Source organism: Stenella coeruleoalba (genome assembly GCF_951394435.1).
Source record: "Stenella coeruleoalba genome assembly, chromosome: 1".
In the NCBI taxonomy this organism is placed as follows: domain Eukaryota; kingdom Metazoa; phylum Chordata; class Mammalia; order Artiodactyla; family Delphinidae; genus Stenella; species Stenella coeruleoalba.
The window spans coordinates 64,724,052-65,877,484 of NC_137169.1; the positions used below are offsets into that span (position 1 = coordinate 64,724,052).

General features: G+C 37.8%; 7 protein-coding genes across 14 annotated transcripts; 4 read left to right on the plus strand and 3 right to left on the minus strand.

The window, feature by feature from the left end:
- Positions 1-288,932: 288,932 nt before the first annotated feature.
- On the minus strand, positions 288,933-316,375 carry LOC307187964 (uncharacterized protein; the record flags this gene model as incomplete). Its single annotated transcript, XM_079924576.1, has 5 exons — positions 288,933-289,087; positions 308,627-308,737; positions 314,049-314,658; positions 316,061-316,235; positions 316,328-316,375. The coding sequence occupies 5 exons, from the start codon at positions 316,373-316,375 to the stop codon at positions 288,997-288,999; spliced, it is 1,035 nt and encodes a 344-aa protein (XP_079780702.1). The 3' UTR covers positions 288,933-288,996.
- Positions 316,376-323,629: 7,254 nt separating this feature from the next.
- Positions 323,630-400,371, plus strand: LHX8 (LIM homeobox 8; the record flags this gene model as incomplete). 4 transcript variants are annotated; one of them, XM_079943856.1, is made up of 9 exons in its annotated part: positions 323,630-323,710; positions 325,708-325,794; positions 326,193-326,354; positions 330,185-330,306; positions 332,357-332,577; positions 333,091-333,194; positions 337,801-337,896; positions 344,398-344,581; positions 349,793-350,647. In XM_079943856.1, 9 exons carry the CDS (start codon positions 323,630-323,632, stop codon positions 349,867-349,869), a joined length of 1,134 nt encoding a protein of 377 aa, XP_079799982.1. In that variant the 3' UTR covers positions 349,870-350,647. The 4 variants fall into 4 exon arrangements, 3 of the variants coding, with proteins under 3 accessions (XP_079799982.1, XP_079799980.1, XP_079799981.1); XR_013831476.1 differs by lacking the exons at positions 323,630-323,710; positions 349,793-350,647 and adding exons at positions 350,910-351,005; positions 400,223-400,293 and having other exon boundaries at positions 325,668-325,794; XM_079943854.1 differs by lacking the exons at positions 323,630-323,710; positions 349,793-350,647 and adding an exon at positions 400,223-400,371 and having other exon boundaries at positions 325,668-325,794.
- Positions 396,556-777,716, minus strand: SLC44A5 (solute carrier family 44 member 5; the record flags this gene model as incomplete). 2 transcript variants are annotated; one of them, XM_079943833.1, is made up of 22 exons in its annotated part: positions 777,591-777,716; positions 562,251-562,299; positions 501,105-501,178; positions 471,855-471,939; positions 452,188-452,272; positions 445,974-446,102; positions 445,085-445,145; positions 441,693-441,816; positions 440,132-440,215; positions 437,127-437,239; positions 429,533-429,664; positions 425,918-426,017; positions 423,503-423,595; positions 422,915-423,002; positions 422,149-422,411; positions 421,551-421,645; positions 406,559-406,662; positions 405,417-405,490; positions 404,730-404,800; positions 404,509-404,597; positions 403,086-403,170; positions 396,556-396,662 (listed from the first exon to the last, which is right to left on the minus strand). In XM_079943833.1, exons 1-22 carry the CDS (start codon positions 777,622-777,624, stop codon positions 396,556-396,558), a joined length of 2,139 nt encoding a protein of 712 aa, XP_079799959.1. In that variant the 5' UTR covers positions 777,625-777,716. The 2 variants fall into 2 exon arrangements, with proteins under 2 accessions (XP_079799959.1, XP_079799958.1); XM_079943832.1 differs by lacking the exon at positions 396,556-396,662 and adding an exon at positions 399,669-399,781.
- Positions 777,717-813,503: 35,787 nt separating this feature from the next.
- On the plus strand, positions 813,504-862,524 carry ACADM (acyl-CoA dehydrogenase medium chain). Of its 4 annotated transcripts, XM_079904182.1 has the most exons (12): positions 813,504-813,619; positions 823,205-823,292; positions 825,500-825,597; positions 825,714-825,783; positions 826,415-826,515; positions 827,493-827,573; positions 836,499-836,629; positions 838,981-839,089; positions 843,176-843,316; positions 843,873-843,968; positions 860,164-860,412; positions 861,715-862,524. In XM_079904182.1, the coding sequence occupies exons 1-12, from the start codon at positions 813,590-813,592 to the stop codon at positions 861,784-861,786; spliced, it is 1,266 nt and encodes a 421-aa protein (XP_079760308.1). In that variant the 5' UTR covers positions 813,504-813,589; the 3' UTR covers positions 861,787-862,524. The 4 variants fall into 4 exon arrangements, with proteins under 4 accessions (XP_079760308.1, XP_079760309.1, XP_079760310.1 ...); XM_079904183.1 differs by lacking the exons at positions 813,504-813,619; positions 823,205-823,292; positions 826,415-826,515 and having other exon boundaries at positions 825,569-825,597; XM_079904184.1 differs by lacking the exons at positions 813,504-813,619; positions 823,205-823,292; positions 825,500-825,597; ... (1 more) ...; positions 826,415-826,515; positions 827,493-827,573 and adding exons at positions 831,799-832,688; positions 833,858-833,916.
- A 13,776-nt stretch (positions 862,525-876,300) lies between these two features.
- RABGGTB (Rab geranylgeranyltransferase subunit beta) lies at positions 876,301-884,000 on the plus strand. Its single transcript, XM_079923119.1, has 9 exons — positions 876,301-876,319; positions 877,348-877,455; positions 878,099-878,296; positions 879,437-879,542; positions 880,388-880,440; positions 880,519-880,629; positions 881,194-881,319; positions 882,832-882,985; positions 883,391-884,000. The coding sequence occupies exons 1-9, from the start codon at positions 876,317-876,319 to the stop codon at positions 883,525-883,527; spliced, it is 996 nt and encodes a 331-aa protein (XP_079779245.1). The 5' UTR covers positions 876,301-876,316; the 3' UTR covers positions 883,528-884,000.
- Positions 884,001-884,494: 494 nt separating this feature from the next.
- On the plus strand, positions 884,495-982,539 carry MSH4 (mutS homolog 4). The gene is made up of 20 exons (XM_079900428.1): positions 884,495-885,949; positions 888,714-888,896; positions 894,783-894,943; positions 896,239-896,349; positions 899,392-899,507; positions 900,403-900,576; positions 905,428-905,600; positions 912,761-912,828; positions 930,566-930,640; positions 939,883-939,947; positions 941,072-941,241; positions 945,076-945,212; positions 946,213-946,316; positions 947,603-947,727; positions 948,963-949,163; positions 964,035-964,153; positions 965,440-965,568; positions 976,340-976,514; positions 977,875-977,963; positions 982,197-982,539. The coding sequence occupies exons 1-20, from the start codon at positions 885,403-885,405 to the stop codon at positions 982,386-982,388; spliced, it is 3,114 nt and encodes a 1,037-aa protein (XP_079756554.1). The 5' UTR covers positions 884,495-885,402; the 3' UTR covers positions 982,389-982,539.
- A 6,813-nt stretch (positions 982,540-989,352) lies between these two features.
- ASB17 (ankyrin repeat and SOCS box containing 17) lies at positions 989,353-1,006,493 on the minus strand. Its single transcript, XM_079914800.1, has 3 exons — positions 1,005,924-1,006,493; positions 993,240-993,519; positions 989,353-989,644 (listed from the first exon to the last, which is right to left on the minus strand). Exons 1-3 carry the CDS (start codon positions 1,006,322-1,006,324, stop codon positions 989,438-989,440), a joined length of 888 nt encoding a protein of 295 aa, XP_079770926.1. The 5' UTR covers positions 1,006,325-1,006,493; the 3' UTR covers positions 989,353-989,437.
- Positions 1,006,494-1,153,433: the final 146,940 nt, after the last annotated feature.

Here is a 1,153,433-nt window from a genome sequence, read left to right on the forward strand (position 1 = left end):
CTACTATAAGTGCTGTTATGAACATAGGGGTGCATGTATGTTTTCGAATTATAGTTTTGTCTGGATATATGCCCAGGTTTACTCCTTTTTTCTATCATGGCTCTGAACTCTCTCTTTGGCCTTTAAAGTAAGATACTAATATTTCCCTTAGTCATTTTGAGTCCTCCATCTTCTTGCCATCCTGCAACATTTGGCCCCATTAACACTCTTAGACCCCTGAATCTGCCCTTTCATCAGCATCCTGAATGCTTTCTTCCCAATCATTTCCCTGTTTATAGTGAATCATCAGTTATTTTTCTCTCCAACACTTTAATATTTTTCAACATTTATTGCACCTTAGAATCATCTTTAGAACCTTGAAAAAATGCAGAAAAGACCTGAGAATCTCCAGGGATAAGCACGTGTATTTTTTCTTTTAAAGCTCTCAAGTCGTTCTCTAATTGGAAACTAAAGGGTAATAACGCTGTAGGCATTCCCAAGTTTCTGTCTTTGGCCTTCATCTTGCATTCCTGTCTGCACCCCAGCTAACTCATCCATCCCAGTAGCCTTCACCTCTGAGACAATGACTCCCGCCTCTCCTGTCCTGGTCTGTCTCCTATGCTCTGACTAACTGCTGGGCCTCTCCAGTAGAGCTGTTACTTTTCAAGTGTTCTCTTGTTTGACTGTTTCCTGGTTCTTTGGCTAGAGAAGCAGACTTTTGTTGGGGCTTTTTGTTTGTTTGTTTGAGCCCATTGACATTTCCGGGTTGCTGGCTTTTCCAATGCCCAGTCTGGGATATGTGAGGTAAAAAGAAAACCCAGGGAACTCACAATTATGTTGTTCTTTAGGTCCCCAAATCCCTAGCTGGTCTACCTTTCCCTTGTCACCTCTCAGAGTCTTCTTATGTTTATTCTATACATAGTGTCCAGAGTTTTTATTTTTATTTTTGGCTGTGCTGCGTGGCTTGCAGGATCTTAGTTCCCCAACCAGGGACTGAACCCAGGCCCCAGCAGTGAAAGTGCCAGGTCCCAACCACTGGACCGCCAGGGAATTCCCTGTCCAGAGGTTTTAGTTGCACTTAGTGAAAGGAATAGGAAAAAGTATATCTACTCCATCTTCCAGAATCAGAAGTCTAATATACTTTTTAAATTAATAATATTATCACATCATGGGGTATTGTTGAGGATACCTCTGGAACCTATCCAGATTGCCCAGATAATATAATCTACTTAGTGCTGTGCCCCATCTCCCAGTTTGTATGCTTGGCTGTTCTTGCTTTAGGCTGCTGGAGCATCTTCATTCTAAAATAGAGGAGAAGAAGCCTGGGAGTCTGTTTCCTGCCCTCTACCCACCCCCACCACACACACACTCACTGTCTCACAGCCAATAATGACAAGTGCAGAGTTTCAAAACAGTTCTGTTGCCCAGAAATGGGATAAACTTGGATGTGCAATTGCCATTTAAGCTCCCAGCAGCATCAGGCTAAGGCTGGGACGTCACCTTAATCCTATCATGTTTTTCCCACTCCCTTCCCCATTTCTTCTGGGAGCTCCTGCTTAATAAATCACTTGCACTAGAATGGTGTCTTCTTTTACAAGAACCTGACCTAAAGTACTGAGATTATTTTGTCTATATTTGAGAAAGTGATGGCATATGTTTATTATAAAGAGCTGATGTTTTAATGTGGTACAAATTATATCATTGGTAGTGATTTAAACTTATGAGGCAAATAAATTTTTATATTAAGTACAGAGTTTTAAAAATTCTTTTGGGGGAAGTATTGAAACAACAATATTTGAGGATCACTTCTACAATACATACTGTTATAAGAACTTGGCAGGAATAATTGATTCTAGGCAACGGAGTACTACCATCACAATTCAAGGGGATACCATGTCATTTAGGTTTTAAAGGCCAAGAAACAAGTTCACTTGACAGAAAAATCCAAGCAAAACTCTTGTAGACAGAGGAATGTGTAATATGAGGCACCAAAGAACATGATGTATTCAGTGATGGTGAATCTTCCATTAAAGCTGAAATACAACATGTGGTATGAAATGAGTCAAGCTGGTTGAAGCACAACTGTGAAGGGCCTTGTGGTCCAGCATTGAGGTAGACCAGTGTTTCCTAAACAGGGCTGTTCAGCAGAATTCCCTGGTGGGAATGGGACTGGGCATGCCAGGCTGCTTTCTAAAACACTGAATCCCAGGCCCTACTCTAGGCCTCTCAAGCCAGAATCTTCAATCTAGAGTCTTGGAATCTCTTTTTATTTTTTCCTTTCTCTCTGGGAATCTTTATTTTTTAAACAACTCATCCAAATGGTTCTGATAAAATCAACCCAGCCTTTTTAGAAGCCACTGGTAACAGACGTAATCCTGAAGGCACTGGAGAGGAATTAAAGATTTTTTAACGAAAAAGGAAAAAGCAACGATTATAGTTGCAGTGTATCTATATCACAGATTTTGTGTATTCATGTTATATTCATGTCATAGCTCCTCCTATAATATAGGAGGAGCTTCCAATATTTTAATTAGTTAAGTCACTGTCCTTATCGTTAGGTCTCAGGCAGCTGCCAGGAGGAACGACCACATGCATAGCTATGTGTTGGACTCTGTACAGCTCCAGGAGAAGGAGACGTTCCCCACAGATGACAATGTGCATGCCACTCTTTGAAGTCGTGCAGTGCACATTCTTATATACAGTACTGCTAGGAGGGAATTTGGGGAGGAAAAAATCTTAATCTCAGAATATCTGGAACATTTCTTCTAATTTAATGAGTAGAATATGGAAATACTTGCCAGGCAGGTAGATGGAAAAAGAAGGAAAACAATTTTAGAACATAAGCCCTAAATACATAAGAATTGTAGGAAAAGCGTGTGCGTGTAGAGGACAGCATCCTGTGGTGGAATGACTACACATTCTGTTGTTTAAAAATCTCTCTAAAGGCCTTGTAATCCACTGACTTTCTTTCACTCATCCAAACTGACCCCCAAGGGAACTATGTTTCAAAGATTCAATAAACAACAAGGTCCTACTGTAAATAAACAATAAGGTCCTACGGTGTAGCGCAGGGATAAACCATACTGGAAAAGAATATTAAAAAGGATGTATATATGTGTATAACTGAGTCACTCTGCCGAACAGCAGAAATTAACACAACATTGTAAATCAACTATACTTCAATAAAAAAGAATTCTATAAAGTATCTGCATGAGACTCTGGAAGAGAGGGGCTGCCCCCTAATCCCTTTGCCTGATGTAACAGAACCACCCTGGACCTTTTAGGTTAGAGAAGAGCGGCCAGGCGCTGCCAAGAGCCCAAGAAGACACTGAATCCCACTCACTCCTTAGCGTCCCTTAACATGTCATTTTACTTATATATTCAATCCACATGCCTGATCAACAATATTAATAACTGCGGCAGGGATATTTAGTAATAAAATACAAGATAACCTATTGAGAGTTGCCTTGTCGTTTGTTTTTATTGTCATCGATCCATCCATAATGAAAGGAAATTTCTTCCCTTCCCCCAGGACGGAGGCAAGCACCTATTGCTAAGTCCCGGATTCTCCATTGTTTAATTTTGTTAACTACCTTTGTGTACTAAAAGAGAGGGAAAAGTTTATTGAGTCAAGTTTATTGAGAAACAGAGAGGGAAATTAAAAAACATGGTTTTGTTTTTGAAATCTTAGGCCAGACATCATAAACTAGTGGCTGAGTTACAGCCAAGCACATGTGTTTTGTTTGGCCCACACAGAGGATATTTTTCCTAATTGAAACAATATTTTAAAATATGATGACTTTTTTTAAAGTACATAGTTTTTCTTGAAAAATTGGAGGATCTGGCTACACTGAGCCAGCTCTTAGCAGAGCTGAGGACTGGCTCCCCCTTTTGGACACGCTTGTTTTCCTGCTCGCTACAGCTGCAGCACCCCCTACTGGCTCCCTGTCTCACCTGCTGCAATCATTCACACTTCAACGCTTGGTTCCTGTGGGCAACAGGGTTGGCAACACTTGGTTAGAAATTCGGGGGAGTTAAACTATGATGTTAGTGTACTATATAATAAATAAGAGATTAGAGCAGGACAGGCTATATAATTTTCAGAGGACACTACAAAATGGAAACGTGGGGCCCCTCGTTAAAAATGTTTAAGATAAACAAGGATTTACTGTATAGCACAAGGAACTATATTCAATTTCTTGTATTAACCTATAATGGAAAAGAATCTTAAATATATATATATGTATAAATGAATCACTTTGCTGAACATCTGAAACTAACACAATATTGTCAATCATCTATACTTCCATTGGAAAAAAAAAAATCCTTATCCATATACACACATTGAAACAGAATTTTCATGTAAATCCCAAAGAAAAGTTAATGGACTTACAAAAACATCTAATGCTTTCTTAAATAAACCTCATCTCACAGTTTAAAAAAGAAAAGAATAAACCTCCATTGTTTTCAGCTAAAAAAATAATGTTTAAGAATTACAGGGACTTCCCTGGTGGTGCAGTGGTTAAGAGTCAGCCTGCCAATGCAGGGGAACATGGGTTTGATCCCTGGACCGGGAAGATCCCACATGCCGCGGAGCAACTAAGCCTGTGCACCACAACTACTGAGCCTGCGCTCTAGAGCCCGCGTCCCACAACTATTGAAGCCCGCACACCTAGAGCCCGTGCTCCGCAACAAGCGAAGCCACCGCAGTGAGAAGCCCACGCACCGCAGCGAAGAGTAGCCCCGCTTGTCACAACTAGAGAAAGCCTGCGTGCAGCAACGAAGACCCAACACAGCCAAAAAAATAAATTAAAAAAAGAAAAAGAATTACAAAATGGGGCTTCCCTGGTGGCACAGTGGTTAAGAATCCACCTGCCAATGCTGGGGACACAGGTTTGAGCCCTGGTCCGGGAAGATCCCACATGCCACAGAGCAACTAAGCCCATGTGCCACAACTACTGAGCCTGTGCTCTAGAGCCCGCATGCCACAACTACTGAGCCCACGTGCCACAACTACTGAAGCTCACACAAGAGCCCACAACAAGAGAAGCTGCCACCACAATGAGAACCCCGTGCACCGCAATGAAGAGTAGCCCCCGCTCACCACAACTAGAGAAAGCCCACACACAGCAACGAAGACCCAACGCAGCCAAAAATTAAATTAAATTAAAAAAAAAAAGAATTACAAAATGGTAACAACAGAGCATTAAGGTAAGTTCAGGGCTCTTCTAAGCAGGGGGACCTGTGCAACCACACATGTTATTATACCCATAAACCAGTCCTGGATTGCGGGCTTGGTGCTTCAAGAGCTGAAGACAGGAATAGCTGCCAGGGTGTTTAACCCTCCTCCCTCACTAGGAAAGGGGCAGAGTGCTGCAGGTTCTGTGATGTGCCTGAACTTGGAGCACCCTTGAGGTGGCGGGACCACGGGGGGCTGTTTGAGAGCCTGCAAGGCCTGAGCACTCATCACTGATGTTCTGGAAGCTAAGGCAAAGGTCTCGAGGGCTAAACTTAACCCCAAAGAAATAAAGCCTCCTTCAGAGCCACCTGATTTCAAATGAGAGCAAAAACAGTGATGAGCACCATGTTTTGAAAACAAGGGCTTCCCCCATTTTTGACAGGAGTTGTGTATGTTCCTGGGCTAAGTGTTGAAGAATCTTGAAAAATGGCTGCTGCCACCCTTCTGTGGGTGGTCCTTGAACAGGCTTTAATTTGGTTGTTGGTGATGGGGGAGTAAATCTAGCCCTACCTTCGAAGTTTTATAATAAGGAATATTTTTTGGTTAGGACTTTTGGCCTTTAAAAATGAGCTTTGACTCTCAAGCCTCTCCTTTTCCTACTCTACCATACTGCTCTCAACATGCAAACTTCTTTTACTGCAAAAGAATTTTAATACCCATAAATGCTTATGTTCAATGTCCTGGATTTTTAATGCATTTGTTTTTTGCTAGTCATTTATTTCTCAGCCCTTTTTCTTTTTGCCTCTAAAATGGTTCAATTTAAACTTTAATTTTAACCCATTGCATATGTTACTATTTATTTATTTAAATCGATTTTATTTTTTAGAGCAGTTTTAGGTTAACAGAAAAATTGAGAAAAAAGTACAGAAAGTTCTCATACATCTCTCCACTTCCCCCTTTCCTGGCACAGTTTCCCACTTAAATTAGTGTGGTGCTTTTGTTACAATTGAGGAGCCAATATTTAAACAGTATTATTAACTAGAGTCTATAGTTCACAACTCTCCTCATCTTTATTCTCTCCTTCTGAAATTGCTATTAGTCATATATTGGACCTAGTTTATCTGTTCTCTATCTCTCTTAACCTTTTCATCCACCCCCAACCCCTGCCCCCATCTCTTTACTTTATGTGCTTCAATCTGTGTCATTTATTCAGGTTATCTTTCAGTAAATGCATTCCCTCTTCAGCTGTATCTAATCTATTGTCTAGCTGGCCCACTGAGTTTTACATTTCACAGACTATACTTTATTATTTTATTATTTCTGGACATTCTCTTTGGTTCACTTTCAAATCAGCGGCAGATTATTTAAATGCTCTAGGAATTTCTTTCCCTTTCTATATACCTTTTTCCAGATTTCTGTCAATTTTATTAACACAAACTTTTCACACATCTGAATATCACAGAAGTGACCTACTTTCTTTAGCTATTCCAAGGATAACTGAAAAGAAAGTCCTTCCTCCAAATATATACCATGAAAGAGGAAAAGTGAAATCTTTCCCAATAACCAAATTGTTTACTTGCCAGTAAACAACTGTTTACTTCACAGTAGGTCCTTATTAGTTATCTATTTTATATACAGTAGTGTATATATGTCAGTCCCAATCTCCCAGTTTGTCCCTCCCCGTCTGTCCCTTAACCCCTGGTAACCATAAGTTTGTTTTCTACATCTGTAACTCTATTTCTGTTTTGTAGATAAGTTCATTTGTACCCTTTTTTTAGATTCCACATATAAGTGATATCATATGAATTTTGTCTTTCTCTGTCTGACTTACTTCACTCAGTATGACAATCTCTAGGTCCATCCATGTTGCTGCAAATGGCATTATTTCATTCTTTTTTATGGCCAAGTAATATTTCATTGTATATATGTACCACACCTTCTTAAAAACAATGAAAAAGGGCAGTTTAACATGTATTAATTGCACATATACATATCCACCACCACCACCATATTGAACTTTGACTACTTGAAGGAGAAAGCTATATTTCCATCATTTTTGTATCTCCAATGCCTTGCACATTGTTGGTTTCTAAAAAATATTTTTCCAATTATTTTAGTTTATAGTTTGTTTCCTTTAATTGAGGTATAATTGACATATAACATTACATTAATTTCAAGTGTACAACATAACAATTCTATATTTGTATACATTGTGAATTATCACCACAGTAAGTCTAGTCAATGGTACATCACCATACATAGTTACAAAAATTTTTTTTCTTGTGATGAGAACTTTTAAGATTTTTCTGTCTTAGCAATTTTCAAATATGCACTACAGTATTATTAACCATAGTCGCCATGCTGTATACTACATCCCCATGACTTATTTATTTTATAACTGGGAGTTTGTATCTTCTGGTCCCCTTCACCCATTTCCTCCACACCTCCCCCATCTCCCACCTCTGGAACCACCCATCTGTTCTCTGTATCTATGAGCTTGATTTGGGGGGTTTTGTTTTTGTTTTTAGATTCCACATATAAGTGAGATCATACAATATTTGTCTTTCTCTGACTTATTTCACTTAGTATAATGTCCTCAAGGTCCATCCACATTGTCACAAATGGCAAAATTTCTTTCTTCTTTATGGCTGAATAATATTCCCGTGTGTGTGTGTGTGTGTGTGTGTGTGTGTGTGTGTGTGTGTATCACATTCTCAGTCAAAGAGATCTGATTCCCTGGCATTTAGAAACTACATTCTGAACTCTAGGTGTGACATGACAGCAAGTGGCTTTTTTTTTAAATAATTATGGAATGATTCATCAGTGCATAATAATCAGTTACTAAGTGATCGTCATTCAAAGGTTGGATCCAGGAGTTTACACCATCCATGAGATGTGATGACAGAAATGACATATAAAACTGTCTACTAAGTTCATTCCTCTGTGATGTAGCAGCAGGAATGTTCATATTAATATGTGGAAATGCTGTTTCATTATATTCATTTAATGAATTCCTTTGTTCTTCAGCTTTTCATGACTTAATATCTATCCCTACCTAGTTTGCAGAATATGGTAAGACTTAAATAAGCTGTTCCTCACTCTTTGGAGGAAAGCACTATGCAGAGATGAAGAAATTCTAGCTAATTTCATTTCACTTAACAACTGCCAATAACTTATGCGAACCTCCTGTTAATCTTGCAGCTAATTTGTACTGATGCTTTGAAATGAGGCAAGAGAAAATTAGTAAGTCACATGAACTAGCCAGTGTTTCCCATAGCAACAGGCATATTGTCAAACTGAAGTTTAATTCATCAGTTCTGTAAAGGAGAGGGTAAAGGAAAAAAGAGAAACAGAATGTCCACACTGTCTAGATCTTTCACAAGTAGCCACCAGGTGGCAGAGCACCACACACAGTGGACCTAGCAGAGCAGTTAGAGCATCATTTAAAACTGAGATGGTGTGGGTTTTGCTTTGTTTTATTTTCTTTACAACACCAATACAGAATATTTTGGTGTTTTTATTTTTAAGAAAAAATAGTACTAAGAAAATTAACTCTCCCACTTACTCTTCTAAAAAATAAGATCACATAACATCAAATGATATTTTCATCATTTGGTATTTTAATAACAGAAGCTAAATATCCAGAAGCTTTCACCTTTGTTGTTCCAGTATGCTATTAAAATTACATTATGTCTAAGGCACAAAATGAAAGAAATACTGGGAACAAGCTATACTTCAAATTTTTAGTCTTCTTGAGTCTAAACTCTACATAGAATTATAAGATCATCTTCATATCTTTAAATATTTTTCATACACATAAGTCATGTGTCTGTGTAAAGAATTCACAATAAGCATTTTTATAAATTCAAAAGATAAATCTATATATCTATATGTGCATAGGCTCTGAAGGAAATTGCTGTCTTTCTCTGTACAGTATATCTGTATTCCACCTACAGGTGTCCTAGAAAAAGGGTGGGTAATTATAGTGAAATTTATCTGGATTATAGATTTCCATGTCAAACTTTTTCTTTAGTGTTTTTAATGTTACTATGCCTCATGCAGTCCTGTTTATTCTTTATGTTAAATATAATGTTCAATACTTAGACAAGTAGTTACAAAATTTAAATATCTACATTCAATCGCCAAGTCTATAAATAATCCATTGCTGTTGATTTAAAACAATCATTCTAAGATTGATGTTCCTTGATTCCTGATGACAACGTATCCTAGATTTTGTACAGGCACTGACAGAGTTTTCTGATCTCTGGATTTTGAGGGACTTCTGTGACACTGAATTATTTTCCTGATTGTATAGGTAAAATGTAAAAGGTACACTTTCATTTAGAGTATAGTGCTGAGGATTTCAAAATACAGCACAGCTGGGTACTTAGGACTACAACTGTAGTTTGGTGTGGATGTGAAGCCTGGTATGAAAGAGTGTCCTTAAAGATAAAGTTCATCAAATGCTGACAAATCTTCAGCGATTTATTTCCTTCTTACTGCTGTTGTGTGTTAGATGTAGTCACAATAACACCTGGTTTGTCCTTGTAATCTCTAAGTTACACTTTGCATTTGAAAAATGAAGGAGCATTTTTCTTCAATATTACATTCTTATTTTCACTTACAAACTTCTGGAAGGACTTGGCATGTTTCCTCCGTGAACTTAGGTTTTTGCTTTCTTGCCTGGATCTCCTTTTTGGATCCTAAGCTTAACTGTTTCCCCAGACTTCTCTATACTGCACTCTAAGCAAATCAACCCTCTAAATGGGAAAATACTATTTGTGGGGACATTCTTTCACTCAAGGAATGAAGAACAGTTCCTTAAAAGAGTTACTTTTCATCAGCCATTTCTACAGTCACTACTTATTTCTGTTTTTCCATACTTTTTTATATTGGAAAGCTACGTAGGATGCCTTAACTCTTGGTTCATCAGTCAGTGGACTGCCGCAGTGTTGACGCTGAGCAGTCTAAATATAGAAATGAGCATATAGCTTGCATCAGTTCCAGTATCATGCCTTGTTTCTATGGAAAATACACGATTCAATTTAATTACATAATCTGCTATTCGCTAAGACAGGGCTTCCAACAGGGCCAAACAATTCTGAAGCAGATTCCTCTCTTTTTTTAAGACGGCTAATCAGAAGGGATTTGTGATATTGAAATCACTAAGAGGTAATTATGAATGATTTTGTGCAATTCAGAAATGAAAAATTCCTCCCCAAAGCCCCAAATCTTCGAGTCTATTTTGTTTTAAAAAAATGGAAGTTTGTTGCTTCACTTACCTTTCACGTTAGTGTTGTGCGTGGATTTCTCAAATGCCGAAAATGAAAATATATTCCTATAAAGAAAAATGAATAAAGAAAGATGAATGGATTCAAAGTGACAATAAGAAATGACACATAATGTACTTCTGGAAGCAGAAATTTCCACAATGATGAAAGACAAGAGAATTTATTCCATGAAAAAAATATTAATAATGGGTTTCAACAGTGAGATTTTTTTCATTGTTTCTTTACAGTCAGAGAAGAAAAATATTTTCCAGAAAACTTTCCATAGTCTGTTGACACGAACATCAATTTTTGCTATTAAAGTAGAAACTAGTAATTACATTTTTTTAAAATGACAGTCTGGTAATTATATATTTTAAATATGAATCCCAATGTTTAATTAGGTCATATGACTGTAATATCAGATTGCATTAACAGCAGATTATCAAATCCTAGCAATTCATCCCTTAGAGAAATACAAGAAGAAAAGGCTGCTATAATTGTGAGATTTAAATAGACTAAACCATAATGCAGTACAATATTCTTCAAATATTTTAATGTTTACTGATGTTATTGAGTAATGAAGTTTATCATCATGGCATATTCTTCTTAGATAATTACTCTGGCAGCAATAAGCACATAGGAAGAAACATGGTGTTTTCCTCTTTCAAGAAATCTTTCAAATTAAACTGAGAACAAAATTCAAAACATATATTTGAAAGTGGTTTTGTGTATTTTTAACATGCAAAATGTATGTAATATTAACTTATTCTGAATTTAATTACATTGTGCTTGATGTTAGGTAAGTAATTTTGATTTTTTAACCTATATCATAAATCTGTATTTTATTAGCTCTTACTTTTACATTTTTTCTAATATTCATTGATAAATTATGCAGTGCAAACAAAATCTCTTATTTTAACATAAGTAGCTATCATTTACAATCAATAGCTTCTAAAAAGCTTAAACATATGCCTATATTTTGTATTTTAATGTTTCATTTTGCGTTTACTCATTTATCACAAGCGCAAGGTTTTTTTGTTAATTTTTGTTTTCTTTCCTCTTTGCTTCTTAAAGCACATTTGACTTTACTAGTTTTATTTATTTTTCACACACATAAAAAAGTCATAATTGTGTTTAATTATTCATTATTGAATCTTAATGCAACCTTCCTTCGGTACTGTTTTTCTTGGTAAAGAGATCCCTTTACAATGCGTGTGTTGCACTTCTTTGTTACCTTGTGGGAACTCTATTCCTTAATGTTATATTTTCCTTCCAAAATTTTCTCTTTAAGATATAAAAATTAACTGTTAAATGGCTACTGCAAAATTCTTGTGTGTAAGTTTAATGATACAAGTGCTTTTAAATACTTACAAATTGTAGAGTTTCGTTATAATGTGTCTAATGATTTACACAGCTAAAACAGCTTGAATAATTCCCCATTTAGTCCATAAAAGCTAGGATTTCTTATACAGAGGTAACGTACTACTCAAGAAGCCTGCCTTGAAATTGTTCCACACACTGTCCTTGACAATGCTACCAGAATTTTTATTAAAAAATCCTGCCTTTTTTTCTCTTCGTAGTTACATCTGCTATAACTCATAGCTATAAGCATATGTTTCGCAATAAGAAAAAAGTCCTTTCTGAGGACAAAAATGTAAAATTGCTTGAGTGGATCTGAGGATTAGATATTCTTTTATTTAATAGGCAAGAGAAAAGAGATTGCCTATCATATGCTTTATGTCTTTGTGTACGCTAAAGCTGCTTATTGTATTACAAACAGTGACAAAATGTGTGTGCTAACATTACTATATTTATAAATGATATTGGTGCTTATGATTTACCCTAAGGAATCTATTTCCTAACACTAGGGGTCATTTTTGCTTGTGGAAATATTCTAAGATATTTAGTTTTAATAAAATAGAAGGTTAGGAGTATGACATTTCCTAGAAAAGTACTGTCCTTGAAAAACGTTTTCCTGGGCTCAGATCCCTAATTTTTCCCTTAGTTGGACTGTGAATGAATTTTGTTACTTTGTCTAATTTTAAAACTGTAAAACAAAAGTATGCTTTGAGTTTCTTATCTAAAGTTCATTTTTGTTAATTCTACCAAAATGCTTAGGCTACTTCTGAGGGCATGATGCTTCATCTCATGTTTTTGCCTGTGGTCACTACTTTATATTTTGTCAGCTTTCAGGTTTACTTGGTCTTTTTCTTCAAGGCGTTACATTCTGACGCTCCTGAGCCACAGTGAAAGTCTTATTGATTTTTTGCTGATTTTCAAACTGCTGTGAAGTACAGCAAATGTAGCCATTAGAACAAAGCTCTTGCGCTTCCAAAACAAAATGGATACCTCCCATTACAATATCTCAGATTTCCTACTCTTAAAAGTTTTAAAATTTCAAGCTCCTTTCTAAAGTACTTTGTTGTCCCACTCTGGGACTTAATAATATCAGTCCCTTATTTCTTTTAAAAAATTCATTTTAAGGCCATGGTGAGGGATGTGAGAGATGATATAAGAAAAAAATTTTTTCCAGAGTAGCATTATGTATTTTAGAATGTGCTACAGATTATGTAATATGAATTATTATCCTGTTTACATTGAATGGAGTGGGTAATTGCAAGCTATAAATCATTTTTGGGTATCCGAAAAATTTAGCCTCCTTACTCCAGTTACACACATAAATAAAGATAGTTATATTTGTTTTTCTAAATCCAATTTTTTAGATCTGCTTAAAATCTGTTGTTCTTCAAAAAGCATAGTATATTATGTTTAACATTTTCAATTTAAAATCAAAGTATTTCCTTTGATTCAAAAATTCAAAAAATTAGGTATATTTTCTATACCTAGTATTTGCTAGACATATGGAAAATACCAAAAGGAAGTTATTTTTTCTACTAAAAATGAATAAATAATTTTCAAATGCTCATTACGTTTACATTCATTCAAACGATAGGGAGTTGCACTTTTTTTAACTTAGAATCGGAATTATGGCCTAATTTCCCAGACATGTCAATTGCCTTTTGTACAGCTGCAGAGGCCTGTAGTCTGCCCACAGAATTCTTCTGCTGGTTGTCTACCTGAAAAGGGAATGAAAGAACAATACTGTGTTTTGGTTCTGCTACTAATTGTCTATTCTGTTTTGGGTAACTGGTCTTAATTTGGGAAATTAAAGAGAAAGAAGTATACATTCAACTGATGATATTTTAATCATCTTATACGTAAGGATAAAAGTGTTCTAAACTACAGCGAAATTTTACTACAAGGATAATGGAAAGTGGCGAATTATGTAGAAATAATATTATTGCTCACATGATAGGCTTGAAGCTGCATGTTGATGTTAAGCATATCCTATTACAAAACTCACCAGTGTCTGCACTATATGAGGCTAACATGGCATATTACTAAAAACACATAATTTAAAGCCACTTCGAAGAATGGTATTGAAAGAATAAGATACAATGCAAAAGATGTGGTGGTGGGACTATGGATATCCAAGTCTTCATTTAATCTCTGTCACTTACTAGCCTGTGACCTTCAGGAAGTTAGTGCCTCTTTCCAGCCTTTGTTTCCTCATTTGCATAATAATTAAGAGGCTGAATAGGGTGAACTCCACTATCTTTTCTGCCATTGTGATTATATATATTCCTCTGTCCCGTACTCTTACCATCTAATTTTCTTTCTCAGAAAGCAGCATGGTCCAAATCTGTTTCTTACATTACGTGAAATACGTATGCTCAGCTGCTTTGTGAAGAAAATGTTACATACACGTGTGTGTGTGTCTCGCTCAGTAGAATATAATTACATTAATCTCCAAAATAGTACCAATGTAAAAGGTATCTCACGTTTATGAATGTAAAACGTTAATGAAATGATTGCCACATATATATCCATTCTAATGTACAAATTCAAAAGTAAAAGTGTAGAAGATGACTATATATCACTATATTTCTATTAGCAGAAAACTTACCTGAGCCAAATCCATCAACACTGCAACACTGAATGAAAAACCCCATGGAGCATTTAACGGTATTATTTTTTTATGAAGTCAAATTCTTCAAAAGGTCAAAATCCTTTCCAAAACAGAGATATTCAAGGACATTCACTCAGACTTATCTGAGAATAATGTAGGTAAATGTGTACAAAAGAATTGACAGCTCCTCTTCCTGCCTTTTTCTTTGGAGACCCATAACTTGGACTGTATTGAAATACGTGACATGGCATAAGATATCACCATTAAAAAAATATTTCCAATATATATTAGTTGCTATTCTAGCATGGCAACAATGGGATTTGATGTCACATAAATGGTAGCCCACAAGAAAAACATGTTACAAAAGCAACTCCTTTCCACCCTCCTCCCCTCCCCCTGAAATAATAACAATTTGCTAAATTGTTGGGAAGTTGTTATAATTCCTTTTCCAAATTATTACTCGCCCTTTAGATTAGAAATGAGGCCAGGGTTAGCAATCAGCTATAAATGGTAGGATTTTTCAAGTAAGAAGCACTTGTCTGATTGTGAAGTGGAGGCCATTACTGCCTTGATTGGGCCTTTTTTTTTTTTTTTCTCAGCTTGCTTGATTTGTGGTTGAGAGCGCGTATTCACTCCTGTACTGTGAGCAATCAGAGCCTCCCCTCTCTCTCATTTTTGATCAGTGATTTAGGGTCCACTACTTTGGCACAGCTGCCACCTTTTAGCCTCCATCATGCAGAATATATCCTTTAAAAAAAAGAGGTGGGGGTGGGGGATGGGAGCAGGTAACTAATGTACATTTGGCTTCTTAATGTGCCTATTTTACATTTTCAGAGAGAACTTTTCACTCAAAATAACAATCATGTTGGAACTTGGATTTCTACACTTAATAAATAAGTTTGGACAGAGACCTGAAATTTGTTAGAAACTATTTTCCATTTCTTTAATTATCCCACCGGTGGGGGGAGGGGAGACAGGTATGGGGTACAAAGCTGATACTAAGGCATCTGAAGGCACATGTAGCTTTTGTACTACCACAGTCTTTGTTCTCTGGGAAATGATACAGAAACAAGGACCTTTTTCTTTACTTTTGCGGAGGGAGCATTTTATAAGTTTTTCACTAGATTTAAGGTCTATAGGAAGAAGGTATTAACAGCTCTTAAAATTGGAGTCCTGTTGTCAGATTTAAAAATTATTTAATACCTCTTCGGATTTAAGACAATCTATTCTTGTTGTCAACAATAAAGGATTATTTTTGTTAGGAGTTAAGTTCAGCACATCTTACTCCTTGGAACTCATTAGAGAACCCCTGGAAGAAACTGGAGTTTCAAAGTTGGATTAGCTGATTATCTTGGGCAACCTCCCAGATCCTGTTAACCACAATCAAATAATAATGCACATATAAGAGCATGTGAACATCCCAATTGTGCTCCTGTTCCTCAAAATCAAAATGCTCAGAAAACTTCCATTAAATAAATAGCAAACTTGCATTTTTCTGAATACACTAAGTCTGGAACATAATAAACCTGTATAATAAAGTGAGGCTCACCAAAATTAAGAATACCATCTGGTAAGTAGTAGTTTCCCTCAAGATCTGAGTCAGAACTCATAAGAAAACTTTTTTTCCACCAGTTTTATTGAGATATAATTTATCAACCATAAAATTCACACATTTCAATGTTCAATTCAATGCATTTTAGTGTATTTATAGTTGTATACCTGTCACTACCATCTAATTTTAGAATAATTCCATAATGCTGAAAGAAATGTACCTATTTACAACCACTCTCATTCCCACTCCCAGCCCTATGCAACCAGTTTTCTACTTTCTCTCTATATATGTTTGCCTTTTTTGAACATTTCATTTAAATGGAATAATATGTGTTCTTTTATGTTAGGCTTTTTCACTGAGATGTTTCTGAGATTTGGAGGTTCACCCATGCTGTAGCATGTTGTCCCTTTTTTTTGATGAATAGTGTTCTATTGCATAGATGCACTATATTGTGTCTATCATCTCATCCGATGATTGTTTGTTCAGACTTTTTAGATATTTTTATTGATGCTGCTTACAAACATTTGTATACAAGTCTGTGTATGGATATATGTTTTCAAATTTTGTGGGTAGATATGTAGAAGTAGAATTGCTGAGTCATATGGTAAATCTATGATTAATTTAAGAAACTGTTTTGCAAAATGGCTGCATTATTTTCCATTCCATTTTCCATAATAATTCCATTATTTTCCATTTCCACTGACCATCTTTTTTTACTATAGCAGTTCTAGTGGGTGAAAAATGGATCTCATTGTAGTTTTGACTTGTATTTCCCCAATGACAATGATAATGATGATGACAATCTTTTTGTGTGCATATCAGCTATTTGTATATTTCTTTGGAGAAATGTCTCAAATCCTTTACCCATTTTTAAAAATTGAATTGTTCTCTAGTTATTGACTTGTATAACTTCTTAATATATTCTGGATACAAGTCCCTTATTGGATATATGATACACAAATATTTTCTCCCAGTCTGTGGGTTGACTTTTCACTTCCCTGATAGTGTCTTTTCTTTTTTAAATTTAAAAATATAAATATTTATTTATTTTTATTTTTGGCTGCATTGGGTCTTTATTGCTGCGTGGGCTTTTCTCTAGTTGAGGCGAGCGGGGGCTACTCTTTGTTGCGGTGCACGGGCTTCTCATTGGGTGGCTTCTTTTGTTGCAGAGCACGGGCTCTAGGCACGTGGGCTTTAGTACTTGTGGCACTAGGCCTCAGTAGTTGTGGCTCATGGGCTCTAGAGCACAGACTCAGCAGTTGTGATGCACAGGCCTAGCTCTTCCGTGGCATGTGGGATCTTCCCAGACCAGGGCTTGAACCCGTGTCCCCTGCATTAGCAGGCGATTCTTAACCACTGCACCACCAGGGAAACCCCTGATAGTGTCTTTGAAGCATAAAAGTTTTTAATTTTAAGCAAATTTCTTTTGAACTCTTAATAGAGCACATTCCATCAGCTCTCAATATAATTGTTTAAAGATCAAAGAGAAAGAGAAGTAAAAGGTTAACAATAAAATCAATAATTATACTTGGGTCAGTGCAAGAAAAGGAAGAAATAGTTTTGCTAATGCATTTCCTTTAAAATAATATAAAAGCTTTCACTAGGAGAATAAGTATTTTTTGTTTTTTTTAAACTCTATTGTTAACTTCATGTGGGTCATTTGAATCTTTTCTTAACTAGGGTAGCAAAAATTCAAAATTCAGCCTTGCCCAGGTCAGAAGTGGTTTTGAACAATGTTCATATACAGATGAACCTCATGCCACAAACTCCACTCTTTGTGCTTCTACCTCTGAGTAACAATAAATGGCTTAAGAAAAATCAAGATACAAGAAATTATTCTTAGACAGGAGACACTGAGCTTTGCCCTCCCAGGCCCACTGTATTACCTTATTTTCAAAATGCCTTCTTCTCAGGTACATCAACATAAGTGATTAGTAGCAGCGGCAGCTTTGCAACCACTGTTGAACGCCAAGTTGTTCAGGCAAATTTGGTAGAGATGTGGATAAACTGTTAGCATTCAATGCATCTGTTTAGAAACTCCTTGTGGGAGGAAAAAAGAAAAAAAAAAAGGAAAGAAAGAAACCTACTTGTGAGGTGGACCTAGAACTTGTTCATAATACTACACAGCTCAGCTCAGACTAGCAGAGGTGCATGTACCTTGCTTTTAGCAGTAAAAGTGGTAAACATCTCAATACTTTCCAGGGCCTACAATTTAAGAGTACCCAACAATGAACCTTTCAGAAATTAACTAATCAACTGTTAATAGGTTTATTTTGCAGGTCCAGATTTTCCTCTGGCATTTGCTGTGTATCATTAATATGATATACCCATAACACAGTTTGGTTGCCCTGGATGCCTCTCACTTCTTTCCCATCTTTGTATCATTATGAATTTAGCCACCAGTACACACACAAAAAGCACATACAGTTGCACAAAATATTGAGAAGTACTCTTGACTTTACAGTAAACTCCACAGTGCTTTTTAAACCAAAATTCTGTATATAACTAAGAATTCAGTAACTACCACTGTTACATTTTATCTTATAGATGCAAATGTTGTTGCAAAAATAGTGTTAAAAATGGCAATGTTGTGTGTCCTAAATGTTTCTATCAAATTCTGTTGCACACAAGAAATCATCATCTTTATTTTTATACTCAACACAGTAGTATGTGTCACATGGATTACTTTTTTAAAAAGTGAATTTCAGGAGTTTCAAGATGGCGGAAGAGTACATCATGGGGATCACCTTCCTCCCCATAGATACATCAGAAATACATCTACATGTGGAACACCTCCTATAGAACACCTACTGAACGCTGGCAGAAGACCTCAGACCTCCGAAAAGGCAAGAAACTCCCCACGTACCTGGGTAGGGCAAAAGAAAAAAGAATAAACAGAGACAAAAGAATAGGGACGGAACCTGTACCTCTGGGAGGGAGCTGTGAAGGAGGAAAGGTTTCCACACACTAGGAAGCCCCTTCATGGGCGAAGACTGTGGGTGGCGGAGGGGGAAGCTTTGGAACCACGGAGGAGAGAGTAGCAACAGGGGTGCAGAGGGCAAAGAGGAGAGATTCCCACACAGAGGATCTGTGCCGACCAGCACTCACCAACCGGAGAGGCTTGTCTGCTCCCCTGCCGGGACGGGCGGGGGCTGGGAGCTGAGGCTCGGGCTTCAGTCGGATCCCAGGGAGAGGACTGTCGGCGTGAACACACCCTGAAGGGGGCTAGTGTGCCACAACTAGCTGGGAGGGAGTCCAGGGAAAAGTCTGGACCTGCCGAAGAGGCAAGAAATTTTTCTTCCCTCTTTGTTTCCTGGTGCATGAGGAGAGGGGATTAAGAGCGCTGCTTAAAGGAGCTCCAGAGACGGGCACGAGCCACGGCTATCAGCGCGGACCCCAGAGACGGGCATGAGACGCTAAGGCTGCTGCTGCCACCAAGAAGCCTGTGTGCGAGCACAGGTCACTATCCACACCTCCCCTCCCGAGAGCCTGTGCAGCCCGCCACTGCCAGCGTCCCAGGATCCAGGGACAACTTCCCTGGGAGAACACATGGCACGCCTCAAGCTGGTACAACGTCACGCCGGCCTCTGCCGCCACAGACTCCCCCCACATCCGTATCCCTCCCTCCCCCAGGCCTGAGTGAGCCAGAGCCCCCGAATCAGCTGCTCCTTTAACCCCGTCCTGTCTGAGCAAAGAGCAGACGCCCTCAGGTAACCTACTCGCAGAGGAGGGTCCAAATACAAAGCTGAACCCTAGGAACTGTGCGAGCAAAGAAGAGAAAGGGAAATCTCTCCGAGCAGCCTCAGGAGCAGCGGATTAAAGCTCCACAATCAGCTTGATGTACCCTGCATCTCTGGAATACCTGAATAGACAATGAATCATCCCAAATTGAGGATATGGACTTTGGGAGCAAAGATATATGTATCTTTTTCCTTGTTCTCTTTTTGTGTGTATGTGTATGCTTCTGTGTGTGATTTTGTCTGTATAGCTTTGTTTTTACCACTTGTCCTAGGGTTCTGTCTGTCCGTTTTTTTCTTTGTTTGCTTTTTTTAGTATAGTTTTTACCGCTTGTTATCATTGGTGGATTTGTTTTTTGGTTTGGTTTCTCTCTTCTTTCTTTCCTTTTTTTTAATTAGTTTTTTTAAAAAAATTTTAATAACTTTATTTTATTTTTTCTTTCTTTCTTTCTTTTTCTCTCCCTTTTATTCTCAGCTGTGTTGATGACAGGGTTTTGGTGCTCCAGCCGGGTGCCAGGCCTGTGCCTCTGAGGTGGGAGAGCCAACTTCAGGACATTGGTCCAACAGAGACCTCCCATCTCCATGTAATAACAAACAGCGAAAATCTCCAAGAGATCTCCAACTCAACACCAAGACCCAGCTCCACTCAACGACCAGCAAGCTACAGTGCTGGACACACTATGCCAAACGACTAGCAAGACAGGAACACAAGCCCACCCATTAGCAGAGAGGCTGCCTAACATCATAATAAGGTCACAGACACCCAAAAACACACCACCGGACGTGGACCTGCCCACCAGAAAGACAAGATCCAGCCTCATCCACCAGAACACAGGCACTAGTCCCCTCCACCAGGAAGCCTACACAACACACTGAACCAACCTTAGCCACTGGAGGCAGACACCAAAAACAATGGGAACTACAAACGTGCAGCCTGTGAAAAGGAGACCCTAAACACATAAAGTTAAGCAAAATGAGAAGACAGAGAAACATACAGCAGATGAAGCAGCAAGGTAAAAACCCAACAGACTAAACAAATGAAGAAGAAATAGGCAGTCTATCTGAAAAAGAATTCAGAATAATGATAGTAAAGATGATCCAAAATCTTGGAAACAGACTGGAGAAAATACAAGAAACGTTTAACAAGGACCTAGAAGAACTAAAGAGAAAACGAACAATGATGAACAACACAATAAATGAAGTTAAAAATTCTCTAGAAGGGATTAAGAGCAGAATAACTGAGGCAGAAGAATGGATAAGTGACCTGGAAGATAAAATAGTGGAAATAACTACTGCAGAGCAGAATAAAGAAAAAAGAATGAAAAGCATTGAGAACAGTCTCAGAGACCTCTGGGACAATATTAAATGCACCAACATTCGAATTATAGGGATCTCAGAAGAAGAAAAGGAAAAGAAAGGGACTGAGAAAATATTTGAAGAAATTATAGTTAAACACTTCCCTACTGTGGGAAAGGAAATAGTCAATCAAGTCCAGGAAGCACAGAGAGTTCCATACAGGATAAATCCAAGGAAAAACATGCCAAGACACATATTAATCAAACTATCAAAAATTAAATACAAAGAAAAAATATTAAAAGCAGCAAGGGAAAAACAACAAATAACATACAAGGGAATCCCCATAAGGTTAACAGCTGATCTTTCAGCAGAAACTCTGCAAACCAGAAGGGACTGGCAGGACATATTTAAAGTGATAAAAGTGAAAAACCTAAAGCCGAGATTACTCTACCCAGCAAAGATCTCATTCAGATTCAACGGAGAAATTAAAACCTTTACAGACAAGCAAAAGCTGAGAGAATTCAGCACCACCAAACCAGCTTTACAACAAATGCTAAAGGAACTTCTCCAGGCAGGAAACACAAGAGAAGGAAAAGACCTACAATAACAAACCCAAAAGAATTAAGAAAATGGTAATAGGAACATACATATCGATAACTGACTTAAATGTAAATGGATTAAATGCTCCAACCAAAACACATAGACTGGCTGAATGGATACAAAAATAAGACCCGTATATATGCTGTCTATAAGAGACCCACTTCAGACCTAGGGACACATACAGACTGAAAGTGAGGGGATGAAATAATATATTCCACGCAAATGGAAATCAGAAGAAAGCTGGAGTAGCAAATCTCATATCAGACAAAACAGACTTTAAAATAAAGACTATTGCAAGAGACAAAGAAAGACACTACATAATGATCAAGGGATCAATCCAAGAAGAAGATATAACAATTGTAAATAATTCTGCACCCAACAAAGGAGCACCTCAATACATAAGGCAAATGCTAACAGCCATAAAAGGGGAAATCAACAATAACACAATCATAGTAGGGGACTATAACACCCCACTTTCACCAATGGACAGATCATCCAAAATGAAATAAGAAAACACAAGCTTTAAATGCTACATTAAACAAGATGGACTTAATTGATACTTATAGGACATTCAATACAAAAACAACACAACACACTTTCTTCTCAAGTACTCATGGAACATTCTCCAGGATAGATCATATCTTAGGTCACAAATCAAACCTTGGCAAATTTAAGAAAATTGAAATCGTATCAAATATCTTTTCCAACCACAATGTTATGAGACTAGATATCAATTACAGGGGAAAATCTGTTAAAAATACAAACAAATAAAGTCTGAACAATACACTACTTAATAACCAAGAGATCACTGAAGAAATCAAAGAGGAAATCAAAAAATACCTAAAAACAAATGACAATGAAAACACGACAACCCAGAACCTATGGGATGCAGCAAAAGCAGTTCTAAGATGGAAGTATATAGCAATACAATCTTATCTTAAGAAACAAGAAATATCTCACAAAAACAACCTAACCTTATTCCTAAAGCAAATAGAGAAATAACAACAAAAAAACACCCAAAGTTAGCAGAAGGAAAGAAATCATAAAGACCAGATTCAAAATAAATGAAGAAGAAATGAGGAAAACAATAGCAAAGATCAGTAAAACTAAAACTGGTTCTTTGAGAAGATAAACAAAATTGATAAACCATTAGCCAGACTCATCAAGAAAAAAAGGGAGAAGACTCACATCAATAGAATTGGAAATGAAAAAGGAGAAGTAACAACTGACAGTACAGAAATACAAAGGATCATGAGAGATTACTACAAGCAACTATATGCTAATAAAATGGACAACCTGGAAGAAATGGACACATTCTTAGAAATGCACAAACTGCCTAGACTGAATCAGGAAGAAATAGAAAATATGAACAGACCAATCACAAAGCCTGTAATTGAAACTGTGATTAAAAATCTTCCCACAAACAAAAGCCCAGGAGAGATGGCTTCACAGGCAAGTTCTATCAAACATTTAGAGAAGAGCTAACACCCATCCTTCTCAAAATCTTCCAAAATATAGCAGAGGGAGGAACACTTCCAAACTCATTCTACGAGGCCACCATCACCCTGATACCAAAACCAGACAAAGATGTCACAAAGAAAGAAAACTACAGGCCAATATCACTGATGAACACAGATGCAAAACTCCTCAACAAAATACTAGCAACCAGAATCCAACAGCTCATTAAAAGGATCATACACCATGATCAAGTGGGGTTTATCCCAGGAACGCAAGGATTCTTCAATATACGCAAATCAATCAATGTGATACACCATATTAACAAATTGAAAGACAAAAACCATATGATCACCTCGAAAGATGCATAAAAAGCTTTTGACAAAATTCAACACCATTTATGATAAAAACCTTCCAGAAAGCAGGCATAGAGGGAACATACCTCAACATAATATAGGCCATATATGACAAACCCACAGCCAACATCGTCCTCAATGGTGAAAAACTGAAACCATTTCCACTAAGATCAGGAACAAGACAGGGTTGCCCACTCTAATCAATACTATTCAACACTGTTTTGGAAGTTTTAGCCACAGCAATCAGAGAAGAAAAAGAGATAAAGGGAATCCAAATCGGAAAAGAAGAAGTAAAGCTGTCACTGTTTGCAAATGACATAATATACTATACATAGACAATCCTAAAGATGCTACCAGAAAATTGCTAGAGCTAATCAATGCATTTGGTAAAGTAGCAGGATACAAAATTAATGCACAGAAATCTCTTGCATTCCTATACACTAATGATGAAAAATCTGAAAGTGAAATTAAGGAAACACTCCCATTTACCACTGCAACAAAAAGAATAAAATACCTAGGAAAAAACCTACCTAAGGAGACAAAAGACCTGTATGCAGAAAAATTTGACACTGATGAAAGAAATTAAAAATGATACAAACAGATGGAGAGATATACCATGTTCTTGGATTAGAGGAATCAACACTGTGAAAATGACTATACTACACAAAGCAATCTACAGATTCAATGCAACTCACAGATTCAATGCAATCCCTATCAAATTACCACTGGCATTTTTCTCAGAACTAGAACAAAAAATTTCACAATTTGTGTGGAAACACAGAAGACCCCGAATAGCCAAAGCAATCTTGAGAAAGAAAAATGGAGCTGGAGCAATCAGCCTCCCTGACTTCAGACTATACTACAGAGTTACAGTACTCAAGACAGTATGGTACTGGCACAAAACCAGAAATATAGATTAATGGGACAAGATAGAAAGCCCAGAGATAAACCCATGCACATATTGTCACCTTATTTTTGATAAAGGAGGCAAGAATATATAATGGAGAAAAGACAGCCTCTTCAATAAGTGGTGCCTGGAAAACTGGAAAGCTACATGTAAAAGAATTAAATTAGAACACTCCCTAACACCATACACAAAGATAAACTCAAAATGGATTAAAGACCTAAATGTAAGGCCACACACTATAAAACTCTTAAAGGAAAACATAGGCAGAACACTCTATGACATAAATCACAGCCAGATCCTTTTTGACCCACCTCCTAGAGAAATGGAAATAAAAATAAACAAATGGGACCTAATGAAACTTAAAAGCTTTTGCACAGCAAAGGAAACCATAAATAAGATGAAAAGAACGCTCAGAATGGGAGAAAATATTTGCAAATGAAGCAACCAACAAAGGATTAATCTCCAAAATTTACAAGCAGCTCATGCAGCTCAATATCAAAAAAAAACAAACAACCCAATCCAAAAATGGGCAGAAGACCTAAATAGACATTTCCCCAAAGAAGATATACAGATTGCCAACAAACACATGAAAGAATGCTCAACATCATTAACCATTAGAGAAATGCAAATCAAAACTACAATCAGGTATCACCTCACACCAGTCAGAATGACCATCATCAAAATATCTACAAACAATAAATGCTGGAGAGAGTGTGGAGAAAAGGGAACCCTCTTGCACTGTTAGTGGGAATGTAAATTGATACAGCCACTATGGAGAAACAAAATGGAGGCTCCTTAAAAAACTAAAAATAGAACTACCATACGACCCAGCAGTCCCACTACTGGGCATATACCCTGAGAAAACCATAATTCAGAGAGTCATGTATCACAATGTTCATTGCAGCTCTATTTACAATAGCCAGGACATGGAAGCAACCTAAGTGTCCATTGCTAGATGAATGGATAAAGAAGATGGGCACATATATACAATGGAATATTACTCAGCCATAAATAAAACGAAATTGAGTTATTTGTAGTGAGGTGGTGGACCTAGAGTCTGTCATACAGAGTGAAGTAAGTCAGAAAGAGGAAAACAAATACCATATGCTAACACATATATATGAAATCTAAAAAAAATTAAAAATCGTCGTGAAGAACCTAGTCACAGGACAGGTATAAAGATGCAGAACTACTAGAGAATGGACTTGAGGACACAGGGAGTGGGAAGGGGAAGCTGGGACAAAGTTAGAGAGTGGCATGTACATATATACACTACCAAATGCAAAACCGACAGCTAGTGGGAAGCAGCCGCATAGCACACGGAGATCAGCTCGGTGCTTTGTGACCACCTAGAGAGGTGGGACATGGAGGGTGGTAGGGAGTGAAATGCAAGAGGGAAGAGATATTGGGATATATGTATATGTAGAGCTGATTCACTTTGTTATAATGCAGATACTAACACACCATTGTAAAGAAATTATACTCCAATAAAGAAGTTAAAAAAAAAAGTGACTTTCCATCGAGGCTCTGCTAAGACTATTACTGAGTTTTAAGGATACAGTTAATGTATTTTTGACAGAGTTGTGTATTTGTTCAAATTAATACACTGAAACCTGAATTGAAGGTTGATTGTAATCAACCTAGTTGATTATACAGTGCTAATAAGTAATTAGTTTATATAAAAAGGTATATTAAATATAGTTAAGATTCACTAGAAATAAAAACAAGTTGAGAACAAGAAATTGTCTAATAAATGCCAGGTAACTAAAGTGGTTCCTAGTAGCTTTTATACAATAAAAATAGAAAAGACATAGTCCCACACAATAAGCTGTTCTCGAGAAAGAGAAGGGAAGGGAAAGGGAGGGAAGGGGGGGAAAAGAAGAGAGGAGAGGATGGCAGAGGAGGGGAGAAGAGGGGAGAGGAGGGGAGGGGAGGAAGACTATATTGATTTCTCCCAGGAACAACTGGAACTGTTAGTAGAATAGCACCTGTTGTTTAGATCAGTAAGGTTTATTCTAAACAAGATGAATATTCTTTCACCTCTTCTGTGAATGTATTATGTCAGCTGAGCAACTTTACACACAAGAAGGAAATAAATCACTTTCCTGCATCATGAAAGTCCCAGAAAAAAGGAATTAGATTTGTTACAATTTAACAAAACCCAAGTTCAAGCAGGCCTCAGCAGCTTATTTTATATCTGAAGTAATATTAAAAGTAGTCATGCAGTCTTCATTGTTTGTTGCCCCTACACGCTCTGTAAGACCTCAGAGCTCTGAAAATTTCTCAGTACCTGTTCCTGAGAGTTCAGAAGATATCATGTATTTATGAATAAGCCAAATGAGTGATCTTGAGATATTTGCTGTTCTACTGTTCCCATGGATTGTTAGCACATTTAGTGACCTTCACTGCTGCTTTTATTAGGTACAAAATCCTATACCAAACATCACTATTCCTCCCCCTCTCCTCCTCCTCCTCCTCCTTTGTCTCCTCCCCCCACCTTTTTAAGTTATAGCCCTGTCTCCAAGGGGATTGTCTAAGTACAGATCTAAGTGCCAAGCACCACACACCTAGTACTCAGATTTGCTCCTCTAACCCAGTTTGAATCGATTTTATAGTTTCCATGTCTGTGCTTAAATTTATCGTCTCTTCATGCATGTTTTTAATCTTTTCTATTAGATTCTTTAGTAATATTTTGTATCACTGTTATTTAAAGTTCTGGTCTGATAAGTCCAACAACTGGGTCATCTCTGGGTCTGTTTCTATTGACTGCTTCCTCTGTTGAGCACATTTTCTTGCTTCTGTGTGTATCTTGTATTTTATTGCATTCTAATTACTTTTAATTAAAAAAAGAGAAAATAAAATAAATAATATTTACTTCCAGAAGAGAGTACACACCACTTTTCCTGCCAGGCTGCTTCTATGGTCTTTTTGCAGCATTAGTTTAATTCAGTTCATGACTGGCTTTAAATGTTTTGAGGATACAATTGAGTTTTTTTTTCTCCATCAGTAGGAGTTAGGCTCTGAGCACTGATGAGATTCCTGGGATCTCTTTATGCTTTATAGCAATGCCTCCAGCTTTCTGAACTGCAGGAGATCTCCCTCTGCTTACAGAAAGGATGACAGATCCTGGATTTGCTTGGAAGTTCTCTTTGCTCTCCAGGATTTATGAACTTGATATCTCTCTCTTCACTGTTGCCCTGCTGCCAACTTCAAAGGGTAGCTGCTTACACTATGTGAAGGTCCAGAATGCCTTGGGGAGCTTTTTCTTAGCTCTCCTGTCCCACCTCAACATGGGTGACTGAAATCCTGGAGTGCCTTCAGTGGGTTTCTTCAATGCTCCTGCCCTATTCCCTGCTTTCAGGTGGCTGCCTGTCTTGCACTTTCTCAGTTCTCCTGTTCTGCCTTCAGGCTTTGGTATACTATCCCCAAACACTCAGTGAAGACCTTTGAAAAGAGTTGGTGGGTGGATGCCAGTCTGTCTGAGGCTGAGGTTCCTTGAAATACTAATCTGTCATACCTGAACTTTGGCAGCCATTAAAAGTTCTTTAAATGTTCCGTTGGTTTCTCTTTATCCTATCTCTGGTAAATTCTTCCTCTCCCAGTGTTCCAAAAGGCATGAGAACAGCCAGGTGTCTTTTCTCTTCTATGAAGTCATGTCTTTTTTTCTAGAATATGATTGATTTATTTTCTTTGTGTTCTCAGCTCTACAATGGTTTTTAAATCGTAGCTAGCTTGTTTTTGTAACTGGGGTGAGACCAATGGTTTCTTATGACTTTTTTACACCCCAACCAGAAACCTCCCCAACTTGCTTTTCAGAGAAAAATAATGCTCTTTCACTTTCATATGTTTATATAATATTCAATTAGTTTAGTTAACTGTTACAACTGAATAGCTGTCATGATTGGTTTGGAGACAAACAAAACTGAATCTGGGTGAACAGTACTTAACTGGTAGAAAAAGAAATGCAAGGACACTATTAGCCTCACTTCTGGCGTGGACATCAGTAAGTAGGTTTTAAACTGGTGAGAACTCTCAAACAACTAAAGAAAAAACCCACAAGATTTTACTATAACAATCAAATTTACCTGTAACAAATCTGACCCTGTATAACACTGACATAAAAGTAGTGCTTTAAACAAATGACAACTCTCCCTTAGGAGTGCAAATTATGTACATTACTCCAACTAGCAAACAAAGTATAAAATCTTTACTGATCCAACTCAAATATCAGTTTATTTAACAAACATTTTTATACTTTCTATATTGCTAAGTCATTCTACTTAGGTTCGTTACTGGAAATTGATTATCCATATGTTGGATTGTCTCTGTTTTGCATACTTACTAATTGGCACCTCCTAATTCCATCAATCTTTTTTTTTATCTGTATTTTTTAAATAATCTTAAACAATTCCATTATGTTAGCAATTTAATTTTCAGCAATGACTATTCTGTTCATTGTCTTTGATATTTTATCCCTTGATTTCATAATGATGTTTTAATTATCAATTTGTTTATTTAGGTATTTAGTGCCTCTCTTTTCCCTCATTTTTTTGAATTCATGACAAACTCACTCAGTCCCATGACATACACCCATTCATTTATGTACAAATACACATACACACACACACACACACACACACACACACACACACACATTCTGATGCTTCTTAAATTTATATCCCTTGCCCAGATTTCTCAGAACTCTACACTTATATATCTAATCTCTTATTTGACTCGACCTCTTGACTTAAATGTCTAATAAGTCTCTCAAATACAACATGTCTAAAAGTAAGCTCCTTATCTCTTCCACCCACCTACCTGAACCTATTTGTCTACAACCCTTCCTAACTCAACTAATGGCAATTCCACACTTTCAGTTCTTCACATCAAAAGAACTTGGGATTATCCTTGATGCCATTGTTTCTCTCATACCCACATCTAAACTTGTAGGCTCTACTTTGAAATTATATCCAGAATTTATTTAATTATCTTTTCCCACACCACTGCTACCATCCACCATCTTGGTCCAAGCCACCATGATCTCTTGTCTGGATTTTTTGTAATAATGTCCTAATCTATCTGCCTGCCTGTATATCTACCCAACTATCTACCTATCTATTTATCTATCTGTCTATCTTCCTTTCTCTCCTATTATATTTGGCCAGTAGTTATTTTCTTAGATCTTGTTACATGCCTTCCATAGTTCCACAGGGTTTGCAAAACTACTTGGGATGGGGGTGGAGGTGGGGTTGTGCCATCCTGTGTGAAAAACACCCTCAGGCTTTGGCTTGTTTCAGTTGAGTTACCAAAATGCTGTTTGAACAGGGTAGAAGGTGGAGGTTGAGCTTCCACTCAGCTTTTTAATTCCACGTTCTTAAACATATAGCAATAGTTAACAATCACTAGACCATTGAGCCAGGCATCTAATATGGAATATTGAGACCCAAATTAATAAATAGATAAAAGAAACTTAGAAGAAGCAAAGTTATGCAGGAAGGAGAAATATTGAAAAATACAACTATTATTAAAATTCTCTGAGATAAAAGGAGATAATGCATCAGTAATACATGCAGAGAATTCTATAAAAAGGAAAAGGGACATTCAACAAATAAAAAAGACCCTTGAAAATTAAAAATATGATTGCAAAACACTTCAATCACACTTTTGATATCCAAGGGATCTTTTTATTCTTTGAATGGCTTGTCTCTTTTTATAGAATTCTGTACATGTATTATTTGGAAAATGTAAAGGATATTTTCTATTTGTCCTTACACTTCCATTTTCTCTTGCCACCTGTAGAGTACAGACCCCAAGTTAACCAGCCCCCAGTGGTTCACACCCTATAAAATCCCTTCCCTTTGAGTGTGGGTGAAATGTTGACTTGCTTCTAACTAATAGAATAAGGCAAAGATGATGGGATGTCACTCCCAAGATTGGATTACATCACATGGCAAAGGTGATGGGCTGACAGTAGGTTAGGTAATATGGTAAAGGTAGTAAGATGTCACTCCTATGGTTCCTTTATCGTATGCATATACATATGTAGAGAGAGACTAGCAAAATGAAGATTATACATATATAAAGGTCTCAGAGGGAGAGAGAGAGACTTCCTGTAGAGAGAGGAGCTAGCAAGATGAAGTCATCTGCCACCTTCTAGTATGCACTAGAGAGACTCTCCTGCTGGCCTTAAAGAAAGTTCCATGTTGTGAACTGCCTATGGAAGGGTTGACATGACAAGGAACTGCAGGTGGCTGCAGCCACCCAAATACAGCCAGCAAAAAGCCAGATTCCTCATATAGTTGCAAAGAAATTCTTCCAACAAACCTGAAAGAACTTAGAAGTGAATTCTTCCCCAGTCAAGCCTCCATACCAACAGCCTTTATTGCAACCTGCTGAGATCTTGAGGCAGAGAATGCAGCTAAGTCAAGCATGGATACCTGATCCACAGAAACTGTGAGACAGTAAATATGTGTAAGCCACTAAATTTTGGTAACTTTGCTATTCCACAGCAATAGAAAACTAATGAAGCTTTACAGAACTGCCTCAGCAGTTAACAGGTTGTACTCTGGGAACAATTGCCTGGGTTCAAAATTCAGTTCTGCCACTTACTTGAACAAGTTACTTAACCTCTTTCTTCCACAGTTTTGTCATGTATAAAATGGGGATAATAATGGTACCTACCTCAGTGAATAATTATGAACATTAAATGAGTTAATATATATATAAAGCACTAGAATAGTGCCTGGCACATAATAAGAACTATGTGTTTGCTATTATGATAATTCGAATAATAAGCTAATAGATATGAATAAATAATATAAAATAATAAAATGAAAGAATATAAACATAATTACATAGTTATGATAAACAATATAAAATAATTTTAAAATAATTAATACATTACTATCATTATATCAATCAGAATAGACTAAGTTATGCTGCAGGAACAAAAATCTCAGTGACTTTAAGCACAAACATTTATTTCTTGCTCACATTAAATGTCTACTGCTGATAGCAACATTCTCTGTTTACTGTATTCTCATTGACCCAGGCTGATGGAGCATCTACCAACTTGAGTGTTGCCAGTCACTGTATCAGAGCAAAAAAAAAATTCTGGAGAGTTTCACTTTAGTAGTTAAATGCTCCAGCCTGGAAGTGACACACCCCATTTTTGCTACAACTCTTTGGCTCCATCCATCAGGGAACCCAAAACATACAATCTTACCATACACTCAAAAGTGGAGAAAAACAGAAATGTTTGGCAAAAAGAATACTACGCTTGTTATTTTTAGTATTAGACTCTTTAATCTATGAACATGTTTTGACTAATATAAAAACTAAATTTAAGAAAGAAAATAAGGTGCCATCTAGATTCAAAATGGGTTAATCATAATTATCGTTGTCTGAAGTTGTTTCAGAAATTAGACTCCTCCAAATCTGACTTGGATGTAAGTTATTGAAAACAAATCACTAATTTTTCAGCATACTTCAAATACACCAAGATACTTTGCCTCTTAATACTACAGATATTTTATTGAATAGATATTTTCTTTTGTAATGTAAACATTGCAAATTCTACTTGTTCCACTGTGATATAAAAAGCATAGCTTTTTTATTTCTTCAAGATAGTATCTACAAACAGAAAAACTACAAGGACCATCATGTGGAAAAGCCTCACTGCATCCGGCCAGGGCCCCCAAATTGTATAGTCATGCTCTATTTCTGGAGCTTGACAACTCCTCCTCCCCCTGCTCCAAGAAACCAAACCTATAAACAAGGATTATCCTGGGCTGAGAGAGAGCCTCAGAGGCCAGGAGCAGACCATAGTGACCATAGTTCATTGTAGTTTTGTTGTCTTCTGAGACTAGCAATGGATCTTCACAATTGCTGTTTTTTTGGGGGGAAAGGATATATCCCTACTTCACATCATATACTTAAATAATTCCAGACTAAGTAACTTTTAAAACATGATACATATAAATAGATGATCTTCAGGCGGTAAATGCTTTCCTAAACTTGACTCTAAATAAAATAAATACATTTGGCAATGCACAGAAAAAGACAATCATAACTGAGAAGTTTTTTGTTTTCTAAGAATAACAGAAACAGAAACAATGGCAATATAAATGGAAAAGAAGATACCTACAATATAAATGAGAGGAAAATAGGTTAACGTCATTCTGTATAAAGATAATATATAAATATATTCAATAGAAAAGGATATTGTCACAGAAAATAGGAAAAGGGAACATTTTCAAAAGAATACAAATGGTTAATAACATATACATAAAGTATAATCTATTTAAAATCAAAATGAACATTAAAACGATATTTTGTTTTGATTCCTTGCTAAAAGATAAAATGACTTATAATAACCATCATTATTGAGCTTGTGGAAAAAATAGGCACTACGATTTGATAATGGTAATGTAACTTGGTTCAATTTTTCTGGAAGGTAATTTTCATTATGTATCAAAACCCCTAAAATTATCCATATTCTTCGACTCAGCAATTTTATTTCTATAAATTTCCATTAGGAAACAACCAGCGGTAGATTGAAAGCAATCTAAATGTTCTATAATAAGAGATTGATTAAATAAATTATTATAATCCAAATGATGAAACACTAGCAGGCATTTTACATTATTTAGTAATAAGAGCATTAAATGAGAAAAGTATCATGCTTATTGTTAAGTGAAAAAGGAAAACTATAAAATATTAAGAATGGAATAATCAGAGTCACTAAAATAATAAATAATAAAACAATATGTTAAAATATCTATACAGAAATAAAAGTTGGAAAGCTAAAAAACCAAGGTTATCAAAATGGCTATACATCTCTAGACAGGGAACTCACAAGTGACTCTTCTTTTAACATAAAAACAGTTTATTAATTTTGAAACAGTCTCAAATTTACAGAAAAGTTGTACGTACTGTACAAAGAAATTTTATTTCCTGAAGCATTTGAGAATCACTTGTCAACATGTTGCCCCAACACCCCTGAATACTTTAGGGTGTATTTCCTACAAATGAGAACATTCTTATACACAGCCACATATCATATCAAACATAACAAAATCACATCAATAACATATCAAAATCACAAAAATAACATTGATACATTACTACCATCTAATCCTCAGTCCCATTCAATTACTTCCACTAAATGTCCACAAAATGCATATAACAGCAAAATAAACCTAGTTCAGAATCACATGTTGCATTTAGTTCTCATGTCACTTTAGTCTCCTTTGTCCTCAGTTCCTCAGTTTTTCCTTGACTTTCATGACCTTGACAGTTTTGAAGTTTATAAGCCAGTAATTTTGTAGAATGTCTCTCAATTGGTGTTTGGTACGCTCTCATATTAGATTCTAGTTAAGCATCTGTGCCAGGAATATCGAAAAGTGATGATTTGTTCCTCTCATTGCATCCTATCGGGTAGCTCATGATTTTGATTTGTCGTAATTACAGTGATGCTCACTTTGATCACTTTATTAAGGTTGTGTCTCCCAGGTTTCTCCACTGTAAAGTTACTCTTTTCTCACTTGTAATTAGGAAGTATTTTTGTATGGAGGTATTTTGGGACTATGTAAATACCCTCTTCTTCATCAAACTTCAATTTTTAAATTTATATCACTAAGGACTCATGGTTTCCTATTTTATTATAATTCGTTAATAATATTATTTATTCTCATGCTTAGTTTGTCTCCTGTTTGAACAGTGGGAGCTTATTTACACTGGTTTCTGTGTCCTTTCTTTTTCCTTTTTTCCTTTGTCCCTTTCCCCCTCCTTCTTTCCTTCCTTCCCTCCCTCTTTCTTTCCTTCTTTCTTTCTTTTGGTCGGGGGACATGCCCCATCATTTGTTGAGTACTTCTTTGCTTTCTGTCACAAGATGTTCTGGGCTCTTACTTTCTTTGCCCCAGTCCTGGAATCAGTCATTTTTCCAAGGAGCCTTGGTTCCTTTTAGTGGAGAATGGTATTTAAAAGCCAAGATCTCAGAGCTAGATGTGCTCATTGTTAATGGTGTGTCACTGTTCTCAGGCCATCTCAGTTTACAGAGCTGGGGAATATATGTATTTAAATGCATATTTACATCTATATTTACTAGTATATCTATCTATAGTTATTAAAATCTATGAGTCCACACAAATGCCTTTAATTCCAAACATCATAGGGTTCTTTATAGTTTTCTCCTTTTTCATATTTGCAAATCCCTTTCCTGACATTGATAAACTTAGCTCTCATCATTCTTCATATATTTACTTATATGACTCATTCCCCTGTATGTACCAATCTCCTGTCCCACTAGGGCTCTGAATCCCCAAGGCAGGCCCCTGCCACCCCATCCCTCCTTGCCCCACTAGCACTCTGTACCACATGTTGGGCTGCCCATCCACAGAGGTGCCCTCCCCATCTTGCTCAGGATCTTGACTCCCTGGGGAAGTCCTCCTATAAAGATGTCCTCCTAATTTCTCTAGGACTCCAAGATGATGGGGTAAGGAGATCCCATGCTCTGGCCTAAGGCAACTTCCTACCACCAGGAACACATGCCTGCTCTGTCCCACCAAATGGCCCTAAGATCCAATTGGTCAGGGAAGATAAGGGAATGAGGAATAGAACGAGTATTGGAGGTTTTGATATTTTACTAAGTTCTGATTCTGAAACATTAAACCAAAGGTTAGCAAACTTTTTCTGTAAAGGGCCAGATGTTAAATATTTTCAGCTATGAGGACTATATAGTATCTGTTGCAACTACTCAACACTGCCATTGTATAGGAAAAACAAATGGTCATAGCTAGCTTCCAACAAGACTTCATTTACAAAAGCAGGCAGCAAACTGTATTTGGCCCGCAGGTCATACTTAGCCAACCCTTGTACATGTACGTAGGATTTGGATGCAGTAGACCAAGGTTTGGCCTAAGCACTCACTTTCAGTATCAGTGAGACCTTGGACAAGTAACTTAACCTCTCTGAGCTTCATTTCAGATCTTTATGAGGTTCTCAAGTGCTATCAGATGTAAAATACATTGTAAATAGTAAGGTGTTACATAATATTTACCTAGAAATGAGTTCTGAGAGGGTGAGGTAACGGAAAACTTTGTAAAGATCAAGCAAAAGAGTTTGGATTTTATAGTAGCTCGTGGATATTTACTATATGAAAATGGAATATGTGGAAGATTAATATGACAGTGATTGAGGGGATGAAAAAATGAACTTAAAGCTGTGAGCTAAGAAGTATATGCTAGGGCTTAGGTATGACAACAGGAACAATTAGGTTCAATATAGACTAAGGAGGAAGAGGCAGTGGGTCTTTATGAGCAATACATCAAGGGAAACAAACGGTGGAGAGGAGAAAGGAGAAAGGAGAGGAGGAGGAGGAAGGGAAAGAGTAAGATTGAGAGAGGTGAAGGAAGAGAGGATTTTGTTAGATTCATTTGCATAATGAATCATCAAAAACATTCTGTCAACAGGCTGTAGCCACTTACACTGAAATTTTAAATATACTTAGGCTTAAACTGAACATTGCATTTTTTGTATCAAGGAAATGAAACAGCAAAGATTTGCCTAAGATGCCAAGTACGTTAATTTAAAAGCCTCAAAAGCCAAAGAAGGGAATAGCTACATGTTTCGGTAAGAAATGTGTTTAATATGGTGTTGACGTAAAAATAAACAAATTTGTCTCGGTTTCTTGCTATGTTACTTCCTAGGATCTAGGAGGACTGACCAGTCTTGAGAACATCTTGTTGATACTTCCCCCATTGTTTGTCTAACTTCACATGTTCATGAACTTCTAAACTCCTTAGCATCCATTGATCCCTGATACTAGCTTGTTGGTGAGAGAATGCTCAAGATGAAAAGTTCGTCATTAACCTTCATAGATCTATTCTGAAAATTGTCACAAAATTCCCAATGAGCCTAAAATTGGGCTAGGAAATTTTGGCTTATTAGAAGAAATCTGTTCTAGAAATGACCAAATTTAGTTTTTAGTATCAGCAAAGACATTAGCTATGGATCTCAGGCAAAATAATTATCATAATGTGGCAGGATAACACTTTGAAAAAATAAATTGTGTATTCTTTCTTTTATAGGGCTATCACCTACACTGCCTGGAGAAGTAAGGTTACTATCTACACCATGGGATTAATTGTTAAAACAGAACCAAACACGACATAAAATCCTTTTTAAGCTTAAAAACAATGAGTCCAGGTGCCAGAAAAAAATGTAGAAAGTAGAAGCAGAAGTGGTTTTTCTTGCTCCTAAGTTTCTAGTTTTGGCTGTGCTCCTTTTTCAGGACAGAGGATCTTATCTTATTCCTGCTCTATTACAAGCATCAAGGTCAGTGCCCAGCAATTGTAGGTGCTCAGCAAATGAATGAATAATTATAGGGCCTCAGGTAAGTCATTTATCCTATCTGGATCCATGTTTAAATTTCTAAATAATATTCTCATTTAAATTTAATATGAAGAGATAAAATGTGCAAAATGTGCTCTATCATTACTAAGTCTAGTGATGTTGACTTAATGCGATGATGGTGATGATTAGAAAATGGTACTGTGATGTCCCCAGATTTTGCACATTTTTTCTTCTACCCAGGGAAATATGGACCCTTTGACTGTCGAGAGCAAGTAGAATTGAAACTTGTATAGAAATCTGGAGGCAAATCTTTTTCTCTAATTTAGAGAAAGAACAATGTTTGGGTCCCAAGATAATCCCAGACCCAACATTCTTCTAGCTGGAGGAAAGATGAGGGGTACATAGGGAGAAAAGTTGAAACATTCATCTGTATGTGACAAAAGAGACCGTTAAAATTCTTCAGAAAAGGTAGGGACAAGAACACTAATGGACTGGCTTGGGCACTTGCTTTGATGCTTGAACATAACAAGGAAGAGATCGCAAGTTACCCAATTCCCAGCCCAATGCTACAGCTCTTTGTCGCTTATTTTACACACTTCCTCTTTAATAAAGTTCTAACTCAAGGGTCTATGTCAGATGGGGATGATTTGGAATCGTTTTAGGGACCCAAGGCTTATCAAAGTACTTAAATGGCCATGGAATGATTAAAAGGAATGTGTGTGTTCAAATACAAATGAAGAATGATTTGAAGGTTGGGCACAAGGGATAGCAGATGGTAACTATTAATTATTAGCCTATTACCAAGGCTTCAGTCCAGTCAGAAAGAAGGTATTCTATGTCTGAATCATCATCATCTAACCCTTGTAATGCTTTGATTTCTTGTAAGAACAGTAAAGGAAGACATTTCCTCCCTCTGTTGATGCCAAGAGATCTCTCTGATGTTCAAGAGAGAAGAATTGTGTGGCTATTGATGGAATAATATCACATTAAATTCTTGAACATATGTATTAAGGGCTCAATAGACAAAAAAGGACAGAGACATTATTATTCATGCACAGTTTTTGAGAAATTATTCTGAATCTCTTGTTCTTAATTAGCGCGGTTCTACAAAACTGAGCTGGGCACATGGAGATTTAAGACCTCCCTTGTCTGTCAGCCTTGTCTGCATTTAGGTAGCACATAATAAGCGTGTAGTCAGTTTGTGCCCTAGTCAGCGGTTTTAATAAATCCCTACAAGCATTTCAGATCTGAAGCCGGCAAGGGTGTGTGTGGGGTAATGCTAGACATGAGTTGAGCCCAACTTTATGAATGAAGTGCCTACATGTCATTAATGTTTCAATAGGTCCTCTAACAAGGGTAATTGGGCCTCCAGGGAGCTTCTCCAAGCCTCCGAGTTAAATCTGCCAGTGGTGAGGATGCTCAGTCCTTGAAGGCAAGCGGAACCATTCCTGTTTTACCCTGAACCCAAGGGTCAAACAGGCCTAAGGGAAATAGTTTGGAACTGTCGTTTAACATTATCACCGACATGTACTGTATTTCCAAGCAGCCTGCAAAGGGAGCCAGTGGCATGCATGCATGGCCCCGAGCTGCAGGGTGGTAGCATGTCACATGTCTGGTAACAGAAGGGGATAACCATCCCAGTACAAACTTGACATATATAAATTGATTACATAAGTGGGCAGTGGTGGTCCTTTCAAGTACACTCCTTTTGTTTGAGCTTTACAGTAAAATTACCAGCAGCAGTTTACAATTAAGGGGAATAATAATAACTGGATATGCTTTCATCTGCACATACAATTACAATGAACTGCATGCCTTAATAGGATTGTGAAAAATCTGCGTTTGACCCATACAAAAAGTAAACATTCTTGTTCTGGATACTATATCATTATCACAACAAAGAGAAACTCCTGAAATCTGATGATTTAAACATCTGGAGAATGTTAATCACTTCAAAATGACGGATGTTTTTTATTTCAGCTTTTGACAGACACACTCCTTTCATAGATAGATGATTATTTACATAAATTACATCATCAATGTGAAAAAAATCAGAATAACTTCAAAGGAAAAAATGCTTAATTAAAAAGAGACTTGTATTTCTATTTTCTCCCTTTCTCTGTGTTTTTCCTTTAAAGGAGGAGTAAAATACCCACTCACTTGGCAAAGTCACCAGCTCCTTTGAAGGTGAATATGTAATAAAAAAATTATCGTCTTGAATTTCTTCATGTAGAAGACAATCACCTTTAAGAATGAATTGCTCTGTTTTTAGTGCCCCGAAACCTATTAATTGCTTTGGGTCCACTTCTAACTCCTAAAGTTTCCGTTTTACTAAAAATGACAGTTTGGAGTTCACTCTGTCACTCCAGTGGATGAAACCAAACAGATTCAAGCTCAAGTTGAGTCTGAGATTCACCCTCAGTTCCTATTCAGACTCCCAAATTAGCCTTAGTAGATGGAGAAAGACCTTTTAAAGCAACTCAGCTCTAAACCATTTCATTGTTGATGAGAGTGGGGGGAGACTGGAGGGGTTGGGGGAGGGGGTGTGGAGTAAACTTCAAGAACTGCCCAAAGAGAAAGACTGGAAAACTGCTCTTCAGAGAGCAGCCCCAGGCTGCGGCGGCTGCAGGCCCTCAGGGCAGGCCTCTGACTGGCGGCGTGCTGCCTGATGCTGGTGGGTAGAGCTGGTGCAATTTGGCCGATCCACTACAATTTCCTCCTACACTCGGAGCTGATCTGCAGGCTGACCTTAGACAATTTGTCTTCTTTCAGGGAGAAATGTCACCCGAAAGGAAGCTATTAAGTCAAGAAGGTAATTCTCTCAGAACAGTCCACTGTATAAACAGAACTTGACCTCAGGTAATTTATTGCTGGTCCCTAACAAAGAGACTTAAGACATAGGCCTGATACAGTTGAGATCCGAATCTGTCAATAAAAAGGGCAAGCCAGAACCTCATAAGGTTTCTTTTGAGTGGCTATATTTAGAGTACAAGCCAGATTAATACATATTCTTCAAATAAGAAGAGTGGTGTTTTTGGTCGTTCAGAATGAAAAGTTTGTTTTATTAACAAATCAGAAGTTTCTGCTTGCATAGGGAAGCCACTAATTGTTTTGTTCTTTAATATATTCTTATTAATTTTTGTTAGGCTAACACCTAAACGTGATATAAAGGTTATATTTTCTTAAAAAAAAAACTGGTTGCATCTTAAAAGTTCTCATTACAAGAAAAAAGTTTTAACTATGGATGGTGGTAGATGTTAATTAGATATATTGTGGTAATCATTTTGCAATATATATAAATATTGAATCATTATGTTGTTTATATTAAGGCAATGCTATGTCAATTATACCTCAGTAAAACACACACACACCCGCAATGGGTTGAATTCAGCGCTCAAGATCCAAGTATATTCCAGATTGCTAAGAAGTTGATTTTTCTGTTTTAACAGAGAGTGGAAAATGAAAAATTAAATTTCCTAATTGAGTGGAATTAATTGTGTTACTTAGAGTTTCAGAAAATAATAATGAGAGTATCTCATGGTTCAGGAATTGAGAAGGTCAGACTGCTGGGCTGTCTCTGAACAACATCCCCTGGGCCACCTTTAATGGATATTGGAGAGGCTTCTGAAAAAAAGAGGAAAGAAAGGAAGAGGAGAAGAAAGCATGGAAGGAAAAGAAACAAGTATATTAGGGAAACTGATTAACTCACATTTAAACTCTTTGTTTTATGATTACTAAGGGGAAATTTCCCATTTCTTATGCCCAAAAGAGGATTTCTGCCTTTTCTATTAGAGCTCTAAATAACTTTGCCATAATTAATTGCTTGCTTTATACTTTCCCTTCTAAGCTCTACATTTTCTACTCTAATGTCTAGTTTCATTGGGAAAAGCTTTTCCCACCTGCAGCTCAACACCCATAGCCCTCTCCTCCCCAACTACTTCTTTCCTTTACAGGTCCCATCCAATTCACTAACCAGCTCTACTAGGGTCTGCAGCCTGGAGACCACCCACAGCCTACAAGCAGAAAAGTGCTGAAAACCTGTCAGCTACAGCTGACACAGAGTCCATCATGTTAGATTCTAATGCTGTGAACATTTTTCTGAAAATTTTCCACAGAGCACAGCCTGGTGTTGACATTTTAGGTCTAAGAGTAGCGACTCATACTTTGCTTCTTGACTGGCCCTAACTTTCAAAGTGACAGGTACAAAATCCTGGAACTCTCTGAAATCTCTTTTTGTCCAGAATATAAAGTGGGGCTAACACAACTACTGAGTCCCTTGGACAAACTGCAATGCCTCCCTTGAATGGAGGGAGTGCTTTGAGATTCTCACAGGAAAATTCTAAAAGAGGAATTGGAGAGTATAATGATGTTTTTCTAAATTGAAAGTGACAACCAGCATTTACTGGGGGAATCAGAAGATAGAATTGAGAGCAGGAAGCCTTATATTCATTACAACAGATGGTTTAGTTTTCACTGAATGATGAGGATGAAGCTGAGTGAATGAGCAGCGGTATGTCCTTAAAAGATTCAGCAGCCATCCAATTACACAGGAACAATCTAGCAGGCACTGAAGACTTGGACTGGTCTGTATTATACAAAATAAAGCATCCCTACTGGATTTGACTTCTGTTGGTTGAAGTCATAAGGCATAGTGTTCCACTATTAAGTTAACACTGGCATAATTATTATTGGCATGTCTTTTCTAAAAAATAGGATTTTGTTCAAATTCCTAGTACAAAAATAAGTCACATAGCAAATCTGTAATACGTGCTTGTTGAAAAAGTAGTGAATGATTTTCAGTTCAAGGAATTGCTTTCTTTTACTGCTTGGTCTTTCTCTCATCTATTGTCCACCTCTTCTTTCCTTTATAAAAAGATATGAAACATTTCATATGAAATATAAAACATGCAGGAAAGTACGGAACATAATATAACAGACCTCTGTTTTCTACCACCAAGATTAAGCAGATGTTAACATTTTTCAATACACGCTTGATACCTCCCTCTTTTTTAGTCATAAAATGTTATATATGTATATCCTCCTCTGTTCATCCTTTTATCCTCACCCCTCCTCGGAGGTAAGAACTGATCTAAATTTTTTTTGTATCATTTTTTTGTGTATGTTTGTACTTCTATTATATAAGTAGGTGTTCCTGAACACCTGAACACTATCATTTCGTGTAACAATTTTCATACATGTCATTATGCTGTATTTATCCTTTTGCAGCTTTCTAATTAACATTTTTTAAAGATTTATTCATATTGATACACATAGATTTAGTTCATTCAGTTTAACAGCATTCCTTTATGTGTACTTAACCCATAACTGCCTGAGAGACCCATCCAAGTCCTCAGAAATTGTTAGATTAGCCCCATTTAATAGGATGACAAGTTGTTTTTTCAATCAAGTATTTTGATTAATATACACATGTATGAGAGTTTACAGAAAAATGTGCCTCCCGATGGAACATTTATTTTTGTTTTATACTATTACAAACAAGGCTGAAATGAACATTTTTGTACATGTACCCCTGAGCATATATAAGAGAGTTTTCCTAAAGAAATCTAGGAGTCACATTGCTAGATCCTATGGAATGATCGTCTTCAAACTTATCAGGTATTATCAAGTTGCTTTCTAAAATTGTTGTTAACAGTTTACCCTACCATCAGCAATAAATAAGAATTGCTGTCTCCTTACATCATCACTAACCCTCGATGTCAACCCACTAATTAATTTTTGTCAATTTAATGGTCGTGAAATTATACCTCACAGAGATTTTGATTTTAAGAATATCTTTGAGAATATTCTTAAATCATTAATTACTAATGATTTTGAGAATATTTTTATATTTTTATTGACTGTTTACACTTCCATGAATTGTCTGTTTATATCCTTTACCAATTTGTTTTTCTTTTTATTCTTCTTACTGGTTTTTAAGATACAGGTTGCAAAATATGTCCCTGTCTGTGTCTTTACTTATGATATCTTTTTTCATGAAAATTGCTTTAATTTTAAAGTGCTCAAATTTATCGAACCTGTCTTTTATGGTTTTCGCTGTTTGTATCCTGTTAAAGAAATGCTTCCTTTAAAAACTGCCATGAAGATACTCTCTAATTATTCTCTAATGTTTTCTTTCAAAAGATTTAGTTTCTCCTTTTATATTATTTTAAAATTTTATTTCTGCATAAAATATAATATGGGAATCTGTTTTTAGCATGTCCCTGTGCCAAGTACTGGATAACTTATCTTTAACCCTATTCTTTGCAAGTCTCCTTTCTCAAAGAAGGACTAATGCTTCTATGAAAAGCTAAAGGCCTAGGCTTCTAACATATTCATGGTTCTCTTTCTACGTCTTTATCTTTATAGACTTATACCAATGCCACACTGTCTCATAATATAATTCTAAACTTGGTAAGTGGCGTGATAGGCAGAAAAATGGCTCCTGAAAGATGTTCATGTCCTAATCCCTGGAACCTGTGAATATGTTCCCTTGTATGGCAAAAGGACTTGACAGATATGATTAAATTAAGGACCTTGATACGGGGAGATTATCCTGGATTATTCAGGTGGGCCCAATCTAACCCACAAATCCTCAGAGGGGAGAACTTTTACCCACTGAGATCAAAGTGAGAGGGAGATGGTAATTCCTCTAGAGGCTCTAGCAATGAATATGTGAAAGAATATATGTCAGCCCTGCTGACACCTTGCTTTTAGCCCAGTGATAACTGAGTTGGTTCTAATCTGCAGGAATGTAAGAAAATAAATTCGAGTTATTTTAAGCCATGAATTTTGTGGTAATCTGTTATAGCAGCCATAGAAAACTAATACAAGTGAAAGAACAATTCTCTTCTACTGTTTTCCTTTTTTAAAGTTTATCTTGGTTATTTTTGGCCCTTCACTCTTCTACTTGAATTTTAGAAAGAATTTATCAAATTGTGTGGAAAATGGCATTTTGGAAAGAATTGTATTGATACATTCTAGCCAGTTTGGCAAGAATTGCCATTTTCATGACTATCTTTAAACGTGGTGTGGTGTTAATTTTGTGTCAAATTGACTGGGCCACAGGGTGCCCAGATACCTGGGCAAACTTTATTCTGAGTGTTTCTGTGAGGGTGCTTTTGGATGAGATTAACATTTAAATTGGTAGACTTAAGCAATTGTTCCCACTAGTGTGGGTAAGCCTCATCCAATCAGTTGAAGGCCTGAATAGAACAAAAAGTCTGACCCTCCCCTGAGTAAGAAAGAATTCTACCTGACTGCCTTCAAACTAGGACATCAAATTTTTTTTTTCTTGCCGTCAGACTCGACCTGAACATTAGTTCTTCCTGGGTCTCCAGCTTGCCAACGCGCTCTGCAGATCTTGGGATTTGCCCCTTCCATAATTGTGGAGCCAATTCCTTATAATATATGTTTACATATATATATACTATTGGTTCTGTTTCTCTAGAGAACCCTAACACACGTGGCATATTTCTCTAATTATTTGGGTCATCTTTTCTAATTTTTCTCCATATAAGTCTTTCTTTTATATCTTTTTTAGATTCATGCTTGAGTACAGGTTCATGCAAAAAGTACAGGTTTTATTGGTATCATAAATAGTATCTTTTTTATGATTTCATTTTATAATCTGATGCTTGAGTATAGATGTTACATAAGTGAATTTTGAATACTCATCTAGTTTCCAGCAATATAACTGAACTCTGCTATTGTTTCTAATAACTTGTCAATTCTCTAATATTTTTTGTCAGCTCTCTTGGATATTCTTTACAGACTATCACACTAGCAAAAATTAACCATTTTATTCCTACTTTCTAATCTTTATGCACTCCTCCTCAATGTTGTAAAGTGTTGGTAGTGTGTGTATTTGTGAAAGCAGGCTAAATGCAGTAATAAACAAATGAAACATTTCAGTGGCTTACTAGAACTGAATTTTCATGTGAGTTGGCAGGGGGACTTTGCTTCATGTAGTTAGTCCAGACCCAGGTGTCTTTCACCATGCAGCTCAGTTATTTTCTAGAACCCCATTCTCTTCAGCATTTAGCCACACAGAGAAAGACAGAGAGAGCCTGAAGCGTTGTAGGAAAGATTTCATTATAGCTTAGGTCTTGAAGTGGTGTACGTCACTTTTTCCCACATTTCATTAGCCAGAACTTAGTCACATGACTCTACCTAACTGCAAAGGAAACTAAGAGATACAAGCTATGTGCCCTGGAAGAAAGAGATACAGGATTGGTAAACACATAGCAGTCATTAGTAGTATCCCAGTTTTCTTTGGATAGCTATTCAGAATGAGAGTTGATAGGCCAAAGCATATGCATGGTTTTATGGTTTCATATTATTTTTAAGCTTTATTTTTGCATACAATGTGACCTGAAGATATTGATACAATTTCAAACTGTGCTCCCTCAGAAACTTTATAGCAATACACAATTAGGACTCATTTAAAAGAAATTAATCTAGCTCTGTCCAAGACTGCTGTCCTCCACGAAGTTATAGCAAAAGCTTAGTATTTCTTCTATCTAAAAACAAACTTTTAACAGAGTACATTGATCAGGGGCTGTTAAGGAGCCATCTCTGGGAAAAAAAGAAATGCATTATCTTTGCCATTCCATTTGAGGCATCTTTATCAAGTGAGAATAAAAATGAGGAAGAAAATTCATGAAAGAACACCGTGACGGCTTAGGGCAGGAGGGGAGTGTCTTGTTGGTCATGGAGATAGTGGGGGTAAGAGTGTTGAGATGACTCTGAAGTAGGCAGAGGCCACTGGCCTTATCTAGCTCTTGCTGAAAGAAATTCCTCTTTCTATTCCAACAGATGCCTCTTCAAACCTCACTCAACTCCATGAAGCTCATCACAAAAATACACAGTTTTATTTTTATCAAATTTTAGTGCCTGAAGGTATAATGCTTCCTCATTGTTTTCACTTCTGCTCTTCAAACCCTCACTTAGGAATCTGTAAGAAAGTCACCATTCCATTGGTCAACTAAGCACTAAGTTCTCTGTGATGAGCATCAACCACTAATAGGCTACAGATCTAACACAGGGGGGCTCCTTAATCATGAAGAGTTTTAGTTTCAATTTACTCTATAGAGGAATATAAATCAGGTGTGATGATATATTTAGGGATCCAGCATCCAGATTAGATATTACCTAGGTAATGAGTAATTACATAACAACAGGAGAAGTACTGACCTGACCATTTGTATGTGACCAAGGGTTAGGTTACTAATCATGATAACCATCTACAGCTCTATGTTCGATTTTTCCAATCTTCCCTGTTATTTGAGCCCTGAGGGCTAGTCAGAATAGGAGAGCTCCAAGAGTATCAGATCTGGGTATAATTTTGCCATCCTGTGGCACAAAAAAAAAAAAAAAAACTGTAGAAAAACATCCTCCCCTGAGAAACTCAGTTTAGCCAACACATTGCTAGCTGAAATTCCTAACTGTGAGAAAGAGCAGCAAAGTTGCTAATCAGACTTCAAAGAAGGTGGAAACAATGTGATAATTTATACTGAAGGCTAAATTTAAAAGCAAGCTATACTAATACTAACCCCAAAATCTACTTAGTGCCTTCTCACATTTTTATTTCTTCCTGTGTAAATATGTACTGGAATGGCCAAGAAGTTCATTCAGGTTTTTCCATAGCATCTTACGGAAAAACCCAAACGAACTTTCTGACCAACCCAATACCTCTTTTCCCTTTCTGCTTCTAATTTCTTTTATCTTGTATCTCTTTCATTTTCTCTCATTTTTGTCTTTTGTCACTTTTTTTCTGCTTCTCTCACTCTTTCCTTAACTTCATTATCTTCTTATTCTCCCCCTCCACTTTTTGTCACCTTCCCACAAGACATTAACTGGCCTTTATCACAATATTAAGTATATTTTTATTATTGGCCAACAGTGTTAAAGACTGCTTTTGTTTCTTATTCCTTGGTCTTAATATAAAATTCAGATTAATTGAATGTTTCACATACAAATTCAAGTTATCTAACATTTCCTGAACACTTGTTTTAGAGTGGGACTGGCAACTCTACATTTTTACCAGACATCCGCAGGTGATTCTGATGTGGGTGTTCTGTAAGATCACACTTACTGAAATTCTTTCTTATCTTTCTTTTTCTTTAAATTTATTTATTTATTTTTGGCTGCGCTGAGACTTTGTTGCTGCGCATGGGCTTTCTCTAGCTGCGGCGAATGGGGGCTACTCTTCGTTGCGGCATGTGGGCTTCTCATTGCTGTGGCTTCTCTTGTTGTGGAGCACGGGCTCTAGGCGCACTGACTCAGTAGTTGTGGCTCCTATCAGTAGTTGTGTGCACGGGCTTAGTTGCTTCGCGGCTTGTGGGATTTTCCCAGACCAGGGCTCCAACCTGTGTCCCCTGCATTGGCAGGCAGATTCTTAACCACTGTGCCACCAGGGAAGTCCCTCTCATCTTTTTTTATTCTCAGTACTACCTTCCTTGTTACCAATTTCTAAACCTCTTCTTTTCTTCTTAAACCCCAATACCCACTATCTATAGATGACCTTGCATATTACTTTACAGAGAACAAGGTAACTATGGTGAATTTCTTCAGTGTCCATCTTTTGACAACCACTAAGAATGTCTCTTGCTATTCTTTTTTTTTTCCTGAATTAATCCTTGCACCCCTCCTCTTTATATCAGGGGAAAGAGAATCTCTTATCCAAGGCTGACAGTGTGTCCTGTGCATTGATACCATCTGCAACTCCACCATTTGGAAGACAACTCCATCTCCTCCAATTCCCATCATTCTCCCTCCCTCCCTCCCTCCCTTTGTCCCTCTTTTTCACTCTCCCTTCCTCCCTCTCTCTCTTTTCTTCTTACTCTAATAATCCCTTACCTTTCTGGTTGTGGTTGTTGTTATTATTATTGATATGAAGATTTATCTCTTACAAACTGATAAGCTTCTTGAGCACACCCCACATATTCATCTTTGTATACTACAAATCACCTAGTTCAATTCTTCAATAAATCTTGTTGAATAATTAGTTGAATTGGTTGCTTTGTCCTTATGTATGTTCCTCCACAGAGTGTTTTTCTGAATCACAGACGTGACAATCCCCATCCTGGATTAAGGAATTAGAATGGCAGCTGGATAGCTGTTCAGAAACCAGCAACATTCAGAAAATGTAATAAGTGTTCCTATTCACATTCGCAATTAAATCTGTAAGACATTTAGAAATAACTTTCTCAAGAAATGTGATATTTATATGTAGGAAACCACATCTACTGAAACATAAAAGAAACTAAAAAATTGGAAAGGCATATTTACCTCACTGGGAACTGAAGGAAGAATATCATAATAATGTTATTTTTTCCAAAATTACTTTATAATTTTTCAGGCCATTAAAATCCAACCCAAATTATGATAAGACTTTTGATTACTTGTCCAAGGGGAGGGGGAAATTTGAGAAGCTTCCATGTAGTGTTTGTCACTGTGCTATCTCTTATTCCATAGGACAAGGAACCCATGGGAGAGTTCTGCCAATTACCAAGCATGTTCATTTCAATTATACACTTAAGGCCTGGGGAGCTGGCCACTGGATGGGTTTGGGTCCTGAACACAGTGGATCCATTGTGAGCGAGACCAATATTAGCATTCCGTTTATTACTGGCCCCCACTGCCTCTAATGGCAGGGGCTATTGCAACACTTTTTTCAACGTCCAGGTGTTCTCCAAATGAGTATTCCCTTTTCCCCAGTGTATGCTCACCTAAGTAAAAGTCCCTAAGTCACTTTGGAGAAGGATAGGGGAAATCACTACTATAAACACTTGTCATGCTGTCCTAGGATCCTTCCTCAAGGTGACAGTGCATCTTTTTTAGGCAACTCTGAAAATTGCCTAGTTCAGGTCAAAATCACGAATCATGAGTTAGGCCCTCAGCCTCTGATCATCCAGCTTCATTTCTTTTGGTTAAATAAATTAAGCATATCCTTATTGGCTGCCCACTATCTTGCCTGTAGGAATACTGTGTTCTATTAACTATCTTTACAGTTCTATGCGGGTCAGGGCCCTTGGCTGTCACTCTGGAACTGCTACTCATTATGATTATTCTGCTCATTTTGCTTCTGCTGGTTACATGCTGCCATTTTTGCCTCTGTTATTTCAGAATCCTTTCATACTCATTGCCACGAGGGCACCCAATTCTAGAATAGCCCAGGATTGCAGCAGATAGCCACCACTGATCTTCTCAATGATCCTAATGTCCCCTTCACCTTATTGCTTTGACAAGGTATCCACCATCTAAACACAGTTGACTAGTGCTTTAGCTGCTCACCTCTGAGCCTTTTAATCCCTTCTGTCACCATCTGCCATGGCAATTGTGGGCACTTCTCCTTTATTTAGTATGAGCTGTCACTTTTTCCAAGCTTTCAACAACCATTCTAGAAGCATACTAGTGCTGTCTCCTGGAGTCCTTGCCAGGTCAGTAAATCCCGTGTGTTAGAAAAATGCTCTCATGCTGATAAACTCTCTTTTCTCCAATTCTATATTCTTGATTCAGCATCCTCAAAATCCAGTCCCATACACACTCTCATGGCTTTTGGATGGGGACTGTCCCTTGGGAGAGGGTAACCTTGCACAAGGCAGCTTTGTTTAGTAGAGGGCAATTTTAGCATCCACTAATGATTCTTGTTGTAAATAATTATTATCATGGCTGCTGAAAGGAGGTTTTCCAATTCCTTCATCACTTTAGTTTGCATATTTCTAACACCCCAATATAACAAAACAGAGAAAATAGAGTGCATATAATATTAGAAAGAGAAAATATAATCCCTAAAATGAAAAATGTGATATATCTCCAAGAATCAAAGAAATGCAAATTATGACAAAATTCAGTATTTCATTGAAAAAAATTGCAATTAAAAAAATATCATACTCATTTTTGGCAAGGGCATAGTGAAATGTGAATTCTTATTTCCTCGTGAAGGGAGTGTAAACTTGTACCATTTAACTCTGTGTATTGAGAAACAGGTAATTCCTCCTCTAGGAACCTCAAAAATTCCCTTCCATCTCAGTGTGCTTCCTTTTTTCCTCTTAAATTCAGATAAAATTAAATTTATATTTTTAATAAGTATATATCATCTCACCTGTCTTAGTAGCTCAGGCTGTCATAACAAGTACCTGAAATTTTCTTCCTTGCAGTTGTGGAGGCTGGAAAGTCAAGATCAGGATTCCAGCACAGTTGCTCTCTGAAGAGGGGTGTCTTTCTGGCTTATAGATGGCCATCTTCTCACTTATGTTCACATGACAGAGAGTGCAAGAGCAAGGAGGAAGGAGAGAGAGAGAGAAAGAGAGTGGGAGAGAGTCCTTCCTCTTCTTATAAGGACACAGTCCTAACAGATAAGGGCCCAACCCTCATAACCTCATTTAACCTTAAGTACCTCCTAAAGATCCTATCTCCAGATACAGATACCCTTGGGGGTTAAGGCTTCAACATATGGATTTTGAGGGGACAAAATTTAGTCTATAGCATAATCTCTTAAAATAATTACCTTTAAATATCTACCCTACTATTGGTATATTTGCAAAGAGAGTTGTCAGAAATAATATTTACATAACATTAACTTTGGTGATTTCTGAATGATAAGAATTTTTTATTTTGGCTTTCCTCTGCACTTTTCTATCTATTGCTTGAATGTTTTTTTGTTTGTTTGTTTTTCAGTATGCGGGCCTCACATCGCTGTGGCCTCTCCCATTGCAGAGCACAGGCTCGGGAAGCGCAGGCCCAGCAGCCATGGCCCACGGGCCCAGCCGCTCCGCGGAACGTGGGACCCTCCCGGACCGGGGCACGAACCCAAGTCTCCCGCATCGGCAGGCGGACTCTCAACCACTGCGCCACCAGGGAAGCCCTTGAATGTTTTTCTGGTTACTTTCTTAATTATACATTTTAGAAAACAGTGTCTTTTCAACAGTACCCTTTTTGTTTGCTATCACGAAGGCCTGTTAGTGATGAAAGACTTCTTCATTGCCATGAAGACTCTTTGCCTCTAATTTATCAGTGTTTCTAAAATGTTCCCACCAAACACTCCTATGAACACAAGAGAGGAGGAAGAGGTATGCAGTGGAAGGAATTTCTGAGGATATAACCAGAGGTATCCTATGTCAAGTATGAAATTTTTTATAAGTCTTATGTTGTAATCTTTAACTTGATTTTTCCATTTTACTCCATAATAGAGACTTGTTTGTTTCTGTATAGAAATAATACCTAAAATTACTTACCCTTGAGGAAAATTCATGTTCAAGGAAAACATATCATCATTTATCCTGGGGTTTTAAGTGTCCCTTGATTCAATCAGCTTACATCTGGGGGCACTCTTATGAGAGGTATTGGCCTAAGTTAATTATTAAAACTATAATTTGCCTGGACCTCTACAAATTGTAAAATACTTCCACATGAATTGGGCCTCTCAGCATCCTCTTTTCCAGGTTAAGTCTACTTTACCTAATCTTTAATCCTGAAATCCCTCCAAGCTCAGTCTTAGGCCCCTTTCTCTTGTAACTTTATATTCTTTCCCTAGATGATCACTTTATTATTTTTTTTTTACCATGGTTTCAATTACCTTGTACATTCCAGTGATACCCAGATTTACATCTCCAGAACCACCTACAGAACTAACTGTTTGCCTGACATCACCTCTTGGGTGTCTCACAAGTATTTTAAGCTTTAAATATCCAGTATGGAATTCATGATCTTCCTCCAAACCTTGCCCTTCTTCATTCAAAAGCACCACCATCCATCTAGCTGTGCAAGCCAGAAACCAGTATTATCGATGACATCTCAGTATCCTTCACATCCACATCTAATATATCACCGATGTTTATCAGCTTCTAAAAATGCCGCTAGTGAGTCTATTTCTCACAAATTCACTACCACCATCACCACCACAATAGCTTCCTAGTCAAAGTTATCATAATTTTTCCCTTGCTACTGAAATAGACATTTACATTTCTATTTTGATGTCTGGTAGGCATCTCAAAATTGATGTCCAAACAGAACTTTTGACTATTCACTCCAACCTGTCCTTTTCCCATCTTCTTCATGGGAAGTGGCATCAACATAAGCCCAGTTTCTCAGGTGAAAAGTGAAGAGAATTCTAGATTCCCCATCTTCTCTCACACCCTATACCTAATTCTCATTGTGCTCTGCTGACTATACCTTTAAAATATATGTCCATTTCATCTTTTCTCTTCATTTCCATTGTTAACACAGTATTTATTCTAAGCCACCATCACTTCTCAACTGGATAACTGCAGAAGCCTCCTAACAGGTGGCTTCCTAACCTCCTCCTAACCTGCTTCTACTCCAAACCTCCTATCCTGCTTCTACTCTAGTCTCCTTGCATTCTACTTTCAATGAACTTCTTGTTAATACTATATATAAGATAATGGTGCAACCATACATGGAACCGACCACACTCAGAAAAAAAATCCTTCAAGTCCTTATATTATCTGGTCTGTTTACCTCTCCGACATCGCCTCTTACCACCTCTCTGTGTTTCACTAAACACATTGGCCTTCTTTCTGCCCCTGAAACTCTGGAAGCTTATTCCCACTTTAGGGCCTTTATACTGGTGTCTTCTCTGCCTAGAATGCATTTATACCAGTTTCTGGCATGATTCACTCCTTTACTTCATTCATATCTCTGTATAAATGCTGTCTCCTCACAGGGGCATCCTCCAGCTATGCTAGTACCTCCCAGTCACTTCACATGCTCTTACTCTTTTTTTTCTTCAGCAAACCCTAAATTATATCTTTATTTGTTTACATGTTTATTGTTTATTGTCTGTTGTCCATATCCCTCACAAAGGCAGGGACTTCATGTATCTCATTCACCACTATATCTTCATTATCTAGCATAGTACTCGCAAATAGCTGGTGCTAAGTAAATGTTTCTTGAATGAATGAGTGAATAAATGAATGACAACCTTGTGAGTTAGGACTGATATTAATGTATACCTGTTTTCCAAATAAGTAAATGAAAGCACTAATGTTCATCCCAGGTTTTATAGAGCATTGCCTTCTTCCAAAGAAAACAGAAACAGCTTACATTACTGAGCTCATACTACATGCTAAGCATCATTCTAAGCACTTTATATATATTGTGACAATCCTCTTAACAACCCTGTGAGGTAGGTACTATTATTTTCCTCATTTATTGATGAGGAATCTGTACAAGTGAGTAATTCAGAAACTTACCCAAGGTTACGAAGCTAGTAAAGAGTAGATCTAAAATGTGAATCTAAGCATTTCTACTTTGGAGCCTGTGCCCTCACATACCTTATTAAATGTGTTAAATTAATTAATAAAGGTGAAGCACTTAAAACAGTGTCTGGCACATAAGAGTTTGTGAAGTAGATATTAGTCTTATTATTTTGCTTTGTTGGTTAAAGTATTGTTCAAATATTTTCCCATGTTTATTGGTTCTACCAGTTTGTGGTTTGCCTTTTTGTTTTCTTAATGATGTTTTTCAATGAGCAAATATTTTTCATTCTGATGAACTCCAATTTATCATTTTTTTCTTTTATGTTTTGTGCTTTTGTTTTATCTAAGAAACCTTTGCATGTGCCAGAGCACGAAGATTTTCTCTCCTATGTTTTTCCTAGAAACTCTAGAGCTTTAGATCTATATTCCTTTTTCCTCATGAAGATATTGAGTTGATCCACTACCATTTGTTGAAAAGGCTTTTGTTTTCTCCATTGAATTGCCCTGGCTCCTTTGTAGAAAATCAATTGACTATATATGCATTGATCTATTTCTAGACTTCCAACTCTTCTTTTGGTCTATAAGTCTTTCTCTTTGATAACACCAAACTGTCTTGATTAAGGTAGCCTTACAGTATGTCAGTATAGTTATTAGTCCTTTAAATGTTTGAAACAGTAACCACTAACTTGGCTATTTCAATTTAAATTAATAAAATAAAATAAAATTAGAATTTCAGTTCTTTAGGTGCAAGAGCCTTGTTTCAAGTGCTTAACAGCCACATGAAACTAGTGACTGCTATATAGGACAGCACATAACTATAGAACGCGTCCATTACCACAGAAAATTTTATTTAACAGTACTGTAGAAACTCTTGAAATCAGGTAGAACTTTATTCCTACTTTAAAAAGTTGCTTTGGTTATTCTAGGTTCTTTGTACTTTCATATGAATTTAGAATCAGAGTCCACCTCTACAACAAAGCTGGTAAAATTTTGATTGGGATTGCATTGAATCTATAGATCAATTTGAGATGATCTGCAATGTTATCAAGTCTTCCAATTCACAAATATGGTATATCTCTCCACTTACACAGGTCTTCTTTCATTTCTCCCAGCAATGTGTATTGTGTGTTTTCGTATACAGGACTTGGACATCTTTTACTGTATATTGTTTTTGGCATTATTTCATTAAAATTTTATAAATTTCATTTCCAATTATTTGCTGTCAGTATATAAGAATAATTTTTGTATACTAATCTAATATCCTTTGAAACTTCTAAATTCACTTATTAGTTCTAGCAACTGCTCTGTAGATTTCCAAGAATTTTCTACATAAATAACATATCAACTGCAAATAAGAACAACTGTATGTTTTCCTTTCTGATCTTTATGTCTTCTCAATCCTTTTCTTGACTTATTACAAAGCTGCTGTCTCTAGAACAATGTGTAAAAGAAATGTTGAAAGTGGGCATCCTTATTTGTTTACAATTTCAGAGGGGAAAAATTGCCCTGTATCAGTTTAAGAAAGTTCCCTACTGTTCTTATTTTTCTGAGAGTTTTTACTATGAATGAGTGTTAATGCTTTTCCTGAAAATATTGAAGTAATCACGTGGGCTTTTTCCTCCTTTGGTCTGTTAAAATGATTAATTTTTATATGTCAAACCAACTTTGCATTCCTTCTGAGATAACCCTACTTGATCACCATGTCTTAACTTTTTAAATATATTGCTGTATTTGTTTTGCTAATATTTGGTTAAGAATTTGTATATCTATATTTTTGAAGAAAGTTGGTCTATAAATTTCAGTTTTTTGTAATATCTTTGTCAGATTCTGGTATTATGATGGCCTTATAAAATGAGATGGGCAGGATTCTTCATTCTGTTTATTGAAATGTTATGTAAGACTGGAGTTATTAGTCCTTTAAATGTTTCAGAGAATTCACCAGTGAAACCAACTTGGACCTGAAATTTTCTTTTGGGGAAGGGTTTTGGTAAAAAACTCGATTTTTAAAATAAATATAAGTCCATTTAAATTCTTCTGGTTTTTTCTTATGTCAATATTAGTAAGTTGATCATTTAAGAACATTTTATTTAAGTGATCAAATTTGTTGCCAGGAAGTTATTCATAGTATTCTTTTAATGTCTGCAAGACTTATGGTAATAATTCCTTTTTCATTCCTAATATTGATAAATTGTGTTCTCTTTTATCTTGATCATTTTAGATACAAGGTGGTCAATTTTGTTGATCTTTTCAAAGAATCACATTTTGGGTCTGTTAATATTTTCTATTATCTACTTTCGTTTTGTTGACTATTTTTCTTTATTGCTACCTTCATTCTATTCTTTTGGCTTACTTTGTTGATCTTCATCTGACCTCTTACAGGGGAAATTTAGGTCACCAATTTTAGATATTCTTATCTAAAATAAGAATTTAAAGTGATGCTTTCCTCTCAGTACAGCTTTAGTTACATCCAACAAATTTTGATATGTTGTATTTTTTGTTGTCATCAGTACAAAACATATTGTAATTTCCCTTAAAATTTTCTCTTTGACTCATGAATCATTTAGAAATATGTTGTTTACTTGCAACATATTTGAGGTTTTCCCAGATTATTAACACTATTTATAAATAACTGATTTATTGTCAGAGGATACAGTCCATATAATTTTGATCCTTTAAAATTTATTGAGGCTTGTTTATGGTACAATGATTTTCTTAATGAATTTATCGCATGCACTTGAAAAGAATGTGTATTCTGTAGTTGTTGGATGTAGTATTCAATAAATGTCAATTAGTTCAAAGTTTTTAATAGTGTTGATCAAATCTCCTATGTATTTACTGATATTTTCTCTATTTGTGGTTTTATATTTCCTTGATGTCTAAAGATATTCTTTTCATGTGCTTAATGGTTATTTATAACTTTTTTGTGAGTTATCTGTTCAAATCTCTTGGCCATTTTTCATCACACTGCAATAAGTTTGTCATTATTCAGTTATAAGATTTTTTTCTATACTCTGGATATGAATACATTGTCAGAGATATGAATTGTTAATATTTTCTTCAAGTCTATTACTTGATTTTCATTTTCTTGATGATATTTTTTAGAATAGAAGTTTTAAATTTTGAAGAATTCTGTTTCATCAAATTTTTTATGACTGGTGCTGTTTGTCCTGAGAAATCTATATGGTATCCAGGCTCATGAAGATTTTTTTCTGTTTTTCTTGAGAAGGTTCATAGTTTTATCTTTAATGTTTAGGCCTCTGATCCATTTTGAGTTCATTTTTATATATGATATGAGGTAAGGTTCCATATATGTTGAGTTTTCCATATATATTGAGCTTCTCCTGAATAATTTGTTAAAAAGACTTTTCTTTCCTCATTGAATTACTTTGGCAATGTATAGAAAGTCAATTGACTAGGGGTCTTTTTCTGGAACTCTCCATTGTGTTCTACTGATCTGTGTTTTTATCCTTAGGCCAATACCACAGTGTTTGTACTGCTGTAGCATTATAATATGTCTTGAGATGAGACAATATAAGTGTTCTTAACTATATTCTTATTCAGGACTATTTTAGATATCTAGGTTACTTGCATTTCCATGTAAATTTCAAAAGAAATTTGATAATTTTTATCAAAAAGATTTGCTAGGATTTTGTTTGGGGTTGCTTTGAGTCTATAGATAAATTTGGAGACAAGTGACAACAATATTGAGTTCTCTAATTCATAAAAATACATATCTTTAAATTGGCTTAGGTTTTCTTCAATTGCATAAGTGTTTGCTAGTTTTCAGTTTATAGAACTTGTACTGTTTTATTAAATACATCTTTACATCTTATTTTTTATACTACTGTAAATGGCATTTTTTTCATTTTCAAATTTTAATTTCCAATTGTTTCAGTCTTATATATGGGAATGCAACTGGTTTCTGTATGTTGACTTTGTATCCAGTGACCTTGCTAAGCTCATTTATAAGTTCTAGTAGCTTTTCTTTAGTTTTGTTGGGATTTTCTGTTTACCCATTCATGGTGTCTATCAATAAGAGAGTTTTATTTCTTTCTTTTTAATCTGCATGTCTTTCTTTTACTTGCTTTAGATGTTTAATAGAATCTTGAGGGAAAGCATTCAGTCTTTCACTCTTAAGTATGAAAACCTGTAGATTTTCTGTAAACACATTTTGTCAAACTCTGGAAGTTCCCTTCTGTTCCTATTTTGAAGAGAGTTTTTTTTTTTTTTAAACCAATCATGGAAATTGAATTTTGTCAAATGCTTTTTCTATATCTACTAAAATAATATATTTTGGTTTTTTAAATTCAATTAATATGAGTAATTACATAAACTGATTTTCAAATGTTAAACAAACTTTGCATAATTGTGATTAAACCCACCCAATCATGATATAGTGTCTTTCTATGTGTTGTTTTCTGCTAATATTTTGTTAAGGAGTTTTGAGTCTCTGTTCACAAGGGATACTGTATTATACTTTTCTTTTAATGTATTTTCCTGATTTTGGAAACAGGGTAATGTGGGCCCCATAAAATGAGTTAAGAAATCTTCCCTCCTCTTTGCTTTTTTGAGAATTTGTGTAGGACTGACATTATTTCTTCCTTAAATATTTGATAGTGGGGTATTGTTTTTAATAGATGTCAGGCACCAATATGATGAAACACATGCTATATAAACATGTATAGAAATGCAACAGATTTTGGTGTATTTATTTTGTATCTTGCAACTTTACCAAATTCATTGATTAGCTCTAGTAGTTTTCTAGTAGTGTCTTTAAGATTTTCTATGTATAGTATCATGTCATCTGCAAAACAGTGATAGTTTTACTTCTTTTCCAATTTGGATTCCTTTTATTTCTTTTTCTTCTCTGCTGTGGCTAGGGATTCCAAAACTATGTTGAATAAAAGTGGTGAGAGTGGCAGCCTTGTTTTGTTCCTGATCTTAGAGGAAATGCTTTCAGCTTTTTACTGTTGAGTATGATGTTAGCTGTGGGTTTGTCATATATGGCCTCCATTATGTTGACGTATGTTCCCTCTATGCCCACTTTCTGGAGAGTTTTTACCATAAATGGATGTTGAATTTTATCAAAAGCTTTTTCTGCATCTATTGAGATGATTGTATAACTTTTATTATTCAATTTTTTAATGTGGTGTATCACACTGATTGACTTTCGAATATTGAACAATCTTGCATCCCTGGGCTAAATCCCACTTGGTCATGGTGTATGATCTTTTTAATCTATTGCTGGAGTCGGTTTGCTAGTTTTTTGTTCAGAATTTTTGTGTCTAAAAATAATAAATGTTGGAGAGGGTGTGGAGAAAAAGGAACCCTCCTACACTGTTGGTGGGAATGTAAAATGGTATAAACACTATGGAAAAGTCAACTCAAAACAGAGTTGGAGGTTCCTTAAAAAACTCATATAGATTTGCCATGTGATCCCTGAATCCCACACCTGGGCATATATCCAGAGAAAACTATAGTTCAAAAATATACATGCATCTCAATGTTCATTGCAGCACTGTTTACAATAGCCAAGACATGGAAGAAAACTAAATGTCCATCGACAGATGAATGTATAAAGAAGATGTGGTATATACATATACAATGGAATATTACTCAGCCATGAAAAAGAATGAAATATTGCCATTTGCAGAAACATGGATGGACTTAGAGATCCATCCATAATACTAAGTGAAGTAAGTCAGATACAGAAAGATATCATATGACATCACTTATATGTGGAATCTAAAAAAATAGATCCAAATGAACTTATTTACAAAACAGAAATATACCCACAGACATAGAAAACAAACTTATGTTTAGCAAAGGGGAAGGGAGTGGAAGGGATAAATTAGGAGTTTGGGATTAATAAAATTAGGAGTTTGGGATTAACATATACACACTACTATATATAAAATAGATAATCAACAAGGACCTACTGTATAGTACAGGGAACTATACTCAATATTTTGTAATAACCTACAAGGGAAAAGAATCTGAAAAAGAATATATATATATATGTGTGTGTGTGTGTGTGTGTATATATATATATATATATATATAAAAATATATCTGAATCATTGTGCTATATACCTGAACCTAACACAACATTGTAAATCAACTGTACTTTAATTTAAAAAAGCATGTAAATAAAAAATACTGTTCCAATTATATAATAGTATGCATTTTTATATATCCCACTATATGAAAATGATTCATATTCTCTTCAGATTTTTTCTTGGATTAGCATGCAATTTATTCTGATTCCTTGTAGAATTAGGGGAGGCCAGCCCACTAATAGTAGACACCCTCAAAGCATTACTAAGAGAGGAAGAGAAGGAAAAGCAACAGGGTTCACATTTACTCTTTTGTGACCCTATATATATAAGTGCTTATTTTTATGTGACATTCATACCAAGTTCAGGTCTGAGATTTAGGGCGATTTCAGTGAAACTCCCCTAAATCTACCTCCTCAATATGCCTCTTATTTTAAATACCTCAAACCTAAATAAACTGTAAGATTATCATTTGACTGTCAACATTAATAATAAAATCAGAACCAGGGATGGAAAAAAGGATGAACATATGATCAATATTTCTTATAGGTGATTCTCTATGTTTTATGAAGGAAATGAAGCTTCATATAAAGAGATTAAGTAGGTCATGAAGATATCAATATCATCAAGTATCAATGATAATATTTTAGGTCATTCAAAGAAAGAAATATTTTATTATTATAGTTTAGTATAATACTTTCTATGTCATAACACTTTTATTGCTAAATTTTTTAGTTAAACAATGAATTTCTAACAAATTATGTCCAAATAATTAAGGCTGCTGGGAATAATGTATTCTTGAAGAATGTTTTACAATTTCAAACAAAAATTTCGGGAGGAGGGGGAAGGTGGTGGAAGAGTAAGACGCGGAGATCACCTTCCTCCCCACAGATACATCAGAAATACATCTACATGTGGAACAACTCCTACAGAACACCTACTGAGCGCTGGCAGAAGACCTCAGACCTCCCAAAAGGCAAGAAACTCCCCACGTACCTGGGTAGGGCAAAAGAAAAAAGAATAAACAGAGACAAAAGAATAGGGACGGGACCTGCACCAGTGGGTGGGAGCCATGAAGGAGGAAAGGTTTCCACACACTAGGAAGCCCCTTAGCCGGCAGAGACTGCGGGTGGCGGAGTGGGGGGCTTTGGTGCAGCGGAGGAGAGCGCAGCAACAGGGGTGCAGAGGGCAAAGTGGAGAGATTTCCGCACAGAGGATCAGTGCTGACAAGCACCCACCAGCCTGAGAGGCTTGTGTGCTCACCCGCCGGAGCGGGCAGGGCTGGGAGCTGAGGCTCGGGTTTCGGTCAGAGCACAGGGAGAGGACTGGCTGCATGAACACAGCCTGCAGGGGGTTATTGCACCACGGCTAGCCGAGAGGGAAACCAGGGAAAAGTCTGGGGCTGCCGAAGAGGCAAGAGACTTTTTCTTGCCTCTTTGTTTCCTGGTGCGCGAGGAGAGGGGATTAAGAGTGCTGCTTAAAGGAGCTCCAGAGACGGGCGCGAGCCGTGGCTAACAACACGGACCCCAGAGACGGGCATGAGATGCTAAGGCTGCTGCTGCCGCCACCAAGAAGCCTATGTGGGAGCACAGGTCACTCTCGACACCTCCCTCCCGGGGAGCCTGTGCAGCCCGCCACTGACAGGATCCCGGGATACAGGGACAACTTCCCCGGGAGGATGCATGGCGAGCCTCAGGCTGGTGCAACGTCACTCTGGCCTCTGTGGCCGCAGGCTCGCCTCGCACTTGGTATCCCTCCCTCCCCCCGGCCTGAGTGAGCCAGAGTCCCCGAAGCAGCTGCTCCTTTAACCCCGTCCTGTCTGAGCGAAGAACAGACACCCTCCGGCGACCTACACGCAGAGGCGGGGCAAAATCCAAAGCTGAACCCCAGGAGCTGTGCGAACAAAGAAGAGAAAGGGAAATCCCTCCCAGCAGCCTCAGGAGCAGCGGATTAAATCTCCACAATCAACTTGATGTACCCTGCATCTCTGGAATACCTGAAGAGACAACGAATCATCCCAAATTGAGGAGGTGGACTTTGAGAGCAAGATTTATTATTTTTTCCCCTTTTCCTCTTTTTGTGAGTGTGTATGTATATGCTTCTGTGTGAGATTTTGTCTGTATAGCTCTGCTTTCACCATTTGTCCTAGGGTTCTATCCATCCTTTTTTTTTTTTACTTCTTAAAAAAAGTTATTTTCTTTTTTTTTTATTTTCTTAATAATTATTTTTTTGTCTTAATGATTTTATTTTATTTTCTTTTATCCTCTTTCTTTCTTTATTTATTTCTACTTTTTCTCCCTTTTATTCTAAGCCGTGTGGATGAAAGGCTCTTGGTGCTGCAGCCAGCAGTCAGTGCTGTACCTCTGAGGTGGGAGAGCCAACTTCGGGACACGGGTGCACAACAGACCTCCCAGCTCCATGTAATATCAAACGGCAAAAATCTCCCAGAGATATCCATCTCAACACCAACACCCAGCATCACTCCACAAACAGTAAGCTACAGTGCTGGACACCCTATGCCAAACAACTAGCAAGACAGGAACACAACCCCACCCATTAGCAGAGAGCCTGCCTAAAATCATAGTAAGTCCATAGACACCCCAAAACAAACAACCAGTCGTGGACCTGCCCACCAGAAAGACAAGAACCAGCCACACCCACCAGAACACAGGCACTAGTCCCCTCCACCAGGAAGCCTACACAACCCACTGAACCAACTTTAGCCACTGGGGACAGACACCAAAAACAACGGGAACTACGAACATGCAGCCTGCAAAAAGGAGACCACAAACACAGAAAGATAAGCAAAATGAGAAGACAGAAAAACACACAGCAGATGAAGGAGCAAGATAAAAACACATCAGACCTAACAAATGAAGAGGAGATAGGCAGTCTACCTGACAAAGAATTCAGAATAATGATACTAAAGATGATCCAAAATCTTGGGAATAGAATAAAGAAAATGCAAGAAACATTTAACAAGGACCTAGAAGAACTAAAGATGAAACAAGCAATGATGAACAACACAATAAGTGAAACTAAAAATACTCTAGAAGGGATCAATAGCAGAATAACTGAGGCAGAAGAACAGATAAGTGACCTGGAAAATAAAATAATGTAAATAACTACTGCAGAGCAGAATAAAGAAAAAAGAATGAAAAGCATTGAGAACAGTCTCAGAGACCTCTGGGACAATATTAAACGCACCAACATTCGAATTATAGGGGTTCCAGAAGAAGAAAAGAAAAAGAAAGGGACTGAGAAAATATTTGAAGAGATTATAGTTGAAAACTTCCCTAATATGGTAAAGGAAATAGTTAATCAAGTCCAGGAAGCACAGAGAGTCCCATACAGGATAAATCCAAGGAAAAGCACGCCAAGACACATATTAATCAAACTGTCAAAAATTAAATACAAAGAAAACATATCAAAAGAAGCAAGGGAAAAACAACAAATAACACACAAGGGAATCCCCATAAGGTTAACAGCTGATCTTTCAGCAGAAACTCTGCAAGCCAGAAGGGACTGGCAGGACATATTTAAAGTGATGAAGGAGAAAAACCTACAACCAACAGTACTCTACCCAGAAAGGACCTCATTCAGATTTGATGGAAAACTTAAAACCTTTACAGACAACCAAAAGCTGAGAGAGTTCAGCAGCACCAAACGGCTTTACAACAAATGCTAAAGGATCTTCTCTAAGGCAAGAAACACAAGAGAAGGAAAAGACCTAAAATAACAAACCCAAAACAATTAAGAAAATGGGAAGAGGAACATACATATCGATAATTGACTTAAATGTAAATGGATTAAATACTCCCACCAAAAGCCACAGACTGGTTGAATGGATACAAAAACAAGACCCATATATATGCTGTCTACAAGAGACCCACTTCAGACCTAGAGGCACATACAGACTGAAAGTGAGGTGATGGAAAATGATATTCCATACAAATGGAAACCAAAAGAAAGCTGGAGTAGCAATTCTCATATCAGATAAAATAGACTTTAAAATAAAGACTATTAGAAGAGACAAAGAAGAACACTACATAATGATCAAGGGATCGATCCAAGAAGAAGATATAACAATTGTAAATATTTATGCACCCAACATAGGAGCACCTCAATACATAAGGCAAATACTAACAGCCATAAAAGGGGAAATTGACAGTAACACATTTGTAGAAGGGGACTTTCACACCCCACTTTCACCAATGGAGAGATCATCCAAAATGAAAATCAATAAGGAAACACAAGCTTTAAATGATACATTAAACAAGAAGGCCTTAACTGATATTTATAGTACATTCCATCCAAAAACAACAGAATACACATTTTTCTCAAGTGCTCATGGAACATTCTCCAGGACAGATCATATCTTGGGTCACAAATCAAGCCCTGGTAAATTTAAGAAAATTGAAATCATATCAAGTATCTTTTCTGACCACAATGCTATCAGACTAGATATCAATTACAGGAATAGATCTGTAAAAAATACAGACACATGGAGGCTAAATGATACACTACTTAATAACGAAGTGATAGCTAAAGAAATCAAAGAGGAAATCAAAACATACCTAGAAACAAATGACAATGGAGACACAATGACCCAAAACCTATGGGATGCAGCAAAAGCAGTTCTAAGAGGGAAGTTTATACCAATACAATCCTACCTTAAGAAACAGGAAACATCTCGAATAAACAACCTAACCTTGCACCTAAAGCAATTAGAGAAAGAAGAACAAAAGAACCCCAAAGTTAGCAGAAGGAAAGAAATCATAAAGATCAGATCAGAAATAAATGAAAAGAAATGAAGGAAATGATAGCAAAGATCAATAAAACCAAAAGCTGATTCTTTGAGAAGATAAACAAAATTGTTAAACCATTAGCCAGACTCATCAAGAAAAAAAGGGAGAAGACTCAATTCAATAGAATTAGAAATGAAGAAGAAGAAGTAACAACTGACACTGCAGAAATACAAAAGGTCATGAGAGATTACTACAAGCAACTCTAGGCCAATAAAATGGACAACCTGGAAGAAATGGACAAATTCTTAGAAATGCACAACCTGCCTAGACTGAATCAGGAAGAAATAGAAAATATGAACAGACCAATCACAAGCACTGAAATTGAAACTGTGATTAAAAATCTTCCAACAAACAAAAGCCCAGGACCAGATGGCTTCACAGGCGAATTATACCAAACATTTAGAGAAGAGTTAACACCTATTCTTCTCAAACTCTTCCAAAACATAGCAGAGGGAGGAACACTCCCAATCTCATTCTACGAGGCCACCATCACCCTGACACCAAAACCAGACAAGGATGTCACAAAGAAAGAAAACTACAGGCCAATATCACTGATGAACACAGATGCAAAAATCCTCAACAAAATACTAGCAACCAGAATCCAACAGCTCATTAAAAGGATCATACACCATGATCAAGTGGGGTTTATTCCAGGAATGCAAGGATTCTTCAATATACGCAAATCAATCAACGTGATAAACCATATTAACAAATTGAAGGAGAAAACCCATATGGTCATCTCAATAGATGCAGAGAAAGCTTTTGACAAAATTCAACACACATTTATGATAAAAACCCTCTAGAAAGTAGGCATCGAGGGAACTTTCCTCAACAAAATAAAGGCCATATATGACAATCCCACATCCAACATCGTCCTCAATGGTGAAAAACTGAAAGCATTTCCACTAAGATCAGGAACAAGACAAAGTTGCCCGTTCTCACCACTCTTATTCAACATAGTTTTGCAAGTTTTAGCCACAGCAATCAGAGAAGAAAAGGAAATAAAAGGAATCCAAATCGGAAAAGGAGAAGTAAAGCTGTCACTGTTTGCAGATGACATGATACTATACCTAGAGAATCCTAAAGATGCTACCAGAAAACTACAAGAGCTAATCAATGACTTTAGTAAAGTAGCAGGATATAAAATTAATGCACAGAAATCTCTGGCATTCCTATACATTAATGATGAAAAATCTGAAAGTGAAATCAAGAAAAAACTCACATTTACCACTGCAACAAAAAGAATAAAATATCTAGGAATAAACCTACCTAAGGAGACAAAAGACCTGTATGCAGAAAATTATAAGACACTGATGAAAGAAATTAAAGATGATACAAATAGATGGAGAGATATACCATGTCCTTGGATTGGAAGAATCAACATTGTGAAAATGACTCTACTATCCAAAGCAATCTACAGATTCAATGCAACCCCTATCAAACTACCACTGGCGTTTTTCACAGAACTAGAATATAAAATTTAACAATTTGTTTTGAAACACGAAAGACCCCGAATACCAAAGCAATCTTGAGAACGAAAAACGGAGCTGGAGGAATCAGGCTCCCTGACTTCAGACTATACTACAAAGCTACAGTAATCAAGACAGTATGGTACTGGCACCAAAACAGAAATATAGATCAAAGGAACAGGATGGAAAGCCCAGAGATATACCCACGCACATATGGTCACCTTATCTTTGATAAAGGAGGCAGGAATCTACAGTGGAGAAAGGACAGCCTCTTCAATAAGTGGTGCTGGGAAAACTGGACAGCTACATGTAAAAGTATGAGATTAGATCACTCCGTAACACCATACACAAAAATAAGCTCAAGATGGATTAAAGACCTAAATGTAAGGCCAGAAACTATCAAACTCTTAGAGGAAATCATAGAACACTCTATGACATAAATCACAGCCAGATCCTTTTTGACCCATCTCCTAGAGAAATGGAAATAAAAACAAAAATAAACAAATGGTACCTAATGAAACTTCAAAGCTTTTGCACAGCAAAGGAAACCATAAACAAGACCAAAAGACAACCCTCAGAATGGGAGAAAATATTTGCAAACAAAGCAACTGACAAAGGATTAATTTCCAAAATTTACAAGCAGCTTATGCAGCTCAATACCAAGAAAACAAACAACCCAATCCAAAAATGGGCAGAAGACCTAAATAGACATTTCTCCAAAGAAGATATACAGACTGCCAACAAACACATGAAAGAATGCTCAACATCATTAATCATTAGAGAAATGCAAAACAAAACTACAATGAGATATCATCTCACACCAGTCAGAATGGCCATCATCAAAAAATCTAGAAACAATAAATGCTGGAGAGGGTGTGGAGAAAAGGGAACACTCCTGCACTGCTGGTGGGAATGTGAATTGGTACAGCCACTATGGAGAACTGTATGGAGGTTCCTTAAAAAATCTACAAATAGAACTACCATATGACCCAGCAATCCCACTATTGGGCATATACCCTGAGAAAACCATAATTCAAAAAGAGTCATGTACCAAAATGTTCATTGCAGCTCTATTTACAATAGCCCGGAGATGGAAACAACCTAAGTGCCCATCATCAGGTGAATGGATAAAGAAGATGTGGCACATATATACAATGGAATATTACTCAGCCATAAAAAGAAACAAAACTGAGCTATTTGTAAGGAGGTGGATAGACCTAGAGTCTGTCATACAGAGTGAAGTAAGTCAGAAAGAGAAAGACAAATACTGTATGCTAACACATATATATAGAATTTAAGAAAAAATAATGTCATGAAGAACCTAGGGGTAAGACAGGAATAAAGATGCAGACCTACTAGAGAATGGACTTGCGGATATGGGGAGGGGGAAGGGTAAGCTGTGACAAAGTGAGAGAGTGGCATGGACATATATACACTACCAAACGTAAAATAGATAGCTTGTGGGAAGCAGCTGCATAGCACAGGGAGATCAGCTAGGTGGTTTGTGACCACCGAGAGGGGTGGGATAGGGAGTGTGGGAGGGAGGGAGATGCAAGAGGGAAGAGATATAGGAACATATGTATATGTGTAACTGACTCACTTTGTTATAAAGCAGAAACTAACACACTATTGTAAAGCAATTATACTCCAATAAAGATGTGAAAAAAATAAAGAAAAAAAATTTTCAAAAAATAAGGAGTTTCTATTTTACTTTCTTCCCTTCCTAATATCTACAAGTAAATAAAAATTACTTGCAGGTGTTTTTGCAGAAGTGAGGCAGATATGTAACTTTTATGTAAAAAAAAAAAAAAAAAAAGATGGAGGACCAATATACCTAACTTCAAAGCCTCTGTCAATATTGAGTCTTCCAGTCAGCTTCCGATACTTTGCTTGAAGGAAACTGATTTGCTGGTTTTCAGAGCTTTAGAGTTGGCATTGTGCTTGTAAAAAACTCACATCCAGTTTATGCTTTGTGTCCTAATCCTTACGATACATTGGGGCCATACTGCATTAAAACACAAATTTCATACAAATAGTTGGTCCAGCAGCTCTGGGAAACAAATACTGTATTATAAAACAGTATACCCTGTGTTCTTTGATTTCCATTCATTAACACAGTTTCCAGTGAGAGTGGCATTTCCAACTAATGCAGAGTTGAAAGCAGATCCTGTACGAAATCCCCTTCTTCTGCACCTGGTTTCCCCTCCCCCTTCCCTGCTAGCCCCTCCACAGTGGAGGGCGGCCCAGGCCTGGTTCCTGTCACTAGCCAGGCTACAGTCTCAAATCCCAAGCCGGTGTTCTGGCTTCCCTCTGGGTCTTACTAGAGGTTTATCGACAAAACACAGGCTCCTCATAATCTGTTTGAAAAGCCCACTGTGTTCAACAGGAAGATATGATCATCCTTTAGTGGTGAATACAGTGCTGTGTGTTGTCATTATGGAGAAAATGTTCTACAAGTGTGTGTATGGAGGGAAGTGAACTGGGGGGGTTGGATGTTTTCACTCTACTAGTGAAACAACCTCCTCTCTGCCAAAAACCTAAGATCTGGTCCCCTTTGGGGAACTCTCTCTCTGGTTTTTACTTTGGAAACCATCTGCTCTCTCCATGAGTATTGGCTCCCCAGGGAAATCCTGACCTCGCAAATTCTCGGTCTCATGTCCAGGGGAATTCCATACACAAGCCAGCCAAGACTGGACTTGTCCTTCTTGGAGAGAAGATTTTGTGGACTCAGCACTTTGCACGTGTTTATCCTTTGGGCCAAAGATAAAACTAAGCTTTCTAATTATGCAAGTCAGTACCAAATATTCATTCTCTCTCCTTCTCCCCACCTCTCTCTCTTATATTTAAGAAAGTCATTATCATACAGTGTAAATAGTACCTGAATTTCAGTTTCAGTTCTGCCAGTTAACCACCACATGACCTAGGACAAGTTGTACATGAAACCTGGATATGGAATGGGCTGATCTCAAGAGGATATGAGCAGAAAAGCAAAATAACAAAAATCAAATAAGATGACTTTACTATTTTTCACTGCTGTCCCTTCAAACTTACTCTGTGGGTTATTTCTTCCTCACCACTAACAGTGATATCTTGGCAGGGACTTTCAAGTATGCTCAGATATGCAGTACTCCAGTCACTTTTATGAATATTCATAGTCTCATTACAGGACTAAAAATGTCATAATCACTGCTCCTTATTCTTATCATTGCCACTACCCCTTACATCATCCTTCTACCTGAGTTTGGTATTGCTTTAGACCTGGAGACCAGAATGGGAAGAGTGTGCTCTTGACTTCTCTCTTTTCTCTACCTTCTCTTCCGCTCACTGTTTTCAGGCCTTCTCTGAATCTATCAGACTTCGAGGTGGGGTAATGAGGGAGGACAAGTAAGCAACAGGAAAGATCATACTTGAGTGGCATGCAAGTAACCTATGATGGAACCCTCTGAGGGTGGCAGTGTTCCAAAACCAATTCTTCCTCTTATGGGATGCTTTTGTGAGTTCTTCAAAAACAGCCCACTGGATCTTTCCAATCGCAACTTTCTTGTTTCTTACTTATCACTTGTTGGCTGCTTAAAATTCTTTCTTCAGCCTTTGAGCATGTGGAAGAAATTTCTCTCATTGGTGTCACACCTCCATCCACACAACTTGATGGGGAGGGGAGTGGAATTCAAAGTAGCTTCATATTGCCTCTCTCTCATGTGATCCATATCTGATCCATAAGAAAAACTCATACATCCTTGTCCTATCATGTTGTTGATAGAAGAGCTTTTTATTCCCAAGGTAGTCCTCTTTTCCTCTGTTCTACTGCCTTGGGCCAGTCTGTCTCCAGCTTCTCTTGCCATCCTGATGCTTCCAGATTATAGGATAATAGGTCAACACCTATAAGTAATTCCCTTGAACACCTCTTTCTTATTTAGATCAGGGGGAGGAGGAAGCACCCCTTCTATCCCATAGGAGTGGAAATACACAAAACATCACCAGCTTTCTCCAGAGTAATCCTCTCCCAGCCACTTTGGCTTCATTTTTTAAAATCTTCATGGTGGATGATGGCTCAAGATCTCAAAATCAGGTCTATATAACTCCAAATCTTGTACTCTGAGTAAGTAGGTAATATATATTACATCATTATAGATTAATAAAACTTGATAGCTCTCTAAAAGGAAATTACAATTGATGGGGAACAAAGACTTATGGATGGATTCAGGTTAGGCATTTTTGGCAGAAATGCCACAGAGGTATCCTTCTTAGTGCATCATATTAGGAGGCAAATTCTGTCTATTTTTCCTATCACTGTGGAGGTTAACTTTGAGCACAAAATAATGTGTGCCAGGTTTTTTCACTATAAAGTTACTATTTATCCTTTGTAATGAATAAATCTCATGTTGGAAGATATTTTGACTATGTAAATATCCATATTTCTTGTCAAACTTTCACTCACTAGTTTCAGAATCCATTGATGATTCTTGCCTGAAACAATTATTACTGCATTAGTAACAAAACGATAGTAAATTAGTATATTTTTAATAAACTAACATAAAAAATAAAGAAGTGACAACATTAAAAAAAAGAGAGGCTTAGAAAAAAAATACCAGATTTGAAAAACAAAGAGAATGACTAGAAATGAAAGACAACATCACTGAAATTACCAAGTCAATGAATTAATTAAATACATATTAAACACAGCTGAGAAAAGAATTAACATACTAGAACATGGATCTGTGATTATTCAGAATCTAGTCCAGTGAGGTAAAGAGATAAAAAATTTTAAAGAAAATAAAGAGAAGTGGAAAATAGAATAAGAAAATTATAGATGCTTAAGAGATATTTCAGAACATAAAATTATTAAGTGTTTCTGAAGGAAAAAAGGAAAGAGAAGTAATTTTCAAATAGATAGCGAATGAAGATTTTCCAAAGTTGTTAAAAGTCATGAATACTCAGACTCAGGAAATGTAACAAGCAGGATAAATAAAACTAAATCCACACTACATGGATCTTAGTGGAACTGCAGGACATCAAAAACTAAGAGAAATTTAAAGAAGAATAAACTATACAAAAAGGACAGATTTGCTACAAAGATTGAAAATTCAACTGACAGCATACTTATCAACAACAACAGAAGTCAGAACACAATAGAATAATATCTCAAGCTGAGAAAATTACTGTCAACATAAAACTCTATATCCAGCCAAACAATCATTCAAGAGTGAAGTTATAGAAAGATTTTAAGACAAGAAGATACTGAGAGATTTCACCATTAATAATTTCTCTTTAAAAAAATCTTTAGAAGCTTATGTGTTAGGAAGAATTCTAAGATGGCCCCTTGATATTCACCCCTGTTGTAAACACACCTTCTACTAGGTACACCACTAATCTAATCACAGGTACTACTGTGAAGAGATTTTATGATGTATTGACATCCCCCAAATAAGTTGATCTTAAGACAGAGAGATTATAACATGAGTCCTTTAAATTTGGGCCTAGGGGTCAGAGACAGAGGAAATCAGAGCGATTCAAAGTATGTGAAGGAATAGAGAGAGGGCCACATGAGAAGGGACTCTGGGCAGCCTCTAGGAGATGAGAGTGACCCCGGCCAACATCTATAATGGAATGGGAATCTATGTCCTATAACCACAAAGAACTGAACTCTGCTGACATACTGAATGATCTTGGAAGCAAATTATTTCCTAGAGCCTCCAGAAAGCAATGCAGCCCAGCTAACAACCTGATTTCAATCTTTTGAAAAACTAAGCAGAGGTTGAAGCTTTGGTGTGTGTCTGGACTCCTCATCTACAGACATAGAGATAACAGATGTGTGTTGTTTTAAACCACTAACTTTGTAGTAATTTGGTATACTGCCATGGAATACTAAGAGTGTAATTTAAGAAGATGGAAACTGGAGATATAAAAAAATCAATGATAAACTCTAAAGAAGCATTGACTATATAAGAAATGTAAATAATAGTAATAATGGGGCCATATAAAGAATTGGAAATAAAACACTAGCAAAAATTATATTTGAAGCAAAAATTATATTTGAAACAAAAAGATGATCAGCATTAAAAGTTGGAATCTATGTTGTTTGGTAAGATGTTAAATATATTAACATTAAATTATGTAAAATCAGGTATACCTATTAAAATACAAAGGCAGTCACTAAAAATTATAGCTTCCTTTTTGTTGTATTGTAGGTAATTTCTTAGACCTATTATTTTTCATACCACATGTTCTCTCTTTAGCTGACTCTAATCTGCTTTTCATTATTATCATTGAGGTTTTTTGTTTGTTTGTTTACATTTTTTCTTTGCTTCATCTTCTTACCAAAAGAAGACCTAGGGTGTGTTAATTTTTCTATTATAATGTTGAACGTAAAAATTCTGGAAACATAGGAAATCACAAATAAATCAACCTCCATAATTCACCACTATTAATTACTATATCCCTCTGTTTGTATACATAGAGTTTATATAGATACACACACACACATATACATATATATATGTGTGTATATGTATATGTACATATACACACATACACCCTTATTATAGTTTTGTGATTCATACTTTTCTTAGGCAGTTTACGGTGATATAGTTAAAAAGATAAATTTTGGAGTCAGAGATACCTGGGTTCAAGTACAGCTCCATCATTTATAAAGGTATGTGAACTTGAGTGAATTATTTAACCTTCTGAGTCTCAGTTTCTTTATCTGTTAAAAGGAGAAGATGATGATAGTACTTTCTTCATGAGATGGTCATTGGCTTTTAAATTTCAATGACTATCTTTAATTTCTAAAATGTCCTTTTACAAATGATCTTGTTTTTTCTTATAGTGCATTATAATTTCATAAAATTTCTATTTCCTCATTTTATCTGTTTAATCAATTTTAAATATGTTTATTTTATAAGGTCTTTTGGGTAGTTGTATCTTTACCAGTTCTTGAGTGAAAATTCTCCTTTTTTGTTGTATTTCTCTACCTTTTGATGAATCGTTTCTTTGGGCAGTCTACATTTTTTTTCATGGGCAAATTTTAGGTCCATTTAGGTGCTATGTCTTTCTGGTCCATGGCTTCATGAGCTCACATGATTATCATTAGGGCTATTGTTCACTCTTAATTCTAACCCTTATAGGTTCCTTTCCTTGCTTGCTTGGCTGTGTATTAAGTTATTTTATTCAGCACTTCTATGTCTTTGTATTGTCAAAACTATAGGAACTCATCTCCATTAGTAAAATTTTAGACATGACTATAAAAACTGGGAAAAAAATTTAGAGTGGACAGTTAGCTTCCCAGTACACTCAGATAATAGAATTGTAAGCACCAATTGTTTCTAGCAAAGGCTGATCTTGACTCACAGACATGTTAAATCATCAGCTCCCCTCTCCTGATTCAAAAGCATACAAGCCACCATACTAGTTAAGCAAAGCATTCTCATTTACTATCTGAGCTGAGGGAATAAGGAGGGGCCTGGAGATGCTTATGGAGGGCAGGAGCAAAAGTATAGAGTATGAGCTGACTGTTGTAATAGTCTGAGTTCCGAGTTAATCAAGAATTTGCAGGTTTAATGTGCCTTTGCACTTTAACATCTCAGATATTCCCCCAGACGCTTCCCTAGAGAGAAATGCTTAGTGAGTGTTAAGAGAAATGATCAAAACTATTAGAATCACTTTGTGTCATCATGAAACTTTACAAGATACTTGCACACTAGAAATTAGCAATAGTGTAACTGTATTACATCATGTGCTAAAGAACAATGTGACTAATAACCAATAGCAGGGCTTTTAACATAAAACCACAGATTGAGAAAAAAGTAATATAATCCACATGTACTGAATAGCTGTAAATTTACAATAAAGAGAAGTTACTAAAAAATCTTAAATCATGAATCTGAAAATTATAATGCAACTCAGACAAACATTTCAGGTCCACCCTGAGGCTAAAATAGTCCCTAATGGTGCTATTTTGTGCTTCAGCTTGTAAACACACTTCATAGCATCATTACAGCATGCACATTTCAGGTGAGGAGGCCTTATCTGGAGCATAAAAATTACACTGAAGACCTTATACAATGAATCCCAGACATCCTAGAAAGACCTTCTCTAAAGAAACGTTAACATTAGATGAAGTTAACATAGAATCTGATTTACTTTCCAGCAAGATTTGGAAATGATCTGGCTTGGTGGAGACTTGGTTGTTAACAGGCATACTATACTTAGTTTTATTCCCCTAAAGGACCTTAAGGGTAGGTTAAATAGTAACAAAATATATTTTTCACAACCATGCTAAGAAAATATTTTTTTCTCCCCTCCTGGTCTTCAAAGATTCAAATCCCAACTAACACTGCCATTTTACTACTCCATGCCCATTTCCTCATCTAAAGATGTAAATAATGCTACCTACCTCATGTGCTGGCTGTGAGGATTAAATAAGCTAAACTATAGTTGCTATTATTACTATACTATTATTACTGTACTATAATATTATCACTTTTCTCACTTTAGGCCCTCTGCAAAACAATGATAATGATGATAATGCAAAGTTACTTTACAAGAGCCTTTCTATGAGATGCATCTACTGGATACTTATATTCATTATATCTTCTTTTTCTAACAATACTAAAAAGGAAATACTTTGATCCCTATTTTACAGATGATATAAATGTGATTCAGAGAAGTTAAATAACTTAACTGTAAGCACATAGCCAGGAAGTTGATTTGAAACCAAATCCGTCTGTCACCAAAAGGTCTATGCTCTTTCTACTCTTTCTGTGGATCCAAGGAAAACATGACCTGAATATGAAAGTGATCCTGGACACTTCTATTTTGCTGGAAGCAAGTCTGATTGGTATGGAGCAGAGGACATACATACAGCTAATTACTGTAAAGAGGACTGGAAACAGTTTCTGAGCTTCCACTGACAGAGTCTATGATTGTGAGTCATCTCACCTCTCTGATCCTCATTTTCCTCATTGGTGGAAAGAGGAACTTGAACTGGGCTAGTGCAACTAACCATTTAATTTCTCTGAGTCTCAGTTTCCTTATATATGAAACAGGAATATAAGCTTGCCTGCTCAGGGAAATTGGGAGGTAAAAGTGATTTTTAAAGTGTGTTGTAGCTCTGTGAAAAATGCCATTGGTAATTTGATAGGGATTGCATTGAATCTGTAGATTGCCTTGGGTATAGTATAGTCATTTTGACAATATTGATTCTTCCAACCCAAGAACATGGTATATATTTCCATCTCTGATTTCTTTCATCAGCATCTTATAGTTTTCAGAGTACAGGTCTTTTGCCTCCTTAGGTAGGTTTATTCCTAGGTATTTTATTCTTTTTGATGTGATGATAAATGGGATTCTTTCCTTAATTTCTCTTTCTGATCCTTAGTTATTAGTGTATAGAAATGCAACAGATTTATGTGTATTAATTTTGTATCCAGCAACTTTACTAAATGCATTGATGAGCTCTAGTAGTTTTCTGGTAGCATCTTTAGGATTTTCTATGTATAGTATCATGTCATCTGCAAACAGTGACAGTTTTACATCTTTTTTTCCAATTTGGATTCCTTTTATTTGTTTTTCTTCTCTGATTGCTGTGACTAGGAGTTCCAAGACTATGTTGAATAAAAGTGGTGAGAGTGGACATCCTTATCTTGCTCCTGATCTTAGAGGAAATGCTTTCAGCTTTTCACCATTGAGTATGATGTTAGCTGTAGGTTTGTCATAGATGGCCTTTATTATGTTGAGGTATGGTTCCTCTATGCCCACTTTCTGGAGAGTTTTTATCATAAAAGGATGTTGAATTTTACCAAAAGCCTTTTATGCATCTATTGAGAATAAAAATGTTTAAATTTGTATGGAAACACAAAAGACCTCGAATAGCCACAGCAATCTTGAGAAAGAAAAACAGAACTGGAGGAATCAAGCTCCCTGACTTCAGACTATACTACAAAGCTATAGTAATCAAAACAGTATGTTGCCGGCACAAAAACAAAAATATACATCAATGGAACAGGACAGAAAACCCAGAAATAAACCCACACACATATGGTCAATTAATCTACAACAAAGGATGTTTCCATGCCCTGGCTATTATAAATAGTGCTGCAGTAAACACTGGGGTACATGTATATTTTCGAACTATAGGTTTCTCCACATATATGTCCAGAAGTGGGATTGCTGGATAATATGGTAGCTCTATTTTTATTTTTTTAAGGAACCTCCATATTTTTCTCCATAATGGCTGTACTAATGTACATTCCCACCAACAGTGTAGGAGGGTTCCCTTTTCTGTACATCCTTTCCAGCATTTATTGTTTATAGATTTTTTGATGATGGCCATTCTGACTGGTGTGAGGTGATACCTCATTATAGGTTTGATTTGCATTTCTCTAATAGTTAGTGGTGCTGAGCATCTTTTCATCTGCTTTTTAGCCATCTGTATGTCTTCCTTGGAGAAATGTCTGTTTAGATCTTCTGCCCATTTTCTGATTGGGTTGTTTGCTTTTTGATATTGAGCTATGTGAGCTGTTTGTATATTTTGGAGATTAATCCCTTGTTGGTTGCATCATTTGCAATTATTTTCTCCCATTCTGAGGGTTGTCCTTTTGTTTTGTTTATGGTTTTCTTTGCTGTGCAAAAGCTTTTAAGTTTAATTGGGTCTCATTTGTTTATTTTTGTTTTTATTTTCATTACTCTAAGAGGTGGCTCAAAAAAGATCTTGCTGAAATTTGTGTCAAAGAGTGTTCTGTCTGTTTTTCTCTCAGGACATGGAAGCAACCTAAATGTGCATCAACAGAGGAATGGATAAAGAAGATGTGGTACATACATACAATGGAATATTACTCAGCCATAAAAAAAGAACAAAATAATGCCATTTGCAGCAACATGGATGGACCTAGAGATCGTCATACTGAGTGAAGTAAGTCCGACAGAGAAAGATAAATATCATACATTATTGCTTATACGTGGAATCTGAGAAAAGGGTACAAACGAACTTATCTACAAAACAGAAATAGGGTTACAGATATAGAAAACAAACTTATGGTTACTGGGGGGTAAGGGAGGGAGGATAAATTGGGAGATTGGGATTGACATATACACATTACTATATATAAAATAGATAACTCATAAGGACCTACTGTATAGCACAGGGAACTCTACTCAATACTCTATAATGGCCTATATGGGAAAAGAATCTAAAAAAGAGTGGATATATGTATAACTGAATCACTTTGCTATACAAATGAAACTAACACAACATTGTAAATCAACTATACTCCAATAAAAATTTTTTAAAAAATTTTTCAAAACTGAAAAAAAAAACAAAAACCCAAAGAACTAAAAACAAATTTCTATGACAAAGGAAGCAACGATATACAATGGAGAAAAAGACAATCTCTTCAATAAGTGGTGCTGGGAAAACTGGATAGCTACATGTAAAAGAATGAAATTAGAACATTCTCTGACACCATAAAATAAACTCAAAATGGATTAAAGACCTAAATGTAAGGCCGGATACTATAAAACTCCTAGAGGAAAACATAGGCAGAACACCCTTTGACATAAAGCGCAGCAATATCATTTTGGATCCATCTCCTAGAGTAATGGAAATAAAAACAAAAATAAACAAATGGGACCCAATTAAACTTAAAAGCTTTTGCACAACAAAGAAAACTATAAACAAAACAAAAAAACAACCCTCAGAATGGGAGAAAATATTTGCAAATGATGCAACTGACAAGGGATTAATCTCCAAAATATACAAACAGCTCACACAGCTCAATATCAAAAAAGCAAACAACCCAATCAGAAAATGGGCAGAAAATCTAAACAGACATTTCTCCAAGGAAGACATACAGATGGCTAAAAAGCAGATGAAAAGATGCTCAGCATCACTAACTATTAGAGAAATGCAAATCAAAAATACAATGAGGTATCACCTCACACCAGTCAGAATGGCCATCATCAAAAAATCTACAAACAAGCTGGGATGAAGTGACAGAGTGGCATGGAGTTATATATACTACCAAATGTAAAATAGATAGCTACTGGGAAACAGTCGCATAGCACGGGGAGATCAGCTCAGTGCTTTGTGACCACCTAGAGGGGTGGGATAGGGAGGGTGGGAGGGATTTGCAAGAGGGAGGAGATATGGGAGTATATGTATATGTATAGCTGATTCACTTTGTTACAAAGCACAAACTAACACACCATTGTAAAGCAATTATACTCCAATAAAGATGTTAAAAAAAATCTACAAACAATAAATGCTGGAGAGGATGTAGGGAAAAGGGAACCCTCCTACACTGTTGGTGGGAATGTAAATTAGTACAGCCACTATGGAGAACAGTATGGAGGTTCCTTAAAAAACTAAAATTAGAGCTACCGTATGATCCAGCAATCCCACTCCTGGACATATATCTGGAGAAACCCACAATTCGAAAATATACATGCACCCCAGGTTCATTGCAGCACTATTTACAATAGCCAAGATACAGAAGCAACCTAAATATCCATCAACAGATAAATGGATAAAGCAGATGTGGTGTGTGTGTGTGTATATATATATATGTGTATATATATGTGTATATATATATATATATATATACACACATATATATATACACACACACACACACACACACACACAATGGAATATTACTCAGCCATAAAAAAAGAATGAAATAATGCCTTTTGAAGCATCATGGATGATCCTAAAGATCATCATACTAAGTGAAGGAGGCCAGACAGAGAAAGACAAATAAATGATAACGTTTATATATGGAATCTAAAAAAAAAAAAATGATACAAATGAACTTCTTTACAAAACAGAAATAGACCCACAGACATAGAAAACAAACTTATGGTTACCAAAGGGGAAGGGGTAGGGAGGGATAAATTAGGAGTTGGGGATTAACATACACACACTACTATATATAAAACAGATAACCCACAAGGACCTACTGTATAGCACAGGGAACTATACTCAGTATTTTGTAATAACCTATAAGGGAAAATAATCTGAAAAAGAATATATATATGTATAACTGAATCACTTTGCTGTACACCTGAAACTGATATAACATTGTAAATCAACTACACTTTATTTAAAAAAAAACAAAAACGTTTGACCTGCTCAGCCTAACAAAACAGGTTCACCAAAAAATAAGAATAAAAATAAATAAAGTATATTCCAGTTATCTATTCCTGCATAACAACCCACCAAAAACAATGACTTAAAACAATAACTGTTACTCATTTCGATAATGAATCTGGTTTTGATAAGACCCAGATAGACAATTTTTGCTCATGGTATCTCATGGAGTTGAAGTCAGACAGCGACTACGACTTCAGTCACCTCTAAAGCTTCCTCACTCACGGTGCCTAGGCTGGAAAGACACAAGTATTGGGGGAGTGAAGGAGGTAGGGCTGTTTCTCTCTCTCTCCATATGTCATCACTCCATGTAGGCCGCCTGAGGATACAGACTAACTACATGGTGGCTTCAGCTCCAACTGTTAGTGTCCCCCACAGATAACTAGCAGAAGAGGCATAGACATTCCTCACCCAAACTCAGAAGTTACACAGCATCACTTCTGTTGTGTTGTGTTCATCAAGACAGTCAGCAAGTCCTCCTCAGGTTCATAGGAGAGGACATACACTCCATCTCTTCATAGGAGGAATGTCAAAGAATTGCAGACATCTTTTAAAACCACCACAAATTGCTATAAAGTGTAGGTATTGCTATTATTAATTTTATCCAGATGCAGCTCAGCAAATGTAAAACATTTCATACTGAGTCGATTCTAAGTCTGCCTTTTCCAGACGTGAAATTGTTGTGTTCTCAGGAAGTATCCACCAACTTTTATATTAGCCAAAGTAAAACATAACGTGGAAAGAAAATTCTCACAAAAATATTATTACACATGATGCTGTCTCAAGTTAAGTATATGTTTTAAAGCTCATCTGCTTAAAAAAGGTTATCCTCTATTTTTTCTGTTTGTTAACATGGATAATAAAGAAGTGCCTGTAGTAAGTACACTGGGGCATTTGGTTACTTTTGCAAATGTTAGTGATGCTTTGATCTATGATGTGGGCATTTTAGCTATGAGGTATGCAGCCTGTGGAGCAAGAAAGGTTGGATGTATGAATACTCCTATAAGAGTCAACAGGCTCTTAGATGTATAGCAGTCCCGTCACTCATTAAAGATGAAGTTCTGCTGAAGAGCCTAAATGACTTAGCTCAGGCTTTCTGGGAGTTATCTGCTTATCCAAGACTGGAATCCAGGTCTTCTAACTCTTACTCCAGTGCTCATTCTATTATTGTGCACAGTTTTTCAAGATCACTGCAAAACTTTCATGGCTTTCTGCTTGGGTATAAAATGCATTGAAAAGTTTAATATCTCTAGATAGTGATTACATGATAAATGCCATGCTGATTAAGCCCATTCCTATCAAATTGACAGTGGTACCAACATATCTTTTCAATAATAAGTTCTTTTATCTTACAAGTAAATAAATCAGTAAATAGATACCAGGAGATATTGGAAAATGCCTTTAAAAAATATCCATATAACTCAGGTCCAAAAGAATCAACACAACAAAGTCATAAAAAAACAGAAAAATTACTTTCAACCTAGAATTCTTTACCCAGCTAAATTATATTAAGTGCTAGACTAGAATGAAAACATTTGAAGTTAAAATATCAAAACATCTACTTGTCCCATATCTTAAGATGATATTGTATTCAATAAAGTTGCAGGACACAAAATCAATATACGAATGTCAGCTGCATTTCTATACACTAACAACAAACTATCAGAAAGAGAAATGAAGTGAAGTTTCAGAAAACAGCTTTGGAGAGTACTGGATAGATGAAGAAATAGATGTTAAAGTGCAAGGGAAGCAGTTCATCATTCCTTACTAGGTGATCAATAGTTTTTTCAAAAAACATTCTATTAAAGATTTATTAAGTACCTACATATGCCAAGCACTATGCTATGCACGACATTACAAAAATAACTTATTTAATCATCATAAAGATTTTCTAATGTAATTAATTTAATTCATGGCTTTGGTTTTAATTTTATACAGTACTAACAGTTGAGTCAAGCAAAATAATAATGCATGCTTATGCTTATTCTTTGTTCGCATAGCTAATTATTGGTTAAATACATATTTTTTCAATGTGTGCTGTGTTGAGAATCTCTACTACAGGAAAATTAAATAAATCACTGGGTGAAGAAAATAAATATCAAAGTAAGGGCAAGGTACTCTTCTATTGATGTTGTTGGTCAAGTTCAGAAAACATCTGAACTTGAGCCGAGACACCTATGAGACTAAGTGAATGGAGCCTTGAGACCTTAAACCTCTGGCGTTCGTACGTCACAAGTTTGTCTTTTCACGGCAATGGATAGCCTAACTGGGTTAAGATCATTATTCTTAGGGTATGCTGAAGTCATTACACACTTTTTCTAAATTTAAAGTGTTATTTGCAGAGAAGAAAAAGAAGCAATATCTGCAAATACCTTGCCTATGAATTGTTCTATCACTTTTTTAGTTATGTTCTTAACTACAGATGGAGGAGAAGAAACCTGTCCTTTGTCCAAATAAGGCAAAAGGAAGTTGTAATCAAATGTTTCCACAGACTCTTACATTTTTCCTCAGGAAAAGCCATAAAGCAATCAGAATATACCGCCCCTTTTTGAACAGGTCACTGGTTAACCTCTGTAGGGTTCTGGCTGTCATACAAGGCTAAAAACCTTTGCTCCCCATCCTCAGCATTAATGGACTTGATCACCTCTGGGGCTGCAGGTCATTCTGATGACTGAGAATTTCCACATTTCTGCAGACCACTGGAAGAAACATGGATTTTGTTCAGATACTGCAGGGTGATAATTTGATAAAGAATTAAGAGCATATAAAATCCTTTGGCTAGGAGCTTCCCTGGTGGCGCAGTGGTTAAGAATCCACCTGCCAATGCAGGGGACATGGGTTCGAGCCCTGGTCCAGGAAGATCCCATCTGCCACGGAGAAACTAAGCCCATGCGCCACAACTACTGAGCCTGCGCTCTAGAGCCCGCGAGCCCCAACTACTGAGCCTGCATGCCACAACTACTGAAGCCCGTGTGCCTAGAGCCCGTGCTCCACAACAAAAGAAGCCACCACAATGAGAAGCCCACGCACTGCAACGAAGGGTAGCCACGCTCGCTGCAGCTAGAGAAAGCCCGCACGCAGCAACGAAGACCCAACGCAGCCAAACTAAATAAATAATTTTTAAAAAATAAATAAAATCCTTTGACTAGTCTGTCTTTGGATAACCTGGTATTTTATCCCATTCTGATCAAAAGAATCAAAATAGGATCTCTTCATATAGGGTAGCTCTTTAAATTTGGCAAACCCTACAACACACAATGACGTAGAGAAATTAAAAAGTAAAAAATTACCCATACAACCCAACAAATCCCACCAAACAAAACCCATCAAACAACTTGTATAGAGCAAAGAGGGGCGTTTGTACTACACTGATCCAAACTATTTTGCCATACTCATTAAACTACCCCGGTTATGTTTCATTTATCAATTTTGCATATGTAATATGCAGTGTATGAGAAGTTAACTTGAACAGAAAAAGCTTAATTTCAAATTTTCAAAACTCTGATATCGTTTGTGGAACAAAAGATAATGATTAAGCAAATCATGCCCTCTTCTATGCAACAGGGCATAGGGAATAGTGGCTCTTACTCCTCATTATGTACTGAAGGCTGAAATTATTCACTACTTAGATCTACAAAGCTTGTCCAGCACTCAAACAGCCCTGCCTTGCACATACATGCACTTAATAAATATTTCTGGATGATGTTTAAAGCTCTTAAAGTGCTAAATAACAACCATCACAGACCTTGGCAGCATGCCCTATGAGCACATATTCAACTGTTATATGAGCAGCCTTAAGCAAAAATTAGCCCATGAGGCCCCTCTAAATACTCGGCTAAAAATAAGCTTCATCATCTCTCATTTCAGTGTTCATGAGGTCACAAGCATCTCATATACTCCAAGGGCTTGTCATGTCAGTTCCTTTGAGCTCAGGAAGTTGGCATCGAAAGAAAAAATGTCAATATTTAGATCCTAATGGATTCCAGGAAATAGATTATCCCCTTCAGGACTGAAAAACACATGGAGCTTTCAGATTACTGATTATGAGAACTCCAGGTAGAGATCAGTATACTATGAAAAGATTAGCAATGATTTTCTCTTCTGATTTTTTTTTAATTACCTGCTGTCACCTGCTCAAAGACTTAAGATGCCCCGCAGAGGCTTAGCACATAGCTGTTGTTATTGCTACAAATGACAGAGTCCATAATCAAAAAATTAGAAAGGACCTAAGACATGCACATCTCATAGTGTGTTCTGAGAGTTAACTGAAGTAAAATAAGTAGAGTACAAAATATAGTACATTGTAAAATTCAAAATATTACCTGCTAGCACTGTTATTCCCATTATATGTCTAAAAATTCATTTCTTAATGATCTCTTTGCAGTATTTTGATTTCTCAAAATATCTGGTTTCTTTTTCAGCAGTAAGTCATACAATCTTCTCTAAGTAGAACATTTTAGCTTTTCTCCAATGTCTAAATGACTATGCCTAAATTAAACTTCCTTTCCTTTTTTTCTTAGGATATGTCTTCATTGCTGGGACAGCTTACAGTATCAGTTCTCAACAACCTCTGCCAAGTGCTCACCTGATCCTTTGGATGATAAGTAGACATCACTGGCACACCAGAACTCATGCATAACCCCAGGTCAGAATCAAGTTCAGTGTTCCAATGTCAAAGGCTTCCCCAAAAGGGAGTGAGAGTGCCTCATCTTACTTGTTCCAAATATGTCACCTTCTTTCACGAAAATGTCCTAAGTATTTAAGCACCTCATTTTCCATTATTAATGACCCATGATCCATCAGTCTCTAGGGCCTCATACTAAATTAATATGAACTGTTAGATGCCCTCATTTAACTGAGCTCCCACAAGTCCAGAGCAGGTTGGAGAAAAAATAGAATATAAATTGCACATTCTTATAAATATTCATTCACATATTTTCATCCACAGTTCATTCTGTTAATGTCAGCCTTCTTAATTTATTGACCATGCAAAAATATTTTAGGATGGAAGTTGGAGAAAATGAATGAGAATAAATCATTCAGGGTTCTTCCACAAGCCACAGCACAGTCAAGAAGACCTTCATTTTTAATTTTGCATTCAAGTGCCAGTTGAGACAAATTGGTCAGCAGTTCATCATGGGAGCAATTCCAGAGCTCATTCATTTAGACTTTAAGGACTTTTCAGCATCACCAAAGGCAGCCAGCACATAGCTGGTGACCTGAGGAAGAACACAATACTTGAAGATTTGAAAAAAACTACAGTCTATGCTTCAGGCCTTAAAATTCATCACCTAATTTCCTCTCTCTCCTTTCCACTGGGTAAGAAACATCTGTCAACACATTTGTCATTGGCCTATTATTCTTCCTAAAGTGGTTACTGAGCTTGACTCTGTACACTCCGCCAGAGGAAAGTTGTTCTGACACACGTGCAGGCACCGTGGGGTAATATGATATGCAAGGGTTAAAATCACTCACCCCTCAGCCTCATCCATATGAATCTACCTAGAGATAAAACCATGCATTATTTTAAATAACATGGTTCTTTCCCATAATCTTATATATTAGGAATTTACATTTTGAAAGTTCACTTTATTATTTTTTTTTCTAACAGAACATATGCTATGCTTACATTTGAAAGCAATCTCAGGGAAAGGGCCTGCATGTGAATGCAATTGGCTGCGAGTTCACATTTCCCTTAGACAAAATTGTGAGTAAAACACATGTTTTTCCATCTAAGTTAGAAAATGGAAAATCATGCATTATTTTTTAGGCTTTTGCGGCATGCAGTTTAAAATAATGCATATTTCTTCATGCACATTTTCACAAATGTCAATGTTGATACTATCCGTCAGATCTGATGTGCTCAATCCCTTCAGCACCTGGAGAACTTGTACTCTTGAAAATATTTTTTCCTCCTAACTTTTCAATTTGCTCCTGAGAATTGTAATTCTTTTTGACTAGTGATAAGTGAGAAACAGAACCCTCCATCTTTGTTTCCTGCTAAAGGAATAAGAACTTTTTTTTTTAACATCTTTATTGAGGTATAATTGCTTTACACTGTTGTGTTTTTACATGCTCACTCTTAATTCCAGGTAAATCAAAGAATGGCTGTTTCACTCACTGCTACACAACAATAAGCTCTTCAGGTCCTCACAAAACTCAAGGACAGAGAAACTAGCCACTAACATGTTGTAGGTGACATCAGATAATGTGATATAAGCAGGAATGACCCAACCACAAATACATTGCAAATAAACCATCAGAGATCATTATTTTGTCAGAAAACTACTCCTTTCTACTTGTGTTTAGTAAAAAAAAAAAAAAAAAAAAAAAGGAAGCTTTTTCTAAAATTCTAGTTTTTAAAACATAAAATGTGACTAGAAGAGGGAAATTGTAGGCCTCATTTTAGCTATATACATTTAAGAATAAGGTTACCAGGAAGCCAGTCAGAATGATTGGAAAGGAGAGAGAAAAGGACATGCCCCATGAATAAAGTAATCTATTCAATGTAAGGAATGACAGGATGCCAACAACAGACAGTGTATGAAGAATGACTTCCCTCAATTTATGAAGAAGGGGTAGAGGTAAGCAGGCCGTATATTATTTGCTAAAAGTACCTGGAGAGATGGGTAGAGTTTTACCTTTACTGCTTTCAAGTAAAGACTTCTTTAAAGTACATGATTGATTTTGAAATGGGATGGGCAGGAAAGCTTTCCACTGAACTGAGAAAATAAAGAAAATTGGAACATTTTATTCACTTACTCAACATCTGAGTAATTTAAGAAGTAGTGGCTTTTAAAATCAAGAGCAAAATTTTATTTTGTAATATGCTGTCAGAACCAATGTGCCTTTAATTCAGCCATTTCTGCATATCACTTCTCATGACTTTGGCTACAACCAAATGTAATATTTCTAAGTTAAATGACTTTATAGATATTAGCAAATGACATACCTTAGAGAGGTAAGTATTATCTTGAGGCTACAGGGTCAAGGTAAGGCCTCTTGACCTATAAAATATACCAAAACTTACTCCTTCTCTACTTCAGATTAAGGGATGAATGTACTTTCTTTTAACCCCAAAATAGCATAACGCATGTAAAATAGGTAAATAAATTAAACTTTATTTTAAAATCTGTCATAACTAAAAGGAACACTAAAAGAATTAAATCTCAGTAGTGAGATTTAAAAATAGGTTGCATAAATATAAATATTTACTCCAATGAGCAGCTCAGTCATCAGCATTTATTCCAGTTTTCAGAGCATGAAGTAAAATTAAGTTGGTGGTTAACTAGCATTTCAAATTATAAAATCAATGTTAAGCCCTCTTTGAGCATAAATATAGGGACTACGAATTTCAAATAGGATCAAGTACCTCTCCTTAACAATCCCTAAAGGGGTTCTTTTAACATGAAAACGTGTAACAACAACAACAAGATTAATTCAAATGCCTTGAATCCTTGCTATGGAGTGAGCACTAAATAGTTCACCCACATTTAATGTAAGTATAAACAATCACAGTAAACTATGTCATGCACAGGCCCACATTCAGTGTGCCTATTGATCAATCCTCACTAGCAACTGGCGGGGCTCTAAGCCTGGGGTGACTTTACATTCTAATTTTGTGTTTGAGAAAGCTTCTTTGTAATAGTGCCCCTTTTATTCTCAAAAGAGTCGTAGCTTAGATCACACTTTTATGGCTACATTACCTAAGCCCCAAGTGGTTGATATGGTGCCTCTCAGCATGAATTCTCTTATTTTCTTGTTTTCTACATGGCTTATCTCTAGTCGACCCATACTAGTCTGGCCCTCCTGGGTAACATTATTAATATACTTATTAATATTTATTCCTCTCCCATAAAGAGATCAACAAGTACATGTCTTATGATCTTATTTCAGTTAGTAATTGCTATCACTTAGATGTGTGTAACCCACATTCTTCCAGATGTCAAAATGCGCGATGCACTCTAAGCTTCCATGATTTGGGGCTGCATTCACCTGCCTTAAAACTCTCCACCATCACTCAAAATAACTTTCCTCTATTTTTGCCTTCGTTCTTAATTGTCCCCCACCCCAAGGCATCAGCAACAATATAATTGTATATAATTAAAATTGAACTCCAGAATAAAGTACAAAACTCCCCACCCAGGATAAATTGCTGCATGGATGAGGCCTTTGCTATTTACTTCTTCATGCCCACGATGGATTAGTTATACCTGGGAGTCAGAAAAGATATTTGGAGGCTGAAATAATCCCTTGGACACTACAGTTAAGATTTTTTTTGGTAGAAAGGAGCTGGATCTGAGTTGCTCAGGCCCAATTCTTGGATGCTGACTCAGGGACATTGCGAATGTTCACACACAATCCTGAGCAGTCTCTCATACAATACCAGCCCAGCCTCCAGCAACCTGTGTGTTTCAAGTTTCTTAGCAGAGCCCCAAAACCGAGAGCTAGACTAGACCTGTAATCACTGTAAGAAGAGAGGCTTCCCTGTCTGAGAAGATCTGGGTGGTGGGAACGACAAGAGTTATCATGATAAAGGCAGCAGCACAAAGTGAAAAGTCGTGATGACAAATGCCATCAGCGAAGCTGGTAGCCACACCTGAGGCATCAGAGCTGGTCATTTCTGACAGCTTCTGACAGCAGCAATAGCTGCTACAGAAGATAGCCAGGGGTAGATAGAATGGAGACTATATCAGCAAGGGTAGCCAGAAATCATCAACTTCTACTAGTGGTGGGAAGATGGCAGGGGATGGGGCATGAGGAGAATGGGGTTTGGAGTTAAAAACCACCTTGTCAGATCCCTATTCTCTGAAGTCACCAAGGTTGGTGTGACCTGTAGAAATAAGGGTATTTGGGATAATGATCAGTTATCTACTTCACTTATAGCTCTTAGGCAAACACAAGCTTTCTGACACTTAACAGTAGCAAGGAAACGATTCCCACGGTAGCCTAGAGAGTTGTATATATCTATCTCATGATGGTTAAGCAAAAATTGAAGGGAAAAAGAACATCTGTTGAAAGCCTTTCCATAACTTTGTCATTTAATACTCACACCAACACTGCAAGTTTTGTAATCAGGAAACCCATTTTGTAGATGACTAAAATAGGTCTTGGAAAGATTTAAGTGATTTGCCTAAGTACACAAATAAGGACATAGCTGAGATGTGAACGCAGGTCTGACTAACTCCAAAGCCAATGCTCTTTCCATTTAGACCCTGATGCCTCCCAGGGAATCTGAGACAAATGATGGCAACAATCACCACAGACACCCAGCCCAGCTCCCAGTCTACCTTCTGCCCCCTGCAGAGGGAAGCAGATGTCAAGCAAAATATCCATAGTTCTGGGCTCTGAAACCTTCCATTTCTGAAACTGAAATCCAAAAACCGAGAAGTTGCTGACACTGCTGCTGAGTTCTGCCAAGTCCCTTGCTCTGAGGGCAGTTTGGTGTAAAGAATGTTGATAATCACTGTAAATGGAGGAGTATGACTCTCAGCCCGGGAAATGAGGCTAGTGCATAAGTAGTTTTGGCAGCAGCATCTATACTGTGGTACTGGGAGGTACATGCTTTTCACATAGAAAATAAAAAATAAAAATAAACAGATTGTCTGGAAATCTTCCAGCACCCCCCATCTGACCCCCAGGGCTTATAACACAGTGTTCTCAGTCCCAAATGTGGTTTTCCCTGTTAAATGCTTTCAGAAACCAGGTGAGGTATTTGTTGCTCTGGTGGATAGTGATTTTATCTCAAGGGTACTGGTGAGGTACCGGGGAGTGATGTGATTTTGGTTGCTGCAAGTCCAAAGGGGGAAATGAGGTTCTTTCAGAGGCAAACAGCATCTGCAGTTTCACATGGAAGATGGATGTCCCAAAGAAAGATAGCCTTTCCCAGACAGGGTAACATAGTGGGAAGTCTCTTTAAGCCCCTCACTGATGTCAAAGAATGAAGGAGAGTTTGGAAGAATCACAAGCATGGGAGGTCAGTTTCACTCTTTAGTTGGCAGGTAATTCTTTACATGTTTGAATTGACATCAGGGTGGTTTTCTCTAACGTCAACATGAACAAGGACTGACTTGTGCCTAAAATATCATTACATTGAAGCTACGAGAATATTCCTAATGAGTGGGAATCCACTTCTAATATTTCTTTTATGTATCTTTTCATAGTTAAATCTGTGGAAAAAGAAAATACTTCCATATCGGCACTAAAATGTATTGAGCATATATTCTGTTCTGTTCTCTGTGGTAGGCTTTTAAGTGTATTTTCTCAGTTACTCTTTTTTTTTTTTTTTGCAGTACGCGGGCCTCTCACTGTTGTGGCCTCTCCCGTTGCGGAGTACAGGCTCCGGATGCGCAGGCTCAGCGGCCATGGCTCACAGGTCCAGCCACTCCACGGCATGAGGGATCCTCCCGGACCGGGGCACGAACCCGTGTCCCCTGCATCGGCAGGTGGACTCTCAACCACTGCGCCACCAGGGAAGCCCTCTCAGTTACTCTTTACAAAATACTTGCAAAGTATTTTACAGATAATAGTTGATATTTATTGAGCATTTAGTCTTCCCTATTTGGAGTTGCTTGTATATATTAATTAGCTTAATCCTCCATAAAGTAATATGATTTGCTCCATTTTATAGACAGAAATAGAAATAATGAGGAAGGAGTGATTACTTAGATATAATAATAGCCATCATATACTAAAAATTACTCTATGACAGGCACTGCTCTAAATACTTTTCATGTATTAAATAACTCTGTGAAACAAGTACTATTGTTATACCCATTTTACACATGAAGCATTTGGAGAGGTTAAGCAATTTGCCCAAAATTACACAGCCAGTGAGGATTAAAATCCAGTCAGTTGGATTTCAATATCTAGTATTTTAACCTCTGAATAATATTTCCTCACAACTTAGTAAAGTAAGACTCAGAGAAGTTCAATAAACCATCTAAGTTCACACAGTTATAAAGAATAGACTGAACCCAGTCCCAGGATTTTGCTTGTTTGTTTGCTTTTGTTTCTTACTTCAAAGTCCATGTTTTTCCACTTCACCACCAAGTTGCCTTTCTAAGGAGTATTTCTTTGGAAATGAAATTTTACCATAAAGCCCACATTACAAACTCTCAATTATCAACACCCATTGAGTTCTTTTGTGTATATAACATGGAAAAGAGACATTCCTGGGCCTGAAAACCTTGCTTTTTAGGCACACTGAAAGGCTGAAGATGGTACTTTGAAGTTAACAAAACTGTGCAAGGTGTTATGAACAGGGAAAAGAAAATTGGCACTTTTGTCTTAGGCAGAGATAATATGACTTGAAATGGTTCTTTTTAATCTAACTTTCATGACAGGATATGAAAATAAAATGTTGTTTTCTCTAAGAAACAGTATTTCCTAAGTCAGCTACACAACTGAATGGCCAAATATCTGATCCAGCCTGAAGCAAATTTTCAAATGACTTATTCAGGTATATAAGCATGAATTCATAATGATGGCAAAACAATTGATCTCTTCTTACACATATTAGTATGCTCATATTCATCCCTTTCTAGTCCTGAGATAGATGCATAAAAATATATCCATTTGTATTTCTATAAAGACATTCTTAAATGGGACTTAAAAAAATTTTTTTTTAACTGATGTATAGGATTTACAATGTTGTGGTTTCTAAAAATTTTTTTTTAATGGGACTTTTAAACTGAAGTAAGCAACATGCTGTATCACTTACACATTTTGTTTTGGCATGAATCCACAAGTCATCTTTTATTAGTGGAAGTGCATTCTGAAGTTTTATTGATTATTTACATCTCTTAAAACTCTGATGAGTACATTTTCAATGTAATTTGTATTCCTTTATCATTTGCTTTTCAATTCTTTCATATTATTGTCTGTGATGAGTTGAAGTCAAATGCAAGGACTAATTTCGTACAGAATACATAAGCCATGCCCTCACCCTATCATGAAATAGATACAACACCAAACCCTTAAATGCTAACCTAAGTTTTGATTTAAATGCATGCAGCTTTCCTAATTCCAAATTCAATCTAGGCTAGAGTCAAATGTGAAATATAATTTTATAGATGTGTGCTATCAAGACCGTACCTTCCCATCATACCTGTAATTGACACTGAGATGGCTCAAAGGAAAAAAAAAATATTGTGAGAGAGAGAATTAATACCATCTTTATTAGGATCTGAATATTCTGTATGCTTCTTACAGGCTGTATCACTCAATTCATTTGTCATGTACTTATTGGTAACTACTTATACAGGATTATCTAGAGTAAACTTAAATTTAAATATATGAATTATATGTACAACTAATGCAAGTTGCATTATGTTGTAATTATTTATGCATACACTTATATTCTTTATTAAATGATAATATCTTGAAGGCTAGAGATCAATATCTTAAGTAACTTTGTATCCTATATTGTGCATTAGTACAGTGCTTTGTATACAATATATTGTCAAATACATATTAAATAACTAAATAGTCATTTGTTATTTGGAATTGGATTTGGCTGAATACACTGTAATAGAAAAATCCAAAAATAACAGTGGCTTAAACAAGATTAAATGATATATATTTTTCATGTTAAAAAAAAGATTATATAGGTAGGCAGTCCAAGAGTGGTATAATAGCTTCATAATGTCTTGCTATTCTGTCATTTACAGAGCATTGCCTCAATATCTGGAGTGGTTGCCTGAACCCAGCCATCATATCTGTATTCCAGGGAGCAGAAAGAAAGGAGAAAAGAATATCATGGCTCCTCCTTTGAAACAGGTTTCCAAGGAATCCTGAATCACACTTTCAGTTAGATTTTACTGAACAAAACTTAGTCACATGGCCACACCTACCACAAAGAAAACTGGTAAATGTAGTTCCATAGGGTGATGTACTGGTGTTTCAAAATTTAATTGATAAATTATAAAATTACTATGAAGGAATATTAGGGAAGGCATATATCAGTCTGTTACAAGTACCCATTTAAGATGAACAAAGCTAACTATTTCTAATGGAATATTTGAGAGTATATTCCAAATCTTTAACATTAATTTTAACTTTCAGTTTTTTCTGTTTGTTGCACTTCAGCAGCAGCTGATTAGCCACATATCATATGTCAGACACACTTCTCAGCATTAGAAACAGTTTCTTTGAGGAATTATGACTAAAGTAGTCAGGACGTTTTATATTGACAGTGACAGAAACCCTATATATATATATATATCTCCTCTTGTCATATCCAGTGAAACAAGAGATGGCTAGATTATACAACTTAGGCTACTACTGATATTTATTCATTCATAAAAATGTATTTAGTGACTACTGTACACCAAGCATCATTCTAGGGATGCAGCAGTATAATAGACAAAAAAATTCCTGCTCTCATGAGCTTGTATTACAGTGCAGGGAAACAGAAAATACCCAATGAAAGTAAGTAAAATATGTGTTTGTCAGAAGGTGATAAGTGCAAAGAGAAAAATAATAAAGAAGGAAAGGAGGTTATAGAATGTCAGGAGGATGGAAATTCTAGGTGGGGCAAGCAGAGAGGGCCTCTCTGAGAAAATGGCATTTGAAGGAAGGAGGTGAGATAGCAAGTCATCCAGTATTTATACAAGAGCATTCTGGGCAGAGAGAATAGCAAGTGCCAAAGTCCTTCTGGCTGCTGTGTTGCAAATAGATGAGGCATGGGGCATGAAACACAGAAACTAGTTAATCCAGGAGAGAGGTGATGGTGGCTTGGACCAGAGTAGTAGCATTGGAAATATTGAAGAGTAGCCAAATTCTGGATAAGTTTTGTAGATGGTGCTTGACAGGATTTGTTCTGAGAGACTTGATGTGACTTATGAGTGAAAGAAAGAAATCAAGGATGGCTTCAAGGTTTCAGCCAAGGCAGCTATAAGGATAGTGATATCATTTACTGAGATGGCGAAGACTAGATGAAAAAAAGCCATTGGGAAGAAAATCCCAGAGACAAGGGAATATAGAAAATTCTCTGTTGAACTTCTCTGTTGATATTCTAATTTCTCTCTAAAGCCTCTTGTCAAGTTGAGCATTTAGATTTGCTGTTCACTGTGCCTATACTTTAGGGGGCCATGACACGGCCTTCCCCTGGCCACACCCCTTCTCATAGGGTGAGGCTTCCATGGAACAAAGATGATGTGTCACTCAGCCTCTTCTTCTAGATTCGTCTCCACGTAGGATTCTGGGATTCAGTGTTAAATGCCCCAAATCCACTCCCATGGTCTATATAGATGTCCATCTTTCTAAGAGCAGGCCAGACTATCGACACCTGTACTTCTAGGCCAAGTGCATAGCTGAGGGATGGCTGAATGTGGGGTAGGAGGGGTTGTGGATTGAGTTTGGGGTGAGGTACCCACACACATCTGGGCTAGGCCCTTTGCCGAGTGGGACACAGGCAGGCGTGGGAAGAGAATGGGGGCAAGCCACAGGCTAGTGGTTTTCTCCACTCTGCCCCACATTCTGGCATGGAACTCTGAAGGGTCAGAATTCTAAATTTAATGCCATCCTTATAGGTCATTATAAAAGTATATTTATCGAGGTAAGAAGACAGTACATATTTTAATCAACAGTTTGATGGCTTGACTTAAATATTTAGATATATGGTATGTGGGCCTCCATATACACCCTCACTCCAGGCCTGAAAATTATAGACTTTGGCCTATGTTGTTGAACATGCTGACATTAGTATCAGATATATTTATTTTTGCAGATGGAACCCTGAGAAGTAGGGTCAGGCCTGCACTGCTGTATATAATGTCATAACTTTCTTCTTCTCTGGTAACAGACATGGATTTATTTTTTTCATACGAGACTCTAAAAGGAGTTCTCTCTATATGTACTCCCATAGTCCTGAGCTCAGTGTTGAGAACCCATGCTAAGTGTTGGTAAACTACTGATCCTCCCTAGTCTCAGTTTCCACACTTTTAAAAGGAGGCCAACACTTACCTCAAAGGCTGCTGTGAGAAAAAGTAAGTAAAATAATAAAGTAAATAAGTAAAATGCTAAGCGTGCTGCCTCACACATAGTAAGCACTTATGTGATTGTTGTTGTTCTATTCTCAGTAAACAGCATCTTACATTTTTATGCATTCTTAACTTCTAGAAAAATATAAATAAGTGCAGAAGCGAAGGGAGAATTTAAGTGTTTTTCTAATGTCAGCTGAATTCTCTCTCCTTTGAAAACGTGGGAGAACATCTAGATGGAGTTCAGTAACTCTTGTATTCAGTTGCAGGAGCTAGTGCTGTGCTTTATTTTGAGTCAAATACAGAATTCCCATTAGTGTTGATGGTAATTACCCCTACAAAACAAAGCATGATGAGTGGAGCCCCTGCTGAGGAATTACTTTAATGACTTTGAACTTTAAGAAAGAAACTCAAAAAGCTACACATGATGACAACCTCAGGGCCTGAATTTCTGGCTGCCTCCCTAACTACTATTTTCAATTGGTGGTTCTGAGTGGGTCACTTCTGGGGCCATGTTGTTCTTTATGACCAAACAGTGGAAAGCACATTCCAGAAAAAGTGCCTCAAATTAGGAACTCAACATTTGATGGTTCATATGGTACAGATTCCTTGTCTACTGTAAAATGCCCCAGATATCAACTCAAAATCCAATCTATATCATAGCCAATCTATAGTAGTGCTGGTACAGCAGCAGTAGTAGAAATTGTAATATAACGTCCACCTTATATTATTATCATTATATATTTCTGATCACCAATCTAAACTGGGATTTCAACTCTAATTAGCATTTTTAGTATGATCTGACTGTGTTCCTGTTATGACATTCTCCTATTCACCATGAAACTATCTTCTCTATTGTTCAGAGTCTTCATTGAACTATGCTGGGAAACAAACCACACAGGTGTGAAAACAAATTTCTAATCTATTAAGTTAAATTATACTAAATAAAACTTTTTATTAAAAATAGAACTATCATATGACCCACCAATCCTTCTTCTGGGTATATGTCCAAAAGAATTGAAAGCAGAGTCTTGAAAAGATATTTGAACATCTATGTTTATAACCACACTATTCACAATAGTCAAGATGTGGAAGCAACCGAAAAGTCAACGGATGGATGAATGGATAAACAAAATGTGGCACGTACATACAAATGGAATATTATTCAGCCTTAAAAAGGAGGGAATCCAGGCTTCCCTGGTGGCACAGTGGTTGAGAGTCCGCCTGCCAATGCAGGGGACACGGGTTCGTGCCCCGGTCCGGGAGGATCCCACATGCCACAGAGCGGCTGAGCCCGTGAGCCATGGCCGCTGGGCCTGTGCGTCTGGAGCCTGTGCTCCGCAACGGGAGAGGCCACAACAGTGAGAGGCCCGCGTACCGCAAAAAAAAAAAAAAAAAAAAAAAAAGGAGGGAATCCTGTCATATGCTACAGCACGGATAAACCTTGAGGACATTGTGCTAAGTGAAATACGCCAGTCACGAAAAAGCAAATGATGAATTATTCCACTTATATGAGGTATCTAAGGTAGTCCAATTCAGAGAAACAGAAAGTTGAATGGTGGTCACAAGAGGCAGGTGGAAGGGGGAAAAGAGGAATTGTTTAATGGGTATATAGTTTCAGATTTACAAGATGAAAGAGTTCTTGACATCTGCGTCACAACAATATAAATATACATAACACTACTGAATTATACACTTAAAAATGGTTAAGAGAGTATTTTTTACATTTTTTATCACAAAAAAACCCTGAAAAACAAACAAGCAGAAAAAGAAAAAACTTTTTTGCTCTGCTTATAGTTGTTCAACAAATATGCTTTTATGCTTATTACATTAAACACCCTGCTCAGATTCAGTATTTTGGCAGTATTTATTTAGAAATCAATATTAGAGAGTTGGTAATGTGGTAGTATAATAAAATTTAGAAACACAGCAACATAATTCTGGGTTTTATCGCCTTAAAAATGATATGTGAAGGTAATGCTCTCTATTGCTGGGGAAATCCTGTGTCAGTTTCTCCCTCTTTCCTTTATGCACACTTTAAACACCTTTCTTGATTCCGCAAGGCCAAAGCATTCACAAAAAGCATCAGCTATATAGCAAAACGGACTTTAAACAGCCTGATAGGCATTCCTTGGCCTGAGATCACTTGGACAAATTCTAGGAGGAAAGACAAATTTGGTGTTTACCTATGTACAAAAGCAGATGCATTCCTGAGAAACTGTTTTAAATGCAAAATTCTGAATGGCAAAGCATTTTCTCACTTATATTTAAAAATTGGAAAATTGTGTTTATGGAAAACATTTCCAACCTGAGACATAAGTAGTGTTCTAATTACATCTACACATGCAGTGTTTCAAGAGTGCATTTACTCCATTGGCAGAGTTCTTGGCAAAAGGCACAAACTTGGACATTCTGTCAGCAAATATTTTGCCGGTCATAAGATGACTTTGACTGGCAAAACCCCTGGCAGACCTAAAGAGTCACCAGTGAAGCCAAAGACACTCAAAATTCCTTACCTTGGACTTCCTAAACTTTTTTTAAACTGTTGTTGTTTTCTTTTTTCCTTTCTTTTTCTCTCCATCCCCTGAAGATGTCAGAAATCAGGGGTTGGCAAATATTTTCTTAATGGGGCAGACAGTAAATATTTTAGGCTTTGCAAGACATAGTCTCTGTTGCAACTATTCAATTCTGCCCTGGTAGCAGTAAACCTGCCATAAACAATAAGTAAATGAAAGGGCATGGCTGTCTTTCAATAAACCTTTACTTACAAAAACAGGTGGCAGGCTGTATTTGGCCTGTAAAGCTGTAGTTTGCTGACCCCTGTTTTAGGTCACAGTGAGGAATTTGGATTTTATTCTATTGGCAGTATAAACCATTGTGTAGTTTTAAAATAGAGGACCAAAATAATCTTACTTAGGCTTTAAAAATATCACTTTGGTTACTGTACAGAGAATGATGAAAGGGAGTAGCAAAAATGAGAGCAGGAGGCTGGTGCAATAGTCCAGGCAATATATGAAGGTGGCTTGAGCTGAAACAGTGGCAGTGAAGGTGAAATGTAGTTGAATTCAGGGCATAGGCCAGGACTGGAGAAACAATTTTGGAGTCAGTAGCATATTGATGGTATTTAAAACCGTAGAACTAGGTGAGATTACCCAGAGAAAAGCTGTAGGTTAAAAGTGTAGATAGAGAAAATAGCCAAAGACTGAACTCTGGGGCACTCTCACGTCTAAATGTGAGGAGGAATAAAATGAATCCCAGGGGTTCCGTAGATGGGTGCCCAGACCATTGTGAAAGAAGGAATGGCAGAGCGCATATGTAAACTGGTGGATTAGTAGATTTGGTGGTAGGAGAAATATAGAAGTTCTCTTCTGATTGCTTCTATATGCTCAGTGAAATTTTAAGTAAAATCACTGTTAGGTCAGAGAGGTAGAAGCAGAATGCTTGAGAAAAAAAGAGGACAAGATATAAAGTGGTCATTGTGAAAAGCAGGGAAGTGCACTTACCAGGGCACTCTTTTACTGTTGGCACTAGTGAATACACATTTGAAATTTTTTGACATAAATTCTAAAGGAAATCCATGGGCATGGGTTGTATAATTTTCTCAAGCATCATTCAGCTGTTCCAGTACAGGAAATGATGAGGTAGATATTTGGGTTTAACCAGAATTGGTTTTTTTGGCTAACTATGATAAATGGAGAGAGGTGCAAGGGGGTGATTCTGTTCTCCACATTTTCCCTCTCTTAAAGACTTCCAGAAATAATATGTTATGAAAAAGTGATTATGTATGATCACTTGCTAAGAGTGATGTCCTCACTTACCAATAAGACTTATCAGTAAATATCTATTATTTTACACCAGCTTACTTGCACTCATTGCTCTAAAATTATAAATCATCGTTAAAATAAATATACTCATGCTGCTACTCTCCTGGAGTACCCATACAGACTTGTCCACGTGAGAAATAATGGAATTGCAAATCAACATCTATTAGCTGCTCAACAGAATAACTGCCTATTTCTTTGAGGTAGCTTCCAGGGTGCCCAAAATTAATTTTTGTATACCACATAGGCTACATGTGATGCATATACACACACACATATCTACACACATATATTTAAACAGCTTTACTATATAATTGACATACCATAAACTGCACATATTTAAAGGGTACAATTTTATAAGTTTTGACATGTGTACATGTAAAACCATGATCACAATCAAAATACTGAACATATCCATCGCCTCAAAAGTTTCCTAGTGCGGGCTTCCCTGGTGGCGCAGTGGTTGAGAGTTCGCCTGCCGAGGCAGGGGACACGGGTTCGTGCCCCGGTCCGGGAAGATCCTACAGGCCGCGGAGCGGCTGGGCCCGTGAGCCATGGCCGCTGGGCCTGCGCGTCCGGAACCTGTGCTCCGCAGCGGGAGAGGCCACAGCAGTGAGAGGCCCGCGTACCACAAAAAAAAAAAAGTTTCCTAGTGCATCATTGTAATCTCTCTGTTCTATCACTTCCCAAGAAAGCACTGATCTGCTCTGTCATTAGAATTTTATTTAAATGGAATCATATAATTTGTACTTTTTATCTGACTTCTTTCATGCAGCATATTTTGAGGTTCGATTCATGTTGTTGCATGTATCAACAGTTCATTTTTATTGATGAGCAGTATTCTAATACATGGCTATACCACTATTTCTTTATCCATTCATTTCTTGATGGACATTCAGGCTGATTTCAGTTTTTGGTGATTACAAATAAAGCTGCTAAGAACATTTATTTAAAAGCCTATCTATAGACATATCTTTTCTTTTCTCTTGGGGAGATATCTAGGAATGGAATAACTGGGTAGTATGGCAAGTGTATTTCTAACTTGTAAAGAAACTGTCAAACTATCTGCTACAGCAGTTTTACATTCCCACCAGCAGTGTACGAGATTTCTAGTTGTTCCATACTCTTACCACTACTTGATATGGCCAGTCTTTTTTATATTAGAAATGTAAACAGGTGCGTAATGATATCCCATTCTGGTTTTAATTTGCAGTTCCCTAGTGACTAATAATGTTGAGCATTTTGCAGCATTTGACCGTTCGTTAATTTTGTTTGTTAATATCATTATTTATCCACATATTTCCTGGTTATCTTTTTGGTGAAGTGTCTGTTCAAGTCTTCTGTCTGTTTGTTAATTTTGTTGTTTGTTTTCTTATTGTTGAGTTCTGAGAGTCCTTTATATATTCTGAATACAAGTCCTTTACTAGACAAATGATTTGTAAACATTGTCTCCCAGGTTTTGGTTTATTTTTTCCAGTCTTTTGAAGTTTAAAAATTAAGACCAAATTACCAGTTTGTTCTTTGGTGTCATATCTAAGAAATCTTTGACTAACTTAAGATCACAAAGTATTTTTCCTATGTTTTCTTCTAGAAATTTTATAGTTTTACATTGATCTATTTTGAGTTAATTTTTGTATATAATGTGAGGTACGTATCCAAGTTCTTTTACACACACACATAGATAAATATTCAATTTTTCCACTACTATTTGCTGAAAAGGTTATTGTTTCTCCACTCTATTGGTTTGCACCTTTGTGAAAAATCAGTTGCCCATATAAGTGTAGATTTATTTTTGAAATTCCTATTCTGTTCCATTGGTCTATTTGTCTAAATTTATCCAATACAATGCTGTTTTGATTATTGTAGCTTTGTAATAATTCTTGAAATCAGATAATGTTAGCCTTCATCTTTGTTTTTTTTTTTTCCAAATTGTTTGGTCTATTCTACATACTTTGTATTTCCAAATGAATTTTTGAATCAGTTTGTCAATTCTACAAAAATACAAAAAAAAATCTGCTGGAATTTTGACTGGGATTTTTCTGTTATTGATTTCTAATTTAATTCCATTGTGGTAAGAGAACATGCTTTGTATGAAATGAATTGTTTAAATTTATTGAGATTTATTTGTAACCCAAATACAGTGTATCTTGGTAAATATTCTGCATGCACTTGAAAACAATGTGCATTTTGCTGTTGTTTGATGGAGTCTTTGATAAATGTTAAGTTAAATTTAGTTGTACTATTGTTCAAATCTATAATATTCTTGTAGGTATTTTACCTGTGTTCTAGACTGTAATTAACAATTTCCCTGTTTATTTATTCTTGCAGTTCTATCAGTTTGCTTCATGTATGTCACAGCTCTCTTATTAAGAGAGATAATAATTGATTATGTCCTCTAGGTTAACTGGCCTCTTTATTATTATGAATTGAGCTTCCTTATTCCTGGGAATATCCTTTACTCCGAAATCTACTTTATTATTATAGCCATTCCAGGTTTTTTTTGACTAGTGTTAGCATGGTATATCATTTTCCATCCTTTTCATTAAACATATTTGTGTCTTTATATTTAAAGTGACTTTTTTTAGGCAAAATATTGCTTCATGAGTGAGAGAATGTTCCTTCCTCTTCTATTTATTGGAAGAGTGTGTGAAAACTTGATAGTAATTATTTTTAAATGTTTGGTGGAGTTTACCAGTGAAGCCATTTGGGCCTAGGCTTTTCTTTGTGGGTAGCTTTTAAATTATGAATTCAATCTCTTGTTACATGTCTTTTTAGATTTTCCTTTTCTTTTGGGGTCTATCTCTGTATATAGAATTTCCAGGAATCTTTATCCCTCACGTAAGTTTTCTAATTTGTTAATACAGAGCTGTTCATGGTATTCCCTTATAACCCATTTTATTTTTACAAGGTTGGTAATAATGTCCTCTCATTCATTTCTGATTTTATTAAGTTCAGTCTTCTCTCTTTTTTTTTCAGTCAGTCTAGCTAAAGGTCTGTCAACTTGTCCACCTTTTCAAAGAACCAAATTTTGTTTTCATAATTTTTTCTATTGTTTTTCTGTTCTCTATTTCATTGATTTATGCATTAATCATTATGATTTCCTTCCTTCTGCTTGCTTTGGGTTTAATTTGCTCTTCGTTTTCCAGTATCTTAAGATAGAAAGTTAGATTATTGATCTGAGATATTTCTTCTTTTTTACCATAAGCATTTATAGGTATAAATCCTCTTTTAAGCACTGCCTTAGCTGCATCACATACATTTTGGTATGTTGTATATTTATTTTCATTCATCTCAAAAAATTTTCTAATTTCACTTGTGATTTCTTCTTTTAAACCATTAATTATGTAGGAAAGTTTAATTTCCACATATTAAAAAATTTCCCAAATTCTTTCTGTTATTGATTTCTACTTTTATTTCACTGTATTCAGATGATACTTTGTGTGATTTACATCCTTTTAAATTTACTGAGGTTTGTTTTAAGGCCTAGCACATGGTCTGTCCTGGAGAGTGTGCCATATGCCCTCAAGCAGACTGTATATTCTGCCAGTGGAGGTGAAGTATTTTATAGATATCTTTTTGGTCAATTTGGTTTATAGTGTTGTTCAAGTCTTCTGTTTCCCGTTGATCTTCTGCCTCCTTGTTATAACATACCCAGTGTTGGAAGTAAGATATTGAAGTGTCCAACTATTATTGTTGAATTTTTTTTTTCTCTCTGATCCTGTTACTTTTTGCTTCATGTAATTCCAGGCAAGCAACAGGCTCTTAGCTCCATCTCCTGAACTCAATGTGCCCTCTGGGCTCTGCCGGGGGTACCCCTCCACCACCACAATCTGAAAATTCTGTCAAGATAATAATATGGGGTGATCATAGGGCTTACCTCATTTTTTTCTTGCCTCTGAGGGATCACAGTCAACTCCATGACATCCAAAATGTTGAAAGCTGTTGTTTCATATGTTGTCTCACTTTCTTGGGTTATTTAGGTGAAAGGGTAAATCTGGCCCCTGTCAGTCTCTCTTGGACAGATTATAAGCTATAGTTTAAGTTAAATTTTTGCTAGATAATACCGTAAAACAGGGGTTAACAAACTTTCTCTTAAAGGGCTGGAGAGTATACTATTAATACACTATTACTATTACTATAACAAGTTTGGTCAACAAGTTTCTGACATAAATACTTAACTCCACCATTGTAGCACAAAAGCAGTCATAAATGAACTGAGTCAGAATGAGTGTTACACCAAAGATATGGCTAGGGAAGGAGGTGGCCAGACTCAGACATAGAGAACAAACCAGTGGTTACCAGTGGGGAGAGGGAAGGGGGGAGGGGAAATGTAGGGAGAGGAGAGTAAGAGGTACAAACTATTAGCTGTAAAACAAGCTACAAGAATATATTGTACAACATGGGGAATGTAGCCAATATTGCACAATAACTATAAATGGATTATAACCTTTAAAAATTGCGAATCACTATATGGTACACCTGTAACTTACATAATATTGTACATCAACTACACTTCAATAAAAACTTTTTTATAAAGCAGCTGTAAATGAGTCAATGTGGCTGAGCCCCAGTAAAACCTTATTTACAAAAACAGGTGGCTGATATCTGGCTATAATTTGCCAACCTCTAACTTAAGATATTACTCTTTGTCCTTTTCCAGACTTCCTTTTATGTGACCCTTCCTCATCTCAGCCAAGTTAGGTAGTTAGTCAATTAAAATTTTTATAAATGGGATAGAAAGAAAAAAGAAACTAAGTTTTTTAAACTGCCAAAATGGGTTATTGAGAATTGAAACTGAAATTTTAAGAGAAGAAATGTGAAGAGTTTATTCCATAATACCAGAAATAGGATAGAAAAAGAGCCAGACAATACATAAATACTCTTGTCATCTTCCCCACCCTGCTCTCACCCTTTATCCTCGAGGGAATAGATGATAGTCACTGGAATTGAGGAGATTAGGAAAATGGAGATATCATATTCCCTCGGTCAGGGGTCTAGAAATGATAAAACATAACAAGGACAAAACACACAGAGAAGACAGGAGTGAGCTTTAGGAGGCTCTGATTACAGCCGAGGACCAGCACCAAGGAGACTCCCAAAATTTGTGCCAATATCTACAGACCATAATTTGTGGGGGCACCATTACTATTCTTTTCATATCTGTAGGGTAAGGGACTTATGTTGACAGCCCTGGTATATGACTTGATATGTTATCATTCAATAGGATATTTACCCATCCACAGCCTTTGCTGAGCCTTACCCAGTCTGCTCCATGTGGATATTCCCTCTCTTTAATGGCCAAACACTCTTAAATTGTCACCCCTCAAAACAGCCAATGGGATCCTTTTTACTTGGAAAGGGGTAGTGGTATAAAAAGGGAAGTTCCCAATAAATGTTTTGAGTAAAAATTTAAACTGCTGAAACGAATCTTTTTATATCAAACTATCCCAAACATATCCTCCAAATTTAATGAAAATCTTTTTTTTTTTTTGAATGAAGTAGTACTGGACAGAGACTTAATTGTCTTAATTAGTAGTGTGATCCATAGTTGCTGATTTAAGGATTCAGTTTTCTTAATACTTCAGTGTATTTTATTTTCTGGTTGTCTTAAGGTCTTTGCTATTTGCCTGACTCTGATTCTACTAGTTAGCATTTCCGCCTACACAATTACCATTTAGGCATTCTACAAAAATTTCTGTTCTATGTCAACCACCATGGGTGATGGCACGTTTGGAGCACCATCATTAGCAGAGTAATGAGATTATCAGAGCTGCAAGGGCACAGAAAATCATCACTCCAATTCCACATCTTACAGATGAGGATATTGAGGCCCTGATGAATGAAGCAGCATATCCAGCATCATACATGCAGTCCTCAGGCTAAAATTAGAGGTTTTCTGACCCCCATCCATGTTCTTTCCACAACCCTATGCCACTGGTGATGTCATTTAGTTCAAAAGTTTCCGGTAGAGATTGAAATATGTCTTAATAATTATTTGAGATTCCCTAGGCAGAGGATCCTCCCTTTTAGCACAAAATAATTTTCAAAATAAATATAAAAATAATCAGTGACCAACTGTGACATTCCACTAGCCTATTCAGATGTCACCAAAGACAATACAACTGATGAGAACACTCATCAGGAGTGTGAAGTGTCAGTTCACACTGTGAACTATTATCTCCCGCAACAAGAGCCGGTAGCTTTGTTTCTGGCTGCTGTTCTCTCTGACCAACATTATTTTTCTTCACAGTTAGGTCCCTTAGAATTGATTCCAAAAAACTGAACCACACCTAAGCTGGCCTTAGTAATGAGAGATTTCTAATGAAGAATCAAGGATATTTCCAAAACCCTAGGGCAAGAAATTCAGCTCACACTTTATCAAGAATTCTCTGGAAGCCCATGGTTTCTCACCTCCTCCACTTTGCATGTCTGCCCCCCATTCTTCTGTTCTGTTTGTCTGTGTAAACCAGGTGTGTTCTGTCAGTGCTTGCTCATTAATCTACGGAATCTAAAAATTTCTGCTGAGAAACAGCAGCCTCAGTCCTCTCAAGTCCACATCCTTTACAGGTAAAGTACCTATTCTAAAAAATTTGTGGGAGCATAAAGTTAGTTACTGAAATTTCTAATATAACCAAGTATACAAATAATGCTCACTGTAAAAATTCCTTATATAGGTGTAAAAGTGTAGAATTTAAAAAATGCTTCCAACTCTCTTATATTTACTTCACCTTAATCCCATAGAGGAGGCAGCCAGATGTCACTGACTCCATTTTACAGCTAGAAAAACAAACTCAGAGACTTTAAGTGATTTACCCAAGCAGCAGAGTCAGATCTTGAATCCAGGTTTCTTGGCTTCTAGTCCATTTGCCCTTTCAATACCCACATGCATAGCCACTGGCTTATGAAAGGAAGAAATCGTGGTGATGTTGCGGAGGTGATGACAGAGGCCAAAGGATAGGTGAATTGAGTAGCCACCTGACTATTTTAAAACTTGGTTCAGAGTTCTGTCATTCCATAAACTGTTTATTATTCTTGGACCCAACTGTACCTTTTTTTTTTCCCCTGCTCTTCCATGTGAACACACCAAATTATTTTAATCTGTGTTTTCAAATTTTTACTTAACTTTTAACTTCCTGTAGACTGATTCCTTTTCCGATAGTGAACCAGGAGTGACCTGCAAAACTGGCAGAAAATAATGTGGATGATGATAAAAATGACAATAACAATTACCAAAGCCAGTCATCTATAGGATTAGAGTTTCCTTTGAAACTGAGAAACAGCATAAAAAAATGTGAAGAAAAATGTTAAATATCTGCAACTAGATGAAAGAATTCCTTATTCAGTGATTGATATGAAGTCTGAGGAACTAACTCCATGTGTTAAAACAGAACAGAAAACATGAGTACAAAGGTATTATGCAAACAAAGAACAGCATTTCCATGTGTACAAGTTTAACTGGGGCTGAAGTGAGCTCTGGGGCACCTTCCCCAGCACAGACAAGGGAATCTGGGATTCATATCTAAAACATTTTTCACAGTTGGATCATTGTTTACATAAATGTAAGGTGGTAGTTTCCACTAGGGTATCATGCGTCAGAATCCGCTAGTGAATAAAATGGGCACAAATTTTAAATGTTTCCAAGGCATATATAAACAAGCACAATGTTAATATGCAATGATAGCATCAGGCTACATCAAGTAAAGAGGATAATATCTCCATGTAAGATTTCTTCCACCTAGAAGTGTGCCATCTAAGAACACTAAGGATTAAATCTTGAAGAAACAAATGTACCTTCTAAACTTAAAAAAAAAAATCTATTCATACGGCTCATAGGCCCAGCCTAAAAGAAAACTTGTCTGTAGCATTTTAATTCCAATGGAAACTACAACTGATCCTGCTCACTAAAATGTTCGTTTACATAACTTTAATTAACTATCATAAAATGGATGTGTGCTTTGTGCTCTTTATAAAATGACCACTGCATCAAATAATGTCAATTATTATACTAACAATCAAGAAGGAAAAGAAAGTAATGTCTCTTATCTGGGGAATGAACATTCTTACAGCAACTGCTAGTCTTCCTTTCATTTAAAACTTCTTCCTTAACTCTGCTTAAACTCAATACACATAACTCTCCTGACTCCTGATCACAATTTCATCAAGTCTCTGTTCCTCCATATTCACCTCTCCCTAGGCTGATACACTGGACCATAAGAGTGATGGGAAACAATGGAAGAAACAACCAAACCAGGCTATGAGGATAAAGGAAAAATGTTAGCAACAGAAATCCAGTCCTTTAACCCTGAAACCTCAAGGTTTAGAAGTTGGGGGGGAAAAAAAGAAACTATGGAAGAATGCAGTGAACTGAACAGGTGAGTAGCAATGAAAGTAAGCATCGCCCTTTCCCTTATTAACCATGAGGATCTCTACTGGGTGCAACCAAGTCACTTAATCTCTTTGGCGGTCAGTTTCCTTATTTGCACAAAGGGAACACTTAACCCCCCCCCCCCCCCCCAGTTTAGAGAGCTATTGAAGGAATCAAATGTAAAAGTTTTTTGGAATTTATTTTTCTCGATAAAGCACTTTATAAATATAAAGGGACTTTAAAAAAATTTTATTCTTGTTTATGGCCTATTTTCTAATCCTCATTCTCCTGTTCTAACTTCTCATTAACCCCTTTTTATCTCTCTTCAGTCTGTATTTAACTTTAAAACATGAAAGACTTTTATTACAATTCACACATAGTTGAAAAACCACTTTGGCCTGAGGTAATACTTCAACTCACATAAGTGGCAAGTTCTCCACACGCTTACAAGCTCAATGTCAGATCTCTTCACCCAGGGAATGCTAAGCCCATCTTATTGTGGCCAGTTAAGGGTGGATGGAGTCTTAAAGCCCCTTCTCTTCTGGGTTTGGTTGGTGCTCAAAACCAACTAAAACACCCCGGTACTACATAAACTACAGTCAAATCTGGAAAAAAGTGGAAATAATTATGGTTTTATGGAGTCACTTTAAAAATACAAGCATCTTTTCTATTATTTTCCTTTTCTTTTAAATAATCCAGAAGTAATGAAACTTCCCAGGGATTAATTTGCTCATCTGACCAAATCTGGCTCAACATCCTGACAATGTCTGGTTAAAAGATGTGACCACCACAAACATAGCTTCTCATCCCCAACTCCATGTTGTACTCATTACCTGGCAAAGGTACAAGCCAAAATTCTTGTAAACCTCCTGATTTCCCGCTCATAATTTGGGGAAGTAAACCATGGCCGAGAAACCACATGAAACTCCATTAAATGAATCTAAATAAATGATATTTCTGCAAATGAATCACCACTTACCCAAATTCCATGCACTGCAAAGAGACACAAATGGTCAATAAATACCAGATTCCCAATAACCACAACACACAGATTCAACCTCAGGGACAACTCCATCTCAACTGGATGTAAAGAGTAAGCAATATCTATGACTCCTGGTCACGGCTACAAACGAGCAGATTAAACAGCAGCCCTTGAGTGTCTGTGTAACAACTGCCTCACAATACAGGGTAAGTTAGGAAAACTGAGTCAGAACATTAAAATGGATGCTGATTTTAGACAGGAGCAAAGAAGAAAAGATTTTAAGGACTGAGCACTGCTTTGAAAGAATACACATAAAGTAACTTAAATTGTACAACATTTTCATGATCACAGTAACACCATTTTCTCGGCAAGATTTACAGCATTGCCCTTTAGTTTTTAAACAACATTTGTGGAGTTCTTATTGGTTTTAGGGACTGCGCTAAGTACTTGGGACATAATAAACAACAGAAATATACTTCCTACCCTCACAGGCCAAATCCAATCCACTGGCTTTTTTTCATAAATAAAGTTTTACTAAAACACGATAATTTGATTATGTATTGTCCATGATTGGTTTGCCATGACTATGCTACAATGAAAGAATCAAATAGTTGTGACAGAGAATGTTTGGCCCACAAAGCCTAAGATATTTACTATCTGTCCCTTACAGAAAAAAAAAAAATTGCCAACCTCTGATCTAGAGGGATAAATGGACAAGAATACAGGAAATTATAATACTGTTTAATTAGAGCTAGGATGTGGGAATTTTGCAGTTCCATATCAGGATTTGGAGGATCAAGGAAGACTGAGGTAATATTTAAATGGAGACCTTGAAATGAGTAAGTAGCAGCCAGATGATGGGAAGAGAAAAAGTATTCCAAAGGAAGGTCACATGCAAAGGCAGGGAGGCCAGAGAGAATGTCCCATTCAGGGAACTGAAAATACAGTAGGTCAACTTGGCTGGAACAAGGAGAGGGAGGGGAGTAGGGATGAGAGGTGACGGCAAAGAGAAAATCAGGATCCAGATTACAAATGTTCCTCTATATTAGCCTAAGAAGTTTTGAAATTATTCTGACGGTTTACGTCGTGGAATGAATTAATTGAGCTGTAGGAATTTAGTGTTTATAGAAGATTTATGATAAGGCTTATTTCTGACATAGCCACCAGGAAAACAAAAGCAATGAATTTTGAAATTGATATTCATCAGGAAATGCTAACATTCAAATTAATCTAGGCCTTCAACCCCTACCAACCCATGGCTCTGGGAATTAAGTGCCTGTGACAGCATAAAACTAAAATTTCCTGTAACTCTTAACACAATGCTTCAACTCCAGTTTGTGCTGACAGTATAACCAAGGCACATCTGAAAAGATAGTCAGTGAAGGTGCTGAAAGAGGACTCCAACCTGCCCTGCCTGAAAACTGAGGCAGCTAAGGCAACTTAGGTTTGATATCTGCCCTTTCCATAAAATGCCTATATAATCACCCATGGTTTTCACCCTCTCATTGGCTGCTCCATCTCAGTCTTACTTCCTTGTCTTCCCTCTTGTCCTAGACCTCTTAATGTTGGAGTCCCTAGCACTCAGTCTTTAGCCCTATTCTCTACCTACACTAACTCATTTAGTGAATGAATCCAGTCTTATTGCTTTAAATATCACTCAGAAACTAATGTTTCCCAAATGTTCTCCTGAACTTCAGTCTTGTGCATCCTCTTGCCTATTTGATATGCCTACTTCGGTGTCCAGTAGATATCACAAACTCAATACATCCCTCACCAAACTTCCTCCTCTCAAAACTACTCAACCTGCAATCTTTTCCATTTTATTTGATAGTAACTACATCACGTCCATGATTCAGATCAAACATGTTGAGGTCATCCATGACTCCTCTCTTTTTCTCACACCCCTCATCCAATCTGTCAGGAAATCCTCTTGGTTCTGACATTAATATATATACAAAATTTAACCTTTCTCTTCACCTCCACAGTTGCCACCCACCACCATTATCTCTCACCTAGACTACTGAAATAGCTTCCTAACTGTTCTGCCTGATTCAATCCTTTTCCCTTCAAGTCTATTCTCAACACAGGAGTTAGAGTGATTCATTTAAAATAGAAGTCAAAATGTAATTTTCTTCTGTTCATAACTTTGTACTGACTTCCCATCTCACCGAAATGGCTATGCTCTCCCCATTCCTGGTCCCCATTACATCTGCACTCTTTAACTCCTACAATTCTCCCCCTCATTCACTGCATCATAGACCTACTGATCCTTTTGCCGTTTCTCAAATATACCAGGGATAAACCAGGGATGCTCCTGCCTTTGGGTTTATGTACTGGCTGCTTATTCTACCTGATATGCTATTACCCCCAGATAATCACACGGCCAATTACTTCATAGCAGATTGGATAATTGACCTCAATTCTCTATCCTTCCCTACATCCACACTCTTGCCTCATCATGGGTATAGTATACTTCCCTGTCCCTTGACCTTAGGCTTGGTCATTTGACTTCCTTTGCCAAAGGTAAATGGGCAGAAGCAACAGTGAGCCAATATGACATTAGTCCTGAAGAAGATTGCTCCTTGAATTTTCATCACTTTGAAAAGTCTTTCCCCTACCTGACTGTATTATTTAGGTTATGTCCTAGAGTGAACATACATGGAAGAGAACTACTCTAGCCAACCTACCAACCATTGAGCAAGAATAAATGATTGCTCTTTTAAACCAGGGATTGGCAAACTTTTCCTATAAAGGGCCAGATAGTAAATATTTTAGGCTTTGGAGACTATATAGTCTCTGTTGTAACTATTCAACAACACTAGCTTGAAAGCAGCCATAGACAATATGCAAATGAACATGGAACATGTCTGTGTTCCAATAGAACTTATTTACATAAATAGGCTGGGGTGAAATAGGATTGGAACTGGCTCTGACTCCAAAACCCTCTCACTGTCTATTAAATCATCATAATATCATTTAATTTCATTAAGGCCAGGGGTCTAGGGAAACTCATGATATTTTATTTAAAAAATGAAAGCAACAATGATCAGTGGATATTGATGAAATATACATCTATCTGGTTCAAATTTTACTTCATCATTTTTTTTTTGACTGACAATCTTATAAGGATCATCCAACCACTTTATATCTTGGTATATCATTGCTGATTTTGCCAAATTCTCCTTAATTGAATAAGGACTTCTGACCTGCTTTGTACCCATGTTCCTGACTTAGTCTATGCTTGCCTTGAAGCTATTAGACGAAGCTTCCTAAAGTTAATCCAACATCCCTAAGTTCCAGCTGGCATTTGGACTTTCTTGGTCTGCTACTCCACTTGACTTTGCATTTGAATTACCTCAGTGTGTACTAGGTCACTGACAGTACTCAAGAGCCACATTTCTCTCTAAAGTCCCACTGTCTCTCTAGCCCAGACTTAGAAAGTATACAATGAGCTATTGATCTCTCAATATTCTATGAGTGTTCACTTTCACAAGTTAGAATCACTAACACTGCCAGTTGATGTTAGTTCTCATCCCTCCTCCTTTGTAGTAAACTAGAAATTTTAAATTTCAGCTTCCAGAAAACAGAATTTTGGAATCATATTTTTATTCCTTGTAGGATTTCAAATGTACCCTACAGAGGCCTTTTTATATCATTCATGGCTAGAGGCTATCAATGCCCTTCAATGAAAGCCTATACTATGAAGTCAAATTAGACCAGCCTTTAGATACTGGTTTCACTACGAAATAATTGTGTATATTTGGACAAGTTACATAATGTCCTCAGTTTCTTTATCTCTAAAGTATTTTACTGAAATTTCACTTCATAGTGTTTGTTTGGAAGGTTAAATGAGATAATTAATGGGTGCCTTGATAACATTTTTTAGAGATAAGTATGTGTGTGTGTGTCTGTGTGTGTGTATGTGTGTATATATATATATATATATATATATATATGTATAATATCTTCCCCCCACACACTGCATTTTCCTCTTTTATTTACTTTCTGGAAAGTTGATAATCACCTCCAAGCCTATTACTATAGAGAGAGATGTGTTGGGGGAGAAAAATAGAAAGATCCTATAAGGATGACTGGCTTTTGCTTTAAAAAAAAAAAAAAAAAACAACTGTTTAGGGGAATGGATTCATGAGCACAAAATATCTTGAAGATATATGAAAGCAAATGTTTTTTAGCATAGGATGTAAGGATTCCCATGTGCAAGGGAAGGAGATATGAGGAAAAAGTATCTGGATCTCAAAATCAAACAGGACGTATACCTTGCTTCTGGCAGTACCAGGGCTTTGGCAAGATCCCAAGAAATTACATATGCCTGGCATGTCAGGTTTATGAAAGATTATAATGAGAGGAAAATCTAGGCAGGTAGCTTGGGGTCAGATTTTGCCACTTTACAGAGTTTGTACTTTGTTTAACAGAGAGTGACAAGTTTTAAGGTGAGGTGAGACTTCATTCAACAGCTATTTTAGGAAGATTAATCTGAGGTAAGTCATAATTGAAGGACAGAGAAAACTGAAGGAGAGAGAAACTGGTGGCAAAGAAAGACTGGAAGGAAAGATAGGAGTTAGGGCTTACTGTAATAGCCAGAGCCTGCGGGGATAAAATATTAAACTTGTATTGTTTGAACCTCCCAATTCCTGGACTTTAAAGGTTGGGTGAAGAAAGCACTTTGGCCAAGATTTCAAGATGCTCTTGGCCTTGCCAGATAGAATTACAGCCACCTGTGAGCTAAACCAGAGCTTGAAACACACATGTGCTACAAATCCCATTTAACCTGGCCTCAGTATCCTAGGTGTATTATAGAATGGATCTTTTGTCTTCTTTTCAGCAATTCACTTATGATAACCTCAGGTCTAAGAGGTAGGAAATCAGATGCTACTAAAAGGGTCAGTCTGTGAGAGGACTGAGTAGCTCACTGATTGTAATGGCTCCAGAATCAGGCTTCCTGCATTCTTAAAAGCAAAGGGTGTGTGTGGTGGTTTTTTTTACACAGCACTCCAGGATCTTTTTACCTATTTGAAAAGTCATTATTGCCATTAAAATACAAACTGTACTTTCATCGGCATTAAACAACATATATTAAAAAGCTTTGACGGTTGACAGTTAGGCTTAGAGAAGCTCTTTCACAGCTCTTGGAGCTGTTTTCTCTCACCAACAAGAAAGTCAGAATCCCTCTGATTACAATAAAGTATTAACAAAATACTGACTCTGCCTAAAAATTTAGTAACTATTGAATATAGAAATAAATGTCACATGATTGGTTATCCAGTAACTACAGAAAGTAGCTCTGGCCTAAAGATTACTTACCTAAGCTCCATCTTGCCTTAGAGTGGAATCTAGAGAGAGGATTAAATCTCAAATCTTCTGAGAGTCCACTATGTTCCGAGTACTTTGCTAGGTCCTTAGCATGCATTATTTCACTCAAACCATATAACAACTCGATAAGCTAAATATTACTATGTTTATTTTACAAAGGAGAAAATAGAGCCTCAGAGAAGTAAGATCACATGACAAAAATAAATACATAAAAATGTATCGATGCTGGGATTTTACTCCAAGATTGTTTCTCAACTTCTAGAAAAGATAGTATAGAGATTCAGGAGAAGATGGCGGAAGAGTAGGACGCGGAGGTCACCTTCCTCCCCACAGATACATCAGAAATACATCTACACGTGGAACTGTTCCTATAGAACACCCACTGAATGCTGGCATAAGACCTCAGACTTCCCAAAAGGCAAGAAACTCCCCCACGTACCTGGGTAGGGCAAAAGAAAAAAGAAAAAACAGAGACAAAAGAAAAGGGACAGGACCTGCACTAGTGGGAGGGAGCTGGGAAGGAGGAAAGGTTTCCATACACTAGAAGGCCCTTCGCCGGCGGGACTGCGGGTGGCAGAGGGGGGAAGCTTCGGAGCCGCGGAGGAGAGCGCAGCCACAGGGGTGCGGAGGGCAAAGCGGAGAGATTCCGGCACAGAGGATCGGTGCCGACCAGCACTCACCAACCCGAGAGGCTTGCCTGCTCACCCGCCAGGATGGGCGGGGGTTGGGAGCTGGGGCTCCGGCTTCGGAACTTAGATCCCAGGGAGAGGACTGGGGTTGGCGGCGTGAACACACCCAGAAGGGGCTAGTGCGCCACGGCTAGCCGGGAGGGAGTCCGGGAGAAAGTCTGGAGCTGCCGAAGAGGCAAGAGATTTTTTCTTGCCTCTTTGTTTCCTGGTGCGCGAGGAGAGGGGATTAAGAGTGCTGCTTAAAGGATCTCCAGAGACGGGCGCGAGCCGCGGCTATCAGCGCGGACCCCAGAGACGGGCATGAGACGCTAAGACGGCTGCTGTCGCCACCAAGAAGCCTTTGTGCAAGCACAGGTCACTATCCCCACATCCCCTCCCAGGAGCCTGTGCAGCCTGCCACTGCCAGGGTCCCGTGATCCAGGGACAACTTCCCTGGGAGAACGCACGGCCTGCCTCAGGCTGGTGCAACGTCACACGGGCCTCTGCCGATGCAGGTTTGCCCCGCATCTGTACCCCTCCCTCCCCCCGGCCTGAGTGAGCCAGAGCCCCCGAATCAGCGGCTCCTTTAATCCCGTCCTGTCTGAGTAAAGAATAGACGCCCTCAGGCGACCTACACGCAGAGGCGGGGCCAAATCCAAAGCTGAACCCCGGGAGCTGTGCGAACAAAGAAGAGAAAGGGAAATCTCTCCCAGAAGCCTCAGGAGCAGCGGATTAAAGCGCCACAATCAACCTGATGTACCCTGCATCTGTGGAATAACTGAATAGACAACGAATGATCCCAAAGTGAGGAGGTGGGCTTTGAGAGCAAGATAGATTATTTTTTCCCTTTTCCTCTTTTTGTGAGTGTGTATGCTTCTGTGTGAGATTTTGTCTGTATAGCTTTGCATTCACCATTTGTCCTAGGGTTCTGTCTGTCCGTTTTTTTGTTTGTTCTGTTTGTTTTTTACTTTTTAAAATTTTTTTCTTAATAATTATTTTTTTATTTTAATGATTTTATTTTATTTTATCTTACTTTCTTTTATTTTATCCTCTTTTTTCCTGTCTTTCTTTCTTTCTATTTTTTCTCCCTTTTATTCTGAGCTGTGTGGAGGACAGTCTCTTGGTGCTCCAGCCAGGCATCAGGGCTGTGCCACTGAGGTGGGAGAGCCAAACTCAGGACACTGATCCACAAAAGACCTCCCAGCTCCACGTGATATCAAACAGTGAAAATCTCCCAGAGATCTCCAACTCAACACCAACACCCAGCTTCACTCAATGACCAAAACAAGCTGCAGTGCTGGACACCCTATGCCAAACAACTAGCAAGACAGGAACACAATGCCACCCATTAGCAGAGAGGCTGACTAAAATCATAATAAGGCCACAGACACCCCAAAACACACCACCAGACGTGGACCTGCCCACCAGAAAGACAAGATCCAGCCTCATCCACCAAAACACAGGCACTAGTCCCCTCCACCAGGAAACCTACACAACCCACTGAACCAACCTTAGCTTCTGGGGACAGACACCGAAAACAATGGGAACTATGAACCTGCAGCCTGCGAAAAGGAGACCACAAACACAGTAATATAAGCAAAATGAAAAGAAAAAAAGACACAGCAGATGAAGGAGCAATGTAAAAACCCACCAGACCTAACAAATGAAGAAGAAATAGGCAGTCTACCTGAAAAATAATTCAGAATAATGATAGGAAACATGATCCAAAATCTTGGAAATAGAATAGAGAAAATGCAAGAAACATTTGACAAGGTCCTAGAAGAACTAAAGAGGAAACAAGCAATGATGAACAACACAATAAATGAAATTAAAAATACTCTAGAAGGGATCAATAGCAGATAACTGAAGCAGAAAAACGGATAAGTGACCTGGAAGATAAAATACTGAAATAACTACTGCAGAGCAGAATAAACAAAAAAGAATGAAAAGAACTGAGGACAGTCTCAGAGACCTCTGGGACAACATTAAACGCACCAACATTCGAACTATAGGTGTCCCAGAAGAAGAAGAGAAAAAGAAAGGGACTGAGAAAATATTTGAAGAGATGATAGTTGAAAATTTCCCTAATATGGTAAAGGAAATAGTTAATCAAGTCCAGGAAGCACAGAGAGTCCCATACAGGATAAATCTAAGGAGAAACACGCCAAGACACATATTAATCAAACTATCAAATATTAAATACAAAGAAAACATATTAAAAGCAGCAAGGAAAAAACAACAAATAATACACAAAGGAATCCCCATATGGTTAACAGCTGATCTTTTAGCAGAAACTCTACAAGCCAGAAGGGAGTGGCAGGACATACTTAAAGTGATGAAAGAGAAACACCTACAACCAAGATTACTCTACCCAGCAAGGATCTCATTCAGATTTGAGGGAGAAATTAACACCTTTACAGAAAGCAAAAGCTGAGACATTTCAGCACCACCAAACCAGCTTTACAACAAATGCCAAAGGAACTTCTCTAGGCAAGAAATACAAGAGAAGGAACAGACCTACAGTAACAAACCCAAAACAATTAAGAAAATGGGAATAGGAACATACATATCGATAATTACCTTAAATGTAAATGGATTAAATGCTCCCACACAGACTGGCTGAATGGATACAAAAACAAGACCCATATATATGCTGTCTACAAGAGACCAACTTCAGACCTAGGGACACATACAGACTGAAAGTGAGGAGATGGAAACAGATATTCCAAGAAAATGGAAATCAGAAGAAAGCTGCAGTAGCAATTCTCATATCAGACAAAATAGACTTTAAAATAAAGACTATTAGAAGAGACAAAGAAGGACACTATATAAAGATCAAGGGATCGATCCAAGAAGAAGATATAACAATTGTAAATAATTCTGCACCCAACATAGGAGTACCTCAATACATAAGGCAAATACTAACAGCCATAAAAGGGGAAATCGACAGTAACACATTTGTAGAAGGGGACTGTCACACCCCACTTTCACCAATGGACAGACCATCCAAAATGAAAATAAATAAGGAAACACAAGCTTTAAATGATACATGAAACAAGATGGACTTAATTGACATTTATAGGACATTCCATCCAAAAAAAACAGAATACACATTTTTCTCAAGTGCTCATGGAACATTCCCCAGGATAGATCATATCTTGGGTCTCAAATCTAGCCTTGGTAAATTTAAGAAAATTGAAATCATGTCAAGTATCTTTTCCAACCACAATGCTATGAGACTAGATATCAATTACAGGAAAAAATCTGTAAGAAATACAAACACATGGAAGCTAAACAACACACTACTTAATAACCAAGAGATCACTGAAAAAATCAAAGAGGAAATCAAAACATACCTAGAAACAAATGAAAATGAAAATACGATGACCCAAAACCTATGGGATGCAGCAAAAGCAGCTCTAAGAGGGAAGTTTATACCAATACAATCCTACCTTAAGAAACAAAAAACATTTCAAATAAACAACCTAACCTTACACCTAAAGCAATTAGAGAAAGAAGAACAAAAAATCCCCAAAGTTAGCAGAAGGAAAGAAGTCATAATCAGATTAAGAAATAATTGAAAAAGAAATGAAGGAAATGATAGCAAAGATCAACAAAACTAAAAGCTGGTTCTTTGAGAAGATAAACAAAATTGATAAACCATTAGCCAGACTCATCAAGAAAAAAGGGAGAAGACTCAAATCAATAGAATTAGAAATGAAAAAGGAGAAGGAACAACTGACACTGCAGAAATACAAAGGATCATGAGAGATCACTACAAGCAACTATATGCCAATAAAATGGACAACCTGGAAGAAATGGACAAATTCTTAGAAATGAACAACCTGCTGAGACTGAACCAGGAAGAAATAGAAAATATGAACAGACCAATCACAAGCACTGAAATTGAAACTGTGATTAAAAATCTTCCAGCAAACAAAAGCCCAGGACCAGACAGCTTCACAGGCGAATTCTATCACACATTTAGAGAAGGGCTAACACCTATCCTTCTCAAACTCTTCAAATATATAGCAGAAGGAGGAACACTCCGAAACTCATTCTACGAGTCTACCAGCACTCTGATACCAAAACCAGACAAAGATGTTACAAAGAAAGAAAACTACAGGCCAATATCACTGATGAACACAGATGCAAAAATCCTCAACAAAATTCTAGCAAACAGAATCCAACAACACATTCAAAGGATCATACACTCTGATCAAGTGGGGTTTATCCCAGGAATGCAAGGATTCTTCAATATACGCAAATCAATCAACGTGATGCACCATATTAACAAATTGCAGGAGAAAAACCATATGATCATCTCAATAGATGCAGAGAAAGCTTTTGACAAAATTCAACACCCATTTATGATAAAAACCCTGCAGAAAGTAGGCATAAAGGGAACTTTCCTCAACATAATAAAGGCCATATATGACAAACTCACAGCCAGCATCGTACTCAGTGCTGAAAAACTGAAAGCATTTCCACTAAGATCAGGAACAAGACAAGGCTGCCCACTCTCACCACTATTATTCATCATAGTTTTGGAAGTTTTAGCCACAGCAATCAGAGAAGAAAAAGAAATAAAACGAATCCAAATCGGAAAAGAAGAAGTAAAGCTGTCACTGTTTGCAGATGACATGATACTATACATAGAGAATCCTAAAGATGCTACCAGAAAACTACTAGAGCTATTCAATGAATTTGGTATAGTAGCAGGATACAAAATTAATGCACAGAAATCTCTAGCATTCCTATACACGAATGATGAAAAATCTGAAAGTGAAATCAAGAAAACACTCCCATTTACCACTGCAACAAAAAGAATAAAATATCTAGGAATAAACCTACCTAAGGAGACAAAAGACCTGTATGCAGAAAATTATAAGACACTGATGAAATAAATTAAAGATGATACAAATAGATGGAGAGATATACCATGTCCTTGGATTGGAAGAATCAACATTGTGAAAATGACTCTACTACCCAAAGCAATCTACAGATTCAATGCAACCCCTGTCAAACTACCACTGGCATTTTTCACAGAACTAGAACAAAAAATTTCACAATTTGTATGGAAACACAAAAAACCCCAAATAGCCAAAGCAATCTTGAGAAAGAAAAACGGAGCTGGAGGAATCAGGCTCCCTGACTTCAGACTATACTACAAAGCTACAGTAATCAAGACAGTATGGTACTGGCACAAAAACAGAAATATAGATCAATGGAACAGGATAGAAAGCCCAGAGATAAACCCACGCACATATGGTCACCTTATCTTTGATAAAGGAGGCAAGAATACACAGTGGAGAAAAACAGCCTCTTCAATAAGTGGTGCTGGGATAACTGGACAGCTACATGTAAAAGTATGAAATTAGAACACTCTCTAACACCATACACAAAAATAAACTCAAAATGGATTAAAGACCTAAATGTAAGGCTAGACTGTATCAAACTCTTAGAGGAAAACATAGGCAGAACACTCTATGACATAAATCACAGCAAGATCCTTTTTGACCCACCTCCGAGAGAAATGGAAATAAAAACAAAAATAAACAAATGGACCTAATGAAACTTAAAATCTTTTGCACAGCAAAGGAAACCTTAAATAAGATGAAAAGACAACCCTCAGAATGGGAGAAAATATTTACAAATGAAGCAACTGACAAAGGATTAATCTCCAAAATATACAAGCAGCTCATGCAGCTTAATAAAAACAAAAAAAAAACCCAATCCAAAAATGGGCAGAAGACTTAAACAGACATTTCTCCCAGGGAGATATACAGATTGCCAACAAACACATGAAAGAATGCTCAACATCATTAATCATTAGAGAAATGCAAACCAAAACTACAATGAGATATCATCTCACACCAGTCAGAATGGCCATCATCAAAAAATCTACAAACAATAAATGCTGGAGAGGGTGTGGAAAAAAGGGAACACTCTTGCACTGTTGGTGGGAATGTAAATTGATACAGCCACTATGGAGTACAGTATGGACGTTCCTTAAAAATCTACAGATAGAACTACCATATGACCTAGCATCCTACTACTGGGCATATACCCTGAGAAAACCATAATCCCAAAAGAATCATGTACCAAAATGTTCATTGCAGCTGTATTTACAATAGCCAGGACATGGAAGCAACCTAAGGGTCCATTAACAGATGAATGGATAAAGATGATGTGGCACATATATACAATGGACTATTACTCAGCCATAAAAAGAAACGAAATTGAGTTATTTGTAGTGAGGTGGATGGACCTAGAGTCTGTCATACAGAGTGAAGTAAGTCAGAAAGAGAAAAACAAATACCGTATGCTAACACACATATATGGAATCTAAGAAAAAAAAAAAGGTCATGAAGAACCTAGGGGTAAGATAGGAATAAAGATGCAGACCTACTAGAGCATGGACTTGAGGATATGAGGAGGGGGAACGGTAAGCTGTGACAAAGTGAGAGAGTGGCATGGACATATATACACTACCAGATGTAAAATAGATAGCTAGTGGGAAGTAGCCGCATAGCACAGGGAGATCAGCTAGGTGGTTTGTGACCACCTAGAGGGGTGGGATAAGGAGGGTGGAAGGGAGGGAGATGCAAGAGGGAAGAGATATGGGGACATATATATATGTATAACTGATTCACTTTGTTATAAAGCAGAAACTAACACGACATTGTAAAGCAATTATACTCCAATAAAGATGTTAAAAAAAAAGATAGTATAGAAAAGTATATGACTAATTCCCAGATGAAATATATAAGAACTATTGATTAGCATTAAGAGGAAAACAAGGAAGAAAGGCACTTCCAACAAGTAAGGTACTTTATATGTGCTACCTCATTAGTATTAGTCCCATTTTGTAGATGTGGAAATTAGAGAGCTGGAACTGAACTCCATCTTTGTGACTCCAAAACTCCTGCTGTCTCCTACTGCAAAGAATCAGAATGCTAGAATAAAAAGAAACCCTATCTCACCCAAAATATTCATTTAATAGATAAGTGAGTAGAGGCCAATAGGCTAAGTGATTTGTCCAAAGGCAAATAAGTTGTCCATAATCAAGAGTTCTGTCTCTTCTCCGGAGGTTCTTACCAAGCAACCAGGTCCACTGTTCTCCTAAATTATGAGGATTGTCCCTCAAAGTCTATCCCTGTTGAACTTTCACTAAAGGTTCTGTCATTCTCAGGAGTACTCCTTTGCTACTCTAAATATCTGTCTTTCACTATATCTTTCCTCTCAACCTCTCTAGAACAATGATTCCTAACTCTGGGTTTTTAATCCTCAATTTTGTTAAAGCTGCTCCTGTTCCATTCTTCCCCATTTCTATACATCCAGGTGCCTCCATCCACCTGGTTCTTCATGATAGAAAGTGTAAGCCATTCTTAATAACTCATTCACAGTCTCCCCAGTCCACCCCATGGTCAGTCTCTACTGCCTTCATAATACATGTCCACTTCATTTTGTCTCCACTGCCCTGCCATTAATCTGGTCCAAATCACCATCATGTCTCACCAAGCCCTGTGCAGTAACCTCCTGATAGATATCCCCCACTGAACAGCCCATCTCTTTTCACTTTTGTTCTCTTGCATTCTATTCTTCACACAACCAGAAGTCAGAGTATCTATTAAAGATACTAAGCTTATTTTTAGATCTCTTTGAACCTTTCAATGACTTCCAGTGAACTTAAGATCAATCTTTAAAACTGTAACATGGCCCTCAGGTGCCTGTATAATCCACCTGAATCTACCTCTCAGTTTTGCCTTGTACCACTCTCTCCATCATTATACTTCAAACACATTGACTATCTCTCATTCCTGACACCTTCAGCTCATCCTTCCAGTATTTTACCAGTTTAACTGTAATTTCCAGAGATGTTTTTCCTTTTCTCTCAGTCTAAGCTGGGTGTCCCTTTAATTTTTAGTCCTAGAAACCTGTATTTTTCCTTCGTTGCACTTATCAATTTCTAAATACCTGCCTATTTTTGTGGTTAATTGTTTGCTGTTTGTCTCCCTCTCTAAAGACCATAAAGGCAAGGACTGAGTCTATTTTGTTCTCTGATAAATCTTCTGCCTTATCAAAGTGCCTGATACGTAGTAGAAGCTCATGAATGTCTGGTGAAAAGATGAATGACTAAACAGTCAAGAATAACCCAATTATTTTAAGGCTTATAGTGGAACTCTCTCAAAAATAGAATTTATTTAAATTCATTTATTTTAATTTTTTAAAAAATCAAAGTTTTTTCGGCTTCCCTGATGGCGCAGTGGTTGAGAGTCCGCCTGCTGGTGCAGGGGACACGAGTTCGTGCCCCGGTCCGGGGAGATCCCGCATGCCGCGGAGCGGCTGGGCCTGTGGGCCATGGCCGCTGGACCTGCGCGTCCGGAGCCTGTGCTCCGCAACGGGAGAGGCTGCGGCAGTGAGGGGCCCGCGTACCGGAAAAAAAAAAAAAAAAAATCAAAGTTTTTATATCACACTGATAGTGGCAGGGAGAGAATGAAAGAAGAATGAAGAAATACAAGTATAGATAGAGATTAACACAACATATAGACACCGAATGTTAGAGAATTAATTTCTACTATGCTTTATTTCCTGAAAAGTATTTAATGGATGACCACTTTCTCTGCTCATTCAAAATTCAGTTTCTTTTAAAACAACGAAAAGTAAAAAATATCTGGCCTTAATCAATTTCCCCCCAATCTTACTGTTCCTTGATTAAAACTGGTCCTGGAGATGATCAAATGTCCACAGAGTAAGTGTAAAAGGATTCCTGGTTTATAAAGGATTCTTGGCTTGCGTCAATAAGGGCAGATGTAATAACCTACTCAGAACAAAGGAGATATATATATATATATATATATATATATATATATATATATATACTCACACACACACAAGATACGACATCAGACTGATTTTATATACATAAAGCAGAATGTACTGATTCATCAAAATTCATCCACCTAAGAAAGACACGACAGTAAAGAAATTAGAAGTTCTGGTCAAGCATTTATTGACTGACAGAACTCATTATTCAGTTGTGTGCCGATGGAATATTCCTGACAAAACTGCCTGATAAAATTTTTTCTGCTAGTTTCCTGTCAAAGAATTGCTCATGCTGAGCACACTAAACAGAATAATCATGAAATTCAGATAATTCAAGAAAAATCATATATGCATGTATGTATATATCTATATATATATATCCACACATGTACACATAAACATATATTTATATGTCAATGCTACTAAAACAAAAGGAATTGTTCTTAGCATCTTGAATTACACACAAATTCTTCATGTAATTTTCCCTGTATGAATACAGCCACTATAGCATATGTTCGCTCAAATAAATTCTACTTAAAGAATACAACTCAATTTTCACTACAATGTTGACAGCTTTCCAACTAATAGACTAGTTCTCAATCAACCCTTCTACCTAACTTCCTTAAACCTTTTGTGGAATGAGGCAGAGTAAAAGTATTTAAATAAATAAAATAACCTGCTAATAACTTTATCTTGCTTTATAAATGTTATAAATGGGGTCTCCACTAAAATGCATAAATCATTCTCCCTTGTGAGTCCCAACTAGGCTTCTGTTTACCAGATGGAAGTAAAAAGTGACAGTACATGCAAAATGTGCTCCAAATCCTGCTGTCAAGGCTTTCATAAAGTGATATGTCTCTAAACATCCCACCATAGTCCAGATGTGTTGGGCTTGATCTTAAAAAAACAAAATAAAATAAAACACCCATAGGTACAGGCAGGAATTTGTTCCAACTTCTTCATGAATGCTGCTTGAAACTTCTTAATGAGAGTTAAAATAAAAGGCAGTACAGAGCACAGAGTCTAGAGAACATCATCAGGGCCTGCTTGAAAATGACAGGTATTCCAAGCCTCAATCATTGTGCTCTGGAAGTTTGGTTAAAGGAAATGTGTCTCCATTAGGTTACAGGACACCTCCTGGCCAGTAGAGGGCAAGAACAAGAAAACCAGATTGATTTTCCTTTACACTAATCATTAACAAAGCACTTTCACATACCTTCTGCTATAGTTTGAATGTTTGAGTCTCCCCAAAATTCCTATGTTGAAAACCTAATCCCAAAGTGATGACATTAGGAGGTAGGACCTTTGGGAGGCTCCACCCTCATGAATGGAATTTAATGCTCTCATAAAAGAGGGCCAAAAGAGTCATCTAGTCCCTTCCCCTACCTGAGGGTACAATGAGAAGTCTGAATCCGGAAGAAGGCTCTCACCTGACCATGCTGGCACTCTGATCCCAGACTTCCAGCCTCCAGATCTGTGAGAAACTACTGTTGTTTATAAGCTACCTAGTTTGTGGTATCTTGTTATAGCACCTCAAATGGACTAAGACACCTCCCTATATCTAATTCTTACTCCAACTCTGTGATATAGGTATTATGGCTCCCATTTTGCAGATGAGGAAAATAAGACCCTGAAAACTTAGATCACTTGCCCAGTGCCATCACTGCTGCTAACTGACAGAGCCAACTTTTATATCCAGTTCTTCACACAACAAATTTAGTTTTCCCACAATATCACCAGCAAGTTCTATCTACCAAGCTTAAGCTCCAAAAGGATCCTCGAATTTGCCTTTGCTCACACAGATCACATTTCTCAGTCCAGATCAAGTTCAAACACCGCTACTTAGAAAGAGAACACAGTAGCGTGAGTGTGAGTGGTGGACAGCATGGTGCCTCATAACTAATTGAACTGTCCTTTGTAGCATCTCCAGCCTTGAGACACACTGCCAGAATGGGAATGTTGTCTTGAATAAATGAATGTTCTCTCCTGAGCCCTTCAGGCAGATTAGAATTTTGTTTCATTTTGTTGAATTCTCTTTAATTGTTTGACTCTCATAGCACTGTTCTCTTTTAGCTCTTTTCTCTATTAAAATCTAACCTGTTGTCTTAAGAAACAGCTCAGTTAAGACAAAATAAAACTAAAATACACATTTCAGCTAATAGTGATCTATATTATTTTATTCTAAAGTCACACTCTTTAGTTCAATCTATCCTTTAGGATTCAGGTGCAATCTCATATCTTTCACAAAACCTTTTTCTCCATAACTGATTTTTCAAGGATTAAGGACAAAAAGCCCATCTCTGCTTGGTAAGAGTGTAAACCTTTGTATCAATGGGAAAATACATGTCTCTTGGTTACATAAGAGAAAAGATTCATTCCTCATTAAATCTTCTAACATATCTTGTATTATATCATTACGTTTATATTAAGCAAATTATCCAAAGCTTAAAAATAAAGCAAAAAGAAGACCATGTGTTCTTTCAAGCGGCCAAACACTGTGAAGTTTCATGTTATTTTACATATTTCTTAATCCAGTAAAACTTCAAATGACTTCTGTCTAGGGTAAAAAGTAAATCCAAGGATCATAGGTATGCTGTCTAGGACATTAACCAGTTTTAGATATGACTGGGCAATCTTATTCCAACATTCTTTCATCAATGCCTATAAGTACTCAATTCTTCAAATGCTCTTTGAATTGGTTTTATTTTCCTGCTGACTCCCTTATTAGTGAGTTAAATCTTTACATATACATATATATATATACTATATTTGTATGAAAATTATGTTTTTGAACTTTTTTGAAAATTATATGAGTATTTACTATGTACTGTGTGCTTTTTTCTGATTTCTTACTGAATTCCCAAAACAATCATGTGAAATAGTATTGTTATTCCCACTTTGGAAATGAAGATATAAAGGCTCCCACAGTTGAAGGGATTGTCCTGAATTTACACAGCTGGAAAATGGTAGAGATTGTCTTTAAACTCAAATTTCTGATCTAAACCCTGAGTCATGGTGATGAAGACCCTCTTGTTGGAGATTAAGAACATCCTGGTCTGCTCTGAGATAGGGCCAAAGAGTAGCAAAAAAGGAGTGAATATCCATGAACAAGATGTTATTTGTTACTATGGGTTCATATAACAGGCTGATTGAATACTATTCATTCACATTTTCATTCAATAAATATTTATTTACTGAGCTCTTACTATGTGTCAAGGCCTATGTTTATTGACTGGGAGAGGGCAAGTGATCAGTGGTAAAAGATAAATTGGGCAAATATTCTATTCTTAAGGAACTGAAAGTCATAAATAAAAATCAGTTTAAAAAGTAAAATAGATGCACAAAATATTAATCGTAGTCTGAGTTTATTCATTTGATGAATGTTTATTAAATGTCTACTATGTGTTAGGCACTGCGCTGGATACCTGAAGGTATAGCAGTGAATAAGACAGTATGATCTTTGTCTTTCATGATGTTTATAAAAAAATACAAACATTAAGCAAGTAATTTTAAGAGTGATGAGTGTTTTAAAGAATACTTATAGCATGTTCTACAAGCATGTACCTAAGGAATTCTATTATTTTCTTTCCACTCTTCTGAATTTTCAAAAATGCTGTGAATATTAATTTTATAATCAGATAGATATAAATTAAAACTATTTTTTAAATACAAGATTAAAGGGGACATGTGCCATAAGAAATATAGATAAGGAAATATGAGAATTCAGAGTAAAGAGGAATTGCTCCTTATAGAAGTGATAAGGGGCAACTATATGGCCTAGTGGCATTTGAAATGAGGAATGATAGCAGAACTGTGCTGTCGCTTTTAGCATGAGACTTGTTAATTATATGCACTGCCAGTGCAAACTGGTTTCCTAACTGGGAGAGATGATGAAAAGGGATTAAAGATATCTTTGCCATCCCAATATACCTTCTCCTCCATCCTTTTACTTAACAATCTTGGAACAAATGAAGTGTTCCAAAATTGAATGGCTGATCTCAAATCCATTCCTAGCCATTGCTGCCTTCTAGTTGCTTTCCAGTTTCCCTTGCAGTTAGTGCTAGCCATGTGACATAATTCTACCCATTTAGGATGGAACTGAAAGTTTGTGGGAGTGGGATTCTAGGAAATTCTAGGAAAGCTTCTCTTTCCTGTTAAAAGGAACAGAGAATACCACTCCTCTCTTTCTGCCTTGAAAAGTGATACAGTATCTGGAACCTGGACAGGAGCCTAAAACCGGGAAGCCATCTTAACAGCACGACAAAGAGGTCAAGAGCAACACAGATATGGCAGAGGCACTAAACCACTATCAGCTATTGCTTATCTCCAGACATAGTGTGGGGAAAAAAGTGCTTATTGGCTTAAGTTCCTATAAACTGTTTCCTGTTACATATAGATAGGAGCATTCTTACAGGATACAGTGAATTTTCCAGGAAAGAGACCAAAAAGAAAAGTATTCTGAGAGGGAAGAAGAAATCCACATGAATATTACGAAGCTGGTGAATGGGGAAGAGCTTCAAGATGGCGGAAGAGTACGACATGGGGATCACCTTCCTCCTCACAAATACATCAGAAATACGTCTACATGTGGAACAACTCCTACAGAACACCTACTGAACGCTGGCAGAAGACCTCAGACCTCCCGAAAGGCAAGAAACTCCCCGACGTACCCGGGTAGGGCAAAAGAAAATAGAAAAAACAGAGACAAAAGAATAGGGACGGGACCTGCACCAGTGGGAGGAAGCTGTGAAGCAAGAAAGGTGTCCACACACTAGGAAGCCCCTTCGCGGGTGGATACTGCAGGTGGCGGAGGGGGAAGCTTTGGAGCCACGGAGGAGAGCACAGCAACAGGGGTGCGGAGGGCAAAGCAGAGAGATTCCCGCACAGAGGATCCATGCCGACCAGCAGTCACAAGCCCAAGAGGCTTGTCTGCTCACCCGCCGGGCGGGCGGGGGCTGGGAGCTGAGACTCGGGCTTCAGTCGGATCCCAGGGAGAGGACTGGGGTTCGGTGCGTGAACACAGCCTGAAGGGGGCTAGTGCTCCACAGCTAGCCGGGAGGGAGTCCGCAAAAAAGTCTGGAGCTGCTGAAGAGACAACAGACTTTTTCTTGCTTCTTTTCTTCCCTCTTTGCTTCCTGGTGTGCGAGGAGAGGGGATTCAGTGCACTGCCTAAACGAGCTCCAGAGACGGGCGCAAGCCGTGGCTGTCAGCGCGGACCCCAGAGACAGGCATGAGACGCTAAGGCTGCTGCTGCAGCCACCAAGAAGCCGGTGAGCAAGCACAGGTCACTATCCACACCTCCCCTCCCGGGAGCCTGTGCAGCCCGGCCCTGCCAGCGTCCCGGGATCCAGGGACAACTTCCCCGGGAGAACGCACGGCGTGCCTCAGGCTGGTGCAACGTCACGTCGGCCTCTGTCGCCGCAGGCTCGCCCCGCATAGATACCCCTCCCTCCCCCCCCCCCCGGCCTGAGTGAGCTGGAGCCCCTGAATCAGTGGCTCCTTTAACCCCGACCTGTCTGAGCGAAGAACAGACGCCCTCAGGCGACCTACACACAGAGGCGGGTCCAAATCCAAAGCTGAACCCTGGGAGCTGTGCGAACGAAGAAGAGAAAGGGAAATCTCTCCCAGCAGCCTCAGGAGCAGCGGATTAAATCTCCACAATCAACTTGATATACCCTGCAACTGTGGAATACCTGAATAGACAATGAATCATCCCAAATTAAGGAGGTGGACATTGGGAGCAATGATATATATATATTTTTCTCTTTTTGTGAGTGTGTACGTGTATGCTTCTGTTTGTGATTTTGTCTGTATAGCTTTGCTTTTACCACTTGTCCTAGAGATCCGTCTGTCAGTTTTTTTTTTTAATTTTTTTATTACATAAAAAATTTTTTTTCTTAAAAATTTTTTATTTTAATTATTTTATTTTACTTAATTTTATTTTATTTCATTTTATCTTCTCCTTTCCTTTTTTTTTCCCCCTTTTATTATGAGCCGTTTGGAAGACAGGCTCCTGATGCTCCAGCCAGATGTCAGGGCTGTGCCACTGAGGTGGGAGAGCCAACTTCAGGACACTGGTCCACAAGAGACCTCCCAGCTCCACGTGATATCAAATGGTGAAAATCTCCCAGAGATCTCCATCTCAACTCCAAGACCCAGCTCCACTCAACGACCAGCAAGCTACAGTGCTGGACACCCTATGCCAAACAAGTACCAAAACAGGAACACAACCACATCCATTGGCACAGAGGCTGCCTAAAATCATACTAAAGCCACAGACACCCCAAAACACAACACCAGACATGGACCTGCCCACCAGAAAGACAAGATCCAGCCTCACCACCAGAACACAGGCACTAGTTCCCTCCACCAGGAAGCGTACACAAAACACTGAACCAACCTTAGCCACGGGGGGCAGACGCCAACAACAGGAACTACGAACCTGCAACCTGCGAAAAGGAGACACCAAACACAGTAAGATAAGCAAACTGAGAAGACAGAGAAACACACAGCAGATGAAGGAGCAAGGCAAAAACCCACCAGACCTAACAAATGAAGAGGAAATAGGCAGTCTACCTGACAAAGAATTCAGAATTATGAGAGTAAAGATGATCCAAAATATTGGAAATAGAATGGAGAAAATACAAGAAACGTTTAACAAGGACCTAGAAGAACTAAGGAGCAAACAAACAGTGATGAACAACACAATAAATGAAATTAAAAATTCTCTAGAAAGGATCAATAGCAGAATAACTGAGGAAGAAGAATGGATAAGTGACCTGGAAGATAAAATAGTGGAAATTACTGCAGAGCAGAATAAAGAAAAAAGAAGAAAAAGAATTGAGGAAAGTCTCAGAGACCTCTGGGACAACATTAAACGCACCAACATTCGAATTATAGGGACCCCAGAAGAAGAGAAAAAGAAAGGGACTGAGAAAATATTTGAAGAGATTATAGTGGAAAACTTCCCTAATATGGAAGAGGAAATAGTTAATCAAGTCCAGGAAGCACAGAGAGTCCCATACAGGATAAATCCAAGGAGAAACATGCCAAGACACATATTAATCAAACTATCAGAAATTAAATACAAAGGAAACATATTAAAAGCAGCAAGGGAAAAACAACAAATAACCCATAAGGGAATCCCCATAAGGTTAACAGCTGATCTTTCAGCAGAAACTCTGCAAGCCAGAAGGGACTGGCAGGACATATTTAAATGGATGAAGGAGAAAAGACTACAACCAACCTTACTCTACCCAGCAAGGACCTCATTGAGATCTCACAGAGAAATTAGAACCTTTACAGACAAGCAAGCTACGAGAATTCAGCATCACCAAACCAGCTTTACAACAAATGCTAAAGGAATTTCTCTAGGCAGGAAACACAAGAGAAGGAAAAGACTTACAATAATAAACCCAAGACAATTAAGAAAATGGTAAAAGGAACATACATATCGATAATTACCTTAAATATAAATGGATTAAATGCTCCAACCAAGAGACACAGATTGGCTGAATGGATACAAAAACAAGGCCCATATATATGCTGTCTACAAGAGACCCACTTCAGACCTAGTGACACATACAGACTGAAAGTGAAGGGATGGAAAATGATATTCCATGCAAATGGAAACCAAAAGAAAGCTGGAGTAGCAATTCTCATATCAGACAAAATAGACTTTAAAACAAAGACTATTATAAGAGACAAAGAGGACACTACATAATGATCAAGGGATCAATCCAAGAAGAAGATATAACAATTGTAAGTATTTACGCACCCAACATGGGAGCACCTCAATATATAAGGCAAATACTAACAGCCATAAAAGGGGAAATCGACAGTAACACAATCATAGTAGGGGACTTTAACACCCCACTTTCACCAATGGACAGATCAAATGAAAATCAATAAGGAAACAGAAGCTTTAAATGATACATGAAACAAGATGGCCTTAATTGATATTTATAGGACATTCCATCCAAAAACAACAGAATACACTTTCTTCTCAACTGTTCATGGAACATTCCCCAGGATAGATCATATCTTGAGTCACAAATCAAGCCCTGGTAAATTTAAGAAAATTGAAATTGTATCAAGTATCCTTTCCGACCACAATGCTATGAGACTAGATATCAATTACAGGAAAAAATCTGTAAGAAATACAAACACATGGAAGCTAAACAACACACTACTTAATAATGAAGAGATCACTGAAAAAGTCAAAGAGGAAATCAAAACATACCCAGAAACAAATGAAAATGAAAATACGATGACCCAAAAGCTATGGGATGCAGCAAAAGCAGCTCTAAGAGGGAAGTTTATACCAATACAATCCTAACTTAAGGAACAAAAAAACATCTCAAATAAACAACCTAACCTTACACCGAAAGCAATTAGAGAAAGAAGAACAAAAAAACCCAAAAGTTAGCAGCAAGAAAGAAATCATAAACATCAGATCAGAAATAAATGAAAAAGAAATGAAGGATGGCTTCCCTGGTGGCACAGTAGTTGAGAGTCTGCCTGCCGATGCAGGGGACATGGGTTCGTGCCCCATTCCAGGAAGATCCCACATGCCGTGGAGCAGCTAGGCCCATGAGCCATGGCCGCTGAGCCTGCATGTCCAGAGCCTGTGCTCCGCAGCGGGAGGGGCCACAACAGGGAGAGGCCCGCGTACCGCAAAAAAATAAATAAATAAAATAAAGAAATGAAGGAAATGATAGCAAAGATCAATAAAACAAAGAGTTGGTTCTTTGAGAAGACAAACAAAATTGATAATCCATTAGCTAGACTCATCAAGAAAAAAAGGAAGAAGACTCGAATCAGTAGAATTAGAAATGAAAAATGAGAAGTAACAGCTGACATTGCAAAAATACAAAGGATCATGAGAGATCACTACAAGCAACTATATGCCAATAAAATGAACAACCTGGAAGAAATGGACAAGTTCTTAGAAATGTACAACCTGCCAGACTGAACCAGGAAGAAATAGAAAATATAAACAGACCAATCACAAGCACTGAAATTGAAACTGTGATTAAAAATCTTCCAGCAAACAAAAGCCCAGGACCAGATGGCTTCACAGGCGAATTCTATCACACATTTAGAGAAGACCCAACACCTATCCTTCTCAAACTCTTCCAAAATATAGCAGAGGGAGGAACACTCCCAAACTCATTCTACGAGGACTCCATCACTCTGATACCAAAACCAGACAAAGATGTTACAAAGAAAGAAAACTACAGGCCAATATCACTGATGAACATAGATGCAAAATCCTCAACAAAATACTAGCTAACAGAATTCAACAGCACATTAAAGGATCATACACTCTGATCAAGTGGGGTTTATCCCAAGAATGCAAGGATTCTTCAATATATGCAAATCAATCAATGTGATATACCATATTAACAAATTGAAGGAGAAAAACCATATGATCATCTCAATAGATGCAGAGAAAGCATTCGACAAAATTCAACACCACTTTATGATAAAAACTCTCCAGAAAATAGGCATAGAGGGAACTTTGTTCAACATAATAAAGGCCATATACGACAAACCCACAGCCAACATCATCCTCAATGGTGAGAAACTGAAACCATGTCCACTAAGATCAGGAACGAGACAAGGTTGCCCACTCTCACCACTCTTATTCAACATAGTTTTGGAAGTTTTAGCACAGCAATCAGAGAAGAAAAAGAAATAAAACGAATCCAAATTGGAAAAGAAGAAGTAAAGCTGTCACTGTTTGCAGATGACATCACACTATACATAGAGAATCCTAAAGATACTACCAGGAAACTACTAGAGGTAATCAATGAATTTGGTAAAGTAGCAGGATACAAAATTAATGCACAGAAATCTCTGGCATTCCTATACACTAATGATGAAAAATCTGAAAGTGAAATTAAGGAAACACTCCCATTTAGCATTGCAACGAAAAGAATAAAATATCTAGGAATAAACCTACCTAAGGAGACAAAAGACCTGTATGCAGAAAATTATAAGACACTGATGAAATAAATTAAAGATGATACAAATAGATGGAGAGATATACCATGTTCTTGGATTGGAAGAATCAACATTGTGAAAATGACTCTACTACCCAAAGCAATCTACAGATTCAGTGCAATCCCTATCAAACTACCACTGGCATTTTTCACAGAACTAGAACAAAAAATTTCACAATTTGTATGGAAACACAAAAGAGCCCGAATAGCCAAAGCAATCTTGAGACAGAAAAACGAAGCTGGAGGAATCAGGCTCCCTGACTTCAGACTATACTACAAAGCTACAGTAATCAAGACAGTATGGTACTGGCACAAAAACAGAAATATAAATCAATGGAACAGGATAGAAAGTCCAGAGATAAACCCATGCACATATGGTCACTTTTTCTTTGATAAAGGAGGCAAGAATATACAGTGGAGAAAAACAGCCTCTTCAATAAGTGGTGCTGGGAAAACTGGACAGCTACATGTAAAAGAATGAAATTAGAACACTCCCTAACACCATATACAGAAATAAACTCTAAATGGATTAAAGACCTAATTGTAAGGCCAGACACCACCAAACTCTTAAGAGGAAAACATAGGCAGAACACTCTATGACATAAATCACAGCAAGGTCCTTTTTGACCCACTTCCTAGAGAAATGGAAATAAAAACAAAAATAAACAAAGGGACCTAATGAAACTTAAAATCTTTTGCACAGCAAAGGAAACCATAAACAAGACCAAAAGACAACCCTCAGAATGGGAGAAAATATTTGCAAATGAAGCAACTGACAAAGGATTAATCTCCAAACTTTACAAGGAGCTCATGCAGCTCAATAACAAAAAAACAAACAATCCAATCCAAAAGTGGGCAGAAGATCTAAGTAGGCACTTCTCCAAAGAAGATATACAGATTGCCAACAGACACATGAAAGAATGCTCAACATCATTAATCTTTAGAGAAATGCAAATCAAAACTACAATGAGATATCATCTCACACCAGTCAGAATGGCCATCATCAAAAAATCTGCAAACAATAAATGCTGGAGAGGGTGTGGAGAAAAGGGAACCCTCCTGCACTGTTGGTGGGAATGTAAATTGATACAGCCACTATGGAGGACAGTATGGACGTTCCTTAAAAAACTAAAAATGCAACTACCATACAAGCCAGCAATCCCACTATTGGGCATATACCCTGAGAAAACCATAATTCAAAAAGAGTCATGTACGAAAATGTTCATTGCAGCCCTATTTACAATAGCCAGGGACATGGAAGCAACCTAAGTGTCTATCAAAAGACGAATGCATAAAGTAGATGTGGCACATATATACAATGGAATGTTACTCAGCCGTAAAAAGGAATGAAACTGAGTTATTTGTCGTGAGGTGGATGGACATAGAGACTGTCATACAGAGTGAAGTAAGTTAGAAAGAGAAAAACAAATACCGTATGCTAACACATATATACAGAATCAAAAAATAAACATAAAAAAAGGTTATGAAGAACCTAGGGGTTAGACGTGAATAAAGATGCAGACCTACTAGAGAATGGACTTGATGACACGGGGAGGGGGAAGGGTAAGCTGGGACAAAGTGAGAGAGTGGCATGGACGTATATACACTACCAAACGTAAAATAGATAGCTAGTGAGAAGCAGCCGCATAGCAGAGGGAGATCAGCTCGGTTCTTTGTGACCACCTAGAGTGGTGGGATAGGGAGGGTGGGAGGGAGGGATATGCAAGAGGGAAGTGATACGGGGATATATGTATATGTATAAGTGATTCACTTTGTTATAAGCAGAAACTAACACACCACTGTAAAGAAATTATACTCCAGTAAAGAAGTTAAAAAAAAAAAGCTGGTGAATGAAAACTGTAACACAGAAGAGATTTAAGAGACACTTTGTGTCATTGAAGTTATATAATTGATATCAAACACTGCCTCACGAGAGCAAATCCAGACCTACTGATATACCTTCAGAAAGCAACACTAGCTAGACCATAACGGAAGATACATAAACACTGGCAAGGGGAGGATTCTTGCTTATCTAATCAGACTCTCTTCCTTCACCTTAGAGTAATGCTACTATTTCTTGATTTATCACATACAGATCTTTGCCATTGGCTTTTTGTTTTGGCAGATGAAGACACAACTATCTAATATCTCATCCTTTCTCCATCCTCCCCACATATCTGTATTACAATTTTTAGTTAATGGTTACAGCTTACATTGGTATGACTCTGTAAATATCTACTTCAGCACCTCAAGTACCATACAATGGTTGCACATTCTCTTTTATATAATTAAGTTTGTTTGTAGTCCTTCAATATGGACTGGCTGCTTTCTAGGCCTGATACCCCACGTTATCCTGAGACTTCCTTACACAGTTCTATGGTGGTTATACTATTCCCTGGGTACTACACTTTTCTATTACTTGGTCTATTCCTTGTTTTGCTGCAGGACCTCATACCTTCCTATACAGTTGTGCATTTCCACCTTGCATTTTTGAAAATTTTATTTATTCTGTTCTCACACTTCATTAATATGTGGTCTTGGTACAGAATTACAGAATTCTGAAACATATCATAAACATCAAAAAGTTGTAAAATACTGGCCCCATATATCAAAGCCAGTGTTGCTAAAACCAAGACAGAGAAGATTAGGGCAATCTTGAAAAAGGAAAACAGTGTATGAATCCAGTGATTGTTTTTGTTTTTGTTTGTTTTTAATAGTTTTTAGCTGAATTTCACAAAGAGAAGGGAGTACCTAGAACTGTGCCACTAATGAAAGGAAATCTTATCTAAGAAGGTGCATTTCTTTACCAGAGCTGTGTCATACCATCCTTTGGGGCTTCTGCTAGAAAAGTGGAATCAAATCTCAAATAATGTCTTTTAAATTGTATTCTCCAGTATTACAGATGAAGGACAGTACTGTATCATATCTCTGTGAATGTAAAATATCATGTACCTACTTTACAATACACAATAGTGATGGTGCTTTGTCAGCACTGTTTTTAATGCCATTATTCTGGAATGTTTTCTTTCCGGATGATGATTGAGAAGTTAATTAAAATAGTGCCAGATATCAGAACAGTAACAGAACTTCGCTTTTTCCTCGGGTTTTGTTTTTTTTTTTTTCCTTTTTAATGGAATGTGCTGGATTTTTCGTTCAGATGACTATAGAACCTCAAAAATCCGATGCTGCTACTAATGTATAACATATTGGTCTTTCCGAAAACATAAATATGTATGCTTATATATGTATAATTTGAATTTTTGGAAACTTTAGGCCTGCTGTCAACTTTGGAAAAAGTATCCCAGTTGTACTATGTTGAGGTGGCACTGTATAGAAATTAACAGCCATATTGGTCTAGAAACAAGCATATTTTTTTCCATTTGTACAAGAGTAAAACACTGTATTAAATATGTAAGGTCTTACCAATGTGAGTTTGATTACAGAAACTAATATTCTCTAAATAATGATAAAAATAATAATAATTTTGAGATGACAACACAATAGCATTAAACTAAGCATGGGAGTCTTCTAAGGGCACGGTCCTGTTGACTGCACAGGTCATATATCCATGAAGTTGGCCCTAAGTGTTAAAGAAAGAAGAGAGTAAATAATTACTCCAAAGTTTTGCCCTGAGCAGCTGGGAGAATGGCTTTATCATTTACTAAGACTGGGAGAACTGAGGGAGAAAGAAATTAAGAGTTTGGCTATATAGGTGTTAAATATAACATATCTATAAGTCTCATAAGTGGAAATATCAAATAGGTGGTCCAGTATACAAGACTGGGATTCAGGGGGATGGTTGAGACTCAGTATATAAATATGAGAGTTGTCATCACATAGTATAGAGTTCTGGATGAGATTATCTAGGAAATGAACACATATAACAGTTCTTAAATGTGAACTCTTCAACACGTCAATATTTAGAGTTTGAGAAGATGAAGAGGAACCAGGGAAAGAGCCTAAGGGTAACCATGAGCAAGGAGAAGAACAAAGAGGCAACCTTGGGCTTCCCTGGTGGTGCAGTGGTTGGGAGTCCACCTGCCAATGCAGGGGACACGTGTTCAAGCCCTGGTCCAGGAGGATCCCACATGCCGCGGAGCGACTAAGCCCGTGCGCCACAACCACTGAAGCCCACGCGCCTAGAGCCCATGCCCTGAAGCAGGGGAGGCCACCACCATGAGAAGCCTGTGCACCGTGGCAAGGAGTAGCCCTCGCTCACTGCAACTAGAGAAAGCCCACGCAGCAACGATGACCCAACACAGCCAAAAATAAATAAAATAAATTAATTAAAAAAAAAAAAAAGAGAGGCAACCTTGGTGACCTAGAGACTAAGTGAAGAAGAAATCCCAGAATAAGAGTGACCCCCTTTGTTAAATGCTGAAGATTCTTCAAAAGACTTGGGACTGATAACTGACCACTGGGTCTGGAAGTGTGAATCTTATGGGAGACCTTGATAAAAGCAATTTTGGTGAAGTGGCAGTGACAAAATCAATATTAGAATGGGTTTAAGGCAGAAGTGTAGGAATGGAAATTTTTCTATAAAAAGGAGTCAAGAAATGGGTTGGATAAGCTACTATCAGTACTTTAATCCTTACAACTACTCTCAAAATTCTTATTGTCCCCATTTAACATATGAGGAAACTGAAAAACTGGTGAAGATAAATAACACCCAACACCACACTGTTAACGATAGAACAGCCAGGATTTATACTCAAGTGTTTGGTCTCAAAGTTGCAATGATTCTGCCCCATTGTCATACCACAGTCATCTGGGAGTCTATTTAAACATATACTTACCCTAGATTGGAGTTTCTGAACATGTGCTATATGAGTTCCATAAGATATTAATGGATATTGCATAGATAGGGATTTCTGTGATCATATATATTTCCAAACTTTCAGACCAAATGAAATTCAACAGATTTCTTGAATTCAGTCTCCAAGAAAACATGAGAACATAATGAAGTCTCCTCACTTGAAATATATAAGTAAAATATAAACACAAGTTTGAAAACATTCAGACATACTCAAAACAAGAAGAAAATCTCCATGGCCTAAGATGAAGAAGAAATTCAGAATGGCAAGTGGGAGCTATAGATTTTAGATCACAAACAAGACAAAATATGATGAGTGAGGAGAGAGAGGTTTTCCAAAAACCACAGTTAAATAGGGTAATAAATGTGTCCCACAATTGGAGTAAATGAATATTGGGTTTTCCATGAGAAGTTGGCATTTAGCACCATACTTTCTATGAAGAACTGGACCTATTCCCACTCTCTTTGACCCTCTGATTTCATCTGAAAATATATTGCATTTACCAGGAAAGATTAAAAAAAAACTATATCTGTAATACAGTGATTTATAATAAGAAATATATAGGCTTCATCCTGTTTCTGGCATGGAGCTCCTAAAACCCTTGGAATTTCCTGTGATGACAGTGATAAAAAGTGTCTTTTGCTATGTTAATGAGATGACTTTTTAAATCTCAACATTTAATTTAATTAAATCATTTTATTGAATATATTTGACATGTAACATTTTGTAAATTTAAGACGTACAATGTGTTACTTTGATACATTTGTATATTGTAATGTGATTTTCATAGTGACTTTTATCACATTACATAAGTATAGTACAATATTGTTACCTATATTCATCACACTGTGCATAGCTCACTATGGCTTATTTACTACTTAATGAGGTAAATGACTTCTGGACCACACGTAAGGATGGGAGCTGGTCACCAACAGAACCAACCATATTATTAGAGAGTTGGAACTTTCAGTTCCATCCCCCGACCCTTGAAAAGGGAAGAGGGACTGGTCTCAAAGTTGAATCAATCACCAATAGCCCATGATTTAATTAAGCATGTTTATGTAGTAAAGCCTCCATAGAATACCAAAAGGATGGGGTTTGGAGAGCCTCAGGGTTGGTGAACATGTGGAGATTCGGAGAGAGTGATGCACTTGGAAAGGGCATGGAAGCTCCTCACTCTTTCCCTATACCTTGCCCTCTGCATCTCTTCCACCTGGCTGTTCCTGATCTAATCAGTGCAACGTTTCTCTGAGTTCTGTGAGCCGCTCTAGCAAATTAATTGAACCCAAGGAGGGAGTCCTGGGCACCTCTGGCCTATAGCCGGTAGGTCAGAAGCATAGGTGACAACCTGGATTTGAAACTGGCACCTGAAGGGGGGGGAAGGGAGGCAGTCTTGTGCCTCTGAGCCCTTAACCTGTGGGATGTGACGCTAACTCCTGGTAGATAGTGTCAGAATTGAGTTGAATTGTAGGACATCCGTCTGGTGTCAGAGAATTGCATGTTGGTGCGGGGAAACCCTCCCCACACACGTTGGATTTTAAGGTCTTAGTGTATTTGGTTATAGTAGCCTGAGTCGTGATGACTGAGCAAACCATGCCTCAAGCTGCTAAGGTAAAATCTGATTTGGAATCATTTAACCTGGAGAACTGAGCTGAGACAAGCTTGAAACCACCTGACAAGTAAATAAGCCTGAGGAAAAAAATTTCAAAAACCTATTTTCTAAGAAGAAGTCAGGAAGCAGTGAAGAATTCCAGTGCAATGAATAAATGAATAAGTGGGATATTTTACACTCAAGGAAATAGAGATAATGACAAAATCTGAAGAGGATTTTAAATTAAGTGTATTTGAACTCCTCAAACAGACAAAGGAACTAAAGACAAATTTGTAAACATACAGATAGATATATTAAAGAGCAATTTAAAATCTTTGAAATTAAAAATATACGTTGAAATAAAAGCCTCAGTAGATGGCACAATGAACTGGCTAGAGCCAGAATGAATTTGATGAAAGATCTGAGGAAATCATCTAATAAAGCACAGAGAGATAAAGAAATGTAAATTTTAAAAGATAAAATACAAATCCTGTAGAATTGAGACGTTTCAAAAGAAGTCTCTGAAGAATAAAATGCAAAAACATTAAGAAGAGGAATTATCAAAAAAAGCAATAGCTGGGAATCTTCCATAACATAAGACAAGTCCCTCAGATTGAAAATGCACTCTCCAAAAGTAAAGCAGTATAAAAGGAAAAATAAACACACCCACACCCACAGACACAAACAATTAAACTTGTGATTTCTTAGAAACTACCAGAGAGAAAAGACATATTTTCTAAAAGATATTCTTCAGGCAGAAGATGGAAGATGAGATATGCAGGAAAGAATGAGAATAAAGAAAGTAGTAAATATGAAAGTAAATATAAAGTAACTTTGACTATATAAAACAATAATTACAATAGCATGTGAATATTTAAAAGATGGAAAATTCACAACAGCAATAAATGAAAAGTTGAGAGTGAGATGTTGTAGTTAAAGTGTCATAAGTTCCTTAAACTCCAGGAGAATAATAAAAGTACTAATTTTAAACATTGATAAGTATTCATGTTGTAACTTCCATGGTAACCACTTAAAGACTAGAAAGACTGGCTATAGCTTCTAAACTAGCCAAAGGAAACATGTATCGATTTTTTTTAAAAATTTAACCCAAAAACAGCAAGAAAGAAGACTAAAAGGCACAAGAGGGGTAAATGCTTTTCACAGAAGATCTCTCTAAAATATGAAGGTATAGAAAAATTGTAAGTAAAAAGTATGGGTCAAAGAGTGCCATGGAAATACTCATGAATAGAAAGCTGGTATAGCTATATTACTATAAGACAAAATAGGTTTTAAGTCAAAAGCTTTCCTAGATTATAAAGAAAGCTATGTAACAACTGTCAATTCTTTTATTTTTTATTTTTTGCGGTACGCGGGCCTCTTACTGTTGTGGCCTCTCCCGTTGCGGAGCACAGGCTCCGGAAACGCAGGATCAGCAGCCACGGCTCACGGGCCCAGCCACTCTGTGGCATGTGGGATCTTCCCGGAGCGGGGCACGAACCCGTGTCCCCTGCATCGGCAGGCGGACTCTCAACCACTGCGCCACCAGGGAAGCCCTGTCAATTCTTATATATTGCACAGAGCCTCAAAATAAATAAGGGGAAAAAAGTGACAGAACTAAACAAATAGAGAACTTCATAATCATAGTGGGAGATTTTAAAACAATTCTTTCAATTATTGAAAGATTAAGCAGACTAAAAATTAGTAAAATATTATCTCAACAAAATAATTAACAAAAGTAACCTAAATGGCATATGTTGAATACCGTATAAAAGACATGTAAAATATACATTCTTCCAAACATTTGAGGAAATTGAACATTTAATGCGATATAAGACACAGCACAGCACATTTTAAAGGAATGAAATTATATAGACACTGTTATTTGCAATTAAGCTAAAAATCAATTTTTTAAAGTAGAAAAAAACTGTTCAGAAATGAAGATACAGACTTCTAAATAACGTATTATTAAAATAAAGAATTATAAATATAAGAAAATATTTTGAATTGGGCAGTATCAAAAGTACTAGATACCAAAACATATGAGATGCAGCTAAGATTGCACTTAGAAAGAAAATTTATAGCCTTAAATACACATATTAAATAAGATGAAGTACTGAAATTTCATGAGCAAAGCATATATCACAAGAAGTTTGAAAGGTTTATCTGTATTTTAAGGTGGCTGTGATTCATTTAGTTTGACTGCCAAATGATAGTACACTGTTTGACTATATCAAAAATATAGTTACCTGTTCTCTTTCAGGGAACATTTAGATTTTCCAAGTTTTTATTATAAAGTTGCTACAGACTTTATTATACATTTCTCCATAGTAAAATTTAAGAGTTCTCTCAGGTAAATATTAAAGAATAGACTTGTTGAAGTGTAGGGTTTGTGAACAACTGAAGTTGTTATACTGTTTATATTCCAGCAATAATTAAGAGAGAGTCTACATTCCCTTCAACACCTGGGTTGTCGGACTTTTTAATATTTTCCAAATGAATGTGACATGTGAACGTCAAATGACACCTCCCTGTGGTTTGAGTTGTATTTCCCTATCATAACTAGGTTTAATATCTCTTCATGTGTGTATCAGACATGATTTTCCCTTTTTTATGGGCTTTGCTCATTTTTCTATTGAGTTGTTTATCCTTTTCTCATAGTTCTTTTATATTCTTGATTTTAATGCCTTGAAAGTTATAGCTGCTATAAATACCATCTCCCAATTTGAAACATAATTTTTGTATTATGGTAAAGTATATAAAACCTAAAATTTACTTTTTTTAAACCATTTTTAAGTGTACACTTAAGTGGCATTAAGTATATTCACATTGTTGTGCAAGCATCACTACTATTCATCTCTAGAACTTTTTCATTACCTCAAACTGCAACCATGTACCCATTAAACAATAACTCCCCATTCCCTCCTCCCCCTGCCCTTCCTAACCACTATTCTCCTTTCTGTCTCTATGAATTTCCTTGTTCTAGGTAACTCATATAAATGGAATCATATAATATTTTTCCTTTTGTGCCTGCCTTATTTCATGTGCCATAATGTTTTCAAGGCTCATTCATACCGTACAATAATATTCCATTGAATGTATATACCACATTTTATTTATCCATTCATCAGTTGATGGCCATTTGGATTGTTTCCACCTTTTGGTTATTTTGAATAATGTTGCTGTGAACATTGGTATACGAATATCTGTTCAAGTCCCTGCTTTCTGTAATATGTATTTTTACTTTATTTAAAGTTTCTTTGATAAAAAGAGATATTAATTTTATATAGTCTTGCTGAAAATCATTCCCTACACCAAGATCAAGAAGGTATTCACCTATGTTTTATTTATGCAGCAATATGAATGAAGCAATACAATATTGATTTTAAGTCCCAGAATATTATATACAATACAGTATCTTTCTTATAAAGTAAATAGCAATTAAAATTAAAATGTTCTTTTAAAGGAATACATATGTATGATAAAACAATATTTTAAGACATTAAAGAAATGATTGAAAACAAGATTCAGGAGAGTGGTAGACTGGAGGAGGGAGGGCAAGTAGATGAGTTGGGGTAGGAGGACATAGAAATAAATGTTAAGAGGATTGGAAAAGAAGAAACAGAACTGTCATTATTCACAGACGGCATGGCCTGGTATGTAAGATAATCAGAAATCTAAAAATGTTATAATTAATTAGAGTTTTCAAGGTTAGTGGATACAAAATCTATAAACAAAAACCAATTAGATTTCTATATACTAGCAAAAAGTTAGAAAATTATATTTTAACATACATAACTCTTAAAAAAGTACAAAAATACAACATACATAGGAAGATGTAGAAGACCTTTATAGAAAAAGTATACACTTTACTGAAAGACAAAGAGAATCTAAATAAATGGAAAGACATTATTTTAAAGACATCAATTCTCTCTCAATTGATCTATAGACTCAAAGCAATCCCAGTCAAAATCCTAAACAGATTGTGTGCGTGTGTGCGTGTGTGCGCATGTGCAGGACTAGAATAGCATATTCAGTAGTGTACACAGGGCCAAGGACAACCAAGATCTCCCAGATAAAAAAATGTATTATAAAGCTGTAGTATTTAAGACTGCATAGGATTACTGCTTAAGGAGTTAATTATATGTTAAGAGATGACAGCAAAAAATACAAACTATTCAACTTGACCTTGTTTCTATATGCTCCGTAATATATTTTGATTTTTCATATGGCATTAGGCTACATTTCTGTTAATAATGATTAAACAAGTAGGACAAAAAGTGTTGATGGATGTCAACTTGAAAGGGAGTTATGCTATAGGACTCTGTCCCTGCACTTTTTATATTTATTTTTAATAAACAACATGGAATGATGAAAGACTTAGGTTTCACAATTATCTTGACAATAATTTTCTTTAAATTTACATATAATACACATTTTATAGGCACAATCATATTTAATCTTTATAACAAACTTATGAAACAGAGAGAGAATGTAATTTGGGATAGAATAAATTGGAACCTATTATTGCCTTAAGTCAACAGGATGCAATGGCCTGAATTAGGCTTAAAAAATGAATTATGCAAATACAAATGGAAGGAATCTAGGTTAATGGTGATTCTTAAGTGGAGTTGAAAAGGAGTCTTAGTATGAGAAGAGATAATGCTAAACAGAATTAATGAAAGTCTTTTAGTCTGTTTAATAGTAGCAAAATATGCATTTCAAGAGAAGTGATAGCAAGCTGTACTCTGCATTGGTCAGAATACTAGGAATGCAGAGTTCAGTTCTAGGTACTGTATTTTGAAGGACATTAATAAACTAGAGAACATCTGCTGGAGAAAGACCAAGATGATTAGAAAATTAAACTGTCAGGAGAGGAATGGTTGAGATTAGCCTGGAACATGAATGCTCTCATCAAATATTTTAAAAGGCATCATGTAAAAAGAAAAATAGTATTATTTAATGTTGTCTCAGAGAACAGATATACAGCCAACAGATGAAAATTATAGTAGTGCATATTTCAACTCAGTAAAGGGAGAACTTTTCTAATAATTCACTGTTCAACCTAACCTCAAGGTTTGGTATTGTGCAGCTTAAATAACCAGATAAGTGCCTCATTTTTCATTTTTCATTCTTATTTATTGAGGCATAACCTGCATAGAATAAAAGTGCACTGATTTTAGATGTTCTGTTCAATGAATTTATATGATTTATCCAAATCAAGATAGAGTACTTTTTCCAGAACCCCAGAGATGAAGGCTGTGCTCCCATGGAATTTACAATCTAGAAAAGAAGGCAACATTAGAGAGGTGCAAAATAGTGTGACAAAGGGGAGGTTCTGAAGGTTCTATGAGGCATATAACAGGGAATTTAACCTGATCTAGGGGTAAGGTAATGTATCCCAAGGATGAGACATTTAAACAGAGGCTTGAGAGATGGGAGAAGCTAACCTGGCAAAGGAAGAGTTTGGGAGTTTTTAGCAAAATGGGTACAGTATGTGGAAAGCTCTACCTTTCAAAAGGCAAGAGAAAGCATGGAATGTTCAAGAAACAGAAACAACTGGGAAGGAAAGACAGAATAAAAATTCAGAAAAATAAGCAACTGCATTATTTTCTTTTAGCTGACCTTAAATAGCTTCTATCATCTTCATGTAATATTGATGAGAAATAAACTAATTGCCTCGAACAAAAAAAGAATATGGTAATTTTTCTCCTCATGTCTGAGTTTCCCAGAACCTTCTGTAGATCAAACATCCCCTTTTCTAACTCTGTCCTCTCAACTCTTGCCCAGTCTCCCTTTGTTTTATTTCCTACATCTCCTGGTACCTGGTCTTTCGAACAGCTTACTACATAAATATTTCTCTTGGGATTCTGTAGGTTTTCAGGGAAAAGACTTGACTTTTACTTACTCAAGGATGAGAAAGAAGATGATAGAAGCAACTGATACTTTGTTAAGAAACATCTTTACAGAATAAAAATTATTAAACTACATCTATATTACTATACAATAATTACTAATACAGTAACTAATAGTTACTATAAGTTAAAACTTCACAACTTTTTGTGCAGTCTTTTCAATTATATCTACACTTTTTGTGGCATGCCCTGATTATAACTTTCTGTGAATTGCAATAATAACTAAAAACTTCATTGAAAGCTTACTCTGACCAGGCACTGTTCTAAGATCTTGACATGTATTTATTTATGTAATTCTTACAACAATCTATGAGGTAGCTGCTATTATTATGACTATCAACAGATGAGGAAATTGCCCAGGGTCACAGAACTAGTAAGAAATAGAGTCTAACCCAGGATCTGGCTTCAGATCCTCCAGTTCTAAAAGAATACTTATTAATGACAAAAATGAAATAATTCTAACTGTAGGAAGTATCTAGTTGACAGAGTTTCTTATATATATCATTGAGGCCATTCACAGAGAGAGTACTTGCAGAGTGCCATATATTTTTTCTTGCATAAATAAGCCCCATAAAGAATTTCTGAAAAAGGACAATGGCCCACAGAATTATTATAAAGAACTTTATAAATTATAAAGTAATGGGGAAAAGTATATAAAATTATTGACATGTGAATTAAAAACTCTATAAGGTAATCTTATTTCTGGAGATAATGTTTTAACCCATAGGATGAATTTTTATGAATACACTGTCAAGTGATGCAGGTAACTGATATAGGAGTTAATCTGGAGGCTCAGACAATCTTTCTGTATCCTTTGAACAAACATCAAAACCAAGTGTCTCTTCTTCCCTATAACTCCATATTGTACTCAGGTACATAATTTAAAGTATATATCTATCATAATGAACATTTACTCTTCAATCTATTAGCAAATACATAGTCTGAATTTTTTTTTTTTGGAGGAGGGGGTTCGAGGGGCTACGCCATTAGTGACTGCTTTGCTTTCATACTGTACTAGTCAGTCCCCTGAACAGTAAATTGTTCTGCATGCACATCCTAATGAACACCAAGCCTCAAAGAGGTCCCACAGACATTTCAGCAAGATGCCTTCATTTGGTACAAACCCCAGATTACTGTTGGAAGGCTGTTTTGTGTTTGAATGCCTGGAAAATATACTACCTTTTAAAACTATAATCAACTATTGCTTTCTTAAGCATAAGTCATTGAATTTGGACATGTGCCACCTCTGGATTTGTTGATATAAATTTGTATTTGGGAATATTAACAGCAGAATATAATCTACAGTCTTCGTTCACACAAATTGCAGTAAATTACAGTTTACTAAATTGCTGTACTAAGAGGAATAGAAATGGTTGTAGATTTCATAAAGCAAACATAATATTCCAAAAATAGAGTTGTTACCTTAAAATGGCCAGTTGTTTCTCAAAAGGGATCAATAATAAGTATAGACATTTTCATCCCATGTTATATTTCATTGCCTTTACAGTTACCAATCCTTTTTTTTCCCAGTAAAAAAGTAATATACAAAAAAGACACTAAAACATTTATATGGATATGCAAATTTCATTTGTAGAAAATTATATGCCACTTCTGTTATATGATTTATTAACTAACAACATAATTTATTTACTATAGAGGATTTGATGTATTTTAAAACCCTAGGAAGTAAAATCTATCTTTTATGTGTTTATTTTGTTTTGCTTTTGAAGTAATGCTCTCTTGAATAAGCTAAAGTTATTAGGAAACAGCCTTTTTAAGCTTCCACTGTCCTGTGCTAACTTTAGTTTTATAATAAATCAATTATTCTATGCATATGTAAATGCTCACACAATATACAAGTTTCTCATATACTAAGTTTGTATTGGAAAAGACAGAGAACACATTCACTTCTCAAAATAAAACTACAAAAAGAAAAAACACTTTAAAATCTATGTTTAGCCTTGATTAGGATGACTGATAAGATCTTCCTGGAAGCCAACAAGTACACCAACATGGAAATTAAGAATTTTCCTCTAAAATAAAATTGTAATCAAAATGTTTATCAATAAAAGTCTACAGGTCTCTATGTTTTAATGACTTTCAGAGTTAAGTAGAAGTATCAATAATTCAAGTTTGATTCCAAACCATTTTATACCATTATACATCCAAAAAAAGTTCACCAAAAGCTGATGAAACCTATAGTGTTTTAGATTGTTTTATGTAAGCTCAACTCAGGGAGGGGGGAAGTCACAAGGGGTTGATTTTTAATGCTAATTTTGATTTCTAATGCTTACAATAAATTAAGTCAACCACTTTCCAAGTTCCGGACTGCCACACATGATCTAAACTGCTCTGTGGGGATAAAACACTTTAGAAGCTTATAGTTCCTACAGAGTGTTTTGATTATTTTATATAAACTAAACTCAAACAGCAAAAAATTTCACAAGGGAAATAGTTGTGTGGTTTAAGGCCACATAATCTGGTTTCAACCCTTGTCTTTGCCTTGAGTTAAAGGCATACTCATTAACTTAAAACAATAAACTCAAACTTTAACATTTCTGGAAAGAATTCAAATCAGGACTTTGGCAATATCAATGCCAAATATCACACACAGGCTCGATATGATCTTATACAGATATACAGGACATGTAGGTGATGTAGGCAACGCCAAAGTTTTAAATGAGCTACAGATATATTGCACTTCATTGCTTTATATATGTGTACTGCACACACACACACACACACACACACACACACACACACACACACACACAGTTTTCCAGCTTTCTATGTTTCCTAGACTTTCCAGTACTGGATTATAAACTGTGGTTATAACTTCAATATTTATTTAGACTAGAAATGTAGAATAGAGTTGGAGTGGTCTTAATTAAATACCATATTTTAAAAACCTGGGCCATGCAAAAGTAGACTAAAAATATAACTATCCATTTGATAGTTAGTCAAAAGGGAATGACACGGGCTAAGTAAGCAACCTCTTAACACCTTAGCAAAATGTGATGGAATTGAATAAGGCGTTCACATAGAAAAAAAGAGGGAAAAAATGTATTTTTGTAAATGGATAACAGGGTTTTTTTTCTTTTTATAAAATGAGCGTCAATTAAATTTAGGTGAAAGAAATAGTAAGATGCAGCATACTGAAAAGATAAGGAAACATTGTAGGAATGAGTAGAGAAAAAAAGAAAAGACCTAGAAAGCAATGAGGCTGAGGAAAGCAGAAATTATGTTCACAAGTAAGAGCAGTCCACAGCTCAGCACGTGTTTCACTTAGGTGTGTCTAAAACAAAATCAGATAGTTTAACTCACTCAAACTTAAAATAAGACTATGAACAGGTAAGAGAACAATGGAACTCGGTGATTCCAAGCAGTTTTTCAAAATTATAACTGTCCCACACTAGCTGCACATTTTCCTTTGTAATAGCAAGGTTGGAAATCATTAATTCATACTGAACTGGCAATTTTTTGAAAAATTATCTTATAGCCAATTTTTTAAAAAGTTAGACTACTATAACAAAGTCAAGAGATGACCAAAGATGTGCCATTTAATTAAAAACAGGCTTGCCAAAAGGAAGCCCATCATTTCAAGTCAATCTCCCCAAATTTAGAGACAGTTTTCAAAATTTTACTGGACTATAAACAAAACATCCACTGCTGCCACTATTCCCTCACCCCCTGCCAGCCCCTCATCCCAAACACTAAGAATTTTTAGGACATTTGTTGAATAAGCCCTAGCTCTATCTATATTTTCCAAATCAGACACATATTTACTGCATGCGTGAGAGACACCAGGCTAGACCCACTGTTACATGTTCTATTTTATTATCGTATCACTGAGTATTAAGAAGTATAATGTTGTGGAACTGTATTTCAGGTCCCCAAACATAGTATATCTTATACCATGTATGTACCATAAATGCAGTATTGATTCAAAGCCTTCTACTGGCTACTATTCTAGTGTATTCTCATTTACTCACTCATTTAGTTGACCAGGATTTATTGAGTGCCTATGATGTGCCAGGCACTGGCACTGTTAATAGACATTCATGAATCACGACATCGAGAAGACTAGTACTTAGCAGAGTATTCTGACAAGTTTCAATATAATATGGTAACTGCTAGGATATGGAAAGTACACACTATTACAGGAGCACATAAGGGGAAAACCCAACTGATGGGCTATAAGATGAAGAGTCAGGTAGGCTTCCTGGAGGCTCAGCTCCAACTGTGTAGGAGACCAGGAAAAAAGTTAACTTTTAATTTATCGCCTATGTCCTTGTACAATCCTATCAGTTACTAAAAGACTCTTCACATATTCCTTTGGCTTAATTAAATACCTTCATGGCACATTCTTCTTTAAACCACTGCTATTCTGGTCATTATTTCAATATTCTTCATCCATCTAAAAGGGTTGCCCTTTGCCTTTTTAAAACTTAATTTATCAAATACTGAGGGTTGGGCACTCATTCTATGTATTTTATCCTCTTTATCTCAATAATCCTCCTGACAAGTTTATGAGACAGGTATTATTACTGTATTCACTTCACAGATGAGAAGACTGAGACTTAGAGAGGTTCAGTAACTTACTCAAGGTCAGAGAGCCAGTAAGGTGTACAGCAGGACTTGTACATGGTCTCATTTGAATCCTAAGCCTGCATTCTTGGCCACCACACTCTACTGCCTTCTTCCCTTTTGCTCCTTCAAAGCCCAGGTTAACCCCATCTCCCTTTCTGCAGAAGTTGAGGTGAATGTCACCAGCCGCAAGAAGAAAACACTTTTTCTCAAGAAAAACAAAGTGGAACATTGGACCTAAGCCAGCACTACCCTAATAACAAAACCAGACAAAAACATTATAAGGAAATAAAATCTACAGACCAATATATCCCATGAAGATAGATGCAAAAATCCTCAACAAAATATTAGTAAAGTGAATCCAACGTATAAGAAGAATTATACCCCATGACCAAGTGGGATTTATTCCAGGCATGTAAAGCTGGTTCAACATTTAAAAATTAATAAAATCCATTACCTTAACAGGCTAAAGAAGAAAAATCACATGTTCATATCAATAGATGCAAAAGAAAAAATATTTGACAAAATCCAATAACAGCAAACTAGGAATAAAGGAGAACTTCTTCAATTTCATAAAGAAAATCTAAAGGAAAACCTATAGCTAACATCATGTCTAACAGTGAAAAGTTAGAAGCTTTTCCACTAAGGTCAAGAACAAGATAAAGATGTCCGCTCTCACTGCTGCTTTTCAACAATACTAGAAGTACTGGAAGTCCTAGCTAATGTAATTAGAGAAGAAAATAAAATAAAAGGTACACAGATTGAGAAGGTATAAATAAAGCTGTCTTTGTTCATAAATGACATGATTGCCAATGTAGAAAATCCCAAATAATCAACAAAAAAACTCCTGGAACTAATAAGTGATTATAGCAGGGTTATAGCAAAGTTAATGTGCAGAAGTTATTCACTTTCCTATGTACCAGCAATGAGCAACTGGAATTTGAAGTTAAAAATACAACACCATTTGTATTAATAACCCCCAAAATGAAATACTTAAGTATAAATCTAATAAAATATATACAAGATTATATGAGAAAAACTACAAAACTCTGATGAAAGAAATCAAGGAACTAAAAATTGGAGAGCTATTCCATGTTCATGGACAAGAAGACTCAATATTGTCAAGATGTCAGTTCTCCTTAACTTGACAAATAGATTAAATGTGATTCCAATAAAAATCCCAGCAAATTATTTTGTGGATATCTGATCTTAAAGTTTATGTAGAGAGACAAATAACCCAGAATAACCAACACAATATTGAAGGAGAAGAACAAAGTTGGAGGACTGACACTATCCAACTTGAAGACTTACTCTAAAGCTACAGTAGTCAAGACAGTGTGGTATTGGTGAAAGAACAGGCAAACAGGTTAGTAGAAAAGAATATTGAGCCCAGAAATAGACCCACACAAATATAGTCAACTGATTCTTGACAAAGGAGCAAAGACAATACAATCGAACAAATACAGTCTTTTTAGCAAATGATGCTGGAACAGCTGGGTATCCATATGCAACAAAATGAATCTAGACACAGACCCCTTCACAAAAATTAATTCAAATGGATGATAGATGTAAATGTAAAACAAAACTATGAAACTCCTAATTTTACAGGAGATATGAAGACAACATAGGAGAAAATCTAGATGACCTTGGGCTTGTGAGGACTTTTTAGATACAACACCAATGGCATCATCCATGAATGAAATAATTGATAAGCTGGACTTCATTAAAATTAAAAACCTTAGCTTTGTGAGACACTGTTAAGAGAATGAAAAGACAAGCCACAGACTGAAAGAAAGTATTTGCAAAAGATATATCTGATGAAGAACTGGTATATGAAATACACCCCAAACTCTTAAGATTAATAATAATAGTAATAATAATAATTTTTAAATCCCATTTTTAAACAAGCCAAAGACCTTAGCAGACACCCCATTAAAGAAGAAAAATAGACGGCAAATATGTATATGAAAAGATGCTCCACACCACGTGTCATCATGGAAATGTACATTAAAACAAAATTGAGATACCAATACACACCTATTAGATTAGTCAAAATCCAGAACACTGTCAATACCAGAGGCTAGTGAGTATGTGGAGCAACAGGAATGCTCATTCGTTGTGGGTGGGGATGCAAAATGGACAGTTTGGAAGACAGTTTGGTAGTTTCTTACAAAAGTAAACATACTCTCTTACCACACAATTCAGGATCGTGCTCCTTGGTATTTACCCAAATGAGTGAAAGCATGTACACACAGAAGCCTGCACACAGATATTTATAGCAGCTTTATTTATAATTACCAATTTTGAAAGCAATCAGCCATACTGGATCAGGAAGACAGAGAAACAAGGAGGGATGTTTCTAAGGGAAAAAAGTAGAACTTATCTATTATCTATGAGGTTTGACAGTAACAAGAGGAACTTTCAGAGTTTAGAAAGAAAGGTTGGGGTTGGATGTGAGCAGGTACATAGATAACTAAGCAAAAATGAACACATAAGATGGTTAACTCTGGGAAAAACAGTAAGTAGATTATGAAAATGTAATAGATTATTATATGTGGGTCAAATTTATATAGTCTTAATAATATAAACATAAAATTATTTAACCAAAAAAAAGTTGGAGAATGAAGGTAGGGAAAGTATGTTTAGTCAGAAAGTATAAGAGCAAAAGTCTTGTGTTCCATAGTAGAAATCAATATATATAATATCTAAAATTTAAAAATCAAGAATTTACAGTATTGAATGTTATTTGGATAAATAGTTCTCAGTACAATTCCTGAAAAAAAGAGCTCCCAAATATAAAATACTCTTTAAAAAGGCAGCAGAAAGAGTTTAAAATAATTGCCTCTGAGAAGCAAGAATTGGGGAACAAGGGATATTGTGGACAGGGACTGCTTAAATCTGATGACCATACATCTGACTTTTCTCAAAAATGTCCTGTTTTATGCCTGTTTTCCCAGTGCCCTATCCAGTCAGCAAGCTCCTTTTGTTCTCAAAAGTCCACAAATTAAATGTTCAACATAATTACAAGATTTGTAGTTATTTTATTTCTAACCTATGCACATTTATTACTGTTATAAATAAAAGATTTTTAAGTGGTGCTCTAGAGTTGAAAAACTGGGTTTATGTTCTATTTATGTGTCTTAATATTTTGTGATTTGGGGCTAATTGCCTAACCTGTTTGTGCCTCCCTTTTTTTCACATCTACAAAGTAAGGATTATAACAGTTCCCATCTCATAGGTTTGTTATAAGGATTCAATAGACCACTTTGCACAGTGTTTTGCACTTAACTGATGCTCGATAAATATAACCGATTATTATATTAAGTGTCTATGAAATTTGAGTTGATTCAGAGTGGATCTAGTTACTCATAGTGGATTTTCATCTAAGCTTTTAATGTTATAATTGGAAATTAGTGACAAGTTTAAAGTTACATTCCTTTTTCTTAAATCTATGGAACATACTGAATAGGCTCTCTGCGTGATTGTGTGAAGAAAAGGCCAAATTTGTAACTTTTTACTACAAAGCAAAAAGATAGTAAAACTATAGTGATTTAGATTTTTTTTATCTTCAGATCATAATTAGAGAAATAAATGTGTCATTTATTTTCAGATCTTATTTTTTCCTACATATTTGTCTATTAATCTGCATTTACTACTTGAGAGTACATTCTGGACAAATAACCATGTATAATCACAGATTGCTAGCTATTGTGGAAGCCTGGCTGATTTTCCTATCTGGTTCTGCAAGATTTCTTAGTCACTGCATTCTATGGAATTTTAGGAATACAACACTGTAAGGCATCTGTAGTCTCTGGGTTAATGAACCATGTGAACAAACTCAAGAAAATGCATCTAAATGCACTAGGCAATGTTTCCAACATTACCTCATAAGACTTCTATCAAGAGCTAGCACTATTTTATAGGTCAAATAAGGATTATGTAGATCATTTTTGTAACATTGATTAGAGGACTTTTATAACATTGCCCAATAGCCTTATAGTCATTATTCCAATGAGTTGCTTAATTTAAACATAATGATTGGTTAAGCTTCTCCTATGCTTTAAGTCTCACATCTAATTTTTTATGTTCCAGCTTCCCAAATGTTGTGCATAAAAAGTCTCACTTTCTCTATGGTCTTTTTGCAAGAATTCCAGTCTATATGGTCTCCCTTCCTTGAACTCAACTACCATTTTGGCAATTTGGTTTTGTTTTTTGTGGGGTTTTTTTGGTATAACAGATTATTTTATAAATTTTTCCAGCTTTATGGAGGTATAGTTGACAAATAAAATTGTAACATATTTAATGTGTACAATGCGATGATTTGATATATGTATACACTGTGAAAGGATTTCCATAATCAAGTTACTTGCTTCACTTCACATAGTTACCTTTTATTTACTTATTTACTTATTTACTTATTTGGAGCAAACTCTTAAGATCTACTCTCTTAGCAGATTTTAATTATACAAAACAGTATTATTATTAACTGTAGTCACTATGCTATTCGTTGGATCCTCAGAACTTACTCACCATATAACTGAAAGTTTGTGTCCTTTTATCAAGCTTTCCCCATTTCCCTCACCCTCCAGGCCCTGGCAACCCCCATTCTACTCTTAATTTCTGAGTTCCACTTTCTTTTTTAGGTTCCACATATAAGTGTTACCATGCGGTATTTGTCTTTCTCCGTCTGGTTTATTTCACTTAGCATAATGCCCTCCAGATTCACCCATGTTATTGCAAATGGCAGGATTTCCTCCTTTTATAAGGTTAATATTATCCCATCGTGTGTGTGTGTGTGTGTGTGTGTGTGTGTGTGTGTGTGTAGTGTGTGTGTGTGTGTATATGTATACCCAGACCACACTGACAATTGTTTTTTTCTGCCTTCAGTTATTTTTAAAAGTCTTACATGTATAGGTCTCACAAAATTTTAATCTGCCTAATGTCAGTGAACTTGTGTTCACAGCGTAAGTTCTGAACAAGAATTCAAAAAAAAGTAATATACCCAGATGAAAACTCTTCTCTTCAAAGTAGTCACTGTGGGACTCAGTCCCTATTCAACACTCCTGCCATTTATAGTGCTATGAAGCCTATAGTACATTCTTCTGTACAGCTTCAGAAACAATGAATTTTATTTCTTTGAAGATGAAATTTATTTTTTTAAACAGTCAGTAGTTATTTGTCACCAAATCTAGTACCAAGGTAAGTGAGTAAGCAGTGTAGTGTTCAGACTGAATTTTGTAGTTCAAACTGTTTTGAATATAATCCTTGAAAAAAGAGCTCCTCAAATTTTTCCAATGTAGTAACTTTCAGCCTCCTATTGTTTGACGTTGTTGTAGACTTTACTTATTTTTATATATCATCTTAGGACTGTTTGTTTGTTTTTAGTCTCATATCTCCCCCTACACTTTTCCTCAGTACAATGTAAAATGAGGACACATGATGGGCACTCAACCAACATCTATAATATTGAAACTTCTCTGCCCTTCTTTCTGTAGGAGGCAACAAGCAATCAGAAAGAGATGTAATAAAAACCACCTGGGCAATTCCAACCAACTTAGAGTCCCTAGATTGAAATTAGTGGTTCCATTTCCATCAGAAATTGCTTTTTGGTTTGTTTCTTTTCTTCCATTTTTAGAACCAAAGACACCCATTTCGATACCTCGTAAAAAATTACAGACAAGTCTGGGTTTCAAATTCCAGAAAACTAAGATAGAGCTGCTGGAATACTATGCCCAAATTCTCCTGGCTTTACCTCCTGTACAAATAAATACATCCACTGCTGTGCTTGGCCAGGTGACAAAAACAGCTGCAGGGGCAGCAAAACCTATCCTGGCACAGGCTCTGAGGCTGACTCCCTCTCTTAAGGAGTCTCATCATTCTGGCAGGTGGGCCATGCTGGACTGACAGGACAAGGTGAGGCAGCGGCGGGTGGAGGGATAGAAGAGTTAAGCTCACTGACCCTTGATTGAGCTCTGCTTCCAGCTGTCCCCAACCTCTGCAATTTGGTAACCTTTTCCACTCTTGCCCTGGAGATTCCTATGGGAATGGTGGACTTCCTGAACCATAGTCCTACAAATGGGAAGAGATGTTACAGGCTTAACTAACCCAGAGATGAGAGAAAGGAAGAGAAGAAAAGGAATTTGAAAAAGAATAGATACATGTATATGTATATCTGAATCACTTTGCTGTACACATGAAACTAACACAACATTGTTAATCAACTATACTCCAACATAAAATAAATTTTTTTAAAAAAAGAGAAGAAAAAGAGGTGGAGAAAAAGAAACAAAATAAAAAGAATCAACCAGGGTTGGATAAAGGAAGATGCAATGGCAGATCCGGGAATGAAGATCGAGCAACAAGAAATTATTGGGTATTTTTTAAACTGGAATAATGGAGAAGGGGAAATAAAATAGCCAAAAAAAAAAAAAAGCATGTCTGAAAATTCAGGTGAATTCTGCCTGTCGAAGGAGGATTTTTCCAACCATCTTTTATCCTCGGCAGCTACTCTTCAAGGTAATGCCCCTACACCTGTGTCTAGGTTAGGCATTAAGAGCATAGACTTTGGAGCCAGACTTCCCTAGATCTATCACTTCCTAGATGTGTGACAATTACTTAACCTCTCTGTTCATCAGTTTCCTCATCTGTAAAATGTGGATGATTATAGTGCCTACCACGTAGGATTATTATGAGAATTAAATAGAACTCAAGAGTTTCAAGTACAGCATGTCATATAGCACACGCTCAATAAATTTTACTTGTTATATTTTGATGGTACCAATACATAGCTTCTGATAGTTAAATCACCTGATGGAGGTGATCCAACTCACCAGGCATATTTATTTATGTCTCTGTCAGTTTTTCCTATCTTGAAATGCCTACTTTTCCCTTTTTATCTCAACCTAAACCCACTCATCCTTCGAACATGTATCAGTCACATACACTTGTCCAACCTCCTCCATGAAACCACTCTTGATCTCACCTGTGAACTCGTATAACATTTAACATGCATAAGTTTGACACTTAATGGTTCACATACCATCTTGATATACATGGTGCCTTGCAAGTGGTGACTGCTAGATAGCAATAATTCCAGATTAGCCTCTCTTAGCCTACTTTGCAATAAGAAAGGAAAAAAAGAATGGTCAAAGAATATATGTACAGACTCCATGCAAAAATATTTCTGTGTCTTTGTCCACTGTAAATTATGTAGGTCTCTGGTGGTGAAACACCCTCCCTTTTTGAGAGTCTTTTGAAGGATGAAGTCTCTTTTGGTGGTGGTAAGAAAAAGAATAAGTGATCTGGCACAAGTTACAAAGGAAGGCAGAAATATCCAGAGTAACTCACCTATATCCTCAGTTCTTAATTGTAACTGCTAAAAGACATCACCAAATGGTAGGAAAAGTATGGGCTTTGAAGTCAGACAAAACAGGGCTTCGTCCTTAGCCTTCTACTTACTAGCTGTGCAATTTTGGAAAAATGTGTTAATATAGATGAGGTTCAGTTTCCTCATCTGTAAAACTAGGGTAACAATGTCTTCTTCACAAGGTAGCTGTGAAATTTAAAGAACTTACTACAGTGGCTGGCCAAGTAAGCATTCAACAAATGTCATTTCCCTTCCTCTCACCTAGAATCAGTGGAGGCAGTAAACACTAAATAAAATAAACTGTTCTTGAACCAAGTAATTTCATCTAGTCTATGGCCGAAGTCAGTTTTTCATAGTGTGCCTTTTTAAATTCAAAGAGCCACTTAAGTCACTATAGTCATTGCTATGACTGAATTAGATCCTGTTCTGGAGGATCACAGTCCCAGGAGTATATCATCTCAGCAGACAGAGTTAAAATCATACCCACAGGGCTTCCCTTGTGGCACAGTGGTTGAGAGTCCGCCTGCCAATGCAGGGGACATGGGCTCGTGCCCCGGTCCGGGAAGATCCCACGTGCCGCGGAACGGCTGGGCCCATGAGCCATGGCCGCTGAGCCTGTGTGTCCGGAGCCTGTGCTCTGCAAAGGGAGAGGCCGCAACAGTGAGAGGCCCGCGTACCACAAAAAAAAAAAAAAAAAAAAAAAAAATCATACCCACAATAAGTTGGAGGAATAAAAGGAATAGGTCATAAACAGCTTTTGTTTTTCTTTTTGGTTGCTGTTATAGTTTGTTTGCTTACTTGCTTTTCATCATAAGCAAGTTGTAGAATGCCAGGGCTTCAAATGAGTTTGATCAATTTTTACCCATTCCTTTTTGCTGTAAGTTTATATCAAGTACAATGGAAGGGAAATAGATAAAGAATTCCAAAGTTCTTAAGTGTTTTTTCAATGCGAAGTAGTTCTTTCTGAGCAGGGATTTGTCATGTCATAATACTAGAAGAGGCCTGTGAACTAGGAGAAAAAAATCCTTTATAATACTGTATTAATTTGTTTTCTGTGGAAATACTACTCATTATAACTTTCTGTCAGAAAGCTAACACTTTATTGCCCAAAATGAGGGTGGTATGTAAGTAGTCTTTTTCATCTATGGACATAAATGGACAAATTTAATACTTATAATCAGACTCAGAGAAAACTGTGATTACTGAAACTAGTAAGACTAAGATGTGTGAAAGTTCATGGGTGACTAGCAGAGACTTAGAATCAGATTGACAAGTATGACCATTACAGCCAGAGTGGCCAACGTGAGCAGAAGAAAACCTAGAGTTAAGTGATTGACACTGTGATCAAGCAGAAGTCCCTTACTGTGACCTGTACTTTTGGGGTAGTGTCTAAAAAACAGCCTTGAGAGTGGAAGAGAACGGCCCTGTAAACACAAATGCATAAATGTGTAGATACAGAGAAAAAGGAGAGATGTAGGCTAGAAACAAGAGCAGGCACCACAGGAGCTGCAGGAACAGAAAAGAATCAGAGATGTGTTGGCCTTATGGGAAAAACAAAAACAAAAACAAAACTTTCATTCATTCAACAAATATGTATTGAGTACCAACCAGGTGTTAGATAAGGCTACAGATATGAAACGACAATCCTTGCCTGCAAGAAGTATAGTGAGGAGAGAAACACGTTTAGTGGGGATTAGGAGGAAGGAACCCTAGCCTGCCTGGGGGAATGTTATATTTTTACTGAAACTAGATGGATGAGGTGTCTTCTAGGCAGACGAAACAAGGGTGGGTTCTAGCAAGAAGCATCAGTATGTTCAAAATTTCCAAAATGTGAAAACGTAATCAATGTTTGGGGAACTTAAATTGGTACTAAGTGGCTAGAATATGATATTCAAGGGAAGTCATAGTTGATAATAAAGCTAGACTGAAACATAAGGGATACAACTGGAAGAGTTTTGAATGCCATGTGAAGAAGTTTAGATTTTATTATATAGGTTTTGAAGAACAACAACTTTTTTTTTTTTTTTTTTTGCAGTACGCAGGCCTCTCACTGTTGTGGCCTCTCCCATTGCGGAGCACAGGCTCCGGACACGCAGGCTCAGCGGCCATGGCTCACAGGCCCAGCCGCTCCGTGGCATGTGGGATCTTCCCGGACCGGGGCACGAACCCGTGTCCCCTGCATCGGCAGGCGGACTCTCAACCACTGCGCCACCAGGGAAGCCCACAACTAAAATTTTTGAACAGAGTAGTAATAAGATCAGAGTTTCACGGTAGAAATGTCAATTTTGGTGTAAGTGGAGATAAAGAAGATGAGGACAAGGAGGCCAGAAAGGAGGTTATAACAATAAATAGCATAGGGATATTAAGAGTCTGAACCAAACAAAGTAGAGGGATGAGAATGGAAAGAAGGAAAGATTTTAGCCAACAGAATTGATAAGTATGTATGTGTAAAGGGCAGTGAAGGATCTAAAAATACTTCTAGATTTCAGGTGTGGACAACTGGTGGCATATGGAGCCACTCACCAAAGTAGGAAATACTTGTGAAAGAGTATGTTTCAGGAAAGGCAATGAACTGATTTAATTTTCAATACTCTATGTTTACATGCTTTTGTGATAACCAAGTGGAAAGGGCTTATAATTAAGTCTCTGCAAAAGGGAATCTATAAACTCCCTACATTATATGGAGGAGGGTGGGAATTGAAAAGAATTAGACAATGAAGGTACTAAGGACTAAAAAGATAATAGAAGCATCATCTGTGTCAAAGTGAGAGTTCCTAATAAAAATTAAACAAAACAAAATAAACAAAAGAAAACAGAATATAATCTGACTAGGTAAAGCTGAAAGGGGGACTTAATATAGGATATCAGGTGAAGGATTTTGAAGGCTAAGGAATAAAGACCCCCAATTTCTCCACCAACACCAGGAACTTGACTTTACTGCAAATACTGGTACCACCATCACCAGTGCTACTGGTGCTTCAGAAACACAACACTACAAATACTGGAAAATTAATCACCATTGTTGCTCCTACCATCTGCACCAGGAAAACTGGAAGCTCCATTTACAGCTTCTCAATCAGAAGGATACGTCAAAGACAATTTAAGTATAAGGGAAACTTGGAATTTGAGTTCGGACATATCACTTGGGGGAAAGGGGAAAAAAGAGGGGATCAAACTGGATTGAAGTGAACAATAGAATAAACAGATAAGAAAGGGAAAAAAGGAATAGGAATTCTGTGACTAGAAGGATATTTTTAACTCTATGGACAGGAACTGGCAAATATAACAATAAAAATAATAAAATCTATTGTTAATTTAGCAACTATTATATGTCAAGCACTGTATATACACTACCTCTAAACTTCATAATAACCCTTTATGGCAGGTATTACTATCTCCTTGTCATAAATGACAAAAAGAAATCAGAGAAGTGAAATGACCAACATCACAGAGCTAGCAAGTGGCTAAGCCAAGGTTGAGAGCAAGTTGGCCGAACTCTTTACACTCTCCATGTTCTTCTTTCAGAATGCTGTCAACCTAGAATGCCTGTAGTTAGGTAAACATTTCTACATGAATAACTTGGTGAAATTTATTTATACTTTGTATATTTTAAGTTTTTCTGAATAGTTGCTTTGATTCTAAAAATCCCGGTCAATGGCATCTATCACATGTACTGCTGTAAAAATGTCCAAGCCTAGGCAAATGCTAATGAACAGGAAGTCAAGAAATGTTTCTATTCCGAGCTAGCCACAGGGTAGAAAATGTTACACAGGTGACTCTAGACATGAAGGATGAAGAGGTTCTTTCTGGCCTCAGGAAGATGACAGAAGTACACCCTCCTGAGAATGGGAAGATTGGATCAGGCCATTATCCCCCCGTTTTTTTCTTCTCCTACAACAAAGCAGGCTTTTCCTGACCAATAAAGGCCCTACTGATGAAACACAATACAATGGTCCTGCCATTTGAAAAACTTCCAACAGGTTTATCATCAGGACATATTTTTACCTTGTGAACTTCCAGTCATTTTTCTGCCAAAGTGCTAGAAGATGTATGTTCTGGCTGACATTATTTCAGGAAGATTTATTAAAGCTCCTGGTAGTAAATCTACATGTGGAAGAATCTGAAGGCAGCAAGCTAATTCCTTTACTTGATTTTGCTACATTGACATTTCTCTTTCAAATCATCCTTGGAGATTTCAATAATGTGGGCTCATATCTGTATAATGTGTGTGGTATAAATGATTCACTTCCCATGAACAATCCTTTCTTTATTATCAAAATGAAAGCATACTAGAGTGATATATTTAAAAGGTAAATTGGATCATGTGACTCCCCTGCTTAAATCCCTTCCATTGCTTTTATGAAAGAATCCAAACTCCTTGCCATAGTGAAAGACCCTGCATGATCTGGCTCCGGCAGACCTCTCTAACCTCTTTTGGTATCACTCTTCCTCTGGCATACCATGATCTAGCTACAGGCCTCATTTTGATTTCTCAAACACACCAAGCCCTTCCCCACTCCAGGCTTTCACATGAATTGTCCCTCTGCTTACAGTGCTCTTTATCCAGTTCTCTACATGACTGCCTCTTTCTCAATCTTTGGGTCTCATCTCAAATGCTGCCTGCTCAGAAACACCTTCTGTATCACCCTATCCCTAATGGTCTACTCCCTCTCATCACTCAGACATTTCAACAATACCTGCACATTTCTTTTGCAGTACTTATCACAATATATTTGTGTATTTATCTGTTCATTATCTTTCTCATCCACTAGAGTATGGACCCATGAGGACAGGGATATCATCAGTTTGTACCGCTATATCCTCAGTACATCTAGGAGGTAGCAGTCACTCAACAAATTCTTACTAATAGAATAAAGGAAACAGTGGAAGAACAAAATCAGTATGGCCTGTACCATCCATCCTGCCTGAAAGTTTTCTAGCTTTTTATTCCATGCCACAACTTGTTATCCTAGTGATACATAATACATGTTCCTGCAGTTCCTGGTTGGTTTTTAATGCCCTGCTTCTGCTATCAACAAGAACATCTTTACCTAGTTTGACTCCCTTTTCTTCAAGGCTTTTACCTCAAAAGCTATGGAGTCCCTATGCCACCCTCAATTGTCCAGAGAATCTGAAGTTTATTCTATGGCTTACCCGTTATGCAAGCTAGAATTTAATGCACTCTGTGACGTAATCTATTTGCTACTATAATGTAGCTATTGTCAGCCAATGGCAAGGCCACAAGACTTCCCCAAAGTCACTTCACTTGCAGCCCTGGTGCCAGAAAGGTGTCTCAGGGGTGTCTCAGGAGTGTTGAGGAATGATTTTAGAGGCTCCTGAAAGCAACAGATTAGGAAGCACTTTATTTATTCTGAATAAACTGGTTCCTTAAGACATGAAATGATCTAACAATGCAACAAAATATAGTTTTACTCATACAGGTAGGAATTTATTTTTTTACAGCTGGACAAAAAATTCCTTTTCCATATGTCCTACTCCCTTAAAAATTAGTCACTGTGCCCATAATACCAACTGTGAAAATTCCAATCAGGTAATTATAGGTCTAAAAAAATCTCACATGTGCTAAGATAGAAGCTAAACTAAACTGTGCAGAGCAGAGACTGGCTAGTGTTTGAGCATCCTCGTGCATGTGTTTAAAGGTACTTAGTGACGTTGCTTATCATGCAGTATAAACCTTATTTTCAAAATAATTTGTTTAATTGTACTTCTCCTTGGAGGGTTAAATTATAGTTGATAAATGAACCTCTTGTGCAATAGCATACCCAGGGCAGCTATTCAATATCTTATACCATACTTACTCTTATGTCATGCATTCTTTACAAAACAGTATTTGAAAGAAACACTTCCTCATCATGACTGAGAATGATTTTACAATGGCTATCAGACAACTAAAATCTCTACTTTCCAAAGAAACTCAGTGTTTTCTGCATTAATCTGTAAGTTAAACGCTAAAAGTTGAAAACTAAAAAGGTACACGCTCTTTAAGTACATAAAATCTTCATTTTTATGTAAGTATGTTTGTAGTGGACAATAAACATTGCATATTTTACTGTGTCTCTTATAATGATTCCCAGTACTGTCACACCAAAATATCTCTGTCCTTCATCCACCTACTATAAAAGCACATCAACACATACCTAGTCCCAAAACTAAAATCCTTTAAGACTTTTTGTTTCTCAACCTCGACACATCCCCAGTCATTTACTGACCCCTTAATCTTCCAGATACAGTTGCAATTCACAGTTCTGTGTGTGTGTTTGTGTGTGTGTGTGTGTGTGTGTGTGTGTGTGGTGTCTGGCTGGATAATGATGAGCTAAGCTTAATTATATCAATAGGCAGGAGGCCCCAGATCTCCTGCTGCCTTCTGGGACTGATTGGAATTTTAAAATATTATTTTCACTTAGTGGAATCCAAATTAGATAAATAAATTCCATTAAAAAAGAACTGTGGTGCATTTGCTGTTGATTTTTGTCCATTTATGATTGTGCCAGAAGATGAGGTGCCCAAAGGGGTATACGGTTATATTCTGGCAAACACCTGATTGTACCATTTAAAATATAACAGGCAAGACTTTTTCTGTTGTGCTAGAATATACTTATTTTTTATAATGTCTTCCTTTTATGGTACCTCTAATATATTTCCCAAATATTATTCTATCCCTCCCAATTATTGTTTAATGTAAGTCATTATTGTATGATTAATGGGCTTATGTTTTTGTTCATATTTTTATATATTTATTTCAAGGTGACATTTATGGCTCTACCGGTCAATGACTGCAATCGGAGAAAGGCAGAGAGCTAACCTCTTTTGCTCTGTGTTATTCCTAGCTAAGCTATGGGAAAGATAAAAAGATGGGAGAATTTAGAAATCTGATTTGGGGTCCTAAAAAGCCAAAAACATTAGGTAAGTCCCTTTAGTATTCCTCTACAGAGTCAGACTACTACTCCTTCATTTAAGCAAGGTTATAAAATTATCTCTATCTTTCCTAATTAAAGACCTGAAAAACATGAATTTTAGGTTGCTTAGAGAGCTGGGATTGGGTTTGAGGCACCACAGGCCACCCAAGGAAAATCCAGCTGCATCGCATTTGGAGTTGTCCTATCACAGTCTGGAAAAAATGCTCCAATCTTAAAAATATGTCTAGACCACTTTATTTCACTCCTGTGTGATCCTTAGGTGAAGTGCAGGGTGGGGTGGAGACAGATGGGTAAGATGGGGGTGGCAAATGAGATTCTCCATGAAAAACCTTTTCTAAAAAGAAGCCATCAATCCGTAACAAAGTTGATTTACAGTTAAAAAACTAACATTATAGATCATGTGTGTACCCCCTTCATCCGTCTGTAGTAGGGAGTTTTACACACTGCCTACAAATAAAGAGCATGCAAAATATCCTCCTCTACCTCAGGGACTCAGGCATGGCCGCAGGCATGTTAGGGGCAGAGGGTCTCACTTCTCTACAGGCCTGCCCCTCCTTTTTACCCCCATGCCTCCATGATGCCCAGATCTTCAGACTCTTATGAGCCGCAGTTTGCCTGGGTCTGTTCTCTCCCTAATATAGGATATATCCATTCTTCATAATCTCATGAAAACTTACCTGCATTCACTTATGACCCTATTAAATAAATTGCTAATATTTCTGTTTAGGGGCAAAAATGGTCTTGGCTAAAAATGCCTTCAAATATTATAAACATAGAATCTTGGATTTTTGAGGAATGGACCTCAAAGATTATTTTACAGATGAGGAAGCCAATTCCCAGAGAAGTCATCTAATTCCCCCAGGGTCACACAGCTACTTAATTATTTTGCTGGAACTAATATCTATATTTCTCAGTTCCTAATCCATTGTTTTAAATGCATAGCACCAAGCGCTTGATGTTTCAGCCTTCTAAGGAAATATTACCATTTAGACATAGGCTTTCTAATTCCTTAACCAAATGAATAAGATGGAGAATTTAGGCTCTGATACATGTTCTTAAGATGTAACGTAACCAGTCCTCTGAGGATTGTCTTTCTAAAACAAACCTTTAAACCCCACAACTTATTTAACTGAAACGGTTTGCATTCCTGCTCATTTGTGGCTGGCAATGCCATCTCTTAATCACAGAAGAGGAAGAACTGCAATAGTTTCTTCTAGAAACATTGGCAAGAGTCATTCCCTTGAAAAGCAGTAAAGAATCAGTGACTCTTGTCTTTGGTTAAGTTGATCACTTAATGTAGAAGGTGGGGACAGCCTAGATATCCCTTTATGCCATCCCATTAACAAATGTGAGTGCACGAGTGCAGGGGGTATCATTAGGGTAAATGAACAGGACTTGGGGATTAATGCTGTTAACACTGCTGCCTACTGATAGTAAGAGAAGGCAATCTCAACCTGTTAAATAGCCCACCACCTGGGAAGTTGAACGGCCCACAGTCTGCAGAGACTGACATGGTATCAAGAATGAGCTACAAAAACATTCTGAGCCACAGGGATATCACAAAGAAAGAGGTGCAGAGAAATCTTTAAAGGGAAAAAGAGAGGATGAGAAAATTAACCAAATTAACATGTTAAGCTATCTTGTAAGACCTAGGAGTACTGTGGAGTGATTGATTTGGTCCTGAAGAAATACTGGGTGCAGGTGTGAAGTATTTTGGCTTTTCTAATATTCCCATTAAATCATTTGCCAAGGTCACCTTGTATGGGGGTTTCAAGTAGTTTTTAATGATAACTTTTCCCAAAATACCTCTGTACTACCACTCTTATGAATATATTCATAAAATATGTCTGTGTCTTTCTAACAATGGTGTATCAGCACGCAGTGTGAGCTCCTTTTCCCAAAGTCAATCCTGGAGGAACTACAGACTTGAGAGAGAAACATGAATCTGAATAACTAATATAAAAATGGAGAGGAAACTCCCAGGGAGAAAGCTGTGGAAGTCAATGTCTAGGGTGGCAGCAGCCTGGGGCAAAAGCTACTGTGTCACAGCATTAAGGACTGGCTTAGGGAGAGCTTTTAAATTCTGTTTTTATCTGGGGATGGTCATTGTCTGCCCTATCACCAACGAATTTACAACAGTCCAGGTCACTGCCATGGGATAATATCAGGATAGAGTAGAAGACCTGATGGAGTGAAACTATATTCCCACAAACCAGTCACATGTCATGAATCACTCGTATACTTCTTCCCTAACTAAACTCCCACTTGGTGGGATTATAACCTAAGGGGATTGCCTCTGCCCAGGAACATAAAGGAGATGCCTGATGGAGTGCAGATTAACCAAGATGTTCTGTAAAAATATGTCCTAATATAATAGTGATTACAATAAATTTAAATGGGTTTAACATTACTTAAAAGACAGAGATTCTCATACTAGTTTTTAAATTAAAAGAAAAACAGATTCAATAACATGCTGTTTGTAAGAAGGGTCATTCAAACAAGAGGATACAGAAAGGATAGGAAAAGGTAACCTGGCAATTATTCAGAATTTCAAAGAAAGTTGGAATTGCATTCTGACAAAATTAAAATTCCTGGGGAAAAATATCATAAAGGACATTGAGGAATATTATACCCTGATAAAGGGAATAATAAAGCAAGATTTTGTCATCATGAACATAATTGCACCTAACAACAGAGATAGACAGCACTGTGGGGGAAAAATAGATAAATCAAAAACTGTAACTGGAGACTTTAACATGCACCTTCTGAAATGGATAGATCCAGAAAATAAGATTAAGTTCTAGTTTCTTAACTAGAAAAAAAATTTTTTCTAAATTAAAAAATTAAAAAATTAAATTAAAATTAAATTAAATTTAAATTAATTTTAAATTAAAATTAAATTAATTAAAATTAAATTTAAAAAATTAAATTAAAAAAAATTTCAAACCCATGTCTTAAATCTACAAAATATGTATGAAATAGCCTTTGGAAACTATAGGAGAAATGACAAAGTATTTAGAATTGAATGATAAAATTCATACTACATGTTAAAATTTGTGGGGTACATCTGAAGCAATATTTATGAGGAAACATTACTTTGAATACATTTTTTAGGGCACAAGAAAGACTGAATAAAAATATAGCTAAGCAAGAAGCTGAAAAAAAGTAAGAAAATATCCTCCAAAAGGAAAGAAATAATAAATGAAAATAAGGGCAGAATTCAACTAAACAGAAAAAAAATTTTTTTTAAATAGAGTACCATAACCCCAATGTTCATTATTTTAAAAAATCAATAAGTCAAATAAAACTTGAGCAACACTGATTGTAAATAAACAATATATAGTATTAAAAGGAGAAATAACTATAAACTCAACATACATTTTTAATAATAATGAAATGGTATTATGAAAAGTTATATTCAAGTAAATTTGAAAACCTCAATGAAATAGATAAATTTATGGAAAAGTATAAAATGCAAAAGTATATATAAGACAAAATAGAAAATGTGAAAAGACAAATTAGCATTTAAAATACTTAAGTGGTGAGCAAAGACTTTCCAAAGAAGTCTCAGGTCCATATTTTTTACAGTTGAGTTCTATCAAACTTTCAAAGATTAGTTAATCCTATAAATAGAAAGGGAAAGAAGACTGACCAGTACATATTATGAGGTTAGTGTAATCTTTATTCAAAAACTGTGTAAGAGGGCTTCCCTGGTGGTGCAGTGGTTGAGAGTCCGCCTGCCGATGCAGGGGACACGGGTTCGTGCCCCGGTCCGGGAAGATCCCACATGCCGCGGAGCGGCTGGACCCGTGAGCCATGGCCGCTAAGCCTGCGCGACCGGAGCCTGTGCTCCGCAATGGGAGAGGCCACAACAGTGAGAGGCCCACGTACCGCAAAGAAAAAAAAAAAAAAAAAACTGTGTAAGGATAATACAAGAAAAGAAATTTATATATCATTTCACTTATAAGTATAGATGCGAAAATTTTAAATAAAGTATTAGTTACATGAATTCAACATTATATATATATTTTAGCCACAGAATTGTCAGGTAGAGTTTATTCCAGGAATACAATGGTATTTACCATGAGAACATTTTATCAATAATATACACTACATTAATAGCCTGGAGAACAAAATCAAAGATTTTAAATAAATACAGAAAAAGTGATAAAGTTCAACACCTTATAATAAAACCTTTTATCCAACTAGGAATTAGCAGAAACTTCCTTAACCAAATAAAAATTATGTTCACAAACCCTTCAACTTTCAACACATTCCCTTTAAGTTTAGGAACAAAACCAAGATACCCATCCTCTCTGCTATTGTTTAACATAGTACAGTAAAGTATTAAAGGGGAAGAGATAAAACTCATTATTTGAAGATTTTTTACATAGTAAAAACAAAAGTCAATATATAAACAATATTGACTAGTAAGAGATTTCAGCAAGGTTGCCAGATTCAAATTCAATACAAAATCAATAGCATACAAAATCAACAGCATTTCTCTATATCAGCAAAATCAACAGCATTTGATTTTGCTATAACTATAAAATTTCTATGAATTAAAAAGTACTAAAAAAAAAGTACTGAATGTTTTATAGAGATAAATTTTAAACTCTATTGAATAGAATAGAATAGACATATATTCTATATGCTTGAAGAGATGATAATAGTTTAAAGATCCAGGTTTTCTTCATATTAATTTATAAATTCAATGTAATTCAAGTCAAAATTTCAAGGACTCTCTTTTTAACAGTAAAACTTATTCTGAAGTTGGTTTCAAGGGATAAGAATATATGCTTAGTTTAAGGCAACTTTAGAAAAAAAGAGTAAATAAAAAAGGATGGTACGGTATGAGACAAATAGATCAACCGACTACAGCAGAGAACTCAAAACAGATACAATGCAAATATGAGAACATTATATATGATTAAGCTGGTCCTACAAATTGTGGTGGTCATAAAAATGTGTAACTCAGAGTTTCTGTTGCAGAAACATAGTTGATTGATGACCCCTCTGCCTCCACAACCACATTCACGCCTAGGCCACACTTCCTGGAAGTGTTCCCAGCCAATGACTGAGCACAGTGTGGGTACTAATTCAGGCCCATTCGCATAAGACATGGTACACCTCTGACAGGCAACTTTGATTTGAGGACTCCCCATTGGCCTGGCCAAAACTTTCATTGTACGACAGTCTGAGATTCTTCCTACCCAATCCGTCTTCTTTCTACCTCTCCTTCACAGGTATCAGATATTCATAGGAGTGGTCTTCTACGGACCTCTCTCCCCCTTTATCTTTCACATCTGTTTCCCCCAATTAACCTCTTGCATATCTAATCACATTTTAGCTTCTGATTATAGGAGGATCCAAACTAAAATACAAAAAATGAAGAAAGGAGAGATTGCTCAATAGACATTATTCAACAAATTGCCTCCTATATAAGGAAAAATATAATTGCATTCCTCTCTCACACCAAAATTGCAGGTGAATTCCAGATAGGTTAAAACTAAATTAAAAAAGTATAACTAAAAAGTTTTTAAAAGATAGTCATCCAGTGGTAGTGAAAGATTCCTTAAACAAAACTTCAAAAGCACGAATAAGACCAAGGTATTAATTTGAGAATATCAAAACTAAGGATTTCTGTTCAGTGAAGGACACTGTGACACAGACTACTAATGTCCCCCAAGTTCATTACCCCTCTCTCTAAACCTAACAGAATTCCTGAATTTTAGGTGGGATCATGGCTACCTGGGTAAAAGATTATATTGCCCAGCCCTCCTTATACCTAGATATGGCCCTGTGGCTACTTTATAGCCAATGAAATGTGAGCAAACTTCCAACAAATGTGCGTAGCTTCTATATCGTGCCCTTAAAACAAACGGATTTACCACCCTCTTCTCCCTCTTTTCCCTTTCCCAGTGGCTGGTAAGAGTCACACTGCATCAAGTTAAGAATGGCAATACCCTAGAAATGGTGAAATAGTAAGACAGAAGAATCTCCTCTTTCCATACTGTTACTTGAGAGAGAAATAAATCTCTTTCTTGAGCCATTGTTAATATGGAGCTCTATTACAAATGCCACAGTTACCTCCTAAATAACAGAAACACGGTGGGCAAAGTTAGTGGACGGATGACAAATTGGGAGAATATATTGGCAATGTCTAAAATCCAAAAGGCATAATATTTAAAATATGAGAGGAAAAAACCTCATGCAAGCAAATAAACAAAAAATGGAAATCAGAAATGGTCAAAAGCTGTTAACATGCAATTCACATAAGAGGAAACCAAAAGACTAAAAAGCATATTAGGGGATGCTAAATTATATTAGTAATTAGAGAAATAAAAATTAAAATGATGTTATATCACTTATAACCATAAAATTGGCCAATACTGAGTAATGCCAAGGATCAAGGATATAGGGACATAATATAAAAATATAGGGATATTCTTGAAGTTTTTGGTAGGAATGTCCTGGAAAACATTCTGGAAAATAGTATGACAAAGCCTAGTTAAATTAGGAATACATAGGCTCTTGGATCCAGCAATCCTGCTCCTGAGTAGATACCCTAAGAAATCCTTATGCAGATCCAAAAGGAACTACATACAAGACTGTTCATTGTAGGGCTGTTTCTGGTAGTAAGGAAATGGAGACATTGTAGATCTCTATCACTGAAGGAACAGGTAAGTTAAATGTGGAATACTATTTAGCCATAAGAAACAAGGGAGTTCTAATACATATGACACACAGATATTAAAAATATAGTGCTGAATAAAATAAGCAAGAAACAGAATGAGATTTATAGCAGATCATTATATAAATAAAAAGGCATGCACATGAAAATAATATAATATACATTTATAATAAATAGGTAGTAAAATAAATACATATTTTACAAAAACACACCAAAGAAACACCACATTAAAATGGTTGAGGAATAAGGATAAAAGGCAAAAAAATAAACAAGGAAGGGTCATTGAATAGACTAATGATAACAGTGTACCATGCACTAAATATGACTAACTCTGCCTTCTGCACTCGAAGTCCAAGAAAAGCAATAATAAAACAATATAAAATTTATACAAATAAATTGCTACAAAATTAAGTCTGCCTTTCTTTATTAAATATATTACTACTTCCTTTGAATACTCCTTGAGGTATTTTCCTAATATAATAAGCAATCCTGTGAATCCTGTGACAATTAATTTTCACAGGTCAGTAATCTAGGCAGCTGACCAGAGGGTAGGGGTAGTAGGAATACTGGGGATAGAGAAGAAGGAACTTAAATGTTATTCATATTATCTCTGAAAATGTGAGTTATTCTATTATAGTTCCTAGTATTATCCTCCTTCATTACTTAGGCTCAGTAGTATAAATCTATGTTCCTAATGAACCTCCCTTGACTCATAATAGCAAGCCAAAAAAGAAACGGCAAGGAGGTTAGAGAGAGAATAGTAGAGAGCCATGTATCTGTAGAGAATAGTAGAAAAGCCATGTATCTGGCTTTTCTATTCAAGGTAGACTCCAATGTCTTTAGGGATAGTCAAATAAAAGAACTGAGTGTGGGGCTTCCCTGGTGGCGCAGTGGTTGAGAGTCCGCCTGCCGATGCAGGGGCACGGGTTCGTGCCCTGGTCCGGGAGGATCCCACATGCCGCGGAGCGGCTGGGCCCGTGAGCCATGGCCGCTGAGCCTGTGTGTCCGGAGCCTGTGCTCCATGACGGGAGAGACCACAACAGTGAGAGGCCCGTGTATCACAAAAAAAAAAAAAAAAGAACTTAGTGTGGAGCTCAGTCTTTCCATCAATGAGACAACCCAAAATTCATCAGAATCCTTTCACGTTCCATCTCCTTCTTGGCCAGCTAGCTCTGTTGCTCTATAAGGTTCTCAATGGCTGCCAGCCAAAACTGGTTGACTTCCTCCATGTTCCATAGCACTGTAGATACCTGGACTTATTTCCTATCAGAAATGAAGCCACAGTTTTATTTTCAAAAATAGACTTGGCCTTATTATTTGCATCTCACTTTGGTAATTCCTTACTATAAAAAATTGAGCTTTGGCTTGCTAACAGGGCTCCCTCCAAGCCCTGTGGCCTAGAGAACTTAGGGGAACCATGCTCCCCTACAGTGAAAATGGCCAATTTTCCTTGATAAAAAGAAACCTAAAACTAATCCTTGCTTCAGGTGAACAAGCACTGATGTTTTCATTATACTAGAGCAAATGGATAAAAAAGTAAACAACTATCACAACAACAACAACAAATATTTAGGGAGAAGAGGGTCAAGGCCACAGTATAACCATAAAGGCCAAGTATCTTCCTTAATAAAATGTATCTTACATTCAGGGCTGGCTTCATGGCTGTACAACCAGTACAGTCCACGGGGTCTCATGTTCAGAAGGGCCCTGCTGGGGGTTTAATGCTCTGTGTTTGGGGTTTAATGCCCTAGGGTGGCCTCCTTGAAATTCTCCCAGCTCTGGTCTACCACTGCTGCTGCTTCTCTCTGGGGTACAGTTTGAATTGGCTGGAGGAGGCCACATCTCCCTCCTCCAACTGCCTTCCCTGCTCCCTGATGGGTCCAGGTCAGGTACGCACTCCACTGCATACAGGGTGCCAGTGTGTTCAGTGGATGACTCCATTGGATCGTTTCCTGAATCCCATCCAGGTATCAAGTGAGGCCTGGCGCAGGACTCCACCTGCAGTAAATTGGGCAGGAGCAGGTTTATATGAAAAGGAGACTGACTTCCCTACCCCCAGCTGGGGCCCCACACTTTCATTGTGCCCTGGGCCCTACAAATGATGTAGCCATCTCTGCCTAAATCCTTCCAGGATGGGTACTGGAAAGAAGACTTTCCTGGTGGGAATAAGAAGCTTACCAAGTAATATGACTCTGTTCCTCTGAGTTTGATCTTCTTGGCGGTCTCCCACTGTGGATCGTCGTGCCACATCACACTGGCCTCTGAGGGGCACTCCTCCCTTAACTACTCTGTAGATTCAAGTATTTCTCTTTACGCCACTTAGTGCAACTGAACCAAGCCAGAAGTTTCAGACAGGATTTGTTAAATAGTAAAGAAAACAGAAAAATAAACACAGAATCACAAGGAATAGAAATAGTCCACCTGACAGAATAAAGACTGTGGTCCTAGGATAGCGGACTTATTCTTAGGAAGCCAATGACTCAACCATTCCACACAACAGCCCGTTCTACTCCCCTTACCTCCCCACACACGTTCCCTTTAAATGTTTTTTTTTTTCCTTAATTCTTTTAGACAGTCCTAGGTTCCTCTCAGGGAGAACTCTCTCTTCCCTAGATGACTAATACCAGGAATTAAGTCATAGTTCAAAGGAAATGCTGCCTCCTCTTCCTCTAAAAGAAAAAAAAAGGAGTTTTAGCTTGGTAGGCCTACTAGGATAACCATATTTTAATAAAGTACAAAATTATTTCATTCCTATGCTGGGAAATAGGTAATATAGTAGCAAGGGCATTGTTCCCTAATGCTGGAAATGTTAGGATATTTCTGTTTTCATTTTAACTCTGCTACATTCAAACAATGATGTGTTCTACAGGTTCTGCTAAAAGAGTGACATGGATATCAGTGGCAGTGAAAAGAAAGTAATGTGTTTAAGCTTCCCTCTAGAGCTCTGACATTCTGCTGTTCCTAAAAGTTTTATCCTATTTTAATTCCTGATTGATTTTTTTTCTAAAATGTATGACTTAATTGCAGGAGTATCTGATGGCTTTATTGTTCTTTTGGGTGTCACAGCTTGCAAATTTTTTTTTCATATTTCTTCCTCATGCAGTTGGTTGACCTCTGGCTATAACAGACTTTTTGTACCAGCTTATCTAATAAAAGGCAAAGCTCTGCCAACTCATTTCCAAATTCTCCTAGGTTAGCAGATGCATAAATTTTGGATTTCACAGGATATTTTTTAAAGTGAAGGTAAAACCTACAAATAATTGCCAACTTTTTATCTTATCAAGTAAAGACATTTAAAAGTAAAATATACTAATAATATTATTTCATAAAAGAAAGGACATTTTAGTTCTGAAGGTAGTCCTTTTAACTGAACAAATTAAGCAACAAACTCACTACATTTTCATTTCTCTGGGAAATGCTGAAGAAGAACATCAAAGATCATCCCCAGGCAGCCTCCTGAATCAGAGGTTTGGCAACTTTTTAAAATTCTTAATAAATATTTCCCTCTAAACTTTTCAACCACTTTAAATATTTCTGTAAAAATTTTATGAACTCCTATGTATGACAGACAATTCATGAAATTCAACAGTATGGACTCTGTGGCTTTTCAAAGTCATCCTAAATTTTAAAACCTTTCAAGTAAGCATTTCATTATGTCTTTTTTTTTAACTACTAAGAACATTATACAGAAAGCACTGTAAAGTGCCATTGCCTTCTCTGGAATTATCTTTACATTCAAAACTTTCACTTATAAAATAGAATGCCACATATCACATGATTGAGATATACCACAGGTTATTTTCAATACCTATGACATTACTTCATAACTAATGGCTTAATTTGACACAGTAGGCCTATCGTCTCATCACTTGATATTGATATAAACGCTTCCACTCTTTAAGAGTCTCTCTTCTACATTTAATTCCTCTTGGAAAATATACTTTATATACACACACACAGATGAAAATGTGTCAGGAAATTTTAAAATTCTGACGAAGTTCTTTGCTTAATAAATGTGTTCCTATATGTATTTTAACCATATCGGTTTAGAATATTTTGTTACCTGCCCAGAAAGCAAAACACTGTATAGAATTAATAAGCTCTGACTTGACCTTCACCCTTTACTGCATAATAATCAATGTAAGATGTTACAAGGAAGTATTTATTATATTAAAACAAAGGACATTATTCTGATAGCTTGTTGGGTCTAAAATGTAACATTTGACTTTCAAAGCAAGTAAATCAGTAAGTTCCAAATGGGGACTTAACCAACAAAGGATCATGAAGTTAAAAAGTCTCTGTTAATCAATGACAAATTTAGTACTTGTTGCTACAATTACAAAGATAATAGTTCCTTTATGTCAGTGCCTTTGGTTTTGCAGCTGTAAAATAGCTTTGAAATTCAGCATTTCAAGGAACAGAAATTAATAGGAGGTCATTTCTACCAGAGAAATTTTAGGGGCCCATCCTCTCTAATCATCATTAAAAACTAAATCCGTAGGAGAAGAGGCACTTTACTGATTGTCAAGTGGAAGCTATTATTCATTTGATGAAGCTCTTGGCACCGTGCCATTGATTCTGCACTACAGCCTGCTGCTTGTTCTCCTTCATCTCCAGCAATCAGGGTTGTTTCTGCCTGCCAGGAGCTATTTATAGAGCAAGGGGGTGGGGGGGGGGTGCAGAAAAGCTGGTATGTTCTCTTTCTTGAAAAACAACTTTCAAACTTTGTAAGTATAAATCTGTTTTCCTTGTCACTGGACTGTGTCTGCTTTTTCTGTCAATGCAGAAGATAAAGAAGCTGACTTCAGGACAACTGCCCTTCTTAGTAATGACTAAGGATTTGGTGGAGTCACAGGCTACAGTCACACTGCATCTCACTCCCCAGGATTAATATTCCTCAAAACTACACACACCTTCTTATCTCTGTGGTGTAATTCTGACATTTCTATACCTCTGAGTCCATTCCAATTCCATGCCTTGAAAATTTCTAAGCACTCCCTGCTTTCCTATACTTATTAAAAGCAAATATATTTTGGAAAAAAAACCCTCAAAATATAAGTGTAGGAGAATATTTGGTGGCTCAATTTTTTAGGAGTTGGTTCAAACTGAATTAACAGTTGGGTGTTGGTGAAATTGTTCTTCCTACGATTACAAAACAAGTTGGATTTTCAAAAATTTTATGTTAAAATATTGGTTATCCCAAGGCAATATAAATCTCTATTATTTAAATTTATCCACATGATATGGACATGGTATTCTCAAAGGTATCTGCAACTCTCACTGTCCTGAGTTGCAGTTGTGAACATATTTTAAAACCTAAACTATTCAGAATCTTTATTTTTGGAAGTTTCAGGCTTTATTTCAGCAGTTGCAAAATTCATTTAAAATGTTTTATCCTCTAAAATAATATATAAAGAAAATAAAAATAAAACAATAGCATGCACTTAAAATACTTTAAGGATAGCAATAGAAATACTTCTGATTGCTAATATTTAACTTAATGGAAAGGAATTATATTTGTTAGAATACAAAACAACAAAACCAAAACCTGAACCTTAGAAAAACATATGAAAATGTCAAAATCACATAGCTGTGAATTGCCTGACATAGATTCTTTTGAGAAATTTAGTTGATGATCCATTTTATTGTAAAAAAACAATAAAATGTTTTAACAAGCTACAATTTTTTTAAAAGTAGCCATAGAGGGTCACCATTAAATGTTCGGTTACAAGTAGAACACTGAAGACCCCCTTAATCATTTGAAAACATAACAGCGGATCAAAGTAGTCACTTAGCAGAACAACTTGATTTAGCAAGGTGGGAAACAGGCCAAAAATTTGTTTGTTTTGTTTTGTTTTAATTTCATAGAAGACCTACACTTCAGTGTGCCCTTTGAATTTTCAGAGCCCAGGGTTGCAGCAGGGACCAGAAAGGTATATTTACCTATGAGGCTGCAGTATCTTTTCTCCTCAAACCTACATGCCTACCACCAAGACAGTTACCTAAAAGAAGCTAAAAATTAAATAAAATGCTCTGTTTTAGACAAAGCTATAGAATATGAAGTGAAATTAAGTATATCCAAGTATTTTAGAAAGTCAAATGCAATAAGAATATAAAAAGTCCATTTGATTCTGAATTGCCCAAAATAACTCTGCATGGCCTGAACGGCTAGGTAATTTCCAACTCCTCCTCCCCTTCACTTTTAGTTCTCAGGACCTTCCTCTGTGGTCTTCCATTCCACACAATGAAAAAACTGAGGCATTTTTAGAACAGTATTTTGACATCTCTGCCATTAATTCAACTAATTACCACAGGGGCTCAGAAGGTTAGGCTTGCAAAGCTAATTCCCATCTTAAACATTCAATAATTCATTCAACAAATATTTACTGAGTACCTATTATATTCCCAGCACCATTCTAATTGTCAAGATACATCAAGGAACAAAAACATGCAAAATTCCTACCTTTATTAAATTTACATTCCAGTGGAGCTCCAGCTAAAACAAAACAAAGATCATCAAAAAAACTTCTCTCTTTCATGAGCATAGTTATATACTTGTCACAACTGCACAACATTAAATTGAAGAGCAACACCTTCATAACATTTACAATTTCTTGAGCATGGGCCATATATGCCAGGTACCGTGTTGATTAAATTTTCATACATTGTCCTATGTAATTAATCCCTTTTAATCTTAATCTTCAAAAACAAAACCCACTATACAGATCCAGAAATGAATACTTAGAAAGGTTAAGTAACTTGTTAAGTTTACATGAATAAAAAGTGGCAAATTTAACACAAGTCTCTCCACTCTATGAGAATAGTAATTTCAGGCAAGTCTTCTACTAAGGACTTCGCAGCATTCATACATTCAGCATTTATTCAACAAATATTAACAGGGTGCCTAATACATGCAGGCACTGTTTTAAAACACATGGAATACATTAGTGAACCAAAGAGGTAAGATCCCTGCCCTTGAGGAGTTTAAATCTTAGTGGGAGGAGACAGACAACAAAACTAATCATAAGTAAGCAAATACATATGTTAGAAGGTTAACATTTAATTCACTGGAAAATATAAAGTCCAACTTTTTTCCTAAGGATCTGAATTCTTAAGTTAGATGGAAAGACAACTTTTAATATTAAAAAAAAAAAGAAGCTCACGAGTCTTGACTTAAGCACCCCCAAAAAGAAAATGTGACAGCAGAACACAGTGTTAGAAAGAACTGACCTCATTCTGAGGGAACTGACACCTGTTTTCCACCACTGTGGAGAGGTGAACTTGTTTTATTAAGTCTTTGTTATTTTGATCATGAGAGGCTTGCAAATAAAGGGCAGAGCAGGGCATCAGTAATTGCCCATCTGGAGTACAACAAACACACGTAAATCACTGGAAAATCACGTGCGGTTTGATGACATTTATCCACTTTGGTTTCCACTGACTGACATGCCAAACCCCAGACACCAAAATGACTAAGGCTGGGGAATAAATACCCATCATTAAATTTCCAGTGGTTTAATAATTACCCCTCTTCCTGGGGACACGATTAAACCTCACACAACAGCAAAACTCCAACAAACTAAATTGCTGGCCGTCAGAGGTGAAGAGAAAACAAATGAGAAAAAGAGAAAGGGTGAGAGTAACAAAGGAAATGAAAGAAAAAAGAGAGAGAATGAAAGGACGAGACAACACGTAAGGGAAAAAAATCTCTTTGGTGGTTATTGTCAACCATCCTCTGGCTTAAGACATCACCCACAGGCACTAAACAAAATGATTAAGCAGCAATTTTGATGTGTACCTCATTCTCATCATTCCAGAGGATGGGACAAGTTGCCCCAGCGGGAGCAAAAAGTGCAGTAACACAGGAAACATAATCCCACCCTCATGCCAAGTTTTCCTTCTAGGGGTAAGGATGAGGTAGATCTCTTTAGCACAAAAATGGTGAATTGTAGCTCTTCTGGGAATACTAACTGGCTTTGGTCAGTATTGCTTTCTTAAGAGGAAAAAAATGGACCCCTTCTTTTAATATTATATTAAGTGGTCCCAGAGTTATAACTGACCTAAACTAAATCTGACTCAAAGTTCCTTGTAATGGTTGAAAAACCTGGAATACCTTCATATCCATGGAGTTTCCAGGCATAGTCTAAGGAAAAATTCCCAGTTACTGACTGAAACTAAGAGAAGTAAATTGGCTACAAGATGACGATAAATCCCATTTGAGATATGATACCAGGGATTACATATTAGTTGAGATCCAAGTCAGTGCTCCTTAAGTGGGTTCCTTCTTAATTTTTCCTATTTAAAAACTGAAAATATCCTAGCAGGCCAACTACAGAAACCATGTCTATGTTCCTCACCACTGTATCTCAAGGACCTTGCACAGTACTTAACAAATAATAGCACTTAATAGATATTTGACAAAAAAAGTGCAAATGAATGAATTTATTAATATTATTTGTCTATCTCACAAGAATATGGTATTATTTTATATATAACTATTTGGTTCCCTGGATTAACTAAGTACCCTACAAAGTCCAAAATGACTGTAAAATTCATTATATTTCTATGCCTCCATATTTACTTTTTTATATCTTTAATTTTATCTTAATAAGCAAAATACCACATTAGTCTCTGGCCAACATAAAGCAGGAAGGAGAAGAAGTAACTAATATTTATTTAGAACTCACTAAGATTGGCATGTGCCATATGCCTTCATTTGCATTGTCTCATTTCTTAAACTACTCTGATATAGTAGATATTATTAACCTCCTTTTAATAGAGAAAGAAGCACAGGCTTGAAGATGTTAACTAACTTGCCTAAAATTGTAAAATTATAAGTGGCAGAACACAGATTCAAACCCAAGCCCTTTTGACTTCAAAGTTCATTCTCTCTTTCTATTATATCAAACAGCCAAAGGAACACTTAATCAAACTGCAAAAACAGCATCTATCTATCAAAAGATAAACTTCTCTTCAAGCTTGGGGTGTACCTGTGCCAGAATGTATGTGTTTTCACTATGATAAACAATTCCAGCAAAGGAGAAGAGTGCCAATTGAGTTCAAACACCAAAATATCTTTTATTTAGAGATTTTATTTTATAATAGTATGCTAAGAAATTATTCTTCTTTCTAAGGAGGCATTTCATTATAAATGTTTATTTCCTTCTTGTGTTTTAGTTTGACTTACCTTTAGTCAGACCAATCAGGAAAAAATGCACTTCAAAGAAAGTCATAGATGGAAGCAAAAAACACAGAGAGAAGAGAAGTGGAGAGACTCTGAGCAGCACCCCCCAAAATCAATGATTCCCACCAAAGAAGCCACGAAAAGCAACCTTTCTCCATGAATGCCAGTTCCCTGGAAGGAGGCAATCATGCTCTTCTCTTCTAAAAAGTTACTTAGAAAAGCCAGCATGACCTCTGCTGAAGTCTCCTGTGAATAAGTTCTAGAAGAGGTCCATGGAGGTACAATCCTACATGAAACTGAACAATCCTCTGGCAATTAGATAGTGAATTTGAGGCTTAGAGGAAAAGGTCCTATGTTTGTAAGTGAAGTAAACATTATTGGTGTTTTAACCACTCACATCACCTGTACATGTACTTAACTCAAACCATTGAATTAATAATTACCAGAGTTCAAAACCAAGACCTCAGTTGTGTGAGTACGTCTGTGTGTCTCCAGGACAGAAAGAAATCCTCAGAAAAAAAAGGCTCATCTTTCGACTGGCCTAATATGAAAAACTCCCTGAAATAAACATGTGTCGAGTTAAAGAGGAAATCATTCAGCAAAATTTATGAAGAAAAATCCGTTTGATAAACCTCTGGCAGTCTCAAATTTAAAGTGCTCTAACTGGGGAAAGTGGGGGGGGGGGGATGAACTGGGAGATTGGGATTAACATACAGACACTAATATGTATAAAATAGATAACTAATAAGAACCTGCTATATAACACAGGGAACTCCACTTTGCTGTACAGCAGAAACTAACACAACATTGTAAAACAACTATACCCCAATTAAGAAAGAAAAAAAACTGGAAAAAAAATAAAGTGCTCTAATTATCTGATCGAAGTTTCAGCATGGGTGTTGCAAATCTCTACAAGTGAGATCCTGTCAAAAGCAAATATTAGGCCATAACCATTAATAATCAGAATCATAACCTACCAAAAATTGGCTTATGTTTTCTTTTTATGTTATCAATCTGTACTGTACCTCAGTCTCCCTCACCCTAAAATAGAGTTTATAACAAGTAATTCCTATCTAAAAGAAGATATGAACAGCATAAGTTTTACACATAAGCAAATATCTATGTGGTTTATTTTGAAGAATAGCAAAAGGTCCATGTGTCCCCCAAGTGTATCATCCTCTCTCATGCACTACTCGTTGCAAACTAAGAAATTCACGGTTAATGGCCCTTCTTTGAACTAGGACATAATATATGTAAATTATCTATAAACATGCATACCCTATCCTTTAAGAGCAGAGTTTGAAGCAACAGACAGAAATCAGGTTTATTTCAACAGGGTAAAGAGAACAATTTGGAACATCCACGGAAAAAGTCAGATCATTAAATATTAGGAAGATAAGTAAAGATGCCAGAAGATATAACAATAGAAAGTTGAAGCAAAGGAAAATTTTCTAATATAATAATAACATAATTCATCTGGCTCACCTTACTTAGGAAGATTAAGTAATATATGCAGGGCTCTCTAAACTACTTGAAAAAGAAACCATAGAAATACAGAGAATAATTATAGCTACGTCTTTTAGTTCTAAATAAGTCTTGGCTGAAAGCCCCATTAGCTCATTCATATCAGCAGACTATCACTTAGTAACGAAAAAAAATAAAAATCCTACATGCTAGTCAAGGAGCCAAAGAGTCAAATGCAGCCTGCAAGGGCTCAAAATCTAATCAGAATTCAACCTGGGCAATATAAGAATCTGGTTCACATATTTTTAGTGGGTATCTTTCAAACACTTAAGGGAGAAAGAGATTAATAAATTATCTCCAAACCCTATCCCTAACATGTAAGGAATGAAAAGGCTGCCACCTGTCTAGGATTTGAGTTTCACAGGCATGTTCACTACATCAAAGCATCAAGGGAAAGGCTTCAAGGGAAGACAGACAAGATCAAGAGACTTGCATATTTTAAATAAGACACAAAAATTACAACATAAAAAAAGGATCAGAACCCCTCTATTCATTCAAAAATCTGAGGGCCTTTAGTGGGTTAGGCTTAAATTTATATGTCCTAGAAAAGGTACCCTGTTTAAAAAGAAGTTTAAGGGGGAACAAATGTATTTCATGGGGTTTTATAAATTAATGAAAGTGTTCTGCAAGGTGCTTTGAGATTCAGAGATTAAAGAAAACTGTGAAGCCATATAAAGTATTTACTTTCCCTAATGCTGTGAGAATATGAGTGACTTTTCTCAGCTGTTGTCAGTGAAACTTTTTCATATTCTTTCTTGGTGCTATCTATACCAAGATATTTATATTTATATTTATATCTTTATAAATATATATAAATATATAAATATATATATATATATATAATATAAATATAAATATATCTTTATATATATCTTTATTTATATAAAGATATAAATATATCTTTATAAATATATCTTATATTTAAAGTAAGCTTTAAAGATTGCAAAGGGATATTATATATGCTTTTCTGATCCTTAGATATACTCTGGAGATAGTTATTTTTATCTCGATTTTATAGATAAGTCAACTAAGATTTAAATATTTAGTAATTTACTCAAGGTTACACAATAGGTAAGTAATAGAACTGTGTCAAGCCCTTGTCTTTGGACTCCAGGTTCATGACATTTCTTCCCACCAGCCTAGCAAGTAACAAGACAGACAACTCTTATTTTTATTCCCTGCTGATTTCACAAGGTAGACATTCCAACTAGACCTGTTAAAATAGTCAATATTATTATTAAGGCAAAAGTATAGTAATTTTCATCACTGATAGCATAGTGAAGGTACAAACTACAACTCTTTCACATGACCCACACAAAGCAAATTGAGTGGAGGCTTCAAATTGTTCCTGGATCAATCTGTGTGTGACCATCTTGCTAAAGCAAGGGGATTTCTTTATTCTGGACCTTAGCTTGTGAAACTGAGTCTTGGCAAATTTCAGAATGTGTTGATGCAATCCACATGTACTGTTATGAAAGTGTGCCTAAGCCATGGGCCCTGGGGCAGGTGTACAAACGTACAATGACACGAAATTCTTTTTCTGCCTAAATCTCATTCTTTCAGTAGTAAAAGAGTCTGAAGGAGAATCCTGGGAGAATAGAAACAGCTTCAGAGGCACTTGTTAGAGTGGTTCTTGCAATAGCAATAAAAATAGAAGTAAAGAAAAAAAATCAAGAGTAGTGCTTTTTTGTCATAGCTTATAATAAAAAGCCCCCACAGTACAATATTTCAGTTAGACTTTGCTGCGTAACAAACCATCCCTAAACTAAATGGCTTAAAATTTTTTTATTACTTCTTACAATTCTGACAGTTTGGTTGGGTGGTTCCTCTTCTGACCTCACCTGTCCTCACTCATGTGCTGTATTCACCTGGAGAGTCAGCTAAGGGCCTATGGTCAAGGTGGAAAAATAGACTCCACCAGTTGATGGGAGAAGTCACATTGCAAAAGTCTGTGGACACAGGGAGGCATAATTCTTTGGGGTCCATTATAGGTATAACAATCAATCACACTAGGGTTTTTAATCCCAGCTGTACATAGAATCATCTGGAACACTTTGAACAATTACCAATGACTGAGTCTCACTTCTAGAGGTTCTGATTTAAGTGGTTTGGGATGAAGCCTAATCATCAGCAGTTTTAAAAGTTCTCCAGGTGATTAAAATTAAGCTAGATCTAAGAACAACTGCTATATTTCATGATTGAATTATAGTAGTTGTAGAATGAGTAAACAAGAAAACTTTGCAATAAAAATTCATACCAATGGAAATGATGAAGGGTAAGAAAAAACAGGAAACAGAAATAGAAGACAGAAATATATTGGATCAGAGTCAATAACAAAACCAGAACAAAGATATTAATTCAGTCAAAACCAGCTATGGGTTTTTATCAGTACCCTAATGAAGCGAGATTGGTAATTAACACCAGAACAAAACTGATGACCTATGTAACTATGTGTTATAGTTTTAACTTGTTGTCTTCATACTTATAGATATGCTTAAGTGTTTAAAACCCAGTACACAGTTCACTCATTGTGTTGATCTAGGTTTTCCCAATTGACTCTGTATCTTCCCTTTAATACATGGGTTCTCAACACAGTCTGAACCTAGGATGTTTTTAAAGACTGCTGATGCAAAAGCCCAAACCCAAGTGTTCTGATTTAATTGGCCTGCAACAGAACCCAGGCATCAGCTACCCAGGTGATTCTAATGTGAAGCCAAGTTTGAGAACTCCTGCTTTACATGTCATTTTTTAAGCAAACCTTAAAGTATTTATAAGGAGAGTTGGACATTAACTCTGATGGAACTAATCAATACAGTGTTCTCCATTAGGGTTTAAAATAGTTCTCTGAGGGCTGGACCTATATATTTTTTAACTGTGTGTATCAACACCCTGGCACAATTCATGGCATAAGACCTAGACCGGTAACTGTCTTACAGAATGAACACCCTAACTTATTGCTGAGTGAGTTTGAGTGAGGGCTGAACATACCACAGCTTCCAGGAACATTAAATACCTTGAATTCATCAAAAAGTTACTGAAAAACTACTGTTGGCAAAGCACTGTGCCAGTTACTCCACGTACATACTCATTGTAAATATTAATGCCAGGCCACTGTAAATATTTTTTTATGCAACTGACAGTTACATCCAGGGTAAGCTAGTAATTAGAAAACCTCATATTGCTTGAATACCCAAGGATTAACTGAAATAGTCCTCTTCATCAGACAGAGACAGAACTTATACTTGAAACACAGGCCATTAACAGTCAACACTTGTACACTCCAGAGCCTCTACCATAGACTGACCTCCCCAGAGACACCAGCCTTCGACACCCCAGCTCAATGACAGGCAATTATCCTTTATGCTTCTGATACCTCCTATCATCCATCCTTGCTTTTCATTCCTCATTCTGTTCCTGCATCTACCCAATTCCTGAATCTTCTTAGCTTAACTTTCTCTTCCTGACTGAAAACTTAGTCCCTGGAATTTGTTTTTTCTAGTTTCAACCCTCCATCCTCTCTAGAACACAACTTAGACTGATTCCTTGACTTTTCTTACTCTCAACCAACATCAGAAAATCATGTCAGTGAAGCTCCAGCCATGGGACACCATCTATGAGGTCTCACTGGCCTATGCCCCATGTACACTTCTTCCCCAACCCACACATTTTCAGGTCAACCGCACACTGGGATGGACCCTCATTCTGCTGGTTGGCTGTCAAATCCCTATTTAGAATATGTGAACTCAGGGGACTTCAGAAGTCAGGGTTCCCAAACTTATACTGGGCACTATCTTAGAGAAAAGAATTTGTATAAATATGGGAAATACTAGCTTTAGCAAAATCAAAAAGATTTCTTTAGTGGAGTTCTTCAAAGAGCCTTGATAAATATTGTGAATTTCTACCACCAGGTGTCTTCTAATGCTGCAAAAGAAGTTTTGGTGGCTTGAAAAAAATGTGAGAATTCTCACTAAACATCCCAAACGTGGAGATAAGTAAACTGAGATGAGAAGATCTCCTTTTTTTCTCTCTCTTTCCTGATTAGCTTGAAAGAAAGGGTATGAGGTAGATGTGGAGAGGGATGGTTTAGAGACTGGTGAAATCAGTGCAGTTTTTAGGGTTATGTATTAGAAACAAATCCTATGGGGCTCCTAACTGAACTAAGAGAGTTACTTAAAGCCCTAAGGAATGGGACATATTTGTGATAAAGAGAAGTGAATTTTGGTAGGTTATATTTCACGAAAACTTAGGAGAGCAAAGCTCAGGGTATTGCAGTTAAACTTCATACAATTTTCTCTGACCTCTAACCAACTCCAGAAGCCCTCCAGGCTCTTCGTTGTGGTGCGCGGGCTTCTCTCTAGTTGTGGCACGTGGGCTTCTCTCTAGTTGTGGCATGCAGGTTTTCTCTTCTCTAGCTGTGGCTCATGGGCTCCAGGGTGCGTGGGCTTTGTAGTTGTGGCACAGGGGGTATAGTTGAGGTGCGCAGGCTCAGTAGTTGTGGCACGCAGGCTTAGTTGCCCCACGGTATGTGGGATCTTAGTTCCCTGACCAGGGATTGAATCCGCACTCCCTGCGTTGTAAGGCAGACTCTTTCCCACTGGACCACCAGGGAAGTCCCTCTTCCATAATCTTTATAACTAACTTTCAAGGAATTTTTTGTGAAATAATAGTTCTTACAAGTAGAAATTTATTTGTGGTTGAGAGGCCTGCAACATACAGTTGTGTAGATTTTTCACTGCCCAACTCCAGGGAGTACCAATCATATTGTAATCTGAACAACTAAATGTAGTGGCTCTGGAGTTTCAATTTAGTTTTTCTTCTATTAAAATTAAATAAGACCAGATTAAATGATCTTATTTATGAGAGCATAAAATTTATGATCAACATATTTATCAAACTATTTTTAACTATCTGCCTATACATGTCTTTATCAATAAATATGCATAGGGATATATTTTCATGTTTACCTACTCTTACAGATTATTACTTAAATATAGTTGCATGTAAGTATTCAATAACTATTAATTTAATTATATATAGATATGTAGCAATTTATAAGTAATATTTGGTAGTGAGGAAAATCTGTGTGCTCATTCTAGTCTTGGATGTCATAACTATCATTTTCTTTGGTGAATCTGACTATTTATCTGAAACCCATTTTATCCCTTTTAACATTCTACTCTGTCCATGTATGTCTTAATTCTAGTGAATAACCCAGATTAGGTAAGTGTTCTGAAGACATTAATTTGTCCCACACATCAAATTCCTTTTTATGGATTTAATTTCCCTCTCAGAGAGGCTGGAAGGAGCATTGTTATCTGCCATACGACCCTTCCACCATGGTCACAGCTTATTAGACAATAATAGACACCAGGTCCAAGACCAATTCTTTGCTTTAGACACAAAGTAATGAACAAATGAAAGACGAAGAAATAGAGACTATAGTAATTAGTGATAGAACTTGAGTTGGATGATAAGGGCCAGGACAGTCATGTTGGGCCATGTGAATAATTAGAGAAAAAACTAGTTGCTAAAGAGAGGAAATAATTAATTAGATACCTTTAGAAAAGCAAAAAAAGTAAGTCTTGAAGAATGTGCATGCCATTGCTCTAGAAAGAAATATTCCACCTTCAGGTTGGAGAGAAGGAAGGAGGAAGAATAGATAAGGATTTAGGAAACATAAGGATTTCAGAAAAGGAAGCAAGGGGCCTTATTTTGGTCTTTAGCCTCAGTTATGTGCCTCAATGTGGTTTAAGCTATATTTAGGGATATATGGTAGTTACAGAGAAATATATTTATACTTTCTCATTTAACTGTTATTAACTTTGTATAATTTATTTAGAGGAAAGAAGAAATGAATGATACACTTCAGGTAATTGAATCTTTAAATACTTACTAGGTCCTTACCTTTTAAAGGTTTAAAAATTGGTACGCACAAAATTAAAACCCTCCTAAATTAAAAACTCTATGAATGATATAAGAAAGAGGAAAAGTGTGAAACTGAATTGTCTGCCCTATGCAAACTGAGAAACCACGAAAAAGAGAGACAGAGAATGTGTGTGCACAGAGATAAAAAGAATAACTTTTCCAGTGCTAACACATAAGAAAGCAGGCTGTTGCTCATTTCCTATTATTAAATGTTCATAACACTACCTGTTATATCCTTACAACAATTCTCCTTTATTTGGGCTAGCGTGAATGGATTTGTATTCCTTATTAAAAAGAAGAACTTTGGGGCTTCCCTGGTGGCACAGTGGTTGGGAGTCCGCCTGCCGATGCAGGGGACATGGGTTCGTGCCGCGGTCCGAGAAGATCCCACATGCCGCAGAGCGGCTGGGCCACGGAAGAAGAAGAGCTTTGGTTGGACAAGTAAAACATCATCAGTAGAGCCTGTTGTGATGTTTGGGTTCTAGAAATGCCTGTGAATGTAAGGCTTACTACTAAAGGCAGTGAGGAATAGGAAGAACAGAGATGTGAACTGAAGCCAAAGATTTTAGAAAGTGTGAAGTTCAAACCAGGGGACCCAAGCTAAGTAGACAAGATTAAAGTCAAGTTTAGGGCTGAGAAGGGAGTTAAAGAGTAGGATTATGACAGGGCATAGCTGAGTTACAATTACAGCAACAGCTGAGAAGTCTGTTCAGGCCAACCTTACCACCAAGAGCAATTAGAAAGCAGGGAAACAATTTCTAAATATTAATTAGAGAAGGAGGAGACTTCTAAGTTTCCAGTTCTGGATGTTAGGAGCTTGGAAGTTGCCACTCTGCCCTAACAACAGGTAAACAACTGCACAGACTGAAAATTCAACACTTCTTGGATCTTGAGAGGTGAGGACACAGGGAAAACTGCTGCCCTCAAAACGGAAGAGACAGGAGAATACAGGCAGTCACAGTTTGCCAGAATCGAACTCACAAGCAAAAACTGCCTCAAGAACCAGTGCTGGGGTAGGAAACCTGAACTGTGGTGAATTGCTAAAGGCTGAATGCGGACAACTTGGAGAGTTAAAAACTTCGGGGGGACCCAGTCATAGGGAGATCCTCACAATATTGTGAGGTTTACCTCCAGGAACTGGACCAGATTCCCACAGTAAATATCAGAAAAATCCCCTTGGGCTTCCAGCAGGGGGAGGGGAAAAGAAACCATTTTGAAATACACCAGAGCACTCTGTTCTTCTCAACAAGGCCTGCCCTCAGGGCAAACTAGTTAACCAGAGCCTAACTGACTTAGGAAAGGGAAAACATCCAACTCCAATTAGCTATAGCATTCCACATGACAGAAAGGAAACAACCCACCTCCAGCCCACTCTAACCATCCTTTCCCACCTAAGGGGGGAAAAACCAGAGAAGCACGGTGAAGTTCACTGTTTAGAGGTAAACTCATTAAAAGACTGAATCGCAATCCTAGGACTATCCCCCCAAACCTCACCACCACATTTCTATAGGCCTATTTATAGCAGTCCCTTTTACCTGATACATCATGTCTGGCTATCCAGAAAAAATGACAAGTCGTATCAAAAGGCAAAAGACACAGTTTGAAGAGACAGAGCAAGCATCAGAACCAGACATGGCAAGAATGTTGGAATTAGATTGAGAATTTAAACAACAATGATTAATATGCTAAAGGCTCTAATGAATAAATTGGACAGAATGCAAGAACTGATGGGTAATATAAGTAATGAAGTGAAAATCCTAAGAAAGAACCAAAAAAGAAATGCTAGAGATCAAAAACACTGTAAAAGAAATGAAGAATGCCTTTGATGGGCTTATTAGTAGACCAGACATGGCTGACAAAAGAATCTCTGAGCTTGAGGATATATGAATAGAAACCTTCAAAACTGAAAAGCAAAGAGAACAAAGACTGAAAAAAACAGAATATTCAAGGACTGTCGGACAACTACAAAAGGTATAACATGTGTAATGGGAATATCAGAAGGAGAAGAGAAAAAGGAACAAAGGAAATATTAAAACCATAATGACTCAGAATGTTCCCAAATTAATGTCAGCAACCATACCATACATCCAGGAAGCTCAGAGAACACCAAGCAGAATAATGTCAGAAAAAATACACCTGGGAATATAATTTTCAAACTATATAAAGTCAAAGGTAAAGGAAAAAAATTCTGAAAGAAACCAGAGGAAAAAAACACCTTACCTACAGAAGAAAAGAGATAAAAATTACACCAAACTCTCAGAAACCATGCAAGCAAGAAGAAAGTGAAATGAAATATTTAAAGTGTTGAGAGAAAGAAGCCACAACCTAGAATTCTTTACTCTGAGCAATTATTCTTCAAAATGAAGGAGAAATAAAGACTTTCTCAGACAGACAAAAATTGAGGGAATTTGTTGTTAGTAGACATTCTTTTCAAGAAATGCTAAGAAGTTATTTAAAGAGAAGGAAAGTGGGGCTTCCCTGATGGCACAGTGGTTGAGAGTCCACTTGCCGATGCAGGGGACACGGGTTTGTGCCCCGGTCCAGGAAGATCCCACATGCCGTGGAGCGGCTGGGCCCGTAAGCCAGGGCCGCTGAGCCTGCACGTCCGGAGCCTGTGCTCCGCAATGGGAGAGGCTACAACAGTGAGAGGCCCGCGTACTGCAAAAAAAGAAAAAAAAAAAAAAAAAAAAAAAGAAGGAAAGTGATAAAGGTCAGCAACTCAGATCTACATAAATAAAGGAAGAGTACTGAAGAAGGGACAAGATTAAATTAAAACTTTTTCTTATTCTTAGCTGATCCAACAGTTAACAGTTTGTTCAAAACAGGAATAGCAACAATATATTTGATTATGTATGCTTATATATATTAATTTACATATATGCATATAAACATACATACATTTCACTTTTTTTTTTTTTTTTTGCGGTACGCGGGCCTCTCACTGTTGTGGCCTCTCCCGTTGTGGAGCACAGGCTCCGGACACGCAGGCCCAGTGGCCATGGCTCACGGGCCCAGCCGCTCTGCAGCATGTGGGATCTTCCCGGACGGGGGCACGAACCCGTGTCCCCTATATCGGCAGGCGGGCTCTCAACCACTGCGCCACCAGGGAAGCCCCATTTCACTTTTATGTAAGCGAAATTGTTACTGAACTCAGGTTTGGCTGCTTGCCACTAAAAGCCAATATTTGAGAGGCAAGTGTTGGTTGGAAAGGAAAGGTTGCTTTATTCAGTACACTAGTAATCTGGGGAGAAGACAGACTTGTGTCCAAAAACCAACTATAAAGATTCTGCTCCACCATGAAAGTTTTTAAAGGGAAAATCATTTGAGGTGGGGGTTAGAGTCTTTGTTATCTTCCACATGTGCAGACTTTCTTCTGATTGGTTGGTGGTGAGGTAACAAGGCAGTGTTCCAGGAATCTTGTGCTCAGCCTGAAGTTACTATCCTCCACCTGGGTGAGGCCCTTAGTTCCTACAGAAACATTCAAAGATATTTTATATATATTTCTTGAGGAAGAACCAGGACCCTGCCCCATCACTGCACTATTGTTTCTTGACTGCTCCTCCTTTGTTTCTGCATTCCCTCCCTTCCCTGATAAGCAAATGTTTGAATCAGCCCTTTGGAACTCAGAGAAAGTCAAGGAGGCTGAAGCCTTTTTCCTACAAACAAGAAACAGGGGACACAGAAAGGATTTTGTACGCAGGAGGGCCCCACAGGGTCTTGCTCCATTTCAAAATGAATGACAACATTAATACAAATGAGAAGAGGGAGGAATTAGAATTATTTTGTTGATAAGGTATTCACACTACCCATAAACCAATATAATGTAATTCAAAGACAGAATTGGATTAGTTATAAATGTTTATTGCAACTCTAGGGCAAACACTAAAAAAAAGTTTAAAAAATAAAAGAAACATAACCGATATGCTAAGAAGAAGAGAAAATGGAATCATACAAAGTTTTCAATTAAATATCAATTAGACATTATTTAAGATCAAGGCAATGAGAATTTGTGGGACAAAATCAGAAGAAGAGAGAAGTCAAGAAAAGGGAGCCCAGAATTTGGCGTCACTTTTGTCTGGAGATGAATACTAATATCAACCAACAGTACAATAGCTGAGAGGTTAAGAAGCTGAGAAGCTAAGCAAAGCATTTAGCAATCTCATGATTCAGCGGGCCAAATAATAGTTCAAGGAGTTTCAAAGACATGGGGCCCTGTTAAAAACCTCCAGCATTTGGTTAGAAATCTGATGGGCTACATGGTAAAGAATAAGAAGTAGATCAGTCCTCAAAAGAAGTGAAGCCTAGTTTTGAATCATTTCAATCTTTACTGGATTATGGTGATCTCCCCCAAATTTGATTGTCTGCCAGAAGCAAAATTTAAACGTCTCTGGAAGAAGATATCATCTAGAGCTTAAACTATGTCTATAATTTTTCATGGACAAATGCCCAGCACTTAAATAAAAATACCCAGGCATACAATAAAACAAGACTTTCTGAAAAGGAGAAGAACAAATACACAAAAAATAAAAATATGCTGTCAGGATACCTAGGTATTGAAATCTTAGATACATGCAGTAAAATCTCTATATTTAATACTGTCAAATGATTTACATGAGATAGATGGAAATTATGAAAAAAGAATCACATGAAAATTCTAGAACACAAAATAAAATTATTGAAAAGCTCAATAATAGGCATCAACATAGCTAAAGAAAGTATTAGTGAATTATATTATATAGCATAAGAAAAAATCCAGTCTAAAGCATGGAGGAAAAAAATAAGATGTGGGATCCAGTATAAAAGTTTAATATACGTAACTAGTGTCTCAGAAGAAGATAAAGGGAGAAAGTGAGAGCAAAAAAGAGAAGAAAGATGGAAAGTAGACAAAAGCAACATTTCTAGATATAATATTCAAGAATTTTAAAAAATTGATTAAAGATATCAAGTTACACATTTAAGAAGCAATACAAACTCCATCCAGAATAAAGAAAACCACGTCCAAGCCTATCTTACTAAAACTGCTAAAAACCAAACATTAAGAGAAAATTTTAAAGGCAGACAGGGAAAAAATGTTTTTATTTTAAACAGAGCAGACTTACACTAGAACTTTATAACAGGAATAATGCATGCTAGAAGGCTGTAACATCTTCAAAGTAAAAAGGTAAAAATACCACTAAAGAAAGAAAGCTCATATGATAACAAGATAACAGGATGAAAAATGAAATAATAAAAATTAATTATTCCAAAAGAAGGCAAGAGAGCAGGAGAAACTGAACAAGGACAGGTGAGATAAATAGAAAAAAATTCATAGATTTTCAATCCAAATATATCAATAATTATATTAAATGTAAATGAATGCTCCAATTAAAATACAAAGATTTCATATCTAAAAGAGAATCTAATAACTATATACTGCTTATAAGAAACACAATTTAATTGTAGGCATATGGAAAGATTGAAAGTAAAATTATGGAAGAAATATACCATGCAAACACTAACCAAAACAAAGCTGATATACCTATAATAATATTAGGAAAATTAGACATTAGGGTAAGAACAATTTTAGAGAAAAAGGGTATTTCACAATGATAAAAGAGTCAATCTTTCCTTTTACAATTTAAAATTCAAATTTGCGTTCACCTAATAACACAGCCTCGAGAAATATATATAGCAAAACGGACAAAAGAAACACAGAGAAATAGACAAATCCATATAAGACAGAGAATGGAGACCTGCACAGGATTTACGGGCCAGGCCTAGAAGTAGTGTATATGTGTCACTTCTACCACATTACACTAATGTTAAGACTTTTAAGCAGTAGTGGTTCTCATATCAAGTAGGAGATTAAGATTTAAATTTGAGAATTAAATAACATTTTTCCATATATATTTTTTCCAATTTCAAGTATATAATATTGTATTGTAAACTATAGTCACCATGCTGTACATTAGATCCCCAGAATGTGTTTGTCTTATATCTGGAAATTTGTACCTCTTATAAAATATCTCCCCATTTTCCCAAACCCCCAGCCCCTGGCAACCACCATTTTACTCTCTGTTTCTATGAGTTGGGTTTTTATAGAATCCACATATAAGTGATATTGTATAGTATTTGTCTTTCTCTGTCTTATTTCACTTAACATAATGTCTTCAAGTCCCATCCATGTTGTCACAAATGGCAGAATTCCTTTTTTATGGCTGAATAATACTACAGTGTGTGTGTGTACGTGAGTGTGTCTCCCACATTTTCTTTATCCATTCATCCACTGATGGACACTTGTTTCCATGCCTTGAATACAGTGAATAATGCTGCAAAGAACATAGGGGTGCAGATATCTTTTCAAGATAGTGATTTCATTTCCTTTAGATATATACCCAGAAGTGGGACTGCTGAATCATATGGTAGTTCTATTTTTAAGCTTTTGAGAAATCTCCATACTGTTTTTCACAGTGGTTGTACCAATTTACATCCCTACCAACAGTGCACAAGGGTTGTTTTTTCCCCACATCCTCACCAACACTTGTTATTTCTCTTATTTTTTGGTTTGTTTGTTTTTTGATAATAGCTATTCTAACATGTGTGAGATGATATATAATTGTGATGTGATTTGCATTTCCTTAATGATTGGTATTGTTGAGCAACTTTTTCATGTATTTGTTGGCCATGTCTTTTTTGGGAAAATATTCAGGCCCTCAGCCCATTCTTTAATCACAGTATTTGAGTTTTCTGCTATTGAGTTGTAAGAGTTCCTTATATGTTGGCAATATTAACCCCTTACTGGATACAGGTTTGCAAATATTTTCTCCCATTCTGTAGGTTGCCTTTTCATTTATTATATCTCCTGCTGTGTGAAGTTTTTCAGTTTGATATAGTCCCACCTCTTTATTCTTGCTTTTGTTGCTTGTGCTTTAGGTGCCAGACTCAAAAGATCATTGCCTAGGGGCTTCCCTGGTGGTGCACTGGTTGAGAGTCCACCTGCCGATGCAGGCGACACAGGTTCGTGCCCCGGTCTGGGAAGATCCCACGTGCCACGGAGCGGCTGGGCCCGTGAGCCATGGCCACTGGGCCTGCGCGTCCAGAGCCTGTGCTCCGCAACAGGAGAGGCCACAACAGTGAGAGGCCCGTGTACCGCAAAAAAAAAAAATCATTGCCTAGATCAATGTCAAGGACCTTTTTCCCTTATGTTTTCTTGTATGAGTTACAGATCTTGCATTTCAATCATTAAACCATTTGAGTTAACTTTTGTGCATAGTATAAGATAGGGTCCAATTTCATTGCTTTGCATGTGAAAATAATTTTCCCAACATCATTTATTGAAGAGACTGTCTGGGGGCTTCCCTGGTGGCGCAGTGGTTGAGAGTCTGCCTGCCAATGCAGAGGACGCAGGTTCGAGCCCTGGTCTGGGAAGATCCCACATGCCGCGGAGCAACTAGGCCCGTGAGCCACAAATACTGAGCCTGCGAGTCTGGAGCTTGTGCTCCACAACAAGAGAGGCCGCAACAGTGAGAGGCCCGTGCACCACGATGAAGAGTGGGTCCCACTCGCCACAACCAGAAAAAGCCCATGCACAGAAACGAAGACCCAACACAGCCAAAATAAATAAATAAATAAATAAACAAACAAACAAACAATCAATAAAGGGGCTTCCCTGGTGGTGCAGTGGTTGAGAGTTCGCCTGCCGATGCAGGGAACATGGGTTTGTGCCCCAGTCCGGGAAGATCCCACATGCCGTGGAGTGGCTGGGCCCGTGAGCCATGGCCACTGAGCCTGTGCGTCCGGAGCCTGTGCTCCGCAACGGGAGGGGCCATGACAGTGAGAGGCCCGCGTACCGCAAAAATAAAAAAATAAAAAGAAATTTAAAAAATAAAATAAAAAGAGACTATCTGTACCTTATTGAGTATTTCTATTGTTTTTCTGGTCTATTTCATTTATTTCTGCTCTGATCTTTGTTATTTTCTCCCTTCTACTAACTTTGAGCTTAGTTTGGTCTTCTTTTTCTAGTTCTTTGGGGTATAAAGTTAGGTTGTTTATTTGTAATCTTTCTCTTTTTAAATGTAGGCATTTATCACTATAAACTTCCCTCTTAGAACTGCTTTTGCTGCATTCCATAAGTTTGGGTATGTTGTGTTTCCATCTTTATTTCCACATTTTAAAAAAATTTTCTCTTTGAGTTCTTCTTTTATCCATTTGTTTTTCAGAAGCATATTGTTTACTTTCTACATAGTTGTAAATTTTCCAATTTTCCTTCTGTCTTCTTAAACTGGCTAAGATTTGTTTTGTGGCCTAACATATGATCTATCCTTGTGAATTTTCTGTGTACAATTGAGAAGAATGTGTATTCTGCCATTGTGTATATATATATATATATATATATATATATATATATATATCTTAGGTCCATTTGGTCTAACTATAGTTCAAGTCCACTGTTTCCTTATTGATTTTCTGCTAGAGGATCACTGTTGAAAGTAGGGTCCCCTACTATTATTTTATTGTTGTCTCTTTCTCCCTTTGGATTAGCTAATATTTGCTTTATATGTTTAGGTGCTCTGATGTGTGTATGTAATAGTTACATCTTCTTGATGTATCGACTCCTTTATCATAATATAATGACCTTCTTTGTCTTTTGTTACAGTTTTCTACTTAAAGTCTATTCTGTCTGATATAAGTACAGCTACCCCTTCTCTCTTTTCATTTCCACTTGCATGAAGTATCTTTTGCATCCCTTCACTTGAAGCCTTTGTGTGTCATTAAAGCTGAAGTGAGTCTCTCATATAGTTAGGTCTTGTGTTATCTATTCAGCCACTCTATGCCATTTGACTGGACAATTTAGGCCACTTATTTTTAAAGAAATTATTGATGGGTAAGGAACTTACTAATGCCATCTTTCAAACATCTTTTAAAACATCATTACTTATATTCTGGTTGTTTTGTAGTTCCTTGTTCTTTCTTCCTCTCTTAATGTATTCATTTACGAATTGATGATTTTCCATAGTGTTATGTTTTGGTTCCCTTCTCTTTATATTTTGTATATCTACTGCAGGTTTTTGCTTTGTGCTTACCATGATGCTTAGATAAAATATCTTATAGATATAACAATCTATTTTAAGCTGATAACTTTGATCACATACAAATCTCTACCCTTTTACTCCCCCTCTCATATTTTATGTTTTGACATCACAATTTACCTTTTTATTTTGTGTATCCATTAACAAATTATTGTACTTATAATTATTTTTTAATGCTTTTGTTCTTTAACCTTTATACTAGAGTTAAATGATTAACACATCATCATATTACACTAGTAGAGAATTCTGAATTTGAGTATATAATTACCTCTACAAGTATATTTTATATTTTCATATGTTTTCATATTACTAATTAGTATGCTTTCATTTTAGGTTGAAGAACTCCTTTCATTGTTTCTTGTAAAGCAGTTCTAGTGGTGATGAACTCCCTCAACTTTTGTTTGTTTGGGAAAGTGTTTACCTCTCCTTTATTTCTGAAGGATTATTTTGCTATGAAGAGTATTCTTGGTTGGCAGTTTTTTCTTTCATCACTTTGAATATATCATTCCTCTCTCTCCTGGCCTCCAAAGTTTCTGCTGAGAAATCCACAGATAGGCTTATGGGGGTTCCTTTGTATGTAAGGAGGTTTTTTTCTCCTTCTGCTTTTAAAATTCTCTCTTTGTTTTTTAGACAGTCTTATCATAATGTGTCTTGGAGAAGATCAGTTTGGGTTGAAATTTCAAGGGGACAGTGAGCTGCATGAACATGTATGTCCAAATCCCTCCCCAGATTTGGAAAAGTTCACAGTCATTATTTCTTTAAACAAGCTTTCCACCCTTTTCTCCCTCTCTTCTCCTCTGGGACTCCAACAGTATGTAAATAGTTTCTCTCAATGGTATCTCATAATTCACAATGGCTTCTTTACTCATTTTCTTTCTTTTTTTCATTTTGTTCCTCTGACTGGATGATTTCAAATGACCTGTCTTCTAGTTCATTAATTCTTTCCTCTGTTTGGTTGAGTCTAATGTTGAAGCTCTCTGTTGAATTCTTCAGTCATTGCATTCTTCAACTCTAGTATTTCTGTTTGGCTTTTATAATGAATTCTATTTCTTTGTTGAACTTCTCATTTTGTTCATGCATTGCTTTCCTAATTTTATTTAGTTGTCTATCTGTGATTCCTTGTAGTTCACTGAATTTCTTCAAGAGGAAAATTCTGAATTCTTTGTCAGACAGTTCACAGATCTTAATTTCTTTAGGCCTGCTATTGAAGCTTTATTAGTTTCTTTTGTCGATATCATATTTCTTTGAGTATTCATGATCTTTGTGGTCTGGGACCATGGGAGCTGACCTGGTTCTGGGGCTTGCCAGGAGCCTGGGACTGTGATAACCAGCCCAGTGCTAAGGAGGGTCAGGAGCCCACAGTAGCCGGTTTGGAGTCCAGGTCCATGAGAGCTGTCCTGGTGCTGCAGTGGGCCAGGAGCCTGGGGCCATGAGAGCTATGTAGGGCCATGGGAGGGGATCAAGTGCTGATTTGGGTCAGTGCTAGTGTCCATGGTGATGTCAGGTACTCACTTCACTCTCCCTCCCCCACAGAAAGGTGTCTCTCTCCATAATGGGCTGCCTAGGTTTGGGGGAGCGATGATGGGGTAATGTGAAACTGTCTTTCCTATTCTCTTCAATGCATCTTTTCTTATTTCTGTGCTCCACCCAGGTGCTGTTAACCCTCACCTGAAATTCCTAGCTCTTGTGAAAGTATTTTCTGCATGGACAGTTATTCAAATTGGTGTTTCTGGGATAGACAAGTGCTATAAAGTCCTATACCACAATCTTGCTGATGTCACTCTTGGGGATTAAATAATTTAAGAAGAGAAAGTAGCTAGCTAAAACCCAATAAGGAGGTCAGAATCTCCAGTGTCCTGGCTAGGATTTGAAGTTAGACTTCATATTCCATGGAAGAAGAAGCAAAGGGAAAGTGGACAGAATATCCAAGTATCAGAATATAAGCAGACTAGTCACATGTGATGGAGGTTACATAGGGTACTGAAGCACAACACAGTAACCTCTAACTATGCTCCAGGCCCTTATGCAATGATGGAAAGACTGGAATATTTCATGTCCTATTTGTTAAGTAGAGAGCGAAAGAGAGAGAGACTCTAAATCTCACTGGTCTGTGATGAGCCTGCAAATGACATACATAATTTTAGACCATGGGTGGAAGTAGGGCAGGCAGGTCTTGACAAAAGTGGTATTTCTTCTGAGCTAAGTGCTACCTGGAAGACTCTCTCCTCACAACTCAAAATTCTTTTCTCCCAAGGTGTTTCATGTCTTTTCGTTTTAAAACTTTTCCTAACCACCTCACCGCCAACTCTTACAACTGGAGGCTGAGGTCTTTTCCCTTTAACCATTTCCTTCCCACAACATGGAGGCTACAGAAATTGTTTGTGTTAAGGCTGAGAAAGGAAAAAAAAAGAGACCTGAGCAGACTCTAAGCATAAGAATACAGAGCCCAGAGAGAAACAAAGAGTAATTAGGTATCAGAATAAGACAGAAAGAAAAATAGCAAGTGACCACAGGGGGATTAGACTGTGGATACCTTAACTATAGAAAGGTGAAAGATACCTGAGATATAAGTGCATGTCATAAGTTCTAAGAAATTAGCAATGGGAGGTTTATTTTGAAAGAATTATCAGGAAGGGGAAAGAATGTGAAAGTTGGCTGGACTTATACTAGTAAGCCTAAAAAGAATCAAGAACTTTCACATACTATTTAGAAATCCATGGTTATGTGGTTAGAGAAAACTTAAATGCTACATGTCAGTCATATGAAATTTTAGATAGATTCATCCTGTGGGTAGGGGATTTAAGTTCAAGCTGAACTTCTATGAGGAGAAATTGGCTGGAATTCTTTACCCTAGAGCCAAGAGAGGAACATCAGATACGCTAGTCAGTGATGTATTTGTGAAAAATATGAATCTAAGGAATTTTTTCCTGTTTTCATATGCTAAAGGCACAGAGCTTAGTTTGAACAAAGAAGTTAGAAGTTTGTGTTTTATAACCTCCCATTTCTTGCATGTCTGCAACCTATCTCCCTTTACATTTCTAACCTGGAGACCCAGGCCCTTCATACGTCAGTCCAAAGCTGAATTCCATAAAGGCCTGCATTCTTTCAAAGTGCCCTATATACCTAGCTTTTTTTTTTTTTTTTTTAATAGTTAGCCTTGACAGGACCTTCAAGATTGTGGAGAAGTAGGACGTGGAGATCACCTTCCTCCCCATAAATACATCAAAAATACATCTACATGTGGAACAACTCCTACAGAACACCTACTGAACACTGGTTGAAGATCTCAGACTTCCCAAAAGGCTCTTGGTGCTTCAGCCTGCTGTCAGGCCTGAACCTCTGAGGTGGGAGAGCCAAGTTCAGGATGATGGACCACCACACACCCTGCGGACCCACGTAATATCAATCGGCAAGAGCTCTCCCAGAGATCTCCATCTCAACACTGAGACCCAGCTCCACCCAAGGCCCAGCAAGCTCCAGTGTTGGACGCCCCATGCCAAACAACTAGCAAGACAGGAACACAACCCTACGCATTAGCGGAGAGGCTGCCTAAAATCATACTAAGTTCACAGACAATCCGAAAACACACGACCGGACTCAGCCCTGCCGACCAGAAAGACAAGATCCAGCCCTACCCACCAGAACGTAGGCACTAGTCCCCTCCTCCAGGAAGCCTACACAGGCTGCTGAACCAACCTTACCCACTAGGGGCAGACACCAAAAACAATGGGAATTACAAACCTGGAGCCTGTGAAACGGAGACCCCCAAACACAGTAAGTTAAGCAAAATGAGAAGACAGAGAAATATGCAGCAGATGAAGGAGCAAGGTAAAAACCCACCAGACCAAACAAATGAAGAGGAAATAGGCAGTCTACCTGAAAAAGAAATCAGAATAATGATAGTAAACATGATCCAAAATCTTGGAAATAGAATGGAGAAAATACAAGAAACGTTTAACAAAGACCTAGAAGAGCTAAAGAGCAAACAAACAGTAAGGAAAAACACAATAACTGAAATTAAAAATTCTCTAGAAGGAATCAATAGCAGAAAAACTGAGGGAGAAAAATGGATAACTGACCTGGAAGATAAAATAGTGGAAATAACTACCACAGAACAGAAGAAAGAAAAAAGAATGAAAAGAATTGAGGACAGTCTCAGAGACCTCTGGGACATTAAATGCACCAACATTCGAATTATACAGGTCCCAGAAGAAGAGAAAAAGAAAGGGTCTGAGAAAATATTTGAAGAGATTATAGTTGAAAACTTCCCTAACATGGGAAAGGAAATAGTCAATCAAGTCCAGGAAGCACAGAGTCCCATACAAGATAAATCCAAGGAGAAACACGCCAAGACACATATTAATCAAACTATCAAAAATTAAATACAAAGAAACATATTATAAGCAGCAAGGGAAAAACAACAAATAACATACAAGGGAATCCCCATAAGGTGAACAGCTTATCTTTCAGCAGAAACTCTACAAGCCAGAAGGGAGTGGCAGGACATATTTAAAGTGATGAAAGGGAAGAACTTACAACCAAGATTACTCCACCCAGCAAGGACCTCATTCAGCTTTGATGGAGAAATTAAAACCTTTACAGACAAGCAAAAGCTAAGAGAACTCAGCACCCCCAAACCAGCTTTACAACAAATGCTAAAGGAACTTCTCTAGGTAGGAAACACAAGAGAAGGAAAATATCTACAAAAAAAAAAACCAAAAAATTAAGAAAATGGTAATAAGAACATACATATCAATAATTACTATAAGTTTAAATGGATTAAATGCTCCAACCAAAAGTCATATACTGTTTGAATGGATACAAAAACAAGATCCATATATATGCTGTCTACAAGAGATCCACTTCAGACCTAGGAACACATACACATTGAAATAAGGGGATGGAAAAAATTATTACGTGCAAATGGAAATGAAAAGAAAGCTGGTGTAGCAATTCTCATATCAGACAAAATAGACTTTAAAATGAAGACTATTACAAGAGGCAAAGAAGGACACTACAGAATGATCAAGGGATCAATCCAAGAAGAAGATATAACAATTGTAAATATTTACGCACCCAACATAGCAGCACCTCAATACATAAAGCAAATGTTAACAGCGATAAAAGGGGAAATCGACAGCAACACAATCATAATAGGGGACTTTAACACCTCACTTTCACCAATGGACAGGTCACCCAAAATGAAAACAAATAAGGAAACACAAGCTTTAAATAACACATTAAAAAAGAGGGACTTAATTGATGTTTATAGGACATTCCATCCCAAAACAACAGAATACACTTTCTTCTCAAGTGCTCATGGAACATTCTTCAGGATAGATCATATCTTGGGTCACAAATCAAGACTTGGTAAATTTAAGAAAACTGAAATTGCATAAAGTATCTTTTCCGACCACAACGCTATGAGACTAGATATCAATTACAGGAAAAAAAAAGTAAAAAATACAAACACATGGAGGCTAAACAATACACTAAGAAATAACCAAGAGATCACTGAAGAAATCAAAGAGGAAACTGAAAAATAACTAGAAACAAATGATACTGAAATCACGATGATCCAAAATCTATGTGATACAGCAAAAGCAGTTCTAAGAGGGAAGTTTACAGCAATACAATCCTACCTCAAGAAACAAGAAATGTCTCAATTGGAGAAAGAAGAACAACAAAAAAAACAAAGTTAGCAGAAGGAAAGAAATCACAAAGATCACATCAGAAATAAATGAAAAAGAAATGAAGGAAACAATAGCAAAGATCAATAAAACTACAAGCTGGTTCTTTGAGAAGATAAACAAAATTGATAAACTCCTAGCCAGACTCACCAAGAACAAAAGAGAGAAGACTCAAATCAAATTAGAAATGAAAAAGAAGTAACAACGGACACTGCAGAAATACAAAGGATCATGAAAGATTACTAAAAGCAACTATATGTCAATAAAATGGACAACGTGGAGGAAATGGACAAATTCTTAGAAAAGCACAACCTTCTGAGACTGAACCAGGAAGAAATAGAAAATATGAACAGACCAATCACAAGCACTGAAATTGAAACTGTGATTAAAAATCTTCCAACAAACAGAAGTCCAGGACCAAATGACTTCACAGGCAAATTCTATCATTTAGAGAAGAGCTAACAACTATCCTTCTCAAACTCTTCCAAAACATAGCAGAGGGAGAAACACTCCCAAACTCATGCTACAAAGTCACCATCACTCAGATACCAAAACCAGACATAGATATCACAAAAAAAGAAAACTACAGACCAATATCACTGATGAACATAGACATAAAAATCTTCAACAAAATACTAGCAAACAGAATCCAACAGCATATTAAAAGGACCATACACCATGATCAAGTGGGGTTTATCCCATGAACGCAAGGATTCTTCAATATATGCAAATCAATCAATGTGATAAACCATATTAGTAAACTGAAGGATAAAAACCATATGATCATCTCAGTAGATGCAGAAAAAGCTTTCAACAAAATTCAACACCCATTTATGACAAAAACTCTCCAAAAAGTATGCACAACTTACCTCAACATAATAATGGCCATATATGACAAACTCACAGCCAACATTGTTCTCAAAGGTGAAAAACTGAAACCATTTCCTCTAAAATCAGGAACAAGACAAGGATACCCACTCTCACCACTATTATTCAACATAGTTTTGGAAGTTTTAGTCACAGCAGTCGGAGAAGAAAAAGAAATAAAAGGAATCCAAATCAGAAAAGAAGTGAAGCTGTCATTGTTTGCAGATGACATGATACTATACATAGAGAATCGTAAAGATGCTACCAGAAAACTACTAGAGCTGATCAAAGAATTTGGTAAAGTAGCAGGACACAAAATTAATGCACAGAAATCTCTTGCATTCCTATACACTAATGATGAAAAATCTGAAAGAGAAATTAAGGAAACACTTCCATTTACCATTGCAACACAAAGAATAAAATATCTAGGAATAAACCTACCTAAGGGCAAGAGACCTGTATGCAGAAAACTATAAGACACTGATGAAAGAAATTAAAGATGATACAAACAGATGTAGACATATACCATGTTCTTGGATTGGAAGAATCAACACTGTGAAAGTGACTATACTACCCAAAGTAACCTCCAGATTCAATGCAATCCCTATCAAACTACCAATGGCATTTTTCACAGAACTAGAACAAAAAAATTCACAACTTGTATGGAAGCACAAAAGACTCCAAATAGCCAAAGCAATCTTGATAAAGAAAAACGAAGCTGGAGTAATCAGGCTCCCAGACTTCAGACTATACTACAAAGCTACAGTAATGAAGACAGTATGGTACTGGCACAAAAACAGAAATATAAATCAATAGAACAGGATATAATGCCCAGAGATAAACCCATGCACATGTGGTCACCTTATTTTTGATAAAGGAGGCAAGAATATACAATGGAGAAAGACAGCCTCTTCAATAAGTGGTGCTGGGATAACTTGGCAGCTACATGGAAAAGAACGAAATTAGAACACTCCCTAACACCATACATAAAAAGTAAACTCAAACTGGATTAAAGACCTAAATGTAAGGCCAGACACTATCAAACTCTTAGGAAAACGTAGGCAGAACACTCTATGACATAAATCACAGCATGATTCTTTTTGACCCACCTCCTAGAGAAATGGAAATAAAAACAAAAATAAATAAGTGGGACCTAATAAAACTTAAAAGCTTTGCACAGAGAAGGAAACCATAAACAAGACAAAAAGATACCCCTCAGAATGGAAGAAAATATTTACAAATGAAGCAACTGACAAAGGACTAATCTCCAAAATTTACAAGCAGCTCATGCAGCTCAATAACAAAAAAACAAACAACCCAATCCTAAAATTGGCAGAAGACCTAAATAGACATTTCTCCAAAGAAGATATACAGACGGCCAAGAAACACATGAAAGAATGCTCAACATCATTAATCATTAGACAAATGCAAATCAAAACTACAGTGAGGTATCACCTCACACTGGTCAGAATGGCCATCATCAAAAAATCTACAAAAAATAAATGCTGGAGAGGGTGTGGAGAAAAGGGAACCCTCTTGCACGTTTGGTGGGTATGTATATTGATACAGCCACTATGGAGAACAGTATGGAGGTTCCTTAAAAAACTAAAAATAGAACTACCATATGACCCAACAATCCCACTGCTGGGCATATACCCTGAGAAAACCATAATTCAAAAAGAGTCATGTACCACAATATTCATTGCAGCACTAGTTACAATAGCCAGGACATGGAAGCAACCTAAGTGTCCATCGACAGATGAATGGATAGAGAAGTTGTGGCACATTATAAATGGAATATTACTCAGCCATAAAGAGAAACGAAATTGAGTTATTTGTAGTGAGGTGGATGGACCTAGAGTCCCTCATACAGAGTGAAGTAATTCAGAAAGAGGAAAACAAATACCGTATGCTAACACATATATATAAGGAATCTAAAAAAAAAAAAAAAAAAACGGTTCTGAAGAATCTAGGGGCAGGTCAGGAATAAAGACACAGACTTGAGAATGGACTTGAGGACATGGGGAGGGGGGAAGGTTAAGCTGAGACAAGGTGAGAGAGTAGCATTGACATATATATACTACCAAATGTAAAATAGATAGCTAGTGGGAAGCAGCCGCATGGCACAAGGAGATCAGTTCGGTGCTCTGGGACCACCTAGAGGGGTGGGATAAGGAGGGTGGGAGGGAGACGCAAGAGGGAGGAGATGTGGGGATATATGTATGTGTGTGTATATATATATAGCTGATTCACTTTGTTATACAACAGAAACTAACACACCATTGTAAAGCAATTATACTCCAGTAAAGATGTTAAAAATAAATAAATAAATAAATAAATAAATAGTGTTTATTTACATATTTACCTGTATATTTTTGTACTTTTTTTTTTTGGTCACACCAGCAGTTAGTGGGATCTTAGTTCTTCAACCAGGGATTGAACCCTGTTTCTTGGCAGTGAAAGCACCAAGTCCTTACCACTGGACCACCAGGGAATTCCCTATACCTAGTTTCTTATCTCTTCTTTTCAGGCGAAAAAGAATGCTTAGAGTAGTTAAATGACTAGTTTAAGATAATACAGATATAAAGTTGTAGAGTTCATTTCCAGGTATTTTTAGTTCTTTCCATCCTTCATACATTAATTAATTCATTTATTCATGCCTTTAGCAAATAATACAGGAAGCATACTCTGCACAAAACATCTAACTTTTGCAATAGAACCTCATAACTTTTTCACATAGACTTTTCATTTAATCCCCACAATAACTCTCTGAGACAGATGAGTTATTAATCCCATTTTACAGTTGACGAAGTTAAGGTTCAAAGAGGTCAAGTCAACATGTCTTAGGTGACCAGGTTTATTAAGTGTCAGTGCTGTGAGTTGAATTTGGGTCCTCCAATGCAAAGTTCAGTGAATTTCCCATTAAACAGTGCTAAGGACACAAAGAAGGTAACAGCACGTTGTTCCTACCTTCACAAATTTTATCTAGTTGAAGATCAAGGACAGATTAAATAACGACATAAAGCAATATAGGCACTATAAAACACAGTGTTTTAAGTGGCAACTAAATTACGCAGGCAATAAGCAACAAGGATTCAGAGAGGAGAAGGATCACTGGTAACTGAGGAATCATTGGAAGCTTCACGGAAGGTTCAGACATTAAGATGGCTAAGATGGCCTTAAAAGATTAAGAGAATTTGTGTAGAAAAGGAGGAAGTACTTTCCTGGCATGGAAATGTGGATGATATGATATGAATAGTAACAAAGAAGTAGAAATACACATGACACGTTTAAGGGACAATAAGTTAATAATAAGTTAATAATAAGCTATTAATATAATAGCTGCCATTTATTGAAAGGCAACGTGGCTTAGTGGTTAAAAGCATGGATTCTGAAGACAGACTCCTGGGTTTCAAACATGATTCAAACCCAGGATACTTCTTAGCTGCTAAGGATTAATTAATTTCCCTATACCTCAGTTTTCTCATCTGTAAAATTAGGATAATGATATTATCTATTTCAGAGGATTATTACAAGGATTAAATGAGTTTACAACAGTGTCAAAGCACTATGCAAGTTGAGTTAACTAAATAAAGTACTGAAAGTATTGTAAATATACTGTACTCCAGGCACCGTATTAATTAAGCACATCATATTATTTCATTTAATCTTCATCATCCTATAACGTATGTATTGTTACTTCCATGTTACTGGTAAGAAAACTAGAACTAAGAGAGTTAAATTTCTTAAGATCACACAGCTGATAATTTAAAAGCTAGGATGCAAACACAAATGCAAAGCCTATGCTCTTAACCACTAAGCTATACTTTCTAAGTATGGGAAGCAGTGGGAAAATAAAGTAGGCTGAAGTCAAACCTAGAGGATCTTGAATTCATCAAGCTAAGACAATTAGATGATACACTACAGGCAGTGAGAAGCAACTGAAAGTTTCTGGGCAGTGATGTATTTTAGAAAGATTCATCTGGCCACAGAATTCTGGATGGATTAGAAATTTCTGGCCATAGCAATATCAAGTAGACCAAACATATCCCAAATAAAGTTGTAGAAAGTAGGCCAATTTTTTTTTGTCCTTCAAACTTACCCTTAAAGATTCATTTATCTATGTAACCCCATTTGGTCTCTAAACCATAATCAATAATAGCTTCAGCACTAAATAACCAAAAGAAAAGTTGAGATGTCTATTGGCTGATTCCTAAATCAACACAAACTAAATAATAGTGTTACATTCCACTGCCTAAATGTAGGTGCAGACATTCATGTATATCCATAGTCTCTTTGTGATTTACAACTGAAAGGTATTTAACAACTAGAAAATGAATCACATGTGCGATGCCTCTTGATTTAATAGTCCAACTCATTCCCCCACCCAGTTGCTATCCCCAACTATAAAGCATTGCTGGAGAAAATCACATAACCAGGGATGATGCTACTACAAATTCATGATCTTCAACCTCAGCTGGGCCTGAAATGTGCCAGGCAGCTCTAGACAGATAACTCCTCTATACCCCTCAGTGGCTATTCCAAATTTTCACCAGTCTTAAGCCTTCTACACCTCTTCCCCATCCTACCATCACTGACACCTCCTATTTCACACACACACATGCTCAACAGATGACTTTTTTTGTATTTTGCTGTGAAAATAAATTTAAATGCAATCATGTAGGAATTCCTCAACTCCTCACTTGCCACCATCATGAATTTATTTGTAAACACGCTTATTTTTATGTCTTTACCTCCTGGATCAGTAAAAAAATGTCCATCTCTGTGTCCAAAGCTAATCTTTTTATCTGTACTCTGGGCTCCCTCCCAACTCTATGATATCACTCCACTGACTAATTTCCCCCATTCCTAAATTTTCAATCTTCCCTTCTCTACTGGTTCTTTCTCTTTAGCTCATTCCCTTAAACAACTCTATTATTTAAAATTATCTTTTAACCCATGTCCTCCCTTAACTACCCCCCTACTCTTCTTCCTTTCAAAGTCAAACTACTGGAAAAAAAGACCTTTATATTCCTTGAGTTCCTTCCTCTCTTCATCTATTCTTTTGAATTTTCCTTGGACCACATGTTCACAGAATGGAACTAATCATAACCCTTGGCTCTTTACATATTCATTGCTACTTCAACCCACTTTTAATAATTTAGTTAGTTGGTCTGACAACCTGCTCTCTCCTCTTCTCTATCCTGTCTCACACTTTTCCTTCCAGGTTTTTCCTGAAAAGCACTCCCTTAATGAATCTCTTAACCTGAATTCTCATCTCAACTCAGCTTCTGGGAAACCTGACAAGACACTAAGGATGACAGAACAGAAAGATAAAAAAGAGCCTGAAACATCAGTGAAATCTTGGACTCACCATATTAATCCTGAACTATTTACTTAACTCTGGACTTCTTATTACATAAGAAAAATAACTCATTATTTTGTTAAGCTCCTGTAGCTGGGTTTCCCAGACTTGCACTTGAGCATAGTCCCTAAATGATCCATTCTGAAACCTACCTTCTCCAGTCCAGATCACTCTTCTAAATTTTAGATACACACACCAACTACTTTAGTAATATCTCCATTTAGTACCTCAAAGCCAACCTGACCAAAACTGGAACTCATAAATTTCTCCCCAAATATACACTTCTTTCTATATCTTGAAAAAAAGTGAATGTCATCTTGAACTGTTCACTTATCTCAAACAAAATCGCCAATTACAAACAGAACCCTGCATCCCCTACCATTCTCTTTCACATCTCTCTTCTGTCATGTTCCCCTGTACCACGCTGCCCCAGGTCGATTCAATCACTGAGTCCAGTCCCATGGATTCTGTCTCATACATATACCTCAAATATATTCTTCCCTCACCATTTCCATTGCCAACACCACTGCCTTACTTCAGGTCCTCAGCATTTTGCTCTTTGAAAACAGCCTTTTACCTGGTCTGCTTGCCTCCTAGCTTGATCTGCTCCAAATTCATTTCTTACCCGTACAAAGGACTTTGTTTTGGCAGGAGGCAAAAAAAATGTTCTCTCTTCCCACAAGTAGTCTACCATGGTAAAATAGGATACATTTGAAGTGGCTATTTCCTGAAACAGAAGGAGAGAAACAAAGAGGAAGAAATGAGCTAAATTCTACATCTGGATGGACAAGATAAAGATTAAGGATATGTGTAGGATAAGAGGATCCATACATTGAACTAATTCAGTAGAAGCAGACACTTTGAGCCGAAGGCCTAGTAAATCCAACAACCCCTTCTCTTCCCTGCTCCTCCACCAAATCCCTTGAAAGACTGGGAGGGACATAGAACTTCCTCCACTTGTGGTTTGAACTTCCAGCAAATTTCATTTGACCGTCAAATGTCCTTGTACCTTGCTGACTGCTGTGTTACAACCCAAATCTATAACATTATTCCTCCTCTTAGAATTTTTCAATGAAAAACTCAAGAAAAATGCAAACATCTTAGTTTAGCCCTATGATCCAGCTATAGCAAACAACTCAGAGTTTACTACACCAACCTACCCAGGTCACACTATGTCATGCTTCCATGACTTTTTGCATGCTGTTCCCCACACCTAGCACACCATTTTGTTCTACCCTTTCCTCTTTACTGATAAATACTATTTGTCCCAGACAATGCAGTTCAAGCCTTTTCTGACCTGCCAAGTCTAAATGCCCTTCAAATGGATTTCAGTATCACTCTAGGTGAACTTCTGTTGAAGCATTTCTAAAACTGTATAGTAATAGTTAGCAATGAACTCCTTAAGGGAAGAAAGTACAACCTGGTGTCCCTAGAATAGCTCTCAGCCTCGTGCATAGCAAGTACTCTCTCCCCAAAGTTTGCTTACTGTGCTTTTTTTGCTACCATTTACTGAGGATTTACTATTTGCCAGGCTCTATAATAAGGGCTTTATGTACATATTTTTGATCCTCACAAAACCCTATGAATTAAAAACTATTATTATTAATCTCCATTTTATAAATGGGTAAAGTGTGCACAAAGAAGTTTAGTGATATATCCAAGTTCACACAACCAGTGACTCAGCATGCATCAGCAATCTACATACGTATTAATAATAATAAATATTTGTAAAAGTTGAAGTAGAAATGGCTGCATGAAATGCAGTAGAAATGGCTGCACGTGTAAGCTAAAAACTATACTCATTCATTCACTCAACAAATATTTAATGAAGAGAGAGGGGTAGGAGATGGGGATCATGCAACTATACTTCAGTTTCTCTAAGCAAGTGTCTTATTCCTTTAAAACAAATTCACAAAATAAGTAAAAATAATTAAATCCATTTTTCCCACTAATCCTCATGGTTTTTTTTCTTTTTTTTTTTGCAAGGTGTTAGTCAGTCTCTCTGCATGCAGTTGAAAAAGAGTGTTAATATCTCTACTGAAGTCCTGCCTAGTTTTATTGAAAATCAGCTATTCCATTTATTCTTTAAAAATTGAGATAATTGGTGAAGAAAAGGAAGAAAAAAACACAAAAAGAGTTCATCATGCATGAAACATTTGGAAAAATAGTAGCCATGTTAGTCAACTAACAACAAGAGGTGGAATGATTTAAAACTGAAAGTAGGGCTTCCCTGGTGGTGCAATGGTTAAGAATCCGCCTGCCAATGCAGGGGACATGGGTTCCAGCCCTGGTCTGGGAAGATCCCACATGCCACGGAGCAACTAAGCTCATGTGCTACAACTACTGAGCCTGTGCTCTAGAGCCCGCAAGCCACTACTACTGAGCCCGCATGCCATAACTACTAAAGCCCATGGGCCTAGAGCCCATGCTCCACAACAAGAGAAGCCACCGCAATGAGAAGCCCACAACGAAGAGTAGCCCCTGCTCGCCACAACTAGAGAAAGCCTGCGTGCAGCAATGAAGACCCAACACAGCCAAAAATAAATTAATTAATTAAAAAAATAAAACACTGGAATTGCAACCGAAACAAAAACCAGATAAATTCCAAGTTTCATGATGATAAATCTACACACAAAACAGCCCAACACCAACTGAAATGGATGTCCAGTCCAAATACACAGCAAGAAGAGGTGCACTCAAATAGCATTTAGTCTAAAGCTGAGTGTTCATTTGCCAAGCAAACAGGCCATTAAAAACCTGTGGTTTGGGGTGTTTTCAACTGAACCTGAATTTTCAAATATATAAATTAGTTTGCCTCCTTGGAAAGACATGATTTCCTGTTTTCAAGAGAAATGCAGGCTTCTAAAAGCTTATTTTAAAGGTTCAAAAGGCTACTTGGGCATCAAATAACTATTAAAAACAATATTTTGACTATTTAAGTGTAAACGAATCAGAAACATATGGATTAAATTTCCCTTAAATTGCACATGCTCTGAACTGAAGAGTATAAGCATGGGTGAAACCTGTTTTGGATTTCAGTGAGCCCAAAACACTCAAAAAATCATCTGAGATGTTCAGTGAACTCAAGAGTACAGCTGGATTCACCCATCCCTAATTCATCCCTATCCCATGCTTCTGGTCTTAATATAAGGAAGGGTGTAAGTACGTAAATAGCTTACAGGTAAAATGTCTAGACCTAAATTTAGAGGTAATTGAAAAAAAAAGGAGAGTGGAATAAACTTTTTAAATCTTTTCAAAACCTGTGCTTAAAGAGCAAGTCTTTCAGTTTTAAAGAAAATCTGAAATATTCTTTGGACTATATAGTTTCCTTTTAAGTCTTTCTAATTAAAGATTTAACTCATATAACTCTAGGATGGAGACTAAAGTAAACTAACATTTTTATTTGAGCTTCCACTATGTGCCAGGCACTGTGCCTGACACTTTCACATGCATTCTATCTTTATTCAATCCTACCAAAAACCAGCTTAAGATTTCCGTTATGCACAGAAGAGACAAGGCATTTGTATTTCATTCAATTTTATTCTCATTTATTTACAATAAATGGCCCGAGACTAATAGGTCAACTGAAAAAAATATATTACATTTTCCTCATCCAGTTAAGCTGATAATACTAAGAACTGAAGTCCTTAGCTACTAATAGAATTACAGGGAACTGGAGGACAGAATAGAAAGTGATTCAGAGCATATGTTTGGAGATAGCAAACTACTTAGTCCGATTGTACCTCAGTCTTTTGTACTCTTCTATATAACTGGCGAAATAATACTCTCTAAGATCATTGTGAGTATAGAGTGAAAAGTTGTATGTAATGTGCCTTGAGTAAGTGCTCAATAAGTGATAACTATTACATAAGAAGTAAGTATATTCATATGCTCAATACTTATTTTCTCCAACAACCAGTCAGAGCCAGACTGTGTCACTATCTATAACCCTTCCCAAAATGATTCCCTCTGATCTCTCTCCAGACTCTGTGATGAACGCTTCACCAAGCACACAGTAGATAATGAATGGTCCCCACACACCCAAAAGAGGTTACTTGGAACCACTTCCACCACAAGTTATAACTCTCCACCTCATGGTGTGTGCCTTGTGGGATGCCATGCTGGCTACATGAAGATTGGGGCTATTCTAGCACATGTCAGGTTAGAAGTTACCTGTGTCTAACAGCAGGGCCTGCCATGACTCAGCTTTTGCTGAGGTACAGCACCACTGTTACAGGAGCCTCCCTCTTCCCATGAAAATCCAGCTGGCCCCTCTACTACGAGTGTAGGGAGTTTACTGGCCTCCAAGAAGTCATAGCTCTTTCTCAAGTACCCCTCAGCTCCAGCACTCTGCTCATCTATGCTGCCATGGCTGGAGGAGGTAGCAATGTGCAGACATATTCAGGATTGCACCAATGCTCAGATTTATTATCTCTGAGAAAGGAGAATAGACATCGACAGCCTCCTCCCCACCAAGCATTTACGCTGTCTTGTCTGGGGGCCATGCCTCTGCCTCCCTATGACCTCCAACTTTTGCTCAAGGAAGGAGATGGAAATGGATGGTGGGAGAGTTTCCAGAACCATATCACAATTCCATACAGGAAAATGAGCAAAGGTTTTTCTTTAACTGCTCTAACACCTCCCTGCATGCCCTTTTTCTTGGGAAAATGTCCCATTCTCTAGCACGGCAGCCCATGAGGTTTTCATAAAGTTCCTGTGCAGGTTTTAAACTTTTGAGTTATAGCAAACCTTGTCAAATTTGTTGGTTAGTCAACTTTCCATTGCGTGTCAGCAGTGAAAACCTGACTAGAAGAGATGTTCTGGCCAGCAGGGATCTGTGAGTCACTTATCTCCATGAGCCGCATTAACTCAAGCACTCTGACAAATCCATACATAAGGTAATTAGTTATAAATGCCTAGTGAGAGGCTGCACGCGGAGCGAAGGTGTTGAATGTTGTGTACTCGCCACAGGTAAGAATTTTAAGAGGCAACCTAATGACTTGAGAGCCTTCTAATTCTCATTAGGTCTCTCATTGGTTGGTTGCTCTTTGTTTTAAGTTTGCAGGACCAGAACTAGCTTCAAATCATAGCTAAGAAGGTGAAAGTGACTGATACTTAACAGAGAGCCCACCCTTCAGCTATGTGCTCTCTGGAAGAAAACAATGGGAAAGTATGCCCTTCCTGCAGCTCACTGACATTCAATTTTAGTTCATCTGTCAAAGGCAGATGTGCTACCAAAGTAGAATTCTGGGTGTTGCTTAAGCTTCCATACCCCATTATCCACAGTGTTACCACAGGCCAGTTTGGTGCAAAGCTGCAGGGTCACCTGAAATACTGGGTCATCCAATAAAATCATCATTGGAGCTGCTGGCCTGGTCATAGAAGGTGACTGAGTGAAAACACAGGGCATGGTCATGCTGAAGGTCAGAGCAACCTCAGATATGATTTAAGATTGTCAATACCAGGGGTACATTTGTAAGACTCAGCATTGCAGAGGGGGATCTAGGAATTTACACTGGTGCCCTGCTATATTATAACTGTGATCCAAGGAATTCTGTCCACATCACAGAGGTCTCCAGCCAATGGACCTGGTGACTGTGAGGTTATCTCTAAGGGCACAGTTCCAACCCTCAAAGAGACAAATGAGATTATCAGGACCTTGTAATAGCCCGGGTTAAGGTGGGTTGCTAGATATCTAGGAGACCTGACTAGAATACTAGGAAGGGTAACCAAGCAAGCTACCACACAGAAAGTGAAGCCCCCAAACTCCTGTCTTTCACATATTTCACCCTCTTGCCACTAGCCCCAACAGTCCACTCAAGTGCCCAAGTCAGAAACCTAGGCACCATATATGATGCCTCCCTCTCTCACCCCCTTATACCCAAATCAAATACCAGTGCTTTTGTTCTGCATCCTTAATGTCTTTCTTTTTAACATCTTTATTGGAGTATAATTGCTTTACAATGGTGTGTTAGTTTCTGCTTTATAACAAAATGAATCAGCTATACATATACATATATCCCCATATCTCTTCCCTCTTGCATCTCCCACGTCTTGTGAATTTGTCACTTCTTTCTATCCCCACTGTCACTACCTTAGTTCAGGACATCATTATCCTAACTAATCCCCATTTCTTACCGCTATGTCTCCTATAGTCTGTGTTCTAGCTCTCCCCAATTACTTGTAGCTCCCTATATATGCCATGATCCTTCTTGCTTCTGGGGTTTGAACATCTTCACCTGACTAAGTACTACTCCTTCACTTCCTCAAAGAGGGGCTCCCAATTCCCTAAGAGGGGGCTTGGTACCCCACTCCTATAATTGCAGACACTATAATAAGGGCAAAAAATACCATATTGCAACTGTCTCTTTGCTTGCTTTTGTCTTTTTGATGAACTTTGTACTTCCAGCTCTTATCACACTGCCTAGAAGACAGCACACAATCAATAATATTTAATTAGTGGACTGGATTGGGTGGCTTGGGGACTACACACCTGACAGATTCTGAATAGATTATGTTTTTTTAATTAGACAAAAAGTTAAAAATAGAACTCTCATATGATCCAGCAATCTGACTTCTGGGTATATATCTGAAGGAAATGTAATCAATATCTTGAAAAGATATCTGCACCCCCATGTTCATTGCAGCATTATTCACAATAGCCAAGACATGGAAACAACCTATGTGTCCAATGTGTCCATCACAGATGAGTAGATAAAGAAAATATGATGTGTGTATATATATATATATATATATATATATATATATATATATGTACACATGCACACACACCATGGAATATTATTCAGTCATAAGAAAAGAAGGAAAACCTGCCATTTGTGACAATAACATGGATAGACCCTGAGGACAGGGTTGCCATGGGTTGGTGGTTAGGGGAAATGGGGAGATGTTGGTCAAAGGGTACAGACTTCCAGTAACAAAGTAAGTTCTGGCTATCTAATATATAGCATCAGTGAACCAGCAGTAAATAACTAAAGAAGGCAAAGGAAAAAAAAATACAAAAACAAAACACCAGGCAGAGGTAATAATAACTCCTCATCTAAACAGAGCTTCTTTAACTTTCTATGGTGGCAGGAAATAGTAATGATATTTGAAACTGAACATTACATGCTATCATCTGTTCAGACACTTCTTTTGGAGATTTCTATTTTTCACAAAGTCCTCCGGCCACTCATTCTAATACTGAGTCTAGATAAATATTTGTTCCAAGCTGACCATAAATTCACCCTCTCCTCGCACCCCCACACCTAAATTGTCTTTGTCTTTCCACTTTTCCCAAATCAAGGCTGTCCCAGGCATAAGAAAAACCAAAACCTAACCTCTTAACAAGTATTAACATGTTCATTTGCTAAAAATGGAATCAAAACCTTCTTGCATACCTCTTTTAAATGGAAAGCTGAACAAGTTGAAATACAACAAGAACAAGTTGAAATAAAATAACAATTTTACATAATATGAGGAAAAAAAGCAAAGATCCTCAGGGCACAGTAATGTTGCATCTAAAATTGGTCAGAAAGTAAGGATTCCTAGGTCCGTTTTCATTAATTAGCTAATCAAAACACTTTCTGTTGATGTACTTGATACACTTCCATGCACTGAGATTTGTCAAAATCTGCGAATCACGGTCAACTTCATGTCCTGTCTGTAAATCCTGGGCAGTTATCCTGTATGATTCTGCAGGTTGCTCACTACACAAAGATGCCCACCCAAAACAATGACTGGGGACTGAAATCCAGACTGAACTCTGCTCAACAGGCTTTGTGCCCTAGCATGGGGCTTACCTCACTCAGTGGACCAGACACCTCTTTCTAATCCACACAAAGCTACTTTATGGGTAGTAGATATCCTGCTTGAAAGGGTTAAGATTCAGATACTATCATAGCTCTCAAGTCACATTAGAAGATCAAACTTCTGAATTATATATTCCAGAGATCCCAAAGTCCCTCATCAATCTGACGGTATACCATTCTGCCCTCTAATGATCACAACTCTGAGCCTGAACCATTGAATGAATCCACTCAACCCCTGCCCATCAGATCCCTTGCTTACAGTGGAAAGTGCCAGACCATTAAACCATACAGAACAAGAAACAAAGGCTATAAAAGTCAGTTTGAGGCTAGAGAGTAAGCAAAATCCAAGCTTTTGTTTATATTTCAGACCTTATTGATTCCAAGTTCTTTGAGTACACTTGTGCCTTTGGCTGGTAGTACAATTATCTCAACTCTCTGGGAACCCCATCTTTCCTGGGACTCAGCCCCTTAGGTATCAGCCTTCTGAATGATTCCCTGGATCTGGTGGCAGTCTCATGTCTCCGCCTTTAATCTACTCCCCTCTGAGCCTAACTACCCTTTCTACTAGTGATGAATGTGAATTTTCTACCAGGCCCAAAATTCAGCCCAATATAGGGAAAGATTTGATGTGGCACAGATAAGTGATGAGGCTGACAGTATGGTGTATTTTATGGGCTCCAAAATACCAAACTTCACAAAAGTGTTTTTCTTTTTACATATTATTGTCTTTCTTAACTACTTGTCTTAAAAACCTCAGGGACTTCCCTGGTGGTCAAGTGGCTAATACTCCACACTCCCAATGCAGGTGGCCCTGGTTCAATCCCTGGTCAGGGAACTAGATCCCACATACTGCAACTAAGAGTTTGCACACCACAACTAAAGATCCCACATGCCACAACTAAGACCCGGTGCACCCAAATAAATAAATAAATAAATATATTTTTTAATCTCATATAGTGAGACCAAAAGGAGTCATCATATCCTTACCTTTATTAACAATAAAAACAATAACAATAACAACTATCTGCTTTGGTGAAGACCATAGAGCTAAGTTTTAGGGAACAAAAATTTGTGAAACCCAGGTCCTACCTGGAGTGTTCCCCAACAAATATTGAATCATATCTCAGAACAGCTATCATTGGTGGGATGTTCTGGTCTTAGCCATGATGCCAGAGGAACTGCAGGAGGGCAGAAAGATTGAGAAAGCAGGCCTCTGCTTCAAGGTACCTATTGGCAGTAGGACGGCAGTTTTATCACTGTTTCCCTAATGCTAGTCCTGTTGCTGAATTCTCTTCTCCCTCAGCAGACTCTTTCTAAACTCAACCCAATCTCTTTACAATCGACAGCTCTTGCCTCACCCACAACTTCTCACCTTATTCTCCCCTAAATACCACATTTCGTTCTGTTTTTGCCTTTAAACTGGCCCTTTACAACCATGACTCTTTTCCATAGGACCCAAAATCATTTCTAATTCAGGACCAGGATGCAAAATCTCTATAAGCTTTTCCAGGACCCTTTAACAAACTAGGTCTACCTGAAAAAGAATCAGAATAACGACAGTAAAGATGATCCAAAATCCTGGAAATAGAATGGAGAAAATACAAGAAACATTTAACAAGGACCTAGAAGAACTAAAGAGCAAACAAATAGTGATGAACAAAACAAAAATGAAATTAAAAATTCTCTAGAAGGGATCAATAGCAGAATAACTGAGGAAAAAGAACGGATAAGTGACCTGGAATATAAAATAGTGGAAATATCTACTGCAGAGCAGAATAAAGAAAACAGAATGAAAAGAATTGAGGAAAGTCTCAGAGACTTCTGGAACAACATTAAACACAACAACACTCGAATTATAAGGGTCCCAGAAGAAGAAGAGAAAAAGAAAGGGACTGAGAAAATATTTGAAGAGATTATAGTGCAAAACATCCCTACTGTGGGACAAGAAATAGTTAATAAAGTCCAGGAAGCACAGAGAGTCCCATACAGGATAAATCCAAGGAAAACATGCCAAGACACATATTAATCAAACAATCAAAAATTAAATACAAAGAAAAAATATTAAGAGCAGCAAGGGAAAATAACACACAACGGAATCCCCATAATGTTAACAGCTGATCTTTCAGCAGAAACTCTACAAGCCAGAAGGGAGTGGCAGGACATATTTAAAGTGATGAAAGGGAACAACCAAGATTACTCTACCCAGCAAGGATCTCATTCAGATTCGACAGAGAAATTAAAACCTTTACAAACAAGCAAAAGCTAAGAGAATTCAGCACCACCAAACCAGCTTTACAACAAATGCTAAAGGAACTTCTCTAGGCAGGAAACACAAGAGAATGAAAAGACCTACAATAACAAACGAAAAACAATTAAGAAAACGGTAATAGGAACATACATATCAATAATTACCTTAAATGTAAATGGATTAAATGCTCCAACCAAAAGACATAGATTGGCTGAATGGATACAAAAACAAGACCCATATATATGCTGTCTACAAGAGACCCACTTCAGACCTAGGGACACATACAGACTGAAAGTGAGGGGATGGAAAAAGATATTCCATACAAATGGAAACCAAAAGAAAGCTGGAGTAGCAATTCTCATATCAGACAAAATAGACTTTAAAACAAAGACTATTACAAGAGACAACGAAGGACACTACATAATGATCAAGGGATCAATCCAGGAAGAAGATATAACAATTGTAGATATTTATGCACCAAACATAGGAGCACCTCAATACATAATGCAAATGCTAACAGCGATAAAAGGGGAAATTGACAGTAACACAATCATAGTAGGGGACTTTAACGCCCCACTTACACCAATGGACAAATCATCCAAAATGAAAATAAATACGGAAACACAAGCTTTAAATGATACATTAAACAAGATGGACTTAATTGATATTTATAGGGCACTCCATCCAAAAACAACAGAATACACATTCTTCTCAAGTGCTCATGGAGCATTCTCCAGGATAGATCATATCTTGGGTCACAAATCAAGCCTTGGTAAATTTAAGAAAACTGAAATCGTATCAAGTATCTTTTCCGACCACAATACAATGAGACTAGATATGAATTACACGAAAAAATCTGTAAAAAATACAAACACATGGAGGCTAAACAATACACTACTTAATAACCAAGAGATCACTGAAGAAATCAAAGAGGAAATCAAAAAATACCTAGAAACAAATGACAGTGAACACAAGATGACCCAAAACCTATGGGATGCAGCAGAAGCAGTTCTAACAGGGAAGTTTATAGCAATACAATCCTACATTAAGAAACAAGAAACATCTAAAATAAACAACCTAACCTTATACCTAAAGCAATTAGATAAAGAAGAAGAACAACAAAAAAAAAAACCCAGGGCTTCCCCGGTGGCACAGTGGTTGAGAGTCCACCTGCTGATGCAGGGGATGTGGGTTCGTGCCCCGGTCTGGGAGGATCCCACATGCCACAGAGCAGCTGGGCCCGTGAGCCATGGCCGCTGGGCCTGCGCGTCCGGAGCCTGTGCTCTGCAACGGGAAAGGCCACAACAGTGAGAGGCCCGCGTACCGCAAAAAAAAAAACAAAACCAAAGTGAGCAGAAGGAAAGAAATCATAAAGATCAGATCAGAAATAAATGAAAAAGAAATGTAAGAAATGATAGCAAAGATCAATAAAAGTAAAAGTTGGTTCCTTAAGAAGATAAACAAAATTGATAAACCATTAGCCAGACTCATCAAGAAAAAAAGGGAGAAGACTCAAATCAATAGAAATAGAATTGAAAAAGGAGAAGTAACAACTGCCACGGCAGAAATACAAAGGATCATGAGAGATTACTACAAGCAAATATATGCCAATCAAATGGACAACCTGGAAGAAATGGACAAATTCTTGAAGAAGCACAACCTTCCAAGACTGAACCAGGAAGAAATAGAAAATATAAACAGACCAATCACAAACACTGAAATTGAAACCGTGATTAAAAATCTTCCAACAAACAAAAGCCCAGGACCAGATGACTTCACAGGCAAACACTATCAAACAGTTAGAGAAGAGCTAACACCTATCCTTCTCAAACTCTTCCAAAACATAGCAGAGGGAGAAACACTCCCAAACTCATTCTACAAGGCCACCATCACTCTGATACCAAAACCAGACAAGGATGTCACAAAGAAAGAAAACTACAGGCCAATATCACTCATGAACACAGATGCAAAAATCCTCAACAAAATACTAGCAAACAGAATCCAACAACACATTAAAAGGATCATACACCATGATCAAGTGGGGTTTATCCCAGGAATGCAAGGATTCTTCAATATACATAAATCAATCAATGTGACACACCATATTAACAAACTGAAGGAGGAAAACTGTATGATCATCTCAATAGATGCAGAGAAAGCTTTCGACAAAATTGAACATCCATTTATGATAAAAACCCTGCAGAAAGTAGGCATCGAGGGAACTTTCCTCAACATAATAAAGGCCATATATGACAAACCCACAGCCAACATCGTCCTCAATGGTGAAAAACTGAATCCATTTCCACTAAGATCAGGAACAAGACATGGCTGCCCACTCTCACCACTATTACTCAACAGAGTTTTGAAAGTTTTAGCCACAGCAATCCAAGATGAAAAAGAAATAAAAGGAATCCAAATCAGAAGAGAAGTAAAACTGTCACTGTTTGCAGATGACATGATACTATACATAGAGAATCCTAAAGATGCTACCAGAAATCTACAAGAGCTGATCAATGAATTTGGTAAAGTAGCAGGATACAAAATTAATGCACAGAAATCTCTAGCATTCCTATACACGAATGATGAAAAATCTGAGAGTTAAATTAAGAAAACACTCCCATTTACCATTTCAACAAAAAGAATAAAATATCTAGGAATAAACCTACCTAAGGAGACAAAAGACCTGTATGCAGAAAACTATAAGACACTGATGAAAGAAATTAAAGATGAGACAAATAGATGGAGAGATATACCATGTTCTTGGATTAGAAGAATCAACATTGTGAAAATGACTCTACTACCCAAAGCAATTGACAGATTCAATGCAACCCCTATCAAACTACCACTGGCATTTTTCACAGAACTAGAACAAAAATTTTCACAATTTGTATGGAAACACAAAAGACCCCGAAAAGCCAAAGCAATCTTGAGAAAGAAAAACGGAGCTGGAGGAATCAGGCTCCCTGACTTCAGACTATACGACAAAGCTACAGTAATCAAGACAGTATGGTACTGGCACAAAAACAGAAATATAGATCAATGGAACAGGATAGAAAGCCCAGAGATAAACTCATGCACATATGGTCACCTTATTTTTGATAAAGGAGGCAAGAATATACAATGGAGAAAAGACAGCCTCTTCAATAAGTGGTGCTGGGATAACTGGACAGCTAAATGTAAAAGAATGAAATTAGAACACTCCCTAACACCATACACAAAAATAAACTCAAAATGGATTTTAGACCTAAATGTAAGGCCAGACACTATAAAACTCTTAGAAGAAAACATAGGCAGAACACTCTATGACATAAATCACAGCAATATCCTTTTTGACCCACCTCCTAGAGAAATGGAAATACAAACAAGAATAAACAAATGGGACCTAATGAAACTTAAAAGCTTTTGCACAGCAAAGGAAACCATAAACAAGACGAAAAGACAATCCTCAGAATGGGAGAAAATATTTGCAAATGAAGCAACTGACAAAAGATTAATCTCCAAAATTTACAAGCAGTCATGCAGCTCAATGTCAAAAAAACAAACAACCCAATCCAAAACTCGGCAGAAGACCTACACTGACATTTCTCCAAAGAAGATACACAGATTGCCAACAAACACATGAAAGGAGGCTCAACATCATTAATAATTAGAGAAATGCAAATCAAAACTACAATGAGGGCTTCCCTCGTGGCGCAGTGGTTGAGAGTCCACCTGCCGATGCAGGGGACATGGGTTTGTGCCCCGGTCCAGGAAGATCCCACATGCCACGGAGTGGCTGGGCCCGTGAGCAATGGCCGCTGAGCCTGCGCATCCGGAGCCTGTGCTCCAGAACGGGAGAGGCCACAACAGTGAGAGGCCCGCGTACCGCAAAAAAAAAAAAAAAAAAAAAAAAAAAAACCTACAATGAGATATCACCTCACACTGGTCAGAATGGCCATCATCAAAAAATCTACAAACAATAAATGCCGGAGAGGGTGTGGAGAAAAGTGAACCCTCTTGCACGGTTGGTGGGAATGTAAATGGATACAGCCACTATGGAGAACAGTATGGAGGTTCCTTGCAAAACTACAAATAGAAGTACCATACGACTCAGAAATCCCACTACTGGGCATATACCCTGAGAAAACCATAATTCAAAAAGAGTCATGTACCAAACTGTTCACTGCAGCTATATTTACAATAGCCAGGACATGGAAGCAACCACTGCGTCCATCAACAGATGAATGGATAAAGAAGATGTGGCACATATATACAATGGAATATTACTCAGCCATAAAAAGAAATGAAATTGAGTTATTTGTAATTAGGTGGATGGACCTAGAGTCTGCCGTAACAGAGTGAAGTAAGTCAGAAAGAGAAAAACAGATACCGTATGCTAACACATATATATGGAATCTAAGAACAAAAAATGGTCATGAAGAACCTAGGGGCAAGACGGGAATAAAGACACAGACCTACTAGAGAATGGACTTGAGGATACGGGGAGGGGGAAGGGTAAGCTGGGACAAAGTGAGAGAGTGGCATGGACATATATACACTACCAAACGTAAAATAGATAGCTAGTGGGAAGCAGCCGCATAGCACAGTGAGATCAGCTCGGTGCTTTGTGACCACCTAGAGGGGTGGGATAGGGAAGGTGGGAGGGAGTGAGATGCAAGAGGGAAGAGACATGGGGACATATGTTTAGGTATAACTGATTCGCTTTGTTATAAAGCAGAAACAACACACCACTGTAAAGCAATTTTACTCCAATAAAGATGTTTAAAAAAACACACCAAAAACTAGGAGCCTTCTAGAGATGTTGACTGACATTTACTCAATTCATATTATAACCAGTTTTGCACTACTCTGGTGGGACCCCGGAAGGCTTGAATTTTCCTTCTACTGTAGACCTGTTGTCCTTCTAGATGGATCTAGGCTGAAATGTTGTGTCTTTGGAGATTGAAATCCACCATGACTTCACTTACTTTTCTCAGTAGCACTATTTTTGGCTGCATCATCCCTGTGATCCACATGTTAATATCATTCATCTTGCCCTCCCATGATTCTAGTGCTCTCATAACTCAGTTACAGTTTTTGTTGTCCGAGGGAGTAGCCTTAGGATAAAGTTGATGTTGTATACGGCAAAGAGAAAAGAAGGAAAGATCCTGGGTCCTTGATGAACTTTTTTATTGTGGTAAAATCATATAACACAAAATTTGCCATTATAACCATTTTTAATTGTACAATTTGGTGGCGTTAATAACATTCACAATGTTGTACCAGCATCATCACTCTCTATTTCCAAAACTTCTTCATCATCCCAAACAGAAACTTTGTAACCATTCAGCAGTAGTTCCCATTCTCCCTCCTCTCCAGCCCCTAGCCACCTTTAATCTACTTTCAGTCTCTATAAATTTGCCTATTCTAAATATTTCCTTTTTTATTGAAATATAGTTCATTTTCTAGATATTTCATATAAGTAGAATCATACAATATTTGTCCTTTTGCGTCTGGCTTATTTCACCTAGCATAATGTTTTCAAAGTTCAAGGTTTGTGAAGTACCCATTATCAACAGTGTATTCATGATTTAATTCATATTTTGTGTATCTGGTTGTAAATTTTGTATAGCATTTAATTTGATACTTTATATAAATCCATTTGATTTGAATACAGTGGTGTGTGTGTGTGTGTGTGTGATGTGTGTACACTTTAGTTCCAAACACCTTGGGAAACACTCTACAAATAACATAAATAGATATAAATGTATAAGGCTTATTTATTTATTTTTTGCAAAGTGATACATACATTCCTCTATTTATTAAATCACTGGTTTTGGTGTTATGTAGAGATATTTGTAGATTGATTTCAGAACAGAATTAGAATATTGTGAAAATTACAGCTTAATAAATGTTTATTGTAAAAAAAAACTTCGGAACTCCATTCTATCAGAATTTCATTGCATTTTTTATTGCTGAAAAATAAATATTCCATTGTATGTATATACATTTGCTTATCCATTCATCTGTTTATGGACACAGATTACTTACATATTTTGACTATTGTGAATAATGCTGCAATGAGCACTGACATACAAGTATCTGAGTGTCTGCTTCCCACTCTTTTGGTTATATACCTAGGAGTGAAATTGGTGGCTCATATGTTAATTTCATGTCATGTCTAGCTTTTTGAGAAATTACCGAGTTGTTTTCCAGAATGGCTACACCATTTTACTTTCCTACCAGTAACATATGAGGATTCCAATTTCTCCAAATCCTTGCCAATATTTGTTACTTTCATTTTTAAAAAGTATTATTATAGTCATCCTAGTAGGTGGGAAGCGGTATCTCATCGTACTTTTGGCTTGCATTTCTCTAATGCCAAATGATATAGAGCATATTTTCATGTTGGCCATTCATATCTCTTCTTTGGAAAAATGTCTGTTCAAGTTCTTTAAGTTTTTATCTTTTTGTTGTTGAGTTGTAGGAATTCTTTATATATTCTGGATATAAACTCTGATCACAGATATTACTTGCAAATATTTTGCAGGTTATCTTTCCACTTTCTTGACAATGTTCTCGGATACATGAAAGTTTTTAATTTTGATGAGGTTCATTTTAACTAATTTTTTTGTTGTTTTTGTTGCTTTTGGTGTCATATCTAAGAATCTACTGCCAAATCCAAGGTCATGAAGATTACCCCTTTGTTTTCTTCTAAGAGTTTTATGATTTTAGCTCTTATATTTAGGTTGTTGGCTCAATTTAAGTCCATTTTTGTATATAATGTGAGGTACAGGTCCAACTTCATTTCTTTACATATGGAAATCCAATCGTCCCAGCACCTCGATTGAAGAGAATATTCTTTCCCCATTGAATGGACTTGATACTCATGTCAAAAATCAACTGGCCATAAATATATGAGTTTACTTCTAGAATCTCAATTCCATTCTTTTGGTCTATATGTCTAGCTCTATGCCATGATGACTTTTTGAGTGGCTGAATTAACAAAGCCTGAAGGCCACTATATTCGTTTTCTATTTTTGCTATAACAAATCACTACAAACTTGGTGGCTTAAACAAAAACAACTTTATTACTTATAGTTCTAGGGGACTGGGGTCCAAAATGGGTTTCACTATGGTAAAACCAAGGTGTCGGCAAGGCTGTATTCTTGTCTGGCAACTCTAAGGAAGAATTCATTTCCTTTTCTTTGCCTGATTCTAGGGACCAACCACATTCCTTGGTTCACAGCCTTCTTCTGTCTTCAAACCAGTGAAGGTAGATCAAGTCCTCACATTAAATCATTCTGAATTTTATTCCATCATCATGTCTCCTTCTTTGACTCGGACCCTCTTCTGCTTCCTTCTTCCACTTCTAAAGACCCTTATGATTACACTGGACTCACCCAAATAACACAGGATAATCTCCCTGTATAAAGTCAGCTGATTAGCAACCTTAATCCCCCTTTGCATTATAACATAACATTTCACAGGTTTTGGGAAACAGTAGACACTTCGGAGGAGCCATTATACTGCCTTCCATAACCATTCTGGTTCTGGATTTGTAGTCATTTGGTACAATAAATTTCCCTATAGTTAAAGCCTACACAATTTGAGGCTGGGCCTGATTTATTCACCATATTCTCCTTATTACTACTCAGCACAGTGCCAGGAATATAGTTTTTGATTGATATATACTATTCAAAGATATATTCATTGATTACCTTCATACCCAGATAGTTTAGGCCAGTGATTTTCAAACTAGATCTAACAGAATCCTAAAGTTCCATTGCTGTGCCATAGGGACCATTTGAGGTAGGAGGGGAAACTGATGAAGAGGAAGCTGAGTTGGGCCCCCACTCCTAGCCTAACTTTAAGCACAGCAGTTTGCCTTTATCTATTTCATATTTTGCAATTCTGTGTCACAACTTTATTCACAAGAAGGGATTCTACTGCTACAGGAAGTTTAAAAAGCACTGGGATTAGGTCATTGAAAACATAACACAATTCACAATGTTTGCTTCATGAAGATGTTGATTTCATAAGATAAACTGAACCAGCTGTCTAGGTGAGTTACCCCTGTAACAAACGAGAAGGACGTGCTTCATGTGGTGCCCAGCTGAAACTGAGTTGAGTAGAAATGGAGCGTGAGATAGTCTCTTTAGAACTCAGCATTCATTCTAAATATAGTTTTGTGTTCAATCCCCCAAATATTTTCTTCCATTTAAGCAATTCCCTTGGCCCTGTAAGTTTCACAAAGCTCCCTGGAATTCAGTTGGAAAAGAACTGAAGCTACTGAGAGAAGAAAAACAATAGTGAGCATTATTAAGTGCTTACTTACTCTGTGCCAGGCACTGTGCTAAGCAATTTACATACATTATCCCACATGTGTATACAATTTTTGCCATAAACCTGCAAAGTATACCTTTTATCTCCATTTTGCTGATAAGAAAGCTGGGACTAATAAATATTAAGTATTCTGCCCAAGGCCACAAAACTTGTTAAGAGATCTTTTAATAGTCCCCCACACACTGCTCTTAAAGACACCAATAAGAATAGGTGACCATTTGTCTTACTGTCCTAAAATGACCCTTTCATTTACATAATGTCCAGAAGTATTCACAGAGATTTCAGATTTATAGTTATGTTTAAGTGAAAAGTAAACTTTATAGAGTGGAAAATCTTCGTAAAGACCATACCTTCACTAAATATAAAATTTCTGGTTTAGAATAATCAGTAAGTTATTTGCTGAAATCTCCACAAAGAATCTAGTATTCTTCCTGAGTAAAGCATAGTTAGCAGTTGACCAGAGGCATTTTAGAAGAGATTAACAACCTACTCTGAGAGCAATCAAACCTGGCTTTGTGTTTGAACTCCAGCTGTGTGACCTTGAGGAAATTCTTAACTTTGCTAAACTGATGTGTTCTCACATGTTAAATGGGGGTGATAATAGTGGCATTGAGAGGAATAAATAAGGAAATGACAATTGGAAGTGTCTGAAATAGTCCCAGTCATACAGTAAACACTCAATAGATATGGTTATTAGTATAACTGAAACATTTGTAAAGCTTTTGGATATGAATTTTAAATATCAGTTCTCATTGTACAGTAGTGGTAATAATTAGTAGCAATGATGATAAATTAGTAAAATAGCTATAATAACTATTCCCTCTCTTTCCTGATCATCTATTGTTCCCTCGACAGGAATGATAACATCAACATCAAATCTGCTATATATACTTCATTTTAAAAAACAACTCTCCTGTGCACTACATTTCCCTCTTAACTATAACTCAATTTTTATGCTGCCCATGAGAACAAAAATCTTCAAAATCATGTTTATACTCATTGTCCATACTCTCTCTCCTCCCATTCTCTCTTGAAACCACACTAAAGAGCTTTTTTTCTTCCTAACACCTCTTTGAAAACTACTTTTGTCAAGATCACCAAGGACCTCCTCATTATCAAATCCAGTGCTCATCTTATTTGTCCTTTAAACAGCATTTAACACAGTTGACCATTTTTTCCTTTTTGAAACGTTTTCTTCGCTTGGCAACCATAACAGCACTCTCTTGGTTTTCCTTCTACTCTCTCAGTTCTCTCAGGTCTCCCTTTCAATCTTCTCTACCGGTTCTGACTCATCTTCTAGAATTGTAAGAGTGCCCTGGGCCTCAGATCTCTGTGTCCTTTAGCTAACCCCCCTCTCTAGTGATCTTATCCAAGTCCATACTTTAAATAACATGTAGAGACTAATAGCTTGTAAATGTATATCTCTAACTCCAACCTCTCCCTTGAATTCCAGATTGGTATAACCAATTGACCACTGGACATCTCCATTTGGCTGCCTAGGAGATATCTCATATATAACAATTCGCAACCTGGACTTCTGTTTTCCAATTTCTAACCCCTGCCTCCACCCTTCCTTAACTCTGTACATAGCAATTCCATTTTTTAAGCTGCTCAGGTCAAAAGCTCCTTTGACACCCTCTCACACCACTCTCAGACACATCTAATACATAAGCAAGTCCTATTAACTCCACTTTCAGTCTGACTTCAGTTTAATAATTAACCCTACAATCTAATAAGCAGCCAGAGTATCCCTTATTTTAAAATTTATACCAGATAGTGTCACTCCTTTGTTTAAAAATCCTATAGTAGCTTCCCATCTCATTCAGAATAAAGTCCAAAGTTCTTACTAATGTTGCCCCTATTTCTCTGATTTCATCTCCCAGTATTTTTCTTCTAGCTCACCCCACTCTAGCCAGACAGAACTCTGTAGTGTTCCTGAATACTTCAAGACTTTACACTAGCTTTTCTCTCTGCTTGAAACATTCTTCCCACTTATTTCTATATACCCTGCTCCCTCATTTTATTCAAGTGTCTGTTCAAATGTCACCTTATCAGAGAAACTGTGAAAGAGTCATCCCTTCTTTTTTCTTCATAACAGTCATCACTACCTGGAATATTAATTTTTTATTATCTGTTTTCCTCATAGTAATGTAAGTTTCATAAGTCCATGGACTTTGTCTTTATTATTAATTGCTATAGCCTAAATGCATAGAACAGTACATGACAAACAGTAGAAACATTCATAAATATTAGTTGAATTAATAAATCATTTGTTAATCCCCTACTATGTAACCATTATCTTAGTATGTCATTACAACCAACTTGGGGTTAAACGCTTGAGCATTGGTATCAGAATATCATGAGTCTGATGCTAACTCTTCTACTAGTTATATCAAGTTGGACAAGCTTTTGCCTCTCTGAACCTCAGTTTCTTCATCTATATAATAGGAAATAATATCTATTTCATGGTATTATTGTCAAGATTGAAAGGGATAATGTATGAAGAGCTTTACACAATGCCTAAACATTGTATAGCATTAATATATATAAGAAAACTAAGAAGCAGAAAGGTTAAAAACCCAAAGTTAAACAGATAGGTTATAAAAATAGAAGGAGAGTAGGCTAGGATATGGAATCTAGAGCTCTAACGCTCGATGGTTTGCTTATTTGTGTTGTACTGATTCTTCTTGAAACTAACTCTAGACAAGCAGATTTTCCCCCTCCATTTGTTCCTATATCTAAAAAGCAAAATGAAGCTTTTGAGTTTTATGAGATCCTGTTGAGGTGTCCTGTTTTCTGGAATGACTACTATCAACTTTTTATTTTCATTTATTCATACTACTAACATATGACCAGGAACTTGTAATCTACTTGGGAACATAAGCCATGTGTTTTGATTACAAGAAAATCAGGAGAACTGAGAGAGTACTAAGGAAATTCAGGGACAAGAGTCATACCTTTACCTCTTTGTAGGTGAGAACACTCTCCTATTCCTTTCCTCACTCGCAATCCATATGGCAGTTTCTTTGTAAAGCCTTTGCTATGGAAACACAAATACCTACTTACTTTTCTCCTATGTGTTAAGGATTCTTGTCTAAGTTCCTAACATCAATTTCTCAAAACAAAAATGCATAGATAATCTTTCGGGGAGTAAACCAGAGTGCTTACTATTCACCTCATCTGGTTTGCACACTCTTAAGTGGTGCCTCTGGGTACACTATGAAAAGAGCTTTAATTAAGAGCAAACACGCTTGGGTTTTGCTTATCTTGGGTTCAATAATCAGACTAAAGAGTTCATGAAGGGGAAAGAAAGCAGATACTTTTTTCCGAAAGCTTTTTGTCTACTTATGCAGTTACCAAAAAAAAAAAAAAAAGTTACATATATTGTATAGGATTATTTACGACCTCTGGAGAGGAAGAACATGCATTAGTGTGCATGGATACTGTCACGTGTTAAAATACACTTGCAGTGGGCCTGTAACTATAGAATTCTGAGGTTGAATTTCAGAGTTTATTGGGTTAGGGGAGTGATTCATAGGGATGTTGATATTTTGGCATTTTCTATTCAACATGGGAATTCAGAGATTATCCTAGGAGAAACGAAGGGGAAAGCTGTATGTCTCAACTTTTATTTTTAATGAGGGCAAATTTGCAGGGATGTCAAGAACTGGATAGTCCATTTGCCAAATCTCTATTTTAAATACACACTTTTTTTTGCCATCTTATTCCCCTGAAAAAGGTGTTGCCAAGAGTCATTCCTGTCATCATGTCTAGTGCCAGCACTGTCCAAATAAGAAGCTGCTCAGTGTTGAGAAAGAACTGGCTTCAGAGGCACATGTGATATATTAGTGTTGGAAGCATTCCCATGTGGAAGCCTCTATGCTTCACACTGAATAAAAGTGTATGATATTTACCACCACTTAATCCAAAGACCCCCCTCCTCCTTCTATTTGTGGTAACTGCACTGTTTTTTGTTTTTTTTTTTTTTTGTAACTACATCTGGACTGCAAATATTTAAAAAAAAAAAAAAAGGTACATTAGTTATAAGTATGGTGGTTCTTCCCATTACTGCTTTCACTCAAAAGCCTGGAACTCTTGCTTATGATCTTATCTCCCAAAGCAAAACCTCTAGGCAAACCTCTCTAAGCCTCAGAATTCACATTGGAAAATTAGGAATTATAATATCCACCACACACAAAAAAAATGTTGCCATGATTAAAAGCTATAACCTCCATTATACCACGTAGCACATACACAATAAATGCTAATTGGGAATATAAATAAATGCTAGTTGGAAGGTAAGTAGAATGCAGAGGTTTGTAAGCAAATATACCTAATTTCTATCCTGCTCTACCATTTATAAACTGTGTAACCTTGACCACCTTAATTTCTCTGAGCTTCAATTTCTTTCTCTTTAAATTGGAATGATATATTACCTATCACATGTCTCATAGACATGTGATACTTAAATGGGATAATTCATCTAAAATGCTTACCACAGTGTCTGACACATTGTATATTAACCATTATTATTAATTCATTACTTTTTGAATGCTTGTATAGACAGCATATTTTAGCATTCTTTCAGAAAAATCTTCTGTGAAACAAGTTCATTTATTTTCTTATATCAAGCATCTTTTCTGACCACAACGCTATGACATTAGAAATCAGTTACAGGAAAAAACACGTAAAAGACACAAACACATGGAGGCTAAACAGTATGTTACTAAATAACCAAGAGAGCACTGAAGAAATCAAAGAGGAAATCAAAAAATACCTGGAAACAAATGACAATGAAAACACATCCAAAACATACTGGATGAAGCAAAAGCAGTTCTAAGAGGGAAGTTTAAAGAAATACAAGCCTACCTCAAGAAACAAGAAATATCTCAAATAAACAATCTAACCTTACACCTAAAGGAACTAGAGAAAGAAGAATACACAAAACCCAAAGTTACCAGAAGGAAAGAAATCATAAAGATTAGAGCAGAAATAAATGAAATAGAAACAAAGAAAACAGTAGCAAAGATCAATAAAACTAAAAGCTGGTTCTTTGAGAAGATAAACAAAATTGATAAACCATTAGCCAGACTCATCAAGAAAAAGAGGGAGAGGACTCAAATCAATAAAATTAGAAATGAAAAAGAAGTTACAACAGACACTGCAATAATACAAAGCATCCTAAGAGACGACTACAAGCAACACTATGCCAATAAAATGGACAACCTGGAAGAAATGGACAAATTCTTAGAAACATATAACCTTCCTAGACTGAACCAGGAAGAAATACAAAATATGAACAGACCAATCTCAAGTAATGAAATTGAAATTGTGATTAAAAATCTTCTGACAAACAAAAGTCAAGGACCAGATGGCTTCACAGGTGAATTCTATCAAACATTTAGAGAAGAGCTAACACCCATCCTTCTCAAACTCTTCCAAAAAATTGCAGAGGAAGGAAAACTCCCAAACTCATTCTATGAGGCCACGCTCACCCTGATACCAAAACCACACAAAGATACTACAAAAAAAGAAAATTGCAGACCAATATCACTGCTAAATATAGATGCAAAAATCCTTAACAGAATACTAGCAAACAGAATCCAACAACACATTAAAAGGATCATACACCATGATCAAGTGGAGTTTATCCTAGGAATGGAAGCATTCTTCAATATATGCAAATCAATCATTGTGATACACCATATTAACAGTTTGAAGAAGAAAAACCATATGATCATCTCAATAGATGCAGAATAAGCTTTTGATAAAATTCAACACCGATTTATGATAAAAACTCTCCAGAAAGTGGGCAAAGAGGGAACCTACCTCAACGTAAAAAAGGCCATATACAACCAATCCACAGAAAACCTCATTCTCAAAGGTGAAAAACTGAAAGCATTTTCTCTAAGATCAGGAAAAGACAAGGTGTCCACTCTCACCACTATTATTCAACATAGTTTTGGAAGTCCTAGCCATGGAAATCAGAGAAGAAAACGAAATAAAAGGAATCCAAATCTGAAAAGAAGAAGTAAAACTGTCACTGTCTGCAGATGACATGATACTATACATAGAGAATCCTAAAGATGCCACCAGAAAACTACTAGAGCTAATCAATGAATTTGGTAAAGTTGCAGGATACCAAATTAATGCACAGAAATCTCTTGCATTCCTATACACGAATGATGAAAAATCTTAAAGAGAAATTAAGGAAACACTCCCATTTACCATTGCAACAAAAAGAATAAAATACCTAGGAATAAACCTACCTAGGGAAACAAAAGACCTGTATGCAGAAAACTATAAGACACTGATGAAAGAAATTAAAGATGATACAAACAGATATAGAGATATACCATGTTCTTGGGTTGAAAGAATCAACACTGTGAAAATGACTATACTACCCAAAGCAATCTACAGATTCAGTGCAATCCCTATCAAATTACCAATGGCAGTTTTTACGGAACTAGAACAAAAAAATCTTTTTTTTTTTTTTTTTTTTTTGCGGTACACGGGTCTCTCACTGTTGTGGCCTCTCCTATTGTGGAGCACAGGCTCCGGATGCGCAGGCTCAGCGGCCACGGCTCACGGGCCCAGCCGCTCAGTGGCATGTGGGATCTTCCCGGACCGGGGCACGAACCCATGTCCCCTGTATTGGCAGGTGGACTCTCAACCACTGCACCACCAGCGAAGCCCTAGAATAAAAAATCTTAACATTTGTATGAGACACAAAAGACCCCGAATAGCCAAAGCAGTCTTAGGGAAAGAAACAGAGCTGGAGGAATCAGACTCCCTGACTTCATACTATACTACAAAGCTACAGTAATCAAAACAATATAGTACTGGCACAAAAACAGAAATATAGATCAATGGAACAGGATAGAAAGCCCAGAGATAAACCCATGCACCTATGGTCACCTAATCTATGACAGAGGAGGCAACGAGATATAATGGAGAAAAGACAGTCTCTTCAATAAGTGGTGCTGGGAAAAATGGACAGCTACATGTAAAAGAATGAAATTAGAACACTCCCTAACACCATACACAAAAGTAAACTCAAAATGGATTAGGGACCTAAATGTAAGACCAGACACTATAAAATTCTTAGAGGAAAATATAGGAAGAACACACTTTGACATAAATCACAGCAAGATCTTTTTTGATCCACCTCCTAGAGTAAGGGAAATAAAAACAAAAATAAACAAATGGGACCTAATGAAACTTAAAACCTTTTGCAAAGCAAAGGAAACTACACACAAGACGAAAAGACAGCCCTCAGAATGGGAGAAAATATTTGCAAATGAAGCAACTGACAAAGGATTAATCTCCAAAATATACAAGTAGCTCATGCAGCTCAATATCACAGAAACAAACAACCCAATCCAAAAATGGGCTGAAGACCTAAATAGACATTTCTCCAAAGAAGACATACAGATGGGCAACAAATACATGAAAAGATGTTGAGCATCACTAATCATTAGAGAAATGCAAATCAAAACCACAATGAGGTTTGATCAACCTTACACTGGTCAGAAGGGCCATCATCAAAAAATCTACAAACAATAAATGCTGGAGAGGGTGTGGAGAAAAGGGAACCCTCCTGCACTGTTGGTAGGAATGTAAACTGATACAGTCACTATGGAAAACAGTATGGAGGTTCCTTAAAAAATTAAAAATAGAACTACCATATGACCCAGCAATCCCGCTCCTGGGCATATACCCTGCGAAAACCATAATTCAAAAAGATACATGTACCCCAATGTTCACTGCAGCACTATTTACAATAGTCAGGACATGGAAGCAACCTAATTGTCCATCAACAGGTGAATGGATAAAGAAGATGTGCCACATATATACAATAGAATATTATTCAGCCATGAAAAGGAATGAAATTGAGTTATTTGTAGTGAGGTAGATAGACCTAGAACCTGTCATATAGAGTGAAGTAAGTCAGAAAGAGAAAAACAAATGCTGTATGCTAGCATGTATATATGGAATTTTAAAAAGCGGTACTGATGAAACCTGTGGCAGGGCAGGAATAAAGATGCAGACGTAGAGAATGGACTTGAGGGCACAGGGCGGGAAAGGGAAGGTGGGATGAAGTGAGAGGGTAGCATTGACATATATACACTACCAAATGTAAAATGGATGGCTAGTGGGAAGCTGCTGCATAGCACAAGGAGATCAACTCGATGCTTTGTGACGACCTAGAGGGATGGGGTAGGAAGGGTGGGAAGGAGGCTCAAGAGGGAGGGGATACGGGGATATATGTATACATATAGTTGATTCACTTTGTTGTACAGCAGAAACTAACATAACATTGTAAAGCATTTATACTCCAATAAAAATGTGAAAAAAAATTAAAAGCTTCAAACCTTCTTCTGGTTTCAGGAGTGAGTCAACATAACTCCTTCACTGAGTGATTACTTAGGAAACACTTTATAATTTGGAAGTGTTTCACAATATTATTCTCAATCATCATAACAACTACAGGTGGGAAGTATCAATAACTTCACCTTACAGACAGAAACTAAGGCACCAGAGATGTGAAATGACTAGAGTCTATGGTCACATAGTAACATCAGAACCAGAACTTGTACCTAGTTTCTCAGATGCCAAAGCCAACATTCTTTCCACTATACCAAAGTTTCATCCTAACCACTAATATCCCAATTTTTTAAAAGGGCTCTAGGAATCATAGGCCAGATATACTCAGGGAAGGGCAGATTAAGAGGTGAGAAACAATAAACAGAGTAGAGAGTTCTTCTGGTAGAACGTTTTTCTTCATCTCTACATATGTTTCACATCCCTACCCCCACACCCTCCTCTTCTGGTCCTCAGTAATGATGGTGTTATATTATGCGTTTTATTGGTTGTTAAGATTTGTTTTCATGAGTAAGATATTTTAATTGCTTTAATTCCCCCTTTACTTTGACTGGGTAGACCCATGAATTCTCTTCAAAATGGCTTTGAGTTTAACTGCAGCCTTTACAAAGTGGAACCTCAACAAATACCTACAGTGCTTTCCAGCAGGGCATGGGGAAGTAGTACAGGCAAGGGAGATTTCCATATAACACATGTGTTCTAAGTACAAAATTACAATAATTAGAGATGGCAAAGACTGAGCAGTCTATCTCCAGGAAGGTCAATGAAAGATTATGAAAATGTTTAGTCTAGGCCTGGTCCCCTCTTAATACCACATAAAGTGAACAAACCATATATGATTTCTCTTTCAGACTATTGCATGATCTAATCAAATGTAGTTTTAGCATATTTGTGCAATGTCATGACCCATAACTCTATCATATTTCACAATCAGTTCTTCCCACTGAAGCATTTGGGAATCTGAAAGTACAAACAAAACACACTGATGATCTAGTCAAAGTTATTCAAAAAATATTTTGAGAGTCTATTATGGAGAAGGCCCTCTATTAGCACTGTTAGCTTTATAAAAATAGTTAAGAATAAGGCTAGCCCTCAGAATGAATGTAAAATTCTAACAGGAAAATGTCACCTTTACCTATACTTATAATTCAAGACAGAATTTGTAAGTTGTGGAGAAAGGGCTGAGAATGAAAAGAGGAATTCATAACTAAATGTAAGCATTAGGGAGCCTTTCATAGAAGAGAAAGTACCTATACTGGGTTAGGATTTCAACTGGTATAAAAAAGGGCCAACTTTCAAATGAAGAGAAAAAATATATAAGCAAAAGTAAGAAAAAGTGAAGCATTTTCAGGGGATAGTTTGATGCAAGTTTGCATGTCAGGCTAGAAGTACTGGCTCTATTTTGTAAACAATACAGAGCCAGCAGAGGAGTTTAAGGAAGGACAGCCCAACAGGGAATGCAGACCATGTATCAGGCACCAAGTTCAGCCTATTTCATATGAGTGTATACTTTAATCACCACAAGCCAAACATTCATAACACACTAAGATGGGGAAACTGAGGCATAGGAAGGTTAAATACAGAATCAGCAATGGGAACAACATGATCAGAACTATGCTCCAGGAGAAGAGTCTCACAACAAAGTAGAAAGAACACTCATTTATTATGAGAAATAAGAAGGTGAGGAAAGGATGATTTAGGATCAGGATAATGACATGCTGAGTTTGAAGTGAGTATAACACAGCTAACGGAATATTTCCAAATAGCAATTTTAAAGGTAAGGATGGAATTGACTTGAGAGATCAGAGCTAGATATAGATTTGAAAGTCATGCCTATAGAGATGATAGTTTAAGTCATGGGACACACAGGATCACAAAAGAGCAAATCAAGAGAAGACAATGGAAGACACCACCTTGGTAAATATCACTCTTCAGGAGAGAAGAGGGAGAAGGCAGGAGAGTGAAGCAGAGAAAAAAAATGGAAAAGTGATAGAAAGATTAAGGTGGAGAATAGCAAAGCTCAAATTCCCATTAGATAATAATTTCAAATCTATCAGCATAGTTGGAGTTAAAGATAAAGGGATGAAGGAAGCTGTAAGTGGAATAAGGAGGATAGAAAAAGTAAAAAGATTTGGAATAGGTGTTGTAGGGAATGCAACAGGGAATCAATCCAACGGGAAATGAAAGCAGCAATGAGGTCCAGCAAGGATATGTGGTGGAGTCAGGGAAAGGGATATTGTGACTTTCTCTAGGAATGCTGATAGCCTATGAACATAAGAAAGCAGGTAGTGAAATAATAAGAAGTGGAGGTGAAAGGAGAATAGAGGGTGTGGAACCTATCATGGATCCCAGACTGAAAAGAGAGGCAAGTGAATTCTGCTTTCCCACTTATCTCAACAATCCCAATTATGGCTGAAATGATTTTTTTTTAACGCAAAGATCAATAGTACCCAAACTTTAAAAATTCAAAATAAGCATCCAAGCCAACCTTGTTTTCTTAGGCAAAACAGGTACATCAGCCATACTGAAAGACAAAAGTAATATATACATTGTTCAACAATGTGGAATTGGGCCAGATTTCCCCTCCAAGCTATCAACCAAATTCTGACTTTACATAAGTCCTATTGGCCTTCTCATTACTCTGTATGGAAGGCAGCTTGATCATGTAGAAAGAACTCACATTTGGAGTCAGAGAGATCTGCTTTATCATTTATTAGCAGGTGACATTTATGTTTCCACTTTGAGCTCAGTTTCTTTGAGACAGGGTTATATTACATAGGTTGAGCGAGACAGCATGTGTAAAACAGTGAATATTTATTCCAAAGATATTTATTATTAAGTGCCTTTAATATGCCAGGGTCTGTGTGAGAAATTGTGATTAAAAGATGAGTAAGACACTAAAACCCAGTTCTACACGCAAGGAACTAACAGTCTGGTAGAGATAACAGGCACTTAAGTAAGTACAATGTGATAATAATAGAAGCATGTGGAAGATGCAGATGGAACATAGAGGTGGGAATGAATATCCATTTTAAAAGGTGTGCAGGAGTGTGGGTGTTTAGGAAAAACTTCCAGGAGAAAGTGACATCTAACATTTCCTAGTGCTCAATAGATGTTCCCTCCTCCTTACACATATATTTATTGATAGGACCTTGAAAACCTAAAGACCACTACTTCCAAAAAGGTTATTTCAGGAGAGGAGTTTTGAAGAGTTGCTTAAAAACTGATTATAATCCCTATGTGCTTTTCTCTTCTTTTTTATTTTTTTCTAGAATCCTAGAACTTTCAAGCTGGAAAGGGCTGTAGAGTCCCAATCCAGATCTCAAAATTTTATAGGTGAAAATATCAAAACCAAGAGAGCTTCAGTGATATATTGTCCATGATCGCACAGCTGGCAGAGCTGACCAAAACTAAGCTCTCTCTTATTGCTATTTCACAGACCCAGAAACAAGCACCAAAAAAAAAAAAAAAAAAAAAATCCCTCTAGAAGAGTTTTTAGCACAGAATGATAATTATCTTCAGAGCAGTGATGGCACTACTCCTCTTCCTCCTAAGTGTTCGTTAGACCTTTCTATTACTATGATCTTGTTATAGTCCACTCACAATGACAACTCTTTCCTCTGTCACTTATCTCTCAGTTTTCTGAGAAATTAGATTAAATAATACTGATAAGAAATGCTAAATTATTGGGCTTCCCTGGTGGTGCTGTGGTTGAGAGTCCGTCTGCCGATGCAGGGGACACGGGTTCGTGCCCCGGTCCGGGAAGATCCCACATCCCACATGCCGCGGAGCAGCTGGGCCCGTGAGTCATGGCCGCTGAGCCTGCGCGTCCGGGGCCTGTGCTCCACAACAGGAGAGGCCACAACAGTGAGAGGCCCGCGTACCGAAAAAAAAAAAAAAAAAAAGAAATGCTAAATTACCAATCTTTATTAATGCCAATGATAACTACGACCTTTAGATTATTTTACATTTTTTATAGAGCCTAAACATTTTCCAGGCAGTATAACTAATGGCATAAATAATGCCTTGACCTACAACTTGACATGACACAATGGACAGGAAAAGCAGTTTTCATGCAATGTTTGTACCTTTTTAAAGTACAGGAACCACTTGGATTTTGAAGGCTGACACATAAGGAAAAGAGAGTGCTTCTGTCAATCATTTGATCTCTGAGATACCTATCTCATTAAAACCCAGGCTTTTTTGATGATCATATTGGCTGAGTGAAAACATACCCATGGTACTCTTACAAAACTATTACGAGCCAAGAATGTTTTTTATTTTGTCTTTAAACTTCCCTTTCTGAATATGAAAAATATTTTAAATATCTTTTTACTTCCATCTTCATTTTTAAGGATAGTCTTTAATGTAAATAGGAAGAGGCTTATTTTGATTCCACAAAGAGAACTGAGGAAATCAGGTAAAAGAACTCTAGAATTTTAAGTTAGTTAAGGCTAAATCAAGTGTGTATTTTTTTGCTTATTTAAATGGCTGAGTGTTTTTGGTTTTGTTTTTGACGTAGGCCTACAACGATTCTGGTTGTCTACAAAGCCCAAATTTACTAGATAATTGCTAACTCTACAATTCACTCTATGTCTTAAATATTTAGCCAAAAACATACAGATAACTCTGCTGATTTAAGTTATTTATGAACAGTATAAGTTCACGATTAGAATAAAAGAAAGCAAAAACTTGTGCTTAAACTGGTCAACAGCTCTCCCTCCATCTTCTTCGATAAGGGAGGCCTGAAAATTCGAACATGTACTTTTTACTTATCTCAAGAGTTACTTTAGAATAAGTATTTACAAATTCCCTCATACAAAGAATATGAAAATCTGTATATTTCCAAAAGGGATGCAAAGAGCTAAAAATATTTTTATTCTCTTCTTGCATGTTCGTAAATGTTCTTTCACAACTGCAATGTCAAACAGTATTCAAGCATTATAATAAAGTGCTTATTGTCTATTTTATAGGGAATTATAGCTGCTTACCACATCCCAGTTGTCTCCAAGCATCCTACCAGTTTGGTAATAATCCATCGATAAAAAGGAATTAATTGAGGGAAAAAGAATCTGGTATTCAATTACTTAAAATACAAGCCACATTATCAAGAATGATGAAAGATGGCTAAGAGAAAGTAAGACACACAAACATCTTCTATTAGTACGGAAGAAAAAGAATGCATATCTCTTCAAAATAAGGGGGATAGTCAGCTATACCCAGTACCATCTAATTGAGGGCCATCTTAACTTTTTGGGTTTTTTCCTATTCCCATCCCACTTCTGGAAAAGGATCTATTCATAGTGGAGGATAAAGGTTACTGAATAAGACTATTATAGAAAGTATGTAATTTAGAGTCATTATATCCTACATCTATATAATTTCTATAACTGTTTAGTATAAATAATAGAAAACACTTCAGTATGTTGGCTCTGTGTGTTTCCCCATTATACCATTTGTAAGTTACAATCATTCATTTTTAGCCTTAACTTTTCTTTGTACATGGTATTAAAAGCCACAGTCAAGTTAGATCAAGTTGGGATATACTTTATGCAAGGGTCATCTAGAAGCTTAAGTATACAAAAACAACCAACGCTTTGAAGCTAACTCATGTAATTGTTAGTTTTCTAGCTTCCATAACTTGTTACTAGGATTTTTTTTTTATCTTAAAGTGCTTGCAAAACAACACTTGTTTAGGGATAAGAAAATCTAACAGATGTTTTGTGTTTTGCATTGTATTGTTCACATTCCCTTTTCTCAAAGACAGATCTATAGCCAATGAAGTTTAAGTATACTGTAAAAAGCCTAGCAACGTAGAAAGTGATTTGTCACCGTTATGTTCCACATGGCAGGCAAGCTAACTCCATTGTGAATTTTGCATCAGCCAATCAGAAGACTGATCAAGAGAATAGTTCAAGTTTTAGAAGTCTACTACAAAGGCATGTGTTAATCAATCATGTTCTAAATGGAGATTAACTCACAGAGAGTGGCATGGCTATTAGACCTTATTGGGCTGGGTTATATAGTGCAAAGAAAGCTGGATCTGCAGCCAAAATATCAATAGATAGGTTTGAGTCCTTCTCCATTGATGTGCTATGCAGCCTAAAGCAAGTCATTTAACCTCTTTGTATCCCAATTTCTCATGTTTTTTCCATCATCAAATGAAGCTAATTTATAAATAAGATAAGGCAGGTGGGGAACACTTTGAAAAATTGGAAGCTTCAAATTAACACAGATAATTACTATTGTTATTATCTAGGCATTTCAAGAAAATAATTTGGGCTTCCCTGGTGGCACAGTGGTTAAGAATCCACCTGCCAATGCAGGGGACACGGGTCCGAGCCCCCATCTGGGAAGATCCCACATCCCGCGGAGCAACTAAGCCCGTGCGCCACAACTAATGAGCCTGCGCTCTAGAGCCCACGAGCCACAACTACTGGGGGGCCTGCATGCCACAACTACTGAAGCCCGCGCGCCTACAGCCCGAGCTCCGCAACAAGAGAAGCCACGCAATAAGAAGCCTGTGCACCGCAACGAAAGAGTAGCCCCTGCTTGTCACAACTAGAGAAAGCCCTCGCACAGCAATGAAGATCCAACACAGCCAAAAATAAATAAATTTATAAAAAAAAAAAAGAATTTTTAGCTGTATGCATACTATAGACAATTCAATAATTTGCTCAATTTGGTGTTTGAGGTTTAGAGTCATATGGATAATTGCAGACCTTGCCTGTTCCAAGACCAGTCTATACAGCACAAAACAGTGTGGAGCATTTGTACATGGAATTTCTAGATGGCAAAACTCAAACCAGGCTAGAAAATCTCATTGTCAATTAATAACCTCTCTAAAACTCTGACATTTTCTGACACTGCTTCACGTATCCCATTAATTTAGGAAACCCAGCCATCATTGGGTTCCCCTGGTTCATTCGTTACTGAAAAACCTGGCTATTAGTCCACTTGAGGTGCTATAACAAAATACCACAGACTGGGTAACTTATAAACAACAGAAATTTATTTCTTACAATTCTGGAGGATGGGAGTCCAATATCAGGATGCCTGTGTGGTCAAGTTCTGGTGAAAGCCCTCTTCTGGGTGATAAACTACTGTCTTCTCTCTGTGCCCTCACATAGCGGAAGGGGCCAGGGAGCTCTGTGGGTTCTCTTTTTCAAGAACACTAACCCAATTCATAACCTCCTGAGGTCCTCCTGAGGTTGGGGTTAGCAGATATAAACTTTATTATATATAGAATGGATAAACAACAAGGTCCTACTGTATAGCACAGAAAACTATATTCAATATCCTATGTTAAACCATAACAGAAAAGAATATTTTTAAAAAAGAATGTACATATATGTATAATGGAATCACTTTGCTGTACGGCAGTAATTAACGCAGCATTGTAAATCAACTATACTTCAATTAAAAAAAAGGTCCATCTCCTAACATCATCACAATGGGCATTAGGATTTCAATGTATAAATTCGGGGTGGGGGGAAGACACAAACATTTAGACCATAGCACCTTCCTCCTAAACTGTTGTCATAACAAAACAAAAAAACTGAAAGTCAGGATTTATAAAAATTGAGTACTTTCTCAGAACAAGAGATATATCTGAAAATGTTACTCCCTCTTCTTTCTAGTACCACGCACTAGCCAATGTTTTAAAAATTCAGTGTCTGGTCATATTCCATCATCCAACCTACCCAGCAGAGAAACAACCTGCTATGGCTTTAGAAATACAAGAGGAAGGGAAATTAAGAGATTATAACTATCCAGTATATCATATTAGAAACAGGAAATATTTTGATATCTCAGAAGGTACTCTGGTGCTCTTCACTGAAGAATAAACCACGGTGATAGCCCCATATTTTTAGGCATGTATATAAAATGACTAGTAAACCTTCAGTGGAAGTTTTACATATGATTGAAACTCCAGGAGAAGTATAATGCCTTAAGTCCAGTGTAATATAAAAATACTGCTCCAAATTCCAAGACCAAAAGAATGCTAGAAGTAATCTAACTAGCTTTTCATACAAAGCTAAAAAGGGATTACAACCTCTTCTAGTACAGCATGTCTCTGCTTCTTTTGTATGCCTCCTAACACCTAAGCTGGAGATATATTACAAATAGGTTATGGCCATGATCTGAATCTTTGTTCCCCCCAAAACTCACGTGGTAGAATCCTAATGCCCAATGCGATGGTGTTAGGAGGTGGGGCCTTTGGGAAGTGATTAGGTCATGAGGATGGAGCCCTCATAAACAGGGTTCGTGCTCTTATAAAACAGACCTCACAGAGCTCTCCAGCCCCTTTTACCATGTGAGAATACAACAAGATGTCTGCAACCCAGAAGGGCCCTCACTTGACCATGCTGCCACCCAGATCTCAGACTCCCAGCCTCCAGAACTGTATGAGCTACCCTGACTGTGATATTTTGATATAGCAGACCAAATGGACTAGGACAGTTATTATTTGAACAAAGCACACTGTAAGCAAAATTTCAGAAACTGGAATTTATTTATATTGGAATTAATGTCATCTAGAATGAAGTATTCTGATTAATCAATGGCTTTGATAAAATGTCATGTGTTATCCCAAACAGTACCATTTGTCAAGTCATTAGAACATGTTAGAACTTTCCAGAACAAATTGGATTTTTATTTGCCAGATACTGTTAAACCCTTTATATGTATTAACTGGCTTAAACCTTTTTACAACCTGTTAAAAAGATATTATTATCCAACTTTACAAAACAGGAAGCTAGGCACAAGGCTTGTAGGTGTTGAAGCCAGGATTCAAATTCAGATTGGCCTAACTCCGCAGCAGATACTCCTATTACACAAAACCTCCCCTCTTATGGACCCATGTCTCTGAATACCGATGATTATGGCTTGAAATGCACAGCAGAAGCACCTGCAATTGACAGGATGCAGAAGAAGTAAGCTTTCTTGTTCCAAAGTCCATGTCCCCAGAGTTCAACTGCTGGTAGAACACACAAAGGAAAAAATCTCTGGGTTAAATCTGGCTAAATGAGGCAAAGCTAGAAGCACCTGGCAGGGCTGCAAGCCAGAAAATGTTGATCCAATAACCTGCCTAACTGTCTCTAAGAGCTAATCTTCCAGTAGGATTATCTGACTGCAATTCTGATGGGAGGCAGCTGTGCAAGTTGGCTTCTGAGTAGCCAGATTTCTATTATCTCTCTTTTATGGAGGGACGCTATAAACTGTCCCATGCTCTAAGGTCAACAGCAGATCTCACAGACTTTTCTAGCCACTTCCAGGCCAACTGACTATGGACACATGACTAAGAGCAAACTAAGCAAATTGAGCCTAAGCTTACGAGCTGGAGTGTATTGCTTACCCACCAGACTTCCAAACAGATGTACCAACACACAGCCAGACTACAGGATTGCTTTCCTCTGCTCTGCACAGTGGCCAGGCAGAGGAGTATGATTGCCAGCAACAAACTAGCTACCACAGGTGGAGTGTCCAATGACTCTAATCTGAAGAAATATTTCAGAACATTTCTTTCATTCTTTGGTCCTTTTCCATTAGTTATTGAGAAGCTTCTTAGACAACCCAAAACAGATGCCTTAAAGAAAATGTTATTAATATCTTCATCCAGGGAAAACTGAAAGTGACCTTGAAATCTCTATAAAATGAACATGATTTTTCCTTCAAGTGAAAGAAGAAACAAGAACATCAATAGGAAAAAGAATTCAATTTAGAATGCCACTCTTTGAAATATTAAATACCACTATATGACATCAATGCACGCATTAATAAAGAAAATATGTTTGTTGGTATGTTTAAATATATATAATTCATATTATATAATTAGAAATGAAATTTGCATGAATGTTTTTTACTTCCTTGAGCTTGGCAAATAGGTTTCAATTCATGGTTTTTCTGAGCTACATAAATTAGCTTTATTTCCTTGAAATGAAAGAAAAGAATATCATTTGTTCATTAATATTTTATATGGTTCCTAGAGTGTATCATTTTTCCTCAAAAATTTAAATATTCTTGCATTTAACACTATAACTCCCAATTGAGAAATCTGTGAGTATAGTTAGCATCACTAAGAAAATAATTTTCTTAGGGAAAACAAACTGCTTTTTTATAACCATTATGTCACAAAATCAAGAAAATATACTTACCTTGATTTTTTTAATTGATTATTTAAAATATTGTCTGTAAATTCCCTATAAAACATTCCTCATTCATTCATCTAGCATATTATCCATTAAGTAAAAGGCATATACTTAGCATTTTAATTCTCTTTATCCAAAAATCATTATAACTATTCTACCCAATAGAAATATTCTAAGTCAACAAATTCCTCTTACTTCCATCTTTACATTTAAATCTCAAAAATAATTTCATGCGATATTTGAGCCCATGTGTCCAGAATGTCTATGACTTCTCTCTATAACCGGTCAGATTAATTATCAAAGCAGCTCCAAAGATTTCTCACAGCAGTACTAAAGGAAAGATCTGCAAAGGTGAAAAAGAATATAGATTTATAGTGCCAAAAATGTCTCTATCAAATGTCTGCCTCCACATTCCAGACCCTCTTATTTCCTGACACTTCTGTGAGGTAAAGATCAGCACAATGCAGTCGTTGCATATGATCTCTACAATGAGACTTCCTGGGTTTGAGTACCCGCTCTGCTACTTAGCTGGATGACCTTGGACAAGTTGCTTGATCTTTTCAACTTCAGTTTCCTCTGCTGTAAATTGGGCTAAGAAAGTAATGACCACATAAAGATAATTGTGAACATCAAATAAGATAATGCAAATAAAGCACTTACTTAATAAAATTGCTGACAAGTAATAAATAGTGACTACATTTAGATTCTATTATTATCTCTGTAAGATGACCTAGGAGGGTTGAGGAAGGCATATTACATTAGTGAGAAGTAGAACAGATGGAAGGAATAAGATTTAGCCAACAGGTCTAATGTTGTTATTAATGATATACAGTTAAGTACCCTTGAATAATGTCATACAAAAAACGAATTCAAAATAAAATTCTCTGCTCACAAGAAGACAATCTGATGGTCAGCTACACAGACTTCAACAGCATTGCTGGAAATGATATTAGGCAAGTAGGGCTAGGCATCCTCATGGGGGTACATTTTCCCATTAGCCTTGGTAAAAGTGAATAAGGAATAATGCAAAAGGAAGCATTTTTGGAGTGGTGAAGTAAAGACCTCTGATAATCTACTCCTCTATAAAAGCAACACAAACACTGGAAACAACCACCAAAATCAACTTTTCCAGAGCTCTGAAAATTAACCAAAGTCTTGCAAAGGATAGTTTATTAAAGGAGAATTTATTAAAAAAAAAAAGGGGGGGAGTGGGGTGACTTCCACTGATCACTAAGCCAAGTGAACAGAGACTTGAGTGGCAACATACAATAAGGAATATAAATTTAGAGAATTCATCCCAGAAAGAAAAGGAATGTCAACCCAAAGTTCTATAAACACCAAACTATCATTCAAAAATGAAGGAGAGGGCTTCCCTGGTGGCACAGTGGTTGACAGTCTGCCTGCCGATGCAGGGGACATGGGTTCGTGCCCCGGTACGGGAAGATTCTACATGCCGCGGAGTGGCTAGGCCCGTGAGCCATGGCCACTAAGCCTGTGCATCCGGAGCCTGTGCTCCTCAACGGGAGAGACCACAACAGAGAGAGGCCCACGTACCGCAAAAAAAAAAAAAAAAATGCAGGGGAAATTAAAACACTGTAGATTTTTTTTAAAAACCACAGATATTTTGTCACTAGCGCTACAAGAAATATTGAAAAGAGTTCTTCAGGCAAAAAGAAATGGATACTAGACAGTAACACAGATCTACATAAAATAAAGTGTACCAGTAAAGATAACTACATATATAAGTATAAAAGACCATAAAATATATTTTTGTTTGTAACTACTTCTTTCTCTTATTTAAAAGACAACTACATGAAGCAACAATTATGTGTTGATGAGCTTATAATGTATAAAGATGTAATGTGTATGACAATAATAACACAAAGGAGCAGAAGGAAATGAAGCATTATTAGAGCAAAGTTTCTGTATACTATCAAAATTAAGTTGGTATTAATGAATCTGAACTAGATTGTTTTAAGTTAAAATGAGACTTGTGATGCCCATGGCAACAAGAAAATAACTCAAAAAAAATATATATATATATAGTAAAAGAAACAAGTGATTTAAATTGGCATACTAAAAAATACCTATTTAATACAAAATAAGGCACAAATAGAAAAATTAAGGAATAACGAGGTCACAAAACATAGAACACGAATAGAAAAATGTCATGCGTAAATCATACTTTATTATAAATTACATTAAATGTAATTGGATTAAACACTCTAATCAAAAGGTAGAGATTGGCATAATCGTTTAAAAAGAACCCAAATACCTGCCATTTAGAAAAGGCACTCATAATTTACAGACACAAATAAGTTGCATCTAAAAGGACTGAAAATTATATAGCAGTAAACAGTAACCAAAAGAGAGCTGGAGTGGCTAAGCTAACATCAGACAAAACAGACTTTAGGATAAAAATGCTTACTAATTCAAAGAAGTACATTTTATAGTGATAAAAGGCTCACTCCATCAGGAAGACATAATTATTACAAACTCATATGTTCTTAGCAACAGAAGCTCAAAATACATGAAGCAAAAACTCACAGAATTGATGGGAGAAATAGACACATCAACAATAATAATTAGGGACTTCAATATTTCACTTTCAATAATAAACAGAACAGATAGATAGAAGATCAGCAAGGAAATGGAAGACCTGAACAATACTATAAACGAACTAGACCTAAAAAACATCTATAAAATGACAGAACATGCTACTCAACAGCACAATAAACACTTTTATCAGGTGCACATGGAACATTCTCCAGAATAAACCATGTTCTCCAGCCACAAGAGAATAAAGTTAGGAATCAATAACCAAAGGAAATTTTGGGAAATTTACAAATATGTGGAATTTAAACACACATTCCTAAATATCCATTGGGTAAAAGATGAAATCAGAAGGGTAAATTTAAAATATTTTGAGATGTGGGACTTCCCTGGTGGTGCACTGGTTAAGAATCCGCCTGCCAATGCAGGGGACATGGGTTTGAGCTCTGATCCGGGAAGATCCCACATGCTGTGGAGCAACTAAGCCTGTGCACAACTACTGAGCCTGCACTCTAGAGCCCGTGAGCCACAACTACTGAGCCTGCACGCCACTACTGAAGCCCACATGCCTAGAGCCAGTGCTCTGCAGCACGAGAAGCCACCACAATAAGCCTGCGCACCGCAACGAAGAGTAGCCCCCGCTTGCCGCAACTAGAGAAAGCCCACACACAGCAACGAAGACCCAACACAGCCAAAAATAAAATAATAAATAAATAAATTTTTAAAAAGAAAATAAAATATTTTGAGATGAATGAAAACAAAACCCCAATATACCAAAACTTATGTGATGCAACTAAAGCAGTGGTTAGAGGAAGATTTAAAACTGTAAACACCTGTATTTAAATAAAAAGATGAAAGATCTAAAATCAATAACCTAAACTTCATCTTTAAGAAACTAGAAAAAGAACAGAAAATTAAACCCAAAGCAAGAAGATAGAAGGAAATAATAAAGATTAGAGCAAAACAAATGAAATAGAGAATAGAAAAGCAATTTTGGGCTTCCCTGGTGGCACAGTGGTTGAGAGTCCGCCTGCCGATGCAGGGGACATGAGTTCATGCCCTAGTCCAGGAGGATACCACATGCCACAGAGTGGCTGGGCCCGTGGGCCATGGCCGCTGAGCCTGTGCATCCAGAGCCTGTGCTCCACAACGGGAGGGGCCATGGCAGTGAGAGGCCCGCGTACTGCAAAAAAAAAAAAAAAAAGCAATTTTAAAAGATCAACAAGACCAAATTGGTTCTATTAAAGACCAAAAGAACTGACAAAACTTCAGCTAGAAGAATCAAGGAAAAAAGAAGACTTGGATTATGAAAATTATGAATGAAAAGGAGGACATTACTACTAACTTTAGAGAAATAAAAAGGATTAAAAGGGAGCATCAGGAAAAAACTATATACCAAAAAATTAGATAACTTAGAGAAAATGGAAGATTTCTTAGATAACTTAGAGAAAATGGAAGATTTCCTAGAAAGACACAAACTGAGTAAATATACAGCAAGTATATAAAATGAATTCATAATTTTTAAATTTCCAACAAAATAAAGCCCAGGCCCAAATGATTTTACTGGTTAATTCTATAAATGTTTCAAGAAAAATTAATACCAATCCTTCAAAAATTCTTCAAGAAAAGAAGCAGAGGAAACATTTTCCAAGTCACTTTATGAAATCAGTATTACTCTGATACCAAAATCAGACAAAAGACATCACAAGTAAAGAAAACTATAGGCCAATATATTTTATGAATAAAGAGGTAAAACTCCTCAACAAAATACTAGCAAACCAAATCCAGCCACTTATAAAAAAGATTATACACCATGATCAAGTGAGATTTGCTTCAGAAATGCATATTGGTTTAATATATAAAAATCAATCAAGGTAATGTACCACATTAATAGAATAAAGGACAAAAAGTGCATGATCATCTCAATATATGCAGAAAAAAGTTTGACAAAATCTAACACTTTTTTTTTAGTGTAAAAATACTCAGCAAACTAGGAATAGATGGGAACTTCCTCATTGTGATAAAGGCCATCCATAAAAAAAACCCACAGAACATCGTACTTAATGGTGAAAAACAGAATACTTTCCATCTAACATCTAAGGAATAAGACAAGGATGTCTACTGTTGCCACCTCTATTCCACATCACTTGTAGGACATAGGTTCTAGGCAGAGCAACTAGGCAAGAAAAAGAAAAAAAAAGGCATGCATATCGAAAAGGAAGAATTTTAAATATCTCTATTTGCAGATTTTTAAAATTAAAAATCCTTGAAAATGTACCAAAAAACCTATTAGGACTAATAAAGCATTTCAGTAAGGTACAATATACAAGATCTCTATATTAAAAACTGTATTTCTAAACACTGGCAATGAAAAATCTAAAAATGAAATTAAGAACACAATTCCATTTACAATAGCATCAAAAAGAATTAAATACTTAGGACTAGATTTAACAAAAGAGGCATAAGATTTGTATGCTAAAAACCAGAAAACACAGATGTAGAGAACAAACATATGGACACCAAGGGGGGGAAGTGGCGGGGTGGTGGTGGTGGTGGTGGGATGAATTGGGAGATTGGGATTGACATATATACACTAATATGTATAAAATGGATAACTAATAAGAAGCTGTTGTATAAAAAATAAAATAAAATTCAATAAATAAATAAATAAATAAAAATAAAACCCAGAAAACATTATTGAAAGAAATCAAAGAGAATCTAAATAAATGTAAAGCTATCCATGTTCATAAATCTGAAGATTTAATATTGCTGCAATGGCAATATTCATTAAATTGATCCACAAATTCAGAGCAAAGCCTGTCAAAATCCCAGCTGCTTTTTGCCAGAAATCAGCAAACTGATCCTAAAATTGATATGGCAACGCAAGGAACCCAAAATATCCAAAACAATCTTGAATAAGAACTAAGTTAGAGAATTTATACTTCTTAATTTAAAAACTTACTACAAAGTTACAGAAATCAAGACAGCATGGTGCTGGTAAAAGAATAGAGAGTATATCAACGGACCAGACTGAAAGTCAAGAAATAAACCCAAATTTTATGGTCTTTAATTTTTGAGAAGGTTTGTATGGAGACACAAAACACCCCAAATAGCCAAAGCAATCTCGAGAAAGAAAAATGGGGCGGGAAGAATCAGGCTCCCTGTCTTGAGACTATAGTACAAAGCTACAGTAATCAAGACAGTATGGTAACATTTCTCCAAAGAAGACATACAGATGGCCAACAAATACATGAAAAGCTGATCAACATCACTAATCATTAGAGAAATGCAAATCAAAACTATAATGAGGTATCACCTCACACTGGTCAGAAGGGCCATCATCAAAAAATCTACAAACAATAAATGCTGGAGAGGGTATGGAGAAAAGGGAACCCTTTTGCACTGTTAGTGGGAATGTAAACTGATGCAGTCACTATGGAGAACAGTATGGAGGTTCCTTAAAAAAGTAAAAATAAAACTACTATATGACCCAGCAATCCCACTACTGGGCATATACCCTGAGAAAACCATAATTCAAAAAGACACATGCACCCCAATGTTAATTGCAGCACTATCTACAATAGCCAGGACATGGAAGCAATCTAAATGTCCATCAACAGAAGAATGGATAAAGAAGGTGTGGTACATATATACAGTGGAATATTACTCAGCCATAAAAAGGAACGAAATTGGGTCATTTGTAGAGACATGGATGGACTTACAGTGTGTCATACAGAGTGAAGTAAGTCAGAAAGAGAAAAACAAATATCGTATATTAACACATGTATATGGAATCTAGAAAAATGGTATAGATGATTTTATTTGCAAAGCAGAAATAGAGACACAGATATAGAAAACAAACGTATGGATACCAAGGGGGAAGGGGGGAGATGGGATGAATTGGGAGATTGGGATTGACATATATACACCATTGATACTATGTATAAAATAGATCACTAATGAGAACATACTGTATAGAACAGGGAACTCTGGTCAGTGCTCTGTGGTGACCTAAATGGGAAGGAAATCTATAAAAGAGGGGATATTTGTATATGTATAGCTGATTCACTTCGCTGTACAGTAGAAACTAACACAACATTGTAAAGCAACTATACTCCAAAAAAAATTAATAATAAATAACTAAATAAACTAAAAAAAGTTTTTGACAAGGGTGCCAAAATTCAATGGAGAAAGACTGGCCTTTTCAACATATGGTGCTGGGGCAATTTTTTATCCACATACAAAATAATGAATTTGAACTCCTACAATACACCATATATAAAAATTAACTCAAAGATGGATTATAGACCTATATGTAAGAGCTAAAACTATAAAACTTGTGAAACACACACACACACACACACACAGGAGTATTTCTTCATGACTTTGAGTTAGGCAATGGTTTCTTAACAAGAAAAAATAGATAAATTGGACTAATAAAAATCAAACAGTTTTCTTCAAAGGACACTACCAAGAAAAAAAAAAGACAACTCACAGACAAAGAGAAAATATTTGCAAACCACTTATCTGATAAAGGACTTGTATCATGAATATATAAAGAACCCTTATGAATCAATATTATAAACAACCCAAGTGAAAAATGGACAAAGGATTTGAATAGACATTTCTCTAAAGAATATATGCAAATGGCCAAAAGCCCATGAAAAGATGTTCAATATCATTAACCATTAGGGAAATGAAAGAAACCCACAATGAGAAAGCACTTCACAACAACTAGGATGGTTAAAATTAAAAAATAAAAAAGACATATAACAAGTGCTTAGAATGTCTATAGCAAAATTAAAACGATTGTGCCTTGCTAGTGGTATTGTAAAATGGTCCAGCCTCTTTGGAAAACAGTTTGACTGTTCCTCAGAATATTAAACTTAGATTTACCATATGACCCAGGAATTCCACTCCTAGGTATACTCCCAAGAGAAACAAAAACATATATCCTCATCAAAATTTGTACATAAATGTTCATAGTAGCAATATTCATAATAACCAAAAAATGGAAACCACCCAAATGGCCATCAACTGATAAATAGAGAGACAAAATTTGGTAAATCCATACCATGGAATATTGTATATCTTTTTTAATCAAAGCTTTTATTAAACTTCCCTCCTTCAAACCACCTGCATTTAAACCTATACCCTTCTCCCAACTTGAGAACTGCTAGGGCTATGTGTGTGTTATTGTCACCTGGAGGGTCAGATCCAACTGGGCTGCACAATGCTGAAAAGCTACGCCAAGACACACCACACTGGGCAGATCTCCACGGTTCTGTGCCCCTCAGGATCTAGGCAAAGGTTGGCAGCACTGGCCCTGGAACCAGAGCTCAAGCACAGGAGACCAGGAAGCTGAAGTCTGAGCCTCCTTGTTCCAGACCTAGCCATGCAGAGTGGACAAGCAGCTCTTGGCTACCACTGGGTGAGGCTCACGCATGTGCTTGTTCTTCTCATCTCCAAAGAAAATTATTTGTCAATAAAAACAAGAGTACATATTCTGTTACATGCTAGAACATACATGTTACAACATGAAACATGCATGCTATAACATGGATGAACTTTGAAAACATTATGAAAGAAGTTAGTCACAAAAGACCACATATTGCATAATCCATTTATATGAAATATCCAGAATAAGTAAATCCATAAAGACAGAAGTAGATCAGTGGTGGTCAGGGGCTAGAGGAGAAGTATGAGAAGAGACTGCTAATAGGTCCAGTGTCTTTTTGGAATTATGAAAATATTCTAAAATTGGATGGTAGTAATGATTGTACAATTCTGTGAATATACTAAAAAGCACTGAATTGTACACTTTAAAGGGTGAATTTTATAGGATGTGAACTATATCTTAATAAAGCTATTGATATTATAAAAATAATAATACAACAAAGAAATGTAGTTGCCATAATGATTTCTTTATAAAGCGAATAGGCACAATGAGATATCACCTCACACCTGTTAGAATGGCTATTATCAAAAAGACAACAAATAACAAGTGTTAGTGAGGATGTGGAGAAAAGGGAACCCTTGTACACTGTTGGTTGGAATGTAAATTGGTGAAGCCACTATGGAAAACAATATGGCAGTTCCTCAAAGAAAATAAAAATAGAATTAGCAGGTGATCCAGCAATACCACTTCTGGGTATTTATCCAAAAACAAATGAAAACACTAACCCCAAAAGATATAAGCAACCCCATGTTCACTGCAGCATTATTTACAACAGCCAAGATATGGAAACAACCTATGTTGTGTCCGTCAATAGATGAATGGATAAAGAAAATGTGCCACACGCACAAACACACTGGAATATTATTGAGCCTTAAAGAAGAATGAGGGCTTCCCTGGTGGTGCAGTGGTTGAGAATCTGCCTGCCAATGCGGGGGACACGGGTTCGAGCCCTGGTCTGGGAGGATACCACATGCTGCGGAGCAGCTGGGCCCATGAGCCTGCACGTCTGGAGCCTGTGCTCTGCAACAAGAGAGGCCGCGATAGTGAGAGGCCCATGCACCGCGATGAAGAGTGGTCCCCGCTCGTCGTAACTGGAGAGAGCCCTCGCGCAGAAACGAAGACCCAACACAGCCAAGGATAAATAAATAAATTTATTAAAAAATAATGAAATCTTGCCATTTGTGACAACATGGATGGACTTTGAGGGCATTATGCTAAGTGAAATGTCAGACAGAGAAAGACAAGTACTTCGTGATCTTACCTACATACGGAATCTAAAAAACCAGACTCATAGATACAGGAACAGGCTGTGGTTGCCAAAGGCAGGGGATGATGATGGGAATGGTCAAAACGTACGAACTTCCCATTAAAAATAAATGTCATAGGGATATAATGTACAGCATGGTTACTATAGTTAATAATGCTGTACTGCATATTTGAAAGTTGCTAAGAGATCATAAGAAAAAAAATTTTTGTAACTTTGTATGGGGACAGATGTTAACTAGACAATATATACAAATATCAAATCGTTATGTTGTACACCTGAAACTAATTTTTTTAATAAATTTATTTATGTTTATTTTTGGCTGTGTTGGGTCTGCGTTATTGCACGTAGGCTTTCTCTAGTTGCAGCGAGTGGGGGTACTCTTCATTGTGTTGCGGTGGCTTCTCTTGTTGCAGAGAACGGGCTCTAGGCATGCGGACTTCAGTAGCTGCAGCACGCAGACTCAGTAGCTGTGGCTCGCGGGCTCTAGTGCACAGGCTCTGTAGTTGTGGTGTACAGGCTTAGTTGCTCCACAGCATGTGGGATCTTCCCGGACAGTGATTGAACCCGTGTCCCCTGCACTGGCAGGCGGATTCTTAACCACTGCGCCACCAGGGAAGTCCCCAAAACTAATACAATGTTATATGTCAATTATACCTCAATCTTTTTTAAAAGCGAAAAGGGTGTGGTTTACTTTTGAAAGTGTGAATAGATGCCATGTTTTGTTTTCATTCTTGGCCTTCTTTAACAAAGTCAGACCTACGTAAGTTAGGCCCTAACTCGACAAAAACAAGTAGATGGAGGGAAAGTAAGACGGCTGCACTTGAGTGAACTGCCAAAAGCATCTACAGCCAAAATCTCAATCATTTGTAGCACTTGACAGATTCAGAAAACAATTTCTGATCCATCCAAAAACCCATGTCATGAGAACAATTTATCCCCTTTACCTTTTCCTAAGACAAGTTATGAACACAAGTAAAGAAAACCAGATTGCTCCATACCAGAACAGGTAAACAGACTGTCCTAAAAAGTAGATTGAAGGTAGCTCTAAAAACAAATCTTAGTCATCCTGAAAGGATTCAGTGCTGCTGCTCACTACAAAAAACACCTTAGCATCCATTTTCTAATTTGTACTTACTGGACTCTCTTTCCTCGGGTCTACTAGTGGAAAGAGGCAGGAAAGCTGGTGGGCTTAAACCCTGGCTCTACCACATAAGGCTGTGTGACTAGGGGAAGTCTTTCAATCTCTCTGAACCTAATTTTTTCATTACTAAAATAAGGATAAAGAAGGTCTGGGGGCTTCCCTGGTGGCGCAGTGGTTGAGAGTCCACCTGCCGATGCAGGGGACACGGGTTAGGGCCCCAGTCCGGGAAGATCCCACATGCCGCGGAGCGGCTGGGCCCGTGAGCCATGGCTGCTGAGCCTGCGCGTCCGGAGCCTGTGCTGCGCAACGGGAGAGGCCACAACAGTGAGAGGCCCGCGTACCACAATAAAAAAAAAAAAAAAAAGGTAAAAAAAAACGAAGGTCTGGTCTGTCCACTAAGCAGGGTGGTTTGAAAATCAATAGAGGGACTTCCCTGGTGGTACAGTGGTTAAGAATCCGCCTGCCAATGCAGGGGACATGAGTTTGAGCCCTGGTCCAGGAAGATCCCACATGCCGCAGAGCAACTAAGCCCATGGGCCACAACTACTGAGCCTGCACTCCAGAGCCTGCAAGCCAAAACTACTGAGCCCGCATGCCACAACTACTGAAGCCCATGTGCCTAGAGCCCGTGCTCCACAAGAGAAGCCACCGCAATTAGAAGCCCGCACACCGCAACGAAGAGCAGCCCCCGCTCGCCGCAACTAGAGAAAGCCCGTGCACAGCAGTGAAGACCCAACGCAGCCAAAAATAAAATTAATTAATTTTTTAAGAAAGAAAATAGACATAATGTACATGACAGAACTCTGTAAATTGTAAAATTCCACATAAAACAATTCCAAGAGTCAGGATGTTTAACTGTACACCTCTGAACTCCTTTACAGTAGTAGGGAGGATATAAATTTGAATTATTGATTTAGAGTACCTATATGGATGTCTTCATTTATCTGGCCAGCCAAAGTGAACTGTATCACTCCAAAATACACCCGACCCCTTTCATTGTCTTACATCTCATTTTACAGTGAGATGTTCTGACAAGAAGAATCCCAGGGTTAAAGGAGCATGGACTCGATGACTAAAGGAGACCTGGAGCTCTGATCATAATTTGCTGTCTGATCTTAGACAAATCACTAAATCCCTTTGTTTGAGTGTCATTATCTATAAAACAGTAGTAATTATACCTGACTTATCTGCCTCATAGAGTAAGGGTGAAAGCCATACAAAATTATACGTGAAAGCAAGGTCTTTTAAGGAGACAATCTGTTAGGTAAGGACTAGTAATGTACTGGTCTAATTTCAAATAGCAAACATCATTCCAAATAGATTCTACCTATACATTCCTTCCAGAGTAATACAAAATAATACATCTTCCACATGGCAGCATTTCATTTATTTACTGTTCAAGTATTTATTAAGCACTGTATGTAAAATATGTTCCTTTATAAATGGAAACCATGAGCTCTGAGTGAGAGGTACCTGAGTCGGAATCCCAGATGTGCCATTGTGTGACTTTAAGCAAATTACAGAATATCTCTTACCATTGGTTACCTCTACTGTGAAATGAAAGTAATACTCCCCATTTTGCAAGATTGTTGTTGCATCTTAAAGGACTGTTCACTAAACGTAGCTCCTATTACTATTATTTAAGGTATAATTCCCCATATCCTCCAACTCAAGAATTCTTAACCTAGATTCCATGAATCCCTTGCAACTGCATACAAAATTTTACATATATATGCAATGTGCATTCTTCTGGGAGAAAGTTCATAACTTTCATCAAATTCTAAAAGCAGTAAAAACAGTTGCTTCAGCATAACCCTTCAATGTGATTTCCAGCATAGAACATAATATCACAGAAGTTGACCAACCGACTGGGACTTCCCTGGTGGTGCAGTGGTTAAGAATCCGCCTACCAATGCAGGGAACACAGATTCGAGCCCCGGTCCGGGAAGATCCCACATGCCGCGCGGAGCAACTAAGCGTCTCCGCCACAACTACTGAGCCTGCGCTCTAGAGCCTGCGAGCCACAACTACTGAGGCCGTGTGCCACAACTACTGAGGCCCACGTGCCGAGAGCCCACTCTCCGCAACAAGAGGAGCCATCGCAATGGGAAGCCCGCGCACCACAACGAAGCGTATCCCTGGCTTGCCGCAACTAGAGAAAGCCCGTATGCAGCAACGAAGACCCAACGCAGCCAAAACTAAATTAAAAATAAATAAGTAAATAAATAAACAAAGGTTTAAAAAAGAAAAAAGTTGACCAACCATTGGGAAAAGTTGAAGCTATTATCTCTCTTAACGCTGCTCCTTCCCACACTCATGTAAGACATCACTAATCGATCACTAAACTATTTTCCTCTGAGTCTTGAAGTAGATTCACAATTCTCAAAAGATAGCTCTAGGCAGATACTACTATTTCACCAGAGTAATCTCTAAAGATGTAACCAATTTGACATCTGGATCTGGAATCTGTCTAAATTTTTCCCTTTTCTTTCATTTATCTCACTTTCAGGTTACAGTCACCTAAAAGCCTTCTGTCTTTTTAAAGAATTGCCATGTCACATAAACCCCCTATACTTCTCCTCCAACCCATTACTTGGAGTTAATTTTTTGAACACTTATTAAAATGTCAAAAGTTGACTTGAGTCTTTTGAAATCTTGTTAATAATAATACAGTTATCCACACACTTAACCATTCATACAACAGATATTTATTGGAACACTCACTGTGTACAATTACCCTCTGTGTGACTGTTAGCCAGCTCTTCCATAAATTTGAGTCATACATAGATTTGATTTATATGCCTTTGAGTCACTGACAAAAATGATATTAAAATGAAAATATTTATTGTAATCAGTATGTAGATGTGAAACAAGATACCTAATTTAGGTTACTTCCTAAATATAGAATTAAGAGAAATAAATATGTAATGGTTAGTGTTCCAGTTACCAATTTATTGCCTCTCAGCTCCAGATCCACCCTTCACTGCCTGCTCTGCAGTCTGTAAATATTTCTCCTCTGCCAGTTGGCACAGTGTTAAACTTGTCAGCAGAAGGCACTGGAGGAGGAAGAGGTTTCTGTATCTGGTTCCAGTGTACTCCTCTTGCAAGGCTCCTGCAGTGTGACAGCCTCTGTAGTACCCCGAGGTCAGCAGCATGTGACACATCCCTGTGTATGGCTTCCCTCGGTGCCCTCTAAGGTGACTTCTGCAGTGTTCAGCTCCTGAAGGACAGGACGCTCGGCAGTACCTGGAGCCAACAGCATCTGGTACCGCCCATGAATGGCTAGGCCCAGGCACCTCCTTGGATGGCTCTGCAATCATTTCTTAAGAACAGCACCCTTTTTTAGAAGCCTTTCTGGGGCAACCTTGGGGAAGCTTTGCAGTAGGTTCTGAGGTGTACCACCTCTTCACAGACAGCTTTCTCTAGCACCCAACATAGTCTCAGCGAGTTCTGTTGGCACAGCATCGCAGCAAACTGCTCTACCCTCCAATGAACTGCACCCTCTCCAATAAGAGCTGGATCTCAGCCCGGAGTGGTAGAGGGGCTCTTCCTTGGATGCTCTATCTTAGCCTTAGGTGTAGTAGCTACTCCCTATGCCTGCTATTCCAGTACTCTTCACAGTTCTCTTACCCAATTCTAGTCATTACTCCAACTGACTGCGTTAATAATTCTTTATATTAAACTTCCCTTATTGACATTACTGTGTGGTTTTGGTCTCCTAATTGGACCTGGACTGATACAGACTGAAATTGTAATTGGTCCAGGAGATAGACCCACAAAGATGGGGCAAAGTTTTTAAACTTACACTGCTCACAATGAAGAAGAGTCACAACACTTGGTGGGTGACCTTGGGTTTTGGAGGTAATATGTGCCACATTTGGTTGTGATTTTCTAACTCAGTCACCAAATAACCCATAAGGTTGCCAGTTTTGAGTGGGTTCCTTAACAAATCTTTCCTATCACTTATACTTTATGACTTAACAGAGCCAATAGTATTTGAAGTCTCTGTGGAACATAAGTGCACATATATTTTAATATTCCTCATGATTCTGAGTCAGGAATTTGAACAGGGCACAACTGGAATGGCTCATTTCTGTTCTATTTTATGTCTGCTGGGGCTGGCGGGTCCAAGATGACTTCTTCACTCATGTATCTGGTGCCTCAGCTAGAATGGTTCAAACAGCTGGGAAGCAGGTAGAATGGCTAAAGTGAAATCATTTGTCTGGGGCCATGATTCCCATAAGCATCTAAATTCCTCAGTTTTTCTATATATAGTCTCAGGGCCTCTTCTCCATGTGATCTCTCCATGTGGGCAGCTGGAGTTCTTATGTAGCAGCTCAGAGCTCCCAAAAGTTCAAAAATGGGGACTGCCGAATCTCCTAAATGCCAGAACTCAGAAATCCTAGACATCTAACCTACATTATAAGCAGTCCTTGAGCTAGTCTATAGTTAAGGTAAAGAGTCAACAACAGTGAATACCAGGTGGCATGGTCCATCAGTGACCAACAATGTAAAAGACTACTAATTAATCCTCTATCTCTTAATGATTCATATTCTTCCCACAAGTAAAATACATTCACTCACTTTCATTACCTTCAAAATCTCATTTCATTACAGAATTAGGCTGTGATTTGAAATCCAGGATCTCATCATCTAAATCAGGTATAGGTGTGGCTGAGGATTCTTGCATACAATTCTTTCAATCTAAAGACCTGTGAACTAAGGAGACAAGTTATCTTCCCTTGTATACATGTATATGTTCCTTTGTATATAGGTATACACTCATATACAGTAAAGACAGAGATAGCATAACCACAAGAGATAGTCTGGTTCAAAAAGGAGGATAAAAATGAGAGGTACAGGGCTTCCCTGGTGGCACAGTTAAGAATCCGGCTGCCAATGCAGGGAACACGGGTTTGAGCCCTGGTCCAGGAAAATCCCATATGCTGCAGAGCAACTATGCCCATGCATCACAACTACTGAGCCTGTGCTCTAGAGCCCACGCACCACAACTACTGAAGCCCACGCACCTAGAGCCCGTGCTCTGCAATAAGAGAAGCCACCACGATGAGAAGCCCGCACACGCAACGAAGAGTAGCCCCTGCTCACCGCAACAAGAGAAAGCCTGTGTGCAGCGACGAAGACCCAATGCAGCCAAAAATAAATAAATAAATTTATTAAAGAAAAAATGAGAGGTACAGGACCTCTGGTTTCTGGTTCCATATGTAAGGAGCTTGGAAGTAGCCACTCTGTCCTAACAAAAAGTAAAAGTTGAACAGACTAACACTTTTTGGATCCCTGAGAGAGGGGAGGAAACAGGGCAAACTGCTAACCTCAAGATCAGAGAGACAGGTACATACAAGCAATCATAGCTTACCAGAGCAGAGATTCACAGGCAGAAACTGCCACAGAAACCAGTGCCAGGATAGGAAAACCTGTACTGTAATTGACAAATTCCTGGAAGCTCACAGCAGAGGACACTTAGAGTAAAAAAACTCCAGGGGGGCCCAGTTATAGAGGGAACCACACAATATTAGATTTACCTCTAGCAGCTAGACCAGATTCTCACAGTAAATATCAGAGAAAAATCCCCTCAGACTTCCAGCAGGGGAGGAGAAAAGGAACCATTTCAAAATATACCAGAGCACCCTGTTCTTCCCAAAAAGGCCTGCCCTCAGGGCAAATTAGCTCACCAAAGGTTAACCTGCTAGGGTATTATTAGAGGCTAACTGACTTAGGAAAGGGAAACATCAAACTCCATTCAGCTCTAGCATTCCACATGGGAGAAAGGAAATACCCACATCCAGCCCTCTAGCCATCCTCTCCTACCTAAGGGGTGAAAAAACTAGAGAAGCACATGTGAAGTTCACAAGAGGCACAGACTCATTGAAAGGCTGAGAACTAATCATAGGACTATAGAATACTTCCCCTCCCCACACCTCACCTCACCATAACATTTCTGCAGGCCTATTTACGGCAGTTCCTTTTTCGTGGTACATCATGTTTGGCTATCCAGAAAAAATGGCAAGCCATATCAAAAGGCAAAAGACACAGTTTGAAGAGACAGAGCAAGCATCAGAACCAGACATGGCAAGAATGTTAGAGTTACCAGACCAGGAATTTAAAACAACTATGATTAATATGCTAAAGGCTCTATAATCCACACTATTAGACAAACAACACACCCACCTGTCTTTTTGAAACAGCTCTCTCTCCAACGTGGGCTAAGAGTCAGGGTGTTGTGGGAGAGCACTCTTAAGATTCTCTCTTGTCTAGCTGTGAAGGTCTATAAGGCATCATTTTTATTCCTTCTAAGATCTCAACAAGGGTCCTGCAGCTACATCGTTGATCTGGTTTTTACCCTGAGGTCAAGTTTACTGGTAGCTCCCTGAATTTGATCTTTGCTCTGAGGCCATTTCTTACTTTCAGAGTTTTTAGCCAGAAGAGACTAAGTGAGAAATAGTTTTATCTGCAAACTCAACAACTCCTGGTTCTTTTATACTTCCTCTAAGTTGTGCCTGAAATAGGAGTGAGAAATGGATATCTGCTATCACCATACCATTTTAACATTTGTTCTATAGATTGTAGCTTGTGCAATATGGTAAGGAAAATAGACTAGAGATGAAAGAATTAGTACGGAATAAACAAAAAAGAAAAGTCATTATTGCAGATAATATGATTGTACACCCAAAGAACACAAGAGAAATTATAAAAACTAGTAAGAATCTGCAGGAAAATTGCTGGACATAAGATGAACATAGAAAATTCAATAGCAAAAAAACATTAAAATGCCTAAAATAAAAGATGTGTGGGCCCTTGATGGAAAATCAAAATGTTGTTTATGTACATGAAAAAGGTCCTTAGAAAGGACTGGATGCTTTCCTGTTAAGATCAAGAACAAGGCAAGGATGTCTCCTCTTATCATTCTTATTTTACATTGTACTGGACATCCTAACTAATGAAATAAGACAAGAAAAGGAAATAAAAGGTACACAAATTGGGAAGGAAGAAATAAAACTGTCTTTGTTCACAGATGACATAGCTATCTGTATAGAAAATCTTTTTGGGGAGGATGGGAGGGAGGGAGACGCAAGAGGGAAGAGATATGGGAACATATGTATATGTATAACTGATTCACTTTGTTATAAGGCAGAAGCTGACACACCACTGTGGAGCAATTATACTCCAATAAAGATGTAAAAAAAAAAAAAAATCAACAACAGAAAACTCCTGGAACTAAAATGCAATTATAGCAAGATTGCAGGATATAAGGTTAATATAAAAAGATTTTAAAAATCCATTGTGTTCTTAAATACCAGCAAGAAACAATCAGATTTTGATATTAAAAATAATACCATTTACTTTAGTGCCAAAAAAAGAAGAAATACCTAGATGTAAATCTAAAAGTATATACATAAAAGATCTATAAGAGGAAAACTACAAAATTCTCATGAAAGAAATCACAGATCTAAGTAAATGGAGAGACGTTCCATGTACAAGGATAGAAAGACATAATACTGTCAAGATGTCAGTTCTTCCCAACTTGATCTATAGATTCAACACAATCCCAATAAAAATTCAAGCAAGTTAGTTTGTGAATATTGACAAACTGACTTTAAAGATTATATGGAGTAGCAAAAAAGACCCAAAATAACCAACAAAATATTGAAAGAGAAGAACAAAATCAGAGGACTGATAATACCTAACTTTAAGACTTACTAGAAAGCTACAGTTATCAAGACAGTGGGGTAATTGGTAAAAGAACAGACAAGTAGATCAGTGGAACAAAATAGAAAGCCTAGAAATGACCAAAAGAGGAGCAAAGGCAATTCAGTGAAAAAGGATAATCTGTTTGATGAATGGTTCTGGAACAACTGAATATCCACATGCAAAAAAAAAAAAAAAAAATAGGTACAGACCTTACATCTTTCACAAAAATTAATTCAAAATGGATCATAGATGTAAATATAAAATGCAAAACTACAAAACTCTTAGAAGATAACATAGGAGAAAATCCAGGTGACTTTAGATTTGTTTATGACTTTTTAAACACAACATCAATAGCATGATCCATGAAAGAAATAACTGATAAACTTAACTTCATTAAAATTAAAAAATTCACTATATGAAACACACTACGAGAATGAAGAGATAAGCCATGGACTGGGAGAAAATCTTTGCAAAACACATATCTGATAAAGAACTGGTATTCAAAATATAAAAAGAACTCTTAAAACTCAATGATAAGAAAACAGACAACCCAATTAAAATATGGGCAAAAGATATGAACAGACACTTCACCAAAGAAGATATACAGATGATAAATAAATATATGAAAAGATACTCAGATCATATATCGTTAGGGAATTGCAAATTAACCAATAAGATACCACTACACATATGTTAGATCGGCTAAAATCCAAAACTGACAACTCCAACTACTGACAAGTACGTGGAGCAACAGGAATTCTCATTCATTGCTGGTGGGAATGCAAAACGGTACAGGCACTGTGGAAGACAGTGTGACAGTTTCTTACAAAACTAAACATATTCTTACCACACTATTCAGTAACCATGCTCCTTGGTATTTATACAAATGAGTTGAAAACTTATGTCTACACAAAAACCTAAACATGTATGTTTACATCAGCTTTATTCATAATTGCCAAACCTTGGAAGCAATTAAGATATTCTTCAACAATGAGTGGATAAACGAACTCTGGTACATCCATATAACAGAATATTATTCAGTGATAAAAAGAAATGAGCTATTAAGCCATGGAAACACATGGAGGAAACTAAAATGCATACCACTAAGTGAAAGAAACCAATCTCAAAAGACTACATACTGTATGATTTCAAATGTATGACACTGGAAAATACAAATCTATGGAGAAAGTAAAAAGCTCAGTGGTTGCCAGGGTTTGGGAAGGAGGGATGAATAGGCGGAATGCAGGGAATCTTTAATGCAGTGAAACTACCTTGTATGATACTGTAATGGTGAATACATGTCATTACATACGTGTCAAACCCCACTGAATATACAACACAAAGAGTGAATCCTAAATATATATCTATGGACTCTAGTTAATATTATATAAGTACTGGCAGATAAATTGTAACAAATTTATTACAATAATGCAAGATGTTAACAATAGGAGAAACTGGGGGGTGGGAGGTGACAGGTATATGAGCGCTTTGTATTTTCTGCTCAAATTTTCTATAAACCTAAAACTGCTCTAAAAAAATAAAGTCTATTGACTTTAAGAGAGGGGAGAGCAATGTATCATGTCCTTAGATGGGAGGTATTGGAGTTAGAACAATTCTCCCTAATTTGATCTATACAGTAAGGGTTACTAGAGACAAAATTCAATTTTTTTCATGAAACTTGGCAAATTTATACTAAAATTCCTATGTTAATATAGAGAGCCAAAAATAACTAAGATGATTTTGAAGAGAAAGAATCGAATGAGGGCTTATCTACTTAGTTTCACGACTTACTGTAAGGCAACAATAATTCTGACAGTGTGCCATCTACAGGTAAGTGGACTAATGAAACAGAATTAATTAAAAGGTTCATGTGCATACATATGGGTATTTTATTTGTGGTGGAGAAATCAGTGGAATAAGAATAGACAAACAGCTATCCACATGAAAAAAAAAAGATAATTATTTTGGTATGCCCATAACTCACCACACAAAAAGGTAAATTCTGGATGCACTAAATGCCTAAATGTGAAAAATATAACTATTACAAAAAACTATAAAACAGTTTCTTTATGTCATAAAGATACTGTATCAGAGTTTCAATCAGAGAAGCAAAGCATTAGGAGATACACACACACACACACACACACACACACACAGTTTGTTATACAGATTTAACCTTATGTGACTATAGAAGCTAGTTAACCAGTTTCTGTAAGCCTGCTGTCTTCCCATGTGATGCTGGAGCTTTAAGTCCACACAGCAGAAAGTTAGGAAGGCAAGATAAACATGAAGTGGGGAATAGCAAGAACAATCTGGAACTCATAAGCATGAGCTGGAGCCAAAGAGAACAGGCTAAAATCTCTGTAAGATCTTGTTGCTTCTGACCTCGATCGTATAGGTGTCCAATAGAAACTAGGGCTCTTCTTCATGGAGCTTTTAAAATACACACATCTGGCCCAGGTGTTAGAACAGCTAAAGGATGATTCAGGAAAAAGTAAAGCAGTTACAGCCTGACTGCCACTTCATACCAATGAAGTGATCTATCAGATTTGTGATAAATATGTATGAGCTACAAAATGCCTGTTGCTTCACTTCACTCTCTAAATCTCTCACAAGAATCTCTCTTGTGGCCTACTCTAACTGGAAACACAGAAGGAAAATCTGCGGAATGTAGCTCAGCCTAGTGAAACTGACACATCATAATGCCACCACAGTTAGGAAAGGATTTCTTATGATTGCCCCAAAAGGATACATATCATAGAAGAAAAGATAGATCAACATTAAAGTGATAAGCTTTTATGTGTCAAAAGGTATGATAAAATTAAAAGACAAGGGCTTCCCTGGTGGCGCAGTGGTTGAGAGTCCGCCTGCCGATGCAGGGGACACGGGTTCATGCCCCGGTCCGGGAAGATCCCACATGCCGCGGAGCGACTAGGCCAGTGAGCCACGGCTGCCGAGCCTATGCGTCCGGCTTTTCCTCACAAAAATATACACAAGGAGACATAAAAAGGGATGTTTATTGGAATACTTTTGACAACAAAAACGTGACGTCAAACTAATAGTCCATCAGTTGGGGACAGAAAATAAACTGTTTACTCATACAGTGGAATACTATTGTTAAATTAGTTAAGCAAAGAGACCATTAGAATAAGCTGGCTTCATTGTCTTAGTAGCCTACTTAAGCAAACAAAAACCTAAGCCTAAATGCCTCAAGGTTATGCCAACTAAAAATTGGCACTTGCCATCTGCCTTTACAAGGATTAAGTCACAATTGGCTATAGCTGCTGACCTTCAACACACCCTGAAAGGAGTTCAGGGCGGAGATCAGGAATGAGGCACTTCGTGCTCGTGCTCGGGGGTAAAACTGGCAGAACAGGCCTTCAGACAGCTAGATATTTTCAGGAGAAGATTCTATGAGCCCAATTCTTGCATCTCCTCATACCTAGAAAAGCACTAAAATCATTAACAGTGTCATCTGCTCCTCGTGATTAGCAGCAACGCTCTGCTAAAATGTGTGCTTGACTGCACACATGCCGCTTTCACTAATATCATATGTAATACTGACCCCTCCCCTACCTCTCTGGAGCAGCTTCTCAGAGCTATCTGAAATGCTGTCTCCCAGCTATAGTCCTCACTTTGCCCCAAATAAAACTCAACTCACAACTCTCACATTGTACACTTTTTTTCAGTTGACACTTAATAAATTGAAGCCTAAGGACAATCAACCAAAGACAGACAGCGAGGCTTTCCCAAATAAGGCAACCACTTAAGCTAGAACCAATTAAATAATTTCTTTGCTTTGTTTCCACCTCTTCTCTATAAAGTTCTTTCCCTTACCTGCTGTCAGAGTGCCCCTAATCGCTTCTGGTTTGGTGCTGCCCAATTCAAATCAATTTTCGCTCAAATAAACTCTTAAATTTTTTAATATGCCCCAGTCTATCTTTCAGCACTATATAGCAATAAAAATAAACTGTATCTGCTGTATCATTATGGTTAATTTCAAAATAAATAAATAAATAAATAATGTATATTAATGAAGTTTCCAAAAGATGCATAGAGCAGGATAATGTAAAATCCTGAACAAATATCAATAACATAGATATATATATATACATATATACATGAGCATGTGTATGCGTATATATATGCTATTGATATTATATATATACATACACACACACTTATACACAGCATATGCATGTATGCATATATATTCTGGATATATACACAGGTAGGAAAAAATCTGCATAGAAATGACATATCCCAAACTCAAAATACTACCAGTTTCCCTTGATGCAAGAAAGAAAAGGAAGTGCTAGGAGAGTGGAACTTTAGCTACTTCAGTAATATTCATTTATTCTTAAGAGGATCTGTTGGATCAATCCCTTGATCATTATGTAGTGTCCTTCTTTGTCTCTTCTAATAGTCTTTATTTTTAAGTCTATTTTGTCTGATATGAGAATTGCTACTCCAGCACAATTGTAAATATTTATGCACCCAACATAGGAGCACCTCAATACATAAGGCAAATACTAAAAGCCATAAAAGGGGAAATCGACAGTAACACATTCATAGAAGGGGACTTTAACACCCCACTTTCACCAATGGACAGATAATCCAAAATGAAAATAAATAAGGAAACACAAGCTTTAAATGATAAACAATATGGACTTAATTGATATTTATAGGACATTCCATCCAAAAACAACAGAATACACATTTATCTTAAGTGCTCATGGAGCATTCTCCAGGATAGATCATATCTTGGGTCACAAATCAAACCTCGGTAAATTTAAGAACATTGAAATTGTATCAAGTATCTTTTCTGACCACAATGCTATGAGACTAGATATCAATTACAGGAAAAGATCTGTAAAAAAAACAAACACGTGGAGGCTAAATAATACACTGCTTAATAACGAAGTGATCATTGAAGAAATCAAAGAGGAAATAAAAAAAATACCTAGAAACAAATGAAAATGGAGACACAACGACCCAAAACCTATGGGATGCAGCAAAAGCAGTTCTAAGAGGGAAGTTTATAGCAATACAATCCTACCTTAAGAAACAGGAAACATCTCGAATAAACAAACTAACCTTGCACCTAAAGCAATTAGAGAAAGAAGAACAAAAAAAACCCCAAAGTTAGCAGAAGGAAAGAAATCATAAAAATCAGATCAGAAATAAATGAAAAAGAAATGAAGGAAACAATAGCAAAGATCAATAAAACTAAAAGCTGGTTCTTTGAGAAGATAAACAAAATTGATAAACCCCTAGCCAGACTCATCAAGAAAAAAAGGGAGAAGACTCAAATCAATAGAATTAGAAATGAAAAAGGAGAAGTAACAACTGACACTGCAGAAATACAAGGAGGAATCAGGCTCCCTGACTTCAGACTACACTACAAAGCTACAGTAATCAAGACAGTATGGTACTGACACAAAAACAGAAAGATAGATCAATGGAACAGGATAGAAAGCCCAGAGACAAACCCATGCACATGTGGTCACTTTATCTTTGATAAAGGAGGCAGGAACATACAGTGGAGAAAGGACAGACTCTTCAATAAGTTGTGCTGGGAAAACTGGACAGCTACATGTAAAAGTATGAGATTAGATCACTCCCTAACACCATACACAAAAATAGGCTCAAAATGGATTAAAGACCTAAATATAAGGCCAGAAACTATCAAACTCTTAGAGGAAAACATAGGAAGAACACTCTATGACATAAATCACAGCAAGATCCTTTTTGACCCACCTCCTAGAGAAATGGAAATAAAAGCAAAAATAAACAAATGGTACCTAATGAAACGTCAAAGCTTTTGCACAGCAAAGGAAACCATAAACAAGACCAAAAGACAACCCTCAGAATGGGAGAAAACATTTGCAAATGAAGCAACTGACAAAGGATTAATCTCCAAAATTTATAAGCAGCTCATGCAGCTCAGTAACAAAAAAACAAACAACCCAATCCAAAAATGGGCAGAAGACTTAAACAGACATTTCTCCAAAGAAGATATACAGACTGCCAACAAACACATGAAACAATGCTCAACATCATTAATCATTACATAAATGCAAAACAAAACTACAATGAGATATCATCTCACACCAGTCAGAATGGCCATCATCAAAAAATCTACAAACAACAAATGCTGGAGAGGGTGTGGAGAAAAGGGAACAATCTTGCACTGCTGGTGGGAATGTGAATTGGTACAGCCACTATGGAGAACAGTATGCAGGTTCCTTAAAAAACTACAAATAGAACTACCATACGACCCAGCAATCCCAATACTGGGCATATACCCTGAGGAAACCATAATTCAAAAAGAGTCATGTACCAAAATGTTCATTGCAGCTCTATTTGCAATAGCCCGGAGATGGAAACAACCTAAGTGTCCATCATCGGACGAATGGATAAAGAAGATGTGGCACATATATACAATGGAATATTACTCCGCCATAAAAAGAAACGAAATTGAGCTATTTGTAATGAGGTGGATAGACCTAGAGTCTGTCATACAGAGTGAAGTAAGTCAGAAGGAGAAGGACAAATACCGTATGCTAACACATATAGATGGAATTTAAGAAAAAAAAATGTCATGAAGAACCTAGGGGTAAGACAGGAATAAAGGCACAGACCTACTAGAGAATGGACTTGAGGATATGGGGAGGGGGAAGGGTAAGCTGTGCAAAGCGAGAGAGAGGCATGGACATATATACACTACCAAACGTAAGGTAGATGGCTAGTGGGAAGCAGCCGCATAGCACAGGGAGATCAGCTTCGTGCTTTGTGACCGCCTGGAGGGGTGGGATAGGGAGGGTGGGAGGGAGGGAGACGCAAGAGGGAAGAGATATGGGAACATATGTATATGTATAACTGATTCACTTTGTTATAAAGCAGAAACTAACACACCATTGTAAAGCAATTATACTCCAATAAAGATGTAAAAAAAAAAAAAGGATCTGCTAAAATTTCTAAATCTGTAATCTGTGATGGGTACATGGATGTCTACTATGTTACTTTCTGAACTTCGATATGCTTACAATATTTCATAATTCAAAACAAAACATTTTAAGAAAAAAAGGCACACAGGAAATTTCACACTTATGGTCGCATATGTAGGGACTCCACTTAACAGTTGAAGACCTTAAAAATAACTATGGGACCGAACAAATAATTTCTACTAACGTGCAATTAACTTTATGTTCAACCTTTGTATGTAATATCTCTCAAAGGATACACAAGAAACTGGTAACCAGCAGTTGCTTTGTTAGGAAAAACAGTGAAATGAACCAGTAAGCAGGTGTGTGAGACAGCTTTTTACTGTGTTCTATTTTGTAATTCTTGAATTTTTTCCATTTGAACCTTTCCAAAGTATGTAATTTCACATATGTAACAGAAAAAAGGGATTTAAATATTTTCCTCCATAGTGTCTTTCTTCTTTTTACATGTAAATGCTCTGGGAGGAGTAACACAATGAGTCCATGATATTCTTGGGTAAATTAGTTTACAGATGACATTCTTCCATAACAGAGTATGAAAGACCTGCCACAAATACCACCATTTACTACTTCATTGCTAATTTAGGTGACACCCTTTCCTGTTGAACCTAAAAACTCCTCAACGGAATGCTCCAGGCAGTCATTGCCAATTGATCAAAGCCTCCAATGGGTACTTGACAAACTTGCTCGATACTTGTCATACTTGCTTGATACTTACCCTGTTCTATAATATCAATACATTTATAGAAGAAATGAGAGAAAAACTGCACAAGAAATTTTGATCTTCAGTAGAAAACTATGCATTGTCTAAAAGACACTGTTTCAGGTTATCTGACTTTAGTCTTCATTGTCTTTGAGCTATTTTACAGCTCTGTAAAATGTACGTAACTGATAAAGATACAACTTCTGTCCTGTGAGAGATTTAATGGACTTCCCTCCCCAGCGCTGGAAAAACAAGCTTTGCCTTCATTTGCCTGCTTGTTTCACTGTTCCTAATTTATAAATCCATCTGTTTTACAGATTCTCTTTTGACCAGTTTTAACATCTGCCTGTTTCCCTCATTGAATGTGTTAAATAAAATCTTTAACCCATGTTCATTTTTATATATGTACAAGAGTCATGATTTTACCTTTTTTAAAAATTATCTTTTAGAACACTGTAGGGTAAAAAAATGAAAAGGGGTATGTCAAAAGAGCAGGAGAGACATCTCCTTTAGGACTTACTGTAATATTTTACTTTACAGGAAGATTTCCTGCCCTGCTATTCAAAGGAATATTCCAGCAGTGTAGAAAGCTCAGATGTCTGGATTCAAGGGCTTTTTTTCTTAAAATATACCAACATGAACGAAGGGGAGATAGCTGAGCAACAATATGGAGAATAATCAAAATTAAAATTCAACATCTTTTGTCCACAGGGGCACGGCCCAGTTTATCCAAATACTAGTTATATAAAATTCACAGGCACAAACTAAAAGCATGTTTTCTTCTAAGATTTCTAAAATCTTAAAACCATTTGTTTGCTTTTAAGATTTTTGAAACATTGGCTTATTTCTATCAGGTTTCTTCCAGATCAACTTTGGCAGTGAAGCTTTAAGTCCATTTACAGGATTCTGGGTGCAGACTGAGAAGAGCAACTTTCCAACTGGGAAAATTTATGTATGCCATCAAAGGCCTTCCCCCACTGCACTCCCCGCCCAAGTCACCCGCACACCCCCAGTTCACGAGCCTTGTTTCTATACCAAGGGAATAAAGGCATGTGGTGTTTCTTTGGTTTTACACCACTATAGCAATATGACAAAGAACTCCCGTTTCTACAAACAACATTAACTAAGCTACAGTTTTACTTAACACTGACCTAGCTGCTTAAGAAAGTAAAAGCTACCTCAAATAATTTTCAAAGAAATATATAAACAACACTAGTCCCTAGTTTTCACAAAGGATGTATCTAATTAAGGCTTTTTGAGATTGTGCCACACACCCTCCCCCCCAGACCTGCTTCCTAGAGTTACTTTTAACTGCAGAGCTTTCACAACAGATAGAAAAGAGAAAGGAAGAGAAGATTTGTAAATACACAGCCACAAAGGTCTGAGCTCATCCTCAGTGTCCCCTGGGCACACTCTTGGAGAGCGTCTGGGCCAATTAAGGTGATTGTGGAGGTCATAATCACTGTGAGCTTGCTGGGAAGTTCATGTGAATATTTGAATATTAATGCATGTAATATATGCGGAATGAATTTTCAGGAGCCAGACTACATTGTTTACGTAGCATTGGAAATTTCACTGCCTAGATTGTGTGTGTACACTTCTGAATACAGAAACAAAAGGAACAGTTAAGATCATGTTTAATGGGGTCCTAAAAGCAAGTTTTCAATGTGGAGCACCATGATAAGAAAAGTAGCAATTTCGCTTTTGGTAAAAATGATACATTTTTTCCTCTGAATTCTCTTCTTATCTCCCTTTTCAGCTATCCATTCTCAAAGATCATTTGGTTGTTGCTGAAGTTATTTATTGTTCATTTTAGAACTAAACAAAATTTACTTGGTAGCAGAAGTGTCAGGTGATTTCATATTTTATTAACTTCATGTTTTAGATAAGAAAATTGACCAAGAGAAGGTAAATCACTGGTTGACCCAAAGTCACAAATGACAGGTTTAAGGTGTGAACTCACATATCCTGACTTGGTTTTACCTGTCAGATCCGTAAAGTAATTTTGTTGAAGTTTCTTTAGTATTTTCCTTGTTAAAGGTATTTGTATTTGGAGAATCTTATCTTTTGCAGTTGGTCATGTCTCCATGCCTACACACAGGCAGCTATGTATTGCTCCAAAATATATCTCATATTTATATACTAATCTCCATTTCCATTACTATCACCCTAGTTTAAGATGAAATTATCTCTCACATGACCTACTGCAGTATACTGCCAACTAGTCTCTCTCCCTATTTCTACTCTTCCCTTCCCTATATTTTTTTTCCTTAACATAAATCAGATTGTGTGATAACTACTGTTAAATTCTTCCAATGATTTCCCATGGTCCTGAGAGTAAAATTCAAATTCCTGGCCATGATCTATATGACCTGATTCCTGGCCCATTTCTCCAATGTCATATCCTACTTTGCACTTCTCTCCCACCAACTATTTATACTGCAGTCACACTGACCTTTTTTCTATTCAGCAAATATATCAAATCAATTCTGTCTCAGGGCCTTTCACTGTCTGTTTCAGTTTCTAGCCAATTCAAGTTTTAACTCAAATGTCACCTCCTCAGGGAAGCCTTCATCTCTATCAGAGTTCCTTATTTTAGTTTCTTTATAATGCTTATTACTATGAAATCTCATTCATTTACTTGTTGCTTATTTTCTGTCATTCTCTTGTAGAAGTCTGTCTTCTTTTACTCACCACTGTATCCCTTGCTTATGAAAAATTCAATAAATATTTGTTGAATATATGAATGTGTGAATGAATGAATGAAGTTGCCAAGGCCCAACTGGTAACATTTCACAAATAGTTATTGTGTGTTGGTGAGGGAGGGACAACAAGGAAGAGATTTTCGTTCTTAGCAAGGGGAGTGGCTTGTTGGAACCCTTTGAGAATATATTTATGCATAAAATTTCCTCAAGCAATTCCCTGAAGCTCATCCTTGACTCCCTACAAGGCCATGGAACCCAAGTTTAGAACCTCTTTTTTAGTATATGGTCTAATATATTATCTTGGCTTATATTAATCTGAATAATTTTACTTTTGTTTAGTCCTCCCTCCCCCTCTTCCATCTCCTTGCAATCTAAACTCAAATCATACTGGATTATTTTCAATTATAGACTCTTACTAGGCTTTCACTTGCCTCTAGACTCTTCTCTTCCCTCCACCTAGAATCCTCTCCAAACCCCCAACCCCAACTTTCATCTAACTCTCACTCATTTTTTAGGTCACTACTTAGACATCATTTCCTCTGGGAAGTCCTCTCTGACAATTAAGCATGAGTTTAGAGGCATAAAAGAGATCCACAGTTTATTCTGTACTTCTCCTATCAAAACACTTCCACAAAGCACTGTGATTGTCAGTTTATATTATGCACACTCATAAGGTCAGGGAATATGTCTGTTTTATTCACCATGGTATCAATAGTGCCTAGTATAATGCTCATACTCAATGCTCATATAACGTGATGAGGATCCAATTAATATTAGGGAATTAAAATAAAGTCACTTTTATTGGCCTCTTATTTATTTCTTTCTTATAAATGGTGGTTATTTCATATCAGAAAATAGATATGTTTTATCAGTCATATTTTATAGGGCCTTCAAATTAGAGGTTCCAAATTTGGTCACAAATTTTATTTCTGACTTTAAGGAAAAGCTTTTCAGAGACTAGTACAAGTTGTGTCAATGTTTAAATTGTATCTTTCAAATATTTTGAAACAGTAAAATAAAAGGTAGTAAAATAAGTAATATGTGTAGTTGCAGTAAAACAGAGGTCTCTCTACTGTCACATTCATATCAATACTGAATTTGCCTGTCTGTAAGAGATATTGTTATCTAACAAAAACCTGAGGCTGTATAAATCACTCATTCTGCTTCTGAACTAAGCCAGCTTAAAAAATTTCCTGAACAACGTAAAATAAAGCAATAATATAGCATGGATTTATATTGGAGGAGACCAATGAGCCTGATAAATTAAGTGTGATCAGGAGGCAGAACTAGCAAGAAATTTAGGGTAATGATAAATGTTGGTACTAATCTCTACATGACTTCCTTTGTGTCTTCCTAGTAGCGAAAACACTTCTAAAGGCAAAGAATTTTAATACTCTATTAAGAAAAACTCCTAATAATACTACACACTTCTAGTCCCATTCATCTCCAGAGGGCCTTAATATACTCCCCTTTTCTCATTTCACATACATAGGACCCCAACGAAGGAGTTGCTTTGTACTCAGAATTCCCAATGCAATGGTTCTAGTATTATGGATGATAGCCATCATTTTGTAAAAACATGTATGATTGCTAGAAAAACTCATTTTTTAGTTTATATGAGAACCAGAGATGAAATATGAATATGAGCAAAATAAGCCAAATAACAATTCAGAGATATGGCTTAGAAAAATGAAATAAAATGATGTGTTTACATAAATTATAAGCACTCCAGGGCTGGGCTATTATTCTTTCTCCAGCACTGTCAACCATTTATATAGCATTTTGCACACTTGTGGCAATATAGAATGAATAATAATAATTAATACAGTATGTTTGTTCTGAATTCTACAGACTTCTTATCAGATTCTTGCTGCCTAGTTTTCTTTTTAAGTCAATTCATAATTGACCATATGTATTTCCCAATACTTGCCTGTTAGGCTTCTTTCTCTCTTACAAACCAACTAGTGATTATTTTGGACAAATATCTGCTATATCATTACTAGCAAGGCATGGACTTCAAAGAGTTCAACTTGGATACTGTTGAAATGATTGGAATTCTGGCCAAGAGCTTTAACCTCAAAGGGGTGTGATTTCAGTGATTTCTGGTTTCAGACAGCTCAGAAATGGAAAAGAGAAAGTGGGAAATGGGTAGGGGAGTAAGGAGAAAGAGTGGGTAGAGAAACTAATTATGAAGCCATACCAGTAAAATACCAAGACACGAAAACTCAAAGGTATCTTTTTTTACCTTCTTAGGAACTTACTTGTTGAAGGAATCAACAAATGAGTGCAGAGAGTCCCTATTGAAACAGCTTTCTGACTTCCTGACTCAAATGTTTTCCCTCGCCAATCTATCCCATACTTTTGCCAGAACAAGCTTCCAAAAATATAGTTCCAGCAATAGTTTTCCTTTAATTTTAGAAGAAAATCAAGCTAATCACTGCCTGTACAATAACTCTTTAGCATGGCCCCCCAGGTCCCAGGCCTACCTTTCTAGCTTGATCTCCTTCCACACCCCTCCACACATCCTATGTGCACGCAATATTAATCCTCCCTGAATTCCCTCAAATATCCCTGGATCTTCAATATCTCAGTGCCTTTGTGCTCATTACTCACCCTGTAACACTCTTCCTCACTTTGAGAACCTGGAAAACTTAGCACTCAAGATGCAGAACAACTGTCACCTCCTCCATGCTATCTTTCCTGACTGTCCTCTTCTTAAGTTATCTGTTTCCTCCTTATCAATTCTTAGTTCATATTACAAGCCATTAACCACACGTGCATGTTATTTGCTTTATGTGGTAGAGTCTCCTTCACTAGACCAAGCTCATAGGCAGAGATGATCTTCTTCAGTTCTGAGTAGAGATGATCTTATTTAGCCCTGGGTCAAGCATAGTGTCCCACACATAGTAGGTACTAAGTAAATATTTGTTTAATAAAAACACTGAAATGAAATATGAAAATTATATATGTTTTATATATATATATATATATATATTTTTTTTTTTTAAAAAACAAGTAATACAATTAAACTTCTGCCAATTTAAATCACCCACTGTTCTCAGCATTTGCCTCCAAACAGAATAACAAACAATAAATGGCTGGTAGAAACAATTAGCCTATAAAGCAGGTGCTGGTTCAATCCCTCAACACATTGTATAAAGAAGTTCCATTCTGGGGTTCATTCAGTTTGTGAAGCCCAGAAAGGGACTCCCATCCCCACTTGAGCAGTAAACATAAACAATACCAAGAGCTAAATCCAGCAGGCTCTAAGTGCACTTAAGTCTCATTCAAAGTCAAGGGAAATTATGCATACATGAGAAGTAGAAGGGGAAGGGAGATGATAAGGAAGATGGCTTGCTGCTTCCTGGAAAACAATCAAGAAAAAGACCACAAAGGTTCAGTTCCTGAGAAAATTGTCACCTATTTGCTGTCACTTTTTCATCTTCATAGGAATTTATTGGATTAGGAAAGACCTTTGCTATTCCACATTATCACAAGCTCCCAGTTGCCTTTGCATTAGTTAATGCCCGAGCTTCCTGGTTAATTGTGGCAGGCAAGCAGCAGGCTGCACAGATGTCAGATGTCATACTCTATCAGATGAAGAGGTTCCTGCCTCAGGCTGTTTATATATGACCTACCAGGATTTCCTGCTGCATGATGAAATAATTAGGGGGCCGCCATGCAGGGAATAATGTTGCAAGTAAGTTGTAACTGCATTACATTAAAAAACGAAAATGAAACATTTGGCCTTATCTGCATCAGAATCTTCCTAAGGTTTACTGTGAACATTCTGTTCCTTATTTTTATAATATTCACATGGGTGCTAATTTAATGTTCACTGGAGAACACAATAAGTTTAGCAAGCCTTTCTTTAATGCTTGTTCTGCAATTTGAGTCAAGAGTAAACAGGGTGAGGAGATGTCTTTTTTTGTGTTTAATTTTCTAAATAAAGTTTGTCTTTTGCCTCTTATAACAAACCAATTCTACAGACTGAACAAAGTCTGGATGGTCTTTAAAAAAATTTAGTAATATTTTCTAAATTGATTAATTCTTAAGTCTTATTGAGTTATTTTTTATTGTCTTACTAAATTCTAAATTCTGACCCAGAAAAACGTATATATCCTGTTTATAATGTAATATTTTTTAATGGTTTTATCCATAGGAGCATAAGACTATAAGCTCTTACCCACATACGGTTTCCATGATTCAAGGGAATTATCCTGTATACAAACATGATTCAAGATTAAGAGCAAAAAATTCTAAGTGACTTTTATCATTAAAATTAAAAGGTTAGTAATGATCTCATGAATCTAGCAACAATAGCTGGATAAATGGAACAATTCAGACTAAGTTATATTAGCATGTTTTCCACCATCATCCTATGTATCCCTGTTTTAGTTCTTAACACCTTCCCTAGTAATATTGTAAACTCCCTGAGGGCTTGCATTTTTGTATCTCCCATTCCTAGTACATACTTAGCACAAGTTAAGTACTCAGTAAATTTTTGTTAAACTGAATTATACAGTGTGGAGTGAGGAATGCAGAACAAGGGATTAAGAAAAAGGTAACAATCAGGATGATTCCTCACTCCTCCATATTTTTTTTTTCCTGTGTAAATACAATGTAATCTTTCCATGTAAGTACAATATCATCTTTCTCCCCCCCAACATCCTCCCTACTATAATTCTACAAACATTTATGATTCCCAGCCCCTTCATCTGAAAAGTGGGCTTAACACTCACTGTTTATTTATAGGAGTATAATTCCTATCATAAATTTCTAAGGAAAATGAAAATCCATCTGAGCTTTATTGCTTGAAGATCACATAGACATGAAAGTGGCCAGGTGGATTCCTAGAGAATGCAGGGAACACAGTTTTAGAGCAGAGGGAGTTTTCATATTGCATTTCTAGGAAAGGTTTAAGAAAAACAAGAGACTGTGAAATGTATAAGAACAGCAAATAGTTTTTGCCCCAAGTGTCAACTTTGATCCATTAATAGCTACCATGCAAAGAAGCAGCATCCAAGCTGTGTGAGAAAGTACAATAATTGATTAATGGAGTCTGCCTTGGCCTTGGAACAGGTGGCAATATGAGTGCTATCTGCCATCCTAGCAGCTCTTCCTAACAATCGAGAAAGCTGCAGTTATTTTAGAGGAGAACTGGGGAACAAAGAGACATTCAAACAAGAATCTCTGAAGAATAGCAAGGTTCAGTAAGGCACGATGATACCCAAGTGTTGCCCTCCTTGCCTTGTTTAATAAACATCTACTGAGCACTTACCTCTCAAGTAATGCTCTCTGGCCTTAGGAAATTAATGGCCACCTATAGGAGGCAGACAAATAAATAAAAATCTTAATATTATGTGATTAATAACATAAAAGTCTACAAAGAATTTTAAAGGAGTTCCAATTGAAGTGACTAACCCTGGCTGAGGTGAGGGTGAGGAGACGGATGTCAGGAAATGTTTCCCAGAGAAAGGGATCATGTGAACAAAGCTTTAAGGATAAGTGAAAATTAGCCAGGCCAAAAAAGAAGGAAGAAGAAGAAGGAGGAGGAGGAGAAGGAGAAAAAGGAAGGGCATTTTGGGCAGCATCTGCAATGACATTCAAGGAAATGTCATCCTTAGTTCAGTTGCACTGCTTAGTTCAAGTGCATACAGAGGATGGTTAGAGATAAAGCCAGAAAGGTAAGAACAGTCAGGACTCAAAGGACTTTGTATACCAATCCAAAGAGACCAGAGAATTTTAAGCAGGGCTGTGGCTTGCATATTTCTTGGCTTGCATCTACTATCCCTTCTCTACTGTCTCTGTTTCCTCAATATATAAATGTATCAATATCTCTCCTCCTTTAAAAAGAAAGTATCTTTTGATCCTACATTTCTGTATCTTTTCCTATATTTTTCCTTCTGTTCCCAACCAAATAGCCAAGCTTCTTTATCGGTCTCTATTATTATGTAAATAATATTCTATACTTGCAGCCTCCACTTCACATTTACTGTTAAACCTATCACAATATTGTCCCACTGCTCCAACCAACTTCATGAGAGAAGTCTTCAGTTAACTCTGTTGTTTGTTCTAACAGACATGAACCTAAAGTGGGCCCTTAGTGACACCTGGTATGACTGATGAGCAAGCATTCTTCCCTGGCTTCCAGGACTCCATTCTCTTGCTTTTCCCCTTACCTCTCCAACCTCCCTGAGTCTCCACTGTGAGCTCTGCTTCCTCTACACAGACCTGAGATGTTGATATTACCCAGAGTTCCAACCTCTCCCCTTTCTCAATATGAATTCCTTTCTATTCTTTAAGATGCCAACACAACACCATCTCCTCTGTAAAGATTGCTCCCTAAGTACTTTGTTTTTGCAGAAAGGGAAGGAGGGTCAGTCACTGTTACCTTCTGCATAGAAATTTCAACTCTTAGAGCTCTAAAGGGTAGCAACCCCTCATGTTACAAATGGGGAAACTGAGGCTCAGAATGGCAAAGCAGTTGACCTAAACTCAAAACTCAAGAACAGATTTTCAAAATTCTGGTTTCCTATTCTTTCACAGCCTGCCTGCTCCATTTTAAGCAAAACACTCAAATAAACAGCATGAAAATTAGGAAAGTGTATGTACTCAACAGTTCTGAATTTATGAATAACTGAATCACAGAGGAAATGAAACAATTACTTTGTACAAATTCCGGTGCCTTGTGTTTCTCAGGAGTGTGAAAGCTGAGCAACACCCTACCCTGCTAGAGATGAAGTAAATTTCTAGAAGGAACATTCCCCTGAGCTGCAGAAGCCTCTGGGAAATGTGTTTAATCCAGTCGGGAGATCCTGAGAAATGCAAATTACCCACTTGAAATAAGAAAGTACCTATTGTTCAGTCTTGATTGCCTCTGCAGGACTATAGGCAAGGGGAAAAAACAAAAAACAAAAACAAAAAAACCTTGAAGAAGAAGGGAATCTAAGTAAATTGAACACATACAGGAAAAATAAAAATGAAGCCAAACCCTAACAGGGGGTTAGGCTGCTGCTAGGCTTAGCATTTATCATCTGCTAAGCAAGTAGGGGTTATAGAGCAAAAACCATTTATGATTCTGAACCCATTATAATTTCACTATCTGTGTTCCTTTTTGTTGTCCCCTATTTCCTCATAGATGTGATAAATCTGAAATCTTTCACTTGTCCTGTGGAGCCCTACCTCACCATTAATGAATACAGAGAGTGAGAACAATTAGAGGTGTCCTTACAGATATAAAATACTGTATATCAGAGAATATACTTAGAGCAATAGGAAAAATAATCGTTTTCACTTTTTTCCTTCATTTAGACATGTCCTTCATTTAATTTTTTTTGTTCTTATCTTGCTTCTGCAAGTTCTGTTCTTTTGCCTTGGAAGGAAATATGCTGATTTTTATTTTATTCCTAACTCAATTTTTTTTGCAAGAAAAGACTTAGTCACAAAAAAAGTATTAAAACTTTCAAAGTCTGAGTTTAGAACAAAGTGAATCCTTCAGGAGAAAATAAACAAGGTGCCATTTTTTCTAACTTGTTCACCAGCTGAGAAATAAAAGATCTTGGTATTTAAACTTGAAACTTCTTTCGTCTCTTTATCCCATCTTCTTTTCATCTTTATAAACAGAAGAAAGTCTATAATTACTATACTAACAAAGAATACAGCTGAACTACACACAGGTTAAACCATTCTAAATAAAGTAGAGAATAATAAATAATAGAATAGTCAAAGGAGTTACCATAATAAACACATGAAGAGTAATACCACATCCTACAACGTAAAATGTCTCCCATTTCTAAGTATTTTAAACTTCCTGAGTGGAAAGAGACCTTAAAAAGCATAAGCTAGCCATCTATTTTCGTAGAAACTACAGAGATCATATAGTCAGCCTCTTTGCTAAATTTAAAATCCCCACTAATAATACTAAAGATAGTAGTAGTAATGATGGCAGTGGTGGTTGTGGTAGTTTCAGCAGTTACCATTCATGGAATAGTTACAGTGTGTCAGGCACTAAGCTAACTGCCATAGGCACATTATCTCATTTAATCCTCATAATAATCCTGCTGGGTGATTATTATCCCCACTTTACAGACGAATATACAGGTACATTTCTGATTAGTGGCAGGCCAGCTTCTCCTGGAACATTTTTAGTGTTAGAAAGCTTATTACCTAATAAGGCAGCCCTTTCTATTTTAAAAGAGTTGTGGTTGAAAACTATTTCCCAAGTCGCTTACATGAAAACTCCGGTCATTCATCTTAGTTCTCTTAAGGAAATAAGTCCCATATTTCTTCTAATTCACACCTCTTCAGATTTTTTTTTAACTGTCATCATGATGTCATTTGGGCTAACTAACCTGGTTGGGTGTCACTGCAACTAGGCCCAGCACCAAAGCTAGGCCAACCAATTTAAGTCCTCCATTGAAAACTCAGTCTTGAGTCAAACTCTGAGACAAAACTAGCCCTTAATCAGGAGAACTATAGAGACTGCTGCAACCCGCCGTACCCTTTATCACAGCCAGTTAACCCTAACACTGGCCTTTTTCCAGTTTATGGCCCTTGTTCCTATGACAAATATGTCTTAATTTTGTTCTACTCTGAGTGATTTCTAATAAGAAATGCAAGGCATTAGCAAACTCTACCGGGCAGATAATTTGAGGTATCACTCTGTACCCTTTAAATAGTATCTTGCTAGCAATGTTCACTGTATTTTAAAAGAATTGAGCACTTACTATTCTAAGTACTTTATATTAACTCACTTAATTCTGGCAACAATCGTATGAGATGGGTATTGTTATTATCACCACTTTAATAATGAGGAAAGTGAGGCACAGAAAGAAGTTGGCTAACTTGCGCAAAGCCCTGTAGTCTTGCAAATCCAGGAAATCTGACTTTAGTACTTTTAATCACTACATTATGCTGCCTTCCAGTAGATACTAAACTCTTCCCATGCTGGGATCTAGGAATTGTTTCTGATAGTTTGGCGTGTTTCAGAAATTTCCCAGAGAAAAGAGCTATCTGGAGCAGCAAAGTGCTTTTCCTGGGCCTTACCACTTCCTCTTTTGTGAACTAACACACCTTTCTATTTATAAGGATGCCCACTGGGTGGGCTGAGAGCAAGGAGACTTTGACTCAGCATTCAGGAATCAAATGCAGGCTGACCAAGGAAAGAATCAGTCCGAACAAGGCCTTCATGAGAAGTTGAGAAAGAGGGATGCCACTGCTTCTTGTGGTATGGAAGATACAGTTTACAATGTATATTACTGAGACCACCACTGCCACATGCAGCTATTCTCTGAAATTAAAAACCATTGGTCAACTATATCTGTATTTGGTTCAATCTGTATCTTTTCAAATCTGTCTGCTATCAGCTATAGTCAGGAGGTTAGGTCTGCTTACTGTCCTGTATCTGAAAATACAAAAATTCCAGTTGTGCTTGGAGTGGAGCCCACTGGAGTTTTATAGCCATGTTCGAAGCCCACAGCTACAGTCAGTATAGCTATATAAACTAGAGACATTTAACCTTATGGCCTTTCTTATCTGAACTGTGAGGATACAGTATAAGAAGATAAACTCTGCTTTTCATATTCAATACAGTTATGGAAATTGAAGAAAACAAAAATGACTCTTTACAGGGATTTTTCTGTTCCCTGCGGAAAAAAAAAAGAAAAGTAAGGAAAAAATCAGGCTACTTTTAAGATATCTCACCTTCTATTCAAGTGCAATTTTATATCACACTCAATTGTCCACACAATGTAATAACAATCCATCTGAAGAGTTAGAACTCAAAGAAAGAACTCTATCTATTTTGACCAACCTAATTATAACTGAATGAGTAGTTCAGTCATCTTAAGAGAAAGTTTATAGTAAGCTATCCCACATACAGGCAATTTTAACATAAACCATTCTCTCAACTTAACTAAGCAGTGAGATACTTATTTTAGAACGGAATGAATCTTCCAGATCTTGGCTCTGTCTTTCCTTCTTGGCTCCCTCCTATTTGCAGCCTGTTGTTGGTTACGTTTTCCCCCTTCACTTCCTTTCCTCCACTCCCACTCAATCCCAACCCCTAAAATACAAATATTTCTTATACATCGGACTTCATTTGGCAAGCTAGATTACTGATTCAGGCATTTTTTTTCTTTTTTGATTAAAAAAATATCACTTATCAGTTAGTTTTCTGTCCCTAAATCCCTATGCTGTGATAGGGAGAGATGAGGAAACTTTATTCTGCCATTAACTTTTTAAAGCAAAACACACCTAATTACCATGTACACACATGCGCACACACAGACACCTTCCCCCCAACACACACACACACCCTAAATCCCACAATCTTCTCAAGTTTCCAATGGATAATAATTTCTTTTTTCTAACAATACAAATATGTCTTCACTTTTCGAAAATATATGAACCATTTATCCATGTGTACTTTTACTGCTGTGAAAAGAAGACGGAGTATACTGAGAACTCAAGAGCCTTCTTCATCCTCGTCATGTGATAATTCTGAGTAGTCTGAAAAGAGCCGCATTTTCTCCATAAACGTGTATTGTAGCTCTGGCTACATGTGCTCTTGTAACATTTTTTCATTCAATAAATCATCCTCCCAAATAGTCTCTCACAGCCTATTAGCACCTCTCCACAAATTTTAGTAGTCCAGAGCCCCCGAAATATTTCTTAGCATCCCAGTAGTGGGTTTCTTACCCAGTTCATCAGCATTTCACCTTCTGGAAAACACAGAAGAGAACAAATTCTCTGACCTGTGGGATAGAATTAGGTTCATGAAAACCTGTCAAGATAAATCCACCAGCTTCTATGGGAGAAAGCATGCAGTAGTGGAAAGTAGCGATATTCACCTTCTCAGCTTCTCCATTCTCTGGTGTATATAACTTTATTTGGAAATGGAGCCTGCTGTAGTCAGTAATCCAGAAACAGTTTTTTGTCCCTTTTTCAAAGTAGAGAGAAGTCCTGGAGGTACTGAGAAAACCATGTGCTATGGCTACATAATAATCTTCTTGATTCAAAGCTGGTCTTCTGCCTATAGCCGTGCAGGTTGGGCACAAAAGTACCCAGCCAAGGGAGCAAGTGGGGCTAAAACCCAGCTTTATTCAACTGGACAAATCCTGTACCCTCAGGCTATCACTGCTGAAAGGAGGCACCTTTTACTAATCTGTGCAAAGGCACTAATGGGCTAGAGGTGACTCTAGAGTCAAGGGCCGTATCTGCCCCATCTACCACCACATCCTTGGCATTTTGAGTTGTCCACGGCACATAACAGAAACTTAATATTTGGAAAATGAAGGAAATAAAGAATCTCTATGTGAAGTGTCTGCAACTGCAAAAGCTCAAGCAAAGGACCTGAGATAAGTGCTCCTTTCTTTGACTTTAGAATGTGCACTGTTGGACATGGAAAGTCAAGGAGAAAAGAAAAATAAGCATTGTATGTTGCCATTGTGTTTTTATTAATATATAAAAAAATCATGACAAACAAATTGTGTTGAGGTATATTAGACTACAACCTAATTTTTATCATTCTGACACCTTATTAGTCTAGCTAAATGTTTTTTAGGCCGAAGTATGTATGACTCTTCATTATTAAAAAATGAAGGAAAATATTTTAATTTAGCAAATGCCATATAAACATATAAGAATACAATGCACTTCATCAAAGGTACAACTGTATGCTTTCCACTGTAACTCAACACCAAAACAAGTAGTATGATTTTTAAGTTAGGGAGGGAAACAAAACTTTTGCAAACCTACACCTACTGTATTAGGTTCCCCTGACTGTTATAACAATTTGCCACAAATTTGGTGACTTAAAACAACAGAAACTTATTCTCTCATAGTTCTGTAAGTCAGAAGTTCAAACTCAAGGTGTCACAGAGCCACACTGTTTCTGGAGACAGAGGAGAATCCATTCTTTACCTCTTCCAGCTTCTAGTGGCTATTGGCATTCCTTGGCTTGTGGCCACATCTCTCTATTCTGCCTTCAGGTTGCCTTGTTCCCTGTGTGTGTATCTTCTTCTGTTCTGTCTGTTTAATCTCCTTCTGCCTCTCTCTTATACAAATATGTGATTGAATTTAGGGCCCACTAGATAATTTGGGATAAGCTCTTCCTCTCAGGATCATTAATTTAATCATATCTTCTGCTATATACGGCAATATTCAAGGATCTAGGGATGATGCAGTGAATATATCCTTGGGGGTGCCATTTTTTTGCCTATCACACCCACATATTATATTTTACTACTATTATATTATCTGAATAAATTTTATATTCTTCTCAGTTTTCATGGTTCTGTAAATAGATTATAGTAGTTTTAGGAACCCTCTTGAAACAGCAAAAATTCCTTATTTAAGACACCAAAAAAAATTAAAAAAAATAAAAAAAAAAAAAGACACCAGAATTTTTCATTTAAAATCTGAGAGTCCTACTTCGATTTCAATGCTTACAGAACATTTTCACTCATATATGGTGATTCGCGTATACACAATCTGAACTAGATAATTTTGTACAATCCTGAAATATTCTTTACAGATATTATAAGGAGCTTTGTTACATAGCTATTGTTGGGTTGATGGTGCCAAAATATCAGGTAAATACACACTCTGACAAGCCAGCCTTTGCCGCTTTGTCAAATTCAGCTCTCATCTCAGAAAACGTTAATGAGCTGAACCAACTGGTACTTTGCATACTGCCAAAATTGTGTGTTCATATTAGAATTTTAACCAATAATGATGATGGTGATATCTACTCTCTATATTAACAACTGTAGTGGAATTCTTTAAAATATTTTGAGTAAAGTTAAGTGAGAAATTAGGGATAAAATAAAAGGAAAGGTGTTAGCTGTCCACACAGATGTGAAAAGGGCTAATAACATAATACCTGTATCTTTACCCTGAGAGGTTACTATTTGTTGTTCTCAGTGCACCTAGAGCTGAATAGTTTCCTGAATATTGATTTAGACTAGCTAAATTCACCAGAGGCTGATTCGTGAAGCAACACATTCATTTATAATGAGGAATATGTTTTTTCCAGTGACCATGGACAGAGGTCTATTATTATTATTCAGGGAAGTAGATCTTCCAAATCAAAATATCCGGAAGACTGACTTAATCAGAAAGTAGTTGGTAAGCAAGAATCTGGGCAAATTGAGTTTGGAAGAGTATTTTATCTAAACCATGGACAACTTCAGGCACATATTAATGGTTTCTACAGATGCCTAATCTCATATAAAACTCAATAATTCTTACTTGTCTTACATTTAGAAAGTAGTCTTACTTCCAAGTTTTAGGGGCTCCTCACTTTGCTCCAATGTATTGACTATTCCTTGATTAGTTGGGTAGCAATCGAGTAATTGAGATGGGGCTTTCTAATGCAAGTGTTTTGGCAGCCTTAACAGTAATTCTTAAATGACTAGAGCAAGTAAATAGATTACACTTAAGGTTGACATGAAAGCTAAAATCACCCCAGCTAATCTCAATAAACAGCTTCAATGTAAAGTTAACCTCTTAACTTTGACATTGATTCTGTCAGTTACTAAAAGCTTAACAAAATGAGGCTACATCTATATTTACAACAAACACCTTTAGTAAATTCAAGAAAATGTGTAGATGATGCAAATGTGTAGATGATGAATAAGAACTCTTCATCCTGAACCAGATCTAAATCTAACGATTCCCAAATGTAAGAAAGAGGTGATTTGTTTCATTTTTTGTTATTTTTAAAAAGGAATTATAAAATTCCATTGTTCATTTTTATAAGAATAAGAATAAAGAGGCTATCCTTATTATGTGGTCTTATTTCAGTTCACAGAATTGTTCTTGCTCCCCTTTCATCTCCCACTGGGCATAATGTGCTTTTACTTTTAATGGTTTTTAAAATGCCTTTAAGGAATTAGGGTAGTACCAGTTCAATGAAAGACATTGTCCAATAATATAGGGATGGTCCACTAATTTGTCCACAAAATATCTTGAAATGTTGGAATAAACTTTAAAAAATATAAAGTACTGTTGTCCACTGGTAATGTAACCTTGAAATTTTAAGAAAGGAACATCTTGGATCTAGCAAAAAGACACATATGCTGAGTTGCGCCATATTCATTCACTGATTTTATTCAACAAACGTTTGTTATACGCTAGGCAATTTGCTAGGTGGTAGGTATATAATGCTGAGTAAAAATACATAGCCCCTGTCTTCATGAGGCTTACACTTCTAGTAAAGTATTAAACTCAAATTCTATCAGATCAATGTATATCTATATTTTCTAGTCATATTTTGAGACTGCTTTTACAATGGCAGAGTGACACAAAATGAAGTTCTAAAGAAGTGGACAGTGACAATAAATACTGTCTATGAATAACCTAGATCTTGGTATATATGACATAGGGAAGACAAGATGAAGGAAGATATTTGAAGACTGCCGTGTAGAAGCAGAAGTAATTATTCGCTACTCTAAAGGCAGAAATAGATGGATTATAAAATGTTACATTTTGACAACATAAAAAAAACAAAATTTAATAAACTAGAATTGTGCAACAAAGATATCCGAGTAAAGGATATACATCTATCAAAAAACTACAGGAAGAATTATTGTATTAGATGGAAGCCTGGCTCATTGATTGCCAAAGTATCTTCCAGTTTTTTTGTTTGTTTTTCGTATTTTTTTGCGGTACGCGGGCCTCTCACTGCTGTGGCCTCTCCCGTTGCGGAGCACAGGCTCCGGACACGCAGGCCCAGCGGCCATGGCTCACGGGCCTAGCCGCTCCACAGCATGTGGGATCTTCCCGGACCAGGGCACGAACCCACGTCCCCTGCATTGGCAAGTGGACTCTCAACCACTGTGCCACCAGGGAAGCCCTAAAATAGTTTTAAGTTGCTTTTCAGCTCAGCTTTCTGCATAACTTAATCTTCAACAGAGAATTTTTTTAACTCAAAGGTGGAAAATTTTTAACATACCATTTCACTAAAATACCGAAATCTAACTTAATTTCTTTACTTAGCTATCATTAACCTATTCTTCACCATTTATGATTTTTAGTAATAAATAAAATTTTTTTCTTCCAAAAAAGAACATATAAACCTTGTTTTCCACAGCTACACAACCCTTATGTCTCAAGTACTAAGGTTATATTTCAATAAAACTATTTTCATCCTATGGCAATTTTGGTTCAATATTCTGTCAGACTCCATTATTGTCAACATATTTCTAATGGTCATTTCTATTGTTCTATATTTCAGCAAAGGTGATTTATATCACCTGTATAGGGCTGACTTAGGTGTCTAAGATGATACTACAGAAGTAATAGTATGTAACTTCTGAGGCTAGGTCATAAAAGGCATTGCAGCTTCCGTCTTAGGTTCTTGGATCACTTGAAGTAGGGGAAGCCAGCCACCAGGTCCTGAGAACACTCAACCAGCCCAGTGGAGAGGCCCAGGTTGGGGGGAATGGAGCCTTCCCACTAACAACAGGGATAAACTTGTCAGCCTCTTGAGAAAGGCACCTAGGAAGTGAATATTCCAGCCCTAGTAAAGGCTTAAGATGACTACAGGCCAGCCAAAATCTTGACTACAACCTCATGACAGAGCCAGAGCCAGAACCACCAAGCTAAGCCACTCCTGAATTCCTGTCTGGGAGAAACTGTGAGAGATAAAAAATGTTTATTGTTTCTTTAAGTAATTAAGTTTTGGGGTGATTTATTTCATAGCAATAGATAACTAATATGCAGCATTGCCCAGATCCCACATATATTTATGCCATCATTAATATAGAGAACAACATATATTGCTCACTTTTAAAAGAACTTTTATGATGTTTTTGTTTTGGTTGTTCGTTTTATTTTTATGTATCTTTTTTCTCTTAAATCTAACTATTTTAAAGATTAATTGCATAAGAAAATATCCATGGTACAATGTTAAATTTAGAAAAGCAAATTACAAACTCTCTACACAATATGAATTATTCCAAAATGTTCATTTCTGTCAAAGTGGTGAGATTACACATAATTTTCTTATACATAATATAAAAGTTAATTATTTTTGTCTAACAAACAATCCTCAAAGTTAGTGCTTAAAACAAGACAATAATTTATTTGCTAACAATTCTGCAATATGGACTGGATCCAGCTGGGCAGCTTATGTTTGCTCCATATGGTATTAACTGAGCTTACTCATGCATCTGCAGTCAGTTTGCAGTCTGACCAGAGCTGAAGGATCCACGATGGTTCCATCCACATGTCAAGGTCCTAGGCTGGTATGGCTGGAATGGCTGGGGTCTGGCTGAATCTCTCTTTGTAGTCTTTCCACAACAGGGCCTCTCTTTCTATAAGATCTCTCATCCTCAAGTAAATTAATTCAGGCTTTTTTACATGGTGTCTCAGGACAAGAAAATGCTGCAAGGCTTTTTTTTTTAATATAAATTTATTTATTTACTTATCCATTTATTTATCTATTTACTTATTTTTGGCTGCGTTGAGTCTTCATTGCTGCATGCGGGCTTTCTCTAGTTGCAGCAAGTGGGCTTTCCCTAGTTGCGGCGAGCAGGGGCTACTCATCACGGTGCGCGGGCTTCTCATTGCACTGGCTTTTCCTGTTGAGGAGCACAGGCTCTAGGCACACGGGCTTCAGTAGTTGCGGCACGTGGGGTCAGTAGTTGTGGCTCATGGGCTCTAGAGCACAGGCTCAGTAGTTGTGGCACAAAGGCTTAGTTGCTCCGCAGCATGTGGGATCTTCCCAGACCAGAGATCAAATCCGTGTCCCCTGCATTGGCAAGCAGATTCTTAACCACTGAGCCACCAGGGAAGTCCCTTGCAAGACTTTTTTTTTTTTTTTATTGCGGTACGCGGGCTTCTCACTGTTGTGGCCTCTCCTGTTGCGGAGCACAGGCTCCGGACTCACAGGCTCAGCGGCCATGGCTCACGGGCCTAGCCACTCCGCAGCATGTGGGATCTTCCCGGACCAGGGAACGAACCCGTGTCCCTGCATCGGCAGGCGGACTCTCAACCACTGCGCCACCAGGGAAGCCCCCTTGCAAGAGTTTTTAAAGCCTAGACCTAGAACTTGCATAACCACACTTTCACCCCGTTTTATTATACCAAACCACAAGGCCAGGCCAGATTTAATGTGAAAGAGGACTACGCAGGCCTTGAAATCACATAAGCATGGTTCACTGGGAACAAATCTTCACACATATAACATGTGTATTTTCTAAATATTCTAAAATAAAAATACACTATTTTTATTTCAATAGAAAAATAATTTTTAAAAATTGATGGCCATAAAGTTAAACTCTTGGAAGAGGGTCACTGCTGAACCTGGTTTAGAGGGAAATAAGTCTCTGATCTCTACTGCCTCAACTGGGAACACAGAGTTCTTTTAGTTGATGAATACCTTGGGTTGATGCATACTCAGTTGATGTAAGCATATTTAATTATTGTTCTTACACCAATTTCATGTTTAATAGGTATATGTGATGCCTATTTTAAGAATTTCTAGGGATAGAAGCTTTCAATTCAGTCACCATTCTAAATGTTTTGTCTGCAGTATTTATGGATGGTTACAAGCAAAGTGGTTATGGTAGAAAAGCTTTGGAGTAATCCATATTGTTACATTTCTAAAAAAAAAAAACTCATGAAAAGGACAAATCCTCATGGGAAATAGGAATTTTTAAATCAATTCACTTTTATTTAAAAACCTATACATGCAAGACCCTAACTTAGGCACCATGAGGAATGCAAAGCAATAAAAGACAAACCCTTGCTTTAATGAACATTAAAAAAATAATAATCAGATCGGATGAGTCCTAAAAGATTGCCACACAATAGCTTTCTAAAACATCTTGTTAATATAAAAGTTATAAATATAACCTTCAAATTTAGCAACTTCTGGGCTTCCCTAGTGGTGCAGTGGTTAAGAATCCACCTGCCAACGCAGGGGACACAGGTTCGAGCCCTGGTCTGGGAAGATCCCACATGCTGTGGAGCAGCTAAGCCCGTGCGCCACAACTACTGAGTCTGTGCTCTAGAGCCCACGAGCCACACTACTGAGCCCATGTGCCACAACTACTGAAGCCCGTGTGCCTACAGCCTGTGCTCCACAACAAGAGAAGCCACCGCAATGAGAAGCCTGTGCACCACAATGAAGAGCAGCCTCCGCTCGCCACAACTAGAGAAAGCCCACACACAGCAACAGACCCAACGCAACCAAAAATAAATAAATAAATAAATTGATTTTTTAAAAAAAATTTAGCAACTTCTTTTCTTTAATAATAGGACTAACGATCCATGACAGATGGATTTGGCAACAAAACACATGTCCAGCCCATAGGTAGTAGTGGCTGTAATAATGGTACTGACTCTTGAAATAGCAGAGGGATTCCTGAGTTGCCCTTTTTTCTTTTCCTTTCCTAGAAGTGGGCCATAACATTTTTGCCTTTCCTATGGCCATGAAGCAACAATCTTGAGCTATAAATTTGACTTCAGTAGGATAGCGGCCCAGAAAGCCAGCATGGTAAACTTGAGCACACCAACCTCCCAGTTTCAAGTCTTTTTCATTTACCCCAAACCATGCTCCAGCCTATTTCAAGATGACTGATGTCACCATAACATTATCAAGAAACAATCCTAGAAGAACTTCACATAAGAAATGAAGCATAAGGAGTTTATACTTTTTAAAATTATGAAGTGTTAGGAATTTAAAAGCTCAGAATAAACTAATCATTAGAAATGCTATAATAATGGGGGCCAGGCTTCCCTGGTGGCGCAGTTGTTGAGAATCTGCCTGCCGATGCGGGGGACGCGGGTTTGTGCCCTGGTCCGGGAAGATCCCACATGCTGCGGAGCGGCTGGGCCCGTGAGCCATGGCTGCTGGGCCTGCGCGTCCGGAGCCTGTGCTCCGCAACGGGAGAGGCCACAACAGTGAGAGGCCCACGTACTACAAAAAAAATAATAAAAAAAAATAATAATAATGGGGGCCACCATTTATTGAACTCTTCCATGTAACAGTTGTCATTCTAGGCACTACAGCTACATTATCAGCAAGAATTCTATGATGAAGATATTATTACAAAACATGCCCCCTTTATGTATGAGGAAACTGTTTAAATGATTTGCCCAAGATCATCCAGGTTGTTAGTGGTAGTGTTGGGATTCCAGTCCAGGTTTGCCTGATGCCAAGTCAGTGCCCTTTTGACTTACATTATACAATATCTTTTTTTTAATAAATTTATTTATTTATTTTATTTTTGGCTGCATTGGGTCTTTGTTGCTGCACACGGGCTTTCTCTAGTTGCGGTGAAAGGGGGCTACTCTTCCCTGCAGTGCACGGACTTCTCATTGCGGTGGCTTCTCTTGTTGTGGAGCATGGGCTCTAGGCACACGGGCTTCAGTAGCTGTGGCACGCAGGCTCAGTAGTTGTGGCTCGCAGGCTCAGTAGTTGTGGCTCGCCGGCTCTAGAGTGCAGGCTCAGTAGTTGTGGTGCATGGGCTTAGTTGCTCCGCAGCATGTGGGATCTTCCCGGACCAGGGCTCGAACCCGTGTCCCCTGCATTGGCAGGTGGATTCTTAACCACTGTGCCACCAGGGAAGTCCCTATAAAATATCTTCTTAATTTAAGTAAACAATTCTGTCAAAAATTAACCCATTTCATACAAACTACTATTTTAGACATATGAATCAATCTGACATTCTAAATTATTTTACTTGTTTCTTGAGCATATATAAACTGTTGTCATCAACCTGAGTTTTCTACATTTCAGACAGATCACAAGATAAACAAGTTATTTGTCTTCTATTTGTCATCTCTTGGTCATCATCGATATTATCTGTTTTATAATAACAGCTCCCATAAGACAAAAGGTTCAACTGAAATTTATTGACTGAATGCACAAGTTCTATCTTCAGCTTTTTAGTAAATAGTATCAACTCAGAGTACCTAATAAATAATAGTGATTATTACAATTACTCAATTTAAAAGTGCCAAAAGAACTCTTGAGGTTTGGTGAGCCCCTAATGGATGTTTTTCAAGTCTAAAGATGTTTGAACATTAACTGCAAGTGTGTTACAAATATTTTTGAGTTGTATATTGCAGGGATTTATCTATATATTTCCATCATTATTCAGTATCTTTTTACTTAAACTATAGGACTCAAATTTGACCTACACGTACACTTAAAATTCTCAGCCCATAATGTTTTCTTCTTAGATTTAAACTATGTCTTTTCCTTAAACTTCTTTACATTATTCATTTACATATTTTATTGACTGAGTCTGAGGAATAGTGAGTTCAAGAGATAAACCTGCTAGAAATTACATTTAAAACCACTAAAGCACGGACTTCCCTGGTGGTCCAGTGGTTAAGACTCCACACTTCCAATGCAGGGGGCACAGGTTCAATCCCTGGTTGGAGAACTAGGATCCCACATGCCACGCGGCCAAAGAAAACAAAAAACAAAAAAAAACTACTAAAGCAGTGGTGAAGGAGTAACAACAAGGGCAAATTTTCAGGTCACAGAATCGATTTGACTGAAATGTTAGAGGAAAATCTATTCCTAGTTGTCAGTTAATTAAATAAGTTTAAAGACTAATACTTGATATGGCAAGGGCAGGGGGAAAAAAAAGAAAACTAGCCTAGAGGGATTGAGTCCACTTCTTTTTCTATCCCCCTTTATTTCTGGGAGTCCATTTCATCCTTAATTTTGTTTGAGTTTATCTCAGTTTGCTTCATTCAGTGTATCTCCAAGTCTTTCCTTGATAATAATTTTATTCCCCCGTCTGCCTTCTCTTGGCAACAGCTGACCTGGATGCAAGTCTAAAACGTAGTCAATAACAAATCACTACCAGATGAGTCTGTAAGTTTTACACAGAGTGTTTCCTCCAGGCTCAGAACACTTTGAGGCCCAATAAAATTACTGGAATGATTCAGGATCACAGTGAGATCCTTTTTTTTTTTTTTTGGTGGAAATCCTCTGGTTCTGCTAGACAATAAAGCACTAACGACGAATCCCATGAATTTTCAAAATCAGAAAATAGTAAGTTGTAATGGGCCAGGAAAAATTATAATAGTAACTAGAAAATTATTAAACAAATGATATCATGGTAAATCCTCAACATTTAAATTATTTTCCTATTATTTGTCTTTATTTAAAAATTGTTATAAAAATTATGCACAATAATTTTTAACTGTAACATTAGAAACCAAACTCCTCAAAGAAAAAAAAATCACACAATCTCAGCATTAAAACGTTTGACTATATCCTTTTTTTTCAGTTTTGTTACTCTTAGTTTTAAATATTTGTGACCATACAGTATTGGTATATAATATTCTAATCAACAAATAATAAAATTTTACTTTTTAAAACTTCATTATTGGGTTTATGGATGAGTTTTTAAGAGTATGTAGACAATAATTTTTCTAGGCTCTAATTAATTAAAAAATAAACAAAAATAGAAATTTCAGTCTATAACTGAATCCACAATAAAAACAAACCTACCCATTTGAATCACAAAGAAAATAATCTTAGCAACTCTTTCAGATATTTATAATGTATAACTTTTCATCTCTTAGGAGTCTTAAGAATCTACCTTTCTCAGTCCCCAACCACAGATATCAGATTTTAAAACTTTATCCTACACGCCACGTAACTTATTCTGAAAAATAGTTAGAAAACCATCTCCTAAAGATATGTGTTATAATTTGGGGGGGACATTTATGACATATCGAAGTGTTATGTATACAAGTGAAAATGTGCAAAAAGTCTATCAAATTAAAACTGAACATCTGTAAAATGCTTTGTAAAAGAATGTAAAAAACATTTATAAATCAATTTGTGGGTGTTTAAAACAATGCATATTTGCTCTGCACTTTGAAGTTTGACTTATTCTCAGGCTTAATGACGCTTTATATAGGTTTAGCCTTTGGCAAATCTCAAGAAACCAAATTTTTCTATACCTCCCTTCCCACCAAGGAATCCTCATTAAATTTTGGTGTAGTGGCAAGATCTTACAATCAGATCTCGTTTTAATCCTTTGCCCTTTATTAACTTTGCCAGTTTAAGAATGTTACTAAGCAGAAGCCTCAGTTTCCATACCTTGAAAAATGGAAATTTGATAGTGGCCATTTGATGATGGCCTACTTAAGAAGGATTATTTTTAGGATCAAAACTAAAGTGAGATGATATATAGGTAAAATGCTGTTTTAAACTATAGAGCACTCCATAAAACTGCTCTCTCTGGCCTAGCAGTATTTGTGCTGCAACCTCTCTTCCTTTTTTAACTCCTATTTGGTAAGAATCGATCCAAAACATCATTTTTCTAAATCTTAGGACTCAGTTCAATTATGTGATACTAAGAGACCCAGATCACTACCTGAAAAATATAAGTGCATTTCTTGGGGCTAAGATCCTGTTCCCACCATGTTGTCTAACTAATTAGTAAGTTTCCCTGTTGGAATTAAGGGCTTTGCAGAATAACTGTAAAGCCCTACTTAAAAAAAGGTTTTAGGAAACTGACCACTTCATAAAACTGCAACCCAAGAAGGCAGAAATAAATTTGAAGTGAATAAAGCTTTTTCCTACAGCATGAAGAACACACGCAGGACAGTTAACTGATATTAAAACAAACAAAATGGGTATGTAATAAGAAACACTAAAGTTTATCCTTTTATCAGGAAAAGAAAAAATCTAGAATTACTATGCAACCCTCATTCAACCCCCATCTCCCCCACCCCTCCCAATAAGTACTGTTTGGCTGTAAGACTGACTTCCGGAAGTTGTTATTAGTTTCTAGGTAAAAGTCTAAAGGAGTCTCAGGGTTTATTAAGGTTACCATTTCTTTAATGTTGTACTCACAATGAACAAGTAAAGGACTATGCTAAAGACTATGTAACCCCTTATCCACAATCTATTGCATCCATTGGAAATTGGGGTACATTGTAGGAAATGAGCATTTTTCCTAAAGTGAAAAACTTCCACTCTTTTGAAACTTTGCCCAATGTGCTAGTATCAAGAGAATTCAACTATATTGCTTTATGGAGGTAATGTAAGAAAACAAAAACAATGCAAGCTTTTAAAATTAGTTAAGAAATTGGCTGGAGCACCATTCTTTATTGATTATTACCAGTTTTAAACTGCGAATTTGCAATGAATGCTCTGTTCCTCAGAAAAACAAAACGAATCGAAAATTACTGTTGCATGACTGAGATACACTCCCTTGGACCTTCCCAATTTGCAAAGTTTTCTTCCCAGCTTCTCCCTGTATTCCTCCCTGGCCTGAAGCCACTGCCCAAGTAAGGGCCACCAAGGGTGATACTGAATGAATTCCAGGCAAATTCCATAGGTAGCCTGACTTTTTCTCCAGTACAGAGTAGTACAGTGAATGGTTATAATAAATAAAGCAGCATCATCCACAGGCTCTAAGTGTTTAAGGTTGATGACCCTCCAAAATGAAATTTCAGTGAGCTGAAGATGGAAGCAAAAGAAACTTCAAAGGGTCACGTCTAGACGACACCTTCCTGTCTCAGGGAATTGCTTGCAACCTCCACTTAGATGCAGATGAGAGAGAAGGAAAGCCTGTCAAACCTCATTGACCAAAGGTAATGGTACAGGGTAATTTCTTCTGATAATGTCACCCAAAAAGGAAATCCTACAGACTAAACCGATTAAGACCTCAAGGGAAATATCATATGAACAAAATTGGGTTTTTTTTTTTTGTTTTTTGCTTTTGGAGGTTGCGGATGGGATTTTTTAAATTGATTCAGGCCTCTTTTTTTGTAGAAAGAAAGAAAATGGAACTAAATTTGAGAAAAAAATTTAGTGTGATATGTAATAACAGATATTTCTTTTACAAGTTCCCGCATTAGATATTTATGAACTCTCAAAATCTTGGTTCCCCACTATCAGAAACCATGTTTCTTTTCAAGATCTGTTATTTCTTTAAAAAGAAATAAAGTTGATTTTGGTAACTTGGGTAGTTTAAATTTTATTGTATGCTTCTGAGATGAGATAGGAAGATAGGGCTTGTGATTATCTGAACTGATTTTACATCAATATATATTTTAAATGAACAAATGTTTATAGCATACATTTATTCATCTATAAACAGTGACTAAGGAAGAAATAAGTAGGAACAGCTAATTCTAGTACTTTCAAATTAAGATGTCTTATTTATGAGTAGATACCTCATGCTTATTATGGTACTATATATTTTCATTTGAAATGGATTTTTCAAATGAAGCAAAAACTATTTTATTTACTTTTTGCCCAAATTTCTCTTTTAAATCATCTTTTTAAAAAGCACAAGTGTCTTAGTTCTTTATAATGACCACCGATGTATTCTGAAAATTACGTGTTTATTAATGTGCTTGACATTCCAAGATAATACTTTTTTTTTTTAATAAATTTATTTATTTATTTTTGGCTGCGTTGGGTCTTCGTTGCTGCTCGCGGGCTTTCTCTTGTTGTGGAGCACAGGCTCTAGGCACACGGGCTTCAGTAGTTGTGGCGCGCAGGCTCAGTAGCTACGGCGCTTGGGCTTAGTTGCTCCTCGGCATGTGGGATCTTCCCGGACCAGGGCTCAAACCTGTGTCCCCTGCATTGGCAGGTGGATTCTTAACCACTGTACCAGGGAAGTCCCCACGATAATACTTCTGATGATTCTATAGCCATAGGAATGTGAACACGCTGTGAAATGTTGATCTTGTCAGCCATCCCTGGCATGTTATATGGGTAGAAATAATTACTCTTTGATAAGAATCTCTAAATTTTTTAGACTCTGTAACTAGCTACAATCTATGGTACCCAGTCAGGTGGGTCTATCTTCCTAACCTTTACCAGGGAGGGTCCAACACTATCCTGTATTGTTTGAAAATAGGATTTGCTGTACCTTTGACACCACAATAGGCGCCATCAATAGCTCCCCCTGGTCATGGAGCTAGGACAGTGAAACAGCCACCTTCTACACCTTCCCCCATGAGACTGCACTTTTACGCAAAATAAGATTCATCTATGATAGTCATGACTATTTTAAAAAGTTATCCGTGATACTGTGAAACTTTGATTTAGTGAGAAGCATGAAACCATGCTGACAGGCACATGTGCTAGCCTTCCTGATTTGGTTTTCCACTTTTCTTTGAGTATGTTTTTCAACAGTGTGACTCAGGTAACAAAATTCTAATAGACCACCAGTTATTTGTTACTAATGAAATTACATGCTTCTACAAGATTACCTCCCCAATTTAGGCTAAGAGAAAATAGTTTTCTCTACTGGTAAAAGTCTGATTTGAAACTTAAAAGCTGTTACTATTTTGCAAGTTATTACTTTGCAAGATATTACTTAAGTTATAAGTAATATACAAGTTATTATTTAAATAATTACTTTCAGGATAACAAATTTCACCCAAGCTAAATCTTTTGAAAACTTGCTGATTAAAAATTCCAACTCTTATGTATTCCTAACTGAAAAAGTAATTGGAGATACATTTTGAAAAAATTTGGAATATGCAGAAACATTTAAAGAAAAAAATAAAAATCACCAACATTTTGACATATTTCATTCGATTCTGGTTTTCTCTCCAAATGTTATTTTGCATATAGTTGAGATCATACTTTATACATGACATATTATTTTACTTAATTACATCATAAAATTTTCTCATGTGAAAATTTCTTCCAAAAAACAACTTTAATAACTATATAATATTCCATTATATAAATATACCACATCTTAATGATTCATCTATTTTGACTATCTTGCTTGATTCAAATAGCATGCTATTAATAACAACAAAAAGTTGTACTTTTTTGCACAAATCTAAGTCAATATTTAGGATTATTTCCTCAGAATAGATTTCTAGATATGAGATAGCTGAGGCAAAGGATATGGTCCCTCCTCCCTAGTTTAAAAGTAAGGTAATTCTCATTGGTTAGTAGTAGTAAATAAAAAAGCAGTAGGAAAAAAATACCCGTAACTTTCCTCCTTGTGCAACTACATTCTGTCATATTTCTGCCCAGTCTTTTTTCTTTCATTATAATGTAAACCATCTTGTATATTTACTTTTGCATCCAGTTTTTCTCATCTAACATATCAGAAGTGTTTTCATAAGACAATAAAATCATTTTTATTTATTATTAATGACTGCATTATGTTCCATCGTTTGAATGAAGCATAATTTACCTAACCATGTCCCTGAGAATTTAGATTGTTTACAATTTTCCTTTATATACAAAAGGCTGAGACAAACATCCTAGTGTATAAACCTTAGTGAGAATTTTTATATTATTTCCTTTGCACAGACTATAAAAAGGAAAATACTTCATTATAAACATTTTATAAAGCTTTTTTGCTACATATTGTTAAAAGCTGAATCAATTTTTACTTCCAGCAAGAGTATAGATGACCTTCACCCTTACCACCATAACATACCTTTACGATTTGCTAATCTAATTTGAGTAATAAATAACCTCATTACTCTATTATTTGTATTTTTCAGATATATTTGAGGTTGAAATTTTTTTCATATGTTTCTCAACCATTTGTATTTCCTCTATTACAAAACAGTCATTTTTTTGCCCATTTATTTATGAGACTTATTTTTTTTATAGAGTTTTATGAGCTCTTTACTGAACAAAGTTATCAATTCTTTGTCACATTCATTGCAAATTTATTTCATCCTGTTAGAAAACTTATTGTTTAAATAGTACACAAGACAAACTTTGTTTAACATATCATAGTACATCAAAAAATTCACTGAAATATTTTAAATATTACTAAAATAATACTGTATAAATTACTCATGAGTACTCTCCCTTAAGAAAGGCTAACTTCCACTTACACGATTATCAACTCTAAATTAGCAGAGTTTAAATTTAAAAGGTTTTTCTGAAAGTAGGTTAAGTGCACTACCTACCTTTTGTCACTTTAAAGATTAGGGATGACTATAAAATGATAATGGTAATTCACATGGGGTTTTCACTTAAGAAAACCTGTGAACATACAGAGATACTATTAGATCTGGAAATTCATATAAGGATTTCTTTTACGGCCAATTGAGCATAAAAGCATTTCCAGAAGATAAGAAACAGTGTACAGCATCAACTTCAGGTCTCTACAGCATCCTTAATTATGAAAGACCAAAATAAGCAAACAAGTTTTCAAACAATGATTTTTCTTTTAATGGAGAATAATCTAAATAAATTTGGCAAAGCTCCTCCATCCATTACATTAATAGTAGGGAACAGATTTCAAAAAATACTATTTAATTCACTCAAGGGACTTCCCTGGTGGTGCAGTGGTTAAGAATCCACCCACCAATGCAGGGGACACGGGTTCAATCCCTGGTCCGGGAGGATCCCACATACCGCGGAGCAACTAAGCCTGTGTGCCACAACTACTGAGCCTGTGCTATAGAGCCCACGAGTCACAACTACTGAGCCCATGTGCCACAACTACTGAAACCCATGTGTCTAGAGCCTCTGCTCTGCAACAAGAGAAGCCACCGCAATGAGAAGCCCGCACACCGCAACGAAGAGTAGCCCCCGCTCGCCACAACTAGACAAAGCCTGCACGCAGCAACAAAGACCCAACGCAGCCTAAAATAAATAAATTTATTTTAAAAAATTCACTCAAGATTATAAAAGAAAGTTATTTAAATAACAGACATGGATATTAGGTCAATATAGGCATTTATGATGATTAAACAAAATTCTCAAATAAAGGAATGTCTTTCTAGCTCCACAAAGTCTTTTAGAATACCTTTAATTTAATTATATATTTTGAAAATTATTTTGTAAATTATAAAAAGCTAACCAAATTAAGTTATTATTTATGCCCTCTTATTTTGATGCTTTGGGGAGTTTAGCAAATTTGGAGTAAAAAATACACTTAAAAACCTACTTAAGAAAGGAATTTGGATCATTCATTTTTATAAGTAAAATATATTACTTTCAATTTATTGCTAGCCAAGCTGGCTGATGAAAAAGAATTTCTACATAAGAAGTACCACTACCCATAAATGTTTTACTCATAAAAGTTTAACCAAGCATACATATTAGAATGCATTAGGTAAAACCTTGCCCAAACAATCCAGATTATTTTCAGAAATAAAGCAATTCTAAATTATTTAGATTTTTTCCTGGTTGAAAAAATATGATGCAAATTAAAGCTAACTCAAATATTCTCTATCAGTAATAAACTGAAGGTAGGGAAATGGTAAAAGGTCAACACTCATGGAACCTAACTTCAAGATATGGCTCTAATTTCTTTCATAAAAGATTGGAAAACTTCCATGTTGTTCCACACAAATATGCTCACATGTTAAATTTTACTGGCTGAAAGCAGAGCCATTTTTCTCATTAACAATGAAATCAACAAAATGCATTTTAAGAATATACACTTTTTCCATGAGATCCAACAAAGTGAAAAACAATCTTCTATCATTTTAAAATGTAACAGTCTGCGCGTGAGATGTATCAGGTTTTGTATTTGTATGTTTAATATTTTAATTTTATTATAATGAGTACATATACCATAATTATAGTTAAAAACATAAAATAATTTTTAATTAGTCCCCAAACATTTTTTTCTGATTTACCTTCATGAGGAAAAAAAAAAAAAACTCTGCTTAACATAGCACTACATGTTCACTTCTATTGGGGGAAACTGTTAATAGTCCTTAAAATGAAGCCATGAAGTCATCGTATCTACTATTAAAATTCATGGAATCAAATAGTTCATAAATAACAAATATTTTGGCTCAAAGTTACACTTTTTTAAAAATTATTATAACCAAGGATCCATGTATGGCTTTCTCTTCAAGCATTTCTGAATCATCTAAGGACCTCACGATCATTCCTGTTCTTTTCTCCAAAGTAAGTCAAACATAAAACAAATCTACCCTGATTCACATACACATAGAAAAGCTTTGTGTATAATGATTTGGACATCATGAAACTGCTGGAACCATGCCTTTGACAAAACAGATGGAATGCAGCTAAGAAAATAAAAAGTAAAGTTGCCAACTCTGAATGCTCTGTTACTTTGTCTAAACATAACTCATTATTTCAAATTATAAAATGTAAAAATGTATCCAGTGCTGGCATACCTTATGAAAAGCAAAAGAAAACAAAATAACCTAGGCTCTTCATTGCAGTGTCTTTGTAGTTTGATTGAACACATCAATTATTTCAAAATGCCTTCAAGTTTTTTGTTCTTTTTTTGTTGTCTTTTTTTTTTTGCTTTGACATTGGCTTTCAACATTTTGGAACAGATTCATTTCTTATTTGTGGTCACACAGACGAATTCATATAAAACTAATGCCTAAATTGTAACCTGAAATTTTAATTCCAATATGTTTATAAAGACCTATAATCTTAATGAATATGCATTATATTATTCTGTTAACAGATACAAATATAATTAACAAAGGATTATAAATGTCAACTATATTTATAATTCCCCCATATGTTAAATATTACGTAATATGCAACTTAATTATGTTTAAGTATATTAATTATGAGGAATAAAACTGTATATTTTAATAGTTTGTAAAATATATACTAGTATTGGGGCTTCCCTGGTGGCACAGTGGTTAAGAATCTGCCTGCCAATGCAGGGGACATGGGTTCGAGCCCTGGTCTGGAAGATCCCACATGCCACGGAGCGGCTAGGCCCGTGAGCCACAACTACTGAGCCTGCGCGTCTGAAGCCTGTGCTCCACAACGGGAGAGACCACGACAGTGAGAGGCCCGCACACCGCGATAAAGAGTGGTCCCCGCTCGCCGCAACTGGAGAAAGCCCTCACACAGAAACGAAGACCCAACACAGCCAAAAATAAATAAATAAATTTATAAAATATATACTAGTATTTTATTATTTATTGTTACTGTAAGAAAAGCTTAAATTTAAAAGTATTACTTCTTTAATACAAAGACTGTTTAATATGTAGCTTATCAGGAGGGAAATAAACTCATAATTTCTACAGTCTTTCTTTTTTTTTCAATTTCATTTTAGTAATTATTTCAGCGGTCTACACAGAAAATATTCAAAACTATATATCACAATTTTTAAAAAGTATTTGTTTTAATATTATTTTTCCCAGAAAAATATTTTACTTTGCTAGATCCATAACAGAAGTTAATCTTTGCTGCCTTAATACTGTATTTCCCTTCACCATAAGAGCAGTTTAACATGGAGAATCAAGGTGTTAGTAAAACAAACAAACAAAAATACTGAAACTCCTTGCTATTTAACGTTGAATAAAGGTTCACTTTCCAAATTCTTTATCAAAAATAAAGGATAAAAATGATGTACTTGGAACTAAGAGTCTATTAAAATCCACCTTATTTACACTCTAATTCTGATGAATTACTTTTATACATTCATAGATAATATATTCAAGATATTACTGACCAATCTTCTAAAAATACTATAACATTTTCTACAATGCGATTGTTTTGAAATATTTTTTCCAAATGGAAGAAAAAATCAATTCGTCATTTGTGTAATTTAAATGAAATTTTGGTTATTCCTGAAATTATTTTAGTCACTCATAAATATCTATTTAGCATTTCTCTTTGATAATTTAAGATGTTTTATCAACAGTATTATTTTAAATATTTTTTTGTTCTCCAAAGAGAAGAGTAAGAAAGAAATGCTCTAAAATTTGAGGTGTTTTACTTGTAATTTAAATCTTGCTGAGATTTTTGGCTTGGCGTTCTCTTAAAAAACAAAAACAAAAAACAAACCAGTCACATTTAGCAACAGATACAATAGCCAGGCAGCCAAAATAGGTTAAACTTGAGTATGAAAGTGTTTTTACTTTATTTTCCCTTCCCCCCAGATGCCTAGCAATTCTTTCTAAAGACAAAATGCTGATTAAACTATAATATCCTAGGTAGACCTAACAGTAGCACTGGCTGGAAGACAAATAATGGTACTTTACCCATCACATTTTCATTGAACTTAAAAGATATGAAATAATTAGTTACCTGTGAACATTTTAAGTGTGTCAAATATAGTATTTACTTGTAAAATGCTCAATTTGTAACAAAGGACTTTCCTATACTTACAGTTTTACTAAGAGGAAAAAGAAAAGATACTAGAATCCTAACTTAAAAGGGTCAGCAGTGAACATGTTTAAAACTTCATGTACTGTATATTAATAGCTTACTTTAAAATCCACCAATATTCTGGGAAGTCTTTAGAAATACTAATACATATGCCTTTGGTCAATTACCTATTGCCATCACAACTGCTGACCATCCAAGAGCCTAAGAGTTTGCCAACTGGTAAGCCTTACATAAGCAAATAGTAAAAAAAAACCTGAAACAAAACAAAAACAAAAGCAGAAAGTGCCGCGTAAGTCCAGAAGAGTCCTCCACCCTAAATGTGTGCTCTAGAACTCAGTCCCCATGCTAGAGGAGAACTACATACCTTCCCACTTAATCTCACCATTAAAGACTCACAACCAGAGTCTAAGCGAAAGAAGGGCAAATACCTGAAGACAGAGACATTTATTGTAAAGTTTTTAAAACACCCACACCCACACAATTAAAACAGTGAAAAAGGTCTAGATGAATGGAACATAAAGTAGAAAATTTCAACTCGCAAGGCTTAAGTCTGACTCATTCTGAATTTCTGGTTAACAAATATGTACCCCCTGAATTTCATCATTTTCAAAAGCTTTAAAGTTGTAGTTTTTAATTTCCTCTTGGTTCTGTTTAGGGCAGATGTGCATTTTAAGAGACATTCACAAAAATAAGAGACTACTATGCTTTACTTTAAAATACAAATATCCATAATTTTTCTCCCTTTACATCAAAATTTAATAACATCAAAATTTATTTTAATATATTCTTTATTTCTTAGGAACCAGAAAAAAGTAATTTATCAGGAATATCTGGCCCCATGTAAATCTACAAGTTGGAAAGCAAAAAAAGCAGCCAAGTGAACAGTAACTCAATATAGAGAAAAAAGGCAATACCTCAAAGCAAATTCTCAAAAGCATTTAGGAGAAACTGTAGCAAAAAAATATATATAAATCCTTTATCAGGATTAAAATTAAAACACTGAATTAATGACTGAGTTACATACCCAACAGCTTAAAAATATTTTGTAAAGTAAAAAATAGTGGAATTGGTGATTTGATGGTTACTCAGAAGTACAAAAGACTTTCCTAAAAATGGAAGCTTCAGCTGCATCATGATAAGCAAGCCAGTTTGATTATTTAATTTTCTCTGATCTAAACTACAAGATTAGCTAGTAGCTAGAAATAATTGACAGATGTGGAAAACCTCTTTGCAATACAGTTTTGTAAATAGCACGTTTGTGCAGAAAGTGAGATAGGTAGTAAATACTTAAGATCAGGCATTCTGGGATTTACAACTAACTCTGAAGCCAGCAACTTCTAATAGTGTTTATTTGCCTTGGAGTTGTTTTGGTTTTTTTATTTTATTTTTTGTTTTTTTTAATTCTTCCTGCCACATAGACTACCAGGTTGTTTTATATTGTTGTTTGTTGGGTTTTTTTTTTTTAATTAAAACTACAGTCATCAGCTTCATAAGGTCATAGCCTGTAGGAGGGAAGTAAAATATCATTTTTTTCTCACTGTATTTCTACATCCTTCAGAGTCTGACCATGAATTTACTCATTTATGCAACAAATATTTATTGATTACTTACTACTAATGAGATAAATAAGGATAAGTAATAAGGAGAAATATGTTTTAATAAACTTTTTCCTTTAACTTTTTCCTTTAAAACACCCAGTAAAATTCATTTAAATTAAAAAGTTTTCAAAAATGTTTACAGTTAAACTATCATGGGCTCTCCTGGTGGCTCAGTGGTTAAGAATCCACCTGCTAATGCAGGGGACAAGGGTTCGAGCCCTGGTCCAGGAAGATCCCACATGCCACGGAGCGACTAAGCCCATGCACCACAACTACTGAGCCTGTGCTCTAGAGCCCACGTGCCACAACTACTGAAGCCCGCGCGCCTAGAGCCTGTGCTCCGCAACAAGAGAAGCCACTGCAATGACAAGCCCGTGCACCGCAACGAGTAGTCCCCGCTCGCTGCAACCAGAGAAAAGCCTGTGTGCAGCAACAAAGACCCAGCACAGCAAAAAATAAAATAAATAAAATTAAAAAAAAAAAAAAACTATCACAACTTGGTTTTGTTCTTAATTCTTTTGCTTTTCAATTATTTGTTTTATTTAGTTTGAGGTTTTGGAGAATTTGCCCATGTCTACTTTCAGTGTTGAATTAAATTCTACATCCTTAAATAATCAGACTTAGTGGTAACCTTGAGGAAGATAAACAAAGAAGCACTTTAAGATTTATTTTGGAGAATGTATGAAAATTAGTTTGAGGAGGAAAAATGAAAGAATTATATTATTCTACATTAGAAAACTGGTTCATAAATATTTTGCAGTATCATCTACTCCCATCTGTGGGAAAAATTATTTGTAGAATAAGTTGTTAAATGTCTGTGTCAGCCAACTGCCTGGAAGCATCAAGGGATCAGGAAAGACTGTGTCTGTTCTGTTCATCAGTGTGCCCCAGTGCCTGTCACAGTGCTTGGCACATAACAGGTGCTCAATAAATACTTGAGTGAATATCCACAAGCCATATTTTCCATTCTCTTGCTGACAGAAGAAAAGGTCTACTACTGCTCTGCTTATCACTTAGATTATCTATATACTCTGTATGTTTTTAAAAACGAGTTCCATCTACTTATTCTTCCTCTTGAGGGAAGAAGAACCTTAGTGCCACAGCTTTTTCCTTCCCCACATTTAGGGCTTTAGACTTTGCTTTCCTGACGACTAGAAGGGAAGACCAACAATCAGTACAAATTTGAGAGGAGCAATGTAGTCTGTAGGTTCATAACTTTAGTTCAAGCAGTGTCTGTTTCATCTGCCATTCCACCAAGACTTCCCAGTGTGTCTTCTCTTAGCAGCAAGTCTTTTTGGACCGCACCTTATAAACTCTTTAGAAAGCCCCAAGCAGTTCTAAATCCCTAGGTTGCACACTATCTACCAAAATCAAGTCACTTCAGTTTAGATATGAATTGCAACAGAAACCATTATCAGATTTTCTCATATAATCCCTAAGTGCTAATGAGCCCTTAGCCTAATGTGGCTTTTTTTGTTTGTTTGCATTTAGAACATGCTCCACAATTTATGCTCTAGAAATTCAAGAGGTTACCTAAAGTTGTAGACATCTCTGATACACTATCTCATTTGATGATCACAATGACCCTTTAAGTTAGTCAAAGTCATTACTACCTTCATTTTCTAAATAAAAAAGAGACATGGAAAGGTCGCAAGGCTACTAAGTAGTATGGCTGATTCTTTTCACTCTAACTTCAGATTTTTTTTTTTAAAGACCTAATGCAGGAATCCCAAACTAGCAATCTTTGTGTCTTGACACTCAACTTTTTTAAAACCAAAATTAATCTGAATGTGCATAAGCAAGGTATGTCACAGGCCTACCACTCCCTATTGTATTTTATTGAGCCTCTTCATACATTCATATTACTACTGGGTCACTAAATTTATTTGCATTGAGATCCCATCAAAAAGAACAGCCATTCATTTATTCACTGATCTATTCATTTGTTCAACAAACACAGTATAGCCACTATTTAGACACCAGGATTATCAAGTTCCATAAGACATGGTCACTGCCCTCAAAAAGTTTTCAAGCTAGTAAGAGAATCAGATAAGGCCATCTGGATACAAGGTAGCAGATAGAGAAATGTACAAATTACCAGCCAAGCACAAAGGTAAGGTATTTAAATCAGAATGTGCAGAACAGATCATGAACGGTAATCATTGTATGGCTATTATAAGCCCCAACACCTCTCTCCCAATACCCTCCTTAGTTTTCAGATAGCATTCCAGAGCACAGCTTTCAAAGTTTAAATTTTTAGTTCTTATTAATATTCTCTCATATGGAATGAAAACTATAGACAGCTTCAGGTTAAGCTCAAATCACTATAGATTTGTGTTAAAAATTAGTAATTATGTTTTGGAGGCAAGCCTAAGGCTACAATTCTACCATAGATTTAAGAATTTTAAAAATAGATCTTTAATATATAACAAAGAGGTAGATGAGAGATGCCTTATTTCTGATATATAAGCTATATTCTATATTATAGTTAGATTAAAACCACTTCACAAGTGTTTTACTTAGCACTATGTATACCACTGTGTTCTTAATACATGTGCTTTTATTATATCAAATTTAGGGAAGGTAAAAAGCACATAACAAAATTTACCTAAAAGGCACATATCCAGTTTTCTATGTATTACCTAATACTCACTAAGCCTCTGGATCTAGAAAAACTGAATTATATTTTTAAAATTATTTGTTGATTTGTTAAAGGCGGTCTGGCTCAACCACAACATGAAAACTGTTTAGATTTCACATATCTTGGAGTTTTTACCAAAAACTCTAATTCAGTCAGATTGTCTGATGGTAGTTTTGTATTCAAGTCTTTAAACTCTTAGCCTCAAGAATCAGTGTGTACAGGAAAAGAGCTAATGAATGTGCTAACTGGTCTTTGTTATATACCTTCAACTGTTCTCCATATATCATTTAGGATGCTCTTGGTCAAATCAAAAATATCTAATTCAAGGTAGTTTAAACCATAGAGGTAAAGTAGAAGTACAGGTTAACACAGAGGCTCTTTTTCTCACTCATTTTCTCAGCTTTGCCCTCCTATGGCCACAAGATGGATACATTTGCTACAGGCTTCCTAGTTTATATCTATGGAAAATAGGGACTCTCCAACATTCTGAGGATCAAACAAAACTCCCAAGGGTCATTTTGATCAGAGAATTTGCTTCCTTTATTCTTTCAACATATATTCATTGATCATCTACTGTATGTCAGGTACTATTCTTGGCACTGGGAATACAGCCATGAACAAAACAGATTACATATCTTCATGGAGCTTAAGTTTCTGTAACCATCCCTGAATTAATCACAGTAAGGTTGCACACCTGAAACTAATATAACATTTTAGATTAATTATAATTCAATTTTTAAAAATCACAGTGACAACTGGTTTACCTCCATTAGTTTGCCACTCCTGGACCTAGGGTTAGAGCCAATCCTAATCAAACTACACAGCTACTGCACGATGGAATAAAATAGATGTCAGTAAGGCAACTGCAATGTTTATTCCTCTCCCCTGTTAATATTTGGCAATGGATATTGATAATCAATTAGATCAATTCATACACAATTCTTTATGAGTTGAAAAAATATATATATATATGGAATTATTCTACATGGAAATAAGCTATACCTTGGGGAGAATGGAAGTAATCCCCTGCAGTTGTGAAATGGGCTATGGATCTCAGCCAGACAGGATGATGGGACTTCAGTTCTACCCAGCTGCTCTTGAGTTGTCCACCACCTAAAAAAAATGTTAGCCATGCCAATGTTTTTTATCAATGTAATTAATGTCAGGAAATACATTGGATAACTTTTTAATAAAATTTATATTTTGGAAAGTAAAATACCATCACTCTCCAAACCAAGCATACAGTGTCCTAGTTCCCTTTAGTCTCTTCCATGGCCACAATCTTCATCCTTGACTTTAGTCCACTACCCTGCAAATATCCACTAAGGAGACCTGAATTTAAGATGTCCATTTCAGTCCAAAGTCATTATGACTACCAGAAAACAAACCAAAAAATACATGTCACACTCATGATGGGTGAGAGGTCTGTTAGAATTAAAAGACACCAGTTAAATATGTTGAGCTCATTAACAAATGACCTATCAGATCACATTACCAGTTTCTAGCTCTGCCTCATCCTCATCATTACTGGGGTTTATTTAACACCAAACCTAAGGATGAATCAACAAAAATAGGATGCCAGAGCTATAGCATTAGGAGAATCACATTCAGCTGTGCCTACAATGGACACTATATAGCCAAGCAACTGCCCAACTCGATGAATGTGGCTGCTCAACGAAAAGAGAAATCACCTCCAACTTGAATGGAAATGCTCAAGGAGAAAGCAGCATTTAAGGTAGGTTTTAAAGGTTGACGGAAAAGAAGCAGAATAATGAGGAAGCCTGTTTGGGGATTTCTCATTCTGCTAAACTTGGATCCATACTCTGGGCTGGAGTCAGAGTTAACTTCTCTTAAGATAATTTAATCTAGCTTTGTGGAAGGAACCGATGCTGGTTAGAGACCAGAGTTCAGCTTCAACTTGATTTCAGTAAATAAACTATGACGTGATGATACTCTTAAACAGGAATATAAACTGAAGAAAAATTTCCTTCTGGAGGACTGTCATAACTAAGATTTCAAAGCTGGTTTAAGAAAAGTTCTTAAAACTCTGTGAACAGTGATTTACCATTAAAAGCTAGAAAGATTTTCAATGATGACTTATTCTGATGACCCCCTATCTCCCCCCAAAAAATGCAGAAACTGGGGCTTAGAAAGTTAAGTGATTTCCCCAAGGTCATCACACAACTAACTAAAAAGAGAAGGGGCTAAAACTGACATACAGGTCAGCAGATTCCAACTGTAAAAGTTTTCACATCATCATTTTGCCTTCCTAAGAAGCAAGGAGTTGAGGAAAATGCAGAGAATCAGAAATGAAATGTACAACAGCCAGTAGGAATCAACTGATCACATAAATAAATCTGTGATTATGATGAGGCAAATGAGATGCAATATCCTCTAAAAGGAAAACATAATGTAGACTTACTCCAAAAACCATGATTAGACAGAAGACAATTAAAATGCAATGTTTCCTCAAGGGTAAAAGGCATTCAATTAATTCAATCAAATGATTGCTCCTTTCTCTCCTGATATTTTTCATCAATGTATAATAAAAGAAGAAAATTATACTTTAATCTCTAAAAGTATTAGAGTAATTAAAATTAACTTGGCTGTAATTCTTTGAAGTGCTAAAGAAATTTTACATCTACATTTTTTCACTCTAAATTCCCAACAAAACTTTCTGTAAACAAAAACATTCAACTTTTTAAAAAAATCTGCTAAACACTTAATCCCAAATTGTTTGTATGAAAAATAAGCTCAGTCTTGTAGTTTTGGGATAATTAATTCCCAAAGTTAGCAAATATATGTTGGAAAAAAATAGCCAATATTGACCTCGATCATCCATTGCCTTAAATGACAGTCTTTGTAGAATCCTTCTCTCCCCTCCCAATCACCTATAAAATTTTTCAGTGATAAAAATATAAAAGTATTTTGTAGGGGAGAGGGAGAAGGCAAGAGGAAAAGAGCTGTTCCAGATTTTGGAATTAAACAAACCTAAAATTTTTTCTAGCTCCAGTACGGCGTCCCACTACTACTTTTTCAACAGATTCTACAACAGACTGAAGAATAACTATGATGCAAGACTCAAAATAATTAAGCAGATGTTTCAGGAACAGCAAGTAAATGCTGTCCCCTTCCCACACCTGAAAAAGTACCAAAAGTCTTGGTTCTCTCAGAACCATATAGCATTCTGGGGGTAGTCTGCTTTTATTCACTTTCATTCCATATAAATTCTATAAATTTTTTAAAAATTTTAAAAACCTGTAGAAAGTACTATGATAAGATCATCTGCCACTTTACCAATTCAAAGCCCAAGGAATAGACAGAAATCATTATAGAACTGCAGGGATGAGCTAGTTCTATTTTTGTCAGTCTTTTTAATGGATTGGGAATTTTCTGAGAGCAAGGGCGACCCATGTCTTACTCTTCTTTGTATCCACAGCACCTGGTACTTTGTAGATGCTTAATGAATTGAACCCCAAAGATGTATATAGTTTTCTTTCAATAATCACTGACATCATTTTGAGACCATCCCACTTTTATACATCCCACTTTTATACTGATGTAACCGAAAATAATCTTTTAAGAAAATGCATCTAATTATTCTTCTAATCCGAGGTTTTACATGAGGATAATTATGCATTAAATATGTATAGGAAAAGGCATTTGACCTTAAAGAGGCACACAGAATATGTGTGCAGAACTGCAGATTGACAAAATTAGGTTTGTTATTTTTTCCATTAAATAGTCTAAGCAGATTAATTGGAGACAGACATGTGAAGATTCATAAGGTTTGACTTTTTGTAATATCAGTTATTAAAAAGAAATTTATAGGTTAAATTTGACACATCTAAATTAACAGTTTAAGGAAAATGTAGATCTTGATAAAAAAATTTTTAGAAGTATATATAGACAGAAATGTTATGAGACTGGTTCCAGTTCTATAACCAGATTTATCTCACAGAAACACAGTACTGAATTCCAACTCTCTTGATTAAATAATGTCAGTTACCCACATTATTATGGATACATTTTATTTAGAAATTAAATATACCAAAACAAAGATTTGTTTTCCTAAAGAAACAAATAGAAAGAGACTATAGCCCCCTAAGCAGTTATCTAATGGACACATCTTTCATCATAGCATCTACCATAAAAGCAGTCTGTCCAGGTAACAACTGAAAGACTGTGACAATCTGTTTTTGGCATAACTCAATCAAAGGAAATGTCTTTGTCAATTGAAGAATGCTGATTTTCAGGAATGAATGTCAGAAGTTTATTAACCCAAGTGTCAAGCTTTATATTTCTGTGCTTTTAACTAAAGTATCATGTGGAATTACCATTTTTAAGGCTTTACACTGGGGTATACACATTGGGTGTAAACAAAATAGGTCAATGTATCAATAGGAGTGTTGCGTTCTAGAAAAGATATTTGAAAACATACAGCCAGTATTCACTTTTTCAAGCCAATTCCAGTCTTATGCCACTATTAGATATATATGCTTAGCCATCAAATATAGATACTTTAATTTTTTTTGAATTGTCATAAATAGCTCTACTTTTTTGGTCACACCCAGGGCCCTTGGCAGTGAGAGTGCGGAGTCCTAACCACTGGACAACCAGGGGATTCCCTAAATAGCAGCTCTACTTTTAAAGAGGTCAGATGTGGGCAACATTGCCTGTTACCTTTTGATAATACAGTGAAAAACCTTTATGAGTGACCTCATGATAAAGTATCTATATGTATATATAGATATATAATTTTAGTTAGGCTCAATTACTGTTTATCTGTATGTACTTAATATAATTTAGTATATATTTTATATGGTCACATTATAATGTTATTCTACTTTATTACATTTTAAACCAGTTGTTACACCCTTGGGAATAACGTCAAAACTACAAATTGCCAAGTTTAATATATATAATGAAGAAATACATAAATCATCAGAAATACACATTAACTCCCAATAGCCACATCAAGATTCTTGTGTGTGTGTATGTGTGTGTGTGTGTGTGTGTGTGTGTGCGTGTGTGTAGCAGTTGTTTATTTGGATGATCATTTGATCTAAATTTAATAGTTTTATTTCTAAATATTTTTCTTTTTCAACATCTTTACTACCTTAATATTGTTCCTCCTATCTAACATTAGCTAAACTGCTGTTGACCTGGGCATATGTGTTTCTGATGTCTGTCAGCAACTATAAAAGCATAATTTCATTAAAGTTTATTATATATATGCTCAGGACTGAGAGAACATTATAAAATGAAGAAGTTTGGCTAAAGTTCAACTGGGCATCAAATACCACTGGCAAGAATTTTCTTAAACAGATGGTGTAAAATCTTACTAACACAATAGTGTGTGCTTAACACAAGACCAATATCAGAAACAGATGTGCTGCAAATGACCAAAGTACCAAACAGAAACAATAAACATGGGATATATAATAAAAACGATCCCTGTGCCAACTGAAAAAGAAAGGGAAAGAAAAAGAGTGAGCAAACGCACTTCCTTGTCAAATAAGAAATGCTACTGATATTTTTCCAGACCAAGGTAGGCATACAAATATTTTCCCTTTGGCTTCCTCTTATGGTTGGTATTAAACCTCTAACAGGGTGGCCGAAATTAAGAATATAATCTCTCATGCATGTTTTTAAAAAGTGATCATATAAAAAGGAAATAGGTTTTTGCATTAACCTAGGAAATTTAGAGGATCTAAGAGTCCCTATCCATCATTTGGAACTGCAAATATTCTCATCAGCCCAGAAAAATCTCTCTCCCCCCCACCTCCCTCTCCCTCTCCCCCTCCCTCTCTCTCCCCCTCCCTCTCTCTCCCCCTCCCTCCCTCCCTCCCACTCTTCTCTGTCTCTCTCACACACACACACACACACACACACACACACACACACACACAAACACCTTTTATCAGAGCTATACACAAGTGCCTGCTCATTACAAGTATTTGCCCAAGCATGGCACAGCAGTATTAAAAGTACCAAGGGCCAAGTGTCTATGGCTGGCACAGAAACTAAGACAAAGTAGAAGAAACTCGAATTCCTAGAAACGCCCTCCCTGAGGCCAGAACCTGCCCCTCCCAAACGCAGGTCAGGTTCAAAGTCCTAGGGCCTAGATCACCAGGGCCTTGGCCTGCCTGCGTAGACGCCATGCCTGTAGGAAAACCAGTCCACGACGCGACTCTCTGGTCGTCTGTCCCGAGCCAGCCTGCATTCCCGACCGGGGTATTTCGAGCCTGTCCACTTTACTGATCAGTAAAGGCACACGTTGTTCTGACCTAGTCGGGCCTCGCTCCAAGGCCTGGTTTGTTGCAGGCTTGGATTTTAGGTTTCTCCTCCTCTGTAACAGCTTTCTGTGGGATGCTAAGGTGTGCCCTCTGGGGGCTGGAAGGGTTGAATAAGAACTACCTACCTATTTCCCGGCAGGTACCAGCTGAGGGGCAGAAGGCCTTGGGCCTTGGGTCTCCTCCAGGCGCTGACTTTTTCAGGAAAGAAAAGTCTTAACATCCTCTGGAATCCAGATATGATTCCAGGAGACGAATGTTTCGCATTTGAAACCAAAGCTTCCGCCCTATGGTCGCCCACGGAAAAGGGAGCGAGGAGGGCGGTGGTCAAACCCACCAGGGCGACCAGCCTGACTTCAGAGCCTGGCCTGGGGTGGGCATTTGGGCGCTCGGAGCGGGGGCCACCCTCCTCCCGCCTTCTCCCGGAGCTTGTATTAGTGATGTGGGGGTTCACGCAGGGTCCCCGCCTGCTTTGGAACCGGGGGACGTCGCTGGGGTGCTCGCCCTCGTCGCCCTCCCTGCTTGCGCCGCCTCGGAGCCTCCCGGGGTGCACCGCGCGACCGGAACGTTCCCGGCCTGCCCCGGGGCCGCCGCCGGCCTCTGACCAAGGCCAACAGGTTGGGGACCACGGCCCGAACGCCGCGAGGACCTGCAGGGCTCCAGGGCCGTTCTGGGGAGGTCGCCTCCGAAGGCAGGCGCCGGCCGAGCAGGCCCAGGCCGGTGCCGGCAGGGCAGGGCCTCAGCCCCCTCAGGAGGCTGCCTGCAGGCCTGCGCCTTGGGCTTGGGGGTTACCAAGGAAATGCAACAATATTTACGACCTGGCGATGAGAAAGTGTTCGCCCAGCATGAGATCTACCTCCTTCCCCTCCCCCGGCAGCTTCCCGCCCCTCTAGCCCTTCCTCTCCTCCCCTCTCGGGCTCCACGCACGCTTCTGAGCACTAAGTAACTGACAGCGGCGGCAGTCGGGCTCCTCAAGCCTTGCAGTCCCCCTCTCCCCCTGCCAGCTCCTAAGAGAATTCAGGCTTCTGGGACTCCAGAAGCAAGGGAGGAGCCACACTTCCAACCAGCCAGAAGGGGGCACTTGGCTTCATACTCTGCCAGGCTCACCAAATATCCTTTATATATAGTACAATGGTTAAGACCTTGGAATCGGTTCGCATCCCGACTCTTGCTAATTTGCCTTGAGAACTTGAGTCTCCTCTCTGAGCTTTAGGCTCGCCGCCTGTGAACTGGGCATAATAATATCTACCTCCTTGATGATTGTGAGGAATATACGTGACAACATGTGAAATCTAGGTGAAGCTAAACAGTAAATGGTATTTCTTATTATAGAAGAGTATCTACACACATGCACATATTCCTCTCTAAAAATGCAAAGCCTTTTTAGGAAAAAAAGATATCTCGGCCTGGCTGGGGATGGGGGACCGTGTAAAGAATCAGGAATTGTGGCTTAGTTTATTAACTGCCTAATTTTTTTGCACCCTGACCTTTAAAAGACAGACTTCCAGATCAGTCCACGTATATTTTATAATGTGAGAGGTTTCTCCCATAATATCCCTAAAATTAATTATTAGGGCAGAAGTATTTTGAAAGGAGGAGGAAGAAGAAACCTTGAAAAGGCATTGTATTTATTTAAACCTTCACCAGAAACGGCTGCTTATTGTTTGGGTGACTTTGAAACTCAAAAGCAATAGTAAAGGCAAACTAAGTGCTGAGCAGGTCAAGGCGTTATTCCTGAAAGGTAGTGCAACGTGTAGGTGCCCTTTTAAAAAACGCTGCTCTGAGTCCCTCCAGGGGAAGGGGCAGCTATTTGAAAGAAATGAGAAGGGATTACACTCTTTTAAAGGGATTCCCCCCCCCCATGTTTCTTTGCCTGCAGCGGCTGTGGCTGAGTTTGCAAACCTTCTTGGTGCATCTACCAAGAGACCCCAGTCTTCAAGATAAAGCCCTAGTGCTTTCCTCTTGGTGTCGCAGTAAATTCAACACCACGGGGCTGGTGCAGTCATCCCAGGCCAAGAGAACTCTTCCAGCCCTTTTCCAGGACTTCGGGACCCTAGTTGCAGAGTCCCATGGTTACTGTTCCTGCTCTGGAGCGGTCCTTGTTTGAGACGGGTTGGGTGGCACAGAGAGGGGGATCTACCTAGTTTAAGACTATCCATCACCCGCACATCCCCTCCACCTTCTTCTGTAATTTTGCAGACTGTAAACAGGGGTGCATCTCCTTTCCAAGCCAGGGAAGCCTGACAGCATCCGCATCTGGCTCTCAGTGACCTCAGCTCCCATCCTGACTGTCCACCGCAGGCTCCCTTTTTGCCCTGGCGCAAGCCAAAACTTATGTCAACTTATGTCAGGCCAACACACACAGCATTTCCATGTGTGCAGTCAGAGTGAGTCCATGGAGGCTTACCCGGGCTTCTGGGGTCCAATATGTTCCAATTCCTAATCCCGTTAGCATCCTCCTCTATAACTGAGGTTCAGACCTGGATGGTCTCTGACGCACTCAGAGTAGGCTTCCAATTGCAAACACTGAGGTCTGAAGGACAGTTAAGGTGCAAAATGAACCATTATAAGACCCTCTCCCTAGAAGAAAAGTGGAGCCCGGCAATTTCCTCAATTTAAATGTTCAGAATATCTGTGCCCTTCCTCGCTTCGATTTAAGGGATTAAAAGACTTTGGGTCCTGGGCAAGAAGGTGCCAATGTAAAGAAATAGGAAGCTAGAACTACCAATACAGAGAAAGGCGTGAAACCCTCTGTACCTGCCAGCACATACTTTTTTTCCCATTCAAAAAGCCATCCTTTATTGCCTGGTGCCAGACACTGAACTAGGTTCCAGAGAGTTAGAACAGCACATGGTTCCTGCCTCTGGAGTGCCTGAAGCCTGGAGCTGTGAAAGATCTGTTGGGGTCGACTTTATTCACCTGTTTGTTTCGGGGAAAACTATTTCTAAGGACTTCTCCGGAGTAGTGATAGAGGGTTTGGCGAGATGACCTTTGCACAGCCGGAGCTGGGCACCGAGGCTTCTGCAGACTCCTCTTTAGTGGAAGTCCAAAGGAAAGTTCCGGAAGTGGGCACCGGCCTTTGCACCGCAGGAGGTACGGAGAGCTGTGGTCACTTGTTCAATCCGGGTTTTGATCCACCCGCTGATGATTAGTCATCGGATTCTGTAGTTTGCAAAGAAAAGGAGAAAGATTTTACCACCGATTTAAAATCTCGACTCTTTTTTCCCCTTTGTAGTTGGCTTATTAGACACTCCAAACCATTCTATGCTTTTAAACCTCGGTACTGCAGAGTAAAGGTGGGGGAGAGGGAGCTCTTTCCCGCCGGATACCCGACTCCAGGCAGTTGCCCGCTAACTGCAACTCAGCCGGAAGCGGGCAGGGGCAAGGGGCTGGCAGGTGGACCACCTGCACTGGAGCCGCAACCCAGGTCAACTGGACTACGTAAAAAACCATGTGCAGTTGGGGTAAATGAATCCATTGAATGAAATTGTCCTTTTCCGAACTCACCCCAAAGAGGACAACATAGCGGAATGGTTAAGACGCGGGCTTTCAAAAAAGAAGGAAAGTCGGGCCTTAGCATCCGGCGTCTGGGTTCGAATTCTGACTCATCCTGGTAAAATGGCCTTAGGCAAGTTACTGAAGTACGATTATGCTCCTCGGCGCCAGTGGGGCGTTTGACAAAAAGCAACAGCTATGAGTACTGCCACTTTCACAATACTCAGAAGTTTGCACAAACTGACAGAAGGCAGGGTGCCAAGCATTTAAATGTGCCAGATTAACCCCCAAATAAAGCAGTGGGAGGAAAAGTTGTTCGGGTGCGTCCTCAGGCCGAGATGCCACGGTTAGAGGTGGCTCGCAACTGTGCGTTCTTCTCCAGAGGCCCTGCATCACTGAGAGGCTCCTCCGGCATTGGCGACCAGATCAGGTGAACTACTCGAAATGGTCAACTGGAATCAAGGTCGGTGCTGAGGAGCATGGCCTGTCCCCTTCACCTGGGGAATGAAGCCTTTGGTGACGCCTCTGCTTCCGGACATTTGTAGGGTGGCGAAGGAAGATGCGGAGGAGAGAAAGAAGATTGCATTCATCGAGAATCTACTGTGTCTGTCGGTGTACACATTCAACATCATTAGTTCTGTTATCCCCATTTTACTGATGAGAAAACCAAGTTGTTAAGTTGTTAAATAAATTACTCGAAAATCCAGTACAGTTAGATAAATTACTCGAAAATCCAGTACAGGTTTGACTAACTTCAAAAACCGTGCTCTTAGTATAACACATTGCCTAGCTCTTAAACCCTGATCTCCCATGAAGGCAGGCAAGCAGGCAGGCAGGGAAGGAGGAAGGGAGAAGGGGAGGAGAGGAAGAAAACACTGCCACAATTACAAGAACCAATCTCCCGTGGCAGAAATCCATATAAAAAGTTATTTAAGTTGAAAAATTATGGCTCAAGATTATTCCTCAGGCTTTTTAAAAGTTATCATTTTACAAGATACATCTGATAAGCAACAATGGGACATGGAAGTGTTGCCGGGGGAGAAACCTCGACACTGAGGTTGCGCGTAGAGCTGCGTGGGCTTTTATGGGTGCACTCACACTGGCTAACCACCGGAGCTGCAAGTTCTCTTATCAAAACCGGATCGACGCTTGCGAATGGTAGCCTCACACAGCTCCCTGCCACCACTACCCCTCCCCACTCCACCCAAAAAACACCGTCAGGCGCCCACGTTTTTGCACTCGGATCAAGTTTGGCTCTCCTGCCTCCCTTGCTGGGTTTTAGTTAACTCTCAGGGATCCCTGGGAAACGAGGCGGGGGCGGGGAGTGGAGGACGGGAAGCCTGCGGGGATTGGTTTCTGTCCTCTTTCTAGATTAGTGAGCTCCAAGCTAGACAGCTTGGTGGCCTAGGACGTGTAGGAAAACGCCGGGGAGAAGGGAATTAGTGAGTTGTTGTTGTTTCTCTCCAACTCGTAGTTTGGCACTTACAGAGTTGCGTGGGCAGAGGTCTGTAGAAATAGGTTAGAATCGGGTTTCCGCTGGTCCTACCCTGTTGCTCATTCTGAACGATAAAATGCATATAAAATCAGCAGCTCCAAACCACAAGCGTGCTTAAGGCGAGATTGTCGGCTTGGAAATGTCACAACGAGTAAAGAGTGTAGTGGACTTCTGCGCTTTGCGCAGTAGCATTTAGCCCGGGAGCGTCCCAGACTGCGCCCTGCCTAATTTCGGGCTGTATATGGCTTCTAATTCCCTCTCTCTTACCATCCGTCCTATCAGGCGAGAAACACTTCCGCTCTCTCCTGCCGCAGCGGACCTGGCGAGTTTACTTGAGCTCAGGAGGGAAAGGGGGAGGAGGGGGTCGAGCGCACCGCCTGACAAGGAACACCGAATCTACACGTACAACCCTCTTGGAAGCAGGACTCGGTTTTCGGTTATTGGGTTTCTAGAACTGCTGGTGACAACTGGCCCCAGCGGGCGCATCCGACAGCATATAGCGGAACAGATTCCCGGCGGGGCCGGAGAGCGGAGGCTGGGTCTGAGCGCCGTGCACTCCAGCTGTCCCGCGCCGAGCACGCTAGCCTCGCCGGGAAGCCCCTCCAGCCTCGGCCCGCAGTGGGGGAGAGACTGGTGGGTCCCAGACGGAGGCCCTCGCCACCCTTGGGCGACCTCCGCTGGCATGAATAAACGTGCCCTTCTCTTTTCCTCGGAAACTGGGTGACGAGGTCTGAAAAGGAGCCTGGGACCGGTAAGTCCCAAGGTGAGCGTATTTCCCACTCCGCGATCTCTAAGGGGGCTTCTGAGCTGGGCAAATTTGTGTGTGTGTCGGGGGGGGGGGGGGCAAACCTCTGGAAGCTACTTCTTTCCGTCCCTTTCCAGATCAATATTAATAATGGTTAGACGAGATGGGCAAAAATCAAAGGATACCCTGAACCAAGTGTGACCTCCGCAGTTTCAGAGGACTCTTGGCTGAGAGCTTTCCCGCTTACGGGTAAAGAGGTCACTGCAAGAATCACCCACAAGCTGTGTCTTCTTACCGGCGCAGAGGTCTTCCCCACCTCCACGCTCCGACAGTCCTCTGGCCGACCCCCGGCGCGGGTACCTGGTGGTAGTGGTGCGGTCAGCGAGAGCCGCCGGCTCGGGAAAGTGCAGGGCCCCAAGAGCTGGCGCTGGCTTTGCGCCTGCAGGCCCAGGAGTCCTGGACACGTCTCGTTTGACAGCGTTTTCGACCGGGCCCCAGTAGCGTCTCTCCCAAGTCTACACAGGTCTGACTCGAGCGCGTCCTCAAAGGCTGGTGGGAGGGCTGGGAGCCGGGGCGGGCGCGGATTCAGGAAGCGAGATCCCGAAGATTGCTTGAGTACCGCGGAAACTCCAGGTTAAGTTCCGTCAAACATGTGGTTACTCACCGCGAGGAGCTCAGAGGCAATGGGTTCAACAGTCAAGTTTGTGGGGACTTTCCCTACTTAAAATAATAATTTGCTAATTCGGATCTATTGCTTTTCAATATCGAGTTCCAGAGACCTCTTGTCAATGCAGGCTTAATTTCATCCCACTGATGAAGGATGTTTATAAACGGTTCCTGTGGTGCAAGCCGAGTGTGAAAATATCAGTTTTATGCCTCTGGATAAGAATTACCGAGGTGGAAGGTTTATTAGGCGATTACAAATTTCGCAGCTGCTCGTAGCCCAATTAGGCAGCTCTTCGCGGTGAGTGGAAGCTGCGGGGGTCAGAGCGGGTTGGTGTTCCAGCTCTCCAGCCCTGGACCTCCAATCAAGGCCTGACTCTACCCAGACCCCTTCCCTGACCCCCTCGGGCTTTAGGGAGACACCCTGCGCCTCCCAACTAGCTGGGCACCGCAAAGCCCGGGACAGGATGCACTCCCAAGTCTCTGGCTTTCTTTCTCCCACCCTTGCAAAGAGCCCTGCCCTCCAGAGGTGTTGGTTGCCCCCTGGGTGGGCTTGAGGTCTCAGATTTTCATTTAAGGAGCGGTGGTATTCCAGAAATTTCAAGTTAGTAGGTAGGAACCGCCCCAACGCGGCGAATCCTCACCCACCTGCAGACACACATGATGATGTTTTTTTGGTCTGTCCTTGTTCGACCAAAATTGGTCTCAGTTGGAGTTCGAGCTAAAAACCGTCATTACAAAGACAAAAAGAGTCCTCACTTTTAGCACAAGCATCTAACGTAGGAAGAGGTAGTCTGCAAAGCATCAGGCGAACCCTTCCTTTTCCGGAGCCGAGGAGGAGCCTGGGTAAGAGGTGTGACGCGAGCTCCGAGGAGTTGGGGCCACTGTGCAGGAATGACCCCTCGGTATGCTTGCCCTTGGCAAGGGGTCACAGGGTGGTTGGGTCGAGGACGAGAGGGAAGCTCAGCCCTGACATTCATGGCAAACACCTGCGCATCCTCCTCCTCCTCCCGCCTCCACAAACGACCTCCAACCAAAGGCCTACACCGCCTGGGACTCAGAAACTCATCACCTGCAGGCCTACTGAGCAAGGCTGGGTGCGCGTAATTACCCCGCGGGAAAAGTCCGCGTAGTGCCGGGCGCCAGGAGTAAAGCGGCCACCAGACCAGTCTTTTAGGTCTTCTTATGTCTGCCTACCATTCTTCTTCCCCAAGCCCAGAAGCCTCTAAAAATGAATCATTTCCTCCACTTATGCAGCGATAGGCGCTCTTAGATCAAGATTAGTATTTTGAAAACCTGACTGAGAGCCGCCTGATTAGGCGGGGGTGGGGGGGCTGGAAAGACCGCATAAACGCCCGCGCCCCCGCCCTACTTCCAAAAACAACTCCAGCTCTCCCCGGATCTCCAAATGACCCGCGCGACTTATTCTCCCGGATAGCAGCCAAACAGTACCCCAGATTCATTTTGCAGACCCTCACGCATAGAAACTGTAACTAAATCTCCGGATTGGGTCTTTATTTTTAATTCCACTTTCATTCCTGCTCTATACACGGCCTGGTAGTCAACATTCTACACGACTCTGTCCATTCAGAAGAGCCATCTCGAGACCGATGCTATTTCATGGAAAATGCATTATGTGGATTTTTCAAAAAATACTAATTTTTGCACTTGATGAGAAACACAAGTCTTTCTGTTCTCCAAGCACAGGTTAGCTTTTCGAGAAGTCGGTCCACTCCAAGCCTTCAATTCTGTAAGAGGGCACAGATTAATCATAGCGTCCCCCTCCCCCCCCCCCCCCGACTGCGTAAATTTAAGCGAGAGCTCCCAGAGAGGACCTGCAGGGGGATAGCTAATATTAAAGTGGGCGCAGCTGTGCGTAAACAATGGCGTTAGGAAAATGCTCTAGAGACCCTCGTGTTTATGGGAGAAAAATGTAATGGAAGAAAAACTAAATTTGCAGTCGTTGCTTGGTCCCAGGCTGTTACATGGGCTCACTTCATCACAGTAAAGTCTACCTGTGTTTGCCCACTGCCCTTCCTCTAGCCTGCTGCTGACGCGTCTGGGCGGGAGCACTTCGATCTTCCTCTTCTCGACAATAAGGCAAGGAGATAATATTATAAACATATATATGTTATCGAAGCAACATCATATGATTTTGTTAAAGGCCATTAAGAAACAGAGACTCCTAAATATTCTTATATTACTGTTTCAGAAGCTTGCTTTGTTTTCTCAAAGGGAAAATTGGAAATAAAAATTGTTAGCCTTACCAAATTCCTCTTTGTACACTACATAATGAAGTAAAATCTATACCATAAATAAGTTATTTAAACACACCCTCCAATCCTAATCAAAATTACGGTATTCTGAGACCCCACTCTCACCCCCCCTTCCCCCCCAACAAACCCGCCACCAAAATATGAGGCAGGAGCTGGCCGCTTCTATGGCTTAAATTTTGCCTAGGATGAGATGAAAGAGCAATACTATTAGCAACATACTTTTTGTCTTTCTTGTAGCCTTGATTTCAAATCTAGTCGCAAATCATAAGCTTTTGTGTTGCTCAGATGTTCCTTCTTTATCTTAATAAGAAAACTTTTCACAAAGGGAGTGGGAACCTCTAGATAAGTCAGCCCCCAGGTTTCCAGGGAGCCGTCTCTGTCCTCAGCTAGACAGGGGAGCTGCTCGTTTCAGGAGAATGACTGAAACATTCAAGTCACCCAGACCTCCGCTTCCCCTTCAGCTTGCTGCAGAAAGAGATGTAACCTGAATCTTTGTTTAGGTTTTGGTTGGGGAGTGAGAATCAAAAAGCCACGGCAAATGCAGAGAGGAGTTTTTTTTTTTTAAGTCAAAAGTTAACAGGCCATTCCCAATGTTTTGTTTTTTTGTTTTTTTTTTCTTCTTCTTCTTTAATACTAAATCTGGAGTAAGTTGGCTTGTCCTGATAAAGATCTTGACTTGTAGAGAAGGCGGGTGTTTCTTAATGAGGTGAGGCTATTCCTCCAGGAAAAGACTTTTCCCCCCACACCCTCTTCCCTCCCTTCATGTAAGGTTCCACCCTCTGGAAAAACAAAACTCTTTTTTTCCTTTTCCTAGAGGGACAGACCTCAATGAAGTTGGGAAACAATCTTAAGAGCAGTCCATCAGAGTGCTTACGGTCACAGCGGCCTCTTTGGACGAAGACTTGTAGCATTCTTTCTCTTCTCGGTGTCAGCTTTTATTAGTGCGCTGGGGCTGGGGAGGCGGGCCAGATCGGCAGACACGGACAGCCTCTGACCCTCTGGAGTTGGTATGTGATAAGCAGCCCTAGCAGTGCCATGTATTGGAAAAGCGAGCAGATGTTTGTGTGTAAACTAGAAGAAAAGGACGTGCCGGAGCTGGCAGTTCCTCCCGAGAAGGTGAGCGACCCGACGCCTGGCCAGACCAGCTGAATCGCAGTTTCCTGCGAGCTGTTTGCGCTCCTAAATGAGGTTCAGAAATTACCTGTAACGGCCTCATCTTCAAACCTGGCAGTTTTTTTTTTTTTTCTTACGTAGTAACGTTAGTCAGTAATCATTGCCTCCCCTCCCCACAAGCTCACTTAACCTGAGGCCATGGAGACCGTAATTTGGGAGACGAAGCCTCAAGCCTAAGGCGCTCTCGGGTACATGTGAGTCGTGCTTTTGTTGTGTTTGCAGTGGTGAAAGGGCGGTGGGGAGAGTGAGTCGGGAGGTCCAGGCGGCTGTGGGGTGGGAAGGAACAGAGGCGCGGCTTCCCGCTCCCAGCCGCCGGCGGATGCTTGCGGGCCCTAAGGAGCTCCACCGGCCGTAGGGCGGTCCGCGCTGCCGCGGCCCCACAGCGAAATAGAAGCAGACGTGGTTCCAGGAAGGCCTCTGGATCCTAGGGCGGGCTACGAAGGCCATTTTACTTTAAAAGACCGAAAGAAGCCAACCCCAGGGCTCTCGAGTCACACCATTCTTCGAGTAGATGGGGGGAAACTGACAAACTCTCACCTCACTCTGGAGGCAGGAGCCGCGGCGTATCTCGCGTTTTAGGTTTGAAAATCATCTGCAGCCTGTTTGAGCGCCTCCGCCGGACCCGCACTGGGCACTGCTGACTTTGTCTTCGCGCCGACGCTGGCGGGGAACACTCGGCGAACTCGGGGCTCTTCTGCCTAAACTCTTTGTGTCTGCGGCGCTGGGTCCCGAGTAGGGAGCGCACCCGAGGGTCCCGGCGGAGAGCCCGAGGGACCGGGGGGCTCTGACAGTATCTCTTCTGGTGCTACCAGAGTGAGGGAAAGAGGGAGGCGAAGAGACAGAAATGCAGAAGTGTGGGCCGTTCGAGTTCTGGGACCCCCCCCCGCCCCCCAAGCTAGAGTTTCCGTAAACGAAGGCAGAAAAAGACCAGAGCGGCTGCGTTTTCGTTTAAGAACAAAACTCCTACAAAGGCTTGGAAACACTTGAGTAATGCGCGTTGTTGCTTTAAAACATTTTGACCGAGGTTGGGTGAGTTTTTTTTTTTTTTAATGACACAAATTAAATTCAGCTGGATATTTTCCATTATTCGACCCGCTTTTTGCGCTAGCTAAAAATAATCCTTTAGTAGCTCAAATGTTGACTTACCGAGCAATAAGTGGCAATTTACACCTTAAAGAAACGAGTATAAATCACTCGCAGCTCTAATTGCTGTAAGTTTACGAAAGAGCTGCTGGCTTGGTTTAATCTGAAGCATTTTCATTCAAATTGTCATCGGAACAAACACCAGGCTTCTTAAATCCCGCTGTAATTAGCTTTCAAGTATCCTATTAAACCTCTTCACCTTTCGGGCTATCCAATTCAAAAAGCCCCCTTTTAAAAATATATATGTGTCTTGCTCTTTTAATTGAGGCTATTAAAGAAATCAAGTTCCTACCCCCACCCCCTTCTCAAATCCTCTTTTCTTCTCTCCCACTTCACCCCACCCCATGCACCCCCTTTAGCCGGGTGATCCCTGCTCCGCTGTGATTGACGTCTAGAAAGAAACTGCTTTGTGCCGGGATGATTGTTATTAACTTGTTACCCCCGGCAGGGGGGCGGGGAACCGACGTGCTACGGTGAGCGCGGGGACCCGGAGCCCCGAGAGCGCGGCAGCGCGCCGGGCGAGCCCTTGGTGCTCCGGTGGCCGCCTAGTCGCGTGCTGAGGCTGCGCCGCCGCCGCCGCCGCCGCCGCCCGCTGCCTGCAAGGGAGGCTGCGTCGGCGTCGGCTTGCCAGGCGCGCGCGGGCCCAGGCGCCCAGACGGCTGCACGTGCGGCCCGGAGCGCCGTGGGCCTTCATTAGTCCGCCCCGCGTGCGGAGAAGCTGAAGCTCTGGGCCGCACGTGCCGGCTCTGAACTTCTCGTCTCTGTTCCTCCCCACTTCCCCGCCCTCACCTCCTCAGTGCCAGGGGCTCATGTCGGAGGAGTGCGGGCGGACTGCAGCCCTGGCGGCCGGGAGGACTCGGAAAGGCGCCGGGGAAGAGGGACTGGTGAGTGGGTAGGGACCCGGGTGGCGGCGAGCCGGGCCGTGGGGAGGCAGCCCAAGGACGAAGGGCTGCTGTCCCCGCGCTCCTCCCCGGGCGCAGTTGGGCCCTCGGGGAGCGGGTGGAGAGGGGTTCTGGGGCGGGGGGAGAAGCTGAGCCAGTGTGGCGGGCTGCGCAGGGCCGCCAGGCGCCCCAGGTCCTTGAGGTCAGTGGTCTGCAGCCCCGGCGGGGGCGTGGTGGGAGCATGGACGCGGGGGGAGAGGGCGAGAAGCGGGAACTCAGAAACTAGGGGTGGTTTGGGGTAAGGGAGGGGAGGCTGTGAGGGAGCCCCCGTGGGTCTGTGGGATGGGGAGAGAAGGAGGGGTCTAGAACCCCCTGAGACCGCGCCTCGTGGCTTCCTGCAGGTGAGCCCCGAGGGAGTGGGGGACGAGGACTCGTGCTCCTCCTCGGCCCCACTGTCCCCGTCGTCCTCGCCCCGGTCCATGGCCTCGGGCTCCGTCTGCCCCCCTGGCAAGTGTGTGTGCAACAGCTGCGGCCTGGAGATCGTGGACAAGTACCTTCTCAAGGTAGGGCGGAGCCGCGAGGCCCAGGGGCAGCGGGGTTCCCCGAGAGCTCTGGGAAAAGAGAAAAGTTTACTTTCCCTCTCTTTTCCACTCAAGTTCTCGCTGGAGATTGTAGACTTTCTCAGCACTATGGCCCAGTCAGGGGCAACTCATGCGGTGGGAAAGAGTGGGAGAAGAAATCTTAGAATACCCGCTGTTGCAAAACTGCTTACGTGTGACCCATCCTGGTCTAGACGTGCCGATACCCGGGGTGGATGTGCTGGAGTTAGCCACCTACTTGTAGAGGAACAGAAGTGGGGAAATGCTTACCCATTCTGGAAACAGGGTCCTGCCCGATTATTTTTACTGAGCCTCGGGTTATGGTCCCTCCACCCCCAATAACACCCACACGTCTGCCTGCTTATGAGGACTCCAGGTCTGTATATGTTGATCGATTTCCCCTTTTCAGTGTCTCCTTTGGTGAGAACCACTGTCAAGTGCCTTAAAGGGTCTTTTCTGGATAGATATTTTACAGTCTTATGTTTATTTACACTAACCTGAGGCTTTTCCAGAGTAAAAGTTCGCAGTAGCATTTAAATGAAAACCATTTTCAATATCTTCCTCCTCTCATTAAGGTTTAATACTTCAGGGCCACCGAATGATTTTTTTTTTTTTTGTTAATGTCATCTTCATTGCTTAGTGGAAAAAAATGGAAATTGATGTAAATTTATACAAAACAGAAAGAAAGAAAAATACTTGGGATGAAGTGCTTCAAGTGGTGGTTTGAGAGTTGACTGTCTTGATTTGTTTTACTTCTCTCAAGATATTGTGGGGGAGTTTTGGAGTACAAATTCTGGCAGGCTAGTTACCCATGTCATTGCATGAAGGATCATAGTCCCTTGTGTCTTAATTCTAATACCATGGAATTTCAACTTCAATAGCTTTTTAAAACCACTATTTAAAATAATGATCTCTCCTACACTGACTTAGTAGCAAACCAGTTCACTTTCTATTCTCCTCACCTCCCCCCCACCCCAGTTTTTCAAAAGAATTCATTGTGGAGAATATGAATTCAGAAAGCAAATTAGTGAGTTTCTTTAAATTTCTCCCTTAACATACAAAGCTGCTTCATCTGGGGAGTTGGAATGATACCCTGTAGATACAACCCAGATAAAGCACCAAAAGGAGTTTTGGTGAAAACGTTTAAAAAGTGACTAATTTACTTAATTGGTGGTTGATTCTTAAAGCTGGCTTTCTCTTTAAATCTGCATTCTTAAGATTCCCATTCCAGTGTTTCCACACCTGAGCCTTTTTGGATATTTAAAAACCATCTTTTGGATCAAACCTAGTTTCTTATTTTCAATGAGCCCTCTCAGTAATTAGCTTAATCTTTAAGAATGTTTCTTGATGGATCTATAATGGATCCACTACACAGCAGAAAGGATAAAGAAAAAAGTTATTATAAAGTGACTCAACATATCCTCTGGAATAGATAAAATCATTTTTAGTGTTCATCTTTTATATGTTAACATATGTTTATATGTTATATATGTGTATTGTATAAAATAATGTAAGTTATCTGAAGAGTCTTTTAAAGCTTTCCTTTGTAGTAGGACCAGAGTCCTCTCAATGAAGTCTTCTACATACAGTCTTAGTCCACCCCTTTTTGTACATATTAGTATATGTACAAGAAAACTAGCTGCTGCTTATTATATAGGAAACTAGTTCTAACAAAAGTTTGACACTTTATGATTAAAAACTGAGTTCTTAACTTTTTTGCCCCCATTTTGTGTGCTTATTCTTCCAGATAAGTTTGAATTCAATTTGAGTCACTGGTGAAAACATAATTGTTAGACCTAATAGAATATTTGAGGGTATAACTGTTTAATATAGAAAAACACCATATTGTGAGGCAAGTTAAATGGAGTTAGAACAAAAAACATGAGAGGAGTTAGATGCATCTGTTGCCCCATCTAATACTTCAGTGTCCTGTCATTTGAGTGATTTTTTTTCTGACTTGGTCCTATATATGTATACATACAGAGATTGGATCAATGTAGCCATCAGGAAAGGTTTATAGTCGCCAGAATTTTCTCTGTTCACCTTACTTTCATCTCTGGAAAAGAAATGGAAGATGAAGGAGATTTTTTTTTTAAGTAAACTTTGAGGAAGGGTGGCAAACCAGGCGTTACATCTGGCTTTAGGGAACTAGAGAATGGCCATGACTCTTGCCCTGAAGCCTGCATCTAGCCTTGCTTAAAAAAAAAAAAAAAAAAAAGAGCCTGGATAACATCAAAATGCAGAAGGCCTTAAACAGTGGAATACTAAAGGAAACCTGTATTTCTACACTTTAACTTAATTGGGCCTGTTTGAGGAAAAAAATAGAAAGAAAATGCATCTCTAATTAAGAGGACAGCATTCACCATTGTTAATTTTTTTATTTCGATTTCCTCAGATTTTTTTCCCTATTGTTTCCTATTGCTATTTTCCCTGTTTTCTTGTATGGTGAGCATGTAGTTCTTTTATAGCAAGACCAAAACTTAAAATTTCACTAAAATGATACTCTCATTAGTGCTTTGGAAAGAGACACGTAACTGTAATTAGAAGCCAGTAAAACTTTCTTCAGCTTCGAAGGACCCTTTATATTTCATATCACAGAAAAATATGTTGAACAGTAACGCTAATATGATAGAATCATTGGACAAGATAGTCTTTATTATGAAATAGTTTAGCAAAAGCTGTATTTCACAATTTCCCATTTTTCCAATTTCCTAATTCTTATATTAGGCATTAGATCCATTTGTAGAGTATAACTGGTGTTTTTGCATCATTGCCGTTGTTTTAAATGAAATTTAATTAAGCATAAGCCTAGTTCTTGTGTCCATTTAACAAGAGCAAAATTTAGGAGCCTGCATTACAGGCAAATTGAATTCAATACACATCTTCGTTTTTGAAGGCTAAAGATGTGCCGCTTATACTATGATAGCAACAGTTTAAGGTAAGGCTATTTATGATTTGTCCCCTGATTTGACAATGTTTCATGCTCCTATATAGAATATAAAGTGCTGTGATTTATTAAATTAAATGAAAGCATTTAATGTCTTACTTCCTGAAGTATAAATGGCAAATAGTTGGGTACCTTTTTAGAACTGCTTATAATAGATTTATTTTTTTCCTCTAGTAACCAAATCATTAAAGTAGGGTTACCAATGCTTTTTGTTTTGATTATTTAATGTTAGATGGGAGCCAGGGCTTTGGCCATTTCAACATTTAAATCTACCTTAGGAATTTCTGTTTTGTAAGTAAAATGGATTGCCTGGCTTCTTTACACGGGTAAGTATTTCTTACAAAGCTTCTTTTCCATTTTCTTTCTCACTTTAACTAAAAAGTAGATTGAGAAGCGATGTGGCTTGAATTCTTTAGCTACCATGTTTCACGGTGGGAAGAATTTGGTCAAGGAAAAAAATATAAAACCAGTATGTAGGACTTTAAAGTGGCCAAAATTTTCCCTGTGTTCATATACGTTCGATAACAAAACAAAGCAAAAACAAACAAAAAAACCCTGAATAGACACGCAATTAAAAAAAAAACCTGAATTTTTCAAAAGTATATTTTAAAAATTAAACACAAAGTGTATAACATGCTGCTGTGATTTTCTGGTTGAGGTCTAAAAGAGAATATATCTAGATGCGTATTTGTGTAAATGACACCTCTTAGATAGAAACATTCAGAGCATGTGTTAAAATATTAAGAGGCCAGCTTTTAAAATTGCCTGATACAGAAAACCAATGAAGGATACTCTTAAGTGTGTGGTATTAGAATGGCTTTTCATCCTAACCCCTTCTTCTTCACAGGTGAATGACCTGTGCTGGCATGTTCGGTGTCTCTCCTGTAGTGTCTGCAGGACCTCCTTAGGAAGGCATACCAGCTGTTATATTAAAGACAAAGACATTTTCTGCAAACTTGATTATTTCAGGTACACCGAAACTTTTTTTTTTAGTAAGTAGATACTCCAAGAAGGTATTACACAAAGAGAATTTTGTAAATAGCCTTTCTTGTCCAGTTTTATTTACTGAAGGCCACTTTTTCTTATACAATGGATTTCAAAATGAGAATGCTTCATATTTTTGAGGTATAATTTGTATTAAAACAAATAAAATTAGCATGCTTATGTGTTTTAGGAACTCAGTATACAAAAATTAATTTTAAATAATTATTTCCACTTTGGCGAATGAAAGTTTTAGGTATTAAAAACAGGGAACTTCTTTGCTGTGCAGAGATATAAAGTATGAAATATAAGATGACTTATTATAACAAAGCCCTTTGTTCAGAGGGAGTAGCAAGACAAAAATGAAGTAATTATGGGGGAAAAACAATCAAGGTTTTGTTGTGCTTTTTCCAGTTTACTATAGAATGACCCCTCGTAATATACCTATAAAATGCCAGCAGTTTGGAAACTGATTAAACCATATTATTCAGAAGAAGTGACCATTCCAGTATCGGAAATACACCAAGTCTAATTACGTATTCTGCCTAAAAATCCTATTTCTTTTGTCCGTTCTTTGATCTTTGCTTTGTGAGACTGTATTTGCCTAGGATATTAAATGTAACATTTTCTCCACATGGTCTCTTTATAATAGTTTAAATGTAAAGTTTCTTCTAAGATAGCTCTCCACTAAGAATTAAATTCTATCTTGAAATTGAAATCATCCTTAAGCATGACTTTTGAAAATTATCACATTTTTTCCCTATTTGCATTTCCAAACGAAGAAGAATGTTCATTGTGAAATTGGGAAGTTAATAGTACATACTGAAGTTTGTAATACTAATTATGTTATTTATAGTCAATTTCAAAAACTGATTTAAGAGAGTTTAGTGATTGATTTGAATAAAATTGCTAGGTAATTTAAAGCACTTCATGAAATCCAGAGTCCTTTATTTTATAAAGTCATAGAATTTTATAATTACCCAAAACATATATTTCTCATTAGGTTTGCTCTCTGTTTCCTCAAAAATAGTAGCAGTTTGCCTCCTCTTTCACTTAAGATATGCTAATCTTAATTTTTTTTTTTTTTTTGGTAATTTAAAGCCCCTTGAAATGTTTGGTTTCAGAGACTTATTGAAAGTCTAGTTCTTCAGGATTTTTTTTTATACTTCATATTTTATTATATTCTGAAATTTATTTTTATGATACAGTTTTTCAGATTAACTTAAAAACTGGCAATACCTCTATACTTATCTAGTTTAATGTGGATATGCCAGGTTATGACTGCAATTGTGGTAGGAGATATGACAGAGAGTGTCTGGTCACTAGGACTGAGAGAAAAAAGAAATCTTTACATCTGGCATTTTGTTAAGATTAACTTGCATTTAATGTCCAGATATGTGTCTAAAAGCTTTAGGTAATATTTCCCCTTCTCTTGTGGATGGTATTGCAACAGTTTGTTCACCAAAGGAAACATTTCTGAGTTTTCCTTCACTGAGGTTTCTGAGGTTTCCTCACACCAGAGTGAACAATTTCTGTTCTATTCATTCTTTGATAATATCAATTTAAAATGTTTTAACTTTAAAAAAATATTTAGAGCATTTTCTAATTATCTCAACTTGGTTTTAAGACGTCATTATTTATATCTTCAATGGTATGCTTTTGTATTTTTAGGTTTCAGTCTCGAGTGTGTGTGTGTGTGTGTTGAGTCTCTAGGTAATTTATAAATGCACTGATATTTGTTACAAGAAGGATACTGAAACTCCTATGTCATTTATTTTAAAAGAAAAAAAATCCTTTTCTCCTTTAGAGTAACAATGAGAAGGTTTTATTTTATAAACAGGTTTGAATTATGATCCCATCTCAAGTCTCGATTGTGTACCATATGACTTTTAAAAAATAATTGATTCCTGTTTCCTTTTCAAAAGATTTAAATACTTGGGTTAATCCAATGAGTAAATAATGTGTTAATTTAATCTTAGACTGATGAATATCTCACCAAGCATTAAAATCTTCACCTCCCACCCTTCTATTTATGTAGAAGGTATGGAACTCGCTGCTCTCGCTGTGGGAGGCACATCCATTCTACTGACTGGGTCCGGAGGGCCAAGGGGAATGTCTATCACTTGGCGTGCTTTGCCTGCTTTTCTTGCAAAAGGCAACTTTCCACAGGAGAGGAGTTTGCTTTGGTGGAAGAGAAAGTCCTCTGCAGAGTGCATTATGACTGCATGCTGGATAATTTAAAAAGAGAAGTGGAAAATGGTAAATATATACTTAAAATACTTTTGAATCTTTTGGGACAGTGAACACAGGGACAATAACGATTTTTCCTAAGGTCGTCTTAAAGCATTACTTTGTGCAGTGTAATTGTGGTGAAACTCATTAAGCCTTCTACTGTTAGTGATGGTCTCCATCTGTTTATTTACAAGAAAAGCCATGGCATATGTATTCGCCTTGTGCCATATTCTCAGGAAGCAGCCTTGAGTTTAGGGTTCTGTTTTGCTTTTGTAACCATTTGTTTCCTTGTATTTGCCTTTGTAAGGATGAGCCTTAGATGTGCACTTCCAAATTGGTACACTTTTGACTAAATATACAAGCCTACAGATGGAATATTGTTTCCACAGTATGTTTCTAGTATGTTCTAAAACTTAAGGGATTTGGCAAACTAGATGTATACAGTTTCATACCAAGCCAAGAGATGCAAGAAACCTATTATTGTATGATTGTTCATACAACAACCTATTATTGTATGAATGGTGTGTTTTTTAAATGCAGGTAATGGGATTAGTGTCGAAGGCGCCCTCCTCACAGAGCAAGATGTCAATCATCCAAAACCAGCAAAAAGAGCTCGAACAAGCTTTACAGCAGATCAGCTCCAGGTAGACATGACAATGAATTTATGAGTTTTTGAAGCCCTTCCCCACCTAAAAAAAAAAAACAAAAACCACCAAACCCAAACTAACAAAGCCAAACAAAAAATAATCTCTATGGTGTCTTAAAACATTTTTGTTTTCAAAAAGGTTAGCCTGTGCTTTTTGTGAAAACTAACTTGTTAGATGTATGAAAACATTGCCCTAAATATTGTTTATCAATATTTTGAGAGTCATGATGTGATATGAACTCGTCATTCAAGTTCGTCTCCCTGGGGTCTGTTAGCATTTACATCAAAGTGGAAACAAAATGTTGATCTGTTCTGACTTCCTGATAAAAATTACTTTAACCCAGGCATTTACATTACTACATGTAATTGTGCTAGAAGATAAAATATTTGGGGACTCTTAACAGAAAGAGACGCTCAGTGTGTAGGTCTGTGGGACACTAATGTGTTCATCTTTTTAACAAACCACATTGAGTCTTTTAATGGACAAGATTGTACATTTTCTGAGTAGGAAAGAATTGTAAACGCTTTACCATAAATAGGAGTCTACCGATTGACTCCAATCAAGTAGACCCTTCTTGTTTTTAAAGAGGGTAGAGGGAGTAATTCTATAATTTGATGCTAGAGGTTCATTATGTTCCCTGAAAAGGGAGGGATTATTTTCAACTTAGTTGCCCTTAATATAATTGTCATAAGTTCTGTTTATACAAATTGTCTTGAAAGGAATGAAATAATTACTTCTTGCTTTATATTTAAGTCTACGCATACAATGATTCTTTCTGGCATTTTTTTTCAGATAAAGAAATCACATTTTCTAAAAGATTAATGTGACTGAAATATTTGTTTTATGTTAAGGAGAGGTAACATCTGTAAAGCGCCTACCATGTATAGCTGGGTGCTTTACACATAGTATCCATCTTAGCTCAGACTTGTAAGGATATTTATACAATGTTAAGAAATGAAGGTAGTATTTTGAAAACTCACTTATAGTATTCTAATACTTGGCAGTATTTAAGATGAATGCAGTAAAAGAGAGGATTTTTATTTTGAGAATGATTAAGAAAGAAGCCTTGATATGACACAAATATTCCAAGGGAACTTAATGGCATTGGAAGCAATCTAGCATTAAAATCTAGATCTATTCTAAAAAATTTCCAAAAGATTGTTTTTGATTTCTTAATTTAGGCATAGACTGCATGGTCAGTAAGTAGGAAATGAAAGATAAGGCAGTTGAAAGAGATATCTGTTTGAACCTTGCTTTTCTGGGTGCCTCATTTGGTTGTAATGAAGATCACGTAAAGCCCCAGGTTAGGAGATATGAATAGCTGTGGGAGATCTGGCAGCAAAATACCCAGTAGTTAAAAGGTGTCTGAGTTAAAATATAATCTCTAATATAAATATGTTCTGTTTATAAAGTGGGCGGTTTCCATGAAAGCCTGGCTGTAACTTTAATAATCATAAGGTTGATAGCTTTAGTTTGATATAAAAATTTATTAGTAAAAGGATACTGAAAATTTGAAACCACTTTAGGTAGATATACAATCTCACATAGGAAGATAGAGGCACTAATTAAATAGAAAGGGAATAATATTTGTGGAGGTCTTTGTATACCAAGTCTTATGCCAGACATTTTCTCTACATTATCTTCTTTTATCTCTTACAATTCCTTGATATAGGTAGCCTCATCCAAGAAGTGTAGGGACTCCCCCAGAGCAGACCACCAAGGGAATGGCAGAGAAGAGATTTGGACCCTGCTCCCCAAACCTCTGGTCTTTTCATTTTGCTTGGCCTCCCAGGAGACCATGAGTAGAACTGTGCCTTAACAAATCTCCACTTAATGGCAGTGGCAGCTAAAACAAGAGTGAGATTCTGAATCTTGTAGATAGCCTTATAGTTTTAAATTGCAAATGTGCATAAACTATTTAAGCCATGCATTATTATATGAAAATGTGATCTGAATCATGTTTTAAAAATTTATATCAGGATCATAGGTTTTTAAAAATGAAAGCAGAAATTATATACTTTCAAAGCATGTTCTCATTTATTCAGTATTTATTAGCATCTATCTGTGCCAGGAATGGCTGAAACAAATGAGACACAATCCTTGTCCTCAAGTGTTCTTTGTAGCTTAGGAATCTAGGATAAGTTGAATCATTATACGTTGCCAGAACCTCTAATAAATCAGGCAGTGTACCTCATTGTCAAATTGTCCTACTTTTCAGACAGCTGAATATATTTAAGTAGTGCTTGAATTTAGCAAAACAATAAAATATAGGTGATCAGTAAGTCAAGACTATTCATAGACTACCTGGTTTGGACTTATACGACTTAAAATGAGAGGAACAAACAAATTTCCCAAATTCTTCTTTAGAAGCTTATGGGAAGAAAAAGTAGTTTGACTTTCAGAATAGAGTGCTATTTTGTGTTAGCAAAAATATTTCAAATATTGTCTCATTTGTATAAATTGTATTTTAAAAGTTCTGGCAATACTATGGTTTGCTTATTGTAATTGGAAGTATTTGCTCAATGATTATTAATGTTAAACATGCCAGGGTTAGCACCTACTTTAATCTGCTTTCAGATCAAGTTGGTCAGCTGCTACTATGCAGACTCCTCACATTTCTGGTAGACATTCTGGCCTTAAAATGATGTGTCTACAGAGGCTTGCTCCTTGACCATGTTAAAAGAGCTCAGAAAAGGAGTAGGGTGGGTTTTGGCATCATTAGTGACCAGAGAGTAATGAAACCAAGTTAAAATTAGAAGGGTTCTTTTGTGAGACTAAACACTGATGAACACATCTTACTTTTCCTTTAGCATATTCTAGCTTTAAACCATCAGTGTTGATTTAAGTTTTCCTTTATTCCTTAATGAGAAATTGCTTTAGTAAATGTAATTTACTTCCATTATTAAACTTGTGAATTTGAAATGCATTTGTGAAAAGCATGCTGTTTTTGTTTTATAAATTATCAATAATGGCCTTACAAACAAATCTTCAAATATCTGTTCAGCTTTTCTGCTTGAAAAATTAAAAAACAAAGACATAATTAATTTGTTCATTCTTTTTTCTCTTTGGGATGTTACATGCTCAACTACGTATAAACACAACTCTATTTGTACATAAAGATATTAAAGTTAACACTTTTGGAGTAGGAGAGGAAGAAAGAAGTGAGCTGGGCGAGATTATAAACTTTTAGGCTGATTCTGCCCATTTTTTTAAAGAAAAAATACATGTGCTGTTTACAGCGAGTGTGTGGACAAGTGTAGTTGGATAGGAAGCCAGGAATACCTTATTCTGGAAGAGTCACTATCAGCGAGAACTTAACTGAAAAAAATTATATAATTTGTAAACTTCATAAGGTTTCCTGGAACAACATCGGTCTTTTTCTCCACGCTATCTTCAGATTTTCCTCACATTGTCGAGGTTCATTCCGTCACAAAGTCTTCACTGTGTGACAGGAAGGGGGATTAACTCCTGCGGATATGAAGAATAAGACAGTCCCTTTGCCCTCAAGAAACTTCACTATCTGCTATGGAGAGCTCGACTTGCTAACACATTAGTTAGCTACCCAGTGACAAGTGCAGTGGCAAAAGATAGTATTATATGAGGAGCATAGTGGAGAATGCAGTTAATATTGCCTCCTGGAAATGGTGTCGAGGTCAGCAGGACTTAAGGTCATTAGGTAGATTACCCCCATCACATGCTCACAGACATGCACAATCATGTTGGGTGCCAGACTCACCTTTCTCATTCTTATAATACTTTCTTTATATTTTATAATACTTCCCTCTATTGACTTTTAAGTAATAAAATTCAAATATCCCACTTGATTTCCGTGATTTCCTTTTCTGAAAGAATCCAAAGCCCTTGGTGTGTGCTTTTATTCTGGTACTCCTCCCTCCCCCCACCCCAACTCCTCACCTCTCACTTTAGCTTGTATTGTTGCTAATTATTGGCATGCGTATATCTTCTCCTAGGAAGTTGAGACCAGAATCACTTGGGAGCTTTTCCATCTATAAATGTTTAGATCTCAGGAAATTCTTATTCAATGGGCTGATGGGTGTCTCTTTTTAAGATCCCAGATGTTCCTTTGCATAGAGCAAGTGCTCAAAACAATTAATGATGGAGTCATTACAATTAAGTGGAATCCATCTGTTGCACTGTCTGCTTTTGCAGACTGATAAAAATTGTGGTAGGGGCCTTGAACCTGTTTTGCTCAGTAGAGGCTGAAGATTAAAAAAATATTTTTTTAAGTTTTCTAATGCTAGCAATTTTTAACAAAACGGAAAAAATAGTAAAGAGACTTATACTATTATGCATTTGTGGGTTGTCAGAATGGAAGAAAAGGTGAGCTTATTTTTAACAGCATAGTTGAGACAAGTTTTTATGTTGAAATAGATTTTTTTTAAGATTTCAACATAGCAACTTGTGCATAAATGTACACAATATGCATTCTTTTTTTATACATACTTCCCCATATTGATTTTCAAGTAATAAAATGCAAGTATCCCATTTTCTTGTGCATGTCTTATCTCTCCTGTCATCAAAATGCATAAGATTGAGCTTCTTATTTTTAGCTATTTACCACCTACACTTTTTTAAAAAACAGGTTATGCAAGCACAATTTGCTCAGGACAACAACCCAGATGCACAGACCCTCCAGAAACTGGCAGAAAGGACAGGCTTGAGCAGACGTGTGATACAGGTGATTATTTTAAAGGTTAATCAAGAGATGTTAAAAGTTCTAGGTCTTTTTTTTCCCCCCCTTTTGGTATCTGGTTTATTTCACTTAGCATAATGTTCATCCAGGTTGTAACATGTATCAGTACTTCGTTCCTTTTTATGGTTGGATAATATTCCAGTGTATGTACCACATTTTATTTGTCCATGGACGAATATTTGGGTCATTTCCACTTTTTGGCTATTATGAATAATGCTGCTATACATATCAGCACACAAGTATCTGTTTGAACGCTTGCTTTCGGTTCCTTTAGATATATACCTAGGAATGGAATTGCTGGATCATATGGTAATTCTGGGTTTAGCTTTTTTTTTTAATAGATCTTTATTGGAGTATAATTACTTCACAACACTGTGTTAGTTTCTGTTGCACAACAAAGCGAATCAGCCATATGCATACACATGTCCCCATATCCCCTCCCTCTTGAGCCTCCCTCCCATCCTCCCTATCCCACCCGTCTAGGTCATCGCAAAGCACCAAGCCTATCTCCCTGTGCTATGCAGCAGCTTCCCACCAGCCAACTATTTTACATTCGATAGTGTATGTATGTCGATGCTACTCTCACTTCACCCCAGCTTCGCCCTGCCACCCCACGTCCTCAAGTCCATTCTCTATGTCTACATCTTTATTCCTGCCCTGCAACTAGGTTTATCAGTACCATTTTTTTTTTAAGATTCCATATATGCGTGTTAGCATAATGAAACAACAGACAAAGGATTAATCTCCAAAGTATACAAACAGCTCATGGAGCTCAATATCAAAAAAAACAAACAATCCAGTTATTCTAGGTCTTTAAAAGTGTAAATTGTTGTGGGGGGGTTTGTTTTGTTTTTTGTTGTTGTCATTGTTTTGTCTTGTGAAGAAATATGAAAGCATTAGCTTGCCATTTTAGGTCTCTTCACACTCGAATCAATTTTTTTAAAACCTGGTAATTAGCCTGCTTGGTCTAGGCTTCCATTTGTTGACCATTCATTCATTGCTCAGAGCAACCCTAAGGATCCTCAGGCTAAAAAGACAGCTGTGGTTCCAAGCTAGATCCGGTTTTGAGGCCAGAATTTTTTTCTACTTTTCTATTATTGTGTATGTGAGTGAGTGGGGGAGGGGTGGGCAAGAGGTGGGATATCTATGGCCTTTGTTAAAGATCCTGGTAGAGGGAGTGATGTAAACAAAACTAGGGAAGGATGAGTTAGAGCAAATCTGTTGACAGATAAGATTTATGTTTGCAGATTGTGGGGGGATGGAATTATTGGAGCTGAACTTGGAGAGGCTGTACATGTAGAGTTCTCTTCTGAGCAGGAACAGATTTTACGTGATTTTAGGAAGAAAGGTCTGGTGACAGTATGTGGGAAGAATTAGAGTTGGGAGAGGCTGCATAGAAATTGACACATTAGGTGTGATGCCCAGCAAAATAGTAATTTTTTTGAAAAGAGATTTAACTGAGGTAGTGGCCTAGAATTCATCCGAAAACGTTTTATTGACTGAACACTGATGGCAGGTACTGGATGCTAGAGAGACAAGAAAAGGACTGTATACTGTAATGGGGACAAGAAAAGGACTGGATACTGTAATGGGGAAGCAGAGAGACATCAAAGATGACTCTTAAATTTGAAGTCAAAGTATCCATGGGAATGGTGCTATTGACAGAAATATTATAGGTGTTTTTAAAAACGGATTTGGTAGTTGGGAGGGAGATGAATTCCCTTCTAGCTGTGATAATCAGATAACGATGGTAGCAGTTGAGCACATAAACAGGTATTTTAAGGATGAACAGGACTCAAACAGAGAGATCCAGTCCCATGAAATTGGGTAAGATCCTTTCAAAAGATATCACGGACAATAAAAAGGGAAGAACGGACTTTATGGAGAGAGCTGTTTGAATTGGGCCATTACAGTCAGAATCAAGGAATGAATCTGGTATAGAAGCATCATGGAGGGCCAAGGAGTTAGGTGGGTTCAAGATGGAAGTGGTCAACTGTGTCAAGATTTTCTACTACCTTCAGATCAGGGAAGTGGAAAATAATTTTAAATAATATTTAAGGTTAAAAAGGGTGTAAAGAATTAATAATGCTAGTGACTGTAACTATCGAGATGAAGTTCAGTGGGGAGAAAAAGGTTAAGTCCAACACTGCACATATAATGTTTTACTTCTTAAATTGGGTGATTGGTAAGCAGGTATTTATTCTTTAGTTTATTAAGCCTGAAGTATTTCATAATTAAAAAATCATTTATACCAAGAAGTCAGTGGGAGAGACTTGATGATACTGTATCTTCTCCAAAGACCTAGATTCCCAGTGGATTTGGTTGGGTGCAGTGTAATGAGGCTCTCTGAAAAGGCAAGTCCCGTGACCTCAGTATTTTTCAAATGTCCAGGGTATTGTGTTTGTTTCAGAGTGCCAAATTTTAGAAAGGGACTAACAGGGAACCAATGTGAAAAGAGTGCCCCCTTTACAGGAAGGTTAAGGTCATGAAAGTCTAGAAATTATGTGCTGGTATTAACAGCAACAGGGATATTTATCTGGAAAAAAGATCCAGAGATGGTAAGGGAAGGAATATAAACAGTATAAACAGAATAGGTGTCTTTAAACGTATGTGAAAGGCTGTCCCACAGGCAGCGGGATTGGGTATCTGCAAGGGAATGTAGGAAAGAAACAGATTTCACTCACTATCAAGAATTTTCTCAGTATGTAAGTCTACAAAAATGGCATAGGCTACCATCGAGGTAGTGAGTCCCTGTACCTGGAAGTGAAGCTTCCTTTGTTGAGGTAGTTCAAACTTAATGGTCTGAGGGGTCCTTGTAATCTAAGACTCTATACGTTCAATGACAGTGACTGCTGTAGCTAAGTCAGATTCATGATTATTATGTTTTAGATTATTTTGAAGTTGGAAGGAAAGGAAAACGGAGGGTTTTCTGAGAGCTTTTCTTATTATTTGAAGAAATAAGGACTGCAGACAGACATCTGTCATGTAATTTCCAGGTATTTAGGTCACCAGTATTATGAGCAAGTTAACTTCATTTCAAGCACTAGAACTTGGAGAATATGCTGTTGGATGGTGGCTTTTAATATGTGAGGATTGAATTTAAATATTTTTGATAAGATGGCAAAGGAAGGAGTACTAGCAATTCGAATATATAGTCCGTCACAGTATTTTTGAAGGATTAATTACAGTGATCTCAAATCGTAGTCATAACCTCTTCGCCTAGCCTACTTCCTAGCATTGGGCACACTTTAGAAAAGTTAAAGAAAAGAGACTTGATTACTAGGCCTTGATTCTGATATGCAAACTAGGCTACCCAAAGATTAGGTAGAAGTAATGTTCTTATACAGGGTGTAAGTACAGGTCTCACCTTTACTAGCTAAAGTCTGCATAGTGAGACATTATAACAGAGCAGATCGTCACTGAGCTGAAATCACAGAATAAAGATGGATGATTTTACTTTTCACACTCTGCATTCAGATACAATCACTGTTAACATACCCTTTCAGAGAGGTGAATTATGAATTGTGTATCTTACAGAAACATGATAAAACACTGCTATTTCTTCCAGTCAGTGTGCTCGAAGTTGGCTTTCCATATTAAGATCTACATCATTTTTATTGCTACACATATTGAGCATAGCACAATTTATTTAGTTTATTTCCAATTTTTTACTATCATAAAAATGCTGTAGTGAACAACATTGTGTGTATACCTTGCATGTTTGTTCGGTAGGGTCCGTAGGATAAATTTCTAAAAGTGGGATTGTTGAGTCAAAAGATAAAACATTTTTGGGCCTTTGACTGATAGTACAAAAATTGCCTTGCAGGAAGTTCATAACCAATTTATTCTACCAGGACCTATGTGTGAAATTTCCCTTTCCCCAACGCACGTAAATCCTAAAAACTGTCATTCTTTTACATCCTTTCCAATTTGGCAGTCAGAAAATGTCATTGTTTTCATGTCTATTTCTTTTATTGTCAGTAAACCTTAACGTGTGCTTATTTTGAAAATAAAATTTGTATTTTTTAGTGCTCTTTTCTATTGGGTTATTTCTTTTCTCTTTATCGTACTGATGTTTATTGTTTATCATAGTTAAACTTTCATAGTTTATCAGTTTCCCTTTCACTTATTTTTTCCACATAGAAATTTTACATGGTTTTGTATTCAAATCTCTTAATATTTTTTTCTCATAGCTTTGGCTCCACCTAGAGAGTATATCAACATTGGCTTTTGTTTCCTTAAACATTTATGGTCGCAATTATTTACACCTAAACCCTAATTTATCTGGAATTGACTTTTGATAACATGTTGTAAAGTAGGGAGTTTTCTATTTCTTTTCTCCCAAACTATTAGCCAGCTCCCTCTAAATATTATGTCAATACTGATTTCCCAATAATTTAAAGTTCCATCTTTTTCATACATTAAATTCTCGTATTTGACTCTTTGGGTTTTCTGAGAGATTCATCTTATGCATTAGTCTTTTCTTTTGCAGAATGTCTACATGGCCTGCTTTCAGCTTATGTATTTTACAATTTAGAACTCAAATTTTTTAAAAGAGTATGTTGCTCATAAGAAATTTTAACCCTTGTTAGAGGTTTGAAAGCAGAAGAAGGAAATTTTAAGTCAGTGAGGAGAGTCAAAAGGACTGCATTTTATTCCTGAAGCTAGGTAGCTCTCGTGTCAGAAGTTGTTTTCTGATATCTGGAATCTTCAACTATATTTTGCTGTGCAAGTTACATGACACTTTGTGTTTTCAAACCTCTCTCTGCTTAATTACCTGTTGATCTTTCCAAGGAGCTATTTGAATTAGCATTAAGGTAGTCATTCTACCGTTTATGTCATGCTTTCTTCATCTTTATTTACAAAGTCTGAGATTTTTAAAAATAACTGAACAGTTTCCATCCAATATATAATTTATTGGAGACATAAGATACTTTGAAGAAACTCTGGGAATCATAGCACCATGTGTTTTAGGTTATATGTAGTCCTCTGGGGTGCTTGTCTTCCGGGCACTGTCAGGGGAAAAGGCAGGTGGCAGCAGTTCCTGCTTACAAGTTGGAGAATGTGTGAGTGTGTCTTCTTGGCTGGGTGGGTGACAGCAGTGGCACCTGTTAAGGAGCCTCTGGAGGAACTGTGACTGAAGACTTTGGGTAAAGTCTCTGTATAGGTACCTAAGAGTCTAACTAACGCTCCAGACGAAGGGGGAGAAGGCTGTGACTTCTCACTCCTTTTTCTTGATACATGCCTAAGCTTGTTCCTGAAATATACCTCAGGTGCTACCACTCAGCCACGTGCTCAGACGCCATTGTATTATTGGTTTCTGTTCCTTTGGTTTTAACCCCTTGAGTTTATACTTTGCAGACTTCTGTTTGTGAGTCCCAAGGACAAGGTGTGCCTTTTGATATCAGGGCAACTTTTTCACATAAATCTTTTTTGCAGCTTCCTTCTGTTCCACATTATTTAGCTCTGATTCCCTAGTGCCATCAAGTACCTACCTACCAGCCCTAGGTAGAGACTTATGCCCCTAGCCTTCTCCCCTGATCCCCAAATGTTCTTACCCTAATTTCCTTAATGTTTTTATCCCTCCACTTCTCTGTCTTCTTATGACAGAATTGTTCTGAGTGATAGCAAATAAATACTATAATATTTTAATAGAGAAACACTCTGTAGACAAGTTTTATCTAAGAGCAGGGAGTTCAAATGCATGTAGCTTAGATACTGGAAGCAATCTGGGCAGTCTAGCCTTACTTACCCTGACCTGCACATAAAACTCTGCTTACCCAGAATATGCTTCCTTTATTTCTGTGATAGAGTGGACAACAGGCTGGTTAGCTCTTTACATTCGGTGAACTGTTTCACCAGTGGATGTGTTTGTTATTTTATTCTGCTTAAATATCACTAGTTGTTTCTTATTATAAGCCTAACCTTAACCTGCTTCTTAGAGAATAGCCTATGTATTTACTAAGAGAAATTGAACTCAGCAGGTTACAGTGTGACTGGAATAACTGAATCAAGAGGTTTGTAGAAAGCTTTAAGCTCTCAGTAGGGATTTTAGTCATTTGAAAAAAGATTTAAAATAAGTCCAGCAGGTGTCTGAGAATACATTTAGTAGTGCATTTTTTAAAGTTTTCTGATGAAAGGACTTTTTCTGTTTTCCTTTTTGTCCTAAATGCCAGTAGTAAAACCAAGGAAACTTTTCTGGAATTTTGAATCCCTTAGCCCATTTTTATTTTGGAAGATGCTGGCTTAGTATAGAATCAGTTTTTAAGTAAATCAACAAATAATTATTATTTGGGCAAAGAAAATGACCATTGATAACTGTGCAAAATTGTTTCTCTTGTGTCCACAGAATTCTTTTTTAGAAAGCTTATTTAGATTTATGCTGCGCTTATATGGTAGAGTGAGGTTGCATTCCTTGGTAAACTGAACTGGTAATGTACTCAACTGATGATGTGACATAGCTACATTGCTTTTCTCCTCCCTCAGGTGTGGTTTCAGAACTGTAGAGCACGCCACAAGAAACACGTCAGTCCTAATCACTCCTCCTCTGCCCCAGTCACAGCGGTCCCGCCCTCCAGGCTGTCTCCACCCATGTTAGAAGAAATGGCTTATTCTGCCTATGTGCCCCAAGATGGGACAATGTTAACAGCGCTGCATAGTTACATGGATGGTAGGTATCCTAATATTTAACAGCTGCCTCCCAAGCAATCAGCTTCTGGTACCTTCTAATAGTATATTATTGATATACTATTCACATTTTTAACTATTACCTCAGTAGGAGCTGAAAAATATTGTCGGGGGTGGGTGTAGTAGGGAGAACTACCCAACATTCTTATTTCGGTGACTGCCTTTTAAGGGACAAGTTTAACACTCACCTTACGGCTAAAATACAAATATTGATAATGACTCATAGTGCTTGATTTTAACTTAGGAAAAACATTCTCTTTGTTTTCTCCTGATAACTATTTAAATAATTTATTTTCCTATGGTCAGAGAAAGTATTCACACTCAGATTTTTAGATTGGGGTTTACTGAGTTTTGTTAAAGAAACTTTTTTATTGAAGCAAAACATACATATAGAAAAGTGCACACATAAGTATTCAGCTTGATGAATTAATAAAATGAACATATCCATGTAAGTACTACCCAGATGAAGTAGTAAAACGCAGTTAGCACCCTGGAAGCCTCTCTTATGTCCCCTCCCAATCATTATCCTCTTCCTCCAAAGTAATATTGTGTTGACCTCTAAAATCATGTTCTAGTTTTGCCTGTTTCTGAGCTTTATATGAATCGAACCATGCAGAATGTATTCTTGTGTCTCACTTCCTTCAACTACAGTGTTTGTGAGATTCATCTGTATTGTTGCAAGAATCAGTGATTTGTTTGTTTTCATCGTTATACAGAATTCCACTGTAGGAATATACCACAATCCACTTTAGGGTTGATAGACATTTGCATTATTTCCAGTTATGCATATGCTGCGATGGACCTTATTGTACATGCCTTTTGGTGCCTGTTAATTCACAGTTTGGTCTATACCTGGGAGTAGAACATAGGGTCCTGGCTACACATATGTTCAATTTTAGTTGATTCTGCCAAAAAGTTTCCAATAGTGGTTGAACCAGTTTACACTGAGACCAGCAGCACATGAGAATTCAAGGTGCTTCACATCCTTGCTAACACTTGGTATAGTGTGACTTCTTAATTTAGCCAATTTAGTTGTGTAGTGTTATCTCATTATTTTCATTTGCTTTTCCCTCATCACTGATAAGACTGAGCATTTTTTCATTGGGCATTTGTATCTACTTTTTGTGAAGGGCTTATTCATGTCTTTTGCTTGTTGGTCTGTTGGCTTGTCTGTTTTGTTTTTTCCTTGATTTGTTCTAGTTTTGGCTATATATTGAATATAAATAAGTTTTTTGATGATTGTATGTGTTGCAGATATCTCCTCTTCAGTGGTTTGCTTTTTCTCCTCTCTTAAGAGTATGTTTTATTGAGCACAAGTTCCTAATTTTAATGTAGTTCATTTCATCAGTTTTTTTCCTTCATGGGGAGTGCTTTTCTTGTGACCTGTTCAAGAAATTGTTCCTACTCAAAGATAATGAAGATATTTCTCCTATGTTATCTTCTAGAAATTTTGTTAAATTTGTTTTACCTTTGACATTTAGATTTACAGTCCATCTACAATTGAATTTTGTATGTGGTGTAAAATAAGGAGCAAAGTTTTTGTTATGCTTATGAAAGTGCCAATTTCTCAGCGGCTTTGCTGTGCCACACTTATCATAAATCAAGTGTCCATATAATTTATGTGTCAATTTCTGTACCCTCTGTTCTGTTTTATTGGTCTATTTATTTTTATATCAATACCTAATTGTTTAAATAATGCTAGGCCTATATTCTTGATATCCAGTAGTACAACCTTGTCCTACTTTGTTGTTCATTTGTATTGCCATAAATTTTTCCACCAAAAAAGAGAAAACAATTGAGATTTTGATATCTATTAGATCCATTTGTAGGAAACTGCTATCTTAATAATATTGTCTTCCATACCATGATCTTAGTCTGTCTTTCTATTTATTTAGGTCATCTTCAAATGCTCTCTTATATTCTAGAGTTTTCTGTTTAGTAATCTTGCACATGTTTTGTTAGATTTATTCGTAAGTTTTTGTTTTGATGCAGTTGTAAATGGTTTTTCCTCTGTATGTGGAAATCTAGGCTGGCAGCTGTTTCCTTTCAGCACTTTGGCAGTATGAATTATATTGTCTTCTTGCTTCCATTGTTTCTGTGGTTTAGAATATAGATAGTTAATTAACTTGATACCACTTATTGTTGAAGTCAGCTGTTGGTCTTATTCTTGCTCCTTTAAAAGTGAATCTCTTTTTTTCCCCAGCTTTTCTCTTTATGTTTGGTTTTCAGTTTTAGTATAGTGTGCCTAAATATGCTTCTTGAATAGGTAGTTTGATGTATTTCACTATGCAAAAGGATCAGATTTTGTCTCTTCAAGTATGGTTTCTACCCTTATTGAAAAAGTCCATATTTTCCAGCATTTTGACCGTCCATGTTCCAGTCTAGATATTCTTCTGACCTATCTTCCAGTTCACTAATTCTCTCTCTGTCTAGGCTGTAAAACTCATCCACTGAGTTCTTAATTTCAGTTATTGTGTTTTCAGTTTTTAGAATTTCCATTTCATTCTTTTATATAGTTTTCACTTCTGTGCCAGAATTATCTATTTTATCACTTTATTCCTTAACAAAATTGTTATATTAATTATAGTTACACTTAAGGACATATCTGACAACTCCAGTATTTTGTGGGTCTGTTCTATTGTTTTTTCCTCTTTGTTTTCATTCAAGTCATGTCTTATTTGCCTTGTTGTTTTTTTATTGCACTTCAGATGTTACGTATGAAAACTATAAATAATTTGAGGCTCTGGTTAATATCTTCCACCAGAGAGGATTTAGTTTTGCCTTTGGCAGGCGGTTAGGTCAGAGGGAGATCAACTTAATCCAATCAGGCATCAGTCCTCACAAGGGTTGGTGTATTTCGGGGTCACTACTCCTTGGAACTAGCCTTTTGGGATCCCCCCAAAAGCTTACATTTTGTTTTGTTTTGTGTCTGTCATTTTTTTTTTGAATTTTATTTTATTTATTTTTTTATACAGCAGGTTCTTATTAGTCATCCATTTTATACACATCAGTGTATACATATCAATCCCAATCTCCCAATTCATCACACCCCCACCCCCACCCCCTGCTGCTTTCCCCCGTTGGTGTCCATACGTTTGTTCTCTACATCTGTGTCTCAATTTCTGCCCTGCAAACCGGTCATCTGTACCGTTTTTCTAGGTTCCACATATATGTGTTAATATACGATATTTGTTTTTCTCTTTCTGACTTACTTCACTCTGTATTGACAGTCTCTAGATCCATCCACGTCTCTACAAATGACCCAATTTCATTCCTTTTGACGGCTGAGTAGTATTCCATTGTATATATGTACCACATCTTTATCCATTTGTCTGTCGATGGGCATTTAGGTTGCTTCCATGACCTGGCTATTGTAAATAGTGCTGCAGTGAACATTGGGGTGCATGTGTCTTTTTGAATTATGGTTTTCTCTGGGTATATGCCCAGTAGTGGGATTGCTGGGCCATATGGTAATTCTTTTTTTAGTTTTTTAAGGAACTTCCATACTGTTCTCCATAGTGGCTGTGTCAATTTACATTCCCACCAACAGTGCAAGAGGGTTCCCTTTTCTCCATACCCTCTCCAGCACTTGTTGTTTGTTGATTTTCAGATGATGCCCATTCTATCTGGTGTGAGGTGATACCTCATTGTAGTTTTGATTTCCATTTCTCTAATAATTAGTGTTGTTGAGCAGCTTTTCATGTGCTTCTTGGCCATCTGTATGTCTTATTTGGAGAAATGTCTATTTAGGTCTTCTGCCCATTTTTCCATTGGGTTGTTTGTTTTTTTAATATTGAGATGCATGAGCTCTTTATATATTTTGGAGATTAATCCTTTGTCCGTTGATTTGTTTGCAAATATTTTCTCCCATTCTGAGGGTTTTCTTTTCGTCTTGTTTATGGTTTCCTTTGCTGTGCAAAAGCTTTTAAGTTTCATTAGGTCCCATTTGTTTATTTTTGTTTTTATTCCCATTACTCCAGGAGGTGGATCAAAAAAGATCTTGCTGTGATTTATGTCAAAGCGTGCTCTTCCTATGTTTTCCTCTAAGGGTTTTATAGTGTCCGGTCTTATATTTAGGTCTCTAATCCATTTTGAGTTTATTTTTGCGTATGGTGTTAGGGAGTGTTCTAATTTCATTCTTTTACATGTAGCTGTCCAGTTTTCCCAGCACCACTTATTGAAGAGACTGTCTTTTCTCCATTGTATATCCAATTAGGCATCAGTCCTCACAAGGACTGGTGTATTTCAGGGTCACTACTCCTTGGAACTAGCTTTTTGGGATCCCCAGAAAATCTTACATTTTGTTTTGTTTTGTGTCTGTCATTTTTAACGAGGGCTTCTCTTCAGTGGTCCCTGATCTTTCATATTTATTCCCCACCACCCAAAGTCTAACTCCTGAAAACTTTGCTAAATGTCTCAGCCTCTCACACTCCTTTTCTTTTAAAATTGTTACCAAACTTGTGGAGGAAATGTAGCCTCATTTTATTTCTCTCCTTCTCTGGGACTTGACTTTGCAAGTTCTCACTACCTGGGTATCTTTCAGATGTCTTCAAATAGATTTCTAAAAATTTTGTCCAGCTTTCTTAATTGCTCTTAGAGGGACATTTGGTTTGAAGCAACATAGTTCTTACTGAGAGTGGAAAGTTCATTTTAAGGTTTGATTAAAGAAAAAATCAGAGCCTGTACCATTGATGCATTTACCTACACTAGGATTAAAGTTGTGTGTGTTCACATGAATGACTATAGTGTTGCCCAAGTCAAATGTGTTTTGATGTATGTTTAGGGACAAGGCAGTTCAGCATTCATAAATGAGAATTTGGGGCAGGGGTCACCCTATAGAGGCACCTTCGTATGAAAGCTAGCAACGTCTATGCAGGCAAAGCTCACGTGTTTCTAGCTGCAGGGTAAAGTGCAGTGAATGGGGTATGGATGGAGGACAGTAAAGTGGCAAAAGCTTGTGACCCCAAGTAAAGATTTTGGGGTAAACCATTCCTGGATTCTCATTTAATACTATACTCACTGTGCTGAATAAGCTAATGCTCCTGCTGAGGTCAGTGGAATGAGTGTAGCTTGGTGCCCTCAGCTATAAAATCAGTAGTGAGAGAACATTGCCTTGGATTGTTTTTTGTTTGTTTTTTAAATCAGTTTTATTTACCCTACAAAACTGATCCACAAATTTCTTTCTATTTTGTAGCTCATTCACCAACAACCCTTGGACTCCAGCCCTTGTTACCCCATTCAATGACACAACTGCCAATAAGTCATACCTAATTCCTTTTTTCAGGGATAGAAATGATTAAGGATATAAACTTGTCATTTATTATGTATAAAATACCATTGAAAATATATTAATGTTAATTTTTTATTTAACATCCAAAGCATTTCCAACATCACTTTGCTGCCCAGGTATGTATCTCTAGTTGGCCTGCAAGACACTTTTATTGATTCTTCATTTTTTTGTAAAACTTATGTTTACAAGAAGAAAACAAATCAAAACTTTTTTTTGTATTGTATGGAAATAGTTCACTCGAGTGTGTATCTGTTAATTTATTTGTCATCAAAAGAGCACTTTGCCTAAAAGAAAGGACTGACAAGTGTGCAAAATGTTTACAATCCTTTGTGAAATTGTAGTGTATCATTAGTTTGTATCTGTAAGTTATTGTTATAAATATTACCTGTATTTTTTGTTATATACAGCTTTATACTTTGAAGCTTGTATCTGTGAATTTGCAACTGAAATTTATTTTGCCAATGTTTTCTGAATGAACTGAATAAAGCTTCTGTTGTAGCATGCCATGCAAACACATTATTGTGTTTGTGGTTGATGAACTATGGCTGTAAATAACACTATAGTTTAATAAGCCCATCATTCTAAGTTTATTAAACATTTTCCATTCTTGTGAAATTTTCAACCAATTAATCCTGTGTGTGTGTGTGTGTTTTCAGCAGTAAGTTGACGTTAGCCTCTTTCAAATATAACAATTCTTAATTTTAAAAAGTCATTTTGTTTTGAGCTGTGTTGTGAGTACATTTTAATAGAAAACTTATTTGTAGATGATTGCACTTACTCAACAAAAGAATACATGAAAATATCTAATTTGGCAGATTGTCCCTTTTGAACTATCTAATAAAATTAATATGAAAGAAAAGGCAGAGCACTTTTCAAAATGACCTTTTGGGGTGTCCCAAATCAGAAATGAAATGTGGGCCATAGGAATATTTTTCTTCAGGGTTGAAAAAGGAGGACTAGAAATATTTGGAGTTTGTGATCAATGCTTCTAGAGCAGAGACTCTTTACTTTTTCTTCCTAGTGAACCCTCTTTAGGGATTGTGATTCTGAGAGCTGAAATCTAAACCTCAGGACTTTATCCTATGTAGCAGTGGACACTTGTCTCGGAAATACAAAAGTAAGTAGTGCCACCCTCACTAATTTTTGGGTTTAAAGAATTTAATCAGTACTCACTTCTTGTCTTTTATATACCAATCAGGGGAAAAAAAAAGGTAGTGAGAAAAAATTCTTAAGAATCTTAAGTTTGCATCTTTAACTTGGCGGATTCACATCTGGCTGAGGACTGGAAGTAATAGTGGAGTATTTGTAATTCTATTCTAGTAATCATAAAAGCAACCAGAAAGCAGTCACGTGGATGTCAGTAACTTACTATCTACCTCAAACCAGAAGCAACAATCCTAAGTTTCACTATGGGAGAAAGGAGGAAATAAAGTGTTTTGTTTCTTTTTAAACTTTCTACTCCAGTTAGAATCCTTCTGGCCAAAAAACAAAAAACATAGCCAGTAGTCACTCCATCCGATCTTGTGAAATTGATGCTAATCTCCTTGTGTTTTTGTTTACCTGTCCCAGGCACAAAATGGTGAGGTCAGCTTTACCTTTACCAGATGTGGAGGAAAGCACTTGTAGTCTAGCCAACCTCTGCACTGTTAGCAGCTTATAGCATTTCCCAGCTGCATATAATTGGCACCATTTATCTTGGGAGGTGGTTGATTGTGAATGTTCCTCCTCCTCTCTCTTGTGTTTTTCCTATACTCACCACCCTCTGAGTGTTCAGAGAAATTTTACGAACCACATCACTACCCTTTTTAGTTCCAAGGATGAATGCCCAAAGTTGAAGTAAACTTTCCATAACAGAAAGGTTCAAAGCTGTCAAAATGAATGAGACTTATATATCCAGCATATAAAGTTGTTAATAATAAAATATGATAGATAAGAAAATACTAAAAAAAATTTTGCATGTGTTACAAATATATGACTGTGTTTCCATTTCTGTCAGTGGAAATCAGAGGTCCTAATTTATAACTTTAGGGAAAAACTGAATTATTTATATATTAGTAATACTCAGTGTAAGCATGTAGGCACAGTACTTATTTGCTTGAAATTAGGGGGTGATCAAACGACTATTGTGAGGCTTGGAGGAAGAGGTTTTATTGTTGGACTAGCAAAGACCTGGGTAACAAATAAGTTATCTCTTAGGCATTTAGAGATTCATGAGCTGTAAGAGGGTAAAGATAACTTTCTTGCTCTGCAATCAATTGAATTCATCAATTCAGACATTAAAAATGAAGTCACACTAAGTCTATACCCTTAAGTGATTCTTCTTAGTAAGACAGGGTAGCTTTAACATTTAGCAGTAATTGTACATTATGCAAATGTCATTCTTAAATTCCACATTACTTTAAATTAAAGTACATGTGTTTTGAATATCTCATAATACATATTGTTAGAATTATAGTTCATGCTGTTAAAAATTGTTATAAGCATTTGAAAACTTATAGCTATAGTATTTCTTGACTTGGTTAATTATGTATATAATTACTCTAGTAGCTATATGAGACTAAATGGGATCTTGGGACTGTGTTGTGGCATGAAGGACTTTACCTGTTAGTGAAAGAAATGATTCTACTTTATTATTTAGAACAGAAGTCATTTGGATTGCAATACGCTAAGTACCAAAAGTATATTAGCCCAGGAAAAATTCTCAATGATCTCCATTCCAGGAGATAAAGGAACTGAAATTAGTACTGTCTGATTTTACTCTTTTGAAATACAACCAAATTTTTAGAGAAGAAATGGACCTGAATTCAAAACAAGTACACTGGATAATGTCTAATAAATATCTGCTTGGATTCAGTCACATAGTAGAAACTATTTTATAGCCTGCTTTTCCCCTTTAATATAATAATCTTTCAAAGCGAACTACTCATCTGCAACATCATTTTAATTGATACATAGCACTACATTACTTGGAGAAAACAATTATATATGTAGATTGTTTTTAATTTTTCATTATAATGAACATAATCTAACATTGTGAGCACTTTCAGTTTGTCCTGAGAGCCTTAAATATATTTTGTTCAGTATTCACAACCAGCTCATGAAACAGTTTTTGTTACTATAACCCTTATTTTACGATTGTGGAAATTAAAAGTAGTACGTCCAGTATATCAGTGAGACGTAACAAAGCCAGGATTTGAATCTAGCTGCAGAGTGACTCCAGATACCATCTTCTTAACTTCCGTACTTGAAGCATTCACTATATGTTAGGTAACACCATGATGAGCGTTCGATAGCCACCCTTTTATTCATATTCTTATTTCCCCACTATGAATTCTTAGAAGTGGAATAGATGTGCATGAATAGTTTTAAGACTCTTGAAATTCATTGTTTCCAGAATGCTATACTAATTTACATCTCCACCAGCTGTGTTTGAGGTGTTTTCCAGAGCACTTGTCCATCTTGCCTGCCAGTGGAATTAATATCGATTATTTTTCCAATATGATAGTCAAAAAGATAATTTTTAAAGCTTTATTACTTGATAAGAAATTTTAATTAACATTTCAGAGATCTAGTTTCTTGTAAAAGGGGTAAAGTTAAACACAAGCAACCACTTTTATGACCTTTCTTCCTTCAGTTGTTCTGCATACACGGCTAAGTGAACATTCTTTAGCATTTGTTCAGCTGAGGTATCGTTTACTTGACATCAAATATTTTACTTTAGCACCTGGAACTCTTTATAACATATTTTATTAGCTTTGTTGATGATTTTATTGGTATCTTTTTTTTTTTTTTTTTTTTTTTACAAAGCCCTTCATGCTTTTCAAATGTTTTTCTGTACATCGTGTCCCCATTCAGCAGACGAGGGAATTAAAATTTAGGGAACTTTGATTAACATAATTAGGCCTTTAGATTTAATAGGCAAGAGTTCTCCAGAGCATCAGATTATTTTCAGAACTCTGTAGAGATCTCAGGAGAATAAATTTGTAAGTGGTTCCCAATTGCTTGAGTTTCATAAGCAGCTCCAAGGAAGATAGACTTTGATAGGCTGAGAGGATGTGAAGCCCCATGCAGGAAATGCCCTTCTCCATCTCTAATTGTATCAACAGTACTTACTAAGGATCTACGAAGTATCTGTACTTGGTGGGGCTAAGAGCAGAGTTTAGAGGTGGACTGTGTGTGTGTGTGTGTGTGTGTGTGTGTGTGTGTGTGTGTGGTGGGGGATATCACAGGACAAAAGTAGGGAGTATGTTAAGAATTAAGGGATAGTGAGTCCTGCGAGGGACTTGCTTTCCCATTGCATTCACAGTGTAATGTAGTAAACATTCACTGAATTCATTGATTGAATGAGGTGGGTAGGAAAATAATTAGCATAATACTCATGCTTGAGCATCCTAGAATAACTTCAAATTCCGAAAGAACTCTTCTTAAATTCTCGAAATATTCTTCCTTCAACAAATATTTTTATGTACCTTTTGCATTTTATATTCTTTTTACACCATTTAGCTTAAGATGTGGGACACCTGGTTTTAGCAATTTCTGACACCAGTGAACTGTAGAACAAGGACACTTAGCCTCCCTGGATGCCGCTTTCCTCAACAGTAAAAGGAAGATTTTTATGAGACTAACGTGAGATGATAAATGGAAAAGACATGGTAAAAACATGATCTATTAATTTAGTAGGGTGGGACTAGTAGCAGGAGATCAGGCAAACTGAGGCTGGGCTATTAGAGCACCAGAAGTCTGGCAAGCACTGCCCAACCCCAAGCAACCCCAGAAGGACAGTGCCCTATCCATTTCTTTAAATAGAGTCAGAGGTGGAGCATCTATACTGGTAATGAGTTCCATGTTCTCAAATGAAGTTTTCCTCTTAACCTCAGTTCAAATGGAAAACATCTTTCATTGTCCACATGAATCCTTTCTTCATCTTAGAAAGCTTTTCAGGCAAGTAGAGGTGTCACCTTCTGTGATTCGGGTAGATAAAATCTACATATAATTTATCTTGCAGAGGTGATGTGAATGTTTCCAAAAATAGTTTTTAAATCTAAAGGAATGATGATGCTATATGTGAAAATGGAAATCATTGCTACAAATTCAATTTCAGAATATGTATTTCCTGGAACAAGGGTAAAGTCTCTAGAGAACCACTACTAGTTATTAGCTCATTTCTTTGAGATGCACTGGAATAAGTCTGTTACTTTGCCAGCATGGTTCTGAACCACAAAATTTCATCTTTGGTTGAAACTCCTCCAAGTGAGACCATGTGCAATTCTTAATCATTTATCTTTCGGAACATGGTCTGGTGCTTTTTATGACAATGATAAAAACATGTCTCAGGAGTCTTGGTGGGCAAAGCTGGCTTCACAGACTCCTTAGCAGAGCATGGCACTTGTAGGAGATCAGTAATGGAAGGAAGGTGAGAGAGGAATCAGGAAAATTCTAACCAAGACATAGATCCCACCCTCCGATGGGCTTGTATTCCTGTTAGGATGGAAGGAAGGAGACTGTGGTGAAACTAAGTGGAGGGAGCCCGAGTCTGCCAGGACTTCATGGGTTCTGAGGAGCATCCTGAGCTCACATAAGGCAGGGGACAAGGTGCCAGGCAGCAAAGAGGGCAGAGTTGAGGCGGTGCTGAGCAGGCAGGTCAAAGGCGAAGTTGCTGTCTCTGTGTGTCATTTGCCTGCTAGAGTTCTACCCTGAGAGCAGACTTCTGGCCTCAGAGAAGCATGAGTTTATTCTGATCTGTCATGGACATGTGTGGAAACTGCATGGGCAGCACCGCGGGCTACAGAAGGCATGTTACAGACAAAACCAGGACAGGGAGAAGCATTGCAAAAACTCTGAAGTCATATAGCCTGAAGTCCTGGTTTTGCCACACCCCACTGGTGTGACTGTGGGGAAGTGATTGAACTGTTCTGTGCCTCAGTTTTCTCATACACAAGACAGAATAAGATTATAACAGTGCCATTCCCTAATGGTTATTGTGAAGATGCAATAAGACAATGCCTATAAAGTGCTTAGTAAGGTGTCTGCTGCATAGTAAAGCCTGAATATTATCTATTGAATATTATTTTGGGGTAAACTCTTATCACCAGAGGAAAAAATGCCACCAGCTTTCACATTAGCCTTCCCTCTCCCTTCTCCATTTCTCTCTTCCTAGCTACTAACTCTTCATCTTGCAGGACCCTCCCACCTCCCTGGCATCATGTCCTCCAGGGAGCCTTCCCTACTGTTCCCCAGCCCATCCCAGTGCAGGTCAGTTGCCGCCTTTGTGTTCCTATCATTTCCTAAAAGACTACCTCTATACTTCACACACATTATTACAATTATTCTTTCTCAAGTTTGTCTCAAGACTAGACTTGGAGAAACATCAGAATAAAGACTGTTCGTTTTAGGGTCTGTAGAACCTCGCAGAAGGCACTGACAGAGCAAGCTCTTTATCAAGGCTCGCTACATTGTCCCAGCTTGGAGGCGGGCTCCCGTGGGCAGCCTTCCCCTGCTGGCTCCTCAGCCTGGGCTGCACCATGGTCCACCGAAGGTCTCTGACTCAGATGGACCTGTTTCTTGTTCTCTTCAACTAAGCAGAATAGACAGTTGGACCATTATCGAGTAATTCAGGCAAGAGAAAGCATCCAAAGCACATGCTTTTATCGGAGTTACCCAAGTTGGCTGACTCCCCCGCCTGCACTTACTGAGTAATTGCTCAATCTTCCACTTGGCTTTTGCTGTGTAAATGTGGCCACAGGGTCTCTTCATTTCTGTTAAGTGGCTCCTCCCATCCTCTACCTAGTACAGCTTAAAACATAACATTTACCTTTCACCATGCCCATGGTAGCTATTCTAGGCGTCAGCTGACCTTGCTCTAAGTAGTCATCAGAGTGGGCTAAAACGTTTGGATAGAGGGGTGGTCATTGTTTCTTTATCTGTGTTCTGGATAATCTGCTGTCACCTCTCCTCTTTTTTGGTATGTGAAGAGAAGAGACCATGGACATACAGGATACATACACAGACACTCACACACAACTGAGTCGTAAGTTTTACATGCTAGAAACTATCTACATTTTGGCCTCAGGTTCAGGAAATCCCTTTCTCAGGAACCTGTGGCATGGCTCACTGTAGTTAGGAAAAGATCACAGGGTTTGGTGTCAGATAGAGCCTTGTTCCAACTCCAGCCTAGTCCAGCCTTATTACCTATGTGATCTTGGGCATATCACTTACCAATTCACCACATGCTGTTTTTACTCTCGAAATGTCTCCAGAATCCACCCACTTCCCTACGTCTTTACCACTCACACCTAGTGCAAGCCACCTTCTCACTTCTGGACTATTAAAGTATATACACAACTATTTTCCTGGTTTTTGCCCCTTCTCCCCTAAAATACAGATCTATTTAAAACCTAGATTAGTGTTTTTCCACGCAAAACCCTCCAGTGGCTTCCTTTCATATTCAGAAGAAAATCCAGCATCCTCCATGGCCTTGTAGGGCACTTACCATCAGGTGGCCACACCCACCCCATCATATTTCTGTCCTCATTTCCAACCCTTGCCTCACTCTCTTGCTTCCAGCCACACTAGCCTTCTGGGCTATGGGCAAGTGGACAGGGTAAAACCGTGCTTAGAGATTTGGAATAAGACACATCGGGGTCTGCCACTTTCTGACTGTATGACTCTGAGAAAGTTCCTTAATCTCATGGAACCTGTTTTCTCTTCTATAAATGAACACTCTGCTCCCCTCCTTGCAGGGTGTCTGTGAAGATTAAATGAGATGGAAATGTAAGGCAGTTAGCCCCATATTTGGCATATTTTTGGCCCTAAATGAAGAACAGGTGGCAGCTACTGGAGTGAGGGGATGAGGCAAGAGACGGGTGGAGGAGACAGGGTGCTCTGAAGTGGGAAAGCAGCATTAGAGCTTTCCCTAACACACTCAAAGAGAATAACCCTCTCCCTCACAGCCAGGTCTTCAATTTTCGGCCCAATTTCTGCTGAAGTCCACCCCAAGCTTTTTCTTTTGATCTTCTTAGTAGAAATATTTTCACTCCTAACTACCACTTAGCCATCTAAATGCACTGTTAATCTCCCCCTCGCACTCACCCTCCCAGCCCACGACTCCTTCACTGTGGTCTAAAGGAAGACAGACCCTCAAAGAATTTATTCCTCTGATGCCTGATTGATCTTGATTGCTCTTCATGGCCCTTCTCCAAATTCTCCATATCACTACTCAGCTGTGGGGCCCATTTAATAAAGGCTCCACTAATGCTGAGGGGGAGCTCCTAGTCTTTGCCAGTGAAACTGGCTCACTTTTCAGGCTTCATGGTTCTTCCCTGGTTTCACTGCTAGACGAACAGTGGTAGCCTGACAGCTCTGCCAACTCTATTTTTACTTTTTCAGCAAAGAGTCCAGGGCCACACTTATCCATGGCCAACCAAAATGGCTAGTGTTTGCTGTTCAGACTCTCACCTTTGTGCTGACATGTATCTGCACTAGCCCAGTGCCTCATGGCTGCTAAATAATTTTTCTCTGTTCAACTGTAAGTTCAAGACTTCAGTGATCCTGGGTCAAGAGTTTCTTTAGGACTATTGAGTCTAAGAGTAAGTGGATTTTAGACCAGGCATCGTCTACAGTAGTTGGAGTTTTATTAAGCAAGCTAAATGAGCAAATAATATAAAACTGTGGTTAATAGTCCAGGGAATTGAGTGAGTGCTGCCCATTGGGCCTAAATAATAGCCCAGAATTACTCAGTTGACCAGCAAGTCAAGGAAAAATAAAAAACTTCCCTATGAACTACCTTGACTAACTTTTAACATCCCCCAATTGACCATATTATCTAATCTTTCAGAGGATCTGTGGACCTCAGGACTCAGGAACTGCAGAGAGTGCTTTAAAATCATTGAAACTTATAACTCGTCTATTTCTTTACCAACCAATAACTAAAAAGAGTAATACATTTTAACTAGCACTCTAATTCAGTGGTTCTCAAATTTTAAGATACTAAACAATCATCTGAAGACTAGGGAGACGTTAGAAATGGTGATTCCCAGGGATTCTGATTTGCCACATCTGGGATGGGAACCGGAAGTCTCTCTTATACATCCCACATCTGGGATGGAGACCGGAAGTCTCTCTTATACGCACCCTGAGGGTTTCTGCAGCAAATGGTCAGAGATCACACTTTTGACAAGCCCTGGGACAGTAGGAGGGACTTTAAACAGCAGGTTCCTGATAACTGATTCTGCCTCTGCAGGTGCTAATTCACACTGTGTTTGCCCTCATTAAGCTACTATTTATTTATTGAGGGTATGCTGTGAGGGGGAAAGCTGTGTTGTGGGTTTACTCCTCACAACAATACCACAGGGTAAGTTATTCTCATTCCCACTTTACAGATGATACAGCTGAGGTTCAGGGTGGCCAAAAACTTTCCTAGTAAGCTGGAATTTGAGCCCAGCTTTTAGATGTTTTTTTTTTTTTACTGCACGTGTTATAGTAAAGGTTGAGGAAGTGAGACAGGTGTCCTGGAAGCAAACCAACCAAGGCACAGTCAGAGCTAAATCAGCCCCGGGGGTTCACAAAATTATAACAAACAATTGGGTCTGTTTTGTTTACGCCAAAAATTACTTTTGCTGACTTTTTTTTAATTCCATGAAATCTTTGACCGAGATGCTATTTGGCATTACCCAGCTGCCAAAAATGTGAGTCAGTCCTCTGGATGAGTGCACTTGGTACCCCACATCCACATATTTTCAAATATTCAAACATTTTGGTGAGTCAGAGACACTGGCTTGTGCCAGTTTTGTAATTTTCAGGTAAGAAATCGGAGTCACTAAGTGACTGAGAGGTGGGGCCCATTTTTGTTTTTAATGTATATTTTCTCTACCTGGTGTGCTAACCTGCATGGGTGTAACCACTTCTTCCAAAATGGTAAGGAACCAGTATAGTTGGTCTTGTCAGAGGTCATTCTCACATGAGAATCCCTTTCCCAAAGAGGCTGATAGCTGGAGATAAAGGGAATCTGTGTTAACAGGCATGTCCTCTGTGCCTCAAGATTGCCCAAGCTGGAGTTATAACATTAATGCTTAACAATGAACAATTTTACTTTGCTTTTTAAAACTGTGCTGTGCTTTAAGATGCTGAAGTTTGGTATGAGTAGAAAGCCAGCACTAGGAAAAGACTGCTATCTTATCTCAGATTTCAGTTGATACCTTATAAGGTTTCTCTTCCTTTCCCTCCTTTCCTCCAAAGAAAGAATGATAAGCAGGGTGACAAAGACCATCTTAGGGACACAGAATGGCTAAGAGAGAAGGAGCATGATGAATCTGAGGCTTTGCTGATGGACCAAATTGAGAGGCTTCAGCTCTTACATTGAATGTTGAGCCAACATCTTGGCAGAATTATTGGTGTTTGTGTAGGGCAAGAGATCCTGAACTGGAAACTTTAGGGTTGCTCTGATAGAGTAATAGCGAAGAGATTTGTACAGCAGCTGCTTGTCTCACCCCTGGACTTGCCAAAGCTTCCCCCATCTTTCATCTCTTGAAGCACAAGAATTCCTCTCTTGCAACAATACTTTAATTCCATTTTAAGATCCTTATCCATCAAATGGAGTTTTACAGTCTAACTTCATTACCTTATAGTGCACAAACTATACTGCATATCACAACTATTTGGACTGCTTTTTAGAGACATGTGGGACCATTACATTAGTCCTAAGATCTTCTGACAGTCACACTTGAATATATTTCATGAATTATTTTACCCTTGTAAGTCTAGGCCTAATAACTATCGCTCAAACAGGGGATTTGAAAAGACAATAGGAATAATTTGATTATAGCCACTGTTGAGCGTGTCCATCCAAATTCTTTGAAAGCTTCCTTTGATAGAACATAACTTTAAGCCATGGTGAAATGAGGAGAGACTAGCTGGATAAAAATCTTATCTCTACCAGTGTAAGTTTTCCCCCCAACTTTATGTGCTTCACTTTATTTTCCGTAACGCCGAGTATGAAAGTCCCATCATTTCCCTTACAAGGGTATTCTGAGGCTCAGCAGGAATTTGGTAGGGACATATTTTCCTGAGCATCTGCCTGAATTCTCCTGCCTTGAATATTTTTTAATCTCCCTTCTTTTAGTCATGATCGCAGACTCAGTGCCTTGCAGAATTCTGGAACAGTCTTTAGAGATCATCCCATCCAGTGCCCTCATTTTACTCTCTGAATCCAAGTTCCCCTCCCTTCCAGCTTTACCTCAGAAATGGAAACAAAAATAATCTAGCTTGGGGCCCCCGCCTGGATCTCGGAGAAACACCCAGGTTCTGCTCAATAATGTACTTGCCAGTGATGTCTCTGGGAGATCACTGAGCTGCTCCCAAGTCTTTGTGACACTATCTGCTTGTACTTCAAAATAACCCTCAGCTGGAAACACTAATATCAAACTCTGAATTCTGGCATTCTGTTTCTTTTCATCTCAGTCTCTTTCTTTTGAAGAAAGGGCTCCATCATTAAGAGTTGATTGTAAGCATACTCAGCCTGTTCTGGGAACCTTTTGGGAGCCTCCGTTTCCACTGAGGAAGCAAGATCTCTAGGGGGAAAAAAAAAAAAAAAAAAAAAGGTAATATTACTACCTGACATTTAGTGAGCACTTATTATGTGTCAGGCACTATATACATTAGCTTTCTTCACTCCTCCCTACATCCCATGAATTCAGTATTACCAGCCTGATTTCACATTTGAGGAGACTGAAGCACAAGTCACAATGCTTGTAAGTGACAGAACCAGGGTTTAAATCCAGGCAGTTTAGCTCCAGAATATATATTCTTAATCATTATGCTTTCCTGTCTCCAAAATACTGAGGTGTAAATAAGAAACCATCCTAAGTTACCAACTCAGGGAATTTAAAAAAAAGGATCTGATCTTTTAAGTATCCAAATGAAATAACTCTGATACCTCATCCTAACTACAACAAGTGTGTCCTTCTTCCTTCCTATCATGGTAGCTTCTAGAATCTCAGTTACACTTCCTCAGTCTAAGGAGTTCTCTATTAGTATGGCTCTGGAGAGAGAACACTTTTTGTTCTGTTGAAAACTCCCATTCTTTTGGCTGCTGTGCCACATGACATCACTGAAACATTGAAGCCTAGTGATTTGGTCGTGAACTCCCACCCCGAGCCCGGTAGTCCTGGAGCCTCACACAACCCCTGTGCACTGAAGAAGGGCGGTGACATCAGGCCCCTGGTCCTGTCCCTGGTGCAGCTGGGGGTTCTCCCAGTATAGAGGAGAAGAGGATGCCTCCTGATCCCCCACTCTGGGTGTACTCAGTGATAGAATCTCCCTGCCCCCATAAAGCCAGGTTCTAAATCATTTTATATGCCTGGTTCAATAGCTTCTCTATTTTACACACACACACACACACACACACACACACACATATATATATATAGATATAGATATATATATACATACCCTATAGCCATTTTCCCCAAGGCATGTCTACAACGTCCTGGAGCCTAGAGCCAGCTCCTTCCCCTAACTCTGCACTCTAGCCCTGAAATCTCAGATTCAAAATCCATCCTATTTCTTGTTTCAGGATAAATGACATTTCCTCTAGAGAAATCCCCCCAACTCTACCCCAGCAACTCCTTATTCAAGGTGGGACATGATAAAGTGCTATAGTACATGGCAGCAGATAGAATGTGTCTTCACCATTCCTGATTTTCCTTCCTTCCTCCCTCCCTCTCTCCCTCCTACCTTCCTCCCTCCCTCCCTCCCTTCCTTTCTTTCTTTTTTCTTTTTCACCATTCCTGGTTTTCATGTGAAGGAACTTTTTCTATATTCTTCTGACCGAATGCCCCACCCTTTACTCCTCCCTACAGAAATAGGGATACTAGATGAATGATGTTAGGAGGAGTGCTGGGGATGGTTTTCACTTGGGAGCCAGCTGCCCTTAGGGAACAGGCATTCTGCTCTGTTGTCATTAGAGAACTTGGGTTATATGTGCAACAGCAACAGTCTTCCTAGTAATAGGCCCCAGAATTAGACAGATTGGGCCGCTCAGTCACAGGCGTCACTGGAAAGCTTTAGCCCTCCCCCATGTGGGGCTGCTCCTGTACGTTTACTGCAAGAGGCAGCAAAAGCTATAGTTGTCATTTATCAAAAGTGTCCCCAAGACCTGTGCATTGTCTCGTCCAGTCCTCAAAACATCTTTGAAGAAAATACTCTTCCTGTTTCCACATTACAGATGAGGGGATTGGAGCTTAGATTGGTCAAGTGATTTACCAAAGTCACACAGCTAGTGTCTTCACCCAGGTCTTGAAAAAACAAAACTTAAACAAAACTTACATGCCAACACTGTTGGGGAGTGGGGTACAATTCCAGTGAATCGTAAATGTAGGAAAAGAAGAAATGAGGCAAGGACAGAGGGAAAGCAAATTCCAAGTGGTGCTTTCCTGTGGGCTTTTATTCAGAGCATTCTGCTTGGTCACATGGGGTCCTTTGGAGAGAAAGAACCCCATGGTCTTTCCATGCAAAACCACTGAATCCCAAATCCCGTCATGGAGAGGGTGAGCACGCAGTTTATCTGCTGGCTCCTTTCTTTTTATCAACATCTGTCCCATGTGGCATTAATTTTCCTGTACTTCCAGTTTATCACCTGTTCCCTCTGGGCAACCATTTGGAAAAGACAGAGTCTCGTGGGTCTCGTCAGCTGGGGCTCAGTGCTGCAGTCATTGTGACTTCTACCACAAAGGGCTCAGTGCAGGCAGGGACCACAGGTGGTGTCAGAGGGAATGACCTGGGCTTTATGTGACTGAGTTGCCAAGAAGGTTGCAGGGCTGAGTACAGAAGATGATACAGTACAGTAATAAGTGGCAGGGCAGAATCAAATCCAGGGTAGTGCTTTCCCCAGTACAGCCCAATCTGTGGCCACTTATGCTCTAGTTCATGTTCAAGGAATAACCAACCCCATTCAAGAAAACTCACTTCAACACTGTGCTGGGTACTGTGAGGAGTACCAAGATGGGATCTTTATCAGTCAGGGTTCTTCAGAGAAACAACCAGTGGGATATATAGAGAGATTTATTTTAAGGAATTGGCACACATGATTGTGTGGGCTGGCAAGCCTGAAAACTATAGGGGAGGCCAGCAGTTTGGAAATTCAAATAAGTTGATGTTGCAGACTGGAGTCTGAGATCTGCAGGGCAGGACAGGCAGGCTGGAAACTGAGGCAGGGTTTCTGTGTTGCAGTCTTGAGACTGAAATTCTTCTTTTTCAGGAAACTTCAGTTTTTGCTTAAAAGGCCTTCAGTTTATTGGGTGAGGCCCACCACATCATGGACTTTATTCAGAGTCTACTGATTAAATATTAGTCACATGTAAAAATACTTTCACAACAACACCTAAGCCAAACAACTGGGCACCATAGCCTAGCCAAGTTGATGCATAAAATTAACCATCACGGGATCCATTCTTCATCTGGAAATCATGATATTGAAAATTACTCCCTGTGGGCACTGAGAGATGTTGGAAGTTAGTAGACTAGAGGTGACTGCAAGTTCCAAGCAGAATTACACAACAGTTATTCATTCTTTTATTTTTATAAAGCTTCTTTCCAGTGCCTTGTGGCGGGTCTCCATTCAAGGTGGGGAGGACGTTTATGGGGCTATCCAGTAATGAGGTTTGCTCAGGTTTCTGTTTAGGTACAGCTTCCCAGATGGGCTCTTTATGCCTGTACCCATAATAAAGGCTTCAAGGAAACTCTCTGAGAGGTTTAAACCTTTTACTTAGAGAGTAGGAGAAGGAAATGGTTTGAGAGGACATCATATCCTTTTGGCACAGAGCAAAGTTCTTCAAACTGATGACATAGTAGAGGATGGTTGTGGGGGACAATTGCACATTATCTTCCAAGGAAGCTTTGAAAGGCTGTACAGCTGTGATTTCCTGCGTACCAACAGTGATTGCGATATCGCATTAGGCACTTGACATACAGGATTAAAAACAATACTAACAGATAGGTATTTAACAGATGAGAAAATTGAGATACATAGAATTTCAGTTACTCCCCCAAGTTCCTCCAATGAGTAAATGGCTGAACTAAAAAGAGGTGTTTTTCATTGGAATTGGAATTGGAAGCTGCTGATTAACCGTGATAGTAGTTCTGGACGCCTAGGATCGGGATGAACCTGCCTAGATTGGTGTCTTGCTTAGAGTAGGCGAATGAGTGAATGTCACCAGTCAAGATGTTTTTACTGGGTAAGCCACCTTTTATTTGACTGAAATCAATGAAATCTTACACAAAGACTCAGCGTGTAAGGAACATAGTAGTGAAGCTGCTGCAGCTGATGCTTGAAGGGTGGAGGAGGCCGAGCACCACGCGAGATGTCCCTCTTGTCTCCACCTATGGCCCCCGAGGCACTGCCGTAAAAGTGTAAAACAAGTCCAAAGTCTTGGACATTTGGAAACTGCCCACTGACTCCGGTCCCCACCTTAGCATGAGAAATAGTATACTATTTAGGTGAAAAAGTCCTCCCTTGGATCATAAGGTGTTAACACGGAACTCTTCTCATTGCGGTTTCTGTTGACAATAAACACCAAATTCCAAAATGGATTAAGAGACAGACCGCTATGGCTGAGAAATAGTTAGAAGACTTATCTGCAACATACAGGATATAGAAGAGTCACGCTGTTGGAGACTGGAAATGATCTGTGGGTGAAGGTTGGAGAGTCCCTTCCTTACGATGATCTCAATTCGAGGGAAAGGGGCTTTGGGGGTCCACTTGGAAAGCTGGATACTCACCTCCTCTCCTTGGTGGGCACAGGAAGCAAGGGAGGATGAAGAGAGAAGGAACTGCTTGAACAGCTGCTTTGCCAGGGCCTGCACTTCTAAGTTATGTACGTGTAAAAGCAAGCCATCGTTGGGTGGCCACCCAAAGATGGCCACCCAAAGGGCACTAAAGCCTCAGGAGAAGAGAAGCTGGAGGAAGATTTCTAGGGTCAGAGGGGAAAGGAGCAACTGTCAGACTAGATTACATTCATCCAGGTCGAAAGAACTGTGGACGTGAGACCATACAGCAGAGCAGCCAAGTACGGCCGTCCCCCGACCCCACCCCACCCCCGCCCCAGCTCATCTCTTCTTCCTTCCTTTGCTTCTACCCGGAAAGGTCAGAAATCACAGTGAGCAAGCTGGGGGAGGAGAAGCAACAAGAGGCAGGGAAACAGAGAAGGGCCATCCCCTTCGACATCCCTGTCACCTTTAAGTACTGGTTTGAGGCTATGTTTTTGACGTTAAGTAGCTGTAAAACTTTCTTTTACCTAAAAGAGAACAGAAAGTCATGGGCTCGCCCAAGGTTTCAGCCAGGATAGGGAAAGACTCCTCTCAAAGAGCAGGTTTAAAGAGACTGTGAGAAAAAGGCAACTTTTGTTTATGCTTATACCCACGCCACTTTGCTTGTCCAACATATTGGTTTTGCTTATCTTCAGATGAATTATACACTTTGTGACTTTTTCCTAAGTATTAGCCCAGCCTTCAGGAACTCACAGACCAAGACTCTACTTGACAGCTCTTAAAACGTTTGATGGAGGCTTGTCGTGTGTACCCTGAACTCCTTTTTGCCATGATCATTTCTCATGGACCAGAGCTTCACAGTTCCCTCCATCCTGGGCCCCCTCCCCTGGAACTGCTGCCATTTGACTTGCCGCTCATTGTGGAGCCCAGGCCTAGGTCCAGCGCTCTATATGTGGAGGTTTTATTTCTCTTTGAGTGTGAGGAGAATTCTTAATCTTCTCCAATGGAAGATCAACCTAGGTAAAATGACCCAGCTCCAAGCGTGTGAGGACTTCTGAGCTTTGCTTTCTCTTCCTTCCATCACCAAGCTCAGATCCCTAACCTCTGTTATGAAAACATTGGCTAAGATCTGGGTACCAGTGCCTGTGGCCACAGGTTTCAACTTTCAGCCCCGGTTCCAGACAGTTTTACCAATCCCCCTCTCAGCACGTTGTGGACATTGCCTGCTTTTAAATATCTTCCGAACCTTTCCTTCCTCCTTCAAAGAGGATTTCACTTTCCTCTCTACTTATTTTGCATTGACTTTGGCATGTATCAGCACTAACCATTTTTGACATCTTTGTGTGTGCTTTAGAAAACCCTCCCACAACATTTCAACAGGAACTGTCCTCTAGAAATGGTGTCAGATAGCATCTGCCATTGTAGAAAGCACCATTCCCATTTCCCAAGATATCTTTATAGGAAACAGCTGGCTCCTGCCTGCAGCATCTGACAGATAAATGGCATTATCAGAACCTAAGCAGGTTTCTTCTTTCTTGGGATGAAGGAAAACAAAATACCAATGAGTAAACAAATTATGATGCTTTTTCTTTCCCCTTGTTTTCTTGTATTTAATCAAACCATTTCTAAAGAGCTAGCTTGCCATCAAAATTTGAATAATCTGAATGCAAGTTACTAGCAGCCAAGAAAACCATTAATTTATAGAAATATCATCATAAATATAATTCAAGCCTTAAAGTGAAGAGACATGAACTAGCAGCTCGTTCTATTGATTTCAGTACAAGTGGCACATGCAGCTGTGTGTACAATGTAATTTATGGATTGGGTGTCAAAGGCAAGTGTTCATTGTCAAGGCCGTCATACTCCAACCTTCCAGAGATTTTCAAATTTCACCGGAATTTGTAGAGTAAATGGTATGAGGTTGATGTAGTTGTTTCATTTTTTAAATTATTTTCATGTAAGTCTAATTTAGTGCTAAATTCCAGTATGTAACAAAAATACAAGTTAAAGGCCCTCTGGTAGTTAAAGTTTGTTTTTTCTCCCTCCTGCGGCTCCCCTGAGAGGCCTACCTTCTTCACCAAATGACCTGTTTGAAGGCCTCATTTATCCACTCTTGCTGAGAACTTTTCTATATGATGTGTTCTCAAGATGAAAGTTTCTTAAAACCTTGAAGAATAAGTTATAATTTCCCTAAACGTAACTGCGGGGGAGACTCCTAACTCGAATTGGGCAGTCCCTTCAACTGTGGCTGCTGTGGGTAATGTCAAGAGGTATCTCAAAATTCTCCTACAAAAATTCAAAGAATAAAGTAGAAAACTAAATGTCATTTGGACCTTCCCTCCCCTCTCTTTTCCCAAATAAGTTGCAGTTAAACAAGTAATAATGGATAGAAAAATCTAGAACTCATTATCCTCTCTGCAAAGTAGCTCTTCTTCCCCAGTCCCACATTTATGTTAATTGGACCAGTGTGCCTAACAGAGGAAGTACTCAGTAAATCCTCCTTTACTGGAATTGTGTAACGTGTCTAAAATTTGTAACATCATTGTATTTTTAAATTTATTAGGTTTTACAGTTATTATCTAGGCCTCACAATGTCCCTTTTAGAGCTCTTTATGCTGAGAAGAGAAAGACCTGTTAACATTTAAGGATACAGAGTTGCTTATTGGCATATCTGGAGTTAGAACTATCATCTATGAATTCAAATCGTTGCTCTCTTTACTAGATTCCACTAATATTATACCTATATATATAAATAAAATTATATAGAGCTGTATATATAACTATTTGTATAACTTTAGTAACTTAAACAAGAAAACCCAAGAAATAAACACTCATATATTTTCTAGGTATGTTGATGTCATAGTTAATAGTCCTTTGCTGAAACTAAAATCTCATTGGAGTAATATCAAATATAAGTAGTGTCATAAAAAAATAATAATGGAACTATATTAATGACTTAATTTAAAATGCATTCTATCAATTAAGGAAAAAACACCCTCTCTAAAATTGATGATATTTGTTATTATTCTTCTCCCTCACCAGATTGTAAGCTCTCTGAGTGCAAAGACCAGGGCCATTTTGTTCATGATTGTATCTCCAGCGCCTTGCTGTGCCTAGTTAACACAACTGAATGAGTATGGGTATTGACCATTTAACCAACTGCTCAGTGATACTTATCCATTTACTTTTCATTCATTAACATTTGGGCTCTTTGCTAGGCCTCTGTCAAAATAAGGGTGAATAGACATGGCCCCTTCCTTAAGGAGTTCACAGCCCAAGGAGGAAGACAGACTTATCAACAGATGTTTGTGACATAAAATGTCAGTGCTCTAGGAGATGTTTAGCTGAACACAGGTGAGAATGGGGAATCAGAAAAACTTTTCAGGGAAGGATTCCTTTTAGCTGGGTCTTGAAGAATGAGAGGCCAGACAGAGAAATGGATGGTGTATGAAAAGACTCTTCAATAAATAAAGAAAAAAAATTTTTTTACTCAAAAATTTAAAAGTCAAGATATCTAAATTGACTTTTGGGCTTTTGCTTTGTTTTGCCTTTTAGGATCATGCAGATTATTCTCCATTAATTAGATTCTTTTTTTCTCCCTATCTTTTTGGCTTTGAATACAAAGCTGCAGACAGATTGTTCCCTTTAGCCACATTCTCACATGATTATTACTTTTTCCCAAATCTGGAAATTGTGATTTGAAGTGATAGTCAAGCTTGACTCCATTTGTGTGCCTCTGCTTATTTTGTTTTCACAACATTGCTTTCCACATTATGAGATGTAAATATCATTTCTCAACCAGATATCATTTATTTATCCTGTCCTAAATAAATACTGCTCAAATGAAGTAATAAAATCAGGATTCTTTATAAAACAAACCATTAAAACATTATTCATGCTAGTCCAAAGGGAAAAAGAAATTTAAAGGTACACTTGGTAGAATCAATGGATTAGACCATGAAAATGTTGATCTTGTTCATTTATATTTGTATATTCAAGAACTGGAAATTTCTCTTAGAGATAAACAAAACACTGCAATGTTTACAATGTCTTAATGAATAACACAGTCCTCTTTAGGAAAAATAAAGTCACCAAGTCTTGTGCTAATAATAGTTCTATTGCGTTATACAAAGTATTAACATGTTTACTTAATACTTAAACTCCAGAGAGTTGGAGTTTAAAAAAAAAGGAAAGAATGATTATGGTGACAGTTACATGACTTTATACATTTGTTAAAATTCATAGAATCATACATTTAAATGGTTGATTTTATTACATGTAAAATTTAAAAATTAAATTAAAAATTCTTTTTACAAAAGAAAAGAAATGAGAGGGATGAAGGGCAGAAAACAGACTTTCAGTTTTATCATTTGGAGCAAATTAAACTTTGAGCCCTTCCCTGACACTGCTCTGGACTTCTTTCCAGAAGGCAAACACTTGGTACATTTCAAGCAAAAAAAATTAAAATCAGTCACCCACACAGCCAGGCCAAGAATGAAGAGCGGAAAAGTTGGGATTTGACAAGAAGGAAAGACATCCAAGGCAGGAAGTTGACTTGGTCAGACATGTGGAAAATCAAGACAACTCACAGGCCATTAATGAAGGTCCCCATAAGACAGCCTCGGCCTCTGCACCCCACCCTCAGCCCATGCTCTCTCCAGCTGGGAGGATTTATTTCAGAGGAGCTGTGCCAGCATCTTCCAAGGGAAACACAGTCAGAGCACGTTTTACCAAGCAATGCTACAAGGAGGTGCAGGTGGCATGCTGGAAGCATCTTCCTCTGGGTGGAGAAAGGGAGCCAACCTCAGCCAGTGCCCCTGGTTTCTATCTAAGGAAATTCAACTCCATTGAACAAATAACCCAGACCCAAAGCTGAACAAAGGCAAGCCTGCTAAGAAGGCTTCATCCTTTGAAAACAATAGAAGCAGTGTCTTTTCTTGCCTCCTGTTACTGAAACACAATGAGAGGCAAACACATTAGGATGCTCATTGGAAATGACCTAAAGATAATGAGACTGAAAAGCATTAAAAAGGATATGGAAGTGGATGAACATCATTGGATAGAAGCCAGTGTTAGATCAAAACTGCACAAGGATTAGCCAAAGAGAATACAGACGAATGCATTACCCTAAGCCAAGCACTTCTGTTAGCTCAACAGTCTCTGCAGGGTTAGAACTGATTCTCAAAGGAAGATTTATAGTTTCATAAAAAGCAGGAAAAATACATATGGCTAATCTTCTAATACAAAAATAAAAAATCATTGCATGTTTGAATCCTAGCTCTACCACTTACTAGCAGTGTGATCTCGGGTGGGTTATTTACTGTATTTATGCCTCAGTTGCTCCATGTGTAAAATGAGGAGTGCATTAGTGCCTCTTTCATATAGTTGTTTTAATAAGTGAGTTAATATATATAAGGCACTTGGAAAAGTGCCTGGCACACAGTAAGTCTATAAAAATGCTAGTTAATGTGGTTGTCATATAAAAAACATTCCAGATTAGAATTGGTATGTCAATACTAAGTGTATTCTGAAACAACCCTGAAATTCCTGAAGTTTACTTGCTGAGCCATTTGCTAAGACTTTCCATTGATTCTTTTGTGATTTCTAGCATAACTCTTTGAGCCCAATTCCAGTATTGCTAGTTCCCAAGGCCTCTATTGTTAGAATAACAATGAAGTGGGATAACCCTGTGTTGGCAGTCAGGTGACCAGTATTTAGCTGAGTTTTTTTTTCTGAGTCATCTGTCAAGTCACGTTCCCTTCCTGGGTTTAAGAGTCCTACTATCACAGGAGAGGGTTGGACTAGATAATGTCTGTGTTTCCTTTGAGTTGAGGCATCTTCCTATTCGATTCCAGCACTTTAGGTGATGTTTTTACATTTTTCATTTGAATGTTTTTGTTACTGAGGACTTTGCATGTGATCTAATATGTTTCTCCAAATGCCTTCTGGGCATCTCTACCGGGATGCTCCCTGCAGGCTCCTTGACTTCTGTATGTGAAGGCAGATTTTCACCTTACCTGTCATCCCATGCACCCTACATCCTTCCTCTCCTGACATTCCTGAGAATGACACCACCATTTCTCTTGGTCCCAGTGCAAAGCTTCAGATGCCCTGGATGCCCTGATGTGCGTTGCCTCTCCACATCTCTCTTCTCTATCTCCTCCCTGTCATCTTTGAGCAGCCACCTATGTTCAGGCTCTTCTCTGCTCTCCTTTTATATTTTAATGCACATGCAGATTTTGATTCTGTAGGTCCGGGACAGCCAGAGATTCCACATTTGTAACAAGCTCCCAGGTGGTGCCAAAGCTGCTGGTCCCCTACCACACTTTCCAGAGCAAGGCATGTAGTCTTCTAGTGAGAGCCCTGAAGTCCAGGTGTTTTCCTTTTTAATTCAATTTTCAGATTAGTATTCCTGGGCTTTGATCGTAGTCTTACCTGCTAAAATATTATGATTTATATAATTCAATAGTAAATAAAACTCTTCATAATAAAACCTCAACCTGTGTTTCTGCCTTAACTCCTATGATCGCTAGCCTACATTTAATCTAATTTATCTAACTAGCTTACATTTAATCTAACTTGTTGCTTTTGGGATGTGATTTTGCTTCCTACCTTCATGCCTTGCTCAGGCTTTATACTTCGCCATCTTCCTCCTTTTCCTTCCTCCTTTTCTGTTACTCAGTCTTCTAACTCCTTAAAGACCTGACACAAATACCACTCAGTCCTCAAAACATTTCTATTCCCCTGCAAGTCATCCTCACCTTTAAATGTCCACGATGCTTTGTTTATTTTTTTTTATGTCGATTCGCAATCTGCTTTATAATTTATATTTATGCATCTGCCACCTCTCCCATCTGACCCAGGGCTCCTTTAGGGAAATGCCTCATAGCAGGAAAGAACTGTTGAGAACAAATGAACAGAAGCATTCCATCATGAATTATCCAAACTCATACAGGCTGAAAATATGAAACAAATTCAAAAAAAGGGTTAAATAGCTTCGTACAGCATTGATCTGTTAGCCATTATTGAGAGTGATGAGGACTTTGGGGGGATACCTCCCACCTTTCATTCATTTATCCAGCATTTGCTGAGGGCTGCCTCTATGTAAAACCACATGTTGAGGGCTGTGGCAGGATCCAAAGAATAAGAGCAGTATCCTGAAAGTCCTAGCCATCTGGTGGTAGTGAGGTCGGGGTGTGGGCACTGGGTGGCTGCTGAGGGCTTCTACCATCAGTTGCTTGGGTCCCTGCCTGAGGCAGAGTCTGGGACCAGAGGGGCTGTGGGTCTGGTCCGTGACATAATTATTATGTTCTGCAAGCCTATGGCTCTGGAGATAGCATAGTTTAATAACAAACACCATGAGGATTTGTCTAGAAATGTGCTTTCAATGTAATTCCATCTCTGCATTTGATAGCCTCCCTTTCCAACATTTATAGCCGCCACCTGTGCTTTCATTATTCACTCCAGCGTCTCTGTCTGAGGCTGTCACACTTAACTTTACAGTGCCTCAAAGGAAAACAGGGAGTTTTCTCTCACAGACTTAAACCCCTCTATTCACTCGTGAGTGACTCTTTTAAGAATTATGTCTCCCAGGCACATCCGTTGCCTGTGTGAGGAGAAAGATCAGAAAGCGTTGTATGAAGTCCTTAAAGCTAATTGACGAAGCTAAATGAAGACAAGTTGGTTCGTGACTTCTGCCTCTCATGAGAAATCACATCGTTAAATATGGGATTCCCAAACATTCTTCTTTATAATCTGAGAACTAGAGAATTTTAGCGCTTGAAGGTAGTTTAGAGATTGACCAGCCCATTCCTTCATGTCTTCCTCAGTGAGGAAACTGAGGTCCATGATCACACATTAGCTTAGTTCCAGAGTGAGGCCAGAGTTCCAGAGTGAAGTCTTCTGAGTCCAGGGCTAAGTGTTAAATGGGAGGAAGAAAAAAATATATATATATGTATCTCCTCTGTGATGTGTCAGGTACTGCATGTTTCATGCTTTAGATGACATCACATTAAATTTTGACATTACCACCCCAACTGCAAGAGGCAAGTGTCACCCCAGTTTTACAGATGAGAAAGGTGAGTTTTAGAGAGGTGGAGTAGCAGGAGCACGCAGCAAGGGCGTGGATAATGCACCATGCCACTGAGCCCTTTCTCAAGGGAAGACTTTACCTGGCGGTGAACAGCAAGGGGCCCCGCCAGCTAATGGAATGAGAGGGAGAAAAAGAAAATGGTCTTTATCCTTGGATGATAAGGATATTCTTATTCTACCTTTTGGTGTGTCTCCGTTTCTCTGTGTGTCTCTGTCTCTCTCTTCTGATCCCTGAATCTTATTGCTCAGTCCTTAAGGACTCCACACCAAGAACCTTCCCCAGCCCTCCTACCTCCTGGTTCACACCCTTTCTTTGAGATGGTATCAACTCCTGGCGCTTCCATTGTTCCCCTGCCTCAGACACTTGTTATGCTGTATTTTAAGCCTCAGCTATAGTCACTCATCAAAAACTGCCTGCCACTCCTGCCCCAACAGTGCACCAACCGATGTTCAAAACATGGGACTCGTTTCTCCCTCTCCACCTCCCTTTTGTCATTCCCATTTTCTTCCTGATATCCTTAATATCTTTCTTGTTTTTAATATACCTACCTTCAGTGTCCTTCCAAAGACAATGTAAATCCTACCCTCTCCGTGAAGACTTTCCTCATCTCATTCACTTATTAAAGAAGCATTTAATGAGCACCTACCATATGACAGGCCCCGGATAGAGTAAGAATGAGACAGAGTCTGTGTCCTCATGGTGCTTACAGTCTAATGGGGGTATAAGTAAGTAACTGAGCATTTGTAATGATCACGCTGAAGAGAAAGTATAGGGCCGGGGCAAGTTATTATGCTTTTAAATCTTTTAACATTGCCACCCATCCAGAAAGAGTTTAGTAGCTATCAAGTTGATTTTTTCTCAAATCTGAGAGAAGATCTGGTGGCAGAATCTATTAGCATGCCTTTGCATCTGTGAGTACCATTACCAGTACTCTGGGGTCTTGGTGGACTGGGACACCTCATAGGTGGCTGATAGTCAAATGGTTGGAATCAGGTGGGAAAAATTCTTGAAGCAGTTCTGCACGGATGTAAGCACAGCCTGGCTCAAGCAGCTACTTCTTCAAGGGCTGACTGGGTGGTACTGGCAGGAATTCCAATTCTCTGGAGCTTGCATGAGATACACATGGCACACGTTAATGTAAATTCAGCTAAAAGCTGGCCGGGGAACAAATGACAGCCAAACAGCTTGCACTGCCATAGTTGTGAATCTTCCCTTTGAAGATTGCAGCAGTAGAGGTCTTCCCTCCAATATCACCATGTTATAAACCTAATGAGGCTGTTCAGTGGTTTGGGAATGTATAGTAGAACGTAATGGGAAACATTTTTGATCAGTTCTTGTTTCTGTTCTTAACATTAAAGTAATTTTGCTATCTGGCTAAGGGTCTTATAAAGAGATAGAAAGAGATTGTTTCTGTGTTCCTAAGATAGTAGCAATAGATGCACTACTCGTGTACTCTGCTGTGTGCCGGGCACACACACCATACCACCTTCCTAACGCACATGCATTTGTACCTCTTGTACTGGTGCAGGCACACACACTGCAGGCACAGTGCTTTGAGGCAATCAAGGCCCATCAAGGGTCCTCCCTACTTGTGGTTTATTTTCTGCTTTTAAGTTCCATTAAGTACCATTTGAGAGTGACTGTTTCATAATAGCCCACACTTGGTAGAAACAGTTCAAGAGCAATTTACATGCCCAAGACTAACATATGCAAAACAACAAGAACCAACAAATTGCGTCAGGAGCAAACCAAAATTATTATTTTTTTAAGTTCTGAATAGCAGCAAAAATAAAGCAACTCTGTTTTTCAAAAAAAGATTAACTTTAAAAATTCAAGAAATAATTTACACATAATAAATTAGGAAAACACAGGAACGTTGTTAAAGTTTAATATATTTTGTACCAGGTTTTTTGTTTCTTTATCTTAACATCTACTTTTTGTATAAGGTGGGGAGGATATTTTGTGCTCAGATATTCTCTATCTCTTTCTATCACATAAATGCTGAGTTAGCAATCTGAAAATACCCTGATGCTCCAAGCAAACCATATGAAAAAGAACATAACTGTATAATTCCTAAAATCTTCTACTTGTTTGATTTCTCTTGACCCCACCTACCAAAAACACACTGATGTTTCAGGTTTCATGCTGTAGATGGTGAATGATTTGCCTATTCATCAGTTTACCTGGTGAGTTGAAATAAACACTGTAATTATTTAAATGACATGGCATAAAATGGTTTCTAGCCATTCCTTTCTTTTCTCTCTTTTTTATAAAATATTTATTTATTTGGTCGCACCAGGTCTTAGTTGCAGTAGGCGGGCTGCTTAGTTGCGGCTCATGGGCTCCTTAGTTGAGGCATGTGGGCTCCTTTAGTTGCGGTAGATGGGCTCCTTAGTTGTGGCATGCAAACTCTTAGTTGCAGCAGGATCTAGTTCCCTGACCAGGGATCGAACCCAGGCCCCCTGTATTGGGAGTGCAGAGCCTTAACCACTGTGCCACCAGGGAAGTCCCTCTTTTTTATAGCCACCAAAAGCTAATTAGGACCCACCAAAAGAATCGGGATTCTTGCTACTTTAAGCATGGTTTCCTCTCTGCTGATTTTATTTAAGATTGGTGGAACCATCTTGTTCCACCTCAGGAAAACAGGAACCATCCTAGAGGCTGAAATAGACAGTCTTCAAGAAAGGCCTAAAACCTGCAGTTTATCCAATGCTTCCTACCTAGAAACCCAGCATAGGGAAGCAGAAGGCAAGAAATCTTTCAACAGACCTACATAGACTCATAGAGCAGGGTTTGCAGAGAAAAGCTACCACCCAGATATGTAAAGTGCAAATCCATGGCCTTAATTTTACCACATTAAATTTAAATGTTATTCAGTTTTCAGAATTACTTAGAGAACAAAGTTTTAAGGGACCGTAGAAATGCCATCCATTTTTGCCAACTTCACACAGTTGGTTTAATGCTGGAATTTAAAATAAAAGAAGAAGGTAATAGTAAGTATAAATCAGAAGAGCTGAAATCTCAGTGGAATTCCCTCGGCTACTCAAAAAGGGGTCTGTCATAAGTGCCCCCAAGAATTCCAGCTTTGTTGAAGAAATCTTATGGAGGATTTGGAATGAAGCTCCAAGGAAGGAGTCAGAGCCACCCATGTTCTGAAGACTTTGACTCCGGCTTGGGAGGGGGTCCCCACTGGTATGATGGATGCCCCTCACTAGCTTCTCAGAGAGGCCCACGGAAGCTGCCTGCTGCATAGCAGGGGCGTAAAGTCAAACCATCAAGGGCACTGAAAGTCCTCAGTCAAGAGAATACACTGCTGATGGCTACCAGGGCTCTATGTACCAAGTCCTCAAAAACAGGCACGATGCGCAAGCTCTCATGTCATCTTCCTGGTAGCACTGTGAGGAGGGGGTTAGTTTCAATGTTCAGAAAAGAAAGCCTCGGAGCAGTTAAACACTTAGCCCATGGTCACATAGTAACAGGGTGACTTGAAATCAAATCTTACCTGGTCTGATTCAAAAGCCCATCCTAATGCCACTCTGCTCTACTCCTGGGTTCTATCACTTTCCTGATGCCCTAGTGTTGTTCAGAACCCATACTTTGAACCTGCCACTCCATAGCACAAACCAAGTTGTCTTCATTATCATTCTTCCTTTGCTTCTTGCATCTCCATTTCCTTCCAAAGACCTTATTAGAGCCTCAATTTCTTATAAGCAAAGGAAAATGAGATAAAAGAGAGACTGAGATGGAGTGAAGGAAGTGAGAAGGTTCAAAAGTGAATACATCTTAATAGCTGAGAGGAAAAAGGAAGAATTACACCAGCTCATCATGACAGCAAAGCTTTGACTGACATGCAAGAACACTTACAAGAGAGGCAAATGTTTCTTATTTAAAAAAATTTTTTTAATCGAGGTAGATTTACAATTTATGTTAGTTTCAGGTGTACAGCATAGTGATTCAATAATTTTATAGATTATGCTCCATTTAAACTTATTAAAAACAATGCCTGTATTTCCCTGTGCTGTACAATATATCCTTGTTGCTTATCTATTTAATACACAGTAGTTTGTATCTCTTAATCCCATACCCCTGTCTTGCCCCTCCCTTCTTCCCTCTCCCCACTGGTAACCACTAGTTTGTCTTTTATATATGTGAGTCTGTTTATTTTTTCCTATATATATTCATTTCTTTTATTTTTTAGATTCCGTGTATAAGTGATAGCATATGATATTTGTCTTTCTCTGACTTATTTCACTTAGCATAATACCCTTCAGTTCCATCCATATTGGTACAAATGGCACAATTTCATTCTTTTTTATGGTTGAGTAATCCATTGTATATATACCATATCTTCTTTATCCATTAATCTATCAATTGACACTTAGGTTGCTTCCATGTCTTGCTGTTGTAAATAGTGCTGCTAAGAACATTGGGGTGCATGTATCTTTTCTCATTAGTGTTTTAGATTTTTCCAGATATATACCCAGAAGTGGAATTGCTGGATTATATAGTAGTTCTATTTTTAGTTTTTTGAGGAACCTCCATAATGGTTTCCACAGTGGCTGCACCAATTTACATTCCCACCAATAGCGTACAAGTGTTCATTTTCTCCACATCCTCACCAACATTTATTATTTGTAGACTTTTAAATAATAACCATTCTGATCAGTGTGAGGTGATACCCCTTTTTGGTTTTGATTTGCATTTCTATAGTAATTAGTGATGCTGAGTATCTTTTCATGTGCCTGTTGGCCATCTGTATGTCTTCTTTGGAAAAATGTCTGTTTAGGTCTTCTGCCCATTTTTTGATTGGGTTGATTGTTTTTTGACACTGAGTTGTATGAGCTGTGTGTATATTTTGGATATTAATCCCTTGTGTTCTCTTCTAGGATTTTATGGTATCATGTCTTACATTTAGGTCTTTAAATCATTTTGAGTTTATTATTGTATATGATGAAAGGGAATGTTCTAATTTTATTGTTGTACATGTAGCTGTCCAGCTTTCCCAGCACCACTTGTTGAAGAGACTGTCTTTTTCCATTGTATATTCTTGTGAACTTCGTTGTAGATTAATTGACCATAGGTGCATGGGTTTAGTTACGGGCTCTCTATTCTGTTCCACTGATCTATGTGTCTGTTTTTGTGCCAGTACAATGCTGTTCTGATTACTGTAGCCTTGTAGTATATGAAGTTTTGAAGAGTTATACCTCCAGCTTTGTTCTTTTTCCTCAGGATTACTTGAGCAATTTGGCGTGTTTTGTGGTTCCACATAAATTTTAAGATTACTTGTTCCAGTTCTGTAAAATATTGTCATGGGTATTTTCATAGGGATTGCCTTAAATCTGTAGATTGCTTTGGGTAGTATGGCTATTTTAATAGTATTAATTCTTCCAATCCATGAACATGTGATATCTTTCCATTTTTTGTATCATTTTCAAATCCCTTTATCAATGTTTTATGTTTTATAGTTTTCAACATATAGGTCTTCACCTCCTTGGTTAAGTTTATTCCTAGGTTTTTTGTTTTGTTTTGTTTTGTTTTTTGTGGTACGCGGGCCTCTCACTGTTGTGGCCTCTCCCGTTGCGGAGCACAGGCTCCGGACGCGCAGGCTCAGCGGCCATGGCTCACGGGCCCAGCCACTCCGCGGCATGTGGGATCTTCCCAGACCGGGGCACGAACCTGTGTCCCCTGCATCGGCAGGTGGACTCTCAACCATTGCGCCACCAGGGAAGCCCGGTATTTTATTTTTTGATATGATTTTAAATGGGATTTTTTTAAACTTTCCCTTTCTGATTATTTCATTATTAGTGTATAGAAATGCAACAGATTTCTGTATATTAATTTCTGTATATTAACCTGCTACCTTGCTGAAATCATTTATTAGTTCTAATATTTTTGTGTGGATACCTTAGAGTTCTCTCTATATAATATAATGTCATCTGCAAACAGGGAAAATTATATCTCTTCCCTTCCAATTTGGATACCTTTTATTTTTTTTTCTTGTCTGATTCCTGTGGCTAGAACTTCCTTACCTTGTTCCTGAATGTAGCGGGAAGGCTTTAGCATTTCACTGTTGGGTGTTATGTTGGCTGTGGGATTGTTGTAAATGGCTTTTATTATGTTGAGATACATCCCCTCTATACCCACTTTCATGAGAGTTTTTAATCATTAATGGATGTGGAATTTTCTCAATTGATTTTTCTTGCATCTCTTGAGATAATCATGTGGTTTTTGTCTTTCCTTTTGTTAATATGGTGTATCACATTGATGGATTTGCATGTGTTGAACCATCCTTCTGACCCTGGAAATAATTCAAATTGACCATGGTGTATGATCCCTTTGATGTTTTGTTGGATTTGGTTTGCTAATTTTTTGTTGAGGATTTTTGAATATGTATTCATCAGAAATATTGGACTGTAAGTTTCTTTTTGTGTATATCTTTGTCTCATTTTGTTATCAGGGTAATGGTGTTCTCATAGAATGAATTTGGGAGGTTTCCTTCTCTTTAATATTTTGGAATAGTTTGAGAAAGATAGGTATAAGTTCTTCTTTATATGTTTGGTAGAATTCCCCAATGAAGCCACCCAGTCTTGGACTTTTGTTTGCAGGGAGATTTTTTGTTGTTGTTGTTGTTTTGTTTTGTTTTTTTTACAGATTTTATCTCACTTCTAATGATCAGTCTTCTCAAATTGTCTGTTTCTTCTTGACTCAGTCTTGGCAGGCTGTATGTTTCTAGAAATTTGTCCATTTCATCTAGGTTGTCTAATTTGTTGGTATATAACTGTTCATAGTATTCTTTATTTTTAATTTTTAATTTATATTGGAGTATAGTTGATTTACAATGTTGTGTTAGTTTCAGGTGATTACGTTATGCACATACATACATTCATTCTTTTTCAGATTATTTTCCCATTTAGGATGCTACAAAATATTGAGTAGAGTTCCCTGTGCTATACAGTAGGTCCTTGTTGATTATCTATTTTATATATAGTAGTGTGTTTATGTTAATCCCAAACTCCTAATTTATCCCTCCTCCCCACATTTCCCCTTTGGTAACCATAAGTTTGTTTTCTATGTCTGTGAGTCTGTTTCTGTTTTGTAAATAAGTTCATTTGTATCATTTTTTTAGATTCCATATATAAGTGATATCATATGGTATTTGTCTTTCTATATCTGACTTATTTCACTTAGTATGATAATATCTAGTTCCATCCATGTTGCTACAGATGGCATTATTTCATTCTTTTTTATGGCTGAGTAGTATTCCATTGTATATGTGTACCAAATCTTCTTTATCCATTCCTCTGTTGATGGACATTTAGGTTGCTTCTATATCTTGGCTATTGTAAATAGTGCTACAATGAACAATGGGGTGCATGTATCTTTTCAAATTATGGTTTTCTCTGAATATATGCCCAGGAGTGGGATTGCTGAATCATATGGTAGTTCAATTTTTGGCTTTTTAAGGAGCCTCCATACTGTTCTCCATAATGGTTGTACTAATTTACATTCTCCCCAAAAGGGTAGGAGGGTTCCCTTTTCTCCACACCCTCTCCAGCATTGTTTGTAGACTTTTTTTTTAAAGATTTTTTTGCTGTGGACCATTTTAAAAGTTTTTATTGAGTGTGGTACAATATTGCTTCTGTTTTGTTTTTGGTTTTATGGCTGCAAAGCATGTGGGATCTTAGCTCCTTGACCATGGATTGAACCTGTACCCCTTGCATCGGGAGGCAAAGTCTTAACCACTGGACCACCAGGGAAGCCCCATGTTTGTAGACTTTTTGATGATGGCCATTCTGACCAGTGTGCAGTGATAACTCATTGTAGTTTTGATTTGCATTTCTCTAATAATTAGGGATATTGAGCATCTATGCATGTGCTTTTTGACCATCTATATGTCTTCTTTGGAGAAATGTCTATTTAGATATTCTGCCCATTTTTTGATTGGGTTGTTAGTTTTTTTGATATTGAGCTGCATGAGCTGTTTGAATATTTTGGAGATTAATCCCTTGTCAGTGGCATCATTTGCAAATATTTTCTCTCATTCTGTGGGTTGTCTTTTCATTTTGTTTATGGTTTCCTTTGCTGTGCAAAAGCTTGTAAGTTTAATTAGGTCCCATTTGTTTGTTTTTATTTTCATTGCTCCAGTAAGTGGATCAAAAAGAATATTGCTGTGATTTATGTCAAAGTGTGTTCTGCCTATGTTTGCCTCTAAGAGTTTTATAGTATCAGGTCTTACATTTAGGTCTTTAATCCATTTGGAGCTTATTTTTATGTATGGTGTTAGAGAATGTTCTAATTTAATTCGTTTACATGTAGCTGTCCAGTTTTCCCAGCACCATTTATTGAAGAGACTGTCTTTTCTCCACTGAATATTCTTGCATCCTTTGTTGTAGATTAATTAGCCATAGGTGCGTGGGTTTATTTCTGGGCTTTCTATCCTGTTCCATTGATCTATATTTCTATTTTTATGCCAGTACCACACTGTTTTGATTACTGTAGCTTTGTAGTATAGTCTGAAGTCAGGGAGCCAGATTCTTCCAGCTCTGTTTTTTTTTCTCAGGACTTCTTTGGCTATTTGAGGTCTTTTGTGTTTCCATACAAATTTAAACATTTTTTGTTCTAGTTCTGTGAAAAATGCCATTGGTAATTTGATTGGGATTGCATTGAATTTATAGATTGCCTTGTATAGTATAGTAATTTTGACAATATTGATTTTTCCAATCCAAGAACATGGTACATCTTTCCATCTGTTTGTGTCATCTTCTAATTCTTTCAGCAGCATCTTATAGTTTTTGAAGTACAGGTCTTTTGTCTCTTTAGGTAGGTTTATTCCTAGGTATTTTATTCTTAATATGCAATGGTAAATGGAATTGTTTACTTAATTTCTCTTTCTGATCTTTTGTTGTTAGCATATAGAAATGCAGCAGATTTCTGTGTACTAATTTTGTATCCTGCAACTTTACCAAATTAATTGGTGAACCCTAGTAGTTTTCTGGTAGCATCTTTAGGATTTTCTATGTATAGTAGTATGTCATCTACAAATAGTGACAGTTTTACTTCTTTTCCAGTTTGGATTCCTTTTTTTTTTTTTCTCTCTGATTGCTGTGGCTAGGACTTCCAAAACTATGTTAATAAAAGTGGAAAGAGTGCACATCCTTGTCTTGTTCCTCATCTTAGTGGAAATATTTTCAGCTTTTCACCATTGAGTATGATGTTATCTGTGGGTTTGTCATATATGGCCTTTATTATGTTGTGGTAGGTTCCCTCTGTGCCCACTTTCTGGAGAGTTTTTGTTACAAATCGGGTGTTGAATTTTATCAAAAGCGTTTCCTGCATCTATTGAGATGATCACATGGTTTTTATTCTTCAGCTTGTTAATGTGGTGTATGACACTGATTGATTTGTGGATATTGAAAAATTCTTGCATCTCTGAGATAAATCCCACTTGACCATGGTGTATGATCCTTTTAATGTATTGTTGGATTCATTTTGCTAGTATTTTGTTGAGGAGTTTTGTGTCTATGTTCATCAGGTCTGTAATTTTCTTTTTTTGTGGCACCTTTGTCTGGTTTTGATATCAGGGTGATGGTGACTTCATAGAATGAGTTGGGGAGTGTTCCTTCCTCTGCAATTTTTTGGAACAGTTCCAGAAGGATAGGTGTCAACTCTTCTTTAAATGTTTGATAGAATTCGCCTGTGAAGCCATCTGGTCCTGGACTTCTGTTTGTTGGGAGTTTTCTAATCACAGTTTCAATTTCAGTACTTGTGATTGGTTTCTTCATGTTTGTATTTCATCCTGGTTCAGTCTTGGAAGATTGTACTTTTCTAAGAATTTGTTCACTTCTTCTAGGTTGTCCATTTTTTTGACATGTTGCTTGTAGTAGTCTCTTATGATCCTTTGTATTTCTGTGGTGTCCATTTTAACTTCTCCCTTTTCATTTCTAATTTTATTGATTTGAGCCCTCTCCCTTTTTTCCTTGATGAGTCTGGCTAAAGGTTTATCAATTTTGTTTATATTCTCAAAGAACCAACTTTTAGTTCCATTGATCTTTTCTATTGTTTTCTTTGTCTCTATTTCATTTACTTCTGCTCTGATCTTTATGATTTCTTTCCTTCTGCTAACTTTGGGTTTTGTTTATTCTTCTTTCTCTAGTTTCTTTAGGTGTAAAGTTAGTTGTTTATTGGAGATTTTTGTTTCCTGAGGTGAGATTGTATTGCTATAAACTTCCTTCTTAGAACTTCTTTGCTGTGTCCCATGGGTTTTTGGATTGCCATGTTTTCATTTTCATTTGTTTCTAGGTATTTTTTGATTTCCTCTTTGATTTCTTCAGTGATCCATTGGTTGTTCAGTAACAAATTGTTTAGCCTCCACTTGTTTGTGTTTTTTTCTTGTAGTTGATTTCTAATCTCATAGCATTGTGGTTGGAAAAGATGCTTGATATGATTTCAGTTTTCTTAAATTTACCAAAGCTCACTTTGTGACCCAGCACATGATCATTTCTGGAGTATGTTCCATGTGCACTTGAGGAGAATGTGTAATCTGCTTTCAGATGGAAAGTTCTCTAAATATCAATTAATTTCATCTGGTCTAATGTTTCATTTAAAGCCTGTGCTTTATTCATTTTCTGTCAGGGTGATCTGTCCATTGATGAAAGTGGGGTATTAAACTCCCCCACTATTATTGTCACTGTCGATTTCTCCGGTTATGGCTGTTAGCATTTGCCGTATATATTGAGGTGCTCCTATATTGGGTTCATATATATTTACAATTGTTATATCTTCTTCTTGGATTGATCCCTTGATCATTATGTCGTGTCCTTCCTTTCTTTTAACAATCTTTATTTTAAAGTCTATTTTATCTGAGTATTGCTACTCCAGCTTTCTTTTGATTTCCATTTGCATGGAATATCTTTTTCCATCCCCTCACTTTCAGTATGTATATGTCCCTAGGTCTGAAGTGGGTCTCTTGTAGACAGCATATATATGGGTCTTGTTTTGGTATCCATTCAGCTAGTCTATGTCTTTTGGTTAGAGCATTTCATCCATTTACATTTAAGGTAATTATTGATATAGATATTCTTATTGCCATTTTGTTAATTATTTTGGATTTGTTTTTGTGGGTGTTTTTTCTTCCCTTCCTCTTTTGTTCTCTTCTCCTGTGATTTAGTGACTATCTTTGGCCTTTTGTTTGGTTTCCTTTTTCTTTTTTGTGTGTGTATCTCTTGTAGTTTTTTGGTTTGCAGTTACCATAAGGTTTTTTTTTTTTTTTGCGGTACTTGGGCCTCTCACTGTTGTGGCCTCTTCTGTTGTGGAGCACAGGCTCTGGATGCGCAGGCTCAGCGGCCATGGCTCATGGGCCCAGCCGCTCCGCGGCCTGTGGGATCCTCCCAGACCGGGGCACAAACCCATGTCCCCTGCATCAGCAGGCGGACTCTCAACCACTGCGCCACCAGGGAAGCCCTACCATGAGGTTTTGATATAGCAGTCTATATGTATACAAGATCGTTTTTAGTTGTTTGTCTCTTAATTTCAAATTCATTTTCAATATCCTGCATTTATACTCTCCTCGTCTCACAGTTGCTGGTTTTGATATCATATTTGTGTGTGGATGATTTCCTACCTTTACTGTATGTTTGCCTTTACTGGTGATCTTTCCCATTCATCATTTTCTTGTTTCTACTTGTGGGCTTTTCTTTTCTGCCTTGAGAAATTCCTTTAGCATTTGTTTTAAAGCTGGTGTGGTGGTGCTAAATTCTCTTAGCTTTTGCTTGTTTGTAAGGCTTTTGATTTCTCCATCAAATCTGAATGAGAGCCTTGCTGCGTAGAGTATTCTTGGTTGTAGGTTATTCCCTTTCATCATTTTAAATATATTGTGCCACTCCCTTCTGGCCTGCAGAGTTTCTGCTGAAAAATCAGCTGATAGCCTTTTGGGGATTCCCTTGTATGTTATTTGTTGCTTTTCTCTTGTTGCTTTTAATATTTGTTCTTTGTCTTTAATTTTCGTCAGTTTTGATTAATGTGTGTCTTGCAGTGTTCCTCCTTGGGTTTATCCTGTATGGGATTCTCTGCACTTCCTGGACTTTACTGAGTGTTTCCTTTCCTATGTTAGGGAACTTTTCATTTATTATTTCTTCATATATTTTCTCAAGCCCTTTCTCTCTCTCTCCTTCTTCTGGGACCCCTGTAATGTAAATATTGGTGCATTTAATATTGTCCCAGATGTTTCTGAGTCTGTCCTCATTTTTTTTCATTCTTTTTACTTTATTCTGTTCCACAGAAGTGATTTCCATCATTCTGTCTTCCAGCTCACTTATTTGTTCTTCTACCTCATCTTTCTGCTATTCATTCCTTCTAGTGTATTTTTCATTTCAGTTATTGTATTGTTCATCTCTGTTCATTAAACCTTCTTGCTCTTTATTAAACAGTTCTTGTATCTTCTTGCTCTGTGCCTCTATTCTTTTTCTGAGATCTTGCATCATCTTTACTATTATTATTCTGAATTCTTTTTCAGGCAGATTGCCTATCTCCATTTCACTTAGATCTTCTGGGGTTTTATCTTGTTCCTTCGTCTGGAACATATTTCTCTGCTGTCTCATTTTGTCTAACTTTTTGTGTTTGTGGGCTCATTTCCACAGGCTGCAGGATTGTAGTTCTTCTTGCTTCTGGTGTCTGCCCCCTGGTGGGTGAAGTCGGTCCAGACACTTGTGCAGGTTTCCTGGTGGGGGTGACTGGTGCTTGCCCACTGGTGAGTGGAGCTGAATCTTGTCCCTCTGGTGGGCAGGGCCATGTCAAAGGGCATGCCTAGAGGTGGCTGTGGGCTCAGAATGACTTTAGGCAGCCTTTCTGTTGATGAGTGGGGCTGTGTTCCCACCCTGTTGGTTGTTTGGCCTGAGGCATCCCAGCACTGGCGCCTGCAGGCTGTTGGTTTGGGCCAGGCCTTGGTGCCAAAATGGCAACCTCTGGGAGAGCTCACACTGTGGAATATTCCCTAAGGGCCTATGCCATCAGTGTCCTTGCCCATGCAGTGGTCCAAAGCTGACCCCTGCCTCCCCAGGAGACCCCTAAGACCTGCAGGTAGATCTGACCCAGGCTTCTGTGGAGTCACTGCTTCGCCCTGGGTTTCAGTGCCTGTGAAACCTTGGGTGTACCCTCCAAGAGTGGAGTCTCTGTTTCCCCCAGTCCTGTGCAGCTCCTGCACTCAAGCACTGCTAGCCTTCATAGTCAAATGCTCTGTGGGCTCCTCCTCCTGATGCCAGACCCCCAGGCTGGGGAGCCTGACATGGGGCTCAGAACTTTCATTCCTGTGTGAGAACCTCTGTGATAGAATTATTTTCCAGTTTATGGGTCACCCACCCAGCAGGTATAGGATTTGATTATATTGCAAAAGCATCCCTCCTACTGTTTCATTGTGTCTTCTTCTTTGTGTTTGGATGTAGAATATCTTTTTAGTATATTCCAGTCTTTTTTTTGTCGATGGTTGTTCAGCAGTTAGTTGTGATTTTGGTGTTTTCATGAGAGGAGGTGAGCTCAAGTCGTTCTACTCTTTTATTTTGTCTCCAATCCTCAGACATTTTCTTTCAGGAAAATTTTATTGATACACAAATCTAACTAACACTTGAAAATGCATGCTCTTGTTATGGGTCATAGATGACTTCAGGCTCTGTACAACAGAGTTCTCCAAATAAAAATCTTCATTAGCCAGTAGGAAGTAAATAATCCAGAAATAGAGGTCAGCTCGGTTCTTCCTCAGCTGAGCTGCAGGAAAAACAGCAAATACAGTACAATAGTGCTATAGTCTTTCTGATAGCTTTCCTATCTACACCAAATCTCTGGAAATTTTCAAAGATCCAGCAATTCCATTCCTGGGTATCTGTTTGTGGCCCAGGAGGGCTGCTCAGCTCCTACTTCTTGCATCCTCCTCCTCCTCCCTATCCCCCCTTTCTTTCTCCCTCAGCCTCTGCCAGGTACTCATGGTGCCAGCCAGGTCTGACCCAACCAGAAAGAGAACAGGGCAGGAGGGGGTGGCCTGTTCATAGTATTCTCTTATGATTTTTTTTTTTATCTGTGATATCAATTGTCATTTCTCCTCTTTCAATTCTTATTTTGTTCATTTGGGTCCTCTCTCTTTTCTTCTTGGCTGGCTAAAGGTTTTTCCATTTTTTTTATCTTCTCAAAAAAACAGCTCTTGGTTTTATTGATCTTTTCTACTGTTTTTTAATATTCATTTTATTTATTTCCTCTCTGATCTTTATTATTTCCTTCCTTCTTCTGACTTTGGGCTTTGTTTATTCTTCTTTTTCTAATTCTTTTAGGTGGTAGGTTAAGTTGTTTGAGATTTTTCTTGTTTCTTGAGGAAGGACTGTATCACTATGAACTTCCCTCTTATGCTTTTCCTGCATTCCATAGATTTTGTATAGTTGTGTTTTAATATTCATTTGTCTCAAGATATTTTCTGATTTCTTTGATTATATTGTTGACCTGTTGGTTTTTTAGTGGCATGTTGTTTCGTCTCCATATGTTTGTTCTTTTCCCGTTTTTCTTTCTATAGTTGATTTCTAGTTTCATACCATTGTGGTTAGAAAAAATTAATTTGATATAATTTGTATTCTCTTAAATTTGTTGAGACTTGTTTTGTGACCAAGCATGTGATCTAACCTGGAGAACATTCCATGTGCACTTTAAAATAATGTGTATTTTGCTGTTTTTGGATGGAATGTCCTCTAGATATCTATTTTTTTCTTTTTCTTTTTTATTGAAGTACAGTTGATTTACAGCATTGTGTTAGTTTCAGGTATATACCAGAGTGACAGATATATATATATATATATATATATATATATATATACACACACACACACACACACACACACACACACACACACATATATTTATATTCTGTTTCAGATTCTTTTTCCTTATAGGTTATTAAAAATATTGACTATAGTTCCCTGTGCTAGGTCCTTGTTGGTTATCTGTTTTATATATAGTAGTGTGTATGTGTTACTTCCAGACTCTAATTTATCCTTCCCCCCTTCCCCTTTGGTAACCATAACTTTGTTTTCTATGTCTGTGAGTCTATTTCTGTTTTGTAAATAAGTTCATTTGTATCATATTTTTAGATTCCACATATAAGCAATATTATATTTGTCTTTCTCTGTCTGACTTATTCACTTAACATGGTAATCTCTAGGCCCATCCATGTGGCTGCAAATGACATTATTTCATTCTTTTTTATGGCTGATTAATATTCTATTTTGTATATAAATATACCACATCTTCTTTATCCTTTCCTCTGTCATTGGACATTTAGGTTGCTTCCATGTCTTGGCTATTATAAATAGTACTGCAGTGAACATTGGAGTTCAGGTATATCTTTTCGAATTATAGTTTTCTCCAGATATACGCCCAGGAGTGGAATCCCTGGATCATATGGCAGCTCAATTTTTAATTTTTGAGGGACCTCCATACTGTTCTCCATAATGTCTGTACCAATTTACATTCCCACCAACAGTATAGGAGGGCTCCTTTCCCCCACCCCCCACACCCTCTCCAGCATTTATTATTTGTACACTTTTTGATGATGGCCATTCTGACCAGTGTGAGGTGATAGATGGTTCCTGTTTTTTAACCAATCACCTACTCTATGTCTTTTAATTGGAGCATTTAGTCCATTGACATTTAAAGTAATTATTGATAGCTATGTACTTACTGCCATTTTATTACTAGTTTTCTGGTTGTTTTTGTAGTTCTTCTCTGTTCATTTTTTCTTTTAGTTTCTTCCCTTGTGGTTTGATGATTTTCTTTAGCAGTATCCTTGTGTTCCTTTCTTTCTAGTTTTTGTGTATCTATTTTAGGTTTTTTATTTGTGGTTACCACAGGGTTCATATATATTGACTTATAACTATATCTACTCATTTTAAACTAGTAGTCATTTAAGTTCAGACACATTCTAAAATATCTACATTTTTTACTCCCCTCCTCCACATTTTGTGTTTTTGATATCATATTTTACATTTTCATGTTTATCCCTTCCATGTTTATTATAGTTGTATTTGCTTTTTAAATTTTTTGTCTTTTAATCTTCTTACTAGCTTATTTAAGTGGTTCATCAGCCTTTTTTATATATTTGCCTTTCGTTGTGGGATTTTTCCTTTCTTACAGATTTTTACTTCTTGTTGTAGCCTTTTCTTTTCCACTTAGAGAAGACCCTTGAACATTTCTGTTAGGGTAGGTTTAGTACTGATGAACACATTTAGTTTTGCTTGTCTGAGAAGTTCTTTGTCTACCTCCTTCAACGACAATATTGCTAGGTAGAGTATCCTAGGTTGCAAGTTTTTCCTTTTCATCATGTGGAATATATCATGCCACTCTGTTCTGGCCTGCAAAATTTATTCCAAAAAATCAGCTGATTGCCTTGTAGGGGTTCTCTTGTATATGACTCTTTGTTTTCTCTTGCTGCCTTCAGAATTCTCTATCTTTAATTTTTGCCATTTTAATTATGTTATATCTTGGTGTGCATCTGTTTGGGTTTATCTTGTTTCAGACCCTCTATGCTTCCTGTACCTGGATATCTGTTTCCTTTTTGAGGTTCAGGTTGTTTTCTGCCATAATTTAATCAAATACATTTTTTGACCCCTTTTTCTCTCTCTTCCACTTCTAGGACCCCTATGTTGGTACACTTGATTTTGTCCTAGAAGTCCCTTAAACTATTCTCATTTTTTCTCCCTTTTGCTGTTCTGATTGGGTGATTTCCATTATTCTATCTTCCAGAATAGAAGAATTCTATCTTCTGGTACATTTTTTTGTATCACCTCATCTGCTGTTAATTCCTTTTAGTGTCTTTTTCATTTCAGTTATTGTATTCTTCAGTTCTGACTGGTTCTTTTTTATATTTTCTAGTTCCTTGTTAAAAATTCTCACTGTGTTCATCTATTCTTCTCTCTAATTCAGTTAGCATTTTCATTAGTAATGCTTTGAACTCTTTATCTGGTAAATTTTTTATTTCTGTTTTATTACTTATTTTTTCAGGTTATTTTTTCTTGTTCTTTCGATTAAAACAAATTCCTCTGTCTCCTCATTTTGCTTAACTTCCTCTGTCTCTATGAAATTAGGTGAAACAGTTACCTATTGCAGTCTTGAAGGGGTGTCCTTGTGTGGGAGTTTCCCTATACAGTCTGTGTGTGCTCAATTGCTTTGGTGGGAGAGCAGGATCTGATATGAGGATGAGTCATGTTTTCCCCCAGCGTGTGCTGGCATCTGTCATCTTGGTAGGAGGGAAGGCTGGAGATGGAGGGGCTCAGGCAAGATCCAGGTGTGAGTCAGGGCTTCTCCTCTGCTCAGTGATCAGCACCACCCTATTGAGGGTGGGGGTAGGTCCCAAGTTGCTGGAGCAGAAGCCCTGAGGTTCAGGTCTGAGCTGGCTCCATTCCTTTTAAGTGTCTGCTTTCCCCAGTCCCAGCACTCGCATCCTTGTCCCAGCGGGGAGTAGTGCTGGAACAAGAGGGGCTGGCCCAGGCACTCACTGTGTGTCTGGGCACAAGCTATGTTGGCCTTAGCTACAGTCAGCAACCTAGACCGCTCCTGATGCTCTGCCAGTGTAAGCACCAGTAAGGGCTGCCCCTGCCCCACTTGGATGCCTCTCTGGGTCTGACCTACCTTCGTCCCTCACAACTGAGTTTTCTCCTTGGCCACTACAGCCCTCACCCTAGTGTGGATCTGTGCTGCAGATCCAGTGGGGCTGGTGCAGGCACTTGGCATGGGTCGGGGTGTGGGCTGTGGCAGCCCTAGGTGGAGACCTGGACCGCTTCTGATGCTCTGCCAGTGTAAGCACCAGTGATGGCTCCCACTGCCCCACTCAGACGCTGCTCCAGGTCTGAGCCGCCTCTGTGCCTCACAGCTGAGATCTCACCTCAGCCACAACAGCCCTCACCCCAGGGTGGAGCTGTGTCATGAAGCAAGTGGGGCTAGAGTTGGTGCTCAGCTCACACTGGGGCTTACACCAGCCTTGAGGGAAACTGGCCAGTGTCCCCTGCAGTTTCAGTCTGCCATCTCTGCCCTGTTTTGGGAGTAAGCAAGCATGTGTGCACTCTTCATGAGTAGAGTCCAGGCTTCCCACAGCCTTCCTGTTAGTCCCACTCACTGTCCTCCAACCAGCCAAGGGGACCTGTCTTCCCAGTGTCAAACCCCAGGGCTTGGGTGCCCAGTATGTACCTTTAACCACTTACTCCCCAGAGAGGATCTCTGCCCTGTAACCTCCATGATCTTCTGAGTTCCCTCTCAGGGGCACAGGTCCTGATCTGATCTCTTCTTACCACTTCCTACCTGATATCATGTAGATCTTTCTTACAGCCTTAGTTTTTCAGGATTCTTTCTGCCAGTTTACAATTCATTTTCAGTGAGAATTGCTCCACATGTAGATGTAGTTTTGATGTGTTCATGGTGGGGGAGGTGAGTTCTGTATCCTTCTATTCTGCCATCTTGATATCTTCCCTAGGCAAATGTTTTTTAATCCCTTCATCATAAATCATGTTGAGACATCATTCTTTTTTGTTTGTTTGGGCTAAATACATCTGTGTGATTAGTTTTACTGTAACATAGTCTGCTTCAAAGCTGTTTACCAGAAAACTGAAAAATATTTTTAATTACTGGCTTCAAATGTGTTGTTTCTTTTTTCAATAGATTTATGAATTGCATTCAGAAGGCACCCTGCTTTCTGTAACATTGCCCTCTTAGATCCTGTTAGAGATATATTTTTATATACCCTTAGCTTTTTCTGTTCTCTCCTTGAACACCAGTGCTTTTCCCAACATCTTACCTTCATTTTCTTCTTTCTGTGCACTGCTTACACATATGCAGCAGCACACATTCATTTGGCTGGAAGAATGTGGAAATTTCAAGATTACTCTAACAGTGATCAAGTCCAGGCTCACTTTAATTTATATGCAAAATGAAAACATCTTTTCATTTGATAAGCTTCTCCCACCTTTGTTAACACACGATGCTCTTAGTACCATGTAAAAGGCCAGAATATGAAGACGCCCGTGTTTTTGAGTCATCGGTGGAAGGGCATTTTACTTTGTTCACAAGATTGTTTTATCCATTTGCTTAAATTGTTCTAAATCATACAGTAGAAAAAAGGACTGGAAAAAAAAGAGCCAAGGTGTTAAAAAAAAATAGCTAGTGACTTCAAATAGTAAAATTGAATTGATTGCTTTTAAATGCGTCACATAACAGTCCCCATTCGTCCCAGCACAGAAGCCATTAGAGAAGATATTGCCAGATTCTATACTATTTTGGCTGTTTCATTTTAAGCAATTGGAAAGTCATAAATGGGGGAAAGAACAGTTCAGTTTGGCCTGATAAATTTTAAGAGGGTCCGTGACTGTGACATCATCCTGATGTCCAAGTCTTGCATAAAGTGGTACTCAGTTTTCATGAATAAATGAATTTACATTTGTTTTAATGGGGGTTGGCTTTGTTTTCTGGGTTTTGATTCACTAGCAATGAAGCTAGGTCCTGAGAGAAATCGTCAATACCCATTTTAGCCCCAAGACTAGAGACATGGTATATGGAAAGTAATTTTGGAGAAGTAATTTATTCTTGCTATATTGGTAAGATATTTCTTTTCATCCATGATTTATTCAATTGTATTCGTATAATCATATAGCTATGTTTTTAAAATACAAACCTTTGCAAACATCTACGGATAATATTTGCAAGAAACTGGAAAATATGTCAACACCATTTCATATCCATGGTCTGCAATAATGATTTTTGTTCAATTTTGTCCCCATATCTTATGCCAACAAAGACTGATTTATAAAGCATCCAGAGTCAGATAATACTAAAGATAATTGCTATGCCTGGTTAGAGTTTAAGAGCAATTTCCTGAGGCACCACTTGTAAAAGTGAAAGAACATACATTGGAATGAGTGCTGGTCAACTATATAGTAAAAGAACAATAAGGAATTGTTGCATACAGCCTGCTTTCCAATATTATTTTAAATAATAACTGCATTACGCCTGATGATCCTACAGAACCTTTAATAGTGTGATTTCACAAACTCTTTTTAAAACTTTCTAGGCACATAGAAAAATCAAATCAGTCATAGTCCAATTTCAAACAATTTATTTACAAATATGATCAGTGCTTTATCATCTAAAAGTGGGACTTATTAAAATATAAAGCAGGTTTGGATTTCTTCTGGAAACCAAATGATATTTTTATTTTAAATAAGAAAAGAACCAGTAACTATATTAACAAACATCTTATTAGATATAGGACATTTTATTTCATTTTATTTATTTTTTTAAAAATTAATTAATTAATTTTTGGCTGCATTGGGCCTTCATTGCTGCACGCAGGCTTTCTCTAGTTGTGGCGAGAGGGGGCTACTCTTCATTGTGGTGCACGGGCTTCTCATTGCAGTGGCTTCTCTTGTTGCGGAACACGGGCTCTAGGCGCGTGGGCTTCCGTAGTTGTGGCTTGTTGCGGGCTCTAGAGCGCAGGCTCAGTAGTTGTGGCGCACGGGCTTAGTTGCTCTGGGGCCTGTGGGATTTTCCCAGAGCGGGGCTGGAAACTGTGTCTCCTGCACTGGCAAGCGGATTCTTAACCACTGCGCCACCAGGGAAGTCCCAATATAGGACATTTTAAAACAACCTTGAAAACTGCAACATTTATGTTTTCATTTAAAGAAACCTATTAAATTTTAAAGAAAAATTAAGTTTGAAGATTTAACATATAATTAATTCAATTTTAAAATAGACTCATAGATTTGTTAAGGAATATCCGAACCTAAGAAAATTTTTAGCCTGAGCTAAACCAGCGATAGGGACATTTAATCTTGCCTTAGAAAGTATTATTAATTTGTGTTCACATTTTTTATATTCTGTAAACTTATCCCTGCCTTTAAAATGATGAGGTTTGCTTCTTATGAATGTTGGCCAAACCAAATGTGGGACTGAGCAAACTTTTGGCAAATTAAAACAAAGACCAACTAACTAATTTAGGCTGTTGTTTGGGTTTTTAAAAAACTCCATTTCTTATCCATTTAGCTTTGACTTATTTACTTTGTATAAATTATCAGCTTCAGTTATTTGGTTTGGCAATCAGTGCACAGCTAGAGAAAAAGTGGAAAACAAGTTTAAAGATAAATCTAGATTTAAAAAAAAAACCTAGATATTTGATACAGAGGAGATTTTGTCATGATGATAGATGGGTTTTTCTAGCTTAAAGAAATAAAAAAGCAAAGAGCTTTTTCTTATCTAAATCTTTATTAGAAGAAAAAACAAATAGATTTAAAACAATGAGTAACAACAAATTTCATTAAATATTAAACAGTTTAGTTATCAAAGATATTTAGACAATATGTTCCTAATATTTCTGCACAGCAGAAGCATACTGACTATAGAGCTCAGACTGTCTTGTGCTCATATGAGTTCGTTTTTGGCATAAAAGAATATCCAAAGTCACATTTAAATATAATAGATAAACTGCTAGGAACTTACTATAGAGTCTCAAAGCTTTCACAAATTATCATTGTGTGATTGACATTCCCTTAGGGTGAATGTTTTATGGACTCTTTCTGTAACACTGAGTAACAAACTGAAATCATTTTCTTTAAAGTTAGTACTAATAAAATTATTTAAAATTGAATTAGAAATTATGTTCTTGTTCATATTAGCACAATAAAAAGTAACATGAATAAACTGATTATTTCATATCAAAAGTTAGAAAATGGAAATAACATACATAGAACGCTCATTGATGATAATAAACAATCATTTAAAATGGAGCTATTCAGTACATGACATCTGTGAGCACCCTTTCTAGGGGTAAAGTTTCCCTTTGTAATTTCTTCAAGTTTCCCTTTCCAATCTGTGTAAAACACTGAGAAATGTAGTCTTATACCTATTGTATTTTCAAATATCTATCATAGAAAAGATTACATTTTAAACTCACTTTTAGTAAAAAAACAAACCTAACAAGTGTCCTTTCAGGTTTTTTTCTTGCGTGTAGTACACATTCATGAATGTCCACTAGGCGCAAGGGAAATTGTTTATGCTGCAAAATGTAGTCTATATAGTGAGGATATCAAACATACTGAAATGACAAATGGTTTTCAACCAGTGAGCTAAGAAAAAAACAAATGCAAGAAGACTTGTTTTAATCACTAAACATTGCAGGATTCTTTTTTTTTTTAACAATGTGTGTAAACTTGCCCACAAAAGCTGGGTAATATTAAACAGCCAGTAAGGCACTTTGTCAGAGAGGACTAAGTCGTAAAGGCTGGATGATTGACAATTTGTTTAATAGGAAACAGTCTATACTTAGAGCAAAATCTGGAATGTGGCGCTCCTTTTACCGATTTATTGTCAAACAGGAGTGGGGAAAACTTTAAAATCTTCTGTTTTACTTTGTTTACCAATTTTCCCTGCAGAAGTCTTTTAGTTGTAATTTTAAAAATATATTAGGAGCTACCAATTTAAATAATGTATCATTTTTCAATCTAATATTTAAAACAATATTAACATATTCACTAGCATTTTCAAAACATCCTAGCCATTCTATTTAAAAATGAATTACAAAACAAAAGATCTTAGTATAAAAAATGTTCCGTGTTATTAACAATTCCCTTGCAACTTCTGATGGCTTCACGTATTACAGTATAAGCTTTGGTATAAAACATGCAAATAAAAGCCAACAAGGTCGTGAATACAGTGTTCCATACACAAAGCACTTATGAAACAAGTGTAGCACATACACAGCAGATGAGGGAAAGGTAACACCGCTGCAGGATGACCAGAGTTTGCACTTCTACTGCTTCTTAGTTTGTGCATTTTGCTCGTTCAAAATCTTCAGCAGAGATTGACTCATGTAATAGGGTCTTTCAGCAGAACCATCGTTTCTTTCTAAATCTTCCACTAGGAGGAAGAATGGCACAGGGTAAATATCAAAGCAAAACTGTAAGAGAAGTAACATCGCCATCTGCTGCATACTTGCTTTACAGCAGTTCAAAATGTTATTCTAAAAAACAGCATAGTTTGGCATCAACATTATTGTAAACATAACTATGAGAAAACAATCAGCCCTTGTTATTATATCAATAAGATATTATCTCATTCTGTGTACCAGGTCTGATTCTGCCAATAGCACGTGCCTCTCAGCTGCATGATTAAGGAAATAAGTTTTATCTTCTTTTAGAGAGCAAATGTAACTACACAAAAAACAAGATGTATGAGGAATTTCTAAATTCACCTTCAAATTCCTAAAAAGTATGATGTATTCAACTTGCCTTCTAAGTTACCATATTAGTTCAAGATTGCTTTTGTTTTTCGAGCAACAATTTAGGTGGTACAGTTTTTTTTTTTTTTAAAGATTTGTAAATTTTCAATATATTTCAAATCTTTGAACCCAAAATTTTTAGAAGTATGGCTCTGTTTTTTCAGTTATTATCTTAATTTCTTTATAAGAAAGTGGCTTTTAAATTTTTCTCAACTCATTTTTCTCTATATTTCAATTATACAAAGAAGTAATTAATGAAAAATATTTTTTCTAACTAGAATTAAGCACATAATATAGTTAAAACTTCTATACTTAGAGATTTTTAAAGAATATTTATTAAGAATATTGAACCAAACGACATTGCTTTTCCTATGATTTTGCAACCAAGGGTTATATTATTAAAATATAGCCAAGTTTAGAATGTATCTATCTCCATATAGTTCAGTGAATACTTTTACTGTGGAGAATTTTCTGGTCTAATCAGCAGATTTAAATGTTAAGCATTTAAAACATGGGCCCCCATCTAGTACCAAGGATCTAAAATACAGAAGTTATGATTGTTAAAATTCTCCAAATTAATCTCCTTTGTCTTTCTCAATTTTCTAACTCCTAGAACAGCCAGGCTTATAAGGAAAAAATAGGCCAAATGATTTCACACATGTTGATTTATATTTTATGCAAGTGATTTTCCAACTTTTATGTGTATCAGAATCACTAGAGAACTTTATAATAATTCACAAGCTGCCCCACACCCAAATACTTAGACTCTCTTGGGGTGGGGGGGGGCACATGTATCAATATTTATAACAATTTCTCAGAGTGATTCTGATACGTACACAAAAAATTTAAAATTGTTTCATCATTATGAATTTTTCAACTACTCCTAAAAGGGGACTTATTCCTTATAATTTTTCAATATTTAAGTTAGAGGTAACCATTTTACTAGATTTTTGTTGTGAACCCTGTATTACTGAATAATAAAATAATAACTATCTAGAAAGATAGGTTATCACTGTTCTCTGAATTATACTTCAAGGAGCATGAGAGTGAAGAAGGTATTAGCCAAGGTATGAAGCCAAATGACACTTTTGATTACAGTAATCTCAAGAAAGCAAGCCAAGAGCAAGACGGTGGCCATAGAAGGACCAATATTTTGAAAATCTCCCCTATTCATTAGCTTCTTGCTATTAAGCTGCTATGAAGTCAGTCTAAATCTAGGTTCCCACACTTCAGGGTCATTAAATAAATTACTATTTATATTTATAACAATAATACATTTCTGACTCTCTTCTTGGATACATGGATCATATATCAGATCAAAATGTTAGATCAACATGTTCCTTTCTGTCAAGACATAAATAATCCTTATATACAAACTTAGTGTAAAAGCCAAAAGGATACTATTGATTCAATGCTCCTTTTGGGGTACATTGTTACACTGTTTGCCATGTCATATGCACTTGCACATAGGAGATGGATAGGCAAAGTACGTGAGTGTCTGATTCATGCTTTGCTACGCCAGAGCCTGGTTTGTTGCTCTGGCCAGCAAGGGTGGAGTATGAAAGTAACTCTCCTCCTAAACCCTTCAGGAAGAGATTTCCTAACCTACAGTATGCCTCTTGTAAAGGTACAAGATGAGGTACCTATGAAGGGCTAATATTTCCTTAGGGTAAAATCTGAAGTGTCTTTCTTATCTTTTCTCTTTCTTCACCGAAAGTTAAGCTAAAGTTAAACTTTTTATAGAAAAAAGCCACATCATCTCTTTAATCTAGAAACTCATAACAGATATAATCACTCTTCTGAAACAGATCCATACCCATTTTCTATATGATGGGCATAGGAAAATAGGGATTTATCTCTATTTGGGTTACAGACAAATGGCATGAGTTATGTGGCCATCTCAGTTCTGCTCAGAATATTTTCATGGTGGCCAGAGGTTCATATTATTGGAAATGACATTCCAGAACTCAGATTCAACTTCACTATAGATATAATTTCACTAAAACAAAATGGCCTATGAAGGTTCCACAGTAAGTTTTACCTAGTAATGCAGCCTATGGAACCTGTATAACATTAACGTCTATATGTTTGTTATGGTCTCGAATCACTTACTGAAATATACTTCCTAGGGAACCATTAATACAAGTTTAATCACAGTTTAGAATGTTGTCCACTAGCTTGAACAGTATAAATATAACCATAGCACCATATTTACAAATTTAGTACCATATGCTGGTTAACTATAAATCAATCTTTTTATGGCTAATTGATTACACATTTATAGTGCTTTCAAAAATTTCCTGAATACCCTTTACAAATATACATTTATAAAAAGAAAGGCTATCAAAATGCTGCAATGGGAAACAGCATGCCAAGTTATAAAAGTTTTGGAAACACTTTCAGCTATAGACTTTAAAAAAATGTGTGACATTTACACCTCGCTCTTCAGCTGGGACCACTATAAAGTATCCTAGTTCACAGAGGCTACTGTCATCAATTGCCTGATACCTCAGATGGTACCAAGTTCTCGCTTTTTAGGAATAAGCACTGAAATTTCACATTACTTAAAAGCATCATTTTCAAATACAAATGACCTAATTTACAAAACTTCTACTTAAAAATGAATGGCACTGTTTGGAGCTTTTCTACTCTTTCTGCTTCTGGGGAACTAGTTGCTTCTTGTTCAGAATTCCGTGCAGGGTAGGGGTTATGAAGTAGGGTTTTTCTGTAGATCCATCATTTCTTTCCAGATCTTCACCTGTATATGCAGCAGCCAAAGCAGGCAAAAGCAGCAACAGCAGCAGAACAATTATATGCATTTTTATAAATTGGAGAGTCGAACAGGGAAAAATCAGAGAAAGCAGTGTTAGAAAGTCAAATATAAGACAAATTAGTGCAGTTAAGTAGCTGATGCTGGTCAAAGTAAGAAGCTTCAACCTCTGCCAGGAAGCACTGAAACTTCCTAAATCCCACCCACTCCAAAGAGGTTTATTTTGATAGTTTAAAGGTTAATAAGATCTTTTATGTCCTTTCAAATGTGTTATCTTTAAATTCTAACGACTGTTCATTTCAGAGAGGTAAATTGCCACATCCTCTGAGATGAAGCTGAATAAAAAGTATGGTGTGATAAATGTAGAGAATAATTGAATTTCAGAGTTCAAAGTCTGTTTTAATGGTAATTCACACCCTCATGTTACAGATGAAGAAACTGAGACCCAGGGATGTAAAATGATTCTCCTGAAATTGAAAGCTCTGGGGCAACAGGATGAGGTGAGGACCCAGTCTCTTGACACCTACTTCAGTTCTCATCCTACTTAACTAAATGGTGTCCTGTCCTAAATCCTTGTAGTTTACCTCAGATTATATTCAAAAGCTAATACAGTGTTTGCTGACTTCTGTAATACATGAGTTTATATTCCTGCTTTGCTTAGGCTAATAATAAAATGATGGATATTCACTGAGCACACATCTGTTGGGTGATTGGGGACAAACATGAGAATGATGCTGAGAAGCAAGGAGAAGTTTGCATGGAATTAAATTTCCTGCAGATACATATAATTCACAGCTGATAATATCTATCTCAATAAATATATAAATGCAACTTGAAACTGTTTTGACTAGTATATTAAAAATATTATGCTATTTTAGCCTTTATTTATTATGAAATACAGGATAAGAAGTATCATATAAAACCATATAGCATAATCACAGATTTATGGAATAAATCTAAGTTATTTTTCATCATACTCTCTTAGGAATGGTTGGATTATTGGTTTATTAGATTTTTACATTAGATTTCACAGTGACTTTCCCCACATACAAAATGAAAAGCTAAGAAGGGAACATGATAGATGCTGAACATTTTTGTTCTTTTTTCCTTAATCATATTTCTATATCTTATATCACATATCATATGTCGTATATTTATATCATTATTACTTTTGAGGGATTGGTAGGAACTGTGGTATCAATCACATAATAATGAAAATAATCATCTACAACTATTGTTTTTTTCCCATCCTGGGACCAGAATTCTCATCGCCTTGTAATGTTGAAAGGATGCTATGTCTCTATAAATGAAGTGTTTGTTTGCAAATGGTTTGCATTTTTAAAATCACCAGTTTTCTGGCAGTCAAGAAAATAGGTATAAAGAGGTATATATTTTTTAAAAAGGTACAGTTCCACACAATCATAATTTGCCTTAGAGTATCATTTAAGAAGAAAATTTTCCAAAGTTAGATGTTGCCCATAGTAACAGCTGCAGAGGGAAGAAGAATACAATTTGGCTTCTCTTGTTCTTTATTATCAAAGACAAGAACATCCAAAAAGAAACTATTCACATTCAACACACAATGTGTTAAATAAGGCTGAAATTATACCTGCTTTTCAAGAAGTTGGCAATTAGTAATATAGATGAGTGGAAAACATTTCTTAGTGCTCAAATTTAAAATCTACTGTCAAAATTAAAATCTACAAGATTTGCCAAAGCTTCCAAAGATTGGAAACTGATAGGTTCTAAACATTTCCCAGGATGCATTTTGAGAAAACTTTTCAGTTACAAGAATCAGGAAGATCCCAGTGGGCTCTCCCAGTTTCATTCCCATGATTAGCATTTGAGATGAAAGGAGAGACTCTGAACATTCAAGATCTGTCTCTTCTGTGTCTTAAGCTACCTTATTCCCATGCTCCTTCTTCCACCTCATACCTGAGCTGAAGTTTGTTCATGTGGTATTTTGTAGATGGCTTTTCCTGACAAACCACTGAAGCACTAGGAAAAGATTAAACATTCCAGTTCCATTTATAGCCAGAGGAAGAGCTAACTTGTACACAAAGTTCTCCTGATTAATTTGTCCAGTTATTGAAAATTGATTTGTTAAATGTTCAGAAAAAAAATCAAACCATTTTCTAGAACGTTTTTTCCTTCAATATATCTCCCTAAAGTTAGTAGCTTTAGGGAGATATATATATATATCCTCTCCTGACCCCAGCATGCAGTTGGTGCTGTGAGTTACACTAAAAAATAAACTGTTCATTTTATACAAGTAGATCACTCAGTAATGCCCTGTCATAGAATGTTTTCTCTGCTTCTCTTAAGAGCAATGTGCCAGAGAAATAATCTCTCAGGGGGTATTAGTTGTAGGGCTAACAAGTTCTGTTCTTTCACCTGTGACCCTACGTTATCTAGGTTGAAGGTAAGGACAGATCAAGCTCCTGATGGGCACTAGGTTCTCCAGGGCTTTTAAGATGAGGTGTTGGGGCTTCCCTGGTGGCGCAGTGGTTGAGAGTCTGCCTGCTGTTGCAGGGGACACGGGTTCGTGCCCCAGCCCGGGAAGATCCCACATGCCGCGGAGCGGCTAGACCCGTGAGCCATGGCTGCTGAGCCTGCGTGTCTGGAGCCTGTGCTCCACAACGGCAGAGGCTACAACAGTGAGAGGCCCGTGTACCGCAAAAAAAAAAAGATGAGGTATTAATAGAAAACATATTCATTCTGCATACGTGAGGTGCACATGCCACATAGAAGCACAGTGAAGAAGTCAGTGATGAAAGCTCTATTGAAGTATTTTAACACTATGCGTCAGAGTTGATCTAGCCATTTCCTAAACATGCCTCTCTATGAATCCTATCTATTTGTCATCGTGTTACCCAGTGTGAATTGGCCCTATGTGTCTTTGAAACCATTGCCAGCTTGGCTTTATCAGAAGGTATAAAGGCTGTCCTCAGAGTCCCCAAAGCCCAGCCTCAAAGCCCAGTTATGTCTTCGGTTGTTAATAAAGCACAACAGAAGCCAATCATTATTATAAATTTGAAAACATTAAGAAATTAAAATAATTTCATGCTAACACCATGCCATGATGCCTGACCCTCCAGTGCTTTGCAAACTCCATCTCTGAACCTTTAACGTTTACAAAGCATCTACTAGACAATGTCTCTTTCCAAATAAACTGTTTTGCAGTTTCAGCCAGGTCATAGCAAATCCACAAGCCAGCTAAAAGACTGGGTCTTAACCTTTTCATCTTTTGGTTATCCACCAGAGGGGGAAAACACATATACTGAAAACTTACAGAAGCAGATGAAAATTGTTTCAATACACATTGCATAGACGCTGAAGAATCCATGTGCAATTAGGTAAGATCCAATCATGACTGTCTGTAAATGAGCAGAGAAGAGAATGAAGATGCCATTAACTTGTCCAAAAGAACAATAATGCAGTTTTAAATAAAATCATGATGAGGACGCTTTGAGATACTCTGTGTTGGAAAAGATTTCAATATAGGAATGTACAAAATTCAATGATAAAGTTTTTGAGTGCCTTTGTACTGGGATTTAAACAAAATGTACTAGTTTACCTGCCAATTTTCTTATCACTATCCCCAGTGCCTACCAAAAACATCCCAGATTTAGGATCCTGCACACTGAGGCAGTAAAGCATAGGAGTTAAGAGCATACACTGCCTAGGTTTAATCACAGCTCAGGCACTCACTCGACAAGTCACCTAACATCTCTGGGCTTCCTACATAAGATTGTTGGTGGGGAAAGGGAGAATGTGAGTAATAATGGTATTTATGACACATGGATTGAGTGAGTTAATATACTGTAATAGATCTCGCAGGGCTCCCCCCAGGTCCTCTCCAGATGCCACATCTATCCCCTAGTTGTTGGGAATGTATGTAGGCTGCTGATGACTCAGCTGTTTTGCTCACTAGGAATTACTCTTGCAGGGAACTGCCTCACCCAAGGTTACACCATCATTCAGAGGGCAACCCCTGGCCAGCGGTTGCCTGATGCAGCATACAGAGGCCTAGTCCCTTTGTCAGAATTTCCTGTAATTATGTCTGAGGCTTCAGCTATAATTGCCGCATGGGTCAGCTTCTTCTTTTGCCTGGGCCTATCCTCCTCACTTCCTTTCAAGTGTATCTCAGGAGAGCACTTCATAATAAGCCTTCTGCATGCAATCCTCTGTCTCAGGGGTTGCTTCCAAGGGACCCCAGCTCTAAAGCAGAATGAGGCTTGGCCTCAAAGTAAGACCAATCATGTTAGCTATCATTATTTCTCCTATTCCTTTTTGGTTTTTTATTTTGCCATTTCTCATAAATCAGAGTCAATGTTACCCAGACGCTATAGAATGAATTGTGTCCCCTCAAAATTCATATGTTGAAACCTAATCCCCAAAGTGATGGCATCTGGAGGTGGGGCCTTCAGGAAGTAATGAAGTCACAATGAAGGAGCCCTTGTGAATGTGATTAGTGCACTTATAAGAGAAGACAGGAGAGATGAAATCTCTCTCGACCATGTTAGGATACTGCAAGAAAGTGTCCCTTTGCAAATTAGGAAGAAAGCTCTCACCAGGAACTGAATCTGTGGGCACCTTGATCTCGGACTTCTCAGTCTTCAGAACTGTGCGGAATAAATCCCTGTTGTTTAAGCCACCCAGTCTGTGGTATTTTTGTTGTAGCAGCCCAAACTTACTAAGACATCAGCTCTTACCAGCAAAGGTACCCAGTAGTAATTTAAAGATGTTGGTCCTACGATAATCATTGGGAGTCTTTCTGTGAAGAGTAGAAAGGCCAGGACACCTAGAGTGAAAAGGCAGAACATGTATATTGTGCATTTGCAAAGGAACATAGCTTTTTGTAGTAAAGAAGTTTTTCTAAGCACATGTTAAACTTATTACTACTACTACTACTATTACTAATACTACTACTTACCTATACACCCAGCAACTAGAATCTTCCCCAGGATTAGTACAAAGTCTGTCACTCTATCCATAACTGCAACTCTGAGAATCAGAAAAAAGAAAGTATAATTTTGTGTTTAAATTATATTTGTTATCAGAAATTTATGAGAGTAAATAATTCATGAGTTCATTTTGATGTGTCTTTGCTGAAATTTTATTTGGCCTTTGTTAAATGCAAGAAATGAAGTTAGAACCCAGGCATGATTTTCTGACTTATTTATAATGGAGTAAACAGAAGATGGCATTGTAAGGCTGTCAGGTGCTATTGGTGGTGTCAGCATTTCTCTCTCTAATTCGAGGACTATGGATACCCTGAATCCTGAGGATGGCTGCACTGGTTCTCTGATTTTGTTCACTCAGACTCTGTCAATTTTGGGAGGGGGGAATAGTCAGAAACATGATGATAATGTTCATGTGGGGAATTTCTTGAGCATAGGGGATACTAAAAATGAATAAGTGCCAGTGGGTATAAAGGCATAGGTGGATGATGGGAGCAATAATTCTAAAACATATGAAGAAATTAATGGTGTGAAGGTGAAGATTTAAATCTATTAAAATAAAAGATAAGATTCATGTCTAATAAGACCACCAACATGTGAAGTATGGATGCTAAAGCTTCACCAAATCATCTACTGCCATGCTCAACCTGATTACTTACTTTAAAATATTTCTCATCAGCAGATTGAAAGCATCTCTCGCTGACCTGCAGAAGTTTTTGCCATATATTGCAATCTGAGGAAGACAGTTGATATTATTCTGGAGTCAGTAACGTAATTTAACAAGACCAACAGACAATCCAGTGACAGGAACATGAATTAATTCTGTCACCCACACAGTTATTCTCATTCCTTTTTCCAACAGTTGGGTTCATGGGAGGCTTGGGCAGTGTGTGTCCTCAACTCTGCACAACTCTCAGAGTCATTGACAATAAGGTATGTTTTGGTTGCTAGTTGCCCTTAACTCCATGGGGATTAGACAGCTTCAAACAGGTAGGTCTTTGTCTCAAATCCCAGGACACAGCTTCTGTCTTTGAAGTGTTTTGGCTATGGTTTGTTGCTGAATGGGTTAAATGTTGTAGCGTTCACATTAAAAACTACTCTCAGGAAACCCAGTGCCTTCTAATACACTTGCTTTATTGATTAAAAGGCTCAATACAATATTCTCACTGGAGGTATATTAATGACTCTTTGAATGTCCATAACTATTTGAATCACCCATGCAGACCCTATATCACTGTGATAATATGCAAGTGTTATAAGGTTGTAGCTGCTAAATTTTAGAATAATATTTTTGGATCCCCTATTTAAAAAGAAATCTCTTTAGAAGCCTCCATATTCCCATAGGAAATAAGTAACAAATTCAGCTATGCATTATCAGTTCCCACACATTTCAAAATAAGAATCATAAAAAGAAATAGACCCTTCCTTAAAAATATGTAAATCCCAGAATTAGAAGAATATTTTCTTTTCACAGTGAAACATAGACTAGGTAAGCTTTCCTCCCACTAAACTATGTCAAATACAAACAAAATCATTTTCAATCTAGCACATTTTTATACTTCTAAGGTAAATAGTATTTTCCCTCTCCGAAAAGGTATTGAAGGTAATAATGAACTACAGTTAAGTTACTGTCTCAACTAGGAAAACATAGCCCTGAATGATGCATTGGATTCACAAATTCTTATAACAACATGGTGATAAATTCAACTGCTTGATGCACAAGTGCTTTAGAGATGGAAATGTAGACATGGGGTTTCGGTTTGCAAAGAAGCAGTTTAGTAAATAAAAATAAGCTACTTACCATAACATAGGCATTTCTGTTCAAAAACTTTACTGCTTTTTCTAAACACCAGAAACAGCATCTCAGGCAGCATTTTAGGAATTTAGAAATGTTGTTCTGGGCCTCTATGAGAAGGAGATATTTAAACCTATTAATGATTTGCAAACTCTAGGAATCAAAAAAAATATAGTAAAATTTTAAGTGTGCTTTAAAACTTTTTTAATTGCAGTGAAATATACATAAGATTTACCATTTTAACCATTTTTAAGTGTACAATTCAGTAGCATTTAGTACATTCACGATTTTGTGAAATTACCATCACTATCAATTTCCAGAACTTTTCATCATCTCATATAGAAACTCTGTACCCATTAAACAATAACTCCTCATTCTCCCTTTCTCCCAGTCCCTGGTAACCTCTGTCATACTTCTGTCTGTATGAATTTGCCTCTTCTAGATACCTCATATAAGTAGAATCATACAATATTTGTCCTTTTGTGTCTTGCTTATTTCACTTAGCATTCAATTGTCAAGATTCATTATTACATTTATTTTTAGAGCTGAATAACATTTCATTGTATGTATATGTCACATTTTGCTTATTCTTTTATCTGTTAATGGAAATTTGGGTTGTTTCTACCTTCTGGCTATTGCAAATAATGCTCCTATGAACACTGGTGTGCAAGTATTTGTTTGAGTCCCTGCTTTCAATTATTTTGAGTATTATATGTAGAAGTGGAATTGCTGGCTCATATGGCAATCAAATTTTTGACTTTTAAAGGAATCACCATACTGTTTTCCACAGTGGCAAATCAGTGGTGATTTTGCATTCCCACCAGCAATGCACAGGTGTTCCAATTTATCCTCACCCTACAAAAATTTGTTATTTTTCATTTTTTGATACTAGACATTCTAATGGGTATGAATTGGTACCTCACTATGGTTTTGATTTGCATTTCCCTATTGATTAATATTGAAGATCTCTTCATGTGTTCATTTACCATTTATATATGTTCTTCAGAGCAATGTATATGAAATCCTTTGCAGGAGGGACAAAGATGGTGTCATAGGAGGCTCTTGAACTTCCCTCCTCCCCCAGATGCACTGAATGTACAGCTACACATGGAGCAATTTCCTCTGAGAGAAATCCGGAAACAAGCTGAGTGACTCCTACACATCAGGCAACTATGAAAATCCCACGTTGAAATGGTAGGAAAGGCTGAAACACACTCGCCATAAACTCTACCCCTGGTACAACACCATGCAATCAGGACAATACCCCCAACTCTCAGCTTCTCCCTGAGGAGTGAAGGGTTTGGGCAGCACATCAAGGATTCCAACTTTTAAGGCTCCCACCCAAGAGACAGACCCCTCAAAACACTTAGCTCTGATAGCCAAAGGGGCTTTTTTCTACAAGTTCTACAGGACTATAAAAAACAAAGAAGCAGTTCTTAACGGGCACATATGCTAGCAATCACTATACCCCCAGGCTTAGCAAAGAGGGAGCAGGCAAAAACACCCATTTTCCAGTCTCTTCCTGGGAGGGGATTGACTGTGCACTTTACAACCTTGTGCCTAAAATTCCAGCTTCTGGTTTGCACACTCTTGGAGCTAGCTGTGGTCCTCCATGGACCCAAGGGGAGCAGGTCACCAACATCTCTTTGGAAGGAGCTTATACACCTGTGTGGTGCCCCAGTTTCTGCAGCTGCTGCCCGAGTCATGGTCTCCCCTTTGTGTGGCTCTAATAGGGCTTGCACAAATGAGTCTCACAGGACTGTAGAAAACAAAGAATCCATTTTTAAATGGTAAAGGAATGCCCTACCACCACCACCACGACCATGGCTATACATCCTAGCTCAGTGCAGAGGGTGCAGGCAAAAGCCACCTCCTAGTTTCTCCCTGAAAGGATAATCTACATACTTTCCCAGCTGCTGCCTAAGGGTTTAGCATCTAATCAACTGGCATCTAGGTTCTGACTGTGATCCTCCACTTTGGGACCCTGACAGGTCTAGGTACACCTTCAATTACTAAGAGCCACTAAACTAACTATGGTGGCTAGGACAATCACAAAGATTTGAGAGAACCAGAAGGTTCGGCTGGGCTGATTAATGAAGCTCATCTCCTACATGAGACTATTCTGTCAAGTTGGGAAAGATGGCTGTTTTATCTAATGCACAGAAAGCAATACAGAGAGTCAAGAAAAAAAAAGAGAAGGAGAAACAAGGGAATACTTTCCAAATAAAAAAAAACAAAATATATTTCCAGAAACTGATATTTCTGAAACAGAGATAAGTGATTTAACTAGTAAAGAATTCAAAATAATGGTCATAAAGATGCTCACCATGGTCAAGGAGAAATGCATGAACAAAATGAGAATTCAATTAAGAGATAGAAGATATCCAAAAAAAAAAAAATCAAACAGAATTTATAGAGCTGAAGAATACAATTGAACTGAAAAATTCAATAAGGGGATTCATAGCAGATTAGATCTAGTGAAAGAGGATTGATGGACTCCCTCTTGCGAGAGCACCAGAATCACAACTAACTGCTGAACAAGCATTGACAGGAAGACACTGGTGGAACTCACCAAAAAAGATACCCCACATCCAAAGAAAAAGGAGAAGCCACAGTGAGACGGTAGGAGGGGCACAATCACAATGAAATCAAATCCCATAACTGATGGGTGGGTGACTCACAAACTGGAGAACACTTATACCACAGAAGTCCACCCACTGGAGTGAAGGTTCTGAGCCCCACGTCAGGCTTCCCAACCTGGGGTCTGGCAATGGGAGGAGGAATTCCTAGAGAATCAGACTTTGAAGGCTAGCAGGATTTGACTGCAGGACTTTGACAGGATGGGGGAAACAGAGACTCCACTCTTGGAGGGCACACACAAAGTAGTGTGTGCATCGGGACCCAGGGGAAGGAGCAGTGACCCCATAGGAGACTGAACCAGACCTACCTGCTAGCGCTGGAGGGTCTCCTGCAGAGGTGGAAGGTGACTGTGGCTCACTGTGGGGACAAGGACACTGGCAGCAGAAGTTCTGGGAAGTACCTCTTGGTGTGAGCCCTCGCAGAGTCTGCCATTAGCCCCACCAAAGAGCATGGGTAGGCTCCAGTGTTGGGTCACCTCAGGCCAAACAACCAACGGGGGGAACCCAGCCCCACCCATCAGCAGACAATCGGATTAAAGTTTTACTGAGCTCTGCCCACCAGAGCAACAGCCAGCTCTACCCACCACCAGTCCCTCCCATCAAGAAACTTGCACAAGCATATTAGATAGTCTCATCCACCAGAGGGCAGACAGCAGAAGCAAGAAGAACTACAATCCTGCAGCCTGTGGAACAAAAACCACATCCACAGAAAGATAAGATGAAAAGGCAGAGGACTATGTATCAGATGAAGGAACAAGATAAAACCCCAGAAAAACAACTAAATGAAGTGGAGATAGGCAATCTTCCAGAAAAAGAATTCAGAATAATGAGAGTGAAGATGATCCAGGACACTGGAAAAAGACTGGAGGCAAAGATCGAGAAGATGCAAGAAACGTTTAACAAAGACCTAGAAGAATTAAAGAACAAACAAACAGAGATGAACAATACAATAACTGAAATGAAAACTACACTAGAAGGAATCAATAGCAGAATAACTGAGGCAGAAGAATGGGTAAGTGACCTGGAAGACAGAATGCTGGAATTCACTGCTGCAGAACACAATAAAGAAAAAAGAATGAAACGAAATGAAGACAGCCTAAGAGACCTCTGGGACAACATTAAACGCAACAACATTCGCATTATAGGGGTCCCAGAAAGAGAAGAGAGAAAGGACCCGAGAAAATATTTGAAGAGATGATAGTCAAAAACTTCCCTAACATGGGAAAGGAAATAGCCACCCAAGTCCAGGAAGTGCAGAGAGACCCATACAAGATAAACCCAAGGAGAAACATGCCAAGACACATAGTAATCCAACTGGCAAAAATTAAAGACAAAGAAAAATTATTGAAAGCAGCAAGGGAAAAATGACAAATAACATACAAGGGAACTCCCATAAGGTTAACAGCTTATTTCTAGCAGAAACTCTACAAGCCAGAAGGGAGTGGCATGACATATTTAAAGTGATGAAAGGGAAGAACCTACAACCAAGATTACTCTACCCAGCAAGGATCTCATTCAGATTCGATGGAGAAATCAAAAGCTTTACAGACAAGCAAAAGCTAACAGAATTCAGCACCACCAAACCAGCTCTACAACAAATGCTAAAGGAACTTCTCAAAGTGGGAAACACAAGAAAAGAAAAGGACCTACAAAAACAAACATGAAACAATTAAGAAAATGGTAATAGGAACATACATATCAATAACTACCTTAAAGGTGAATGGATTAAATGCTCCAACCAAAAGACACAGGCTGGCTGAATGGATCCAAATCAAGACCCATATATATGCTGTCTACAAGAGACCCAATTCAGACCTAGGGACACATAAAGACTGAAAATGAGGGGATGGAAAAATATATTCCATGCAAATGGAAATCAAAAGAAAGCTGGAGTAGCAATACTCATATCAGATAAAATGGACTTTAAAATAAAGAATGTTACAAGAGACAAGGAAGGACATAACATAATGATCAAGGGATCAATCCAAGAAGAAGAAATAACAATTATAAATATATATGCACCCAACATAGGAGCACCTCCATACATAAGGCAACTGCTAACAGTTCTAAAAAAGGAAATCGACAGTAACACAATAATAGTGGGGGACTTTAACACTTCACTTACACCAATGGACAGATCATCCAAACAGAAAATTAATAAGGAAACACAAGCTTTAAATGACACAATAGACCAGATAGATTTAAATGATATCTATAGGACATTCCATCCAAAAAAGCAGATTACACTTTCTTCTCAAGTGTGCATGGAACATTCTCCAGGATAGATCACATCTTGGGTCACAAATCAAGCCTCAGTAAATTTAAGAAAATTGAAATCATATCAAGCATCTTTTCTGACCACAATGCTATGAGATAAGAAATCAATTACAGGGAACATAACGTAAAAAACATAAACACATGGAGGCTAAACAATACATCACTAAATAACCAAGAGATCACTGAAGAAATCAAAGAGGAGATCAAAAAATACCTAGAGACAAATGACGATGAAAACACGATGATCCAAAACCTATGGGATGCAGCAAGAGCAGTTGTAAGAGGGAAGTTTATAGCAATACAATCCTACTTCAAGAAACAACAAACATCTCAAGTAAACAATCTAACCTTACACCTAAAGGAAGTAGAGAAAGAAGAACAAACAACACCCAAAGTTAGAAGAAGGAAAGAAATCATCAAGATCAGAGCAGAAATAAATTAAATAGAAACAAAGAAAACAATAGCAAAGATCAATAAAACTAAAAGCTGGTTCTTTGAGAAGATAAACAAAACTGATAAACCATTAGCCAGACTCATCAAGGAAAGGAGGGAAAGGACTCAAATCAATAAAATTAGAAATGAAAAAGGAGAAGTTACAACAGACACTGCAGTAATACAAAGCACCCTAAGAGACTACTACAAGCAACTCTATGCCAATAAAATGGACAACCTGGAAGAAATGGACAAATCCTTAGAAAGGTATAACCTTACAAGACTAAACCAGGAAGAAATACAAAATATGAACAGACCAATCTCAAGTAATGAAATTGAAACTGTGATTAAAGATCTTCCAACAAACAAAAGTCTAGGACCAGATGGCTTCACAGGTGAATTCTATCAAACATTTAGAGACGAGCTAACACCCATCTTTCTCAAACTCTTCCAAAAAACTGCAGAGAAAGGAATACTCCCAAACCCATTCTATGACGCCACCATCACCCTGATACCAAAACCACAAAAAGATAATACAAAAAAAGAAAATTACAGACCAATATCACTGATGAATATAGATGCAAAAATCCTCAACAGAATACTAGCAAACAGAATCCAACAACACATTAAAAGGATCATACACCATGATCAAGTGGGATTTATCCCAGGGAGGCAAGGATTCTTCAGTATATGCAAACCAATCAATGTGATACACCATATTAACAAATTGAAGAAGAAAAACCATATGATCATCTCAATAGATGCAGAAAAAGCTTTTGACAAAATTCAACACCCATTTATGATAAAAACGCTCCAGAAAGTGGGCATAGAGGGAACCTACCTCAACATAATAAAGGCCATATATGACAAATCCACAGCAAACATCATTCTCAATAGTGAAAAACTGAAAGCATTTTCTCTAAGATCAGAAACACGACAAGGATGTCCAATCTCACCACTATTATTCCAACATAGTTTTGGAAGTCCTAGCCATGGCAATCAGAGAAGAAAAAGAAATAAAAGGAATACAAATTGGAAAAGAAGAAGTAAAACTGTCACTGTTTGCAGATGACATGATACTATACATAGAGAATCCTAAAGATGCCACCAGAAAACTACTAGAGTTAATCAATGAATTTGGTAAAGTTGCAGGATACAAAATTAATGCACAGAAATCTCTTGCATTCCTATAAACTAATGATAAAAAATCTGAAAGAGAAATTAAGGAAACACTCCCATTTACCATTGCAACAAAAAGAATAAAATACCTAGGAATAAACCTACCTAGGGAGACAAAAGTCCTGTATGCAGAAAACTATAAAACAATGATGAAAGAAATTAAAGATGATACAAACAGATGGAGAGATATACCATTTTCTTGGATTGAAAGAATCAATATTGTCAAAATGACTCTACTACCCAAAGCAATCTACAGATTCAATGCAATCCCTATCAAATTACCAATGGCATTTTTTACAGAACTAGAACAAAAAATCTTAAAATCTTTATGGAGACACAAAAGATCCCAAATAGCCAAAGCAGTCTTGAGGGAAAAGAACAGAGCTGGAGCAATCAGACTCCCTGACTTCAGACTATACTACAAAGTTACAGTAATCAAGACAATATGGTACTGGCACAAAAACAGAAATATAGATCAATGGAACAGGATAGAAAACCCAGAGATAAACCCCCGCACCTATGGTCAACTAATCTATGACAAAGGAGGCCAGGATATACAATGGAGAAAAGACAGTCTCTTCAATAAGTGGTGCTAGGAAAACTGGACAGCTGCATGTAAAAGAATGAAATTAGAACACTCCCTAACACCATACACAAAAATAAACTCAAAATGGATTAGGGACCTAAATGTAAAACCAGACACTATAAAATTCTTAGAGGAAAACATAGGAAGAACACTCTTTGACATAAATCACAGCAAGATCTTTTTTGATCCACCTCCTAGAGTAACGGAAATATAAACAAAAAAACAAATAGGACCTAAGGAAACTTAAAAAGCTTTTGCACAGCAAAGGAAACTACAAACAAGGTGGAAAGACAATCCTCAGAATGGGAGAAAGTATTTGCAAACGAATCAATGGACAAAGGATTAATCTCCAAAATATATAAAGAGCTCATGCATCTCAATATTAAAAAAACAAACCACCCAATCCAAAAATGGGCAGAAGACCTAAATAGACATTTCTCCAAAGAAGACATACAGCTGGCCAGGAAGCACATGAAAAGCTGCTCAACATCACTAATTATTAGAGAAATGCAAATCAAAACTACAGTGGGGTATCACCTCACACCAGTGAGAATGGGCATCATCTGAAAATCTACAAAAACAAATGCTGGAGAGGGTGTGGAGAAAAGGGAACCCTCTTGCACTGTTGGTGGGAATGTAAATTGACACAGCCACTATGGAGAACAGTATGGAGGTTCCTTAAAAAACTAAAAACAGAATTACCATATGACCCAGCAATCCCACTACTGGGCATATACCCAGAGAAAACCATAATTCAAAAAGACACATGCATCCCAATGTTCATTGCAGCACTATTTACAATAGCCAGGACATGGAAGCAATCTAAATGCCCATCGACAGATGAATGGATAAAGAAGATGTGGTATATGTATACAATGGAATATTACTCAGCCATAAAAAGATACGAAATTGGGTCATTTCTAGAGACATGGATGGATATAGACTGTCATACAGAGTGAAGTAAGTCAGAAAGAGAAAAACAAATATCGTATGTTAATGCATGTATGTGGAACCTAGAAAAATGGTACAGATGAACCAGTTTGCAGGGCAGAAATTAAGACAGATGTAAAGAACAAACGTATGGACACTACGTGAGGAAAGTGGTGGGGGGGCGGGTAGTGGTGTGATGAATTGGGAGATTGGGATTGACATATATACACTAATATGTATAAAATGGATAACTAATAAGATCCTGCTGTATAAAAAAATAAATAAAAGAAAATTCAAAAAGAAAGAAAGAAAGGATTGATGAATTCAAAGACAAGGCAGTGGGATTCATCCAATTAGAGGAAGAAAAATTAAAAAGAATGTACTTTTTACATGTTACAGAGGTCCCAGGAGAAGAAAGAGAAAGGGGCTGAAAATATATTCAAAGAAATAATGATTGAAAACTTCCCTAACCTGGAAAATCAAAGAGACATCCAGATCCAGAAAGCTCAAAGAATATCAATGTAAAGAGATCCATACTGACTCACATAAAATTAATTTTCAAAAGTTAAAAGGTGGGTAAATGCAGCAGGAGAAAAGCAACTTCTTATATACAAGGGAATCCCCATAATACTATAAGCATATTTTTCAGCAGAAAATTTGCATGCCAGAATGAGGTAGAATGATATGTTAAAAGTGTTGAAAGAAAAATCTGCTGACCAAGAAACTCTATCTATGTGGCAAAGTTGTCCTTCAGAATTGAAGGAGAGGTAAAAGTTTTCTAGACAAACAGAAGCTAAAAGTTTATCACCAGTAGAGCAGCCTTACAAGAAATGTTAAAGGGATATCTTTAAGCTGAAACAAAAGGATGCTTATTAGTAACATAAAAATATATGAAAGTATAAAACTCACAGTAAAGGTAAATATATACTTAAATTCAAAATACTCTAAAATTGTAATGGTGGTAGGTAAATAACTTAGAACTATAGTATAAAGGTTAAAGACAAAGTATTAAAAAGAACTATAATTACATAACTTGTTAATGGATACACAATATAAAAAGATGTAAACTGTGATATCAAAAACATTGTAGTGGGCTTCCCTGGTGGCGCAGTGGTTGAGAGTCCACCTGCCGATGCAGGGGACACAGGTTCGTGCCCCGGTCCGGGAAGATCCTGCATGCTGCAGAGCGGCTAGGCCTGTGAGCCATGGCTGCTGAGCCTGCACGTCCGGAGGCTGTGCTCCACAACGGGAGAGGCCACAACAGTGAGAGGCCCGCGTACCGCAAAAAAAAAACCACATTGTAGTATAAAATGTGTGTGTGAGTATAAAACATAGAGCTTTTGTATGCATTTGTAGTTAAGTTGTTATCAGCTTAAAACACATTGTTATAAGTATAAAATATTTTATGTAAGCCTCATGATAACCACAAAGCAAAAACCATAGTAGATACAAGAAAGGAATCAAAACATACCACTACAGAAAATCATCAAATCACAAAGGAAGAGAGGAAGAGAGAAACAAAAACTATAAAACAGCCAGAAAATAGTTAACAAGATAGAAACAGTAAGTCCATAGCTATCAATAATTACAATTAATTGTAAATGGACTAAATTCTCCAATCAAAAGATATAGAGGGACTGAAAGAAATTTTTAAAAAAAGACTCAAATATATGCTACCTATAAGAGTCTCACTTCACCTTTAAAGACATACTTAGACTGAAAGTAAAGGATTAGAAAAAGATTTTGCAGGCAAATGGAAACCAAAAGAAATCAGGTGTACCTATGCTTATATTAGTCAAAATAGACTTTAAGCCAAAAGCTGAAACAATACACAAAGGTCATTATACAATGAAAAAAGTGTCTATTTATCAAGGGGATATAAAAATTATAAATATTTATGCACCCAATATTGGAGCACCTAAATATATAAAGCAAATATAAACAGATATGAAGGAAGAAATAAATAGCAATATAATAATAGTAGGGAATTTCAAAATTTCACTTTCAACAATGGATAGATCATCCAGACAGAAAAGCACTGGACTTAACTACACATTAGGCTAGAAGGACTTAACAGACATTTACAGTATATTCCATCCAACCACAGCAGAGTACACATTCTTCTCAAGTACACATGGGACATTCTCCAGGATAGATCATATGTTAGGTCACAAAACAAGTTTAATAAATGTAAGAAGTGTGAAATAATGTCAAGCATCTTTTCCAAACACAGTGGTATGAAACTAGATATCAATTAGAAGAAGAAAACTGGAAAATTCAACATCTGGAGATTAAACAACATGCTACTGAACAACCAACAGGTCAAAGTATAAATCAAAAGGGAAATCAAAGAGTACCTTGAGACTAAAGAAAATGCAAACACAACATACCAAAATGTATGGAATGTAGCAAAGCAGTCCTAAGAGGGAAGTCCATAGCAATAAACATCTAAGTTAAGAAGAAAGAAAGATCTCAAACAACCTAACTTTTCACCTCAAGGAATTAGAAAGAAAAAAAAAAAAAAAAGAAGAAACTATGTACAAAGATAATAGAAGGATGGAAATAGTAAAGATCAGAGTGGAAATAAATGAAATAGAGACTTAAAAATAGGAAAGGTAAGTGAAACTACCAGCTGTTTTTTTTGAAACATAAAATTGACAAACCTTTCACTAGACTAACTGAGAGAAAAGGAGAGAAGACTTAAATTCAGAAATGAAAGAGGGGACATTACAACTGATACCACACAAATACGAAGGATCATAAGAGATGCTAGGAACAATCTTACACCAACAAATGGGACTACCTAGAAGAAATGGATGAATTCCTAGAAACATAGAACCTACCAAACTGAATCATGAAGAAATAGAAAATCTGAACAGATCAATTACTAGTAAAGATTTTGAATCAGTAATCAAAAACCTCCCAACGAAGAAAAGTCCAGGATCAAATGGCTTCACTTGTGAAATTGTACCAAACATTTGAAGAATAATTAATACAAATTCTTCTCAAACTCTTTCAAATAATAGAAATGGAGAGAACATTTCCAAACACATTTTATGAGGCCAGCATGACCCTGATACCAAAGCCAGACAAGGCCACTGCAAGAAAAGAAAATTACAGGCCAATATCCTTGATGAACATAAATGCAAAAATCCTCAGCAAAATATTAGCAAATTGAATTCAATACTAGATTAAAAGAATCATATACCAAGATGAAGTAGGATTTATTCCAGGGATGCAAGTATGATTTAAGATATGCAAATCAATAAATGTGATGCTCCACATTAACAAAATGAAGGAGGAAATCATGATTATCTCAATAGATGCAGAAAAATTACTTGACAAAATTCAACCTCCTTTAGTAATAAAAACTCTCAATAAACTGGTTACAGAAGGCCTCAATGTAATCAAGACCATATGTGACAAGCCCACAGCTAACATCATACTCATTGGTGAAAAGCCAAAAGCTTTTCCTCTAAGATTAGGAACAACACAAGGATGCCTACTCTTGCCACTTTTTTCTTTTCTCTTTCTTTTCTTTTCTTTTTTTTTTTTTTTGCCACTTTTTTTCAATTTGGTACCTAGAAGTCCTAGCCAGAGCAATTAGACAAGTAAAAGAAATAAAAGGTATCCAAATCAGAAAGCAAGAAGTAAGACTGTCTCTATTTGCAGATCACATGATATTATATATAGAAAACCCTATAGTGTCCACCAAAAAAATATTTAAGCTAATACACGAAATCAGTAAAGTTTCAGGAAATAAAATCAATATACAAAAATCAGTTGCCTTTCTATACACCAACAACTAACTATTGGAAAGAGAAATCAAGAGTAAAATTTCATTTACAATTGCATGAAAACAATAAAATACCTAGGAATAAATTTAAATGAGGAGGAGAATTATTGGGTTGACCAAGAGTTTGTTCTGGTTTTGCCATGTCATGGAAAAACTGAAATGAACTTTTTCGCCAACCCAATATTTGTGCATTGGAAACTGTGAGCTGTAGACAAAAGAAATTGAAGAAACAAATAAGTGGCAAATATTCCATGTTCATGAATTGGAAGAATTAATATTGTTAAAATGTTTGTACTACCCAAAGTGATCTACAAATTTCATGCAATCCCTATCAAAATTTCAATGCCATTTTTCACAGAAAAAAAAAAAAAAAATCCTAAAATTTGCATGAAACCACAAAAGGGCCAAATAACCAAAGCAATCAAGAAAGAATAACAAAGCTAAAGGCATTACACTTCCTGATTTCAAACTCAATCACAAAGCTATAGTAATAAAACAGTATGGTATCAGTATGAAAATAGACACATAGATGAATGGAAGAGAATAGAGAGCCCAGAAATAACCCATGCAATATGGTTAATTAATTCTTGACAACGGAGTCAAGAATATATAATGGGGAAAGGATATTCTCTTTAATAAATGGTGCTGGGAAAACTAGACATCTACATGCAAAAGAGTGAAATTGGACCTTTATCTTACACCATACACAATAATCAACTCAAAATGGATTAAAGACTTGAAAGTAAAACCTGAAACCTAGAAGATTTTATAGTTGTAAGCTCCTTGACATTGGTCTTGGCAATTATTTTTTGGATTTCACACCAAAAGCAAAGGCAACAAAAGCAAAAATAAACAAGTGAGACTACATCAAACTAAAAAGCTTCTGCACAGCAAAGGAAACCATCAACAAATGAAAAAGCGACCTACTGAATGGGAGAAAATATTTGCAAACCACATATGTAATAAGGAGTTAATATCCAAAATATACAAGGAATTTATAGAACTCAACAGCAAAAAACACACAAATAACCCAATAAAAAATGGGCAAAGAACCTGAATAGACATTGTTTCAAAGAAGACATAAAAATGGCCAATAGGTGCATGAAAAGTGCTCAACATTGTTATCAGAGATATGCAAATCGAAACCTCAGTGAGATATCACCTCATACCTGTTAGGATATCTCTTATCAAAAAGACAAGAGATAACAAGTGTTGGTAAGGATGAAGAGAAAAGGGAACCCTTGTACACTGTTGGTAGGAATGTGAATTGATTACTCCATTGTGGAAAACAGTACGGAAATTAAAACAGTACTCAAGAAATTAAAAATAGAACTACTATATGATCCAGTGATTCTAATTCTGTATATATAATTGGAGGAAACAAAATCACTATCTTGAAGAGATATTTGTACTCCAATGTTCACTGCAGCATTATTTACAGTATCTAATGTATGGAAACAACTTAAGTGTCATTAAATGGATCAATGGATAAATTACGTTATATATACAAAATGGAATATTATTCAGCCTTAAAAAGAAAGATATCCTGCTTTTGCAGTAACATGGATGAACCTGAAGGGCATTATGCTAAATGAAATAAGCCACACAAAAACAAATATGCAAGGTATTGCTTATACGTAGGGAAAAAATGTTAAATGCCTGTAAATAGAATAGAATGGTGGTTGCCATATGCTGGGAGTGGGAGAAATTGGGAGAGGCTGGTAAAAGGGTACAAACTTTCAGTTATAAGATGACTAAGGTATTAGGATCTAATGTAGAACATGGTGAGTATAGTTGAGTATACTGTATTGTATAATTGAAATTTGCTAAGAGAGTAGAACTTAAGCATTCACACCAAAAAAGGAAAAAAAAAAAGGAAGTATATGAGGTGGACAGGTGTGTCCCACCTTAAATGTGGGAATCCTTTCACAATGTATATGTGTATTAAATCATCATGTTGTACACTTTAAAAATATTACAATTTTATTTGTCAATTATACCTCAATAAAGCTGAAAAAATTTACTTAATTTAAAAAATCCTTTGTCCATGTTGAAATAGGTTGTTTGTTTATTGTTGAGTTGTAGGAGTTATTTATATATTCTAAATATTAGTTGCTTATCTGATATATGACTTGCAAATATCTCCTCCCATTCTGTGGGTTGTCTTTTCACTCTCTTGATAGTGTCCTTTGATGCACAGACTTTTTTTTTTTTTGATGAATTCTAATTTATGTTTTTCTTTTTTGTTACCTGTATTTTTGGTGTCATATCATCATTAAAATGATCATTAAAATAATGAAACCATCATTAAATCCAATGTCAAGAAGATTTCTTCCTATGCTTTCTTCTAAGGCTTTTATAGTCTTAGCTTTTATGTTTAAGTCTTTGATCCATTTTGAATTAATTTATGTATATGGTGTAAAGTAAGGGTCCAACTTCATTCTTTTGAATGTAGATATCCAGTTTTCCTAGTAACATTAGCTGAAAAAAACTCTCCTTCCCCCTCTGAATAGTCTTATATGTAAGCATTTATTTTAGGGCTGTCTATTCTTTTCCAGGTCTATATGTCTGTCCTTATACCAGTGCCACACTGTTTTGATTACTGTAGCTTTGTATTAAGTTTTGAAATCAGGAAATGTGAGTGTTCCAACTTGGTTGCTCTGTTTCAAGATTATTTTGATAATTAATAATAAAATATTTTAAAGTACAACCCAAGCAGCGTTTATGTGTTTGTAAACTGTATGTGTTAAGTATGAAGATTTATGCCAATGGCCACATTTATATTTTAAGCCTGACCTGTCCTGAGCTCTAGACTTGGAACTGCCTGACATCTCCACCATGCTTCTCAATATTAACAAGTCAAAAACACAGTTTTAAATCTCTTCTTTGAAATTTGTTTCTACTGGTTTCCATATCTTAGTAAATAGCATCACACATTTTTACTCTTATTTTACCATTGCTCCCCACCCCACCCCCCACCATATTCCATCCCTCAAGTCCTATTGGCTTTTCCTTCCAAACATCTCCCCAATCTGACCACATCCATCCTTATTACTGTGTCCAAGTTACAGTCATTATGTCCCCCCCAACCCCCTGACCCAATCTATTCTATTCACAGAAGTCAGGAAGTCTGAGAAAAGATGAATTCTGGAATCTTACGTTTAAGACGTTTGTCCAAGTATTCTAGGATTAATCTGAACATTTGAACTACTGCAAGAATTAAAGATCCAAATGCTAGGGATCCAGTGTGATATCTGGGCAAAGATAAAATGAGAATAAAAGTTAAAATATTTTTACTATTAACTAAAAGGATGTTAGTTAATTTTTATTGGTAAAAGGGATCTGCAGAAGGATTGATAGGAAAGAGCTTCTTATACTCTCTTATTCAGATTGACAAAGGTCTTCATAGAGGATTTTAAACCATAGACATCCATTTTGCACTTCATCTATGAAAATGATACCAATAGCCTGTCATCTTATGATGATTTTATGTTTGAGCTGAGCAATGAAGAAACACAGACAAGTTAGTCCTTAATCTTTAATTTGGTGCCCTCCCCTACCTCTTCTCTCCAGTAACCTTTTAGAAGGATATTCGCCTGGGTAGGGATTATAAAACTGTGGCTATAAAACCAGACAAAGCCAGTGGACATCTATGAATCTTGAATTATACCTCTGACCTCAAGTACTTTGCCACTTGAATTATAAACACACTAAACATAACTGGGAAGATAGGTGTAGGTTTCAGTGTGAAACTTACCTTATGGCTCGTCCAAATGCAGTAAAAAGTGGATATGGTGGGATGTCATCAGGTTTTTTCAAGGCCCAGTAATAAGAAGCAAAGGCACCAGCAAGGGCACACTGACCCAATGCAATGACAAAATTTATAAGCCAGAGAAAGACAAACAGATTGAATATCTGGAAGGTAGTGATATATTGATGGTACAGGGTCGCTCCACCATAGAAAGCAAAACGACACTGAGCCCCAGGGCAAGCTTTGGCAATTTCAGTTGTATTAAAAATCTGCACTCAGGAAAAAAAAAAAAAAAACACGAATAATATAATATTAAGTGCTATTCCAAGATAACACCTTCCTTGCCTTCTCTTGTGTGGCCCCCAATTGCATATCTTGCTTTTTTCCTATTAGCTTCTGCTGTTATTTCTATTTTCTATAATATCACTTTATACAATTCTTTAATGAGCTCTGGAAAGTACCTCATTTTTCCATCGTATGTTCATCAGTCTGCATCCACTATAATTTCACATTTATTAGTGGTGTTGTTGACTGTGCCTGCTTCTTAGGTGTATGACAGGACAAGTGAGCTCAGGAAATAGCAGTGCCTTCTCTCTATTCTGCCTACCGTTTTCAGTGCTCTCCTGCTAACACCCGACCCACCCTCCCCTTCTCTACAGTGATCCTCATCAATGCACATGGTCTCTATTTCAGGATGATCCCTACCACTACTGCTAGATGAAATACAGTAGAGTTCTGTATTGCAGTAAATGAAAGAGTTTATTTTACTTACCTCTGGATTACAGGTTTTATTTTCATGTTTACATTGCCCCTCTGGGGCTATGACTTTGTATATAGGTACCCCTGATGTAGCCAAGTAACTGAGTGAACTCTATTAAGGATAAATTATTTGCTGGTAGATTGAATGTAAATGGACAAGAAAGTAATGCAAATAACTCAAAAGTCCACTGAAAGATTAATTTCAAAAAACTAATCTTTTAACAATTCATTCATTTTCAGAACCAGAGTAATATAATGTGGGTCAGCTCCACTGAGCGGCCCCTTAAAAACAGTGAAATATAAAGAGATTTTTTTACGTATTACAAAGGAGGAGTGAGGAGTACCACATGTGAAGACAAAATAAAACAAAATGTACCATGTGACCTATCTGAGGGGAAATTCAATTGGTACACTGAAACATTTTTAGAGCTTAGCAATCATAATCTCCATCATCATCACCATCATCATCATCATCATCATCATCATATCAATTATATCTTTAGGATGTTCCTAGTCTTTCCCGGATGGAAACAGACAAACTCCTAGCTCCTGAATAGTAGTGTGTACCTGAGGTTTGAAGGAGTCAATTACCAAAGGATACACTGCTATCACAGCCCAGTAGGAAATGCAGATTGAGAGTAAAATGAAAGTTAAAACTGGATAAATTAAGGTAGTAGGGATGTATCCAATGGCTCTAAAATAAAACAAATATTTGAAACTGAAAATGATCCAGTTATAATTTCTCAATTAAAATTTTATCTGTTAGAACTAGAAATAAGCCTTTGACTGAATTCATTCCAAGAACAGTGGTAATAACAATCAACTCTTTTTTGCTGATGTATACTTAGTTGGTTTTAAAATTTTATTTATTCATGTTTAGTAAGTTAGAGGCATTCTTTCAATGCTCATGTTTGATTCCTGCCAAAAGTTCCCCAAACCTTCTCCTCTTTGGTTATTTCTGACTGACGCATAAATATTTGATGCATTATAATCATGGTATTTCTCCCTTTCCCTTAGACTTTTAAAATTAGAGAGGACCTTGAAGATCATCTGATCAAATGGGAGAATCCATTCCTAATTTAAGAATCCCTTCTGAACTATCTTCAAAACATGTTCATTAGTCTCTGGTGATCTCATTGAGTGAAAGGAACTTACTTTTATATGACACAGCTTATTCTATTTTCTTAACAACCAAAGTATTAGAAAGTCCTTCCTTATCTGCCTGCATGTAATTCACATCCACTACCTTCTGGAGAAGAAAGGACCACCTTTTCCATACAGCAACCCTTCAAGCAACTCATTATTCTTTTATTCTCCAGGGTAATAATTCTTTTGATATTTCCTCCTAAGATATGGTTTCTAAAATATTCATATCCTAATTGCCCTATAATCTTTTCAGCATATGATACTGAATTAACCCTATGCTATTTGATATAGCCACTGAGAACTATGATGGAACTATTTCCACTCCTAATGCACTGACACATTTTAGATTCATTTTTGTATTTGTTACCTTCGCCACCTCACTATTTGGGCTATGCTATTCTCTCTTTTCCCCAGACACTGCTGTTCAGTGAATTATTAGGCATCCCTATGTTTACCCTGTATTCTCATGCACATTTATTCCAGCTCTTATTTTCCCTTGAAAAAAATTATTAACCAGTCACAGTAGTAATTGCCCTTTAACACACACACACACACACACACACACACACACACACACACACACACACACACACACACACACACACACATTTAGAGGCATAGCAGCGGGATAACTGAATTGTACAGTATCATATTATTTAAGAAATAACCCAGCAAATCAGTAGTTTTCAGTGGCTAATGATAGGGCTTCAGTTATTGTGGGAAGGACAGAGTTTAATTTAACAAACTGCTTGTTAACTATTTCAAACACTGGCTTTAGGTGGCACTATTATTATTATAGATGATGATTTTGTTAAAACAATCCTCAAAGACTATTTAAAATAATTTGGTCCTTGGCCATTAACACCTCAGTTTCCATCATTCTAAATAGAGAACATGACCTATTGGCTTTGTAATAACACTTTCCTTGCTGTTTCCATGCATTATTCAAAAGTTTAAAGTATTATCCTCAAGTGACCTTTTGGAATAGTTTAGAAACTGTAGGTGTTATTACCTCACAACATGAATTTTATGAAAAACTGTTTATTCTGTAGCATTTTATTCTTTCTTTCTTTCTTTCTTTCTTTCTTTATTTTGCGGTACGCAGGCCTCTCACTGTTGTGGCCTTTCCTGTTGCGGAGCACAGGCTTCGGATGCGCAGGCTCAGTGGCCATGGCTCACGGGCCCAGCCGCTCCGCGGCATGTGGAATCTTCCCAGACCGGGGCATGAACCCGTGTCCCCTGCATTGGCAGGCGGACTCTCAACCACTGCGCCACCAGGGAAGCCCCTATTCTGTAGCATTTTAAAATAAAAATGGCTCTGGGTATAAAATGTTCCTGAATTGAGAGCTGTAGTTACAAAATATACAGTCTGGTAGTGCTAGGACCAATTATTCTGTCTACTGGCAAGTTTTGTTATTTATACAAAACTAGCAAGAGCACATAATTGGCTTTATAGAATTATGGTGATTTAAAGTTCTGCAAATGATCTCAAACATTAATATTAACATATGACTCAGTATGGGAATAATATAACATAACTAACTTTTATATAGCACTTTATCACTTACTTTCACATAAGTTATCCTCCTAACATATATTTGGTGTTTAAAAAAAAAGTGCTAGTGCATAGAATACACGAGTTTTAGCTTTATTTTACCCTATGATAATTGAGGTTTGGGGATTTTGAAAGATTTGTTAGCATGAAGTTTTTAATACGTGGCAGAGTCTGAACTTGAACAAGTCTTCTTGAATGGAAAGCAGATTTAACAAGCCATCTTAAAGGGAAAATAGTCTGGGGCATCTACAAATAAGCAGTGATCGATATGACTGATAGATATACAGTATATGAGTTTCTCCATCAAGGCCTTACTTGCTCCCCTCCTTCAGCAGGGCAATGGAGATGCGGATTCGGTCCCTGAGGAAGATCAGCATGAGGATGATGAACACTTCAAGGATGCAGAGTATTATCACTTTAAACAGGGGGGGGAAAAAAAATAGTGTGCGATTCAAATCAATCCCAAAAGCAAACTTTCTCTGCAAAAGTTAGAACTGATCTTCATGATTATTTCTACCAATTCTGACACTTCATAATTTAAGCAGTGCTACCTCTCCAAAAATGCCAGTTTTAGAAATTCGCTTTCAAAACCTCCCAGAAACGCTAAAAAAATGTAGATTAAAACTTTTAGCTAGAGTTTAAACAACTCAGTTGGACAGGCTTCATTTTATCTATGGAAACATTTCACACCATTTGTAGAAATGAGAAAATAGGCATGGAAGAAAGGAAGGGCTGCTTTAGGCAACTCTATTTTAGATGTTTTCACTTTCACTCCTTTGAGTAAGAGAATCATTACAGAAGAAAATTTCTGGACTGCCTCCCCACTCACAGTGCCTCTTAATTAATTGATCTTGCTGATGGACGGGGTGGGTTCTGAGATGCCACATTTTAAGTTTCACACGCCACCTATCATGGCTGCCATTGATGAAATCAGAGTGTAAACCCAACCCAAGTTGTCTAATAAAAGTCTCAGAATTAGAATTAAGGGAATCTAGTTAGTTTTGAATTGAAGTGTATAAATCTCTTGAACTAAGAGTTATATACATTTAATAAACTGTGTAAAAACCATCTTTATGTGAAGTAAGTGAACCTGCAAAGAAAGAATAAAATGTATATGTGTAAAGAAAGAGAGCAAGTGGAGGAAATCTTGGCTCCTTTTTGGCTTTTTGTTTCCTGGATCCACATACACTTGAAAGTCCAGCTGCTTTTCTGCTACTTTGAGTTTGGTGAGACACTTCTATATTCTTAGAATAAATACCCCTGCCTTGCCTCCAGCTTGTTCCTTTGTTTCTTTTTACTTAAAGCCAAACAGTCCTAATTACTATATTTCCTCAATTCTAAGACATACCTTCAATTTAGTAATATCCTTTCAGGAAAAGTAAAGAAATCCTTTATTAAATGTCTATTCATTGATTATAAAATGCATCCTGACCTCAGAGATGTTAAAAAGTGAAAAGGTATGGATCCTAAATTAAGGAAATATAGTACTGCTAATAACAAAATCTGAAATTATAAAAGAAACTTAATGGAAAGTTAAATTAAATTCCTACCCATGAAAGAATCCGTTCTAACGTTCTTGCTAGATAGTTATTCCGCTCATGTCTGAACACTTCCAGCAATAGGGCACTCATTATTTCATTCTATTGTTATACCACTGAGATTCGGATAATACATCCCACTTCAGTTAGTATCTCCAAGTAAGTAGAAATCAGTTAACCCAGAGATGTGAGAGGATCTTAGGAAGGTGTCATCTCGCTACTACATCTTCTTTTAGTTAAACGATGTATTTATGTTTTTATGCAAATTTGATTCTCTTAAAACTAAACTGAGTCCAAAATTGTGGAGTATAGCCATATTAACCTAAAATCACTATCTTCTTTGGACAAACTTAAGAATATGAAATATATCAGTCACTTTATGTTCTGAAATTGCATTGAAAAAGAACATTGCATATTAAATTTGTACCTTTACAAAATTACATATTTTAAATGGTTATATTAGAGAAATTTAACTGTCTTTTGAATTTATATATTATATTCCCTCCTTTTGTTTGAGCAAGAGCAAACAATAGAAACATATTTTTTGAGCCCCTAGAGAGAAGCTGGTATAAATCTAACTTTACCAAGGAGGCTGGGATAATTAATAGAAATGAGAATAGAACCATCTCCTAACACAATCCAAGACTCATAAAAATTATACATTTTGCATGTATAACTGCATATTTTTAGTGTTTCTGCCAATTAGTATAATTTCATACGTATACCCTTGTCTCTGGTGCCCAGGATTTCATCAAACACAGAGCAAGTAATCAATTAATGTCTGATAAATGCGTTGTGAAAGCTAACACTCATTTGAGGAGAGATAAGTATTGCTAGACTTGAAAATAAAAGCAAGCCCTGTTTTCTCCTCAAAGTACCTCTCAACTTCTCCAATGGCAGATTCTGATCATCTCAATGATTTTTGTGTTGAAGGTCCTTAAGAGACAGCAGCAGGATGACCATAGAACCTGTAACTAAGATCCATCTGAGAGTAAAACTAGAGGTTTCAATACATAATGGATGAGATTTGTCATCTTTAGATATGACAGATGACAGTAAGTGGACTGCTGAGGAGATATGGAATCACTCAAATTCAGAAAAAGTAATGAGGATTTAAGTTCTAAGACACCTGACTTTTATAGTTAAAAAAAATGGCTATCAATGAAGTTCTTCTGAAACATATTTGAAAAAATAATGTGTTATGTGAAGGGAATTAGCTGCGTGAGGGCTAGAAATGGGAACCCAAAGAGCAAGAATTTGGCATTTTGATCTAGTACTATCCAAGAAACACAGAAAAACTGAATTTGGCAGACAAAAGAATCTGGTGGGGGCTTCTGTGCAGCAGGACTAGTTCATCAAGCTTGGCATAAGCCTTAAAAAACATCTCTCAAGACTATCCAAGGGTCTCTGCTAAAAAACTTTCTCACTAGTGATCTGATTCCCCATATGCCTTGACCCCAGGAAAGCAGTGTCCTAGGTGGTATATATGTCTGTATTCTGGTCACAGAGAGAGTACCCTAATAGTTTTAACGAATAAAAAGGCACTCTGGTGACATGTTGTGAGCCTGTCCCTGATGATTTTTGGGTGAAGTGGCAAAATTAAGTTTTCAGATTTATGGTGATGGGATCCATGCTGGAATCATGATACTCTCCAAGATACTGCCCCCCTCTTAGGCTACCTCTGGGCTCCTTACCAGGCATCCTCAAACTTGTCTTCCCTGGCTCTCTAACTTCAACAACATATGAAGATGAAATATTTTTAAAGCACCATGTAATTACAGATCATCTTTAAAATCTTGAATAAATAACATGAATCTCTGTAAAGTGCAAGGACTAGTATAATAAAACCATTCTAGAAATATAGGATTGAAGCCATCTCTGAAATCATCTAGCTTTTAAAATATTTGTTAATATTACCCTTAACTAACTCAATCTAAATAAACATTTCAAAAATGTAAATTTCTTTTCAGTTATTTATTATTCCAATTCTATAACAGGTTGTTTAAAAGTCCTGCTATGAAAAATTTGTTGCTTTTTTTTTCCTTTTTCTATTTTTAAAAACAAGTTTGAAAAATCAAGCATTTTTTTCCTTTTAAAATACCTTTCTTGGATATCAGATTAATGGCTATAAACGTCTATATCCAACCCATTTTAAGTTGAAGGCAAATAGCTTGAGATCATTGTAAAGTAACATTTTCCTAGATTATATAATAAATTCCCCTCAATGACTTTTCCATTTATTGTAGCTAGTATTATTATAGACACACTTATTTTAATGACATTAGCAATAAGTATATTTTAACAAGTTATACCAACCCAAATTTTCCTTTACACAAAAAGATGCTTTCTTGTTATTACAATTTTAACAAACAAGTTTTTAAAATCCACTCACTAAATGCGAACCATGTTTGTTTCAGTTGAAAGTACATGCTTATATCAGTCTGAATCCCGATGTGAAATACAGTTAAGTGAGCATTTGGCTGTCCCTGAAGATTGCTGTATTCCCGGTAACAGTGCCATATTCCTTGAAAAGGAGAGAAAAGTAGACTAATATAAAATGCTATTTTCTGAAATATAAGCTATACACTTATAACACATATCTACATGAAATTGATCAGCATGGTCATTTTTACAAAGGAAGATTCATATTTCAAATTAAATATTTTATGTGTATCTAATAGTCTAAATGTGCTACTGTATTCAGTATAAATGTTTTCAGTATTTGTTTGGATGACTGTGGCAACATCTGGCTTTAAATGACCTTTTAAATAGAAACAACCTTAATGTCCATCAATAGCGATTGGTTAAAAAAATTATGGTATATTTGTACAGTAGAATACTGCATTTCCATATAAAGAGGAGAAAGTCTAGTGTTAGTGAATGATCACCACATGTTTTGTTAAGTGGAAAAAAGTACAAAATGATATAAAAATATGCTATAATTCATATAAGAAGTAAGAACTATATATATTTTCTTATACACACATAAAGTATCTCTGGCAGGATACATAGAAATACAATCTTTTTTGCTTCCAGGGAGGGAAACTTGGTGACTAAGGAGTAGAATGAGAAGGAAAATTTTCACTGTATAAACTTTTTATCTTTTAACATATAATCTATTTAAAAAGCAAATTTAAAAAATCATTTAAGTTGAAAATAGCCTTGTGAAATCTTTTCGATGGTGAAGGAATGTCTTGATGGAACTGTCTAAAAGCATATTCTTATCAAAGATTGTGTCCAGGCAAGGCAAACATGGACTTACTGTATTTTCCCCAAGACTCTGTGTTTCGAACTGTATATGACTTTTCACATGGTCTAGATAAAGTGGGAGTAGAAAACAGAGTTAAGAGGCCTATTTATTTTAATGACCCATGAGTCTGGATTAGGTCCGTTGGATATGTTCTAGCAATAATGAGGAAAATAGCTTTTAAAACCTCTAACTGTAAACTAACCGTTTTTTTTCCTAGATACAAGGTGAGAGGGTATGGCCCATGGAAAGACAAAAAACTAAATTAGAAAGGACAGTTGTTTCTCAAAGAAATATAAGATAAATCCCTTCCTTTTAGGCATTGCTTTCCCTGTGAATTTTTAAAAATTCCTTTAAAAATGCTTTATGGAATATTTGATACATACAAAATTATATGTAAGGCAGATGTTGGTTTTAAAGCATACAGTAAAATAAACACATATGAATGTATCACCTATCTTAAGATTTTATCATCCTAATTTTGCTCTAATTACACAAAATAAAAATTTTTCTTCCACCTGAGATTTTCATCCTATCATACCTACTGCCTCTCCCTGCCAAAGAACAATTATTCTGAATCCTGTGCTTATTATTCTCTTATTTTAGCAGAAAGATATGTTGAAATATCTCCTTAAGGGGTATTTATATGCCATAAAGTTTTATTATTTATTGATTTATTATTAATTCTCATAGTTCTATGACTTTTGAGGCTATTATTAGACGCATACATGTTTAGAATTAGTATATCTTTTTAGTAAACTGTATCCTTTATATCCCTAGCAATGCTTTTCATTCCAAAATCTATTTTGTCTGATATTATTATGGCTACTGCAGCTTTCTTTTGGTTAATGATTGCTAGTATATTTTTATCTATCCCTTCACTTTGAAACTTCCAATTTCCTTATGTTTTGTGTAACTTATGTAAATAGCACAGCTCCAATTTGTATATTTATATCTTAATCTGACCTGACAATCTCTGTATTCTAAACGATGAGCTTAATAAATTTATATTTAATGTATTGCTATACTTATTTTTCAACCTTCTTACTTTTTGCTCTTCCTGTTCCACTTTGTATCTTTACTTCTTTTCTTCCAATTCTTGTCCTTTAAAAATTGATCAGTTTTTGTTTGTTTATATTCTATTTTTCCCCTCTACTGGTCAGAGATGTCTTCTCTGTTTTTAGAATAAATTACCCTTGAAAATTGACTATGTGTACTTACTAACCAAGTCTAAAGTCAACACAAGGAAATACAAGAAACTTAGATTACTCAGTAATCACCCCAGTCTGATTATTCCTCTGTATTTTACTTATGTACAGTTAGACCTCAAAAAATTGGATATTATCATTATTTTATACAGAGGTTGTTAAGCTCTACCTACACATTTACCAATTCATTTTCTTTGTTCATCATTCTTTCTTGCATCTCATACATTTTTGTGGAATCATTTTCCTTCTTGAAGTAGGCATCCCTTTAGTATATGTCTATTTGTAAACTCTGGTTTTTTCTTATCTTAAAATATCTTTATGTTACTCTTATTCTTGAAAGATAGTTTTGCTGGGTGTACAGCTGTAGGTTGACTGTTATTTTTTCTTAGCTCTTTGAAGGTATTATTCTAATTCTTTTGTTGCTGTCAAAAAGTCTGCTTCAGGGACTTCCCTGGTGGCACAGTGGTTAAGAATCCACCTGCCAATGAAGGGGACACGGGTTTGATCCCTGGTCTGGGAAGATCCCACATGCCACGCAGCAACTAAGCCCGTGCACCACAACTACTGAGCCTGCGCTCTAGAGCCCGCGAGCCACAACTACTGAGCCCACATGCCACAACTACTGAAGCCTGCGCACCTAGAGCCCATGCTCCGAAACAAGAGAAGCCACTGCAATAAAGAGTAGCCCACGTTCAACGCCAACTAGAGAAAGCCCACACGCAGCAACGAAGACTCAATGCAGCCAAAAATAAAAAGAAATTTAAAATTTTATAATTTTAAAAAAAGTCTGCTTCAGCCTAATTGTTCCTTTTTATATGATCTGTCTTTTCTCTCCAGTTGTTTTAAGTCTTTTGTCTTTGGTCTTCTGAAGTTTCACAACAATTTCTTTCTTTTACATCATTAATTTCTTGCTCTCTAATGGGTCGTTCCAAACAGTATACAAGCATGTTGTTCTTTCTCACATCTTAAAGAATAAAACAAAAGATATTCTACTTTTGACACTCTTCCCCCAATCCACTGCCCAATTACTCCCCACTGCAATAAAACTCTCCAAAATAGCCATCTATGTTGTCTATCTGCAGTTCCTCTCCTCCCATCCTCTTTCAATCCACTCTAACCAGACTTTTTTTTCTCATTATTCTACCAAAACTGCCCTCATCAGATTACCAGTGATCTCATCACATTTCTAAATCCAAGGCCTAGTCTCAGTTTCTCAATTCTCATCTTTCTTGACCTATCAGCCCCATTTGACATGGTTTATCATGCCCTCCGCTTTTGTTGTTGTTGTTGCTGCTTTTTAACTTGGCTTCTATAACATCACCTGCTTTTAGTTTTCAAAAAAACCTGTTTTTCCTCAGGTGTCTTTGCTGGTCCCTTCTCTTCTCCCTGACCTCTTAATGTTGGAGGACCTCTGAACTCAGTCTTTGGTCGACATCTCTATGTATACCTATTTTTTTGGGTAATCTCAGCGAGTCTCATGGCTCTAGTGTTCCTGACTCCTAACTATATTTCTTTAGGCTAACTCTCTCTTTCTAACTCCAGACTATATATTCAACTGCCTGCTTGCCATCTCCACTTTAATGCCTAATAAACATCTCAAACTCAACATGTTCAAAATTACACTTCTGATCAATCCCCTTTCTAAACCAAAAGGTTTAGAACCTTGCTCCACTCAAACCTTCCCTATGTCAGTTGATGTCAACTCCATCTCTCCAGTTGCTTGGATTAAAACCTTAGAAGTCATTCTTGACTCCTGACACTCTCTTATGAACTGCATTCAATCCATCAGGAAATTCGGTTCGTTCTACATTAAAAACCTATATGCCCATCCTTATTGCTACCACCTTGGTCTGAGCTTCCCTCATTTGGCACATGAATTACTGTAGTAACCTATTCAGTGATCTCATTGCTTCTTCTCTTGCCTCACTATGGTCTCTTCTCAACACAGGGACTAAAGCTGTCATCATTTCATATCCCTTCTCTACTCAAAACCCTACCTTGCCTCCCCATTTCACTCAGAGTAAAAAGCAAGATCTTACAATAATCTATAAGTCTCTGGCCCTCCACAAATTCTATGACCTCATCTCCTATTCTCCCCTTTACTCAGTACACTCATCTACACAAGCATTCTAGCCATTTCTTCAACACGCTCCCACCTTCAGGACTTTGCACTAGCTGTACTCACTGTCTAGAACTTTTCCTTTATCTCCAATGGCTAACTCCATTGCCTCCTTCAAGTGTTTTCTCAGACCTCTTCTCCAAAAGGCCTACCCTACTAATACTGCAATTTGCTCTCCTTGCCCTACCATGATACTCTCAATGCCCCTTTATCTATTCTACATTTTCTTTTTTTCATGGCAAGAATCACCTTCTAATAGATAATATGCTTAGGCTATAAGTATCAGGAGAGTAAGAACATTTGTCTTTTTACTGTTCTTTCTCAAGAGCCTAGAATAGTGCCTGTTACACAGCAGCTGCTCAACTGATATTTGTTGACTGAACAAATAAAAGAAAGTACAACTAGATATGGGTGTCACTTCCCTTACTCTCCTTGGTATAATTAGAGCTTCCTGTATCTTTGAATTTATACCTTTCATCAGTTCTAGAAAATTCTCAGCCAATATCTTTCAAATATGTTGATATATTTTAGGCCCTTCTCAATCTATTCTCTCTCTCTTAACCACACAATCATATTTTGTCCTCTTGTCACATTCTGCTGTATTCTGAGTAATTATTTCAGAGGTTCATCTTTCAGTTCATTAATTCTCTATTTTACTATTTAACTTATCAATTTAATTTCTAATCTAACACTATATTGCTTTGTTTTGAAAAGTTCTATTTAGTTCATCTTCATGTATGCCTAGATATTTTTGATGATTTCTTTCTTTTTAAATTGTATTTTTAATTCTTAAACATTTTATACATGATTATCTCATGTTCTGTATCAATCCATATCTGAATTCTTGGAGGCCTCAATCTGATGTTTATAGTTTCTTTTGTTTCTTTATTTTATATAAATTTATTTATCTTATATATATTTTTTGGCTGCGTTGGGTCTTCATTGCTGTGCGCGGGCTTTCTCTAGTTGTGGTGAGCGGGGACTACTCTTCATTGCGGTGCACGGGCTTCTCATTGCAGTGGCTTCTCTTGTTGCAGAGCATGGGCTCTAGGCACACAGGCTTCAGTAGTTGTGGCTTGTGGGCTCTAGAGCACAGGCTTACTAGTTGTGGAGCATGGGCTCAGTTGCTCCGCAGCACGTGGGATCTTCCCAGACCAAGGCTCGAACCTGTGTCGTGGATTCTTAACCACTGCACCACCAGGGAAGCCCTCTTTTGTTTCTTGCAAAAGACCATTTCCTTGCATGTTTGGTAATCTTTGATTGTAACTCATACTTTGTTAAATTTAATCTGTGGAAACCTGGTGATCTGAATTGAAGGTGCTTTCATCTAGAGGGGATTTATATTTGTTTCTGTTGGCAACCAAAGGGTACTACCAAACTGGGGTCACTTTATACGTTTTCCAGGATCCCAGACCTACTCCAGGAGTTTCAGGTCTGACCCTCTACTCTCCTGCTGGCTCTAAGTGTCCTGATTGTAGCCCTGGTATGGTCCGCCCATAATTTCATGTGCTTCCTGCTCGGTTCCACACATTTTAGCTTGTGGGTTTAAAATGGTTTTCCTTTTGGGGAGATTTCCTTTACTTCTGGTAAGCTCATCAAAAAAATACATTACATAAAACAATACAATACTATTTTATGCCATTATTTCATAGCAAGAGGACCCTTCAGATTATTAATTCTTCCATACTGGTGGATGTGAAAATCTCAGCAGTGTTTTCCAATTTATTTTTCTATTACTTTCTCACTCCTGTACAGTGTTTGTTTGTTTATAAAAGTATGTTCCCTGGGCTTCAAGTCCTCTTTCCTCAATAATATTCCTGCATAATAACAAAATAATAGATACCATTTACTGAACAATTACTATGTGCTAGGCAGCTCTCTAAGTACTTTATATACATTATTTATTAACACTCACAGATTCCTATTATACAGTTGAGGAAACTATGAATTAGAGATACTATGTACTTGCAGAGAATCACACAATTAATATGTGATGATTCTAGAACTGTGCCTTTTTCGAACTCCAAATACATATTTGTAACCATGGTGTTATATGGCCTCCCCTATATATCTCTTAATTTGTTCTGGTCAATGAGAATTGTTCACACGCTCAACCTCTAAGATGGCAAAGGAAAGGGGATATTTTGAGCTCCAAGGAGGAAAACGACTTTTAGACAAAAAGCTTTCTTGAGAGTTTCAGATTAGAGGACAGCAATTCTTGCATTCCTCTACCAGACTGACCCACCTCTTCACGGGCAGCTGCACAGGAGGAGCCGATAAGGAATAATACCTGGAAAGACGTGAACAATTGTCTAGAAACTTAATTAGGATAACGAGCAGGATAATAACAATACCCCAAGACATGCTGAGTGTTTGCTGTATTCCAGGGACCGTTCTAAGATCTTTATATTCATTGTCTCATTTTACACTCACAGTCTTGTTAGATGGAGATACCATTATTGTGCTGATGTTATGGATAAGGAAACTGAGGCTTATAATCATTAAAATTTTCCAAAGTCTCCCAGTTACATTATGGAGCTGGGATTGGAACCCAAGCTAGCTACAGATTTTGCGGATTCTGCTGGTTTCTAATGCTGACATGTTTAAAGCTCTTCTTCTTTGGGTGACAAAAATAGGAAATTGTTATTTTTGGTATCTGTGACCATAAAATCTCATTGTCGATATAAATGGTGTTGTAGCAGAAATCATTCTTTTGAATAGAAACCTCTCTAACATTCATATATTGGCCCATACATTTATTAGAAGACTGAGAAGAAGCTGCCATAAGTGCCATACTGCTCTTTAGGAGAGACTTTAACTCCTTTTTTAGTATTTGCATTTTACCTGTACTGCATTTGGCAGGGTTGAGTTAATAATTAGAGCTCAACCTTGAAATAAAGTAAGAGTCCATCCAATGTGTAATTCAGAATGCTTGCCTCTAGAGGGTGATGCCTCATTATGGAGTACTGGCCAATTATTAAAATATGTGACAGTACCTGGATTAAAAGTTCTAAGTTGAAAGAGGAAAACAGATCAATCACACTTCTGTTACAATGCAGACCTGGCCTTTGATCAGACAGAAAAGTTAAAGGACTCAAAGAAATTGTCTGAAATATTTTTCATTAACTTAAAAGGGATTTTTTTTACCTCCTTCTTTATACCCATGAGGCATGAGACCAAAGGCTGGTAGAGAAAAACAGTAGAACTTTCTGATAGCACTTTTTTTTCCAAGATAAAGAAGAAATAATAGAGATAATATATGCAAAATTAAGTAATTTTTCTCAATTTAACAACTTTTGGAGGGGAATAATTAAACTCACTGCAAGGAAAATACTTTCTGGTGATTGATAATGGGGACTGAAAAGAAAAAGATTATTTTGATATTCGATGATTTTAAGAGGGTGATACCTACCATAAGCTATAATCCCAATCACACCAAAGGTGAAGAGCCAGAAGAGGAAGCCAGCCGTGAACCTCAGGAGTATCACGAACATCCAACTGAGGAGCATGGCGATAGTCAGGCCACTGGAGGAAAAAAATGCACAACAAACACAGTGGGCCAGTGTGCTAAACATAGCAGAATGAGCACAGCAAGACAACGCTTTTTTCTATTCAAAAAGATTCTTGATTATTTTACCTGGCTATAGAAACATTTATAATGTTAAAAAGTATAAATAATTTTTGCTGTTAAGATTTTCATGTGAAAGAGTAGGACCATCACGGACTTTACACATGAATCAATTTTGTGCCTAGGTAAACTGAAGTTCAGTATCAATAGTTGTTCCAGGAAAAACCACAGTTCCTATCTGCCACAGTCCTATTTTTTTCCTTCACACTTACCCACCAAGTATAAAAAGCATGGATAAAGCATATCCAGGAGGAAATTGTGCTGTTCTTGTTCTATCTACCTGGTGACTAATGAAAACCTTATGTAATATAACACTCTAGCAGTACGGGAACAAACTTAGGGCAGAAAGACAAGCAAAATAACTGCCCCACACAGTTCCTAAATCCATGATTTTGCAGTCATTATCATTCTGGTCTAATTATCTCTAATCGTTTGTGATGTCTAACCTCACTAGACATTTATTTCGGCTCCCCAGGGATCTGTGGGCCATTATTTGGAGCCGTGATAAGGCTTCTGTGTCTCCTGGGCCATGCAACTTCATCAACCAATCAACAGCATGAATATTTTCCTTCTGTTTCAATTTCTTCCTGGGGTTTGATTGAGTTACTAGAGGTACTTCTTTCCCCCCACCCCCATATATCCAGGTTAAAGTCATATTGGATTCTTCTAGGTAATTTCATCAAAGAGAACTCACTAAGATTGGAAATTTGGCTTCTATTAAGAACTGACACCACTGGTGATATCTGCAAGTTTCCAAACAGACAGAGCTTGGCACATTGATTGAGTTTATTGTCTTCAAATATTATCTTTAAAAAGAAAATATTAATAATACTGTCACTGGATAGATGACAGCATGTATCAGAGCACCTCCTCAGCTTGCAGTCTTACAGAGCCTATGCTTTTAACTTCAGAAGCCATTCCCTTTTAAAAATCACAGATACTTTCATGCTGAAATATTCAACATAGTTGAAGAATTATTCTGTGGCATAGTCCAAGGGGGTTATTAAAAAAGGTCAGGGGGGAAGAAAAGAAATATAGCTCTTTACTGTTCTGTGTTTTTAATTCCTGCATAAAAATTCTAACTGAATAAACTAAATCCCAGTATGTCATTCTTTGGCTTTATATGTATAAAATCGATGAGAACAGAAGAGTTGAAAATAAAGGCAGGTGTATATGTTCTAGCAGTTCTAGGTGTTTAGTCCCTGGGTAGAGAGCATTTCAGTGCGTGTGTTGGGAGTGAGGAGGGCAGGAGAATCTATCATAATTTACACTTTTTTCAGGTAAGAGTGGGAAAGCCAAAACAAAGGAAAAACATAGAAATATCTAGTGATATTTGGGTCTGACAATAAGGGCACCAGTTTCCTGTCAAGTATGGACTACAATCTCTGCTATGGAGATATATCCTGAAATACACACTGAAAATAATTACTGTAATTGTTTAAGACAAAGCATCAAAATGAGTAAAATCTGATAAAACTATCTAGCTTTATAGCTCCAAAAACTACTCACTAGTATTTTACACACAGTGCAATTTTGACTTTAGTTATATATTTGACTTATAGTTAAATATATCTATCTTGTTCCCCTAGTATTTTTATAACTGTTCCACATTTTCTATGCATCTTTATGGTCCAAGAACCATACCAGGAGTTAGGAAAATAAAGATGAGTTAGACATAGTTACCATGGTAAAGAGTTCATAGTTTATCAGAGGGAAAGAGTCAGGTAAATAAAACACAAGACAGTGGTGCTATATGGAAGACAGGTATGTGTGTTTATATATAGGTATGTACACACGTACACACACACACACACACACACACACAATGACCATGAGGAACACAGAGGGGCAAGTAATTTACTATAGCTGGGGAAGTCAAGAAAGACATCATAGATGACACAAAAGCTGATTTTAAATAATGAGATGGGGTTGCCCAGGACACAAGGAAGGCTATGCTAGGAAAGAGAATAGAATGTGCAAAAACATGGGGGTTTGACAGTCCAGGGATAGGCATGCTATTTGATGTGTTTAGAATATAGGGTTAATCCAGAAACATGCATGGAGATAAATCTGGGAAACTAAATTGGGCCAGATTGTAAGGTGCTTTGTAAGTATCTGAAGAAGTTTTCACTTTATTCTTTGATCACCAGGGAATCATAGATGCTTTTAGGGTACTTAGGGTACAAGAAGGTGGCACAAGAGCCAGATAGTAATGACAGCCTTAGGCATATCAAAACATGTACCTGCTCCAGAAGAGTGACTACATTTTCCTTTATGTTTCAGAAATGCAAATATTATGTCTGAAAATTTAAAATCTCCTCCTCCCTTCAAATGTCTTTTTCAGCTTCTCTTAAGTACAGTGACTTTGATGATGATGATAACAAACATTATGTGGAAGGGCTGTGTTAAAAAGTAAGAATGATCCTTTGGAGGTCAAGGGGAGGACAAATGAGTACCAGAGAAATAACACTGCATCCACTGTAACGTGTGATGAAAAGCAAACATACCACAGATATGGCCCTGCGTGACTTGAAATATATGTTTATAAGAGGACTTTTACTAGTGATTTAATAGAATTAAATTTACATTCTTATAACTTTCTGCTACCACTGGGCAGATTTCCAAATATCTTTGCCTCATCTTCACTCTGTCTGAAAAAGAAAGTGACAGGAACTGAAATCCAAGTCAACCTTTTATTCATGACTATGAATGGGGAATTTGAAGAAAGAAATTCTACAAAGATAAAATCAGAATGGGGCTGGAGAAGAAACACCTAAGCTTTCACTTACATGAGAATCCAATACCACGTTGTTGCATAGTCTTCAAACACTTTCACTCCAATTGCCCTTGCATCAAGGACTTTATTGATACCACTGAATTCAAAGAAGGAAAAAAAATCAATTATTTTTTGACTACCACTAAACAGAAATGTTCTTGTTATGATAAAAGGGATTTGGAAGCTGCAGTTCTAAGCATATTTTTAGAAGCCATTTATCACTAGTGACTCTTTTCCTAGCCACAACAATACATGAGGTGTCACTTCGTTAAACCTGCAAAGGTAGCCAGCTACAGCTGCACACAGAGGGAACGTGGCTTCCAAGAGCGATAAACAGACCCCTCTCCAACATACGCAACACACCCTCAGTGTTGCAGAAGCCTCACTATAAGACAAGAATTTAGATGGTAAGATCAGCTTTTAACTTTTAAAATCCATAGAGCCAATATAAAATCCATAGAGCCAAGAATGAATATGATATTTAATTCCCCTTCTTAATCTTCTGACAGCTCTGTAGCAGGAAGGCACAAAGAGGCACATACAGAAAAGTGCACCAATCGTTAGCATCCAGTTTGATGAATTATCAGAGTGAACATACTTAGTAACTACAGCATAGTCATTCTTTTCCCCCATGTGCCCCAATTACAACACCTCCCCCCCTTCCCCTAAAGTTAACCATAATCCTGACTTTTGTGATAATAATTTCCTAGCTTTCTTTTTAGTTGTACCATTTATATATGCATCATAGGGTAATTTAATTTAGTTGTGCTTACTTTAAACGTTTTCATCAATGGAATTGTACTATTACTTTATGATTTCTTTCACATAGCTTTATATTTGTGAAATTCATCCATGTTGCTATCATATTCTAAACACACAGGAACTGCACTATTCTACTCGGACTGCTAAAATCTTTTGAGAAAGAACAATAAATTTTTTACAATGCCTTTATTTTTTACTTTAAATTCAACAACTAAGCTATGAAATGGTACTCTGTGTGTTTATATGTGTGCACATACAAGTCTGTGTGCACCCAGGGAATTGTATTTCCCAGTAACGTGGAACACCATGATGCATACAGCCAAGGGAAACAGAAAATTTACTTCACTGTAGTTAGTCCATAGAGATTCGACACAGTACTGATAGAGCAGCATCATGGTTGTTTCACCTTTCTTAAGGCCCCCTTCCCTTTAAAATATCTAGCAGTTTTATTACTTCAGTCATTTTTTAAAAATGGTGCTTTAAAAAAGCATGGGTTTTTAAAATTATGCTTATTCAAAAGTAAATTATACTAAGGTCTTGCGATCTGTTTCCTGATGTCTCATTTCTATACCTGTTGATAATGAAAGACTTAACCATTTTGAAAAACATAATTGTTCTTTCAAATTCATTCTGCTTTCTCCTTTACTTGGCTTTCTTAATGAACACATACCGAGTTCTCTAATCCACAGTGACATGGATATTTCAGAATAATACATAATTCTTCCTCCATAACCCTTAACCTAATGGAAGTTTTAGTTTGGGGACAATAATGGGATGCATCAAAATTGAAAATGGGAGTGTAAACAACATACTTTGCAGCTGCCCTGAGTTCTACAGCATTTCTTGTCTTTCCACTTCCATCTTCAAACACTGTCTTATTTCCTACTGTTAAAGTGCCATTTTTAGTAGAAAAGTCAGGGAAACATCTCTGGAGATCTGTAAAAATAAATTAAAATTATGATAATCACTTTCTTCCTTCATGATATCCTCCCTTTCTTAAGCCTTCTGTTATTTATAATCAAATTCTTACTAGACAATGTATAAATTGCTGAATATAGATAATTGCCCATTACTTGATAATCAGATTTTCTGATGATTCTAAGACTGACATGGAAAGCAAATACAATCATAATCTGAAGCTACATTTAAACTTGCTGATTATTCATCAAGTAGCCATAAGAAGGACACACAGCACAGGTTTTATAAGAGTAATACTGATAACCTCTCTCTCATGGTAAACACATTTTAATAAAAAGGCTATATTTACTTGAATGATTGGATGAATTTATTTTGTTATTTTACAAAATTCTTAATAACTCCTTGAGTGAAACCTTGAAAACCAGAGTTTAGTGAACATTTCCTTGGGAAATAAGAATCAGCGCAAATTTTAGGTTACTAAGACAATTGAATTTTTATTTACAAAGTCTGAATAATTTGTCTGTCTTCCAGCTCATTTACAAGATTTTTTTAAGAGGGGCTGGAAATGCGAATTCTAAAGCTATCAAAAATGGCCCACACTTTGAAAACTAGCATTTCTGAGAAGAGTTAATTTACCATTCAGTCTTCTATGTGCTTATTTTTAATTATACAGAATCCTTGACTCTTTACAAATCTTTATTACTAAAAATGTTTTAAAACCCCAATTTTAAATGAAGAGGGAGGAGCAATCAGAAATGGATAATTTTTATATTTTTTCTTACAAGAAGTATCACAGACTTGCATGGGTTCGCATGGAGTGTAAACCTGAAAATATGAAAGCAGCTGATATAGAGAAAGAAGAAATATGTCCTTGTAAAGCTTTTCCTGACTTTCCTTTTTTAAAATGGTCTGATCTACCCACCTTCATGTTCCGTAGCTTTTATAATCGGGGTGACTGCCCTCTCTCTCTCCTGCTCTTCCCTGGCAAATCTGACATAGTAGCCTCTACCAGATGCTTCCATTCCCTCTCAATCCAACTGTATTTCTGTCTCCACCTCTCCATGCAAATTAGCCTCCCAGTGATCCCAGTGACCTCCTAGTTGCCAAAACCTCCAAATCTTTTTTAGTCTTCGTCCTGCTTGAACCCATTACCTAGCACAGTGCTTGGTACATAGTGGAACTCAGTACGTATCTGCTGTTGAATGAATTAACTTTCTCTTGAATGAGTCTTTGACATGGGAGACAACCCCTGCCTTTCAAAACTCTCTTCCCTTGGTTTACAGGCCCAGGTTCTCTCCTGCCTTCCCTTCTTCCTTTCTGTGTACTCTTTTTCTCCTCCTTCAACATGACTGTTCCCACGTACAGAACCCCCGAAACTTGTTCTACATATTATATCTGGGCAATAACTCATCTAGTCTGTTAGCTTTAATTACTAAATATGCTCATTATATATTTAGAAAGTAGAGAAAATTTTATGAAAGAAGATACAAAACTGTACATAGTTTTACCACCCACAGTGAACTATATTAACCTTTTGGTGCATTTCCTCCAGTCTTTCTTCTATAAGAAATTTTTTTTTTGAGAGTTATAATTATACAGTACATGAGAGGTTGTCCCTTGTTTCTTTCTTATAATATTACTTATTTCCATTTATAAAATCTTTAATGAGTGAATTTTATTAGCTGCATACTATTGTTTCAAATACTATACTTAATCCTCTATTGGGGGGATACAAGTGATTTCAATATTTATCTTAATGTTTCCTTCACTAGACTGTGAAGGACTGTGCCTTACTCATTTTTGTATTCCCAATGTACATTTCATATTGTGTGATTTAACCAAACTACACTTATAAGGGCAGGACTATATGTTATACTTTTATACCTATTACACCTTCAGTGACTAATGATTCATTTTTACCGTTTTGCATAAAAATTTGTAACATTCTTCTTGACTACAGACACTTGTTGCCCAGGACTTCCTGGTTAAATGCGGTTGCTTGCCAGGCCTACATCTTTGCTGCAGGGTTTTAATGATCCAGAGAAGACTGATGGGAGCATGTAAGACATTATGCTTGATGGTAGCTACTTCAGTGGTACCTGACTTTCTACTCAAACTGATGACTGCTGTCTTTCTTCCATTTTAAAAGAAATATGTACTCATTGTGGAAAAACAAAGATATAGAAAAAGAAGAAAGAGAGAAAATGGCCATAGTTTTGCCACCTCCAAAACGGTCACTTAATATTTTGGCATATTTGTTTCCAATCTTTTTCTTTGAGTAGTTTTTTTTGGTGGTTGTTTATTTTAATTTATACAGGCTTGTCATAATTCATATAGTATTTTTCATTTTATGTAACATTGTAACATATACACAATACTTATAGGTAAAAATTATAAATATTTCATTTAATGAATACATCATAATTTATTTAAGCATTTCCTTGCTCTTGGATATTAGAGTATTTCCTTTTGATTTTCTTTGTCTTTTCTTTTTTTGGAACAACACTGTGATGGACATCTTTATGTAAAGTTTTTTCTCTGTTGTTAGAATTATAGCCTTAAGAAAGGAAAATGAGTGATTATTTCATTTTCTTCTAAACAGTTAAATAAAGTTTATAGGGGCTTCCCTGGTGGTGCAGTGGTTGAGAGTCCACCTGCCGATGCAGGGGACACGGGTTCGTGCCCCGATCCGGGAGGATCCCACATGCCACGGAGCGGCTGGGCCCGTGAGCCATGGCCGCTGAGTCTGCGCGTCCAGAGCCTGTGCTCCGCAATGGGAGAGGCCACAACAGCGAGAGGCCCGCGTACCACAAAAAAAAATAAAGTTTATAAATTTTAAAGAAATAAAATGTTGATGCATTCAGGAGACATAGAAATATTTCAACTTTCAAATTATAAATACAAGTATATGCCCCACCCTCACTCCCCAGTGTCAATTTCTCAACAAACTTTTTGGCTGAATTCAGGGGTGGATGTGTTAGAGTGTGCCTGTGCTTATGTGTGTTCACAGAGCACCGAAGAATCAACCTGAATGGGCTTTTAAAAATCAATTTTCAAACTTTTTTGTGTGTGTTTAAGCAGCCAAACCTAAAACCTCACCAAGCTCCAGTGGAACATCCCCAGCTGGAGCCAGAATGGGCTTTATTCTTCCTAATTAACTCTGGGACCCTGGGCCAGCCATAGGACCATTCCCGGCCTCAGTTTCATCAACTGTGAAATAAGGGAATTGAATTAAATAACTTCTTGGTAGATTCTGTGTTTCTAAGGTAAAATAATAGCCACTTACAAGGTTTGCTTGGAAAAATCGCTGTTGGACAATCATCATCCAGTAAAACTTGTGTGAGAGTCTAAAATTGAAGGAAGAGTATGTTAACATTTTAAAGATGATGTGATGACAAGTTTTACTCTTGATATAAAAATTTTGTCCTTTAAAAATTCAATTCCCTAATAATCTCCTTATCCCAAATTACACCCCTAATAAGAGTAATTGTAAGATTATCACACACACATACTTGTTTGACAAACACTCTTAAATACCCTAACTGTAGTTCAATTGAATCAACAATAATAAAGTCAGACCTGCTGAAACCAAGGCATGTCTTTGAAGGTGTGTATCTTCGTCTTAGTTATATCCTTAGTCTCTAATCCTTTAATTTTTTCCTGGAAAAATGGCATCTTCTCTAATTTAGAAGCCATTACTACTAATTAACACAATAAGGCTTTAGAAATCCCTTATAAATCTTAAATCTAGGTAGTGTTTGGGGACTTTTTAAATGAGTAATTATCAAACCAGGTGTGGAAGTAAAATTCTTATTACTAAGTAGCCACGGAGCTTTATCACCACATTAATGAAATGGTGACTGCAAATGACATTTAGCTCTTAGCTCTAGACAGCAAAAAATCCAAGTAGAGAATTTGCTGGTGTCAGGGAATAGTTGATGCTAACTTACCAGACCTAACAGTCTTGTATAACACCCCAAGTCTACAAAATGATATGGTATAAATTGTGTGTGTGTGTGTTTGTATGTACATGTGCATTTGTGTTTTAATGAAATGGTACCATTAGTAATCACTTCCAAGAAGATTTTGGAGCTTGATCCGTTACAAATGCTCATGTTACACTTGCGATTGAAACAAGGTAAATTCTTTCTAGTTTTAAGCTTAAACACACATACCTTCGCAGGCTTAAGAAAAGCAGACTTGCAGAACTGGCTGTAGTATGTCCAGTCGTTTCTGTCTTTTCTGTACATAAATTGTATTTCCATGTAGGTTAAAAATTTTTCTGGGCACTTGGAGACACAGATCTGTGAAATAAAGAAACACAATGGTGGGAACTGAATTGAGTTGAACAAACCAAGGGATTATCTACAAGGTTAAACTTCTAAATTACCCACCACTATAAAAAAGCAAAGCACCATTTTCCATCTAAGAAACTTAAATCAATCCTCTAAACTTACTGTAAAAAATAAAATTTCATGTACTAGTATTCAACCTCTACTCCTTCCCCTTCGATGTTGATGTTCTGTTAAAACAATAAGATGCTGTACAATGACAAACTTACTTTTACCTTCTGATTTGACATAATTGTAGATCTACATGCAGCTGTGAAAAATAATAGATTCCACATACCTTTCACCCAGTTTTGGCCAATAGTAATAACTTGTATAACTATAGTACAATATTACAATCAAGAAACTGATATTGTTACAATCCACTAACCTTATTCAGTTTCCACCAGTTTTACATGCATTCATTTGTGTGTATGTGTGTGCAGTTCTATGCAATTTTATAATTTGTAGATTTGTGTGACATCTTCCATAGGACAGTGATGAACTTTTAATGAAATATTTTTTCATGATTTTCTGAATTAGTAGATAAGAGCTTAAAGCAAGATTAATTTCACCTGTGTAGTTTATACATTTTCAGGGTTAGAATCTTGCTTTCTTTCCTTATGTGAATACAATGGTAATTTAAAACGCTCCAAACATTGATAACTTATGCCGCTAGTAACTATCAGTGCCAATGAATTCTCAGAACATAATTGGAGGTTTTATTACCATAAGAAACTAACAAAATTAGGGCTATTTGTGGCAATCAATCATTATTATTGTCTTTCAGCAGCACCAGTCAAACATGGGCAGAGAGGTCACTGATGCAATTATCTTACATTAATTAACTTTGGGGGCCTATTAATGCCAAACCGGATGGCCGTGCTAGTCCACAGAGCCACTGTGGAGTGACTGCAATCCAATTAGTAACTCTACAGAGAGAAAGCAGAATCAGGGAAGATGCACTCTGTTGGTTTTGCTTTTGTTTGTAATAAAAAACCAAAGATCATGGGAAGCCATGGGAGTTGTAGTCAATCCTTGAACATTCCCTTCCTCCACCTTCAGTTCCTCCTTAGGAAAGGCTTCTCAGCTCTGATTTGCTCCATCTCCCTACCGTACTGTGGTAACCATTCTCACTGACCAGATTCTAGCTCAACCCCCACTGGTAGTTAGGTAAAAACACGGCTGCTGAGGTGACATCTCTTTCCCCTTTTTTGGGTCATGTCTCTGCTACACGAGGACAATTGGTATTGACCCCACAGCTAAGGTAGTAGGTAGATAACTAAATGGGTACCTCAAAAATCTCACAGTTAATATTGTTTTGTAGCAGCAGCAGTCCAATTTCTTTTAGAAGTTTTGACAAGGTAAACAACTCATCTCCACATTCACACCTCCAGGTGCATTTTCTCTTTCTCAGTCTCTCCTACACACATATGCACACACACACAAGCACATACACACATTCACACACCTCTAGAGGAAATATTGAAAGTCTCACAGGTATCTTTCTATGAAAACTGAAGAACTGTTTAGGGACATTCACAGCAACCAACCAACATGCTCACATTTTTTGGAAGAAGACTGAGGTCATTGCCAATGCGAACATCAAAAGTTTACTCTGATCGTGGCTAAGCTGAAAAAACCATTAACGTATTAGGAGCTACCTCACAGACATTTAGACTTTGGCAATTTACTTACATGACTCTGAAAGATAACTGAACTAGCCCCTTGTTGGATACATTTAAATGGATTTATAAAAGTGAATACTGAATATACTAATGTTTTCATAGGCTTTCAATGATGGTAGGAGCTACTGAGTTAAGGCTATGATGATTTCTGTATTTATACATACACACACGTACAATGTATACTACACATATAAAAGTGCGGTGTATGCAACATATAAAAGAAAGTAATTTAAGTGGTAAAAAATGTTTTGATAATGAGAATCACATCAAATTTCATTCCAGACACAAATGAGCTGTTAAAAAACAATATAGCAAATGTTCTTTACTCTCTATCAGACCAATTTGTTCACTTCAAATAGGGTGCTGATTAGTAGCAATCAACATATAATTAGCCAAAAATGAAGGTCACACTGAGGTTGGGTATCCTAATTCATCAAGGTCTGTCCTTTAAATGCTTATGACACATGTCTGGACCATGCTGCATTAACAAAAAACATCATGCGTAAAAATATGGCTTGGATCAGTAGACGCACTACTGCCTGGCAGACTGAAAGCAATCCTGCATTATTGGCAGCTAATATATATTCTGACTCAGTTCTGATTCTTTGTATAAACACAAAGGGACATTCTGAATATAGTTCTTCATCATTATTTTTACATCTTCCATTCATATAGGGTTAACATTCTAATACAAATTAGGATTTGGTGAGTGGAAGAGAGAGTTACACTGAAGGTTAAAACACTACAATTTGCCATGAAGAAAGGATAATCTAGTAATTTATGTAATCTAGTAATTTGTGAAATGTAATAAAAAGCATAATGTGCAAGGATTTTTTGTTTCATCATGGGAATGATGTATTTGTATAGTGTAGTGGAAAATTTTCTAGACTGGGAATGGGAAGATATTCTCTCATTCATTCATTTACTCATTCACTCAACAAATATTTATTGATCACTTACTCTGAGCCTGTTCTAGGCACTGGGGAACACAGTAGTGAACAAAACGGATAAAAATCCCTACTTTCTAGTGAACAAAACGGATAAAAATCCCTACTTTCTACTTTATGGTTAACAACAAATAAACAAAATTGTTTGCTATGAGATGGTAGCAGGTGTTATGGAGAAAAATAAGGCTAGAAAGAAGGCCAGAGGATGAAAGATACCAGGGTGGGATTCTAATTTTAAATAGGTAGTTAAGGGAGGCCTCAACAAAAGGTAATATTTGAGGAAGACTTGAGGAAGACTTGAAGAAGACTAGTGATCTAGTCATCTGGAGAAAGAGCAGGCTAGGCAGGGAGATCAGCAAAGTCTAGAGCTATGAAGTAGGCACTTTCCTGGATCCTTTGAAGACAACAGATGGTCAGTATGACCCGAGTGCAGTGAGCAGAGGAAGAGCCATAACATATGTGGTCAGAGTCGGGCAGACAGTGAAGAACTTTGTAGGCCATTGTTAGGACTTTGGCTTTTAATATGAGTAACTTGAGAAGCTATTGAGGGGAGGGGGCTTGAGCAAAGGAGGGACATAATGTGACTTACATTTAACAGGATCACACTGGCTGCTGGGCAGAAAAGAGAGTCTAAGGGGCTGGAGACAGGGGCAAGAAGAGACCAGTCAGGAGGTCATTGAACTAATCTAGCTGGTTCCTTGAAAAAAAGGAGGAGTTTGGTCCTGGGTATATTTTGAATGGAGACCAGAGGACTTAGCTCACAGCTCAAACATGAGTGTGACAGAAAAGAGGGATCAAGGATGATTTGATGGTATTTACAGCTGTAATAGAAAAGACCGATGGGGGGTGGGGAACAATTTTAAGGATAAAGTCAGAGACTAGGAATTGAGTTTGGACATGTTAAATTTGAGATGCTAACTAAATATCCCTGTAGAGACATGGCATAGGTGGTTGGATAGAAAGATCTGGAGTTCTGGGAGCAGACTGATCTGGATAGATAAATTAGGAAGTGCAACATATAGACTGTGTTAAAACTACAAGACTAGGTGCAATCGCCAAAAGGAATAAATGTAGGTAGAGGAAACTCCAGTGTTTAGAAGATGCTGGAAAGATGAAGAGAAACCATCAAAGAAGACTGATAGGGAGTAGCCAGAGAGTTGGGAGGAAACACAATGTTGTGCCCTAGAGGGCAAGTGAAGAAAGTATATTAAGGAAGAGGGATTGATTAAACAGTGCTGTTAGCTCAAGTAAATACGGATTGAGAACTGACCATTGGTTTAAATAGATGGAGATCAATGGTATCAATATCATTTGGAGAAAATAGAGTAGGAGTAAAAGCCTGAATGAAAATGAGAAAGGAGGATTTAGACACATTGAATATAAACTATTCTTATGAGGAGTTTGGCAAAAAAAGAGGCACAGAGATATGAAGCAGTAACTGGAAGGGGATGTGGGATCAAGGAGAGAATTATTTAAGATGGCATGTTTGTCTACTGATGGGGATAACTTAGTAGAGAAGGAAAATGGTAATAAAAGAAAAAAACAGAAGATTTCTGGAGTTGTGTGCTGGACTTTGTGAGCAAGGATAAGATCTAATGCACGAGCGGATGGGCTGGCCTTGGGCGCACAGGTTGTTCCTCCACAGTAAGAGCAGGGAAGGTAGAGTAAATACATGAACACAGATGATGACAGGTAGGCAAGTGGAGGTCAGTGTGGTAGCTCGTAAAAGTTGTCTTCTGAATGCTAATACTTTCTCAGTGAAATAGGAAGCTAAGTCAGAGGCTGACATGGAGACTGGGAAGGAGGTCTTGGAGGTTTGAGGTGAGAGGAAAAGGTGTGAAATTGTTTTCTAGCAGAGTAGCTAGTGAATGGGCATAGGGTCTCCTGTGTGATTTGGGGACAGCATTAAGGGCCCCCTTGAGGTTAGTGGTCCTTAATTTAATGGACTGTTGTGTGTGTTTTCTGCAAGAACACACAGCTGCCTGGGTTGAGGCATGGAGTAGGCAGAAAGCTGCATTTAGCCATGAATGATGTTCTGCCAGGGAAGTACAAGTAAACGAGAAGGGGCAAAAGAACTGAGGGTTTAGATAAGGGAGTTATTTTTTTTTAATTTTTTAATTTTATTGAAGTATAGTTGATTTACAATGTTGCGTTAGTTTCTGATGTACAGCAAAGTGGAACCAAGAGAAAGCAACTAAGTCAAAATCTTACTAAGTTTTTGAGGTAGTGGTACTGCCAAATTCATGACCTAATCTGAAAAGGCCTTTCACTGTTAATATAATCTTTGAGGTTCTAAGCTCACACAGTAGGAAGAAAGTTTCAAAGCCACATGGCCCCTAAGAGGGTGTATTTCCAATGCTCAGCAATGGTGTGGTCTGAGGCTGACAGACAGGAAATAACCTTTCAGGTGGTTGAGCAAAGAATCATAGGATGTGACGGATAAGGAACTTCCTTCAGAGAACATGATCCAGGTAGGTCGAATAAAAGACTGTTCTCCAGTGCCATGCACTAAAGACCACTGTGCATTTATACCTCCTCCCTTTCTGAATGGGAGCTTGTATTCTAATTTTCCTAGCCCTGTTCCCCATTGTGCATTTAGTGTCAAGACCTGATGGAGAGACTATCCATAATCCATAGATCCTAGACTATGGGTTAAAGATAGTACCACATGGGATTCTGGGTTGTCTCTCTTGGGAAGAAGGGTGTTCTGGAGGACAGAGGGATAGACTACGGAAGAAACAATGAAGTTTGTCCCTATTGTTTCATTTGTTCATGGTACACAAGAGGCTGCTCAGCCCACAATTACATTGCTTTATTCCCTCCTTCTTGCATCTCGGTGTGAACAAATAAAACTAATGAGTCTATGGCATATAAGTAGAAATGCACTGTGTGACCCTACTGATCCAAGGCTTTTAAGAACAGGGGTGCTTTATTCAGCCTCTCTGTCTTCTTCCGGCAACTGGATGCTGCTCCTGCTGAGGACTTAAGGGATGACAGAGCCACCAGATGAAAAGAGCCTGGAAGAGAGTTGCCCATTGACCACAAACACCGCCTTTTACTCTTATATGACCGAAAAGAAACTGTTGTTTTAAGTCACTGAAAAACGGGTTTATTAGTTACAGTAGCTGGCTTTATTCTTCCTAATACTCATCCTGAGAAAAATATCTCCACTTCTCTGGGCTGCAGTTTATTCATTTATAAAAATAGGTGGTTAGACAAGATAATCACTGAGGTTCCTAGTAATACCGCTTTTTTAAAATTGTGTATGAACAAACATGAGCTTATACTTCTGTCTTCCCACCTTCCATAAATTCATCATTAATCACACACACCCAGAACCCAAATGTAGTTTCTCAATTCTTTCACCCAAGAATATTCAAAATCGCTAACATCACCAGCGAGGCATTTTTTTTTTTTTTGCCTTACCTGTCTGGTAGGGCACTGTAGGTTTACCACCACGGAGGGACTGGTACAGCTGAGCAGGTTAAAGTAAAACAAAATGGGCTTGTTCCTAAGAGAACAACATAATATTTTTAGTGACTGTGGAAATATTTCATATCATTTCAGCCCCTGTATACTTTAATATAACATAAAATTTAAAAATCGGCTTCATTTTCCCCAGACAGTTGCAAAATATTCTCCAACTCCCCTTTAACCTGCCTAACATTTAAAGTACCTTTTGGTCATAGTAAAAAGTTGAAATAATCAAATTGTCCATCAACAGGGGATTGGTTACATAAAGAATTCCACATCCTTAAAGTAGAAGACTATATTGCCATTGAAAATAATGTTGAAAAATGTTTAATGTTTTAGCGGGGAAAAGTGAGACCCAAAGAGATCACAGGAGAGTTGAAATAAACCAATGGGGTAGAAAGAGGGCAGCACTGAAGCAGCCTGCCATGGGAGAACATGGAGTCAAGTAAATGAGCTTGCATCCTCCTGGTGGTACCTCATCTGACAAGAGACTGGAGGTGAATCACCAGGGATAAAGCCAAAGGGGTTTGGTGGAGGGCAAGCCAAAGGTGATTTCTCAAGTCAAAGAACTAGTCAGTGAGGACTTCCCCAGAGAATTTCCACTTGTGCACCATGAGAGAGCCAGCCTTTGGATGCTTACCCCAAAGACAGAGTTTATGGATAGTCAGTTACATCTTAGCTGCAGTAGCAACAACCATGTGGGACTAGGACAGTGGCCAGGAAAGTAACAGATACTCTTCCTTCTATCTGTCACACACAAAGAAAGAGCTAGGACCAGGAGAGAGGGAAGAGAAGGGAAATAGCAGAACAGGGCCTCTCTCCCACTCTAAGTTCCCTTGCAGTGTTCAAACCTGAGCTGGGGAATTGGAAGAAGCAAGATTCAAATTTTAAATTGGACTGCCCTGAACTTTTTAACAATAGAAAGTATTTAGAAAGCTATGGAAGGAAGCTACCCAAGATGCCAAAACAAGAAGGAAAGAAATTTGAAAGAACATTGTTAAAGGCAATAATAGGGGAAAAATAAACCCATTTCATGTTTGTAATCCCATCTAGATGGATCAAGAATCTGGCTATAAATTCATACACAATATGCACAAGGCTACTTCACGATTCCACAAGAGTGAGCTTGGCTCTTTCACCACCTAAGCAACTATATCTTCTGCATGAGATTCAGATTTGTACCCAAGCAAATGAATAAATTATTACATGTCATGGATCATTGGAGTCCCTTAGGAGTAGTTAAAATGCTGAATGGTAAATCAGTAAGTGTCACGAGTCCCCCACAGGTAAAACTGATTTATAAACTGCAAAATGCTACATAAACTCAAGTTATTCATCAGATTATGTGATCCTCAAGGGTAAAGTTTGTATCTTATTCATCTTTATACCCACCTCCCTTGCCAACACTTAGCTGAGTACTTGGCCCATATTAGGCACTCATCAGATGTTGCAGAATGGATGAGATCAATTTCAGAATAAGTTTTTCAATATCTTAGAATCCTTAGTTTTTTGCACAAATCTATAGTCATTCTATCAAAGTCTGTCTGATATCTTTAAACATCAGTGGCCCTCAGATTCCTTAGGTACAAAGTAGATGGCAATGGTTGCAGCTGAACAATTCTGCAAAAGTGATTGAGGAAGTAACTCATTATTTAACTTGAATTATATTTCCACCATGAAACAACAAAATAGAAGCAACTACAAACTACTAGTTTGAGCTGATGTAAGATGCACTTAAGCCCATCTCTCTTCTTTCCCAAGACTCATGGAAATAAAAGAATAAAAGTACAAAAAGGAATAAACCTCACCATACCAGCTAAGGATGTGCAGGATGGGATCTGCACACAATTGCACAAGAGAGTTCAACAATTTCTGGAAGATGGAGAGCATATGAGACTGCGTTGAGTGATGAATGCACCATAGAAAAGCTACAAAAAGGGTGGGATATGATATGCCTGTTAGAAATCATGACACATTCTGGACTCAAAGCTGAGAGTGAGAAATGTGGCCAAAAGTAAGAAGATTAATGAAGGTTTATATACAGGTCTACAGTGCAAATCAGTGTCTCTATGCTCCTCCCATACACCTACACTTAAGACTTCTAGCATCCAGGAAAAATGGGCAAAAACAGAGGCCTCTTTTGTTGAATGATAGCAAGGGCTTTTGTGGGATTGGGTACCCCAGTCTACAACCCTACATTTTCTGGCATTGTAAAAGCCCATGACTGACAGCTTCCCACCAGTTCATGCTGTAGTGAAATCTAACAGCTAATACAACATTCCTATCCCATATGGGGCAGAGGCATCCCTGGAAAAACTGAGCTACTAACACAGAAACAGAGCAAATTCACACAAGCAACCCAATTCTTTCTTTAGTAAAAATGGATAACCAAGTAGCATCAGGAGTTTAAGAGAAATTAGAATAGGAATGAGAAAGACTAAAGTAAACAAACAAAAACTGATGCCAGATGAAATAAAAATAATTCAGGGTATAGGAGCGACCTTAAAATTTTTTTTTTCAGAGTAATTCAAGCAGATTATTCATACATAAAAATACTATGTTATTAGAGGAATAAATAGGAAACAAGAGGGCTTTAAGAGATTTAAAATATGATTAACAAAATTTTAAAATCAAAAGCAGAGCTGGAAAAAACTTGATGAATCTCCTAGAATACAGAATAAAAAATCATAGATGGAAAATATAAGGAAAAAAAAAGAGGTATCGAGACTAATCCAGGAGGTCCAAGGTATAACTAACAGAGTTCCCAAAAGACAAACAATAAAATGGAAAGAATGAAAACAGCAAAGAAATAACTGAAGAAAAATTTTCAGAGCTGATGAGAGTCATAGTTCTTTAGAATTAAAGGACCCCCATTGAGGCCTGAACAAAAAGAATATTTTTTAAGAAAGACCTACATCAAATTGTGGGATTTCAGAAAACCAAGAGTAAAGAAACGATTTTAAATGCTTTCCCAGAGGATAAAAGTCACCACAAGGTATGTGAAACAGACTAGCATTAGACACATTGGATGCTAAAAACAATAGAACAGTATCTTCAAATTTCTGACAGGAATTGTCTTTCAAGTTACACTTCTAAAGCTAGACCATCAGTCAACTGTAAAGAGGGAGAAGAAAAATATTTCCAGGGACTTCTCAAAGTTACTTCCTGTGCTTTCTCTTCTTAGGAAGATAATCAAGAATGTTCTCCCTCAAAACAAGGGTGTCGACAAAGAAAGAACACAAGTTGGGATATAGAAAATTGTTCATGGGACGTGCTTACACTAAAAATATATATATATTTCTTGTTTATCTGAAATTGAAAATTAACTGAGCATTCTGTGTTTTTATTTGTTAAATCTGGCACCTCTAGAAGTGGACCCAATCTAATGAGGTAGATAAGTCCCAGAATTAAAGCTATGCAGTAGGCCTAAAATTTACCTGGTCCTGAGTGGAACAAAAGGACAGAAGTTCTACAAGGCAGGTGTTCAGAGAAGAGGGAGCCTCTGAAAAATAGTGTGATTGGAATGGTAGACAAACTTATGGTCCTGATAAAGACTATTCAAGAAAAACTTGGCTGACAAATAAAACATTTTACATGAATGTCATTGCCCTATGTTGAAATAAACTAAAATGTAGCATGATGCTAAGCTGCAAATAAAGTGTAAGATTTGGCTTTGATATCAGGGACACAGTAGAAATGAAAATGTAATGGCCAGACAGTGACTAAACTTCACGTAGTTATTACAAAGTAAAAGTCTTATTTCCAACTTCTAGAATCAACCTACCAACAGAACATGAAAGATTCTGATGAAGTTGCAGAACTGAACTTTATAACAAACTTGATTATGTAAAGGGTAAATATAAAAAGTGGAATAGAAAGGAAAGATGGAGAGAAGGGTAGTGGGGATAATATCCTCCTCTTATATAAAGAGGAGTCGAGATACTGACAAAAGTTAGTGGAACAAGCAATTGAAGCTCAGTATACCATTTAAAGTCACAAAAGTAAACTATAAGAGAATCTGAAGGCAATAATTTAACCGTTAAACATGGAACAAGGAGGGAGAACAGAAAAACAGATAATGTAAATAGTTAAATCTTCATTTTTCATAGCAGGCTATCAATGGATACTATCTAAAATTAATAAAGTACAAAATGAAAGAATAAACATATGATTTAAAGTTATGCAAAAAACTGCCAGAAGAACTAAAAGCAGTGTTATGGACTGAATGTGTTCCCCCAAAAGTCATATGTTAAAATCCTAACCCCCAAAGTGATGGTATTAGGAGGTGGGGCCTTTGGAGGTGCTTAGGTCAGGAGGGTGTAGCCCTCATGAATGGAATTAGTGCCCTTATAAAAGAGACCTCAGAGAGCTCTCTCATCTCTTCCTCCATTTGAGGATACAGAATAAAGATGGCAAACCAGGGAATGGACTCTTGCCAAGAACCTGACCAAGCAGGCACCTAATCTTGGACTTCTAGTCCCAAGAATTGTGAGAAATAAATTTTTGTTTTTTACAAGCTACCTACTCTATGGTATTCTGTTATAGCAGCCTGAACTGACTAAAACAACCAGAAGGAGGAGAGATTATCTTTCTGGAAAGAAATCTCCTAAGACAGGAGACCATTGCTTTTATTACTTTTATTATAAGCTCTTCATTATTGTTTGGTTTATTTTCATAGGCATATATTATTTTGATATAGATTTTAAAACTTAAACCAAGTAATAGATCTGGGCTTGTAGTATGTTCAATCAAACAGATTTATGAGACCTCCTTGTCATTTTATAAGTGTTTCTTCAGTGAATTGAAGACAAAGTTATTATTGCTTCACTTAGATGCCAAATTGATGCAAAACTTAAATAGAAGAGGTTTGTTCTCTTAATCTTTCCTGTTTCCCTATCTGAAGCTCATACTAGGAAGATGATTATTTTGGTCTGTCTAATCTGGCAATTGGGCTGCATCAGACAAGGTTCAAAGTTGTTTTAACCCAAACTTTATAAGCTGAAGTTTTTGTAGTAGCCAAAAGGTGGCATCAAAATCAATCGAGTTCTTGCTTTTTAGTAGAAATCCCAAAGAAAAGGATCATACCCAAGTATCATGAATAACTTCCCTGCAACTCAAAAGGCAGAGAAAGTTACACACGTCAACAAAGGACTCCATTTTCCTTTGAGTCTGTTTTATCTGCTTTGACATTTTAGAAAACTCTCAGTGTTTCCCCTAGTGTCCTTTTGGTTAGGCATAGACAAAGCACAGACTGACCAAATTCTATCCTAAACACTATCACACCATCTCTAAGCATGGGATTTTACGCTCAGTTAAGGAATGTTTTTTAGAGTTGAGAATCAAAGGGTTGCTCTAAGCACATCATGACACTAATGAGTACAAACACTGTTACAGTCTAACAAGTATGTCCTGGACTCAGTTGTTTGTAGTGCCTAACCTGCTTTACACATTCTCACAGAGATGCATTTCATTTACAGATGAAAATATATACAGACACATTTTTTTTAATTTAATGGTACTTTTTACCAGTTTATGTTCAAGGTTTTAAGGACTAGATTAAACGAGGAACATGGAAAACCAATTTCACTGCAACTTTATCAATATGCAGCCTAAAGAACACAGAATTTGGGCTTAGAACACGTTACTTTTGCCATTTAGTAGTCAGCTAACCCTGAGTGCATACTTTAACCTATCTGAATTTGCTTCCTAATTGTCTAGATGAGAGTAGTAATAATGGCACCACTTAGCAGTGCTAATAGGAGGATCTGATAAGAACTTTACACTGACCTCCAACTGGAGCAAATCACTGTCTTTTCTGTGCTACCCCTTTATTCTGATTCATTTAACAGTGAATCTACTGAGCACCTACTATAATGAAGTGCTGAGGATACAACAGCAAAACAGAGAACGTCCCTGATCTCAAAGAACTTTGACTCTAGTAGAGGAAAATAAACAAGTGAAATTAATAACCAGGATAAATTCAAGTAGTGATAAGTACCCAAGACAATAAACCAGGGTCTTGTGCCAGAAAGTAACTAGAGAAAGTGGGGGTGAGTGTAATGTTTCAGATGTGATTGTAAGCATTATTCTTCAGACAGCACACTCTGCAAAACACACTAGATTGAAATCCATGGATTTCTTTTTTTTTTTTTGTCCAGTTCCTAGTTTAATTTTTTCCAGTTTTATTGAGAATATACTTGACATGTAACATTGTATTAGTTTAAGGTGTACAGCATAATGATTTGATATATGCATATACTGAGAAATAATTACCACAATAAGTTTAGTTAACATCTATCACTTCATATAGCTACAAATTTTTTTCCTGTGATGGGAACTTTTAAGATCTATTCTCTCAGCAACTTTCAAATATACAATATAGTATTGTTAATTATAGTCACCATGCTGTACCTTCCATCCCTAGAAACTTATAACTGGAAGTTTGTACGTTTTGACCAGCTAAAGCCCCTTTCCCACACCCCACACCTCCCACTTCTGGCAACCACCAATCTGTTCTGTTTCTATGAGTTCATTTTGTTTTAGATATCACATAGCATAATAGGCTCAGGGTCCATCCATATTGTCACAAATGGCAGGATTTCCTTTTTTACTGCTGAATTTTTAAATTTATTTATTTGTATAAAATCATATTTTCTTTACCCATACACCCATCCAGTGAGACTTAGGTTGTTTCCAGGACTTGGTTATCATAAGCAGTGCTGCAATGACCATGGGGGTGTAGATATCTATTCAAGATCATGATTTAATTTCTTTTGGTTATATACCCAGAAGTGGAATTACTGGATCATGTAGTAATTCTGTTTTTAATTTTTTTAGGATCTCCATACTGCTTTCTACAGTGGCTGCACCAATTTACATTCCCACCAATAATGCACAATAATTTCTCCACATCCTTGCCAACACTTGTTTTCTCTTGTCTTTTTTGATGATAGCCATTTTAATCAGGTGATAACTCATATGGTTTTGATTTGCACTTTCCTGATAATTAGTGATGTTGAACACCTTTTCATATATCTATTGGCCATCTATATGTCTTCTTTGGAAAAATGTCTATTCAGATCCCTGCCAATTTCTTAATCATTTGTTTCACTGTTTGGTTTTTTACTATTGAGTTACATGGGTTCTTTATAAATTTGGGGTATTAATCCCTTATCAGATGTATGATTCAAAAATATTTTCTCCCATTCCATAGGCTTCCTTTTCATTTTGTTGATGGTTTCCTTTGCTGTGCAGAAGCTTTTTAGTTTGATGTAGTCCCACTTGTTTATTTTGCCTTTTCCTACCTTTGCTTTTGGTGTCAGATCCAAAAGATTATTGCCAAGATCGATGTCAAGGAGCTTACTAGGAGTTTTACAGTTTCAGGTCCTAATTCAAGTCTTTAACCCATCTTGAGTTGATTTTTGTTTATGGTGTAAGATGGAAGTGGTCCAGTTTCGTGGCTTTGCATGTGGCATTCCAGTTTTCCCAACACCATTTATTGAAGAGAATATCCTTATTGTATATTCTTGGCTTCTTTGTCATAAAGTAATTGACCATATTTCTGTGGCTTTATTTTGGGGCTCTCTAATATGTTCCATTGAACAATGTGTCATAATTCTCTCTCCTCTTCTATTTTTTGAAAGAGTTTGAGAAGGACTGTTAATTCTTTAAATGTTTGGTAGAGTTTATCAGTGAAGTCATTTGGTCCTGGACTTTTCTTTGTTGGCAGGTTTCTGGTTACTGATCAAATCTTCTTACTAGTAATTCGCTTGTTCAGGTTTTCTGTTTCTTCATGATTCAGTCTTGGCACGTTGTATGTTTCTAGGATTTATCCACTTCTTCTAGGCTGTCCAATTTCTTGGTATATAATGGTTCATAGTAGTCTCCTATGATCCTTTGTGTTTGTGTGGTATCAGATGTCTCCTGTTTCATTTCTGAATTTATTTAAGTAGTCTCAACTTTTTTTTCAATGAGTCTAGCAAAAGGTTTGTCAATTTTATGTTTTCAAAAAAACAGTTGGTAGTTTCACTTACCTTCCCTATTGCTTTTTTTGTTAACATCTTTATTGGAGTATAATTGCTTTACAATGTTGTGTTAGTTTCTGCTGTATAACAAAGTGAGTCAGCTATATGTATGTATATATCCCCATATCCCCTCCCTCTTGCGTCTCCCTCCTACCCTCCCTATCCCACTCCTCTAGGTGGTCACAAAGCACGAAGCTGATCTCCTTGTGCTGTGCAGCTGCTTCCTACTAGCTATCTCTTTTACAGTTGGTAGTGTATATATGTCAATGTCACTCTCTCACTTCGTCCCAGCTTACCCATGCCCCTCCCCGTGTTCTCAAGTCCATTCTCTACATCTGCATCTTTATTCCTGTCCTGCCCCTAAGTTTGTCAGAACCTTTTTTTTTTTTTTTAAGATTCCATATATATGTGTTAGGATATGGTATTTGTTTTTCTCTTTCTGACTTACTTCACTCTGTATGACAGACTCTAGGTCCATCCACCTCACTAAAAATAACTCAATTTCATTTCCTTTTATGGCTGAGTAATATTCCATTGTATATATGTGCCACATCTTCTTTACCCATTCATCTGTCGATGGACACTTAGGTTGTTTCCATGTCCTGGCTATTGTAAATAGTGCTGCAGTGAACACTGGGGTACATATCTCTTTTTGAATTATGGTATTCTCAGGGTATATGCCCAGTAGTGGGATTGTTGGGTCATATGGTAGTTCTATTTTTAGTTTTTTAAGGAACCTCCATACTGTTCTCCATAGTGGCTGTATCAATTTACGTTCCCACCAACAGTGCAAGAGGGTTCCCTTTTCTCCACACCCTCTTCAGCATTTATTGTCTGTAGATTTTTTGGTGATGGCCATTCTGACCAGTGTGAAGTGATACCTCATTGTAGTTTTGATGTGCATTTCTCTAATGATTAATCTCTATTTCATTTATTTCCACTCTGATCTTTGTCATTTCCTTCCTTCTACTAACTTTGGGCTTATTTTGTTCTCCTTTTTCTAGTTCCTTTAGGTGCAAATTTAGGTTGTTTACTTGAGATATCTCTTGCTTCTTAATGTAGTTGTTTATCGCTATGAATTTCCCTCTTAGAACTGCTTTGCTGTGTGCCATATGCTTTCGTATATTTCCAATTTCATTTGTCTCAAGATACTCTCTAATTTCCCTTTTGATTTTTTATTTGACCCTTTTGCTTAGTGGCAAGTTGTTTAATCTCTACATATCTGTTAATTTTCCAGTTTTCTGACTTAATTTCTAGTTTCATACCATTTTGGCAGGAAAAGATGCTTGATATGATTCCAGACTTTTTACGTTTATTAAAACCTATTTTGGGCTTCCCTGGTGGCGCAGTGGTTGAGAGTCTGCCTGCCAATGTAGGGGATGCAGGTTCGTGCCCCGGTCCGGGAGGATCCCGCATGCCGCGGAGCGGCTGGACCCGTGAGCCGTGGCCGCTGGGCCTGCGCATCCAGAGCCTGTGCTCCGCGGCGGGAGAGGCCACAGCAGTGAGAGGCCCGTGTACCGCAAAAAAACAAAACAAAACAAACCCTATTTTGTGGCCCAACACATGATTTATCCTGAAGAATATTCCATGTATTTGAGAAGAATGTGTATTCTGTTGGTTTTAGATGGAATGGTCTGTAAATGTCTGTTAAGTCCATCTAGCCTAACCTATAATTTAGTCCAATTCTTCCTTATTAATTTTCTGTCTGGATGATCTAACCATTGATGAAAGTGGGGTATTGAAGTCCCCTACTATTATTATATTGCTGCCTAATTTTTCCCTTCAGATCTGTTAATATTTGCTTTATACATTTCAGTGCTTTTAAGTTGGGTACATATTTATAATGTTATATCCTCTTGTTGGATTGACTCCTTTATCATTATAATCTTCTTTGTCACTTATTAGTCTTTGCCTTAAAGTTTATTTTGTCTGATATAAATATAACTACTTCTGCTTTCTTTTGGTTTCCATTTGCATGGAATATGTTTTTCCCTTTGCTTTTATTCTGTTTCTGCGCATAAAGCTTAAGTAAATCTCTGGTAGGCAGTATATAGTTGAGTCTTGTTTTATTATTCATTCAGCCACTCTTTATCTTCAGATTGCATCATTTTATCCATTTACATTTAAAGTAATAATTGATAGGTGGGACTTACTATTGCCATTTCATTCATTGCTACCTAGATGTTTTGCAGTTCTTTTGTTCTTTTCTTCCCTTGCTCTCTTCCTTTGTAATTTGATGATCTTCTGCAGTAGTATGCTTAGATTCCTTTTTTTTTTTTTTTTTTACCTTTTGTGTATCTACTATAGGTTTTTGCTTTGTGGTTACCACAAGGCTTACATAAGACATATTACAGCAGTCTATTTTAAGTCGATAACTTAATGCAGATGCATACTAAAGTTCTACATTTTTATTCTCCCCCCAACATTTCATGTGCTTGATGTCACGATTTGCATCTTTTCACCTTGTGTATCCATTAATAAGTTACTGTAGTTATAGTTATTTTTACTACTTTTGTCTTATAACCTTCATACTAGATTTATAAATGATTTACCCACCACCATTATAATTTTAGACTATTCTAAAATAGACCTTAATTATGTATTTTCTTTTACTAGTGATATTTTTACTTTCATATGTCTTTCCTGTTACTAATTAGCATCCTTTCATTTTGGCTTGAGGAAGTCTCTTTAACATTTCTTATAAGGCCAGTACGAACTCTATCAGCTTTTGCTTGTCTGGAAAACTCTTTATCTCTCCTTCAATTCTGAAGGATAATTTTGCTGGATACAGTATTCTTGGTTGGCAATTTTTATTCTTTCAATATATATATCATTGAATATATCATTCTACTGCCTTCCGGCTTGCAAAGTCTCACTGAAAAATCTGCCTATAGCCTTACAGAGGTTTCCCTTATATGTAACAAGTTGTTTTTCTCTTGCTGCTTTTAAGATTCTGTCCTTGTCTTTAACTTTTGACAGTTTAATTATAATATTTCTTGCTATGAGTCTCTTTGGATTCATCTTATTTGGAACTTTCTGTACTTCCTGGATTTGGATGTCTGCTTGCTTCCCCAGGTTAGGGAAGTTTTAAGCCATTATTTCTTTGAAGAAGCTTTCTGCCCCTTCTCTCTTTCTTCTCCTTCTGGGATCCATATAACACAAATGTTGATCCACTTGATGGTGTCCCATAAGTCCCTTAAGCTATCTACACTCTTTTTCAGTCTTTTTTTGTTTTGCTCCTCTGATTGGATGAATTCTACTGCCCTATCTTTGAGTTTGCTCATTCTTTCTTTTGCTTATCTAGTCTGCTGTTGAACCCCTCTAATGAATTTTTCAGTTCAATTTTTATATTCCTCAGCTCTGTGATTTCTGTTGATACTTTACCTATATTTTCTATCTCTCTGTTGAAATTCTCATTATACTTATGCATTGCTCTCCTGACTTTGGTGAGCATCTTAATGACCTTTATTTTGAATTATATCAGGTAAATCATGTATCTCCATTTCATTAAAATCTGTTTCTAGAGATTTATCTGTTCTTTTGTTTGGAACATAATCCTCTGTTTCTTCATTTTCCTTGATTCTATGTGTTGGTTTCTGTGCATTAGATAAAACTGCTGCCTCTCTGAGTCTGGTTTCTTGTAGGAGATAAATCTTAATCTTCACTCCAGCCCCAGCTCTTAACTGTCTCTCAAACCTTTGTGCATGTCCAAGTTGCTTTCTTTGTTCTTAGTGGCTCTTAGTAGTTGAGTAGTGCCAAGACCTGTCAGTGTCCCAAAGGAGAGGATCTCAGTCAGTGATAGATGCAGGCTGATTGGAAGTCAGACCCTCAGACACCAGCTTTTAAAGTACATAAATAGATCTCTTTCAGGGAAAGACTGGGAAATGAGCATTTCAGTCTGCTCCCTCTGCACTGACAGCTGAGGGGATAGCCAGTTAAGAAGTGTTTTTTTGTTTGCTACAGTTGTCCCATTTCATTGTGGGACCAATGAAATGCAAGCCCCATGGGCCACCAGAGCCAGATCAAGGGGTGTGTCCCCTGGGTGGCAGTTGCAAAAGCTCGTGCACTAGATGTGTGCACAAGTTCCTACCAGGTAGTCAGTACAACTTGGAGCTGCCAGAGGGAGAACACAGAGACAGTGCCCACTGGCCTCCTCCAGGCTCTGGGGAAGACTGTAGTCATCCCCAGATGTGTGCATATTAGAAGCCTAACCCTCATGCAGCAGCTATTGAAGTATGCAAATAGCTTTCTTTCAGGAAAAGCCTGGGAGATGGGTGTTTCTGTCTGTTCCCTCTGAGATGAGTCTGGGGGAAATAACCACAGTGAGTTAAGAACTTCTTTTTTTTTTTGCGGTACGCGGGCCTCTCACTGTTGTGGCCTCTCCCGTTGCAGAGCACAGGCTCCGGACACGCAGGTTCAGCAGCCATGGCTCACAGGCCCAGCCGCTCCATGGCATGTGGGATCTTCCCGGACTGGGCATGAACCTGTCTCCCCTGTATTGGCAGGTGGACTCTCAACCACTGCGCCACCAGGGAAGCCCCAAGAACTTCTTTGTTTACAATAGTCTTATGAGTCTCATGGATGCAAGCCGTGTTGGCTTTCAGAGCTAGGTGTTTTGAGGGCCTGTCCCTTGGGTCAAGAGTCTTAAAAGTTGGGGCACTAGATGTGGGGTTGAAACCTTTCATTCCTCAGGGACAGGCTGGGATTTGGGCATTTCCTCCCAATTGTATGGCACTGAGCCAGGCGTGGGGTTTATGGTAAAACTGTGTCTCAGCCTTTCCTACTCATTTTGATGTGGGTATTTCCTTGTTCACCTGATACGCAGGAGTTACTCAGCTAGTTTCTGGATTTCTTTCAGAGGGAATTGCTCTGTGTGTAGCTGTAGATCCAGTGTGTCCATGGGAGGAGGTGAGTTAGAAGCCTCCTATGTTGCTGTCTTGGACGTGAACTCTCTGAAATCCATGGATTTCTTGGCTATATTCCTGAAGACTGAGATCCTTGAGAAAACTCTGTGTCTTGTTTCCTAGAGTGATTCCAACCTTTTGCATAGTGACTGGCCCTTTGGAGACCTCACAAATGATGTATTATAATATTGAATATGAAAGTGCTTTGTTAAAAAAAGGACATGTAAGTTTCACCCTAATTACTCTTCTTTCATTTAATTTTTTGCGTTATTATCAGAAAATTAAGGCCAGGTAGGTTGAGTCCAATGCCCAAAGGTCAACAATGGAAAGATGTAAAGTCAGGATTTGACTCTAGAGTATATTCTTTCAACAAAATGTTTTATCTCTTGTTCTTTCAAAGGGCTTTGATAAGTAAGGTAACTCATTGCCTCAGCTCATGTACTTTCAAGACTTTTATTTTTGGACAATTTGGAGGGAATATAAAAGTATTAGATTTTTTGGTAGAAACTTGTAATGCATATTAATATATAAATAAGCAAATAAAAATTATTCATAATTCTATTTTATAATATCTGTCATTAATTCTTTTTCAAAATAAAAAAAAGTTTAATATTTTCCTGCCTACATGCTCACAGTGAACAACTGAAACAGTTCAAGGAAGTATAAATAGCAACAAGAATGGTCTTTTAAAATGTAAAGTGGATTGTATCACTCTCTTGATGAACACCCTTCCATGGCCTTCCTGCACTTATACATCAAATCCAAATACTTTTAAAGGGCACATAGAACCACAAAATCTGACTCCTATCTGGTTCTCAGACATCTGCTCATTCCACTTCCCTTTTTCTTTGCTACACTCCAGCCTCCTGGGCTTCTTTCTGTTCCAGGACTACCATAGGCTCATTCCTGCCTCAGGACCTTTGCCCTTGTCTCTGGCTTTAAAGCTCTTACCAAGGCTTTTGAAAGGCTGCCTTCTTCCTAGCCTTCATATTTCAATTTAAAAGTCACCTACTCATGAAAGTCCTAACCTGCCCCATGCAACCACGAGGCAGCTCATTATATACCCGTCATTCTCTATGGGGCCACCTGTTTTGCTTTTTCTTTTATAACATTTATCATACAATTTGAAATTATCTTGACTGTTTACCTCTTTATTGTAATTGCCCTCTAACTGAATGTAAGCTTCATGAGTGCAGGTAGCTTGTCTACTTGTTTGTACTATAACCTCTGCCTTTAGAACACTATCGGAAACATAATAGTGACTCAGTAAACACATAAATAAAAATAAAAATATAATCCCACTACCCAGAAATAATTAATGTAGGAATGTGTATATCCTTTCATATATAGGTGTTTTTTGATACGTGATATTCATATATATCACAAGGCAGAATTATACTATACATGGCATTTATTATACTAAATTATATAATTATACTAAATCATGGGGTAACCTGATTTCTTGAATTAACAAAATATCATGGGTGTATTTCCATGTCAATAAATACATCTCTACTCAATCACTTTTAATGATTAAATAGTATTTTATTACATGACTGTACCGTAACTCATTTTTTTTTTACATCTTTATTGGAGTATAATTGCTTTACAATGGTGTGCTAGTTTCTGCTTTATAACAAAGTGAATCAGTTATACATATACATATGTTCCCATATCTCTTCCCTCTTGCGTCTCCCTCCCTCCCACCCTCCCTATCCCACCAATCCAGGCTGTCACAAAGCACCAAGCTGATCTCCCTGTGCTAATGCGGCTGTTTCCCACTAGCTATCTACCTTACATTTGGTACTGTATATATGTCCATGCCTCTCTCCCACTTTGTCACAGCTTACCCTTCCCCCTCCCCATATCCTCAAGTCCATTCTCTAGTAGGTCTGTGTCTTTATTCCTGTCTTACCCCTAGGTTCTTCATGACATTTTTTTTTTCTTAAATTCCATATATATGTGTTAGCATACGGTATTTGTCTTTCTCCTTCTGACTTACTTCACTCTGTATGACAAACTCTAGGTCTATCCAACTCATTACAAATAGCTCAACTTCGTTTCTTTTTATGGCGGAGTAATACTCCATTGTATATATGTGCCACATCTTCTTTATCCATTCAACTGATGGTGGACACTTAGGTTGTTTCCATCTCTGGGCTACTGTAAATAGAGCTGCAATGAACATTTTGGTACATGACTCTGTTTGAATTATGGTTTTCTCAGAGTATATGCCCAGTAGTGGGATTGCTGGGTCATATGGTAGTTCCATTTGTAGTTTTTTAAGGAACCTCCATACTGTTCTCAATAGTGGCTGTACCAATTCACATTCCCACCGGCAGTGCAAGAGTGTTCCCTTTTCGCCACACCCTCTCAAGCATTTATTGTTTCTAGATTTTTTGATGATGGCCATTCTGACTGGTGTGAGATGATATCTCATTGTAGTTTTGATCTGCATCTCTCTAATGATTAATGATGTTGAGCATTCTTTCATGTGTTTGTTGGCAATCTGTATATCTTCTGTGGAGAAATGTCTATTTAGGTCTTCTGCCCATTTTTGGATTGGGTTGTTTGGTTTTTTGTTATTGAGCTGCTTATAAATTTTGGAGATTAATCCTTTGTCAGTTGCTTCATTTGCAAATATCTTCTCCCATTCTGAGGGTTGTCTTTTCATTTTGTTTCCTTTGCTGTGCAAAAGCTTTTAAGTTTCATTAGGTCCCATTTGTTTATTTTTGCTTTTATTTCCATTTCTCTAGGAGGTGGGTCAAAAAGGATCTTGCTGTGATTTATGTCATAGAGTGTTCTGCCTGTTTTCCTCTAAGAGTTTGATAGTTTCTGGCCTTACATTTAGGTCTTTAATCCATTTTGAGCTTATTTTTGTGTATGGTGTTAGGGAGTGATCTAATCTCATACTTTTACATGTACCTGTCCAGTTTTCCCAGCACCACTTATTGAAGAGGCTGTCCTTCCTCCACTGTATATTCCTGCCTCCTTTATCAAAGATAAGGTGACCATATGTGCGTGGGTTTATCTCTGGGCTTTCTATCCTGTTCCATTGATTTGCCTTTCTGTTTTTGTGCCAGGACCATACTGTCTTGATTACTATAGCTTTGTAGTATAGTCTGAAGTCAGGGAGCCTGATTCCTCCAGCTCCGTTTTTCGTTCTCAAGATTGCTTTGGCTATTCGGGGTCTTTTGTGTTTCAAAACAAATTGTGAAATTTTATGTTCTAGTTCTGTGAAAAATGCCAGTGGTAGTTTGATAGGGATTGCATTGAATCTGTAGATTGCTTTGGGTAGTAGAGTCATTTTCACAATGTTGATTCTTCCAATCCAAGAACATGGTATATCTCTCCATCTATTTGTATTATCTTTAATTTCTTTCATCAGTGCCTTATAATTTTCTGCATACAGGTCTTTTGTCTCCTTAGGTAGGTTTATTCCTAGATATTTTATTCTTTTTGTTGAAATGGTAAATGGGAGTGTTTTCTTTATTTCACTTTCAGATTTTTCATCATTAGTGTATAGGAATGCCAGAGATTTCTGTGCATTAATTTTGTATCCTGCTACTATACCAAATTCATTGATTAGCTCTAGTAGTTTTCTCGTAGCATCTTTAGGATTCTCTACGTAGAGTATCATGTCATTTGCAAACAGTCACAGCTTTACTTCTTCTTTTCAGATTTGGATTCCTTTTATTTCCTTTTCTTCTCTGATTGCTGTGGCTAAAACTTCCAAAACTATGTTGAATAATAGTGGTGAGAGTGGGCAACCTTGCCTTGCTCCTGATCTTAGCATAACTCATTTAATTAATCTCCTATTGATAGACACTTAGGCTGTTTCCATTTTATTATTACTATTTCATAGTACCTATAACATTAGGAATGTTTATGCAAATTTCCATCAGATATGTTCTAGGAGAAAAACTGCTGAATCACAAAGAACATACAAATTTCATAAATACTTGATAAAATATGATAAATATTATCATATTTCACTACCACCAGTAGAAAATAAGATGTCTTTTTTTCCTCTCATTCTGGTCAATCCTGGAAATTTTAATCTTTTTAATTTATTTGACAACTTAATAAGCTAAAGTAATATCTCGATTAATTTGCATTTCTTTTTTAACTGTGGTTGATCAGCACTTTCTGTTATTATTGGCCATTATATCATGTTATTTCCTGTTTATCACTTTTGCCAACTTCTACACTGAATGATCATCTTTTTCTTTTTTGATTTTATAAAAGTAGTTCATATAATAAAGCTACTGACCCACTGTCAGGTATACATGTTGAAAAAATTTCCTTTTCCTGAATTTCCACTTATCTTTTAACTTTGTATACCACTTTGTGGGTTAAAGTGGGATTACTCTGTGTCATACTTTAAAATTTCTGTTACATTTTCTGGCTTTGGGGTCATGTTTAGAAAAAACTTCTTTACCTCATTATTCTATTAACATGCCCCTGCATTTTCTTCTGTTACTTTTTGGTTGTATATTTTATATACAATATTTCCATATTTCAGTATTCATTTTGGTATAATGTATGAGATAAATATCCAATTTTATTTTATATTCATGAATGTCATTTCAGTTAACTCAATACCACTTATTTAATAATCTACTCTTTGGCTACTGACTTGGAATCCCATCTTTATCACATTTAAAATTGATGTTTGTAATTGTATTTATTTCTTTCTGCTAGTTCTATGATAATTTCATACTGTTTTAAGGATTGAAATCTGATATTTTCATAAATATTTTCACTTACTACTAAAAACTGTCAGAATCATTTAAAGTAACTTTTTATCTTTTCAAATTAATACACATTTATATAAGAATTAAAACAATTGAGAGGCTTAAAAAATATATATTTTGGAATACAATAGGTGGTTTGTAAACAAGTATATAAATTTACCAAATGATAATTGTGGTATCAGAAGTCAGAGAGGAAAAAGAGCATATTTTTCAACAAACTATTCTGAGATCAACTGGCGCTGCAATTGGAAAAAAAGAAAGTTTGATTCTTACTTCATTCCATACACAAAAATAAATCCCAAGTGCATTAGAAATTTATAACTTCTAATAAACCATAGACATACTAGAGAAATATAGCTAAATGTTATTTTCAGGAGAAGGAAGGCAATTATAATCATGACACAAAATCCAAAAACTATAAAGAAAATTAATATAATCAATTCTTAAAAATATAAACATACATTTTTAATGGCTCCATTATATTTTATTAAATACATGGGCCATAATTTACTACCATCCACATATTGTTAGGTATCTGTATAGTTTCCAATATACTGTTATTGTAAATAATACTTTAAAGAACATATCTGTTACACTAGGATTGTCTTTGAATGATCTTTATGTACTGAAATTGTGGTATCCCATTTTTGTTGGAAATAAGTGGGTCATTGGCTTAGGTCTGGGAAACATTGTTACAGAGGCCCTTTTCAAAATAGCCTATTTTAAAGAACTAGAGATTTGTGTGATCTTTTTACCACCTGGTGCTTTCTTTGTCCTTCATAGTGTGAAGGTTTTGTTGGCAATGTCTAGGAGCTTTTGAGTTACTGAGGTTAAGATAAGAATTACCATCCTAGATCAGAATTTAGTCTAGTTGTCTCTAATAGGCAATGAGGACCTTTTATAGATGTCAGCTTACCCGCCATAAACTCAACCTGACATGATTAAGGATTTACCCCCCAACCTCACCCAAATTTCTGGTTTCTCTTGATTGTCCATAATAATTCTACTCCGTGTGTGTTGTTAACCCTTTCCTAAACCTATTTTTTAAATCTGTTTATCTCTTGGAATAATAAGCTCCAAGTTATGGGTGGGCAACATGGGGACACAATAGAAATATTCTGAGACTCCTTTTTGCTGTTTTTGGTGGTAGAGAGCGCTGCTGCTGCCTTGGTTTCTTACCCTTTCAATACTAACTTTTATAGAAACTGAATTGGTTATGAAGAACCAGGGTATTGAGTAAAAACTCAGGTATTACCAGAAAAGAAATGGACCAGTGAGAAAGGAGAAAAAAATTTCTAAAAATATGAAATCTATGTTTCTGTTTTGTTTTTTCTTTATGATGAAGAAAGAAAACTTGCTTTCATAAATGAAAACTTCTGTTATAATTAACATTAGAAAGGAATTTAATGGAACATTCCCCCTTGTTTGTTTCAGCTACTTAGGGTCATTGTCAGCAGCAGGCTAGTTGTCTTGAAAAGCTGGCCTGCCACTCATTGAAGACTTTCTAGGTATGCCCCTCACTTTGAAAGGTGGAGTGATTTATCAATAGACACTGTGGCAAAAACAATTCTAACAACTGCACTGTCTAGCTTTTTAGCAGCTCCTCAGAACTCAGCCTTCCAATAGCCCATTTCATAAGGCATTTTAAAATATGGCTTCCGATAAAATCACTGGTCCAATTCACCCAGTACAATTATATTTTTACTAAGCAGAGTCTTCATGTGTTCTAATAAAATGCTGCAGAACAATGACATCTTGTCTTAAGTCATATAGTATGAAACATCCCACCTGCTTATAAACTGCCTCTGGGGAAAAGGGGAGGGAAGTCCTTTTTTATGAACTTCAATCCTCTTATGAGTAGGATTAATGTGAAAGTGATTTCTAGGTTCCAGCTTAGACAGTAAAATCAGACAAAGCAAAGTGGCCATACTCACTCATTGGGGGTGCCCTTTTGGCCACAAAAGTGACCTTGGCTGTCTGTAGGATAGGCCACTCTTCTGGGGTCGCCATTGACCCAGGCTGCAGGAACAAGAAAAGACAAAAAAATCAGCAACAGCTGGCTGAAGGCAGTCTGATTTGAGAAATTAGAATGCACCATTGCAACACACTAACCTCTCCCCTCAATCACAAAAGATTATTGATTTTCTTAAAAGAGTAATTTCTTAATGAAAAGTAAAATAAAATATGGATGAATCAGTCAGAAAGCACATTTCTTATTCTCTCAGGATTCATCTGGGTTGTAGCCAAAACATGAGGTAATGCACTTAGAAAATGACATTTATTAAAATGTGAATTAGAGGGCACACTACAAATGCTTGGGTGGCAAGAAGTCACTTTTGCTAGGGCTCAAAACTAAATGACTTCATAGCAGAGCTAATAAATTTGCAGTACCTATTATGATGTAATTCTTTTGGGTTATACATAAGTGAAGACCATTACAAAAAATTCAAAGGAGTGAAACTATAATACCCAATTCAAATTGGCTAGTTCTTTATGATTTCTTATGACACTGTAAAGGCGAACAGTAGCAACTTCAGAAGTAACACATAATAAAAATTCACTGTACACTTTGTCTGATAATCTCAAAGCTGCCTATAAATATCAAGTGTTTTCAAACTTCATGAAATTAAAGATTTGGCTCTGTTTTCTCTGAAGATGCTGGGTGGGCTCCACCTCATACAAACTCATCGCCCTTATATACTTATCAGCTAGACTAGAGAACCACACAAAGCAACGTACATTAGCTAAATTGGGCCACACTCCCTAATTCTAACTAAATGTTTCTAATTTCTCTAATTTGATTAATACGTTTCCTAAAAATCTGGGAAATTTATTGGTCACCTAATGCTTGTCTTTGTATATGGAAAACATATCTCTTTGTCCTTTGCTTCTTTTAACATTTTCAGCTATCTCCTTACCCACATGTAATGGATTTGACAGTTCATGTTACAATTCAATCACTCTTATGTACATAGCCTGTGTGACTTGGGAAGATAAAAATAAATCAATTCTGAATGAGAATTTTAATATGGAAAAGACACTTTTCTCAATAATTTTTCTCATCCATCCAAGCCTTTCCTTTTAGTATCCGAGTACCCAGAAAAGTCTCCTTTGTCTAATTCTTTCTTCAATGTCATAGAGGCATTGACAGTTTCATCTTCTAATACCTTCTTACAAAATCTGACTCATTCGGACAGTTCTCTGCTGCCATATGCTCCCATCTTTATTTCCCAGGATAAAGAAAGTGGACTATAAATAAGGCATTTAAATGACATCTAAGTGTTCAATGTATAATGTCTCCAGGCACTATTTTATTAAATTCTTCTTTTATATCTTAGTTTGTCAGATACCTAAGAGTTCTAATTTTACCTGACTCTATACTCTGTAATATGTTTCTTTTTTTTTTTTTAACATCTTTATTGGGGATGTAATATGTTTCTTTTAACTTTATCCCAAAATGGTATATTCCTTTTCTATACAATTATTAATTCAAAATGGGCACCTGAAGAAACATTTGGATTGCTAGGTTTGCTACTTAATATTTTTATGATCCTGAACAAGTCACTTAAATGCTTTAGTCTTGGCTTTCCAATTTGTTACTAAAAAAATGGGTATAATAATACCCAGCCCCAAAGAATGTTGAGGATATGAAAGAAGATAAAGAAAGTGGAATGCCTAAAGTGGTGCTTGGCGTGCAATATGGACTCAGTAATGATAGGTCCTGTCTTATTTGGGTTTCACAGAAACCAAACACTGAGACAAGGACTTTGATACACGTAGTTAATTTGGGAAGTGATTAAGTGGGGGTGAAGAGAGTGAGACAGGGAAGGGAGCAAAGCCAATAAAGTGCATGTTAACAAGTGGGATACTGTTATGGGTGAGGTGACTCCACGCTGCTGGGGACCTTCTGAGGAACCATGGAGAACATCTGCCCATGTTGCCGTGTCAGTGGGCATGATAAAACTATCTGCCATAGCTGCAAGCACACTTGGAAGGACTGGGGGGATGTGGGGTGGGGCATCAGCAACACCTGCTGTAGTTTTTTCTTTTTTCATCATCAGTCATTCAGCTAAATATCTTACTAAATGATAGCTCTGTGTCCTGTACTAGAAGTCAATACCAGTATACTTTATGTCAGAGTTCTCAACAAACACATGAAAAGGAGAGAATAAAGTTTGTAGAAGGCTTGGAGAAGAGGTGGGACCTGGAAAAGACTAGAAAATGACCAAGATTTGAGAAGGAATCGGGAAGGTGACAAGGAGTAGGGAAAGAATTATAGATTGAGGAAACAGTATAATAATAAGAGCTTCAATTTACTAATTGCTTACATGTATCAAGTACTATGCTAAATATATTATATCCATTTCTCATTTGAGTCTCACAATAACCCTATAAAGTAGATATTTTCACCTCTGATATTATTTGCAGCTCAGAGTTTTATTTACTTCTCAAGATCACCCAGGTTTTAAGTGGCATAAACAGGGTTTGAACTTAGGAGTGTTGCTCTCTAGGGCTCATGCTTTAAACATTAGACTATAGTCACTATACTGCTGCCTGCTAAAGGACAGATTGGGAATGAGCTTGTTAACACTGGAAACAAGGATATCAGCTAAATGAGGATGAGCAGTATGTTAGACACATATGGTAGGAAAGGAGATAACACAGGTGATTTTGGAGCCTCTGCCACCTGTAAAGAAGAGCTTTGTACTTGGCAGGAGAAGGAGAGAGTCTGGTTGACAGGGATCTCATGCCCGAGACAAAGGAGAGGAAGATGAACATGGAAGTGTCAAGGGAAGAGTTCTCCTTCTTGATTTTGTAGTTTTGAATTATGGCAGGTGGCTGTTTACTAAGTTGCTGCTACACCTCTCCACGTATCCTCTGGCACAGAAGTTTTGCTGCATATGCTCTGTGTTTGAGCTGGAACATCAAGTCTGAGCTGAAAGCTTCAAGGGCCAGTTCAACCAAGTCACCTCAGTCAAGGGTATCTATGTTTTCTTTATCTTCTCCATTAAGCCCACATCTCTCCACACCTCCACTGGAGGAATATGGCACGGAAAAAAGGAGGAGGAAAAGGAAATATGCAGTAGCAGTCATTCTGTCCATTAGTAAAGTAAGGGGCTTCTCAGATTTTACTCCCTTTCTTGGAATTTCTCTATTCATGGAACTTCTAGAACTGTGCTGTCCAATATGGTAGCCACTAACCACATATGTCTACTGTGCACTTAAATGTGGCTTATCTGAAGCGAGACATAATGTAACTGCAAAATACATATCAGATTTTAAAGAGAGTATGAACAACAACAAAAAAAGAATGCAAATATCTCATTAATACTGTTCATATTGAGTATATTTGAAATGATAATATTTGGTTATGGTTAATTTCATCTGTTTATTTTTACTCCCTTAAATGTAGCTACTAGGAAATTTAACATTACACATTTGACTCACTTATGTTTCTTCTGGCTCGATCTGTTCTAGAATATTTCCCCACAAATGTCAGGACTTCTCATATAAGGTGATTAATTGTGCTGTAGCATCATGGGTTTGTATGTCAGTCCTCCTCAACTCCATCATACCCAACACATCCTTTTTATAACGAATATTTGACAATGCTGCTTTTATATAAATCTTGAAGTACTATTTATACATAACTCATCTACCCCCCCACACACAATTTCTTAAAAACAAACAAACAATAGCTGTAATGTAAATGAGAACTAAGAAAATAAGTTCTAATTAAACAGTATGCATATCAATATTGCAAATGCTCACATATGACCAAGCTAGAAGACACAGTAAAATAGGTACTTGCAGCTATAGATAGAATCACTGAATGTAACAGTTATAATTGCAGGAGGATTCAGGTGTATTGTGTAGGAGACTCAAATACTGTAAGTGGTGTTGTCAATGATATGATTTTCCTAAATGAAAAAATTTTAGTAAATTCCAACCAAAAAAATACAATCTTTCCTAAAATTCTCTTGGTAGTTATTAAAACCATGCAAAAATAAAAATTTGTAATTTTAAAACAGAAGTTCTAGATTCAAATATTTAAAAGCAAATTGTCACCTACATGAGTGGTACATGGGAAAGTTAGGCAAGAAGCGGGGCAATTCTTGGTTTTGCAGAACTGTCCCAGATATTGCCAGGCATCTATCTTCCCTGGCTTCCACCTACCCACTAAAAGACAGTAGTACCTCCAAAACATGTGACAATCAAAAAGTCAACTCAAATTTTCCAGAAGACCCCCCTATGCAGTGCTCCAGTTGAGAGCCACTGATGTAGATGTTTATTCACACTCTTAAAAATTTCCAAAATATATAGATTTCACATGGTCTTTTCCTCCCTGATTTTTTGGGGGATATGCCATCATGGAGCTCTTTCTTATAATTTAATCCCATATACTTTTTTTATTCACTAGTTTTATTTTTTGGATTCTACATATAAGTGATATCATACAGTATTTATCTTTCTCTGTCTGAGTTATTTCACTAAGCATATTGCCTTCCAAGTACATCCATGCTGTTGCAAATGGCAAAATTTCATTCTTTTTTATGGCTGAGTAGTATTCCATTGTATGTATATACGCATCTTCTTTATCCATTCATCTGTTGATGGACATTTGTTTCCATATCTTGGCAATTGTAAATAATGCTGCTATGAACACTGCAGTGTATGTATCTTTTTGAATTAGTGTTTTTGTTTCTTTTGGCTATATACCCCAGAGTGGAAATGCTGAGTCATATGGTAGTTCTATTTTTTTTTTAAGTACTGCATTTTCTTTTTAATATTTATTTATTTATTTAGGTTGCACCAGGTCTTAGTTGTGGAAGGCAGGCTCCTTAGTTGAGGCTCCAGGGATACTTAGTTGTGGCTCACCAGCTCCTTAGTTGCAGCAATGGACTCCTTAGTTGTGGCCTATGGGGTCCTTAGTTGTGGCATGCGAACTCTTAGTTGTGGCATGCATGTGGGATCTAGTTTCCTGACCAGAGATCAAATCCAGGCCCCCTGCATTGGGAGCACAGAGTCTTATCCACTGTGCCACACTTTTTTTTTTTTTTTTTTTTGGGAAACCTCCATACTGTATTCCACAGTGGTTACACCAATTTACATTCCTATCAACAGTGTACAAGAGTTCCCTTTGCTCCACATCTTTGCCAACATTTGTGATTTGTGTTATTTTTGATGACAGTTATTCTTAGAGGTATGAGGTGATCTCTAGTTGTGGTTTTAATTTGCATTTCTCTGATGATTAGCAACATTGAGCATCTTTTCACGTGCCTGTTGGTCATTTGTATTCTTTGGAAAAATGTCTATGTTAAAATTTGTATGGAAACACAAAATACCCTAAATAGCCAAAACAATCTTGAGAAAGAATCACACTCCCTGACTTCAGACTATACTACAAAGCTATAGTAACAATATGGTATCGGCACAAAAACAGACTTATAGATCAATGCAACAGAACAGAGAGCCCAGAAATAAGCCCATGAACTTATGGTCAACTTACAACAAAGGAGGCAAGAACATACAATGGAGAAAAGACACTCTCTTTTTTTTTTTTTGCTGTACGCGGGCCTCTCACTGTTGTGGCCTCTCCCATTGTGGAGCACAGGCTCCGGATGCGCAGGCTCAGCGGCCATGGCTCACGGGCCCAGCCGCTCCGCGGCATGTGGGATCTTCCTGGACCAGGGCACGAACCCGTGTCCCGTGCATCAGCAGGCGGACTCTCAACCACTGTGCCACCAGGGAAGTCCCAAGACAGTCTCTTTAATAAGTGGTGTTGGGAAGACTGGACAGCTACATGTGAAAGAATGAAATTTGAACATTTTCTAATACCATATACAAAAATAAAATCAAAATGAATTAAAGACCTGAATGTATTGGGTTGGCCAAAAGGTTTGTTCACTTTTTCCATAAGATGGCTCTAGTAGCACTTAGTTGTCTTTCATTGGAAACCATTTTGTTAGATTGCATGTGACAGCTGTCATATCAGCATGCACTTAAAAAAAAGACATCAAAATTGGTGAATTTTTGTGTAGCCATTTTAATATTGAAGATAGAAGAAAAAAGCAACATTTTCAGCATATGATGCTTCATTATTTCAAGAAAGGTAGAAACACAACCAAAAGGCAAAAAAAAAAAAATATTTGTGCTGTGTATGGAGAAGGTGCTGTGACTGATGGAGCATGTCAAAAGTGGTTTGCAAAGTTTCATGCTGGAGATTTCTCGCTGGACGATGCTCTGTGGTCGGGTAGACCAGTTGAAGTTGATAGCGATTAAATCGAAACATTAACTGAGAACAATCAACGTTATACGTGAGATAGCCGACATACTCAAAATATCCAAATCAAGCGTTGAAAATCATTTGCACCAGCTTGGTTATGTTCATCGCTTTGATGTTTGTGTTCCACATAAGTTAAGTGAAAAAAATCTTCTTGACCGTATTTCCGCATGAGATTCTCTATTGAAACGTAATGAAATCATTCTGTTTTTAAAACAACTTGTGATGGGCAATGAAGAGTGGATACTGTATAACAATGTGGAATGGAAGAGATCATGGGGCAAGCGAAATAAACCACCAACCACACCAAAGGCCGGTCTTCATCCAAAGAAGGTGATCTTGTGTATATGGTGGGATTGGAAGGGAGTCCTCTATGATGAGCTCCTTCTGGAAAACCAAACAATTAATTCCAACAAGTACTGCTCCCAATTAGACCAACTGAAAGTGGCACTCGATGAAAAGCATCTGGAATTAGTCAACAGAAAATGCATAATCTTCCATCAGGATAAGGCAAGACTGCATGTTTCTTTGATGACCAAGCAAAAACTGGTACAGCTTGGCTGGGAAGTTCTGATTCATCTGCCGTATTCATCAGACATTGCACCTTTGGATTTCCATTTATTTTTGTCTTTACAAAATTCTCTTAATGGACAAAATTTCAATTCCCTGGAAGACTGTAAAAGGCACCTGGAACAGTTCTTTGCTCAAAAAGATAAAATATTTTGGAAGATGGAATTATGAAGGTGCCTGAAAAATGGCAGAAGGTAGTGAAACAAAAGGGCGAACATGTTGTTCGATAAAGTTCTTGGTGAAAATGAAAAATGTGTCTTTTATTTTTACTTAAAAACTGAAGGCACCTTTTGGCCAACCCAATAAGACTGGGAATCATAAAACTCCTAGAAGAAAACATAGGCTGAACAGCCTTTGACATAAATTGTAGTAATATTTTTTTAGATCCATCTCCTAAGGCAAAAGAAAATAAAAGCAAAAATAAACAAATGGGACCTAATCAGCTTAAAAACTTTTGCACAGCAAAGGTAACCATCAACAAAATGGAAAGACAACCAACTAAATGGGAGAAAATATTTGCAAATGATATGACCAATAAGGGGTTAATAACCAAAATACATAAACAGCTCATACAGCTCAACCTCAAAAAACCAAACGACCTGATTAAAAAATGGACAAAAGACCTGAATAATGCCATTTACTTTTATTCAGCTGATCAGCATGTTTGGCGGCTTTCAAATATGTCCATAAATTATTTGACAATTTTCCTTCAAATAGTGGTGCTTAATTCCCTATCCTTTGAGTGTGGACTAGACTTAGTGACTGGCTTCTAATGAATAGAATGTGACAGAATAATATTTGGTGACTTCCAAGAATAGGTCATAAAAGGCAGTGCAGCTTCCTCTTTGCTCTCCCTCTCTCTATTTTAGATCAGTAGCTCTAGGGGAAGCCATCTGACATGTCATGAGGACACTCAGACAGTCCTATAGAAAAAGCCCACGATTGTCAGCAGTCAGCAAGAACTGAAGCCTCGTGGTGACATCCGTGCAAGGGAGCCATCTAGAAGGCTGACACCTCACCATAGTCACGCCTTCAGCGGAGTGTGGCCTTGGCTTACATCTTGACCGCTACTTCATAAAGAACTCAGAGCCAGAGCCACAACCAAGCTATTCCCAATTCCAGACCACAGAAACTGTGAGATAAGAAATGTTTGCTTACTTTACATTGCCAAGTTTGAGAGTAATTTGTTATGCAGCAATAGATAACTAACTACTATCTAGCTTTTAAAAATCTTTTGTATACTTGAAGCAGTTAAATCATCTTTCTCTCCTTCAACCTAAATATTCACAATACTTAAGTTTTATTTTCTATTTGATTTCTATTTTTATTTTCTCTTGTCATGTTTTAAACTCATAGCTACAATTCCTAGGATTTAAGTATTTTTTGTTGCTTCGCTATATGATTTAATACATGGAGCCTGCAATTTGATTTAAAATATGACTTAGGGCCTACCTAACCAATTACACGTTATCTGATACCTATTTACCTTACTTCTTTAAAAAAAAGTTAATATGAACACTTTATCTTAAAGTGTGGGTCTAGAATATAGTCAAACTCCCATTCAATCATTCATACTGAATTGTCAGTCATCATATTCTTATTAAGTTAAATCATTCATTCATTCACTGGGCCTTACTATTGGCCAGTGCAGAGGGAAGATAGTTTCTGAAGAATGATAATGGATTCGCTTAAGCTTAACCAAGTCACGGCCTTAATTTTAGCTGCTGTTCAAGTTGTAGTCTCTCTGCTGGAACAAATCAAAGCAGCCTCTGCCAGGTTGCATGCAGCAATTGAGCTAACAAAAGCTTTCTCCTTTCCCAGTAAGTATAAACACCAGGAGCATTTGCTTTCAACTGGCAGGGATAGTGCTGCATCCTCACCATCTCCCCTTGAAGTTACATGACCTCCTAGCTCTTTGTCACAATTTAGTCTGCAAGATTTTTTTTTTTTTTTTTTGCGGTACGCGGGCCTCTCACTGCTGTGGCCTCTCCCGTTGCGGAGCACAGGCTCCGGACGCGCAGGTCCAGCGGCCATGGCTCACGGGCCCAGCCGCTCCGCGGCATGTGGAATCCTCCCGGACCGGGGCATGAAACCGTGCCCCCTGCATCGGCAGGCGGACTCTCAACCACTGCGCCACCAGGGAAGCCCTAGTCTGCAAGATTTTAATATAATATCTTACCTCACAGGATACAACACAGATTCCTTACACTGATGGCATCATGCTGATAAGATCTGGAGAATATTGGATAGCATGTAACCTGGATGTCTTACAAAGACATACGTGTGCTAATGGATAGGAGATAAACCTCATGAAAATACAGGAGTCTTCCAGTAAGATCTGAGGGCCTGGTAGTGATATCTCCTCCAAAGTAAAAGATAAGTTGCCGTACCTTGCATTGTCTGTTATTTAAAAAGAGGCACAGCATTTAATGGCTGCCCCAAGAAATAAAGTGCTTTTCAGATAATCCAGGTTACTGTACTAGCAGGTCTGCCACTAGGTCTATATGGCAAATGCCTATTAGAGGTTCTTATGGCTTTGGAGAAAATCCATATCCTTTCAGCAAATAAATGTTCTTCTTTTGAGAAGTACCTCCTGAATGTTGAATGATCACCTAATGACATGAGAAGCCCATCAGTGAACTGAATGTTATCTGATCCATCAAGCCTAAAGTTGGCTGTGCCCAATAGCACTCCCTTATTGAGTAGAAGTGGTGTATTCATTCAATGCTTGAGAAGGTCATGAAAAGTTTCATAAAAAGACTGCTCACAATAATAGGGTGTTGACTCCTGAGGCGCGGCTTTAACACATACCTATGGCTCATGGAAATGTCCCTGTGATTATTTGACTAGGAAGCAAAAAAATCAAATCAGATTTACAGGTGGAGCATCTGTTGGCACAGATCAGGAGGCATTCTTCTGGTTATCTACTTTGACTGAAAGAAGAGATGAACTGAATCTGAAACGTTTATCTATTCATAGACTTTGGCCACATTATCACAAACTGGAAAAGAAAAAATATTAGACAACCAATGGCAAGGAAGTTTAAGAAATATTAGAAGTACTGACTTCCAAATGTACTCAGAATATGAAAATATTTATGTCTCATGTGGCTGCTTAGTAAAGACCCCTCTGTAGAGACAGCTTTCAATAACGAGATGGAAAATTAATTGTTCAATGATTTTGTGAAAAAGTAATCATGACAGTAGGGATGAAAATTATGCATGGGTTTTGGGTAACATGGACTTTTATTCACAAAGGCTGACCAGGATCCCAACAATGCTTATGTGACAAATCTGTCAGCAGTGGATAACCAACACTGAACTCAGTCACCCAGAATAGCCATCCTTATGGAACAAAACACCCTATGCAAGATCTAGTTAAAGCACCACCTAGGAAGCAAGCCTTTCAAGGTTGGGTTGCTGTTTTCTAGAATACAGCAAGATCCTAGCAGGAAATAGATGTTATAGTCACCCAAGATAATTGCAGAGAGCTTAATAAAGAAATATTTACAAAGGTATGGGCAGAGTTAAGGAAAAGAATAGTTGGTTCAGAGCCCAGAGGCTAGCTACAACAGGGAGTCATTTTTACCTCTAGGCCTGAAGGGGCAAAGGAGGAAGGAGTTCCCTAAACCCAGAGAGAGAAGCCAAATGGAAAGAGTTGACTGACTGGACTTGGGGCCTTAGGTAGAGAGGTGCAGTTAACCTGTGGTGACCTACCAGCAAGAGAATCAGAGGAATAAACTCCATAAAACCATTCTCTTACACTCCAATCTGCTGTTGATACCTCCCACAGACCAAATTGGAAGCCAGGGGACAAGAGAGCCTGTGGATGTCATCATAAAAGCCAACTTCTCTAGGGACAGAGCAGGGTGAAGAATGGGGTACAGAAGAGATCCAAGGGGTTAAATGAATAGTACCCAGCTCAGGGACTTCCCTGGTGGTCCAGTGGTTCAGACTTCGCCTAGCAATGCAGAGGGTGTGAGTTTGATCCCTGGTCAGGCAGCTAAGATCCCACAAGCCTCACGGTCAAAAAAACCCAAAACATAAAGCAGAAGCAATATGGTAACAAATTCAATAAAGATTTTTAAAAAATGGTCCACGTCGGGGGAGAGCAGGAAGATGGCGGAAGAGTAAGACGCGGAGATCACCTTCCTCCCCACAGATACACCAGAAATACATCTACACGTGGAACAACTCCTACAGAACACCTACTGAACGCTGGCAGAAGACCTCAGACCTCCCAAAAGGCAAGAAACTCCCCACGTACCTGGGTAGGGCAAAAGAAAAAAAAGAATAAACAGAGACAAAAGGATAGGGACGGCACCTGCACCAGTGGGAGGGAGCTGTGAAAGAGGAAAAGTTTCCACACACTAGGAAGCCCCTTCGCGGGCGGAGACTGCGGGAGGCGGAGGGGGGAGCTTCGAAGCCGCGGAGGAGAGCACAGCAACGGGTGCGGAGGGCAAAGCGGGGAGATTCCCGCACAGAGAATCGGTGCCGACCGGCATTCACCAGCCCGAGAGGCTTGTCTGCTCACCCGCCGGGGCGGGCGGGGCTGCGAGCTGAGGCTCTGAGGCTCGGGTTTCGGTTTCGGACGGAGCGCAGGGAGAGGACTGGGGTTGGCGGCTTGAACATAGCCTGAAGGGGTTAGTGCACCACAGCTAGCTGGGAGGGAGTCCGGGGGAAAAGTCTGCACCTGCCGAAGAGGCAAGAGACTTTTTCTTCCCTCTTTGTTTCCTGGTGCGTGAGGAGAGGGGTTTAAGAACGCTGCTTAAAGGAACTCCAGAGACGGGCGCGAGCCGCGGCTAAAAGCGGGAACCCCAGAGACGGGCGCGAGCCGCGGCTGAAAGCGCGGACCCCAGAGACGGGCGCGAGCCGCGGCTGAGGGCGCGGACCCTAGAGACGGGCGCGAGCCGCGGCTGAGGGCGCGGACTCGAGACGGGCGCAAGCCGCGGCTGGAGGCGCGGACCTCAGAGGCGGGCGGGAGACGTTGGGGCTGCTGCTGCCGCCACCAAGGGGCCTGTGTGCGAGCGCAGGTCGCTCTCCACGCCCCTCGTCCGCGGAGCCTGTGCAGCCCGCCACAGCCGGGTTCCCGGGATCCGGGGACGACTTCCCCGGGAGAGCGCACGGCGGGCCTCGGGCTGGTGCAGGGTCACGCCGGACTTTGCCGCCGCAGGCCCGTCCCGCATTCCGTGCCCCTCCCTCCCCGCCGGCCTCAGTACGCCAGAACCCCCGAATCAGCGGCTACTTTAACCCCGTCCTGTCTGAGCAAAAAACAGACGCCCTCCAGCGACCTACACGCAGAGGCAGGGCCAAATCCAAAGCTGAGCCCCTGTGAGCTGTGAGAACAAAGAAGAGAAAGGGAAATCTCTCCCAGCAGCCTCAGAAGCAGCGGATTAAAGCTCCACAATCAACTTGATGCACCCTGCATCTGTGGAATACATGAATAGACAGCCAATCATCCCAAATTAAGGAGGTGGACTTTGGGAGCAAGATCTATGATTTTTTTCCCTATTCCTCTTTTTGTGAATGTGTATGTGTATGCTTCTGTGTGAGATCTTGTCTGTATAGTCTTGCTTCCACCATCTGTCCTAGGGTTCTATCCGTCCATGGTTTTTTCTTAAAATTTTTTTCTTAATAATCAATTTTAATTTTAAGAACGTTATTATACTTTACCTTCATCCTTTCTTTCTTTCTTTCTTTTTCTTTCCTTCCTTCCTTCCTTCCCTCCTTTAGACAACAAATCATCCCAAATTGAGGAGGTGGTCTCTGACAGCAAGATTTATGATTTTTCCCCCTTTACCTCTTTTAGTGAGGGTGTATGTGTACGCTTCTGTGTAAGATTTTGCCTGTATAGCTTTGCTTCCAACATTTGTCCTAAGGTTCTATCCGTCCCCTTTTTTTTTTTTCTAAATAAGAATTTTTTAATTCAATAACTTTATTATACTTTATTTTATTTTTACTGTATCTTCTTTCTTTCTGTTTTTCCTTCTTTCCCTCCTTCCTTCCTTCCTCCCTCCCTCCCTCCCTCCTTTCGTTCCTTCTTGCCTTCCTTCCTTCTTTGCTTCTTTCTTTCTTTCTTCCTTCCTTCCTTCCTTCCCTCCTTCCTTCCCTCCTTTCCTTCTTTCTTTCCTCATACTTCTACTAATTCCCTCTACTTTTTCTCCCTTTTATTCTGAGCCGTGTGGATGAAAGGCTCTTGGTGCTCCAGCCAGGAGTCAGGGCTCTGCCTCTGAGGTAGGAGAGCCAACTTCAGGACACCGGTCCACAAGAGACCTCCCAGCTCCACATAATATCAAACAGCGAAAATCTCCCAGAGACCTCCATCTTAACACCAGCACCCAGCTTCACTCAACGACCAGCAAGCCACAGTGCTGGACAACCTGTGCCAAACAACTAGCAAAACAGGAACACAACTCCACCCATTAGCAGAGAGGCTGCCTAAAATCATAATAAGGCCACAGACACCCCAAAACACACCACCAGACGTGAACCTGCCCACTAGAGAGACAAGATCCAGCCTCATCCACAACACAGGCACTAGTCCCCTCCACCAGGAAGCCTACACAACCCACTGAACCAACCTTAGCCACTGGAGACAGACATCAAAAACAGGAGGAACTACGAACCTGCAGCCTGCAAAAAGGAGACCCCAAACACAGTAAGATAAGCAAAATGAGAAAACAGAAAAACACACAGCAGATAAAGGAGCAAGATAAAAATGCACCAGACCTAACAAATGAAGAGGAAATAGGCAGTCTACCTGAAAAAGAATTCAGAATAATGATAGTAAGGTTGATCCGAAATCTTGGAGATAGAATGGACAACAGAATGGACAAAATGCAAGAATCAGTTAACAAGGACCTAGAAGAATTAAAGATGAAACAAGCAACGATGAACAACACAATAAATGAAATTAAAAATACTCTAGATGGGATCAATAGCAGAATAACTGAGGCAGAAGAACGGATAAGTGACCTGGAAGATAAAATAGTGGAAATAACTACTGCAGAGCAGAATAAACAAAAAAGAATTAAAAGAACTGAGGACAGTCTCAGAAACCTCTGGGACAACATTAAACGCACCAACATTCGAATTATAGGGGTTCCAGAAGAAGAAGAGAAAAAGAAAGGGACTGAGAAAATATTTGAAGAGATTATAGTTGAAAACTTCCCTAATATGGGAAAGGAAATAGTTAATCAAGTCCAGGAAGCACAGAGAGTCCCATACAGGATAAATACAAGGAGAAATACGCCAAGACACATATTAATCAAACTGTCAAAAATAAAATACAGGAAAGCATATTAAAAGCAGCAAGGGAAAAACAACAAATAACACAAAAGGGAATCCCCATAAGGTTAACAGCTGATCTCTCAGCAGAAACCCTACAAGCCAGAAGGGAGTGGCAGGACATACTGAAAGTGATGAAGGAGAAAAACCTGCAACCAAGACTACTCTACCCAGCAAGGATCTCATTCAGATTTGATGGAGAAACTAAAACCTTTACAGACAAGCAAAAGCTGAGAGAGTTCAGCACCACCAAACCAGCTTTACAACAAATGCTAAAGGATCTTCTCTAGGCAAGAAACACAAGAGAAGGAAAAGACCTATAATAACGAACACAAAACAATTTAGAAAATGGGAATAGGAACATACATATCGATAATTACCTTAAATGTAAATGGACTAAATGCTCCCACCAAAAGACACAGATTAGCTGAATGGATACAAAAACAAGACCCTTATATATGCTGTCTACAAGAGACCCACTTCAGACCTAGAGACACATACAGACTGAAAGTAAGGGGGTGGAAAAAGATATTCCATGCAAATGGAAACCAAAAGAAAGCTGGAGTAGCAATTCTCATATCAGACAAAATAGACTTTAAAATAAGGACTATTAAAAGAGACAAAGAAGGACACTACATAATGATCAAGGGATCGATCCAAGAAGAAGATATAACAATTGTAAATATTTATGCACCCAACATAGGAGCACCTCAATACATAAGGCAAATACTAACAGCCATAAAAGGGGAAATCGACAGTAACACATACATAGTAGGGGACTTAAACACCCCACTTTCACCCATGGACAGATCATCCAAAATGAAAATAAATAAGGAAACACAAGCTTTAAATGATACATTAAACAAGATGGACTTAATTGATATTTATAGGACACTCCATCCAAAAACAACAGAATACACATTTTTCTCAAGTGCTCATGGAACATTCTCCAGGATAGATCATATCTTGGGTCACAAATCAAGCCTTGGTAAATTTAAGAAAATTGAAATTGTATCAAGTATCTTTTCTGACCACAACGTCATTAGACTAGATATCAATTACAGGAAAAGATCTGTAAAAAATACAAACACATGGAGGCTAAACAATACACTACTTAATAATGAAGTGATCACTGAAGAAATCAAAGAGGAAATCAAAAAATACCTAGAAACAAATGACAATGGAGACACAACGACCCAAAACCTGTGGGATGCAGCAAAAGCAGTTCTAAGGGGGAAGTTTATAGCAATACAAGCCCACCTTAAGAAGCAGGAAACATCTCGAATAAACAACCTAACCTTGCACCTCAAGCAATTAGAGAAAGAAGAACAAAAAAAAACCCCAAAGCTAGCAGAAGGAAAGAAATCATAAAAATCAGATCAGAAATAAATGAAAAAGAAATGAAGGAAACAATAGCAAAGATCAATAAAACTAAAAGCTGGTTCTTTGAGAAGATAAACAAAATAGATAAACCACTAGCCAGACTCATCAAGAAAAAAAGGGAGAGGACTCAAATCAATAGAATTAGAAATGAAAAAGGAGAGGTAACAACTGACACTGCAGAAATAAAAGAGATCATGAGAGATTACTACAAGCAACTCTATGCCAATAAAATGGACAATCTGGAAGAAATGGACAAATTCTTAGAAATGCACAACCTGCCAAGACTGAATCAGGAAGAAATAGAAAATATGAACAGACCAATCACAAGCACTGAAATTGAAACTGTGATTAAAAATCTTCCAGCAAAGAAAAGCCCAGGACCAGATGGCTTCACAGGCGAATTCTATCAAACATTTAGAGAAGAGCTAACACCTATCCTTCTCAAACTCTTCCAAAATATAGCAGAGGAAGGAACACTCCCCAACTCCTTCTACGAGGCCACCATCACCTTGATACCAAAACCAGACAAGGATGTCACAAAGAAAGAAAACTACAGGCCAATATCACTGATGAACATAGATGCAAAAATCCTCAACAAAATACTAGCAACCAGAATCCAACAGCACATTAAAAGGATCATACACCATGATCAAGTGGGGTTTATTCCAGGAATGCAAGGATTCTTCAATATACGCAAATCTATCAATGTGATAAACCATATTAACAAATTGAAGGAGAAAAACCATATGATCATCTCAATAGATGCAGAGAAAGCTTTTGACAAAATTCAACACCCATTTATGATAAAAACCCTCCAGAAAGTAGGCATAGAGGGAACTTTCCTCAACATAATAAAGGCCATATACGACAAGCCCACAGCAAACATCATCCTCAATGGTGAAAAACTGAAAGCATTTCCACTAAGATCAGGAACAAGACAAGGGTGCCCACTCTCACCACTCTTATTCAACATAGTTTTGGAAGTTTTAGCCACAGCAATCAGAGAAGAGAAGGAAATAAAAGGAATCCAAATTGGAAAAGAAGAAGTAAAGCTGTCACTGTTTGCAGATGACATAATCCTATACATAGAGAATCCTAAAGATGCTACCAGAAAACTACTAGAGCTAATCAATGAATTTGGTAAAGTGGCAGGATACAAAATTAATGCACAGAAATCTCTGGCATTCCTATATACTAATGATGAAAAATCTGAAAGTGAAATCAAGAAAACACTCCCATTTACCATTGCAACAAAAAGAATAAAATATCTAGGAATAAACCTACCTAAGGAGACAAAAGACCTGTATGCAGAAAATTATAAGACACTGATGAAAGAAATTAAAGATGATACAAATAGATGGAGAGATATACCATGTTCTTGGATTGGAAGAATCAACATTGTGAAAATGACTCTACTACCCAAAGCAATCTATAGATTCAATGCAATCCCTATCAAACTACCACTGGCATTTTTCACAGAACTAGAACAAAAAATTTCGCAATTTGTATGGAAACACAAAAGACCCCGAATAGCCAAAGCAATCTTGAGAACAAAAAAAGGAACTGGAGGAATCAGGCTCCCTGACTTCAGACTATACTACAAAGCTACAGTTATCAAGACGGTATGGTACTGGCACAAAAACAGAAAGATAGATCAATGGAACAGGATAGAAAGCCCAGAGATAAACCCATGCACATATGGACACCTTATCTTTGATAAAGGTGGCAGGAATGTACAGTGGAGAAAGGACAGCCTCTTCAATAAGTGGTGCTGGGAAAACTGGACAGGTACATGTAAAAGTATGAGATTAGATCACTCCCTAACACCATACACAAAAATAAGCTCAAAATGGATTAAAGACCTAAATATAAGGCCAGAAACTATCAAACTCTTAGAGGAAAACATAGGCAGAACACTCTATGACATAAATCACAGCAAGATTCTTTCTGACCCACCTCCTAGAGTAATGGAAATAAAAACAAAAATAAACAAATGGGACCTAATGAAACTTCAAAGCTTTTGCACAGCAAAGGAAACCATAAACAAGACCAAAAGACAACCCTCAGAATGGGAGAAAATATTTGCAAATGAAGCAACCGACAAAGGATTAATCTCCAAAATTTACAAGCAGCTCATGCAGCTCAATAACAAAAAAACAAACAACCCAATCCAAAAATGGGCAGAAGACCTAAATAGACATTTCTCCAAAGAAGATATACAGACTGCCAACAAACACATGAAAGAATGCTCAACATCATTAATCATTAGAGAAATGCAAATCAAAACTACAATGAGATATCATCTCACACCAGTCAGAATGGCCATCATCAAAAAATCTAGAAACAATAAATGCTGGAGAGGGTGTGGAGAAAAGGGAACCCTCTTGCACTGCTGGTGGGAATGTGAATTGGTTCAGCCACTATGGAGAACAGTATGGAGGTTCCCTAAAAAACTACAAATAGAACTACCATATGACCCAGCAATCCCACTACTGGGCATATACCCTGAGAAAACCATAATTCAAAAAGAGTCATGCACCAAAATGTTCATTGCAGCTCTATTTACAATAGCCCAGAGATGGAAACAACCTAAGTGCCCATCATCGGATGAATGGATAAAGAAGATGTGGCACATATATACAATGGAATATTACTCAGCCATAAAAAGAAACGAAATTGAGCTATTTGTAATGAGGTGGATAGACCTAGAGTCTGTCATACACAGTGAAGTAAGTCAGAAAGAAAAAGACAAATACCGTATGCTAACACATATATATGGAATTTAAGAAAAAAAAAATGTCATGAAGAACCTAGGGGTAAGGCAGGAATAAAGACGCAGACCTCCTAGAGAACGGACTTGAGGTTATGGGGAGGGGGAAGGGTGAGCTGTGATGGGGCGAGAGAGAGTCATGGACATATACACACTAACAAACGTAGTAAGGTAGATAGCTAGTGGGAAGCAGCCACATGGCACAGGGATATTGGCTCGGTGCTTTGTGACAGCCTGGAGGGGTGGGATAGGGAGGGTGGGAGGGAGGGAGACGCAAGAGGGAAGAGATATGGGAACATATGTATATGTATAACTGATTCACTTTGTTATAAAGAGAAACTAACACACCACTGTAAAGCAATTATACCCCAATAAAGGTGTTAAAAAAAAAAAAAGAATAAAAACCATGGGATAACTTTAAAAAAAAAAAAATGGTCCACGTCAAAAAAATCTTTAAAGAAAAAAAGAAAGAAAAATACCCAGCCCATGTTCTGAACAAGTGACCAGCCTACTCACAGGGAAAACTTTAGATATATTCAGCAAGACATTCAGGACTTCATTAAAGACAAACAAAAAACTACCAGAGGTACAATGTTTTCAGACTCTTTTGTCAGAATTTACTGCCACATAGGACAACAAAAGAAAAGAGCAAAATGACACACATTCTAAATTTCAGAGTCTGTAAAATGCAAGGGGTGAGAATAGGAAGTAAAAGATGGGACAAAGAGTATGTTTAAAGCATATTTGTAAATAATACATAGAATTGAAAGAAAATGGAAAAACTACCCAATAACTAAGAAATCAAATTTGGCTTTCCACAACACCTTTGTTTTTTTCTGTATTAGCAGGTCTGACTTTATGCTTGCTACATTAATATGCTTTTTTTCTAGTTAATCTAAATAGATGTTAGTCTACTACTATTTACAATCTGTTCAAGGTTTTGATTCACATTGAAGTGGCTGGAAATAATGAAGACAAAAATTTATTTATTCTTTCCTTCATTCACTCTCCAGATGTTTTTTGAGTGCCTGCTATGTGTCAGCACCACGCTAAACTCTGGGTATATAAAGGTCCTTGTTCTCCTAGAGCCTACAGTCTACTGGGGGAAGTAGATCTTAATGAATTAATTGCACAGATGTGAAATTTCAATTCTGACAAGCACTACAAAGAAGCAATATGTGGTACAGAGAGAGGGATTCATAGAGGCAGATGATCAAATGAGGAAAGCCAGGTATGATGTCCCTGAGAGGTATGCAGGAGCTGAGATCTGAAAAATGAAGAGAGGCACAAAGAGGCTTCCATCCGACGGACACCTGGACGAGGCCCTGTGAGGGGGAGGGGCACGATGGGTACTGGGATGGAAAGGAGGCCAGTGGGTGCACACGTGGGCTGGAGCATGGTCCCAGATCTGGATGGAGAAGCAGTATCTTAGGTTATTTTATACAATGAACTACAGGGAGATTGTTTTAGCGTAACAAGATTGTCAGTGCCAGTTGTGCAATCCATAGCAGAGGCTCTGTTCAAGTGGGTCCTTCTCTTCCTATCAAATTTTCCTTGAAAAACTCAAGGTCACCACACATTCAGTATCACTCATCTTGGTGTTTACTTGCTTAATTGTGGTTCTATAATTGGCAACCATTGCTTTACGTCAAGGAAGAGCTTTCATTGTTCCTAAAACCTGATGCAATTTATTATGTCTGAAAATGCTACATGTAATCGTCATTATTAACATCTACTACTAAATACACTTTTTAGAAAGATCTATGAAATCCTTTGAGGTCTTCCTGGCCAAAAAAGCCCAAAGAATGAGATACTGTCTGACATAATTTTATTTACTCTATAGCACAAGCATTAACTGAAAGAAAAAACCAAATCTACTAATAGGTGTGGATTATCATAAAGAATATGGTCCTCTCTTTAGTGTGTACATAATAGAGGCTAATTTTGCAAACGGTTACTGAATGTAAACAATGACGCTGCAGCAAAGTGAACATGTACTCAGTCTCACAGAGCAAGACTGCAGCTACCAAATTATTCATGATTTTTGCTTGCAAAACAATACGTGCTTTTCACTCACGCCTCTGGTGCCGTTCTCTCTGTTTTAAGTCCAACTCTATGTGGAATTAGACGATGGAGGGAAAGGAGGGAGAGAAAGCATTAGGAGAGAGTATCATGGGGTTCTGATCTGCCCCCTCTCTCAGTATCCTTCATTACTTAAAGAATCCTCATTCATCTTCTTTATTAAATAAAAGGCAGTATAGCATGGTGATTAAGAGCAGAGGCTCTAGAATAAAATTGCCTGGATTATACTGGTGAATAAAACCAAATGACAAAGTTACACAGTAATCAATACAAATCAGGATCAATCAACTTTTTCCCTTAATTTTCTCGCTATTTTAGAAATAACTATAAAAGACTAAGTGTAGCTGATGCATGTGTGTGTGTGTGTGAGAGAGAGAGAGAGAGAGACAGAGAGACAGACAGAGAGAGAGACAGGGAGAAGAGAAAGGTAAGAAGAGAAATTATTTGTGAAACACTCCTATTTGGGTAATTCATAGCAGATTAGCAAAGACTGATAAGTGATGGGTGAAAACTTTATTCAGGCAAATCATCTTTTCACTCATATCAAGGAACTCATATCCTGTTACTGAAATAGCAGGAGCAAGTATTATTACCTAGTATTGTCTCTTATTTCCAAACATTTGCAAAGTATGTTCCTGTTGTGCTCTAGGGTTGAGTCAGAAGTTGCAGCCATTACAAAGCCCTCTGTCAAGGAGAAAATGTGATTAGACCAACTGCTTGCACTGACACTTAAAAATTAACTGCAAATCTGTTTGGGGCAGCTAAGGCATTCCCTAAACACTTGCTGGTTGGGAATGTCGGCTTTCAAATCATTATTTTGTATCCCTTAAAGATACATTTTAACTGTTTTAATATGTGAGGAACAGGCCTGCCAAATTGTGCTTATGGCTTTTTAACACAAGCAATTTACAAATGCAATGAAGCAGATAATAGGACACATGATACAGAATTTGAAAATCTGTGTTGATGACACTGCTGCTGTAGAAACATTTTTGGAGCAGCCCTGTGTCCGGTTGCCTGGATAAGAAAAACGTTGTTTCTTATTTCACAGGGTGCCTCTTCCACCCAATGGTGAGTTTAGGGTCGTGTCCTTGAGCACAAATCAATCTCTCTCATGCTAACAATATTCTACTTGAAATCCTCTAGAATTCGTGCATTCAGCAAAATACAACAAACAGTAAAAATCTCACTCAGCATTAAAAAAAAATCTGTTTCAGTAACAGTCAAAAGTAAGTGTTTTCCTTTTAAAATGAAGGCTTCCATAGTAACGTATAAGTATGTAGTTTTATTTGTAAACATTTATATATTTGTCAAGAATGCAAAAGGACATTTAATACTGGTTCTGGTTATTTATAAATACAATAAATTTTTCATTAAGAAAAGTTTACGAGAAAAATTTTAAAAATAATGGAACTGGAGTCGTTTAAATTTCTTACCTTTTTATTGAAAAAAATTTTTTTTTGCTAAAACAATGTCTCCAAGCTGTGGCCTGATAGGCAGGCTCATTTTAGTTCTGAAGTAGACTAAAGGCACAGTGTGACTTCCTGTCACATTCATTCTCCATCACCAGTGTCCACTTACAATGAATAGTAGGATCATACCTTTAAGCTCAATACCAAGGGATGCCTGGTGAGGCATAACATAATTTTAAAAACTATATTTGTTTATTAGTAAGAGAGACTGTCCACTGCTTCTCTGTACAGACAGTATCAAAAAGTCATCTTGGAATTATCTTTGTTCTTCAAAAAGTCACTTGAGGGACCTCTCAGTTATGGAAATACGGTTCTCTCCCTTTCTAATATCCCTTGGGATGGGAAGACTAATTAGCTTTGAGAGAAGGAAGGGACGAGAACTAAATGTTTCTCCTTGAGATTTTAATTTAGGACAGAACAGACTGACCCTGAACTAGGTCTATAGGCCAAAAGGAATACAAATACCTTGAAGGCAGAGACTGGACTGTTATCCTAGACTTCATAGAAGGGTCTAAGAGTAGGGGCTGCATTCTGATACTAGCCATGCTTTGAGGAGAAACGGCTGAGCATGGTATAAAGACTTAAAAAGCTATAGTCTTGGATCCTAGTGTAGGAAACCACTACAAGAGTGGAAGGATCCAGACAAGCAAGTCACTAAGAAATGATACCAAATGGCACCAACCAGAACATCAGAGCTCCAGCAGACTACAAGGTCTTGCTCTCCAATGAGAAACTGGAAATAAGACTGCCCCCTCCCTTGACATTTCGGGGCAGTCCAGGTCAGGGTGAAGAATGATATGCTGAATGAGTATCATTCTTGCTATGAACGCAATGAACGAAAAAGTAGATGTGGGACTGTATTGCCACCCCCAGACAATGAACATGTACTTTAATACCAGAAATGATGTGGTCAAGCTGGACTACATCTGATTATTAATTCAGCTATTTTGTTCATTCTCCACCTCACTCCATGAAGGATTTAAGACTGAATTATGTAAACCTCCTCCTTTCTGTACTTGGTACTTTCAGTTCCGCTGTTTCCAGTCGACCCATGATGGCCCTCCTTTAACCCTTTGCACTGATCTATAAATTACTTGCACATCAAGGCCCTTTACTGGTATGTTTTGCCTTGGTTCATTCTCTACTAGAGAAGCAATCCCTAACCTCACTAAATTCTAGAAACAGGGATGCAGACCCCACCTCTTGATGAAAGGAATGGCAAAGAGTTTGAAGCCATGTGTTAAAACTACTATAGTTCAGCCTGTGGCTGCAAACTTTTTACATTCCCTCCACAATCAAATATGCTTTTACTCTCCCAGGATCCCCAGAAGCCTCACCCAATTAAGGCATCAGGCTCAAGCTAAAGGTCTGAATCTCATCACCTAAGTCAGGTCCAGGGGTTGATGAAGCTCTTCAGGGCTGGTTCCTCTTGTAAGGATGGTGTCTTTAGCTAGATCATTGAATTCATTAGGTATATTTCCTAATTACCATTGGCAACAGTGTTACCAAACCTTCACCACCGCATAACAAAATGCCCTTCCCTCCTGCTTCCAATTACATTTCCTCCCTTTCCTTCAAACTCTGGCCAACAACCCCTTCAAAGTCCACCTGGCTTCTGAACACTACCTGGTCTCCAAAACCAATGCCCATATTTTAGGTTTTGCTAAGCTAGCATCCCACTTCCGGATATCAAGTTTTGTCCTGCTTATCTATTATTGCACCCCCAAACCCACTGGCTTAATACAACCATTTTATTTTGCTCATGACTTTGGGAGTTAGGAATTTGGGGAAGGCTTAACTGAGCCCCTTAGGGCTCTCTCATGCAGCCAGATGTTGAGTGGGGCTTCAATCATCTGAAAACCCTCAGGGCTGACAGTAAACACTATCTATCCCTAGGAGCTCAGCCCAGCCTATTGACTAGGACCCCTATACGGTGCTTCTCCATGTTGCTTGGGTTTCTCACAGGATAGTGACAGAGTTCTAGGCTTGTTTGCATAAATTTACTTTCTTGTTAACTTCCTATCTTCTCAACTAACAGGAATAATTATTCCGGAGGAAGATTAAAAAACAAAACCAAAAACAAACTTTAGACCCTAACTGTAAGTGCTTCCTGTGTAAATACAACAATGAAATAACTAACTCTCTCAATTGGAAATCCATTTGAAAAAAAAAAAGAAAGAAAAAATTATTGAATGTTAAAATTGCGCTATTGTATACATAATGTTAGCACAAGGACAGCAAGAACAATTTGCATAATAAATATTCCTATTCTTTTTTTCTAGTTAGCACAACTGAATAGCACCCATCAGTGAAGTAGCACAAAAGAGGGCTATTACCATAAATGTTTGACCTTTCAAGGAGATTTGAGACCGTCTACCCAGACTCCACTTCACCCACTTGAACGGAGGTTCTGCCTTTCATCAGTTGAATGTCAAGTGCCTTTGTTGCATCCAAGTGTTACCCTAGCTGGCCATATTCTACATAAAGGGCAAAGAACAGTTTTTTTCTTGGAAGAATTTGTAAGAAACATGGCTCTTTCATGGGAGCACTTCTTATGAAAAGAACATGGATGAAAGTAACCCTAAGAAGGTCCTGATCTAACAAAATGGCAAAAGATGCAAAACTACTTACAACACATCAGTAAAACTGACTTAGCTTCATCTTTCCTCAGGCGAAGGTACACATTCTTTCATGTTAAAAAAATTCTTAACACTCCTACTAACGTCTGCCAAGCGTTTTCCTTCATTCTTCTTTTAGTCCAGCATTGTAAGAGTTAAATTTATCTTAGAAACAGGCAAGTATGGCTATTTGTAGTTCAGGGATGAGAAATATACATACATTAAATTTTGTGAGTCGCTCATTTTAATCAGTGGCATAAGGATTAATTTAGAGGAAACAGTAAATTAATCCAATATTACACACAGTTTTTCATTGAGGAATCTTTATCTTCCAATTTCCTTATGTGAATTAAGGCATTTACAAACTGAATCTGGAGATCGTGAACAAAAAGGCAAATTTCTCATCTTGCTCCAGAGGGAATGACAGTACACACTCCCGTTCCTTCTACCGTGCTGACAAGGGAGAGAGTTGCAGTGGCTTTCCCAGCTCTAGATAAGGACAGAAGGCATTTCTCTATGGATTACAAGAGACTGGCTCTGAGATACAGAGGAGAGACTTACTCAATTATGCCATAACGCCTCCTAAGGGAAAGATTTTGGGCACAATAAGAGATCCTTATGAAGTCCCTGTGTGCATTCAAACTTTAATAACCAAAATTATGGGTTGCTATAGGAACAAAATAGTAAATTACATTTAAAAGCAATTTATTAAAATTCAGAACAGCTAGATTATACAATGGTAGCAAATGAAGTACTGCCTCTTACTCTTATGTAGCATTATTGGTGTAGCTGGATATTATTTCATTTACTCCTCATAACAGCCCTGCAAAGTAGGTAGTGTTTCCATATTTTTACAGGTGAGAAAACTACTGAGATTTAGAAAGTAGCTCAAGTCCACCAAGTAATATGGGGAAACCCTAGATCTGCTTGACTCCAAATCTTGTTTTCTCTCATGCAACATATTTCCACTCGATGACAAAAAGTAAAAACAAAACAATTACAGAGACAGACATGTGTCCCAAAGTTGGAGAAGTTAAAATTCTATTAGTTGTATAAGAAAATTCACTGTATTATAATATTCAATTTATATATTTATGTATTGTGCTACTAATGCATTAATGTTTAGAAGTTCAAATACACTGAAGAAATAACAAGGGAATCTTCTGAAGACCTAAGAGCACATTATTTGGTTTTGTGGTTTATACTCCTTTATTCTTCTCTCCTTCCCTATCTTCCTGCCTTACTTTTTTGAATTCTCCATTTATGTGTAGTTTTCACCTGGTATTACTCAGATGATATTTTGGAAATTACTTTCAATTGCTGTTCTCAAAGTATTTCTCTTTACTGGAAGATAAAACTGAAGACCAGAGAAAAGTATTTTCCATTGTTCTCTAGGTAGGCACTGCCTTCTTTCTGCTGATACAATCTGTCCACATTAACTCTAGGCATTAATTATTGTTACTAGAAGCTATTATCTGACTTTTACACTCCCCCCCACCAATAATAATAAAGTTTCCTAAGTCAGCATCTAAGGGATAGGACTTAAGTCTCTGGGGATAATGTAATACATTCATATGCAATGGTGAAATCTTTTTACAGAAAATATTCACACCAGTTCCTTTGGTAGTTTTTTCTTAAATTGAAGTAGAGCTGATTTACAAATCTCTATTTTATTTATTTCCTCTCTGTTCTTTAATATTTCCTTCCTTCTGCTGACTTTGGGTTTTGTTTGTTCTTCTTTTTCTAATTCCTTTAGGTGGCAGTTTAGCCTGTTTATTTGAGATTTTTCTTGTTTCTTAAGGAACACCTGTAACTGTTTATTATAGTTATAGTTGCTTTAGAATTTTCTGTCTTTTAGTCTTTAAGTGGTTGATCATCAGCCCTTATTATATATTTGCATTTCCTAGTGAGATTTTCCCTTTTAGATTCTTACTTCTTTTCCACTTAGATAAGACCCTTTAACATTTCCTCTATTCAAAATGATAATCTTGCTGGGTAGGGTATTGTAGGTTGCAGGGTTTTCCCTTCAGCACTTTGAATATATCATGCCACTCTCTTCTGGCCTGAAAACTTTCTGCAGAGAAATCAGCTGATAGCCTTACAGGGATTCCCTTGTATATGACTCCTTGTTTTCTCTTGCTGCCTTTAGAATTCTCTTTAGCTTTGACTTTTGCCATTTTAATTATGTATGTCTTGCTGTGGGTATTTTTTGGGTTCATCATGTTTGGGACTCTCTGTGCTTCCTGTACCTGGATGTCTATTTCCTTCTTCAGGTTTGGGAAGTTTTCAACCATAATTTCATCAAATACATTTTCAATCCCCTTCTCTCTTCTTCTGGGACTCCTATAATGTGAAGGTTCATATGCTTAATGCTATCTCAGAGATCTCTTAAACTGTTTCAAGTTTTTATTTATTTATTTATTTATTTATTTATTTTGCTGTTCTGATTCAGTGATTCCCGTTATTCTATCTTTCACATCACATATACATTCTTCTGGATCACTCAGCCTGCTCTTCATTCCTTCTAGTGTGTTTATTTCAGCTATTGAATTCTTCATTTCTGATTGGGTCTTTTTTGTATTTTATAGTTCCTTGTTAAAATTTTTACTGTGTACATCTATTTTTTTTTCCTAATTCAGTAAACATTTTAATTACTAATGCTTTGAATTCTTTATCTGGTAAATTGTTTATTTCTATTTCATTATTTTTTTCAGAGTGTTTCTTTTGCTCTTTTAATTGACAGCAGTTCCTCTGCTTTTTCATTTTGCTTAACTTTCTCTGCCTCTATGAATTTAGGTGAAACAGTTACCTATTGTTGCTTGAAGGGTTGTTCTTATGCGGGGCCATTCCTGTACAGGTGCGGTGTGTCCACTGCCTTTGGCGGGAGAGCTGGATTTGATATGGATCCAAGTCACATCTTTCCTCAGGGTTTGCTGGCAGCTATCACCTTGGTAGGGGGTGGGGCTAGAGATGGAGAGGCTAGAGCTGGAGCCCAGTGTGAGGCAGGGCTTCCTTTCTGCTCAGTGGCTGTCACTGCCCTATCAAGGGTGGGGTCTGAGCCCAAGTTGCTGGAGCAGAAGCCCTGAGGGTCGGGCTCAAGCTGGCTCTGTTCCCCTTAAGTGTGTGTTTTCCCCTCTCTCTGAACTGGCACCTTTGCCCCAGAGTGGGGGAGTGCTGAAGCAAGTGGGGCTTGTGAGGGTTCTCTGCTCCTGTTGTCTGCAGACAGAGGTCCAAGCTGTCTCTAATGCACTGCCTGTGCAGGCATGCACAACCGTTTTCCTTGTTCCGCTCAGATGCAGACTCAGGTGCAAGTCCCCTTTGTTCCTCACAGCAGGTCACTGTCCTCAGCCTCCACCACCCCCGCCCTGTTGTTGAGCCGTATCACTGGGCAGGTGAGGCCTATGTGGACACTTGGCCTGTGATCAGGGGGTAAGCTGTGGTGGAGCAGCTGCTGTCAGAGGTCGGGGCTACTTCAGATGCACTGCTTGAGTAAGCTCAACAGTGGCTGCCACCATCCCACCCAGGCCATGCCCAGGGACTAGCTCATCTCTGCATCCCACAGTCGAGTCTTCTCCCCAGTCATGGCTGCCCCAGATCCAGTGCTGCCCTGTGACATGGAATGAGCAGAATCAGAGCCTTTGCTTGGCTTGGGTGTGTGCCAATGCAGTTATGGGAAACCCAGCAGCCACTAGAGCAGACCACTCTCCACCCTGCCTCAGGGCAAGACAGCACATGAGTGTTCCTCACAACTGGAGTCCAGGCTTCCCTGGACTTCCCTAACAACAGCCCCCCTGTTAGACCCAGCAGTCCTCCAACCAGCTAAGAGGGCTCGTCTCCTCTGTATAGGACCCCAGGACTGGGGCACCCAATCTGTGGCTCTCACTGCTTACTCCCCAGGGTGAGTGTCCAACTGTGTGATCTTTCTTGCCCTCTGAAGTCCCCTCCCAGGAGCACAGGTCCTGATCTGATTGCTTTTTTTTTTTCCCTTTCTACCCAATTATGTGTGTATCATTCTTACAGCCTTGGAGTCTTTCTGCCAGTTTCCAGTTAGTTTTCAGTGAGAGTTGTTCCACATGTAGATGTATGTTTGATGTGTTTGTGGAGGGAGGTGAGCTCCATGTCCTCTTACTCTGCCATCTTGATGATCCCCTTTGGTAGTTTTTAAAACAACCCAAATAAAGACCATCTATATTTGCCCTCTTTATTTTCACTTCCATAGAAAAATCTTTAATCTAACAATGAACAACAGGATATCTCTTTCTGGTAGGCAAAGACAATAGGATTTCCTATATGTCAATGAACTATTTGGTGAAATTCTTACTTCTTTTTAATTTACTTATAAAAAGAAAAGGTTATGTATTACTTAAACTTATCTAGGCCCTAGTTCTTATTAGTACATAGCAACATGAACTTTATTAGCTGCTTAATAAAATTTCAAAAGTAAAAATGATTAAAAAGCAACCATAAGGTTTTTTTGTTCTTCTGTATAATTATATTTACCTAAGTAATTTAGGCTTGCCTTTGGATAAACTGCTTTGTGTTTATTTTTCATTGCATCTGCTACCCAATGAGTCCGGGTGAGGTACATTCCCTTCAGAAAATATAATAATAGATAATAAGAAGGATTTTGGAAGAAAATGATTAATGTTAAAAATGTGACATTGACTTAGTTATTTAATTACCAAATGTTAAATATCTTCTATACCTGTATTTACTCACCCACAAGTCCTAAAAGAATGTAGGCAATAATGAACAGTATGAAGATCATGCAGCACAGCACATCTGTACAGCTCCTAAAAACAAAAAGGAACAAAGAATTAAAAGCGTCCTGAGAAGATTCACATAGCATCCGTTTTCCTCCCTCATATGGACTTAATGTGTCTCCCCCAATTCCCTATGTTGAAACCGAACCCCCAAGGTGATGGTATTAGAAGGTGTGTGTCGGGGGAGAATTAAAAGGGGTACAAAATAACTTATTGTTCACTGCAAAAAACTATAAGAAGGGAGAAAAAGACAATAACAACAGTGATATGCCATTTTATACCTAATAATTCTGAAAGGTAAATCAGATGCATTTCTGCAATCAAAGAGTTTAGCAGCAGGGAGTGGTTATAGTTCCATGATTAAAGAAGTTTCCCCAGAGCTGTTAATATTTATTTTCTTGATTCTTTATTTGTAAAATGTTTTTAGAGGTTAGAGTACACCAACATCAAGAAACTTTTTTATTTGAAATTGTAATTCAAGCTATTTGATTTTCTTCATGCTTCCCAATACATGGTATAATAAAACAAATTAGCCATTTCCATTCCTCTCTCTCTCCATTATCTTTCTACATGCACATTTAAAGGGTACTATTATTAAATAAAGGATTGACTGCATAAGCTTTCTATGAGGAATGGAGTTGCAATTATTTGAACAACAATGTCTATAATGCATTAAAAAATGAAATGCGTCTAAATGGTAATTTTCCAGCTATTCTGAAAGCTGGATATCGTGAAATGAGGTTTAGGGAAAATTTAGCTCATAGAGACTTGGTTATTTTCTAAGGGATCACAAGTCAAACCAGTATCCAGTAGGATACTCAGGCTTTCAACTAAAGTATTTCCTATTTCTAATATTAAATTTTGTTCAGCTCCTAAGTGGTCTAGAAGGTCAAAACTATATCTTGAAAGTATGAAACAATACAATCATTCTTTCTTGAAACTTAATGAAGAATCTATTAGTAAAAGAAAAAGATGGACCTATTTGACAGGATTAAAAGATGTGCATGAGAATTTCCATAGCAAAAACTTCTTGTTCTAGAGGGCATATGGATATGTTCCAGTCTTTTACCACAGGCAGGCGGAAGTTACATTCTATTTTTAGTGGTGGTAGTAATAATAATAACGAATGATAATTGTACAGTAACAGACACAGTAATACCTTACACATTGATAAATCCCTGTTTTACCTTTACTGCTCTCACATACATAACTTTGGTTTTTAGGGGTAATGAGGTAAGCTGACTTATGTAAGGTCCATGAGAGAGAGGTAGTTACAGAGGCAGACAAATATCTACGTCTCTGCTGCCTAACCTTTTTCATTTAGTGGTTATTCTAATAAGATTACAACTTTCTAGAAAGACTCCAAGTAGCCGTATCTAAAACTCCACACACATCCTTATTACTCTACCTCACAATAGGAAATCGATCCACCATAAGGAAAGCTAATCACAGATAATTCAGAAACAAACTATCACTTGTTTAAGTCTAATTTCAACCCAGGAATTTTAAATTTCATTAGGACTGAAGAATTATGAGAATAATAAAAAGAGAAGAAAACAGGCACTCTAGTTTTCTTTGGTTAACAACCACTGAAGGGCTTCGCTGGTGGCGCAGTGGTTGAGAGTCCGCCTGCCGATGCAGGGGACGCGGGTTCATGCCCCGGTCCGGGAAGATCCCACGTGCCGTGGAGCGGGTGGGCCCGTGAGCCATGGCCGCTGAGCCTGCGCGTCCGGAGCCTGTGCTCCGCAACGGGAGAGGCCACAACAGTGAGAGGCCCGCGTACCGCAAAAAACAAAAAACAACCATTGAAGGCAAAACCTGGTGGGGGTGAGGAGAGGATCTGGCTCGTGTGCATTCTGACACATTCTACTCAAGATCAGGTTCTCATCATGTCAGGGCAGTTGCTGAATAGCCTGATACCTAATAACGAATGCCTGCAGGTGAGGAACTAAAGGAGAGAAAACTAGAACAGTGGTATGTTTTTACTAGAAATCTTGAAGCTGTCAAAGCCCTGTGTGTAATGGTAACTACCAAGGAGACAGGGATGTAACCAGAAGCCCCAGCCAGGCTGGCCAGCATCCTGTAATATTATATCTATAATATGTTTATATCTACATAGTTACATTGTATATAATACATACTATAATGCATGTTTATAATGACAATATCATATAGTATTATAATGTTTTCTCTTCATATTATGTAGTAAGCACAGAGAGAAGTAAACATACTAGAAAGATGAATAAAAAGAAACTTAAAAACAGAGCACAAGGAAAGAAGCAGAAACACCCGCCCCCCAAAATTTCTAAAAAGTAAAACCCACACTCCTCGGCTACTGGCCCTAATGAATGGCATCAGTCAGGGTTTGGTTCCATGTGGGGTTTTACATTATGATTTCTCTTTCTTTTTGGTGCCAAGGACACACTACAGCCCCAGGGGCTACTGTGTACCCACACAACCTCTCTCTACCCCTTCCCCCAGCAGTCTCTCGCCACAGTGGGACAGCATTTCTCAGTAATTCACACCTTGAGATGTTTGGGGATTCTATTCTGGGACTAGGAAGGATAACGAATTCAAGTCCGCTTTGCTTTTCTGGAACTCTGCTTTAGAGAAATAGAAGCCCATACCCCATGGCCAGACTGGTTAATTTCATTTTATTTAAGCATGGAAAAATGTTGAACAAAGTGAAAATTATGGAAAATTCAAGAGTTTTAAAACATAGGAAAGCTTTTCTAGATGAAACATTCTTATTTCTGAAATTTTTCCTATAGTGATTTGATTCCCTTTGCTGTTTAAAATTTTTCTTTTAAAAATAGGTGTGTGTGTGTGCTTTCAGATAATTATAGTTATCTGTCATTTTTTTCCCCAGTAACTCATCTATTTCTCTCCACTTCCTCAGATACATTCCCTACTGGAAAAAAATCACTGCTTAGAAAGTTATTGGGAAATTGAATATGAAGAAAATATAAAATATAGCTTGGGCACCATTTTGGGAGTCAGGAACACAGCAGAAGCTTAATTCAAATTTTAGAAGTTATAGCACATCATCATTGTTTCTTTCTTTGATTTCAAGGTATCTTTACAATCCCAAGTATTCTGTAGAAAATGAGCTATTTTTTAAAAACCAAGTACTTAATTTGGATAATTTTTAATACTCTTAAGATAGCTATTGAGGTAACTGGGTGATACAAGCTCATGGTTTAAAACCATTCTTAATCATGTTTTAGCTAGCGGCCTGTCATAGCTGTACATTTTCCTCAGTTGGGTTCATTTTTACTTTTATAGTAAGAACCACTATAAGAACCACTATATTAACCTAAAACTGGGTTGCATGCCACTGAGTTCTAGAAAGAAGATTAAATATACCTGAACCCTCTCCCCTACCCTCCCTCCAAATCAAAGTCCAGTTTTTTCAAAACAAGCTGCTTACACTCACGTTATAAGAAAGTTATTCAAATTTTTATTCAGATTAAGCTGTCCTGGCATAAAAGTATTTTCAAAAGTTAAACTAGAAGTACCATTGCTATCTTATATCTATTTTTCCAAATTGCAATAAGAATAGGATCCCAATTATATAATCATTTGCAGATTTCCCTTTCCTTCCTATCTCTAACCCACAAGTACAGAATGCCTACAGTCACCTCAACTTTAAGCCTTGGGAGTTTCCTTTGACTTTCCCTTTTTCGTTGCTTATCTTTCATATTCGGTTGATAAGTTCTCTTGATTCCTTCTCTCTGATGTGTCTTTCATCCACCCCTTCCTTTCTATTCCTGCTGCCTGGACTTGGTCCACATTCTCTTAACCTCTCTTCAAACTACTACTGTGGTCCCTTAATTGGGCTCCTGCATGTAGTCCCTGCCTGATCGAAATCATTCTGCACATCACTGATATCACTGATAGGGGACAATGTCACTTTATTATTTAAAAATTGCAGTGCTTCTCCACCACCTGTTCAATATTTTCCAAATGCCTTAGCTTTATGTTTAAGAACCTACAGATTTAATCCTAGTTCAAGCCCCAGAGTACCTTTCTAGCTTTTCTGCCTCTATTCATCTCAATGTGCTTCAACCAACTTGGACTTTTTCACTTACTGAATACACCATGAAATCTCCCTTGACCACACTCAGAGCTCTCTGCTCATGGTCCTTTTAGACTCATCCTCCTGGGACATCATATGTCCCAATTTGTATGAAACAGCCAGGGTTTACACCTATTATCCCGGAGTAACAATTAGCAATATTCCCTTTTACTATGAAAAGTGCCTCAGTGTGGATCTCAACCCCATCTACTAAAATCCCATTCTTCATATGGTTGGATTCCCTTCCTCTTCTAGGGCTGAATAACATTCCATTGTATGTATATGTCATATTTTTTAACCTATTCATTTGTCAATGAACATTTAGGCTGTTTCCACATCTTAGCTATTGTGAATAGTGCTGCAGTGAACATGGGAGTGCAGATATGTCTTTGAGATCCTGATTTCAATTCTTTTGGACAATGTGGATAAACCTAGAGGAACTTATGCTAAGTGAAGTAAGCCAATCACAGAAAGACAAATAACTGCAGGATTCTACTAATTTGAGATATCTAAAATAGTCAAACTCATAGAAAGTAGAATGGTGGTTGCCAGGGGCAGGAGAGAGAGGCAAATGGGGAGTTACTTATTCAATGGCAATAAGTTCCAAGTATGCAAGATGAATAAGTTCTAGAGAACTCTGGTACAACATTGTGCCTATATGTTTAACACTACTGTATTGGGCACTGAAAAATTTGTTAAGAGGGGAGATCTCACATTAAGTGTTCTTACCACAATTAAAAAAAAACACATAGCATGGAAGACATGATAACCATGGCAAGGCTGCAATATATAGGAATATATTTGTGCAAGTTCATAAGTTATTTGCATTTAAAATTTTGCTATGAGTAAGCATAATACAGGTATTAAATATGTGATTGCAAATGTAAAACTTTTTTAACTTAAAAAAATTAAAGGGGGGACCTGCAAGATGGCAGAGGAGTAAGACATGGAGATCGTCTTCCTCCCCACAAACATACCAAAAATAAATCTACATGTGGAACAACACCTGCTAAACACTGGCAGAAGACCTCAGACTTCCCAAAAGGAAAGAAACTCCCCACATACGTGGCCGTGTGGCTGACAGGATCTTGGTTCTCTGGCTGGGTGTCAGGCCTGAGCCTCTGAGGTGGGAGAGCCAACTTCAGGACACTGGACCACAAGACCTCCTGGTCCCACATAATATCAATCAGTGTGAACTCTCCCAGACAGCTCTGTCTCAATGCTAAGACCCAGCTCCACTGAACGACCAGCAAGCTCCAGTGCTGGACACCCCATGACAAACAACTAGCAAGACAGGAACACAATCCCACCCATTAGCAGAGAGCCTGCCTAAAATCATACTAAGTTCACAGATACTCAAAAACACACCACCGGATGCACTCCTGCCCACCAGAAAGACAAGATCCAGACTCATCCACCAGAACACAGGCACCAGTACCCTCCACCAGGAAGCCTACATAACCCACTGAACCAACCTTACCTACTGGGGACAGACACCAAAAACAATAGGAACTATGAACCTGCAGCCTGCGAAAAGGAAACCCCAAACACAGTAAGTTAAGCAAAATGAGAAGACAAAGGAATACGCAGCAGATGAAGGAGCAAAGTAAAAACCCACCAGACCAAACAAATGAAGAGGAAATAGGCAGTCTACATGAAAAAGAATTCAGAATAATGATAGTAAAGATGATGCAAAATATTGGAAATAGAATAGAGAAAATACAAGAAAGTTTTAACAAGAACCTAGAAGAACTAAAGAGCAAACCAACAGTAATGAACAACATAATAAATAAAATTAAAAGTTCTCTAGAAGGAATCAATAGCAGAGTAACTGAGGCAGAAGAACGGAAAAGTGACTGGAAGATAAAATAGTGGAAATAACTACGGCAGACCAAAATAAAGAAAAAAGAATGAAAAGAACTGAGGACAGTCTCAGAGACATCTGGGACAACATTAAAGGCACCAACATTCGAATTATTAGGGGTCCCAGAAGAAGAAGATAAAAAAAAGGGACTGAGAAAATATTAGAAGAGATTATAGTTGAAAACTTCCCTAAAACGGGAAAGGAACTAGTCAGTCAAGTACAGGAAGTGCAGAAAGTCCCATATAGGATAAATCCAAGGAGAAACACGCCGAGACACATAGTAATCAAAGTGACAAAAATTAAACTAAAGAAAAAAATATTAAAAGCAGCAAGGGAAAAGCAACAAATAACATACAAGGGAATCCTCAGAAGGTTAACAGCTGATCTTTCAGCAGAAACTCTGCAAGCCAGAAGGGAATGGCAGGACATATTTAAAGTGATGAAAGGGAAAAACTTACAACCAAGATTACTCTACCCAAAAAAGATCTCATTCAGATTTGAGGGAGAAATTAAAACCTTTGCAGACAAGCAAAAGCTAAGAGAATTCAGCACCACCAAACCAGCTTTACAACAAATGCTAAAGGAACTTCTCTAGGCAGGAAACACAAGAGAAGGAAAAGACCTACAATAACAAACCCAAAACAATTAAGAAAATGGTAATAGGAACATACATATCAATAACTACCTTAAGTGTAAATGGATTAAATGCTCCAACCAAAAGACATAGACTGGATGAATGGATACAAAAACAAGACCCACACATGTGCCTCCTACAAGAGACCCACTTCAGACCGAGGGACACATACAGACTGAAAGTGAGGGGATGGAAAAAGATATTCCACACAAATGGAAGTCAAAAGAAAGCTGGCATAGCAATTCTCATATCAGACAAAATAGACTTTAAAATAAAGACTATTAGAAGAGACAAAGAAGGACACTACATAATGATCAAGGGATCAATCCAAGAAGAAGAAATAACAATTGTAAATATTTATGGAACCAAAATAGGAGCACCTCAATACATAAGGCAAATACTAACAGCCATAAAAGGGGAAATCAACAGTAACACAATCATAGTAGGGGACTTAACACCCCACTTTCACCCATGGACAGATCATCCAAAATGAAAATAAATAAGGAAACACAAGCTTTAAATGATACATTAAACAAGATGGACTTAATTGATATTTATAGGACATTCCATCCAAAAACAAAAGAATACATTTTCTTCTCAACTGCTCATGGAACATTCTCCAGGACAGATCATATCTTGGGTGACAAACCAAGCCTTGGTAAATTTAAGAAAATTGAAATCGTATCAAGTATCCTTTCCGACCACAACGATATGAGACTATGATATGAGACTAGATATCAATTACAGGAAAAAAATCTGTAAAAACTACAAACACATGGAGGCTCAACAATACACTACTAAATAACCAAGAGATCACTGAAGAAATCAAAGAGGAAATAAAAAAATACCTAGAAACAAATGACAATGAAAACACGATGACCCAAAACCTATGGGATGCAGCAAAAGCAGTTCTAAGAGGGAAGTTTATAGCAATACAATCCTACCTCAAGAAACAAGAAACATCTCAAATAAACAATCTAACCTTACACCTAAAGCAATTACAGAAAGAAGAACCAAAAAACCCCAAAGTTAGCAGAAGGAAAGAAATCATAAAGATCACATCAGAAATGAAAAACAAATGAAGGAGATGATAGCAAAGATCAATAAAACTAAAAGTTGTTTCTTTGAGAAGATAAACAAAACAAAGATAAACAAAATTGATAGACCCTTAGCCAGGGAGAAGACTCAAATCAACAGAATTAGAAATGAAAAAGGAAAAGTAACAACGGACACTACAGAAATACAAAGGATCATGAGAGATTACTGCAAGCAATTATATGCCAATAAAATGGACAACCTGGAAGAAATGGACAATTCTTAGAAATACACAAACTTCTGTTCCTGAACCAGAAAGAAATAGAAAATATGAAAAGACCAATCATGAGCACTGAAATTGAAACTGTGATTAAAAATCTTCCAACAAATAAAAGTCCAGGACCAGATGGCTTCACAGGCAAATTCTATCAAACATTTAATGAAGATCTAACATTTAATGAAGATCTATCCTTCTCAAACTCTTCCAAATTATAGCAGAGGGAAGAACACTCCCAAACTCATTCTACAAGGCCACCATTACCCTGATACCAAAATGAGACAAAGAAGTCACGAAAAAAAATAACTACAGGCTAACATCACTGATGAACACAGATGAAAAAATCCTCAACAAAATACTAGCAAAAAGAATCCAACAGCACATGATCATACAGATCAACAGATCATACACCATGATCAAATGGGGTTTATCTCAGGAATACAAGGATTCTTCAATATACGCAAATCAATCAATGTGATACACCATATTAACAAATTGAAGAATAAAAACCATATGATCATCTCAATAGATGCAGGACATGCTTTTGACAAAATTCCACACCCATTTTTGATAAAAAATACCTTTCAGAAAGTAGGCATAGAGGGAACTTACCTCAACATAATAAAGGCCATATATAACAAACCCACAGCAAACATCGTTTTCAATGGTGAAAAACTGAAACGATTTCCACTAATATCAGGAACAAGACAAGGTTGCCCACTCTCACCACTATTATTCCACATAGTTTTGGAAGCTTTACCCATAGCAATCAGAGAAGAAAAAGAAAAAAAAAGGAATACAAATTGGAAAAGAAGAAGTAAAACTGTCACTATTTGCAGATGACATGATACTATACATAGAGAATCCTAAAGATGCTACCAGAAAACTACTAGAGCTAATCAATGAATTTGATGAAGTAGCAGGATACAAAATTAATGCACAGAAATCTCTGGCATTCCTATACACTAATGATGAAAAATCTGAAAGAGAAATTAAGGGAACACTCTCATTTACCACTGAAACAAAAAGAATAAAATACCTAGGAATAAACCTACCTAAGGAGACAAAAGACCTGTATGCAGAAAATTATAAGACACTGATGAAAGAAATTAAAGATGATACAAACACATGGAGAGATATACCATGTTCTTGGTTTGGAAGAATCAACACTGTGAAAATTACTATACTACCCAAAGCAATCTACAGGTTCAATGCAATCCCTATCAAACAACCAACGGGGGCTTCCCTGGTGGCGCACTGGTTGAGAGTCCGCCTGCCAATGCAGGGCACACAGGTTCGTGCCCCAGTCCGGGAAGATCCCACATGCCGCGGAGCGGCTAGGCACGTGAGCTATGGCCGCTGGGCCTGCACGTATGGAGCTTGTGCTCCGCAACGGGAGAGGCCACAAGAGTGAGAGACCCACGTACCACAAAAAACAAACAAACAAACAAAAAACCAATGGCATTTTTCACAGAATTAGAAGAAAAAATTTCACAATATGTATGGAAACACAAAAGACCCCGAAGAGCCAAAGCAATCTTGAGAAAGAATATTGGAGTTGGAGGAATCAGGCTCCTGGACTTCAGACTATATTACAAAGGTACAGTAATCAAGACAGTATGGTACTGGCACAAAAACAGAAATACAGATCAATGTAAGAGGATAGAAAGCCCAGAGATAAACCCACACACATATGGTCACCTTATCTTTGATAAAGGAGGCAAGAATATACAATGGAAAAAAGACAGCCTCTTCAATAAGTGGTGCTGGGAAAACTGGACAGCTACATGGAAAAGAATGGAATTAGGACACTCCCTAACACCATACACAAAAATAAACTCAAAATGGATTAAAGACCTAAATGTAAGGCCAGACACTATAAAACACTAAGAGGAAAACAGGCAGAACACTCTATGACATAAATCACAGCAAGATCCTTTTTGACCCACCTCCTAGAGAAAGGGAAATAAAAACAAAAATAAACAAATGGGACCTACTGAAACTTAAAAGCTTTTGCACAACAAAGGAAACCATAAACAAGATGAAAAGACAACCCTCAGAATGGGAGAAAATATTTGCCGACGAAGCAACTGACAAAGGATTAATCTCCAAAATATACAAGAAGCTCATACAAGCTCAATATCAAAAAGCAAACAACCCAATCCAAAAATGGGCAGAAGACCTAAACAGACATTTCTCTAAGAAGGTATACAGATGGCCAACAAACACATGAAACATCACTAACCATTAGAGCAATGCAAATCAAAACTACAGTGAGGTATATCACCTCACACCAGTCAGAATGGCCATCATCAAAAAATCTACAAACAATAAATGCTGGAGAGGGTGTGGAGAAAAGGGAACCCTCCATCACTGTTGGTGGGAATGTAAACCAATACAGCCACGATGGAGAACAGTATGGAGGTTCCTTAAAAACCAGAAATAGAACTGCCATATGACCCAGCAATCCCACTACTGTGCATATACCCTGAGAAAACCATAATTCAAAAAGAGTCATGCATCAGTGTTCACTGCAGCACAATTTACAATAGCCAGGACATGGAAGCAACCTAAGTGTCCATCGACAGATGAATGGATAAAGAAGATGCAACACATATATACAATGGAATATTACTCAGCCATAAAAAAGAAAGAAAACTGAATTATTTGTAGTGAGGTGGATGGACCTAGAGACTGTTATACAGAGTGAAGTAAGTCAGAAATAGAAAAACAAATACTGTTCGCTAACACATATATATGAAATCTAAAAAAAAAAATATTGGTTCTGACGAACTAGATGCACGAAAAGAATAAAGATGCAGATGTAGAGAATGGACTTGAGGACACAGGGAGGGGGAAGGGTAAGCTGGGATGAAGTCAGAGTGTGGCATGGACATATATACACTACCAAATGTAAAATAGATAGCTAGTGGGAAGCAGCTGCGTGGCACAGGGAGATCAGCTTGGTGCTTTGTGACCACCTACAGGGGTGGGATAGGGAGGTTGGGAGGGAGATGCAAGAGGGAGGAGAAATGGGAATATATGTATATGTATAACTGATTCACTTTGTTATAAAGCAGAAACTAACAGACCACTATAAAGCAATTAAACTCCAATAAAGATGTTAAAAATAAATAAATAAATAAAGTAAGCAAATCCCCCATAAAAAATTAAAAAATAAAAATAAATGCCCCTGAATTGCAAAGAAAAAAAAAAATTATAATCCCAACTTTCAAATAAGGTCAAATGTCACCTCCTTCATGCAGTTTTCAACTAAAAGAGATCCCTCACATCTCTGTAGACTTACAGAAACTGTGTTTGTACTTCTTTAAGGCAATTATCTTCCACCTATTATAATCTAGACAGGGGGTGGCAAACTGCAGGCCAAGGGCCAAATCTGGCTTGCTGCCTACTTTTGTATAGCTTTTTGTGAACTAAGAATGGTTTTAACGTTTTAAAAATAGTTTTAGAAATCAAAAGAGTAATATTTTGTGATATAAAAATTACACAAGGACTTCCCTGGTGGCACAGCGGTTGGGAGTCCGCCTGCCGATGCAGGGAACATGGGTTCGTGCCCCGGTCTGGGAGGATTCCACATGCCGCGGAGCGGCTGGGCCCGTGAGCCATGGCTGCTGAGCCTGCTCGTCCGGAGTCTGTGCTCCGCAATGGGAGAGGCCACAGCAGTGAGAGGCCCGCGTACCGAAAAAAAAAAAAAATTACACAAAATTCAAATCTCACTGTCCATAAATACAGACTTTTGGAAAATAGCTACACTGATTTACATATGTATTGTCTATGGCTACTTTTGTGCCTCAATGGCTGAGTTGAGTAGTCACAATAGAAACCATCTGGCCTGCACAGCCTAAAATTAACTACCTGGACTTTTTTAGAAAAAGTTTGCTGACCTCTGATCTAGGCCGTAATGCCCTCTGTGGCAGCATTTAGCATAGAGTGTTGCATGCTGCAGACATATGGCAATCTATGTCCCATGAATGATCAGTAAGACATCTCTGACAGGCTAATACATCATAAGCAGGCTCTGGTGAAAATCAGAGTGCTATATTTCAAATTTCAGATCTCTTTTTTTGGTTGGCGTGGTGTGGGGTGAGGACTATTTGGTGAATGTGTTGTCTAAGGATTTAATTTTTTGGTTAAGCTTAAGCCTGCCCCCTAGATATTGCTGTCTCCAGTAAAATAAATCATAGAAGAAAACCCATTAGATTCAGAGGTAATAAGAGAGTTTTATTTCTTAAGTTCATATTTCAGTTCTACACTAGTTCTTCTTTTCCTACAACTGTCATTCTGACTCCTTTTCAGGGACAGCTTTCTATCTTCATTCAGAAACTGATTCATTTACTAGTTTTCTTTCTTTGTGGCAGCTGAAATTCCAATGACATCAACCATTCTGAAAGGTCATTAATATCAAGCATTAGAGCAAGAATGGAAGTCTTATACATCATTATTCTCTGACAGATCATCCGTTTGTGCCTAATGAGTCAGTTTAGGGACTGTCCACTGCCATGATTCCAGTCTGATGATCACCTCTCATTTGAAAGTTCTTGGTGTCACCTGAGTACATCTGTTCCCTACATAGCTGCATTTATAACCCACAGTCTAGAAGCATTGCTCCTCTGTGGTTCTGCTGGCACCTTGCGTAATGCCATTAAGTCATCTGTTACCTCTTAGTTTCTTACTGCAGAAGTCTGTTCCAGAAAATAGAATGGCTGCTTCACTTCCCAGAGGCTTTATTAAAGGACAGTACATTCTGGGGCTCTCCTCCAAGCTTCACCGAGATGCACTTGGCAAACTGCAGAATGTGGCTTGGAATTAGATCATCTGCGTTGATGCTTAGTCAGCAGACTCAAAACATTTGGGGCTATTTGAGGGTAGAATTCTGTGTAAGTTAAAAAATACCTCTATTCCTCCGTTCTTCACTATTAATGGAGAATCTGGTGATTTGTGAGAGGAGCATTCTCTAAGCGCTGTGTTTGAAGGAGTTAATTGTAACTTTTCCCCTTGCTTCCAGCTTCTCTTTTTCCTGGACACATTGTCTAAAAGTTCTCTACTGTTCTGTTCCCACAGCTTTAGATTATACCATGTACCATCTGTGTGTGTGTGTGTGTCTGTGTGTGTGAGAGAGAGAGAGAGAAAGCTGAGGTTTCCACAAGCATAATAAAAAGTTAAAGATTATCTTGAAGAATTATATTGTTACGGAATCAAAAACTTAATAGGAAGGCACAATGAGCTTTTAATCACATGAACTAGTATTTTCAGGTGTTCAATCTAAATACAAGTGTTTTAAGTCTCTTAAAAAATAAATTAAGGGGTTTCCCTGGTGGCGCAGTGGTTGAGAGTCCGCCTGCCGATGCAGGGGACACGGGTTCGTGTCCCGGTCTGGGAAGATCCCACATGCCGCAGAGCGGCTGGGCCCGTGAGCCATGGCCGCTGAGCCTGCGCGTCTGGAGCCTGTGCTCCGCAACGGGAGAGGCCACAACAGTGGGAGGCCCACATACCGCAAAAATATATATATATATTAAGGATGACTTCAAGGTTACGTTTACCTTAAAAGATAATTTTGACACCCAATCATGGAGAAAAGAGTGTGAGTTTTATGGGATTATTCTTTTTTAGCACATTTTAAACTGTTGCTGAAAATGAAACATACCAAATAACATAATACCCTAAGAAATTATAGAATGATATTGATAATGTCTTTCGAATTGATTAGAACATTTAAGATGATATTTCAGTGTTGTACCTGCTTTACTTAGTTCTTTTGGATAACTGGATCTTAAAAGCTTCCCTATTCTCTATGGTTAATCTTTTCTTCTATACTGTTTGTACTTGGGTTTCCATTGTCTTGAGAGAGTAGCTTTAACTGGTTGTAATTTATATTTTCTATTTGTAAACTGGAAATAAAACCTCATTTTTATATAGAGAAGTTTAAGTGATGTCTATATAAATGTATCTTTTGTTTAAAATGAAACAAGGTCAGACAAAAATTGATCTTACTATGTTATTCATCATCTTTGTAAAACTTGCATAGTATCCAAGAATCTGTCAGTGGGAGGAAACCACTCAGAAAATTGCTAGTAAAATCAGAACTGAATCATAGTTATTGCCCATATTACAGCTGGCATTGTGGACCAAAGGTACCATCAGAGAGGTGCTAGGAGAACCAGCTGAGAACAGCCTTGGGAATTAGTCCATAAATTTACAGGGAATCCCTATCAGTTCAAAAGGCTCATTAATCTTCTTGGAATAGGTTAGCATCCTTCTACATAGAAACACATAGTAGTAATGAACTTCTGAAAATTGTCATGACTTGTATAGCGACAAAAATTCTGCTGTTAAATTTTTTTAAAAAGCATGCTTCTTAAAATCATATGATAAATATCAATAGTGAATATTTTTAGTAATCAAAGGCCTGCACATGAAAATGAAAAGATTACTATTTGTCACCCAAAATTTTAATAATAAAAAATTACCTACAGAAGATGGGCACTTTAAAAAATTACATGCCCTTTGATCTAATAATTCCTTTTCTAGTAATTTATAGCATGGAAATATGTATAGAAGAAGCAATAATTTATTTATAAGGATTTAAAACACTGATTTTGGGCTTCCCTGGTGGTGCAGTGGTTGAGAGTCCGCCTGCCGATGCAGGGGACGTGGGTTCGTGCCCCGGTCCGGGAGGATCCCACATGCCGCGGAGCGGCTGGGCCCGTGAGCTATGGCCGCTGAGCCTCAGCATCCGGAGCCTGTGCTCCGCAACGGGAGAGGCCACAACAGTGAGAAGCCCGCATACCGCAAAAAAAACCAAACAAACAAACAAAAAAAACACACTGATTTAAATCATACATGTAGAAAACAATGTTTCTCCATCATAACTTTTTTTTACTTAGAATTTGTTTCGGCAATAATTTCAGTTTTTAGAGGAAAACAACAAATGCAACATGACATATTGGGCTTAAGTGATATCTAGCATTACAGCACTAGTATGTCGTCGGTAAATCTTTACTGTGAAATGAGAGGTCTTTGCTGATTTTAGGAAAAAAATTAACAATTTGTGAGATGGTATAATAAGGGATGGTATGTTTTCATTTGTTCAAAGCAAAGAAGCATAGGCATTCAACACATGTCTACTGAATAAATGAGTGAAAGTGTTACTTGAACATTAGACATTAAAATACTGTAGACATTTAAAAAATGTATAAAAATGCTGTGTCGCTCTGCTTTTAAATTATTCAGCAAAATGGGAAATTCCAACCATTTGTCTAGAGCCTGAAGTAGTATATGAATTGCTCATTCTTTTTTGTAAATATTTGCTAATACATTTTATTCTACAAGCTGTTTGTTCTATAATAAAGCATTACTAGTAAGAATAGGGTCATTGTTGTTAACTTTAAAAGGGACTTAATTAAACTTTTTAGGGTTTTTAAGGTAAAACTAAATGTTTATTGATTTGCACTTACTAAATACAGTCTCTGTGTAATCCAGTTTAAATCTGAACCTAACTGTATCAGTTAAAAATGTGTTCAGTTGCAAATACCAGAAAATTTATGTTAGAAACAGTGGCTTAAATTCCAAAGAACTTGTTTCATACAAGAAGTCCTGCGGTTGGCAGTCCTGGGCTAGCGTGGCATGTCATTCAGTGATGCCATTAGGGACCTAACTCATTTCCTCTTTCTGCCCCTTCATCCTTAGCTTGTAGACATTTATTTTCATGCTTGTACCTCATATCACAAGTTGACTGCTGCACTCAAGACACCTGAATCACTTCAATAAAGCTTTGTCTTTTTATTCACAAAAGAAGGTCCCTTCTAGAAGACTTGCCCTTGAGCTCATTGGCTTGAACTGTGTCTCATGGCCAACCCTGCCTGGAAGATGGTTAGCATAATTGAATGCTTGGTTTTTCAGCTTCTATAGTAGAAGAGGCAAGGCAGAAGATGGTTTGGAATGGATATTCAGGGAGACAAATTACAGAATATACTACAGCTACTAGTGAGATTTAAACAATCATAAAAAATAATATTATTTGTTCTAATAATTTTTAGTCAACCCCAATGGATTATACCAAAGAATGTGTGTTTTTCTCTGAGACTACTTTTTTTTCCCTGAAGAATATATATATATATTTTAACATCTTTATTAGTGTATAATTGCTTTAAAATGGTATGTTAGTTTCTGCTTTATAACAAAGGGAATCAGCTATACATATACATATATCCCCATATCTCCTCCCTCTTGCATCTCCCTCCCACCATCCCTATCTCACCCCTCTAGGTGGTCACAAAGCACCGAGCTGATCTCCCTGTGCTACATGGCTGCTTCCAACTAGCTATCTAATTTACATTTGTTAGTATATATATGTCCATGCCACTCTCTCACTTCGTCCCAGCTTACCCTTCCCCCTCCCTGTGTCCTCAAGTCCATTCTCTAGTAGGTCTGCATCTTTATTCCTATCCTGCCCCTAGGTTCTTCATAACCAATTTTTTTTTAGATTCCATATATATGTGTTAGCATACGGTACTTGATTTTCTCTTTCTGCCTTACTTCACTCTGTATGACACACTCTAGGTCCATCCACCTCACTACAAATAACTCAATTTTGCTTCTTTTATGGCTGAGTAATATTCCATTGTATATATGTGCCACATCTTTATCCATTCGTCTGTTGATGGACACTTATTAAATATTAAACATATTTTGTAAGTTTAACATAGGAAAACTGAATATTGTATATTCTCACAGAATTCAAGAAGTGAAACTGAGATTCATTTCCCAGCAAAGCATATTCTAGAGCTGATATCAGTAACAGCAAAATAGGAAGTTATAACACCTTATCTGTGGCTAATTTTACATTTCATATTCAATCAATCAATTCTTGACATCCATGTTCAATGGAAGGGAGTTTGAAATTTAAATCCATTTATAGTAAACATATGCAACTGCAGTTTTCCTAAGCTGAATATTGAAATACAAATTTCCCCTAATTCATGTATATATATATATTTTTTTTATATTGCCTATACTATATAATTCCATAGAATATCTTGAAATTATTATTTTAGTTTGGGATCCAGTATTTGTTTGGGAGCTAATATTTATTCCGTTTTCTTTACATACACATTTTATATGGGCTAAAATATTAATTAATTTTTAAACATCTTTATTATAGTATAATTGCTTTACAGTGGTGTGTCAGTTTCTGCTTTATAACAAAGTGAATCAGTGATACATATACATATGTCCCTATATCTCTTCCCTCTTGCGTCTCCCTCCCTCCCACCCTCCCTATCCCAACCCTCTAGGTGGTCACAAAGCACTGAGCAGATCTCCCTGTGCTATGAGGCTGCTTCCCACTAGCTATTTTACGTTTGGTACTCTACATATGTCCATGCCACTCTCTCACTTTGTCCCAGCTTACCCTTCCCCCTCCCCGTATCCTCAAGTCCATTCTCTAGTAGGTCTGCATCTTTATTCCTATCCTGCCCCTAAGTTCTTCTGACCATTTTCTCTCTCTCTTTTTTCTTTTTCTTTTTTCAGATTCCATATATATGTGTTAACATACAGTATTTGAAAAACGGAGCTGGAAGAATCAGGGCCCCAGACTTCAGACTATACTACAAAGCTACAGTAGCCAAGAAAGTATGGAACTGGCACAAAACCAGAAATACAGATCAATGGAACAGGATAGAAAGCCCAGAGATAAACCCATGCACATATGGTCACCTTATCTTTGATAAAGGAGGCAAGAATATACAGTGGAGAAAAGACAGCCTCTTCAATAAGTAGTGCTGGGAAAACTGGACAGCAACATGTAAAAGAATGAAATTAGAACACTCCCTAACACCATACACAAAAATAAACTCAAAATGGATTAAAGACCTAAATGTAAGGCCAGACACCATCAAACTCTTAGAGGAAAACATAGCCAGAACACTCTATGACATAAATCACAGCAAGATCCTTTTTGACCCACCTCCTAGAGAAAGAGAAATAAAAAGAAAAATAAACAAATGGGACCTAATGAAACTTAAAAGCTTTTGTACAGCAAAGGAAACCATAGACAAAATGAAAAGACAACCCTCAAAATGGGAGAAAATATTTGCAAATGAAGCAACTGACAAAGGATTAATCTCTAAAACATACAAGCAACTCTTGTAGCTCAATATCACAAAAACAAACAACCCAATCCGAAAATGGGCAGAAGACCTAAATAGACATTTCTCCAAAGAAGATATACAGATTGTTAACAAACACATGAAGGAATGCTCAACCTCATTAATCGTTAGAGAAATGCAAATCAAAACTACAATGAGATATCATCTCACAGCAGTCAGAATGGCCATCATCAAAAAATCTACAAATAATAAATGCTGGAGAGGGTGTGGAGAAAAGGGAACCTTCCAGCACTGTTGGTGGGAATGTAAATCGATACAGCCACGATGGAGAACAGTATGGAGGTTCCTTAAAAACTAAAAATAGAACTACCATATGACCCAACAATCCCACTACTGGGCATATACCCTGAGAAAACCGTAATTCAAAAAGAGTCATGCACCACAATGTTCACTGCAGCACAATTTACAATAGCCAGGACATGGAAGCAACCTAAGTGTCCATCAGCAGATGAACGGATAAAGAAGGTGTGACACATGTATACAATGGAATATTACTCAGCCATAAAAAGGAATGAAACTGAGTTATTTGTAGTGAGGTGGATGGACCTAGAGACTGTCATACAGAGTGAAGTAAGTCAGAAAGAAAAAAACAAATAATGTATATATTTTAAAAATCATTAGACATGAAATGTATCACAAACTATACAAGTAAGTCTCTTTCATTTCAATATGAAATACTCAGAACAGCATCTTAATAGTAACTCTGGGAGATATTAGGCAATTCTGTCCAGGAATTGTCCCTGTTTTTTTTTTTTTTATAACAAAGCATTACAATGCAGCATACATAATGGCTGTCAGTTCCTACTACTGTCCTCTTTCCTTCCATTCTGAGATAAAAGTTCATGGAAGACCCATATTTCCCCCCAGATGTAAACGTAAAAATAAGTACTACCAGTAGGAAGGATCTAGATGGTTAGAGTAGAAAAAGCTCAGTGTGAGCTAGAGTATGTGAGCACTTTAATTACAAGGGATGGGTTGAACTTCTGAATTATGGAGAAGATTATGACTGGCTGGGGAGAGAGGTCTATTCTAGGCAAAAATAAGTATAAGAACAAAGGTGCAAAACTAAGTATGGCTGATGGGGATGAGAAAGAGACCAGGCTAACTAGAATTCTTATTCAGTACAAATTATAAAACAGACCAGATTAGTATTACAGAGCCAAAAAAATTAACCCGTTCTTTTATTTTCATTTTATTTGGTACCTATTCTGTACCAGGTACTGTAGTACATACTATAAATACAGTAGTGAGCCAGACAGATAAGGTGCCTTCTCTCATGAAGCTCACTATTTAGTGTGGGAAGCTAGCAATTAATAAGTAAAGGTCAACACATAAAATAATGACAGATTGTGTGGTAGTGACAGAAGTGCTAGGAAGGAAACAAACATGATACTATGAAACAGTATAATAAGGACACTATGAAAGAGTAGGGAAGGACTCTCTAAAAAGGTGGTGGGTACCATACGTTTTTGATTAAAATTCACATGGAACCACAAAAGACCTTGAATGGTCAAAGCAATCTTGAGAAAGAACAAAGCTGGAGGAATTATACTTCCTGATTTCAAACTATACCATTACCAAGCTATAGTAATCAAAACAGTATGGTATTGGCATAAAAACAGACATATACATAAATGGAGCAGAATTGAGAGCCCAGAAATAACCCCTCAAATCAATGGTCAACAAATATTTGACAAGGGAGCCAATACTACTCAGCGAGTAAAGAAGAGCCTCTTCAATGAATGGTGTTGGGAAAATGAAATAACCACATACCAAAAAGTGAAATTCGATCCCTGTCTTACACCACTCACAAAAATTAACTCAAAGTGGATTAAAAACTTAAATGTAGGACCTGAAACTGTAGAACTCCTAAAGAAAACATAAGGAAAATAGCTCCTTGACACTGGTCTTAGCAACAATTTTTTAGATATAACATCAAAAGCACAAGCAACAAAGGCAAAAATAAGTGGGACTACATCGTACTGAAAACCTTCCCCACAGCAAATGAAACCATCATGAGATGAAAAGGAAACCTACAGAATATGAGAAAATATTTGAAAATCATATATTTGATATGGGATTAACATCCAAAAAATATAAAGAACTCATACAGTTCAAAAGCAAATCCAAACAATCCAATTAAAAATGAGCAGAGGATCTAAGTAGACATTTTTCCAAAGAAGACATACAGGTGGCCAACACATACGTGAAAAGGTGTTCAACATCACTAATTATCAAGGAAATGCAAACCAAAATCACAATGAATTATCACCTCATACCTATTAGAATGGCTACCATCAAAAAGGCAAGAGAAAAGTGTTTTCAAGGATTTGAAGAAAAGGGACCCCTTGTGCATTGTTGGTGGGGATGTAAATTGTGCAGCCACTATGGAAAACAGTATGGAGGTTCTTCAAAATATTAAAAAAAGAACTATCATATGATTCAGCAATCTCACTTCTGGGTATGTATCCAAAGGAAATGAGACAGACAGGATCTTAAAGAGATATCTGCACTCTCATGTTCATTGTAGTATCATTCATACTAGCCAAGACATGGAAACAACCTGTCAGTTGAATTAATGGATAAAGATATGGTATAATTTGATACAATAGAATATTATTCAGCCATCAGAAAGAAGGAAAACCTGCCATTTTTTTCAACATGGATGGAGCTTGAGGACATGATGCTAAGTGAGATTAAGTCAGACAGAGTAAGACAAATACTGTATGATATCACTTGCATATGTAATTTAAAGAAGTTGAACTCTTGGAAACCAAGTAGAATGGAGGTTACTGAGAGCTGTGGGTGTGGGGAATGGGGAGATGATGGCCAAAAAGTACAGCTTGCAGTTAGAAAACGAAAAAATTCTGGAGATCAATGTATAGCATAGTGATTATAGTCAACAATACTGCATTATATACTTCAAAGTTCCTAAGAGACTAGCCTTAAATGCTCTTATCACAAGAAAGAAACAGTAATTGTGTGATAGGATGGAGGTATTAGCTAACACTTCAGTGGTAATCATTTTACAACATTTAAGTGTATCAAATCAACACATTAGACTTATACAATGTCATATATAAATTATATCTCTCTTTTTTGTTTAATAAATTTATTTATTTGCTTGTTTTTTATTTTTGGCTGTGTTGGGTCCTCCTTGCTGTGCATGAGCCTTCTCCAGCTGCAGCGAGTGGGGGCCACTCTTCACTGCAGCGCATGGGCCTCCCATTGCCGTGGCCTCCCCTGCTGCAAAGCACGGGGGTCCAGGAGCGCGGGCTTCAGTAGCTGCAGCATGCAGGCTCAGTAGTTGTGGCTCACGGGCTTAGCTGCTCGGCGGCATGTGGGATCTTCCTGGACCAGGGCTCGAACCCACGTCCCCTGAATTGGCGGGCAGATTCCTAACCACTGCACCACCAGGGAAGGCCCCAGTTATATCTCAATAAATCTGGATTGAAAAAATAAAGAGGTGGTGGGCGTTGTGTTTTAGGCAGAAGAAACAACAAATGCAAAGGCCCTGAGGGCAGGTGAGACCAGGATTGCCCTGGGAACTGACAGATGGTCAATATGAACAAAACACAGAGGAGATTGTGTCCACCTAGAGGGGTGGGATAGGGAGGGTGGGAGGGAGACGCAAGAGGGAGGGGATATGGGGATATATGTATACGTATAGCGGATTTACTTTGTTATACAGCAGAAACTAACACATCATTGTATAGCAATTATACTCCAATAAAGATGTTAAAATAAAAAAAAAAACCACAGAGGAGAAAGGGAGATAGCAGTACAAGAGGAGGGTGGTACAGCAGAATGACTGACTAGTCCTCAGTTTGAACTTGTTCATCAAGGGAATCCACAGTTACAGTATTTTATATGTTTAAGGACTTGACAGTTCATGACTCATTTTGACGTATATTATCTCATTTGGATTGTTACAACAACTCTGTAAAGTTGACACAGAGCTGTTACTGACACATCATTTTACAAATTAGGTAACTGCTGACTACAATTTCAGTTTATTTTCAACTGAAAGTTCTTGAATAGAGTAGTAATATACCAAAAGCAGTACCTTAGCTAGATATATTTGGCACCAGAATGGAGAACAAATTGGAATGAAGTATGTGGTAAGTGCAGAAGGATGAGTTAGGGAAATGAGGGCTGAAATAGGATGGTGGCAAGATAGAAGAGAATGAAATAGGGCCAGTTCTGCTTCATCAGCATCACTGGTCTCCCAAGAACATCTGTTTTCCTGGGTCGCCAGGATACTGTGAAGATAAATGCCACAGCATGGAGAGAGTTTAGGACTCCACAAAGACTCTTCATAGACTGGAATAGATGTGAATGAATTTCTCCCTAATGGTTTCTAACACAGAAGGAGAAAGGGATGCTCACAAATCTTTGAGCAACAAATCTTATATTTATCTCTCCTATGGTCTTCAAAGCACTCTGTTCCACTTTTCTATTATATCAACTTGATAAAAGTATATTTTCTCTGAGCTTTGGGAGATCAAAGATCTTATTTTTCAGTTTACTGCTGTGAATGTGGTTAGGTAACATCTGTCTTTTCTGTAACAGACATAAAGGGTTGCTCTATTGTTGGTTTTAATCCCCAAGGGTCACATCAAAAGAGAGCTGGCCTTGAACGCTCCTAGGTGTGGATGTCCATTATTAACAACCTATGTGACAAGTTATTGAACTGTGTTGTCTCTAGCTCTTGTCAATTGCATGTAAGCAGGCAAAGACAGGGTAAAGGACAAGGATGCAAAGAGAAAAGTGACAACTGAATGCAAGAAAAAACCAAGAGAAAAATAAGCTGGAAAGGGATTTAAGGAAGAAAAAAATGAGAGGAAGGAGTAGGCTCCTGATTAAAATCAGAAGAATCAAGGTAAAGGTTGAAAAGGAAAAAGGAAAAAGAGAAAAAAATCAGAGAAACAGGATCAAGAAAAATGTAGAGAAAGAACTGTTATGGTATAAGAAAAGGAAAACAAAGTATACAAAGGTCATACATGAGAAAGTTTACTGAAATCTGTTTGAGTTTGAAGAAAATCTAAAAGCAGATACACACATCCAATTATAAAATTAGTATTTCATATTCTGTGAAAGGAGGTAATGAGGTGGGTGATGGTTATTAAATAACCTGAAATTTAATTTCCCTACTTTTACTTTTTAGTTTAAGTAATTCTAACAGTCAAATAATAAAGGTTGTACACCAGAGAAAAGTTTAAGGACATTTGTTCTTTGTATCTATTGTTCCCCTCATTTTAAAACACTTATAGATAATTCCTTTCTAATACAACTATTATCTGTCAGTTACCTACAAGCCACTCAACAAACCTAATATGTCTCTTTCTGTCTCTCGTATTAATACACTTGGCAAGCCTACCAAAACTTCATGTCTGTGCAGGCTAGTCCCAGAAGAGTCACAGTTAGGACAACCTCCAATCTAATGCTAATTAACGCTGGATAACAGGAAACATGCCAGCATTATCGTTCATACTTCTCTGGGAAAGCTGTGTGTGTTCAGTAGCTCTTTGTTTCAAAGGCTGGAAGATTTTCAGACTTTCACCCTTACTTTATCTTTTAGTTCCTGGATAAATGTGCCAGAGTGTGTGGAGAAGCAGCCTGTCTTTAGATTTCAATCAACTCTAGGGTTGCAGTAGCAGCAATAACAGCACCTGAGATACTCCCTAAAGACTTACGAAGGCCAAAATGAAATATGCTGGGCACAAAAAAGGCTTGAGTTTACCTAAACTAATGCAAATATTTGAGACGATAACTGGGAATCTTAAGACTGTCTTAGCAATCATCAAATAACTCCGAACCATCCCAGCTTCTTGATCATCACTTCTGTTGAGCTCAATGGTAGCTTTTCTGAATTTTGATCCATCAAATTGATCTTAAATTTAGACAGCAAATTACTAGTATTGCTTCATCTTAGTTTGTGTTCACTAAGAGCTTTTCTAGAAGAATAAAGTAGCTGAACTGCAGTTTTTAGTCATTCTTCCCTGCTTCATCATGCTGCAAACAGAATCACAGTCTGGGAATTTAGGTGCTATCTAAAGTTGTCTATCTGGTAAGTCTCTTAACAACCCCTTTAAGTTAGTTTCCAGCACAAAGTTATTATTTCTATCCACAACACAGTGCTGAGTGTAGAAGGTGAATTATGCAACATTTGTTAGAGGATTTGAGGGGGTTTTTGGCCATGCCATGCAGCATATGGGCTCTTAGTTCCCTGACCAGGGATGGAACCTGTGCCCCTTGCAATGGAAGCACAGAGTCTTAACCACTGGACCACCAGCGAGGTCTCTATGCAACATTTGTAAAGCATGTAGAACTCCCCATAGAAAAGGGTGAGTTTGGAGTGTGTTCTGTGAATGTATGTTTAGAAAGGCACAAGGAGAAGCAGAAAACTGGAACTTTGACATAAATGAACTATAAATTATTACCACCATTATATATAAATCCATGTACAAAACTTAAATTCAAAAAAAAAAAAGGCTTGGGACTGGAAAGAGTTTATACCAGTCTAAAATATCTTCATTTTCCTAGTATCTAGAGTCTGAACTCTCCCAATAATATTTAATATTAGTTCTCATTTTACTAAGCAGAACACTACAACACATGATACACTTTCAGCGTACCCCCAAACATGAATTTCCCAGGAAAACATAATTATTAATGGCTCCATCCTTAAAATCCTCTCTCACTTGGTCTTCCAGAAAAACTCTTTTGCATGCATACCTCTTTCAACTCTCTGCTCCTTCTCACTCTTTCTTCATGGACTCTTCTTTGTCTGCCTTCATCTTAGTGTTGGCATAATCTCAGTGTTCTCTTGTGATCCAGCTCATCTTTCAATTCTATGTGCTTATCTAAGGGGGTCTCATCTGTATCATCGTTTCCAAGGCTTCAGCCATGAAGAGCCTTCACCTTTCTCCTGAGTGCTAGCCCCTTATTTTTAAATTCAAATGTCCAAAATTGAATTTACTATCTATTGCTCCCAGAGGTCTAAAAATTTGCTCTTTTCCTTATCTGTTTCTATCTACTATCCACTCTTCCACTCAAACTACAAATCCTGCCATTCTCGACTCCTCTCTCATCCTCCACATCTGCTTGATTGACAAGTCCTAAAACGCTCCATCCTACAATATTCTGTGTCTTTCTCTCCAATCTCACTGCCACTGTCTAAGCGGAAGCCTCATTATCTCTTATCTGGACTGATACCACAGTCTCCAAACAGCATCTTGCTCTCGCTGACCCATCAACCACACTTCATAAAATACAGAACTTGACATATAAGTCCATCGGCAAAACCTTTTAAGATTCTCAATTGCTTACAAAATAAAATCTAGACTCCTTAATCTGGCCCCTACTAAGCTGCTCAAAATTACTTTCCATCCTCTATCCACTCTCACAAATAACCCCCGCTCTCTCAAATCTTAGTGGCTTTATATTTGGCTGAACTATATGAAATTGCTGATATTTAAATGATTTTGACATAAAAATGGCAATTTCATATGGCTCAACTAATAATGCCTTTTGTCTCTGGCTTGAATGCTCTTTCACTCTTACTACCTGTCAAAACATCAAGACTCATCTTAACTGTTGTCTCCTTTGGGAAGTAATCACTGACCACACTAGGCTAAAGAACTGTTCCCTCCTCTGTGCTCCCTAACCACTTTGTCATATCTCTGTCACAGCACTGTGTTTTCATTATTTGTACATACTTGTCTCTGCCGCTGGAATATGGGAAACTTGAGGGTAGGTAGAACCAAGGACGTAATTATCTCTGTATCTTTACTTCTAGTACAATGTCTAACTAGGAGTTAATAAATATTTGTTGAATGAAAGATTAAATTTCCTTCTGAAGTTGCCATACAAAGGAGCTGATATATTTTTTGGTTAAAAATAAGAGGTGGGTTAGTATTATGCTTTAATACATTGTATCACTAGAATATCTCTTTCGTCTTTTTATATCACCTTCCCCCTTTTGCTTCTTACTAGCTATGTATTTGTTTTGGAGTTTTTTTTAACATCTTTATTGGGTATAATTGCTTTACATTGTTGTGTTAGGTGCTGCTGTATAACAAAGTGAATCAGCTATATGTATACATATATTTTCACATCCCCTCCCTCTTGTGTCTCCCTCCCCCACTCCATCCCACCCCTCTAGGTGGTCACAAAGCACCGAGCTGATCTCCCTGTGTTATACAGCTGCTTCCCACTAGCTATCTATTTTACATTTGGTAGTATATATATGTCCATGCCACTCTCTCACTTCGTCTCAGCCTCCCCGTCCCCCCGTGTCTTCAAATCCATTCTCTACACCTGCATCTTTATTCCTGTCCTGCCCCTAGGTTCATCAAAACCATTTTTTTTTAGATTCCATATATAAGTGTTAGCATATGGTATTTGTTTTTCTCTTTCTGACTTACTTCACTCTGTATGACAGACTCTAGGTCCATCCACCTCACTACAAATAACTCAATTTTGTTTCTTTTTATGGCTGAGCAATATTCCATTGTATATATGTGCCACATCTTCTTTATCCATTCATCTGTCAGTGGACACATAGGTTGCTTCCATGTCCTGGCTATTGTAAATAGAGCTGCAATGAACATTGGGGTACATGACTCTTTTTGAATTATGGTTTTCTCAGGGTATATGCACAGTAGTGGGATTGCTGGGTCGTATGGTAGTTCCATTTTTAGCTTTTTAAGGAACCTCCATACTGTTCTCCATAGTGGCTGTATCAATTTACATTCCCACCAGCAGTGCAGGAGGGTTCCCTTTTCTCCACACCAGATGGATTTAATACAGCTACAAAAGATATGATTATATGCTACCAGAGCATATGGTCACCATGAGCTCTGCTATGCACATGTAACCCACATGTAACGTCCAATCAGCAAAGCTCCAGGAGGCAGCAAGCAGACAGGTATCAGCCACAAGGTAAAGATTTCCTAAGCAAATCCTAAGATGGTTTCTGGTAACATTAAAACCAAAATTGTTTTCTACCCACCGAAAAACATGGCAATCAATGAAACCCCTCCCTGAAAATGCATGGAGGACATTCACAGAAACTGCAAAATGTACAGGAGGCATTTTATAGCAGATATTTTTGCAGAGCTTATTTATGTTGAAAGGAGCTGCAGTTCCAGAATTTTATAACTTTGCAGAGTTAGTGATTAAGAAAATCCCAAGAGCAATAGAAATAGAAGAGATGAAGCCTGTTATTTTAAAGACTGGATTTTATATATGACTAGAATATTAGATATTCAAAAAGTATGATTTTCGACTGAGAGACTGTGAATGCTCCAATTTTTCAATCATCTCTGATAACAGGAAGATGTCTACTTAGCTTGGATTAATCTAGGTACAGACAGGATATGCATATCACAAGCAGATCACTGAGAGACCCAGGAAGGACCAGGACCACAGCAGGGCTTAGACATTGGAAGGACTCAAACCAGAACTAGGACAGACTCTTCACCAAACCATTTCCCCCACCTATTAGCAAAACCAACTGGGAATTAATACCAGAATCATAGTGTTTGATGCCTACATATTACTGGTTGCTGAAACTGATCAAAAGTAGTGGGAAAATTATACACTAAGTAACACACATAGTTGTGTTCCATCACTTATTCTCAATATTTCTGTAGTTGTCATAAAATGCCTTTCACACACGATTAAGAATAGAGTCTTAAACAGGGAGATGCATCCATCATTTAAAAATGCTATCCTGGTAGACAAAGTGAGCATCCCAGGTGTCTTAGTCAGCTTGGGATGCTGTAACAAAATAACATAGACAAGGTGACTTAAGCAACAGGCATTTATTTCTCATTCTGGAGGTTGGAAAACCTGAGATCATAGTTCCAGCATGGTCAGGTTCTGGTGAGTACTCTCTTCCTGACTTGCAGATAGCTGCCTTCTTGCTGTATCCTCACATGGCAGAGAGAGAGAGGTCTGTTCTCTTCTTATACGGGCACTAATTACATTATGAGGAATCTACCCTAATAACCTCCTCTGAACTTGATTACCTCCAAAGGCCCCACATCTCCAAGTATCACTGTGGAGGTTGTGCTCATCATATGCATTTCGGGGGAACACAAACATTCAGTCCATAATATCAGGTAAGTGGCATTTCTCATAGTGCAGTGCCAGGATAGAACCTATTCCAGTTTGGGTGAGGTATCCCTTTTTATACATTAACCTCTTTCTAAAAACATAGCTGACGGAAGTGATTTAAATCTGCCACATAGAGTAAAAGTAAAATATATGCTTAAACATTTGACTTTTGTTAGTATATATTTAATGTGAAGCCAGATGGTCTGGTTTGTTTTATCCAAAAGCACAGATAAACAAGTCATACCAAAATGGGGGTCTATGACAGGCATATATGGGTTTCATATAGTGACCTTAGGCTTCATGTCCTTGAATCTCAAGATAAATAAAAAACCCTGGAAGAGACAAAAGAATGACAGACACAAATGCCAAGTTAACTACACTGTCCTCTGGATTTCGATGCAGAAGCATCACCCTTGGCTACCTCTTGAATATTCTACTCTAAGCTTCATTTTTGGTCCAGAGGGGGTTTTTTTTGGCCAGCATCAGTCTTTGTGGCTCCCCTGTTGCACTGTCTCCTTGGTATTCTTGGCAGCTGTCTTAGATGGAGAGGTGAACACCAGAATAAAGTGAAGGACAAAAGCCTGCTTCTTATTCTCCAGCTCCAGTACCCAAAGTTGGTTTAACATTATTCATTCCAAATATCCAGTCCAAATCTCAACCCCCAACACACATCTCTCCGTCCCATATTTTCAAGGCCTTTCTGGATCTGAAAATCTTCAGAGATGTGTGCTTAGTTGACAAAAGCACATCAAGACTATCAAATAAGAAGGGCCCCATAAAAATCTAGCCAAGCTGACATTTAGATATTAGGTTGGTAAACAGTGCATTATGTTGATTTTTATTTAGCTCCACATGATTCCATAGAGACTTCTATGTGCTTTGGGATGCATTAATATTTGTACGAAACAGAATGTAATATTTCCTTCCCCTCTCTACCCCCAATCCTTAGGCAAACACATCCTCTCTGAATATATAAGCAGCAGACAGGAAATAGCATTTGTCCTAGATGCCATATCAACTCAAATGAGAAAAATTTATAAACATCATCCCAGACTCATTGGGTTCTTAAAATTTGTTATTAAACTTTTTTAGTTTGATTTTATTTGCAGCATGGACCTCAATAATACCTCTCTATCTACTTTCTCAGACGTGATACTAAGAGGTAAAGAAAATTCTTAACTTTATTAAAATATTTTTATTATTGATTTATTTAAATCATTACCAATTCTTCTAAAAGCAATGAAAGAAAAGGATCTTAGGCTCAAGGCCTAAAATCGACCCTTTTTTCTTCTATATTGATTCTATAGACCCCAATAGAAGTAAGCCGCAAGTGCCTGCCTCCCTGCTCTCATCCTTCTGGCAAAGAGAGACAAAGCTGTGTGTATTTACTAATGGGTTCAGTCTGGAATTGTCATGGATCATGCATGTCCTAACTTTCTTACATTAGAATGGGTCACAGGGAACAGAAGGTATAATGATTACAAATCATGAGAAGCTCAGAAGAAGGCTTCAAAATATAACAGGCAAAATAATAATGTATCCTAGAAAAAGAAAGAATACGGTCTTTAAATAAAGGAAGCAGAAGATAAAATAAATTACTTAAATGTAGAAAAAACTTTGAAGTTTTCTCATTTCATCTTCCTAGTAACTGTGTTAAATACTTACTTGGCTTTTGCACCTGAGTTGCAAAACCTATTCTCCTCCACTTCCCAAATCCCCTCCCCTCTACCATTTTTTACTCTGATCTTTTTCAAAAGTTTTAGACCCTGCTAGACTAAGGAAGAGATCATTACTTAAAACAGAAAACAAAAATTCATTATTTGGAATTCAAATATGCTGGAAAGTCAAGAATGTATGGCATCTAAGTCTCAAGTGTAATAGGGTTTATATAGAAGCTTACATTTAAATTTAGTAAAAGCTATCCACTAGCAGCCTCAAAAAGAATTGATTCTTGAAAAAAATAATAAGAGAATGCTATCAAGCTGTATCTGACTAGCAAAATAAAATCCATAAGAGCAATCAAAAAATTCATAGAAAGAAAAATGAATGATAAATGACAAGGGAATTCTTCACGCAAAACTTAGAAATGAAAGGTATTTTAAAAACATGATTTTATAATTCATTTGCCCTGTAGCAAATATCAAAATTCTGTGATAAGTCTTTAGAGACTGAATACAATGACATTAATTTGTATGGAAAGAAATAACCACATTTTGTGCTCCGAAAGACAACATAACCAAAGAAAAAGCCAAAGATATGTACGTATTTTTTCTTGTAAGTTGAGGGAGGTCAAAACCATTCCATGTGCCTAAGGATAAAAGTTCACCTTTAAGTTATAGCCCAAAGAGCTGTTTACTAATAGTTGTCACCTTTCCCTGATGGGAACAATATTTTGAATGACAAATAGATATTCATTAGATACTATGGATCATTTAATTATATGTGTGTCTTCCTAACTGCTTAATATTAGAGAGGTATGTGACCTAAATAATGGTTTTGGTTAGGTGACCTTGTACTTAAGGGTCTCTTTCTGTCCAATTACCAGGCAAGCTTTTCAAATGCACGCAAAGATTTAATTCACAAACCCCATAAGAGCCTTCTAGTAAAAGGTTGGGGCAGCACAAATAAGCTAGTGATACATGACCTTGTTTCAGAAAATCAGGCTGGAATTCTAAGCAAGTATGCTTATTTATCATTGTTGGATTGCTACAGTAAGGCAAAAGACAAAGAAATATGAATACATTTATCATAAATATAGGAGAATATTTATAAATTATAAATATTTATATAAATTTTTATAAATTTATAAATATTTATCATAAAATAGGAGAAAATGAACATTAGAACTAGTATCGTAAAAAGATGCTTATGTATACCTTTATGATATTAAAGAAAGCATTTATTTCTCAAAAATTTTTATCTATAAATAATTACAGATACTCAGTTTTAACAGAGAAAGTTCACTTGCCTTTATTTATTGGCATTTCCTTTCTAGTGAATACATACTCCATTCTAAACGTTTACCCTTTTCCATTTCATCATCTTGAGAACTAACAAATCTTATTTTTCTACACATACTAATTTGATAATTGGATTATTTAAAGGGAAAAAGCCAGAAACAATATTATATACCTAGCATTACAGCCCCAGATGTATGACAAGTTCTTATCTCCCCAGTGAGAAGATTAAAAAAGGGGGCGGGGTGGAGCAGGGTTCAAGCAAGATATATTTAAATGGATTAAATAATCAAAGATCTACTTATATATTTGACTTATACATTATTTACACATGCATTTGTAAAACCATGTTATATAAATATAAATGATATATTTATTTGGAATTATTTTTTTCTTTTAAATTTCATGACAAAATTATTTTTTATTGAAGTATAATTGACTTACAATTGATATTAGTTCCGTGTACAACATAGTGATTAGATATTTTTATACTTTACAAAATGATCATCACTATAAGTCTAGTTACCATGCGTCACCAAACAAAGTTGTTACAATATTACTGACTATATTCTCTATACTGTGTATTACCTCCCCATGACTTACTTATTTTATAACAGGAAGTTTGTAGCTTTTAATCCCCTTCACCTATTTCACCCAATCCCCCACCCTTCTCACCTCTGGCAACCATCAGTTTGTTCTCTATATCTATGACTCTGTTTCTGTTTTGTTACATTTGCTCATTTGTTTTATTTTTTAGATTCCACATATAAATGAAATCATACAGTATTTATCTTTCTCTGTATGACTTATTCATTTAGCATAACACCCTCTAGGTCCATACATGTTATCGCAAATTGCAAGGTTTCATTCTTTTTATGGCTAATATCCATTATATATATATATATAAATGTATATACACACCCCTCATCTTCTTTATCATCTATTAGTGGGCATTCAGGTTGCTTTCATACTTTGTCTATTGTAAATAATACTGCAGTGAGTATTGGGGTGTATATATCTTTTTGAATTAATGTTTTTGTTTTCTTTGGATAAATACCCAGCAGTGGAATTGCTAGATTGCATGGTAGTTTTAATTTAATTTTTTTAGGAACCTTCACACTGTTTTCCATAGTGGCTGCACCAATTTATAGTCCCACCAACAGAGCATGAGGGTTCCCTTTTCTCCAAACCTTTGTTAACTTATTTATTGTCTTTTTGACAATAGCCATTCTGGCAGATATGAGATGATATCTTGTCATTTTGATTTGCATTACCCTGATGATTAGCCATGTTGAGCACATTTTCAGGTACATTTTGGTCATCTGTTTGTCTCCTTTGCAGAAATGTCTGTTCAGGTCCTACCCATTTTTTCACTGAGAGAGCTCCAAAAAATATTGCTAAGATTACTGTTTTCCCTATGTTTTCTTCTAAGAGTTTTATGGTTTCAGGCCTTATATTTAAGTATTTACTCAGTTTTGAGTTTGCTTTTGTATATGGTGTGATAAAGTTGTCTAGTTTTATTCTTTTGCATGTAGCTGTACAGTTTTCCCAGCACCATTTATTGAAGAGATGTCTTTCTCCATTGTATATTCTGGCAGTCTTTGTCACAGATTGATTGACCATATAAAGTTGAGTTTATTTCTGGGATTTCTATCCTGTTCCACCAAACTATGTGTCTGTTTTTGTGCCAGTACTATACTGTTTGATTACTCTAATTTTGTAGTATAGTTTGAAATCAGGGAGCATGATCCTCCAGGTTGGTTCTTTCTCAAGATTGCTTTGGCTATTTGAGGTTTTTTTGTAGTTCCATACAAATTTTAGAATTATTTGTTCTAGTTCTGTGGAAATGGCTTGGGTATACTGAAAGGCATTGCACTGAATCTAAGGATTGCTTTGGGTGATATGGATATTTTAACAATCTTAATTCTTACAATCTATGAGCAGAGTATCTTTCCACTTATCTGTGTCATCTTCAATTTCTTTTTTCAATGTCTTACAGTTTTCAGAGTACAGGTCTTTTATCTCTTTCGTTAAATTTGTTCCTAGGTATTTTATTTGTTGATACAATAGTAAATGGCATTGTTTTTTTCATTTCTAATAGTTCATTATTACTGTGTAGAAATGCAAAGGATTTCTGTACATTAATTTTATATCCTGCAACTTTACTGAACTCTTTTATTAGTGCTGATAGTGTTTTGGTGGAGTCTTTAGGGCATTCTGTATATAGTCATGTTTCTTGCAAATAGTAAGTGTCTTACTTCTTCCCTTCCAATCTGAATGCCTTTTATTCCTTTTTCTAGTCTGGTTACCATGGCTAGAACTTTCAATACCATGTTGATAAAAGTGGTGAGAGTAGGCGTCCTTGTCTTGTTCTTGATCTTAGAGGAAAATTTCATTTTTTCACTATTGAGTATAATGTTGGATGTGGATTTGTCATATATGGCCTTTATTGTGTTGAGGTATGTTCCCTTGGCACTCACTTTGTTGAGAGTGTTTATCATAAATGGATGTTGAATTTTGTCAAATGCTTTTTTTCTGCATCTATTGAGATGATCATATGATTTTTATCACTTGTTTTGTTAATGTGGTTTATCATATTGATTGATCTGTGGCTATTGAACCATCCTTGAATCTCTGTAATAAATTCCACTTCATAATGTATGATCTTTTAATGTACTGTTGTATTCACTTTGCTAATATTTTTTGAGGATTTTTGCATCTGTGTTCATGAGGGATATTGGCCTGTAATTTTCTTTGTGTGTGTGTGTGTGTGTGTGTGTGTGTGTGTGTGTGTGTATCTTTGTCTGGTTCTGGTATCGAGGTAATGCTGGCCATGTAGAATAAGTTTAGAATTGTTCCCTCCTCTTCAATATTCTGGAATAGTTTGAGAAGAATAGATATTAACTCTTCTTCAAGTGTTTCATAGAATTTCCCTGTGAAGCCATCTGGTCCTGGGACTTTTGTTTGTTGGGAGTTTTGTTGTTGTTGTTTTTATTACTGATTCAATATTATTACTAGTGATTGGTCTGTTCAGATTTTCTATTTCTTCCTGGACATAGAGTTTCAGAAGTCTTGGAAGACTGTATGTTTCTAGGAATATACCCATTTCTTCTAGGTTGTCCAATTTGATGACATATAAATGTTCATAGTATTTCCCTATTGATTTTCTATCTGGATGATTTATCCATTGATGTAAGTAGGGTATTTAATTTCCCTACTCTCATTGTATTGCTGCCTATTTTTTTCCTTGTCTGTTTTTATTTTGCTTTACATATTCACATGCTCCTTTGTTGGGTGTATAAATGCCATTAAATGTTATATTCTCTTGTTGTACTGACCCCCTTATCATTATGTAATGCCCTTCTTTGTCTTTAGTTACAGTCTTTTTTAAAAGTCTATTTTGTCTAATATGAGTATTGCTACCCCAGCTTTCTTTTTGTTTCCATTTGCATGGAGTATCTTTTTCCATCCCTTCACTTTCACTCTATTTGTACCTTTAGAACTGAGGTGAGTCCGTTGTAGGCAGCATAGGGGCGGGTCTTGTTTTTTAACCATTCAGCCACCCTGTGTCTTTTGATTGGAGAATTTAATCCATTTACATTTAAAGTGATTATTAATAGGTATGTATATATTTTCATTTTGTGCATTGTTTTCTGGATTTTTTTTTTTGATAGTTCTCTATTACTTTCTTCTTCTCTTCATCTCTTTCCCTGTAGTTTGATTATTTTCCTTAAGGTTATGTTTGGGTTTCTTTCTCTTTATTTTTCTGTGTATCTATTGTATGTTTTTGGTTTGTAGTTACCATGAGGTTACTACATATTGACTTATATACAGCAGTTTATTTTAAGCCTATAGTCACTGCATTTTGAATAAATTCTTAAAGCACTACATTTTTACTAACCCCTCACACATTTGTTTTTTACATCATAATTACATCTTATTTTGTGTATCCCTTAACTACTTATTGTAGTTATAATTGATTGTACTACTTCTGCCTTTTAACCTTCATAATAGCTTTATAAGTTGCTGATCCACGGCCTTAACTATATACATTGCCTTTACCATAGACATTTTTTTCTTTCCTATATTTTCTTATTTCTGGTTATGGCCTTTTCCACTTAAATAAGAACCTTCAACATTTCTTGTAAGTCCCCTTTAGTGGTGACAGACTCTTAAATTTTGCTTGTCTGGGAAACTCTTTATCTCTCTTTCAATTCTAAATAATAGCCTTGCTGGATAGGGTATTCTAGGTTGCAAGTTTTTTCCTCTCAGCACTTTGAATATATTATACCACTCTCTTTGAGCCCACAGAATTTCTCCTGAAATATCAGCTGATGTAATTGGTTGTTTTTCTTTTGCCATCTTTAAAATTCTCTCTTTAAGTTTTCACATTTTAATTATGATACGTCTTGTTCTGGATCTCTTTGGGTTCATCTTGTTTTGGACTCTGTGCTTCCTGGACCTGGATATCTGTTTCTTTCCCCAGATTAGGGAAGTTTTAAGCCATTATTTCTCCAAATAAGCTTTCTGTCCCTTTCTCTCTTCTTCTTCTTCTGGGACCCCATTCTTGTGAATGTTAGTATGCTTGATGTTGTCACAGAAGTCCCTTAAACTATCTTCATCTTAAAATTCTTTTTTCTTTTTGCTGTCCTGATTGGGTGATTTCCACTGTTGTGTCCTCCAGATTGCTGATCCACTCTTCTGTATCATCTAATCTGCTGTTGATTCCATCTAGTGTATTTTTTATTTTATTCTTCAGCTCTTTCTTACATTTTCCATCTCTCTGTTGAAGGTCTCACTGTGTTCCTCCATTCTCCTGAGTTTGATGAGCATTTTAAGACCATTACTTTGAACTCTTTATCAGGTAAATTACTTGTCTCTGTTTCATTAGGTTTTTTCTATGGTTTTATCTTGTTGTTTTGTTTAGAACATATTCCTCTGACTCCTCATGTTGTTCGACTCTCAGTGATTGTTTCTATAAATTAGGCAAAACAGGAACCTCTCCTGGTTTTAATGGTGTGGTCTTGTGTAAGGGCATCTGCTGTGTAGACTGGATGTGCCAGGCAGCTTTGGCAGGCTGGCTGGAGCTAGAGTAGGTACAGGCTGGGGCTGTTTCAGGGTGCTCTGCACCAGGGCTGCTCTAGCAGGAAGGTTAGACCTGGGGCAAGAACAAGCATGGGGCAGGGGACACCTGGCAGGGGGGTGCTGGAGCTGATGTGGGCTAGGGGCCCAAGGCATGCTAGGGCAGTTTTAGGCAGGTAGCCAGAGTGCCTAGACCATGTTCCGGTCCCATCATCAAGGTGGAGGAAGAACACAAAAAAGTGCGACTTTCCAGGACTTCCAGCGCTGGCGAGAGTTCATGCAGTTCCCTGCCCATTTGGCAGACACTCTAGGTTTAGTAAATGGGTTTCCTTCATGTATGGTCTAGGTGCCCTTTAAATCATTGTTTTTTCACTGTGTCCCCGAGTGTGTAAGTCTGAACACGAGCCCTTCAGTGCTACCCCTCTTTACTGCAGATCACTGCATCAGGGGTGGGGTTCCTGTCAATACCACGTCTCTGTCTTTCCTATCCATCTCTATGTGGTCCCTCTATTGTTGTACAGAAGCTGTTCAATCAGCCCTCAGTTCTTCTTCAGGAGGAATTGCTCTATATGTAGGTGTAGATTCAGTGTTTCTATGGGAGGGGTGACTTCAGGGTCTTCCTATGCTGTCATCTTGAACTGACCCCCAGCTATGATATTTGAAGTCACATAGCCCTAGCATTCTTTCCGTATACCAGCTTTGCCACTAATGAGGTGTGTGCCCTTGTATAGTGACTTGCTATCCCCAAGTTTCAGCTCCCTAATCTATATTGGCAGTTAGAAATAAACACCTTGTAGAGTTGTCCTGAGATTAAACCACCCTGAAGATCAAGTGCCTGATACATATCCTTTGCAAAGATGTGGTCATCTTATATTTGTGTCCTAACAGATTTCAAATAACGTATTATGCATGTATTACATGCCAGGCAATATACACAGTATTAAAGATACAATGGTGAACATGAGACCCATGGCTTATTCTTGTAGAGCTCATAGTTTAGAGAAGAGACTTATTCAAATAATCCCACAAATAAATACATGTGACAGTCTTTCACATGACAGTCTGGGCTCTTGACCCCATCCACTCAGAGGTTATCCTCAGCATTTTAGTCACGTCCATCAAAAGTGATCCAACTCTACAATGGAGTTGAGGAACAAATGTTTGCTGAAGTGTTCATGGGGGAGGCAGAGAAGAGGACACACACTGTACACCATATGCCAGAAGCACAAGTATATTCTCTAATGGATGTTTTTGTGCTCCCAAAGTTCCTCCCATCTTCTAACCAGTCTCACCTTTTTTCTTCTTCCTCTGTCCATTGCATAAATATGGTTTTCCTCTCACTCTCAGCTTGCTTCCCCACCCGCCAAAAAGAAAAACAAAATACTGCCAAGAAATTAAAAGTGGCATATTTCCTGTATGTTGAAGAAATACAGGAGAACTCTAGACTCATAACCTGGAGACCCAGATTCAAACCCCAGCTTTGCCACCGAGTCATCAGGTAATCTTGGTTAAGCCTTTCCACCTATCCAGGCCTGCAATCCCAAAACAGAATGCTGAGCCAAACAAACTCTAAATTTCTTTTAAAGATAAATGGGAAATTATTATGATTGTTTCAACGAAAGTATTAAATTATATAGTTGTTGAATTCAATTTAAACCTTTTAAATTCTGTAGTTGAATTCAATGCGTAATTATAATACATGTTCGAACAATTCTTCTTACTTCTACTTCCTTAGATTTGGCTTCATTAGCTCAGTTGCTTAACTGTTAACATCTACATTTATCTGTAAGGTTTAGTTTTCTATAAAATCAGCTAAGCTTATTTTGGGTTTTAAAAAAAAAAAGCTATTGAACTCATTCAGTATGCTAATATTTCATAGCAACGAGCCAACAACTGCTATTTCCATTGTTTATTTTTCATGTTAGGCTGAGAAGAGTGAAATTTACTGATGTTTTCCCAGCCCAAGCTTTCCTACTGTGCAAAATGAAAAGCTAAGCAGAACATTAGAACATTTAGAACATTTCATTTCTAACTCTAGCAGTGAAGACTTCCCACCACTGTGACAAAGAAGGGTGCACACTTAAAGACAATACATTTATTTAGTGGATATGAACATCTTTTGACTAGAAAAAGAAATAATCATCTGCAGTACTTTAAATAGCAAACATCTGTTTTTCCTAACATATTTCAAAAACTTTGAATTTCCTGATTAGTTGTTATATGAGAACTGTATTTCTGAAAGACATAATGAGGCAGTTTAAAGATGTCTTAAATGATCTTCAAAGCAAAATGAAGAAAAATGCTCACGCTTTGGGTAAGGATGTTAAAAACAGAACCACAAGCTCTGTAATATGAACAAATAAAAAATAATTCTTTCAACTATTTGCATTTACACCAAAAGGTCTATTAAATATTGCAAGCAAGGGAAGATGATATAAATGAACAGAGCATAGATAGATGAAAATATAGCACTGTTGTCTTATAGCATGGCAACAGAATCCATGATGCTATCAAAGAAGTCTGCTTGACTAAGCCAAACGTGAAGATTTTAGAAGTAATGACATGAAGCATCTTTGTGAACATTACACAAATGCGTGCATACATCATGCAGTAGGTTCAAGAAGTGTATATGCAAACACATCTACAGGCAATTGCTCAAGGCTGAAGGTTGCAGATTTATTTTGGCCATTATCAGCCTTTCTTCAGGAATTCTTAACACAAATGGAAAGGATCATTTATTTTGCTCATATAAGTTCATAAAATGTGCATTGTATAAATATTTCCAGGTGACATATTTGTTTTATTTTTCACCTTAATTCTTTTCCTGCTCCATGGTTTAAAAAAGTTATCATTGGGGAGATAAGTATTCAAGTTAAATACCAAAGAATAACAACAACGAGGAAAAAATATGGATTCTATGAGCAGTGAAAGGTAAGCATCTCACACTTTTTTTTAAATCAGGCAAATATTTATTGAGTACCTATTATATACCAGACTCTGTACTAGGGAATGAGGATTCAGAGAAAGAAAAGTTTAAGGAAACTCACAATCTATTCATGGATAAAAACAGATAAACAAGAAAACAAAAAAATCTTCAGTATGATCAGGGTCACAAACAGAGTATGTATCATATATAAATTATTTAGAGAACACAGACAAGAGAGCAATGAATTCTGCCAGAGAACAACTAGGGCTAAGAGTTAGAAAGGGAACATGTGGACTTGACCTTTATATGTGAGTAGAAGACAGAGACGGGTAATGAAGACATATTTCTTTGAATTGTACGAATAATAATAACAAAATTTTAAGAGTCAAATATTTTCTTCAAGACCTCTCTTCAAATTTCTACGACTGCTCTGTATATACTGATGAATTGATTTCCCAAATATATTGTGTGCATAGAATGCTATTATAGCATGCTTTTATTTATATAAAGAAAGGGATATACAGATACATATATATATATATGTATATAGACACAAATATATACTTTTAAATGCATACGTTTATTTGAAAGGATATACAAGGCATTGATAATACTTGCCATCTCTGAGGCAGGATTCTGAGGTACTAGGGACTCTATGCCTTTTCTGGGCTGTTTGAATCATTTACCCATGCCCCGTGTATTACTAATTAAGTAAATAAATAAATTTGTTAAAACAAAACACTTTCTATGGCTATTCTAAGTAGTAAATAACATATTTTTATTTTACTCTGAACATTCCCAGGGATGTAAAAACCATTCAGCATATGTCATACCAGCTTCTGATTTTTAAGGGAATTAAAAAGTAAGTCTCAGACCAAGGATTGTGGCCAAAGGACTTCTCTCATTTTGGCACACGTGGGCAACAAAAGTTAATCAGGAATAGTGAGAGAAAATTACTGTGTTCCTCATTAAGGATGCTGAGACTATATCTACTTAATATCAAGACAATTATTCAATATGCTCAATCCAATGAAAGAACTGGACCAGTTCAAAGCGGGTACAACTCAGTCAAACAAGTTGTTTCATCAATACTTGGGCCAGCTTCTAATGCAAATTGAACTCAAATATGTATATATATTCATATATTTTATATATATATATATATTCAGATAGATAGACATATATTCATTCAGGAAACTTAGATGAGCTGAAGCCCTATGCTTAGGACAGTATTCCACATGCTGAATGAAGACTCCTTGCCTTTATTATAGATATTTCTTAACTTGGAATACTTTGTCCTTTTCTTTAAAAATTCTCATCTTACCCGTCTTTCCAGGCTCACTTCAAAAGCTCTCTCCTACGTTAAATCTGATTTTTAGCACTTGACTGAGCTTTCTCTTCTATAACTGGAAATCCCATTGGTCTTACAATCACCATCATGGTTAAGCACTAAACAACTCTCTAAAGTTTATTTGTGTTAGTATTAACTCCCCAAATGAATAGCAAATGATACAGATGGCACAGAAGTTTAAACACAGTTTACTAATCCAAAATAGATCATAGAATCAATAAACAGTACATCAACACTCTCATAGCTAATTTAGGGAAACCAAGAGCATTGAATAAATTCATAAACTCAGTACAAATATTATATACAAACATCAAAATGAGGGTTTTAGGGAGGAATGGATGGCAGTGGGATAGGGAATCAAACCTTTTGCAGGAAGGGGGAGATGGAGTTTCATTCCCTCTTTTATTGAACAGGACAAAATTAAATTATGGATAATGCATATGGAGATGGATTATGTGGTTGTAACTGTGAAACCTGAAATTTGAGAAAACAAATTGCGGTATCAAACGCACAACTATAAAATAACAGTACCTTCGCCACTTATTGCAGGCGGCAAACTTTCCCTTCTATGTAAGAGGGACCTATAAAATGTTAATGCACATTACAATAGAGTGTTTTCAGGAAGGAAACATTAAGAAATATAACACATGGAGACCATCAACTCTGATGTAGATTACTTTAACTTAAATTTTTAGCAACTATTACTTATTTTCTTTTAATTTTTAGCATTGATTTTTAGCTTTATTTTTTTTTACTATGTCTGACAGAAAGAATCCTGTGAAGAATACACAACAAATTACCAAAAACATAAGATAAATTATAATTTGCAGGGCCACAACTTTGCCAACATGAAGAAATTGGTTCTTAAAGACATTCACCAAATAAATTGACTTCTAGTTTGAAATAAACTCATAATGATCCGAATTCAAAAGTCCAAAGCATGAAAAGTGATGTTTATGATCAAAAGTCATGAAACACAATGACATCTTGGATAAATTTTTAACAAATAAATGAAATCTAAATGACAGTCTGATATGTGTTAGGAAGTTTTATCATGCCCATACTTTAAAAATGTACAGCTGTGAGGTCTGTTGTCACTTTATTCATTTGGGTTTATAAGGTTAGTAATAAAAAGTTATTCCTAAAAAAAAAAAGTTATTCCTTTTCTGTCAGACACTATATGTGGAATTTGGGCAAGCTCATATTGAGTGAAGGGTCGTGCCTGAGTGATGGCTTCATGACCAAACTAGGAAAGCATCTCAAGCAACATTTAACTGATAGTTGCATACACTATTTATATAAATCCTTATTTAACTAACCAAGCAAAATAATCATTTGAAAACTAATACACAATTTGGAAAAGACTTAAATTAAATACCAATACCCAGATAAAATTTGATATTATTTCGTCAGTAATTTTTCCTCACAGGTCTAACTAGAAAATAACCTTGGCAGCAAAGCCCTGCACGGTCCTTACATTAAGATGCAATTAAAGTGGCATGCTAGTGAATGAAGGGTATTCTTGCAGGCCTGGTCTTTCTGCTTCCTGATATTATCTTTATACTCTCGAGTCCGTGCTTCTATTTTGACTTGGTAACCTTGTTCCACACTGCTGGTTTCTGAATGACTTAGAAATTCAATAATGGGATGCTGCTACTAGCATTGCCTCAAGGGCCCTCATTTCACATTCCACAGCCCAATCACAAGTGGGTGCCACACCCCAGGGCCCAAGCCCTTGTAAGCTGCCTGCTGCTTCCCACCCCTGCTGGCTTCCCGACTGTACCCATTCACTGGTCTCCTGCTCTGGCGGGACACAAACTACCTCTAATTTTTCAATAGAAAAATGGTCTCTCTCCCCATTCCCCCTGCCAAAAGAATTCACATTTAAAATATATATAATGATGGATTGAGAGCAAATGGAAAACAAATCCATTCAATGGCAAAACAGCCTAGGCGCAACGATATTCGAAGAATATATGCTAATATATGCTTCTGACACAGGTATGTTTTTCTGATACAAGTATTATATATGGTAATAAATTAGCTTCTCCAAAAAGAGGGGATACGGGTCCCCTAGAAACATTTTAGTTGTGATCAGAGTAAAGGTGAAGGGGTAGATGTCTGTTCTGAATGAACCATCAAGGACACTGTTATCCAAGAACAAGGGATCCAAATGACAGTGGACACAGTGTGTGGTCTTCCCTGCCCTTTGCCCCCACTACAAATTCATTAGGCAGCTGTGTTCTATGACAACTATTATTTCTAAGAGGTTCTGCTGCCCTAGGTTCATTACCTGGGGTTCTTTCCTGAAAGCAGAGCACTCGATCATTATATAGCCCTACTTAATTCCCTTAAGACCCCCATAGGGAAAAAAAAAGTCCCAATCCTCATATATGCCTTTCAAACCATAATCCCAAACGATCTGTCCAGTTTTATTCCCCAAGTGTCTTTTGCCCTAGTCTCTGTTTCAATTCTTCTGGAGCATGATGGGACATGCCATGCACTCACACTCTACAGTCCACACCAAGATGTGTGCCACCCAGGCTCCCCTTCAAGGAAGAACTTGCTGCCTGGCTATGGTGAGTGTGGCTGCAGACAGCTTCTAGCTTCCAGCACCTTCAGGGTCCACTTCCACCACTTCACCCCTCCAGGGAAGCTGACAAATCAGGGACTGAGTCAGGTGGGCTCATTAATATGCAGCCATTTCAAAGTTACTCCAGATCCCTGGGCAGGGCAGTATTCCAGAGCTCCCTGAAATGTGGGCTGAGGTTTTGTGGGATCTGGTAACAGGCTGATATCACCCTCTGTGTAATCCCACTTCCTTCTCCTTCTTTTCACAGGTGTTGATCCTTATCAGAGAGCTTGCACCCCAAACTCCATCTCAGCATCTGCTTGTGGAGAAGCCAATCTGCAACACATGCCTCCATGAGTCTGATTCTCCTTCATTCTCTATCTGATTCTCTTCCTGAAAGGTCCAGCTTAAATAATACCCTCAAGAAACATTTCCTGGTCCTTCCAATCAGGAATAATTATTCATTTTACTCATTTTACTTTGTCCCCCTGAATTGTGCTTATACCTCTATTGAGCAGGTCATTAATTTTTTATATTAAAGCTAGGAGTTTAAATTTCAAGTTTACTGAGAGCATAGTCTGTGTCGTTCATTTCTGTACGCCCCACAGTACATAACAGATAAGAGTTATGAATGAAGGAATAAATTAATGTATGATCTGGAATCTGCCTAAACCTCTTCTATTTTCCCTTCTCTGTTATAACTGAAATGAAATCCTAACAATATTTCATACATAGGCCCGGCCCCCTCTATTTTTCAGCTATATGTTATATTAGCTTCTGCTTTCCAATCTAGCTAAGCAAATCTGCTTTGCATGGTACATGCTTATCCAGTCTCCTCTGATAACATGTTCCTTCCAAATATTCTCCCAGACCCTCCTTTGTGAAGCACCCCAGGGTACTGTCTCTCAAGTCCAGCTACCTCAGGATCTTCTGGTGTCTAATATGTGTCTAAAACTTTTTACGCTCCATCAGAACAGTGGCCAACTTTTAGGTTCTCTTAAGTCTAAGACTAGAATGATATTTTCTGTATGGGAAATGCAGTATATATGTATATACTCTGCATTAATCATATATGTATGTTTATTGCCTTACTCTCCAAAATGATTGTTCATCCTTTCTCCTCTCAATCCTCATACACCTGGGCCTGCTGCTGCCACCACCACCAGCCCATCCCTGCCTGATAACCTTACCCCATAGTTCATTGAGAATTCAAAAGCAAGCAGTAAGGATCTCTCTTCTTTTCATCACCAAAACTATCAACACTCGATATCTCTCTCGTCTATTCCCTGCTTACCATCTTACACTACGGACTAGGAATCCCTGTTCCTACCAAAGGCCAGACTCTCCAATTGTGTTCTGGAGTCTATCTTCAGTACTTCATGTCCATAGTTCCCCTTTCCCTTGCATCATCAGTGTCCTGGATCATCTCCAGCACCACACACTATCATGTTCTAGTGTCTTCCATCTTCCATAAAACTCTACTTTTATCCCAGATTCCCCTCATCCCCCAATAAAACTTATTGAAAGAGTTGTCTCTAGTAGCCCTATTTGTGATGAGGTCACCGATGACTTTCATGGTGCCAAATCCAGTGGTCACTTCTCAGTCTTCACCTTGCTTGACTTCTCAAAGCTGTCAACACAGTTGGTAACTTTACAAATAAACAAACAAAAACCAAACTCTTCTTATGACACTTCTCTTAGTTTCTACAACATTGCATTCTTTTGGCTTTTCCTAACTCACTGAGGGCTCCTTTGCTGGCTCCTCCACCTCTGCTTGACCTCCAAATGTTGTCAAATCTGGAGTTTTGCCCTTGGGCCTCTTCTCTACCCTCCTAAGTGATCTCACCCAGACACTTGGCTTTAAATATTATCTAAATGCCAGTGACCCCCAACTCTCAATCTCCCTCCCTCGCTTTATTCTCCACTGACCTCCAGGCTCACATAGAGCATCATCACATGGATATCTACTCTGCCTCTCAAACTTAACACAGCCGAACAGAAGTCTTGATTTCTGAATCAGCACACCTGCACCTCCCCTAATCTTTCCATTCTTAGGATAGGGGATCGTCATACACCTAACTGTTCATGTCACAAATCTAGCAGTTATCCTTGACTTCTTTCTTTCCCTCACCTTTCATATCAATAAGCACTGACACCAGAACATATCTTGAATCTATTCACGTCTCTCCATCTTCACTACTGCCACCCTATGCCAAGTCACTGACTCCTTCACTTAGATGACGGCAAAAGCTTCCTATTGATCTCCCTGCTCCTGCATTTGGACTCTTAAAATCCATCCTCCACACAGCAGTCAGAATAAGTTTTTAAAATATATTAGATTAACTTACTCTCCTACTAAAACCTTCTCCAATGGCTTTTCCATTGCACTTACTAGAATGTGCTTGCAGGGATCTCCTACCAACCCATTCCCCACTCCCCTGCCCCCATCCACCATGCTGCCCTTACACTGGCCTTCTTTTGGCTCCTTGAGCACACGAAGCTTAAAATCCCTGCCTAAGGGATTTTACACTTTGTTTTTCCTCTATCTGAAATGCACTGTTCTTAATCTTTGCATGGCTGGCTGCTCCTTAGCATTCAAGTCTCATTTCAGTTGTCACCTCCATAGAGATGTCTTCCCTGATCACCAAATCTAAATTAGTGCTCCCACACACACCCCAGCTAGGTACTATCACATCACCCTGTTTTATTTTCTTCTTCATATTTATCATCTTACGAAACTGTCATGTTCATTTCTCAGATGTTACCTGCCCCGTCTCTTCCCCCTTCCAGGAGAACAGGCGCTTTGCCTATCTTGCTCATCACTATCTCTAATGCCTAGAGGAGACAGGGCACATAACAGATGATCAGTAAATATTTGTTGAGTGAGAATAAATGAATATTAATCTTTGGAATTGCAGCCATATAAGGCATCCACCACCCAGAGCCAGGTCCTTTGTTCTCTCTTCCACAGCGGTACTTCCCACGTTGAACTGTGAAGTCTCTTCCATTGCCTATCTCTTCTACTATTTACTAATTCCTTGTGGACAAGGACATCCTATCTTTGTATTATAACCAACTAGCATAATTATTAGCATAGAGTAAGGTGTACTACAAATATTTGTTTAAGGAATGAAAGAAAACAAGGATAGGGAGGAAGCAGTGTGACATAGAACTTATGGATGAATACAAAGGCGACCCTCAAAAGAAGCTGGATAATGACCATAGCACAGTCACATTAGAGGCAAAACAGTCATCACATATAAGTGAAGCTTCATTTATAGATTTAAATTTCAAGACTTTAAAGTCATTATTAACACTCTTGCCTATTAGAAGCTATCCAAATCCTACACAATTTTCAGATGACACTGGTATGATATAGGAGCTTGAATTCCTAAATGAGATGATCAGGTAATAGAAAAGTAGTGTCAGAGTTCTCTGAGCTATTTGCATTACTAGAACTTATGAAATACACCTCAGACTATTTTTCAATTCAATTAGTTTTTATGAAGCATCCACAGAGGGCATGACATTGTACACAGTGTGGATTTAAATATGCTGTGTCAAAACAGGTCAAAGATTTACAGGTGCCAATGCAAAAAGTCAGCTTATTCAGTTTATCTCATTCTTTTTGTGTCAGAGAAAATTCATTAAAATGTTATGACCACTTGCTTGACCTGTGATCCGAGTCTGGAAAAGTAAAGTCCAAACTGTTACAATTGGCACCCGGTAATAAAGGTCATGCACTATCTTCTCAGGACACGGAGGTCGGATTTATTTGTTTGTTTATTTTTTTAACAGAAAACTCATCTGAAAGAGAATGCAAATGAAAAGAATCTTGACATTTTTAAGCACAGCCATGGAAGAAATAACTCCGTTCCTTACAACAGAATGCCATCCAAAGAGTAGGTGCTCTAACTAGTGCTACATTGAGAAGAGAAAAAAAAGACAGGCTCATCAATAATTACTTACACACACACTGCATGCTGACCTCTGTCCTCCAAGGGAATTACAAAGCAGATGACAAGACAATACACGAATACCAAAAGCTAAAGAGCAGTCACAAATATTATGTGCTGTATATCACCTACAGCAAAAGCTGCAGGATTTCATCGGAGGGAAGGCACTCTGAAGCTGGGGGCGGAGGAGGTGGTTCCCAAGCAGGGCCATGGAGCAAGGAAGACTATCACTTGAGGTGACAAGAAGATGCTTCCCCAAAATGTGAGAGTATAGAAAATAATACTGCTTTTGAGAGTTAAACTATGACTCAACACATAATTAATGTACACAGTCACCTCAATGAGACTAAGCCTCCCAGTCCAGCAAGCCTTGATTTCAAACTTCTTGAATTTATTAACAAATCTAAAGAGACGTGCAAATGATGATCAAACAGCTCTGCCCATCTGAGTACCCTCCAGGTTATGAAGGATTGATATGAGGATCCAATGTGAGGATGATCCTGCTCTGCTGATAGACATCACAGGCTAGCAGAGCCTGATGCCATTAGCCATTCCACTCATGTAATTTCCGTGTACTGACTATACATTCAGCCAGCAACCTTTTGATAATTAGGTTTCTTGTATAGTTTGCCTAAAGGGAACAATGTGCTGGTCAGGCCAAAAGGAACATCAGGTCTTCTCAGCAATTAAATTTCTCAATGTAAATGATTGCATTAACATTCTGGCTTTATATATCAGTCTCTTGTGAGCTTTGTTAGTACCAGTCATCATACCTGAATTAGAATAATTCTAGGACACGGACAAAATCAATTTTCAGACCTTGCAGAAATGAACACAACTGGTTTGGCTCAACAGAGAGTTCAAGGGTTTAGAAACCCCAGAGAGAGTGTAGTTTAGGCAGGTACGTTAAGACAAATTTGTGTTGCGATTTTAATATCATGTTAAAGCATTTGGAGTTAACTTTTAGGCAGCAGGAACTCATTGACGAAATTTGAATGGGGGTATAACATGATCGAAACTGTTATTTACAAGTCTGTTATGTGCAGCCCTACTTGGGAGAACTCATGCTTTGTGTTTTTTAATTGGGAGATAGCTGCTTTACAATGTTGCGTTAGTTTCTGTTGTACAATGAAGTGAATCAGCTATATGTATATATATATCCCTTCCCTCTTGGACATCCTTCCCACCACCCCCATTCCATCCATCCAAGCAAACAACTAATTACAACACAGTATTCTAAGCACACAGAGTACTCTGAGAGCACCAAGGAAGGTACCGAAGTTCAGTCTAGGGATGATCAGGAAGCATTTCTCAGAAGAGAAAACTTACACATTTTTCTATTAGATTTTAACATTCTTTCAAATTTTCCCTTTTATTTAGATACTTATTTTAGTTAAAAGAAATATATCGATATTTCAAAGAGATTCAGAAGTATATTTCTGACTCTCTACTAAATATTCTGCCCTGGATAGTGCATAGGCATTTCAAACTCAACATTTCAAAACCTAAACTCATGATTTTCTCTGCCCTTCATAACCATCATTCCTGCCCCTCCTCATGTGTTCCCTACCTTGGTGAATGTAACTGCAATCCAGCTAGTTATTAGGCACAGTCATGCTAGATTCTCTCTTTTACCCCCAACATATTGAATACAATCTGTCCTAAAGCCTTGTAGATTTCTGCCTTCTTATTACGTCTTAGATTTCTTCTCTCTTAGAGCCACTGCCTTAGTCTAGGTTTTAATCACTTGTCAGCTAGATTACTGAAATTATCTTCTAAATGGTGTCCTGCCTTCATTTCAACTAGTTTCTATACTCTCCAGGATATCCTTGGTTTTAAAGCTAGGATAATAGTTCATTTAGTCATTCAACAGGTATATATTATGTGTCAGGGGCTTTTCTAACCCCATGGGACACACTGATGAATGAAACAGCCAAGGTTCTTGCTTCTCACAGACCTGATATTTTAGACAGGATATTAATTGTGTAAGAAAAAAATGAATAAGGAAACTTTCAATAGTGATAAATACTATAAAGAAAATACAATTAAATGATGTGGTAGATAGTGATCGGAAGACTGGGGTCGTCAGGAAGAGCTCTCGGGCAATGGCAGTTAAGAGCTAGATGACAAGAGGGAGACAGTCATGCAAAGGTCTGGGGTCCAAGTATTTCAGGCAGAGGAATAACAAATACAAAGTCCCCAGGATGCATGCAAGTTTAAAATCTTCAAGAAATGAGAAGAAGGCAAGCATGGCTACAATAAGAGGATAAAAGAGAGAGAGAGAGAGAGAGAGAGATTGGTAGGGGATGATGTGAGTCACACAGAGGGCACTCATGTAGGACACGAGTTTGAGTTTAATTTAAATGGTATGGAAAGCTATTGAAAATGTATTAAGGAGAAGAGCTATGATTAGTGCATGATTTGAAAACTCAGAGTTTTGTATGTAGAATGGATTATAGAAAAACAAGGAGAGAAGGAAGACCATTCTATAGTCCAGTGCTAAAGTACTGACAGGATATACAGTGCCATGGATGAGGGTGAAAGTAAGAAAGATGGAGAAGTAGGTGGCTTGGGCATATACAAATATTTTGGAGCTAAAGCCAATAAGACTTGTTGATGGATTGAATGTGAGAGATGAGGGGAGAAAAAGAGGAAGCCAAGGACCTATAATTTGAGTAAAACAGGGTGGGGATATTGGTGTCATTTTCTGAAATGGAAAAGACTGGGGGAGGAGGTTTTAGAGCTTTGGAGTGGGAACAGGAAGCAAGAGTTCTGTTTGGTCAAATTAAGTGTGAATACTATGAATTCAAACAGAGAAGTCAAGAAGGCAGTTGAATAAAGAAATATGGAGGTCAATGGAAGATTCATTGCTAGAGATATAAAGCTTGTGTGTCATTGACATATAGATAGTATTTAAAGTCATTGACCTAGTCTAAAAGTAGACTAGAGAAAAAGAAGAGTGAAGGACGAGGACCAAGGCACTCCCACGTTTGGAGATCAAGCAGGGATTGAGGAGCCAGAGAAGAAGACTATAAAGGAGGTGCCAGTGAGGTGGAAGAAGTATCAGGTGAATATGATGTCACAGAAGCCAAGAGAAAAGTGTTTCAAAAAGGAGAGAGTGGTCACCTTTGTCAAACGCTGCTGTGAAGTTAAAATAAAAGACGTCGCCCCACTACACTTGGCAAGATGGAAGTCACTGGTGACATTTTCAAAATCAGTTTGAGGAGAGTGGGGAATAAATCTCTACTGGAGAGAATGTGATGAAGGGGAGAAAGGAGAAATGGCACGTAGAGACAACTAAAGCAAATTTAACCTTGCAACTCCACTGATTAAGAGCAATAAGAGGCTTGCCATTCACCTCATGCCCTTTAGAATAAAGTTCAAATTCCTTGCCTTAGGATATACAATGTCCTTTGCTATCTGGGCTCTTGCTACCTATGCAACTTAATCTCCCAACCATACTCTCCCTCCTACTACTGTAAGTACTTACAACACTCTAACATGAATCATGCAAGGTCTCTTCCTTCACACATCTGGCTCTCTCTGAGTTACTCCTTGCTCTTCCCTACATGAAGCAAAACCTTTACAGGTCCTTCAATCCCCCTCAGGAATGACCACATCAGGCAAGCAGTGCCACTCCCGCCACATGATTTACTCTCTCCCTAGTGCTTCTGTTGCAACCTGCACCTCTACGTAGTGTTTACCTCACTACACTGCAGTCTTCGATTTGACCACAGCACTCCTCTCCCCCACTTCTCTAACGCAAACACACACAACAGAACAAGGACAAATTGTGAAGCTTGGGATCATTTCTAGGAGGTTTGTGTCCCCAGTGCTCACCAGAGATCTTGTACAGAGTAGTGTTCTCAAGTCCTTGCTAAACAAAAGCTTCTACAGTTCAAATTGCATTCTGTCGATTTCTTACTTAAAATTCTTCAATGTCTCCTCTGAGTCTATAGAATAAAATGCCAAACACATTGGTATGTTGAATAAGTCCTTGGTGATTTTGCTCATTGTTACCTCTTCAGCATCCTTGCTCTCCACCACATCCTGACCTTCATGCCTCCACCACCCACACATGCACATGCTGGGCATACACCAAACCATTTCTAGGACAATTTTTCTCAGGCTTGTGTACTTTGATGTGTGCTGCTGACTTTTCTTGGAACGTTTTCAAGAACCAGCTCAAGGGTCACCTCTACTCTGAGGTTTTTCCAGATTCCCCTTTCCCTTACGCCTAGTGCACACTCTTCTTTGCTTCCAGAGCCCATGTAAATAACTCTGTTTTTGTACATACCACATTAATCATTTTATCAACTACTCTTCCTACTAGACTGCAAGCTCTGTTAAACAGGAACTTTGCTCAGTTCATCTTTGTATTTCTAGCACCTAGCACATTGCCGGACGCATAACAAGCACACGGTTAATGAATACTTTTCTTTAAATCTTTTGATTTAAAGGTGCTTGCAACGTTTAATAGTATTTTTAGGTCGATTATTTTCATCATTAGGAATAATTTGTAGGTGGTGACTCTTTAAAGTGCAAAAACATAAAAAAAGAACAAGCTCACATACTGAGGAATACAAGGGATAGGCTATGAATTTTAAAGATGTGTTAGTCCACATCTTCCTGTAGTAAAGAGTCACACTGATAAATAATTGATCACATTAGGCCATTTGCTCCATTCAGAATGAGGCAAATAAATGTCAGGTTTAGAGAACATCTTCAACTCACATTTGCATTGTCAAGAATTAGCCATTCAGGGAAATTATTTATTTTTATTTCCTTCCACATTTTGACATTATTTAGAAGTTTTCGAAGGAGTGCTATGGATATAGGCCTTTTATTTCAAACTATTTTACAAGTCAAAATGATTTTTAACCTCTTCCATTTTTACCACATGGGGTCTACATTTTTTATTAACCTTTGTGTACTTTTTTCAATAAACTTTTCCTCACATTTTTCCATGATGGACCCGACGTTTAGACATTCAAGTTCCATCTACAGTGACAAGAAGCATACCAATTATTTCAAAATGAACAAAAAGTTCATGAGAGCTGCATAAATTTAGGAGACAGCATAATGTTGTCACAATAATTTGAGATGTCTACTTAATAATGGCACTTTAGAAATTACAAAAGTTTGTGGTGAGCATCAACATAGAGCTGTATGTGTGCATCACGTAGGCAGAAGCTGAACTCTTCCTTCTCTGCTTTGGCATTAAAAGTTGAATCACAGACACAGAAAGAGATTCAAGATGGTGTGATAGAGAGATACTGAAATCACCTCCTCCCACAAACACACCGAATCTATACCTACCTAGAGAGCAATTCCTCGTGAGGGCTGACTGAACAGCTCTACAAGTGAAGGACCATGTAGAAATTTGTAGGAAACACAGAGAAACAATATCCACAGAAAAAATATCCACAGAAACAATATCCACAGAAACCCCTGACCCCACAACCTGCAACAGGGACAGATATTACTGAGGGACCTGAGCGCAGACTCACCCATCCTGAGACACGGCAAAAAACAAAAACCAAACAAACCAAAAAACACACCAGTTTAAAGGGCACCTGGATTATGTGGAAAAGAAATCCATTTACCAACTTTAGAGTCTCTGCCAAACTGGCAGAGAATTGCAGGAACTCTCTCTGATGTAAGGGGCACTGGCAAGTGTCATTGTTTGAATCACCCCCAGAACTCCCCCTGGTCCACACCCACCCCAGCTCCAGCCATCCCGCCAAGGTGGCCTCAACATGGCACACCCAGGGACTGCCCCCAGCCAGAGACTGCTCCTGTTCTAGTGGCCCCACCAAGGTGGCTTCAGGACTGTCCCCAACCCATGCCCACTCTAACTCCTGCCAACCTGCCAAGGCAGCCTTGGTACAATGCAACCTAAGACTTCACCCAACTCAAACCTGCTCCAGCTCCAGTTAGCCTATCAAAGCTACCAGGTACAAATAGTCTACAGAGGAGACAGTCCCACACAAGGCTACTCCTTCAGGACTAGGAGAGGTAGCTGTTCTGCCTGATGCATAGAAACACACACCAAGCGTCAAACAAAATGAGGAGACAGAGGAATATGTTCCAAATGAAAGAACAAAATAAAACCCTAGGAAAAATCCTAATGAAACTGAGATAAGTAATGTACCTGACATAGAGTACATAGAGATGGTCAGAAGGATGCTCACTATACTTAGGAGAAGAATGGAGAAATACAGTGAGATCTTCAACAAAGACTTAGAAAATATAAGACAGAACCAATCAGAGCTGAAGAATCCAATAACTGAAAGAGGGAATCAGTAGCAGATTATATAATATAAAACAGTAGATCAGCTAACTGGAGAAAGAATAGTGGAAATCACACAAACAGAACAGCAAAGAGAAGAAAGAATTTCTTTAAATGAAGAGAGTTTAAGGGACTTCTAGGAAGACATCAAGCATACTAACATTTGCATTATAGGGGTCCCAGAAAAAGAAGAGAGAGAGAAATGGACAGAAAACTTATTTGAAGACATAATGGGTGAAAACTTCCCTGTCCTGGGGAAGGAAAAAGACATCCAGGTACAGGAAGCCTAGAAAGTCCCAAACAAGATGAACCCAAAGTAATAAACCCAAGATATATTATAATTAAAGTGGAAACAGTTAAAGAGAGAATCTCAAAGGCAGCAAGAGAAAAACAACTAATCCCATAAAAGGAAAACCCCATAAGGCTATCAGCTGATTTTTCAGCAGAAACTTTACAAGGCCAGAAGAGAGTGGCAGGATATATTTAAAATGTTGAAAGAAAAAAAAATTACAGCCCAGAATAATCTATCTGGCAAGGTTATAGAATTCAGAATTAAAAGAGATAAAGAGTTTCCCAGACAAGCTAAAATAAAGGAGTTCATCACCACTAAACCCCCCTTACAAGAAATCTTAAAGGATCTTCTTTAAGTGGAAAAGAAAAGAATAAAACAGAATAGAAGATTTCTATTCTATTTCCGAATAGAAATTTTAAAATACATGAAAGAAAAAAAACTCACTGGTAAAGGCAAATATATAGTAAATGTGTTAGATCAGCTACTTAAAAAGCTAGCCTGAAAGTTAAAAGGCAAGTGTAGTACAGTCAACTATAACCACAATGAGTAGTTAAAAGATACACAAAATAAAAAGATGTAAAATATGATCTCAGAAATATAAAATGTGAGGGGGGAGTTAAAATGCAGTGCTTTTAGATGCCTTCAAACGTAAGACTATCAGCTTAAAATACACGGCCATGTATACAGGTTGGTGTATATGAACCTCATGACCAAACCAAAAACTTAAAATAGATACACAAAAAATAAAGAGAAAGGAATCCAGACATAACACTAAAGGAATCCATCAAACCATAGAGAAGTAACCAAGAGAAGACAAGAACAGAGAAGAACTACAAAAACAACCAGAAAACAATTAATAAAATGGCAATAAGTACATACCTATCAATAACCACTTTAAATGCAAATGGATTAAATTCTTCAATCAAAAGACATAGGGTAGCTTAAAAAAAAAAAAGACCCACCTAATATGTTGCTACAGGGGACTCACCTCAGCTCTAAAGACACATACAGAGTGAAAGTGAAGGGATAGAAAAGGATATTCCATGCAAATGGAAACAAAAAGAAAGCTGGGGTAGCCATACTCATATCAGACAAAACAGACTTTTAAAAAAGATTGTAACTAAAGACAAAGAAGGGCATTACATAATGATAAAGGGGTCAGTACAACAAGAGAATATAACATTTCTCAACAAAGGAGCACCTGAATATGTAAAGCAAAATATAAACAGACATAAAGAAAGAAATAGTAATACAATAACAGTAGGGGAGTTATATACCCTACTTACATCAATAGATAAATCATCCAGACAGAAAATAAATAGGGAAACACTATGAACAGTTATATGCCATCAAATTGGACAACCTAGAAGAAATGGGTACATCCTAGAAACATACAATCTTCCAAGACTTCCAAGATTCTATTTCCAGGAAGAAATAGAAAATTTGAACAGATCAATCACTGGTAATGATATTGAAACACTAATAAAAAAAAAAACTCCCAAACAAAATTCCAGGACCAGATAACTTCACAGGGGAATTCTATGAAACATTTGAAGAAGAGTTATCAATTCTTCTCAAGCTATCCCAGAAAATTGAAGAGGAGGTAGTACTTCTAAACTCATTCTATGAGGTCCGCATTACCCTGATACCAAAACCAGACAAAGACACACACACACACACACACACACACACACACACAGAGAGAGAGAGAGAAAATTACAGGGCAATATCTCTGATGAACATAGATGCAAAAATCTTCAAAAAAAATATCAGCAAACTGAATACAACAATACATTAAAATGATCATATACCATGATCAAGTGGGATTTATTTATTCCAGGGATTGAAGGATGGTTCAATAGCTGCAAATCAGTCAATGTGACACATCACATTAATGAAACAAATGTAAGAAATCATATGATCATCTCAGTAGATGCAGAAAAAAAGCATTTGACAAAATTCAACATCCATTTATGATAAACACTCTCAACAGAGTGGGTATAGAGGGAACATACCTCAACATAATAGAGGCCATATATGACAAATCCACATCCAACGCTGTACTCAACAGTAAAAAGATGAAAGATTTTCCTCTAAGATTAAGAACAAGACAAGGATGCCCATGCTTACCACTTTTAATCAGCATGGTATTGGAAGTCCTAGCCATGGTAACCAGACAGGAAAAAGGAATAAAAGGTGTTAAACTGTAAGGGAAGAAATAAAACTGTTACTATCTGCAGACAACATAACTACATATAGAACACCCTAAAGACTTCACCAAAGCACTATCGAATCTAATAAAAGAGTTCAGTAAAGTTGCAGGATACAAATTTAATAAACAGAAATCTGTTTCTTTTCTATACACTAATAATGAACCATTAGAAATGAAGAAAACAATCCCACTTACTGTTACTTCAACAAATAAAATATCTACGAATAAATTTAACAAAGGAAGTAAAAGACCTTTACTCTGAAAACTATAAGACATTGATAAAAGAAATTGAAGATGACACAAATAAACAGAAAGATACTCTGTGCTCATGGATTGTAAGAATTAATATCATTAAAATGTCCATATTACCTAAAGCAATCCACAGATTCAATACAACCCCTTTCAAATTACCTATGGTATTTTCCACAGAACTAGAACAAATAATTCTAAAATTTGTATGGAACCACAAAAGACCCCAAATAGCCAAAGCAATCTTGAGAAAGAAGAACCAAGATGGAAGTATCATGTTCCCTGATTTCAAACTATACTACAAAGATATAGTCATTAGAACAGCATGATACCAGCACAAAAGCAGGCATATAGATGAATGGAACAGAATAGAGAGCTCAGAAGTAAACCCACTCTTATATGGTCAGTTAATCTACAATAAAGGATGCAAGAAGGTACAATGGAAAGAAACAGTCTCTTCAATAAATGATGTTGGGAAAACTGGACAGCTAATTGTGAAAGAATCCAACTAGACAACTTTTTCATACCATATACAAAATAAAATCAAAATGGATTAAAAACTTAAATGAAAGATCTGAAACCATAAAACTCCTAGAAGAAAACATAAGCAGTAACCTCTCTGACATTGATCTTAGCAATATCTTTTTAGATGTATCTCCAAATATCCAATAGCAACAAAAGCAAAAATAAATTAATGTGACTAAATCAAACTAAAAAGTTTTTGCACAGTGAAGGAAACCACCAACAAAATGAAAATGCAACCTACTAAATTGAGAAGATATTTGCAAACAATACTTGTGATAAGGGGTTGATATATAAATATATAAACAACTCATACAATTCAATATCAAAAAAATAAACAACCTGACTTAAAAATGGGCAGAAACCCTGAATAGACATTTCTCCAAAGAAGACAGATGGCCAACAATCACATGAAAAGGTACTCAACATCACTAATCAACAGGAAAATGCAAATCAAAACCTCAGTGAGATACCACCTCACACCTGTCAGAATGGCTATGGTCAAAAAGACAAGAAACAAGTGTTGGCAAGGATGTGGAGAAAAGGGAACCTTGGTGAATTATTGGTGGAAATGTAAATTAGTGCAGCCACTATGGAAAACAGTATGGAGGTTCCTTTAAGAACTAAAAATAGAACTACCATATGATCCAGCAATTCCACTTCAAGGTATTTAACTGAGGAAAATGAAAACACTAATTCAAAAAGATATACACCCCTATGTTCTTTGCAGCACTATTTACAATAGCCAAGACACAGATGCAACCTAAATGTCCCTCAATATATGAATGGATAAAGAAGATGTGGTGTGGTGTGTGTGTGTGTCTGTGTGTGTAATGGAATATTACTCAGCCATAAAAGAGTGAAATCTTGCCATTGTGGCAATATTGAGAGACCTAGAACGTACTATGCTAAGTGAAATAAGTTAGAGAAAAACAAATACCATATGATTTCACTTATATGTGGGATCTAAGAAACAAAGGAACAAACAAAACAGAAACAGACTCATAAATACAGAGAACAAACTGATAGTTGCCAGAGGGGAGGGGTGTGCAAGGACAGAACAAAATAGGTGAAGGGCATTTTGGGGCACAAACCTCCAGTTATAAAAAAGTCACAGGGATATAATATATACATAGGGAATATAGTCAATAATATTTTCACTTTGTATGGTGATGGATGGTAACTAGACTTACTGTGATCATTTCATAATGAATAAAAAATATCAAATCACTATGTTGTATACCTGAAAGTAACATAATATTGTATGTTAATTATAACAATAAAAAATGTTGAATCACAGAGTCATAGAATTTCAGGATTGGAAAGAACTCAGAGGTCATTTAGTCTAACTCCTTTATACGAAAGAATCCCCTCTACAACATCCCTAATAAACTCCTCTTCATTCTCTCCTTGAATCCCTTCATGATAGTGAGTTTAACCTCTCCCCGATGCCTCAGGTAAAAATAAATGCATCTTATTACATTCCAGACAGATTTTCCACCTTCTATAATAGTAGTTGTTTTCAGCATTGTGAAACCTACCAATTTGATTAGTCTGAGTCATATGTCTTTCACCTACTTTGTGTGTAGATAAGGGGAAAAAGTCAACTATGGAACATCCAAGGTTTTCATTTCTATTTACCTGTCCACCTATATGCTGCCTCTTTTCAGAATGAATATAAATGAAATGACTTAAAACTGGATGCAATAGCATTATTAAAATAGAAATAGAAATTCAAAGTTCTGAAAAGAAATGCTTAACTCAAAGGCTAATGTAGTTGCTGGCATTGAAATTAAATGTATCAGTGGGCTTTCCACAAGTCAAGACAAAAGGAGAAACAATGGATTACAGTTCTCCTTATCTAACAGGAGAAAGTATATTAACTCTCCATTAAATGAAAATTTTTCTTAGTTCTAAAATTATAAGAGAATTTCTCATGTAGAACCTTCTAAAAGAGATTTATTTTTTAGTTTTCTATGTGCATTCATTTTTGCCCTCTAATGTACCGCCAAGAACAGTGCTGAGCAGCCCTTAAACTTTTACAAATCTCACCTCAATCCAATGCTAAAATTCTGTTGAATACAGGGGACAAAGCATAGGCACTGGATAACTATTCTTTCAAAAGGGGCTATCAAAATCGCTGTTTGGGGCTTCCCTGGTGGCGCAATGGTTGAGAGTCCGCCTGCCGATGCAGGGGACACGGGTTCGTGCCCTGGTCCGGGAAGACCCCACATGCCGCGGAGTGGCTGGGCCTGTGAGCCATGGCCGCTGAGCCTGCACGTCCAGAGCCTGTGCTCCACAACGGGAGAGGCCACAACAGTGAGAGGCCCGCGTCCCGCAAAAAAAAAAAAAAAAAAAAAAATGACTGTTTGTTTTTTTTGGGTCAACACTATGGGGCAATAGCTTCCACACGTCCGATTCTTATCTTAGTAGATGGGGACAAATGAGAAACTGAGTTAATCTCTCCTGTGGCATTACCGTCATTCCTTCACCTCTCCTGGAAACAACTGCAGTTGGGTCGTCACTAGGCACAAAACGATGTCCTTGTAAACTGAGAGAGGTGTACAGAACATGGTGGATGATGAGCAGACAGTGCTGTGAGGGTCTGCCGGAATATCTGATAAGACTGGATCTCTCAGAAGGAAAGTGACATTATGCAAGCAAAAAATGTTATAGTAAGCAAAAGGTAATGTGAAGAAGGTGGGGTTTCTCACTTGCTCCTTAAACACCCCAATTATTTTCCCAGGAAAGGCATTATAGACCCCTGCAGCCTGAGAATTTACCAATGGGCCAAATTGTGTCTTCCTATAGTTAAGCCCCTGTGGTTTTACAATACTTCTCTCCATTCTTGGATTGAAGATTTGGGGGGAGGGGTATGTATACACAATGACCATTTCACCTTTGAAGGCCTTTGTGGTACCTAGGACATCACAAAAGGTCCTTAGTAAAAATAAATTATTCTCTTTATCACAGTTGTTTAGACTTTACCTGGACTGCATGGTTCTATCACTAAATTCTAAATAACTGAAGACAAGAGATTTCACCTCCCTGCCCACACCTACAGCCAGCCAGACTGAGCTCTGCTTTCTTCTCTATGGCTAGAAAAGGCACATCTGTAATCTGTATTTCATCTGTCCAAATGTGGCAGTTCACTTATTATTATTGTTGTTGTTACTACTATTGAATCCAGATTATATCTAGAGGTCCCTTGAGGCCAATAAGCTAGATTCCGTTCATACAAATTAGTTATTATAAAATGAATCCAAGTACAATAAAAGTAACCTCCATATCAGATGAGGCTATTTGTACACTGGACAACAAAATGTATTCATGGTGCTACCATGGAGAGAATGAGAGAGATTTCAGACTTACTCTAAAGAGGGCATAGGTACACCTTTGAAAGAGTAACCCAAACAAATGACTTGGCTTCTTACAGAATTAGAATAAACTAGATACACATTTGTTTAAAGCTGGGATATTATAGAGACATAACAGTAATGCTAATACACATGCTGATGGCTGGCAAGTGCAAATAAGCGTGTTGATCACTATTTCACAACACAGTTTATTAGGACATGCAACTGCCAGAAATTAAAGTCAATGCTAAGTGGAAAAACAGCTATGTACAGCTTAATCTTCTCCTCATTTTTAGCCATTCTACCCTGCAAACCTCTTTTTGATTAGCAGGAAGCCTGGGAATAGAAGGTACAATATAATAATAAAAGAGGCCTATGAATTATTGGATACTTTTTTTTTTTCTCTTTTTTGTGGTACGCGGGCCTCCCACTGCTGTGGCCTCTACCATTGCGGAGCACAGGCCCCGGATGCGCGGGCTCCAGCCGCTCCGCGGCATGTGGGATCCTCCCAGACCGGGGCACGAACCCTCATCCCCCGCATCGGCAGGCGGACTCTCAACCACTGCGCCACCAGGGAAGCCCCTATTGGATACTTTTTAAACGCTATGAAACCTTGCAGGAGAAGCACCAGTTAAGACAAGTACACACTTCCCTAGAGCATTTTAAAATATCCTAAAGCATACGTGATGAATTGGTGAATGTTTGCCTCTCAGAAAGCTCTCTGCTTTGGGAGGCTGAGTAGCACAAATACCCTGTGTGGAAGAAGTTGGCATAGCAACTCTGCACTTGCAGTGGTGAATCAGAGTAAACGGGTGCATAAGACAGCTACTGGAATGTGTTTACTTCTCCACAAAGGGGTTAAATCTTATAAAGCATTTTTGGCTTCTCTTTATCAGAAATAACAAACCCTTCAGTCATAAATTAAGGCAGTTCATTTGCTGAACAGGACAGGATATTTATGACTCATGGAAAGATTTATTACCTGTACCCTGTATAAATTAGGTGACATTTAGGCTAAAAATAAGTCATTTCTCCCTCACAGTAGACACAATTCTCCATTGACCGGAAAATGATACCAAAAAATAAGCTTTCTGTGTTGGTTAAAAAATACATTCCAGAGAAAAGAATTGCTTACCTGTTGACAACGGGCCCCTTGAAATGTGGGTCATGTATCCTTGGATCACCTGCATTTAAAACAAAGAACCTGCTAAGCATATAAGCCAACGAAATGGCAAATAAATACATATAAAATATTAATAAAGGAAAAATTTATATCTTAGCTAGTCCACTGCTCAGTGCAGTGTTGAACTCATTCTTTGGTCCAGTGAAACATCAGTATGCCTTGGATACAGCTGTCAATCATTTTCCCTCTCTCCAGCTAGAAGCAAGTCTGGGAAGAGCTGTTAAGGACCATAATTCTTAGATACACTGTGTACATATCTCCCACAGTTCTGAGCAGCAACATTATAGACTGTAGCCAGGAGAGCAAAACTTGAAGCCTTTCCAGTCTGCAAGAGCACATTCTACCATCTGCCATTCCCAAGTATTGCTGTGTATTTGTGAGGTGCACAGTATAATAGAGATGTCTGCTTATCCCAGTTCTCCCTTTCCTCTCAGTAGATGAGACTTTCCTTTGAGAAGTTGGAAAACTAGTCACTGTTGGTCTCTGCCATGTTGGCTATATGGTATATACAAATCATTATTATATTATACAAATGTTATTTCTGTTTTTTTTTTTTAGATCTACTGGCAGACTTCATGCCATTTGAAGGTGGGCCCTAGTCATTTACTCTTGCATCATGATTGCCATATATTTCCCTTGTCTTTAAACAGTACAAAGTAGACACAGAATGGCCTTTCCCTCACATGTACTGGGTAGGCCCAGTAACAAGTTCTGTAGAATTATTTCTGGCCAAAGTTTTATGTTTTGCAATTCTCAATCCCCGACTCTTCTTCCCCAGCCTAAGGACTCCTGCTCTCTTCTTCTAGGGATTTGTCCCTATAAGAAGGCCTAGTTCTGATTTAAAGACAGAATCAAAAGGGACTGGCAAAAAGAGGCCTGTGTGTCAGCAACCTGACTCAGCCTGTTCTCAGTGGGGAAATCAGACCTGAGGACTCAGAAACCTCTTCAGTGTAATCACAGGCTGAGGGCAGAACAACAGGAAGGTAAGGACAGACTTGCAACAGAAATACCAGAGCCAGTCAGTCAGCAAATATTCATAAAGCACCTATTACATGCTGAGAGCTCTAAGGGGATACAGAAGATCTATAAAGCATGGTCCCTGTCTTCGAGACCTTGCAGTTGGTGGGGCAAGATCGACATATTGATTCATTCAACAAATATTTGTTGAGAATCTTCATATATCAGGCCCTGTGTTGTAATACATGAACAATGAATATACCCGTATAAAATGATTAATCAAGTACTAAATTATATGTATCGGCCTGAAGTTACAAGAGTTACAAGAGTTCTGAGAAAGTAGGTTTCATCAAGGACTAGAGCAGTCAAGGGGGTTTCATTCAAGAAGTGAGATTTTTGTGAAAGACTGGAACAAAACGAAAGGGAAAAGAGAAACATTCTGAGTGAGTGAAACTAGAATTCTGTTAAATTCAGTAACTATGTATTGATCACCTGTTATGTGCTCTGCATTAGAAGAAGCACTGCAGGGGATACAAGATTTAGTGAAACACAGTCTCTGCCTTCAACAGGCTAACAAAGTGGTGAAGCAGGGAGAGAAATAAGAAAAGAACACAAGTCGCTATCAAATAAGGCAGAATGTGATATCGTAAGAGGGGTTACAAGGAAAGCGTTAGGAACGTTCTAAGGAAGGAGAGGTCACATCCAGTTTAGATTAGTAAGGAAGGGTTCCTAGAGCCACAATATCTTGAGATGGACAAATAAAGTTTAGAGATGTATGAAGTCACAGAGTTAGGAAAGAACAGCATGTTTGCAGGAATGGTGAAAAGATCAGCCTAAATGTAGTCATAGATAATGGAACAGGAGGAGGAAAACATAAAGCTGAATAGATACTATGGAACCAGAACTACAGAAAGCCAAAAAAGCCAGGGATGTAAGTTTTTTTATATATCCTAGACCACAGGGAGTCATAGAAGGATTTGGAACAAAGGAAGGACAAGGTACAAGCAGGGCTTAATTAAGGAAGAGCAATCTGGTGGCCGTATATAAGTTGTATCACAAAGTGCAAAGTCAAGGGGACCAACCAGGAGTCTATTGCAGTAATAGAGGTAAAGTGATGTGAGCCACGACCCAAATGGTGGTACAAGTAATGGAAAGAGAGATTCAAGGTTCATCACAGAGCAGTCGTGTGGCTTACGGGTTAGGAGCAATGGCTCTGGAGTCAGACTCCCTGATCTCTATCACTTACTAGCAGTGACCCTAGACAGATCATATCACTTCTCTGAGTCTCAGTTTCCATATTTGTATATGGGGATGATAATAGTACCTAAGCCAGGAAGATGTTATGAGGATTACATGAATTAATACCTGTAAAAGTGCTTAAAACAGTGGCTGGCACTTAGCAAGCCACCAATGAATGTTCATTCTTAGTCACAGAATTACATGAAAAAGATAAAAAAGCACTTGATGAACAGTAAGACTTAGGGTGTAAAAGAGAGAAGTCAAAAAAGGTGCCAAACAAAGAGATTTCAGACCTAGAAATTGTGATTCTCAGTCACTTCTGGCCTTTATCTCAGTTTAACGAAATGTTGATGCTATTAAAACAGATGGGAATGTTAGCAGGTGGAAGAGGTTATACAGTTGTTATAAGAAAAAGAGCATGAGGTTGATTTGGCTCTTTTTGAATTTGAAGTGACATCTAACTGAAAGTCCAGTGTTCAACTGGAGTTCAGAAACTGAAGTCTTGTGGGGAGGGAGAGGGATGGACTGGGAATTTGGGGTTGGTAGATGTAAATTATTACATTTAGAATGGATAAACACTAAGGCCCTACTGTATAGCACAGGGAACTATATCCAATCTCCTGGGATACACAATAATGGAAAAGAATATTTTTTAAAAAAAGAATGTCTAGGGGAGGAGCTTCAAGATGGCAGAAGAGTAAGACGTGGAGATCACCTTCCTCCCCACAGATACACCAGAAATACATCTACACGTGGAACAACTCCTACAGAACACCTACTGAACGCTGGCAGAAGACCTCAGACCTCCCAAAAGACAAGAAACTCCCCACATACCTGGGTAGGGCAAAAGAAAAAACAGAGACAAAAGAATAGAGATGGGACCTGCACCAGTGGGAGGGAGCTGTGAAGGAGGAAAGGTTTCCACACACTAGGAAGCCCCTTCGCAGGCGGAGACTGCGGGTGGCGGAGGGGGGAAGCTTCGGAGCCGCAGAGGAGAGCGCAGCAACAGGGGTGTGGAGGGCAAAGCGGAGACTCCCACACAGAGGATCAGTGCCGACCAGCAATTACCAGCCCAAGAGGCTTGTCTGCTCACCCGCCAGGGCGGATGGGGGCTGGGAGCTGAGGCTCGGGCTTCGGAGGTTGGATCCCAGGGAGAGGACTGGGGTTGGCTGCGCGAACACAGCCTGAAGGGGGCTAGTGCGCCACGGCTAGCCGGGAGGGAGTCCGGGAAAAGGTCTGGAACTACCGAAGAAGCAAGAGACTTTTTCTTGCCTCTTTGTTTCCTGGTGCGCAAGGAGAGGGGATTAAGATTGCAGCTTAAAGGAGCCTCAGAGACGGGCCCGAGCCGCAGCTAACAGCGCGGACCCCAGAGACGGGCATGAGACACTAAAACTGCTGCTGCTGCCGCCACCAAGAAGCCTGTGTGCAAGCACAGGTCACTATCCACACCTGCCCTCCTGGGAGCCTGTGCAGCCCGCCACTCCCAGGGAAAACTTCCCCGGGAGAACAAACGGCGCCTCAGGCTGTTGAAACATCACACCGGTCTCTCCCAACACAGGCTCAACCCTGCATACCATACCTTTCCCTCCCCAGGGCCTGAGTGAGCCAGAGCCCCCAAATCAGCTGCTCCTTTAACCCTGTCCTGTCTGAGCGAAGAACAGACGCCCTCAAGCGACCTACACGCAGAGGCGGGGCCAAATCCAAAGATGAACCCCAGGGACTGAGCGAAAAAAGAGAAAGGGAAATCTCTCCCAGCAGCCTCAGGAGCAGTGAATTAAATCCCACAATCAACATGATGTACCCTGCATCTGTGGAATACCTGAATAGACAACGAATCATCCCAAATTGAGGACATGGACTTTGGGAGCAATGATATGTATATATTTTTTTCCCCTTTTTCTCTTTTTGTGAGTGTGTACATGTATGCTTCTGTGTGTGATTTTGTCTGTATAGCTTTGCTTTTACCATTTGTCCTAGGGTTCTGTCTGTCCGTTTTTTTGTTTGTTTGTATTTCTCTTCTTTTTTAGTACAGTTTTTTAGCTCTTGTTATCATTGGTGGATTTGGTTTGGTTGCTCTCTTCTTTCTTTCCTTTTCTTTTTATTACTTAAAAAAATTTTAACAATTATTTTTATAACTTTATTGTATTTCATTTCAAATTATTTTATTTTACTTCACTCTTTCTTTCACTTTTTCTCCCTTTTATTCTGAGCTGTGTGGATGACAGACTCTTGGTGCTCCACCCAGGGGTCAGGGCGATGCCTCTGAGGTGGGAGAGCCAAGTTCAGGACACTGGTCCACCAGAAACCTCCCAGGTACACATAATATCAAACAGTGAAACCTCCCAGAGATCTCCATCTCAATGCCAAGGCCCAGCTCCACTCAACGACCAGCAAGGTACAGTGCTGGGCACCCTATGCCAATGTATTAGCAAGATAGGAACACAACCCCACCCATTAGCAGAGAGGCTGCCTAAGATCATAATAAGGTCATGGACACCCCAAAACACACCACCAGACATGGACCTGCCCAGCAGAAACAAGATCTAGCCTCATCCACTAGAAAAAAGGCACTAGTCCCTTCCACCAGGAAGCCTACACAACCCACTGAACCAACCTTAGCACTGAGGGCAGACACCAAAAACAAAAGGAACTATGAACCTGCAGCCGCAAAGGAGAAAAGGAGACCGCAAAGACAGTAAGTTAAGCAAAATGAGAAGACAGAGAAACACAGAGTAGATGAAGGAGCAAGGTAAAAACCCACCAGACCTAACAAATGAAGAGAAAATAGGCAGTTTACCTGAAAAAAGAATTAAGAATAATGATAGTAAAGATGATCCAAAATCTTGGAAATAGAATGGAGAAAAAACAAGAAATGTTTAACAAGGACCTAGAAGAACTAAAGAGCAAACAAACAATGATGAACAACACAATAAATGAAATTAAAAATTCTCTAGAAGGGATCATCAATAGCAGAATGACTGAGGCAGAAGAACAGATAAGTGACCTAGAGATAAAATAGTAGAAATAACTATGGCAGACCAGAATAAAGAAAAAAGAATGAAAATCATTGAGGACAGTCTCAGAGACTTCTGGGACAACATTAAACAAACCAGCATTCAAATTATAGGGGTCCCAGAAGAAGAAGAGAAAAATAAAGGGACTGAGAGAATATTTGAAGAGATTGTAGTTGAAAACTTCCCTAATATGGGAAAGGAAACAATTAATCAAGTCCAGGAAGCACAGAGAGTCCCACAGAGGATAAATCCAGGGAGAAACACGCCAAGACACATATTAATCAAACTATCAAAAATTCAATACAAAGGAAATATATTAAAAACAGCAAGGGAAAAACAACAAATAACATAGAGGGGAATCCTCAGAAGGTTAACAGCTGATCTTTCAGCAGAAACTCTGTAAGCCAGAAGGGAGTGGCAGGACATATTTACAGTGATGAAAGAGAAAAACCTACAACCAAGATTACTCTACCCAGAAAAGATCTCATTCAGATTGATGGAGAAATTCAGACCTTTACAGACAAGCAAAAGCTAAGAGAATTCAGCACCACTAAACCAGATTTACAAAAAATGCTAAAGGAACTTCTCTAGGCAGGAAACACAAGAGAAGGAAAAGACCTACAATAACAAACCAAAAACAATTAAGAAAATGGTAATAGAAACATACATATTGATAATTACCTTACATGTAAATGGATTAAATGCTCCAAACAAAAGACATAGACTGGCTGAATGGATAAAAAAACAAGACCCGTATATATGCGGTCTACAAGAGACCCTCTTCAGACCTAGGGACACACACAGACAGAAAGTGACGGAATGGAAAAAGATATTCCATGCAAATGGAAATAAAAGGAAAGCTGGCATAGCAATTCTCGTATCAGACAAAATAGAGTTTAAAACAAAGACTATTACAAGAGACAAAGGGATCTATCCAGGAAGAAGATATAACAATTGTAAATATTTATGCACCCAATATAGGAGCACCTCAATACATAAGGCAAATACTAACAACCATAAAAGGGGAAACTTACAATAACACAATCAATTAGGGGACTTTAACACCCCACTTTCACCAATGGACAGATCATCCAAAATGAAAATAAATAAGGAAACACAAGCTTTAAATTATACATTAAACAAGATGGGCTTCATTGATATTTATAGGGCATTCCATCCAAAAACAACAGAATACACTTTCTTCTCAAGGGCTCATGAAACATTCCCAGGATAGATCATATCTTGGATCACAAATCAAGCCTTGGCAAATTTAAGAAAACTGAAAATGTATCAAGTATCTTTTCCGACCAAAACGCTATGAAAATAGATATCAATTACAGGAAAAAAGGTGTAAGAAGAAACAAACACATTGAGGCTAAACAATACACTACTAAATAACCAAGAGATCACTGAAGAAATCAAAGAGGAAATCAAAAAATACCTAGAAACAAATGTCAGTGAAAACACGGCAACCCAAAACCTAAGGGATGCAGGAAAAGCAGTTCTAAGAGGGAAGTTTACAGCAATACAATCCTACCTTAAGAAACAAGAAACATCTCAAATAAACAACCTACCCTTCCACCTAAAGCAATTAGAGAAAGGAGAACAAGAAAACCCCAAAGTTAGCAGAAGGAAAGAAATCATAAAGATCAGATCAGAAATAAATGAAAAAGAAATGAAGTAAACAATAGCAAAGATCAATAAAACTAAAAGCTGGTTCTTTGAGAAGATAAACAAAATTGATAAACCATTAGCCAGACTTATCAAGAAAAAAAGGGAGAAGACTCAAATCAACAGAATTAGAAATGAAAAGGAGAAGTAACAACTGACACTACAGAAATACAAAGGATCATGAGAGATTACTACAAGCAACTATATGCCAATGAAATGGACAACTTGGAAAAAATGGACAGATTCTTAGAAATTCACAACCTTCCAAGACTGAACAAGGAAGAAATAGAAAATATGAACAGACCAATCAGAAGAACTAAAATTGAAACTGTGATTAAAAAGCTTCCAACAAACAAAAGCCCAGGACCAGATGGCTTCACAGGCGAATTCTATCAAACATTTAGAATAGAGCTAACACCTATCCTTCTCAAACTCTTCCAAAACATAGCAGAGGGAGGAACACTCCCAAACTCATTCCATGAGGCCACCATCACCCTGATACCAAAACCAGAAAAAGGTGTCATAAAGAAAGAAAACTACAGGCCAATATCACTGATGAACATATATGCAAAAATTCTCAACAAAATACTAGCAAACAGAATCCAACAACACATTAAAAGGATCATACACCATGACCAAGTGGGGTATATCCCAGGAATGCAAGGATTCTTCAACATATGCAAATCAATAAATATGATACACCATATTAACAAATAGAACGAGAAAAACCATATGATCATCTCAATGGATGCAGAGAAAGCTTTTGATAAAATTCAACACCCATTTATGATAAAAACCCTCCAGAAAGTAGGCATAGAGGGAACTTTCCTCAACATAATAAAGGCCATATATGACAAACCCACAGCCAACATCATCCTCAATGGTGAAAAACTGAAACCATTTCCACTAAGATCAGGAACAAGACAAGGTTGCCCACTCTCACCACTATTATTCAACATGAAAGTTTTAGCCACAGCAATCAGAGAAGAAAAAGAAATAAAAGGAATCCAAATCGGAAAAGAAGAAGTAAAGCTGTCACTGTTTACAGATGACATGATACTACACATAGAGAATTCTAAAGATGCTACCAGAAAACTATTAGAGCTAATCAATGAATTTAGTAAAGTAGCAGGACACAAAATTAATGCACAGAAATCTCTGGCATTCCTATACACTAATGATAAAAAATCTGAAAGTGAAATTAAGAAGACACGCCCATTTACCATTGCAACAAAAAGAATAAAATACCTAGGAATAAACCTACCTAAGGAAACAAGAGACCGGTATGCAGAAAATTATAAGACACTGATGAAAGAAATTAAAAATGATACAAATAGATGGAGAGATATACCATGTCCTTGGAGTGGAAGAATCAACATTGTGAAAATGACTCTACTACCCAAAGCAATCTACAGATTCAATGCAATCCCTATCAAACTACCACTGGCATTTTTCACAGAACTAGAACAAAAATTTTCACAATTTGTATGGAAACACAAAAGACCCCGAATAGCCAAAGCAACCTTGAGAACGAAAAATGGAGCTGGAGGAATCAGGCTCTCAGAATCCAGACTATACAACAAAGCTACAGTAATCAAGAGAGTATGGTACTGGCACAAAAACAGAAATATAGATCAATAGAACAGGATAGAAAGCCCAGAGATAAACCCATGCACATATGGTCAACTTATCTTTGATAAAGGAGGCAAGAATATACAATGGAGAAAAGACAGCCTCTTCAATAAGTGATGCCGGGAAAACTGCACAGCTACATGTAAAAGAATGAAATTAGAACACTCCCTAACACCATACACAAAAATAAACTCAAAATGGATTAAAGACCTAAATGTAAGGCCAGACACCATCAAACTCTTAGAGGAAAACATAGGCAGAACACTCTGTGACATAAATCACAGCAAGATCCTTTTTGACCCACCTCCTAGAGAAATGGAAATAAAAACAAAAATAAACAAATGGGACATAATGAAACTTAAAAGCTCTTACACAGCAAAGGAAACCATAAAGAAGACAGAAAGACAACACTCAGAATGGGAGAAAACATTTGCAAATGAAGCAACGGACAAAGGATTAATCTCCAAAATTTACAAGCAGCCCATGCAGCTCAATATCAAAAAAACAAACAACCCAATCCAAAAATGGGCAGAAGACCTAAATAGACATTTCTCCAAAGAAGATACACAGATTGGTAACAAACACATGAAAGAATGCTCAACATCATTAATCATTAGAGAAATGCAAATCAAAACTATATTGAGATATCATCTCACACCAGTCAGAATGGTCATCATCAAAAAATCTACAAACAATAAATGCTGGAGAGGGTGTGGAGAAAAGGGAACCCTCTTGCACTGTTGGTGGGAATGTAAATTGATACAGCCACTCCGGAGAACAGTATGGAGATTACTTAAAAAAATAAAAATAGAACTACCACACGACCCAGCAATCCCACTGCTGGGCATATAACCTGAGAAAACCATAATTCAAAAAGAGTCATGTACCCCAATGTTCATTGCAGCTCTATTTACAATAGCCAGGACATGGAAGCAACCTAAGTGTCTATCGACAGACGAATGGATAAAGAATATGTGGCACATATATACAATGGAATATTACTCAGCCATAAAAAGAAACAAAATTAAGCTATTTGTAGTAAGGTGGATGGACCCAGAGTCTGTCATAGAGAGTGAAGTAAGTCAGGAAGAGAAAAACAAATACCGTATGCTAACACATATATGGAATCTAAAAAAACTCGTTCTGGTGAGCCTAGGGGCAGGACAGGAATAAAGTTGCAGATGTAGAGAATGGACTTGAGGACACTGGGAGGGGGAAGGGTAAGCTGGGATGAAGTGAGAGAGTAGCATTGACATATATACACTACCAAACGTAAAACAGATAGCTAGTGGGAAGCTGCCGCATAGCACAGGGAGATCAGCTTGGTGCTTTGTGTCCACCTAGAGGGGCGGGATAGGGAGAGTGGGAGGGAGACCCAACACGGAGGAGATATGGGAATATATGTATAGTTGATTCACTTTGTTACACAGCAGAAACTAACACACCATTGTAAAGCAATTATACTCCAATAAAGATGTTAAATTAATAATAAAAAAAGAATGTGTATATGTGTATAACTGAGTCACCTTGCTGTACAGCAGACATTGGCACAACATTGTAAATCAACTCTATTTCAATTTAAAGAATTAGAAAAAAAACTGAAGTCTTGGGTCAAATCTTGAGGTAAATATTTGGCAGTCATAACGTTACCACATGAAAAGTAATAAATTTTCCATAAAGAATATCAGGATCTCTTGTTATAATGACAATAACAGTAACATTTAATATGTTTTTAGCATTAAACGTTTAATACGTTTTTAGCACTGTACTAAGTGCTCTTATGCATTATTTTGTTTACTTTGAAAACATAACCTTATTGTGTAGGAAGACTGGAAACCATTATTAGCTTCTCTTTACCTATGCAAAAAAACAGGCATAAAGAGGCTAAGGACTGTACCCACTGTCACCCAGGTGGTAAATAATGCACCTGGGAGCCACACTCGTCCCTGTCTCGTTGCAGCAGAACAGACCCATGTTGGTCATACCCTGCAATGCCAGCATCGGTTCCTACTCGGGGAAGTGAGTAAAATGCTTCCTGTTTGAGACAGTCTGTATATCCTTCAGTTCTCTGACACACAGTCAGCTTCCTTTCTGACTGCTTGTCTGGCTCTGCCTCATGGTGACAAATACATTTCAGGGTATCTAGTCACCCCTTCTCTGGGAACTGACTTCCTCTGTAATCCACAGGCATGGTCTCTGGCTGCCAAGTTTCTCCCATGTGCCTGCTCCTTGGCAATCAGTGACTAGATCTGGTTTGGACACTAGACCCAAACTAGGCCAGTCATTTCTGGCCACTCTATCCCAGGAATTAGAATTAGAATAGACAGTGAGTCAGTCATCAGGAGATCAGAACTGCAAAATATAAAGCTTGAAGACCAGAGAAGCAGAGAAAGCGAGCTTTCAGAAAGAAATTACTGAAGCAGATGTACAAGGAGAAGTGAAGATGGAAATCCTGATAGACTTCAGCTTCCTGTTCCAGTCCCTACCTGAGACCTGGGGTTGAGTTTCATGAGATACACTGTATCCTTATACTTAAGTCCTTTTTCTTGCTTTTTGCTAGGTACAGGCAACCAAGTAGTCGCACTAATACACTCACTCTCTTGACCTGACCTAGGGTTTCAATAACTCATTTTAACAACATTATTTTATCGTTGCAATAAAAAGGTGGTGGGGATTCAAGGATGAATTCTGGAGACTAAGTCTGCTTTCACAAATCTCACAGTTGAGTAAGAAATATAAGCTCAAGACTATAATATCAACACTGGTGTTAAGAGCCATGATAGAGACATGCAGAGGGTGCTGTGGAGCGCAGAGGGTGTCATGAATGGATAGGTCTCTCCTGCTCTTGACTGACTCTGAACTTGGCCTCTATTTCCCAACAGGTCTCTAGCCCCTGTGCTTTTTGACTTGGATCTTCCACTCTGATGTGGAACACTAGTGCCGATATTCTTGCTGGTTCCAGATTTCCATCCCCAAACTGGCTGAACAGCTAAAATATCTCGAAAACTTTTTGGGGGGGAGTGGTACAATTTCCAACCCCTCCACACAAAGTACTACAATTCTGTAGGTCTGTGGTTGACCTAGAATGTGTAATTTTTGTTTTTTATTTTTTTTTGCGGTACGCGGGCCTCTCACTGTTGTGGCCTCTCCCGTTGCGGAGCACAGGCTCCGGACGCGCAGGCTCAGCGGCCATGGCTCACGGGCCCAGCCGCTCTGCGGCATGTGGGATCTTCCCGGACAGGGGCACAAACCCGTGTCCCCTGCATCGGCAGGCAGACTCTCAACCACTGCGCCACCAGGGAAGCCCTAGAATGTGAAATTTTTAATGTCCCATCAGATAATTCTGATGCACAATCAGATTTGGAGACCATTAGGCCACTTGATTTTATTCTGAATGCCATTCTTAACCTCTGTCTTAGTTCATGCACAGTCCTTAATTCTAGATGTACATAACAGACCAAACCTGATGGAGTAAGAGAAAAGTAGGTCATCAGATGCGTATGAGCTTTGGGAAACACCACAATTAAGGGTAAGAGATAACAGTTATAGAAAGAGAAGCAGAAAAGTGATATTCAAGAAAGCTCAAGAATTTCAAGAAAGAAGGATTATAAATTCCACAGAAAAATGATTATTAAACGAATGCTTATTTGTACCAGGAACTGCTGTTAAGTGATTTACACACAGATATGTCATTTTTCACAATTCCACATAGAACACAGTGTGAATTGTACCCCCTTGAGCTGTGCAATACAATAGCACTGGTATATTTATTATATCATTTAATGCTACCAATAATTCTGTGATGTATGCCATTGTTATCCTTCAATTTTATAGATAAGGAAGTTGAGTCACAGAGGATAAGCTAATTTGCCCTAGCTCACTCAGCTAATAAGGGGTGGAGATGGCATTCAAAGGCAGATGGTCTGATCCCAAAGCCTGTGTTGAGCTACCTGGCAGTGAATTTCTCAATAATGATCTTAGAGAAATTCCATAGATGAGTGGGGAGAGGCGATATATTGAAAGAGTTTAAAAACTTATATTGATCCTGAAATTATTTGCTTTTTACGTAAAAATGGGGAAAACTGGTTTAAAAGTGTCTAGTCTGGCTTCTAATTTTGGTGTGATTTGCACCTCACAAAGTGAAAAAGTGGACTGTAGTATAAATGAAATGCTATTGTCAAATCTGAAAAGCTGACACTTTTTGATTGTAAATTCTGGCTGCCTTATATTTCAGTTGCAAATACACTAAGACCACAGTCAAATGATAAGATTTAGCTGATTTCATATAGTAATGGCAGCTGAAAAGTGATGACTTCAGCCTGCCCCATGTGCTGACAGAATTTGTATTGTCATGCAAATTTTTTATTTCCTGAAATCAATACAAGGCATTGCTTTTTCTGAGGCTCTCATGTGCTCTAATTGCATCTCTGGAATAAATTGACTGAGGGGCCAGCTAAGTAAAAGGAGATACAGTGTTTCACTATCACATAGCTTAGCTAATTAAATGCAATTCATATTTCTCACTTAAAGAAAAAGAAATTAAGATTAGGTAATCATTTTAAAAGCTTTTTCAGTTCATATGACTCTCTGATCACCAAAAGTGTTGTGACAATACAATCGCTAAAAAATTTTCATTACAGACAGTTGCACATTTGTTATCGTAGCTAACAGTTTATACTGCATGCATACAATACAATTTTTTCTTACTAGAAATAATTCATGAATATTATGAAAAACAGTCCAGGTAATTAATTCACTTCATGGGTGCTGATGGCACATGACTCTGTCGAATGAAAATGTCAAGATAAAGCAGCCAGCCATGCTTAGAAAGACTCTTTTCTTTCTTAAATGCAATCTGTTTAAATGACAATATAACTACCATTGATCAGCTATTAAAATCAAAATTCTGAGACATTTAATTTTATTCCTTCAGGTAGTCTCCTTCAGAGGATCTAATGTGACTTAGAGAAGGGTGGGGTAAACAAGTATCCTAGAACTTAGAACTATTATGAGCAAGCACATCAGATAACTTTCCAACAAGCAAGGGAAAATAGTGTCGTACAAAATTGTCTTGCTTTGATATTCAACAACAGTCAGTGGAAAATTGTGAATAATTAAATACTTGTTTTACTTTATTTTTCAAACATGTATAAGGTGCTGTGTCCATAAATAAGGGCCTGTCATTTCTTACAAGGAAAGGGTTCTCTTTCCTCTAAGTCTCAGCAAAGGATAAGGAGCCATGTTCTTTGCCATTTCTTACAGGATGATGTTCTGACTTCTCAACCCAGCACATCTGGCCTTTCTCCACCTGGCCCATCTCACCAGGCTCATCTCCTGCCACCCTTCATTTTAACTTGATCTTTTAGCCAATCTGTACTGCTATGGTTCCCCTACAAAATCAGGTATCTTGCATACTGTCCTTTGAATAATATGACTTTCCCCTCTTTGTTCCCTTGGCAATGGTTAAAGGAAGCCTACAGCTCCCCTTACAAACTTCCCACTCACTGTCAAGGAGAACAAGGACTAAAGACATTCTACAGGACACTGTGCCAGTAAGTGGAGCCCACTTTGACTGGAGACCAATGTTGAGAACTTTCATATAACCCCACCCCACGGTAACTAATTCCATTCATCTCTGAGACATACATACTTCTATTATTTGCACTGTTGCCCTTGATACACTGTACCAACAAGGTGTTTGTTTACATGCAGTGGTAGACAGATGCCCATGTCCTAATGCCAAAATTTGTGAATGTTGCCTTACATGGCAAGAGGGACTTTGCAGATTTAATTAAGTTGAGAACCATGAGATGTGGAGATTATCCTGGATAATCTAGGTGAGCCCAATATAATCATAAGAGTCCTTAAGTGGGGAAAGGAAAGACAGAAGAGTCAAAGAAGGAGATGCAACAATGGAAACAAGGTCAGAGTGATGCAAGATGAGAAAAACTTGACTGGACATTGCTGGCTTTGATGACAGAAGCGGGTGATGAGCCAAAGAATGTGGCAACTTCTAGAAACTGGAAATGTAAGAAGACTGCTTCTCCCATAGAGTCTCTAGAAAAAAACACAGCCCTGACGACACCCAGATTTTAGCCCACTGAGACCTATTTTGGACTTCTGACCTCCAGAATTATAAGATACATTTGTGTGATTTTTTTTTTTTTTTTTTTTTTTTTTTGCATTACGCGGGCCTCTCACTGTTGTAACCTCTCCCGTTGTGGAGCACAGGCTCCGGACGCACAGGCTCAGGGGCCACGGCTCACGGGCCCAGCCACTCCACGGCATGTGGGATCTTCCCGGACCGGGGCACGAACCCATGTCCCCTGCATCGGCAGGCAGACTCTCAACCACTGCGCCACCAGGGAAGCCCCATTTGTGTGATTTTTAAGCCACCTCATTTGTGGTAATTCATTACAGCAGCAGAGGAAGCTAATACACATAACTATCCTCCTATTGGATTGATAGCTCCGGCAGGGCAGAAACTAGACCTTGGTTATTGCTCTATTGCTATTACCTACTTTGGTGCCTGGTATCAATATATACATAACAGGCACTCAATAAATGTTTATAGAGTAAGTTTAAAAAGAATGTCAATGTAATTTTGAACTCTCATATCTTTAATTTAGGTTATAAAAATACAAATAGGAGACCAATCTTGACAATCATCAGCTAATTATTTTAGATAGATTTCAACTTGGATTAAAAGCAAGTTAATAGACTCCTTAAAATGCACTTATGTAAAAAAAAATTACTCTCCCTATCACTAACAGTAATTTACCATACAATTTGTAATGTCAAGATCAGTAGGAGTTAACAAAGGAAGTAAGGGAGACAGTATCTCATACTGGTGAATAAAAGTTGGTATCTGGGCTTCCCTTGTGGCGCATGGCTAAGAATCCGCCTGCCAATGCAGGGGACAAGGGTTCAAGCCCTGGTCCGGAAGTCCCCACACGCCACGGAGCAACGAAGCCCATGCGCCACAACTACTGAGCCTGTGCTCTGGAGCCCACGAGTCACAACTACAGAAGCCCGCGTGCCTAGAGCCCGTGCTCCGCAACAAGAGAAGCCACCGCAATGAGAAGCCCACGCACCGCAACGAAGAGCAGCCCCCGCTCTCCGCAACTAGAGAAAGCAGGCACGCAGCAAGGAAGACCCAACGCAGCCAAAAATAAATAAAATAAATTAATTTTAAAAAAATCATATTAGGGGGCTTCCCTGGTGGCGCAGTGGTTGAGAGTCTGCCTGCCGATGCAGGGGACGCGGGTTCGTGCCCCGGTCCAGGAAGATCCCACATGCCGCGGAGCAGCGGGGCCCGTGAGCCATGGCTGCTGAGCCTGCACGTCCGGAGCCTGTGCTCCGCAACGGGAGAGGCCACAACAGTGAGAGGCCCGCGTACCGCCAAAAACAAATCATATTAAAAACCTATTAATGAGATTTTTTTAAAAATTGGTATCAAATCACCTGGTATCAAATGTCATCTCTGCTACCTACAAGCTGTATGATCTTGAGAGAATTGCTTTTTTCTCTCTGAACTTCCATTTTGTCATTTATAGAATAATAGTAGCAAAACATAAAAAATGAAAAAAGAAGGAAACAATTTCTGCCTTCGGGGTGACCATCTAACTGGAAAATAGTAAAGGATATGTAAATCACCTTTATAACCAAAGTTGATCTGTGCAGAATCGATGCAATTCAACTTTGGTTCAATTGTCACATTGGCTATAAGTGACACCAACAATTCAAAATGGTTTCAATGACTAAGATGGGTGTGACATTTATGGAATCACTTTTTGGAGGAGAGGAATTTTGAGCCTGCTTAAAGGACAGAATTTTGTGGCACATGGGAAGGCTGGACAAAAGCACATACTGAGCCATAGCGAATGTCTGGGGGAGGAGAGCAGTTAGGGGAATGATGTATATCATCGCGAGTTGGAGGAGGATGTACAAAGCCCCTCAAGTCTCCTGAGAAAGTAACACAACCGTCATGTGTTTTTGTTTCTGGTTGATGCAGAGGAAATAGAAAAGTTAAGGCAGAGGCACCAACATGAAGATTGCTATCATATTTCAGACATAAGATGGTAGATGCCTGACTGAGGCTGTAGCAGTGAGAGCGGATGAGGCATTTCCAGAAGCACTGCAGAGGAATGCATTTGGTGGGGGTGAAAGAAAGGGCATGGTACCATGCTTCATCACATAGTGATGGCAATGCTTCATGCAGAAAATGATGTGCATTCCAGAAACTCATCTTGAGCAGAAACATGACCCCATACTAGACATGGCAAGATTAATGGAAACGGAAATGAGACTCCTTCAGCACTGATTCAAACTAAACAATACCACGGTATCATGACCTTATAATGGTGGTTCTTCTCCCAGTCTGAGTAACCTCCTAAACATATGGATGATAAATCACCCTATGTTACACCAGAATGTCAAATCTCCTACTTTAAGAAAGGTTTTTCTAATCACAGCGCTGGTATCTAAATAGTTTGCATCATCATTTGAAACAGTCTGCCCTATATGAACACAAATCGTTAACATTTAGTTAGAATGCCAACCTTAGAAGTAATACCTAAAAGAAGCAACCTCATTTCCACTGAGCAGGTAAAAGAAAACATACATAAAGCACTCAGGCTGCATCTTAATAGACTGATTTTATAGGCAGTGCTGAAAGATGCACGTTTGGGGGCATTGGAAATGCACTTCTTAAAAAAATGATTTTTCTTGACTACTGTGACAAAGCAGTGAATTTGTGCTATAGAACAGCCATGAATTATTGGATAATCACACATCTTCTCAGAATAAATAAAATTCTGAATAAATATTGATTTAAAAAGAGTCTGGAAGCAAACAAGAACATGAATTGAGTTTGAAGGTTATTCAGCTTGGGTTTTCTAATATTTCTTTCTAGCCATATTTGTATTTTATTGCTCAACATGTGGCACTCAAAAAAAAAAAAAAAGACCCATGACATACTCTAATTACACTGAAGCAACTCCTTATTTTCTTCCAGTTTCATAGGTTATATATTTCATTATGATGCCCGTCCCTATTCCTCTACCTCCTAAAAATTATAAGAACAATTTCACAACCAGAGATAGGAAATGAAGAGCATATTTACTCACCCTAAAAATAAAAATAAATGACTTCATCTTGCCTTTCTATCTACAGAGTTCAGGCAATAGCACAGTAAATGAATAAAGGTTAGGAAAAATGATAGTTTTCATCATTATATAAATACAAACATTAACTTTTGTAAAACAAAAAAGGAGAAAATTATCTTTAAAGTTATAGTTGAGTACAAGACTTTCTATTGAACTTAAGAATAAACACTAAAGAAAATAGCAAGAAGTGGTCAATTTATCACAATTGCATAAAGCAGTTTGGTAGCTGGTGATAACATCTCTCCTACTTCCTCATATCGTCCACAGGTTATTGATGAGAACAAAATTAAACTGCTTATCAACTTTGACTTTTGCCACAACTCAAGAAGATGGAAGATCATAATCACTAGAAAAACATCCCTATTTGTGGGCCTGAAATGTAGGAAAGAAAACCTGTTTTTTCCTACCCACAAGGCATCACAATCCAACTAATAAAAACTGCAGGTGGAGTACACTATTAGAATCTGTATCATGTGGATTCCTCTACTTATAGGATAATTGAGGGAAAATTGTGGTAAACTATGGCCTTTCACCATTCAGTCAAACTAGTCACTTATAATGACCATCAGGGGAATAGCAGACAGCAGGAGTATACGACCTACTTCATGACCCATTCTAAACTGTTACCTCTATTCAGAGAGAGCACAAAAGAGAGAGATTGATATTCTTTCTTCTTTCTCAGGGTAGTGGGTGGGGGTGTGTTACACAACAAGATAATCACTTGGAATGGATGCCTGGGGGCTTATCTCACTCCTTCCTGGAGTCCTGTCTCCTTGAATCAAGTCAAAGATAAAATAGCCTGGGTTTTATACTTGTAAATGCTATGGAGCGTATGTGAGACAGAAATGCTCATCAATTTTTTTTGCTCACAAAATGGATTTTTCACAAAGAGACTGAACATATTGTGAGCTCAATGTCAAAAGACAAGTTTGGGGGCTTATTTCTTATACATTCTGTGCAGATTTAGAGGAGGGAGTGAAAAACTAGGGAAGGGAAATCTAGCACTCAGGACAAGGATTTGCCTAAATAATCTGCCGTGCTAGAAATACAAAATGCAAAATTACCCAGCAGATTTGAAAATGAATCAAATTGAATCTGGAAGTGAAAAATACAGTAAATGAAATGTAAAACTTAGTGAATAAGTTTGACATCAGGTTAGACACAGCTGAAGAGGCAACTGGCAAACTAGAAAGTAAATCAAAATAAATTATCCAGAATGCAGCACAGAGAAACTAAGAATGAAAAATATTAAAGAATAGTTGATACACTAAGTACAGAGTGAGAAGTTTTAATATATGTCAAATCAGACTTCCAGAAAGAGAGAATAGAGATGATGGAGAGGGGCAATGAAAGATAATAATTGCTAACATAGAATTCGATATCTAGTATCCCTATATCTAGAGAAAACATGTTCCCCCAAAAAAGGTGAAATAGAGAAACTTTTAGAAAAAAAAAAGAAAGTTTGCCATCAGCAGCATCTCACTAAAATATATTATGTATTTCTGAGAGAAGTAACAGTGAGCCAGATGGAAGTTCTTTGATGAAAGAAGAAATGTAGTGTGAAGACCTATGAAGGGAGGAAGAGAACAATCAGTGGCTATAGAAACCACTGATAATAAAGCCTGTGGGGTTAAATAAAACAAGAGAAAATTACAACAATAATAGAATGTAATCCAAGAGTTGAAGTATTGTAAGCTTCTTGTATAAATAGCAGGTAAAATATTAATGAATTTTAAACTTTAATGTGCATGCATGCTATAATTTTTGAAAAGCAGAATCAGTATATATTACTTTGAAAATAGTATAGGAAGAAAACGTAATAGTACTTTGAAAATAGTATAGGAAGAAAAATTAGCCAATCCAAAATCAGATAAGAAAGAGAAAAAAAATCATTATAGATCAGATAGGGTGGGCTTCCCTGGTGGTGCAGTGGTTAAGAATCCACCTGCCAGTGCAGGGGACACGGGTTCGAGCCCTGGTCCGGGAAGATCCCACATGCTGCGGAGCAACTGAGCCTGCGTGCCACAGCTAATGAAGCCCGTGCACCTACAGCCCGTGCTCTACCACAAGAGAAGCCACCACAATGAGAAGCCCCTGCTCGCTGCAACTAGAGAAAGCCCACATGCAGCAATGAAGACCTAACACAGCCAAAAAAAAAAAACAAGTGAATAAATAAATTTATTAAAAAAAAAATAAAGGACAGGGCAATGAGAAAGCACAATACAGGTTTCCCCCATTATCCAAAAGCAGAGCATTTCTATGAAAACTTTCATAAGCCAAAATGGGGTAAAGCAAAGAAGCAATTACTTTAGGACACATTTGCTAACAGATGCACAAAATAAATTGAGATGAAGCACAGATGGTTACAGATACAAAGCTATGGCAGCTTGATGCTGAGACTGAGTGTAGTTCCTGGGGAAGGAGCTTGGCGGTGCCACTCTTGTTCCCTGGAATGTGTGCTGCCTCTACACGGGCTGCGCTGCAAAACAAATGCTGAATGCTATTTCCACTTTTCACCGTTTTTGTAAAAGTGAAAATCCTCTTCCAATTTCTTTCAGTTAATGAAAACAGGTACTAATGTTTTAGTACCTGTTTTAGGTCTTTCATAAAAGCAAAGTGACGTGAAGTGAACTTTTGAAAAGAAGGGGATACGTACATATATAAAGTGATGTATATTGTTATGGACTGAGTGTTTGTGTCCTCCCAAAACTCATATGTTGAAGTCCCAACACCGAATATGATGGTATTTGGAGGAAGGGTCTTTGGGAGATAATTAGGTTTAGATGAGGTCATGAGGGTGGAACCACCACAATGGGATCAGTGTCCTTATAAGAAGAGGAAGGGAGACCAGAGCCAGCTCTCTCTGCCATGTGAGGACATAGTGAGAAGGCAGCCATCCTCAAGCCAGAAAGAGGGCTCTCACCAGTAAGCAAATCAGCCAGCACCTTGATCTTGGACTTCCCAGCCACCAGAATTGTGAGAAACAAATATCTGTTGTTTAAGCCACCCAGTCTATGGTATTTTGTTGTAGCAGACTAAGACATATATAAACTCAAATATAATGACAATTACATTAAATGTAAATGGACTAGATGTGCCTGTGAGAAATAAAAATTGTCACACTAGATTAAAAAAATCCAACTATGTGCCATATGTATATCCAAAAAATAAGGATAGAAAAAAGTTGAGGCAAAACGATGGAAAAAGATACAGCATGTAAATAATAACCAAAAGAAAGGAGTTGTATGTAATCTCTGAAAACAGATTATAGTAAAAAGCATTACTAGCAATAAAAGGGTCACTTCATAATGATAAAAGGTCCAATTAACCAGGAAGATGTAATACAGGCAATTAATAAAATTTTAAGTGTACATGTGTAGAACTGCAAGGAAAAATAGACAAATCCACAATCACAGTAGAAGATTTTGACATACTTTCTCAGTATTTCAAATACTATGATAAAACAGACCAAAATATACCTTTCCTGTGTACGTTCTTTTCAGTAAATATGATAGGACAATGGATATCCACAAAGAAAAAAATAATAAACTTGAACCCCTACCTCACCTCAGACACAAAAATCGATTCCAGAAAAACTTAAAGTGAAAGATAAAATCATAAAGCCTCAGAGAGAGGATTTACTAAGCAATAGCACAAAAAGTACTAGTCATAAAGGAAATAAATGATAAATTTAACTGCAACAAAAATAAGAAATTCTGTTTATCAAAAGACTCACTAAAAAGCGGGATAAGACATTCACAGAGGATACTAATCACACATATAACATTGAATTACTAATACCCAGAGTATATAACGGACTCCTACTGTTAAAGAGAAAAAGACCAGCTGAAAGCTTAATGGAAAAGTGAGCAAAGGACTTGGGAAGGAACTTCAGAGGAGGAAATCCAAATGGTCAATCAATAATAAAGTAATATTCCATCTTGTTAATAATTAAGCAGATATACATGAAAACCACAAAAAAGAAATAACTATATAACCCCAAAACACTTGGAGAAAGTAAAAAGCTTGATAAGATGATGTTGACAAAGATGTGGAGTAATGAGATCTCATACGCTGTCAGTGAGAATGAACATTGGTAGAGCCACTTTTGGAAAAGTTTGGCATGATCTGACCCTATAACCAAGCAATTTTACTCCTAAGTATAGATATCCCAAACCTGACTGTATGTATAAAGATACATGTACAATAATATTCATGGTAGCAACATCTGTAATAGCCAAAAATTTAAGACAACTCAATGTCCATCAAAAGTAAAGAAGATAAATAAATTATGGTAGTCATACATGAAATACTAAGCAGTTACCTCCTTGCTAGAGGTGATCATTGTCTTTAGTTTTATGATAATCATTTCCTTGTTTTTCTTGTAGTTTATCATCTCTTATGTATTCCTAAATAATATAATTTAGTTTTGGTTATTTTTGGCTTTACATAAATGGAATGGGAGGGGGGGGTGTCTTTTCCCCTTATCACTATGTTTATGAAATCCATACAGCTGTACATATGCTCTTTCTCAGGCACACACATAAACACACCCAAACTCACAGACATGGAAAATAAAATTCCACTTTTTCCAAAGAAAAAGTCCCACAGAGGATACCCATATTACTTCAGAGACTCTGGTAGTTCAAATCCAAAGACTCAAATAGTCCATTTAGTGAATCAACCAAGAAACCAGCTATGACCTTGATTACAGCTGCAAAATCTGTGTTATCTCAGCAAGTCACTTCTCTGACTCAAAATATAGTAATATTTTGACTACATTAGTCATCATGCATTATTTTATTTACTGTCTGTCTTCTCCATTAAAATATAAGCTCTAAGAAGGCGGGGGCTTTGTTTTGTCCACTGCTGTATGCCCCACCACTCTGAACAGTGGTTCTGAGTCATAGTAGCTGCTGATTAAATATTTGTTATGAACAAATAATGGATTGTCTCCTAGATCTGTCTTTTTAAAGTTATTTGTGCTGCTACTTTTTATTCGCTCTCTAACACAGACTGATGCCAGTTAGGCTTTTCATAATGCTGCACATGCAACTATTGGCCAGAACGCATCATAAAATTGACTTAAGTGCCCTGCTTTCACATTTTTTTTAATTAATTTTAATTGGTTGCTTTACAATGTTGTGTTAGCCTCCACTGCACAACAAAATGAATCAGCCATACACATACAGATATCCCCTCCCTTTTGAACTTCCCTCCCATTTAGGTTACCACAGTGCATTAGGCAGAGTTCCCTGTGCTATACAATATGTTCCCATCAGTTGGCTATTTTATACATAGTATCAGTAATGTATATGTGTCAATCCCAGGGGAAAGGGGTCGGGTGGGAGGAATTGGGAGACTGGGATTGCTTTCACATTTTAAAAGCCTGACTGCCCACCAGATTTCAATGCCAGATTTCAAACCTGCTTTCCGCAGAGGAGACAATGAAGATGAAGTCACAGCCAGAAGGAATGTGTCCACTTCTCAAGCGCTTCCTAGTCACTTGGGTTATTTCAGTGATGATCCTGCCAATAGTCGTTTCCTACTGCTGAGGCAGCCAAGGATGGGTGCCACCTCTAGCCTCACGTTCATAAAGAAGAAATAATACACGGCAAGATTTGCTACACTTTTCTAAGGATGATTCTTCCTTCACATTTTATTCACCCCAAAGGCCTGTAAATTAACACATGACCTTTCCTCCCACTACTATTTTTTGTAAATAAGTGAAATATTTTAGAGGGGTTTTAGAGCAGTTTCTACCTCTAAAGAACACATATAGATTCTACCTGTAGAATCACTGCAGCTGTCTGTTACTTTAGCCATAAATTCCCCTGATCATGCCAGGGCCACAGGAAAAGGCTCTTAGAGGATGGAGATAGCATCCTTTAGAGCAGCTTTATGCAGAGGTCTACACAGCTGTGCACAGGTTGGTACTTTAGGCATTTCGAAGATAACTCAGGTTACAGCCCCAAACCAATCATTCCCAAGGCTTCCTGATTAATGGGATGATGCCTGATTTAAGATAGCTAGAAGAGCTTTCAAAATCCAATGATCAGCCACTGGTCCAACCAACTCGAGCTCTTAACTAAAACCTCCTAGGTCTTCTCTTTCTTCTAGGAACTCTTCAGAATTTCTAAGACATTTATTTTTGACTCAGGTCTATTAGGTAACCCTATGTACTCAAGTAAAATGGAGTGTGGGACATCTTTTCTATGCCAAGATGACACCAATCCAAGGAGAGTTTGCTAGCGTCCTCCACTTAGGCCAACACTTAAATCAGTAGATGACTGAGAAACATTTCCCCATTACCTCTGAAATCTATACCTACTTCTTTTTTTATTGAAGTATAGTTGATTTACAATGTTGTGTTAGTTTCAGGTGTACAGCAAAGTGATTCAGTTTTACATATATATATATATATATATATATACACACACACACACACACACACACACACACACACACACACATATATATACATATATATTCTTTTTCAGAGTCTTTTCCATTATAGGTTATTACAAGTATATCTACTTCCTAAATGTCCACTTTTCCCCACTCTGTTATCAGTTAGAGTCAGAAGTGAGAGGTTAGTAAGATGTGTTTATTTATTTAGCAATATATATTTAGTCAAAACTTTTAAATTACGGTATCTCTGTATTTAATAAACAAAAATTTCCCACAATAAAATATTTCCCAAAATAAAACCAGTGTTGATGCACAAGAAAAAATAAAAAAGGCCCTTAACTGATTTAAAAGACAACTATATAAAACACTTATAAACTACATTGTTGGGTTTTACAACATATAAAGATGTAGTAGAAAGAGAGTTAAACAAGAAACAGAAAGTTTATATTAAAGTCTTATGTCTTTGACTCAATATGTAACTCTGAATAAATTTTGCCTTTTTATATCTTAGTTTCTGTTGAAGGATATAATCAATACAATACCTAAGTCACGGCTTGAAAAATAAAATGAGATCATGATGTGAAATCATTTATAAAAAGTATGAGAGGGCTTCCCTGGTGGCGCAGTGGTTGAGAGTCCGCCTGCCGATGCAGGGGACACGGGTTCGTGCCCCGGTCCGGGAAGATCCCACATGCCGCGGAGTGGCTGGGCCCGTGAGCCATGGCCGCTGAGCCTGCGCGTCCGGAGCCTGTGCTCCGCAACGGGAGAGGCCACAACAGTGAGAGGCCCGCGTACCGCAAAAAAAAAAAAAAAAAAAAAAATTTAATATGGCTTTTACCCTAATCTGTTTTTAGTTCTGTGCTTCTTAAACACTCACACACATACACACATGCACACACACAATTCTAGACTATTGCTTAGGAAAGCTTTTTATTCTATGAGCTACTTTATTTCATACTAGAAACTATACCTGATTCATAGTTTAAGTACTTAGTAAACATACAAAAAGAATAGAACAGAAAACAGATAAGAGTTTGTGCAGTCAAGGTTCTCCAGCAGATTCTTTAGGGGAAAAAATGCTTGAAATGATGTAAATCAAGATGCAGTGAACATAGAAATAGAGAACAGACTTGTGGTTGCCAAGGGGAATTGGGGTAGGGGAGCGATAGAGTGGGAGGCTGGGGTTAGCAGACACAAACTAGTATATAGAGGATGGATAAACAACAAGGTCCTACTGTATAGCACAGGGAACTATATTCAGTATCCTGTGACAAACCATAATGGACAAGAATATGAAAAAGAATGTATATATACATATATAACCAAATCATTTTGCTGTACAGCAGAAATCAACATCACACTGTAAATCAACTATACTTCAATAAAATAATTTTTTTAAAAGCCCCCTGAAAAGATGCAGCACAGGGGAATGCACAGGGGAAACTGGTATGAGTTACAGAAGTTTGATAGGCATGCATGCCATATTTAATATATTTAAAGTATCGATAGACTGTTATGCCAATGACTCAGTCTAATATGCTCATTACATAAAAAGCCAATTTTTTGTATTGCACTTTTACATCATGTTCCCTATGCTTAAGGAATACATTGATTTGTATATTTGCAGAAGAGCATTTAACTAGGTTTATAAAAGTTTAACAAATAACTAACAATTTTTTGTGAATATTTATTTAGGCTGGTATATCACTAAGTCAGGTATTGGAGTAAAATGTTAATATTATCAGGACATGTTGCTTTAGCAAGAATTATTTGACAGAGTGACCAAGAAAAAGAAAAAGGCCCCTGCTAAGTATCACATTTAACAAGACCATCTGACCAATCAGGTCAAGGTTCTTATCACAATCACTGACTTGAGTAATTATTTGTTCTGTAGATCCTAATGGGCTCTGACTTTGGCAGCATCAACTCAGTTTTTCTGGAAAATGTGTCTGTAAAATCTACTTTAAATGCGTACCTTGATATATAACAAAATGGACTTTGGCTCTCCCTCTCTCACATGCACGCACACACACATGGGACACCCACAAATTCAGGACAAATTAGTATTCTGAATGCTCAAAATCAAACATCCTGAAAATGTATTCCAAGAAATTCATTACTATTGTTTATTAATGTCTATTATTGTTAAAAGGAATTCTGCTTCCTGAGGGATATGTAACTATGAGAACATTCCCTATGTTTACTGTTTCCACACTCTGCCACAATCTATCCTAGAACACTGGACGTTTATGTAGGGAACATTAAAATTTGTCAGCAATGCTAAACTACACTCCAATGGAAATTTTCCTTGCAGGCACACATCTCTCTTACTCTTATGGTTTTATGGAAGACATCTAAAGAAAGCAAGAGTGATTAATTCTTTTCTTCTTACTACTTGTATATTTTGGTATAGAATAAATAACCTGCTAAGTATTACATCAGAAACATTTTAAAATAATACTATTTTTTGTATTTTTGGCTTTAAGGATGACCAAAACTTTCAGGAGTTCCTGAGATAAGGAAAAGAAAGAACTGGTGTGAAATAATTACTTGTTCTTTTCAATGCAATGATTAAAATTGAGATAATAACATTGACTCACAGAACAAATCTGCCATGATAGAACTTTCTATTTTGAAGGTATATTATTATTTCATTTTTGAAAACAATTTAAATTGCTCTCTTTAAATCAGAGGTTGATTTTTAATTTCATAATAATAATTTTGGCACACAATTATTATTTAAAATAAAAATAAGAATGTCTTTTTTCACATTTCCAATTAAATGCAGTTCTGCTGTTTCATCAGTATAAAAAAACAAACAGCTTTCTTTTTCAATAACTGAAGAAGTTAGCTAAGTTTGTAAAGAAAGGAAAAGTAAAGCTTCACCAAAAGAATGAAAAAGAAAGGTGAACCGCGTTAACCAATTACCAGGTTTCCAGCTGAAGTTTTCCAGTTGCTTACTCATGTCCCTACTTCCAGCTCATGCTCTCAAACCCCAACTGCACTTTCCCATTTAAGCAATCCAGTTTTCTCAGCAAGTTCTGAGCTGCTAAGATACTATTTATCTATGTTTAAAAATAAAATTGAGTAGCTTAGCTTTTTTTCTGCTAAGGGTGGTTCTAACTGAAGAGCTTTCTTCGATGAAGGGAAAAATTATATTCCTCAATGTTCCACCCTCTGGCATTAAGGCAGGCCTGGTTACCTGGAAAAGAATGTCAAGCTCAAAAATTAACATTATAGGATTTCCTTTAGTTGCAGGAGGAAAGAAGGAAGGAAGTTCTGGGCTGTTTGTATTTCTAGGCTATAATATATACTTAATATATTAAGTATATATTATAATAAGTATAATATATACTTATACCTATCTACATCTGAAACTATTATTTTAGAAAGAAGAGTATTACTTTAAGGATTTGTTGATTGGAATTTCTTGCACTTAAAATAGTTCCATTCTTTTATAACTCCTTTCATCTCTCCAGCTACTGGAACTGACTCAGGCTCAGGTAGCATATTTGTCAGAACATTCTCAAGCATTACACAAATGGTCAAGGGTATGTCCTTACAAATGCCTAAAGATGTCCTTACCATGCAATTTATACAGAGTAAGTACTCCTTACCTCTTGTCCTTACGCTAAAGTGCTCTGCTCTCACCTTATCTTACAAGAGCAAACCAAACTGGGATAAAATGCAAATATGTAGCTACAGAAGTAGAGAAATAAATAGGTGGGAACTCTTGTTAATATGCAAACATGTATCATGAATCTCTGGAAACATAAGGTAGGAATCTGGACCCATTTTGCATAATAAGGCATCCTTGCTCTCTGGTTACAAAAGCTAGGGGACACTTGTTAACATTTGTAAGTTTTTAGGGGAAATTTAAGAATATTATGGAAGTCTAGGTACAACCGCAGGACTTCCCTGGTAACGCAGTGGTTAAGAATCCGCCTGCCAATGCAGGGGACACGGGTTCGAGCCCTGGTCCGGGAAGACTCCACATGCCGCAGAGCAACTAAACCCGCATGCCACAACTACTGAGCCTGCGCTCTAGAGCCTGAGAGCTACAACTACTGAGCCCGCACACCTAGAGCCCGTGTTCCACAACAAGAGAAGCCACTGCAATGAGAAGCCCACGCATCGCAACAAACACTAGCCCCCACTCGCCACAACTAGAGAAAGCCCGTGAGCAGCTACTAAGACCCAATGCAGCCATAAATAAATAAATAAATGTATTTTTTTTAAAGTGTAAGGGCAGAAAAGCATGGTGTTGAAAGAGCACAGATTCTAAGATCTGGGTCTAATACTGGCCCAGCACTAACTATCTGGGGCAAGTCCTTTAACACCTCTGAACTTCAGCCCTTCACTTCTAAAAGGAAGGGATTGAAGATGATCCTCAAGGCTCCTTCAGGCTCTAAACACCTGGCATATGATAGATCCTGAATAAATGCTTGTTGAATAAAAATGCCTACAACTGCCAAAAATCAAGAGATAGAAAATACAGAATACAGCCTACCTAGACTGCTTTGATTCAAAGTGGAGAGAATGGAGAACCACCGGGAAACCAGAGTCAGTCTCATAAACTGTAGAGAGGGAACAGAAGGAATAAAATTCAAACCAGGGCAACCCTACTAGAGATTATGATATACAGGTTGTACACAGAACATTCAACCAAAATTCAGAATGTTGGTTTTCTGCAGCAATCATACAGGAAGCTGATTACCACCCGAAAGAGAATTTTTGATGTGGGATCTGAGTGGAAATGAGGGAGGCTATTGAGAGAAATCAGTGCTGTCAGACAGAGAAAAGCAGGAATGGGAGGGAAAATGTAACTAAAATTACACTAAATGTCTAAAAATTACACTAAATGTCTAAAAATTAAACTAAATGTAATTAAGTAATAAGAGATTGAGCATTTAATAAATCTCGACTGAATGTACTTTGTCCTCACAAACTCCTTAATAATAATGACCCGTTTTTTTGGTTATAGGAATAACATGCTACAGAGAAGACCTAAACTAAGAAGTCTGTCAGGAAAGAGAATCAGAACTGTGGTCTCAGACTGATGTGGAGAAATCACTTCAGTTTTCTGTTGGATTTGGTAGCTACCAAACAAGTAGAGGAATCAATCCACTATTAGCAAATATTTCAGACTTCATTCTCTACCTATTTATGGGCAGCAAGGATATGTCAGTGGGAAATTACAGGCTCGCTTCATTTCCTAAGGTGGGGAAATCCAAAGTTTGTTTTTAGTTAAAAGCAAGATACAAAGTCTTTTTTAAAATAGAAAACTTTATGCAGTTTGTATCAGATCTTTACTGTGCTTGTTTATGCAAGTTACTTATCCTCTCTATGCTTCAGTTTTCTCACCTTTAAAATGGGGAAAATAAAACCAACCTCAAAGAATAGTTGGGTAGATTAAGTAAATTCCCATATGTAAAACGATTAGAATAGTGTCCAACACACACTTATTGTGCTATGAAAATATTTTATTGCTGTCGTTATCACATCAACACCCCCAAAGACTCAGATAGCTTTCAACAGTGCATAGCATTTGACCTTCCTAATCCTCAAGAAAATCCAAAACTAGAAAAACATTTGGGAAATAAAGTGAACTCCATTCTAGAAAAGCCAACTTTATCTATGTAATCTGGAAGAGTAGGTAGGCAAAGTCCAAACCATTTCAAAAATTAATAATGAGAGATATATACATTTCAGTTACTTAAGCCAAGCCATCAAAAACTATAATAAAGGGTGACATATTTAATACTGTAAGGAAATTACGTATTTTAATCAGTTCCTGCTTCCAAAGGCTCTTGTTCACACAGATGTGGAATAGTTGATGGCAATAGTTTGCGCCAAGAGGCACTCAATGCTATGGAGAGAGAGGAAGCCAGCTTGGATTGCCAGGGGAAATAAAAGTTCCAAGGTAAGGAAGGGCTCTTTCCCAGGGAATCAAAGTCACCTTTATATAACATGTTTTGCCTGAAGAAGAAATGTGTCCTTTTCCCTTAAATTTACATTTGTTCCCTCCAAGATGTCTCTAGGCTTTCTGGAATTTCTATTTGAAGTCAGACCTGTTTTAGCAATAATTTTCCATTGCTACAGCTCTAGCTAACATTGATATCCTGACTGAGAAAATAATAAGAATTAAAAGTACAGCAGAACATTTTAACCCAGGCATTTTGACACTGCGGACATTTAACAGAAAATACAATTTGACCCAAGTAAAATTAGATTAGGTAGAAATTATCGTGAAAAATAAAACTAACAATGCTAAAGATATATTATATATATATGTATGTATATAGATAGAGACATACATACAGATATAGATATATCTATATATAGTAAAGATTTGTTTTCCCTTTTCCTTTTTAATTAAAAAATGGGTTGAAGGGCTTCCCTGGTGATGCAGCGGTTGAGAGTCCGCCTGCCGATGCAGGGGACACAGGTTCGTGCCCCGGTCCGGGAGGATCCCACATGACGCAGAGCGGCTGCTCCCGTGAGCCATGGCCGCTGAGCCTGCACGTCCGGAGCCTGTGCTCCGCAACAGGAGAGGCCACAACAGTGAGAGGCCCGCGTACAGCAAAAAAAAAAAAAAAAATTGGGCTGAAGAATCAAATATTGTAGTAACCCTTAAAACTGCAAAAATTAACCTTTTAGAGAAAAGTAATATTAAATCATCTGCATTTGTGCTTTGAAATTTTTAATAGCAGTTGGTTATTTGCTCAGCTCACTACTTGATTCTAGGAACAGAAGTTGTAGTTATATTCTTCGGTGGAGAATGGACAAGAGTAGGGCAATGGCTAAAGCTTAAAAACCAGTTGGGAGGCTACTGTAAGTATGTAGATAACAGACAGTGGCTTGAATGAAGTGATGCACTGGAGACGGTGAGTTTAGAGCCCTTCTTAGAGATGGGAAGATAGGGAGACAAGAGCAGGTTTGGTGGGATGTAAAGTTGAACCAACAAGTCTGGAGCAAGACAAAGCAATCAGGATCAGAGATAAAAATGTAGGAGTTAACAGCATATTCATGGGCTTTAGAACTATGGGACCCGATGAACTCACCTAGGAGAATACAGAAAGAAAAAATGTGTCCTGGGGGCCCTCCAATAATCAGATAGTAAACGGGCAGAGGAGGAGGAGATATCAGGAGACAGGAGGAATCAGGAGAGTGTGGCATCATGGAAGGAGAAGAAGAAAGTATTTCAAAAGAGAGAGTGGCTGCATGTGTTAAATGCTGCTAAAGGAGAATAAGGTGAGAAAGGATAATTTTTCATTAGAGGAACAAGATAGAAATTTTTGGAAACTTGGGTAAAAAGCTGTTTTATGAAGTAGTGCAGAGATAATTCCAGTTGGTGAAGGTTAATGAGAGGCTCGGAGGGAGGAAAGTGGAGTCAGTGCCTTTAACCAATGCTTTTGAGGAGTTTTCTGTGAGAGAAAGCAAAGAAATGGGGAGGTAGTTGGAAGATGATTGCGGGGGGGTGGTCAATGGAGGCTTTTTTAAAACTTCAGGTGGCCGATATTAAGGCATGTTTGTTTCTAGATGGGAGGCGGGAGGATTTCATAGCAAGGTCCTTGAGGAGGTACTAACCTCAGAGAGGGTGAAGATTTCCCTTCTTCGTAAATGCAGAGGGGATGGAGCACATGGGCACAAGTCATGGGTTTCTTAGGTCTCAATTTCTTTGAAACAGGATGCTGTTGAAGAATGTTTTCTATGGGCTAACCTCAACAACACCCCAATTCTTCCAAGCTCACCCACATTGTCAATCACAGTTACACTTTCTTAAACATAAGGTTAAGAATGAGTGTACATGTTGAGTGAATGAAGAGAAGACAAAAATGGTGCCACTTGCCAAATCCGCCCGCAATGCCTATCTACCCATTCACCCCTAACTTCTGGGTGTAACACTCTTAGGATCTGGGAGTGTTTCCCCCAGTATAGATGCACTTTCAGGGGATGTAAACCCAACAGTTCTTCCCAGGCCATGCTTCAGCCCATACATATTTTCTCTGGGAGAATGAAAGTTGCATAGGGTCTCAAGGTCTCAATATCTTATGTTGGACTTTTTCCTTTTCTTTGACTCGTGTCCATTCAAGGAGAAGCAGTACTCAGTGGTCCCTCTCACCTTAGGCTATGATACCAGAAGTGGGGGGCTTATTCTTCATTGGCTCATTTATCTCAAAATTCTTATCAGAAAGATGAAGATTTTATTATAGGTCTAATTACATTATCCTAATTAGGAAGGTAAGACATAAATGAAAATATAACTTTCATCATACTGAGCAGTAAAACATGGTTTTGAATCATGATACTTTTTTTTTTTTTTTTTTTTTTTTGCGGTACGCAGGCCTCTCACTGTTGTGGCCTCTCCCGTTGCGGAGCACGGGCTCCGGATGCACAGGCTCAGCGGCCATGGCTCACGGGCCCAGCCGCTCCGCGGCATGTGGGATCTTCCCGGACCGGGGCACGAACCCGTGTCCCCAGCATCGGCAGGTGGACTCTCACCACTGCGCCACCAGGGAAGCCCCATGATACATTTTGAATCAGAACAACTCACTGACTTCTGACAGCCCCAAAAGGCTTGGCTTCTGCTTTTTTGGAAGGTAGGAGAAAAAAAAAAAAAAATCTGCTGATACATTTTTCACCCCTAAGGTTAAAAAAAAAAATCACAACTGGAAATTTATAAAAAAGCCTCTTCAAAAGGTTATATTACCTACCTTTCCTCTTTATAGGATCATATGTGATCAACTAACAAAATCTGTGTGAAGGAACTTTGAAAACTATAAAATGCTACATAAGTGTAATAAACAGTAGAATCTACATAGGTAAGATTAAAGTACACAAGAGTCCAAAATGTGGCTTTGAGAACAGAGGTAGGAAAGTACATACATGATATTTTTTTTACTTGAGGATTTGGAACCCAAGTAATGTAGGAGGTCACAGCAGAAAAGTACCTACTTGCACATCTCAGGGGCAATGAGAATGCATAAAGGAAGAACAGTTCTTGAAGCCAGGGTTGCTCAAACTTTCATTTGCGTAAATCACTTGGGAATCTTGTGAAAATGCAGATTCTGGTTCAGTAAGTCTGGGGCAGGGCTTGAGACTCTGCATTTCTAGCAAGCTCCCAGGTGATACCCAGGCTGCTGGTCCATAGACCACACTTGGAGTAGCAAGACTCAACTATCAGGGGCTAACTGAGGACCAAGGCAGGTGACACCAAACAAAGAGGACTGAGTAAGATACTCAGTGTCACGAAACATCCAAGAAGCCTGATGGTGGAGATCTTTATCAGAAAAAGAGATTTAAAGAAGACACATGCGTCGGTCACAAACTGGGATGGAAGGACCAGAAGAAAACAACATGTATAGGATGAAGTGGGGTCATGAAGCATCAGTAGCTATATGATGCTCTTCCTGGGGGGTCCTTTTATAACTGTAAAGAGAGGGAACCTCTTCAGGAGATAGAAATCAGCCACTTGAAAGAACCCAAAAAGTCTTCATCAGCAATTAGTCTTTATCAACCAAATACTTAGGTGTTCCTAGAGTTTGAAAGAATCGTGTATTTGTTATCGATAGACTGTCATAAAGCATTCTTAGACTAACTTAGTACTTAACGCTCAGACTATGACTCACTACAGTTCTTGCCCTCTAAGTAAGTGGCTGGTAGTTCTCCTAGAAAAAGCACAAAGGTCAAACACATCTTTATTTGTAGGAGTTGGTGACTCTGGAGCTCAATACCCATTTCTCCCTGCCCTAAAAATCCTAGCCCTTAAACTTTAATGCACAGAATAACAAAGTCAGTTGGACTGGTGAATATCTGAATTCACTGATAATGAACACTTAATCTTAAATTAAAAATAAAAAACTGCATGCAGAGAAAGATACATACTGTATGTTTTCACAAAAAAATAAAACGAATGAATATGACAAAACAGAAACAGACTCACAGATACAGAGAACATACTAGCAGTTACCAGAGGGGATAGGGGAAGCAGGAAGGGAATTAAGAGGTACAAACTACTAGATATAAAATAAAATAGGTAATAATTTTAAATCATTACTATAAAGCATCATAAATGATAACATTTGAAATGTAAAAAAAAACTGCATGCTTATAATAACCTGTAACGGAAAAGAATCTGAAAAAGAACATATATATATATATATATACAATATACATATATACATATATATATTTAACAGAATCACTTTCCTGTACATGAAACTAACACAACATTGTAAATCTATATTTCAATAAAAAATTTTGTTTAAAGACTGTATGAAAATGCTGGAGGTAAGAGTTTGGGGGTAGGGGAATAAAGCTGTTAACTCTTCCATTTTTGTCCATGCCTTGTACAATGTAATAGATGATATATGCACAGTCTTGCAAAATTCGGCATCAAAAAATGAGGCACTTTGTTTACTTTCACTTTATGTTACTACTTAGACCTCAGAAGGCACATTGGTCTCGAGAAACTTAACAGGCATTAACTATATTTAACTACATGCAGAATAGCCATTGTAGACTAGAGAAAAGAGATGTAATTCAAATTCAGCAGCTGCACTTTAACCACATTATGTGTGGCCTTTTGCTTTAACAGAAGCTCCACATGATAGCTATTAGCACAGCCCATTCAATTTGGAAGGTAAAATTCAGGGTTACTTGGAGGAAAGAAAAAAAAGGAAGCAAGCTCCATAGTGAACAATGATAGCACCCAAGGCTTTAAGGTTCAAATAATCCCACACATATGTTCAACAATAATATTAATGCTTTCTATGAATACCCCGTTCTTCGGTGCTTTATCAGACTTGCCACCCATTAAGGAAAGCTACTGAAAAACATTCCCACTATAGGCATGATGGGCAGAAATAACCACACTTGGTCTAAGCTTTGACTAACAATAATAAATCATTGAGAGTCAGAGTTGTGATAAAGAGTCCAGGGAAAGTGAATATGTACAAACTGTGTTCACTTGGAAAAGATAATAATAATGATAATTAAAATAGCAACCGATTTTTGAGTACTTACTAGGCACGAAGCCATGCTTCATGAACATTACCTAATTTAAGACTCACAAGAACCCTTGCTATAGTCACAATAACCAGTTCGCTTCTGAAAAAAAATGAGAAGTTGAGGCTCCCAGAGGCAATGTGAACCTTACGGTCTAATCTTTGCTTAGAGTCACACAGCTAGCAAGGGGGGGATCTGGAATTCAAACTTAGGTCTGTGTGGCTCCAGAATCCACTCGTAACCAGCACAACTACTAGCCTCTAGTACTATCAAATTTACCACAAAATTCAAGATTATTCATAAAATTTTTTTATGACATTCCTCTCCCCCTCCCTACTTCAAAAATAGCAATGCAGGACCACATTCATCAGGATGACAAGCATTATCTGACTTCCCAGCTTTTTCATTCGACATATAGGTTTCAGATTTACCATTTGTAAAACCAAATAAAGCTTCCAAATATCATGAGAATGGCCATCTCCCACTGGTTTTATTAGACTATAGCATGTGTGTGCCAGGCTTAGTGCATGAGAGAGAGAATAAGACGTCAAGATCCAATACTAGCTGCTTCATTCCTGTTCCTGGGCCCTAAGTGACAAGACTAGTCTTTAATACCCCAATATACTAAAAAGCGACAAAATCTGAGGTTTGATTAAAAAAGTCACACGTCACAATGGTTCTTCTGAAAAGCCCACCAGTGTACCATTCTAATCAAATGCTAGCTCATACAATAACAGTGGTCAGCCCACGCCTTGAGTCTTCTACTCTGATCTTTCCCAGCTCTCCCACCTAATGAACTAATATACTAATATGACTCATGAACTCCACCTGCAGGCCCAGGCCCCTCCAGGATCACAGCTGGGCATGGCAGGAAGCAGATCAGCAATCTCAGCCCTAGCAGATGAGGTGGAGGAAACTGGGTACTCACTGGAATAGGGGTGCTTTTATAGACATAGTTAAATCCTCACAACTATACACTATAAGTGTTATTATCTGCATTTTAGAGATGAGGAATATGGAAACTCAGAGCGTTAAAAGGACTTGACCAGGGCTTCCCTGGTGATGCAGTGGTTGAGAGTCCGCCTGCCAATGCAGCGGACACGGGTTTGTGCCCCGGTCTGGGAAGATCCCACATGCCGCAGAGCGGCTGGGCCCGTGAGCCATGGCCGCTGAGCCTGCGCGTCCAGAGCCTGTGCTCCAGCAACGGGAGAGGCCACAACAGTGAGAGGCCCGCGTACCGCAAAAAAAAAAAAAAAAAAAAAAAAAAAAAGGAATTGACCAAGTTTGCATAGTCTTATTGTTTAAAAATAAACAAATAAAGCAGGTCTCCTATTTCCTAGTCTGAATATTGTACAATATAATTTTGACTCCTTCTTCCCAGATTTTGCACAATGAGTAAAAAAATCCAAGTTCCTTTTTTGGTGTGATCAATTTACGAGATGGTTGAGCCAGCTTTCCGCGCGAGCTTGTCTTTTTCAAAAGCTGTTTGTGTGAACATTCATATCTTATGCAGATTGCCTTGTGGTGTGTACAGACACCGAAGCCAAGTTATTCTGACCCTGGCAACAGCTGGGAAGACTGGCATCTAGAGTGAGATAAGCGCCCAGATATGCAGCCTGCTGACTTGTATCCAGTGCAGTAGAATCAGTATGAGGTTGGAGACAGGAGCCAGTAGACTCAAATTTCTAGTTTGGTTGCTGTGCCTTTTACTACCTTTATTCACTTTTGCCTTTCTTGCTTGAAAGGTGTTTAGGGGGATGAGGATTGGTTAGAGGTAGGGGTGGAGGAGGGAGTAGCAATGAGTGGAGCCAGGTTGGAAACTGGTGAGAGAGTCATGTTCTTGCTAGAATCTTATTAAAAAGAACCAGGACCCTAATCCCAGACTCAAGCTCAGCATCGCTAATGGTGGGTCAACCAGATATTATGTTTCTCCTGATGTGATGCAGCATACCTAGGATGTATTCGGGCCCAAAAATGTTTAATAGGAATCCACCAATCATTTAGATTTAACCTAACCTACACTTTATGGGAAATACAGGAGATAAAGAAACAATGTAAGTTATATTCTTGGCAAGGAGCCAAACAAATCCAGAAAGTGAGATATTCCGCAGGACAACAGGTCAGTATTAGGAGAAAAGGGAACTGTGTCAATTAGAAGAGACTTGAGGGACATAAACCACCAGATGCAAGGCTTGGCCCTGGATTAGATCCTGGTTTGGACAGAATGCTGTAAAGACGTTTTGCGGGGGGAATAGCTGGGGAAATCTGAATGTAGAATGAAAAATAGATAAAATTAACATTGTTGAACTGAAAAAGTCAGAATTGTTAATTGAAAAAAGCAGGTAGCAAAAAGCATATAAAGCAAAATCTCACTCTTGTAAAAAAGTACAAGGACACATGATAAAGTTTGTGATTAGAATATGGTGCTTTTTATAGTTTTTATAGTAATAAAAATTATCTTAATTAAAAGAATGAGCTATTGAAATAGAAGTGCATGGTCCTTCCCACAGAGCCCATTTTTCAGTACCCGTAACACACAACTCGTTTGTAGAATACTCAGGAATTAAACACAATGGTTGACATTTTTCAGTAGGACCCTAACTTCTGTCCATCCCTTAGGCTCCAGGTGCCAGGGACGAGTCCCAGCACTCATGAAACCTTTGATCTGTGTTAGCATTCCTGTTAGCTGCCTGTGCTCACCCACCATGATGGGCCCATTCAGTGGGAAAGCCCGGGCTTCTGCCTTAGTTGCTTTGCCCAGAGCTCCATTTTGTTTCCTGAGCTCACCTCCTGGCTTTGACCCTGAGGTCCTGCTTCACTCCTGCCAGCCCCGAAGACTGACTCTTGTTCACAGTACTCCAACTCCCCAGCTTGGATATGTCTGAACAGAGGGAACACTCAGAGCCACAATGCTGCCATTTATCTGAAATTCCAACAGCTTCTGGTGGCTGGAATTGCCACTGCTGTGCCCTTCCTGCCAAATCGGACATGCTCTGGCCGCCGTTGCTCACCCAACTGTGCCTGAGCGTAGCACGCCCAGTATACTGCAAGGGACCAGGCAGCTGCCCAGGTGGAGCCAGCCTCTGTAGCCGATTTCATTCTCTCCTGCCTTCTCTGAACCCTGCTATGCAGACCTGGCAGTCTGCAAGCCCAAGACAGATGTGATGCTAAGCCTACACCATCTGAACAAGAGGCTGGTTATAAACTCCTTGCTGAAGGAGAGAACAGGACCCAAGGTCTGGGCACAACTACATCCACAGGCTTATTAATTTCTTCCTTCCTTAATTCATTCATTTACTAGCAAGCATTTATCAACCTCTTACTGGGTATCAAATACTATACTGGGCACTGAGGCTACATAGGTGACCAAGGGAATCCCTGCCCCCTTAGAGTTGTTCATAATGCTTCAGGATGATAGACCTTAACCAAATAAACCCACCAATAATTATTTACTTGCAAATGTGATATCAGAGATGCTATGAAGGAGAAGTACAAGGTGTGAGGACAATATCTAATTGAAAATTTAAAAGATGAGTAAGCTGGCATGATGGTTGGCAGTCTTGGCAAAGGGCACAGCGTGGGCAAAGAGCCTATGATAGGCAGGAACTTGGCAACTATGAGGAACTAAAACAAGGCCAGCATGGCCAGAGGACACTGGGTGAGGAGCTGAGTGACAGGAGCTGGGGCTGGACAGGCAGTACGGGAGGGCAAATGGACACACGTGACTGTTCCCCACCTAGATGGCCTTGTAGAAATATATGCTCAAGCAACTGAGGTCTGAGATGGACCTGAGGTTGCTGGGTATCATCTGTAACCTTTTATGTTTTTCAAAAGAAGAACTGCTGGGCTTCCCTGGTGGCGCAGTGGTTGAGAGTCCGCCTGCCGATGCAGGGGACACGGGTTCGTGCCCTGGTCTGGGAAGATCCCACATGCCGTGGAGCGGCTAGGCCCGTGAGCCATGGCCACTAGGCCTGCACACCCGGAGCCTATGTTCCGCAACGGGAGAGGCCACAACGGTGAGAGGCCCGCGTACCGCAAAAAGAAAAAAAAAAAAAGAACTGCTGCTGAGTCCAAAAAGGTAACAGTATTCTGGGCATCAGGGTCAGGTACTGGAACAAAACAAAAATCATCATCCCATGCATCAGTAACCTTTTTTTTTTACAGTTCTAGTAGCCATAATTTAAAGAAAAACGTAATGGAGTTAGGGAAAGCCCAGAGAAAGTTAAAAAAAAAAAAAAAGAAAAAAGGGCCAGAAAATGTAGTCCATACATAAAAAGCTTCACACAGAGAGAAAAAAAAGATGAAGGTAGAGATGACCCAAGTCTATGAAATCAAAGGCTACAGAATGGTTGCAAGGGAGAAGAAAGATGATCACTACATTTTAGAAATTAGAAATGGTGTTTTTATGGAATGTAGAAGGTTTGCAAATTCATAGCCCCCCGCCCCAAAAATACATTTTAAACAGATGAGATAAAGTTCTGCTTTCTGCATGGCACGATGGGGTCAAGAGAGACCTGGCCCAGCACTGCCCCCCACTTCTTCTATGGCATGGGGCAAGTATGCTGTGTCTGCTTCATCTGTAAAATGGGAGGGAGCTCCATCACAGGGTTGTTGCCAGGAGTAGGTGACATGATACTAAAATGTTCACCACAGTGTCTGTCACATAATAGATACTCGGTGAATGAATGTTCACACCCTTCCTTATAGAACACAGGAGCTCTGACAGATGCTGCCACATGAAAATAAAATAGGTTGATGAAAAGAAGAGACAATTGATAAAGAAAAGATTAATTTTAAAATCACTGGTATTTTTTGAAATAGCATGAACTATGAGGAAAACATGTGCACCTCAGAATATACCCACTGGTATCCCTTCCAAATCCCCAAGAGCACAATAGATGGTCACTGATATTCATGTATAGCAGGAGTCTCCAAACACTCCTTTAATAATCATGCCCCAGGCAGCTTTGGCCCAAGGCTGTTTCAGTGTTTACCCACTTGATTCTCTCCCAGCTTTTGCCACTATGATGAACATCCTCCTCCATGTAAATACATGCATACATGCATACACTTTCCAGGACTCTTGAACTCACTTTTTTCCACCACTTCCTCTCTCTCAGTGCTCTCAATTAACTCATCCTTATTCCAAATATTCAGATATAATGTGTCCCACTTTAAAACCCTCTCTTAACAGATGTCTTTAATGCTGTAGCGTGAATTAGTGTTATGCTACATGTCTTAGAAAGAAACTGGGTAATCTACCCATATTTATACTAACTACATTTTAAAAGATGTCCCCAAAAAGAGAAACGTAAAGTACAAATTCCTTGCAGAAATTGTGGCATCCAGGTAATGCACAGCAGACAAGGGGAGGTAAATAAAAGAATAGGTTTGGCAGTAATGATGCCATTTCTGAATTCTTTATGCAATTAATTGCCTATTTACAAAGCAAGTCATGTTTCCCAACTTATGCTATTGTCTCTTTTCATCTGTGATTAAAAAAAAAAAACCCTTTGTGCCCCTCCCCCCAAAAAACAAGGGCTCATTGAATGAAAAAGATCTCTGTGATATCATCTCAAGCAATGTCATCCTACGTAAATCCACGCTTCTAGGATTCACCTCCTTTGTCCAGATCAGCACTATCCTTTGAATGAGGAAAGGTGCAATCTCTTTTCATATCAGCCTGTATAACACGTCATAATGCTGTGTGATGGGGCAGGTAAGAGAAGGAAAAGTAGAAATTGGGTAGAAGACAGAATCTAACAACAGCATGTAGAATCACAAACTTGAAAATGATTCTCACAAACTTGAGAATCATCACTGATTTTGCAAATTTCTGCACTGTGTTTTGGGAGAGGGAGGTTGTAGAAATGTTGCTTGTTACATTTATACTATTTAAAATTAAAATAGCTTTGCATTGTTTTTATTCATTCAACCAAAACTTCTTGATCAACTGCTCTGTGCTAGTAGTGTGGCATTAGGGTCACAAAGAAATAGCAAGGCCCTGTCTCCACCCCCTGAATAGTTTGCAGTCCAGCAAAAATGAGAATTTTACCATATTCTTGAGGCAGTGACAGGACGTGAGGATGTTACCATTATAAGACATAGGGGGACTTCCCTGGTGGCGCAGTGGTTAAGAGTCCGCCTGCCAATGTAGGGGACACGGGTTCGATCCCTAGTCTGGGAGGATCCCACATGCCACGGAGCAACTAAGCCCGTGCGCCACAACTACAGAGCCCGTGCACCACAACTACTGAAACCTGTGGGCCCTAGAGCCCACGCACTGCAACTACTGAGCCCACGTGCTACAACTACTGAAGGCCGTGCGCCTAGAGCCTACGCTCCACAACAAGAGAAGTCACCACGATGAGAAGCCCACGCACTGCAACAGAGTAGCCCCCGCTCACTGCAGCTAGAGAAAGCCCGTGCACAGCAATGAAGACCAACGCAGCCAAAAATGAAAAAAAAAAAAAAATTAATTAAATTAAAAATAAAAAAGACATGGGGAAGTGAGATGTTTGAAGTACAGAGTACAGAAGTTAGTAACTTTGGGGATCCAAATTGGACTACTGGCATAATGGTGTATCCCATTTTTGAATGCCAGAAGCATAGTCAATGTCAGAGTTTTACCCAGGTCCATGAGACAAGACAGCAAATTAGATAAAGAAATGGTATTCAACAATCCTAACTCATTCCATTCCATTACCTTAAGCATCTTTATTAAAAGGAGTTGAAGAGGAAGGGGATCTCAAGTGTAATGAAGCAGTTAGAGTTAAATATGGCTCATAAAGTAGGTTAGGAAAATGCTTCTGGTGCCATGATACTAGTCAATTTCCCAACCTTCAAGAGACATTTGAAGGTTAGTCTAAAGATCACTTCACATAGATTCATCTGCCTTTGGAGACTGTGCAATTATATCCCCCCCGCCCCCCGAAAACGTCAGAAGCAAGACAATTGCAGTACTTCAGTGCAAGTAGTGGACAAAGCGAAGAAGAAAAGGGGTGCAAGCTGAATAAGCATGAGCTACCAAGTATGTGATGATTGAAGATAAGAAAACAATTAAACAGTCACAAAAGGAGACCGTGAGGGCTTGTCTCTTTCACAGTCATTGACCCATAACAGAATCCAATCATCACATACAAAGGGAAAAGAAGGATGATCCCCAATGAAAAACAAGAAAACTCAGGTATGACCTGGCAGGGACGACAATGGGGGGAAGGAGAGGAAAAGGAAAATAAAGACAAAGAAGTAGACAGAGGTTATTATATATGCACAGATACACTATAATAGGACTTTTTTTCTGTGATATTCTTCCATATTTATTCTGAACAGCTACCACACCACAATGATATACTTTCTTCTTGTTGTTGTTGCCATGGAGGTTTAGAATTTGTGCCAAAATACAACTGTTAGTTCAGGGTAGCCTATATCCTTTGATAAAAATATTCTCTGTTGGATGACAATTCACTGTGATTTGTGAATTGTGCAAGATTTCTCATCTTGAACTCCAAATGAGTTGAGAATGACAGTTTTCAGCCTATCTTCAGTATTTAATTAAATTGAGCAGATTTTATTCAGTAGGATTTGATGAGGAAAAAAATAGAAAATGTAGCACTTCACAATACTGCTCAAACGTAGAGACATGACATTTTTTTAATGCAATAACATTGTAATTTTGTTTTATTTAACTGTAAGTTCTTCTAAGTGCAAGGGTTATGTCCTTTTATCCGTGTAGTTCCAGTGCGTAGCACAGTGCCAGGCATATCTAAGCATTCTACAAATGTTTGTTGAATAAATAAATAATCAATTTCAATTACTGAGGAGAAAAAAGTAGTTCCAGTGCGTAGCACAGTGCCAGGCATATCTAAGCATTCTACAAATGTTTGTTGAATAAATAAATAATCAATTTCAATTACTGAGGAGAAAAAAGGTAAGTTCTGCTACCATATGGGAAAAAGGAGAACCAATTTATGACATGAGAGCTTCCATAACTATACCCTCAGCTTATGTCAAATATTTCAATCACAGGGTTCTACACCTTAAGCCTGGACACAGCCTCAGAATCCTTCTCAGCACAGGATTCCAGGCAGCTACAGTCTATTATCAAAGTTGGCATTTAGAGTGAAATCTATTCCTATCCCTGAAATAGAAGTTTCCATCAGACAAGCCATAAGCAGGAAATGTTTTTTCAGTTTCTCCTCTGGTATCAACATAGAAATGAACAATTCTGATAATCATCATATCCACAAACATATACATTTTAGAGTATGTTATTCTGTCTTCTTCTTCCCCTTTTATAATATTATGTACATTCATAAATCTTGAGCAGACCAGAGACCCAGCACAAGACAGCTTTCGTTGATATCCTTATTATAAGTAAAATTAATTTGGTACTTAGGCTATTATGATAGTTATAAAATTTGACATCAATTTTTCTGTTATCCAAGATCTTGTATATTTATTTAATGTCTGTCTAGATTAGCATGGAATCACTAGTACCTGGCACATATAAAATATTCAATAAGTATTTATTGATCAACTGGGTTATAAAATTTTCAGGTCCTTCAACTTTCTCCCTACTGTAGACACTTAACCTGCAAAGCGTGGGTTATCTGGGACAGTTTCTTCCTGTCCTGAACGCTGCAGAATAGCCCACAATAAAATCTACTGCCCACAAATTACAAATTTTACTCTTAGCCAGGTCTCTGGGTTAATGTGACCCATGTCCAGTGGTATTTTTTTATTAATTTCTTTTCCATTATCAAGTTGGCAGGTTTATTCAGGGAATACTTTGTTACCCCATGCCAAAAAGCCGTACATGGCTAGGGATAAACAGAATCCCAGATATCCTACCTAATCTGCAAGTTGTACTCTCCTAAACTTTCAGCTGTATGTGGCCAGTCTTGCTTTTCTTCCCTTGTCTGTTGTTTAGGGTATCCTTTGTGCTCAATCTCTATTGCCACCCATTTTAAATATGGATAACAGAGCCCAGCAATCAGAAGGGAACCCTGATTCTTTCGTCAGCAGTTTTTTTCAAAGGATCTTTCCATCCAAAACTATTTACTGAGTACCTATTTTGTTCAGAAGGCTGTGCTAGGCACCAGAGCTAACAAAGAATAAGATAGGCACAAGCCTTGCTCTCACATTCTAGTAAGAGAAGGACATAACCAACTAACTTAAAATTAATAATCAATTTACTATTGTGTTGAGGTGCCATAAAAAAGAGGTATGAGGTGATATAAAAGCATGAAACAAGGAAACCTGTTTGAGAGTCAAGGAAGCCTTGTGTTAAGTGTTAAAATATAGGCAGGAATTAAGTAGACCAAAGCTTAGGAGGATGAGTGTTTAAGGCTGAGGGAACAGCACATACGAAGCCTAAAAGGAAAGAGAGAGCATGCACATTATAAGACCTGATAAAAGTCTAGATACATGTGCCCCAATGTTCACTGCAACACTATTTATAATACCCAGGACATGGTAGCAACCTAAATGTACATTGATGGAGGAATGGATAAAGAAGATGTGGTACATACATACAATGGAATATTACTCAGCCATAAAAAAAGAATGAAATAATGCCGTTTGCAGCACCATGGATGGACCTAGAGATTGTCATACTGATTGAAGTCAGACAGAGAAAGACAAATATCATATGATATCTCTTATATGTGGAATCTAAAAAAGTGGTACAGATGAACCTATTTACAAAACAGAAACAGTCACAGATGTAGAAAACAAACTTAGAGTTACCAAGGGAGAAAGGGGGTGGGAGGAATAATTGGGAGATTGGGATTGACATATACACACTACTATATATAAAATAGATAACTAATGAGGACCTACTGTACAGCACAGGGAACTCTACTCAATACGCTGTAATGACCTATATGGGAACAGAATCTAAAAAGAGTGGATATATCTATATATATAACTGATTCACTGTACTGTACAGCAGAAACTAACACAACACTGTAAATCAAATACACTCCAATAAAAATTAATTTTTAAAAAGTCTAGCATAATTGCAAAGAAGAAAAAGAGCAAAAGAGAAAACATGGGAGCAATAGGTGGAAGGCTTTATGTAGGGCCTAGCAGACTAGGATTTTTTATATTTACTGTGACATCAGTGGGAAACCACTGAAGAGCTCTAGACAGGGGAAAACGTGTATTTTTCAAAGATTAGTCTGGCTGCAGTGTGCAGAATGAAAGGAAGGAAATAAGAATGATGAAGGAGACCAGTCAGGAGACTGGAGTAGTATTCTAGGTGAGAGAGAGTTGTAGCTCAGTCTAAAAAATGCCAGTGGAGATGGAGAGAAATAGACTGACACAAAGTCATTTGATTGGTTAAAGTGATAGAATTTGATCAGGGTTATAAGGAAGGGGAAAGAGGAGCTCTTGATAATGTACAGGTTTCTGGATTGGACGGCTAGGTAGATGGTTGTACCAGACACTAGGATAGACATGGAATGAGTCTAGAAGACTGATGATGCATTTGTTTCTGGACATGGGTCAGATCTCTAAATGGAGGTGTCATGTTGGCATTGGATACATGGGGCTGGAGCCCAGAACAAACACTGGGATTAAAAATATACATTTGAGGGACTTCCCTGGTGGTGCAGTGGTTAAGAATCCGCCTGCCAATGCAGGGGACACGGGTTCGAGCCCTGGGGCGGGAAGATCCCACATGCCACGGAGCAACTAAGCCCGTGCGCCACAACTGCTGAGCCTGTGCTCTGGAGCCCACGAGCCACAACTACTGAGCCTGTGTGCCACAACTACTGAAGCCCGCGTGCCTAGAGCCCGTGCTCTGCAACAAGAGAAGCCACCGCAGGGAGAAGCCCACACACCGCAACGAAGAGCAGCCCCGCTCGCTGCAACTAGAGAAAGCCCTCAAACAGCAGCAAAGACCCAAGGCAAACAAAAATAAATAAATAAAATGAAATTTAAAAATATATATGTATATATACATTTGAAAGAGAAGCTACACACAAGGGTAATAAGGTCTAAGGAAAGAATCCCAATGAGAAGGGAAGAAAGCCAAGGCTAAAACCTTCATCCCACACCAAAAAGGATGGGAAGAGGGTGACGAGCCAATAAAGGAGACTAAGAGATAACAAGGAAACTTTTAGAAACTTTTCTTTACTCTCCAAATTTTCTACAATTAGAATGTCTTATAATAACTAAAAGCAATAGTCATTATTTGAAAGGGGGAAAATGTTTCAGAATATTCATGGCAGATCTTCTGTGCTATACTTTTAAAACCATAGGATTACAGCAACTAATAGTGATAAATACAGAAGCACAGAAATACCAAAAAGTGACATTTCCCTTTGCTCTAACCCCTCACACCCATTTTCTTGACACTAAAATAACAGTAAAGTAAAGGAGCTGTGACATTTAAGTACCTTCTTAGAAGTGAACATTTTCCTGATAATGATGCCTATTTGTCATCCCATGGCCTAAAAGGTGCAGAATTCACTGTACAGGTTGCACAACAGCCAGTTAACAAGTACTTGTTGAGAACCTACTATATCTCACAGCCTAGGATACAGGGTGTACAAAATAGCGAGTCATTGCCCTCTTGGAGCTTACAGTCTACCACACAGATAGACAAGTAAAAATAAGCATACAAATAAAAATATAACTACATATTATGTTCAGTGCTGTGAAGGAAAACAAGAAGATGCTATGACACAATATAACAAGAAAACCTAATTTTTTCACCCACATGGGTGGTGAGGGATCGGGTAAAGAATCACTCAGTAAGTGGCATTCAAGCCTACGTATAAAAGATGACAAAAAGGTACTCAAGAAATGATTGGGAGAAGCCTGCCAGGCAAAGACAAGAGCGTGCATGGTAGATCTGAGGAATAAAAGAATTTAACCAGTACCACTGGAGGGTTTGAATGGAGGAAAGAGTAGTAAAAGAGGTACCTACAATGGAAAAAAGGGGCCAGAGCCTGCAAGGCCTCTAAGCCAGAGAAAGCATTCAGGATTTGATCCTAAATGCAGTACATTTTTTCATGATATTCATATATTTAATTCATGTTATGAAAAGATCAGTTATTTAAAAGAATTTTATGAATTGATTAAAAGTAAAGCAGGGGGAACTTTTGCTCATGAAGGATTGACTGCTGTGTGAATCGCCTTCCTGCCATATATAAGTAGGAAAACAAAACAAAAAATCATAAAACAACAGTTTTCAGAGCATGGGACTGTGATCTCTGAGGGAAGGGAAATAAACGAGGTGAGGCTTTTGGTTGCCCCTGATGACCACCTGGAAGCAGGTTCGGGCCACAGCTCAGAGAAGGAAACCTAAACAGAGCCCAGTGATTTCACTGAGATCAGAGTGTGAAAAGGCAGAGAGGCCTAAAATTTGTGGGCAGAATATAAAAAATATCGCAATATCAAGCAGTCTGATACATACATAATTAGAGTTCCATAAAGGTGGAAAGGAACAGAAAAATACTTAAAGAGAGAATGGATGAAATTTTTCCAAATTTGATGAAAATTATAAACCCACGGAGCCAGAATCTCAACAAACCACAAGCAGAATAAACATGAAGAAAACCACACCAGGGAATATCATAATCAAATTGATGAGAAACAACAAAATAGAAAATAAAAGCTTAAAAGCAGCCAGAGAAAGACAATATATGTACACAGGAAGAAAGATGAGAATGAATGGCAGTAGATGTTTCATCAGAGATCTAAGACAATGAAGGGCATCTTTAAAGTGCTGAAGGGGAAAACAGTACTGTTAACATGAAATTATATATCCAGAAGAAAAGCTTTCAAAATGAGGCTGAAATACTTGTTTCAGACAAGAAAAAGGTGAAAGACTTCATTATCAGATCTGTGTGTTATGTTAGAGGAAGTTCTAGAGAAGGTAGAAGTAAACTTATGTCAGATAAAAAGATGAATCTACACAAAGAAATGAACAGCAACAGAAATGTATATATACAGGTAAATATAAAAATATGTTTCTCATTTTTAATCTTTGCAGCTGATCATAGACTGTTTAAAGCAAAAATAACAGCAGTGTATTGTGAGATTTATAACACATAAGGAATTTAAATTGTGACAATAATCATACCAATGACAGGAGGAGAGTGATGGAAGCATTCTGCTATAAGATTCTTATATTATACATGAAGCGGTATAATATTATTTCAAGGTACACTGTCATAAGTTAAAGATGTATACTGTAAACCCTAGAGCAACCACTAAAAAATAAAACAAAGGAATATATTAAAGTATTTAAAAATATACCTTAAGTATATTAAAGTATTTTAAAATACACTTTAAGTATATTAAAGTATATAACATATTAAAATATTCTTATAGATGTCATTTGCGTAATGTAAAAATACAAGCATGCAAAACTCATTTACAAGGTTGCACATGTGTATATTTGAGGACCTATAGCAAATATACTAGAGTGCTGGCCTACGACAGGGCATGGGAGGGGAGAAGGTGCAGACATCAGGGGTGTTAAATCATCGGTGGAGATAAAATGGAATAATAAAAAAATACTCAGTCAAAAGAAGGAAAGACTCTTCAATAAGTGGTGCTGAAAAAACTAGACAGCTACATGTAGAAGAATGAAATTAGAACACTCTCTAACATCGTATACAAAAATAAACTCAAAATGGATTAAAGACATAAGTGTAAGATTAGATACTATAAAACTCCTAGAGGAAAACATAGGCAGAACACTCTTTGACATAAATTGCAGTAATATTTCTTTGAATCTGTCTCCTAGAGTAATGGAAATAAAAGCAAAAATACACAAATGGGGCCTAATTAAACTGAAAAGCTTTTGCACAACAAAGGAAACCATAAACAAAACAAAAAGACAACCTACGGAATGGGAGAAAATATTTGCAAATGATGCGACCAACAGGGGCTTAATTTCCAAAATATACAAACAGCCTCTATAGCTCAACAACAAAAAAACACACAACCCAATCAAAATGGGCAGAAGACCTAAATAGACACTTCTCCAAAGAAGACATACAGATGACCAACAAGCACATTAAAAAATGCTCAACATCACTAATTATTAGAGAAATGCAAGTCAAAACTACAATGAAGTATCACCTCACACCAGTCAGAACGGCCATCATTAAAAAGTCTACAAATAATAAATGCTGGAGAGGGTGTGGAGAAAAGGGAACCCTCCTACACTGTTGGTGGGAATGTAAATTGGTGCAGCCACTATGGAGAACAGCATGGAGGTTCCTTAAAAGACTAAAAATAGAGTTACCATATGATCCAGCAATCCCACGCCTGGGCATATATCTGGAAAAGATGAAAACTAATTCAAACAGATACATACACCCCAATGTTCATAGAAACACTATTTACAATAGCCAAGACACGGAAGCAATCTAAATGTCCATCGACAGATGAATAAAGAAGATGTAGTATATATATACAATGGAATACTACTCAGCCATAAAATAGAATGAAATAATGCCATTTGCAGCAATATAAATGGATTTGGAGATTATCACACTAAGTGAAGTAAGTCAGACAGAGAAAGACAAATACATGATACCACTTATATATATGAAATCTAAAAAAAATGATACAAAAGAACTTATTTACAAATCACTTTGCTGTACAGCTGAAACTTACACAACATTGTAAATCAACTATACTTCAATTTAAAAATTAAAAATAAAGAAAAAGAGAGAAGAAAAAAAAAGAAAATGGGGGCTTCCCTGGTGGCGCAGTGGTTGAGAGTCCACCTGCTGATGCAGGGGACACGGGTTCGTGCCCCGGTCCGGGAAGATCCCACATGCTGCGGAGTGGCTGGGCCCGTGAGCCATGGCCGCTGAGCCTGCGCGGCCAGAGCCTGCGCGGCCGGAGCCTGTGCTACGCAACGGGAGAGGCCACAACAGTGAGAGGCTCACGTACCGCAAAAAAAAAAAAAGAAAAGAAAATGGAACACAGAATAGATGACACAAATAAAAATAAACAGCAACTCTATTGGTAATTAAAGTAAATTGTCTAAACACTTCAATTAAAAGAAATTGTCAAGTTAGATAAATAAGAAAGCACAACTACCTGCTGTTCACAGAAATATAAATCCTGGGATTGACTATTTTTTCAATATAGGTTCCTCAATTTCTTAGACTGAATGCTCTGATTAGAGCCTCTAGGTTTTCAGATTATTGAGGTGTGTACAGTTTTCTTCACTCAATCAAAGGAAATACTTTTTTTTGATAAATTAAACACATTGTTTTCTCAATAATAACTATATCTTGATAATTGTACAGACTAGTTTATAAAGGAATCTACAAAATGCAAGCATATTCTAGGTTAAAATTTTTATTCTCATGCTTTGCTTTCATTTATCACGCTCCGTGAAGTGGAAGACTTTACAGTCCATAGTTGGAGTATCCAAACACCATAGCCTTAGGAGTTTCTTACCCGACACTTGCATATTGTAAGCCGTACTTGATAATGGCTACAGATTAAATTTATGGATTTCACAAAAATGAGAAGAGCAAGCATTTGGACATCTAGGAAATGATCTCTTTGGAACTTAATATAATTTTACTGTTTTAGAAGGGAAACTGTTTTATTTTACTTGCAGGACTGTTTTCAAATACAGTATGGTGCACTTCAAATATCATCCTTTCCAAACACAGCAATTATTTACCATGAAATAGTTTTAAAATGGAAACCATATGCTATTAGTATAAAAATATACCTATGTATTACAAAATCATTCTATATCATTTTAATTAGCACAGACAGAATAATATGTACAGCCAATTTAGGACTCATGACCCTATAGGTGCTTAACGCATCCACCATCATCTTTAAGATATCCGATTTGGCCCATGGACAGCAAACTTGAGGAGGAAGTGAAGGAGCTGCTTCTTTATATATAGAAGTATACAGATTGGTTAGAGATTTTAATGTAGACCATTAGCCATATGTGCAAAAGATTAACAGATGACAGCCCAGTCATTTCTCTCATTTTAATTTTTCTTTCAACAGGAAGCCACAGCACTGTAGTGTGCTGTGGTTCATTTTGCTGACTGCATAGAGACAATGTTTCACTATTGTTCTCAATGGTGCCCTAGTGGTCTGAGAAATTTACTAAGGCTTTCCTCTACTTTCATTAAGATCACCATTTTGCATATAGCTTTTGAAGGGCCAATTGCTGGCTATTCATTTCATATTTGTCATTAGTTCATTGCTGCCTTGCTAAGAGTGGTCAAAACATAATAGGAGGGCGTCCCTGGTGGCGCAGTGGTTGAGAGTCTGCCTGCCAATGCAGGGGACACGGGCTTGTGCCCCGGTCCGGGAAGATCCCACATGCCGCGGAGTGGCTGGGCCCGTGAGCCATGGCCGCTGAGTCTGCGCGTCCGGAGCCTGTGCTCCGCAGCGGGAGAGGCCACAGCAGCGAGAGGCCCGTGTACCGCAAAAAAAAAAAAAAAAAAAAAAAAACAAACATAATAGGAAAAAGAAAAATGTATAGGTATAAAAAAGCTTTTGTTAGGCAAACTTTGTCTACAACTCATAAAATCTTGTGGGGTAAGAAGGCGAAAATTTTATGTGCCAGAATTCCTCTTCAGAACAGTGTTATTTGTTTTGGGGAAAAAAAAAAAAGCACTTTGGTGGGCCATTTGAAGTGGGGTGCATACATTAAGGATTGTCACGGAACTGCTTATTCAAGAAGATATGATCAAGAAGATGTGACTGAACAGCATGGTCATATTCTATGACCTTCTCAGGTATTCAATAAAATATTTGGCAAAAGAGAATTTAAAGTGTGTGTGTGTGTGTGTGTGTGTGTGTGTGTGTGTGTGTGTGTGTGTGTGTTAAATAGGGGGCTGGGCTCTTTACCCAGAGTGATGTGATGTAAAATTTCGACAAGTGGAAAAGTGAATGCCCTTTCTGGAGTGGATACTGCTATAAGCTGTTTCCATGTTAGAGTGACCCAACAATTCTAAGAGCTATGCTTTGTATCAGGGTTAGGTATGGACACATCTGAACCTTCACTAGGCTGTCAGCTCACTGAGGGACAGAAGAGAGCCTTATTCATGTCCTCGGCCAGCTGCCCAGAGTGCAGAGCACATTGTTTTGCACTTAGTAGGTCTTTAGTGAATAGGTGTGCAACAAACAAGTGAAAACACAGTTACCTTTTGACAAGCTCACTTTGTGTCGCGTCAAAATATTTGTGTAGATAAAAACTTAGAAAGGAAACTTTAGTCAAAGAATCAGTATCCCAAATCAACTGATACTACACACAGCAGTAGTGATTAGAGCTGCTTTGGCGGTGGGGTGGGGAGGGATGTTGATGTCAGTAACAGAAATAGGAGAGTTGGAAACAGAGATTTTGAGTGTGCAGTAAGTTTTATATGTTATGAAACTATTAGAACACTTAGCAGTTGTATACCACTTTGAGCATGTGAGGGAGGCCTTATTTGTTCCATTTGCTGGCAAGGGTGACGTGGATCTCACCATGAAGCAAGATGATCAAACTACCAAACTGGAACTTGGTCCCACATTTTGACTCTAGGTCTAGTGCTCTTTCCATTAGAAAGAGCTTTCTGCTATAGACTTGGACTAAACAGAAACCAGCTCTCTTCCCTTCCTGCTGCCTTTTCGCGCTAAAAATAAATTAATTAATTTAAAAAATTTTTTAATTAAAAAACAAAAACTTCCTTCCATTTTCTCTGCTCCAAAAATTTTCAAGGCTCAAGCTACTTCCACTCATTGACATTAAAACCTGGTTCTTTCTTCCAATGAACCTTTTGCAAGGATTAGAAAAAAAAAAATATTCTCTGGTGTGAGCCGTATTATTCTGACTGCCCAAAAGAAAGCAGAAAGCTACAGTATTCTCTATGGGGTAAACACCTATAGTAATTTCCCACATATACGGCAATTTCATAAACACACCATTTTACAATACTTAGCAATCTGCTTAGTAAGGTCAAGCTTCCTCAGCAAACAATGAAATACAAACATCTCCTACTGCAGTTTCCTAAGGCTGGTAGAATTAAATTAGATGGCTGTCTGCTTGTTACATGAATCTTCTACCAAGTCAGCTGTAGCCAACAGAAATACTGATCTAACACAGAGCAACGAAGCTAATATCCTTGAAATATTGCTTGGCCATCGGTTATTTCCCTGGAAATGTACATTTTAATAATTTAGTTCTAATCCTAAATTCCTAACTAGAGTCTATCAGTTAAGGATTTTTAAAAATGAAGGTTTTGCATCATGTTTTGCTATGTTACTAACATTCCATTAAAGAATGGAGAAGCAGAAAAGTTCAGTGTTTGCTGTGTTAATAGGTGCCTGGCTCTATTTGCCCTGCCTCTTTTGGAAACTGCTGCAGGCTCCACATTCCCTGTTCCCAGGACACACTTATCTGTTTACTAGCTGTCAAAGTAAATTTATAGTACTGAGTGACACCATTAGAAAGCTCCGGACAGGCCTTGCTGAGCACACACAGATACACTTGCATACCCATCAAGTTGAAATTTTGCCAAGAACCTATTAACCAGTCCTAATGAACTGCTGTTTTCCATTTAAAACACCATTAGTTTCCTATGGTTTGTTGCTCAGGGTATAAGCCACAAAGAGCCCATAAAGTGGTTAGAAAAGGTGTTGCTTTGCTGGAAGCCCATATGTCCCTGGAGAATTTGAACTTGGTTTTGGTATGCGTCACTTTCTTTCCACTTCTGGAAGTAATCAGGCATTGCAAATGTTTAGGACCACCTCCCAGAATACAGAAGGATTTTTAACATACCTCGTTGTGTAAAGATTCTGAATAATTTACTTTGCTCTCTGCTATGCAGGGGCTTGTTTTGTTTCTAAAGATTATAATACTGACTGTATAAGACTAACAACTCTCAGTCTATAGCTCTACATTAACAGATTAACAAAGAGACCCCCACTCTGTGTTTTTGAAATTTTCCCTAAGGTAGTGTTAAATATTTGATACATCATCATACTTTTTAATAGCAAAGTCCTCTGTAATAATAAGACTCTAGTTCTATTGACAGTGAAAATGACAAATCAGTAGAAAAAAGGTTTCTGGTTTTGTGAGGCTTGCTTTGGGTTTGAACATCTAAGAAGAAACATGAAATAGTAAGATGTCAAAAAATTGGGATTTTGTTTCATTTCAAACAATGCATTCTCTGCATCAAATTGCAGGGAATGTGATTTTAAGTTACAGTATCTCAGTATAGTTTCTTTCTTGTAAAGAAGATGCAACATGAAGAATTTAGTAAGCCAACTGTACTCCTCGACTCAGCAAACAAAAACATAAATGATTCATGTGAAAAGTACAAGCAACCCAAGAAATACTTAATACATTTCTCAACAAAAGGAGCCACTTGATGGTAGGAAGCATTAAAAATAACAGCACTGTTCCAGCCATTCAGTTCATGTTTTTCCATACCAGTTTAGCTTCCTTTCCAAGTTGTTAAAACTTTTATCTTTATTATCCTGTAACACTTTAAACACAACTTGTCCAAAAGTTGAGACAAGATAGTAACTCTAAATGTACTAACCAGGTGGAAGGTGACAGGAAAGCCATGGCAAAAAGGAGGCAAAGGGCAGCCCAACCTGGAAAAGAGCCACCGTGGGTTTTTTGCATGTTCCCTGCAGGCATCTAGCACACTGTGTTAGGGACACTAGGAACATTAGTAAGCATTTGGTGGTTCGTTGATTGAATAATAAAAGACATGAGTAGTAAAGAACTTTGTAAACTGGAATGATTAAAATCAGAGAGAAAGGGCAAAACTAATCGTGTGAAAGTGGCAGATGGTGGATAAAGTTGTGGAGCCCTGAAGTCTGTAAACTTGCACACTGTCAGCAACCAAGGGGCTGAGACCTAGTAGAAGAGACAGAAGTGGCACAGATGATTATCTTCTCAGGAACCCAAAGGCTGGCAAATAGACAGACCAACTTAATTAAGAAACTTGTTTTAGATCTGCAAAGCCTGTCCTAGTCATTCTCCTGGAGAGTAAAGACCATGGTAGTAGCAGTCCCTACATGGATTCCACCAGTACTAACAGTGCTATATCCTGAATGATCTGAACGTGCCATGCTCGCTAATGTCCTTCTGTCTCGGATCTCATGGTTCTACCCACACTGTACTACAGTGTATCGATACTACCTACATTAGCAGCAGCACCTTGGACAGAAACTAGCAGGGGAAGAAGGCTCTAGGACAGGTCTCACTGCTAGATCTCTAACGACCCAGCCAGCACCAGCCCCCATTCCCCCATCCCACCCCTACTTCAGTGGCCCTTCTCTGTTTCATTCAGGGGGGTTTCTCATGCTTTTACCTCCATTTGATTGTATTGGTCTCTAAGAAATGTCCCTTGACTGTTCCCAAGGGAAAGTGTCTGAGGTTTCACTGGTTTATTGGCCAGGGATGGTCAATACACTGAACTTCCTACTGACCACACCTTGCCAGAAAGGAGGAATGCTCAAAGAAGAACAATGAATGATTGTAAGAATCAGGTGGTCTAGACATGGTTACACTGAGGAGGAGAGTAATTAGGTAGGTTCTTTCTGATAAGCTCATTTAGCAGCTAAGCTAAACTGTAGCAGAATTTTGTTAATTTAGGGTGGACAAATCTGGATTCTGAAAGTCATCCATGTGTGCGTTTCTTATTTTGCTTCCTTTTCTCCTAAGTTTTTCTCTTATATATTTATTTTTTTCTTTTTTAAGTTCATTGAAAGGCTGCATAAAGAGCAGGAAAAAAGAACAGGATTACTCAGTTGTAGAGAACTTTTAAGATAAAAATATAAACTTGAGGGCTTCCCTGGTGGCGCAGTGGTTGAGAGTCCACCTGCCGATGCAGGGGACACGGGTTCGTGCCCCGGTCCGGGAAGATTGCACATGCCGCGGAGCGGCTGGGCCCGTGAGCCATGGCCACTGAGTCTGCGTGTCCGGAGCCTGTGCTCCGCAACGGGAGAGGCCACAACAGTGATAGGCCCGCGTACCGCAAAAAATAAATAAATAAATAAATAAATAAATAAATATATATATATATATATATATATATATATATATACATACATATATAAACTTGAGTCAGTTCTTAAACAGCCAAAAAAAAAAAAAAAGAGCAGAAAAATCATAGGCTATTGGTGGGAAGACTTGAGTTTGAATGTTAGCTCTGCCTATTACATCTTTAATCCCCAGTTTCTTCATACTTAAAGTGATACCAGTACTTGCCTCTTAAGGTTGTGATGAAGATTGGGAATGAAGCCTGAAAAATATTTGGCATATGATCGACTGTCAAAAATGGTAGAGTGTGTTAACGTTTTTTTTTAAAAAATGAATCCCAATCTTACTTCAGAAGAACTAACGAAACAAGTCACTGATAGCAGGGTCCAAAAAGGTGATGGTAGCATCCTAGAGTGGTGCTCAGGAAAGGCCTGGTCCAGTTTGCTCCTCTCCCACTCTCCCCTTCTCCCCTCTCCCCCTCCCCCCCTCCTCCTCTCCTCCTCTCCCCCTCCCCCCTCCTCCGCTCCTCCTCTCCCCCTCCCCCCTCCTCCTCTCCTCCTCTCCCCCTCTCCCCCTCTCCCCCTCTCCCCCTCTCCCCCTCTCCCTCTCCCTCCCCACCTCTCTCCTCTCTTCCTCTGACTAGCTATGATTGGTCTTTAATAGGAATCTCTTTCTCATTACAGTGACTATATATAAAAAAATCATTTCCTTAACTACAGTATGTGTAATATTTCTTACATCCATTCCCTTCTCTTTATTCTCAATGCTATCATCTTCTTTTAGGGCCTTCATATCTTTGTCCTGGGTTATTCGATTTCTTAAATAATTTCTCTGACTCTGGTTTCCTTTATGGTCTATCCTATATATTATTGATAGTTGATTTTCCTAAATCACAGTTAGATTACTGTCACTCTGCTCAAAATCACTTAATAGCTCCCTAGTACTTATGAACTAAAACTCAAAATTCCCAGCCAATCATTCAAAAACATCCATGATCGAGGCCTGATTTACCTTTCCCGCCTTACCTCTAAGACCAGCAGTCAAATAACTTATTGTTCCCCAAATATAGCCACACTATCTTTTTTATCTTTTCCTCCATGTGAAATGTTTGTCCTCCCATCTCTGCATGTCTGATTTTCAGCTTAAATGCCCTTTGCCCTCGAAGTCTTTCCATGTCTGCTTCTATGAACTCTCTCTCCATCTTCTGAATTACATTCCACTTCCTTACCCCTCCCCAACTCAACCTGAGCAATGGAAACTTAGGTCTGTATCTTTTTTGTTTTTGTAACTCTCTCAGCACCTAGAATAAGGTTTCACATGTTATAGGAAATTATTTTTAGCTAAATAAATAAATGAATAAATTAAAAGTCTTTTGGATACAAATCTCTATGAAAGAAAACAACAAAGTAGACAAAGGAACAAGGATACATTTTCCTGATTAATCATTTAAACAATACCCAACCAGTTATAGAGGACATTTGTCTTTTTTTTTTTTTTCTACTGGCTGCTCAGCACTCCCTTCCTATGTTTGGAAAATGCCTCACATATGAAGAAGAAAGAGCCCACCGCCCGCTATAAAACTTAAAGGGGGGCTTCCCTGGTGGCGCAGTGGTTGAGAGTCCGCCTGCCGATGCAGGGGACGCGGGTTCGTGCCCCGGTCTGGGAAGATCCCACATGCCGCGGAGTGGCTGGGCCCGTGAGCCATGGCCGCTGAGCCTGCGCGTCCCGAGCCTATGCTCCGCAAAACTTAAAGGGGACTCACTTTCCCAGTCTCTCTGGCAACTAGAACATGGCACCTGACCTAGATATGGCCAAACAGCTGAAGCCACTTGGGACTTAGAATGAGTTACTAGTGGCACAAGGAAGCAGAGAGAGAGGAGAATCCATTCTGGTGGCTCTGACGGCAGCAGCGATGCATAGCTTCCAGATGTAGCAGTGGCATCAGTGCCAGCAGGACAAGTCGCAGCATCCAATGCTCAGCATCGGTGGCCATGATGCCCTTACAGGACTGGTGCTCATGATACCGGCTGAATTTCTTGGAGCCCATCTCCAATTTGTTCCGCCTCTTTTCTGGGGCAGGTTCTCCAGCATTCCCAGCAGCTCTGTCAGCTACACAGATGCCAGTCAATAAATCCATCTCCTGCTTAAGTCAACCAGGGTGAGGTCCTGCTGTTCATCACCCCTCACCCTGGACTGATGTACCAGGCTTGCAACATTGTTGGGGGACCCTCCTCCACCACAGCAAGATCTTCTCAGCTGTGTTTGCATCCTCATTATTTCTCATCATTAAAAGTTAATAGCCCTACATGCTACCTTCATTAATTTTTAGGTAAACATGTTATAAAGTCAGATTGCATGTTAATCTCTATAAATAAGTTATCATTTATTTCTCCCAAACAAATCAGTCTAAATTAGAGCTTGCCATTGGGATACTAGTCATGCACTGAAATTCCAAAACATACCAAAATAGAAAAATGCCTCCTGTAATAAATGCTCTCAAAATTGGGCTACTTCTATTTTTGTAGATTTTACACCTCTGATATGCCTATAAACTAGTTAGATTTTACACCTCTGATATGCCTATAAACTCAGAATTTCCCTGGCAAATGTGTCAATAATTAATCGTGTCTCAATAAAACCATCATTATTTATAAATAATCCAGATATAGGACATGGTTTTATGGTTAAAAGCATTGACTCCAATGCCTGGCATCAAATCCTAGGCTGCTGTGAGATCTTAGACAAACTACTATTAAATCCCTTATGCCTCAGTTTTCTTATCTTTAAAATGGGAATAACAAAAGGGTTGTCATGAAGATTAAATGAGATATGATACACATAAAATGGTTAAAATATTACCTGACTCTTAGTAAATACCACTGAAATGTCTGCTTTTATTATATTCTGGGAATGTCCTATAGAGGAAAATTATTAGAATGCAGGACAGTCATTTGTGCTACTAATCAAATAAAATTTTCATTCCTTCTAGCATATGGTACCTCCTACCTCCCTTGTGGTTGGGTGGGGCCATGTTTCTATCTGGCCAATGAACAAGTCAAGTGAATCAGAGTATTTAAATGGGAGTATGAGATTCTTCAGAGCATCTTTTCTCTCTGGCATGGCAACTAGGAGTGTTTGATATGGTGGAGCCTGGAGGACTAGAGTAATTAAAACGAACAGAGCCTGTTTGCTGCTCTGAGATGGATATGTCACATGAGCAAAAGATAAGCCTGTGTAGTTTCAAGCCACTGGCATTTTGGGGATTGCTTGTTCCAAAGCATAACTTTGACTATCCTGAGTAATGCAGAAAGCAAGGCAATTATCTGGATATTTCAATGAAATATCATTTTATGTTCAAGTGAATGACATCCTCAGGAATATCTAGAGTAGAATAATACCTATAAAGAGTAATTTGAAGAGTGCTGCCCAGGTCCGTGATGTCCCCAAATATCTGCCTTGTCTCAGCCTTTCCTTTGGGGTCTGACATTTCATTCTGAAGATTTTTCGAAAGCACTCTCAAGTTGTCCCTTTAAACAAGGCATAAAACCCTGGGATAAGTAATACATAAATCAGCAAATCCTTATACATTCAAGTGAATGTGTTTATCCAATCCATTTCCAGAAGAATCAGGGCAGCATAAGAGTTGTGTTGGAAGATAAACTTGGAAAATCTTCCTGATTTATAATTCAGAAAAGAATTATGTGTACGGGGGAAATCATGGAGGCTGTTTAATTATGGAAATAATTATCTGAGATCCATGTTCACTTTATATTAAGACAGACCCAGCCAACTACAGGAACTGCTGTACGTACAGACTCAATGACATGCTCGAGGCCACTGGATAAGTCATTGCAAAGCTCCTGTCTGACTCCCATAGCAGGACGTTAACCACTATACCCTGCTGTTACTTTGTCAGTTTGAAGGCAAGGGGTCAAGAATGGTTGAAGAGAAAGAGGCAACAAAGCAGACATACAGAAAGGAGATGAAATGAAGACCAGAAAGGTGGAGAATCAATCCCTTCCAAAGGTCCAATCACATCGTTATCAATGGGTTACATCATAGAGCCCTATATCCCTTCTTTTGTTTAAGTGGGCTTAGGTATATTTCTTTTACTTACAATCAGGAGGGTCCTAACTAACCTATGTGCTTGATTCCTAGACCCACCACTTTCTAGCTATTTGAATTTGGGCAAGAGCTAACATCTTTGTGCCTTAGATTTCTTCTGTGTAAAGTTATAAAAGGAGTCACTGTTAGAAATAAGTAAAACAATGAATGTCAGGTGCTTAGCCCGGGGCCTAGCAAAAGCAGGCCCACACTAAGTGTTAGGGGTTGTCATGATTCTCATCATCTCATTTTCAGCTCTAATGGGGCCTTTTTGCCAGAGGACCCCAAAAAGCACTGGTTGCACTGCTTCTAAAACTGTGTGAAAATTCGTCATGGATGATCTTCCAAACAAGGCGAGCAAGTTTCCATGCGTTTTATAACTCTGTTGCAATGCCAAGTTCAAATACCAGTCGCTTGCCTAAGCAGTTGCTAGATCTTTAAACCTTCTGTCTAGTTAACCTCATACTCTTCTCTGAACATTGAGGATTGGACGTGAGCTGGGCAGAGTAGTGCCTTAACACGTTTTCGATGAGTCTAGAAAACGTACTGTTTTCCATTCTGCATAAACTGTGTGAACACATACTTCAGAAAGCTCCTTCCAATCTTGTTTCCTGAACACCCTCTCAGATGTCCTAGTACCTACATCTCTATGATTCCAAACCATAAGATGAAATGAAATGCATATGCTTGGAAATCTTTCTTTTCTTTTTTTATTTTAAACCCACTTCTAGTTATAGCCACTCTCTCAATGTCTAATATTCCTTGATAAACAAGCTGACCTATGTGGTCTCTATCCTTCAGACTCTTAACCCTGGATTATTGTAAGATCTGGCTGTAGCTGGAGGAAAGGCCTAGAAATACAGTGACCTCATCAGTTTTCCATTATGGGCAATCACCCTGCTTAAACCTCCCTAGTTGTGCATTATCCTTGTTAGCAACTCAAGAACAGGGACTATATCTTATTAATCTTTGTATCTCAGAATTTAGCACAGTGTATGATATACCAGTTGGAACTCAAGAAATGTTTGCTAACCCAAATTAAACTTTAGAGTGCAATGTGGTCTGATCAGCTGTTCTCATCATGCAAGTTGCTAGTCGATGTGACTTTGGAAGCGAAATTAGCTTCATCTAAGAGGGTACTATTTAGCATAATAAACTAAACCTGACAGGCATTCCCAGTGCAAGCACCAATTTAGAATGATTTACTTAGGAAACAATAAATGACAGCTGCCACAAGATACACATACCACCTGTGCAACTGTGCCATTCCAGGGTCTGATTTTACTTTGGCTTACAATCAGAAAAGTATAGAAGAGTAGGGTTGTCAAGTATCTGAGAGATTAGCTACCCAATACCCCATTTTAAAGACAGCCCAGGAGCAATAAGTAACTGGCCTCAAGCACAAAGCTAGTTAGTGCCAGAGGTAAGACTCAGCTTTCCAGTCTTCCCATGATACCAAATAGTTTACAGAACATATACTTAAATGGTTGGTCAGTAAAGACATTATTCGCATGCAGCATAAGCAGTGATTCAACTCTGGCTAAATATCAGAATCCTGTAGCTTTTAAAGAGGACGTAGTAAGGTAGACAGCTAGTGGGAAGCAGCCGCATAGCACAGGGATATTGGCTCGGTGCTTTGTGACAGCCTGGAGGGGTGGGATAGGGAGGGTGGGAGGGAGGGAGACGCAAGAGGGAAGACATATGGGAACATATGTATATGTATAACTGATTCACTTTGTTATAAAGCAGAAACTAACACACCATTGTAAAGCAATTATACCCCAATAAAGATGTTAAAAAAAATTTAAAAAATAAAATAAAATAAAGAGGACGCATGCCTGGACCTCATCCTTAGGGATTCTAATAGTGGAGCTTGGGTTTGGTGCAGCTGGATTCCCTGTCAATTTCAGCAATAATCATTTCTAATATTTCAAAAATAACTGCTTCTAAAAGAATATCCAGAATTTTTGTTGTTGTTAGCAAGGGTTCTCGTTAGAGAAACATATTCTAAGAAATTAAGGAACAGACTTCAGGGTCAGTAGACCTGGGTCCTGACAATCATGAACTGGCTTCATATCAAAACTATGACCAAAAGTAAGAGCAGAGATGATTACATCTTTCCTGGGCAAAGGAGGGATATGAGGTCTAAGTACTGATGCTTTCAAAGTATTTATTGAGCACCTACTATGTGCTGGCACTGTACAAGGCACTAAGGATACAACAGTGAAAACACACAGGGTCATGGCCCTCATAGAGCTTATTGTCTGCAGAACTCTCTGATATAAAGGGATCTACAGAAATTGTCAGGTGAGCAATTCTGGGCCAAGTCATATACAAAGACAGAGGATCCTGAAACAGCATGATGTGAACAGAAATGCATGCATTTCCCCACTGATAACTGTAGTGTCTGGGAATGAATAGTGAGACAGCATCGCAGAGAGGACTATCTTTGCTGTGTATGCCAAGAAACTTAAACTTTATCTCATAGGTCAGGTTCTTAGACTTTAAAGTATGAAGTCCTAAAGCTTGGTAAAAATGCAAATTTGCAGACACCATCCCCAGAGAATCTGATTCAGTAGGCTGGAATGGAGCCCTTGGAGATGGCTTTTTAACAATCATGTCAGGATTGTTAAAACAGGTGGTGAGAAACTCTGCTGCCGATGAAGCAAGATAGTCTCAAGAGCAGCTACACGTTTTAGAAAGATCACAGGTCCTGAGCTCAGGCCTCGGGGCTCCAGCCAGATTCAGCTCCCTCTCCACCATTCAGCACCAACTCCCCTATAACTCCTGCTCAAGTCCAGCATTCCCTTCAAACACCCAGAACTCATGCCAACAGCAGCAGCAGCAGGAACAAAAACAACAAAGAAATTAGATGAATCCTCCAGTGATTAAGAAGTGGTTTTGTCTACACTGCAGTCAAGTCACAGGGGGACTGGAGCATAATTGGAGAATTCCATGGGAAAAAATCCAGACCTATTTTACTGAGTTGGAAAATCTCTCCAGTGAAAAGAGTCAATCCAACAACCTTAGGTAAACACTGACTTAAATTAAAAGATTGCAGTTGAATACAGTAGTTTCTGTGCTTTATCATACTATCAAGGAAGAAACAAAACAAATACTTGGAGACTCAATAAAGCCATTAAAAATTCTGGTCGCTTCTATAAACCCTCAGTGGTTTTCTTCCCCAAGCAATCTTGATTACTATCCAGATCAATGAACTGTGTTTCTAACCATTAGAAAATCGGCAGTCTACTGTGGCATACTGTATGGTGGGAATGATTGGGTTACAAAATATTTTTTTTAATGTGAGGTACCAACTCATTATTTCAATATTGTTTAAAAATTAATTAGAACTTTTCAGAATTGTTTTATAATGTCAAGGTTGAATTAACTTATTTATCTAAAAGATCTGTAAGGTGACCCTCTTTGCAGAAAGGCTGTGGATTTTTCAGCATTTAATAGTCTAGTGGGGAAGAAAATGAGTAGATTTTTATTTTTATTGGAGAGCTAAAGTACACTCATTGTCTTTTTTTATCACTTTAATAGTTCTTTGTGTTGCAGATAAAGCATTACTAATTCATGTCCAATGAGAAATATACAAGATTTTTGATGATGTAGCAAAAACTAAAGACAATCATCTGAAGGAAAGGGGAGGAATAGGTCAGACCTTTAGGTGAAAACATATAATTCAAGTAAATGGTCAAAAGTATAGCTTGTTTATTTCCTATTAGTCAAAGAGGAATGTCTCTGTTTCAAATTTCATTCCTTTTTTTGGAAAATTATTTCACAACATAGAATTTTTAGAGCATTCCTGCCTTCATTTTATTCCTGCCTAAGGGTAGACAGTGCCATTTAGGGTATGTGAATATCAAGCCAGTTCTTGTCAATAATAAAAATAGAATTCCCTCTTGACCCTTCCCCATTCATTTTAGTGAGCAATTTTTATAAAGCATTAAATCAAGGTTAAATTTTCTTGTCGGTTCTGATCTTCCCTCAATTGCTCTAAACCCTTTCAGGAATCCCTTTCCCATGCTGTTTGGTGAACCTTCCTGAAATGATGCTTTATTAAACATCTTAGCAGCAAAAGCAGTTTCAATACAAATGTAATGGCAGTGAGAATATTCTTTATAATAAACCCAGCTTCTGGAGAGGGTGTGGAGAAAAGGGAACCCTCTTGCACTGTGGGTGGGAATGTAAATTGATACAGCCACTATGGAGAACAGTATGGAGGTTCCTTAAAAAAACTAAAAATAGAACTACCATACGACCCAGCAATCCCACTACTGGGCATATACCCTGAGAAAACCATAATTCAAAAAGAGTCATGCACCACAATGTTCATTACAGCTCTATTTACAATAGCCAGGACATGGAAGCAACCTAAGTGTCCATCGACAGATGAATAGATAAGGAAGATGTGGCACATATATACAATGGAATATTACTCAGCCATAAAAAGAAACAAAATTGAGTTATTTGTAGTGAGGTGGATGGACCTAGAGTCTGTCATACAGAGTGAAGTAACTCAGAAAGAGAAAAACAAATACCGTATGCTAACACATATATAAGGAATCTAAAAAAAAAAAAAAAGGTTCTGAAGAACCTAGGGGCAGGACAGGAATAAAGATGCAGATGTAGAGAATGGACTTAAGGACACAGGGAGGGGGAAGGGTAAGCTGGGACAAAGTGAGAGTGGCATGGACATATATACACTACCAAACGTAAAATAGATAGCTAGTGGGAAGCAGCCACATAGCACAGGGAGATCATCTCGGAGCTTTGTGACCACCTAGAGGGGTGGGATAGGGAGGGTGGGAGGGAGGGAGACGCAAGAAGGAGGGGATGTGGGGATATATGTATAGGTATAGCTGGCTCACTGTTGAATCAGCTGATTCACACTCTCTCGTATATGAATAAAAACATAGCTCCTTCAGCTCTCCAAAATGTTTAAATGTCACGTACATTGTATTACGCATCCACAAGCAGACATTGCTATTACTTCACGTGATCACCAACTGACTCCAAGAGGAGTCACTTCCAGAGAACAGCCGTTATTCTCTGCAGAGCAGGTGAAATTCCTGCTTGGGAGACGCCGTTTCTATGTGACTGCACTACTGAGATTATCCCAACGCCACTTCGTAATGTTGTCTCAAATGACTAGGTGGACTCCTGACAACACTGCACCCACATTAATATTCCAAATGGTGTTCAGAGAGCTCTGTTCACCTGAAAAATGTGAAGATCCACCCCCACACACACAAAAGTACTATTATTATGCCATTTTGCAAACATCGTCACAAACAGTAACATGTGATAAAGAAAGCAACTCTTAGTGTGAATTTAAAGAGCTCTGTGTGTGGAGCTCTGGTTCAGCGTCACCCTTTTCCCCACCCACGTGAATACTGTTAGGCCAAAGTAAACCTCTCCACCTGGGCTTATGAGCTTGCACTCCTTCCCTGGGATCTTGGTTCTATTATTTCTTCTTTTAGCCTCAATCTCTCCCTCTGCACTGCTTTCCCATTCAAAAATAATCTCTCTCTCTGACCCTGATTTCCCCTTTAAATAACTATCCCATCTCTCCCTTTGCCCTCACTTCACAAATGAGAGGCAAATGCTCAATAAATATTTATGGATTAAATGGGTGAAAGGAAATCTATTTCCCTATTGCTTCATCTCACATGTATTCCTCATTCCACTGCCAACTAATGAAACTACTCAGCCCACTCCTCTACTAAAACTGGTCTCCAGAGGTGGCCAGTAACTCTCTAATTTAAAAAATCCATGAGTTCTCCTTACCCTTCATTCTACTTGACCTCTACACAGCACCTGACATTGCTGACCAACCCTTATTATTAATACTTTCTCTCAAGTTTTCTTGCAATATACTAAGGCTCCTCTTACATGGCCAATCCTCCCAAAACTCATTGATAACACGTTTTCTAACCCTCTCCTCTTTTTTCCTCTATACTCTTCCAATAGGAGATCCCAACCACTGACACAGTTTCAAATACCTGCTCTGTCAGCACCATGCAAACATAATTCTAGTTCTCATTTTTCTTCGACCTCTCAGACTTGCCTTTCTAAATGCCCTTTGAACCTCTCCTCATAGATGTCATGTTGGCACCTCAAACTCAGTAGAACCAAAATAGACTCAATCTCCCCTCCCTCCATCCCTAAGTCTGCCTTTCCTCTGTGTCCCCACCTTAATGAACAGCAGCACCATCCTCCGGGTCACGTAGTTAGAAATTTTAGAGTGCTTTTGGAGGTGAGCCTCCCCCTTACCTGCAACTTCCACTCAGCTTCAAGTCCTGTTGATACTGTTTCTGAAATGTCTCTTGATTCTGCCCCATACTTTCTATTCCCCTTGCTACTGTCCTAGTTTAAATTTTTATAATCTCTTAATGAGACCATTACAAAAGCCTATTAATTGATCTCTGTGCTGCCAACCTCACCCTTCTCCAATCCATTTTTTTTCATACCAACAGACTAAATTCTCTGGAGCAGGAATGTCTTTGTCATCTTTGTATTCCCCTGCGCCATCACTCAATACATATTTGTGGAACTGAACTCCCACCGCCAGCAATTATCTTCCTAAAACAGACGTCTGATCCTGTAAGTTCACTGCCCCCAAATCTTCAATGACTCTTACCACAGAATACGAGAAAAACTCCTTAGCATGACATTCAGAGTCCTCTGTGGACTGCTCTGAACCTGTGACTATGTCTGATCTCCCACCATCTACTCTCCACTCCAGACACACAAACTATTTACTCTTTCTACTTATATTTCTAGAATCCACTCTGTATTACTTACATCTATGGTTTGGGATGTCTGTTTTATATCTCTGCCTACTGAAATCCTACTTAACTTTTAAGGTCAAAATAAAATTCCAGGGCTTCCCTGGTGGTGCAGTGGTTGAGAGTCCGCCTGCCGATGCAGGGGACACGGGTTCGTGCCCCGGTCCGGGAAGATCCCACATGCCGCGGAGCGGCTTGGGCCAGTGAGCCATGGCCGCTGAGCCTGCGCACCCGGAGCCTGTGCTCTTCAACGGGAGAGGCCACAACAGTGAGAGGCCCGCGTACCGCAAATAAATAAATAAATAAATAAATAAATAAAATAAAATTCCACCTCCTCAATGAAGTTTTCTCCAATTCTTCCTGTAAGGAAGAACTGCTTCCCTCTCTGTGTACCCTAGCACTTTATACCTCCTTATTGCACACAGTGTTCTGTACCCTGCATTACAGGTGTGGACATGAGCGTTTCCTCAACTAGACAGGAGCAAGCTGCTCAAGGACAGGATGAATCCCCTGCTCTATGCTGATGCCACTGCCTCACAGTAGAAAGGATTCAATAAAAGGATTACTGAGGTGACTCAGTAACTCTTGCATCACTTCATTTTACAAGAGCCCAGTTTAATAATTTTAGTACTATCCGCCCTGCTACTGGCACATTTGGTCCAAAATATTTAAATGTATTCCATCTACCCTATGCTAACTCCATCCCAAGAAAGCACTGCTAGTACAAGGTGCTAGGGTTTTAGTTCACTGAAATACATGTCAATTAATGAAAATATTTTAATATATTAATTAAAATATCTATGTAAAGCAAATGACACATGTGGTTTTAACATGGAAATTAAGAATCTTGTCAAGAAATCTGTTTTTGAAGCATTAGTTTTTTACATCAGCATCACTCTGGCCTTTGGAAATAAAAGCAGCCTCCTTTTCTAAGGTCGCCCATTCCAAGGCCCCTGCCATGATCCCTGATTCCAGATACACTAAAAGGATACCACAGTAGTGGCTGTTGACACTTCTTTAATGACTTCTCTATGTACAACAAAGAGTGTTTGCTAAGCAAGAAAATTGGGAAACTATGCTCTCTAAATTCTACTTTCACTTCTGCTTATCTTTTTTTTAAACACCTTTATTAGAGTATAATTGCTTTACAATGGTGTGTCAGTTTCTGCTTTATAACAAAGTGAATCAGTTATACATATACATATGTCCCCATATCTCTTCCCCCTTGCATCTCCCTCCCTCCCACCCTCCCTATTCTACCCCTCTAGGTGGTCACAAAGCACTGAGCTGATCTCTCTGTGCTATGTGGCTGCTTCCCAATAGCTATCTATTTTACGTTTGGTAGTGTATATCTGCTTGTCTCTATATCAGTACCTAACTACAACACCTATAGTCTCACCCCAAAGGGGACCTGTGGATAAGTAAGAGAGGACACAACTCGAGGTGGCTCATCTGCATTGTAGATTTGCCCTACAAACTATGTTAGGCTTCACATCCCCACATGGAGCTGTAGAAAAAGAGACCTCTTTCATTCCTCTATGTTCGGTAAAGGTGGCTCATTCGTATCGGAGTAAACTCACAGGTGATTTCCCTTCACTGGTTTATGAAAACTTAAGTCTGAAACCCAACACTGGAATAACTGGATTCTATAACACTGACAAAATATGACAAAATAATTAGCAATGTTACTCAGCATTCTTTCAAAGAGACCTTTAAAACACATTTTCTCTTTCCCTCCCAACCCACCCCCTCACACACACACACACTCTCTCTCTCCTCTCCCTTCTCTCTCCCTTCTCTCTTCTCTCTCTCTTCTCTCTTCTCTCTCTCTTCTCTCTTCCGTCTTCTCTCTTCTGTCTTCTCTCTCTTCTCTCTCTCTCTCTCTCTCTCATAAAGCTACCACAACCTGATTTGGGCTTAACCTCAAAGAATTTCACCTTTTAAATGCAAGGAGGTTAAATGCAAAATTATAATCACAAATAAGAGTTGCCTTTTAAAATTAAATGCATTATAGCATCTTTAGGTTATCTATTATTTGTGTTCTATAAGAAGTAAAGTGTGAATTTCCTACATTTAAAAAATTTTATTATTTATTTTTTAATACAGCAAGTTCTTATTAGTTACCTATTTTACACATATTAGTGTGTAAATCTCCCAATTCAATCCCAATCTCCCAATTCATCCTACAGTAGTTTTTACTTTGCATCATAATCTTAGAGGAATTAAAAAACATAAACAGAGTTACACTACAGTTTACAAAATTATATTTGAACATGACACTGAGCGTTAACAAATTTCTTATTTTCTGACTATAAAATATCTAATTATCATGATAAAATAGTAAGTTGTAAGTTGGGTTTTTTTAACACGTAAACGTATCCATCTTTGCCATAAAGAATCATCTAATTATAAAACCTCTCAGTTTGCTTAGTTCAAAGAGAGTGACGGGTGATAGTAATTCGCACAAGGACTATAAGTGATGAAACAAATGTGGCTGCCTTCTGTATTACACATGAGCCATTTTAGTTTTCACAGCTTCTAACATGTCACCATTATTGTACTCTTTTTCTATCACTGATTACTTAAAGTTTTCTTCCTCCCGAAAGAACCTTAATCAGCTGTGCTACAGATTTTTCCCAATCCAAACCAAATAATTCACTCAGATACATGCAAGCTCCAAAAGCTTTTTTATTATAGTGGATATTTGAATTTGATATTGGCTCAAAGAAATAGGACCTTTGCTTCTTTTCAATTTGTATCAAGGAATAAAGTTGGATCTATGAGAGCGTGAATCATCTGGATACTCTTATTCACATTTGTATCTTCAGATCCTAGGAAGTTCCAAACCTACAGCAGGCACACAAGACTGATACTTGAGAACTGAAATAATCTATTTATAAAGCAATCAGGTTTGGGGCTTGATATTATGTCATTTCATTTATGGGATAAAAAAGTGATGTGGCTAATTTAAACAAATTTGATAAATAGCACCAGAAATTAAGAGGTACACAAATATATGTAATTCCCCACCTCTCATACAATGAATGAGCCAAGGACACGATCTAATCTCGAAATCTGCATCCATCCTTAGTGGATTGACAGGAGAAGCGAATTTTTATTCTGAATTCTGTACACATCAGTCTTTGATAATATTTACTGAAAGAGCTTGTCTTTGCTGAGAATTGTAAATTTTCATCAAGGTGGCTTCAGACTCTATCAATGATGTAATAGGGTCCAAGGTGCCAAAGGGCCTCTTAAGAATCATAGCAATGATAAAGTAGGGTGGTACAAAATCACCAGAATAATTAGCTTCCATTACCATCAGCCAGTATTGATAGGTGGGCAATACTTCTGTTAGGTTCTGAAATTTTACCAGAACCACTGCGAAGGAGCAATAACTTTTTTGTTGTTTTTGTGGGGTTTTTTTTGTTTTTTTGCGGTACGCGGGCCTCTCACCGCCGTGGCCTCTCCCGTCGCGGAGCACAGGCTCCGCACGCGCAGGCCCAGTGGCCACGGCCCACGGGCCCAGCCACTCCGCAGCATGCAGTATCCCCCCGGACCGGGGCACGAACCCACGTCCCCTGCATCGGCAGGCGGACCCCCTCCCACTGCGCCACCAGGGAAGCCCGAGCAATAACTTTTTTCTTTGACTCCAGTACTTCTGAGGGAAGACTGTCAAAAGAGCATCATCTTCCTTGTCAAAAGATCGTGCTCACTAAGAGGAAAGATAAACTGTGTATGAGTGTAATGGTTTTTTATTAATGCATGTTTCTTCTGATTTCCTGCTGGTACTATATTTGTTCCTTTGAATTTCTGAGCTGTATGCTGCAGTGATCCTGAGTAAGATTAGCCCCCAGGATGGGCCACTATTGAAGATCTATTTAGCCATCTTTTTATTCACTCTAATACAAAAGAAGTATCTCAGAAAATCAAGCGATTCAAAGCCAAGCTCTTCAACAGGTTATGTTAGAAAACATTTAAGTTGTCGTTCAAGTGTGCTGCTAAGAGATAGAAAGAAATAAGAGCTCATCATTGGATTCAGCAATCCGGAAGTCACTGTGATCTTGACTGTGTAGTTTTACTGAAATGATGGGGAAGAAAGCCTGATTGGAGTGGCTTCAAGACAAAATGATGGCTTCCAAATAATAGTAAACCAGATTTTCTAAAAGAGCAATTTTGCTAACAAACAAACCAAGTAGATCATGAGTAATACATAGTGTTTTAAAGAACTGCTGGGTTTGCAGAAACTAAAAAAAAATATCCAAGCATCTCTACCAGAGTAACCAAAACATAAAATAAAACAAAACGAAAAAATTCCAAGAGCTGAAACCTAAATAGGCAGCACTGTGCAATACCAAATAAAAAGAGGGAATGGCTTATGTTGAAGGTAAACAAATGCAAATACCATCACTACTAACTAAGAGCAGCCTAGCTTCAGACCCTCACATCAACCCAAACATCTCAAAGGGACTAAAGTGGTCCCAGGTTAAGAGTACCCTGGGCTCTGAGCAGAAGCAAATACCAATCCTTTCTGGAAAAGAGCACCCCCAATTTATGCTCACAGTACACCCACAAATTAAGATCAAACAAATATAAGCTTACAATTAAATAAAAATTTAAGTATTATCAAACACCAAGAGCAAGAACCAACCAAAACAATAAATATTAGATTTACACTCTTCAAAGATTTCAGATACTGAAATCGGTAGTTTAAAAATAGGGAAAAGACTATATAAAAAAACAAAGAAATAATAGATAAAAGCATAAAATAAACAGGCAGTAAGAGGTCATAAAAATGACAAAGCAGATTGGAAGAATAACTAACACAACTTTCAGAAATTAAAAACATTATTGTTGATATTAGAAATTCAGTGGATAGGGTAACAACATTATCGCGAAGTTGGAGAGAATCAGTGACTAGAAGACAAAAATGAATAGATTATCCAGAATGCAGCACAGAAAAGCAAAATGTATAATATTAAAGAAAGATATAAAAGAAATAAAGCATGGAGTAAAAAGAGCTAATAATCTTCTAAAGTCCAGAAGGAAAGAATGAGAAAATAAAGAAAAAGCAATACTGGTATTAGAGTAATGACAGAGAATATTCCAAAATTGATAAAATACTTGAATCCACAGATACAGGAAGCAGAACGTCAACCAAGCAGGACAAAAGAAAAACATCCATACTAAGATACACTATACTAGTGGAAATTGAAAAAGTGAAAACAAGGAGATAATCTTACGGCAGTCGGAAAGAACAAAGATGTTACCTGAGGCTTGACAACAAGCTTCTGATCAGAAAAACTGAAGCCAAGGAGAGAGGGGGGAAATGTATTCAAAAAAGCACTGAAAAGGGACTTCTCTTGCGGCCCAGTGGTTAAGACTCAGTGCTTCCATTGCAGGGGGCGCAGGTTCAATCCCTGGTCGGGGAACTAAGATCACACATGCCAAAAAAAAAAAAAAAAAAAACGCCGGAAAAAAAAGTCAACAAAGAATTATGAACCCATTCATTTATTCATATTTGTTTAGCAGCTACTATGTGTCAGGAACAGACAAAAAACATTGCCTTCATGGAACTTACATTATAGTAGTGGGGACAGATATAAGTGATATAATTAAATATGTCAATTGTTATGAAGAAAAATAAAGCAGGAAAGGGGATGGTGGTACCAGGGAAGGAAGAATTTGCAATTTTTAATATGAAGAGTTGGGAAGGTTTCACTGAAAAAGTGATATTTGAGCAAAAACCTGAGAAGAGTAAGGTCAGGGCTGGGGTGGGGGACCTAAATAGATAGCTATGAAGAAAGCATTACAGGGAGAGATGGCAAGTTCAAAGGCCATGCAATAGCTCAAAGACATGTTTAAACAGCAAGGGTGACAATGTGGCTACAGCAATGGGAGCAATAGAATGCCAAGAAATGAGGTTGGAGAGATAGAGCTAGGGAAAGGCATATTACCTGGAACCTTCCAGATTGACTGTTAGAACTTGGGCTTTTACTCCAAATCAAACAGAAAGCTATTAGAGAGTTTTGAGCAGAGTCATCTCATGATCTGATTTACATTTTTAAAGGGGGACTTCAATGAGAAAAGATTATAAGAAGGCAAGGGGAAAATCCAGAAAACCAAGTTGGGAAGCTACATCAGTGATCCAGGTGAAAGAGCATGGTGGCATGTACAAAGGTAGTAGCAAGGCAGATGGTGAGGAGTGGTCAGATTTGAAGGAGAGTCAAAAGGATTTGGTGCAGTTTTTTTTTTTTTTCTTTTTCTTTTTTGCGGTACGCGGGCCTCTCACTGTTGTGGCCTCTCCCGTTGTGGAGCACAGGCTCCGGACGCGCAGGCTCAGCGGCCATGGCTCACGGGCCTAGCTGCTCCGCGGCACGTGGGATTCTCCCAGACCGGGGCACGAGCCCGTGTCTCCTGCATCGGCAGGCGGACTCTCAACCACTGCGCCACCAGGGAAGCCCTTGGTGCAGTTTTAAAGTGGTTTATAACATAGGGGAGTTTCAGATGGATAACTGGAAGGATGCAGTTGATATTCACTCTAAGGAGCCAAACTGAGTAGAACAAGCTTGGAGGGAAGATCAGGAGGTCAGTTTAAAACATGCTAAGTTTGAAATATGTATGACTCATATGGGGATATCAGAGTGGATACAGGAGTTTGGAGCTCATTCATAAGGTTTGGAATGGAGACATAAATTTGGGAGTCAAAAGTAAATTAATAGTATAGAAAGTCATGAAATTAGACAAGATTCAAAGACGAAACCCTAGGACACTCCAACATTAAGAGGTTAGAGGGATCCAGAACCATAAACATTGGAGATTGTGTTAGAGCAATGGGTTAAGGCAGGAGGAAAACAAGGAGAATATGGTTTCCTGAAAGCAAGTCAAAGAAGTTGCTTTAAGGAAAACTATCTTTCAAGGATTAGGAGCAAACAAAGACATTTTCAGATAATGGGTAACTTGAATTTATCAGAAATAGTCCTTCATTAAAGGAATTTCAGGAAGCAAAGAAATCATCTCTTAAGGAAACACTGAGATTTAAGAAGGAATGGCAAGTGATGATACTCCGAAATTTTACTGTAAACAAGTATAAAATAATGATAATAATGCACAGTATCTGGAGTTCAAAATTTAAAACAGCAGAACTAAAATTCTGGACAATAGCACATATGACACAAGAAAGTTAATTAGAGTTAATGCTCTAGGATCATTGAATTGTTAAGGAGGGTTTTAAGATTTTAAATTACTTTAAGACATACAGATGGCCAAAAAGCACATGAAAAGATGCTCAGTATCACTAACTGATATTGAGCTGCATGAGCTGCTTGTATATTTTGGAGATTAATCCTTTGTCAGTTGCTTCATTTGCAAATATTTTCTCCCATTCTGAGGGTTGTCTTTTCATCTCGTTTATGGTTTCCTTTTCTGTGCAAAAGCTTTTAAGTTTCATTAGGTCCCATTTGTTTATTTTTGTTTTTATTTCCATTTCTCTAGGAGGTGGGTCAAAAAGGATCTTGCTGTGATTTATGTCATAGAATGTTATGCCTATGTTTTCCTCTTAGTGTTTTATAGTGTCTGGCCTTACATTTAGGTCTTTAATCCATTTTGAGTTTATTTTTGTGTATGGTGTTAGGGAGTGTTCTAATTTCATTCTTTTACATATTGCTGTCCAGTTTTCCCAGCACCACTTATTGAAGAGACTGTCTTTTCTCCATTGTATATCTTTGCCTCCTTTGTCAAAGATAAGGTGATAAAAAAAAAAAGATAAGGTGATCATATGTGCATGGGTTTATCTCTGGGCTTTCTATCCTGTACCATTGATCTATATTTCTGGTTTTTGCCAGTACCATACTGTCTTGATTACTGTAGCTTTGTAGTATAGTCTGAAGTCAGGGAGCCTGCTTACTCCAGCTCCGTTTTTCTTTCTCAAGATTGCTTTGGCTGTTTGGGGTCTTTTGTGTTTCCATACAAATTGTAAACTTTCTTGTTCTAGTTCTGTGAAAAATGCCATTGGTAGTTTGATAGGAATTGCATTGAATCTGTAGATTGCTTTGGGTAGTATAGTCATTTTCACAATGTTGATTCTTCCAATCCAGGAACATGGTATATCTCTCCATCTGTTTATATCATCTTTGATTTCTTTTATCAGTGTCTTGTAGTTTTCTGAGTACAGGTCTTTTACCTCCTTAGGTAGGTTTATTCCTAGGTATTTTATTCATTTTGTTGCAATGGTGAATGGGAGTGTTTCCTTAATTTCTCTTTCTGATATTTTGTTGTTAGTGTATAGGAATGCAAGAGACTCCTGTGCATTCATTTTGTATCCTGCAACCTTACCAAATTCATTGATTAGTTCTAGTAGTTTTCTGGTGGCATCTTTAGGATTATCCATGTATAGTATCATGTCATTGGCAAAGAGTGATAGTTTCACTTCTTCTTTTCCAACTTGTATTCCTTTTATTTCTTTTCTTCTCTGATTGCCGTGGCTAGGACTTCCAATACTATGGTGAATAATAGTGGCGAGAGTGGGCATCCTTCACTTGTTCCTGATCTTAGAGGAAATGCTTTCACTTTTTCACCATTGAGAATGATGTTTGTTGTGGGTTTGTCATATATGGCCTTTATTATGTTGAGGTAGGTTCCCTCTATGCCCACTTTCTGGAGAGTTTTTATCATAAAAGGGGGTTGAATTTTGTCAAAAGCTTTTTCTGCATCTATTGAGATGACCATATGGTTTTTATTTTTAATTTGTTAATATGGTGTATCACATTGATTGTTTTGCGTATACTGAAAAATCCTTGCATCCCTGGGATAAACCCCACTTGATCATAGTGTATGATCCTTTTAATGTGCTGTTGGATTCTGTTTGCTAGTACTTTGTTGAGGATTTTTGCACCTATGTTCATCAGTGATATTGGTCTGTAATTTTCTTTTTTGTGTGATATCTTTGTCTGGTTTTGGTATCACAGTGATGGTGGCCTTGAAGAATGAGTTTGGGAGTGTTCCTCCATCTACAATTTTTTGGAAGAGTTTGAGAAGGATAGGAGTTAACTCTTCTCTAAATGTTTGATAGAATTTGCCTGTGAAGCCATCTGGTCCTGGACTTTTGTTTGTTGGAAGATTTTTAATTAAAGTTTCAATTTCATTGCCTGTGATTGGTCTGTTTATATTTTCTATTTCTTCCTGGTTTGATCTTGGAAACTTGTACCTTTCTAAGAATTTGTCCATTTCTTCCAGGTTGTCCACTTTATTGGACATATAGTTGCTTGTCTCTTATGATCTTTTGTATTTTTGTGGTGTCAGTTGTAATCTCTCCTTTTTCATTTCAATTTTATTGATTTGAGTCCTCTCCCTTTTTTTCTTGATGAGTCTGGCTAAAGGTTTATCAATTTTAACTTCTCAAAGAACCAACTTTTAGTTTTATTGATCTTTGCTATTTTTTTTCAGTTCTATTTCATTTATTTCTGCTCTGATCTTTATGATTTCTTTCCTTCTACTAATTTTGGGTTTTCTTTGTTCTTCTTTTTCTAGTTGCTTTAGGTGTAAGGTTAGATTGTTTGAGATTTTTCTTGTTTCTTGAGTTGAGCTTGAATTGCTATAAACTTCCCTCTTAGAATTGCTTTTGCTGTGTCCCATAGGTTTTGGTCGTTGTGTTTTCATTGTCATTTGTTTCTAGTTATTTTTTTATTCCTTCTTTGATTTCTTCAGTGATCTCTTGGTTACTTAGCAGAGCACTGTTTAGCCTCCAGGTGTTTGTGTTTTTTACAATTTTTTTCCTCTAATTGATTTCTAATCTCATAGCATTGTGGTTGGAAAAGATGCTTGATACGAATTCAATTTTCTTAAATTTTCCAAGGCTTGATTTGTGACCCAAGATGTGATCTATTCTGGAGAACATTCTGTGTGCACTTGAGAAGAAAGTGTATTCTTCCGCTTTTGCGTGGAATTTCATAAAAATATCTATTAAGTCTATCTGGTCTGTTGTGTCATTCAGAGCTTCTGTTTCCTTATTTTCTGTCTGGATGATCTGTCTATTGGTGTGAATGGGGTGTTAAAGTCCCCCACTATTATTGTTTTACTGTTGATTTCCCCTTTTATGGCTGTTAGCATTTGCCTTATGTATTGAGGTGCTCCTATGTTGGGTGCATATCTATTTATAATTGTTATGTTTTCTTCTTGGATTGATCCCTTGATCATCATGTAGTGTCCCTCCTTATCTCTGTAACAGTCTTTATTTTAAAGTCTATTTTATCTGATATGAGTATTGCTACTCCAGCTTTCTTGGGATTTCCATTTGCATGGAATATCTTTTTCCATCCCCTCACTTTACATCTGTATGTGTCCCTAGGTCTGAAGTGGGTTTCTTGTAGACAGCATATATAAGGGTCTTATTTTTTGTATCCATTCAGCCAGTCTGTGTCTTTTGGTTGGAGGATTTAATCCATTTACATTCAAGGTGATTATTAACATGTACATTCCTGTTACCATTTTCTTGATTTAGGTTTGTTTTTATGGATCTTTTTCTTCTCTTGTGTTTCCCACTTAGAGAAGTTCCTTTAGCATTTGTTGTAAAGCTGGTTTGGTGTTGCTGAATTTTCATAGCTTTTGCTTGTCTGTAAAGCTTTTGATTTCTCTGTCAAATTTGAAAGAGATCCTTGCTGGGTAGAGTAATCTTGCTTGTAGGTTTTCCCCTTTCATCACTTTAAATATATCCTGCCTCTCCCTGCTGGCCTGTATGGGGATTCCCCTGTATGTTATTTTTTGCTTTTCCCTTGCTGATTTTAATATTTTTTCTTTGAATTTAATTTTTGTTAGTTTGATCAATATGTGTCTTGTTGTCTTTCTCCTGGGGTTTATCCTGTATGGGACTCTCTGTGCTTCCTGGGCTTAAGTGGCTGTTTCCCTTCCCATGTTAGTGAAGTTTTCAAGTATAATCTCTTCAAATATTTTCTCAGACACTTTCTCTTTCTCTTGTTCTTCTGGGACCCTTATAATTCGAACGTTTGTGCGTTTCGTGGTGTCCCAGATGTCTCTGAGTCTGTCCTCAATTGTTTTCATTCTTTTTTCTTTATTCTGCTCCCCAGCAGTTATTTCCACCATTTTATCTTCCAGCTCACTTATCCGTTATTCTGCTATTGATTCCTTCTAGAGTATTTTTAATTTCAGTTATTGTGTTGCTCATCACTGTTTGTTTGCTCTTTAGTTCTTCTAGCTCCTTGTTCAACATTTGTTGTATTTTCTCCATTCTGTTTCTGAGATTTTGGCTCATCTTTACTACCATTACTCTGAATTCTTTTTCAGGTAGGTTAACTATTTTTTCTTCATTTATTTGGTCTTGTAGGTTTTTACCTTGCTCCTTCGTCTGTAACATATTTTTTTGAGGCAGACAGCACTGGAGTTTGCAGGCAGTTGGGTAGAGCCAGGTCCTGGTGCTGAGATGAGGACCTCTAGGAGATCTCACTCCAATTAATATTCCCTGGGGTCTGAGGTTCTCTGTTAGTCCAGCAGTTTGGACTCAGCGCTGCGACCAGAAGAGCTCAGGCCCGACCCCCAGCCTGGGAACCAAGATCCCACAAGCTGTGTGGCATGGCAAAAGAAAAGAAAAAATGGGGCAGTACAATAACAAAGAATACAAAATAAAATAAAATTAGAAGGATAAAAAATATATTAGGAAAAATAAAAATATAATTGAAACAACCGGTCGCTGGGGGTTCCTCCCATCCCCTTAGGTGTCCGTGGTCTCCCACTGGTGCCTGGTAGGTGCCCTAGTTGTGTGGAGATGTGAGTCCCGCACCCTCCTACTCTGCCATCTTGACTCCACCCCCTCCATTTTAGTTCTTAAATTGGGTTATAGTTGCTCAGTTGTTCATATAATGATTTATATCTTACATATGTTAAAACAATCTTTTGTATATATCAAATATTACATTATAAAGATATTTTTAAGAGAGAGAGAAAAGGAGGTGAGGACATGGAAATAGCAAATGCAGACATCTTACCTAGAATTTTACTATAAAGAGAAGAACTGAAAGGGTTAAAGGCAGAAGGGGACATGGGAATAAGAAAGAATTCAACTTTTTGGTTTTTTTTTTTAATATGGGAGAAAATACAGCATGCTCTTATACTAGTAGAAATGATACAAGCAACATGGGAATGACTGATGATGCAAGAGAGAAAAAGAGGATAATTACAAGAGCAGAGTCCTTGGATAGGAAAAAGGAAATCTGATCCAGCACATAAGTGGAGGGGTCTATCTTACAATACAGCAGAGAAAGTTCACTTGTTTTAATAGATGGGAAGGCAGAGTAGATACAGTTAATATATCCGTTGACGGAAAGATGATGAAGTTCTCTTCTGAGTAGTTCTATTTTCTCTGTGAAATATGCAGCACAGTTATGCTGATAGTGGTTGAGGTGGAGTGAAGCAGGGAGCACTGGAGTTTTGAGAAGAGAGAAGATGAGAAATTAACTTTAAGAGAAGGAGAGCAAACTGAACAAGGAAATGTAATGGGACATCCTCCTCCTTGATGCACATTCTATTGATTTTCTCCTACCTCACTGAGCATTCCTTATCATTCCCCTTTGCTAGATTTTTATCCTCTTCCTGACCTCTAAATATCGGAGTGCCTGAGCTCAGTCCTCAGATACATTCTCTCCACTATGTTTCTATGTGAGCTCCCCTAGTCCCATGGCTTTAAATATCATCCACATGCTAAAGACTCACAAATTGCTATCTGCAGCTCCTAACCTCTTCCAGGAGCTCCAGACTTGTATATCCAACTGCTCATGTGATGTTTACACTTGGATGTCCAAAAGGCATGTTCAACATGTCCAAAACAAAGTTTTTATTTTTCTGCCCATTCCTCTTTCTACTCAGTCTTCTACAGCTCAGTAGATGGCATCAACTACTCATCCAGTTGCCCAGAGCAGAAACCTAGTTTTTTCCTTGATTTATCTTCTTCTCCTACCTCACACCCAATCCATCAGCAACTTATAGTTCTACCTATAAAATATAATCCTTCTCAAATCCCAAATCTAATCCTTCTCACCACTACTACCCTTCTGTAAGGCACTATCATTTCTTCTCCACATCATTCCAATAGCTTCCCTGCCTCCAAAGTAGCTCCACTCCCACCCCCAGTCCATTCTCCACATGCAGCCAGAGTGATCTTTTAAAAGCATAAATCAATCCAAATGTCTATCAACAGAAGAATGGATAAAGGAGATGTGGTGCATGTGGACAATGGAATACTCAACCATAAAAAAGAATGAAGTAATGCCGTTTGCAGCAACATGGATGGACCTATAGATTGTCATACTGAGTGAAGTAAGTCAGAAAGAGAAAGACAAATATCATGTGATATTGCTTATGTGTGGAATCTAAAAAAAATGGTACAAATGAACTTATTTACAAAACAGAAAGAGTCACAGATATAAAAACTTATGGTTACAATGGGGGAGGGATAAATTGGGAGATTGGGATTGACATATACACACTACTGTATATAAAATAGATAACTAAAAATGACGTACTGTGTAGCACAGGGAACTCAGTACTCTGTAATGACCTACATGGGAAAAGAATCTAAAAAAGAGTGGATATATGTATATGTATAACTGATTCACTTTGCTGTACAGCAGAAACTAACACATTGTAAATCACCTATACTCCAATAAAAATTTTAAAAAATAGTCAAAGCATAATTCAGATCACATACCCTCATGCTTAAATCTTCCCATGTTATCTATTGCATTCAGTACAAAATCCAGAGTCCTCACTCTGTTTATCTGGCCCTACATGATCTGGCCTTGGCTAGCTCCTTAACTACATCTCTCCATCACTCCCCCCACCTCTAACTTTGCTTCAGCCGCATCAGAACTCTTAGCATTTCTAGCAGGTGTCAAGCTCATCTCTACTTCAGGGTCTTTGCATTGACTTTCAGTGGTGCCTCAGAATTTTTAGGTTATTCATTCTTTTCATTAGAGTCCCAGTTAAATATCACCTCGTGAAGCTGGTATTTTTATCCAAAAGAGCCCTACCCTCTTCATCTCTATAATCTCCTTTATTTTTTCTAGATTGCATGAATGACATTCTGTTTTATATACTTTTTGTGTGTCTCTCCCACTAGAACTAAAGTTCTCTGAAGGCAGAAACTGCCTTGTTCGCCATTGTTAACTGTGAATAGTGGCCAGCAAAAAATTTTTGTTGGTTGAATAAGTTCAAGCTCATTTCAAATAGCTTTGGAAATCACAATTAAATTTTCTTTCTAATTGGTAAATCTATCTTTTAAGTAAGTTTGTTTGCATCAAGTTTATGGATTTATGGATTGTTGCACACTCTAAGGTCAGCTTGCTTCCTAGTAGAAGAATAATCATTTCTTAAATTGACTTTCCAATGTGTAAAATAACACTCACTGAAAGATTTGGAAGTAAAGTACCTACAGAAATCACCATTTAGATGCAATTAGCTCATTCATTGCCATCATTTCAAATAGATTATAGTACTACCTTATTTGATAATGAACTTTCCATTTACCATAAGAAAGCATAGTTCTGTGAAAGGTACCCTGGACTAGAAATTAAAACATTCAGAGTAGACAGTTTATTTAGTCCCTGATTAGTATATAAACCTAGAAAAGCTTCTGTTGCTTAATTCCATTGCCTCATCTGTTAAGTAGGAAAAGATATGTCCTAATATACTTCCAAAGAATTCTCTATGGATAAGCATGAAGGAGTAGAATTGTTGAAATAGGAGCTGTAAAATATTCTTTTTATCAATATTATTACAGAAATTATTGAGATCCTTCATTGATTTCTATTTTTTTGAGTTTATAGGAAAAGTTCATAAAATTCCAAGGGAGTTTAATATAGATTTTGTAAGGTAGGAATAATTCTCATAGCAATAAACCACTTTTTTACCTAGTTTTAGCTTCTACTACTTTGAAAATAATTATGTCTCTGTATAAATAATATAGGAAGTGTATTGACAGAAATATTTTTTAGTTATCTTTTAGGCAGCATAGAAAATAAGAGATGCTAAAATCTGCATGTGGGTGGCTGCCCTGATTTTCAAAAGGAAAGAGGATGGTTTCTGAGTATTGAGTATAGTTTATATTCCAATCAAAATTATTAAGTGGATTATTAAGTGCAGAGCATATAAACCCTTCTTAAAAATGAAAGTGATGATTTCTAGAGACCCTCATAGGTAAACTAAAAAATAAACTCATTCTTTTGGGGTTTTTTTAAAGATATCTTTTTAAAAAATATATTTATTTATTTGGTTGCTCCAGGTCTTAGTTGCGGCAGGCGGGCTCCTTAGTTGTGGCATATGAACTCTGGTTGTGGCATGCATGTGGGATCTATTTCTCTGACCAGGGATTGAACCCCAGACCCCTGCATTGGGAGCTTGGAGTCTTATCCACTGCGCCATTAGGGAAGTCCCTAAACTCATTCTAAGTTAACCTCATTTTCTTTCTTTTCTCTCCTCCTCTTTATCTGTTTGTTCTTTGTTGTCTAAGCAGATGGATAAGTCAGCTCAAGGCTATGGAAGTAAATATACCTAGGGTTCAGCAAGTCAGTTTTGCTTTTCATTATATCTTAATAGTTTCAGAAATATGAGCTGGGTGATAGCACAATTAGATAAAATTATAACTGGCAAAGTTTAATCTCATAAAAAGAAAAAATCTGTGATAACTCAGGGAGAGGTAAATAGTTCTGAAACATTTTTAACAATTATTCAAGTTAAGATATAACAATAATATTTAATCAAATATGTAAATGATTCAAAGCTGAAAGAGATAATAAATGTTTCTCATCTCAGTGAACAACATCACCATTCATCCAATTCAGTCCCCTCTCATCACCTGGAATAATTAAGCTAAATTGCTGAAACAAATCCATCCAAAAACACAGTGGCTCAACAAAGATAGGAAATGATCTTCATAATGCATAAAAATGCAAAAGTGAGTAGAATAAAGCCAGTGGGGAGGCTCTGCTCCTCAAGGTCATTCAAGAACCTAGGTTTCTTCTGCCAGCCCTTAAGTTGATGCTCAAGTCTCCATGGATGGAAACTGGATCATCAGCACCACATCCATGTTCCAGCCCATGAACAGGGCTTAGAGTCCAGGGCAAGCAGCCTTGACTTTTAGGAAGGGACTTGGTTGTTGGCCCAAATTGAGTCCATGGTCACATGTAACTGAAAGAGAGCCTGACAAAGACTCTAGCTGGGTTGTCATGTGTATGGCTCAAACTCAGGGTGGGATAGGTGGTACCATCTCTAGAAGGAATGAAGGGAAAATGGATACAGGGAACAATGAGTGGTTTCTGCCTTGCACGCCCCAAAATGCAATCTATCACCAAATTAAGTCTGTTTGCCTCCTATATATTTCACAAAAACACCCTTTTGCCCATTTATCTCCATCTTTACTGCCACAGTCCTTGTCTAAGATACCATCACATCTCACCTGTTTTACTGCAATAGCCTCTTAACTGGTCTCCCTGCATTCACACTAGCCTTTGCTCCCAAATCAACTGTCTTCATTACAGTCAAAGGGATCATTTTAAAATGCAAATTTAATCATGTCATAACTATGATTAAAATCTTTCAATTGTTTCCCATTGCTCTTAGGAATCATTAACAAGAACTCTGAAGTCCCACATATTTGACCCTATTTTTCTGATATTTGATCTAAATTTCACTACATTTGGCTGATATTCTTCATAATAGTTTATCTTCCTTATTTTCACTTGAACATAGTATTTTCTTCCCTGATGTTTATTCTTTGGGGATTTAGGGGAGGGTTAGTTTGTTTTATTGTTTTTATGAGTTTCAGGGAGGAAAGTAGCATTCAAATGGCTTTACTCCACCATCTTTAAGTAGAAGTGTCTGTAGCTATGAGTAAATGTTAACATGTGGAAGATGTGTCTGTTTATTCTGTGGCTTCATAGCCCAGGAGAATGCTCGTCCTAGATTAAGAAGCACCCTACAGGCTATTAAAAGAGAATTTCTCCCCAACAAAGCAGAGAATATCACAAAATACACTAATTGTCTGTGGCTTCACCAATAGGCCCACACATTTTCTTATGAGAGAAACCACCTTTTAGAGCACACATGGGGGAATCAACATAGATCCTCAAGCCTATGAATAAGCAGAGGTCTAAGATTATGGAACTGCGAATGCTGCCTGTTTGCCAAGGCTCTTGCCTCCAATTGCTTTTCTCCAAAAACTGTATAAACACCCGGCATCGTGACAGGCACATATTAGGTTCTCAAAATGTTAATTCTCTCTTCTCCTTTTCATGTAAGAAGGAAAAAAAGTGTTTGTAAAGAAAGCTTTATTAAGTACCCACCAAATGCTAGGCATGGTGAGAGATACCAGAGGTCTCAGTCTAGTGGGGAAGAAAGACAAGTAAACCCAAAAGGACAATCAGTACAAACAGTACTGTGATAGCCGAGGATGCTTTAGGAAAACAAAAGTAGACCTTCTAATCTGTCATAAAATGGGAAGGTCAAGGAGGAGGAATGGGGGCTTCCTAGAGCAGGAGATGCCCAAGTCATACTGTCAGACTTACAGAACAAATAGTTACAAACCACACAGAGAAGCAGGAGGAAAAGGATTCCCAGGAACGGAACAGCAACATTCCTATAAACAGCCTGGAGACTAGACCACGGAATATTCAAAGAACTTTAAGTTCAGTGAGATGGAACAACAGAATGGGAAGAAAACGGCACGAAATGAAGTTGGAGAAGAATCAGGGACCATATCCTTTGATTCAATTCAACAAACATTTATTGAGCACCTACCATGTACTGAGCACTGAGAATACAAAGACTAAGATATAGTCCCTACTCTCAATAAGTTTATAATCTAGTGAATGAAACCCAACACATAAACAGGGAATTTCAACATTATGTGATAAGTGAAATCATAGAGAAGGGTACTTAACTCACCCTAGGAGAGTTAAGAAAATACTCACCTTAGCCAAGTCTTAAAAAATGGGAAAGAGGGCTTCCCTGGTGGCGCAATGGTTGAGAGTCTGCCTGCCCATGTAGGGGACACGGGTTCGTGTCCCGGTCTGGGAAGATCCCACATGCCGCGGAGCGGCTGGGCCCATGAGCCATGGCCGCTGAGCCTATGCGTCCGGAGCCTGTGCTCTGCAACGGGAGAGGCCACAACAGAGAGAGGCCTGCGTACCGCAAAAAAAAAAAAAAAAAAAAAAAAAGGGAAAGAGATAAACAAAGGATGGTGCCATAGGAGTTAGAAAAAGTATTTCTGGCAAAAGAAAAAATAAGTGCAGGCTTGGGGTGATAAATGTCATGTTGTGTAGGATGCCAAGCAAACATAAGTAGTTCAGTGTTTCTGGGGTACAAACCATGAAACAAACGTTTAGCCTTGAGACTGGAGGGAAAAGAAAGAGGAATTAATGCCCTGCTAAGAACCTTAAGTTTTATGCTATAGGTGACACAGAACTACTGAAGAGTTTTGATCTGGGAGAAACATACAATTATAGGCTGATCACTCTGATAATAGCATTGATAATGGATTTAAGGGAGAACAATAAGAAAGCTATCGCAGTAGTCCAATAAAGAGGTTCTGAGGGCTTGAACTAAGGTAGTTACATTATAGATTAATAGAGAGATGGAAATAAACTTAACAGATGGGGAGGTGAAATAAGAAGAGTTTATTGATTAGAAATATGCGAATATGAGGGAAAAGAAATCAAGGATGACAACTAGTTTTCCAAAAATTAAGGAAGGAAATGCCTATTACATGTTGAACTTGTTTAAATTATATTTACTTATATTAGTCTGTAATCATAGTGAAGAAAGGGACTATGTTATTTACCATTGCATTTCCAGTGCCTAGGCCAATGCCTTCATAAAGTATGCACTCAAAAAATATATGTGGAATTAATGAGAAAAAGCAAAGGGCTGGTGGAAATGATGAGTTTGGTATTGAACATAATGAGCTTGAAGATACCTGTGAAATTTCCAAGTAGAAATTTCCAGTTGAAAATAATGTAGGTTTAGAGCTCAGGAAAGAGGTCCAAGAGAAAGACAGAAAATTAGATGCCATCTGAATAGGTGAAGCTGTGGGAATGCATGAGCTTACAAAGTGAGAGGAGATATTGGCAAAGGATAGTCCCCTGGGGGTTTCACTTAAATAAAAGTTTCATTTTATTTGACCCAAGGATAAGGAAAGGTGAACAAATCATGCAAATCAAGACCCAAGAATTGTAAGGACCATCCACTCTGCACTCACTTTCTCAACCAGGAAATTCAGCAGTTTTCAGAAGGTATGTGACTTGCCCAAGTGACATAGCAGCCAGCACGGAAGTAACATAGCCCAGGTGCTTTGATTATAAATGGAATACCTTTCCATTACTATTATTATTGTTGTTGTTTTTATTCCAGAATATCACCGCACCATCATTAGAGCTTTCAATGCACAATGCAGGGGCAACAGTCATGGTCTTTAAGGTGCCTAGAACCTTTTAAATGTTCACCCAATATCACAGTAATTGTAACTTTAAAACATTCTTCTTATACATAAGTAGTGCTCAAGCATTCCTCTTAAATCCAAGACATATAAGTACGAAATAATTCTTGGGAGAGTTGATTTTATAATTGGATTGTTCAGGTAGCAGGTGTTCTTGAGAGTAAGGGCAGCTGTATTAAAATTAACAGCTCTATATGCACAGAACATAAACTATACAAATCGGCCTCACCAAATATAAAATCTCTGAGCTCTTCTCTCCATTTGAATGAGCACTGCAGCAGCAGCTCTGAACATTTGCTGTTAAACTCTGGAATGCTAGCTACAAACAGGGTTTGTAACGTTATGATAATGAGAAGCCGTATTTTAAAAGAGATCATTATTAAAGTGCTCTGCCTTAATTTGCAGTTGCCTTCCTATTTCCGCCCAACTTTATTTGGAATGAGTTGCAATTTCTAACCTACGACCAGTAACAGAAGCTCTATGTGATTAAGACAATAAATATATTCACAAAATGTAAACGCAGCCTTTGGGGCTTTAAACATCTGCTCTGAAAATAAAACTTTTACAAACACACAGTCGTGGGCAAAATGAAACCTTTCTTTCAAGACTTTTTTTTATGGAACTGAAAGGTCTGAAATACAAATAGTGGTCTCTCCCCAAACGCAACGTGCAGATTTAAGCTAATTCACATGTGACATTGGTCAATTATCTGAGTCTTTATACAGTTGCAGGGCACTCAGAGTCCTTTGGACTGCTTTACACAAAATTTTTCAATGGGGCTAAAACTCTGCATTCAAGATTTCAGTTATAACAAGGTCTAGATACTGAAATTGAAATATCCAAAATCTGTTAGTTTTATTAGTTTTTTCTTTTATGGCCAATGTTCTTACAATAGGAGCAACCTCATGTCAACATTTAGTAAATCTTTGACCCATTCCACTTTCCTACCCTAGAAATGTAAGACAGGTGAAGAAACAGCTTGTATTCAACTCTCTCAGTTGGATAACTCGTTCAGTATCAGCCAGGAATTTGAATGGTTTTTCCATCCCTACATACCTCATTATCTCCTTTAAAATCAATCTGACATCCTTAGAAAATTACGTAAAATATGGGAAAAGTTTTACAGATATTTATCAATACAACATCAATAATAGAGAAAAAAACTAGAAACAGCCCAATGTCCAAGAATAAGGGAATGATTACATAAAGGCTGATATATTGATTAAATACAGTATCACGTACCATTTAGAAACACAGTTACACAGATTATATAGCTACATGAAAAATGCTGCTGGTATAACAAGTCTGCACATAAACCAAAAGAAGTCCATTCTCTGATGCTTTAATTGAATTCGCAGAGAGTAGAGTACATCACTACTATATATCATGTTTGAAAACACTTTTTAAATTGTTCCCTGATAGTTTTCATCTCTAACAGTTTGCACCTGCACCCTTCTATCCATGAGACAATACTATTTAGGTAAGCTCCTTCACACATATTATTTTATTGAATCCTTTAAAAATCCAAAAAGGTAAATAATGTTATTAGCTCACTAGGGTAGTTATTATTAATATTATTATGAGTGGTTTACCCCTAAGACATTAAGTATACTTAATTGCCTTTTAAGGATCCCACTGCTACAAGTCAACCAGTCACCAAGTATTACTTGCTACACTGACTAAATACCTCCTTTTCTAGCAAAAGGAAATTCTAGATCAGCCCTGTCCAATTGAAATGTAATGCAAGGCACACATGTAAGCCATGTATGTAATTTTAAGTTTTCTAGTAACTGCATTAAAAAAGTAAAAAGAAGTAGATGAAATTGATTTTAATATCTTTAATTTAACCCGGTATGTCCCAAATATCATCAATTTCAAGCTGTAATCAATATTAAAATTACTAATGAAACACTTTTAAGTCTTTATTTACTAAGTCTTTGAAGTCTACCCTGTGTTTTACATTTACAGCTCATCTCAATTCAGATTCACCACATTTGAGGTGCTCAGTAGCCACACATGGCTAGGAGCTTCTGTCTTGGACAGCACAGCTGAAGACTGAGTGACTGATGACAGAATGTTGAAAATACTTGTGTAAGGTATATCGCAACATAATAGGCATTACCCTGTAACACCATGTGCCATTTAAGACAATAATTCCATTTATGTAATTCAAAAGTAGATTTTATTACCATTCCCAACTGAAAGCATAATATTTTTCCATTTTCTTTTTGTGATATTATTCTGAAACCAATATGTGTGTAACTTAGTGAAAAAACTAACAAATGTTATGGACTATAATGGAATAAAAATGTTATGCCATTGGGGTAACATGTCCTGGTTATGAGACAAATAAAAAGTAGTCAGTGTATCCGGCCTATCACAACGAAACATCGCAGTTCAAAGGGAGGGGGCCTTCAAGGATGACTTGCATATTTCCTAAGCACCAAAAACGTTCTTTAGAGGCAGGTATTTATCACCACCACATAATTTCTCATCACGTTAAAGGGGTTCCCACAGTTTAGGTGTTTCTGCAAGAGCAACTAAGGAATGACCCTGGAAAGATAAGGGCTTTTGATAATAACCAAGCTTACAAATCAATCCTCAGGACAAGACTTCTAAAGAAAACTGAATGAGGTCCACAGGTGAAACAAAATCTTTCTTTTTCAAAAATCCCAGGGCTATACTTTACAACAACATTTTTTTTTTTAATACCCAAAGATGGAAGAGAATGGGCACACAAGAGAAAGCAAATGTTGTAGAGTTTTGTCCCCTAATAAATGTTCCTCACCCACTACCGCAGCTAAAATTAGGCCTCCAAGTTTGAGGTAGTCCTTCTGCAAAAGCTAGTTCATGTTGTTTAAGAAGTCTTCTGAAACATGAAATAGAATTTATAGCCTACTGCGAACAACTACGGCCAAGTAAGTCGGCATCTAAATTATTATATAGTGTGATGACTGCCAAAATAGGAGAGGTGTGGTGGAAACACATAGGTGGGGCCGTCACCCAGACATGCTGGGGAGGGTGTGTGATTGCGATCAGCTTCCTGGAAAAAGTAAAGCCCAAACTAAACCTATTCCATGGGTAGGTATTAGCCTGGTGAAAGGAGTTTGAAGCAGAGGAAACAGAATGTTCCAAGGCCAGGGGTGGGAGAAACATGGCATGTCAAAGAACCGAGAGAAGAGAGGAGCTTCAACATGGCAGAAGAGTAAGACGCAGAGATCACCTTCCTCCCCACAAATACACCAGAAATACATCTACACGTGGAACAACTCCTACAGAACACCTACTGACCGCTGGCAGAAGACCTCAGACCTCCCAAAAGGCAAGAAACTCCCCATGTACCCGGGTAGGGCAAAAGAAAAAAGAACAAACAGAGACGAAAGAATAGGGACGGGACCTGCACCAGTGGGAGGGAGCTGTGAAGGAGGAAAGTTTTCCACACACTAGGAGGCGGGGAGATTCGGAGCCGTGGAGGAGAGCGCAGCAACAGGGGTGCGGAGAGCAAAGCAGAGAGACTCCCGCACAGAGGATCGGTGCCGACCGGCACTCACCAGCCTGAGAGGCTTCTCTGCTCACTCGCCGGGGCGGGCCGCGGCTGAGAGCTGAGGCTAGGGCTTCGGAGGTCGGATCCCAGGGAGAGGACTGGGGTTGGCGGTGTGAACACACCCTGAAAGGGGCCAGTGCGTCACGGCTAGCCGGTAGGGAGTCCGGGAGAAAGTCTTGACTTGCCGAAGAGGCAAGAGACTTTTTCTTGCCTCTTTGTTTCCTGGTGCGCGAGGAGAGGGGATTCAGAGCTCCGCTTAAATGAGCTCCAGACATGGGCACGAGCCACGGCTATCAGCGCGGACCCCAGAGACGGGCATGAGACGCTAAGGCTGCTGCTGCAGCCACCAAGAAGCCTGTGTGCGAGCACAGGTCACTATCCACACCCCCCTTCCCGGGAGACTGTGCAGTCCGCCACTGCCAGGGTCCCGGGATCCAGGGACAATTTCCCCAGGAGAACGCATGGCGCGCCTCAGGTTGATGCAATGTCACGCTGGCCTCTGCCGCCGCAGGCTCGCCCCGCACTCCTTACCCCTACCTCCCCCCGGCCTGAGTGAGCCAGAGCCCCCAAATCAGCTGCTCCTTTAACCCCATCCTGTCTGAGCAAAGAACAGACGCCCTCAGGCGACCTACACACAGAGGTGGGGCCAAGTCCAAAGCTGAACCCCGAGAACTGTGCGAACAAAGAGAAAGGGAAATCTCTCCCAGCAGCCTCAGGAGCAGCGGATTAAATCTCCACAATCAACTTGATGTACCCTGCATCTGTGGAACACCTAAATAGACAATCATCCCAAATTGAGGAGGTGGACTTTGGGAGCAACGATATACATATTTTTTTTCTCTTTTTCTCTTTTTGTGAGTGTGTATCTGTATGCTTCTGTGTGTGATTTTGTCTGTATAGCTGTGCTTTTACCATTTGTCCTAGGGTTCTGTCTGTCCTTTTTTTGTTGTTGTTTTTTACTTTATTACTTAAAAATTCTTTTTCTTAATTATTCTTTATTTTATTAACTTTATTTTATTTTACTTTATTTTATTTACTTCATCTTCTTCTTTCTTTCTTTCATTTTTTCCTCCCTTTTATTCTGAGCCATGTGGAGGACAGGCTCTTAGTGCTCCAGCCAGGCATCAGGGCTGTGCCTTTGAGGTGGGAGAGCTAAATTCTGGACATGGTTAACAACAGACCTCCCAGCTCCTCATAATATCAAATGGCGAAAATCTCCCAGAGATCTCCATCTCAACGCCAAGACCCAGCTCCACTCAACGACCAGCAAGCTACAGTGCTGGACACCCTATGCCAAACAACTAGCAAGATGGAAACACAACCCCATCCATTAGCAGAGAGGCTGCCTAAAATCATAATAAGGCCACAGACACCCCAAAACACACCACCAGACGTGGACCTGCCCACCAGAAAGATACGATCCAGCCTCATCCACTAAAACACAGGCACTAGTCCCCTCCACCAGGAAGCCTACACAACCCACTGAACCAACCTTACCCACTGGGGACAGACACCAAAAACAATGGGAACTACGAACCTGCAGCCTGAGAAAAGGAAACACCAAACACAGTAAGTTAAGCAAAATGAGAAGACAGAGACACACACAGCAGATGAAGGAGCAAGGCAAAAACCCACCAGACCTACAAATGAAGAGGAAATAGACATTCTACCTGAAAAACAATTCAGAATAATGATCGTAAAGATGATCCAAAATCTAGGAAATAGAATGGAGAAAATACAAGAAACGTTTAACAAGGACCTAGAAGAATTAAAGAGTAAACAAACAGTGATGAACAACACAATAAATGAATTAAAAATTCTCTAGAAGGGATCAATAGCAGAAAAACTGAGGCAGAAGAACAGATAAGTGACCTGGAAGATAGAATAGTGGAAATAACTACTGCAGAGCAGAATAAAGATAAAAGAATGAAAAGAATTGAGGACAGTCTCAGAGACCTCTGGGACAACATTAAACATACCAACATTTGAATTATAGGGGTCTCAGAAGAAGAAGAGAAAAAGAAAGGGACTGAGAAAATATTTGAAGAGATTATACTTGAAAACTTCCCTAGTATGGGAAAGGAAATAGTTAAGTCCAGGAAGCACAGAGAGTCCCATACAGGATAAATCCAAGGAGAAACACGCCAAGAAACATATTAATCAAACTATCAAAAATTAAAAACAAACAACAGATATTAAAAGCTGCAAGACAAAAACAACAAATAACACATAAGGGAATCCCCATAAGGTTAACAGCTGATCTTTCAGCAGAAACTCTGCAAGCCAGAAGGGAGTGGCAGGACATATTTAAAGTGATGAAGGAGAAAAACAGACAAACAAGATTACTCTACCCAGCAAGGATCCCATTCATATTTGATGGAGAAATTAAGACCTTTACAGACAAGCACAAGCTAAGAGAATTCAGCACCACCAAACCAGCTTTACAATAAATGCTAAAGGAACTTCTCTAGGCAGGAAACACAAGAGAAGGAAAAGACCTACAATAATAAATGCAAAACAATTAAGAAAATGGTAATAGGAACATACATATTGATAATTATCTTAAATGTAAATGGATTAAACGCTCCAAACAAAAGACACAAGATTGGCTGAATGGATACAAAAATAAGACGTGTATGTATGCTGTCTACAAGAGACCCACTTCAGACTTAGGGAAACATACAGACTGAAAGTGAGGGGACGGAAAAAGATATTCCATGCAAATGGAAATAAAAAGAAAGCTGGAGTAGCAATTCTCATATCAGACAAAATAGACTTTAAAACAAAGACTATTACAAGAGAGAAAGAAGGACACTACATAATGATCAAGGGATCAATACAGGAAGAAGATATAACAATTGTAAATATTTATGCGCCCAACATAGGAGCACCTCAATATATAAGGCAAATACGAACAGCCATAAAAAGGGAAATCAACAGTAACCCAATAATGGTATATGACATTAACACCTCACTTTCACCAATGGACAGATCATCCAAAATGAAAATCAATAAGGAAACACAAGTTTTAAAAGATACATTAAACAAGATGGACTTAATTGATATTTATAGGACATTCCATCCAAAAACAACAGAATACACATTCTTCTCAAGTGCTCATGGAACATTCTCCAGGATAGATCATATCTTTGGTCACAAATCAAGCCTTGGTAAATTTAAGAAAACTGAAATCGTATCAAGTGTCATTTCTGACCACAATGCTATAAGACTAGATATCAATTACAGGAAAATATCTGTAAGAAATACAAACACATGGAGGCTAAACAACACACTACTTAATAACCAAGAGATCACTGAAGAAATCAAAGAGCAAATCAAAAAATACCTAGAAACAAATGACAATGAAAACACGATGACCCAAAACCTAGGGGATGAAGCAAAAGCAGTTCTAAGAGGGAAATTTACAGCAATACAATCCTACATTAAGAAACAAGAAACATCTCAAATAAACAACCTACCCTTACACCTAAACGAATTAGAGAAAGAAGAACAAGAAAACCCCACAGTTAGCAGAAGGAAAGAAATAAAGATCAGATGAGAAATAAATGAAAAAGAAATGAAGGAAATGATAGCAAAGATCAATAAAACTAAAAGCAGGTTCTTTGATAAGATAAACAAACTTGATAAACCATTAGCCAGACTTATCAAGAAAAAAAGGGAGAAGACTCAAATCAACAGAATTAGAAAAGTAAAGGAGAAGTAACAACTGACACTGAAGAAATACAAAGGATCATGAGAGATTACTATAAGCAACTATATGCCAATGAAATGGACAACTTGGAAAAAATGGACAAATTCTTAAAAATGCACAACCTTCCGAGACTGAAACAGGAAGAAATAGAAAATATGAACAGACCAATCACAAGCACTGAAATTGAAACTGTGATTAAAAATCTTCCAAAAAACAAAAGCCCAGAACCAGATGGCTTCACAGGCGATTTCTATCAAACATTTAGAGAAGAGCTAACACCTACCCTTCTCAAACACTTCCAAAATATAGCAGAGGGAGGAACACTCCCAAACTCATTCTACGAGGCCAGCATCACTCTGATACCAAAACCAGACAAGGATGTCACAAAGAAAGAAAACTACAGGCCAATACCACTAATGAACATAGATGCAAAAATCCTCAATAAAATACTAGCTAACAGAATCCAACAACACATTAAAAGGATCATACACTATGATCAAGCGGGGTTTATCCCAGGAACGCAAGACTTCTTCAATATACGCAAATCACTCAACGTGATACACCGTATCAACAAACTGAAGGAGAAAAACCATATGATCATCTCAATAGATGCAGAGAAAGCTTTCGAAAAAATTCAACACCCATTTATCTTAAAAACCCTCCAGAAAGTAGGCATAGAGGGAACTTTCCTCAACATAATAAAGGTCATGTATGACAAACCCACAGCCAACATCGTCCTCAATGGTTGAAAAACTGAAAGCATTTCCACTAAGATCAGGAACAAGACAAGGTTGCCCACTCTCACCACTATTATTCAACATAGTTTTGGAAGTTTTAGCCACAGGAATCAGAGAAGAAAAGGAAATAAAAGGAATCCAAATCTGAAAAGAAGAAGTAAAGCTGTCACTGTTTGCAGATGACATGATACTATACATAGAGAATCCTAAAGACGCTACCAGAAAACTACTAGAGATAATCAATGAATTTGGTAAAGTAGCAAGATACAAAATTAATGCACAGAAATCTCTTGCATTCCTATACACTAATGATGAAAAATCTGAAAGTGAAATTAAGGAAACACTCCCATTTACCACTGCAACAAAAAGAATAAAATATCTAGGAATAAACCTACCTAAGGAGACAAAAGACTTGTATGCAGAAAATTATAAGACACTGATGAAAGAAATTAAAGATGATACAAATAGATGGAGAGATATACCATGTTCTTGGATTGGAAGAATCAACATTGTGAAAATGACTCTACTACCCAAAGCAATCTACAGATTTAATGCAATCACTATCAAACTACCACTGGCATTTTTCACAGAACTAGAATAAAAAATTTCACAATTTGTATGGAAACACAAAAGGCCCCAAATAGCCAAAGCAATCTTGAGAAAGAAAAACGGAGCTGGAGGAAGCAGGCTCCCTGACTTCAGACTATACTACATAGCTATAGTAATCAAGACAGTATGGTGCTGTCACAGAAACAGAAATATAGGTTAATGGAACAGGATAGCAAGCCCAGAGATAAACCCACCTTATCTTTGATAAAGGAGGCAAGAATATACAGTGGAGAAAAGACAGCCTCTTCAATAACTGGTGCTGGGAAAACAGGACAGCTACATGTAAAAGAATGAAATTAGAACACTCCCTAACACCATACTCAAAAATAAACTCAAAATGGATTAAAGACCTAAATGTAAGGCCAGACACCATCAAACTCTTAGAGGAAAACATAGGCAGAACATTCTATGACATAAATCACAGCAAGATCCTTTTTGACCCACCTCCTAGGGAAATGGAAATAAAAACAGAAATAAACAAATGGGACCTAATGAAACTTAAAAGCTTTTGCACAGAAAAGGAAACCATAAACAAGACGAAAAGACAACCCTCAGAATGGGAGAAAATATTTGCAAATGAAACAACTGACAAAGGATTAATCTCCAAAATATACAAGCAGCTCATGCAGCTCAATATTAAAAAAGCAAACAACCCAATCCAAAAGTGGGCAGAAGACCTAAACAGACATTTCTCCAAAGAAGATATACAGATGGCCAACAGACACATGAAAGAATGCTCAACATCATTAATCATTAGAGAAATGCAAATCAAAACTACAATGAGGGCTTCCCTGGTGGCGCAGTGGTTGAGAGTATGCCTGCCGATGCAGGGGACATGGGTTCGTGCCCCGGTCCGGGAAGATCCCACATGCCGCGGAGTGGCTGGGCCTGTGAGCCTATGGCTGCTGGGCCTGCGCATCCAGAGCCTGTGCTCCGCAACGGGAGAGGCCACAGCAGTGAGAGGCCCCGGTAACACAAAATAAATAAATAAATAAAAATAAATAAAACTACAATGAGATATCATCTCATACTGGTCAGAATGGCCATCATCAAAAAATCTACAAACAATAAATGCTGGAGAGGGTGTGGAGAAAAGAGAGCCCTCTTGCACTGTTGGTGGGAATGTAAATTGATACAGCCACTATGGAGAACAGTATGGACATTCCTTAAAAAACTAAAAATAGAACTACCATACGACCCAGTAATCCCACTACTGGGCATATACCCTGAGAAAACCATAATTCAAAAAGAGTCATGTACCAAAATGTTCATTGCAGCTCTATTTACAATAGCCAGGACATGGAAGCAACCGAAGTGTCCATCAACAGATGAATGGATAAAGAAGATGTGGCACATGTATACAATGGAATATTGCTCAGCCATGAAAAGAACGAAACTCAGTTATTTGTAGTGAGGTGGATGGACCTAGAGACTGTCATACAGAGTGAAGTCAGAAAGAGAAAAACAAATACCGTATGCTAACACATATATATGGAATCTAAAAAAAAAAAAATGGTCATGAAGAACCTAGGGGCAAGACGGGAATAAAGATGCAAACCTACTAGAGAATGGACTTGAGGATACGGGGAGGGGGAAGGGTAAGCTGGGACAAAGTGAGAGAGTGGCATGGACATATATATACTACCGAACGTAAACTAGATAGCTAGTGGAAAGCAGCCGCATAGCACAGGGTGATCAGCTCGGTGCTTTGTGACCACCTAGATTGGTGGGATAGGGAGTGTGGGAGGGAGGGAGATGCAAAAAGGGAAGAGGTATGGGGACATGTATATGTATAACTGATTCACTTTGTTATAAAGCAGAAACGAACACACCATTTTAAAGCAATTATACTCCAAAAAAGATGTTAAAAAAAAAAAAGAACCGAGAGAAATAAGGAAGCCAGGTGGAGACATGAGGCTGGAGGGTGAGTAAGGGATGTAATCCTGCGGCCTCTTGTAAACTGAGGAGTGTGAACTTGATCTTCACAGAGATGGAGAGCTTCTGAGTGACTGCTTTTGCTTTGACCTCCCACCTTTCAGGGCTTTCTAGCTCTCTAATTCCTTGAAAACCCTAGAACTAAAGCATTCTACAAGGGCTTCAGGGGAAAAGCACCAACAACTAATTAAGCACCATAGCTTCAAATACAACGGAAAAAGGGCACAAAAAAAGGCTCAAATGCATTCACTGAACCTGGAAAGCTAGTATTTTCTCAGTGATTCCTAGATCTATTTTTTTCCTTTTTTTATGGCCTCACTGGGGTTTCTTTGGAGTTTCATAAAATTAATGGCTTGTAACATCTCATTACAGGGCAAGTCTAGGGCACCTTTCTCATCATTGCTTGAATCTCTGCCTTAAAGGGGATCCCCAGGATAGAAATCTTTCTGAGATATGGAATGTTGTTCTATTTGAGGCCTTCCTTCCAACGAGCGAATGTTGTTTCAGACCCCTCTCTCCAGCTACTACATGCACATATACACACACACGAATAAAGGGCAAAAGGAAGGGCTCGAGGAATGGCATAGGCAGCTCTCAGAATCATTCTCACCAAATCCTTTGTCTCCCACCGACGGCCAGGAGAGCATAATCCCTCAATCAGTCGTCCTCTTGAGAGACTGCAGACAGAGCTAATGCCTCTCTTTCAGATACTGGTCTTCTGTTTCTTTGTTCGGTTGGTTTGGTTTGATTTCTTTTCTAGTTTGTTCCAGTACCCTCTATGTCTTATTAATTTTCTTCTGCTTACTGTCTTAGACTGGCAGTTTCTGCTCAGCTCAGTCTCTAAACCCTTCGAGTCATTGCTTAAGTCCATTTACTCTTATTCTATCCTCAGGAAAGATCCAAAAAAGCTAGTTAACACCCTCTGTCCATAAATTCTGCACAGTCCTAAGAACCACAGCCAAAGAGTCACTAAGCCTTTTCTTCCCTGTTTTGTATTTGTAGTGCCATTTCCTAATCATTCTTAGTTTCCAGCCCTGAATCTCTTTTGTGGCGTGTCCTGGTAAGTCCACTCAGGTTCTTCACATACCCACAAAGCAGGATTGGGAAAGATTAGACACCATATTCTAGTAGGGCTCTGGCTCTTTGGGATAATGAGCAGAACGACTATCCCTGAGTTTAAAAAAATAGTGAAACAACATGATGCCAAAGGGAAATGAATAATGAGGCTCGCTGGGCATTTATTCTTCCTGCTCCTATGCCTCTGGGAACAGAGCTCTCAAACAAGACAAAGGAGCAGAACTAGAATAAAAAGTCTTCATGGCAAAATTAAGGTATCTTTAGGGTGAACATGCAGGGAGAAGCATGCAGAGCACCTGTCTGTAGCACATTTCTGACCCAGTCATGTGTATCAACTTCATTCATTCTTCTGAGAAGAAAGCCAAGGCATTTTTAAATGCAGAGTTGTTTAGACTTGGCACTCATTCTGCAGAGTTAATAACATTTTTGAGGGTTCATTAATCTCCACAAGTCTGAAAACAATATACATTTTCGTGTTCTTGCTCTCCAGCTACCATCTTTACAGTATATTTTTACATAAGTAATTGGTCATGGCTCAAATTAAAATATCTCTGACAATTATCAAGCAGGCTAAGGGTTTTTGAGCCTGTGCTGGGATGAGAGATATCAGCACCCCAGGGTGCCCCCAGACCATGTGTTATCTTACGATAACATTCAACTCACTTCTAGCTAGGCTCATGAAGTGTAAGTTTTTCATCTGTCGAAAAGACTGTGTTCTGTCTAGATAATATTCCCTTGCTGAAAGGTTAGTCTCGATAGAATTTTTCCCATTCAAGTATAAATGTGGTATGTATGAGGACTACGTTTCATGTCCCTGGCAACCTGGGTGTCCTCAAAAGCATTGCAATCCCGTCCTCATATCACAAGTCCTGTAATGCTTCACAGACCACTGTGTCCTCTATATTCAAATACTTCTCCTCATAGACTAACAAGTGGCAAGCCTTATAATCTTTCTTTGTGCCATGCACTAAAGACCTCTGGTGTGATGAATTGTCATCTCCCTCAACCTCAAAGGTAACTGGCTATAAAATTGTTTTATGTTCCTAGTATTCCTAGTCCTCGAGTAAAATAACTAGCTGTAATTCAATGTTGGCAATGTGGTGTTATTTATAAAGCATTCAAACTGTACCTTCCAGTTTTAGAATGCCACCAGATCTTCCTGACTGAATTACAGTCTAATGAATTCTGCTGGGTGTCCTTTTTTTTGCATGAAAATTACTCACAAGCATTTCCCAACATCTCCAGGGCCTACAGGGAAGTTCCAAAGGGGAGCAACACTTTGCATACCCTTCAAAAACTTCTTCAGGGACGCTCAAAAGCCACGAAGTAGATAAAACTGTTTAATACTGGTTAAAAATTAATACACAAGGTCCTACTGTATAGCACAGGGAACCATATTCAATATTCTGTGATAAACCACAATGGAAAGAATATTTTAAAAAAGAATGCATATATATATATATATATATATACACACACACACACACACACACATATACGTATACAAATATCTATAACTAAATCACTTTACTGTACAGCAGAATTTAACACAACATTGTAAATCAACTGTACTTCAATAAAAAATTAAATTAAAATTTTTTGAAAAGAATTCGAAAAACAATTAAAACAAACAGCCATAAAATAAAAATGTATTGGCAGTTTTCCAAAGAGGAAAAGATAATATCTAAAGATACAATTCAGTTTCACTGGCTGACTTCCAAAGCAAAATTCCTAAATGGATGACATGGATTTAGACTGTGTCAGACAGTTTTGGGTAAGGTAGAAAGGAGAACGGGGTTTTGCTTATTTATTGACTGGGGAAGGCTTGTTTTGTGCTGTTGTTTGCTAAAAAGACTTACCTATATGCCTCAATTAGAATCCATTCACTCAGAGATGTTTCATTATCCTCTCTGCCTTGGTTTAGAAACATCTCTATGTTTACTTTCAAAAGACGATAATTTTACAGATGACTTTCGCCATTGTATTCAGCTTCTCTGATTCTAGCACATAATCAACATCTTATTTTATAAGCTCTTTCTCTTGGTCCTAGCCTTATTTTTTTCTTATGTGCCTCCCATAGTTTTATAAATTACCTTCCTTTTTAATAAGGAGATCTTTTCCTCTGGAAGGCAGTAGGTTTTTTAGACTTTGTCCAATGGCAATATGTCTAGCCCAGCTGTCAGCGGAATATTTTGTACTAAGTAATGTAACCAGTCTTTTAAATACAAGCTCTATGGCTCTGCAATGTGGTTCTGTCACAGAAAATCAGAGAGGCCAAATATTTTCATCCTGATTCAGTATATACATGACATATAGACATGACTTTGTTTTAACGTCTATACCTTAGACTCTAAGTCTTTCCTTGGACTTGCTTTGTTTCTTCAAAACTATATGCTAATAAAAACATGAACAGATTTGCTGCTTCACTGAATATTTAACACTCCTTCATTAAATCAGTTCACTGTCAATAGCAGATTTTATTCTAAAATCCAGAGGGAGGAAAATGGCAACAATCTGATGACTAGAAAAGGCAAAGCCACTAATAACATTTTTTAAATTTCATTATCATATATTCTCCATTTTCCACCATTTCCTAGGCACTTGTTGTCGATGGTAAATTTGTCCAACCTAGGCCTACTAGATTCATTTTGTGCTTTATTATTAAAGAATTCATTTAACAGTGCTAAATTAAACATGCCCCAGGATAATTATCTTTATGTATATTTACATTCACTTATAAGAACACATTATTTTCAATCTTATAATTCTAATCTTTGCAAATAGATGCCTAAATACTAACAGTCTTAACACTTCCTGGATTGATAATTAGTAAACTGGAGTTACTGCCATTCATAAAATTAAGATATAGGCCATTGGCTAATCTTGATAGTAAGACATTTATGTACAACATTCGACTAGAATGTTTTATTTTGTTATTGCCATTTGGCAGGCCAAGTTCATGTACGTTTGCTTCCTGGGACCTAGGATTACGTGGCTCAAGGACATTTTCAAAATGTCAATATGAGAGAGCCACAATCAGTACAATGTTATACCCTGCATTTCTCTTATTTAAATACACGTTTAATCCATGATCTTTCTGGGTTTCCTTTTTTTAAAAAACTTCAGAAACTTCTGCTTTGCACTAACCTTGTGGTAAACAATATAACTGCTCCTTGGCTTGTAAAACACCCCTTAGTAACTGGAATTTTCAGATAATTCTGAATTCTTCCGAAGTCCCACTCTGATAAGATGGTCCTACTAAGACTTCTGGTAAGAGATGTCCAGCAATTCACCTGCGTGCATGAAATGCCAAATGGCATAAAATAAAAACGCTGTGCATCACCCCTGAATTATTCACACATCAGCAGGAAACTAAATAAGGAGACTGAGTTCTGTGTCCTTTCCTATTTGTCCTCTGTGTCGTTTATGAAAGAAGTCCTCATAAGGCAAAATAACATCAATAACGAGGATTTTACGCCTCATAAAGATTCACACCTCAGCAAGAAGCCAAAAGAAGAAAGTGGACTTTATGTCCTCTGTCTAGGTGTCCTTCCAGTGTCATTTGAGGGATCCTTTCAAAAGACAAATAACCATCACAATAGCAAACTTATTTCAGAAGAGGGAAAGCCACAAAGAGGAAGGTCTAATAGAGATTTCTGTAGATGAGCTCTGAAATTACCTCTTGCTTTGCTACTCCTTTGGGAAGGACCACCTCTGATTAGTTTAAACTCCTCTGAACAAATATCATTTCATGGGCTACTCAGAAAGATCTATTTTCTTCCAATAATATTTTAGGATTACTTGTCCATCCAGAGCTCCACAATACCATTTCTTCTCCTAAGATATCCCCTGAATCCTATTCTCATCTCACCAGCTTCACTTCATTACTATCTTCATTGTCACCCTAATATCTATTTCTCACTTAGAACACTCAGCCATCTCTAAGCTTTTCAGAGTAGACATATGGAAACAGAGGATTAGGAATCAGGGCTCAGAACATCTTGGCTCTAATCAGAGAGGCAACATAGCTTATGAGTTAAGAGTGAGAGCTTAGAGAGGTTAAATATGTGGATCCAAATCCCAACTTTACCACCTACTAGCTTTGTGTGGATGAGGAGTTATTTTAACCTGTCTGGCCTTCTTTTTCTCATGGACAAAATGGGGATAAAATTAATACATAGCTCAGAAGGGAGATATCAGGATTAACAAGGTAATACATGAAAAGCGTTTAGAATCACACCCAGTAGCCCAACCATTGAATACATGTTGGCTATTATTACTGGTCCCTATATATGTACATATACTATGTTAATGGCAACAATCTCTCGTGTTTCCCTTTCCTTGTCTGAAAAATGAAAAGATTAGATTGGATCATCTCTAAAATCCCTCCTAGTCCTAAAACATCAAGAGTTTAAGTCTAATACAAATCCTTTTTTAAAAACTCTAAGACTTTAGTAGCAATCTACTCTTTAACTTGTTGGACATGGAAAACCATAAAACAAACATATGGCATAGTCTCTGCCCTTAAGAATCATAAAATCTTTTGTTTTAAAGGGTAAAGATAAATTTCAATTTTTCCGAGATATATATTCTTTTCTTCCTATATTAATTGATCAGATTTTCAGGAAAATCCACTTATAGAATAAATGATATGATATATTATGAAATAATATTAAGTCACATGGATGTGTTAAATTTACCAGCTAGATAAATTTGAAAACTGAATAAATAACATATGGTATAAATATAATAAATTATATTTTTATTCATAGTCAACAAATATTTACTGAGTAACTGCTATTTGCTGGGCATAAAAATAAATTAGAAAAGGCTTTAATATAAACAGAAGAAGGGAATTATTATCTAATAATTAGATAATTATTAAATATCTAATTAATTAAATTAACTATGAAATTATCTAATAGCACATAGGATAATTTATTTAAAAGTCCTTATAAACTGAAACAAAAATATTCTAGCCAAGATCTATAAATTATGATAAGAAACATCCAAAAGGGGATAAAAATAAGGTCTTAGAATCAAAAAGTTGCTAAAACATTCAGGGGACTAAATTCCCCCTCTCTTTTTTATGAGGAAAGAAAATTAAAAATTATTCTTTATTTAAAGGTTCTTACTTACAATCTTTTATTTCAAATACATTGCAAAAAAAGCATTATGTAAATACAAGTTAATTTTGTTACCATAAAAAATAATAACTAAGAAATGATATTACTGGACTAGATTATCTCTAAGGAAGCTCCTAATTCTAAAATCATATAAATTGCTTCTAGTAATAAAATAGTAATATGAAAATGCTGGTACATTTTCAAATACGGTATTTCCTCCACAAAGAAAACTTTAAAAGACTCTACACAAGCCAGCAAATGAAAGCCTGCTGCTAAGAGAATCTGAGAAGATTTGACATATCTGTCCCTGATTTGGACAAGAAAATTATTTCACACCTATGTCAATCAAGTAAGTCTCCAAGATAATTTGTGCTTGAAAAAAAATGCAGAATGAGGCTGTGTGTGTGTCTGTGTATGCATGTGCACGTGTAGAAGGTGTGATATGGAATAATTAACAAGGCTTAACAAGGCTTAATTCCAGAGAAAGAAATCCTATTTTTACCCTTTCCTATTAATTTACTGAAATTCAGAGGAAAGAAACACAAATAAACAATTTATCTTTGAAGAAAGTAGCTTTTGACCTGAGAGTCAATCAGTCTTTTTGAAAAGCAAAAGCCTTTTAACTGTCAAAAGAAACTGTCATTTTCTGTTCAGAATCCTACTATTCTTGATTTTGTATTACAATCAATACTATATCTAAGGAGGCCGTAATTACTTGCTTCTTTTATGCTTCCCAAATATAACATGGAAATAAGACATTGCTTGAATTTAGGCCATGTGGAGACTTATTTTATATATGGAGAGAAGACAGAAAATAATTCAATATATTGTAGGGTAAAAGCATGCAATGGCTAAAGTACAACAACAGTAGTATTCTGGAGATCTAGGATTTGATTCCAGCCCTAATACCAGGATCATTCGTCAGTCAGCAAATTTTAATAAACACCTACTATGTGCCCCTGTACCTATGGAGTACTCAGTCCCCAAGAAGTGGGGCTAGGGAAAAGATAAAGACCAAATAAATCCACAACTATAAACTATAAAAGTAAAATGAATGAAAAGACAGTGCATAATAAGAGTACATAACAGTAAAAGGGATTTTGATGGACTGGTCCAAAAATGGCCCTTTAGAAGCGATGATACTTGGCTGAAACTTGAAGTATGAGAATGGAATCAGCCATGCAAATAGGGCAAGAAAAACAGCTCCAGGCAGAAGAAAACACATGTGCAGTGGCCATAAGGCAAGATGGAATTTGGGCACTCTCGAAGAATTTGAAGAAAAAACGTGTCAATCACACATACTGCAGAAAGGAATGTCTTGCCTGAGACTAATACATTTATCCAAGGCCTCAAGAAATAATCCACATGAGCTCTCTGCTGAGTCGATTCAGATCTCACTGGACTGTGATACTTCTATGAGGTCCTCAGGGTAAGGTACACTACTGATTTTTGGCCAAGTCTGAATAAAAGTAACAAAGTGCTGAGAAATTTCCATCTGAATTTGGAAAGGACTGTTCAAGTAATCTATTTTTTAAAAATCACTCTCATCTCTCATATTTAATCCTCCAGATTCATTCTTATTCAATTATGCATTAAGGTATTGGCAATCCCCAGAAATACTTGAACTTTTATCCTTTTCTTTAGAATGAAATTAGTTATTTCTCTAAGGCAAATCCTGCTATGTGATAATGAGATGTATGTGACATTTCGCTGTAATTACAGCACTAATTTATGTTCTGTGGTGAAATGATCTGATAACATATATACAACTTGTTAAAACTGTGTATAATTAAGTTGAATGTCTATGATAGCTGACTGAGACCAACTCTAAAGGTATGATAGCTATTCTCCAATCCAAAATTAAAGTAGCCTTCATCATTGAAAACAAGCCTGGAATTTATTCTGTGAGTTCAGAGAGTAGGCATAACAGACAATAAAGTCATGTGTTTGAGGAGGAGAGAGGTCAGAGAGCTTTAGTGTCCTGAAAGTAAAGAGTCTAAAGATTTCTGCTTCATAATTTTTGCCTTACTGACTAAAATGTGTTTACAACCAAAACAGTTGGATGGAAAAGAGAAACAGCCAGCCAGCAACCAGATGCTCTGTCATCATTTGTACACACTACATGTGCATAGACTATAGAATACAAGATCTACAGCTAGGTTGTTTGTTTGTTTGTTTGTTTGTTTGTTTGTTTGTTTTAAAGACAGGGCTTCTTCGGGTTTAAGCCCCTGAAGTATCTGAAGCAGCATTAGAGGCTCCTTTATGTTTTGGCAGGTAGAAGCTTCAAAGTGAATGGTCTATCTGTGTTAACAGTCTTGATCACACCTCCTTTTGTGGTGGACTGAGTGAATGAATGAATGGAGCTCACTGGCAAGTCAAGAAAACAAAAGATAACAGAAAACATTTGTCAAAGAAGCTGACATAAAATAAGTAGATTTTAATATTCAAGGAAAGGGGACTTCCCTGGTGGCAGAGTGGTTAAGAATCCACCTGCCTATGCAGGGGACATGGGCTCAATCCCTGGTCCGGGAAGATCCCACATGCCACAGAACAACTAAGCCCATGCGCCACAACTACTGAAGCCTGCGTGCCTAGAGCCCGTGCTCCGCAACAAGAGAAGCCACTGCAATGAGAGGCCCGCACACCACAATGAAGGGTAGGCCTCTCTTGCTGCAACTAGAGAAAAGCCTGCTCGCAGCAACGAAGACCCAACGTAGCCAAAATAAATAAATAAATTTATTTATTTAAAAAACATATTCAAGGAAAGATATTTAGGAACCAATAACTTAAGTCTCCAAATTTTTTAAACAGTAGACGTACTCAATTTCAATAAGCAAAACATTTGTAACTTCTAAAGAAGGAATATTAATTCTTTACTTAGCTTCATTATGCACTAACCCATATGAAAAGTTAAGAAAAGAACAAGAGGTCACATAAATTATATGCTGAATCCCCTCTTAGGGTATTTGATATCCATTAAGGATACTAAAATTCATACTCATTAGACCCTCAACTCTGCATGAAGACATTAAGTTGTAAAGTGGTTTCTTTTTTTTAAGACCAGTAAAGAAAATTAATAAACCATCAGGAAAAGTAAACAGTGAGGCAACAACGCCTCCATTTAACATTCATCTATTATTTTAATGAATAATCTATTTTTTCTATAAATCACTCCATAAAAACCTATAATCACTCTGATTTTTCTCATATTATCAGCCAAAGGAAGAATGAATAATGTATTAGATACCTAAGAATATGAGGAATCATTATCATTTATAGTAATTACTGACTTAAGTAAACAGAATGTTACATTTAACCACTGATATTAATGTGTTTGTTCATTTAAAATGAGTTATGTCTTTAATGAAGGCATTTGGGGTATCTTTCTGAATTACATGGTTACTTGTGTTCTTTGTCTACAAATGACTTCATTTTTTCTGGGCTTTCCATAAAAAACACATTGAGATAGAGGCATTTTTTTTCTGTCAATAGGACTGCTCTCTTTATAGAAATAATATTTACTACCTATTGAAAAGAGCATTTTTCTCCAAACTGTTTCATGTTATTCTGCAGGTCAACATCTGAAGGATAAATTATTCAGCCTAGTTACTCAAATCCTGCTTCATTCACACTGTCTTTATCTATCTAATCTTACCACTATTTCTCATTGAAGAGAGAACTATTTGTAAGAGCCGCTTTAAAATGTTAGGGTTTTGCTCTCTCCCAGAACTAAGCTATGTGTTCCCACATGTTAGACACAACCATTTCTCCCTCTCAGTTTCCATGATTTTCTACCCGCCCTTCAACACTCCTGAGCATGTCCACTCTATTATTCTAGTATGTGTTCACAACAGGTAGAAGGCAGAGGCCAGAGAGACAAGATGGAATAACGTCTAATCTTGAGAACTTAAGAGGTATATTTCAAAAACAACAAAGAAAGTATTTGTTATTGACACAGAGTGTATCTATAACGAATTACAATGCAATTGTTTTAAACAAAAATGAAACATTAACAGTTATTTCTTCTAAGTGCAAATAATAGAAGCAAAACACCCCTTCAAGTTTGTGCTGGGAGCAGAGAGAAGAAAGATTAATTCTACCTGGAGTGGTCAGAGAGCCACACTCTAGGTGAGCATAGACAACACCAAGGGTAATCTACCTGGTATCCAATTCCCCTTTCTTCCTTGATTTTGTCCAGTATCTACCCTGATTTTGTCTGATTTTGTCCAGTATCTAAGCTTCCCCCTTATTCCTCAGAAGCAAATCCTGTTAATCCAAGGCAAACATAGCAATCCCATTCTTCCTGGGGTGGGTTTAGTCAGGGTCATGTGGTTCAATGCTGGCAAGTGAGCTGCGAGGGGAAGTCTGCTGGGGCTTAAGGAGAAGATTTCCCCACTCTGAAAAAGACACATGGGAAAAGATGTATCTTTTTCAGCAGGACATTGTTGCCACTGGTTGTGTTGCTATTTTGCAACCACAAAATAAATTAGCCTGAGGTCAAAAAGGATACACTAAGGATCAAAGAGTTTTAAAATGGCAAGAACCTGGGTTCTCAATGATGTCAATGAGATTTTAATTAACCAACCTGGGAAACTCCAGGTTCCCTAATACAGTTACTTATTAAATCATGTGAGTTGGAGAATTCCTGTTACTTGCAATTGCAGGATTAGTATGAATTTGATACATGGAAGGAGAGGAACAATACAGTTATAAGAAACAAGATGTGCAAAGTCAAAAAAGTGAGAAAGAACACCTCTATTGGATAAAACTGGATGAATAAGTACATTTTCTCTTTAAGGAACTTCTTGACTCTACGATGCTTTATTATCCCCCAAATCATACATAACTGTCGTTAGAATATGTGTACAGTTTCAGATGTGTCAAAGAGTTTAACAAATACATACATGTGTGTGCATAAACACAAACACAATATTAATTCAGTTTTTGGTAACATTATAGGGTCTGTGGAAAATAGGCTGTGTGGGAATATCAGTTGCTTATTTCTTGAAAAAATTATTTGTCTTAGAAACTGAAACAGCTCTAATATGTTTTTTATGATTATGACAAATGGTAGCCAGAAGGTAGAATGTGGGTTTTGTTTTGGTTTTTTTCCATTTCTTCCATTTTATTCTACCCTTTGTTTTATTTGGTGCTACCCTGAGAAGGACTGAAGTTTATTTTAGTACTTCAGAATGTTTAAAAGAATCTTGAAATAGCCTGTAACTGACTAAACACATGGGTATGTTACCTGTTTTAGTGAAAACAGGAATACACGTGGCCCTGCAGCTCATCTCTCCCAGGAAGATTTTTTGGCCTCTTTGCCCTCCTCCCTGAGGTATCACAATTCAAAACACAGTAAGAAGGTCAGTGTGCCAAGCCAAACTTTCCCTTGAAATGCCCATCATGTGTAACATTTCAAAGGTCATTCTCTAGAATGTCTAGGCTTTTAAATTACAACAACAGGAAAATGAAATGAAAGAATCTAGCCTGGCAAAACCTTAATAAGGATAACAAATATTTTCTCAGAATGTACAGGAAGCTTTATTCCCAAAGGCATTTATTGAGTGTCCCCTATTTTCCCAGGATCTATCATAGTATCTGGCATAAAGACACTCAATAAATAAAAGTTGAATGAATGAATAAATGAAGACTATAAAAACAAAAAGGAAACAGTCCCTTATCATAAAGAGATTACAGTCTAATAAGGGAGACACACAGAGATATAACTATAAGGCAATGTGATAAATTCTGCAAAGGAAATACAAAGTGCTAAGGAAGCATATAAATAAGTTATTAAATGCACACAGCTAAGGCTAAGGAAGGCTCAGTCATAAAGGCAATAATAGAGATATACTGTTAGAACAGGGTTAGAATTAAGGAAGGGTCATGTTCCTAATCTGGGAAAGTAGGGGGGAAAAGGTGCAGTAACTATTGTTTTTATCTACTCAGCACCTCTTCCTGCTTTTGGTAACAATTCCTACCTCCACCCTGCCTGACCACAGTATCAGCATATTAAACAGACCAGGTCAGTCATGCCACCCATCCATCTGGGCACAGTCGATTGGACAAGGGATAAGCAAACGAACAGAGTTGGGAAGATCAAAACTCTTCCCTAGGGCTTTTCTACCTGGAGCTGGCAAAGTAGTATCCTTTATTATATGGTTGTAATGTTCTTCATATATAAGCCCCAAGGTGCCAAAGATCATGACCCTAGCATATGACCCTATCATATAAAGACAAAGTGCGAGAAACGGAAGAAGTGTTATGGAAGCATTTAGGTTCCTGATTCTATACACATTCAGCTTCAACCTTGCCCTTCACAATTACTTGAGCTAATGAAGTCCCTTTCTTTGTTTAAGCTACTTTGCATTAGATTTCCGACTTTTGAAACTGAAAGAACAATAATACATAGACAATACCAGAGGATATCAAGCCCTTGGCTGTGTCTGATAATATTTTCCCCCAGAATTAAACCTGGATGGCATTTAATCTTTATACGTCCAAACCAGCTGTCAAAATGAACAAAGGTATAATTATATACCAATTAGCCTGTATGCGCTATCAACAAATATGCACCTAACAACACAGCCTCAAAATACATTATGTAACAATTGGCAGAACTGTAAGAATAAATGATAAATCAGCAACAAAGAGAAAAGCTATCAGAATAAACACACATTAACCACAAGAGAAATTAGACTTACAACAGAATCATCAGTCACAAGAGAGACCAAAAAAAAAAAAAAAAATGTAATAGCATCTTCAAAATCCTGAGGGAAACAGTTTTTAATCCAAAAATTTATACCAAGCTAAACTGCCATCTATGAATAAAGATAAAATACTGACATTTTCAGATAGATAATGACTAACAGACTATAAAGCAAACCATCCATAAGTAAAATAATTATTTGAGAATATACTTTATCTAGAAGAAAAGTAAACCCAGAGGAAAGGTGAGGTTCACAAGAAACAATGATAACCACAGAAATTTATTTTTTTGGCTATTACTATATTTAATTAACGACTACCAAAAAAGTAACTTATTTTATATGCTTAAAAAATGAAAAACTAAAATTCTGGACAATAAAAACAAGAGAAAAGCATGAGAAGAAGGATGTTAATGGGTATGTAAAGCAGGTAAGGTTCTTGTCATGTTTGGGAGGTTGGATAAGAATACAATCTAGGGCTTCCCTGGTGGCACAGTGGTTGAGAGTCTGCCTGCCGATGCAGGGGACACGGGTTCGTGCCCCGGTCTGGGAAGATCCCACATGCCACGGAGTGGCTGGGCCCATGAGCCATGGACGCTGAGCCTGCGCATCCGGAGCCTGTGCTCCACAACGGGAGAGGCCACAACAGTGAGAGGCCCGCGTACCGCAAAAAAAAAAAAAAAAAAAAAAAAAAAAAGAATACAATCTAAACTTTTAAACTGTTAGAAAAAAATCATGATTATGTATAAATTAAGATTTCTATTTCTGACAATATGCTGGACCAAATAACCCAAAAATATGCCATCTATACATTCAACAAATATTTCTTAAAACCTAATTTTGGGCCCATGTTTTCAACTGGTCAGATATAATCAACCACGTACATTGCACATGCTCAGTGTGAACCTTCCCTTTTCCACATGTCTAAGCCAAGAAACCAACAATAAATTCTCATAATAAAACCACTGGAATAGCAGCACCATATTCCTAAAATCTGATGTTGTTTCAGTTAATTTATTCATAATTTCCTCTTTATAAATTTGAACCTTATGTTGTATTTTTAAGATAGGCATAAGAAAATATAGCATTCATTCTATTCTATTCATTCATTTTAAATCTGTTTTCCTTAAAATAATAGCAATTTTCAGGTTTGATACTAACATTTGCATGCCAATACAATTATTTTTACTTTAGTCTTCAAAAATATTTTATTTATAATATTTTATTTTATTTTAATAATACAATGAAAGCTATGTAATCAGTCTATGTTTTGCTATACAAAGCAATTAAAGTCAGACATGCTTAGTGTTAGAAAGTACCTATTATCAAAATCACACTCTTTAAATCATCAGGTATATAAATTTTCCATAAAATGTATTTAATCTAGTTACCAATATGGATTATTTTCAAGATGAGAGAACTCACTCATAAGTCTACAAATATACTTCCTCTCTCAAATGACAAAATTGTAGGCAGTACATTGAAAATCAAATTTTTACTATCAGCAAATATAATCAAAGCAGGTTTGCCTAGTGTTTTGCATATTTGTCCATATATTTTATACACTCAAATGCGAAACAGGAGCTTTCAGCTGCAGCTAGGTAGCTTTTTGCTGTTCCACCTCTCTTTATGCTTATATAATGGCAGGAATATTTTTTAATTCATGTAAACATACTCAGTCCTTGTCAAATGTATAGATGTGGCCAATGTAAATCTGCTTAGAAAATCATTATTCCTTATGGAACAGAATAGCTAGCTATTCACCAAACCATTGCCCCTTCTTCCTAAGCACGTAGCTATACAATACTTTCCAGCCTCCCTTGCAGTTAGGTGTGGTCATATGACCTAGTTCTGACTAATGGAATGTGAGCAGAAGTGATAGACACCACTACTAGACCCACCCATAAAACACTCCCATTCACTATCAAGGTGTTGATGCCCATGTGATCTTGGAAGCCACCTGTTAAAGGTGACAAAGTAGATGTCAAGATGTGCAAAAAACTGTATAGATCATAGTTCCCCTAACCCTGATTTCTCCTACCCCCAACACACAAATATACCATTGTGGACCCACATTGCTACGATGTGAGCAAGAAATAAACATCTACTGTGGTAAACCATGACAATTCTAAGGCTTATTTGGTACAGCAGTTAGTCTGTTGCAATCAATATAAAAAAAAAATCATTCCTTAAAATGGGGTACTACTGTAAGAAAAACCTAAAATATATGGGATTGGCTTTGTGGCCAGGCAGTGGATAATAAGGAATTAATGTCAGAGACTAGAAAGATGGAGGATCTTGGTACACAGTGGCAAAACATTTGGTAAAACTATCACCTGCAAAAACTCACAAGATCAGTCATGTGCCCACTGAACCTTCACCTCTGCCCAGCCAGAGACTACACTTCCCAGTCCCTCTTGCAAGTAAGTAGGGTCATGTGGTAGCTAGTTCTCCCTAGAACTGGAAGAGACATGATCTTTGCCATCACTTTCTCCCTCTTCATATTCTTTCTACCAGTATTATCTTGTAAACCATATGTGTAAGATGAAGCCTCCACCAAATGGATGGCAACTAGGTGTCTGAGTTACTGCTTGGAAAACAGCCAACTCCACCAATTATAAACATGAGGGTTTTGGGGGTTTTTTTACTTTATATGGAAGAGAAATAAACTTGTATCATATTAGAACATCGCACATTTTTAGACTTTGTGTTACAGCAGATACCTTAACTGATAAAACACTCTGAAGTTCATTTGTAAAAATGAAGCAAATCATTTCTGCTCATCACCACAATTCTTGGTAAAGTCAGAGAAAATTACCTTCCTGAAAGAACCTTGAAAATATCAAATGCATAAGCATGTCATTTTAAAGTCAGTACGCTGGGTACAAGGTTAAAAGCCCTGGTACAGGGTTCTGAGAAACCTAGTCTTGAATTCCAGCGCTACCATTTACTAGTTGTATAGCCTTGAACATATAGATTTATCATCTTGGACCCTCCTTGTTCTCGTATATAAAATGGAGAAAACCTACTCTACTTCATAGGGTTGTTATAACACTGTTATAGCGCATACAGCATGCTTTGGGCAAAGTTAGACATTAAGTAAAGTGCCAAATTGATTCTCTCTCCTTATCCTATAGTAATTTCAGGGTATTAAGGAAATCTTAGAAAATTGTATTGCTATATAAGGTAACTCTCAAGAAAACTTAATTTTAGTGAAAACCGTCAATCACTGACTCTAATGAAAACTAAAAAACACAAGTACAAATTAATAGGGTGAGGAAGAGACAAAGAGCCAGTCTTCCCACCACATCTTAGTGAAAGTCTCTTGAGAAATTATTTTCCTCTTATCTCTCCATTCCTCTGCCCCTCCTCAATCTCATCCTTCTTTGCCAAGCACTGAAAGCCTGTAAGGCAGTAACAAAATAGATAATGGATCAGATATTTCTTTGTCAGCTGAGATTTTATTCCTACGTTCCCTCAACTTGCACAAAACTAAAGATACCAGATCTTGCTCCCTTTTCAGCTAATCTCACATTATTAAGGTGAGCATTCTGGTAGGCATAACTGATGATAATAATGATACTTTAACGTTTGCTAAGCATTCAATAAAGTTCAAAGCACTTTCACATCCATTTTCTCATTATAATGAAAAGAACATGATCAAGTAATACCTACAAGAAGGAAAACCTTCTAGTCATGAATTTCATGAGCCAAGGAGACATTATGGTGGTACTGATAGTGATCAGTAAGCTGCCGCATCGCCCCCAAAAATGATAGCTGAAATAGTTTACACTTCAGGTTCTTACACAGAGGATTCTTGTTGAATAATTGTGCTTCTCTGATGAATTGTTATCTGAGTTAAAAGTCTCAGGCATAGAGAAATGACAGATGCCAATGAATAATGCCAAAGCCAAATGCTTAATAGAACAGCATTATACAGCAAAATAATTAACTTCCATTGTTCTCTTTTTTAAAACCTGCTTTTTCTCTAGGCACACATGTGCTAAAAATGGATATAACAAGCCCAAGTCATACATACAAAGTTGATCATTCAGATACAATGAGAATAAAATTACTAAAGTTCTTTGTGATGAAACAATGCATAAGATAGATTCAAGTCCTAAAAGCAAGGGTGAAAATCAGCACATGGTACCCAGTGAAGCGCCAACAATAGTTTGTATTAACAAAAGCAGCAGAGGAAAGGCAGCAATTTTGATGCACCAGTAAATGGACAAATGCCATTATTACACCCACACACACACACACACACACACACACACACACACACACACACCCCTGGAGCTTCTCTGAGTACAGGGCTTTTTTCAAAACTCAGTGGTACCTCTGCATCTGCTATGTTTTGCTTGGCTTCAGAGGGAGGTAAAAATTTAGCTTAATAACACTAAACAACACTGATAAAAGGAAAGAAAAATATTTTTGCCTGTGTATCTGACAGAATGTTTTTAGCCAGCAGCATTTTGCTTTATCATTGCCTTATGGGAAGCCTGAACTCACATGAAATTAGTCAATTACAGCGCCAACCACCCTGTGAACCCTCAGTTAATATTAGTGCATGAAGATGATAAAGATAAATGCTAAGATTCCTACTTTTTAAAATAGAAATTTAATTTGTTTTGGCCTGTATACTGACTTGGAAAGAATTACTATTTCAAAAGTGGCTCAAATGGCACTTTAGCATATTCTTTGAACAAGTCCGAGCACTGTGGTGGAACAAGCCTGGCACTGGGAGCTCAGGAGGAGAGCTCCAGTCTTGGCTTGGCTGGTCCTCAAATCACTCAACCTCTCCTGAGCCCTAACATTCTTATCTGGCTCATACTCTTCTTGCCTATCTTACATGGTTATTCTGAGAATTAAATGAGGTTAAAGTATTATGTTAAAGTTAGAAGTGTGATGTGAACAAAAGGTATCACTGCCACTATGTTTGATTCCCAAAACACTCACAGCTACAGGAATAGTTACAAAAACATATGGACAGTTCAACCCTTTCTCAACATCTCCTCTCAAGTAATGTCAATTAATTCTTCTCCTTAATAATGTTAATATATATTAATAATTTATATTTGTCAAAATATACTTGAATCACATTCTTTTCAAAAATGTATTAACCTTATAAACCTCTGAAGTAATAAATGCTCTGCTGAAACTTCATTTGTAAAAAGAAGTTCTCACATGTTGACACAACAACTGGCCTGCCATAATATTTAGGTTGAAGTGAAAGAGAAACACTGTCTACATGAATGGCCATAGAACTACTCCAACAATATTGTTCTGCCAGGCTAATCCACCACGAGCAGCACCCTGAGTCACCAAAGTTAAGAGCTGAAAAGGATCTCTAATATGTCCACATGACTAGGCTGCAGATGTGAAAAAAGATGGCTAAAAAGCACATGAAAAGATGCCCAACATCACTAATTATTAGAGAAATGAAAATCAAAACTACAATGAGGTATCACCTCATACAGGTCAGAATGGCCATCATCAAAAAATCTACAAATAATAAATGCTGGAGAGGATGTGGAGAACAGGGAACCCTCCTACACTGTTGGTGGGAATGTAAATTGATACAGCCACTATGGAGAACAGTATGGAGGTTCCTTAAAAAACTAAAAATAGAGCTACCATATGACTCAGCAATCCCACACCTGGGCATATACCCTGAGAAAACCATAATTCGAAAAGATACATGCACCCCAATGTTCACTGTAGCACCATTTACAAGAGCCAGGACATGGAAGCAACCTAAATGTCCATCAAAAGAGGAATGGATAAAGAAGATGTGGTACATATATACCATGGAATATTACTCAGTCATAAAAAAGAACAAAATAATGCCATGTGCAGCAACATGGATGGACCTAGAGATCGTCGTACTGAGTGAAGTAAGTCAGGCAGAGAAGACAAATATCATACGATATTGCTTATATATGGAATCTAAAAAAAGGGTACAGGGACTTCCCTGGTGGTCCAGTGGTTGGGACTTCACCTTCCGGTGCATGGGGTACAGGTTCGATCCCTGGTTGGGGAGCTAGGATCCCACATGCCTCGTGGCCAAAATAAATCCAAGACGTGAAACAGAAGCAGTGTTGTAACAAATTTAATAAAGACTACGAAAATGGTCCAAATCAAAAAAATCTTTAAAAAATAAAATAAAATAATTTTTTTAAAGGGTACAAATGAACTTACCTACAAAACAGAGATAGAGTTACACATGTAGAAAAGAAACTTATGGTTACCGGGGGTAAGGGGGGAGGGATAATTGGGAGATTGGGATTGATATATACACACTACTATATATAAAATAGATAACTAATAAGGACCAACTGTATAGCACAGGGAATGCTCAATATACTGTAATGGCCTATATGGGAAAAGAATCTAAAAAAGAGTGGATATTTTTATATGTGAAACTGATTCACTTTGCTGTACAGCAGAAACTAACACAATACTGTAAATCAACTATACTCCAATAAAAATTTTTAAAAATAAATAAATAAAATAAATAGCACAGAACATAGGAACACTGAAAATTGGTTTTGCAATCACTATCCTAACTGCATATCATAAGATTTCCAAAGTTTTATAAATAAAATGTAGAAACCACAGAAGTATATGTTTTCCTTTTGTTTTGACTAAAAAACAAACACAAAACAAACAAAAAACCCCCCACAAAGTCTTCTATATAAGGCACAAAGTAAAGTATATCAATACTGTAAACAAATTTGAAATCAGTACCTGTAAAAATCATGTGGAAACTGGTTATAAAGGTTCTATGTTAGTGCTAAAGCATTATCTTCCCTGCCTCATATAGAAATACAGATAAATTTTCTATAGAAAATTACCTCCATATCACCCAGCTTGTCAGAGAAAATGATTACTTTCTTCTTCAGATAAAGAAAAGACTACAAATAGGAAGGAAATAAAGTATTCTGAGAATCATAATCATTGTTGAGAGAGGGGTTAATAAAAAGAATTAGGGACTTCCCTGGTGCTCCACTGGTAAAGAATCCGCCTCCCAATGCAGGGGATGCGAGTTTGATCCCTGGCCGAGGAACTAGAATCCCACATGCCGCGGGGCAACTAAGCCCACACGTCACGGCTACTGAGCTTGCGCGCCTCAACTAGAGAGCCCATATGCGGCAAACTACAGATTCCACGAGCTCTGGAACCTGCGCCACAACTACAGAAGAGAAAACCTGCACACCACAACTAGAAAGAAGCCCGCGTGCCGCAACAAAAAGCCCGCGTGCTGCCACGTAGACCCGACACAGCCAAGTAAATAAATATTTTTTTAAAAAACAAAGCTACGGAATACATTAAAAATATAAAAAGAATTAGGCAAGAAGGGGAAAAAATGCTAAAGCACTTAAGCTATGCCACACCTTTGAGATTTGGACCCACAGTTTTTCTGGATCCTTTAACAAAGCCTAACTAAATCATCCTTGAAGAATTAGGAGGAAATATATGCCATAATGTCAATGACAAAGCTGGGGGCTGGAGGGAGTGGTGGGGTAGTATTTGGTATGGGGTATGGAAGTGACTTGGATCGACTGACACAAACACTCAGAAGCTGTTGATTTTTCTGGGACACAACAACAAACATGTCTCACTCCTGGTGTTTCACAGTGAGATGAAAAACACTGTAGAGAAATCTAGAAAGTATCTATGCCAAGAGGAAACTTGAGACTTTGGGAACCAGGGATGTATTTTTAACTCAAACTGAAAAGTTTGATTTGGGGAAGAGAAGAGAGTAGAAGCAATGGATGGTTATGAGAATACAGAATGTGATTTGGACTTCTAAGATTGTTTAAGATATCAAAACGTTGACAGAGGAATGGATAAAGAAGATGTGGTACTTATATACAATGGAATATTACTCAGCCATTAGAAAGAATAAAATAATGCCATTTGCAGCAACATGGATGGACCTAGAGATTGTCATACTGAGAAGTAAGTCAGACAGAGAAAGAGAAATGTCGTATGATATTGCTTATATGCGAAATCTAAAAAAATTGATACGAATGAACTCATTTACAAAACATACTCACAGACTTACAGAATGAACTTATGGTTACCAGGGGGGAAGGGTGGGGGAGAGGGAAAGTTAGGGAGTTTGGGATTGACATGTACACACTGCTATATTTCAAATGGATTAAAAAAAATGGATAACCGACAAGGACCTACTGTGTGGCACAGAGAACGCTGCTCAATATTATGTAACAACCTAAATGGGAAAAGAATTTGAAAAAGAATAGATACATGTATATGTATAACTGAATCACTTTGCTGCACACCTAAAATTAACAACATTATTAATCAACTATACTTCAATATAAAATGAAAAGTTTAAAAAAAGATCAAAATGATGAAAATTAGTTGGGACAAAACACTCATCTTGCAAGAAATGGAAGACTCAATATGTTTGCTCAGAAATTTACAGCTTTGATCAGAAAGTCTTTAAATGCCAAATGGAAGTGGTATGGTGAAAATGCTCAGTTAAAACTATAAAAATAGAATGGTTACTTTGGAGGACATAAATGATATTGGAAGAAAACTCACAATGGAGGAGATGCTCAATAATTTACATGAGAAACCCACTTGTAAAGAAGAGGCAGAAATAAAAGAGTTATGATCTGAGATATCTACACTCCAAAGCATAATGGCTAATAAATTTGAGATACTAACACAAGGAAATAAATACAATTTTATTTATCAGATCAGTAAATATTTATTGAATGCTGATTATGTACATACGGAGATGAAATACAGTGCCTGAGAAGCTCAGTGGCTGCGACCTACAATCTAGTGGGTGAGGCAGCTTAGTGGACTAACAATTATCGTATTTTAAATACCAATAGTGATACATATGGATTTCTATGAAATAAGAGATGAGGGACATCTAACTCAAACCAGAGGGTAGGGAAAGCTTGCTAGAGTAGGTGGCTTTTAAACAGAGTCCAAAAGAGCAGAAAGAGCAGGGGTGTTCTAAGCAAAGAAAGTGCAGTTGGCCCTTTGTATCCACAGGTTCTGCACACACAGATTCAACCAACTACAGATCAAAAATGTTCCAAAAAAATCCCAGAAAGTTCCAAAAAACAAAATTTGAATTTGCCATACTCCAGCAGCTATTTACATAGCATTTACATTTTATTCGGTATAATAAATAATCTAGAGATGTTCTAAAGTATATGGGAGGATGTGCATAGATTATATACAAATACTATACCATTGTATTAAAGAGATTTAAGCATCTGCAGATTTTGGTATCTGCAGGGGTCTTGGAACCAGTCCTCCATGAATACCTAGGGGCGACCGTAATGTATTTCCCAAACTCGATAGTATAACTTTGCAACTAGATTTCAGTGATGAAAATGTATTAGTTCAATGAAAAGAAGCCCAGGTTGGAGAAAGAGCAGTGTGATTGGTAGAAAACTTGGAAGAGTATAAAAGAAAAAAGAAAGAGACCTGAGACCATTCAGGGCATATACCACAGGCCCTTTGGCCAACTGAAGGATGTAAATGTCACATTTCTGATGCAGCCATTTTAAAGGCAAAAAGACTTAGGTTTACTGAACATCTACTGTGTAGCTACTAGACACTGTGCTAAACACATTCACATATACTGTCTCAAGATACGTAATTATGGGAGACTTCAAATAGCTAGGCATCTCAAAGAAGCCTATTTGATAAAATCAGTACATCTCATAAATTCTTGGTGTGCATGATAAGAGCCCCTCTTTGATAAGTTAGAAGGAAGAATAAAGGTACATGATTTCTGAACCCAATTCTGATCAACAACAAAGATCAGAAAATTAGTCAGTGAGACAGAAGTGGTAGAAACAATGGGGAAAATCCAAAATGGTATCTTAGATCTTGTTATAGTCAGGAACAGAAATGCTAAATATATCCAGATTTGTTCTCTAAATATAGTCAGACTTGTTACTGGATAGTTTTTTCTAAACTTTTCAGGTATGGGGACTTCTTTTTTTATCATAAAACGTGTTTTACAGGGCTTCCCTGGTGGCGCAGTGGTTGAGTCCACCTGCCGATGCAGGGGACACAGGTTTGTGCCCCGGTCCGGGAAGATCCCACATGCCGCGGAGCGGCTGGGCCCGTGAGCCATAGCCGCTGAGCCTGTGCGTCCGGAGCCTGTGCTCCGCAACGGGAGAGGCCACAACAACAGTGAGAGGCCCGCGTATCGCAAAACAAAACAAAACAAAACAAAACATGTTTTACAGACATTTACATGGTAGCTATATCAGTTAATTTAAAAAAGACATAAAGCTTGTGGGGGGACATGACTACAGAAACACTGCTATGATAAAAGCAAATGTGTTTCTAGAACTTGCTTGAACATTTTTCCCCAAAAATAATTAGGATGCAAAATAACATAAATATCAAGTACAGCACAGTGTTTCTCATTTGAACAAATATTAACTGTAAAATCCATTTGAATATATTCTCAATACAGTCTCACCAGCATTATTTTTTACAAGGTATTAACAGAGCGATGTGACTGATATGCACGTGTATGAAACCTACTCCTGCAAAGTGATATACAAGGTTGAATGCCTGCTCTTGCCAGCAAGAAGTGAACAATTTCTCACTTTGGGGAGGTGCATTACATCTTTGAGGCTAACCTGGGGTCATTTAGTAAATTATCTTTTCCAAGCACTAAACAGCTACTAGCCTCAAACAGTTAATGAACCTCTTAAAAAGCAAGTGATTTATTTCTTTCTCACTGGTAGGGTCAAGTCAGTCTCTTCATTAATCCTCTCACAATTCAAGTGAGGCGGGGAAGAAACACACATTATAATCCCAATTACATGACTGGGACATTAAAGTCCATAAGTGCTTACTGACTGGCACAAGGCCACAGAGAAGTTATGTGCAGAGCTGTGACAGGAACTCATAAGCCTCTGGGTCCTGTGCAATCTTGTTGATGTGCTATGATGGTTTGGCCTCAATAAATCTGAGAATGTGCTCAGGTAAATAAGCACAGCTCAAGTAAAAAAAGTAAAAGCCTTAAGATATGGATTTCTCTCTGAAAATATAATCTTACTTTAAGGAATTATTTTATAAATGAATAATGAAAAATTGACTCAAAATGTATTTACAACCAGAAGGTTTGCAACATCCGAGACGACTGACTGCAGTAAACAGTACTAAAACCAGAAATCCTTTTCATGTAATATTAAAAGAATTGAATTTACTTTGAACCTAGGGCCCCAAAGGTGGCAATTTGCACCTGCGTTTATAGCAAACATAATTAATCCGAGTTCAAGTAGAATGACTGACTATTCCTTCATCTCTGCGGATTACAGTGTTGAGTTTTTGAGCAGTCCTGAACCCAGTTTTTGGTTAGTGACTCAAATTGATTTAGATAAACATATTAACAGCTGAAACTTTTACCTAACGATCAATCATTCAGTGATGATTTGGTGCCACATGTTGTGTTGGTGATCAGGTATGTAAGCAAAACAAACAAGAGCCTATCCTCATGGAGTTCAGAACTTAACGGGAGAGACAATCAAATATGCACACAAGTAACCATTACAAAGGGTGACATGAGGTACATAGAGGAATGCTAGCAAGCATTAGATCGTATAAGGGAGGTGGCACATAATTACCCACTGTAATGGGGGAGGAGGGGAGGAGAAAGCCTTCAGTTAAGATGCTCCTGAGCAAGACTGAGGTAAGGCTCCCTAAGCAAAGTAGGTAAGGAAGAAAATGAACGCCTACAAGCTCATATTCCATATTTATGTTTGCCACATGTACTTGCCAGTAATTTCATTTTGTGTTGTTCGAAAAATAAAGAAATTTTTCTATTAAAATGCATTTGACAACATTGCCACCTTATATTTATTATTAACCTACTTGGGGTGATTACAGTATTCAGAGCTTTTTTTTCCATTCTCTTATCTAATGCTATTTGATCCTCACCACAAACATCAATTTGGTACGGTGATATTGTTAGGCTCATTTCACACAGGAGAACCTTGAGCCTGAGTTTCATCTTGCTCTATGTCACAGGGTCAGTGAACAATGAAGCCAGAATTGGAACCTAGATCTTCTGGCTCCAAGTCAGGCGCTATTAGAGAGAGGCTCAGATCTGAACTACGCAGTAAACATTAAACAGAAGGCAGTTCTATATTGCAACTATGTAGGTGGCCAATATTTATCGTTTTGTTGCAAAACTCATCTTGATGCCTGAATTAGATGAACTGGCATAACGTATTTCCCAAATGCAATTGCCAATATATCTGATTTTCATTGAGGAATAGTGTTTATCAGAATCCAATCATTTGGCTTCTCAAATTCAAATCATTGTTAGATATTTTACTCATAGAGCTCATAGTCTAAGGATGTTGTACAGTGCATCTTCGTCCAGAACTTTATTTTTACTAGATAATAGATGACATAAACCACTCCATAACATAGAAGCTTAAAATAAAATATGCTGAGTTTATAAAAGAAACATAAGAGTGCAATAGTAAATTTAAAGCTTATTTTAAATGGCATATACTAACAAAAATATACGTGTTTTCTTATACACATCTAAAACAATTGTAATTATATTTAAGTTCCTAGTTAAAGATTGCCAACCACTCTCTTGAAAATGGATGCTATTCAACAATACTGATCAGTACATAACTACAGATACAGGAGGAGTTCCAGTTCAACATACAAAAGAGAGCCTTTGAAGGGAAAATTATACTTTTCTTATTGCCTCTTCTCTTTATTGTATGATGAGTATACTGAATCTGCTCTAATTTTTAAATCAATACCATAGAAGGGACCACTAGACTATCATTTCCTATTTAAATTATACCTTATCACTATTAACATAAAAAAATCTATTTATCTTGGATGGCTCTTGTTTACTGTCTCTTCTGCTACATTTACTAGACCCAAATATCACTGGCTAAAATTTGATGATAGCTCTATACTTCTTTTAGTCTAACCTGGGAACTATTCAAATCTGGTCCACATTTTTCCACACTTGCCTTTCAGCCAACTTCCGTCTGGTACTCAAAGATTCTGGGGTGACAGCAATTGCACAAATGCATTATATTTCCAGGTAAGTCAGCATAGCCATCATGTGAATACTCAGATACTCTGCCTGTGAAGGCAATGCTGACTGGTGTCCAAGTAAAAAATGAGACACAGACACTGAATGAAGGAGCTTCTTTTCTTTTCAAACTCCTTCCCCTTTAATCTGAGATAATCATTTTAATCTCTCTCCTTTACCAACATAAATTTGATTTGGAACAGGGTTATTTTTTGGTACTTAATTAGGTAATTAGTATTTTCAAACATTTACACATCACCAGAAAACATACTGATTGCACCAACGAAGCAGTTTATTTCAGACTATGCAAGGGTAATGACAGACTTCTGATTTAAATATCCAATTATGAATAAAGGTAAGTTATTTTGATGTAATTACTCAGGGTCAAAAAATTACACTGATCTATTAGGACAAACCCAGACCATATATCCAGTACTATCCGGGGGCACCTGTTATAAATGAAAATAAAATGTGATGTTTGGCTACAGAAACTAAAATTTTATCTCTGTGAGTTAGATAAATGTCTTTCAGGTATATGACTCTTATGGATGGAGAGTAATTGATAAAATAGACATGAATAAAATCAGAAAACAATCTTTTTTAATAATTGAAAACAGCCTTAGAAATCATCCATTCCAACTTTCCAATTATATTAGGGCCACTATGAAAAGCTCTTGGTTATTTCAGAAATTTTGTATCAATTTGAAATCTAAACTTTATCAAACTGAAATCTTACACACCATGGTATGAAATGGTTTTACATACCATTCTTTCTGTATGTAAAATGTTAGTTCCCTAACCCCTTTTCTAAAACATGACTTCCCAAGAACAGTAAGCAACACTTTGGCTGTGAACTACTTGAGTTCAAGGTCTAAGAGTTTGTTCATTCATGTTGCATAAATAAATGAATGAACTGATGGATGAAGGCAAGTTCCTTGCTAGACTATGAGCAGGGTAGACTATGACCATGGTAGGTAATGTATAACTTCCCAGCATCCAGCATATAACTTCCCAGCATCCAGCATATAACTTCCCAGCATCTATAACTTCCCAGCATCCAGCTCAGTATAGGGCACATAGCAGCCCTACAATAAGTTTTGTCAAATTGACTCTTTGACCCTCTCTTCTTGCCAGCTGGGGTAAGAGCTCTTTTTTTTTTTTTTTTTTTTTGCAGTACACAGACCTCTCACTGTTGTGGCCTCTCCCACTGCGGAGCACAGGCTCCAGAAGCGCAGGCTCAGTGGCCAAGGCTCACGGGCCCAGCCGCTCCGTGGCATGTGGGATCTTCCCAGACCAGGACACGAACCCGTGCCCCCTGCATTGGCAGGTGGACTCTCAACCACTGCACCACCAGGGAAGCCCTGGGGTAAGAGCTCTTAAACAACCATTTCTGTCATATGGAGTACCGAAGCACATCCTGTGTGTGAAATTTTTAAAACCTATTTCAAAATGACTCTAGGCAGCTGCCTCTTAGAATATCTCCCCTATTACAAGCCACTAAAACAGTCAGTTGTGCTCATGGGGAGAATCGGGTGTGGCTCTATAAATAATCATACTTGGAGGACCAGCCTATTTTTAAAGGTCTTCTTTAAAAACAACAATGAATCTCTGGACTTAAGCCAGGAAACTTCTTAATAAGAGCAGCATGTTAGGGAAATTCCATTTTTCAGTTAGTCCCGTTTCTAAGTAAATCTACATTAGGAGCTGCTGTTCCATCAGTGACTACAGCAGCTGTCCTTTCCCTTTCCTTCCAATTTCCCTACCCTCTATGACTCTACAAAGGATGTGTGAGAAGCTACTGAAGAAATTCAGGAACAGAAATGAACAGAGCCAAAGTGAAACACATATTAATACAGAGAGAGAGAGAGAGAAGCATCACAGATACCAAAGCATAACAGAATGAAGAAGAGAAGTTATACCACTAAATGAAAAAAGGACCTTATAACCCCCCAAGAAAGAATAGAAGTAGAGCTAACAGCCCAAGAAAACAAAATGGAACACAAAAGTGGGGAAGAAAATGGCAACACGCAAGGGTGGGAGAAAAGCAAGAGACCAACAGAAGAGTATTTATGGATGACTTTGACCCCAGAGAAGTAGCTGACAATATGTCTGACCTGCACAGGAAAGAAATAGAGACAAATAGAGGGCACATTTAAACAAGGTGGGAGGGACTTCCCTGGTGGCGCACTGATCAAGAATCCGCCTGCCAACGTAGGGGACACAGGTTCGAGCCCTGGTCCAGGAAGATCCCATGTGCCGCGGAGCAACTAAGTCTGTGCACCACAACTACTGAGCCTGCGTGCTACAACTACTGAAGCCCGCATGCCTAGAGCCCACGCTCCACAGCAAGAGAAGCCACCACAATGAGAAGCCCGCGCACTGTAACCAAGAGTATAGCCCCCACTTGCCGCAACTACAGAAAGCCCACACGCAACAACAAAAACCCAACACAGCCAAAAATAAATAAATAAAATAAATAAACAAGGTGGGAGCACATAGAAACAGATTAAAATGAGGAGAAACCAAAATGAAAAAGGAAAAATAAAAAGCAAATAAATTCATAAATAAAAAAGAGAGTACTTCCCAAACATCAATGATTGTGGAGTCACCATTTCTTTTAAAAGTTGATTTTCAACAAAATCTTTTCCTTCCCCTAACTTCCCAACAATCACCCTAGTATCCAAACTAAGTCCAGAAAGAACTCTCAACTTGGAGTCCAGAGGAACCCATGAAGGCTCAGCAGTTTTTTTTGCCACCTCTTACATTGGATTTCTCTGCGATTTCCCAGATATCTTAAAGCAGTGACAGTGACAGTGTCTATTAAAGCAAAAGGTGCTGTAACCACCTTTTTATGTCCAGGAGCCATAAATCCTAAGTCCTGAATTAAGAAGGATCTTGAAGCAAAAGGTACAGGACAGACATACATTAAAAGGAATTAACTAGCAGGTCTTATTTATAAATTCATATGCTTTCACACATAAGTTTTTGTCACTTTAAACCTCAGATGAATGGCACTGTGAGTTTAAATTCCAGGCAATGTTCAAATTTCCAATAAATTTGATATATCCATCCAGTAGAATATTACGAAGTCATTGAAAATAGCATTCTCAAAGAATATTTAAAGAAATAGGAAATTATTCATTACAAATTTTTAAGAAAAAAAGATACTAAACTTTGTGTGTCATATGATTCCAATTATTTAAAATTCTTATATAATCTTCCAACAAACAAAGGCCCAGGACCAGATGGCTTCACAGGCGATTTCTATCAAACATTTAGAGAAGAGCTAACACCTATACTTCTCAAACTCTTCCAAAATGTAGTAGATGGAGGAACATTCCCAAACTCATTCTACGAGGCCACCATCACCCTGATACCAAAAGCAGACAAAGATGTCACAAAGAAAGAAAACTACAGGCCAATATCACTAATGAACATAGATGCAAAAATCCTCAATAAAATACTAGCAAACAGAATCGAACAGCACATTAAAAGGATCATACACTATGATCAAGTGGGGCTTATCCCAGGAATGCAAGGATTCTTCAATATATGCAAATCAATCAATGTGATACACCATATTAACAAATTGAAGGAGAAAAACCATATGATCATCTCAATAGATGCAGAGAAAGCTTTCGAAAAAATTCAACACCAATTTATGATAAAAACCCTGCAGAAAGTAGGCATAGAGGGAACTTTCCTCAACATAATAAAGGCCATATACGACAAGCCCACAGCAAACATCATCCTCAATGGTGAAAAACTGAAAGCATTTCCACTAAGATCAGGAACAAGACAAGGGTGCCCACTCTCACCACTATTATTCAACATGGAAGTTTGAGCCACAGCAGTGAGAGAAGAAAGAGAAATAAAATGAATACAAATTGGAAAAGAAGAAGTAAAGCTGTCACTGTTTGCAGATGACATGACACTATACATAGAGAATCCTAAAGATGCTACCAGAAAACTAATAGAGCTAATCAATGAATTTGGTAAAGTAGCAAGATACAAAATTAATGCACAGAAATCTCTTGCATTCCTATACACTAATGATGAAAAATCTGAAAGTGAAATTAAGAAAACACTCCCATTTACCATTGCAACAAAAAGAATAAAATACCTAGGAATAAACCTACCTAAGGAGACAACAGACCTATAGGCAGAAAATTATAAGACACTGATGAAAGAAATTAAAGAAGATACAAATAGATGGAGAGATATACCATGTTCTTGGATTGGAAGAATCAACGTTGTGAAAATGATTCCACTACCCAAAGCAATCTACAGATTCAGTGCAATCCCTATCAAACTACCACTGGCATTTTTCACAGAACTAGAACAAAAAAATTTCACAATTTGTATGGAAACACAAAAGACCCCGAATAGCCAAAGCAATCTTGAGAAAGAAAAACGGAGCTGGAGGAATCAGGATCCCTGACTTCAGACTACACTACAAAGCTACAGTAATCAAGACAGTACGGTACTGGCACAGAAACAGAAATATAGATCAATGGAACAGGATAGAAAGCCCAGAGATAAACCCATGTACATATGGTCACCTTATCTTTGATAAAGGAGGCAAGAATATACAATGGAGAAAAGACAGCCTCTTCAATAAGTGGTGCTGAGAAAACTGGACAGCTACATGTAAAAGAATGAAATTAGAACCCTCAATAACACCATACACAAAAATAAACTCAAAATGGATTAAAGACCTAAATGTAAGGCCAGACATTATAAAACTCTTAGAGGAAAACATAGGCAGAACATTCTATGACATAAATCACAGCAAGATCTTTTTGACCCACCTCCTAGAGAAAGGGAAATAAAAACAGAAATAAACAAATGGGACCTAATGAAACTTCAAAGCTTTTGCACAGCAAAGGAAACCATAAAGAAGACGAAAAGACAACCCTCAGAATGGGAGAAAATATTTGCAAATGAAGCAACAGACAAAGGATTAATCTCCAAAATTTACAAGCAGCTCATGCATCTCAATATCAAAAAAACAAACAATCCAATCCAAAAATGAGCAGAAGACCTAAATAGACATTTATAAAAAGAAAATATACAGGTTGCCAACAAACACATGAAAGGGTGTTCAACATCATTAATCATTAGAGAAATGCAAATCAAAACTACAATGAGATATCACCGGTCAGAATGGCCGTCATCAAAAAATCTACAAACAATAAATGCTGGAGAGGGTTGAGGAGAAAAGGGAACCCTCTTGCACTGTTGGTGGGAATGTAAATTAATACAGCCACTATGGAGAACAGTATGGATGTTCCTTAAAAAACTAAAAATAGGGCTTCCCTGGTGGCACAGTGGTTAAGAGTCCGCCTGCCGATGCAGGGGACACGGGTTCGGGAAGATCCCACATGTCGCGGAGCGGCTGAGCCCGTGAGCCATGGCCACTGATCCTGCACGTCCGGAGCCTGTGCTCCGCAACGGGAGAGGCCACAACAGTGAGAGGCCTGCGTACCGCAAAAAAAAAAAAAAAAAAAAAACTAAAACTAGAACTACAATATGACCCAGAAGTCCCACTACTTGGCATATACCCTGAGAAAACCATAATTCAAAAAGAGTCATGTACCAAAGTGTTTACTGCAGCTCTATTTACAATAGCCAGGACATGGAAGCAACCTAAGTGTCCATCAACAGATGAATTGATAAAGAAGACGTGGCACATATATACAATGGAATATTACTCCGCCATAAGAAGAAACCAAATTGAGTTATTTGTAGTGAGGTAGACGGACCTCGAGTCTGCCATACAGAGTGAAGTAAGTCAGAAAGAGAAAAACAAATACCGCATGCTAACACATACATATGGAATCTGAAAAAAAAAAAAATGGTCATGAAGAACCTAGGGGTAAGATGGGAATAAAGACACAAACCTACTGGAGAATGGACTTGTGGACATGGGGAGGGGGAAGAGTAAGCTGGGACAAAGTGAGAGAGTGGCATGGACATATATACACTACCAAATGTAAAATAGATAGTTAGTGGGAAGCAGCCACATAGCACAGGGAGATCAGCTTGGTGCATTGTGACCCCCTAGAGGGGTGGGATAGGGAGGTGGGAGAGAGGGAGATGCAGGAGGGAAGAGATATGGGGATATATGTATATGTATAACTGATTCACTTTGTTATAAAGCAGAAACTAACACACCACTGTAAAACAATTATATTCCAATAAAGATGTTAAAAAATAAATAAGATAAAATACATATATATAGGCATATATTAAATAACTTCTTTAGAAAAATTAAGTTAGATCTGCATTGTACATTACAGGCAGTCTGTACTCATTTGTAACACTTATTGCAGTGGTTATTACTTATTCATCAACTCTTAAGCTGCTCGTTTGTGCACCTCAGTATGTCCAATGCCCAGCACTGTGAATGATCCATGTTACATACTCAATAAATTAATTTGCTAAGCAGATTAATTAATGAAATAACAAATAAATAGAAAAAGACTGGGAAAAAACAGATAAAACATGATTTAAAGTTGTTTTCTTAAGAGTGATTTGCTAGAAGTGGTTTTAATATTCTTCTTTAAAAACTTCTATGTTAAGTAATTCTAAAACAATTTTCTTGTATAATCACAAAAGGTTATTAGTAAAGGTCAATCTCCAAAGAGCACATATTGTATGGTTCCATTTATATGAGATGTCCAAAATAGCAAGTCAATAGAAAAGACAGATTAATGGTTGTCTAGGGCTAGGGGGCAGGGAGTGAATGCTAAAGAGATTCCTTGTTGGCATGGTAAAAATGTTCTAAAATTAGATTATAGTGATGGTCACACAACATCACAAATATGCTAAAAACCACAGAACTGCACACTTTAAAGAGAATTATATTAAATTTAAAGTATATCTCAATAAAGCTGTTTAAGATATTTTAAATATTAGTAAAAATTATTTCATTACAAGCTTTTTTAAAAAATTTGAACCCACAAACAAGCCTTCAGGGTTGTAGCTCTGGATATATATATCCCTAATTTTTTTTCTTTTCTCATAACATTTCAACAAAGACAATAAAGACAAATTTAGCACAAAGTATGAGACCACCCACATAAGACACATTTCTTGGCTCATAAGCTAGGTTACCTTAAGTCGAAATCTTCCTGGATTTACCACATTATTATTTGTACCCTCCCCCCAACACACACACAAAATTCTCAATATTAAAACACAGGAAAACCTACTATATATTGAAAAATATGCACTATTCCACAAAAAATAGAGACTGAAGCTATTATTTCTTCCTTCTTCATCTAGTTTACATGTCTCTGACCATCATCTCCTAAATAATATATCTTTATCATGCAGTAACTCACCAGTCACTCAGCTCTGAGTTATCTAAATTCCATGATGCCTTTTGTAAGATGGAAATGGGGAGGTAGAGTTTTCTCTTAGGAAGTCAGACTGAATTGCTAAAAGAAAATTCCCTGGCCACCTGTCATTTTCCTTCAGAGAGTAGAATGTGAGATAATCTTGAGGCAGTTGATGAGAGTGCCAAAGATTGAGGGTTATAATGCTAGCAGGGCTGGCTCCATCCTTTGGGGGGGGAGAAGTTGAGGGGGGAGATACTGAAACAGCACAGCCACTGAAATCATAAAGATCAATTACCGAAATATACCTGGATAGACACAGAAAGCCATTTTTATCTACACCCTGAATTGACTTTAAATTTCAATCTCTTAAGCAAAGACTTCTTAGTGTTTTTTTTTAAGACTTCTTAGTTTTTGATGCCACACAAAGTCCATAAATTATGAGCACTTGGTTATATAATCATACTTAAAACATAATAATATTATAAAACACTCTCAAAAATGGAGTGGGCAGATCAATTCCAAATTAACTTTAAACTTGCTCAATTTAAGAATACTTTCGAATTTTTTTTTTTTTTTTTTTTTTTTTTTTTTTTTGCGGTACGTGGGCCTCTCACTGTTGTGGCCTCTCCCGTTGCAGAGCATCAGGCTCCGGACGCGCAGGCTCAGCGGCCATGGCTCACAAGCCTAGCCGCGCCGCGGCATATGGGATCTTCCCGGACCGGGGCACGAACCCGTGTCCCCTGCATCGGCAGGGGGACTCTCAACCACTGCGCCACCAGGGAAGCCCTACTTTCGAACTTTAAATTCTGAAATTGTACAGCTTTGGCTACTATGCATGCTAAATATAAGCTTCCTATTACTAAGAGATAGAAATGGATGGATGAATGGATGAATTGATCAGTGGGTGGATGAATGATAGAAAATAACAGAAAGGGAGAGTGAGAAAAAGGAGGCAAGGATGGAGAGAAAAGAAGAGAAAATACGAGAATTTCAACCGGCAACGATCAGCTATAAGAAAGCTGTTCAGGACAGAAAATAATTTGGGTCAAAAAGACTCATAAAATGAAGTAGTTGAAAGGTATAAGTGAAAATAGCACCATGATAAAGTGGGGAAGATAGTTCTACCACCTTATATTATGCTTTAACACGTTGTGAGTAAGAATCTAAAGACAGGAGAGAAGAGACAGAGAGAGAGCTATATTAAGCAGATACTGTTTTTCAAATATCCATCATTTACCAAAAAATAAATCCTAATTCTGTCCTATTTAAGACAACACTGTTATATGTTCAAGTTTGCTTGACAGGGAGAAGAGTTAAGGGTTTTTAAATTATGACTCAGCAATATGTCCCGGAGCCGAGTTGTCCTGACACAGGGTCACAGGGGTTGAAACAAAATAATATCCAACCCATTAACAGAAAAGCTACCATAAACTCAAAATGTGATATATATACAGCAATAAACTCTGCTCAGCCTTACACAAGGACAGAAAAGAGGAAAACATTAAAAAAAGAGAGAGTAGGGGTAGCAGTCAAATTTCAGAGAACACAGTGGGCATATTCTGAAGTCTTGTGTTGAATTTGGGGGAAGGCAACCACATAATAATCATTATTTTAAATACTATTCAGAGATGGGCTCGTTTAAAATTCCAACAAAACAACAAAAAGTCTAAGAACAGAGAAACTGTGTAACCTCTGGAACTACATAAGCGTTGGTGTAGACTACAGACGACACGGATGTACAGGCATCAAGGATACTCTGTCACTCCTAACTCTATAAAGCTGGAAAAAAATACAACTTCTCCATGTTTCATTTCTTCTTCTGAAACGTGGTGTTTGCCTGACTTGCCTCTTAAGGTGGTCAGAGATCTAACATTTGTGAAAACGTTTTAAAAACCACAGAGTACTACAAAACATAAAGTGGCATATTTTGAAGTTAAGAATAATTCAAGAATAAAAGAGAACTCCCCGTAGTTCAGATCCAGGTCTCTTTTTTCTCTCCTGGCCTAGTATCTTCTAGGGGAAAGGTGATTCTGTCAGAGTGCCTCTCTGCTTTTCCTTTCAAGAGCCTCCACAATCAGCAATGTCCACTATTTAGACTGAGAAAAACCTAGATAAAACTAGTTTTAGTCCAGCCATGCTTCCTGAGATTACCGTATTTAAAGTTCTAAATTGAGCTTAGCTGCTAAACTTAAGCCAAACACCCTCCTCCAATGTTAGGATACCCACCAAATTCGTCCTACCACCCCATCATCACTCAGGCATTCACTGGCAGAACTGGTGGACTGACTTTACCACAAAAATGTACCCAAAATGGTCTCTCCAGTCTGATCCTCTCTCCGCTCACCAGTCCTACATTTATGTCTTAGAACCTGTCCCCAAACAATCTGGAACTAAACTACATATGCAGGGTTTTACTTTCAGAGATTGAAGATGGCTTTCTTATTCTGAACAGCTTTGAAGACAGAAGATAAAAAGAAGGATCAACATTTCTTTCCGGGACTTAAACTGTTCTTCCTTCAACTGTCAATGACCTGAAGTCTGTTTGTCTCCTGTTCCCTTCTTCCAAGTACAAGTCATCAACATTGAGGGAAAGCAGAGAGAACAGCTTTTAAAGGCCAAAAGAGGAAAAGGTAATCAGTCCCCTTTCATTTGGTTTCCCCTTTAAGTCCTGCAGACTCATTAGCAGATGGTTATGAAAACCCTATGCAAGTATAAGTGGAAACTAGTACCTATTGGGCACCTTCTATTCACACAGCCAATCCCATGTACAGATGATAAAAATAAGTACGAACTACCTTGGTAACAATCAAACAGATCCCAAGTGATTGCCAGAAATTCACTGGAGAGAAAATATTTCTTTTCCTATTGTTTGCTGTTCAGCAATGGTGAGTGCATGACAGCAATACTTACATGAGCCCTTTAGGCAGCAGGACTCATGGATAAGACTTTGAAGAGTTGAAAGCAGATAAATTTTGTGAGTCCACTTTAACAGTACAGTATTTTGCATATTTAACAGAAATATAAGCAGGGCAATATGCAGACAAAACCTTAAAAATGTTCATACTTTTTGATCTAGTCACTTTACTTTTAGGAATATACCTTCATGATATAATAGGAAATGCACCCAAAAATTTATGTAAGAGTAAATAGATTAGAAAATTAAAAATGGCAAATGGTCAATTGTTGGTAGGGTGTTTACAGTAAAGGTAACTATATAGTTTGCTTCCAAACTGGGATAACTCTGGGAGTAAAGGGGGGTCTTTTAATAATTCTGTCAGGACAACAGTCATACAAAAGGACTGCCCTGGACAAACCAGAAGGCATGGTCCCCCAGTTATAAGGGAATAGGGAAATAAAGTACGCCAGATCCTTATGAAATGGTACATAGTCAACAAAAATATTTTAAACATTTAACATAGTAAAGCGATAATGATAATATTAACTGTAAAAGGCTGGATGTAAAATTTTTTGTATCAAACTTTGTAATATATATCCTATAGGCTTTAAAAGATGAATGGAAAGAAATATACTAAATTTTTAACATTAGTTTCCTGGCTATTAAGATTACAGCTGATGTTTATGTTTTTCTCTATATTCAAAATTGCTATAGTAATTTTTAAAATTATGAATATGTCCAGTTATTTAGGGAGAAATACAGTTAAGTCCCAGTTAGGAAAAGTTATTAGGATATTTAATTGTCTTAGATGTGATAATGGTATTGTGGTTATATAAAATATTTACAGTGACTGATACAGAGGGGAAGGGGCGTGGGGAAGGACAAAATCGGTAAAGGGGATCAACTGTATGATGAGGGGAGGGATGGAAACTTAGGATGGAAACCTAAATTTAGGTGGTGAGCACACCATAGTGTATACAGAAGTAGAAATAAAATGTTTTACACATAGAACTTATATAATGTTATAAACCAATGTTACCTCAATTAAACTTTTCTTAATCTTTCTGTTTTACATCATAGTTGCTATAGGAATGACATAAGGGTTTTTTTAAATAAATTTATTTATTTATTTTTGGCTGCGTTGGGTCCTCGTGGCTGCGCGTGGGCCCTTTCTAGTTGTGGCGAGCGGGGGCTACTCTTCGCTGCGGTGCACAGCCTTCTCATTGCAGTGGCTTCTCTTCTTATGGAGCCCTGGCTCTACGTGTGCGGGCTTCAGTAGTTGTGACTTTCAGGCTATAGAGCTCAGGCTCAGTAGTTGTGGCGCACGGGCTCAGTTGCTCCGCGGCATGTGGGATCTTCCCAGACCAGGGCTTGAACCCATGTCCCCTGCTTTGGCAGGAGATTCTTAACCACTACACCACCAGGGAAGTCCCTCAAAAAATTTTAATTAAAAAAATTTTAAGGTATTTATGGTGAATATCATGATATCTACAACTTATTTTCAAGGCATTCAGAAAAAGTATACATACTTATATCAACTATGGCAAAATATGAACAACTGTTGAATCAATGAGTATAAAGTGTTTATATTGTATTATTCTTTCAACATTTCTCTATATTTGAAAAATATTTAAATATAAAGTGAAGGAAAAAACAGGTTATATTTGAAGCAATATAATTATATTTGAAGTAACATAATTACATTTAAAGTAACATAATTAGTAAACCCAGATTGATCACTGTAAAGGCAATGCACCAGGACCAGATATAATAACAAGTTACGTGGAATTGCAGAACCCACAAGAGCCTCCTGAGGGTTTAGAATCCTCCACATTGCTTCAGACCAGCTCTTCGTTGCCCACTTCCATTGATTCTCTCAGTTCCTGTGATGTATTTCAATTGTCCTCTGGTCCACCCTCAGGGACTACTACCTTCTCTACCTACTCCATCTTTTGTGGTCCTAGTCTCCCCAAGCATAATGGGAATAGAGCATAGATCAAACATCAACTCACTTCCATACTGGGGCAGGACCCACACTGAGTGCTTATCTGATTCTAGAGGCCAAGCTCTTAACAACTAACCTATGCCACCTCCCATGGTTAATTATTCTCAGGAAAATACAAGGAACTGGGGAACCCCATCTGGTCCCTTTAAGCGGAGTCTCAGGGTACCATTTCTCAGGCCCAGACTTGTCCTTGTTTCCTTGCAGCTGCTCCCAGACCCACAGCCAACTTTGTTCTCCTAGTGATAATTACCATTATGCACTCAAGGTGCCTGACGCTCCCTTTGTTTTTCTGTCCTTGAAAATATGCACAAGGAAAATCTTTTATCATTTGTCTGTTTTGGGGTTAATTTCTAATTACAGTGGAGAAACAGGCTTGGGAAAATGAGAAAATTGAACAAATGTAGAAAAATGATACCAATTTTAATCTAGTGGTCCCTCATCTATGTATATTAGGTTGAACTATATGAACTTGCCAATATTCAGTTGTTTCTGACTTAGAAAACACTTTCATATGCAATTGTTTCTGAATCCTTTCTGAGAGGGTAACAGGAAAACACTGTTTTTGCATCAAGCATACCCATCCTTCCAATCCTGTCTTTATTATGCAATTAAGAAAGAGCAACCTGTGTCATTTTGGAAAATCTGTATCACTAAAGATCTTATGGACCATATGTTGTGTCCCCCAAAATTCATGTGGAAACTCTAATCCCCAATGTGATGATATTTGGAGATGGAGACTTTGAGAGGTAATGAGATTAAAAGTGGAGGCCACATGATGAGATTAGTCTCAGCTTCTCTCTCTCTCCCTCTCTCTCCCTCTCTCTTCCTCTCTCTCTTACAAATAGAAGGCAGATATCTACAAGAAGGCAGGAAACAGTAATGCTGTCAAATCTCGGACTTCCCAGCCTCCAGAACTGTGAGAAATAAATGTTTGTTCCTCGAGTAGATGGTATTTTTGTTACAGGCACCCAAACCAATTAAGACAAGGACTTCCACACTGAGCAATACCCATTCTTCCAAATGGCTACAGAACAAAAAGCATATTTCCTCAAAAAACAAAAAACAACAAAAACAAACAAACACAAAAAAAGTTTATTAGGTTGGGAAATTTCTTTACTGGGACTTCTACACAGGCTCTTGATGTTTTCCTTTGCGTCACCAGATAAGGGTATGTGTCATACTCTAAAACATAGACAGAAAGGCAAGAAAGCATTAAAAATGGCCTATAGGGACTTGCCTGGTGGTGAGTGTTTAACAATCCCCCTGCCAATGCAAGGGACATGGGTTCGAGCCCTGGTCCAGGAAGATCCCACATATTGTGGAGCAACTAAGCTCGTGCACCACAACCACTGAGGCTGCACTCAAGAGCCTGCGAGCTGCAACTACTGAGCCTGTGTGCCACAAGTACTGAAGCCCATGTGCCTAGAGCCCATGCTCCACAACAAGAGAAACCACTGCAATGAGAAGCGCGTGCACTGCAATGAACAACAGCCCGATCGCCGCAACTAGAGAAAGTCTACTCGCAGCAACAAAGACCCGATGCATCCAAAACTAAATAAATAATAAATTTTTAACAATAAAAAAATAAGCTGGGGGAAGGGAGACATGGGACATATTCTTTAATGCATAAAGAGACAGGGTTTTACAAGATGAGCACAGTTCTGGAGCTTGCACAGCAATGTAAAAATACTTAACACTACTGAAATAAATGGTTAAGAAGGTAAAAAAAAAAAAAGGAAATAAAAATTTAAAACAAAATAAAAATATACTCTACCCAACAAGAATCCCATTCAGATTTGACAGAGAAATTAAAACCATTACAGACAAGCAAAAGCTAAGCGAATTCAGGACCACCAAACCAACTTTACAACAAATGCTAAAGGAAATTCTCTACGCAAGAAACACAATAGAAGGAAAGACCTCCAAAAACAAACCCAAAACAATTAAGAAAATGGTAATAGGAACATACATATTGATAATTACCTTAAATGTAAATGGATTAAATGCTCCAACCAAAAGACACAGACTGGCTGAATGGGTACAAAAACAAGACCCATACATATGCTGTCTACAAGAGACCCACTTCAGACCTAGGGACACATACAGACTGAAAGTGAGGTGATGGCAAAAGATATTCCATGCAAATGGAAATCAAAAGAAAGCTGGACTAGCAATTCTCATATCAGACAAAATAGACTTTAAAATAAAGACTGATACAAGAGATAAGGAGGGACACTACATGATGATCAAGGGATCAATCCAAGAAGAACACATAACAATTATAAATAGTTATGCACCCAACATAGGAGCACCTCAATACATAAGGCAAATGCTAACAGCCATAAAAGGGGAAATCAACAGTGACACAATAATAGTAGGGGACTTTAACACCCCACTTAGACTAAGAGACAGACCATCCAGACAGAAAATAAATAAGGAAACACAAGCTTTAAATGACACATTAAACAAGATGGACTTAATTTATATTTATAGGACAGTCCATCCAAAACCAACAGAATACAATTACTCTCAAGTGCTCAAGGAACATTCTCCAGGATAGACCATATCTTGGGTCACAAATCAAGCCTTGGTAAATTTAAGAAAACTGAAAATATATCAAGCATCTTTTCGGACCACAACACTATAATACTAGATATCAATTACAGGAAAAAAAAACTGTAAAAAATACAAACACATGGAGGCTAAACAATATGCTAAAAAATAACCAAGATATCACTGAAGAAATCAAAGAAGAAATAAAAAAATGCCTAGAAACAAATGACAATGAAAACACAATGACCCAAAACCTATGGGTTGCAGCAAAAGCAGTTCTAAGAGGGAATTTTACAGCAATACAATCCTACCTCAAGAAAGAAGAAAAATCTCAAATAAACAACCTAAACTTACACCTAAAGCATTTAGAGAAAAAAGAACAAAAAAACTCAAAGTTAGCAGAAGGGAAGAAATCATAAAGATCAGAGAAGAAATAAATAAAAACATGGGCTTCCCTGGTGGCGAAGTGGTTGAGAATCTGCCTGCTAATGCAGGGGACACGGGTTCGAGCCCTGGTCTGGGAGGATCCCACATGCCACGGAGCAACTAGGCCCCTGAGCCACAACTACTGAGCCTGCGTGCCTGGAGCCTGTGCTCCGCAACAAGAGAGGCCGTGACAGTGAGAGGCCCGCGCACCACGATGAAGAGTGGCCCCCGCTTGCCACAACTAGAGAAAGCCCTCACACAGCAACGAAGACACAACACAGCAAAAATAAATTAATTAATTAATAAACTCCTACCTCCAACATCTTTAAAAAAAAAAGGAAGAAAGAAAAAGAAATGAAGGAAACAATAGCAAAGATCAATAAAAGTAAAAGCTGGTTCTTTGAGAAGATAAACAAAATTGATAAACAATTAGCCAGACTCATCAAGAAAAAAAGGGAGAAGACTCAAATCAACAGAATTAGAAATGAAAAGGAGAAGTAACAACTGACACTACAGAAATACAAAGGATCATGAGATATTGCTACAAGCAACTATATGTCAATAAAATGGAAAACCTGGAGGAAATGGACAAATTCTTAGAATAGCAAACCTGAGACAGAACCAAAAAGAAATAGAAAATATAAACAAACCAATCACAAGCACTGAAATTGAAACTGTGATTTAAAATCTTCCAACAACAAAAGCCCAGGACCAGATGACTTCACAGGAGAATTCTCTCAAACATTTAGTGAAGAGCTAACACCTATCCTTCTCAAACTCTTCCAAAATACAGCAGAGGGAGGAACACTCCCAAACTCATTCTACCAGGCCACTGTTACCCTGATACCAAAACCAGACAAAGACGTCACAGAGAAAGAAAACTACAGGACAATATCACTGATGAACATAGATGCAAAAATCCTCAAAAAATACTACCAAACAGAATCCAACAGCACATTAAAAGGATCATACACTATGGTCAACTGGGGTTTGTCCCAGGATGCAAGACTTCTTCAATATACACAAATCACTCAACGTGACACACCATATTAACAAATTGAAGGAGAAAAAACATATGATCATCTCAATAGATGCAAAGAAAGCTTTTGACAAAATTCAACACCCATTTATGATAAAAACCCTCCAGAAAATAGGCACAGAGGGAACTTACCTCAACATAATAAAGGCCATGTATGACAAACCCACAACCAACATCATTCTCAATGGTGAAAAACTGAAACCATTTCCACTAAGATCAGGAACAAGACAAGGGTGCCCACTCTCACCACTATCATTCAACATGGAAGTTTTAGCCACAGCAATCAGAGAAGAAAAAGAAAAAAAAGGAATCCAAATTGGAAAAGAAGAAGTAAAGCTGTCACTGTTTGCAGATGACATGATACTATACATAGAGAATCCTAAAGATGCTACCAGAAAACTACTAGAGCTAATCAATGAAATTGGTAGAGTAGCAGGACACAAAATTAATGCACAGAAATCTCCTGCATTCCTATACACTAAAGATGAAAAACCTCAAAAAGAAATTAAGGAAACACTCCCATTTACCACTGCAACAAAAAAATAAAATACCTAGGAATAAACCTACCTAAAGAGACAAAAGACCTGTATGCAGAAAACCGTAAGACACTGATGAAAGAAATTAAAGATAATACAAACAGAAGCAGATATACACCATGTTTTTGGATTGGAAGAATCAACATTGTGAAAATGACTCTACTACCCAAAGCAATCTAAGATTCAATGCAATCCCTATCAAACTACCAATGGCATTTTTCACAGAAGTAGAACAAAAAAATTTCACAATTTGTATGGAAACACAAATGACCCTGAATAGCTAAAGCAATCTTGAGAAAGAAAAACGGAGCTGGAGGAATCAGGCTCCCTGACTTCAGATTATACTACAAGCTACAGTAATCAAGACAGTATGGTACTGACCCAAAAACAGAAATATAGATCAATGGAACAGGATAGAAAGCCCAGAGATAAACCCATGCACATATGGTCATCTTATCTTTGATAAAGGAGGCAGGAATATACAATGGAGAAAAGACAGCCTCTTCAATAAGTAGTGCTGGGAAACCTGGACAGCTACATGTAAAAGAATGAAATTAGAACACTCCCTAACACCATACACAAAAATAAACTCAAAATGGATTAAAGACCTAAATGTAAGGCCAGACACTATAAAACTCTTAGAGGAAAACATAGGCAGAACTCTATGACATAAATCACAGCAAGTTTCTTTTTGACCCACCTCCTAGAGAAATGGAAATAAAAACAAAAATAAACAAATGGGACTTAATGAAACTTAAAACTTTTGTGCAGCAAAGGAAATCATAAACAAGATGAAAAGATAACCCTCGGAGTGGGAGAAAATATTTGCAAATGAAGCAACTGACAAAGGATTCATCTCCAAAATTTACAAGCAGCTCATGCAGCTCAACATCAAAAAAACAAACAACCTAATCCAAAAATGGGCAGCAGACCTAAATAGACATTTCTCCAAAGAAAATATTGTCAAGAAACACATGAATAACACATGAAAGGATGCGCAACATCATTAATCATTAGAGAAATGCAAATCAAAACTACAATGAGGTATCCCCTCACATGGGTCAGAATGGCCATCATCAAAAAATCTACAAACAACAAATGCTGGAGAGGGTGTGGAGAAAAGGGAACCCTCTTGCTCTATTGGTGGGAATGTAAATTGATACAGCCACTATGGAGAACAGTATGGAGGTTCCTTAAAAAACTAAAAATAAAACTACCATATGACCCAGCAATCCCACTACTGGGCATATACCCTGAGACACCTGAGACAACCATATTCAAAAAGAGTCATGTACCACAATGTTCACTGCAGCACTATTTACAATAGCCAGGACATGGAAGCAACCTAAGTGTCCATCAAGAGATGAATGGGTAAAGAAGATGTGGCACATATGTACAATGGAATATTACTCAGCCATAAAAAGAAATGAAATTGAGTTATTTGTAGTGAGGTGGATGGACCTAGAGTCTGTCATACAGAGTGAAGTAAGTCAGAAAGAGAAAAATAAATACCGTATGCTAACACATATATATGGAATCTAAAAAAAAAAAATGGTTCTGAAGAACTTAGGGGCAGGACAGGAATAAAGACGTAGACGTAGAGAATGGACTTGAGGACAGTGGGAGGGGGAAGTGTAAGCTGGGATGAAGTGAGAGAATAGCATTGACATATATATACTACCAAATGTAAAAGAGATAGCTAGTGGGAAGCAGCCGCATAGCACAGGGAGATCAGCTAGCATAGCACTGGGAGATCAGCTCCGTGCTTTGTGACCACCTAGAGGGGTGGGATAGAGACTCAAGAGGGAGGGGATATGGGGATATACGTATGCATATACCTGATTCACTTTGTTATACAGCAGAAAGTAACAAAATATTGTAAAGCAATTATACTCCAATAAAGATGTAAAAAAAATAAAAATGGCCTACATTGAGTGACTTGGGACCAAAATACACAAAAGTGACATAATACATTTTTAAAAGGGTTTCTAAACCTAAGAATGAAGTATTGGCTTTTGACACCACTAATTCTGGAAGAAAGCATATCAAGTTCTATTTGAGAATTCAAATTTCTCAATTTCTTTACCACCTATTGATTGGTAACATTTCCAAGGAACAATTTTATTTCTTTCATTTTAAATTGATTTCTCTTTTTAGCAAGATTGTGCTTTTTAAGAGCACTGAGGCAAAGAATTCATTTAATTCCACTTTTTTTTTAAATCAAGGCCCCCTCAATCAATGGATTACCCTTTCCATCCATTAGACACCTTTCCAGGCTGTTCACTGACCTTTTGTGTCCCATGTACTATCACTGTAATATCTCAGCACTTTTAGTCTTACATGAAATGCTTGTGTCATTTTCTGCTTTTGCTCTTTCTGTCATTTTTAAACTCTGAACTCCACTGTGTAATTTTGCAGCTTCTCCTTTGAACTTGACATGTATTATGTGGCTTTTGTGCCCTTAATTACTTTTTCCACTTTGGGGTTGATCCATGTTGGTCTTTCCTAAACCTAGTATATTGATTGCTGTACAGCAAGCCTTTCCTCTACAAGCACTGTCTGTCTTTAAAGTATCTTCTTTCCTTCCAATGCTGAGAACCACTGAATTTTTTTCTACTAGTCCTTTCCAGGAAACCTCAGCTTCTCCATAATTGTGACAACCGAGACCTATTCACTAGAATCATAATTATTTCTCTCTCAACATTAATTTTCCTTACTCCAGTTTGAAAAAGAAACTACAATGACAAAAGGTGGAAAAGAGATATGTGTCAAAAGCAAAAAAGACATTGGCAAGAGAATATTCAGGAAGCAACAAAAACATAATCATTTACAAAGATACGAGAGAGAGGAAGTAAGAATGGTTTCTTGAAGAATTATAAAATGGGCAATATTAAGTTAAAGAATGACATAAAAACTTGAATCTTGTAAGAGTAAATCACTTTAATGTCTAGTGTGCCAGATACAAAAATACCAGCCATTAAGAATGAAATCATTTGTCAAATACAGGCTACCATCTTCTCTTACGTAAACTTCTTCAACAGTGTCCCCACTGGTCTCACTGTCTCCAGTACTATCTCCCTCCACCCCAGTCTCCAGAATGCTGCCAGTCATTATCTTAAAACACATACTTAATCATTTCTCTGCTAGAAAACTTTTCAATGGCTCTCCCTTTCATCTAGAATAAACCTAAAAGTTTACAAAACTCCACGTCTAGACTGTGTTTACTTTTCTAGCCTCATTTCTAGCCACTTCTCCTTCTTCCCAAGATCTGCATGTTCTAAACAGAACATTCTTTATCCTCTTTCTCCAGCCATTTGTATATGCTTTTTTTGCCCTTGCCCAGAATTCTCTTTCCTGCCCCAGCTCCTCTCAGTCCGTTCAATGCTTATTCATCCTTCCTGTAGATGCCTTTCTTACCTGACTCATTAACTAAAAGTTAAGCACCCGTTTTCTGTATGTTACCACGGTTCACTGTATTTCTCCTATCATAGCACATAATATACTATGTTATACTATTTCGTTTACTTATGTGCATCCCATTCTAGTTGGCAAGCAATACAATGGCAATGACAACGTTTACCTTTTTTGCCCTGGTATTCCAGCAGCCAGCACAGAACCTGGCACCTGATGATGTCTGATAAAAACTTTATTGGATAGATGTTGTACAAATATTTAGCGGATGGTACTGTCTAGTAACCCAAGGCTTAATTTGAATTTCCAGTTTCAATCCTTGTTGAAAATCTTTCTAGAATAGTGGCAACCCGTAGCACGTACGTAAGCTCATTAGTAATTTACCTTTGGCGTGTGGGACAATTCCTGCCTCTATTATCCTTTCCCTATGACCACAGGGTGTAGAGCTGGCACAAGCTACCCGCGCTGTGCAAAATTCAGCAGCTGATGCTCATAGCACCCACCTAGTCCTCTTTGCCTGTTCAGAGGTAGTCACTCAGCTACAACAATCTCCCATGCCCACCCTCCACTGAAGAGTCAGGGTTGCCTACTAAACTGCATCTCCCACCATTTTTAGCCTGACAATAGGACACAACAAGCATCTTAGCACTTCTTCTACAGACTGTCATCCTCTATATATTGTGTAAAGAATCAGTCTACTTTTCTGCCTTATCTAGTAAAATAAGAAAAATTGAATTTCTTTGGGTTGACTTAGCAGCTTATAAGATCTCTGGATCATCATTCTAGTCATAGTGTTCTGAGAACTGTAGATTTTAGAGATGGAGAAAAGTGGGTTTAAACTTCACTAATCCCCTCCAGAAGTTTCTGAAATCAAAGACTATTTAATTCAATACATTCTTGATTTTTAATTTTTTTTCCCTTCTCTTCAAATTTTCTCCTGAAAGTACAAGAATTCTGTTAACTAAGGATTCAGTAAAGTGAAACAAATTGAATCAGATTTGAAACGTTTATGTATCCAAGTTTACCCATTAAAGTAATATTTCATTTTTTAAGAGAAAAATTCCTAAGAAAAGTTATATTGATGCCATAAATAGAAAGAACAGTACTCCCTTGATTTTTCAAGAAATGACTTTTTTTAAGTGTCAGGAAAGGGGATAAAAAATAAAGTTGAGCATCTGAGGGACAGGTCTAAATCAAAAATACTTTCCCTTGGTTTATTAACAGAAAAGATAAAAATTAAAAGTGATGTGCTTACTGCCCAAAGTAAGGGTATTATTGAGAAAGTATTTTCATTCCTCTTAGGGCTAAGAGTAGAGTAGGTATTCTGCTACCAAAAATAAAGTAAAAACTTTATGTCAGTAATATGAATTATATTCAAAATATTGGTAATTTATTGGAGAACATAATTTAAAATCAAATATGTTCTGAGTCATAGAATATGGGATAAATCAACCTGTCAAGGTTAAAATGGGCCATGATTTTTCAAAAAGGCCATCAATGGAAATAAACTGCAGAAAAGCCATTTTGGACCGCCCTACCCTAGTTCCCCAATGTATCTGTTCATTCGCTTTTTATTTTTGGCTATAAATTTGCTGACAGATGTCGTGTCTCATAACAGTCAATCAAACTTCCACGTTTTTTCTCTATACGCTCAGTAATTGCTCTCAGTCATACCTCCTGATTTTATTCCTACCACAATCTAAACTTTGGTACATTACCAGTGACCCTAACATTCTCCAGTATCTCCTCACTTTCATCAGTCACCATAACCAGCAACTAACTCTTGAATGTTTTTCCCAGACCAGCACTGACAGAACCCACAGACCTATCCTATGATTCTTTCCAAATAGGGCTCTGCCAATGAAAGTAAGTCAGAAGTAAGTCATATACCTGAACCAGTGATGGAAAGGTGGGCACTTGAACAGATAAGTAACGGATATTAAATGTAGGAAGTCTAAGATGACCAGGGGCTAGAATATCTTACAAGTCTGGAAACTTAATAATCACAAAGGGCCTATTACATCTTTACCAAGATGTGTTCCACAAAATAGTAATATGTGAAGATGTCTCCCAGACTAACTTCCACGATCGATAAAAACTGTACTGTGTAGCTGCTTCGACTTTTATCTTAGAGATTCAGAAAGTGCATTAGTATATTAAAAGATAAAAAGTCTGGTCATAAAGAAACATGTTTAACCTGGTATTTGCCAAACCTTTCTTTTTCTTTTTCTTTCTTTTTTTTTTTTGCAGTACGCGGGCCTCTCCCGCTGTGGAGCACAGGCTCCAGACGCGCAGGCCCAGTGGCCACGGCTCACAGGGCCAGCCACTCCGCGGCACGTGGGATCTTCCCGGACCGGGGCACGAACCCGTGTCCCCTGCATCAGCAGGCGGACTCTCAACCACTGCGCCACCAGGGAAGCCCTGCCAAAACTTTCTGACCACTGAATACCTACCTATTAAGATCCTGGAGGAGGAAAGAAAGATATCAAGGAAGAGCCTTAAGGAAAAGCTGACCTGCTCAGCCATTTATGTTTGCTGCTGTTCTCAATCTCCACTAGGGCTACCCTATAAGCCCAGGTATTGGTCATATGATGTTTTAGGCAGTGTTTCTTAAACTTCCATGTGCATACAAATCACTGGGGATATTGTAAAATGTAGGTTCTAATTCAGTAGGTCTGACGTGGGGCCTGAGAGTTGCATGTCTAACAAAGCTCCAGGTGATACTACTGCTGCTGGTGGTCTCTGTCACATTTTGAGTAGCAAGGCTCTACGGGAACATTGCAAAAGGAAGATCATCACAGCTCTAATTTCTTTATCCTACCCTTTCTAATAATGAATCCTCCTAAAATATTACTTTCCTTATGTCACTTTGCTGGTCAGAAACTTTCAGTGGTTCCCATTCCCAGCTACATTCGTAACTCAGCAACAGAGGTTTATTGAACTTTTACTGTGTGGCAAATAGATTAACAGAGCCCCTGACGTTATGCAATCAAGAACCGAGTGGGCGAGCAAGAAACAATGTGCAGAATGCTAGGAGCCAAAACAAGAAGGTAATAGGTATTTCTTCAGACCCCAGTTTCCTCATCTGTAAAATGAAGGTTAAGCTAGACCAGTGGTATTTAATCCCCTGTGTTCACTGTAGTCACTAATACCACCAGAGTCTCAGCCCAGACCAATTATGTGTACTCAGTACCTCCTGCATTAAGGCATGGGCTGGTCTTACAAGCTCCCCAGGTGATTCTAATGTGCAGTGGAGTTTGCCAACCACTAGACTAACCAGTGATTCCCAAATGCTGCCCAAACCATGAACACCAGCATCACCTGGAAACCTGTTAGAATGCAAATTCCCAGACCTCACCCCAGACCTACTGGATCAAAAAACTGGGGACAGGATCCAGAAATCTAGGTTTTAACCAGCTCTGCAGGTGGCTCTAATACATTTTGAAAACCACTGGATTAGAAAATAAGTAAATTTCCCTCTAGCTCTAAAATGCTATCAATACTGTGACCTCTGACAGCCTTTGCAAGGACTTCTGTTATCCAGATTTGCAGACTAAAATTATAAGCTCTGGAACTAGACTTCCTGGATTTAAATCCCAGCTCTTACAGTTAATTGCTGTGCACTCTTGATGACTTTGGTTGTCTGTGTTTCAGGTCCTCATCTATAAAATGAGAATAATAATAGCACCTACTCTCATAAAGTTGCTACGAAAATTAAATGATTTCGTATCTAGAACTCACTTAGCAGAGTGTCTAAAATGTGGTATTCATTACCCACCTATTGAGTATTTCCCTGGCCACTGTATCCCAAACTGCAGCTCACCCCTACCATTGCATTGTCTCCTTCCCTGGTTTATTTTTCTCCTTTGTAGTTATTACTCTCTAACATATTACATATTTCACGTATTGCTTTGTTTATTATCTGTCTTCTCCCACTAGGATGTAAGCTCTAAAAATCAATGATTTCTGTCTATTTTACTAAAAGCTATACCCCCAGTATCTAGAACAGGGTCTGGCACATTGGAAAGACTCAAAAAATATTGGTGGGAAGATGAATGAATAAATGTTAACTATCAATATTAATATTATTAGCAATTCAAATTTTTCCTTATTGAAACCTAACAGTTTATACTTCCTGTTTATTGTCCCAAATTGTGCTTTGCTCTTATTCCATGCTTTATCCAAATTCTCTCCCATACTTAAAAATGCCCTTCTAACGTCTGCCCATTTTAGGCCTTGTTCAAGTTCTACCTCTTCTTTCAATATCCCCTGATGACTCTAGCTCTCTAGTTCTTGGAATATCCACAGTGTTTACGGCCTATACGGTACAACTTAACACTTAATTTTCTTAATTTAATGTCAGTGGAGTAACTTCTAAGAAATTTACTTTTAAAAACCTGCATCATTTCTCTAGCAAGTGTTTCACAAAAATTAGGGAGGAAGGGGGTCCCAAAAAAAAACAATGGGAAAGCTTACCATTAGTTAGCCATGTTGTCCTCAAATATCTAAAATAGTGCTCGACATTTTACAAAGCATTTTTATACACATCAGCCTAGTTTTGACTAGATGATCTCAAAGACTGTGTCTCCTTGCTCTTAAATTTTCAAATTACCTTCAAGGATAGAGAGAACATTTCTTGTGGTTAAAAATTAAAAATAAATCATGAAAGTCATGGGAATTCCCTGGCGGTCCAGTGGTTAGGACTCCGTGCTTTCAGTGCCGAAAGCGCGTGTTCAATCCCTAGTTAGGGAACTAAGACCCCACAAGGCATGTGGCTCTGCCAAAAAAAAAATCATGAAAGTCATAATAGAAGCAGAAAATGACCCAAGAAGTATTGATAGCTGAGTTTGGGTATTGGCAAATAAGTGGCTCTCTCGTTCCCAGTGTTCCTGTCACCTGGAAAAGGCTCACCCTCATCCCCAGTGCAGCCCCCCAGGCAGGCATGACCAACTGATCAGAGCTGGCAGACAAGCGGACATCTATGTGCCATTCCAACCTAGTCGAACCACCTTGGTTCTAAAAGCAAAGGAAGCATGCTGAGAAATTTAAAGTGATTTATCCAGGCACATACATGGTAGCAGAACAAGACCAGAACCAGCTGCCTGACTTTGTGCAGGGCTCTCTCTCCACTCCCCTCCTAATTCATTTCTGAAATTCAGTATTTAAATTTCCATTCTAAAGCAATCAAAACACACGAAGCAAACGTTTGACAGAGGCTTTTCATATTAATGCTCATGAATATAACGTTGAAACGAAAACTGACAGCTTCAAGCCGGGTGACAGACAGGGCTGGCTAGTCTGTTATTTTTCAGTTGGGTTTATTTACCTACGCCTAGAATGCATCATGACTGGAAAGAGACAGAACTGATTATTTTAATTCCACTGTCCTAGAAAAAGAAAAGGGAAATAGTCTTCATTAACAGGAACTGGGCTCAACTCCAGTCCTGAAATAACTTACACTACTGAATCAACTTTTTAAAGGTGACCTTTCTCTCATTAATGGCAAAGCATTAGTTTAAATATAGTTTAATCATTAAATTTACATTATAGGAAAACACATATATTTAAAGAAATATGAAAAAGAGATAAGGGAGAGAGACATAAACATCTATTTTAACATAATGACCATTTCCTCACCACGGAAATTATGCCAGCATTTCAGAATTGTAATTTTTCCAGAGCCTCTCTCTAAAAGACAGTTTCCAAACATTACAATCACCTTTGTAACTCAGTTGGAATGAAACTCACTTGTTAAATTTTACCTAGCCAATTGATCATTCTGTCTTGATTAACTCTCATTTTTAGACATACTATAATTGAAGGCTGTTCGTTGGAGGTGGGGGCAGGTAATCATCATTAACACAGTTAGAAATTGCTTCTGGCACTGTCTGCATTACTAAAGAAAACCAGGATGACAGCTGGCAGGTCTGTTACTTCATAGAGTTAATCCCATTTAGCTATGTTACTTGGTTACAAGGCACCAGCAGTTGGTGCTATAACCTGTCCTTTCACACGGAGAAGGTGAGCCTAACTCGTTTGAGGGTAGGATGAGGAAAGTAGCAAACACACAGAATCTCTTGTCTTTAGTAAGCCCTCTGCTACCATGCCAAAGTGGGGGGAGGGAGTAGCAGTGGTGCTAAAACAGCCAGAGGAAGTTCAGGATTTGCACGGCCCCTGATCCACAAAAAAAATGCAATCAGTTCAAGGGCTCTCCTAGGGTCTGGATATACACAGGAACAATCTCAATGGGCCTCAGAAGAAAAATCTAGCCACAAGTTGATGCTTGCTAAGAGAGCCCCAGAAGGCTGGAGTGATTCTTCCCTCAACCCCCTTTATCAGTCAAGACACTGGTGCTCCATGAATCAGGTCAAAAACGAGAATGAAACCAAGAGCTGAGGTCAGACCCCATCATTGTAGCCCGGCACAGACCCTTTAGGCAAAAAGGACAGCCAAGGCAAATCCTGACATCTAACAATGGACCAGTAGTTCCTTAAGAATGTTTGTGAAACACTGAGCACTCTGCTTCCAGCCTAGTCATTCAAAAAATTCAGAGATCACTTTTCCTGTACCACATTATTGAATCATTTTTCAATCAACCCACTTACTCATCTGGAAAAGGGGACAAGAATCCCATCTCAGACTTCCCTGGTGGCTCACTGGTTAAGAATCCACCTGCCAGTGCAGGGTACATGGGTTCGAGCCCTGGTCCGGGAAGATCCCACATGCCACTGAGCAACTAAGCCCATGCACCACAACTACCGAGCCTGAGTTCTAGAGCCCGCGAGCCAAACTACTGAGCCTGCGTGCCACAACTACTGAAGCCCGCACACCTAGAGACTGTGCTCCACAAGAGAAACCACCGCAATGAGAAGCCCACACACCACAACGAAGAGTAGCCCCCACTCGCTGCAACTAGAGAAAGCCCGCGTGCAGCAACAAGACCCAATGCAGCCAAAATAATTAATTAATTAATTTTAAAAAAAGAATCTCATCTCATGTAGCAGAAACATTAGTTGGCATTCAAGACACCGTTCACAATTATGGAAAATCCTTTAAAACACTACTATTTATAATAAAAACCCAAATTCCTTAAAAACTGACTGTATGCCAGCTAATCAAACATAGTAGGTAGAGAATACATTCAAGGGTTGGAAGGACTCGATTTGGAATCAGTTTTGTTACTTCCTAGATCTGTGACCATGAGCAAATTACTTATTGCCTTTAGGCTCAAGTTTTCTCTTTCATAAAATAATCACAATAAAATTTATTTTACAATGTAGTTCTGAGGATTACATGAAAAATATAGGAAAAAGCACAAAAATGCCTGATCCATGATGCAAACTAAATAAATATTCATTTCCTTCCCCCCCTTTCCTTTTTTCTAGTAAAGAAAATATATGTGTTAAAATGTTTTGAATGTTGCATGTTGTTTAAATAATTAACATGCCAATGTCTTATCTATGCAACTCTAGTTTATTATTGCTAATTTGAAACAACTACTATTTACATATGTGATTATACATAAAATTTGAATGAATTATAACTGATACCATAATCTGGATCTCTTTTACCAGAAATATATTGCAGCTTTATTTCAATCCCACTATGGTAGAAAAGAGAGAAAACCAACACCTCTTCAGTTGAATAATAGCAATATTTTATGGCCTTTTTTCCATCAAGTCCTTTTCTTTTGTGTTAGATACCATGCATCTCTCAAAATAATTCTGCTTATCTGTCTTCCAAAGCCTGCTTATAGCCTTTAATACTGCAAGACAGTGTAAGAAGCAAATATGTACAGTCTGGCAAAAAAAGAGGGGAAGGAAGGCATGTTTGATGCAAATAAGAGAATATGCAGGAACAGTCTTACGGCCAAGAACAACAGCAGGCTTGTCCATCTGTCCATCATCAAACTGAGTTGTGCCCACTAGTTATCAACAGGAGGTGGCCATGTGGGCATCACACTAAAATAGAAATTCTGTCATCCGTAAGACAAGGTGAGAAAGTAAGAAAAGGATTAACTGTTTCAGAATCAATTTCTGGGTTAGCAGGATATATACAAAGAGTTGCTGCAGGTTTCTTACTCATAGGCTATAAAGCATTTATTCATCCATTAAATATTTTCTGGGTGCTTTTTAGAAGCCAGGCAATGTGCAAGCCACTATGGATACAAAGAATAATTTCATTTTTTAGTAATTCTCTTAAGGGACAGAGAAGTAAACAAATAATTATAATACAGTAAGATGACAGCTAATGTATATACAATGTGCCATGAGAACCCAAAGAAAGAAATCATTAACTATGCAAAAATATGGCAACTTTACAAATTTGTAAGTCATCTTTGCACAGGGGCTATACTAATCTTCTTTGTAATATTTTAGTGTTGTTATATGTGCCACAGGAGTAGAATAGAAAATCCAAGACTGAACAGATGGGTCTTGATCAACGATGTTTATCTTACGACGTAAGAGAAGTATTATTGCCTTTACCTTCATTTCTTACAGTCTTTTTTTTTTAAGTATATGTGTGTGTTTAATTTTTATATGATTTTTAATCTTATGAACTCTATCTAAACATATCAATTTCTATTTTCTATAATATCAGTATGTTTGAGAGTATAACCATTGGACAATACAGATATGGATGTAGGTATAGATACAGATATATAGATATAGAAATTGTTTCTTGGCTTCTGGAAATACTAGTTATGACATATTTCTTAAATTTTACAATGACACATTTTTCTTTCAGGCAATTGCCTAACAGAAAAGTGAATATAAGGCATAGCCTTTACTGGCATTTAGCAAAATTAAGATGTTAATACAAATAAATCTTCAGTGGCTTTAAGAATTACTATAGGGCTTCCCTGGTGGTGCAGTGGTTGGGAGTCTGCCTGCCGATGCAGGGGACACGGGTTCAAGCCCTGGTCTGGGGGGATCCCACATGCCGCGGAGCAACTGGGCCCGTGGGCCACAACTACTGAGCCTGCGCGTCTGAAGCCTGTGCCCCGCAACAAGAGAGGCCGCGACAGTGAGGGGCCCGCGCACTGCAATGAAGAGAGACCCCCACTTGCTGCAACTAGAGAAAGCCCTCGCACAGAAACGAAGACCCAACACAGCCAAAAATAAATTAATTAATTAATAAATTTTTAAAAAAAGAATTACTATAAAGACTCCCTTTCAATTGCAGAAATTAGTAACAAGTGACTTGCAGCACTCCCATTTAAGCTAAAGTCTAAAGTGTAGATAAACTGTCAGCTTGAAAATCCCATTTAAATGTTTACTGGCTTTGTTGCTCACGTGTGCACTTGGAAACAAAATTTACAAGTTTCAGATTAAGTTTATTATTCATCTCTGAGGCAATTTTTGGTGCTCAATCATTTCCCCACGTCTCATCTTGGTTATCTCTCTAGCACTGGTGTTCCTCTTTCTTGTCCCTGAAGCCATACATTACCCTGGAGCTACACACATAAAAATACTGGTGTTCCCCTCTCTGACCCCTCCCACAGTCATGGGAGCCAATGGCACGTTCTGAAAAGTAGCACTAGCCATTATCTTGCCTCAGGCACTAGCACCAGGCCCAACCAGAGTCTAGGTCAGCCTTGAAGAAGGCACTCCAAAGAATAACAGCCATCACTCTCCCTGCCACTGTCCTGATGTCCTGCACTGGTGGCTGCCAAAACTGAAATGCCTTAACTAAGCCCTGACAAACTCAAGAGCTCCTGCTCACATTACTATTATATGCATCAGTTTGACAAGACATGAAAGTCCTAAACTTTATTTCTAATTGCTATTTCAGTCACATAATCAACCTTATCCACATGCCAAAATTTAGGTTATAACTTATATGTGATGAAAACCACAGTGACCATACATAGATATTTGCTTACTGTTTTTATTCTGTCCATCTGTCAATTCTATATAAGTAATTCCTGGTCACTGTTCTCAATGTGATTCTCTTATTATGACACCTAGCACAACTTCACAGGTAAGTTTATGTTTACTGAATATTTTCTATTGATAGTGGTAGCACTGGTGATGCTGCAGCTTCTGTGTTCTACTCTAACAAGTATACAAGTATTGTCCTACAGATGGGCAAGTTTTTGCCAAGATCTATATACTCTTTTCTATGATTTTTCTAATCATCATAGTTTTTCATCTATTGCACATGTAAAACTTGCCAAAAAAATTGATTAAAAAATGAAAAGTGGACTTCGCTGGTGGCGCAGTGGTTAAGAATCTGCCTGCCAATGCAGTGGATACCGCTTCGAGCCCTGGTCCGGGAAGATCCCACATGCCGCGGAGCAACTAAGCCTGTGCGCCACAACTACTGAGCCTGCACTCTAGAGCCCACGTGCCACCACTACTGAGCCCGCATGCCACAACTACTGAAGCCCATGTGCCTAAAGCCCATGCTCCTCAACAAGAGAAGCCACTGCATTGAGAAGCCCGTGCACCACAATGAAGAGTAGCCCCCGCTTGCCACAACTAGAGAAAGCCCACGCGCAGCGACGAAGACCCAATGCTGCCAAAAATAATAAATTAATAATTTTTTTTAAAAAAATGAAAAGTAAGTGTCCTTACAAAGTGAGTTGAGTAATGACTCATGCCCAAGGAGTTTAACTTAAAAATGGCAAAGAGGGGCTTCCCTGGTGGCGCAGTGGTTGGGAGTCCGCCTGCCGATGCACGGGACGCAGGTTCATGCCCCGGTCCGGGAAGATCCCACATGCCGCGGAGCGCATGGGCTCGTCAGCCATGGCCGCTGAGCCTGCGCATCCGGAGCCTGTGCTCCGCAGCGGGAGGGGCCGCATCAGTGAGAGATCCTCGTACCGCAAAAAAATAAAATAAACATGTCAAAGAGAAAGTCATTCATTAATTTAAGGTCAGAGGCCTGCAAGCTACCTGACCTTAAATGAAGGCCAAGAGAAGCATCCATTAGTAGAAGTTTTAAAAGTAGATATTACCTGTGAAAGAAATGTTTTTTTCCTAATGGTGAAAGTTGTGATATCTCTTCTAGGTTATCTAATAGCCAATATTCAGGAAAGGAGATAAATATCAAATGAGCAACAGGCAAAAGAGCTGGGTACCACTCAACCTACGAGTGCATCATGGTTCCACAACTCTAGAAGCATGCCACTTATGTGGTTTTGAGAAACTGTCTTCCCTTAAAGCATTGTTAGACATGGTAGCAATGCCCTGCTCTCTGTTCACATAAGCCAACCTAAACTACAATAGAGCTGAGGTATAATATGACCCCAGTAACTCTATTTCAAATATACTTAAACATTTGTAACATACTTCTGAATTTCAATTTGTGAATAAAATAAAAACCACTGTTTATTCATCATATCCATATTACTCCTCAGACATCGTGCCAATCTGATCCTTACCTTGGTCTATGAGGTGATTATTGTTATTCTCTTCTACAAAGGAGCACACAGGCCTAAACAACTGAAGTAATCTGCCCCAGGCATGAGAATGTTAATAATACTGTATATTTGCGTAAAAGAAAATGTCTTTTAAATCTGTCATTCCCCAGTTTTCATACGTGAGGAACAACTGCAATCCACACTCAGAGGGCAGAGGCTCTAGACACAGATTCCCCTGTAACACATTCATTGGAGCAGAGGTCCCTGTCAGTGATGATCAAAACACTGCGATGTGCTTGCAGCCTTCAGGAGCCTATGCAGATTTAGACACATTCTTGGGCCCTTTCTAAAGTCTTGTTAGACCTTTAGATCCTATTTTTAATAACCCTTATAATCTTTTTAAAATACTCAGCCAAAGATCAAAGCTGCTGCTCAGCTTTAAGCTACACACTCTGTATCTTCCATTTTCATTTGTACTTATGCAGCATTTACTGTTTTTTTCATAGCAAGGAATAGAGTTTCCTTCATGAAGGAATAAAATTTGCCCTTAAGGAAAATAGTATTCATTTTCAGTAAACATTTACTACACAAATGTTTTTACTACATAAAAGCCTTTACCTTTTGGAAAGTTAAAGGCTATTAACGCATGTATGGAATCTAGAAAAATGGTACAGATGAACCGGTTTGCAAGGCAGAAATAGAGACACAGATGTAGAGAACAAACGTATGGACACCAAGGGGGGAAAGCGGCGGGGATGGGGGGGGTGTGCTGAATTGGGAGATTGGGATTGACATGTATACAGTAATATGTATAAAATAGATAACTAATAAGAACCTGCTGTGTAAAAAAATAAAATTCAAAAGAATTAAAAATTAAAAAAAGAAAGTTAAAGGCTAACACTGAAGAAAGTAAAAAGGTGGATAAGACCTGATCTTTCCCTGCCAGGGGCTTAAAACCTAATTATGAAGACAGTAGGAATCAGGGTCAGAATTTAAAGTGGAGCCTCTAGGTCCCTCTCGAAGGAACAACTTCTGATACCATTTTGCTTCACTGAAGAGCAAGCTCTGGCTTCCCAATGAGAAAAATGAGAAAGGGTGCTGAAAATAATAATCCTTTAAGAAAAATGTGAAGGATTCTGATTCTAGCAATAACTTTTTATTTTATTTTATATATTTTTTAATTTTTTTTTTTTTTAGCGATAACTCTTAAGGTGGAGGGGGCAATGCAGGAGAAAGGGAGCAGTTTCAGAATTGACTTGAGTATGCATGGTGATGTGCTTTTACAAACCACATAGCCCCTGCTCACCACACCTTCCCCAGAATCACTGCTATAGGGAGCCCCCAGGCATAGAAGGGAGGATGCCATGCATCTCAGAGGTCTTGAGATAGGAAAAGACTGAGAAACACAGTGTCTAATATACTGCAGTTTTTCAGGTATGGCTCCTAGTGACACCATAGTATATATTCATTTTTCTATTTGTCCTTATTTAATATTGAACAAGTAATATTTTACACAAAAGTCTACATCAAGAAGGACTTAATTCGAGTAGATGATTACCTTCGTCACTCATTAAGGTAAGAGGCTGTCTCTTCAGAAGACCTGAACCACTGCAAAGTTGAGCTGCTTAGAAAGGAGTCTGTGATAAAAACAAGTATGAAGATAGTTATTTAAAGGAAATAATTTTAACTTATTAAAAACAAACCTATGCTTCCCTCTTGCGTCTCCCTCCCTCCCACCCTCCCTATCCCACCCCTCCAGGTGGTCACAAATGGGAACACATGTATATGTATAACTGATTCACTTTGTTATAAAGCAGAAACTAACACACCATTGTAAAGCAATTATACTCTAATAAAGATGTAAAAAAAAAAAAAACCTTTGGGGAATACTCCCACAATCTACTATGATTTACGCTGCCTAGAAACCCAGAGAATTAGCTTAATTCTCTTCTAACATATAATACTGCAGGTATCTACTCTCTTTTGAGACAACTTCCTGTTCTTCTTTACTACTAAAATAAAATTCTCAGTGCCACAGTCTCCTAAATCTATCTCTGTCCTTATTTTATTATCTACTCTCACACTTCACATCCACCTGTAAAATGCATCCCTACACAGTTGATATCTCTGTATTATCCTCCACCCATATGGACCCTTTTTCACTCACATTCATGTTTTTATATTTAGCTGCCACACTGATCAACAAACTGATTGTGGTAAATGGTATATTTCTTTCAGGTTTGGCTTTTTTTTGGTTCTAATTTTAAGGAGAGGAGTTGTATATGTATGTGATGATGATAATATAACATATAACTTGTAAAAATTTGTTACAGAAAAGCATCTTGTAAATGAAAGGGAAAAACTACTTAATTTTACCACGTAGAAATTACTACTAAGATTTGGTTATTTTTCCTATTGGTCCTTTTTCTATGTATGATTTTTAACTTTTTATTTTGAAATAATTTTAGACTTAGAGAAGCTGCAAAACTAGTACTGAGAGTTCCTGTATACTCTTCACCCAGTTTCTCCTACTGATAACATCTTCTATTACCATAGTATACTTATCAAAATCCTCTATGTAAATTTTGACAAGGGGAAATCACACTTTTTGTTCACTGTTTCTTACATTTAATTTATAAGAAGCATAGGCAGTTCTATTTAAAATTTTTCAAAACCAACATTTTAATGTCCAGGCAATATCATACTACATCAATGCATATTTTTAATTTCTTTTTTTTTTTTTTCTTTTTCTGTACGCGGGCCTCTCTCACTGTTGGGGCCCCTCCCGTTGCAGAGCACAGGCTCTGGACGCGCAGGCCCAGCGGCCATGGCCCACGGGCCCAGCCGCTCCGCGGCACATGGGATCCTCCCAGACCGGGGCACGAACCCGTGTCCCCTGCATCTGCAGGCGGACTCTCAACCACTGTGCCACCAGGGAAGCCCCCCCCAATACATACTTTGTTTAACTATTTCCACACTGTTGGATAACTAGATTGCTTGCAATTTTTTTCTATTATTAAAAATTCTCATCAACCCAAGTTATACTTTTTAAAAATATCTACTAATTTTACAGGTCAAAAATGGTCTCTCATTATAAATTACTTTTTAAATTATTATGAAGGTGGACATTTTAAATGCTTACTAGTCATTTTTGTTTCATCTTTTGTAAATTATTTATCAGGTTGTTTGCCCATGTACTTGTGGGTGTCTGAATGTATTATTTACAGATTTGTGTAAAGCTTGTATATGAATATTAAGCTTTTGACTCAAAGACTGTAAATATTTTTCATTGTTTGATGATTGTGTTTTATTTGTTTTATTTTCATTTTGATAATCCAAAACACTTTTGCCAATTGAAAACAAAATATTAGTAATTTGTAATTAAAAGGCATTTTTATTCTCAAACTGAGATCTGCCAGCCACTAAGCGTCTGAAGATGTACCTGTTGAGAATTATGGGAATTTCTTTCCTTAAAAAAAGAGTCCATATATTATTTAAATTTGACAAAAGCTGCAAAAGGTACAAAGGTCAAATAGGAGGAATCCCAAGTTATTTTTAAAAATGCCACATTATACAAAATAAGAACAGCTTATGAAAGGATCAGTTTGTATTGTATGTTCTCTAGTGTTAATTATTTTATACTATTTTAGTGTCTTATCAATATTCATAACTATAACTAAACACTAATTTTTTATTATTACAAACTGAAAATCAGAAAGCTATGTTACAGTTCAACAATACCAAATTGTTGAGAGTCCCCCAAACAATCCAAGCTTTCTTACATCTCCTGCCTCTGCCCTTACTGCTCCCTTTGCCAGGAATCTCTACTGCTCCATCCCTCCACCCCTACCAAATGGAAAACTCCTGGGCCTCACTGTCATTCCCCTCAACCACACCAAACCCTCCTCTCCGATACCATCTTAATTATTGTTTACTTTTACTATCTCATATTAAATTTCTTTTTATAGCTGTCCCCCCCTCCCCAACTGTCAATAACCTGAAAACAAGGGATTTAGTCATCACTGTAACCCCAGTGTGTAGCAAAGTTTTTGACATATAATAGGAGCCCTTTTAATATTTATAAAATGAACTGAATTATCCACATAAGGTAACAATCTTCAGAGAGAGTTATAAGAAACTCGACCTTGTTTTCTGAATTATACTGATAAATAATACTGCAAGTTCATCTACCAACTCTGCTATCAGTTCTGCCTCATGGGGCCCACACTTTCAGTTTGGCACTGTCAAATGTTTTCTATTCAGTGACAGTGACTCAAGCAGAAAAGAACACCTTTCCTCAGGTAGATGATTAAAAATGACTCACTTTTTTCTTTAACTTTTTATGTTGAAATAATTTGAAACTTACAGAAGAGTTTGAAGAATAGAACAAAGAACCGTTGTATACCCTTCAACCAAATTCACCAACTGTTACCACTTGTCCATATTTCTTTCTACCCACACACACAAACACATACACACACCACAAAATATTCTTCCTGAACCATTTGAGAGTTATTTGCAGAATCATGCCTTTCCATCTCTAAGTACAAGGATATTCTTCATTTCCTAAGAACAAGGTTATTCTCTTATGTGACCACAGCACATTTATCAAATCCAGGAATATAACATTTATATAACACCTTTACCTAATTTATGGTCTTTATTTCTTTTTCTCCAATTGTCTCAATAATGTCCTTTACAGAATTTTTTTCCTCTGATACAGATCAAAGATCACAAATCACATGTTTTTGGCATGTCTTGTCAGTCTCCTTTACTGGAAACAGTTCACACTTTTTTCATGACATTGAAATTTTTCAAAAGTACCAAGGTAGTTATTTTGAAGAATGTCTTTTTGGGTCTGTCTGATGTTTCCACATGATTAGATTCGACTTATGCATTTTTGGCAGGAATACTACAGAAACGATTTTGTGACTTTCTCAGTGTATCGTGTTAGGAATCAAATCTTAGTTTATCCCATCACTGGTGATGTTAACTTTGATCACTCAATAAAGTAGTGGCAGTCAAGTTTCCCCACTGTAAAGTTACCATTTCTCGCTTTGTAATTAATAAATAATCTCTAAGGAGATACTCTGATAACACATAAATATCCCATTCCTCCTCAAACTTTTGGCATCCATTGATTATTCTTCTGAATCCACTTTTTCATAGTGGTTGCAAAATGGTGATTTTCTACTTCCATTAGTCCTTCTACATTTGCTTATGTAACCATTCTTTTCCTTAAATATCTTCTCCTTGATTTGTGTTTTTATGCCTTATAAGTAAGTCCAAATTCAAGACTTTTTCAAAAGTTATTTTTAGATCTATCTTTAAAAGTTATCACATTTTTCTTTAACTTTACATTTTCAGTGTTACATGTTAAGAAACCCAGAGCTGACATTTCATATTGCACCACTTAACCATTTTTGTACTCCATAAAATTTGTTTAAAACTTCAAAGTCTTGCTTCAAACTGCTAATTGTAATCCAGGACTAGCTCTGTCTCATTACAGTGCTACCTAATCAGTCATGGAAAATGTCTAACACTTGTCTGAGAATCTTGTTAACACATCTCTGGTTTGTACAGGTTAATTCTCATTTTTATCATGTTTCATTGCACAGTGAAGAATAAGAAAGATTTAGTCTAATCCTGTAATTTAGGTACCAGTAACATTCTATTCTACTAGTTTAATTTTGTGTTCAGAAAGAATCAAACTGAAATCCTCAGAGAAAGGATTGATCTAATAACTTCAGTGAAAAAAATACTTTGGATGTTAACTTTCTAAAGTTTAAGGATTTTTTTAAACATATGTGTTTACAATTAATCAACCACTATATTAAACAATAATTTAGGCAATTTTGCTACTAAATATTACTCAAATTCTTTATTTCTGAAGTCCTATCTCTAGTCAGTAGATTAAGGGCTACGGGTTCCAAAATATGCTGTTTTTCTGAGTCAAGCAGTCAAGTCTAGAAGTGCCACTCTGTCTGAAAGGACCCACAAGGACCCACAGACACTGCTTATGTCCATGAAGACTGTTTACCAATGAAATCATCAAGAAAGAGCCAACATCAATTGTGTACGGTGAAATATCATTTGAAACTTGGAAACTGTGGCATGGAGGATCATAGATTTAGGACCTCGGCGGTCATTATCCAGGAGGCAAGGGAACATGATGTGATTTGGCCACAATCTACTCACATCAAGTAGATAAGGATGAAGTGTTAATTAAAAATGTGAAAAGGAGACTGATGATCTGAAGAGCATACGTCTATTAGTGTTTCTTTAACAACAGTTTTGGGTTTGTCATCCCTGCCTAGTTCCTCATCTTTTGCGTCCTTCCTCTCCCAAAAGCTATGGCTCTAATCTCAGCCCCAGCCTGGTTTCTAGATGCAATCCTCATTTTAGAAAGGTGATATTTAAGAAAATTTAGCCAGCTTCTCTGGAGCTGACATCAAATTAACCATGCTCTTTTTTCCATAACTCTGAATTTATATGCAGAGGTTTTGCTCTGACTCCTTGACCAAATTCCCATCTTGAACCAATGACTGACTTGCTCTGTTGACCACCTGCCTAGATTTTCAAATGTTAGCATAACTGAAGATTCCCCACCATCTTGCTCTTCCTTTTTGTTAGTATACCTCTGTAACTACATGTTGAATTACTGCATCTCACATCCAACACCTGTGATCTTTCTCATTTATTTATTTATTCAACAAACACTTATGGAGTACCTCTTCCATGTCAAGTATTGTGCTAAGCACAGGTGCAGATAGTAATGATGAAAAGGGTAGACTTTAATTCCTGACCTTAAGGAACTTACATTCTTGTGAGGGTGACAGACAGTAGAAACAACCATGTACTTACAAGGTGGGAAAAGTATTAGGAAGGAAATAGGAAATAATGTAGTCAGGGAAAAACCTCTCAGGGAAGGTAACATTAAGGATGAAGATTTGAAGGATAAAATGAACTAGCCACGTGAAATAATGGAAAGAGCATTTCAGGTCAGAAAACAGCAGGTGTACATACTCTTAAAAAGGCTTGGGAAGTTGGAGGAACTAAATGGAGGCAAGTGTGGCTGGAACATATTGAGGGATGAGGAAAGATGCTTAAATGAGAAAGGAGAGGCAGAGCATGCAAACCCTTATGGGGCAAAGGAAGTCATCTGGATTATAACATGATTGTAATGAGAAGCCACTGAAGGCTTTTAAATAGGGAAACCACATGATTTTCATTTTTAAAAGATTACACTAGTGAGTTGAAAACAGGTGTTAAAACAAAAACATGGGGTACATGTGTCCTTTTGAATTACAGTTTTTTCAGGGTATATGCCCAGGTGTGGGATTGCTGGGTCATATGGTAGTTCTATTTTTAGTTTTCTAAGGAACCTCCATACTGTTCTCCACAGTGGCTGTATCAGTTTACATTCCCACCAACAGTGCAAGAGGGTTCCCTTTTCTCCACACCCTCTCCAGCATTTGTTGTTTGTAGATTTTTTGATGATGGCCATTCTGACCAGTGTGAGATGATACCTCATTGTAGCTTTGATTTGCATTTCTCTAATAATTAGTGACGTTGAGCATCTTTTCATGTGCTTGTTGGCCATCTGTATGTCTTCTTTGGAGAGATGTCTATTTAGGTCTTAGGCCCATTTTTCAGTTGGGTTGTTTTGTTTTGTTTTTTTTGATATTTATCTCCATGAGCTGTTTGTATATTTTGGAGATTGATCCTTTGTCAGTTGCTTCGTTTGCAAATATTTTCTCCCATACTGAGGGTTGTCTTTTTGTTTTGTTTATGGTTTCCTTTGTTATGCAAAAGCTTTTAAGTTTAATTACATCCCATTTGTTTATTTTTGTTTTTATTTCCATTTCTCTAGGAGGTGGGTCAAAAAAGACCTTGCTGTGGTTTATGTCAAAGAGTGTTTTTCCTATGTTTTCCTCTAAGAGTTTTATAGTGCCAGGACATGGAAACAAACTAAATGTCCAACAACAGATGAGTGGATAAAGAAGATGTGGTACATATATACAATGGAATATTACTCAGCCATAAAAAAGAACAAAATTGGGTCATTTGTAGAGATATGGATGGACCTAGAGTCTGTCATACAGACTGAAATAAGTCACAAAGAGAAAAACAAATATCCCATATTAATGTATATATGTGGAATCTAGAAAAATGGTACAGATGAACCTATTTCCAGGGCAGGAATAGAGACACAGACATAGAGAACGGACATGGGGACACAGAGGGGGAAGGGGAGGATGGGATGAATTGGGAGATTAGGATTGACATATACACACCACCATGTGTAAAATAGATAGCTAGTGGGAACCTGCTATAATGCACAGGAAGCTCAGCTCAGTGCTCTGTGATGACCTAGATAGGTGGGATGAGGGGTGGGGGGAGGTCCAAGAGGGAGGAGATAATGTATACATATAGCTGATTCTCTTCACTGTACAGCAGAAACTAACACAACACTGTAAAGCAATTATACTCCAATAAAAAAATAAACAAAAATTTTAAAAATCAGAAACAAAACAAAAACAAAAACATGTCCACAGCAGCATTATTCATAATAGCCAAAAAGTGGAAACAACCCAAATGTCTATCAACTGATGAACGGATAAACAAAATGTGATATATCAATATAATAAAATATTATTCAGCCATAGAAAGGAATTAAGTACTGATACATGTTCCATCATGGATGAACCTTGAAAACATTATTTCTCATGAAAGAAGTCAGACACAAAAGGCCACAAATGTATGATTGCATTTACATGAAATGTCCAGAACAGGCAAATTCATGAAGGCAGAAAGTAGATTAGTGGTTTCCAGGGGAAGAAGAATGGAAAGTGCTTAACAGATGAGGGGTTCTTTTTGAAAATGTCCTAGAATTAGACAGTAGTGATGGTTGCAAAACATTGTGAATGTACTAAAAGCTACTCGATTGTACACTTTTTAAATGATTAAAATGACTAATTTTATGTTACATGAATTTTACCTCAGTAAAGCAAAATACCACTCTTTGGACAGTGATTGGTTTGTAGGGGAGGAGGGCTAGCAGCTGCAGGAGGTGGTCCATAACTGGGCTAGAGAGGTGACTGCAGAGCTGGAGAAATGAGGAAAGATCCACTATGTAATTTGGAGGTAAAATTTACTGGATTTTCTGATGTCAGGAACTGAGAGTGGAGGGAGTGAAGCAGGGAAGGAAGGAAGGATAGAAGTAGGGAGAGAGAGAAGGAAGGAAGGAGGCGGGGAGAGAAGAAGGGATCTAGTACCCAGAGGCTTCAGACCTGGAGGAGGAATGTGTTTCAAGAAGAAATGAAGAGTTCAACCTTGCACACAGTAACCTTGAGATGCCCCCAATCCAGTTTGGACTATCCTATGTTAAGATTCCACTTTCCAGTATATTTCTTTAAGTTTTCTAAACTTCAGTTTTCTCATCTATAAAATAGGAATATTAACAGCGTTTATCAGAGATGGTTGCTGTGCGAATTAAGTTAGGTAGCTGATGTAAATTTCTTAGCACAATTTCTAACACATAATAAATCTTGAGTCACTGTTAGAGATGATTATTGTCATAATCTCTAACCCGATTATTATATTTATTCCATAAACTGCCTCTCTGTTCCTTCTTCTAGCATCTGCAGATGCTTGGCCCAAACCAGAGGGCTTGTTTTGAACAAAGTCTCAGACTCTCCCAATCTATTCTCTCTTACTGCAGCTGAGTCCACAACTGGCCATGATCTTAAACAATATTGACAGAGGGACCTGACTCGGTAAAAATAGTATTCAGATCCCTTAGCCAGGCAGATATATTCCTATGTGGAGAAGGCACATGGGGCTCCAGTAACTGCATGACACTCTCCTTATTAAGAGCATTCAACTCACTTTCTTCTAATTTTATACTTCCTTGGCATTCTCCTGTCCTTTATTTCCCAAGCGTTCTTCTCCTCAGGGAAGAAAATGTTCTGACAAGCTGACATGAATATTTGGTCTACTTGGCAGTTAACTTCCTCATAGAGACTTGTAAATTGATGCTCTGATTTATAACCAGACTCTTATGAGTTTGGTTAGAAGGGACCAATTTGCCTGGGCCCATTAACCTCTGGTTGATCACATAATAGTCCAGTTACTGAACAAGAGAGTTGTGTGTCAGACTCTGGACAATGACAACCGTTAAGGAACGACACACACACTCTAACACTAAGCTGAAACAGCCATTCAGACTTAACAATACAATATTTTACAGAGTCGTTGTGAACATTAAATGAGTTAATATACATTAAAGTGCCTAGCATATATTAGATTCTCAATAAACATTAGTTTATTTTTCAACTCTTTAAGCCATATGCAACTCAACAGGGGAAAAGACTCAAGTCTGAAAAATTTCCAGATGAACTGAAATGATCCTAAATTTTTTCCCCCACTCCATCCTAATCTATCCCTAACCCACCCTCTTCTAAAGAGTATCCTTTTTAATGGTTTCTCATTTGTGCAATGACGTTTTACCATTGTCTTTGTAGTTTATCATTCAGTAATGCTTAGAAGATGAATGCAAATCAAAATGATATCTAAAAATAACCTTATATATTCTGAGGAATAATTTAAAAGCTCTGATCTTGGGCAAGTCACAACCTTTCTCCATGTCTGTGTCTCATTAGTCAGTAACTATGCCTTACCAGCCCATCCTATAATATCTCATGGTGTTCCTTCCATCTCTAAAATCTACTAACTATATTCACCACTGAATCCTAGCACTCAGCACAAAGTATGTGTTATTGACATGTATGTTGAATGACTGGATAGATGTATTTTAAGATTATATTTTTCTCACAACTCTCATAAACGAGCCCAATTTTTACAATAAAGAAAATGGAAATCAGTCACTAACTTGCTATCCATAAAAGTTTAAAGTTCTTATTTAAAGAAACATGATTGAAAGAAATTCATTGACTGATGGTAAAGAACACATTCTCACGTAGGCTTTTTTAAACGCCAATCTTAACACCATTATAACGGGTGGGTGAGTGAGTAGGTGAATTGATAGACCAATTGATAAAATACCTTATTCATACAAAAATATACCCGGATAAATTTTTTAAGAGTATAAATTTCCAGGCCAGTTTTTTTTTTTTTTTCAGTGTTTTCCCCACCTCTGAATGCTCAGAAAACCTTGTTCACAATAACTAATTCAAGAAGTCTATCCCTCTGGAGTTTTTGTCATGTTTAAGAAATTAGGACAAAAAAAAAGAAAAAGAAATGACGACACCCTTCAATACTGACTATCATCACAGTACATAAGAGGAGCTTGCATTTGTGGCTCTTTAATTCTGTAGTGGCATATTTATTTTCTAGATGTTATCTTTAGCTTTTTATCTCACCCGTTCCACATTGATGACCATAAAATAATTGTAAATAATAACTTTCCCACTCCTTTCACATTTATTAATAAACAATTTCAAAACTGTGGGGGATTTTTAAAAATTCAATTTCAATTTATTACTGATGACATAAAGGAGAAGTCTGAACAACCATCTGAAAATTAATATACAAAGTCAAGAATAGAAAAACTTGAGCTTACAGAAAACGTTTTATTGCCTTTTCTAGTAAACCTCATGCTTCCAGAAAAAGTATTAGGATTATATTTGTTTTGTTTCTTCTTTTATCCATAATCACTGTAGACTAAATGAAATTATTTATATTTTATACACTTTAGTTTCCCTCAATTAAATTTAGTTCCGTTTAATAAATATTATTGACTACCTGCTGGGAGCCAGCCACTATACCAGGTTCTTAGGAGTCAAAGATTAAAAAGACATATATTCTAACTCTCATGAAGTTCATAGCTTAATTAGTATATTGTTTTTTGTTTTATAAAACCTCTGGCTTCATTCTCATTCCAATCAGAATTGCTCTAGTTTTACCAGTTGTATATTTTGGGGCTTAATATATTACTGCTTTAAGAGGTTTGAAAAATCACTGGTCTGGAGGAAGCAACACATTTAAAGACAGTGTTGTACAGGTAATAATTGTATTCTCTCAGCCTGGCTTCCTCAGAACACAGAGCCTAAGACAAAGAAGTATGATTCAGGGAACAAGGTTTAGGGAAGATGGAGCAAAGACGGGAAGGAAGGAAAGTCAAAAAAAGATTTGTTATTGAATTGACTGGCCACCCATACAGATGGTTGGATACTCAGCCTTATAGGACACCTAATAACCTCCCAGGGGAAGAAAGCAGGAAGCATTTACTCATCACTCTGCTCTTCATTGGTCACGGGTGTCCCCCAGGGCAATAACTCCCCATCATTTCTTGTGCTGCACATGCTTGAGTGCTGGGCAAAATCCCAGGGGTGCCCCATGCTATTTCACCATCAAATAAAGAATCCATGAAGGTTAGAGTGGGAAAGTGAGAGGTTAAACTGAGGCAGGGCACTGTCAAGTTGTATCTGCATGAAGATGGACAGCATCTTCACAGAAATGGTCAATGCAGTTGTAGCTGAAATAAGAGGTAAGGCCAAGGAAATTTGAAATGGTGCAAGAAGCATCTGATACAAGTATACAGAAGGCACAGAAGCAGAACAGAGTAGAGAATAATTAACTCTGCCTGGAGAGAGAGGAGTCAGGAAAAATTTCACAGACATATAATCCCTCAGAAAAAAATTTTAAATGGCAAAAGAGAATGGGTATTTCAGACAGAGGAACAATTTATATAAGACACAGAGGTTTGAAACAGACAGATGTATTTGAAGAATTGTAAGAAAATCAGTATTCCTCGAATTGAAGCAGTAGTAGATAAAGTTAGAGATGTGGACAAGACTCAAAACATAATGAATTTGATAAGCCATGTTAGGAGTTAACTTAGTACCAGAAAAAAAGGGAAAGTTATTTGAGTGATTTTAAATGAAAAAGTGAATTTGAGAAAAGGTGTAAATGGAATAATACTGATTAACATTATTATATTTGTGAAATGAGAAGTGGGATGTTTGTAAAGGATGTAGGAAACACGAAAAGGTAGAGTGTTACTTTTACATAGACTATGCTGTGTTAGGATATATATTGTAAGCCCTAGAGCAACCACTAAAAATAATAATAAAGGGTATAGCTAAGGAGTCAACAGAGGAAATAAAATGAAACACACATGCAAAAAAAATATTCAATAAACCTAAAAGAGGTCAACAAATGAGCAACAGATGAAAAAGTAGAGGTGACAAAATGGAAAAAAGAAAAGTAGATGGTACACTTAAACCCAGATATTTCAATGATTATACTAAATGTAAATGGATTAAACACCACCCTCAATTAAAAGGACAAATCAATGCAATATGGTTGAACCTTACAGATATTATGCAAATTGAAAGAAATTGGAAATAAAAAAGAGTACATACTGAATAATTTAAATTAAATGAAATTTTAAGTCAGACAAAACCACTTTATATTGATAGAAATCAGATCAGTAATTGCCTGGGACAGAGGGTTGCAAGAGACTGACAGTTTGAAACTGTCAAGGTACAAGAGTGAAATTTGGTGACAGATTAAAATGTTCTATATCTTAATTGGTTTGATGGTTTATACAGCTCTATACACTTTTCAAAGTCATTGATCTAGCTACTTAGAATGTGTGAGTTTTATAGTATCTGGTCTTACATTTAGGTCTTTAATCCATTTTGAGTTTATTTTTGTAGATGGTGCTAGAGAATGTTCTAATTTAATTCTTTTACACATAGCTATCCAGTTTTCCCACACCACTTACTGAAGAGTCTGTCTTTTCCCCATTGTATATTCTTGCCTCCTTAATTGTAGACTAATTGACCATAAATGTGTGGGTTTATTCCTGGGCTCTCTATCCTGTCCATTGATCTATGTGTCTGTTTTTGTGCCAGTACCATACTGTTTTGATTACTGTAGCTTTGTAGTATAAAACTCCTAGAGGAAAGCATAGGCAGAATGCTCTTTGACATAAATTGCAGCAATATTTTATGGATCCATCTTCTAAAGTAAAGGAAATAAAAGGAAAAAATAAACAAATGGGACCTAATTAAACAAATGCCTTTACACAGCAAAGGAGACCATAAACAAAACAAAAAGACAACCTACTAAATGGGAGAAAATATTTGCAAATGATACGACCAATAAGGGATTAATATTCAACATACATAAACAGTTCATACAACTGAACATAAATATATATATATATATATATATATATATATATATATATATATATATGGGCAGGGAATTCCCTGGTGGTCCAGTGGTTAGGACTTGGCACTTTCACTGCCAGGGCCCAGGTTCAATCCCTGGTCAGGGAACTAAGATCCCACAAGCCATGCCACATGGCAAAAAAAAAAGAGACAGAAGAACTGAATAAACATTTTTCCAAAGAGGAAAGCAGATGGCCAACAGGCACCTGAAAAGATGCTCAACATCGATAATCATCAGGAAAATGCAAATCAAGATCACAGCGATATCACCTCACACCTGTCAGAATGGCTATCATCAAAAAGAACACAAATAACAAACACTGGCAAGGATGTGGAGAAAAGGGAACCTTCGTATACTGATGGTGGGAATGTAAATTGGTGCAGCCACTGTGGAAAGCAGTATGGAGGTTTCTCAGAAAACTAAAAATAGAACTACCACATGACCCAGCAATTCCACTCCTGGTATATATCTGAGAAAAACAAAAACACTAATTTGAAATAATACATGCACCCCAATGTTCATAGCAGCATTATTTACAATCACCAAGATAAGGAAGCAACCTAAGTGTCCATCAACAGATGAATGGATAAAGAGGATGTGGCATGCATATATTTATTCATTTATTTATTTATATTTACATATTTATACATATATATATTTATACACACACATTATACATATATATGTGTATATATATACATACACACACACACATATATCATACATACACGATGGAGTACTACTCTCCCATAAAAAAGAATGAAATTTTGCTATTTGCAGCAATACAGGTGGACTTGGAGGGCACGATGCTAAATGAAATAAGTCAGACAGAGGAAGACAAATACTCTATGATATCACTTATGTGTGGAATCTAAAAAATACAACAAACTAGTCAACATAAGAAAAAGAAGCAGACTCACAGACAGAGAACAAACTAGTGGTTACCGGTGGTAGGGGTGGGGTGGGGGGCAGCACAGGGGTGAGGGAATGGGAGGTACAAACTGCTGTGTGTAAGACAGGCTACAAGGATGTATTACACAACACAGGGAATATAGCCAATATAGGTAGATATGCAGTATAAACTTTAGGAATTGTAATAAAATTTTTAAATTTAGAAAAACAAGAATGTGTGACTTATTGTGTATGAATTATACCTAAACAAAGTAGATTTTCAAAAAAAAGCAAACAAACATGTCTCAAGTTTCTGATTTGAATGAATCAATAAGTGGTGATGATGGGGACAGTACAGGATCAAGAAAAAGTTTTGGCTTCACCTAAGAGGGTTGTTTACATGGACTACCAATTCAAAACCACAGCACTATGCTAGGGGCTGGGAGAGAAAGGATGAAAAAGATACAGTTCCCCTATCTTGAAGGGTCAGGATAGTCTAATGGAGGATGTATGAAAACAACCTAGTTTAACATACTATGAGAAATGTTCCATTAGATTTATGAACAAAGTGTTCTGAGAGAGAGATACTTATAATAAAAATACTCAAAATAATTAACAATTATTAAAATAATTAAATTTAAATAATTAAATTTAAATAATTAAAAATACTCAAAATTCCTCATCAATTGGTAAAAACAAATGTTTGTATATCAATACCATAGAATACTATTTCAACAAGAAAAAGAACCGAACTATTGAACATGCAAAAACATAGATGAATCTCCAAATAATTATGCTGAGTGAAAGAAGTCAGACTCATCCCCCTCAGAAAAACATCCTGAGGAACATGGACTCGATAGAGTATGGAATACAGGAAGCATGTAGGTATTTGGTAAGAGACACGTTAGTTTCTTATACTTTGAGAGAGGAAGAATAATTAAGGAAAAAGGTTTTCTTCTTTTCCCTAAAGTGGAAGGAATATGTGGAAGGGAGGAGTGGGACATGGTGACCTATAGCTTAACTTTGCATTTTTTCTATCTAATCATCAGCTTTACCTCTTGTAGTACCCTGTGATTTAGCACCGGTTTCTGAATATCTCATATCTAGAAAGTTCTCTGGTGTTCTGTCAAGACAATTTTCACATTTGACAAGTATTACCTGAGTGTGAAGAAGAGGCAAGATAGGCAGAATATCATCTCTAGGAAAATAAAATTTTAAAACAAGGAAAGAAAAAGGACATGGTTCACATTTATAGGGCTTAAATGTTTCCACAACGACTAAAATCCAAACCACACTCTATTCATAACTTCCAGCTATAAGATCAAGCCCATACACATTATGTACATAGTATGTGCAAGTATCCTGGTCAATTGGACTGGGTGTCACTCACTTGTTCAAGAATTCAGTAGTTGTGAAACAGCATTTTTTCAAGTATTAAATATGAATGAGTATAAATTGTTATTTATGAATATATTAATATATAATTTGTGGTCAGTGAGTCAAACATTAAGAATCTACTTTTTCAGTCTAAATTATTAAAGCTTCATTATATATTAGCCCACTCCAAAAACATATAAATTCAGCAGCCATCTATTGAGCACCTATGAAACATGCATTGTGCTAGGTTCAGAAGTGAAATAAAGCATAGCCTCTGCCCTCAAAAAAAAAAAATCTAATGATAACAACTTGATAAGTGCTACGGTAAATGTATATAATTGGCACCACAAATGTTCTTCCAATTCTGATTTGTTTCCTTCACATTTTTCATTTTTATTACTTCTTTAGAAGTAACAGCAAGACAGTTGAGCAAGATGTTCAAGTAATAGCAAGAGCACTGTAGACTTTACGCCTGAGAGGTTTTAGAAACATACTATCTAAAATTTTTATCACTTGATAAAATGTAACACAAATTTTCAAATTACTTTACCAAAGATTAAGTGTGTTGCTTATGCAGACATATCAGTTATTTTCTGTTGCAGATTTCAGACTGCTGCGTAGAAATTAGCACAGATATTGCATTGTACTAAAACCAACAGAAGTGGGTATTCAAAGTAAGCACAATTCACTGCCCTCTGTCATCTATGAGCATGAAGGTTGCACACTGTTGATTTGCTGTTCCACTCAGAGAAAAGGAAACACTCAAATATAAATAGTGCCTTAATAGTGTTGGTTAGCTGCTTTTTAAAAAGAAAAAAAATTAAAGATCATATTCAGAGAATCCCCAAGCTTTCATATAGAACTATACAGGACATGAACTGTGTATACTTTTCTCCTATCATCAATGATTTTGCAGTATTTTGATGTAGGCCCTGAGACCTTCATATTGAGGCACTGTCATAAAATCAACACTGTCTAATCATGAACGTGTAAAAAACACATTCATGTGGAATCAGACTCATCCAAGGAGAAGGAAAGTGCAGAGTGATCTCAGTCACACATTTCCCCCCAAAATCAACATAAAATAGGTTATTATTATTATTATTAAACAAAACTCAGATAATCTCAAGGATAGCGACTGAAGAGTTCCCAAAGGTATCAGAGAGTCAGTGTACAAACACCAGTGCTTACTGACCACGTGCCACTTTTCAGGCACTGTGGTAGATGTGCAGACATTTACTTACTCACAAGAAGTCTATTATCAATTGATAAGAAAAGTCTTACAAGCACAAAACCATGAAAAATCAGAGTGCTCTTAAAGTGTTAAATTGAACTGTACAGAAACTGTAGTAAATAACCAGTTCTTAATAAGTAATCACTGTCTGGCTCAAACAAGTGTAATAGGAAATCATGATGAGCAGTCAGGGAAAAGAAAGCAGAACTGAAATAGGGTTTTAAATGATGGACAGAATATGAAGAAGAAAAGCAGAGTCTAAATACTAGGAATCACACAGGCAAAAGACAGAGCTAGAAACACACACAGGTTGTAGGAGTTGGCTGGGTCACAAAAAGGACATCTCTGGCTTTCATGGTCAGTTAGCATCAAGCACTGGGTATGAAAATGTTGGACAATTAAGTTAGAGGCACTGAGTACTATCTTGAGAAGTCTGAATCTGATCTAGTGGACAGTAGGGAATTATTGGATGTAGTAAAGAAGAAATGAGCAGTCAATACACGGATGAAGACACCTAGAATAATAATAAATAGTGTATAATAATAAATAATAATAAGCCTCAAGTTTGAGGGGAAAGATACTAAAGCCTTGATGGACGTGAGAGAGTGGCCAAGATGTCAGTGAATTACAGTAAAGAGAAGGGATAGGGATGATTTCCAGATAGCATGCAACTCACACGAGATTTGGGGGATCTATGACACACAGAGCACGAGAGAATGAGCAGGTTCCATGGGAAAGGGTTCTTTGGAAGAATCAGGTTTCTGAAACAGCAGGGAAATGGTAGAGGAAACACTCACAGGAGTGAGGAATTGGAAGAGTTGGTGGGATTTCAAGTGGGATCTTATGAAAATTAAATGAAGTAATTTATGACACATAAATGATTGAATGGCATATCCAGGGCCAGTGTTAAACCTCACCCTTACAGAGAAGTTCTCATTCTTTAAAAACCAAAAAACTCTTTATGAGTTTACGTGGTGGGTGGGAAGAAGAGGAAGGAAATCTTCCTAGTCTTTCTAAAAAATACTACCTCATTGCATTTCCATCCATACTTCTGAGTGGCTTGATCAGGGTCCTTAAAATCACAGTAGTTTCATGAACATTTATCCCTTTACCATAAAACATCCTCTCAAATATAATGAAATTATTCATGATGGTTTATGATGTAACTTCAGAAAAGTTGCCAATCCCTGGACTCACAGAATGGGAGAAAATATTTGCAAACCATATATCTGATAAAGCACTTGTATCTAGAATATATAAAGAATTTTACAACTCTACAGTGAAAAGACATATAGCCTAATTAAAAAATGGACAAAGAGATCTGAAGAAATATTTCTCTAAATAAGATATACATATGACCAATAAGCACATTAAAAGATGTTTGACATCATTAGTCATCACGGAAATGCAAATCAAAACCATAATGAGATACCACTTCAGGTCCACAGGGATAGCTAAAATAAGAAGACAGTAACAAGTGTTGGTGATAATATGGAAAAATTAGAACACTTATAAATCGCTGATAGGAATGTAAAATGGTACAGCCATTTTGGAAAACAGTTTGACAGTTCCTTAACAAAGTAAACGTGGAGTTACCATATGACCCAGCAATTCCACTCCTAGGTATATTCCCAAGAAAAATAAAAATACAGTTCCACAGATAAACTTGTACACATATGCTTATAGAAGCATTATTCATAACAGTCAGAAAGTGGAAACTCAAATGTCCATCAACTGATGAATGGATAAACAAAATATGGCAAACATTTCTAAACAACTGAATTTTATTAGGCCATAACAAATCTCAATGAAATGTCCAGGATAGGCAAATCTATAGATATGGAAACTAAGTAAGTGGCTGCCTAGGATTTGAGGGGTTTGGATGAAAGAGGAGTGACGGCTAATGGGACTGGAGTTTCTTTAATGCGGGACAAAATGTTCTAACGTTGGATTGTGATGATGGTTGAACATCCTGTGAATATACAAAAAAAATCTGGACACTTTAAATGGGTAAATGGTCTGGTATGTGAATTAAATCCTGAAAAAGAATATTTCACAAGAAGTTTTAAAATTTTGGCAGGTTTATATTTTTCCCAACAAAGTTTTATCTATAGTGGATTGGGTCCTCTACCTTCCTGTGCCCCAAGACTGAGCAAAAGCCTTCAGGGATGCAGTAACCTCAGTTTCTGCTCAGTTCCTCAGAACAAGCTAGTCCCTCAAAAAATATTTATTTATCACCTACTATGAATCACCTACTCTATTGACAAATGGGCTTACACTTTACTGAGATTTCTAACAGTTACATTTTAGATGTATGCATTCAGTGACCAAAACCTAAACCAGGTTCATAATAAATTAGGTACTCAATCCAATTTAGCTATATCTAATGTAAAAATTCTAAGAAGGTTAAAAATCACCCCTGATTAAAACTGTTTTGCTCCAAGACTCCCATACATCTGTCCATGGGCTAATTCAACACTCTGCTAGCCATTTATTTGTGGCTTCTGGCAGCAAACAAGATGTCAGTGTCTATTTCCGTGGATCACTTTTGCCTGAAATCTTTTCTATGCATGATCCAAATTTACTGGAATCATAATCTGCTCTCTGTAATACGTGAAAAAGTGAAGAAACCAATTATGTGTAATTAGTCATGGTGTCTCACTGTACTATCAGAGTTTATTATTAGCAAATTCCTTGACAATAGAAAGGACAAGAATAGAAATATTTTATTTCAATGAAGCTAGGCTAGGGTAATTTGTTCAAATTATTCTTACCCTAAAAAAAATTACTCTTACCCTAAAAAAAATTACTCTTACAGTTCTTAATATTTCCTGATAGTAGTTAATGCAAATTGGTATACTTTACATGCATTTGTCATTTCTTTTTATTGTCCTTCTTCTCCCAGGGAATGTGGATGCTATGAGAACACTAACCTTGGTATTTTTCACTACATATCTCCAGCACCCATAACATCCAATACTGCAGGACTTAATATTCCAATATTATAAATGATCAATAAATATTTAATGAATTTGTCACTTAGGAGGGATTGAGAGAGTCTTATAATCCTTGGCTGAATAAAATTAAAAACAGAAAATCAAATGCTTTAAATTTTAACTATTTTATATCACGAAATCCCTCCAATTTCCTGAGGTTCCCTGATCTACTATAGGCAGAATAAGATCTGACATTTTCAACAAACACAGTGATCAAAAATGTTTGAGGTTATCATTTACTGTCATATTATGGTTATTTTTAATTTATTGATTATTTTTATAATTTACCATGAAGTGATGGCTATAATCTGATTTGCACTGGAATAAGGGAAATGCAAAAATTTTATTTGGAGATACAGGTTACATCTTATCAAGAGCCATGTTAATGTAATATTTTTCATTATAACAAACACAACTTAAGGATCTTTCAATAAAATTTTGATAAATACTCTCCTAGTAGATAGTCATGTTAGGTTCTAATATTTCCCATTTTTTATTATTAATGTTTTCTTTCTCCTTTGCCCCACCCCCATCATCACCCCAAACATCTTTTTTAGAAATAATTCCAAAAACTATATCACCATTTTCTTTATTATTTTATGACAGTATTTGAAAGTAATTGCTAAGATAATACTGTAACTTTTATTTTTCTCATCCTTATGAAAATTTCCCTTAATCTTTACCTTCAGCCAGCTCAGAATCTATATCCTCCCACAATCTCTTTCTCTATCAAATGAGTGACATCACCACTTTTCTTAGCTAAGATTTTTTGCTCCTACGATTTCTTCTAGCTATCATGACACCACAGTAAGCCTCAATATGTGAAACAACTCAAGAAACAGCTCACAGGAAAACATGTGAAGTTTATCCAGATATATTTGTATATTATATTTCAAAAATTTTGTCTGCTTTGAGATTGTTTAGAGTTACTTTCAACTACTGAAACTTCTACATGTTATTTTTTTCTCTTTGACAGACAATAATTAGATTCTATGGAATTTTAAATATAGGTTACACATATATTAATATCATTAAGATAGTATAGTTTAACATAAGACAGTTTTATACAAGACCATTTCATAAAAGTATGAAAATATCATTATTCACAATAGCAAGATATGGAAGCAATCTAAGTGCTCATCGATGGATAAATAGATAAAGAAGATGTGGCAGGTACACACACATACACACACACACGAACATTACACAGCCATTAAAAAGAATGAAATCTTGCCATTTACGACAACGTGGATGGACCTAGAGGTATTATGTTAAGTGAAATAAGTCAGACAGAGAAAGACAAATACCATGTGATTTCATTCATATGTAGAATCTAAAAAACAAAAAATACATATAACAAAACAGAAACAGTCATAGATACAGAGAATGAACAGGTGATTGCCAGAGGGGCAGAAGGTGGGAGAATGAGTGAAATAGATGAGGGAAATTAAGGGTATAAACTTCCAGTTACAAATAAGTAAGTCAGGGGGAGGAAATGTACAGTGTAGGGAATACAGTCAATAAGGTAATTAATAGGCTTCTCTGGTGACGCAGTGGTTAAGAATCCGACTGCCAATGCAGGGGACATGGGTTCAAGCCCTGGTCCAGGAAGATCCCACATGCTGCAGAGCAACTACGCCCGTGAGCCACAACTACTGAGCCTGCGCTCTAGAGCCTGCGAGCCTCAGCTCCTGAAGCTCACAGGCCTAGAGCCCATGCTGCGCAAGAAGAGGAGCCACCGCAATGAGAAGCCCATGCACCACACGAAGAGTAGCCCCCGCTTGCTCCAACTAGAGAAAGCCTATGCGCAGCAACAAAGACCCAACATAGCCAAAAATAAATAAATAAATTTATTTTAAAAAATAATGTAATTAACACTGTTGTATGTTATATATGAAAGTTGTTAAGAGTAAATCCTAAGAGTTCTCATCAAGGAAAAATTTCTTTTTCTTTTCCTTCTTTTTGGATCTCTATGAGATGTTGGATATTCACTAGAACTGTGGTCATCATTTCACAGTGTACGTAAGTAAAATCATTATGCTGTACACCTTAAACTTATACAGCGATGTACGTCAATTATACCTCAGTACAACTGGAAGAAAAAAAGTATGCAAATAACAGAATCCCTGCTTTGGTGGGAAAATAAAAGGATTTTGGATGTAAGTAGAGTTTCACAGTAAAATCTCAGGGATAGTTTTTCTGGGAGATGTAAAACTAAGTTAAGCAATTGCTGAGGTTCACAGTTTAAGACCAGTTTCCTTACCAAGTCACTAACACTGAAGAAAAGTATAAGATGACGATAAGTGTAAGTGAGTATTTTTTAAATACTCATGTGTATTTTAATGGCACACCTGAATAAGAAAGGGCCTTATTCAGAAACCATTCTGTAAAAGTAGTTTATCTATTGTACCTACTCTGAACTCCAAAATCTTGAAATTTTCTATCTTATCATCCCATTCAGATATGTTCTTTAATGGTATTCGGAAAAAATTATTTTTATATAATAAATGATAGCCAAAAGGATTAGTTGAACGAATACCGTAAGATAAATCATATATATACATATATATATACAAATAACTTAAAATATGCTTTCATTCTCCATAAGACAAGCCAGGGTCATGGTCTTGGTATCAAATGTAAGAGAAATGGTTATATTTGTGTGAGCTCATCATCCTAAACCATATAATAACTGAAAATAACACAACTGTTCCATTACGTTAGATACGGAAGCATTTGACTGTTTCAGTTTTCATAAAGGTGTCTGAAAATTACACAAGCAGCTTATGATTTCCAACTCTGCTTAAAACCAAATCACAAGAAGTTTCTTCAAAAAGTTTGATTGGAAACTATTCAGATTAGTAATACAGTACATAAGGCAAAAATCTGAATTATGCTGCTAAAATTTAAAATGTGTACCCTGTAGCATAAAGAAAAAAAAAAAAAGACTGGTTTATTTCCCATGTCTCTACATACTTAAATGATGTGAAACTATATGAAAAGATTCTTGCCATCAAAGTCATCAAAACATATTTTCACCTCATACAACAGCATACTACCAAATATACTCTGGCTTCTTGTTAAAAGTTATAATATGCCAATGAACTATCTTGACCCAGGAACTAATGTAATCTAACACTAAACCCAAAGAAGCAGTACTGATAGCGTCTACAGGAAAATTAGAGCTGTTTCTCCTTTTGGGAGAATTTGTTTCAAATTAAGCATTCTGATTTTATGCTGAAGTGATCCACTAGGCTGAGGGAAGAGCAAATTTGATTTTTGAGCATCAATCAATAGGCATTAAAGCACAAGCATCAAAAGCTTATCAATTTGGCTATGAAGGTTTGTGAATGGATCACCTTCCTCTCATAATAATACCCCCAGAAGGAATTTCAGTATGTACAAGTGACCTGGAACCATTAATTTTGAGAATGAAAGAATAAATGACTAAAAGTTATTTATAAATTGTTGTCCATTTACAAACGTTTATCTGAAGTTTCTACGTCATATTAAACCTTAATGAGGTTGCCTACCCATCAGCATCACTAAGCGAGCCCATTTTCAGAGACCATGACTGGTGAGGGAGTCTTTTGATCTATTTCCATCTGAATAGTCTCACATTAAATTATGCTGAAGAAAAAGCATTCACATTATTAAAAGGATGCAAAACACTGATTAGCTCATCCTCAAAATGTTTAATAAGATCTCAGCAGGAAATTAAGGGAAGTCTAGAGAGAACAATCAAGCTCTAACTAAATAAGAAAATTCACCTAGCCTCACAAAATTGCCATTAATGTACAAAGTTACAGCAGCAGCAATTATGGCCAATGCTGTATCCTCATGGATGGGAACTCAGAACTAAAATGTATTTCAGAGTGTTTTGTAAGAGTGGGATCATTCAGTAAAGGGATTCAACTTTACGTTAATGTTTGCTATAATGAGGTCCAGCACTTTTCATATTAGAACTTGGCAGAACTGCCCTTCCAGATGGCGCTATTCATTTCCATACTTCACTACACACATTCCTTTCTTCTTCGCTCCAGGCAGTAGAGTGGAAAGGCAGACAGTCTTTAGTGTCAGGTCCAGATTCAAGTAAGTCCTTGCTTTGCACATATTAGTTTTGCAAATCATTTTACTTCTTTGACTCTCAGTTCCCTCCTCTATAAAATGAGGGTAATAATTCCTACCTCTAGGAACAATTACGAGAATTACAATTACAGATACAATGTATCTGAAGTGTCTGGTACTGGAAAGCTACTAAATAAATATGAGATGCTTTCCCTACCTGGTACAGATAGAGTTTTATAGGTAGTAAAGTAACATTTGAGACACAAACTTTTGAAATTTTGTGCAATTCAATTTGGCTTCCAAAACTTAATATTGAAGGTACTATTTTTCACACTAATGTATTATTCAAATGTAAAAACAAACAAACAAAAAAAACTAAAAAGAAAAAAACTTTGCTGTCTTTAAATAGCATACATTCTACTTCAGGCTATCTGTTCATGACAATGAACCAGGAACATTATGCAGTAATGAGGCACTTCTGAAATCAGTGTTTGAAGCCTGTGTGAACTGGGAGAAAACAGAATGCCACAGCACCAGCAGTTATTGAGACTCAGTGCCCGATAATTAGAGTACCAATTCATAAAAAATTAAAAGGGGCAGAAGTTTATCCCAGTACTGTTCTATTATGATAAAAATACATGTGATTGTCACCTCAAGTCTACTTGTAACAACTAAAATTCTTCTATAAGATTCAGAAGTCATTTTGATAGAATCAAATTAGCAATAAAAATGCCTTTATTTTTCAAAGGTCTGACACTGAGTCTATTTTTTTTTAAAAAGTCAATTCCAGCTACAGTTAAAGCAGAATATGTGTTGTCTTTCTTATTGTAATTTTTAACAGTCATGCAAAATAGCACTGTCCCAAAGCTCCAACATCAGCATGAAAATAAACCATCCTGCTAAAAGGTAAATATTTTTATGATCTCTAACAACCTTTTTATTAAAACCTTCCTGAAAATGTAGCTAGATTTTTTAAATAACTTAAACATGTGTATACATGTGAATGATGTGTAAACTATGTTACTAATTTAGTTTGATACAATGCAGAATACAACAGAAAAGATTTCATTCAAAAAGCTGGACAGACAGTGCATTTCTTTGACTAGAGTCAATAAAAGATTTTAGCACAAACTTAAAGAAATGGTCCTTACATATTCTGAAAGTAACAAATAACAACAGCTTACATTTATTTAATATTTAAGATAGTCCAGGACATAACTTAATCGCAGTGATTCCATGGTGTAGGTATTAATATCCCTAGTTTACTGTTGAGAAGAGTAAAGCAAAAGAAGTTAATTAACCTGTCCAAAATTGGATTACAATTCATAATTTTAAGTGCAAAGTCTAGATGTCTGACTCCACAGCCCACACTTTTAGCTACTATGTTAAGTTCCTCCATTTCTACCTCATATTTTCACTGGTCAAGTACTGGATGGGAATGTTGAATGGATGCAAAGGTGGATACTCAATCTCTACGGTCTCTTTCAGGCTCCTAAGCCTAATGATTATATGATCTTGGAAGTGGATAAATTTAGACAAAGTCATATAATTTCTGCAGGTATTCAGGTATCCCTAGTTTCTTCAGGATGCTGTACTTTTTTCCACAGCTAGATGTGGAAGGAAAATGTGCTACCTTCTTAAGTGCAGCTCTACCCCATAAATAATAACCTCAGAAGTTCCCCCCAGAAGATGTACCCCCTGTCCTGGCATTAGAACTTTTCATATAATTTGCTAAGCAGAAATATCTGACAGTAACCAAGCAGCAATATTCTAATTATATTATTGTAGATTATAAGCAATGATGTATTTTTTTAAAAGAATGGGTGAGATCCGGAAAAAGGTGTTCTTAAGATACCTGGGGGCTTTTGAGGAATTGTTCACTCCAAAATCCTAAGAGAGCAGAATTCCTATAGAGTAGCCTGCTTCCATATTGTTGGATGGCAAAAGAAAGGAAAAGAATTTCAGGGTAAATGAGTAATAGGTAAAAATGTAGAAAACTAGAAGAGTGTGATAACATTTATAGCAGTTGCTAACAGAAAAGACAGTGGGAGGTGACCTTGAAGGGACGTGTGAAATTAAAAAAAAAAAAAGGCTTAAGATTTAGGGTCTGAAAGAGCAACTAACATGCTAGAATAATTCTATCAATAAATGCTGTTTAATAAGGGTGGGGAAGGGAGGCGAAGGCCAGTTATGAGGTAATTTAAGCTTTCCCACTTCTCGAAGATTGTTGTTTTCTGAATTAATTTTATTCCATACAGATATCCAAGGGAGAAGAAAAATAGAATATAGGCTACTTACTATTGGTAGAGTAATTTCTCTGAGATAGTAGCTCATAACTTATTAATGTGTGGCTATAGCTACCTTACAGTTGCAGTAATGAGCACAGTCTTTTCAGCATATAGTTAAATACAGGTAGCTAGACACAGGGTGTCCTTCCCCACTAATAATGCTAATTTCTGGCTTGGTACCTAAGAAATTGACATTGTGGGAAAGCATTAAATTTTGTTTTGTACTTTTTCTCCATACAGGAAGCCTTCACATGGAAGTCAGCAGATCAACTGTTGTGGCTACAGCAGTAAATCAGTTTAAATAGAAATGCTAATGTACAATTTGAAAGTTCTAAGAGTCTCAAGCTCAAGACTTTATTATCAATGAAGGGTGTACTACTTTCTATTTTTTTTAATTATTCCCATTGAAACCTCTTTAAGGACTAGAACCAAAAAAAAAAAAAATTTTTTTTTTTTTTCCAAAATGAACCCAAAGCTTAACCTTCAATAGGTTTACACAGTTCCTCACCAACTCTTCTGAAGGACACAAATGATCAGAAATAGTGACAGGATAAGTAGATGATAAAGCAGAGTTCTTCCCAATAACCTATCTAGCTTACCCTCTCAATTCTAACTGGTCCAGATGCAGGCCTTTCTCTTTTTTAGTCTGTCTAGTATCTTTCCTACTTTGAGAGATTCCTAAGAGCTTGATGTCTTTCTTAGAATTTTTCCTTGCTTCCCACTTCTCCATACTTCTATCTGCTTTTTCCTCCATATTTCTCAAATTAGCCCTTAGACTCCTAATCCCACAGTCTCCTACAATAATGCAGACTGAAAAATCACACTCACCTGCAACTGCTTCTGCCTCATCTCCGTTCCATCTATCCCTCACAGAAATAAAACATCCTAAGTCACAACATTCTCCCTTAAATAAGTTTTTAATTTCCCTTCAGGATTCAGAGGAATCTGATGGCTCCCGTTTGTTTCCCACATCAAATCCAAACTCCTAATTATATAAATCAATTATCAGCAACCTCCATCAATATTCACGTGAACATCTTACAGTTTGAGTTAATGAACACACACACACACATCTGTGTTTTTATATGTACTCATGCTTGTTTTACATCATTTTGTCCTCTCTCAGGAATAGAAGGCTTCTCTCGAGTCAACCAGTCCTCCTCACATGCCTCTTGAGGAGCATTTGTGTTCATTCCGTTTTCTCCGCTAGGAATGCCCAGCCCCAGCATTCTGTTTTCAAATTGATTTCTCCTTTACCCAGCTCTCATCTCACTCCCTTCCTGAAGCCATCCCTGATCACCCATCTGCAAATAACTTCTCATGCCTGCTAAGCTCCACGGCACGTACATCTCAGCCTCTCTTAAGAACACTTCAGGGACTTCCCTGGTGGCATAGTGGTAAAGAATCTGCCTGCCAATGCAGGGGACACGGGTTCAATCCCTGGTCCGGGAAGACCCCACATGCCACGGAGCAACAAAGCCCGTGCGCCACAACTACTGAGCCTACGCTCTAGAGCCCACAAGCCATAGCTACTGAGCCCACGTGCCACAACTAGTGAAGCCTGCACACCTAGAGCCCGTGCTCAGCAACAAGAGAAGCCACCACAAAGAGGAGCCCACGCACCGCAACGAAGAGTAGCCCCTGCTCGCCGCAACTAGAGAAAGCCCACACACAGCAACGAAGACCCAACGCAGCCAAAAATTAATTATTTAAAAAAAAGAACCCTTCAAACATTCTACTGCATGGATTATCTACCCTGTAGAACACAAGCTCCTTGCAGGTTAGAATTCAAGGCTAATTCATGAGTCTATCCCCCACAGATAATGCCTGGCCCACGGTAAATACTCAATATAATATTGATTAATCAGATTCAGATTCAGTATAATAAAAGTACTCAAAGTTATCTGTTTCCTCTACCTGAGATTTAATTAAAATTATAATAAAGGGAAAAAAAACTAACCCATGATTATCTCCATTTTGGTTCCTCAGCAGCAGGCTCTTGATAAGCATTCGAATTCAACCAATTTATGTGAGAAGGAATCCAGGAACTTCAGTAGAGGAGGGAGAGCGTGAGTCACGTGAGTCACGGAACAAGGGAGAGCCAGTAAAGGGTTCATTATCAAACAAGATACTGTAAGCACCTGGGGCTCAATCCTGCTCAGCAGCTCTGGAGCCTGGGGAGAACTCGCACCTCCGAGATACTCCAACAGAGGAGCAAGGAAGCTGGGGTATTTACCCACCAATTCCTGAAAGCCATCGGTTGAGGGCTGGTGGGAGGGGACATACCCTGGCTCTTCTAGCCGGCCTGCACGGGCCGGCAGAGCAAGCTCCTACAGCCAGCCGGCCCCCTCACGCTAAGAGTTGCAGGTGCTGGCAGCTGAAAGATGGGATGGGTACTGGAAAACTGGAGGTGATAAGAGGATATAGGTACCAACTGCATATACCACAATAGCAAAACACAACAGGGAGGGAGCCATTAGTGGACATGAATTTGCAACAGATTCTTGGAAGACAGAAAGTAGATGGAAGGCTACTGACCAAGAAATCAGAGAAGAAAGAAACAGCCCAGAATACAAAGGGAGAAAGGCTGAAGATCAGGAGGGGGGTGGGAGGGGGCGGGATGCAGGGGAGCTCAAACTGCTTTATAAAATCCCAGTCCCAGACAGGATTGAGACTCAGAAATTGGGAGTGAAACATAGGGCAGAAAACAGGGATTAACAGCAGGTCTGTTTTGCAAGAGTTGGCAAACTGCAGGCCACCACCTATTTTTCACAGCCAGTTAGCTAAGGATGGTTTTTACATTTTAAAGCATTGTTTTAAAAAGACAGAAACGGGGCTTCCCTGGTGGCGCAGTGGTTGAGAGTCCGCTTGCCGATGCAGGGGACACGGGTTCGTACCCCGGTCCCAGAAGATCCCACATGTCGCGGGGCGGCTAGGCCCGTGAGCCATGGCCGCTGAGCCTGCGCGTCCGGAGCCTGTGCTCCGCAACGGGAGAGGCCACAACAGTGAGAGGCCCGCGTACCACAAAATAAATAAATAAAAATAAAAATAAAATAAAAAGACAGAAACTGTATGTGGCCCACAAATCCTAAATATTACTATCGCCCCTTTACAGAAAACATTTACTGATCCTTGGTTTAGAGAAGAGTCAAGCTGTACAAGCCCCTCCCCCATCCCAGGAAGGTCCCTCCCACATCCCAGGAAGTAAGACTGCCCGAGGCCAGGCAGGTAACCCAGCACAAAGATCTGAGCTATCTTCTCTGATCATACTAAGAAGTAAGGCATTAAGTCTAAGTGTTAGAGGGCTGATTAAAGCCTTCCTTGGCCTGGTCGTTAGGGATTCCCAAGCTTAATGGCTGGTACCCCAGCCACGAACCAAAAAGCAGAGGATGCCAGTCAGAAAAACATCTCATGTACCCAGAGCCCCCAGTCAGTTTCATTCTTCCACATAAACAGTCCACCAAAATCACCAGGCATTTGAGCAAAGCCTGTAATGTTAAATGAGAAAGATAGGGCTTCCCTGGTGGCGCAGTGGTTGAGAGTCCACCTGCCAATGCAGGGGACACGGGTTCGTGCCCCGGTCCGGGAAGATCCCACATGCCGCTCGCCCGTGAGCCATGTCCGCTGAGTCTGCACGTCCGGAGCCTGTGCTCCGCAACGGGAGACGCCACAACAGTGAGAGGCCTGCGTACCGCAAAAAAAAAAAAAAAAAAAAAAAAAAAAAGAAAGATAAATATGAACTAGCAGGAAAAAATGACCCCACGAGAAGCAATGATAATCCAGGGGATTTAAGAGAACTTTTTAAAACGTCAAAATATTATTCTCAGATTCCAGAAAACATAAACAGGAAGAAGATATTATTTTAAAAAGTAAATAAGAAAGTGCTTTAGATGAATATATAATTCAAGAGAAGTATTAGAAGATAAAACCAGGGAAATCTCCCAGGAAATAGAACAGTAGGACAAAGAAACAGAAAATATGGAATAAAGAAAAAAAGAGGATTAAATCCAGAATATTCAATACCCACTAATAAATTTTGGAGAAAAAGGGAGACAGTACATAGAAGGGAGAAGGTTATCAAAGAAATAATATAAGAAAATATCTTAGAGCTAAAGTAAATACATACATATATAAATTGTTTGATTGAAACACAAAGGATAAAGAAAAGGTCCTAAAAAATTCCAGAGTAAAAAACAGGAAATCAACAAATAATATTAGTCTGACATCAGATTTTTTTTCATCCACAAAACAAAGTGCTAGAAAACAATGAAGCAATACCTTCAAAGTTCTGAAAGCAAATGATTTTCAACCAAGGATTCTGATTTCCAGCTAAATGAATGGGGCAATTAAGCATGAAAGTAGGATAAAGACGTTTCTGGTTTACAAGATGTTTTCCTCCTGTGCATCCTTCCTTAGGAAGTTAACTTGAGGATGTAAGCTAGAAAAGAACATAAGATCCAAACAACAGAGAGTGCTGTTCAAGAGAGTGAAAGTTAAGTCTCAGGAGGACAGCTTTGGAAAGGCCCTAGAGAGGAGCCACTACAGACTGGACTCAGGGGATGCAGTGCCCCAGGAGGGAGGTCCCCAGGAGGAAAAGAAGGCAGGGTGACTGAATGGATTGAGAACTCTGAAAGAGGTAAAGATATGATAAAGTCTATTGGTGGGATGTTTAAATAGATAATCCATTGCAATTTGATGCTAGGTACATTCTCTACTGAGTGACAGAGAAGTCCTAACATTAGATCCATAGACAAGGAAGTGTAATACCAACACACTATATATGGCTTTGCAGTAAATATTAATGAAAATGTTGTTTTATTGACTTGGAAGATTGGGAAGTAGAAGATGAAAAGAAATGGAAGAAAGAATTAGAGTTATAATGTGTTCATCTTACAAAGTGGGTAGTTAAGAGTACTGTCCATGGTTAATGGAATAAGAAATGAAGATTTAATTATGTTTTTCAAGTACGAAAGGTAATCTGTATGGAAACAGACTACAGTTGTCCCTCGGTATCCACAGGGGATTGGTTCCAGGACCCCCTGGATACCAACATCCACGGATACTCAAGTCCCTTATGGCAATGGTGTAGTACAGTCTGCACTCTGAATCTGCAGATTTGGAACCTGTGGATACAGAGGGCAGACTGTACTGATATAATTAATTATATGTAGATAAAGGGGAATGGGAACATGAACAGTGGTGCAAATAAATTCCGTCCTAATCTAACATATCAAGAAGAAAATTAAACTTTTAAAAATTAAATAAATCAAGGTATAGTGGTATGTGTATATATAGGCACAACATCCAGCCACACCCTTTCCTACCCCCAGAGGTGGCCAACCTTTAACAGTCTCTGTTTTGATTCTTCTATTAGTTACTGCTGTATCTCTAAGATATTGTAGCTTTTATTATAAATTGTTCTGTATTGCTAGACTTTTTTAACCAATGAATTTATTATTTCAATAAAATTTAATGTTCATCAATGCATGGATAAATGAAAATATTCCTTAGCGTGTCCCCATCACAGGTAATGTGAAATGAATGTGTTTAAATGTTGCTGAGTGTGATTGACTCCTAAAGCTGGCAGTGACCATACATAAGTGAAGTGACTCCACCCCAGATAGGCCCTGCTGCCACCAAAAATGATGTAGGTTTATTTTATGAAACAAATAGAAGCTGCTCTAATAAATATCATGTAAATAAGTACAAGAATTAAATGGAGTATAATTCAAGTAATGAAGCCAGAAAAAATGTTTCCTTCCTCTTCCTATGAGAGTGTTTGCTGCTTTGAGAAATATGTACAATGTTTTCACCATACTGAGGTTCAAATATAGGGCTTGCATCTTCTACCTAGTTCTAATATTTATGGTAAATATAATTATGCACCCCAAGCACTGGTACACCCAGTTCATCAGCAAATATGGCTAGAGACTGTCAGCAAAAGTCTCAACTCATTTCAGTCTCAGCTGAATAAGCTTCATGAGAAACATTTGGAAAAAGAGAACATGCCAAGAAAGCAGAATACATCAAAGCCAACACCTTGAATTGCACCTAGGAGTAAACTGTGGAACTAGAGGACAAAAACAATGTTCTCCCTGCGGTTTATCAGGCCTCTCTCATTTTCTAAGTTGCATTTTCAAAAGTTTTTCCAGATAGACTACATTGCAGCAATCTAATCTCAAGGAAGCCTGCCCAGAAAATATACATTGATATTGTTTAGTAAATGATCTAAATAGTGCTACTTGGCTTCAGTCTATCTGACTTAAGCAAGAATACCCTAATAGTAAATTATTATCTGTCACTGAACTTGAGACCTTTTCTTCTTCTGTGTCAGCTGAAATTTTTGCAGTTTTAAATAACAGATAAATCTTGATGAACTATTTAAAATAATAAATATTCCTGGTACTAAACTGTAACCCAGCAGTGCTGATAAAGCAAATTGCTTAATAATGTAAGAGCAGAAGCAGATCTGGCTCTTAGGCAAAACTGTGGAGCAAGTAACCTTCAGTGACCCACCTCTATTGGAGCTTCACTCCTACAGTAAGCACCCCATAATCCAACACCTGCACCCTTCAAGATCAGTGCAATGCTATTTACCTTACAAAGCACATCCCTCCTAGATGTGGCTCTGTTCTCTCCTAGGTTCAGTCATTAGCAGAAGCCGTAAGCCCATATTGGAGGAATAAGTAATGCATGAAAATTATTTAAACAATGAAAGACACTAAAGGAAAAAATTTGATTTGCATTTATGAATAGTTATATGCCACATGCTGAAGAAATAATAGGAGTCAACACAAGAGAGCCTGTTGGGTCTTTAAGTGAATGGTAGCTCTACACATTCCTTCAAGGTCATAAACAAGGACAATGAAGAATGAGGAAGTCTTAGGGACAGGTACTCCGAAAAGCATAGTCCAGGGAAGAGGGGTATTATCGCTCCTATTTTCTAAAGAACACTTATAACACATTAAAATGCTTATTAAAGTTTACACAAGTAGAAATCCAAAAATCATTTTCTTTTCCTAAAACTACTTAATTTCTACATCCTCCACATTTTGAATAGTTAATCAAGCTTCTTAACTCCAAGTCATTCATTGTTTCAATGCACCCTAAGATTAAATTCCCTCAACAAATTATATTCTTTCACTAATTGCTTCCAGCCACATGTATTATTATTTGTAAGTATGAAATATAATGAGTTCTGACTTTAACAATTTCGTTTAATCATGCAGCAACACAGCATATAATATAGGAAGGAAAAAATTTAGCTTTTATTATATCGTACTTACTCTGATGGGACCAACTACCAACTGACAAATGAATCATATTATTGACAGTGTGCTACATTTGTATTGATTTGGTGAATGTATTGCTGAATAGTTAATGGTATGTCAGCCATTCATTTACAAATACATATTTCTAGGGATGTCATGCCAAGATATAAAACATTTTCTATGAACGAGTAGGAAACTTAGCTCAGATCATAAGTAATTCTTTAAAAAATAAATTTTTTAACTCCACAGTTGTTTGGATGAACTATATAAAGGAGTCCACATTAATGCTATCCTACCTAATATAGAGAGTGTATATTTAAATTGCAATAATTTGTTTTGCTAAGTTATATACTATACAATGCAACACAAGTTATCTGGGCTGTGCTTATATGTGGAGATTAATTGACAAAGAACACCTAAACAGCTGCCATGTGGTAAGTTAAATTATAAGTACATTGAGCCAAATGGAACTGTAAAGATATACTAACCCTGAACAATGCCATAACCTATGGATTCCTAGGAAACAAGGATGTTGGTTCAACATTCAGGAAGTAATCAGGAAGCACAAGAACTGCTTTGAACCTAAGATACTGGAGCGCTTGAGATTAACAGTGCCAGAAATTTGTAGTGATCAAAATAGGAACTGTTTCCACAGCTACATAGAGTTATGTAGTATGGAAAACTCTTTCCCACTCCATCCAGGCAGGTATGGAGAAGTAGATCTCTAGGATAAAGGTGAAGAGGGAGAGAAATAGACACAGAGATAGAGATGGACATGGACATAGTGCTAACCACTTAAATTTTTATATATGATCCTTTTAAAAGAGCCATTTTAACCTAAGCTGCCAGGTGTCCTAGATCTTACGGTTGGTAGGACTTTTCCATGTTATAATTCTATGTAACTCAATATGACCATGCTCATTTCTAAATTCCTTAGATGTAGACCCCTCAGTGTCTAAAATCAGGAGCTGTGGGTCAGAGTGCCTGGGTTTGAATCTTGCCTCTGTTACTTCCTGAGTGAATAAAGAGAAATTAAAGACAATAATAGTAACTACCTCAGAGAGATGTAGCAAGGATTCATCTCTACTACCTAACAAGCATCTCAAATTCAAAATGTCCAAAACCAAATTGCTGATCTTCCCCTTCCAAACCTATTCTTTTCACAGTCTTCACATCTCCATCGTAATTTCCTCTTTCCATTGCCCAGGGCAAAAGCCTTGAGTCATAATTGATTCTACTCTTCCTCTACCTATTGGCCATATGTTCCAAACACAAACAGAATGCAACCACTTCTCACTACGCTCCACCACTCCACAACCCTGCTCCAAGAACCATAGTCTCTGCTTGGACTATTACAATACCTTCCTGATTGATCTCCTCTTCCAATCCTTGCCCCCAGCCCCCACCCCAGTCTATTCTCAGAAGAGCAGTTCAAAGAATCCTGTTAGAATATAAGTCAGATTGTGTCACTTCTCTGCTCAAACCCTTCATTGGCTTTGCATTGCCTCAGAATAAAAGCCCAGGCCTACATGATCAGGTCCCTCATCACCTCCTTGACCTCATCTTCTCCTGCTACTCTCCTCCTCACTTGCTGGTTCCTGCCGCATGGGCTTCTCTGTCGCACCTAGAATGAATGTGTGCAGTTGCTCCCACCTCAGGGCCTTTGCACATGTTGCCCCTTTCTGGGCCTTTCTTCTTCTAGATGTCCAGATGTCTTTAGCACCTACTTCAGGTCTTTGCTCGAATGTCACAGTCTTAATGAGGACTTCCCTGACTAACCATTTTGAAATTAAAGAACCCCACATTCACTCACACACCCTTCCTTCCTTTGCTCCTTTATTTTTCATCATAAAACTTACCACCATAAAACACACTATGTTTTACTCATTAATTTTGATTATCATGGGTCTTCTCCCACTAGAATATAAATTGCCTGAGGGCAGAGGTTTTTTCTGTTTATTGTCCAGTTATATATCCCACAGAGCCTAAACTAATACCTGTCACTGACTAGGTACACAATAAATATTTATTAAGTAATTGAATTCAATAAATATAAAACATTTTAGTAAATATAAAACATTTTAAAATGTGTCTGACACATACTAAGTGTACAATAAGTGTTAGCTATTGTTTACTCAGGGTATTAGCCTATGTAGTCACTTCTAGTTTTTTAAGTCTTCTCAGTCTTTGATCATAGATCTTATTAGCTTCAAAATAGTTCATAGTTTCTTAATTTTTTGCTTTTGTCTTCAATATGCAGTAAATCGAACATTAAAAACTCATGATCATAAAGCTCCAAAGACATTCTCTACAAGGATGATCTGTTAAAAACTAGTTTTCAGTAGCCTTTAAAGACATATTTTTATACTCTTTAAAGAGTCCCTAAATACATTTTCCCTAAGTGCATTTTAAGTGAGGAGAATTATAAAATTCCTAGTGATATATAATTTGTATATATTTATCTATTCATTTTCTATGATTTCTTAAAGGTTATAAAGTTAAATGAGTTTAAACAATTAATTAAAACAATTTTACTCAATCTAATAAATTACTCAAATGGCAAAGAAAAAAATGTAGCATACCATGAGTTTCCTCTACCATTCTCTTTACCTCTTTTTAAATTCCATACATAATAGGATCCTAAGTCAAAAAAATGAGCAGTACTCAGGTGGCTCTCTGGAATCCAACACAAGTAGGGCTCTTCTTAATTAGCACTTCTCTATTATTTATGGCACAATGATAGCAAATGTTCATAGTAATTATTCTGACTTACTGTTAGAAAGCCTTGATTGTTTTGCATAGTTTTAGAGTTGTAGGCATCTTATTGTATTATAATCTTTGCTAAATCAGTTATTAATTTACAATGTATATGTAATAATCTTCAGTTAACACAAATATTTTGTTTACCAAATGCCTCATTCTTCTACCTAACCAATAATGTAGGTATATTGCGCCACACATGTTTTTGTACAGTACTTTAGGTTTCCAAGAAAAAGAAAATCATCTATGTTGCCAAATTTCAGCATTTAAAATATAAAAATATTAGCATACAAAATCTATCATATGAATTAAAATGGTACATATTATTATAAATATTCTAATCGATAATAGTAGTATTGATTAAAAACTGGGATCTTTGGGCTTCAAATGTTCCTTATAAACCAAAGAATTAAAACACCCAGTTAAATTTCCCAAAGGCAGGGGTTTCAGTCAGGAAATGAAACGGACTCTGAATTATGACCATTAATTTACCAGGAAAAAGAGTTGGTTGTAATCAGGAAAGTGTTAAACATTTAGATGACTACTGAAGGCAAATCAGAATAAAGGAAAATGCCTCGAATAATCAGCTGGATTTGGGCAGAATACATAAATTTAAGTCAGAGGCTATAGGATAAGAATAAATTCTAGGTCCCTAAACAAAACTTTTAAAAGAATATCCGGGACTTCCCTGGTGGCGCAGTGGTTAAGAATCCGCCTGCCAGTGCAGGGGACACGGGTTCAAGCCCTGGTCTGAGAAGATCCCACATGCCATGGAACAACTAAGCCCGTGCGCCACAGCTGCTGGGCCTGTGTGCCACAACTGCTGGGGGCTGTGCATCTGGAGCCCGTGCTCCGCACCAAGAGAGGCCGCCGCGGTGAGGCCCGTGCACCTCAACAAAGAGCGGCCCCAGCTCGCTGCAGCTGGAGAGGGCCCGCGCCCGGCGGCGGAGACCCAATGCAGCCAAAAGTAAATTAATTAATTAATTTAAAAAAAAAAAAAAAAAAAAAAGAATCTCCTTCACTCACTTCCCTACACTAATATATTCCTCTTCATCATGAATTCTAAATAGATACCCTTTTTTCATTGACCCAACGCGTTTAAGAGATGCGTTTCCTACTAATGACACTTCTTGTCAAGAGTCATAAATAGCGGGTTAAGACCTAGAAATGCTTTTGAAATGACAAGATAAAAATAGTTTCTCAGTAGATAGCGTTTGGAGAAGGCAGAATATATGAGAAAAAAATCTGAATTGACTCTATAGACTTTCCTTTAACAAAGAAAGAAAATTTTGAGAAGCCAAAATTCAATTACCTACACTAAAAACAAAAAAAAAGAGTAGTCAACCTATCTCAATCTGCCATCCAAGAGGGGGAAAAAGGGAGGAATTCAGGGAGATTACACAAAAGGCTAGCTTTTAAGATCTCAGCTCAAGCTTTTGTACAATATGCTTTTTTTATTCATTTATTTTTGGCTGCTTTGGGTCTTCATTGCTGCTAGCGGGCTTTTTCTAGTTGTGGTGAGCAGGGGCTACTCTTTGTTGCAGTGCCTGGGCTTCTCATTGGGGTGGCTTCTCTTGTTGCGGAGCACAGGCTGTAGGTGCACGGGCTTCAGTAGTTGTGGCATGCAGGCTCTAGAGCGCACGCTCAGTAGTTGTGGCGCACGGGCCCAGTTGCTCCACGGCATGTGGGATCTTCCCAGACCAGGGCTCGAACCCATGTGCCCTGCATTGGCAGGCGGATTCTTAACCAATGCACCACTAGGGAAGCCCCCTGTACAATATGTTTTAATATTTCACCCTGTAAGGGGTGAGTACAGCATGTATATTTTTGCATGTCTATCTTTATTGGTTGAACTATAATGTAAAAGAATCTGAAAAAGAATATGTATACATATGTAATATAATTATATATGTATATATATATAGATAACTGAATCACTTTGCTGTACACCTAAAACAATGCAAATCAATTATACTTCAATTAAAAAAACAGTAGATAAACAATACTCTACTGCCGAACATAGCCAGGTGGAATATATTTCCCCAAATCTTTACTTTTTCTTATATTACCATTGAACTTTAGAATAAAAATAAATATTAAAAAAAAATTTTTAACAAAACAAATTTTTATTTGTTGAACATTGAAAACAATCTTTTGAGCATGTCTCTATGGTTGTACTCACATTATGTAAGCATCTATCAGTAAAACATTAAAAACAGGGAGTCTCTTATTCAGACACTTCCCAAAAAAAACAAACAAAAAAAAACCCATCTATAGCATGAAGTAAAAAGACAACATTTCTAGGGTCAAAAGATGCAAATCTATGTCCCAGGTACAACACTAATATTATAAGAAGCAAAAAATAAAACAAAAAGGTGAAATCCTAAGTTAAGCTTTGAAGAATATTTACGGACAGTTGTAGGATCTATGAGCCTCAGCAGTAAGAAGCAAAATTTGCAGCATCCTGAATAGTGAATTGCCACCCTCTAAAACAGAAAAGGTGAGCTTCTCTTATGATTAGCTCTAAAACTTGTGATTTGAGGGCCATATGCAAATATTTGTGTTTTCTTATGTTGTCTCAACCACACGGTGCATAGTCCTTTGTTCATGGAGAGGAAATAGACTAAGCACTAGATAACCAGGCTTATAATCAGAAAGGGCCATGACACTAACTAAAGTTAGTTCTGCTAAAGGGTTTGTAGGACCTAGAGAGAATAATGAGTTAGAACCAGCACATTTAGAACATTGCACAAAGAATTTTTTTTAATCAAAACGTGCACGATAGGATTAGTGCCTGTGGAGAGGAAAGAATCTTCCTTAGATACCTACTATCCATGATGTCCATCATGCCCAAGTACTTGTCAAAAAGTTAGAAATAGCCTAAGGCAATGAAAGTTTTTTAAACAAACGGCATTATTCAATTTTGCCCATTTAAAACCCATACAGGCCAGGGGCTTCCCTGGTGGCACAGTGGTTGAGAATCCGCCTGCTGATGCAGGCGACACAGGTTCAAGCCCTGGTCCAGGAAGATCTCACGTGCCGCGGAGCAACTAAGCCCGTGCGCCATAACTACTGAGCCTGCGTTCTAGAGCCCGCGAGCCACAACTACCGAGCCCGTGTGCCACAACTACTGAAGCCCGCACGCCTAGAGCCCGTGCTCCACAACAAGAAGAGCCACCGCAATGAGAAGCCCACGCACCACAACAAAGAGTAGCCCCCGCTCGCCACAACTAGAGAAAGCCCGCGTGCAGCAACGAAGACCCAACACAGCCATAAATAAATAAATAAATAAATAAATAAAATTTTTTTTTAAATCTTAAAAAAATCCCATACAGGCCAGCCCCTGAAGGCTGATGAAAACAGCCAACTTCAACACATAATGACTCCAGTGATATAATTCTTTCATTACCTAAAGAGAGTCAAGGACCATTAGCCTTAGTAGACAAAGGCTTTTTTTAAATGGCGGGAGAAATCACTTTGCTGTACACCTGAAACTAATACAACATTGTAAATCAACTATACTCCAACATAAAATTAAAATTTTTATAAATAAATAAATAGAAATGGTGGAAGATCTAGCACTTATATTACAATATATAATCAAGCTTTATAAAAAACTAAAGCTCATTGTCTAAAAACTGATCATGGAGTCTACCTGTTAAAATTGTTCCACGTTGTATCTTGGCTTTAAAGAAATGATGGAGCTAGCTAACTGAACTGGCCTACATTCAAAAGGCTTGATCTACTGGCATAAAATAATAAAAATGCCAGCTAGTTAATACCACTATTAGGACCAACGATTTAAAAGCTGCACTGTCAGCAGTGAAGAATGTAATTTCAGAATTATAATGAAAACTCTCCTATCATAAACTCATAAAAATGATATATATGGATATGGTGGTGTGGGAAATTTAGACAGTATTCCAAAAATAATATTTGAGCCCCAGTTATGTACAAAAGCATATTGAGAGCTGACAAATTATCCTTGGCCACAGCTTACTGAAAAGGCACAGAACCCCCCCAAAAGGTATAGATTTTTAAAGTTTGAAGGTATCATAAAAATGATCTAATTTAGCCTCGTTTATATAAAAAAGCATTCCTGTACAGTATTCTAAATCGTTTATAATTCAGAAAGCAGAATCTGCTTCCATCTTTTTCTTTTCCTCACAATTTATCTGTTAAAGAAACTGGAACCTTTATTATTCATTATTGCTTGAACTGGACTCAGTGACAATCAGGAAAGAGCTTCATTTTTCTCCTATCACTTCATTAAAAATTCTGTCAGGTCTCCCCTCCTCTATCATTGACAGCATCTCTTTTAGATTTCTTCTCAAAACAGTTTTGCCATCAGGTATTAAAACGTTCAGTCTCGTCTAAATCAAAGCATTAATCTTACATTCGATTTAGAGCTTTTCCCCTCCCGCCAGTTCAGGAATGACTCCTGGTGTGTGGGAAGAGGAGAAGCAATAGCAAGATATGGAGGAGGGCTCTGCTTTGTTCTTTTATGCTCCTTTCTTCCCTCCCCACCCCCATATTTGCCCTTCGCATCTCTGGATCCTGGGAAATGGCAGGTATCAAAAAACGGAAGTCTTGGTCTTCCCTGGTGGCGCAGTGGTTGAGAGTCCGCCTGCCGATACAGGGGACGCGGGTTCGTGCCCCGGTCCGGGAGGATCCCACATGCCGCGGAGTGGCTGGGCCCGTGAGCCATGGCCGCTGAGCCTGCGCGTCCGGAGCCTGTGCTCCGCAACGGGAGGGGCCGCAACAGTGAGAGGCCTGCGTACCGCAAAGAAAAAAAAAAAAGGAAGTCTTCTTTATAATTCTCATTTGACTATTAAATGCACTCTGCATGGTGGGCTTCCAAATATTGGACCTCACAAGACGTATCTGTGGATCTGGGGGAGCCCTTCAGCAAGGTCCTATGACCTACGTGTTTCCTGCAACAGACAGTAAACGCTTCAACTAACCAGGTGTAATCATCATTACTGGCTCTCAGGCTCTAGTAGGCAGCCCTTTTTCATAGGGTCCACGTGGTTCCCAGGAATTACAATGGAAGTGCAGCTTCACAAACTGCTGACCCATTCCTCCTTGCCCTGCTGTCAAGGGCAGCTCCGCTTAGCTTCTTCTTTTTTGTCTTCCCCAGAGGAGCAGAGGAGACGGGCTCTTATCACACTTTGCTCCAAATTATGGGGGTCCACACATTAGGTTCTCTCAAGAAAATGCTCACACTCTGCTTCCGGAGAGGCCTGAGAAAAGCCTGCTAGATTCTGACATTTTGCAAAAGCAACTGGTCCGTGGCTGAGATGCAAATTCACCATTTCATAGACAACTCTAACTTTTATAAGCAGTACTTGTGGGCTCCCCAACAATTGAGTTAAGGGTGAGGGAAGCATCTCTCTTCCTTCCCTGTAAAAGAAGACAAAGAAATGCCACATTGCTTTCTACCCCTATGAATTCCTTTCAAAGAATCTTAATCGAATCTCACCTCCCCTAAATAGACCAGAGGCAGAGGACAGTACTGGTGATCTGACCAACTTTCAGTAATTCCTGTGGGGCTGAGTCTAGCACCTCTCTTTGAAGTGTAGAAGTAATTGTCACCTAATGTCCTAAGCTTTGAGGTCTCAGATTTTAAGACAACAGGACATCTTCCATTCCATATGTTGTTACACATGTAAGGTGACTTTTGAATAAAGCTCTTTTAATGAGAATTTGTCTTTCTGTATTGCCATCCAACTACCCCAAAGGAGAGATCCAAAATAAAGAGCCGAAGGCCCTCACCCTAAAGGCTCTGTTCCTTTAGAATGAAACTGTTCTTTTATTGAGCTTCACCTGTGGTCCAGCCTAAGTGGAAAGCCTAGGTGGAAAGGGCATAAGCAAAGGTAATTAAAAGGGTTAGGACAGCAAGAGCAGCAATATTATCCTAATTACATTCTTCCTGGTCTAAATAAATCTATCTGCTTCAGTTGCCACGCTAGCAAACTGGTCCAGGTACCAGATTACACTAGAATATAAAACCCGTATCATAGTAAAATTGGTAAATGTATTCTGAATTAGGAATGAATTAGGACACTATCAGTATATCTATTAATTAGAAAAGCTAGAGTCCTCATATTTAGAAGATGGATAATTCATTGACACTTTCTTTAAGCTTTAGGAAAATGAGATCCAACCATAGATACTACGTTAGCTTTGGTTTTTTTTACAATTTCTAAGTAAATTTAATTATCAGTAAGGTAATTAATCCTACAATGTCACATAACTAGCTTCCATGTTCTAATTCTATTCATAAATATACAGTTAAGTAATCATGAGAAAAGTTAACGTTCAGAGTCGAAAAACCTAGATCCACACTCTTGGCCCTAGGTCTTGCTGGCTGAGTAATTTTTGGCAAATCGCTTAATCTTACTCAGCCTTGGTTTCCTAATTTGTAGAACAGCAATGATAATAACATAGCAAAGTTGTATGCTTAGTAAAGGAACTGTAAATCACCTTGCAAATATTAGCTTTCTCTCTCTTTAAAAAAGCATTTTTTTCTGATAGATCCCATAAATAGAATTTAGCTGAATGATCAGGAGCACAGTCCTTGAAGTCAGACAGTCTCAGAAATCATTAAATGTCAATATGTATTTGCTGAGCAAATAATGAAATATTTGTTCAGCCTCTTCCTATGTCAGAACCCCCAGTCATGTATGTAAAATATACAAATACTTCAGTGCTTCTCAATCACAGTACATATTAGAAACCCTGTACAGTAATTTCTGATTCAGTAGGTCTGAGACAAGACCTGAACAAATGCATTTAAGCTTCACAGGTATTTGGAAACTACCCCAGGTCTGAGAACTACATACTAAGCTCCCTCTTAGGGCTGTTATTGGGATTAAATGAGATCATGTATAAAGGTACTGAGTACATGCTTAATTCATATAAGTATGTAGATTATATCCTGCTTGTTTAAAATATTAACATATCTATTTATAAAAGTTAGTTTATAAGACACGTTTAAGAAATAATCAATGGGGAATTCCCTGGAGGGCCAGTGTTTAGGACTTGGCACTTTCACTACCAGGCCCCAGGTTCGATCCCTGGTCGGGGAACTAAGATTTCGCAAGCCGCGTGGCGCAGCCAAATAAATAATAACAATAATAATAATCAGTGAATTATTAAAGTGGTGGTTCTCAAACTTCAGCATGATTTTAATGAGGGGTGGAAAACTTGTAAAAACAGATTGCTGGGCCCTAGCCCCATAATTTCTGATTCAGTAGGTCTGAGGCAGAGCCTAAGAATTTGCATTTCTAGCAAATTCCTAGGTGATGCTGATGATGCTGGTCCAAGGATAAAACTCCAGGAAACACTGCATTAGAAAAACATTAATCATATCTTAAAAATGATGTACATATAAAATAAAAAGAAACAATAGGCAGAAAATACAGTGTCAAAATTTTATAGTTTGGATGTCAGTGAGATTGATTTTGTTGGATGACTTGAAATATAGTCTCATATGGTTACTACTTTCTCAATGAAGCCTTAACTGACAACTTTCCCCTGGGCGGGGCGGGGGCGGGGGCAGGGGGAATAGGAAGGTATAGTCCTATTGCACCTTATACTGAGTTGAGATGTATCACTGCACTTAACAGTTTTGTATGGAAATGAACTGGTAAGGCATTACTTCCCCCCTTTAGTAGAAAGTAAGCTACACGAAGTTAGAGATCAAGACTTACTTATCTGTGTACCCACAGAGCCTAGCACAGTGCTGGCAGACATTCAACAAAATGGTCAAAAACTCAGTTTGGAATAAATTTTATTTATTTTTTTTAACTCTCATTGTAATTCCATGGACTTTCATGGGAAAGTCTACAGGTATATAGACAACCATCTCCTTTTCACCTCTCTTTCATCAGAGCAGTGGTTCTCAAAAAGGGGGAGGAAGTACCTCCAGACGATGTTTGGCTATGTTAGGAGATATTTTTGTCTATCACAACTGGAGAAAATCCTACTATCCTTTAGTGGGTAGGGTTCAGGATGCTGCTAAACGTCCTACAGTGCTCAGGACAACCTCCATAACAAAGAATTATCCAGCCCAAAATGTCAAAAGTGACTACATTGAGAAACTGAGCATTAGAGAAATCCACGTGAGCTGATTAGGCAGGGGTCCTAAATTCTCCCACCACCCTCCTAAACAAAAGTTTGGCCTTAAACCAAAGAAAGAGTATCAATAGCAGCAATCTACAAGGAGATAACTGTTTTACAGACAGCATTTTGCAACCTAGGGCTCAAGGTCACTCAGCTAGTTAGAGAGATTAGAAATAACACACAGTCTCACTCTGAACCACTCTTGAAGACCTTCTTGACTCTGGGCCAGCCAATCCATTATCTAATCTGAACCTCACCAGTAGCTATTCACCACTGATTGCTCCTGATAGCTCACTTTCTGTGCCTACACAACATTGCCTGTGTCAGGATAACTCTCTCCTTCAGATATTGTTTTGATAATAATTTAACTTATTTTTATCATTTTCCTTCATTCAGTTATGTGGCTCAGCTCTTCTTTTTCAGACTAGGCCTGTTTAAATATTAATTCTAATCTTGGTTAGAAATATTTTGCAAAATAACATGATGGGAAGATAATGAAGCAGCATCCTTAACAGTTGGGAGCAAGAAAAATAAACAGCTGTGACCTTCCCCTTCTTTTTAAACGAGGCCTGAATGTCATTCCAAAGACTGCTCCTGGAACAACCATCTGCAATCAGCACAAACTCTTGGTGTTTTTACTGCCTCGGGCACTCCCAGATTTGCCTGTCCCTACCCACTCTCTTTTCTGCTACCTTGCTACTGAATGCATGTTGACCAATATAGCAGAATAATTGATTTCAGGCACGCCAACGTGGGAAACAGAAGGTAAACCTGGTCAGCTGTAGATACAAATGCGGCAGAGAAAAAGAAGTGTGAGAAAACAGAGGCTGACCTGGGGGCAAGCTTGATGCTGAGGGTAATTTACTGGGTAGAGCGAGCACCTTTGCTGTAAGAAAAAGCTAGCTTTGACTATGCTTCTAACTTTCAGTAGTTCTCAGTTCCAGAAAAGGGAAAGTAGGAGAAAGAAGGAAGGGAGGGAGGGAAGGAAGGAGAGAGGAAGGAAGGAAGGAGAGTGTGAAGAAGGAAAAGGGAAAGGGGAATGAAATGAGCATTTATTCAGTAACTACTACACAAACATGATGCTATATACTTTGCCATTTGTTATGTTATTTAATCCTCGCAGTAGTCCTGTAAGGTACTTACTTATAAGGTAAGATATTGTCTCTGTTTTTCAGATAAGGAAAGTGAAGTTCAAAAAGGTTAAGTAACCTGCCCAAGATCACAGAGCTGGCATTTGAACACATATTTCTGGCCTCAAAGTCCAGAAGAAAAGAAAGGGGGTAGGTTCTGGGAAGATATTGTTAAAAATGTTAAGAATATTCATGTTGCGAACATGTGACCAGGCATGATAGGAAACTGAATTGAGATATGAGGTTGTACTTTCTACAGTAGGATATCCAATCCCTATACCTACTCCATAATGTTTCCTTTTTATAAAATATTTATTCATTAACTTCCTCAACAAATAATTGTGGAGCACTAAGTGCGAGCAAGGCATTGTGCTAATCGCCATCAAAGGTACACCTGTGAACAAGGCATGATAGTTACTGTCTAGTGGGAAAGAAAGACAAATATACGTGCAATTAAAATATAGCCTGATAAATGCTATAACAAGTGAAACCCCAAGGAGGTATAAGAACATGTAAGTACTGACAAGGAGGACTGTCAGACACAGTTTCAAGTTGAGACTCAAGGCATAAGTAAGAAAAATTAAAGCACTTTCTTCTATTAACACTAAGTTTGAAAGAACTGCACATGTGTGCACACACATACCACTCACACTCAAAACAATACTCTAATTCCAGGTCATAAATGGAAGACCTCTGTTGCTCCATCTGCCATGCCATCCATAGAAAATAGAGCCAATTTCAGAGCATGTGTTGAAAAGCAACATCGGACTAAAAGCCAGATCCGAATTTCAATCCAACCTTGCCCAATTTCTGGCTGTGTAACTGTGGAAAAGTAATTTAACCTCTCTGAGCCTAAGTTTACTCATCTGCAAAAGGAATTAAGCTAAACCATTTCTAAAGTCTCTCCCACTTCTAACATATATAACATAGAGCTTTAACTCATAGTTTTAACTCTGACTTCTAACTACATATCACAGCTTGCTAATCAGAAATTGGTTGGAAACTATTCAATATCTCAGCATTTTAGACTTTTATAAGGATGACTATTTCAAGTTACATTATTTTTTTTAAACTGAACCCCAGTTGCACAAATTTCACAATCAATGCGAAAGGTAAGAAAAACTGACATCATAGATGGAAATATATCAGGTTTTGAGAAATTGAAATAAAATAAAGTTCCAAAAGGGGAAAAAAACAACATGTTTAAATACGGCATTAGAGTCTTCTAAACCATATCCAAATGTCATTAGTGTCTCCAAACGAAAAGAAATGTTAAAAGATAGAATTTTTCTCATCTTGTAGCATAATACCTGACCGCCCAGGGTAGAAAAATAATAGGACTAAAGGTTAGAAAAGCTGAACTTCAGTCTTAATAGTATTTCATTCATAGGTCAATCTTTTAAAAGTGTCCATGGGTCAAATGTAAAATGACATTCAAAATTATAATGAAATGGGAGTTCCCTGGTGGTCTAGTGGTTAGGATCCGGCACTTTCACTGCCCTGGTCTGGGTTCAATCCCTGGTGGGGGAACTGAGATCCCGCAAGCTGCTCAGCACAGCCAAAATACTATAATGAAATGATCAAGTGATATGTAAACTGACAGTAAGCAACAAAGACTCTATGCTTCCTCATCTTTAGAAATGAGAAAAATTACATCTACAAACCTTCCCTACCTCTTGAAGATTACTGAGTTAACAATTATAAAGGTTTTATACCTTGGAAGAAAGTTGTAATGCAACAGAAACAGGTAGAAGGACTGTGGTACCTTTTTCTTTTCAATCATTTTAGTAAAAAAGATGATTAAACTCACAATTTTAATAATAACCTAACAAGTTGGTTTTTCAAGGTATAATATTTGGCCCCAAATTTCAGTGAAACATATAAAGTGAACACAAATATATAAATTCATTTGCTAATCCTTACAATTATAGTTGATATTAAATATCAGCAGTTTTTAATAAAATCATCTTTAATAAATTACTTTTTGTTAAACAAGACTCACCCAAAATCAGAAAATACTTATAACAAAGGAAGGGAGGGAGGGAGGGAAGAAGGGAGGGAGGAAAGAGAAAATATCTTTCCAGGTATATAATTCTAGAGTAATGAGATTTAAAGATTCTGAATGTAGAAAAGTCATTTATTAGGAACTAACTAAAGACTATTTCTAGGTGAGAGTGATGTATCCTCTGGAAAAGACCCTGCCTAAGGGCAGCCTTTCAAACTTTATTCACCACTCATCCCATTGTCTATATTTTTCAATCACAATTTTCCTGTCCAAGCATACCAGATGCCAATATTTCAAAAGCATCTCAAAGGCTCTGACCCATAAGTTACTTATTCCCTGTGGATCATGGAACCAACTTTTTTCTATAATAAAATACATTCAATGAGTTGAGCCTTTCCCTACTTGAAATTTTGAAGTAAGACAAACAGTGATAGTCAATTCCTGATTATCCAGAAATATATTCATGTTATAGATTATTAAGATATGGTCTGGGAATTCTTCCTACTACAGGAAGAAGCAATACCTGCTCTAAGCTGTATCTATGGGTTTCAGTTCAGGGGGGCGCACCAGTACTCTCTTCTACTCATGTGCATAATTTTAGAAGAACTGCATCTTAAATTTCACCCATATATTCATTTGACAAATTATTATTGAACACTTACTAAGTGATAGGCACCAAGAGAAAGATTTAGTAGTCTCTACTTTCAAGATGTTTACAGCTTAATTTCATATTCATGTGAAAAATTATAGACCTTAGGATTTCCAGTTAAAGGAAGATAATTTAGTATCACTTCGGTACCTTTTTTCTTAGAACTCGAGCGACTATTACATATCTGACCCGAGATTTAACTTTATAGATAACTTTCTGAGAGTTTATAATATTATTACAAGACAGTACTATTATGAGGTACAGCTAACCTCAAATCTTCTAATATCCAATCAGTACAAGTCCCTGGATGTACTAGTAACAAATTTACTTTCTCTTTCATGGGCCACACTTAACTTTTAGACTCAGATGCTACTGAGGCTCTTTAACATAAAGAGATAGTTCAACACAGTAAACATATACACACAAATGCTCATTAGACCATTATATTTGCAAAGAAAACCTAGAAAATTCAGTCAATTATGCTAGTTATATTAAAGCAATGCAATTAAATATTATCAAACATTAAAATTATAGAGAATGAATAAAAATATAGAGAAATATATATGCTTGATTCATTCAATAATATATTCATTTATACTAGACATTTTGGATTAAAGGATAAATATCACACAATCAGGACCCTTAAGACGCTCATAGCCTAGTGGTAGGTATCTATGAAGAGACCTACAGGACAGGACAACAAATAGGCACATGGCAAACCCCTCCTTGCCTCAATCCCATAAAACCCAGGTCCAACTCCAGACACATGACAACCTACACAGAGCCAGGTTTGATCCAGGAAAATTAATCCAGGATGCAGAAAGATTGGAAGCAGTCCTAGGAAAAAACAGAAAGTTTCTAGCAGACTGGCTTGGGCATAGGGCACTGTTCTCTCAGGCAAGAAGCATAGACTGGCTGTCCTAAAGCTGAACTATAATTCACCAGAACAATGGGAGGCGGAGTAAACTACAGTCATACTTTGACCCTGGGATGTTAAGCCACTGACTGATTTCCTGTCAGGCTTTTCGCTCCTTTTGCTTCAGGGCAATGGTAGGACTAAAGACCCACAGGAGGACTGAGAAACGAGATGGACAAGTAAACTCAACATTTTAAATCAATATAGGGGCACTAATAGATGTATGTTGAAGATGTAACGGGAGCATCAAAGAGGAAGAGCTTAACTGTGCTCGTAGGGAGTGTCAGAGGGGAAGATGGTGATGAAAGTTTGAAAAAGAAAGTAGGGACATTTGTGCTGAGGTTTGAAGGATAAAAAGGAATTTTCAGCACTACACACACACACACACACACACACAGCATCACAAAGGCAGAGGAGCATAAAAGAATGTGTGTGGTCCCCAGTATCAGAATGGTAGGGTCATTAAGTTTAGGATGGATGTGAGAAGGGGTGAGAGATAAAGCAGGAAGGGTAACCATGGGTCAGATCCTAGAGAGTCTGGTACACCTTGCTATGGAATTTTGATTTTTATCCTGGGTAGAGTTAATGGAGAGCCATTACTTTATTTTAGGATTGTGAAATGATCAGATTTGCCTGTCGGGAGTATCATATTTGCAACAGTGTGAAAAATAAATTAGAGGTGATTTAGGCCTAATGCAAAGAGACCCTTTAGTGTATAGGTGGTTCTAATCCATACTAGACATGATGAGCGCTGAATTATATCTGTGGCAGTGGAGGTAAAGATTAGGATCAATATTAATGACCGACTTATTCAGGGTTGAGCAGAGGCCTGTAAAAGAGAGTCAAGGATAACTCCAGATTCTCCGCTTGTGCAACAGGTGGATAAAGGTGACGTTAAATAAAATCTCAACTATGGAAAATTACATATGAACAAAAAGTAGTGGTAACCTGCAAATGAGAAGTTGGGTTAGGAAAATAGGATCCTTCGTTTCAATGTTCTATTGTATGTTAAAAAAAAAAGAACGATTGGGGCTACATCTAGGTTTAAATGCACGCTCTGCAAAATACTAGTTTATAACTTTGAGTAGATTATTTAATTTCTATAAATTTAGTCTTAGACTATATTAATTTGTTTACAATTCATCTTGTTTCAAAGAAGATTTAAAGTAGTTTATAAAACTACATACAATTCAACAAAACAAAGTGTATAAAGAGAGACAATGAGAGGAAAGAAGAATAAGGCTATGAAAAACAAAATTAATCCACAGATGCATAATTTATGATCCCATAGTCTTATGCAAGAAGTTTTGAGCTTCCTAACTGTCTACCCATATGGGAAACTCAGTGAGTTTCATGACTTACTCTGTCTATTGTTAGCTAGTGACATTTCAGAGAAACATCTTCATCAGGTACTCGTAATGCAGATACGTCATAAAATAGTGATCAGCATGAGAAATAACATCCTTGAACTTAATATGATGTCAAGTTTCTCAATGCCGGTCAGCGTTAGACAGCCAAACACAAATCAGCAAAAGCACTTCTACGTGGCCAAAATAACGACCTAGATAAAGAGCTATCTCAAGATAGCTTTTTCTTGATTACAAGAAAAATTTTAGCATATCTAAAGGAATGAAAAGACTACGTGTTTATTCAGGAAATCCCTCATAAAGAGCACCCCGCCTAAAGTTACTCAAGGACACAATCTAACCTCCTTCCCACCCCAATGGTCTTCTTGATGATCACTGAGCCACGGGTTTGCCAGTAGCAGTTCTCAAGGTTCTTCAGCCTCAATACAGACAAAAAACCCAGTTTTCAGAAATACAAGACGCAGCATAAAACAACACTAAATAGGACCAACTGAATGAAAGGAAGTCTAGATGCATGAATGTTCTAAATATTCAAAAGATATGCCAGTCCTTTAATACAATATAAGCAATGAGCTAAAAAATATTACCATTAGAATTCCTCAAAGGCTTGTTTTAGTTTTTTTTTTTTTTTTTTTGCGATACGCGGGCCTCTCACTGCTGTGGCCCCTCCCGTTGCGGAGCACAGGCTCCGGACGCGCAGGCTCAGCGGCCATGGCTCACGGGCCCAGCCACTCCGCGGCATGTGGGATCCTCCCGGACCCGGGAACGAACCCGCGTCCCCTGCATCGGCAGGCGGACTCTCAACCACTGCGCCACCCGGGAGGCCCCTAGTTAGTTATTTTTAATTAATATACTTTTCTACGATTTAATGCTGCCAAAAACTTGAAAATGGTTTGTTTACCAAATAGTTTAAATAAGTTACATGCCTCTCTTGACCCGTATAAACTTATGTATAATCTATTAATTTGCTTATTCTTCATCATACTTAAGGCATTGATTCAGAATCAGGCAGTGAGAATTTACAGAGGTTAAAACATAATCAATCTTGACCTTAGAATTAGGCATGTGAAGCCTGTCTTTTTGTCTTTGTGTTGTTTCTATAGATGACTAAATAAAGTTTATGTGTGATAAGTGTGATAATTATTCAATGCAGAATTACCATAAAGTTTTACAAAGTATACCTTTTTTTTTAATTTTTTTTTTTATTTTGCGGTACGCGGGCCTCTCACTGTTGTGGCCTCTCCCGTTGCGGAGCACAGGCTCCAGACGCGCAAGCTCAGCGGCCATAGCTCACGGGCCCAGCCGCTCCGCGGCATGTAGGATCTTCCCGGACCGGGGCACGAACCCGTGTCCCCTGCATCGTCAGGCGGACTCTCAACCACTGCGCCACCAGGGAAGCCCACAAAGTATACCTTTTAATGTAAGACTTTCTTAATGGTTAACAAGAATAAGGGAAGGGATGGATTCCAATTCTATTCTTTATAACTTCAAGTCTGTCCTACCTCACATAGCTAAGATATCCCTGGACACATTTATTTATGACCAAAGATTCTTTTAAACAACATAATGGTTCTTGTTTAGTCACAGATATTCTTTCACTACAGTAAAGGTGTTAAATCAGCAGAATCAATGTCACTGCCAAGGGAGGAGAATGTGATGACATTTTTGTGCAGCCAAACAAAATAAGTGTGAATAAGAGGATGAGAACAGTGGCTAAAAAGAAAAAAAGAGCTTAACTCAAAGTGAAAGATACTGTTAATACCAGAATTTGTGAAGTATGAATGTCTATTAAGTAGCTTTTGCAGTTTTTGCTCATTCTATAACTCGATATTTTTAAACTAATACTTACAAAATGTATATAATCATAGGCTAATTTGAAAATGACTTTTGAAGTTTTTTGTAGGGCAAACCTAGAGTGATAATACATTTTTTATAAAATTTTAATGTCAATTTAAAAATCTTATTTTTGTCTCTGGATTTGGACAGTGAAACACAATCCAGTGAACTACAAAATGTACATAAAGAACCTGTCCTTCAAGTTTTTTAAATACATAAATTTTGAATTGCTTTTTATAAAACTGGATTTAAAATTTTTCACCCTACAGGAAAATTGTCACTCAACAAGTACTTAGGACCATTCCTGACTTTGTTCGGAGTCTTCTTTGTCAGGTAACACACACCTTGACAGTAAAGCTATTAAGAGTGCAGCTCTCCTCTGAAGTCCTAATGGCCAAGAGAAGCCACAGAAAAGATGGCTGGGAGGCCACCATCCTTTCTCATTAAAGAGCCAGAGCATAACAAATCATCCTATTCTTGATCTTTTCTTTCACAAAATTGTCAGACAGATGCAGAATAGGAATCAGCAAAGTGACATTGTGGTTCGCCAATTGAACTAGGGATTTTTTACCATGACTTTAATGTGCCTCTAATGTCATGTCACCCTCATGGGAAACAACCCAAGTTTATAAACACAGGAACATACGATGAGAACCAACAGAAGGGAGGAGAAGGGAGTGGGGAGAGAAAGCAAAGGCAAACAAAGGAACTGTCTTTATTTTGAACCCTAATTATTTGTTAGAAAGCTGTGCCTCGTCTAGACGTAGAACAATGGATAGATAAAGCAGCCTCTTTGGGGTTCCTTTTTCAGAAGTAGCTTCCTAGCTTCTCTCTGGAAGAATAAAAAAATGATGGGGCTAGCCCAGAATTTCTCAACCTTGGCACTACTGACAATTTGAACCAGATAATTCTTTGTTGTGTGGGCCATCCTGAACACTATAGAATGTTTAGCAGCACCCTCTAGAAACCAATAGCATCACCCCAGTAATGACAATCAAAAATGTCTTCAGACACTGCAAAATTGCCTCTGGTCAAGAACCACTAGGCCAGCCCCTACACAAAATATTTTAAACTTTTCTTTAGTCCCTTCCGAGCTTTCTAGCTGACAGAACGGACTGCTATAGTCAGCAACATGATGACTGGCAAAATTTCCTCTCGTGGGAACTTTCTCCTATTGTGGTATATTTTATTAAATATTTTGTCAGGAAATCCATTAAAGAGAATATATTTAGAGAAATAAAATAAAGACAAAAAAGAAACATCCTTATAACTAAGTGACTTAAAATCATTGTACACTAATTCCTCCTTACCTCCCCAGGAAACTGTTCTAGAAAGCAGCCAAAATCTAAAATAGTGAAAGAGAGGTTAAAGACCACCTCACGAAGCAAATGGTGACCAAAAACAAGGAATGAAAACTGCCTTTATTTTTCCCATCTTAAAAAAAATTTTTTTTTCAATGACTATGCCTGCTCGCAGCCACAGCACCATCACTTTGCTCCCTTTGGAAAAAAAAACCCTCAAAAGAGTTGACTCTGCTGTCTCTAATTCTCCTCCTCCCATTCTCTCTTTAACCTATTCCAACTGCCCTTGTCAAGGTCTTCAGCAACCTGAAGCCTTAGCTGGGTTAGAGGGTCTGTTTCTAAGGTAGATCACACACAAGGCCGGCAAGCTGAAGCTGGCTCTTAGCGGGAAGCCTCAGTTCCTTCCCACATGGGCCTCTCCACAGGAATGCTTGAGTGTTTTCCCAAAAGTAAGCAATACAAGAAAGAACCAGATATACAAGAGCAAGGCAGAAGCCACAATGCCTTTAGGTACAACATAGCCTTCCACCATACTCTACAGGTCACACAGGTCAGCCCCAGTTCAGTGTGGGAGGGGAGTATGTAAGGGTGTGAACACCAGTAGGCAAAGAACATTGAAGCCATCTTAAAGGCAGGCTACCACAGCAGTCAAATGGCTTACCATGTGAACGGCAAAATAATTTGAATCTACCTCAGAGGTGACCCAGATGCATCTTTTCCCACTTACACCACTTCAAAAAATGAGAACATTTGTTCACCTTGTCTTCCCTCCCCATCTCTAGAAAGTCGTAAAACCTCTGTACAATATCATCTTAGCATCTGTGAGCAGCTAGCCTACTTTTTGTTAGCAATGTATTTCTAATTTTAAAAGTTGATCACAAACAATAAAGTTGTGACACTTCTGAGGAAAGTATATCATCCTCTTGATTCAGCAGGAAAAAAAAGTTTATCTACCTTTCCACAGTAGACTTGATAGACCTTGAGGAAAGTGAACAGATATTAAAATGCTGAATGTAGGCAAAGGGGAGACAGTCATGGGGCTTGGTTATGCCTTTATCCACAGTACATAATTTATTCTTAGACCTCAAGAAAGTACCTAATGTCTTTGTGTCTCAGTTTCCTTATATGTAAAATGCAGATATGATCACGCTCACATGTATAGTGAAATCTGAATATAAATTGGGAACTGAGCTCTAGTTTAAATATATATCAAGATATGTCTATATATGTGTCTCTCTCTACATATATGTCTATATATATAGACATATCTTGACTTATATATAATATATATTTACAAATAATAAACTTGACCAAATTCCTTAGATATAGACTATTCATATTTCGCGGCATCACTCACCTCTTCCTATAGCATTGCTCCACAAACTCTATAAACATTGAGCCTTCCTTCTAACATACTATGACTCTCAGTGCTATGAAAAAACTCTGATGTCATAAACACACTGTGTTACAGTATCACTAAGGACCAGATCCATTTTTAGTCACATAATCCCTGAAGTACTACCATTCTTGCTAGCCTCAACAGAGTCCCTTGGAGTACAAAGAAGGAGGGGGAGGGGACTACACAAAGTCCTGAAGCTACAAAAATTCTTAATGTATTTTTTATTATTAATCGCTGGCAAAGAAGTAGACAGTTTGGAGGTGGGAGAGGCAGTGGAGGGCTTTAAAATTATTATTTACATCTCCCCTAAATATCATGGCACCTAGGCACAAATGCTTAGGGGGCAGAAAATCAGCCCACAGACCCCGTTTCGCCCCCTGCCAACATCTCCACAGCAAGATAGAAACTCAAGAGTGTAATTTGCCTGCTAACTAGATGTCAAGCAGCTACCTCCAACAAATGGCAGTTTTTATCATTAAATTTCTTCATGCGTTTTCATCTGTGAGGTTTATAATCCATAAGAACAACCTAATAATGAATGAGTAAAATCAAAGAGATCTTTTAAGAGCCTGTGTGCTTTTATTGTTATAAATGCTTCACAAGTAAAAATCAGTCAAAAGCATAAAGGTACCCTGATTTGAACTTCCTTTGTGTTTGAATTAGTGTTTCTCTTAGAACACTCTCACATCAGGCTTCCGCTTCTCTTGGCAAAACCACGAATTGGCTGATGTTGTCTTACAGGCTTTCTCACATCCCCTTTCCCAGCATCACTCCTCTTTCATGGACCCCTTTCCGTTACCTAGGAGCCCCTCATGCTGCCTTCCACATTCCGCCTACTGCACAGTAATGTTCCAGACTCTTTATACTCCTCCCTTCTACCATTACAATATGTTTTTCCTAAGATTTGCTTGCTTTGAGAGGCTTGCTGGCAGGGGGAATGGGGAGGATGACTACCCTAATAATCTTTACTAAAATGCTGAATTAGTCCTCATTCTCTTTAGAATTGTTTTCTTAAGCAGAGATTCCTAGAAATGCTATCAACATCCCAGCCCAAAATATTGCAGGCATTTTGGTGGATAATATGAGGGAATGCTTCAATATAACTAGACCTTTTAGAAAAATGAAGTCCATTAGGTAGCTTTACTTGGCCTAGGGAGTTGACGTAGGAAAGCTGCTCTCCCTGAAATCATCCTCAAGGATAGGAATGTAACCCTAAACATCTAATGAGTATCCAATTGGCTTCTCACTGAACTTAAAATAAAATCTACACTCCTGTTTAGGGTCAGAAAAAACCCTGGCCTCTCCCTACCCGTCTCTACCTCACCCACTACACTCCAGCCTAACTGGCCATCCTTCTGTATTTGAACGTGCCAAGCTGCAACCTCATTCCTGCCTTAAGGCCTGCAGTGCTATCTTCCAGTACTTGGCATGCAAATTACTCTTCATCACTTGGTTCCCAACTAAAATGTCATCTCTTCAGACAACCTAAAGTAACCTCACACTTTCTAGCATATCATCCTGTTTTATTTTATTCATGACATTAATCACTGTGAAATTTTCTTATTTATGTATTTGTTTACCTCGCCTTTCCAGCCCCCTTTCAATGTCCCCTTCATTGTCTATCATGTTCATCACTGCATCCCTAATATTTTGCACAGAACCTAGTACATATTCAGTGGCCAATAAATATTGCTGAATGAATGCATGAATAGATGAATCCAAGCATAACTTAACCTTTAAACTTAAGTAATTGAGTGAGAAATCCTTGTTGGACTAATACTGGAAGTCGGGGGGCGGGGGGCGGGGGTGTTAATAGCACTATAACCAATGTAACTAACTTGTGTTTCTATAACATTTATTGATAATGGACTACAGCATTTCTTTTCATTAAAACATTATAAATATTGGATTGATAAATATTCTATTTGCCTTTTTGAAAAGCTGTCCTTTAATGAGGTGTCACAAATGAAAGCTAGTATCCCTTGAGAAATACTGCCAACTCATCTTATTCTTCTGTCAATGTTAAGAAACTGCATTTCCCTTTGGCCAATTTCTAGCTGTTCTAGATATGTAGGATCTATTGTTAGGATTTCAGAAGCCAATGAGCAACTTGCCTGTCACGGGGTCTAACAAATGATCTCTCCCCGCATGCAATGTAGCTAAGCAGAGAAACAACTCTCACAAAAGGATAACCAACACAGGCTGGAATGTTGCTAAACCTATAGTTTATTATAGAGCAAAGTTCACCCCAGCCCACCAAAGAAAAACAAAACAAACAAATAAAAAACCCCCAAACACTTAGCAATTTTGTTTTCTACCAGGCAGTCCCAGATTAGTCGGTTGTAGCTTAGAAGCAGGTGTCTGAGAGCAGTTCAGCAAGGCTGCAGTTGGATGCTTTCGTAGAGCTCTCCTCTTAAAAGGTAAAATTGAGACAAGTTAATGGCTTCCAACTTCCTGGGCTTGCTTTTGTTATCTATAAACTATCACAGTTAATTGTGCTTTGCTAAAGGGAAACTCCAAGGATTTTTTTAAAGGTATCTTTCCGTCTAAGAAATATTAAGTAATCTGGTTAAAAAAAGAAAGAAACTCAACATTAGTCGAGAGAGAAAAAAACATAAGTCATTAAGCACCAAATAACATTACTTTTAAGTAAAACACGTAGTATGAGAAAACTTTATTTTTAAAGAACTACAATAAAATTTCTCGAGACCCCATTTCCTAGGAAAGCTTGATTATTAATTCCTCCAGAAGAACTCTTAACACTTAAATGACAAAACTCTATTAATTGCTGTTCTTCAATTATTTCACTGTCAAGTTAAGTTTAAGAAAATACACACAATCCTGTCCTGGCTTACAAATCAAAAACTTCTTAGTGTTTTTTTGGGGGGTGGTGTGGTTAGTAATGAGATATGTTTCATCAAACTGTTATACTAGTTCACGTCTCATTAATTTGGTCTCGTTTGTATATTTTGGCACTTCTACCAAGATTAATCTCAGGTTAAGAATGTCTCAGGTAGCATGTACTGTAAAACTGTAAAATTTTTTTCCACTCTTCACGGACGATTTACAATCTGCAAGGTTTGGGGTGGGTATGTAATGTATTTCTGCCAATGGACAGCCACATCAGCAGTGCTGAAAACCAATCCTCCTGTTTCATTCATGGTGCCATATGGTTCCATAAAAAAGGAGCGAACCAAAAGTGCAGCTAATGCACCCTGTCAATCTGGATTCACACTGATTCTTTGACATTATGATAAGGAAACCGTTGGTAGATGAATATATTCTCTCATTCTTTCTTTAGTCATCTACCACTATAAACATGTACTAATTCATTGGGAGAGAAAAAATCAGGCTTAAGGCCTCTTCTATTTTACAGGAGATGTATTATTTTTAAGGAAATAAACTGTAATAAAATTATTATACATATATTATAGTTTCTAGCAGAAAATCCCGGGTGATTCGTAGTAACATCTTCCAAAAGATTGAGGATCATGGTTTGAAACCCTTTTCAATAGGTGATCTGAGTACTCCGGGGCAATGAAAAAGCAAGCTGAAGCACCAAGATAAAGTTGTGTCCCCCTAGTGACCTCTAGAGTGGAGCTAAGCTCCCACAAGCAAGACTTCGGGAAAAAAGGAAGAAGCAAGCCAAAGCCTGGCGCGCTCTGTAAACCAAGACGATATTTTCAATAGTACACCCCCTCGGATCTCAGAGTATGGTCCTATTTTATATAACCTCAAGGCGCAATAAATCTTCGCCTCTCGGGCCATGAGGCCCATTGGGTCGAAATCCAACTTCAAACGCCGCTCATTCCTCCTCCCCACCAAGCTCAGGTCCAGTTCCCCGGCACAGCCTTTCTCACCGCGCATGGTGTCGAGCTGGCTTCCACCTCTCTGCAGTGCTGCAAACAGCCTCTCGGCCACTGCTGGCTCCCCAGCTGGAGAGCCGAAGCGCTAGGAAGCCGGCGAGCGTCGACCTCTGCGAGTCCGCGCTGCGACCGCCGGCGGCCGCTGCACCTGCTCCCCGCGCGCCGCGCTGCGCTACGCGAGTCCTGGGGACGGCCGCACCCCCCGCCCCCCCCGACGCCGCCCAGGAGGCTCCCTCCCGAGTCCAGCTCCCGACAACGCCGCGACGCCTTAAGTCACCCCAGCAACAAGCTCTTCCTCGTTCTCCCTGCCAGCGCCTCTCCCGCCCCCCGCCCCGGAACTTTCCAACTTTAGAAGCCCTGGTTCCAAAGGAGCAACAGGGGCCCTGCTCAGCATGAGTCACTGCCCGCCTCGACAGGTCGGGAAGGGGGAAATAGCCTGCGGGGACCCAGCCCGTAGCGAGTCTCCTTGACCATTGGGGAAAAGGAGAGCCAGACAGCTCCTCTCTCCTCCTGAGGATGGAGGTTGGGAAAATGGATGCAGAACTTGTCACCCTGGGATGAAAGGACGGAGGGTGGAAGGAAGGAATAGCAGAGACCATGAAAAACTAACTCTCTCTCTACACACACACACACACACACACACGGCCAGATTCCGAAAAGGTTAAGACCTTAGGAGCCGAGAGTCGCCTCTCTCCCCACTGCCCTGAGGGAGTAAGGTGCAACAGATACCCAAGCTTGTGGAGTAGGAAAGCGGTGGGGTGAGAGAGTCTTCTGGTTTCCCCGGGTTACAGAAAGGGGACAAACTCCTATCGGAGTCTCCCCGGAAGCAAAGGGAGGTGCAGCAGTGTTGAGGTCTCCCCACCTCCCGGAGAAGGAAAACTCTTCCCCAGCAGGCAGCTTTTCACTTGGCCGAGCCTGAGTGTAAACAGGCCAGCCAGAGGAGCGGACCGCGGGTGGGAGGTGGGATGGGGCGAGGCGAGGATGGAGCAGAACTCACCCTTAATGCTGGGGGGCTTTCTCTTCTTGGCCATCTTCTGCCCCCTCCCCTCCCCCGGAGCCTTTCCTCCTGCTGCCGCCCAGCTCCGGGAGCCGGCGCCGTGGCTTCCAGGCGAGCTCTCGCCGCGGCTCTCAGATCAGCAAGCTCTTTGTTGCTGTGATGGCATCTGCGAGGCGGCGGCGGCGGCGGCCCGGCTGCGCTCTCGGCTCGGCTCGGCTCGTCTGGGGCCGGCGCCGCCGCCCCTCTGCTCTCTGCCGCGCCGCGCCGCGCTGCGAGGCTCGCGCTCGCGCTGCTGCGGCCGCTGTGGCGGCGGCAGCGGCGGCTGTGGATGCTGCTGTGCTGCCCCTGCTGCTGGAGGGGGGCAGCGCTGGGCTCCCCGAGTGCCCGCCCAGCGCTGACCTCCCTCTTTCCTGCACCCTCCCTCCCCCACTCCCTACCCCGGGTGTCCCGTCTGAGCCGCCACCTCCAATCCAACCAGTGACGGCGCTGTCATCCGGCAGCCGCTGCTGGGGAAGGCGGCTGTGGCGGCAGCGGGGGGCTGCTGTAGGAAGTGGGGGGCCCGCAGCCATCTGCGGTCCGGGAGGAGAAAGCCAGGCAGCCCGACTCTTAACGGCGCCCGCGTTCTGCCTGCCTCCAGGCCAGGCCTCCGAAGCCCCCGCCCCCACCCCCACCCCCACCCCAGGCGGCAGGGCGCGCTGTGGGCGGCTGCGTGGGCCGGCGAAAGACACCGGTCTCCGTAAGCCAACGAGAACTCAGGCCAACTGCAGGAGTGCCGGCGCCCGCACTCGCGACCCGGCCCCGCCGCCGTCCTCCGCTCAAAGCTGGTCTCGTGCACCGAGCCCGAATTCCAAGCGGGCGATAAGCCCCGGGACGCGCCGATGCCTCTGCCCCTCCGGAACCGAGAAGGGAAGAGGGAAACTGGTAGAGAGGAGAGAAATTAAGTTCCACAGGCAGCCCAGCGATAGTCACCTGGAAGAATGACCTAGTTCAGGCCCTAAACCTCTTATTTATTTATTTATTTTATTCATTTATTTGTGGCTGCAATTGGGTCTTGGTTGCTGCACGTGGGCTTTCTCTGGTTGTGGCGATTGGGGGGGTGGGGGGGGCACTCTTGGCTGCGGTGCTCGCGCTTCTCATTGCGGTGGCTTCTCTTGTTGGCAAGCACAGGCCCTACAGTGTGAGGGCTTCAGTAGTTGTGGCTCGCGGGCTCCAGAGCGCAGGCTCAGTAAGCTGTGGCGCTGGGGCTTAGTTGCTCCGCGGCATGTGGGATCCTCCCAGACTAGGGATCGAACGCGTGTCCCCTGCACTGGCAGGCGGACTTTTAACCACTGTGCTACCAGGGAAGTCCCAGGCCCTAAACCTCTTAATAGAGAAGACTCAGGACAGGTCCCTTGGGGCTGTGGAAAAACAGGAAAGAAAGTTCAAGTCGGAGGAATTAGGAGGGGGAGGAGTGACTTCTTGGCCTCCCGTAGAAACTTTTGTTCCAGTGGCCGCGTTCTTTCTTGCTCTGATTGTGAGTTTGGAAAGTTTTCATTATCCGGGAGGAGCTGTCCTCCTCTAGTGTGCTGATCAGAGAAGGAATCTCACCAGTGTCCCGGGACAGCAAGGTCATGCAAAAGTTTGACCCGTCTGAGAATGTAAAGGTAGTAACCGGGCTTTAAAAGAAAGGCGGAAGGGGTAGTGTGGGGAGGAGGTTACCAGTATGTATGTGGGAAGGTGCCAACTGATTTTTTTTCTTTACAGGAGCTGAGGTTTCCCCAAAACCCGCTTTCTAATTCACAGCGATCTTATCAACACGTCTCCTTCCTCCGCCTACGTTCCCAACCTAATCTGATTATCTAAACATCCAGTGATTCAATTCAGTATCATTAGCCAGAAATTGCCCCCACGTTGATGCGGTGCCCCAGTAAGAACACTGGAGTCCAAAGCCCTGGGTTTGAGTTCTAGCCCTGCATCTTCATAGCTCTGAGAACTTACACAAGTCATTTAATCCCTCTGTTCTTCTGCTTCCTGATTTGTAAAATATCATCTCAAAGATTCCTTCCAGCTCTAATAAATATCCTGAGATTTTTTAGTCACAAGATCATCACGTTATTTTTTGCACTCTTTCTAAATTTAACTTTATACAATGTATTATATTGAAGTAAGTAATCTGAAGAAAATGTGAAATACCCAAATCCTCTTACAACAAAGGTGTGCAAGTAGCAAGCTTATATTAATTAGCAAAATAGGCCCATTCTCAGTTGCATAGCTAGAAATAAGACTCAATTTCCTCTTCTGAAAATCTGTCTCTGATTTAATTCAAAACCTTTTCAAACTCTTAAGATGTGTAAATAGTAGGCTTGTAAACATTCTTAGTTTATTTTATGCGTTCATATTTTATCACTAAGTACTAATTATTGCCTATATTAAGATAATGTCTTACAGTTTATTCATTACTTTCACATACTTTATTTCATTTGATCCTGACCACAAACCTGTGAGTTCAGAGGGCAGGTCCTGTCTTCCACGTTTTATAGATGGGGACATGAGGTTCCTGGAGGTGCAATTATTTGTGCACAGCTTCCAGGACTTCTGTGCAGCTCTTCTAACTCAACACCAGCCTCATCCCATGACACCAGCTGCCTATGAAATGGAATATTTCTGCCTCAGGCCAGAGATAGTTTCCTTTCTTCTATTTATTCCTTCCAGGATGCCAATACTATTCTCAGCAGAGGGAACTCAAAATTTTAGTTGACAAACTATGTCTATTTTTTGTACATGGATGTGATTAACTTGTAGAACTTCAAAGTATTTTTATGTGCATTTTCTTAATTGAAGGTCACAGCTATCACAGAAGACCGTCAAAAGAGATTTATTGAGCCCAACGGAACAGATGAGGAAACCGACCCAGAGACACTGCAGTCACAACTACTCAGGCCCTGGGTAGCCCACAGTGCATGCTTTTGTTTAAGGATTCAAATAGAATGCCTGTAGGGATCAGTAAGGCAAAATACATCACACAAGCAGTATAAATATGTCGGCTTTATTGAGTGAGGGGTAGGGACTTCGGGGAGTTGAGAGCACATGAGAGCTGCAGGTTGCCTTGTGGGAATGGAAACCTCAGGTTATAAGGATTCTGATTTTTTAAGAGGAGTCAGGAATCCATATTCCCAGGTAAAATATCCTTTTTGATATTGGTTAACATAAAACAAAGCAAAACAAGGCAGGCTTAACAGAACAAAACTGCCAGTAATATACAGCTTATGGGCTGTGTATCTGTTTTCACATCCCATCAACCAACTTTTATCACCAAAGAACAGGTACTGAACCGAATCCTTGGATCTAATCTGATTCTGTTGGTGTCTATATACCCTTAGAATTAGAGGTTATCAAGGCTTTTTGTCCACTTAATCATGATTTCTAAAGATAGATTGCAGAGATTGGTGTTTCTAAATTTCTGGCTGTCCTTAGAGCCATCAATGAGAATGACCACAGCAAATCAAATAATTTTTAAGTCACATGTGATTCTGCTGGGCATGAGGAAATTTATACATTTTATTTGATGATGATGAAAAAGTATTGATGATGATGATGGTGACAAGGACAAAACTGGCCTAAACTCTATTTCCCTTTATAGGAAGGTTTTGAATGAATCCTTTCAAAAATTAGTCACAGTGCTAAAATGGTAACTTTAGTTATATGTAGTATAATCATTCTTCTTAGATTATTCTAGCCCTGTCTAGACTGCTTATAGATTAAGATAATCAGAATGGAGGTAAGGAATACATGTTCCTTGTGTGGAAGTATCAAGTGAGCTCAACAGGGAAAATGAACTTGTCATACAAATTATACTAAAGACCAAAGTGAAAATATAATTCATACTACAAAAGTATGGTTGTCATTAATTGTGTGTTACTGCAATTGCAGTAGAAATGTTGAAATTATAACCCTCAGAAGAGTATTTTTGGCTGAAATATTTTATACTGAATGCCTATCCATAAATTAACTACTGTAGTTTAGGGAAAATGAAAAGGGGAAACAAAAGCCCCATGGGTTTTAATCATGTTAACACCAAAGAATATCAAAAGAATCCAAACTTGCCCCATTATTGAAAAAAAAAAAAACTAGTATTTTAAAACTTTACATACCATAAAAGAATCATAATACTCACCTCAGCTAAGGTTTTAAGGGAACCTGCCATTACGTGACTAGAGCTAAAGAAAGGTAAAAAGAGAAATGATGGTGGGAACAGAGGGGGATGGTCCAACTGGTGCACTAAAAAAAATTCCTATAGTGCTTATATACTCAAAATCAACATGTGAAAAAAAAAAATTAACATGTGAAGGAGTGGGAAAACTGAGGCTGGCTTCCTACCCCATCTCACACACCATTATGGATAAGTGAGACCTTAAATAACACTTCTTCCCTTTCTCTCTGATCATTATAATAGATATATGATATTCACTATATATATAATAGATATATAGATATTCATTAAATAAAATTTCACCTGAATTTAGATGGAGAGTCCTGGAGTGAGAGTTTATAGAATCTTTGTCCCTTTACCTCATTCTAATTCTTCCATTGATGACCCTGACCTTAAGAAATGTGATTTCAGTTATGCATGTTTGAATTGCACAGAAAGACATGAAATTCAGAGACATCATTTTGGCAGTTAAATGTAAATTCTAGGTTTCTCAGACAAAACCTTCTCAAAAAGATCCCTTAACACTTTACTACTTTCAGACCAAACCTGTCCGACAGAGATACCTGCCTTACCCATGATACTGCTGTCACAACTAGCAATTGAAGATATCATGCTATATCTATGCAGAAGAAAATTTAATTTTGCTAAGTTCAATTTCCCAATTGTCACCTAACCTCTAGAACTATGTCCTTCTGAAAGGGAGTTAATTAACAGGAAGCTTTATTGTACCCACAATGAAGTGTATACTTAAGAGAGTTCAACCCCACAGAAAGCCACAAGAAACAAAAGAAGGCATTTGGGAAGGCTAAGAAATCCTAAAGCTAGGTCTCTGCCCAAATTACCCAGAAGTTCCTCTGGGGGAAATGGCACAGACCTGGCCTGAGTAAAGCAGTCCATGGACGGCAGGATAGTCAGACATGACATAGAGATAGTCTGCTATGTATGATCCACACTCAAACTCTCAAGATTTTATGCAATATATATAAACAACTAAAATTGTTTTCTTTGATACTCTTTGATACTCCAGTTGGCCTGTTCAAGGACAGAATGTTCAGTTTGACCTCTGCTAGCTTCCAAGTAATCACTTTACCCCCAAAATATTCTCAAGTTGTCTGCAGTAACCCCCTCCATTATAATTCTGTTTATACATTTTTCCTTTACTGAGTCTACCAGTCTACCAACGGATTCCTCCATATGCAAGTGAACAGTTTGCATGCAAAATAAATGGCATACAAAATAAATAAATGTTTTAGAGAGATTTTTGACAATGAACCAAATTGCATTTTCCATTCTTTTCTATTTCTGTTTATTCTCTCTGACATTTGTATATGTATTGAGTAATATTATGTGCCAGTCATGTTCTAGGTGATTGGGTATACAATGGAGAAATAAAACAACATGGTCCATGCATTCATGGTATTTACAGAGGAAACAGAATTAACCCGTAAATTCCTCATGGAAACAGCACATCCAAAGACGCCAGTAGGAAATTCTGGATTACAGCAGTGGTTCCCAAATTCCCAACTGATAGGCATCTCATCAATTATTGATTAAAAAAAATGCTCGCCCACCTCCAACTATATTTATTGGGTTATATTTACATTGTGTGTACTATTGTAATAATACATATATACATTATAAAATATACACAAAATTTTGAAAGTTTTAAAGGGTCAGATTTTTGAAAATGGCCCATCTTGATCACCTCCAGACACTACTGCATTAGAGGAACTAAAGGAAGATCAATTTAAGCCAGGGAAAATATGATCTAATTTACCTTTTAAAATAACACTCTCATTCCTGTGTGGGTAATTGGAATAAGTCTAATAAGTTAATTATATGGCTACCGGGTTGGATGAGAGTTAAATTTTCACACCAACCCTCAGACATGTTCTGGAACTCCTTATGGGGCCTAGAAGCAGTGCACTCTATAGCAATGCACACAATTGTCACCCAGATCTTGGTTTCTAAATACCATTGTCCACAAAACAGAGACAGAGATCTTTGGAGAAACAACTCCAGGTCTGTAGCAGACAAAGTGCTAGGTGAACCTGGAACATCTTGATGTGCCAGAAAGCAAGGAAGTGCTCAGAGACCAGTGAGGTCATGACAAAAGGACAAATGAGCCAGCTTGAAGTGGTTGCCTACTGCTTAAATACATGAAAATTTGAGCTTCAAAATATATATATAAGGATGATAATGGATTATAATACATTGAATAAAATAGAATAAAATTTAGGAATCCATAGTGATATCCAAAAGAGAGAGAATTTTAGCTTTTTTTTTTTTCAGAAGAATTGAGCTAGTGAGTGTAGAAGAAATGATAGAATTAGAAAATCATCATTTGGCAAACTTCCCATATAATAACTAAGGATCATCAATGGACACCAAAGCCTTTGGGTAAAAGTTTGTTGGGAACATGATATTCTTATATATTATCCTGTATATTAGTTATTGATTGAAAAGGGGAAAATGTATCTTTATAATGGAGAGTTTGTGTGGTCACCACATTAATCAACGAAATAATCAAACTTAGCATCACATAGTTGAACTATGTGTCATGTGCCTCCTGATGGGACTCAATAAGAAGTACACAACATCACCTATGTAGTTTTCTTGTAAAAAATGTTTAACCTAAATCTAATCATAAGGAAACAAGTCAGATAAAACCAATATGTGCAATTCTATAAGGCATTGTCCTGGACTTTTTTTTTTTAATATAAAAGTTAATGTCATGAAAAGACAAGGGGACTAAAGAGGCATAAATACCAAATGCAACTGGATCCTGGATCAGGGTGGGGAAAGTGAATCACCTATAATAGACATTTTGGACAAGTAAAAAGTTAAATATGGACTGTATATTAGATATTACTGAATTAATGTGATTTGCTTATGTGTGCTGGTAGTATTGTTGTTATATAGGAGAACGTCCTTATTCTTAGGAGATGCATACTGAAGTATTAAGTTGAAAATACAAAAATGACTAAGTATTAGGAATTTCATAAGGTTAAACCTAATATTTAAATATGAATGCCATGATGTCTGCAACTTGCTTTCAAATGCTTAGGCAAAAAAATGAATACATAATAGATAAGTATGTAGGTACGTAGGTAGATCAATCAATTAAGACAAAATGTTAAAAATTGATAAATGTTGGTGAAAGAATAGGAATGTTCACTGTAAAAATCTTTCAACCTCTTTCCTGGTTTGAGATTTTTCAAAATACAAAATAGAAAAAGGGAGGGAAGTGAAAAACTCAGGTTTTCCCAATTAATGGTAAAACAGTTTAAGATAAACCCAGTCTCTTGGGAGATTAATGCTCAATTGTTCAAGGTTTTTCTCCTCTTATTCTTTCTCTTCCCCTCTCATCTTTCGAGATCTGGGCACAGAAGTTTATATAATATCTCAGCAATAGCACAGTGGGGGTATCGTCTGGTCTACACATTGTCCTTCTTTCCTGGCACCCACATAATGTGTGGTTGACGCATAACTTGCCTCACCTGAGCACTGGGCATTGGTCCATATGTTTACTGTGATCACTGCTAAAACTGGTTTTTTGTCTGATCTCTTGGCACGGGCAATGCAGGATGATGGCTCTCAAGAAGCTCAGCCATCTCCTTCTGCTGACCAGGCTACCTACACTGATTTTCACTGATGCTGCAAATCCTCTGAACCTTAGCAATATTCTCCATCTGGATCTTGACTTGGAGTTGCCCACTCACAGCTACCACTATTATGTTCCTTTGAACAGAGACCTCTACTGAGATCTCCTCCGCTGTGACTTCCTGGCAAGTATCAATATATTAATGCTTATCTCTAAATTACCCTTTCATCTCCTCAGAGTTCCTCAGGAACTTCTATATCTCTTCTACCATATGCACCAGCTACTATTCTGCCTAAAACACCATGAGACAATTTTTATGCTTCTGTGGTCACCCCCTGTTAGCACAGGGTTTTTCTCAGAGGCTTTCAACCTCTTGGCCAGTGAAGTTCCCAAATTTCTCCCAAACTATCAAGCCACAGAGTTGTGCTGTGAGTAAATGACACTGTCTCATCTCTTGCTCACTTCTCTCTCACACACACCCCTTAACTCTTTCCCCAGCACTTTCTACTTTTCATACAATGGGACTTCTCTTGGATCATATCCTCCATCCTTTCTCCATTGTGTTCCTTTTTTAATAGAGGATTAACTTTATTTTCAAATAACTAAAATTTCCCCTTGGTTTATAAAGAGACACTTTTGAAACTTTTTTTTTAAGGTTTTTTTTTTTTTTTTGTCTGCGTCGGGTGTTAGTTGCGGCACGCGGGATCTCTCGTTGCAGCGGGTGGGCTCTTCACTGTGGTGCCCGGGCTTCTCTCTAGTTGTGGCATGCAGATTTTCTCTCTCTAGTTGTGGCGCGCAGGCTCCAGGGCGCGTGGGTTCTGTAGTTTGCAGCACGTGGGCTCTAGTTGAGGCAGGCAAGCTCAGTAGTTGTGGCATGCAGGATCAGCTGCCCCGTGGCATGTGGAATCTTAGTTCCCTGACCAGGGATGGAACCCGCATCTCCTGCATTGTAAGGCAGATTCTTTACCACTGGACACCAGGGAAGTCCCCACTTTTGAAATTTAGATGCCTCCTTTCCCTTTCAAAAAGCCTGAATTTCAAGACAATCGTCTTACAAGGGACTCAAGAAAGTTCACTGTGAGATTCCAAACTGAGCAAAGATCCTTTTCTCTAGGTCAGTTATGCCTTCCCAGAAGCAATGATTGCCACTGATTCAATGTGCAAGGAGCCACAGGGAAAATGGTTTATGAGGAATTAAATATTCACCGGTTTCCTAAGCCAAAAACATTATCCTCATTAGGGTTGTCAAAGCATATTAGATCAGGAAATCTGAGTTCTAGTCACAACTTGTCTACTGATACTTTATGACTTTGGACTACTCCGATGATAAAAATAATAATAATAATAATAATAGCAGCAGCAACTACTGAGCTCCTGTTATGATGGCCAGTGAAGCTTTTATTTATTTATTTTCTGTACTCCTGTCCCAGCCTCCCAATTACTATACTGAATCCTCATCATTCACCTCTAGTCTCTGGCCCCAAGCTTTTTATGTGAGAAAATACAAACTCTTATAGTTTAAACTGCTGTTGTGCTTTCTGGCATTTGCAGTTTCTTAACTGATAAAAGTTGGTGTGGGTGCAGGTAAGTTTGTAGATAGTGGTGGCAGAAAGTTGAGAAAGTTTCTGTCTAACGGCTTCTATTTTTCTCTTTGAAGTAAGAGATAAAGTTATCTGCTTAGTTTGAAGGAGTAAATTGTGGGGAAGAACATCTGAGAAGAATAGAATAATTTGACATACGCATTGTGGAGAATAAGAGAAAGAGATAACAAAGAAAACACTGAAAGAATCCTGAGCATTGTTACAGCAAGGTGGTGTTGAAGACAATGGATTTATAGGAGAATCAAGCTGGTAATTACTTTATTTTACTCAGTCAGTGCATAGGACCGGTTAGTGGATGCTTTGTAGGAAGGATTTGAGAGAAGGATAACAAGTTGAAGAGAAAGTAATGTATTATGGAATCTAGCCAGAATAGGGATGGATAGGATGAAGGGAGGAGGCCGATCATCTCACTCTCCTGCTAAAATCCTTGCAATGGGCTTCCACTGCTTATAGAAAAACATCCCAAATCCTCAACATGCCTACATGGGAATGATCTGACCCATGACCATTTCCAGCCTCCTCTGGTGTCGCTCTTCCCTTTGCTCTCTACACTGAAGCCCTGCACAAAGTGGGCCAGAAGAAAGTAATCCAAGTGTATACTTTTCAGTGAATTTTATCCCCTTCCCATGTGCATCCCCCCTGCCTGGCTTTATAGTCAAATCTTTTTGGCTTCTGTAAGCTTATTTTTCATTAACCAGGCCCCTTTTCTCTGTTACTAGCAACAGAGCTAATTTTTCTTCTTTTCTTTTCTTCTTCTTGAAGCTTAATTGGTCTCTCTGCCTCCATTCTCTCATCTCTCTAATTCATCTGCACATTCACAAATGCCTTGGTTATCTTCCTCTTACACAGAGCAAAGCATATTATTCTTCTACTCCAAAAGCTTATATAATAAAGTACAAGCTCCCTAGGTCATGCAAAATTCTCTAGTATCTGGCCTCAGAGATAGGGGACTAGAATAGGGAGACCCTGAAGACACTTATGAAGAAGAAAGGACATTAGTATATAATAGACATGTAATAAATGCTTTTTAATTGAAGGATTGTTAATAACCCACCTAACTTCCTTTTCATTTGACAGATTCTAACATGTTTTCCCATTTGCACAGAAAAGGAAAGTTTTCCTTTATTCTTTAGAATATCATTCATTTATTTAATTTTTCTTGAGCGTCTACTATGTTGAATAAGAGTGGTGAGAGTGAGCAACCTTGTCTTGTTCCTGATCTTAGAGGAAAAGCTTTCAGCCTTTGACCATTGAGTATGATGTTAACTGTGGGTTTGTCATATATGGCCTTTATTATGTTGAGGTATGTTCCTTCTATACCAAATCTGTTGAGGGTTTTTATTATGAAACAATGTTGTACTTTGTCAAGTGGTTTTTTAATCTCCTCCATCTATTTAGGAGATTATATGATTTTTACCTTTCATTTTATTAATGTGATTCACTGATTTGCACATGTTGAACCATCTCTGCAGCCCAGGGATAAATCCCACTTGATCGTGTTGCATGATGTTTTTAATGTGTTGCTGAATTTGGATTGCTACTATTTTGTTGAGAATTTCATCAGGGATATTGGTCTATAGTTTTCTTTTCTTGTAGTGTCCTTATCTGGCTTTGGTATCAGGGTAATTCTGGCATCATAAAATGAGTTTGGGAGTGTTTCCTCCTATTCAGTATTTTGGAAGAGTTTGAGAAGAGTTGGTATTAAGCCTTGTTTATGTGTTTGGTAGAATTCACCAGTGAAGCCATCTGGTCCTGGGTATTCTGTATTGGGAGGTTTTTGATTATTGATTCAATCTTCTTACTACTAATTGTTCTGTTCAGATTTTCTGTTTCTTCATGATTCAGTCTTAGTAGGTTGTAGGTTTCTAGGAATTTATTCATTTATTCTAGGTTATCTAATTTGTTGGCTTATAATTTTATAGTAGTCTCTTACGATCCTGTGTACCTGTGTGGTATCAGTTGTAATGTCTCCTCTTTCATTTCTGATTTTGATTCTTCACTTTTTTTCTTAGTTTAGCCAATGATTTGTCAATTTTCTTTATCTTTTCAAAAAAAAAAAACAACAGCTCTTACTCTTCTTGATCTTTTCTATTTTTTTATCATCTTTATTTCATTTATTTCCACTCTGATCTTTGTTGTTTCCTTCCTTCTGTTAACTTTAGGTTTAGATCGGTTTTTTTCTAGTTCCTTGAGGTATAAAACTATGTTATTTGAGATATATTTTGTTAATGTACTCAATTATTACTATGAACTTCTTTCTCACAGCTACTTTTGCAGTGTCTCATAGGTTTTGATGTGTTGTTTCCATTTTTATATATCAAGATTTTTTATTTCCCTTTTGATTCTTTTTTGACCCACTGGTTTTTTTGGGAGTGTGTGTAGTTTCTGCCTGATTGTAGATTTTCCAGCTTTCCTCTTGTTTTTAGTTTCATACCAATTGTGGTTAGAAAAGATACTTGATATGACTTCAATCTTCTTAAATTTGATGAGGCTTATTTTGTGGCCTTTCATATGATCTACCCTTGAGAATATTCTATGTGCACTTGAGAAGAATGTGTATTCTGCTGCTGTTCAATAGAATGTCCAGTATATGTCTGTTAGGTCCATTTGTTAAGGTATGGTTCAAGTCCAATGTTTCATTGTTTATTTTCTTACTGGATGATCTATCCATATTGATAGATCAACCCCTATTATTGTTGTATTGTTATCTATTTCTCCCTTCAGAAGTGTTAGTATTTGCTTAATATATCTAGCAATATGTGTGCACAAATGTAAAATGTGTATGTATATATTTTTTTATTGGGGTATAGTTGCTTTAAAATGTGTTAATTTCTGCTGTACAATGAAGTGGATCAGTGATATGTATACATATATCCCCTACCCCTTGGACCTGCCTCCTACCCACCCCCCATCCCACCCATCTAGGTCACCACAGAGCACTGAACTGAGCTCCCTGTGCTGTACAGCAGGTTCCCACTAGCTATCTGTTTTACACGTGGTAGTGCGTATATGTCAATCCCAATCTCCCAATTCATCCCACCCCCCTTACCCCCCCTCCATGTCCACACATCTGTTCTCTACGTCTGCATCTCTATTCCTGCCCTGCAATGAGGTTACATGTGTATATATTTGTGATTGTTACATCTTCTTGATGAATTGACCCCTTTATCATTATACAATGATCTTCTTTGTCTCTTATTACCATTTTTGGCTTAAAGTCTATTTTGTCTGATATAAGTATAGCTACTCTCACCTTTTTTTGGTTTCCACTTACCTGGAGTATCTTTTTGCATCCCTCTACTTCGAGCCCATGTCTGTCCTTAAAGCTTAAGTGAGTCTCTTGTAGGCAGCATATATTTGGGTCCTGGGGGGGTTTTAGCATCCAGCCACTCTGTGCTTTTTTTTTATATATATATATATTTATTTATTTAGCTGCACCAGGTCTTCATTGCGGCACATGGGACCTTTGTTGCAGCATGCGGAATCTTTGGTTGTGGCATGCAAACTCTTAGTTGCAGCGTGTGGGATCCAGCTCCCTGACCAGGGATCGAACCTGGGACCCCTGCATCAGGAGCATGGAGTCTTAGCCACTGGACCACCAGGGACGTCCCTGCTCTGTGCTTTTTATTGGTGAGTTCAATCCATTTACTTTTAGAGTAATTATTGATATTTAAGGACTCACTCATGCTGTCTTATTAATTGCTTTCTCACTATTTTGTTTCTTGGTTTTTGTTTTTTTTCAAAGGATGTTCCAGCCATCCAACCACTAAAGCTGCTCGTATGTCCCTACAGTGAGCCCTGAGGGAACTCAGGATGGAGATAAATGGACTGAGAATTATGTTTTACAGGGCAGACTTGCTAAGGGCTCAAGCCCAGGACACAGCCTCTCAGATAGCTCTGAGAGACTGCTCCTAAGAGGTAAGGGAGGAGCCAGGATATATAGGAGTTTTTGCAACAAAAACCAGGCAGTAGGAACATCAAAAGATTACTGTCAGTTAAAGAAAACCAGACATCTCAAGTTAAGGAATTTAGCGCTTTTTTATGTATGGGAAGATGCAAGAGTCTGAACGCACTGAAATCATTCCTTTGATATGCACCTCAGCTATCTGGGGCCAGTATCCTGTATTTTCTCATCCTGAGTCTCCCTCTGGGTACACTGTTGGGGGTGGCTGCAGCCCATTTGTCTCCATCCTGAGTCACCTCAGGCCTTACCTTCTGGGTGGCTGCAGTGGCTGGATGGCCACAACATCCCCTGTTTACGGATAAAGCAGCAACGTTTTTCATTCACAACCCCACGAGCATAGTGTTGTACCAGGGAGGTGAGATGCTAAGGACAAAGCATTTGTTGCCAGTGCTGTCCAAGTCTTTGCTCAAAACCTGTTAACCCCCAGCTTTAGCTGGAGTGAACATAAATCTTTAAGTTAAAGGGTCCAGAGATAAGAAAGGAAGTTACAAACAAACAAACAGAAAAACAGATGGAACTGTTGCAGGAAAGAGCGGGGTGTGAGAGGATGTTCATATCCCAGGTCTCAGGCGAGTCCCTGGGAAGGCCACCGAGTGTGGGTTCTTGGCTTCACGCAGGAAAGAATTCAAGAGCGAGCCACAGTAAAGTGAAAGCGGGTTTACAGAGAGATACACATTCCATAGACAGAATGAGGTCCATCTTAGAAAATGAGAGCAGCCCTGGGAGAAACACACTCCACAGATAGAGTGTGGGCCATCTCAGAAGGCAAGAGTCCACTTTCTGACTATTTTGTATTTCTTCTTTTTTTTTTTTTTACTCCCTACATTTGTGATTTGGTGATTTTCCATGGCGGTATGTCTAATTCTCCTCTCTCTATCTTGTATGAATTCATTGTAGGTTTTTCCCTTTTGTTTACCATGAGGCTTATCCAAAACATCCTATAGATAAAACAACCCATTTTAACCTGATAGCAACTTAACTTTGATTGCATAGAGAAACTCCACTCTTTTACTTCCCCTCTTTTATGATTTTGATGTCACAATTTACCTCTTTTTATATTGTGTATTTGTTAAGTTACAGTGGCTATAGTTATTTTTAGTACTTGTGTTTAACATTTATACTACAGTCAAATGGTTAACACACCCTCGTATTACAGAATTAGTCTTCTAAATCTGACTCTATACTTATCCACCAGTATGCTATGTATTTTTGTATGTTTTCATGTTACTAATTAAAATCTTTTCATTTCTGCTTGAAGAACTCCTTTCAGCATTTCTTGCAAGGCAGGTCTAATGATGATAAATTCTCTCAGCATTTTTTTGTCTGGAAAAGTTATTTTTCTCTTTCATGTCTGAAGGATATCTTTGCTGGATAAAGTATTCTTGGCTGTCGGTTTTTTTCTTTTAAAACTTTGAATATATCACTCCACTTTCTCCTGGCCTATAGGGTTTCTGCTGAGAAATTCACTGATAGCCTAATGGGTGTTCCTTTGGAGGTTACAATAATTTTTTCTCTTGCTGCTTTTAGGATTCTACTTGTCTTTGATTTTTGACAGTTTCTTTATAATGTGTCCTGGAGAAAGTCTTTTTGCATTGAGATAATGGAGTAATCTATTCGCTTTGTGAACTTGTATGTCTAAGTCTCTCCCCAGGCTTGGGAAATTCTCAGCTATTTTTTTCTTTAAATAGACTTTCTGCCCCTTTCTCCCCTCTTCTCCAACTGGAACTTCAATTATTCTAATATTTGCACATTTAGTGATGTCCCATAGATTACGCAGGTTTTCTTCTCTCTTTTTCATTCTGAGAACCATACAACACTATTTAGAACTAAAAAATTAGAAAGCATAGAAACAGCTCTATTGAATGTAATTTCAAACTCCAAACCCATTCTAATTTAAATTCCTTCTATCCTCTAACCTATGTGGAGTAGGGGGCCAAAATTAGCTTATCTTCTTTCCTGGCTCCATCTCCCCAATTTGCTAGTCACTGTTTCTAATATCTGGAGGGTAGGAGGGTAGGTATTAGGCAAGTGGCATACAGTTTTTGTGGCAGGTACAGTTGTAATCCACCGGCAGGGCCCTCTAGGTGGCAGTAGTCAATTGCTGATTCTATGGGGTATCTCTGTGGGTTCCTCATGAATACCATGGTTGGCTGGTCTGTCTTTTTTCTGTCTGGCTCCTGGATTTCTGGGATCCACCCTCTGTATCTGCTCCTCAGGCAGCACGCCTGGTTAAGATTATTTCCACAGGGTCCTTATCAAGCCTCAAAAACATGCACCTTTACCCTGGCATGGGAGGAAGGACAGCCCAGTCTCAAAGTAGTCACATGTGTGTTCAGCCACCAGATGGGACAGTTCCAGCCACAGCATCTCACTTTCAGAATAGTCCTCAGTAAGACCCTCATGTTCCTAGAGACATGCATAAAGCTCTCCAAGTAGCCCCCAGGAGAAACCTCTCCTTGACTTGAGAAGAGGAGGTACTATCATATTCTGTACCTTTTTTTTTTTTTTTTTTTTTTTTGCGGTACACAGGCCTCTCACTGTCGTGGCCTCTCCCGTTGCAGAGCACAGGCTCCGGGCGCACAGGCCCAGCAGCCATGGCTCACGGGTCCAGCCGCTCCACGGCATGTGGGATCCTTCCGGACCAGGGCACAAACCCGTGTCCCCTGTATCGGCAGACGGACTCCCAACCACTGCGCCACCAGGGAAACCCCTATTCTGTTCCTTTTAATAGTAGTAGTAGTAGCAGCAGCAGCAATCATACTGGGCAGTTTGTCAGGTCCAAGTTCAAGGACAGGTGAAAAGACAGCTTGACCTCTATTCAAGGTTTCTTTCTTTTTTGTTATTAAAGGTTTCTTTTACTTCTGTTTACTCCCAAAGCAGTAAATACACTGCCGTTGATGAAAATAAAATAAGAAGAGGTCAGTGGATACAGCTCCCCATGCTTTAAGTACATTCCACAGAAGCCCATCCAAAGTTCATTGGAAGTGGCAGCCTACCAATTTTCCAGGTCAGAGAAGGATATGGACTTCATACCAGCTACATTAACACCCAGAAACAACTTAGAACACCAACAGAAGGCAATAACTCTGCCGTGCAGGCAGCCATATTCTCCAGGCTCTGAAATTCTTGCTGTACCAGTGCTGGGCAAACTCCTCTTCTCTGAGCAAGCTCTGCAGTGCCTAGAAGTTTCCATTTGTGTCTATTTAGGGGATTTCTACCTTAGAGGAACACATTCTTCTCCTTCCCCTTCAGAAGAGAGTAGTAAGGTGAGTGAAATGCAAAGTACTCTGTCACCTCCTCTCCAAAGAAATCTCTTTCTCTTCAGCTGTTACCGAGTCCAAGCTCTCTCTGCTTGCCGCACAACAGGCCAATAAATCAGGAGACGAGGTGTTGAGGCAAGGAATAGTGCCTTTATTGGGGAAGCCAGGCATCCAAGAAGATGGCAGACTAGCATCCTAGAGTACCATCTTATAGGGGTCTGGATGCTAGTTTCTTTTATAGGACAGAGAGGGGGAGGAGGTGAGGAAGTAAAGTACAAAAGCCATAAGTCTTGCAAAACATCTGGTGTGGCCAGCCTCAGGGAGGGGATGTGTTAATTTCTTCTTTCTTGCAGCCATTCACAGGTGGGCAGGGTCAGAATGTTTCCCTGTGAGCTGAACAAAGGCACTTTAGTATAACATTTAGGCAGAGGGGCAGGGTTCCCCGAGGGAGGCCATTATGTATGCCAGTAGCTATAGACAACATTGTTTTAGTGATTATAGTAATAAAAAGCAACAGAGAGCAAAGTTTAAAGTAAAAGTAACAGATCCAACATGGAGTCAGATTTTGTTCTTCCCTGTTATACAACCTCAGCTTTGTACGTAGGCTGGAGGTGAGTAAACAGCTAAAACTGGCAGAACTAGTTTAGGACCATACACTTAGAATGTTCTACATGAATAGTCTGGTACCTATCTTTAAAATGAGAGGCACATATCATTTTGTTGTCAGCTTTGGGGGCCTTCAATAGAGCATCTTGTTAATTGTCTACCACAGCCTATTATTTGTCTACATTATCCTGACTTACATTATTACTGATGGTGTATTCGTGATTTCCTTCAGGCAGAGACTGTATCACCCATTCTTACCTTCTCTGCAGTGCCTAGGAATGGTGTCTCACTCACTGAAGACAGCTCATAAATGCTTGAGAGATTGAATTTAATTTTAAGGAATTAAAAAATTTCTCCCGTCCTCCTTTCTACCTATGCACATACTAATCACCTTTCAGTACAGGAACAAGACTACTTTTTCCATGAAGTAGTTCAGTTCCATTTCAGTCCCATTAATTTCTCCTTGTCTCTGAACTCCTCTAAAACTTTGTTAATATGATGTTTGATATCACCATTCAAATTTTTGTTTATCTTACTTCTTCAGTGAGACCCTGAGCTCCTCAAGGATATGGGTCATCTGACATTTCTTTAGAGAAGGTCTTAACTAACATTTAACAAATATTCAAATAAATACCATGTTAAATCAGATAAATATCATCTTCCCTACATATATTTGAGAAGTGACCACTCCTTTTTTTGCTTATGTTTTACATTGCACTGATCTAATGAAATTCAGACAAGTATCATCAGAGAATGTTAGAGCAAGAGGGACTTCAGAGAGCCCCAGTTCTGCACAGTGTACCCTGTTGTAATGTAACAGTACATTACAGAAGCTGCCTCCCTTCACCCTCTGCTGACCATTCTAGTAACTGCACCTTCTTGAATCTCATTTCAGACTGACCATCATTTCTCTAAGTTCCCGAAATTGTCTAAAGCCAGGTTTTAATTCTACTATATATAATACCACTTGTTTATACTCCAGAAAAATTGAAATTCTATTACTCATAGGGAATATTCATTTAGTCACTTTGGTTCTGGAGCCAGATTGCCTGTGTTCATAAGTCAGTTCTTCCACTACATTGCTTGGATTTAACATCCTAACATCTCTGGTCCCAGTTTCCTGATCTAAAAAAATAGAAGAGAATATCCCTGGTGGCACAGTGGTTAAGAATCCACCTGCCAGTGCAGGAGACATGGGTTTGAGCCCTGGTCCAGGAAGATCCCACGTCATGGAGCAACTAAGCCAGTGCGCCACAACTAATGAGGCTGAGCTCTAGAGCCCATGAGCCAAAACTACTGAAGCCCTCGTGCCTAAAGCCCATGCTCTGCAACAAGAGAAGCCACCACAATGAGAAGCCTGTGCACTGCAACAAAGAGTAGCCCCCGCTCACCGCAACTAGAGAAAGCCCACACGCAGCAATGACGACTCAACGCAGCCAAAAATTAAATAAGTAAATAGATAAATAAATGAGAAGAAGAAGAATAATGACCTTGCAAGATTGTTGTGAGGCTAAGTGAATTAATGCCAACAAAATACTTAGAACAATACCTGGGAAAAAAACAAGTTCTCATTATTCTTATTGTTTTGTAGTGGCGGTAGTTGTGTTTAATAACTTTCATGCCAAAGACAAAAGTTTCTTATTTGTTTATTCTAGTACACTAAGTTCCTAAAAATGACACACACACTTCTCTAACTTTAAATCCCTAGCACTGTGCTTGGCACATAGTAATCACTCAGCAAATGTTTGTTAAATGCAATGTATAAATAATATGAATATTAAGAATACAGGTTTTGTGTGGCAGGAGGTAGATGAGCCCCCCCCTCAGAGTAAGCAATTGGAGATTCGTTCCCTGTGGACCGATATTCCAAGACAAGAATAGCAGGACAATTGAGAGAGGAGGCTGAGTCCTGGCCAGATAGAAGATAAGAGACCACATATTAGTCATTCTCAAAGTCAAGGAGACCTTCCCGACTAACAGTGCCTTGGAGGTCAAAAAGGGAGGGGGCGCCACCCCATAGTAAGTGATGCCAACTACCCTTAGGCCTCTTCGGTAGAATCCATCTTGGCTGAGAGATGCATGTGCACACACAGGAGGATCCTGAGATAAACCAAATACAGACTCTGAACCAGGCAAATCAAAATGACTGGCCAAAGGAAACCTGGAAGAAATGCCTCATATAAGTGATTTAAACTACCATGAGGGCACGACTCTCTCTCTGAGTTCCCCTGTGTGTCTAGCCACACATACTCTACTCTTTTTTTTCTCGTAATAAACACTTCACTTGTTTCACTACTTTCCGTCTTTGTGGGAATTCTTTTCTGCAAAGCCGAAGGGCCAGGGCCTTGTCACTGACCACTGGTCTGGTGGCTAGGATTTGGTGCTCTCACTGCCACGACCCAACCTCAATCTCTGGCCAGGAACCGAAATCCTGCTTCAAGCTGCTGCAGGCCGAGGCCACTCAAGATCATCTGGACTCAGACTACTTGAGTTCAAATTCTAGCTCTGCCAGTTGAGACTGAACTTTCTGTATTATTATCACATACACAAAATGATGGTGATTATAGCTCCTTCTTCATAAGACGGTTGCAAGAATTAAATTATTGTATTCATGGAAAACACATTAAGCTCTGACACACTGTAACTAATCCATAAATGTTAGATAATCCTATTTGTAAAGGTTTCCCAAAGTAATGTGCACAAAGAATGTCACCTGCCATTTCAGTAACCAAAGAATGTTGCAGTCATAAAGCTGTCAGGCACTGCAGCCCTCCTGGTGCACCCTGAGGAGATTCAGGATGGAAAAACACCATATTGGTCCTAGAAAGTCAACGTGCATATCAAAGGAATCGTTTCAATAAGCCCAGACTCTTTCATCTTCCCATACATAGAAAAGCACAAAAGTCATTAACCTGAGATGTCTGGGTTTTTTTTTTTTTTTTCTGTAATTATCAGTAATCTTTTGATATTCAACTACCTGTTGTTGTTTTTTAAGATGTTGGGGGGGGTAGGAGTTTATTTATTTATTTATTTATTTTTGCTGTGTTGCGTCTTCGTTTCTGTGCGAGGGCTTTCTCTAGTTGTGGCAAACGGGGGCCACTCTTCATCGCGGTGCGCAGGCCTCTCACTATTGTGGCCTCTCTTGTTGCGGAGCACAGGCTCCAGATGCACAGGCTCAGTAGTTGTGGCTCACGGGCCTAGTTGCTCCGCAGCATGTGGGATCCTCCCAGACCAGGGCTCAAACCCATGTCCCCTGCATTAGCAGGCAGATTCTCAACCACTGCACCACCAGGGAAGCCCATGTTTTTATTTATTTCTTATCTGATCTTTATGATTTCTTTCCTTCTGCTAACTTTGAGGTTTTTTTGTTCTTCTTTCTCTAATTGCTTTAGGTGTAAGTTTAGGTTGTTTATTTGAGATTTTTCTTCTTTCTTGAGGTAGGATTGTATTGCTGTAAAACTCCCTCTTAGAACTGCTTTTGCTGCATCCCATAGGTTTTGGGTCATTGTGTTTTCATTGTCATTTGTTTCTAGGTACTTTTTAATTTCTTCTTTGATTTCTTCAGTGATCTCTTGGTTATTTTGTAGCGTATTGTTTAGCCTCCATGTGTTTGTATTTTTTACAGTTTTTTTTTCCTGTAATTGACATCTAGTATTATAGTGTTGTGGTCGGAAAAGATGCTTGATACAATTTCAGTTTTCTTAAATTTACCAAGGCTTGATTTGTGACCCAAGATATGGTCTATCCTGGAGAATGTTCCATGAGCACTTGAGATTAAGTGTATTCTGTTGGTTTTGGATGGAATGTCCTATAAATATCAATTAGCAGGCAGATTCTCAACCACTGCACCACCAGGGAAGCCCACCTGTTGTTTTTTTGTTTTTTGTGCAAAAACTCCGGTATATCCTGGCTCTTCCTTTACCTCTTCGAAACAGTTCCTCAGAGCTGTGAGGCTGTTTCCGGGCTATAATCCTCAGTAATGCCCTGAATAAAACATAATCCTCAATGTTAGGTTGTGCTTTTTTTTTTAGTCGACAATTTTGTTCATAAAGTAATATAAGCAGACACATAAGAGCATTTGACAGACCTGAGTTTGAATTCTGATTCATTAGAAATATGTTCTTGAACACATTACTTAGCTTCTAAGCCCTATGTCCTGATCTAGAATTCAGATATTACCTCCTTTCCTAGGTTGGTTGTAAGGATTAAATGAAATGGAGTGGGTAAAATGACTTACACTGTGCCTGAGGCATTGTAATCATATGATAAATGGCTTGCTTTATTTTGCTGATATAGTTCTTGTTTCTATTATTAGTATCTTTGACACTAAGGAATTTAAAATCTAGATAAGAAACTAAGAAATATGTATATATAAATAACTATATGCAAAGTAAATGTAGTAGAAATTAAAAGTTAACAAACGTGAAAGTAAGCAGGGGCCTCCAGAGCCCTCCTGGGTACAAAAGCCCTTCCTTGTCCCCTGTTTCTTATTTGTGGAAAAAGTCTTCAACCTCCTAGACCTTTCCTGAATTCCAAAAGGCAGATTCAAATAATTACTAATCAAGGAAGGGAGGGGATGCAGAAACAAAGAAAAAGCAGTCAAGAAAGGATAGCGCAGCAGTAAAGCAGAGTCCTAGTTACTCCTCAAGGAAGATACACAACAATGTATCTTTGAGTTCTTCTATAGGAACTAAGGCCCCACACAGGTGGAAGCTGGTAACTTCAGGCTGAGCACAAGATTCCTGGAAGACCACCTTGTTATCTCACCACCAACCAACCATCTGGGAGTTCAAGCCTTCTGAGCATGAGTTGTATTGTACTCCTTGCTGGGCCCTTCAATAACACCGTACTTTCCTTCACCACAACCCAGTGTCAGTAAGTTGGCTTTTCTGATTGGCAGGCGAGCAGACTGAAGTTTGGTTTGGTAACAAATGTTTTGATGATTTGAGTAGAAGAGATCAATGTGGGCTACAGCAATAACATTTCCTGAAAGAGATTGTAGGGGAGCAGAATTTGCTACCCTAAAATATGTCTCTTTGGCATATTAATTGTTTTAAGCTGGTTATTTTCTGAGTAACAGCAGACAGGGGAAGGAACCTGAAAACCAAGTAGGAGTTGCCTTTTTGTAAGAAACATTTACATTTGTAAAAGAAATCTTCATTTGTAAGGGTATCTCCCTCCCAGTACCTGTAAGAGGAGGATGACCAAATCTCTAGAAACTTGTATCAATGGAGAAGGCAAGGATGTAACTCTGCATCACAATCATCCTTGTTTACTGTGCTTTCCCTGGTAATCTCCCATAACTGACTCTCCCCTCACTCAGCATCCTCTTTTGTCTTGTGCTGAGGATAGTATTTAAGGTGAGGACATCAGCCATTCTGGAGAGTGCATTAGTTTTCTGGGTCTCTCTCATGTATACTTTTTTAAAAAATTTTATTTATTTATTTTTGGCTGAGTTGGGTCTTCATTGCTGCATGCGGGCTTTCTCTAGTTGCGGCGAGAGGGAGCTACTCTTCGTTGCAGTGCATGAGCTTCTCATTGCGGTGGCTTCTCTTGTTGTGGAGCACGGGCTCTAGGCATGCGAGCTTCAGTAGTTGTGGCATGTGGGCTCAGTAGCTGTGGCACATGGGTTCTAGAGCACAGGCTCAGTAGTTGTGGTGCATGGGCTTAGTAGCTCTGTGGCATGTGGGATCTTCCCAGACCAGGGCTCAAACCTGTGTTGAGGTTTGAGCATTGGCAGGTGGATTCTTAACCACTGTGCCACCAGGGAAGTCGTCATGTATACATGTTATTAAGCTTCATTTAATTTTCTCCTGTTAATCTGCCTCATGTGAATTTGGTTCTTAGACTAGTCAGAAGAACCTAAAAGCATAGAGGAAAATTTCTTCCTCCCTAAGAAAATAAAATTTCCATAAGGAAAAAATAGGAAATAGGTGGATACTCCAGGCAAAAAGAATTACTACACAAGGAAAGGTGAACAAAAGCACAAGAGCAGTAAACACAAGGCTTATTAAAGCAGTAGAGAGAGGCACAATTGGTCGTGTCACCCGAAAACTGGGTTTGCCTCTTGGTGGGTGTTGAGCCAAAGACACAACCTAGCCAAAGATCAGGAGAAGGAAGGATTTATTACTTGTGAAACCTAGCAGGACCCTGTGGGGCTCCTGGGCACAGAAGTCTTTCTGTGTGTCCCCCATTTCTTGTTTGTAGGGAATAGAGCCCAGCCTCCATGACCTTCCTTGAGTTCCAAAGGGCAGATTCGAACAGTTGCTAATTGGGGAAGGGAGGGGATACAAAGACAAGGGAGGAGCAGTCAAGAAACAATAGTGCAGGCTTCCCTGGTGGCACAGTGGTTAAGAATCCACCTGCCAATGCAGGGGACATGGGTTCAAGCCCTGGTCTGGGAAGATCCCACGTGCCATGGAGCAACTAAGCCTGTGCACCACAACTACTGAGCCTGCACTCTAGAGCCCATGAGCCACAGCTACTGAGCCTGTGTGCCACAACTACTGAGCATGTGAGCCTAGAGCCTGTGCTCCGCAACAAGAGAAGTCACTGCAATGAGAAGCCTGAGCACCACAACGAAGAGTAGCCCCGGCTCGCCGCAACTAGAGAAAGCCTGCACGCACCAACGAAGACCCAACGTAGCCAAAAATAAAAAAACAAATAAATTAATTTTTTTTTAATTAAGAAGAAAAAAGAAACAATAGTGCAGCCTTGGGGCAGGGTCCTGGTTCTGATCTAGGGTGGCCTTGGCCTGCAGTGGCTTGAAGCAGGATTTCAGTTCCCAGCTAGAGATTGAGGTTGGGTCGTGGCAGTGAGAGCACCAAATCCTAGCCACTAGACCAGTGGTCAGTGACAAGGCTCTGGCCCTTCAGCTTTGCAGAAAAGAATTCCCACAAAGACAGAAAATAGTGAAACAAGTTAAGTGTTTATTAGGAGGAAAAAGAGTACAGTATGTGTGTCTAGACACACAGGTGAACTCAGAGACAGAGTTACTCCCTCATAGTAGTTTAAATCACTTATATGGGGCATTTCTTCCGGGTTTCCTTTGGCCAGTCATTTTGATTTGACTGGTTCAGAGTCCGTATTTGGTACATCTCAGGATCCTCCCGTGTGTGTGCATGTATCTCAGCCAAGATGGATTCCACCAAAGAGGCCTATGGGTAGCTTGGCATCACTCCCCTTTTGACTTCCAAGGAACTTTCTAGTTGGGAAGGTCTCCTTGACTTTGAGAATGAGAAATATGTGGTCTCTTATACTCTATCTGAGCAGGGCCCAGCCTCCTCTCTCAATTGTCCTGCTATTCTCATCTTGGAGTATCTGTCCACAGGGAATGAATTTCTAATTGCTTACCTGTGGGGGCCCATCTACCTCCTGCTTTAGTTCCACCTGAAGAGATACACATAACTATATCTTTAAGCTCTTCTGCAGAACTAAAACCCACACCAAATGGAAAATGTTAGCATTCTTCATTCCAGAGAAGGTCACAGTTTGATAACCTTGAGAAACTCATGAGGAGACCACTTGAGGCAAGATTAAAGGAACAAGAGAAGCTCATTAGGAGACCACCCGAAGCCAGATTAAAGGAATGCAGGCCCTGCACACACCTTGATCCTTATCAACAACTCTGCCCTTGAACCATTGCTATAAAACCCCTCACCAAATCCTCCCTGGTTGGGACACACAGTTTTGAGAGTCATGAGCCTGCTGTGTCCCGCTTTGCCTGGCAAAGAAATAAAGCTATTCTTTTTCTACTTTACCCAAAACTCTGTCTCTGAGATTCAATTCAGCACTGGTGCACACTGCCCGAGTTGTCAGCATCACTTGCAACAAGTAAGGAGAACACCAGGGATAGTTCCCAAAGCCGTGTCTCCAGGAACAGCAAAATTGGGGAAGTTTTAAGCTAAGGGTGCATGTGAAGGAGCTTAAGCAAAGGAGAATTCAGCATAAAATTGGGGCAAATGTTGGCAGGCTCTAGTGAACTGAAGTCACGAGGGTGAGCCAAGGTCAACATCATCTTTTCTTAGTCACTAGTTAGTCTGGTGGTTGAGTGCTCAAGGGGGTTTGGATTCTGCAAAATCCAAAATCCAGTTCTTGCTACATTGTGTACGATGTTATTGCTGTATGATAGTGTGTGGACCAAGCACATGTATAATTTCTAGTATTATACATGATGCCGAATCTGGCCTCTGTACCCCAACACTGAATTAAATCTCAAAGACAGAGTTTTGGGTGAAGTATAAAAGGACAGCTTTATTGCTTTGCCAGGCAAAGGGGCCACAGAGGGCTAATGCCCTCAAAACTGTATGTCCTAACCCAGGGAACCCTGTAAGGAGTCTTATAGTCCGGGGGGGGGGGGGGTTGTTGCAGATAAGGATCAGTGTGTGTGCAGGGCCTGCATTCCTTCAATCTAGAGATCTTCTGGTGTCAGGTGGTCCCATGATCTGTGGTTCTTGAGGTTATTGAACTGTGACCTTCTTTCTGGATCACCTTCCATTTGGTGGGGGTTTTAGTTCTGCGGAAGAGCTCAAAGATATTATGTATAACTCTCAAGGAGGAACCAGGACCCTGCCCCAAGGCCGCACTATTGCTTCTTGACTGTTCCTCCCTTGTTTCCACATCCCCTCCCTTCCCTGACTAGTAACTGTTTGAACCTGCCCTTTGGAACTCAGGGAAGGGGACACAGAAAAGCTCTTGTGCCCAGGAGCCCCATAGGGTTCTGCTCGGTTTCAGATATAAATATATCACCAATTGTGATGGTTAATTTTATGTATCAACTTGACTGGGCCATGGATCAAACATTTGGTGAAATATTATTCTGGTTATGTCTGTGAGGGTTTCTAGATAAGATTACATTTGAATTGGTAAATTAAGTAAAACAGATTGCCCTCCTGAATGTGGGCTTTATCCAACCCACTAAAGACCTGACTAGATAATAAAGGTTGAAAAAAATTCCTTCTACCTGACTGTTTAAGCTGGGACATTGGCCTCAGACTTAGATTGGAATTTACACCATCAACTCTTCTAGTTCTCAGGGCTTTCAACTCGGTCTGGAACTATACCATCAGCTCTCCTGGGTCTCCAGCTTGCAAACTGCAGATCTTGGTACTTAACAGCCTCCATAATCAAATGAGCCAATTCCTTATACAATTCCTTAGAGTGAATCAGTCTCTCTCCCTCTCTCTGTATTTATGATATATATATATAATATATATATAAAAATATATATAGACTACCCATTTAGTCAGTATCAATGGATTGATTTGGTTCAATAAGTTTTTTCTAGGTGTCAACATAACACTATAATGTGTCTATCTGATTATATTATGCATACAGCACAAGTTATAGTGATACCTAAATAAATCATAATTGGTAAATAAATTGAAATACTTATAATTTTGAAATTATACTGTAATTATGCTACTTTATAATTTAAAAACATAAGAATGGACACATTTTAAATTTTGTTTGAAGGCATAATACAATGTAGAATCAAATAGAGATAAAGAAACTAGTAATATTACTGGAATGGTAAAGAAAAAACAGACTGGAAGAAGGTATATTGCAAATATCACCATAACTGATAATTGAAATTTGCTGCAGCAGAGCAAAATTTAAAAGCTGTTCTTTGTGTAAGAAAATCTATAAATAATAAAATAGACCATTTTAGGGCATAATTTCAGGAATTACATAAAGAATTTGGAAAAAAATTTCCTCTCAAGAAAAAAAACTCTATGAAATCAACCACTTAGAATCAAGTGTCCAACCAATATGATTTTAAAGATTTATAACAGGATCTGAGCTTATAACGTTGGCTGGTCATAAATTAGCTTGGATTTTTGCTCATACACAAATAAAATTATGTGGAGAGATGATAAAAGAATAATTATTTTAGTCATGGAAATTGGGAATTTTTGAGAAAAAGACTAAAAATGAAATGTCAGAAAAAGTAAAAGATCTACAATTAAGGCACCAAACAATTGTTTCCAGAATGCAAGACCTTTCAAACAATATCAAATTGATATTGATACTTGATTTGACAGATAGCTTCAGGAATTTCACCAAAGGTGACATTTGAGCTGCCTCTCATAGGACAAATAAAAATCAGATGGAGATCCAAGAGGCAGGGTATTATGTGCTGAGGGATCAGTTCATGTGAAAAAGCATAGCATAGCAGAGAAATATGAGGGAAATGAGGTGGAGAAATTGCACGGGGCAAGGAAGTAAAAGTTCTTTTCTATTATGCAAGGAAGTTTTAACTTTATCCTATAAATAATAAGCCAGGGAATGTGTTAAAATGAGATATAATCAGATTTTCATTTTAGAAAGGTAAACAAGGCTTTTATGATGAGGTACATTCCCTCTATACACAGTTTGTTGAGAGATTTTTATCATGAAAAGATGTCGAATTTAGTCAAATGCGTTTTCTGCACCTATTGCAATAATCACATGATTTTTATCTTTCATTTTGCTATGTGGTATATTACATTGGTTGGTTTACAGATGGTGAACCATTCATACATATCAGGGATAAATCCTGCTTGATCACAGTACATGAGCCTTTTAGCATACTGTTGAATTCAGTTTGCTAATATTTTGTTGAGGATTTTTGCACCTATGTTAATCAGGGATATTGGCCTGTAATTTTCTCTTCTTGCAGACTCCTTGCCTGGTTTTGGTATCAAGGTAATGCTGGATTTGTAAAATGATCATGGAAGTGTCCCCTCCTCTTTATCTTTTGGGAGAGTTTGAGAAAAATAGGTATTAATTCTCTTTTAAATGTTTTTAGAATTCACCAGTGAAGCCATCTGGTCTTGGAATTTTGTTAGGAGGCTTTTGATACTGATGCAGTCTCCTTACAAGTAATTGGTCTGTTCAGATTTTCTGTCTTCATGATTCAGTCTTGGCAGGTTGCATGTTTCTAGAAATGTATCCATTTCTTCTAGGTTGTCCAAATTATTGGCATAAAATTGTTCACAGTTATTTCTTATGATCCCATGAATTTCTGTGGTATCAGTTGTGATATCTCCTCTTCTTTCATTTATAATTTTATTTGAGTCCTCTTTCTCAGTTTTAAACATTGTCTTTTTAGTATATATTTCATTTATTTTCACTCTGGTCTTGGTTTTTTCCTTCCCTTTTCTGACTCCAGGCTTAGGTTTTTCATTTTCTTTCCCTTGAGGTGTAAAGTCAGGTTGAGATCTTCATTTTTTCTTAATGTAGGTATTTATTGCTCTGAACTTCCCTCTTACAACTGCTTATGTTGCATTCCATAAGTTTTGGTATGTTGTGTTTCCATTGTCATTTATATCAAGATATTTTTCTCTTTTGATTTCTTCTTTGACCCATTGGTTGTTCAGTAGCATGTTATTTAATATCCACATATTTGTGAATTTTCCAGTTTTATTCTTGTGATTAATTTCTAGTTTTATACCATTGTAATAGTTGGAAAAGATGCTTGATATTTTAATCTTCTTAAATTTACCAAAACTTTTGTGGCCCAGCATGTGATCAACCCTGGAGAATGTTCCATGTGCACTTGAGAAGAATGTATATTCTTGCTGTTGTATGCAATGTTCTGTAAAAGTCTATTAAGTCTGTTAATTCCATCTGATCTAACATGTAGTTTAAGTTGAATGCTTTCTTACTGATTTTCTGCCTGGATGATCTATCCGTTGTTGAAAGTGAGTATTGAATTATCCAGCTATTATTATATTGCTGTCTATTTCTCCATTCAGAAGTTTTATTTGCTTTACATTTTTTGGTGCTCCTATGTCATATGCATAAATATTTACAAATGATATATCCTCTTGATGAACTGGCTACTTTATCATTATATAATGACCTTATTTGTCTCATTACAGTCTTTGGTTTAAAATTATGTTGTCAGATATAAGTATAGCTATCCCTGCTTTCTTTTGGTTCTATTTGCATAGAATATCTTATTCCATCCCTTCACTTTCAATGTACATGTGTCCTTAAAGCTGAAGTGAACCCCTTGTAGGCAGCATATAGTGTGGTCTTATTTTTTTTTAGCATCTTTATGGGAGTATAATTGCTTTACAGTGTTGTGTTAGCTTCCGATGTACAACAACGTGAATCAGCTATATGTATACATATATCCCCATATCCCCTCCCTCTTGCGTCTCCCTCCCACCCTCCGTATCCACCCTTCTAGGTGGTCACAAAGCACAGAGCTGATCTCCCTGTGCTATGCGACTGCTTCCCACTAGCTATCTATTTTACATTTGGTAGTGTATATACGTCAATGCCACTCTCTCACTTCGTCTCAGCTTACCCTTCCCCCTCCCCATGTCCTCAAGTCCATTCTCTACGTCTGCGTCCTTATTCCTGTCCTGCCCCTAGGTTCTTCAGAACCTTTTTTTTTTTTTTAGATTCCATATATATGTGTTAGCATACGGTATTTGCTTTTCTCTCTCTGACTTACTTCACTCTGTATGACAGAATCTAGGTCCATCCACCTCACTACAAATAACTCAGTTTCGCTTCTCTTTATGGCTGAGTAATAATCCATTGTATATATGTGCCACATCTTCTTTATCCATTCATCTGTTGATGGACACTTACGTTGCTTCCATGCCCTGGCTATTGTAAATAGTGCTGCCATGAACATTGCAGTACATGACTCTTTTTGAATTATGGTTTTCTCAGGGTATATGCCCAGTAGGGGGATTACTGGGTCATTTAGTAGTTTTATTTTTATTTTTATAAGGAACCCCCATACTGTTCTCCATAGTGGCTGTATCAATTTACATTCCCACCAACAGTGTAGGAGGGTTCCCTTTTCTCCACACCCTCTCCAGCATTTATTGTTTGTAGATTTTTTGATGATGGCCATTCTGACTGGTGTGAGGTGATACCTCATTGCGGTTTTGATTTGCATTTCTCTAATGATTAGTGATGTTGAGCATTCTTTCATGTGTTTGTTGCAATCTGTATATCTTCTCTGGAGAAATGTCTATTTAGGTCTTCTGCCCATTTTTGAATTGGGTTGCTTTTTTGATTTTGAGCTGCTTGTATATTTTGGAGATTAATCCTTTGTCAGTTGCTTCATTTGCAAATATTTTCTCCCATTCTGAGGGCTGTCTTTTCGTCTTGTTTATGGTTCTTTCATTTATGATTTTATTTAGTTGAGTCCTGTTTTTTTCTTGGTAAGTCTAGCTAAAGATTTGCCAATCTTGTTTATCTTTTCAGAGAACCAGTTCTGAGTTTTCCTGACCTCTTCTGTTGTCTTTTTAGTCTTCATTTCACTTATTTCTCCACTCATTTTTGTTATTTCCTTCCTTCTACTGATTTTGGGCTTCATTTGTTCTTTTTCCAGCTCCTTGAGGTGTAAATTTAGGTTTCATAAAATCATTTTCTATGAATCATTTTTCATAATAATGTAATGTAGTATTCCTGGCTCTATTACTAATGCTAGAGAAGACAGAACTAGAGTACTATTTGAAAAAGGAATGGAAGAAAAAAAAATCAGGTACCAAAAAGGTTAATGTTGTTTTGTACTAAATTTATCAGCTTAAAATTACAATTCTATCATCATTTTTTCCCCTATTTAACTGAGAGAAAAATATGGATGCTACCAAGAGTTTTGAACTTGACTCAAAGTTACTTTATCTCAGACTATGGTCATGATTCTTAGTAACCTCAATATCCACAGAAATGATCCTTCCATTAACCTGGCCTCTCAGTCTTTGTCTTCCTTCCCCACAATAATATTGTTTTCCACTCTGCTTCGAGTGCTTATTCCCATGATGATGCCCTAGAGCTTGTCTTTATTTTCCTGCATTCTTCCACCTGACTACTACTCTCTTTTTGGCTCATTCTTTCCAATATTCTAGTTCCATTAATTTTTCAAACTCACTAGATATGCCAATGCATTAGAACTAGTACCTCTGCAGGGTCCCTCATACCTTCACAATCTCACTCCCAGGAAGTTTGAGAAAAAAGAAAATAGTCTATGTTCTTCCCTGGTGGTGCAGTGGTTAAGACTCCACGCTCCCAACACAGGGGGCCTGGGTTCGATCCCTGGTCAGGGAACTAGATCCCACATGCATGTCACAACTAAGAGTCCGCATGCCACAACTAAGGGGCCTGCCTGCCGCAACTAAGACCAAATAAATAAACAAACATTACTTGACCTAAGCCTGATTACAATACTTATCCTTGAACAGATCTCAGTAATTAATGATCTTAAGGGGACAAAAGAATGCAGAAGCAAATGACTTATTGGGCAAAAGAAGTAACCATAGCAAAGATAATATATCAGTTGCAAAGACTCCCATTTCTGTTTCAGTGGTAAAGATTAGCCTGAAGAGCTCAACAACAGATCAACTGGAACCTAAGGGATGATGATGTTGACCTTTTCTGACTCCTGTGACTTTAACCAACGAAAGCTTGGACTCTGTCGACCACCCAATCCCCTTCATGTATATGCATGTACTCTTAGCTTAAAAATTCCCCAATTTTGCTGTTTGGGGAGACACTGCTGTGGGAAAGATCCCTGGTGTTCCCCTACTTGCTGCAGGTAATAAATCCTTCCTTCTCCTGAGCTTTGGCTTGGTTGTGTCTTTTGGCTCAACACCCACCAAAAGGCGAACCCAGTTTTGGGGTAACATACTTACAAAATAATTTTTCATTCTTTTCTCAAATTTCCAATATCCCCTCACTCTCTGTTGATAATCTTACTTCCCATTTCATTGGGAAATAGAAACAATCAGCAGAAAATCTCCAACTATTCCCTCCATCACATCTACCAAATTATCAGCACCTGAACTTACATACTCTTACTTTCTTACCTGTGTGAGTATCTTTTCCTCAGAAATGTATGAAGGAATATAAAATTTTTTCCCTCAACTCCAAAGGAATCTCTGGTCTACCTTCAGCTTATTCAAAGGCCCCAGGTTAAGAACCACTAACCTAAAGAATGGCCTGTCATTTATGTCATATTCCCATGAGTTAGGGGGAGATGGCAGGGAACAAAGGAACATTGGGGAGAGATATTTGAACTGTTGTACCTAAAAATGTAGTAAAAGGTTTGTGGAACAGTGCCCAATTAATATAAAGGTATTTATTAAGAGCCAATTCTGGAACCACACAACCCAGTTTGGGACTTGAACCCATGTGCTGGGACTCAAACGCAGCCAAAACCCAGAATGGGACTTGAACCCACGTGCTGGGACTCGAACCCAGACAAAACCCAGAATGGGACTTGAACCCATGTGCCAGGACTTAAACCCAGCCAAAACCCAGACTGGGACTTGAACCCACAGTCTTTTAATTGAGATCACACACCTGGTCTCAGGACTTAATGAAGCTCAGGTTCTTTTTTTTGTGTGTGGTACACAGGCCTCTCACTGTTGTGGCCTCTCCCGTTGCAGAGCACAGGCTCCAGACACGCAGGCTCAGCAGCCATGGCTCACGGGCCCAGCCGCTCCGCGGCATGTGGGATCTTCCCGGACCGGGGCATGAACCTGTGTCCCCTGCATCAGCAGGCGGACTCTCAACCACTGTGCCACCAGGGAAGCCCAAAGCTCAGGTTCTTGATGTCTCATCACAGAGAGGAATTCAGTGACAGACAAAGTGATAAGCAAGAAGTGGATTTATCTAGAGAACCACACTCCACAGACAGAGTGTGGGCCATCTCAGAAGGCAAGAGTGGGCCTCTGGGTATGGGGTTGTCAGTTTTTATAGGGGTGGGTAGTTTCATAGGCTAATGAGTGGGAGGAGTATTCCAGCTATTTTGGGGAAGGGGTGGGGATTTCCAGGAACTGGGCCACTGTCCACTTTTTGACTTTTATAGTTGGCCTTGGAACTCTCATGGTGCCTGTGGGTGTGTCATTTAGCTTGCTGATGTGTTATACTGAGGCTCAAGGTCTAGTGGAAGTCGATTAGTCTGTCATCTTGGACCTATTTGGTTCTAATCAGTTTATGTCATGTCCTTGGGCTATGTCATTCTTTTAAAGGTTGTGCCCTGCCCCTTCCCTCCTGTTTCAATTCCATGTCTACCAAGGGGCAAAATTTAGTAGAAAGATTGTTTAGCATAACACCACATATCACTGAAACTGAGGACTCTGATACAAAAGCCTTTCCATGTCCCCCATTTCTTGTTTGTAGGAAAAAGGTTTCAGCTCCTAGCCCTTCCCTGAATTCCAAAAGGCAGATTCAAACAGTTACTAATTAGAAGAGTGAGAGAATGCAGAAACAAAAGAAAGGCAGTTAAGAAACACTGCAGAGATGGAGCAGGGTCCTGGTTCCTGTTCAAGGGATATACATAGCAATCTGATACAAACTCTGAGTTCTTCTAGGGGAACTAAGTGCCCTCGCCCAGGTGGAAGATGGTAACCTCATGCTTAGCACAAGCACATGGACCCCAGACTGGCTGAAACCAAAAGGCTGATAATTGAGATTCCTGGAACACCACCCTGTTACCTTACCACCAACCAATCAGAGGAAGATCACACATAGTGCAGACCTCCCCTCAAACTTTGCCTATAAAAACTCTTCCCCCAAAACCATTGGGGAGTTCAGGCCTTTTGAGCACGAGCCACCCATTTTCCTTGCTCAGCCCTGCAATGAGCCTTTCTCTGTTCCAAACTATGATGACGTTTTGGTTTGTTTGGCCTCACTGTGTCTTGGGCACATGAACTTGGGTTCAATAACATCACCCTATAGATTGCTTCTTAATTACAAAGGGAAAAATATACCTTTACCATAGAAAGAAATGACCTTAATTGGTCAGCACGTTAATCAGTCAAACTTACCATCACAAATAATGGGACAAACCTAACATTAAACACCTCCTAATGTGATACAACATGAATTACACAGTATGACAAAAAGTATCCTTGCCGAATATATTTAACCTTAACTACTCGAGCCTCTCATAACTAGCAGTTTATAGGAAATACAAGGTCTAGAAGCAAAAATAAGTACAATCAGACAACTCAGAATTAGGCCATTCTTCAAGACAACTGGTTGGTTTCTTAAGGAAAAAATCAAAATTACTGGATTACAAGTTTTTGGTTAAAAGAAATCAAAGAAAGTTAAAACCTAACTGCAACAGGCAATCACTGATATGATCTTAGTTCAAAAACAAACAGCATACAAAAGTCATTTTGCAGACAACCAGGGAAATCTAAATATTAACTGGATATTAACTTAGAGAATAACTATTAATTTTCTTCCACGTGATAAAGGTTTTGTGGTTATGTAGGACAATGTCCTCATAGAAGATATATAGCAAAAATATTCAGAGGTGAAGTGCCTTAATGTCTACAGCTTATGGTTCTCACAAAAACAAAAACAACCAGCAAACACAAACACACACACACATATATGTACATATAAACATATAAATACAACGTGACATATAATAACAATTTTTAAATTTAGTGATGGGCATATGTGTGATTTTGTATTTTTTGTTCATCTTTTCTGTGTTTAAAATGCTCACAATAAGAAATTGGAAAAAAGAAGTCAAATCCTACCCATCTTTAACAGTCCATTTTGTGTTTTACCTACCTCTTCGAGAGCTTCCTTGCTGATTCCAGGACAAATTGCATTCTCCCTTTACTGAATTTCCCTGGTACTTTTAATTTAGCTCTTAATTAATGTTCTGTCTTGTACTCAGTCTGCAATAAATACATCTTAAATTTCCAGAAGACAAAGTGGAAGGTTCTTGTAGGGGAGTACAGTAACAGGATATAGAAGGTAAACAATTGACTTAGAATTAGATTATGGTCAGCCTCTACTAGGCAAGAAAAGTTAAGTTAGTGACAAGATTTAGGGGTGAGTGCTGAGGGCCTAAAATTAGGATGGTACAATAAAAATGAAAAGTCCTGGGAATTACGGGAAACATTTATACTCTCGACTTGCACTGGGCTTTTACTAGCTTTCACAAAGAGCCACCAAACCTTGACAGCTTTAAAAATCCCCCGGCTTTGAAACACCAGTTATCTCAGAACTCAGGGTCTAACTGGAAAGGGTGACTTTAAATATAATTCTTCAGGCAGACATTGACTTCCAACATTCATTCGCTGAGCCAGAAGCTTTAGATAGGCTCACCTTGCACCCTTATTTCTACACACGTGTACAGTAATAAGTAGCCTTGGGAATATGCCGGAAGATCAAATTTACTTCGTTGATTAAATTCCCTTTGTTTAAATTTTCTTCAACACAGAACATCGTTTAGCTTTGTGCCCAGCGTTTGAGAGTAAAGTATACTTTGAATCGTCAAGGCAGAAATGATTTGGGTTTGATAGGTTTCTTCGGGTTAAAAGTCAAGGTCGAAAGCCAGGGAGACGTCTTTTCGCCAGGCTCCTCACCTCGCCCTCTCACCCAGATTCTCCGCCAGCCCGGTGCCCCGCCAGTTCCCCGCTTGGCGCCAGCAGCCCGCCCAGTTCCCGCCTCCCTCGCCATTGCCGCCCTCCCGGTTCCTTCTCCGCACCGCTGTCAGCCTCAGCTTCCCCCCAAGAGGGCGCATCGTCTAAACTCAAAGGACAAGCGGGAAGCGAAGCCTTTTCAGGGACCACCTCTCGCGGCTCTTCAGGCACCAAGGCCGCCAAGATGGCGCTGAAGGCGCAGGCGAGGTCACCTATTGAGCGTTCGGAGGTCCCGCCCCCTGGGCCCCGCCCACACCCTGGAGGGTGGTCTGTGCCAGACATGGGCGGGGCCAGACGGGTCCAGCGTCCTACGTGTCAGCGGTCTTGGCACAAACTGGTAGATTAGAGACTGAGTAGCCGGACGGAGAGTCAACATGGCAGCGCTGTTTAGGCGAAGCTGCGGGGTGAGAGGAAGAGCAGGGCTCGGCGCGGGTGGGAAATGGAGCTTGTGGTGTTTGGCGAGGGGGACCTGGACCGGAAATAGGTGTGGTGGGGGGGGCGGTGTGGGAAGCGGTGATAAGGAAGGAGTCTGCTTCGGGGCGCCTTAGCCCTCCTTACCCCACCTCTGGCAATAGCCTGGATTCCGGACCCTGACTTTCACGCCCACCCCCTCCTCTCCTTGTGGGACGGAATGCTTCCTGCGTTTTCACTTTCCTCTATCCCCTCGGCTACTGCCCCCGATGTAGGCGGCGTCCACTTTTGAGAATATCGCTTATCTTTCTCTGGCCCGAGACCCTTCCAAAGGTTTTCCGGAGGAATCCCATCCTATCTCGAAGTAAATTCATCTCTGAATTGGCCGGTGCCTCAGAATTACAACCCTGAACTAACTAGTTTTTGCGGAACTAGTATGTCTTGGGGAAAACTCTCTACTGGCTTTCTATCCCCAGCCTAAGAAGAAGGTCATAAAGTAAATTTTATTTTGCAATTGATGTATACTACAACAGCGGTCCCCAACCTTTTTTTCGCACAAGGGACCGGTTTCATGGAAGACGAATTTTTTCCATGGGGGTGGGGGGATGGTTCAGGAGGTAATGCGAGCGATGCGGAGCCCAGGTGAAGATTCGCTCGCTAGCCCACCACGCACCTCCTGTTGTGCGTCTTGGTTCGTAACAGGCTGCGGCCTGGTATCCTGCGGCCCCGGGGGTTGGGGACCCCTGTACTACAAAGTGCAGCCTGCCAAGTCACGGGGAAAAGGAAAACGGAGCAGCTGCTCATTAGGATACTTAAAAAGTTTAATATGCTTTTGTTTTCGTAATATGGAGGGAGACGCCTCCACGCTGTGTACGTTAAAAAAAGAGGAAAGTAAATCGTACGGCACAATTTTCTTTGAAGCTTGTTTGTATATTCTAGTGTTGTCTCACAGATTTTAAATTGTCTCAGTCACTAGATATATTTTGCTAGCTTTATTATTTATATAGTCACACAAGACTGCCATTTAAATGTCATTTATAATTAAGAACGTTATGCCCTGTACCAAAATAGTAGCAGATTTAGAATTTAGAGTAATTCTAATGGATTTTTGCCCAATATTTGTCATTGTTATGCAGGTTAATGGACTCTGAAGGCAGAGATTGGGGGATTTAAAAAATGATTTTAAACTCTGACACCAGGAAAAAAGAGGGATTTCTCAATCTTGCAAAAAAAGGAAATAGAAAAACCTATCCAGAAAACTTATACCCCTGTATCTCTTCTTTGACACTCCCATAAAACTAAGACTAATTCCTAAGAAATATGCAAAAGTCTTTAATTATATCTGTGCTGTTATTGCAGAGTTAATGCTTGATTAAAGTTGCTGCCTTTTGGAGGTTTGGAATTCCATTGTTCTGATCAGAGAGCTCACAGTAGTAACCAATATTTATATAGCATTACGCTTCCAAGATATTATCTTATTTTAATCATCTCTGCAATTACCCAGTAAGATTAGCCTCATTTTCCAGGTTTGAAAAGTTAATTAACAGGGCTTTGGGCATTGTTCCCTGGCTGTAACTACCTTTGTACTTCGTTTTACATAACATGTTTTCCTGAAAAATCATATGTAAACTTTTTGTAAATTATTTTAGATACACTAATAATTCCCTATTTAAAGTCTCCCAGCAGACCATTTTACCTGTATTGTGAGGTCTAATTTTGTGCAATGCTGTCAAAACACATTTAGAAGGGTCAAGTTTTTTGGTCTGATTTTTGTGGGGGTTTTTTTGTTTGTTTGTTTTTTGGAATCTAATAACCAATTAGGATACTTAAATTGAAAGCGCAGTATAGCAAGGTGGTTGATGGCATGAGTTCATGATAGTAAATGTTAGAATAATAATCCTGGTTCCTAATAGTAAGTAGAGTGACCTTGGCCAATTTTACTTGACTTTTCTGAGCCTCAGTTTCTACATATGCAACATAAGAATAAAAATAGTTCCTTAATCTTAGGATTGACCGAAAGATTCAGTGCATTAATACGTGGAATGTGACTAAAGAAGAATAGGTTTGGTCTATGATGACTGGACAATGAGTATCAGAGAAACCATGTTTTACTTCCAAAATAAAATTAATGAAAATTGCAAAGAAGATATGAATTTTTGTACTCTTATTTTTTTCAAAATTGTAGTATAAAGTATGTTATCACTTTGAAAGGGTTATTTAAATTAAGATATTTGACAGTCTTCATTGTCACCTTAAATGTAGATAATTCTGTTTACAAGTTCAAGTTGTCATCTACAAAGTGGACACTTTCTTTTCACAGATTTTGAAAAACATAAGCAAGTTCAATTCTTGATCTTTTAGTATATTGTTGAGTTGCTCTTTTCTTTCAATGTCTAGCTTACTAGAATTTAGTTCCATCAAATTCCTTGAAGTATAAATTGTGTAATTTTGGCTGTCCTCAAACATTTACTTGGGAGTTCCAGTATGATTTCCAGTTTGATAACTATAATAAATGCGAGTGGTTACTTTTTGTGTACATTGAACTGTTGTGAGTATAAAAATGGATTGCAAAGGCATAATATCTGCTTATATTTTTTATATATATTTTTTGAAGAAATATGCATGTATTTCAGGTATTAAGACAAGTAGTATATTAATGGTTTAGAATAGGGTTGACACTGTAAAGAGACAGTAAATATTTCTGGCTTTGTGGACCTTATGGTTTCACAACTCTGCTGTGAAAGCAGCAATAGACAATATGGTATGGCTGTGTTCCTACAGAATTTTATTTGCAAAACTGGTGGGTACCATAGTGTGCTTACCCTTGGCTTAGAATATTCTAAGAATACTTACAGACAACAGCAGAAAATATAGAAAATTGTTTTAGGCTAATTTGTTTTATTAAATAAAGTGAGGTATCGTAGAAAATGGGATCCTCCAAGGGGAAGATTCCCAGAGGCATTCCTGGGAGGCTCTCCAGAGACAGGGTATCAAAGTTGATGGACTAGGCAACTCTTGAATGTATGGTACCATACTATTGTTGCCCCCCCCACCCCCGTTCCAACTCCCCAATCACAAATGTTCTAGAACTTGTAGATGAGATTTCTCGAATAGTGGTTCTAAGTCTACCACTACCCCTGATTGGTATTTGTCTTGGAAACACTCCATGTTAGTAGTGCAAATACTACTAATCAGTTTTAGTTGCATTGCATTTTCTTTTCTTTTCTTTTTTTTTTTTGCGGTACGCGGGCCTGTCACTGTTGTGGCCTCTCCGGTTGCGGAGCACAGCCTCCAGACGTGCAGGCTCAGCGGCCATGGCTCACGGGCCCAGCCACTCCGCGGCATGTGGGATCTTCCCGGACCGGGGCACGAACCCGCGTCCCCCGCATCGGCAAGCGGACTCTCAACCACTGCGCCACCAGGGAAGCCCTGCATTACATTTTTTAAAAATTTTATTTTATTTATTTATTTTTTATACAGCAGTTTCTTATTAGTTATCTATTTCATACATATTAGTGTATACATGTCAATCCCAGTCTCTCAATTCATCCCCCCCCCACAGCATTCCCCCCTTGGTGTCCATACGTTTGTTCTCTACGTCTGTGTCTCTATTTCTGCCTTGCAAATGGTTCATCTGTACCATTTTTCTAGATTTTCCATATATGTGTTAATATACAATATTTGTTTTTCTCTTTCTGACTTACTTCACTCTGTATGACAGTCTCTAGGTCCATCCATGTCTCTACAAATGACCCAATTTTGTTCCTTTTTATGGCCGAGTAATATTCCATTGTATATATGTACCACATCTTCTTTATTCATTCATCTGTCAGTGAGCATTTAGGTTGCTTCCATGACCTGGCTATTGTAAATAGTGCTGCAGTGAACATTGGGGTGCTTGTGTCTTTTTGAATTGTTTTCTCTGGCTGTGTGCCTAGCAGTGGGGTTGCTGGGTCATGTGGTAATTCTATTTTTAGTTTTTTTAAGGAACCTCCATACTGCTCTCCATAGTGGCTGTATCAATTTGCATTCTCACCAGCAGTGCAAGAGGGTTCCCTTTTCTCCACACCCTCTCCAGCATTTGTTGTCTGTAGATTTTCAGATGATGCCCATTCTAACGGGTGTGAGGTGATACCTCATTGTAGTTTTGATTTGCATTGCTCTAATAATTAGTGATGTTAAGCAGCTTTTCATGTGCCTCTTGGCCATCTGTATGTCTTCTTTGGAGAAATGTCTATTTAGGTCTTCTGCCCATTTTTGGATTGGGTTGTTTTTTTAATATTGAGCTGCATGAGCTGTTTATATATTTTGGAGATTAATCCTTTGCCTACTGATTCATTTGCAAATATTTTCTCCCATTCTGAGGGTTGTCTTTTTGTCTTGTTTATAGTTTCCTTTGCTGTGCAAAAGCTTTTAAGTTTCATTAGGTCCCATTTGTTTGTTTTTATTTCCATTACTCTAGGAGGAGGGTCAAAAAACATCTTGCTGTGATTTATGTCAGAGTGTTCTTCCTATGTTTTCCTCTAAGAGTTTTATAGTGTTCGGTCTTACATTTAGGTCTTTAATCCATTTTGAGTTTATTTTTATGTATGGTGTTAGGGAGTGTTCTAATTTCATTCTGCTACATGTAGCTGTCCAGTTTTCCCAGCACCACTTACTGAAGAGACTGTCTTTTCTCCATTGTATATCCTTGCCTCCATTGTCATAGATTAGTTGACCATATTTGTGTGTCTGTCTCAGGGTTTTGTATCCTGTTCCATTGATCTGTATTTCTGTTTTTGTGCCAGTATCATACTGTCTTGACTACTGGAGCTTTGTATTATAGTCTGAAGTCAGGGAGTCTGATTCCTCCAGCTCCATTTTTTTTTCCTCAAGAGTACTTTGGCTATTGGGGGTCTTTTGTGTCTCCATACAAATTTTACGATTTTTGTTCTAGTTCTGTAAAAAATGCCATTGGTAATTTGATAGGGATTGCATTGAATCTGTAGATTCCTTTGGGTAGTAGAGTTATTTTCACAATATTGATTCTTCCAATCTAAGAACATGGTATATCTCTCCATCTGTTTGTGTCATCTTTGATTTCTTTCATCAGTGTCTTATAGTTTTCCAAGTACAGGTCTTTTGCCTCCTTAGGTAGGTTTATTCTTAGGTATTTTATTCTTTTTGTTGCAATGGTTAATGGGATTCTTTCCTTAATTTCTCTTTCTGATCTTTCGTTGTTAGTATATAGGAATGCAAGAGATTTCTGTGCATTAATTTTATATCCTGCAACTTTACTGAATTCATTGATTAGCTCTAGTAGTTTTCTGGTGGCATTTTTAGGATTATCTATTTATAGTATCATGTCATCTGCAAACAGTGACAGTTTTACTTCTTTTCTGATTTGTATTCCTTTTATTTCTTTTTCTTCTCTGATTGCTGTGGCTAGGACTGCCAAAACTATGTTGAATAAGAGTGGAGAGAGTGGATATCCTTGTCTTGTTCCTGATCTTAGAGGAAATGCTTTCAGCTTTTCACCATTGAGAATGATGTTTGCTGTGGGTTTGTCATATATGGCCTTTATTTTGTTGAGGTAGTTTCCCTCTGTGCCCGCTTTCTGGAGAGTTTTTGTTGTAAATGTGTGTTGAATTTTGTCAAAAGCTTTTTCTGCATCTATGGAGATGATCATATGGTTTTCATTCTTCAGTTTGTTAATACGGTATATCACATTGATTGATTTGCATATATTGAAGAATCTTTGCATCTCTCGGAAAAATCCCACTTGATCATGGTGTATGATTCTTTTAATGTGTTTTTGGACTCTGTTTGCTAGTATTTTGTTGAGGATTTTTGCATCTATATTCATCAGTGATATTGGTCTGCAATTTTCTTTTTTTGTAGTATCTTTGTCTGGTTTTGGTATCAGGGTGATGGTGGCTTCATAGAATGAGTTTGGGAGTGTTCCTTCCTCTGCACTTTTGTGGAGGAGTTTGAGAAGGATAGGTGTTAGCTCTTCTCTAAATGTTTGATAGAATTCACCTGTGAAGCCATCTGGTCCTGAACTTTTGTTTGTTGGAAGATTTTTAATCACAGTTTCAATTTCATTACTTGTGATTGGTCTGTTCATATTTTCTATTTCTTCCTGGTTCAGTCTTAGAAGGTTATACCTTTCTAACAATTTGTCCATTTCTTCCAGATTGTCCATTTTATTGGCATAGAGTTTCTTGTAGTAGTCTCTTATGTTGCTTTGTATTTCTGTGGTGTCTGTTGTAACTTCTCCTTTTTCATTTCTAATTTTATTGATTTGACTCCTCGCTCTTTTTCTTGATGAGTCTGGCTAAAGGTTTATCAATTTTGTTTATCTTCTCAAAGAACCAGCTTTTAGTTTTATTGATCTTTGCTATTGTTTTCTTTGTTTCTATTTCATTTATTTCTGCTCTGATCTTTATGATTTCTTTCCTTCTATTAACTTAGGGTTTTCTTTGTTCTTCTTTCTCTAGTTTCTTTAGGTGTAAGTTTAGATTGTTTATTTGAAATTTTTCTTGTTTCTTGAGGTAGGGTTGTATTGCTATAAACTTCCCTCTTAGAACTGCTTTTGCTGCATCCCATAGGTTTTGGTTCGTCATGTGTTCATTGTCATTTGTCCCTAGGTGTTTTTTGATTTCCTATTTGATTTCTTCAGTGATCTCTTGGTTATTTAGTAATGTATTGTTTTGCCTCCATGTGTTTGTGTTTTTTACTTTTTTTTTCCCCTGTAATTTATTTCTAATCTCATACCGTTGTGGTCGGAAAACATGCTTGATGTGATTTCAGTTTTCTTAAATTTACCGAGGCTTGATTTGTGACCCAAGATGTGATCTGTCCTGGAGAATGTTTCATGTGCACTTGAGAAGAAAGTGTAATCTATTGTTTTCAGATGGTCCTTTAAATATCAATTGAATCTATCTGGTCTATGGTGTCTTTTAAATCTTGTGTTTCCTTATTAATTTTCTGGATGATCTGTCCATTGGTGTAAGTGAGGTGTTAAAGTCCCCTATTATTGTGTTACTGTGGATTTTCTCTTTTATAGGTGTTAGCATTTGCCTTATGTGTTGAGGTGCTCCTATGTTAGGTGCATATATATTTATAATTGTTATATCTTCTTCTTGGATTGATCCCTTGATCATTATGTAGTGTCCTTCCTTGTCTCTTGTAACATTCTTTATTTTAAAGTCTATTTTATCTGATATGATTGTTGCTACTCCAGCTTTCTTTTGATTTCCATTTGCATGGAATATCTTTTTCCATCCCCTCACTTTCAGTCTGTATGCATCCCTAGTTCTGAACTGAGTCTCTTGCAGACAGCATATACATGGGCCTTGTTTTTGTATCCATTCAACAAGCCTGTGTCTTTTGGTTGGAGCATTAAATCCATTCACATTTAAGGTGATTATTGAAATGTATGTTCCTATCACCATTTTCTTAATTGTTTTGAGTTTGTTTTTGTAGGACCTTTTCTTTTGTGTTTCCCACTTAGAGAAGTTCCTTCAGCATTTGTTGTAGAGCTGGTTTGGTGCTGCTGAATTCTCTTAGCTTTTGCTTGTCTGAAGCTTTTGTTTTCTCCATTGAATCTGAATGAGATCCTTGCTGGGTAGAGTAATCTTGGTTATAGGTGCTTCCCTTTCATCACTTTAAATATATCATGCCACTCCCTTTTGGCTTGTAGAGTTTATGCTAAGAAATCAGCTGTTAAGCTTATGGGAGTTCCCTTGTATATTGTTTGTCCTTTTTCCCTTGTTCCTTTTAATAATTTTTCTTTGTCTTTAATTTTTGTCAGTTTGATTACTGTGTGTCTTGGCGTGTTTCTCCTTAGGTTTATCCTACCTGGGACTTGGGTGCTCCCTGGACTTGGGTGGCTATTTCCTGGACTTGGGTGGCTTCCTGGACTTGGGTGGCTATTTCCTTTCCCATGTTAGGGAAGTTTTCGACTATAATCTCTTCAAATATTTTCTCGGGTCCTTTCTCTGTCTCTTCTCCTTCTTGTACCCCTATAATATGAATGTTGTTGCGTTTAATGTTGTCCCAGAGGTCTCTAAGGCTGTCTTCACTTCTTTTCATTCTTTTTTTTAATTCTTTCTGCTGCAGTGAATTCCACCATTCTGTTTTTCAGGTCACTTATCCGTTCTTCTGCCTCAGTTATTCTGCTATTGATTCCTTCTAGTGTAGTTTTCATTTCAGTTATTGTATTGTTCATCTCTGTTTATTTGTTCTTTAATTCTCCTAGGTGTTTGTTTTTTAATTCTTCTAGGTCTTTGCTAAACATTTCTTGCATCTTCTTGATCTTTGCTGCCATTATTTTTCCGAGGTCCTAGATCATCTTCACTATCATTATTCTGAATTCTTTTTCTGGAAGGTTGCCTATCTCCACTTCATTTAGTTGTTTTTCTGGGGTTTTGTCTTGTTCCTTTATCTGGTACATAGTCTTCTGCCTTTTCATTTTGTCTGTCTTTCTGTGAATGTGGTTTTTGTTCCACAGGCTACAGAATTGTAGTTTTTCTTGCTTCTCCTGTCTGCCCTCTGATGGTTGAGTCTATCTAAGAGGCTTGTGCCAGCTTTCTGATGGGAGGGACTGGTGGTGGGTAGAGCTGGCTGTTGCTCTGTTGGGCAGAGCTCAGTAAAACTTTAATCCACTTGTCTGCTGATGGGTGTGGCTGAGTTCCCTCCCTGTTGGGTGTTTGGCCTGAGGCGACTCAGCACTTGCACCTACCCGGCTCTTTGGTGGGGCTAATGGCAGACTCTGGGAGGGCTCACACCAAGGTGTACTTCCCAGAACTGCTGCCAGTGTCCTTGTCCCCGTGGTGAGCCACAACCACCCCCCACCTCTGCAGGAGACCCTCCAACACTAGCAGGTAGGTCTGGTTCAGTCTGCTACAGGGTCACTGCTCCTTCCCCTGGGTCCCGATGTGCACACTACTTTGTGCCCTCCAAGAGTGGAGTCTCTGTTTCACCCAGTCCTGTTGAAATCTTGCAATCAAATCCCACTAGCCTTCAAAGTCTGATTCTCTGGGAATTCCTCCTCCCATTGCTGGACTCCCAGGTTGGGAAACCTGACATGGGGCTCAGAACCTTCACTCCAGTGGGTGGACTTCTGAGGTATAATTGTTCTCCAGTTTGTGAGTCACCCACCCAGTGGTTATGGGATTTGATTTTATTGTGCTTGCGCCCCTCCTCCCATCTTACTGCGGCTTCTCCTTTGTCTTTGGTAGTGGGCTATCTTTTTTGGTGAGTTCCAGTGTCTTCCTGTCGATGATTGTTCAGCAGTTGTGATTCTGGTGCTCTCACAAGAGGGAGTAAGCGCACATCCTTCTACTTCGCCATCTTGAACCAATCTCTCCACATTGCATTTTTTTAAAAAAGAATTTCCTTTATGATAGGTGTTCAAATATCTGATAATTGGCTTAATACAGAAGTCAAATTATGGTTGAGAGCATTTAAGTAATGACTTAAACTGTTTTCTTGAATATGGTCAAAGAAGCTGTTCTACTCACTTGTGTTGTCAGTATTCTATTTGACTCATGTTTAATTTATCAAATTTATTGTAATAAAATTGTTCTTTGTAGGTACTGAGAAGTCTTTCTCGCTTTGACTGGAGATCACAACATACGAAAGCTGTCCAACACCGTGAACCTGGATCAGGATTTAGTTTTGGTATATGTTTTGTTCTGTGTTTTGATTTTAAACTTTTGTTTGTTGTATGTATGCAGCTTTCTATATGTATTTATCTGAAACATGTTTGTAAACAAACTTAGTAATGTCTGTAAGTGAATAGAACCAATCACCATCCACAGGTTGTTCACAGTTAGTCATACCCATTCTTTCTGATCTTGTTTTCTTCTCCATCATAATACCCTATACATAAATCTGTATTAGCAGCATACATATATATTTCTGCCATTTTTCTTAAGTATATATCCCCAAATAAATAACAAATTCACTGCTACGTATGACTAGTCTTCAACTTAGAAATGAATGCAACAAATACTTCTTAAACACTTATTAGTTACAAAGTGCTAGGTGCCTGCTAATAAGCCAGAGCCTGGTTTGTCCATAATATATCTGAACTGCAGTTTGGTGCTAGTACATATGGTTCTCAGTTTGGGGATCAGGGAGCCATGTGGTGTCGGAGGGAAAAGGAATAAAATTTTGCTTCCCTTTTCTCTCTAAAATGAAGAGCCCCACCCAGGCAAAAAATTTGAAAAATAATCCCTTTCTTCAGCATCCTTTGCCCCCTAAAGTGCTTTTTGCTTCAAAATTATTACGTTTCCTCTAGTTGAAAACCCATTTTCTCAGTTCACTTGGTCTCAGAAAATAGTTAAAAGGCAGCTGAGCTAATTAACTCACACCCAGGTAGAAATAACAAACTCAAAACTCCCTAGGGTTATCATTTTTGGTTTTTATTTTATTTTTTAAGATTGTTAACATCTTTATAAAGTTTTTTTTTTTTTTTTTAAGTTTTTTTTTTTTTTTAACAGAATTAAGTGAAAATTTTGAAACAGCATGAGGATAGCAGTTTGGGACACTGGATCTTATTTTCTTATTGAGATGTTAGCATAGGTTTGGTATGGTTGCTCCTTAGTTTCAGTTTGTCACGTACAGATTCATACTCAATAGTAAGAGACTAGCAGGAGAAATCTATGGTGGTTCGCTGACTGACAGAAGATGAGATAGATACAAGTGTTTAGGAGGGAGATTGTGGAGCTCAAGAAAAGGAATAGGGATAACACCTATGACCAGTTGCACCTGGTTGTTTAGCTATAAAATGGGGATAATATCTACAACAGAGGATTTATTTGAAGATTAAATTATATGACATATGTGAAGTCCTAGCACATAGTAACTGGATCAAAGTAGGTTCTCAAATAATACGTAATAGATCCTTGCCTTCCCTCCCCTTTACCCACTCACAATTTTGATACGAATTGGCCCCAATTTTAGAAGTAAAGTTGTGATGTAGAGAACACTAGACTGAAATGCTAAGTATACTTTTATTGCTAATTCATTGTAAGACTCTGGAGCTATCGTTTCCTTAGTCTGGGCTTTTGTTTCCTTATTTATACAATGAGAGATTCAACACCGAATTTCTAATGTCTTTTATATTTTATTTCATACATCCCTATAGAAATGATTACTATACTCCTAAACATTTATGCTCATTCTTGCCTTTCTACCTTTTTTCTCATGCTTCTTACCTGAAATACCCTATATCTTTTTAAAATTTTACCTATCCTTTGATAGTATGGATTTTTAAAAGTATGGTGGTAATTGGCTTCTGTCCTCGGTCCAGTCACCCTATTCACTTCATTAATTTGAGAAGCTTTCCCACCACTTTTGCCAGTTGCTTTGTGCTAATTTATAAGCTTAAATTATCTGAGTTTAAAGGAGGAGTAAAATTGAAATTATGATATTAGTATTATATGATATTTTGGAACAAGTTTTATTGGTTTGTGGTCACTGGTCATATCTTATCTCCCTAATTAGATTGATTCTTGAGATCAGGGCATTGTCATATGTATTAGTTTTATTTCAGTGTTAGTCAAAGTTTGATGAGTCTGCTTTGGAACTAATAATAAGTAAGAAAAATTGTTTTTACCTTAACACTTGGAAGAGGAAAACTCAAGTTTATATCTGTTACTCATTTGTAAAAGCTAGAAATCTTACCTACTTTTTTGGCATGAGTATCGATATAGATTTATTCATATAGCACAGTGAAATCTTGATTAGTCTGAAGGCACATTGCAGTCTGACTTTCTTGTTATCCTGGTTTAAATTCTCCATTATAAATATAAATTTCCACATACTTCATTTCCCTCAACTCATTGTCCTATTTTAATGTTTTCTAAATAACTTTCCCTTAGCGTTCACTGAACAGCAGAAAGAATTTCAAGCTACTGCTCGTAAATTTGCCAGGGAGGAAATAATCCCAGTTGCTGCAGAATACGATAAGACTGGCGAGGTAGGTTTATGCATTTTAAGGAGAGAAAAGTCTTTGACATATTTTACAAGATTTTAAATATAAATATATTTTAAATATAACTGGCTTTTATCTTTATTATTATTTTTTTCTTTCAGTACCCTGTCCCACTAATTAAAAGAGCCTGGGAACTTGGTTTATTGAATACACACATTCCAGAAAGTTGTGGTAAGCTTTCTTTACATTTTTAATTCTAGAATGCCTATGTACAAGAAGAATTTTGAAATTCTATTCAGTCATTCTTTCAGATATTTGTTGCCATTAAATGGCTTTCTACCTTTGTGCCACTGTTCAGACTTCAGTACTTGTCAGCTTTTAGAAGCCTTGTACTCAACACTTAGAGGCATTCTTCCTTCTTTATAACTGGTTCCGATGTTAACTTGATCCTAATCCTTGGTAATTTCTATCTCTACAGTTAGTTGATTTGTTGCATTTTAATTCTACCTTTGATTTTACATTTTATTGAGACTTTCCTTTCACTCCTTTCGTCAGTCAAAAGGTTAAAATTTTAGCAGAGTTGAATCAAGTTTTTACAAAATCAAGCTGAAACAGGAAGACAGGTCCAGATTACAAATAGTAAGAGAATTTTTTGAAATTTTAAAACTTATTTTAGAGAAGTATACTTTGTTACTGTACTAGCCAGAAAACTTTTAGTTTCTAGTGTTATAGATACTGTTTTTGCAAATTTGCTGTTAAAATCAATTAGGTTATATTGGAAGTAATTTAAATAGTTGACCCTTACTTCTATTGAGGTGTGCTATATGTTATAATGGGCTCTTAAAACATTTTGATACTGTAGGAGGTCTTGGACTTGGAACTTTTGATAGCTGTCTAATTACTGAAGAAATGGCTTATGGATGTACAGGGGTTCAGACTGCTATTGAAGGAAATTCTCTGGGGGTAAGTTACCTAGAAAATGAATTGCTTAACTGAGCTGTTGTTAATGAAACAGTACTAAGTTAGGTTAGCTGGTGGAACACAGTTTTCTTTAAAAAGGAACACGAGATTCTGCAGTGAAGCCTGGAGTTCTTTTCCATGAGTTGATCATTTTGGCTGTTGTATTTAGTACTTGGAGTCCTAGCTGTCTCTGTGGGAAACTGTACACTTTGGCTGTGGCTTCAGTGGCAATTCTTAGGTAAGGGCATTCAGGAGAAGGATTGGGATGGCTTGCTGCCACTGCTGGCAATGCTGAAATGTAGTGAGTAATTCTTAGGACACCTGATCATATATACCATGTCATTTATTGTAAATTTAATTCTTTTTTTGTTTGTGTATTTTTGTCTGCATTGGGTCTTCGTTGCTGTGGGCAGGCTTTCTCTAGTTGCAGTGAGTGGGGGCTGCTCTTCATTGCAGTGCGCAGGCTTCTCATTGCGTGGCTTCTCTTGTTGCGGAACACGGGCTCTAGGCACGTGGGCTTCAGTAGTTGTGGTGCACGGGCTCAGTAGTTGTGACTCACGAGCTCTAGAGCGCAGGGTCAGTAGTTGTGGCACACGGGCTTAGTTGCTCCGTGGCATGGCAGATCTTCCCGGACCAGGGCTCGAACCCGTGTCCCCTGCATTGGCAGGCGGATTCTTAACCACTGTGCCACCAGGGAAGTCCATAAATTTAATTCTCTACTTGTGTATCTTATTACAGTAGATTTTTATATATTATATTACCAACAAGTCCTATATAACTTTGTTTTATGAAAATACTTGGATTAATAGATTTATATCCTTGTGGTTTTAGCTCTCTAACTTAGAAGCAGAATAAAGGCCAATTCTTTGGACTTACCCTTGGGGAAAAATAGTTCTCATGTTTTGAATTAAGTATTTCAATTTACATACCTAATTTTAAAATATCTTGCTTTTTTAATATCACTTTTCTTTGGTTGATAGCAAATGCCTGTTATTATTGCTGGAAATGATCAACAACAAAAGAAATATTTGGGGAGACTGACTGAGGAGCCAATGATGTGTGTGAGTATGTGTAGCTGCTGCTTTATTTCACATTTAAAGAAGTGAATAAGTGTGCTCTTTTTCCCTTTCAGTCTGTATGTATACACTGGGCTACAGCACATTAAGGCAAAAGCAACATATTTAGGTACAGTGATGTTTCTGGGATGCCAGAAAGTGTCATAAAATAATCCTCTTGCTTATTTCCAGAAGAAAGATACCTACTTATAATGTTTCTGGGATGCCAGAAAAGTATCATAACAATCCTCTAGCTTATTTCCAGGAAAGTAATAGCTACTTAATGGAGCACTCCAGAGCTCTAGAACTGAGCAGTTGTGTCAGGAAGTTCAGATGGAATACATGACAGTAGGTGTTTGAACTAGTAGTTTTTTGAACTAATAAGAAATTAATATGACTGAAAAGATAACAGTTTGTTGAATCACTGAGTGACTTCAGGAGGATATTTATAGATTTTATTTAATTTTCTGAGAACTACTCAACAATTTTTTTTTTTTTTTTCGGTATGGGGGCCTCTCACTGTTGTGGCCTCTCCTGTTGCAGAGCACAGGGTCAGGACGCACAGGCTCAGCGGCCATGGCTCACGGTCCCAGACGCTCCGCAGCATGTGGGATCTTCCCGGACCGGGGCATGAACCTATGTCCCCTGCATCGGCAGGCGGACTCTCAACCACTGCACCACCAGGGAAGCCCTCAACAAATTTTTAAATTGGAATTAATTTTGGCTGTGCCATGAGGCATGCGGGATCTTAGTTCCCCAACCAGGGATCAAATCTGTGCCCCTTGCAGTAGAAGCACAGAGTCTTAACCACTGGACTGCCAGGGAAGTCCCTAAATTGGATTTTTTTATGAAAGATATTCTTATACATTTTACACACATGCATGCTGCAGTTCTATACTGAAAGTGACTTTACATAGGATTTTTCTTTCTTTTGGTTATTAGTCAAACAGATTTCAGTCTAGGGTGTGATTGTGATACCAAAATATAGTAAATTGTTATCATTTTGAGCTGTGAGAATTGGTCTGAAAGAGTAGAAATTAGTATTTGAAAATAAATGTTTTTTATTTATTTCAGGTACCTAAATTTCAGGTAAACTTATGAAGACATTTATATGTATTTCCTACTTAGTTGTCAATTTGTTTTAACAGGTGAGAGTTACTTAGTAGGCTAATTCTCAATATTGTCTAAGAATTGTGTGAAACGTCTAGATTCTTTTCTTGTAATGTATATAATATTAGAAATAGGCTAAAAAATTGTAGCATAGAGATGCTTTGGAGAACCTAACTTATACACTGATATGAATATTTGTAATTATCTTACTGTTTATAAATAGGTATTTCTAAAATATTAGAGTCTTTAAAAGTAGTTCAAGTATTTTAAACATTTCTTTGGCAGTTTTGTTATTAATATCTTCAGTATATGTAAAAATACATTCACTCTAGTCCCTAAATTATTCTAACTTCTGAATTAATAAAGGTTTACTGTACATTTTCCCCCTTCTAGTGCATAATATTATTCAAATATGTATCTAGTGCAATTGATGTACTCAAAATATGAAGCCAAGGGTGAAAATGAAAATAGTCAATAGGTATATTAATGAAAAATATTGATTAATTTCTACTGAGAGTCAGTTAACTCTCAATAATATTTATAAAATTATACTACATATAATATGTTTTATTTAAACTTTTTAGAATTAATATTTTAAAAACTTTCAGATTGTAAAAATAGTATAGAAGATTTAGAAAGGTATGAAGAAGAACAAAAACGTCTGTAATCCCTCAGATATGAAGTTAACTGCTATAACTGTCTTATTGTATACTCTATTAGATTTTTTAATACATATAAATGTATTTTTCACAATTAAGGTCATATTATATATGCAGTTTTACATCCTTTTTAACATAACGAGCATTTTCTTATGCTCTACTTCTTTTTAAATACTGTGATATTTATGACTACATAATATGCTATCTAATTGATGTACTATATATTATTTCACTATTCCCTATTGTTGAATATTTAAATTCCTTAGATTTTTGCTTTTAAAAATAATGTCGGACTTCCCTGCGTGGTGCAGTGGTTAGGAATCTGCCTGCCAATGCAGGGGACATGGGTTCGAGCCCTGGTTTGGGAAGATTCCACATGCTGCGGTACAGCTAAGCCCGTGCGCCACAACTACTGAACCTGCGCTCTAGAGCCCACGAGCCAACTACTGAGCCCGTGCATCACAACTACTGAAGCCCATGTGCCTAGAGCCCGTGCTCCGCAGCAAGAGAAGCCACTGCGATGAGAAGCCCATGCACCGCAACGAAGAGTAGCCCCTCCTCGACGCAACTAGAGAAAAGCCCACACGTAGCAACGAAGACCCAATGCAGCCAAAAATAAATAAATAAATTTATTAAAAAAAAATAATAATGTCATGGTAGGGGACTTCCCTGGTGGTCCAGTGGTAAAGAATCCACCTTACAATGCAGGGGACGTGGGTTTGATCCCCGGTCAGGGAACTAAGATCCCACGTGCTGCAGGGTAACTGAGCCCGTGCGACATAACTACTGAGCTCGTGTGCCTCAACTAGAGAGCCTGCGTGCTGCAAACTACAGAGCCCATGTGCCCTGGAACCCACGTGCCTCAACGACAGAGCCCAGACGTCCTGGGGCCTGTGCTCCACAACTAGAGAAGAGAAAACCTGCACGCCACACAAGAGAGAAGCCCGTGTGCCATAATGAAAGATCCTGCGTGCCTCAACGAAGATCCCACATACCACAACTAAGACCTGAAGCACCCAATAAAAAAAATTAATAATAATAATAATGTCATGGTAAAAATTGATACAGAAAAAGATGATGAGTTTTTGGAGTTAATTTACAGTTACAGTGTTAGTGCATGTTCGTAAGACTTAATCTCTTACCAGATCATGTGATCAGTTATACTCTTGCTAAGGAAAGTGAGTACAGAAATAAATCAGGATGATACTATAATTATTTTTTAATACCACTTAGTGCAAAAACATTTTCTAAAAATCAAAACTAATTATATTATTGCATATATATTACACATATAGTATTAAAATATCAATAATAAGTTAGAAATCATATTTATTTTTCAAAGATTGGATTAAATCTTTCAAAAAGTATATACCTAAAATATAGTATATATTTTAAAAAGTATATACCTAAAATATATGCAGTATTAGACAACTGGAAACAAGTATTAGACTACTAGGACAAGCTTGTTATGGGCAAGATATTCAGTAAACTTACTTGTCCAAACATGGTCTAAGAACTCATAAGTGTCTGAAAAAGCATAACATGATAAAGAAAACTCTTGTCATAAAACCATGTATTTCCAGTGGAACTGAGAAGTAGCTGAAATGTAACTGAACACTGAACTTGGGGTCCTAAGACCTGGCTTCAAGCCATATAATAGCAATATGATCTTATATAGTTACTTAGCCTCAAAGTCTCTTCTGTATTTTCTTCTGTATTGTTATACACACCTATTTTGGTCGTATAACATCTAAAAAGATATAGTAAACATAAAACAAAATGCTTATGTTTTTATAAGAATATCTTCACATAGTGTCCCTTTTGCAAAAATATAGTAATTTCTTTCATACCTCATGGCCAGGGGATACTTTGTTTTTCTTTAACTGCCATTCATTCATCCATTCATTTACTCAATATCTGAGTTCCCTGCTATATGCCAGACTTCAGCTTATAGGCAGTTTACACTTGTAACTACAGTACAGTATTTTTTTTGTTTTGGTAAGTAGGAAGCACAGAGCCAGTTTTATAGTCCTCCATTAGTAATTATTTGAACCTCGAAGCATGTGTTGTAGTATATTATTCTTTCCGGTTTATCTTTATTTTCACTTCATTCCTGATTTTTTAAAAAGCATGCATTATATGAACTACCTCCAATCACTTTAGAGTGTAAGGCAAAAAAGAAAAAATTAGTAGAGAATGAATGCAAAATTGTTTAGTAAACTATAAAAAGATAAGGTGGTGATATCACTAATAAAGAAAAGTATAATGTTATACTCATTTTAAATATTTGAATACTGTGTACCAGGTGGACTTGGAATAAAACAATGAATAAAATTGGGCTCTTGGGACTTCCCTGGCAGCACAGTGGTTAAGAATCTGCCTGCCAATGCAGGGGACACGGGTTCGAGCCCTGGTCTGGGAAGATCCCACATGCCGCAGAGCAGCTAAGCCTGTGTGCCACAACTACTGAGCCTGCGCTCTAGAGCCAGTGAGCCACACCTACTGAGCCCGCATGCCACAACTACTGCAGCCCATGTGCCTAGGGCCTGTGCTCCACAAGAAAGAGAAGCCACTGCAATGAGAAGCCCGCACACTGCAACAAAGAGTAGCCCCCCTCGCTGCAACTGGAGAAAGCCCGTGCACAGCAACGAAGACCCAACACAGCCCCCCCGCCACAAAAAAATAAATAAATAAAAAACCCACCAAAACTGGGTTCCTGCTCATAGGTTAACAACCTGGTAGACCCTTAGATCCTTACCCAAAATGTATTATTCATAGAATTATAGAATTCATAGAATTATGCAAATTAAGTAAATAATAAATTCTTCATAAATAATTATGCATAAAAGAATGTTATTAATTTGCTTGACTTAAGAGAACAAGTTGCACTGGAAACAAAAATGGCTTCTGCTGAAAGAGCATTATAAAGTTAATTTTACTTACTAGGAAACAATCAAATAAGACAAGAGCAACTCTGAAGAACCAGCCATTGTGCATGGCAACACACAAACTCATACACTTCATAAGTTCTAAAAACTATGCCTTGGGCTTCACTGGTGGCACATTGGTTAAGAATCCACCTGCCAACGCACGGGACAGGAGTTTGAGCCGTGGTCTGGGAAGATCCCACATGCCGTGGAACAGTTAAGCCCGTGCGCTGCAACTACTGAGCCTGCACTCTCGAGCCTGCAAGCCACAACTACTGAAGCCCTCGTGCCTAGAGCCCGTGCTCCGCAACAAGAGAAGCCACCGCAATGAGAAGCCCGCGCACTGCAGCGAAGAGGAGCCCCCGCTTGCCGCAACTAGAGAAAGCCCGCGTGCAGCAACAAAGACCCAACACAGCCCAAAATAAGTAAGAATAAAATAAATTTATGAAAAAGTTAAAAAAAATAAAAACTATGCCTTATTATAAAGCAGAGGAATGTCTAATAGCATATTTAAGAGGAAAAGAAATTCCCAAAGTTACTTAAAATATAATTTTGGTACTTTAAAGAGTTATCTTTTCTGGGCAGTTCATTTGTATAATACTTTTTTTGTTGTGATGCTGAAAACATCTTTGAACATCTAGGTAGAAGAGTAATGCAGTTAACCTACATGACACCTGAATCTCCTCTATAGCACACCTGTGAAAAGGCCATCTAGCTCATGTTTTCATGTCTAGGAGCCTCAACTTCCTGAAGCAGCTCCATTTGGGAGTGTCCCTGACTGTTAGAAAGCTCTTCTAGATTGCATGCTTCTGAGGGAAAGGATTGTGTCATTTCCTTTTATAACTTCACCACCTGATACCATAATAGGTGTTCAATAAGTTTGAATAATTTCACACTAGTTTTCTCCTATCAGTTCAAATCCTCTCCCTTGGCTGTATAGCCCTTCAGGTATTTTAATATGGCTGTCATGTGGCTCTTACTTTTTTCTAAGCAAATTAGCCCCAATTTTTTCATCTTTTCTTCATACAACACAGTAAAGTCCCACCGCCTTCTTAGTAATCATTGACTCAAAAATATTATTATAGAGCTAAATATAGTACTCTAGTATGGTCTGATGAGTACAGAGTAGCATGGTTCCATCACTCTTATTTTAGATACTTTTTTTTTTTTTAATATCCCCTCCTGGCCTTGCCCCCACCCCCCACCTTCATTTTAAACTGGAGCTGATTCAAACCTGCTGCTCTTGGAAATAGGCCATCAGTATAGTCTGCAACAGAAAGATGATCTGCAAGGGGATGTGAGTGTGAGAGAGCAGGGCAATCAGAAAGAATGAGAAAATGAGACAGGTGAATGGAAAAGGTGAATAAACAGAGGATGATGAAGGAGGGAGAAAGACTGAAAGATTAAAATGTTGGGCTGAGTGGGGAGCTTGAAGAGAAGGGAGTTACTGAAAGCCTCGAGTTGGAGCAAGTCTGGAGCTGATCCTTCTGGGCCCTGTTCTCTCTCACAGATCCAGAGGGTTGCAATAAAGATGTGTCTCTTTGAGATTTTCCAGGTCTCTTTCTCATAAATCCGTATTTTCTTCTTAATTAAGGTCTTCTGGACCAAAGGTGTCATCCAAGAATTGTGTAAAGAGCACAAAGATAGGAAGAGGTAGATACTATTCTTTTGTAAATATAGCTTATAGCATTAGCACTGTTGATTTACATAAAGCTTACTGTTGACTTAAGTTGGCAAATCAGTCTCCCTGTCTCGTGTTAAGTTTTGGTATATTCACTGAGTAGTCTATTAAGTCTCCAGTTCCAGCCCTTATCTCTCGCCTGACCTTTACCCTCTTATATGAACTTATCTATTAGACATTTCTTCCTAGCTAGACTCAAATATGTTTTTTTTCCAACTTGTATTTTTATTTATTTATTTATTTTATTTACTTATTTTTGGCTGTGTTGGGTCTTCGTTTCTATGCGAGGGCTTCCTCTAGTTGCGGTGAGTGAGCGCCACTCTTCATCGCAGTGTGCGGGTCTCTCACTGTCGCAGCCTCTCGTTGTGGAGCACAAGCTCCAGATGCACAGGCTCAGTAGTGTGGCTCACGGCCCTAGTTGCTCCGCGGCATGTGGGATCTTCCCAAACCAGGGCTTGAACCCATGTCCCCTGCATTGGCAGGCAGATTCTCAACCACTGCGCCACCAGGGAAGCCCTAGACTCAAATATCTTAAGTGAAGTGTGTCCCAAACCAAATTATTTTCTTCCCACTCTATAGTACTGCTTCTCTTTGAGATTATCCCTAATTAGAAGCTTCCTAAACTAAAAAATTGAGTCATCATAACATCCTCTTTAGCGCTCCAACATCCTATTCAGTCATTGTGTCCTGTGGATTTCACACCACAATTCTAAACTTCATCTTATCTTCTTGCCTTATCTTGCTTCTTAGTTTAAGCTTTCTTTCTTGCATAATTTGTGTCCCTAACTCCACTCTTATGTAGGTATTTATGCCACTTACTAGATCTGTGAACTTGGGAAAATTACTTAACCTCACTGTCTCAGTTTCCTTATTTATAAAATGTAGACACCTAGTACTTGTGTCATAAGAATTATTGTGAGGTTTAAATGAGTCAAGTACTTAGAACAGCACCTGGAAGATAGTAAAAAGTTATTATTATTATCTCCCCTTAAATCTGTCCTTTATACTTCTGTAATAATAAACTATCTAAAATGTAAATCTGTCACTTTCCTGCATTTACAAAAACATTGTGTTTCCATTTCATCAATAGCAGTGGTATCTAATATTTTTTTTTAGTTTGTGAACGCGTTTTAGAATCTGACATCCTCAGAAAAATGCATGTATATTCCTCACTTTTCCGCACTAGGCTGCTCTGGATTTCCCTGAAGCCCAGGTTCTGTGGCACAATAGCAAGTGTTTGATAAACTTCTGTTGAATGCATAAAAGTCTGCTCTCCTTAGCATGGCATACACCTCAGCCTCCAGGACCAGGTCCCTGGCTGCCTTTTTAGCCTGTTTTCATGGCTTTCACTTTCATACTTTACATTCCAGTACTGAACTGCTAGTACTTTGCCTTGTACAACTGCTGTTTCATTCTTCCATGCCTAGATCTGCTTGCCTCACTTATTTGTCCTTCAAGACTTATCTCCTTCAACGAGTATTACTTATTATTCTTCTTTTCATCTTACTTACCACTCATCACCTCCCACCCTCTACAGGTCTAAGTAGTCATTTCTAATGTCCCTATGTACCCTTACTACTTTGAATTAAAATTAACTGTTAAGGTTTCTCTCTTTGGACTATAAGTACCTTAAGGGTAAGGAACTTGTGTCTTTAGGCCTTGTATTCCCAGTACCTGTCACTCAGTAAACTTGAATGAACTTCAGCTACCCATTGCTTGCCTTCCACCACTCCCTTTATCCATTCTGCTTACATCTTGTCACACATCTGTTGAAGAGCCTTAATTAAGAGGCTTCCCTTTTTCCACCAGATAAAATTTTAACTTCTTAGTGTAATATAAAGTGTTCTTTGTCATCTGTTCCCTTCTTTTCTTTCCAGACTAATTTCTGCCATTCCCTTACATGCACAGAATGCATAGAATCTGGTACTTTTGTATCACAAACACTGAGTAACCCTGCTTCTTATCTCGGTATCATTGCATATGTATTACTTCTTCCTGGAATACACATTCCCCCTTTTCTTTACCGCCTAAGAATTCCTTTTCCTTTTTGAGACCTAATTTAAACATCACCTCTGGGAAGCTTTCTGACACCCTAAAGCTAAGATAGTTTCTTAAGCCCATTGTGTGTGACTTTAATACTTAGATATATAATTACAATATAATATTCATCTCCACTGCTACATTGTAAAAATCTTGAAGACAGGATGTCTTTCATCTCTGGCTCTTCCATCTCCTCCTTCATAACCTGGTAAATGGTAGATACTACTCAATAAATGTTTGGATGAATGAGTTCGTGTGAAATTTATTTAACTTGGTTGAAGATACCTAACAATGTAATTTTTGATATGGTTTATTGGTATCCTACATCTAGTTTTAAATTACATATTAAATGTTTTTACATTTGAGTAGTTTGATTCTGTAAGAACATTTTATTGTTAAGTATTTTAAAGTATTTAAAATACTGACTTAAAAAATAAAATACCCTCCTGGTTCTAAATGTTCATAATTTAATAATTAACATATAATTATTTTCTCTTATTTCCATATATTCAAGGCCTACTGTGTAACAGAACCTGGAGCAGGCTCTGATGTAGCTGCTATAAAGACCAAAGCAGAAAAAAAAGGAGATGAGTATATTATTAATGGTCAGAAGATGTGGATAACCAATGGAGGAAAAGCTAATTGGTATGTTGTTTAAAACCTCTCTATATTGATTCTTAAATGCTTTATATTCAGAATCTCCCCCTCTCTCCTTCCTTTATTATTAAACTACCACAATTAAGACAAGTTTTATTCATGGAACTGGAGGGTCCATAAAGGATTATAAATAGTTCAGTGATTTTCACAAACTATTCTTAAGTCCTGAACTATTTCTTCAAATTGTATCAGAAGTTTAATTTGTAAAATAAAATAAAACAAAAACACCTGCTCTGGTTGAATTTGATTAGGAAAGCTAGAGTTCCCTCTACTTGGCTTACTACCCCCACTCTCCCTAGCCCATACCAGGATCCTTGGAACCATTCCCCCAAGATTCTGAGGAAAAAGGAAAGCCATTGGTATAGCACATTTCTCTGCTTCTGAGCAATAAGTTTAGAGAGGACAGAATTTTACTTTAATAAAATCTAAGAGGTCCAAATATATAGGTCCAAAAATAATGACATGCAGTTCAACAAAGGATCATAAAATCCTTTGTATTAATATAAAATTTTGAAGGAAAACATATTTGATAGCATTATTTGTGGAAAAAAGATGAAGAAAGGTTCTATAGGAATGAACAGTGTGATGTGTCTGCCTTTAAGAAGCGAATGTAATTTCTTGCTGAAGTAATAGAAGTATAGCATCAAACAAGCAGGAAAAAAAATGGTAACATTTCTGGGCAACACTTTTTAAGACATGCATTGACAAAATGAAATAAATTCAGAAGCAAGTAAATGTCCTTCATTAGGGTGAGCACAGAAAACATGTCCTATGAAGAGTAAAGGAATTAGATTTGGTTGTGTAGGAAGAATTTAAAAATTTTTAAAATAATGTCTCATACATGGAAGAGTAGGCTTGTATGTTTGCTCCAAAAGTCAGTTTAGAATAAATGTGTGAAAGTGAGAAAAATGTAAAGTATAGCTCAACATAAACACAAGAATTTCAACAACAGTTCTATCTAGTGTGTGTTAAGTGGTCATGGGAAAAATGTATTTACTCATCACTACAAGTATATAAATAGAAACTTATAGAAGAAGGACCTTCTGGTGATTGGTATAATGAACTAAAAATGGGCTATCTTTCCTTGTCTGCAAAAATTCTGATTATATATGTGTGCTCTTCGGTGCTATTTTTTGTCAAGAAAAGCATTATTCCTGAGAGTGAGTTTACTGTTTATTTTAAATATGTCAATCACTTTATGAGTGTCCAGTATTACGGAGTGCTATATCATTATCTTTAAGTAAGTTATCATAATATCACAAGTAATAAAAAAGTGAAGAAACGATTAAAATGTAACAAGTTGAGGGAAATCCAACAATGCAAGTAGAAGCTTTCACAATTTTAATAATTGATTAAGTACAGCGCATCATGTAGTAAGACAAATTAGGTAATATATGAAACTAGAAAACAATTTTTACTATTTTTTAAACTATTAAGTGAAACTGTAGAGTAGATGATAGTTTATTAGTTTTTTTTTTTTTTTTTTCGGTACGCGGGCCTCTCACTGTTGTGGCCTCTCCCATTGCGGAGCACAGGCTCCGGACGCACAGGCCCAGCCGCCATGGCTCACAGGCCCAGCCGCTTAGCGGCATGTGGGATCCTCCCGGACCGGGGCACGAACCTGTGTCCCCTGCATCGGCAGACGGACTGTAAACCACTGTGCCACCAGGGAAGCCCAGTTTATTACTTTTAAGCATAGAAAATAAATTAGTTGTTTAAGAAATTAAAAAAAAAAATTCTCCTATACCAGGCTATTTAGAACATGGGTTACATGGATATTTGGATGTTTTGCCTTTTTTCCTCATGTTTTATTTTTAAATCTTCCTGGGAAGAATTCTTCTGGAGAGAAAACCCAGGAGATATTCATAATTCAGCTGTAACACAAACTCTGATTTTGCTGCATGAAGAGGACAGTAGTCAGAACATAGGGGTCACTATCTCATTTCTTTTCACAGGCAGCCCCATTTACCCTCCTTTTCCAGATAACTTGTCCCTTAAATACTTAAACTAGTTTTGGGAAAGAAAAAGTGACAGTTCCAACACACACATACTTTATTTTATGTCATCTTGATACAAGGAATTTTTACTTGTCAATCAAACTACAAAAAAGTTAGATACCATATTAGTTAAGAAGTAAATGTGGGGTGAAATACTAGCTCTGCCATGTTGTAAGTATGTGACCTGGGTGAGCTTTTAAACCTCTCTGATTCTTCATTTCTTCATCTATAAAATGGGGGTAATAATAATTGGGACTGTTGGGAGGATTAACTGAGATGGGAGTCACCATATGCTATCTGCTGATACCATTCTCTATCATCATGTATGTATATGTGTATTAGGTATTTTTTATTGGCTCGTTCTGATCTGGATCCTAAGGCTCCTGCTAGTAAAGCCTTTACTGGATTTATTGTGGAAGCAGACACCCCAGGAGTACAGATTGGAAGAAAGGTAAAGTATGTATTTATCAGTGATTAAGGCCTCCAATATTATTATTATTTATTTTTTTTTTGCAGTACGTGGGCCTCTCACTGTTGTGGCCTCTCCCGTTGCGGAGCACAGGCTCCGGACGCGCAGGCTCAGCGGCCATGGCTCACGGGCCTAGTCGCTCCGAGGCATGTGGGATCTTCCTGGACCGGGGCACGAACCCGTGTCCCCTGCATCGGCAGGCGGACTCTCAACCACTGCGCCACCAGGGAAGCCCTCCAATATTATTTTAACTATAAATTTCAAAATTACTAATTTCAGTTTCCTTTATTGAAAACATTTTGGTTGTATTAAGTTGCAATGAAAATAAATCTGCTTTTGATATTATTGGGTGAAATAGTCCTTGCTAAAGATTTTTAAGTTGAGAATAGTCGTGTCAAGTAATTATTTGAAAGAGTAGCCATTCTTGGTGCCAGTCTATGGAGAATGCCAGTAACAGCTGTGAGGGATAATGAAGCAGAAATCAAACTATCATTTGTATGGCCTGCCCAGTAATAAGAGTTTTAGATATTTCAAAACATTTCCCCATTCTTTTTCTTTGCTCACAGCAACCTTTCATGTAGGATAAGTGGCATTATGCCCATTTTATGGATTAAAACAATGTGACATAAGTTGATTACCCAAGTTCATACAACACTAAGAGAAAAATCTTTTCCTGAGAAAGTGTAGAAATGGCAAAGAGCCTTGAATGTGAGAAGGCAAGAAAAATTTTATTTGAACAAGAAAAGGTAATTTAACATATTTGAAAAGGATAGTAATATGGGGAACTTCCCTGGTGGCGCAGTGCTTAAGAATCCACCTGCCAATGCAGGAGACATGGGTTCGATCCCTGGTCCAGGAAGATCCCATGTGCCACGGAGCAACTAAGCCCGTGTGCCACAACTACTGAGCCTGCGCTCTAGAGCCCACGTGCCGGAACTACTGAGCCCACATGCTCTAGGGCCCACGTGCTGCAACTACTGAGCCCATGTGCTGCACCTGCTGAAGCCAGTGCGCCTACAGCCCATGCTGCGCAACAAGAGAAGCCACCGCAATGAGAAGCCTATGCACCGCAACGAAGAGTAGCCCCTGCTCGCTACAACTAGAGAAAGTCTGCGTGCAGCAATGAAGACCCAACACAGCCCAAAATAAAAATAATATATTAAAAAAAAAGAAACAAAAGCATAGTAATCTGAATGCATGGATATAATTTAAGCAGTAGCATTTAAAGTAGACTAAAGAGAAAAGAGTTTAAAATTTAGTAAATCAAAGAAGGAAAGAAATGAAGTCATTAAAGTAGTCCTAGTGAGAGCTAAGGAAGCATGATTTAAGATTATAACTCTGAGAAAAGGAAGAGGAGATGCAGTTTTACAAATGTAAAACTCTTTTTTTTCAAAGTGAATTTGTAAAAAAGAAAACCTATTAATGACTAAATGATGTCTATATCTAAGGCAAAGGAGGGATTATGGAAGTTAATTAAGAGTTACATCAATTTTCTTCCAAATGGGTAAAGGTTCAGATTATCTTGTCAGATATTAGACTAAGGGTGACATAACCTGAACTGGAAAGGCTACTTTGAGTTGACCAAGTTATGCAAACTTCTAAACCAATCATATGTATTTGTATGTTTTATTAAAAGCCATGAGAATCTCTCTTTTGTACCAAAGCCTCTTCAAAATGGAAGCATGTTGCTAATGTATGTAAGAGGGGTACTTTCCCTTTTAGGCCATAGAATGTTAAAAGTGGAAGATACCCTACACATTTTTTGTGGTCTGTTTGCTGAACACTGAAACTGAAATCCAAGTGAAATGATTTGCTCAAGGTTACATACTTAAGAGGCAGAGTTGAGATCAGTGCTAATGTGTCCTAGAAACTTGCCTAGTGCAGTTTCCTACGCTGTATTATTCTATACTTTCTTTTAAGATAGATATTAAAGGTAGACTGCACTTTACAAATAAAAATATAATGAGATTATTGTATATAACAAAATAGAAGTACTAAGAATTGTTGTGCTTCTTCCAAGCAATTCGTTTGTTTTTATTCATGTTTCATTCGTTTTTCCTTTTAGGGATGGTTGCTAGAAAACTCAGGGCCAAATTTATGGCCGTCTCTAGAAAATGTAAAGGTCCTGACAGATTATATTTTATTACATAGTAAACCGATTTCTGATTTTATCTTGCTATGTCTAGTCTCACTTTCCTTTTTCCCATATTCTAACTTTAAAAAAAATCTCTAATTCAATAACTATTTATTATTGAGTTCATACTATATGCTAGGCATTATTCAAGGTATTGAGATACTGTATTGATCAATACAGAAAAAAATTAGATCCTGCCCTTGAGGATCTAATTTTCTAGTGAGAGAGATAGATAGTTATATTGTATATATTTAAATCTCCTTAAGTCTTTTTTGAAATTATCAGAATTTTACAAATTTGTGAAATCTGATGTTTTTCAAAATGTTTTGTGTTTTAGAAATTATATGGCTTGAGATGAGTCCAGGAAGCATTTTGGTTTTAAATGTTCTGTTTGGGATGAGTCTGGGAAACAGGATAGAGTAAAACTGTTTTCATAAACAGTGTTTTCTCATTATGTCTGAGTGAGGGTCTAAGGTACTAGAGTTTATCAACTTATAAAGACAAAGAGATGTTGGTTTTTTTCTCAGTCAAACTATATATTACTGTCACTATTTTTTCAAGCCTGGAATCAGATTATTAATATTAAATCAAGTAAATTAAAGAATTTGTTTACAGCTCTATGTTCCCATTGCCCCTGCTTCTCACGCTGCTTATGAAAAACGAGATTAAATTGTTAAGATGGGTCATGGTATCTGCAACTTCCTCTCAAATAATTCAGCAAATAATGCTAATTGTTATACACACCCACAAAACACAGAAATAAAGGAAATGTGCCAAAATTGGCAAATCTAGGTAAAGATGAGGTATTCATTTTACTACTCTTGCAGTTCTTCTGTTGGTTTGAAAATATTTTAAATGAAATGTTGAGGGGATATAGCTACCTTGGCAATTTCTTTTTTCATATATATATATTTTATTGAAGTGTAGTTGATTTATAATGTGTTAATTTCTGCTGTACAGAAAGGTGATTCAGTTATACATATATATATTCTTTTCCATTATGTTTTATCACAGGATATTGAATATAGTTCCCTGTGCTATACAGTAGGACCTTGTTGTTTATCCATTTTATATATATATGAGTTTGCATCTGTTAATCCCAAACTCCCAATCCTTCCCTCCCCCACCTCCACCCCCTCCTTGGCAACCACAGGTTTGTTCTCTATGTCTGTGAATCTGTTTCTGTTTTTGTAGATATGTTCATTTGTCATATATTTTAGATTCCACATATAAGTGATATCATATTTGCCTTTCTGTTTCTGACTTACTTCACTTAGTATGATAATCTCTAGGTCCATCCATGTTACTGAAAATGGTATTATTTCATTCTTTTCATGGCTGAGAAATATTCCATTGTGTGTGTGTATTATATATGTGTGTGTGTGTGTATTATATATATATATATATATATATATATATATATATAAAATACACACACACACACACACACACACACACACACACACACACACACACACACCTTTATCCATTCATCTGTCAATGGACATTTAGGTTGTTTCCATGTCTTGGCTATTGTGAATAGTGCTGCTCTTAACATAGGGGTGCATGTATCTTTTCGAATTATAGTTTTGTCTGGGTATATGCCCAGGAGTGGAATTGCCGGATCATATGGTAACCCTATTTTTTGTTTTTTGAGGAACCTCCGTACTGTTTTCTATAGTGGCTGCACCAATTTACATTCCTACCAACACCTCGTCTCTGATTCATTGGCCTGTCGTGCGGCGAGCAGAGTGAGCTTGGACTCAGTAACAACTGTAGTCCAATAAAGCTATCTTTACAAAACAGGCATTGCAGGCCATAGTTTGTCCACCTCTGTTTAAGACAATTGCAGAAAAGTCATAAAACAGTGGTTAAAGCAAGAATACATGCTAGCTCGAAAAATGTTCCTTAATATATATTGTTTTCCTTATTAGGAATTAAATATGGGCCAGCGATGTTCAGATACAAGAGGAATTGTCTTTGAAGATGTGAGAGTACCTAAGGAAAATGTTTTAATTGGTGAAGGAGCTGGTTTCAAAATTGCAATGGGAGCTTTTGATAAAACCAGACCTCTAGTAAGTAATATGACTTAATAACCTTTATAGGATTTTTCATTTATTACACTGAGTAGTTTTATTTTAACACTGTATTCTTGGTCTGTATTTATTTTTTAATATCTGCTTCTTTTATAAGGATGGAGGGATATTGTTTTTTGTTTGTTTTAGAATTCAACACTCTTGCTGTTACAGAAATTATTTTAGTAAACACAGAATTACTATAGCCGTTCGATTTACAAAGAAGCATTTCACACTAATCATTCCTGCTGATGTGTACTCATTCCTCTTCCCTCACTCATTTGGAGTATTTCCCCCAGAAGCTTTCCCTTGTTAGACAGAAAGAATGACTTATCTCTAGGCTATGATCCTGTGCCTTACAAATGCCTTCCATTAACCTTTAATTCATAAATAATATAAATTTAAATGCTTGTTATCTCCCCCACCCTTTATTGCCTTAAGGTATAGGTCAGCTTCTCTTTGTATAATCCTTAACTTAGATTTTAGGCAAATAGACATTATATGTGTGTTTTAAAGACAACATGAACTTTTGCCTTGTAAAATGTTAAAATACTAGGTAGCAGCTGGTGCTGTGGGACTAGCACAAAGAGCTTTGGATGAAGCTACTAAGTATGCCCTGGAGAGGAAAACTTTTGGAAAGCTGCTTGTAGAGGTAATTTTAATACTGTACTTGCTTTGTTCATATGTAAAGACTTTCATTTTCATCTAAATATTTGAAAATTATCTTTTAAGTACAAAATAATTTATTTCTGCTTTGGTAGCAAGAAGATAATGTGGGTGGGTTTTAATTTATTTATTTAAAATATTTATTTATTTATTTGGTTGCGCCGGGTCTTCATTCTGGCAGGCGGGCTCCTTAGTTGTGGCAGGTGGGCTCCTTAGTTGTGGCATGTGAACTCTTAGTTGCGGCATGCATGTGGGATCTAGTTCCCAGACCAGGGATCCAACCCAGGCCCCCTGTATTGGGAGCGTGGAGTGTTAACCACTGTGCCACCAGGGAAATCCCCAGGGTGGGTTTTAAGAATAGATTTTCTTTAGACTCTGCTACTAACTATTGTCCACTTTGGGGATTCTGTTAATTAAGAAGAAAAAGAACAGCTAATATTTGAGTGCCTGTGGTGTACCTGACACTGTGCTACACATTTAAAATATATTATGCATTTCCCCCATTACACTCTTGTTTTGGTAGTACTATAATTTCTATTAAAGATCAGGAACCAGCAACTCAGAATAACTTGTCCAAGGACACACAATTTAGAAGTCATAGGTCCAGGATTCCATTCATGCTCTTAATTCATGTTACTTCTCATGTCTTCTTGAGTATCAAATAATTTTAGTACTATTTATTATTTTTTTATTATTATTATTTTTTGGCTGCACCACACGGCCTATAGGATCTTAGTTCCCCAACCAGGGATTGAACCCGGGCCCTTGGGGCAGTGAAAGCTCAGAGTCCTAACCACTGGACCGTCAGGTAATTCACAGGAAATTTTTAATCTTATCTTTTCAAATGTTGATGCTCCCCCATTGTCTATATTCTCTCCTATAACTCCTGTTAACTATAGGTTGTACAGTGAACACTCCCTATTTCTACCTCTGTGTGTCAGTGGTTCTCAAACTATCTGTGGTGAAAGATTGTTTTTAATTTCCAATCAATTGTGAACCATTATTCTTGTAAAATATAAGAATGTCACAATAATATCAAATTGTTGCAAATGCTTACTCTCACTTTCTGTATCATGAACTAGTCCAGTAACAATTTGTGGACTGGCAGTGATCCACAGATCAAACTTGGATTAGTACTGCTCTGTATCTCTTAACCTCAATTTCGTAATTTATCTTTGCTGTATTCTAGATAATTTTCTCAGATTTGCTTTTCAGTTTTTCTTACCCTGTGTCTAATCTGCTACTTAATCCATTTAATGACTTTTTTCATTTCTAGAATTTATGTTTGGTCCTTTTTCATCTCCACCCTTCCTTTTATGGTAGCCTGTTTTTTTAACATAGCTTCTTATTCTCCTTTTATCTCCTTAATTATATAATACTTAAGTTATAGTCACTTTCTGATATTTTTCTGTTATCTCAAGTTATTAGGGTGATTATTTTTTGGTCTGTTGCATGTGTTCTCTCTGTCATGACCAGTTATTTCCTCTCTTAATTTTTGCTTGTAAGTTTATCTGCAGCAGGTATTATTTTCCTTCAATGCATTGTGGAAGCATCCAGGGGAATTGGTTTTTGTACTTTTATCAGGTAGTCCAGAGGTTCCAGCATTCTAAGAGCTGTTTTTAAATCAAGTATTTCTTTGTGTTTGTCACCAAAAAGAGACTCTACATTAGCTCATTTATGTTGCCAGAACTATATGTATACAGATTAGTGGAATGTATATTTATTACTAAATATTAGTTTAGTTTAATTGTAAACAGATAACATAATTTCCAGGTCCTCCCCACCAAGTATCTGATGATAACTCTTCTGGCTATTTTCAACTCAATATGGAATCTTTTATGTTCCACTTCTTATAGACTCTGAAGTTGATATTTTTTCCTCATGGCTCTTACTGTTAAGTGTAGAAAAATCTTTGTTTTTGCTTACTACTTTTCTAGGCTAAACAAAGGTAACACTAAAGGGCTGATTTATATATAGCTTTGGTCTGTTATTTCCAAAAAGAAAGAATAGATTTTTTTTGTTTTGTTTTAAGAGACATTATAGAGTGTAGTACTCTAATCACAGCTCTCCTATTCACTACCATGTTTATTATTGTTGTTAATATCACTTCTCTCTTTAAGAGAACACTATGTCACTACTTATCCTCACAGTGCTTAACTTGATGTGGCTAAAGAAAGCTGCCAAAAACAGAGAATGGTACTTTTTTTAACCAATGAGTAGAACTAGGAACATTGATAACAAATTACGGGATGGTAGAATCTCTTAATGGCAATAACTGCCTACTCCTTTGTCTAGTCAAAACCCTCCATCCAGGTGAAGTTGGAGTGGTTTGGTATGATATGAAAAAAATCTGTTGAGAATAACTCCCATTTGTATTGATTATTATTGCTAGTTAGCAGTAACTTTTCTTGAGGGGAAAATGGATGAGGGAAAATGTTATTTGGGACTTAAGACTGAAATAAGATATACTTAGAAAGAAATATACTTATATCTCCCTGTTACTTAACCATTTTATGCTCAGAATTCTTTCATATCTTCTCATCACACTCAGATTAAAATCCAGAGTCCTTAAAATGGTCATCTGTCATCCACAGTGACCTTTTGTTGTTGTTTTTAACTTTACTCTTCCCGCTAGATATCCACTTGCTCATTCATTTCACTAAAGAATGTACCCTTGAGTACCCTGTGTAAAAAAACACCTCCAACATTCTATATAGTATTCCCACTTTTTTTCTTCGTCTTAGCACTGCCCAACATTATACCATGTATGTGTTTGTTTATTGCCTTTCTTTACTGCCTCACTAGAATGTAATGTCCATAAAAGTAGTAAATTTCTGTATTGGAAACCTTTAGATTTCTAGCACTTATGATATGTTTTGCAGTGTGAACTTCTCAACAAATAGTAGTAATTGAACTACTACTATATTAAAATATTAATAAGTAGCTGCTTTCTTTGTTCTAGGCACTATCCTAAGTGCTCTACATGTATTAATTAATTTAATCCACACAATACTATAGAGTAAGTACTGGTAGTCTTATTTATTGTATGTAAGAACATCAGTTAATGATGAAATCAAGATTTGAACCCGGGGAGGAACTTCAAGATGGTGGAGGAGTGAGACGTGGAGATTGCCTTCCTCCCCACAAATACATCAGAAATACATCTACATGTGGAACAACTCCTACAGAACACCTCCTGAATGCTCTCAGAAGACCTCAGACTTTCCAAAAGGCAAGAAACTCCCCACGTACCTGGGTGGGGCAAAAGAAAAAAGAAAAAACAGAGACAAAAGAATAGGGATGGGACCTGCACCTCTGGGAGGGAGCTGTGAAGGAGGAAAGGTTTCCATACACTAGGAAGCCCCTTCACTGGTGGAGACAGGGGTGGCGGGGCGGGGGAAGCTTCGGAGCCACGGAGGAGAGCACAGCAACACGGGTTCAGAGGACAAAGCAGAGAGATTCCCGCACAGAGCATCAGTGCCGACCAGCACCCACCAGCCTGAGAGGCTTGTTTGCTCACCTGCTGGCGTGGGCGGGGGCTGAGAGCTGAGGCTCGGGCTTCGGTCGGATCCCAGGGAGAGGACTGGGGTCGGCTGAGTGAACACAGCCTGAAGGGGGCTAGTGCGCCACAGCTAGCCAAGAGGGAGTCTGGGAAAAAGTCTGGACCTGCCTAAGAGGCAAGAGACCATTATTCCGGGGTGCGCGAGGAGAGGAGATTCAGAGCACTGCCTAAACGAGCTACAGAGATGGGCACGAGCTGTGGCTATTAGCGCGGACACCAAGATGGGCTGAAATGCTAAGGCTGCTGCTGCAGCCACCAAGAAGCCTATGTGCAAGCACAGGTCACTATCCACACCTCCCCTCCTGGGAGCCTGTGCAGCCCACCACTGCCAGGGTCCCGTGATCCAGGGACAACTTCCCTGGAGAACACATGGCACGCCTCACGCTGTTGCAATGTCATGCCGCCTCTGCCAATGCAGGCTCGCCCCTCATTCCGTACCCCTCCCTCCCCCCGGCCTGAGTGAGCCAGAGCCCCCTAATCAGCTGCTACTTTAACCCCCTCCTGTCTGAGCGAAGAACAGACGCTCTCAGGTGACCTACATGTGGAGGCGGGGCCAAATCCAAAGCTGAACCCCAGGAGCTGTGTGAGCAAAGAAGAGAAAGGGAAATCTCTCCCAGTAGCCTCTGGAGCAGTGGATTAAATCTCCACAATCAACTTGATGGACCCTGCATCTGTGGAATACCTGTATAGACAACGAATAATCCCAAAATTGAGGAGGTAGACTTTGGGAGCAACGATATATATATTTTTACTTTTTCTCGTTTTGTGAGTGCGCATGTGTATGCTGCTTTGTGTGCTTTTGTCTGTATAGCTTTGCTTTTACCATTTATCCTAGGGTTCTGTCCGTCTGGTTTATTTATTTATTTATTTTTTTTAGTATAGTTTTTAGTGCCTGTTATTGTTAGTGGATTTGTTTTTTGGTTTGGTTGCTCTCTTCTTTCTTTGTTTCTTATCACTTTTTAATTTTTTTTATTTTTAATAATTTTAATTTTTTATTTTAATAACTTTATTTTATTTTATTTTTTCTTTCTTTCTTTCTTTTTTTCTCCCTTTTCTTCTGAGCCGTGTGGCTGACAGGGTCTTGGTGCTCTGACCGGGTGTCATGCCTGTGCCTCTGAGGTGGGAGAGCCGAGTTCAGGACATTGGTCCACCAGAGGTCTCTCGGCTCCACGTAATATTAAATGACGAAAGCTCTCCCAGAGATCTCTGTCTCAACGCTAAGGCCCAGCTCCACTTAACAACCAGCAAGCTGTAGTGCTGGACACCCTATGCCAAACAACTAGCAAGACAAGAATACAACCCCACCCATTAGCAGAGACGCTGCCTAAAATCATAATAAAGTCACAGACACCCCAAAACACACACCGGATGCGGTCCTGCCTACCAGAAAGACAAGATCCAGCCTCATCCTCCAGAACACAGGCACCAGTCCCCTCCACAAGGAAGCCTACACAACCCACTGAACCAGACTTAGCCACTGGGGGCAGACACCACAAACAACAGGACCTACGAACCTACAGCCTGTGAAAAGGAGACCCCAAACACAGTAAGTTAAGCAAAATGAGAAGACAGAGAAACACACAGCAGATGAAAGAGCAAGGCAAAAACCCATCAGACCAAACAAATGAGGAAATAGGCAGTCTACCTGAAAAAGAATTCAGAGTAATAATAGTAAAGATGATCCAAAATCTTGGAAATAGAATGGAGAGAAAACAAGAAACGTTTAACAAGGACCTAGAAGAACTAAAGAGCAAACAAACAGTGATGAACAACACAATAAATGAAATTAAAATTTCTCTAGAAGGAATCAAGAGCAGAATAACTAGGCAGAAGAACGGATAAGTGACCTGGAAGATAAAATAGTGGAAATACCTACTGCAGAGCAGAATAAAGAGAAAAGAATGAAAAGAATTTAGGACAGTCTTAGAGACCTCTGGGACAACATTAAATGCACCAACATTTGAATTATAGGGGTCCCAGAACAAGAAGAGAAAAAGAACGGGACTGAGAAAATATTTGAGGAGATTATAGTTGAAAACTTCCCTAATATGGGAAAGGAAATAGTTAATCAAGCCCAGAAAGCACAGAGAGTCCCATACAGGAAAATCCAAGAAGAAACACACCAAGACACATATTAATCAAACTATCAAAAATCAAATACAAATGGCTTCCCTGGTGGCGCAGTGGTTGAGAGTCCGCCTGCCGATGCAGGGGTCACGGGTTCGTGCCCCGGTCCAGGAAGATCCCACATGCCGTGGAGCGGCTGGGCCCGTGAGCCATGACCGCTGAGCCTGCACGTCCGGAACCTGTGCTCCACAACGGGAGAGGCCACAGCAGTGAGAGGCCCGCGTACCAGAAAAAAAAAAAATCAAATACAAAGAAAAAATATTAAAAGCCGCAAGGGAAAAGCAACAAATAAAATACAAGGGAATTCTCATAAGGTTAACAGCTGATCTTTCAGCAGAAACTCTGCAAGCCAGAAGGGAGTGGCAGGACATATTTAAAGTGATGAAAGGGAAAAACGTAAAACCAAGATTACTCTACCCAGGAAGGATCTCATTCAGATTCGACAGAGAAATTAAAACCTTTATAGACAAGCAAGAGCTAAGAGAATTCAGCACCACCAAACCAGCTTTACAACAAATGCTAAAGGAACTTCTCTAGGCAGGAGACACAAGAGGAGGAAAAGAGCTACACTAACAAACCCAAAACAATTAAGAAAATGGTAATAGGAACATATCAATAATTACCTTAAATGTAAATGGATTAAATGCTCCAAGCAAAAGACATAGACTGGCTGAATGGATACAAAAACAAGACCCATTAAAATACGCTGTATAGAAGAGACCCACTTCAGACCTAGGGATACATATGGACTAAAAGTGAGGGGATGGAAAAAGATATTCCATGCAAATGGAAATCAAAAGAAAGCTGCAGTAGCAATTCTCATATCAGACGAAATAGACTTTAAAATAAAGACTATTACAAGAGACAAAGACACTACATAATGATCAAGGGACCAATCCAAGAATAAAATATAACAATTGTAAATATTTATGCACCCAACATAGAAGCATCTCAATACATAACACAAATGCTAACAGCCATAAAAGGGGAAATTGACAGTAACACAATAATAGTAGGAGAATTGAACACACCACTTTAACCAATGGACAGATCATCCAAAATGAAAATAAATAAGAAAACACAAGCTTTAAATGATACATTTAAAGATGGACTTAACTGATATTTATAAGACATTCCATCCAAAAACAACAGAATATACTTTCTTCTCACGTGCTCATGGAACATTCTCCAGGATGGATCATAACTTGGGTCACAAATCAAGCCTTGGTAAATTTAAGAAAATTGAAATCATATCAGGTATCTTTTCCTACCACAATGCTATGAGATTAGATATGAATCATGGGGAAAAATCTGTAAAAAATACAAATACATGGAGGCTAAACAATACACTACTTAATAACCAAGAGATCACTGAAGAAATCAGATAAGAAATCAAAAAATACCTAGAGACAAATGACAATGAAAACACAACTACCCAAAACCTATGGGATGCAGCAAAAGCAGTTCTAAGAGGGAAGTTTATAGCAATACACTCCTACCTCAAGAAACATCTCAAATAAACAACCTAACCTTACACCTAAAGCAATTAGAGAAAGAAGAATAAAAAAACCCCGAAGTTAATAGAAGGAAAGAACTCATAAAGATCAGTTCAGAAATAAATGAAAAATAAATGAAGGAAATAGTAGCAAAGATCAGTAAGACTAAAAGCTGGTTCTTGGAGAAGATAAACAAAATTGATAAGCCATTAGCCAGACTCATCAAGAAAAAAAGGGGAAAGAGTCATCAATAGAATAAGAAATGAAAAAGGAGAAGTAACTACTGACACTGCAGAAATACAAAGGATCATGAGAGATTACTACAAGCAGCTGTATTACAATAAAATGGACAACCTGGAAGAAATGGACAAATTCTTAGAAAAGCACAACCTTCTGAGACTGAACCAGGAAGAAATAGAAAATATAAACAGACCAATCACAAGCACTAAAATTGAAATTGTGATTAAAAACCTTCCAACAACCAAAGCCCAGGGCCAGAGAGATTCACAGGCAAATTCTGTCAAACATTTAGAGAAGAGCTAACACCTGTCCTTCTCAAACTCTTCCAAAATATAGTAGAGGGAGGAACACTCCGAAACTCATTCTATGAGACCACCATCACCCTGATACCAAAACCAGACAAAGATGTCACAAAGAAAGAAAACTACAGGCCAATATCACTGATGAGCATAGGTGCAAAAATCCTCAACAAAATACTAGTAAACAGAATCCAACAGCAAATTAAAAGGATCATACACCATGATCAAGTGGGGTTTATCCCAGGAATGCAAGGATTCTTCAATATATGCAAATCAATCAATGTGATACACCATATTAACAAATTGAAGGAGAAAAACCATATGATCATCTCAACAGATGCCAAAAAAGCTTTCGACAAAATTCAATACCCATTTATCTTAAAAACCCTCCAGAAAGTAGGCATAGAGGGAACTTACCTCAACATAATAAAGGCCATATATGACAAACCCATAGCCAACATCGTTCTCAATGTTAAAAAACTGAAACCATTTCCACTAAGATCAGGAACAAGACAAGGTTGCCCACTCTCAGCACTCTTATTCAACATAGTTTTGGACGTTTTAGCCACAGCAATCAGAGAAGAAAAAGAAAAAAAAGGAATACAAATCGGAAAAGAAGAAGTAAAGCTGTCACTGTTTGCAGATGACATGATACTATACACAGAGAATCCTAAAGATGCTACCAGAAAACTGCTAGAGCTAATCAATGAATTTGGTAAAGTAGCAGGATACAAATTAATGCACAGAAATCTCTTGTATTCCTATACACTAATGATGTAAAATCTGAAAGAGAAATTAAGGAAACACTCCTATTTACCATTGCAACAAAAGGAATAAAATACCTAGGAATAAACCTACCTTTGGAGACGAAAGACCTGTATGCAGCAAACTATAAGACACTGATGAAAGAAATTAAAGATGATACAAACAGATGGAGAGATATACCATGTTATTGGATTGGAAGAATCAACATTGTGAAAATGACTCTACTACCCAAAGCAATCTACAAATTCAGTGCAATCCCTAACAAATTACCAGTGGAATTTTTTACAGAACTAGAACAAAACATCATAAAATTCGTATGGAGACACAAAAGACCCCGAATAGCCAAAGCAATCTCGAGAAAGACAAACAAAGTTGGACGAATCAGGCTCACTGACTTCAGAGTCTACTACAAAGCTACAGTAATCAAGACACTATGGTATGGGCACAAAAAGGGAAATATAGATCAGTGGAACAGGATAGAATGCCCAGAGATAAACCCATGCACATATGGTCACGTTATCTTTGATAAAGGATGCAAGAATATACAATGGAGAAAAGACAGCCTCTTGAATACATGGTGCTGGGAGAACTGTACAGCTACATGTAAAAGAATGAAATTAGAACACTGCCTAACACCATACACAATAATAAACTCAAAATGTATTAAAGACCTAAATGTAAATCCAGACACTATAAAACTCTTAGAGGAAAACATAGGCAGTACACTCTATGACATAAATCACAGCAAGATCCTTTTTGACCCACCTCCTAGAGAAATGGAAATAAAAACAAAAATAAACAAGTGGACCTAATGGAACTTAAATGTGTTTGTTTGCACAGCAAAGGAAACCATAAAAAAGATGAAAAGACAACCCTCAGAATGGGAGAAAATATTTGCAATTGGAGCAACTGACAAAGGATTAATCTCCAAAATATACAAGCAGCTCATTCAGCTCAATATCAAAAAAGTAAACAACACAATCCATAAATGGGCAGAAGACCTAAATAGACATTTCTTCAAAGAAAATATACAGTTTGCCAACAAGCACCTGAAAGGTTGCTCAACATCACTAATCATTAGAGAAATGCATATCAAAACTACAATGAGGTGTCACCTCACACCAGTCAGAATGGCCCTCATCAAAAAATCTACAAACAATAAATGCTGGAGAGGGTTTGGCAAAAAGGGAACCCTCTTGCACTGTTGGTGGGAATGTAAATTGATATAACCACTATGGAGAACAGTATGGAGGTTCCTTAAAAAAGTTAAAATAGAACTACCATACAACCCAGCAATGTCACTACTGGGCATATATACTGAGAAAACCATAATTCAAAAAGAGTCATGTACCACAATGTTCATTGCAGCTTTATGTACAATAGGCAGGACATGGAAGCAACCTAAATGTCCATTGACAGATGAATGGATAAAGAAGATGTGGCGCATATATAAAGTGGAATATTACTCATCCATAAGAAGAAACGAACTTGAGTTATTCGTAGTGAGGTGGATGGACCTAGAGTCTGTCATACAGAGTGAAGTAAGTCAGAAAGAAAAACAAATACCGTATGCTAACACATATATATGGAATATATAAAAATAATGGTTCTGAAGAATCTAGGGGCAGGACAGGAATAAAGACGCAGGTGTAGAGAATGGACTTGAGGACACAGGGTAGGGGGAAGGGTAAGCTGGGAGGAAGTGAGAGAGTGGCATCACTAATATATACTACCAAATGTAAAATAGATAGCTAGTGGGAAGCAGCCGCATAGCACAGGGAGATCAGCTTGTTGCTTTTTGACCCCCTAGAGGGGTGGGGGGTGGGAGGGAGATGCAAGAGGGTGGAGATATGGGGACATATGTGTAATTGGTTCACTTTGTTATAAAGCAGAAACTAACACACCATTGTGAAGCAATTATATTCCAATAATGATGTTGAAAAAAAGAAAAAAAAGATGTGAACCCAAGTAGTCACTTATTAAAGAGTCTGTCCTCTTTGCACACTCTACATGTACTATTTCCAGAGATATAAAAGAAGTTTGATATAGCCTCTGCCCTCAGGAGCCTTTGACTTTGGAGATAAGATACATATCAGAAAAGAAATATTAAGAAATAATATAGAGCAGTATAACATTAAGTCCCAAAATGAGAGCTACAGACAGGGTTACAGAACCAAAAGGAGAGAGACTGTCTTGGGCTAGATGCATTACAGGGAATCTGAGCTGGATTTACAACAGAGTTTCTCAAAGCATGGGCTGAAATGGAAGTGAATGAGACTCTTTGGAAGTATGAATTAAAAACGTAAACTGGGTACCACCCTAGATTTTTAAATCAAAATCTTTCAAGAGAAGCATGGGCATGTTATACCAGGTTGCTGAGGCTGTATTGAAATAAATGATTCTGCCTAATGCCAATGGGAATATAAATTGGTATAACTTTTATGAACCACATTTTGGCAATATATATCTAAAGTACCTACCTTTGGGCCCACATTGCAATGGTTATCCTTCAGCTATATTTCATATAATATTTATCTTTCAGATATATTCCCATTATGTGCAGCATGACATATTTATAGGTTGTTTATTTCAGCATTGTGTGGAAACAGCCTAATACTAGAAACAGCCAAGATTTTGATCATCAATACAGTGGAATATCCTGCAGTTCTAAAAAAGAATAAAGAAGTTCTCTATGTATTGATATATACAGTGCTTAGATTTATTGATAAGTAAGAAAAGCAAAATGAAAACCCATCAACATGGTAGGCTACCATATGTGTAAAAAAGGGAGAGACAATGGGGGGGGGGGCGGGAAAAAAATGAGGGATAGACAATAGATGTATTTGCTTACGTGGGTATATAATATCTCTGAGAGAATGAAAAACAAACTGTTAACCTGATTACCTCCAGGAGGGGGAATTAAATGGGGTGGGGAAGGGCAGGGATGATACAAGTAGGAAGAAAATTTGAACTTTAAACTGGTAGTTGTATTACCTATTCAAAAATGAAACCAAAAACAAAAAACTGAAAGAATCATTGACTTAGAAGAATGGACACAATTCAGGCAGATAGTAATAAGGGAAGATATTACTTTCTTTATCCTACATAGGAATTATTCACATTGGTTAATAATGCCTCCTCTAAGACTTAATTACCACACCAGTCTCAAGCAACTTGTCATGTTCTAAAGTACTAAATAGAGTAAATATATGAAATTGAACACCTCAGTTTTTTCTTTTATTTTTTGTGACCTTTAGTTCCTATTAGTTTGTACACAGTCATAGAATGTGTGGGGTCTTTGTTATAACCAATCGGTCTTCAAAACCCATTTTGGTGTTGCATACTACACAAAGCACCTTTCTAATAATCTTAATATTCTTGTTTCTGAATGTCTTTATGACTTCTTTGAATGTATATTAAAGGATATGTTCCATTCCACGTCCATTGTAGAATAATTTATGTGATACAATATAAGTAAAATTAAGTAAAAAAAGTTATTCATAATCCCATTGTCCAGAGGAAATTACTGTGATTTTTTTCATTTTGCTCTATATTCCCTTTATCCAAAAAAAAAAAAAAAATATATATATATATATATATATATATATATATATATAGTGCATGTGTCTGTGTTTTTTTAATTGATGTATAGTTGACATATAATATATTGGTTTCAGGTGTACAACATAGTGATTGACAGGCAAACACATTAAGAAATGATCATCTGGGCTTCCCTGGTGGCGCAGTGGTTGAGAGTCCGCCTGCCTATTCAGGGGACACAGGTTCGTGTCCCGGTCCGGGAGGATCCCACATGCCACGGAGCGGCTGGGCCCGTGAGCCATGGCCACTGGGCCTGCACGACCGGAGCCTGTGCTCTGCTGTGGGAGAGGCCACAACAGTGAGAGGCCCGTGTGTACCGCAAAAGAAAAAAAAAATGATCACCACTATAAGTCTAGTAACCATCTTTCAACATACTAAATTACTGTAGTATTATTGACTATATTCCTTATGCTGTATATAACATCCCTAATTTTATATAACATGGGAGTGCATATATCTTTTTGAATTAGTGTTTTTCTTTTCTTCAGGTAAACCCAGAAGTGGAATTGCTGGATCATATGATCGTACTATTTTTAATTTTTTGAGGAACCTATATACCGTTTTCCATAGTGGCTGCACCAATTTACATTCCCACCAGCAGTACACGAGGGTTTCATTTTCTCCACATTGTTGCCAACACTTGTTATTGGTTGTCTTTTTGATAACAGCCTTTCTGACAGGTGTGAGGCAATATTTCATTGTGGTTTTGATTTGCATTTTCCTGATGATTAGTGACTTTGAGCATCTTTTCATGTGTCTACTGGCCATCTTTGTGTTTTTGGAAAAATATCTAATCAAGTCCTCTGCCCATTTTTTATTGGATTTCTTTTTTTGATAAGTTGCATTTTTTAATGTAATTTGGATATTAACCCTTATCAAATATATCATTTACAAATATCTTCTCCCATTCAGTAGGTTGCTTTTTCATTTTGTTGATGATTTCCTTCACTGTGCAAAAGCTTTTTAGGTTTTACTTTTATCTACTCCCATTTGTTTATTTTTGCTTTTGTTGCCCTTGCCTGAGGAGACAGGTCCAAAAAATATTGATAAGACCAATGTAAAAAAGCATACTGCCTCTGTTTCCTTCTAGGAGTTCTATGGTTTTTGGTCTTACTTTTAATTCTTTAATCCATTTTGAGTTTATTTTTGTATATGGTGTAAAGAAATGGTCCAGTTTTGTGTTTTGTCTTTTTTTTAAACTGGCTGTCTTTTCCCCATTGTATATTCTTACCTTCTTTGTTGAAGATTAATTGATCGTATAAGTGTGCATTTATTTCTGGGCTTTCTATTCTGTTCCATTGATCTATATGTCTATTTTTGTGCCAGTATCATACTGTTTTGATTCCTATGGCTTTGTAGTATAATTTGAAATCAGGAAGCATGATACCTCCAGCTTTGTTCTTTCTCAAGATTTCTTTGGTTATTCAGCGTCTTTTTGGTTCCATACAAATTATAGGATTATTTGTTCTAGTTCTGTGAAAAATTCTGTTGGTATTTTGATATTCATATTGTTATGAATCTGTAGATTGCTTTGGATAGTATGGGTATTTTAACAATATTAATTCTTCCAATCCATTAGCATGGACTCTCTATTTGTATCATCTTTTGTTTCTTTCATCAGTGTCTCACAGTTTTCAGAGTACAGGTCTTTTACCTCCTTGATTACTTCTATTCCTAGGTATTCTTTTTGATGCAGTTGTAAATGGGATCGTTTTCTTTTCTCTGACAGATCATTATTAGTGTATGAAAATGCTACAGCATTCTGATAGCTTTTTTGTGGAGTCTGTAGGGTTTTCTATGTCATCATCTGCAAACAGTGACAGTTTTACTTCTTCCTTTCTAGTGTGGATGATTTTTACCTCTTTTTCTTGTCTAATTGTTGTGGATAGGACTCCCAATTCTATGTTGAATAAAAGTGGTGGGAGTGGGCATCCTTATCTTGTTCCTGATCTTTGAGGAAATGCTTTCAGCTTTTTGCCATTGAGTATGATGTTAGCTGTGGTTTTTGTCATTTATGTCCTTAATTATGTTGAGGTATGTTCCCTCTGCACACACTTAGTTGAGTGTTTTTATCATAAATTGGTGTTGAATTTTGTCAAAAGCTTTTTCTGCATCTATTGAAATGTTTATATGGTTTTTATCTTTCATTTCGTTAATGTGGTTTATCACGTTGACTGACTTGCGGCTATTTAACCATCCTTGCATCCCTGGGATAAATCTCTTTTGATCTCATGGTATATGATCTTTTTAAGATATTAATGAATTTGGTTTGCTATTATTTGTTGAGGATTTTAGCATCTATGTTCATCTGGGATATTGGCCTGTAATTTTTATGTATTTTTACTTTTTGTTTTTGGTAGTGATTTGGTTTTGGTATCAGAGTAATGCTGTCTTTGTAGAGTGAGTTTGGGAGCATTCCTTTCTCAATTTTTTGGAATAGTTTGAGAAGGATAGGTGTTAAGTCTTTGTTAAATGTCTGGTAGAATTCACCTGTGAAGCTGTCTGGTCCTGGACTTCCGTTTCTTGGGAGTTTTTCATTACTGATTCAATTTCACTACTAGTAATTGGTCTGTTCAAATTTCTTTTTCTTCCTTATTTAGTCTTCTTAGGTTATATGTCTAAATGAATTTACCCATTTCTTCTAGGTTGTCTAATTTGTTGGCATGTAATTTTTGTAGTAATCTCATGATATTTTGTGTGTCTGTGATATTGGTTGCATCTTGTCCTCTTTTGTTTCTGATTTTATTTGTTTGGGTCCTGTCTTTTTTTTATGAGTCTGGCTAAAGATTTATCAATTTTTTTTTAATCTTTTCAAAGAATCAGCTCTTAGTTTCATTGATCTCTTTTGTATTTTTTTGTCTTGATTTCATTTATTTCCACTCTGAGCTGTATTATTTCCTTTGTTCTATTAACTTTGGACTTATTTTTCTTTTTAAGTTTCTTTATGTGTAAGGTTAATTGTCTATTTGAGATTTTTCTTGTTTCTTGAGGAAGGCCTGTATTGCTATAAACTTCTTAGAACTGCCTTTGTTATGTCCCATAGATTTTAGAACATTGTGCTTCCATTTTCATTAGTCTCCAGGTATTTTTAAATTTCCTCTTTGATTTCTTCAGTGAACCATTGGGTTTTTTAGTAGCATGTTGTTTAGATTCCACACGTTTGTGTTTTTTGCAGGATTTTTTTGTTTTTGTAGTTGATTTATAGTCTCTACCGTTGTGGTCAAAAAAGATGTTTGACATGATTTCAACCCTGTTACATTTATTGAGACTTTTTTTTGTGGCCTAACATGTTATCTATCATGCAGAATGTTCCATGTGCTCTTTAACAGAATGTGTGTTCTGCTCTTTTGGGGTCATGAATATATTTTTCCAAAGCTGTAAGCATACTACATATTTGAAATTTTCACATATCAAGGTATGGTGAACATATTTCCATCTTATAACATATCTTGGCCATATAACTCATAGAAAACTTACTGTCTCCTCTTGAAAGTATTTGTCTAAGTCTCCTATTTAATTATGAACCTGTAGAGGATAAGAAACATCTTTTATTTGTCTTTGTCACTTTCCCATCAGCACCTGATACAGTGCCACATTATTTTTCACTATCTATGGCAATTTTCTTTAAAAAGTCCCAGGAGATACTCTGAAGGATCCATATAATTTTTGTGGTATTTTTGTCAAAAATTATAACCTCATTCCACTCCTGAGAAAACATCAGGCAAACCCAAATTGAGGGACATTCTACAAAAAAATAACCAATCAGTATTATTCAAGAGTGCACCATGGTCATGAAAGAGAAGGAAAGACTACGAAGAAATAGCAGTTTAATTAGTTGGAATCCTGGATGGGATCTTTCAACAGAAAAAGGACATTGGTGGAAAACTTGGCCAAATTTGAATAAAGTATGTAGTTTAGCTGACAACATTTTACCAATGTTTATTATACTGTGGTTTTGTAATATGTTACCACTGGAGGAAGCAGAATGTAACTTTTTAAGTCTAAAATTAGTTTTAAAAGTTAAAAAAAAAGTTCCAGGGAAAAAACTTTTAGTCAATAAATATCCTTAAACTTTTTTCTGTTTAATTCTAGCACCAAGGAGTATCATTTTTGCTGGCTGACATGGCAATGAAAGTTGAACTAGCTAGATTGAGTTACCAGAGAGCAGCTTGGGAGGTTGATTCTGGTCGCCGAAATACCTATTTTGCCTCTATTGCAAAGGCATATGCTGGAGATATTGCAAATCAGGTAGCTACTGATGCTGTTCAGATTTTCGGAGGCAACGGATATAATACAGAATATCCTGTAGAAAAACTAATGAGGGATGCCAAGATCTATCAGGTAATGTTAAAAATGATTTTTATTTATTTTTAAGGAACATAATATTCATAAATGACATAGTAGATTTCTGATTGTTTATAGATTTTTATGTCACAGGTAATAATAAATCATTATAATAAATGGCTGTGAGCCTAAATTTTTGGAACTAATTAACACAAGGAAGAATGTTACATTGAAGTGTATTCCTTGAGAGAGAACAGGCTAACAGAGTAAATGGTGCAGACATGTACAGGATGTCTGGATAAGCCTTCTTTGATTCTTAACATCCTAGCTAATTGTAACTCACTCTTTGCTCTCCTAAAAGTATGTGTATCATTTAAATTAATTAAGTTATTTTATTTTGAATCTTACCTGACAACTCTTGAAGTCATATTTGGGAGATAAAAAAAACAACATGAGGAGAAAGTGATATAGATGACTCTGTCTTATAAATTAAATTGATGGTTAGAAAAACTTAGAGATAGGAGTAATTTAGTGAATAAGATATAAATGCTCATGTCCACATGTAGTTTAAGTAATTATAAGCCATGATTCTCAATATCTCTTCCCTTGCTTTCCTCAACCCCCAGCAAATTATTTGACAAATCCAGTCATTTGAAATCCAGAGGTAGAATCATAGAATGTTAGAGAAAGAAATTTAGACAGTGCAGCCCCTCAATTTAAACTTGAAAAAACTGAGAACCAGAATTTGTGCCTTATCCAAAGTTACGGGTTTATCTGGTAATACTCTCCCTTCCCTGGAGCTTGTAATTATTACGTTTTAGCTTTTCTCTGCCATCTGAACTAATAAATGGTTAGAAGTTTAAACTGGAAGTGAGGGCTGGCTACTAGGGCTACCTAAATGAACAAAAACAAATCCTTCCAGCATCTTTTTCTTTAGCAACTGTGTTCCTTAGGCAACAAGAGATAGAAATCAGGTTTAAGAGTAAGAACAGAAAATGACTGAAGGCGACAACTAGCTAAAAACAGTTCAAAAAAGTTGGTTAAAATATTTTAGCAACATTGAACTTAGATTTCCCAAACACTTTTTGAAATGTTAATATCCTTTTTTTTTGATGTTTTAAGACTGTCCTTCAAAATTTTGGTAAATGAGTTTTTATAATAATTTTAACTAATCTTTAGAGAATTTATGTATTTTCATGGGGTTCAGAAAATCAAGTTTCAGAATCACTGTAGACTACAGACCTTATATATGGTTTGATTCAGTTTGGTATTGCAGTGGAGCTTAGGGTACTGTCCAAAATACTGCGTGTTAACATACGGAAGATATTTAACCTACATGTATTTTCTTATTTTTTGCAGATTTATGAAGGTACAGCACAAATTCAAAGGATTATTATAGCCCGTGAACACATTGGCAGGTATAAAAATTAACCAGATCACCATGTTAGTAATTGTTGAGTATTTAGAACATGATCTACTACTTAAACTCCAGGAAAGAGAAAGAGCGGGCTTTAAGGTTTTTTCCAGTAAAAATTTTAAAATAAGTACTCTTATACTAAACCTATGCAACTGATGCTAATAGTAGTTTTCTATTTTTGTTTAGCTTTATGACTTGCTTTTTCTATAATAGATTTGGTTTTATTAAAATTATGTGTTGTCCTTTAGTGCCACTGTACCTGAATCACATTAACCTAGAAAGATACATTTGGCTTGTTGTTTTGACCTCTTATAATTAAAGTAACAGAGATTTCTTGGAATTTCAGTGTTTTCCCAATGACAGGAAGGAGGGTTTATAAAAGTATTCAGAATGTTCCAAAATTTACATTGAGAAAATATTCTGGGATTTAAATAACTTGCCAGTGACTTTGTAGACTTAGTGGTATTTGTGTTAGAGGAGTTAATTTTACTGCAATTTGGAAAGCATTTGTTTTCCATTTTGTACAGTAATAACCAAAAATTTGATGTTCATATTCTCCCTTTATACAATAACCAAAAGTTACTTGAAAATCTTGTTTAATTCTGAGCCCCCATTTCACTTGCCTTATTTAAAATGAATCAATAAAATTTCCCTTAAATTATTTTTATATGACTCTGTTGGTCTCTGGTTAACCTTTGGTCTACTGTACAGTCTCATTCCATGCATATACATTCTAAAAATAAACTTAACTAAAATTGTTCAGTGTTGTGTATCTGTTCAATTTGTGTATCTGTATTCTTTTCATGCAATAGTGTGTACTTGGTTTATTTACTGTGATAGAAAAAAATTCATGTTTTGATTTTGAACTGCATAGTTACCTGTCCATTTGTTCATTAGATTGCATTATTAGATACTTCAGAAAATATCAGTATGAAATAATGAAAGAACCAAATGTAAATTTACTATTTCTTTGTAACTCTAAACATCAAATACTGCTAAAATATGTTATACTAAATGGTGTTTCTGACATCACTTATGATTTTCCAATTCTGATACCAACTGGGAATCCATAGTTCAATCCTATTCTGACAGTAACTCAGAATAGTTAGCATCAGACTCCACAGGTGTAAGGGCTCCACCCACTCCGTCTGAAGTGGTATCTCACTTCAGAAACACCACTATAAGTCCTGGATCCCCAGGCTACCCACACTTCTGACCACTTTGGCTACAAATTCAGGTATTCCCATGACCTTGCCCTTGGGTTTGATAATTTGCTAGAATGGCTCACAGAACTCAGGTAAAATACATTTACTGGTTTATTACAAAGGAGGAGATGCAAAGGGCAAGGTATAAGGAGAGACACTGAGCTTTCATAACTTCTTCCAATGTACCACCCTTCCAGTACCTCAGTGTGTTCACTAATCTGGAAACTCCTGAATCTCATCGTTCAAGTTTCGGTAGAGAATTTACAGCCTCCCTCTCCTGCCCAGATGTCAAGGGTGGGGTTGAAGTTCCCACCTGCATTAGTCAGCTAAGATTGCCATAAGAAAATGCCACAAACTGGGTGGCTTAAACAACAGACATTTATTTTTTCATAGTTCTGGAGGCTAGAAGTCCCAAGATCAAGGTACCATCTGGGTTGGTTTCTGGTGAGGCCTCTCATCCTGGCTCGTAGACAGCTACATTCTCACTCTGTTCTCACATGGCCTCTTGTCTGTGCACATGCATAGGGAGAGAGTGAGCTCTGGTGTCTCTTCTTCTTACAAAGACACCAGTTTTATTAGATTAGAGCCATACCCTTATGACCTCATTTAATTCAATTACTTCTCTTAAGTCCCTATCTTCAAACATGGTCACATGGGAATGGTTAGGGCTTCAACATATGAATTTGGGGCGGGGGTTCGGGGCAGTTTAGACCACAACACTACCCTCTAATTACTTGGTCTTTCTGGTGATTGGCCCCACCCTGAGCCTCTTTAGGGGCTCCACCCTAAGTCACCTCATTAGCACAAACTCTACTATGATCTTTTGAAAGGGGCTCATTATGAATAATAAAAGAGGGACTTCCCTGGTTGTCCAGCAGTTAAGACTCCATGCTCCCAGTGCAGGCCTGGGTTCGATCCCTGGTCAGGGAACTTGATCCCACATGGCACAAAAAAAATCCCACACGCTGCAACTAAAGATCCTGCACGCTGCAATGAAGATCCTGTGCGCTGCAACTAAGACCTGGTGCAGCCAAATAAGTAAATTTTAAAAATTTTTATTTTATTATTTATTTATGTATTTATTTTTTGGCTGCGTTGGGTCTTTGTTGCTGCGCTCTCGTTGTGGCGGTCGGGGGCTACTCTTTGTTGTGCTGCGCCGGCTTCTTATTGTAGTGCCTTCTCTTGTTGTGGAGCACGGGCTTCTAGGTGCACAGGCTTCAGCAGTTGTGGCGCGTGGGCTCAGTAGTTGTGGCTTGCAGGCTGTAGAGCGCAGGCTCAGTAGTTGTGGTGCATGGGCTTAGTTGCTCCACGGCATGTGGGATCTTCCCGGACCAGGGCTTGAACCCGTGTCCCCTGCATTGGCAGGTGGATTCTTAACCACTGCGCCACCAGGGAAGTCCCTAAAATTTATTTTTTAAAAATAATAAAAGATACTCCTGTTGCTCAGGAAATTCCAAGGACTGGATGAGCTTGAAACGGAGCAGGACCCTATGATCCTTCTTCCCCAACCCCATGTCCTTCACCTGCCTTTTGTCTGTGGAAAAACTTTAGCCAAAGAATAAGTTTAATCAGAGAAGTGAGAAAATACAGAAGCAAAGAAAAGTCAAACAGGACAAAACAATAACAGTTTAGTCAGTAAGCAAAGTCAAGGACCTTTAGCTCCTCCTCAAGGGCTATAGATAATATTCTGAGCCATATCGTGTGAGCTGTCTTACAGACACTGAAAGCCCCACCAGGTGGAAGAAGTTAACTACATGATGACCAGACTGTAGCCATGACATAAGCTGCTACAATTCTGAGAACTGGCCTCAAGGAAATGGGAACAAACTGACCCTGGAACTGAAGATTAACTGTACTTAAAACAATCAGGATGACACTGGTCAGACCACTACATGACCAATTTCAAGATGACTGTCAGAGCTGACTATGCCATTTCTGCATGTAGCCCCCTCCCTCTGTATAAAAGCTCTTGCCTCCTGACTGTCAGGCTGCAGGGGGAGCCAGCCTTTGGACAGGCATCTGCCCTTCCTCCCCTGCCCCCGCCCCCCGTTGCCGGCATCCAAAATAAAGCAAACTTTCTTTTCCACCAACCTTGCCTCTTTATTAGCTTTTGAGGGGCGAGCAGCCAGACCCCACTTACACTTACAGGCTCACCTAGGGACTGGGGACAAAAACCAAATCCATTTCCTCTTACACCTCACTAAATTATGAAAATAAAAATCTAATCTTTTACCAAGAAAGTTTAAATGGCTTTTGCATGCTCAATTATGAAACTGTTTTAATGGTACAGCTCAAGATTGGTAGGAGATTTCTAAATAAATTGGATATTACATAGAAATTACAAGTTAAATGGAATATATACATTCCAAATGCAAATTTGAATTTACACAAGTTCAAAAATTCACCTACATATTGTAAATATAAAGCTTCTAGACATGTAACTGTATTCCAAAGCCACATAATAAGAATATTAAAGTACCTTTGATAAGTATTAAACAATTATATAACTATCAATTAAGAGCTTTTAGTCACAAGTAACACAAATGAACTTAAGCTACTTAAGCAAAATATGGACAAATATATTTTAAGTATATTGAAATGCCTCATGGATCTGAAGGCTGGAACAGTCAGTTTTAGGAAGGATCTAGAACCCAAATAGTCTTTAGGAACCCATGAAATAGTACCTTTCTATCTATTTTCCCTGTCATGTTTCATTCTTTCTTGTTCTATAGCCTAGCTTCTTCCTCTGCTTCTTTGATCCCGTGATAGAATAAGACCTAATATATTAGATTTCCCGCCACTTATAAAAGCTGACTGGCAAGGGCCATTACAGCCAGGAAGATAGGTAGAGTCAGACTACAAACATGATTGTTAGTTGCCTACATCTGTGACTTGATGGTTCCTGGAAAAGACATAATTTTATAAAAGATCTGGTATGTTTATGGCAAGTTTATTGAATGTTTAAGGAATCTACCAGAGTCATCAATTTGCATGTAGGGAGAAGAGTTTATTCCAAGACTCCTCTGAATTAAAAAAAAAAAAAAAGCTGTTTACATGGCTTCTAGAATGACACCCATTGATTTGAATATATACCCTGTAACCAGATAATACAAAAGTTCTTTGGAGATTGAAGATTGAACTCTATAGGCAACAGGTTTTTTTTTTTTTTAAAGGTTTCATATAACTAATGAATGAATGAGAGAACTAACAAGATGTTAAAACTAGTATAAGGGAGAATTTGAAGAACAGACATATCGGCAGTTAGAAACGCTTAAAAGAATTTGCTAATAGATGTAAAACTGGTAGGGCAAAAAACCTAAAGAGGGGGTCATCTTCTCTTTTTTTTTTAGGCCACACTGTGCGGCTTGCAGGATCTTATTTCCCTGACCAGGGACCGAACCCATGCCCTCTGCATTGGAAGTACAGAGTCTTAACCACTGGACAGCCTGGGAATTCCCGGGGGTCATCTTTTCTATACAGGAGAAACCACTTGTAGTTCATGGCTCATTTTCATTACTCTCCATTTTCTATAATTTAACTTTTAACAGAGTTGTAAAACAGTTTAGCCAGCCAATAGACAATCACAGGTATATACCTCTTCAGAGGATCCATCAGATAATACCTAGCAGTCCACTAAAAGGACACTCAGTAATTTCTTTTATACATTTCCAAGTCTTTGACAATGTGTTTTGACAGTCTCTTTTCATGTGAGCATAAATAATCTGCCAAGATTACTCTTGATACAAAAAGACAGGTTTCATTAGGTTTGGCCTGATTACCTTTGTACAGTAAGGGTGTTAACTATGTAGGCCTCCTCAGATTTACTTTGCAAATCCAGAGATGTGCAATACTGAACAATTATTAAAGCTGCAGGATTAACCTCTGTATGAAAGTTTTCATAAGGACACTGAAATTGGACTTTTAAAAGCCTCTGGAACCAAGCTCAAGAAACTCTCTACCAGATTTCTCCAGTAGTACCTAAGACTTTAGGTAAATTTCTTCCTCAGCATCTCTAAAATTTACTATAGAAGGGACCTTCCTTACCATCTGTAAGACTGGAACCTTGTAAGCCAGGTACCACTCCAGTTTTACTGGGGCAGCTTTGTAGGCACTGACTCCACGTATAAAGTCAACTTGTTTTTTTAATAATGGGTTTGTCATACATGAGTAAATGTGAATTGGTCTCAATTATGACACTCCAGGTATGGCTTTGGTTACACAATCAATTTGTTCAATTATGTCCTGGTAAACACGAGTAAAGATTCCTTTTGATATTGCCATGAAATGTAAGGAGACGACTCAGTAAATGTTTCTAAATTCTGGGGACACAGAATCAGATACCATTTTAAAATTCCAGTTTACAAAAGCAGAATCTACTAAATTGAAGACTAGAGATAGCCTAAGAATTAAAAAGGGCTTCCTTACATATCCATAAATATAGAACATAACAACTGCATAAACAATATTCCAAACAAGTAACCATGATTAAATTTCCCTCATTGGTCCCTTCAGTTCTCTGTAATTGCTCTGTTGGATCTTGGATCAGTAAACTACGTTCAAGAAGCTGTGTGCTTCTAGTGGTTAAGAATCTGCCTGCCAATGCAAGGGACACAGTTTCAAGCCCTGGTCTGGGAAGATCCCACCTGCCATGGAGCAACTAAGCCCATGCACCACAACTACTGAGCCTGTGCTCTAGAGCCAGCATGCCACAACTACTGAAGCCCACGCGCCTAGAGCCTGTGCTCCGCAACAAGAGAAGCCACCGCAGTGAGAAGCCCGCGCACTGCAACGAACAGTAGCCCCCCCGGCCGCAACTAGAGAAAGCCCATGCACAGCAACAAAGACCCAACAAAGCCAAAAAAAAAAATAAATTTAAATAAATTTAAAAGTAAATAAATAATAGAAAGTTGAACCAAATTTGATTAAAAAAAAATAAAAGAACTGTCTGCTTCTAGACAAAAGAGTTCTAGAAATCCTGACTCAGTCCACTGGTATGGTGTGAAATGTGTCTAAGCTATGTCAGTTTGGAAATGTGTACCCACAAAACTATTCTTTGACGTCTCTATTGACAGTTCAAAGCACCTGATTCTTCCCATGAGGCTCTGAGACTGTCTGTTCCTGAATGCACAAACTTTGGCCTGTAGATCTATAGGCAGAGCCCTCAAGCTAGCATCAGAGTAAAACAGAAACTATCTGTAGATAACCGTTTTAGTTCAGGCTGCTACAACAATACCATTGCCAACTAAAGAATGTTACTTACCATCCAGTTCTGTTAAGAATTAAGCTATTAGCCCCTGCAGTCACTGACCTTCAACACAGCCTGAAAGGAATTCAGGGCAGAATGAGGCATTCTATGCTCTGGGAAAACTGACAGAACAGACCTTCAGGAAAAATAGGTATTTTCAGGAGAAATTTTTTTATGAACCTGGATTCTTGCATCTTCCCATACTTAGAAAAGCACTAAAACCATTAATTAAGATATCTGTTCTTCATGTCTAGCAGCAACCTTCTACAGAGATGTGTGCTGGGTTGCACATACCCTCTTCACCACAATCACATGTATACTGACCTCCCCCGTTACCTCTTCAGAACAGTTTCTCAGAGCTATTTGAGAGTCTGTCTCCTGGGCTATAGTCCTCAGTGAGACACTGAATAAACACAACTCGCAGTTTTTCTGTTGTACATTTTTTTTCAGTTGACACCATAGACTGAGTGGTTTAAACAACAATGTATTTCTCACGATTCTAGAGGCTAGGAAGTCTAAGATCAAGATGGCTGCCCTCTTCTGTGTTGCAGACTTCTAACTTCTTTTACACTAACGTGGCAGAAATAGGGTGAGAGCTCTCTGGGGTCCCTTTTATAAGGGAAATAATCCCATTCATGAGGACTGTACCCTTATGACCTAATTACCTCCTAAAGGCCCCACTTACTAATACCATCACACTGGGGATTCGGATTTCAACATATGAATTTGTGGGGGGACAGAAACATTCAGTCCATTGTAATGACCAAGATTGAAATAATATCAGAATGGAAGTGAGTTCAAATCTCTATTACAGCATAGTGCATAATTATTTCATAAGAATTTAACCATTATTTCCCCTGAGGGAAACAAAGAGAATTGACAAATCTCCAGGGCCTTCTCATAAAGTATACAATTTTGGACATATTTATATTAATAACATTTTACCTATACAAATTTAAGCTATGGAAGGCTGAGTCGATCTGAAATATTTACCAAATTTTTCTATAAAGCTCCCACAGTAGTGTTGGTAAATAAGAAATATGGGGCACATGAAATAAACTTAATTATTTCTAATACCTTTCTTTTTATGAGGTGAAAGAATAGATTTTTTATTTTCCAGCCTCCCAATCCCTCTCCTCCAGGAAATTTCAAAGATACATTTAGATGTAAAATATATCGTGAAATTTTTATTTTTCTGAATTCAAGATTTAACCTTGAGAAGGCAAAATCAAGAGATGTCAGATGATCTGATCACTTGATTAAGATAGGATTATAGGTACCTGAGAAAGAACACTTGTTTACCTATTTAATTAAAGGGACAATAAATAAAAATAAACACAGAAAAATATAACATGATTATACAGAACTTTGTTTCTCAAATGAGGAAACTTTGTTCCTTTTTTAAAAGCAATTAAGGGTATTAAAATTTCAATATATAGAACATAGAAAATTTATTCTGTAAGACAAAATCTCTGGTATGTAGGCAGACGGTAAAGAGTAACCTTTTACCTTTGGTGAAGGGGTCAATCAGTAAACCAAGTAAGCAAGCCCCATAAAACTGAGTGAACTTTGCCAAAATTTTAGTACCTTCCAGTGTTTTTTTCAGGTCAGGTATTACACACCAAGGCAAATAAAATTCACTTTCCTAAAGTTTTGTCCTTCACAATGCTTTTTCATATTCTAGAAAAAGCTGATACTTGGAACGAAACTACTCATTTTCTCTTGAAAAATAAAAACACATACATAGTTGTATTTCTCTATCACTACTGGTCCAACTCTAGTGATATAATAATCCTTATTATTATGACTTAATTGTAGAAACTAACTTCTACTTCAGAGAAAGCTGGGAAGCAGGTCATTGAGAACTGTTTTTCACACACGAACATTTTAGCAAAGTTCATGAATATTAACACAACTTTATATATCTATGCATATCCCTTTACACCTTGAAGTGGCAAAAAGAAACATATTTATTAACTTGACCCAAATGTAACTTATTCCATAGCATATCAAAGTAAGAAACAAAAGTATATAAGCTTAAAATTATGTTCAATAATCAATGATTTAATATTCTATCCAAGAAACAATCCAGGCATATTTGATTATTCATTAATTAATTCAATATCAGTCCAAGGGTTTACATTTCCTAAAGATCATGGAAATTATCTATAATCTGACATAATTCAAAACATAATTACTGTTGGAATAAACAAATTTTGTTAGACTTATGATTCAATATGGTGGAACCCAAAATTACATTTTCAAAAATCTTAAACTTCATTTAGGTGTTAGGTTAGCTAATTTGACCAATAAATCATTATAAAAAGTTTAGGATATCCAGACTAATTAGTCTCTTCATTTAAAAATAAACTGCACTTAAACATATAGTACTATACTTGTATTATACTGATAATTAGAGAAAAAGACACATAGCTGTTTTTCTCTTTAACCTAAATTACAAACCTCTCTAATTTGTCCACAGATTCATCTTACTATGTGAACTTGAATTTTTAAAAATGTTTTTTGAGCTAGTAGTTTTTATCAGAATAACTGTTTTCCTTTAAAGTCTAGCTCATTCAAAGTATTAGAAGTTAATTTTTACAATTTTTCTGTTAATTTGGGGACTAACCCATTTATATAAGTGCCTATTTATCTCTATAAACTAATCAGAACAGAGTTCCTTAATATGAAGCATAATCTGATTTATTAGTTTACACTGCTCAGAAGTGGGAAAGTATTTCATAGATGTGCAATAAGAGGGCAAAGCCTTCCTCAATTTTAGACAAACAGACACACTGAGAACTTAAAAGTTTCAGATCTACAACAACTTCAGTCACAGGCCAAAAATAAACTCAACAGTCCAGATCTCAAAGCTGTTTTTCTTTTCAGTGGGCTTTAAATTCTTAACTGATTAGAGCTCTCACACATAGACAAGAGTGAATAAACCAGATTCTCTGTCATTTCTCACCCATGAGAGAAATAGACTTCTATAGCAGACAGAGATCACCAAGTGGGTCATAAAAACATAGTCTTAATCATTGCCACCAACGAGATTAAATTATGAACTGTGCCTGAAGCAGAAACAGTAACAAGACACAAAATCAGTAAGGAGGTGAAAAAAAAAAAAATCAGTAAGGAGGGCAAAACCTACATAAATAGAGTCCAAAAAAGTTAAGGCTGTGGAGTGGCTGTGAGAGCCAAGAAAAGACCTGCTTTGGCTTGGGTAGATCTTGAGGTGCCATTCTCAAGCAATGCAGTTTACTTAGCTCTATCTGTTGAGTGTACTTGGGTATCTAAGGAAATGTATAATTTTCAAAATGGTAAAATCATGACGCATATAAATATAAAGTGAATACATGTCAAAAGTTTTATTTAACTCATTATAAAAGGAGGGAACCAATAATATATTAAAATCAATTTCTAGCAACCAATTTAAATCTTATAACCTAGATGTCTCAATGTTCTTTTTTTTTTTAAAAGCTTCAAGCTCTTTTTTATAGTTCATAATTAAAGGACAGGATTTTACATTTTATTTATTTATTTGTTTTAAATATTTATTTATTTGGCTGCACGGGGTATTAGACGTGGCACGCGGGATCTTTGTTGCCACATGCGGGATCTTTTAGGTGTGGCATGAGGGATCTAGTTCCCTGATCAGGGATCGAACCCGGGTCCCCTGCACTGGGAGCATGGAGTCTTAGCCATTGGACTACCAGGGAAGTCCCTTGGACAGGATTTTACATTTTAAAATGTTTTTTATCTACAACTTTGTTTAGAAAGTTTCTCTTAAATCGCTCCAGAATTCTAGTCCTTATATACCTGAATCTTTCCTATCAGAGTTCCTTTTATTATTGAAACTACTTAGTTAAGAAGGCCTGCAATTCTAAGACTTTAGACAAGATTTCATTTGCTTGAAGTGAATCCAAAAATGGAGGAATAAAAAAAATCAGGGATGTCCTAAAATATATAGAAGGTTATAATATAATTTTACAAGTGTAAATGTCTATTGACAGATGAATGGATCAAGAAAAATGTATATGTGTGTGTGTGTGTGTGTGTGTGTGTGTGTATACACACACACACACACACACACACACACACACACTGGAATATTACTCAGCCATAAAAAAGAATGAAATAATGCTATTTGCAGCAATATGGATGGACCTAGAGATTATCGTATTAAGTGAAGTGAGTCAAAGACAAATATCATATGGTATCACTTATATGTGGAATCTAAAAAGATGATACAAATGAACTTATTTACAAAACAGAATTAGACATAGAAAACAAACTTATGGTTACCAAAGGTTATAGCAGGGGGAGGGGGGTGGAGATAAATTAGGAGTTCAGCATTAACAAATACACACTACTATATATGAAATAGGTAAACAAAAAGGACCTACTTTATAGCATAGGGAACTATACTCAATATCTTGTAATCACCTATAATTGAAAAGAATCTGAAAAATAATATATATATAAAACTGAAACACTTTGCTGTAAATTTGAAACATTGTAAATAAGATATACTTCATTTAAAAAAATGACTCAGTTACTATGTTTCATTGATTCCAAAATGCATATTTCTTCTTATTTAACATCTCAGAAATCTGGGTAAGTTTTATGTTAATAGCCATTGGCTATTTTTTTCTACCTTTGATGTTTTTGCAATTGGGATGTGTCTTATAGTTAGTGACATCTTAGGTAAAATATGATACTGTTGTCCCCTGGAAATGCTATTCCGTGACATAATAAGATGTTAAACCAGAGTAGAAACACTTTAGATATTGAATGTTAATGAAACTATGTTCATAGTTGTAGTCAGTCACAATATGGTCTTTGAACAAAACTGTAGGTAAAGAGGAATCCTTTTATTTACAAAATGATATGTGTAATATATGAAATGGTGAACAAAGCAGACACTACAGCTCTCATAAAGCTTATAGACTACAGCAGCATTGCCCAGTGGAAACATAAGGTGATCTACATGTGTAATTTAAAATTTTCTAATAGTCACATTAAAAAAGTAAAAAGTAACAGATGAAATTAAGTTTAAGAAAATACTTTAACCCAATATATCCAAAATATTTCAGCAATCAATACTTTTAAATTATTAATGAGATATTTCTATTTTTCTTACTAAGTCTTTGAAATGGGGTGTGTATTTTATACTTACAACACATCTCAAATCAGAGTGGTCACATTTCAAGTGCTCCATGTAGCTATATTGGACAGCGGAGGTCTAGAGGCAGAGATGAACTTGTTTTTTATATATATATATATATATGTATGTAGCTACTTTTCTTTGGAGGGGAGATATTTTTATTTTTTTGAAGAGGTAAAACATACCAAGTTTCAAAAGTATCAGAGTACTCAGTGAGAAGCTTTCCTTAAATCCTGTCCACAGCCACCCATTTCTCCTCCAGTAGGTAACTGCTTTGGTTCTGTGCATTCCCAAATATATCCATATATTTTTTTACCTTTGTTTGCCACACAAATAGTAGTAGCATATGGCACATCGGTACATCGTTTGGTACCTTCTGTTTTTGTTTTCACTTAACATATTTTGTAAATCTTTCCACACAATGTTTGCAGAGTTTCCTCATTCTTTTTAATGGCTGCATAATGAATACACCATAGTTTATTTCACCTTTATTTTTTTTGCGGTACGCGGGCCTCTCACTGTTGCGGCCTCTCCTATTGCAGAGCACAGGCTCCGGACGCGCAGGCTCAGCGGCCATGGCTCACGGGCCTAGCCGCTCCGTGGCATGTGGGATCTTCCCGGACCGGGTCACGAACTCGTGTCCCCTGCAGCGGCAGGCGGACTCTCAACCACTGTGCCACCAGGGAAACCCTATTTCACCTTTTCATGGTTAAAATGTTTGTTATTTTTTGCTATTATGAAGACTGCTGCTATGAATATTCTGGCACATGTCACTTCATAGCCAAGGGAGTATATTTGTAGGATAAATAGCTAGAAATAGAATTGCTGAATGTGATTACAAGAATTGCTAGAACAGATACTCCCTATAAATATTTCCATTTTGCTCACCATCGTACCCCCAAAACCTAGAATAAATAATATTTGGCACATTATAGGCATCCAATACATATCTGATGAATGAATTAATAAAGTAGGAAGAGAGGCTTACTTTTCATTACTTCAGCAGTTATTGCCTCGACCTGAATGTTATATTTTGGATCGGATGCTTGTCTTATTCTTATTTTGAGTATTACTTTTCCCAGGAGCCATGACCTCTCTCTCCCTCTCTCTCTCTCTCTCTCTCTGCCTTGGTTTTTTTCACTCTACAACACTCCTCTCCCATCTGATTTAGAGGCAAAAGAAAGCTGGGAAATTACATTACTATTGTGAAATAAAATTCATATTTTAAGGCAAGACAAGAAAATTTTAAACATAAAGATATTCTTCTCTGTCCTTTGGCCTCCGCTGTGCCCCCACTGTGCATTGTGTATCTGCATATTATGCATCAACCAAACCTCCCCCATCAGCAGGAATACCTGCTCAACCATAAAGAGCAACATTCTCCCAGCATCAACAAGACAGCTCCTTAAAAGATAACATTCTTTCCTGATCTTGTAAGGGGTCACACGACCTACCACGATGACACTTATATCTGGATTATGTAAACTGTCAATAATATGTCATTTGATGTACAGCCCCTTGTCTCAAAAAACATATAACTGTACCTTCACTTGTAACCCGCGGAACAGTCCTCAGAGCTTTCTGAGATGCTCTTCCCAGGTTATAACCCTCAAATTTGGCTCGGATAAAAATTTCCATTTCTTTCTGGCAGCAACGGATTAATTTATCATCAACACTATTTAACAAGGCAGATTTTTTAAAATAAAAATTATTAGGGCTAGAGACAATCATCACGTAATGATAAAAGGCTCAACTCAGCAGAAATAGATAATTCTAAACTTATATGCATTTAATAAAGTGGCCTCAAGCTAGAAATGCGAATATCAACAGAACTACAGGGCGAAATAATGAAATCTATCATCACAGTAGATCCAACATTCTCTCAATTACTGATAACCCACATAAGTCACTGTGTCAGGAACCCTTCTCCAAATCGTTACGGAATGCAAGGATGTATGGTGCCATTATTTTCTAATGGGTGCTCAAAAATGCTTAAGTATGACAGTCCTAAAGAAAGCACAATTGAAAACAGCTGTGTTAACACACCTAGTAAACCTGATTTCTGTGGAAAGCTCATAAAAGGCACATTGGTGTTTCTTTGTTGAAAATTCAGTTCCAAATATTTCAGATATTAGTACTTCCTAAAGAAGTGGAGGGAGTAGGTGAGGGAGTCGGTCGTAATGGCCAAGGCAAACAGGAGGGGAATGTGAACACTTCATTAACATTCACTCAAAAACATTTATTGAACACTTAACTACGTGCAACTCTATTAATTACCAGCCATCTCAGATCTTCGAAGTTCAAAGAGTCTCAAGAATAAACTATTTCTTAAAAGTTATTCAGGGGCTTCCCTGGTGGCGCGGTGGTTGAGAATCTGCCTGCCAATACAAGGGACACGGGTTCGAGCCCTGGTCTAGGAAGATCCCACATGTCGCGGAGCAGCTGGGCCCGTGAGCGACAATTACTGAGCCTGCGCGTCTGGAGCCTGTGCTCCGCAACAACAGAGGCCGCGATAGTGAGAGGCCCGCGCACCGCGATGAAGAGTGACACCCGCTTGCGACAACTAGAGAAAGCCCTTGCATAGAAACGAAGACCCAACACGGCCATAAATAAATAAATAAATATATTAAAAACAAAAGTTATTCAGGTATTTACACATTACTTAAAACCCTTGTAGACAAAACCGCGGACCTTACGAGACGAGAAAATTGGCGCCAGAGACTTTAGGCGCAGGCAGCGAGGACAGCTATGAGCAGTCGGTGGGGTCCTAGGGCAGCCATGGCACTACTCCTTCCTTCAGGCGGGAGTGTGGTCAGCTATGTCGGGCGCGGGAGGAGAGGGGGGGGGACCTGAAGGACGCCTCTGCGCAGGCGCTTGCCGCCTAAATCCGCCCAGCGACGAGCTTAGTTCCCTTTTCGGTCTCAGACATGGTGAGTGTGGTAGTGTTTTGGGTTGCTGTGTAGATGAGTCGGGAGGAGACTGGGTAGGCTAATGTTTAAGCAGATCAGGCACCAGTGGGTTGTTTTCTAGGTATTGGAGAGTGGTTGAGTTAAGACACAGGCCTTGGAAGGTTTTTTGAGGAGTCAGAGACAAGGTGAAGTATTACTTAGCATTTTCTGCAGATCTCGCGGCTGCACATGCGGCCAGACTTCCTCCTATCCGGCGGGCCTCAGGGTTCAACGACCCGGTTACTTAATCTCTCAAAAAGCCGGCTAGTTCTCTTTTCCTTCTATATATACATGTACATATATATTTCCTTCCATTTGGCCATGAATATATGGTTCAGAATCTTTATAATTATTAATAGTATGGTCTTGATCTAGTAAATATTAATGGGATGTGAAGGAAATTAACTGCTTTGTTCCTTTTGGTAGTGATCGTGACCTACTTAAAATAACTAGAGCAGCATCCTCGTCACCTGGGGGCTTGTAGAAACTAAGACTAAAGCTGGAGAAGATTAGGCTAAAGGGACTGCTTGCTTGATAAATAACTTTCGGGGAACATGGAAGGTGCTTTGAAACCTGAGTTTCTAGGATTAATAAAATCTCATTAAAGAACTTAACTGAAAATTATGGGCTAGCAAGGTTTTTATTTTAATGCTTCAACTTTTTGCCACATGTAAGCCATACGTTGTCTTAAATTCGTAAAGTTTGATAGTGTATGATTATTTTACTTAACTGTTTAAGTGAAAGATAAGCAAAAAGTGATGAAGACGGAGGTGATTTTTTGGGTCGATGATGAGCTGGCATGTATTCTGAATCTAAAGTTGATTATTACTGCTTTAGCTCTAGAATTACGCTGAGACCTGAAAAATACCTGCATCTTTATGAGGGCTTTAGTTATTTTTTAGTCAGATACTTTTAAAATTGAAATCAGAATTCAAATGTGTATTGAATATATGCTCCGGGGTCAAACGTTAAAAGATAAAAAATTTATGAAATCACTTTTTGTGTGAAAGGGCACACCGCAGAAGGATGTTATTATCAAGTCAGATGCACCCGACACCCTATTAGTGGAGAAGCATGCAGATTATATAGCATCCTATGGCTCAAAGAAAGATGATTACGTATGTATACTTTTATGTTGAAAAGTTTATTTTTAAAGGTGTTGGCCATTCTGCATAAGCAGGTTAGTATGGCCCATGTTTCTTAAAAATGGTATCCAACTCCTGTGTGACAAGGACTGGTATGTGTGGTTGAGGGGCAATGGAATTAACCATGGTCCTTACCAACACTTATTTAGAGGCTTTGGCAGACAAAGTAGATTTCCCTTCCTGCCCAGATTTGTAAGAATTTTGAGGCATGGAATAGATTTACTTCTGTAGTTGAGGTAATGCTTTCAAGGTCAATGATGTGTTGGCATGTATTACCTGAGTTTACGGTGATGTGGGATAACACTGAAGCTCTAGAATTACGCTGAGACCTTGAAAAAGTTTAACCTTGAAGAATGGTGTTCCCAGTTTTTCTCTGTGGGAAAATCTTAGAAAAAATTAAAAGAACAACTTAATTGGAAGTAAATATTTTCCCCTGTAGGATACAAAGAGCTGAAATTTACCATGTTGGGAAATAATCTAGTATTGATGAATTCCCATAACCTTGTAGCTATGGAGTTAGGGCCATGTAACACCATGACTATTTAGCTTCATGTGTTCAGTATCTTTAACCTGGCATCAATTCAAACTGACGCATTAAAGTAATTCTGTATTTTAGGAATACTGTATGTCTGAATATTTGAGAATGAGTGGCATCTATTGGGGTCTGACTGTAATGGATCTCATGGGACAGCTACATCGCATGAATAGAGAAGAGATTCTGACATTTATTAAGTCTTGTCAACACGAGTGTGGTGGAATAAGTGCTAGTATTGGACATGATCCTCATCTTTTGTACACTCTTAGTGCTGTCCAGGTAAATACTAATAAAAATTCATCAGTCTTGGTGATGTATTCTCTTCCGTGAGAGTGGGGAAATTGAAACTAGGTATCAGGGACGTGACAAAATCAGTATCTATGTTAAAAAGTTACTCACCTTTTCAAATGAAATATATGTTGTACAAGGTCAATGATGTGATGGCATGTATTAGCTGAATCCAAAGTTGATGTAAATTCTAAAATTACACTGAGACCTTGGATGGTAATTATGTTTATCTTCAGTATATGTAAATATTTGAAAATCACTCAGTGGAGTTAGGTTTGTTTGTTTTGAGCAAGACAAATCCTTTGAAGTTAAGCCACTGAAATCTTTTATTTATTAGACAGCATGACCTATCCAAATAGATTACGTTACATAAGGCTTGTCTGATAATAGAAATGTCATGTGGAACGTTATTCAGAGAACAGCAAATAGCATAATGGATTACATAAACTGCTCAAAGCCTGTTTACCACATGTGTAGAAGCCTCCTTCATCTGTTTCTTGTATTGGTCAAACTTCTGCATGGCATTTGCTTCTCTCCATGGCCTGGCCATTTCCTCCCTTTTGTCTCATCTTGCTTTTCATCTAATATCTGGAAATACTAAGCTGCTTGTGGTTCCCTGTTTATACTCTGTCATTTCACAACTCTGCTGTTTTCCGTGAAGTTTTTAAATTTTTATTTATTTTTACATTTTTGGACGAACTGCGCTTGCGGTATCTTAGTTCCCTGACCAGGGATTGAACCCAGGCCCGTGGCAGTGAAAGCGCCAAGTCCTAACCACTGGACCGTCAGGGAATTCCCTCCTTGGAGTTAGCTTTGATTTTGATATTAGTGAAAATCCACAAATAAGGGTTTAAAGTCTATGTAAGTTTAGTATATATGAGTCTTAGAGTGCTAAGTTAACAATTTATAAATGGAAAAATAATGCTTTGTGGTTAAAGGTTTGTGTTTGTTGGTAATATCTATAATTTGAATACATAGTAGAAGTGCACATTTGAGAAAAGTTCACAATGTACATAAACAAAAGGACATGCTTGCTTGACAACTTAAAAGATAGTTGAGGAAGAACATTGTTAGGACAACCTTACCAGTGTTGAAGAGGTATTTACTTACCATGGTTTGTTTTTGTTACAGATTCTTACCCTCTATGATAGTATTAATGTTATTGATGTAAATAAAGTTGTGGAATATGTTCAGAGTCTACAGAAAGAAGATGGTTCTTTCGCTGGAGATATTTGGGGTAATGTCCCTTTAATCCATGGCACCCAAAATACCAATCCAAAAATGTTCTGCTTTGGTATTTATTGTAGTGATAAGCTTTGTTGCAAATTTTAAAGTTCAGCGAATTGAGGGCTTTGCTAATAACTTACCAGGAGATTTTTAAGTTTTTCATCTTTTCAGGTCCCACTAAGCAGCTGGTCTAACTGGAGTTAATGGTCTGCTGGAAGTTCCAGCATGCACTGTGCTAGTTATATCAGCATACAGGAGTACTGGAACAGAGGGGGCCAGTCTAAAAGATAAGGTAGGTGAAACCTTTTCCCCCAATATTTGGTGGCTTTGTAAAGTTTTTTAAAAACTTTCTGGCAAGGGGAAAATATTCAAAAAACTTTACAAACTTACTGAATATTTGAGTGGAGGGAGGGAATAGTATTTGACTTGATAAATGTAGATAATCTCTGCTTTAGGGCTGAATACAGTGCAGGCAGGAGAGACCAGCTGCTTCATGGGATGTGAAAATCTACTTTTATATAATAGGGTAAGTTTATTATCATTCTGAGAAATTGACTAGTCTTTTTCTTTCTGTTACCTTTCTGGGGCTTTGAAAGCAATTTATTTGCTTATATTTTTCACAAAGCAGTTTTCTAGTTCTTAGTTTCCTTCGAAATAAAGTAAGTGATTATGGATCACTTTTTAAAGATTTAGCTTTCCTCCTGGTGACTAACATGTACTTACATGTTAAGCCTTAACTCTTGGAAATTTAACCATGGTAGTTGTACAGAGGTTGTTTTTAATTAACTTTTACTACATAATATGATCAGAAGCCTCTGATAACAAAATGTTTTGGCTTGATCCCTTTATTTTTAGGAGAAATCGACACAAGATTCTCTTTTTGTGCGGTGGCAACTTTGGCTCTATTGGTAAGTTTTAAATGTTGTATTGGAATGATTAAGCTTCCATGATTATTCTGGAATTTAATAGGTATATTTTGTTTACAGGGGAAGCTGGATGCTATTAATGTGGAAAAGGCAATCGAATTTGTTTTATCATGTATGAACTTTGATGGTGGATTTGGTTGCAGGCCAGGTTCTGAATCCCATGCTGGGCAGGTAATTTATCAATCTAGATTAAAATGTAGTGTCAGTTTTGAAGGGATAACCCGTGTAATTGGGAAAATAACAAGTTAATTTGACTGAATGTAATATAATGTGGGATGTTATATAAGAATTAATTGCTGATTAAGGAAGGCGTTTTTACAGTAGTGTACTTTGTATGCCGTCCCCTGTTGGTGAAATCCTCTGACCCAGGTAAACGTAAGTAGTTTTGTAATTACCAAAAATATATTTTGATTTTCAATTAGTTTTTAACCAGGTGAAAACATTCCCTACCTATCCCCAAGACCTGTTTGCTTGTGCCAGAGGATGTTGTATATGTAAATGGTTGTCAAATAAAGCTTGCTTTTAGCCATGAAGAAATTGTGACAGTAGTCTTGCATTGCAAAGTTGCATCCTAGTAGTGTTGGATTTGTTCAAATAATTGTGTTCTTGTTTGCAATTCTTACTGTCAGCAAATTTTTAGATAGAAAATGGAGCTTTAATGATTTAAGTAGTTTTTATCACCATGTTACTGTTGAAAAACTATTATACACATGTACTTTATGTCTGTAATTTTAGATCTATTGTTGCACAGGATTCCTGGCTATTACTAGTCAGTTGCATCGAGTAAATTCTGATTTACTTGGTTGGTGGCTTTGTGAACGACAACTTCCATCAGGTGGACTCAATGGAAGGCCAGAGAAGGTATCTATCGTTTCATAAGATTAACTTTTTTTTTTTTTTTGGCGGTATGCGGACCTCTCACTGTTGTGGCATATAAAACTTAACTTTTTAAGTTTTATAACCTGGATTGAGGACTTAAATTTTTGTCTTATATATCTCGGTATTGCTCTTGTAAATTGATAATGAGCTTTTCACCTTAACTACTTTGCATTATGTATATCTGGGAGTCAAAGGCTTCTATTAACACATGCATCTTGTACAGAAATCTCCATGCCCACTTATGGGGGGTGGGGAAGGACAGTGGATTTGCCAAAGGAAAGATTTTTTTAAAAAATTGGATTACAACATTTTTATTTAAAATCTTTGTTAATTTTTAAAGAAAAACCCAATTTGTTTAGCTCTCACACACTCTGAATTGGGTCTGTAACGACCAGGTAGTAAATATTTTTAGCTTTGACCTATAGAGATCTTTATTGTTACACATATGAATTTCATAATTTTCCCATCCCAAAACTATTATTTTAAAAAATCATTTACACATACTAAAAGCTATTCCTGTGGTCTAGATTTGACTCAGTGGCTGTAGCCTGCTGAGCCCGTGACCTAAAATATGATAGAGCATGGTGATGCTTTTATCTGGGTCGTATTTTTGTTTAATTTTGCTTGCTCAGTATTTCTGAATAAGTTAATGGGTAGGAAAATAACCGCAAGTGGTTTCTAGTTAAGATCCAATGAAAAACCTGGGCAGCTTTTCAATAAGTAGAAGATGGTTGGGGGTGAGGATTGCACTTAAAATCTAGAACAGCTTTTTTCTTTTTTCTTTTTTTTTTTTTGCCGTTCACGGGCCTCTCACTGCTGTGGCCTCTCCCGTTGCGGAGCACAGGCTCCGGACGCGCAGGCTCAGTGGCCATGGCTCATGGGCCCAGCCGCTCCGCGGCATGTGGGATCTTCCCGGACCGGGGTGCGAACCCGAGTCCCCTGCATCGGCAGGCGGACTCAACCACTGGGCCACTAGGGAAGCCCTAGGACAGCTTTTAATGTGCCTGTGAATCACCTAAGGATCTTGTTGAAATTCGGTCTGAGGTGGGAACTTCTGCATTTCTTAAGTTACCATGATTTGAGGAGCCAGGGTGATTTTTTTTTTTTTTTTAAGCAGGTTGTGTACTGCTTGGACAGCACTTACTGAAAATGCTGTGCCTAAGGCAGTGGAACATATAGTACCATAGATCTCACGAGCCTGACCACCAGATTCTTGGATTAAGGGGCTTATTTAGGTATTCATTGCAAATAGAAGATAAGGTAGATGGATGGTTATCACTGAGTACTGAAACTGAAACATTCAGCGTGGTCTTCTATGGAATGGAGTGTTTGGTCTTCTCTTTTCCAGTGATTATCTTTAATTCTAAGCAATTGTGTTTATGGACTTCAGTGTTTCAAACACTGCATTGTCAATATATCCCTTGATTCCCTTCCCACCCCCATTATTTGGGCCAGAAAGTAAAATTGAGGCAACTTGTGGCTTTTTCCTCCTAGTTACCAGATGTGTGCTATTCTTGGTGGGTGTTGGCTTCCCTAAAGATAATTGGAAGGCTTCACTGGATTGACAGAGAGAAACTGCGCAGTTTCATTTTAGCATGTCAAGATGAAGAAACGGGAGGATTTGCGGACAGGCCAGGAGATATGGCAAGTATATTTGTGACTGTTTATGTAACAGTTAAAATTTTCAGTGTTGCTTTGTGTTTTAAGGGTTCTAAGTTTCCAGAATTAGGAATAGGGGGGTGGGGGGAAAGGATGGTATTTCCAAGTGTTGCTTTGAAGGGATGCTTTTTAAATAATTGTCGTTTAAGAATATATGAAAGATCTAAAACAAGTTTACAGAAATTTCTGGTCACTTATTGCCAAGAAATGAGTGTGTGGACCAGGTTCTGTGTTTAAAAACACAATTTGAAACCATCATTATTTCAGAAAACTTTAAGCATATGTTCAAATAAAGGGAATACAATAGGCTCCAGTATAATCATTGTTCAGAAGCAGGGTTTTAGAAGTTTTCATTTTGTAATACTCTATAAATTCTTATTTTTTTAATAGGTAGATCCTTTTCATACTCTATTTGGAATTGCTGGATTGTCACTTTTGGGAGAAGAACAGATTAAACCTGTTAGCCCTGTTTTTTGCATGCCTGAAGAAATACTTCGGAGAGTGAATGTTCAGCCTGAACTAGTGAGCTAGATTAGATCCCTTGATGCAAAAGTTGCTTAGTGTAGTTTTACTGTCCTAACATTTCAGTATTTGAAGTGCTTAACAAACTTAATGGCTGCCATGTTAATATTTTGTACATGAATTGTGTTGATTTTAATAAATTATATAATTATACATACTGTAAATTAGAGATCTTTATTGTACCTTCAGCTTTCCATTTTCTTCTGGAATGCTGTTATTCGGAGCGTAATATTTTGTTTATGCTTCAATGTATTTATCTTGTTTGTCTCCATAACAGCAACCTGAGTTGAACTCTAGCTGATGAAGTCTTGTGTTCTGATTTTCCCATGTACTCCCTTGATATGTTATATATAACTATAGTTAATATAAATTGGTCTTTGTCAATGAGAAGGTTAACTGATGAAGAATTGATGAACCCCATAGAAATTAAAAGATGAAAAAAAATAAATGGCTGAAATTTGGGAATATTTCATGTTTGTGGTTACTGAGCTGGTTACAAAGTGATTTAAGTAAGTGACAATTCACCATCTTGGAATAGGATTGCAATCTGGACTATATTCTCACTTTCTAATATTTTATGTCAGAATGCCAAGGGAGATTGTTGGCTTTTTTCCCTGCGGATTAAGGAAACACAAGTTGATAGTTGCCACAGTATTTTTTTGTTACCTGTATTTTCAGAAAGATGAGACCACAGCTAATCTCTTATAAGAGTTTTATGTTCTTGGTGAAAATGAAGGATTTTAATGAACATTTTTCTTGATGGAAGTTGAAATTTGCTCAAGTGTCTTTGCAATACCCTGTGTAAGAGTTAGAGAATCTTCTTACATGTGTATAGTGATGATTCTCAACACTTGGCCAATGTGAGATTGAAATGTCTAGCATTGTTTTTTGTTTTTTTTTTGTTTTTTTTGCGGTACGCGGGCCTCTCACTGTTGTGGCCTCTCCCGTTGCGGAGCACAGGCTCCGGACATGTAGACTCAGCGGCCATGGCTCACGAGCCTAGTCACTCTGTGGCATGTGGGATCTTCCCGGACCCGGTGGACCGGGGCACGAACCCGTGTCCCCTGCATCGGCAGGCGGACTCTCAACCACTGTGCCACCAGGGAAGCCCTAGCATTGTTTTTTAACAGTTCACTAATTTGAAGGGTTTGAGTTGCATTGCCAGTATTTTGTTTCTGAAGGTTTGGAAGTCATTGGATGGAACATAATTTTATTTAAGTGCTGTCATTGGAAGTTGGAGTTTTGAGGACTGCAGTCATTGCATGTGGATGAACTGTTCTATGAATACCTGATTTATTGACATATTAACAATTGCATGAATTGAGTAATGCATTTCTTCTAATAGTATCCAGAGTATTCTGTTTTCAATCCTGGCATCTCTACGAAATTGGTATTACTGTGTATTCAAGAAAAGTAAGCAGGCACAAAATTTCCCAAAGGTCATTTGTTGTAAAGCTAGTTTGAGTTTTTGTAGTCTGCTCTTAACCAGTTCATACCTATGTGTGAAAACCCAGTACTAGAAATTGAGAGAGAGGAAACTGTCCAAGAGATAACTCTTCTTAACCTGGTTCCTCCTATACTGTGCACAGAGCCATATGCTTACTGGGTGAAGGGCAATCTTGCAGTGATAACAGCCCTGTGAATATTTAAGCTGTAAGGGGTTAGTGGCTCTTTAGCCAGGAAACCAATGTTAAATGGTTTGTACTACTGTGTGAGCATTAAATTTGTTTCCACTATCACAGGCACTGCGTGCACAGTGATGGCAGTTTATGTAATTAAAAAGAAACTAGTGTATTTGGAGGTATGTGTGGAATGTTAGCCCCAAACACCTTGTGATAAGGAAATAAGGTGCAGTGCGAATAATGGGCCTGCCAAGTTGGATTGATGGGCCCAGAATTCCTTTCAGCTGAGGAGGTCTGTACCTTACATTTAGCTCGACCAAATCCTGTGGGAGGTGACGGGACCGGAACGCCTGGAAGTACATTCCTCGGTGTGGATGGGGGAGAGGGGCGGGGAAGGTGGGCGGTTGCAGCAGGGGCTCTGCGCCTGCGCCATGCGGCTTCGTGCGCCTGCGCACCAAACTCGCACTTTTCCCATGCGGCTTCGTGCGCCTGCGCACCATACTCGCACTTTTTCCGGCGTCGCTTATGCCTTTGGGCCCTGCGGAGCGGTGTTCTGAGAGGGCTTGTGAGCATGCTGAGGCCTGAGATCCCACCAACTTCGCCTTCTGTCCCTGCGGTTTTCCCTTCCTCGGTAGAGGCTCGGTCCCAGGGTCCCCGCTACAATTTCGGACTCCAGGAGACTCCTCAGAGATGTCCTTCAGCCCAGGCCGCCTCTTCGTCCTCCCCTCCAGGCACGTCTGGAGCGGCGGGCGACCGGAGCGGCAGCAGCAGCCTCCCTCGGCACCCGCCCAGCGCGCGGCCAGCTCAAGGCAAGGAGCGGTTGTGTGAATTCCCGGAGGCTCAGGGAGCTGTGGTTGGTGGTTGCCACAGAGAAGTTATCAGTTGGGGTTTGTTTGGAACATGAGAATGGGATGCTCCGGGAATTTAGTGTTTCTGAGTGGCTAAAGGGCTGGACTCTTCAAGTTAGTTTCATTACTAGGCTGTGATGGCGGGTGGCTCGGTTCTGAGGCGGGTTGCATTAACATCCGGTGTGATGTCCCAGCTCTCTGCCCCTAATGACAGATGCCTGAATTTGTGCATGAGTTTGGTGATAGAAATGGTGAACTTCTCGGCTCCTGAGCTTAACTCACCAAGTCCTTCTAGGATGCCGTGAAACAGACCAGATTTAACATTTTATCTAATTGAGGTGAATGATATGTTTAGTCTGAAAAATGTCTTTCAAGGAGAGTTCAACTCGTTTATTTTATATTCAGTCACTCTCCATGGCAAAACCATCACCTTTTTTTCCAGACAACATTGCAAGTCAATGATAAGGTAACAAATGCCAAATTCAATGGTCACTTTTCAGTTCATCTTGTGTGACCTTTCCACTGTGTTTAATGTTCTTGACCGGTCTTCTCTTAAACCGTCTTAATTTGCTTTCGTTGATTCCACTCCCCTGTTTTTCTCCTGCCTTCCAGAGAACTATGCTTACCTTTGTTAGTTCCCGAATTATTGGTTTGTTCTTGGAGGTTTTTTCCTAGGCCACTTCTGTCTGGATGTGACTATCACCACAGCCCAGATCTCATCTATGCTCCAGATTCCTATTTCAGACAGTTCTGAAGTTTCTGGTGAGGAACCAGTGGAAATCCTCAGACTCACTATATGATTAATTTAATTCATTTCTCTGCAGCTCCTCAACCTGTTTCTCTTACTTATCTCAGTCATTGGGTTTTCTAAATCTTAAACCTAGGAGACCAATAATTCGAGTATTCCCTCACTCATAACATCCAAATAGTTAAATTCTATCTAACTTCATCTTTTAAATAATTATGTACTTTTCTATCTCTGTGCCATTACAGGCCCTTATGATTTTATGTCGGACTTATTACCTCATACTCCTAAGTATTCTTTCTTTCAAGCTTACTTACAGTGTCCCTAGAGTTATATCGAAAATGAAAATCTTTTTTTAATTCTCTCTTTTTTAAAATTAATTAATTTATTTTTGGCTGCATTGGGTCTTCGTTGCTGCGCGCCGGATTTTCTCTAGTTGTGGCGAGCAGGGGCTACTCTTCGTTGAGGTGTGCAGGCTTCTCATTGCAGTGGCTTCTCTTGTGGAGCACAGGCTCTAGGCATACAAGCTTCAGTAGTTGCAGTACGCGGGCTCAGTAGTTGCGGCTCATGGGCTCTAGAGCACAGGCTCAGTAGTTGTGGTGCACGGGCTTAGTTGTTCCGCGGCATGTGGGATCTTCCCGGACCAGGGCTTGAACCTGTGTCCCCTACCTTGGCAGGTGGATCCTTAACCACTGCACCACCAGGGAGGTCCCAGAAAATGAAAATCTTATGTCCCTTGGCACTTCAGTCTGTGACTCTGTGTTTGCAGTTAAAAAAAGCATACTTTTTTTTTTAATCATATTCTTTATCAGGACATCCAAGGCCATTTGGGATCTGTTTTCAATTTTTGCAGTCTTATCTCTTACCATTTCTTAATAATTACCCTACTTTCTAACCTAACTGACCTACTTGCAGTTCCTCCAAGGCAACATACATGTTTACGTTGTCAATATAATCCCCCCTTCCTGAAATGCTTTTTCAACAGTAATAACATCCACTAATTAACGAGCACTACTCTGTTCTAGCTTCTTACTTGGCATTTTGTATCTCTGATCCTACCAATAATTCTGCAAGGTAGATTTTTCTTTTGTCCCAATTTTACAGAGGGAGTTTGCCACCCCATGGTTTATAGTGTTGGAGAGGAGTTAGGGCTGTATATGAAGGTTTGAGAATTGTCAGGAAATAGATATTAATAGAAACCAAAATAATAGATGAGATGCCCAGAGAAAATGTATAATTTTGATTTTGAGAGAAAGTGAAAAAGTATGGAACCTTGGGAAGCCAACAGTCAAGAGTCAGACAGAGGGAAAAAGGACCTGGCAAAGGAAACTAAAAAGAAGTGGTTTAAGGAGAATCAAGATAGAGAGTTGTCATGGAAATCAAGGGGAAGAGGAGAAAAGAGACCCAATATATACTTTTAAGAACTTCTGCGTGTGCCCACAACATTGTAAATCAACTATACTTCAAGTAAAAAACAAACAAAAAAACCTCCTATGTGCCAAGACACTATGCTAGGCTGTTTATGTACATTCCTTCATATTTTATGACAACCCTATAAAATAGGTAATGTCTTATATCAGCAGGTAAGTAACTAAACAAGGAACTGAATCGAAGTGAGCCTAAAACTCTTTACACCAGTTATCTGGGAGGAGACAGTTTCAATGAAGAGGTCAACAGAGGAAAAGATGTGTTATAATTACTATACAAAGAAAATATATCTGGTATATTTGAAGATTAGAAGGTAGTTTGTGATTTTAGCAAGAATAGTCTCAGTCAACTTGTATAAGAAAAAGACATATTAGCAAGCACTTTTCATTATACTTTAGTACAAGATTATTTATCAGTAATGTTAAACTTGTCATAATTTGTTACACTAAAAAATCATTATCAGGTGAAGTTTTATAGAGATTATAAGAATTAGTACAACATTGCATAATTTGGAATCTTTAAGAACTGATATTTAATTTTTTTTGAATTTAGATTCATACTTTACAAACAAAAGATCTTATGCAGAAAACACACTTGCATCACATTTTACTCTCGGTACAAGCTCATCCTCTGCGCGAGATAGTAATTATCCTCAAATACTAAAAACTCCATTATCTGCTGGAAATCCCCAGAGACCAGGTTATAAAAGTTGGACACCGCAAATGGAATATTCAGGTAAAGTGAGTGGAATATTGGCCTAATTGATCTTTTGAAACTTTTAAAAATTATATATTAGGGTAGTTAAGTTAATATGAAGTTACTTATAACTAACATGGAAGACTGAATGATAAATACATCAGTTTAGCCATATCTACAATTTGAAGCTGGATTAATACATAGTTTGTGATATTGTTTGTTAAAAAATGCAGGTCTACATTATTTTATCATTGTGACAAAAAAGGCACAAGAAAGAGAAAGCCCTTCCTTCTATATGTTTGCTTAAATCTAAAAGTTGATCCTGATAATACTATTGAATGATTTTTTAATACTTAAATTTTAGAATTTATCTAAATGTAGATTTTCTTGAGGGGAAAATGGGTGAAATAGGTCTACATGTGTAAACATCTCTTGGTTCAAAGATATATGAATGTATACATTTGCAAAATAATGACAAATTGTTTTTCTGAGTGGTTCTACCAACATACACTCTTACTAGCAATATATGAGCGTTCTTGTTGATCTGTATCCTATCCAGCATTTGGTACTGTCAGACTCCTTAATATTTGCCAGTCTAGCAGTTGTAAAATACTACCTAACTATAGTCTGAATTTGCATTTTCCTGGTTATAAATGAGGTTGATTATCTTTTTTAAGTTGTCCATCTTCTTTGCTGGACTATAAACTCCATGAAGACAGAGACTGTAGCAGTGAAGATACAATCTGAAGTAGAACCATACAATAATTTAAACAGGGAAGATTTAATATAAAGAATTATTAAACTCATAAAAGAGTAACTATAGGATAAAAGAAACTCTATGAGGCACCCTAGGGCTAAGGGGACTCCTAAGAGGTCCTACTTGGAAGTGGCCCCCTTCTGGGTCCCATTTCCAACGCTGGGGTACTGACCTCTTTGGAGAAGGTGAATACTGAATGGCAATTTCAGTAGTGACCGCAGATTTGCCAGGCCAGGCAAACAGGAAGCGGGCAGGGTGGGTGAACTACAGCTGATGGCTAGAACATGGCTGTGCAATGGGAGTGGGCTCTGGTGTGGGTTGGAGGCCTGGAGCACACAGTCTCGCTGTTGGGAGGGGTGGTGGCATCAAGAGGACTATGGGAGACAGACTGAATAGAGAGTGAAAAAGCCAAAGGAATTAGTATGGGCAGGAGGCCTGGAATGCAGGATATCTCTGTTGAGAAGGCTGTAAGATGATTGTTACCGTGCCATGCTGCGGCTGTGTGATTGCCAGAGGACAGCACATTCTGGGTATGTAGCTGGGCACATCACCACCAGATGTCCTCATACCTACACTGCTGACCCAGTGGAAACTGCCAGAGAGCCCTTCATCATGCAAGGTCCCTCCAGTGCCCTCCATTGAGAAAACTTAACATTATGCATACTTTTCTTTTAAACATCTTTATTGGAGTATACATTATGCGCACTTTAAAGGAGAAATATACAGCAATTCTGTCCACTGTTGCAGAGCTTACATTGAAGTGTGAATTTGGAGCCGAGTGACAATAAATTGATAACTGGCGTAACTCCTTTGGCTATTCAATGTCCATATATGTCATTCTACACACATTTGGATTCCTTTACAACAACAGAATAACTCTGTGTTTCTACCTAACAGGATGTATACATCTGTACTTACAAGTGAGGGGGTTCTCACTCTTTCCCAAAATGAGAAGATTCATAGTCCCAACAGTCATTGCATATTAATTATCTCAAATTCAGTCGTGGTCCCACTGAATATTGTGTTACTTAAAGACTAAGTTGTAAAGTTAACCTCCAATAACTTGTGCATAAATTGTTTAAAAGTGAAAAGAGAAAAATGGTTAGTTTATACAAATAAACATGCATATAACAAAGCATAGAGAAAATATCCAAAGCTACTGCAGTTTGTATTTTTTTTTTTTTTTTTGCGGGGGCGGGTACACGGGCCCCTCACCGTTGTGGCCTCTCCCGCTGCGGAGCATAGGCCCCGGACGCGCAGGCTCAGCGGCCATGGCTCACGGGCCCAGCCGCTCCGCGGCACGTGGGATCTTCCTGGACTGGGGCACGAACCCGTGTCCCCCGCATTGGCAGGCGGACTCTCAACCACTGCACCACCAGGGAAGCCCTGCAGTTTGTATTTCTGTAATTGGTCACGAGGTTATAGTTGATATCTATGGCTTCCTTCTTCCACTACCCATTCTATATTTCCCTTACCTGCAGCAATACGGGTGGACTGATCCAGACCTTCTTTCCTGAAGGGTCTGAGTCCTTGGTCATTCTGCCTCTTATTGGTTGCTGTAGTTTTCCATTAACATTTACTATTGGAAATACTAAGGCGTGCCTTAGAGCAGGGGTTCCCATCTCCCGGATCGTGGACCAGTACCTGTCCATGGCCTGTTAGGAACCGGGCTGCACAGCAGGAAGTGAGCGGCGGGTGAGCGAGCGAAGCTTCATGTATATTTACAGCCGCTCCCCATCGCTTGCATTACCGCCTGAACCTACCCCTCCCCCATCCATGGAAAAATTGTCTTCCACGAAACCAGTCCTCAGTGCCAAAAGAGGTTGGGGACCGCTGCCTTAGAGAACCCCCTGGGCTCCATATATAGTCCACTTTGTCTCCATTGTATATACCGACATGATATCCCCTTGGCAGTTAGGAGCAACCACCCCATCCATAGATAACCCCTCCCCCCCCTTTTTTTGCCTATTGGTTCAGTAGCATAACTAAGGAGCCTAAAATGGACAGTTGGCAAGCTCATCTTCCAATTCAGTGGAATCATTGCTGTGTCACTTGGTGGAACCAATAACCTTGTGGAGACTAAGATCTCCAAATCAGCAGAGCTCAAAGTTGCCAGAATGGGAAGCAAAAATTCTTTGGGTGGGTTGATCGGGATAATAGTGAAGTGAGAATAGCCACTCCTATTTCCTCCTCATGATTCTTGGACCTGTGTATTCTGGTTATGAGGAATACAGCATCTATGATTCAAAGTGTAAACTGCATCCTGTAAGACAGAGCCCCATTCTTTTAGGATATTGTCTTCCAATTGGCATTAAGTCTTCAGTAAGTCATTCTGCCTTTCAGCTAAGCCAGGCATTTCTATGTGATGGGGTATGTGGTAAAACCAGTTGTTTCAATGGGCCAGAGTCCATTGATGCATTTTTTTCTTTTGCTGTGAAGTGAGTTCCTTGATCAGATGCAATACTGTGTGAAATGCCATGATGGTGGATAAGGCACTCTGTAAGTTCATAGATCGTGATGCTGGCAGAGGCACTGTGGGCAAGGAAGGCAAATCTGCATCTAAAATGTGTGTTTTTTCCAGTGGGGACAAATATCTGCTCCCTCCTTGATGGAAGAAATCCAGTGTAATCAACCTACCATCAGGTGGTATGTTGTCCCTCTGGGGAATGGTACTGTATGGGGCATTTATGTTGATCTCTGCTGCTGGCCAGCAGAGGGGTTAACCAGGTCAGCCTTCGTAAGAGGAAGTTCACGTTGTTGAGCTGATGCATAGTTTCCATTCTTGCCACCATGGCCACCATGCCACCATGGCCGATTTGTTCATGGGTCTATTAAGGAAACACTGGTGGCTGGGAAAAGAGGCTAATTGACATCATAGGTGTATCATTTTGTCCACTGTTATCAAGAGTCTCCTTTACAGTGGATGCCCTTTGGTGAGCATTCACATGAGACAAATATTTTCAAAGTCTATGCCCGTTCTAAGAGATCCATCCACATACCTCTTCCCCAACTTTCCTTGTCACTATCTTCCAGTTCTGTTCCTTCCAAGTCCCTGACCATTCAGCTAAACCATTAGCAACTGCTTATGAATGAATCTAAGTCTGTACTTCTGGTTATCTTTCATTCCAGACAAGCCAGACAAGGTGGAGAACCAAATGTACTGCTCAAAGTTCTGCCCAAATGAGATCAAAATGAACTAAACAACTCAAAAAGTTAGAAGAAAATAGTAGTGAATATCAAATGTCTCAATGAAGGAGGAGTTTCGTAGCAGAAAAGTAATGGAAGAAATTATAAAGGAAAAGACTTTCTATACAAAAACAAAAATCTTTGTGACATCAAAAATAGCAAGATTAGTAGCAACTATAAGTTGTTGTCATTGATTTACAAGATTCTCAAAGAAACAGGTTGAAAAACATTCAGACCTAGTAAAAATTGTGCAAAAAGGATGTAAACATCTCAAAATATAGAAAACAAATGGATATATTAAGTGAAGTTCAATTTTGATAGTAATTTAAAAAAATACACATTTAAAGCACCAGTCCATTAAACTAGCTAATAACAACAATAATAATACATTGCAGAAGTTAGTAATGGTAAGGATTCAGTAAGATTGGTTTTTCTCATATACTGATGATGGAATTAAAAGTTGGTACAATCCTGAAAAGAAATGTGGGAGTATATGTGAGATCCTTTAAAAGTGATGGTTTTCCTTTTTTCAGTAATTTGACTTATAAGGAGCCAATTTAGGGAAATAATAAGAGACCCAGAAAAAAGCTTTATGTACTATGATGCTTATTTTAGTATTACTTATAACAGAGGGATAACAGTGTAAATGTTCTTTTAAAGTTTAAGGGAGATGTCTTCTGTGTGTACTGAACTTCCAAGTACTGAAACTTGATATTAAGTTTCCAGTTAAGAATGGGAAGGTCATATTCAATTGCAGAACTTAAATTGACTTCTATAGATCTAATATAAACTCAATCACCATGTATAACAGGCTTTAATGGCAAAAAACGTTCTGAGATCTAGACACAATAGATTTTTAAATGAACTCTTTAAGTTGACTACTGACTAAAATAGCATAAATGTAAAAATAATTTTGTAGGTGTTACAACAGAATAGAAAAGAAAAAAGGATTCTAGATTAGGGAGGGTGAGGAGGGGAGAAAAGGTGTATTGAAAGGTTGCAAAGGGGATAAAAGACAATTTTGCTTCTTTGAAAATAAAATTTTAGGTATGTTTAGTAGTCTGACTTTTTGTTATCCATGAATAATGCCTTATAATTTCAAATACTTTATAAAACCCTTCTATATTATGTTTACTTCTTATATAACAACTTTGTTAAAAAGGTTTGGTATTTCCACTTTACAGATAAAGAAATGGTAAATTTAGAAAGGTTAAACTACTTACCTGAATATTTATGGTTTGTCAGGCATAGATCTCAAAATCACTAATATATGTAGTGGTTAAGAGCACCAGGTCTGGAACCAGGCTGCCTGTATACAAGTTCTACCAGTTCCATTCATGCTTCAGTCTCCTGAAAAGCAAATGGAGAAAATAATGATGTCTGTTGATAGAATCATGAGAAGTAAAGTTAATTCAAGTAAAGAACTTGGAACATTCTTGGCACATTAATAAAATATCCAACATTACACAGATATCTCATAAATGGAGTTTATAGTCATATAATGTTTTATACTTTATAAAATGCATTGATATATATTATTATCCCATTTGAGCGTTTCAGCTACCTCTTGAGTTAGGTAGGGCAGGTATTAACATTATATTTTGTGATATATGATTATTTATTATGAAATAATTTGCTCAAATTCATATAGCTCTCAAATGACAAGGTAAGATAAATAATATGTTTTCTGATCACAAATTTAGTGTTTCTTTATGACTTCATTCCATTCCAATAAAATGCAAAATAAGACAATGTATAAGTTTATTATTTCTAAATGAGAAGTTAAGTTTTGGCAAAATAGAGAATTAACATTTTTATTTGGTCTGGATATATGGAAAGATATATTTTGATGAGCAAAACGAGACTTTTTTTCTTGGATAGTAATAGCTGTATCCTAGACTTGGTGCTTTGAGATTTTATGAGAAAGAACTAGAAAGTATTGTTAATGTTTATACATTTTTAAAAAAAATTTTTTTTAATAGCTACATCCTCATCTGCAGTTTCTGCACACTCTCCATCAGTTATTGTAGCTGTTGTAGAAGGGAGAGGACTTGCCAGAGGTGAAATAGGAATGGCGAGTATTGATTTAAAAAGCCCACAAATTATATTATCTCAGTTTGCAGACAACACAACATATGCAAAGGTAAGTATTTATACTCCTAGAAAATGGTTCATCTAGAGGGCACTTTGCAGATTTTCAAGTCAGTGCTTTCCTAATTGATTTACTTTTTGGTAGAATAATGGTTATTCATTATTGCACCAATGTAGGTTACTCTGAATTACAATAAAGTTTTACATCTGATTTTAATTTTTTAATATTATTTTGTTCTAAAATAACATGTTTTGGTGTTACTTAAATATTCCAAATTACTATTAATATTAGTTTCTAAAATTAATATCTTCAAATTAATAAATCTTGGACTCATTCCAAAGATAAAATATGTAATAATGCTATCTCCAGAAGGTTGTTTCCACTGAACTGTATTTGAATTTTATTTTCTAGAGCTAAGGGAGACTGGTGTCTTAGACCAGTCATAATTTAAGTCTCTCAACTTCTTGCCTTCACTTCCTATCACTCATCATTAACTTGGGCCACTGGCCTGTTGTTATGGGAATTTGTGTGACTTATCAGGTAGAGGTAGTCTACTCCTAATTCGAAAAAGGTATTTGACCCCATTACTATTATTAAAACATATTAAATGCTATGTTATTTTTAATGTTTTATTCTTTATTTCTTTCCCTAATTCCCCTTTATGGTTCCCAGTATGTAGACTTCCTTTCCCTACCTAATAATTAATTTTTTAATATACCTAACAACCTAAATGATATTAGTACTGCATATCTGGGTATTTCACATTTCTATGCAATTTAAAAAGAATAGGATAAAAGTTTTTTTAAAAAACGGGAATGTTCAGTATATTGATAAAGTATTTCTGTGTCTAGAATAGTTCTAAGAAATGCATCTTAGACTGTGAAAAGCATCAGTCATAAAGCAGATGTTTCTTATCTGTGTTTCTGTACTTTTCAACTTCTGAGCTGTACCCGTGTGGCCATATTGATTGAATCACCATAGTTATGCTATTGAATGTTTATGTTTTTCATGGAGATGAATAAAATACCGAGTAGATGAATTTATTAAAAAAAATTTTTTTAGGAATACATATTTGATATGTTCAAATTATTTGGGGGCTTAGAGCTGATACAAACTATTGTGAGTAAAATATAGCCTATGCTTATGATAATATTTTGTATTTATAATTTTATAGGATGTATGTTTGACATATTACCATTAGAAGTATATTTAATTGAAACATATAATTAGAACAGTTGTGATTTTGTATGTCTCTGACTTAATTTTATCTCTCAGAAAAATACGAAACTTTTTTGGTTTTAGAGAATCCTAAGCTTACATTTAATAAATTATTCAAACAATTTTAGGTGATCACTAAACTCAAAATTTTATCACCTTTGGAAATAATAATGTCAAATACTGCTTGTGTTGTGGGGAATTCAACCAAGTTGTTTACTCTCATCACAGAAAATTTCAAGGTAAGTGATTTTTATTCTCAGTAGTAACATTCAAGATTGTCTTATTTAAAATCCATTTTATAATATCATCCTAAAGAACAATAATTTGGGTATCTTTACCCTAAAGTACTCACTAAGTACAAATCCTAAGCTTAGGGACTATTAATACATACAATAAAAATGACAAGGAATTCACTTATTTGATTTGGTACCCTTGATATACTTCGCAAAAAAGGAAAAATCTTTTAGGTAATAAGGAGGTTTCCCAGAGTATACAGGAAGCAGACACTTAGAGAAAGCATGGATTTCCTTAGGTATAGCTTCCTGGAAAGTACTTATTGTGCTGCCAGACTGGTTGAAAGTGAAGTTCTTATTCTTCTAGGGGATAGCAACTATCAGCAAGTACTTTTTCTTTTGGAGAATTTGATTTATATTATAGAATTGTTACAGCTTCCCCTGGCAACACATACTGTCTCACCGTCTGTGGGACTGTGACAGGGAAGTGCTCTGGAACCTTATCCAGCCAACACTCTCCCTCTCAGTAAGGGCCTGTCTACCATGTGGTTTATTTCTTCCCTTTAGCACATCTCCCTGCTTTGTGGAATGGAGGCTGTGGTTCTGAACCAAGTAGGCAGCATTGCAGTTAGAATGGTTCTTGAGGAGTGCAAATTATTTTCAGAATATTATATTTCATTGTAGACTTAATCTTTAACACATTTGAAACCAAGTTGAGATTATGGTCCAATGAGTTCTTTATAGTTCTTAATATATTCAGCATCTACAGTCATATAAGATTTCTTGTGCTCTTAGAGATCCATTGTAGCTCAACTGTCTTTGACTCATTGCCAGAAATGGTTCCTATTGTAAACCTATTGTCTCTATTAGACAGGACTCTTTATCTCTTTCATTCATGACTTTAGACTTCTTTTCATCACCCTTATTTATGTATACCTTTCCATATACCTTCATTATTTTGTATTGATTAAGCATTCTAAGTCCTTTGGTTGTGAATAACAGAAATTCAACTTAAAGTAGCTTAAGTGAAAAGGTACATTTGTTGGCTTATGTAACTGGGAAGCCAAATGGTTGGATAGATCCTATCCTTACTCTCATCTCTACTGCCATCTTTCTGTGAGGTTTAATAAAATGATTGCTCATGGCTCCAGGCTGATGTCAACTCAGCTTAGTCAACTGAGAGTAAAAACTAACTTCTTCCTTCCAGTGTCCACATATGAATTCAAGAGAAGGACCCTGACTGTTCCTGCTTTGTTCATGTTCCCACATGTTAGATTAATCACTGTTTCTGGGGGTAAAAGCACTATGATTGATTAATCCCAGGTCATTTGCTTTTTGCTGTGGGGCACAGAGTACTGTAATTGACAGTCCTACATGGACAGAACAACATAGAATGTGGGATAGATGAATCCTCCAAAGGCGAAAACAACCTACATTTACTACGCTTGAGATGTAAGGCAATATAGCATAGTGCTTAAGAGTAAAGGAGCCAGGGACTTCCCTGGTGGCGCAGTGGTTAAGAATCCGCCTGCCAGTGCAGGAGACACAGGTTTGAGCCCTGGTCCGGGAACATCCCACATGCCATGGAGCAGCTAAGCCCGTGCGCCACAACTACTGAACCTGCGCTCTGGAGCCTGCACGCCGAAACTGCTGAGCCCGCGTGCCACAACTACTGAAGCCCACGTGCCTACTACCCGTGCTCCACAGTAAGAGAATCCACCGCAATGAGAAGCCAGCGCACCACAACGAAGAGTAGCCCCCGCTCGCCACAACTAGGGGAAGCACGTGGGCGGCAACGAAGACCCAGCGCAGCCCAAAATAAATAAATACATAAATAAATAAATTAAAAAAAGAAAAAGAATAGAGGAGCTATACTGTTGTGGTCTCAAATCCTGATTCTAAATGACTGTGTGCAAATTAAGTTAACCTCTCTAAGCTTCAGTTTTTATTCGTCAGTAAAATAGGGACAATAATAGTATCTACCTCCTAGAGAATTAATATTTTATATAAGGTAATCAGAAATGGTCTCACTGATGAGGTTACATTTGGGCAAAGTCCTGATAGGAGTGAGAGAGAGAGCCATAGAAATATTTGATATAAAAGCATTATAAACAGGGGAAAATCAATGTTATTGTTATCATTATTATCACACTTACCATAAAAAGACCTCAGTTAAATAAGAAGCAATATGAAGTGTAAGGAACATGGACTTTTTAGTCAAAGAAATCCAAATTCAAGTCTCAGCTCTGGAACATATCAATTGTATATTAGAAAAATTGCTTGACTTCTCAGAATTTGACTTAGAGGAAGATTGTACTTAATATTGATACAAAACTTACATCATACGGTGATTGGGAGGATTAAATGAGATAACTCTTCAAACAATCTTGGCAAATAACAAATTCCCTACCTGTTTATGACTTTTTTTGCAGCCTTGCAGCTCTTTCACGGTCCATTGTTATTATATTATTAATATCTTTCTTACCTATTACTTTTATTCAAAGTAGGCAGACCTTGTACTCTGCAGCTGCATGCATTTTTTTTTTTGCTCTTTTAAAAAAAGTTCCATTATCTGCTTTTCTTTATTCTATAAATTAAATTCACCTTATGTAGATAGCATTTCATAGATTTGATAGCTGGAATTGGTATTTTTGGCTTCCCCAGCTAGTGTATTACAAAGATTTACCCTCTCTAAATTATGATAGTGTATATGAGGCTGAATGTAAAACCTTTGTTGCTGTTGTTGCTGTACAATAAAATTAGTAGAAGTCAGAGACTCTCATGTTTATTTTTTATTTACTTTAATTTCATGTAAATATGGCTTAATAAGAGCTACAGACTGCTATAATTCACTTAGCAAGACAGACCATCATTCTTTTTGTAAATAAGAAAACTTCTTATTTAACTCTAGAAAATAATAAATAATGAAAAATAAACTTTATTCAATATTTAAGTCATCTACCCATGTATGAGCATGTATTTAAGAAAGCAGCTTTGGGCAAGTGCATGAAACTTAAAATTTATTTTGAAATTAAAAATTCTTTTCAGAACGTTAATTTCACTACTATCCAAAGGAAATACTTCAATGAAACAAAAGGATTAGAGTACATTGAACAATTATGCATAACAGAATTCAGCACTGTCCTAATGGAGGTTCAATCCAAGTAAGTTAAAATTTAGGGCAAGTAGTAAATCTCTGGTGTGTATTCCAGGACGGAAAGGTCTTTTGTGTGTTTTATTCTTTGCTATATTCCCTACCACCTAGAAAAGTGCCTGGCTTATAAAATACACTCAGTAATTATTGAAATAGTAAAATAGTTAACTAAAATTTATATACAAGGCATATCTTGCTAACTAAACTTTTATGGAATTTCTCCAAATTAGTCATAATCTACTGCCTTAATGGTTCCTGCTCACTTTACTTTGAATTGAAAAGCTCAAGTAGTTACAGCAAACTAGAAGTGTGAGGGTACAGAAGTGAAACACAGTTAAAGCTGTGTTCCTGTTACTTCATACCTTTACTCCTTCAGAATGAGACAGGGAATGATATTTTTGGAATGGATATTTCTTATAACATGCTGAACAGATACTTACTTTGAGCCAGGTTGGACAACTTGTTTGCTCAGTTAATCATGACGACTACTGTCACCGAGATCAAAACATGCTTTCCTATACATTGGGGCCTCCTGACTGTACCTTTACAACTCTCAGACTTTTTCAACATTATTTGAATGTGTACTTAGAATGGTACATCAAAAATTGACACAAATTACCATTGAATGTTGACTTCTAACATGTGACCTATTGGGAGTCTAATATCCCTTAAGTCTCAGACTTTAGAAAATTGTCTCTTTTTATCAACTTTTATGTTTTAGAGGTAATTTAACTAGTTATCAAAAATGAGGAACACTTGGTGTGCTTTTTCCCTTTGATTTTAAGCAATGCTATGCAAATATTTACAATTTTGCTAATATTAAAGTGAAATAAATGTTTTCTTTTATAGCAATACTTTTTTTTATTCCAAAGATTTATAGTGATGTATCTTCGGTCACTTTACAGGTATTACTGCCTTGCAGCTGTTGCAGCTTTATTAAAATATGTTGAATTTATTCAAAATTCAGTTTATGCACCAAAATCGCTGAAGATTTGTTTCCAGGGTAGTGAACAGACAGCTATGATAGATTCATCATCAACCCAAAACCTTGAATTAATAATTAATAATCAAGACTCTAGGTAAGATCATCTATTTTTTCCTTAGAAAATGTATCAGTATATTATGTCATATTTTTCTATGAATAGTTACTTTACATTTCTTTAAATTGTTCGATGGAGAAATATTGAATAAACATATTTTTAATCCTTATACCATTGTTGGTGAGCTGCTCAGATGTTTCACCAAAATCAGGTTTTAAAAATATATTTGTACTAAACAAGAAAAAAAAAGTAACAACCCATTTCAAAACTAGGTAGAAGACTTGAGCAGACATTTCTCCAAAGAAGATATACAGAGGTTCAATAAGCACTTAAGAAGTTGCTCAACGTCACTAGTCATTAGGGAAATGCAAATCAAAACCACAATTACCACTTCACACCCATTAGGATGGTTATTATTAAGTAAATGGAAAATAATTGTTGGTGAGGCTATGGAGAAATTAGAATCCTAATCCATTTATGGTGGGAATGTACAATGGTGCATTCACTTTGGAAAACCACATGGTGGTTCCTCAAAAAGTTAAACATAGCATTACCATATGATCCAGACATTCTACTTCTTGGTATATACCTAAAAGAATTGAGAATGGGGACTCAAACAGATACTTGCACACAAATATTCATAGCAGCATTATTCATAGTAGCCAAAATGTGGAAACAAACCAGATGTCCATCGATGAGTGACTGATAAAATAAGATGTATACAGATAAGGTGTATACAAACAGTGGAATATCATTCGGCCTTAAAAAGGAATGAAATACTGATACATGCCACGAGATGTATGAACCTTGAAAACATCATGTTAAGTGAAATATGCCAGACACAAAAGGAAGAATATTTTATGATTCCATTATATGAAGTACCTAGAATAGGCAAATTTATAGAGACAGAAAGTAGGTTACCAGGGGCTGGGGGAAGTGGGGAATGGGAGAGTTATTGTTTAATGGATTCAGAGTTTCTGTTTGGGATGATGAGAAATGAATGATGGTAATGGTTGCACAATATTGCAAGTGTACCTAATGACACTGACTTGTGTGCTTAATATGGTTAAAATGCTAAAGTTTGTGTTTTATATGTTTTACCATAATAAAAAAAATTGTGTGCAGAATACTACAAAGTTAAAATAACAAGTTTTAAAAGCATTAAATACAGGAAATTCAAGGGGGCTACATAATCATTTGAGAAGGTGAAAATAGTTGAATCAACTTGGTCTTTGTGTATGACTAGATTGCTCGTTTTATTGGTTTATTGTTAGCTTTAGAGGAATATTTTTGGTAAGCATGAATAAGAGCGAGAGTGGGAGATTGCCCATGTGTGTGCACACACACACACCAACACACAGTGTTTATAAGATTTCATAGTGGTTGGGATACCTAAACTAGAATCAAAATGTTATTAGAAGATAATGTAATCAACCTGTGGTGGTGCTTATAGTAGGCATAAACCTATATAGTTTAATATGGGTTCAATTTGGTACAAAGAATTAGTGAGTAATGGTTTTTCTCCTTGAGGAATTAGTCTAAAGGAGGAGATGCATAGTATCATAGTATCATTAACATGTACTAAGTACATCAGGCCCTCCGTAGCCTAGGGACCCACAGTTGGTTGAATCCACAGATATGGAACCTGTGGATATGCAGGGCCCACTGTAGTAGGCCACTTTATATAAGGGACTTAAGCATCCTCGGATTTTGGTATCCGCTAGAGGTCTTAGAATCAATCCCCTACAGGTACCAAGGGACAACTGTATAGTGATATGAAAGTTTGCATAAAAAAATGATGGGATCATAGCAGAGAAAGAAAGTTAACTGGGCTTAGTTAAGGAGTAAAAGGGGAGTAATTAGAAAAGGCTTTCTAGAGAAGATAATACCTGACATGAGGGTTTTTTTTCCCTGATATGAGGTTTGAAGTATAAATAGAAGTTATCCATGGGCTTCCCTGGTGGCACAGTGGTTAAGAATCCACCTGCCAATGCAGGGGACACAGGTTCAAGCGCTGGCCCGGGAAGATCCCACATGCTGTGAGCAACTAAGCCCGTGCGCCACAACTACTGAGCCAGCGCTCTAAAGCCCACGAGCCACAACTACTGAAGCCCACGTTCCTAGAGCCCATGCTCCACAACAAGAGAAGCCACTGCAACGAGAAGCCCGTGTACCACAACGAAGAGTAGCCCCCGCTTGCCGCAACTAGAGAAAAGCCCACACGCAGCAACGAAGACCCAATGCAGCCAAAAATAAATAAATAAATAATTTTTTAAAAAAGAAGTTATCCAGATTAAGAAGTAGAAAAGGTAGTAAGACAGTGAATAACAAAGTCTTGAAAGCATGATTTTCAATATAGCAATATGGTATGTGCAAGGAAACCATAAGCTATTTACTTTGGTAAAGTACAAGTTGGGAGTAAGTAAGCTTGGAGTAAAATCTCAGCTTTCAGTACTTAAATATAACTTTGGATATCAATGAAACGGATAAACTTAAAATAATCATAAATTTTAGTATTAAGAGTACTGAACAGAATAAAGAGTACTTTATACAATTGAAACCCTAAGGTGCTCACTGCCAATTTCAGAGCCATAGTGTTTAAGTATTTCGGTCACTTTGTGTGCTCTTATCTTGGCTTCACTTTTAATTATGTGAAATCTCCAGACATTATTTACAGTTACAAACTTAGAAACCTATAATATCTAATTTTTTTAATTATTTACTTTAATCATCAAGAACAGTTTAGATCTATCTAGGTACTGTTGGCACTACTTTTAGTAAAGGTAAGAATAGTACTGTGTATACTATTTGTCATTGTCAGTGTAGTGACCTCAACACCTTTGTAGTTCCACTGAATAATGATGGTCTAAAATTATAACGTTTTAAAGGAGTTTATAATTAATTGTAATTATTCCTTTTCAGCTTAGTGAATAAATAATATTTTTTCTATTGCTAGGAAAAAAGAGATAAAATAATATCTGGATAAAGTACTCTGTCATTGACTTTCTAAATTAAAATAACGTGGGGTAACGTAGACAGTCAATAACCAAGGCTGGTAATTATTACAAAGGGTTTTGTACTCAGTTTTACTTTGTCACATTTCACAGTTAATCATTGTTTACCATTATCATTGTCAAACATTGCTTGAGTTCCTGCTATATATTAAATGATAGGATATTTGACCTCCAAGAGTTCATATTATAGTTGAAAGAAGAAATTGAGGTCTTTTCACAGACTTGAACCAAAGAATATTAGGTTAAAAGATGGGCATGCTATCTACTGAACTGTCTGAATAGCTCTAATGCGTCTATGGATTTGTTACTTGTTCAGCATACTGTTTCACCCATTGATTTCTATAGCAAATGGCAGATTTAGGTATGCTCCCCACCTCCTTTGTTCCTGCAGAAGACAAGTTCTCAAAATTGTGCCTGTGACTTACCTATGATGACCCCCACTCCCAGCCAGGACTTGATTTGAATAGTTCCCTAAAAATTTGTTTAAATTGATATACCAAAAATTTGGCAGTCTGATTACTTGAGTCATTTTTATTTCCTTTCCTCTCTTAACCCAGATTCAATATGTCAGTAAATCCTCCTGACTCAACCTTTAGAGTACATACATATTCTGGATCACTTCTTAGCATTTCCGGTGCTACAACCCTAACCCATACCTCCATCATTTTAGCCTAGACTACTGTATAGTGTAATAGCCCCTAACTCGTCTCTCTGCTTTCTTCCCCTCCTGCAATTAGTCTATTCTCAACCTAGTGGCCAGAGTGTGATCCTTTTAAACCAGAAATTAGATCTTAGAACTTTCCTGCTTAAAATCTTCCAGAGCTCCTTTTATATTTAGAATATAATTCAGACTCTTTCCCGTGGCCTACAAGGACTTATGTGTTCTGGTCTCTTTCAACTTCTTCATTCATCTCCCTTAATTCTTACCCTCACTTGCAGTGCTCCACCAACTTTGGTCTTCTTTCTGGTTCTGGAGCCAGAAAGACTACCTGGGCTTAAATTGCTGTTCTGTTTTGCCCTTTTAAACAGTAACTCTTTTCTTGTTCACTTATTTGGAAACCTTGGGCAAGTTACTTAATTTCTTTGTGTTTCAGTTTCTTCCCTTGTAAAATGTTAATAATAGCATCTATCTCATACCATCATTGTTAGAATTAAGTAAGTCAATATATGTAAAGTGCTTAGAATAAGGCCTGGCACATACTTTGTGTTCACTATATGTTAGCTATACTCACCATCAATTGTCATCATTATTCCCATCTCATCATCATCTTGGCATGGATGCCTTCTTAACTCAACTGCCGAATATACATACAGGTCTTTCTCAACCAACCTAACTAAATCAACCCTCCTGGTCATTCTCTGTACAGTTCTGTTTGTTTGTTTGTTTTTAACAGTTTCTGTACCTGATATTATTTTCTTTCTTTCTCTTTTACTTATAATTCTCTAACTTCTTAAGTTAGAACAGAGTGATTATATTACTCATTTTATCAGTGTAAAAGTTCTCCCCTTAAGGATGTGTTGTTGATATCTTGCTATTATTGATGGAATGCCATGGACTAGAATATTTTATATTAGTCTGAGTATTGTTAACTGATCTATGAAAAAAGTCATTAACTAAATGCAAGAAGATTCTGTCGATCTTGTTAATCAAAGTGTGCTTCACTGACTGACAGCACACCTGAGAGTGTATTTGAAACGTAGATTCTCAAGCCTCATCCCAGACCTACTGAATCAGAATCCTCATGTGATTTGTATGCATATTAAAGTTTGAGAATCACTACCGTAGATTATAGGATTATTTTAAAAGTTAAATTACAGTTTTATTGGATTTTCCTTAGTATACTTAATGAAATTTTCCTAACTTGTGTTTTTAAAGGAGCAGTCACACACTCTTTGGTGTTCTAAATTACACTAAGACTCCTGGAGGAAGTAGAAGACTTCGTTCTAATATATTAGAACCTCTAATTGATGTTGAAACCATTAACATGAGGTTAGATTGTGTTCAAGAACTGCTTCAAGATGAGGAACTCTTTTTTGGACTTCAGTCAGGTAAATGAATATCATCTACTTTTACAAATACAATTTTTTTTTTTGCGGTACGCGGGCCTCTCACTGCTGCGGCCTCTCCTGTTGCGGAGCACAGGCTCCGGACACGCAGGCTCAGCGGACATGGCTCACAGGCCCAGCCACTCCGCAGCATGTGGAATCCTCCCAGACCGGGGCACGAACCCTTGTCCCCTGCATCCGCAGGTGGACTCCCAACCACTGCGCCACCAGGGAAGCCCAAATACAAATTTTTTAACAAAATACATTGTCTTCTTAAAAGGATACCAGTCCTGTTGGATTAAGGCTCATCCTAATGACCTTATCTTAACTTGATGATATCAGCAAAGGTCTAATTTCCAAGTGATATCACATTCAGATACTAGGGTTTAGGATTTCAAAGTTTCTTTTTGGGGGATACAATCCAACTCATAACATGAGGAAGAGAATTGCCCTTGGCATCTGTTCACTGGCATGGCAGTGCAATTTTCTTTTTAAATCTGTAGGTGGAGGGGCAGTTTATATGCACTGATCCGAGTCCAATTCCTGGTTTCTAGCAACTTGATCTGTCTTCCATAACCTCACTTCCCCAACCTCCCCTCCTGTTGCTCTGGAGGTCTAAACGGAAGTGGTACTTGAAAATCTAGAAGGCATTTACAGCCTTTAGGTTTTCCTAAGTCCAATTCTAAATACCTTTTAATTAGTATAATTTCTTCAAAATTCTGACATTATACTGACTGTGACTCTGCATTTCCAATGTTGTTTTGTATATTCATTTTTTTCTATATATTCCTGTGTATTTTGTGAGGCTTTGGGAAAGGTACAAAAAGGCCACTTTTTAACTGGTCAGCCTTGTTCACAGCAACACCTTATCTCTCTTCTTCCATTAAACATCTTGTTGAAAACAAATTTTCTGCACACACTATCTTCTGTTCATCACTACGTCTTAATCAATCAGTCTTGTTTCTGTGCTCACTCCTGCACTGAGACTGCTCTTGTCAAGGTCACTATAGCAGATATTGTTGGTTCTCTGTCCAGATCTTCTTGGGTCTCTTTTACCTTTCTTTGTGCCCCTTTTCCCTGCTATGTGTGCTTTTGCTTCTAATGGCCTGTACCTGGACTCTCTTTAGAGGCCTGCCCTCAGGCTATTTGAGGGCTTTGCTCTCAGGCACGGAGTGCCAAAAGTGCCTTGTGGACCTTAAATGACTGAATGTTGTGGGAGTATGAAAGCCCAGCTGTCTCACACTGTTTTGGCAAAAACCATGAATGTAACTTAAAGTCCACAAGCCTTCTACAGGATCGGTTGAAGTTACCTTCCATAGGACTTTGCCTGAAATTATACTTTTGTTTGGCTTTTTTTCTCTTTCCTGTCCTTCTTGTCTTCTTTATTGGTTTCTCGTGGAAGCAAATTCTTAATATATTACTTGCACATGAATCTTCATCTCAGCCTCTGCTTCTGGAGCACCCAGCCTAAAACATTCACCCATAGTCTCATTGTTTTTAAATTTAATGGACACATATTAGTTCTCCTATTTGAAATCCAACTTCTTTGGTGCTGCCAAAAATCTCTCCTTATTGAATTACTGCCTTTCTTTGCTTCTGTGATTATACAGTTTCCTAGTTTTCTTCCTATTTCTTTGATGTTTCCTTTTTCTAAAGCTCTGTCACTCATTTCTTTAACAAGTTTATGACTATCCAGTCAAAACCAATGGGGTATCTCCCTTGTAATGTTATCTTTACTATTTCCAAATAGACTACAGGACTGTATACTGTCTTGGAATGTCTTCAGAAAGCTCTGTCATTGATCGGGTAACAGAGTAAAAACCCCAGAGTCCTTTCTTTCAAATGGAAGTGAGAATGACTTCTGAGTCTTCTTTTTAGGCTTGTTTTCCTTTGCTCATTCCCTAAATGCTATGGCTCTTCAAAGGTATGTCCTGGGTTGTCTTTTTACCCCGTATATTCTTATTATATGATTTACCCACCTTCTTGGTCTTATAATTATCATTCACGTATTCGTAACTTCCAAATTTACATCTCATGTGCAGATATCTCTATAGACCTTCATCCCCATATATCTTATTGCCTACTGAGCACTTATTAGATGTTCCTTAATCACCTCACATTTAATGTGTCCAAACTGTGCCATCTTCCCTTCTAAATCAATCCCTTCTGATTTCAGAGAATAGCTCTACATCCAAGCTGTTTACCAAACCAGATACCTGGAAGTCATTCTTGACACTTCCCTTCCCTGAAATTAATCATCAAATTTTGCAAAGTCTCTTTTCTATATATCTCTTGCATGTTTAGCTTCTATTCCCAATGCTGCTGCTCCAGCCTGGGGTACCATTTATCTATAATCTGATTTATTGCAGCAGCCTTCTGTTTGGCTTCCTCCTCCAGTCTTGTTCTTTACAGTCTCTTCTCTATATGAGAGCCTGAGAGATGTTTTGAAAATATAAATCTGAGCATATTACTCTTCATTAGTTTCTTGTTGTTGATGTAACAAAGTACCACAAATTTAGTGGCTTAAAACAACATGAATTTATTATCTTACAGTTCTGGAAGTCAGAAATCAGTTTTGCTGGGCTAAAATCAATGTGTTAGCAGGTCCACCGTTTCTTCTGGAGGCTCTAGGGGCAAAACTGTTTCCTTGCCTTTCCAGTTTCTAGAGGTCATCTACATTCCTTGGCTTATGGCCCTTCCTCCATCTTCAAAGCCAGCAGAATAGTTTCTTCTCTACTTTCTGACCTCTGCTTTTGTCCTTATATCTTCTCTCTTTGACTGATCCTCCTACCTCCCTCTTTTTTTTTTTTTTTTTCTTTTTTGGCCACGCAGCTTGTGGGGTCTTAGTTCCCTGACCACGGATAGAACCTGGGCCCCCGGCTGTGAGAGCACAGAGCCCTAACCACTGGACTGCCAGGGAATTTCCCTGCCTCCCTCTTATAAGGACCCTTGTGATTACTTTGGGACTAACAAATAATCCAGAATAATCTCTCCATTTCAAGATGCTTAACTTAATCCCATCTTCAAAGTCCCCTTTACCAGATAACATATTCAAAGGTTCCAGGGATTAAGATGGGGACATCTTTGTGGGGCTACCACATATCCACTTGCATAAAATCCTTCATTCTCTTCTCATTACTTTTAGGATAAAATCCAAACTCTTCTGGATGGCTATTTCTTTATCACCTCCCACAGCATCTCTTGTTACTCGTCGCTTGTCATTCTGCCTTCTAGTATAATTGAACTTCTTTTAGTTACTTGAACATATCCTGTCTCATGTTCTGGCTTTTAAAATTTTTTTAATTTAATTTATTTCCATTGGGGTATAGTTGATTTACAATATTAGTGTCAGTTGTACAACATAATGATTCAAAATTTGTATAGATTATACTCCATTTAAAGTTATTACAAAATAATGACTATATTCCTTATGCTGTATAATATATCCTTGTAGCTCACTTATTTTATACATAGTAATTTGTACCGCTTAATCCCCTACCCCTTTCTTGACCCTCCTCCCTACCCTCTCCCCATTGTTAACCACTAGGTGGTTCTCTGTATCTGTGAGTCTGTTTCTGTTTTGCTATACTCTTTCGTTTGTTTTATTTTTTAGATTCCATGTATAAGTGTTTGTCTTTCTCTGCCTGACTTATTTCACTAAGCATAATACCCTCCAGGACCCATCTATGTTTTCGCAAATGGCAAAATTTCATCCTTCTTTTATGGCTGAGTAGTATTCCATATATATGTACACACACATATGCCACATCTTCTTTATTCACTCATCTGTTGATGGACACTTAAGTTGCTTCCATATCTTGGCAATTGTCAGTAATGCTGCTGTGAACATTGGGGTGCATGCATCTTTTCAAATTAGTGTTTTTGTTTTTTTCAGATATATACCCAGGAGTAGAATTGCTGAGTCATATGGTAGTTCTATTTTTAGTTTTTTGAGAAACCTCCATATTGTTTTCTACAGTGACTGCACCAATTTACATTCCCACCATCAGTGTATGAAGGTTCCCTCTTCTTGACAACCTTGCCAACATTTGTTATTTGTGGTCTTTTTGATGATAGCCATTCTGACAGGTGTCAGGTGATATCTCATTATGGTTTTGATTTGTGCTTCTCTGATGATTAGCAGTGTTGAGCATCTTTTCGTGTGCCTGTTGGCCATCTGTATGTCTTCTTTGGAAAAATGTCTATTCAGGTCTTCTGCCTATTTTTTAATTGGATTATTTGTTTTTTTGATATTGAATTATTTGAGCTGTTTATATATTTTGGATATTAACCCCTTCCCGGGTATATCATTTGCAAATATTTTCTCCCATTCAGTAGACTGTCTTTTCATTTTGTCAGTGGTTTCCTTTGCTGTGCAAAAGCTTTTAAGTTTCATTAGGTCTTATTTGTTTATTTTTATTTCCTTTGCCTTAGGAAACAGATCCAAAAAAATATTGACCATTCATGTCAAAGAGTGTTCTGTCTATGTTATCTTCTAGGAGTTCTATGGTGTCAGGTTTTACATTTAGTTGTTTAATCTATTTTGCGTTTATTTTTGTATATGGTGTGAGAAAATATTCTAATTTCATTCTTTTACATGTAGCTGTCCAGTTTTCCCAGCACCATTTATTGAAGAGACTGTCTTTTCCCCATGGTGTATTCTTGCCTCCTTTGTCATAGATTAATTGATCATATGTGCATGGGTTTATTTCTGTTCCATTGATCTGTGGGTCTGTTTTAGTGCGTATCATGTTCTGGCTTTTGTACTCTATAATATTTGTCTAGAATCTTTTATCTTTCTTCTCTGTAACCTCTTCTCCCAAGCTACTCTTTAGACAACTGCAGTTCATAATTTACCATCCTAGTTTAGATGTCACTTCTTCTAGAAGCCTCTCTGGCTCCCCAAGTCTATATTAGGTATCTTTTCTATATGTTGTCTATAGTATCTTGTTATGGCACTTATCTTACAGTATTGTAAGTGAATGTTTTGTTGGATGATTCCCATATGAGTCTAGAACATAATGGGTGTTCATATTTGTTAAGCTATTGATTTATTATTAAACATGTTGAAAATTGTATTCTGTTGTTCCAAAGATTATAATGTTCTATATGATGAGATTTTAATGAAAAACTTGGATTTTATTTGAAGCTTTAGTTTTCATATATTTTAAGTTTTATAATTCCTTATAATAGAAAGTTTTAAATTGGCATCTACAAATGTTAAATATTTCTATATTTTCTTTATCTTGACAGTTTATAATTTATCTTAACATGTAATAAAGTAGGAGAGCAGGAATACAGAACAAGGGTAATTTTTATAGTTTATTAAAATATGAGAATGTGAACCTCATAAAAAGTACAGTACGTACTTTCTTGTAGGCATTCTACAATAGGGATGAAAACATGAAGATTAAGTTATAAGTTTTTGTCCTCAGGGATCTTACATTCATGTTAGAGACACAGAACTCTAAATAAATAAATATGATACAGTGTGAAAAACACAATAATAATTTAATATTTTGTGGAAACATAGAGGAGGGAGCTGGGATAAATATAGAATCCAGGATTCACAGAGATAATATTTTAGCTCTGTCTTAAGGGAATGAGTAGGATTTTGACAACAGGAGAATTCTAGAAATGATACTCAAGACAAAGGGAACATGCCTGAGCAAGGTATGTTGATGTGCACAGGGGTAACAAAAATGTGTTTTGGTTGCAGTGGCTGGGATAAAGATCCGGTATGGGTGCTGCTGACTGTGATCCTGAGCAGTCATTACTTTCTAGGGTACACTTCTTTTTCTGGGAAGTTGAGGAAGATAGAGTTAACATAAGCTTCTGCAGTTATACTTACATTGCTATAAAAGAACTTGCTGTATTTAAGGCATGGCCAGTAGTTATTTATGACTTGAAGCCTTGGGGAATGGCAGGAAATGAGAATTGAGGCTGGTTTATGAAAAGCCTTTATATAATGCTAAGAAGTTTGGATTTTATCCTGAAATCAATAGGGAGGTGATGATTCTAAACCAAGAGAGTAATATATATGGTCAAATCCTTATTTTAGAAACATTGTTTGTTTGTTACAGTAGATTTGGGGAGAGGAAGAAGGAAGAGACTGAAAAAGAGAAAGGCCAATCTATGTGAGGGCTTAAGAGAGTCTGACTAGTGGACTCACATATAAAATGTCATGGTAGTATAATATAATAGTATAACAGTATAATAGTATACTCAGCCTATTTACTCTAATTTTTTAACCACAGTTTTAACATAATTACCATAGAAGTGGTAATTTAGAAAGAGGCACAGCTCTAGAGGTAGGCAAACTGAAGAACATCAAAAATTTGAACAAGAAAGAAGTGACATAAAATTTTTGTATTTAGTTCTTTTTTTTAAAGGATAACAATTTGGGGCCACTTTGTGAAAGTATCAATAAGTTTACACAAAAACTTTTGAGATCACACATTACAATGATGATAATAACCATGAGTCATTAAGAAATAGTTACTATAGTTTAAGGTAAAGAAAAAAACACTTGGGGACATTTAAAAGGGATAGATTCCAATTATCTATACATATACTTTTATAGTGTACTTGAAGCTGGAAAATGAGTTGAGAAGAATAAAATAACAGTTTTGAGCTCTGGTATGTGCAAGGTACCCCTATGCACATATTATTGCACTTAATCCTCACTACAACCCTAGGAGGAAGATGTTATTATCCACATTTAAAAGATGAGAACAACTAAAGTTCAGAGAAGTTATGTAACTTTTGGAAGGTTATATGGTTAGTGGTTGAACTATGCTTTCAAACTAATCTTCTCTGATCTTTTAAGTATCATGTAGAAAAGTTAGAAGTCAAAAAGGTGGGAAGAAAATTATGATAAGCAACATCTAAAAGTCAGAGAAGTAGAGTTTCAAGAAGGAAGGGGTGATCAACAGTGGCAAAATTTGAAGACAAGTTCTGAGTAATCAAAATTAGGAAAAGACCACTAGAATTTATTAGTTTACTCCTGGTAAATGTAAGATAGATGAAGATAATTCAAACAAGTAATATTTTCAGGTAAAACTGTTCTGTTCTATTACTTGAGGATAATATTTTACATAGTGTATATTTTAAAAATGTAACATAAAGTTTAACTGCTCATAGTTTCTGTTTGTTTGTTTCAGTTTTAGCAAGATTTCTTGATACAGAGCAGCTTCTTTCTGTTTTAGTCCAAATTCCAAAGCAAGACACGGTATGTTTATGTATAAATTATATGTTATATTGTTATACCTTATGTGATATAACTTGTCTTAATATGATGTAACAATTGGAAAATATGAAAATCTTTTGGAAATGTACGTCATTATTAATATCTGGAGTATTATAACTTTTTAAAGGAAACTTTTTTCCTCAATGTATTATCATATATGATATACTTAAAATTAAAAGTTTCTTAGGTGAGGAATTGGTATATTTTCATTTATCAAATATTTACTTAAAGAATTTGGATATAGTTTTCAGAAACCTTAGATGACAATAATTTGCTTAATAAATAGAGAAAAATTGTTTTAGTTCCAAAGGTCCTTTAAAAGGTGATCATTATGTGAAGTTTGATTAGTTTTCAAATATGCTTAACATTTAGGAATGAAACAAAGTCTTTGGATATTTTACAAATTTAAATACTTAGTGCCATATATACAATGGAATATTACTCAGCCATAAAAAGAAACGAAATTGAGTTATTTGTAGTGAGGTGGATGGACCTAGAGTCTGTCATACAGAGTGAAGTAAGTCAGAAAGAGAGAAACAAATACTGTATGCTAACACATATATGTGGAATCTAAAAAAAAAAAAAGTGGTACTGATGAACCTAGTGGCAGGGTAGGGATTAAGAGGTAGACATAGAGAATGGACTTGAGAACATGGTGGGGGAAGGGTAAGCTGGGATGAAGTGAGAGAAGCATCGACATATATACACTACCAAATGTAAAATAGTTAGCTAGTGGGAAGCTGCTGCATAGCACAGGGAGATCAGCTTGGTGCTTTGCGATGACCTAGAGGGGTGGGATAGGGAGGGTGAGAGGGAGGCTCAAGAGGGAGGGGATATGGGGATATATGTATGCATATGGCTGATTCACTTTATTGTACAACAGAAACTAACACAGTATTGTGAAGCAATTATATTCCAATAAAGATCTATTAAAAAAATAATAAGTAAATACTTAGTGCCTATAGGCACATTCTATAAAGAAAGTAATAGATGGTTTTCATTCTTCCATTTAAGGTGAATTGAAAAATATTTACTTTAATGAAATACATGTACAGTTGATTGTTGAACAATGCAGGGTTTGGAGTGTCCCCCTCCCCGCCCCCCATACAGTTGAAAACCCACGCAGGTGTGTAACATTACAGTCAGCCCTCTGCATAGGAGGGTTCTGCAACTGGATTGTGTCATACTGTATTTTTTGAATAAAATCCACCTATGAGTGGACCCGCACCATTCAAACCCATGTTGTTCAAGGGTCACCTGTATATTTTTGCTCGTGTGCTTAAAAAGGAAAGACGTCTCGTACATCAGTAAAATTTGATTTAAAATTTGATTTCTTTGCAAATCCATTGAAGGCTTATCTATGTTTAAGAAGCCTTTCCATATTGTAGAGATAATTGCTCTTAAGGTTCATTTACAATAAAAACATTATATGGAAAAGTTTTGGCTGTTGGGCAGGCAGAGAATTGGAAGTTTCCTTAAATAATTGAAACACCTTAAAATTCAATATATACAAATGAGAGGTAACCTAGAACAACTGATGTCTGGAACAAAATTAGTTGGTTTCATACAATGAGGTTAGAAGCATTCCTTCCTCTTCAATTTTCTCATAGTGTTTGTGTAGAACTGGTACTATTTCTTCCTTAAATGTTCGGTAGAATTCACAAATGAAGCCATTAAAACTTGGAATTTTCTTTGTAGGAATGGTTTTGACTCTAAATTCAACTTCTTAAATATTTAATAGATATGATGCTATTAAGGCTACCTGTTTCTTCTTCTTCTTTTTTTTTTTTTTTTTGGCCACGCAGCTTGTGGGATCTTAGTTCCCTGACCAGGGATTTGAACCTACATCCTCAGAAGTGAAAGTGCAGAGTCCTAACCACTGAACCACCAGGGAATTCCCAGAATATCTTACTTTTAATTAGGGTGTTTATTTCATTTGTACTTAATGAGATTATTGATATGTTTTGATTTAAATCTGCCATCATGGTACTTTTTTTCTATTTGCTTTCTTTTCCTTTTCTTCTGCCTTCTTTTGGATTAATTGAATATTTTTTATGATCCCATTTTACTCCTCTGTTGATTTATTGGATAGAACTCATTGTTTTGTTATTTTAATGGTTGCTTTCAGGTTTATTGATTACATCTTTAGCTGAATTCAGTCTACCTTCAAATAATATTATGTCACTTCACATGTGGTATAAGAACCATAGAGTAGTGGCAACAGAAGCAAAAATAATACAAGTTGGGAGTATATCCAACTAAAAAACTTCTGCACAGCAAAAGAAATAACCAATAAAATTAAAATGTAACTTCAGAATTGGAGAAAATATTTGCAAATCATATATCTGATAAGGAGTTAATATTCAGAATATATAAAGAACTCATATAACTCAATAGCAAAAAAATAAACAATCTGATTAAAAAATGGTCAGAGGAACCAAATAGATATTTTTCCAAAGAAGACATATGAATGACTAGCAGGTGCGTGAAAAGGTGTTCAGCATCACTAATCATCAGGGAAATGCAAATCAAAACCACAATGAGATATCACTTTTTTAGAATGCCTGTCATCAAAAGGATGTAAGATAGCAAGTGTTGGTGAGAATGTGGAGAAAAAGGAACCCTTGTGCATTATTGATGGAATGTAAATTAGTGCAGCTAAATTTATGGGAAAGAGTATATAGCAGTTCCTCAAAAAATTAAAAAAATAGAACTACCATATGATCTAGCAATCCCACTTCTAAGTATATATCCAAATGAAATAGAAGCAGGATGTCAAAGAGATATCTGCACTCCCATGTTCATTGCAGCATTATTCACAATAGCCAAGATACAGACACAAATACACAGACACACACTGGAATATTATGCAGTCATGAGAAAGAAGGAAATACTTCCATTTGTGGCAACAGGGGTAGCATTGAGGGCATTATGCTAAGTGAAATAAGCCAGACAGAAAAAGATAAATACTGCATGGTTTCGTGTATGAGAAATGTAAAAAAAAAAAAAAAAAAGCAAACTCACAGAAAGACAGAGTAGAAAAGTTGTTGCCAGGGCTTGCAGATCAGGGAAATAGGAAGAGGTTGGTTAAAGGGTACAAACTTTCAACTATAAGATGAATAAGATCTGCAGATCAAATATAAAACATGGTGACTATAGTTTATAACACTGTATTGTATAATTGAAATTTGCCAAGTGAGTAAATCTTAAATGTTCTCACATACAAAAAGAAAGATAAATATGTGAGGTGATGGGTGCATTAATTAACTAGATGGGGGGATCCTTTTGCAATGTGTATGTACCTCAAATCACCACAATGTACACTTTAAATATCTTACAATTTTATATGTCAGTTATACCTCAGTAAAGCTGAAAAAGAAAACCTTATGGTAGTATGCTGCCATTCCCCCCATTCCTCCCACTGGGCTATTGTCATATATTTTATTTCTACATATATCACACAGTTTATTTTTTAAAATATAACAGCTTTATCAAGGTAGAATTCACAAAGCATACACTTCACCCATTTGAAGTATACAATTTAACCATGTTTTGTATATTCATCGTTGTACAACAAACACTACAGTCAATTTTAGAACGTATTCATCACCCCAAAAAGCAGTGCTGTACCCGTTAGCAATCACTTTCCATCCCTTCCAATCCTCTTCCCCCCAGTGCTTGGCATTTCTAATCTATCTGTTCCTTTAGATTTGCCTATTCTTGACATTTCATATAAATAGAATCACACAATATGTAGCCTCTTATGTTTGCCTTTTTTCACTTAGCATAATGTTTCAGGTTAATTCATATTGTAGCATACATCAATATTTGATTCTTCTTTTTTTCTTTTTCTTTGTGGTACGCGGACCTCTCCCTGTTGTGGCCTCTCCCGTTGCGGAGCACAGGCTCCGGACGCGCAGGCTCAGCGGCCACGGCTCACGGGCCCAGCCGCTCCACGGCATGTGGGATCTTCCCGGACCAGGGCACGAACCCGTGTACCCTGCATTGGCAGGTGGACTCTCAACCACTGCGCCACCAGGGAAGCCCTGATTCTTTTTATTGATAAATAATATTCCATTGTATAGATATAGCACATTTTGTTTATCTGTTCATCAGTTGATGAACATTTGAGTTGTTTGCACTTTTGATTATTAATAATGCTGCTATGAATATTTATATACAAGTTTTTGTGTAGATGTAAGTTTTTGTTTATCTTGGATGTATACCTAGAGTGGAATTTCTGGCTCATATGGTAACTCTATGTTTAATTGTTTGAAAAACTGCCAGACTGTTTTCCAAAGTGACTATCGTTCTACATTTCCACCAGCAGTCTATGAGGGTCCCAATTTCTCCACATCCTTGCCAACATTTGTTATTATCTGACTTTTTGATTCTAGTCATCCTCGTGGGTATGAAGTAGTCTCTTGTGGTTTTTATTTGCATTTCGCTGATATGACTAATGATGTTGAGCACCTTTTCTTGTGCTTATTGGCCATTTGTATATCTTCCTTGCAGAAATGTTTACTCATATCCTTTGCTAATTTTTGATTGGATTGTCGTTTTATTATTGAGTTGTAAGAGTTCTTTATATATTCTGGATATAAGTCCCTTATTGTATATATGATTTACAAATATTTTCTACCGTTTATTGGGTTGTCTTTTCATTTTCTTCATATATCCTTTGATATTACATGTTAATTCCCTTCCAGAAGGATGACTATTTAGTTTTCTTTCCTTTTCCTTCTATAAACATGGACACTTCCCTACTTCCCCTCACCCCGTAAGGTTATAACATAATTTTAGTTAGATAAAAATGATTATGACTATCCATGCTACACAGAACTGAGCATGCACAACTTTTTACATTTTTTCCCCAGAATTAATAACTTTTTTTGTGTGTGGTTTACCTTGTACTTTCACTAATTCAAGCATAGACGTTTTCACCAATTATATAAATATCCTTTCAATATATTCTAAATATCCTCTCAGTATTCATTCATTCACTTCAGGTACTCAGTCAATTTCAACCTCTGGAAGATGTCTCTCCCACAGGTTTCAAACTTGTTCCAATCTGGATTGGTTACCTCTCTTTCGCTAGTATACAGCTATGACCCCAGATTTCTCTTCATCATCATTGTTTGTCTTTCCTGTGTTGGATCTCTCTTTTTTTAAAAAAATGTTTGTTTATTTATTTTATTTTTGGCTGCATTGGGTCTTAGCTGCGGCACGCAGGATCCTCCGCTGTGGCGTGTGGGCTCCTTGTTGCAGCACATGGGCTTCTCTCTAGTTGTGGCCCACATGGTCAGTAGTTGTGGCGCATGGGCTTAGTTGCCTCTCAGCATGTGGGATCTTAGTTCCCCGACCAGGGATCCAACTCACATCCCCTGCATTGGAGGGTGGATTCTTAACCACTGGACCATCAGGGAAGTCCTGGATCTCTTGTTTTTCATATCCCAAGTCTTCCTCTGTTTTCACTTACTCTCTTCCTTTCATGGAGCACAGTTTTTAGTAACTTTTTGAGAAAGAGTGAGACTTTATATGTCTAAACTGTTTTCTCATTTCCTCATGATTGATTGATAGTTTTGCTGAAAATAGAATTCGTCAGGAAGTAATTTTCCTTCAGAATTTAGGAGGCATTTCCCCACTGTCTTGTAGCTTATAATGTTCCTATTGAGAAGTTGAAACCATTGAGACTCCTGAATTTTGGATATGACTGACATATTTTCCCCCTCCATTCTCTGGAAGCATGTAAGACCTTTTGGTTTCAGCATCTTTAAAAGGGACAATAAAAATTAAATAAAATCTCAAATCTTCAGAAAATTTGCAAGTACATTACAAAGAACTTATTTTCCTGAAAATTTTAAGAGTTAGTTGCTGACATGATGCTCTGTCACTCTCAAATACATTAGTATTTCTTACAACAAGGATATTCTCCTATTCAACCACAGTAAACCTTCAAAATAAGGAAATTAACGATAATACCATTTAATAACATTTAATCCTCAGACCTCATTCAAGTTTTTCCAATTTTGTCAATAATATCCCTTATTATTATTTTTTAAGATGTATTTATTATTTATTTATTTTTTAAATTTTTGGTTGCATTGGGTCTTAGTTGTGGCATGTGGGATCTTTGTTGAGGCATGCGGGATCTTTTGTTGCGGCGCACAGGCTGTTGCGATGCGCAGGCTTCTCTCTAGTTGTGGCATGCAGGCTCCAGGGCGTGTGGGCTCTGTAGTTATGGCACGCGGGTTCCAGAGCGTGTGGGCTCTGTAGTTTGCAGCATGCAGGTTCTCTAGTTGAGGCATGCACGAGCTTAGTTGCCCTGCGGCATGTGGGATCTTAGTTCCCTGACCAGGGATCGAACTGGCATCCCCTGCATTGTAAGGTGGATTCTTTACGACTAGACCACCAGGGAAGTCCCACCAACAATGCCCTTTATAGAAAAAGGATTCGGTTAAGAATCAAGCATTGCCTTTAGTTTTTGTATCTATTTAGTCTTCAGTCATGACCATGACACTTGAAAATTACGGGTGTGTATTTTCACTCAATTTGGGTTTGTCTGATGTTTCCTCATCATTAGATTCAGGTAATATTTTATTATAGGAAAGAATTAATTATCAGATTATACCTGAGAGCAGTCTCTTTGTTGTCACCTTGTGTAATGTGTAGTATTACACAGTCATACATATTCATGATTTAGTTTCTCTGGCTATAAGAATTAGTAATATACCATTGACCCTTGAACAACATGAGGCTGAAGGGTGCTGACCCCCTGCAAATTGAAAATCCTCATATAATTTTTGACTTCCTCCAAACTTAACTATTGATAGCCTACTGTTGACTGGAGTCCTTACTGATAACATAAACAGCTGATTAATACATATTTTGTATGTTATATATTTTTATACGGTATTCATACAATAAAGTAAGCTAGAGAAAAGAAAACATTGTTAAGAAAATCATAAGGAAGAGAAAATACATCTCCAGTACATATGTGCATTTATTGAAAAAAATCTGCATTTAAGTGGACCCATGCAGTTCAGACCTGTGTTGTTCAAGGATCAGCTGTACATGTTTTTGCATTAGACTGTTTCTGGTTATATTAAGAAAGGAATATCAATTTAGCCAACTAGCTCTCTGGGAAATATCTGTGATTAAATAACCAGCTGCTGTAATCAGTTTGACTGTCAGATTTTAGAAAAGCCCAGTGGGCTAAGTGTAAGGTAATTCTATAAACTGAGAATCTGGAATCTTTTTTCCAGTCTAGAAAAGGCAATCTGTAACTAGCTCCATAAGGTTTTTATGGGCCAGTGTTACTTCCCACCCTTTTTAGTTTTGGAGGGATCAGTCATAGCTGTACATTTTTTACTTAACCAGCACATCTGTCCTTTGTGGAGGCTTTTTAAAAAATACTTTCCACACCTGAAGCTAACACAACGTTGTAAATCAACTATACTCCAATAAAACATTTTAAAAAAAGGAAAAATATAAAGTAAAAAAAGTACTTTTCAGATGAGATGTACTAACTTTTAAGGAAACTTAAGCAATATATTGACTTGATACATAATTCATGAATTTCACTATTCCTTATACTGTTTCTCAGTTGCTGTTTCCTTAACCATCTGGAGATATATTTTAAATGAGGCTTTTCCTTCATTTAATATAAGCATAGATATATATATATATATCTTAATTAAATATGATATTTACTAAATTAGTTCAGACTTGTGCTGGTTAAATTGCATTATTTGCTTAAGCTTGTGGATGAACTAAATGTTCTTTTGGCTGAATTTTATGATTGGCTTAAACTTCTGAATGAACTAAATGTTCTCTGAAAATTTCCAGTATGGAATTGTTTGCCTAAGGTGAATTCTCATATTTTCTCTTTAAGAATATTGATTTTATAAAATGCATATTTTCTGATCATAAGTTTCATTGAGAATAAAATTTAAATTTATTATTTTAATTAATCCAAATGTCTTTTCTTTTTATGCAGTGTTTATAACCTTACAATTTAATGTATTGCATTAAGAATGTTTGTGTTTTCCATTATAAACATCCAAAATACTTCCTGCAACATTTGAAAACTTTGATATCAAAGAATTTTTTTCAACTTTTTACCCAAGTTTCTTTGCTTTGTTTTGAATAACTTTTAATTTTTTCCAATTGATTTCAGACTGCCATATAGAGGATGTAGTACATGGCTCCTTCTTTAATTAATTCAACAAGTTATTTTACCAAGCATTGTAATGAGTGCTAGGGATACAGTAAGAAGTGAATCTCTAATCCAAAGGAATTTATAATTCATTTTGAGATTTTGGTTAAAAAAAAGCAATTACAGCATAGTATTATCAGGAACTGTAAGGTATCTGATATTCTACCCTACTTGCAAGCTAACAAGTTAGCCTGCCACAGTTTCATAAATGCTGACAGAAGACACAGACTCCTAGATCAGAGAGAAAGGACTTTATACCCACAATAGCAATATCCAGAGTATCAACATTTTCTTGCACTGATTCCCCAAGCTCCTTTTCCCACAGGGCGATGTGAAGAGGGCTAGGTGATACCTGCACATACAGAGTTTTACAGGAGAGAATTGCTGATCTTAGGGAACCTGAATCTTTTATAATGGGCGGTAAGCATATTTGCCTGCTATTATGCAGGGAGGCACCATCTTTATCTTCTGAGACTGTAAGCAAACCTGCCCTTTGCTGTAGAAGGAGACACTATATCTTTCAAGGCTATTCACTATATAAACATCCTTGAAAAGTCTGTCCAGAACAAAGGCAGTCAGTGCCTTTGCTCATAAGATATGCAAAAGGCCAGTAGAGAATTGTCTCCCAGTTCTCCACGAAGAAACTCTTTTCTTGGCTTTGAAGAAGCAAGCTGTAAAGAGACTGTATTAGTGTTCTATTGCTGCATAACAAATGACCTCAACTATAGCAGCTTAAAACTACACATATTTATTATCTCACAGTTTCTGTCAGTTAGGAGTCTATGCATATCTTAGCTTGGTTCTCTGCTTAGGGTCTTACAAACTACAGTTAAGGTGTCATTCAGGGCTGGATACTCATCTGGAGTACTCACCTAGGGAAGGGTCTGCCTCTCTGCTCATGTGGTATGGGCAACACTTAGTACCTTGCAACTGTAAGATTCATTGCTGTTTACTTTTTCAAAGCCATTAAGGTAGGAAGAGATTGGAAGGAGAGACAGAGAAAGAAGAAACAGGAAATCACTAGTGATATAAGAGGTTAAGAGAGTACCTGTGTAAATATAGTAAGACAACTCCTCCACAGCAGGATTTCTCAAACTTGTCACTGTTGACATGTTAGGATGGATAATTCTTTTACTGTTCTGTGCATTCTGAAATGTTTAGCAGTATTCATAGCTTCTACCCACTAGATGCCAGTAGAATCCAATTGTTATACCCAATTATTACAGCCAGAAATGTATTCAGGCATTACAACAGTGAACACCCATGTGATGACCACTCAGGTAAAGGAACAGATATTGCCAGTACTTCAGAACTCCCCTTCTGTTCCTTCCTGTTCATTATTCTCTACCTCCCTCCAAAAAGAAACCACTTTTTATTAATTACTTTTTTGTTTTTCTTTATAACTTAGTTTTACCTGTTCTTTTAAAAACTTTAAGGAATCATTCAGTGTGTATTTTTTATATCTGGCTTCTTCTATCCAACATTGTGTTTGTAAGATTATTCATGTTGTTGCATATAGCTATAGCTCATTTATTTCCATTGCTATATCATATTCCACTGTATGAGTATGCCATTATTCAGTTCACTGTTGTTGGACTTCTGAGTTGTGGGCAGGTTTTGGCAGTTAGAAATAATACTGCTTAATCATTTTATACCTGCTTCTTAATAAAATTTTGGACATATTTTTATTGGGTACATAGGAATGGAACTTCTGAGTCTTGAGGTGTATCTTCAACTTTAGTTGAACTTTTGGCAAACATGATGTTTGCCAAAATGTTTTTCAAAATGATTGTACTAATTTACAGTCCCATCAGGAGGGTATGAGAAGTCCCATTGCTCTTATCCAAAACCTGATATTGTCAGTTTAAAAATCTTAGCCATAGTGGTTGGTAGATAGTAGTATTTCATTGTGGTTTTAATTTGCATTTTCCTGTTAATGAGGTTGAACACCCTTTCATATGTATATTGACCATTTGACTATCTTCTTTTGTGAAGGTCTTGCCCATTTTTCTATTGAGTTATCTTTTATGATTTGTAGAGCTGTTTATATAAGCCCTTCGTTTCTTCTGTGTTACGGATATCTTCTCCCACTTTGTAATTGGCTTTTTTTGCTCAGTATTGTGGGGTAGACATTGTTGGTGTGCCACCCACATCCCCTTGGCATTCACTTTTGTGTATGTATGGCATCTCACTGCAAGCAAGCTGAAACTTTCTGCCTGAGGACTTTCTCTGGCCACAGGAGAGACTAGAGAGTAATCAGGGAGTTGCTGACCCAGTGATAGGTCTTGACGAATACTGAACTGAAGTTGGTGAATAAATGCCCCATTTTCCTTACCTCTGGAAGTAGTTTCTGAAGCTTACTTTACACTGTCTCTGAGAGGTCTCCAGCAGGATTGAGCCACGGTACCATACACTGGTAACCGGATCATCATTACATCCTATATTGATGTTCTTCCCTTGCCTTCTTACTTCCCCACTCTTCTTGCCTATACTTCCTGGAATTACTTTTCAAATAAATTATTTGGTTTCTAAAAATTGGTTTTTGGAGAACCTATCCTGCATCAGTGGTGTCTTTTGTTGAATAGAAATTCTTTTTTTATGATTCATTATTTTGTATATATTATGAAACAATCACCACAGTAAGTCTAGTTAACATCCATCCCCATGCATAGTTTTAAATATTTTTCTCGTGACGAGGACTTTAAGATCTACACTCTTAGTAACTTTCAAATATGCAATACAGTATCATTAACTATAGTCACCATGCTGTATATTACATCCCCACGACTTATTTATTTTATAGCTGGAAGTTTGTACCTTTTGACCTTCTTCTCCCATATTGCCTCTCCCCCACATCCTAACTCTGGCAACCACGAATCTGTTCCCTGTATTTATGAGTTTGGTTTTTTGTTTGTTTTTAGATCCATGTATAAGTGAGATCATGTGGTATTTGTCTCTGTCTGACTTATTAGAAGTCTTTAATTTAAATGTAGTCTACTTTATTTTTTTCCTGTATAGTTAGTGTTTGTTGTATTCTGCTTAAGAAGTCTTTACCTACCCCAGTGTCTTGATTGTACCCGTGGGATTTTAATTTATGGAGATCACTGAGTGATGACATGGAGAGGCTAATGCCATTTAAAGGCTATATGTATATATATATATATATATATATTTTTTTTTTTAATCTAAATTAATTTATTTTTGGTTGCATTGCATCTTTGTTGCTGTGCGCGGGCTTTCTCTAGTTGCGGTGAGTGGAGGCTACTCTTTGTTGTGGTGTGCGGGCTTCTCATTGCAGTGGCTTCTCCTGTTGTGGAGCACAGGCTCAGTAGTTGTGGCACATGGACTTAGTTGCTCCACAGCATGTGGGATCTTCCTGGACCAGGGCTCGAACCCATGTCCTCTGTGTTGGCAGGTGGGTTCTTAACCACTGCACCACCAGGGAAGTCCAAAGGATATTCTTATTACTTACAGTTCCTGAGAGAAAGATGTACGTCATGCAGAATTACATGGGGAGGTACCAGGATTACTCAGGAGGTGGAGGACTGGGGGGGAAATATTGCAAAACCCCAAATTACTGCAGTAGTAGGAACTTGTTAGGTGAAAACGTCCCTTATTTAGTAAGAAGCAAAACACAGATGGTGGGATTTGTGGTTGGAGTATTTGTAATGTGATTTTTGTGTGCCCACAAAAACCAGACCATGGGGGAGATGTAAACAACTTAGCCATTAGTTTGAACCTGTGATTAATGTGTGCTAAATCATCAATTATGAAACTTATAAAGGTTTGGTTAGAATATCCAAGGTAATGAAGATATTCCTCTTTGTTATATTCCAGATGCTTTATTGTTTTATGTTTAGATTTACAGTCCACCTGGAATTGATATTTGTATGTGGTGTGAAGAAGGGGCCATATTTAATTTTTTCTTGTACAGATTCATAATCGTATTGGTACCATTTATGGAGAAGACTTTCCTTTGCCTACTGCTCCACAGTCAACCTTTGTCATAAATCAAGTGCCCATATATGATCTTCTTTCTAGACTCTATTCTATACCATTGGTCTGTCTGTCTGCTCTTGTGCTGATACCACAGTTTCTTAATTACGCTATTATAAGTTGATATTCATTAGAGTTAGTCGTTCCATGCTGTTCTTCTTCAAGAGTATCTTGGCTATTTTTGGAAAATGTTCTCCTTTAGTAATAGTGATGATAATTGTCTTATGTTCAGTGAATTTTATTTATTTTTAATATTCCAGTTAGTTTCAGAAATTCATTATAAGAGAGCATGAGACAACTTGTTTTGGGGCTAATAACGTTCATTTGAGTATTTCTTCTAAATTGATCCATATAGTCTTGGAAAAGTCCAGGTATTGTGCAATGGGGATATAGGTTAGGAGGCTTCAAAGAGAAATCGCTCATAGCAATACAAGCTTACCTCAGGAAACAAGAAAAATCTCAAATAAATAACCTAACATTACACCTAGAGCAACTAGAGAAAGAAGAACAAACAAAACCCAAAGTTAATGGAAGAGCAGAAATAAATGAAATAGAGACTAAAAAAACAGTAGAAAAGATCAACCAAACTAAAAGCTGGTTCTTTGAAAAGATAAACAAAATTGATAAATCTTTAGCCAGACTCATCAAGAAAAAAAGGGAGAGAGCTCAAATCAATAAAATTAGAAATGAAAAAGAAGTTACAACCGACACCACAGAAATACAAAGGGCCATAAGAGACTACTACAAGCAACTATATGCCAATAAAATGGACAACCTAGAAGAAATGGACAAATTCTTAGAAAGATAAGAAATGGACAAATTCTTAGAAAGATACAATCTTCCAAGACTGTACCAGCAAGAAGTAGAAAACATTAACAGACCAGTGACAAGTACTGAAATTGGGCTTCCCTGGTGGTGCAGTGGTTGAGGGTCTGCCTGCCGATGCAGGGGACACGGGTTCGTGCCCTGGTCCGGGAAGATCCCACACGCCGCGGAGCGGCTGGGCCCGTGGGCCATGGCCACTGGGCCTGTGCGTCCAGAGCCTGTGCTCCGCAGCGGGAGAGGCCGCAGTGGTGGGAGGCCCGCATACCGCAAAAAACAAAAAAAACCCAGAAAAACCCAGAAAGTACTGAAATTGAATCAGATTAAAAAACTCTGCTCAAGGGCTTCCCTGGTGGCACAGTGGTTGAGAGTCTGCCTGCTGATGCAGAGGACACGGGTTCGTGCCCCGGTCTGGGAGGATCCCACATGCCGCGGAGCGGCTGGGCCCGTGAGCCATGGCCGCTGAGCCTGCGCGTCCGGAGCCTGTGCTCTGCAACGGGAGCGGCCGCAACGGTGAGAGGCCTGTGTACTGCAAAAAAAGAAAAAAAAGAACTCTGCTCAAACAAAAGTCCAGGACCAGATGGCTTCACAGGGGAATTCTATCAAACATTTAGAGAAGAGTTAACAGCTGTCCTTCTGAAACTATTCCAAAAAATTTCAGAGGAAGGAACACTTCCAAACTCATTCTATAAAGCCACCATCACCCTGATATCAAAACCAGACAACAATACCATAAAGAAAGAAAATTACAGGCCAATATCACTTATGAACATAGATGCAAAAATCCTCAACAAAATTCTAGCACACTGAATCCAACAATACATTAAAAGGATCATACACCATATTCAAGTGGGATTTATCCCAGGGATGCAAGGATTTTTCAGTATCCACAAATCATTCAGTATGAGCTACCACATTAACAAAATGAAGAATAAAAACCATGTGATCATCTCAATAGATGCAGAAAAAGCTTTTGATAAAATTCAACATCCATTTATGATAGAAATTCTCCAGAAAATGGGCATAGAGAGAATCTACCTCAACATATTATAAAGGCCATATATGACAAATCCACAGCTGTTGAAAAGCTGAAAGCATTTCCTCTAAGATCAGGAACAAGACAAGGATGTCAACTCTCACCACTTCTGTTCAACATCATTTTGGAAGTCCTAGCCATGGCAATCAGAGAAGAAAAAGAAATGAATCCAAATTAGAAAAGAAGAAGTAAAACTGTCACTGTTTGCAGATGACATGATAGCAGACATAGAAAATCCTGAAGATACTAGAGCTCATCAATGAATTTGTTAAAGTTGTAGTATACAAAAGTAATACACAGAAATCTGTTGCATTTCTATACACTAACAATGAAAGTTCAGAAAGAGAAATTAAGGAAACAGTCCCATTTACCATCACATCAAAAAGGATAAAATACCAGGAATAAACCTTTCTAAGGAGGCAACAGACCTGTACTCCAAAAACTATGAGACACTGATGAAAGAAACTGAAGATGACACAAACAGATGGAAAGATATCCATGTTCTTGGATTGGAAAAATCAATATTGTCAAAATAGCTATACTACCCAAGGCAATCTACAAATTCAGTGCAATCCTTATCATATTACCAATGGCATTTTTCACAGAACTAGAACAAAATTTTTAAAATTTGGTATGGAAACACAAAAGACCCTGAATAGCCAAAGCAATCTTTGAGAAAGAAAAGTGGAGCTGGAGAAATCAGGTTCCGTGACTTCAGACTATACTACAAAGCTACAGTAATCAAAACAGTGTGGTACTGGTACAAAAATAGAGATATATAGATCAATGGAACAGGATAGAAAGCCCAGAGATAAACCCACGCACTTATGGTCAATTAATCTATGACAGAGGAGGCAGGAATATGTAATGTACAAAAGACAGTTTCTTCTGTCTTTTAATAATAAGTGGTGCTGGGAAAACTGGACACCTACATGTAAAAGAATGAAATTAGAATATTCTCTAACACCATATAGAAAAATAAACTCAAAATGGATTAAAGACCTAAATGTAAGACCAGGTACTATAAAACTCTTAGAAGAAAACATAGGCAGAACACACTTTGACATAAATCACAGCAGTATCTTTGTGGATCCATCTCCTAGAGTAATGGAAGTAAAACCAAAAATAAATAAATGGGACCTAATTAAATTTAAAAGTTTTTGTGCAGTAAAGGGAACCATAAAAAAAAAAGACAACTTACAGAATGGAAGAAAAATATTTGCAAATGATGCGACTGACAAGGGATTAATCTCCAAAATATACAAACAGCTTATACAGCTCAATATCAAAAAACAAACAGTTCAATCAAAAAATGGGCAGAATGGGACTTCCCTGGTGGTCCAGTGGTTAAGAATCCACCTTGCAATGCAGGGGATGCCAGTTTGATCCCTGGTCAGGGAACTAAGATCGCACACGCTGCAGGGCAACTAGGCTTGCACGCCACACCTAGAGAGCCCGTGTGCCGCAACTACAGAGCCCATGCTCTCTGGAGCCCATGCACCACAACTACAGAGCCCACATGCTCTGGAGCCCGCACGCCACAACTAGAGAGAAGCCTGTGCACTGCAATGAAGAACCTGCATGCTGCAATGAAATATCCTGCATGCCGCAACTAACACCCAACACAGACTAAATAAATAAATATATTTTTTAAAAATGGGCAGAAGATCTAAAAAGACATTTTCTCAAAGAAGACATACAGATGGCCAAAAAGCACGTGAACATTGCTAATTACATTGCTAATTAGAGAAATGGAAATCAAAACTTCAATGAGGTATCACCTCACACCAGTCAGAATGGCCATGATTGAAAGTCTACAAATAATAAATGCTGGAGAGGGTGTGGAGGAAAGGGAACCCTCCTACACAGTTGGTGGGAATGTGAATTGGTACAGCCGCTATGGAGAACAGTATGGTGGTTCCTTAAAAAACTAAAAATAGAGCTACCATATGATCCTGCAATCCCACTACTAGGCATTTATCTGGAGAAAAACAATTCAAAAAAGATACATGCACCAAGGGACTTCCCTGGTGGCACAGTGGTTAAGAATCCACCTGCCAGTGCGGAGGACATGGGTTCGAGCCCTGGTCCGGGAAGATCCCACATGCCGCAGAGCAACTAAGCCTGTGCGCCACAACTACTGAGCCTGTGCTCTAGAGCCTGCAAGCCACAACTACTGAAGCCCGCGCACCTAGAGCCCGTGCTCTGCAACAAGATAAACCACTGCAATGAGAAGCCCATGCACCGCAACAGAGTTACCCCTACTCGCTGCAGCTAGAGAGAGCCCACGTGCAGCAGTGAAGACCCAATGCAGCCAAAAATAAATAAATAAATATTTTAAAGAAAAAAAAAAAACAGTAGCCAAGACATGGAAGCAACCTAAGTGTCCATTGACAGATGAATGGATAAAGAAGATGTCATGTATACACACGCATACACACACACACACACACACACACACACACACGCAATGGAATATTAGCCATAAAAAAGAATGAAATTACGCCATTTGCGACATGGTTGGACCTAGAGATTATCAAGATAAGTGAAGTAAGCAAGACAGAGAAAGAGAAATACCATATGATATCGCTTATGTGGAATCCAAAGAATGACACAATGAACTTATTTACAAAACAGAAATGGACTCACAAACATAGAAAACAAACTTGTGGTTACTAAGTGGGAGAGGGAGAGGGATAAATTAGGAGTTTGGGATTAAAATATACACATTAATATATATAAAATAGAAAACCAGCAAGGGCCTACTTATAATAGCACACGGAACTATACTCAATATCTTGTAATAACCTATAATGGAAGAGAATGTAAAAAAAGAATATGTATTACATATTATTTAATCTTTATATATTCTTGATATATTTATATATATGTAAAACTGAATCACTTTGCTGTATACTTGAAACTAGTACAACATTATAAATCAACTATATTTCAATAAAAATAACAAAACAGCTCTATATCAAGCATATTACATCATAATTGTAATATCCTAAAACTCCTTGTCAGTATTGGTAAATTAGTCCATTCACAAACATTCCTCATTTCCCCAGGTTTAGTACCAGTGTTTGGCTTTGGAGATGGTATGATTTGATTTTCAAACAATTTATTTATAAAATTTAGAATGTTGATGTTGCTTTATTTTGAAAAACTATAATTAGTTTGGACCACTGGAATTATGAAAATTGTTTTACTTGCATAAACAGGAACCGATGAGGGAAATTTATGTTCTATAACTATCTGGGAGGTTTGGATTCAGTTTTTCAAGTATCATCCATTTATCAGTGTCTTTTCTGCCTTTTAAAATTAATCTTAGTCTCTTAGTGCTGGTCAGTATTGAATTGTATCTCCTGTTGCTACTGTGGGTTAAGCTGGACACAAAGCGTTTTATATAGAAATGAAAGTTGGGTACAGTGAGGTGAACTCTTCTCACTGTCAGACTCACAGGAGACTAGTGCATTAGGCTTATCATGATGGGTCAGTAATTTGTAATCATTGTCTAGGCTGTTATCCTGCCGAGGTTGATAAATAAAAATGTATGGGAAATGTAAGTGTAGAATGTTCAAGAGGAAAACCCATTAATGTGTTAAATATTTATGGTGTCCACATTTGGATTTTTATCTTAATAGATTACTGCAGCTGAATCAAAGATAACAAATTTAATATACCTAAAACATACCTTGGAACTCGTGGATCCTTTAAAGGTAATTTTTATGTGTATATGTTGTTTAAAACATGTCTAGCATCAGGTTTTTAAACTTTTTGTTTTGAAAAAATTTCAAACAGTAAGTTGCAAGAATAGTATAATGAATTCTCATATTCTCTCTCTTTCCACACACACCACACACACATATTATTGTCCTTATTATTACCTTACTGAACCATTTGAGAATAAGTTGCAGTACCTAAATACTAAAGTGCATATCTCCTAAGAAAAAAGATGTTCTCTTGCATAACCACAATATGATTTAAAAATTCAGGATATTTAACATTGGTAAAATACTATTAAGTTGACCCTTGAACAACATGGGGGTCAGGAACACCAACCCTGCGTGTAGTGGAAATTCTGCATATAACTTATTGTTGGCCCTTTGAATATTCAGTTCCTCCACATCCACAGTTCCTCTGTATCTGCAGTTCCATATCTGCAGATTCAACTAACTGCAGATCACGTAGTATTGTGGTATTTATTGTACTATTGAAAAAAATCCACCCATAACTGGACCCTCACAGTTCAAACCCATGTTGTTCAAGGATCAACTGCATATTATATATAGCCTATATTCACATTTTTTCAGTTGTCCTAATACTGTTCTTTATGGTATTTTTGTTTTTCCTGGTACATGATCCAGTCAAGGACCATGCATTGTATTTAATGTCAAGTTTCTTTACACTTTTTTTTTTTTTGCGGTATGTGGGCCTCTCACTGTTGTGGCCTCTCCCGTTGCGGAGCACAGGCTCCGGACGCGCAGGCTCAGTGACCATGGCTCACGGGCCCAGCCGCTCCGTGGCATGTGGGATCTTCCCGGACTGGGGCACGAACCCATGTCCCCTGCATCGGCAGGCGGATTGTCAACCACTGTGCCACCAGGGAAGCCCCTTTACACTTTTTTAAAGTGAAAAGTTTCTCAGCCTTTCTTTGCCTTTTGTGATATTGACATCTTGAAGAGTAAGGGTCAGTTTTTTTTTTAAATATCTTTATTGGAATATAATTGCTTTCCAGTGTTGTGTTAGCTTCTGTTGTGCAACAAAGTGAGTCAGCTATAAGTGTACATATATCCCCATACCCCCTCCCTCTTGTGCCTCCCTCCCACTCTCCCTATCTCACCCCTCTAGATGGTCACAAAGCATCGAGCTGATCTCCCTGTGCTATGCAGCAGCTTCCCGCTAGCCATCCATTATATACATTTGGTAGTGTATATATGTCAGTGATACTCCCTCTCTTCGTCTCAGCTTCCCCTTCCCCCTCTCTGTCCTCAAGTCCATTCTCTACATTTGCACCTTTATTCCTGCCCTGCCTCTAGTTTCATCAGTACCATTTATTTAGATCCCATATATGTGTGTTAGCATACGATATTTCTTGTTTTCTTACTAACTTGCTTCACTCTGTATGACACTCTAGGTCCATCCACCTCAGTACACATAACTCAATTTTGCTCCTTTTTATGGCTGAGTAATATTCCATTGTGTATATGTGCCACATCATCTTTATCCATTCATGTGTTGATGGACATTTAGCTTGCTTCCATGTCCTGGCAATTGTAAACAATGCTGCAGTGAACATTGTGGTACGTGTATCTTTTTGAATTATGGTTTTCTCAGGGTATATGCCCAGTAGTGGGATTTCTGGGTCATATGGTAATTCTATTTTTAGCTTTCTAAGGGACCTCCATATTGTCCTCCATAGTGGCTGTATCAATTTACATTCCCACCAACAGTGTAGGAGGAAACCTTTTTCTCCACACCCTCTCTAGCATTTATTGTTTGTACATTTTTTGATGATGACCATTGTGACCAGTGTGAAGAGATACCTCATTGTGGTTGTTTGCACTTCTCTAGTGATTAGTGATGTTGAGCATCTTTTCATGTGTTTCTTGGCAATCTGTATGTCTTCTTTGGAGAAATGTCTATTTAGTCTTCTGCTCATTTTTGGATTGGGTTCTTTCTTTTTCTGACATTGAGCTACAGAGCTGCTTGTATATTTTGGAGATTAATCCTCTGTCACTTGCTTCATCTGCAAATATTTTCTCCCATTCTGAGGGTTATCTTTTCATCTTGTTATGGTTTCCTTTGCTGTGCAAAGCTTGAAGTTTAATTAGGTCCCATTTGTTTACTTTTGATTTTATTTCCATTACTCCAGGAGGTGGGTCAAGAAAGATCTTGCTGTGATTTATGTCATAGAGTGTTCTGCCTATGTTTTCCTCTAAGAGTTTTATAGTGTCTGGCCTTACATTTAGGTCTTTAATCCATTTTGAGTTTTTTTTTGTGTATGGTGTTAGGGAGTGTTCTAATTTCATTCTTTTACATGTAGCTGTCCACTTTTCCTAGCACCACTTATTGAAGAGCCTATCTTTTCTACATTGTAGTTTCTTGCCTCCTTTGCCACAGATAAGGTGACTGTATGTCCGTGGGTTTACCTCAGGGCTTTTGGTCCTGTTCCATTGATCTATATTTCTCTTTCGTGCCAGTACCATCCTGTCTTGATTACTATAGCTTTGTAGTATATCTGAAGTCAAGGAGACTGATTCCTACAGTTCCGTTTTTCTTCCTCAGTATTGCTTTGGCTATTCAAGGTCTTTTGTGTTTCCATACAAATTGTCAAATTTTTTGTTCTAGTTCTGTGAAAAATGCCATTGGTAATTTGACAGGGATTGCACTGAATCTGTAGATGCTTTGGGTAGTATAGTCACTTTCACAATATTGATTCTTCCAATCCAAGAACATGGTATATCTTTCCATCTGTTTGTATCATCTTTGATTTCATTCATCAGTGTCATATAGTTTTCTACATACAAGTCTTTGGCCTCCTTAGGTAAGTTTATTCCTAGGTATTTTATTCTTTTTGTTGCAATGGTAAATGGGAGTGTTTCCTTGATTTCTCTTTCTGATTTTTTGTTGTTAGTGTATAGGAATGCAAGAGGTTTCTGTGCATTAATTTTGTATCCTGCTACTTTACCAAATTCATTGATTAGCTATAGTAGTTTTCTGGTGGCATCTTTAGGATTTTCTATGTATAGTATCATGTCATCTGTAAACAGTGACAGTTTTACTTCTTTTTATCCTATTTGGATTCATTTCATTTTTTTTTTCTTCTCTGATTGTTGTGGCTAAAACTTCCAAAACTATGTTGAATAATAGTGGTGAGAGTGGGCAACCTTGTCTTGTTCCTGATCTTAGAGGAAATGCTTTCAGTTTTTCACCATTGAGAATGATGTTGGCTGTAGGTTTGTCATATATGGCTTTTATCATGTTGAGGTAGGTTCCCTCTATGCCCACTTTCTGGAGAGTTTTTATCGTAAATGGGTGCTGAATGTTGTCAAAAGCTTTTCTTGCATCTATTGAGATTATCATATGGCTTTTATACTTCAGTTTCTTAATATGGTATATCACATTGATTGATTTGCATATATTGAAGAATCCTTGCATTCCAGGGATAAACCCCACTTGATCATGGTGTATGATCCTTTTAATGTGCTGTTGGATTCTGTTTGCTAGCATTTTGTTGAGGATTTTTGCATCTATGTTCATCAGTGATATTGGCCTGTAGTTTTCTCTCTTTGTGACATCTTTTTCTGGTTTTGGTATCAGGGTGATGGTGGCCTCATAGAATGAGTTTGGGAGTGTTCCTCCCTCTGCTATATTTTGGAAGAGTTTGAGAGGGATACGTGTTAGCTCTTCTCTAAATGTTTGATAGAATTTGCCTGTGAAGCCATCTGGTCCTGGACTTTTGTTTGTTGGAAGATTTTTAATCACAGTTTCAATTTCAGTGCTTGTGATTGGCTTGTTCATGTTTTCTATTTCTTCCTGGTTCAGTCTTGAAAGTTTGTGCATTTCTAAGAATTTGTCCATTTCTTCCAGGTTGTCCCATTTATTGACATATAGCTGCTTGTAGTAGTCTCTCATGATCCTTTGTATTTCTGCAGTTTCAGTTGTTACTTCTTTTTCATTTCTAATTCTGTTGATTTGAGTCTTCTCCCTTTGTTTCCTGATGAGTCTGGCTAATGGTTTATCAATTTTGGTTATCTTCTCCCAGAACCGGCTTTTATTTTTATTGGTCTTTGCCTATTGTTTCCTTCATTTCTTTTTCATTTATTTCTATTCTGATCTTTATGATTTCTTTCCTTCTGCTAACTTTGAGTTTTTTTTGTTCTTCTTTCTCTAATTGCTTTAGGTGTAAGGTTAGGTTGTTTGTTTGAGATTTTTCTTGTTTCTTGAGGTAGGATTGTATTGCTATAAACTTCCCTCTTAGAACAGCTTTTGCTGCATCCCATTGGTTTTGGGTCGTCATGTTTTCATTGTCATTTGTTTCCAGGTATTTTTTGATTTTGATTTCTTCAGTGATCTCTTGGTCGTTTAGTAACATATTGCTTAGCTTCCATGTCTTTGTATTTTTTACAGATTTTTTCCCTGTAATTGATATCTAGTCTCATAGCGTTGTGGTTGGAAAAGATACTTGATACGATTTCAATTTTCTAAATTTACCAAGGCTTGATTTGTGACCCAAGATATGGTTTATCCTGGAGAATGTTCCATGAGCACTTGAGAAGAAAGTGTATTCTATTGTGTTTGGATGGAATGTCCTATAAATATCAATTAAGTCCATCTTGTTTAATGTGTCATTTAAAGCTTTTTTTTCCTTATTTATTTTCTGTTTGGATGATCTGTCCATTGGTGAAAGTGGGGTGTTAAAGTCACCTACTATGATTGTGTTACTGTCGATTTCCCCTTTTATGGCTGTTAGCATTTGCTTTATGTATCAAGGTGCTCCTATGTTGGGTTCTTAGATATTTGCAATTGTTAAATCTTCTTCTTGGATTGGTCCCTTGATCATTATGTAGTGTCCTTCCTTGTCTCTTGTAATAGTCTTTATTTTAAAGTTTATTTTGTCTGATATGAGTATTGCTACTCCAGCTATCTTTTGATTTCCATTTTCATGGAATATCTTTTTTCCATCCCTTTACTTTCAGTTTGTATGTGTCCCTTGTTCTGAAGTGTGTCTCTTGTAGACAGCATATATATGGGTCTCGTTTTTGTATCCTTTCAGCAAGTCTGGGTCCTTTGGTTGAGGCATTTAATCCATTTACATTTAAGGTAATTATTGAAATGTTTGTTCCTAGTACCATTATCTTAATTGTTCTGGGTTTGTTTTTGTAAGTCATTTCCTCCTCTTGTGTTTCTTGCCTAGAGAAATTCCTTTAACATTTGTTGTAAAGCTGGTTTGATGTTGCTGAATTCTCTTAACTTGCTTGTCTGTAAAGCTTTTGATTTCTCCATCGATTCTGAATGTGATCCTTGCTGGGTAGAGTAATCTTGGTTGTAGGTTTTTCCCTTTCACCACTTTAAATATATCTTCCCACTGCCTTCTGGTCTGTAGAGTTTCTGCTGAAATATCAGCTGTTAATCTTATGAGGATTCCCTTGTATGTTTTTTGTTGCTTTTCCCTTGTTGCTTTTAATATTTTTTCTTTGTGTTTAATTTTTGTTAGCTCGATTAATATGTGTCTCGGCATGTTTCTCCTTGGGTTTATCCTGTATGGGACTCTGTGCTTCCTGTACTTGGGTGGCTATTTCCTGTCCCATGTTGGGGAATTTTTCAACTATAATCTCTTCAAATATTTTCAGCCCCATTTCTTTTTTCTTCTTCTTCTGGGACGCCTATAATTTGAATGTTGGTGTGCTTAATGTTGTCCCAGAGGTCTTGGAGACTGTCCTCCATTCTCTTCATTCTTTTTTCTTTACTCTGCTCTGTGACATTTATTTCCACCATTTTATCTTCCAGCTCTCTAGTCCGTTCTTCTCCCTCAGTTATTCTGTTATTGATTCCTTCTAGAGTGTATTTTATTTCAGTTTTTGTGTTGTTCATTAATGTTTGTTTGCTCTTTAGTTCTTCTAGGTCCTTGTTAAACATTTCTTGTATTTTCTGTCTTCTATTTTTAAGATTTTGGATCATGTTTACTATCATTACTCTGAATTCTTTTTCAGTTAGTTTGCCTATTTCCCCTTCATTTACTTGGTCTTGTGCATATTTATCTTGCTCCTTTTTCTGTAATATATTTCTCTGTCTTCTTATTTTGTCTAATATACAGTATTTAAGGTCTCTTTTCCCTAGGCTACAGGGTCACAGTTCCTCTTATTTCTGTTCTCTGCCCCCAGTGGTGGTGTTGGTCCAGTGTCTTGTGTAGGCTTCCTGATGGGAGGGACTGGTGCTTGCATTCTAGTGGGTGGAGCTGAGTCTTTTCCCTCTGATGAGCAGGGCCACGTCAGATGATTTGTTTGGGGCTGTCTGTTAGCTTAGTATGACTTGATGTAGTCTGTGTGCTGATGGGTGGGTTTGTGTTCCTGTCTTGTTTGTTGTTTGGTATGACATGTCCAGTGCTGGGAGCTGCTGGCACTTGGGTGGACCTGGGTCTTGGATTCAGATAGAGGCCTCAGTGAGAGCTCTTGGCAGTTAATCTTCCCTGGGACCGGGAATTCTCTCATGGTCCAGCATCCTGGACTCGGTGCTGCTACTCCAGAGCCTCAGGCCCATCTTCTGGTCGAGGAACCAGGACACTGCAAGTCTCTCATCCTGGCAATAAAGGGGATAAAAAGAAAAAAAGACTAACAAAACCCCAGACAAATGGTAAAAAGTAAAATCAAACAAATGGAAACAGAAACAAGGAAACATGCCGCACACACAGAAAAGAAACAAAAACAGAACCAAATAAATCAAATAGCAAGAGAACAACCAGACAAACAGAAGAACCAAAGAATGAAATCAAACAAGAGGAAAGCTGACAAAAACCCAAAACCAAAAAATAAAACCAAAGCAGAATTCTAACGGAAGAATGAAGCAAAGAAACAAAACAAGCTGACAAAAATGATGTAAAAAAAAAATGAAAAAGAGAAAAGGGAAAAAAGACAGAACAACAGAAAAGTAATGTAGAAATAAAAATATATTTTAACAAATAGAAAATGTATTAAAGAAAAAAAGGCAAACAGAACCCTGGAGAAATTGTAAAAACAAAATCAAACAAACAAAAACAGAAACAAGAAAACACACACACACACACGTGCAAGAAACAAAACAGAGCCAAATAAAACAAAAATCAAGAGAACAACCAGAAAAATACAAGAACTCAAAAATGAAATCAAACAATTAGGATTAAAACTAACATAAACACATAACCTAAAAACAAAAACAAAACAGTGTGCCAATGAAGAATAAAGCAAGGAAACAGAATAAACTGATAAAAACGATTTAAAAATAATAAAAAGGGAAAAAACAGGCAACAGAAAAGCAAAGTAGAAATGGAAATATAAAAAAAAGAAAAACAGAAAAATATATTAAAGAAAAGAGGAAGAAAAAAATAAGGGAAAAGAACACAGAACAACATAAAAGCAAAGGAAAAATAGAAATGTATAAAAAAATAAAAATATTTTATAAACCATGGAGATCCCAGAAGACTGAATTTAAAAAAAAAAACTAAACAACAAACAAAATGAAAGAAAAAAAAGCTAGAGCCAACAACAGAATGAATCAAAATGTAATAAAATTAATAGTAATAATTATGTTTCCCTGGAGTCTCCGCTGTTAGTGTCCTTACATGCCGTGAGCCGCAGCTCACCTCCGCCTCCCCAAGAGGCCCTCCTCTGCCTCTGGGCTGGTCTCTGGACCTGCTGTGTGCCCTGTGGGGACCACTCAGTCTCTGATCTGGCCCAGTTCCTGCGTGTGCTTGCCCCCAAAGTCCACAGCTGCCAGAGCTAGACCGTTTTCATTTGTGGGAACACTCATTGTCTACTCAGATATTCCATAAAAACAGGGTCTTCCTAGCTGATTGTGGGGGTTTGATCTGCAGCTTGTACAGCTGATGGAAAGATTTTAGATCTTCTTCTTTAGTCACCCCATCCCTGGGATTCAGCTTTGGTTTTATCCCCACCTCTGCATGTGGTCCACCCACAGGAGTCTGGTCCTGAGGCTTCCTTGGAGCTCTTGGTCTGCCCCTGTGAGGACTAGGTGCAGAGGTGGTATGACTGCTTGGATCACGAGAGCCCTGGCGGTGCCAAATGTGCAGGGAAACCAGCGGCCACAGGTGCCGGGTCAGTTGTTTAATAAGATATTCCTCAGTTTGCGTGATCGTTTCCTCATGATTAAATTCTGCTTACCCATATTTGGCAATAATACTCTATGAGCAATGTTGTATCTTTCTCAGTGTATTACATCAGGAGGCACATGATGTCATTTTTCTTTCCCTTCTTGGTGATAATAACTTTGATTAATTACTTCACTATAAATTTATAAGTAATCTGTGGAGAGATACCATGAGACTGTGTAAATATACTGTTTCTTGTCAAACTTTCACCCATTGATTTTGTTAGTTATTAATGACTTTTACCTGAAGTAACTCCAATGGTTACAGAATGGTGATTTTTTTCATCTATTTTTAAATAGATGGGGGAGAAAAGGAGCATGTAATGATATAAATTTTTTGATTTGAAAAAGGGACAGGAAATATGTCATAATACTTAAGAGTATTTATCTTTGGAAGGGTGGTAGAATAATGAGTGATTTAAATGTTTTTCTTTATGCTCTTATGCATTTCTAGTTTTTATTGGTATGTAAGTATTATTTTTCTATTAATAAGCAAAAAAGTTATTGCCATTGCCTCATAACAAAACTAAAATAGGAGGCAAAAGTCAGGTTACCTATGTTTTCTCTCTTTTCTGTTTATTCAAATAGTGATCACTCATAGTTTCAATTAAGCAAAATAAAATCCCTACTTTTGCCGTATAAGAATGGATAAGTTGCTCTATTTACAAATATACAAAACACTTTCTTAGTTTAATGTATTAATACATTTAACCCAAATTTTGGAGTTATATGTAGAGTACTCTGAATGTACAATGATAACTGTTTAACTGCATTAATAAGTAGTTAATTAAACTAGTTAAACTACATTAATAAGTAGTTTAATGTTAATGTTAGTTGGGCAGCAAGAAAAATAAAAGTCATAGTAGTAAAGCAGTGGATGCCACTGTTTAGCCATGTGCTCTTTATCTGAAAAATGGTCCAGATACAATCTGTCTTCACCTGCATACCTAAAATTTCTGTTATGAGTATATAAATGAGAAGATGAAGCAAGAAAATACTTGGTAAAATGTAAAGTACCAAACAAGTCTAAAATGCTTTGTTTGAATAATGTCGTAATTTATTATCCTTAATTATCTTTTTCTTTATTCTTTAATAGATTACTCTGAAGAACTGTAACACACCTTTATTAAGAGCTTACTATGGTTCCTTGGAAGATAAGAGGTCTTTGTCATTCAACTGTTAATAAAACAGCAGATTATTTCTTTCTTCCTGATCATAACTGATTTTAAGAACTCTAATTATATTCTATAGAACAATTAATTGAGCTTTGGTTAACAAATTTTAAACTGTTCATTAAAAATTTATTTATATATTATATTTTATAAATACCAATAAATAGGGTAACAGCACATTGAGGGTTTGTGTTAATGGACAATTATAATAGCATTAAAAGTTGAAATCATACAAAATTTTAATATTTCTTTTTCTTTTTAACTATTCTCCATGGAAAGACTTGCAAATATAAAAATACATTATTCTTTTGTGTTAAATCATGAAGGACTTAATGTAACCAAAGAATAGTCTATATGAATACTGAATAAGATCTAATTACAGTTTAATTTTAGTATTGCTTTTAGCAGTGGCACCTTGGTTCTTGAACAAAATGGCTTGTGATACTTAAAAGCTGTTATTTTATTGATTCAAGATTCACACCTTATGTGAGGTCACAAAATGAGGTTAATAAAACCGAATTATTACAGATAAATACAGAACAGAATACTGTAAAATAAAAGGTTAGGAAAATAGGTGTTACCAGACTTCTGGTCTGCATGATCACTGCACTTAGACACTGATGATTGAAAGGTTCCTGTTATACTGTCTCATAATATGCTTAATCTCCCTTGCACCAACTGAGGGCAAGGACCATATGTTAATCCTTCTTTGAATCCCTGCACCTAACACAGTGATTGCTACATGGTATAAGTAAATGTTTATTGAGTCAATGAGCATGAAGCCAGAATTTTTATAAAGTGCTTCAAGGATATATTTTATATTCACAGACACAGTTGATATGTGTAATTTGGGAGATCTGTTTATCATCAGTTGTAGGATTGTTTTTGGTGGTCTCATGTTATTTTAGGAGAGTAGTTATGACTGATGAAATAGTTTACAATTGATGTAGTCACAGTCCTAATTTATGTAATTTTATATATATTGTTTATTTATTTGCAAAATAATTTTCAGCAATAATTTTAAGAAAATATGTTATTTGCTATCGTTAACTGTTGTTCAAATTATCAATTAACATAACTGTTTGACTTATTGCCTATAATGTTCTTTTTTAGGTTTGTAATCATACTTGACAAGATTAAAACAGTAATTAATGATGATGCAAGATACATGAAAGGATGCCTGAACATGAGGACTCAGAAGTGCTATGCAGTGAGGTCTAACATAAATGAATTTCTTGACATAGCCAGAAGAACATATACAGAGATTGTAGATGACATAGCAGGTAATGTAATTACTTGAACATATTTATTCTGTTTTTTAGAAATTAAACAAAATTTTTAGGACATGTTGTGCTTTTTTTGCTGATTATATTAACGATGCATATTTTAAATTTATTTTTTGTTACCAAAACAAATAACAGATAATGCTAACAGATATTATCATTTAAGGAGCCTTAAAAAAAAAAGATCTCACAGTGTTATAATGTGTCCCTTCTTTTCTACAAACTTAAATTTAGAGTTCCTTCAAATTTAAATATAGGGTTACATGAAGGCTAGGAGAGTAGTTTACCTTCATACAATGTTGAGTATAAATTGCATGAAAAGTACTGGCTATCAGTGCTAAAGGGTTTCATTGGAGGAAGAGATATCATGTTTGTCTAGAAGAGGTAGCATTTCAGCTAGTACAGTAATTCATTTTGTGAATTTACTAATCTCCTAGTTAATATAGACACTGTCCTAGGTACTGGGAATACATAGTGAACAGAACAAAGTCCCTGTCCTCATGGAGCTATAATAGTAGTAGAGACAGATAATAAACATACACACATATGTATGTGTGTGTATATATATATATGGATATATATATATCCATATTGATACATAAAGTACATCAATCATATATAGTACATAATTTCACATGGATTTAAGATATATGAAGAAAAAAATAGTAGGTCAGAGGGGTCAGAGTGTGACTGGGTGTGGAGGCATAGAGGATGGGAATATTTTTAGTAGAATAGCCTAAAAAGGAATTCTGCCCTCTGGCAGTGGTACATACTGAAGCACAATGGCCTGAGGAAACCTTAAGGAAATTTGTTAGGATGGTATAGGGCATTTCCTTACAGAGCTACTAAGAGATAAGGTCAGAAATGTAGACTGGGGATCAGAATTTCGTTTTCGAAGGCCAGATTGGAGATGTTTCCCAAGGAGAATGAAGAGGCACTGAGATGTTTTTGCTCTATGGAGTGAAATTGATCAAGAAGATATGTTGAATGAATTTGAGTGGCGCAATGGAAAGAGGAACTATTTTAAGCTATTACAAGTTAACAAAGCATTATTTAGGGTGTATATGAGAAGAGAGAGATGCAGAGGTTGAAGGAAGAATTGATAAGAATTAATCATTGAACTCAAAATGGATTAAAGACCTAAATGTAAGGCCAGACACTATAAAACTCTTACAGGAAAACATAGGCAGAACACTCTTTGACATAAATCACAGCAAGATCTTTTTTGACTCACCTCTTAGAGTAATGAAAATAAAAACAAAACCAAATGGGACCTAATGAAACTTAAAAGCCTTTGCATAGCAAAGGAAACAAAAAACAAGATGAAAAGACAACCCTCAGAATGTGAGAAAATATTTACAAATGAAGCAATTGACAAAGGTTTAATCTCCAAAATATACAAGCAGCTCATGCCACTCAATATCAAAGAAACGAACAACCCAAACAAAAAATGGGCAGAAGACCTAAACAGACATTTCTCCAGGAAAACATACAGATGGCCAAGAGACACATGAAAAGATGCTCAGCGTCACTAATTATTAGAGAACTGTGAATCAAAACTACAATGAGGGGCTTCCCTGGTGGCGCAGTGGTTGAGAGTCCACCTGCCAATGCAGGGGACACGGGTTCGTGCCCTGGTCTGGGAAGATCCCACGTGCTGCGGAGCGGCTGGGCCCATGAGCCGTGGCCGCTGAGCCTGCGCGTCCGGAGCCTGTGCTCTGCAACGGGAGAGGCCACAACAGTGAGAGGCCCGCGTACTGCAAAAAAAAAAAAAAAAAAAAAACTACACTGAGATCACCTCACACAGGTCAGAATGGCCATCACCAAAAAATCTATAAAAAATAAATGCTGGAGAGGTTGTGGAGAAAAGGGAACCCTCTTGCACTGTTGGTGGGAATGTAAATTGATACAGCCACTATGGAAAACAGTATGGCTGTTGCTTAAAAAATGAAAAATAGAGCTACTGTGTGACCCAGCAATCCCACTATAGGGCATATACCCAGAGAAAACAATAATTCAAAAAGACACATGCACCCCAATGTTCACTGCAGCACTATTTACAATAGCAAGGACATGGAAGCAGCCGAAATGTCCATCAACAGAGGAATGGGTGAAGAAGGTGTGGTCCATATATACAACAGAATATTACTCAGCCATAAAAAGGAACAAAATTGGGTCATTTGTAGAGATGTGGTTGGACCTAGAGTGGAGTAAGTCAGAAAGAGAAACAAATACTGTATATTAATGCATATACATAGAATCTAGAAAATGGTATAGATGATTTTATTTGCAAAGCAGAAATAGAGACACTGATGTAGAGAACAAACGTAGGGATACCAAGAGGGAGAGTGGGGGTGGTGGGATGATTAGTAGATTGGGATTGACACTATACACTATTGATACTATATGTAAAATAGATAATTAATGAGAACATACTGTGTAGCACAGGGAACTCTACTTAATGCACTGTGGTGACCTAAATGGGAAGGAAATCCAAAAAAGGGGATATATGTGTATGTATAGCTGATTCATTTTGCTGTACAGTAGAAACTTACACAACATTGTAAAGCAACTATACTACAATAAAAATTAACTTAAAAAAATATTGGGAGGGAGAATGGGCTACAGTGAGAGCTGGCTGTCTCTCTGTTTTCCAATCTGCCAAGCAGCCAGGCCTGGCTGGTTGAAATGTGGCTCATTCCTCCTCATCCCATCAGAGCTTCTTTACCAACAGCAGCTGCCTTCCACTTACTCACGCCCAGTCATCTAGGGCTTGTCTCTCGTTGGAATTCCATTCATTTAGACTTGTGTCTGGATCTCTTTCAGTATCTTTTATGACAGAAGATTTCTAAATTTATTGTTTTCTCATGGTTACAGTGGCACTGATGGTTTTTTGTGACTTTTTAATATCCTAGCTGAAAGTGGAACCTTCTATAATTTCTTTGATTTTCTGGTTTTGTTTTTATTGGCCTTTTTTTAAAAAAAAAAAACTAGTTTTTTACTTTTTTAACTTTTTTAAACTTTTTTACTTTTTAGTAAGCTATTTATTTTTATTCTAGGACCAGGTCCTTCTCAGTTAATTTGGAAGTAAGCACCATCTAAATGATCAGAAGGAGAACCTGGCTAAGGCTCTAAGTTTTTCTCATTCACTTTTTCGTTTATTCAGTCATTTATTAAATTGGCAGACATTGGTAGAACACCAACCAGCCCTGAACAGAGCAGTGGGCTCGACACCATGGTGGGGCAAACACAGATGAATGACACAGTTGTGACCACAAGTTAGTGGCTTAAGTTGAGTTTTAATTGGACTCACAAGTGTCTTCTCTTAGGAGACACAGAGATATCCAGGAGTAGACAATGGGTCTCTTGTATTAAATGTCATTAAAAAAATCTTTCCTGCCTTCAAAGTTGAAAAAAATAAAAAATAATACAAATGAATCTATATACAAAATGGGAACAGATTCACATAGAACACAAACTCATGGTTACCACAGGAGAGAGGGAGGGAGGGACAAATTAAGAGTATGGAATTAACAGATACAAACTAGTATACATAAAATAGATAAGTGATAAGGATTTACTATATAACATGGAATTATATTCAATATCTTGTAATAACCTATAATGTGCAAAAAAATCCCACTGGATCACTATGTTGCACACATGAAACAAATGCAATGTTGTAAAACAACTATACTTCAAAAAAAAAGAAAAAGGTAACAAGGCCTTCCTACTTATATATAAAATAACAAGAAAAAGTTATATGATTTTTTTAAACATGAAGAGTAATTTTTCTCATTAAATTTCTTTGTTTTTCTTGTTTCTGGTCACTAGGAATGATATCGCAGCTTGCAGAAAAATATAGTCTTCCTTTAAGGACAAGTTTTAGCTCTGCTCGAGGATTTTTCATTCAGATGACTACAGACTGTACAGCCCTACCCAATGATCAGCTTCCTTCAGAGTTTATTAAGGTTCATTCTAGAGTTTTGGTTAGGAAATTATTGTTTCTGATTTTACAGAATTGCATTTACATATTTTCAGTCACTTCTTGAGTATTACATGACAAATTTCTGAATGTTTTGTGTATTGCTTCTCTTACTACTACTCACCCACCTAATAGCTTTACTAATCGAAAAGCAATTGAGAAGATTTTTTAGAAAAATACCAAACACAGTGTTTCCCACAGTTCTGGGAGCTTGATATGGCTAAAAAAAGGAAAATGAAGAAAGAAAGTCCAAAAGGAAGTTTTGATCAAAGCCGTTTGGAAAGTACTGTACTACCTCTTCTCAATGCACATCTGCCTATTAAAGGTTTAATAAAAGTCCTAGAGTAGAGAAATTTGCTTGATTTTTTAAAATCTCGTATTGCCAAACCTTTGGGCCAGGGTGATATTTTTTTCTATAAACATGTTAACTCCTCCACAATATACCAGTTTGGGAAAGTCTAACCCACTTTGTTTTCTCTGCCCCCAGGGAGTACCTTTTGACAAAAACAAACCGTTCAACTTTTGGGTCTTTAAAATACCTATTGTATTACCAAGTAATACAATGAGGGATGGATGAAGTAAAGAATGGGCTGAGAGTTAGTAATGGGGTTAGAGATTGAGTGAGGTTTGGATATGGGCCAAGGGCTAAGACAGGGAGGGATCAGAGAGGGAGTGAGGATTACTATCTACCATGCATATTATTACTTGGTAATAAGATGTAGTGTTTTAACATTTCTACATGGCTACTTTAAGGCCTGTAAAAATAGTCATGTCAGATGGACCAGGTTAAAAAATTCTGCTTTAACTTTAGAAGTGATCTTCCTTTTCTCTTTCACAAACATTATTTGGGATTTTTTGTGAGATTATTACCTGAAAAATTAAAGTGATTAACTGAAGTACCTATACTTCTATTGTTTTAAATCTGTATGTTTTATTTCATAAGAGTATATATGTATCTTGACATTTATTTTTTAATCTCCTAGCAGATTTCTAAAGTGAAAAATTCTTACAGCTTTACATCAGCAGATTTAATTAAAATGAATGAAAGATGCCAAGAGTCTTTGAGAGAAATCTATCACATGACTTACATGTAAGAGCACTTGAAATTTTTGAATACTGAATTAAACTCGTTTAATTTGAGGTACTATAAGTTTCATTAATTGACTTTTTGTCTGGTTGTGGAAAATTGTAGTTACAAATGTTAGCAAGGAAAGACCATTTTCTGGAAAACCATTTAAAACTTTAAAGTCTGTCACTGTGATTGGGATCACTGAGCCTCACAGAACATTCAGGGCAAATCTTAATTACAAAACCAAACCAAACAAACACATTATACTGTGTTATAGAAAAAGTTTGATACACAACCAAATTTCTACATTTCAGCAGTACTTCATTCATTCTTTTCATAAAGTTTTAAGAAATGTCATAATGACATGAGCTTGAAATACCTGTAGTACCACTGATACTTTTGTAGTATATATTCCACCATGATGTAGAACTTGGCACATCTGGGCTTATCTTGGGCCCAGATAAGTTTCATTAGGTTTATTCTTTTTCTTTAGTATGTAAGCCCTCAAATTCTCATGCCTTAGTACTTACATAACAATATCACAATAATGCCAGTCTTTTGCTGTTCATGAAACGGTAGCAATGTGTCTAGAAATAAGAACTAGGACATTGGTAAGCTGAGATGATAAAGATAAATGTTGGGCTTTCAAAACAATTTCAGAGCATAGACCAAAAAGATTATAAGATATAGTAAGCTGGGGAACATATTTCTCCACGTAAGGGAAAAACTTTTATATTATGTCACAATATGATAACTGCCACATAAAAGCTTAAATAATTATGTTAGAATATGTGTGTGTGTGTGTGTGTGTGTGTGTGTGTGTGTGTGTGTGTGTGAGAGAGAGAGAGAGAGAGAGAGAGAGAGAGAAGAGAGAGAGAGAGGAAGAGAGAGAATGGGTGAGAGAAAATACATAATAGCTTTTGTGTTGAATTTAACATTGCAAAAACAAAATTATTAGCAGATGGGATCTGTTGAAGTATAGTGAGGGCTTGCTTTGACCTATATAAAATATTTCTATTAATAAAAATTTATTTTATTAATATTTAATAAAAGGAGTTATTTTAAAAACTTGGTGTTAACACACTAGAAGATGGATTCTTTGCTACTAAGTAACTGTGACCTTGAGTATAAGCTTCAATTTCCTCATCTCTAAAATGAGGCAATAGAACAATAGACTTTACCTGTAGTGTACAACTCAAATGTGAATGTTATTTTACCTCAGACAATGAATTTAATATTGTTTTACAATTGCATTGTATGTGTCTCTGTAAAAGGCACTACTTGTCTTACCAAACATGTACTTTCAGGATAGTGTGCAAACTGCTTAGTGAGATTTATGAACATATTCATTGCTTACATAAACTGTCTGACACTGTGTCAATGCTGGATATGCTACTGTCATTTGCTCATGCCTGCACTCTTTCTGACTATGGTAAGTTACTTTCTTTGGGATAAATACGTTGCGTACTGAAATTTGTATTCCGTTCAAGCAATTTTATGTAACAATTATGAATGGTTTACATTTTTTCTTTTTACCTGAAATACAATGTCTTGCTTATGGTCCTAGACTAAGACTCAAAATACAGAAAGTGAAATTATCCTTAAATTTTCTTTTAAAAGTCAGAAAATTATTTACTGAGAAATTGAGAAATCACAAAGAAAAAAAAAACAGCAAGAAACTTTAAAGTTTCCCCAAATAAGAAAGACTGTATGATGAGAAAAGGTATTTTACAAAGATTTTTTTCATTTTTGATATTTCTGTATTTCTTATGGAAATGTTAAATTTTTCAATTGGTATTATATAGGCCAAAACTTTTCAATCTTTTATGTCTCTTTTGGGGTTAAAACCTTACATTAGAGATCAGCTATTTTAATAGTAGTTTTCTTAACTATTAAGATATTTGATGTTGCTCCATTTTGAGAGGGACCATTCTAAAACTCAGAACTTATAAATAGTGAATTTTTGATGTTAAGAATGATTTAAAAATAGTAAAAAAAATTTCTAATCAGCCTCACTTTTATAATGAATACTTTCAAGTTTATCCATGTGTTTCATCTAGAAGCATGTAGCATTTTAATTTTTACTTGTCCTCCCACCCTCTTCACCTCAGAAATTATCTATACAGACCTGATCATTGTTTCTTGATATAAATTAACAAATCTTTTGTGTCTGTTTTCTCTACCCTCTGAGATTTCTTTTTACACAAAATTTCTATAACTTTGGACATAAAATTGTTTTTATTTGGTTTTACTCTATTTTTAGACCTCATTCAGAAAGTTAAGTATATCAAATTTGAAGTAATGCTTAAGACAAGGATTAAGTAAACGTGCAATTTTAGAGTACTTGTAAATTAATTATTTTAAAAGTGTTATCAATCGCTGATTGATTCATTTTAATTTATGCAAATCTGAAAAAGTTATGAACTCTTTTGGAGCCCAGCACAAAGACACGGAGCTAAGTCTTAGATTTTTCTGGAAATGAATAAAAGTTGTGATGTGATTAGACTATGTCAATTATAATTTAGAAGGATTGGAGATAAAATGATACCTTAATGATATTGTTCCAAATTGACCCAGGTAAAATCACTGAAGTATAAACAGTATGTACATACCACAAAATCTTTAAGTATAAATATATTAATCTTTCAAAAACATTTTTCTCTTTAGTTCGGCCAGAGTTTACTGATACTTTAGCAATCAAACATGGATGGCACCCCATACTTGAAAAAATATCTGTGGAAAAACCTGTTGCCAACAATACCTATATTACAGAAGGGAGTAATTTTTTTATCATAACTGGACCAAATATGAGTGGGAAATCCACATATTTGAAACAGATTGCTCTTTGTCAGATTATGGCCCAGATTGGTAAGTTGTGGATTTACTTTATAATTACCAATTCTGCTCCCTATTTAAAACATTTTGTGCCCACTGTTTTATTTTTATTTTTTTAACATCTTTATTGGAGTATAATTGCTTTACAATGTTTTGTTAGTTTCTGCTGTATAAAAAGTGAATCAGCTGTTTGCTTACATATATCTCCATATCCACTCCCTCTTGCATCTCCCTTGCACCCTCCCTATCCACCCTTCTGGGTGGTCACAAAGCACCAAGCTGATCTTCCTGTGCTATGCAGCTGCTTCCCACTAGCTATCTGTTTTACATTTGTTCGTGTGTATATGTCAGTGCTACTCTCTCACTTTGTCCCAGCTTACCCTTCCCCCTCCCCGTGTCCTCAAGTCCATTCTCTACGTCTGCACCTTTATTCCTGTCCTGCCCCTAGGTTCATCAGAACCATTTTTTTTTTTTTTTAGATTCCATATATATGTGTTAGCATACAGTATTTGTTTTTCTCTTTCTGAATTACTTCACTCTGCATGACAGACTCTAGGTTCATCCACCTCACTACAAATAACTCAATTTTGTTTCTTTTTATGGCTCAATAATATTCCATTGTATATATGTGTCACATCTTCTTTATCCACTCATCTGTGAATGGACACTTAGGTTGCTTCCATGTCCTGGCTATTGTAAATAGTGCTGCAATGAACATTGTGGTACATGACTCTTTTTGAATTATGGTTTTCTCAGGGTATGTGCCCAGTAGTGGGATTGCTGGGTCATTTGGTAGTTCTATTTTTAGTGTTTTAAGGAACCTCCATACTGTTCTCCATTGTGGCTGTATCAATTTACATGCCCACAAACAGTGTAGGAGGGTTCCCTTTTCTCCACACCCTCTCCAGCATTTATTGTTTGTACATTTTTTGATGATGGCCATTATGACCAGAGTGAGGTAATACCTCATTGTAGTTTTGATTTGCATTTCTCTAATGATTAGTGATGTTGAGCATCCTTTCATGTGTTTGTTGGCAATCTGTATAACTTCTTTGGAGAAATGTCTATTTAGGTCTTCTGCCCATTTTCGATTGGGTTGTTTGTTTTTTTGATATTGAGCTGCATGAGTTCCTTGTATATTCTGGAGGTTAATCCTTTTTCAGTTGCTTTGTTTGCAAATATTTTATTTGATCCATTTGAAGTTTATTTTTGTGTATGGTGTTAGGGAGTATTCTAATTTCATTCTTTTACATGTAGCTGTCCAGTTTTCCCAGGTCCACTTATTGAAGAGGCTGTCTTTTCTACATTGTATATTCTTGCCTCCTTTGTCAAAGATAAGGTGACTATATGTGCGTGGGTTTATCTCTGGGCTTTCTGTCCTGTTCCATTGATCTATATTTCTGTTTTTGTGCCAGTACCATACTGTCTTGATTACTATAGCTTTGTAGTATGTCTGAAGTCAGGGAGCCTGATTCCTCCAGTTCCATTTTTCTTTCTCAAGATTGCTTTGGCTATTTGAGGTCTTATGTGTTTCCATACAAATTGTCAAATTTTTTCTAGTTCTGTGAAAAATGCCACTGGTAATTTGATGGGGATTACTTAGAATCTGTAGCTGCTTTGGGTAATATAGTCACTTTCACAGTATTGATTCTTCCAATCCAAGAACATGGTATATATTTCCATCTGTTTGTATCATCTTTGATTTCTTTCATCAGTGTCTTGTAGTTTTCTGCATGCAGGTCTTTTGCCTCCTTAGGTATATTTATTCCTAGGTATTTTATGTTTTTGTTGTTATGGTAAATGGGAGTGTTTCCTTAATTTCTCATTCTGTTTTTTTGTTGTTAGTGTATAGGAATGCAAGAGATTTCTGTGCATTAATTTTATATCCTGCTACTTTACCAAATTCATTGATTAACTCTAGTAGTTTCCTGGTGGCATCTTTAGGATTTTCTATGTATAGTATCATGTCACCTGTAAACAGTGACAGTTTTACTTCTTCTTATCCTACTTGGATTCATTTCATTTTGTTGTTTTCTCTGACAGCAGTGGCTAAAACCTCCAAAAGTATGTTGAGTAATAGTGGTGAGAGTGGGCAACCTTGTCTTGTTCCTGATCTTAGAGGAAATGCTTTCAGTTTTTCACCATTGAGAATGATGTTGGCTGTAGGTTTGTCATATATGGCTTTTATCATGTTGAGGTAGGTTCCCTCTATGCCCACTTTCTGGAGAGTTTTTATCGTAAATGGGTGCTGAATGTTGTCAAAAGCTTTTCTTGCATCTATTGAGATTATCATATGGCTTTTAATACTTCAGTTTCTTAATATGGTATATCACATTGATTGATTTGCATATATTGAATATATATTGCATATATCCCTTGCATTCCAGGGATAAACCCCACTTGATCATGGTGTATGATCCTTTTAATGTGCTGTTGGATTCTGTTTGCTAGCATTTTGTTGAGGATTTTTGCATCTATGTTCCTCAGTGATATTGGCCTGTAGTTTTCTCTTTTTGTGACATCTTTTTCTGGTTTTGGTATCAGGGTGATGGTGGCCTCGTAGAATGAGTTAGGGAGTGTTCCTCCCTCTGCTATATTTTGCAAGAGTTTGAGAGGGATACGTGTTAGCTCTTCTCTAAATGTTTGATAGAATTTGCCTGTGAAGCCATCTGGTCCTGGACTTTTGTTTGTTGGAAGATTTTTAATCACAGTTTCAATTTCAGTGCTTGTGATTGGCTTGTTCATGTTTTCTATTTCTTCCTGGTTCAGTCTTGAAAGTTTGTGCATTTCTAAGAATTTGTCCATTTCTTCCAGGTTGTCCCATTTATTGACATATAGCTGCTTGTAGTAGTCTCTCATGATCCTTTGTATTTCTGCAGTTTCAGTTGTTACTTCTTTTTCATTTCTAATTCTGTTGATTTGAGTCTTCTCCCTTTGTTTCCTGATGAGTCTGGCTAATGGTTTATCAATTTTGTGTATCTTCTCACAGAACCAGCTTTTATTTTTATTGGTCTTTGCTGTTGTTTCCTTCATTTCTTTTTCGTTTATTTCTGGTCTGATCTTTATGATTTCTTTCCTTCTGAGAACTTTGGGGTTTTATTGTTCTTCTTTCTCTAATTGCTTTAGGTGTAAGGTTAGGTTGTTTATTTGAGATTTTTCTTGTTTCTTGAGGTAGGATTGTATTGCTATAAACTTCCCTCTTAGAACTGCTTTTGCTGCATCCCATAGGTTTTGGGTCATCATGTTTTCATTGTCATTTGTTTCTAGATATTTTTTGATTTCTTCTTTGATTTCTTCAGTGATCTCTTGGTTGTTTAGTAGCATATTGCTTAGCCTCCACGTGTTTGGTTTTTTTTTATTTTTTTCCCCGTAATTGATATCTAGTCTCATAGCGTTGTGATTGGGAAAGATACTTGATATGATTTCAATTTTCTTAAATATACCAAGGCTTGATTTGTGACCCAAGATATGGTCTTTCCTGGAGAATGTTCCATGAGCACTTGAGAAGAAAGTGTATTCTGTGGTTTTTGGATGGAATGTCCTATAAATATCAGTTAGGTCCATCTTGTTTAATGTGTCATTTAAAACTTTTGTTGCCTTATTTATTTTCTGTTTGGATGATTTGTTGATTGGTGTAAGTGGGGTGTTAAAGTCACCAACTATTATTGTGTTACTCTTGATTTCCCTGTTTAAGGCTGTTAGCATTTGCCTTATGTATTGAGGTGCTCCTATGTTGGGTGGGTAAATATTTACAGTTGTTATATCTCATTCTTGGATTGATCCTTTGGTCATTATGTAGTGTCCTTTGTCTCTTACAATAGTCTTTATTTTAAAGTCTATTTTTCTGATATGAGAATTGCTACTCCAGCTTTCTTTTGTTTTCCATTTGCATGGAATATCTTTTTCCCATCCCCTCATTTTCAGTCTGTATGTGTCCCTAGATCTGAAGTGGGTCTCTTGTAGAGAGCATATGTACAGGTCTTGTTTTTGTACCCATTAAGCCAATCTGTATCTTTTGGTTGGAGCACTTAACCCATTTATATTTAAGGTAATTATCGATATGTATGGTCCTATTACCATTTTCTTAATTGTTTTGGCTTTGTTTTTGTAGGTCTTTTCCTTCTCTTGTGTTTCCTGCCAAGAGAAGTTCCTTTAGCATTTGTTGTAAAGCTGGTTTGGTGGTGCTGAATTCTCTTATCTTTTGCTATCTATAAAGGTGTTTTTTTTAAAGATTATTTTAAAAATTTATTTGCTTTTGGCTGTGTTGGATCTTCATTGCTGTGCGCAGGGGTTTCCCTATTTATGGCGAGCAGGGGCTACTCTTCATTGTGGTGCACGGCTTGTCATTGTGGTGGCTTCTATTGTTGTGAGCACGGGCTCTAGGTGTGTGGGCTTCAGTAGTTGTGGCACATGGGTTCAGTAGTTGTGGCTTATGGGCTCTAAAGCGCAGGCTCAGTAGTTGTGGCGCACTGGCTTAGTTGCTGCACAACATGTGGATCTTCCCAGACCAGGGCTCAAACCCATGTCCCCTGCCTTGGCAGGTGGATTCTTAACCACTGCACTACCAGGGAAATCCCTTGTCTGTAAAGGTTTTAATTTCTCCATCGAATCTGAATGAGATCCTTGCTGGGTAGAGAAATCTTGGTTGTAGGTTTTTCCCTTTCATCACTTTAAATTCGTCCTGCCACTCCCTTCTGGCTTGCAGAGTTTCTTCTGAAAGATCAGCTGTTAACCCGATGGGGAATCCCTTGTATATTATTTGTTGCTTTTCCCTTGCTGCTTTTAATATTTTTTCTTTGTATTTAATTTTTGGTAGTTTGATTAATATTTGTCTTGGTGTGTTTCTCTTTGGGTTTATCCTGTATGGGACTCTCTGCACTTCCTGGACTTGATTGACTATTTCCTTTACCATGTTATCGAAATTTTCGACTATAATCTCTTCAGACATTTTCTCAGACCCTTTCTTTTTGTCTTCTTCTGGGACCCCTGTAATTCGAATGTTCCCATGTTTAATGTTGCCCCAGAGGCCTCTGAGCCTGTCCTGAATTCTTCTCATTCTTTTTCTTTATTCTGCTCCCTGGCAATTATTTCCACCATTTTATCTTCTAGCTCACTTATCTGTACTTCTGCCTCAGTTATTCTGCTATTGATTCCTTCTAGAGTATTTTTAATTTCAATTATTGTGTTGTTCATCACTGCTTGTTTGCTCTTTAGTTCTTCTAGATCCTTTTTAAATGTTCTTGTATTTTCTCCATTCTGTTTCCAAGAGTTTGGATCATCTTTACTATCATTACTCTGAATTCTTTTTCAGGTAGTTTGCGTATTTCGGCTTCATTTGTTTGGTCTTAATGGTTTTTACTTTGCTCCTTCGTCTGTAACATACTTTTTTGTCATTTCATTTTCTATTTTTTTGGTGGGTTGTGCTGCATTCCTGTCTTACTGGTTTTTTGGCCTGAGGCGTCCAGCACCAGAGTTTGCAGGCAGTTGGATAGAGCTGGGTCTTGGTGCTGATATGAGGACCTCCAGGAGGCCTCACTCCAATTGATATTCCCTGGGGTCTGAGGTTCTCTGTTAGTCCAGTGATTTGGATTTGGAGCTCCCACCACAGGAGCTCAGGCCTGACCTCCAGCCTGGGAACCAAGATTCCGCAAGCTGCATGGCGCGGAAAAAAAAGAAAGAAAAGAAAGGAGCAGTACAATATCAAAGAATAATAAACAAAATAAAATTAGAAAGATAAAAAATATATTAGGAAAAATAAAAATATAATTGAAACAACTGCAACAAGGTAAAATAAAACCACAACAGAAAAAAAAAAAAAAAAAGGAGGGCCTCCGGGGGGAACAGGCCAAAAGGAGAGAACAATAACAAAGTATAAAGAATAAAAGAAAATTAGAAAAATAAAATATTTATTAGGAAAAATAAAAATATAAATGAATGAACAACAATGAATCAACAAGGTAAAACAGAACCCGAATCTAAAAGAGGGGGAAAAAAAGTCTTGGCTTTGGGGGTGGAGTTGAGGGGGGGGAACTTAACAAGGGGTGGGGTTTAGGGCAGGGCAGGACCTAGGCGGGTGGGGGGGTGACGTTTGAGCATGGGGCGGTGACTAGGCTGAGGACCCATGCAGCCAGAAAAGGCCTTGGTGGTGGGGCCTAGGTAGGGTGACATTCAGATGTGGGGTGGAGCCTCTACTTAGGACCTGTGCTGAAGGGGAGAGGCAGCACGTGGAAAGGAGGGCCTCTGGAGTGTGGGGTTCTGGAGTTTGGAGATAAGGCCCTGAGGGAGGGTATGTGGGTGGGGTTTAGGCCCAGCGCATTGGAGGGTGTCTCCAAGTGTAGAGGTAGGGCCCTGGATGGGAGTGTAGGGGCAGGGCTTGGGCTCTGCACGTCAGGAGGGAGCCTCTGAAGGCAGAGGATTAGTCCTGGGAACCCAGCAGGCTCCCCAGTGCCTAAGTGGACAGGGAATTCCCAGCACTGGCTGTGTTCCCTTCCTCCTCTGCATGCCCCACCCCACCGTGTCTTCCAGTGTCTCCTCCAGGGTCTCCCCCGTCCCTACTGGACCCCTAACCGTGGGTGGGTCCCACTGGGTGTAGGAATACCTATCCTTCCCCAGCCACCCTTCAGGGGTGCCAGTCTCAGAGGTCCGGCCTTTACTTTTGCTCTCCTCCCTCCCTCCCACTCCCTCAGGACCCGCCAGGCTGGAGGGGCCCTTGGTGGACAGAGGATCAGGCCTTGGATCTCAGCAGGGTCCTGGGGGCCCAAGTGGGCAGGGGAAACCTGGCCACACTCCCTTTTGATTCTCTGCCCTCCCAATGGTTCCCCAATTTCCCCCTTCGGGTGTGGGATCCCTTCCCCTCCCCCAGCTGCCCCTCAGGATCACCAGTCCCATCCCACCTCCACTTCTCCTCCCGCTTCACTCCCCACATGCCCCACGTCCTACCCGGTCACTGGGGGTTCCTCCCATCTCCTTAGGTGTCCGTGGCCCTCCAGTGGTGCCTGGTAGGTGCCCTAGTTGTGCAGAGACACGAATTCTACATCCTCCTAGTTCACCATCTTGACTCCGCCTGTGTCCAGTATTTTAGATCTAGGTGCGTAATTAACCCAAGAACAGTTTGGAGTAGATTTTCTTACCTAAAAGTATAATAGTGTCTAATATATATACATACCATAAGTTTTACTATTTGGTATTTATTAAGCTCCATCCAGTTTGGATTACATTGTACTGAAAATTTTGTTGGATATGACAAAAGTAGAAATTGCCTTACAATAGCTATTAGTGTTGCATCAACTACTGCTAAACTGAATCATATAATTATCTGAGATTCAAAAAGTTCGTTGGGAGGAAAAGTGAAATAAGTAGGATAAACTGCTGCTTCTAATAACCCATGTAAGATTTTCCCCAAATTATAACATTGGGCACAGAAACATTTCCCTTACTTAATTTAAGGGGTACCAATAACTTGGCTACAGCAACTGATATATTACACACATGTGTGTATACACACACATGTAAGTGGCTATCACTGGCCCAACATTGTTACATATTTCTTGTCATAGAGGCATACTCACTGCTTATCTCTGAAAACTGGGTTCCTTGAGGACTATATGAATCAGAGATGAGATGATTGGTCCTAATGCAGTGGTTCTCAAGCAGGGATGATTTTGGTTCCCCTCATCCCCTGGAATTTGGCAATGTCTGGAGACATTTTTAATTGTAACAACTGAGGGGAGTATAAAATCCAGAGATGCTGCTAAATATCCTGCAATGCACAGAACAGCCACCTTCTCCATTTCACCCACCCCACCCCAGTCCACACACATACACAAGAAAGATTTATCCAGCCCAAGATGTGGTTGAAAAACCTTGGTCTAGTGTAATGGATTGTAAGAGAAATACAGCAATAGCAATATTGATCATACAGTACAAATTTACCCTTACTACCAGGAAAGAAAATTAGAGATGAACGAATGAATGAATAAACAGTAAATATTTTATTGAGTTTATAGTTTAAAAGGCCATCTTAGATAACTTCCCTCCCCTTATAAGAATACTGATTCATACGTTACATGATAATCTTACTTCTGTTTGAATTGTTATAAGGAGTTCTATCCTTTAAAAAAACAGGCTATCTAATTGTTGGATAGCTGTAATTGTTAGAACATTCATTATACTGATTTGAAATTTAACTTCCTATAACTTCTACTCACTAGTCCTAATTGTTATCATCTATGCATTTCAGAATCATCTAGTATCTCCTGAGAATAGCCTCTCAAATATTTGAAGAAAATTACTATTACTCTACTTCTCTTGTCACTGTCCATCTTCAGCCTCTGAAATACCTAAAAGTATATATATGATCTGATCATAAAGGAAACAGTAGGACTTGAAAGGCACCAAAGTTAAGAATACAGGCTTTGGAGCTAGACCTAGCTTGTCTAGTTACTGGCTGTATGATCTTAGGCAAATTATTTAACCTCCTTAGTTTTTCTATCTGTAAATAAAAATTATAATAGTACCTATGTCTAAGAAGTGTTGTAAAGATTAAGCGAGATAATATATATAAAATCCTGTGGACTTAAGGGAAGGGTGTGAGAAAGAAAGAGACTTTCCAGATAGAGGTAAGAGAATGTTCCAAAGCACAGAAGCAAAAAACAGTATGATGTTCCCAAGGAACCACAAGGAATCCAGAGGCTTAGTGGTTCTTTTGCTTTGTAGAACAAAGAGTGGCTGTGAGAAGTGGCAGGCTTAAAGCTGGAGAGATGGGCAGGAGTCAGATTGTGAAGGGCCTTAGATACTTAATGGAAGAGATAGAACTTTATCCAGAAATCTGTAGGGAGCTATTGAAATTTAAGTAGGAGAATGGCACAATTGGACTTGAGTTTTAGATAGCTCACTCTGGTTAATGTACGGTTAGAGGAGAGCCAGATTAGAAGCAAAATAGCAGCCAGTAGGTTTCTTTGATATAATGATAAGTTGAGAGCCTTTTAGGTGGAGATAACAGAGAAGGGAAAATATTAACATATACCATATACGCGATATTCTATACTTGATATTTTCACATTTATTTTCACATTTAATCCTTTTGGCAATCCTATGAGAAAGTTGTATTTAAGATAGCTGCTTTCTGAGGTGCGATAATTATAATTGCCACTATTATTATTATTACTTTTATTTTTATTAGTATTATCCTGACTTTTGCTTTCTCTTCCTGCTAGTCCTTATTATTCAGAGATAGATCCTATTCTTCACCTTTGCCTTTCTTTTATTTTATTTTGTTTGTTTTTTGTTTTTTTGCGGTACGCGGGCCTCTCACTGTTGTGGCCTCTTCCGTTGCGGAGCACAGGCTCCGGACGCGCAGGCTCAGCAGCCATGGCTCACGGGCCCAGCCTTTCTGCGGCATGTTGGATCTTCCTGGACCGGGGCACGAACCCGTGTCCCCTGCATCAGCAGGCTGACTCTCAACCACTGTGCCACCAGTGAAGCCCTGCCTTTGTTTTAAATCCTATACTAATCTGGCTTTGTTTGTTCGCCCCCATTATTTCACCATTTTGTCTGTACAGAGTTCTGTATACTTGATACTTTTCCCATTCAACTATTTGTATATTTTTATCTTCCTATGGTTTTAGAATGCCTTTTATATCCCACTTTGTAGAGAGGTATATTAATCAGATTGATTTGTTTTCAAAAGATGAGTATTTTAGATTAGTTAGCCTGATAATTTCTCAGACAGAAACAGTCTTGTGGATGAAAATTTACCTTATTAAAAAAAGGACATATTTAAACTGATGAAGGAGAAAAACCTACAACCAAGATCTGATTCAGCAAGGATCTGATTCAGATTTGAAGGAGAAATTAAAACCTTTACAGACAAGCAAAAGCTGAGAGAGTTCACCCCACCAAACCAGATTTACAACAACTGCTAAAGAATCTTCTCTAGTCAAGAAACACAAGAGAAGGAAAAGACCTACAATAACAAACCCAAAACAATTAAGAAAATGGGAATAGGAACATACATATCGATAATTACCTTAAATGTAAATGGTCTAAATGCTCCCACCAAAAGACACAGATTGGCTGAATGGATACAAAAACAAGACCCATATATATGCTGTATATAAGAGACCCACTTCAGACCTAGAGACACATACAAACTGAAAGTGAGGGGATGGAAAAAGATATTCCATGCAAATGGAAACCAAAAGAAAGCTGGAGTAGCAATTCTCGTATCAGACAAAATAGACTGTAAAATAAAGACTATTAGAAGAGACAAAGAAGGACACTACATAATGATCAAGGGATCAATCCAAGAAGAAGATATAACAATGGTAAATATTTATGCACACAACATAGGAGCACCTCAAAACGTAAGGCAAATACTAACAGCCATAAAAGGGGAAATTGACAGTAAAACGTTCATAGTAGGGGACTTTAACACCCCACTTTCACCAATGGACAGATCATCCAAACAGAAAATAAATAAGGAAAAAAAGCTTTAAATGACACGTTAAACAAGATGGACTTAATTGATATTTATAGGACATTCCATCCAAAAACAACAGAATACACATTTTTCTCAAGTGCTCATGGAACATTCTCCAGGATAGAGCATATCTTGGGTCACAAATCAAGCCATGGGAAATTTAAGAAAATTGAAATTTTATCAAGTATCTTTTCCGACCACAATGCTATGAGACTAGATATCAATTACAGTACAAGATATGTAAAAAATACAAACACATGGAGGCTAAACAATACACTACTTAATAACGAAGTGATAACTGAAGAAATCAAAGAGGAAATCAAAAAATACCTAGAAACAAATGACAATGAAAACACGATGACCCAAAACCTAGGGGATGAAGCAAAAGCAGTTCTAAGAGGGAAATTTACAGCAATACAATCCTACCTTAAGAAACAAGAAACATCTCAAATAAACAACCTACCCTTACACCTAAACGAATTAGAGAAAGAAGAACAAGAAAACCCCACAGTTAGCAGAAGGAAAGAAATAAAGATCAGATGAGAAATAAATGAAAAAGAAATGAAGGGAAAGATAGCAAAGATCAGTAAAACTAAAAGCTTGTTCTTTGAGAAGATAAACATAATTGGTAAACCATTAGCCAGACTCATCATGAAAAAAAGGGAGAAAACTCAAATCAATAGAAATAGAAATGAAAAAGGAGAAGTAACAACTGACACTGCAGAAATACAAAAGACGATGAGAGATTACTACAAGCAACTCTATGCCAATAAAATGGACAACCTGGGAGAAATGGACAAATTCTTAGAAATGGACAACCTGCCAAGACTGAATTAGGAAGAAATAGAAAATATGAACAGACCAATCACAAGCACTGAAATTGAAACTGTGATTAAAAATCTTCCAACAAACAAAAGTCTAGGACCAGATGGCTTCACAGGCGAATTCTGTCAAACATTTAGAGAAGAGCTAACACCTATCCTTCTCAAACTCTTCCAAAATATAGCAGAGGGAGGAACACTCCCAAACTCATTCTACGAGGCCACCATCACCCTGATACCAAAACCAGACAAGGATGTCATAAAGAAAGAAAACTACAGACCAATATCACTGAGGAACATAGATGCAAAAATCCTCAACAAAATGCCAGCAAACAGAATCCAACAGCACATTAAAAGGATCATACACCATGATCAAGTGGGGTTTACCCCAGGAATGTAAGGATTCTTCAATATATGCAAATCAATCAATGTGATACACCATATTAACAAATTGAAGGAGAAAGACCATATGATCATCTCAGTAGATGCAGAGAAAGCTTTTGACAAAATTCAACACCCATTTATGATAAAAACCTTGTAGAAAGTAGGTATAGAGGGAACTTTCCTCAACATAATAAAGGCCATATATAACAAACCCACAGGCAACATCGTACTCAATGGTGAAAAACTGAAAGCATTTCCACTAAGATCAGGAACAAGACAAGGTTGCCCACTCTCACCACTCTTATTCAACATAGTTTTGGAAGTTTTAGCCACAGCAATCAGAGAAGAAAAGGAAATAAAAAGGAATCCAAATCGTGAAAGAAGAAGTATAGCTGTCACTGTTTGCAGATGACATGATACTATACATAGAGAATCCTAAAGATGCTACCAGAAAACTACTAGAGCTAATCAATGAATTTGGTAAAGTAGCAGGATATAAAATTAATGCACAGAAATCTTTGGCATTCCTATACACTAATGATGAAAAATCTGAATGTGAAATCAAGAAAACACTCCCATTTACCATTGCAGCAAAAAGAATAAAATATCTAGGAATAAACCTACCTAAGGAGACAAAAGACCTGTATGCAGAAAATTATAAGACACTGATGAAAGAAATTAAAGATGATACAAATAGATGGAGAGATATACCATGTTCTTGGATTGGAAGAATCAGTATTGTGAAAATGACTCTACTACCCAAAGCAATCTATGGATTCAGTGCAATCCCTATCAAACTACCAATGGCAATTTTCACAGAACTAGAACAAAAATTTCAGAATTTATATGGAAACACAAAAGACCCCGAATAGCCAAGTTAATCTTGAGAACGAAAAACGGAGCTGGAGGAATCAGGCTCCCTGACTTCAGCCTATACTACAAAGCTACAGTAATCAAGACAGTATGGTACTGGCATAAAAACAGAAATATAGATCAATGGAACAGGATAGAAAGCCCAGAGATAAACCCATGCACATATGGTCACCTTATCTTTTCTAAAGGAGGCAGGAATGTACAGTGGAGAAAGGACAGCCTCTTCAATAAGTGGTGCTGGGAAAACTGGACAGCTACATGTAAAAGTATGAGTTTAGAACACTCCCTAACACCATACACAAAAATAAGCTCAAAATGGATTAAAGACCTAAATGTAAGGCCAGAAACTATCAAACTCTTAGAGGAAAACATAGGCAGAGCACTCTATGACAAAAATCACAGCAAAATCCTTTTAGACCCACCTCCTAGAGAAATGGAAATAAAAATAAAAATAAACAAATGGGACCTAATGAAACTTCAAAGCTTTTGCACAGCAAAGGAAACCAAAAGACCAAAAGACAACCCTGAGAATTGGAGAAAATATTTGCAAATGAAGCAACTGGCAAAGGATTAATCTCCAAAATATACAAGCAGCTCATGCAGCTCAATAACAAAAAAACAAACAACCCAATCCAAAAATGGGCAGAAGACCTAAATAGACATTTCTCCAAAGAAGATATAGAGTGCCCACAAACACATGAAAGAATGCTCAACATCATTAATCATTAGAGAAATGCAAATCAAAACTACCATGAGATATCATCTCACACCGGTCAGAATGTCCATCATCAAAAAATCTAGAAACAATAAATGCTGGAGAGGGTGTGGAGAAAAGGGAACACTCTTGCACTGCTGATGGGAATGTGGGTTGATACAGCTACTATGGAGAACAGTATGGAGGTTCCTTAAAAAACTACAAATAGAACTACCATATGACCCAGCAATCCCACTACTGGGCATATACCCTGAGAAAACCATAATTCAAAAATAGTCATGCAGCTCTATTTACAATAACCAGGAGATGGAAACAACCTAAGTGTTCATCATCGGATGAATGGATAAAGAAGATGTGGCACATATATACAATGGAATATTACTCAGCCATAAAAAGAAACAAAATTGAGGCTTCTCTGGTGGTGCAGTGGTTGAGAGTCCACCTGCTAATGTAGGGGGCGCGGGTTCGTGCCCCGGTCCGGGAAGATCCCACATACCGCGGAGCGGCTGGGCCTGTGAGCCATGGCTGCTGAGCCTGCGCATCCGGAGCCTGTGCTCGGCAACGGGAGAGCCCACAACAGTGAGAGCCCGTGTACCACAAAAAAAATAAATAAATAAATAACGAAATTGAGTTATTTGTAGTGAGGTGGATGGACCTAGAGTCTGTCATACAGAGTGAAGTAAATCAGAAAGAGAAAGACAAATACCGTATGCTAACACATATATATGGAATCTAAGGGAAAAAAATGTCACGAAGAACCTAGGGGTAAGACAGGAATAAAGACACAGACCTACTAGACAATGGACTTGAGGATATGTGGAGGGGAAAGGGTAAGCTGTGACAAAGTGAGAGAGTGTCATGGACATATATACACTACCAAACATAAAATAGATAGCTAGTGGAAGCAGACGCATAGCACAGGGAGATCAGCTTGGTGCTTTGTGACCACCTAGAGGAGTGGGATAGGGAGGGTGGGAGGGAGGGAGACGCAAGAGGGAAGAGATATGGGAACATATGTATATGTATAACTGATTCACTTTGTTATAAAGCAGAAACTCACACACCATTGTAAAGCAATTATACTCCAATAATAATGTAAAAAATAAATAAGAAATAAAGATCAGCTGTTAACCTTAAAAAACAAAATTAAGTGTTTTGCATTCATTCTAATTATGGGTATTTCTGTACTCTTCTAATAACAGATATTTCCTAATATATCTTTCTATAATGATTTTATCAACTTGAGCTTCGTAACCATTTCCTTCAGATTTACATATTTTGAGTATTCTTTATCATCTAAATATATAAAATTTTTGTCATGTTTATAACTTTTCTAATATACTTGAATATATATTATCTATTTTCAACTTCCAAATAACTGTACAATAGGTAGGATAAGTATTTCCATTTTTTATGTGAGGAAGATGAAGCTGGGAGAATTAAGTGCTGTCCAAGGTTGTACAGCAAATGACAGGGCTGGGGCCACATCTTCTAGTTCCATACCCAGTGATCTTTCCACCACATTAATTCTTAGGCTAGTAAATAATCTGAGTTGGTGGAAAGTGCAAAATGTTAGTAGTACTTATGTTTTATAAAAGCATCTCAGTTTACTTTGACCTTATATTTTATAGGATCATATGTTCCAGCAGAATATGCTTCCTTTAGAATTGCTGAACAGATTTTTACAAGAATAAGTACTGATGATGATATTGAAACAAATTCATCAACATTTATGAAGGAAATGAAAGAGGTACCCAAGCTCAACTTTTCTTCTGTTAAAAGCATATTGAATTCTCCTGTTAATGGTCAGTTATAACATAAGAAAGTATTCTTATACTAAAGCATGCAGATGTGTTTATACTCCTCTACAAGAGCCAGAGGGCAGTCAAAGACAGCTTCCTAATTTCTGTCTTATGTGGAAATGGAAGCAAATGTTTTAATGAAAAATATAGCTTTAAAGAAAAAGCTAGTATTATTGAGTGATAAAAATGCGCATTCATGTTTTTGTGTGAAATATATAAAAGACTTCAGAAAACAATGACCTATTCAGGAACACTTTGCATAATATCTATTGTTCCTGTTAAGCTTGGTTTTAAAATAAAAGATCACTGTGTTAAAAGGCTTTTAAAAATCATCCACTTCTGTGCTCTTGTAGAATTTTCACTTCCTCTAACAAAGTACGTATCATCACCTATTTTTGATCTGAGCAAATGTCAAGTAAGCTTGAAGGGCTAAAGGAATTCAGTACAGCTCTTGGGCTATCTTTAGTAGGTAGGAGTTATTGGATCACTATGCAGATAACTTTTTTTCTTTAGATAGCGGGAGAATAAAGTTATTTGCCCACAGTATATGATATTTATATAATTATGTAGTATGTGTTGACTATATATGGGAGAATATAGCAATATACTAGGTGTTTGAGGTGTATTTTTAAGTGGTCCTAGCTCTCAAGAAGCTTAGTTCTATGGAAAGCTAAAATGGCCATGAAGGTTACTATTGTGTCATGTCATATGTCTTTATTGGGCATGGGTTTAAGTTTCTTTAATTGGGAATCAATGGACTTGGATGCTTTTCCCTAAATTTTTCTTTTCATTTTTACTGGCTATAGAGATGGTAAAATAAATTTGAGAGATAGTTCCGTGCGTTTTATGACAACAATTGATTAATCATTTGTAGAGAAGAAAATGACCATCTTTGTGCTTTATTTAAACATTTAATTCATTGGTTTATTTCACTGTATCTGAAATACCAATATTTTAGATAATGTTTATTTACCCTGTTGTCTCATACACATATGCATATGACTATTTATGTACACTCCAAAAATGTATTCTGTTAATACATTTATTCTATTGGAATTACTAAGTAATGAGATTTTTAGAAAGAAAAGCAATGCGTTAGTTTCTGCTCAGCAGGATTTCTCTGTAAAAATATATTTCAAATGAACTAATTATGAGACTGGATTTTTCCTCATTTTTTCCTATAATAGTGACAGCTGTTTGGTCACAATGAATAATACTGAAATTATATTTTCAGATAGCATATATTCTACATAATGCTAATGACAAATCACTCATATTAATTGATGAACTTGGCAGAGGTACTAATACAGAAGAAGGTATTGGCATTTGTTACGCTGTTTGTGAATATCTGCTGAGCTTAAAGGTATTCTTCTCTATTTATTTTAAGTACATTAATTTTGAGCCTTTATTAAAATTTCTTTTATTGAATGAAAGATTTTTAAAATTGTACAGTGCCTTACAATTTTCAAAAGTTTCACCCAGATAATTTCATATAATCCCATAATAACCCTTTTTCTTTTTTCCCCTGCCCATATATTGCCTCTGCCTCCTTCCCTCTCCCCACTGGTAGCCACTAGTTTGTTCTCTATATCTGTGAGTCTGTTTCTTTTTGTTTTATTCACTTTGTGTTGTAGTTTTAGATTCTACATATAAGTGATACCATACAGTATTTGTCTTTCTCTGTCTGACTTATTTCACTTAGCATAATGCCCTCCAAGTCCATCCATGTGGCTGCAAATGGCAAAATGTCATTCTTTTTTCAGACATGGAAAACAAACATAAGGTTACCAAGGAAAAGTGGGGAGGGGTAAACTAGGGATTAACAGATACACACTATTGTATACAAAATAGATAAACAACAAGGACCTACCGTAGCACGGGGAACTATATTTAATATCTTGCAATAACCTATAATGGAAAAGAATCTGAAAAATAATATATATATATTCTTTTGCTGTACATCTGAAACATTGTAAATCAACTATACTTCAATTAAAGAATTTTTCATTCTTATTAATGGCTGAGTAGTTTTCCACTGTGTGTGTATGTGTGATATATATATGTATATATATATACCACATCTTCTTTATCCACATATCTGTTTTTATAAATTTATTTTATTTTATTTATTTTGTTTTTGGCTGCACTGGGTCTTCATTGCTTCGCGTGGGCTTTTCTCTGCTTGCAGTGAGCGGGGGCTACTCTTGGTTGTGGTGCACGGGCTTCTCATTGCGGTGGCTTCCCTTTTTGGGAGCACGGGCTCTAGGTGTGTGGGATTCAGTAGTTGTGGCACATATGCTCAGTAGTTGTGGCCCACAGGCTCTAGAGTGCAGGCTCAGTAGTTGTGGTGCACGAGCTTAGTTGCTCCATGGCATGTGGGATCTTCCCGGACCAGGGCTTGAACCCGTGTCTCCTGCATTGGCCGGTGGATTCTTAACCACCGCGCCACCAGGGAAGCCCTCCATATACCTGTTGATGGACACTTAGGTTGCTTCCATACCTTGGCTATTGTAAATAATGTGTTGAGTCCTTTTTTGATGTATCCTTTATACATTCATTACAATTGGATTTTACAGGCACCTACAAAATGGCTCATTAAACAATTTTAGTTAATAAAAACATACCATAGCATTTATAGTTTCTTCATTTCTGATGGAAGCAAGAACAGTTAATATGATAGTCATGATGTACAAAATGAAAGGAGGAAATCAAGAAATAAAAATAATGTCAAAACTAGTCACTTGGCTTTAATTTAATCAAATTAAATAGCAAAACATGAAAACATTTCAATAATTGACTCTATGTGTAATAACATTGACTGTGATGTCACAACATGAAGTAAACTATGTATCTGAGTCACTTTATGGAAAATCTACTTAGCTGAGATTTCACTTCTTTAAAGGAAATGTTTTTTCATAAATCAACTATGTTAAACAAACTATGATTTTTGCTCTATTATTAAGGTAACTTGTAAAATATTTTTAGATAATCACTCAAAATATATACTGGTATGAAAAAACTTAAATAAAAATATTTTTCTATATTTAAAGTACCTTAAAATATCCCTAAGATGAGGTTCTATACCTTAAATGAGTCCACAGTGATTTATTATATATAGAATAAGAAAAATCTTTTTTTCTTTTTTTTCTTTTTTTTATATTTTTCATGTTTTTCTTTTCTTTTTTGAGAAAAATCTTATTTTATACTTAAAGAAGGATATGTGATGAATCAGAACTAATGTTAATAGATAACATTAGTCTTTGTAATTCTGAATCTATTTCAGTCGATAAGAATTTCTCATATAAATAAGATGCATATATTACTTATTGGGATTAGAACCTAATTAGTAACAGTGTTGCTAAATTTTATATGTCAGCTTGACTGGTCTATGGAGTACCCAGACATGTGGTCAAACATTTTCTGGGTGTATCTGTGAGGGTGTTTCTGAATGAGATTAGAATTTGAATTGGTAGAATGAGTAAAGCAGATTGCCCTTTCTAATGTGGGTGAGCCTTAGCCAGTCACTTTTGAGTGGGGCCCAGTTGAAGGCCTGAATAGAATGAAAAGATTGACCCCTTGGAGTAGGAGGAAACTCCTGCCTGACTACCTTCAGTCTTGAACATCGGTTCTTTCCTGCCTTTAGTCTGGAACTGAAACATCAGCTCTTTCTGGGTCTTGAGCATGCTAACATTTAGACTAGAACTACACCGTTGACCCTCCTGGTTCTCAGGCCTTTGGACTTGGAGTGGAACTACAGCATTAGCTTTCCTGGGTCTGCAGCTTGATGATTGCAGATTTGGGGACTTGTCAGTCTCCATAATCATGTGAGCCAATTCCTTATAATAAATCTTATTCTTTCTCTCTACAGACAGACAGAGACACAGACACACACCCACGTACACACACACACAAATATATCCTATTAATTGGTTTCTCTGGAGAGCCCTGACTAATACAGATTTTAATATCAAGAGTGGTTCTAGGGGAACAGAATTTTAAGGATGAATGTTTTGAGTTAGTTCTGGAGTTTCTAGAATCGATTTTCTAAGCTAATTAGATTTAAAGATACTAATGACTCTATTTCCAGTAGTAAAGAAAGCACTGGTAGTCCATAGTGTGATCTAGCAATAGAAATATGTAAGATATCACCATTGGATATTCTTTTTTTTAATTTTTTAAATTATTTATTTATTTATTTTTGGCTGCATTGGGTCTTTGTTGCTGCACACAGGCTTTCTCTAGTTGCAGCAAGTGGGGGCTACTCTTCACTGTGGTGTGCAGGCTTCTCATTGTGGTGGCTTCTCTTGTTGCGGAGCACGGGCTTTAGGCGCGCGGGCTTCAGTAGTTGTGGCACGCAGGCTCGGTAGTTGTGGCTCACGGGCTCTAGAGCACAGGCTTAGTAGTTGTGGTGCACAGGCTTAGTTGATCTGTGGCATGTGGGATCTTCCTAGACCAGGGCTCGAACCCGTGTCGCCTGCATTGCCAGGTGGATTCTTAACTACTGTGCCACCACAAAAGTCCCACCATTGGATATTCTTAATCAACCACTTATAAGAAGCAAGGAGCTGGGTAACTGTGTATATGATACTTTCAAACGTTTTTGGCAAACTAACAAATATAATGAGATTGGCTGGTTGCTTCTAATTTGCTGAACAAAGTGGGGAAAGAAAAGATGAGTTCAGGAATTCAAATTCCTGAGTAAATCCGTGCCTTAATGACCTGAAAGCTTCTATGTACGTCCTGAAGGAGACTCTTATCTCCTATAGCCTGAGGTTACTGAAAATCAAACCCAGAGTCTCATTCTTTGACTGGCTGAATTACAGTGCAAGTTGAACTCCCAGCCACATAGTAGCGACTCTATTTTTAAAGTCAAAACATTGATTGGCAAGGAATAGGATCCTGAAGGTTGGAGTGGAGACATGTGGGAAGACTCTAATAAAGCTGGGGACATTGAACCTCTAAGTTCTAATGAGTCTTCTTTGCCAGTGGAAGAGGCTTCTCTACCCTCAGTGTGAGTAGCATCCCCAGCCCATATGAGGGGATTAAGTCTGCTTTGTCTGAAGAAACTGTAATGACTTCCCCTAAGGCAGTTGCCATGTAAAACAATGCTAATTCTCCTCAGGATCCACCCTTACCATCCTTCTATGCTTCTAAACTATAAATAGACTCAGGTCCCAGCAGGCCCATAAAGGTGAGGTATGAAGTGTGGCCCATGAGGAGGTACACTACACTTCAAAAGAACTACTTGAGATTTCTAATAAATACAGATAGAAATCTGGGGAACATGTATGGAACTGAATATTAAGGATGTGGGATAATGATGGAAGGAACATGAAGTTGGATAAGGCCAAATTTATTGATATGTACTCACTAAGCAGAGGTTTTGAATTTCATGTTGCAGCTCAGGATGTTTGGTTCGTTAGTTGAAACATGAACCAAAATGTAGCCCATAGTGAGTGACTTGCAAATGCTGTATCTGCCTTGGTTTAATGTAAAGGAAAAGATTCAGAGGATTAGGGAGATTGGAATGTTATGGATTTGTCATTTAAGACCTACTCACCTACTCTGCAAGGGTCCAGAAGACATACCTTTCACCGTGACTGTGAGAAATAAATTTGTGAGGAGAGCCCCAACATCCTTAAAGAGCTCTGTGATCACTCTTCTCTGTAGGTCATATCTTACAGTGGAAACTGCAGTCACTGAATTAGGAAACCTGAATACAGTGGGAGTAATTGGATCTTGCCATAGCAGGATGTACCAATGGATGGTACTCTACTACCAAAGGCAAGACAGGCATGGTTACCAAAACAGACATCAGAGTCCAAGCAGCAATCAGACTAGTCTTGACTTGGGCAGTCATATGGCATTTGCTAGTTGATTGTGGTGTCCCTAGAAGTGAAATAGAAAGGAAGCTTATTAAATTCGTACGTGATCTGTATAAGCAGAAAAGTTTTAGGTCAGGTGAACAAAAGTCTAGCCTGAACCATAAAAAAGAGAGTCAGGGCCCCTCAGCCAGTTTCTAGATCTGAGCCAGTTTACAGATCTAGAAGTTCTTAAATGAAGGGGAAGCCAGGACCCCAGGAGAAGGGACTCTGGTACACTCCAAAAATGTTTTATGTTAATTTTTCTCCCAGCCTTCTCCAAAGGGACCTACAGCCTTTTACCAGGGTAACTGTGCATTGGGGAAAGAGGAAATAATCAGGCTTTTTGAGGGCTACTAGACACTGGCTCTGAACTGACTCTAATTACAGAGACCCAAAACATCACTGTGGTTTACCAGTCAGGGTAGGGCTTATGGAAGTCAGATGATCAATGGAGTTTTAGCTCAGGTCTATCTTACAGTGAGCCCGATGGGTATGCAACCCATCTTGTGATTATTTTCCCAGTTCTAGAATGTATAATTGGGATATGTGTATTCAGCAGCTGGTTAAATCCCCACATTGGTTCCCTGACCTGTGGAGTGAGGACTGTTATGGTAGGAGAGAGCAAATGGAAGCCACTAGAACTGTTTCTTGGTAGGAAAATAGTAACCCAAAGCAGTACCCCATTCCTAGAGAGATTGGAGACATTAGTGCCACCATCAAGGACTTGAAAGTTGCAGGGGTGGTGATTCCCATCACATTCCCATTTAACTCATCTATTTTGCCTGTGCAGAGGACAGATGGACCTTGGAGAATGACAATGAATAATTGTAACCTTAACCAGGTGGTGACTGCAATTGCAGCTATTTGTACCAGATGAGATTTCATTGCTTGAGCATATTAACATATCCCGTGGTACCTGGTATGTGGCTAATTAATCTAGCCAATGCATTTTTCTCCATACCTGTCAATAAAGATCACCAGAAGCAGTTTGCTTTCAGCTGGCAAGGTCAGCAGTACCCCTTCACTGTCCAACTTCAGGGGTATATCAGCTCTCCAACTCCGTCATAATCTAGTTTGTAAGGATCTTGATTCCTTTCGACAGGATATCACACTGGTCCATTACATTGATAACATTATGCTGATTGGACCTAGTGAGAACAAAGTAGCAACTACTCTAGACTTATTGGTAAGACATCTGTGTATCAGAAAGGGGAGATAAATCCAACAAGAGTACAGGGGCCTAAAGACCTGTACTCTGAAAACTTAGAAGATGATGAAAGAAATTGAAGACAACACAAACAGATGGAAAGATATACCCTGTTTTTGGATTGGATGAATCAATATTGTTAAAATGACTGTACTCCAAGGCAATCTACAGATTCAGTGCAGTCCCTATCAAATTACCAATAGCATCTTTTACATAAGTAGAACAAAGAATTTTTTAATTTGTATGGAAACACAAAAGACCCCAAATAGCCAAAGTAATCTTGAGAAAGGAGTACGAAGCTGGAGGAATCAACCTCCCTGACTTTGGACTATACTACAAAGCTGCAGTAATTAAAACAGTATGGTACTGGCACAAAAAAACAATCAATGGAACAGGATAGAAAGCCCAGAAATAAACCCACGCACCTATGGTCAAGTAATCTATGACAAAGGAAGCAAGAATATATAATGGAGAAAAGACAGTCTCTTCAATAAGTGGTACTGGGAAAATTGGACAGCTACATGTAAAAGAATGAAATTGGACCATTCTCTAACACCATACACAAAAATAAATTCAAAATGGATTAAAGACATAAATGTAAGACTATAAAACTCCTAGAGGAAAATATAGGCAGAATACTCTCTGACATAAATTGCAGCAATATCTTTTTGGATCTGTCTCCTAGAGTAATAGAAATAAAACCAAAAATAAACAAATGGGACCTAATTAAATTTAAAAGTTTTTGCACAGCAAAGGAAATCGTAAACAAAACAAAAAGACAATCTACAGAATGGGAGAAAATATTTGCAAATGATGCTACATACAAGGGCTTAATTTCCAAAATATACAAACAGCTCATACAGCTTAATATCTAAAAAACAAACAACCCAATCAAAAAATGGGCAGAAGATCTAAATAGACACTTCCCCAAAGAAGACATATAGATGGCCAACAGGCATCTATGAAAAGATGCTCAGTATCACCAATTATTAGAGAAATGCAAATCAAAACTAAAATGAGATATTACCTCTCACCAGTCAGAATGGCCATCATTAAAAAGTCTACAAATAATAAATGCTAGAGAGGGTGTGGAGAAAAAGGAGCCCTCCTACACTGTTGGTGGGAATATAAATTGGTGCAGCCACTCTGGAGAACAGTATGGAGGTTCCTTAAAAAACCAAAAATAGAGCTACTGTATGATCCACCAAATCCCACTCCTGGGCATATATCCAGAGAAAACTATAATTTGAAAAGATACATGCACCCCAGTATTCATAGCAGCACCATATACAATAGCCAAGGCATGGGAGCAACCTAAATGTCCATAGACAGATGAATGGCTAGAGAAGATGTGGTATGTGTGTGTGTGTGTGTGTGTATGTGTGTGTGTACACACACATACACACACACAGTGGAATACTACTCAACCATAAAAAAGAATGAAATAATGCCATTTGCAGCAACATGGATGGACCTAGAGATTATCATATTAAGTGAAGTAAGTCAGAGAAAGACAAGTATCATATGATATCACTCACATGTGGAATCTAAACAAAATGATACAAATGAACTTATTTACAAAACAGAAATAGACTCACAGACATAGAAAACAAACTTATGGTTACCAAAGGGATAGCAGGGGTTGGGGGAGACATAAATCAGGAGTTTAGGATTAACATATATATGCTACTGTATATAAAATAGGTAAACAACAAGGACCTCCTGCATAGCACAGGGAAGTATACTCAATATCTTATAATAACCTATAATAGAAAACAATCTGGAAAAGAATATACATATATGTATAACTCAATCACTTTGCTATACAATTAAAACTAACACAATATTGTAAATTAACTATACTTCAATTTTTAAAAAATGTAAAAGGAAAAAGTATAGGGGCCTTCTACCTCAGTGAAATTTCTAGGAGTCCAGTGACATGGGGCATGTTGAGTTATCCCTTCTAAGGTGAAATATAAGTTGTTACACCTGGCCTGTCCTACAGCTAAAAAGAGGCAAAATATATCGTTGGCTTCTTTGGATTTTAGAAACAACCTATTTCTCATTTGGATGTGTTACTCCAGCCCATTTACCAAGTGACCTGAATACTGCTAGTTTTGCATGGGGCTCAGAGCGGGAGGAGGCTCTGCAACAGGTTCAGCATTGCAAGCTGCTCTGCTACTTAGACCATATGATCAAGCAGGTCCAATAGCGTTTGAAGTATCAGTGACAGATAAGAGATGCTATTTGGCCCCTTTGGCAGGCCCTTTGTAGGTGACTTGTAGCACAGGGCATTAGGATTTTGGAGCAAAGCCCAAAGCCCTGCCATCCTCTGTAGATAACTACTGTCCTTTTGAGAAACAGCTCATGGCCTGCTACTGTGCCTTAGTAGAGACACAATGATTAACCACGGGCCACCAAGTTATCATGTGACCTGAGCTGCCCATCATGAGCTGAGTGTTATCTGATCCACCAGCCATAACGTTGGGCATGCACAGCAGCACTCCATCATCAAATGGAAGGGGTATATACATGATTGGGCCTGAGAAGTCCCTGAAGGCACAAGTAAGTTACATGAAGGCATGGCCCAAGTACTCATGGTCCCCACTCCTACTAAACTACTTTCTTTCACCTTGTACCTGTGGCCTTATAGCGAGTTGACAGGGGAAGAGAAGACTTACCTTGTTTACAGATCGTTTTGTATGATATTCAGGTGCTACCCAAAAGTGGACAGCTCTAGCACTATAGTCCCTTTATAGTCCCTGAAGAACACTGGTGAAGGAAAATTGTCTGACTGGGCAGAACTTGAAGCATTGTACCTGGTTGTTATTTTGCTTGTGAGGAGAAATGGCCGGTTGTGTGATTATATATCAATTCATGGGCTGTAGCCAATGGTATGGCTGAGACTTGGAAGGAATATTTTTGGAAAATTGGTGACAAGGATGTTTGGGGAAGAGGGATGTGGATAAATCTCTCTGAATAAGCAAAAAAATGGAAATATATTTGTGTCCCATGTGAATACTTGCCAAAGAGTGGCCTCAGGAGAGGAGGATTTTAATAATCAACTGGATAGGATGACCTGTTCTGTGGATATCAGTCGGCCTCTTTCCCCAGCCACCCCTGCCATCACCCACGGGGCTCATGAACAAAGTGGCCATGGTAGCATGGATGGAGGTTGTGTATGGGCTCAGCAAAATAAATTTCCACTCACCATGGCCAACCTTCCCAGTCTGCACTGAGCCTCTGATACAGCACCATTCCCCAAGATGATTAGCCAGCTGCCTGGTGGCAGGTTGATTATGTTGGACCACTTCCATCACGAAAAGGGCAGCAACTTGTTCTTACTGGACTAGATACTTACTGTGGATACAGAGTTGCCTTCCCTGCATATGTGGCTTCTACAAAAACTATCCCCCATGAACTTAACAGAATGCTTTATCCACCATCACAGCATACCACACAGAATTGCAGAATTGCTTCTGATTAAGGAACTCACTTCCTAACAAATGCAATGCAGCAGTGGGCCCGTGTTCATGGAATTCACTTGTCTTATCATGTTCCCCACCATCCTGAAGCAGCTGGCTTGATAGTAAAAATATAATTATTGCTACTTACTTTTTTTTTTTTTTTTTTTGCGGTACGCGGGCCTCTCACTGTTGTGGCCTCTCCCATTGCGGAGCACAGGCTCCGGACGCGCAGGCTCAGCGGCCATGGCTCACGGGCCCAGCCGCTCCGCGTCACGTGGGATCTTCCTGGACCGGGGCATGAACCCGCGTCCCCTGCATCGGCAGGCGGACTCTCAACCACTGCGCCACCAGGGAAGACCGCTACTTACTTTTAAGGAGCCTAATTTCTAATCTAGTATCTTTAGTGCCTAGCACAATCCTTGCAATATAAAGGTCCTGAATAATTATTCGTTAAGTCTAATTAACCCGAAATAGAGTTTACAGAGTTACTAGAATAGATTGATTTGATATATAAAATTTGAGCATGTTATTGTTATTATGAACATGGTCTCTAAATATTGATAGTTTACTGGGTTTCTAAATATTTTCCTGTTGCTTTGTAAATTTGGTTTGTTTTATACCACTTTTTGGTTTGTTTAGTAGTTTTTGAGATTTATTATTTTTCTGTCATATACAAAACCATTCCTCCCTCTGCTACCCCCTTTCCATAGTTGATAGCCATTTGCCAGTCAGATATTTTCTTTTTAATGTCTTAATATTTAAAATTTCCACTAATCACCTATTTAGTTTCTCACTTGTATCTTAAAACATAACGAGTTAGAGTCATATCTCCTTCTGCTTCAGTAACTCTGGGCAGGAAGCCACTGTGCTGGTCAAAAGTCACTTGAACCATCTCCATCAAAATCACCTAAAGTACTTAGGGAAAATGCAGTTCCCTGGGGCCCTAAATTACACTGCTGATTGTTAGAATGTGAGCGGGATAAGCACCAAGAATTTGCATCTTTAACAAGCTCTCCAGGGGATTACTAAAGTTTAAGAATCATTGTACTAAGCAGTGTCCTCAACCTTTTTTCCCCTTAAGTACCTATCCCAAACACAATGCAAATATAAAAGCAAAAACCTTTGCAATTTCAAATACCTAAGACAATCCATTGATTTCACTTTCCCAAAACTACTTATATGGAAGGAAGCTAGTTTTAAAGTAAAGGTTTTTAAAAGTTGAGGGAAATTTTATTATTTCATTTGTGGATTACTTCTCTAATAAATGATTACCTCAGTTAGTAGCTTTATTTCTGGTAAACTTCATCCTTTCAATATCTTCAGGTTTCTTTTTTTAGGATTTTTGCACTTGTTCTCTTTCCCATAGCATAACATACGTGTGTGTGTAATCATAATAAATAGTTTTTCTTCATTGAATATAAAATTTCAAAACATTTTAAGATGAATCGACCATGTTAGCGTCAAAGTTCATCAGTTTCATTTCTACATTTCTGCTAAGCTACTTAGAAGGTTAAACTAAAAATTTATGTTTAAATAGTTAAAATAAAATTTTCTAGTTCATTTAAAAATACTGATATTCATTGTTGTATATTCTAGGCATTTACACTGTTCGCTACACATTTCCTGGAACTATGCCATATAGATGTTCTATATCCTAATGTAGAAAATGTGCATTTTGAAGTTCAACATGTAAAGAACACCTCAAGAAATAAAGAAGCAATCTTGTATACCTACAAACTTTCTAAGGGACTTACAGAAGAAAAAAATTATGGTATTGCATATAGAAATTATATATATACACTGAAACACTACATATTCTTGTAAGACAAACTTTCTTCTCTTTACTTGACTGTCAGTCTAAGCAACTTTCCTTTTCATTCTTTTGAGTGCTTATATGATCTAAGACTGTATTTTCTATGTCAAACTCACATTTTATATATATTAAGCTTATTTTAAAACATATTAACAGTAACTATGTAGAATTATAATACATGAAAGTCCCAGAAGTATAGTTTCTATCCTTAGAAAAATGTAATTAGTTTATATTTGCAAGTTATATAATGAATGGAAAATTATGTATTTCTTAGATACTCTTTCAGTAACAGCATCCCTCTGTTTTCTTCAGATTCAGGGAACTTGATAACTAAATCTTAAGTCTTAAAATGGAATGTATTACCAAATTATGTGTGTTCATAAACTGGGTTAGATATTTTCTATCTAAATCATTTTGTGACATGTAAAGTGGCACAGATTGAGGGAATTTTCAGTTGAATTTTACACATAAAGTTCCAAAACTTATTTTAGCTATGAATGTGACATTTGTGAGGGTAAAAATAGCATCTTTGTTTTGCTATTTGAAATGGGAAAATCAAATGGATAACTTAATTTGTATCAGATGTTTAATCTTTGTAAGCCTCAGTTTCATCTATTAAATGGTGATATATGTGGATTTCTGAAGATTAAATGAATTATCAAATACAAACTGCCTAGCATAGTGCCTAGCAATTAGTAACTTCTAAATAAATGTTAGTGTTGCTTCTGTTGCCTCTAAAGCAATAAATAAACTATTAGCACATAGTAGAAAGTCTGTAAGGCATTTACACAATAAAAATCTGGGAACATGAGAATACTAGTTGGTATTTGAATTTGCATGAAGAGTAGTCACCTACCATTATGTCTTCAGAGAAATTCTTCCCTCGTTGATCCGCTAGATAGATGAATATTCAGCTGTAGGCTTATCTCTGACTACACTTTCTTCTACCCTGAAAAACCTGTTATTTCCTTTGACCTATAAACCAACTGAATTTGTAGTTGGAATTTCGATGTTATTACTACCATTTGATTTTTTTATTACCTCTTTTCCTTTCCCTATCATGTTTTCTGCTATCTCAGAGGTATCTTCAGAGGTAATTGATATTCTAATTTGTCTTACATGTCTTAGCAAGTAATTAAATCTCATAATTGGTAAGTTGTCATCCAGAACTTAGGGAAACTTAATTTTGAGAATTAAGTAGTTCATAAATACCTAAGAAAGGAAATTTAAGTCTGTGAAGAAAAGATTAATACTGATTAAAACAAACTTAACAAAACCAGCAATAATAATATTGAAGCCCCATTCTTGATAATTTTAGGATTAAAAGCTGCAGAGGTGTCGTCACTCCCACCATCAATTGTCTTGGATGCCAAAGAAATCACAAGTCAAATAACCAGACAAATTTTGGTAAGAAACTCTTTAGCAATAAGAATTGTTTTTCAAATTCAAGAAAATACTTTTAGTGTACATTTTTATTATGGCCTCGGATCTAAATATATATAATGAATAATTAAAATATTTAAAACAAAAACCTAATTCCTAAATAAAGAAAATCCTTTTTACTTCTCAAAACTTTTTTGGTTTGATCTATTATAACTTTTCCCAGCATACCTGCTAATAAGATAGGAGACAAAAGTTAAACAGTTCAGTTCCTACTTGTTACTACACTGACTTTATGATAAGAAAAGAAATCTCTATAAAGTAAGCATTAAAAATCACTATGCACAACATTTTCATGTCTTTTTAAATAGTTTTCAAAGCTCTTCTATCCATTATCATATATAAGCCTCGTAACTCTTCATGAAGCAGTTAGGTCTAATAAAAGATAAATAATAAAGGTATTATTTTTATGTGCATTTTTACAGCTGAGGTTCATAGAGCTTAAGTGATTTGCTAGGAAGCAGTAGATCCAACACTGAATTCACATCTGTTAACTGAAAATTTGGAAATCCTTTTTCAGGTTTTTACATCAAGTTGCCTTATATTGTTTTAAGAATCCAGTGTGTTCAGTAAACTATGCTAGGTGCAGTATGAAATTTTCTTCAGTATTAACAGTTTCCTGTGTCTTTCACTCTTTCTTAACCTGCCTTCAATTTTTCTTTTGCATTCCTCAGTCTTTTGACCTCCTAGACTGCTTTTATGACTTTCCTTGCCTAACTACTCCATTGGAATTCCTTCACCAGTAATTTTGGCAGTGCTTCACTTCTAAAGCACCTCTCATTACCTAGTTCTTCAGAATTCCTCTTGCCAAATTCCAATTATGGGCAACCTCTCCAGTAGCCTTCTAGGTTTTGGATTTCCTGATGCTGCTCAAAATATATTCAGGCTAATTTTAGCCACTGCGAATTTGTATATACTAACTTTGGTTGAATATTTTACTGAATAGTTTTTTCTTCTGTCCCATTAATCTATGTGGTTTCTTATAGTAACTCTTTCAAAATGTTTCTACTCTTCCTGAGCCCTCAATAACCTTACTCTCTACAAAAAAATTTACCTCCTATACTTTTTGAGAGACTTGAGGTCATCCTGGTGAGTCCTTGAACCTTTTCCTCCTTCAGAATTCTATTTTGGAATTTCTGTTTTTCACCTATTTCTCTTCCTTCCTATTTCAGAGGAAGAGATTACCTTTCAACCTTTTTTTTTTTTTTTTTTTTTTTTTGCGGTACGGGGGCCTCTCACTGTTGTGGCCTCTCCCCTGTTGCAGAGCACAGGCTCCGGGTGCGCAGGCTCAGCGGCTATGGCTCACGGGCCCAGCCGCTCCGCGGCATGTGGGATCTTACCGGACCGGGGCACGAACCTGCGTCCCCTGCATCAGCAGGCGTACGCTCAACCACTGCACCACCAGGGAAGCCCCTTTCAACCTTTTTAAGGTTAACTTTTCTACCTTCTTTCCATCTCGATTAAGATCAGTTTCTTCATCAGTTTCTTTTCTTCTTAATGTTTTTTTCAGTGGCTTTTTTTTTTCCCTATGAATATAGTTAAGTTTTTCCCCAATAAATCTTTTTTTTTTTACCTTCTCAAATTATATTTCTCTTCCTTTTACTGCCCATTTCCCAAGAGTAATCTATACTTGCTTCTTCCATTTTCCACTTGCAAACTGGATCTTGTCATCACTCCACAGAAAGTTTCCTCTTAAAAACTAACTATTCATAAAATCGTATGGCCTTTTTTTCACTTCTCATCTCCCTGTTCCCTCTATGGCATTTGCCACTACCCTTCTTTCCCTTTTCATAATTCTTCCCTGTCTTGGCTACTGTGGAATTGTCCTCTCCTGGATGTTCTTATTCTCCTACCCCTTTGATTATTACTTCTTTCCTTTCTTCACTAGTGCTTTATATTATTCAACCTACCAAACAGAAGTATTCCTAAGATTTTACCGTTGTTTCTTTGTTTAAAATTCTATACTCTTGGGCTTCCCTGGTGGCGCAGTGGTTGAGAGTCCGCTTGCCGATGCAGGGGACACGGGTTTGTGCCCCGATCCAGGAGGATCCTACATGCCGCGGAGCGGCTGGGCCTGTGAGCCATGGCCGCTGAGCCTGTGTGTCCAGAGCCTGTGCTCCGCAACGGGAGAGGTCACAACAGTAAGAGGCCCGCGTACCACAAAAAAACAAAAAACAAAAAAAAACTATACTCTTGCTGATCTCACCTTTCCTCAGCCTCCACTTTCATTTCTTTTTGACTCTGAATCTATATATTTTTATCCATATTTCTTCTTGAAATCTTAATTTATGTTTTCACTCTTCAGTAGGTTCGAAATTAAATTTATCATCTTTTGAAAAATCTTCTCATCTCTTCACTTTCAGATCTCCCAGTGACCCATCAGAGCTATGAATCCTTCTTCTTAATTACCTCTCATTAGGACTAAGCAGTAGGTTCTCTCTCTTTTCCAACCCATTCTACATACTTCTACAAGATTGTCTTCTAATGCATAGTTCTTATGTTGTTTCCTGCTCGGAAATTTTCAGTTGTGTCTTACCAAATAAAAGTTTAACTCCTTAGCCTAATGTTGAAAGTCTTCTATGATTATTTCTCAAAATGTAATCTGAGGATTACCTACGTTAGAATCACCTGGGATACTGGGTACCATCCCAGATTTTCAAGGGTCTCCTGTGGCTCAAGGATTTACATTTTTAACCAGTCTTCAGATGATTTTTAAGCAAACTAAAGTTTGTTAACTACTGCTTTATGATCTCCCTTTGTTTACTACCTCAGTGTTGTATAACATTACTCAATTTAACTATAATGTACATTTCTGCCACATTGAATTGTCATTCCATCATTTTGACCTGATTGTGTACCATACTTTCTAATGTGTTTGTTCTCTCTGTTTCTTCCATCTGGAATGCCCTCCCTTCTAGGCTCTTCTATCCATCAAGATTCATTTCAAGTACTCCATCCTATTTAAGCTTTTCTTGACACAAGCTGGAAGTGAACTTTCTTTCCTCTGAACATTTTATATCCCTCTTATGGAACTTTTCATGATTAATCAGTTGCTCGTAAACATGTCTGTTTCACTGTAAGACTGAGCTTTTTGACTTCCATTATCATGTCAGGATGACATTTTTGTATGTCATAGTCATGAATAGTCATGAATGCAAGTTATAGAGTCTGGAATATAGATAATAATAGATATTCAATAACTGTCATTTAAATAATAAACTGATAGTTGATCAATCAGTGTATCAAATAGATGGATGGATCAATATATGATAATCTTATTCTACCTCACGGAGTCGTATTCATTTTTCCTATAGTGAAAGTAGAGAAATATCTGGAATTCTTGGCTATTGAGGAGTTGAAGGGATTGTATTTCCTTTAGTGAATGGAAGCTAAGTCTTTACATAAATAGTTAAGATTGAAAATGCTGCTTCCTCTTTCTAGCTCAGGCAAAGAAATGAATGTAGAATTTTCTAGCTATACTCCCAACCCTGAAAGGAGGTATTCAAGGACTGAATTCTAAAGGTCTTCCAAAGTATTAGAAGATTCCCATTTTAAACATTATTTCTTGGGTATCCTTAAGTATAGTTTGTAAGTATAATTAAGACATAATTTCAACTAGCAATTTATGTTGCTTATTTTAAAAATGTAATTTACCCCTCAGGCAGTATTTTCTTTTAGGCTCTAGCAATCCTGTATATGAACTGTTTTGAGGGACAAGCAGTTTACTGATGACCCATTCTGTCCACTAGTTTATCTGTTGGGGAATTAAAGTAGGAGATACAGAGTAGTACTCTGAGTGACATTTAAAATTATGAATACTGCATAGCAATGAGCAGAGTGCTATTTTCCCATACCTTTTTGATGAGAAAGTGTTTGTAGAACATAACTCTGTGGATTTTCTATTACTCTTTGGTGTTGTGTTGAGATATTTGACCATTTAGCAGATTTTTTTTTCATTGAGAAGTGGTTTTCAAGGATTAAGGATCTGTCATAAGGTAGTAAATACTCATGAGAAATGTTATTCTCCAAAATAATATTTATTTCTTCTGGTACATGATTAGCTAGTTGGATGGGGCTGACTTATCCAAAGGGATTGGTTAACCATTGAGTTCTTATTTCTATGAAAGGAGATAGAATATTGCCAAAATAAAAATGATAGTATTCATATTTTAATTTTTATCTATATTTTTTCAATAACAGCAAAGCCAAAGGAGTACCCCTGAGATGGAAAGACAGAGAGCTGTGTACCATCTAGCTACTAGGCTTGTTCAAACTGCTCGAAACTCTCAATTGGATCCAGACAGTTTACGAACATATTTAAGTAATCTCAAAAAGAAGTATGAAGCAGATTTTCCCAGGGCTAAACAAGTTTCAGGAAACACTGAAGAATAATAACAACTCACATCTTATACTAATGAAATAATATGTCTTAATATGAGGAACCTAGAATTCATTTTTCCCGAGAGCAAAAGAAAGTAATATTTGCTAAATTTTGTATTTTAATTGAAAATTACATTATATTAACCTCATCTATATGTTCTATATAACCTCATCTATATGTTCTATATAATTACATTATATTAACCTCATCTATATGTTCTATATAAGAAAATATTTGTTATATAACTTAAAAAATGAGAACTATTTAAAGAACTGATTTTTATGTTAGAAAAAAGTATAACGTGATGCTTTTTTCTCAATTATGAAACTTCATGTTAAGTTTATTTATATTTACAAGTTATGGTTTAAAATGTTATCATATATAGTTTAGCTAAAAGAAATCTTTCTTTGCAGGTCTGAAAACTTAGGCGAGGTTTTCTTTTACACTGTTATTCAGAAGGAATGTTTCTTTTACATTCTTATTATGACTCAATGATGTCTTAATTAATACACCCAAATTCCAACACTGGATGCTTCTGAAGTTTGTTAGAATGATACCAAGAATTTTAAAGTATTCTTTTTGGCATTCAGTATAGTTCTAAAAGGTGAAATTCAGCAAATAGATATTTTGTAATGCAGAGAGTGTTTCTGCGAGGAGTAGTTACCAAATAGCCAGGTGTTCCATTTTCTACTCACCAACTTCTTCTCTTTTCCCTTTTCCAAATTTTCATTTTTGACCATCTTTTTTAGGTGAGTAAACAAGGCAGCAGAAAGGTAATATTGATATGTTTGCCTTAATTGTTGGTTCACAAGGGAGCATTTTATAAAATTGTGTTTCCACAGGCATGTGGCTCACATAGTTCCGTCTCAGTAGAAGACTTACTCACATAATCTCAGCCCAAAGGCCTAAGGTAGGGAAATTACTCTTGGAAACTTAAGTGTCTGGAACTCAGGGTATACATTCAGTAAGCTGCAAGATTCATAGTTATTTGTATTACTGTGAATTACTATTACAAAAAATTGTTCACAGACTTATTAGGGCCCTATTTTTTGTTAATATATACATATTTTATTTTATAAAATGTAATACTAATATTTTTTACTTTATTCAGCATTCTAAGTACACATTAGTTGCCAGATATATTGAAAAAGTTATAATTTGAAATACACACATAATTTTTTTGAAAAATAATTGTAAATTAGTGTTAATAATTACATTAGATATATACTAAATGTCTTATTAGACTACTTCTATTTCCTATTCTCATGTTTTAGAAATAGAGCACCACAGTATTTGAATTTGACCATTAGTCACATTTAAATTCACAGCCTTTGAAATGAATTATATTTTATGCAGTCATTCCTAAAAGCAGTTAGATAATTTAGGTTTGTGGCAAATTTCTAGAAGGTACTGAGGAGGAAAAGGGAATGGCACATTGTTTGGGAGGGCAGGGAAGAAAAGGGAGGAAGCAATAACAGGGAGAAGGGGAGCTGGCTGCGGAAGAAAAACAGGCAAGCAGAGACAGGTGTGAAGTATTAAATATGCTGAATATCATTTACTCAAATGTATTAACTTCCCTTTACATTTAACCCTAATATTAAATTCCACTAGACTTTTAAGAAATTCTTCATCATCATTCTGCAGCTTTTGATGCAAAAATGGCAGCCAACCAATTAATCCCTTTTATTTTAGATTTGGAATACTGAAATAAAAATGGGTTTATATCTTCTTAAAATTAAATACTTTTTCTTCAGTCATTTTGTGTGTTGCCGAAACATATGGAAAAGCAAATCAAATGCAGATATAATTATAAAGTCGTGGTACTATAGGATGGAGGTGAATGCTAGGAAGACAATCCATCCTTTAATTTTCAGGTCTATTTGCTCTACTCTTCAGTACCTCTTCGCCTTTGCCTTTCTCTAAAATGATAGATCATTATCTTATAATTCAGTCTTTTAAGATAAATGTCCATAATGTCTTAGCAAACTCCTTGAATTTCCATCTCAAAGCCATTCTTTTAGTCTGTTCCACCTTTCTCCTCACATAAAGTAATCTTCAAGTCTAGGGGTAAGGTATATGGGAGTAGAGGAAAAGGGCAGCTTATCCTCATGCCTAGGAAGTAATACATTTGTTTATTTTAAAATTTGCATAACAGTAAAATCTTTTTTGGTCTACAATTTTATGAATTTTGGCACATTTATGGATTCGTGGTACTACCACATTCAACATGCAGAACAGTTCTGTCACCACCAGATGATTCCCTTAGTACTGTCCCTTTGTAGCCAGATTCTTCCCTGACTCCTAACTTTAACCCAGCAATCACTGAGTATGGTTAAGCATTCCTTCCCTATAGTTTTGTTTTTACCAGTCATATAGCATGTAACCTTTTGAGACTGGCTTCTTTTACTGAGCATAATGTACTTTAGAATTTATCCATTTGGTTGTGCCTTTTAATTGCTGCCTGGTATTCCATTGTTTGTATGTACCACAGTTTATCCATTCACTCACTGAAGGACATTTAGGTTTCTAGTTTTTGGTGATTATGAATAAAGCTGTTATAAACATTTGTGTACAGATTTTTGTGTGAGTGTTAAGTTTTAATTTATCTAGGTTACATAGGAGTGGAATGGCCCTGTCATATTGTAAGTGTATATTTAACTTCATGAGAAGCCTGCAGACTCTTTTCCAGAGGGCTTATACCATTTTGCATTCCTGTCAGCCATGTATGAGAGGTCCAATTTTCCCACATGTTCTTTAGTACTTGGTATATTGTCAGTTTTTAAATTTTTTTTAGCCATTCTAATAGATATGTGGTGAGTAATGCATTTAAAATATTTTAAAGCTATTCTGATCATTCTTTAGCAAGCAGTGATTTTTAAAAATCTTTTTTTCCTAAATTATTTTTTAGCTGCTTTTTAGTTTAACCTCTCTGGTAGCACATTTTTAAATCTTTCACTTCAAGCAAAAGTTTCAGAGTTTGGTAAAAAACTACCAAAAATATAATTCAATAATATTTATTATGGAACAGACTACGTACTAGGTGCTAGGCGCACAAAAGATGTCTGACCTTGAGGTAGGCTTTTAAGGTGTAGTTAAGAAAAAAACGCATGTAGTAGGGTTGGAGCACCATGTGATAAGTATGGTAATAGAGGAACATAAGAAGGGTAGTAGCACAAAAAATGTTTACAGTTCTTTGTGGGTCAAGGGAGTTTAAAAGGTAGTAAAATATGTCAAGTGTTCAGGAAGGGAAGAGCATTTTAGATAAGGATCAGCATATGTAAAAGCAAAGAGATGTGAAACAGTAAGCAGCTTGGTTTAGCTGGGGGATAGAGTGCATATGAGAGTGGCAAAAAGATGAAGTAAGGGCTTTATATCAGTTTCTCCTTTAGATGACTGAAGAGTTTTAAGGTCTGTTGCTGGAGAGTGGAAGAGGGTGGTGGTGGTGGTAGAGGAATAACAATGATAAGATTTCCATTTTAGAAAGATCATCTGGGTGGTAGCATAAATGGTTTTGGGATGTGTGGTTGAAACCAAGGAGACGAGATAGTTTAAGAAACTCTTTCAGTAGTGCAGAAGAGAATTGATGATTAAGGGTAGAAACAGTGAGAATGGAACAGGGTTGTGTGTGTGTGTGTGTGTGTGTGTGTGTGTAAAGGAGGAGAATGGAGAGGATGGAGTGGCTGGTGGAGGAGAGAAGACATTGATTTGAAAGATATTGAGGAGATTTAGTGCTGATTAACCAGATTTAGCGATTCATGACTTACCCGATTTTTTAGTGAGGGGAAGGTGTTATGGATTGAATTGTGTCCCCTTGAAAAAGATTCGTTAAGTCCTAACCCCCTGTACTTCAGTATGTGACCTTATTTGGAAATAGGATCATTTCAAATGTATTGATAATTAGTTAAGATGAGGTCATACTGGAGTAGGGTGGGCCCCTGATCCAATATGACTGGTGTCCTTATAAGAAGATTGCCATGTGAAGACACAGAGACTCAGGAAGAATGCCATGTGAAGATAGAGGATTGAAGTGATACATCTACAAGCCAAGGGATGCCAAAGATTGCTGGAAAACCACCAGAAATTAGGAAGGATTCCCCTACAGTTTTCAGAGGGGGTGTGGTTCTGCTAACACCTCAATTTTAGGCTTCTGGGCTCCAGAACTGTGAGACAATAAATTACTGTTGTTTTAGCCTCCTAATTTTTGTACTTTGTTATGGCAGCCCTAGCAAATTAATACAGAAGGGAAGAGTTAAATATGATTCTAGGTGGTGATACCATCAACCATGTTGAGAAATATGGAAATAAGAATTCCAGTAGAAGGAAGTTTCAGAGAATTCCCTGACGGTCCAGTGGTTAGGACTCGGCACTCTCACTGCCAGGTTCCCGGGTTTGATCCCTGGTCCGGGAACTAAAATCCCACAAACCATGTGACATGGCGCCCCCCCCCCCCAAAAAAAAAGAAGAAGAAAGAAGTTCCAGAAATTTAGGTGCTACTTGTTGCCCACTCTCTAGCATAGGTATGAGCCATGTTCAGTAGAAGTGATGACTAGATAAAATTCATTAAGCTCTGTTAGAGTGGATGGAAATTAGGGAATAAATGTAAAAAGATTTGCTAAAATATTTGCCCAGAAGAATCACTTCATCTGGATGAGCAATCTATTTTTTCTTTATAAGCTAGATTAAGGTTTTTTTTTTTTTAACTTTCTTCATGTTAACACATATTTCCAACTAAAATAATTATCATATGCTACTGGTAAAATATTCAAATATTAATACATTGTGTGTTGTTTGAACTTCCTATATACTTATTTATGAGCATAAAATATGCTCAATCATAATTAAATGTAGTTTAAGTGTAATAAATAAACATTTCTATAATCCAACCCTGTAATGCAGTTAAGGGAACGAACGTGGAAGGAGAGGAAAAGCAAGTGATCTAGTTATATTGTTACTTGGCTATTTCCATTCTGTTCTTTAGAAAGTTAAATCACACAATTGTTTTGTCTTACTATAGGACCAAAATGAATATCCTTTTCTTATGAATTGTCAAATTTTGATAGTCCCCAGATTGCAGATAGTGAGGATGGATACTGTCTACCATAATCTACTGAAATGGATCTAAATGCAGTGATGAGGTGGGGAACAGATTCTCGTTGTCAAGGACTGTGAAGTGTCTAAGATTTTTACCTTAACTTGCAAACTAGCAGTTTAGCTTACCATACTGTTTTCTGTCAGAAGACAAAAGACTGGGTCAGAAGCGAAGAACTTTATTACTAGTGGTACAGCATGCAACATGAGCTTCTTGTTTGTGTTGGTTCCATGTACTCCCATCCTCTAAGATGTGTAGTTGTCCAGGTAGATGTGCACACAGTGGATTGGTGTTATAGCTGAAGAATCCCAAGCTTGGGAAACTCCAGGCTTTTAAAATGAGCTTCAAGCAAACCTCCTTGACCACTTCCCCAGAGGAAGACATTGCCTTTATTATATTAGATATTGAGCAAACCTGCCCTCTGCTCAGAGGGAGCCACTCTCTCTATCTTCTAAGGCTGCTCACTGTATAAACATCCTTAAAAAGATAGTCAAGAGTAAGACAGTTCCTCTGCTCATAAGACAGGTGGAAACACGAGAGACCCATGGAGAATTATCTTCCAGTTCTCATCTTTATGTTGCAACAGTTTGACCACATAGTTATATAGAGAACAGTCTAATACCCTAGATATTCAAAAAGCAAAGAGCTAAAAAATTGTTGTAGAATACATTCTGATTTTTTTAAGATAAGTTTCTTTGTAACCAAAGGATATGCAGATTTAACTGATAATAGTTTCATTTTGATGTGATGTTGGGTCAAAACTGTTTCTTTTTTGGTATTAAAATGCATATAGGGCTTCCCTGGTGTCGCAGTGGTTGGGGGTCCGCCTGCTAATGCAGGGGACGCGGGTTCGTGCCCCGGTCCGGGAGGATCCCGCGTGCCTTGGAGCGGTTGGACCCGTGAGCCATGGCCGCTGAGCCGGCGCGTCTGGAGCCTGTGCTCCGCGACGGGAGAGGTCACAGCAGTGAGAGGCCCGCATACCGGAAAACAAACAAACAAACAAACATATAATTTGGGGTAGATGAAATGGGTGAAGGTGATCAAAAGGTACAAACTTTCAGTTATAAATAAGTCCTGGGCATGTAATGTACAGCATGGTGACTATAGTTAATAATATGGTTATTATATATTTGAAAGTTACTAAGAGAGTAGATCTTGAGTTCTCATCACAAGAAAAAAAACTTGTAACTATGTGTGATGATGGGTGTTAACTAGACTTATTGTGGTGATTATTTCACAGTATATAAATTTATTGAATCATTCTGTTATATACCTGAAACTATTTTGTTTTATACAATTATATCTCATTAAAAAAATACTGCTGGGCTAGTAGTTAGGGGTATCACATACCAAAACACCCAAGCTCCACGTTGTAACTTAAGGCTAATTATGTCCAAATATAATCCATTTCTGTCATCCTATTCCCAACACTTTAGTTGACTAATTCTTTACCTTGTGTTATTTGTGACCACGGATGCTACAGAATTATAAATTCTTCTCTCAAGGAAGGGATCACCTCTTAATTTCATTAATTATTCCCTACTACCAAACACAGTGTTTTATTTGCAAAATAACTCAATAAACATTTGTTATTATGGATACAAAATATAAAATAATATTTACCTAACTTAGGACATACTAAAAATAAGAGCTTCAGAGTTCAGAATATTAATATGACCAGATTTTCCACAAGTAACAAGAATGCTCTAAGGCTGAAAACAACTTTTAAAAATAGAATAAAAGCATAAATCTAAAATATTTTAAAAATGCATATAATTTGTTACACTGTATAAAAAGTTAATGGGTAGAGCCATATGTTAATTTAAAAGTGATGCATTTAGGGTGTCATGTGATAATATATTTTCTAATGGAATGTTCAATGCAGTAAAAATTTGTGTGAAGTTAATAGTTTATTAACTTCTAAACCATACAACAGTGAGCATCCTTAAAGAATGAAGAAAAAGACGTGCATTAGCATTCTAAATTCAGGTAGTTCTGTAGACGAACAGGAATTAGAAGTGAAAATATTCCATTTGGGAGCATATTGTTGGTCAGTAGTTGAGCCCTGATGGTTATTCTGCAAAGATGTAATAGTTCACATGGATCTTTGTATCTTGTTGAAGGAATGTAGTCCAGCCAATTTGAAATAATTGGACGTCTTCCTAAACTTAGCTGCGTCTAAAGGAAAGGGAAAAGGGAAATTATAAACATTTTAATTGTTTTATTTGAATTCACAAAATGTATCTTAAATTTATTTAACCCTTATAATATTTTTTCTAAAACGTTTTGAGGCAAGAATTTTTACTCCCATTTTATTCTCACAATCATATATAAGGTTTAATGTGTCTAAGGACACAAAACATTATTTCTTACAACAGTGAATCTGTATGTTTTTAATTTTAGACAGATCATACACTTATGGTTTATTAGCTTCTTCTAGAGTAGTGTTGCCAATTTGACCAGTTTGACTGGAATTATCTAGGAGACTTTAGAAAATATTAATGCCGAGGTTCTACTCCAGAATTTCTGATTTAGTTAGTGTGGGTTGGGCACAGACAACATAAATCCTAAAAGTTCCACCAGGTGATTCCAACCATTGTAGAGTAAAACTACATACTGCTGAATCATGAGAAGACCTAACAAGAGGCCCATACACATGAAGATAACTTTTTACGTTTTAGTTAAGCTACCCTTTTAAAGATTTAGTTCTAGAAGCCAAATGTTATTAGGCTGATTTAGAAGTAAAAGACATTGCTGTGTTATAGAGGTACTTCTCCAGAAGAACCTGCACTCTACAGACTACATGACACTTTAACTTAAATGATATATAATTTTTCATTGTTCAGTAAACAATTATTTAAAGAATATCTCATGTATACTCAGCATTGACCTTGGTGCTTGGGATAATTGCTAGGCTACGCAAAATAGACATAGCCTCTGCAATCACAGAACTGTGGTCTAGAAGTAAAGATATCTAAATGTATATTTACAGTAAAACTGGCAAATGTGGAAATGAAAAGCAGGGTTATTTAGAGTTCTTTAAGCTGGTTTTTATGCCATTTTTCACCTTATTGCTCAATGCTACTTCACTTATTAAGCTGAAATTGATTGGAATCCAGCTTTAACTTCTTTGCCACTTAGGTGATTTTGATCAACTCATTCTCTCCTAGTACTCTTCTATTTTGAGGGTACCTCAGCAATAGCATTCATGAACCTGGTTGAGAATCGATATGTCCTATAAAAATTGTGCAGGACTAACACTGGACAAGGACAAGCAAATTACTAAAGAAGCAAAAAAAAATTTTTTTAACATTTTTATTGGAGTATAATTGCTTTACAATGGTGTGTCAGTTTCTGCTGTATGACAAAGTGAATCAGCTATACGTATGTGTACATTCCCCTTTCTCCTCCCTCTTGTGTCTCCCTCCCACCCTCCCTATCCCACCCCTCTAGGTGGTCACAAAGCACCAAGCTGGTCTCCCTGTGCTATGTGGCTGCTTCCCACTAGCTATCTATTTTACATTTAGTAGTGTATATATGTCCATGCCACTTTCTCACTTCGTCCCAGCTTACCCTTCCCCCTCCTCGTGTCCTCAAGTCCATTCTCTATGTCTGCATCTTTATTCCTGTCCTGCCCTAGGTTCTTCAGAACCATTACTTTTTTTTTCAGATTCCATATATATGTGTTAGCATACGGTATTTGTTTTTCTCTTTCTGACTTACTTCACTCTATATGACAGTCTCTAGGTCCATCCACCTCACTACAAATAACTCAATTTCTTTTCTTTTTATGGCTGAGTAATATTCCATTGTATATATAAAGAAGCAAAAAAATTTTTTTTATTTTTTTGTTTTAAAAATTAGTTGCCAAGGACTTCTCTGGTGGTCCAGTGGTTAAGAGTCCACGCTTCCAGTACAGGTGGCGTGGGTTCAATCCCTGGTCAGCGAACTAAACTAAGATTCCACATGCCATGTGGTACAGCCATAAAAACAAAAACAAAAAATAGCAACAAAAATTGGTGCCAGGGCTTCCCTCATGGCACAGTGGTTAAGAATCTGCCTGCCAATGCAGGGGACACAGTTTCGAGCCCTGGTCCGGGAAGATCCCACATGCCGCAGAGCAACTAAGCCCGTGTGCCACAACTACTGAGCCTGCGCTGTATAGCCTGTGAGTCACAACTACTGAGCCCATGAGCCGCAATTACTGAAGCCCACATGCCCAGAGCCCGTGCTGCACAACAAGAGAAGACACCGCAATGAGAAGTCCGCAGACCACAACCAAGAGTAGCCCCCGCTCGCCACAACTAGAGAAAGCCCATGCACAGCAACGAAGACCCAGTGCAGACAAAAATAGATAAATAAAATAAATTTTTTTTTAAAATGCTTAAAAAGAAATTTGGTTGCCAAAATAATTTGACGAATTTGCTGTCCTTACAATTGGCCCAGGCATGGTTGATTGATATGCATTGTTAAAGCTTAAAAAACTTAAAGACCCAACAGGACTATATTTCTTAGGAGTTTATTTCTGAAGTCACACCTTTAAAGATAAGGGGAACTGCTAGATTCCTTGGTACTTTGACTGGTTTAAATTTATAGGGGTAGCTTTCTTTACCTTATGCAGACTTATTTCTTTTTTTTAAATTAATTTTTATTGGAGTATAGTTGCTTTACAATGTTGTGTTAGCTTCTACTGCACAGCAAAATGAAACAGTTATACATATACATATATCCCCTCCATTTAGGACACTACAGTGCATTAAAATGTAGAGTTCCCTGTGCTGTACAGTATGTTCCCATCAGTTGTCTATCTTATACTTTCTTGATACTAATAGACATGATACAATTTGATGCTGAAACTTGCAGTTCATTTTGACAGGATAAACATACCCTTCATGTGGTTGATTTTTTTTTAAACCTTATCAAGGAGAAACTTCACATCTCTGAGGGATAGATATTTTCAATTGAGCAAATATTTAAAGCCTTTATATTTTCATGCTTAAAATTGTTCAGGAATTTTGAAAAGGAAAATATGTTTCTTGATATGTGATTATAGTGGGGAGAAATGTAACTTTCATTTTACAATATTCTATTGGAAAAGAAGTCTGTTAAAAGTTTAATTTCTTCTGTTTTGTTTTTGTTTTTAAATTTATTTAATTTATTTATTTTTGCCTGTGTTGGGTCTTTGTTGCTGCACGTGGGCTTTCTGTAGTTGCGGTGAGTGGGGGCTACTCTTCGTTGCAGTACATGGGCTTCTCATCACGGTGGCTTCTCTTGTTTCGGAGCATGGGCTCTAGGCTCGTGGGCTCAGTAGTTGCGGCTCGCGGGCTCAGTAGTTGTGCACGAGCTTAGTTGCTCCGCAGCATGTGGGATCTTCCCGGACCAGGGCTCAAACCCGTGTCCCCTGCATTGGCAGGCAGATTCTTAACCACTGAGCCACGAGGGAAGCCCTGTTCTGTTTTTGAGACATAGAAATCCTAATAAACAGGTTATTATGTAATTAGAATATAATAATAACATACATCTACTTAATAACTACTAAAATAAGCTATACTAACTTTAAAAAAATTATTTCATATATAGAAGATATAAAATTATGAAATAAAAGAGCTAATGCTCAAGATAATTAGAATTTTGCCTATTTTTAATTTATAAGCATATACTCAGTGATTCACTGGATTGATAGATGAAAAATTAACTTTATTCTTGCCTCACAATTTTATCTTAAAATTGATCAATATTTGAGGCCACACCCAAAGTACAGTATTTTGCTTACCTCTATTTCCCTGGTTGAAATGACAGAAAGCACTCTGGAACAAAGCACTAAACATGTTTTGGCATCTTCCTGGATGTCTACCAGTTCATGATCAACCATTATTCTCACTCTTGAGGGGTGGAGCAATATTGTTAACACGATGTTGATAGGGTCTTTTTCTCTTTCTATGATTACATATTGCAGGAGTATTTTTAAGATATTGGATTGTCTCATCTGAGCTACGTAAAGTAGAGGTGTGATTCCACTTAATGGGCTTGGACAGTATACTGGTGTGAAAGTTCTGTGAATCAGACAAACAAGAAAAACCTCATTGAATATAGAGTTAAGAAATGTGGTAAAAACTTTGTCTTAACAGTAAAGGGAAAATAATAGTATTATCTTAAATAGTAAATATCTTAAATAACATTAATGTAACTTCTCCTTTATATATAGTATGTCTTAAAAAGAGTTTTCCACTCCAAATCTAGGCCAACCTGAAGGTCAAAAAGTAAGAAAACTGTACTACACACTTAAATCCCGTTTACACTTGTAAAAACAAACAAAAAGATTTACAATGTATGGAAAGTGTTTAGTTTTAGTAATAGCAATTCTGTTTCTCATTTGAGAAATCCATAGTGATTGGAACTAATATTATGAAACTGATATAGCTCTGGAAAATCTAAAATGGAAAAGAGGGACAGACTTTTTTATTTCGCTTTATTAATAGAACAGAATTCTGTGACCCTTTTGTTTTTGTTGTTCTTGATCATGTATCAGGCTTGAGATTGAATTGAGTTTGAAAATTAGACTGAAAAGGAATAAGTTCAACTACCTTAATTCTATTTTTTCACTTTAATAAAATCAGAGTTGGTATTTGCAGGTTGAAGAAATGTAAATTATGATGAGGGTCATATCAGGTCCCTCAAGGACAGAATCTAATTTGCCTTCTTCAGTAGAGTTTTGAGAGTTCTCTGAAATCTTGTTTTTCCTGGAGTGCTATATGATGACTGGACTTGAAAATTTCTCCTCCCTTACGACAGAAATGAAAATGTTATTTTTTTCTAATTGTGTATAGTTCTTGCAATTGTTTCATTTAATAGACATTTATGTTTGCTATTGAATTGGTTACTATATGTAGATAGGACATGGTAGAATCAGCCACAGGGAATTTTGTATTAATTATCAAGCTTTGATTTGGCCAAGTAGACATGGTTTTTAGGACTAAAGGTCCTTGTCTTTGGAATTCTCTTGATTGATCTAATAAAATACTAATATATTCTGCAGAACAGCATACAAACTATAAATATTAGTTTCGGACAATTATGCCTAGCAAGAAAAGCATTATTCAAAAAGAACTTTAAGATTTAAAATAATTAAGATGGAAGGCAACATGGTATAGTGTTAAAAACAATAGAGATTTAACGGTTCTAGATTCTAGGTTTTAGTTCTCCTAACTAATAAGTCAGCTTCTTTGAGTCTCCATTTCCTCATGCATTTATGTATTCATTTGCTCATCCATTCATTAACTAATTTATTTAACACTGGCTTGTCCAGAGTGTACTGAGTACTAGATATGCAAAGATGAAAGATGTAGTCCTTGATCTCAAGATGCTTCTTATAGTCTAGTAAGGGAAACAAACAAGTAATTCAGTAAATACAGTACAAGGTGATAATTGCTACGATAGAAACATGCTTGGGGAACTGTAGAAACACCAAGGAGGGACACCTAACTCTACCTGGGTTAGTCATTGCCTGTAGGTTATCCTGGATCTAAGACCTGAAGGTCATAGTAGGTGTGTGGCAATAAAAAGATTGGAAAGAATGTTTCATTTACAAACATAAACCAACACTGGAATATTGTTATGCAAGAACTAGCTATATAAAATACATCTTTTGTATTAGATAAGTTCTCTGGTTGAAGTGTATTTGGGGTCCTAGAGACCTCCCATATGGTGATTCTCTTGTCAAGAGCTCCAAAAAGTACAGTTTGAAAATTACTAGACCAACTAGTTTATCTCCAAAGCTTCACTGAGCTCTGAAATGCCAAGATTTTGTGATTAAAAAAAATAGTGTGGTGCAGTGCAGAATAGTGTTTTAGAAATTAAGAAGTGGGATTTTTGTCATCACTCTACCAGTGGCACTATATCTATCCTTCTAACTCTGTATAAAGTATATATACACTCTCTCCTAGAGTCATCTCCAGATCAATATTGTCCTGAACATCTCATCTGTTTCACAAATACTTCCAACACATATCCAAAATTGAACTTCTAAACTAATTCTACATTCCCTCTCCTGATTGTTGGTATTCACTTTCCCAAACCACCACTGCATTCAACTCTTTGATTTGTATATGTTCTTCCCTTCCATTTTCAATTCTGGGACAAGTCTTGCTCATCGTATAAGACCCTGTCTAATAAACTCTATGGCACTTTGTATATAGCTCCATTAAGCTCTTATCATTTTGGACAACTTGCTTAATGTCTCTAATCTTTCATTTTCTTATGTTCAAAATCAATGCGTGGGCAAGATAAACTATAAAATTTTAAGTTCTACAGGGCAATACTCTTTGTCTGTTTAATATACTTTTATATCCCTAAATGCCTAGAACAATGCTTGGCCCATAGTACATACTCAAATATATGTTAATTGATTTTTTTTTTTACCATTATCCTGAAAATTATTATTTTAAAGTTATTCTGTAGCTTTCGGGCCTAGTCAGAATTTTAGTGAAGCGCAATCATTTAACATTTTCAAAAGCAGTCTAATTTATTCATCTTGCTAACTCTTAAGAAGATATTTGCCTTAAGAGACTTATAAGTATGGGAATTCACGGGACTTAGGGGACAAAAAATACTGTAAGTGGCCCTTGTTAAGATTTAGAGATATTAGTTCATTTTAAGATATTAAGATTGACATTACTGTAGAAAATATTTTGGACCAAAAATGTTGAAAACATAACTAAAACTCAAATAGGTTTAAAATGAGATTCAAAAGTCTAGTCTGTACCCAAATGACATATAATTAATCTTCATGTTTAAAGATCATGTTATTGTAAACCAAAATTTGCTTAATCTGTCCTGACAGTTAATTATTACAGTACTTATATGGATGGAATGAGGCAAGCAAAGCAAGAATCAATTTTTAAATGTGAGGTTAATGAACTGAACCCTCTGTATCTGAAAACCTGTCATATATGCACTTATGAAATGGGACATAATATTTCCATATAGACATGCAGGGAATGATTCCGTTTTGTAGCTATAATAATTATTTCTAAAAATTTTCCTAGCATTTCTCTTCTGGTTTCCAGCTGCCAATAGACCTTTCTTCATAATAATTTTATCTTTGATATTTGACAGTTGACTTTCTTGAGATGTTTTCCCATGACTCCGTGGGACCATTCTCTTCAAGTTATGCATCTACCTCTTTGACTATTCATTCTCAACCCTCTTTCACTGATTCCTCTTCCTCTGCCCTCAACATCTAGGTAAAGTAAATGTGGCGTTTTGACTAATTTTCATCTGATTAATTGTTCTCAGGCAATTTCATCTATGACCATAACATGATAACTACTGTCTGTTAATTTATTCAACAAATACTTACTGAATGCATACTGTATGCCAGGCACCCTTTTGGGTACTTGGGATATATGAGTGAAGAAAACAAAGATGCCGCTTCTTGCTAATATAGTAGTGAGGGATAACAGACAGTATATAGCAGGAGGAACATAGCAAACAAGCCAATTTCATAATATGTTAGAAGGTTTGATAAGTATTCTGGGAAAAAGAAAAAGTAGTGCAGGATAAGAAGTATGGAAGTGCTGGGAAGGTGCAGTGAGGGCATTTCTCAATTTTATTTTATTTATTTTTTTAATTTAAATGCAGTTGACATGCAATATTATATTGGTTTCAGGTGTATAACATAGTGGTTTGATATTTATACACAATATGAATTGATCACCACAATGATCTATCACCGTACAAAGTTATTACAATATTATTGACTATATTCCCTATGCTGTAAATTACATCCCCATGACCGATTTATTTTATAACTAGAAGTTTGTACCTCTTAATCTCCTTCACCTATTTTTCCCAATTCCATACTACCCCTGCCGTGAAACCAACAGTTTGTATCTACGAGTCGGTTTCCTTTTTTTGTTTTGTTTTGTTTTTTAGATTCCACATGTAAGTGAAATCATACAGTATTAGTTTTTCTCTATCTGACTTATTTCACTTAGCATAATACCCTCTAAATCTGTCCATGTTGTCACAAATAGCAAGATTTTATTCTTTTGTATGGCTGAGTAATAATACATTATATATATGTATATATGCACAAACACCACTTCTTTATCCATTCATCTATTGATGGACACTTAGGTTGCTTCCATATCTTGGCTATTGTAAATAATGCTGCAAGGAGCATAGGGGTGCATGTATCTTTTTTAATTAGTATTTTCATTTTCTTCACATAAATACCCAGAAGTAGAATTGCTGGATCATATGGTAACTCTATTTTTAATTTTTTTGAGGAAACTACATACTATTTTCCATAGTGGCTGCACCAATTTACATTCCCACCAACAGTGCACAAGGGTTCCCTTTTCTCTATATCTTCACTAACACTTATTGGTGGTCTTTTTGATAATACGTGTTCTGACGGGGGAAGGTGATATCTCATTGTGGTTTTATAAATTTAGTTATTTATCTATTTATTTATCTATTTATGGCTGAGTTGGGTCTTTGTTGCTGCACATGGGCTTTCTCTAGTTGTGGTGAGTGGGGGCTACTCTTGGTTGTGGTGCACAGGCTTCTCATTGCAGTGGCTTCTCTTGTTGTGGAGTGCAGGCTCTAGGCATGCGGGCTTCAGTAGTTGTGGCACACATGCTCAGTAGTTGTGGCTTGTGAGCTCTAGAGCGCAGGCTCAGTAGTTGTGGTGCAGGAGCTTAGTTGCTCCACAGCATGTGGGGCCTTCCCGGACCAGGGCTGAAACCCATGTCCCTTGCATTGGCAGGTGGATTCTCAACTGCTGCGCCACCAGGGAAGCCCCCTCAATATGGTTTTAATTTGCAGTTCTCTGGTGATTAGTGATGTTGAGCATCTTTTCACATATCTATAGGCCATCTGTATGTCTTCCTTGGAAAAAAAGTACCTATTCAGGTCCCCTGCACCTCTTTAAATTTGATTTTTATAATATTGAGTTGTATGAGTTCTTTATATGTTTTAGATTTTTTTTTTTTTTTTTTCAGTATGCAGGCCTCTCACTGTTGTGGCCTCTCCCGTTGCGGAGCACAGGCTCCGGACACGCAGGCTCAGCAGCCATGGCTCATGGGCCCAGCCGCTCCGCAGCATGTGGAATCTTCCCGGACCGGGGCACGAACCCGTGTCCCCTGCATCGGCAGGCGGACTCTCAACCACTTGCGCCACCAGGGAAGCCCTATATGTTTTAGATATTAACCATTGGTTGGATATATTGTTTGCACATAACTCTCCCCACTCAATAGGTTGCCTTTTCATTTTTTTGATGGTTTCCTTTGCTATCCAAAAGCTTTTTAGTTTGATGTAGTCCCATTCGTTTAGTTTTGCTTTTGTTGCCCTTGCCTGAGGATACATATCCTAAAAAATATTGCAAAGACTGATGTAAAATTGCATACTGCCTATGTTTTCATCTAGAAGTTTTATGGTTTCAGGTCTTATATTTAGATCTGTAACCATTTTGAGTGTATTTTTGTATATGGTGTAAGAAAGTGGTCCAGGTTGATTCTCTCGTGTGTAGCTGTCCAGTTTTCCCAACACCATTTATTGAAGATGTTGTTTTTTCCCCATTGTATATTCTTGCCTCCTTTGTTATAGATTGATTGACCATATAAGCATGGGTTTATTTTTGGACTGTCTATTCTGTTCCATTGATCTGTGTGTCTGTTTTTGTGCCAGTACTATACACTTTTGATGACTATAGCTTTGAAGTATAGCTTGAAATCAGGGAGCATGATACCTCCAGCTTTGTTCTTCTTTATAAAGGTTGCTTTGGCTGTTCATGGTCTTTCAAGATTCCATACAAATTTTAGGATTATTGGTTTCAGTTTCATGAAAAATACCATTGTTATTCTGATAGGGATTGCATTGAATCTGTAGATTGCTTTGCGTAGTTTGGACATTTTAACTGTTAATTCTTTGAATCCATGAGCATGGTATATCTTTCCATTTATTTCATCAATACCTTCAATTTCTTTCATCAATATCTTATAGGGTTTTTTGTGGTAAGTTTATTTATTTATTTTGGCTGCATTGGGTCTTTGTTGCTGTACACAGGCTTTCTCTAGTTGCAGCAAGAGGGAGCTACTATTCGTTGCAGTGTGCGGACTTATTGCAGTGGCTTCTCTTGTTGTGGAGCATGGGCTCTAGGTGCTCGGGCTTCAGTAGTTGTGGCTCGTGGGCTCAGTAGTTGTGACTCGCAGGCTCAGTAGTTGTGGCGCACAGGCTTAGTTGCTCCGCAGCATGTGGGATCTTCCCAGACCAGGGCTCAAACCCGTGTCCCCTGCATTGGCAGGCGGATTCTTAACCACTGCACCACCAGAGAAGTCCCAATATCTTATAGTTTTCAGAGTACAGTTCTTTCACCTCCTTGGTTAAATTTATTGCGACATGTTTTATTCTTTTGACACAATTATAGATGGGATTGTTTTCTTAATTTCTCTTTCTGATAGTTGGTAACATTTAGAAATGCAATAGATTTCTTTATTGATTTTGTATCCTGCAACTTCACTGGATTTGTTTATTAGTTCTAATAAATTTTTTGTGGACTCTTTAGGGTTTTCTCTATATAGTATCATGTCATCTGCAAATACTGACAGTTTTACTTTTTTCTTTCCAATTTTTCCAATTTTGTCTCTTTTTCTTGTTTGATTTGCTGTGGCTAGGACTTCCAATACTATGTTGAATAAAAGTGGTGATAGTGGGCATCCTTTTCTTGTTCCTGATCTTAGAGGAAAAGCTTGCAGGTTTTCAACTGAATAATATGTTAACAATGAGTTTATTATATATAGCCTTTATTATGTTGAGGTATGTTCCCTCTATACCCACTTTGTTGAGAGTTTATATCATAAATGGATGTTGAATTTTGTCAAATGTTTTTTCTGCCTCTATTGAGATGATTATATGGTGTTATTCTTTGTTTTGTTAATGTGGTGTATCAGGTTGATTGATTTACACATATCGAACCATTCTTGCATCCCTGGAATAAATTCTACTCGATCATGGTGTATATCCTTTTAATGTATTGTTGAATTTGGTTTGTTATTCTTTTGTTGAGGATGTTTGCATCTGTGTTCATCAGGGATATTGGCCTGTAATTTTATTTTATTTTATTATTTTTTTCAAAGTGTGTTTATCTGCTTTTGGTATCAGGCTAATGTGGGCCTCATAGAATGAGTTTGGGAGCATTCCTTCCTTTTCAATTTTTTGGATGGTTTGAGAAGGATTAAGTCCTTTTTGTATGTTTGGTAGAATGCATGAAAGTGTCTGGTCCTGAACTTTTGGCATTTTCCAATTTTAAATAGGATTATAGGAGAGGGCTGTACTGAAATGTGACATTAGATAAAGAAGAAGGAGATGGAGAAGTTAGCCATTTGGACATTTAAGAACCCTAAGGCAGGAGAGTGTGCCTGGGGTGGTGGAGGAAGAGTAAGGGAGCCTGTGTGGCTAAAAGTGTGAAAAGGGTGAGGGATAGTAGGAAATGAGGACAGAGGTAATGGGATGTCACATCGTGTAAAGCCTTGCATATCACTGTAAGAACTTCATCTTTTACTCTAAATGGAATGGAAGAGCCACTGGAGATTTTGAGTAAAAAAAAGCAGCACGATCTCACCTTTATTGAGAATTTGTTATGGAATAGAAGGAGAGAAATCACTTAACTTAGATGATAACAGTGGAGATGATCAAATTCTGTATATTGTTTAAAGGTAGACTCAGCAGATGTCCTGACAGACTAAGATGTGCAATGTAAAAGAGAGACATCAAGGATGACACTACATAATAGCTACCTACTGCACATCTTTACCTGGATATCCCTTAGGCAATGCAAACACATGCATCCAAAACTGACTTTGTAGTCTCTTGTAATAATTTTGATAGATTTGTGGCATGACCATTGTGGTAGACTGAAATAGCCTCTCAATATGGCAAAAGGGATTTTGCAGATATAATTAGGATAAGGATCTTGAGGTGTGAGATTATCCAGGGGGGCCCAGTATAATCACAAGAGTCCTTATAAGAGATGTCAGAGAATGACAGAAGCAGAGCCAGTGAAGGAGATAGGACTACAGTGTTGGCTTTGAAGATGGAGGAAGAGACCATGAACCAAGGAATGTAGGCAGCTCTAGAAGCTGGCAAAGGCAGCTAGAGTATCTAGCTAGAGCCCTCTAAGGCTCTCCCTTAGAACCTCCAGAAGGAACCCACCCTGTGACATCTTGATTTTAGCCCTTGTAGCCTCATTTTGGACTCTGACCTTCAGAACTATAAAATAATAAATTTATATTATTTTAAGCCACTAAGTTTGTGGCAGCTTTGTTACAGCAGCAAAAGGAAGCTAATACAATCATCAACGAGTCTCAAAATTTAGAAATTTGAGGAGTAACTCTTCTCTTTCATTTTCTACTTCTAATCACCTACTGTAATGCCTGGTTATTCTATTTAGTAATATCTCTTCTTTTCCCTATTGCTATTGTTTTTAGTTTAAGTCCTCATTATGATTTACCTAGGGATTGGGGGGGATGGTGGCAGAGCAGATTAGTTCTTCCCCCAAAACTATTATAAGTACACATGTAATCTTAGTTAGCACACTGGGCATGCTATGCAAATTCAGTTTCAAGCACCTCCTCTAACCACCTCCCTCTTTTCAATCAGATTGCTTCCCTCAACCCTTCCTCTACAGAAATTCTGGACCTGCCATTCTGCCTGGAGTGTTTGAGCAGTCTACTAACTAGCCTCCCTAATTCTAGCTGCACCCTCCCTTACCACAGTCCAGTCTTCAAATGGGAGCTGATGAATCTTTTCATACTTCAAGTCTGAAAAGACCTTCACTGATTGGGCATCACCCATGGTATAAATTTCAAATTCCTTGGTATGGCCTCCAAAGTCCTTTAAGGGCTCTCTTTTAGGCCTTATCTGTCACTATTACCTGATTTCCATCTCACTCTCTAGCAATTGCTGAATTGCCTGTAGTCACTGGATACAACGTGTTTGTATCTCTCTTGGCTTTAGTCAGCCTCTCTCTGCCTAGATTACATTTCTTCAAGGGAAAGACAGGGAAAACTCCTTTTTACATTTTAAAAATAAATTTAAGACATCACCTCTTCTAAAGTGCCTTCTCCGATACTAGCTCCTCCCCAATATTAACGATGTGCTCTGTTCTTTCTACCTCTATATGCTTCTATTTTTGAACTTATAGTATAATTATAATTTTTTATGGCTTATGTACTAGTCTGTGAGCTCTCCAAAATCAGGAAATATGTCTACTTTGTTTTTGTATCCTCAGCAAATAACACAGTGCCTGGTACTTAGAAAATGCTTAATAAATGATTATTGTTATTTTAACTGAATGATGTCATCTCTCTTTATCCACTTACAGTCTTCCATACTGTAGCATTTATTTTTGCAGGTTTATTGCAAAAATGAACAAACTTAAGTTCCTTTCTCTCATTAATTCTGTCTCTTCTCCTCCAGAGACCTATTTAGACACCTCATTATTGGGTTAGCGAAATTATCAAAGTGGAGTGTATACAGGGGAAGGTGACCAAAGAATGATGCTGCTATGGAAATAAAGAACAACAGATAATAGGAAACGTAAGGTATTTATTATGGGAACATAATAGCTATGTTCAAATATTTGAGAGGTTTTCATACAGGACAGAGAATGAGTAGACTTTGTATTCTATATCTCTGGGGGCAGAGTTGGAGAAATGGAGACAGAATTCAGTGCACTATGAGGAAGAAGAATCTAATAAAGCTGTATAAAAATTCATTTTTTCATCCAACACAATCTTCATTAACCACTTACTATGCATCTGCATAGTTCTAGACCTGAGGATTCAAAGCTGAAGCAATAGTCAAAGTTCCTCCTTTCATGGAGCTTACTTTTAGCAAGAGTAGACAGTGGACAACAAATGTGTGGTTGGAATATAGTGTTCAAGGGGGAGAATGACATGAGATTAGAATTTGGGAGATTGGATTTGGGGACATATCATATGGGAGGTTTTTTTTGTTTTTTTTTTTTACTTTTTGGCTGCATTGGGTCTTTGTTGCTGCACGTGGGCTTTCTCTAGTTGTGGCGAGCCAGGGCTACTCCTCGTTGGGGTGTGCGGGCCTCTCACTGTGGTGGCCTCTCCCGCTGCAGAGCATGGGCCCTAGGCGCGTGGGCTTTGGTAGCTGTGGCCCACGGGCCCAGTTGCCCTGTGGCATGTGGGACCTCCCGGACCAGGACTCAAACCCGTGTCCCCTGCATTGGCAGGCGGACTCTCAACCACTGCACCATCACAGAAGTCCCCATATGGGAGTTTTAAAAAATGGTTATTGAGTTTGAATTTTATTTCACCTGTAGTAGGAAAACTTTGGATGATTTTAAGCGTGGGTGGTATGGCCTATTTTACATTTTTATAAGGTCACTCAGGCTTCTGAGTCAAGAATGGATTGTAAGAGGGAAGAGTGGAAGCTGGAAGACTCTTTAGGAGTCCATTGGAGTTGTCTAGGCAAGAGACAATGGTGGCTTTACCTACGTTAGAAACTGAGAAGATGAAAAGTATAACTAATTGTTACATATTTTAGAGATTAAATAAAAAAGATTTGCTGATGTGTTGTGAAAGAAAGAGAAGAAGCAAACATAAATCCTAGATTTTTGGCCTGAGCAACAGAGGCCATTAATCAAGTGCAGAATTCAGGGGAAGGAGCAAGTTGGCAGGTATAGTGTGAGTAAGATCAGTATTCTGTTTTGATTCTGTTAAATTTGAGATGCTCTGTGGAGATGTTGAGCAGACAGCCTCATATAGGAGGAGTCTGGAGCTCAGAGGAGTGGTCATGGCTGGAGATAAAGATTTGGGAGTCATTGGCATATCGTAATATTTAAAGTCGTGGGACTGGGTAAAATCTTTGAGGGAAAATGAGTGGCTAGGAAAGAGAAGGGTCCCTGGCAAAGGAATGATTTACCTCAGGAAATAGTTAACTCACTACTACTAGAGTTGTTCAAGCAGAGACCAGATGAGCACCAACCAGAGATGCACTCTGGGAGTTGCTGCCCAGGAAGAGGGGTTAGGGGAGGTTTGCTGATGAATTGTTAGGTTCCATCTGAATTTAAAATTCTGTGAATCTGAAAGATCCTAAAGATATTGTGGTACTTAGAATTGGCCTGTAATGTGTTTTACCTTGTGGATGCATCTAAGTCAAAATCTGTTAATCTTCAAACAGTTTATTAAGACAGTTGTTAATGGCACTCTATCATGTCCCACCATCTGTTTTTCTTTCATTTTCCTTTCTTTCCTTTCAGTTTTCCCTTCTTGCCCCTCATTAATCTTTTTTTTAACTTATCCTCTCTTCCTTTGTTTTACTTCATTTTTCTTTCCCATGGGCCTGCCAGGGATACACATAGGTACTACTTAACCCAGCTAGTGACACTCAGTGTTAGAAGCTGCTGATCTCTGCTATAGTTACAAATATAATGGTCGTAAAACAACCAAAAAGTACTACTTGGAGTTTTATTTATTGATATTGAAGACTTCAGCTCTCAGTTTTTGTACTTGGGTTATCATTAAGGAAAGTAATCCAGTGGTTCTCCATCACCACAGTGATACACAATCAAGAAAACAACTCTGCTTCAGGCAGAATCTAAATTGGTTTAGTCTTAAACTGATCTTATCTGTCTTGTTTTTCATTGAATACATGGTTCTATCATCATGCCTAGTACAGTGCCTCATGCATAGTAAGGTGAATGAATGAATAAATGCACATCTGTTCTAATCAAATTAATACCTAAAACCAAAGACTAAATTGCAGTTAGTGCAAACTAAGTAACTTTAAAATCTGTATTACAGACTACAACGAGGTCATATTGGACATTTTATTCTAAGATCCTCAGTAGTATTCATTAGCTAGATTGACATGTTGAGACAATGTGAAAATTTGGTTCTATAGCAGATTGAATCGGGTATTTGACGTTCACTGTGTTCAATTCTGGAGAATTTGGAGTCAAATTTATAATGTTTAACATAAAAATAAGGAATTATTATGTTTAACAAGTATGACTAAGTGAATATGTGTGTATATCCTGAATTATACTTTGAAAGATAATTTAGATAGTATATAGATAAACATTCTCAGTATTCTCAAAAAGAAGAGGTCACAGTATTACAAAAAAACAATGTCTTTGACTAGTTACAGAAATCTAGGTTGTGTAACACTGCATTACCTTGAACACTTACATATAAGCTTTATAGAGCAAACCACTAGTAATTTATTGGTACATAATAATTTACATATAGGTAAAATTTTATTGAATAAATAATGAAGGAATGAACAAATGAATGAGCAATCAAGTCAGGATTCTTTATCCATATGTAGTCACTATGCATATACATTTTAGAAAAAGAGAAGTAGTATATCCTCCTAAAGAGAAATTTTCTCCTTTTATGTTGAAAAAATATGAGATTATTACCTCCATATCAGTGCCAGGTTACAACTTCTGTCTTGAACATAGTCTTTTGCCCTCTTGAGGAGCAATTCCACAAAGTCAGGATTACCTTTTCTGGCGAAAACCCAGTACAGAATTGTATTCACACATATTGCAGTAAATTCAAGATTAAAATTTAGTTCAAAACAGTATCTTGATTTTTCCACAAATGCAATATAATCTGTGAGTAGTATGTCAAACTGATGCAAGTCTCCGTGCCTCAGAATTTTTGCCAGTGTTCTGTAAATCCTGGGTTCATAACAGTGATATCCCCGCTGACCCAAAAACTGCAAGGATGGTCTTTTAACAATTTTGTCAATGAGATCGCAGAATATATTGCTTTGTGGACAAGAAGTCTTTTGACATAATTTAGAAGATTTACTCATTGCTACTTAAGGCAACGATATAGAAATAAAATCACAGGAAGTCATACTGTAATCCTTGAGTTACTCTACAAACAGGAATTGCTCTTTAAACTGTAGCCAGAAATAAATATCATGTGAAATATTACCATCAAGTACTGGATGACATCACAATAGATGGAGATCTGTCATCAGCATAGGTCAGAAATTTGGGATATGATTTGTAACTGGTGACCTTTGAGAAAGACATATTGGACAGAAATGGCACATGGGAGAGCTATATAATATTTATATATATATGTAATATATATTGTATATTATATATAATATATATAATATATATATAAGAAGATATATTTTTAACTTTCTAAGAATTCAACTCAAGCTAATATGTATGTTTATCAAGTGCTAAAATTACAGTCTATACATTAGACAAAATAGTATTAATAATCAGACTGATTATTCTTTTTAGGCTATCATATAACAAAGAGGTAATGATAGAGTGAAAAAGTTCAAGTACTGTTGTTCTCATGTTCTGCATGAGGACTGCACGTTCTCACTTAATCTTCATAGGATATTTTCCCTATGTTATAGTTGAGGAAACTAAGGCTTAGATAGGTTAATAAACCTACCAATAGGCACTGTATTAATTCTCAGAGAGAAAAGATGTCATACAATATTAAACAAAATTTGGAAACTTTGTTTTAGAATTGTAAGTTTTGTAGAGATTATTCCTCTCTATATTAGGCAGAATATATACAGTGGGGTCATTAAAAGTACTTCAAGCTGGGGCTTCCCTGGTGGTGCAGTGGTTAAGAATCCGCCTGCCAATGCAGGGGACACAGTTTCAAGCCCTGGTCCGGGAAGATCCCACATGCCATGGAGCAACTAAGCCCATGTGCCACAACTACTGACCCTGCTCTCTAGAGCCTATGAGCCACAACTACTGAAGCCCACTTGCCTAAAGCCCGTGCTCTGCAATGAGAAGCCACCTCAATGAGAAGGCCACGCACTGCAATGAACAGTAGCCCCTGCTCACCGCAGCTAGAGAAAACCCACACACAGCAACAAAAACCCAATGCAGCCGAAAATTAATTAATTAATTAATTTTTAGAAAAGTACTTCAAGCTTATTATGGCATCCTTGTCTCAGTAAAATAAAGCAGAAATATGTTAAGATTGTTTTATCATTATTTTGTAGTTAATGCTTCAGCCAACTTTCTGTTAAATTTAACAACCTTGAGTGTATTTATTAGCAATTTTAAAGGTATTTAAGTATTTTCTTTTTCCTTTTGCATATTTTTCTTTACATAATATGAATGATGTCTCTTTAGTAAAGGGAAGTTATAACTTTAGGTTTACTGTAATATACTTCCAGTAATATTGTATTTTATAAAATCCAAACTCTCTTTTAGCATAAAAACCTAATAAATACTGTCATCTTTGTAAAAACTAAGAATTTTGTTGTTTTCCTCTACTTTCTTTTTCTTCTTTTCCCTAATTCAAAAAATACATTTTTAATTGAACTATTTTTATTGATTTCTTAATAATACCAAATATAAAGGTTGTAAAAAATTGAAACATAATAGAACCAGTGAAAATCCCTCCTTAAGATAAACACATTAGTCCTAAGCATAGGCCATGCCCACCGCCCAAACCCCACCCCTGCTTAGGCCCCACCCTCCACAGCCAAGGACTTTCCACCTATTTTTTTTTTTTTCTTCTACTCCTCTGTTTAACTACTGTGGTTCTGTTTTACCTTCTGGTTGTTGTTTCATCTATATTTTTATTTTTGTATTCTTTCTAACATATCTGTTAGTTTCCTAGTCTAATTTTATTTCTTTACTTTGTTATTGTTCTCCTTTTTTTTTTTTTTTTTTTTTGCTGCCCTGCACAGCTTGCAGGATCTAGGTTCATGAACCAGGGGTCAGGCTGAAGCTCCTGTGGTGGGAGCTCCGAGTCCGAACCACTGGACTAACAGAGAACCTCAGACCCCAGGGAATATTCATTGGAGTGAGGTCTCCTGGAGGTCTTCATCTCAGCACCAAGACCCAGCTCTACCCAATAGCCTACAAGCCCCACTGTTGGAAGCCTCAGGCCAAACAACCAGTAAGACAGGAACACAGTCCCACTCATCAAAAAAAAAGGGGGGGGGTGACAAAAACATATCTCACAGATGAAGAAGCAAGGTAAAATCCTACAAGACCAAATAAATGAAGGGGAAATAGGCAATCTACCTGAAAAATAATTCAGAGTAATGATAGTAGAGATGATCCAAAGTCTCAGAAATAGAATGGCGGCATGGATTGAGACAATACAAGAAATGTTCAACAAAGATCTAGAAGAACTAAAGAAAAAACAGAGATGAACAACACAATAACTGAAATGAAAAATACACTAGAAGGAAACAATAACAGAATAACTGAGGCAGGAGAATGAATAAGTGAGCTATAAGATGAAATGGTGGAAATAACTGCCGAGAAGCAGAATAAAGAAAAAAGAATGAAGATAATTGAAGACAATCTCAGAGACATCTGGGCAACACTAAACACACCAACATTCAAAGTATAGGGTCCCCAAAGAAGAAGAGAAAAAGAAATGGTCTGAGAAAATATTTGAAGAGATTATAGTGTAAAACTTCCCCAACATGGGAAAGAAAAGAGTCACCCAAGTCCAGGGAGCCCATAGAGTCCCATACAGGATAAACCCTAGGAGAAACATCCATGATACATATTAATCAAACTAACAAAAATTAAATTCAAAGAAAAAAATATAAAAGCATTAAGGGAAAAACAAAAAATAACATATAAAGGAATTCCCATAACGTTATCAGCTGATTTTTCAGCAGAAACTGCAGGCCAGAAGGGAGTGGCAGTATATACTTAAAGTGATGAAAGAGAAAAACCTACAACCAAGATTACTGTACCCAGCAAGTATCTAATTTGATTTGAGAAATCAAAGGCTTTTCAGAGAAGCAAAAGCTAAGAGAATTAAGCACCACCAAAGCAGCTTTACAACAAATGCTAAAGAAACTTATTCTAGGTGATAAACACAAGAGATGAAAAAGACCCACAAAAACAAACCCAAAACAATTAAGAAAGTGGTGATAGGAACGTACATATCGATAATAACCTTGAATATAAATGGATTAAATGTCCCAAGCAAAAGACACAGGCTCGCTGAATGAATACAAAAACATGACCCATATATATGCTGTCTACAAGAGACCCACTTCAGACCTAGGGACACATACAGACTGAAAGTGAAGGGATGGAAAAAGATATTCCATGCAAATGGAAATCAAAAGAAAGCTGGAATAGCAATACTCGTATCAGATAAAATAGACTTTAAAATAAAGACTCTTACAACAGATAAGGAAGGACACCACATAATGATCAAGGGATCAATCCAAGAAGAAGATACAACAATTGTAAATATTTACGCACCCAACATAGGAGCAACTAAATACATAAGGCAAATGCTAACAATCATGAAAGGGGAAATCGGCAGTAACACAATAATAGTAGGGGACTTGAACACCCCACTTACACCAATGGACAGATCATCCAAACAGAAAATCAATAAGGAAACACAAGCTTTAAATGGCACAATAGGCCAGATAGATTTAACTGGTATTTATAGAACATTCCACCTGAAAGTAGCAGAATACACTTTCTTCTCAAGTGCACATGGAACATTCTCCAGGATAGATCACATCTTGGGTCACAAATCAAGCCTCAGAAAATTTAAGAAAATTGGAATCATATCAAGCATCTTTTCTGACCACAACACTGTGAGATTGGAAATCAGTTACAGGAAAAAAACTGAGAGAAACACAAATACATGGAGGCTAAATGGTGCTCTACTAATTAACCAAGATATCACTGAAGAAATCAAAGAAGAAATTTAAAAATACATAGAAACAAGTGACAACGAAAACATGATGCCCCAAAACCTATGGGATGCAGCAAAAGCAGTTCTAAGAAGGGAATTTATAACAATTCAATCTCACCTCAAGAAACAAGGAGAATCTCAAATAAACAATCTAACCCTGCACCTAATGCAACCAGAGAAAAAAAAACAAAGAAAACCCATAGTCAGTAGAAGGAAAGTAATCATAAAGATCAGAACAGAAATAAATGAAATAGAAACAAAGAAAACAATAGCAAAGATCAATAAAACTAAAACCGGTTCTTTAAGAAGATAAACAAAATTGATAAACCCTTAGCCAGACTCACCAAAAAAAGAAGGGAGCAGATGCAAATCAATAAAATTAGAAATGAAAAAGGAGAAATCACAACAAACACCACAGAAATACAAAGGATTATAAGCGACTACTACAAACAATTATACACTAATAAAATGGACAACCACGAAGAAATGGACAAATTCTTAGAAAGGTACAATTTTCCAAGACTGAACCAGGAAGAATTAGAAAATATAAACAGACCTATCACAAGTAATGAAATTGAGACTGTAATTAAAAATCTTCCAACAGGGCTTCCCTGGTGGCACAGTGGTTGAGAGTCCACCTGCTGATGCAGGGGATACGGGTTCGTGCCCTGGCCTGGGAAGATCCCACATGCCACGGAGCAGCTAGGCCCGTGAGCCATGGTGTTGAGCCTGTGCATCTGGAGCTTGTGCTCTGCAACGGGAGAGGCCACAACAGTGAGAGGCCCGTGTACCGCAAAAAAAAAAAAATCTTCCAACAAACAAAAGTCCAGGAATGGATGGCTTCAGAGGCGAATTCTATCAAACATTTAGAGAAGAGCTAACACTGATCCTTCTCAAACTTCAAACAAATTGCAGAGGGAGGAACACTCCCAAATTCATTATATGAAGTCACCATCACCCTGATACCAAAACCAAAAAAAGATATCACAAAAAAAGAACATTATAGACCAATATCACTGATGAACATAGATGCAAAAATCCTGAACAAAATACTAGCAAACAGAATCCAACAACATATTAAAAGGATCATACACCATGATCAAGTGGGGTTTATCCCAGGAATGCAAGGATTCTTCAATATATGCAAATCAATCAATGTGATACACCATATCAACAAATTAAGGAATAAAACCCATATGATCATCTCAATAGATGCAGAAAAAGCTTTTGACAAAATTCAACACCCATTTATGATAAAAATTCTCCAGAAAATGGGCATAGAGGGAAACTACCTCAACATAATAAAGGCCATGTATGACAAACCCACAGCAAGCATCATACTCAATGGTGAAAAACTGAAAGCATTTCCACTAAGATCAGGAACAAGACAAGGATGTCCACTCTAGCCACTCTTATTCAACATACTTTTGGAAGTCCTAGCCACGGCAATCAGAGAAGAAAAAGAAATAAAAGGAATACAAATTGGAAAAGAAGAAGTAAAACTGTCACTGTTTGCCAATGACATGATCCTATACATAGAAAATCCTAAAGATGCCACCAGAAAACTACTAGAGCTAATCAATGAATTTGGTAAGGTTGCAGGATACAAAATTAATGCACAGAAATCTCTGGCATTCCTATACACTAGGAATAAAAAATCAGAAAGAGAAATTAAGGAAACAATCCCATTTACCATTGCAAAAAAAACGAATAAAATACCTAGGAATAAACCTACCTAAGGAGGCAAAAGACTTGTACCCAGAAAACTATAAAACACTGATGAAAGAAATCAAAGATGGCATAAACAGATGGGGAAATATGCCATGCTTTTAGATTGGAAGAATCAATATTGTGAAAATGACTATACTACCCAAAGCAATCTGCAGCTTCAATGCAATCCCTATCAAGCTACCAATGGCATTCTTCACAGAATTAGAACAAGAAATTTACAATTCATATGGAAACACAAAAGACCCTGAATAGCCAAAGTAGTCAGAAGAAAAATGGAGCTGAAGGAACAGGCTCTCAGACATCAAACTATACTACAAAGTTACAGTAATCAAGACAGTATGGTACTGGCACAAAAATAGAAATATAGATCAATATTTACAGGATAGAAAGCCCAGAGATAGACCCACGCATATATGGTCACCTAACTTATGACAAAGGAAGGAGAACATACAATGGAGAAAGACAGCCTCTTCAATAAGTGGTGCTGTGAAAACTGGACAGCTACATGTAAAAGAATGAAATTAGAACACTACCTAACACCATACACAAAAATAAGCTCCAAATGGATTAAAGATCTAAATGTAAGACCAGACACTATAAAACTCTTAGAGGAAAACATAGGAAAAACACTCTTTGACATAAACCACAGCAAGATCTTTTTTGACCCACCTCCTAGAGTAATGAAAATAGAAGCAAAAATAAACAAATGGGACCTAATGAAACTTAAAAGCTTTTGCACAGCAAAGGAAACCATAAGCAAGATTAAAAGACAATCCTCAGAATGGGAAAAAATATTTGCAAATGAACCAAGGGCCAAAGGATTAATATCTAAAATATGCAAACAGCTCATGGAGTTCAATATCAAAAAAACAAACAATCCAATTAAAAAATGGGCAGAAAACCTAAATAGACATTTCTCCAAAGGAGACATACAGATGGCCAAGAGGCACATGAAAAGATGCTCAGCATCACTAATTATTAGAGAAATGCAAATCAAAATTACAGTGAGGTATCACCTCACACTGGTCAAAATGGCCATTATCAAAATTCTGGAAACAATAAATGCTGGAAAGGGTGTGGTGAAAAGGGAACCCTCTTGCACTGTTGGTGGGAATGTAAATTGGTACAACCACTATGGAGAACAGTATGGAGGTTCCTTAAAAAACTAAAATTAGAACTACCATATGACCCAGCAATCCCACTACTGGGCATATACCCTGAGAAAACCATAATTCAAAAAGAGACATGTACCACAATGTTCATTTCACCACTATTTACAATAGCCAGGACATAGACATGGAAGCAACCTAAATGTCAAATGACAGATGAAAGGATAAAGAAGATGTGGCACATGTATACAATGGAATATTACTCAGCCATAAAAAGAAACGAAAATGAGTTATTTGTAGTGAGGTGGATGGACCTAGAGTCTGTCATACAGAGTGAAGTAAGTCAGAAAAAGAAAAAAAATACCGTATGCTAACGCATATATATGGAATCTAAAAAAGAAAAGTGGTTCTGAAGAACCTAGGGACAGGACAGGAATAAAGACGTAGACATAAAGAATGGACTTGAAGGTCCGGGGTGTGGAGTGGGAAGCTGGGGTGAAGTGAGAGTAGCATGGACATATATACACTAACAAGTATAAAATAGCTAGTGGGAAGCAGCAGCATAGGACAGGGAGGTCAGCTTGGTGCTTTGCAATGACCTAGAGACGTGGGATAGGGAGGGTGGGAGGGAGGCTCAGGAACAAGGGGATATGGGGATATATGTATGCATATGGCTGATTCATTTTGTCGTACAACAGAAACTAAACAGTATGGTGAAGAAATTATAGTCCAATAAAGATCTATTAAAAATTTAGATTAGTAAAAAGCATTATTTTTAAATTTAGAGGGAATGTTGGAGTTTGATATTATTGCAATCAGAGGACTCTGTAGAATATAAAATATTGAGTACCTGTCATTAGGGCTGGGAAATTTGTTTGCTTTCCTAATAATTATTCCAATTTTATATAAAGATTAAAAGCAGATTTTTTCATAAACACAAACCTATTTTTGCAGCATTTTTGGTGATAAGATTGAAACATCAGTCGATAGGACATGGATTGAATAAATCAAGCGCATCCTCCTAAGAGAGCACTGGGCAGCTGTGACATAAGGAGTAACTTCTTTTAACTATGCAGACCTAAATTGTCAGTGACTATCAGAATACTTTGTGCAGTTAGCTTTATTTTGGCAAGGAAGTGAATATAATTCATATAGTTTATGCACTTCTATATATTTATGCATTTATATCTTAATGGAAAAATTAAAACTATACAAGTGGGCAACTGTGAGGTGGGGAGAAGGAAGAGGACAGAGGAGAAAGGAGGAAACTATATTTCTCAGAAAGTACTTGTTTTGTTTTGTTTTAGAATTATATAATTATTGTGCCTGAATAGATATAATAAAATAGTTTAAGATATAGTCAAATAAAACAAAACTAAAAAAAAATATAATCACATTAGCAGTTGTATATAGAGACTTTAAAATATTTTTATGCTTATGTATATAAATAGATGTATTATTATATACTTTGTTCTTTTTATACAAATGGGAAATACTTTATATAACTTGTTCTATGAGCTGATTTTTATTTGTATAACAATATATCATAGATACCTTTGAATGACCATATATAATAATAGTTAACTCCTATATACTTCTTACTATGTACCAGGCACTACTTTAAGCACTTTCTGTATTAACTCCTTTAATCCTTCCAATAACTCCATTTCACAGATAAGGAAGTTGAGATGCAGCACTTAAGTGACTTACCCACAATGCTATGTCTAGTAAGTAGTAAAGCTGGAATTTGAACCCAGGCAGGATGGTACCAGAGGCTTCACTTCTCTCTCCTGCTTCTCCAAAAAGAGAGGTTACCTTTCCATTTTCATGGTTAGTTTATGAATAGAAATCAAGAAACAAGAGCTCTACAATTATATCTCAAAAACAGAAACAGATGGTAGATTAATCCTGTTTTGGCAAAAAATATTATTAAAGTAATAATGAGGTATATCTCTACATGTATAAATTTGAGTGATTTTTTTCCTTTATAATTTTCTTTGTTATTCGAATGTCTGATTAGGTGTTTTTTAATCGAAAAAACTAGTAAAGTCATTTTCATTTTGAATATAATAACCAGAATATATTAAGTCAGAATTGGTGCTGCATTAGTTTAAAAAAATAATTTTAAATTATAGCCACTATGAATGGTAAACATCAAAAACATATTCAGTACACAATCTGCTGATTAATAATAATAACTAATATATATTGAGTTCTTATGTACTTTGACTATACTAGATGAGTGCTTTACATGCATTTTATCATTTAATCCTCAAAATTCTCTATTATTTAATCTCTGTTTTATGTTTGAGGAACCTGAGGTTTAGATTGGTTAAGCCACTTGCCAGAGGTCATATAGTCACTGAGTAGCAATGATTTGAACCAAAGATGAGTCCACAGTCCATATCCTTTGTCTGTGTACTCAGCTGCCTTCAGACTTGAGTATAACATCTTTGCCAGAGTGTAGTTTATACATTCTCATGCTCATGGAAAATCCCTCAGTAAAATCATTTGAAGTCTAATGGCACTGAAAATATATTCAACAGCTTTTATAAATGTCCCGATTTAAAGAAAAATGTTCTATACATTATACACTAATAATTGAAAAAGTATGAGTTTCAAATAAGTATCTTACTGCTCTTCCTAGTACCCTAGACATAGATTGCATGTTGACCTCTATGTGTTGTGAGTAGGCCAAAGGCTTGTAGGTCTCAAATGCTGCCTAAAATTCCCACTCAGATTTTCCTTTAAGTTTGTGCATTTCAGGCCTAAGTGTTATCTGGAAGGCTTACGCTTGAAACTACTGATATTATCAGTCATAAATCTTTTAAGTAAATTCATTTTTATTAGATGCCTAAGTCTGTAATCTGGCTGGGCTCAGGGCAGCTACATTTTGTTAAGGAGGAAGCTTATCTAGAAAAATCCTAGAGCAATGGCTTAAGGATTGGGGAAGTACAAAGGATGTAACACAGCAGTACTGGACGGCCGAGAGGTGAGTAAGGGGAGGCGCCAAGGACAGACTTGGCCTGCTAAGCAGTTTCACCAGAGATAAATTCTACAGGTAAGTCACTGGTGAGGGACATGTTTGTATAATCTCAGTAAACAGTCAAACAGATGTCATTCGATGAGAATGGCCTTTTTGATGGTTTCAAAAGTACAGTTTCTACATAATTATATTAAATTACTGTTTGTAAAAATTCTATCTGCTCTATAAAGTTTATAGTAGCCCTTTTGCCAGGCTTTACCATTCTCAGTACCATTGATCTTTAATACTGACTTACACATTTAAGAGAAAATTAAAAGTAAAAGCAAAATTGAGAGAAGAGAGCTTTCCTGACTTTTAAATATGGGTAGGAACTGTATGTATTTCCAAAAGAAGAATGAAAAGTATGTGTATATATTGTATGATGCCTTAAGTGTGAATACAATAGCTCTATGTCAGTTTTAGGGGATATCCTAAAAGATACGGCAAACTGAATTTTTTATTCTTCTATCTATGACTGAGGCAACCCTCCAGAAACACTTAGACTCATAATTCTGGTTCCCTCAGAACTTTGGCTTGCACAGAGCTACAGTTGGTTAGACTTCTCTCTACCTCATGGCATCCAGTCAAAAATTTGACTCAATTTTTTTAAATTAATTTATTTATTTTTGGCTGTGTTGGGTCTTCGTTGCTGAGTGCAGGTTTTCGCTAGTTGTGGTGAGCGGGGACTACTCTTTGCTGTGGTTCGCAGGCTTCTCCTTGTGGTGGCTTCTCTTGCTGTGGAGCACAGGCTCTGGAGCGCAGTCTCAGTAGTTGTGGCACACGGGGCATGCCACATGCTCCGGGGCATGTGGGATCTTCCCGGACCAGGGCTCCAACCCATGTCCCCTGCATTGGCAGGGAGATTCTTAACCACTGCGCCACCAGGGAAGTCCCTTAACTCAATTTTTAACCTGAGTTTTAAACTAAGTTATTTTAAGTTGTAGATCCCTGGCCAGTTTGTATGTGAGTTGTCCTGGGACAACGTCTCCCACTCAGGCTAGTCAGGTGTGGCTATAGGGGAGGCAGACACTACAGAATATCTAGTATTACAATTAAAAATCTTAAATAAACATACAGGTCATTTATATTAAGCATATTAGAAATACAGTTATTTACGGAAGAATAGTAAGCACATCTATGAAATTTTTTAGACATTTAAAAACCAAAGTGTAATGTCTAATCTCTCTAATTTATACTTAAAAGTTTCGCTGTGATAGATGTTCTAGAATGATTAGGACCTGAGAGCTACCAGGGGATTCTTATCTGTCATTCTTCTGTTCAGCTATGCAAGGCTCCTTCAGATGAACATATCTAACAGAAGTACATTAAAATCAAAAGTACCCTAAAATCCAGACTTCACTCTTCTGTGCGGCAATCACCTGGCCTTTCATTCCTAAGAATGCAGGTAAGGTTCTTAACTTCCCCTTCTGCAATGGAATGTCACCTCTGCCACTTCTGTGTCTTTCTGTTTGTTTGCTTGTTTTCCTAGTACATATTTATCTTATAACTGAAAGTTTGTACTTTTTGACTGCCTTCATCCAATTCCTTCTTCTCTTACCCGCTGCCTCTGGCAACCACAAATCTGATCTGTTTTTCTATGAGTCAGTTAGTTTTTGAAGTATAATTGACCCACAGTGCTATGCCAGTTCCTGTTACACAGCACAGTGATTCAGTATTTCAGTACATTTCAAAACGATCACCACAATAAGTCTAGTTTTGATCTCTCACCACAGAAAGATATTACATAGTTATTGACTATGTTCCCCACGCTGTACATTTCGTACCCATGACTCATTGATTTTGCAAGTGGAATTTTGTACCTCTTAATCTCCCTTTCCTATTTCTTTCTTTCTCCCACCTCCCTCCCCTCTGGTAACCACCTGTTTGTTCCGTATCTATAACTCTTTCTGTTTTGTTATGTTTGATCATTTGTTTTGTTTTTTAGATTGCACATGTAAGTGAAATCATACAGTATTTGTCTTTCTCTGTCTGACTTATTTCACTTAGTTTAATTCCCTCTAGGTTCATGCACACTGTGGCAAATGGCAAGATTTCATTCTTTTTTATGACTAATATTCCATTGTGTATAAATATATACATATACCACTTCTTCCTTATTCATTCATCTTTTGATTGGCACTTAGGTTTGTTTCATATCTTGGCTATTGTAAATAATGCTGCAATGAACATAGGGGTGCATATATCTTTTCTAATTAGTGTATTTGTTTTCTTTGGACAAATACCAGGAGTGGAATTGCCAGATTGTATGGTAGTTTTAGTTTTTTGAGGAAACTTCATACTGTTTTCTGTAGTAGCTGCACCAATTTATATTCCTACCAATAGTGTACAAGGTTTCCCTTTTCTCCATATCCTTAACAACACTTGTTATTTGTTGTCTTTTTGACAATAGTCATTCTTACAGGTGTCAGGTGATATCTCACTGTGGTTTTGATTTGCATTTCTGTGATATTGAGCATCTTTTCATGTACCTGTTGGCCATCTGTATATCTTCTTTGGAAGAATGTCTATTCATATCCTCTGCCCATTTTTTAATCAGGTTTTTTGTTTTATTGATGTTGAGTTATATGAGTTTTTGCACATTTTGCATATTAACCCTTATTGGATATGTTGTTTGCAAAATCTTCTCCCATTCAGTAGGCAGCCTTTTCATTTTGTTGATAGTTTCCTTTGCTGTTCAAAAGCTTTTTAGTTTGATGTAGTCCCATTTGTTTATTTTTGCTTTTATTTCCCTTGCCTGAGGAGACATATCCAAAAATACATTACTAAGACCGATGTCAAAGAGTGTGCTCCCTATATTTTATTCTAGAAATTTATGGTTTCAGGTTTTAAATTTAAGTCTTTAATCCATTCTGAATTTATTTTTGTGCATGATGTGAAAAAGTAGTCCAATTTGATTCTTTTGCATGTAGCTGTCTAATTTTCTCAACACAATTCATTGAAGGGGCTGTTTTTTCCCCATTGTATATTCTTGCCTCCTTTGTCTTGGAGTAACTGCCCATCTAAGTTTGGTCTCATTTATGGGCTCTGTTTCTTTTTTAATTGTGATTAAAAAGATACTTAAGGGCTTCCCTGGTGGCGCAGTGGTTGCGAGTCCGCCTGCCGATGCAGGGGACATGGGTTCGTGCCCTGGTCCGGGAGGATCCCACATGCCGCGGAGCGGCTGGGCCGGTGAGCCATGGCCGCTGAGCCTGCGCGTCCGGAGCCTGTGCTCCACAACGGGAGAGGTCACAGCAGTGAAAGGCCCACGTACCGCAAAAAAAAAAAAACAGAAAGAAAAAAAGATACTTAATATGAAACTTGCCCTCTTAACAAACTTTTAAGTATACAGTACAGTATTGTTAATTATATACACATTGTTGTACAACAGATATCTAGAACTTTTTCATCTTGTATGACTAAAACTCTATGCCTATTGAAGCAGCCAACTCCCATTTCCCCCTTCTCACAGACCCTGATAACCACCATTTTATTTTCCACTTCTATGGGTTTAACTACTTTAGCTATCTCATATAAGTGGAATCATACAGTGTTTTTCTTCTGTGACTGGCTTATTTCTCTTAGCTTAATGTCCTCAATGTTCATCCATATTGTCACACGTGGCAGGATTTCTTTCCTTTTTAGGGCTGAATGACATTCAACTGTATGTACATACCACATTTTATCCATGTGTCTGCGGATGGGCCATTAGATTGTTTCCACATCTTGGCTATTGTGGATGATGCAGCAATGATTATAGGAATGGAATATCTCTTTGAGATACTATTTTCAATTCTTTTGGATAAATACCCAGAAGTAGAATTGCTAGATTACATGGTAGTTCTTTTTTTAATTTTTTGAGGAGCCTCCGTACTGTTTTCCACAGTGGTTGCACCATTTTACATTCCCAGCATCACCCAAGAGTTTCAGTTTCTCCACATCATTGCTAACATTTGTTGTTTTCTATTGTTTCAATAATGGCAATCCTAACAGGTGTGAGATATCTCATTGTGGTTTTGTCTTGCATTTCCCTAAGAATTAATGATGTTGAGTATCCTTTCATATACCTGTTGGCCATTTGTATGCCTTCTTTAGAGAAATGTTTATTCAAGTCCTTTGCCCCATTTAAAAATCGGTTTATTTGTTTTTATGTTATTGTGTTGTATGTAAGGAGTACATTATATACTTTGCATATTAACTCCTTATCAGATATATGATTTGCAAATATTTTCTCCATTCTGTAGGGTTTCTTTTTACTCTGGTGATTGTTTCCTTTGCTGCACGGAAGCTTCCAATTTTGATGTGGTCCCACTTGTCTATTTTTGCTCTTGTTGCCTGTATTTTCAGTGTTAAATCCAAGAAATCATTGTCAAGGTCAGTGTTTTGAAGCTTTTCTCCTATAGTTTTTTCTAAGTTTTATAGTTTCAGGTCTTACATTTAAGTCTTTGATCTCTTTTGAGTTGATTTTTGTGTATGGTATAAGATAAGGATCCATTTTTTTTTCTTTTTTTGCATGTGGATATTCAGGTTTCCCAGCACTGTTAGTTGAAGAAACTATCCTTTCCCCATTGTTTAGTCATGGCACCCTTGTTGAAGACCATTTGACCATGTATGCATGGATTTATTTCTGGGCTCTCTATTCTGTTCCATTGGTCCATATGTCTGTCTTTAGGCCAGTACCATACTGTTTTGAATACTGTAATATTGTAATATGTTTTGAAGTCAGGAAGTATGAGGCTTCTAGCTTTGTTCTTCTTTGTCAAGATTGTTTTGGCTAATCAAGGTCCTCTGTGGTTCTATATGAATTTTCAGATTGGTTTTTATATTTCTGTAATAATGGCAGAATAATGTAAAATGGCATTGGCATTTTGATAGGGATTGCATTGAAGCTGTCAATTACTTCTGGTAGTATAGATACTTTAACAATGTTATGTCTTCCAATCCATAAACACAAGATGTCTTTCCATTTATTTGTGTTATTTTAAATTTCTTTCAGCAATGTTTTATAGTTTTCAATGTACAAGTCTTTCATTTCCTTGGTTAAGTTAATTCCTAAGTATTTTAATTTTTTTTTAAAATAAATTATTTATTTATTTATTTATGTATTGTTGGCTGTTTTGGGTCTTCGTTGCTGCACACAGGCTTTCTCTAGTTGCAGCAAGCAGAGGCTACACTTCGTTGCAGTGCACAGGCTTCTCATGGTGGTGGCTTCTCTTGTTGCGGAGCTTGGGCTCTAGGTGCATGGGCTTCAGTAGTTGTGGCACGTGGGCTTAGTAGTTGTAGCTCGTGGGCTCCAGAGCACAGGCTCAATAGTTGTGGCACACGGGCTTAGTTGCTTCACAGCATGTGGGATCTTCCTGGACCAGGGCTCGAACTCATGTCCCCTGCATTGGCAGGCGGATTCTTAACCACTGCACCACCAGGGAGATCCTCCTAAGTATTTTATTCTTTTTAATGATATATTTAAATGGGATTTTTTTTAATTTCCTTCTAAGATTTTTCATTGTTAATATATGGAAATACTACTGATTTTTGTACGCTGATTTTTTTATCCTGCAACTTTACTCAACTTGTTTATTATTTCTAACATTTTCTTTTTGGTGGAATCTTTTAGGGTTTTCTACATATAAGATTATGTTATTTGCAAGCAGAGATAATTTTACTTCTTCCTTTTTAAAACTGTGATGTCTTTTCTTTTTCTTTCCTAGTTGCTCTAGCTAGGACTACAGTATTATGTTGAATATTAATGGCAAACATGACATTCTTGCCTTGTTCCTGATCTTAGAGGAAAAGCTTTCAGTTTTGTACCATTAAGTATGATGTTAACTATGGGCTTGTCATACATGACTTTTATTATGTTGAATTAATTTCCTTTTATTTCTAGTCTGTTGAGTGTTTTTATCATGAAATGTGTTAAATTTTGTCAAATATGATCATGTGATATTTTTCTACTTTGTTCTATTAATGTGGTGAGTCATTTTTTTTTTTTAATGTTGAAACATCCTTGCATCCCAAGGATGAGTCCCACTTGGTCATGATGTATAATCCTTTCAATATGTTATTGGATCCAGTTTGCTAGTGTTTTGTTGAGGATTTTTGCATCTACATTCATCAGGGATATTGGCCTGTAGTCTTTTTTTTTTTTTTTTTTTTTTTTTTTTCTGTACGCGGGCCTCTCACTGTTGTGGCCTCTCCCGTTGCGGAGCACGGGCTCCGGATGCACAGGCTCAGCGGCCATGGCTCATGGGCCCAGCCACTCCACGGCATGTGGGATTTTCCCAGACCAGGGCACGAACCCGTGTCCCCTGCATCGGCAGGCGGACTCTCAACCACTGTGCCACCAGGGAAGCCCGGCCTGTAGTCTTATTTCTTGTCTTTGCCTTTGGTATCAGGGTAATGTAGGCCTCATAAAATGAGATTGGAAGTATGCCCTCTGAGACAGACCAGACAGAAACCAGTCTCTTGGGCAGCCCTCTGAAAAGTCAGAATGTTAGACACATGCTCCAACTTTTCCCCTCCTCTGGAAGAAACTGGGGCGAGTGGGAGTTTCCTCCTGATCATGCTATACCTGGGGCAGGGAGGCTCTGGAGAGTGGGTGCCATGAATTTTCTTGTTGGCTTTGATCATGCTTGCCTGTGGCACAGGAGCCTCTTAACTTTTGGGTTTTCTCACAAAGGGAATTGATCTATGTATTGTAGTTAATTTGGTGTCTCAGTGTGAAAAGGAGAGTCTTGAGCTTCCTATTCTACTGTCTTGCTCGTCACCCCCTACTTCTGTGTCTTATATCAAGCATTCATAATAATAAATTAGCATTTTAGAGAATTCAAGCATTAAATTATTGGAATCTTGCACTTAATCAGTGGTCAGTTGAGAGCTGATATTTAAAAGAGAGAAAAATCTAAGGGACAAATTAATGATATATTTCTTTAGGTTATGCTAATGTTATTTCTGCATTATTAGATTATTAGGAATTAAAGTTTCCAGATCTTTTGTTAAGCCACTGTCATGTTGCTCCTTTTGATAATGGACACTAAATAGCAAAATGAGCAATGTTTTTTAAAAAATTGAGATATAATTCATATGCCATAATATTTACTCTTTTAAAGTATAATGAACATGTTTTTGGCTAGAGTTTTATAAAAATCCCCAAACCTTTTATTGGATATTTCTTCTATTATTCTATTCCCTTCATCTCCTAAAAGAAAAGGATATGATATTTATTAATAATGTAATAAAGGCATGTCTGTAACAAGCTTAGACAACATTATCCAAGTATATTTTTTGGCAATAAAACTGAATAACTTGGAAATATTGGCAGTTGCTAAGAATTACTTTAGTACTCAGAACATTTTTTATAGCCTCTGTACTCCTGTGTCAGTAACACAATTGATTTTAAGTATTAAAATGCCTTTAAAAGCGTTATCCCTCTTTTTGAATTATCATTTTACCTCTCTGTTCTGTCTTAATATATGAATATTCAGTTTGAACATGCATCATATAGAGAGGGATTTAGACTCCAGTAAGTCAGAGGAAGTGTGTAGTTTAAATTTTCATTCTTTAATCCATTATCATTCTTTTGATTTTAAGTTCATGAATTTCTTTCTCCTCCCTCACTCCCTCCCTCCCTCCCTTCCTCCCTTCCTTCTTTCCTCTCTTTCCTTTCATTCTTATTTAACTGCTGCTAGTCTGACCAATCCAAAACACAAATATGAAATGAAAAAAAGGTCTTTGAGTATCAAAGAAGGAAAAAAGAGCCATTTACAAAGCTGATGTACGTTAAAATAGAGGAAGGCCAGATAAATTCTTATACATAATGTTAAGGCTATTGACTTAAAATTGGTTATTTGCTCTTCTCAGGTAACTCTCATGATTGACATGTTTCCCAAAATTGGAAATTAAATTAAGGAGTAGAAGGTGGAGCCAAGCAAGTGCCACTGGAAGGTTCTCCTTATACAGGTAGAGATGAAGTAAATGTCTCCAATTATTACAGAGGCTGGGGTTGTTTATTTTGGAGGAAAACACAATTATATTAAAACTTGAGGCTATTTTATACTGTATAATAACTGATACTTACGAATATAATTATATTTGTAAGCTCTTTTTGGCAAGTAGGTATGTTTATAATTATTTTATACCTTTATAACTCGATTATAAAATTAGTTTCTATCAAAGTGTAAAGGAAAGGTGTAAAGGAAAGGAAAATCATCTGTAATTCTTCCACCCAGAGATAGATACTCATGAATGTTTGAATGTAATCAGATATATATCTTCTTAAAAATTAGTATTATACTATATAAATATATGTAGTATAAGTGCCTGACAGTAAGCTTTTTTGATTGTAATATAAATGCCTGACATTTAACTTTTGACTGCTGAGGCATCTGTTTCAAATGCATCCATCTTGAATCAACTTATTATCAGCTATATGACGACACAGGTGCTAGCAAAACAGTAACCCGACTTTTCCCTTCCTGCACCCTAATTCCTGCTCTTATGTTTTAAATAAAGAGTAAGCCCGCGAAACCCTAGGGACCCCATCCTTGACCCCAGTAAAGGCAGAACCCCAGATACATGCTTTCTCCCTCTCTCTCAACCTGCAACTTCCCTGTGTGGCCCTCAGGTGTGTGCCATGTATTCTCTAAGAGTTGTGAGTAATAACCTTGTCTTTTCAATGTTCCTTGACAGTTGTTGCTGAGGTATGTGTTGCAATCATAATAAGAACCACAAGGGCAGATCCAGCCACAACATTGGCTCTGTTGGAGGAAATGTGTTGGGGAGCTGCCACAAGTAGTACAGTGCCCCAAGCATTCCTAGCCAATAGCATTGCTGTCAGTAGGATGAGACTAACATGAAACAATGTATGTAGTTTTGTGACTAGATATCTTACTAAACTCTCCTATTAGTCTTAGTCTTTGCTTTTTCCATTTCTTCTCTTACATTTTTAGTTGGATAACAGTATCATCTGAAAATAAAAATAATTTTGACCCTTCGGGTACAATCACTGTACATCATATTTTTGTTTCTTAACCTATTTATTGTACTGAAATTTCTAGTCAGTGTTTAATAACTGTTGCTAGTGGGCTTCCTGACTTGTTACCAACTTTACTTATTTATTTAAATAATGTCTTTTTTTTTTTTTAATTTATTTGATTACACCAGGTCTTAGTTGCAACAGGCAGGCTTACTTAGTTGCAGCATGCATGTGGGATCTAGTTCCCTGACCAGGGATCGAACCCCCACCTCCTGTATTGGGAGCGCAGAGTCTTAACCACTGTGCCAACAGGGAAGTCCCTTGTTACTGTCTTTAAAGGAAATGTTTCTAGTGCACCAAGGAGGACTTTTTTCTGCTTCAGCCTCACAGATTCCCCCCACTCCACCTTCCTTTTTCTGCCTCAGGGCATTTTCATAAGCTGTTTCCTCAAACTGCCTCTTCTTTTCACCTTAATAACACTTACTAAATCTTTATAGAGATTTCAGTTTAAACATTTCTTCAGAGAGGTTTCCTTGACACCCCTATGGCTCTTTAAAGTCTCTTAATATCTGTTCTTTCCTTTTCCCGTGCTTAATTTTGTGTATTTGTGGTTCTTTTTTATTTGTGGATTCAAATTTCTGGAAAATTGTGTGTTTGTATTTTCTCCCAAGACATCTTTCATTCATTTATTTACTTATGCATTCATTTCACACAAATGTTTCAAGCCCACTTTATATGGAGAGCACTGTATTGGGCACTAGAGATTCAGTGGTGAAATGATCAGATATGGTCCTTGCCTTTGTGATACTTATAATCTAGCAGTGAATAAGTAATGTAATTGGGATAAGAGCTAGGGTGTGTGGATGCATATACAAGAAGGAGTTAACCCATATGGGTGTCAAGGAAACCTCTGCAAAAATAATGTTTAAACTGAGATCTCTATTGATTTAGTAAGTGTGATTTAGGTGAAGAAGAAGAGGCAGATATCATTGCAGTTTGAGGAAACAGCTTATGAAAATGCCCTGAGGCAGAAAAAGGAGACTAAAAATCACCAGTATGGCTGAAGCACAAACAAAGTCCTATTGTTTTCCTTCACTAATAATAATTTTGGCTTTTATTAATATTATTCCTTTTTCTTCATTTTTAAAGAGCTGCTAATTTTTCTTTCCTCTATTATCTCTTAGTTCATTTTACTAAAAATATTTAAAGTTATACATTTTTTATTGAGTATCACTTAGGCTGTAATAATTTTTAATTTGATGCATTTTTGTTATTTTCTCAATTGTTTCTATTTGTAGTCTTGATTTCCTTTTTTGGACTAAGAAATATTTAGCAAGTAATTTAAGTTAATGTATGTATTATAAAGAATTTATTGTGAGAAGATATTGCTGGCCTAACCTGGGAATGTTTTGTGGATCTTTAGCTGGATTTACGTAAAATAGGAGACAGCCTCTTTTAAAATCTGTTCTGTCTGGGATGCCTTTATTTTCTTCACAAAGTTATACTTCTAGACTTCAAAATGCTTTTGTCTTATCTCCCTTAGATAATCATTAACTGGAAATCTTCACTGTTGCCAACTAAAATAATTATGGAACTAATTTTTTATCTCTATATTTTTATCACATTAATTCATATATATGCTGATATTATACCAAATTGTATCAATTATTGGATAACTGTACACATTTTTAGATTTTTTCAGAGAAAAATTATCATTATATAAGATAAATATAGTGGACTATTATATATATATATGAACCATTTTTCGTAAGTTAAGGAATACTAAAATCCTTTTCCTTTTTCTGCTATAGATTAAAAGAGATGACTTCAGTGACTTCTCTATTATAATTCAGTGTGAAGCTAGCTTCAGTGTGAAGCTATGTTTAAATACAACTCAATGTGAGTTGTATGTGAGTGCTGCCTGAGGCAACTGACATTTCAAATTGTGACTCTTTTCACCCGAAAAGCAAGAAGGTCTGCTCTTTCCTGTAGTTGGAGCTATTAAATGAAGTTAATTCACGAAGTCAAAATCTAACTCGTGACTTATTAGATTCTTTCATTTGCATTACAAATCGTTTGAAGGGAATGAAGCAATTGACCAAAAAATATTGAAGAAAGACTAGAGTAAAACATTATTAATTTGAACTCGCTTATTTTTGAATATCTGATCATCTAGGCATAGGGAATGAAAGACAGTGGATGAAATAATTTACAATGGAAATCAATAAGATTTTACAGGAAAGATTAAACTATTCACTAGAACAAACTTTCCAATCACTATCAGTACCTGAGACTTGAAACCAAATATTGCATATTACCCCCACCTCAAACAAATGTAAAATTTCTTTAGCTAAACTGAGTTCCAAACCAAAATATTATATTTTGTTAAAATAATCTCCATATTCACACAGTCTTCTCCCCTCTGTATCTGTGTGTTAGTGTCCAAAATTTTATCTTATAAGGTTATCAGTCATTGGATTAGGGCCCCCCTTAATCCAATATGACTCATTTTAACTTGATTACATCCATAAAGACCCTATTTCCAAATAAGGTCATTTTCACAGGTACCAGCGTTTAGGACTTGAACTTGTATCCCTATATTTTTTTAGGGATACAACTCAGCCCACAATAGCACCCATCCTTGCCTTTAATTTTTTCAACCTCCCAATAGCCTTCCTGTTTAAGTATATTCCTCTCAGATTTGTCCTCTTCTTTCTTCTTAGTGACCTTGTTTCAGGTATCATATTCTTCTCGTGTATCTTCAAACTTTATCTCTTTTCTGGCTGTTTCATCATCATATAAACATATTCAAGTCATGTTCATCTTAAAAGCAACAACGAATCCTACCTATCTCAACCCTATATTTCTTTTTACCTCCTATCCCTTCTCCTTCCTATATCCCTGAACATGTGTCTTATATTCATATTTACTATGTCTTCTCTTCAAATCACTCTTCAATCAACTGAAGTCTGGCTTCTGCCCCACCACTGAGACTGCTTGCTCTTGTCAAGATTTTCAGTGCCCCCTTTGTTGTTAAATCGATGGACACATCTTATTTCTTCTACTGTAAAACTCAGTGCCTCACTGGACTTTTTTGGCCACTCTCATCTTCTTCAAACCAGACCCTTCAAATCAAATCCCTTGATTTCCATGGTATTTCACTTTCCAGATGTTTCCTCTGAGTGCTTAGCCTTCTTGGAAGGCTTTTCTTCCTCTACTTACTTTATAAATTGTGATGTCCTCCTAGGATTAATTTATCTTTCTTTTCTTACTGTATAATCTTTTTGTGGTTAGTCTTATCTCCTTGCATGTCTTCCACATCAACTGTATGATACTGATCTCCCAGAATGTATGTCTGCAGTCCATATTTCTTTTCTGAACTCTAGTGTATATGCAGCTGCCTGTTACACATTATCTCTTGGGTGTCTCACAGACACTTCAGATGCAACAAGTTAAAATTACTCCTTATCCTATATTATTTTCTTTCTTAGTGAGTGGCACTACTATCTAGCCAGTTACCCTAGTGAGAAGCCTCAGAGTCGTCATCATAACTCTTCCATTTTCTTTACCTCCATATACAATTTCCTATATATTATGTCTCTTTGTAATGTCTTCAAATTAGTCCTCTTTTCTCCAGCATCACTTGAACTGACTTAGATTAGGCCCCATATTTTCTTCCTAGCTTCTTTAATTATAACATTTTGTCCAGTCCAAACCATTTCCACATTGCTGCCTGTTTGATTTTCCAAAATGCAATCAGATGATTGGATTCGGTGCCCCTTGATGAATCTTTTATATACTCCCCTAGGTTATGTGTTTACCTCTGTGCAACAACATAGATGAGATCTTTTTTTTAACCCCCAGACATTAGCACAGTGTTTATCACATAAAATCCACTCAAAAGTTTTTTAAATGAATAAAGTCATCAATATGTACAAGATTAATCTAAATATAGAGTAATAAGAGAAGGTGACAAAGATTGGATTCTTAGGGAAAGATAAATATTTAAGAAGTAGGCAGGGGATGAAACTGGGTAAGAGAAATCAAATGGTGGTCAAAGGTTCTCCAAAGAGTAGAACCAAGAGAGAGTGGAAGTACTTGGTCATACATGCTAGTTTGTCTAGTTCAGCACTGAATTACAGCTGCTATACTGACTCCTGTCCAGTTTAGCATTGTTCCAGGTTTTTCACTTTTAATGAGAAGTTGTTATGAATAGTTACATTGAGATAAGCTGGGTTGTGTTTGGAGAAACAGTAGATGCCAAGTTATGCTGCCCTGATTCTTCCAAAGACCAAAGCACTCATTTCTCCAGCTACTGGTAGTGGCTGGCAGCAGACAGCTCTCAACTGAATTCTTCTCTAAATGCTTAAAATGTATGGTCTATTAATTTAATTCCAAAGCTTGTCCTCAGAACCACATTGTCTCATCTAATGACTGATAAATGCAGGGAGTTAAAGTCCCATCCTCTTTCTATTTTGAGCAATTATAAGAACCATCCCAGCTCCAGAGCTCCTCATGGGATCAGCAAGGGCCTTTGTTGTGACTGCATTGCTACTCAGTTCTCCCTCTGCCCAGTTCTACTTCTTTTGCTCCTACCACATATTTTGATCCAAGAACACACTCCTACAAACTTCTTGTGTAGTCTCCATCTCTGAGTCTGCTTTATGGGGAAGCTGTTGTGTGACATTAGATCTCCACTTTTCACTTCTAGCTACTGCCATGGTCTCATCTAGCAGTGTATGAAATGTATGTGCAGTTAACAGATTTCTCACTTTGACACATGGTGAAATCTGAAAGATGACCTTAAGATAACCTGAATCTGTGTCTTGACCCCTCCCAGATGCAATAAACCAATACCTTCCTTTCAAAGGCAGCATAATGGTGCTCACTGGTAAAATGAAGCATTTCAGCACAGAGGTTAAATTTATTTACCTGTAGCATAGAAACAGGTAACTCTGGCTGCAGGTGGTGGTAGATTTATTCAACGGTGATGTCCCTGACAACACCTGTCATTCCAGCCATTGTGATGTGGCTTGTGCTACAACATTCAAGACACCCAAGGCTACCAGGCCATTAGTAGGCAGAGTCAGTGGGAAACAAGGAAAATTATTGGTTGAGTGTGCATGAAATATGTGCAGAAAATAGAGGCTGAACACTCCTGATCTATAGTACATCGTATATATTAAAAACTCTTCTTATAATTGTTTATTTACTGTACAATGAAATTACTTTATAATTTGATTAACAGTATTGTGTTTTCCAATACACTTTTTCAGCAGTAATGATCTAAATAAAGTGCATGCTTTATTTAGTAAAAAATTTCATACAGAATTTACATTTCTCAAAGAAACTGATGGTGAGCAGAATGTATTTTGCACAAAACATTTGTCAATACTGCAACCCACGTGGGGGCCATATCTGGTCACTTGGAATACAAGAGACACAAATCTGCTGAAGAAGCAGTATCATTAATTTCAAAATTAGCAGTTTTCTGAAAAAGACTGTGTCCAAAGTTGATAATTTTACAAGTGCACTTTCAGAATAAACATTTATACATTACAGTGGAAAGCATGATTTTTTTCATCTAGATCAAAAAATAATTAAAAAGTAATTTCTTGCTCATTTTTTATTCAAACTTTTTATGTGTAGATAGGAAAGGGAAGTGATAGTTCACTTTACCAGTGAATAAATAGCATTAGAGACAGATAAGTAAGAAACTATTAAGGAATATGAACATGTTGGCTTCATCAGCAGAACTTCACAAGTAGTCAAATGTTACCAATTTTATATTAATGTCATCAAATTATTCAAATATAAAGTCAGTTTATTCCAATGATGGTTCAATTTTTCATCCAATTTATGGAATCAAAGTAAAACTTTTGGGAATTTATTATGTCAAAGTGAAACAGCTAATATTTTGAATGTAATTACAAGTTCAGTGATAAAGTTTCTCACTAAAAAGAAAATTATTCGGTTTAACAATGATAATATGAAACAGATTTTATTAAGAAGCACAGCCTTGTGGTAAAAACAATGTTCTTAGTAAATTAAGAAACCTATGGAATAGAAATGTACTAGGAATTGTTTGTGGAACACATATGATGTGCAATTGAATCCAAACAGCTGATATTTTAAATAGAAGCCAATCTAAATAGAAGCTTTGGTTGTCAAAATGTAAACATACATATGTACATAGGACAATTAACTTACAAAGTTAACTGCAGTTAATTCAGCAAAGAAGCATATGTTGAATTATAAAACATTTCAGAAAGTATGCACTTTCTCTCTTCATCCATAACCAGTCAGACTGTAGAAATACTTGAGCCTTTGAAGAAGTATTTTGTAAATCAGCCTAAGCTACAATAATGGTATTGGGCTATTTTTGGAAACAGATACTCCAAATTTTTGTTGAATTTATTCAAAATCAGTTTGAGACCTTAAATGAAAATATTTAATGAATGGAACACCCAACACCTCCAGTTTTTAAAGCTTTTAGAAAATTGTGATTATGAAATAAAAAGTCACACAATGGAAGATGTTGAACTTTATCCTCACAAGCAAGGGAAGTATTGAATAAATTGTATGAGCTTTGATTTCCAAATTCTCTAATTCCACCTTGTAAAATTCAATTTGTAGGAACTTTTAACTGGATAAGTTTACATTATGTCTGGAATGAATAAAATTTAGAAGACAGATTTGCAGCATCTAAATTTGGTGAAACATTGGAAGGAAACAGGTGACTTTTAAAAAAACACAAATTTATTTATTTATTTAATTTTGGCTGTGTTGGGTCTTCGTTGCTGCACACGGGCTTTCTCTAGTTGCAGTGAGTGGGGGCCACTCTTCGTTGTGGTGCACGGGCTTCTCATTGAGGTGGCCTCTCGTTGTGGAGCATGGGTTCTAGGTGTGTGGGCTTCAGTAGTTGTGACACAATGGCTCAGTAGTTGTGGCTCGCGGGCTCTAGAATGCAGGCTCAGTAGTTGTGGTGCACAGGCTTAGTTGCTCCGCAGCATGTGGGATCTTCCTGGACCAGGGCTCAAACCTGTGTCCCCTGCATTGGCAGGCAGATTCTTAACCACTGCACCACCAGGGAAGTCCCATAGGTAACTTTTTTGACAATTGTAGAAAGGTACTCTGAATGGTGGCCAAAAAATAGTGCTCTGTAGAAATGTTTGGGCTGAAATACTTACACATTTGTGGTGGCTGTGAGATGTGCCTGATAGCACTCCAACCTCAGCTTACGTCTCTTCCACCCAACGTTCCTTCCTCCCTCCTTCACTCAGTGTTAGACTTCCATTGCAGTCTGACAACTCTCCCAGCCTTCTCTAGATCCCTTCCCATTTCCTCTCACAGTATTCCCTTAAGAAAATCCTTCCACATTTAATCCTATATTGGCATCTGCTTCTCAGAAAACTGGGACTAACACACGACATTTTATTTTAAAACATAGAATTGAAAATATCCTTCACTTATATATAACTTGCTTTTGCTCTGAGCTTATCAGGTACTTCAGCACCCTTAGAGTAATTTTTCAATTGATAATATTTTGGCTTATAGAAAAAGTCAACTGAAGGTGTCAACGTTTCAAATTTCTTAACCATAAAATATTATTTTCTTATCCAGATCAGGAAACATTTGAGAGTGAAAGGAAGTGCTAAAATTTATATAAATTTTGAGCTATGTATTTGTTGATGAACAGATTTCTATCCAGTAACTTTTTTAAAAAGTTAAATTCTTTCTAAAAATACAGAATAACACATATTTCTGTACATGAAAACAAAATTATATTGTAAAAGGTCTTTATATTGAATTTTTAGTGAGGTATGATTGATATAAAAAAGTCACACATTTAATTTATACATTCCGATGAGTTCAGACATATGCTTACACCCATGATACCATCACCAAAACCAAGGCACTGTACATATTCATCACCTCCAAAAATTTCTTTGGTTCTTTTTTTTGGTAAGAACACTTACATGAGATCTATCCTCTTAATGTATTTTACAGTGCATAATACCATACTGTTAACTACAGGTACTATGTTGTACAGCAGATTTCTAGAACTTACTCATTTTGCATAACAGAAACTTTATATCATTGAAAACAATTTCCCATTTCCTCTCCCACAAGCCCCTGGCAAACCACCATCAACTATTTTAGATATGCCATATAAGTGGAATCATGTGGTATTTGTCCTTCTGTGACTGGCTTACTTCATGTAATATAATATCCTGTAGACTCATCCATGTTGTCATAAGTGGTAGGGTTTCCTTCTTTTTTAAGGCAGAATAATATTTTACATATAGACTACATTTTCTTCATTCATTGTTTTTGGATATTTTGGTTGTTTTCTTGGATTCATTTTCCACTTGGATATGAACATGGGGTTGCAGATACCTCTTCAAGATACTGATTTCAAGTCTTTTGGATATATACACAAAATGGGATTGCTAGATTAAGACCACAGTAATTTATAACCTCATTCATACCTTTTAGGATGGCTATTGTAAAAATTTTTTTTAAGTGTTGGCTAGGATGTGGAGATATTAGAACCCTTGTACACTGTTGGTGGTAATGTAGAATGGTGCTGCCACTACAGAAAATAGTATAGAGGTTCCTCAAAAAATTAAAACTAGAACTACCATATAGTGATGTTTGAACATTACAAAGTAAATCAGAACATTTATACTTGATATATATTCACATACGTTAATAATTTCTGAGACTTCTCTGTTGCTGATACCATGTTGCTGATAGATGTTTAAATATAAATTTTTGTTTACAGCTTTTCCCCAGAGCCCTGAGGGTTGTAGGTGTGTTTCAAGGACCTCAGTAGGGTGTGGCCCATCCAACTGGTGTGTGTCCAGACCTGCTCCCCCGGGCTTGAACTGAAGCAGCCCACTTCATGTGTTTTATGTATTGTTCTTGCATAAACATTTCCTTTTGCAAAATAAATGCTGCTAAAAATATTTGAAAACTACTGGCCTAGTGTTCTCTTGTACTGTACTTTAAAGCAAAAAGAACAGTGTCTAAAAATATTTCTACCATTTATATTTTCAACTCTTGTAAAGTAGGTTGCTTTTTTGGATTCTTCCTTCCTCTCCTTTTTCTGAATTAGTTTTATTGTTTTTTTTACCCACTTAAATGAAATGCAGGGAGAGGGCTTTGAAATGGCTTTATTAGGCTGGAGACTTTTCTTTTTAAAATAATAACATGCAAAACCAGACAAAGATGTCACAAAGAAAGAAAACTACAGGCCAATATCACTGATGAACATAGATGCAAAAATCCTCAACAAAATGCTAGCAAACAGAATCCAACAGCACATTAAAAGGATCATACACCATGATCAAGTGGGGTTTACCCCAGGAATGTAAGGATTCTTCAGTATACGCAAATCAGTCAACGTGATACACCGTATTAACAAATTGAAGGAGAAAAACCATATGATCATCTCAATAGATGCAGGGAAAGCTTTCGACAAAATTCAACACCCATTTATGATAAAACCCCTCCAGAAAGTAGGCATAAAGAGAACTTTCCTCAACATAATAAAGGCCATATATGACAAACCCACAGCCAACATCCTCCTCAATGGTGAAAAACTGAAAGCATTTCCACTAAGATCAGGAACAAGACAAGGTTGCCCACTCTCACCACTCTTATTCAACATACTTTTGGAAGTTTTAGCCACAGCAATCAGAGAAGAAAAGGAAATAAAAGGAATCCAAATCAGAAAAGAAGAAGTAAAGCTGTCACTGTTTGCAGATGGCATGATACCACACATAGAGAATCCTAAAGATGCTACCAGAAAACTACTAGGGCTAATCAATAAATTTGGTAAAGTAGCAGGATACAAAATTAATGCACAGAAATCTCTTGCATTCCTATACACTAATGATGAAAAATCTGAAAGTGAAATTAAGAAAACACTCCCATTTACCACTGCAACAAAAAGAATAAAATATCTAGGAATAAACCTACCTAAGGAGAAAAAAGACCTGTATGCAGAAAATTATAAGACACTGATGAAGGAAATTAAAGATGATACAAATAGATGGAGAGATATACTATGTTCTTGGATTGGAAGAATCAACATTGTGAAAATGACTGTACTACCCAAAGCAATCTACAGATTCAATGCAATCCCTATCAAACTACCACTGGCATTTTTCACAGAGCTAGAACAAAAAATTTCACAATTTGTATGGAAACACAAAAGACCCCAAAAAACCAAAGCAATCTGGAGAACAAAAAACGGAGCTGGAGGAATCAGGCTCCCTGACTTCAGACTATACTACAAAGCTACAGTAATCAAGACAGTATGGTACTGACACAAAAACAGAAAGATAGATCAATGGAACAGGCTAGAAAGGCCAGAGATAAACCCATGCACATATTGTCACCTTATCTTTGATAAAGGAGTCAAGAATATACAGTGGAGAAAAGACAGCCTCTTCAATAAGTGGTGCTGGGAAAACTGGACAGCTACATGTGAAAGTATGAGATTAGAACACTCCCTAACACCATACACAAAAATAAACTCAAAATGGATTAAAGACCTAAATGCCAGGCCAGAAACTATCAAACTCTTAGAGGAAAACATAGGCAGAACACTCTATGACATAAATCACAGCAAGATCCTTTTTGACCCACCTACTAGAGAGATGGAAATAAAAACAAAAATAAACAAATGGGACCTAATGAAACTTAAAAGCTTTTGCACAGCATAGGAAACGATAAACAAGACTAAAAGACAACCCTGAGAATGGGAGAAAACATTTGCAAATGAAGCAACTGACAAAGGATTCATCACCAAAGTATACAAGCAGCCCATGCAGCTCAATAACAAAAAAACAAACAACCCGATCAAAAAATGGGCAGAAGATCTAAATAGACATTTCTCCAAAGAATATACAGATTGCCAAGAAACACATGAAAAAATACTCAACATCATTAATCATGAGAGAAATGCAAATCAAAACTACAATGAGATATCATCTCACACCAGTCAGAATGGCCATCATCATAAAATCTAGAAACAATAAATACTGGAGAGGGTGTGGAGAAAAGGGAACAGTCTTGCACTGCTGGTGGGAATGTAGGTTGATACAACCACTATGGAGAACAGTATGGAGTTTCCTTAAAAAACTACAAATAGAACTACCATATGACCCAGCAATCCCACTACTGGGTATATACCCTGAGAAAACCATAATTCAAAAAGAGTCATGTACCAAAATGTTCATTGCAGCTCTATTTACAATAGCCAGGGCATGGAAGCAACCTAAGTGTCCATCATCGGATGAATGGATAAGGAAGATGTGGCACATATATACAATGGAATATTACTCAACCATAAAAAGAAATGATATTGAGTTATTTATAGTGAGGTGGATGGACCTAGAGTCTGTCATACAGAGTGAATGAAGTAAGTCAGAAAGAGAAAGACAAATACCGTATACTAACACATATATATGGAATCTAATGAAAAAAAAATGTCATGAAGAACCTAGGGGTAAGACGGGAATAAAGACACAGACCTACTAGAGAATGGACTTGAGGATATGGGGAGGGGGAAGGGTAATCTGTGACAAAGTGAGAGAGTGGCATGGACATATATACACTACCAAACGTAAAATAGATAGCTAGTGGGAAGCAGCCGCATAGCACAGGGAGATAAGCTCGGTGCTTTGTGACCAACTAGAGGGGTGGGATAGGGAGGGTGGGAGGGAGGGAGATGCAAGAGGGAAGAGATATGGAAACATATGTATATGTATAACTGATTCAATTTGTTATAAAGCAGAAACTAACACACCATTGTAAAGCAATTATATTCCAGTAAAGATGTTAAAAAAAAAAAGAAATATAATTCAATAGTGGTGGCTAGAATGATAAATAGTGTTTGGCCAGGGAGTCCATTTTGGATATGAACAACCTGTACTCCCATTTTTCTATTAAGAATAAATAAAATACTTTCAATATCTGTTTTTTAAAAAATTAAATAATAATATGTATTTTAAAATAGGAATGTAGTGATAATGAAAAGAAAATATGTACCCTTGAAAATTAGTATACAGAGACTTATGGTGATATATTCTATTTGAAGAAATGGCAATACTGAAAAGAAAACAGACCTTTATGTTTTAAAATTATGTCAAATTCTTACTGCCAAATAGTGTTTAAAATTAGAGATGACCTCTACATATAGAAATATTTAATAGAGAGAGAAATATAATCACAATTAGAATTTTAAAGGGTGACAGGAACTAATGTGAGATTGTAATAGATTTGGTCATAACATTCGTAAAAGATCTCTGCTACATAAATTATGTTACAGGAACTAATGTGAGATTTTAATAGTTTTGGTCATAACATTCGTAAAAGATCTCTGTTACATAAATTATGTCATAGTTATAACTTAAATCTCTATATTAAAGATTTTTGTAATATATTTTCAAAAATGCTATTATCTTGTAAAAATTTTTAATCTTGATTATTTATGGAGTAGTATTGGAATAAAAAAAACCCACATGACTTTAAGAAACCAATATATACAGTCCAGTCTATATTTTTAAAAAAATCTGTATTTATATATATATATATGAATAGAAATAACTGGTAAGATATATACATCAAAATGTTAATACTGGATATTTCTTTTTACTATGGTTAATGGTGATTTTAATTTTATCATTTTCTTTGTTTCCTAAATATTTGCCCAATGCACATGTGTTTCTTTTGTAATCATGCAAGCAAAACCAAATTAATTTTATTTTTGAAATCAGTGTTGTAACTTTTTGGTCATATTGTAGTATATAAACAAATAGAGCTGAGGTCAAAATGATCAACAGCAGTGTCTAGGTGAGGTTAGGAAGGAAGAGAGGTCAGGAAAGGATTGGGCTGGTAGAAAATGGAACAACATTTCTCCATGGCCAAAGACTAGGTGAAGCAGGAGTGAAGGAGATGTGGCAGGATGGAAGTTGTGGTCAGAGAGTGCAGTGTCAAAGTTTAATGTATCTGAGGGGGGGATGTTCTACTGAAGACAAGATCCACTTTAGAGCCTGGGAGTAGAGTTAAGCTTATTGCAATTTAAGGGTCCAGCAATTTTATGACAAGGTCATTATATTAATTGTTCCTGTTGATGTTGTAGGAATATTCTAAAAGTTAGGGCAGGTAAAAAATGTGACTAAAATTTCATAATCTTCATTAATAAGGGGGTGCGTGGCAAGTCTACAGATGATAGCAATGAGGAGTGCTAAAAAGCTTTGTAGTGGAGTGGCTTAAGTTTTAGATGAGTGATATGTCAGATATATATACCTCATTTTACTTATTTGTTTTATTTACATATCAACTTGTAAAATATAAAGTGTCAATATAGATTATACTTGGTACAAAGCCTTAAGGAAGATAAGGCTTACTATTTTGAAATTTAAACTAATCAAACTAACACATTATGAGTACTACAAAATGTCTCTTAGGTCCATGGAGAAAAATTACTTTACTTGATTGTTGCTTAATCAGTGATATTAATATGTATTTTAAAACTCTTACCAAAAGAATATAGCCAGCATATTAAAAAGCAGACTACAGAAACACATAGCAATGAGCATCCAGCATTTTCTAGAGTGTTTTAAAATCTGAATTACATGAGCATCAAGGTCTCTAGAGTCTTTCTCTGCTACAGGGCAGGAACTCTTCATGAGATTTCATCAGACTATGTTCCTTGCATAAATCCTTTCTTTGCCCTAATTCCATGCTAAGCAATTAATTTTCAAACTACAAATTCTCCTTTCAGGTAGTCAATTCTGATACAACACCTGGTTTGAAAATGTGAACTTATGCTTATACAGTTGATATACTAAGGAACAAATTGAACTTAATATGAATTATGAATTTCAAATTTACTTGTGTGTGATTTTATCCATGAGAAACACTAGGTCCACACCCTGGTCATCTTCTGGTCACAGTTCACATCCCTCCCATGTGCAACACTTATTCATCCCCTCTCTTAGGATCCCCTCAGGTTTTATTTCACTACAGCATCAGCTTGAAAGGATCTTGCCACCTAAAGGATCTTGCTACCTAATCAGGTCCAGGTGTAGATAAGGCTCCTTGGGTGTAGTTCCCTCTGAAGACCTGTAAATGAGATTATATATATCCCCCACATGCTCAACATGCCGTGGTGGAATAGACATAGGGGAACCCCTTATAGGTAAAGGAGGAAAATATAATAGAAAGCACACAACAGTCACTGCTCCCTAGCAATCCTGAAACCCAGCAGGCTCATGTTGTGAATTCCTTGAATAGGTCTCAGTCCTACTTCCTAGAAGTTGTTTTCCATGACTCTTGGCTCTGCCCCTAGAGTCATGGCTTCATTCCCTCTGCCTTTTGAATCCTTCTCTATAAGAAGTTGTCTGTGTTTATAGCTGAGTAAACTTAGACTGCACCTGCTGATCTTATATAGGCTTTTTTGAAGCAAGGAGTTCAGGGATTGGTGGACTTCCACAGGTATAACTGGACAACCGTGACATCATCTGTAGAAATAGGTTATAGTAGTCCAAACACCTCTTTTTATTTCTCACCATCTCTTTCCCTTTCAATCAAAGCTGGTAAATTCTTTTTAAAACATTGTGGGCTTTTTATGTGTCGATTTATAATACACTTTTTTAGATAAAAGCCACAAACACAAATTATTTTGAGATAATGCTTTCTGTACTTTGGCCTCTTGTGAGATTGTTATGGAGAAAGCCCTTAAGATTTTTGGAAGCCATTGAGATTCTTTTTTTTTTAGTAGTGGACTTTTTATTTATTTTAACATCTTTATTGGAGTATAACTACTTTACAATGGTGTGTTAGTTTCTGCTTTATAACAAAGTGAATCAGATATACATATACATATATCTCCATATCTCCTCCCTCCTGCATCTCCATCCCACCCTCCCTATCCCACCCCTCTAGGTGGTCACAAAGCACAGAGCTGATCTCCCTGTGCTCTGTGGCTGCTTCCCACTAGCTATCTATTTTACATTTGGTAATGTATATATGTCCATGCCACTCTCTCACTTTGTCCCAGCTTATCCTTCCCACTCCCTGTGTCCTCAAGTCCATTCTCTACATCTGTGTCTTTATTCCTGTCCTACCCCTAGGTTCATCAGAACCATTTTTTTTTTTAGATTCCATATATATGTGTTAGCATACGGTATTTGTTTTTCTCTTTCTGACTTACTTCACTCTGTATGACAGACTCTAGGTCCATCCACCTCACTATAAATAACTCAATTTCGTTTCTTTTTATGGCTGAGTAATATTCCATTGTATATATGTGCCACATCTTCTTTATCCATTCATCTGTCGATGGACATTTAGGTTGCTTCCATGTCCTGGCTATTGTAAATAGAGCTGCAGTGAACACTGTGGTACGTGACTCTTTTTGAGTTATTGTTTTCTCAGGGTATATGCTGAGATGATGGCCATTCTGACTGGTAGGAGGTGATATCTCTTTGTAGTTTTGATTTGCATTTCTCTAATGATTAGTGGTGTTGAGCATCCTTTCATGTGTTTGTTGGCAATCTGTATATCTTCTTTGGAGAAATGTCTATTTATGTCTTCTGCCCATTTTTGGATTGGGTTTTTGTTTTTTTGATATTGAGCTGCATGAGCTGCTTGTATATTTTGGAGATTAATCTTTTGTCAGTTGCTTCATTTGCAAATATTTTCTCCCATTCTGACGGTTGTCCTTTTGTCTTGTTTATGGTTTCCTTTTCTGTGCAAAAGCTTTTAAGTTTCATTAGGTCCCATTTGTTTATTTTTGTTTTTATTTCCATTTCTCTAGGAGGTGGGTCAAAAAGATCTTGCTGTGATTTATGTCATAGAGTGTTCTGCCTATGTTTTCTTCTAAGAGTTTGATAGTGTCTGGCCTTACATTTAGGTCTTTAATCCATTTTGAGTTTATTTTTGTGTATGGTGTTAGGGAGTGTTCTAATTTCATTCTTTTACATATAGCTGTCCAGTTTTCTCAGCACCACTTATTGAAGAGACTTTCTTTTCTCCATTGTATATTCTTTCCTCTTTTGTCAAAGATAAGGTGACTGTGCGTGGGTTTATCTCTGGAAGCCCTTAAGATTCTTAAAAGCCTTTTCTCCATCTGAAAGATTCTATGAGATATGGCCTTGGATTTTTCTGAGGTCTTAACAAAGGTCTTACAACCCTACTCTGGATTTGACCTTAGCCTGGAAGCTATTAGGGTTAGAGACAGTTTTATTTTCAAACCCAGTGAGTCCTATATCCTTTATATTTAACAGCTTATTATTTAACTAATTTCTTTCCTTTCATGTTTCATCATAGACAGTGAGAAGAAGCCAGCTGGTACTTTTAATATTCTGCCTAGAAATCTCCATAGTTAAATTCTTTACATCATTTCCTATTTTCTATGCTACCAAACTTTCCAAAACTACATAAAAAGGTTTGCCTTTCCTCAAGATTCCAGTAACATTTTCCTTACTATCCTTTGAGCACTCATTAAAAGCCTCTTTGAAGCCCTTTAGACTTCCACAAACGCTCTCCTCAGAACCATCCAGCTTTTGCCTGGCCCCAAAGTGAACACCACATATTTTATATTTTTGGTATGGACATCTCCACTTCCAGGCTTTAAATTTTGTTCTAGTTATCTATTACTGCATAATGTCCCCCACCTCAAAAAAAAAAAAAAAACCTTAATGGTATAAAACAACCATTTTCTTATACTCATGGATCAGGAATTTAGATAGATAATAATCTTTTTTAGATAGATATATCACTAATTTAGGTAGATCACTGCTGTTTAGATAGCAGATATGGCCTATCTCTGATCTTCATTTTCTGAAGCCTCATCTGGGAAGACTTAAAGCCCGAGAGTGTCTTGATGGCTGAGGAATGGAATCATCTGGCAATGTCTTCACTCATATGTCTGGCACTTGATGCTGGCTGTTGGCTGGCAAACCTATGCATGGTCTCTCCCTAAAGCCTGGGCTTTCTCACAGCATGATGGCCTCAGCCCTCTTAGATGGTGGCTTAGAGCTCCAAAAGTGAATGTCCTAAAAGGACAAGTTGGAAATACATGTCAGTTTTATGATTTAGCTTGTGAAATCAAATTGTGTCACCTTTTCTTGTGTTTAGCTGATCAAAGCCATAATAAAGATCTTCCTAAGTTCTAGGAGAGGGGACATTGACCCATCATTTGATGGGAAAAGGGTAAAGGTCACATTGTAAGAAGAGCATGTGGGATATGATATAGCGTTGTGACCATCTTTAGGAGAATAAAATCTGCCACACCAAGTCAGCCTCAGTGAGGGGAAATATATATTTTTTAAACTCCATCTCTTTCACCATTGTCACTTGAGCAAGCAAAAAACTGGCTGGGGGAAAAAGTGGCATACACAGAATATGTCGTTTTGTCAACCTGATTATTGGGAACCTCCTCTATAGTGTATGTCCTTTGGTATGCATTCACGCAGGATACACCTTTGCATTGTTCCTATTACTAAAGGTCTATTCATTTACTTCTTTCCCAGACTTCCTTATGATTAATCTTCCAATTCTATTTCTTTCAAGTCCCTGACAACAAAACCAAACTATTAACCATTGTCTATGAATAAGTGTAGATCTGTACATATGCAATTTCTTAATCTGGATCAAGTGGATAATAAACATACTACCCAAAGATTTAGCTCACTGGGGGAATTTCCCTTCATCACTGTTCCAGAACACTCCCAGTTGGGCTTGTACTGCTGCAAAAGTCCACCTTTTGTTGGTGCCAGCGTATCATGTAGAATCGTCCATAAATCCGACTTGAGTTTTTTTCCTCCTCAGCCAAATACTCATAAGGAACATACCATGAGGACACAGGTGTTGTCAAAGGATGATGGGAGCATTATTCAATATGTGGAATAAAAAGACAAAGCTGAATTGATGGCTTACTATAATAAGAGAGAGCTTTGCTAGTCAGACACAATCTCTCTGAACAGAGCTTGGTTACTTCAATAAGATTGTTGTTGACTGATTGGTACTCACAGGTGAGTTTATTGGAGCAAATCTATTCCTGATTGGCTGAATTCCAGAAGCAAGGGGCTTTCCCTGATTGGCTGTATGCCACCATGGCTACAGAACAATCAGTCTTTTTTAAGAGCATGGGAACTTTTTTATCCCTGGTCCCCCTTTTCGGTCCTCATTCAATCAAAGCTTCAGGAGAGACCAATGAGGATTGTCTGGAGCTTTACACACTGTTGTTGATTCTCCAGGTAATTCTTTGTTGTGTGGGACTGTCCTGTGCATTGTAGAATGTTTAGAAGCATCTCTGGCCTCGACCTATACTCTCTGCAATTGTGACAATCAAAATGTCTCCAATATTGAATGGATAAACAACAAGGTCCTACTGTATAGCACAGGGAACTTTATTCATTATCCTGTGATAAACCATAATGGAAAAGAATATGAAAAGAATGTGTATATATATATATATATATATATATATATATATATATATATGTATAACTGAATTACTTTGCTGTACAGTAGAAATTAACACAACATTGTAAATCAACTATACTTCAATAAAATTTTTTAAAAAGTCTCCAGACATTGCCAGATGTCCCCTGGGGGGCAAGGTCACCCCAGTTGAGAGCTACTGACACAAACCCATTACAAACAACAAAGGTACTGTAATTGGCCAAATTGTATACTTTTTTTTAAGTGCTGGCCATTTATTTATTTACTTTTGGCCATGCCCCGTGGCATGCAGGATCTCTGTTCCCTGACCAGGGATCAAACCCATGCCCCCTGCAGTGGAACCGTGGAGTCTTAACCACTGGACCACCAGGGAAGTCCCCAAAGTGTATACTTTTGAACATTGTCTCAAGTTCCTCAACCAAGCAAAGGCTAGAAAGGGGCAAACTATCAACAACCTGACTATCATTGACCCCAGAATATGGACTAAACAAAGTGATCTTCTTTCACAAATGAAGAAGAAAAGCTTTGAGGGAACTCCAATGAAAATATTGACCAATCATCTTTTCACAAATTTATTGCCAATCCAAAGGGCCTTCATAAGACAACTTCACAGCCCCATAGCACAGGGAGATCAGCTCGGTCTTTGTGACCACCTAGAGGAGTGGGATAGGGAGGGTGGGAGGGAGACGCAAGAGGGAGGGGATATATGTGTACATATAGCTGATTCACTTTATTATAAAAACAGAAATTAACACATGTTTGTAAAGCAATTATACTTCAATAAAGATGTTAAAAAAATATAGGACAAGCTTCATAGGTGTGTGACCTGGGCAGTCCCACAGGGCCCCCTGCTTAGAAGGACACCACACTTGCTTTTTCTTCTGTTTTCTTCTGTTGCTATCTTGAAATTTTTAATAATTAAATTTTTTCTGTGGGCTCACAAATTATTTAGTTGGTTCTGGACCTCCATTCACTAGTAGTCATGGTCAGCTTGGACTGTACTGGAGGCCTATCAAGCCTATATCTCCATTCAGTTCCCTATCACACACTCGGTTATACAAGCACAGTATAACAGAAGCAAGACAACTGGGACAAAACAAAAAACATGAAATAAGACCCCTGTATATATAGACAAACAAATGCAAACAAACAAACAAACAAAAACAGTGGAAAAATAAGCAGGTGGCAGTTGAACAGGTGAATGACTAAAATATTTATCAAATGATATATCTTTATCGTGAAAGGTTTCATTACCTTATACAAAGATGTAGTTCTGATTCGCTTATTCAAATCTGAGTACAAATCCTTAAATGAGAAAATTCAGTAATAAGAGTTTAATGAAATTAGAGCTCAGATCGTTGTTGACTTATGTGGCAGCAGATGGCAAAACAGTTTGGGCACAAGGGCCCCGGTGAGTATTCCTGTTGGTCCAAGGGTCCCCTGGTGTGCTGTCACAAGCAGGGGTCTTCAAAATGATCTTGAGAGAACCTCAAGTAATGTTAAATGATAAGTAGGCCATGAATAAAATCTGAATAAAAGAGAAGCTGAATTTCTTGCTTATTATGTGAGAGCTATGCTGGCTAGACACAGTCACTCTGAGTAGAGCAGACTGCTGATTTAATATAGGGATTTTTAGGAAGCTTGGAGTTCAGGGATTGATGGACTTTCAGAAGTGTAAATGATCTGACATAATCTGTAAAATCATGGTTGCTTGAGTGAGATTGTTTGTTGTGAAGCTGTACCCCATAGGGTTAACAGAAGCTTGTGCCTTAACAGAAGTCCTTGAGTGTGTCTTACAGAACAGCATGTAAAGGAATGGCTTGTTAAAAACCCCTCTGCTTGTAACCAGCCTTTACTAATTAAGCCTACTTTAGTTGTTTTTTTCTTTTTTTAACTGCATACCCTCTAAGCTTCACATAGCCTAGGTAATAGATCACCAGACTTCTTAACCACTTCTGTAGATAAAACCTCTAACTTATGGGTCACTATAGTAAAGGCGGGGGGGAGTTAAGTTGTTTTCCAGGAAGCTGGAGTTGGCTCCCGCCCAGTTCAATCCAGCCTAGACTGGTTGGGACTACCCCAAAACTGAGCATGTACTGGTGTCCTGTGAGAGACCTTTTGATGTCAGAGGGCCCAAAACTCCACCCTCAGATCATGCTAAGTGCCTCCATTTTTGAACATTTATCAGTGAAGAAACATGTAACCCAGGTATGTCTGCACAGAACACTGATTACCTCACCTTTTTCCTACCTCCAAACTCCTTTCCCCATTCCCAAGACTACTCTGCTTCTTTATCCCATAAATATCTCAAACACCTCGCCTTTGGGGAGGCGGATCTGAGACTTGTTTTCCCATCTCCTTGCTTGGCTGCCTTGTGAATGAACTCTTTCTCAGCTCCAAACTTCCATGTCTCAGCATTTGGTTTGCTGTGTGCTGGGCAAACAAGCCTAGTTCAGTAACAATTGCTTGACATTCAAAGGAGATTTATTGGAGCTTGTTCCTGACAAGGTGACTTTCAGAGGGGAGCAGCTCCTACTTATTGGTTGATTTGCAAAAACATTTTCACTGAGGCATATTGCCACTGATCCACTGAAAAGGTTTAAACTGTTTCTGGTGGCTAATTGTTACTTTCTACCTGCCACTTACTGACAATCTACTTGCCATTTCCCCTAGGCCTAAGTCTATTTCCTACAAATTCTGAATTCCTCCAATTTCATTGGTAAGATTTGTCATCTGTAATTTGCTTCAAAACTTTCACCACTTATCACAAATAGACATCCATCCTTGCATCAAACCCTAATCTACAATCTGATACACCACAAAGGATCAGATCATCAAATCAGACTCAGATGAATCAGAGATCTTGCCCAATGTTAAGCTTTACTAATTATTTCAAGGATAGAAAATCAAGAAGCAGGTTTGGGATATGGAAGTTGACTCCCACTGTGTGAAGTAACTTCACAAGACCTCATGGCTGACCTCTTCTAGGCCAGAGAGTTGCATGTTGGCTACAGGAATAAAGTGTCGGAGCCATCCTCAACTATATGGTTTTTCTTCTTTGACTTATTAGTATGGAAAATATTTGAGTAAATTTCTAATGATTGAACTATCTTTGCTTTCTGATGGTATTTTAATATTTCTAAGCATTTTGAATTTTTGAGTTAAAAATTATTTCTGTGTATTATTATTAAGTGTATTATTATTGTACACTTCTCTGAGAATATGAGTCATTCAGTTTTTGCTTTTTGAAGTGTCTGCAGATTTTTTTCAGTGATCTCTTGGTTATTTAGTAGTGTGCTGTTTAGCATCCATGTATTTGTGTTTTTTATAGTTTTTTTTTTTTTCCTCTAATTGATTTCCAGTCTCATAGCGTTGTGGTCAGAAAAAGTGCTTGATATGATTTCGATTTTCTTAAATTTTCTGAAGCTTGATTTGTGACCCAAGATGTGATCTATCCTTGAGAATGTTCCGTGTGCACTTGAGAAGAAAGTGTATTCTGCCACTTTCTGGTGGAACGTTCTATAAATATCAATTAGATCTATCTGGTCTATTGTGTCATTTAAAGCTTGTGTTTCCTTATTGATTTTCATTTTGGATGATCTGTCCATTGGTGTAAGTGGGGTGTTCAAGTCCCCTACTATTATTGTGTTACTGTCAATTTCACCTTTCATGGTTGTTAACATTTGCCTTATGTATTTAGGTGCTCCTATGTTGGGTGGGTAAATATTTACAATTGTTATATCTTCTTCTTGGATTGATCCCTTAATCATTATGCGGTGTCCTTCCTTATATCTTGTAACAGTCTTTATTTTATTTTTTTAAATTATTTATTTTGGGGGGCCCTGCATTGTACCTCTGCCACATTCTGACTAAAACTGAAGTGGATTTAGCCCCTAACTGGCTTCTGAATAATTAGGCTTTAAAATGCTTAGGCCCTAGATTCTACCTCAGCCAGTTTCTGAATAAAACTAAAGTGGATTAAGCCCCTACCTGGCTTCTGAATAATTAGGCTTTTTTTTTCTCCCTTGCTTTTTATTTCTATAATTAATTACTTTTAATTGACATTTGTTATGCATTTATTTTCCAATTATACTTTCTTGGAATCTATTTTATTTTATTTTATTTTTTTAAAATCTTTATTGGAGTATAATTGCTTTACAATGGTGTGTTAGTTTCTGCTTTATAGCAAAGTGAATCAGTTATACATATACATATGTTCCCATATCTCTTCCCTCTTACATCTCCCTCCCTCCCACCCTCCCTCTCCCACCCCTCCAGGCGGTCACAAAGCACCGAGCTGATCTCCCTGTGCCATGCGGCTGCTTCCACTAGCTATCTACCTTACGTTTGGTAGTGTATATATGTCCATGCCTCTCTCTCGCTTTGTCAGAGCTTACCCTTCCCCTCCCCATATCCCAAGGCCATTCTCTAGTAGGTCTGTGTCTTTATTCCTGTCTTACCCCTAGATTCTTCATGACATTTTTTTTTCTTAAATTCCATATATATGTGTTAGCATATGGTATTTGTCTTTCTCTTTCTGACTTACTTCACTCTGTATGACAGACTCCAGGTCCATTGACCTCACTACAAATAACTCAATTTCATTTCTTTTTATGGCTGAGAAATATTCCATTGTATATATGTGCCACATGTTCTTTATCCATTCATCTGATGATGGACACTTAGGTTGTTTCCATCTCCAGGCTATTGTAAATAGAGCTGCAATGAACATTTTGGTACATGACTCTTTTTGAATTATGGTTTTTTCTCAGGGTATATGCCCAGTAGTGGGATTGCTGGGTCACATGGTACTTCTATTTGTAGTTTTTTAAGGAACCTCCATACTGTTCTCCACAGTGGCTGTATCAATTTACATTCCCACCAACAGTGCAAGAGAGTTCCCTTTTCTCCACACCCTCTCCAGCATTTATTGTTCGTAGATTTTTTGATGATGGCCATTCTGACTGGTGTGAGATGATATGTCATTGTAGTTTTGATTTGCATTTCTCTAATGATTAATGAAGTTGAGCATTCTTTCATGTGTTTGTTGGCAGTCTGTTTATCTTCTTTGGAGAAATGTCTATTTAGGTGTTCTGCCCAATTCTGGATTGGGTTTTTTGTTTTTTTGTTATTGAGCTGTATGAGCTGCTTATAAATAAGGAGATAAATCCTTTGTCAGTTGCTTCATTTGCAAATATTTTCTCCCATTCTGAGGGTTGTCCTTTGGCCTTGTTTATGGTTTCCTTTGCTGTGCAAAAGCTTTTAAGTTTCATTAGGTTCCATTTGTTTATTTTCTGGGAGGTGGGTCAAAAAGGATCTTGCTGTGATTTATGTCATAGAGTGTTCTGCCTTAGTTTTCCTCTAAGAGTTTGATAGTTTCTGGCCTTAAATTTAGGTCTTTAATCCATTTTGAGCTTATTTTTGTGTATGGTATTAGGGAGTGATCTAATCTCATACTTTTACATGTACCTGTCCAGTTTTCCCAGCACCACTTATAGAAGAGGGTGTCCTTTCTCCACTGTACATTCCTGCCTCTTTTATCAAAGATAAGGTGACTATATGTGCGTGGGTTTATCTCTGGCCTTTCTATCCTGTTCCATTGATCTTTCTTTCTGTTTTTGTGTCAGTACCATACTGTCTTGATTACTGTAGCTTTGTAGTATAGGCTGAAGTCAGGGAGCCTGATTCCTCCAGCTCTGTTTTTCGTTCTCAAGATTGCTTTGGCTATTCGGGGTCTTTTGTGTTTCCATACAAATTGTGAAATTTTTTGTTCTAGTTCTGTGAAAAATGCCCTTGGTAGTTTGATAAGGATTGCACTGAATCTGTAGATTGCTTTGGGTAGTGGAGTCATTTTCACAATGTTGATTCTTCCAATCCAAGAACATGGTATATCTCTCCATCTGTTTGTATCATCTTTAATTTCTTTCATCAGTGTTTTATAGTTTTCAGCATACAGGTCTTTTGTCTCCTTAGGTAGGTTTATTCCTAGGTATTTTATTCTTTATGTTGCGATGGTAAATGGGAGTGTTTCCTTAATTTCTCTTTCAGATTTTTCATCATTAGTGTATAGGAATGCAAGAGATTTCTGTGCATTAATTTTGTATCATGCTACTTTACCAAATTCATTGATTAGCACTAGTAGTTTTCTGGTAGCGTCTTTAGGATTCTCTATGTGTGGTATCATGTCATCTGCAAACAGTGACAGCTTTACTTCTTCTTTTCTGATTTGGATTCCTTTTATTTCCTTTTCTTCTCTGATGGCTGTGGCTAAAACTTCCAAAAGTATGTTGAATAAGAGTGGTGAGAGTGGGCAACCTTGGCTTGTTCCTGATCTTAGTGGAAATGCTTTCAGTTTTCCACCATTGGGGACGATGTTGGCTGTGGGTTTGTCATATATGGCCTTTATTATGTTGAGGAAAGTTCCCTCTATGCCTACTTTCTGGAGGGTGTTTATCATAAATGGGTGTTGAATTTTGTCGAAAGCTTTCTCTGCATCTACTGAGATGATCATATGGTTTTTCTCCTTCAGTTTGTTAATATGGTTTATCACATTGATTGTTTTGCTTATATTGAGGAATCCTTGCATTCCTGGAATAAACCCCACTTGATCATGGTGTATGATCCTTTTAATGTGTTGTTGGATTCTGTTTGCTAACATTTTGTTGAGGATTTTTGCATCTATGTTCATCAGTGATATTGGCCTGTAGCTTTCTTTCTTTGTGACATCTTTATCTGGTTTTGGTAGCAAAGTGATGGTGGCCTCGTAGAATGAGGTTAGAAGTGTTCCTCCCTCTGCTATATTTTGGAAGAGTTTGAGAAGGATAGGTGTTAGCTCCTCTCTAAATGTTTGATAGAATTCGCCTGTGAAGCCATCTGGTCCTGGGCTTTTGTTTGTTGGAAGATTTTTAATCACAGTTTCAATTTCAGTGCTTGTGATTGGTCTGTTCATATTTTCTATTTCTTCCTGATTCAGTCTTGGCAGGTTGTCCATTTCTAAGAATTTGTCCATTTCTTCCAGGTTGTCCATTTTATTGGCATAGAGTTGCTTGTAGTAATCTCTCATGATCTTTTGTATTTCTGCAGTGTCAGTTGTTACTTCTTTTTCATTTCTAATTTTATTGATTTGAGTCTTCTCCCTTTTTCTCTTGATGAGTCTGGCTAATGGTTTATCAATTTTGTTTATCTTCTCAATGAACCAGATTTTAGTTTTATTGATCTTTCCTATTGTTTCCTTCATTTCTTTTTCATTTATTTCTAATCTGATTTTTATGATTTCTGCTAACTTTGGGTTTTTTTTTGTTCTTCTTTCTCTAATTGCTTTAGGTGCAAGGTTAGGTTGTTTATTCGAGATGTTTCCTGTTTCTTAAGGTAGGATTGTATTGCTATTAACTTCCCTCTTAGAACTGCTTTTGCTGCATCCCATAGGTTTTGGGTCATCGTGTCTCCATTGTCATTTGTTTCTAGGTATTTTTTTATTTCCTCTTTGATTTCTTCAGTGATCACTTCGTTATTAAGTAGTGTATTGTTTAGCCTCCATGTGTTTGTATTTTTTACAGATCTTTTCCTGTAATTGATATCAAGTCTCAGAGTGTTGCGGTCAGAAAAGATACTTGAAACAATTTCAATTTTCTTAAATTTACCAAGGCTTGACTTGTGACCCAAGATATGATCTATCCTGGAGAATGTTCCATGAGCGCTTGAGAAAAATGTGTATTCTGTTGGTTTTGGATGGAATGTCCTATAAATATCAATTAAGTCTATCTTGTTTAATGTATCATTTAAAGCTTGTGTTTCCTTATTGATTTTCATTTTGGATGACCTGTGCATTGTTGAAAGTGGGGTGTTAAAGTCACCATCTATGAATGTGTTACTGTCGATTTCCCCTTTTATGGCTGTTAGTATTTGCCTTATGTATTGAGGTGCTCCTATGTTGGGTGCATAAATATTTACAATTGTTATATCTTCTTCTTGGTTCGATCCCTTGATCATTATGTAGTGTCCTTCTTTGTCTCTTCTAATAGTCTTTATTTTAAAGTCTACTTTGTCTGTTATGAGAATTGCTACTCCAGCTTTCTTTTGGTTTCCATTTGCATGAAATATCTTTTTCCATCCCCTTACTTTCAGTCTGTATGTGTTTCTAGGTCTGAAGTGGGTCTCTTGTAGACAGCAATTATATGGGCTTGTTTTTGTATCCATTCAGCCAATCTGTGTCTTTTGGTGGGAGCATTTAGTCCATTTACATTTAAGGTAATTATTGATATGTATGTTCCTATTCCCATTTTCTTAATGGTTTGGGGTTTGTTATTGTAGGTTTTTCCTTCTCTTGTGTTTCTTGCCTAGAGAAGTTCCTTTAGCAGTTGTTGTAAATCTGGTTTGGTGGTGCTGAACTCTCTCTGCTTTTGCTTGTTGTAAAGGTTTTAATTTCTCCATCAAATCTGAATGAGATCCTTGCTGGGTAAAGTAATCTTCGTTGCAGGTTTTTCTCCTTCATCACTTTAAATATGTCCTGCCAGTCTCTTCTGGCTTTCAGAGTTTCTCCTGAAAGATCAGCTGTTAACCTTATGGGGATTCCCTTGTGTGTTATTTTACCCTTGCTGCTTTTAATATGTTTTCTTTGTATTTAATTTTTGACAGTTTGATTAATATTTGTCTTGGCATATTTCTTCTTGGATTTATCCTGTATGGGACTGTCTGTGCTTCCTGGACTTGATTAACTATTTCCTTTCCCATATTAGGAAAGTTTTCAACTATAACCTCTTCATATATTTTCTCAGTCCCTTTTATTTTTTCTTCTTCTTCTGGAGCCCCTATAATTCGAATGTTTCTGTGTTTAATGTCATCCCAGAGGTCTCTGAGACTGTCCTCAGTTGTTTTCATTCTTTTTTCTTTATTCTGCTCTGCAGTAGTTATTTCCACTATTTTATTTTCCAGGTCACTTACCCGTTCTTCTGCCTCAGTTATTCTGCTATTGATCCCACCTAGAGTACTTTTAATTTCATTTATTGTGTTGTTCATCGTTGTTTGTTTCACCTTTAGTTTTTCTAGGTCCTTGTTAAATGTTTCTTGCATTTTGTCCATTCTATTTCCAAGATTTTGGATCATCTTTACTATCATTATTCTGAATTCTTCTTCAGGTATACTGCCTATTTCCTCTTCATTTGTTAGGTCTGGTGGGTTTTTATCTTGCTCCTTCATCTACTGTGTGTTTTTCTGTCTTCACATTTTGCTTATCTTATGTGTTTGGGGTCTCCTTTTTGCAGGCTGCAGGTTCGTAGTTCCCGTTGTTTTTGGTGCCTGTCCCCAGTGGCTAAGGTTGGTTCAGTGGGTTATGTGGGCTTCCTGGTGGAGGGGACTAGTGCCTGTGTTCTGGTGGATGAGGCTGGATCTTGTCTTTCTGGTGGGCAGGTCCTCGTCTGGTGGTGTGTTTTGGGGTGTCTGTGGACTTATTATGATTTTAGGCAGCCTTTCTGCTAATGGGTGGTATTTTGTTTCTGTCTTGCTAGTGGTTTGGCATAGGACGTCCAGCACTGTAGCTTGCTGGTCGTTGAGTGAAGCTGGGTGCTGGTGTTGAGATGGAGATCTCTGGGAGATTTTCGCCCTTTGATATTATGTGGAGCTGGGAGGTCTCTTGTGGACTAGTGTCCTGAAGTTGGCTCTTCCACCTCAGAGGCACAGCACTGACTCCCGGCTGCAGCACCAAGAGCCTTTCATCCACACGGCTCAGAAAAAAGGGAGAAAAAGTAGAAAGAAAGAATTAGTAGAAGTAGAAAGAAAGAAAGAAAGAAAAGAGGGAGGGAGGAAGGAAGGAAGGAAGGAGGGAAGGAAGGAGAAAAAGAAAGAAAGATAAAGTAATGAAAATAAAGTAAAATAAAATATAATAAAGTTATTAAAATAAAAAAAGTTATTGAGAAAAAAAAAAAGGATGGATAGAACCCTAGGACAAATGGTGGAAGCAAAGCTATACAGACAAAATCTCACACAGAAGCATACACATACACACTCACAAAAAGAGGAAAAGGGGAAAAAATCATAAATCTTGCTCTCGAAATCCACCTCCTCAATTTGGGATGATTCGTTGTCTATTCATGTATTCCACAGATGCAGGGTACATCAAGTTGATTGTGGAGATTTAATCTGCTGCTTCTGACGCTGCTGGGAGAGATTTCCCTTTCTCTTCTTTGTTCTCACAGCTCCCAAGGCTCAGCTTTAGATTTGGCCCTGCCTCTGTGTGTCAGTTGCTGGAGGACGTCTGTTCTTCGCTCAGACAGGATGGGGTTAAAGGAGCAGCTGCTTCTGGGACTCTGGCTCACTCAGGCCGGGGGGAGGGAGGGGCACGGAGTGCAGGGCGAGCCTGCAGCGGCTGAGGCCTGCGTGACGTTGCACCAGCCTGAGGCGCCCGTGCGTTCTCCCGGGGCAGTTGTCCCTGGATCCTGGGACCCTGGCAGTGGTGGGCTGCACAGGCTCCCCAGAAAGGGGGTGTGGACAGTGACCTGTGCTTGCACACAGGCTTCTTGGTGGCGGCAGCAGCAGCCTTAGCGTCTCATGCCCGTCTCTAGGGTCCGCGCTTTTAGCCGCGGCTCGCGCCCGTCTCTGGAGCTCCTTTAAGCAGCGCTCTTAATCTCCTCTCCTTGCGCACCAGGAAACAAAGAGGGAAGAAAAAGTCTCTTGCCTCTTCGGCAGGTCCAGACTTTTCCCCGGACTCCCTCCCGGCTAGCCGTGGTGCACTAACCCCCTGCAGGCTGTGTTAACGCAGCCAACCCCAGTCCTCTCCCGGTGCTCCGACCGAAGCCCAAGCCTCAGCTCCCAGCTCTGCCCGCCCCGGAGGGGGAGCAGACAAGCCTCTCGGGCCGGTGAGTGCTGGTAGGCCCTGATCCTCTGTGCGGGAATCTCTCCGCTTTGCCCTCTGCACCCCTGTTGCTGTGCTCTCCTCCGCGGCTCCGAAGCTTTCCCCCTGCGCCATCCACAGTCTCTACCCGCGAAGGGGCTTCCTAGTGTGTGGAAACCTTTCCTCCTTCATAGCTCCCTCCCACTGGTGCAGGTCCCGTCCCTATCCTTTTGTCTCTGTTTATTCTTTTTTCTTTTGACCTACGCAGGTACGTGGGGGGTTTCTTGCCTTCTGGGAGGTCTGAGGTCTTCTGCCAGCGTTTAGTAGGTGTTCTGTAGTAGTTTTTCCACATGTAGATGTATTTCTGGTGTATCTGTGGGGAGGAAGGTGATCTCCGCGTCTTACTCTGCCGCCATCTTCCCGGAAGCCCCCCTCTTCTGAATAACTAGGCTTTAAAATGCTTAGGTCCTGGATTCTACCTCACCCAGTTTCTGACTAAAACTGAAGTGGATTTAGCCCCTACCTAGCTTCTGAATAACTAGGCTTTAAAATGGTTACGCCCTGGATTTTACCTCAGCCAGTTTCTGACTAAAACTAACAGTCTTTATTTTAAAGTCTATTTTATCTGATACAAGTATTGCTACTACAGCTTTCTTTTGATTTCCATTTGTATGGAATATCTTTTTCCATCTCTTCACTTTCAGTCTGTATGTGTCCCTAGGTCTGAAGTGGGTCTCTTGTAGACAGCGTATATATGGGTCTAGTTTTTGTATCCATTCAGTGAGCCTGTGTCTTTTGCTTGGGGCATTTAATCCATTTACATTTAAGGTTATTATCCATATGTATGTTCCTATTACCATTTTCTTAATTGTTTTGAGGTTGTTTTTGTGGGTCTTTTTCTTCTCTTGTGTTTCCCACCTAGAGAAGTTTCTTTAGCATTTGTTGTAAACCTGGTTTGGTGGTGCTGAATTCTCTTAGCTTTTGCTTGTCTGAAAAGTTTTGATTTCTCTGTCAAATCTGAATGAGATCCTTGCTAGGTGAAGTAATCTTGGTTGTAGGTTTTTCTCTTTCATCACTTTAGGTATATCCTGCCACTCCCTTCTGGCCTGCAGAGTTTCTGCTGAAAAATCAACTGATAACCTTATGGGGATTCCTTTGTATGTTATTTTTTGTTTTTCCCTTGCTGATTTAATATTTTTCCCTTGAATTTAATTTTTGTTAGTTTGATTAATATATGTCGTGGTGTGTTTCTCCTAGGGTTTATCCTGTATGGGACTCTCTGTGTTTCCTGGGGTTGGGTGACTATTTCCTTTCCCATGTTAGGGAAGTTTTCCACTATAATCTCTTCAAATATTTTCTCAGACCCTTTCTTTTTCTCTTCTTCTTCTGGGACCCCTATAACTCGAATGATTGTGTGTTTAGTGTTTTCCCAGCAGTCTCTGAGATTTTCTTCAGTTCTTTTCATTCTTTTTTCTTATTCTGCTCCTTAGCAGTTATTTCCACCAAATTTCATCTTCTAGCTCACTTATTCATTCTTCTGCCTCAGTTATTCTTTTATTGATTTGTTCTAGTATAGTTTTCATTTCAGTTATTGTGATGTTCATCTCTGTTTGTTTGTTCTTTAGTTCTTCTAGATATTTGTTAAACATTTCTTGTATTTTCTCAATCCATGCCTCCATTCTATTTCTGAGATTCTGGATCATCTTTACCAACATTATTTTGAATTCTTTTTCAGGTAGATTGCCTATTTCCTCTTCATTTATTTGGTCTTGTAGGATTTTACCTTGCTCCTTCATCTGTGACATATTTTTTGCTCTTTTTTTTTTTTTTTTTTTAATGAGTGGTATTGTGTTCCTGTCTTACTGGTTATTTGGCCTGAGGCTTCCAACATGGGAGCTTGTAGGCTGTTGGGTAGAGCTGGTTCTTCTTGCCAAGATGAGGACCTCTGGTAGACCTCACTCTGATGAATATTCCCTGGGGTTTGAGGTTCTCTGTTAGTCTAGTGGTTTAGATTCAGAGCTTCCACTGCAGGAGCTTCGGCCCAACCCCTGGCTCGTGAACCAAGATCTCGCAAGCCATGCAGGGTGGCCAAAAAAAAAAAAGGATGACAATAACAAAGTAAAAAATAAAATTAGAGTAGGAAACTAACAGCTATTTTAGAAAAAATATAAAAATAAAAATATATATGAAACAACAACTGGAAGGTAAAACAGAACCACAATAGTAAAAAAGAGGAGAAAAAAAAAAGAAAAAAGGTAGAAAAGGCCTTGGCTGTGGAGGGCAGGGCCTAAGCAGGGGTGGGGTTTGGGTGGTGGGTGGGGCCTATTATTAGGACCCACAGGTCTGGAAAAGGCCCTGGGAGGTGTGGTGGGTGGGGCTTAGGTTCAACAGAACAGAAGGGCCCAGGCATTCCTCCCGCCTCGGCTCTCAGAAGGCAGGGGACCCCACTTGGGAGCCCAGCAGCCTTCCAGGGCCTGAGTGGGTGGGGCCAGTGCCCTCCACTCCTGTCCTGCTCCCCCAGTCCTGGAGGGCCCTTCCCCTCCTGTCCTGTTCCTCCAGTCCTCCAGGGTCCCTCCCCTCCCACCTGCCTCTCCTGCTCTCCCCCAGCCTCCCTCCTATGACCCCAGGACCGACGCAGCCCGGAGGGGGTTTTGGAGGGCAGGGGACCAGGCCTGGGCACTTAGCAGGTTTCCCAGGCTCGAGTGGGCAGGGCCAATGCCCTCTGCTCCTTCTCCTGCTCCTCCAGTCCTGGAGGGACCCTCCCCCCCGCCTCTCCTGTTCTCCCCTGGCCTCCCTTCTATGCCCACCAGGACCAATGAGGCCTGGAGGGGGCCTCTGAGGGTGTAGGACCTGGCCTGACAGCCAGGCAGATTTCCCCGGGGAAACGCTGGGCGCGCTCCCCCCCTCAGAGACCTCATGGGTCCCTCCAGGCATGGGAACCCTTCCCCCCTCTCAGCCACCCCTCAGAGGTGCCAGTCCTGTCCAGCCTCCACTTCTCTTCCCCCCTCAGTCCTCCCACATCCTACCAGTTCACTTGGGGGTTCCTCATGTCTCCTTTGGCATCAAGGTCCCCCACCAGTGTCCGGCAGGTGCCCTAGTTGTGAGGAGACACAAACTCCATGTCTTCCCACACCACCATCTTGACTCCGCCTTTGTATGCATATACTTTTGACATTTTCAATACAATTTTTTTCCACTGGAAGTAATAGTTATTCAGTACAGGTATTATGTTGATTCAAAGTTATAGTTATTGAAAAAGTTGAAAAAAAGTTTAAATCATGTGATAAACTTGTTTAAAGAATAACATTTTTCTTTTTATGCCTTCAGCCATCATCTATTAGATGAGAAAATGAGTCACCATAATAATGATGAATGAAAATACTGCTTGTTATAAAGTCAAGGAAGCTACCCTGTGAAACTAGGCTATCATTTGGCAGTGTTGTTGAGTTTTCCCTTCTAAATTCAGGTAAGGTATGATTTTTATGTGGCCTATATTTCTGGAATTGGGCAGTTTGTTCCAGATGGAGTTTTTATGGCTAGGAAATACTGCTGTGCTTGCTGATCATTCATTCTCTGATAAACTGAATTGACTTTCCCATGTACTTAACTCAGTTTTTCATTGTGATGTAGTGAGGTGTAGCTGGATTTGGAGTCAAAAGACCTGAGTTTAAGTGTAGGCTCTCCTAATTACCTTATGTGTGACTTTGAACAAGTCCTTTAAGCCCTTTGAACTTTAATTACCTTATCTGCAAACAAACAAAAATCCTACTTCATAGGGTTGTTGCAAAAGATAAATTAGGTAATGTGAAAAATTCCTTATGGTTTATAAAGCAGCACCCAATTGTAATGGATTATTATCTATATTTTTCAACTTATTAAGAAGATAAATAGCCTCTTTTAGGAAAAAATTTCTATCTTCTACCTCAAACTTGTGTAATCTTTTTTTTTTTTTATTTAAACTGGAAAAGAAAAATGTGATTGGGTTTTTTTAAATGCAGTAAGATTGGAAATGAAGAGAAAAAGAATTTGTTTTTCTTTGGATTCCTTTCTAGCCATATATTTCAATTGTTTTCTCTGTTATCTTCATTCCTTCTACAATATGGTATTATGTCTTTTGGAAATGTTCAATAATATCTTGCTAATTTTTTTACACTGATCCTGGCTTCAGGGATAGGTTTACCCAGTTGAACAAACCTCTATCTTTATGTTCTTTTTTTCTTCTTAACATTTTTGCTGTTAATCAAGTTCAGTCTATCAGTAATTCATGCAACCAATATTTATGGCATACCTGCTATGTAAAAAACATTCTTCCATTATTAACTTAAACATTTATATGTATAATATCTGTCCTGGTTTTCATTCTTTTGGATAATAAACACTTTTGATTACCTACTATATTCAAGGTATCATGGTCATATATTAATGACTCCTGTTCTCAAGATGTCTTCATATTATTTTGGGAGACGCACAGAGAAGCAATCTCAACACTAAAATTGTGGGTATGGAGAGGAGAAATGAAGAATTTACAGAGAAGGGAATATTTATGAAGTTGTCTCAAATGAAGGGATACTGTTTATGTAAAGTGTGGTACTTTCAGTTACACCAGAATCTGATTTTTATTTAGAGAGCTTTTAGGAATAGTATTGTGGCACTACTTGGGAGAGGGATTTGTCATCTGTTGCTGTGTAAGAAATTACCTCAATATGTAGTAGAAGTCATGCTTTATCTCTTCTGCCACGTTCTATTGATTAGAAGGGAGTCGCTAAGTCCAACCCACATAAAAAGGAAGGGGAATTAGGCTCTATGCTTTGAAGACAGGAGTATGAAAGAATTTTCAGATGTGTTTTAAAACCACTCTAGTCTGCCCTCCAGCGAAAAATTATTTACATTTTTTTTCACATGCAAAATATTCTTAGTCACTCCCAAGAACCTCCCCACAAAGTCTCATCCTTTACAGCATTGACTTAAATTCTAGGATCACATTATTTATGTTAGATTCAGGTGTGGATGAGGCTCCTCTGGTGTAGTTCCTTAAGTACAGTTCCTCAAATGTAGTTGCTCTTGACCTAAAGACCTATGAACCAAAGAGGCAAGTTATTTGTCCCACAAATACTCAGTATACAATGGTAGAACAGGTATAACATAAATGCCAAAGATACTCCCATCCACAGAGGGTAAAAACATGAGGCTTGGGCTTCCCTGGTGGCGCAGTGGTTGAGAGTCTGCCTGCCGATGCAGGGGACACGGGTTCGTGCCCCGGTCCAGGAAGATCCCACATGCCGCGGAGCGGCTAGGCCCGTGAGCCATGGCCGCTGAGCCTGCACGTCTGGAGCCTGTGCTCCACAACGGGAGAGGCCACAACAGTGAGAGGCCAGCGTACTGCAAAAAAAAACAAAAACCAAAAAACAGGAGGCTTACAAGAGCCACAGGTCCATAGAAACTCTGTAATATAGCAGAGCACTAGTTTGCAGTGCCTTGATTGGGAATCAATGCTTGGGAATAAGTCTCCATCCCTCTTGACTCTGCACCCTGGTCTCTTGGTTTCACCTTCTGAGTCATCCTTCCTTTTTCATGAAATGTAGACAAGCCTTATAGTTGAGTAGTCTCGTAAGCCTGCTTACTCCCTGTAGAAGTTTGGAAACCCAAAGATCTCTCTTCATTTTGTACTATATTGTTCCTTTCAGTCCCACTTAGTTGTATTTCTGCCATGCAATTCTCTTTAAAACTTGTGGGTCTCCTATGACTCTTACTGAGAGTTCATGTCATTAAGCCAGACCCATGAATATTTTTGAGATATGCCCTTCCCTACTCAGGCTTCTGCTGAGACTGCTGAGAGAAGAAGCCCTAAGCTTTTTAGAAGTCTTATTTTTTAACTAAAACTTCTCTGAGGCACCTTCCTTCATCGTTCTGAGGTCTAATCAAAGGGTTTTATAGTTACTCCCTCAGCTTCATCTTTACAAATATTTCTGGTAGTGTCCTGGATTTATTCTCTACCTGGGAACATTTCTTAATTTTAGCATAGTTTGACATCTGGAGAGGATGGAAAATTTCAAAACCAGCAAGTCCTGACTCTTTTACATTAAATAGTCCTTTCTTTAGCTTATTTATCTTCTCTCACATTTGATTATAATCAGTCTGAAAAATACAGGTGACAACATCAACACAATTCCTGGAAATCACGTTAGTTAAATAAACCAATTTATTAGTACATTTTCAACTTTACATGTAGCTGCCGGTAACAGTGTCACTAAGTTTTCTGACAGTACATAACAGGGATTTTCTGTCCTCCAGTTTCCAGTAACATTTTTCTTACTTTCCTTTAAGATCACACCAGTAGCTTCCTCAAAGGCTATCAAGGTTCTGCTAACATTCTCCTCAAAATCCTTTCAGCTTCCTCTCACTTCTTGGTTCTAAAACCTCTCCCACATTTTAGTTTGTTATTGTAGCATTATACCATCTCCAGTACTAAAATCACCATTAGTTATCTACTGCAGTGTAACAAATATCCCAATATGTAGTAGCTTAAAACAATAATAAGCATTTATTACCTTCACACTTTCTGTGGGTCAGGAATGCAGGAGTAGGTAGTTCTGGCCCAGGGTCTCTCATGAGGTTGCAGTCGAGATGTTGGCCAGAGCTACATGTGAAGGCTTGACTGAGGCTGGAGAATCTGTTTCCAAGGTGGCTCACTCACAGGGCTGGCGAGTTGATGCTTGTTGTTGGTGGGAGGCTTCATTTGCTTCCAATGTGAGCCTGTCCACAGGTTGCGTGAGTGTCCCCCCAACGTGATGGCTGATCTCCTTCAGAGCAGGCTGTTCAAGAAAGCAAGGTGGAAGTGAAAGTGCCTTTTATGACTCAGTATTAGAAATCAGAAACTATCACTTCTACCACATTCTATTCATTAGAATCAAGTCACTAGGTCCATACACAAAGGGAGGAGAATTAGGCTCCATCTTTTGAAGAGTGTCAAAGAATTTGTAGATATACTTTGAAACCACCGCAGTCTGAATCCTGCTCTTGACCAATAAGTCCTCCAAAAAGATCTCCAAGGGGATGTACACACACACACACACACACACACACACACACACACACACACACAAATGAAGATGCAAGGCAAAGCTGGAGTTTGACCCTGAACCTCAATGCATAACCCCAGGTCTGCAGAAAGTTTTTAACTGAAGCTAAATGGGTCTGAATGACGTAATACAAAAGCAGACCAGATGGCTCTTAGGTATGCTCCCACTCCAACACTAACCACTCCAGTGGGAGAAAAGTAGAAGAAGCACCTATGAGAGAAGAGAGAGAAAAGCAGGGAGAGCAGAGAGACAAGGCAGATTTCCCTTAGTGCCTAGAGTTGCTTGCCTCTAGTTGTTCTAAACAGGGTAGTAGCTCCAGGGTTTCTTATGTTTTGGAGAAAACAATCTGGAAAAAGGGAAGGATAGATGATGGAAACTTCTTAGGGCAGCTGTAATATTCTTATTACTCGAGACCTGTGAAAGAAAGGAGAGAACAAATGGCCCAATGTATGTATCCTGTGATGTTTTATTAGCAAAGTGACTCTACCCAGTAGTACAGTAGTCAGTAGATTGCCTTTAAAACTGACCAGATCGTTTCCCTTTTCAAAGTGCAGCAACTTGGGGCGCCTAAGTTTAGCATTTCCCCAATTTATATTTTTATCCTATTAATCTAGTTGACTTAACAACCATACCAACGGCTAATCTAGAATGGGATCATGGCTTTTGTGGGGGAAAGATTAGCGGCACATTAGATGTCCCATTTATTCCTTTTGTGGGACTTAAAAGCAGTCTTTGCTGCTGCAAAAATTGAGATCTTGGGCTTCCCTGGTGTCGCAGTGGTTGGGAGTCCGCCTGCCAATGCAGGGGGCGCGGGTTCGTGCCCCGGTCCGGGAAGATCCCACATGCCGCGGAGCGGCTGGGCCCGTGAGCCATGGCCGCTGAGCCTGCGCGTCCGGAGCCTGTGCTCCGCAACGGGAGAGGCCACAGCTGTGAAAGGCCCGCGTAACGCAAAAAAAAAAAAAAAATTGAGATCTAATATAAGGGTGGTCTAGGCCCAAGTTCCCTTATGAATGTCTCTCAAAGTTGCTCCTAGAAGTTTCCGAGGTGGATTAAGCCTGGAGATGCAGTTTATCCCATGACCACCATATGCACTAGGCTGAGATTTCATTCCTCAGTGAAATTCTTCATTCATTCCTGCCATCTCAAAGGTGTTCAACTGCATTGCCTAATGAAACAGGGTTGTTAAAATGAGCACCATGTAAAAGCATAGCCCCAAACACAGTTACACAATATAAAAATGTTCCATACTTATTGCCTTCATATTAAATTTTAAAAATCTCTTCTCACAATCAATTACTAATTATTCTGTTGCATAGGGCCAGTTTTCAGGGGGCATTTGCCCTTACCCACAGAAGAAGCCTAGCCCCAGATTCTCACTAGCCAGTTGCAGTGGTCAAGATAAGCCTCAAGTGGCAAGTTTGAGATCCTAAGATACAATAGGTGACAGTTTAACCAGCAGGTTTAATCAGCAGCTTTCCTACTGCATTACATGGAATGCCAGCTTCCCAGCTGGGGTCAAGGGAAAGCCCACTGCTCACACCTCTCCTTGACTAAGCCAGTCCCACACATTAGGATCTGTCATTTGCAACACCCCACTGCCAGGTACCTATTTCCATATTAATCATGACCCTTGATTGCAATTCAGAACCCAAGTCACTGGTGGGAGAAGAAAAGGGAAAGAAAACAGAGTTGCCAGTTAATTATACCTCAGTCCCAATCTAGTGATTGGGAGTCTCATCTTGCTATTAAGGTCTTAGTTTCATCTCAGGTACATTTTCTATCCTTGCCCTCTGAGTAGGGTCCATGAAGGGCACAATAGGATGTGGCCTCCTTTTCCTCCATCTTTTTCCTCTCTGTCTCTTGTGCTTATGCCCCTCAAGGCATAAGTGGGGGTGGGGTAGGGAGAGAGAGCAATCCACTTGTGTTACTGCCCACACCTTAAAGATAAGGAGGTGAATTCCTTTCTGTTGGATAATTTTGCTCCTCCGTCAGATGCTGGTGACATATAGAGTTGCTTATATCTGCAGATCATATCTCCACCTGGATGCAGTGGGAAGCAGGCTCCCCATCATCTGATTGACCTTAGTATAAGTGATGTGTACTCTCAGCTGGGCTCCCCTGATCCACCTCCAGCCCAGGGAAAGCCCCAGAAGAGGATGCTCCCCTCTCACTTCAACCTCCCTTCAGGAAAGTGTACCACATGCATTTTCAGGTGTGTGGTTTCTTATTAGGTGGGCAGCTGTCCCAGGCAGCTTGATTTCTCTCTTAACTGATCTCCAAATCCTCAGTATCCAGGAGCATGGAAACCTGTTTCTCCTTATTGTAGCCACAGAACACGCTGCATGCTTTGCATCAGCTTTATAATGAGTCAGTGCTCAGCAGAAACTCCAGGCAAGAAACAGTGGTCCTCAAACCCTAACCTAATAGACGGTTCTCCTGGGACTTCCAGCTTTTGCCAGGGGGAGGGGGGAGGCAGGTGGAACATCTTCACCGTCCCCACAATCCCCTCTACCATTAGGAAAATGGTAAAATGGAGAAAGACCAAGTATCAAACTGTGAATTCTTCCCCAACTCTCTTTTTCCCTCTCTCCATTTTAGCTCTCTATTCGGATGATAAAAGACTATTATCAAATAGATTCTGCTAGAAGACCACAGTATAGCAAATCGTGTGCTGAGGAGTCCACACTAATAGACTAGTGAACTTGAAAGGCGAAGGAGTGTCTTTGGTTCTAAACAATGAGGTGTTATCAAAGTACTTTGCACCATCATGTTGGATTAATACAGATGCTTTATGTGACCCATCTAAATTCCTGTGCATGACACTGAACACCCTCCATAATCTGAACACCATCTACCACTTCTGTGCCCCTCCCTCCACTTATGCCCTATTTGAGTCATGAGAAGTCTCTCTCTGCTCCCCACACATTGTGCTGTTTCTGTGCTTTGGTGTCTTTCAATATGGTCTCCCTCTCCCTTAGACCCCTCTTCTTTCCCTGTCTCCTTTCTCTTCATCACCATGACCATGTTGTTGTCCACCCTATCCTTATCTTCCAGGTTGGAAGATTGCATATCTTTCCCAAGAATATTTTATAGACAGTAATTAACCTGTCACTCGTGTAATATAGGTTCATATTACTGTATTGATTGAATAGTTTATGTATTGAACTGCTATTTTTCTCAAAGATTCTCTTTCTTTCAGAAAAATACAGCTTTAAAAGATGATGGACCTAAAATATCCATATATGAGGAAAGTCAAGAAAAAAGAGATAGTTGGCCTCTAAATTCCTGACACTGTAATAAGCCAACTTTGATTGATTTAATAACTAACCCAAAATAGATCTTAAAATCAGCCAGTCTGTGGTTTCTTTAAAACAAATAATTCAACAAACAAAGGTATATGAAATGCATGATAAGCAAGGATGATCAATACTATTGTATTTATTCTGGGTTTTGAGTTCAAGATAACAACCCTGGGACACGTTCACTTCATAAAGGGGCTAAAAAAATTTGTGTTATGACTGTTATTAGAGAGGTAGTTGCACAGTAGTTTGTGCTACTCTGTGCTGGGCACTGTACTCAGTAAATAATTTATTTCATTGTACTATTTAGATCTTACTACACTATTGTATTAATCAGGGCTCTCCAGAGAAATGGAACCAATGAGATATATATATACAAAGAGATTTATTGTAAGGAATTAGCTCAAATGGTTATGAAGGCTGGCAGGCCCCAAGATCTGCAAAGTGAGTTGGCAGAGGCTGGAGACACAGGAGAGCTGATATTTCAGTTTGAGACTGAAGGCAGGAAAAAAGCCAGTGTTCCAGTTCAAAGGCAGTCAGGCAGGAGGAATTCTCTCTTACTTCGGTGAGGGTCAGCCTTTTTGTTCTATTCAGGCCTTCAACTGATTGGATGAAGCCCACCCACCTTAGGGAGGGCAATCTGCTTTACTCAGCCTACTGATTTAAATGTTAATCTCATCCAAAAACACCCTGACAGGGACTTCCTTGGTGGTCCAGCAGTTAAGACTCTGTGCTCCCAATGCAGGGGGCCCAGGTTCGATCCCTGGTCAGGGAACTAGATCCCACATGCTGCAACTAAGAGTTCACATACCGAAACTAAAAGATCCTGCATGCCACAATGAAGATCCCGTGTGCCACAACTAAGACCTGGTGCTGCCAAATAAATAAATATATAAAATAAATAAATATTTTAAAATAAAGAAGAGGAAGTCTTTAAAACAAAAACAAAAACACCCTCACAGAAACACCCAGAATCATGGTTGACCAAATATCTGAGCATGTTGTGACCCAGTCAAGCTGACACATAAAGCTAACTCTCATACCTATGTAGTAGGTTCTATGACTATCCTGCTTTTTGGACAAAGCAAAAGAGAGAGGTGATGTAACTTCCTTGTCACATAAAACTGATAAATGCAAAAATGAACAAATGGGACCTAATGAAACTTCAAAGCTTTTGCACAGCAAAGGAAACCATAAACAAGACCAAAAGACAACCCTCAGAATGGGAGAAAATATTTGCAAATGAAGCAACTGACAAAGGATTAATCTCCAAAATATACAAGCAGCTCATGCAGCTCAATAACAAAAAAACAAACAACCCAATCCAAAAATGGGCAGAAGACCTAAATAGACATTTCTCCAAAGAAGATATACAGACTGCCAACAAACACATGAAAGAATGCTAAACATCATTAATCATTAGAGCAATGCAAATCAAAACTACAATGAGATATCATCTCACACCAGTCAGAATGGCCATCATCAAAAAATCTACAAACAATAAATGCTGGAGAGGGTGTGGAGAAAAGGGAACACTCTTGCACTGCTGGTGGGAATGTGAATTGGTTCAGCCACTATGGAGAACAGTATGGAGGTTCCTTAAAAAACTACAAATAGAACTACCATATGACCCAGCAATCCCACTACTGGGCATATACCCTGAGAAAACCAAAATTCAAAAAGAGTCATGTACCAAAATGTTCATTGCAGCTCTATTTACAATAGCCAGGACATGGAATCAACCTAAGTGTCCATCAACAGATGAATGGATAAAGAAGATGTGGCACATATATACAATGGAATATTACTCAGCCATAAAAAGAAATGAAATTGAGCTATTTGTAATGAGGTGGATAGACCTAGAGTCTGTCATACAGAGTGAAGTAAGTCAGGAAGAAAAAGACAAATACCGTATGCTAACACATATATATGGAATTTAAGAAAAAAAAGGTCATGAAGAACCTCGGGGTAAGACAGGAATAAAGACACAGACCTACTGGAGAACAGACTTGAGGATATGGGGAGGGGGAAGGGTAAGCTGGGACAGGGCGAGAGAGAGGCATGGACATATATACACTAACAAACGTAAGGTAGATAGCTAGTGGGAAGCAGCCGCATGGCACAGGGATATCGGCTCGGTGCTTTGTGACTGCCTGGAGCGGTGGAATAGGGAGGGTGGGAGGGAGGGAGACGCAAGAGGGAAGAGATATGGGAACATATGTATATGTATAACTGATTCACTTTGCTATAAAGCAGAAACTAACACACCATTGTAAAGCAATTATACCCCAATAAAGATGTTAAAAAAGAAAAAAAAAAAAACTTATAAATGACAGAGACTCTGCTCCAAACCGGGTCTGACTGACCAAAGTACAGTGTTTAACAAGTTTTGGAATGTAGATAGACCTAGGGGTTTTGTGAGAATTACATTAAAAAAATGAATATAAAAGCACATATTGCTGGCACATAGACTCATTATATGTAGCTAACATTATTAGTATTAATAGTAGTACTAGCATTAGGATTATTATTAGTTTGTTAACGTGAGCTTTTGTCCTTTTAAAATACTTGGTAGTGAGAATGCAGGATGGACTTTAAATGAAGATATATTTGACCAATATTATTCTCTATTCTTTTCTTTGGTTTGTGATATAAATATAAAAAATTGTTAAGTTTCTAGATAGTTAATTTCTCTGACATATCCTCTTACAAAAATAGTATTACCTTTGGCAGAGATATACCTTATTCCTGCTGATGTCATTAGAAATGGCAAGGTCAACCAAAATGAGAAATTGACAGCATCTCTGTCTTTCCAGTTTTTAATAAGTATTGTCGAAAGAAATAATAATCAGATTTGAACTTGTTTGTCCTTGAAGTGACTTTTTAATAAGGCCTCCTAGCAAATCTATTGCAGGATCAAAAGCAGTTGGGAAAAAGTAGAAATCACTTAAGTATACTTCCTTACTCTATTCTATGCAATAGAAATAAAATACTCACTTTCAATGACTTAGGCTCTGGTATATTTGTCTCCTTTTCCTACAGTGTGAGGGAATGTTGGTAAAGGAAGCTCTAATAAATTAATAAACTAGATTTTCCAATGTACAAATAAAATACAGCCTTCTAGGGAATAAATGGTCTTTAAATACTTTGTCCTACAGAACCCCTAGCCTCATTTATAGAGCAAGACTCCAGGCATAATTGTGAAATTAGTTGTATGTATTTTTTATTCTTCCTCTTCTGTCATTGTGTTTCCTATCTTCCATCCAAAGTCCTCATGTTCTTTCACCTCCACATTTTGTGTTCTCTGCAAAGGGTGTGGTAAACACATAGCCATTAAGACACAATGATTTATATGAATTATTGTGCTCTTATTACCAATCCTCTTCATAATTTGACATGCTTTATAATTTAAAAAGCTTTAATTTTAGGTATCAGTGGGATTGAGGAGGCATTTACCACAATCAGAGGGACCTTGCTGGAGTTGGTGAAATCACAACACATAGAAAACAGGCTCTCTCTGCTTTCTTAGACATTAAAGGCAGCCTTGCCTTTTTCTCGTTTTCTAACTAATATGGGCCTAATTACAGCCACAATAATCACAGTGCTATCACCCTTACCTGATTCATACTCGTGCTTTCTTTGTCCTGTTTCTGTGCAGTGTATCAATGCTACTGTCTCCACTTAGAATGCCTTCCACTCCCATCTCAGGCAGTCCATGTCCCTTCCTTCAGATGAGCCCAGCTTAGCCAAAATTCTCTTCCATTCAAGGTGTACATAATTGAAAAAAAAAATCATCCTCCAAAGATTCAACTATGAAAGAGTACAAGATAATATACTACTGTTAGCCATTTGTGCATGGGCTGGTGATATATTCATGAGTAAAACATCATCCTGACCACAAGGAACTTATCTTCCTGTAATGGACACAGACAAATAAACAGAAAAGTATAATATTGTGAAGAGGTTGCAACAGCAGCAGTAGACACAGGATGTGAGGGGACAGAAAGGAGGGGTACCTACGTGCGAGGGTGCACTGTTATCATCTGGGTAGCCCTATGAAACTGCATTATTTCAGGAGTCGTGCCACACAGTTTACTTTCTCTAACTTTGCCAGGTAACCACTGCATCTCAATTATAAAAGAAAACATTTTAGTCTAATAGAACCAATGAAAACACACATCAGAAGGAATAGTTCTTACAAAGGGCAGTAGTCAGACCATGAGCACCGTTAGATGCTGTTCACTCCCCCTTCAGTGTCTCATACTCAGTGATGAAGGGGCTGCTGGATCACTTGCCTGGTTACACACATCCTGTCATCCCTCCTTCTGGTTTGGACAGGTGCTTACAGAAGATCCTTTCATGCTAGCAAGCCAAGTCCTTACAATCATACCAACAAGCTGTATTTGGTATGTGTTTGCCTGTAATAACAACCATATGAAGGGTGTTTAAATTCCTAAATCCCTGGGAGATTAGAGAAAGCAGTGATTAAGAACCAACCTGCTGAGGTTTGAGTCCAGGCTCCATCTAATGGTTTGATCATGGGAAAGAGGCTTAAGTTTTCATGCCTCCGTTTCCTAGTCTATACAATGGGAATGATAATAATAGCTTTACCTCATGGAATTGATGTGAGAATTAAACGAAATAATAAATTTAAAGTTCTTCACACTGCACCTGAAATGTAGTATGTTAGTTTCCTAGGCCTGTTGTAACAAATTACTGCAAACTGGGTGGCTTAAAACAATAGAAATTAATCTTCTTACAGGTCTGGAGATTAGAAGTCAGAAATTAAGGTGTCATCAGGGCCATGCTCCCTCTGAAGGCTCTAGGGAAGAATAGTTTTTTGCCTCTTAGGGTCTGGTGGTTGCTGGCAATCTCTGGTGATCCTTGGCTTGTAAACACATCACTCCAATTTCTGTCTCTGTCATTTTACCACACATAAACACAAAACATAAAAAACATACTCACCCACATACACAGAAGGCACTCTGCGAAGATGGTGGCTTCAATATGATATTATTATTCCTCTCTATTCCCAACTCTAGTCTGTCCATTTCAGAGCCAAGCTATTGGGACTTCACATAAGGCTCTGAGGGTGGGCAAGCAGCTGTTGGAGAAAACTGGTTCAGGGATATCTGTGCTCTGGGTCAGCTCCAGGGGAGAGTTGCTATCAGGATACAGTTTCCTTGGACCCCGAGGGGTTGAGGAATAGCCAAACAGGTGGGCTGAATCCTCTCTATTCCAGAGAATGAGTGAATGGGAGGAAATTGGGTGCAGCGATGATGGATTGGGTATGATGGCCTGCCTGCTGCATAGCACCTGTCCCAAAGAACAGTAAACAGTATGTCTTCTTCAATTTTTGACGCTTTGGCCATTTAAGGTACTCCAGAAGCTGTATCTGAGCCTTGATAAGCAGGCAAAGGAAAATAAGAAGGCACACTAGTGGTTCAGGTAGAGAGAGGAGGATGAGTATGACTCTTGGAATGAACTCCTATTGAAATATAGTTGCTGGAGAAGATAAAGGATAACATGAATAAAATAGCGAAAAGAGCACTTAAGGATATAAAAAGAGAGCATGAAACAGACTTAATTAAAATAAGTCTTAATTAAAATACGATTTATAAACGAAAACATTCAATAGATGGAGGGAGAAGAGCATTGTCCTAATCAAGAGCTGTGTACTGGTCTGAAAGATAAAATTTATCAAGACACAGAACAAACTTTCAAAGAGATGGAACTCATAATGGAAAAGAGAACAGACTTGGAGGAAAGATCTATGAAGAACCTGAGAATTACAGGAATTCCAACTAAAGGAAAAGAAACAGAGGGGTGAGAGAGCTGAAGAAAGACCTGACTACAGTTTGACAATGTCCCAGGAAAGACTGAAAAGACTTATCTAGGCATGTCCTGCTAAAATTTCTGAACTGCAGGATAAAGAAAAACCTCACGATTCTAGGCAGAAAGAAAAAGGTGGTTACAAAGGCAAAGCAGTCAAACTGGCTTTGAACTTCTGCAGTATTTGAAACAGTAAATGACTTAGAGAAAGGAACTAAAACCTAAGGATCCAAACAGAGCCAATATATAATTCATGGGTCAGGCTGAAAGAGAGACATTTGAGGCTATGCCCCACCTAAAGAAAATATATGAGAAAGGGCACAAAGCAAGCAAAGGAACTGGAACAGAGACTTCAATATAAGGAAAGGTGAAGAAGAGAAAAAAGTGTTTAGAAATAAGGATGGAGGCTTAACTGAAGATACAAAAAGAGATGAGGTACAACAGAGAGAATACTATGTGCAACTTTTTGGTGATAAATTTGAAAACCCAGAGGAAAGAGAGGTTTTCCTAGTAAAATACAAATGATCAAAGTTGGCATAGGAAGAAGTGGAAAACTTGAATAGACCAATACCTATAGCATACATTGGAAATATGACTAAATATCAACTGTTTAAGAAGAACAGCAGAATCAGTAAGTTTCTCAGCTGAATCATGTCTAACTTTTAAAGAACAGATAATTTCAGTGTTTTTAAACTATTCCAGACCAAAAAAAAAAAAAAAAAAACTAGAAAGTGCCCAAATTTATTTTGTAAACCCAATTCATTTTGTGTCCAGCATAACTTTAATACCCAAACCTGAAAAAAATAGTAAAAGAAGGAAATTATAGCAAACTCCAATTATGAATATAGAGGTTGCTTATATGAGGGTCATGAAGAGAAAGATAAGGAACTTTGAGAGTATCAAATCCTATAACTAACAGTACCTTCTTTCTGTTCTTAGACAGAACTAGATTTGATGACAGTATATGACAGAATAGTCAAAGTAACAGTGGCTTACACATGATAGAATTTTAATTTTTCCTTTTATAAAAGAAGTCAACAAGAAGATTGTCTGAGGTTAGTATGCTGATTCCTTTGAGTCATCAGGGACTCAAGCTTCTTTCAGTTCTCTTCTCTCTCATTCCTTTGGTGTGGACCTCATTCTCATAGTCTAACGTAGCTGCTGGAGCTCCAGCACTCATATCTATCTCAGGTAGCAGGATAGAGAAAGAGATACAGGAAGAAGGTGCAAAAGGCACATGCCAGCAATATTTTAATGTGGTTTTTCTGAAATTGCCAGACATCACAGTTTTTGTAGATCACTGGTGTGAATTTAGCTGCAAATTGGCCATGTGCCCAGTTAAAAATCAAAGGTTCTATTTCATAGGGAGAAGGAGAGAACAGACCTTGGGATAGAAAACTAGCTGTCTCTGTGCTGTGTTTCTTTGGGCAAGAGCAACTCTTGGTCTGTAGGGAAGCAGTATCTTAAAGTAGGCAGGAAGAATGGCTTGCCTTCCATGCTGTTCCTTTGTAATGCCAATGTTCATATAATGCTCCCAATTCACATACTGAATAACACAGTCCAGAGGGAAATCCATTTCCACATGGATGTCAAAAGGCATTTCAAACCTAACGTTTATAAAACGTAACACTTTTATCTATTAGCACACCTCTCCAAACTGGTCACTCTCCCAGTCTTACCTTTCATGAAATGATACCATCACCTGCCCAAGTGCTCAAACCAAAAACCTTGGAGTCATTTTTTATTCCATTCTTGCCTTCACTATTCCCTCACCTCCTGCCATTCAATACATTAGCTCTACTTCCAGAATGTACCCCAAACCTGTCCACTTCTCTCCATCTCCATTGCTTTCAACCCTTGTCTAGGCCATCATCAACTCTTGCTTTGTCACCAAAATCTCCTACCCGGCCTTCCAGTTCCCACCCTCATGACCTGATGGTCTCCTCCACATTGTAGACTGAGTGATCTTTTTAAAATCACGTTTTTCCATTTTATATTTTTCAAATTAAAAAGTAATTTTATTGTATCAAGTGTAACAATATTGTGCTGATGTGCATAAAGACAAATCTTGCCCACACCCGCGGAGTAATCTATCAACAGCCTGGTTTGTCTTTTTCCCCACCCATCTCCTAGTAACACAAGCTTACACAAGCATAGATGATAGATAGATAGATAGATAGATAGATAGATAGATTTTATTTATGTTTTCTGAAAAACAATACTCACTACTCACCTTGTTAACTTCCATTTTTATTTTTAATATAAATTTTATCATGTGAGATTCCTGCTTAAAAACTCTTCAGTGGCTCCTCATGGTAAGCCTCATGGTTCCTCCTTTAGTATATTTTATAAAAGGATCATAGAACATCTATTTAATTTGGCAAGTCATTCAGAAATTGTAGAGGCAAGAGCTTTTCTACCATGTTATATATATTAAATATATATTTTTTAAAAAAACACTTATCTGACGCTGACTTTGGGCCACACTGTGTTGAGCGCTTCATATTCATTAATGCATTCAGTCCAACAATAATTGGCTGAGGTTTGCACCGTCATTGCTTCTGTTTTACAGATGAGCAAACTGAGGTTTGCAGGGCATGAGCAACTCACAGAGGTCTGCAGAAGAGCCAGGCTTTTCAAGCCAGCATTGCATTGTGTATGTGTCTCATTTCTTGGACCAGACCGGAAGGCCCTTTGGGGAAAAGATTATCGCATTTCTCTTGTGTTCCTCATGGTGCCATCATAGTTCATTGAACATACTTAAGTACTAAGTAAGTATTTGTTGAAATGAATTGGCTGAGTGGCACTTTTTGTTTGTTTGAAGGTAGGGAAAGCTTGGATATGTTTCAGGGTATCAAATAGAGTCAATGTAGCTATTGAAGCTGCAATGCAGAGGGAGGTATTAGGGTGGATTCAGGTCAATTAATCAGTAAGTTTACTGACTCTCTTTTCCTGTCTAGTATACAGAAAGACAAGACAGGTAGCATAGAGCTCATAGGAAAGGGTAAGCTCCCAAGAAAGATGGACAGTTTCTCCTCTAAGAGAAACCGGGAAATTAGAGGTGAAGCAATGTGCGTACACGGAGATAAACTAAAAGACAGGGGAGCTGAGGGCCTGCCTACCTCATTATCAGAACTCAGAGGAAATAATTGGAGAAATATTTTCTAGACTGTCAAACTGTATCTTTGCAATTTAGTGAAAACAGCAACTGAAAAATCTACCTGCTGACATGACTTGCACTTCCAGTTGAGGTCTAGGGCCAGGAATTGATTTGAATAGGCCATTGTTTTATTGATATTTGAACAACTTGGTTGTTCTGTATTGGAATTCATTAGTAGGGCATATGCTGATAAACCAGCCAGTTCCCTAAACTTTAAAAATGATTCCTGATTTAGAAATTGAAAAAGAGGTAGATTCAGAAATGGTCTGAAAGCCAACAATGAGAAATACGCTTTTCACTGCATGAAAAGATGAGCATGACTGTCCATTAGCTCCCCTGGTCATTTAGTGAAGCTGAGCTATTGCCAATGAAGCTTTCTGTACAGGGTCTATGGAGAAGCAAGCTGAAAGTTCTGTATGGTTGAATGAACTGAAGAGTAGAATTTTCATCATCTACATGTCCCAAGATCATCTGCAGTGTCCAGTTTTCTTGACCACACAGAAAATGGATCGTCTATAAGTTACTGTTTTGGTGTCAGCAGATAAAGTTATCATGGGCCATATTTCCTTTCTTTTATACTAGATAGAGGATTTAAAAAAATCTTTGCATAGTGCATTTGTTTTTTTCTCAGTAAATGCTGGAAGCTTAGAATTGCAACAGTCTCCCTCTACTTAGCCTTTTCTTTTTTTTTTAGAACATTTCCAATTTCCTGCTGCATTTCATGAGAGTCCTAATATCCTAATCTATTCACAGTGCAGTGATTTTCATTTATAGGATAAAATTGCACCCACAGCACCAAATTAAACTCTCTTTTTAAGTGAAATCAGTGGTTGAAAACATTAACCCTCTGAACAATAAAAATATGTATTTTCTATATGTGTAACAGCTAGCATGTATTTAACAAATCACAGTTTATAGTGCCTATTTATGCATGTTTTAAACAACATCACTACAATTCTATGAAATAGGTATTATTGTCTTCTTTACTTTGCAGATAAGATTTAGGTCTCAGAAAAAATAAGTGACTTGCCCACGCTCACACACCGGTAACTGGCAGAACTGGAATCACACCCATTGTTTTTTTGGATTCTAAATCCTGTCATGTCTCCTTGGGGGAAGAGTCCAGTATTGAGTCACTCATTGTTCATTTATTCAAACATTGTACAAACATTTATGAACGGGCTTCCCTGGTGGCGCAGTGGTTGAGAGTCCACCTGCCAATGCAGGGGACACGGGTTCGTGCCCCGGTCCGGGAGGATCCCACATGCCGCGGAGTGGCTGCGCTCGTGAGCCATGGCCGCTGAGCCTGCGCGTCCGGAACCTGTGCTCCGCAATGGGAGAGGCCACAACAGTGAGTGGCCCGTGTACCGCAAAAAGAAAAAAAAAAAAATTTATGAACACAGTGTTGGCACTGTGTTGGCTTTTGTAATACAGGGGAGACTAGGACACAGTCCCTGCTCTGGTGAAGCATATGGTCTAATGGGGTAATATAGTCAAGTAAATAGGAAGGAATAATACAGGATGATCCATGCTTTGTTAGGGAAAATACAGGGAATGATGGGAGTCCCATTAAGGCAGGGGGAGTGATGGGGTGGTCAGGGAAAGGTTTCTGGAGAGGGATGTCTAAGGTGAGACTGAATAAATAAGAAGAAATTTGTGGTGGGGCCTGGGGAACAATGTTCGGGGCTGAGGGAGCAGCATGTGCAAAGGTCCTGAGGCAGGGCAAATCATGGTTTGGACGAAGAATGTTAAATAGTGGCCTATTTAAACACTAGCTCAAACACTGAATGTAAGTATGAGAGTCATGAGAGAGTTAAGGGAAACTTAAGCAAGATGGGTCTTGAACCCATGTTAAGGAGAGTGTTTGAAGATTTCCAAGCTGGAAAGCAATGTGTTGGCTTTACCACTTTAAAAAGGTTACTCTGGAAGGAGTGTGGAGAATAGATGAGAGAAAAATTGTGACTAGCATAAGGAAGGACAATTAAGGGATTATAAGGAAGGGCAGTTAAGGAATGGTAGTAATAAAGAAGGTGCTGGATGGTAGTGGTCTGAACTGCCGCCTAGTGACCACATCTGGTCACCTGGGTAACTGTGGCAATTCCATTTAGTAAATGAAAGGCAGGCCTGCCCGAGCACTGTCTAAGGCTGGTAAAGCAACAGAAGGACTCCAGGCACTTAAAACAATGATAATAACCATCACAGGGCCCCAAGTAATCAGTTGGTAGGCTGGTTAATTTGTCCAGTCTTTGAATTGGTTTACCTTCTCCAAATACACAGAGGCTCACTCCTTCATGGTATTTCCCCTGCTTGGTCAAAAGCACTTTACTGATATGTGGTAGACATCATAGCTACTCTGACTGGTTTTATTTGATTGAGTTGTAGTTATATGGGGATTAGACTGATATTGATTCCTGTCATGTTTGATGTCTGGGATTCGCATCTAGTCAAAACATTGCCAAAGCATCGTCTCCTAAATGTGAAATTACTCAGTGAATAAATCACAATGTGCAGCTTTCAGGCAAGCCATGCTTAGGAAATGAAATTTAAGTAGGAGGAATTACAAAAGGGATAGGGCAATCGTTACTCTGAAGATAATCCTTTACACTCTCCTGGTACTTGGCTTGAGGTAGCAATGTGGCAAATAGAAGGGAAATTAAAATTGAGAGTCTGTTCAATTACCCAGGATATCATTCACTGATGTTTACAGAGGATAAAGTCTAACCTCCTCAGCATGGCATGCAAGGCCTTTCAGCATCATCTCTGGCCAGTCTGTTCAGTCTCCCGTTCTTCCCACACACATTTCCCTCTTCCTGGAATACTTTCTTCTTTACCTATGGGTCAGTTTCCTTTTCCCTTTACAAGTCTTTGCTTAAGCATTACTTCCTCTTTGATTGCATTTCTGTCTGCCTCCATCCTTGCCCACCAGACTCTTACCTGGAAACTTTTGTATGTGATCGTTTATTATCTTTTAAAGTTTTATTGAAATATAGTTGATTTATAACGTTGTGTTAATTTCAGGTATACAGTAAAGTGATTCAGTTGTACATATATAAAAATATATATACTCTTGGCTTCCCTGGTGGTGCAGTGGTTGAGAGTCCACCTGCCGATGCAGGGGACACGGGTTTGAGCCCTGGTCCGGGAAGATCCTACATGCCGTGGAGCAACTAAGCCCGTGCTCCACAACTACCGAGCCTGCGCTCTAGAGCCATCAAGTCACAACTACTGAACCCATGTGCCACAACTACTGAAGCCCGCGTGCCTAGAGCCCGTGCTCCACAACAAGAGAAGCCACCGCAATGAGAAGCCTGTGCACCGCAACAAAGAGTAGCCCCCACTCGCCACAACTAGAGAAAGCCCGCGTGCAGCAACGAAGACGCAATGCAGACAACAATAAAGAAAGAAAGAAAGATTAAAAAAAAAAGATATTGAGTATAGTTCCCTGTGCTATACAGTAAGTCCTTGTTGGTTATCTATTTTATATATAGTAATGTATATATTTTAATCCTAAACTCTTAATTTATCCTCCCTCCCCACTTTGGTAACCATAAGTTTGTTTTCTATGACTGTGAGTCTATTTCTGTTTTGTAAATAAGTTCATTTGTATCATATTTTTAGATTCCACATATAAGCAATATCGTATGATATTTGTCTTTCTCTGTCTGACTTACTTCAATCTCTAGGTCCATCCATGTTGCTGCAAATGGCATTATTTCCTTCTTTCTTATGGCTGAGTAATATTCCATTCTATATATGCACCACATCTTCTTTATCCATTTATCTGTGGATGGACACTTAGGTTGCTTCCATGTGTTTGGCTATTGTAAATAGTGCTGCTATGAACATTGGGGTGCATGTCTTTTCTCAAATTATGTTTTTCTCTGGATATATGCTCAGGAGTGGGATTGAAGGACCATATGGTAGCTCTATTTTTAGTTTTTTAAGGAACCTCCATACTCTTCTCCATAGTGACTGCACCAGTTTATATTCCCACTACCATCTCCTACAAAACTCTTGTTTCCTTCCTCTGTGTTTCCATCAGACCTTGTCTATGCTTCCATTACAGTATTTTCATATTACCCTTGTATACACAATTGACCTTTGTTATTCACTATTCCATATTTGCGAATTTCTCCACTCGCTAAAATGTATCTGTGATCCCCCAGGCAACACTTGTGGCACTTTCATGGTCACTTGTGGGTATACCCACAGAAGCAAAAGATTTGAGCCACCCATCATGCATGTTCCCTGCTGAGGTTAAAGGGGCAGCCTTCTTGTTTTAGCTCTCACAGATTGAACAATTATCCTTTTTTTTTTTTTTAAACAATTATCCTTTTGTGGCCTGTTTCAGGCTACGGTTTTCACATTTTTTGTGCTTTTTGTTAGTGATTTTGCTGTTTAAAATGCCCACCCCCAAACATAGTGCTGAAGTGTTGTATAGTGTTCCTAAGTGCAAGAAGGCTGTGATGTGCCTTACAGAGAAAATACACATGTTATATGAGCTTTATTCAGGTATGTGTCACAGCCCTGTGGGCCATGAGTTCGATGTTAATTAATCAGCAATATATATTAAGTAAATTGTTTTTAAACAGAAACACACAAAAAACAAGGTTATGTATTTATGGGCTGAGAAAAATGTTATGACTGGAGGCTTGCAGGAACCTAACCCTATATTTCCTAGGAGCAGTGTTTCAGTATTTGCTAATTCAGCACTTGTGGTGATTTAATAGAACATTAACAATGGTGAATAATGAGAATCAACTATATTGTTCCTTCCTCAAGGAATTCCTTGGGACATAGAACCATCATCATTGTATACCTAACACTTGGAATAATGGTTAAAATTAAGAACATGGTAGGTGTTTCATGTTCTTGACATTAACAGCAAAGGATATTCCAAATACTGATTTCATTGGTAATTATGTGTTCTTCCTTGTTCCAGGTCCACCAAGGATGCCTGCTTAAAGGCCAGATGGTTCTAATTCACTTTTTAGTATTAGCTTGGGCATCAACTCCTAAGGAATTGTTAATGGTCTTAAACATTTATTGACTTAAGGGGATTGTGGGCTTACTGCAGTGGGAGTTATGTAACTCTAGGAGAAGTCAAAGCATAGAATGTAGCACACCCAGACAGAAATAAGGCTCCTTAAGACAGAATTTTGCTAAAGCAATGAGTTTCAATGGTAGGGCCTAGGGAATTTGGGTTTTTAATAAGGACTCTAGTGATTCTGATGTAACATGTTCATGAACCACATTATGAGAAATACTGCTATTCCAGGTGTTCCTCACCTGGTTGTCCTTTCTGGGGATCCCTAAAGGGATCTTTAACTCAGTTTTTTTTGAAGATGAATAAAGTATTTTTTTGACAAATGAATGACTCCATAAGCCATCTATCTTTTATTATATATGTGCATTTATAATAAACTCTATTGGGTCTGTTTCATCTTTTCTTCACTAAGGAGCAGGTGCTGATCAGTTTGGCTAATGAAGAGCTCGGGTTCATTTTGGCTTCTCTTTTAGGTGTCTCCCACTGCCCTTCTAACCTTTACAGCCTGAGCTTCTAATGGCCGTCATAATGCTGAGTTTTAGGGTATGATCAGGATAGGCTGGGTTATGCTGTTGTAACAAACAACCGTCAAACTCTCTCTGTTTAAGATGACAAAGGTTTATTTTTTCTAATACTACACATCTAACTTGTGTTGGCAGGGGACAGTGTTCAACAATGGTCATTCAGGGGCCCAGGCTGATGGAAACTTTATCATCTTACAACATTGCTATCTCAACACAAGTTGTCAGGGTTTGCTATGACTGGGGAAATAAGCATGGATGACCCTGCACTGGATCTTAAATGCATCTGCCCAGAAGTGACACATCATTTTGCTCATATTCCATTGGCCAATGCAAGCCATTGGCTATGCCTTGACTTCAGGAGACAGGGAAGTACAATCTGCTAGTATTCCGAGAAGAAGAGGAGAAGAGAAATATTATGGTAATGCCTACCATAATCTGGTAACCAAATGTTAGGTTAATTTTTTTTTCCCTACACACAGAATATGTGTCTTAGTCCATTTGGACCACTATAATAAAATGCCAGAGACTGAGTAGAATATAAGACAACAGATATTTATTTCTCATAGTTCTGAAGTTTGCAAAATCCAAGATCAAGATGCCAGCACATTTGGTGTCTGGTGAGAGCCCATTTCCTTGTTCATATATGGCATATTTTTGCTGTGTCCTCACATGGTAAGAAAGGGAGCTTTCTTGAACCTCTATTATAAGGGCACTAATCCCATTCATGAGGGTTCTGCCCTCATCAACTAATCATCTCCAAAGGTCCCGCCTCCTAATATCATCACCTCAGGGGGTTAGGATTTCAGCATATAAACTTTGGGGGACACATACATTCAGACCATAGCATCCTGCAAAAGAGAGAATCCCAAATCCCCATGAAACACTGTGAACTAAAAAAACAAATCATCTGCCCCTCCCCCTTTCTCTCCCTATAATGGGGACAGGATAACTTCAATAAATGTTCATATTCTATAAGAGGAAGGATGGGAAACACAACAATTCTAAAAACTTACTGACATGTGATGGTTCCCTACCTTGGAAGTAGAGTATATTCCTAGACTGGGCTCTATTCTGATCCCTAGGAAACTCTCCAAGTCCATCAATCTCCTTTACTTGGCCCTCTAGGAGGTCTTTCCTTCTCTATTATCATCCTTGGTCCCATATCTGAAGTGGGCATTGGATGATGCTTCCATCTCAACATGGGGGTTCAGGCTTTGCTATGGCAGGAGAAGTGGAGAATTGCACTCTGGATCTTAAATGCTTCTGCTATGAAGTACACTATGTCATTTCATTGGCTAAAGTAACTTAAATGGGTAGGGTCATGTAATCCAACCATGTTTTCAGAAGGAGAGAAGAACCCATATATATTGGTAAGCTTTGGTATTGTTTACCACACTTAATTTCTGCTGATGCACTTGCTCAAAGTATGGAGTTCCAGCAGACAGATTGGGGTTCAAGACTGGCTTTGCTTCTTACTTTCCATGAGACTTTAGGTAAATTGCTAACCTGCTTAATAAACCTCAGTTTCCTTATCTGTAAAATGGAGATTATAAGAGCACCTCCTTCCCTGGGTGGCTCCAAGGATGAATGCTTGTTAAATCCCTAGCCAAATGCTTGGCATATACTGATAGCAAGTGCTCTTAAATGTTAGCTGTGATGTTTGCTACCCTTTGGGCCACAATGTTCTGTACTGGGATGTTCTGGAAACTGTATTCTTTTTTGAAGAATAAGTATTCTCTGCAGTGGGGGCTGTAATCCCTCTGTTGGATTATCCTTGAATGTGGCAGAATGACAGGGAAAGATTGTAGAAGTCCTTTGGTGGGCAGAGTCTCTTACTGAGAGCCCCATTTGTGTAGCACATGACACCTGCTGTGTATCATCATTAAACATCTTCCTGGTGTAGTAGGTAGGGAAATTCTTCACTTCATGCCCAGTATCATCAGGGTCACAGACTTCCTCTAGGTACCTGCATTTCATTGCTTGAGTCATTGTACAATAGTACAATACACAGAGGTTTCTGAGAAATGGGTGAATTTCAGCAAATCAGGAGAAATGACAGAAAATCAATGTATTAATAACGTACTGAGGAGAAAAGGTCTCTGCTGTGGACATTGTCCTTTGAGCCTTCTGAATGCTGCTAATGACACCTCTTCCTTTACTATCCAGAAGGAAGATTTCAAAATAAAAATGGTGTCTAATTCCTTTGCACCAATGGAAAAACATCTGTTTTAACTTAGACTGCTATAGCAAAAATACCACAGGCAGGGTGATTTAAACAACAAATATTTATTTCTCACAGTTCTGGAGGCTGGAAGTCCAATATCAGGGTTCCAGCATGAATGGGTGAGGGTCCTCTTCCTGGTTTGCAGGTGGCCGCCTTCCTGCTGTACCCTCACATGTTACAGAAAGAGAGCTGTAATCTCTTTATTCTCTTATGAGAGTCAGTCTCATCATGGGGGCTTCATTTTCATGACTTCATCTAAACCTAATTACCTCCCAAAGGCCCCAATTCCAAATACACTGGGGACTAAGGCTTCAAAATGTGGATTATGGGGGCACACATTCAGTCCATAGCACCGTCCAGCTGACTCCCATAAAACATTGTGGACACCAGTGAGGTGCCAGGCATTATACTCATCACGGGGCACATAAGATGTTGTTCCTGCCTCAAGTAATCCCAACCCAATGGGGAAGAGATTGATAAGTGAGCTGAAAATTCCATACAACATATTATAAATACTCCAACAGAAGAAGAAACAAAATGCAATGGGCTCCCAAATGTGGCAACAACTTAGGTCTGCCTGGGATGTTAAGATCTAGTTTAGTTGCCATGGTGAGTGGGCTGAACTGATCATCAAAGTAGAGTTGTTATTTGTTTACTGTGACCTACTTATACACCCAAATCATGTTCACTTCAGTATCTTGGGAATTAAGCCAACTAGATTGTTGGTTCCTCTCAGATTTGCCTTTGCTTTATTATATTTTATAACAGTAGGATGGCCTGTTATTCCTTTTGTTTTGTTTTCTTTCCTGGGTCTGTGTAAAGAATTGTATATAAAATAAAATACTCAGTTGGTTTATATATTGGCATCTGGGCATCCCTGATCAAAGACTGTTCATGATTTCACATTTTTAGTGTCTCTCTCAAGAACCTCAGAGATAGATTGGTTAATGTTGTCTTTCAATCTGCCTTTCTTTTCATTTTTTGGCATGCTGAATTTGACCTTTTCCAGACCAGTTGCTTCATCTGTCTGGGACAAAGGGAGTAAAAAAGGCTGTAAAAGGAAGTCAGAGAGAAAGATTACTGATGAGAAAGAAAGCCTGATTCAGAAGGGAGGCAATGACATTCAGAGTTTTTAAAGTACTTAAGATGTCGTACTGTCTCAAGAGGATCTGTCTTCAACAAGCAAAAAAGAATGTCAGGAAATTGTATAGCTCTTGAAAATAGCTCTCCATCAAAGAGTGGTAAGAGAGCTCTCTGAAAGCATGAACCTTACAGAGTGGAGAGCCTGGGTAATACCAAGACTATCATCCAACAAACTTTCTGAGACTTTTGGTCATTATCTCAAAGTTGACAAAAGGTAGCTAAGTGAGGAATTAAAAACAAATCTGGGTTAGAGTCCACCTGTCAGAAAATAATACAAATATAACCCCAGTATCTAGTTAGACAAAAGCATAAACTATGCCTGGCCAGTCCAGGTAGAGGGACCACATGTGGCTGTGCACGTTGCCTGGTGCACAAAATACCACATTACAGAGGACATTGTCCACATCATAGATAGGGTAGATCTGTGCAGTTATTATTTTGGGGCAGATGGCAGTAAAGTATCTTGTTCTAAGAAATCCATATAGGAGGACAATTTTCTGATAGGTATCTATAACGGTTTTTTAAAAGGGGTTCCTTTTCAAATTTGGACACACTGTATGGGCCAGCAGCAGCTGCTTGCTCAGAAACATGAGTTCAGATGTATTCTTCAGCACTCTATAATGCTTGAGTCCACTCTGGTAGGACTGTGCCACTGGATCTCATTCATTCATTCAAACAAGCAAACAAACAACTAATTGGACATCTGTCACATGCCAGCCACTGCTGTAGGCACTGAGACACAATGGAGAACAAAAATTCCTGCCCTCATGGGATTCACTTTCCCTCCAAAGTGAACTATGAACTGGGGAGGTGGGAAGAAGAGAGGATATGGAGATTTGGTGCAGAGTACCATGAATAAGCTTTGAAGGGAAAAAGATCCAGCATTTAGTCCCAGCTCCAGAATGGTGTGGCCTCAGGCGACTTGACTCTCCTCACTCTTGTGGTCTATAGAAATGGTTAATAATACTGTCCTCATTGGGTTTGTTGGAAAAGTTAAAGATAATATATTAAGTAAAACTTTTACTGAGGAGCTTATGACATCACAAGTGTATGATGATGGTAGTAATGGTTATTATTATTATTGTAATTATTATCTTAGTAAGGATAATAGCATGGGCAGTCCAATCCTCCATCTCCCCCTGGACAGCAACATTTGATGCTTGTGGTCGGCCTGGGATGAAGGGAGGGTGTTAGAATGGGAAGTTTTACTTCTTGTGAATTTATTTCTCTTGCCCACTGTGTAAAACTTGTTTTCTTAACCCCACTGAAGAAGTCCAGTATAGTGAAAACAGACAGACCTCATGAGCTACATAAGAAAAAGAACTCAGAAGGAATTAAGACCATAATAACCTATGTGGGAAATGGACGTTGAAATGAGACTCATCTGAGCTGGCAAGGTTATGCTGAGTTATGTTTCTACGTGTTTCCAGAGCGGTTGAGTTTTACGGGAAAAAGAGATTGAATCAGAGGTGGTCTCAGGTCAGTTCTGGCTCTGGGAGGCTGACTCTGAGATGGAGATTCGTATGCATGAGGCTTGTTGTGTGTGCTCCCGGGATCAGCATCTGTAGGAAGAAAAGACAGCAGGATAGGGCAGAAAGGGAAATTAAACTGTGGCGCATTGAAACAGAGGCCTCAGTTGAACCTAGAGAAGCTCTGGGGCTGGAGTGGCCCTTCAGACTTGACAAGAATTGGGGAGAGGAAGCCAGGACTTCACTCCCATTCTCCATCATTGAACAGTCATCCCCTGCAGGCTGTCCTGGGGGAGGGCAGTGACCCTGAGTCAGGTGGTTCTATTCAGCAGAGAGCGAGAGCCCCACTGAGGGACTCCGCTGAGAGCTGTCAGCTGCCATCACCCCCAGCAGCTAGGGAAACAAGTGCTTCTGTCCAGGGAGGGGAGACCTGAGCAGCATGTCCATGACAAACCCAGGCCACCTCCAAGGCAAACCCATCCATAAAGAACCCTGCAGACAGATGTGTTTGCTGTGCTTTCTAATCTTTTCTTCATTGCGACATATCAAAAATAATATTTTTATACTGCATTAGGATAAATAGATTTGGCTGCTTGTGGCTAGAGGTGACAAGCTCAGAGGCTCCAGCTACCACATGCCCACCTGACAGCCTGGGGCTTAGAGAATTAGTGTTTTAGCGAGCTGATTCATATAACCTGAGTCTAAGCACACCGCTTGGGAGATGCCAAATTAAGGTCATAAGGAAAGGTTTTGGTGGGTGCAAAGCTGATAGGAAAGGCACGTGATCACTGGTCCACATAAGAAGTAAAGCATAGGGGCTTCCCTGGTGGCGCAGTGGATGAGAGTCCGCCTGCCGATGCAGGGGACACGGGTTCGTGCCCCAGTCCGGGAGGATCCCACATGCCGCGGAGCGGCTGGGCCCGTGAGCCGTGGCCGCTGAGCCTGCACGTCCGGAGCCTGTGCTCCGCAACGGGAGGGGCAACAACAGTGAGAGCCCCGCGTACCGCAAAAAAAAAAAAGGTAAAGCATAATTCTTCCTGTCACAATTCTTCCTGTATGTCTCACTCTTTGAGTACCTTAATTGCTAGAAAATCAAAGGCTAGGCTCTAGTTCATAGTGCCTTCACTTTGAAACCTCCCTCCCTCAAAAGGTTTTTTATTTTCATTTATTTAATTTATTTTTTTTATTGGAGTAAATTGCTTTACAATGTTGTGTTAGTTTTTGCTGTACACTGAAGTGAATCAGCTGTATGTATACATATATCCCCTCCCTGTTGGACCTCCCTCCCCCACCATCTAGGTCATAACAAAGCACCGAGCTGAGCTCCTGTGCTAGACAGCAGGTTCTCACTAGCTATCTATTTTACTCATGGTAATGTATTTATGTCAAACCTAATCTCCCAGTTCGTCCCACCCTCCCCTTCCCCCCTGTGCAACATGTCCGTTCTCAACATCTACATCTCTATTCCTGTCCTACAAATAGGTTCATCTGTACCATTTTTCTAGATTTTTCTAAATTCCACATATAGGCGTTAATATACAATATTTGTTTTTCTCTTTCTGGCTTACTGCACTCTGTATGACAGACTCTACGTCCATCCACATCTCTACAAATGACCCAATTTCATTGCTTTTAATGGATGAATAATATTCCATTGTATATATATACCACATCTTCTTTATACGTTAAGCTACTGTTGGGCATTTAGGTTGCTTCCGTGTTCTGGCTATTGTTAATAGTGCTGCAATGAACACTGGGGTACATGTGTCCCTTTGAATTATGGTTTTCTCAGGGTATATGCCCAGTAGTGGGATTGCTGGGTAGTATGGTAGTTCTATTTTTTAGTTTTTTATGGAAACTCCATACTGTTCTGCATAGTGGCTGTATCAATTTACATTCACACACAACAGTGCAAAAGGATTCCCTTTTCTCCACCCTCTCCAGCATTTATTGTTTGTAGATTTTTTCATGATGGCCATTCTAACCAGTGTGAGGTAATACCTCATTGTAGTCTTGATTTGCATTTCTCTAATGATTAGTGATGTGGAGCAACTTTTCATGTACCTCTTGGCCATCTTTTGTCTTCTTTAGTGAAATGTCTATTTAGGTCTTCTGCCAATTTTTTAATTGGGTTGTTTATTGTTTTGATATTGAGCTCCATGAGCTGTTTGTATATTTTGGAGATTAATCCTTTGTCCGTTGTTTCCTTTGCAAATATTTTCTCCCATTCTGAGAGTTGTCTGCTCATCTTATTTATGGTTTCCTTTGCAAAGCTTTGAGGTTTAATTAGGTCCCATTTGTTTATTTTTGTTTTAATTTTCATTACTCTAGGAGGTGGGTCAAAAAAGATCTTGCTGTGGTTTATGTCAAAGACTGTTTTTTCCTATGTTTTCCTCTAAGAGCTTTATGGTGTCTGGCCTTACATTAGGGTCTTTAATCCATTTGGAGTTCATTTTTGTGTAGGTAGTGTTCTAATTTCATTCTTTTACATGTAGCTTTACAGTTTTCCTAGCACCACTTATTGAAGGGTCTGTCTTTTCTCCATTGTATGTTCTTGCCTCCTTTGTTGTAAATTTGGTGACCATGTGTGTGGGTTTATCTCTGGGCTTTCTATCCTGTACCATTGATCTATATTTCTGTTTTTGTGCCAATACCATACTATCTTTTTTTTTTTTTGTGGTACGTGGGCCTCTCACTGTTGTGGCCTCTCCCGTTGTGGAGCACAGGCTCCAGACGTGCAGGTTCAGCGGCCATGGCTCACGGGCCTAGCCGCTCCGCGGCATGTGGGATTTCCCGTACCGGGGCACGAACCCGTGTCCCCTGCGTCAGCAGTTGGACTCTCAACCACTGTGCCACCAGGGAAGCCCAATACCATACTATCTTGATTACTGTAGCTTTGTAGTATAGTTTGAAGTGTGAGAGGATGTTCCTCCAGCTCTGTTTTTCTTTCTCAAGATTGCTTTGGCTATTAGGGGTCTTTCGTGTTTCCATACAAATTCTAAAAATTTTTTTTCTAATTCTGTGGAAAATGCCATTGGTAGTTTGAGAAGGATTTCACTGAATCTGTAGATTGCTTTGGGTACTAGAGTCATTTTCACAACTTTGATTCTTCCCATCCAAGAACATGGTATATCTCTCCATCTGTTGGTATCATCTTTAATTTCTTTCATCAGTGTCTTATAGTTTTCCAAGTACAAGTCTTTTGCCTCCTTAGGTAGGTTTATTCCTAGGTATTTTATTCTTTTTGTTGTGATGGTAAATGGGATTGTTTCCTTAATTTCTCTTTTTGATTTTTTGTTCCTAGTGTATAGGAATGCCAGAGATTTCTGTGCATTAATTTTGTATCCTGCAACCTTACCAAATTCATTGATTAGCTCTGGTAGTTTTCTGGTGGAATCTTTAGGATTATCTATGTTTAGGATCATGTCATCTGCAAACAGTGACAGTTTTACTTCTTCTTTTCTGATTTGGATTCCTTTTATTTCCTTTTCTTCTCTGATTGCTGTGGCTAGGACTTCCAAAACTATGTTGAATAAGACTGGCGAGACTGGACATCCTTGTCTTGTTCCTGATCTTAGTGGAACTGCTTTCAGTTTTTCACCATTGAGTATGATCTTTGCTGTGGGTTTGTCATATACGGCCTTTATTATGTTGAGGTAGTTTCCGTCTATTCCCATTTTCTGGAGAGTTTTTATCATAAATGGGTGTTGAATTCTTTCAAAAGCTTTTTCTGCATCTATTGAGATGATCATATGGTTTTTATTCTTCAATTTGTTAATATGGTGTATCACATTGATTGATTTGTGTACACTGAAGAATTCTTGCATCCCTGGGATAAATCCTACTTGATCATGTTGTATGATCCTTTTAACATGTTGTTGGATTATGTTTGCTAGTATTTTGTTCAGGAATGTTGTATCTATGTTCATCAGTGATATTGGTCTGTAATTTTCTTTTTCTGTGATATCTATGTCTGGTTTTCGTATCGGGTGATGACAGCTTTGTAGAACGAATTTGGGAGTGTTCCTTCCTATGCAATTTTTTGGAAGAGATTGCGAAGGATCAGTGTTACCTCTTCTCTAAATGTTTGACAGAATTCACCTGTGAAGCCATGTGTTCCTGGACTTTTGTTTGTTGGAAGATTTTTAAAATTTTTTTTTAAATTATTTATTTATTTTTGGCTGTGTTGGGTCTTCATTTCTGTGCGAGGGCTTTCTCTAGTTGTGACAAGCGGGGGCCACTCTTCATTGCAGTGTGCGGGCCTCTCAGTATCGTGCTGTCTCTTTTTGCAGAGCACGGGCTCTAGACATGCAGGCTCAGTAGTTGTGGCTGACGGGCCTAGTTGCTCCCCAGCATGTGGGAACTTCCCAGACCAGAGCTCAAACCCATGTCCCCTGCATTAGCAGGCAGATTCTCAACCACTGCACCACCAGGGAAGCCCTGTTGGAAGATTTTTAATTACAGTTTCAATTTTTTTTAATAAATAAATCTATTTATTTATGGCTGCATTGGGTCTTTGTTGCTGCATGTGGGCTTTCTATATTTGCAGCAACTGGGGGCTACTCTTTGTTGTGGACTGTGGGCTTCTCATTGCAGTGGCTTCTCTTTGTTGCGGAGCACAGGCTCTAGGTGCATGGGCTTCAGTAGTAGTGGCATGTGGGCTCAGTAGTCTGTGTCTTTCGGTTGGGGCATTTAATCCATTTACATTCAAGGTTATTATCTATTTGTATGTTTCTATTACCATTTTCTTAATCATTTTGGGTTTGTTTTTGTGGATCTTTTTCTTCTCTTGTGTTTCCCGCCTAGAGAAGTTTCTTTACCATTTGTTGTAAAGCTGGTTTTGTGGTACTGAATTCTCTTAGCTTTTGCTTGTCTGAGAAGCTTTTGATTTCTCTGTCAAATCTGAATGAGATCTTGCTGGGTGGAGTAATCTTAGTTGTAGGTTTTTCTCTTTCATCACTTTAAGAATATCGCCACTCCCTTCTGGTCTGCAGAGTTTCTGCTGAAAAACCAGCTGATAACCTTATGGAGATTCCTTTTAATGTTATTTTTTGTTTTTCCCTTGCTGCTTTTAATGTTTTTTCTTTGAATTTAATTTTTGTTAGTTTGATTAATATGTGTCGTGGTGTGTTTCTCCTAGGGTTTATCCTGTATGGGACTCTCTGTGCTTCCTGGGCTTGGGTGACTATTTCCTATCCCATGTTAGGGAAGTTTTCCACTATAATCTTTTCAAATATTTTCTCAGACCTTTTCTTTTTCTCTTCTTTTTCTGGGACCCCTATAATTCAAATGTTCATGTGTTTAGTGTTTTCCCAGTGGTCTCTGAGATTGTCTTCAATTCTTTTGATTCTTTTTTCTTTATTCTGCTCCTTGGCAGTTATTTCCACCATTCTGTCTTCCAGCTCACTTATTCATTCTTCTGCCTCAGTTATTCTTTTATTGATTTGTTCTAGTATATTTTTCATTTCAGTTATTGTGATATTCATCTCTGTTTGTTTGTTCTTTAGTTCTTCTAGATCTTTGTTAAACATTTCTTGTATTTTCTCAATCCTGCCTCCATTCTATTTCCAAGATTCTGGATCATCTTTACAATCATTACTCTGAATTCTTTTTCAGGTAGGTTGCCTATTTCCTCTTCATTTATTTGGTCTTGTAGGATTTTACCTTGCTCCTTCATCTGTGACATATTTTTTTGGCATCTCATTTTTTGTTGTTGTTGGGTGGGATTGTGTTCCTGTTTTACTGGTTTTTTGGCCTGAGGCTTCCAGGACTGGAGTTTGTAGGCTGTTGGGTAGAGCTGGGTCTTGGTGTCAAGATGAGGAATGATGAATATTCCCTGGGGTCTGGGGTTCTTTGTTAGTCCAGTGGTTCAGACTCAGAGCTTCCACTGCAGGAACTCTCACCTGACCCCAGCTTGTGAGCCAACATCCCGCAAGCTGCATGGGGTGGCAAAAAAAAAAACAGATAAAAAGGAGCAAAACAATAACGAAGAGTAAAAAATAAAATTAGATTAGAAAACTAACAGATACATTAGAAAGAATAAAAAAATAAAAATATAGATGAAACAAGAACCGGAAGTTAAAACAGAACCACAGTAGTTAAAAAGAGGAGAAAAGAAACAAAAAAAGAAAAAAAGCGAGAAAAAAAATGCCAGAAAATGTCTTGGCTGTGGGGTTGTGGGGTTTAGGTGGTGGGCAGGGCCTATGCTTAGGACCCACAGCACAGGAAAAGGCCCTGGTGGGGTGGGAGGTAGGGCTTAGGTCCAATGCAGCAAGAGGGGCCCAGGCCTGCCTCTAGCCTTGCAGGGCAGAGGACCAGGTCCAGGACCCCAGCAGGCTCACTGGGCCTGAGTGGGCAGGGGAAATGCTAGGTGCATTCCCCCCAATCCTCCTATCCTGTAGGGCCCCTACCCTTTGGCCTCTCTTCTTCTTCTGCCCCCTCCCTCTCTCCTATGCCCTTAGGACCCCCACAGCCAGAGAGGGCCTCAGTGGGCATAGGACCAGGCCCAGGAGCCCAGCCGGCTTCCCGGGGGCCCAAGTGGGCAGGGGGAAATGCCCGCAGTGCTTCCCCTGATCCTCCGGTCCTGGAGGGCCCCTCCCACCTGCCTATCCTCTTCTCTCCCTGCCTCCCTCCTATGCCCCTAGGACCCACATGGCCCAAAGTGGGTCTTGGAGGGTGGGGGACACAACCTTGGAGTCCAGCAGGCTTCCCAGTGCCATGTGAGTTGGGGAAAGGCCCACCGCACCTCCCCTGATCCTCTGGTCCTGGAGGGGCCCCCACCACCGTCTGCCTCTCTTCATCTACCCCCTCGTCCATCCCTCCTACGCCCCTAGGACCAACACGGCCTGGAAGGGGTCTCAGAGAGTGGAGGACCCGGCCCAGGAGCCCTGCAGACTTCCTGGGGTCCGAGTGGGCAGGGGAGATGCTAGGTGCACTCCCCCTGATCCTCCGAACCCCCAGGGTCCCCAGGAACCCCTCCCCCCTCCCAGCCACCCCTCAGGTGTGCCAGTCCTGTCTGGCCTCCACTTCTCCTCCCTGTTCACTCCCCCATCATCTTACCTGGTCACTTGGGGGTTCCTCCCATGTCCTTGGGTGTCAAGGTCTCCACCAGCATCTGGCAGGCACCCTAGTTGTGGGGAGATGCAAACTCTATGTCCTCCCCTGCTACCATCTTGACTCCACCCCCTCCCAAAGGGTTTTGAAACCCATGGAACCTCCCTGGGTCCAGAGATATGAATTTAGTTTCTCTAGGGCTGCCTGTTGCTTTGAAACCAGAATTCAGATCATGGTTATATAGCCTGACTGAGATGCCCCTAAAATATATTACTGATTCTTCTTCTCTTTCCTTTTCTATGTAATCAGCAAGAGAGAAGCAAATAATATTGTGTAGCTTCCATCTAGGATTCATTTCTCTGTACCACTCAACATAATATTATGGAAGCTAGAGAGCCGTGATGTGACCCATGGTCATTATCTGCCTGCTGCTGCTCATCACAGATTCACATATCATTGCCCTGTTAATACTTCTATTCTTTTTTAAAATTTTTATTTATTTTTATTTTTTAAATTTTTATTGGAGTACAGTTGATTTACAGTGTTGTGTTAGTTTCAGGTGTAGAGCAAAGTGAATCAGCTACATACACACATACATCCACTCCTTTCTAGATTCCCTTCCCATAGAGGCCACTACAGAGTACAGAGTAAGCTCTGTGCACTACGAGTAGTTCCTTATCAGTCATCCATCTCATATATAGTAGTGTGTAAATGTCAATCCCAATCTTCCAGTTTATCCCTCTCCACCCCACCTTGGCCCCTCGTAACCATAAGATTGTTTTCTATATCTGTAACTCTATTTCTGTTTTGTAGGTGAGTTCATTTATACCCTTTTTTAGATTCCACATATAATTGATATCATATGATATTTGTCTTTCTCTGTCTGACTTACTTCACTCAGTATGACAATCTCTAGGTCCATCCATGTTGCCGCAGATGGCATTGTTTGGTTCTTTTTTATGGCTGAGTAATATTCCATTGTATATATGTACCAAATCTTCTTTATCCATTCCTCTACTTATGGGTATTTAGGTTGCTTCCATGTCCTGGCTATTGTAAATAGTGCTGCAATGAACATTGGGGTGCATGTATCTTTTTGAATGATGGTTTTCTTCAGATATATGCCCAGGAGTGGGATTGCTAGGTCATACGGTAGCTCTATTTTTAGTTTTTTAAGAAACCTCCATACTGTTCTCCATAGTGGCTGTACCAGTTTACATTCCCACCAAGAGTGTAAGAGGGTTCCCTTTTTTTCCATGCCCTCTCCAGCACTTATTGTTTGTAGATATTTTGATGATGGTCTTTATGACCGGTGTGAGGTGAGTTTTGACTTGCATTGTAGTTTTGATTTGCATTTCTCTAATAATTCGTGACATTGAGAATCTTTTCATGTGCTTTTTAGCCATCTGTATGTTTTCTTTGGAGAAATGTCTATTTAGATCTTCTGCCCATTTTTTGATTGGGTTGTTTCTTTAATATTAAGCCGCATGAGATTAATCTGCATTGTATATTTTGGAGATTAATCCCTTTTCAGTTGCTTCATTTGCAAATATTTTCCCCCATTCTGAAGGTTGTCCTTTGGTTTGTTTATGGTTTTGTTTGCTGTGCAAAAGCTTTTAAGTTTATTAGGTCCCATTTTTTAATTTTTGTTTTTATTTTCATTACTCTAGGAGGTGCATGAAAAAAGATCTTGATGCGAGTTATGTCAAAGAGTGTTCTGTCTGTGGTTTCCTCTAAGAGTTTTATAGTATCCAGCCTTACATTTGGGTCTTTAATCCATTTTGAGTTTATTTTTGTGTAAGGTGTTAAGGCATGTTCTAATTTCATTCTTTTACATGTAGCTGTCCAGTTTTCCCAACACCACTTATTGAAGAGGGTGTCTTTTCTCCATTGTATATTCTTGCCTCCTTTGTCATAGATTAGGTGACCATAGGTGTGTGGGTTTTTCTCTGGGCTTTCTATCCTGTTTCACTGATCTATATTTCTGTTTTTGTACCAGTACCATACTGTTTTGATTACTGTAGCTTTGTAATATAGTCTGAAGTCAGGCAGCCTGATTCCTCCAGATCTGTTTTTCTTTCTTAAGATTGCTTGATATTCAGGGTCTTTTATGTTTTCATACAAATTGTAACTTTTTTTGTTCTAATTCTGTGAAAAATGCCATTGGTAATTTTATAGGGATTGCATTGAATCTGTAGATTGCTTTGAGTAGTACAGTCATTTTCACCATATTGATTCTTCTAATCCAAGAACATGGTGTATCTCTCCATCAGTTTGTGTCATCTTTTATTTCTTTCATCAGTATCTTATAGTTTTCTGAGTATAGGTGTTTTGCCTCCTTAGGTAGGTTTATTCCTAGGTATTTTATTCTTTTTGATGTGATGGTAAATGGGATTGTTTCCTTAATTTCTCTTTATGATCTTTTGTTGTTGACACTTCTATTCTTAACCAATATGTCATACATCACAAACTGGGGTTACAGATGTGTTTCTTTTGTTCCTCATAGTGTTAGTTCATACAGTATATATATTAAATTAGTTGCCAGCATAAAAAAATTGGGAGATTTCTGAAAAAGTCAAAGGATTTGGAATGACTGGGCCCTTATTTTTTCCCACATGGCAACAATTGGTTGAAGAAGACAGCTGTTCCTTCTTGAGTTGGGGCATGTTCTCTCTAGTTTGCCTCAGTCCCCACCATGTCCTAGTGTCTCTCTATCCATTTCCTTCAGTCATTTATGTTACATACTGGACCTTCTAGGCATAAGAGTTTAATACTTGATTTGTATAATTTCAGGGGACCTCTTGGGATTCATAAAGGGCATGAAGGAAAATGGTCACTATTAGTTTGGGACAATATAGGTATTATAATTTATTGGTATAACATTTATTGATCAGCTAGACTAGAGCACAGCTGTGGTCATGGGGACCTATGGGTGTTGTGCACATGAGGGAAGAAGACAGCCAAGCAGCAGCTGTAGGATGGATGTGGAAAGGGTGAGATAGGGGCACCCTCCAGTGAAGGTCAGCAGTGAATACCTGTGGTCAGAAATGGGATAGTGAGGGCTTCCCTGGTGGTGCAGTGGTTGAGAGTCTGCCTGCCGATGCAGGGGACATAGGTTCGTGCCCCAGTCCAGGAAGATCCCACATGCCACGGAGCGGCTAGGCCCGTGAGCCATGGCCGCTGAGCCTGCGTGTCCAGAGCCTGTGCTCCACAACGGGAGAAGCCACAACAGTGAGAGGCCCGCGTACCGCAAAAAAAAAAAAGAAAGAAAGAAATGGGATAGTGAGAGGCTGCTGCTGAAAGAGAGAGTTCAGGAGATGAGCCAAAAGATGTGTTCTAGGAACCTAGAAAAGGTAGTAGAACTGGAAAGATACCTGCTTTCCCCTGGTGGCCAGGGGTTCCCTAACATCAGTCCTGTTTCCCTTGTGTGGTAGACTCTGCATAGTTTTTAAGAGATCACGGATCTGGCCTTCAACACCACAAGGGAATTATACAGCTGACATACGAAAACTATTTGATTGAAAACAAACATATTTGTTCCAGATAGATAGTATTCTGTCCCATCCCAATTCAGAATACTAATTTCCTGACTTTTAATGACCAAAGCAAGTTATTATTCATGTAACTAGTATAAGCACAGGGATACTTTAAGTTTAAAAGTCATGTCATACATGTGATTGGGTAACCATAGTAGAACAGCTATGGTGAGATAATGCACCAGATCAACCCATTGTCAATAGATAGCCCATCAGACTCCATAGGACGTTTGCTGCCCTATTTCTCCTTCTGGACAGCTCTGTGCCTTCCATGAGCATAGGAGTTTTAAGTCACATATTAGACGGGAACCTGTGAAATTTGTGACGTTGGATAGTCCTGCTTTCTACAAAAGTCTGCAATTGCTACAAGATGACTATACATGGAAAGAGTGGGTTCACCATGTTGGTTCTTTGACAAAGTTGTTACAGATAGTTCTGTCCTTTATGTTAGATTTCTGAATACCTCTTGTATAAAATGGTCACACTGTTGGGCTCTCTCCCCCCCTTGCTTTCTGCCCCCTTTCCCCTCATGCTCTTCCCTCACTATCCCCCCTGCTTTTCTTCCTGCTAGTGTTCACCTCCATCCTTCTTACTGCTGCCGAGGGAAAATCCTCTTCTTCCGTTTCTCCTTTCTTTGCTGCCCATACCTTTAGCTAACAGGCAGTCTATTTTTTCTTTGTTTGCTGGACTTCAGGGTTCCCTTCCATCCTGTGGCTGCCTCTCTCTGTTTTTATTCCTTTGATAGAAAGGCAGTGCTTTAAGTCTCTGAGGAGTTGGGGGAGCAGACACTGGAGTCCTCCCCTCACCCATTTTTGGGGATAGGGAACTCCCTCTTTCCTGAGGTTTCTCCACCCCACCTGGGTTTTGGGGACCTGTGGCTGGAGTTTTGAAAGATTAGGCTAAAGCTACCAAATTAGTTATGTTTTGATCCATTTAGGCTCATCATTCTCAGGTGAGCTGTGGATCAGAAGCCTAGGTCACCAGCCACAGTGCCCTGCCAAGGGGCAAAGACATGCGGTCAGTGAGAAGCTGTGGGCATCTGAAGGAGGACTCCATTCCTCTGAGCCAACATTCTTGTTTGTGTAAGAATCAACAAAAGCAAGACAAAAATAATTTTAGAAAGACTGGGCATAACTGTGAAATTAAGATAGAAAGCAAGAATCTATACAGAATGAGAAAGAACTTCTGCTTTGAATAAATTTTGTGATCTTCTGAGCAAAGGTAGTTCCTGATGTTCCTTCCATTTGTGAGTTAAAAATGACCTTAATGAGAGTTAATAAGAACAGCTCCTGATTCACAGGAATTAAGAAAAAGGAAGCTGTGATTGCTCCAAGTGTAGATGTGTATCTCAAATGATTCCAAGCTTACCTGCCTGTATGTATAAATGAGCTTGTAGTAATACTAATTTCCATATCCCGTTGGTTCCAGGCCTGGCCCACCTACTCGCCTATCCCCCCCCCCCAGTATATTTGGGAGTCCCCAAGTCTTACTTAGGATCAGGACTGCTATCAGCCTCAGCAGCTGCTGGCTGCTTGCTGGCCTGGCCGACTGAGCCACTTCCAGGTTCCTGTGATACCTCTGTGAGCCACTGTGTTTCTGGGAGCAACGCCAGCATTGACATGGATGGCAGATCCAGGTCTTTCATCCTGTACCCGATAATGCTCAGTCTTAATTTAGGTAAGCAGTCTGCAGCTCCTGTCCTCTGTGATATGATTGTGTGTGTGTGTCGGGGTCTCACAAAACATAGTCACTTGGATCTAGGAATGTCACGGTGTTTCATGAAGTAGCTCACACACCAACAGTCTCCCCAGTGGGGTAGTGGGCCTGCCATGGACCACACTGCATTCATACCTTCCTGCCCTACTGCTTCATGGCAGGCCACGCCAGCCCCCCCACCCCCCCACCCCCACCCCCCACCCCCACCCAAAGGAAGGCCCTAGAGGCCCTTTGTTCTGCGGCTCACCGCCTCTGCCTCTGCCCCAGGCCCGCACATGCCCAGTACTTGCTTCCCTGTGGACAGGGTTCAAGCGTTTTTCACAGAAGGCGCTCAGCTTCTAGGAAAAACGGTGGGTACAAACATAAACTTGGAGGCATTTCCTGACATATCTAGTTCTTATCTAAGTCCTGGCCTTGAACAAAAGGGCCAGCGGCCGTCATATTTAACAGCCTTGAAGAGCACTGTTGAGGCCACTTCAGAGGATTCTTGACAAAAATATCAGTCTAGTCCCCACCCTTTATCCGCATTTTCACTCAAGCACCAGAGTTCCAGAGAAAGATTTTTAAATCAATTTTTCCTCATTTTTGTCTTATGGCTATTTTGTCAGCTGGTCAGAATAAGGTAATATCTTTAGGGAATAAGGTAGATTCACAGGTTTTAGTCTATTGCTTACTCGGTATGGATTAAAAAGATTTGCATGGAAACAAACCATCCTTTGTAACATGTCAGAAAAATGCACTCATATTTCCAAACTTACTTTGTATAATATTACTAATCATCATCATACTGGAGGTCTTCTGTCTTCTCTTTCCTCTGTGGAAAAATGATTTGGTATAATCTCAGTCTAGCTTAGGATATTCATATCTTTTCTTTTTTCTCTTTTCTTTTTTTCCAGTCTTTAATTTATCCCTGTCTACAATCAGCTTACCAATTTCCTCTTTCCTTAAGAACAAAACACAGCAAAAAAATTCTGTCTCAGTCCATTCGGGCTGCTATAACAGAATACCATAGACTGGGTAGCTTATAAATGACAGAAATTTATTTCTCACAGTTCTGGAGGGTGGGAAGTTCAAGATCAAGGCGCTGGCAGATTTGGTGTCTGGTGAGACCTGCTTCTTGGTTCATAGATGGAGTCTTCTTGTTGTGTATCCTCACATGTTGGAAGGGGGAGAGGGACCTCCCTGGGGTTCCTTTAATAAGGGCACCAATCCCATTCATGAAGCTCCATCCTCAAGACCTGATCACCTCCCAAAGACCTACCTCCTAAAACTATCACACTGGTGGCTAGGTTTCAACACACGAATTTTAGGGACACGAACATTAGAGTCTGTAGCAGACTCTTAACTTTGTGATTCTTTGCAGCTGCAGTTCCTGTTCCACCTCCTTTACTGCTGAACGTCCAAATAGTAGCCTCAACACTCACTGGTCCCACTTCATCACTTCCTCCTCTCTCCTCAACCTCTTGCAAGGCAGTCTGATTTCACCCTCGCTGCTCTGTTGAAACTGCTCTTTGAAAGATTAAAATGATCTAATTGCCAAATCCACTTCTTATCATCCTCAACTCCTTGAAGCACTGTGAACATTATGTCCTATTTAAAACTCCTCTTTTGATTTCACTGAAGTTGTGTTCTGCTGATTCTCCCCTTTTATCTCTCATCTCTGACCTTTTTTCCTTCTCTGGGTTATTTTGTCCTTTAGATAAAGGGTTTTTAAAAATGAACTGTTTAATACATACAAAAATGGATAGAGAATATATAAATAATACCCAAGCATCCATCACCCAGCCTAAGAAATAAAATATTATAGCTGTAGCCGAAGTCCCCTGTATAGGCCTTCTTTATTATTTGCCCCTATTTCCCCACCAAAGAGATAAACAGTGGTCTGGGCTGGGGTTATCATTCTCATGAGTGCTTTGTACTGTTACTAAAAATGTTTGCTGTGATACTTCCTTGTCCACCGGAACAGTGTGTGCTTGCACAAGTCTAGGGAGTTGCTGTTTACAAAGGCTATGGGAGGGAAAGTGTTCCCTAAAACTGTGCAGTAGACAGCCTGCACAAAGAAAGATGCAGGGCCTTCACTGTTTTGCCTACTTGGGGGCATTTTATAAATAGTATTATACTGAATGTATGTATGTATGTAACTTGCTTCTTTCCCTGAACATCATTGCAAAATTGGGGAGGGAAGTATACCCTCATGTATGATACCAACTGCAAGTTCAGGGTGTCTCAAAACCACTCTCATACTTGGTAATTCACTAAAAGATTCACTGAGCACATTGAAAGCTGTTATACTCATATTTATGGCTTCGTGTAGGGAAAACATACAGATTAAAATCAGCCAAGGGAAGAAATGCATACAGCAGGGCCAAGGAAACTACCACACATGGATCTTCTAGTCATCTTCTCCCTGTGGAGTCATGGATGGAGTTACTTTACCAGCAGAAATGTGTGACAACATGCATGGAATATTACCAGCCTGGAAAGCTCACTCAAGCCTTGGTGTCCAGAGTCTTTATTAGAGCTCCATGGTTGACTGCCCATGTGGCTAACTTCTAATCTGCAGCCTTTCCAGAGGTAAAGTGGATACTGAGTGTCCCAACCCCCCAGCATAAATCACACTGTTAGATTGTCTGGTGGCCAAGGCCCCCAGGCAAAGAAAGACACTCCTATCAGGTATGACATTCCAAAGACATGGAGATCAACTCCCACTAGCCAAGGGCAAAGAAGGTGTCTCTTCAAGTAAATTTAATTCTTGATTACTCACTTATGCTTGGGATATTTATTGATATTGTTCCAAGAAGCTGAAGTTTGCCTATTTTCCTCTTGAAACACATTTGGGGTGGTTTCCAGGTTTGGGCTATTAAAAACAGTGCTGCTCAAAAACAGAAATATAGATCAATGGAACAGGATAGAAAGCTCAGAGATAAACTCACACACATATGGGCACCTTATCTTTGATAAAGGAGACAAGAATATACAATGGAGAAAAGACAGCCTCTTCAATAAGTGGTGCTCGGAAAACTGGCCAACTATATGTATAAGAATGAAATTAGAACACTCCTTAACACAAAAATAAGCTCAAAATCGATTAAAGACCTAAATGTAAGGCCAAACACTATAAAACTCAGAGGAAAACATAGGCAAAACACTCTATGACATAAATCACAGCAAGATCCTTTTTGGCCCACCTCCTATAGAAATGGAAATAAAAACAAAAATAAACAAATGGGACCTAATGAAACTTAAAAGCTTTTGCACAGCAAAGGAAACCATAAACAAGACAAAAAACAACCCTCAGAATGGGAGAAAATATTTGCAAATGAAGCAACTGACAAAGGATTAATCTCCAAAATATACAAGCAGCTCATGCAGCTCAATATCAAAAAAACAAACAACCCAATCCAAAAATGGGCAGAAGACCTACATACACATTTCCTCAAAGAAGATATACAGATTGCCAACAAACACATGAAAGAATGCTCAACATCACTAATCACTAGAGAAATGCAAATCAAAACTGCAATGAGGTAGCACCTCACACCAGTCAGAATGGCCATGATCAAAAAATCTACAAACAATAAATGCTGGAGAGGGTGTGGAGAAAAGGGAACCCTCTTGCACTGTTGGTGGGAATGTAAATTGATACAGCCACTATGGAGAACAGGATGAAAGTTTCTTAAAAAACTAAAAATAGAGCTACCATATGACCCAGCAATCCCACTACTGGGCATATAATCTGAAAAGACTATAATTCAAAAAGAGTCATGTACCACAATGTTCATTGCAGCTCTATTTACAATAGCCAGGACATGGAATCAACCTAAGTGTCCATCAACAGATGAATGGATAAAGAACATGTAGCACATATATACAATGGAATATTACTCAGCCATAAAAAGAAACGAAATTGAGTTATTTGCGATGAGGTGCATGGACCTAGAGTCTGTTATACAGAGTGAAGTAAGTCAGAAAGAGAAAGACAAATACCGTATGCTAACACATATATATGGAATCTAAAAAAAAAAAAAAGGTTCTGATGAACATAGGGACAGGACAGGAATAAAGACGCAGGCATTGAGAATGGACTTGAGGACACAGGGAGGGGGAAGTGTAAGATGGGATGAAGTGAGAGAGTTGCATTAACATATATACACTACTGAATGTAAAATAGATAGCTAGTGAGAAGCAGCCACATAGCACAGGGAGATCAGCTCGGTGCTTTGTGACCACCTAGAGGGGTGGGATAAGGAGGGTGGGAGGGAGAAGCAAGGGGGGGGTATATGGGAATATATGTATACATATAGCTGATTCACTTTGTTATACAGCAGAAACTAACACAACATTGTAAAGCAATTATACTCCAGTAAAGATGTTAACAAAAAAACAAAAACAGTGCTGCTATGAACCTTTGTATACATGTATCCTGGTGCACATATGCAAGAGTTTCTTTTGGGTATGTATACATAACTAAGCAAAGAGTATATGCCTCTTCAGATTTACTAGACAGTGTCAAACTGTTTTCCAAAGTGAATACCAATTTATAATTCCACCATCAGTGTATGAAAGTTACAGGTACTCCATGACCTCACCACATTTGCTTTTGCTGGATTTTATTTTTTTGATAGGTCTGTAATGGTATCTTATGGTTTTAATTTGCATATCCCTGATTACTAGTAGGTTTTTTTTAAGCATTTTAATTTTTTTAAATATTTTTCTTTTTATGAGAACTGCATTATTCTTTTTTCTTTTTTTTTAAATTAACTTATTTTTTTGGCTGCCTCGGGCCTTAGTTGTGGCACATGGGACCTTTTGCTGTGGTGCGTGGGCTCTTTGTTGCGGTGCACGGGCTTCTCTCTAGTTGTGATGTGCAGGTTTTTTCTTCTCTAGTTGTGGCAGGCAGGCTCCAGAGCACATGGGCTCTGTAGTTTGCGGCACACGGGCTCTATAGTTGAGGTGCGCCAGCTCAGTAGTAGTTGTGGTGAGCTGGCTTAGTTACCCCACAGCATGTGGGATCTTACTTCCCCGACCAGGGATCGAACTTACATCCCCTACATTGGAAGGCAGATTCTTTACCACTGGACCACCAGGGAAGTCCCTACTAGTGAGTTTTTATTTTTATTTTTTATTATTTTTTTTAATGTTTTCCTTTATATTGTTCTCTTTTGTATTTGTGTTGCTCTATTTTTTTTTAATTTTTATTTATTTATTATTTATTTTTGGCTGAGTTGGGTCTTTGTTGCTGCGCGTGGGCTTTCTCTAGTTGCAGCGAGTGGGGGCTACTCTTCATTGTGGTGTGAGGGCTTCTCATTTCAGTGGCTTCTCTTGTTGCCGAGCACGGGCTCTAGGCGCACAGGCTTCAGTAGTTGTGGCGCATCAGCTCAGTAGTTGTGGCTCGCGGGCTCCAGAGTGCAGGCTCAGTAGTTGTGGCGCACAGGCTTAGGAGCTCTGTGGCATGTGGAATCTTCCTGGACCAGGGCTCGAACCCGTGTCCCCTGCATTGGCAGGCGGACTCTCAACCACTGTGCCAACAGGGAAGCCCCCCTACTAGTGAGTTTTTAAGGAAAGAAACAGTTTTATTTTCAAATAAGCATTCAACAAGAATGTGATGTGCATCACAGGCACTCCACTAAGAGACTGCAGATACAGGAAGAAATCTCACTCTTTTATGTTGCTACGTGGATACAGCCCATTGCATTCATATTTTCAGTATTAAATTGCTAATTTTCTCATATCTTTCTGAATGGAGGTAGATTTTATCATTTGGAGTCAGGAGACAGCTGACAAATTTTCAAATGACCCTAGGGGGCAATACTGGGCCCTTTGAGGTCCACACATAGGAGTGAAATTGCAGGGTGAAGCATGAGCTCACCTTCAAGTCCATTAGAAATGGCAGTGGCTCTACAAATGGTCCTGCTGATTTAACAGATCCACCCCTGGTGGATTTGCACTCCAGTTGCTCAACATCTATACATTCGTGAGCTGCTTTTCATAGTGTTATTGGCCATTGGGTTTCCTTTCCTAAGAATTACCTGTTCATATTGTTGGTTCATTTTTCATCTGAGTTGTTTATCTTTCTCCTTATCAATTTGTGTGAATCTATTACTGTTATGGGACTGTGGGACCCACACTACTGTGGTTCTAGGCGTTGCAAATACATTTGCCTAGACAGTCTTTTCATTTTTGGTTTGTGATTTTAGTGTTTTGTGTGAGAATCACAAATACCTGAAGTCAATATATTGTAATCTTCTTGAAAGTTTGGTTTTTAAAATTAAGTTTTTAATCATTTAGAATTTACTTTTGTTTATAGTGTGAGGTAGAGGTATACTTTCATTTTTCTGCACATGGAAAAATCAATTTTAAAAAATCAATTGTTTTAACATGATTTATTTAATAGTTTATACTTTACCTAACGACTTATGATGCTACATATGTTCTAGATTAGGCCTCTATATATGCATGGATCAGTTTCAGGGTCTCTATTTTGTTCTATTGGTCTTTTATTTATCTCCAGCTAATATCAAGTTGTCTTAATTACCACAGATGGATAATAAATTTTGATGTTAGGTAGGACAAATCCCTCAATCTTCTTTTTCTTCTTCAAAATTTTCTTATTCACTTTTGGTCATTTTCTCATATACATTTTAAATTCATATTGTCAAATCCATGAAGACTAAGTTTTGACATAACATTAAATAATTTCAGGAAAACTGAAATCTTTATAATATTGAATCTTTTTATCCACAAGCATTGAGGATCTCTCCATTTATCTGAGAGAGATGTCTATAATATCTTTTAATATTTAAATATTTTTCTTCATAAAGTTCTCTGTACCTTTAGTTTGAATTTATTCCTCATTATCACATATGTGACATATATGTATATAAATATATATACATGATATGAGATGTATATGATATGATGCCCACATGATATATATATATATATATTTCTCTTTTTTTCTCTTTAACATCTTTATTGGAGTATAATTACTTGACAATGGTGTGTTAGTTTCTGCTTTATAACAAAGTGAATCAGTTATAGATATATGTATATCCCCATATCTCTTCCCTCTAGCATCTCTGTCCCTCCCAACCTCCTTATCCCGCCCCTCTAGGTGGTCGCAAAGCACCAAGCTAATCTCCCTGTGCTATGTGGCTGCTTCCCACTAGCTATCTAGTTTACATTTGGTAGTGTATATATGTCCATGCCATTCTCTCACTTTGACCCACCTTCCCCTTCCCCTCCCCGTATCCTCAAGTCCATTGTCTAGTAGGTCTGCATCATTATTACTGTCTTGCCCCTAGGTTCTTCATGACCATTTTTTTGTTCTGTAGTTTAGATTCCAATTATATGTGTTAGCATACGGTATTTGTTTTTCTCTTTCTGACTTACTTCACTCTGTATGACAGACTCTAGGTCCATCCACCACACCACAAATAACTCAATTTCAGGTTTTTTTATGGCTGAGTAATATTCCATTGTATATATGTGCCACATCTTCTTTATCTATTCATCTGTCGATGGACACTTAGGTTGATTCCATGTCCTGGCTATTGAAAATAGATGACTCTCTTTGAATTATGGTTTTCTCAGGGTATATGCCCAGTAGTGGGATTGCTGGGTCATATGGTGGTTCTATTTTTAGTTTTTTAAGGAACCACCATACTGTTCTCCATAGTGGCTGTATCAATTTACATTCCCACCAACAGTTCAAGAGGGTTCCCTTTTCTCCACACCCTCTCCAGCATTTACTGTTTGTCGATTTTTTGATCATGGCCATTCTGACTGGTGTGAGGTGCTACCTCATTGCAGTTTTGATTTGCATTTCTCTAGTGATTAGTGATGTTGAGCATTCTTTCATGTGTTTGTTGGCAATCTGTATATCTTCTTTGCAGAAATGTGTATGTAGGTCTTCTGCCCATTTTTGGATTGGGTTGTTTGTTTTTTTGATATTGAGCTGTATGAGCTGCTTGTAAGTTTTGGAGATTAATCCTTTTTCAGTTGCTGTATTTGCAAATATTTTCTCCCATTCTGAGGGTTGTCTTTTTGTCTTGCTACGGTTTCCTTTGCTGTGCAAAAGCTTTTAAGTTTCATTAGGTCCCATTTGTTTAGTTTTGTTTTTATTTCCGTTTATCTAGGAGGTGGGTCAAAAAGGATCTTGCTGTGATTTATGTCATAGAGTATTCTACTTATGTATTCCTCTAAGAGTTTGATAGTGTCTGGCCTTACATTTAGGTCTTTAATCCATTTTGAGTTTATTTTTGTGTATGGTGTTAGGGAGTGTTCTAATTTCATTCTTTTACATGTAGCTGTCCAATTTTCCCAGTACCACTTATTGAAGAGGCTGTCTTTTTTCCATTGTATACTCTTGCCTCCTTTATCAAAGATAAGGTGACCATATGTGTGTGGGTTTATCTCTGGGCTTTCTATCTTGTTCCACTGATCTATATTTCTGCTTTAGTGCCAGTACCGTACTCTCTTGATTACTGTAGCTTTGTAGCATAGTCTGAAGTCAGGCAGCCTGATTCCTCCAGCTCCGTTTTCCTTTCTCAAGATTGCTTTGGATATTCGGGGTCTTTTGTGTTTCCATACAAATTGTGAAAATTTTTCTTCTTCAATGAAAAATGCCATTGGTAGTTTGAGAGGGATGCATTGAATCTGTAGATTGCTTTGGGTAGTACAGTCATTTTCACAATGTTGATTCTTCCAATCCAAGAACATGGTATATCTCTCCATCTGTTTGTATCATCTTTAATTTCTTTCATCAGTGTCTTATAATTTTCTGCATAGAGTTCTTTTGTCTCCTTAGGTAGATTTATTCCTAGGTATTTAATTCTTTTTGTTGCAATGGTAAATGGGAGTGTTTTCTTAATTTCAATTTCAGATTTTTCATCATTAGTGTATAGGAATGCAAGAGATTTCTGTGTATTAATTTTGTATCCTGTTACTTTACCAAATTCATTGATTAACTCTAGTAGTTTTCTGGTAGCATCTTTAGGATTCTCTATGTATAGTATCAAGTCATCTGCAAACAGTGACAGCTTTACTTCTTCTTTTCTGATTTGGATTCCTTTTATTTCCTTTTCTTCTCTGATGGCTGTGGCTAAAACTTACAAAACTATGTTGAATAACAGTGGTGAGAGTGGGCAAACTTGTCTTGTTCCTGATCTTAGAGGAAATGGTTTCAGTTTTTCACCATTGAGGATAATGTTGGCTCTGGGGTTGTCATATACAGCCTTTATTATGTTGAGGAAAGTTCCCTCTATGCCTACTTTCTGGAGGGTTTTTATCATAAATGGGTGTTGAATTTTGTCGAAAGCTTTCTCTGCATCTACTGAGATGATCATATGGTCTTTCTCCTTCAATTTGTTAATATGGTGTATCACATTGATTGATTTGCATATATTGAAGAATCCTTACATTCCTGGGGTAAACCCCACTTGATCATGGTGTATGATCCTTTTAATGTGCTGTTGGATTCTGTTTGCTAGTATTATGTTGAGTATTTTTGCATCTATGTTCATCAGTGTTATTGGCCTGTAGTTTTCTTTCTTTGTGACATGTTTGTCTGGCTTTGGTATCAGGGTGATGGTGGCTTTGTAGAATGAGTTAGGGAGTGTTCCTCCCTCTGCTATAATTTGGAAGAGTTTGAGGAGGTTAGTTGTTAGCGCTTCTCTAAATGTTTGATACAATTCTCCTGTGAAGCCATCTGGTTCTGGGCTTTTGTTTGTTGGAAGATTTTTAATCACAGTTTCAATTTCAGTGCTTGTGATTGGTATGTTCATATTTTCTATTTCTTCCTGGTTCAGTCTCAAAAGGTTGTGCATTTCTAAGAATTTGTCCATTTCTTCCAGGTTGTCCATTTTATTGGCATAGAGTTGCTTGTAGTAATCTCTCATGATCCTTTGTATTTCTGCAGTGTCAGTTGTTACTTCTCCTTTTTCATTTCTAATTCTATTGATTTGAGTCTTCTCCCTATTTTTCCTGATGAGTCTGGCTAATGGTTTATCAATTTCATTCATCTTCTCAAAGAACCATCTTTTAGTTTTATTGAGCTTTGCTCTCGTTTCCTTCATTTCTTTTTCATTTATTTCTGATCTGATCTTTATGATTTCATTCCTTCTGCTAACTTCAGGGTTTTTTTGTTCTTTCTCTAATTGCTTTAGGTGTAAGGTTAGGTTGTTTATTTGAGATGTTTCTTGTTTCTTAAGGTAGGATTGTATTGCTATAAACTTTCCTCTTAGAACTGCTTTTGCTGCATCCCATAGGTTTTGGGTCATCATGTTTTCATTGTCATTTGTTTCTAGGTATTTTTTAATTTCCTCTTTGATTTCTTCAGTGATCTCTTGGTTATTAAGTAGTGTATTATTTAGCCTCCATGTGTTTGTATTTTTTACAGATTTTTTCCTGTAATTGATATCTAGTCTCTTAGCGTTGTGGTCAGAAGAGATACTTTATATGATTTCAACTTTCTTAAATTTACCAAGGCTTGACTTGTGACCCAGGATATGATCTATCCTAGAGAAAGTTCCATGAGCACTTGAGAAGAAAGTGTATTCTGTTGTTTTTGGATGGAATGTCCTATAAATATCAATTAAGTCCATCTTGTTTAATGTATCTTTTAAAGCTTGTGTTTCCTTATTGATTTTCATTTTGGATGATCTGTCCATTGGTGAAAGTGCAGTATTAAAGTTCCCTACTATGATTGTGTTACTGTCGATTTCCCCTTTTATGGCTGTTAGTATTTGCCTTATGTATTGAGGTGCTCCTATGTTGGGTGCATACATATTTACAATTGTTTTATCTTCTTCTTCTGGGATTGATCCCTTGATCATTATGTAGTGTTCTTCTTTGTCTCTTGTAATAGTCTTTGTGTTAACGACTATTTTGTCTGATATGAAAATTGGTAGTCCAGCTTTCTTTTGCTTTCCATTTGCATGGAATATCTTTTTCCATCTCCTCACTTTCAGTCTGTATGTGTCCCCAGGTCTGAAGTGGGTCTCTTGTAGACAGGATATATACAGGTCTTGTTTTTGTATCCATTCAGCCAGTCTATGTCTTTTGACTGGAGCATTTAATCCATTTACATTTAAGGCAATTATCAATATGTATGTTCCTATTACCATTTTCTTAATTGTTTTGGGTTTGTTATTGTAGGTCTTTTCCTTCTCTTGTGTCTCCTGACTAGAGAAGTTCCTTTAGCATTTGTTGTAAAGCTGGTTTGGTGGTGCTGAATTCTCTTAGCTTTTGCTTGTCTGTAAAGGTTTTAATTTCTCCGTCAAATCTGAATGAGACCCTTACTGGGTAGAGTAATCTTGGTTGTAGGTTTTTCTCCTTTATCACTTTAAATATGTCCTGCCACTGCCTTCTGGCTTTCAGAGTTTCTGCTGAAAGATCACCTGTTAAGCTTATGGGGATTCCCTTGTGTGTTATTTTTTGTCTTTCCCTTGCTGCTTTTAATATTTTTCTTTGTATTTAATTGTTGATAGTTTGATTAATATGTGTCTTGGCATGTTTCTCCTTGGATTTATCCTGTATGGGCACTGTCTGTGCTTCCTGGACTTGATTAACTATTTCCTTTCCCATGTTAGGTAAGTTTTCAACTATAATCTCTTCAAATATTTTCTCAGTCCCTTTCTTTTTCTCTTCTTCTTCTGGGACCCCTATAATTCAAATGTTGGTGCATTTAATGTTTTCCCAGAGATCTCTGAGACTGTCTTCAATTCTTTTCATTCTTTTTTCTTTATTCTGCTTTGCAGTAGTTATTTCCACTATTTTATCTTCCAGGTCACTTATCTGTTCTTCTCCCTCAGTTATTCTGCTATTGATCCCTTCTAGAGAATTTTTAATTTCATTTATTGTGTTGTTCATCACTGTTTGCTTGCTCTTTAGTTCTTCTAGGTCCTTGTTAAACGTTTCTTGTATTTTCTACATTCTATTTCCAAGATTTCAGTCATCTTTACTATCATTATTCTGAATTCTTTTTCAGGTAGATGGCCTATTTCCTCTTCATTTGTTAGGTCTGGTTGATTTTTGCCATGCTCCTTCATCTGCTACGTGTTTCTCTGTCTTCTCATTTTGCTTAACTTACTGTTTTGGGGGTCTCATTTTCGCAGGCTGCAGGTTCGTAGTTCCCGTTGTTTTTGGTGTCTGTCCCCAGTGGCTAAGGTTGGTTCAGTGGGATGTGTAGGCTTCCTGGTAGAGGGGACTAATGCCTGTGTTCTGGTGGATGAGGCTGGATCTTGTCTTTCTGGTGGGCAGGTCCACGTCTGCTAGTGTATTTTGGGGTGTCTGTGGCCTTATTATGATTTTAGGCAGCCTCTGTGCTAATGGATGGGGTTGTGCTCCTGTCTTGCAGTCATTTGGCATAGCGTGTCCAGCACTGTAGCTTGCTGGTCATTGAGTGGAGCTGGGTCTTGGTGTTGAGATAGAGATCTCTGGGAGATTTCGCCATTTGATATTACGGGGAGCTGGGAGGTTTCGTGGACCTGTGTCCTGAACTTGGCTCTCCCACCTCAGAGGCAGAGCCCTGACACCTGGCTGGAGCACCAAGAGCCTGTCATCCACACGGCTCAGAATAAAAGGGAGAGAAAAAAGAAAGAAGAAGAAAGAAAAGAAAAGAAAAGAAAGTAATAGAAAATAAAATATAGTTATTAAAATGAAAAATAAAAAATAATTATTAAGAAAAAAGTTTTTTTGATAATAAAAAAAAGAAAGAAAGAAGAGAGCAACCAAACCAAAAAACAAATCCACCAGTGATAACAAGTGCTAAAAACTATACTTAAAAAAAAAAAACAAAAAAACGGACAGACAGAACCCCAGGACAAATGTAAAAGCAAAGCTATACAAACAAAATCACACACAGAAGCATACATGTACACACTCACAAAAAGAGAAAAAGGGAAAAAAATATATATATCATTGCTCCCAAAGTCCACCTCCTCAATTTGGGATGATTTGTTGTCTATTCAGGTATTTCACAGATGCAGGGTACATCAAGTTGATTTTGGAGATTTAATCCACTACTCCTGAGGCTACTGGGAGAGATTTCCCTTTCTCTTCTTTGTTCCCACAGCTCCTGGGGTTCAGCTTTGGATTTGGCCCCGCCTCTGCGTGTAGGTCACCTGAGGGCGTCTGTTCTTCGCTCAGACAGGACGGGGTTAAAGGAGCAGCTGATTAGGGGGCTCTGGCTCACTCAGGTGGGGGCGAGGGTGGGGTACAGAGTGCGGAGCAAGCCTGAGGCGGCAGAGGCCAGCGTGACATTGCACCAGCCTGAGGTGCGCCGTGTGTTCTCCCGGGGAAGTTGTCCCTGGATCACAGGACCCTGGTAGTGACGGGCTCCACAGGCTCCCGGGAAAGGGGGTGTGGATAGTGACCTGTGCTTGCATACAGGATTCTTGGTGGCTGCAGCAGCAGCCTTAGCGTCTCATGCCTGTCTCTGGGGTCCACCCTGATAGTCGTGGCTTGCGCCCACCTCTGGAGCTCCTTTAAGCAGTGCTCTGAATCCCCTCTCCTTGTGCACCCCGAAACAGTGGTCTCTTGCCTCTTCGGCAGTTCCAGACTTTTTCCTGGGCTCCCTCCCGGCTAGCTGTGACGCACTAGTGCCCTTCAGGCTGTGTTCACATAGCCAACCCCAGTCCTCTCCCTGGGATCTGACCTTCGAAGCCCAAGCCTCAGCTCCCAGCCCCCGCCCTCTCTGGCGGGTGAGCAGATAAGCCTCTTGGGCTGGTGAGTGCTGGTCCGCACCGATCCTCTGTGCGGGAATCTCTCTGCTTTGCCCTCCACACCCCCGTTGCTGTGCTCTCCTCCATGGCTCTGAAGCTTCCCCCATCCGCCACCCACAGTCTCCGCTTGCGAAGGGGCTTCCTAGTGTGTGGCAACCTTTCCTCCTTCACAGCTCCCTCCCATTGGTGCAGGTCCCATTCCTATTCTTTTGTCTCTGTTTATTCTTTTTTCTTTTGCCCTACCCAGGTACGTGGGGAGTTTCTTGCCTTTTGGGAGGTCTGAGGTCTTCTGCCAGCATTCAGTAGGTGTTCTGTAGGAGTTGTTCCACATGTAGATGTATTTCTGATGTATTTGTGGGGAGGGAGGTGATCTTCACATCTTACTCTTCCACCATCTTGAAGCTCCTCTCATGATGTATATATATTTGCTGCTATTATAAATGGCACCTTTTAAAATACATTTTTCTGTTGATGGTGTTTAGAAATGCAATTCACTTTTATATACTGATCTTCTATTTTCCAAATTTATAGAAAATTTTTTTATAAATTATTATGTTAATTTAAAATAATTTTGCTATGCACCACATTGTCTGAGAGTAATATTTTTTATTCTTACTTTATAATCCTTTTATTTCTTTTTCTTGTCTTGCTATACAGGCTTAGAACTCTAGTGAAATGTTGAATAGAAATGTTGATGGAGGATATTTTTATCTAGTTTCTGACTTTATAAGGAATGTTTCTAATGATATACCAGTGAGTATGTTTGCTCTAGGTATTCTTTATCATGTTAAGACATTTCTCATCTATTCCTTGCTTGCTAAGAGCTTTTTTAAGACAAAATGAATGGATGTTGAATTCTGTCAAATGTTTTCTTTCTGCATTTATCGAAATGGTCATTCGTTTTTTCTCATTTAAATTGGTAATATGGTAAATTATACTAGTAGACTTTCCATCGTTAAACCATCTTTCAACTTCTTGAATAAATCTTAATTGATCATGTTGTTCTGTCTATATCTATCTGTTTACCTTTTCACATGCACATGTGCGTTGTTAAATAAGATTTGATAATACTATATTTAGGGGATTTCTTTTTCCTTTTCAATTTCTTAAATTTTTTTTTCCATATTCCAGAGTGAGATTGTCAGTGAGGGCATTTCATCTTCCACTCTCATATCTCTCACCAGATGCATCTCAGATCATTATCTCCAGCCCTGACATTTCTCTTGAGCTCCAGACCACACATAGTCACCTGAATAGTTCATTTGTACTTGCTCAAAAATCGTCTTCTGCCAATGCCTATTTTTGTTTTTCTAATTCCCTTAACCTAAAAATTACCCTTGATCCCTCCTCTTTGTTGTATCCAGTATCCAATAATTTCAATGGTCTCTTAGTTCTGCCATGTGACATACCTTTACTCTGTCTCTTCACTTCCAACCTGTCATAATAATCCAGGTCCTCTTTACTGCTTGCCTTATTTTATTGTGAGAACTTTCTAATTAGTCTTTCTCCATGTAGATTTGATTCCCTACTCCTATTCTCCCATTCTAGTCTACGAGCTGTGCCAGATAATCTTTAAAACACACATCTCTCATTATATGGGTCTCCAGGGCATGCCATGGCTCTTGGTTATATGATAGTCAAATGCTTCCTGCTTTAGACTTGACATGTGTCTCCAGTCACAATTCCCATCAGTTCCCCTCAGAACTTATCCTCCAGCCATACTATTTGCCCCTAACATGTCCTGCATTTCCAACCTCCAAACTTTTCCCAGATTGTCCTTACAATGTCTCTGACTCAAAATCCTAAATCATCATAGCACATAGCTAGTGTTTCCTGAGCTCGTATTTTGTTCCAGGTAATGCGCTAGCTGCTTGATGTACATCTCATTTAGTTGTCACTATGTTCCTCTTACAGTAAAGATTACTACATTGACTGAATGCTTACATATTCCAGACACTGTTCGAAGTATTCTCTTGTTTAATCCTCACAACAGCCCTATCAGATAGGTGCTATTATTATCCTTATTTTACAAATGAGGATATGAGATACAGAGAGAGAAATTAACTTGCCCAGGGCTATGCAGCTAACACAAGGGAGATCCAGGATTTGAACACAGCTGGTCAGCTTCTAGATACTCCATTCATTACCATTACAGCTGAGGAGACCTACGCTAGGAGAGGTAGAATAATTTGTCCATCTGTGCCAGAGCATTGATTAATGACTCTTTCTCTGATTCTCTTATTTCCTCTTCCAGATCTTTACTTCTGCAGCTCCTCCCATATGTTGTGTAAAGTCTAATTCCGCTACTAAATCCTTTATCCCATAATATTCACAATACTCTGCTTTCCTAACTGAACCCTGACACACTGACAGTACTTTTCAGGTTACACATAATTTTCAAAGATATGATCTCATTTACTTCAAAGCTTTCCTGGGCTTCAAATTATTATTATTTTTTTTTATGAGCCCACCTAAACTAATCCTGAACCTCTAAAGAGTGAAGATGGTAAAAGATGAGAGAAAATGCTCTCCCTGTAGTGCTCTCAAAAGTCTTAAGTAAGAAAATAGATACAAAATATTGGAGTCACAGTTCATGAGTTTGACAGATGAAAGTAATTCTGAACTTCCAGATGCTTTTTCAAGAAGGTAGAGGTTTGCAAGTCTGGAGGACAGTTCCTGGGGAGTGAAAATAAATTCTGCCACTTTCTGGGAGAGTTTTATTTCCTCCATATGTTTATACATTTTTCTTTCCTTATGTTTGGGATTCATCTCTGGGCCCAAGCCCTGTCTGTGAGTGATGCTGGGGAGATTGATGGCTGGGAAGGCTGCAGGAATGGTGAGACTGTTTCTACAGTGATGTGATGCAATTCTTGGCATTTGCACAATGATGGAGAGTTCAGACAGCCACAGAGTAGTGGAAATAGCTCTGGGAACCCTGACGTTTACCAAGAAGTCATTTGATTTTCGGTGAGGCCAGGAGATCACAAAAAGAAGATTCGTAACAAAAGTTTATAACAACTTGGGGATAGCCTTGTCTATGTGGAAACACTTTCACTAGCAGTAGCGAAGATTTTAGCCCGTTGTCAGACCAATGATGAGGCTTTCTCCGCTCCCTTGTCTTCTGCTTTCACACCTCTTTTTTTTTAACACTTTATTGGAGCATAACTGCTTCACAATGGTGTGCTAGTTTCTGCTCTATAACAAAGTGAATCAGCTATACATACACATATATCCCCATATATCCTCCCTCTTGCGTCTCCCTCCCACCCTCCCTATACCATCCCTCTAGGTGGTCACAAAGCACTCAGCTGATCTCCCTGTGCTATGTGGCTGCTTCCCACTAGCTACCTATTTTACATTTGGTCGTGTATGTATGTCCATGTCACTCTCTCACTTTGTCCCAGCTTACCCTTCCCACTCCCCAGGTCCTCAAGTCCATTGTCTATGTCTGAGTCTTTATTCCTGTCCTGTCCCTAGGTTCTTCAGAACCAGCTTTTTTAAGATTCCATGTATATGTGTTGGCATATGGTATTTGCTTTTCTCTTTCTGACTTACTTCACTCTGTATGACAGACTCTAAGTCCATCCACCTCACTACAAATAACTCAATTTCGTTTCTTTTTATGGCTGAGTAATATTCCATTGTATATATGTGCCACATCTTCTTTATCCATTCATCTGTCGAAGGACACTTAGGTAGCTTCCATGTCCTGCCTATTATAAATAGAGCTGCAATGAACACTGTGGTACATGACTCTTTTTGAATTATGGTTTTTTCAGAGTATATGCCCAGTAGCGGGATTGCTGGATCATATGGTAATTTTAATTTTAGTTTTTTAAGGAACCTCCATACTATTCTCCATAGTGGCTGTATCAATTTACATTCACACACAACAGTGCAAAAGGATTCCCTTTTCTCCACACCCTCTCCAGCATTTATTGTTTGTAGATTTTTTGATGATGGCCATTCTAACCAGTGTGAGATGATATCTCATTGTAGTTTTGATTTGCATTTCTATAATGATTAGTGATGTTGAGCATCCTTTCATGTGTTTGTTGGCAATCTGTATATCTTCTTTGGAGAAATGTCTATTTAGGTCTTCTGCCCATTTTTGGATTGGGTTGTTTGTTTTTTTGATATTGAGCTGCATGAGCTGCTTGTAAATTTTGGAGATTAATCCTTTGTCAGTTGCTTCATTTGCAAATATTTTCTCCCATTCTGAGGGTTTTCTTTTCATCTTGTTTATGGTTTCCTTTGCTATGCCAAAGCTTTTAAGTTTCATTAGGTCCCATTTGTTTGGTTTTGTTTTTATTTCCATTTCTCTAGGAGGTGGGTCAAAAAGGACCTTGCTGTGATTTATGTCATAGTGTTCTGCCTATATTTTCCTCTAAGAATTTTATAGTGTCTGGCCTTACATTTAGGTCTTTAATCCATTTTGAGTTTAGTTTTGGGTATGGTGTTAGGGAGTGTTCTAATTTCATTCTTTTACATGTAGCTTCCCAGTTTTCCCAGCACCAATTATTGAAGAGACTGTCATTTCTCCATTGTGTATTCTTGCCTCCTTTATCAAAAATAAGGTGACCATAGGTGCGTGGGTTTATCTCTGGGCTTTCTATCCTGTTCCATTGATCTATCTTTCTGTTTTTGTGCCAGTACCATACTGTCTTTATTACTGTAGCTTTGTGTATAGCCTGAAGTCTGGGAGCCTGATTCCTCCAGCTCTGTTTTTCTTTCTCAAGATTGCTTTGGCTATTTGGGTTCTATTGTGTTTCCAAACAAATTGTGACATTTTTTGTTCTACTTCTGTGAAAAATGATACTGGTAGTTTGATAAGGCTTGCATTGAATCTGTAGATTGTTTTGTGTAGTATAGTCACTTTCACAGTCTTGATTCTTCCAATCCAAGAACATGGTGTTAAACCTCCTGAGTTGTTTCTCAAAAGCCATTTCCCAGAATATTGCACAGGTAACAGAAAACGAGAACCATTGTAAAGCAATTATACCGCAATAAATATGTTTAAAAAAAAAAAAAGAAAAGGAGAGGCAGACATTGTAAGTTAGTATAAGGTTTGAATGAAATAATCTATGTACAGCATTTAGCACAATGCTAGGCTCAAGTACATAATAAAGTACCTGCCTTGTAACAGGCAATCTGCTGATTAATAGTAAAACCAAAATTAATACCAAGGACATCTGACTTCTATTTGATGCCCTTTGCACAGTAACTGTTTTTGTTTTTTAAAAAATTAGTTATATTACTCATATAGGGCCTTCATATTCCATGTGGTGAAGCAGACACATGTGTTGTAATGCCTCATCTGGTCTGAGCCTGACTTCCTGGTTCTATTCTTTACGTTCCAACTTTTGCCTATCCTTCAAACTTCCTTCAGCAGGACTATTTGTTGGGCCTGCTTGATGCAGACACCAGGTGGCGCCTGACATCAAATTTGGAGAAGCAGTCGTCAAGGGAACCGGCTCTCTGCCAACTCAGTAGGCGAGCTGGCGTTCCCCCTCCAGAGAAGCTAGTCCAGAAGGGAGAGGTTGTATGCTGGATGCACTAAATTTCAAGAATTCTCCCTCTCCTGTCATTTGGAAAGGAAAGGAATTTTAATTTTTTTTAAAGATAAACTCTAAATTTATAAGTTCACCCCTAAAAAAGGCCCTATCACATCCAGCTACCAAAAAATCCAAAACTGATAGCTTCTTGATGTGCATCCAAGGCCTTCATTGGGAACAACATTTCCAAAAGGGCCCATTTCTGTGGCAACAGAAGGAAGCAGAACATAAGCTCTAATAAGAAAAGCAGTTACTCAGACAGGGGCGAGAGACTCCAGAGGGAGCTGAACTGCAGCTCTGAATGAGAAATATTACCATATTTAATAGAAGCTAAGGTACCATCAATTATAAGTCTCCTCACTGTTTTATTTGCACTAAGAAAGAAATAAATCTTGCCAATTAAATTAAATCATTTATGGTAAGGCCATCAGATATATTTCAGGTATATTAAAATGTGAAAAACTTTGTATCTTTGAACCAATGAAATACAGTAAATCTGAGGACAGTATCCAGAACCAGTCACCTGCTAGATGTCTTAGCCTCTTCCCTCAATTCCTCTCTACACTACAGCACTGAGGAGATGGGCTTGAAAACAGTCAAGTGTACTGGGCTGCCAGGAAAATGGTTCTTGCCTTTCATGAGGTTAAATGCAGACTGGTTTGTCATAGTCCATTTGGTCTGCTATAACAAAATACCAAAGACTGGGTAGCTTATAAACAACAAATTGATATCCCATAGTTCTGGAGGCTGGAAGTCTGAGATCAGGGTGATGGGTCATGGTCGGGTGAGGCTCCTCTTCCAGACCACAGACTTCTCCTTGAATCCCCATGTGGCTGAAAGGACTAGGGAGCTCTGTAGGGCCTCTTTTATAAGGGCACTAATCTCATTCTTGAGGGCTCCATCCTCATAACCTAATCACCTCCCAAGGGTCCCACCTAGTAATGCCATCACCTTTGGGGGGTTAGGATTTCAACATAAGAATTTGGGGTGGATACAAATATTCAGACTATAGCAGGTGCCTTCCACGTCTCCTTGAAGAGATAACTCAAGCCCTGGAGTTAGTGGTGACTCACTGCAGCCACTAGACCAAGGGTTGGCAAACTGACTGTTGGGCAAATCTGGCCCACTGCCTCTTTTTGTAAGGATTGTTTTTATAAATGAACATTTGGTATCAATTTGATGATAGGAAATATTGACTATGACCCCAATTAAGTGAAATATTACCCTCCAAAAAGGAATTTTATTCTTGTTATTAGATCTATATTATAAAAACTTGTATTCAATTATTATCATTATATTTTGAATTTCATCAATAATACATAACATCCTTAATTTTGCTTCTTGGTACACAAGGTCTAAAATATTTGCTGTCTAGTCTTTTACCAAAAAAAAGTTTGCAGACCCCTGCTCTAAACCAAACTGGAAATCATAACTTATCATTAACAGGAATCCCAGGATATCTGAACAGAAGTCAGGCTGTATAAGTCAACTTGTTGCAAATGGCCAGACCCAATCAATGGATACATATTAGGAATGTGGCAATAAAGTAAGGAGATTTTAAAAACAGTGGAATTTACACATATAAAATCAGTGCTAATTCACTCAAAGTAGACACCTAAGAGAGACTGTGGTTATTCTAAAACTCTCAGAATGGTCTTCAGAACTAGTTTATGACCCATGCAATGAAATCTATTATCCGTTCTGACTAGCATTTCTTGAGAATGTGATCGTGTTAGACACTGAAAGGAGTAAAAGATGAATAACATATTCTGGCTATAACTTAATAGTCGTATTTTAGTTTGACCTCAAACAATATTTACCCAATTTTAATCACTAAATTTAACTCTAAATGACTTAGAACACATTTCAAAAATAATATACACCTCAAAGTTTGAAGATTCACTTCAAACTAAAGATATTGATATGCTGCAATCACAAAGGAGAATTATGAAGGAGTTTCAGAAATATCTGGAGTAGTGGCACAATTGCACAGCCTCCTAATGTGATTGGAAGTAGACACTCTCTAGAAATTCTCAAGCATACACAAGACTTATATTTTTGATAAAAAGTTTATTCTGATATTTTTATGATCACACTTCACATACTCATATACCACACCAGACTATGACTTGGCAAGTAACCAATTCCTTGTTTTAGTTGGAAGAAGGGCTGTATCTAAGTGGGTGGATGAGTTGGGAAAACTAAATCCCGGGTGATTTTCCATTTGAAAAATCATTCTGCTTCAGAATTAATGGTCGTGCTCATTTTAAATCCTCCATTCTCCAAATCAGATTTACAGCTGATTTCCTTAGTGGAACCCATATCTGATAGACTGCCCAGGAATCACTAGACAAGTTAATTTTGACTAATGCAGACCATATTTGAAAAAGGAGAGAGAGAGAGAGAGAGAGATAGGGGGAGAGAAGGAGGGAAGGAGAAAGATACACATACACATAGAGACAGAGAGAGAGAGATTGAGAGAGAAGATAAAACAATGCAAAATAATCCCGTGTGATCAGCATACATTCAGGAGTTAGGAATTGGATTTAAAGTTGAACAAAGAAAAATGGGAAGGGCACTCTACCCCCTCCCCCCTCCCCATTTATCCTATTTCTGTAATTAGATAGGTAGCTAGGGATGTAATAGTTTACATTTGTATTTGTGTAATTTGACCTGACATGCTGACCAGACAGACTGATTTCATTTCTTTCACTAATTCTCTGTTCTAGTTTCTTTCAAAACTATGTCTCTTCTTGGAACAAGGGAAATTGTACATTCAGGGACCTCTGTAAATTCACTTTTGTTAATTATCAGTTAGGATCTTATAGTCTGTGAACTTGGTTTGTTGTGGCTTTAGCTCAGATAGTAATGTTCTTAGTGGTCTCTGATATTTCTGTTTTGGGGGTGGGACACATCTATAAGAAATATCAGTATAGTTCTATTAAAATGTACAATTTTATCAGGCAACTTTCCAAAGGACATTTTATTATTTATATCATAAGGATGTTTGTCTCAAGCTTTCCCCCCCCCCCCCTTTTTTAAATGAACTAGTATGAAGCAAGGTCATTTGTTGCAAAAGCTTATGTTAGCAGATGAAAAGGGGCTAGGGAAAACATGAAGCGTCAGGATTTGGCAATCTTCAAACTAAAGAGGATTGCTTGTTAAGAGGTATAATATCAGCTGGTCTTCTAATGCTTTGGGGAATGTGATGAGATGAATTATTTCAAGGGCTGTCAAATCTTTGACCTTTCTTGGATTTTCAATATGGCAGGGCAGTCAAGATGCAACCTGGCTGAAAAGAATGAAATCTTGCCATTTTTGGCAACATGGATGGATCCTGAGGGCATTATGCTAAGTAAAATAAGTCAGACAGAAAAAGACAAATACCGTATGATCACATTTATATGTGGAATCTAAAAACAGAAATACAGAGAACAGATTGATAGTTGCCAGAGATAGGAGGTAGGGGGTGGGTGAAATGGGTGAAGGGGGTCAAAAGGTTCAAAATTCCACTTATAAAATAAGTAAGTCATAAGGGTGTAATATACAGCATGGTGATTATGTTTACCACACGTATTGCATATTTGAAAGATCCTAAGAAAGTAGATCTTAAAAGTTCTCATCACAAGAAAAAAAAGTTTATGTGTGGTGATGGATATTAACGAGACTTACTGTGGTGATCATTTCTCAATGTATACAAATATTGAATCATTATGTTGTACACCTGAAACTGATACAATGTTATCTATCAATTATATCTCAATTAAAAAAAATAGATGCGGGCTTCCCTGGTGGCGCAGTGGTTGAGAGTCCGCCTGCCGATGCAGGGGACACGGGTTCGTGCCCCGGTCCGGGAAGATCCCACATGCCGCGGAGCGGCTGGGCCCGTGAGCCATGGCCGCTGAGCCTGCGCATCCGGAGCCTGTGCTCCGCAACGGGAGAGGCCACAGAAGTGAGAGGCCTGCGTACTGCAAAAAAAAAAAAAAAAAAAAAAAAAGATGCAACCTGGTTGAATTCCTCGCTGTCTACTCCACCAAGATGGCAAAAGATTGTCTTTAGCTTGCTTCCATGGGAAGACCCAGGTTGAATTAACATTTGTAATAAATGAAGTCATGAAATCTTTTATGCACTGGTCTTTTCTTTTGTCTTAAATGGATTCATATTTGGGCACAAAACCTCACCAGAAGCAGATTTCATGTCTTATAGCCAGGCAAAAGAGTTTTCTGATAGAAAGTAACACTGAATATTTTGTTTTGTGTTTGACTTGTATGAAAAATGTTCTTTGTACAGAGCTGTCTGGAACTGATTATTCATTGAAGAATTTTCTTTTACATGCTTTAAATGTTCGTCCAGAAGATTCAGCCCTGGTTCATTAGATAAAAGACTCCACTTATGCATTCAGAATATTTAAATATTGCAAAATAAAGAGAGTTGAAATGCCTTTTTTTTTTTTTTGTCCAGATGCTGATCTGTCATCTTTAACCTGGGAAAATCTTGGATGGCTTTGCTTTTCTAATTCCACGTAGATTCTGTATGTTGTGTTCTCTGTCTGCATGGTACGTGTGGCAGCAGTCCCTAGGAGTGGGTATTGAAGAGTACAGATGTAATTGGGGTTGCCCCTGGAACATCCTTCTTGAATAATATAAAGAAATACTATTCTAATGGATTTGACACTTTTTAAATAAGGTATTTATACTGGAATTGGCACACAGAAGCTTCTGGTGACACCTGCAAATGTTAACAGCTGTAGGAGAGAGAAGGATAGAAGTATAATTGTGGCCATGACTGCCAACTTAGAATATAAGGTTATATGGCGTATTCTTTTATAAACTATCCATAACCTACCAGCACATTTAAACCTTTTCCCTAGTCTCACTGGAGAGGAGAGAGAGCTTCATAGTGCCTTGAGTTTATTCTTTGTTCATGTTCTATGAACCGTAGAGGAGCTTTCTATTCAAAATTCATCACTATTACTACATTATATTTATGTATATAATTTATTGATTATATAGAATCTGCAGGCACTGTTCTAAATAGCTTTTGTGTATTGATTCTTTTAACCCTCACAACAACTCTATGAGGTATATGTATCCTTTTCCTTCCAAGGAAACGGCTACTAACACCTACTCACATACTAGCTAGTGCTAATAACTTCTCGATTTTATTCCTGTCTGGATTCATATTTTACTTTCAAACAGGGCTATTGGTATCATGAGGACTCTTTGGTATCATGAAAGGCTAATGAGGAGACACAGCAGATGGGCACTCTGGCATCCCTGAAATCTCATCCTCTTCCCTGACATATTGGCCATGCACACTGGCATGGGTGAGTATTTCCTGGAAGACTTCACAGGGTCCTGAGCCATGGCAAAAGCACCTCAAGTCAAATATAACATTTTCTTTGGTTCTTAAGCATTTTCATCACGTTGCCTATTATAGCAATACTGCTGGCTATGGGAGATAAAGATTGACTCCTTTTGTAATGTTTTTATTGTTGTTTGAATAAAGGGGGCATTGGAAATGCAAAGTGGTAACATTTCCTGTGATCCAATAACTATACATTTTATTTGGCTAGTGTCAGCACTAATGTTTTACATTTGGAAGTTAACTATTATCAGGGTGTCATTTAAAATTTTCTAAAGGGTAAAAAATGGCCTTAATGGAGACCTCATTCCACAATCTGCCTATCAGCAAAAAAGCTATCTCATTCTTTGAGGTCTATTCACATATTCGAAAATTATATAGGTTACCCTTATAAATCAATTTGGAGTTTGAATATGACATGTATTGCATTTTTCAAAGGAAATATGCAATCTTTCTTCTTAAATTCATATTAAGTCAACACCCCCTTCCCCAATCTAACAGATGAGAGAAACTGGGAAAAAACCAAGCAACCACTAATTTAACAAACTATAATGGTAAGAATGGAGATGGGAAATGTAGACTCAGAAGAATTTTTTTATAAAGATATTTTTATTTTGTGAAAGGAAAACCAAAATGGAGTCGGTATTGCTAAGAGAGCTCACTGAAATGGAACCAGGAGGCCATTAAGGAAGTGTGAGTTATGCACATCTCAGACTGGATGGAATCTGACCTTTTGAAGGTTAGATGAAGTCATCCAGGACACCTGCCAGAAATTCAAGATGCTTACAGGAAACTTACCCTAGAATAACTCATGACAGCCTATCTACTTATTGGACCCCTACCATGAAACAACTTGTGATTCCTTAAACGCAAATATTTTCTGTCTTGTGTCTTTTCTGTCTTGAATCACAATTCTCACCAGGCAACTTTTACCAACCTTGTGACTTTTTGTCTTTGTAAGCTCCTGACTCTTTCTCTTCCTTGGAACTCTTTCAGAGTTACCCAAATCCGTGTCTTCCAAATTGCAGTTCTTAAGACCCCAAATACACTTTTCTTATTTGCAGCCCCCTGCATTATTTATTTTTTAGTAGACAATTTAAATAAGCCAATCAAGTAGTTTACCATAAAGGCCACAGCCATGAACATAACTAACCCTTCTGTGGTTGTTGAGAACTGAGACTGTTTAGTTTTCTGGAGAAATAACCATCTCTTTCCTTTATAAGATAGTGAGTGCCATGATCTATAAAGGAAAACTCTAAAAGTGAGCCCTTTGGTTATCATAAAGATGCCGTGGTTATTAACTCCGCTAAATACTTTCCGAAGCCATTTTCCCTTTACATTTTGGACTTTCAGTTTTAATTCTCCCCTCCCTCAACTTTATTTCATCCCTTCTTGCCCTGACCTTGGAAAGGCAAACATTTTGTTTCTTTCTAATTGTAATTCAATCTTGCTTTCTTAATAACAAAGTAAGTCTTGTTTATACTAAGACAATGAAAAGAAGCAATTTTTCCCCCTCAGAGTACTTTCATTCACCTCCTTCCCCATCCTTGAAGTTGACAGTTCTGATGGAATCTTACCTTAAGTCAGCAGAATATTTGGTTTTGTTATCAAGGAGGGCCGAGCTACAGAAATTGCTGGTCTGCAGATTCAGATAATCCCTAAGAGAATTCTAAGGTGATATTTTTGGCTCTATCTTAGAGGGGTGAATGCTCCTGGAACTAGCTGTCAGGATGTTGATATTTGGAGCTTTAATACCTTAATTTTGTTGTCACTTTAATGCTAACTTTCTTCTGCATTATTTTGCCCAGACGTGGTGATTCACTCCTCAGTCAAGAAACATTTCAGATAATAGTTTTGGTCAGGGAATCAACTTGTTTCCAGGAGGTTACTTTTTTTTTTAAGCACTTTGATTTCTTTAACTGTTCTCACTTGATGGGAAGTGAACAGTTTCCTTCTCTAGTAGCAATTTTTTTTTAAGTATTTTAAATTTGTCAATAAAAATAAAGAAGATTTGCCATCTGTGGTTTCTTAACTGGCTCTGACCATTGCATAGTTAAGAGAGATTACTGAGAAAAGTCTTAGGAAAGCCTGTTGCACTGTTCACTTGACTGTCTTTCTACCAGATTATGAGCTACTTGAAGGCAACAATTGTGTTTTATTCATATTCATATTCCCAGAGCTAGTGCAGGGCTTAGCATCCACTGGACACTCAACACAGGAAAAAGAATGAGTGAATTTTGAAAGAAGGTCCTGGGTCATTCTTCTACTTCTGAATAGGACTGCATCAAAGGCATCTAAGGGACATGATTATAGCATATCCTAGATTTTAAGAGTGTTTGGAAAAGAACAGTCAGCAGAAAAATATGTAGCATGTGGCATATTTACACAGTGAACTTCCCCAAAAACGTACATTATCACATCTATCCTAATGATTAGGTGATATGGAATTGATCCCACTTGGGCTTTGCTCATAGTAGGCACTCAATACTTGCTGAATGAGTGAAGAACTAAAAAACTTAGCAGATGAGGGAACTGAAACACAACTAGACTTTGACTGATTTAAAGTTGCAGAGCCAGTTAACATTAGAATTTGGACTAAACTCCAAGTCTCCTCACATGTAAACATATCATATTATCTCTTAGTGCATCTCTGACCTTACATATATAAAGTGACCACTTCTTCCAGATACTAGTAAATTTTTTTAAAGCTCACTAACAGCTTAATTTGGAGGAAGGTCAATATGACCTACTGTAAAATTAGAAGTATGATATTTTATAAAACGGTCTTTGACTTTCTTCCCTTGGTTTTCAGGACATGACATTTTCTCTTTTTTTTCTACCTTAGTAGTTGACTCTTTTCAGTCTTCTTTGCTGAGTTGGAGTAGTCCAGGGCTCAGCCTATGATCCTATTTTCTTCTCTATGTGCATTCACTCCCATGGTGATCTCATCCAGTCTAATTGCTTTAAGTACCATCTATATGCTGATGACTCCTAAATTCATATCTCTAACCCAGTTCTTCCTCCCAAACTACAGACCTGAACAACAAATAGCCTGTGTGATATCTCCACTTGGATGTCTCGTGGACATCTTAAATTTAACGCTTCCTAAACTGAGGTCCTGACCAGGTATTATTGAATACCTATTACATTAAGCTATAAAGTTAATAAAATTATTTTAATGACTCTGCTCAATAATAAAAGGGGTTAAAGAAAAAGTATCATCTCACCCTTTGTTGGATACATCTGGATCATTAAAAAAATCTCTTACACACATATTCTTTGTAAATTTACTGCTGCTAACATATAAGCTCTAGAGCAGACTTTTTATGAAGTTTTATGTGTTTTCTACATTGGGATCCCTTTTATAATTTGTGTGTATATTATAGTTTTCTATTCATCTTCTAGGACTTGAATCATACCTTCATTTTTTCAAGTGATTTTAAAGAATACGATAATTTTTTTTTTTTGCGGTACGCGGGCCTCTCACTGTTGTGGCCTCTCCCGTTGCGGAGCACAGGCTCCGGATGCGCAGGCTTAGCGGCCATGACTCACGGGCCTAGCCGCTCCACGGCATGTGGGATCTTGCCGGACCAGGGCTCGAACCCATGTCCCCTGCATTGGCAAGCTGATTCTTAACCACTGCGCCACCAGGGAAGCCCAAGAATACGATAATTTTATTTAGCTTCTTATATGTATTTTTATTATATATATTATGTATTGTTTACTATAAATTTATTTAATTTTATTTTAGCTTTTATTTTATGGTCTTGAAATATATATTTCATATATATGAATTGTTGAATATGTAGTATTATTATTAATATTATTGTATATATTGATTTTAAATACCAAGCATTATTCTAGGCACTTTATGTATGTAACTTAATTTGATCCTCACAACAGCCTCTTAGGTCAGTAGTAGTATTATTCCTATTTCACAGATGAGAAAACTGAGGTATAGAGAGCTTGAGTCATTTGTCTAGCTCCTGTAGCTACTGAGTGAAGGAGCTGGGCTTTACAGCTGGCTCTAGACTGTGTCTCTAACCAGTATGTACACTGCCCATGGCTCTCACTACCTAAGGTACTCCATGGGTTACAGAGGAAGATGTGACTGAATAACCAGAACTTCTCTTAGATTTTTACTTGTAAGCAGATATGCTTTTTTCCTCTCCTGTTTTTAGAACAGAAGTTAACAATAGCCCTCATTCCAGGTGGATGAAGATAATTTTGTGTCCACCACAAAACTGCTGGTAGATATTCCACAGAGGCTCTATAAAGGAAAAAAAAGAAAGTCTTCCAGGTGGAACCTTTCTAATCAAACCAGGCAGGTTTTGCAATAAATCATTGTCATTTTCCTCTTCCTCTTCTACCTCTCTAGGCTAGTCTAAGAATTAAATTGACGTGAAACATTTACAGGAGAAAATCAAGCAAAAGTTTAATAACATGTAAACATGGGAAAGACACAGGAGAACTGAGTACCTCCCCCAAATGGCTGAAACCCTCACCTTAAATACCATTTTCAGCTAAAGACAAAAGAGGATTTGGGGATAGTGGTTTGTGACTTCAAAGGGGAGGAAGGCAATTCACACAGAGATGAAAAGCAGATGTTTGGTAAATAACTGTTTGCTGGGCTGTGTAGAGATGATGGGACAAAGAGAAATTTTAACAAATAGACTTTGCTAGGTTTCTCCCTATTTATAATACAAACCTAGTTCATACTACAGTCATCTATGCTGATAGCTCCCTTCCTGGAACAGGTCCTCTACATCATTTAGGCAGTTGGCGGGGGAAGGTCAGTATCTTCCTGAGCCTTTTGGGCCTTGATGGTTTTCAGCTCAAAATGATATGCATGCCAAAGAGACTTTCTTGGGATGGCAGGTTTTGCTCCCCTACACTCCAAATCATCAGGGCCTAGATCATTCCTATGCTTCAGAACGAGGCTCTGTCGAGGCCACAGGTGCAGATGCAATGAGGTCATAATGAGGATCTCTCTTCTGATGTTAAATGAATGGGAAAATGGTGAGTTGGCTCCAGTTGCAGCAAACTTAGAGGCAAATTTCAAATCTCAAAATTTTTATTACTGAGTGATATTTTAGATGGATAGATAATGGTAGAAGGTAGGTTGTGCTTAGTAACAAGACATATCCATTTTTTGGTCTATTTTCCAAGTCAGTCTGGAAACCTATTGACTCGTCCAATTTGAAGCCAACTCAGACATCTATCACCAATAGATCAAACTGATGCTGTGCAGAGATGCTGAGTGATGCCTCTGACTTTGGAATTTACTGTATCTTCTTAGAAAATGTCCCTAGCTCTTATGCATATGTCTTTTAATCCTCCTTTTGGCTCAGTTTTGCAAGTGGTATCTTCAGCTGATGGTGCAGAAATTTCCGTTATCTCACCCTTAACTGATTTGCCAGCAAACAGAATGATCCTGAGTGACTGCCATGGTCTTGGATAGTGGCAGTGGCTTAAAAAAATTATCAGCAGCCCCTGAGAAGGCTTTTTTATTTCTGTTTTTATTAATGAGCTTTGAACTCGAAATAGGCAAGCAGCTGCCTTGGATGGAATTTGGCCTGTTAAACTTTAAAGGAGGTCTGGATGACAAGCTAATGTTTCTTGACTTCTTTCAGTTTGTGGCTTTGTGTAGTGCAAAGCCATCATTTAGGATCTTCCCTCGGGCTGCATTGTGGCTCACCCAGGATCCTGTACTTTCCAGTTACTGTATGTGAGTCTCACAGAGATGTTCACAACGTCAATTCAGTTGATGTTTAATAACACAGTCTGGTACTCAGTCACACGAGATGTTCACAGTGTCTTGGACAAATATTTGGATCAAAGAATGTCCAAAAAGCAATCCTCTAAAATCTGTATTGTGAAGACTTCTGAGAATAAAATGTCTATAAAGAGGGTTTTTTTCATGATGAAGCCATGGCCAGGAATAAAAGTAAATCTTTGCTCCCTTGTTTTGGTAAAACAGAATGCTATTAATGTGCAAGCTAAGAGAGAATTTTCATTGAATTTTTAACTAGTTGTCCCTAGCGTTAGAAAAAGGACAGCAGAAAAAAGAAAAAGAAAAAGGACAGCAGGAGAATGAACAGCTTATATAAAATTCTCTGCCATGTGGAGGTGAGGATTGTTGATTTGGATCAGAAAGAACTGATCATCCTTTAGCAAAAGGAGAGAACAACAAAGGCCTAAGTGGAACATTCCACTAGACAAGGAGGAAGTCTTCTCTATGACTTGAAGCCCATCGAGAATCATGTTGGAATTGTTTATTTCTGTTGGAAGCATCTGTGTACACCCAGGCGATGTCCAAGGGTGCCTGGCGTGGAAGACTCCAAAGAAAGTCTCAGCTCATCAGAGGATTTCTCTTGGGATGCTTCAGGCCATCTCAGGCCTCGCAGGAGATGCTTTTGTATGCAGCTCTCCCTCAGCATCATCCTCAGGGGCTTTAAAGTATTTGGATGAACCAAATAAATCCACAGGGAAAATTATCCATTGAAGTGCACATCTCTGCAGAATAACGAGTTGTGAATTGCCATATTTTTAACCATGCCTCGGGGAGAAGAAAATGAATTACTGCAGTTTCAGCATCAAAGCAATAAAGTACATTAACCCCCTGGAGTCATGTCATGACCCCTCCAGATGCTCTGTGGTTGATAAAGATTCCTCAGCTGGAAGGGTGAGAAATCAACACTCCCACCTGTCAGGGTCACTTCAGGAGCTGGCCAACTTCAGTGCATTAATTAATGCCTTCTTTCACACAGCCTTAGGGCTTAATGAAGATACGGCCTCTCTTTTCTGAGACAAGAATCAGAGAATATCTTCTCAGTTATTGTCAAGTAAAAGGGGTTTTTGTGGAAACAAATGGTGAATCTAGACAAATATCTGCAAATAAGAAAATTAAGTAAGCTTGGGGGGCGGGCAGGCATTACAGGTCTACAGTACAGGTGCTCACCAATCAAAGCTTGAGAGAATTACAGTTAGATAACCAGGACTATAAAAGAAGTTCCTATAAGGTCCTGAACTGCTGTGGACATCATGGTTGTCACCCCAATTTCACTCTCCCTATTATGCTCTAGCCATGAGGGCTGGGGAGCTGATCCTCAGCTAAGGTGACCCCATTGCTCCTTTCCACAGTTATGGGTTCAGGGTTAGGTACGTCTGAAGCCAATTCAGAGCAATGAGACTTGATAAAGAATTTTCCAGAGCCTTCTGGGAAAGAATATTATTACCCTTGAGACAACATTTCTGGAAATGGTTCTCTCTCCTGCTGGATGTGAACAAAACAGCATGCGTTACTGATTGCTACCAGTCCCACGAGGGGAACTAGGCTTAGGAGGAAGCCAACTCTGTGGACAGGAGACTGGAGACATGGAACAAGGACCTGGGTGCTTGATAATATCATTGTGGTCCCTGGATGAACCAACGCTTTGGGCAGGGATCAAGAGAACTTCCGGGGCTTCCCTGGTGGTGCAGTGGTTGAGAGTCTGCCTGCCGATGCAGAGAACACGGGTTCGTGCCCCGGTCCGGGAAGATCCCACATGCCACGGAGCGGCTGGGCCCGTGAGCCATGGCCGCTGAGCCCGCGCGTCCGGAGCCTGTGCTCCGCAACGGGAGAGGCCACAACAGTGAGAGGCCCGCGTACCACAAAAAAAAAAAAAAAGAGAGAGAGAGAACTTCCGGATCTTCCTGACTAGGCCAGCAAACAAGGGATGGCCACTCAGGGTGCAAAATTTTTAAATTGCAACATGTGAGATTTCAGAGAGGATAGTAGTATCCATGAATGAGTCACCTAGTGTTTAAACATAATCTAGTGTTCGCTCACAGGAAATGTTTTGTTATAATTAATTTCTGATGTGGTAGGACTTGTAGTCCAGGAACCTGACCCCACTGGATGCAATTGTTGATGGAGATAGTAGTGTATGAGGTCTGATGAGATATTACTGGTTTTAAAATATTCAACAGGACTTGGAAATAAAGATCAAGGTTGTGACTGGCTTGGGGAGATTTGGATGCAGTATGGAAAATCTGTTTAAACTGGGGAAAGGGGGAGTCACTGAAAGTTCTCCATATGAAATACTGTTTAGACGCTAGACTCACTTCACCTCTGTTCTGAGGTGGATGATACCAAAAAGTCATCTAATATTTAGGGGTGACATGGATATATGTGACATTTGAGGCTATTTATTGCAAAAACTTCTATTCTGGGCTTCCCTGGTGGTGCAGTGGTTGAGAATCTGCCTGCTAATGCAGGGGACACAGGTTCGAGCCCTGGTCTGGGAGGATCCCATATGCCACGGAGCAACTAGGCCCGTGAGCCACAACTACTGAGCCTGCGTGTCTGGAGCCTGTACTCCGCAACAAGAGAGGCCGCTGTAGTGAGAGGCCCGCACACCGCGATGAAGAGTGGCCCCCGCCTGCCACAACTAGAGGAAGCCTTCTCACAGAAACGAAGACCCAACACAGCAAAAATAAATAAATTAATTAATAAACTCCTACCTCCAACATCTAAAAAAAAAAACTATTAAAAAAAAAAAAAAAAAAAAAAAACTTCTATTCTTTTCAAAACTAGGAAGTCTCAATAAAGGTTATCTCTCTCTCTCTCTCTCTCCCCCTTTCTCCCTCTCTCCCTCTTTGTCTCCCTCCATCCCTCTCTCGCTCTGACTCCATGTGCCTCTCTGTTAATCTTTCAAATTCTTGGTTCTTATTCTAGCAATAGTATGGAAGTGGGCAATGTGTATTGACATATCTAATTTTCATTTCTTTTTATACTCATGGGAATTTTCACAGCACACCGATCTGATGCCTTATATAATACTCTTATAAATTGTTGATTGAATCTTGTGGGTTTTCCTGACACCAGCTCAGAGTTTGTGAAGTTTAGTCATGTTTTTTTTTTGTTTCCGAGGTAAAACCCATCTGGACCAAGTGTCTGGGGCCAAATGCCTAGAAATCTCAGCAACAGCAGGGGCCCAGAGTCATCACTGTTCTTGTTTTTTTTTCTCTTCTTCTTCTTCTTCTCTTTTTTTCAGTAAAAATTAACTCCCTTCCTTTGCTTCTGTTGCCTATCGAAATAACTGACTCTTGGTAGCAGGAATGAACCAAAAGATCCTCTGGATGTTTTAAGACTAAGCCTTGAATAGTGTGGCTAGGGTCACAACAAAGTGAAAAGATTATTTTGCAAATTCAAATATGGTAAAATTGAAGTTAGCATTACTAGACATTTTCAGTTACTCCATCCATCATGAAACTTTCCTTGAATCTCCCAGTGGTAATTAATCATTTTCTCCTTTGTACTTCTCTCTCATACACCTTACCTGTACCTCTCTTCTAAGATCTATGTCATTCTAATTTATAATATAGGCTTTGGGCATTGTTTTATTCATCTCCACATCCTAGTACCTGGTTTTAGAGCTAAATACATAGCACATGTTGAGTTAATACATGATCAGATGTGCATTTTTAAAAGGTCATCCTGGGCTTCCCTGGTGGCGCAGTGGTTGAGAGTCCGCCTGCCAATGTAGGGGACACGAATTCGAGCCCTGGCCCAGGAGGATCCCACATGCCGCGGAGCAACTAAGCCCATGTGCCACAACTACCAAAGCCTACACGCCGTGCTCCGCAATACGAGAAGCCACTGCAATGAGAAGCCCGCGCACTGCAACGAAGACCCAACGCAGCCAAAAATTAAAATAAATTTATAAAAAAAAAAAAAGGTCATCCTGGTTGTGATATCTAGGATGGACTGCAGTGGTGTGCAAGTGGATGTAATGAAACACACTTGGAGAAAATATCTCCAGTAGAAGTGGATTAGAGTATAGGCGATGAGGGTGGTGAGCTGTGGTTAGATTCTTAATACGGTTTGGAGTTCGAGCTATCAGGATTTATTTTGACCTATTAAAACACTCCCACAAAGTTTGTACCTTATGAAAGTGACTCTAAAATGCAGACCGATGCTTCTCTGCTCAGGTTGTAATCTAACACGGTGGTTCTCAAACTTTTTGATCTGCAGACTCTTTATACTCTTAAAAATTATTGAGGACCCCAAAGAGCTTTATTGTTTGTTTATGTGGATTAGATCTATTGGTAAATATTTTAAAATATGCATCTATTAATTAATTTTAAAATGATAATAATAAACCTAAACCTAATAAACTCATTACATGTTAACAGAAGTAACCCATTTTTTGTGAAAACTAGCTATATTCTCCACAATGAAAAAAATTTAGTGAGAATAATGCCATTGCTTTACACTTTTAAAAATTTCTTTAATGTCACTTAGAAGATAGATAACTGAATTCTCATATCTGCTTCTGCATTCAGTCTATTGTGGTATCATACATCCTATAGCCTGGAGAACTCCACTGTACTCTTGTAAAAGGATAGGGTGAAAAAGGCCAATAACATCTTAGTATTATTATTTTTTAAATGTTGACCTCAGGATACTACACTTTGAGAATTGCTAATCTAAAGGAAAACAATCTTGGTGGTAAGACTACAACTCTGTCTAAAAGAGACATTAGCATTAATCTCATGAGTTAGATGATGAAGCCATTATAGAATCCCTTTATCACCTGTAATTACCAGCATTGGGGGTATATAGAAAACCAGACCAGAAATTTTTTTTTTTTGAAAAATTATGTGCCTACAGATTTCTTTTCGAAATTTAAAAAAAATTTTATTGAAGTATGTTTTTTTTTTTAAATTGGGGTGTAGTTGTTTTACGATGTTGTGTTAGTTTCTACTGTATAGCAAAGTGGAGTTCCCTGTGCTATACAGCAGGTTCTTATTAGTTATCTATTTTGTACATATTATTGTATACATGTCAATCCCAATCTCCCAATTCACCAAATTCATCCCATCCCCCACCCCCCACAGACCACAATTTAAAGATTGCTTTGAATTGGGGGTCCACAACCTTTTAAATCCTGATAAATTAATAGGGTTAAATGTGAAATGGCAAAGGTTCAGAGACAGCACAATAAAGCAAGGAAAAAAAAAAAGAAGAAATAGTGGTAGACCAATGAGAAGAAAGAAGTGATTATGTTCCTGGTGAATTTGAGGTTCTTTCTTCATCATGAAAGAATTCGGAGACAAAGTGATAGGTAAGAATCATATTTATTTAGAGAGAAACACACCCCACAGACAGAGTGTGGGCCATCTCAGAAGGTGAGAGAGAGCTTGGGAGAAACACAGTCCACAGAGTATGGGTCATCACGGAAGGCAAGAGGCTTTGAAATATGGCGTGGTTAGTTTTTATGGGCTGGGTAATTTCACAGGCTAATGAGTGGAAGGGTTATTCAATTATTTTGAGGAAGGGGTGGGGATTTCCAGGAATTGGGCCACCACCCAATTGACCTTTTATGGTTGGCCTCAGAACTGTCATATCACTGGCAGGTGTGTCATTTAGCATGCTAATGAGTTACAATGAGCGTATAATGAGGCTCAAGGTCTACTGGAAGTCGAATCTTCCACCATCTTGGACCTCGTTGATTCTAACCAGTTTTTGTCGTTTCCTATGGCCATGTCATTCCTTTTACGGTTGTGCCCTACCCCCTCCCCTCCCGGTTCAATTAAACAGAAAGGGTATACGCTGTGGGAGTAGGAGACGTACAATAAAAATTGTCTGTTCTGTGGCTCCAGGTACCCATTACCCATACTGATCTAACAAGCCGACTCTGTTTCAGCCATCAGTTCCAGATGGTGTGCCTGAGACCTTCCCCACAGATGGGCTCCAAAGGCGGAGACACTGACATGTCTAAAGCCGTATGTTGGTCTAACATTACTCCATAGTGTACAAACACAACCTCTGCCTAAGCTTTTCCAACTCAGATGCCAACACTTCATTTCTCCAAGTGAGACTCTGGCTTGAACACCATAACTGCCATAAAATCCATGGCAGGTGAGTATGACTGAGTGTAAAATAACCCAGCAGCTCATTTGCCTGAACCAGAAACGGAATATAATCAGACAACCCTATAAGTGAGAGGAAAGGGCAAAACTCCCCTCCAAACTGAGCATCAGACAAAAAAACCCAGCTTCTCCTTCCAGAAAATACAATGACTCCGTAAACAACATTCAAAACCAAGACTACATTAATGCTCAACATTTGTCCATGGGAGCCATAGGAATCCACATGATTACATGCCTTGAACTTCAAGGTGATGGGAGGGACAGAAGAGGTTTGAAGTTCAAGTACAAGTTTCCAAAGAAGTTCTACTGACTGCCACTCAGCCATAGACTACAAACCCAACTAATGCTAAAAGTAGTGTAGCTTCAAACTGCTGTGCTGGGCGAAAGGTGGCCAAGGCTGTAGTGACCTGCTCACTCCTGTTGCAGTCACGGGGCTTGGTATTCTGCCATGGGTGTGACACCATTGATAAAGGTGATTTAAGCCCATCAGGAATGGTGGGAAAAAGTCTAAATGCCTACCTGCTTGTGACTAGAACGGGTGTACCCCACTGGATTATCCCAGGATTGTGTGGAATTAATGTTTTTTAATCTGTTTTTTAATCTGTTTTTTAATCTGAAAATGTTTTTTAATTATTTTTAATTATAAAATTAATTATTTTAATTTTAAAAATGTTTTTTAATCTGAAAAGCTCCCTCTTCTTTTTCTTTTTAAAAATGCAAATGAGAATGGCACTGACGTCTGCGGGCTTTGAAGAGCAGAGGCTGCCTGTTGCGCTGGGAGACATGACTCAGGGCAGACAGAGCAGGTGGAGAGTGGCGCATTCTCAAGAGCAAGGCGCGAATCCGTGAACCTGTGGGTTTAAGAAGGCCACGACTCATTTCTGACAACTTGTTTTTTTGGCACTGAGGTCAGTCAAGTGTTTACAGGTTTGAAGAGAGACTGATGTATTTACATAGATTGGTCTCTTTTGGAAAAAAGCACGTCTGAAATATTTCTGAGATTCTCGTAGCAGTTATCACTTTGTCTTATTTGTAGTTCCAGTTTAGCAGAGAATAAAACGGGCTCTCCGTGTGTGTGAAAGTTGTATGTCAACTTCATCGTCAGGTAGAATTCTGTTCTATGCTGTGAAAACAGGCAGGCTGAAAGTCATTAGTCACTGCGCATGTTTTATCCGTGTTTTTCTGGTTCACTCTGGTAGCATTGGAGGCAATAAAACAGGCTGTCGAAACCACTTGTAGGCAAACTTCTAAGGTGGGAAGTGATTCCCTTTGGATTATTCCCCCTTAAAGGCAGTGGATGTTGCAGTGAGAGTGGATTACTGCCATGGGCTTTGCAATCAGAGACATCTGTGTTTGAACTGCACTCATTCAACAAATATTTATGGAGGGCCTACTAAGTGCTAGACTCTGTTTCAGACCTTAGGATGCAAGAGTGGGGAAAAAGCAAAGCACGGTGCCCACCTTCTAGTCGGAGGGGCAGCCGCTATCATCCAGGGGACAAGCTCAAGGCTCACTTAGCCCTATGCTGAGCCAGTTTTGCAGGTGTTACTTCTCAGCTGCAAATCCCCCCTTCCACGCACTAGTCTGTGGGGCTGGGCTGCGATTCTGTAAATTTCTCTTTTGCCAGCTGGCTTCCTGTTAGGGTCTGCAAATAGGGACAGCAGAAGGAGACGGTCAAGGATGGAGGAAGGGCCTTTCTCCTCCCTGTTTTCCTGTTGTTCCTCTCAGCAGCACCCCAGCAATGGGCTTCATCCGAGAGCAGCAGTTGGTTCTGGTCTCCAGTCTCTTTTGGCACTCTCAGAACTAGCCCCTGGGCATGTTCTCAGAATGTTAGCAGCAGCTGGGTCCTGCCCCTCCTCAGAGGTCCGAGGGATTCTCCCTGAGCTTCTGAGCTTCGGTGATACAGCCTCTTCCCTGGGTAGCAGCTGCTCATGCTGTTGCATATCGGAGTTACCTTGGTGACCCCTTTTGCCCATTCAGCTTTCCACCACCTGGAAAACCAATTCCCTGTAGTAATGTCATGTTAAAAATACCCCCTTGGGCTTCCCTGGTGGCGCAGTGGTTGAGAGTCCGCCTGCCGATGCAGGGGACACGGGTTCGTGCCCCGGTCCGGGAGGATCCCGCATGCCGCGGAGCGGCTGGGCCCGTGAGCCATGGCTGCTGAGCCTGCGCGTCCGGAGCCTGTGCTCCGCAACGGGAGAGGCCACGACAGTGAGAGGCCCGCGTACCAAAAAAAAAAAAAAAAAAAAAAAAAATGCCTCCTGCGGTTTTTGTTTTTTTGTCTGGGCCCTGTCATACATATACCATACCAATTTATCTTAAGATAGTTAAGATTTGTAACAAGGATACTGGGGAGTACTTACTTATTGATTATGAAGCACATCATCCTGGCTTAGTCACCATTCCCAATAATGAAAAGAGGGTGAGTACTTTTATTCGGTTGAGTATTTTGTATGATTTCGAAGAGGACAAAATACAAATGTCCACATTTACTTTCAGCAGTACAACTTTGCATCTTTGTGAAAATGAAACAAATGTTTCTTAACATTAGTTTAAGGTGGTGGAGAAATAGTTTCATGAATTTTTACCAAAAACGAGTTGGATATTGTAAATTTTATATATATATATATATATATATGTATTACATATATTTTAACTTGGGAGCAAGACTCCTACTCACTCTCATCCTTAAACCTTCTCTCTGCAAATTTATTTTATTTCTATCTCTTTATACAACATAGATTAATTTAACCAGCATATGTGTGGATTCTATTGTAAAGAATGCGCTTAACAACAATTGTTGCTATACCCATATTCACTTTTAAACCAAGCCCTTACTACCTGTTGATGTTAATTTCTAAGTATAGAATGAAATGTTCCTTAAATGCAATCTAGCATGTAATGCACTGGACTTTAGAAAGCCAACTTTTTCACTTAAATAGGATCGACGTCTCCCTCTCAGATATTGATACGCTTGTTCCAATTCTGTCAGATTTCTAACTGTAAACTTAATAATCTTCAACTATGGAATGAAAGTAGTATAACCTCTTTTTATAAATGAATATCAAGTGTTTGTCTCTCTATTTGCCAGGTCCTTTGAAAGTTGTTTTGATATGTCTTATAAATGAGAGTTTGGTAAGAAGATATAGATTTGTTCACAGGCAATGGGAATAAAAAGCCTAAAATGTACAAGTTCCAGTTTCACCTAGTTTTAAGTTTACAAACAAGGTGCCTCTTGTGGAAGTGAAAGACTATAATGAGTTTAATTAATGATGAATGGTCACTTGATAAATTTCTGTAAAGTGACTGTTGTGGTTAGCTAGAGTTCCCAGGAACTGAAAAGTAAATGGCTCTAATGCCTCGATAACATACCCTTTTACAAGTCAGACTGTTTCCAATTCCACGTTATCAACAAAATTGAAGAGGACCCCTTTGAATTGTCAGATGAAAGCTCATGAAAAAAATAATTTTTGATGATAGATCACTGTGTGATTTTTGGCATCTAACTTAGGAGATCAAGAATTGAGTAACACTGTTATAACAGAACTCTGTCCATTTCCACTGAACGATTCCTCAGCACTTAAATGCATTAAAAGATTGATAGGATTGAACTGATATTGAATTATTTTTCATTTCAACACTAAATAATATTCATCCAAGCTTACATAAATTGAGAAAAAAATCTATCGTACTGAGGTGTATTCCTAGTAACATTTTACTTGTTTTGTCCAATAAGTACTTTTCAAAATTGGAAACATATATAGTTATATTGCTTTAATCAACCACGTACAACTAATAATTTTAAGAATAACACAATACTAAAAAATAATTTAACACTTAGAGCTTCATGTTTACAAAAGAAATAGTTTCTTTCCTATAAATTTCATTTTAGAAATATATTTGTAGCAGAGAAATTGAGTGATCAATAAAATACTTTCCAGCATAGCATAATATTACATTAGGATAAAATTACGTGAGGGAAGTAGAATGGAAAAACTTCACAAGGAGAAAAAGTATTGTGTAAAATGTCCAACTGTCAGAGTATGTTCATGTACCTTTTATTTCTTAAAGATTTTTTTTTTTGATGTGGACCATTTTTAAAGTGTTTATTGAATTTGTTACAATATTGCTTCTGTTCTGTGTCTTGGCCTTTTGGCCCTGAGGCATGTGGGATCCTAGTTCCCCCACCAGGGATCAAACCCACACCCACTGCATTAGAAGGCAAAGTCTCAACCACTGTCGGCTAGGTAAGTCCCTCATGTATCTTTTAAATAGATGATGGTGGGTATCAAGCATTTTGGTATTTAGATTCCACCGTATTTACTTAAAAGCATAATGAAACACGATATTTATAAATGCGAACATTTCCAATATGCTACAAATTATGTCTTTGCAACTATTTTAACTAATATTGAAACATTTAAGGTAATGGTCTAAGAATATATAAAGGGGTATTTAGTTTTTCTTACTTCTGTTAGGGGACACATGAGCAAGAAAATGTGAAGACTATTGGCATACAGAGACCAGCATGTAGCCAGTTCAGAATAGAGAATTCAGTGGTTTTGATGGTGAATGTGCCTCTGCATCACCGTGGAGGCCCTGCATCCAGCAGCAGGGGATCTCTTCCAGGGTTCTCTGCTGTTCTTGGGCACAGGATACCATTTCTCAAAGGTGGACCATGCATAATCATGAAAACAGCTGTAAAATTGCATTTAGTATTTTTCTTTCGCATACATTAAAATTTTTTGAGGACTAAAATATTATTTGGCATTCTATTATTACTACCCAACAGATTGTTTTTTTCTCATGCACTATTAGTGTTCCATGGGTCATCATCTTGGTGTACTATTTTTAGTCTAACTCATTGGCATGTACTTTGTACCTTGTACTTTCCTCAGCATGCAGAAGCTAGCTAATAAATGTTGTCGAGTTTAATTAAAATTAAGTAAGATAAAGGCCAATCCATCTTTTATTATTTAAAAAGTGAGCCTTCAACATCAATAAATAAATTGAACTCCAGAGATGCAGAGAAAACTGATGCTTCATTCCATAACTTCAGTGTAACAGATCAAGGGCTCATGTGCCCACAGCACAGAAAGCCAAATTCTGGCAGCTGGTGTTTGTAGCAAAGTAAGAGTTTATTACAGGGGGCTGAGCAAGGGAGTGGGAGAAAAGTCTCAGCTCTACTCCAACTTGGCCTTTGAGTTTGGGGTTTTTTAAGGGGAACAGCAGAGGAGCTGAGATTAATCATCATTTTGCAACATTTCTGCGACATTTCTTAATCTTAGTTTTGGGAGTCAGGATGTCTCTGGTTTACAATTCTCTGGCCAGGTGGTCCTTGGCTCCAGGATCTGTTAGCTTTTGCCCTGTAGAAACAACCTGATTTTGTACATTAATGATGGTACCTATAACAGTAATTTTGGTACATTAACAATGTTATCAAAAGCAGTGATTTTAGTACATTAATGCTGTTATCTACAACAGCAATTTTAGTCATTTGACTCTGATTGGTTAGTGTTCAGTTAGCATAGAATTGAGGTCAGAGGAGACAAGAAAGGGATTGAGGTCAGAGGGGACGAGAAAGGGAATAAAGTTGTGGATAGAGAGATTATTCATGAACTCAGTGTGCAGGTTTTAGGGGGACTTGGTTTAACCGTTGACATAACATCTCCAACCCAGGCATGTTCGGCGGCCAAAGTGGGAAAACTGGTTACCTGTCACTTTTCTACACCCAGATTGAAAGGTCATGGACACTTGGTTCTAAATAGGACTTTTCAAGTCTACAGGGTTTGTAGGTTGCTGACGTTCATGATGAATCTGTAGCCTCTAGACGTAACTACAGATTGAAAATTCCATGATTATTCTGGGATAATATGAAGTTCTTTGCAATGCACATGGCAGTGGAACAACCAAAATTAACCTTGCAAATATATTGAAAGGTAAATGTCAACATATCCTCAATTGGATATGAGCATTCACAAAGTTGTGTTCAGGTGTCAGGGGTGCCCGGAGCATTCGAAAAGCAAACTCGCAACTCTTAAAAGACAAAAGCAAAAATGAAAGCTGTTTCTTCCTCTGTTTGCAAGTGTATTTTGCACAGGTGTCATCAAATCCTTGTTCACAGAACACAACTTGAGTTATTCTGTTTAAATAAGCTGTCAGTGTCCTCTCTTATTTTCTATCAAGAAGTGGTTGTGCCCTTGAAACTGCTGTTATACAAGATTTTCTGCATTTCTTACCTCCAGCCTCGCGCACTTTTGCCCTAAAATTGATTCCAAACAGCAGGCAGAAAACATAACCATGGAAAGTGTATTCTGTGCCAATCCAGCCTTCCTAAAAAGCACGCAATCTCTTTGCTCCTGCAATTTTGCGTGGCCATACTATAAATAGTCAGCTGTTGATGCTAGTTCGCTTTTTATTTACACTTTTATAAGGTTGGTGAGGCCACTCTTTGTCCAAATAATTTCACCAACTGGAGGGATGGGGGTGGGCAGGTCACAGTTGCCCGAGTACGTGTCAAGGTGTCTCTTAGTTTTGTACCTACAGTTAATTCTTTATTTAACTAACACAGCCAAGAAGGGAGTCAGAAGGTATAGTAGGAGGGGTGAACACCGTGCTGAGTTATTTTGTGAGAATGAGAAGCCTACAGTCAAAACTTTGGATTTGTCTCTTTTTATGTGCTATCTGGAGAGAGTTTTCTTAAAAACATCTTTGTGAACACATCCACTTTCTCAGTATAGTTGAAGGTAGGGTTTAATAAATAGCCTGAATCCTGTACCGCTGGTGCATTCAGTAACCACTATATTCGAGTAACATGTTTCAGTAGACATGTTTGTTTGTGTTGGCGTTGTTAGAAGACCAAAAAAGGGCAGCATTTTCAGCCCTAAGAGGATAAAGAGAACTGTGTTTTTACAGATATATATGAATGGCCTTGAATCATGGGCAGAAGAACTCCTCCTTCAATTTACATAACCTCTTGATGGCATTATACAGGTATCTCTTCCTCTAAATATTTTATTAGCCAAATTAGAGCATTCACATACACGCTCAGTAAAAATGGATTTTTTTCTTTTTTGGCTGTGTTGGTTTTTGTTGCTGCGCACGTGCTTTCTCTAGTTGTGGCGAGCGGGGCTACTCTTCGTTGTGGTGCACAAGCTTCTCATTGCGGTGGCTTCTCTTGTTGCGGATCATGGGCTCTAGGCACGCGGGCTTCAGTAGTTGTGGCTCGCAGGCTCTAGAGCGCAGGCTCAGTAGTTGTGGGACACGGGCTTAGTTGCTCCGCGGCTTGTGGGATCTTCCCGGACCAAGGATGGAACCTGTGTCCCCTGCATTGGCGGGTAGATTCTTAACCACTGAGCCACCAGGGAAGTCCCTGTAATGGGATGGATTTTAAAGTCAGAAGTTCAGAGCAGTTAATGAGTGTGTTGCAAGGTAATAGAAATCCTTAGAAACACTCAGCCAGTTTGGTCTTGTTTGGTGAGGCGAGGTCAGATGCACTGAGTAACCCCCTCTTCAGTCGACCGTTAAACAGCGGTAGGATGTATCCCTGAGGGTCCCAGCACTGCACGTGATGCCACCAGGAGAAGTAATGAGGACTGCAGGCCCTTGACACTTGTCTTCATCACATCGAGGCTCTAGGAGCAAGCAGTTTAAGCTGCTCATCCACTGTGATGGGTTCTGAGGTGCGCGAACTTGAAACTTCTCTGGGAAAAGCTGTATTGTGGGCATTGGTCCCTGTATCAGTGAAGAGGAGCTCATGGCTGCGGAGGTCAGAATAGTTAATAGCCTGCTCTGCTAAGAGGGGAAGGGCTAATAAATTAGAGAGCCCTTAATATTGGCACCGCTGAAGGTGGTATGCGAATTGATAGGTCTAAGGGTGAGGGAAAATCTTGTGACACTACTAACAAACCCCCTAATCTTTAAACCTTTGTCACAGAATGCTGCGTTCCCTTAGTCTCGGCTGGACCCTGGTTCTCCCCCCAGTATGAGACTGTCCCTCCAGCCCTGTTCAGTATGCATACCACAGGTGGAGGGTCGGGGTGTGCATTAGTGTTCCCCATGCACCCCACTGCCGCTTCACACAAGCATGCATCTCCCTGGTGTAAAACTCATACTCTGGGGAGGTTGACACCACCAAGCTGTACCAGTGTATAAGCGACTACTGTTTATGGAGCCAGAATATCACTCTGACTAATTCACAGGAGCCTCTCGCTTTCGCTATCACTCTCCACGCCAACTCCTGCCATAATTGTAGGGTGTTTCAGGGTCCTGGAGGATAGATGAATCAACCACCATTGGGCCCTCACAATTTTCCTGAACTTTCTAAACTCGTTCCATTTCAGCCACCTAGGTAGAAACCTGTGAATTCTCCTTGACTCCTTCCTCCCTACATCAAGCCCTACCTAATTACCTCTCAATTCTTAAATCCATCCTTACAACCATGCCCTAGTTTAGGGTCTCATTGAAGTGCTTCTCCACCTCCTAACATCTTTATCCAATACCTTTTCTACAAGGTTACCAGTGTGATATATTTTATTCAAATACAACTATATCAATTATTTATTTAAATGCTCTGGTTGCATTTTCTACCAGTTTTCTACAGGATGAAATTCAAAATCCTTACCATGACATACCTCCATGAGCTACTTCCTGCTTATCGTTAGCCTCCTCTCTTCATGTTCACCACTCTCTGCCCTAGACCTTGTGGGCAGCAACACTGAATGGCTTGTAGCTCCCTGCACACACTTGCTTCCATGCTTTTACAGGTACTGTTCCCTGTACCTGGACTACTCTTCCATTCTCCCTCTTGCTAAACTTCCTTTTATCTGGTAAGACCTCCTATGTGATACTCATTAGGAAGCCTTCTCTCACCTTATGGCTTAGATACTCTTCCTCCACGCTGCTTACGTATCTCTCTCCCGATCTAGACTATGAGTTTCTTGAAGTCTTAGAAGCTGTCCTATTCATATTTCTATGTCAATGCTTAGCACGAAGTGATTGCAGGTGAGAAATAATGATGAAAATTGTAGCAATACATTGACAGTGTCTTATGCAGAAGGTATTTAATATGCATCCTATCTCATTTACTTCTCACCACAGCTCTTTTCTTTTGGTGTGTGTTAATTTAATCATACAAATATTCATTTATACAGTAAGGAAAAACCTCCTCATCTTCATCTCCTCCCAGGCACCATAAGGCCCCACCCCAAGCACCCACCCAGCTTGCTTGCCACACACCATGGTCCAGGTGGAGACGGCAGCTACTGCTGCTCCAGCATTCACACGAGGAAACAAAGAAAAGGCGAGGCAGGGTGGGGTGGGGAATGAGCTTGCATTTCTGAGCCCTGGCAACCCCACCACCCTCTCTCGCTGGGGCTCACATTGAATTTGGAGGGGTGTTTATTCTTATGCCCACTTCCCACCTTGGCCACCCTTGGGCCGCATCAGCTGTCTTGGCGAGGTTCTCTCCTGGTTGGAAGTGCCTTTGATGGACTTTAGGTAACAGCCTAAGAGAAGGGAAGAGAAGGCTGGGGGAAGAGAAGGCTGGGGGAAGAGAAGGCTGGGGGGAAGAGAAGGGGGAAGAGAAGGCTGTTTCTTGGAGAAAAATGCCCCAAATTCAACTGTCCCCATGGCAAAAACACACACGCGCCTCACTCCGTGCACACAGATAGGTTCCTCCCAAGTCTGAGCCCCTCTGCCTCCCATGCTGGGCTTAAGGATGGTGCCTGCCTCACCTCATGGGTACCAGACACTCTCACCACTGCTCTTGATGTCCATTTTACAGCAAGGAAACTGAGATTCAGAGAGATGGTCACCTGATAAGTGAGTGGCAGACTTATGATTTGAAGCCATGTTCGTTCGACTGACTCCAGAATATACATTCTATTTAATCAACCACAAGATGAAGGTCATCCTGGAGGCGTGCTCTTCTTTCTGAATCATAATGAGATGAAAAAGAATGAAAGCCACTGATAAGAAAGTTAGTACATTAAGAGGCTGGGCCCCTCACCCCAGGGCAAATGCAGAATTTCATCATTGCCTGCATTTTCACTTTCTTCACCCAGGTCCGTCTTGTGGCTATGGACGCTCAAAAATAGTTAACAGAGTGACTTGCTATAAAACATAACTTATTCATAGAGCAAAGACTGGCATAAAGAACATGCCTTTCAGATTTTGGTTATGTAAGGAAACTAAAGGCTTTACAGAAAAAGAGAACCCACAGATGCTATTTCACTCAGTGTTATTTTTTTCCATGATTTGTATGAAAAATTCTTAAATGTATATAAATGAAAGTCATCAATGTAATTAAATAGTTACAAACTTCATTTTGAAAAGAATAAAAATATATGGATTGAAGACTGTACCAGAAAATGGAGAAAATATGAGCATTATATCTTCTGCACCATCACAGTATAGTTACAGTAAGTATTACATAGATGGCATCTATGCATATTTCAAAACAAAATATCTGTGACTTAGATTAGCATCTGTCATTGTGACAGCTGCAAACCATTCCCGAAGCTTCTCATCTTTATGTGGGGACTAAGCCAGCCCATTAGTCAGCATCAAGTCAAAATCTCTCTCCATGATGTCAGCAAATGGATTTCAATTAACTGAGAAAATTCAACAAATATCTATTGAACATCTGTTGCATGATCTGAGCTAGGCATTGTGTAGGATATAAAGGTAGTACATCTCTCCCTTTTTTGTAAGATTCTTTTACTCTATTTTGTAAGACTCTTACAAAATCGTTTCAGATTAAAAGTTAAATCAGAATACAAGGTATTGTATTAAAAATGAGTGTCACAGACAGTGGATATTAGAGAGTCCCTTATCCTGCTTGATATTTCCTCATAGCACTGTTTCCTGGAGTTATAATGTATAAATGTAAATATAAATATGTGTGTGTGTGTATATATATATATATACACAGAGAGAGAGAGAGAAATTACATATATAATTTTGTTGTTGTTGTTAACCCTGGTCTTCTCCACTAGGATTTTAAGCTCAGTAAGAGTGGGAACTTGTGTGTCTCCCTCACCATTGTATCCACGGCACCTATAACAGCGCCTGACCTATAGTAAATGCTCAATAAATACTTGGTGAATGAATGAATTAATTTGGAGTATAGAGAAATTGCTATAAGGAGAGCTGATTGAAGAGCAGGGAGCGATTTAGTTCTTAAAGATTGAAGATGATTTGCATAGAAGCAGAGAGACATTTCAGGAGCGAGATATTTAAGGAGGGCAAAGGTTTGGGAGTGATACTAAACTTGCAGTAGATTTGCCTGGCTGGAGGGTATGTTTCCTATCGCGGATTATTCTGCCCTAAAACGGATTGGGGCCTCGTTGACCAATTCAGTAAGGAGTTTCCTCTGGAGCATAGGCACTAGAGCTATTTGAGACACTGAGTCACTCATGTCAAAGCAATTTATGTTTTCCCAAGTTTGTGGCCGTCTGTCTGTGCTTGTGATCATGGGTTCGCCTCAACTACCGGAGACCGCATGTGCATTGTCTTGCCTGTAGCAAACGCTAACGAGGCCTGCTTTGAGCAGGCTGTCAGCACTGACAGGCTCAAATGTTACACTCCACTGAGAATGACAGTTCTCTACCAATATGTGTTGCAGAAAAATCCTTCAGAGCAAGGACACTGGTTTTTTCAGTGTGTTTTAATCCTTACAATCCCTCGCACGTGCTGGAAGATTCATCTATCTTGATTTTGCTCCCTAAGCACCCACAAAGGTTGATAATCATTCAGAGTTCAAAACCCCAGCACATCCTTTGTCAATCCTCCAGATACATCTGAATAAAGACTCTCAGAAGTGTGCTAAGCTGAGTGACCTCGTCGTCGAGGTCATCCTCAGTGGGGATGAAGTTGGAAATTTTAACTTTGGGTAATCTGAGTAAAATGTATCTCAACGTGGAGCGTTATGCAGAAACTAAAATTTATTAATTTGCTGAGTTTTTTACATTATTTTTTGCCCTTGGAGGTTCATCAAATCTGATTTTTGCCTCACGTTCTTCCCCAACTTTTAAAAATGAACAGCAGGAAACTTCTATATTTTACTTACAGAGATAAAAATTTAAATTTCCAACATTAGTACTTTGGTTAATATTTTTTTTAACAGACACTTTCGTTAAATCCTCTTAGCATCTCTAATGTATAAAACAGATCAGAAGAGAGGATTGCTCTGGTTAGAGAAGGGGGCTCAGAGCGCCCCCTGCTGATCTCCTGCTTTTCTTCCTCTCCACCCTCACCTGCATGGCAGGCATCATTCTTGAACTTCACTGAACACAATTTGATAACTAATGAATCAAAATTATATATAAGAATATTTAGCTGGACCACCATAAGGACAGCCGTTAATCAAGAGCTCACTCTGTAGTACAGTTGCCCAGATTTACCCTTATTACCTGGTGAATTATGCCACCAATAGTGTTCTTATTTTTCTGGAAAACTCTTCCTCCATGTTCTGGGAATTTAACTGATAAAGTATAGTCTGCATTATGTTCTAACTAAATACAGAGCATCATAGCAACAATATAAATGATTATTGTGAAAAAAGAAACGTTTACTTGTAAAATTCTTTAGATTTTGCATGAACTCTCCATATTTCGGTCATTTAGTAAAACCTTACAGTCAGTCCACAAAATAGATTGTGGATCTGAGTGAAGAAATATTAACATAGCACTTTGATCATCACTAGGCACTGTACGATTTATAACCTTTTGTTAATATGCAGAATCCCTGTTCATTAGTGATGCTACTTGCACTCCTGTACAGATGGTACAGTGTGGCTATGGAAACTCTTGTGAGGGGACAGGTCATGTCCCAGGCGTGGGATAGGCTTGGAGTTAGGCTTGGCTCTTACCCTTTGATCCTCTCCAAGAGTTATGCTCCTTTCATGTCACCTACAGTTGAAAAGTCACCAGTGCTGCCTGTTGGTAATTATATTTGGAATAATAAACTCACATGTAAAAATACTAGGTCAAAGTATTCATAAGAATTTACCAAGACAGTGTATAATTAATTAAACTTGGCAAAGGGCAGCCTCAGTCAGAGATGGTGCATAGATTGCAGGGGTCTTCAAGATAACCCATTGAGTTGGGAGAAGAAAATATTAGAAAATATTTCAATTTTTATAGCATTTTACAATTTTCCTACTTTTGTATTTTTTATAATGTACACGTTATGCTATTACGACACCACAAGTACATAATTTATGAATCTATACATGTTTGTGTATTGAGGTGTGTTCTGGAAAGATTTTACTAATAGGATGGGAGGACTACTTCATATGGCTCTCACTGCAAAAAAGTTAGTTCATCATTTTATGGTTCAGTAGTTCAAATGAATACAGATCCAAAGAGAGAGGCATAGGGACAGAACGAAGACTTTGATACCAACAGATCCTGGGTTCAAATCTCAGCTGACCACTTACCACCCTGATCATGTAGGACAAGATTACATCTCTGAATATCAATTTCCCCATCTATGAAAAAAGGATAATAATCCCCATTATTTTAAATGAGGTAATTTGTTTAAAGTGCACACTAGATTGTTTGGCACAATAAATAGTACCTATTATCGTTTGTAAAATCTTCTATTCTATCCTCTAAGTTGTCATCCAATTTGTCACATTTTCAGATGTGTCAATAGAACATGGTTACATTAAAAACATAAATAATGTCTAGTTCTTTGGGCTAGAGATACAGATTTTCTTGTCCTTTCGACTCTTAAACCGTAAAGTGTGCATCCTGCACTTATTAATTTGTACAAGACCCTTTGATTCTTGTCTTCATGGGCTCAGCTCTGCCCAGCCATGGCTGGATTAATGCATGTCCACGTCCACATTACAAGATTCATTAAGAAAAGTAGAGTCAGCTCACACTATGTGGTTAAGGATAATGGAAATTTGCTTATTAGAAGTCTTCCGGAGAGAAAATTTCTTAATTGCTTGCTTTCGATTAAAATGAAGGTAAATAGAAGCAATTCTGAAGCAAAGCCTCGTGACTGTGTTTTCCTGAACATAGTGTGGGAGTCTGACAATTAGGAAGCAATTTCCTGCAGTTCTCTTACATTTGTCTGTGTCTCAGACAGTTCGCAATGAAACTAAAAAACAGGAGAGTCACCTCACATACTTTTTAGAAGAGGATGATGTATAAGCATGGAGTTTACCAGGAAAAAATTTCCATCAGATCAGCCTAACTCTTAAAGGAGTAACTAGGCCAGTTAGTCAAGGGACTGCTTTAGACATAATGTATCTGATTTTGGAAAAGCATTTGCAGGGTATATCCTGGCAACTCTGTAGTCAACATGGGATATGTGGTCTTGACCACATGATGGTTAGGTAGGTAAGATTGTAACCCAGTATATACAGGACAGGGAGTGATTAGGTAGTAATGCCTTGAGTGTTTTGAGGGAGATGGTTAATGGTGTAACAGTTTTGCACAATAGGGGAATTCATTTTTAGTTTGGACTATAAGAAGAAAGTGATTCTTCTGATTTTAATATTTAAAATGCTCCTCAAATTACTACAGGTTTCAGAAAACCCTGATTGCTTCAGAAACAATGCGACATACAGACAAGGTAGACAAAAAGAGATCCAAAGCTGTATCATCATTTTGTTTCCAAGGAAAGCAGAGGATCAGATTCTCCTGTAGTAATCAATTGGTAAAAATTGGTTGCCATGGTCAAGGGCATGAGCAGACTATTATCATTTTTCTAATTAGTAGGAAGGTCTTGAAGAGTGGTGTGCTGGGGAGTGTTTAACAATGTATGCATATAGATACCATAGAAATAAATAACCACAAGACCATAGAAGTGATGTTTTGAGCATTTATTGTCTTTTTCAAAAACTTTTTTAAAAAGCTTTTAAAGCTTTTTATTTTGAAATTATTTTAGATTTATAGAAGAGTTACAAAATAGGATAGAAAGTTCCCACATACCCTTCAGCCAGCTTCCCCTGATATTAACATGTTTTAGAATCATGGTTCATTTATCAAAACTAAAATGAATGTTGGTATAATGCTATTAGGTAACATGCAGGCTTTATTTGGTTTTCACCAGTTTTTCCACTAATGTTCTTTTTCTGTCCAGGATCCCATTCAGGATACTGTGTTACATTCAGTTGAAATGTTTCCTTAGTCTCCTCTGGTCTGTCACAGTTTCTCAGGCTTTCCTTGTTTTTCTATGACCTTTGTTTTTGATATAATTTATTTAATTGTAAGTTTATTTTTGAGTCATCTACTCATAGGTTCATAATTATTGAAGCACAATACCCAAAGAGTGTAGTTTAATGGATCAATGTCACGAGGATAGAGGTTTCTAGGGACATAGCCACAAGGAGTTGGCATTTGTCTTTGCTCTTCAATGGTCTTAATAATGCCTTGGATAAGCCTGTTGCTGCCATGCAAATCATATTGTCTGTGATATAGATCTGGGAATGTAACAAATATGTTGGATTATAGTCTAGAACCACAGACACCATAACATAATAGACAAATCTAACATCATACAATTTTATAGAGATAAATGTATTAACCAACATTTATGTACCAAAACCCACCTCCATAAATGTGCCTAGGGAGACATGATAACACATGCTTAGGGCTTTGGGGTTATCCATGTTCCTTTGTGGACAGAATGGGACCCCTAAGGCCTAGCAGGAAGTGACTTGGAGGCCTGGGTTCAGTTCAGGGGCATGAGCCCTCCTGACTGTGAAGATGTGGATATTTCCAGGGACATGTCCATCCACAATCGCATAACTTGTATAAAATGGGATGTGATAAGCGTGATATAATTTTCAAGGGAGAGTGTCCAGATTCACAAATAGCCGCTGCCTAGGGAGGAAGTTGTGAAAAGGGACATGGAAAGGTGCGGTCAGGCAAAACTACCTCAGCTCATGATCACGTAGCCACAGAGGCCTTGTGTGAGGTTCCTGCGGCCAAGGGCAAGTGTGTGCCCTCAGGGATAAAATGGACTCTCTATGTAAGGGTATGGGTGACTGCAAGTGATGAGCCAGTGATGTGATTTGACTGCCAGAGCTTATTCCCTTGCTCGGCATCCATAGAAATACAGTGCCTGGAACAAATGAGCTAATAGTCTCACTCATGTCTATGTCGTTCAGCCAGATCTGGAGTGTTGTCAATTCTGGACATCAAAACCCGGAGCATTTTGAAGAGAGGTAGCTTGAGCAGTCAGAGAACTCTAAGCAATGCTGTATAAGGAGCATGTGAGAAACTTGGTGACGCTTAGCCTAGTAAAGAGAAGATGTAGGAGAGTGAAGATTACTGTTTCCAAATACCTGAAAAGCTCTCTCATGCAGAAGCACAATTAGACTTGGATAAATGGCTGGGCACTACAGAAAGACAAATTTTAGCTCAACAAACAGAGAGCTTTTAATTATTAGAGCTCTCCAAAAATGGAGTAAGCTACCTGAGGCAGAAGTATTCAAGTAGAAGCAAAACAAACACTTGGTAGAAATGTTGTCTAGAAGATTGTTCTGCTCCGACAATCATGTGTTTCTAAGTGTGACTTAGCTCATATTCCACTGGCCACTAGCATAGTGCTATCAGTATGACGTGGGATGTTGTGTTGGATCTTTTTTTTTTTTTTAAGGTTAAGTCTTATATTTACTATACCTACTTTTTTGAGGACGTAACATTTAAAAAACCATGCTAGTGTTTTTCTATTGTTACTACTTTTTGTTGCTGTTGTTAATGCCCTGGTTATCAAGTTGCATGTGTTTTCCATGATCTGCTTCTGTATCTATTTTGTCCATACGCTCAAGAATTTTCAGGGTATAACGTGGAAGAATAAATGGTGATAGAACAGAGTTGTTTCTACTGGGGATTTGGACTTGTAGCGATGGTTCCCAATCTTAACTGCACATCCTAATCACCTAGGGAGCCTTAAATACTCCAAATTCCCAGGGTCCACCTCAGGGTCTCCCAGGGGCAGGACCTATGACATTGTGTTTTTAACAAGTTCTTTGCAGTCAGCCTGGAACCAGCTAAGAAGCTGTGATTTGAAATCACTAGACAGATGACCTCTTAGCTCTGTAATTCTGCCACCTGCCTCCTCCTGCCATCTATTAAGATGAGACAAATGCTATCCTTGAAATAGTGAAGTAGCAAAATAAGCATTTCAGTGTGGACATGGACATCTGTCCCCACAGTGGTGAACTTTAGGTATCCTGCACAGTGTGTATGTTAGAACCATGGGAATTTTGCAAGATAAGTATCTCTGGTTGAAATGGCCTTCAAATCACAACATTTTTCATACTGCTAAAGTTAAGCTCTCAGGAAGATTGTGTTTATTAAGTTATTTTGAAGGTGAGCTTATCTTTCACCCAGGCAGTCAGAAATTTGAGCAGATTAGGATCATTATGAGGCCAGAATGCAAATTGGGAATAGGACGTGTCATCCCAGTGAACTCCCCATGGGCGCAGGACGTTTTGACATAATTGAAAATTTTCACTTGGGAGAACTGTTATCAGAACAGGAAGGGTGGAGCAGGTCAGCACCGAGGTATGTTAGCCCTGCAGCTGGTCATTCGCTTGGGAGTTGATCAAGTCAATTTTATGGCTATTAATCTCAATGTCCCAATTATAAAATTTACTTCAAAGGCCATTTGGATGGCATCTGCTCCCCATTTCATGCTTGTCTTTCCCCCTCAGTAAATGTAATTCCACAGTGACTGCTTAACAGACAGTTTTAAGCAGGCACATCTTGAACTTTCCACACGAAATAGGGATCTAACTTTCTAGAAAGTTATCTATAGCAGTGAAATGTTTTCTCAGTCTTGTATTAAGCATAAATAGGCAGCTAAGCTACGGGCCCACTGCTGTCGAATCTTGATAAGAGAAATGCCAGGGGGTTTGAAGAAGAAGAAGAAGAAAACCCTGATACAAAGCTGTGCTTCAGTACTCTAGCAAATTAAAGGATATTTATAACCCATCCGAGTTGTCTCAAGTGCAGGCAGGCGTATTGTAGCAGAACAGAGAAGGCGCCCTCCCTTGCGTATTTCAGATGTTTGGCAAAACAGATTTAAAGCAGGAACCTTAACTCACAGATCGAAGATGGAAAAAAATTCCTTTTAAACATTTCCTTGAAATGACTAGGCCTGTTCAACAACTGTCCTCCACTGCCATTGAAGCAGAATTGCATTAGGATGGCAAGTGATACATCTGGCAGTCAGGAACCTGCACCTTGCAGCTGCTGGCTTCAGAGTCATCACCGCTTGCCTCGGTTTCTGGCTCTTGTCTTTACGACAAAGAGTCAAACCAGAACAGCATGTCTCCAGTCTTGTTCTAAAATAATGTGTGTACAAAATCATACCTGATAGGTAAGACAGAGAGCTAAAGATTTAGCCAGCTAATTCAAAATAATGATAAGAAGAAGAAGAAGAAAAGGAAAAGGAGTGAAAACAAGCCCCAAGTAGAAACCAGAATCCCTGCTACCCTCCAACCTAAGCAAGAAAACGAGGTAAATGCAAAATTTTTACTAAACCCCAAATTCTTCTAAATGAGCAAGACTGAATTGAAACTTTTAATAGTCTCTAGGCTACTTTTTTAAAATTTATTTTATTTTGTTTTTTAAATTGAAGTATAGTTAATTTACAATGTTGTGTTAGGTTCAAGTGTACAACAAAGTGATTCAATTATACATATATATATTCTTTTTCAGATTCTTTTCCATTAAAGATTATTACAAGATATTGAGTATAGTTCCCTGTACTATACAGTAGGTCCTTGTTGTTTACTTATTTTATATATAGTAGTGTGTATATGTTAATCCTAATTTATCTTCCCCCCTCTGCCCCCACTATCCCTTTTGGCAACCATAAGTTTGTTTTCTATGTCTGTGAGTCTATTTATGTTTTGTAAATAAGTTCATTTGTGTCATTTTTCTTAAGATTCCACAAATAAGTGATATCATATGATATTTGTCTTTCTCTGTCTGATTTACTTTACTTAATATGATAATCTCTAGGTCCATCCATGTTGCTGCAAATGGCATGATTTCATTCTTTTTTATGGCTGAGTAATAGTCCATTTTGTGTATGTACCCCATCTTCTTTATCCATTCATCTGTTGATGGACATTTAGGTTGTCTAGGCTACTTCTTGAAGGAGAGACTCTTATCAGGAGCAATCAAATGAATGACTTCACAACAAAGTAACTGAAAATATAAACAAGAAATAAGAGGAGAGGAAGAATTAAGAGGGGGAAAAAAGAGGAGAAAGAGAGAAGGAGGATGGAAAGAGAAGAGAGTATTTGATGTATTGTGTACAGCAACATCTTAGAAACATCATTAGAAAATAGCTATTCCTTTTCCAGAAAGTTAAATTAAATATCAATACATTTGGTTGCTCTTTTTCTACTCCACTGTAAGTTCCCTCTATTGTGATTCATCTTCTTCCAGAGTATTATCACACACCTAGCACATAGTAGCTGCTCAATTAATTGTGGAAGGGAGAGGGAATGGCAGGTTAATATTTGCTTTTTTGTTTTAAAATTTAGTTTATTCTATTATTTTGAATAAATATTTCATTCACATGTGTTACGAACTGAATTGTATCCCCCCACCGCCCCAAATCCATATGTTGAAGACCTTACCCCCAGTGTGACTATGGATAGGGCCTTTAAGGAGATAATTAAGGTTATAAAGGTGGGGCCCTAATCCAATAGGACTGATGTCTTTATAAGAAGAGGAGGAGGTAGAGGACTGTACTCACACTGGGGAAATGCCATATGAAGACACAGCTAGAAGGCAGCTGTCTGCAAGCTAGGAAGAGGGGTCTCATCAGAAACCAATCCTGCCAGCACCTTGACTTGGACTTCTAGCCTCCAGAGCTGTGAGAAAATAAATTTCTGTTGTTTAATCCACCTGGTCTGTAGTATTATGTATGGCAGCCCAAACAGACTAATACAATATGGTTCAAGGTTCAAGATCAGAGGTGAAACGAAAAAGCTTCTACTCTTGCCTCTTCCTCAAATATCCTTCCCTGCCTTTAAAACAGTAAGCAGACTATTATTGAACAATTCTCTTATAGACTCATGAATCATATGTCTATTAATTATACAGTGGGCACTAACGGGCTGTGGGTAGTGATGTCCTTATGATATCACAAGTTATACAGGGCTTTGAACACTTACGCTCTTTTATCCTTACCCTGTGGTAACTTTCAAATTTTTTTATGTTTAATAAAAGATTAAAAAATAATTTCCTCTGTCAGGTTATCAGCAGTGACTGGAACAGTTCATGTGCTTACCAGTAGCATTATCTGTTCCACTTATGGCTGATTACCAATTCTGCTAACATTGTTTATTAAATAGGAGTTAGTAAGAGCTCAGCAAGAGCTGAGTTTTTGTATGAGGAAACCACGCAGGCTTTGATCTCTCTTTTACCTTTCCAGAAGTCTTTTGTCTTTGTTGTCTAATTTC

Excerpts from the sequence above, each read along its gene's own strand:
- ACADM (XM_079904182.1), top strand. The coding sequence starts at position 813,590 with ATGGCAGCGCTGTTTAGGCGAAGCTGCGGG. Across the intron at positions 825,598-825,713 it reads AATACGATAAGACTGGCGAG|TACCCTGTCCCACTAATTAA; the intron begins GTAGGTTTATGC and ends TTTTTCTTTCAG. Across the intron at positions 836,630-838,980 it reads AATGGAGGAAAAGCTAATTG|GTATTTTTTATTGGCTCGTT; the intron begins GTATGTTGTTTA and ends TATGTGTATTAG.
- RABGGTB (XM_079923119.1), top strand. Across the intron at positions 877,456-878,098 it reads GCTCAAAGAAAGATGATTAC|GAATACTGTATGTCTGAATA; the intron begins GTATGTATACTT and ends TCTGTATTTTAG. Across the intron at positions 880,630-881,193 it reads CTGAATCCCATGCTGGGCAG|ATCTATTGTTGCACAGGATT; the intron begins GTAATTTATCAA and ends CTGTAATTTTAG.
- ASB17 (XM_079914800.1), bottom strand. The coding sequence starts at position 1,006,324 with ATGAGTAAATCTTCTAAATTATGTCAAAAGACTTCTTGTCCACAAAGC. Across the intron at positions 993,520-1,005,923 it reads AACCTGGCACTGATATGGAG|AACTTTCACACCAGTATACT; the intron begins GTAATAATCTCA and ends TCTGATTCACAG. Across the intron at positions 989,645-993,239 it reads TTTCAACCAGGGAAATAGAG|ACGCAGCTAAGTTTAGGAAG; the intron begins GTAAGCAAAATA and ends CCTTTCCTTTAG.
- MSH4 (XM_079900428.1), top strand. The coding sequence starts at position 885,403 with ATGGGCCCAGAATTCCTTTCAGCTGAGGAGGTCTGTACCTTACATTTA. Across the intron at positions 894,944-896,238 it reads ACAACACAACATATGCAAAG|GTGATCACTAAACTCAAAAT; the intron begins GTAAGTATTTAT and ends AAACAATTTTAG. Across the intron at positions 947,728-948,962 it reads CTGCACTCTTTCTGACTATG|TTCGGCCAGAGTTTACTGAT; the intron begins GTAAGTTACTTT and ends TTTTCTCTTTAG.